Genomic DNA, 1,153,433 nt, shown 5'->3' with positions numbered 1-1,153,433 from the left:
ACAATACGGACAGCGTCCTCAGGACACCCCCTACAAACATTTCAGGACACCGGGAGTGTTCTCAAAAACGTCTTCAGAACACCCCCATTTTGTTTATTTGCGAACATTTCAGGACACCGCCGGTGTTCTTAGGACACATTCAACTTGACAGAGAACAACACGGACAGCGTCCTCAGGACACCCCCTACAAACATTTCAGGACACCGCAAGTGTTCTTAGGACACATTCAACTTGACAGAGAACAATACGGACAGAGTCCTCAGGACACCCCCTACGAACACTCCCCGTACACCGCAAGTGTTCTTAGAAGCTTCTTCAGAACACCACCATCTTGTTTGCTTGCAAACATTTCAGGACACCGCGAGTTTTCTTAGGACACATTCAACTTGAAAGAGAACAATACGGACAGCGTCCTCAGGACACCCCCTACGAACACTTCCCGGACACCGCGAGTGTTCTTAGAAGCATCTTCAGAACACCACCATCTTGTTTATTTGCGAACATTTCAGGACATCGCAAGAGTTCTTAGGACACATTCAACTTGACAGAGAACAATACGGACAGCGTCCTCAGGACACCCCTTACGAACACTCCCCTGAAACCGCCAGTGTTCTTAGAAGCGTCTTCAGAACACCCCATTTTGTTTATTTGCGAACATTTCAGGACACCGCGGGTGTTCTTAGAACACATTCAACTTGACAGAGAACAATACGGACAGCGTCCTCAGGACACACCCTACAAACATTACAGGACACAAGGAGTGTTCTTAGAAGCGTCTTCAGAACACCACCATCTTGTTTATTTGCGAACATTTCAGGACACCGCGAGTGTTCTTAGGACACATTCAACTTGACAGAGAACAATACAGACAGCGTCCTCAGGACACCCCCTACGAACACTCCCCGGACACCGCGAGTGTTCTTAGAAGCGTCTTCAGAACACCCCCATTTTGTTTATTTGCGAACATTTCAGGACACCGCGGGTGTTCTTAGAACACATTCAACTTGACAGAGAACAATACGGACAGCGTCCTCAGGACACACCCTACAAACATTACAGGACACAAGGAGTGTTCTTAGAAGCGTCTTCAGAACACCACCATCTTGTTTATTTGCGAACATTTCAGGACACCGCGAGTGTTCTTAGGACACATTCAACTTGACAGAGAACAATACAGACAGCGTCCTCAGGACACCCCCTACGAACACTCCCCGGACACCGCGAGTGTTCTTAGAAGCGTCTTCAGAACACCCCCATTTTGTTTATTTGCGAACATTTCAGGACACCGCGGGTGTTCTTAGGACACATTCAACTTGACAGAGAACAATACGGACAGCGTCCTCAGGACACCCCCTACAAACATTCCAGGACCCCAGGAGTGTTCTTAGAAGCGTCATCAGAACACCACCATCTTGTTTATTTGCAAACATTTCAGCACACCGCAAGTGTTCTTAGGACACATTCAACTTGACAGAGAACAATACGGACAGCGTCCTCAGGACACCCCCTACAAACATTTCAGGACACCGCAAGTGTTCTTAGGACACATTCAACTTGACAGAGAACAATACGGACAGCGTCCTCAGGACACCCCCTACGAACACTCCCCGTACACCGCAAGTGTTCTTAGAAGCTTCTTCAGGACACCACCATCTTGTTTATTTGCGAACATTTCAGGACACCGCGAGTGTTCTTAGGACACATTCAACTTGACAGAGAACAATACAAACAGCGTCCTCAGGACACCCCCTACGAACACTCCCCGGACACCGCGAGTGTTCTTAGAAGCGTCTTCAGAACACCCCCATTTTGTTTATTTGCAAACATTTCAGGACACCGCAAGTTTTCTTAGGACACATTCAACTTGACAGAGAACAATACAGACAGCGTCCTCAGGACACCCCCTACGAACACTCCCCGGACACCGCGAGTGTTCTTAGAAGCGTCTTCATAACACCCCTATTTTGTTTATTTGCGAACATTTCAGGACACCGCAAGTGTTCTTAGGACACATTCAACTTGACAGAGAACAATGCGGACAGCGTCCTCAGGACACCCCCTACGAACACTCCCCGGACACCGCAAGTGTTCTTAGAAGCGTCTTCAGAACACCCCCATTTTGTTTATTTGCGAACATTTCAGTACACTGCGGGTGTTCTTAGAACACATTCAACTTGAGAGAGAACAATACGGACAGCGTCCTCAGGACACCCCCTACAAACATTGCAGGACACCGGGAGTGTTCTCAAAAACGTCTTCAGAACACCCGCATTTTGTTTATTTGCGAACATTTCAGGACACCGCGGGTGTTCTTAGGACACATTCAACTTGACAGAGAACAATACGGACAGCGTCCTCAGGACACCCCATGCAAACATTTAAGGACACCGCAAGTGTTCTTAGGACACATTCAACTTGACAGACAACAATACGGACAGCGTCCTCAGGACACCCCCTACGAACACTCCCTGTACACCGCAAGTGTTCTTAGAAGCTTCTTCAGAACACCACCATCTTGTTTATTTGCGAACATTTCAGGACACCGCGAGTGTTCTTAGGACACATTCAACTTGACAGAGAACAATACGGACAGCGTCCTCAGGACACCCCCTACGAACACTCCCCGGACACCGCGAGTGTTCTTAGAAGCATCTTCAGAACACCACCATCTTGTTTATTTGCGAACATTTCAGGACATCGCGAGAGTTCTTAGGACACATTCAACTTGACAGAGAACAATACGGACAGCGTCCTCAGGACACCCCCTACGAACACTCCCCGGACACCGCCAGTGTTCTTAGAAGCGTCTTCAGAACACCCCCATTTTGTTTATTTGCGAACATTTCAAGACACCGCGGGTGTTCTTAGAACACATTCAACTTGACAGAGAACAATACGGACAGCGTCCTCAGGACACCTCCTACGAACATTTCAGAACAACGCGATAGTTCTTAGAACACTTTCAACTTAACAACAAACAATACGGACAGCGTCGTAAGGACACCCCCTATGAACATTCCAGGACACCGGGAGTGTTCTCAAAAACGTCTTCAGAACACCCCCATTTTGTTTATTTGCGAACATTTCAGGACACTGCGGGTGTTCTTAGAACACATACAACTTGAAAGAGAACAATACAGACAGCGTCCTCAGGACACCCCCTACGAACACTCCCCGTACACAGCAAGTGTTCTTAGAAGCTTCTTCAGAACACCACCATCTTGTTTATTTGCGAACATTTTAGGACACCGCGAGTGTTCTTAGGACACATTCAACTTGACAGAGAACAATACGGACAGCGTCCTCAGGACGCCCCCTACGAACACTCCCCGGACACCGCGAGTGTTCTTAGAAGCATCTTCAGAACACCACCATCTTGTTTATTTGCGAACATTTCAGGACATTGCGAGAGTTCTTAGGACACATTCAACTTGACAGAGAACAATACGGACAGCGTCCTCAGGACACCCCCTACGAACACTCCCCGGACACCGCGAGTGTTCTTAGAAGCGTCTTCAGAACACTCCCATTTTGTTTATTTGCGAACATTTCAGGACACCACGGGTGTTCTTAGAACACATTCAACTTGACAGAAAACAATACGGACAGCGTCCTCAGGACACCCCCTACGAACATACCAGGACACCAGGAGTGTTCTTAGAAGCGTCTTCAGAACACCACCATCTTGTTTATTTGCGAACATTTCAGGACACCGCAAGTGTTCTTAGGACACATTCAACTTGACAGAGAACAATACAGACAGCGTCCTCAGGACACCCCCTACGAACACTCCCCGGACACCGCGAGTGTTCTTAGAAGCGTCTTCAGAACACTCCCATTTTGTTTATTTGCGAACATTTCAGGACATCGCGGGTGTTCTTAGAACCCATTCATCTTGAGAGAGAACAATACGGACAGCGTCCTCAGGACACCCCCTACAAACATTTCAGGACACCGGGGGTGTTCTCAAAAACGTCTTCAGAACACCCCCATTTTGTTTATTTGCGAACATTTCAGGACACCGCGGGTGTTCTTAGGTCACATTCAACTTGACAGAGAACAATACGGACAGCGTCCTCAGGACACCCCCTACAAACATTTCAGGACACTGCAAGTGTTTTTAGGACACATTCAACTTGACAGAGAACAATACGGACAGCGTCCTCAGGACACCCCCTACGAACACTCCCCGTACACCGCAAGTGTTCTTAGAAGCTTCTTCAGAACACCACCATCTTATTTATTTGCGAACATTTCAGGACACCGCGAGTGTTCTTAGGACACATTCAACTTGACAGAGAACAATACGGACAGCATCCTCAGGACACCCCCTACGAACACTCCCCGGACACCGTGAGTGTTCTTAGAAGCATCTTCAGAACACCACCATCTTGTTTATTTGCGAACATTTCAGGACATTGCGAGAGTTCTTAGGACACATTCAACTTGACAGAGAACAATACGGACAGCGTCCTCAGGACACCCCCTACGAACACTCCCCGGACACCGCCAGTGTTCTTAGAAGCGTCTTCAGAAATCCCCCATTTTGTTTATTTGCGAACATTTCAGGACACCGCAGGTGTTCTTAGAACACATTCAACTTGACAGAGAACAATACGGACAGCGTCCTCAGGACATCCCCTACGAACACTCCCCGTACACCGCAAGTGTTCTTAGAAGCTTCTTCAGAACACCACCATCTTGTTTATTTGCGAACATTTCAGGACACCGCGAGTGTTCTTAGTACACATTCAACTTGACAGAGAACAATACAGACAGCGTCCTCAGGACACCCCCTACGAACACTCCCCGGACACCGCGAGTGTTCTTAGAAGCGTCTTCAGAACAATCCCATTTTGTTTATTTGCGAACATTTCAGGACACCGCAAGTGTTCTTAGGACACATTCAACTTGACAGAGAACAATACGGACAGTGTCCTCAGGACACCCCCTACGAACACTCCCCGGACACCGCAAGTGTTCTTAGAAGCGTCTTCAGAACACCCCCATTTTGTTTATTTGCGAACATTTCTGGACACTGCGGGTGTTCTTAGAACACATTCAACTTTAGAGAGAACAATACGGACAGCGTCCTCAGGTCACCCCCTACAAACATTTCAGGACACTGGGAGTGTTCTCAAAAACGTCTTCAGAACACCCCCATTTTGTTTATTTGCGAACATTTCAGGACACCGCGGGTATTCTTAGGACACATTCAACTTGACAGAGAACAATACGGACAGTGTCCTCAGGACACCCCCTACAAACATTTCAGGACACCGCAAGTGTTCTTAGGACACATTCAACTTGACAGAGAACAATATGGACAGCGTCGTCAGGACACCCACTACGAACACTCCCCGTACACCACAAGTGTTCTTAGAAGCTTCTTCAGAACACCACCATCTTGTTTATTTGCGAACATTTCAGGACACCGCGAGTGTTCTTAGGACACATTCAACTTGACAGAGAACAATACGGACAGCGTCCTCAGGACACCCCCTACGAACACTCCCCGGACACCGCAAGTGTTCTTAGAAGCATCTTCAGAACACCACCATCTTGTTTATTTGCGAACATTTCAGGACATTGCGAGAGTTCTTAGGACACATTCAACTTGACAGAGAACAATACGGACAGCGTCCTCAGGACACCCCCTACAAACATTTCAGGACACTGCAAGTGTTCTTAGGACACATTCAACTTGACAGAGAACAATACGGACAGCGTCCTCAGGACACCCCCTACGAACACTCCCCGTACACCGCAAGTGTTCTTAGAAGCTTCTTCAGAACACCACCATCTTATTTATTTGCGAACATTTCAGGGCACCGCGAGTGTTCTTAGGACACATTCAACTTGACAGAGAACAATACGGACATCATCCTCAGGACACCAACTACGAACACTCCCCGGACACCGTGAGTGTTCTTAGAAGCATCTCCAGAACACCACCATCTTGTTTATTTGCGAACATTTCAGGACATCGCGAGAGTTCTTAGGACACATTCAACTTGACAGAGAACAATACGGACAGCGTCCTCAGGACACCCCCTACGAACACTCCCCGGACACCGCCAGTGTTCTTAGAAGCGTCTTCAGAAATCCCCCATTTTGTTTATTTGCGAACATTTCAGGACACTGCAGGTGTTCTTAGAACACATTCAACTTGACAGAGAACAATACGGACAGCGTCCTCAGGACACCCCCTACGAACATTCCAGGACACCAGGAGTGTTCTTAGAAGCGTCTTCAGAACACCACCATCTTGTTTATTTGCGAACATTTCAGGACACCGCGAGTGTTCTTAGGACACATTCAACTTGACAGAGAACAATACAGACAGCGTCCTCAGGACACCCCCTACAAACATTTCAGGACACCGGGAGTGTTCTCAAAAACGTCTTCAGAACACCCCCATTTTCTTTATTTGCGAACATTTCAGGACACCGCGGGTGTTCTTAGGACACATTCAACTTGACAGAGAACAATACGGACAGCGTCCTCAGGACACCCCCTACAAACATTTAAGGACACCGCAAGTGTTCTTAGGACACATTCAACTTGACAGAGAACAATACGGACAGCGTCCTCAGGACGCCCCCTATGAACACTCCCCGTACACCGCAAGTGTTCTTCGAAGCTTCTTCAGAACACCACCATCTTGTTTATTTGCGAACATTTCAGGACACCGCGAGTGTTCTTAGGACACATTCAACTTGACAGAGAACAATACGGACAGCGTCCTCAGGACACCCCCTACGAACACTCCCCGGACACCCCGAGTGTTCTTAGAAGCATCTTCAGAACACCACCATCTTGTTTATTTGCGAACATTTCAGGATATCGCAAGAGTTCTTAGGACACATTCAACTTGACAGAGAACAATACAGACAGCGTCCTCAGGACACCCCCTACGAACACTCCCCGGACACCGCCAGTGTTCTTAGAAGCGTCTTCAGAACACCCCCATTTTGTTTATTTGCAAACATTTCAGGACACCGCGGGTGTTCTTAGAACACATTCAACTTGACAGAGAACAATACGGACAGCGTCCTCAGGACACCCCCTACGAACATTTGAGGACACAAGGAGTGTTCTTAGAAGCGTCTTCAGAACACCACCATCTTGTTTATTTGCAAACATTTCAGGACACCGCGAGTGTTCTTAGGACACATTCAACTTGACAGAGAACAATACAGACAGCGTCCTCAGGACACCCCCTACGAACACTCCCCGGACACCGCAAGTGTTCTTAGAAGCATCTTCAGAACACCCCCATTTTGTTTATTTGCGAACATTTCAGGACACCGCGGGTGTTCTTAGAACACATTCAAGTTGAGAGAGAACAATACGGACAGCGTCCTCAGGACACCCCATACAAACATTTCAGGACACCGGGAGTGTTCTCAAAAACTTCTTCAGAACACCCCCATTTTGTTTATTTGCAAACATTTCAGGACACCGCCGGTGTTCTTAGGACACATTCAACTTGACAGAGAACAATAGGGACAGCGTCCTCAGGACACCCCCTACAAACATTTCAGGACTCCGCAAGTGTTCTTAGGACACATTCAACTTGACAGAGAACAATACGGACAGAGTCCTCAGGACATCCCCTATGAACACTCCCCGTACACCGCAAGTGTTCTTAGAAGCTTCTTCAGAACACCACCATCTTGTTTGTTTGCAAACATTTCAGGACACCGCGGGTGTTCTTAGAACACATTCAACTTGACAGAGAACAATACGGACAGCGTCCTCAGGACACACCCTACAAACATTACAGGACACAAGGAGTGTTCTTAGAAGCGTCTTCAGAACACCACCATCTTCTTTATTTGCGAACATTTCAGGACACCGCGAGTGTTCTTAGGACACATTCAACTTGACAGAGAACAATACAGACAGCGTCCTCAGGACACCCCCTACGAACACTCCCCGGACACCGCGAGTGTTCTTAGAAGCGTCTTCAGAACACCCCCATTTTGTTTATTTGCGAACATTTCAGGACACCGCGGGTGTTCTTAGGTCACATTCAACTTGACAGAGAACAATACGGACAGCGTCCTCAGGACACCCCCTACACACATTTCAGGACACTGCAAGTGTTCTTAGGACACATTCAACTTGACAGAGAACAATACGGACAGCATCCTCAGGACACCCCCTACGAACACTCCCCGTACACCGCAAGTGTTCTTAGAAGCTTCTTCAGAACACCACCATCTTATTTATTTGTGAACATTTCAGGACACCGCGAGTGTTCTTAGGACACATTCAACTTGACAGAGAACAATACGGACAGCATCCTCAGGACACCCCCTACGAACACTCCCCGGACACCGTGAGTGTTCTTAGAAGCATCTTCAGAACACCACCATCTTGTTTATTTGCGAACATTTCAGGACATCGCGAGAGTTCTTAGGACACATTCAACTTGACAGAGAACAATACGGACAGCGTCCTCAGGACACCCCCTACGAACACTCCCCGGACACCGCCAGTGTTCTTAGAAGTGTCTTCAGAAATCCCCCATTTTGTTTATTTGCGAACATTTCAGGACACCGCAGGTGTTCTTAGAACACATTCAACTTGACAGAGAACAATACGGACAGCGTCCTCAGGACACCCCCTACGAACATTCCAGGACACCAGGAGTGTTCTTAGAAGCGTCTTCAGAACACCACCATCTTGTTTATTTGCGAACATTTCAGGACACCGCGAGTGTTCTTAGGACACATTCAACTTGACAGAGAACAATACAGACAGCGTCCTCAGGACACCCCCTACGAACACTCCCCGGACACCGCGAGTGTTCTTAGAAGCGTCTTCAGAACACCCCCATTTTGTTTATTTGCGAACATTTCAGGACACCGCAAGTGTTCTTAGGACACATTCAACTTGACAGAGAACAATACGGACAGCGTCCTCAGGACACCCCCTACGAACACTCCCCGGACACCGCAAGTGTTCTTAGAAGAGTCTTCAGAACACCCGCATTTTGTTTATTTGCGAACATTTCTGGACACTGCGGGTGTTCTTAGAACACATTCAACTTTAGAGAGAACAATATGGACAGCGTCCTCAGGTCACCCCCTACAAACATTTCAGGACACCGGGAGTGTTCTCAAAAACGTCTTCAGAACACCCCCATTTTGTTTATTTGCGAACATTTCAGGACACCGCGGGTGTTCTTAGGACACATTCAACTTGACAGAGAACAATACGGACAGTGTCCTCAGGACACCCCCTACAAACATTTCAGGACACCGCAAGTGTTCTTAGGACACATTCAACTTGACAGAGAACAATACGGACAGCGTCCTCAGGACACCCACTACGAACACTCCCCGTACACCGCAAGTGTTCTTAGAAGCTTCTTCAGAACACCACCATCTTGTTTATTTGCAAACATTTCAGGACACCGCGAGTGTTCTTAGGACACATTCAACTTGACAGAGAACAATACGGACAGCGTCCTCAGGACACCCCCTACGAACACTCCCCGGACACCGCGAGTGTTCTTAGAAGCATCTTCAGAACACCACCATCTTGTTTATTTGCGAACATTTCAGGACATCGCGAGAGTTCTTAGGACACATTCAACTTGACAGAGAACAATACAGACAGCGTCCTCAGGACACCCCCTACAAACATTTCAGGACACCGGGAGTGTTCTCAAAAACGTCTTCAGAACACCCCCATTTTGTTTATTTGCGAACATTTCAGGACACCGCCAGTGTTCTTAGGACACATTCAACTTGACAGAGAACAACACGGACAGCGTCCTCAGGACACCCCCTACAAACATTTCAGGACACCGCAAGTGTTCTTAGGACACATTCAACTTGACAGAGAACAATACGGACAGAGTCCTCAGGACACCCCCTACGAACACTCCCCGTACACCGCAAGTGTTCTTAGAAGCTTCTTCAGAACACCACCATCTTGTTTGTTTGCAAACATTTCAGGACACCGCGAGTGTTCTTAGGACACATTCAACTTGAAAGAGAACAATACGGACAGCGTCCTCAGGACACCCCCTACGAACACTTCCCGGACACCGCGAGTGTTCTTAGAAGCATCTTCAGAACACCACCATCTTGTTTATTTGCGAACATTTCAGGACATCGCAAGAGTTCTTAGGACACATTCAACTTGACAGAGAACAATACAGACAGCGTCCTCAGGACACCCCTTACGAACACTCCCCTGACACCGCCAGTGTTCTTAGAAGCGTCTTCAGAACACCCCATTTTGTTTATTTGCGAACATTTCAGGACACCGCAGGTGTTCTTAGAACACATTCAACTTGACAGAGAACAATACGGACAGCGTCCTCAGGACACACCCTACAAACATTACAGGACACAAGGAGTGTTCTTAGAAGCGTCTTCAGAACACCACCATCTTGTTTATTTGCGAACATTTCAGGACACCGCGAGTGTTCTTAGGACACATTCAACTTGACAGAGAACAATATAGACAGCGTCCTCAGGACACCCCCTACGAACACTCCCCGGACACCGCGAGTGTTCTTAGGACACATTCAACATGACAGAGAACAATACGGACAGCGTCCTCAGGACACCCCCTACAAACATTTCAGGACACTGCGGGTGTTCTTAGAACACATACAACTTGACAGAGAACAATACGGACAGCGTCCTCAGGACACCCCCTACGAACACTCCCCGGACACCGCGAGTGTTCTTAGAAGCGTCTTCAGAACACCCCCATTTTGTTTATTTGCGAACATTTCAGGACACCGCGGGTGTTCTTAGAACACATTCAACTTGACAGAAAACAATACGGACAGCGTCCTCAGGACACCCCCTACAAACATTCCAGGACACCAGGAGTGTTCTTAGAAGCGTCATCAGAACACCACCATCTTGTTTATTTGCAAACATTTCAGCACACCGCAAGTGTTCTTAGGACACATTCAACTTGACAGAGAACAATACGGACAGCGTCCTCAGGACACCCCCTACAAACATTTCAGGACACCGCAAGTGTTCTTAGGACACATTCAACTTGACAGAGAACAATACGGACAACGTCCTCAGGACACCCCCTACGAACACTCCCCGTACACCGCAAGTGTTCTTAGAAGCTTCTTCAGAACACCACCATCTTGTTTATTTGCAAACATTTCAGGACTCCGTGAGTGTTCTTAGGACACATTCAACTTGACAGAGAACAATACAGACAGCGTCCTCAGGACACCCCCTACGAACACTCCCCGGACACCGCGAGTGTTCTTAGAAGCGTCTTCAGAACACCCCCATTTTGTTTATTTGCAAACATTTCAGGACACCGCAAGTTTTCTTAGGACACATTCAACTTGACAGAGAACAATACAGACAGCGTCCTCAGGACACCCCCTACGAACACTCCCCGGACACCGCGAGAGTTCTTAGAAGCGTCTTCATAACACCCCCATTTTGTTTATTCGCGAACATTTCAGGACACAGCAAGTGTTCTTAGGACACATTCAACTTGACAGAGAACAATGCGGACAGCGTCCTCAGGACACCCCCTACGAACACTCCCCGGACACCGCAAGTGTTCTTAGAAGCGTCTTCAGAACACCCCCATTTTGTTTATTTGCGAACATTTCAGGACACCGCGGGTGTTCTTAGAACACATTCAACTTGAGAGAGAACAATACGGACAGCGTCCTCAGGACACCCCCTACAAACATTGCAGGACACCGGGAGTGTTCTCAAAAACGTCTTCAGAACACCCGCATTTTGTTTATTTGCGAACATTTCAGGACACCGCGGGTGTTCTTAGGACACATTCAACTTGACAATCAACAATACGGACAGCGTCCTCAGGACACCCCCTACGAACACTCCCTGTACACCGCAAGTGTTCTTAGAAGCTTCTTCAGAACACCACCATCTTGTTTATTTGCGAACATTTCAGGACACCGCGAGTGTTCTTAGGACACATTCAACTTGACAGAGAACAATACGGACAGCGTCCTCAGGACACCCCCTACGAACACTCCCCGGACACCGCGAGTGTTCTTAGAAGCATCTTCAGAACACCACCATCTTGTTTATTTGCGAACATTTCAGGACATCGCGAGAGTTCTTAGGACACATTCAACTTGACAGAGAACAATACGGACAGCGTCCTCAGGACACCCCCTACGAACACTCCCCGGACACCGCCAGTGTTCTTAGAAGCGTCTTCAGAACACCCCCATTTTGTTTATTTGCGAACATTTCAGGACACCGCGGGTGTTCTTAGAACACATTCAACTTGACAGAGAACAATACGGACAGCGTCCTCAGGACACCTCCTACGAACATTTCAGAACAACGCGATAGTTCTTAGAACACTTTCAACTTAACAACAAACAATACGGACAGCGTCCTAAGGACACCCCCTATGAACATTCCAGGACACCGGGAGTGTTCTCAAAAACGTCTTCAGAACACCCCCATTTTGTTTATTTGCGAACATTTCAGGACACTGCGGGTGTTCTTAGAACACATACAACTTGAAAGAGAACAATACGGACAGCGTCCTCAGGACACCCCCTACGAACACTCCCCGTACACAGCAAGTGTTCTTAGAAGCTTCTTCAGAACACCACCATCTTGTTTATTTGCGAACATTTCAGGACACCGCGAGTGTTCTTAGGACACATTCAACTTGACAGAGAACAATACGGACAGCGTCCTCAGGACGCCCCCTACGAACACTCCCGGGACACCGCGAGTGTTCTTAGAAGCATCTTCAGAACACCACCATCTTGTTTATTTGCGAACATTTCAGGACATTGCGAGAGTTCTTAGGACACATTCAACTTGACAGAGAACAATACGGACAGCGTCCTCAGGACACCCCCTACGAACACTCCCCGGACACCGCGAGTGTTCTTAGAAGCGTCTTCAGAACACTCCCATTTTGTTTATTTGCGAACATTTCAGGACACCACGGGTGTTCTTAGAACACATTCAACTTGACAGAAAACAATACGGACAGCGTCCTCAGGACACCCCGTAGGAACATACCAGGACACCAGGAGTGTTCTTAGAAGCGTCTTCAGAACACCACCATCTTGTTTATTTGCGAACATTTCAGGACACCGCAAGTGTTCTTAGGACACATTCAACTTGACAGAGAACAATACAGACAGCGTCCTCAGGACACCCCCTACGAACACTCCCCGGACACCGCGAGTGTTCTTAGAAGCGTCTTCAGAACACTCCCATTTTGTTTATTTGCGAACATTTCAGGACATCGCGGGTGTTCTTAGAACCCATTCATCTTGAGAGAGAACAATACGGACAGCGTCCTCAGGACACCCCCTACAAACATTTCAGGACACCGGGAGTGTTCTCAAAAACGTCTTCAGAACACCCCCATTTTGTTTATTTGCGAACATTTCAGGACACCGCGGGTGTTCTTAGGTCACATTCAACTTGACAGAGAACAATACGGACAGCGTCCTCAGGACACCCCCTACAAACATTTCAGGACACTGCAAGTGTTCTTAGGACACATTCAACTTGACAGAGAACAATACGGACAGCGTCCTCAGGACACCCCCTACGAACACTCCCCGTACACCGCAAGTGTTCTTAGAAGCTTCTTCAGAACACCACCATCTTATTTATTTGCGAACATTTCAGGACACCGCGAGTGTTCTTAGGACACATTCAACTTGACAGAGAACAATACGGACAGCATCCTCAGGACACCCCCTACGAACACTCCCCGGACACCGTGAGTGTTCTTAGAAGCATCTTCAGAACACCACCATCTTGTTTATTTGCGAACATTTCAGGACATTGCGAGAGTTCTTAGGACACATTCAACTTGACAGAGGATAATACGGACAGCGTCCTCAGGACACCCCCTACGAACACTCCCCGGACACCGCCAGTGTTCTTAGAAGCGTCTTCAGAAATCCCCCATTTTGTTTATTTGCGAACATTTCAGGACACCGCAGGTGTTCTTAGAACACATTCAACTTGACAGAGAACAATACGGACAGCGTCCTCAGGACACCCCCTACGAACATTCCAGGACACCAGGAGTGTTCTTAGAAGCGTCGTCAGAACACCACCATCTTGTTTATTTGCGAACATTTCAGGACACCGCGAGTGTTCTTAGGACACATTCAACTTGACAGAGAACAATACAGACAGCGTCCTCAGGACACCCCCTACGAACACTCCCCGGACACCGCGAGTGTTCTTAGAAGCGTCTTCAGAACACCCCCATTTTGTTTATTTGCGAACATTTCAGGACACCGCAAGTGTTCTTAGGACACATTCAACTTGACAGAGAACAATACGGACAGCGTCCTCAGGACACCCCCTACGAACACTCCCCGGACACCGCAAGTGTTCTTAGAAGCGTCTTCAGAACACCCCCATTTTGTTTATTTGCGAACATTTCTGGACACTGCGGGTGTTCTTAGAACACATTCAACTTTAGAGAGAACAATACGGACAGCGTCCTCAGGTCACCCCCTACAAACATTTCAGGACACCGGGAGTGTTCTCAAAAACGTCTTCAGAACACCCCCATTTTGTTTATTTGCGAACATTTCAGGACACCGCGGGTATTCTTAGGACACATTCAACTTGACAGAGAACAATACGGACACTGTCCTCAGGACACCCCCTACAAACATTTCAGGACACCGCAAGTGTTCTTAGGACACATTCAACTTGACAGAGAACAATACGGACAGCGTCGTCAGGACACCCACTACGAACACTCCCCGTACACCGCAAGTGTTCTTAGAAGCTTCTTCAGAACACCACCATCTTGTTTATTTGCGAACATTTCAGGACACCGCGAGTGTTCTTAGGACACATTCAACTTGACAGAGAACAATACGGACAGCGTCCTCAGGACACCCCCTACGAACACTCCCCGGACACCGCGAGTGTTCTTAGAAGCATCTTCAGAAAACCACCATCTTGTTTATTTGCGAACATTTCAGGACATTGCGAGAGTTCTTAGGACACATTCAACTTGACAGAGAACAATACGGACAGCGTCCTCAGGACACTCCCTACAAACATTTCAGGACACTGCAAGTGTTCTTAGGACACATTCAACTTGACAGAGAACAATACGGACAGCGTCCTCAGGACACCCCCTACGAACACTCCCCGTACACCGCAAGTGTTCTTAGAAGCTTCTTCAGAACACCACCATCTTATTTATTTGCGAACATTTCAGGGTACCGCGAGTGTTCTTAGGACACATTCAACTTGACAGAGAACAATACGGACAGCATCCTCAGGACACCCCCTACGAACACTCCCCGGACACCGTGAGTGTTCTTAGAAGCATCTTCAGAACACCACCATCTTGTTTATTTGCGAACATTTCAGGACATCGCAAGAGTTCTTAGGACACATTCAACTTGACAGAGAACAATACGCACAGCGTCCTCAGGACACCCCCTACGAACACTCCCCGGACACCGCCAGTGTTCTTAGAAGCGTCTTCAGAAATCCCCCATTTTGTTTATTTGCGAACATTTCAGGACACCGCAGGTGTTCTTAGAACACATTCAACTTGACAGAGAACAATACGGACAGCGTCCTCAGGACACCCCCTACGAACATTCCAGGACACCAGGAGTGTTCTTAGAAGCGTCTTCAGAACACCACCATCTTGTTTATTTGCGAACATTTCAGGACACCGCGAGTGTTCTTAGGACACATTCAACTTGACAGAGAACAATACAGACAGCGTCCTCAGGACACCCCCTACAAACATTTCAGGACACCGGGAGTGTTCTCAAAAACGTCTTCAGAACACCCCCATTTTCTTTATTTGCGAACATTTCAGGACACCGCGGGTGTTCTTAGGACACATTCAACTTGACAGAGAACAATACGGACAGCGTCCTCAGGACACCCCCTACAAACATTTAAGGACACCGCAAGTGTTCTTAGGACACATTCAACTTGACAGAGAACAATACGGACAGCGTCCTCAGGACGCCCCCTATGAACACTCCCCGTACACCGCAAGTGTTCTTCGAAGCTTCTTCAGAACACCACCATCTTGTTTATTTGCGAACATTTCAGGACACCGCGAGTGTTCTTAGGACACATTCAACTTGACAGAGAACAATACGGACAGCGTCCTCAGGACACCCCCTACGAACACTCCCCGGACACCCCGAGTGTTCTTAGAAGCATCTTCAGAACACCACCATCTTGTTTATTTGCGAACATTTCCGGACATCGCAAGAGTTCTTAGGACACATTCAACTTGACAGAGAACAATACAGACAGCGTCCTCAGGACACCCCCTACGAACACTCCACGGACACCGCCAGTGTTCTTAGAAGCGTCTTCAGAACACCCCCATTTTGTTTATTTGCAAACATTTCAGGACACCGCGGGTGTTCTTAGAACACATTCAACTTGACAGAGAACAATACGGACAGCGTCCTCAGGACACCCCCTACGAACATTTGAGGACACAAGGAGTGTTCTTAGAAGCGTCTTCAGAACACCACCATCTTGTTTATTTGCAAACATTTCAGGACACCGCGAGTGTTCTTAGGACACATTCAACTTGACAGAGAACAATACAGACAGCGTCCTCAGGACACCGCGGGTGTTCTTAGAACACATTCAAGTTGAGAGAGAACAATACGGACAGCGTCCTCAGGACACCCCCTACAAACATTTCAGGACACCGGGAGTGTTCTCAAAAACTTCTTCAGAACACCCCCATTTTGTTTATTTGCAAACATTTCAGGACACCGCCGGTGTTCTTAGGACACATTCAACTTGACAGAGAACAATACGGACAGCGTCCTCAGGACACCCCCTACAAACATTTCAGGACTCCGCAAGTGTTCTTAGGACACATTCAACTTGACAGAGAACAATACGGACAGAGTCCTCAGGACACCCCCTATGAACACTCCCCGTACACCGCAAGTGTTCTTAGAAGCTTCTTCAGAACACCACCATCTTGTTTGTTTGCAAACATTTCAGGACACCGCGGGTGTTCTTAGAACACATTCAACTTGACAGAGAACAATACGGACAGCGTCCTCAGGAAACATCCTACAAACATTACAGGACACAAGGAGTGTTCTTAGAAGCGTCTTCAGAACACCACCATCTTCTTTATTTGCGAACATTTCAGGACACCGCGAGTGTTCTTAGGACACATTCAACTTGACAGAGAACAATACAGACAGCGTCCTCAGGACACCCCCTACGAACACTCCCCGGACACCGCGAGTGTTCTTAGAAGCGTCTTCAGAACACCCCCATTTTGTTTATTTGCGAACATTTCTGGACACTGCGGGTGTTCTTAGAACACATTCAACTTTAGAGAGAACAATACGGACAGCGTCCTCAGGTCACCCCCTACAAACATTTCAGGACACCGGGAGTGTTCTCAAAAACGTCTTCAGAACACCCCCATTTTGTTTATTTGCGAACATTTCAGGACACCGCGGGTGTTCTTAGGACACATTCAACTTGACAGAGAACAATACGGACAGTGTCCTCAGGACACCCCCTACAAACATTTCAGGACACCGCAAGTGTTCTTAGGACACATTCAACTTGACAGAGAACAATACGGACAGCGTCCTCAGGACACCCACTACGAACACTCCCCGTACACCGCAAGTGTTCTTAGAAGCTTCTTCAGAACACCACCATCTTGTTTATTTGCGAACATTTCAGGACACCGCGAGTGTTCTTAGGACACATTCAACTTGACAGAGAACAATACGGACAGCGTCCTCAGGACACCCCCTACGAACACTCCCCGGACACCGCGAGTGTTCTTAGAAGCATCTTCAGAACACCACCATCTTGTTTATTTGCGAACATTTCAGGACATCGCGAGAGTTCTTAGGACACATTCAACTTGACAGAGAACAATACGGACAGCATCCTCAGGACACCCCCTACAAACATTTCAGGACACCGGGAGTGTTCTCAAAAACGTCTTCAGAACACCCCCATTTTCTTTATTTGCGAACATTTCAGGACACCGCGGGTGTTCTTAGGACACATTTAACTTGACAGAGAACAATACGGACAGCGTCCTCAGGACACCCCCTACAAACATTTAAGGACACCGCAAGTGTTCTTAGGACACATTCAACTTGACAGAGAACAATACTGACAGCGTCCTCAGGACACCCCCTATGAACACTCATCGTACACCGCAAGTGTTCTTAGAAGCATCTTCAGAACACCACCATCTTGTTTATTTGCGAACATTTCAGGACATCGCAAGAGTTCTTAGGACACATTCAACTTGACAGAGAACAATACAGACAGCGTCCTCAGGACACCCCCTACGAATACTCCCCGGACACCGCCATTGTTCTTAGAAGCGTCTTCAGAACACCCCCATTTTGTTTATTTGCAAACATTTCAGGACACCGCGGGTGTTCTTAGAACACATTCAACTTGACAGAGAACAATACAGACAGCGTCCTCAGGACACCCCCTACGAACACTCCCCGGACACCGCAAGTGTTCTTAGAAGCATCTTCAGAACACCCCCATTTTGTTTATTTGCGAACATTTCAGGACACCGCGGGTGTTCTTAGAACACATTCAAGTTGAGAGAGAACAATACGGACAGCGTCCTCAGGACACCCCCTACAAACATTTCAGGACACCGGGAGTGTTCTCAAAAACGTCTTCAGAACACCCCCATTTTGTTTATTTGCGAACATTTCAGGACACCGCGGGTGTTCTTAGGTCACATTCAACTTGACAGAGAACAATACGGACAGCGTCCTCAGGACACCCCCTACAAACATTTCAGGACACTGCAAGTGTTCTTAGGACACATTCAACTTGACAGAGAACAATACGGACAGCGTCCTCAGGACACCCCCTACGAACACTCCCCGTACACCGCAAGTGTTCTTAGAAGCTTCTTCAGAACACCACCATCTTATTTATTTGCGAACATTTCAGGACACCGCGAGTGTTCTTAGGACACATTCAACTTGACAGAGAACAATACGGACAGCATCCTCAGGACACCCCCTACGAACACTCCCCGGACACCGTGAGTGTTCTTAGAAGCATCTTCAGAACACCACCATCTTGTTTATTTGCGAACATTTCAGGACATTGCGAGAGTTCTTAGGACACATTCAACTTGACAGAGGATAATACGGACAGCGTCCTCAGGACACCCCCTACGAACACTCCCCGGACACCGCCAGTGTTCTTAGAAGCGTCTTCAGAAATCCCCCATTTTGGGGGAGTGGCTTGCGCGCAAAGCAAATGGCCGCCTGAAGGGAGAGCTCCGGCTCGGCCAGAAAATCCTTTGAATAAATATCCTTCCTGAACCGTTCTACACACGAAGAAGTTGAAGTTTCCAGTGGCGAGAGATCTCCTGCAGACACCCTCCAAAAATTGGACAAAATCGCAGCTGTTCGGCCGAGAAATCCTGAATCGAAAGAAGCACCGGCTGGGAAGAGGCGGCGTCGCCGGCCGACGGCTCCGCGGCAGAACCACTAGAGGCCGCAGGAGGGACAGGCCGCAGTGGGGGAGGGGCACGGCGGAGAGGGAAGAGAGGCGTGGAACCTCCTGGAAGAACCAACGATGGCCCGGTTTTGCTGATCGGTGCTCAAGGGAGGAGGGGGGCACGACTGGGGGCACGCCGTTGGAGTGCTGGTGAGCACAGCTGCACGAGACCCGGACCTTCTGCCTAGCGGCCTCTTCCGGAGTCGTGAGGAGCGCGGCCGATAATACCGCCGTTCCGGCGACGTAAGTGAGGACGGGCCCCCATCGCCTCCCTCATCCTCTACAGGCACATTACGTGGCTCAAAATACACGGAAGTAGCCACGCGTCGCAGAAAACAACTCGTAGTGCAACTGGCCTCCAGGGGAGGACATAACCCACTTTAGGGTCGCTCACCATCCTATATGGGCCGCACTGAAAGGAAGGGGGCAGGAGGCAAAAAGGTGGGCCCAATGGACTCCTTCGCTAATTCTCAAGCATGCGGGGTGTCTGGTGGGTCGCAGCACCCCCCGGACAGGCAGGAAGAGGACCCCTTGGAACGCCTGGCGACGATGGTCCAGAACGGGTTCATGGCCGTCAATGTCAAGCTGGATGACATAGTGGCAACGATCGGATCCTTGAAGGCCAGAGTAGAGAAGGAGAGTGCGCGAATAACGGATACAGAAAACAGAATCAGTGCAAGCGAAGATACGATATCCCAACATGGCCGAGATATAGCCCTACTCCAATCTGAACTGCGGAGAACCCAGAGTAAGTGCGACGATTTGGAATCCAGATCCCGCAGGAACAACATACGAATCGTCGGAGTAGCGGAGACCTTCGGCAAAGGGGACATGGAGCGGCAGGTGGAACACCTTTTGAAAACTATCCTTGGTTCTGACTCTCTCTCGGAACATTTTCTGGTCGAAAGGGCCCACCGCATCCTGGCGCCACCGCCGAAGCCCGGAGCACCACCGCGTACCATTATAGCACGCATCCTCAACTATCGAGATAGAGACGCAATCCTCCGGCTCTCCAGGGAGAAAGGCACGTTGCACTTCGAGCATGACAGGATCCACATTTACCCTGACTTCTCCGCTGGAGTGCAGGCTCAACGCAGATCCTATGAGCCGGTAAAAAGACAACTCCGGATGCGGAATGTGCCCTATGCCCTGATTTTTCCCGCGAAGATCAGAATTCAACATGGAGGTAGGGCCCATTTCTTCGAAAACCCCAAAGAAGCCATGGCATACGTGGAGGCCTCTATCCCTCTCCCTCCCAGGGACAGAACACACGATAAAAACGCCGGAAACCAGCCAGGGGCAGAGGGACTGGATGCGGCAGACTGAAAGGCCTGCACTGTCGTACTATGCCGCCGGGAAACATGTCTCAACACAAAGAATGGCCTGGACATAAACTTAAGGTAGGACCGGGCCGTGAGCCCCCGACAGGGCGACAGGGTGGTCGGACAGCGACGGCAGCTACCCTCAGGAAAGTTCCAAGGTTATTTCAGGGGTATGCCCATCGGGGAAGTCCCGAATGTTATTGGGCAACATCGTCAAGTTGGGGTGGATGATGTGGGGAGGGATCCAACAGGGTGGGATAAAACCATTTATGTTGGGATATACGGGACTCATGTAAGGAGCTTGGGGAGTTGGGGGAGCTCAGTTGGGAGGGTGTTTCAAGTTAAAAGTGGTGGACACAACGCTACACAGGACATCCGTTCTGGGACGATCGGAATGAATATGATGAGTCTAACACACAGAGATGGCATGTAACGGAGTAAAAGATAAGAGATTGAAGTTGAGGCTATTTACTTGGAACGTTAGGGGCCTGAACAATCTAGCTAAATCAAGAAAGTTGGGAGCCTATATTACTAGACACTGCCCACAAGTGATCATGCTGCAAGAAACTCATGCACTTCGCAAAGTTAACACGGCCTTCTTGAAGAACTGGGGTCATAACCGATACTATACGGAATACTCCACACAGGCGAGAGGGGTCCTAACCCTCATACATCCCTCGGTTGGGTTTCGATATGGGAAAAGTAAAGTGGACATGTTGGGTCGTTTTGTCATAGTATGGGGGAGTATAGCGGGAAGGGAGGTGGTGCTGGTGAACACGTATGGGCCAAATCTGGACGATCCCGACTTCTATGTAACTGTGGCACTTGAAATAGGATGCACGGGTAATGAACACATTTTGTGGGGGGGAGACTTCAACACCATCCTTGACACCACGCTGGATCGCTCCAGCACAAAACGCCGGACACCCTCCAGAGCGGCAGAGATGCTGTCGCAGATCTTGTCACAAATGGCACTGGTTGACTCCTGGAGAACACTGCATCCATGTAGGAGACAATACACATTTTATTCGTCGGTACATGATTCAGAGTCCAGGATAGATTATTGGCTGGTTTCCCTAAGCCTCATACACCAGTTAGACAGCTGCGAAATACTTCCCCGTACTTTTTCAGACCACTCCCCTGTTATGATGACAATCACGCTAGAAAACATAACACCCCCCGCCAGAAGATGGAGGATGCCACCAAATATCCTCAGCGACCCAGAGGTAGTGGAGTCTTTACATATAGAGGTGGGGCATTTCCTCGATACCAACAGGGGTTCAGTGAATAGCTGCCACACTCTATGGGAGGCCTTTAAGGCTTGGGTGAGAGGTATACTGCTTTCTAAGTCCTCGGGTATGTTGAAGGCGGTTCGGATAGAGCTCGAGGAAGTGGAGAAACGCCTGACGAACCTGGAGGCTAGATACACTAAAAAACACGATAGAGAAACCCTTTCGGACATCAATCGTAACCTGCTAGAATTCAACAAACTGGCTAACAGAGAATTATTGTACATGTCAACCCCCAGCAGAGCACGCAGATATGGGGAGGGCAACAGAGCGGGACGCACTCTAGCCAACTTGTTGAAAGCTGAGAGGCAACACACACCGATTTCCAGCATACTGTTGGAGGACGGTTCAGTGGTCACCAGTGAGGAGGGGATAAATAGGGAATTCACCCGGTTCTACTCTAATCTATATTCTAATCACGACTCGAAAACGCCCGAGGAGGTGGAGGCATACCTCCGTGGCATCACCCTCCCGTCGCTACCCTCCGAATACAAGCTGGCAATGGACCAACCCTTGACCACTGAGGAAATCGCCGATGCGATAAAATCTTTGGCCAACGGGAAGGCGCCGGGCTCGGACGGGCTTGGTGCAGAATTCTACAAGGAGCTTAGTGAGGAACTAACCCCGGTGTTGCTGTCGGTGTGGGAGGAGGCTGTGGAGGTGGGTACTCTCCCGCCATCAATGAGAGAAGCCATAATCACAGTATTGCTGAAACCCAGGCGACCATCCAGTGAGATGTCCTCTTACCGCCCCCTTTCTTTACTTAATTGTGATGCAAAAATTTTTGCTAAAATCCTGGCCACTAGACTTCTCCCACACATGCCCACGTTGATACACCCTGATCAGTGCGGCTTCATCCCTACCAGATCGACGGCCCTCAACCTTAGGAGGCTGTTCGGTATAATGGCCCAGATAAAACCGGAGGCCCAGGCAGTGGCAGTCTCACTAGACGCTGAAAAGGCGTTTGACACGGTGTCATGGCTTTACCTGTTCAAGGTGCTAAATAAATTTGGTATAGGTCCCTACTTTCTAAGATGTGTTGGGCTGTTATACTCGGACCCGGGCGCCAGAGTGCTAACCAACCGCGTGCTGTCTGACTGGTTTAAGCTGGGCAGGGGCACGCGACAGGGATGTCCATTTTCCCCTATATTGTTCGCCCTCACGATGGAACCGGTTGCAGCAGCAATCAGGGAGCATCAGGGGCAGAGGGGCATAAAAATGGCAGGTCTGACTCAATCCATATCCTTATATGCAGACGACACACTGTTATATATTAGAGAACCAGATGTACATTTAGGCCCTGCGATAGAGACAATACATGAGTTTGCCGAGTACTCGGGCTACAGAACCAACAGGTCTAAATCCGAGATATTTCCCTTAACCCCCGCCACGAGATGCCCAACCAACACATATGGTTTGCAATGGTCCCCCGCCAAGCTGAGATATCTGGGAATAGTGGTGTCCACTGGAGCAGCCTCTCTTTATGCTGACAACCATGATCAGCTATTAGACAACATATCTACTAAACTTAAGTTGTGGACACGGCTCCCCATTTCTCTCGTTGGTCGAGTGGCCATACTAAAAATGGTAATACTCCCGAAATTGCTATACATATTCACCAACATTCCGCTGTGGCCGGGGGCACAGTTTTTTGCAACCCTCCGATCACTGGCGGTGGAATTTGTCTGGGGAGGGAACACGGCCAGGATGAAATGGGAAAAGATGGTGGAACCTTATGACAAGGGGGGAATAGCTGCCCCGGATTTCGAATTATATTACCTTGTAGCACAGGCCCAATTTATCAAATACTGGTACGACGACCTGGACACCTCCCCACATGTTGTTATCGAAAAGCACGCCGCTCTCCCTACCGATATAAGGTCCATAATCTTTAATAAGAAACATAAGGATGACTGCCCATTCCACCCGGTTAGCGTTACAGTACACGCGTGGTCTAGACTCTTCGGCAGGCTTGGAATAGTAGCCCCTTACTGCCCGGAAGCACCCTTCTGGAACTTTCCCGGTATAGCACCGTCCTACGATCCGGGTATCCGCACAAACTGGGACCCAGATGGTGAGTTTAAACTCCGGGACATATACCCTAATGGCAAGTTCATAACTTTAGAGGAATTTAAAGTAGGGATGGGAAGAGATCCGCTGAAAATATTGCAATACCATCGCATGCGACTATCTTTTAAAGCTAGATGGCCTCTGTTCCCGGAGGAACCACCCACCCATCCATGCCTGGATGTGTTGACTGCCCAAGGGGGAGTTAGTGTCTCGGGGCTATATGCAGTTATGCAGGCAAACACACCCACAACAAACAGGATCAGACTGACATGGGAATCTGACCTGGGGATCACGATCCCGAACGAGAAATGGGAGAAATATTGTGCTCTGACAAAAGGAGTCTCCATCAACGCGGGTCTCCGCCAAATCCAATTTAAGGTGTTAAATAAGTTACATTATACCCCTCAGAAGGTAGCGAAATTTATACGAGATGGATCGAGCAGGTGCCTGAAATGTGGAGACGAACAGGCCGACTCATTCCACATGTATTGGAGGTGCCCACTCATATACAAGTTCTGGGGTGAAGTGGCATCCATCCTAGAAGATATTACACAGATTCCAGCGGACCTAGCTCCTCAGAAATATATATTTGGTGACATTGGTAAGATCTCAGTAGTGGCCCGGCGATTATTCAACGTTGCGTGCGCAGTGGCCAAAAAATGTATATTGCAACAATGGAAAAGCACGAACGCCCCGAGTGCAAACCACTTCCTTAAAGAGCTGGCCTATGTCAACGAATGTGAAGAACATTACATAATGTCCTTGCCAGGTACATGCAAACCCAAGGACATATGGGGCCCATTCAGGGTATACTTGTGTGAATTGGGGTCGGCTGGAAACAGCCCCGGGGGAACTGTTACTGTGCCAAGTGTGTAAAATCGTTCCACTGTAACCAAGTTCCGATATTGGAGAAACGTAATGTGAAATGCTTTGGTATGTTATGTTGTGTAGTAAGTGTACCACCACGATTGTTAAATAAAGTTTAAAAAAAAAAAAAAGAAATCCCCCATTTTGTTTATTTGCGAACATTTCAGGACACCGCAGGTGTTCTTAGAACACATTCAACTTGACAGAGAACAATACGGACAGCGTCCTCAGGACACCCCCTACGAACATTCCAGGACACCAGGAGTGTTCTTAGAAGCGTCGTCAGAACACCACCATCTTGTTTATTTGCGAACATTTCAGGACACCGCGAGTATTCTTAGGACACATTCAACTTGACAGAGAACAATACAGACAGCGTCCTCAGGACACCCCCTACGAACACTCCCCGGACACCGCGAGTGTTCTTAGAAGCGTCTTCAGAACACCCCCATTTTGTTTATTTGCGAACATTTCAGGACACCGCAAGTGTTCTTAGGACACATTCAACTTGACAGAGAACAATACGGACAGCGTCCTCAGGACACCCCCTACGAACACTCCCCGGACACCGCAAGTGTTCTTAGAAGCGTCTTCAGAACACCCCCATTTTGTTTATTTGCGAACATTTCTGGACACTGCGGGTGTTCTTAGAACACATTCAACTTTAGAGAGAACAATACGGACAGCGTCCTCAGGTCACCCCCTACAAACATTTCAGGACACCGGGAGTGTTCTCAAAAACGTCTTTAGAACACCCCCATTTTGTTTATTTGCGAACATTTCAGGACACCGCGGGTATTCTTAGGACACATTCAACTTGACAGAGAACAATACGGACAGTGTCCTCAGGACACCCCCTACAAACATTTCAGGACACCGCAAGTGTTCTTAGGACACATTCAACTTGACAGAGAACAATACGGACAGCGTCATCAGGACACCCACTACGAACACTCCCCGTACACCGCAAGCGTTCTTAGAAGCTTCTTCAGAACACCACCATCTTGTTTATTTGCGAACATTTCAGGACACCGCGAGTGTTCTTAGGACACATTCAACTTGACAGAGAACAATACGGACAGCGTCCTCAGGACACCCCCTACGAACACTCCCCGGACACCGCGAGTGTTCTTAGAAGCATCTTCAGAACACCACCATCTTGTTTATTTGCGAACATTTCAGGACATTGCGAGAGTTCTTAGGACACATTCAACTTGACAGAGAACAATACGGACAGCGTCCTCAGGACACCCCCTACAAACATTTCAGGACACTGCAAGTGTTCTTAGGACACATTCAACTTGACAGAGAACAATACGGACAGCGTCCTCAGGACACCCCCTACGAACACTCCCCGTACACCGCAAGTGTTCTTAGAAGCTTCTTCAGAACACCACCATCTTATTTATTTGCGAACATTTCAGGGCACCGCGAGTGTTCTTAGGACACATTCAACTTGACAGAGAACAATACGGACAGCATCCTCAGGACACCCCCTACGAACACTCCCCGGACACCGTGAGTGTTCTTAGAAGCATCTTCAGAACACCACCATCTTGTTTATTTGCAAACATTTCAGGACATCGCAAGAGTTCTTAGGACACATTCAACTTGACAGAGAACAATACGGACAGCGTCCTCAGGACACCCCCTACGAACACTCCCCGGACACCGCCAGTGTTCTTAGAAGCGTCTTCAGAAATCCCCCATTTTGTTTATTTGCGAACATTTCAGGACACCGCAGGTGTTCTTAGAACACATTCAACTTGAAAGAGAACAATACGGACAGCGTCCTCAGGACACCCCCTACGAACATTCCAGGACACCAGGAGTGTTCTTAGAAGCGTCTTCAGAACACCACCATCTTGTTTATTTGCGAACATTTCAGGACACCGCGAGTGTTCTTAGGACACATTCAACTTGACAGAGAACAATACAGACAGCGTCCTCAGGACACCCCCTACAAACATTTCAGGACACCGGGAGTGTTCTCAAAAACGTCTTCAGAACACCCCCATTTTCTTTATTTGCGAACATTTCAGGACACCGCGGGTGTTCTTAGGACACATTCAACTTGACAGAGAACAATACGGACAGCGTCCTCAGGACACCCCCTACAAACATTTAAGGACACCGCAAGTGTTCTTAGGACACATTCAACTTGACAGAGAACAATACGGACAGCGTCCTCAGGACGCCCCCTATGAACACTCCCCGTACACCGCAAGTGTTCTTCGAAGCTTCTTCAGAACACCACCATCTTGTTTATTTGCGAACATTTCAGGACACCGCGAGTGTTCTTAGGACACATTCAACTTGACAGAGAACAATACGGACAGCGTCCTCAGGACACCCCCTACGAACACTCCCCGGACACCCCGAGTGTTCTTAGAAGCATCTTCAGAACACCACCATCTTGTTTATTTGCGAACATTTCAGGACATCGCAAGAGTTCTTAGGACACATTCAACTTGACAGAGAACAATACAGACAGCGTCCTCAGGACACCCCCTACAAACACTCCCCGGACACCGCCAGTGTTCTTAGAAGCGTCTTCAGAACACCCCCATTTTGTTTATTTGCAAACATTTCAGGACACCGCGGGTGTTCTTAGAACACATTCAACTTGACAGAGAACAATACGGACAGCGTCCTCAGGACACCCCCTACGAACATTTGAGGACACAAGGAGTGTTCTTAGAACCGTCTTCAGAACACCACCATCTTGTTTATTTGCAAACATTTCAGGACACCGCGAGTGTTCTTAGGACACATTCAACTTGACAGAGAACAATACAGACAGCGTCCTCAGGACACCCCCTACAAACATTTCAGGACACCGGGAGTGTTCTCAAAAACGTCTTCAGAACACCCCCATTTTCTTTATTTGCGAACATTTCAGGACACCGCGGGTGTTCTTAGGACACATTCAACTTGACAGAGAACAATACGGACAGCGTCCTCAGGACACCCCCTACAAACATTTAAGGACACCGCAAGTGTTCTTAGGACACATTCAACTTGACAGAGAACAATACGGACAGCGTCCTCAGGACGCCCCCTATGAACACTCCCCGTACACCGCAAGTGTTCTTCGAAGCTTCTTCAGAACACCACCATCTTGTTTATTTGCGAACATTTCAGGACACCGCGAGTGTTCTTAGGACACATTCAACTTGACAGAGAACAATACGGACAGCGTCCTCAGGACACCCCCTACGAACACTCCCCGGACACCCCGAGTGTTCTTAGAAGCATCTTCAGAACACCACCATCTTGTTTATTTGCGAACATTTCAGGACATCGCAAGAGTTCTTAGGACACATTCAACTTGACAGAGAACAATACAGACAGCGTCCTCAGGACACCCCCTACAAACACTCCCCGGACACCGCCAGTGTTCTTAGAAGCGTCTTCAGAACACCCCCATTTTGTTTATTTGCAAACATTTCAGGACACCGCGGGTGTTCTTAGAACACATTCAACTTGACAGAGAACAATACGGACAGCGTCCTCAGGACACCCCCTACGAACATTTGAGGACACAAGGAGTGTTCTTAGAAGCGTCTTCAGAACACCACCATCTTGTTTATTTGCAAACATTTCAGGACACCGCGAGTGTTCTTAGGACACATTCAACTTGACAGAGAACAATACAGACAGCGTCCTCAGGACACCCCCTACGAACACTCCCCGGACACCGCAAGTGTTCTTAGAAGCATCTTCAGAACACCCCCATTTTGTTTATTTGCGAACATTTCAGGACACCGCGGGTGTTCTTAGAACACATTCAAGTTGAGAGAGAACAATACGGACAGCGTCCTCAGGACACCCCCTACAAACATTTCAGGACACCGGGAGTGTTCTCAAAAACTTCTTCAGAACACCCCCATTTTGTTTATTTGCAAACATTTCAGGACACCGCCGCTGTTCTTAGGACACATTCAACTTGACAGAGAACAATACGGACAGCGTCCTCAGGACACCCCCTACAAACATTTCAGGACTCCGCAAGTGTTCTTAGGACACATTCAACTTGACAGAGAACAATACGGACAGAGTCCTCAGGACACCCCCTATGAACACTCCCCGTACACCGCAAGTGTTCTTAGAAGCTTCTTCAGAACACCACCATCTTGTTTGTTTGCAAACATTTCAGGACACCGCGGGTGTTCTTAGAACACATTCAACTTGACAGAGAACAATACGGACAGCGTCCTCAGGACACATCCTACAGACATTACAGGACACAAGGAGTGTTCTTAGAAGCGTCTTCAGAACACCACCATCTTCTTTATTTGCGAACATTTCAGGACACCGCGAGTGTTCTTAGGACACATTCAACTTGACAGAGAACAATACAGACAACGTCCTCAGGACACCCCCTACGAACACTCCCCGGACACCGCGAGTGTTCTTAGAAGCGTCTTCAGAACACCCCCATTTTGTTTATTTGCGAACATTTCAGGACACCGCGGGTGTTCTTAGGTCACATTCAACTTGACAGAGAACAATACGGACAGCGTCCTCAGGACACCCCCTACAAACATTTCAGGACACTGCAAGTGTTCTTAGGACACATTCAACTTGACAGAGAACAATACGGACAGCGTCCTCAGGACACCCCCTACGAACACTCCCCGTACACCGCAAGTGTTCTTAGAAGCTTCTTCAGAACACCACCATCTTATTTATTTGCGAACATTTCAGGACACCGCAAGTGTTCTTAGGACACATTCAACTTGACAGAGAACAATACGGACAACGTCCTCAGGACACCCCCTACGAACACTCCCCGGACACCGCCAGTGTTCTTAGAAGTGTCTTCAGAAATCCCCCATTTTGTTTATTTGCGAACATTTCAGGACACCGCAGGTGTTCTTAGAACACATTCAACTTGACAGAGAACAATACGGACAGCGTCCTCAGGACACCCCCTACGAACATTCCAGGACACCAGGAGTGTTCTTAGAAGCGTCTTCAGAACACCACCATCTTGTTTATTTGCGAACATTTCAGGACACCGCGAGTGTTCTTAGGACACATTCAACTTGACAGAGAACAATACAGACAGCGTCCTCAGGACACCCCCTACGAACACTCCCCGGACACCGCGAGTGTTCTTAGAAGCGTCTTCAGAACACCCCCATTTTGTTTATTTGCGAACATTTCAGGACACCGCAAGTGTTCTTAGGACACATTCAACTTGACAGAGAACAATACGGACAGCGTCCTCAGGACACCCCCTACGAACACTCCCCGGACACCGCAAGTGTTCTTAGAAGCGTCTTCAGAACACCCCCATTTTGTTTATTTGCGAACATTTCTGGACACTGCGGGTGTTCTTAGAACACATTCAACTTTAGAGAGAACAATACGGACAGCGTCCTCAGGTCACCCCCTACAAACATTTCAGGACACCTGGAGTGTTCTCAAAAACGTCTTCAGAACACCCCCATTTTGTTTATTTGCGAACATTTCAGGACACCGCGGGTGTTCTTAGGACACATTCAACTTGACAGAGACCAATACGGACAGTGTCCTCAGGACACCCCCTACAAACATTTCAGGACACCGCAAGTGTTCTTAGGACACATTCAATTTGACAGAGAACAATACGCACAGCGTCCTCAGGACACCCACTACGAACACTCCCCGTACACCGCAAGTGTTCTTAGAAGCTTCTTCAGAACACCACCATCTTGTTTATTTGCGAACATTTCAGGACACCGCGAGTGTTCTTAGGACACATTCAACTTGACAGAGAACAATACGGACAGCGTCCTCACGACACCCCCTACGAACACTCCCCGGACACCGCGAGTGTTCTTAGAAGCATCTTCAGAACACCACCATCTTGTTTATTTGCGAACATTTCAGGACATCGCGAGAGTTCTTAGGACACATTCAACTTGACAGAGAACAATACGGACAGCGTCCTCAGGACACCCCCTACAAACATTTCAGGACACTGCAAGTGTTTTTAGGACACATTCAACTTGACAGAGAACAATACGGACAGCGTCCTCAGGACACCCCCTACGAACACTCCCCGTACACCGCAAGTGTTCTTAGAAGCTTCTTCAGAACACCACCATCTTCTTTATTTGCGAACATTTCAGGACACCGCGAGTGTTCTTAGGACACATTCAACTTGACAGAGAACAATACAGACAACGTCCTCAGGACACCCCCTACGAACACTCCCCGGACACCGCGAGTGTTCTTAGAAGCGTCTTCAGAACACCCCCATTTTGTTTATTTGCGAACATTTCAGGACACCGCGGGTGTTCTTAGGTCACATTCAACTTGACAGAGAACAATACGGACAGCGTCCTCAGGACACCCCCTACAAACATTTCAGGACACTGCAAGTGTTCTTAGGACACATTCAACTTGACAGAGAACAATACGGACAGCGTCCTCAGGACACCCCCTACGAACACTCCCCGTACACCGCAAGTGTTCTTAGAAGCTTCTTCAGAACACCACCATCTTATTTATTTGCGAACATTTCAGGACACCGCGAGTGTTCTTAGGACACATTCAACTTGACAGAGAACAATACGGACAACGTCCTCAGGACACCCCCTACGAACACTCCCCGGACACCGCCAGTGTTCTTAGAAGTGTCTTCAGAAATCCCCCATTTTGTTTATTTGCGAACATTTCAGGACACCGCAGGTGTTCTTAGAACACATTCAACTTGACAGAGAACAATACGGACAGCGTCCTCAGGACACCCCCTACGAACATTCCAGGACACCAGGAGTGTTCTTAGAAGCGTCTTCAGAACACCACCATCTTGTTTATTTGCGAACATTTCAGGACACCGCGAGTGTTCTTAGGACACATTCAACTTGACAGAGAACAATACAGACAGCGTCCTCAGGACACCCCCTACGAACACTCCCCGGACACCGCGAGTGTTCTTAGAAGCGTCTTCAGAACACCCCCATTTTGTTTATTTGCGAACATTTCAGGACACCGCAAGTGTTCTTAGGACACATTCAACTTGACAGAGAACAATACGGACAGCGTCCTCAGGACACCCCCTACGAACACTCCCCGGACACCGCAAGTGTTCTTAGAAGCGTCTTCAGAACACCCCCATTTTGTTTATTTGCGAACATTTCTGGACACTGCGGGTGTTCTTAGAACACATTCAACTTTAGAGAGAACAATACGGACAGCGTCCTCAGGTCACCCCCTACAAACATTTCAGGACACCTGGAGTGTTCTCAAAAACGTCTTCGGAACACCCCCATTTTGTTTATTTGCGAACATTTCAGGACACCGCGGGTGTTCTTAGGACACATTCAACTTGACAGAGACCAATACGGACAGTGTCCTCAGGACACCCCCTACAAACATTTCAGGACACCGCAAGTGTTCTTAGGACACATTCAATTTGACAGAGAACAATACGCACAGCGTCCTCAGGACACCCACTACGAACACTCCCCGTACACCGCAAGTGTTCTTAGAAGCTTCTTCAGAACACCACCATCTTGTTTATTTGCGAACATTTCAGGACACCGCGAGTGTTCTTAGGACACATTCAACTTGACAGAGAACAATACGGACAGCGTCCTCACGACACCCCCTACGAACACTCCCCGGACACCGCGAGTGTTCTTAGAAGCATCTTCAGAACACCACCATCTTGTTTATTTGCGAACATTTCAGTACATCGCGAGAGTTCTTAGGACACATTCAACTTGACAGAGAACAATACGGACAGCGTCCTCAGGACACCCCCTACAAACATTTCAGGACACTGCAAGTGTTTTTAGGACACATTCAACTTGACAGAGAACAATACGGACAGCGTCCTCAGGACACCCCCTACGAACACTCCCCGTGCACCGCAAGTGTTCTTAGAAGCTTCTTCAGAACACCACCATCTTATTTATTTGCGAACATTTCAGGACACCGCGAGTGTTCTTAGGACACATTCAACTTGACAGAGAACAATACGGACAGCATCCTCAGGACACCCCCTACGAACACTCCCCGGACACCGTGAGTGTTCTTAGAAGCATCTTCAGAACACCACCATCTTGTTTATTTGCGAACATTTCAGGACATCGCGATAGTTCTTAGGACACATTCAACTTGACAGAGAACAATACGGACAGCGTCCTCAGGACACCCCCTACGAACACTCCCCGGACACCGCCAGTGTTCTTAGAAGCGTCTTCAGAAATCCCCCATTTTGTTTATTTGCGAACATTTCAGGACACCGCAGGTGTTCTTAGAACACATTCAACTTGACAGAGAACAATACGGACAGCGTCCTCAGGACACCCCCTACGAACATTCCAGGACACCAGGAGTGTTCTTAGAAGCGTCTTCAGAACACCACCATCTTGTTTATTTGCGAACATTTCAGGACACCGCAAGTGTTTTTAGGACACATTCAACTTGACAGAGAACAATAAAGACAGCGTCCTCAGGACACCCCCTACGAACACTCCCCGGACACCGCGAGTGTTCTTAGAAGCGTCTTCAGAACACCCCCATTTTGTTTATTTGCGAACATTTCTGGACACTGCGGGTGTTCTTAGAACACATTCAACTTTAGAGAGAACAATACGGACAGCGTCCTCAGGTCACCCCCTACAAACATTTCAGGACACCGGGAGTGTTCTCAAAAACGTCTTCAGAACACCCCCATTTTGTTTATTTGCGAACATTTCAGGACACCGCGGGTGTTCTTAGGACACATTCAACTTGACAGAGAACAATACGGACAGTGTCCTCAGGACACCCCCTACAAACATTTCAGGACACCGCAAGTGTTCTTAGGACACATTCAACTTGACAGAGAACAATACGGACAGCGTCCTCAGGACACCCACTACGAACACTCCCCGTACACCGCAAGTGTTCTTAGAAGCTTCTTCAGAACACCACCATCTTGTTTATTTGCGAACATTTCAGGACACCGCGAGTGTTCTTAGGACACATTCAACTTGACAGAGAACAATACGGACAGCGTCCTCAGGACACCCCCTACGAACACTCCCCGGACACCGCGAGTGTTCTTAGAAGCATCTTCAGAACACCACCATCTTGTTTATTTGCGAACATTTCAGGACACCGCGGGTGTTCTTAGGACACATTTAACTTGACAGAGAACAATACGGACAGCGTCCTCAGGACACCCCCTACAAACATTTAAGGACACCGCAAGTGTTCTTAGGACACATTCAACTTGACAGAGAACAATACTGACAGCGTCCTCAGGACACCCCCTATGAACACTCATCGTACACCGCAAGTGTTCTTAGAAGCATCTTCAGAACACCACCATCTTGTTTATTTGCGAACATTTCAGGACATCGCAAGAGTTCTTAGGAAACATTCAACTTGACAGAGAACAATACAGACAGCGTCCTCAGGACACCCCCTACGAATACTCCCCGGACACCGCCAGTGTTCTTAGAAGCGTCTTCAGAACACCCCCATTTTGTTTATTTGCAAACATTTCAGGACACCGCGGGTGTTCTTAGAACACATTCAACTTGACAGAGAACAATACAGACAGCGTCCTCAGGACACCCCCTACGAACACTCCCCGGACACCGCAAGTGTTCTTAGAAGCATCTTCAGAACACCCCCATTTTGTTTATTTGCGAACATTTCAGGACACCGCGGGTGTTCTTAGAACACATTCAAGTTGAGAGAGAACAATACGGACAGCGTCCTCAGGACACCCCCTACAAACATTTCAGGACACCGGGAGTGTTCTCAAAAACGTCTTCAGAACACCCCCATTTTGTTTATTTGCGAACATTTCAGGACACCGCCGGTGTTCTTAGGACACATACAACTTGACAGAGAACAACACGGACAGCGTCCTCAGGACACCCCCTACAAACATTTCAGGACACCGCAAGTGTTCTTAGGACACATTCAACTTGACAGAGAACAATACGGACAGAGTCCTCAGGACACCCCCTACGAACACTCCCCGTACACCGCAAGTGTTCTTAGAAGCTTCTTCAGAACACCACCATCTTGTTTGTTTGCAAACATTTCAGGACACCGCGAGTGTTCTTAGGACACATTCAACTTGAAAGAGAACAATACGGACAGCGTCCTCAGGACACCCCCTACGAACACTTCCCGGACACCGCGAGTGTTCTTAGAAGCATCTTCAGAACACCACCATCTTGTTAATTTGCGAACATTTCAGGACATCGCAAGAGTTCTTAGGACACATTCAACTTGACAGAGAACAATACGGACAGCGTCCTCAGGACACCCCTTATGAACACTCCCCTGACACCGCCAGTGTTCTTAGAAGCGTCTTCAGAACACCCCATTTTGTTTATTTGCGAACATTTCAGGACACCGCGGGTGTTCTTAGAACACATTCAACTTGACAGAGAACAATACGGACAGCGTCCTCAGGACACACCCTACAAACATTACAGGACACAAGGAGTGTTCTTAGAAGCGTCTTCAGAACACCACCATCTTGTTTATTTGCGAACATTTCAGGACACTGCGAGTGTTCTTAGGACACATTCAACTTGACAGAGAACAATACAGACAGCGTCCTCAGGACACCCCCTACGAACACTCCCCAGACACCGCGAGTGTTCTTAGAAGCGTCTTCAGAACACCCCCATTTTGTTTATTTGCGAACATTTCAGGACACCGCGGGTGTTCTTAGGACACATTCAACTTGACAGAGAACAATACGGACAGCGTCCTCAGGACACCCCCTACAAACATTTCAGGACACTGCGGGTGTTCTTAGAACACATTCAACTTGAGAGAGAACAATACGGACAGCGTCCTCAGGACACCCCCTACAAACATTGCAGGACACCGGGAGTGTTCTCAAAAACGTCTTCAGAACACCGGCATTTTGTTTATTTGCGAACATTTCAGGACACCGCGGGTGTTCTTAGGACACATTCAACTTGACAGAGAACAATACGGACAGCGTCCTCAGGACACCCCATACAAACATTTAAGGACACCGCGAGTGTTCTTAGGACACATTCAACTTGACAGACAACAATACGGACAGCGTCCTCAGGACACCCCCTACGAACACTCCCTGTACACCGCAAGTGTTCTTAGAAGCTTCTTCAGAACACCACCATCTTGTTTATTTTCGAACATTTCAGGACACCGCGAGTGTTCTTAGGACACATTCAACTTGACAGAGAACAATACGGACAGCGTCCTCAGGACACCCCCTACGAACACTCCCCGGACACCGCGAGTGTTCTTAGAAGCATCTTCAGAACACCACCATCTTGTTTATTTGCGAACATTTCAGGACATCGCGAGAGTTCTTAGGACACATTCAACTTGACAGAGAACAATACGGACAGCGTCCCCAGGACACCCCCTACGAACACTCCCCGGACACCGCCAGTGTTCTTAGAAGCGTCTTCAGAACACCCCCATTTTGTTTATTTGCGAACATTTCAGGACACCGCGGTGTTCTTAGAACACATTCAACTTGACAGAGAACAATACGGACAGCGTCCTCAGGACACCTCCTACGAACATTTCAGAACAACGCGATAGTTCTTAGAACACGTTCAACTTAACAACGAACAATACGGACAGCGTCCTAAGGACACCCCCTATGAACATTCCAGGACACCGGGAGTGTTCTCAAAAACGTCTTCAGAACACCCCCATTTTGTTTATTTGCGAACATTTCAGGACACTGCGGGTGTTCTTAGAACACATACAACTTGACAGAGAACAATACGGACAGCGTCCTCAGGACGCCCCCTACGAACACTCCCCGGACACCGCGAGTGTTCTTAGAAGCATCTTCAGAACACCACCATCTTGTTTATTTGCGAACATTTCAGGACATTGCGAGAGTTCTTAGGACACATTCAACTTGACAGAGAACAATACGGACAGCGTCCTCAGGACACCCCCTACGAACACTCCCCGGACACCGCGAGTGTTCTTAGAAGCGTCTTCAGAACACTCCCATTTTGTTTATTTGCGAACATTTCAGGACACCACGGGTGTTCTTAGAACACATTCAACTTGACAGAAAACAATACGGACAGCGTCCTCAGGACACCCTCTACGAACATACCAGGACACCAGGAGTGTTCTTAGAAGCGTCTTCAGAACACCACCATCTTGTTTATTTGCGAACATTTCAGGACACCGCAAGTGTTCTTAGGACACATTCAACTTGACAGAGAACAATACAGACAGCGTCCTCAGGACACCCCCTACGAACATTCCCCGGACACCGCGAGTGTTCTTAGAAGCGTCTTCAGAACACCCCCATTTTGTTTATTTGCGAACATTTCAGGACACCGCGGGTGTTCTTAGGACACATTCAACTTGACAGAGAACAATACGGACAGCGTCCTCAGGACACCCCCTACAAACATTTCAGGACACTGCGGGTGTTCTTAGAACACATTCAACTTGAGAGAGAACAATACGGACAGCGTCCTCAGGACACCCCCTACAAACATTGCAGGACACCGGGAGTGTTCTCAAAAACGTCTTCAGAACACCCGCATTTTGTTTATTTGCGAACATTTCAGGACACCGCGGGTGTTCTTAGGACACATTCAACTTGACAGAGAACAATACGGACAGCGTCCTCAGGACACCCCATACAAACATTTAAGGACACCGCGAGTGTTCTTAGGACACATTCAACTTGACAGACAACAATACGGACAGCGTCCTCAGGACACCCCCTACGAACACTCCCTGTACACCGCAAGTGTTCTTAGAAGCTTCTTCAGAACACCACCATCTTGTTTATTTTCGAACATTTCAGGACACCGCGAGTGTTCTTAGGACACATTCAACTTGACAGAGAACAATACGGACAGCGTCCTCAGGACACCCCCTACGAACACTCCCCGGACACCGCGAGTGTTCTTAGAAGCATCTTCAGAACACCACCATCTTGTTTATTTGCGAACATTTCAGGACATCGCGAGAGTTCTTAGGACACATTCAACTTGACAGAGAACAATACGGACAGCGTCCCCAGGACACCCCCTACGAACACTCCCCGGACACCGCCAGTGTTCTTAGAAGCGTCTTCAGAACACCCTCATTTTGTTTATTTGCGAACATTTCAGGACACCGCGGGTGTTCTTAGAACACATTCAACTTGACAGAAAACAATACGGACAGCGTCCTCAGGACACCCTCTACGAACATACCAGGACACCAGGAGTGTTCTTAGAAGCGTCTTCAGAACACCACCATCTTGTTTATTTGCGAACATTTCAGGACACCGCAAGTGTTCTTAGGACACATTCAACTTGACAGAGAACAATACAGACAGCGTCCTCAGGACACCCCCTACGAACACTCCCCGGACACCGCGAGTGTTCTTAGAAACGTCTTCAGAACACTCCCATTTTGTTTATTTGCGAACATTTCAGGACATCGCGGGTGTTCTTAGAACCCATTTATCTTGAGAGAGAACAATACGGACAGCGTCCTCAGGACACCCCCTACAAACATTTCAGGACACCGGGAGTGTTCTCAAAAACGTCTTCAGAACACCCCCATTTTGTTTATTTGCGAACATTTCAGGACACCGCGGGTGTTCTTAGGTCACATTCAACTTGACAGAGAACAATACGGACAGCGTCCTCAGGACACCCCCTACAAACATTTCAGGACACTGCAAGTGTTCTTAGGACACATTCAACTTGACAGAGAACAATACGGACAGCGTCCTCAGGACACCCCCTACGAACACTCCCCGTACACCGCAAGTGTTCTTAGAAGCTTCTTCAGAACACCACCATCTTATTTATTTGCGAACATTTCAGGACACCGCGAGTGTTCTTAGGACACATTCAACTTGACAGAGAACAATACGGACAGCATCCTCAGGACACCCCCTACGAACACTCCCCGGACACCGTGAGTGTTCTTAGAAGCATCTTCAGAACACCACCATCTTGTTTATTTGCGAACATTTCAGGACATCGCGAGAGTTCTTAGGACACATTCAACTTGACAGAGAACAATACGGACAGCGTCCTCAGGACACCCCCTACGAACACTCCCCGGACACCGCCAGTGTTCTTAGAAGCGTCTTCAGAAATCCCCCATTTTGTTTATTTGCGAACATTTCAGGACACCGCAGGTGTTCTTAGAACACATTCAACTTGATAGAGAACAATACGGACAGCGTCCTCAGGACACCCCCTATGAACATTTCAGGACACCAGGAGTGTTCTTAGAAGCGTCGTCAGAACACCACCATCTTGTTTATTTGCGAACATTTCAGGACACCGCGAGTGTTCTTAGGACACATTCAACTTGACAGAGAACAATACAGACAGCGTCCTCAGGACACCCACTACGAACACTCCCCGTACACCGCAAGTGTTCTTAGAAGCTTCTTCAGAACACCACCATCTTGTTTATTTGCGAACATTTCAGGACACCGCAAGTGTTCTTAGGACACATTCAACTTGACAGAGAACAATACAGACAGCGTCCTCAGGACACCCCCTACGAACACTCCCCGGACACCGCGAGTGTTCTTAGAAGCGTCTTCAGAACACCCCCATTTTGTTTATTTGCGAACATTTCAGGACACCGCAAGTGTTCTTAGGACACATTCAACTTCACAGAGAACAATACGGACAGCGTCCTCAGGACACCCCCTACGAACACTCCCCGGACACCGCAAGTGTTCTTAGAAGCGTCTAAAGAACTCCCCCATTTTGTTTATTTGCGAACATTTCTGGACACTGCGGGTGTTCTTAGAACACATTCAACTTTAGAGAGAACAATACGGACAGCGTCCTCAGGTCACCCCCTACAAACATTTCAGGACACCGGGAGTGTTCTCAAAAACGTCTTCAGAACACCCCCATTTTGTTTATTTGCGAACATTTCAGGACACCGCGGGTATTCTTAGGACGCATTCAACTTGACAGAGAACAATACGGACAGTGTCCTCAGGACACCCCCTACAAACATTTCAGGACACCGCAAGTGTTCTTAGGACACATTCAACTTGACAGAGAACAATACGGACAGCGTCGTCAGGACACCCACTACGAACACTCCCTGTACACCGCAAGTGTTCTTAGAAGCTTCTTCAGAACACCACCATCTTGTTTATTTGCGAACATTTCAGGACACCGCGAGTGTTCTTAGGACACATTCAACTTGACAGAGAACAATACGGACAGCGTCCTCAGGACACCCCCTACGAACACTCCCCGGACACCGCGAGTGTTCTTAGAAGCATCTTCAGAACACCACCATCTTGTTTATTTGCGAACATTTCAGGACATTGCGAGAGTTCTTAGGACACATTCAACTTGACAGAGAACAATACGGACAGCGTCCTCAGGACACCCCCTACAAACATTTCAGGACACTGCAAGTGTTCTTAGGACACATTCAACTTGACAGAGAACAATACGGACAGCCTCCTCAGGACACCCCCTACGAACACTCCCCGTACACCGCAAGTGTTCTTAGAAGCTTCTTCAGAACACCACCATCTTATTTATTTGCGAACATTTCAGGGCACCGCGAGTGTTCTTAGGACACATTCAACTTGACAGAGAACAATACGGACAGCATCCTCAGGACACCCCCTACGAACACTCCCCGGACACCGTGAGTGTTCTTAGAAGCATCTTCAGAAATCCCCCATTTTGTTTATTTGCGAACATTTCAGGACACCGCAGGTGTTCTTAGAACACATTCAACTTGACAGAGAAAAATACGGACAGCGTCCTCAGGACACCCCCTACGAACATTCCAGGACACCAGGAGTGTTCTTAGAAGCGTCTTCAGAACACCACCATCTTGTTTATTTGCGAACATTTCAGGACACCGCGAGTGTTCTTAGGACACATTCAACTTGACAGAGAACAATACAGACATCGTCCTCAGGACACCCCCTACAAACATTTCAGGACACCGGGAGTGTTCTCAAAAACGTCTTCAGAACACCCCCATTTTCTTTATTTGCGAACATTTCAGGACACCGCGGGTGTTCTTAGGACACATTCAACTTGACAGAGAACAATACGGACAGCGTCCTCAGGACACCCCCTACAAACATTTAAGGACACCGCAAGTGTTCTTAGGACACATTCAACTTGACAGAGAACAATACGGACAGCGTCCTCAGGACGCCCCCTATGAACACTCCCCGTACACCGCAAGTGTTCTTCGAAGCTTCTTCAGAACACCACCATCTTGTTTATTTGCGAACATTTCAGGACACCGCGAGTGTTCTTAGGACACATTCAACTTGACAGAGAACAATATGGACAGCGTCCTCAGGACACCCCCTACGAACACTCCCCGGACACCCCGAGTGTTCTTAGAAGCATCTTCAGAACACCACCATCTTGTTTATTTGCGAACATTTCAGGACATCGCAAGAGTTCTTAGGACACATTCAACTTGACAGAGAACAATACAGACAGCGTCCTCAGGACACCCCCTACGAACACTCCCCGGACACCGCCAGTGTTCTTAGAAGCGTCTTCAGAACACCCCCATTTTGTTTATTTGCAAACATTTCAGGACACCGCGGGTGTTCTTAGAACACATTCAACTTGACAGAGAACAATACGGACAGCGTCCTCAGGACACCCCCTACGAACATTTGAGGACACAAGGAGTGTTCTTAGAAGCGTCTTCAGAACACCACCATCTTGTTTATTTGCAAACATTTCAGGACACCGCGAGTGTTCTTAGGACACATTCAACTTGACAGAGAACAATACAGACAGCATCCTCAGGACACCCCCTACGAACACTCCCCGGACACCGCAAGTGTTCTTAGAAGCATCTTCAGAACACCCCCATTTTGTTTATTTGCGAACATTTCAGGACACCGCGGGTGTTCTTAGAACACATTCAAGTTGAGAGAGAACAATACGGACAGCGTCCTCAGGACACCCCCTACAAACATTTCAGGACACCGGGAGTGTTCTCAAAAACTTCTTCAGAACACCCCCATTTTGTTTATTTGCAAACATTTCAGGACACCGCCGGTGTTCTTAGGACACATTCAACTTGACAGAGAATAATACGGACAGCGTCCTCAGGACACCCCCTACAAACATTTCAGGACTCCGCAAGTGTTCTTAGGACACATTCAACTTGACAGAGAACAATACGGACAGCGTCCTCAGGACACACCCTACAAACATTACAGGACACAAGGAGTGTTCTTAGAAGCGTCTTCAGAACACCACCATCTTCTTTATTTGCGAACATTTCAGGACACCGCGAGTGTTCTTAGGACACATTCAATTTGACAGAGAACAATACAGACAGCGTCCTCAGGACACCCCCTACGAACACTCCCCGGACACCGCGAGTGTTCTTAGAAGCGTCTTCAGAACACCCCCATTTTGTTTATTTGCGAACATTTCAGGACACCGCGGGTGTTCTTAGGACACATTCAACTTGACAGAGAACAATACGGACAGCGTCCTCAGGACACCCCCTACAAACATTTCAGGACACTGCGGGTGTTCTTAGAACACATACAACTTGACAGAGAACAATACGGACAGCGTCCTCAGGACACCCCCTACGAACACTCCCCGGACACCGCGAGTGTTCTTAGAAGCGTCTTCAGAACACCCCCATTTTGTTTATTTGCGAACATTTCAGGACACCGCGGGTGTTCTTAGAACACATTCAACTTGACAGAAAACAATACGGACAGCGTCCTCAGGACACCCCCTACAAACATTCCAGGACACCAGGAGTGTTCTTAGAAGCGTCTTCAGAACACCACCATCTTGTTTATTTGCAAACATTTCAGGACACCGCAAGTGTTCTTAGGACACATTCAACTTGACAGAGAACAATACAGACAGCGTCCTCAGGACACCCCCTACGAACACTCCCTGGACACCGCGAGTGTTCTTAGAAGCGTCTTCAGAACACCCCCATTTTGTTTATTTGCGAACATTTCAGGACACCGCAAGTGTTCTTAGGACACATTCAACTTGACAGAGAACAATACGGACAGTGTCCTCAGGACACCCCCTACAAACATTTCAGGACACCGCAAGTGTTCTTAGGACACATTCAACTTGACAAAGAACAATACGGACAGCGTCCTCAGGACACCCACTACGAACACTCCCCGTACACCGCAAGTGTTCTTAGAAGCTTCTTCAGAACACCACCATCTTATTTATTTGCGAACATTTCAGGACACCGCGAGTGTTCTTAGGACACATTCAACTTGACAGAGAACAATACAGACAGCGTCCTCAGGTCACCCCCTACGAACACTCCCCGGACACCGCGAGTGTTCTTAGAAGCATCTTCAGAACACCACCATCTTGTTTATATGCGAACATTTCAGGACATCGCGAGAGTTCTTAGGACACATTCAACTTGACAGAGAACAATACGGACAGCGTCCTCAGGACACCCCCTACGAACACTCCCCGGACAGCGCAAGTGTTCTTAGAAGCGTCTTCAGAACACCACCATCTTGTTTATTTGCGAACATTTCAGGACATCGCAAGAGTTCTTAGGACACATTCAACTTGACAGAGAACAATACAGACAGCGTCCTCAGGACACCCCCTACAAACATTCCTGGACACCAGGAGTGTTCTTAGAAGCGTCTTCAGAACACCACCATCTTGTTTATTTGCAAACATTTCAGGACACCGCAAGTGTTCTTAGGACACATTCAACTTGACAGAGAACAATACAGACAGCGTCCTCAGGACACCCCCTACGAACACTCCCTGGACACCGCGAGTGTTCTTAGAAGCGTCTTCAGAACACCCCCATTTTGTTTATTTGCGAACATTTCAGGACACCGCAAGTGTTCTTAGGACACATTCAACTTGACAGAGAACAATACGGACAGTGTCCTCAGGAAACCCCCTACAAACATTTCAGGACACCGCAAGTGTTCTTAGGACACATTCAACTTGACAGAGAACAATACGGACAGCGTCCTCAGGACACCCACTACGAACACTCCCCGTACACCGCAAGTGTTCTTAGAAGCTTCTTCAGAACACCACCATCTTATTTATTTGCGAACATTTCAGGACACCGCGAGTGTTCTTAGGACACATTCAACTTGACAGAGAACAATACAGACAGCGTCCTCAGGTCACCCCCTACGAACACTCCCCGGACACCGCGAGTGTCCTTAGAAGCATCTTCAGAACACCACCATCTTGTTTATATGCGAACATTTCAGGACATCGCGAGAGTTCTTAGGACACATTCAACTTGACAGAGAACAATACGGACAGTGTCCTCAGGACACCCCCTACGAACACTCCCCGGACACCGCAAGTGTTCTTAGAAGCGTCTTCAGAACACCCCCATTTTGTTTATTTGCGAACATTTCAGGACACCGCGGGTGTTCTTAGAACACATTCAACTTGAGAGAGAACAATACGGACAGCGTCCTCAGGACACCCCCTACAAACATTTCAGGACACCGGGAGTGTTCTCAAAAACGTCTTCAGAACACCCCCATTTTCTTTATTTGCGAACATTTCAGAACACCGCGGGTGTTCTTAGGACACATTCAACTTGACAGAGAACAATACGGACAGCGTCCTCAGGACACCCCCTACAAACATTTCAGGACACCGCAAGTGTTCTTAGGACATATTCAACTTGACAGAGAACAATACAGACAGCGTCCTCAGGACACCCCCTACGAACACTCCCCGGACACCGCCAGTGTTCTTAGAAGCGTCTTCAGAACACCCCCATTTTGTTTATTTGCAAACATTTCAGGACACCGCGGGTGTTCTTAGAACACATTCAACTTGACAGAGAACAATACGGACAGCGTCCTCAGGACACCCCCTACGAACATTCCAGGACACAAGGAGTGTTCTTAGAAGCGTCTTCAGAACACCCCCATTTTGTTTATTTGCAAACATTTCAGGACACCGCGGGTGTCCTTAGAACACATTCAACTTGAGAGAGAACAATACGGACAGCATCCTCAGGACAGCCCCTACAAACATTTCAGGACACCGCAAGTGTTCTTAGGACACATTCAACTTGACAGAGAACAATACGGAGAGCGTCCTCAGGACACCCCCTACGAACACTCCCCGTACACCGCAAGTGTTCTTAGAAGCTTCTTCAGAACACCACCATCTTGTTTATTTGCGAACATTTCAGGACACCGCGAGTGTTCTTAGGACACATTCAACTTGACTGAGAACAATACGGACAGCGTCCTCAGGACACCCCCTACGAACACTCCCCGGACACCGCGAGTGTTCTTCTTCAGAACACCACCATCTTGTTTATTTGCGAACATTTCAGGACATCGCAAGAGTTCTTAGGACACATTCAACTTGACAGAGAACAATACAGACAGCGTCCTCAGGACACCCCCTACGAACACTCCCCGGACACCGCCAGTGTTCTTAGAAGCGTCTTCAGAACACCCCCATTTTGTTTATTTGCAAACATTTCAGGACACCGCGGGTGTTCTTAGAACACATTCAACTTGACAGAGAAGAATACGGACAGCGTCCTCAGGACACCCCCTACGAACATTCCAGGACACAAGGAGTGTTCTTAGAAGCGTCTTCAGAACACCACCATCTTGTTTATTTGCAAACATTTCAGGACACTGCGAGTGTTCTTAGGACACATTCAACTTGACAGAGAACAATACGGACAGCGTCCTCAGGACACCCCCTACGAACACTCCCCGTACACCGCAAGTGTTCTTAGAAGCTTCTTCAGAACACCACCATCTTGTTTATTTGCGAACATTTCAGGACACCGCGGGTGTTCTTAGAACACATTCAACTTGAGAGAGAACAATACGGACAGCGTCCTCAGGACACCCCCTACAAACATTTCAGGACACCGGGAGTGTTCTCAAAAACGTCTTCAGAACACCCCCATTTTGTTTATTTGCGAACATTTCAGGACACCGCGGGTGTTCTTAGGACACATTCAACTTGACAGAGAACAATACGGACAGCGTCCTCAGGACACCCCCTACAAACATTTCAGGACACCGCAAGTGTTCTTAGGACACATTCAACTTGACAGAGAACAATACGGACAGCGTCCTCAGGACACCCCCTACGAACACTCCCCGTACACCGCAAGTGTTCTTAGAAGCTTCTTCAGAACACCACCATCTTGTTTATTTGCGAACATTTCAGGACACCGCGAGTGTTCTTAGGACACATTCAACTTGAAAGAGAACAATACGGACAGCGTCCTCAGGACACCCCCTACGAACACTTCCCGGACACCGCGAGTGTTCTTAGAAGCATCTTCAGAACACCACCATCTTGTTTATTTGCGAACATTTCAGGACATTGCGAGAGTTCTTAGGACACATTCAACTCGACAGAGAACAATACGGACAGCGTCCTCAGGACACCCCTTACGAACACTCCCCTGACACCGCCAGTGTTCTTAGAAGCGTCTTCAGAACACCCCATTTTGTTTATTTGCGAACATTTCACGACACCGCGGGTGTTCTTAGAACACATTCAACTTGACAGAGAACAATACGGACAGCGTCCTCAGGACACACCCTACGAACATTACAGGACACAAGGAGTGTTCTTAGAAGCGTCTTCAGAACACCACCATCCTGTTTATTTGCCAACATTTCAGGACACCGCGAGTGTTCTAAGGACACATTCAACTTGACAGAGAACAATACAGACAGCGTCCTCAGGACACCCCCTACGAACACTCCCCGGACACCGCGAGTGTTCTTAGAAGCGTCTTCAGAACACCCCCATTAGAAGCTTCTTCAGAACACCACCATCTTGTTTATTTGCGAACATTTCAGGACACCGCAAGTGTTCTTAGGACACATTCAACTTGACAGAGAACAATACGGACAGCGTCCTCAGGACACCCCCTACGAACACTCCCCGGGCACCGCAAGTGTTCTTAGAAGCATCTTGAGAACACCACCATCTTGTTTATTTGCGAACATTTCAGGACATCGCGAGAGTTCTTAGGACACATTCAACTTGACAGAGAACAATACGGACAGCGTCCTCAGGACACCCCCTACGAACACTCCCGGGACACCGCAAGTGTTCTTAGAAGCGTATTCAGAACACCCCCATTTTGTTTATTTGCGAACATTTCAGGACACCGCAGGTGTTCTTGGAACACATTCAACTTGAGAGAGAACAATACGGACAGCGTCCTCAGGACACCCCCTACAAACATTTCAGGACACCGGGAGTGTTCTCAAAAACGTCTTCAGAACACCCCCATTTTCTTTATTTGCGAACATTTCAGGACACCGCGGGTGTTCTTAGGACACATTCAACTTGACAGAGAACAATACGGACAGCGTCCTCAGGACACCCCCTACAAACATTTCAGGACACCGCAAGTGTTCTTAGGACACATTCAACTTGACAGAGAACAATACGGACAGCGTCCTCAGGACACCCCCTACGAACACTCCCCGTACACCGCAAGTGTTCTTAGAAGCTTCTTCAGAACACCACCATCTTGTTTATTTGCGAACATTTCAGGACACCGCGAGTGTTCTTAGGACACATTCAACTTGACAGAGAACAATACGGACAGCGTCCTCAGGACACCCCCTACGAACACTCCCCGGACACCGCGAGTGTTCTTAGAAGCATCTTCAGAACACCACCATCTTGTTTATTTGCGAACATTTCAGGACATCGCAAGAGTTCTTAGGACACATTCAACTTGACAGAGAACAATACGGACAGCGTCCTCAGGACACCCCCTACGAACACTCCCCGGACACCGCCAGTGTTCTTAGAAGCGTCTTCAGAACACCCCCATTTTGTTTATTTGCAAACATTTCAGGTACACCGCGGGTGTTCTTAGAACACATTCAACTTGACAGAGAACAATACGGACAGCGTCCTCAGGACACCCCCTACGAACATTCCAGGACACAAGGAGTGTTCTTAGAAGCGGCTTCAGAACACCACCATCTTGTTTATTTGCAAACATTTCAGGACACCGCGAGTGTTCTTAGGACACATTCAACTTGACAGAGAACAATACAGACAGCGTCATCAGGACACCCCCTACGAACACTCCCCGGAGCCCGCGAGTGTTCTTAGAAGCGTCTTCAGAACACCCCCATTTTGTTTATTTGCGAACATTTCAGGACACCGCGGGTGTTCTTAGAACACATTCAACTTGAGAGAGAACAATACGGACAGCGTCCTCAGGACACCCCCTACAAACATTTCAGGACACCGGGAGTGTTCTCAAAAACGTCTTCAGAACACCCCCATTTTGTTTATTTGCGAACATTTCAGGACACCGCGGGTGTTCTTAGGACACATTCAACTTGACAGAGAACAATACGGACAGCGTCCTCAGGACACCCCCTACAAACATTTCCGGACACCGCAAGTGTTCTTAGGACACATTCAACTTGACAGAGAACAATACGGACAGCGTCCTCAGGACACCCCCTACGAACACTCCCCGTACACCGCAAGTGTTCTTAGAAGCTTCTTCAGAACACCACCATCTTGTTTATTTGCGAACATTTCAGGACACCGCGAGTGTTCTTAGGACACATTCAACTTGACAGAGAACAATACGGACAGCATCCTCAGGACACCCCCTACGAACACTTCCCGGACACCGCGAGTGTTCTTAGAAGCATCTTCAGAACACCACCATCTTGTTTATTTGCGAACATTTCAGGACATCGCGAGAGTTCTTAGGACACATTCAACTTGACAGAGAACAATATGGACAGCGTCCTCAGGACACCCCTTACGAACACTCCCCTGACACGGCAGGTGTTCTTAGAAGCGTCTTCAGAACACCCCATTTTGTTTATTTGCGAACATTTCAGGACACCGCAGGTGTTCTTAGAACACATTCAACTTGACAGAGAACAATACGGACAGCGTCCTCAGGACACACCCTACGAACATTACAGGACACAAGGAGTGTTCTTAGAAGCGTCTTCAGAACACCACCATCTTGTTTATTTGCGAATATTTCAGGACACCGCGAGTGTTCTTAGGACACATTCAACTTGACAGAGAACAATACGGACAGCGTCCTCAGGACACCCCCTACGAACACTTCCCGGACACCGCGAGTGTTCTTAGAAGCTTCTTCAGAACACCACCATCTTGTTTATTTGCGAACATTTCAGGACACCGCGAGTGTTCTTAGGACACATTCAACTTGACAGAGAACAATATGGACAGCATCCTCAGGACACCCCCTACGAACACTTCCCGGACACCGCGAGTGTTCTTAGAAGCATCTTCAGAACACCACCATCTTGTTTATTTGCGAACATTTCAGGACATCGCAAGAGTTCTTAGGACACATTCAACTTGACAGAGAACAATACGGACAGCGTCCTCAGGACACCCCTTACGAACACTCCCCTGACACGGCCAGTGTTCTTAGAAGCGTCTTCAGAACACCCCATTTTGTTTATTTGCGAACATTTCAGGACACCGCAGGTGTTCTTAGAACACATTCAACTTGACAGAGAACAATACGGACAGCGTCCTCAGGACACACCCTACGAACATTACAGGACACAAGGAGTGTTCTTAGAAGCGTCTTCAGAACACCACCATCTTGTTTATTTGCGAACATTTCAGGACACCGCGAGTGTTCTTAGGACACATTCAACTTGACAGAGAACAATACGGACAGCGTCCTCAGGACACCCCCTACGAATACTCCCTGGACACCGCAAGTATTCTTAGAAGCATTTTCAGAACACCACCATCTTGTTTATTTGCGAACATTTCAGGACATCGCCAGAGTTCTTAGGACACATTCAACTTGACAGAGAACAATATGGACAGCGTCCTCAGGACACCCCCTACGAACACTCCCCGGACACCACCAGTGTTCTTAGAAGCGTCTTCAGAACACCCCCATTTTGTTTATTTGCGAACATTTCAGGACTCCGCGGATGTTCTTAGAACACATTCAACTTGAGAGAGAACAATACGGACAGCGTCCTCAGGACACTCCCTACAAACATTTCTGGACACCGGGAGTATTCTCAAAAACGTCTTCAGAACACCCCCATTTTGTTTATTTGCGAACATTTCAGGACACCGCGGGTGTTCTTAGGACACATTCAACTTGACAGAGAACAATACGGACAGCGTTCTCAGGACACCCCCTACAAACATTTCAGGACACCGCAAGTGTTCTTAGGACACATTCAACTTGACAGAGAACAATACGGACAGCGTCCTCAGGACACCCCCTACGAACACTCCCCGTACACCGCAAGTGTTCTTAGAAGCTTCTTCAGAACACCAACATCTTGTTTATTTGCGAACATTTCAGGACACCGCCAGTGTTCTTAGGACACATTCAACTTGACAGAGAACAATACGGACAGCGTCCTCAGGACACCCAGTACAAACATTTCAGGACACCGGGAGTGTTCTCAAAAACGTCTTCAGAACACCCCCATTTTGTTTATTTGCGAACATTTCAGGACACCGCGGGTGTTCTTAGGACACATTCAACTTGACAGAGAACAATACAGACAGCGTCCTCAGGACACCCCCTACAAACATTTCAGGACACCGCAAGTGTTCTTAGGACACATTCAACTTGACAGAGAACAATACGGACAGCGTCCTCAGCACACCCCCTATGAACACTCCCCGTACACCGCAAGTGTTCTTAGAAGCTTCTTCAGAACACCACCATCTTGTTTATTTGCGAACATTTCAGGACACCACAAGTGTTCTTAGGACACATTCAACTTGACAGAGAACAATATGGACAGCGTCCTCAGGACACCCCCTACGAACACTCCCCGGACACCGCGAGTGTTCTTAGAAGCATCTTCAGAACACCACCATCTTGTTTATTTGCGAACATTTCAGGACACCGCAAGTGTTCTTAGGACACATTCAACTTGACAGAGAACAATACGGACAGCATCCTCAGGACACCCCCTACGAACACTTCCCGGACACCGCGAGTGTTCTTAGAAGCATCTTCAGAACACCACCATCTTGTTTATTTGCGAACATTTCAGGACATCGCGAGAGTTCTTAGGACACATTCAACTTGACAGAGAACAATACGGACAGCGTCCTCAGGACACCCCTACGAACACTCCCCGGAGCCCGCGAGTGTTCTTAGAAGCGTCTTCAGAACACCCCCATTTTGTTTATTTGCGAACATTTCAGGACACCGCGGGTGTTCTTAGAACACATTCAACTTGAGAGAGAACAATACGGACAGCGTCCTCAGGACACCCCCTACAAACATTTCAGGACACCGGGAGTGTTCTCAAAAACGTCTTCAGAACACCCCCATTTTGTTTATTTGCGAACATTTCAGGACACCGCGGGTGTTCTTAGGACACATTCAACTTGACAGAGAACAATACGGACAGCGTCCTCAGGACACCCCCTACAAACATTTCCGGACACCGCAAGTGTTCTTAGGACACATTCAACTTGACAGAGAACAATACGGACAGCGTCCTCAGGACACCCCCTACGAACACTCCCCGTACACCGCAAGTGTTCTTAGAAGCTTCTTCAGAACACCACCATCTTGTTTATTTGCGAACATTTCAGGACACCGCGAGTGTTCTTAGGACACATTCAACTTGACAGAGAACAATACGGACAGCATCCTCAGGACACCCCCTACGAACACTTCCCGGACACCGCGAGTGTTCTTAGAAGCATCTTCAGAACACCACCATCTTGTTTATTTGCGAACATTTCAGGACATCGCGAGAGTTCTTAGGACACATTCAACTTGACAGAGAACAATACGGACAGCGTCCTCAGGACACCCCTTACGAACACTCCCCTGACACGGCCAGTGTTCTTAGAAGCGTCTTCAGAACACCCCATTTTGTTTATTTGCAAACATTTCAGGACACCGCAGGTGTTCTTAGAACACATTCAACTTGACAGAGAACAATACGGACAGCGTCCTCAGGACACACCCTACGAACATTACAGGACACAAGGAGTGTTCTTAGAAGCGTCTTCAGAACACCACCATCTTGTTTATTTGCGAATATTTCAGGACACCGCGAGTGTTCTTAGGACACATTCAACTTGACAGAGAACAATACGGACAGCGTCCTCAGGACACCCCCTACGAACACTTCCCGGACACCGCGAGTGTTCTTAGAAGCTTCTTCAGAACACCACCATCTTGTTTATTTGCGAACATTTCAGGACACCGCGAGTGTTCTTAGGACACATTCAACTTGACAGAGAACAATACGGACAGCATCCTCAGGACACCCCCTACGAACACTTCCCGGACACCGCGAATGTTCTTAGAAGCATCTTCAGAACACCACCATCTTGTTTATTTGCGAACATTTCAGGACATCGCAAGAGTTCTTAGGACACATTCAACTTGACAGAGAACAATACGGACAGCGTCCTCAGGACACCCCTTACGAACACTCCCCTGACACGGCCAGTGTTCTTAGAAGCGTCTTCAGAACACCCCATTTTGTTTATTTGCGAACATTTCAGGACACCGCAGGTGTTCTTAGAACACATTCAACTTGACAGAGAACAATACGGACAGCGTCCTCAGGACACCCCCTACGAACATTCCAGGACACCAGGAGTGTTCTTAGAAGCGTCTTCAGAACACCACCATCTTGTTTATTTGCGAACATTTCAGGACACCGCAAGTGTTTTTAGGACACATTCAACTTGACAGAGAACAATAAAGACAGCGTCCTCAGGACACCCCCTACGAACACTCCCCGGACACCGCGAGTGTTCTTAGAAGCGTCTTCAGAACACCCCCATTTTGTTTATTTGCGAACATTTCAGGACACCGCGGGTGTTCTTAGGACACATTCAACTTGACAGAGAACAATACGGACAGCGTCCTCAGGACACCCTCTACAAACATTTCAGGACACTGCGGGTGTTCTTAGAACACATTCAACTTGAGAGAGAACAATACGGACAGCGTCCTCAGGACACCCCCTACAAACATTGCAGGACACCGGGAGTGTTCTCAAAAACGTCTTCAGAACACCCGCATTTTGTTTATTTGCGAACATTTCAGGACACCGCGGGTGTTCTTAGGACACATTCAACTTGACAGAGAACAATACGGACAGCGTCCTCAGGACACCCCATACAAACATTTAAGGACACCGCAAGTGTTCTTAGGACACATTCAACTTGACAGACAACAATACGGACAGCGTCCTCAGGACACCCCCTACGAACACTCCCTGTACACCGCAAGTGTTCTTAGAAGCTTCTTCAGAACACCACCATCTTGTTTATTTTCGAACATTTCAGGACACCGCGAGTGTTCTTAGGACACATTCAACTTGACAGAGAACAATACGGACAGCGTCCTCAGGACACCCCCTACGAACACTCCCCGGACACCGCGAGTGTTCTTAGAAGCATCTTCAGAACACCACCATCTTGTTTATTTGCGAACATTTCAGGACATCGCGAGAGTTCTTAGGACACATTCAACTTGACAGAGAACAATACGGACAGCGTCCCCAGGACACCCCCTACGAACACTCCCCGGACACCGCCAGTGTTCTTAGAAGCGTCTTCAGAACACCCCCATTTTGTTTATTTGCGAACATTTCAGGACACCGCGGGTGTTCTTAGAACACATTCAACTTGACAGAGAACAATACGGACAGCGTCCTCAGGACACCTCTTACGAACATTTCAGAACAACGCGATAGTTCTTAGAACACGTTCAACTTAACAACGAACAATACAGACAGCGTCCTAAGGACACCCCCTATGAACATTCCAGGACACCGGGAGTGTTCTCAAAAACGTCTTCAGAACACCCCCATTTTGTTTATTTGCGAACATTTCAGGACACTGCGGGTGTTCTTAGAACACATACAACTTGACAGAGAACAATACGGACAGCGTCCTCAGGACGCCCCCTACGAACACTCCCCGGACACCGCGAGTGTTCTTAGAAGCATCTTCAGAACACCACCATCTTGTTTATTTGCGAACATTTCAGGACATTGCGAGAGTTCTTAGGACACATTCAACTTGACAGAGAACAATACGGACAGCGTCCTCAGGACACCCCCTACGAACACTCCCCGGACACCGCGAGTGTTCTTAGAAGCGTCTTCAGAACACTCCCATTTTGTTTATTTGCGAACATTTCAGGACACCACGGGTGTTCTTAGAACACATTCAACTTGACAGAAAACAATACGGACAGCGTCCTCAGGACACCCCCTACGAACACTCCCCGGACACCGCGAGTGTTCTTAGAAGCGTCTTCAGAACACTCCCATTTTGTTTATTTGCGAACATTTCAGGACACCACGGGTGTTCTTAGAACACATTCAACTTGACAGAAAACAATACGGACAGCGTCCTCAGGACACCCTCTACGAACATACCAGGACACCAGGAGTGTTCTTAGAAGCGTCTTCAGAACACCACCATCTTGTTTATTTGCGAACATTTCAGGACACCGCAAGTGTTCTTAGGACACATTCAACTTGACAGAGAACAATACAGACAGCGTCCTCAGGACACCCCCTACGAACACCCCCCGGACACCGCGAGTGTTCTTAGAAGCGTCTTCAGAACACTCCCATTTTGTTTATTTGCGAACATTTCAGGACACCACGGGTGTTCTTAGAACACATTCAACTTGACAGAAAACAATACGGACAGCGTCCTCAGGACACCCTCTACGAACATACCAGGACACCAGGAGTGTTCTTAGAAGCGTCTTCAGAACACCACCATCTTGTTTATTTGCGAACATTTCAGGACACCGCAAGTGTTCTTAGGACACATTCAACTTGACAGAGAACAATACAGACAGCGTCCTCAGGACACCCCCTACGAACACTCCCCGGACACCGCGAGTGTTCTTAGAAACGTCTTCAGAACACTCCCATTTTGTTTATTTGCGAAAATTTCAGGACATCGCGGGTGTTCTTAGAACCCATTTATCTTGAGAGAGAACAATACGGACAGCGTCCTCAGGACACCCCCTACAAACATTTCAGGACACCGGGAGTGTTCTCAAAAACGTCTTCAGAACACCCCCATTTTGTTTATTTGCGAACATTTCAGGACACCGCGGGTGTTCTTAGGTCACATTCAACTTGACAGAGAACAATACGGACAGCGTCCTCAGGACACCCCCTACAAACATTTCAGGACACTGCAAGTGTTCTTAGGACACATTCAACTTGACAGAGAACAATACGGACAGCGTCCTCAGGACACCCCCTACGAACACTCCCCGTACACCGCAAGTGTTCTTAGAAGCTTCTTCAGAACACCACCATCTTGTTTATTTGCGAACATTTCAGGACACCGCGAGTGTTCTTAGGACACATTCAACTTGACAGAGAACAATACGGACAGCATCCTCAGGACACCCCCTACGAACACTTCCCGGACACCGCGAGTGTTCTTAGAAGCATCTTCAGAACACCACCATCTTGTTTATTTGCGAACATTTCAGGACATCGCGAGAGTTCTTAGGACACATTCAACTTGACAGAGAACAATACGGACAGCGTCCTCAGGACACCCCTTACGAACACTCCCCTGACACGGCCAGTGTTCTTAGAAGCGTCTTCAGAACACCCCATTTTGTTTATTTGCGAACATTTCAGGACACCGCAGGTGTTCTTAGAACACATTCAACTTGACAGAGAACAATACGGACAGCGTCCTCAGGACACACCCTACGAACATTACAGGACACAAGGAGTGTTCTTAGAAGCGTCTTCAGAACACCACCATCTTGTTTATTTGCGAATATTTCAGGACACCGCGAGTGTTCTTAGGACACATTCAACTTGACAGAGAACAATACGGACAGCGTCCTCAGGACACCCCCTACGAACACTTCCCGGACACCGCAAGTGTTCTTAGAAGCTTCTTCAGAACACCACCATCTTGTTTATTTGCGAACATTTCAGGACACCGCGAGTGTTCTTAGGACACATTCAACTTGACAGAGAACAATACGGACAGCATCCTCAGGACACCCCCTACGAACACTTCCCGGACACCGCGAGTGTTCTTAGAAGCATCTTCAGAACACCACCATCTTGTTTATTTGCGAACATTTCAGGACATCGCAAGAGTTCTTAGGACACATTCAACTTGACAGAGAACAATACGGACAGCGTCCTCAGGACACCCCTTACGAACACTCCCCTGACACGGCCAGTGTTCTTAGAAGCGTCTTCAGAACACCCCATTTTGTTTATTTGCGAACATTTCAGGACACCGCAGGTGTTCTTAGAACACATTCAACTTGACAGAGAACAATACGGACAGCGTCCTCAGGACACACCCTACGAACATTACAGGACACAAGGAGTGTTCTTAGAAGCGTCTTCAGAACACCACCATCTTGTTTATTTGCGAACATTTCAGGACACCGCGAGTGTTCTTAGGACACATTCAACTTGACAGAGAACAATACGGACAGCGTCCTCAGGACACCCCCTACGAACACTCCCTGGACACCGCAAGTGTTCTTAGAAGCATTTTCAGAACACCACCATCTTGTTTATTTGCGAACATTTCAGGACATCGCCAGAGTTCTTAGGACACATTCAACTTGACAGAGAACAATATGGACAGCGTCCTCAGGACACCCCCTACGAACACTCCCCGGACACCACCAGTGTTCTTAGAAGCGTCTTCAGAACACCCCCATTTTGTTTATTTGCGAACATTTCAGGACACCGCGGATGTTCTTAGAACACATTCAACTTGAGAGAGAACAATACGGACAGCGTCCTCAGGACACTCCCTACAAACATTTCTGGACACCGGGAGTGTTCTCAAAAACGTCTTCAGAACACCCCCATTTTGTTTATTTGCGAACATTTCAGGACACCGCGGGTGTTCTTAGGACACATTCAACTTGACAGAGAACAATACGGACAGCGTTCTCAGGACACCCCCTACAAACATTTCAGGACACCGCAAGTGTTCTTAGGACACATTCAACTTGACAGAGAACAATACGGACAGCGTAATCAGGACACCCCCTACGAACACTCCCCGTACACCGCAAGTGTTCTTAGAAGCTTCTTCAGAACACCAACATCTTGTTTATTTGCGAACATTTCAGGACACCGCCAGTGTTCTTAGGACATATTCAACTTGACAGAGAACAATACGGACAGCGTCCTCAGGACACCCAGTACAAACATTTCAGGACACCGGGAGTGTTCTCAAAAACGTCTTCAGAACACCCCCATTTTGTTTATTTGCGAACATTTCAGGACACCGCGGGTGTTCTTAGGACACATTCAACTTGACAGAGAACAATACAGACAGCGTCCTCAGGACACCCCCTACAAACATTTCAGGACACCGCAAGTGTTCTTAGGACACATTCAACTTGACAGAGAACAATACGGACAGCGTCCTCAGCACACCCCCTATGAACACTCCCCGTACACCGCAAGTGTTCTTAGAAGCTTCTTCAGAACACCACCATCTTGTTTATTTGCGAACATTTCAGGACACCACAAGTGTTCTTAGGATACATTCAACTTGACAGAGAACAATACGGACAGCGTCCTCAGGACACCCCCTACGAACACTCCCCGGACACCGCGAGTGTTCTTAGAAGCATCTTCAGAACACCACCATCTTGTTTATTTGCGAACATTTCAGGACACCGCAAGTGTTCTTAGGACACATTCAACTTGACAGAGAACAATACGGACAGCATCCTCAGGACACCCCCTACGAACACTTCCCGGACACCTCGAGTGTTCTTAGAAGCATCTTCAGAACACCACCATCTTGTTTATTTGCGAACATTTCAGGACATCGCAAGAGTTCTTAGGACACATTCAACTTGACAGAGAACAATACGGACAGCGTCCTCAGGACACCCCTACGAACACTCCCCGGAGCCCGCGAGTGTTCTTAGAAGCGTCTTCAGAACACCCCCATTTTGTTTATTTGCGAACATTTCAGGACACCGCGGGTCTTCTTAGAACACATTCAACTTGAGAGAGAACAATACGGACAGCGTCCTCAGGACACCCCCTACAAACATTTCAGGACACCGGGAGTGTTCTCAAAAACGTCTTCAGAACACCCCCATTTTGTTTATTTGCGAACATTTCAGGACACCGCGGGTGTTCTTAGGACACATTCAACTTGACAGAGAACAATACGGACAGCGTCCTCAGGACACCCCCTACAAACATTTCCGGACACCGCAAGTGTTCTTAGGACACATTCAACTTGACAGAGAACAATACGGACAGCGTCCTCAGGACACCCCCTATGAACACTCCCCGTACACCGCAAGTGTTCTTAGAAGCTTCTTCAGAACACCACCATCTTGTTTATTTGCGAACATTTCAGGACACCGCGAGTGTTCTTAGGACACATTCAACTTGACAGAGAACAATACGGACAGCATCCTCAGGACACCCCCTACGAACACTTCCCGGACACCGCGAGTGTTCTTAGAAGCATCTTCAGAACACCACCATCTTGTTTATTTGCGAACATTTCAGGACATCGCGAGAGTTCTTAGGACACATTCAACTTGACAGAGAACAATACGGACAGCGTCCTCAGGACACCCCTTACGAACACTCCCCTGACACGGCCAGTGTTCTTAGAAGCGTCTTCAGAACACCCCATTTTGTTTATTTGCGAACATTTCAGGACACCGCAGGTGTTCTTAGAACACATTCAACTTGACAGAGAACAATACGGACAGCGTCCTCAGGACACACCCTACGAACATTACAGGACACAAGGAGTGTTCTTAGAAGCGTCTTCAGAACACCACCATCTTGTTTATTTGCGAATATTTCAGGACACCGCGAGTGTTCTTAGGACACATTCAACTTGACAGAGAACAATACGGACAGCGTCCTCAGGACACCCCCTACGAACACTTCCCGGACACCGCGAGTGTTCTTAGAAGCTTCTTCAGAACACCACCATCTTGTTTATTTTCGAACATTTCAGGACACCGCGAGTGTTCTTAGGACACATTCAACTTGACAGAGAACAATACGGACAGCATCCTCAGGACACCCCCTACGAACACTTCCCGGACACCGCGAGTGTTCTTAGAAGCATCTTCAGAACACCACCATCTAGTTTATTTGCGAACATTTCAGGACATCGCAAGAGTTCTTAGGACACATTCAACTTGACAGAGAACAATACGGACAGCGTCCTCAGGACACCCCTTACGAACACTCCCCTGACACGGCCAGTGTTCTTAGAAGCGTCTTCAGAACACCCCATTTTGTTTATTTGCGAACATTTCAGGACACCGCAGGTGTTCTTAGAACACATTCAACTTGACAGAGAACAATACGGACAGCGTCCTCAGGACACACCCTACGAACATTACAGGACACAAGGAGTGTTCTTAGAAGCGTCTTCAGAACACCACCATCTTGTTTATTTGCGAACATTTCAGGACACCGCGAGTGTTCTTAGGACACATTCAACTTGACAGAGAACAATATGGACAGCGTCCTCAGGACACCCCCTACGAACACTCCCTGGACACCGCAAGTGTTCTTAGAAGCATTTTCAGAACACCACCATCTTGTTTATTTGCGAACATTTCAGGACATCGCCAGAGTTCTTAGGACACATCCAACTTGACAGAGAACAATATGGACAGCGTCCTCAGGACACCCCCTACGAACACTCCCCGGACACCACCAGTGTTCTTAGAAGCGTCTTCAGAACACCCCCATTTTGTTTATTTGCGAACATTTCAGGACACCGCGGATGTTCTTAGAACACATTCAACTTGAGAGAGAACAATACGGACAGCGTCCTCAGGACACTCCCTACAAACATTTCTGGACACCGGGAGTGTTCTCAAAAACGTCTTCAGAACACCCCCATTTTGTTTATTTGCGAACATTTCAGGACACCGCGGGTGTTCTTAGGACACATTCAACTTGACAGAGAACAATACGGACAGCGTTCTCAGGACACCCCCTACAAACATTTCAGGACACCGGGAGTGTTCTCAAAAACGTCTTCAGAACACCCCCATTTTGTTTATTTGCGAACATTTCAGGACACCGCGGGTGTTCTTAGGACACATTCAACTTGACAGAGAACAATACGGACAGCGTCCTCAGGACACCCCCTACGAACACTCCCCGTACACCGCAAGTGTTCTTAGAAGCTTCTTCAGAACACCACCATCTTGTTTATTTGCGAACATTTCAGGACATCGCAAGAGTTCTTAGGACACATTCAACTTGACAGAGAACAATACAGACAGCGTCCTCAGGACACCCAGTACAAACATTTCAGGACACCGGGAGTGTTCTCAAAAACGTCTTCAGAACACCCCCATTTTGTTTATTTGCGAACATTTCAGGACACCGCGGGTGTTCTTAGGACACATTCAACTTGACAGAGAACAATACAGACAGCGTCCTCAGGACACCCCCTACAAACATTTCAGGACACCGCAAGTGTTCTTAGGACACATTCAACTTGACAGAGAACAATACAGACAACGTCCTCAGGACACCCCCTACGAACACTCCCTGGACACCGCGAGTGTTCTTAGAAGCGTCTTCAGAACACCCCCATTTTGTTTATTTGCGAACATTTCAGGACACCGCAAGTGTTCTTAGGACACATTCAACTTGACAGAGAACAATACGGACAGTGTCCTCAGGACACCCCCTACAAACATTTCAGGACACCGCAAGTGTTCTTAGGACACATTCAACTTGACAGAGAACAATACGGACAGCGTCCTCAGGACACCCACTACGAACACTCCCCGTACACCGCAAGTGTTCTTAGAAGCTTCTTCAGAACACCACCATCTTATTTATTTGTGAACATTTCAGGACACCGCGAGTGTTCTTAGGACACATTCAACTTGACAGAGAACAATACAGACAGCGTCCTCAGGTCACCCCCTACGAACACTCCCCGGACACCGCGAGTGTCCTTAGAAGCATCTTCAGAACACCACCATCTTGTTTATATGCGAACATTTCAGGACATCGCGAGAGTTCTTAGGACACATTCAACTTCACAGAGAACAATACGGACCGCGTCCTCAGGACACCCCCTACGAACACTCCCCGGACACCGCAAGTGTTCTTAGAAGCGTCTTCAGAACACCCCCATTTTGTTTATTTGCGAACATTTCAGGACACCGCGGGTGTTCTTAGAACACATTCAACTTGAGAGAGAACAATACGGACAGCGTCCTCAGGACACCCCCTACAAACATTTCAGGACACCGGGAGTGTTCTCAAAAACGTCTTCAGAACACCCCCATTTTCTTTATTTGCGAACATTTCAGAACACCGCGGGTGTTCTTAGGACACATTCAACTTGACAGAGAACAATACGGACAGCGTCCTCAGGACACCCCCTACAAACATTTCAGGACACCGCAAGTGTTCTTAGGACATATTCAACTTGACAGAGAACAATACAGACAGCGTCCTCAGGACACCCCCTACGAACACTCCCCGGACACCGCCAGTGTTCTTAGAAGCGTCTTCAGAACACCCCCATTTTGTTTATTTGCAAACATTTCAGGACACCGCGGGTGTTCTTAGAACACATTCAACTTGACAGAGAACAATACGGACAGCGTCCTCAGGACACCCCCTACGAACATTCCAGGACACAAGGAGTGTTCTTAGAAGCGTCTTCAGAACACCCCCATTTTGTTTATTTGCAAACATTTCAGGACACCGCGGGTGTTCTTAGAACACATTCAACTTGAGAGAGAACAATACGGACAGCGTCCTCAGGACAGCCCCTACAAACATTTCAGGACACCGCAAGTGTTCTTAGGACACATTCAACTTGACAGAGAACAATACGGACAGCGTCCTCAGGACACCCCCTACGAACACTCCCCGTACACCGCAAGTGTTCTTAGAAGCTTCTTCAGAACACCACCATCTTGTTTATTTGCGAACATTTCAGGACACCGCGAGTGTTCTTAGGACACATTCAACTTGACTGAGAACAATACGGACAGCGTCCTCAGGACACCCCCTACGAACACTCCCCGGACACCGCGAGTGTTCTTCTTCAGAACACCACCATCTTGTTTATTTGCGAACATTTCAGGACATCGCAAGAGTTCTTAGGACACATTCAACTTGACAGAGAACAATACAGACAGCGTCCTCAGGACACCCCCTACGAACACTCCCCGGACACCGCCAGTGTTCTTAGAAGCGTCTTCAGAACACCCCCATTTTGTTTATTTGCAAACATTTCAGGACACCGCGGGTGTTCTTAGAACACATTCAACTTGACAGAGAAGAATACGGACAGCGTCCTCAGGACACCCCCTACGAACATTCCAGGACACAAGGAGTGTTCTTAGAAGCGTCTTCAGAACACCACCATCTTGTTTATTTGTAAACATTTCAGGACACTGCGAGTGTTCTTAGGACACATTCAACTTGACAGAGAACAATACAGACAGCGTCCTCAGGACACCCCCTACGAACACTCCCTGGACACCGCGAGTGTTCTTAGAAGCGTCTTCAGAACACCCCCATTTTGTTTATTTGCGAACATTTCAGGACACCGCAAGTGTTCTTAGGACACATTCAACTTGACAGAGAACAATACGGACAGTGTCCTCAGGACACCCCCTACAAACATTTCAGGACACCGCAAGTGTTCTTAGGACACATTCAACTTGACAGAGAACAATACGGACAGCGTCCTCAGGACACCCACTACGAACACTCCCCGTACACCGCAAGTGTTCTTAGAAGCTTCTTCAGAACACCACCATCTTATTTATTTGTGAACATTTCAGGACACCGCGAGTGTTCTTAGGACACATTCAACTTGACAGAGAACAATACAGACAGCGTCCTCAGGTCACCCCCTACGAACACTCCCCGGACACCGCGAGTGTCCTTAGAAGCATCTTCAGAACACCACCATCTTGTTTATATGCGAACATTTCAGGACATCGCGAGAGTTCTTAGGACACATTCAACTTGACAGAGAACAATACGGACCGCGTCCTCAGGACACCCCCTACGAACACTCCCCGGACACCGCAAGTGTTCTTAGAAGCGTCTTCAGAACACCCCCATTTTGTTTATTTGCGAACATTTCAGGACACCGCGGGTGTTCTTAGAACACATTCAACTTGAGAGAGAACAATACGGACAGCGTCCTCAGGACACCCCCTACAAACATTTCAGGACACCGGGAGTGTTCTCAAAAACGTCTTCAGAACACCCCCATTTTCTTTATTTGCGAACATTTCAGAACACCGCGGGTGTTCTTAGGACACATTCAACTTGACAGAGAACAATACGGACAGCGTCCTCAGGACACCCCCTACAAACATTTCAGGACACCGCAAGTGTTCTTAGGACATATTCAACTTGACAGAGAACAATACAGACAGTGTCCTCAGGACACCCCCTACGAACACTCCCCGGACACCGCCAGTGTTCTTAGAAGCGTCTTCAGAACACCCCCATTTTGTTTATTTGCAAACATTTCAGGACACCGCGGGTGTTCTTAGAACACATTCAACTTGACAGAGAAGAATACGGACAGCGTCCTCAGGACACCCCCTACGAACATTCCAGGACACAAGGAGTGTTCTTAGAAGCGTCTTCAGAACACCACCATCTTGTTTATTTGCAAACATTTCAGGACACTGCGAGTGTTCTTAGGACACATTCAACTTGACAGAGAACAATACAGACAGCGTCCTCAGGACACCCCCTACGAACACTCCCTGGGCACCGCGAGTGTTCTTAGAAGCGTCTTCAGAACACCCCCATTTTGTTTATTTGCGAACATTTCAGGACACCGCAAGTGTTCTTAGGACAATTTCAACTTGACAGAGAACAATACGGACAGTGTCCTCAGGACACCCCCTACAAACATTTCAGGACACCGCAAGTGTTCTTAGGACACATTCAACTTGACAGAGAACAATACGGACAGCGTCCTCAGGACACCCACTACGAACACTCCCCGTACATCGCAAGTGTTCTTAGAAGCTTCTTCAGAACACCACCATCTTATTTATTTGTGAACATTTCAGGACACCGCGAGTGTTCTTAGGACACATTCAACTTGACAGAGAACAATACAGACAGCGTCCTCAGGTCACCCCCTACGAACACTCCCCGGACACCGCGAGTGTCCTTAGAAGCATCTTCAGAACACCACCATCTTGTTTATATGCGAACATTTCAGGACATCGCGAGAGTTCTTAGGACACATTCAACTTGACAGAGAACAATACGGACCGCGTCCTCAGGACACCCCCTACGAACACTCCCCGGACACCGCAAGTGTTCTTAGAAGCGTCTTCAGAACACCCCCATTTTGTTTATTTGCGAACATTTCAGGACACCGCGGGTGTTCTTAGAACACATTCAACTTGAGAGAGAACAATACGGACAGCGTCCTCAGGACACCCCCTACAAACATTTCAGGACACCGGGAGTGTTCTCAAAAACGTCTTCAGAACACCCCCATTTTCTTTATTTGCGAACATTTCAGAACACCGCGGGTGTTCTTAGGACACATTCAACTTGACAGAGAACAATACGGACAGCGTCCTCAGGACACCCCCTACAAACATTTCAGGACACCGCAAGTGTTCTTAGGACATATTCAACTTGACAGAGAACAATACAGACAGTGTCCTCAGGACACCCCCTACGAACACTCCCCGGACACCGCCAGTGTTCTTAGAAGCGTCTTCAGAACACCCCCATTTTGTTTATTTGCAAACATTTCAGGACACCGCGGGTGTTCTTAGAACACATTCAACTTGACAGAGAACAATACGGACAGCGTCCTCAGGACACCCCCTATGAACATTCCAGGACACAAGGAGTGTTCTTAGAAGCGTCTTCAGAACACCCCCATTTTGTTTATTTGCAAACATTTCAGGACACCGCGGGTGTTCTTAGAACACATTCAACTTGAGAGAGAACAATACGGACAGCGTCCTCAGGACAGCCCCTACAAACATTTCAGGACACCGCAAGTGTTCTTAGGACACATTCAACTTGACAGAGAACAATACGGACAGCGTCCTCAGGACACCCCCTACGAACACTCCCCGTACACCGCAAGTGTTCTTAGAAGCTTCTTCAGAACACCACCATCTTGTTTATTTGCGAACATTTCAGGACACCGCGAGTGTTCTTAGGACACATTCAACTTGACTGAGAACAATACGGACAGCGTCCTCAGGACACCCCCTACGAACACTCCCCGGACACCGCGAGTGTTCTTCTTCAGAACACCACCATCTTGTTTATTTGCGAACATTTCAGGACATCGCAAGAGTTCTTAGGACACATTCAACTTGACAGAGAACAATACAGACAGCGTCCTCAGGACACCCCCTACGAACACTCCCCGGACACCGCCAGTGTTCTTAGAAGCGTCTTCAGAACACCCCCATTTTGTTTATTTGCAAACATTTCAGGACACCGCGGGTGTTCTTAGAACACATTCAACTTGACAGAGAAGAATACGGACAGCGTCCTCAGGACACCCCCTACGAACATTCCAGGACACAAGGAGTGTTCTTAGAAGCGTCTTCAGAACACCACCATCTTGTTTATTTGCAAACATTTCAGGACACTGCGAGTGTTCTTTGGACACATTCAACTTGACAGAGAACAATACGGACAGCGTCCTCAGGACACCCCCTACGAACACTCCCCGTACACCGCAAGTGTTCTTAGAAGCTTCTTCAGAACACCACCATCTTGTTTATTTGCGAACATTTCAGGACACCGCGGGTGTTCTTAGAACACATTCAACTTGAGAGAGAACAATACGGACAGCGTCCTCAGGACACCCCCTACAAACATTTCAGGACACCGGGAGTGTTCTCAAAAACGTCTTCAGAACACCCCCATTTTGTTTATTTGCGAACATTTCAGGACACCGCGGGTGTTCTTAGGACACATTCAACTTGACAGAGAACAATACGGACAGCGTCCTCAGGACACCCCCTACAAACATTTCAGGACACCGCAAGTGTTCTTAGGACACATTCAACTTGACAGAGAACAATACGGACAGCGTCCTCAGGACACCCCCTACGAACACTCCCCGTACACCGCAAGTGTTCTTAGAAGCTTCTTCAGAACACCACCATCTTGTTTATTTGCGAACATTTCAGGACACCGCGAGTGTTCTTAGGACACATTCAACTTGAAAGAGAACAATAGGGACAGCGTCCTCAGGACACCCCCTACGAACACTTCCCGGACACCGCGAGTGTTCTTAGAAGCATCTTCAGAACACCACCATCTTGTTTATTTGCGAACATTTCAGGACATTGCGAGAGTTCTTAGGACACATTCAACTCGACAGAGAACAATACGGACAGCGTCCTCAGGACACCCCTTACGAACACTCCCCTGACACCGCCAGTGTTCTTAGAAGCGTCTTCAGAACACCCCATTTTGTTTATTTGCGAACATTTCACGACACCGCGGGTGTTCTTAGAACACATTCAACTTGACAGAGAACAATACGGACAGCGTCCTCAGGACACACCCTACGAACATTACAGGACACAAGGAGTGTTCTTAGAAGCGTCTTCAGAACACCACCATCCTGTTTATTTGCCAACATTTCAGGACACCGCGAGTGTTCTAAGGACACATTCAACTTGACAGAGAACAATACAGACAGCGTCCTCAGGACACCCCCTACGAACACTCCCCGGACACCGCGAGTGTTCTTAGAAGGGTCTTCAGAACACCCCCATTAGAAGCTTCTTCAGAACACCACCATCTTGTTTATTTGCGAACATTTCAGGACACCGCAAGTGTTCTTAGGACACATTCAACTTGACAGAGAACAATACGGACAGCGTCCTCAGGACACCCCCTACGAACACTCCCCGGGCACCGCAAGTGTTCTTAGAAGCATCTTGAGAACACCACCATCTTGTTTATTTGCGAACATTTCAGGACATCGCGAGAGTTCTTAGGACACATTCAACTTGACAGAGAACAATACGGACAGCGTCCTCAGGACACCCCCTACGAACACTCCCGGGACACCGCAAGTGTTCTTAGAAGCGTATTCAGAACACCCCCATTTTGTTTATTTGCGAACATTTCAGGACACCGCAGGTGTTCTTGGAACACATTCAACTTGAGAGAGAACAATACGGACAGTGTCCTCAGGACACCCCCTACAAACATTTCAGGACACCGGGAGTGTTCTCAAAAACGTCTTCAGAACACCCCCATTTTCTTTATTTGCGAACATTTCAGGACACCGCGGGTGTTCTTAGGACACATTCAACTTGACAGAGAACAATACGGACAGCGTCCTCAGGACACCCCCTACAAACATTTCAGGACACCGCAAGTGTTCTTAGGACACATTCAACTTGACAGAGAACAATACGGACAGCGTCCTCAGGACACCCCCTACGAACACTCCCCGTACACCGCAAGTGTTCTTAGAAGCTTCTTCAGAACACCACCATCTTGTTTATTTGCGAACATTTCAGGACACCGCGAGTGTTCTTAGGACACATTCAACTTGACAGAGAACAATACGGACAGCGTCCTCAGGACACCCCCTACGAACACTCCCCGGACACCGCGAGTGTTCTTAGAAGCATCTTCAGAACACCACCATCTTGTTTATTTGCGAACATTTCAGGACATCGCAAGAGTTCTTAGGACACATTCAACTTGACAGAGAACAATACAGACAGCGTCCTCAGGACACCCCCTACGAACACTCCCCGGACACCGCCAGTGTTCTTAGAAGCGTCTTCAGAACACCCCCATTTTGTTTATTTGCAAACATTTCAGGTACACCGCGGGTGTTCTTAGAACACATTCAACTTGACAGAGAACAATACGGACAGCGTCCTCAGGACACCCCCTACGAACATTCCAGGACACAAGGAGTGTTCTTAGAAGCGGCTTCAGAACACCACCATCTTGTTTATTTGCAAACATTTCAGGACACCGCGAGTGTTCTTAGGACACATTCAACTTGACAGAGAACAATACAGACAGCGTCCTCAGGACACCCCCTACGAACACTCCCCGGAGCCCGCGAGTGTTCTTAGAAGCGTCTTCAGAACACCCCCATTTTGTTTATTTGCGAACATTTCAGGACACCGCGGGTGTTCTTAGAACACATTCAACTTGAGAGAGAACAATACGGACAGCGTCCTCAGGACACCCCCTACAAACATTTCAGGACACCGGGAGTGTTCTCAAAAACGTCTTCAGAACACCCCCATTTTGTTTATTTGCGAACATTTCAGGACACCGCGGGTGTTCTTAGGACACATTCAACTTGACAGAGAACAATACGGACAGCGTCCTCAGGACACCCCCTACAAACATTTCCGGACACCGCAAGTGTTCTTAGGACACATTCAACTTGACAGAGAACAATACGGACAGCGTCCTCAGGACACCCCCTACGAACACTCCCCGTACACCGCAAGTGTTCTTAGAAGCTTCTTCAGAACACCACCATCTTGTTTATTTGCGAACATTTCAGGACACCGCGAGTGTTCTTAGGACACATTCAACTTGACAGAGAACAATACGGACAGCATCCTCAGGACACCCCCTACGAACACTTCCCGGACACCGCGAGTGTTCTTAGAAGCATCTTCAGAACACCACCATCTTGTTTATTTGCGAACATTTCAGGACATCGCGAGAGTTCTTAGGACACATTCAACTTGACAGAGAACAATACGGACAGCGTCCTCAGGACACCCCTTACGAACACTCCCCTGACACGGCCAGTGTTCTTAGAAGCGTCTTCAGAACACCCCATTTTGTTTATTTGCGAACATTTCAGGACACTGCAGGTGTTCTTAGAACACATTCAACTTGACAGAGAACAATACGGACAGCGTCCTCAGGACACACCCTACGAACATTACAGGACACAAGGAGTGTTCTTAGAAGCGTCTTCAGAACACCACCATCTTGTTTATTTGCGAATATTTCAGGACACCGCGAGTGTTCTTAGGACACATTCAACTTGACAGAGAACAATACGGACAGCGTCCTCAGGACACCCCCTACGAACACTTCCCGGACACCGCGAGTGTTCTTAGAAGCTTCTTCAGAACACCACCATCTTGTTTATTTGCGAACATTTCAGGACACCGCGAGTGTTCTTAGGACACATTCAACTTGACAGAGAACAATACGGACAGCATCCTCAGGACACCCCCTACGAACACTTCCCGGACACCGCGAGTGTTCTTAGAAGCATCTTCAGAACACCACCATCTTGTTTATTTGCGAACATTTCAGGACATCGCAAGAGTTCTTAGGACACATTCAACTTGACAGAGAACAATACGGACAGCGTCCTCAGGACACCCCTTACGAACACTCCCCTGACACGGCCAGTGTTCTTAGAAGCGTCTTCAGAACACCCCATTTTGTTTATTTGCGAACATTTCAGGACACCGCAGGTGTTCTTAGAACACATTCAACTTGACAGAGAACAATACGGACAGCGTCCTCAGGACACACCCTACGAACATTACAGGACACAAGGAGTGTTCTTAGAAGCGTCTTCAGAACACCACCATCTTGTTTATTTGCGAACATTTCAGGACACCGCGAGTGTTCTTAGGACACATTCAACTTGACAGAGAACAATACGGACAGCGTCCTCAGGACACCCCCTACGAACACTCCCTGGACACCGCAAGTGTTCTTAGAAGCATTTTCAGAACACCACCATCTTGTTTATTTGCGAACATTTCAGGACATCGCCAGAGTTCTTAGGACACATTCAACTTGACAGAGAACAATATGGACAGCGTCCTCAGGACACCCCCTACGAACACTCCCCGGACACCACCAGTGTTCTTAGAAGCGTCTTCAGAACACCCCCATTTTGTTTATTTGCGAACATTTCAGGACACCGCGGATGTTCTTAGAACACATTCAACTTGAGAGAGAACAATACGGACAGCGTCCTCAGGACACTCCCTACAAACATTTCTGGACACCGGGAGTGTTCTCAAAAACGTCTTCAGAACACCCCCATTTTGTTTATTTGCGAACATTTCAGGACACCGCGGGTGTTCTTAGGACACATTCAACTTGACAGAGAACAATACGGACAGCGTTCTCAGGACACCCCCTACAAACATTTCAGGACACCGCAAGTGTTCTTAGGACACATTCAACTTGACAGAGAACAATACGGACAGCGTCCTCAGGACACCCCCTACGAACACTCCCCGTACACCGCAAGTGTTCTTAGAAGCTTCTTCAGAACACCAACATCTTGTTTATTTGCGAACATTTCAGGACACCGCCAGTGTTCTTAGGACACATTCAACTTGACAGAGAACAATACGGACAGCGTCCTCAGGACACCCAGTACAAACATTTCAGGACACCGGGAGTGTTCTCAAAAACGTCTTCAGAACACCCCCATTTTGTTTATTTGCGAACATTTCAGGACACCGCGGGTGTTCTTAGGACACATTCAACTTGACAGAGAACAATACAGACAGCGTCCTCAGGACACCCCCTACAAACATTTCAGGACACCGCAAGTGTTCTTAGGACACATTCAACTTGACAGAGAACAATACGGACAGCGTCCTCAGCACACCCCCTATGAACACTCCCCGTACACCGCAAGTGTTCTTAGAAGCTTCTTCAGAACACCACCATCTTGTTTATTTGCGAACATTTCAGGACACCACAAGTGTTCTTAGGACACATTCAACTTGACAGAGAACAATACGGACAGCGTCCTCAGGACACCCCCTACGAACACTCCCCGGACACCGCGAGTGTTCTTAGAAGCATCTTCAGAACACCACCATCTTGTTTATTTGCGAACATTTCAGGACACCGCAAGTGTTCTTAGGACACATTCAACTTGACAGAGAACAATACGGACAGCATCCTCAGGACACCCCCTACGAACACTTCCCGGACACCGCGAGTGTTCTTAGAAGCATCTTCAGAACACCACCATCTTGTTTATTTGCGAACATTTCAGGACATCGCGAGAGTTCTTAGGACACATTCAACTTGACAGAGAACAATACGGACAGCGTCCTCAGGACACCCCTACGAACACTCCCCGGAGCCCGCGAGTGTTCTTAGAAGCGTCTTCAGAACACCCCATTTTGTTTATTTGCGAACATTTCAGGACACCGCGGGTGTTCTTAGAACACATTCAACTTGAGAGAGAACAATACGGACAGCGTCCTCAGGACACCCCCTACAAACATTTCAGGACACCGGGAGTGTTCTCAAAAACGTCTTCAGAACACCCCCATTTTGTTTATTTGCGAACATTTCAGGACACCGCGGGTGTTCTTAGGACACATTCAACTTGACAGAGAACAATACGGACAGCGTCCTCAGGACACCCCCTACAAACATTTCCGGACACCGCAAGTGTTCTTAGGACACATTCAACTTGACAGAGAACAATACGGACAGCGTCCTCAGGACACCCCCTACGAACACTCCCCGTACACCGCAAGTGTTCTTAGAAGCTTCTTCAGAACACCACCATCTTGTTTATTTGCGAACATTTCAGGACACCGCGAGTGTTCTTAGGACACATTCAACTTGACAGAGAACAATACGGACAGCATCCTCAGGACACCCCCTACGAACACTTCCCGGACACCGCGAGTGTTCTTAGAAGCATCTTCAGAACACCACCATCTTGTTTATTTGCGAACATTTCAGGACATCGCGAGAGTTCTTAGGACACATTCAACTTGACAGAGAACAATACGGACAGCGTCCTCAGGACACCCCTTACGAACACTCCCCTGACACGGCCAGTGTTCTTAGAAGCGTCTTCAGAACACCCCATTTTGTTTATTTGCGAACATTTCAGGACACCGCAGGTGTTCTTAGAACACATTCAACTTGACAGAGAACAATACGGACAGCGTCCTCAGGACACACCCTACGAACATTACAGGACACAAGGAGTGTTCTTAGAAGCGTCTTCAGAACACCACCATCTTGTTTATTTGCGAATATTTCAGGACACCGCGAGTGTTCTTAGGACACATTCAACTCGACAGAGAACAATACGGACAGCGTCCTCAGGACACCCCCTACGAACACTTCCCGGACACCGCGAGTGTTCTTAGAAGCTTCTTCAGAACACCACCATCTTGTTTATTTGCGAACATTTCAGGACACCGCGAGTGTTCTTAGGACACATTCAACTTGACAGAGAATAATACGGACAGCATCCTCAGGACACCCCCTACGAACACTTCCCGGACACCGCGAGTGTTCTTAGAAGCATCTTCAGAACACCACCATCTTGTTTATTTGCGAACATTTCAGGACATCGCAAGAGTTCTTAGGACACATTCAACTTGACAGAGAACAATACGGACAGCGTCCTCAGGACACCCCTTACGAACACTCCCCTGACACGGCCAGTGTTCTTAGAAGCGTCTTCAGAACACCCCATTTTGTTTATTTGCGAACATTTCAGGACACCGCAGGTGTTCTTAGAACACATTCAACTTGACAGAGAACAATACGGACAGCGTCCTCAGGACACACCCTACGAACATTACAGGACACAAGGAGTGTTCTTAGAAGCGTCTTCAGAACACCACCATCTTGTTTATTTGCGAACATTTCAGGACACCGCGAGTGTTCTTAGGACACATTCAACTTGACAGAGAACAATACGGACAGCGTCCTCAGGACACCCCCTACGAACACTCCCTGGACACCGCAAGTGTTCTTAGAAGCATTTTCAGAACACCACCATCTTGTTTATTTGCGAACATTTCAGGACATCGCCAGAGTTCTTAGGACACATTCAACTTGACAGAGAACAATATGGACAGCGTCCTCAGGACACCCCCTACGAACACTCCCCGGACACCACCAGTGTTCTTAGAAGCGTCTTCAGAACACCCCCATTTTGTTTATTTGCGAACATTTCAGGACACCGCGGATGTTCTTAGAACACATTCAACTTGAGAGAGAACAATACGGACAGCGTCCTCAGGACACTCCCTACAAACATTTCTGGACACCGGGAGTGTTCTTAGGACACATTCAACTTGACAGAGAACAATACGGACAGCGTCCTCAGCACACCCCCTATGAACACTCCCCGTACACCGCAAGTGTTCTTAGAAGCTTCTTCAGAACACCACCATCTTGTTTATTTGCGAACATTTCAGGACACCACAAGTGTTCTTAGGACACATTCAACTTGACAGAGAACAATACGGACAGCGTCCTCAGGACACCCCCTACGAACACTCCCCGTACACCGCAAGTGTTCTTAGAAGCTTCTTCAGAACACCAACATCTTGTTTATTTGCGAACATTTCAGGACACCGCCAGTGTTCTTAGGACACATTCAACTTGACAGAGAACAATACGGACAGCGTCCTCAGGACACCCAGTACAAACATTTCAGGACACCGGGAGTGTTCTCAAAAACGTCTTCAGAACACCCCCATTTTGTTTATTTGCGAACATTTCAGGACACCGCGGGTGTTCTTAGGACACATTCAACTTGACAGAGAACAATACAGACAGCGTCCTCAGGACACCCCCTACAAACATTTCAGGACACCGCAAGTGTTCTTAGGACACATTCAACTTGACAGAGAACAATACGGACAGCGTCCTCAGCACACCCCCTATGAACACTCCCCGTACTCCGCAAGTGTTCTTAGAAGCTTCTTCAGAACACCACCATCTTGTTTATTTGCGAACATTTCAGGACACCACAAGTGTTCTTAGGACACATTCAACTTGACAGAGAACAATACGGACAGCGTCCTCAGGACACCCCCTACGAACACTCCCCGGACACCGCGAGTGTTCTTAGAAGCATCTTCAGAACACCACCATCTTGTTTATTTGCGAACATTTCAGGACACCGCAAGTGTTCTTAGGACACATTCAACTTGACAGAGAACAATACGGACAGCATCCTCAGGACACCCCCTACGAACACTTCCCGGACACCGCGAGTGTTCTTAGAAGCATCTTCAGAACACCACCATCTTGTTTATTTGCGAACATTTCAGGACATCGCGAGAGTTCTTAGGACACATTCAACTTGACAGAGAACAATACGGACAGCGTCCTCAGGACACCCCTACGAACACTCCCCGGAGCCCGCGAGTGTTCTTAGAAGCGTCTTCAGAACACCCCCATTTTGTTTATTTGCGAACATTTCAGGACACCGCGGGTGTTCTTAGAACACATTCAACTTGAGAGAGAACAATACGGACAGCGTCCTCAGGACACCCCCTACAAACATTTCAGGACACCGGGAGTGTTCTCAAAAACGTCTTCAGAACACCCCCATTTTGTTTATTTGCGAACATTTCAGGACACCGCGGGTGTTCTTAGGACACATTCAACTTGACAGAGAACAATACGGACAGCGTCCTCAGGACACCCCCTACAAACATTTCCGGACACCGCAAGTGTTCTTAGGACACATTCAACTTGACAGAGAACAATACGGACAGCGTCCTCAGGACACCCCCTACGAACACTCCCCGTACACCGCAAGTGTTCTTAGAAGCTTCTTCAGAACACCACCATCTTGTTTATTTGCGAACATTTCAGGACACCGCGAGTGTTCTTAGGACACATTCAACTTGACAGAGAACAATACGGACAGCATCCTCAGGACACCCCCTACGAACACTTCCCGGACACCGCGAGTGTTCTTAGAAGCATCTTCAGAACACCACCATCTTGTTTATTTGCGAACATTTCAGGACATCGCGAGAGTTCTTAGGACACATTCAACTTGACAGAGAACAATACGGACAGCGTCCTCAGGACACCCCTTACGAACACTCCCCTGACACGGCCAGTGTTCTTAGAAGCGTCTTCAGAACACCCCATTTTGTTTATTTGCGAACATTTCAGGACACCGCAGGTGTTCTTAGAACACATTCAACTTGACAGAGAACAATACGGACAGCGTCCTCAGGACACACCCTACGAACATTACAGGACACAAGGAGTGTTCTTAGAAGCGTCTTCAGAACACCACCATCTTGTTTATTTGCGAATATTTCAGGACACCGCGAGTGTTCTTAGGACACATTCAACTTGACAGAGAACAATACGGACAGCGTCCTCAGGACACCCCCTACGAACACTTCCCGGACACCGCGAGTGTTCTTAGAAGCTTCTTCAGAACACCACCATCTTGTTTATTTGCGAACATTTCAGGACACCGCGAGTGTTCTTAGGACACATTCAACTTGACAGAGAACAATACGGACAGCATCCTCAGGACACCCCCTACGAACACTTCCCGGACACCGCGAGTGTTCTTAGAAGCATCTTCAGAACACCACCATCTTGTTTATTTGCGAACATTTCAGGACATCGCAAGAGTTCTTAGGACACATTCAACTTGACAGAGAACAATACGGACAGCGTCCTCAGGACACCCCTTACGAACACTCCCCTGACACGGCCAGTGTTCTTAGAAGCGTCTTCAGAACACCCCATTTTGTTTATTTGCGAACATTTCAGGACACCGCAGGTGTTCTTAGAACACATTCAACTTGACAGAGAACAATACGGACAGCGTCCTCAGGACACACCCTACGAACATTACAGGACACAAGGAGTGTTCTTAGAAGCGTCTTCAGAACACCACCATCTTGTTTATTTGCGAACATTTCAGGACACCGCGAGTGTTCTTAGGACACATTCAACTTGACAGAGAACAATACGGACAGCGTCCTCAGGACACCCCCTACGAACACTCCCTGGACACCGCAAGTGTTCTTAGAAGCATTTTCAGAACACCACCATCTTGTTTATTTGCGAACATTTCAGGACATCGCCAGAGTTCTTAGGACACATTCAACTTGACAGAGAACAATATGGACAGCGTCCTCAGGACACCCCCTACGAACACTCCCCGGACACCACCAGTGTTCTTAGAAGCGTCTTCAGAACACCCCCATTTTGTTTATTTGCGAACATTTCAGGACACCGCGGATGTTCTTAGAACACATTCAACTTGAGAGAGAACAATACGGACAGCGTCCTCAGGACACTCCCTACAAACATTTCTGGACACCGGGAGTGTTCTCAAAAACGTCTTCAGAACACCCCCATTTTGTTTATTTGCGAACATTTCAGGACACCGCGGGTGTTCTTAGGACACATTCAACTTGACAGAGAACAATACGGACAGCGTTCTCAGGACACCCCCTACAAACATTTCAGGACACCGCAAGTGTTCTTAGGACACATTCAACTTGACAGAGAACAATACGGACAGCGTCCTCAGGACACCCCCTACGAACACTCCCCGTACACCGCAAGTGTTCTTAGAAGCTTCTTCAGAACACCAACATCTTGTTTATTTGCGAACATTTCAGGACACCGCCAGTGTTCTTAGGACACATTCAACTTGACAGAGAACAATACGGACAGCGTCCTCAGGACACCCAGTACAAACATTTCAGGACACCGGGAGTGTTCTCAAAAACGTCTTCAGAACACCCCCATTTTGTTTATTTGCGAACATTTCAGGACACCGCGGGTGTTCTTAGGACACATTCAACTTGACAGAGAACAATACAGACAGCGTCCTCAGGACACCCCCTACAAACATTTCAGGACACCGCAAGTGTTCTTAGGACACATTCAACTTGACAGAGAACAATACGGACAGCGTCCTCAGCACACCCCCTATGAACACTCCCCGTACACCGCAAGTGTTCTTAGAAGCTTCTTCAGAACACCACCATCTTGTTTATTTGCGAACATTTCAGGACACCACAAGTGTTCTTAGGACACATTCAACTTGACACAGAACAATTCGGACAGCGTCCTCAGGACACCCCCTACGAACACTCCCCGGACACCGCAAGTGTTCTTAGAAGCATCTTCAGAACACCACCATCTTGTTTATTTGCGAACATTTCAGGACACCGCAAGTGTTCTTAGGACACATTCAACTTGACAGAGAACAATACGGACAGCATCCTCAGGACACCCCCTACGAACACTTCCCGGACACCGCGAGTGTTCTTAGAAGCATCTTCAGAACACCACCATCTTGTTTATTTGCGAACATTTCAGGACATCGCGAGAGTTCTTAGGACACATTCAACTTGACAGAGAACAATACGGACAGCGTCCTCAGGACACCCCTTACGAACACTCCCCTGACACGGCCAGTGTTCTTAGAAGCGTCTTCAGAACACCCCATTTTGTTTATTTGCGAACATTTCAGGACACCGCAGGTGTTCTTAGAACACATTCAACTTGACAGAGAGCAATACGGACAGCGTCCTCAGGACACACCCTACGAACATTACAGGACACAAGGAGTGTTCTTAGAAGCGTCTTCAGAACACCACCATCTTGTTTATTTGTGAACATTTCAGGACACCGCGAGTGTTCTTAGGACACATTCAACTTGACAGAGAACAATACGGACAGCGTCCTCAGGACACCCCCTACGAACACTCCCTGGACACCGCAAGTGTTCTTAGAAGCATCTTCAGAACACCACCATTTTGTTTATTTGCGAACATTTCAGGACATCGCGAGAGTTCTTAGGACACATTCAACTTGTCAGAGAACAATATGGACAGCGTCCTCAGGACACCCCCTACGAACACTCCCCGGACACCACCAGTGTTCTTAGAAGCGTCTTCAGAACACCCCCATTTTGTTTATTTGCGAACATTTCAGGACACCGCGGATGTTCTTAGAACACATTCAACTTGAGAGAGAACAATACGGACAGCGTCCTCAGGACACCCCCTACAAACATTTCAGGACACCGGGAGTGTTCTCAAAAACGTCTTCAGAACACCCCCATTTTGTTTATTTGCGAACATTTCAGGACACCGCGGGTGTTCTTAGGACACATTCAACTTGACAGAGAACAATACGGACAGCGTCCTCAGGACACCCCCTACAAACATTTCAGGACCCACAAGTGTTCTTAGGACACATTCAACTTGACAGAGAACAATACGGACAGCGTCCTCAGGACACCCCCTACGAACACTCCCCGTACACCGCAAGTGTTCTTAGAAGCTTCTTCAGAACACCAACATCTTGTTTATTTGCGAACATTTCAGGACACCGCCAGTGTTCTTAGGACACATTCAACTTGACAGAGAACAATACGGACAGCGTCCTCAGGACACCCCCTACGAACACTCCCCGGACACCGCGAGTGTTCTTAGAAGCATCTTCAGAACACCACCATCTTGTTTATTTGCGAACATTTCAGGACATCGCGAGAGTTCTTAGGACACATTCAACTTGACAGAGAACAATACGGACAGCGTCCTCAGGACACCCCCTACGAACACTCCCCGGACACCGCCAGTGTTCTTAGAAGCATCTTCAGAACACCCCATTTTGTTTATTTGCGAACATTTCAGGACACCGCGGGTGTTCTTAGAACACATTCAACTTGACAGAGAACAATACGGACAGCGTCCTCAGGACACCCCCTACGAACACTCCCCGGACACCGCGAGTGTTCTTAGAAGCGTCTTCAGAACACCCCCATTTTGTTTATTTGCGAACATTTCAGGACATCGCGAGAGTTCTTAGGACACATTCAACTTGACAGAGAACAATACGGACAGCGTCCTCAGGACACCCCTTACGAACACTCCCCTGACACGGCCAGTGTTCTTAGAAGCGTCTTCAGAACACCCCATTTTGTTTATTTGCGAACATTTCAGGACACCGCAGGTGTTCTTAGAACACATTCAACTTGACAGAGAACAATACGGACAGCGTCCTCAGGACACACCCTACGAACATTACAGGACACAAGGAGTGTTCTTAGAAGAGTCTTCAGAACACCACCATCTTGTTTATTTGTGAACATTTCAGGACACCGCGAGTGTTCTTAGGACACATTCAACTTGACAGAGAACAATACGGACAGCGTCCTCAGGACACCCCCTACGAACACTCCCTGGACACCGCAAGTGTTCTTAGAAGCATCTTCAGAACACCACCATTTTGTTTATTTGCGAACATTTCAGGACATCGCGAGAGTTCTTAGGACACATTCAACTTGACAGAGAACAATATGGACAGCGTCCTCAGGACACCCCCTACGAACACTCCCCGGACACCACCAGTGTTCTAAGAAGCGTCTTCAGAACACCCCCATTTTGTTTATTTGCGAACATTTCAGGACACCGCGGATGTTCTTAGAACACATTCAACTTGAGAGAGAACAATACGGACAGCGTCCTCAGGACACCCCCTACAAACTTTTCAGGACAACGGGAGTGTTCTCAAAAACGTCTTCAGAACACCCCCATTTTGTTTATTTGCGAACATTTCAGGACACCGCGGGTGTTCTTAGGACACATTCAACTTGACAGAGAACAATACGGACAGCGTCCTCAGGACACCCCCTACAAACATTTCAGGACCCACAAGTGTTCTTAGGACACATTCAACTTGACAGAGAACAATACGGACAGCGTCCTCAGGACACCCCCTACGAACACTCCCCGTACACCGCAAGTGTTCTTAGAAGCTTCTTCAGAACACCAACATCTTGTTTATTTGCGAACATTTCAGGACACCGCCAGTGTTCTTAGGACACATTCAACTTGACAGAGAACAATACGGACAGCGTCCTCAGGACACCCCCTACGAACACTCCCCGGACACCGCGAGTGTTCTTAGAAGCATCTTCAGAACACCACCATCTTGTTTATTTGCGAACATTTCAGGACATCGCGAGAGTTCTTAGGACACATTCAACTTGACAGAGAACAATACGGACAGCGTCCTCAGGACACCCCCTACGAACACTCCCCGGACACCGCCAGTGTTCTTAGAAGCGTCTTCAGAACACCCCATTTTGTTTATTTGCGAACATTTCAGGACACCGCGGGTGTTCTTAGAACACATTCAACTTGACAGAGAACAATACGGACAGCGTCCTCAGGACACCCCCTACGAACACACCCCGGACACCGCGAGTGTTCTTAGAAACGTCTTCAGAACACCCCCATTTTGTTTATTTGCGAACATTTCGGGACACCGCAAGTGTTCTTAGGACACATTCAACTTGACAGAGAACAATACGGACAGCGTCCTCAGGACACCCCCTACGAACACTCCCTGGACACCGCAAGTGTTCTTAGAAGCGTCTTCAGAACACCCCCATTTTGTTTATTTGCGAACATTTCTGGACACCGCGGGTGTTCTTAGAACACATTCAACTTAAGAGAGAACAATACGGACAGCGTCCTCAGGACACCCCCTACAAACATTTCAGGACACCGGGAGTGTTCTCAAAAACGTCTTCAGAACACCCCCATTTTGTTTATTTGCGAACATTTCAGGACACCGCGAGTGTTCTTAGGACACATTCAACTTGACAGAGAACAATACAGACAGCGTCCTCAGGACACCCCCTACGAACACACCCCGGACACCGCAAGTGTTCTTAGAAGCGTCTTCAGAACACCCCCATTTTGTTTATTTGCGAACATTTCGGGACACCGCAAGTGTTCTTAGGACACATTCAACTTGACAGAGAACAATACGGACAGCGTCCTCAGGACACCCCCTACGAACACTCCCCGGACACCGCAAGTGTTCTTAGAAGCGTCTTCAGAACACCACCATCTTGTTTATTTGCGAACATTTCAGGACACCGCGAGTGTTCTTAGGACACATTCAACTTGACAGAGAACAATACAGACAGCGTCCTCAGGACACCCCCTACGAACACACCCCGGACACCGCGAGTGTTCTTAGAAGCGTCTTCAGAACACCCCCATTTTGTTTATTTGCGAACATTTCGGGACACCGCAAGTGTTCTTAGGACACATTCAACTTGACAGAGAACAATACGGACAGCGTCCTCAGGACACCCCCTACGAACACTCCCCGGACACCGCAAGTGTTCTTAGAAGCGTCTTCAGAACACCCCCATTTTGTTTATTTGCGAACATTTCTGGACACCGCGGGTGTTCTTAGAACACATTCAACTTAAGAGAGAACAATACGGACAGCGTCCTCAGGACACCCCCTACAAACATTTCAGGACACCGGGAGTGTTCTCAAAAACGTCTTCAGAACACCCCCATTTTGTTTATTTGCGAACATTTCAGGACACCGCGGGTGTTCTTAGGACACATTCAACTTGACAGAGAACAATACGGACAGCGTCCTCAGGACACCCCCTACAAACATTTCAGGACACCGCAAGTGTTCTTAGGACACATTCAACTTGACAGAGAACAATACGGACAGCGTCCTCAGGACACCCACTACGAACAGTCCCCATACACCGCAAGTGTTCTTACAAGCTTCTTCAGAACACCACCATCTTGTTTATTTGCGAACATTTCAGGACACCGCGAGTGTTCTTAGGACACATTCAACTTGACAGAGAACAATACGGACAGCGTCCTCAGGACACCCCCAACGAACACTCCCCGGACACCGCGAGTGTTCTTAGAAGCATCTTCAGAACACCACCATCTTGTTTATTTGCGAACATTTCAGGACATCGCAAGAGTTCTTAGGACACATTCAACTTGACAGAGAACAATACGGACAGCGTCCTCAGGACACCCCCTATGAACACTCCACGGACACCGCAAGTATTCTTAGAAGCGTCTTCAGAACACCCCCATTTTGTTTATTTGCGAACATTTCAGGACACCGCGGGTGTTCTTAGGACACATTCAACTTGACAGAAAACAATACAGACAGCGTCCTCAGGACACCCCCTACAAACATTTCAGGACACCGCAAGTGTTCTTAGGACACATTCAACTTGACAGAGAACAATACGGACAGCGTCTACAGGACACCCCCTACGAACACTCCCCGTACACCGCAAGTGTTCTTAGAAGCTTCTTCAGAACACCACCATCTTGTTTATTTGCGAACATTTCAGGACACCGCAAGTGTTCTTAGGACACATTCAACTTGACAGAGAACAATACGGACAGCGTCCTCAGGACACCCCCTACGAACACTCCCCGGACACCGCGAGTGTTCTTAGAAGCATCTTCAGAACACCACCATCTTGTTTATTTGCGAACATTTCAGGACACCGCGAGTGTTCTTAGGACACATTCAACTTGACAGAGAACAATACGGACAGCGTCCTCAGGACACCCCCTACGAACACTCCCTGGACACCGCAAGTGTTCTTAGAAGCATCTTCAGAACACCACCATCTTGTTTATTTGCGAACATTTCAGGACATCGCGAGAGTTCTTAGGACACATTCAACTTGACAGAGAACAATATGGACAGCGTCCTCAGGACACCCCCTACGAACACTCCACAGACACCGCCAGTGTTCTTAGAAGCGTCTTCAGAAGACCCCCATTTTGTTTATTTGTGAACATTTCAGGACACCGCGGGTGTTCTTAGAACACATTCAACTTGACAGAGAACAATACGGACAGCGTCCTCAGGACATCCCCTACGAACATTCCAGGACACCAGGAGTGTTCTTAGAAGCGTCTTCAGAACACCACCATCTTGTTTATTTGCGAACATTTCAGGACACCGCGAGTGTTCTTAGGACACATTCAACTTGACAGAGAACAATACAGACAGCGTCCTCAGGACACCACCTACGAACACTCCCCGGACACCGCGAGTGTTCTTAGAAGCGTCTTCAGAACACCCCCATTTTGTTTATTTGCGAACATTTCCGGAAACCGCAAGTGTTCTTAGGACACATTCAACTTGACAGAGAACAATACGGACAGTGTCCTCAGGACACCCCCTATGAACACTCCCCGGACACCGCAAGTGTTCTTAGAAGCGTCTTCAGAACACCCCCATTTTGTTTATTTGCGAACATTTCTGGACACCGCGGGTGTTCTTAGAACACATTCAACTTAAGAGAGAACAATACGGACAGCGTCCTCAGGACACCCCCTACAAACATTTCAGGACACCGGGAGTGTTCTCAAAAACGTCTTCAGAACACCCCCATTTTGTTTATTTGCGAACATTTCAGGACACCGCGGGTGTTCTTAGGACACATTCAACTTGACAGAGAACAATACGGACAGCGTCCTCAGGACACCCCCTACAAACATTTCAGGACACCGCAAGTGTTCTTAGGACACATTCAACTTGACAGAGAACAATACGGACAGCGTCCTCAGGACACCCACTACGAACAGTCCCCATACACCGCAAGTGTTCTTACAAGCTTCTTCAGAACACCACCATCTTGTTTATTTGCGAACATTTCAGGACACCGCCAGTGTTCTTAGGACACATTCAACTTGACAGAGAATAATACGGACAGCGTCCTCAGGACACCCCCTACGAACACTCCCCGGACACCGCAAGTGTTCTTAGAAGCATCTTCAGAACACCACCATCTTGTTTATTTGCGAACATTTCAGGACATCGCGAGAGTTCTTATGACACATTCAACTTGACAGAGAACAATACGGACAGCATCCTCAGGACACCCCCTACGAACACTTCCCGGACACCGCGAGTGTTCTTAGAAGCATCTTCAGAACACCACCATCTTGTTTATTTGCGAACATTTCAGGACATCGCGAGAGTTCTTAGGACACATTCAACTTGACAGAGAACAATACGGACAGCGTCCTCAGGACACCCCTTACGAACACTCCCCTGACACGGCCAGTGTTCTTAGAAGCGTCTTCAGAACACCCCATTTTGTTTATTTGCGAACATTTCAGGACACCGCAGGTGTTCTTAGAACACATTCAACTTGACAGAGAGCAATACGGACAGCGTCCTCAGGACACACCCTACGAACATTACAGGACACAAGGAGTGTTCTTAGAAGCGTCTTCAGAACACCACCATCTTGTTTATTTGTGAACATTTCAGGACACCGCAAGTGTTCTTAGGACACATTCAACTTGACAGAGAACAATACGGACAGCGTCCTCAGGACACCCCCTACGAACACTCCCTGGACACCGCAAGTGTTCTTAGAAGCATCTTCAGAACACCACCATTTTGTTTATTTGCGAACATTTCAGGACATCGCGAGAGTTCTTAGGACACATTCAACTTGACAGAGAACAATACGGACAGCGTCCTCAGGACACCCCCTACGAACACTCACCGGACACCGCAAGTGTTCTTAGAAGCGTCTTCAGAACACCCCCATTTTGTTTATTTGCGAACATTTCAGGACACCGCGGGTGTTCTTAGAACACATTCAACTTGAGAGAGAACAATACGGACAGCGTCCTCAGGACACCCCATATGAACACTCCCCGGACACCGCGAGTGTTCTTAGAAGCGTCTTCAGAACACCCCCATTTTGTTTATTTGCGAACATTTCGGGACACCGCAAGTGTTCTTAGGACACATTCAACTTGACAGAGAACAATACGGACAGCGTCCTCAGGACACCCCCTACGAACACTCCCCGGACACCGCCAGTGTTCTTAGAAGCATCTTCAGAACACCCCATTTTGTTTATTTGCGAACATTTCAGGACACCGCGGGTGTTCTTAGAACACATTCAACTTGACAGAGAACAATACGGACAGCGTCCTCAGGACACCCCCTACGAACACTCCCCGGACACCGCGAGTGTTCTTAGAAGCGTCTTCAGAACACCCCCATTTTGTTTATTTGCGAACATTTCAGGACATCGCGAGAGTTCTTAGGACACATTCAACTTGACAGAGAACAATACGGACAGCGTCCTCAGGACACCCCTTACGAACACTCCCCTGACACGGCCAGTGTTCTTAGAAGCGTCTTCAGAACACCCCATTTTGTTTATTTGCGAACATTTCAGGACACCGCAGGTGTTCTTAGAACACATTCAACTTGACAGAGAACAATACGGACAGCGTCCTCAGGACACACCCTACGAACATTACAGGACACAAGGAGTGTTCTTAGAAGAGTCTTCAGAACACCACCATCTTGTTTATGTGTGAACATTTCAGGACACCGCGAGTGTTCTTAGGACACATTCAACTTGACAGAGAACAATACGGACAGCGTCCTCAGGACACCCCCTACGAACACTCCCTGGACACCGCAAGTGTTCTTAGAAGCATCTTCAGAACACCACCATTTTGTTTATTTGCGAACATTTCAGGACATCGCGAGAGTTCTTAGGACACATTCAACTTGACAGAGAACAATATGGACAGCGTCCTCAGGACACCCCCTACGAACACTCCCCGGACACCACCAGTGTTCTTAGAAGCGTCTTCAGAACACCCCCATTTTGTTTATTTGCGAACATTTCAGGACACCGCGGATGTTCTTAGAACACATTCAACTTGAGAGAGAACAATACGGACAGCGTCCTCAGGACACCCCCTACAAACATTTCAGGACAACGGGAGTGTTCTCAAAAACGTCTTCAGAACACCCCCATTTTCTTTATTTGCGAACATTTCAGGACACCGCGGGTGTTCTTAGGACACATTCAACTTGACAGAGAACAATACCGACAGCGTCCTCAGGACACCCCCTACAAACATTTCAGGACCCACAAGTGTTCTTAGGACACATTCAACTTGACAGAGAACAATACGGACAGCGTCCTCAGGACACCCCCTACGAACACTCCCCGTACACCGCAAGTGTTCTTAGAAGCTTCTTCAGAACACCAACATCTTGTTTATTTGCGAACATTTCAGGACATCGCCAGTGTTCTTAGGACACATTCAACTTGACAGAGAGCAATACGGACAGCGTCCTCAGGACACCCCCTACGAACACTCCCCGGACACCGCGAGTGTTCTTAGAAGCATCTTCAGAACACCACCATCTTGTTTATTTGCGAACATTTCAGGACATCGCGAGAGTTCTTAGGACACATTCAACTTGACAGAGAACAATACGGACAGCGTCCTCAGGACACCCCCTACGAACACTCCCCGGACACCGCCAGTGTTCTTAGAAGCGTCTTCAGAACACCCCATTTTGTTTATTTGCGAACATTTCAGGACACCGCGGGTGTTCTTAGAACACATTCAACTTGACAGAGAACAATACGGACAGCGTCCTCAGGACACCCCCTACGAACACACCCCGGACACCGCGAGTGTTCTTAGAAACGTCTTCAGAACACCCCCATTTTGTTTATTTGCGAACATTTCGGGACACCGCAAGTGTTCTTAGGACACATTCAACTTGACAGAGAACAATACGGACAGCGTCCTCAGGACACCCCCTACGAACACTCCCCGGACACCGCAAGTGTTCTTAGAAGCGTCTTCAGAACACCCCCATTTTGTTTATTTGCGAACATTTCTGGACACCGCGGGTGTTCTTAGAACACATTCAACTTAAGAGAGAACAATACGGACAGCGTCCTCAGGACACCCCCTACAAACATTTCAGGACACCGGGAGTGTTCTCAAAAACGTCTTCAGAACACCCCCAATTTGTTTATTTGCGAACATTTCAGGACACCGCGAGTGTTCTTAGGACACATTCAACTTGACAGAGAACAATACAGACAGCGTCCTCAGGACACCCCCTACGAACACACCCCGGACACCGCAAGTGTTCTTAGAAGCGTCTTCAGAACACCCCCATTTTGTTTATTTGCGAACATTTCGGGACACCGCAAGTGTTCTTAGGACACATTCAACTTGACAGAGAACAATACGGACAGCGTCCTCAGGACACCTCCTACGAACACTCCCCGGACACCGCAAGTGTTCTTAGAAGCGTCTTCAGAACACCACCATCTTGTTTATTTGCGAACATTTCAGGACACCGCGAGTGTTCTTAGGACACATTCAACTTGACAGAGAACAATACAGACAGCGTCCTCAGGACACCCCCTACGAACACACCCCGGACACCGCGAGTGTTCTTAGAAGCGTCTTCAGAACACCCCCATTTTGTTTATTTGCGAACATTTCGGGACACCGAAAGTGTTCTTAGGACACATTCAACCTGACAGAGAACAATACGGACAGCGTCCTCAGGACACCCCCTACGAACACTCCCCGGACACCGCAAGTGTTCTTAGAAGCGTCTTCAGAACACCCCCATTTTGTTTATTTGCGAACATTTCTGGACACCGCGGGTGTTCTTAGAACACATTCAACTTAAGAGAGAACAATACGGACAGCGTCCTCAGGACCCCCCCTACAAACATTTCAGGACACCGGGAGTGTTCTCAAAAACGTCTTCAGAACACCCCCGTTTTGTTTATTTGCGAACATTTCAGGACACCGCGGGTGTTCTTAGGACACATTCAACTTGACAGAGAACAATACGGACAGCGTCCTCAGGACACCCCCTACAAACATTTCAGGACACCGCAAGTGTTCTTAGGACACATTCAACTTGACAGAGAACAATACGGACAGCGTCCTCAGGACACCCACTACGAACAGTCCCCATACACCGCAAGTGTTCTTACAAGCTTCTTCAGAACACCACTATCTTGTTTATTTGCGAACATTTCAGGACACCGCGAGTGTTCTTAGGACACATTCAACTTGACAGAGAACAATACGGACAGCGTCCTCAGGACACCCCCAACGAACACTCCCCGGACACCGCGAGTGTTCTTAGAAGCATCTTCAGAACACCACCATCTTGTTTATTTGCGAACATTTCAGGACATCGCAAGAGTTCTTAGGACACATTCAACTTGACAGAGAACAATACGGACAGCGTCCTCAGGACACCCCCTATGAACACTCCACGGACACCGCAAGTATTCTTAGAAGCGTCTTCAGAACACCCCCATTTTGTTTATTTGCGAACATTTCAGGACACCGCGGGTGTTCTTAGAACACATTCAACTTGAGAGAGAACAATATGGACAGCGTCCTCAGGACACCCCCTACAAACATTTCAGGACACCGGGAGTGTTCTCAAAAACGTCTTCAGAACACCCCCATTTTGTTTATTTGCGAACATTTCAGGACACCGCGGGTGTTCTTAGGACACATTCAACTTGACAGAAAACAATACAGACAGCGTCCTCAGGACACCCCCTACAAACATTTCAGGACACCGCAAGTGTTCTTAGGACACATTCAACTTGACAGAGAACAATACGGACAGCGTCTACAGGACACCCCCTACGAACACTCCCCGTACACCGCAAGTGTTCTTAGAAGCTTCTTCAGAACACCACCATCTTGTTTATTTGCGAACATTTCAGGACACCGCAAGTGTTCTTAGGACACATTCAACTTGACAGAGAACAATACAGACAGCGTCCTCAGGACACCCCCTACGAACACTCCCCGGACACCGCGAGTGTTCTTAGAAGCATCTTCAGAACACCACCATCTTGTTTATTTGCGAACATTTCAGGACACCGCGAGTGTTCTTAGGACACATTCAACTTGACAGAGAACAATACGGACAGCGTCCTCAGGACACCCCCTACGAACACTCCCTGGACACCGCAAGTGTTCTTAGAAGCATCTTCAGAACACCACCATCTTGTTTATTTGCGAACATTTCAGGACATCGCGAGAGTTCTTAGGACACATTCAACTTGACAGAGAACAATATGGACAGCGTCCTCAGGACACCCCCTACGAACACTCCCCAGACACCGCCAGTGTTCTTAGAAGCGTCTTCAGAACACCCCCATTTTGTTTATTTGTGAACATTTCAGGACACCGCGGGTGTTCTTAGAACACATTCAACTTGACAGAGAACAATACGGACAGCGTCCTCAGGACACCCCCTACGAACATTCCAGGACACCAGGAGTGTTCTTAGAAGCGTCTTCAGAACACCACCATCTTGTTTATTTGCGAACATTTCAGGACACCGCGAGTGTTCTTAGGACACATTCAACTTGACAGAGAACAATACAGACAGCGTCCTCAGGACACCACCTACGAACACTCCCCGGACACTTCGAGTGTTCTTAGAAGCGTCTTCAGAACACCCCCATTTTGTTTATTTGCGAACATTTCCGGAAACCGCAAGTGTTCTTAGGACACATTCAACTTGACAGAGAACAATACGGACAGCGTCCTCAGGACACCCCCTATGAACACTCCCCGGACACCGCAAGTGTTCTTAGAAGCGTCTTCAGAACACCCCAATTTTGTTTATTTGCGAACATTTCTGGACACCGCGGGTGTTCTTAGAACACATTCAACTTAACAGAGAACAATACGGACAGCGTCCTCAGGACACCCCCTACAAACATTTCAGGACACCGGGAGTGTTCTCAAAAACGTCTTCAGAACACCCCCATTTTGTTTATTTGCGAACATTTCAGGACACCGCGGGTGTTCTTAGGACACATTCAACTTGACAGAGAACAATACGGACAGCGTCCTCAGGACACCCCCTACAAACATTTCAGGACACCGCAAGTGTTCTTAGGACACATTCAACTTGACAGAGAACAATACGGACAGCGTCCTCAGGACACCCACTACGAACAGTCCCCATACACCGCAAGTGTTCTTACAAGCTTCTTCAGAACACCACCATCTTGTTTATTTGCGAACATTTCAGGACACCGCCAGTGTTCTTAGGACACATTCAACTTGACAGAGAACAATACGGACAGCGTCCTCAGGACACCCCCTACGAACACTCCCCGGACACCGCAAGTGTTCTTAGAAGCATCTTCAGAACACCACCATCTTGTTTATTTGCGAACATTTCAGGACATCGCGAGAGTTCTTATGACACATTCAACTTGACAGAGAACAATACGGACAGCATCCTCAGGACACCCCCTACGAACACTTCCCGGACACCGCGAGTGTTCTTAGAAGCATCTTCAGAACACCACCATCTTGTTTATTTGCGAACATTTCAGGACATCGCGAGAGTTCTTAGGACACATTCAACTTGACAGAGAACAATACGGACAGCGTCCTCAGGACACCCCTTACGAACACTCCCCTGACACGGCCAGTGTTCTTAGAAGCGTCTTCAGAACACCCCATTTTGTTTATTTGCGAACATTTCAGGACACCGCAGGTGTTCTTAGAACACATTCAACTTGACAGAGAGCAATACGGACAGCGTCCTCAGGACACACCCTACGAACATTACAGGACACAAGGAGTGTTCTTAGAAGCGTCTTCAGAACACCACCATCTTGTTTATTTGTGAACATTTCAGGACACCGCGAGTGTTCTTAGGACACATTCAACTTGACAGAGAACAATACGGACAGCGTCCTCAGGACACCCCCTACGAACACTCCCTGGACACCGCAAGTGTTCTTAGAAGCATCTTCAGAACACCACCATTTTGTTTATTTGCGAACATTTCAGGACATCGCGAGAGTTCTTAGGACACATTCAACTTGACAGAGAACAATATGGACAGCGTCCTCAGGACACCCCCTACGAACACTCCCCGGACACCACCAGTGTTCTTAGAAGCGTCTTCAGAACACCCCCATTTTGTTTATTTGCGAACATTTCAGGACACCGCGGATGTTCTTAGAACACATTCAACTTGAGAGAGAACAATACGGACAGCGTCCTCAGGACACCCCATATGAACACTCCCCGGACACCGCAAGTGTTCTTAGAAGCGTCTTCAGAACACCCCCATTTTGTTTATTTGCGAACATTTCTGGACACCGCGGGTGTTCTTAGAACACATTCAACTTAAGAGAGAACAATACGGACAGCGTCCTCAGGACACCCCCTATGAACACTCCCCGGACACCGCAAGTGTTCTTAGAAGCGTCTTCAGAACACCCCCATTTTGTTTATTTGCGAACATTTCTGGACACCGCGGGTGTTCTTAGAACACATTCAACTTAAGAGAGAACAATACGGACAGCGTCCTCAGGACACCCCCTACAAACATTTCAGGACACCGCAAGTGTTCTTAGGACACATTCAACTTGACAGAGAACAATACGGACAGCGTCCTCAGGACACCCACTACGAACAGTCCCCATACACCGCAAGTGTTCTTACAAGCTTCTTCAGAACACCACCATCTTGTTTATTTGCGAACATTTCAGGACACCGCCAGTGTTCTTAGGACACATTCAACTTGACAGAGAACAATACGGACAGCGTCCTCAGGACACCCCCTACGAACACTCCCCGGACACCGCAAGTGTTCTTAGAAGCATCTTCAGAACACCACCATCTTGTTTATTTGCGAACATTTCAGGACATCGCGAGAGTTCTTATGACACATTCAACTTGACAGAGAACAATACGGACAGCATCCTCAGGACACCCCCTACGAACACTTCCCGGACACCGCGAATGTTCTTAGAAGCATCTTCAGAACACCACCATCTTGTTTATTTGCGAACATTTCAGGACATCGCGAGAGTTCTTAGGACACATTCAACTTGACAGAGAACAATACGGACAGCGTCCTCAGGACACCCCTTACGAACACTCCCCTGACACGGCCAGTGTTCTTAGAAGCGTCTTCAGAACACCCCATTTTGTTTATTTGCGAACATTTCAGGACACCGCAGGTGTTCTTACAACACATTCAACTTGACAGAGAGCAATACGGACAGCGTCCTCAGGACACACCCTACGAACATTACAGGACACAAGGAGTGTTCTTAGAAGCGTCTTCAGAACACCACCATCTTGTTTATTTGTGAACATTTCAGGACACCGCGAGTGTTCTTAGGACACATTCAACTTGACAGAGAACAATACGGACAGCGTCCTCAGGACACCCCCTACGAACACTCCCTGGACACGGCAAGTGTTCTTAGAAGCATCTTCAGAACACCACCATTTTCTTTATTTGCGAACATTTCAGGACATCGCGAGAGTTCTTAGGACACATTCAACTTGACAGAGAACAATATGGACAGCGTCCTCAGGACACCCCCTACGAACACTCCCCGGACACCACCAGTGTTCTTAGAAGCGTCTTCAGAACACCCCCATTTTGTTTATTTGCGAACATTTCAGGACACCACGGATGTTCTTAGAACACATTCAACTTGAGAGAGAACAATACGGACAGCGTCCTCAGGACACCCCCTACAAACATTTCAGGACACCGGGAGTGTTCTCAAAAACGTCTTCAGAACACCCCCATTTTGTTTATTTGCGAACATTTCAGGACACCGCGGGTGTTCTTAGGACACATTCAACTTGACAGAGAACAATACGGACAGCGTCCTCAGGACACCCCCTACAAACATTTCAGGACCCACAAGTGTTCTTAGGACACATTCAACTTGACAGAGAACAATACGGACAGCGTCCTCAGGACACCCCCTACGAACACTCCCCGTACACCGCAAGTGTTCTTAGAAGCTTCTTCAGAACACCAACATCTTGTTTATTTGCGAACATTTCAGGACACCGCCAGTGTTCTTAGGACACATTCAACTTGACAGAGAACAATACGGACAGCGTCCTCAGGACACCCCCTACGAACACTCCCCGGACACCGCGAGTGTTCTTAGAAGCATCTTCAGAACACCACCATCTTGTTTATTTGCGAACATTTCAGGACATCGCGAGAGTTCTTAGGACACATTCAACTTGACAGAGAACAATACGGACAGCGTCCTCAGGACAACCCCTACGAACACTCCCCGGACACCGCCAGTGTTCTTAGAAGCATCTTCAGAACACCCCATTTTGTTTATTTGCGAACATTTCAGGACACCGCGGGTGTTCTTAGAACACATTCAACTTGACAGAGAACAATACGGACAGCGTCCTCAGGACACCCCCTACGAACACTCCCCGGACACCGCGAGTGTTCTTAGAAGCGTCTTCAGAACACCCCCATTTTGTTTATTTGCGAACATTTCAGGACATCGCGAGAGTTCTTAGGACACATTCAACTTGACAGAGAACAATACGGACAGCGTCCTCAGGACACCCCTTACGAACACTCCCCTGACACGGCCAGTGTTCTTAGAAGCGTCTTCAGAACACCCCATTTTGTTTATTTGCGAACATTTCAGGACACCGCAGGTGTTCTTAGAACACATTCAACTTGACAGAGAACAATACGGACAGCGTCCTCAGGACACACCCTACGAACATTACAGGACACAAGGAGTGTTCTTAGAAGAGTCTTCAGAACACCACCATCTTGTTTATTTGTGAACATTTCAGGACACCGCGAGTGTTCTTAGGACACATTCAACTTGACAAGCACAATACGGACAGCGTCCTCAGGACACCCCCTACGAACACTCCCTGGACACCGCAGGTGTTCTTAGAAGCATCTTCAGAACACCACCATTTTGTTTATTTGCGAACATTTCAGGACATCGCGAGAGTTCTTAGGACACATTCAACTTGACAGAGAACAATATGGACAGCGTCCTCAGGACACCCCCTACGAACACTCCCCGGACACCACCAGTGTTCTTAGAAGCGTCTTCAGAACACCCCCATTTTGTTTATTTGCGAACATTTCAGGACACCGCGGGTGTTCTTAGAACACATTCAACTTGACAGAGAACAATACGGACAGCGTCCTCAGGACACCCCCTACGAACACACCCCGGACACCGCGAGTGTTCTTAGAAGCGTCTTCAGAACACCCCCATTTTGTTTATTTGCGAACATTTCGGGACACCGCAAGTGTTCTTAGGACACATTCAACTTGACAGAGAACAATACGGACAGCGTCCTCAGGACACCCCCTACGAACACTCCCCGGACACCGCGAGTGTTCTTAGAAGCGTCTTCAGAATACCCCCATTTTGTTTATTTGCGAACATTTCGGGACACCGCAAGTGTTCTTAGGACACATTCAACTTGACAGAGAACAATACGGACAGCATCCTCAGGACACCCCCTACGAACACTCCCCAGACACCGCCAGTGTTCTTAGAAGCGTCTTCAGAACACCCCCATTTTGTTTATTTGTGAACATTTCAGGACACCGCGGGTGTTCTTAGAACACATTCAACTTGACAGAGAACAATACGGACAGCGTCCTCAGGACACCCCCTACGAACATTCCAGGACACCAGGAGTGTTCTTAGAAGCGTCTTCAGAACACCACCATCTTGTTTATTTGCGAACATTTCAGGACACCGCGAGTGTTCTTAGGACACATTCAACTTGACAGAGAACAATACAGACAGCGTCCTCAGGACACCACCTACGAACACTCCCCGGACACTTCGAGTGTTCTTAGAAGCGTCTTCAGAACACCCCCATTTTGTTTATTTGCGAACATTTCCGGAAACCGCAAGTGTTCTTAGGACACATTCAACTTGACAGAGAACAATACGGACAGCGTCCTCAGGACACCCCCTATGAACACTCCCCGGACACCGCAAGTGTTCTTAGAAGCGTCTTCAGAACACCCCAATTTTGTTTATTTGCGAACATTTCTGGACACCGCGGGTGTTCTTAGAACACATTCAACTTAACAGAGAACAATACGGACAGCGTCCTCAGGACACCCCCTACAAACATTTCAGGACACCGGGAGTGTTCTCAAAAACGTCTTCAGAACACCCCCATTTTGTTTATTTGCGAACATTTCAGGACACCGCGGGTGTTCTTAGGACACATTCAACTTGACAGAGAACAATACGGACAGCGTCCTCAGGACACCCCCTACAAACATTTCAGGACACCGCAAGTGTTCTTAGGACACATTCAACTTGACAGAGAACAATACGGACAGCGTCCTCAGGACACCCACTACGAACAGTCCCCATACACCGCAAGTGTTCTTACAAGCTTCTTCAGAACACCACCATCTTGTTTATTTGCGAACATTTCAGGACACCGCCAGTGTTCTTAGGACACATTCAACTTGACAGAGAACAATACGGACAGCGTCCTCAGGACACCCCCTACGAACACTCCCCGGACACCGCAAGTGTTCTTAGAAGCATCTTCAGAACACCACCATCTTGTTTATTTGCGAACATTTCAGGACATCGCGAGAGTTCTTATGACACATTCAACTTGACAGAGAACAATACGGACAGCATCCTCAGGACACCCCCTACGAACACTTCCCGGACACCGCGAGTGTTCTTAGAAGCATCTTCAGAACACCACCATCTTGTTTATTTGCGAACATTTCAGGACATCGCGAGAGTTCTTAGGACACATTCAACTTGACAGAGAACAATACGGACAGCGTCCTCAGGACACCCCTTACGAACACTCCCCTGACACGGCCAGTGTTCTTAGAAGCGTCTTCAGAACACCCCATTTTGTTTATTTGCGAACATTTCAGGACACCGCAGGTGTTCTTAGAACACATTCAACTTGACAGAGAGCAATACGGACAGCGTCCTCAGGACACACCCTACGAACATTACAGGACACAAGGAGTGTTCTTAGAAGCGTCTTCAGAACACCACCATCTTGTTTATTTGTGAACATTTCAGGACACCGCGAGTGTTCTTAGGACACATTCAACTTGACAGAGAACAATACGGACAGCGTCCTCAGGACACCCCCTACGAACACTCCCTGGACACCGCAAGTGTTCTTAGAAGCATCTTCAGAACACCACCATTTTGTTTATTTGCGAACATTTCAGGACATCGCGAGAGTTCTTAGGACACATTCAACTTGACAGAGAACAATATGGACAGCGTCCTCAGGACACCCCCTACGAACACTCCCCGGACACCACCAGTGTTCTTAGAAGCGTCTTCAGAACACCCCCATTTTGTTTATTTGCGAACATTTCAGGACACCGCGGATGTTCTTAGAACACATTCAACTTGAGAGAGAACAATACGGACAGCGTCCTCAGGACACCCCATATGAACACTCCCCGGACACCGCAAGTGTTCTTAGAAGCGTCTTCAGAACACCCCCATTTTGTTTATTTGCGAACATTTCTGGACACCGAGGGTGTTCTTAGAACACATTCAACTTAAGAGAGAACAATACGGACAGCGTCCTCAGGACACCCCCTATGAACACTCCCCGGACACCGCAAGTGTTCTTAGAAGCGTCTTCAGAACACCCCCATTTTGTTTATTTGCGAACATTTCTGGACACCGCGGGTGTTCTTAGAACACATTCAACTTAAGAGAGAACAATACGGACAGCGTCCTCAGGACACCCCCTACAAACATTTCAGGACACCGCAAGTGTTCTTAGGACACATTCAACTTGACAGAGAACAATACGGACAGCGTCCTCAGGACACCCACTACGAACAGTCCCCATACACCGCAAGTGTTCTTACAAGCTTCTTCAGAACACCACCATCTTGTTTATTTGCGAACATTTCAGGACACCGCCAGTGTTCTTAGGACACATTCAACTTGACAGAGAACAATACGGACAGCGTCCTCAGGACACCCCCTACGAACACTCCCCGGACACCGCAAGTGTTCTTAGAAGCATCTTCAGAACACCACCATCTTGTTTATTTGCGAACATTTCAGGACATCGCGAGAGTTCTTATGACACATTCAACTTGACAGAGAACAATACGGACAGCATCCTCAGGACACCCCCTACGAACACTTCCCGGACACCGCGAGTGTTCTTAGAAGCATCTTCAGAACACCACCATCTTGTTTATTTGCGAACATTTCAGGACATCGCGAGAGTTCTTAGGACACATTCAACTTGACAGAGAACAATACGGACAGCGTCCTCACGACACCCCTTACGAACACTCCCCTGACACGGCCAGTGTTCTTAGAAGCGTCTTCAGAACACCCCATTTTGTTTATTTGCGAACATTTCAGGACACCGCAGGTGTTCTTAGAACACATTCAACTTGACAGAGAGCAATACGGACAGCGTCCTCAGGACACACCCTACGAACATTACAGGACACAAGGAGTGTTCTTAGAAGCGTCTTCAGAACACCACCATCTTGTTTATTTGTGAACATTTCAGGACACCGCGAGTGTTCTTAGGACACATTCAACTTGACAGAGAACAATACGGACAGCGTCCTCAGGACACCCCCTACGAACACTCCCTGGACACGGCAAGTGTTCTTAGAAGCATCTTCAGAACACCACCATTTTGTTTATTTGCGAACATTTCAGGACATCGCGAGAGTTCTTAGGACACATTCAACTTGACAGAGAACAATATGGACAGCGTCCTCAGGACACCCCCTACGAACACTCCCCGGACACCACCAGTGTTCTTAGAAGCGTCTTCAGAACACCCCCATTTTGTTTATTTGCGAACATTTCAGGACACCACGGATGTTCTTAGAACACATTCAACTTGAGAGAGAACAATACGGACAGCGTCCTCAGGACACCCCCTACAAACATTTCAGGACACCGGGAGTGTTCTCAAAAACGTCTTCAGAACACCCCCATTTTGTTTATTTGCGAACATTTCAGGACACCGCGGGTGTTCTTAGGACACATTCAACTTGACAGAGAACAATACGGACAGCGTCCTCAGGACACCCCCTACAAACATTTCAGGACCCACAAGTGTTCTTAGGACACATTCAACTTGACAGAGAACAATACGGACAGCGTCCTCAGGACACCCCCTACAAACACTCCCCGTACACCGCAAGTGTTCTTAGAAGCTTCTTCCGAACACCAACATCTTGTTTATTTGCGAACATTTCAGGACACCGCCAGTGTTCTTAGGACACATTCAACTTGACAGAGAACAATACGGACAGCGTCCTCAGGACACCCCCTACGAACACTCCCCGGACACCGCGAGTGTTCTTAGAAGCATCTTCAGAACACCACCATCTTGTTTATTTGCGAACATTTCAGGACATCGCGAGAGTTCTTAGGACACATTCAACTTGACAGAGAACAATACGGACAGCGTCCTCAGGACAACCCCTACGAACACTCCCCGGACACCGCCAGTGTTCTTAGAAGCATCTTCAGAACACCCCATTTTGTTTATTTGCGAACATTTCAGGACACCGCGGGTGTTCTTAGAACACATTCAACTTGACAGAGAACAATACGGACAGCGTCCTCAGGACACCCCCTACGAACACTCCCCGGACACCGCGAGTGTTCTTAGAAGCGTCTTCAGAACACCCCCATTTTGTTTATTTGCGAACATTTCAGGACATCGCGAGAGTTCTTAGGACACATTCAACTTGACAGAGAACAATACGGACAGCGTCCTCAGGACACCCCTTACGAACACTCCCCTGACACGGCCAGTGTTCTTAGAAGCGTCTTCAGAACACCCCATTTTGTTTATTTGCGAACATTTCAGGACACCGCAGGTGTTCTTAGAACACATTCAACTTGACAGAGAACAATACGGACAGCGTCCTCAGGACACACCCTACGAACATTACAGGACACAAGGAGTGTTCTTAGAAGAGTCTTCAGAACACCACCATCTTGTTTATTTGTGAACATTTCAGGACACCGCGAGTGTTCTTAGGACACATTCAACTTGACAAGCACAATACGGACAGCGTCCTCAGGACACCCCTTACGAACACTCCCTGGACACCGCAGGTGTTCTTAGAAGCATCTTCAGAACACCACCATTTTGTTTATTTGCGAACATTTCAGGACATCGCGAGAGTTCTTAGGACACATTCAACTTGACAGAGAACAATATGGACAGCGTCCTCAGGACACCCCCTACGAACACTCCCCGGACACCACCAGTGTTCTTAGAAGCGTCTTCAGAACACCCCCATTTTGTTTATTTGCGAACATTTCAGGACACCGCGGGTGTTCTTAGAACACATTCAACTTGACAGAGAACAATACGGACAGCGTCCTCAGGACACCCCCTACGAACACACCCCGGACACCGCGAGTGTTCTTAGAAGCGTCTTCAGAACACCCCCATTTTGTTTATTTGCGAACATTTCGGGACACCGCAAGTGTTCTTAGGACACATTCAACTTGACAGAGAACAATACGGACAGCGTCCTCAGGACACCCCCTACGAACACTCCCCGGACACCGCGAGTGTTCTTAGAAGCGTCTTCAGAATACCCCCATTTTGTTTATTTGCGAACATTTCGGGACACCGCAAGTGTTCTTAGGACACATTCAACTTGACAGAGAACAATACGGACAGCATCCTCAGGACACCCCCTACGAACACTTCCCGGACACCGCGAGTGTTCTTAGAAGCATCTTCAGAACACCACCATCTTGTTTATTTGCGAACATTTCAGGACATCGCGAGAGTTCTTAGGACACATTCAACTTGACAGAGAACAATACGGACAGCGTCCTCAGGACACCCCTTACGAACACTCCCCTGACACGGCCAGTGTTCTTAGAAGCGTCTTCAGAACACCCCATTTTGTTTATTTGCGAAGATTTCAGGACACCGCAGGTGTTCTTAGAACACATTCAACTTGACAGAGAACAATACGGACAGCGTCCTCAGGACACACCCTACGAACATTACAGGACACAAGGAGTGTTCTTAGAAGCGTCTTCAGAACACCACCATCTTGTTTATTTGTGAACATTTCAGGACACAGCGAGTGTTCTTAGGACACATTCAACTTGACAGAGAACACTACGGACAGCGTCCTCAGGACACCCCCTACGAACACTCCCTGGACACCGCAAGTGTTCTTAGAAGCATCTTCAGAACACCACCATTTTGTTTATTTGCTAACATTTCAGGACATCGCGAGAGTTCTTAGGACACATTCAACTTGACAGAGAACAATATGGACAGCGTCCTCAGGACACCCCCTGCGAACACTCCCCGGACACCACCAGTGTTCTTAGAAGCGTCTTCAGAACACCCCCATTTTGTTTATTTGCGAACATTTCAGGACACCGCGGATGTTCTTAGAACACATTCAACTTGAGAGAGAACAATACGGACAGCGTCCTCAGGACACCCCCTACAAACATTTCAGGACACCGGGAGTGTTCTCAAAAACGTCTTCAGAACACCCCCATTTTGTTTATTTGCGAACATTTCAGGACACCGCGGGTGTTCTTAGGACACATTCAACTTGACAGAGAACAATACGGACAGCGTCCTCAGGACACCCCCTACAAACATTTCAGGACCCACAAGTGTTCTTAGGACACATTCAACTTGACAGAGAACAATACGGACAGCGTCCTCAGGACACCCCCTACGAACACTCCCCGTACACCGCAAGTGTTCTTAGAAGCTTCTTCAGAACACCAACATCTTGTTTATTTGCTAACATTTCAGGACACCGCCAGTGTTCTTAGGACACATTCAACTTGACAGAGAACAATACGGACAGCGTCCTCAGGACACCCCCTACGAACACTCCCCGGACACCGCAAGTGTTCTTAGAAGCATCTTCAGAACACCACCATCTTGTTTATTTGCGAACATTTCAGGACATCACGAGAGTTCTTAGGACACATTCAACTTGACAGAGAACAATACGGACAGCGTCCTCAGGACACCCCCTACGAACACTCCCCGGACACCGCCAGTGTTCTTAGAAGCGTCTTCAGAACACCCCATTTTGTTTATTTGCGAACATTTCAGGACACCGCGGGTGTTCTTAGAACACATTCAACTTGACAGAGAACAATACGGACAGCGTCCTCAGGACACCCCCTACGAACACACCCCGGACCCCGCGAGTGTTCTTAGAAGCGTCTTCAGAACACCCCCATTTTGTTTATTTGCGAACATTTCGGGACACCGCAAGTGTTCTTAGGACACATTCAACTTGACAGAGAACAATACGGACAGCGTCCTCAGGACACCCCCTACGAACACTCCCCGGACACCGCAAGTGTTCTTAGAAGCGTCTTCAGAACACCCCCATTTTGTTTATTTGCGAACATTTCTGGACACCGCGGGTGTTCTTAGAACACATTCAACTTAAGAGAGAACAATACGGACAGCGTCCTCAGGACACCCCCTACAAACATTTCAGGACACCGGGAGTGTTCTCAAAAACCTCTTCAGAACACCCCCATTTTGTTTATTTGCGAACATTTCAGGACACCGCGAGTGTTCTTAGGACACATTCAACTTGACAGAGAACAATACAGACAGCGTCCTCAGGACACCCCCTACGAACACACCCCGGACACCGCGAGTGTTCTTAGAAGCGTCTTCAGAACACCCCCATTTTGTTTATTTGCGAACATTTCGGGACACCGCAAGTGTTCTTAGGACACATTCAACTTGACAGAGAACAATACGGACAGTGTCCTCAGGACACCCCCTACGAACACTCCCCGGACACCGCAAGTGTTCTTAGAAGCGTCTTCAGAACACCACCATCTTGTTTATTTGCGAACATTTCAGGACACCGCGAGTGTTCTTAGGACACATTCAACTTGACAGAGAACAATACAGACAGCGTCCTCAGGACACCCCCTACGAACACACCCCGGACACCGCGAGTGTTCTTAGAAGCGTCTTCAGAACACCCCCATTTTGTTTATTTGCGAACATTTCGGGACACCGCAAGTGTTCTTAGGACACATTCAACTTGACAGAGAACAATACGGACAGCGTCCTCAGGACACCCCCTACGAACACTCCCCGGACACCGCAAGTGTTCTTAGAAGCGTCTTCAGAACACCCCCATTTTGTTTATTTGCGAACATTTCTGGACACCGCGGGTGTTCTTAGAACACATTCAACTTAAGAGAGAACAATACGGACAGCGTCCTCAGGACACCCCCTACAAACATTTCAGGACACCGGGAGTGTTCTCAAAAACGTCTTCAGAACACCCCCATTTTGTTTATTTGCGAACATTTCAGGACACCGCGGGTGTTCTTAGGACACATTCAACTTCACAGAGAACAATACGGACAGCGTCCTCAGGACACCCCCTACAAACATTTCAGGACACCGCAAGTGTTCTTAGGACACATTCAACTTGACAGAGAACAATACGGACAGCGTCCTCAGGACACCCACTACGAACAGTCCCCATACACCGCAAGTGTTCTTACAAGCTTCTTCAGAACACCACCATCTTGTTTATTTGCGAACATTTCAGGACACCGCGAGTGTTCTTAGGACACATTCAACTTGAGAGAGAACAATATGGACAGCGTCCTCAGGACACCCCCAACGAACACTCCCCGGACACCGCGAGTGTTCTTAGAAGCATCTTCAGAACACCACCATCTTGTTTATTTGTGAACATTTCAGGACATCGCGAGAGTTCTTAGGACACATTCAACTTGACAGAGAACAATACGGACAGCGTCCTCAGGACACCCCCTATGAACACTCCCCGGACACCGCAAGTATTCTTAGAAGCGTCTTCAGAACACCCCCATCTTGTTTATTTGCGAACATTTCAGGACATCGCGAGAGTTCTTAGGACACATTCAACTTGACAGAGAACAATATGGACAGCGTCCTCAGGACACCCCCTACGAACACTCCCCGGACACCGCCAGTGTTCTTAGAAGCGTCTTCAGAACACCCCCATTTTGTTTATTTGTGAACATTTCAGGACACCGCGGGTGTTCTTAGAACACATTCAACTTGACAGAGAACAATACGGACAGCGTCCTCAGGACACCCCCTACGAACATTCCAGGACACCAGGAGTGTTCTTAGAAGCGTCTTCAGAACACCACCATCTTGTTTATTTGCGAACATTTCAGGACACCGCGAGTGTTCTTAGGACACATTCAACTTGACAGAGAACAATACAGACAGCGTCCTCAGGACACCCCCTACGAACACTCCCCGGACACCGCGAGTGTTCTTAGAAGCGTCTTCAGAACACCCCCATTTTGTTTATTTGCGAACATTTCCGTAAACCGCAAGTGTTCTTAGGACACATTCAACTTGACAGAGAACAATACGGACAGCGTCCTCAGGACACCCCCTATGAACACTCCCCGGACACCGCAAGTGTTCTTAGAAGCGTCTTCAGAACACCCCCATTTTGTTTATTTGCGAACATTTCTGGACACCGCGGGTGTTCTTAGAACACATTCAACTTAAGAGAGAACAATACGGACAGCGTCCTCAGGACACCCCCTACAAACATTTCAGGACACCGGGAGTGTTCTCAAAAACGTCTTCAGAACACCCCCATTTTGTTTATTTGCGAACATTTCAGGACACAGCGGGTGTTCTTAGGACACATTCAACTTGACAGAGAACAATACGGACAGCGTCCTCAGGACACCCCCTACAAACATTTCAGGACACCGCAAGTGTTCTTAGGACACATTCAACTTGACAGAGAACAATACGGACAGCGTCCTCAGGACACCCACTACGAACAGTCCCCATACACCGCAAGTGTTCTTACAAGCTTCTTCAGAACACCACCATCTTGTTTATTTGCGAACATTTCAGGACACCGCGAGTGTTCTTAGGACACATTCAACTTGACAGAGAACAATACGGACAGCGTCCTCAGGACACCCCCTACGAACACTCCCCGGACACCGCAAGTGTTCTTAGAAGCATCTTCAGAACACCACCATCTTGTTTATTTGTGAACATTTCAGGACATCGCGAGAGTTCTTAGGACACATTCAACTTGACAGAGAACAATACGGACAGCGTCCTCAGGACACCCCCTATGAACACTCCCCGGACACCGCAAGTGTTCTTTATAGCGTCTTCAGAACACCCCCATTTTGTTTATTTGCGAACATTTCAGGACACCGCGGGTGTTCTTAGAACACATTCAACTTGAGAGAGAACAATACAGACAGCGTCCTCAGGACACCCCCTACAAACATTTCAGGACACCGGGAGTGTTCTCAAAAACGTCTTCAGAACACCCCCATTTTGTTTATTTGCGAACATTTCAGGACACCGCGGGTGTTCTTAGGACACATTCAACTTGACAGAGAACAATACAGACAGCGTCCTCAGGACACCCCCTACAAACATTTGAGGACACCGCAAGTGTTCTTAGGACACATTCAACTTGACAGAGAACAATACGGACAGCGTCCTCAGGACATCCCCTACGAACACTCCCCGTACACCGCAAGTGTTCTTAGAAGCTTCTTCAGAACACCACCATCTTGTTTATTTGCGAACATTTCAGGACACCGCGAGTGTTCTTAGGACACATTCAACTTGACAGAGAACAATACGGACAGCGTCCTCAGGACACCCCCTACGAACACTCCCCTGACACCGCGAGTGTTCTTAGAAGCATCTTCACAACACCACCATCTTGTTTATTTGCAAACATTTCAGAACATCGCGAGAGTTCTTAGGACACATTCAACTTGACAGAGAACAATACGGACAGCGTCCTCAGGACACCCCTACGAACACTCCCCGGACACCGCCAGTGTTCTTAGAAGCGTCTTCAGAACACCCCCATTTTGTTTATTTGCAAACATTTCAGGACACCGCGGGTGTTCTTAGAACACATTCAACTTGACAGAGAACAATACGGACAGCGTCCTCAGGACACCCCCTACGAACATTCCAGGACACAAGGAGTGTTCTTAGAAGCGTCTTCAGAACACCACCATCTTGTTTATTTGCGAACATTTCAGGACACAGCGAGTGTTCTTAGGACACATTCAACTTGACAGAGAACAATACGGACAGCGTCCTCAGGACACCTCCAACGAACACTCCCCGGACACCGCGAGTGTTCTTAGAAGCATCTTCAGAACACCACCATCTTGTTTATTTGCGAACATTTCAGGACATCGCAAGAGTTCTTAGGACACATTCAACTTGACAGAGAACAATACGGACAGCGTCCTCAGGACACCCCCTATGAACACTCCACGGACACCGCAAGTATTCTTAGAAGCGTCTTCAGAACACCCCCATTTTGTTTATTTGCGAACATTTCAGGACACCGCGGGTGTTCTTAGAACACATTCAACTTGAGAGAGAACAATACGGACAGCGTCCTCAGGACACCCCCTACAAACATTTCAGGACACCGGGAGTGTTCTCAAAAACGTCTTCAGAACACCCCCATTTTGTTTATTTGCGAACATTTCAGGACACCGCGGGTGTTCTTAGGACACATTCAACTTGACAGAAAACAATACAGACAGCGTCCTCAGGACACCCCCTACAAACATTTCAGGACACCGCAAGTGTTCTTAGGACACATTCAACTTGACAGAGAACAATACGGACAGCGTCTACAGGACACCCCCTACGAACACTCCCCGTACACCGCAAGTGTTCTTAGAAGCTTCCTCAGAACACCACCATCTTGTTTATTTGCGAACATTTCAGGACACCGCAAGTGTTCTTAGGACACATTCAACTTGACAGAGAACAATACGGACAGCGTCCTCAGGACACCCCCTACGAACACTCCCCGGACACCGCGAGTGTTCTTAGAAGCATCTTCAGAACACCACCATCTTGTTTATTTGCGAACATTTCAGGACACCGCGAGTGTTCTTAGGACACATTCAACTTGACAGAGAACAATACGGACAGCGTCCTCAGGACACCCCCTACGAACACTCCCTGGACACCGCAAGTGTTCTTAGAAGCATCTTCAGAACACCACCATCTTGTTTATTTGCGAACATTTCAGGACATCGCGAGCGTTCTTAGGACACATTCAACTTGACAGAGAACAATATGGACAGCGTCCTCAGGACACCCCCTACGAACACTCCCCAGACACCGCCAGTGTTCTTAGAAGCGTCTTCAGAACACCCCCATTTTGTTTATTTGTGAACATTTCAGGACACCGCGGGTGTTCTTAGAACACATTCAACTTGACAGAGAACAATACGGACAGCGTCCTCAGGACACCCCCTACGAACATTCCAGGACACCAGGAGTGTTCTTAGAAGCGTCTTCAGAACACCACCATCTTGTTTATTTGCGAACATTTCAGGACACCGCGAGTGTTCTTAGGACACATTCAACTTGACAGAGAACAATACAGACAGCGTCCTCAGGACACCCCCTACGAACACTCCCCGGACACCGCGAGTGTTCTTAGAAGCGTCTTCAGAACACCCCCATTTTGTTTATTTGCGAACATTTCCGGAAACCGCAAGTGTTCTTAGGACACATTCAACTTGACAGAGAACAATACGGACAGCGTCCTCAGGACACCCCCTATGAACACTCCCCGGACACCGCAAGTGTTCTTAGAAGCGTCTTCAGAACACCCCCATTTTGTTTATTTGCGAACATTTCTGGACACCGCGGGTGTTCTTAGAACACATTCAACTTAAGAGAGAACAATACGGACAGCGTCCTCAGGACACCCCCTACAAACATTTCAGGACACCGGGAGTGTTCTCAAAAACGTCTTCAGAACACCCCGATTTTGTTTATTTGCGAACATTTCAGGACACCGCGGGTGTTCTTAGGACACATTCAACTTGACAGAGAACAATACGGACAGCGTCCTCAGGACACCCCCTACAAACATTTCAGGACACCGCAAGTGTTCTTAGGACACATTCAACTTGACAGAGAACAATACGGACAGCGTCCTCAGGACACCCACTACGAACAGTCCCCATACACCGCAAGTGTTCTTACAAGCTTCTTCAGAACACCACCATCTTGTTTATTTGCGAACATTTCAGGACACCGCGAGTGTTCTTAGGACACATTCAACTTGACAGAGAACAATACAGACAGCGTCCTCAGGACACCCCCTACGAACACTCCCCGGACACCGCGAGTGTTCTTAGAAGCGTCTTCAGAACACCCCCATTTTGTTTATTTGCGAACATTTCCGGAAACCGCAAGTGTTCTTAGGACACATTCAACTTGACAGAGAACAATACGGACAGCGTCCTCAGGACACCCCCTATGAACACTCCCCGGACACCGCAAGTGTTCTTAGAAGCGTCTTCAGAACACCCCCATTTTGTTTATTTGCGAACATTTCTGGACACCGCGGGTGTTCTTAGAACACATTCAACTTAAGAGAGAACAATACGGACAGCGTCCTCAGGACACCCCCTACAAACATTTCAGGACACCGGGAGTGTTCTCAAAAACGTCTTCAGAACACCCCGATTTTGTTTATTTGCGAACATTTCAGGACACCGCGGGTGTTCTTAGGACACATTCAACTTGACAGAGAACAATACGGACAGCGTCCTCAGGACACCCACTACGAACAGTCCCCATACACCGCAAGTGTTCTTACAAGCTTCTTCAGAACACCACCATCTTGTTTATTTGCGAACATTTCAGGACACCGCGAGTGTTCTTAGGACACATTCAACTTGACAGAGAACAATACGGACAGCGTCCTCAGGACACCCCCTACGAACACTCCCCGGACACCGCAAGTGTTCTTAGAAGCATCTTCAGAACACCACCATCTTGTTTATTTGTGAACATTTCAGGACATCGCGAGAGTTCTTAGGACACATTCAACTTGACAGAGAACAATACGGACAGCGTCCTCAGGACACCCCCTATGAACACTCCCCGGACACCGCAAGTGTTCTTTATAGCGTCTTCAGAACACCCCCATTTTGTTTATTTGCGAACATTTCAGGACACCGCGGGTGTTCTTAGAACACATTCAACTTGAGAGAGAACAATACAGACAGCGTCCTCAGGACACCCCCTACAAACATTTCAGGACACCGGGAGTGTTCTCAAAAACGTCTTCAGAACACCCCCATTTTGTTTATTTGCGAACATTTCAGGACACCGCGGGTGTTCTTAGGACACATTCAACTTGACAGAGAACAATACAGACAGCGTCCTCAGGACACCCCCTACAAACATTTGAGGACACCGCAAGTGTTCTTAGGACACATTCAACTTGACAGAGAACAATACGGACAGCGTCCTCAGGACATCCCCTACGAACACTCCCCGTACACCGCAAGTGTTCTTAGAAGCTTCTTCAGAACACCACCATCTTGTTTATTTGCGAACATTTCAGGACACCGCGAGTGTTCTTAGGACACATTCAACTTGACAGAGAACAATACGGACAGCGTCCTCAGGACACCCCCTACGAACACTCCCCTGACACCGCGAGTGTTCTTAGAAGCATCTTCACAACACCACCATCTTGTTTATTTGCAAACATTTCAGAACATCGCGAGAGTTCTTAGGACACATTCAACTTGACAGAGAACAATACGGACAGCGTCCTCAGGACACCCCTACGAACACTCCCCGGACACCGCCAGTGTTCTTAGAAGCGTCTTCAGAACACCCCCATTTTGTTTATTTGCAAACATTTCAGGACACCGCGGGTGTTCTTAGAACACATTCAACTTGACAGAGAACAATACGGACAGCGTCCTCAGGACACCCCCTACGAACATTCCAGGACACAAGGAGTGTTCTTAGAAGCGTCTTCAGAACACCACCATCTTGTTTATTTGCGAACATTTCAGGACACAGCGAGTGTTCTTAGGACACATTCAACTTGACAGAGAACAATACGGACAGCGTCCTCAGGACACCTCCAACGAACACTCCCCGGACACCGCGAGTGTTCTTAGAAGCATCTTCAGAACACCACCATCTTGTTTATTTGCGAACATTTCAGGACATCGCAAGAGTTCTTAGGACACATTCAACTTGACAGAGAACAATACGGACAGCGTCCTCAGGACACCCCCTATGAACACTCCACGGACACCGCAAGTATTCTTAGAAGCGTCTTCAGAACACCCCCATTTTGTTTATTTGCGAACATTTCAGGACACCGCGGGTGTTCTTAGAACACATTCAACTTGAGAGAGAACAATACGGACAGCGTCCTCAGGACACCCCCTACAAACATTTCAGGACACCGGGAGTGTTCTCAAAAACGTCTTCAGAACACCCCCATTTTGTTTATTTGCGAACATTTCAGGACACCGCGGGTGTTCTTAGGACACATTCAACTTGACAGAAAACAATACAGACAGCGTCCTCAGGACACCCCCTACAAACATTTCAGGACACCGCAAGTGTTCTTAGGACACATTCAACTTGACAGAGAACAATACGGACAGCGTCTACAGGACACCCCCTACGAACACTCCCCGTACACCGCAAGTGTTCTTAGAAGCTTCCTCAGAACACCACCATCTTGTTTATTTGCGAACATTTCAGGACACCGCAAGTGTTCTTAGGACACATTCAACTTGACAGAGAACAATACGGACAGCGTCCTCAGGACACCCCCTACGAACACTCCCCGGACACCGCGAGTGTTCTTAGAAGCATCTTCAGAACACCACCATCTTGTTTATTTGCGAACATTTCAGGACACCGCGAGTGTTCTTAGGACACATTCAACTTGACAGAGAACAATACGGACAGCGTCCTCAGGACACCCCCTACGAACACTCCCTGGACACCGCAAGTGTTCTTAGAAGCATCTTCAGAACACCACCATCTTGTTTATTTGCGAACATTTCAGGACATCGCGAGCGTTCTTAGGACACATTCAACTTGACAGAGAACAATATGGACAGCGTCCTCAGGACACCCCCTACGAACACTCCCCAGACACCGCCAGTGTTCTTAGAAGCGTCTTCAGAACACCCCCATTTTGTTTATTTGTGAACATTTCAGGACACCGCGGGTGTTCTTAGAACACATTCAACTTGACAGAGAACAATACGGACAGCGTCCTCAGGACACCCCCTACGAACATTCCAGGACACCAGGAGTGTTCTTAGAAGCGTCTTCAGAACACCACCATCTTGTTTATTTGCGAACATTTCAGGACACCGCGAGTGTTCTTAGGACACATTCAACTTGACAGAGAACAATACAGACAGCGTCCTCAGGACACCCCCTACGAACACTCCCCGGACACCGCGAGTGTTCTTAGAAGCGTCTTCAGAACACCCCCATTTTGTTTATTTGCGAACATTTCCGGAAACCGCAAGTGTTCTTAGGACACATTCAACTTGACAGAGAACAATACGGACAGCGTCCTCAGGACACCCCCTATGAACACTCCCCGGACACCGCAAGTGTTCTTAGAAGCGTCTTCAGAACACCCCCATTTTGTTTATTTGCGAACATTTCTGGACACCGCGGGTGTTCTTAGAACACATTCAACTTAAGAGAGAACAATACGGACAGCGTCCTCAGGACACCCCCTACAAACATTTCAGGACACCGGGAGTGTTCTCAAAAACGTCTTCAGAACACCCCGATTTTGTTTATTTGCGAACATTTCAGGACACCGCGGGTGTTCTTAGGACACATTCAACTTGACAGAGAACAATACGGACAGCGTCCTCAGGACACCCCCTACAAACATTTCAGGACACCGCAAGTGTTCTTAGGACACATTCAACTTGACAGAGAACAATACGGACAGCGTCCTCAGGACACCCACTACGAACAGTCCCCATACACCGCAAGTGTTCTTACAAGCTTCTTCAGAACACCACCATCTTGTTTATTTGCGAACATTTCAGGACACCGCGAGTGTTCTTAGGACACATTCAACTTGACAGAGAACAATACAGACAGCGTCCTCAGGACACCCCCTACGAACACTCCCCGGACACCGCGAGTGTTCTTAGAAGCGTCTTCAGAACACCCCCATTTTGTTTATTTGCGAACATTTCCGGAAACCGCAAGTGTTCTTAGGACACATTCAACTTGACAGAGAACAATACGGACAGCGTCCTCAGGACACCCCCTATGAACACTCCCCGGACACCGCAAGTGTTCTTAGAAGCGTCTTCAGAACACCCCCATTTTGTTTATTTGCGAACATTTCTGGACACCGCGGGTGTTCTTAGAACACATTCAACTTAAGAGAGAACAATACGGACAGCGTCCTCAGGACACCCCCTACAAACATTTCAGGACACCGGGAGTGTTCTCAAAAACGTCTTCAGAACACCCCGATTTTGTTTATTTGCGAACATTTCAGGACACCGCGGGTGTTCTTAGGACACATTCAACTTGACAGAGAACAATACGGACAGCGTCCTCAGGACACCCCCTACAAACATTTCAGGACACCGCAAGTGTTCTTAGGACACATTCAACTTGACAGAGAACAATACGGACAGCGTCCTCAGGACACCCACTACGAACAGTCCCCATACACCGCAAGTGTTCTTACAAGCTTCTTCAGAACACCACCATCTTGTTTATTTGCGAACATTTCAGGACACCGCCAGTGTTCTTAGGACACATTCAACTTGACAGAGAACAATACGGACAGCGTCCTCAGGACACCCCCTACGAACACTCCCCGGACACCGCAAGTGTTCTTAGAAGCATCTTCAGAACACCACCATCTTGTTTATTTGCGAACATTTCAGGACATCGCGAGAGTTCTAAGGACACATTCAACTTGACAGAGAACAATACGGACAGCATCCTCAGGACACCCCCTACGAACACTTCCCGGACACCGCGAGTGTTCTTAGAAGCATCTTCAGAACACCACCATCTTGTTTTTTTGCGAACATTTCAGGACATCGCGAGAGTTCTTAGGACACATTCAACTTGACAGAGAACAATACGGACAGCGTCCTCAGGACACCCCTCACGAACACTCCCCTGACACGGCCAGTGTTCTTAGAAGCGTCTTCAGAACACCCCATTTTGTTTATTTGCGAACATTTCAGGACACCGCAGGTGTTCTTAGAACACATTCAACTTGACAGAGAGCAATACGGACAGCGTCCTCAGGACACACCCTACGAACATTACAGGACACAAGGAGTGTTCTTAGAAGCGTCTTCAGAACACCACCATCTTGTTTATTTGTGAACATTTCAGGACAGCGCGAGTGTTCTTAGGACACATTCAACTTGACAGAGAACAATACGGACAGCGTCCTCAGGACACCCCCTACGAACACTCCCTGGACACCGCAAGTGTTCTTAGAAGCATCTTCAGAACACCACCATTTTGTTTATTTGCGAACATTTCAGGACATCGCGAGAGTTCTTAGGACACATTCAACTTGACAGAGAACAATATGGACAGCGTCCTCAGGACACCCCCTACGAACCCTCCCCGGACACCACCAGTGTTCTTAGAAGCGTCTTCAGAACACCCCCATTTTGTTTATTTGCGAACATTTCAGGACACCGCGGATGTTCTTAGAACACATTCAACTTGAGAGAGAACAATACGGACAGCGTCCTCAGGACACCCCCTACAAACATTTCAGGACACCGGGAGTGTTCTCAAAAACGTCTTCAGAACACCCCCATTTTGTTTATTTGCGAACATTTCAGGACACCGCGGGTGTTCTTAGGACACATTCAACTTGACAGAGAACAATACGGACAGCGTCCTCAGGACACCCCCTACAAGCATTTCAGGACCCACAAGTGTTCTTAGGACACATTCAACTTGACAGAGAACAATACGGACAGCGTCCTCAGGACACCCCCTACGAACACTACCCGTACACCGCAAGTGTTCTTAGAAGCTTCTTCAGAACACCAACATCTTGTTTATTTGCGAACATTTCAGGACACCGCCAGTGTTCTTAGGACACATTCAACTTGACAGAGAACAATACGGACAGCGTCCTCAGGACACCCCCTACGAACACTCCCCGGACACCGCGAGTGTTCTTAGAAGCATCTTCAGAACACCACCATCTTGTTTATTTGCGAACATTTCAGGACATCGCGAGAGTTCTTAAGACACATTCAACTTGACAGAGAACAATACGGACAGCGTCCTCAGGACACCCCCTACGAACACTCCCCGGACACTGCCAGTGTTCTTAGAAGCATCTTCAGAACACCCCATTTTGTTTATTTGCGTACATTTCAGGACACCGCGGGTGTTCTTAGAACACATTCAACTTGACAGAGAACAATACGGACAGCGTCCTCAGGACACCCCCTACGAACACTCCCCGGACACCGCGAGTGTTCTTAGAAGCGTCTTCAGAACACCCCCATTTTGTTTATTTGCGAACATTTCAGGACATCGCGAGAGTTCTTAGGACACATTCAACTTGACAGAGAACAATACGGACAGCGTCCTCAGGACACCCCTTACGAACACTCCCCTGACACGGCCAGTGTTCTTAGAAGCGTCTTCAGAACACCCCATTTTGTTTATTTGCGAACATTTCAGGACACCGCAGGTGTTCTTAGAACACATTCAACTTGACAGAGAACAATACGGACAGCGTCCTCAGGACACACCCTACGAACATTACAGGACACAAGGAGTGTTCTTAGAAGAGTCTTCAGAACACCACCATCTTGTTTATTTGTGAACATTTCAGGACACCGCGAGTGTTCTTAGGACACATTCAACTTGACAAGAACAATACGGACAGCGTCCTCAGGACACACCCTACGAACACTCCCTGGACACCGCAGGTGTTCTTAGAAGCATCTTCAGAACACCACCATTTTGTTTATTTGTGAACATTTCAGGACACCGCGAGTGTTCTTAGGACACATTCAACTTGACAAGAACAATACGGACAGCGTCCTCAGGACACCCCCTACGAACACTCCCTGGACACCGCAGGTGTTCTTAGAAGCGTCTTCAGAACACCCCCATTTTGTTTATTTGCGAACATTTCAGGACACCGCGGATGTTCTTAGAACACATTCAACTTGAGAGAGAACAATACGGACAGCGTCCTCAGGACACCCCCTACGAACACTCCCCGGACACCGCAAGTGTTCTTAGAAGCATCTTCAGAACACCACCATCTTGTTTATTTGCGAACATTTCAGGACACCGCGAGTGTTCTTAGGACACATTCAACTTGACAGAGAACAATACGGACAGCGTCCTCAGGACACCCCCTACGAACACTCCCCGGACACCGCAAGTGTTCTTAGAAGCATCTTCAGAACACCACCATCTTGTTTATTTGTGAACATTTCAGGACATCGCGAGAGTTCTTAGGACACATTCAACTTGACAGAGAACAATACGGACAGCGTCCTCAGGACACCCCCTATGAACACTCCCCGGACACCGCAAGTGTTCTTTATAGCGTCTTCAGAACACCCCCATTTTGTTTATTTGCGAACATTTCAGGACACCGCGGGTGTTCTTAGAACACATTCAACTTGAGAGAGAACAATACAGACAGCGTCCTCAGGACACCCCCTACAAACATTTCAGGACACCGGGAGTGTTCTCAAAAACGTCTTCAGAACACCCCCATTTTGTTTATTTGCGAACATTTCAGGACACCGCGGGTGTTCTTAGGACACATTCAACTTGACAGAGAACAATACAGACAGCGTCCTCAGGACACCCCCTACAAACATTTGAGGACACCGCAAGTGTTCTTAGGACACATTCAACTTGACAGAGAACAATACGGACAGCGTCCTCAGGACATCCCCTACGAACACTCCCCGTACACCGCAAGTGTTCTTAGAAGCTTCTTCAGAACACCACCATCTTGTTTATTTGCGAACATTTCAGGACACCGCGAGTGTTCTTAGGACACATTCAACTTGACAGAGAACAATACGGACAGCGTCCTCAGGACACCCCCTACGAACACTCCCCTGACACCGCGAGTGTTCTTAGAAGCATCTTCACAACACCACCATCTTGTTTATTTGCAAACATTTCAGAACATCGCGAGAGTTCTTAGGACACATTCAACTTGACAGAGAACAATACGGACAGCGTCCTCAGGACACCCCTACGAACACTCCCCGGACACCGCCAGTGTTCTTAGAAGCGTCTTCAGAACACCCCCATTTTGTTTATTTGCAAACATTTCAGGACACCGCGGGTGTTCTTAGAACACATTCAACTTGACAGAGAACAATACGGACAGCGTCCTCAGGACACCCCCTACGAACATTCCAGGACACAAGGAGTGTTCTTAGAAGCGTCTTCAGAACACCACCATCTTGTTTATTTGCGAACATTTCAGGACACAGCGAGTGTTCTTAGGACACATTCAACTTGACAGAGAACAATACGGACAGCGTCCTCAGGACACCTCCAACGAACACTCCCCGGACACCGCGAGTGTTCTTAGAAGCATCTTCAGAACACCACCATCTTGTTTATTTGCGAACATTTCAGGACATCGCAAGAGTTCTTAGGACACATTCAACTTGACAGAGAACAATACGGACAGCGTCCTCAGGACACCCCCTATGAACACTCCACGGACACCGCAAGTATTCTTAGAAGCGTCTTCAGAACACCCCCATTTTGTTTATTTGCGAACATTTCAGGACACCGCGGGTGTTCTTAGAACACATTCAACTTGAGAGAGAACAATACGGACAGCGTCCTCAGGACACCCCCTACAAACATTTCAGGACACCGGGAGTGTTCTCAAAAACGTCTTCAGAACACCCCCATTTTGTTTATTTGCGAACATTTCAGGACACCGCGGGTGTTCTTAGGACACATTCAACTTGACAGAAAACAATACAGACAGCGTCCTCAGGACACCCCCTACAAACATTTCAGGACACCGCAAGTGTTCTTAGGACACATTCAACTTGACAGAGAACAATACGGACAGCGTCTACAGGACACCCCCTACGAACACTCCCCGTACACCGCAAGTGTTCTTAGAAGCTTCCTCAGAACACCACCATCTTGTTTATTTGCGAACATTTCAGGACACCGCAAGTGTTCTTAGGACACATTCAACTTGACAGAGAACAATACGGACAGCGTCCTCAGGACACCCCCTACGAACACTCCCTGGACACCGCAAGTGTTCTTAGAAGCATCTTCAGAACACCACCATCTTGTTTATTTGCGAACATTTCAGGACATCGCGAGCGTTCTTAGGACACATTCAACTTGACAGAGAACAATATGGACAGCGTCCTCAGGACACCCCCTACGAACACTCCCCAGACACCGCCAGTGTTCTTAGAAGCGTCTTCAGAACACCCCCATTTTGTTTATTTGTGAACATTTCAGGACACCGCGGGTGTTCTTAGAACACATTCAACTTGACAGAGAACAATACGGACAGCGTCCTCAGGACACCCCCTACGAACATTCCAGGACACCAGGAGTGTTCTTAGAAGCGTCTTCAGAACACCACCATCTTGTTTATTTGCGAACATTTCAGGACACCGCGAGTGTTCTTAGGACACATTCAACTTGACAGAGAACAATACAGACAGCGTCCTCAGGACACCCCCTACGAACACTCCCCGGACACCGCGAGTGTTCTTAGAAGCGTCTTCAGAACACCCCCATTTTGTTTATTTGCGAACATTTCCGGAAACCGCAAGTGTTCTTAGGACACATTCAACTTGACAGAGAACAATACGGACAGCGTCCTCAGGACACCCCCTATGAACACTCCCCGGACACCGCAAGTGTTCTTAGAAGCGTCTTCAGAACACCCCCATTTTGTTTATTTGCGAACATTTCTGGACACCGCGGGTGTTCTTAGAACACATTCAACTTAAGAGAGAACAATACGGACAGCGTCCTCAGGACACCCCCTACAAACATTTCAGGACACCGGGAGTGTTCTCAAAAACGTCTTCAGAACACCCCGATTTTGTTTATTTGCGAACATTTCAGGACACCGCGGGTGTTCTTAGGACACATTCAACTTGACAGAGAACAATACGGACAGCGTCCTCAGGACACCCCCTACAAACATTTCAGGACACCGCAAGTGTTCTTAGGACACATTCAACTTGACAGAGAACAATACGGACAGCGTCCTCAGGACACCCACTACGAACAGTCCCCATACACCGCAAGTGTTCTTACAAGCTTCTTCAGAACACCACCATCTTGTTTATTTGCGAACATTTCAGGACACCGCGAGTGTTCTTAGGACACATTCAACTTGACAGAGAACAATACAGACAGCGTCCTCAGGACACCCCCTACGAACACTCCCCGGACACCGCGAGTGTTCTTAGAAGCGTCTTCAGAACACCCCCATTTTGTTTATTTGCGAACATTTCCGGAAACCGCAAGTGTTCTTAGGACACATTCAACTTGACAGAGAACAATACGGACAGCGTCCTCAGGACACCCCCTATGAACACTCCCCGGACACCGCAAGTGTTCTTAGAAGCGTCTTCAGAACACCCCCATTTTGTTTATTTGCGAACATTTCTGGACACCGCGGGTGTTCTTAGAACACATTCAACTTAAGAGAGAACAATACGGACAGCGTCCTCAGGACACCCCCTACAAACATTTCAGGACACCGGGAGTGTTCTCAAAAACGTCTTCAGAACACCCCGATTTTGTTTATTTGCGAACATTTCAGGACACCGCGGGTGTTCTTAGGACACATTCAACTTGACAGAGAACAATACGGACAGCGTCCTCAGGACACCCCCTACAAACATTTCAGGACACCGCAAGTGTTCTTAGGACACATTCAACTTGACAGAGAACAATACGGACAGCGTCCTCAGGACACCCACTACGAACAGTCCCCATACACCGCAAGTGTTCTTACAAGCTTCTTCAGAACACCACCATCTTGTTTATTTGCGAACATTTCAGGACACCGCCAGTGTTCTTAGGACACATTCAACTTGACAGAGAACAATACGGACAGCGTCCTCAGGACACCCCCTACGAACACTCCCCGGACACCGCAAGTGTTCTTAGAAGCATCTTCAGAACACCACCATCTTGTTTATTTGCGAACATTTCAGGACATCGCGAGAGTTCTAAGGACACATTCAACTTGACAGAGAACAATACGGACAGCATCCTCAGGACACCCCCTACGAACACTTCCCGGACACCGCGAGTGTTCTTAGAAGCATCTTCAGAACACCACCATCTTGTTTTTTTGCGAACATTTCAGGACATCGCGAGAGTTCTTAGGACACATTCAACTTGACAGAGAACAATACGGACAGCGTCCTCAGGACACCCCTCACGAACACTCCCCTGACACGGCCAGTGTTCTTAGAAGCGTCTTCAGAACACCCCATTTTGTTTATTTGCGAACATTTCAGGACACCGCAGGTGTTCTTAGAACACATTCAACTTGACAGAGAGCAATACGGACAGCGTCCTCAGGACACACCCTACGAACATTACAGGACACAAGGAGTGTTCTTAGAAGCGTCTTCAGAACACCACCATCTTGTTTATTTGTGAACATTTCAGGACAGCGCGAGTGTTCTTAGGACACATTCAACTTGACAGAGAACAATACGGACAGCGTCCTCAGGACACCCCCTACGAACACTCCCTGGACACCGCAAGTGTTCTTAGAAGCATCTTCAGAACACCACCATTTTGTTTATTTGCGAACATTTCAGGACATCGCGAGAGTTCTTAGGACACATTCAACTTGACAGAGAACAATATGGACAGCGTCCTCAGGACACCCCCTACGAACCCTCCCCGGACACCACCAGTGTTCTTAGAAGCGTCTTCAGAACACCCCCATTTTGTTTATTTGCGAACATTTCAGGACACCGCGGATGTTCTTAGAACACATTCAACTTGAGAGAGAACAATACGGACAGCGTCCTCAGGACACCCCCTACAAACATTTCAGGACACCGGGAGTGTTCTCAAAAACGTCTTCAGAACACCCCCATTTTGTTTATTTGCGAACATTTCAGGACACCGCGGGTGTTCTTAGGACACATTCAACTTGACAGAGAACAATACGGACAGCGTCCTCAGGACACCCCCTACAAGCATTTCAGGACCCACAAGTGTTCTTAGGACACATTCAACTTGACAGAGAACAATACGGACAGCGTCCTCAGGACACCCCCTACGAACACTACCCGTACACCGCAAGTGTTCTTAGAAGCTTCTTCAGAACACCAACATCTTGTTTATTTGCGAACATTTCAGGACACCGCCAGTGTTCTTAGGACACATTCAACTTGACAGAGAACAATACGGACAGCGTCCTCAGGACACCCCCTACGAACACTCCCCGGACACCGCGAGTGTTCTTAGAAGCATCTTCAGAACACCACCATCTTGTTTATTTGCGAACATTTCAGGACATCGCGAGAGTTCTTAAGACACATTCAACTTGACAGAGAACAATACGGACAGCGTCCTCAGGACACCCCCTACGAACACTCCCCGGACACTGCCAGTGTTCTTAGAAGCATCTTCAGAACACCCCATTTTGTTTATTTGCGTACATTTCAGGACACCGCGGGTGTTCTTAGAACACATTCAACTTGACAGAGAACAATACGGACAGCGTCCTCAGGACACCCCCTACGAACACTCCCCGGACACCGCGAGTGTTCTTAGAAGCGTCTTCAGAACACCCCCATTTTGTTTATTTGCGAACATTTCAGGACATCGCGAGAGTTCTTAGGACACATTCAACTTGACAGAGAACAATACGGACAGCGTCCTCAGGACACCCCTTACGAACACTCCCCTGACACGGCCAGTGTTCTTAGAAGCGTCTTCAGAACACCCCATTTTGTTTATTTGCGAACATTTCAGGACACCGCAGGTGTTCTTAGAACACATTCAACTTGACAGAGAACAATACGGACAGCGTCCTCAGGACACACCCTACGAACATTACAGGACACAAGGAGTGTTCTTAGAAGAGTCTTCAGAACACCACCATCTTGTTTATTTGTGAACATTTCAGGACACCGCGAGTGTTCTTAGGACACATTCAACTTGACAAGAACAATACGGACAGCGTCCTCAGGACACACCCTACGAACACTCCCTGGACACCGCAGGTGTTCTTAGAAGCATCTTCAGAACACCACCATTTTGTTTATTTGTGAACATTTCAGGACACCGCGAGTGTTCTTAGGACACATTCAACTTGACAAGAACAATACGGACAGCGTCCTCAGGACACCCCCTACGAACACTCCCTGGACACCGCAGGTGTTCTTAGAAGCGTCTTCAGAACACCCCCATTTTGTTTATTTGCGAACATTTCAGGACACCGCGGATGTTCTTAGAACACATTCAACTTGAGAGAGAACAATACGGACAGCGTCCTCAGGACACCCCCTACAAACATTTCAGGACACCGGGAGTGTTCTCAAAAACGTCTTCAGAACACCCCCATTTTGTTTATTTGCGAACATTTCAGGACACCGCGGGTGTTCTTAGGACACATTCAACTTGACAGAGAACAATACGGACAGCGTCCTCAGGACACCCCCTACAATCATTTCAGGACCCACAAGTGTTCTTAGGACACATTCAACTTGACAGAGAACAATACGGACAGCGTCCTCAGGACACCCCCTACGAACACTCCCCGTACACCGCAAGTGTTCTTAGAAGCTTCTTCAGAACACCAACATCTTGTTTATTTGCGAACATTTCAGGACACCGCCAGTGTTCTTAGGACACATTCAACTTGACAGAGAACAATACGGACAACGTCCTCAGGACACCCCCTACGAACACTCCCCGGACACCGCGAGTGTTCTTAGAAGCATCTTCAGAACACCACCATCTTGTTTATTTGCGAACATTTCAGGACATCGCGAGAGTTCTTAGGACACATTCAACTTGACAGAGAACAATACGGACAGCGTCCTCAGGACACCCCCTACGAACACCCCCCGGACACCGCCAGTGTTCTTAGAAGCGTCATCAGAACACCCCATATTGTTTATTTGCGAACATTTCAGGACACCGCGGGTGTTCTTAGAACACATTCAACTTGACAGAGAACAATACGGACAGCGTCCTCAGGACACCCCCTACGAACACACCCCGGACACCGCGAGTGTTCTTAGAAGCGTCTTCAGAACACCCCCATTTTGTTTATTTGCGAACATTTCGGGACACCGCAAGTGTTCTTAGGACACATTCAACTTGACAGAGAACAATACGGACAGCGTCCTCAGGACACCCCCTACGAACACTCCCCGGACACCGCGAGTGTTCTTAGAAGCGTCTTCAGAACACCCCCATTTTGTTTATTTGCGAACATTTCGGGACACCGCAAGTGTTCTTAGGACACATTCAACTTGACAGAGAACAATACGGACAGCATCCTCAGGACACCCCCTACGAACACTTCCCGGACACCGCGAGTGTTCTTAGAAGCATCTTCAGAACACCACCATCTTGTTTATTTGCGAACATTTCAGGACATCGCGAGAGTTCTTAGGACACATTCAACTTGACAGAGAACAATACGGACAGCGTCCTCAGGACACCCCTTACGAACACTCCCCTGACACGGCCAGTGTTCTTAGAAGCGTCTTCAGAACACCCCATTTTGTTTATTTGCGAACATTTCAGGACACCGCAGGTGTTCTTAGAACACATTCAACTTGACAGAGAACAATACGGACAGCGTCCTCAGGACACACCCTACGAACATTACAGGACACAAGGAGTGTTCTTAGAAGCGTCTTCAGAACACCACCATCTTGTTTATTTGTGAACATTTCAGGACACAGCGAGTGTTCTTAGGACACATTCAACTTGACAGAGAACACTACGGACAGCGTCCTCAGGACACCCCCTACGAACACTCCCTGGACACCGCAAGTGTTCTTAGAAGCTTCTTCAGAACACCCCCATTTTGTTTATTTGCGAACATTTCTGGACACCGCGGGTGTTCTTAGAACACATTCAACTTAAGAGAGAACAATACGGACAGCGTCCTCAGGACACCCCCTACAAACATTTCAGGACACCGGGAGTGTTCTCAAAAACCTCTTCAGAACACCCCCATTTTGTTTATTTGCGAACATTTCAGGACACCGCGAGTGTTCTTAGGACACATTCAACTTGACAGAGAACAATACAGACAGCGTCCTCAGGACCCCCCCTACGAACACACCCCGGACACCGCGAGTGTTCTTAGAAGCGTCTTCAGAACACCCCCATTTTGTTTATTTGCGAACATTTCGGGACACCGCAAGTGTTCTTAGGACACATTCAACTTGACAGAGAACAATACGGACAGTGTCCTCAGGACACCCCCTACGAACACTCCCCGGACACCGCAAGTGTTCTTAGAAGCGTCTTCAGAACACCACCATCTTGTTTATTTGCGAACATTTCAGGACACCGCGAGTGTTCTTAGGACACATTCAACTTGACAGAGAACAATACAGACAGCGTCCTCAGGACACCCCCTACGAACACACCCCGGACACCGCGAGTGTTCTTAGAAGCGTCTTCAGAACACCCCCATTTTGTTTATTTGCGAACATTTCGGGACACCGCAAGTGTTCTTAGAACACATTCAACTTAAGAGAGAACAATACGGACAGCGTCCTCAGGACACCCCCTACAAACATTTCAGGACACCGGGAGTGTTCTCAAAAATGTCTTCAGAACACCCCCATTTTGTTTATTTGCGAACATTTCAGGACACCGCGGGTGTTCTTAGGACACATTCAACTTCACAGAGAACAATACGGACAGCGTCCTCAGGACACCCCCTACAAACATTTCAGGACACCGCAAGTGTTCTTAGGACACATTCAACTTGACAGAGAACAATACGGACAGCGTCCTCAGGACACCCACTACGAACAGTCCCCATACACCGCAAGTGTTCTTACAAGCTTCTTCAGAACACCACCATCTTGTTTATTTGCGAACATTTCAGGACACCGCGAGTGTTCTTAGGACACATTCAACTTGACAGAGAACAATATGGACAGCGTCCTCAGGACACCCCCAACGAACACTCCCCGGACACCGCGAGTGTTCTTAGAAGCATCTTCAGAACACCACCATCTTGTTTATTTGCGAACATTTCAGGACATCGCGAGAGTTCTTAGGACACATTCAACTTGACAGAGAACAATACGGACAGCGTCCTCAGGACACCCCCTATGAACACTCCCCGGACACCGCAAGTATTCTTAGAAGCGTCTTCAGAACACCCCCATCTTGTTTATTTGCGAACATTTCAGGACATCGCGAGAGTTCTTAGGACACATTCAACTTGACAGAGAACAATATGGACAGCGTCCTCAGGACACCCCCTACGAACACTCCCCGGACACCGCCAGTGTTCTTAGAAGCGTCTTCAGAACACCCCCATTTTGTTTATTTGTGAACATTTCAGGACACCGCGGGTGTTCTTAGAACACATTCAACTTGACAGAGAACAATATGGACAGCGTCCTCAGGACACCCCCTACGAACATTCCAGGACACCAGGAGTGTTCTTAGAAGCGTCTTCAGAACACCACCATCTTGTTTATTTGTGAACATTTCAGGACACCGCGAGTGTTCTTAGGACACATTCAACTTGACAGAGAACAATACAGACAGCGTCCTCAGGACACCCCCTACGAACACTCCCCGGACACCGCGAGTGTTCTTAGAAGCGTCTTCAGAACACCCCCATTTTGTTTATTTGCGAACATTTCCGGAAACCGCAAGTGTTCTTAGGACACATTCAACTTGACAGAGAACAATACGGACAGCGTCCTCAGGACACCTCCTATGAACACTCCCCGGACACCGCAAGTGTTCTTAGAAGCGTCTTCAGAACACCCCCATTTTGTTTATTTGCGAACATTTCTGGACACCGCGGGTGTTCTTAGAACACATTCAACTTAAGAGAGAACAATACGGACAGCGTCCTCAGGACACCCCCTACAAACATTTCAGGACACCGGGAGTGTTCTCAAAAACGTCTTCAGAACACCCCCATTTTGTTTATTTGCGAACATTTCAGGACACCGCGGGTGTTCTTAGGACACATTCAACTTGACAGAGAACAATACGGACAGCGTCCTCAGGACACCCCCTACAAACATTTCAGGACACCGCAAGTGTTCTTAGGACACATTCAACTTGACAGAGAACAATACGGACAGCGTCCCCAGGACACCCACTACGAACAGTCCCCATACACCGCAAGTGTTCTTACAAGCTTCTTCAGAACACCACCATCTTGTTTATTTGCGAACATTTCAGGACACCGCGAGTGTTCTTAGGACACATTCAACTTGACAGAGAACAATACGGACAGCGTCCTCAGGACACCCCCTACGAACACTCCCCGGACACCGCAAGTGTTCTTAGAAGCATCTTCAGAACACCACCATCTTGTTTATTTGCGAACATTTCAGGACATCGCGAGAGTTCTTAGGACACATTCAACTTGACAGAGAACAATACGGACAGCGTCCTCAGGACACCCCCTATGAACACTCCCCGGACACCGCAAGTGTTCTTTGAAGCGTCTTCAGAACACCCCCATTTTGTTTATTTGCGAACATTTCAGGACACCGCGGGTGTTCTTAGAACACATTCAACTTGAGAGAGAACAATACAGACAGCGTCCTCAGGACACCCCCTACAAACATTTCAGGACACCGGGAGTGTTCTCAAAAACGTCTTCAGAACACCCCCATATTGTTTATTTGCGAACATTTCAGGACACCGCGGGTGTTCTTAGGACACATTCAACTTGACAGAGAACAATACAGACAGCGTCCTCAGGACACCCCCTACAAACATTTGAGGACACCGCAAGTGTTCTTAGGACACATTCAACTTGACAGAGAACAATACGGACAGCGTCCTCAGGACATCCCCTACGAACACTCCCCCTACACCGCAAGTGTTCTTAGAAGCTTCTTCAGAACACCACCATCTTGTTTATTTGCGAACATTTCAGGACACCGCGAGTGTTCTTAGGACACATTCAACTTGACAGAGAACAATACGGACAGCGTCCTCAGGACACCCCCTACGAACACTCCCCTGACACCGCGAGTGTTCTTAGAAGCATCTTCACAACACCACCATCTTGTTTATTTGCAAACATTTCAGAACATCGCGAGAGTTCTTAGGACACATTCAACTTGACAGAGAACAATACGGACAGCGTCCTCAGGACACCCCTACGAACACTCCCCGGACACCGCCAGTGTTCTTAGAAGCGTCTTCAGAACACCCCATATTGTTTATTTGCGAACATTTCAGGACACCGCGGGTGTTCTTAGAACACATTCAACTTGACAGAGAACAATACGGACAGCGTCCTCAGGACACCCCCTACGAACACACCCCGGACACCGCGAGTGTTCTTAGAAGCGTCTTCAGAACACCCCCATTTTGTTTATTTGCGAACATTTCGGGACACCGCAATTGTTCTTAGGACACATTCAACTTGACAGAGAACAATACGGACAGCGTCCTCAGGACACCCCCTACGAACACTCCCCGGACACCGCGAGTTTTCTTAGAAGCGTCTTCAGAACACCCCCATTTTGTTTATTTGCGAACATTTCGGGACACCGCAAGTGTTCTTAGGACACATTCAACTTGACAGAGAACAATACGGACAGCATCCTCAGGACACCCCCTACGAACACTTCCCGGACACCGCGAGTGTTCTTAGAAGCATCTTCAGAACACCACCATCTTGTTTATTTGCGAACATTTCAGGACATCGCGAGAGTTCTTAGGACACATTCAACTTGACAGAGAACAATACGGACAGCGTCCTCAGGACACCCCTTACGAACACTCCCCTGACACGGCCAGTGTTCTTAGAAGCGTCTTCAGAACACCCCATTTTGTTTATTTGCGAACATTTCAGGACACCGCAGGTGTTCTTAGAACACATTCAACTTGACAGAGAACAATACGGCCATCGTCCTCAGGACACACCCTACGAACATTACAGGACACAAGGAGTGTTCTTAGAAGCGTCTTCAGAACACCACCATCTTGTTTATTTGTGAACATTTCAGGACACAGCGAGTGTTCTTAGGACACATTCAACTTGACAGAGAACACTACGGACAGCGTCCTCAGGACACCCCCTACGAACACTCCCTGGACACCGCAAGTGTTCTTAGAAGCATCTTCAGAACACCACCATTTTGTTTATTTGCGAACATTTCAGGACATCGCGAGAGTTCTTAGGACACATTCAACTTGACAGAGAACAATATGGACAGCGTCCTCAGGACAACCCCTACGAACACTCCCCGGACACCACCAGTGTTCTTAGAAGCGTCTTCAGAACACCCCCATTTTGTTTATTTGCGAACATTTCAGGACACCGCGGATGTTCTTAGAACACATTCAACTTGAGAGAGAACAATACGGACAGCGTCCTCAGGACACCCCCTACAAACATTTCAGGACACCGGGAGTGTTCTCAAAAACGTCTTCAGAACACCCCCATTTTGTTTATTTGCGAACATTTCAGGACACCGCGGGTGTTCTTAGGACACATTCAACTTGACAGAGAACAATACGGACAGCGTCCTCAGGACACCCCCTACAAACATTTCAGGACCCACAAGTGTTCTTAGGACACATTCAACTTGACAGAGAACAATACGGACAGCGTCCTCAGGACACCCCCTACGAACATGCCCCGGACACCGCAAGTGTTCTTAGAAGCGTCTTCAGAACACCACCATCTTGTTTATTTGCGAACATTTCAGGACACCGTGAGTGTTCTTAGGACACATTCAACTTGACAGAGAACAATACGGACAGCGTCCTCAGGACACCCCCTACGAACACTCCCCGAACACCGCGAGTGTTCTTAGAAGTGTCTTCAGAACACCCCCATTTTGTTTATTTGCGAACATTTCAGGACACCGCGGGTGTTCTTAGAACACATTCAACTTGACAGAGAACAATACGGACAGCGTCCTCAGGACACCCCCTACGAACACTCCCCGGACACCGCGAATGTTCTTAGAAGCGTCTTCAGAACACCCCCATTTTGTTTATTTGCGAACATTTCAGGACACCGTGGGTGTTCTTAGAACAAATTCAACTTGACAGAGAACAATACGGACAGCGTCCTCAGGACACCCCCTACGAACATTCCAGGACACCGGGAGTGTTCTTAGAAGCGTCTTCAGAACACCACCATCTTGTTTATTTGCGAACATTTCAGGACACCGCGAGTGTTCTTAGGACACATTCAACTTGACAGAGAACAATACGGACAGCGTCCTCAGGACACCCCCTACGAACACTCCCCGGACACCACGAGTGTTCTTAGAAGCGTCTTCAGAACACCCCGATTTTGTTTATTTGCAAACATTTCAGGACACCGCGGGTGTTCTTAGAACACATTCAACTTGACAGAGAACAATACGGACAGCGTCCTCAGGACACCCTCTACAAACATTTCAGGACACCGGGAGTGTTCTCAAAAACGTCTTCAGAACACCCCCATTTTGTTTATTTTCGAACATTTCAGGACACAGCAGGTGTTCTTAGAACACATTCAACTTGACAGAGAACAATACGGACAGCGTCCTCAGCACACCCCCTACGAACACTCCCCGGACACCGCGAGTGTCCTTAGAACAGTTTCACTTTGCTTGCGAACAAAACGGACACATATTGAGTCCTTAGAACACCCCCCAGTCAGTTTATTTAGAACATTTCAGAACACCCGTGATGTCTGCAAACAAATCGAACACAAAAAGAACGTCGAACACATAAAAAACACAACTTTCATCCTATCTCATACACTCCCACCCTCCCCAAACACTCCTACACACCAACACACTCTACTAAATACACATTTTGAACAAAGTTTGACCGCGCTGTCCGCGGACGTCCGCGAATCCAAGATGGCGGGCGCTACCGAAAAATCTGACGCGCTTCACTTTCCACGCCTTCCAATCAGCGAACACGTTGCATGTCCGCGAACATCACGTAAGACGATTGGCCAATCAGGACACTGTCCGCGGAGCGAACAGGGAAGTGTGTCCGCGAACCGAACACAGATATCACTAATTTTTTTTGGTCATTTAAAAAAAAACTACTGGACGGATTTTCACCAAATTTGCAAAAGCACGCTTTCGGGAGCAAGCCGCTGCTACTGGTCCAAATTTAGTGGAAATCCGTCGAGCGGTTTGGGCTGTAGGCGCAAGCAAAAATGTTTTCCCATTCAGTCTATGGGAAAAAAAAAGTTTTGGGACCCCCCCTATAACTTTGCCCCCCCTGGACGAATCCTCACCAAACTTGCAAAACAATTCAGAGTGACCCAAATACTTTTTTTGCAAAGTTTGGTGAGGATCCGTCCAGGGAGAGCGAAGTTATAAGCCACTCAAAAAGTGCTCTTCCTATGGAAACAGCAACTTAACCATAACTACATGGCCACTACCGTGGCCATGTAATATGTATATATATATATATATATATATATATATATATATATATATATTCAGTGAAATAACTTTGTTAAAGGGATGTTATGGTTAAGTTGCGCTACTAAAAACTTATGAAATTCAGTGAAAAAAACTTTGTTAAAGGGACGTTATGGTTCAAAGTAAAACCGAAAAAACCCTGAAATTCGGCAATTATGGTAAGATAAGCAACCATAACTCGCACCACCGTGCACTGCTAACACTAACACCCAGGAAATCAAAGATGACATCACAAATGTCATTGATGACATCACTGATGACATCACATGTCTGGCACCCCTTTTTTTCTTTACTGACATATCTAGGCCACATGGTTGTGCTCAGTAACAGTCAAGGGGCCTCATTATGACCCTGGCGCTAAGGGATTACCGGTACTGTAAGGATATTTAGCAAACAGCACAGAGTACAGCGCTACTGCACAAGTAGCAACATTTTTTGCAGCACCACCACCACAAGGGTGCGGTGCATTGCTATATGGGTTAGCAGATTAACAAGGAAAGACAGACTATTCAGTCAAAAACGATTTTAACATATAAGATGCAAATCTATTTTTACAGTTAAAAGCACACGTGTTCATTTAAAAATGCACACTATTTTTCACCTGAAATGCCTATATTGCTAGAGACACATTTGAAAATTAACAGCTAACCTATTAACCATTAACCTGACTAATAAAACCTTATTTTAATATAACCCACTAATAAAATGTGTTCTCCACTGCAGAATTAGGCATACTCTGAAAACCATTTAAATGTGTGTGCAGATTTTTTCTCTTCTCTTCTCTGCCTGATTCTCCGTGTTTTTGTGCACAGTAACTGCAGGAAGGAGGAAGTCAGATTTGCAACAATTGCAAATGTATAAGCGAAGCTATTGTTGAAGAGTAGGAGGATGAGAGATGATGGATTTCATTGGGACACGTCATACAGAGGGCTGAGAGGAAAGTTTTAGTGGGCAGTATCAGGGAAAAAAGACAGGCAGACATCTTTCTGCACTACTGGGGAGAAGACCTGGCTGTGGGGTCCTGACTGAATGCAAATTCCGGTGTCCTGCTGCAGTCGAGACTGGGGAGAGCTGAAAGAAAAACCTTTCCACTGGCTGAGGCATTCCTATCTGAAAAAGCTGAGAATTCCAGGCAATGACCCCGGCTTGAGAAGGCAAGCGTTCCTTTTTGCTGGAGTTAATCCAAGAGAGCCACATTCACAAAGAGAACAACTGAAGAACACTCAGATAAGGTAATTACCTAAGCGTGGGAGCCGGGTGTGTGCACGAAAATATGCAGTCAGTGTAGGATTCCTGTGCGTGTCTTAATCAAATACCAATGTTGCAATGTGAGTTCTGTTCTCCGCCACGCTCTTTGCAGTGTGACATAGAAAATGCTTTTACTGTACCATTTTATTTATTTCTGTAAAGAATGAGATCATGTCTAAATGCAACTTTTATAATACAGAAAATATTTGAAAACAGACGGGTGGTTTATTTTCTATTTACCATTACAATGCCAATGATGTGGGGAGATTTTTAAACAGTGCAATGGTCATTTTAAGACAGATGTGTGCATGTCAGAATCAGTATGAATAATTGTGAGTAACTGTAGCATAACTTGTTGGAGGTACATGAGCCAACGGGAAGAGAGACTCTCTGAACATAGCTCCCTACCGTATATAAGGTAGTGGAAATTACCACAAGACTACCACATATAGCTCTCTGTCGTAAATAAGTCAGTGAGTTCGCCCATGGTGGCACACCAACACTATCACTGGAAATGTGGTATTCCTAGAATGCAGGTCTGAGGTCTCTCTAGTGATCACACGAAAAATCTAAGCAAAGATAAGGGATTCTGGACATTGGGGCCACAAATAAAACAAGGGAAGTATGCTCACCAAAATACCACCAACCACGTATACCAAATATGCAGGTCTGGGTGCTGAAATAATGCATGTCCATTGTATTATTGTTGCACATGGCCAAATCTGAATACAAAGAGTGATTATTGCTAAGTTATTTTTCGGCGGTAATAAAATACCGTCAGGCCCCAAATCTCCACAAAATACCCTACATATTTATGGTGCGTTGGCCGGGAATTGAACCCGGGTCAACTGCTTGGAAGGCAGCTATGCTCACCACTAAAGACAGGGTACAAGTCAATCACCTGAAGAATTCTTTGAGCCACATATTTTTGAAGAGGCTGAAAGGGCTGGTATTACACTAAATGATCACAAATGCACAGAATTAAAAAATGACAAATTGCTGAATGATGTTGTTACACATGTTCAGTTGGAAGGTTGTAATGTGGTCTCTGATGTTATCCAGATGGATGGGCGAACGGTGGCCACACTCCAAAAAACCTCTGAACATGGAGAAATGAATAAAATATCTCGCACAGAAATGGGTAAAAAGGAGGAAAAAACGTCTTTTCATTTACCAATGTGCTTAGCCAAAAGTGAAAAAGACCTGAGAAAGGTGAGCCCTGAAATCAGTAAGAATTCACATTTCTTATGTGTATTAGAGGAAGTTGAGGACAGATATTATGCACCCATCACTGTAGAAGAAAAATGCCACACCTTCGCTATGATTGACACTGGCGCACAGGCCACAATTATGTCCAAGGAGCTGGTAAAGAGTATCAATGAAGGGAGGCCTCCACAGAGTCAGATCACAGTGAAGGCAAATCAAGGCCCAGTGCATAACTTTAATGGGGAGGAGGTGCCCATCATAGGTGTAACTGAGGTTGACATAAAAATAGGAAAGCACAGAATGAAACAAGAGGTATTGATCACATCTATTTGTGAAATTCCATTTCTGATGGGGACAGATTGCCTGAAAAGATTGTCTCCTCTCATAGATGGGGTGAATGGAGTGCTGTGGTCCTTAACCAAAAAACCATTGAGGCCTAAGAAACTAAAATCACAAAACAGCAATATAAAAGAATGTCACACCGTTGCCAAAACAAATGATGCTGTGGAGGTATATCTCCAGAATAGCTGCATACCTAGTGTCACTGTTATATTAATGTGTCAAGACAAAGATCAGAGCGACAATGAGAAACTACCTGTACAAATATACTTGGACCCAAGGAAAGATTGGCAGACTGCTATAGATGAGCACACATTACGTTTTTACTTAAAAGAGAATACATGCAAACAGAATATTGTTCCTAAAACAGATTCAGAAAAACACATTACCACTCTGGCAGAAATACACATGGAAGATGAGAAACCATGGGTTCACGCTGGTATAAATGATTATCTTAAAACAATAAAAGCCACTTTAGCGCTTGAACATGAAAGGAGTTTCATTAATGAGAAATTGTTAAAAAAAATTATGGAGAGGGAAGAAATCCCGAAATTTAGGATTAAAAACCAATATGTTTCTGGGTTGGACAGTCCAGACTTTGAAAACCGAATTACAGGCAGATGCATGCTTAAAATTAGCATTGGGCAGAAAACAATTTACCATAATGTATGGATAGTGAATGGAGCACAAAATGAATTTTACATGGGCAATGACATCATGCACAGAATGTGTATGGTGTTAGATTTCCTTAATCAAAAAATATGGTCACGCCTAGGTGGGCCGGCACCTGAATTTGAAGACAAAAGAAGGGCTTATCATTGTGCACAACTAGTTCCTTATGCAGTCGAATTACAAATGAGGAAGAATACTATTGTTCCTGCATTTACAAAACAGTTTGCAATAACACTGAAATGCAAAAATGGACAGCAGATGAAAGGCTCTGATGCATTTGTATGCCTGAATGAATCCATAAAACAGCAAGGCCTGAATTATGAATACATTCCATTGGTAGACATTGGTGAGGGATCTGTAAAAATCATGGTAAATAATAAAGGTTGTCAGGATATTCATTTAGAGGAAAACTCCCCATTAGGAATGGCCATACAAAAATCACATTATACGGCAGATTTAAATAACATGGTGATTGGGAATATTCCTGAAAAATATGTAGATGCCAAGGGCGAGTTGCCAGAACACCTGGACTCTCAGCCCAAAGGAATATTTAAAATTCATTCTGTGTATCCTTATGATTCAAATGAGACAGTGTGCTGCCATCAAGAGGATTGCATAATATTTAATTTAAATGAAAATGAAACAGGAAATCAGCCCATTGAAGTGGAAGCTGATATGCCAAAATATTTAAAAGTGGCAGCTCTACAAAAAGACACAGCCACACAGTTAGAGGAAAGCGCTGAGATTCCTTTACCAGAAGAGTTTCCAGAATTTTCCAGAATGGTAGAAGAGCAGATCTCCTTAGCGGATGCATGTGACAGCGATGGGGATCGAAACGACCTGAGGGAAATATTTATGGAGTTTAAGGATGTATTTGCAAAAGATGCTTATGATTGTGGTTTAACTGATTTACATGTGGCCACACTACCAGAAGGTTGTAGCAGAAATCCAGTGTTTGTACGCCAGTATAGACTACCGCTGGCATGTTTAGAATCATTGGCAGAGATTATTAAAAATTTGGAATCACGGGGAATAATTAGGCCCATTCATAGCACATCCAATACGCCTATTTTAGGTGTGTTAAAGCCAAATGGTCAATGGCGGCTGTGTGCAGACTTAAGAGAGTTAAATAAAAGAGTACCAGTATCTAGATGGCCACTACCATTCATTGATCAGGGCCTAGCTCAGATACATGGTTCAAATGTATTTACCACGTTAGATCTCACATCTGGATATTGGTGTGTGCCATTGGCAGAGGAGATACAACACCTATTTTCCTTTACATTTGACAGGACTCAATATGCCTGGCTTAGAGCTCCGTTCGGGTACATCAATAGTGGGAGTGAATTTGGCATATTTTTGAGAAAGGCCATGCCAGATGCAGCGGAAAGAGGAACAATAGTTTATGTGGATGATGTCCTGATAAAAAATGAAAACCTTAAAAGTCATTTTGATGAAATAAGACATGTGCTTGGCCAATTGCAGAAAGCAGGCGCCAAAGTATCTTTGCAAAAAGCACAATGGTGCAAGAAAAAAGTGAACTTTCTAGGGCATGAAGTGACTGAACATGGGCTAAATCCACAAAGGAAGAAAATAGAGGCCATACAAAGATTAAAAGATCCTAAAAATGTGAAAGGAGTAAAAAGTTTATTAGGGATGACAGGCTATAACAGAAAGTTCATTGAGAATTATGCAGAAATCACTCAACCATTGACTAAACTGCTTAAACTAAATACTCCCTGGAGATGGGAAAGAGAGCAGTCTGATGCAGTGGCTAGATTGAAGGAATGTCTTGTAAAGGCACCATGTTTAGCATACCCCATAAAGGACAGGGATTTCTTTATAGAAATAGGCTTTTCTGAACATTGTATGTCAGCAGTGTTATCACAAAAACACGATTTGAATCACAAAACCATTGCATATGCAAGTAAGGCATTTTCCCAAGTTGAAATGAAATTTAATGAATGTGAAAAGGCCCTATTAACCACTGTGTGGGCGCTACAACATTTTCGCCCCATTGTTCAGGGAGAAAAGGTGATTATTGAAACAAATCATCAACCTTTGCAATTTTTAGAGAGTAAAAGAATTAGATCAGGCAATCTAGCGCAATCCAGAATCACTTCATGGACGCTGGCATTACAAGGTTTTCCCGTAGAAGTGAGATATGGACAAAATAAAAAGAGCCCAATTGCTCAAGGGTTAGCTGACTTACATGACTGTGCAGCTGAACAAATACCAAATGAAATGGAAGTGGAAGCTAGTTTGCAGGAATTTGAACAATCACCACACAAAGCTTTTGATGAAAAAACATGCAAGGATTTGCCAACTGTATATGTGGATGGTTGTGCTTTTCACATTGAAAATGACAATAATAAACAATTAGTGGCAGGAATAGGAAATGTCTGGTTGAAATGTGAAGGCGTTCCTAGTATAGGGATGAGGATTGGAGATAGGAGCAGTCAGGTGGCGGAATTGGCAGCCATCTATAAAGCAATTGCTACTGCAGTTGATAAAAAGTTCAGTGAAATTGTCCTGGTGACTGATTCTGACTATGCACGGAATAGCTTTGTGGAGTATTTGCCTGGTTGGAAAGCAAGAGGCATGGTTACATACAACAAAAAGCCACTTAAACATGGAAAAATGATACAAGCCATAGACAAATTGGTGTCAGAAAATAATTTAACAATATACTGGAGAAAAATTCGTGGGCATTTAAAAACACCAGGAGAGGATAAGGAGGGAAATGATAAGGCAGACCATCTGGCTAAGATTGGGGCTGTGATGGGAGAATTGCTACCTATTGATTATTTAATGGGTGAAATACAAATTGATGCAGTCACACGTTCTAAAGCACCAAAGGAGGTAGATCAACCGGTGGTGCAGTGGAGTCATGACACGCCAGACCAAGATTTGATTGAGGCACAAAAGAATGATCAAATTTTGGGAATCTATTATAATCATTTGATAGATCCTGAACAAAATCCTGTAACAGAAAACGATTGTATGGGAAAAGAAGAGTTGAGGGTGTTATTAAAGAACAAAACACGAATTAGATTACAGGATGGACTCATGATTAGAGAGTCCATAACAGGGCAAATACAGTGGGTAGTACCCCTTTCATTCAGAGGACTAATGTTACACCATGCACACGATGCCATAACTGCAGGCCATAGAGGTTCACAAAAAACATTAGAAATACTAAAAGATTATGCTTACTGGCCTCATATGTCCCAAGATGTGGAATTATATACTAGAGGATGTCTAGTATGCGCCCAATTTAAACCTGCTTCACCAATGCACAGAGCACCATTGATGAAAAGAGGCCTAACTCTTCCATGGTCAGATTTGCAAATAGACTATGTAGGTCCTTTAAAAAGGTCGAGCAGGGGACACCGTTATATTTTGAGTGTGGTATGTTTGATGTCAAAGTGGATTGAGTGCATTCCTGCACCAGATTGTAGTGCGCAAACAGCAGCCACATTGCTGGTGAACCATGTGTTCTCAAGGTTTGGGTTGCCGCAAAGAATTGAGTCAGACAGAGGAAGTCATTTCACAAGTACTCTAATGAGCAAGGTATGGCAAATACTAGGTGTAAAAAGGAAACTACATATCGCATATCGGGCGGCGTCTTCAGGTACAGTTGAAAGAAGCAATAGGTCTGTTGTGGATATTTTAAAGAAATTTGTGGCAGAAGCAGGTTCCAGCTGGGATTTGCGTTTACCATTGGTTCTGATGGCAATCAGGTCGACTCCTGCCAAAGCAACAGGTGTTAGCCCCCATGAGGTCTTGACAGGTAGAAAAATGGTGTTACCACAACACCTACTATACAGAACACATGAGCAAACTCTAGTGAGTGCATCCACGGTTCATGAATATATTGATGAACTGAGGAGGCATTTGCAACATGCTTTTGCTTTTGTGCAGAGAAATCTGGAAAGGGCTGCTGACAGTGCTAAGTCATATTATGACAAAAAGACATCAGTAAAGGAATACAATGTAGGGGATCAGGTGTACAAGTTTCATTTTGGAAAAAGTAAACAGAAAAATTCTAAATTTCTAGCAGCCTGGCAGGGGCCATTTCGAATTATAGATAAAGTCTCTCCTGTAGTGTATAAAATTTTGAAAAATGAAGGTGAAACAGCAATAGAGCAGTTTGTCCATGTAAATCAAATCAAACCATGCCATCCCAGACATGAGATCAGGCAGCTTGAGCATGTGGAAACGGATAGAGTCCCTTGAGAAAATAAATGGGTGTAATCAGGAGGCAGTGACAAAGAAGTTAAAAAAAAGTTGATTGTTATGATGGCACATAAACACTGTAATATATGTAAAAATATATAATATAAATAAATAAATAAATAAATAAATAAATAAATAAATAAATGCACATATAACGGAAGCTCATGGTTGGTGTGCAGAGAGAAAGTGTATTAAATATTGAATGCTGTTTTATATATGCTTGTTTTCTTTTAACTTGTATTTGATTTCAGAAAAAAAAAAAAACAAAAAAAAATATAAACGAAATATTTTTACCAAGCATGTTTTATTTTTGGCAAAAGGTGGAAATTAGTATTGTGCTATGTACTTAATCTGTTTATTTTCTATCTTGATTTAGACAATTAACATTATTTGGTCGGAGGTTCCGGGATCAGAGGCCACGGGAGACGATGGAGTCCTGGAGTCCCCTGGATGAAGACCAAAAGATGCCTGCCTCCAGGTGGAGGTGAAGACAAAATAACCGGAATGCCAAAAGAGATGACTACTGTGGATTCAAGATTGCCAAGATGAAAGAGTACTCGAATGAACCGAATAACATCGCTGGTCGGGACATACCAAAAGAGACAAAACAAAAGTTCCGGCATATGAAGTTCCACGTATTTATTATTTTAATTATTTATTTTAACTTGTTATATTACTTATTTGTTTTAGTTAGTTGTTTTATTTCATTGTTTTTAATTGAATTGGAAAATTTAAACTTAAAGTAATGCCACTTCCACTGAGAAGGCAAATGTGGAACATTTTATGAACTGATGGACTCAGATGAAATGTTGAGTGCAAATTTTCATTGATGCACATGAATATTCATTTTGTTGGATTGCTATATTGTAAAAAAAAATAGAACAAGTTGTTTTTAGGAATTGGCTTGGATTATAGCCAAGTTCTAAAAACAAAAGGAGGGTATATGTAAGGATATTTAGCAAACAGCACAGAGTACAGCGCTACTGCACAAGTAGCAACATTTTTTGCAGCACCACCACCACAAGGGTGCGGTGCATTGCTATATGGGTTAGCAGATTAACAAGGAAAGACAGACTATTCAGTCAAAAACGATTTTAACATATAAGATGCAAATCTATTTTTACAGTTAAAAGCACACGTGTTCATTTAAAAATGCACACTATTTTTCAAATGAAATGCCTATATTGCTAGAGACACATTTGAAAATTAACAGCTAACCTATTAACCATTAACCTGACTAATAAAACCTTATTTTAATATAACCCACTAATAAAATGTGTTCTCCACTGCAGAATTAGGCATACTCTGAAAACCATTTAAATGTGTGTGCAGATTTTTTCTCTTCTCTTCTCTGCCTGATTCTCCGTGTTTTTGTGCACAGTAACTGCAGGAAGGAGGAAGTCAGATTTGCAACAATTGCAAATGTATAAGCGAAGCTATTGTTGAAGAGTAGGAGGATGAGAGATGATGGATTTCATTGGGACACGTCATACAGAGGGCTGAGAGGAAAGTTTTAGTGGGCAGTATCAGGGAAAAAAGACAGGCAGACATCTTTCTGCACTACTGGGGAGAAGACCTGGCTGTGGGGTCCTGACTGAATGCAAATTCCGGTGTCCTGCTGCAGTCGAGACTGGGGAGAGCTGAAAGAAAAACCTTTCCACTGGCTGAGGCATTCCTATCTGAAAAAGCTGAGAATTCCAGGCAATGACCCCGGCTTGAGAAGGCAAGCGTTCCTTTTTGCTGGAGTTAATCCAAGAGAGCCACATTCACAAAGAGAACAACTGAAGAACACTCAGATAAGGTAATTACCTAAGCGTGGGAGCCGGGTGTGTGCACGAAAATATGCAGTCAGTGTAGGATTCCTGTGCGTGTCTTAATCAAATACCAATGTTGCAATTTGAGTTCTGTTCTCCGCCACGCTCTTTGCAGTGTGACATAGAAAATGCTTTTACTGTACCATTTTATTTATTTCTGTAAAGAATGAGATCATGTCTAAATGCAACTTTTATAATACAGAAAATATTTGAAAACAGACGGGTGGTTTATTTTCTATTTACCATTACAATGCCAATGATGTGGGGAGATTTTTAAACAGTGCAATGGTCATTTTAAGACAGATGTGTGCATGTCAGAATCAGTATGAATAATTGTGAGTAACTGTAGCATAACTTGTTGGAGGTACATGAGCCAACGGGAAGAGAGACTCTCTGAACATAGCTCCCTACCGTATATAAGGTAGTGGAAATTACCACAAGACTACCACATATAGCTCTCTGTCGTAAATAAGTCAGTGAGTTCGCCCATGGTGGCACACCAACACTATCACTGGAAATGTGGTATTCCTAGAATGCAGGTCTGAGGTCTCTCTAGTGATCACACGAAAAATCTAAGCAAAGATAAGGGATTCTGGACATTGGGGCCACAAATAAAACAAGGGAAGTATGCTCACCAAAATACCACCAACCACGTATACCAAATATGCAGGTCTGGGTGCTGAAATAATGCATGTCCATTGTATTATTGTTGCACATGGCCAAATCTGAATACAAAGAGTGATTATTGCTAAGTTATTTTTCGGTGGTAATAAAATACCGTCAGGCCCCAAATCTCCACAAAATACCCTACAGTACCGGTACCGGTAATCCCTTAGCGCCTGATTACAAGGTCCCTTTGCGGGTTCCCACCTTAACGGCTGGTTTTACCAGCCATTAAGGATTGGACCCGCAAAGGGACCTTGGTGCTAATTACGTTACCTTCACAGTACACAAAACTCTAATAAGAAAGCAGTTATCATTTCACTATTCAACATGGCAAGATTATGAATATTGCACCTTCATCATGTATGCTGCATACACTGCCTATGTTTCTGCATAAGTAGCTTCCTATACTGGATAGAACTTCATAATAGAATGATATTTATATCAATGCATTGCTTAATGCACTAATTAGCTCATGATATTTATCCCAATGATCCTTGACAGTTTTTGGTCAGCATTATAAGAATCCCTTGTACAGAGATTTCATGAAAAGTAAATGCACATGTGATGTCATCAGTGATGTCATCAATGACATTTGTGATGTCATCTTTGATGTCCTGGGTGTTAGTGTTAGCAGTGCACGGTGGCGTGAGTTATGGTTGCTTATCTTACCATAACTGCCGAATTTCAGGGGGTTTTCGGTTTTACTTTGAACCATAACGTCCCTTTAACAAAGTTTTTTTCACTGGATTTCATAGGTTTTTAGTAGCACAACTTAACCATAATATCCCTGAATTCATATACATGTAACATAGAACATACTGAACCCCCATGTAGTGATTTTGATGTCCGCGGAATACCGCCATGTCCGCGGACATACCGAGAATCTGAGCGTGGTGAATGTAAATTTAAATAGTGTGCCCCATTTCCCTTTTGAAGTTGGCTCTGAAAATAGACTTTTTTTTTGTTTTTTTACAGATGCTTGACAGACACCTGTTATTTTGTATTTTTTTCTTGTTTATTTTTCTTACTTTACTCCTAAAATCTTCACATAACCTTCTCCAAAGCAACCCTTACATTCCAAAATAGAAAGGCATTTCCCGTAAAAGATAAAGAGATGCCATCTTCTTTAAAATTAACAGTATTACTGGCATCAATAGTCTCATTATTACAGAAGAACATACCAGGTCTAAGCATGAAGGCACACATGCCTCGGTTGATGACACACCTAGCAATGTTTTGCTGAGGACAAAAAAGTGAACTATTGTCCCATAATGCCCTAGGTAGTAATCCAGAAAAAATTACTTTCGCATTTGGAAGGATCTTCATTACGGCTTGAACCAAGCGTTCCAAATCAGCCAACAAAGTAGGGGCACTGACGTTGCCCAAATGGAAAGCACCATAGTGCAAAACTACCACATGCGGACTGTTCATCATGGCCATATCCTCACAAACTTGTACAATTCCCTGTACATTGCAATCAGGTACAGTGCTCCACACCACCTCCACTCCTTTCACATCAAAGTTCTTTTCAACATGCCTGCATCAGGCGTACTGTTGCAAACATGCACAAACATATCTCCAAGCACCAACACCCTGACTTTCACTACTTCTGCCATCTTCACCACACACAGTCTCTTTCAACACAAATCCACAACCTCGACATCTGATTGGCTAATCCGTAGAGTCTTCTTTCCATGTTGGATTTGCTGGAAAACCCCGGATGTAGCACGCCCTGTCCACAGACAGCTGCGGTGTCCGCGGACCGCGTAACTCTTCGACACCCCTTCTACCATTTCCACTTTACTCTCTGTGCCATTCCCTCATTGCATACAGCTAAGCAGTCACACAATACGAAGAACGTCCTCAGAACACCCCCATTTTGTTTATTTTCGAACATTTCAGGTCAATTATCATTTCATTATTCAACATATTAACATTACAAATATTATACTTTCATCTTGTACGCTGCACACAATGCTATGTTTCTCCATTAGTAGCTCAGTATACTAGATAGAACCCCATAATACAATGCTATTTATATCAATGCATCGTTCAAAGCACTAATTACGGTATGATATTTATTGCAATGATCCTTGATACTTTTTTTGCAACATTATAATAAAAATCCCTAGTACACAAATTTCATGAAAAGTAAATGCACATGTGATGTCATCAGTGATGTCATCAATGACATCTGGGTGTTAGTTTTAGCAGTGCACTGTGGTGGCGCGAGTTATGGTTGCTTAGCTTACCATAACTGGCGAATTTCAGGGGGTTTTCGGCTTTACTTGGAATCATGGCGTCCCTTAAACAAACTTTTTTTATTAGCACGCAAACAATATACAAAGATGTACAGCAAGTTCTCACAGATGGCTTTACACAGAATGTTGCAAAGTAAGCATTTATGCTCGTTCACAGTGAAGGTCAGTTGCTTCCATTTTTTTCTCGCGGCCCGGAAAGGCCCACGACTCCCAATATAAGGTTCTATTTTTTTTTTACCTTGACAGACAGAGATTGTGCTGAAAGACTTTTTTTGAAGAAGTGTAGCAAAAATGTAAGACACGATAAAGATGACATTTCTGGAACAAAACCACTTTTGTATATTATATCACTTTGAGAAAGATCGTTGGCACACGCAGAGTCGTATTTTGGGACTGCACTACACTTGGACAATGGAAAATACAATTATAATGTAAGTAACCCTTTAGATTATTTTATACCGGAATATAATAATAATAGCGTGGCATTAAAGCCAAGTCAAGTTGTACTTGTTCGTTCAATGTGGCATGTTGTTTTCTAACGCGCACTATCACCGCCGAATTGATCCCCTGTCATTTAGAGGGCTCTGAAAAAGGCAGACGACACAGGGTGGGTTAATAAAAATAATTTAACCGGTCTGTAGCCGGTCAAGTGCTCTACTCGCTGTGCCCTTTCACTGTAGCTGGTCAAGTGGCACAGCGGGTAGAGCTCTCGCTTTGACATCTGCACAGCTTGCTAACGCAGGTTCAAATCCTGGCATGGCCACACTCAGCCTTTCATCCTTCCGTGGTCTATAAATAAGCACCACACACCGTGGGTAATAATAAGCAGCGCTGAGATACCTTAGCGCTATATAAATGCGAAAATATTATTATTTTATTATTAACATACACCGTTGCACTATCTTCGCTAGCAAATAGTTTCACGCCCTAATAAATAAAATGAATATTTTTAATAAAGATCGGCTGGTGAGACTAATTTATGTTTTTTAAAAAAGGTATGTTGCCCCATTTTGCCAATGTCACGATTTTCAGACTCCAGCGGATGGATTTTTCAACTGCCAGATGCAGCTCCATGTGAACAACTTCATGACCCGCACCATTTTATGGGACAATCGCCAAGGACCAATATGCCCTTACGCAGTACTAGCGGCTAGAAGCAACATACCAACCATTATGGTGGTCTAATGCCTCATTGTTGGAGCAACCTTCCGATTATCAGTGCGACCATTTACTGCTTTTATCATAAACCAACAGCCTATCAACCACAAAGGAACAGCACGTGGCTCAAAATAAACCTTTGCTGATCGACAGCAGAGACAATTGGAAATCGCTGAATATTCACTAAACATTTGATGTCAAATAAATGTACTTTACAAAATGTACAATCTTGCTGTTTGCTTTTAAATCACAGTTTCATATTCCGAATTGTGGCGCGCTGTGTTGTGACATAATGTGTGTTGTCTTCCGGTTCTGGGTAAAGTCGCGTAGGACTGGAGACCACTGGGCGTGTTTAATGACGCACCCTGTAACATCACAGAGAGAGGCGAGGAATATGAATGCTTTCATAATGTCAGGCTTAGGGGCGGGAGATATAATTTACTGTCGCAAAAGCAAGTCAGCCAGGTCAATAGCGCCAGTCATAGGATTATCACATAATTTCGGTGCACACCAGCCTGATTTATCGTTTCTTTAGTGGACAAAAAGTCAGGTGAGGCCCATAGGAAATTGTACTATCAGCGGACAAAAGGAGGGTTCGTAGAACACTTTCAACCTGACAACGAACAATACAAACAAAGTTCTCAGAACACCCCCATGTTGTGTAATTGCAACCATTTCGGGACACCGCGAGTGTTCTTAGAACACATTCAACTTGACAGATTACAATACCGACAGCGTCCTCAGGACACCCCCCGTTTGTGTATTTACGAACATTTAAATACACTCCAAGTGTTTTTAGCTCAATTTTACCTTCCTTACGAACAAAAAGGACACATACTCCGTCCTCTGAACACCCCACCATTTAGTTTATTTACAAAATGTCAGAACAGCCGTGTTCTCCACGGACAAATCAAACACAACAAAAGCGTATAGCACATAAAAAAACAAAACATTGAACCTATCTCATACTCCCCCACCCTCCCCAAACACTCTTACACACCAACACACTCCACTAAATACAATTTTTAATCCAAGTTACACCGCGCAGTCCGCGGTCGACGGCGAATACAATATAAATTTGTGTTAAAAAAATATAAACTGTTACAATACTCCAAAAGCTATCTAACTGCTCAAAGATTCTACAACAACTAATCAGATAAATGAATACCACTAAATTAGACAAAAAAATACACAGTTAGAATACGCCAATTGGTATCTAACTGTCCCAAAATTATGAATTTGTGTTAAAATAATATAAACTGTTAGAATACTCCAAAAGCTATATAACAGCTCAAAGATCCTACAACAACTAGTCAGATCAATGAATACCACTAAATTAGGCCAAAAAATAAACAGTTAGAATACGCCAATTGTTATCTAACTGTCCCAAAATTTAATAATATCCAAATAGATAAATCAAAACCACTAAAATATATTAAAAAAATAGACAGTTAGAAAACGCCAATTGGTATCTAACTGCTCCAAAATTTTATAATATCAAAACAAATGAAGAATCTGTTACTGCTCCAAAAAAAATACAACAAAGAAAAGTATACAGCATTAGCCAGAAACAACAAGTGAACACTGAAAACAAACAAACAAATAAACTGTAGCATAACAGAAAAAGGGTTTTTTTTTAATCCAACATGGATTTTTTTTTCTCCCACAGACCCAATGATTTTAGCAACAAATACAGAAACTGAGCAAATTGCACAGTACTCTGATTTGTACTCTACTAAATATGAGGGTCGAAAAAAAATAAAAGTATATTGCTTATACAATGTAATAAGTCATTACAAAATACTAATACTAACATGATAAAAGCAGTAAATGGTCGCTCTGATAATCGGAAGGTTGCTCCAACAACGAGCCATTAGACCACCCTACTGGTTGGTATGTTGTTTGTAGCCGCTAGTACTGCGTAAGGGCATATTGGTCCTTGGCGATTGTCCCATAAAATGGTGAGGGTCATGAAGTTGCATATTTGGACCTGCACCTGGCAGTTGAAGACGCCATCCGCTGGAGTCTGTAAATCGTGACATAGGCAAAATGGAGCCACATACTTGTTTTAAAAAACATAAATTAGTATCACCAGCCGATCTTCATTAAAAATCATCATTTTATTTATTAGGACGTGAAAATATTTGCTATCGAAGATAGTGCAACAGAGTATGTTAATAATAAAATAATAATATTTTCCCATTCACATAGCGCTAAGAACTGTGAGGTATCTAAGCGGTGCTTATTATTAACCACGGTGTGTGGTGCTCATTTATCGACAACGGAAGGATGAAAGGCTGAGTTTGGCCTTGCCGGGATTCAAACCTGCGTTAGCAAGCTGTGCACGGATGTCAAAGCGAGCGCTGTACTCGCTGTGCCACTTGACAGGCTACAGTGAAGTGGCACAGCGAGTAGAGCGGTTGACCGCCTATAGACCGGTTAAATTATTTCTATTAACCCACCCTGTGTCGTCTGCCTTTTTCAGAGCCCTCTAAACAACAGGGGATCAATTCGGCGGTGATAGTGCGCGGTAGAAAACATTATGCCATTTTCAACGAACAAGTTCAACTTGAGCGGTCTTTAATGCTACGCTATTGTAATTATATTTGGTGTAAAATAATCTAAAGGGTTACTTACAGTACAATTGCAATTTCCATTGTCTACGAGTAGTGCAGTCCCAAAATACGACTCTGCGTGTGCCAACGAGCTTTCGCATAGTGTTGTAATGTATAAAAGTGGTTTTGTTTCAGAAATTTCATCTTTATCTTCTCTTACGTTTTAGCAACACTCCTTCAAGAGAATTCTTTCATCACAATCTCTGTCTGTCAAGGTCAAAACACAATACAACCTTATAGTCCGCTTCGTGAGCCTCTCCGGGGCCTAAGAAAAAAATGGAAGCAGCTGACCTTCACTGTGAACGAGCATAAATTCTTACTTTGAAACATTCTGTGTAAAGCCATCTGTAGAAGTTGTTTTTTGCACGCCATGTTTGTATATTGTTTGCGTGATATTAAAAAAAGTTTGTTTAAAGGACGTTATGGTTCTAAGCACAGCCAAAAGACCCCTGAAAATCGCAAGTTATGGTAAGCTTTGAAAAATAACTGACGCCACCACCGTGCACTGCTAAGACTAACACCCAGGACATTAAAGATGACATCGCAAATGTCATTGATGAAATCACTGATGACATCACGTGTGTATGTACTTTTCATGGAATTTGTGTACTAGGGATTTTTATTGTAATGTTGCGAAAAAAGCGTCAAGGATATTGCAATAAATATCATACCGTTATTAGTGCTTTGAACGATGCATTAATATAAATAGCATTGTATTATGGGATTTTATCTAGTATACTGAGCTACTAATGGAGAAACATAGCATTGTGTGCAGAGTACAAGATGAAATTATAATATGTGTAATGTTAATTTGTTGAATAATGAAATAATAATTGTCCTGAAATGTTCGAAAATTCACAAAATGGGGTTGTTCTGAGGACGTTATTCGTATTGTGTGATTGCTTAGCTGTATGCAATGAGGGAATGGCACAGAGAGTAAAGTGGACGCCGTCCGTGGACACCGCGGCTGTTCGTGGACAGGGCGTGCTACATCCGGGTTTTTCCAGGAAATCCAACATGGAAAGAAGACTGTACGGATCAGCCAATCAGATGTCGAGGTTGTGGACTTGTGTTGAAAGAGACTGTGTGTGATGAAGATGGCAGAAGTCGAGAAAGTCAGGGTGTTGGTGCTCGTAGATATGTTTGTGCATGGTTTACAGCAGTACGCTGAATGCAGGCATGTTGCAAAGAACTTTGATGTAAAAGGAGTGGAGGTGGTGTGGATCAGTGTGCCTGATTGCAATGTACAGGGAATTGTTTGTGAGGATATGGCCACGATGAACAGTCCGCATGTGGTAGTTTTGCACTATGGTGCTTTCCATTTGGGCAACGTTAGTGCCCCTACTTTGTTGGCTGATTTGGAACGCTTGGTTCAAGCAGTAATGAAGATCCTTCCAAATGCAAAAGTAATTTTTTCTGGATTACTACCTAGGGCAATATGGGACCATAGTTCAGTTTTTTGTCCTCAGCAAAATATTGCTAGGTGTGTCATCAACCGAGGCATGTGTGCCTTCATGCTTAGAGCTGGTATGTTCTTCTGTAACCATGAGAATATTGATGCCAGTAATGCTGTTAATTTTAAAGAAGATGGCATTTCTTTATCTTTTACGGGAAATGCCTTTCTATTTTGGAATGCAAGGGTTGCTTTGGAGAAGGTATGTGAAGATTTTAGGAGTAAAGTAAGAAAAAAAACAAGAAAAAAAATACAAAATAACAGATGTCTGTCAAGCATCTGTAAAAAAAAAAAAACGTCTCTTTTCATTCAGAGCCAACTTCACAGGGGAAATGGGGCACACTATTTAAATTTACATTCACCACGCTCAGATTTTCGATGTGTCCATGTTCTATGTTACATGTATATGAAGTCAGGGATATTATGGTTAAGTTGTGCAGTAAAAACCTATGAAATTCAGTGAAAAAATTTTGTTAAAGGGACGTTATGGTTAAGTTGCGCTACTAAAACCTATGAAATTCAGTGAAAAAACTTTGTTAAAGGGACGTTATGGCTCAAAGTAAAACCAAAAAACCCCTGAAATTCGGCAGTTATGGTAACATAAGCAACCATAACTCGCGCCACGGTTCACTGCTAACACTAACACCCAAAGATGACATCACAAATGTCATTGATGACATCACTGATGACATCACATGTGCATTTACTTGTCATGAAAACTCTGTAGAAGGGATTCTTATTGTAATATTGACAAAAAAGTGTCAAGGATCATTGGAATAAATATCATGAGCTTATTAGTGCATTAAGGAATGTGTTGATACACATAGCATTCTATTATGAAGTTCTATCCAGTATACTAAGCTATTCATGCAGAAACATAAGCAGTGTGTGCAGCATAAATGATGAAGGTGCAATATTCATAATCTTGCCATGTTGAATACTGAAATTATAACTGCTTTTTTATTAAAGTTTTGCATAATGTGAAACATGTAATAGATAGCTAATAAAACCCAATTACTACATTATTGCATTACTGCACACCAAACACAAACAGACAATAACACATACAAATAGAGCCTATACAGGGAAAGTGAAGTAAACAAAAAAACAGCAGTATTACCCGACAATTTTCAAAACGTAACTGATTATCTTCATGTACAGAAAAGATTGCTCTGCTTCAAAGCTACTACTTCCCTATGTGTAACTATCACATATTGTGACTAGACCCTAATGAAAGTAGTGTATGTGCAATGTGTACAAATATGAGCATATTCAGGGAAAGTACAGTAATAAAAAAACAACAGAACTATAACACAGTGTTGATAACCGTGCTAATCAAAATGGTGGCTCTTAAAATAACTTTTTTTTGTATTTTTGGCTTGTATATCTTTAAAAAAAATGTTTGTTGAATTAACTGTGCTTAGAAACATTTTACTGAATTTAATTATTTCTTCTCACTTTTCCAAAAAATGTTGGCAATATCAAATATAATGTTCTCATTATGAAACAATGCATCTTAATATCTCGCAGAAAAGCACACACAGCTTTATTGACATTGGGCCTCGCTTTTTCCATTTGCAGACCAAATAAACTTGTGCGCATCCACATCTGTATCTGGGCAATGCGTAAACAAATTATTTTATAGTTAGGGAACATTTCCTTCAACTTTCCCAATGTCTCTGTCATTTCAAACTGCAAGGAAATTCCAATCATGTACCCCAAACGGGTTCCTCCACAATGAACAATTTTAATGTCTGGATCTTTTAATTCAACCATATTTACACAAAATGGGAGCAAGCCCGCCCGCTTCAAGTCTAGCACTCCATACCACAAAACTTCCAATTCAGAGAATCCAAGATTTTCAGCCAATCCCCACTGCTCAGCATAAATCTTCAACCAATGGACCAAAGATTCCCCCAAAATCTACACACTCTGAGGTTAATTCATGGAATCAAGCGCAGAAGTGGCACACGCGGCTGGCGCACAGAGGGAGCGAGCGCCAGCTTGCGCAAGCCGCCTGTGCGCCAAAACCCATTTTGACGCACAGCATATTCATGGATACTTACATCCATAGCCAGCCGTGGCGCAGCATGATGCAGTGACCCTGCAGCAGCACCAGTTATGCCCCCAACCCTGCCCGTGTGCCAAAAACATCCACACAAATCCCCTACATGGTGCAAAGGCCAGTGGACCAGCATACAGCCCCCCAACAACGAAAAAGCCCTAAAAGTGCCACACTGCTCTCACATGTGTAAAACCCCACGCACACCCATCAAAATATGCGTACATCTCTCGTGGCTGGCCTATCGGGTGTAAAACTACCTGCGCACCCCTCGGAATATGCATACCCCGCTCGCGCCTGGCCTATCATGTGTACAACTCGCCGCACACCCCGCGGAATATGCGTACCCTGTTCGTGCCAGGTCTATCGCGTGGAAAACTCCCCACGCACCCCTCAGAATACGCATACCCATCTTGCGCCCAGCCTATCACATGCATGTAAAAATCCCTGCGCACCCCTCGGAATATGCATACTCCACTCGTGCCAGGCCTATTGTGTATAAAACTCCCTGCGCACCCCTGGAACATGCGTACCCTGCTTGCGACAGGCCTTTCGCATCGAAAACTCCAAGCGCACACCGCAGGAATATGCGTACCCTGCTTGCGCGGGCCTATCGCATGTAAAACTCCCTGCGCACTCCTCGGACTACGCAAACCCCGCTCGTTCCAGGCAAATAGCATGGAAAAAGTCCCCCTGTGGTGTGTGCTGGCTGCGGGCATGTGCAGGGGTGATGGGCTGGCTGCAGGGCATGGTCAGGTGTGTGGGGGGCCTCTGGTGTGGGCTGCCTGTGGGCCATGGGGAGGAGTGATGGGCTACCTGCGGGGCATGTGTAGGGGTGATGGGCTGCCTGCGGGTCAGGGGGAGGGGTGTAGTGTGGACCCCTGTGGTGTGGTCTGGCTGCAGGGGGTGCATGTGGCTCCTCACCACAATGCTGCATGAATCTGGGGGAATGGGAGTGAGAACAACATGCGATTATGCTTGTGCGAGCGGGGTACGTGTATTCCGGGTACGCAAGTGAGATTTACATGCGATTTCGCTTGCGCGAGCCTGGTACGTGTATTCCAGGGTATGCAAGTGAGAATAACACACAATTATGCTTGCACAAGCGGGGTACATGTTTGCCGGGGTACGCCAGTGAGAATTACACACGATTTGGCAGTGTGTTCCCTCCCGGGTGTGCCCTCCCTATGGCCCACAGGCAGCCCACAAAACAGGCCACCCCCCCACACCCCTGACCATGCCCTGCAGCCAGCCCATCACCCCTCCCCATTCCCCGCAGGCAGCCCTTCACCCCTGCACATGCCCCACAGGCAGCCCACATCGCACCATGCACTTGTGAGTCCCAACACAAGTCCCCACCAACAGTGACGGGCACCTGCCAGCAGGCCCCGACTCATGTGCTACCAAACACCATGTCATAACTATATGATGGAATCCTCTGGTGCCGAGGTGCACATGCCCTGCTTGATGATGCATGCATGTCCTCCATCTGCTGGGGTCCAGTTGGTTGGGTGGCCACCCTTGCTGGACCTTTGACTCCCGACTGTGGCAGGGATGGGTACTCCACCAGCCTGGCTGCTGGCTCAGGGGCAGCACCGCAGGGGGCCCAGGTGATACTTGGGTGGGAAGATGCCATGGAGTACAACTGGCGCATAGGGGGTTCAGTAGAGGAGGGGGGAGCAAGAAGATCCAGCATACGGAGGAACCCAGTGCCGACGACCTGTCCTAGTAGTGTGACATGGCCAAACAGGTATTCAAAATGACATGCATTGTCCTCACGAGAACCCTGCACATCATCCCGAATACCACGTTGGCGCAACACCACACCAGCTAGGAAAGGTTCAATCCGGTCATGGATTGCCACGTCCGCAGGGAGAGGAAGGCCAGTTGTTGTATGCACATCCCCTCCCTGAAAACAGGTCTGGATGGAGGCATCCCTGCTGGTGCCGGATGATGAAGTCACAGGATCGGGGAAAGGATTACACACAGGCACCCCCACAGTGGCCTGTGCTGCCTCCTGTCTCTGCCCCCTGGACTGCACCACTAGCACCAATGGAATCCCCCCTTCCAGGCCCGTGCGTGGGGCTTCCATGCCCTCCTCCTCAACCAAACCCCCCACCAACCTGGATGACGCTGTGCAATCTTCCTCCGTAGGCCCCTGTGTGCAATCCGCAGTGGTGGGAGTTTAGGTGAAAAATGTGGCCACAAGGTGGGTCCGAGCTGCCTTGCCACATGCCCTCTCCCCTCCCATGAGCAGCGCCTGTGCCTGTGGTTGGGGATGTGGGGGCATCACCATGTCTACCGGTACGCCCCGCTGTGTTGTAGCTGAGCGGTCAAGGGAGATGAAGCGTGACTTGAGCACTCCGAATGTGCGCTCCACTATGCCCCTGGTTGCAATATGGGCTGCGTTGTATCTTACCTGGGGTGGTGTGGTGGGGTTCCGTATTGGTGTCATCATGTGGTTTCTCAGACGGTAGACACTGTCCCCTGGGGAGGTGGGGATGGTTGTCATTAGTTGGGTTTGTGTATTTGTCTGTGTGTGACATGCATGTATGTGCACAAACATTTGTACTCACCAATGAGCCATGTGTCGCCATGCTTCCCAGCCTCCAGGTCCCGGCTCAGGGCAACAATTCTATATATGAAACTGTCATGGGTAGACACAGGATAGTTTGCGTAGACAGAGGTGATGATTCCATGGCATTACATACAACCTGTACATTGATGGAATGCTAGTGCTTGCGGTTGCAGTAGATGTTCTCAGTGGCCCTAGGTGGACGTAGGGCCACATGGGTGCAATCTATGGCACCAAGCACTTTGGGGAAGTGTGACACCCTGTAAAAATCCTGGACCATAGCCTGCCTTTCTGTGGGTGTTCTGGGCATGTGTATGTGCCTGCGGACTGACGGTTGCACAGTCCTGATTGCCAACACCTGATGTAGGCAGCGCGACTGTGTGGCCTGTGAGACACCCCCAACCATGGCAGTTGACTGCTGAAATGACCCAGTGGCCAGAAAATGCAGTACATTGAGAACCTTTTCCAAGGGGCTCAGTGCTTGAGAGCACAAGGTGGGTGATGTAATGCCATCCTCCCACTCAGTGACCAGGTCTAGGATGATATGAGGTGGAAACCTATACCTGCCATAGACCTGGTCATCATGCATCCCTAAAAGGCTGGTCCTAGGCAAAAACATGCAGGACCTGGTTATTCTCCTCCTCATGCGGTGTCCCACATTCAGTGCTGCGAGAAATGGGACATTCATCGTAGCTCTGTATACGAGTTTGCTGTTTGCGTGCACTTTTATACTGCGGTGCACGCTTCCGCCTGCCTTTGTGTGGCGAACGTGTTTACGCCTGTGTGTGTCATTTGGTGTGCACGGGTTTCCCCTATTCCATTCCATGAATACGTGTTGTTCGCGAGCGTGTGGGTGTTCTGTGTATTTCCCAGCAGTAGCTCCCCAGTTATGCCCTCATTTTCAAGTATTGTTCCCCATTCCCCGTGTTCTGCCCCCTTTTTGGTTTGTGTGATACACATTGTGCGTTCTGGATGTCGCAGTGACGTGTGCGCCCGTGTGCGCCACATGCAGTTTCAGTGCAGCTCCCTGGAAAAACACACGCACATGGTTCCATAAATCAAGTGCGTGCGATTGTTAAGAAAGGAAGAAGGCATACTATGGCAAAAGGGAAAATGCACACAGTTGCACTGTGAACAACTCTGAATCTAACAACGTGTATATAATACCCAAGTCTTGTGTATATATGTAAAACCCAGGAACGTCAATAAGGTAAAACAGTATTACCAATATAGGAAAAGGGATGTGGGGTAAACACTTAGGACCTCCTTATGACTGAAAGGAAAGTCGGCAAACTCTTTACCCACTATGCTCTTACAGATACTGACAGCGCTAAACCCACGTAGCGGGCAAGCAAGGACAGATTCTGTGAACTGACAATCTGTAGAATACTGAATAAGGAAATTATGAACAGTACTCACGAGGACCGGAAAGACCACTTGAATGTCAGTAATTTCACGAACCCTGTAGATCAAACAGGGACCCAGAAGGCTGTAAAAGCAAAGGGTTAAAGATAACGAAATACATAAACCCTAGTAAAAGGCAAGTCTGAATTGTGATAATAAATCGTGAGGAAAACTAAAAGGGGAACACTCTGGAACTTGTAACAACAAACCCACACCTAATAATCAATGGAAAATGAATGCAGAAGTGCAATGGAAAACATGGAGTGGAATCTCAATAAAGTAGGATCAGGAGCAGGGAAAATGATATCACAAAAGGAAACCTTTCCCACCCAATCCAAGAAGAAAAGGCAGTAACTAATTCTACGAAAGTAAATATTAATACATCATGCTTTTCAGTAACCAGGACAGCATAAAGGGACAGAAAACACCGGCAAACTGGGCTGCATCAAATAGTAAAGTACAGAGAAAGGCTGTCTGCAGACAGAGGAAGACAGAAAGGGAAATTCAGAAAGCATAAATCAAATAAGCGCATAAATCCGAAATCCAGGACAGAGGAACAAGATACAGGAACTAGTAACTGGGCACAAAGCTAGGAACAGGAACTAGGTACAAGGCATGGAACTAGGAACAAGGAACTGGAACTAGATACTTGGCACAATATCTATGAACAAGGAACTGGAACTAGGTACAAGGCACAGAAACTAGGAACAAGGAACTGGAAATAGATACTTGGCTCAATATCTATGAACAGGGAACTGGAACTAGGTACAAGGCACAGAAACTAAGTACAGGAAACAGGGACTAGTCACAACAGGAACACTGCTACAATGACCAGCGCCGGACTGAAGCAAACTGAGGCTTTTAAAGCTGCTTAACGAGCACACCCCTCAGGCGTGCCGCCTGCTGCACCTGCAGCCACAGGTGTTGCCTATCCTCCTCCCAGCGTTGTGCTGCAAGGGAGGAGATGATGCAGTGAGCCAGGCATTCTGGGAAGCAGGAGGTGAAGCAGTGAGCCAAGGCATTCTGGGAAGCATAGTCATTTGATTTAAGTAGCATGCCGGATGCCAGGGAGGAGATGAAGCAGTGAGCCAGGCATTCTGGGAAGCAGGAGGTGAAACAGTGAGCCAAGGCATTCTGGGAAACATAGTCATTTGAATTAAATAGCATGCTGGCTGCCAAAATCCAGGAATGGATCCGGAAGGGAAGTAACTGGGAAAATAAGGTTTTAACGCTCCCAATTCATCAGAACACTGTAGCATAGGGTTCGAAGGAAATGTCCAGTAAGGAATAAACCCCAGAACATGCCCCCAAGTGGCGGGGACGGGAACGAAGGGAGCGAGAACGGGAGCGAAGAGAGCGAGCCATGACACTATACCCCCTCCCACGGCCGACTCCAGGCGGCCGTTACTCGCACAAAACATCTTCCTTCCATGACTGGAGCGCTTTGTCTTTGGAGGTGGCACTGACGAAAACAATGATCCACGGGCAGAAGCAGAAGGACTGGAATGAATAGAATCAGGCTGCAGTCTATAAGAGTCATAGGCAGGTTTTCGGTGAGGAAAGAACTCATGGGTTGAAGAAAGGCATGAAGGACTTGCAGGACCCGAAGCAGAGTTGGAAAGTCCAGGAAGCTCAGTCTCTGGGAGCGAACACTCATACATCATTGAGGAGGGAGGCTGGCTGGTGCATGCTTTGGACAATGATAGATGCTCTGGTAGCCCCCCTGCTGAGAGCGAACACACAGGAGGTGAGAAAACAGCGGATTTCAGACAATGTCCATGTTCAGACAAAGAAGGTGGTGACTGGTTCAAGGCCTGTGGTTGAGGGTGACCAAGGTTTGATTGCATTTGTTCCACACCTTGGGGGCCTGGAAGTCCAATGGGTTGTACAAGGCTGGCATTCCTGATGTCAGTCATATGGCCACCTTGTTGCACGTGGGATACAACCGCAGGGACGTTTGGCATACCGATAGGAGTGATAGACGCAGTACTTGGTACATCAGGCACACTCGCAGCTGGAGCAATAACAGGCACATCTTGAACTGCAGCAGTCATATCCTCCCTTTGGCTACTAGCACCCGAATGGTGCAGCTGTTGGGGAACCGTGCCCGTCCCTTCCTTCAGGCTCATGTGAGATCCGGCAACAAAAGGGCTGTCAAGCGGCTTATCCAAACCGGCCCCCAAATGTGAACCGTCTGGCCCGTTATCCTGGTTGGCTGCTTGTTCGATGTCTAGGCCATGGCTGATGGTATCCGTCACCCTCTTGTAACACTCCAGGGAAGTCCAACGGCCTTGCATGTAAGGCTCTCCCAAGTCGTGAACCAGCTTGATGTTTTTGGCAGAAGTCTCAGACTCAGATGTAGCATATGCGGGAGGTGCTAATTCTACAGACAAGCAGTTGGGGGAATTAGCTTGTGTAAAAGGCAGACCTTCTGGTGATCCTCCTGAAGCATAGGATGGGCAGATTGGATGTTCATCCGTAATAAATGGCTGGGATTTAGGAGGTAGCTCTGAAGTAGATGAATCTGCAACATGATCAAACAGAGCAGACAGGTTCACCTCCGATATTGGCAGCGAGGCTGAGCAGGATACAGGTCTTTCATGAACTGAAGCCAAACTAGCAGTAGGCTCTGGGACCGGAGACAGGCACTCAGGATGTGCTACCGGAGGCTTCATGGCTGAAGGATAAACTGCTGGATGAGTCACTGTATCTGAAAACAGGCATGCCAGAGGAAATTCAGAGGCTGAGGGCATGCAAGCTGGAGCCGTCTCGTTAGCTGAAGACAAACTTGTCAAGGTCTTTGGCTCTGACCACGTACATGGTGAAGGCTCTTGAGTGACTGGCAGACATAGCAATTGTTCATTGATTGAAGACACGTTTGACAATGATGACTGCAGAGCCGTGGACTGGGTAGTCGAAGAGTCAATAGTTGTAGAAGGACAGACTGAAGTCCCAGAAGTCGACAGACATATTTGTGGCTCAGGAATGGAAAGCACCTTTAGGGCGGTTGACTCCATGACACCATTAACCAAAGACTGAGCTGGACCCATGTCGTACCTTTCCTTAGTGGATGACACAGAGTCATTTCCAAAGTCTCTGTTAATCAGGATTTCGTCAAGTGTCCATTCCTTTGTCTTAACTTCTGAAGGTGGCAGATTATCAATCAACAGTTCAGGAATCGCATGCCTGGTCCTTGTTTTAGTATACTGTGGAATGAGTCCATCAAAACAAGAATTATGTACTGTCTTTGATTGTTCATTGTGACAAAAATTGGCAGAAGGAGGAGTGAACACAGAGGTAGCATCGTTTTCCACATCAGCTTGAATGTTTACTTCAGTCTCAGCAGCTGGATCAAGGGCTGAACCTAAGCCTACAGTAATGACTGATTCTGTGTACGCAACCATTGTGGATTGTGTTTGGAATACAGAAGCATGTATGTGTTCAAACTCTGAATTATGACTGACTGCTACAGAGGAATTCTTAGGCAAAGGAGTGACTTGTAAATCTTCTACTAACAGCAATTCCTGACAAACGGTAGAACAATTGTCAGAATCTGTGCTCTGAATAAGTGCTGTGCAAGAAAGAGGACTTTCACTCCCAATAGGTTTTTCATATTGACAAGTATCATGACCTACTAAAACCTCCTCACTCAGAGATTGAACAGTATTCACTTCATCAACGGATAAAGTTTGAGGTGTAGTCAGAAAAAATCGTAAAGTTTTATTCTCCTCTAGTAAACTGATGTATTCTCGTCTTAATTCCTCAAATTCAACTCTTAACATGCCCAGGCTTAACTGTACATCCCTATCAGTAGTCACAAGGGAAGGCATGGTGGCATCGGGGCTGGAACCTGCCCTAGTCATCTGGACGTGTACTGATTGTACATCGTCATTTACTGCTTGCAGGTCTTGTGATCTATACTCTCGCTTACCGACTTGGTCTGTGTTACCCTTAAGTAAACTACTGACATCAGACCTCTTGACATTAGGGACTACAGTAAGTACTTGTGCAGAGGAGTAAGCAGTTGGCTGAGGGCTGAAAACAGAAGTTATGTAATGAACCCCTTCATTCTTTATGTTTGAATCATGAAACTGTTCAATCTGAGGTAAAGCACAACCAGAATCATGGGGTTCAACAACAGATGTACTCATATTTAGTAAATCTAACAGTGTTTTATTTTCCGCTGCTAAGGCTTGTGCGGACATATCTGGATCAAAATTAAAAACAGAATTAGGATCAGGCAATGTATGATGGGCCATGCGATGGGTATAATAATTTGCACGTAAATACCCATTCGTGTCAAGGAGTTCATTTAAGTCTGGATCAGTGTTTTGATTATCACAGGCAAACGTAGTCAAAATTTTCTGTACACATTTTTTAGTAGCCTTGCTACCCTTCTTTCTTGATCTGGCCGTATACAAACGGGAAGAATGGCTGGTCATTCTGTTAAGAAAGGAAGAAGGCATACTATGGCAAAAGGGAAAATGCACACAGTTGCACTGTGAACAACTCTGAATCTAACAACGTGTATATAATACCCAAGTCTTGTGTATACATGTAAAACCCAGGAACGTCAATAAGGTAAAACAGTATTACCAATATAGGAAAAGGGATGTGGGGTAAACACTTAGGACCTCCTTATGACTGAAAGGAAAGTCGGCAAACTCTTTACCCACTATGCTCTTACAGATACTGACAGCGCTAAACCCACGTAGCGGGCAAGCAAGGACAGATTCTGTGAACTGACAATCTGTAGAATACTGAATAAGGAAATTATAAACAGTACTCACGAGGACCGGAAAGACCACTTGAATGTCAGTAATTTCACGAACCCTGTAGATCAAACAGGGACCCAGAAGGCTGTAAAAGCAAAGGGTTAAAGATAACGAAATACATAAACCCTAGTAAAATGCAAGTCTGAATTGTGATAATAAATCGTGAGGAAAACTAAAAGGGGAACACTCTGGAACTTGTAACAACAAACCCACACCTAATAATCAATGGAAAATGAATGCAGAAGTGCAATGGAAAACATGGAGTGGAATCTCAATAAAGTAGGATCAGGAGCAGGGAAAATGATATCACAAAAGGAAACCTTTCCCACCCAATCCAAGGAGAAAAGGCAGTAACTAATTCTACGAAAGTAAATATTAATACATCATGCTTTTCAGTAACCAGGACAGCATAAAGGGACAGAAAACACCGGCAAACTGGGCTGCATCAAATAGTAAAGTACAGAGAAAGGCTGTCTGCAGACAGAGGAAGACAGAAAGGGAAATTCAGAAAGCATAAATCAAATAAGCGCATAAATCCGAAATCCAGGACAGAGGAACAAGATACAGGAACTAGTAACTGGGCACAAAGCTAGGAACAGGAACTAGGTACAAGGCATGGAACTAGGAACAAGGAACTGGAACTAGATACTTGGCACAATATCTATGAACAAGGAACTGGAACTAGGTACAAGGCACAGAAACTAGGAACAAGGAACTGGAAATAGATACTTGGCTCAATATCTATGAACAGGGAACTGGAACTAGGTACAAGGCACAGAAACTAAGTACAGGAAACAGGGACTAGTCACAACAGGAACACTGCTACAATGACCAGCGCCGGACTGAAGCAAACTGAGGCTTTTAAAGCTGCTTAACGAGCACACCCCTCAGGCGTGCCGCCTGCTGCACCTGCAGCCACAGGTGTTGCCTATTCTCCTCCCAGCGTTGTGCTGCAAGGGAGGAGATGATGCAGTGAGCCAGGCATTCTGGGAAGCAGGAGGTGAAGCAGTGAGCCAAGGCATTCTGGGAAGCATAGTCATTTGATTTAAGTAGCATGCCGGATGCCAGGGAGGAGATGAAGCAGTGAGCCAGGGAGGAGATGAAGCAGTGAGCCAGGCATTCTGGGAAGCAGGAGGTGAAACAGTGAGCCAAGGCATTCTGGGAAACATAGTCATTTGATTTAAATAGCATGCTGGCTGCCAAAATCCAGGAATGGATCCGGAAGGGAAGTAACTGGGAAAATAAGGTTTTAACGCTCCCAATTCATCAGAACACTGTAGCATAGGGTTCGAAGGAAATGTCCAGTAAGGAATAAACCCCAGAACATGCCCCCAAGTGGCGGGGACGGGAACGAAGGGAGCGAGAACGGGAGCGAAGAGAGCGAGCCGTGACAGCGATTCACACGCGTGCGCTGGAATTTTCACGCTTGTGCCACTGAATTCGGCGCACAATTGTTCCATGAATCGGCCCCTCTGTCTTCTGAAAGACACTGCCATGGCCATTTTCAATCCTCTCACAACTCCTACTAACAAAACTCCTGCTACCCTCTCTTCCTGTACACCACTCCCATAAACCAGATTGGATGATCCCCGATGTCTGCGGACATCCATGATTGTCCGCAGTCTCCACAGTCCCCTTTCCATGACAGGCATCCTTAAAAGACCCAGATGTGGCACGTGCCGTGTTAGGCAGAATCCTGTGCAGTGCCCTTAGGGACCACTAAACACAATTAAGACTACAGGTGGCAATACATGTTTTACCTTTGGTACAAGCCTGTACTACTATGTCAGAGTGGTAGCAGTGGCGGAGCATCCAGGCCTATCTCAAGAGTATATGAGCAGTAGCAGAGATTACACAAAAGGACCACAATTACTGTGACGCAAGCAAACACTGACTCAAGTTTTCAGGTAGAAAAATATAAGTACATTTATTTTTAAACCATTTGTTATAAACACAACACTTATATTAAACTTAAACAAAAACCACATGTCAAATATACTACAACTAACCAATTCACTTTGTACAGTATGTTTCAAGGCAAGTACCCTGTGTTTGAATGAACCGGTGTTATGAACAAAACATGTTACCACAAATACGTTTGTGATCACTTTTTGACAGTTCGGTCTACTAAATAAACGAGTATCTGTGACATGAAATGCTACCAGGGCAAAAACACACTTAGCACCTGAGATACCCAGAGGGAGTTGGAGGCAAAAATCACAGGCAATATTTTGGTTAGGCAGACAGAATCGAGAAAAACTCAGACAGGAGTTCAAAAGTCATTTGCATCAGCCATCTCAAGGGTTGGTGGTCAGTCTGAATGGTGAAGGTAGATCCATACAAGTATGGTCTAATCCTCTTCAGTGCCCACACAATAGCAAAGCATTCTCTTTCTATTGTTGCCCACCTTGTCTCAAGATCCTTTAACTTCCTGCTGATGAAAGATATGGGGTGCTCCCTACCTTTCTCATCCAGTTGACTAAGGACTACTGCACCTATACCTACATTAGAAGCATCAGTTTGTACAATGAAGGGTTGGTGATAGTCAGGAGCTCTTAGGACTGGAGCTTCACAAAGGGCTTTCTTTAGACCTTCAAAAGCTTGTTTGCACTCCTCATTCAACCTGACCTTTTTAGGAAATTCGGGAGAGGAGATGACATTCAAGGAAGAAGCTATGGTCCCATAGTTCTCATGAAGTTCCTATAGTACCCAGTGAGACATAGGAAGGCTCTCACTTGGGTTTGCGTAGTAGGGGTGGCCCAGTTGTGTACAGCTTGTACTTTGCTAGGCAATGGCCTTATTTCACCTCCTCCTACCTCATGCCCAAGGTAGACCATTGAACTCTGACCAATTTGACATCTGCTTGCCTTTATGGTCAGATGGGCCTGTTCAAGAGCCTGCAATACATATCCTAGGTGTTCAACATGTTCTTTCCATGTAGGGCTGAACACTGCAATGTCATCCAAGTATGCCATGCAGAAGTCCTCCATCCCATTCAGAACCTGATTGACCATCCTCTGAAATGTAGCAGGTGCATTCTTTAATCCAAAATGCATTACCTTGAATTGGTAGAGGCCAGCTGGGGTGGAGAATGCAGTTTTCACCTTGGCATGGTCTGTCAGGGCTATTTGCCAATAGCCTGACATTAGGTCAAATGTGCTGAGGTACTTGGCTGCACCAAGTTTGTCCACCAGCTCATCTGTCCTAGGCAAAGGATGGGCATCAGTCGTTGTGACTGCATTTAGAGCTCTATAGTCCACGCCGAATCTGAATTCTTTGGATCCTGCCTTTGGTACAAGCACAACTGGGCTAGACCATGGGCTAGTAGAGGGCTCTATAACCCCGAGTTCAAGCATCTTGTTGACCTCATTCCTTATGTGGGGTCCGACATTGTCTGACATTCTGTACCCCCTGCTTTTGACAGGCAAACAGTCACCAGTGTGTATGTCATGCTGGCCCCAAGGGGTCAAGCCTGGCGAAAGTGAGAAAAGGGAGGCAAACTGATTTAACAGTAACTTCCACTCATCCTGCTGGTCAGATGTGAGACTGGAAGAGAGATTGACTCCTTCCACTTGCTCATCTAAAGGTCAGCCTCTGAGGAGGTCAGGCAGAGGTTCACTCTCCTCCTCCTCCTCCTGAGCTGAAGCTAGAAGCAGAGCTCCTATGTCAGGTCTAGAGACATAAGACCTTAAATGGTTGGTGTGAAAGACTCTGGGAGCCTCCTTAAGATTGCCTAAGTTCACCAGATAGTTCACCTCTCCAAGTTTACCCACAACCTTGAAGGGTCCTATCCTTTTTGCATTGTGTCCTGCAAGGCACTCTGCCTTGTTGGGACCATAACAAGAACAAGCTGGTCTTGAGTAAACTCAACCATGTTAGCCTTCTGGTCATGCCAATGTTTGACCAGAGCTTGACCAGCCCTCAAGTTATCACTTGCCTCTGCCATCATCTGTGACATTCTTCTCCGGACCTATCCCATAATCAGTCACTCTGACTGGCTTGGGGGAAGGAGCACTCTCCAACCCCTCCTTAATCAGGGCCAATGGACCTCTGACTGGATGGCCATAGAGAAGTTCGAAGGGACTGAATCCTACTTCCTCCTGAGGGACTTCTCTATATGCAAAGAGAAGGCATGGCAGTAGAAGGTCCCACTTTTTTCTAAGGGGTTCTTCTAAAGCACCTATCATGCTCTTCATAGTTCTGTTAAACCGCTCTACCAGTCCATTGGTTTGGGGGTGGTAGGCAGTTGATAACTTGTGGGTGACTCCACAGGTTTTCCACATGGTTTGCATGTAGTGGGACATAAAATGTGATCCCCTGTCAGATATCACCTCCTTAGGAAAACCTACCCTGGTAAAAACACCAAGTAGGGCCTTAGCCACAGCCGGAGCCGTAACAGTCCTCATAGGTATGGCTACAGGAAATCTAGTGGCATGGTCCACTACAACCAGGATGAACCTGTTGCCTGAAGATGTGGGAGGGTCAAGAGGACCAACAATGTCAATCCCAACCCTCTCAAAAGGAATTCCCACCACTGGGTGAGGCACTAAGGGTGCCACATTCTTGAATCCACTCTTGCCACAGGTTTGGCAAGTGTGGCAGCTTCTGCAGAATTTGTCTACTTCTGTACCCATTTTAGGCCAGTAGAAGTGCAGAGATAGCGTTTCTTTGGTCTTCTTAAAACTTAAGTGACCAGGCAAAGGTACCTCATGGGCTAACTGCAGAAACTGGAGTCGGTTCACTAGAGGTACTACAGGTCTTTTGTAGTCTCCAGGGGTTGACTCAGTTGGTTTACTGTAGAAGAGGCCATCCTCCCAGTGCAACCTATACTTCCCAGGGACAGTCCCATTGAGCTGAGAAGCTGCCTGTTGGTGAAGACCTTCCAAGGTAGGACACTCTCTTTGTCCCTTACTGTAATCTTCCCTGTTGGGTCCACATTCTGCCAGTAAAGACTGAAGCTCAGGATGGTCAACAGCGTCAAGATTGCCTACCAAGGTAAGATACTCTTATAGATCTGATTCCTCAGTATCTAGTTTGACCATACAGGGTTGAACCTCACACTCAGCCTCAGCTGGTGTGGGAGTCACAGGTGTGACTTTGGACAGTCTCGGAGATGTCCTTCTGGGCACAGGAGTGCTTGCTGATTTCTTGCTGGCAGACTTCGGTTTCCCCTTTGTCTTTTCTTGTCCTGCAATGGCAGTAACTAAGTCCTGTGGATTTGGGGTGATAGTTTCCTCTATCATGTCCCCAGGAGAGCCTCTTAAGGTTCACTCCCTTGCAGACCTTGTGAGCTCCTCATTCCTTCTTCTGGAGGGCTGGGGGTACTAGACACAACTCCAAGAGTTTTAAGGTCATTACACAGCAGGACCCTCCCAGGTATGTTATTATGCACACTTACAGTTATCCCGACAGTCATGTCATTACACTGAATGAGAGCTGGTAACTGGGGAACCATTTGCACATGGCCTCCATCTAACTTGGTTAGGTGTTTGGGTGCCTTAGCAACATCCTCAACCTTGAAAAAACATTGGTTGGGGGTTTGTTAACAAACACCTTTTTTTTCCTTTTTTTCTTTATATGTTATGTTATGTTACTTTGCATTTATATAGCGCCTTATGTACCATTGGTATGATCTCAAGGCGCTGGTAGGCTGAACGCCCTCAGGAACCGTAGTTCAAGTCAGTAGAGAGAGAGATAGAGTCATAAGGTGCGTGTGTGCACCAGATATGTGTGCAGCAGGTGTGGCACTCATATGATGGCTGCTTCTAAGCGGTAGGTGTGGTGGTTGGGAGATCAGGAGTATGTGTGCATTCAGGCAGGGTGATACCAGACTGATTCTGGCTGCGGTAGGCCTGAGGAGAACACCTAGACTGGCGGGTGTGCAGCCAGATGTGATTAGTTAGGATGATGGGGAGTATGTGGCAGGTGTTGGTATGAGGATAGCTATACCGAATGTTTCATAGTATCGCTGTGTTCTAGTTGTGTGGTGGTGTATAGAAGAGAGTAGGCATGGTAATGTGATACAGTGGTTTTCAGTAGGTGCTTGAGATCGAGCGCCTTCATGCTCCATGCGTTCCATGCATTTGAACCAATCCATGCGTTCTAACCATTCCATGCTCGTCAACTTTTCCATGCACTTCAACCGTTCCATGGACTCCAACCCTTCCATGCACTCCAACCATTCCATGCACTCCAGCCGTTCTGTGCACTCCAGCCGTTCCGTGCATTCCAACTGTTCTGTACACTAGTACTGTACACGTTACATCTTCTCTTACAATTTTCTTACAGGAACTTTTTCATTGCATTTCTAACACTGTATGGAAAAATGCATTTCTGACATCTGTGTAATGAACTTCATCTTCACAACAAAAAATCACACTATCAGACATTATATTGTCATTCTCAAAGATGACATTCCTCCAGCCCAAAAACAAGCAGATAAAGATGTATAGACAAACTGCCTTGATTCTTCCATTGGTGGACTAAAAAATGTTGTTGGACCTCTCCATGTTGTTTTCTCATTTATCTCAGAAAAATGTATCTTGTCAGCAGGAAACAGTTCCATTAGGCTTTTAAATAAATCCTTGTGGGCAACCTGCAAAGACACATGAGTTACAAACCCAAAACCGTCCCCTCCACAATGCACAATTACAATATCTGGAAATTTAAAGTGAGCCATACTCTGACAGAATGAAAACAAGCTTGCCCAGTTGGAGCCACAAACTGCATGCCAAAAAACATCCACTTCTGCAAATCCAATATTTCCAAAGATGCCATGCTTTTCAAAATACATGACTGAATTGAAGAGTCCCCCAAAATCCACACACTCTGCCTTCTCAAGCACATAGCCGTAGCGATTTTCATTGCTCTCACAACACCTGCAAATACAACTCCTGATACCCTCCCTTCCTGTCAGATGTCGAGGATGGTCAGAAGCTATTTGCTTTTATGGAAGTTTCGGAGGAGAGGATTTGTACACTACTCTCTGCTCTAAAGGCAACCAATGATGCATTGTTTGCTATTGCATCTTCAGTTGCTAAACAAGTGGCCACAGGCATTGCTCCACAAAGTTTGTAAATAAATCCCTTATATCAGGTGTAGTACCACAAACTCTGAAGAAAGCTGTGGTCACCCCATTGCTAAAAACAAAAAATCTTAGACCCTAAGAATCTCCAGAATTATAGACCAGTAGCGTGTTTACCATTGCCCGCAAAGATTCTGGAGAAAGTTGTTACGTCTCAGCTGCAGGAACAGGTGGAAAGAGAGAATCTCCTAGACCCACTACGATCCGGTTTTTGACCGGGTTTTGGGACAGAGACAGCACAACTGACAGTCTGGGATGATCTACTGGATACAGCAGATCAGGGGGACATATCTTTATTGATCATGTTAGACCTGTCTGCCGCTTTTGATACGGTAGACCATGGGATCTTGTTAAAACACTTGAGGGAGGTAGGAGGTGTAATGGAACAAGCTCTTCAATGGTTTGAATATTTTCTCTCCAGTAGAGAATAAAGAGTCTGGCTCAGAGACTTCCTATCAGACTCCGTGTTACTAAAGTGTGGAGTCCCACGGGGGTCCTCACTCTCTCCTCTGCATTTTAACTTGTATATCAAACTGCTCATGGACATACTGATGAAACACTGGATACAGTTTCATTGGTGTTCGAATGATACTCAGGTGTTGGTGAGGATACACAATTCCATGGACACGTTTGAGCTAGTGGAAAAATGTCTACAAGAAGTACAGGCCTGGATGTGCGCTAATCAGCTTTTGCTGAATGCTGGTAAAACAGAGGTGGCCTTATTCGCTTCTAAATACCATTTGCAATACAGAAAGGAGTTACAGTCACCATGCGTCTTAGGGACACAGCTGAATTTCGGAAAGACAATTAAGAACTTAGGCTGTGTCTGGGAGGATAATATGGGATGTGGAGCACAGGTGGGTGCGAAGGTGCAGTCTGCATTCCATTCTCTGCGTCTTCTAAGACATATCCTGCCATTTATTGCGAATGAAGATAGAGCAGTGGTAGTCGGCAGATTACAGCTGTCAGGCTAGTTTACAGGGTAAAAAAATCAGCCCCCATCTCTGACCTAAGAAGATCCCTACGGTGGTTAGCGGTGAAAGAGAAAATTGATTTCAAAATTGTTTGTCTGGTATTTAAATGTATCAACAAAACAGCGCCAAGATTCTTATCAGACAAAATCAAAAGTCACTTTTCAATAGGGCAATAGCACTCAGTTGACAAGAACCTGCTTCAAGTACCACGTACTTAGTTGTATAGTAGTACTATTATAGGGGATCGCAGATTCGTGGTCTACGGCCCCAGATCATAAAATAAATTACCACAAGAGATTCACGAGATGAAAACCCTCCCTTCATTTTGTAAGGGCCTCAAGACCTACCTGTTCTGCTAGAGATGGGGAACAGAGGACAATGCACTAATAATAACATTAATGAAAGTGAGAATATGGCAAGACGAATGGTACTTGATACAGCAGCGTCCGTATACGATTTAGTTTGTCAGGTGCGCGGTACAAATCCCTCAAGCCAGTCATCCTCAAAAGACCTGGATGTGGCACATGCCGTCCATAGATTACTGCAGTGTTCGCAGACCTCATAACACAGGGGCAGCTCTTCTACCCTTTCCACTTTTCATGTTATTGACACTCCCTCGTTGGCTGCTTTCATAGAGTCACACATCAATCCACCAATCACATCCAAAGCCTCTACAGCTAACCATGTCATCTTAGTTCAACAAAGGCATCTGCATCAAAAAATACTATGAAACTGCCCAAGCTTTCTATTTACAGATTCAACAAGATCTGGATCTAACAAGACATAGTACTGACAGCGTGCTTTTGTAAATTTGGTGTAAATCCGTCCAGTTTGAGCTGCAGGTGTGAGCAATTATTTTGAGCCAAAAAATAGGTAACAAATATTTGTGATATCTGTGTTCGGTCCGTGGACTGCCTTCCCTGTTCGATCAGTGGACAGGCCTCTGATTGACGTAGCGGGCAACGTGATGTCCTGCGGACTTCGGACATGCCTGCTGATTAGTCAATAAAAAAACTTAAGGTGAGTCAGATTTTTGGAAATGCATGCTATGTTGGATTCCAGGGACAGCGTGTCAGTCTAGAAAACTGGATGCCTCTCATATTTGACGGCAAACGTATTTTGGTGGCCGTGGGCCAACCGTCTCATGCACGATATGACAGACATATAGGTTTCTGAGTTTGCCAATGAACGACCATTTTGATGTAACAAGGACCGCCATTTTGTTTTCTAACCATTGCTCATTGCTTTCTGATTTTATTGCTTTGCAGCACATTTTCTGCTTACACTGCTCGACTGTAAAACATTGTTGTCTGCACATGAAAGGACAAGGCCGCAGGGCAGCGAGGATAACAAGAGTTCGTTGAAACACAACATAGGCAGCGCCAGGAAGGAATGCCCGACCCCCTCCCGAATGTAGCCTTGGAGCAGAGCTGCAGGGCATTTAATCATTTCACAGCTGCCAGCCAGTCTCGTTATATGGTAGAATATGTTTGAATAAAGCAGCTAAAGGCTTGAATTATGCTCTTCTTACGGCCCCCCTTTACTAAGCCCTGTAGAGCGTGTCGGCTCCCAGGACACGAATAGCACCTCATAGATAGCAGGGTCCGGAATGTGACTCTTCCCCTGTATGTAGCTCGCTTCCAAGAACAGAAGCACTGTGTTCTGATCAACAACTGAAAGATGCCTCCGCACTTGCAAATTGCATATTGTTACTAGAATAGATATTTTAAGGTGTCATAATTGTCGAAAGTGTCCATCATCACACCGAGTTCAAAGAAACCCAATAAAGGGGGGGTGTTAAACATGTCATAACTGATTGTATGATATGCATTTTGTATATATGTAACTGATGTACGTACGTAATTCACTCTCTTGTGTCCCTCGAGGTCTAGAGATACACGTCGCGGGGCGTGAGACCGAGTTGGCCAACTGAGACTATTTGCTTTGCAATAAATCCTAGTTTTGGGAATATAACCTCGTGTCTGGCGTATCTATCATGTGTGGTGACTTGCCTTGTTTCCATAGATGTAAGGGACCCCTAGGGGCCCCTTTCAAGCACAGTAAAAACATACTAAAAAACATAATATTGCACTTGTCAAACTAATAAAACAATTTCTCGGGAGGTGAGGGGTGTTGAGGATGTGATGGTATGTGGATTTAAAAAGCCCAAAACAGGCATTTCTTCTTCAATGAAATCCGCAGACAGTTCTGATGTCCAGGGCGGCCTTTGATGTTCGCAAGTGTCTGAGAAGTTCGGGGCATATATGCCTATTTCTGCATTACAGGGTTGGTGAAAAACAGTTTTTGGATGGCTTATAGCTTTGGCACTACTCAATTAAACTGCATGAAAAAAACACAACATTGCACTTGTCAAACATATCAAACACTCTCTGGGGATGTGAGGGGTGATGAGGATGGGATGGGATATGGCTTTAAAAAGCCAAAAAAAAGAATTTTCTTTCTCTGATGGCCGTGAACAGTACAAGACAGTCCGTTGATCTTCGCGAACTGTTTAGATGTTCTGGGACATCTATGCTTATTTGTGCATTACTGGGCCAGTGAAAAGCAGTTTTTGGATGGCTTATAAATTTGGCACCACTCAAAGAAACAGCATGAACATTTAGATCTAGATATGAATGTTTTCGCAAAGTTTGGTGGGATTTCTCCAGAAGGGGCTAAATTAGAGGGGGGGGGTCTCACCATTTTTAGATCTAGATATGAATGTTTTCACAAAGTTTGGTGGGATTTCTCCAGAAGGGGCTAAATTAGAGGGGGTCTCACCATTTTTAGATGGCTTATAACTTATAACTGTTGCCATTTAAAGAATGTGGACACACGTTGTCAGACAGATTTGAGACCCATCCTTGAATGTTTGTGCAAAGTCTGAATGGAATTTGTGAAACTGGGACTAATTTATATGACTATTATATGTATGTAAATTTTGACAATTATGAAAAAATTAATCATTCATGGATTTCCAGCAAACTCATATAAGGAGCATTGGCAAGGACCTGAAAGCATGGTTTTGCAAATGTGTCTGTGTTTAATTTTTTGACAAGTGTTTTACAGTAGGTACAAAATATAGTGATATATGTTTGGTGACTGAGGTATAACATGTGGCCATCGGCAGTGGCCAGATTGTCTGGGTCATTGCATAAGGTAGTTACCAGGACAATCTGGTTACTGGCCATGACTACAAGGGATGGGATAAAGTGGTCATGTCCACTAGGTTTGAAAGAGAAAAAAAAATGTGCTTGTGATAATATGGTCATAGGGTTCTTTCTGCCCCTTCTGCAGGCTGCCATGGAAAGGGAAGGTGGGGCCCTGTACCACTTTCCCTTACCATGGTGGCCATCTTGGAAAAAAGGTTTTTCCTTCCTACAGTGGGATGCTGCGTGCTTCCCGGTGTAGGAAGAAAAATATATTTTTTTAGCAGCCCAGGTTACCGCTTTGGCAACCTGGTGTTCTAATGGCCTTCATCCCCATTACAGGGGCAGCAACAGGGGATAATGGTCCGGAGCTCTCGTTATCCACCCTCGATTCACTTCAGCCGATAACTTGGGCTGGCGGGCCGTTATCCGCCATTCCAGTCCATGGAACTGGTAATGAACACCACATTAATCCCATTAGAATAACACACAATGCTAATGGATGTTGGAAAATCTTATTGAGTCTATGTAATTTACTGAGAAATGTAAAGTAGATGGAGTCTAAAGAATTCTTTTTTTAGTTCTATTTTTTAACTGTGAAAGGTGGTTCCTTTTTAGTTTTTTTATTATTATAATTGTTTTTTATCAGGAGAGGTTAGAACATAAAGTGGGGAGTGAAATGAGGGAACAGGCACCAAGCACTAATTTGGAGGTGCAGGTGGACAGGGTAAGATGTTGCGCATGTGCCACATCTAAGGTAGGGGGCAGTGTTTCTCATGCTCCTTTATTACAGCTTCAGAAGCACTTCGAAATTGCTCCCGCCTGCACAGTGTTGTGTTGCAGTATATACAGAGGACTGTTGTCTTTGAAAGATATGGATCAACAGCATATTTTATTGCTTGCAAGGTAGTGTAAAGGATTCCAATAGGGCGTCACACACCGGACTAAGACTCTTGTCCTTAGCCTCTGATGTAGTGCTCAATTAGAATACTTTTTCTTTATTTTCTACGAATTCGGATTGATCTGGCACCCAACCCATCTCACACCCCCTTTTACAGATACCCCGGGTCACAATGGACCATGAACCAGGCCAGTGGGTGGTAAAACAATATTTATGTATTTTTAATTCAAAGAAAAATCACACAGTTTGAATATTGGACAGCAATCACCAATGGGGTGATGATGACAGAATAATTGATAAAATACACCTAGTTTGACCTTCTGTTATAACATATCCAAAGCACAGATGAATAGGGGCAATTGTACAGTTCGGGTAGATAGCACCAGAGTTAAGATTTCCCCTGCAATGCTCCCTCAAACCCCAAATAATGAAATTTTGAGTGGATAGTAAGGAGCAGCAAGGAGTCAGGGGTATTAGGCAGCAAACAGAAATAGAATCTGACCTTCCCTCACAAAATAAGATGTTAAAACCCTTTGCAATTGCGTAAAATGACACTAAGAGTTAACAAGTAATTAAATGAATGTGCGGTTGAATCACAGAGGTAAATATGATTTATCACAGTATCAGGCATGTAATATCACTAGCAACTACAAGGAAAGGAATCAACAAAGGGCATACAATTTAGAAAGCAACTTGAAAGAAAGAACAGAGTGCAGCCAAAATCACACATTGAAAAGTTGCAATTTACACTTTTTGCAGTTTTAAATGTCAAAACAGGTTTTAAGGCTGGCTGATAGATGCACATCACAGGGACAATAGGAAAGTGAAATAGTGACTCTAGCTGACTACCTGGATGAGATTTTCAATGTGGAAGGAGATTCGGTTTTGGGAAAATAAATGCAGTTAACAGAGAAAGTAGGTTGGGAAAGAAAGGACGAGTTTTACTTAAAGTAGATTATCACGACTAGATTGTTAAAGAAAGACACAGTATGCTCCAAGGTTAAGTTGCAACTTAACCTTTTCACCCCGCGTTCAGCTCTATTTGGAAATTACTTAAATTATGCAAAATATGACTAAGGATCTATGCAAGACAGAAATGAGTAGAAGAATGGTGCTAAAGCTTAGAGATCAAGGACAGGATGGACAGATAATTCAGAAGTTTTAAACAAGTTACCAGGGTATAGATAGGATTACTTAGAGAGTAGAACAAAGACAAAGTATCAAGATGGGGTAGGCTATGTGTGGCTATGGGATGGGGAAACACTCACAATCCGCACTTGAGTTTGGAATTTGGGACAGCCAACTGGATTTCTGGACAGTGAGACAATACCTGGTCATGGTCACAGCGGCAGACTCTCCTAGCAGAACAACATCTGGGTCTGTCTGGTCACTGGATAGCAATGGTACAGCTGGCATGCAGGGAGTGGGGCAAAAAGCCGGTCTGGTCACATGATACTCCAAAAGGGTAATACAGCTTTTCCCCCTGGTTATTGGGATTTTTAGTGGGGTTTCTGGATCAATCGTCTTGCCTGGATAGGGTCAGCTATACTCTGGCCTGGCAGTGCAATCTGGAATCTGGCAAGATGGATGTAGAATATCAGTATACGCAGGAGCTGGCAAATTCAGAAGAGAGTGTTCCTCTCTGTGAGATTCCCACCTTGGGTGACATCACATGATTTATTGTTGGGCAGAACTAAGCTAGACCTACCCCTAAGAACTGGATAGGTCATCCTATGTTGGTGCCTCCTCAAGAAGGGGACTCATGGGGTAGTGTTTTTATGAGGTGCAAAGCCATCCCACAGTCCTTTTTGCCTAAAACCAGTCTTAACATAAATCACACATTTATACAATTGTAGCACTTTTTCAAATTACATAGGCAAATTTTATATTTCATACAGAGCATGGTAATCCAATTCCCACGTCTGTACAACATTATTTTCGCACTTCCAATAGTTATTTGCGATTTTTAGTGGGAAACAAAATCCCACAATTTTAAGCATATGTACATATTATCTTAGGGCATTCATTTTTAACGTTCCACCATATGTACTTTTCCCATAATTCACATTCTCCTGGCGTTTACATCCCATACATGCTATGGACAGCCACGATATCTTGTTTGAAAGCCACGAAAATTACCTTTAAACTTTAAAGAGTTTACATTACTGCATTGTCCGGGTGTAGAATTAACAGTCTTTAAACTTTACTCATTAAATAGTCTTTTAAGCCAAAGTGAGCTGGCCTTTGTCCTTCAACTGGGACCATTTATTTCCAGGCTACCACCAAATGTCAGTTTAATCCAGGGATGCCGTGGAGTTTCTCAGTTTGAGTGAATGGTAGGTGTCACTTCCAAAATGAACACATAGGTGTCCCAGAATCTATTGTGTCAAGCTGGAGCCCAGCCAGAAAGTCTAATGGGCGTGTGATATTGCTTCCTCTTGGCCATTCAAAGCCATTCCAAGGACAAAAGTTAACACGTATGTGTCCCAGAATCCATTGTGGACCCTTTTGGGGGAAGGCCACTCCTGTTGCCAGCACACAAATGTTCTTTGAAGCCAGAGAAGAAAAAATCCTGTTTGGCTGGTTCCCCAGTACAGCCAATGCATTTATTTATTTATTTATTTATTTATTTATTTATTTATTTATCTAGTTTTCCTGAGCCCAAAAGGCAAAGCTGTGGGAATAAAATATATTTTATTAGATCTTAACCAGACCCCACTTACATTTCCAGGCAAGGACAGGGCCTTATTCAACATTAGACTTTTAAAACAGGCATTTTTCTTGTTTGCAAAAACACATTTTGACACGTTGTGAAGTCTGCTGGGATGTCCCTTTCAAATTCTGTTTTCTCTTCCATTTGGATTCCAAACATTGTTTACAGCCCTAGTCATTTTCTCTCACAGAGCAATCTGTTCAAAGCACAGGTCCACTGAAATTGACATTTGCACAGAGAGATAGGGTTTCTTTTGAAGCATTTGTTTTGACATTTTGCAGCATAAAAAGTCAAGCATTTTTCCGTACAGCTGAGAGTAAAGTTTCTGTTGGTTTCCCAGATCATGCTTGACAAAGCCTGTCATTCAGTGATAATCCTTTCTCTTGCTGTAGCACAATTTGAATGTGGATGGGTACAGCTGGATCAGAACTGTGTACAGTTTGAATAGATGAAAAAGAGCATCAGGGCGCCATCACTTTAAACGCCAAATATTTCCTTTTTCAGAGTGGAAATGTGGAGGTAGCAGCAAAGCAGCGCTGCTTCTTTATTCCCTTCTTTGGTGCATGTAAGAAAACACACTCGCAGCCTTTCTCCATGTGCTCCTGTTCCATCTTGCCCAATCTTCCCCAATAGGTGTTTGGCAAGACATTGCAGCCATCGTTTTGTAGCCGCAAAACACAGTTTTGATGCAAGGCAATGGAGCTCAAAGGAGCCAGCGCAGCCATTCTGCTGGTAACTGCTGAAATGCAGCTGGGAGATGGAGGGGAATTCTGCTGAGTGGGTAAATGTATCTCACAGTAGCTGGTGGGATTTTGTGTCCCACAGAAGTAGCCTGTGTGGTTACAGTATTGGTTGAGGAAGATGAGGTGGAGGAACACAGCCTACTACATGCCAAGAAAGGAACAACCTTTCTGAGAGCATTGCAGTGGTTGGATTGGGTGTGGTGGTGGATGGAGGTGGCCTCGTAGGAGTACTATCCAGGTAGTCTGCGACTGAGTACAGCGTTGCACCCAGTGTATTTCATTTTGGTAGCTTTAGCCTTTGGTACATTGCCAACAGTGGTAGAGAACTGCCACATCCATGATTCTCTCTTGGTGCTAAAGGTATGCACTTCCTCTACCTCATCTTTTATTTCCTTTTTATTGTCTTTGGATGTACTGCACTTTATTTGTTGTGTAGGTCCTCCAGCTGGTGGTGGTGGTAGTGGCTCTTGGGGGCTGGCAATTGCTGATGCCATTTTTAAGATAAATAGCAGTTTTCCTAATATTCTTCCAAGTATGTGTTCTGTACTAGATTGTTAATGGATAATGAGTAAAAATAGGTGTAGGATCTGTGCAAGGGGAACATTTTGAGCTTGAAAGTTCCTACAAGAGTAGAAAATGCAGTTCTGAACTGTCCGCAAAGCATGGACCCGATTGCGAGGTGCAGACACGTTCGCCAACACGTCATCATGATGTGAGCGTCGTCCCGTGACACTGATCAGAAAGTCTGTGAAGGCGTCAGACATTCAGAAGCATCGATGAATACAAAAACAGTGGAAAAAGTTGCAAAAAGTACATAGAAGTGTTATAAATGATGCTACAATGTGGGAAATGTCTGTGAAACTTTTTAAAATGTACACAAATGTTCCAATTTTGGGGCATGATAATAGTAAGTTATACGATATTAGCATGCACTGGTAAAAATCTATGAAATTCACTGAAAAAACATTGTTAAATTGACGTTATAATTAAGTTGCGCTAACAAAAACCTATGAAATGTGCTGAAAATATTTTGTTAAAGGGGCGTTATGGTTAAGTTCATTCAACCAATTCTATTTTTGATATATGCAGTGTAGTGCCCTGAAGGGCTTGTGGCACCAGTGTGGTATACTACACTTACTATTGTGAAGGTTTTCTTTCGAAGAGATAATTGGCCATGTGTGAAGCATGTAAGCTTGCAGTTAATTTTGGTACCATCTGAATTGTAACTTAGAAGCATTAGTATCACATATTGGCTATATGAGTTTATTTGTATTGTGGAACAATCATCTGAATGGCAAAAGGACACAATATGCCATGGATGTATTCTGCAGAATTTGGTGAAAAATTAATTGATTCAGAATTTGGTATGGGTACATATACAAATCGTTCATTAGGGATGCAGTCTTGTGAAACATGGTTGCAGAGAGTGCATGTATGTTTCCACGTGTATTATTGAGATGTTTTTGGTTTCTAGTACTTATAGTAAGTACATTAGGAATTATTGTGGATAATCCTGTGTGTTTGTGGTACATTTTACCATTCATGAACAGTAGTCCAATTCTTGCCTTATACCTCAGACACTGGAAGTGTTGTCAGGATTAGTTGTGGCATTTCTGTGTAGGACAAGAATTTGCAAAACACAACTGGTCTGAGTCGTTTAAGTAAATGTTGTCAACAATTGGTGGCAATTGAAAAGGAAGATTCATTGTCACATTAGCCTAACAATTTAATCCAGTTGTGTTGCTGAATTTAAATAGACCAGAGAGTTATGTTTGTGGATCTTTAAATGGGCCTGCAGATGTTGCTGGCGATGATAGATGTTTCCTATCTGATGGATGTGTAATTGATTTTATACTAGGCAGTTTTGTGGTTGTATTGTTTGGTGCAGAAGGAGTTGGTTGTGGTTTTTTTAGTGGTATTGTTGGGAAATCTGCTATTGCTACTTTTTCTATTATTTGTCTTTTAAAATATTTCTTTTTTTGAATTGCAGGGTACATATCTAGATGGGGGGTGTACAGTGTCTGTATCCTGTTGTATTCCAGGATGCAAGGAATGTCAGCATTGACTTTGTTTGCATCAACGTTAACTAGGAATAGACCATTGCGTGTACGCAGACGTGAAAGTGCTCTGTAACTCATACCTTCTTTAAAGACTGTGCTGCCAATGTCAATCAATGCTTGTTCTAAGGTTAGACCTTGTGATTTGTGAATAGTGACATCATATGCAAGATAAAGAGAAAATTGCTCTCTGCATGGGTACATGTCTTTGAAAAGGAGGAAACATTCTATTGTGCAGCCAATTGTTTTAACTTCTGCAAGTTTGTCGAAGTGGATGTTGACAAACTGAATGTTGTTGCCATGTGTATGTGTTTGGGAGCCAACAACTGTACCAATTGCTCCATTGACTAAACCTTGTTCTACCTCAAGGTTACGTTTTAGAATTACTCTGTGGTTTAGACACAAAGTCATCCGGCTGTGTTGGAGATACATTTTTCTAAGCCATTTAGTTGTGCTTTTGCTTGTTGACACATATGAAGTGTCAGGCCTTGCACTTCTAGTTTGACTGTGGAACTGATATGCAGTATGGGTTGCATTTATTTTTTCAGCATTATCTTGTTGAATGTACTACAGCTTGCAAGCATTGTCATTAAGGCCATACATTTTAGATTTTGTTGAGTTAATTGTTCCATGACATCAGGAACAGATGTGTTTTGTCCATATATCTCATGCATTAGTCTACTATTTACAATGGATGTTGCATCTTTAGTAAGCAGACCAGTTCTAATGCTTTTTTAAAATATTAGCATATGTGATGTCTGCAGACTGGTGCATTTTTTGAGGTAGTTCTCTGTAGTGAAAATGTTGCCAGCGATTTACATTTCCAATGCTGCCAAGGGTATTGCAGCATTATTTGTGTCTTAATGTTTTGAAAATCGGTTGCCCTTGTACTGGTGTTAACTGTAGGGGTCTCCAAAAACAAAAACATGTTTTCCTCCAAACAGTTGGATTTTAGGGCTTCTTGCATTCTGAGTTGAATTAAAGCCGACATGCTTACTTAATCTATCAGGAGCACTTTAATTTGTTTTAGAATTCTGCATACTTCAGTAGTAGCTTCTCCTGAGAATTTGTAGTATTCTAATTTGTTTGGTGTTCTACCGGGAGGAAAAGTAGTCGATGTAAAGTTAAATCTCCTATGTTGTAGGCAGCTAAACCTGTGGGGGCTGTTACTACAGCCAAAAGGTTGTCATTGGTTAACTTTTGTAGACATTTGCTGATTATTTTAATTAAAATTGTTTTACTAGAACCAGCTTCACCACTAACATACAGGAGCAGAGGTCTATAATTTGTACAGCTACAGGTTTTAGTATCATGCTTAAAACCATGTTTAATTTCTTGAATGACTTCTAAATAAATGATGAGTTGTTCATCATTTAGCTGTGATTCCAGAACTGACACAACTTCCTCAGATTATTTATATTGATACATGGTATTTTCTACCTCAGTCATGGCTATTTCTGCGTCATTTAGAACAGGTGGTTATCCAAGTGGGTCTTGACTTCCTGTAAGGGAAGGTTGACTGCCATTAGGAGTGCCTTTGTCCAGTTGAGCAACATTTGTTTGTATTGTTTGAAATTGTCATTCGTCATTCTGCTTTCGTTTGCTTTGAATGCAGTTTCTAATGAGTCATAGTCACATAATAATAATTTTTCTTTTCCCCAACGTTTAAAAAGTTGGAGTAGGGCCATGTGATACAGGTCTATATGTTGTGGAGATTTAAATGATAACTTTATATGATTAATTAATCTGGGTTTGGTGAGTTTCACTAGGCTTCCTTCACAAGTTGAGACTGAATATTTGCCAGTAGTCACATTTGGTGTGGCATTGTTTTTGTAGGTGTACTTTTGGGCAATGTCATACAGACACATGTTTTCCAAAGCAGTACATCTGTTTGGGTAGTAAGTGCCAATGACATTGTTTTTGGCTGTGTTTTCTATCTCTTGGTAGGATTTTAGTATTCTTTTTCGGGTTGAAGCTGGCCAAAGGTTCAGTCAGACAATGTGCTTAGATTTGCCATATAAGGCTGTACATGTTAAACGGTCTGCAGCTTTGTAGCACCTGCATTCTCTATGCGAGAGTATTTTTGTACCAAAGTTGTACAATTTCTGTGACATTGTTTTGTCAGATGACATGCCATCCCAGAGGTCCTTTAGCTCTGTTGTCTCAGCTTTGGTGAGATAGGCTGTGACATATCTTGCAACTGCAGTGCAACTTTCTGCAATGTATTGTATGTCTATGTTTGCATTCCACAAGAGGGCAATGATTGGATTGTAGTCAGTTATTTACTTGGATGCTCTAATGTTGAACATATTTTCAGGGATTTGCCTTTCACACTGTGTCTAACAGAAGACATCAAGCTATTTGCTTGTCCTTTTTTGCAAACATTCCCAAACATTTGGTATATTATTTCCCTTTGTTATTATATCTACATCGGCAGTATGTGCCAAATCTATGTTTTTGGAAGTGTAACACTTGTTTATGTAGGCCACTATCTGTGGTTTCTGAAGGGATGTCTCATGTAATGTATTTTTTTATAAACTGTAAAACTATCATGGGCATATTTTGGAGCATCTTTTATCCACAAAAGCAGGTGATATGTGGTGCTCCTCTGGATTGATGTTCTTTTCTCCAAAAGAAGTCTTGTACTTCTCCGAGCGTAGGGGTAGTTTTTTTGCAGATAAAATGTAGCATGGTAATGAAGCAATGGTAAAAGTACCTTGATACATTTGCAGGGCATTTTTATACCTATTCCGTCTTTATTTTAGTTTGCAGTGCAGAAGAAGTCGTGCAAGTCATCCCATGCATAACTGCACAACCTAAAGTAACAAACATGTGGGTAGGCCTAAGTTCCTTAGCATACAACGTACATCATCGAGACATCGTAACCAGTATTCCGTTGTACCACGCATGTCTGCCAAGAGATTTGTAACACTTGACAGCAAAACTTAAACTTTGTCTTTTATTTTTCTTTAAACAGTTGTGTAGAGGATATGTTTAAAAAGTTAGAGCGTGTTTTTAATGTGTGTGCAACACCATAACATAGAGTTGCTAGTTCACTTTTTAAGAGGAGGTGGAAAATGTATTCAACATTTTGTCTGAATCAGGGGTCTTCAGAATACATTCGTAAAAAGCAATATTCTGATGCACTAATTTGCATGGCTCTTTCATAATATCTTCCTCCTTTTCAAGGAGGAAAGAGTAGAGAAAAGGTATGTGTTTCTACACATTTTCTCATATAATTTGGCTGCTTTCTCTAATGTTTTACTCTATGTTTATATCATTGTAATATTCATTGTTTTCTTTTAGATATGGTAGGGCCTGTCTAAGTTTGTTTAAATCCACTAGTTTTTGCCACATTTCCTTGTCTTTTTTTCACACACCATTAATTAGTACAATCAAATATTGATCTATTGGCCATTGTATCCTAGAGTTTGTACATTTTCATTTAGATCTAATGGTAACCATAATGCTTTGCCACAGATCCCATTTAGTAACTCAGTTGATGGAGTATTATAGCTTGAAATGAGTGCACTGTTTATAGTATAACGCTCTCGTACAAGTTAAGCTGTTGCAGAGCTTTCAGATGTGAGAATATTTCAAAGTTATTGGTGATAGCACATGATGGCATTTGGTTATTGTCAAGCTTTGTGTTGCAGTACGTGCACACTCTTGATGGTTTAGTTATTTTGTATTTAGCTTCTGCTGTTATACATAAAGCTAATTGGAACCATTGGGATTCTTCATGTCTTCTATTTTGTAGGCTAGATCTACTATTTTGGTGTTCTTTTTATAAAATGTTCTGCGGCAACAGACACATATTTGGTCTGGTATTTCAGCAGATGTGTTTTGAAACTTAGCTATTTCTTTTTTGTATGTCTTTATTAGGACATTATTGTTAATGAGGTTTTCAGTAATGTTTTCTAAAGGTACAGAATGTTCTAAGTTACCTTCAGTTCCAAAGTATTTACGCTGGATGTGCTCTATTTCTTGAAGCAGCTATTTGGCTGTTCCATGTAGGAGAATGTTATTTACATATTGCAGTTCTAGAGCAGGACTTTTTGCATCGTATAGTTGATGCACAAATTTACGTATAGTAGAATGGTGTGTCAATAATTTTTTGATGTGATGCAAAGTGCGTTTGCAAGCTGTTCCAAAAATGCAGGCTAATGAAGGTCCTCGCAGACCAGTGTGGCTGTGGACTGGACAGGAGTCTATGTGTTGTAAAGTTTTCATGTTACTTTTGCCTATATGTTTCACATGGTGACTGAGGAATTGTCGTAAAGGTTTAAAGCATTGTTGGTGTAAATTACACATTGAGCTGCATGTCCAATTGTACAGTGAATGGGTTGTTTGGGTAGAAGGAGCATTTGGTTCAAAGTTTGTTGAGGCCTTTTTTTTCTATAAGGGTTTATTTTTTGCCATAATGGTTTTTCCACCATTTCATACCCTCAATCATTATTCTATTGCAATTGTTTTGTGTTGCTCTTGTTTATAAGCTTCTTCATTGATGTCTGGTTCTGTGCTGCTTGTGTGAATCCATTCACCATCACAGAAGTTTGAAAAGGTCTCTATATTGACACTGCACATTTAGAAGAACTTTTTGCAATGCATTGATTAATTAATTAGTTTGCTTCATTTTGTTTAAAATCAATATAAACAATTTTCTTTTCAGTAGAAAAGTGCTGTCAATTAAAGCTTACAGGATTAGTCTGCTGTAAACGTTTACAGTCGGGAGTGGTGTGCAACCACTTATATGTTTTACTCTTAACAACTCCACTACGTTTTGCACCATTTTCACCATTCAAGAACTGTTCTTTGTGAAGTTATAGCACACTTCCCCACTTTAACACGCGAAATAAGTTACAGCTAAATGGAAATCTGTTTCCACTCAATTGGCTGTCAACCAGCATAACTGCAACCCTTGAAAAATGTGTTGTGCATTGCTCCCTTCCTTCCTATTCTGGCTGCTGCCAGAGTCACAGTTCCACTACTTCTTTTGGTACACTTCTATCGCTGCGTACATCATGACTTTTCAGATGTTTTTATAAGATTTTGAAGAACTCTACGGTGAAACATTTTCTGTAACATCATTTTATTTATTGCTTTACCATTACTAAGTTAACACTGGTAGAAAGAGGATTAGGTTTGCTTGTAGGTCTGCCTTTCTTTGTACATCATTTTTTACTTTTTGTTTTTCTAGTACGTTCTTTAGTTGCAGCTGGATTAGGTTTGTTTAGTGAGGTTACTAGCACTATTGTTTTAATATTTTGTATACATTGTGTTAGAGGTGGCTGTGGATGTCTTATCTACTCTTTTTTTCTACGGAGTTAGTGTTTATACATCTATTTTATCTGCTTTTGCTTTCTTTTATGAAAAAGGGACACTGTGCTGCTTTAAATGCAGATATGCATTTTTTAACATTCTTTAAAATGCTTCCAAAATATATTTGGAAAAGCACAGCATTTTATATGTTTATTTGATGGACATTTCACAGTTTTGAAGTTAGTCGTGTTTATTTTGCATTCTGGGACTTGTAGTTTGAGTTTTATGATGGGAAAAGTGAAATTGGAGGAGACAGAATGCAAAGGAAAAAAGAAAGACTTAACAACCACCAATATTTTGGAATGGGTGATATTGGGATGCATGCATGTGCTGTCAAAATATTGGCAGACACTAAGAGCCGTTTAAAAAATGGTTTACTTATGTATTGCATGTGCTTTGCCCTTTTTGAATGCAAAACAATTAAAATGATTTCAATTGTCCCATGCCTGGACTTTTTTAGAAGTCTGCAGACTCCCTCATTGTCCGCGGACTATGCAGGTTGCACGGGGCCTGTGACTTTATTTTTAAGTTTTATTTGTCAACTGTGAATGGCAGCTGCTAAAGGTACAATTTATTTGTAGTTTTTTTGGTTTTGTATATTTCTTTGGCTTTGTCAGACATATGTGATATCAACAGTGATGTCATCAATGACATTTTTGATGTCATATTCGATGTTCTGGGTGTTAGTCCCATTGACAAATAATGTACATTTTTGCCAAAGTGCACAGCGCACAGCTCAAACCACTGGACGGATTTGGGCCATGTCCGAAACAACTTGGGCTTGAAGCATTCAAAAGAGTGCTTTGCTTGGTTTGTGATTATTATTTAAATATATGACAGAGAAGGGGGTGACCTCTACCCCCCCAAAATAGAGATATCTCCCATGGTGGTTTGCAGAATCATGATTTTCAAAAAAGAAAGGACCGCCATCTTGATTTTTTCTCGATGTGAGAGATTTTCGAGGCTATAGCCGAGGTTATGGGAAAATAAAACACAGTAAAAAGCTATTTGTAGGTCAAAAAACATACAAATGCCATCAGGTTAGAGGTGTGGGGGTGGATATAGGGCCTTGAGTGATATTTGTGAGTTGCAGGGCGTCCAGGGACAGAGCTTGCAATAGAAAGCTTTCCATAGCCTCAGCTATAACCACAAATAGACATCTGAAAGTAAACTGCGTCACAGAAACAGTGGGGGAAAGGAAGAGGACAGAGGAGGTGAGAAGGCCATCTGGGTGTGGGGTGAGCGGACAGAGATGAAGGGGTCAGTTGGTGAGGTGCTGGGCTGCAGTAAAGCACTGTTTTCCTGGCCGTTTTGCCGATATTAGCTGCTATATCCGAGGCTACAGATAACCATGGGTATGAGTAGTTGTGTTCCTGCGGCTATATATTTTGGGGTGTCAGTGCTTCATTTCTTTTTTAAAGTTATTTCTATAGGTATGGTGATGTCTGGGGTGAAAAATCACTGCCCATGGCCAAAGGTATTTGGGACCCTTCTTTGTTTTGGCTGTGTGTTTTCAGACTTTGGAGAAAAAGAGAAGACATTTGTTTAACAAAATTAATATAAAAAGGATCAATCGTATTCTATTTTTAGTTGCCCTTTACAATGTATTGTAGGTTGTGTGTTCTTACTTATGGTATTATGTTGTGTGGCTGTAGAATGTTTGTATACCCAGTTTACTGTTATGCATTATACTCTTCCTGGATTATGTTCAGTTACTTTATATAAGTACATGAGTAGTGGTGTGCTGTTTTGATATTTTAAGTTGTATTGTAATATTAAGCCTAAAATGAGGTCCCCTGCTTATCCAACATATGTAACCGTGCTTATGATGAAATTCAAAGAAAGGTAACCGTGGGTATCACAAAAACCTTGTTTTTTGTCTATTTTATTGTATTTGTGTATTTACACTAGATTTTCTTCATCAGTTAGGTGTTCTGAGTTATGTTTTTAAAACTTGTCCATGTAGAACTGTGTTTGCAGCTACTTATTAGCTATCTAGTGTGCAGCATTGGTATTCGCTCGTAGATGTGGTACCCTGTGCAGCAATGGCTATTTTAGGGCAAATGGAACATTGTGTGTTTGTGGACGTGTGATTGCCGCGGTTATGCAACATTTTGGGTGGAGTAGAATCATAGATGCATTCAGTGTTTTGGGGAGTGGAGAAGGATCATGGGGAGGGAGGGTGGCTGGTATCTGTGCTAGGGACACTTGTGGGGAGTGGAATTACATCGTTTAATTCATATTTTTTGTGACTAGCTGCAGTTTGCAGCAAACGTCTGTGTATGGGTCTTCTATAACGGCGTGTATAAAACACACGTCCGTAGGCATGTCAACGCTTTTTGTCTTTTCATTGACTGTCTCTGTTGGTGTGGCTATATTTATAGCTGTGTATATAAATATACATTTGCTCTGCAATAATCATATTGTTATGCGGATAATATAGCATGGAAATGTATATGTGTGTGTTATTTTGTGTGTTAAGGTGTTGACTTATTTAAAGTTTGAAGGTTGGCTTACTTTGGTTTTTAGTTTGTAGAACATGTACTTGTACAATGTACACTGTACAAGTAAGCTTTGCAGCTGCTTTGAATATCTGTGGCTCCTTTTGATGCTGGGCATTGTATTGTATGAGTGTAATTCATGGAATCTGGCGCAGAAGTGGGGCACGTGGCTGGTGCACAGAGTGCACATGCGGCAGCTTGCGCCAGCTGCCTGGGCCAAAACCCATTTTGACGCACAGCGCATTCATGGATTTTTACATCCATAACCAGCCATGGTGCAGAGTGGCGCAGCGACCCTGCAGCAGTGCCAGTTATGCCCCCAACCCCACCCCGTGCGCCAAAAACATTGCACAAATCCCCTACATGGCGCAAACCAGCATACAGCCTCCCAAACACGAAAACGCGTTAAAAATGCCACACAGCCCACACGTGCCAGTAAAATCGCACCCCTCGGAATACGCATACCCCACTCGAGCCATCGAAATTGCATGTAAAACTCCCCGCGCACCCCTCATAATATGCGTACCCCGCTCGCGCCAGCAAAATCACGTGTAAAACTCTTTGAACACTCCTTGGAATATGCATACCCCACTTGTGCCAGTGAAATCACGAGTAAAACTCCCTGCTCACCCCTCCGAATACGTGTACCCCGCTTTCGTCAGGTAAAATGTGTGGAAAAAGTCTCCCCTGTGATGGGCTGTCAGGAAATGCTACCAGGCAGCAGCGGGCACTGTCACCTGGCATAACGCAGTGAAGGGCGGCGTTTTGTCCGCGAGCCGGCGTTCACAGACGCTCCCATCTGGGCCCGCATTTTCGGCACTTCGCTTGGAAGTTGCAATGGCGACTGAGGCAATGGTCATGTTGCATCTCACGTGATCCCGCACGCTGCGGATCACGTGATCAGAATAGTGCCGGAACTCTGGTATTTAACTCCTCCTCACTCTCCAGTCGGCGCTTCTGATCATTGTTTTTTTCTTGGATTTTTTGTTATTCTGGACCTCGGCCTGTTTCATCTGGTTTTCACTTGGATTGCCCTTGTATATTTGTTTTCTTGGATACCTCGACCACAGACTGTTGTTGGATTGGCTTACTTAATGGTTTGATGTTTACTTGGTTCATGTATCTTGATTTGGGTGGGTTCCTGACCACTAGCTTATCTGGTGCTCTTTGGGCTCATCTTTTGTCTACCTTTTCTGGGCTTATTTTTTCCACTTGCCTCTATTACTATCACACACCCCTGCCCCTATTCTCTGAGTCTCTGTCTGGCTCTGTTTATGCATTAGGCGTCCTCGTGCCAGCGGGTACAGGATTGGTGCTGGACTAGAAACTGCCTGGGCACCATAGGCGTCCTTGTGTCGTCGGGGTAGGTGCATTGGAGTCAAGTTGTTCTCGGATTGGATCCTGTTTACAAGAGAATTCACGGCCACAACATCAGATGGTAACAACTCGTGTTTTGTGCACACTGGTAAGAGCTTCTCTTCTTCTTCCTGTCCTTTGGTATCTTAGTCACTTGCTACACTAAACATATTCTTTGTGGTCTGCAGAATCCATCCTCCTTGATGATTGATTTTGACTGCAAGTCTTTGACATACTCTACATTCCACTGCAGGTTAGTGTTCCGACTTTTGTTAGGTATTGTTTGGAGATTGTCAGATATTGTTGGTAATTAGTTGTGTCTTCCTCTTCAGCCATCGAGAGTTTCCTGTATGTCCATAACATCGTGCAGCCATCGGGGTCTCCCAGTGTCACCATAACATCTTCCGACCAATTGGTTTCTCAGTCTGTCCTCTCGTACCCCTGAGAATCACATTGGTAGGAAGAACTCATTTCTTCACGACAAGCTCAACCATAAGCAGTTCCTAAAGGATTCTGACAGAATCTGAAGCCGCTCTTATGGATACAGCAAGTGACCCATTGGTCCAATTAGTGGCTGATTTGCATGCGATATGACAGCCGCACACACTGATACCCATCGACGCATTGATGTAATGTAGGCCGGATTGAGGGAGGTTACCATGGGGTCCCCATCTCCGAAGTCCGCTTCTGGTTCAGGTCAGGCAGGGACCAAAACTAGACCATACCCTGCGCCTGTGTACATGGCCGCTCAGTTTCCTCTAGCTGCCCCTGAAAAATGTTTGGGGGACCCCAAGACTTTTAGGTCTTTTATTAATCAATGCAGATTACATTTTCTGTGTCGGCCTTCTTCGTTTCCTGATGCCACTACTAAAGCAGCCTTTGTTTTGTCTAACCTTGGAGGTATGGCCGCAGTTTGGGCTAACCCATTGTTGGAACAGGGGAGCCCTTTATTGTATGATTGTGAAACGTTAATTAACACTATGACTCAGGTTTTTGATACTCGATACAAGACACAGGCCACCGATTTGGAACTATTAAATCTTCATCAGGGAGACACTCCTCTGTTGTCTTACCTTGCCAAATTTAATCAACTGATTGCGGAAACCGGTTGGCCGGGGGAGAAGAAGGCAGCATTATTCTATAAGGGACTGTCAGACTCCCTGAAGGATACTATAGCCACTGTTCCTGTGGTTCCTACGTCGTTTCCTGATTTCCTGGATTTGGTACTCCAGATTGATGCCCGAAGAGCCGAGAGAAAAGGGGAAAAAAGGACAACTCCAACCAACCCCGCTGGTTTGTCTGTCCCCATGACTAATTCTGAAGAGCCGATGCAAATAGGCGCAGTCAGAGGCCCGTTGCCAATGGAAGAGAGAGAAAACCATAGACGGGACAATCTGTGCTTTTTTTGTGGGTCTTCTAATCATTTGCTTCGTGCCTGCCCTAAAAAAAAACACAAGTCGGGAAACTCCAAAGCCCGGCAGTAGAAGGAACCCCTACTCCGAGCTGTTCCATGCAGGGTTCCTGTGTATCTATGCTCTTTACTTTAAGCGTCACATTGGTTTATCCACAGGGAGTACCCTGGAATTCTGCAGCTATATTGGATTCCGGGGCTACGGGAAATGATATCAGTATGTCCAAGAGTGGCATATTCCCCTCGTTCCTAAGGAAGTTCCAGAGGTGGTTAATGCTGTTGACGGTACTACTCTTCTTTCCGGATTGGTTACGGAGCATACTGTGCCTATGCAATTGACCATTACTTTCGATGTCATTACGGCACCACAATATAAGTTGATTTTGGGACTACCATGGCTTAAGCTACACAACCCAGGGATTGATTGGGGTACGGGTGCTATTGTTTTTGATTCTCAGCAGTGTGTCACACATTGCAAATCGGCTGATCCTGTACCTACAGCTCCTAGACTGGCTTTACTGGATTCAGCAGCAACTAGCGGCGGTGTTATTAATACCACCCTGCCTGCAGAATATACCATTTATTCCAATGTCTTTGATAAAGGAAAAGCCGAAAAACTGCCTCCTCATCGGCCATACGACTGTCCGATTGATCTGAAACCAGATGCTAAGGTGCCGTCAGGACGCATTTACTCTCTTACTCAAAAGGAGGATGCTGTTCTAAAGGAGTATCTTGATAAGGCTCTTAAGTTATGGTTTATTCGTCCTTCACAGTCTCCGTTTGCTTCTCCTTTGTTCTTTGTACCTAGGAAAGAAGGCGAGTTAAGACCCTGTATTGACTACCGCGAGCTTAACACAATCACGATACGGAACCAATATCCCATTCCCCTAATTTCTGTCTTGTTGGACCAGTTGGGTTCCTCTGTGATCTTTACTAAGCTGGATCTTAGAGTGGCTTATAACTTGGTGAGGATTTGTCACGGCGACGAATAGAAAACGGCGTTCAAGACCAGATACGGGCTATTTGAATATCTGGTAATGCCATTTGGACTCTGCAACGCCCCAGCCACTTTCCAGAACTTTATTAATGACGTCCTCTGTGAAATGATAGATAGATTTGTTATCATTTATCTCGACGATATACTCTTTTATTCACCATCTATGGAGCTGCATGTGCGTCATGTCTCAAGTTTTACAACGCCCGCGAGGCCAACTTTTCGTGAAGTTGGAAAAATGGGTTTTTCACGCTACCCATGTAGAATTCCTTGGTTATGACATCACTAATCAGATGAGTAGAAATAAGGTCAAGGCTGTGTTAGATTGGCATGTACCCTCTAAAAGGAAGGAGTTACAGTCTTTCCTAGGTTTCTCCAACTTTTATCGCCGCTTTATTAGACAATTCTCGTATATCGCAACCCCACTCAATGAACTAATTAGTAGCAATAAACCGTTTGTTTGGAGCGATAAGGCTCAACAAGCATTTGAGGTTTTGAAATCAGCCTTCACCTCTGCTCCTGTACTACTACATCCGGATGTCAAGCAACCTTTTTATGTCAAGGCTGATACTTCCGATGTTGCCATTGGAGCAGTTTGTCACAGCTGTGTTCTGATTCAGGTGAATCCACCCAGTTGCTTACCATTCATGTAAACTACACTATCACGGACCGAGAATTACTAGCGATTCGAGAAGCCTTCACAGTGTGGCGGCATAACTATATACAATTTAAAAATCAAGGGTCCATGAGCTCAACAATCCAAAGGAAACCTAACAAAAAAAACCTACCTAATAAATAACTATTTACAAAAAGGCGGGGCATAGTCCATGCACCCCCAAAGAAAAAAAAAAGACAGGAAACCTACACCTACATAACTATTTACAAAGGGGCGTGCTAGTCCGACGGCTCACTCATTGATGTTCTGGGCCAGGGCATCTTCGAACTCCACTTCAAAGTCCTGGAGGTGGGCCTGTTCCCTGGCCTCGAGGTCTCGTAGGGATGCATCCATGGCCTACTCCAACTCCCTGTGAGTTGCATTGAGGCACTCAGCCCGCCTTAACGGCCGGGGCATGGAGTTCTCCGCCCCGACCATTGTGAGCCGTGCCTCTTCCGCCCGCCGCTGCTCTGTATCTATCTGCTGGCCCAACCGCTGCCACACGGAAGACACTCCCAATCCTGGGTCCTCCTGCCCTCTGGCCGATGCCTGCCCCTGTGATGTTGATGGCCCCGAGCCATGATCGCTCCCTCTCTGAGCCTGCTGCTGCCGTGCACGTGCCCTGCCTGTTGATGCCTACATATCCTCCTCTTGCTGGGGTCCAGTTGGTGGGGTGGCCACCCCTGCTGGACCTCCGACTCCAGACTGTGGCAGGGATGTGTCCTCCACCAGCCTGGCTGCTGGCTCAGGGGCAGCTCCACAGGGGGCCCAGGTGATACTTGGGTGGGAAGATGGCACGGAGGATGACTGGTGCATAGGGGGTTCAGTTGAGGAGGGGGTCGCAAGAAGATCCAGCACACGGAGGAACCCAGCGTCGGTGGCCTGTCCTAGTAGGCTAACGCAGTCAATGAGGTATTCGAAATGACGTACATTGTCCTCACGAGAACCCAGCACGTCATCCCGAATACTACGTTGGCGGAACGTCATCCCAGCTAGGACAGTCTCAACACGGTCATGGATTGCAATGTCCGGAGGGAGAGGAAAGCCAGTTGTTGTTTGCGCATCCCCTCCCTGAAAACGGGTCTGGACGAAGGCATCCCTGCTGGTGCAGGATGATGCAGTCACAGGATCGGGGACAGGATTACACACAGGCACCTCTGCGGCGGACTGTTCTGCCTCCTGTCCTGCCCCTGGACTGCACCACTGGCCCCAGTGGAATCCCCCCTCCAGGCCCCGTGTCTGGGCCTTCCATGGCCTCCTCCTCAACCGAACCTCCCACCAACCTGGATGACTCTGTGCCATTTTCCTCCATAGGCCCCTGTGGGGGCTCAGCTGCCCCTACTGCTGCCGAGGAGTCCACCTCCAATCTCTGCCTCTTGGACCTTCCCTCGGCAGCTGCGGCCATGGATGCAGCACCAGACTCCTCACTCCCGGAAGAGATGACTATGTGGGAGGAGAGCTGGGCCTTGCGTCTGCGGCTGGCGGTGGGATCCCTGCCGCTGTGCTACACAGCACCGTCTCTGCCCTCTTCATCAGTCGACGCTGCAGACAGGGAGAGACAGAACACAGGCATCAGGGCACTGTACAATGGTTGGATACATACATGACAGTTGCACATGAGTGGCTGTGTCAAACTTCGCAGCTGGCATCACACTCCCCAATACTCATACCATTTGAACCCACACACATGCACAAATTGACAGGAATCGTGCAACAAGCAGCATCCATACACACACACCAGCATGAACATCTGAAGGTTGGCATGACGTCACAAGCAACATGGGCAGTGCCCAACACATGCACACAGGCCACCAGACAGACATGCATCTGTACATCACCACCACCTGTCACAGTGCAATCATCAGCAACTATGTCACATCTCCCAATCAGGTTCCTACATGTCTGTGTCATATGCATCCATGGCGTATCACAGTCACACATATGTCAAAGACACACACGCACATGTATGCCGTGCACGTACATGAAGGTGGAACCAGCATCCGTGTCCTTCAGCCTGTGTCACACCCCAACCATGCCATAGGACATACAAGAAATGCTAACATGTCTGCAACTCCACATGCAGTTGTGCATCATGCTTTGGAACACATACACCATTGGTGTGCATCACAAATGACTGGACTCACATGCAGCACGGTCATGTCCCTGCACATACACATCTGTACATGGGCCTTTTCAGACATATGTCCAAGCTGCACACTCCTGGCACACCTCAACATGCACTGAGTTCAATAAGTATGCATGGACACTTACTGCTCGACTCCGGACCGGTCCCCCTCTCGAGGACCTGGTGGTGAAGCGCTGTGTTAATGCATTCCAGGACCCTCATTTCGTCAGTGGTAAGGTGGACCCGGCGCCTCACTGCATCCGCTGCTACCAAGAGGCGCCGGGCCTAACTGAAGATCCTGGACCTGAAGTGTTCCCAGTATTTACGGACATGTGGTAGGTCGCGGGTTGCCATCCCTTCTGCATTGATGGCAACCATGATGTCCAGCCAGATCCTCTCCCATCCATCCTTGTCGGCGCGTCTTCTTCCATAGAGGGCATCATAATGCACCAGGACTTGCTCCACCAGGAGAGGCATGGTCTCTGCCTCTCTGGCTGGGGGTTGCCAGTGGTCTCCGATGGTGTTTGCCCTGACATGACAACCCATGGCAGGTGTGGGTGGGCAACTGGGTCCTGGTACTGGGCTGTGGAGCGATGGAACTGCAGTCAGGAGTCTTCTGTTCCAGCAGGGGTGGTCACAGCAACTGGACCCCTGCAGATGGCTGACGTGCAGGCACCAAATAGCAGGGCACGTGGCCAGCAGGCAGGCTGGCAGCAGCAGATGGCTGATGGGAGTCGGCTCGGGGCTCTCTGGGGCAGGAAAATGGCCTTCTGGGCAGGAGCGTGGTCTTCTGTGTGTCGTTGCGTGGCCAGCTTGATACAGAGTGATTTGGCACGTGAAAAAAACAGCAAATCAGCGTGTAATTCGAGAAAAGGCCCTTAGAACGTAAGCGCATATGTGAAGTAACACGTGTGGGCATTTCCATTGTCACGGGTGCATAGTGATTCAGCACGTGAAAAAAACGCATGTCCACTTGTTAATGCGTGTAATTTGAGGAAAGGGCCTAAGCGCGTAAGTGACGTGACGCGCGCAGGGGTGTCCCTCAGCATGGGTTAAAGGTGAGTGGGTCACAGCAGTTCGCTGTATGTGCCTTTCGTGGAGACTGACGCGTTTGTTGCTACTTCTGGTTGTTTCACGTGCCATCACTACTTAACAGCGGATCAAGGACGTATCTCTTCTTTTGGCGGGGGTATTGGCTGCGTGTGTTTTTCATTACCGCGCTAGTCAGACAGTGAGTCGCACACACTATTTTTCCCACTGCAGGTCCCCCTGTGTATCGCTTACCCGTTTTCAAGGTCATAGTAGCCTGCGTGTCCTACGTGTTTTTCGTGTCCCTGGGTGCCACCTCATACTGCGGGAGGTTAATTCCTCACACGTGGGCTACCGGGGTGGCATGCACGGTTTTACTGCAGTTTTGGGGTGCCTGAGAATTGCGTGACCTGTCACTTCATCACCAGGGTCACATTCAGCCTTTCAGGCGCACTGGGTGCTGTTAACATCTAGTATCCCACCCCCTTCAGCCATATTGCCCAGGACAATTGTTGTGCACACCTCCCATTGGCACTACTACATCTGTGCCGGCACTACTACATCTGTTCCATGGTTGGGAGGCCACGAAAAGTGATGGGCGCCTCAGCTGGGCATACTCCACGTGGCGGGCATGGTCAGGGATGTGGCCGGGTTAACCAGGGAGTAGAGGGACTCCATGGTGTCCAGGGTGGCTGCAGAGGGGAAGAGGCAGGGTTGCACCACTTTGGCAGTATGTTCTGCCACGTGTTGGTGCAGTCATGCCACCACCCCCTGTGGTTCTGAGAGATGCAGCTCTTGCATCTGGCACTGGCGCCCATGTGACCCAGCAGCCCGTTTCATTGACTGCCATGGGCCAAAGGGTAGTGGTAGCTGCAGGTGCAGCTGTGGACACCACCACCAAGGCTCAGGGTCACCCAGCGCATGCTGCGTTGGCTCCTGAAGAGTCCCAGGATGATTTCCAGGAGGTCAGGAGGCACACGGTAAGTAAGGGCTGCCCTGACCGACGCACATGTCCCTGGTGCAGTATTGTCATCTGCTGCCCCGAGCAGCCGGGTGTTGGCAAGTGCATGGCAGATGCAGCCAATCCCACCCCAGCTGTGAGTCTACCATCCAGGACAGATCCGGTCAATGACCTTGGCACAGCGGATGTTGCTGCGCAGTGTCTAGGCAAGGGCACCAAGCAGCCACTGACTGAAGTCAAGTCTTCCGTCCTTGTTCCACCTGCCACTCCCTCGGTTCAATCCACCAGCGCAAGTGCCCCTACTGATCAGGGTGGGATTTGCCAGTCAGGGATCCGAATCACTGCCCAAGAGGAGGAAGGTTACACCTGCACAAGAGGCTGGGACCCCACACACGGCTCCAGCCTCCGGCGGGTCGAGGAAGAAGCCTTTCTGTAAGCAGGAACTGGACTTCCTCGTGGGCTATGTGTCGGAACACAACCGTGATATGCTAGTGGGCCCAAATTGTTACACTGCGGCTGCCCAGCGCTAGGACCACTGGAAGCGTGTTGCGGAGAGTGTTAGTGCATTCAGACATGTGGTGCGCACAGCTCAGGTGTGCAAAAAGCGTTGGGATGACCTCCGACGCTCTGCTAAGCCAAAGCGTGCCTCCAGTTATGCCACCACCTCAGGAGGAAGAACTCACTCCGCACGAGTTGATCGCTGCAGAGTTCATACCAGCAGAATTGTACAAAGGAGTGGGAGAGATGCTGGATTTTGACAGTGAGTGTTTTTGCATGCTTGTCCAGGCCATGTGTGGTTTGCTTGTACGATGTGTTGTGCTTGACTGCCAATACATGCTATGTGCACATGGTTCTCATTTGCAAGTCATGCAATGCTTCACTAATGCGTCCCTGCTGTGCAGCATGCTGGACATGTAGTGCAGACAGGGACTGTCCTCATCACCACACTTGCATCCTACTCACATGCTAGTCACCCGGCAGCCCCTCTGGTCCATGTTCCAGCTCACTGGCCCTTCTGCATGTAGCCTGGGGTTTTCCACTCAGCACTCAGACTATGCCATCGCATGACTGACATGCATGTATCTTCTGCCTGCATGCTGGTACTCCACGTAGGAATGCTCCCTTGCCCCTCCACCCCCCCTGCACCACTATTACACCATTTCACTGGTGGGTAACATATTCAACTACTGCAATGGCCTGTTCAACCCTCCTGTGTACATGCACACTTCCCCCAGTCAACCTGCCAGACTATGCTAACCGGTATAGGCTGCAGATTGAGTGTAGCCTGCCAATCGGGTTGTAATGACTGTGGAGCTGCCTGCATGTGTGTATGTGTACACTTTCACATACATCAAAGCAAGCAGCGTTGTAGCTGCTTGCTTTGCTGTATTGGTTGCTGTTTATGTTCACAATACAGGTATATAGGAAAACGGGTGTTTTTGAATACTTTCACATGCACATATGCAAGCAGCTTCAACGTTGTGTAGTGCAACATTGTGACTACTAACTTATGTGTGTGTGAAAGTGTTCATTTACACATGTGTCTTCTGCAGCTTTTTTGTTGTATGACTAACATGTAGTTGATTAATGTTAATGCTCCTGCGGTTTTGCTCAATCCTGAATGTGCACTGTGGTGCAGTATGTGTATGCCCAGGCCCACTTAGCTAATCTGGTGGGGCCTGGCCGTGATGATTTGACACACTGAATAATGTTTTAGGGCACAATCAATGCACAATGTGCTAAATCAGGCCCTGAGGGGTGTTCTGGAGGCTTCATGGCCGGCAGCACAGACCGTACTGGGCGTTATGGTCCATCATATGTGGTTGCAGGCCCTCGCTTTGCTCGGGACATTCACTATGTATATATGGCCCATGATGCTCAGTACGGGATGAGCTGCAGATGGATGAAGCTATATTGGTGATGATGGTTTAGTGATGCATGTGTACATGCATGGTAGGTGTGTCATTGTGTGTTTGGATTCATTTGCAGCTGTGGCCATTTTGCAGTTCAGACATGCATATGGTATGTGTCATCTCTTTGTTGCCATCTGTCATTTCTGCCTGTGACATGTGCCTGACAGAGGTGGTGTGTGATGGAGGTGATATACTACATTCTGTACATGTGTAGGCTTTGCTATTTACACACATCCATTTCTGCTTTTGGGATGTGTTTGCATATCAATGCCACTGGATGCATGCCGGAATTTCATTTGTGTGTGACATGTCTGCTTCATGCGTTGCCTGTCAATGTGATGTCTATGTGTGTGTGGGTTATGTGCTTCTGGCATGTGTACTCATCTTTGTTTTTTCCACATTACAGATGATGACGCAATGGAGCCAGAGGATGGTGATGTCAATCCTGACACGTGGTTGCTATCACATCAGCAACCAGGTACAAGTGGGGGTCGTGGGGTGGTAGGCCAAAGAGAACCCACTTGTGCTGCAGACCATCGTGTCCAGGGCTGGCAAAATGGGTCTAGCTCGGATGATCACTCTTATAAATAATTATAATGGCTTTAAGTGGGACGAGATATCACAATAAAATCTCGGCCCCAGAGCCCCTGAAAATACTGCTTTTAAAAACAGTAGCTGAAGGTAAACTGGTGGCAAGCTGCGTCCTGAAAAATAATCTGGACGCAGCAGATAATGCAGGCCGGATAGTAGCCGAGGGTACCCTCATTAAATGCCATGCATGGCTACCTCAATCATGACCGGCCACCGGAACTGGACCGCAAGGTCGGTTATGACACCGCTCCCAAAAAGCCCTTCTTTCGTGCGCTGAAAAACGGGCGGCAAATGGCACATCAGTGTCCCCCAAGCAGATGCAGAAGATGCAACAATTTCGATGCCTTTGACCTCCAAGAGCACATAGGCTGTAGACCTTGCTCCCCCAGACTCCCCGCTCCCACCCCCAGCCGTGAAGACTCTCCTTTAGGGGGCTATGCACCACAAAAACAAGACTCCCTCCCAGGCCTCCCCTATCATTTCAGGCTTCCCACCTTCATGTGGTTATACTCCTGAACAGTTTAGTACAATTTCAAGGAGGATGTCCAGTTTTGAGAACTTTATGGATAGACACCCAGATCAACTATCATCCCTTAGAGATGCCTCACAGCCAGGGCCTCAGCACAAGAAACCTTGTCTTTATCCACAGCCTGTCACCCCTGCTCTAGGCAACCCAGCCTCTACCTACCTAGACCCCTCTCAGGACATGCATTAGGACTATCCCTCAGGGTCATAAGAGACGGGGTCTCAAGGTGATCTTTATAGTCGGGTCCAATTCTATGATGACAACGACATCTACGTAATCCAGTCGCCAGGCCACCAGGATCAGCCGGTAGCAGATTCTCCCGTGGATAACCAACTACAATACAATGAACTGCTACTAAAGGCTGCACAAAACTTTAACATCGACGCTTAGGAAGCACAGGTCGGCAAAGACTTTGTGGAAGACATTCTGGGAGACAAACGGTCTACCACCCAATTTATTCCGCTCCTGCAGTCTGTACAAAGACTCATCCAGCCCCCCCTACTTGCACCTAGGCTCAGAAGGGCGGTCAACCCCAGAATAGAAAAACTACTCAGGCCTGCGCCCACTGACCCTCTGTATATTAGGGATCAACTTACACCTGATTCGTTAGTGGTCACAACTACCAGAAAGAGGGCAGGCACTACCCTGGTGTCTGCCGAGGCCCTGCCAGACAAAAAGCAATAAAATCTCTTATTGCAGGAAAAAAGGTCGCCTCCTCAGAGGCATACCAAACCAGAATATTCAATAACACTAAGATTCTAGCTAGTTACGGCTGCCACAAATGGGACAACCTGGAACGTCAAGTCGAAGCTGTACGGAACCCCTGAAGTCTCAATTGTTTTACTATTGCATAGGGCAAGCCGATATCAAACTGCATCGTGAAAAATGACCTTGATGCAGCAGATAATGCAGGACGCATCATAGCAGAGGGCACGCTGATCAAGCACCACACCTAGCTCAAAAGAGCAGGGTTTAAGTTAGAAACTCAGGCCACCCTCCTGAATATATTTATTTTATTTATAGCGTGCCTATACACAAGCGTTTCCATGCCAGTGGAGCTTAATCTACTGTTTGAGAAGGCTGTCTAAGACGCCCTTAAAAGTGCTAAGGAGGAATATGACACTCTCAAATTCCTTGGCCAGTTAACAAACAAGCCCTATGTTTAACAGAGCTCCTCAAACTCTAGAAGGTTTCGGGGTCCAGGTGCTCCACATTCCTTAGGCTATTCTCAGGGTGGACAATCCTCCTTGTCGGGCCCATCCTAAGAGCAAACTTCCTCTTCCAGTTTTCAAAAAGGGAATAAAAGGGCCAGAGGAAGAGGCAGCACCTCACCTGGGAGAGGCTCCACTCCTCCCAAACAATGATGCACCAATACAGATCCCCTCCAATGCCACTCCAATAGGAGGCTGAATTTCACCCTTAACCCACGAATGGGGGCGGATAACGTTGGACAAGTGGGTGTTGTCCACTGTGGCAGGTGGGTATTGTATAAAGCTGTTGCAAAAACCATCCTACTGCCGCCAAGACGGAGGAAAATGTCAACAGAAGAAAAAGGCATATTGTTGTAAGAAGTGAAGGCACTGCTAGAAAAGAACGCCATAGAGATTGTCTCAGCAAATCAGGTAAACATGGGTATTAAACGTACTTCCTTGTGCCAAAGATGGACCTTTCCATGAGCCAAGTACTAGATATGTGCCCTGCGAACAAATATGTCAAACCTCAAAAGTTTTTCATGACCACACTCCAAGAAGTAATCCCACTCCTAAAGCACGGGGGGCCTACATGACAACATTGGATATGAAAGCTGCATACTCTCATATTTCAATGATCACTGCACACCAAAACTATCTGCGTTTCAAGATAGCAGGGAGTTCATTACCAGTTCAAGTTACTCCCCTTCGGCATCGCCTCAGCACCAAGAGTATTCACATAAGGAACGGGTGACGTATCGGGATGGAACGGGTGAAATATGTGAAAGCAGTGCGTAAAACAACTTGGAATACACGGAAATGATTGGAGTGCGTGGAACGGATTGGAGTTTGTGGAACGGATTGGAGTTCGTGGAACGGATTGGAGTGTGCGTGGAACGTTTGAAAGAGCATGTTAACCATCATATCACATCACCACGCTTACTATCTTCTTTACACCACCATTCAACTAGAACACAGAGATACTATGACACCATTCGTTATAGCTGTTCTCATACCAACATCTGCCTCATACTCCACATTACTCTAACTAAACACTGCTGGTTACACACCCTCCAGCCAGGCGTTCTCCTCAGGCCTAACACAGCCAGAACCGGTCTGGATAAAACCTGCATGAATGAACATATACTCTTAATCTCTCAACCACCACACCTACCGCTATGAAACAGCTATTACACGAATGCCAGACCAGCTGCACACATATCCGGTGCTCACACGTACTTTTGACTCTCTATACTCTCTCTACTGATTTGAACTTCGGTTCCCGAGGGCGTTCAACCTACCAGCACCTTGAGACCATACCAATGGTACATAAGTTGCTATATAAATGCAAAGTAACATAACATAACATAACTCTGACAACAATGTTGAGTTGGATGCACTGTTAAGAAGGATTTATGAACTCTGACCTGGAGGGGCAGCCTAGTTTCTTGGAACAGGGTAACCTCTGGACAAGCCAGACCAATCATGGTAGCTATGGCAGGCGGTCAAGACTAAATCTCAAGAGGGGTGAGGGTGACTGAAAGACCTCAATGAGTACACAAAGCAAGGACACGTACAAATTACTCCAGACAGGTGTTATATTAAAAGTATAGACACATTTATTACAAGGCCTTTGTAACATAGACCATGGCAAAGAATCACAGTAACACTAGAGTAAACCAATACATCACAATCAACACAATATATAAACAAGACAAATGGGGTCTAAGGGGTTAAAATCATGAAATAGGTAGATCACCTAGATGGGGAGGAAAACAGGCAGTGCAATATAATCTTTAGACCTAGTTCCACATCAAGAATACACCTAACTAAGCGGCAGTCCAAGCCCTACAAAGAGAGGAGCCTTATGCTCAATAGTACATGCATGCGCTTGTGCTAATGGACAAAATAGGGTCTCTTCTAGGGTCTCTAGCAGCTCCGGAAGGTGGTTAAGGCGATGAAGAACAAGTTCCCACTATTCAAACAAGACCTCCACTTGGGGGCAGAGGCAGTTTGAGAGTGCGGGATAGAGTCGCTATTTCGCAATAGCTGTGGAAAGGAAAAAGGCCCTCCGGGGCCACTTCGTGCATAAAAGTGGGCTCCTGTGTTTGGGCCACTGCTTGGGGTAAGGACGACTCACTGGTCCCCGACACAGGCAGACCCAAACTTCGCCAGTACAGTCCACTTCACTGGCAGGTTCGAATGCGACAATCAGGCGTCTCGACACTGTGTAGTTTCCGAGATACAGCAGGGATCCCCAAACGGGACAGTGGCGATTTCTCCGCTCTGGGTGGAGGAATCAGCCCAATTCCACTGCAGCAGGCTTCTGGGGCAAGGGGGGTCACAAATGCAGCAAACTTGCACAGGTTGTTGCCACAGCAGGGCAACACAGTAACCGCGTTTACTCCTGTCCGGGCGCACTCGTCTCACTTCAGACCTGGGAATGCCAAGTGTACACAATTCGGTGTGAGTGTGCCGTGGACATGGAGCAAGCAGTATACCAAGTTTCGAGGGCCTCCTCGAAACAGCGGCGATAACAGAGCAAATGTCCCGTGTAAACTGGTCCGCCCACTGGTTGGCACAGGGACACTTCCAAAGAGGCTTACTTGCAGGGTTTGTTGAAGGTGCCGAGAATAGTTGATACCACTATTCCAATGGATCGAAGCGTCTTCGCAGACCTTCTAGGCCGATCAGTGGCAGAGGGGTCCCACAGGACGACAGCGGGCTAAGGGTGCCAAACCTTCCAGAGGTTCACCAGTGGTTCCTCGACTCGGCTTCTTGTTGCAGGATACTTGGCTCCTTATCTTTTGTTCGTGTGAACTCAGGAGATCGACATGGTAGTGGTGTTTTCAGCCTCCTCTTATCCTTAGTTACCTTTACGCCAAAACGGAGAGGACCCAATGGGAGATCTGCTCACAAACACTTACTCCATACGCGGACCAATCATGGACCACGGTGGTCCCAGGCATTCAGGACATTCCAGACTCTCTGGCACCCAGGATGTGTATTGGGAACAGACATCTCAGCCCACATCCTGGAGGCACACACACAAGACATGCAGAAGCCCGCGAAAGCATTCGGTTTTGCGGGAATGTGCATGCCCAAATAAGGACTGACCCAGGTCGACTCGACCTGGGGAAGGTGAAGGGGAAAGATGGCCAAAGGACAGGACAAAGAACCTTGTGGCATGGCCATTTTGGAGCCAGGCCACCTATTGTTGCCAAACGTGGTAAACACGGTTAACATGGCAAGAAAGGGTTAAAACGATAAGAAAACGATAGCTGGCACCAGTCCTGTCCATGACACATCTGCACAGTTCATAAAAAGTCCAGCAAGAGTTTCTAGGGTCTTTGGAAAGACTAGAGACCCAAGTGTGCTGTAAGGTAAATTGCATTGCACACTGGTTATATGTTGCACAAAAGCTGCAACATGAGGAAAGGACTAAGGGAAACAAAGTCACCCAGTACTGACTGTATTAAGGGCATGTCAGTTTCCCCATAAAAAGTGAGTGAAAGGCCAGAGGAGTGCAGCTGAAGGCTGTGCTTCTCTGGCAAAGTTTAGTCAATGGTGTAAAACAGCAGCAAAAAGTTTGGGGGTTGACACATGAAGGGAAAATTACATTCAAATATGAGATCTTTCCTAACATGCGTGTCATGCCCATTCGTTGATGGTTTGTGATTCTGATGTGGACGATCCTCTGTCCATGACACCTGCACTGAGGGGCCAGATGGTGTTGGAACCTTCGCATGTGGTGGACTTGGACATACGGTCACACTCCACAACAGTTGCTGATGTGCCTGGGGCATCACGTCAATGGAGGGATGTAGTCCTGCAGCCGCGGGCGGTGCCAACCCAACGAGGACCGCGGCTCCTTGGGCCCCGTGGGTGTCAAGCCCGGCAACGTGGTGGTCGTGCGCCACCGGGGTATACTGAGTGGGAGCAAGCCATGGTTGCCCATTCAAACCAACAGGGGGCAGCAATTGATAAGCAATTGATAAGCTCGCTCAGAGCATGGAACGTGTGGCCCAATCCGTGCTCCTCCCGCTACGCAGGCAGCACAGTCCACGGGCCACTCGCTCAGGCTGGGCATGGCGGCCTCAGAAAGGGCATGCTGGGCTCACGCAGAGGCACACAAGGAGGCCCTGAGGGATGACCATCAATCCTTTAGATCTACTCTGGGTGTGCTCAAGATGACCCAGAGGCTGCAGAGACAGGAGAGGTTGGAGCAGCTTGAGAATACCATCTCGGCTGAGCTACGTGTTTGCCGGGAGGTGCTCCAGATGTCATGCTAGGCCATGCAGGAAGAACTCTGTGTTACACGTGCTACCTTGCAAGAGGAAGCATGCGTATCACGTGAGGTGTTGCATGCTGACCTACGTGTCATTGCCCCACAAGACCAGGCTTACCAGTCCCACAGACCTGCTGCCGACGAGGGGCAAGCTGCACATAGGCATGGTCAGGGTACTGTGCCACGTCCACCTTTTGAGTCAGAGGGTGAGCAGGATGTCGACTTATCTCCCACACAGGTTGGGCCATCCCGGTGTTGAGCCCGTGGAGGTTTTTTTTTATCTCAACATCATTGCATGGGGGTGTTGAGATGCACCCTGTACCTCCCCCCTCCTGGGTGCCACCCCGGATCGTATGTGGCAATTTTTTTTTATAGTTAGTTTAATTAGTTAATATAGTTTAAAATTGTTTGTCTATTGTGCATGCATGTGACGGTGTGGTGCTTTGTGGCTTTTGAAAGCATCCACTGTCTGTTCCAGCTTGGCCCATTCAAGCTTGTCTCATGTATGTGTTTGCAGCTTGGGGTCCTGACTCACACATGCCACTCCTGCTTCCCCTATCCATGGGTTCGCAAGGATGGTTTGGTGTTACAACCATTTACACAAGGGCACTGGACTTTCGTCATATCTGTGGGCTGTCTGCTGCTGTACCACTTGTGTTAACACCCCTAGTGGGGCTTATGGATGTTTTCTCCACGGCATGTCTGCAATCAAGTTTGGTGAGTACATTATTGAACTGTCCATTTATTGATGTTGATTGGGATGTATGTTGATTTCTTGCCGGAATATGTGCTTCATTCACTTCATGCTGTAGACGGTAGCCTGCACCGTTTAGCTGTCAAACTCACACTGATGGTGGGAGGGGGCTGGGTGGTGACAATGTCAAGTTTGTACATATTGAGTACAGCCCGTGGGGATTGTGGCAAAGGAGGCTGTATTAGGAATGTGACCCAAGAGGTACAACTCACGGTCCAGTCCTCACCTGAGATGTCTGCCTATACTACTACTACACTCTGTTCTGTTTGGACGGCACGTTGTGTCTGTCTTCTGTCTATGACTTTGATGCTGCCTGACAGCTCAGTTTTCTTACTGGACTATGGCTCTTTTACTTGTTTTTCACACTCTGGTGCCTTTAGTCCCTGTTCTTCTTCCTGCTACTGTCCTTGTTGCAGATCTGTCCGCCCGTCTCTTGGGCAGTTATTTCCACGCACTCTTACACTGCCTCAGTTTGCCTCAGTACACTTCTGTTCAAATGCATCTCTCTGTCACTCCTCCTTCATATATTACATTCATGCTTTTATGTTGAGTGTTGCCTTTTGCCAATGTTATTCAACTGTTGTGGCTCTTAACTTGCTGTCAGCTGTTTCCAGCTATCTTGCATTCTCTGTCCCTTGCCAGACTTGTGCTGTCTCTGCCTTTCTTAGTTCACGCTATCAAGGATTTATTGGGTTGCAGCTCAACCATTCAATTGCGCCAGCCTCCTTGGTTATTTTCTACTCAAGTTCCAGTTCTACCAGTCAGGGTATAGAACCTGGGGTTGTATGGGAGGAGGTCATATGTCGGTCTTAGACATGGCCCAGTAACAAGCATCATGAAGACACACACAGAAAACTTTCCAGCCTTATTAAAGCCTTTTATGCCCTTTCTGCAGGATAAGAAGCCTCCAGACTACCTTTGCCAGCAGACACCGGGCCAAGAACTACTAAACCCTTGCCATGTTGGGTGGGGCACACGTGCGCATGCGCACACATGCCGAAGCATGAGACTTGTGCTCAGACGTCGAACAGAAGGAACATGTTTCCAGGAGCTCCACACAAGGTGAGCAGCATGAAGGGCCATGCCCCAGCTGACCTTCCTCCAGGCCCCTCACACATGCAAGCTAAGCAGCGCGAGTGCTGGGGAACTTGACTAGGCGTAGGGGAAGATGTGCACAGTACAGCTAAGCCACGCTGAGAACCAAATGCCAATAAGCTTTCCAAGTTGTCAGGGGCACACGCAGGAGGCGTCGCCCATATCCTCAAGTCCACCCTGCTCCATAGAAGCTAAGTTATTAACGCAGTAGCGTTCCTAGCCACAAACTAATACAGTGCAAGGGGGGCACCCAGCGACACACAAACTCGAGTGCAGTGCATATCATTAGCATATGCAAATTGCCACATGCGCTACCTATAGAAATCTGGGGCTGGCCGAACACGACTTGTACTGAAGTCGCACCTCACCACACACGTCTAGCAGCTCACCCAAGGACCATTCTATCATGTGTGATTCTTAACACATGGTCTTCCATTTAACGCGGGGCAACGTGCGGCTGCCTTACCGCATTAACAGTGTATGAACCATCACGGGGGCAAGCAAAAGTATACGAACAAAGCAGCACACAAGAGTGCTTTTTTGGGGAGGAGTCACTGAGTTTGAGGCATGAATGGTGTTATGTGTGTGTGGGGAAAACACACACAGAATAATGACTCCCGCTCTCTTTGCAGCCTTGAACGGCTCCTGTTACCGGACCTGAGAGTGGACAGGCAGGAGGCCAGCACTCACCCCAGAGTTAAGTCTCTCTTTGGCTCGTCTTTGAGCCATTTTGTACAATGTGCATGAAGAATATGGTTTCTCTGATTGATTATGTGTAATTGTCAATATTTGTATTTTGTCTTTTGGCTACTTTCCCTTGCCCATCCACCTCCCCTCTCCTGACCCTATTTCTGGTTATCCTGAATACTGATGCCTATCTAAACAACGGATCCCTAACCCTCTTTCCCTGCTGGGGTCTTGAAGGCCTGTGTAAGTTTTACCTTGCAGGCGCCCAGACCGCGGAGGGGGTGGTTGGTTCGTACCACTCCTGCGCCTGGAGACTGGAGCTCTGACACTACCCATCAGTTGTTGCATCCTCGTTGATTATTGTGTACTGAAAATGCTACCCATCCTATTGAACCATTGTTCAACTGTGCTACCTTGGTAGTTCTTCTATTATTCTGCTTGGAACGTGCTTGGCCATATTCAGCAACTTCAAGTCATCTACTAGAGACTCTTCCATGGTTTTTCGGTGGCTACAGGCTTTTACCCTGGTTTGGGGGTTTGGCTCCTTGGAGTTCTCTGAGATTTGGTATTTTTACCAGTCAAGGTGGCCTCTGAGGGGGCTGGGCCCTATTTACATGCAAGGTAGATCAAGGAAACCAAGGGGTAGGGGGATCCTGAATCCAGGTAGACTAGAAGGAAGAAGACAGCGGACCCCAGACACAGGTCTTCTGAAGGTTATGGTGATGAGTAAATAAGGGAGGGCCTTTTTTTGTCGCACAGTATGCTTGGGCTACAGTGTTTGGGCACTCTCTGACATTCTCATTGTGGGGTACTATGTACATGATGTGTTCTGCTGGTCAATGGCTGTTCCTGTGTTGGGTTTACTTTTCAGGTGTCAGGGGATTGTTGTGGTTTGACATACTGGGGTGTACACATGGCCAATATTCCCATGTGATGTGTACAGGACACTGAGGTTCACTTGATTTCACATGCATGTATTGAGTGCATGCCCCTACTGATACACATACTTACACAATGCTCCACCACACTACAACCACCCTTCCATGCCCACACGTGCACACAGATTGCCTTCTCTGGCATGCTTTGTCACTGCACCGCATGATCACTTACCATTTGTGGATCATGCACATGCGTCAATAGGTAATTTTTGTTGCTTGACCTTTTTATATAAAGGTGTATCCCAAACACAGTGGTTGCTCACTGTGCTGTGTACTGAGCAGTGTGTCGCAGGAAACACACAAAGCACATGGGTTAGGGATTTGCGGATTTGGCTTGGCCAATGTGCATGCCAACATGCATTCTGTCTTTTGTTGACGATACTGCTTGGGGCATGCATTTGTGTATGACTTTGCATGCGTGGGAGGTTGTTGGTCAGTCATTTCATCTGATTCCATGTCAGGTGTGATTGTCTGAGGCCTAGTTCCATTGATCATGTGTCACTTTGTATCTAATTGGTCATGTGTTGGGCTTTTGATTTGATCTTTTGCTGTTGCATGCCATGTCATTGTGTGGCAGACAAGATTGATGTGGGTTGGGAGAGATTGGGTGACATATCAGTGATTGTCATCACCTGTTTTGCAGGGGGTGGTGTGATATACACCTTGCATGTGTTCCTTTTGGTCACACAGGATTGGTTATGTTTAAGTAGCTAGGGATGCACACAATGTAGCACTTCCATGGCAACATTCTTAGGGTGGTGAGGTTGTGATAGTTGACTGTCTCTTTGACATCATCGATTGTCACCTGGTATGTGCCAGGCTTGTGTGCACTCTGCAGGGGTGGGAGTTTAGGTGAAAATTGTGGCCACAAGCTGGATCCGGCTGCCTCGCCACATGCCCTTTCCCCTCCCATGGGCAATGCCTGTGCCTGTGGTTGGGGATGTGGGGGCACCACCATGTCCTCCAGTACGCCCTGCCGTGTTGCAACGTTGTGCAGGACACATGCTGCCACAATGATCCTGCACACTACTTGGGGTGCATAAAGTAGCTGCCCGCCAGAGCGGTCAAGGGAGTGGAAGTGTTACTTGAGCACCCCGAATGTGCGCTCCACTATGACCCTGGTTGCAATATGGGCAGCGTTGTATCTTACCTGGGGTGGTGTGGTGGGGTTTCGTATTGGCGTCATCATGTGGTTGCTGGGGAGACGAGGATGGTGTCATTAGTTGGGTTTGTGTATTTGTGTGTGACATGCATGCATGTGCACAGAGATTTGTACTCACCACTGAGCCATGTGCGGACATTCTGTATATGAAACTGTCATGGGTAGACCCAGGATAGTTTGCATAGACAGAGGTGATGATTCTATGGACATCGCATACAACCTGTACATTGATGGAATGCCAATGCTTGCGGTTTCGATAGATGTGCTCAGTGGCCCTAGGTGGACGTAGGGCCACATGAGTGCAATCTATGGCACCAAGCACTTTGGGAAAGTGTGCCACCCTGTAAAAGTTCTGGACCACCGCCTGCCTTTCTGCGGGTGTTCTGGGCATGAATATGTGCCTGCGGACTGAGGGGCAGGCAGTCATGATTGGCAACACCTGGTGTAGGCAGCGTGACTGCGTGGCCTGTGAGATGCCCCCAACTATGGCAGTTGTCCGCTGAAATCACCCAGTGGCCAAAAAATGCAGTACATTGAGCACCTTTTCCAGGGGCCCTAGTGCTTGGGAGCACAAGGTGGGTGATGTGAGGTCATCCTCCCACTCAGTGACCAGGTCTAGGATATGAGGTGGAAACCTATACCTGCCATAGACCTGGTTATCATGCATGCCAAAAAGGCTGGGCCTGGGCAAAAAAAATGCAGGGCCTGGCTATTCTCCTCCTCCTGCGGTGTCCCACGTTCAGTGCTGCGAGAAATGGGACATTCATTGTAGCTGTATATACGTGTTTGCTGTTTGTGCACACTTTTATACTGTGCAGGGATGTTTCTGCCTGCCTTCTTGTGGCGGGTGTGTTTACGCCTCTGTGTGTCTTTTGGCGTGCGCAGGTTTCCCATATTCGATTCCATGAATACATGTTGTTCGTGCACGTGTGGGCATTCCGTGTATTTCCCAGCAATACTTCCCCAGTTATGCCTTCATTTTCACGCGTTGTTCCCCGTTCCATGTGTTCCGCCCCCTTTTTGGTGTGTGCGCTACACGTTGTGCGCTTTCACTGTGCGCCACCCATGGATTTGGCGCACATCCCGAGGAATACACACGCAGAGCCTTCCATGAATCGCACGCGTGCACTTGCATTTTCACTCTTCCGCCAGCTTGCGCCACAAATGTCTGTGCACATTTGTTCCATGAATTGGCCCCTCAGTGTTTCTTATTGGCTGATGTTAATGTTGTAAATGGCCTCGTTGTGATAGGTTGCTGTGAATATGTTTGTTTGTTTGTTTGTTTATTTTATTTATATTGCGCACCTGACCCAGAGGTAATTGGGCGCTAGAGGATAGTTATGGTTACATGGCATAGTATAGACAGTTGTGTGCATGAATACAGTTTGAACATTCAAGGTAAAATTACAATGGTACATATTTACATATTAAACATTATACATATTATACAATGGGTCATAGCAGTAGTATAGGATGGATGCAACATATAGTTGTGCAGACCACCTAGCGGTTAGTGGTATCAAGAGCTGTTATTTTATGTTTTGTTAAGTATCCATGTGATAACATGGCTTCTGAATTTGTTGAAGGTTTGAATAGTTTGAATATTCTGAGGGAGAGTGTTCCAAAGCTGGGCGGCTAATACCGGGAAGCTAAACCTCCTGCTCTTTTAAGATTGTATCTGGGCACCGCCAGACATGGTATGTTGTATGATCTAGTGAATCTATTGGATACCTTCCATGTGAGCTTGTCTTTTAGATAGGGGGTGGGGCTTGGTAGTTAAGCGCTTTGTGAGTGAGGCAGATGGTTTGTAGGACAATTTTGTCAGCCATTTTATTAGTTTTCATACAATACAGTCTTCTTTTTCTGGTTTTGATTTTGGAAAGTATATTGGGCCTCATTCCGACCCTGGCGCTAAGTGGTTAACGGCGCCATAAAAGGCTGCGGCGCCGTTAACCACTTAGCGCCTTACTATGAGGTCCCTTTGCGGGACCCGACCTGAACGGCTGGTCTGGACCAGCCGTTAAAGTAGGGACCCGCAAAGGGACCTCGCAGGCAATTACGGTACCGCAATTTGCAATTTGCAGTACCGTAATTGCCGCCTTCCCCATTCCCATTGAGCCCTATGGGGCAAAAATGGGAATGGGGAAGGGCCATGGTGAAATGGGGAAATACCACCCCGCCAACCTTTGAATGGGGCGGTTTTTCCCCATTTCTCCATGGCGGACTTGTTACAACACTGGCACCAACCATGGTTCTAATAGCGCCATGGTTTAGCGGGGGTGTGTAATGAGGGCCATTGTCTACTTTTCTCATTTTGACTGCAGAACTCACATAGTTCAGTTCATGTTACCTGTAATAAAATATGATTGGCATTAATAAGTTGTTTGTCATTGTTTTGTTGAACGTTGGATTTGATATGTTGATAGTGAGGGTCTGTGTTTTTTTTTATACCGTATTTGTTAACAATGAAGTGGTCCTGCTGTATATATAGAAAATGTCGTTTTTAAAAAAGATTTGGTTTGCTGAAGTGTGTTACTGTGTGGTTATGTATAGGAGAAAATACAGTGTGTTTATTTTTTAGTTGTTTTGTGAAACCTAATGTTTAATTTCATGAAAAATATGTTTGATTGGTTTTCTTTTTAAATACATATTTATGAGGAATATAAGAATGGTATTAGTTGTGCAAACTGCTACTCTATAAAAAAGAAATGGAATAGATTTTTTGGTGACAATTCCCTGAATAAATGCAGGGGCAGTATGTGTTCAGCAATGCTATTTGAGTACACAAATTAAAGGTTGTAACATTTTGGGATAGTTTATTGGAAGTTCATATTTACAACAGTTTAAACTAGGAAACACAATGGTTTTGTTAAATGCTCTTGTTACTTTACTGCTAATTGATACAAAAAATACTGTTAGTTGTCAATGGCAGTTTAATGGGAATACTGGTTCTTACATGGAGTTAAGGCAAATATTTAGCGTGCCCATAGTTACAGGTTCCGACTAATGTAAGGGCTTTAATAAAGACCATGGGGCATTATCTGACGCAGGAATGCCCACTTAGCTTTTGGCGTATTGCTTTCCAACTCGTATTATGTAAAAGAGAAATGGAATGTTTATTTTGGTGCAAATTGCTCCAAATAAATGCAGATGCATTATGTTTTAAGCAATGCATTGCTAGTAGACAAATTAGAGGTTGTACAATGTTGGGATGGTTTATTTATAGTTTACATGTGAAACAGTTTAAAATAGGAAACACTGTTTTTGTTTTAATGTTTTTGTTGATGTACTCTTATTTAATGCAGAGGTACTGGCAGTTGTCAATGGCAGTTTCCTGGGCACACAGGTTCTTCTATGGAGTTTATGTGAATAGTTAGCATGTCCATAGTTACAGGTGACGAATGTGAGGGCTTTAATAAAGACCCTGGGACACTATGTCACACAGAAATGCCCCGTGGCTGTGGGTTTAATGCTATTAGAATTGTGTTCCATTAGACTCAAGTAGTAATTGTGTCTTTATTTGCTCGTAAGACAGACCAGAATTTTCAACTGAGAACAATTTTTCCCATGTAATGGGATAGCAAGTCTGTTCACTTTTTACAATGATTTGAATGGTTGCTATGGAAAGAGTGGCCATGTTTGTTTGCTTTTTTTGTTCAGGTCGAGAAATGGTCACTGTGCCATTTGTCAACATGTCTATTCATGAGATTTGCAGCAGCAAAGATAATACCATCTGGGTTTCCAATACATCAACAGCAGTATGAAGTCATGAGAATAAAAATCTTTGTAGGCAGTTGGAGAAATTTAAGTTAAATGCATCGTGATTTAAAATGGAGGCAGAGGCTGTCCAGTGTACATTGTGGAACATCAAATATGATACATTATCTGGTACAAGTTTCTTGGGATGATGTGGATGATGAAATTGCATGACCACCACAAAATACAAAGGTGATCCAGTCATTTTACCTGAAAAAAACAGAGTGGTACATAACAGAGCAGACAATAACACAGAAAAACACAGACAAGTTTAAATAAATATATAAAGGGTAGTGGGGTAAGGGGTTAAAATGGGTCAGGATTTGGTTTCGGTGGCTTTAAAAGGGTAGACAAATTGGGGGCTTGGGGAGGAACCCCACAAATAAAAAAAACAAAAAATGTGTGTTTTTCAGTGTTTTGTCCACAATGAAATTTACCATTCTGTAATTGTGGTCAGTAAAATCACATATAACCATACAAATGCTTGTGGCTCATGTGTTATGTGTATCGAAATTACCAGCACAATGAGTAGGCGATTTCCCCAGTGCGATGCCACCAATAGTTAATGAAACCTTCACTTTGACATTAATGTCAACTCCACATGTTTCAGTTTTACTGTCTGCCAATGTCTAAGTGCTCTGAACAATAACAATCATCTCTTTCTAAAATTGGATGCATGTTTGAAATATTTATTTATCTGTTTGCATGTACTGTTTTTCTATTTTTTTATTCCAATATTTGAAGTGACAAGCAGTATTTCTATCTACTACAATAAAGCAGAAAACAACATATAATGGCTGGAGGACAACTATCCTACACACAAAACCAATAAAAGCAAAGACAAATACACCATAGCGAGCTTTTTGTAAGTCAATTCTTTATGTATATGTAAAATGAGACCAACAATAATTTTTTAAGGAAGACATATTAGTCACAAAACACATATACTTTGTGTGCCTACTATACATTGTTTATACAAATAATACAATTATTTTTAAAGTGTACTATATCTTCAATTGTTAGAAAATATTTGAAATATTTATAAACAGAGGAAGAAGTTATTCAAGTATGATGAAGCATCAAACAAGAAGCACGACAACACCTGCTCACCAAACTAATTAAAAGAATTAAAATTATTATTAATTAATGTTGGAAAAGACATATAATCAATCAAAAAGGATATTAAAACTGTTAGAGAATTTATGGACAGTACAAATCGCATTGTGTTAGAAAACTCAAAAATGTGGCTTTTTTAATGTTCAGTCACAAAAATTGCAAACATGAATTATTATAAATCATCTGGTGCAAATCTCCAGGGATGATGTGGATGATGCGTATTGGAAATTGCACAATATGGTCAGGCAAATAATGGGCTGTAGCCTTTTTTGGCTTATATGTAGTGTTATATATTTACTACATCTGTGAGCGGTGGTTGTGCAGAATGAACCTCCACCCATTAAAGGTGCTGACAGCAAAAACTAGAGCTTTGAAGCAACTGCAGCAATGCAAAACTCTTTTTGAAGAGTCATTAGAAATGCTAGAGAGGTTCAGAGAGGATGCTAGTCATCACCCCAAAAACCTGTGGGACAACCTGCCATATGGACAATTTTTAAGGGTCCGAAGGAACTGTACTGCAATTGAGGAATTCAAAACACACACCACAGCACTGCAAAATAAATTGACAACAAGAGTATACCCCAAGAAATTGTTGAAAAACACTCAAAAGAGGGCAAGATTTACGCCCAGAGAATCTTTACTTTTACCAAAACCACAGAATAGCACATTTGGACCTAACACCACTAAACTAAAGGCATGATAAGAAAATTCTGGCCTCTGGTTCAATTAAGCTTGCCTAATGAGCCAATACCTAGAATGGCATTGAAGAGATCCAAGAATTTCAAGGACATACTTACCCATGCCAGAATGAGCAAAAGAAATACAAGAACTTCAATGTGGAATTTGAGAGAAATTCATGGCCATAACCCATGCAGGAGTTGCACTGCTTGTAAATTGACCAGAAAAATGAACTCATTTACCATAGGGAGTAAGGAATGGCGATTATGTCACTTCTCCATTTGTAAATCGCTCAATGTCATTTACATCGTTGAATGTCCCTGCGGCCTGCACTATGTGGGCTAGACATCCAGACCAATTCATAAAAGAATTGACGAGAACTGATCGAGAACACGATGCAAAACTCACACAGCACCCCTAGTATCCCACTTTCTCGAATTCTAGCATGGACCAGATAATTTCCTATGGTGGGTGGTGGAGAAAGTGCTCAGTACCAGAAATACCACGAATTCATTGAATTTTAAAGAATCCTGGTGGATGTTTAAGTTAAAATCGATATCCACAGGACTCAATGGGGCACAACCATCTGGCCCCTACATTTAAATAGTGAGTCCCTCCCCCAGCCTATATAAGCATTCTGCTGTAGGGTGGTCTCCTCCATCATTCCATACTGATTCCACACCCAGGGGTTGTTGCCCTAGGCTCAAAGTCCTATAACAATTGCCATGCAACGTTTTTTGCCATTTCAGCCTACATGCAGAGGGAGACAGTAACCTGCTATACAGCATATGTGCAGGTTCATTTCAGCCATCTGATTTCCATACACATTGGGGCCTCACCAAGTATTCTCCTTCTGCCCCTGGGCCTGTTTACATCTCTTGATTTTGTCTTTCCCCTGTACGTACATTTCCTGCAAGCATCTGCCCCCGTCGACACGTTCCCATGACTACGGGACACGGTACGACAGGGTGCATGCGCAGAGAAAGGTACTCTGCTTTTAGATACATGCGCACAGCTGCAGCTTTAATACTGACCGCTGCCGAGACTGTATACACGGATCCACTCCATGTGTGCTCACCCTTTTCAACTATAAGGTAAGAACATGCCCACTTACCATTAGGAAGCAGCTCTCTAATGTGTTAGCCCCACGCTAATCCAGATAGGCTTCTCCTTTCTCAATCCTTTTAGGAACACGCCACTTTTTGTTCCTTATTGCCGTGTCCAGAAGCCTGTGCACTTACTTACAACTACACTCAGAAGCCTGTTCACTTAATCATACCGGCTGCCATGGTTTCAAGGTAACACTTCTTGACATGTCTCTCATTGTTTATACCTACCACACTAGAGCATTACCTTGAACCCTCCTCCACTGACACACAGTTTTGTTATTCTTCAATCCCCAGATCTATTTGTTCCCCTATGTGTGCATCCGTGTATGCTCCAACCAATTGATTTGTTCTGCCATTCCCTTTTTCAAGCCAGAGGGCGCCCATTTTGGGTGCAGCCCTTTTCAAGGTCAGTGAAGGAATGGAAATGTGAAAACCAGATATGATGTTATCTGTTGTTTCTGTGTATACACCTTTAGTACATTTATTCATTATCTGCGTTTAGCAGCATATTTTATACACATTTGTTCTAGATAAACACCCCCTTTTACATGTCCTTCGTTTAGGGGAGACCTCGCCTTGGTGTCAGAAGAAGGCTATTTGCTCAAAGCCAAAACATCTGTGGACTCTGCAATATGGGTGCCCCAATCGGTCTACTTTTGAACTATGAACTGCGATTCATTTTCTTGACCTCGACCTACTATTATCCTGGCTTTGGTAGACCTTCCCAAGGTTTCCCACCCTGATGAGCTACTGCACATACGCCCTTCTGGGACGATGAATATGGATACAATTGAAATGTATATATAAGGCACTAACATATATTACAACTCTGTTTATGTCCCTGCATTTCCCATGTATGTTATATGATGTATTGTTTTGCATTGATTTGTTTTATGTACTAAGTGATGCACATTGTGGACTTCCCCTTTATTCTTTCAGTTTTTTGTTGTCCACCTCTGTTTTATACCACTTGGATTGTATACCCTTGCAGAAGGTAATAGCTACGCTACCCCCCTACATAAAACAGTGTTCTACCTTTACAAAAAATCCTCAAACTAATAAAGGGTACAGCAAAATAAAAAGGTGAATAACACCATTTAAATTGAGTGTATGTTTGAATAATGTACTTCTGTTAACTACATGGCAGAAAGTAATGGTTGCCTTTGATGTCTTGCACACACTTGAATTAACTTGCATTAAAGAAATTGCAACTACCTATTACAACAGGCAGGACGCCCCCCCAGTTTCAATCTGTGTGAGATGGAGCAGGCCCCAGCTCGTATGCCATCCATCTTCACAAACCTGCCCGTGCACACCTGACCCCCAACCCCACAGGTCACAGTCCACTGGGCCCCGGTCCCTCTGATCTTTGATACAGATACACATCTGACCCTCATAGTGACCAGCTGGGCACCCCCACCATAGCCCTAATAATCCCAGACACCAATATATCCTCCCTAAACCTAAAACATGTCTACCCGTATCATGAGGCATCAAGTAGATCAAAACCCACAGGGCAGGCGCTCGGGCCTGGGTGACTGTGTTTTATGAACTTCCGGGAACAGGGGTTGGAATACCGGTATATCAGCCGATTGGTTCTGAAAGGCCCCGTTCATTCACTCATTTTTATGCCCACCGTTATTCTCTCTAAACCAATGTCTATTGTTTAGCTTAGATCAGTCTGCATTGTTTTTGTTTTATTTTTATTTGTATAAGGTTTGTACAATAAACCTTTACAAATTCATTACATCACAGCATAAAGCAAGGAAGGTCTTTAAAACAAATGCATTTTGCAAACATAAATAATCCAGATAAATGAGACATCCTAAAAACAAGACAATACCCAATAAAACAGTTTTCCAATTCAATTCATTTAATTCTTCCTAAAACAAAAACATCTGCCATTAAAAAAACTAAAATTATGTTTCAATTCATAATTAGATGTCAGAAATTATTCTGCACCATGTTCTCAGCCCAATAAATTGGTTTGTAATAGCATGTTAGCATTTCAGTTGTTACCCATTTATAAATTCAAATGATGTATCATTAATTGAGTAATATTTGATTGTTGCCCTAAATATAAGGGATCGTGAGACACGAAATACCGATTAAAATAGTACAACATTTCATTTCATTCTTTCTAAATCAAAGACCTCACACTAAAACACTAAGGGGTCGATTCATGGAATTAATGTGCACCTAAAATTCCCACGCAGAGGTGCCAAAACGTGCGAATCGCAGGAAAAGTGCGAAAATCGCAGTGCAAGTGCGAAAATCGCAGGAAAACCAGCGCACAGCGATTCATGGAAGTCCGTGCGTGAGAAAAACATTGGATGTGCACTAAAAATGTGCGCCGCGCACCCCGGCGTACAAGTCATCCAACAGCGTGCGCCACGGCCACTGCGAAATCGCACATAGCGCGGTGCACATCACAAAAGTAGGCGCTAACCAGGACTCATGTCTGGCAGAGAGTCTCCCAGGACCCCCCTTGTTATCTGCATATTTCAAGTAACTTTGGGTTTCACCCTAAGTTACTAGGGGAATCCAGACGTGGACCCCTTGCTCACTATTCTTAGAGAGGCACAGCTACACCCTACTGATGAGGTTCAACCAGACCGAAACACGTGTCTGGGGTTGCTGTTGGTATCTTGTTCAGAGGAGAATTGCCTAGCATTTCGGTGCTGGACTGCCCCAGGGCAGGACAAAGACTGATATGTTTGGGATATTTCTTCTCTGTGAAAGATAGTGAGCTAAAGACTCTGGGTAAGGCTCTTGTAACCAGGACTCATGTCTGGCAGAGAGTCTCCCAGGACCCCCCTTGTTATCTGCATATTTCAAGTAACTTTGGGTTTCACCCTAAGTTACTAGGGGAATCCAGACGTGGACCCCTTGCTCACTATTCTTAGAGAGGCACAGCTACACCCTACTGATGAGGTTCAACCAGACCGAAACACGTGTCTGGGGTTGCTGTTGGTACTCTTGTTCAGAGGAGAATTGCCTAGCATTTCGGTGCTGGACTGCCCCAGGGCAGGACAAAGACTGATATGTTTGGGATATTTCTTCTCTGTGAAAGATAGTGAGCTAAAGACTCTGGGTAAGGCTCTTGTAACCAGGACTCATGTCTGGCAGAGAGTATCCCAGGACCCCCCTTGTTATCTACATGGGGCGTAACACTCGGAATGGGGAACAACGCGTGAAAATATGGGCGTCACGGGGGAAGTACAGGAGCCAAGTGCGCGGAACGCCCCCACGCTCGCCCACAGCCCGTATTCATGGAATCGAATAGGGCAAACCAGCGCACGGTCAAAGAAGCGCACAGGGCCAAACAAGTACGCCACAAGAAAGCAGGCGGTAGCGCCCCTGCGACTGAAAAAAATGTGCGCCAAAATGTGCGCTAACAAAAAGCACCCATATACAGCCATGATGAATGGCCCATATAGTGGCCCTCTAGGACAAATGAGGTGCAAAGGGGCACCGACAAACACGGACACCCGCTGTGTGAAAAATAGCGTGTGCGCTTGTTCCTGGGTGCGCGGGAAGTTCCACACGCGATTAGCCTGGGTACGTTTACTTCAGGGTGTGCGGGAAGTTCCACACGCGATTAGCCTGGGTACGTGTACTACGGGGTGCACGGGAAGTTCCACACGCGATTGGCCTGGGTAGGTGGGGGTGCGTGGGAAGTTCCACACGCGATTGGCCTGGGTACGTGTACTACGGGGTGCGCGGGAATGGCCTGGGTACGTGTATTCCAAGGTGCGCGGAAGATTCACACGCGATTTCTGCAGGGTACGTGTATTTCGGTGGTGCCGGGGAATGCTACACGTGATTTGGCCATGTGGGTCCCCCCAGGTGTTCCCTCTACACCCTCCACGGCCCCTGCAGGCAGCCCACACCCCTGCTCATGTCCCACAGGCAACCCATCCACCATGGCCATGCCCACCAGCCAACCCACATGTCACCTTGCCCTACTGATCACCAACACATGTCTCCCACCACCCCCACCCCCCAGCAGTGCAGGGGCAGCCTCCACCAGGCCCCCACCCATGTCTCCCACCACCCCCACCCCCCAGCCACCAGGGGCAGCCTCCACCAGGCCCCCACTCATGTCTCCCACCACCCCCACACCCCAGCAGTGCAGGGGCAGCCTTCACCAGGCCCCCACCCATGTCTACCACCACCCCCACCCCCCAGCCACCAGGGGCAGCCTCCACCAGGCCCCCACTCATGCCTCCCACCACCCCCACACCCCAGCAGTGCAGGGGCAGCCTCCACCAGGCCCCCACCCATGTCTCCCACCACCCCTACCCCCCAGCCACCAGGGGCAGCCTCCACCAGGCCCCCACTCATGTCTCCCACCATGCCCACCCCCCAGCAGTGCAGGGGCAGCCTCCACCAGGCCCCCACTCATGTCCAACTCATGTCTCCCACCACCCCCACCCCCCAGCCACCAGGGGCAGCCTCCACCAGGCCCCCACTCATGTCTCCCACCACCCCCATCCCCCAGCAGTGCAGGGGCAGCATCCACCAGGCCCCCACCCATGTCTAACGCCACCCCCACCCCCCAGCTACCAGGGGCAGCCTCCACCAGGCCCCCACTCATGTCCCCTATTACCCCCAGAAGTGCATGGGCAGCCTCCACCAGGCCCCCACCCATGTCTACCACCACCCCCACCCCCCAGCCACCAGGGGCAGCCTCCATCAGGCCCCCACTCATGTCCCCTATTACCCCCACCCCCCAGCAGTGCAGGGGCAGCATCCACCAGGCCCCCACCCATGTCTCCCACCACCCCCACCCCCCAGCCACCAGGTGCAGCCTCCACCAGGCCCCCACTCATGTCTCCCACCACCCCTACCCCCCAGCAGTGCAGGGGCAGCCTCCACCAGGCCCCCACTCATGTCTCCTATTACCCCCACCCCCCAGCAGTGCAGGGGCAGCCTCCACCAGGCCCCCACCCATGTCTCCCACCACCCCCACCCCCCAGCAGTGCAGGGGCAGCCTCCACCAGGCCCCCACTCATGTCCAACTCATGTCTCCCACCACCCCCACCCTGCAGCAGTGCAGGGGCAGCCTCCACCAGGCCCCCACTCATGTCTCCCACCACCCCCACCCCCCAGCAGTGCAGGGGCAGCCTCCACCAGGCCCCCACCCATGTCTACCACCACCCCAGCCACCAGGGGCAGCCTCCACCAGGCCCCCACTCATGTCCACTATTACCCCCACCCCCCAGCAGTGCAGGGGCAGCCTCCACCAGGCCCCCACTCATGTCCCCTATTACCCCCACCCACCAGCAGTGCAGGTGCAGCATCCACCAGGCCCCCACTCATGTCCCCATGCACCCCCACCCCCCAGCAGTGCAGGGGAAGCCTCCACCAGGCCCCCACCCATGTCTACCACCACCCCCACCCCCCGGCCACCAGGGGCAACCTCCACCAGGCCCCCACTCATGTCCCCTATTACCCCCACCCCACAGCAGTGCAGGGGCAGCCTCCACCAGGCCCCCACTCATGTCCCCCTGCACCCCCACCCCCCAGCTGTGCAATTTGCCTGGGTAAGTGTACTTCGGGGTGCGCGGGAAGTCCCACACGCGATTAGCCTGGGTACGTGTACTTCGGGGTGCGCGGGAAGTCCCACACGCGATTGGCCTGGGTACGTGTACCTCAGGGTGCGCAGGAAGTTCCACACGCGATGAGCCTGGGTACGTGTACTTCGGGGTGCACGGGAAGTCCCACACGCGATTGGCCTGGGTACGTGTACTTCGGGGTGCGCGTGAACTTCCACACGCGATTGGGCCTGTGAGAGTGGGGTACATGTATTCGAGGGGTGGGCGGGAATATTTACCCACGACTGTGCCTGTGAGAGCGTGCTACGTGTATTCCTGGGGTGGGCGGGAAGATTCACACGTTCGCCTACGACGTGCCGAAAAATTAATGGTCCAATCCTGAGACACGTACGCCAGCATGAAGCAGGCATAAGTCGACCCGCGCAGCATAAAAGTGCGCACAAACAACAAACAAGCTCATACGCCAGGATGAATATACCATTCCTAGCAGCAGTGGCTGTGGGTTACCAAAGGAGGAGGAGGAGGATAGTGAGGGCCCGAATTTTCACTCCCAGAACCAGCCTTTTTGGGATGCCTGATGACCAGGTGTATGGGAGGTACAGGTTTCCCCCACACATAATACTGGACCTGGTCAGTGAGTGGGAGGATGACCTCATATCACCCACCCTGTGCTCCCAAGCACTCAGCCCCCTGTAGAAGGTCCTCAATGCACTGCACTTCTTGGCCACAGGATCATTTCAGCGGACAAGTGCCATAGTTGGTGGGGTGTCACAGGCCACACAGTCACGCTGCCTACACCAGGTCTTGAACATCATCACTGCAAGCCCATCAGTCCGTAGGCACATATACCTGCCCAGGACACCTGCAGAAAGGCAGGCTGCCACCCTCGATTTCTACGGTGTGGCACAATTCCCGAAAGTTCTAGGTGCCATTGACTGCACCCATGTGGCACTACTTTCCCCCAGGGCATCTGAGCACATCTATAGGAACCGCAAGCACTGGCATTCCATCAACGTGCAGGTAGTATGTAATGCTAAGGGAATCATCACCTCAGTATATGCCAACTATACAGGGTCCACCCACGACAGCTTCATTTACCGAATGTCTACCCTAAGCCCGGACCTAGAAGCTGGGCAGCATGGCGATACATGGCTGCTTGGTGAGTATGAATGCCACTGCACCTGCATGCATGTCAGATGCAGAGTTATGTCACTACCCCACTAATGATACCCATCACCTCCTCACCAGGGGACAGTGCCTACCCTCTGAGCACCCACATGATGACGCCAATTCGGAACCCCATCACGCCTCCAGAGGTAAGATACAACACAGCCCATATTGCAACCCAGGGCATAGTGGAGCGCACATTCGGAGTGCTCAAGTCACGCTTTCGCTCCCTTGACCGTTCTGGCGGGCAGCTGTTATATACGCCCCCAGTAGTGTGCAGGATCATAGTGGCGGCATGTGTCCTGCACAATGTTGCAACACGCCGGGGCCTGGCTGTGGACATGGTGGGGCCCCCACATCCCCAACCACATGCACGGCCGCTGCGCATGGGATGGGAGTGGGCACGGGGTGAGGCAGCCTGTACGCAGCTGGTGGCTAATTACTTCACATAGAAATCAAACCCCAGTGGAGTTCACACAGGCCTGGCACATACCATCTGATAAGCAATGATGACTCGACCTGACAATTAAGATGAACAAAGGGACTGTCAACTGTCAGAACCATAGCAGCCTGAGATTGTTCATGTGGAAGTGTCACAATGTGTACATCCCTACCTACACCACCAATGCAGTGTCATGAAAAGACACTTCCATGCTGCAGAAATGAATACCCACTTGCAAAATACTACATGAAAACAGTGCCATGTCACCAACCCCCTCCCCGGCACGCCACACAACACACCATGGCATGTCATGCAATGTGAGAGGAAAGAAATTAATCCCCACAACATGCCCCAAGTGTCAGCAGCTACAGTGTCCCTAATGGAAACATGTCCACACATGAAATGCTCACAGTAATGCAGGACCTACAACCAACATTACCAAATACTTACCAAGAATACCAATCACCTACACAACCTCCTACCTACCTTAAACATGACATTACAGACTTAAAAATTAGCTAGCCTCACCACCTGATGATGACAGCCCTCCGAACACTTCCAAGTATACAGTGTTAGCGCCACGCAAGAGTGTAGGTGCACTGCTTACAACATGGACTCCAGTTCCAAGGTGGACCGCATTGTGAAGACATGAGGAATGGACCTGCAAATATGGAGGATGAGATGGATGCAGAGGCACATATCAATACACCATGCAGCGTACAATACAACAACAATATGCACTATGAATGTATACACAGTATTGACTACAGACTGCCCACACAGCTCAAGTGAGTCCAATGTCACCATGTACGTCAATGTCACTTGGGCACACCCTTTGCAAGCCCATGGAAACAGGAAGCAGGAGGGCTGTGTGTGACAAAAACCCAAGCATCTGAACCAAATCCATGGCAAGCCTGCATGTGCCCAGCCACAATGCAGCGTATGCCCACGGGAGCCGCACAAGGCAACACACTGTCCCAAAAATCAATAAATAAATAAATAAATAAAATTAACAAAAATGCCCATTAATGGGCCCGGGGGGTGGGAGAGGCCACCCAGGAGGTCCGAGGACAGGGTGCACACCCAAACCCACCTGTGTGGATCTTGCGAAAAAAAAACACCTCCATGGGCTCATGGCCTACACGGCTACCCTATCGTGGGAGTATAACTGCTGTCGCTATCCTCACCCTCTGCAGCTGCATCAGGAGGTGGTGGCACTATGGGAGGCAGCCCAAGCAAAGCCCTAGTCTGTTCCTCCATGGCTGCAAGCATGCGGGTGTGGTAGATCTTGTTCTGGAGGATAAGTTTACGGAGGTCCCCATGCAACAACTCACGGGATGCCCGGACCTCCGCCCTAGTTGCCTGCATCTCAGCTGAGAGCGTACGGGTGAGACGCTCCAGCTGCTATTCTGTCCTTCGGTTTCTTGAAGCCTCAAGCTCAACAAGAGTCGTCCTGAGGTGAAGGAGTCCCAGCCTCAGGGCTTCCCTGTGGCCCTGGGACTCTATGGAGATGGCTTCCTGCAGAGTCGCCAGTGCCGCCCGCCTGTCCCTGTTGGACGCCAACATGTCCTCCCTGTGTGACTGGCAGATGGAGTCGGTTGCCTGCTGTAGTCACTCCATCAGCCTTTTGGGGGGGACAATGGAAGTGGCCACCCTATCCATGGCCTGAGCCATCATCTCTGATGATGCTGCCTGTTGGGTTGCCATACCGTAAATGGATTGCTCCAATGCAGTATTGCCAGGTGGCGTATGGCCACCACGTCGGCGGGCACCACACCGTTCTGGGGCAAGGCGAACTGCACCTTGCTGTGCCGGCACTGCTGAGGCTGCAGGACTGCATACCCCCTCTGATCTGCTGGCCCAGGAACAGGATCAGATGTCACAGAGTGTGACCCTGCATCCGTAACCACCAAAGGCGTACCTGCCAACACTGACATCCCCATTGAGGGTTCTAACCCTGGTGCAGGTGGGTCGGACAGAACCGAATCCCTCCCAGGAACACTCACCTGCGACGGCACGTAGGTCTCATCATCCGAATCGACACCTGAGTACAGCTCGGGGAGGTGCAGCCAGAGACACCCCTTACAAGCACGATGTGCAGCAGTTGTGGGTTCTCACCCACCACCACACCACGTACCTCAGTGGTGGTCGGTCGGCCCTCAGACCCCTCCTGGGTCTGCAACATCTCCACAACCCCAGCAGTATCAAGTGCGTCTTCCCCTGCAAAGACATAAAAGAAAACAAATGGAAACAGGCATACTATGGAAACATAGCACTATGGCACACAATTAGGGCTGAGAGGCTACAGAAACTGTACTTGATTGACACATGTCCCACATGACTAAAACACTCCGATGCATGCACCGTCACTGCGTGTGATGGGGAGGCAGATGGCACACATTGATGACACCAAGATGGAAGATGAACACATTTGCTGCATGCTGCCTAGCAGTGGCATCACACATTGGCCAGTGATTGGCAGGTCAAATACACATGCCATCACACAGATGGCATGTACCCTAGCCATGAAGTGAAGAGGGAGAGGAGGTCAGCAATTGTTCATTCAGTCCAGTTTGTTCATATAATTGATTATTTTCATTGTAATGGTTCAAATGTTTAACCTGCAGCTGCCAGTCAAAAATGGTCCTATAGCACAGGGACATGTCCAAACTAATCATGTATACAAAACTGAGCCAGTCCACTGTACCATAGCCATGTCAGACACGTGACAATAGGACTGAGAAATCCCGAGTAAAAGTGGTGTTATGCAAACAATCTGCCTGAATAAACAGAGGTAAATAAGCAACAGTGTTGTGGCAAGATGACACTCCAAGGGCAACTGGCATGGTGTTGGGCTGGATGTCTAATGTTGGCCGAAGGGATGCTGCTATACCCAAATGCTGTTGCCAAGAATGTATAGGAAGAGGCACATGGGTGAGCCGAACCACTCAGGCACACACACCCTCCCCTGGCACCCAAACAGAAGCCCTCCCACACACACCATGCACATGGATGACACGCACATGCATGTGCACTCACCGGACAATGCCTCGTAATCTGCCAGTTCTCCCACGCCTTGGATCTGTTCCTCTGTGACGCAGGTCCCAGCTACCTGCTCATGTGGAGTGAGTTCTATGTCATCTGCTGGAGACCCACCTCCAGTCACTAGAGTTGCGGCATGACTTGAGGCCAGCTTACTCTTTGCCCTGCGCTTCAGGTCATTCCAGCGCTTGTAGCATTCATTAGCTGTGCGCCTCATGATTCCAAGGGCACTTATGATGTCCGCAATGGTCTGCCAGTGTGCCTGACGTTGTGCAGGTGTGGTCTTGGATCCTGCAACAATCACCATTTCGCGGTCATGTGCGGACACATACTCTACAAGTGCATTCAGTTCGGCCTCATTGAAGCTGGGCTTCCTTGACGGGCCGGACTGTGTAGCCGTGTCTGGGGCATCAGCCTCTACTGGTTGAGCACTCTTCCTCTTCCGCTTGGAAGGTGGTGGGGATCCTGAGTGTCCTAAGCCGCTCTGGACACTAGGGGCAGGAGCGTGGGATTGCACACTCAGCATGGGAGTTGGTGCAGGCATTATCTCAAGTGTGATGGTGTCAGGGGAATGTCAGCATGATGGACTTGGACCGACACTGTCCTGGATGGGTGTGTGAGAGGTGGGGTGGATGGAGCCGCAGCTGCCCCTGCAGCCTCCCCAGCCTGCCTACGCGGGGCAGCAGATGACCTAGCTGCCCCTGATCCACGTGGCCTGATGACACCAATGTTCACCGGTGCACGTGGCCTAGACCTGCTGACCTGGAAGTCAGCTATGGAGTCACCCTGTGCCAGGTCTGGTTCCACAGTGGGCTGCTACAACAAGGGCTGAGCATGGATGGTGTCAGCCACGGGAACCTCAACTGGGGGGAGACATAGGTGTCCCTGAGTGCTCCTCCATACATGGGGGGTTAGGGGCACCCTGCAAGTCACGGCCACGTCCCCTACTGGATCCACCACGGCCACCACTTGGGGCTCGGCCACCTTTGCCACCCTTACGGCTTGATTGCCTCCCAGCCATGGCACTGATGTTATTGTGCGCACGGGAGTCGATGTGAACTATTGTCCTGGGCAATTGGGGGTCAAAGGGGTTGGGTACCAAATGATAATCGTACCCTAGTGCTCTAGCAAGGCTGTATGTCACCCCTGGGGAAAGATGATGAGTCACGCAACGCACAGGCACCCCAAAAAAGCGAAGTTAGGTGCACGCAACCCCTCCTAGACCACGTGCATGGAAAAATAAACCTGCACTACGCTGTGGTACCCAGGAACACAAGAATGAACGTATGCAGGTCACACGCAGCCTAGAATGACCTCTGAAGGGGTACGTGACACACGGGGCAAGGACAGATGTTAAATACGTGCGCGACTCACCATCTGCCAGGATCAAAAGCGTGAAAAATATGCGCGTGTGCGTGTTGGCAACACCCCCGCCAAACAAAGAATTGTACGCTGTCTGAGGAGACAGGACAACAGTAGTAGGGAACGCTGTTTGAGGAAACAGGCCCAGGAAAAAGAGGAAAAGAGAAAAAGCTGTCAGAGGTAACAGGGAGTACGAACTGGAAACGCTGTGAAGTAAATCGCGTGTGAACCGACAAGAAGTACAGATTTCACCCACTCACTCTCCACGAAAAGCACATACAAGGAAATGGCGTTCTACACATACCTTTTATACACACGTCACAGACGCGCATACGCGATGAGGCCATTTCCACCAATTACGCGCTTTGACACTCGGACGTCTATCTCTTCATTTTTACACGCGCCATTCTCTACGGCCATGGGCGTCACGTCACAGCTGCGCATGGTGGCCTTTGGGCCAATGAAATCGCATATGCGAGCACACGTGGTAAAACTGCACGTCCGAGTGTCATCGCGTGTAATCGGAGGGAAGTGAGCGTACACGCGATTGGCCTGGGTACGTGTATTTCTGGGGTGCGCAGGAAGTTCCACACGCGATTGGTGGAAATACACGTGTGCTCTGTCATCACGTGTAATGAGGGAAACACCCGTGTGCCTCATGTCACAGACGCGCTCACGCGCTAAGGGCCTTTGGTCCAATGAAATCGCAAATGCGTGCTGACGTGCATACACGCTAAGGACCTTTCCTCGATTTACACGCAGACGTGCAGGATTTTCACGTGCCAAATCACTCCGTATCAAGCTGGCCACGCGTAAGCACACGGAAGACCACGCTCCTGCCCAAAAGGCCGAATTACTGCCCCCCAGAGCCCCGAGCAGCCTCCCACGAGCCATCTGCTGCTGCCTGCCTGCCTGCTGCCACCGTGCCCTGCCATTTGGTGCCTGCACATCAGCCATCTGCAGGGGTCCATTTGCTGTGTCCACCCCTGCTGGAACAGAAGAATCCGACTGGGATACCATCGCTCCACAGCCCAGCCCCAGGACCCAGTTGCCCACCCACTCCTGCCTCTGGGGTTGCCATGTCGGGCACTGCTACTTCTGGCACCACTGGCAACCCCCGGCCAGAGAGGCAGAGGGGCACCAGCTTCACTGCCACCGAAGTTGGTGTGCTGGTGGAGCAAGTCCTGGGGCAGTATGATGCCCTCTTCGGAAGTAAGCGCACCAACAAGGAAGGACAGACTCGGATCTGGACGGACATCGTGACTGCCATCAACGCGGAGGGGGTGGCAGTCCGCGACTACCAACATGTCAAGAAGCGCTGGGATGACTGCAGGTCCAGGACCCTCTTGAAGGCCCGGCGCCTAGTGGAGGGGGGCCGGGGCCGCATGAGTACCATCCAGATGAGGGTCCTGGAACGCGTAAGCCCAGCGCTCCACGCCCAGATCCTTGAGAGGCAGACCCGTCTGGAGTTGAGCGGTAAGTGGCCAAGCATTGCTGTGTGAGACAGGGCATGTCGCAGAGTGCTGGTTGTCTGATACTTGCCTGTATGTGTGACATAGGCCATGTATGCATGTGTGTGTGCAGGGACGTCATGCATGTGAGACCAGTAATGTGTGAACCACACAGTTGGTGCATGTGTTCAAATGCAACATGGGTTGCCCTATGCGGAATGGCCACATGAAAGCATGCCAGTCTCTGTTCCTGGACATGGGTGAGGGATGGGTGCTGATGCCATGTACATGTATGATGTCCATGTCTGTGTGTCTGACCTGCGTGTCTGTGACTTGTGAATGCCAGGGATGCATGACACATGTCTGTCGCAATGTTCAGGTTCACTGATGCAGCTTAGTCATCCTTGTATCCACTGTGTCTGTGGTGTACGAGGCCAGATGGATGAAACTAGGGTGAAGTGTGTGCATGTGATAGGCATGGCCCATGATGCATGTGAGTTCCAAAACAACAGTGTATGTTTCAAGAATCACTTGGACATGTATGCTAATGTCCATAGCATGCGCCATGCCTGTTACCGCATGTGTTTTACCTGCACTGAGCCATGTGTTGTGGAGAGACATGATGGAAGTGATCTTTGACAGTGCCACTCATCTGCTATTGCTTCCTGTCTAGGGGACCATTCTACGGTACCCTGATGCTTGTGTTCTATGTCTCCCTCTACACAGCACCACGTGAAGAAGAGGGCGGAGACGGCTCTGTGGAGCAAAGCGGCGAGGATGCCCCACGGCTGCAGCAGAAGGGGTGGGTGAGCCCCCACAAGGGCTTGCAACGGCGGAAGACGGGGTGGAGCCATCCAGGTTGGTGGTTTCCACAGAGGAGGAGGAGGCCGCTACTGCGGCACACATGGGGCCTGGTGGGGGCATCCCTGCTGGTGCAAGTTTTGCAGTCCAGGGGCAGGGGCAGGAGGCAGCACAGGTCGCCGTGGAGGGGCCTGTGCATGTCACTGTCCCTGACACCGTGACTGCACCACCATGCACCAGCAGGGATGCCCCATCCCAGGCCCGTCCGCAGGTAGGGGGGATGTCCATGTCATCTGACTCCCCTCCACCTGCGGATGAGGGGACCCCTGGCCGTATGGAGAAGGTCATGATTGGTGTCGCGTTGCGCACAGTGAAATTCGTGATGAGGTGCGTGCTTCCCGGGAGGAGCATGCACGTCATCATGGAGAGCACTGTGCCGACGTGGCCCAGTTGGGATCGGCCATGGTCGGGGGTTTCCTACATTTGACGGCCAATCTGGCGACCCTCTCCTCCTCTGTGGAGACTATGCACCAGTCGTTCTCCATGCCGTCTTCCGGCCCAGATGCCACCAGGGTCCCCTGTGGACCTGCCCCGACCAATGCAGCCGGCTCGGTGGGGATCCCATCCCTGCCACAGTCGGGAGTCGGAGGTCCAGCAGGGGTGGACACACGAGCAACCGGACCCCAGCAGATGAAGGATGTGACAGCATCATCGGGCAGGGCACATGCACGACGGCGTCGGTGGGATTCCATCAGCCTGGATGCCATTGTGCTGGCACAGGCAGTTGTGTTGGAGGCAGCAGCAGGCTCGACGTGGGAGGCATCAATGCTTGGGGCCATCAACATCAGGGGTGCAGGCATCGGCCGGAGGGCAGGAGAACCCTGGAATCCGTGTGGGAGCGGTTGGGCCAGCAGATAGGTGCGGAGCGGCAGCGGGCAGAGGAGGAACGGCTCACAATGGTCAGGGCGGAGAACTCCATGCGGAGGGCGCTGAGGCGGGCTGAGTGCCCCGAGGGTCTTCGCAGGGAGTTGGAGCTGGACACTGCTTTATCCATGCGAGACCTTGGGGTCAGGGAACATGCCCGCCTCCAAGCCATTGAACAGGAGTTTGATGATGCCCTGGCCCCTGAGCCATTGGACTAGCCCGCTGTCCATGTAAATAGTTATGTAGTTAGTGTTAGGTTTGCTTTGTTTTTGCATTTTCTTTGGACCTTTTGGCCAAGGGCCACATTTTTGTATATAGTTATTTTTTATTAGGTAGTGTTGTTAGATAGGTTTCATTACTTTTGTTGGGATCATGAACCCTGGCTTGTTCCCCTGTACATAGTTCACTGTTGGATTTTCTTTTCTTTTTACAATTTACCCATGGAGCAATGGCTTTCAATTATAATTTCCCATTGGATTTTCTTTTGTGGACTGTGACTTTGGACACCATTCCTTTGGATTCTGATTTTTGATTTTGCATTTTTTCACGGACCGGACATGCTTCTGTTTACTTTTTTTACATTCCCATTTCTGTTCGTTTATTTTTGATTCAATTCATGTTTCCTTTAATACATAATTTTTGATCAAACTTTAATGTGTGGTATCATCTCATTGGTTTCATGCATATCATGATATGGGTTTTGAGATTCACTGACACCCATTGGGTGTATGTGAGGGACATGTGTTCGTTTCCAAACTTGCAATTGCTGTTCTATCATGTTATTGCCATTTCTGAGTGGGTGGTGTTTTGCATTTTGAGGCTGACCATAGGGACCAGGGATCTAGATTGTGATGACATGTTGGCTGGGGAACATGAGTTGGACATGAGGGCGGCCTGCTGGCAGGCGCCCCACAGTGCTGGGGGGTGGGGGTGCAGGGGAACATGAGTTGGACATGAGTGTGGGCCTGCTGGCAGGTGCCCCACAGTGCTGGGGGGTGGGGGTGCAGGGGAACATGAGTTGGACATGAGCGGAGGCCTGCTGGCAGGTGCCCCACAGTGCTGGGGGGTGAGGGTGCAGGGGAGCATGAGTTGGACATGAGTGGGGGCCTGCTGGCAGGTGCCCCACTGTGCTGGGGGGTGGGGGTGCAGGGGAACATGAGTTGGACATGAGTGGAGGCCTGCTGGCAGGTGCCCCACAGTGCTGGGGGGTGGGGGTGGTGGTAGACATGAGTGGGGGCCTGGTGGAGGCTGCCCCTGCACTGCTTTGGGGTGGGGGTAATAGGGGACATGAGTGGGGCCCTGGTGGAGGCTGCCCCTGGTGGCTGGGGGGTGGGGGTGGTGGTAGACATGAGTGGGGGCCTGGTGAAGGCTGCCCCTACACTGCTGGGGGTGGGGGTAATAGGGGACATGAGTGGGGGCCTGGTGGAGGCTGCCCCTGGTTGCTGGGGGGTGGGGGTGGTGGTAGACATGGGTGAGGGCCTGGTGGAGGCTGCCCCTGCACTGTTGGGGGGTGGGGTTAATAGAGGACATGAGTGGGGGCCTGGTGGAGGCTGCCCCTGCACTGCTGGTGGGTGGAGGTGCAGGGAGACAGGATTGGGGGCCTGGTGGAAGGTGCCCCTGACTGCTGGGGGGTGGGGGTGCTGGGAGACAGGAGTGGGGGCCTGGTGGAGGCTGCCCCTGCACTGCTGGGGGGTGGGGGTGGTGGTAGACATGGGTGGGGGCCTGGTGGAGGCTGCCCCCGCACTGCTGGGTGGTGGGGGTGATGGGAGACATGAGTGGGGGCCTGGTGGATGCTGCCCCTGGAGGCTGGGGGTTGGGGGTGGTGGTAGACATGAGTGGGGGCCTGGTGGAGGCTGCCCCAGCACTGCTGGGGGGTGGGGGTAATAGGGGACATGAGTGGGGGCCTGGTGGAGGCTGCCCCTGCACTGCTGGTGGGTGGGGGTGCAGGGAGACAGGATTGGGGGCCTGGTGGAGGGTGCCCCTGACTGCTGGGGGGTGGGGGTCCTGGGAGACAGGAGTGGTAGCCTGGTGGAGGGTGCCCCTGACTGCTGGGGGATAAGGGGTGCAGGGAGACAGGAGTGGGGGCCTGGTTGAGGGTGCCCCTGACTGCTGCGGGGGTGGGGGTGCAGGGAGACAGGAGTGGGGGCCTGGTGGAGGCTGCCCCTGCACTGCTGGGGGGTGGGGGTGGTGGTAGACATGAGTGGGGGCCATGTGGAGGCTGCCCCCGCACTGCTGGGGGGTGGGGGTGATGGGAGACATGAGTGGGGGCCTGGTGGAGGCTGCCCCTGCACTGCTGGGGGGTGGGGGTGGTGGTAGACATGGGTGGGGCCCTGGTGGAGGCTGCCCCTGCACTGCTGGGGGGTGGGGGTGGTGGGAGACATGAGTGGGGGCCTGGTGGAGTCTGCCCCTGGTGGCTGGGGGGTGGGGGTGGTGGGAGACATGGGTGGGGGCCTGGTGGAGGCTGCCCCTAGTGGCAGGGGGGTGGGGGCGGTGGGAGACATGGGTGGGGGCCTGGTGGAGGCTGCCCCTGGTTGCTGGGGGGTGGGGGTGGTGGTAGACATGAGTGGGGGCCTGGTGGAGGCTGCCCCTGCACTGCTGGGGGGTGGGGGTGCAGGGAGACAGGAGTGGGGGCCTGGTGGAGGGTGCCCCTGACTGCTGGGGGGTGGGGGTGCTGTGAGACAGGAGTGGGAGCCTGGTGGAGGGTGCCCCTGACTGCTGGGGGGTAAGGGGTGCAGGGAGACAGGAGTGGGGGCCTGGTGGAGGCTGCCCCTGGTTGCTGGGGGGTGGGGGTGGTGGTAGACATGGGTGGGGGCCTGGTGGAGGCTGCCCCAGCACTGCTGGGGGGTGGGGGTAATAGGGGACATGAGTGGGGGCCTGGTGGAGGCTGCCCCTGCACTGCTGGTGGGTGGGGGTGCAGGGAGACAGGATTGGGGGCCTGGTGGAGGGTGCCCCTGACTGCTGGGGGGTGGGGGTCCTGGGAGACAGGAGTGGTAGCCTGGTGGAGGGTGCCCCTGACTGCTGGGGGATAAGGGGTGCAGGGAGACAGGAGTGGGGGCCTGGTTGAGGGTGCCCCTGACTGCTGCGGGGGTGGGGGTGCAGGGAGACAGGAGTGGGGGCCTGGTGGAGGCTGCCCCTGCACTGCTGGGGGGTGGGGGTGGTGGTAGACATGAGTGGGGGCCATGTGGAGGCTGCCCCCGCACTGCTGGGGGGTGGGGGTGATGGGAGACATGAGTGGGGGCCTGGTGGAGGCTGCCCCTGCACTGCTGGGGGGTGGGGGTGGTGGTAGACATGGGTGGGGCCCTGGTGGAGGCTGCCCCTGCACTGCTGGGGGGTGGGGGTGGTGGGAGACATGAGTGGGGGCCTGGTGGAGTCTGCCCCTGGTGGCTGGGGGGTGGGGGTGGTGGGAGACATGGGTGGGGGCCTGGTGGAGGCTGCCCCTAGTGGCAGGGGGGTGGGGGCGGTGGGAGACATGGGTGGGGGCCTGGTGGAGGCTGCCCCTGGTTGCTGGGGGGTGGGGGTGGTGGTAGACATGAGTGGGGGCCTGGTGGAGGCTGCCCCTGCACTGCTGGGGGGTGGGGGTGCAGGGAGACAGGAGTGGGGGCCTGGTGGAGGGTGCCCCTGACTGCTGGGGGGTGGGGGTGCTGTGAGACAGGAGTGGGAGCCTGGTGGAGGGTGCCCCTGACTGCTGGGGGGTAAGGGGTGCAGGGAGACAGGAGTGGGGGCCTGGTGGAGGCTGCCCCTGGTTGCTGGGGGGTGGGGGTGGTGGTAGACATGGGTGGGGCCCTGGTGGAGGCTGCCCCTGCACTGCTGGGGGGTGGGGGTGGTGGGAGACATGAGTGGGGGCCTGGTGGAGGCGGCCCCTGGTGGCTAGGGGGTGGGGGTGGTGGGAGACATGGGTGGGGGCCTGGTGGAGGCTGCCCCTGGTGGCTGGGGGGTGGGGGTGGTGGGAGAAATGGGTGGGGGCCTGGTGGAGGCTGCCCCTGGTGGCTGGAGGGTGAGGGTGGTGGTAGACATGAGTGGGGTCCTGGTGGAGGCTGCCCCTGCACTGCTCGTGGGTGGGGGTAATAGGGGACATGAGTGGGGGCCTGGTGGAGGGTGCCCCTGACTGCTGGGGGTTGGGGGTGCTGGGAGACAGGAGTGGAAGCCTGGTGGAGGATGCCCCTGACTGCTGGGGCGTAAGGGGTGCAGGGAGACAGGAGTGGGGGCCTGGTTGAGGGTGCCCCTGACTGCTGAGGGGTGGGGTGCAGGGAGACAGGAGTGGGGGCCTGGTGGAGGCTGCCCCTGCACTGCTGGGGGTGGGGTTGGTGGTAGACATGAGTGGGGGCCTGGTGGAGGCTGCCCCTGCACTGCTGGGGGGTGGGGTGCAGGGAGACAGGAGTGGGGGCCTGGTGGAGGCTGCCCCTGCACTGCTGGGGGTGGGTTTGGTGGTAGACATGAGTGGGGGCCTGGTGGAGGCTGCCCCTCCACTGCTGGGGGTTGGGGGTGGTGGTAGACATGGGTGGGGCCCTGGTGGAGGCTGCCCCTGCACTGCTGGGGGGTGGGGGTGGTGGGAGACAGGAGTGGAAGCCTGGTGGAGGATGCCCCTGACTGCTGGGGCGTAAGGGGTGCAGGGAGACAGGAGTGGGGGCCTGGTCGAGGGTGCCCCTGACTGCTGGGGGTTGGGGGTGCTGGGAGACAGGAGTGGAAGCCTCGTGGAGGATGCCCCTGACTGCTGGGGCGTAAGGGGTGCAGGGAGACAGGAGTGGGGGCCTGGTTGAGGGTGCCCCTGACTGCTGAGGGGTGGGGTGCAGGGAGACAGGAGTGGGGGCCTGGTGGAGGCTGCCCCTGCACTGCTGGGGGTGGGGTTGGTGGTAGACATGAGTGGGGGCCTGGTGGAGGCTGCCCCTGCACTGCTGGGGGGTGGGGTGCAGGGAGACAGGAGTGGGGGCCTGGTGGAGGCTGCCCCTGCACTGCTGGGGGTGGGTTTGGTGGTAGACATGAGTGGGGGCCTGGTGGAGGCTGCCCCTCCACTGCTGGGGGTTGGGGGTGGTGGTAGACATGGGTGGGGCCCTGGTGGAGGCTGCCCCTGCACTGCTGGGGGGTGGGGGTGGTGGGAGACATGAGTGGGGGCCTGGTGGAGGCTGCCCCTGCACTGCTGGGGGGTGGGGGTGGTGGTAGACATGGGTGGGGCCCTGGTGGAGGCTGCCCCTGCACTGCTGAGGGGTGGGGGTGGTGAGAGACATGAGTGGGGGCCTGGTGGAGGCTGCCCCTGGTGGCTGGGGGGTGGGGGTGGTGGTAGACATGAGTGGGGGCCTGGTGGAGGCTGCCCCTGGTGGCTGGGGGTGCTGGGAGATAGGAGTGTGAGCCTGGCGGAGGGTGCCCCTGACTGCTGGGGGGTAGAGGGTGCAGGGATACAGGAGTGGGGGCCTGGTGGAGGGTGCCCCTGACTGCTGGGTGGTCGGGGTGCTGGGAGACATTCATTGTTGATCAGTAGTGCAAGGTGACATGTGGGTTGGCTGGGGGGCATGCCCATGGTGGATGGGCTGCCTGCGGGACATGAGCAGGGGTGCAGGGTAGTCCCCCGTGGTCTGGGCTGCTTGCAGGGGCCGTGGAGGTTGTAGAGCGAACACCTGGGAGGACCCACACGGCCAATTCACGTGTAGTACTCCCCAGAACCCCTGAAATACACGTATCCTGCTGAAATCGCGTGTGGAACTTCCCATGCACCCCTGAAATACACGTACCCTGCTGAAATTGCGTGTGGATCTTCCCGCGCACCCCTGGAATACACGTACCCTGCTCGCACGGGCCAATCGCGTGTGGAACTTCCCGCGCATCCCTGATATACACGTACCCTGCTCGCACGGGGCCAATCGCGTGTGGAACTTCCCACGCACCCCTGAAATACACGTACCCTGCTGAAATCGCGTGTGGAACTTCCTGCGCACCCCTGTAATACACATACCTTGCTCGGACGGGGTCAATCGCGTGTGGAACTTCCCGCGCACCCCTGAAATACACGTACCCTGATGGAATCGGGTGTGGAACTTCCCGCGCACCCCTGAAATACACGTACCCTGCTGAAATTGCGTGTGGAACTTCCCGCGCACCCCTGAAATACACGTACCCTGCTGAAATCGCATGTGGAACTTCCCGCGCACCCCTGAAATACACGTACCCTGCTTGCACGGGGCCAATCGCGTGTGGATCTTCCCGCGCACCCCTGAAATACACGTACCCTGCTTGCACGGGGCCAATCAAGTGTGGACCTTCCTGTGCACCCCTGAAATACACGTACCCTGCTGAAATCGCGTGTGGAACTTCAGGCGCACCCCTGTAATACACGTACCCTGCTGGAATCGCGTGTGATACTTCCTGCGCCCACCTGAAATACACGTACCCTGCTGGAATCGCTTGTCATACTTCCCGCGCACCCCTGAAATACACGTACCCTGCTGATTTTGCGTGTGATACTTCCCGCGCATCCCTAATGCACACGTACACAGGACAATCGTGTGTAACACTTCCCGCGAACCACTGAAATACACGTTCCCCGCTTGGCGTTTGCTGTTTGCCAGCCCTGTGAACTGGTCCAGGGTTAGCACATATACATCCCAGGTGGGTATTTATCAAGAATGTAAACATACACTATTTGTTCTGTGGTACTATCACTGTAACATATTGTTTTATTATACTACGATGCAGTGATCATACCTGGGAGGGGGAGAAGTTTTTTCTAAAGTCTTAAGCACTTCCTCTCTCTCTTAGTCATTTGTGATGTTGTTAGTAGTAGTGTTTATGTGTGTTCAGTGGTATTGCTGATTTCCCTCCTTGTGCAATCGTTTTGTAGCATCATGTTGAGTGATGAAGCAGCAAGTCAAACATGTTCTGCAAAAGCCTCCTGAAGAAGACAAATGTCAATTAAGTTTATGTTATTTAGTGCTTATTGAGTGTACTATCACACGTGAAGAGTCTTCCAGCTGCTGAGATAAGACTTTTAATGGGTAAAGTGTACACGGATGGCATCATTTACAAGATCATCTGAAGAGGAAAGACATTGCTCAGCATCTGCCACTGAGTATGTGGCAATGTTTACAGCATTCAGTGCTCACCTGTAACTAGTGCGTTAGTCAGTTTGTACATTGCTCTGCTTGTGTAGATATGTGACCATATCTACCGTCAAAATCCAGTGTGTCAGCACAGTGGTCTTTAGATGGTGGCATAGCTGCAACACACCTGTAACTTTCCCAAACCATTTCATAAACTGCAGAGTCAGCTAAAATCAGAGTTGACTTTCTGTGTCACAATACGGCGTTAATCTCAGAGCAGAACCCTCCTACTATAGTTTCAGGAAAAACACGAAATCCTGACTCCTGTCCCTGGATGTATAAACCTGTTCTGAGTTCAAGCTCCATGTATATATCTGTATGTAACACGTGCTATTATGTGTATATATTTTGTAAATACCTGTTATTGCCTCTCACTGTGCTGTATGTAACCTGCAACATTGTAACACACCCAGATACCTTTGGGTTTGCTGCGCTATATAAACAAATAAACACACAAACAAACAAACACGCATTGTAACTATAACCTTGCAGTGGCTAATCACATGACTGATGACTGAAGCCAGGTCTCTGCATGGTTTGACTGATTCTTAGGGGTACCGCGTTGTTTGAATGATTGACAGAAGCCGGAAAGGCCAGTGTTTTGGTCCTGGAAAAAGCGATGATGCCACTACCTACTGTAACTTCTCCTAGAGATCAACTTCACTGTAGGCATTGCTTTTAAACCCAGCCATTCACAATGCAGTATTTTGGAAAAGGTCTAAGACCTGATGCTGCTCTAAGGATTGCTGACAGATAGTGGAAGCTGAGAAGGTAACCTATATTTGAGTGATAGCCACTGGCCCACATGTCTGTTGTGGAGTAGACTTTGTTCTGCTCATGTTACTATATGGCCATACCAACTGCAATAGCAACCTTTTAGTGCATCCATATTACAGCGACTCATGAAAAGTAATGGTGGCTGGGATTTTTACAGCAAGGAGATGCTGTATCCATCATCCACCAAATTCCTTGTTGTTCAACAAGAATGTATGCCAATATAGTCACAGCAATATACCTGTGAGATGATCATTTTGCAAACTTGCCTTTTCTTGCACTTTGTGGTATTTTGTGTTTGGCTCGGCTGTCTCAGAAACTGGGGAGTCTGGTAAATCTAGTGTGCCATGGTTTGAGACATTGAGGTAGTAATACGCTTCACCACTGGAGAAGCGGGTGGTTATGGGTCATTTTGTGATATATTGTATGTGCTGTGGCTAGAGCCTCCATGGCAGAGGGAGCCTTCTAGTGAGGACCGAGGCCTTGTCCCCAAGCAGGTATACAGTAACACGTCATACAAGTCCACAATGATGAGATACCTGAATAAGGTCTAGCGTTCCCTTGGCACATGATCCTCTTGATCAGATTGCCACTGCTTGTCCTCTGTGGAGCACACTATTCTGGTCACCTTCATATATTGTCCATTAGTGATTGTGGGAATAATGGTGATCCCACTTGCTGATGGATCACATTAACATTATGAGGGGTTTGTTCAATGTGTGTTGATGAGTCTTTTGCACTTAATCTCTGGGCATTGATCCTATATCGGCTTCTTCAATTATTGTGTCATTCCTGTCATGTTGTTGCTGCGTGCCATTTACCTTGGTATTAAAGGACTCCTATTCAAAGATGTGTTGCAGTCTTACTCTATGCGATAAATAATGTTACCTTTCTTAGTCAATTTCATTTGTGACCCGTTGCTGGTACTGGCAGAGAGGGAATATTAAATATTAAGCTTCCATAGATTCTGTGTTGCTTCTCTCCCTTTGGCATACAATGCTACTCCTCCCTGCACATCACTTGATTACTATATGTCACCCTCCTTCTCTTATACCTCAGTTGAAGTAGACTTATCCTAGCTCTCAGCTTCCTTCTCTGTTACATGACTGGTTGTGCCACTTCTGTATGTTCTATAACATTGTGTACCATATCAGAGTCACCCATAGCAGACTGCCCCTCTGAACGGCAGATGTTGCTGCACACTAATGCACACATTAACACATGACCTTACTTTGTGATTACAAAAGAGATTGCACACATTGACACGTTATTGCGTTTAGCAATCAAAGCTGACAGTGTGTGATTGGCTTTCTCTTCTGCTGCGCCAAAAAAACAATCACAGGATAAAACAAGCAATTTCGTTTCTCCTGTCCTGCTCCTTACAATAATCTTCCCTCTTCTCTACCATAAATAATCATGTGTCTCTGTGTATGAATTTCTCTTCTTTCCTGCATAAAACAAAATCAAGTGTCCATATATGTGATTTTATTTTTCTGTTATGCTTCAATAGTCTTTGTGATTTCTTCTCTCACAAACCCCAAATTTCATATGTCAATGATTGATATTTGGCTTCTCCCTGCGCGAAACAAAATCATCTGCCATTGTGTTGATTTACTTTTTCCTCCCTGCACTCAAAAGCAATCATGAGGCAATAGGCCTCACTCTAAGTGTCGCAGACTGGAACTAAGCGTGCCGGTTGCACTGTACCGGCACCCTTTCCAGGACCGCCACACTCCAGATATTCTTTCTGGGGTCGGTGCGCCCAGCAGGACTGGCCTGCCGGGCACAATGGCCCCGCATGGCAGTGTTTTCACAGAAGCACCCTTCCGTGAACCCATTCCCGATAGGACTCCACAGGAATGGGGACTTCTCGAATCCGCTGCCTAATATTCTGGGCTGCTGGACTTGCAATTCCCCAGTGGCACTGGGATATCAGGCAGCGGATCGGTTTTACGAGGACAATGGCAACTCGCTGGTGGCTCTGGCGGTTTACACCGGCGGTTTCCCGCCGTCCTCTTAATGAGGTCTAATGTGCGTGATTTGATTTTGCCTCCCCGTGCACTGTAAAATCATGTGTCACTGTGTATGAATTGGTTTCACCTTTGAGCCAGAAATAAAATCAGGGGTAAATGTGTGTGATTTGAATTTTATGCTCGTACGAAAAAATAAAAAGTGTTGATATGTTTGATTTGCTCACTCCTCTTTTACACAAAATAGCATCACGTGTTAATGTGTGTGATTTTCTTAGTCCTCTAAATCATAGAATGGAGGATGTTGCTGTGCCTTGGGTTTTTCGAACGGACAGGGGTTACTATTGTTCCTTAAACTCCCCTTGTCAACCCAATATTGATGCAATAAATGCCACGATGTGTATAAAATCTAATCCACTAGACAAAACAAATGGAACACCAAGATAAGGCAAATATAATGCAAAAACAACAAACAAACACCAAACACAAGTCTCAAGTGAAGTGAAGCAGTTCTGTATTTGGTTGTACAAGCAGATTGTAGAAAATCACTGTTGGTCTGGGGCTTATCACCTCGGACATGTACATTTTGCGACTGATGTCCGTGATATGAATCAAAACATGAAATGTGGTGATAAAACAACACAACCTGTTGTACTCATTGAAAACATAAACAAAAAATAAAAGTAACAATGACTATAACAAACACCTTATATTTTCCTGTTCTGTAGTCACAGAAAAAGTAGATTTGAATCCAAATGGTGGTGTCGGATAAAAAAGGAAGGAAGGACATGCACAAAAGAAGAAGGAATGATAGGCAGAAGTGGAGAAGAAAAAACATATAATTGACAGTAACAGCAGCAATTAGGACAGGGGTGTACCTGCCTGTCCTAACACAAAATTTAGGAACAAATCAATGAGGTCTACATGATTTATACTGCTATGGTTGGGAAGTAACTCCTTATTATTCCCAATTGAGAGTCTGGAATGGAGAATGCAAACAAAAAAGATTTTCTTGATATTTCTTCTCAGGTGTATCGTCTTTTTCCGAGGTAAAAGTTTGCCAACGCAGTGGGGGATCCCAATTTTGAGGAATTGTCAATGTGTGGATAGAGTGACACCTACACTCCCCTCACAATTCTTGCGTTTTGGCGGTTACTGACCACAAGGAAAGTAAAAATAAGTGAAGTGTTCCGCCTTCATCAGGGCAGTGATGGCCAAAAATTCTGCGAAAGAGAAAGAAAGAGAACATCTTGTAAAGAATGAAATGTTGAAATGATGTGCAGAAGGATGTTGGTATCCAAAAGGTAGGTCAGGGTTAGTAATGAAGTTGTTAATGCAATAAACCAAAAGGTAAAAAAGAGAAATCTCCACTGGAATTACTTATTCAATGTATTAGTTGTGCAAAGCTTTCTACTGTGGCTGCCTAGTCAGCAGTGAAAGAGAAAGACAATAGAAAAGGAGTGCACTTGTTCTATCAGAATATTCCCATTTATCGGTGCTCAACAACCCGCATCTCCACCCAGCTGCCTTAATACCATGATGCCAATGTCAGTATAAAAAGGTGGTGTAAAACAGCATAGAGTCCAGTCTCTGTACCTTGGTGGCTGTGGGGTGGGGTGTCCGTGCTCAGAGGAGGTAGTGTAGCCACGAGTCAGCTAACCCCACCTTATGGGTAGGTATCCTGCAGGCGCCCAGGCCTTGGGTTCCATTTGGTACAAGGGTAAATGGCTGAGTGCACGGGCTAGCAAAACAAGAAGTTGATGATGATGTCAGGGTGCACCAGATTAATGGCGGGGGTGCAAAAAAACTGTGGACGGGAGGATGTTGCCCCTGGTCGGCGTGGTAAGTGCTTACCTGTGTGTATGGGTAGCCTATTGTAAACCAGCTGAATAGCTGGGCAAATGAGGATGGCGTCCGGGAGATGTCCGGAGATGAGGAGATGATGCACATAAACAAGCCGCAATCGTGGGGTTTCTGTCATAGGATCATTTCTATGGCAATATCTATAGCCGGCTCCAACACAGACATAGCCGTGGATGGGACTGAATCCTGGTCATAGCGAAAAACGAAAAAAACTAAAAAAGATGAGGGAGAAAGAAGAGGGGTGGGGAAAGGGGGGGGAAGATTAAAATTGGGGGAGAAGAGGAGAAGGAAAAGGGGAGGGAGGGGGGCGGGAGGCGGGATTGGAAAGGGGAGGTAGAAAGAAAGGGAAACAGAGGGAAATACGTTAGTGAAATGTGCAGAGTGCATAAATGCAGATCCTGCCAGAGGGAGAAGTGGACCTAACCTGTGCTTCACGGCTGTTGTCGTACGGAGAGGCGCTCTGTTCACTGTGCTTGGTGCCGGTCAGTGGCTGTCTTAGTCCTCAACTTCTTACAAAAACAATCATTGAACAATGTGTGATTTGCTTTCCACTCTTCTACACAATATAAATTAAAAATCCTAAAGTATTTTTTTTGCATTCTCCTCTCTTCCACAAAATACCATCATGTATCAATGTGCTTGCTTTGTTTTTTCCTAATCCTACACAAAATAAAATCATGCATCAATCAAGGTGATTCCATCTCTCTTGCACCCCAAAACATCAAGGGTCTGATTTAAAACATTTTCAGTAGGGTCATATTGGGATATATGGAGCTGTGGCTCACGGTCGGTAAGGTCCTGACCGACATACATCACGGCTTTAGGCTCGGGGTTGGTATTGGCCAACAGACTTTAAACCTGTACCTAGTGGTGGCCAAGTCTTTTTTTGTCCCTAGGGAAAAGATTTACTGGGCCTTTATGAATGTGAGCACGGCCTTCAACAAGGTCAACCGGAAGAAGCAGTGGGCCGTGCTCAGGTACCTAAACTGTCCTGAGGAATGGATTCAGGTGCTGAGAAGGGTGCACAATGGGAACCAGGATTGTGTAAAATGTTGTTACCAGTCCAGAGCACGTCCTTCTGTGAGGTGAACCTAGCGGTTCACCAGGGCTGTGTGCTGGCCCTGGTTTTTTCACCCTTTAAATCAACAGCCTTTACCAGGCTCTGGTTAATACTGTGGCAGATTTCCCAAAGATGGGCAACTAGGCCCTCCCATTGCTAGCATATGCAGATGACACCTCCCTCATTGCCAAGACACCCAATACCCTTCAGAAACTTATAGTGGAATATACCAGGTTTATGATCAAAAGATCAATACAACTAAGTCAGCGGTAATGGCATGTGGGTATGGGAGGAAGTATGTTAAGAAGTATCCCATGGTAAGTAATGGCTCAATGATACCCTGTGTGTATGACTTTGGGCCTCATTACGACCCAGGCGGTAAGTTACCGCCTGGGTCGTACCCTTACCACCATGGTGTAAACTATGTTTACACCATGGTGGATGGCGGATTTACCGCCTCATTCTAAGGTGAGTGGGGCGGTAAATCCCCATTTCCCATTTTACCCTTCCCCATTCCCATTTTTGCCCCATAGGGCATAATGGGAGTGGGGAAGGCGCTAATTACGCCACCGTAAATTACGGTGGCGTAATTAGCACCATGGTCCCTTAGCGCCATGGATTTTAACGCCTGCAAAAAGCAGGCGTTAATATCACCATGGCGCTAACGGACCTCGGAATCAGGCGTTAAGGGTCGGCGCCGTTTACGGCGGCACCGTTAACCCCTTAACGCCTGATTCGTAATGAGGCCCTTTGACTATCTGGGTATTTGTTTCACCTCATCAGCCACGGGTCAGGCCCATATTATCAGGCAAGTCGTTAAAATGGGCCAATATTTGGGAGGACTGTCTTGATTTAGAGCCATTTGCCAAGTCCATCCGATGAATATGATTCTGGAAGTCTATAAGGCGAGGACAAAGTCAGCAAGTAATTAAGGGACCTTTCTCTGGGGTTTTGAGAATGTATCTGAACTACAAATTAAGGAAAACACATTTTTGAAGGGTCTTTTGGGTCTCCCTCTGTCCGCTGAGCATACAGGGGTGGGATTGAGCCCAATCAAGGATGACTGGCCGTTTGGCCCATTGTTATTTTGGCTTAGACTGTGAGCCAACAGCAGGGCATCTCTGACCCACCACATTCTGGGAAACATGGGAAACATCATAGAAGGCGTAAATTTCGCTGGCTAAAATACATTCAGTCTAAATTATGCCTGTTGGATACCCCGGGCCTTCTCCCACCAGAAAATCTTGTGAGTGTTCAGGAGAAGAATTTCAATAGAAATGCTTGGTAACATTTTTTAAGCCCAGAGTGAGACACAGGGATTGCAGGTTAGTGCAAACAGACAAATGGCTCAAATAAGTAGGACTGATCTCAAGAACACTATCTCAATTTTGGCAACATGAGATCAGATAGATGGCTCGTTACAAGGGCCCACTTTAATCGTCTTATGCTTAGCGAAGACACAAAGCACAAAGGTGTGGATTTCCTGAAGAGCCAAACTGTCCACTATGTGACTACACTAGAAATATCAAGAGAAGTAAAATGGAATATTTTACTCAGTTTTAATATATGGCCAGAAAGCAGGGGTGGCTGGCTAGTGGTTATCAGGCCAGGATCTGTGACACAATGCATGCACTTGGTCAAGAGAATCGTTTCGACTCGCCTTGAGTCTTTATAAAGAGAACATTATCACCCATGAATACTGGAGCAAGGTCGTGGCTGTAATCAGAACCATTTTAGGCTTAAAACTACACAATTGGTCTTCATTGTTATGGCCCGTGAAGCTGCCCGTCTCCACCATGTTAAACGCACATCTGCTAAATATGTTATTGTCACTGGGTCTTAAATTTATTACTGCTAATATCAATTGCACCTAGATCTGGACGGAGGCACAGAGGCGAGTATTATGCAGCACCCTTTCCTTTATTTCTGCACAATAAGAAAGTTCACCAACATTTTCGGATTCCGGGACCCATAAGGTCAATCTGTGATCACATGATCCCTTCCAATTCCACAGTCTAGAGCACTGGAAATTCCTACTCTACTTGTATCACCTCCACTTTTCATCCCTGCCATCATCACTCCAGCAGCCATGCCAAAGTGAGCAGGAAGGCAGGAAATGCCATCAAAGAATTCCAATGTCCTATATCAAAACCAATAGAGCCAAAGGAACTACTGGCCTGAGTAAGTATTAGAGAGGGTTTACAGGATATGAATACACAGAGAGAGTTAGAAGCGCAGGATCATTCTCACCTCCATGCCATTATTAGAATCTCGACTCTCCATCAAAATCTAGGAGCAATTGACATTCTAAGGTAGCTCACTGAAGTTTAACGCTCCTTGGAGTTTAAAGCTCCTCGAGCACCACCTATTTGGGATGTAGCACTGGTTTGCACTATTTTGCAATACAGGGTATAGAATACCTTCTTCTGAGACCAATTACCACCCTTGAAATGTCCTCCAGCTATGCACACACCAAAAACGCCTTGTGTGTCGTGGCTCCTCTAATTGAAGGTAATCAACCCCTGCATGAGCCATCACCCAACGGACCCACAAAGGTAGGAGAGGAGAAGGGAAGAAAGGGCTTTCTGAAGGTGATAAATAAGTGGTCTGCTGAAATTCCCTGGCCCACCATTATCTGTTAATACACTCATAGGCACTTTACCACACATAATGCAGGGTTAGCTGGAAGCTCAGAATGCTTTGTGTTAAACAACCACGTGACTAACTTCATATATCATGAATTGTGAAAGAAACACTCTTCCTGGTGAAAAGATGGCCAGACACATTTTTTATTTTATTTGAATGTGTATCCAGGGACTGGACATTCCCCACCATTCTAAATGAAACCAGACACATTAACATAACCAATTTTTATTTAGACAATTTTTGTCAAGTAATATATTCATTCATCAGCTACATTTGAAACATCTCCAAGACCTTATGAACATCCGACAACCTGGAATATGTAGGTTTAGGATGGCAGGACATTTGTATCCCTTTAGGAAGGTGACATACTAAAGGATGACAACCAACAAGGAAGCCTTCCACTGGAGCATGGAGTGAAGAAACAGGTGGGCTGTTCAGATTCCTAGTAGGGTAAACAAAGGCAGGAAGAAGGGCTCCACAACATTGGCCAACTCAATTACTTCTGCCCACACAGGATCGAATTGCCTGCAACAATACCACCAAGCCCATAGTCCCAAGTGGCCACACGAGCCTTCCTTGTACTGAGTGCCCAGGACTGTAAGATGATCTCTGCAGCAGCTGTTACAACACCTTACATGGTCCATCTGACCCCAAAAGGTGCCACACTAGAACACCAAGTCTTGAGTAAGACTCTATTTGTTCAGCAGAAGACTCATGAAAGAGTAGTATTAGATAAAAAGTCTGATTGGACCAGCTGGCCATGATGAGGACAATATTTGATCCCTGCGTCTGAACCTTAAGCAGGGTCTGTTGTTAAGGATTTCAATCAGGCGACGCACACCTTATTCTCGGCCCAGTATGCAGCGTGCAATTGAAATGCTTATGTGTTTATGCTAGATTCAACGTTGAGATGGTACACCACTCATATCACACACCCTTTTCAAATACCCCGGGTCACAATGGACCAAGGACCGGGCTGGTTGATAAAATGTAAAATGTATTTATTTATTTTAAAATTCAAAAGAAATCGTACACTTTTGTAATATGGGGAATCCATCACCAATGGCTTGATAAGAACAATAGGAATGTCATCAATGCACTTTGTTTAAACTTCTATAAACACAACTACAAAACACCAGGGAATAGGAGAACTTTTTGATTTTAGGTAAAATAGCATTTGAGTTTGAATTTCCCCCTGCAATGTTCCCTCAACCCACAAATAATCAATTCTAAGTGGATAAACAGAAGCAGCAGGTAATCAGGAATGACAAATGGAAAACAGAAATGAAATCTGACTTTCCCTCCCCAAACAAGAGAGAAAAACGGATTTTAACCCTGGCAATGCTAAAAATGACACCCAGAAATGGATGAATAAACAATGAATGGGTATAAAACTATTTAAACAAAAACAATTCTTTACTGGAGTAACACTGGAAAGATACTAGCAATCACAAGCAATGGATTGAGCAAAAGCATACAATTCGAAACTGAATGGAAGTTTTAAAACAGTTTATACTCAAATGACACCTAAATTTAGCAAACCTTTTGCAATTCCTGCCTGAATTTACCAAAACGGTTTTCTGTAAAAAAAAAAAGCAAGTGAAATATTGTAAATGGCGATGCGTTGGGATGTAGCTATGGATCATAGGTACAATATGGAAGTGAAATGAGGTCTCTAGCTGGTAACTTGAGTGAGTTATGGAAGATCTAGTGAGGTGCGTTTTGAGGAAATGAAGGCACGAAAAAACAAAGAAATCAGCTTTGACATGAACAGTTTTACTCTACACTACAGCATTCAGGCTAGGCTGCCAGATTGAGACACAGTAAGCTCCAGGGTTGACTTGCGAGTGCAACCCTAGCACCTCCATGCCCGCCCTAGCGGATCCAGTCCGATCACTCGAGACTAAGGGCTTAGGATTTCACAAGACAAAATTATTAAAGAAGTTGGTGCTAGCACAAGAAACCAAAGGCAGAGTTTCAAGAATGATTTTTGACAATATTACAAGTTTGCAGGATAAGGATAGGATGACTTACAGAGTGGAATTCAGGACAAGGCAAGGCAAGATATACTATGGTTTTCTATGGTTCCTATTGATACTCAGAGTCTACTTTTTAGTTTGGATTTTGTACAGTCAGCGGTTCTGGTCACCACATGGATCTGGTCTAACAAAGGACAGCCAGGCAAAATTACCGGGACAGGATCAGCTGGGCATGGACTGGATACCAAAGGATAGTTTTTCTGGACTGGCAATTCTGGTTACAGGATAGTATAGTTCAGCAGGGTAGCAGGATGGCAGCAGCATGCAGTGAGTGGCGGCAAGCCAAGCTGGATTAGGATGCCAAAAGGACCACCGTTTTGCCTAGTTACTAGGAGATTAGTGGGTTTTAATATTGTAGGGTAGGCCTTGCTGGAGCAGGATCATCAATGCTTGGGTTTTGCAATGGGCCCTGGAATAGGATCAGCAATGCTTGGCCTTGTAGTTGGAGTCTGGAGTCTAAAAGATGAAACAGAATGCAGCGCAGGAAATCAGGAAGAGTGTCAATGTGTCAGGGTCTTGTCAGGCACCCTTATTTATAATGCAAAATGACATCATCAAGGTAGAGGTTGGGCAGGGTAAACTATGCCTGCCCCTAAACTACTTGGATTGGGCAGGGGAGCTAGTCTCCGCCTCGCTCTCAGTTGGTTGGATTTCTAAGGGGATGATGTCAGGTTTACAATGTCCCAACACGCCCACATTTACTTTACTTAAAATCCGATTTTACCAAATAAATATAATTATTTACTTGCAATCTCTTGGCAAATTATACACACATGTTACATATTGTGTGCATCACATTTCAGCCCCATCCCCAGGTCTGTGAGACCTTGTTTCGCCTTTCCGATACATTTTGGTGGTTTTACACGTTAAAGATTTGGCCAAAAATTCCACGAATTTTATACACAAATGTGAATTGTCCCCGGGATGTATGTACACAATTTTATGTTTGCCGCATTAATACTTTCCTTGGAATCTGTCATATTTTGTAACTTCTGTTCCCCATGCGGCTATGAGTTCTAGCAAGTTTTAAAAGATAGCACACACAATTAGATTTAACACTGCAAACTTTTAAAAATGTTGCTAAATCTTGCTGCAGGAATAAAAGTCTTTAAAGTTTCTTTATAACATAGTCGCTGTAACCAAAAGGCAGTCCCTTTGTTACTAGATCCTGCTTTTTTTCTTCCTCCAACTGCAAGCAGCTGTCATTTCCTTCCAGGGGGGTTTCCAGTCTTAATTGAAGGCATTATTGCCCCTTCCAACTTGACAGGTGAGTGTCCCAGGACTGCTATTGTCCCAGCCTAGAGCAGAGACGAATGTCTGACGAGCATGTGAACTTTCATTGTCCTGTCCCATTTAAAGTTTTTCAAGCTGGCACTTCACACCTACTTGTCCTGGATTTATGGTGCCTCTCCCTTCCTTGGAGAAGTTTCATGGCTGGCAACTGGAATAACAGGATTTTCTGAGAGCTTGCAACTACAGCCTATATGTTTTAAACTATTTAATTTCTTACTTTGGGTCTTGACTTAAACAAACCTATGATATACTATGTGTGTATTATCACCACTGACCTAATTCCTTTATATTGCTAAGTAAACAGACTTTCATTAACAATTGAGTTTTAAACAGGCAATTTTTTTCTCATCAGTCTGCACAGCCCATTGTTCCACATGTGTTAAAAACTGCGTGCATTTCTTTCTTTAATTCGGTTTGCAGCTCCTCAGATTGCCACTGTTTTTTGCAGCTGTACTCATTTTCCTTTCATGCAGGAGTTTTATGTAAATCATAGATACATTTATCCTTGACCTGGCTCAGAGAGTAAAAAGTCTCTTTGAATTGCTGCACCTGGATACATTTTGGCAAGAAATACATGTGTGTTCCCGTGCGAGTGAAAAGAAAGTTGCTTGTTGATTTCTTTCAAATCTACTTTGACAGGACCTGTCATTCCAGAATTATTCCCAGTTTTTCTGAAGCACAATGAATTATCCTGGGCCTGGCAGAATGCACAGATGGAAATAGCATAACACAGCATTTTGAAAGGGTGAAAAAGGTTTCATTTTAAAGGGGAATTTTTGGCTTTTGCAGCAATGCAGTGCTGCCGGTTCACTTGATTGTATATATATGTCTCAGAACACACTGGCATACTTTTTCAGTGTGTCCCCTTGTTCCATCTTGCCTGAAGTGTACTAGGCAGGATGGTGCAGCCATCTTTTGTTGCTGCCAAAACACAGTTTTTAAGCCCTGGTGGGCACAGGAGCAGCACAGCCAGGTTGCTGTTTCTTGCGCCAACGCAGCTTGGTGATGTGGTGCAATGCTGTTGAGTGGGTCAATATATCCCACACCCCCCCAACTTCTCTTGGGCTTCCAAGTGGAGGGGGAGTCGGTCAAGTGGGATTGCTCCATGGGCTTCCAACTGGATCAGGTATGGATGAGTCCCTCTTCCATCTGAGAACGGTGCGTCCTGATCCTCTTGTTGTCTCTGGTCAGAATGTCAAATTGAACTTCCATCTTTCCCTGGGATCTTCCTTTCATGGTGTGGAGCAACACCTCCGGATCTCCTTTGGTTTCTCCCTTCCAGGCTGACAGGGCGGTCCTCCTTGGTTCTTAGATACTAGCAACCAGTACAAATCTATGACAGAGAACACAAACTGGTTAGTACAATTTCCCACTAACTGCCCACCAATTGGGTTGACAGCAGTGGGATACACAGGCACTTAATAGTAACAATAGATAATGAAGAAAATACTCCCTGTTACATAATCATATCTATAAATCCTATCGGCTCCCTTCTGGTTCTTCTTTTCCTCATTCTCATGTTTCCGATGTCTCCTCTGATTCATTCTATCTGGGCTTCTCAATTTGTTGAAAGGTGTGCCTAGAGTGGCAGCTCTTTAGTTGATTAATATGGACCCATTTCTCCTCTGTCAATTCACCTTTGGGGATGTGGATTCTCTAGGCGACAAGTGAGATTTTGTCTATAATTTCAAAGGTCCACGCCAGCTAGGCAAAAATGTGCGCTCTTTGGTCCAGTTCCTTTGGAAATTGTACAAGTAGACCCTGCCTCCTACTTGGTACTCCTTTTTGGTTGTTTTTAGATCATACTGAGTCTTCATGCCCTCTGCAAATCTTTCTAGATTCCACTGAGCGTACGCAAAAGCATGTTGAAGGTGATTTCTTAGGTTCTCAACATACTCATGAGTTGTGGAGGTGTTAATCAGTGTCTGCTCCTGTGTTCTATAGAACAGATGATGAGGTAGCACCATCCTTCGTCCAGTCATCAGCTCAAATGGAGGCATCTTAGTTGCAGAAGAAGGTGTAGATTGGATGGCCATCAGGACAAGCAGTAATCGGATGTCCCAACTTGGCCCAGAATCTGCCACAACCTTTTTAAAAATTCTCACAATGGTTTTATTGTACCTCTCAACTCCACCACTAGAGGACTGTGGTATGCAACGTGAAGTTTCCTTTTTACCCCAAGTATCTCCCACTTCTTTTTCATCACTTCTCGGGTGAAGTGACTACCTCGGTCTGACTCAATCTTTTGAGGTAGTCCAAAACGCAAGAAGATGTGATTGATCATCAGGGCAGCTGCTGTTTCTGCCTTGCAATTTGGGGCTGGGAGACATTCCACCCATTTGGTAAACAAGCATATTATGGTTAACATGTACTTGTTCCCCCTAGAGGAGCGAATTATGGGCCTGATGAAATCTACTTGTAAATCTGACCAATGCAGTGTCATCTCCCTCTTCTGAGGGAGAGCTTGGTGTGTGAGTGAAGTTGGCTGAAATTGTGCACACACAAGACACCCCTTCAAGTATTGGTCGAGGTCCTGCCCAATGCGTGGCCAGTATGCAACCTCTCGCAAGATTTCTAAAGTAGTGAAACCCCCAATGACCAGCTGTGGCCACATCATGGGCATGACTTAGCATCAGGCTTTGGACATTTCATCAACACCCTGAGGTCCTCTTTCCTAATGTTATCATTATCTGTCAGGGGAATGTTCTCAGGGTCCTCAATGTGTTGATAAAATTTACCAATAATCAGATCCCCTTTTTGTGCTGTGAACAAATCAGCATCTATGGACTCCTTACTTCATTGGGCAGTTGAGAGTTCATTGTGAGCATTTGTCTGGGACCTAGTTATAGCAGTGACCTGGATTTCCCCCAACAGGGACTCGATCTCGAGGAGCTCCCCCTGGATGGCTCCAGTTTTGGCCAGCTGTATGGCTAGGTCATTTCCTGTTTTGTCTGGCCCCTCTATTCTGGAATGAACCTTGATCTTCTGCCAATAGATGGTCATCCCACTAGAGGTGACCAGATCATCAATATTTTGGATGAGTTTGCCATGTGTAAGCAGTTTATTATTAGCACATAGCATGCCTCTAGTTTTCCAATTAACAAGGTGCTCCACAAACCCGTTCAGGACATAATCTTAATCGGTGATTATGACCAGTTCGTGGAGTTGGTGTTGACAGCTGTGAGGATTGCTTGATGAACTGCCACAACTCTGCCACCTGACTACTACGGGAACCAATTTTGTACCCAGCAGAGGGTTGCAGGGCTCGTGGTTTTATGGCTGACATTTTGCAGTCCATAGGCTATAGATTCTTTTAATCTTGTTTGTATCTTATTCTCTCTTTTTTTCAGTTCGTGATACACAATCTGTGATTGTCCAAACTACATTAATACCGAGCCTCTCCACCTAAGAGTTTGGTTTCCATCCTTGGATATCTAGAATAGGAGGACATTCAAAAACATGCCCGTATTTACCATTCAGGTGAGCAGCCTTGTGGTCCCCCGCAAGATGATTGGAATTTAACTAGTGAATTGAGTGTACATATTCTAACTGAAGAGTGACACATTGGTTTCCTGTTTCTTTTTCTTCTCTCTTTCTCCCTCCATTTTTTAGTGACATTATTGGTTGTGGATCAATATATGAAAGACAGGAGCACTTACATGTTGCTGACAACATTGCAGTGACAACTCATTTGGGGATTTTGTAGTTACCCCATTTAGTAAGATGTGTGGATAAATAATTTCTCTTTGTTTGGATTTTCTACGCTGCAGACTTCTTGTGCCCGGTCTTTGGGGTATCCTGCATGTCGACACTTGGGTACAACCCTGCTCTGCATGACGACATGGGGAAGTTTTCACTTGTTTTCTTTATCTCCCCCCATTCCTTTCCTCTCCCCGTTTTCCCCTCCCTGCTTCACACATTATTTGTAAGCACGGTTGGGTGATTTGTATCCGTGGTTAGGGGGGAGGATTTTAATTTTGGTGAGACCACATTGTTAGGGTATTGTAGCCCTTCTTGACTATATACACACAGGGTCTTGGTGTTTTTGGTGGAGGCTTTTTCCTCACATTTTAACATTTCTTATTTATTTGCATATTCTTGTTTGTTGTGGTTTTACTTAATTTTCTTACATGGCAGTAAATATATAATTTATCACATCCACAGAGCTCCATCTCCCTTGGGGTCCTGACGAAGGCAGTGTAATTGATGTTCTGCCGAAACGTCCCCTGCATAACCCTGTGTTTTCCAGTTATGCTTTATGGTTTATGTACCAAGGACGTAGACCTGGGATGTGATTTTGGTCATGAAAAATGATTTTTAGAATGTAAAATAGGTGACATTGGCGAATTGAGGATGTCTGTGATTTATTAGACAGACAGGGCCAGCAAGATAGTTTTTCTGCCAGTGGTTTCCTCAAAAATGGGTACTATACCGTGTCACCTAAGTTTTAATTGATTAATTCACAAAATGTTGACGTATACATGCATGCATTTTCTATATTGACATATCTATTTATGTTTTGATTTTTCTACATAATTATAAATAGACCCAATTGGTCTTTTTTAAGCTTGTAACCGTAGGGCCAATGGCCTACGTAATAAATTATGAAACTTTTAGTATAACAAAAATACTACCCACTGTGTGTATTGTTCTTTGAGGTAATTTAATAACCCATGGAATAGGGCCCAGTTGTAGCAAAAACTGGGTCAATGAACTATTTGATAAATGGTTCATCTGGGGGACCCCCCTATGTGTGCTAGTTTCACTACTCATTCGTCCCCTTGATGCCCTTGAGTACTTATCCCTTATGTGGTAAGATGAGGGTTGCAGGGCATCATTCACCCAAGCATTCCCAACGCCGGCCACCAGTTCCTTTTCCCCGTTGTTATCAACAAGGATAGGAGCACCTGTCCACATAAATAGTGGGCATTCCCTCGCACTTATCTTCCTCATAGACCTTGTGCAGGGAATTCAGGTATACCTCCATGTTGTCCTGGATTTTAAGACTTTGGTCTTTGAGACAGTTTTCTCTGGCACAATCATGCAAGTCAGCCAGACCTTGCGCAAGGGGACTCTTCTTGTTTTGGCCATATCCGACCTCCACAGGAAAGTCTTGCATTGACAGAATCCAAGAAGTAATTCTGGAATTACTCACATTTCCAGCCCGGATTCTATCACTTTGGAGATATTGCAAAGGCTGTTGTGGCGTCTCCACTATGATGTGTTTCCCCTGGATGAACGGCCAGTAATTTTCAATGCCCACACCATTGCTAGGAGTGCCTTCTCACAATCATTGAATTTTTCCTCAACAGAGGATAAAGTCTTGCTTGCATAGGAAATGACTTTATTGACATTTTCATGCTTTTGCTACAATACAGCTGTCAAGCATGTATTTGAGAACCCTGTCTCCAATGAAAAACTCCTTGTTTTTGACAGGGGAAGCTAGACAAGGCTGGCTCTTGTGAGAGACTTCTTTTGAGTTGCATTACTGCCTTCGCTTGTTCTGGACCCACTCCGACTAGACCCCCCCTTCAATAGACGGATCAGGCGTCTTGTGATCTCTGCGTAATCCTCAATGAACTTCCTACTGTAATTAGTCAGACCAAGGTGGCTTCTTAGCTCACGCAGAGTTGTGGGGTCTTTAAGTTTTAGGAGTGCTTCCACTTTCTTTTCCTGGGGACAGAGACCCTCAGGAGTTATGTCATGCCCCAAGAAGTTGACACGGGTCCTGCACCACTGTGCCTTTCGGAATGAGAGTTTTGCTCCGACAACCCTCAACTGTGTCAGAACATAATGGATTTCTGGTATGTGTTCCTCCAAAGTTGAGCTTTTTATCAAAACATCAACTGCATAGACCAGGTTATCCATTTCACCCCCTTATGTAAGAAGATGTTAAATTCGTAGCCGGAGTTGATGTATCCGAAGGGAGTCAGGGTCCATGTCACTGCTGCCCCCGAAGGTAAAGGTCATCTTGTATTGGTCCTCCCTACTGACAGGCACGGTCCAGTACCCATTGGCCAGGTCAATGGAAGTATATACCTTTGATCCCTGGATCTGGGCCAGCCCCTGGTCAATGTACAATGTAGGGGAGAGGCCATCGGGACATAGGGACCTGTTTGTTCAGTTCCCTCAGGTCCGCACAGAGTCTCCACTGTCCGTTCAGTTTTAAAATCCCCTGCACCGTATTATTAAAGGTGCTGGTGACTGGATGAATTATCCCACGGGACTTAAGGTTTTTGATTATTTCTGTGAGGGTCTCCATGGATGCGAGAGGAGAGCGGTATTGCTTCACAAACACTGGATTCATTCCAGGGTCCGTGGGAATTGTTCTTGCATGAATTTCAGTGCGAACAAAGTCATACAAGTCCACCGCAAAGCGATCTTGAAAATCTAATAAATTTTGTTTCAACTTTTACTTTTGCTCCGCAATCTCACAGGCATCATCTTGGTTGACTCGCTCTTCAACCATTTGCCTGAAGCCTGGAAAGACTTCCGGTTTTGCTATCTCAGCAGCCTCCTAAAGCTGGGTGGAGAGGTCCTTGGTGAGAGTATTGACCTGGACCGGGGGTTTCAGGTAGGCAAGGCTGTCATTGGGGACCTGGAAGATCACCTCATCCCACCTTATGTCATAGGTCACCTCTTCCTTGCCGTAGGGGCAGGAAGAGTAAACCAGGAAATTCCCCCCATGCTGGGTGAAGATCCTGTCTGGTAGTATGTCATTGTCATTATCACTGACAAAACAGTCATTGGGGATTGGTCCTATCAGTTCATTAACTAGATTGATGTAAAAATGTTGGTCATCAACCGCCATTCCAATAGTGGTGCCTGCACCCAGAGTGATACTCCTAATGTCGCTGTTATCCATCAATATTGGAATGGTGTTGTGTTCTACATTGACTTATGGTTTTGGGTTTAACCCCAACCCTTGCTGCTGAAGATGGGCATTGAGGTGAACGTATATGTCTGGATTTTGCAGTTTCTGTCCTCTTTTAATTTTATATTCAAGTGGGAATAGTTGTGTCCGTACTGGGATGGTGAACTCCTCTCCAATTTGAACTTCAACTGCATATGGCAACAGTTGGGCTGACCGTAATGCTTTTTCTGAATCATCAAAGTCCATGGGATTACTCCCTAATCGGGACCATAGCAAAACTATTGAGAATGTCACTGCCTAAATATAATGCAGCAGGGACATCTTGCACAACCCACAATTATGTTCTACACTTTTGTTGCCTATAGAAACTTTGAGCATACACCTGCTAGGCAGGAGATGTTTGCAATTGACAGTTTCCAGGTCCATTTCCCACTTATTGATCAATTTAAATGTGGGAATGACTGGATCTTTTGGGAGCTGTCGGAACATGGCACTGCTGATGAAGCTCTTACTGTTCTTCACACACACTCAGATGAGAACAGATTCCTTCCCCTCATTTAACTGAATAGGGATGAATAACTGTTCTCTAATTTTCTGAGTGTCAGCTAAACTTTGAGATGGTTTCTCATCACTCTTCATTATGGGATTGGGATTTTCAGATTGTGAATTGGTATAAAATTTCGAAGTATTTCCTTCCAGTATGAAATGCCACTTGAGACTGGAAGGAAGGTTGATTTTCATAAATGGAGAGGAGTTCCCATCACCAGCTTGTTGTCCTACAGCAATTACTGTCACATCAGGTAATTGGTTATTCTGGAGATGAAACTCAACATGATCGGATTTTTGTTCAACTATGTGGCATGTGCCATTTAAACTTACATGGTTGACACTATGTTTTAATTTTATCGGCCTGTTAGGCTGGGTCCAGAGGACCTTGTTCACACAGTCTATTAGGGGGGACAACCTACGCAGGATGTCATTCCCCAGTAGACATTGTGTGCCCTTTGGAGGCACTACTAGGACTGGGTGTTTCACCTTGTGTCGCCCAATTTTTATTTCCAAATCTGCAGTCCCCTCAACAGGAATTTCATTCGCATGGAAGTTCTGGAGTTGTCCAGGAAGAGTGGTGGGAGGGATTTGGCATCTCTCCCCCCCTTCCTGAGTTCAGCTGATCAAAGGCCCTCTTTGACAGAAGAGTGGCTTGGGATCCAGTGTCCATCAGTGCCGAAAATGTACATTGCCCTTGCACTTGGACTGGGGCATAAAATCTACCCTTCTTCTCCTCCAATGGGCAAAGGTAATGGGCATTCTGGGCAAGTTTGTTGGTCACTTTCCTTATTTTTGACTCTGACATAGGTGTAATTTGGTCATGATTCTGTATTGGAGTTTGGGGATCTGAAAGAAAAATTTGACATTGGATATGCGGGGAGTTTTGGGCTCCCCTTTTTCTGATCCTGGGCTGCCCTCCCAGCCCCCACGTTTTGGAGGCAGTCACCCGACTTGGGTTGGACAGTGTGGTTTCCTTGATGCTCATTCTGACTCAGTACTGTGGGATGTATTGACCCACTCCGCTGTGCTCTGCGGCATCACTCTGCTAGTTATGGTGAAAGAAACAGCAACAATGGCGGGAAAGCCATTGTGCGTGCCAAAAACCTACTCTTCTCAACACACAAAAAGATAGATGCACAACCTGCCACCCATGGTGCATGGGTGCTGGAATAGAGCACACGCTATAGAAAATGTGCCAGTGGGCTCCATGACCAGCAAACAGAGTGCAGAGAGAGAAGCAGCACTTTACAAATGAAACTCCAAAATGTGCCTATAAATGACATTTGCTTTGTTGCTAAAAACTCCAAAATGCCTATAACACAACACTTCTCAACATTCAAAATCTTGCTTGGCGCTCAACTTCATGTAATCTTATGAAGTGTTGCGAACATACAAAGTCCTAAATGTGAAGAGCAAAACATTTGTTCAGAAAAACTGATTGTCTATAAACTGACAGCCCCTGTCAGAATCTGTGCGCAGTACCCTTGGCTACCTGTGAATGACAGCTGTCAAATGAGATCCTGATGAAACTGCAAAGTATTTAAACTCAAAATCTGACGGATTTGCAAACATTAAAGGATTGTTGCTAAAAGGAAAACAGATCTTAGTTGTGTTATTGATCCCACAGATTTAAAGCTAAGAAAGTAATGTATTTATGTGATTTGATGCAACAGGTTTGGTTTCTGCTGGATTTTAATTAAGACTAAATTAGCCTGGCTGAGTTGCAACCCTTTGGAAGTGGAAAGACAAGTTTCTTCCAAGGGGAGGGAAAATCCTCTCAGCAGAAACTCACTGGTAGATGATAATTGTGGGTTAGACCACACTCTTGTCTACAGAAAGAGAATGAACAATAGGAGACCCTTCAGCCCAGGAAAAGGAGGTGTGAATGGGGTTGTAAACTGCCCCTGGACTGCAGGGAGAGACAAAGGGGCAGGACCCGTCGCTGTTAAGCATGAACAATGAACATTTTTTAAAGACTCATAACTGGTGATTCAAAGTGGTGAAAAATATACAAAGGACAGATTTGTCAATCTAATTTTTGGCTGTATGTTTCAAGAGGCGGCAGAACTTGGTAACATATTCTGGACAGGAATGGCAATATATGTGGTTTTATGTGAACTGTGTTAATGCTAAAATTGTGAAACCTTACACACACATCCCTATGGTAAACACACACATTTGTGGAAAGTTGCAGAACATTTGGACGTTGTGTTGATGGCTAAAAGGACAAAATTCTGTAGAAAGATGAAACAAGATCCCACAGCTGTGGGATTTTTTGGAACAGCTACTACATAAAATATGGAATCTTTGTGTGTGATTTGTGTAGAGGTGACCAAGGTAGAAATATGTATTTAGGATAAAATCCGATTTTGAGACCAGTGGCTAAAGGGAGGTTTCTAAGGACTGTAAAGCAAACCATAAAATGTGACATCATCCGGCTTTGATCCAATCACTCAGATGCAAGGCGGAGATGAAGTTTTGATCCAATCCTATCTCACAGGGGCACGCTTAGTTAAGCAGGCCCATACACCCATTTGTGATGTCATTTGAAAGGATAAATAGAGACAGCTGACAACACATAGGTACTCACTGATTCACTCACTTTCCTGATTCCGGCGAAGCACTCTGATCCAGCATTCTACATCCAGCTTTAACATCCTTCCAGATCCAGATTCAGATGCCAAGACTCTTTCCAGCAGTAGAGAACTATTGACTTTCAGCAAGGCCTAACTTCTCAAACGTATTCTCGCAACCCAGTGAAGCGCTGTGATGTGGGAAGGCCTTTTGAACAAGTATCCTGAAACTCTCTGGCTTGCTACCACAAGGCTTGATGGAGGAACTCACTATCCAGCTGATTGAAATACCCACAAACCAGAAGGACAGATCCTGTGCAAATCCGGTGACCAGCCTAGCTGTTCCAGTCCCGCGCCTGATGTGCGGTCCTTCCTTGACAGATCCAATCCATGACAAGAGCTGACAGTCCAATTTAATGACTTATTCTGTGATTATTAATATTAAGAACAGTGACCCATAATATATCTGCATTTTATGACCCCAATCTCAAACCCATCCCATCTCTAATTCAGAAGCATAGTATTGGTAGAAATATCTTTGCGCTAACTCTTTTCTCATCTGTGTTATTAAACCCTAAATTCTTATTGATTTGATTAAGAAAAGTACATTCCTGGAAGAAGTAGAATATCCACAACAGGCGGGTTACGCTGATCACGTGGCATTTGCTTTTTCATTGCTATAATAAAGTATAATCAAACCCATCTGTCATTTCCAAAAGTGCATTTCTGTTTTCCATTCTCACGCCCGTTTTACAAAAAAGACTCTCACAAAAACCTCTATAACTCCTCAGTATTTATGATAGAAGCGACATTTCAACTCCTACTTGTACCTAACATCCTTAGCTATCCATAGAACCCAAAAACAGTGCAGTTCACCCATTATAGTGAAAATCGTGCAAGGAAAAGTTTGCTGTGAATTGAAATTCTGAGACTTTTACACGTGTGAAATAGGTGTAAACTGCTTCCCACATGGACTTTGAGATTTCAAATGTTTTCTTTTGACTAACTCATCCTTTGTGATTGTGTGCAACTATTCAAAGCCGCTCCCATAGCAATTTATAATAATTGAAGTATTTTTGACCATATTTGGTGTTTTTGCTCTGTAAATTCCAAAGACAATTTCAAAGCCATCTGACAGCTGAAAAGTCAATTCCATTTTTCTCTTGTGTTTGAAGGGGGAAGGTGGGAGTGATATTCTGTTTGATTTGTGCTATTCCTGAATACCTGCTCTCTCCTCACATCTAATTAATCGCCTATTGGGGGGTTGAGGGGTGTTGCAGGGAGAACCCCTAACCATAGTGCCATCTGTTTTAAACCAAACCAAAAGTATTATTTTCTGTGCTGCATTTGCCTTTGGGCTCATTATTTGATTCCTAGTGTATTAAAGTTATTATTCAGTGTTCTGTCACCCCATTGGTGATTGGTTCAGAATATTGAACTTATAGATAAAAATATATAAGGGTTTAATTTGCGCACTACATGCTGGGCGTGACTTGGGTGTGTGCCAGATTGAAATAACTTACATTCCCCACATTCACCCGGTCTTCATTTGGATCTCTTGGGACCCATTTTTCCCTGAAGGAGAAGATCTTTTTCAAAGAATCCTCTGAGGATTCCTCTCCTTCAGATTGGAGGACCCTAACTTCCTCCACAAAATGGGTATTGTGGGTTCTTAATTTCTCCTACCCACCCTCTGTTCCTTGGGTGACAGGTTTTTGGGGGGCAGGAGATTTTGTTTCCGGTTCCTGGTTGTCCAGGCGCTTTTCATGGGTGAGGAAGGAAGCTTCCTCTAGGGCTTTACACCTCCCCTCCCCCCGTGCCTCCTCCTCTGGAACCAGTGAGTTGTCAGGGTGCTCCCCCAGTCATTGTTCTGGAGTACCCGACCCTTGGTTTGTGGAGTTCTGAGCCGCCATGTTCATCTGAAGGTTCTGTTGAGCCCTCACCATGCGGCCCAGATCCTGGGACAGGTTCTGGACCTGGCGCTGCAGTTGGGACACCCGTTCCAGCTGGTACGGTGGCCTCCGGCCATCCCTACGTGAGTCACAGGAAGGGTAACTATCCCTTCTCCCATAGTACCCTGAGTCTTGAGAATTTTGGAAACCCTCCACCCTTGGCCTCCCCTCTCCCGGATTAGGCTTTCTGTGCTCCTGTAAGCGGGGAAAGAAAGGAGGGTTGTCCTGCAGGTTAGGGTTTTGTGGGTACTGGGGAAAGAAACTCAACCCAGCATTTGGGGGTTTACTGCCTTCCTGGGTAAAGTTAGGAGGGCAGTTTCCTGGGGCAGTACCCACCCGGTTGGATCCCCCCCTTAGGCTGGGGGAGTAAACACATTCCCCAGGATTGGTCTGTCACCCTTGTATCGGGGGCTAATGTAATCAGGGGATTTAGGGGTCCCATTTGTAGGATTACCTCCCTGACTACCACCTGTCTGGGATTGGCCCGGGGGCCTGCTGGGTATTTGATTGGGTTGATTTGGTACAGGTATATTTTTAGGCTCCCATCTCCAAATCTAAAATGGGGGCAACCTTCACCTCCGCCACCTTAGCAGCAGCAGCAGGGCTGTTGGCTGGTTTAGGGTTTTCGTTTGGATTTTTGTTATCTGCAGGTTTTTGGAGCTCATAAATGCGGGTCACCTGCTCTATGACCCAGTCCAGTGATCTTTTCTCATGAAAGTCCCTCACCAACTGGGTCATTATATATTTTGGGAGGGCATGAAAGAAGGTGGTGATGAACTTGCGACTATCTGTAGGCACTCTACTGGTGGTCTGTGCAAAGGCGCATTTGAGCTCCTGCACAATACTTGGGGGGTCTGATCTTCCCCGCAATGCAGGTTGAAGGCCGCCTTGCGGGCCTATTGGGGGTTTCTGTGAGCAGAAAAATGTTTCAAGATGGCAGCCCTGTAGGTGGACCATCTGGATTTGTTCTGGTCCTCCAGTCCCTCAAAGAAACTGGAGTATTCAGGGGAGAAGGTCCATTTCACATACTCTATGCAATTCTGGCTGTCCTTCATATTAAAGTATCCATCATGTGCTCATATAGTTCTAAGTGTTCCCAAACAGAATACTTCGCATTTTTATGATATGGAGTTATGACACTCCTAATGGCCTTAATTTTCCTAATGGGATCTTTGTTCATAGCTCTCTCAGACTCAGAGACGTTGCTACTTGAGGTCCTTTCTTGATCCTCTAGGCACTCCTGGATTCTGCGGGTTTGAGAAGGGCTAGGGCTTTACACCTCCCTAGAATGTTGGGGCCTAGTTCCTCTACTCCTGTGGTGCTCAGGAGAGTCTTCTGACCCTTCCCTGCTCCCAGGGTTGGTGGAGTATACCCCCCACTGCCCTAAGTGAGTGGAGGTCATCAGGATGCTATTTTTGGGCCTTATATCCTTTAGTTCCCCATCAAATTTAACCGACTGGTCCTTTGGAAGGCGGTATTTCAATGGATCTGATTCCCTGACCCTCCCCTCAAAGAAGTCTTCCTCGTCAGAGATATCAGCCCTAATATTTGGACATCTGTACAGGGATGCCCGTACATCAATTTCTGGGGGACGCTGATCTGTCAGTGCCATTTTACCAAACCTATTGAATTCTGCCAGCCCATGGCTCCCGGCTCATGTGAGCCAGTAGTCATGAAGTTGGCAGTGTTCATGGTATTAAATGGGCTTGAGTCCCTGAGTACAGAGGTCTTTATGCTATGATCAGGGGTTGCCCTGTCCCTCTCTACCTGTTCAAGGTCCCTCCAGTTAGGATTTAGTCTAGCACCCTCTTTCTCCAACCTTGCTAGCTTTTCTTTTTCAGCCCCTATTTCTGGGTAATGAGCAAAGATCTGAGCCTTTTGTTCATCTATCAAGGCCTTACTGGTCTCAATGATCCGCTCTTGTGCTGCCACTTGCTGGTAGAGCCCATCATTCTTTTCACAGAGAGCCTCATTATCTCTTTGTGCTTCCTGTATGGTCTGGGAATACTGGGACAATTTCTGCTGCAGGAGACTCATCTCCTGAGTTTTAGCATCTTTGGTCCGGTGTTCTCTTCCAGAGCACCCTCTATCCATCTGGCGTGCCCCAGTAGCTTCCCATACTCTTTTTTTAGTTCATTGAGTTCCTGGAGGGCTAACTCTCTTCCCTTTAACTCGTTTTTTACTTGCTTATTTCCTGGTCTAGGGCGTCTTTCTGTTGATTTAGGGTGCCCCTCTGTTCAGCCAGGTCATAACTTTGTTTTTTGAAGGCAATGGATTTCTGGTGCTCCTGATCAAATTCTGTTTGAGAGTGGAGGTCTCTGAAGAGTCACTTACTATTTTCCTCTTTCAGTTCATCTATCTGATTTTGTAGAGTAACTATCTGCTCTGCGCAGACCCTGTTATAGGCTAACTGTTGAGTCAGCTTCTGTTGACTCTCTTGTAGAGAGTCAGCCTTTTCCTGACACTCTATTTTTGCAGCTTCTAGTTGGGCCTCTTGATCTGCATTATTTTGTTGTTGGCGAGCCAAATCCTCATTTAATTTAATGATGTAATTTGTAGATTCTACCTCTAACTCTTCGCTCTTTTGCAATGTTTGTTCCACCAAACTTAAATCAATCTGGATTTTATTTAACAGTTCAGATTGATTCTGTGCTAAACTTACATTTTCCTCCTGCCTTTCCCGCATCACTCCTGTGTGGAGATACAGGTAGGCCGTGATTCTGCCAATTTTGCTTTGCTCCTCTTTAATTTTTGGGGTCATATATAGCTCACTCAGAGCTTGGTGTAATAGGCCACCGTCCTGTCATGTATCCAGGTCCATGGCAGTGACCTGTTAGGTTATGTCTTGTAGCCAGACTTTCTCATCCTGTTCTGGCCACTCACCTCTGACAAATAGCTTGTGCAGGGGGTGCTCCCTAGCCATATTGATCTCTACTGGAACAGCCATTTTGGAAATGTTCTTTCTTTAATAATTATTTCGGGGTTGATTTAATTTTACTTTTAAAGACAGAGGCCTGGTGCTCAGAGTATTTGTTTTGGGAGGTGCATGTACAGTGTAACAAAGTATTCCCACCACACAAATTATTACTACCTTGCAGGTTAGTCTGCAGTGTTAGACTGTCACGGGTGGCAACCAAATCAATCCCGGATGAGCCCCGATAAGGATTTCAATCAGGAGACTCACACCTTAGACATGGCCCAGTATGCAGCGCACAATTGAAATGCTTATGTGTTTATGTTAGATTCAATATTGAGATGGTACACCACTCATATCAGACACACCCTTTTCACATACCCTGGGTCACAATGGACCATGAACCAGGCTGATTGATAAAATGTAATATTTATTTATTTATTTTAAAATTCAAAAGAAATCATACAATGTTTAATATGGGGCAGCAATCACCAATGGGGTGATAAGACAAATAGGAATGTAATCAATGCAATTAGTTTTACCTTTTATAAACACCACACCAGGGAATAGGAGCACTATAGATTTTAGGTAAAATAGCACTTGGGTTAGAATTTCCCCCTGCAATGTTCCCTTAACCTTCAAATAATCAATTTTAAGTGAATAAACAGAAGCAGCAGGTAATCGGGAATGACAAATGGAAAACAGAATTGAAATTCAACTTTCTCTCCCCAAACAAGAGAAAAAAACAGATTTTAACCCTGGCAATGCAAAAAATGACACTTGGAAATGGATGAATAAACAATGAATGGGTATAAAACTCTTGAACCAAAAACAATTCTTTACTGGAGCAACTCTGGAAAGATACTAGCAATCACAATCAATGGATTGAGCAAAAACATACAATTCGAAACTGAATGGAAGATTTAAAACAGTTCATACTCAAATGACACGCTGTAAATTTAGCAAACCTTTTGCAATTCCCGCCTGAATTTACCAAAACAATTTTTTTATAAAATCAGGGGAAATATTGTAAAGATGCACACAACATGGAAGTGAAATGAGATCTCTAGCTGGTAATTTGAGTGAAATATGCAAAATCTAGTGAGGTGTGTTTTTGAGAAAATGAAGGCGCGAAAAAGGCAAAGAAATCAGTTTTGACAAGAGCAGTTTTACTCTACACTAGAGCATTCAAGCTAGGCTACCAGATTAAGACACAATCCGCTCCAGGTTTGACTCGTGAGTGCAACCCTAGCACCTCTGTGCCCTCCCTGGTGGAACCAGTCCCATCTCTCAAGGACTAAGGCTCAGGATTTCACAAGACAAAATTATTAAAGAAGTTGGCGCTGGCACAAGAAATCAAAGGCAAGGTTTCAAAAATTATTTTTGACAATATGATAAGTTAGCAGGATAAGGATAGGATGACTTAGAGAGTGGAATTTAGGACAAGGCAAGGCAAGATATACTATGGTTTTCTATGGTTCCTATTGATAATCAAAGTCCACTTTTTAGTTTGGATTTTGGACAGTCAGCGGTTCTGGTCACCACATGGATCTGGTCTATCAAAGGACAGCTGGATAAAATCAGTGGGACAGGATCAGATGGGCAGGGACTGGATACCAAAGGATAGTCCTTCTGGACTGGCAATTCTGGTTACAGGATACTATAGGTCAGCAGGGTAGCAGGATGGCAGCAGCATGCAGTGAGTGGCAGCAAGCCAGGCTGGATTAAGATGCCAAAAGCACCACCACAGGGTTTTAATATTTTAGGGTAGGCCTTGCTGAAGCAGGATCATCAATGCTTGGGTTTTGCAATGGGCTCTGGAATAGGATCAGCAATACTTGTCCTTGTAGGTGGAGTCTAAAGTCTTGAAGATGAAACAAGAACGCAGTGCAGGAAATCAGAAACAGTGTCAGTGTGTGTCCAGGGTTTTGTCAGGGACCCCTATTTATAATGCAAAATGACATCATCAAGGTAGAGGCTGGGCAGGGTTAACTATGCCTGCCCCTAAACTACTTGAAATGAGCAGGGGATCTAGCCTCCACCTCGCTCTCAGTTGGTTGGATTTCTAAGGGGATGATGTCAGGTTTATGAGGTGAGGTTTACAATGTCCCAGCACTCCCACATTTACTTTACTTAAAATCTGATTTTGCCAAACATGTACATTTCTTTACTTGCAATTTCTTGGCAAATTATACACACAGGTTACATATTATATGCATCACATTTCAGTCCAATCCTCAGGTCTGTGCGACCTAGTTTCGCCTTTCTGATACATTTTGGTGGTTTTACACATTAAAGATTTGCCCTAAAATTCCACAATTTTATACACAAATGCGAATTGTCCCCAGGGTTGTATGTACACAATGTTATGTTTGCCACCTGAAATCTGTTATGTTTCATAAATTCTGTTCCCCATGCGGCAATGAGTTCTAGCAAGTTTTAAAACATAGCCCACAAAATTAGATTTAACACTGCAAACTTTGAACATTTTTTCTAATTCTCGCTGCAGAAATAAAAGTCTTTAAAGTTTCTTTATAACATACACTCTGTAACCAAAAGGCAGTCCCTTTGTTATTAGATCCTCTGTTTTTTTCCTTCCTCCAACTGCAAGCAACTGTCATTTCCTTCCAGGCAAGGGGGTTTCCAGTCTTAATTGAAGGTATTATTGCCCCTGCCAACTTGACAGGTGAGTGTCCCAGGACTGCTATTGTCCCAGCCTGGAGCACAGAAGAATGTCTGACGAGCATGTGAACGTTCATTGTCCTTTCCCATTCAAAGTTTTTCAAGCTGGCACTTCGCACCTACATGTCCTGGATTTATGATGTATCTCCCTTCCTTGTAGAAGTTTCATGGCTGGCAACTGGAATAACCGTTTTTTCTGAGAGCTTGCAACTACAGCCTATGTGTTTTAAACTGTTTCATTTCCTACTTTGGGTCTTGAATTAAACAAATTATGACAGAAGATATCCTATGTCTGTATTATCGCCACTAATGTAATGCCTTTATATTGCTAAGTAAACATGCTTTCATTAACAACTGAGTTTTAAATAGGCCATTTTTTTCTCTTCAGTCAGCACAGCCCATTTTTCCACATGTGTTAAAATCTGCTAGCATTTCTTTCTTTAATTCGATTTGCAGCTCCTCAGATTGCCACTGTCTTTGCAGCTGTAGTCCTTTTCCTTGTATGCAGGAGTCGTATCTAAAGCATAGATACATTTATCCTTGACCTGGCTCAGAGAGTAAAAAGTCTCTTTGAACTGCTGCGCCTGGATACATTTTGGCAAGAAATAAACGCGTGTTCCTGTGTGAGTGAAAAGAACGTTGCTTGTTGATTTCTTTCAAAGCTACTTTGACAGGATCTGTCATTCCGGAATTATGTCCGGTTTTTCTGAGGCACAATAAATTATCCTGGGCCTGGCAGGCCGTTTCCATCACAGTGGTTTCAGAATGCACAGATGGAAATAGCATAACACAGCATTTTGAAAGGGTGAAAAAAGGTTTCATTTTGAAGGGGAATTTTTGGCTTTGCAGCAATGCAGTGCTGCCCGTTCACTTGATTCCATATGGTGGTCGGTCAAAAGACCGAAAAAAAAATCTCGAAATACAATAATCTCGAATCCAAAATCCCGAAAAAAAAAAAGTTGAATTTTTTATTTATTTAATTATATGCTTTTTTGGGGTCAGGTAAGTAAAAAAAATGGGTTAAAATAAAAAAAAAATAGAAAAAAGGGGGGTTGGGGGGGAACCCCCCCATTTCGAACAAAAAACGTCATTAAAAAAAAATTCGACTTTTTTTTTTTCGAGATTTTGGATTCGAGATTATTGTATTCGGGGTTTTTGTTTTCGGTTTTATTACTATAAACCATTCCATATATATGTCTCAGAACACACTGGCATTTTTCATTGTGTCCCCTTGTTCCATCTTGCCTGAAGTGTACTAGGCAGGATGGTGCAGCCATCTTTTGTTGCTGCCAAAACACAGTTTTTAAGTCCTGGTGCGCACATGAGCCAGTGCAGCCAGGTTGCTGTTTCTTGTGCAAATGCAGCTTGGTGATGTGGTGCAATGCTGTTGAGTGGGTCAATATATCCCACACTGTGCAATCATAGCACGAGAAAAGAATACTGCATTCCAGAATCCTAGGACTGGAAGAAAGCATCTGTTTTGGTTTCCAAAGGGCCTGGACTCCAGCTGAAATAGGTTGGGAGCTGAGCAGTGAGGCATGAAGAAAGCAGGTCATCAAGACTCAAATACAACTAAAACTGTTATTTCTAACTTCAAGGTGCTGGAGTCCCCATCCATCTAGAGCACCAGTCCACCACCAGGTGTACCTTCTCAGCCAGACAGCGCACCTGAATCTCAACATATAACAGACTCAAAGCAAAATTTCGAAAAGGCTGCCCCAAGATCTGACAATGGGTATCATGCTAACCTTGCCGGTCCGGAAACAACGGTGCTGGTAAGCGTACCGGCACCATTGTTTCTGGACCGCCAAAGTACAAGTTTGATGGGCGTGTGCCCTCCTGCCAGGCAGGTCTGACTTTCCGGGCAGACCGGCACTCACCCACAGATTTTCACGGAAGCACTGTTATTTCGGGTGCCAGTATTTCTGTTGTCCCCATTCCCATAGTGTCCTATTGGACTCTATGGGAATGGGGAACAACATATTACTGGCACCTGACTTTCCAGCTGCATAGGTTGTAATACCCTGGTGTTACCGGCTAGCCAGGCAACGGTAACTGGTTACGGGTCCGGCAGCTACCTACCAGTTTCACCAGCACGGTTACCGCCGGACCCGTAATAAGGACCCATTTCTCCCACATGGACACATTGGGCATCATTATGACATCTGAGGTAGCTGTGCCTGTTTTACAGGCACGGCTGCCACCAGTGTCATTTTTTTTTCCGGCGCCTGTGAATGGGCAATTTCTGGGTCATTACGGCCCTCCTGGACCAGTAATTGCCCATTTGCGGGCGCCAGAAAAAAGATGCTCCCTATTCCCATTCAGCCCCATAGGGCTGAATGGGAATGGGGAGGTCGGATGCACTGGCACTGTTTACAACGGTGCAGGTGCATCCGTCATGCTGTACTCGCGGGTGCCTTTCTGCCCGCCAGGTCTGACCTGGCGGGCAGAAAGTTACCGGCAAGCACAACTCGTAGTTTGGTGGTCTGGGAACTACGGTACCAGCATGCTTACTGGCACCGTAGTTCCTCAACCGGCAAACTTATGATGAGGCTCATTGGCTAGAAGGAGACTGATGGCACACTTTGTTTGGATTTTTACCAGGATGCAAATAGCAAATGAACCTGCCAGCATCCCTAAACAATGTATGTGCCAAAACAACATCCCCTGAAACCATATTTCTCAAGTTCAAAGGGAACTGAACCTTTTACCCAAAAGGTTGCATTTACATTTGAATCTAATTGTACCTCTAGGAAATAATGAGAAAGGGTGAACCTGTTCCAAGCATCTAGGTTTGTTAAACATCAATGGACTTGTCCTCTTACCTTCCACCTGTGAAAGGACCCACACTCTGGAGCTAGGATGAGACAAGGAAGAAAGGTCAAGCACAGTTTCTGCCCTGGAGCATTGGAAACCTATAATACCTTAATTGGGGTCATAATCAATATGATAAGTGTCCCCTACTTCTATAAGAGTTTAGACTTCTAAATCTTCCTCCTCAACTTGTCGAGTGTAAGGGTCCAAAGGAGACGCAGGGAACAAAGTAAGATCCATCTTGGTTCTCTTAGCCAGTATTCTGTCTTCCTCCTTGCCTGGGTATCCTTACTGGGTGGCTTCTTGCAACTGCATCATGGCGTTGCCCAAAACCAAATGTTTTGGATAAGGCTTCCAGTTTTTTATTAAATACCTAATCATGGCAAAAGACACCGAGGTGTCAACAAACCCCATACATTTCTCACACCATTAACTGTTGAGTTATTTTATAATTATGACCAAACTGGCCTTGGAATGGGATCCAACGTCCAGGCATTCAGCCGGCTCCATAGCCTGCAACATCCCCCCTATTCAGTAGCCCCCCGTCACCTTGCTGAACACAAAAAGAGAAAAGGGATCTAAGAGCTCCTTTCCGTAGCTATGCTACTTTTTACTTGCTAACATGATAAGTTGGTTGTTTCTAATACAGAAAGGACCCACACAATCCAGCGAGCTGCAATGAAGCAAGTTACTTGCTTCTTCCCGCAACAGTCACTGTAGGGATGCCCTACTGGTTCCCAAATCAGCAAGAACCCTGAATATATACGACTGGTGAAACAAACAAAACTGACACAACTTGCATAGCCTTACCCTATGAAAAACAGTTATTTAAGTTTTGATACCTGAGAAAGATACTTATCTAATCTTGTGCAGGACGAGGAGCGCGAAAAGAGGAAGTGATGTAAGGGGAGGAGGACTTTAAAGAGCTATGGACTGTGGGATTGGTGCAAGTATCACGTGATCACAGACTGGCCTCATAGGTCTTGGAGTCATATAAACACATACATAAATTGTGCTGTTCTTGTGTACTTTCTTACCGCTGCAGAAAAGCAGAACATAAAGAAAAGATTTCAGCATAATAGGAAGCCTACATGACATCCTCTTTAAAACTGGAAAGACAAGAGTGGAAAACATGCACTAGTCTTCTTGAACATGGTGTGCCCTACATTAAAACTGGAGCGGATCCCTGAGGACCATGGTAGGCTTACTTGACACTCTAGGTGGTTGGGAAGAGCATGGATGGCAGTAGCAGGCATCAGGAAGAGACATATGTCCATAAGCTTCCCCAGGACAGGCAACAGCTAAAGCCATCCCCTGGAACATGGGTCTATGAGGATAAGTGTTGCTTTCCCTAATGACTATGCCTCATTGCCAGTAGTTTTACTGTTAACGAAATGTGTAATACATTTATACCCAATAATAGTCTATATTTAAACCATGATAATAGATAAACCTCTGTGTTGGTGTTCAATGCCTGCACCCAACCTTTTTCTTCTGACACCATTTTCTTCCCCATTGGAACTTTGCCATCTATGCCCATGGCACCACCCTTCCCCCTTTTTGAGATGTGTTATGAAGTGCTTTCTCTGGTCTGAAGGAAAGTTGTGATGTCATATGGAGTGTTGATTCATGAATGGAGGTATGAATGTGAGGGTTTCAGCCTGGGGAGTTATTCAGCGCTTGCCTGGGTGATGGGAGCCGGTGTGTGCTATATCCTACTCTATGTAACTTATTATATGTATGTAACTTGCATGTAAAGGTACTTGAGGACTTGCCAATAAACCTTACAAGTTAACATAAGAAGGCTGAAGGTCACTTTGCAACAATGGCAACAAGCTGGTCTTGAAGAAAATGAACCTGCGTGCAGGAGGAAGCAACTATGCTGTAGTATCTGCTGCGGGGGGTGCAGAAAGGTGAAGCAAGAGGACCCACCCCACCCCCAAAAACAAGTAATAAAGACCCATCACCCAGGGCGGGAAGGGGAAGGGAAACAGCCCTGTTACCTAAAGGAACAACTTTCATAGTGAAGAAGGGAGTGTCCACATTAATGGAAAGAAGCGTTCCTGTCAGCTGGAGCAAGAAGTGCCCATAAAATAGGTTCCTGTGTGCAGGAGAAGGTTACCTCACTGATCAGGAGGGCACTGGAGGGGCTGTGGTCAGGAGGTTGCGTGTTTGGCAGCGTTCAGGACTGAGGCCAGGAGATTGGGTGTTGGGATACTTCCAGGATTAAATGAACTAAACATTTGAGGTAGTGGCTAAGGTGGATTTGGTCCATGAAAGGTAGGGGTTCATCTGAACCCAAACAGCAGGCAAGGGGACTGTGTGCGTCCATCTGAGCATAAACAGTTGGCGATGTGAGCAACAGTACTGGTTTGGTATGAAATGAAGGTTAGACAAGAAGAGATGTTTACTGTTCTGCATCTAGTACAGCTCTGATGACGTATTTGAGGTCGTGAGGAGTTGGTGATGCGATGGAGCGCATCCTACGTTCAAAGAATGGCAGAGCTCATCTTCCAGTGGATTGCAGTTGCAGTTCCAATTGTTATAGTGGAAACGAATGGCAGGGTTTATGAAGAAGGGACCTTACAATGTGCTTCCAATGTAACCAGGAAGCATCGAACACCAAGTACATTGGTGTGCACGTACCCTGTGGAAACTGAGTCGGTGTGTGTGTGTGTGTGTCAATATGAAGGAAGGAGATGTGTTGTGAAGTGCTTTCTCTGGTCTGAAGGAAAGCTGTGATGTCATCTGGATTGTTGATCCATGAACGGCAGAATATATGGGAGTGTTCTAACCTGGCCAGTTAGTTAGCCCCTGCCTTGGTGATGGGAGCCAGTGTGTGCTATGTCCTACTCTATGTAACTTACTTATATGTATGTAACTTGCATGTAAAGGTACTTGAGAACATGGCAATAAGCCTTACAAGTAAACATAAGAAGGCTGAGGTCACTTTGTAACATGATGTTAGGCTTAATATGCCTCCCTTAAAGCATACATTGCTCGGTTAATTCAGTGTGGTGAAGGCTTGATGGGAAAGTAGGAGAGAAGGCAAACAAGACCAGAAAATTGCAGACCTCATGCATTGCTTTATTATGAGGCTGAAAATGAGGTCTTCCTCTTGGTTTGCCATATGCCATATGTAGCCACCTGTATAGCAATGCTCCTGCTGATACTCTCCTCAAGGGTGGGGATAATCATTAACGTATAAGTCCTGTGACAAGAGAAAGGGATGCTGTGGTACCATGACAGTTACCTCAGATATTAAGGATGCATATGCACAATTTTCTTGGTCGCCCACCAACTCCAACATTTGTTAGCAAATTCACTCTTGAGATTTACCATTACGGTGAAGTACACAAATACAGATGTGCAAATCCAAGCTGTTCCTGAAATCGTTTTGTATAGCTACATGTATTCCTTTCTGGCAAAGGTATTCAGGTACAGTGAGCACTTACTACAGTCTACACCAACGTGCTTTCAATAATGTAATCAATAAATAGTTGTGCTTATCAAACAGAGAGTGAATCCTATCATTTTCTGACTCCTATAGATATGATATGATAGTTTATTTATATAGTGCCTATACACAATGTGTTTCAAAGCCCTTCAAGGCAAGGGAGGGAACAAGGGCAAATACAATGACATTCTTACAGGCCATGAACAGTAAGGATGTGAGATTAACTATCGTACTCAGCCTGACGACATGTCAGATAGTGTAAGAGCTAAGACATAGATAAGGAACGGAGGGGGGAGAGTGAGAAGGAAATGGAAACAGACAAGCGACTACCGTACTAGGCCTGACAACATTTCTGGTAGAGCCGGAGAAAAACAAAAGGTGAGGGAGAGGCATGCAGAAAGGGAGGGGAGGAACAAAACAAAAGACTATCGTACTAGGCCTGACGACATTTCAGATAATGCTGGGGGCGCAACAAGTAATGGGAGGAGGAGGAGCACACAGATGAGGTTGCTATCATACTAGGCCCAGGGACAATTCTGATAGAGTAAGTGCATAGAAGAAAGTAAAGGGAGGAGGGGAGGAGATAGGAAAAGGGAGAAAGGGAGAGGAGGAGAGAACAGAGAGTAAGCAGTAACAAAAGAGTGGAGAAGCAAAAGTGGAGAGCTAATACAATTGCAGGAGTCAGTAGTGACACATGATGATGCAAGTCAGGATGCAAGATGAAGTCCAGCATGAGAGTTGAGAAAGGGTGACGCACCGTGAATCAATGAAGTCCATGAAAGTCAAATCCTGCATTGGCCACAAGACGGTGATGGTGAAACCAGAATGTATCAGGACAGACTCCTCCAGAAGTAGGCTGGGGGGGGTAGCAGAGCAGAAAAATCAAGCAAAACAGGCAACACCTGTGTGCGAGAAGGGTGAGGGACACTAGGGAACATCACGGGGGATGAAAGGGGGTGGGGATGGTCTGGGGGACAGAAGGAGTAAACACATGTTGGCGCATGCTTACCTGCTGTATGGTGCCTTCTGCTTATGAAGCTAATGAAGAGATTGCTTGTTACAGCACAGGACAGAGACACAGACCCCCTTTGATCTATTATTGTTTTGCTTCCTGCTTCTGTTTGATGACATGAATGCATTGTTTTCTTTAATAGTTGGTTAGCAGCATATCTACCATGAAACACTTGTGTATAGGCGCGCTATAAATAAAAAATCATATCATATCATTCCCTCTCTGGTGTGACCGCGCGGACATTCCGCTTCATCAGTGCACTGCACTGTGTATTGGCTGGGATTCCTCGGGATACATTTGCCATCTCTCTTACCTGGCTCTCGCTGTCATCAACATCCTTTTGCATCTCACTCTAGAATTTCTGCATTTCTAATGCGGCAGCTCTGTTTCCTGGTCTGAAATTGCCTAACCCCATGAGTGCTATGACCTAAGGCAGTCCTGGGGCTAAATCATTTAGTGTGGCCCAATTACTTTCAATAATGTAGCTGAACTAACGGAATGCACCCCAAGGTCCAAATATATGTGCATTTTTTACTTCGTGCAAGGAAACATTTTTGATGATGTGCTAGGCGAGCAGAGGTTTAAATTTGGTTGAGTTGATTATTCTCTGTAGGTTGTTAGTCACTCTATTTACATTTGTGTTACCCACTCTGGAAATGAAGTACACAATGCAAAGCAATTAAGTGGATTTGTGGTTTTCAATACTATATTTAAACAGTGTTTGAACTCAGTTCACAAATCATCAGCAAACCTGTATACAGAATATATTTGTCATTTTAGCTGGAATATTTTTACAAGTCATGGTGTTCTGAAAAAAACATTGAAACTGTGCATATGTGCAGTCTATCGGTGAAGTGTGTGCTATAGGAGCATAGGCATTCTAATGGGGAAAGTGTCTAAAAGGTAATTTTCACTGCCTCATATGACCCTGAATCTACATTAATTTTATGCACAAAGGGTCGATTTTCGGAAGCATCATCTCATTTTCATGGGAAGTTAGTTTTTACAAATTCAAGTAGTGGCAAAACAGTATAGTGAACATGTTTTAAGTGTTACCAGGTATCGCCTTTGAATGTGCTGTTGCTCACACCATTTGGCTTGCATGTAAATCAGCGGTCTGGAGTTTCACTACTGGAAATAAAAAGGTTGTATACCCCTTATTTACATGCTATGGCCATGCATGACAGCTGTGTTCCAGGTATTGCAATCGAACACCCAAGTGGTTATACCTTTTGCATTGACCTGAATCCAATTTTGCAACTGCAAGTAGGCATGCCAGTTTCCTCTCATACAGCCTGCTGGATAGAGAGCTGTGTGTGTTCTCTGACACCCCACTGTTTTTTTTATTGTAATTTTAGTTTGAAAAGAAAAACAAACTTTTCATTGCATGTATCCAAAACTTAACAGTTTAACAGTTTGTTTTGCCGAATTTACTGTTTTCCTTGTCCGTTGTATCACTTTTCAGGTAAAACCGAGTCCATGAAATTGATTATTGTACAAGTCAGCCTCGTGTTTGTTCCTGTAATTAGATAACTCCACCATTCTTCCAAGTTGCTATTTTTTGGCGCAAAAATCTCAAGGTGCAGCGATCTTTGAGCGCTAATGGCTGTACACTCAATTATCAGATGTTTGACTGATTCAACTGTGCTTTTGCAGTATCTTCATCGATTGTCTGATGTTTCCGGGTCATGTTTCAGCATCAAAATCACTTTGGTCTTATAGAGATTGAAGCGCCGTCTCATAAATTGGTTCCAATGTTATCGTGATGGAAATTTACACAGGTATTTGGGGGTCTCGTCAAGCCCATGTGACGAGGTTCTGAGGTCCTGTGTAGATTTTAACTTCTTTCGTTTTTCATTGTTCTGAATCCAATTCCAGTGTCTCTGTTTTATTTTGGCCCTTTGCAGCATTTTTAATACAAGCTCATCAGTCAGGTCTGCATTTCTCATTACCGTATGGAGATTTTGTTCCCACTTACTTATAAGGTCCAACGTGGGAGGGTTGGAATTTTTTTGTAGAATATCATATGGTCCTGCTGGTTCAGCCATTCTCATTTTACGCCACATTGCAATTGACTTCCACAGGACAGTATCATATAGTGAATCTATACCCAATTCATATCGGATCACTGATATACGCCAGAATTTTCCCTCCAGTTTATACCAGATATCAGCTGATATTTCGCTGCCGAAAGTTATGGCCGGTACTACTTTTTGTAAGTAGAAGGCAAGTAGTGGTTTTAGTGTCAATTTACCGTGAGCCGCATGTATTTTAAGTCCTTGTAAGGCAAACATAGTCATTCTGGTATGTAGCTTTTGAGTCCAATTCCATTCACGTATAGAAATGTTGAATTGGACACCTATATAGCGAATTGAATTTATCGCCTCTAGTTTTTAAGGCGATCGGAGATCTGATATAAAGAGTTTGAATAGCAGTGCTGCTAGTGGACAGCCTTGTTTAACTCCCCTCTTTGTGTTGATTGTGTCAGAAAGGTCGCCTTTGAGTTCAATCTGACCCGAAAGGACGTTTTGGAATGTAGTGCCATTATCGGGTGCATTAGCTCTAAGGGGCACGCCCATGAAAGTAGTTTTACCCAGAGTTTCTGCCGATTGATGGTGTCAAAAGCCTGTTTCAGGTCTATAAAAGCAAGGAACACATTTTTCTTATTCTTCATCGATTCAAGTTTGATGGTATTTATAATTATCAGGTTGGGCTCAACTCCAAAACCTTTGGTGAAGCCAGTTTGGCGCTTATCAATCACCTTTGCATGCTCTGCCCAATCCGCCAGTTTCTTTTGGAGGAAGGCCGCAAACATTTTTCCTATAGTATCGAGGAGCGTTACTGGCTGAGAGTTCGTCGGATCATTGCAGTCGCCTCTCTTAAATATGGGGACGACTAATGACATTGTCCAAGACTTAGGTAGGGTCTTGGATGATGCAATCCTCTCGAACAATGTGGCGATAAACTTTGCCCATAGCGCACTGTTCGTTTTTAGCATTGCATTGGAAATGCCGTCTGGGCAAGCTGCTCTGGAGTTGTTTAATTTTTGAATCGCCCGTTCTATATCCTTGTGAGTTTCTACAACCTGCCATTCACTTGACCCTTTAAAGTCAGGTGTTGGATCTGTGTCATTCTGGATATCAAATACGGCTGTGTAGTAAGAGACCTTTCTTGCGTCATTGACGCCATTTGCCATGTCGTAGTCAGCTTTTATTGTGCCTGTGTTGATGATTTCCCATATTGCTCTGGTGTCTTTGCGTACGATTAACTGAAGCATCCTTTCCACTTGTTCCTGGTCTCGCATGGTGTTAAAAGCTTTGAGCCAGTTGCATTATTGTTGGAGTTGTTTTTTCATTTGCGTTGCACAGTTCTTCCTTTTGGATCTTTTTATTTCTTCAGGTCCATACGCAATAATTTCTTTTCTTGGCACAGAATAGCGCTGAAAGAGTGTCTATTTGATGTTTGTTGTTTCTTATAGCTGGTTACCCCTGTTCTAAATTGTATCATCAGCGGGCTGTAATTTATTTTTCCTTCTGAGGCAGAGGATGACACGTATTTTTCTGTGAATTGACTGAATTGCTTGGCATTAATTCTCAGCCTCGTTCGTGAGTGATTGGTTGTTATAGCTCCCGCGTATTTTGCATCAGGGCTCAGCTTCGCCCTCTGGTGCCAAGTCAGCAATAATGCATCATGGTCGCTTCTTGTGGTTTTAGCTATTGTCAAACTTATGATTTTACTTTTTGAGTTTCTTGACGCCCTGATGTAATCAAGGGTCTTTGAGCTTATGCCCCGATGCAATGTGGCTGAGTCCGGAATATCCCCGTGGGTACATCCGTTCACCATCGAGCAAACTCTGATCGTCATCTCCCTCAACCATCGTTTGCCTCTATTTATAGCGTCATTGCCCTTCGGGCTAATCTATGTATGGGTAGTTTTCGGTTCATTGAACCATGAATAGTTCAAATCTCCACATATAATGATTGCAGGATCAGCAAAGGCAATTAGGCACTCATCAATTGTTGTAGTGACCGATGTTTTCAGTTTGTTTTGCGGGATCATCGCTGGATTCCAGTATGCGTTCACTATTAACAGATGGCCCCCAGGGCCGTTGTTGGTCTCTGGGAGTTGCACCGTGGTTGCTTTGGTGAACAAATTAGGGTTCAAAGCATTTAGGATGGTCCACTTTAAGTTGTTTTTTATCATCGTTATTAATCCAGCATACGGGCGGCCGAACAAGTTCTTGCCTGCTGCGTTGAATAGGACTGTGTATCCTTCACATGCGGGTTTCTCTTGCATCCAGGTTTCTTGCAGGCATAATATTGAGCATTGGTCTAATTTCAGCCATTTGTCTTTGAATAAATGGGCAAAGCCCCTTGTATTCCATGACGCCAGGCAATAGGTGGACATCTTGTCGCTGGCCCTATCCTATTGGGCATTTATTTTGTGAACTTGAGATGTCCATCATGAGCTGGTAATGCCAGTCGGTACGGATACAGGAGTGGCTTTCAATAATTTCGCTTGTTTTTGCTCATCGCTCCGTTGTTCATGTGGGCTCGATTTCTTGGAACTCTGGTAGATTGAGCATTCTTCCAGATGATGTATGTCAAAGCCAAAAATCATCAAATCCTCTTTGGGGTTAAGTAGTTGTTTTGCAATAAGTTTCGACTTGAGGTGCAGAGTGACCCAGTCCAATCACTCTTCAGACATGTATTCAACAACTGCTATGTCATTGGATTCAATTGTGCGTAGCATCGGAATACTACATAATAGTTTAATGATGTTACAGCGATTTAAATTTACTGCGTTTTTTTCGTTTAAGATATTCTCAACTTGTAATTTCTAGATGTTACTATTTCGAGACTTGGCGGTGGTTGCAGAGTATCTTTATTTTGGCATCTACATTTAGACTTTTATGCCATAGTCTGTTTCGGATTTAGATTTAGATTTAGAGACCAAGTTTGATTTTGGTCATTGTATTACCTTTTGAACGAACAACATTCATGTTCAATTTGTTTGTCTTATGTGATACAGATACTCTGTGCCTTCTGTTTTTTGCTGCCTTGCATTTTGGGATTGTTTTTTGTGGCATCTTTTCAGGTTTGGCATGTGTCGATTTTGGTGGGATATTTGCAAGAGGTCAATTCCCATCATCAATCGTGATGGAGTCCTCGTCACCAACTTCGGCAGAGTATGTTGAAAGGTCACATAGATCGATCAAGGAGTCATCATCTTCAGCGTAGACCTCATTTTGCTTGATCTTCTCGATCATTTTGTGGTCTTGGGGGCCACTGAAACCAGTGTGATGGCATTGGGATTTCCAATCTGTGTATTCCCCTTTTTTTCTGCTCGATTGAAGATGCTGATTGGTGGGGGGGTCGAGAAGTTCCTTATGAACATTTTTGCTTCGTTTGGGCGTGATATCTTTGCTACCGGATCACTGCTGGCTTTTGGGACCGTGGCCTTTAGTAAGGCTTCTGGTTTTGGGATTGGTCTAGCTGGGGCTTTTATCGTTTCAGCTCCTCCTTGAAATATTCCAAACGATAGTTTGGTCGTCAAATTTTGCAAGCCCTCGACAACTGGCATTTGAAGATTTGTCTTATTTGATTTTGATATGTCTCTTGTAATGATTTGATTGTGGTTGTCCCTCGGTTGACCACTGTCGTCAGCTGACGTTGGAACTTTTTCAAAGGAATCCGTGTTGATACGTCGTCGTTCTGTTCCCTCCGATGTTTTGGTGGCAGTCCTTAATTCTGCTTCCTTCGTTGACCCTATGCGAAATCTACATCTTCCGATTGCGTGGTGATTTTCTCAGGGGTGAGTTGATCATTGTAACTGACATTTGCCCCATGTTCGGTAGTCGTTGGCTTCGTCATTGGCCTCTTTTTTGGGGGTCTATCTGTAGAACTGGCCATTTGATCAGGCTTCAATGTCATGTTGTGCTTCATCCATTTTGTGCATTCTATGACGGCCTCCATGAGATCGACTTTATCCTGTGTTTCTTGTCTGGCTATATCACTCAATCGTACCTGCCAGCACCTTGAAGAGTCAGCCTCATATTCGAGTCTCTGCGTAATACTTTGTGAAAGCACTCAACTTGTTGGTTAAGGTTGTCAGCATCATACAGCTTCATGAATGGGAGCATGTGGCCAGGACGTTGTTGTGGATTTGTATACTGGCAGCTGTAGATAGGTGAGCCTTGTTCTTGGATTCCAGGTCCGAATCACTATCTTGTGACAAGGAAACATTGGGGTTTTGCATGCTCACTTTAGGATTTTCATTGAGTTTAGTGGTTGGATTTATTTTTCTTTTCTCTCCAATGGGAATTGTATTTCGAGCAGGTGTTTTGCCTTGTGGCATATTTATCTCTGGTGTCCAGATGTCTTTTTGCACGTTTATGAATGAAGCTCTCTTCTAAGTGTTCTCGCATCGTCAAATAGTCGGCTTTTAGTCTTTCAGTAAGTCGTGCTTCTGTAGCTGCTAAATCTGAGGTGAACAGGCTTTTTAACTTTGATGCTACCGGGGTAAAGCGGGTCTCATTTGATGCTTTGGCGAGACAGAAACCATTTTATTTTGGGGCCATAATGGATGAATCATACTTTGACATCTTTTTTGCAGGAGTGTCCTTAAGCCTTGGTAAGCCGGCATGAGGCCATTTTATGGGTCTTGCATCGGCCGCTATTTCCACATTGTTTTTCCAGTTGGTTGTGATCAAGGAGGCATTGCCATTTTGTTCCAAGTTTTCTGTGGCATCAATGTTGACCCATATAAACTCAGTTGGCTGTGACTTGAAAGGGCATCAGACTCGACCAGTTGGCCCGGTGCCATTGGGATAGCTGTTATGTTTGCTTCATTCTGAAAGACAAACTGGTTCTGAAATTGAATGCAGCCATGGACCTCCTTCATTCTCCGAGCCATGCACAGAACGGTGTCTCCAGCTAAGGCGACGCATAGTGCAGCTGCGCCTGCCTCGGTGGTCTCATCCACCAAGTGCACCGACAGCAGTTCGGAGTCCGTGATCTCAAATGGAGAGTCGTGCAACGAGTCGCTGGCATCTACATACACTGATGGCCAAGGTAGAATTAGCACAGTCGGCGTGTTCCTCCTCTCAAGTAAGTCACGTAATGGAGCGGGGTGGATCATGCTCAGGCTTGCTGGAATACGAGTTTCTTGTGTCTCGACATCCGCTGTACCATGAGGGATGTGCGGATCAAAAATGGCAGCCTTGTTTAATACCGCTGCTGTCAGGCATGATAGCGAAGGAATTGCAGATAAAGTTTATCAAGAGGGACAGCAGGTATTTCAAGCATTGAGGTGTTGCTTACCTTTGACTCTGTGCCATGTTTCAGTTTCCTGCGATGCTCCAGGGATTTGTGCCACATCTGGAGACCAGGCGGCATGGGCTGATTCAGTGAAGCAGGCGAGGCCAGAACGCCACGTGTCATTCTGCCGGCGCGGTAGCCGGGGCGGACTGGGGGAGACTGAACTGACTGCCAAACTCTGCACCACGCTCCACGCCCGGCAGGGTTTTTTTAAAGGTTGTCCTTAGAAATTAAAGGCACAGGGCCCAAAATGAAGTCACAAGCAAAGTTCAAGCCGTAGCTGCAGCTCCTCTCACAGACACAGACTGGGGCAGACTGAACTCATGCCGAACTCCACCCACCCCACTATTAAACCCCATGAGTCAACTGCCCCTGCGCTGTGCTCCCTCCCCTGCTTTAGGAACGGTTCAAGAGCAGGAGAGGAGGTCAGCATCTCCTTCTGCTCTTACCCCCACCTGGCTCCACAAACTTTTGCCAGGGCAGAAGCAGACACAGTGAGGCACCATTTGGAGTAGAAGGAGAGCAGAGACGCTGTGCAAACTGTGCCTTAATGATGGGTAAACCGAGCTACTCTTCGTGGGCTCCCACCACTGGCTCAAACACATTGATGCTGCCTTCTCTGGCTTTTCGATTGATGGCACAAACATACCTGTCCTCAAACACATCAAAACTTTTGGCATAAATCTGGATGCAGAGCTTTCCATGACAAAACACATCAATGCGTTAGTCCCCTCCTCGGCCTATACCTCGAAGCTCATCACTCTAAGTAGACAATTCTTCACCCCGGACAACTGTCTGACACTCGTGAGGGCTCTTCTCAATAGCAAGCTAGACAACTGTAACACAATTCTCATTGGAACATCTTCTAAAAATGTTGCTAAACTACAACTTCTACAAAATAAAACACTGCGTGCAGTCCTGGGCCTATGGCGTACGGATCATATATTGGAATCCAGGAAAAGTGCCCATTGGCTGCTCCCATCCAAGGCTATTATTGAATTCAAAATTCTGACTATTGCACACCATTGCATATACAAGGAGGCCCTGATCTATCACCACAATAGCACGGGCCCGAAACTCCAGGTGCACCCAATATGATTTCCGCCAACCTAGCCTTGTGCACTCTGAGGTTTAAATGCAAAAGAGAAGGGTGTGCCAGCTTTCGTGTCACTGCTCCAACCCTATGGAATTCTCTTCGAGTCACACTATCAGAAATGAACACTCCTACCGAATCTTCAGTCAGATCAAAAGTGAGGTGCTTTATGCTGGGCTTGGAAGTTACACATGGGGAGGTATGCGTAGGGAGGGGGCCATTGTTTTTGGGACTATTTTCATGGAAGGAGTGAGTGCACGCTGCGGGTAAGTGGGTTGTGCTAGTCGGTGAGAGGGGATTAATAGCGGTGTAATTATGGCATCCATTTTGAAATGCACCAGCATCTGCTGCGGTGATGTTGCTGATGCCGCGTAGCTAGACTGGGAGGTTGGGGGATTGTGAGGAAGGGTATAGTGCTACCACATATGATCGCAGCTCTGGGTAGAGTGCTGGTCTAAAGAAGCTGCTTGGTGGGGGTGCAGTGATGTGCTTATGACACTGCAAACGAGTCTGAGGACGTTTCAGATTAGGTGTCCCAATATGCGTAGAGCCATCATGACAAGTACTTGCAAGATTTACACGACTACCCCTTGTAAAGCATTGCGCACCAACTGTAAGCGGCACACGGGCGCCCAACAAGTGAATGCGAGGTGAGTGGCTAGCAGGAGGCTTAAAGCATTCTAAGACAATATTAGATTCACATACAGTAGGCAGAGCATTAACTATGAGTAAATGATAATTTTGGTTATGCGTAACTGCATGATGATTCTCAGAAGATAAGTGGCTGGTATCCAATTTAGTAACATCAATTCTATGTAATAAATACATTAAGCATATATCATAGTCGATCTGGGTCTGAACCCATGAGTCAATGTCAGGGGTGGACAGTACCTGATGCGACGCATGTCTAACTTTGCGGTCAATGCGGCTGAGACCAGCAATGACTGGTTGCAGAGGCCTTCAGTGTAGGCTTACAGTTGGGGCCGGCTTCGCCGGCCGGTGCACCGGGATTGCTCATTTAAATTCCGACACCAGCCAATGAAGGTTCTGCATGCCCAGGGCAGCCTGGGAGCCTACTGTGCACCCAGGCATGGCGGCAGCCATCTCGGATGTTGTTGTAGTAGCTGAAAATTCTGTTGATGTAGTTGCAGGTCTGCTGGGGTTGTGGGTCTCCCTGTTGGGGAAGGGGACCTGTCGCAAAATGAGACGGGCAGAGACTGGTTCCTCAGTTCTAAGTCCTCAGAAATGCTCAGTTATAAGCCACCAACTACATGTGAGATGTCACACGCACCTTTATTTAGAAGACATTGATCAAAATAAAGTGCAAATACAGGGTTCCTCTTCCTGTTTGAGAATACACACATCTGTATAAATATCAGAATGTAAATACAAAATTGTAGTCTATATAATAATATATACACATGTGTATGTCTCGATGTTAATTATATTTTCTCATCCTATATCACATTTGAAAATATATTGATACATCTCCAAAACTCGTTTTATTGCCCAGCCCTACAAACAGCCAGACAATAGCCATGCCCTTCCAATGTGCCAAGGTCAGGTATGTCAAAACAGCACCCAATATAAAAATCGCAAGAATAACGTTGCCACATGGTGCTCATGGTGATGAAAAACATCTATATAGAAGTAGATTGTGGCCAAAAGCACATAAAAACAAAGGATGATTTATCATTCAAGCTCACAAAGCCTTTTGCAACTTGTATGTGGAAATCTTATACTACATTTTGTATATCTGTAGACTTGCCTGAACCTACATTGAAAGGAGCACTAGTGGGTGACATGCCTAAACTGCTTACTCATGGTTGATGTATAATCAACATGTTTAAATCTGTTCAATATGCGACTTTTCAGTTGGAAGAAAATCAACACTTGTCAGGGATGGTAAAAACGTTTAGAAAATGACATCAAACCGGTATAAGAGCCCATAAAGTGGCCATATATTTGATGAACTTTTTAAATTCATACAAATGACAAAGGAAACATAATGATCCGTACCGTATTGTGATCTGTATGTAACTATTGATTGCATCTATTCTCTGGTCTTTGATGGTGGCAACTATTTCTCGGTTGATTCCTTTCCTGCACATGCATATATTCTTTGTCCTGCATTTTTCATGTGTGGATGCACTCGCTTCTCATAGCATACTGTGCTGAGGAATCGTAAAGTTATTTCGGGACTGACAACAGATGATTCAACAGTGGTGGCCTCAGTTGGAGACGAGAGTAGTCTTTTACCCTTTTTCTTGGACCTTGCTTCAAATTACTGCAGTCCAGACGGTAGAATAAAAAATGTTAAAGAGTGTACAATATGTTAGGATCAAGAGTTCATTTAATGGGGCCAGTTAAGATTGCTTTAAGTCTCTTACTCCAATTTGTCATTTCTTGCAGAATTCACAATTTGTAATGCCAAGGTTATTAAAGACACTGAACTTTGGTACCACTCTCGTGGTGATTAAGCCAATGCTATATGTCACAGCATTCGTTTATCGCCTTCTGAACCTAAGCCACATGTTTATTTTTCATCATGAACATCATCATTCAAGTTTATAACTTGCCAACCCTCGTATCAGACACTACATGTTTTCATATACAATAATTCTCTATCTAATGCTACAAGGTTGTCTGTGCATTATGAACTGAGTATGTGCACAGCCATCCTTGCCCTTAGGCTCAGTTGCAATTGAGCACATGGATGAATAGGTCAAGGACCCCAATAGAGTGATTGATGTCACAGCCATTTCGTGCTCAATTCCTATTCATAGGCTGGTAAATATGCTTCAATGTTGCAATCATTTGAATCCTAGAGTGAGTGCTTTGAAAAATAAATGATTAGCAAGCCTTGTGTGCACGATGTATTTGTCAAATCTAAAGATCTATAGTCATTCGTATGTATCCAAAATGCTCTTTGATTTTATGGGGAGCAGGCTGTAACTTTCACTGTTGCAATTCACCCTTTCCTGTTTCTCATATGGGTATTGCTATACAATATCAGTGCACCAAACTGTCCACCTTGGAATGATAACCCTGGTAATTCACGTTACTCCTTGAAAAATTAGCACAATGTTTCAGTTTCTTTTTTAGGACTTTTTCAGTTTTTCATTAATAGGGGTCCCAACCATCGAATACAATTTTGCTCTTTACCCCCCTCCTCTCTTCTTTGCATTCTCCCTATTCACCTTCCTTTTCTTTCTTTTTTTTTTTTTACTTTTTCAACAGCTTTATTTGCTGTTGCATACCAACAATATATAATTATGGTCAGAATGGAAATCATCAGAATCTGGTCTGCAAATGTGGATCCATAATGCATTTTGGTTTTCTGAATGCAAACCTGATAACCTTCCATCAGAAAATAATTGGTAAGGTTAGTCTAGGTCTTAATAATTTGCTTTTCTCATTAAGAAACATGTAAAATCCGTTTTCTGATAACAAGATGCAATGGAAGTGGCCATTAGAAATAAAGAAAATTACATTAAAAAATAAACGGCTTACAATGTTAGTACAATTAAATAATTTCCTTTTTAAAAGCTGTTTTTGCAAAAATAGACAGCCCTTCCCACCCGCAAGATATCTGTTTGTTTTTCTGGTTGTGCAAATCTCAGCAACGGATGGGTTGGATCTAGCAAATGTGTAACTGAGTGCAAGCCTCATGCCCACATAAATTACATACAATTCTTAAATGAGTTCATCTGTTTTTATTGCTGAACTAATGTATTTTAAGACTAATGATTTTCTTATTTATTCTCCCTAATCATTTATTAGAGATTTTAGCATAACTTGGGGCGATTTTTATTGTAATCACTTTTCCCTCTATATGGATAATTTTTATTTCCTTGAATCTTTAAAACAGTGTTCCTTGCCCACTCATTTAAAACGGAAAGTTTTGGGCTGTTTTGTTAACCCTTTGCTTTATATGATTTGATGTATTGTCTGTCTCTTTTCGTGGTCAAGAAAATAGGTACCGATTTGGAAACTTGATTTAAGTGCTATTAAAAAGGTGATACTTTTATTGATATTGATATTTTATTTCTATTGCGCTCGTACACACGTGTCCCAGAGCGCGACAAAGCAAGGGAGGGGAAATGGGTAGAACAAAACTACAATCTTACTAGGCCCAGTGAAATTGAGAACGCGCAAGAGGCAGGGGGAGGGGAAAAGCGCATGGAAGGGGGGGAAAAGTGGAAAGTGCGGAGCAAAGGAGAACCAGATACATTATAATAAAAATAATAAAGGTAACAAACCGTGGTAGTCCAGCCAACAAGTGGTAAGTGCTGGGTTTAAGGCAGCAGACAGGGTATGTCTGATAAGTGCAAGAAGAAAAAAGGGGGGCACTGTATGGGTACAGATACAGACCCCAGTGAAACGGGAGGGCTAAAACAGTGCCGTAGGGAGCAGGGTGAGCAGGTACCTGGTCCCAGAAGACAGAGTGTAGGCAGGTGCACGGTGCCGAGAGACAACAGATCAGCAGAGGAGAGGGGGGGCCAAGGCAGAAGTAAAGAGGAAGGTATTGAGGTGTTTCCGGAACCAGAGATGGTTCTCCTCAAGTTTCAGAGTGGCAGGGAGGCTGTTCCAGAGGGAGGACCCAGCCGAAGGCAGAGATCTACCCCTAGCTTGTTTCTTCAAAAAACGACTGACCCTGAGGGAGTTAGAGGTAGAGGAGCAAGGAGCTTGAGAGGGTAGATATTTGCAGAGGGATAGCTGAAGGTATTTTGGGTCCAGGCCTCGGAAAGCCTTGTGGACAATGCAGACGGTTTTGAATGTAATCCTTGTATCCACTGGGAGCCAATGGAGAGATTTCAGAGCTATGATCCCAGGGCTTGAGGCCAAGGGCAAGTCTTGCAGTCCTGTTCTGAATTAGCTGCAGAGAGCGGAGAGTAGAGACAGGTCGATTTAGAGAGAGGCTGTTACAATAGTCCAACCTAGAGAGATCCAGAGCTTGGGAGACAGTGAGCTTCTGGGGGAAGGAGAGGAAAGGCAGAGTACCTCTAAGGAGGTTCAGCAGGAAGTTTGACTTTTTTGAGACATCAGAGATGTGGGCAGAGAAGGAAAAGTGTGGAGTGAAAGATGACCCTGAGGTTCTTTGCCTTGCAGGTGGGGGTAGGAGGAAGACTAAGGGAGGGCTGCCAGAGTGTGAGGGGAAAGGAGGGTGAAGGTGTGCCAGTGAAGAGCATCACCATCTTGCTGGCCTTCAGACAAAGTTTGTTGGCGGCACACCAATCTGGCAGTTAGGCAATCAGAGATGAGGGAAGGAGAGGAGGTGGCTGAGAGCCACCTGAAAATGGGTTGGTTGTCAATAGCATAGCACTGGATATTGGAGCAGAAAATGGCAATGCAGTGGGCAAGAGTTGCCAGGTATTGGTTGAAGAGCGAGAAGTTAGACCCCTGGGGAACACCACAGGTAGATTGGGAGATGATAGGAAGGACCCAAATTGGACTTGGGAGGGTCGATCAGAGAGAAAAGAGCGGAGTCAGGCCAGAGCCTGATCAGTGATACCCAGGTTATCACGGAGACGGTTGATCAGGATTGTATGGTTGACAGTGTCGAAGGCAGAAGAGAGATCAAGTAGGATGAGGACAGAGGGAATGTTAGAGTCAAGGTTGGAGAACAGATCTACATGGATGTTCAGGAGAGCAGTGTCCATGCTTCTGACAGCTCTGAAGCCAGACTGGTGGTCGTGGAGACGGCCAAAAGAATCAGAATGAAGGTTGAGCTGAGAGATGGCAAGTGCTTTCAGGCGTTTGCCCACAAAAGGAGTAATAGTTAGCCAGACAAGAAGGATCAGCTACTGGGTTCTTCTGAAGAGTATGCACAAGGGAGTGCATCAGAAGGGAGGGGAATGATCCTGAGGCAAAGGAGAGGTTGCAAGGGCCAGAGCAAGGGTATGAATTTGGTCCTTGATGGTTTTAGAGGAACATGGGAGAACCTGTTTTGTTGAGGCTTTCGTAGATCGGACTTGTCTAGCGACCTCATCAGGGGAGAAAAGAGGAATGGATGAGAAAGAGAGTGGGGGCGTACTTGATACATTAGAGATATCATGTGAAGATTTTCATTCAGTTAACAATGCTTTCCTTCAATTTAGACTGTATGTCTCTAAAGCCCTTGACAGCAATGCTCCACTGCATTTGAAGTATCTTGCAGTAAGCCATCTTTTCCTCTGTTTTGTTCAACCTTGAATAGTGAGTACCAGGAGGATAGCTCAGTGGCAACTTGCTTGCCTTGGAAGCAATATGACACGGAGCACCACAGGTTCAAACCCCGGGTCCGCACTTTGAAACATCTGGGTATCAAGCACGTTATAAATATCATACCATATCAATAAGTACATTTTATGTGAAATTGTCGAGCTACTGCAACTGAAAATAAGTTACTTCTTATGAAAAATTCAAGTCAGATTCAGATATTCTGAGTTGATTGAACCTTCCATGAAGAAAGTTAAATCATTATTTTCCCTTTTGAAAGTTTTGAAGAATCCAGTTGTGTCAGATTTACCTTTGCTATCTAATGACAATGGTTAGCAATTTGTTCAGATCTTTCCTGAGAACATTTCTGTTACTCTGGATAATATTCCTACACGTTTAGAGAGGACTTAATTCAATGAACAAAGGTAGCGACAACTGGAATGAATTTAAAGTTTGGGATTTTATGGAATTGCCAGTTTTGATGCCTAAAACTAAAACTAGTTTTTTCCAATGATGCTTGTCTTATTAACCAGTTTTAGGAATATTTTGATATTTCTTTCTCCATTTGTTCTACCTTTGGTTAACTTGTCTTTGACCAAGGGTTACTTTACCTAAGCATCTTAAGGTTAGCCATGTGTTCCATAGAAGAGAGACAGGGCATAATTAAAATGTCAGAATCCCCATGCAACATTGATATTTACTTTGATAAGAAAGCAAAATGAGGGGCGTGGAGATTTATCCAAGATCTTCGCCCCTTGAACAACATAGTGGAAGCAGAGTTTCCACTCGTAGCAAATCCAGCCACCATATTGTGTAACATCCTTACAGAAGTGACATGCTTCCTAGTTATTGATTTGAAGATTGAGTTTTTTCCATCCCGTTGCACCCATATCAACAGTATTTTAACGTGTTCACCTATTGTGGTACCAAGTCACAGCACACTCATTAACCACAAGGGTATTGCGAGTCACCCAGTGTGTTCAACAGGGTGATCCAGATGGACCTAAGTAACTTGCAAATGGACAGCACAGTCATCTCGTACGTTGATGACCTCCTTGTGTGCAGCACAATGTAGGACCAGAGCAGTAAAGATTCAGTTAAAACTCTGTCATTATTAACTAAGAAGGGGTACAAGGTGGACACAGATAAATTACAGTACTGGCAAAAAGTAATAGTGTACCTAGGGTAGATAATATCAATAGTTGGCAGGAGGATAACTCCAGAAAGGAGAGAAGCAGTACAAAGCACACCATATTCACACACGGGCATGCAGATGCAGCAATCCTTAGGTGTATGCAATTATTGAAGGGCTTTGGACCTTGACTTTTCCACATTTACGAAGCCCCTCTTTCAGAAACTAAAAGACGCTCAGAAGGCAAAATTCCCCATAAAATGGACCTCTGAAATGATTGACTCATTTGTAGAACTTAAGGATGTGTTAGCACATGCACCGGTTTTAGCAACACCAAACTATAAAGAGAAGTTTTTTCTATTTCACATTCTGATTGCACAGTGATGACATCTATCCTCACTTAAAAGAAGCCACAAGAACATAAAACCCTGGCCTATTACAGTGGTCTCCCAGACACAGTAATGCAAGGTCACTTCCCATGCAAACAGGTATTCGCTGCAGCAGCATTTGCCTTTGAGGAATCAGCAACAATAATGATGGGCTGGGTAGTTACGCTCTATGTGGAACATTTTCTTTTTGCAATGTTGAGAAAATCTAAATTCACATGAACAACACAGAGAGCATCAGGGTATGAGCTGATTTTGTCCAATCCAGAAAGTGAGCTAGTTGGTGTCGGGTTGTTAAACCAGAGACATTCACAGCACTGCCGTGGGAGGAAGGTGAGTATGTGCATGATTGTACCTCAGATATGCACAGGATGTGGGTCTAGTCTACGGTTCACTAAGAGCCCATGGCAGGAGGAAAGATGCTCTTTATTGTTCGCGCATCAACGATAGATTGGAGCATGGGTTGCTGACATAAAGGTGCAGAAGTGGTTTGGTATCATGAAAGAGAATGTTAGGTGTGGGCTCAGAGGATGTTGTCACTACACTATTACGCAAAAGGGGGCTGAGCTGACAGCTCTGACAATGGCCATAGATATGTCGGACGGGCATGCTGTCAACGTTTTCTCAGATTCCGCCTACATCACATCCACAGTGCATTCAGGATTGGCCCAATGGGAAAGGAGGGGGTTCCAGAGGAGCAAATGCACCCCTGTACAACAGAGTTATTGTCCGGTTACTGCCACTTCCAGCATAATTGACAATAATAAAATGCATGCCCATACCAACGGCACAGATGTCATTTCACAAGGCAGTGACAGGGCCAAACATGCAGCAAAAGAAGCAGCATATTGCCACTACACAACACTGCTGATGCCTTTTAAAAAGGATCAAATTCCCTTGATGGCAATGCTCCAAAGGCTGCACCCCAAACTCGTAGAGCCATTTAATGCATTACCCATTGTCCAAGAGAGAGAGTTACGGGGGTGAATCCTAAAAGTAGTAGGAGTTATGGAAAAAGAGGGTATGATCACTGTCACTCACGGATCTAATGCGGAGACAGATCAGTACAGGAAAACCGGTGATTCTCTAGTGGCTGCTCCAAGGTGCCCTGGATCAGCAGCATTATCCAGCACATATTTTAAAAGAGCATGTTGTTGCAGAGATTAACGAACAGTGGCTTGTGTCTAATTTACAAGAACTGGTAACTGGGTTTGTAAATATTTGTGTAGTATGCCAGAAGTGTACAGCAGGGCAACCACTCAAAACTACTGTTAATTGCACATTGCCACACTCAGATGGCCCCTTCTGGATATTTGCATATTGACTATGTCAGTATGCAGGATCCATGTAGCTCTTATAGGTACATGATAGTTGCAGCATGTCACTTTTCACATTGACTTGAGGCTGGCCCACATGCCCATAACAATGCCAAATCTGCCACCACATTTTTAGTGTCTGAAGTATTTCCAAGGTGGGGGGTATGTAACATGTTGATATCTGACAATGGCCAACATTTTGCCAACACTCTTTTTCTGGAAATAACCTCCTTACTTCCCATCAAACACAAACTGTGTTCTGCATACCATATCATATCTAAGCCAACAGACTTGTTGAGCACCTTAACAGCCTGCTTAAGGAGCATATTGCAAGGCTGTCAGAGACTCCTGGCAAGAATTGGCTCTGCTGTCTATCGCTTGCTTGTTTCAACCTACATAATTCCCAAGGCATAGATCATCACTTGATTCTGCACTAAATTGTCACTGGCAGGAGAATGCATCTGTCTGTCACTCCTGCATGCACAATTTCAATGGTAACAGTACTGCACAGCTCCTGGGAGATGAATTCAAAATGTATTTAAATGAGCTCATGAAAATTCTCAATTATATTTTGCATCAGATTCAACCACGTCAAGGCAGGCTGCCGACTTGGCATCCAGCACACACATTCCATCAGCACAAGAAACAAACACTTTTGCAGCACAACCTCCTCTTTATCCGGGTGACAAGGTCCTCATCTGCAACCTTATAATGTCTTGGAAGGAGCCATGGTTCACGAGTCCCTATACTGTGATGTTTTGAACCCTAATCGATGTAAATGTGGCTGCAAGGTACCCATGGATTAATCTTACAGACATCTGCCGGGAAAAGGCTGGTGCTCCCCATGCAGGAGAAGAGACGGGGGCCAACTGATGGAAAGTATACACCAGTTAACCATGATTTGTTTCTTCATTCTGCCTTTATAGAAGACCAGTGAGCGGGCTAAAGGGCTAAAGGAGTTGCAGCTGGTTCAAGGTGGAGCATGTGGAAGGACTTTGGTTTAATGTTTATTTGTTTTTCGGTTGAAAGGGAACAGATTGCCACTAGCTGGAGTAGTAACAAAGAAGTATGCATCAAAAGCTAAATGTTTAATTATAAAATATTTGAAGATGGCATCCGGGACAAACATGGCTTGGGTTAGGGAATACGTGGTATGACCATAGGTAAGCTGTGGGGCGAGAGAGGGCCAATGACACATGTTATATGTGCTTTCTCATCCCACACATTACAGGGTGTCCCAAACTCTTTCTCCCTCAAAAAGTGTCAGTTGAAGAGGGGGGTGTTTGATGCATTTGGCGTTGTGGAAAACATGGGGTTTATTTCAAGGGCTCACTCATTTACTGTCCAGTGGATAGATGAGGGCGAGGAGATTTACGCTGGCAATTATATGAAACTCACAAATATGGTGAATGCAGAGCCCACAAAACACATTCCTTTAGAATATGTACAGTGGGGGAGAGAAGGAGTGAGCAACTGTTTACAACCCATACCAGATTACGGTGTAATAACGCCAGTGGGCACAGTATTCTATGGTGACATACTAAACCATTAATGCGCATTGAGGGGTCGATCCTCCATGACGGGGGATGGGAGAGTGGAATGTTGGAAGGTACGGCAGAAGAATTGGTAGTGTTTGAGGAAAATGTAGTAAAGAAGATCAATGACTGCATCACATAATTTGGAACAAGCATGTTCATGATCTAATGTGTATAGATGATAAAACGCAACTTTTACACATAAGGGAACTCATACCCTTCCCTTGTGTTTTAGATCGAATGGCTCGATATATTTGAGGAACAATACTGCTTGTTCCAAGGTGATGAGATTAGCATCGCTGAGGAGCGAGACTGCAGTTATTATGGACAAATGGTGAACATGCAGGTCCCAGGCATAGCCCAAATTCCTGCAGACTGGGCAGGCACTTGCTCTTTCATCATTTTAGACAGCCCTGCCCTGTTAGAGCCCTGCTCAGAACTCATACTGTTTGCTGATCATCCTGCACTCTTGAATAAAGATGTACACAGTAATAAAGTTTTCACCAGGGGGTTGCATACACAATCAGCCAGATCTCTGAACTTGAACAAGAAACACAGAGACAGTACTTACTAGTCTCAGAAATCATCCAACAGACTGGCCACTATTCCACCAGAATATCACCTGTTCAGCAAGGGGTCTACCTTCCTTGCATCACTAGGAGTGTGGTAAGACTGGTTACACTGCAAAACAGATATATTTTAAATTTGTTAACAGCAATGGAGGGTGGTGTTTGCAAGAAGATAGGACACAGCTGCTGCACATTCTCGCCTGCAAACGATGCAGCTAATGGAACTTTGTCTGAGGTTATTGACAAGCTGCACACACTCCATGAGACTATGACATAAGAAAGTCCAGTAACATCTGACAACTGGCTCGGTACCATTTACGTCTGGGTCACCATGTGGTTGGATAACATTTTTAGGATATCAGTCCCAATCCTCATTTTGGTGCTCATCACTTTTTGTCCATGTCAATTAGGGATAAGGATTTGTAAGGGAAACTGTGGAGGGGGACATATATCAGTTAGTCATAACATTATTTCGGCATTGAGCCATATAAGTTTTCACAAGAACATAAAACATCACAGATAAATTACACAAAAACATTTCATTCTTAGTGAAATTGAATTATATGAAGTGCAGTGGCAATGAGAACTGGACTTGACTCTTGGGGTGGTAATTACATTGTGAGGGTCTCCCAACATCAATCGGGTGGCCGATCTCTAAGACACTGTTTGTCGTCAGAGTCTATGATCCTGGGAATCATCCAGTCAAAAGTTTCCATAGAAGGTGTCATTTCTGGAACATGAGTGATCATATTTGATGGATCAAAGAATACTGCTCCTGTGGTACAACATTTGCAACAGAGAGCACAGGCCTCAGGAACATATTACCAAAGGTGTGGTCGCTAAGTTCTATTGTACCATTTGCCAGGCAGTGATGTCTCCTATTGAAGCTCATTATATCCTTGGTCATGCTTTGGTCCCAGAAATCAATTCTCACAGAATCAAAGGCATTTTCCCACAGTTGCAGAGTCCTGGTACAATTAACAACTTGTTACCAGATTGTGAAGGAACATCCCCTCACTCTCCAAATTCAATGTATACATTTCATTAGGAGTGCTTCAATGGGTTCATAATGATGGGGGCCAATTTAGGGACTTTATGTAAGAATAGTGCCCCTCCTACCCTGGAAGCTATTGGCCTGCTTGCTTTAGCAATGGGGATAAATTGCTCATAACCCCGAATAGATACTACCTTATTAGCTACGACATTTACCCTGGGTGCTCTGTCGGCCTGCCGGCTGAGGGTTTGCATTGGATGTGAAGGGGCGAGATATTGTAAAACCTTTTTAGGACCACCGCCACTGGAGAGTATTGTGTGGAGTAGTCCAAGGCCCACTTTGCCACTTGCAATATTAGTGCATACTTTATTCCCATTTGGGATTTCCCCTTCCACCTTTAGTTACTCTTCAGTTGTTAGGGCTGGTTGCAGATACGGAGAATCTGACTAACCCTGGTTTGTTAGATGCATGTTTTCTGTCCTCTTGGTTGTATGGTGGTCCCCCATTGACTACTCCCTTTCCAGCAATTTCATTTGGGGATAGGACTATGTTCTTTATTGTCAGAAGTTCAGATAAGACCAGCCTTCATTGGCACTCCTTGTTCGCTGGGAGCCCTCGCTGATTTGCTTGAGAGTATGATTGGCCACTGATTGATCTTTGTTCAGGCAGGGCATCACTAGTAGCCTCTGTTGCTTGGTCTGCCTCCCCTCAATCTCATTTCCACTTTTTTAGATTGACGGTTTTCTCCAACCAACAGTCTTCCCTTATGAAAGCCTTGTGTTTGGCAGATTTTATGGGTAGCCCCAGGAGACTCTTCAATAGTGTCCATTTTGAATGACACAATATTCCCCCCTCTCTTGATATGTCAATTTCAGGAAAGGCCATGGGATGATGAGGTTCTGGCCGGCATTGAGTTGGAGATACTCCCCCAGGGCATGCAGCGGGCACAATAGAGGGGAAGGGAATGGGGACATAGGAAATCATACCTCATTCATTGCCTGCCCCTATGGTCTCTTTCAAATGAGAACCACAAGCGGTCTAGGGCAGAACCAGCAACTTATGGTTCCCTGTGGGTATGATTGGTCAATGCAGATCATGATCCAGTTGGCGGGTGGCTAGCGTCCCTCAGAGCACACAGAGCCAGTGTATTCATTATGATGGCAGGTGAACCTGTTGGTTTGATGTTGTGTTCCATGTTTTTTCTCCCCCAGGGGTGCAGGCTGATAGGGGCAATGAAGGAGCACAGAAACTGATGAATTTCGCTGATTCACAAATGGGCTTCCCCCGGGGGTCTAGCATAATCGGTTGAGCTGGATGCAGCAGGGCTGTGGATGGGTTATGTTAGCTGCAGTTTAAATGTTCCTCTTTACAGTCAACAATTTCCGTTTGGCTATAATTAGAGGTGCAGATCAAGGTGTCAATGTTGCGGCATGGCGAGTATTGACATAGCTACTGTTCATATACACTCCCACTCCACCTCCCACTTTTTTTTTCATTTAGTCTCTTTTGGTCTCTATTGGTAGGAGGAACCACTTCAGATTGCACACAGGTTGAAGTCTTCAGTTGTCGCCCTACACCCACACCATTTCCCCCACCGCAAGGGTTGCCACAACTTTTGTCTGTCCAGGAAAGGGACAGGGCAGAACTCCACAGTGAAACACCAGGAGTTGAAACAAAGCAGGGACTCGGCCCTGTGGCGCAAACACCCTCGCCCTTTCTGACCTGCAGGATAGAGTTACACAAAAAGCCCAGATTGGGCAAATTAAGTAGATTCAAATGTACAGAAAAGAGTCATTCTGCCCTTAAGCACGAAATACAAGCTACAGAATTCCTCCAGGTTCCACAGAAAAGTTCTTGCCCTGGTAGTACCTATGTGGCAGGGTCTGATGATTGGCAACATGAGTAAACTAAGTAAATTGGAGTGGATAATAAAATTAGCAAAGCGTTATGCCCAGTACCTGTCATGTTCAATCAAATCCGAGACACAGTAAACGTTAAAAATGCAGAGGGGACTTTACTGAGGATTAAGCTCACGAGCTCACCAGCTACTACGGCTTTGCCAAAATTTCCACCACAGCCATCCAACCCGACACAGCTATCATGGTGCCTGCAAAGCCGGGAAGGGCTCCTCGCAGTGATCCAGGCAGCAATAGAGTCTGCAAAGAGCCCTGGATAGCCTCTCACCCGGGCAGTGAATCAGGCTGGTATCTACAGTGTTTAGGGAAGGGCCCTACAACGTTGTGGAGCGTCAGGCCACACCACTCCAGTGGCTGCCTCTAACGCCTCCAGTCAGACTGAAGTCAGAAACTGGGGAGGCCGACACATGTCCTTCCACTGAATGTTGAGGGTGCAAGAGGAGAAATTCCCTGCATATGACATGCACAAACACAAAAATAAATGCATGGATATGGTCCCCAGGAATGTTTACAGTGCCACCCCTGCATGTAGATAACTATGAGGTCTGAATGTGTTGTCTGAATGTGTTCTGAATGAGGTCTGAATGTACTGAATGAGGTCTGCAATGAATTGTCTGAATGTGTTGTTTCCTGGAGGGAGATCTAAAGCTATGGAGGGGCCTTCATGAATCCAAGTTTCCGAGATGGCAAGGAGGTCAAGGTGGTTGTCAGTGAGCAGGTCATGTATGTCTACGATGTGTGCGCGAAGGAGCGCGCATTGATTCAGGTGCAGCTAAGTGTGGTGTGTGGGATGTAGGGGGTTGGGGCATCCAAATGTGTGGCCTCTGCTAGGTTGGCACCTAGATAGATGGTGGGGGCAGTGGCATGGGCTGCATTGGGCCTGGCACAATTAATGGCCGAAGGAGGAGTGCCCTGGGTAGCATAAGGCATTGATGTGGCCTGTGTAGGTGTGGAGCTGGTACAGTTAGCCACATAAATCATAGTATCAGCATTAGGCATAGTAATGGCAGTAGAGCTGGTGCAAGTATCAGCAATAAACATAGCATCAACATTAGGCAAAATGGTGGCAGTGGACATGGTGCAATATTCAGCAATGGCTATAGCATAAACATTGGGCATGGTAATAGCAAAGGAGTTTGTATATTTGGGTGCTATCGAATGGGTGATGGGTGTGCCATGGTAGGCGGCAAAGTTTGATGTTGTTGGGGCAGCTGCAGAGGTACGTGCGTGCATGCATATTTTATTGCAGTTAGTTGCTGATGGTGTAGGAGGCTTGTTTCTGTTTTGGGCAGCATGGTTGTCGAGGAAGATCTGGTCTGGTGTAGGTTCTGTCGAGATGGCTGTTATAGGATTAGTGAAGAGCGTTTTGGACATGCAGTAATGAGATGAGAACGTAAGAAGCCTACAAGTGGCGTACCTGGTGGCGTTGGTGGCGGTGTTGAATTTGGATGCCTAGCATGCCATTACAGGCTGCAGCGTCTCTAGGTAGGGATTTGTATGGTTCATGAATAGTGCTTGCACGTAGGCAGTTGAATCTGCAGGTAAGCGCTGCAGTGGTGGATAGAGGCATTCAGTGGATAGGGGGGTTCGCATGGCATGGAGGCATGGTGTTTTCAACATGGGTCAAGTCAGTGTCTCGCAGGGATGCAAGTGGATTACCTGCTGGCTGGAGACAGATCTCTTTATTGGAGCAGCTGATTGCGGCCAATCGGTGCAGTGATGGTGCTGGTTGGTGGCCAGGGAGGTTAGGTCTTCGGCGGCGGCCATGTTGGGAAGGCCGGGTGCAGCTTCCTTAGCTTTCCTTAGTGAGTTAAGGCTGCAGCATGGTGGTATAATAATGTGTCCCTCGGGGTAAATCTTCTGTGAGGCTCGCAGCCGAGCTGCAGAGAGGCTCCTAAACCGTTGCAGACTGCCTTTGCTGAAGGGTGGGTGATTAGTTGAAATAATGGGTTAGGCACACATAAAGTGAGACAGAGAGAGAGAAACAGAGAGAGAGGGGGGAGGAGAAAAAATCAGAAAGAGAGAGAGAGAGAGAGAGAGAGAGAGAGAGAGGCTCAGTGAGGGTGCTAGATCGGCATTTGGAATGCAGAGTACAGCTAATTCGATAGTGCCTGTAATGTGGTTCTGCGACCTTCTCCAAATGTGTGATGACTCATTTAAGACAGTACTCTATGCCATTTTGAAATTACTGAATTTATTGACTTCAAATATGGTCAGCTATCTTAAAGTGATTAACGTGTTCATTGTATTGGAAGTGTGTAGAGGTATGCATGTATGTATATACACTTAAAGCATCTGTGCCAAGTTTAAGAGGAGAAAAGAGACATTGTTTCGGAGGGTTGCAGAGAAATTATGTATTGATTAGGTGCCCTTCAAAAAGTAGGGGTTTTGATTTTTTCCTGGGGTATTGAATAGAATGATCTGGGGTGATGCTGAATGGCAAGTTGCTCAATATTTATTTATTGGATATTTATAAGGTGCTTATACAGCTAGACAGTGCGCCAAATTTCCACAAGGCAAAAGGGAAGAGAACAAGAGAGAAATAAACATTGAAAATTGACAATGAATAAATAGAAACAAACAGCGGTCATACTAGGCCTTGTGACATTCAGAACATGCAAGTGCAGTGAAAAGGGTGAGGTTGGGGTAATTTATGAATTTATTTATGTATTGAGCATTTGTTAGGTGCTTATACAACTGACTAGTGTTTCAAAGCACCACAAGGCTAAATCAGAAGGTAACAGGGAGAACATAACAGTAAAATACAGTCATGGTCCTACTAGGCCTTGTGGCGAGAGAAGTTCAGGAGATAGTGAGGGGGGGCAATGAATGGGCAAGTACTGGTGGAGGGACTGGGAGGGAAGTGCTAATGGGAGCCCAGGAGGGGAGAAACTCAGACTAAGTGCTAGTTCAGGCGACTCCAAGGGTGGTATGTAGAGTTGCCAAGCAGGGGCCTGCATGGCAAGTGCAGTGAGTGGGGTGCTGGTATCGACTAGGGATGATGGCTTGGAATCCTGTGTGATTCATGAGGGTCAGGCCACCAGTCACAGCAGCAGTTGGGTGATTAGCAGGGAGGGAAAGAGGTAGACACAGTAGAGCTTTGAGCAATTTGCAAACCTTCAGGAGGACTGGCTCAAGTCTGCGAGGGGTAGGGAGGCTGTTCCAAAGGAAGGCGCCAGCGAGGGGAGAGACCTGCCCCCCACTCCCCGCTTGGAGAAGCTTTTCACAATCGAAGGGTTAACTTAGAGGAGCTGTAGAGGAGCAGGTATCCGCATCCTCACCACCGTCATATTGGAGTGGTCAGAGAAGAGCAGTAAATGGGACCCCATTCTCATACCACATTGAGTGTACAAATGACGTTATGCACTCAGACAGCCATACAGAATGTACCCTCACTTTGAGCCAGTAGCAGCATACAAGGATGCCAGCACGCATCTATGGACATCATGGAGCGTTGAGTGAAATCTGACGAGGGTAGAGCAATGTCATGAAGAAGATATATGAACCTATGTTGAAACTATATGAAAATATTTAAAAGGAACAATGTAATTGAATCACAAAGCGAAACATGTCCCTAAAGCTAAAGTAATTGTGACTACAACAAAAATTAATCATGACTACAAACAAGATCAAGTAACTTACTGATCAATAAATATAAATACGCAGTAACTCAAGGTAGAAAGGAAACACATAAAAGCTTGCTGTACAGGTACATATAGCATGGCTAGGATGTCCATGATAGGAAAATGGACGCTGATTCATATCTGAGACAACCAAGCCTCAGAAACAGACTAAGGCTGCAAGATCAGGAGACGCAGATGAATAGGTCTGTGTGCAGAACCAAAGATGAGTCAAGGTTGGCTCAGAATAAAGGATGTTATTTTAAGGAATAAGCAGAGAGCACAAAGGGAGTTACATGGATAAGCTCTGAATATGGGACATTCCTCATAGGTTGATGAATAAGAAAACATCTGCAAAAGCCAACTGTTGGTCAATTAAAAGTGTAGCAAGTCTCTGGAGTCCAAGAGGAGCAAGTGCCTCCAACATAATTAAATCAAATAGCAGAAAATAGAAGGCTGAGATGGAAAAAGGTGTGGTCTTGCAACATGTGATCTTGGAGCAGAGAACAAGGGCTATTCATTAAGCCTCAGACAAAGATAGTGTTGTGCTTACACTCCCTTGAATGTTCCAGGCCAGTGAGCAGTAAACAAAACGTCAACTACAAAGGGAAGACATTGGCTTATTGCCTACCGATGAGAGGTGATGAACTAATTGGGAAAACGGGGAGTAGTCTGATGGGAATCAAACACCTAAGTTTAATTTTGCTTACGTGCTGCTAAAAGAGTTTAAAGTCCAAGGTGGGGATAGTATGGCAGCCAATCAGTGTATTTGAGGGACAACCTAACACACAATGTTGCATAGAGCAATCCACTGACAGTTTATCCATTATAATCAGTATTGCCCTACAGATAAGGGGTAGCCAATGATGCACTAATCCTTATATATTTTATAAGTAGATATGATCCCTTAACCAATGCTTCCCCTCGGTAGGTTTTCTATTTTGCCACGCAGGATAACATCATACATGATGCTTATTGGGTATGAAGACCTCTGTGTAATAAAGCTTCTTTGTTAGTGTACATGCATCAGTCTGCTGTTTGTCAGGTCTCTCTACTTTGAATAAAGTAGTGTTTTGCCATATTCTTTGAGTCTGAGTAATACCATCAAGCACAAGAGATGCTTCAAGGTGCTGTAGCACATTTAGTAATGGTGCGGATGGTTACGGTCTAACGAACTTGGGCGCGGATACAGACTTCCGGACAATCGACTGCTCCTGCCATTAGCTAGATGTCGCTGAGCTGCCTGAGGAGAATGGAGCAGAAAAACATGTGTTAGGAGAGGCGGTCGGCAGGTGCCCCTTTGACGAAATTCCAGGTCAGTCCCAGCAGGTGCCCCGTGGAAGAAAGCCGAACTGGTCGATTGAGGAAGAGTAGAGGCCGGGGGTCTTCAGCTAAGCCACGGATGTAAGTGGAGCATCGATAGTGGCAAAAATGGAGGGAGCAATTGCATTGTAAATAATAAGTATACAAAGTAACAGGATTTCTTTGGGGGGTATTATAAAGAGAAGAAGTAGATACCTCAATTCCTTGTTCCAAGAGGGACAGAAGGGTACACACCAAATAAGTAAGGTTTCCTGAGGCAAGGCCTGCAGAAGAGTGTGTATCAAACTCCAAAATGGAGTGAAACATAGAAGAGATACATTTACTAAAACAGTAAAGAAAGGTGTACGCAGTAAAATTGAAAATGTTCACATGTGTGTGTGTTATGTAAATAGTAATATAAAGCTTTTGTTGGGTTTAAACTAATAGATATATAAATGATAGTAAACAATTAAGGCGATTGGTAGATTTTTCGACCAAGAGATTGACGTCAATCAGGAGGGTAAAAAGCAAAGGAAATTAATATATAGAAACTCTTAAAATGCTAATAATAAAATAATTAGATAATGCAACTTGTTAGAAAGTGTAAACAAAGGAGCAAACAGAATATTATTGCATAGATGTTTAAATAAAAAGTCAGTAGTTCCTATTGGGATTATAAAAAGCGATTGCTGGTGCCTGCACCAATTGATCAACCTTGTATATTTGATAAAATAAAGCACCTGATGAAACATCAGGTACACATCGGCAGTTGAGATCGACTTGTCATTAAGGAAGACACTTCTCTTTTACATTTGTGTAGGATATTGGCAAGATATACAGCGTAGATAAGGAAATATTATTCAAAATGGGTTTGAGACATGGCTAATAGGAAAGACACTCATGCCATGGCCTCAGGAGGGGGTCACTGTCGAAAACCATATTGTGGCATATGACAACGTATTTGCATGCCATATATAAGGGAAAAAAGTTACAGGAAAGGTTGGCTATTTTACAGTTATGGAAGATGTGCCAGAGTGAGAAAGATGATCCAGCCGATAAGGGGTGGCTGCTTAATCAGCATAGCAAGGAGTATAAAACGGCTTTGGCTTCCCTTTCCCCTCCTGATGACAAGAGCATAGATATCGAAGAGAAGGGAGTTTACCCTTTACAGGAATTAAAAGTAGCGCCGTGGTCTGTTAATCCAATGTATGCGCCCCCCGCTTGCAACAGCGAGGAAAATGCAGAAGAGAACAAAAACATAGAGTGTAAAGATATATTAACACGCGATAAATGTAAATAGCATGTTGAGAGAAAGGACAGACAAGATAGACAGATGGAGATAGAGGAGGAAACAAGGAAGGAGAAAGAAATAAAGGACAAGGCTAAGGGAATTGCATTAGTATGATATGATATGATAGGATATTTATAACGTGCTTAGTACCCAGCGATTTGTAAGTGCGGACCCGGTATAAAACCTGTGTTGCTCTGTGTCGTCTTGTTTCCAAGGCGAGCATGTTGCCCCTGAGCTATCCTCCCGAGAACAGAATGGATGGGAGGACAAATAGTACTAAATCTAGACAGTAAAGGCATATATGGGGTTCGAGAAAGAGAGGAAAGAGAAGAGCAGGAAAAGGAAGAGAATGAAGTCAAAAGAACATACAAAGAAGAAAGGGACAAAGAATGCAAGCCAAGGGGAGAATGAAGAAGATATGAGACAAGAATATAAAAGCAGAGACTAGAAGATAAGAAACGCGAAGCGATAGAAGCCCAGAGAATGGCAGTATGTAGGTTGCAAAGAAGGCAAGGGGAAGATTAATTTAGGGAGATAAGGAGACGAGAAGAAGACATGAACATGAGTAGGGGATTAAAAAAGTGATGAGATAGAATATTTATATTATAGGAGCATAGTGCCGACTGATGCACAAGAAAGATTGGAGGAAGAGAAAGGGTCACAACAGTCCTGTACAGAGTTGCAAGGAATGCCGAGATCAGAATGTGCTGGTGAGCCGGGAACAGAAGACATAGAGCAAAGACTTGGGAAGTTATAGAGGCAAATGAGGGATAAAGACGGGTATGAAATCCAAGAGAACGCAAAGGGATCCCTATTAAGAGGAACTGAAGTTAGGTTAGACGACGTTATAACAGAATAGTACAGAACATTGTCTTTAAACAGAATAGATATGGATGATGCAGAGAAGGACAATAATCACACAAGTTGGAGCATAGTGATGTCAGACGAAGAAAGGGAAGAGAATGAGAGGTTGCAGGGAGAGGGAGTATGCAGGTTTTCAAAAGAATCAACCATAGATAAAGGGGTTAAAAGGGCAGATTTAGAAGACCCCATAGAGAGAACACCAGAATCGACATGAAATGCCAATCGAACGATTGTGCAGTTCAGGGGATGTACCATTACCTTATGTAAGTAGGTTAATGGAATTACCAGGACAGAGACAAACAGGCGAGACAAGTCCTCACTGGAAAACACGAGCATGGCTGGGACTTTTCTTAATTCCCATTGTTGGAGAAGAGGGAAGGAGGACCACAATATATACCATGGTCGCAGATGGATAAATACAATTTAAGATGTAGATTGCTGAGTTTGACTTCTGGTGAGTGAAAATGGATGTAAGAGTTAGAGAGTATGACAACAGGAATGACGCTAGCTGTAGGTGACGTAAAAGACTTACTGGCAGCTATTCTATGGGAGAGAGCTGATGACATTTGGAAATAAGCAGGATACGCAGGTGTGACTTTACAAAGCACGACACACGATGGAGCACCATTTAATAATTGCAGAGCAGAGGTATGCTCAGAGCGCAATATCCCGATACATCAGACATGGGTGCGATTATGACTAGGAAGATGGGGGAGGATGAAGATCCTGTTGCTTATAGTCAAGATATTTATTCACTCTCCACCCGCCAGCACTTTCTGGCAGAATCAACAACATTGCATATACCAAAATGGACACTTGCCCTCCATGCAGGGATGTGAATGACCCCCAAAGGATACTATTAATTAATAATGAAAAATCTAGTGGATGAGGCCAACTGAACTGAGCACAAGGTCGGATTATGGGCCTGCATGACTTAGGTGTGTGGAGGCGCAATGTATAGGAGCAGGCAGAGTTGGTGGAAAGACATTTCTGTGGGACCGAAGAGCACTAAATAACAGGTAAATCGTTACTTAGAAATCAGTCAAGTACAGAGTGCTGCATATGGTTATGATGGTAGCAGAAATCACATGTGGCCTTTAAAATATGTGTTACTTACCGAATGCAATCCTTTCTTTGACATGAAAATCCTTGTGAACCTAACTCATAATTAAGAAAAAGGCAAAACAGCAATAATCAAAAGAGATTTGTAAATGAACAGAGGAGGGCATCTGGAGGAACACTGGTATTATAAGCCTACTTTTTTGGCTAGCATTTGCATTTATGTTAGTCAATAGGAAACCACCTAACCCATAATTTTAGTATGAGTAAAATAACACATGGAAATATCCACACCATCTAGAGTTAAGAGCATTTAAAATGTGTAGCCTCATTTCTTACTAATTAATTGAGAAGCTAGAGTGTTGTTGTAAAATTATTGTTGTTTAAGAAAATAGATGGCTAGGCAGCTGTGAGTTGATAATCGTTTCAAACACTTCAGAACAATACCACATTTGACCTCTTAATAAAGACTAAGAATAATATTTAATTACTCTACGCACCATGGCATTGACAAACTGTGCGGGTTGTTTTCTTTAATTACAGATCCATTCTTCATCTTCTGCTTGAAGAGGAAGTTGCTTAATCCTGTGAGCAAGTTCAACAAAATTCCAAATCACCACGAACAAGTACACTTTTCTTTTCAAAGGGCATGTCAAATGTTCACAGTCTATGATAGCACAGCACTTTCTACACTACTTTATTATATCGATATTTAAGTCATGTGCTTTTTTCCACCATTTATAATGTGAAATGATATTGTCAAACGTAGAAAAAGTTATAGGCAATCGGAGCACGTATCATCAATGAGTACTGCGTTTTACTTGACTAAAAGCGCTCTGAAACAATTGTGTATGAGCGCGATAGAAATAAAATATCAATTCAATATAAGAGAAATGCATGTTTCAATTGTATTCTTTCGAAGATATAATATATTTATTTAAATGTGGTACTTATTCATACAAATGGTAAACAATAATAAACAAATTGACTTTTGTTGAAGGCAAGGTGTGTTATTCTCGATTTAAAAATATTTTTCGTATTTCTTGCAACTAAGATGATTTGAATATCTTTCAAGCTGTTTATCAACTGTCACATTTTTGCATAGTGCATTATTCACTGGCAATGCTTTGCCTTAAGGCTGGTACATTTTCGAAACTCAGCATTGGTAACGAGTAATGAAACGTTCACTTTCATCAATTAATGAGGTACCGAAAATGGATTATTTACCATCCTTCAAGGCAGCCTGTAAATATTCCTGCTTGGCGGAAACTCCTTGGATGAGTGGAGCAATGAAATCTGGCTAGGCTTGTGTGTGAACAAGGGTCAAACACCTTGTTTCCCTCAGGAAGGCCGAATGAAAATGTCTCCCCATTGGGGGAGGTGTGTCCTCCCACAGTGTCTCCTAAAGGTGACCTCTGCTGCTTCTTCCTTGAAGTGATAGAGGTGCTCAATGAAAACTACTCAGATTTAAATATGCAACATGCTAGAGGTAATCTGGATTTTCTGGGGGTAGGGGGGGGCAAGTACTGTCACGGCTATAATACTGATTAAGTACGCAGATCCAGGAAATCGTAATGAGGGCAAATTATGCACAGGACACAAAGCTATCCAAAACTGGCCCTCCCACTAACTGCCCTCAATCAGTGATGGATGGCGAATCCTACAGAAGGAGTTTCCCCAATGGTGGGAGGTCTGATTGACCTTCAGTGGGTTTGGTTTCACCTCTAGGCAGTAAGCGTGTATATGGTTAGTCAATAGCAGCCACTGATTCTTGACTATAGTAATTTCAATTTCAACTACATATTTAAACAAACATGTTTATTTACATTATTAGCATTCTTGGAGGCGGCATCCACCAATAAGAATGCTCGGAATGCGGGCTGTATTCACCAAGGAAAGCCTGTGCTCGGAGCATTCTCATTGGTGTCGGGCACGTCCTTCCCCGCTCCCCCATCACCATTTAGCACCAGTGTTGTTTCCCTACACGGGTGCTAATGTTGTCCTTTTTCCAAAAGGAAAAGAAAAAGAAAACTTACCTGTGTGGTGTGCCTTGGCTGCAGCACTTACGTCACCATCATCAACATGGAAAATGGACTTCCCTGACAGCAGCACTGCAGGAGAACAATCTGCAACATAAAGGTATGTTTACATTTTTTCTTTTTTTTTTTAAAACACCATTAGCAGCTAAACTACACGGGTGCTAATGGCGATAGTAACCTAAGCGGCGGGCCGACCTTGTCGGTGAAAGCACAGCCACGCTCGTTAAGGGAACCTTGCTCCGCTTAGGCCCTTAACTCCTTAACTTGGGCGGCAAGCTATTACCGACAGGGTCAGCCCGCCACCTCAATTAATGTCACCTCATTATAAAGCTTAATATTTTGACATGGTGCTAGGCTCTTTTCTTAAGTATAACCAGGGTGCAATTTTGATCTTGCTAAAATGGTTTGAACATAGCCTGAGCTACAATTGTAAATGGAAAACTAAAGCTGAAAATGTCCAACCACCATGAAATCCCACATACTCCACCGTATAAATGGTGGCATCAGCCTCCTGAAAGGTATCCTTATATGCCGCCTACCAAATGTGATCCCATAGGAATGCAGCAGTAAGGCCATATCTCCTCTTCACACCAATCACACATTTGCATTACATCTCCCAAGAAAAATAAAGGTTCAGGGGTGTTACACAGCAGCTGAAGAAACAACACTTCCACACTCCAAAATATGTTTAATAAAAAAGGAGGAATGAGACTTTACCCTTATAAGCTCTTAGAACATTCAAATTTACCCTTCTTAGAGGCATTCTCCTTTTCCTCACCTTCCCCCAGTAGCTCAATGTCTCTAGAGCTCTGGTCCTCTCCAGGCTGAATTAATGGAACAGCATCTTCCTCAACCTGCCTCTTTCTTCACTCTGCACTCTTTAACTAATCCAGAATAGGGCTGTGAGGCTTAGCCTTGGTCTCAAGCCAAGGGGCCGTATCTCTCCAGCTCTAACATCTCTCCACTGGCTCCCGGTTGCTGCAGGGATCAAATTCAAAACCCTTTGCATCATCCACAAGGCTGTTTGTGGTCTGGGACCACACTGGCTGCAGCTTTCTCTTATTTAAATGCTTTCCTTCCAGATGACTTCGATCTTCTCGCCCTATCTCTTTTCTGGTCAAATGTGTCTCCAAGCAGAGAGCTGGGGGCAGATCCCTTGCCTCAGCTGGCTCCTTCCTATGGAACAGTCTCCCTCTCTCTCTATCTGTCTTGAACCGGACCACCTCAAGTTCCGCAAACAACTCAAGACCTTTCTCTTTTCCACCTCCTTAGCTGTCTCCCTCCCACGCTAACCATCCCCTCTGTCACTGAGATTGACAGCCTGATCACTCAAGAGTCCAATAGGATCCTGGCCTTCTGCCCAATTTCCTCCAGCATTCCACCCCCCTGCACTGCCCTTGGGGCCAAACCCATTTGTATGTTGGTTTGCCTTCACCATGCTCTTACTCGTTGGGCGGTGGACATCCCCCCTTTGCTTGGAATGTCTCTACCCATGGACTTACCTGTTGCCTCCCCAACAGGCACCTATGGCACTTCCTCCCCCCAGGGAGACTCTACTATCACTTACACCTCTGCTAGAGCCCTACGCTCTGTGCTCTAGCACCTTGAAGCATCTCTTGTGCTAGATGGAATTACAAAAAAGGATCACAGACCAAATAACTGGATAGACTCAAAGAATATTGCAAAACACTACTTTATTTAGGGACGTGACAAAGACCAGACTGATGCATGTAAGCTCACAAAGCAGCTTGATTACACAGAGGTTTTTATACCCCATATGTGTCACTTATGATGTCATTCTATGTGGCAAAATACAAAACTTATCGAGGGGAAGGATTGGTTAAGGGATCATATCTACTTACAGAATATATAAGGATTAGTGCATTATTGGATAACCCTATCTTCAGAGCACGCCTTGGAATACCTCTACATACGTACAGTACTGAACAGGGGAGTTGCTAGGTCTGGAAAAGACCCGGGGCTAAGCTGATTACAGAACTGTTGGGACTGGGGGTTAGCTAGTTTTTTGGCTGTAGCTCCTAAGATTCTATCCGGGCTGCAATCAAAAGATCAGGGGCTATAGCTCCCTTCGCCCCCCCTTAGCAACGCCCCTGGTACTGAATAAAATGGACAAACTGTCAGTGGATTGGTCTATGCAACATTGTATGTTAGGTTGTCCCTCAAAATCACTGATTGGTTGGCATACTATATCAACCTTGGATTTTCGACTCTTTTAGCAGCATGTAAGTGAAACAAAACTCAAGTGTCTGATTCCAGTCAGACTACTCCCTGTTTTCCCAATTAGTTAATCACCTCTCATCGGTAGGCCATGAGCCAATGTCTTCCTTTTGTAGTTGACCTTGTTAACTGCTCACTGGCCCTGAACATTCAAGGGAGTGTAAGCACACTACTATATTTGTCTGAGGCTTAATGTATAGCCCTTGTTTTCTTGTCTGAAAATCACATGTTACCAGACCATAAATGTGTCAGGTTCAGCCTTCTATTTTCTGCTATTTGATTTAATTATGCTGGATGCACTTCCTCCTCGTGGCCTCTAGAGACTTACTCACTCTATCTCATATACATTTTGTACACTTTTAATTTTTGCTTTTTGCAGATGTTTTCTTATTCTTCAATCTATAAGGAATGTCCCAGATTCAGAGCGTATACCGCTTTGTGCTTATTCCTTAAAATAGCATCCTTTATTCTGGGCCTACCTTGACTCATCACTGGCTCTGCACACAGACATATTCTTCTGTGTCTCCTGATCTTGCAGCCGTAGTCTGTTTTTGATGGAGCTTGGTTGCATCAGACATGAATCGGCATCCATTTTCCTATCATGGCCGTCCTACATATTATATATACCTTTATAGCGAACTTCTATATGTTTCCTTTCTACCTTGCATTACTGTCTATTTACAGTTATTGAACAGTGAGTTACTTCATCTTTGTAGTCATGATCACTGTAGGTACATGTTCTCTTTTTGCTTCAGTTACATATTTACTTTTTAATATTTTCATATCGTTTCAACATAGGTTCATATATCTTCTTTATGACCTCATTCTACCCTTGTCAGATTTTGTCTTAACGCTCCATAAGGTTCATAGGTGTGTGCTGGCATCCTTCTAGGTGGGATCCTTCTACTGGCTCAACATGAAGGTTCATTCTGTACTGCTGTCTGAGTGCATAATATCTTTTGTACACTTGATGTGATATGGGAACGCCACAGGGGGTCCCATTTACTAATCTTCTCTGACCATTCCAGTATGACGGTGGTGAGGGGGTAGCAACTAGTGAGAACGCAGATGCTTGCTTCACTACATTGGCCCCTCTGGTCGAATCTTCCACCAAATTTTCTTCTTCCATTGTTTTCATCTTCTCTTCATACTGTTTTTTATTCTGCTTTATCATCTCTTCTTATGATCGTTTCTATGGGATCCAAAATTTTGTCACCACCCTCAGGTCGCCTGCTTTTTTTATATGCCCACCCACACTGCAGGTCACGTGACAGCACTCTCTAGATGGTAGGCAGAATATCCAACATCCTACATATTTCTTATGATCTTCGAGATAGTAGAACTTTGTTCCTGGAGGTGCAAGGGAACTCTTCTTTATATTATCACGGATATTTTCCTCATCCTGCACTTCTCCATTTACAGTATTTATTTCAATCATTATCTTCATTTCAACAGCTTTCTTGGCTGTCTTCTGACATTGTCCCAAGTTGACCCTTATGAGACAGAACCCCAGCAATACCAACACTGCTACTGCTCTAAGTATTTCTAAAGTATTTGCCAGCCAGGTTGGAATCCATGATTAAAACAATGAGAACCAATCATCTGCTGCTGTCTCATCAACTTCATCCTCCATTTTAGTTTTCAAGGTCATCAGCATAGTTATTATCTCTGTCAGGGTTCCATTCCCTCTGGCCATCAGCCTAGTTATTATCTCTGTCAGGGTTCCATTGCCTCTGTCATGAGATGGTGTAATGTGCAGCAAGAATACCAAACATTGGCGCACACGCCTCCTTCCATTGCTGTAATTAGATCTAGAACATATCTGTTCTGGAGCGTCATCAGCCCGATGGCTCTTAATTGTTCTCTAATTGCATTAAATAATGTTATTGCTGCATTGGTCGTCTACAGCAGCTCCCATCTTGTAATATGCAGCCACTTGGCGTTTACTGCAATCTGGGTTCCTGGCACAAATATAGATGTAATTATTATTGCTGCCTTGCTGAACAGTCTATGTTCATCTGCAATATTATGAAATGCCTCCTTGATTTTGCTGAGAAATAATTTCTTCTTTTCTTCCGCTGGAGGTTAAGTGACCTCTTCTTTTTCATGTGGTCTTCTGTTTTTGGGAAATTCATCAATATGAAGGTCATTTTGGGGGATAACCAATGCTGGAACATGTATCATTACCATGGAACATTTTCCTCCACAATTCTTAGACAACTGCATGAAAGCTCTGGATCCACAGGCCCAATATCGGTCCATCAATAATGCAGCTCCTCCATTCATTCCTTGAACTTTGATTATCTGTCCACATCCTCTATTTTCTCCAACCAGTAGTGGCCCATCATTTCTGAAGCATGTTGTTACATTCTTTAGTGGTATTATAGATACAGGTCCTGCTTTATTGTTGACCCATGTGAGTAACTTGGAGTATTTGGCCAATGATCCTAGGCAATTGTCGCTCACTAGCTGCACTATTCTTGCTGATTCTTTCTTCAATAAATGTGCAGGGAAGGCCAATGGTCTTTCTTCCTATCCGGTACTGGTGACAACACGTCGATATACCACTAGCTGCACTCTCCCTCCACATCTTGGCTCTCCTGGTTTTTTATCATTTCTGAACAGTTCACCTGCTTCATCTGGACAACCTTTATTCATTCTCTGATCTGGGATAAATACATTAGCTTCTTGCTTGTCCATCCTAGTTCATTTTCCATCCTATGTTTTCACATATGTGTCTTCATATGGAAATGCCATTGTAACATTGCACAGTTACCTTTTAATTGTCCACTGGTCGTGCATGCTGCTAGATGACTGAGGCATTTTGAATCATTTGTAGACATTTTTCTTGCAATGAATGATTTTGCCACATCCATGTCATACAGTATTATGGAACAAACATAACAGCTTTTGTCCGACGTTCTTTCGCCCACCTCTTTCATGTGCTGGCACCATAGGTTATATTTTAAATGAATCGAATTATCCAGATATGTGTTTATATCTTCCCAATCTGCCTTAAATTCACTTTTAAACCTACCACCTGTCTAGACACATTATGGTAAAAGGTGTCTGTACCTGGTTTGGGGGCAGTAATAAATGTTTCATTAGCATCACGTATCCCTGTCTTATCTTGTGTAACATGTCTAAATGTCATAATGATAAGGAAGAAAACACAAACCATAATACAAAATTATATTATCATCAATACTCCATAAAAGATTTCTGGATGGTAGTGAATCTTTGAAATATTGAAGCCTCTCCATTTTGTGTTTAATATCCGCATTTGTTATCTACTTTTTAATCACTTTTATATCAGAAACTGTAATATGATTGCAATTATCACTCTCCAAATGATACAATTATTTTTGGGATTTCCGATGAACATAATTATATTTACTCTTCTTCATATCAGGGCTGGGTAAAACAGTAATTTGTAGGAAAATACACCATACAAGAGTGTGTGGATTGCTACTATAATAGGTACCATGCACAATCAATTATGCTCTTCTTTTTCTCTTCTCTTCGAACTCCAGATTCTTCTCTCATTGTCTCTTGATCCTATCTAAAAATGTTCCAGGGTAACTGCAAGTCTATCTTCTCTTTATCGAGTTTTGAGAAACGCTGGTTCTAGTCATTGTTTGAGAATGCTGGTCTTTAGTTGATATTTGAGAAACATTGGTCTCTAGTCAGTGGTGCTTGTGGGAGATGTGCCTGGCTGCACATTCATGATATTAAACTGAATAAAGGCAAACCATAGACCCCTCCAGAAACTGCCCACAGGGAAGCAAGAGAATATGTTCTGTGCATGCAGACACGTTCAATGGCTAGAAGCGAGAATAAGGGCAATGAAATGCTCTCTAACATGGGGGATTTCGTTATAATTTTCAACATACGTTGTACAATCATGTACATAATCATCCTCTTCTACTGGCTCTGCTGTAAACATTGCTGGGTTCACTGTTTTACATCTAACCATTTTAATCGCATGGCTTGAAATAACTACCTCATACCCCGAGGCTCTTTGTGTGGCTAGAAGCGAGAATAAGGGCAATGAAATGCTCTCTAACATGGGGGATTTCGTTATAATTTTCAACATACGTTGTACAATCATGTACATAATCTTGGTAGGGGGGAGGTTGTCTTTATTGATGGGTCATCAAGAATTGATCAAAAAACTGGAGAAAGGCATACAGATTCAGCAGTAGTAAAAGTGAACAGAGAGAATGAATTTGAGGTAGTGACAAGTGCAAGATGGTGCTTGAATAAGTCAGCACAGGCTGCAGAATTAGTGGTACTCATCGAAGCACTTCAGAGCTTTGAGAATGATCAAGTGACGGTCTACTCTGACTCCGCCTACATGACATCAACTGTGCACACAGGTTTGTCACGCTGGGAAAGGAGGGGCTTCCTTCGTGCAGATGGTACTCCGGTGCAACATGCAGCCAAATTAGATAGGCTTATCAAAGTCGCAGACATAGAGGCCAAAAAAGCAGCCTATTGTCCGCCTATGTCTAGTTTAGACATAGAAGATGTTAAACAAATGACAGGACAGTGCATGTTACTAAAAAGAGGTCTATAACATGCTGTTTATTGTCCAGTTAATTCAACTACAAGGACAAGTTTTGCAAGATGACCAGGATTTATTGAAAAGGTGGGGTGTTCTTTATTTGAGGCAATTTGCAAAAAGGATAGCACTGGAAAGCTATTTATGCCTCTAGCATTATTTAGAGTAGTGCTGGAACAGCTGCACTACCCAGCACACATGACTCGAGAGAGTCTCACTGCTACAATTGCAGAAGAGTGGGTTTCCCCAAATCTGTTAGAGCATGGGGCACAGTTCATTGTAAATTGCATTGTGTGTCAGAAATTTACTTCAGGAAACACTTTGAAAACAGTGAGATGAGCCATTTCCAGACCCAATGGCCCCATTCAGCATTTGCATATAGATTATGTGGACATGCTACAGACATGCACCGGATATAGATATATGTTAGTAGTGGTATGTCCATTCTCTAGGTGTATCGAGGCAGGTACATGCATGCACCCTGATGTCACAAGTATTCTCAAGTTCCTTGTGTGTCAGGTGTTCCTGAGATGGGGTGTGTGTGAGGTCCTGCAGTCTGATAATGGAACACATTTTGTGAACAAATTATTTGAACAAGTAGTTCTGTTATTACGGATTAGGCCCAAGTTTTCTGCTACTTATCACCGTCAGGCCAATGGCATCTGTGAGAGATTAAATGGACATTTAAAAGAGAGAATAGCCAAGTTGAAAATTACTCTGAAGAAGGGAGGGCTACATTGCCTACCACTATCCATGTATGCATTAAGAAATCAGTCTGGCTCAGATCACCATCTAACTCCTCATGAGTTGGTGACTGGACGCTGAATGAGTACCCCACTTGCTCCTCCAAGTAGAATAAGAACTGATGCCCACGGGGTAGCAAAGGTATTACGTGACAAGATACATGATTATCTAACAAAAATGACTACAAGTATTTCTTTCATGTCTCATCAGATCAAAACCAGAAGGGAAGGGTTAAAAAGAAGAGACTAAGACCACCGACCTATTGAAACAGAGGAGTTGCTGAAACCTCCAATTTTGTGTTCAGGAGACCAGATGCTATTAAGTAGGTTTGTGCACACCTGGAACACGCCCCATTTTGAAGGGCCACATGCATTGGATGAGGTTAGTCCCACCGCATTCAGGGAGATGTGCCTGGCTGCACATTCATGATATTAAACTGAATAAAGGCAAACCATAGACCCCTCCAGAAACTGCCCACAGGGAAGCAAGAGAATATGTTCTGTGCATGCAGACACGTTCAATGGCTAGAAGCGAGAATAAGGGCAATGAAATGCTCTCTAACATGGGGGATTTCGTTATAATTTTCAACATACGTTGTACAATCATGTACATAATCATCCTCTTCTACTGGCTCTGCTGTAAACATTGCTGGGTTCACTGTTTTACATCTAACCATTTTAATCGCATGGCTTGAAATAACTACCTCATACCCCGAGGCTCTTTGTGTGGCTAGAAGCGAGAATAAGGGCAATGAAATGCTCTCTAACATGGGGGATTTCGTTATAATTTTCAACATACGTTGTACAATCATGTACATAATCATCCTCTTCTACTGGCTCTGCTGTAAACATTGCTGGGTTCACTGTTTTACATCTAACCATTTTAATCGCATGGCTTGAAATAACTACCTCATACCCCGAGGCTCTTTGTGTGGCCAATGTACTCTTGGGCTTCTCTAAAATGGCAAATGAAGGATTCTCTACAAATAACATTATTGAAAACTCCATTGTTATACCTGAAGCTTTCTCTATTACAAATGCAGCAGCTGCTAAATATTGCTCACATGGGTAGTGTCCTTTAATAACTGGATCTAAAATCCCACTATAATAAGCTAATTGCATGTGCCCATGTCCTAATGTTGTCATTTGTGTGGGGACTGCGTCATAACTTCTCCATTTCAATGGGAGAATAAACAAAATTGTTCATGATCATCTGGAATCCCTAACACAGGGGCTGCACTCATGGCCTTTTTCATTCTTCAAATCCTACAGTCATGTCATCTGTCCATGTTAATGTGCTCTTGTTTACCTGAGCTTCCTGAAGTTATTTTAAAAGTGGTTGAATGTATGTACTGTATTCAAACGCAGAGGCTCTTCAGTAGTTGCATAAGCCTAGAAATGGTTGCATTTCCCTCACTGTTTTGGGTGCTGAGATTTTCATGATTGCTTCTGTTCTTTCAGGTGTCACTTCTTTCCTCTCATGAGAGATTAACTGTCTATATACAAGAATTCTACCTGACCATATTGTAATTTTTCTTTGTCTACTTTATTCCCTTTCTCCTAGAGTATTGTCATGAGCTTAACTGTGTCTTCTCTGCATCTTTCTTCTGTCTTACTACACACCAAAATGTCATCCACATATTGAATCATCCGACTTTTGAGTCGGACGTTACCCAAGTCCACCCGGAGGACTCAGTTAAAGATTGAAGGGGACTCACAGTACCTTTGGGGTAATCAAGTATGTTTCTGGTGGATCTTTCTGTAGGAAAAAGAAGTCTTCATGTAGGGGAATTGAGAAAAATGCATTTTTTGAATCTATAACTGTAAACTATTTGGCTTCATATGGGATGTTGCACAATATTGTGTCAGGATTTAGAACTAGAGGAAAGCTTTGACTATATTGTTTGGGGAGAAAGTCCTTGATAAATCTCCATGAACCTCCCTTTCATTTTTTCACAGGGTACACGGCTGTGTTACACAGTGAGTAATGGTCTCAAATATGCCTTCATCTGCTCTCTCGACATGGGGTATTGCTTTGCTCGTGGCAAAAGGCCTCCTGGTTTAATCTTAATTTGAAATGCCCCAATTCCTTTTAAAAGAACCAAAACATATGGCCTTGCGGTCCATAGAATATTTAGAATAATTAAGTCTCCCCGAAAAAATTGCGGTTTCTTTCTTACCAACGCCATATTTATATATTCTTTACTTTAATCCAATAAGTGGATTCATCATCTGAGTAGTCATGTCTAAACAGCTCTTTGTTAGTCAAATCTGTCAGTCTGTATCCTTCGCTGAGAGCTATTCCCATTGTCCATCATCTTCCCTCATTGTCTGTCCCATGGACCATCACCCTTTCATCTCTAACCACTGCTGCTTCTAATTCCAAGGGAATAATCTGCCCTTCCTCATCAGCCATAGGGATTTCTGGGCTAAACAAAAATTCATCAGGTTATCTCTATTTTACCTATCAGTCTGGCTAACCATGATAATAAAATTGTCACTCTGTATGGAAATACCTCTGTATCTAAAGGAACTCCTTGTAATGCCTTCTGGCCTTTAAAAGCTAACATAAACTCTCCCAGATTCATATAATGTATCCCTGGGGTTGAATACGCTATCACATCATCAGTGAAAGATATTGTAATTTTAAGTTTTGTCATTAAGTCATTCCTTAATATGTTAAATGGTGTCTGCCTAGAATTTAATAATGGCATCAACATATCATGTTCTACTATAGAGATTGGTAATTCATCTTTAAAAGGAACTAAACCCATCGCCCCAGAGACTCCCTGAGCATTCATGGCAGTACCGGACATTGTGGGGGTAATTCATAGAATTTAGCACAGAAGTGGCGCACGCTCCCTCTGTGCGCCATCTGCGTGCGCCAAAACCCATTTGACGCACAGCGTATTCATGGATACTAACAGCTGTGGCGCAGAGTGGCACAGCTACCCTGCAGAAGTGCCAGTTATGGCCCCAAACCCCGCCCCGTACGCCTAAAATATCGCACAAATCCTGTACATGGCGCAAAGGCCAGTGGACCATCATACAGACCCCCAACCACGATAATGCGCTAAAATAGCCACAGAGCCCTCATGCGCCAGCGAAATCGCATGGACAACTCCCAGCGCACCCCTGCGCACCCCTCAGAATACACGTACCCCACTCGCCCCAGCGAAATCACATGGCAACTCCCCGCGCACCCCTCAGATTACGTGTACCCCACTTGTGCCAGCGAAAACGAGTGGAAAACTCCCTGCGCACCCCTCGGAATATGTGTACCCTACTCGCACCAGCAAAATCACGTGGAAAACTCCCCACGCAACCCTCGGAATTCGCATACCCAGCTAGCGCCAGCAAAATCATGTGGAATACTCCCTGCGCACCCCTCGGATTAAGCATACTCCGCTCGCCCCAGCGACATCACGTGGAAAACTCCCCACGCACACCTTGGAATACGTGTAACCCACTTGCGCCAGCAAAATCGCATGGAAGGCTCCCTGCGCACCCCTCGGGTTATGTGTACCTCGCTTGCCAGTGAAATCGCGTGGAAAAAGCCCCCCCTGTGTTGTGGGCTGCCTGTGGGGCATGGACTGCATGCCCGTCAGGCAGGCCACATGTCACCATGCACTTGGGAGGCCCGACTCATGTCCCCCACCCCACCCCCAGTGATGGGCACCTGTCAGCAGGCCCTGTCTCATGTCCCCCACTCCATCCCCATTTACGGCAACCTGCCAGCAGGCCCCGACTCATGTCCCCCACCCCACCCCCATTGACGGCAACCTGCCAGTAGGCCCTGACTCATGTCCCCCACACCCATTGACAGCAACCTGGCAGCAGGCCCGAATCATGTCCCCCACCCCACCCACATTCATGGCAACCTGCCAGCAGGCCCCCACTCATGTACCCCACCTCACCCCCAGTGATGGGCACCTGACAGCAAGCACCGACTCATGCCCCCACCACACCCATATTGACGGCAACCTGCCAGCAGGCCCCAACACATGTCCCCACCCCACCCCCATTGACAGAAACCTGCCAGCAGGCCCTGACTCATGTCCCCCACCACACCCCCAGTGATGGGCACCTGCCAGCAGTCCCTGACTCATGTCCCCCACCCCACCCCATTGACGGCAACCTGCCAGCAGGCCCCGACTCATGTCCCCCACCCCACCCTCATTGACGGCAACCTGCCAACAGGCCCCGACGCATGTCCCCCAACCCACCCCCAGTGATGGGAACCTGCCAGAAGGCCCCGACTCATGTCCCCCCACCCAACACATCTACACAATCCAGATCCATGGCCCTTATGGCCACCCAAATCCCACCCCATGCCACACCAGTCCAAACACCCAACCAAGCATTCCATCCACTCCACATTGAATTCCCCATGTCATGATAGAAAACAAATAAGCAGCATGCCCATGAATACATAATACATGTCCCTCAGACCCACACAATGGCGACACATGAATGAGAAAATGAGAAAATCCACCACCTGCCACTCCCTTGCTTCAATCCACCAGTGCCACTGCCCCCACTGATCAGGGCGGCATTTGCCAGTCAGGGTTCGGATCACTGCCCAAGAGGAGGAAGGTTGCACCTGCACAAGAGGCTGGGACACCAGACACGGCTCCGTCCTCCGGCACATCGAGGAACTGGACTTCCTTGTGGGCTACGTGTCGGAACATGACTGTGATATGCTAGTGGGCCCAAATTGTCACACTACGGCTGCCCAGCGTTGGGGCCACTGGAAGCATGTTGCGGAGGGTGTTAGTTCATTCGGACACGAGGTGCGCACAGCTCAGGAGTGCAAAAAGCATTGGGATGACCTCCGACGCTGTGCTAAGCTAAAGCGTGCCTCCAATTATGCCATGACTCAGTGACTGGCAGTGGGCCACCACCTGAGGAGGAAGAACTAACTCCGCACAAGGTGATCGCTATGGAGTTCATTGGTCAAAGGAGTGGGAGAGATGCTGGATTTTGAAGCCCCGTCCAGTGAGTATTGCTGCGTGTTTGTCCAGGCCATGTGTGGTTTGCTTGTGCGATGTGTTGTGCTTGACTGCCATTACATGCTATGTGTACATGGTTCTCATGTGCAAGTCATGCAATGCTTCACTAATGCGTGCCTGCTTGGCAGCATGCTGGACATGTAGTGCAGACAAGGATTGTCCTCATCACCACACTTGCACCCTACTCACATGCTAGTCACTCGGCTGCCCCTCCGGTCCTTGTTCCAGCTCACTGGCCCTTCTGTATGTAGCCTGGGGTGTCTTTTCACTCAGCACTCAGACTTTGTCATCGCATGACTGACGTGCATGTGTGTTCTGCCTGCATGCGGGTACTCCAAGTAGGCATGCTCCCTTGCCCCTCCTCCCCCCTGCACCACTATTACACCATTGCACTGGTGGGTGACATGTTGGGCTAATGCAATGGCCTGTTCAATGCTCCTGGCTACATGCACACTTCCCCCTGCCAACCTGCCAGACAAATACTGTGGGGTACATCCTTTGTCCTTGATGCAGGGTGTCTCACTCAGACTGTGCAGATGTCCCTATGTGTCCTTGGCAGGATGATCATTGTTGTATTTGTCCCGAATGACATACATGTTTTGGCATTTGATCATCCATTCCATGTTCACTCTGGCTCAGTCCTGCATCACGCACATGTTTAGGGAGTCATAGTTGGTGTGGGGCACAGGCCTCCCCCTGTTTCAGGCCCCCTGACTCTGCTCAACTGGTGTAGTGCCTTCTGCACAAATGGGTGTACTACAGAGGGTTCATCATGTGTCCTGCTTACTGTCCCATTCCCAACTGCTGTGTTGTCAGTTGACTCAGATGATGCAATTGACGCTACTCAACACTGTCTGCTAATACACAGTTATCTGGTCAACCTTTCACTGCCATGAAATGCCTCCCTGCATTTTCACTAAGGGGGGGGGTTGCCTGTAGCCATGCAACCCATTGCATGCACATTGCACGTGATGCCTAACCTTGCACTTACACTGCTTTCTTGTTTATATATGTACTTCATAATGTACTTGTTGATGTAGATTGTCGGTAAGGTACACATGTTCTGCACTGCACCAACCCACTTCTGAGCCATGTTACACCATTCTACATGCCTACTCACTGCTGCAATGTCAAAGTGACCTGGCATGTATGGTCAGATTGTCATCCCTTCACTGTCATGAAAGGCACGGGCACAGGTGCATCCTGTGACACATGTACTCAGTATAGGAACACTCTAGCGGGGGTTTAGCAAAGTTGATTGCGCCATCGGGGCATACTGAGTGGGTGCAATCCATGTATGCCAATTCCGAACAAAAGGGGGCAGCTATTAATAAGATTGCTCGGAGCATGGAACGTGTGGCCCAATCCGTGCTCCCCCCTGCTAGGCAGGTGGATCTCCAGCAGCGGGCAGCACAGTCCATGGCCCGCTTGCTCAGCCTGGGCATGGCGGCCTCAGACAGGGCGCGTCGGGCTGAAATGGTGTCTCTGTGTCAAGCACTTGCTGATGACGCAGAGGCACACGGGACAGCCCTGAGCAATGACCATCAATCCCTCAGATCTACTCTGGTTGTGCTCAACATGTCCCAGTGGAAGCGGTCAGAGGAGAGGTTGGAGCAGCTTGAGAATACCATACTCCGGATGTCATGCGAGGCCATGCAGGAAGAACACCGTGTTACCTTGCAAGAGGAAGCACGCGTATGACGTGAGGTGCTGCATGCTGACCTACGTCTCATCGCCGCACATGACCAGGCTTACCAGTCCCGCAGACTTGCTGGAAGGGGCAAGCTGCGCATAGGTGTGGTTAGGGTACTGTGCCACGTCCAGCTTCTGCTTTCCATCCAAAGGGTGACTCGGACTACGATGTATCTCCCACACAGGTCGGGCCATGCAGGCGTTGAGCCCATGGAGGTTTTTCTTTTGATCTCAACATCATCGCAAGTGGGTGTTGAAGTGCACCGTGTACCTCCCCCCTCCTCGGTGCCTCCCCCCCGGGTCGTATGTGGCCATTTTTTATTATTAGTTTAATTTGTTAAATTAGTTTAAAATTGTTTGTCTATTGTGCATTCATGTGACGGTGTGGTGCTTTGTGGCTTTTAAAAGCATCCACTGTCTGTTCCAGCTGGGCCCATTCAAGCTTGTCTCGTGCATGTATTTGTGGCTTGGGGTCCTGACACATATGCCACTCCTGCTTCCCGTATCCATGGGCTTGCCAGGATGGTTCGGTCTGACAACCATTTACACAAGGGCACTGAACTTTCCTCATATCTGTGGCCTGTCTGCTGCTGTACTACTTGTGTTTACACCCCTAGTGGGGATAATGGATGTTTTTTCCACGGCATGTCTGCAACCAATTTTGGTGAGTACATTTTTGAACTGTCCATTTATTGATATTGATTGTGATGTATGTTCATCACTTGCTTGTATACATGCGAGATGCACTTCATGCTGTAGATGGTAGCCTGCACCCTTTAGCTGTCAAAGTCACACTGATGGTGGGGGGGCTGGGTGTTGACAATGTCAAGTTAGTACGTGTTGAGTTCAGCCCCTGGGGATTGTGGCAAAGGAGGATGCATTAGGAATGTGACTCAAGAGGCACAACTCAAGTTCCAGTCATCACCTGAGATGTCCGCCTATACTACTACTGTGCTCCATTCCATTTGGATGGCACGTCATATCTGTCTTCCCTCTTGGAGTTTTATGCTGCCTGACGACGCAGTTTCCCTATTGGACTACAACTCTTTTACTTGTTTTTCACACTCTGTTGTATTTAGTCCCTGTTTTTCTTCCTTCTACTGTCCTTGTTGCAGATCTGTCCGCCTGTCTCTGAGGCAGTTATTTCCACATACTCTTACACTGCCTCGGTTTGCCTCAGTACACTTCTGTTCAACCGTATCTCTCTGTCGCTCTTCCTGTCATTCATCTATTACATCCATGCCTTTATGTTGACTTTTGGCTTTTACCAATGCTATTCAACTGTTGTGGCTCTTAAGTTGCTGTCAGCTGTTTTCGGCTATCTCGCATTCACTGTGCCTTTCCAGACTTGTGCTGTCTCTGCCTTTCTTTGTTCATGCTATCAAAGATTGATTGGGTTTCAGCTCAACCATCCAGTTGTGCCAGCCTCCTTGGTTATTTTCTACTCAACCTGTCAGGGTACAGACCCTGGGGTTGTGTGGGAGGAGGTCAGATGTAGGTCTCAGACATGGCCCAGTAACAAGCAGCATTAAAAGACACACACAGTAGAGATTCCCGCCTTATAAAAGCCTTGTATGCCCTTTCTGCAGGAAAAGGAGACTCCAGGCAACCTTTCGCAGCAGACACCGGCCCATGAACTACAAAACCCTGCCGACGTTGGGTGGGGCAAATGTACGCTAGCGCGCGCGAGCAGAGGCATGGGCTTGTGCTCAGATATCCAACAGAAGCAGGCGTATTTCCAGGAGCTCCTAGCAAGGGTAGCAGCACAAGGGGCCACGCCCCAGTCGACCATCATCCAGTCCCCTCGCACATGCAAGCTCTGCAGCGCAGCACTGGAGAGCTTAGCCAGGGGGAAGACACGCACAGTACAGCAATGCTGCGCTGAGGAGAAAATGCCAAGAAGCTTTCCAAGCTGTCAGGGGCACACGCAGGGGGCATCGCCCATATCCTCGAGTCCCCGTTGCTCCAGAGAAGCTAAGTAATTATCGCAGTAGCGTTCCTAGCCACAAAATAATATGACACAAGGGGGGGCACCCAGCGACACACAAACTGGAGTGCAGTGCATATCATTAGAGTATGCAATTAGCCACATGTGCTGCCTATAGAAAGCCGCGGATGGCAGAAGACAACTTGTACTGAAGTCGCACCTCGCCACACGCGGCTAGCAGCACATCCAAGGCCCATTCTATCATGTGTGATTCTTAACACATGGTCTTCTGTTTAACGCGGGGCCACATGCAGCTACTTTACTGCATTAACAGTGTATAAACCATCACGGGGCAAGCAAAACTATACAAATGAATCAGCAGATGAGAGTGCTTGGTTGGGGAGGAGTCACTAAGTTCGAGGCATGAATGGTGTTATTTGTGTGTGGGGAAAACACACAGAATAGTAACTCACGCTCTCTTTGCAGCATTGAACTGCTCCTGTTACCGGACCTGAGAGTGCTCAGGCAGGAGACCAGCACTCACCCCAGAGATAAGTCTCTCTTTGGCTCGCCTTTGAGCCATTTTGTACAATGTGCATGAAGTACATGGTTTCTCTGATTGAGTATGTGTAATTGTCAATAGTTGTATTTTGTATTTTCCCTACTTTCCCTTGCCCATCCACCTCCCCTCTCCTGACCCTCTTTCCGGTTATCCTAAATACCGATGCCTATCTAACCAACAGCTCCCTAACCCTCTTTCCCCTCCGGGGTATCCGAGGCCTGTGTAAGATTTACCTTACAGGCGCCCCGACCGCGGAAGGGGTGGTTGGTTCATGCCACTCCTGTGCCTGGAGACCGGAGCTGTGACACTACCCACCAGTTGTGGCATCCTCATTGATTATTGTGTACTGAAATTGCTACTCATCCTGTTGAACCATTGTTCAACTGTGCTACCTTGGTAGTTATTCTATCATTCTGCTTGGACTTGTGCTTGGCCATATTCAGCAACTTCAAGTCATCTACTGGAGACTGTTCCAGGGTTTTTTGGTGGCTATAGGCTTTTTTTCCCTGGTTTGGGGTTTGGCTCCTTGGAGTTCTCTGCGATTTGGTATTTTTACCAGTCAAGGTGGCCTCTGAGGGGACTGGACCCTATTTACACGAAAGGAAGAACAAGGAAACCAAGGGGTAGGTGGATCCTGAAGCCAGGTAGACTAGAAGGAAGAAGGCAACGCACGCCAGACACAGTTCTTCTGAAGGTCATGGTGATGAGTAAATGAGGGAGGGCCTTTTGTTGTCGGACAGTACGCTTGAGCTACAGTGTTTGGGCACTCTCTGACATTCTCATTGTGGGGTACTATGTACATGATGTGTTCTGCTGGTCAATGGCTGTTCCTGTGTTGGGTTTACTTTTCAGGTGTTAGGGGATTGTTGTGGTTTGACATACTGGGGTGTACACATGGCCAATGTTCACATGTGATATGTACAGGACACTGAGGGTCACTTGATTTCACTTGCATGTATTGAGTGCATGTCCCTACTGACACACACACTTACACAATGCTCCACCACACATACAACCACCCTTCCATGCCCACACGTGCACACAGATTGCCTTCTCTGGCATCCTGTGTCCCTGCAGCGCATGATCACTTACCATTTGGGGATCGTGTACATGCGTCACTGGGTTATTTTTGTTGCTTGTCCTTTTTATATGATGCTCAAGGTGTATCCCCAACACAATGACTGCTTTCTTGCGCCTTGAAACACTTGTGTATAGGCGCGTTACAAATGCCATATCATATCATATCATATCTCACTGTGCTGTGTGCTGAGCGGTGTGTTGCAGGGGGGACACACAGCACACAGGTTTGGGATTTGCGGATTTTGATTGGCCAATGTGCATGCCAACAGGCATTCTGTCTTTTGTTGATGGTACCACCGGTGGCATGCATTTGTGTATGACTTTGGATGTGTGGGAGGTTGTTGGTCAGTCATTTCATCTTATTCCATGTCAGGTGTGATTGTCTCAGGCCTGTTTCTATTTATCACGTGTCACTTTGTATCTAATTGGTCATGTGTTGTGCTTTTGGTTTGCTCTTTTGCTGTTGCATGCTATGTCATGGTGTGGCCGACAAGGGTGATGTGGGTTGGGACGGTTTGGATGACATACCACTGATTGTCATGGCCTGTTTTGCAGGGGGTGGTGTGGTATACACCTTGCATGTGTCCCTTTTGGTCACACAGCATTGGTTATGTTTAAGTAGCTAGGGATGCACACAATGTAGCACTTCCTTGGCAACATTCTCAGGGTGGTAAGGTTGTGACAGTTGACTGTCTCTTTGTCATCATCGATTGTCATCTAGTATGTGCCAGGCCTGTGTGCACTCCCCCGCAGGGGTGGGAGTTTAGGTGAAAAATGTGGCCACAACCTGGGTCTGGGCTGCCTCGCCACGTGCCCTTACCCCTCCCATGAGCAGCACCTGTGTCTATGGTTGGGGATGTGGGGGCACCACCATGTCAATCGGTACTTTGTGCCATGTTGCAACATTGTGCAGGACACATGCTGCCACAATGATCCTGCACACTACTGGGGGTGCATTTAGTAGCTGCCCGCCAGAGCTGTCAAGGGAGCAGAAGCGTGACTTGAGCACTCTGAATGTGCGCTCCACTATGCCCCTTGTTGCAAAATGCTCAGCGTTGTATCTTACCAGGGGTGGTGTGGTGGTGTTCCGTATTGGCGTCATCATGTGGTTGCTCAGAGGGTAGGCAATGTCCCTTAGGGAGGTGAGGATGGTTGTCATTAGTTGGGTTTGTGTATTTGTCTGTGTGTGACATGCATGCATGTACACAGACACGTGTACTCATCAATGAGCCATGTGTCGCTATGCTTCCCAGCTTCCAGGTCCCGGCTCAGGGCGGGCATTCTGTATATGAAACTGTCATGGGTAGACCCAGGATAGTTTGCATAGACAGAGGTGATGATTCCATGGGCATTGCATACAACCTGTACGTTGATGGAATACCAGTGCTTGTGGTTGCGGTAGATGTGCTCAGTGGCCCTAGGTGGATGTAGGGCCACATGGGTGCAATCTACGGCACTGAGCACTTTGGGGAAGTGTGCCACCCTGTTAAAGTCCTGAACTACGGCCTGCCTTTCTGTGGGTGTTCTGGGCATGTATATGTGTCTGCGGACTGAGGGGCGCGCAGTGATGATTGTCAACACCTGGTGTAGGCAATGTGACTGCGTGGGTTGTGAGACACCCCCAACTATGGCAGTTGTCTGCTTAAATGACCCAGTGGCCAAATAATGCAGGACATTGAGCACCTTTTCCAAGGGTCTCAGTGCTTGGGAGCACAAGGTGGGTGAAGTTAGGTCATCCTCCCACTGAGTGACCAGGTCTAGGATGATACGAGGTGGAAACCTATACCTGCCATAGACCTCGTCATCAGGCATCCAAAAAAGACTGGTCCTGGGCAAATAAATGCGGGACCTGGCTATTCTCCTCCGCCTGCGGTGTCCCGCGATAATTGCTGCAAGAAATGGGACATTCATTGTAGCTGTATATACGTGTTTGTTGTTTGCGCGCACTTTTATTTTGGGCGGGGACGCTTCTGCCTGCCTTTGTATGGCGGACGTGTTTACGCATGTGCGTGTCTTTTGGTGTGCGCGTGTTTCCCGTATTCGATTCCATGAATATGTGTTGTTTGCGCATGTGTGGGCATTCTGTGTATTACCCAGCAATACTTCCTCCAGACGGGTCTGCCTCTCAAGGACCTGGACGTGGAGCACTGGGGATATGCGTTCCAGGACCCTCATTTGATGTTCTGACAGGTGGCCCCAGCGCCCCTTAGCATCTGCTGCCTTCAAGAGGCGCCGGGCCTTGTTGAGGGTCCTGGACCTGAAGTCCTCCCAGCGCTTCTTGACATGTTTGAATTTGCGGACTGCCACCCCCCCCGCGTTGATGGCAGTCACTATGTCCGTCCAGATCCTGGTCCGTCCTTCCTTGTCGGCGCGCAAACTTCTGAAGAGGGCATCATACTGCCCCAGGACTTGCTCCATCAGGACACCAACTTCGGTGGCAGTGAAGCTGGTGGCCCTCTGCCTCTCTGGCTGGGGGTTGCCAGAGGTCTCAGATGGTGGTGTGCAAACAACATCTGAGACCACTGGCGACCCACAGCCAGAGGGGCAGAGGGCCACCAACTTCAGTCAGAAGGAAGTTGGTGTCCTGGTGGAGCATGTCCTGGGGCATTATGATGCCCTCTTCGGAACATCACGCACCAACAAGGAAGGACGTGATAGTATCTGGGACGACTTTGTGGTTGCCATCAACGCGGAGGGGGTGGCAACCCGCATCATCAAGCAAGTCAAGAAGCGCTGGGAGGACTTGAGGTCCAGTACCCTCGTAAAGGCCCGTCGCCTCGTGGAGGGGAGCCGGGGCAGCATGAGTGCCATCCAGATGAGGGTCCTGGAACGCGTAGGCCCAGCGCTCCACGCTCAGATCCTTCAGAGGCAGACCCGTCTGGAGTTGAGCGGTAAGTGGCCAAGCATTGCTGTGTGAGACAGGGCATGTTGCAGGGTGCTGGTTGTCTGATACTTGCCTGTATGTGTGACATAGGCCATGTACGTATGTGTGTGTGCAGGGACATCATGGTCATGCATGTGAGACCAGTAATGTGTGAACCACATGGTTGGTGCATGTGTTACAATGCGGAGCAGCATGCGGAATGCACACATTAATGCATGCCTGTCTCTGTTATTGGACAAGGATGGGGTGTAAGAGATGGGTGCTGCTGTCATGGACATGTCTGGTGTCCATGTCTGTGTGTCTGACTTGCATGTCTGTGACTTGTTAATGCCATGGATGCATGACACATGTCTGTGACAATGTTCAGATTCACTGATACAGCCTACTCATCCTTGTATCCAGTGTGTCTGGAGTGTACGAGGCCAGATGGATGAAACAATGGTGAAGTGTGTGCATGTGATAGGCATGACCCATGATGCATGTGAGTTTCAAACTAGCATTGTATGTTTCAAGAGATCCTTGGACATGTATGCTAATGTTCATAGGATGTGCCATGCCTGTTACTGCATGTGTTTTGTTGCACTGACCCATGTGTTGTGGAGGGACATGATGGAAGTGATGTTTGACAGTGCCACTCATCTGCTATTGCTTCCTGTCTAGGGGACCATTGTACAGTACCATGATGCTTGTGTTCTATGTCTCCCTCTACACAGCGGCAAGTGATGAAGCGGGCGGAGACAGCGCTGTGGAGCAAAGCGGTGGGGATGCCCCCACCGGCCGGCGACGCAAGGCCCAGTCACCCTCCCAGAAATTACCATTGTCCGGGAGTGAGGGGACTGGTGCTGCGTCTGCCACTACGGCTGCAGCGGAAGGGGTGGGTGAGCCCCCACAGGGGCTTGCAACGGCGGAAGACGGTGTGGAGCCATCCAGGTTGGTGGTTTCCACAGAGGAGGAGGAAGCCGCTACTGAGCCGCACATGGGGCCTGGTGGGGGTGGTACCACTGGAGTAAGTGGTGCAGTCCAGGGGCAGGAGGCAGCACAGGTCGCCGTGGAGGGGCTTGTGCATGTCACTGTCCCTGACACTGTGACTGCACCGTGCACCAGTAGGGATGCCCCATCCCAGGCCCGTCTGCAGGTAGGGGGGATGTCCATGTCATCTGACACTTCTCTACCTGCGGACGAGGGGACCCCTGGCCGTATGGAGAAGGTCCTGATTGGTGTTGCGTTACGCACACCTTGACATTCGTGATGACGTGCGTGCTTCCCGGGGTGAGCACGCACATCATCACGAAGAGCAGCGTGCCAACGTGGCCCAGTTGGGAGTGTCCATGGTCGGGGGTTTTGTTCATGTGTCGGCCACTCTGGCGGCCCTCTCCTCCTCTGTGGAGACCATGCGCCAGACATTCACCATGCCGTCTTCCGGACCAGATGCCACCAGGGCCCCCTGTGGACCTGCCCTGACCAACGCAGCCAGCTCGGTGGGGATCCCTTCCCTGCCGCAGTCGGGAGTCGGAGGTCCATCAGGGGTGGACACCCCAGCAACTGGACCCCAGCAGATGGAGGATGTGCCGGCATCATCAGGCAGGGCACGTGCACGACGCTGTCGGTGGATTCCATCAGCCTAGATGCAGTCGTGCTGGCAGAGGCAGTTGCGTCGGAGGCAGCGGCAGGCTCAACGTGGGAGGCATCATGGCTCGGGGCAATCTACATCAGAGGGGCAGGCATCGGCCAGAGGGCAGGAGGACCCTGGAATGGGAGTGTCTTCCGTGTGGCAGCGGTTGGGCCAGCAGATAGGTGCGGAGCGGTGGCGGGCGGAGGAGGCACGGCTCACAATGGTCAGGGTGGAGAACTCCATGCGCAGGGCGCTGAGGCGGGCTGAGGGCCTCGAGGGAATTTGCAGGGAGTTGGAGGTGGACATGGGGTTATCCCTGCGAGTCCTCGGGGCAAGAGAACAGGCCCGCCTCCAAGACATTGAACAGGAGTTCGATGATGCCCTGGCCCATGACATCAACAAGTGAGCCGTTGGACTTTCCCGCCGCCATTGTATATAGTTCATTAATGTTAGGTTTCATTTCTTTTTTCTTTCATTTGGGGCGCATGGAGTATGCCCCACATTTTTGTATATAGTTAGTAATTAGGTAGGTTTCATTGTAGGTTTCATTTATGTCGTTGGGCTCATGGACCCTGGATTTGCTATTTGTACATAGTTTTACAGCGGATTTTTCTCCTTCGTCTTTTTTTCCTTTTTCAGCGTGGAGCAATGGATATTACGCTTTTCTTTCCCTTTGGATTTGCTTTGTTGGACGGTGACTTTGGACAAATTTTCATTTCGATTAATTTGGATTCTCATTTTATTTTTTATCATTTTTTGGGACATGCTGCATTTTGATTATTATTGGTATTATTGTGTGTTTTGATTTCATTCCCTTCATTTTGACTTGAATACATTTTTGTTTCTTACTTCAATGTGTGGTCTTCCCTCATTGGTTTCATGCATGTCACATGGGGGTTTTCTCAGTCATGTGTTGCCATTGTGTGGGTCTGACAGACTTGTACTCATGCGCATACTGCTTATTTGTGATCTATCATGTAATGGGGATTTCAATTTGGAGTGGATGTAAAGCTTGGTTGGGTGTTTGGACTGGGGTGGCGTGGGTTGGGATTTGGGTGGCCATAAGAGCCAGGGATCTGGATTGTGATGACGTGTTGGCTGGGGTACATGTGTTAGGGCCTGCTGGCAGGTGCCTGTCAATGCTGGAGGGGTGAGGGGGATGGGGGACATGATTGGGGGCCTGCTGGCAGGTGCCCCTGACTGCTGGGGGGTGGGGGTGCTGGGGGACATGAGTGGGAGCCTGCTGGCAGTTGCCCTGCACTGCTGGGGGTGGGGGTGCAGGGGGACATGAGTGGGGGCCTGCTGGCAGGTGCCCCTGACTGCTGGAGGGTGGGGGTGCTGGGGGACATGAGTGGAACATGAGTGGGGGCCTGCTGGCAGGTTTCCCTGCACTGCTGGGGGGTGGGGGTGCAGGGGGACATGAGTGGGGGCCTGCTGGCAGGTGCCCCTGACTGCTGGGGGGTGGGGGTGCTGGGGGACATGAGTGGGACATGAGTGGGGGCCTGCTGGCAGGTGCCCTGCACTGCTGGGGGGTGGTGGTGCAGGGGGAAATGAGTGGGGGCCTGCTGGCAGGTGCCCCTGACTGCTGGGAGGTGGGGGTGCTGGGGGATATGAGTGGGACATGAGTGGGGGCCTGCTGGCAGGTGCCCTGCACTGGTGGGGCGTGGGGGAGCAGGGGGACATGAGTGGGGGCCTGCAAGCAGGTGCCCGGCACTGCTGGGGGGTGGGGGTGCTGAGGGACATGTGTGGGGGCCTGCTGGCAGGTGCCCTGCACTGCTGGGGGGTGGGGGTGCTGGGGGACATGTGTGGGGGCCTGGTGGCAGGTGCCCTGCACTGCTGGGGGTTGCTGGGGGACATGTGTCAGGGCCTGCTGGCAGGTGCCTGTCAATGCTGGTGGTAGGGGGGCTGGGGGGCATGAGTGGGGGCCTGCTGGCAGGTGCCCTGCACTGCTGGGAGGTGGGAGTGCAGGGGGTCATGCGTTGGTGATCAGTATTGCAAGGTGACATGTAGCTTGGCTGGGGGGCATGCCCATGGTGGATGGGCTGCCTGCGGGACATGTCCAGGGGTGGGGGGTAGTCCCCTGTGGTGTGGGCTGCCTGCAGGGGCCATGGAGGGTGTAGAGGGAACACCTGGGAGGACCCACACTGCCAATTCACGTGTAGGACTCCCCGGCACCCCCGAAATACACGTCCCCTGCTGAAATCGTGTGTGAGACTTCCCGCGAACCCCAGGAATACACGTACCCCACTCGCACAGGGCCAATCGCGTGTGAAACTCCACGCGTACTCCAGAAATACACGTACCCCACTCGCACAGGCCCTTTCGCGTGTGAAACTTCACACGAACCCCAGAAATACACGTACCCAGATCCAATCGCCTGTGAGACTTCACGCAAACCCCCATTATACAAGTACCCCACTCGCCCAAGGCCTATAGCGTGTGAAACTTCCCGTGCACCCCTGAAATACCCGCACACGCTATTTTTCACACAGCGGGTGTCCGTGTTTGTCGCCTACCCCTTTGCACGTCATTTGTCCTAGAGGGACACAGTATGGGACATTCATTATAGCTGTATGTACGTGCTTTTTGTTAGCGCACATTTTTTTAATGTGCAGGGACGCTACCGCCTGCCTTCGTGTGGCGGACGTGTTTAGGCCTGTGCGCGTCTTTGCGCGTGTGCTGGTTTGCCCTATTCGATTCCATGAATACGTGCTGTAGGCGAGCGTGTGGGCGTTCCGCGCATTTGGCTCCTGTACTTCCCCTGTGACGCCCACATTTTCACGTGTTGTTCCCCATTCGGCGTGTCACGCCCCGTGTTACGCCTACTTTTGTTGTGTGCACCGCGCTATGTGCGCTTAGTGCACGCTGTTTGAAGGCGTGTGCGCCAGCGTGCGCCAAACAGGATTTCAGCGCACATCGATGGATTTCCACGCGCACAGACTTCCATGAATCGATGTGTGCGGGTTTCGCTGCGATTTTTGCACTGGCACTGCGTTCTCACGCTTTTGCACGCTTGCACTGAAAATTTCAGCGCATATTAATTCCATGAATCGGCCTGTAAATATGTGATTTTTAGATCTGTTGCCCTGTAAAAGACTTTCTTTAAATAAAAGTCCTTAATTAGCTTATTTTTGCACAGTCCATAGTCAAGCTGAAATGTGGATGGCAATAGAGAACTGTGAGTGAGTTAGATTATCCTTTTCAATTATACCTGATAAATGAAGCATCATTTAAACCTAACACATAAGTTAATATTCACACCACATTGTAAGTGTTTTGTGAATTGTGTGCTATTTTTATTTTCCCTAAGCACATTATTTGGTGGCATTCCCAAACTAATATGAAATGTTCTCCTTCAAAATTTTAAAATGCTTCCACATTTAAACGTTATTTTGATTATTGCATTTGCCATTTAAAGTGAGGAGATATAATAACCAATTGATTATTATAAATACAAATTCACACATTGATTGAAAGGTTGGTGTGTATTCTGATTAGGGGATTGTTAATTCAAATACTGCATTGTTTGTTCGATTTGGCTTGAAAGATTAAACCAGGCACATTGGATTTGTTTTAATGTGGATTGTATCACAAGCTGGCATTTTCACACTTTTCATGCAAAAAATATGGGTTAGTACTTTTTTTATGCATTAGAAATAATGTGTTCAATGTTGGTGAATTTGTATTTAATTTTTAAATCTATCTCGGGAGGGATTGATGGTGAGGCAGAGGAGGGCAGACCAAACCATGTTGATCTGTTGTTTATCTTTGTCTTTGCTAGGTATAATTTACATCACAGCAGACGAGCAGAAGGAGAGAGGCAATGGCAGATGGCAATGGCCTAGGGCGGCAGGGTCAAAGGGCAGTGGATGCATTAGTGCTGCTGGAACAGCAAGCCATTTTGTTTGTTAAGTCACACTATTCAGAGTGCTAGACATGTAGCCACTGCCATACCGTTTGCTTTGCATTTGAGAGGATGGAGAGTCCTACACCGTTGTTGTCCAGTCAACTAGGACCATGCCCCTTTCAAGCAGAAGTAGTTAAAACATGTGAATATACATGAACTCTTAATAATACCTCAAGTGGCAGCAGAAGTCAAAAATGGCTTTTTAATATTCAAAACACCCAGGCGGTCTTAACACATGCAATTGTGCAATACGGTGCCCACACTGAGTCCAAAACGTAGTTGTGCACCCACTTATTTGCTTACAGTGCTTTCAGCCTGTTAAAGCAACCATGAATGTGATCCGCTGGCTACCTGTAATCGCCTGAGTTTACGTTAAGTCAGTCTTCATGGTCTACAATGCATTCCATAGTACAGTCTTCAATTACACAGAGATTAATGTGTGAGAAACAACCACAATCAGCAAAACTAGACTAGTGGTAATGAAAAAGACCTGGAGGAAGGGCCTTCTCTAGTATGGCAAGAAGGCTGTGCAATGTCCTGCCTCAAAGAATTAAACACATCACAGACCAACTGGCCATCCAAATGTCACTGGAAACTCTCCTTTTCACGTTCTTATTTTAGATGCCTGGCAATTGCTTTTGTGTTTTTTATTGGCTCGAGATAATTGCATTGATCTCATTGAGCTATTGTTGCGTGCTCTAGAAATAATCAATAAAATAACTGAACATGACTCCATTCATATTTTCCCTAGTGGATTGCATCTTATAGAATGTGTTATTTTGTATGTGTTCGTTCTGAGTAAAGGGATTCTAATATGTTTTGGAAAATGTTGCCATTCTCAGGTAAGAATCTAAGTTAGCAAAAGGCCAGATATTGAGCCCTTGTTCTCTGTACATAGAGACACACAGCACCATTGCAGCGACTCTGTGACGTAGTCCAACAAGTTAGTGCCATGTGTCTGGAGTTGTTAGTACTCTTGTTGGGAGGTGGGCCTGACTGATATGTAAGTGGATATTTCTTTTCTAGTAAGGCACAGCAATCTAAAATGTATTTGTGGACCCTCCTTAGTAAGCACCATCCTTTAAAGCAAGGTATTTGAATGTGTTAATCCTCAGAAGAGGGACTCTCACATTTGTTTGAAAATTATGAAATGCTCTGGATGTTACCCTAATTTAGTAAGTGTCAAATTAGTGACACCCTCAGAGGCCTCACCCACATTCCTTCTGTCCACCACCTTTCCACCTACACCGACTCTGATCTATTTCTCCCTTAGCTCTACTACCCAATTAGCACCAATCCTTGAAAGTAACAACCCATCTTGTGTTCCTATTGATCCAATTGCTCCTTAGTCAAAGACTTACTCTTAATAACCTGCCCTTATCTCTGTGTACTCATTAATCTCTCTCTATGCTAGAGCCTTCCATGCCTCCATTAAATCTGCAACTGGCCTACCCCTTTTGAAGAAACTGCCTGCTAATCCAAACGTCCAGAGCTACCTCAGAATGTTCCTACTTCCCCAGTATTCAACCAGAGCACTAATTACCTTGAGGACAATGTTCTTGGAGATCCATTTCAATCTGGCTTCTGTGGTAAATACTCCACCTGGACTTCACACATGTGTGTCTCTAGCTTTTTCTCTGGTGCTCATCTTTACAAACTCTTTTCTACACTTATCCTTTTGGATCCATCTGCCACTTTTGACAGCCTTGTCCATTGCGTGGTCCTCCTCACTCCCCAGGATAATTGTTTTCACAAATACACTCTCACTTGGATTGCCTCCCACCTAGAAGGTCACTTCTTTAAAATATCCCAACACTCACCTATTAATGACCCCACCCCTCTCTTTGCCACTGTTCCACAGGGATCAGTCCATGAAACACTTCTGTTCACCCTTTATTCTTCTGTCCTTTTAAGACTGGTATTGTGGCTTAGTGTTCAAGGTGTCATCTCCACCTGGGCTCCCTGTACTCCTGATGTTAGTGTATCTATGAGGTCAGAATATAATATATGATATTGGTGTAGAGGTGAGGGCTCCAGTAGTGACATTTGAAAATTGGGAGCAGGCTGGAGTGATGAGGATGCCCAGTGTCTTGTCTATTGTATTTAGTGACTTACCTACTGTGCCTACCTCTTTTCATTCAGGAGTACCAGCTATCAATACATCTAACTCACATACTGCTGGGTCTTGTGTCTTCTGTACGACGGACCGAAATCATTACATTTGGCAACAAGGATTGGATGCAAACCCACACGGGCATAGCACAATGGAATGAATTTATATTGTACTTTGATTTACACTATTTCCTCTTTGCTGTAGACACTCACATCTTTTTCTCCTTTCCCTCCTTCAGGCCAGCTAACTTGGAATGGGTTAGCAACTGTCTTCCTGCAACCCATCCCTGGATATGTCTCCACTGCCTCATGGTGAACTCTTCAGAAATGAAAGTTATTTTCTCCTGGCTTCCACAACTATCACTACCCTCCCCTCCAAAAACACCTTCCTGGACTTCTTGCTTCCTCGCCCAAGGCTCATACCTTTGTAGTCCTTTTTTATAGTGTCTTTCGACTGCATAATTTATAACAAAGATTACCTCTGCTGGCCTTCCTAACATTTGAAACATTTAAAAATCATGTCAATTTCTTACTCACCACCCTATGAACATTCTATTCTCAACACCAGTGCTCAGCAAACTCGACTACTGCTTGCACCTTCTCCTTGGCCTTCCACCCTACTCCTTCCTTCCTCTAGACAAGGTCTTCAACTTTGCTCCCTGCACTCTTTACAACCTACTGAGATCTTCGCCCACTTCTACCTAACAATACCACACCAGGCTGGTAAGCTCTCGACACATTTCTGCTCCATTTTCAAGTTCCTTCTCCTACTCTGCAAAGCAATACATGGTCTTCCTCCTCAGTACATCACAGTCCCCTGCCACCCTGTGCCTCCTCTCACTTCTGCTCTATCGCCCTTCTCACCCTGCTCCTTTGGAACTCGCTGCCCATCACAATCACAGCCAGCCCGATTGTGGACCCTTTGAAGCTTGGCTTAAACTTTGCTTACTTGCCAAAGTATGCTCCTCCTGCCCTCTCCCCAATCCTCCATTCCTGGACCCACCACTCAGGCTAGTGTTGCTTAATAATGTAACTTTGTTTATTTATATAGTACTCCGTTTCAGTTTGAAGCACTTGCCCTCCTAGGTCAATGTTTTATTTGCTTGTCATCTGTTTCTTAAATGTTTTTGTTGTGTTGTCCCTGAGCTGAGAGACTTTTTTTCACATACTCATAAAATGGTTGCCCATTTGTTCTCATCTTTGTGCTATTGTACAGACAGCCTTCCAGGAAATGCGTCTTCCATCTGTACATTTGCTATTGTCATTTCATATCGAAATTGACATCCCAGTTCCTCAAATAAATAAAAAATGCAACAAATGCAAGTACCAATAGCATCCTGTAGAGGTAGTTATTTTTAGCTCTCCCTTTTGATGGCTAAAAAAAAACAGGTTTGCTCTTTCCAGTGCTCATCTGAAAAGGCAATATGTGTGGACTAATAAGCACAGACAGTACACAATTTGCAGGTCATATATTTACAAATTCAGATGCTTATATTGAATAGTCGCCTGCTTAGTGCAACCACTTTACACACGATTGTCCAATCGTGAATATGATGGAGCTCATTTTCAGGTCCAACATAATGTTTGATAATTGTGACTATTAAAGATGAGGAAGAGAGGAGAGCTCAAGAGAGAACACCCCCAGAGTTTTAGTGTCCGGGAACTACCACGGAATGTAATTATTGGGGAAATGAGTCAGGCTAGGCCCACTCTCCCCACAGAGTTGCACACATTATGGCTCATGTAATGCCCTTTGGATGAGAAAAAGCCACAGGCCTTGTACGATCTAGTATGGCCACAAAGGGCATTACTACATGGTCAAAATTGCACCATAGGCCAACCATGGCTGCTCTCTTCCGTCGACATGCGCATTGTCCAGTAACACAAAACCACCATTCGCGAGTTTGCTTCAATTCAAGAGAATCATGTAAACAATATGTTTAACTACAGAACACATTTTGCAAATGTGTGCATCAACGATTTGCTGTTATAGTCTTAGTAAGTCTATCTGGTTCTTATTCAAATAACTGGCACTTACAGGCAACTATCGTTCACTCTGACACTCACTTCCAGTTTCGTTGAAAAACATTGCCTGTACTGCTTTCATTATTGCGCAGAATAATTTCTTTGAGAAATAGGAACCTACTCAAAGGTGAAAACCTCCAGTTAAAAGCGGATGCGAGTGCTAATAATTTATAGCTCAGAGGACCTTACACATATCAACGACCTCAACAATGAATATTGTATCAGAAATAGGAGAAAACGTCCTCCAGAAAGCCACGCTAATGTTCACTTGTGTAGAACATGCGTCCTAGGAGAAATCAAGGAGAATGAACAGGGGGTAATGTTCTCCCTGCAGGCCTTTAATGCAATGCCGTAACCTCGCCCCCAGGAGATGTGTGCCGAGGTATCCAACCAAAGCATCCTTAACTGGCTGGGAGGATACCACATGCTCTGCTGGCAAAGCAGAGCATTGTGCAATTATAATGCAGGAAACCTCAAGAGATGCACAGAGGAAATAGAGACGGCGAAGGAGACGAGTTCAATAACAGCCGGTGCCAAAGTGTAATGGTTTAAGGCATCCTGTGTATGGATAATGTTTCTGTCCCATCCTTTAATATTGTTGGGGCACCTTTCACCTGCGAGAGAAGTGAGTGACAAGGAGATTCCCCCTTTACTACGTAGGTTATCTGGAGTTTGTGCTGGTGTAAGAAATGCTGAGGCTGTGCATGTGAAATAACCTCTATTAAAAAGATGGACAAAGACATTCCTGGGCAGAGCGCTATGTTTCCTAGGCCTGGGATATTAGCAAGCGCGAGACATACGGGGACATCTGAGCTCATCGGTGGAACACCATGCGAGCGAGGACATATTTAGCACGCTCCAGCACTCCATCGACTTCAGCATGAGTGCACCTGACACACCTATCCCTCCTGAGACACGGGTTGCTTATTTTAGTGATATGCAAAATAAATTGAATTGCTGTGGGAAAAGCAGGAAAACAGATTCCGGAACACTCTCCATTTGACAGACAATTAAGCAATGAGGTGCACATGATATGTCCTTGAGCTTTTAATTAAGTGCTCATGCCCAGCGGGGAGGGCAGTCGCTTACATCGGATGCCTTTGCAGGAGGAGGCTCGCTCCCAACCCGCTGCGGCGGTGCCATGCATAAAACATGTAACCCAGAGGTCTCCTGTCCTAAGAGAAATGCTCTGTTTACAAAAACCAAATGCGTCCTCGTGTGAACAATTCACATTAGAGCATGTCGTTCCCGCTTTATTATTGTCGTAGAGCAACACAGGACCACAAAGAGATAGGTTTATTTCAGTTAATGCAACTAGAGCAGTAGCTCGCACAGCTCAGAGAACACAGTACTGGAGAATTCAGGACAAGCTTATGAGAAAGAAATGGACACCCGATGTTCTGTTTGTTTCCCTCCTTCATTAAAGTTCCTGGGTAAGAGAAAAACAATGTTTTGAGGATGTTCCTGTTTGAAATGGGACCAGCATTTAATTATGGTCATGTGCTCAGTTTATATTTGTAAAGTCAACTAGATGTGTGATCTCATCTTTTTAAGATAAATTTGTACGGAAAATATAGATTTCAACTAGAAACAGAGAGAAACTGCAGATACAATGCACTTTCCTGCCAATAAACAAGCGATCAAGCATGTTGAAGGTCGGACATTGTGGGCCTCACTGCAACTTTGCTGGTTAGGAATGATTGTGCCAGGAATTTCTTTTACCAGCACGTTTCCCGACCGGCAGAGTACAAGTTTTCTGGTGGGGTGGCCTGATTTACCTCCAGCCAAGAGCCGGAGGCAACTCTGGCACCCCACCGCACAAAAGCAGCCGGTATTACAAGCACCAATATTACCGGTGCTGGTAATACCAGCAATGCCCCCATGGAACTCCATGGAATGGGGATGTACTGCTAATCCCACCACCTGTAATATGCAGGTAATTCCGGCATATCAGGTGACAGGAACAGTAATACAGTTTGCCGGTATCCACCCAGAATTACCAGCGGGATACCGGCAAACCTGTAATGAGGGCCTTGACAGTGTTACGCTGGGGCCAGATAGAGAAACATTTCAACGGGGAAAGTGCACACTTGCAAGATATTAGCACTAGGGCAAAGTGCCCTAGTGCAAAAGACATTGGGGCCATGTTAGAAAACCTTTGCACTGTGACGGGTGTAATTTTGCATGGCTTTAGGGCAACGTTTCCTCTTAGGCAAAAAGACTATTCTTTCAATGCATTTTTTGACAAGGGCAACATTTTCTCTAGAGCTAATACAGAATGGTATGAGCACCAGGGCAAAGTTGCCCTGGTGCACAAATGCATTCAAAGTATATGTTTTGCAATAGAGTAATGTTTGCCTTAGTGCTAATACCATGAACAATTACACGTTTCATGGTGCAAAGGTTTTCTATTATGACCCCAATATTTTTTGCATTAGGGTCCTAGTGCTAACACTGTGCACAATTGCACTTGCAATGGTGCAATGTTTCTGTAACATGTCATGGGGGATAAGCAAGCATGGTAAATTATTAGTGAGTTGAGCGGAATTTCCTATGTATGAATTAATGTGCCCAAAGTCATTTTTTAAGCCTTTTGATTTGAGTAGTAACCACAGGAAATTCTCGGGTTATGATTTAATTTGTCATTGTGATAGGAGTTCGTTTCTGTATATGAGTTTGGATACATTATAAAGGAGGAGCTATCTTAATGCTACAATAATGATACAATAGAGACTGCAAAATGTAAAAAATGTTTACTAAAATCATTATTGCCAACGCATCCACTCTTTGCAAATAACCATTTGCATTATTTAGTCTACGAGTCAAAGGCGAATATCTTACAAAGTTAAAAAGTCAAATTTTCCTATTTCAGAAAGTCTCTTTTCGTTTCTTCCAGATGCTAGTGTTCACAAGAAAAAACGGTGCCAATACAGCAAGAAAATTCTTTCAAACATAAAATACGTTTAGAGGTTCACTAGAGTAGCAGCAAGGGTTATATTTCTCACTCCTAAAGCAGGATGCGTATTCACTAAATAATACAAGGTCAAAATAAATATCTTTAAAGGAAGCATCTAATGTATGTACTATTCTTCTTGTTTAAGCTCTACTCTTTGTCTTATGCAGGTATGATTAAAAAAGTGTCCACTAAGTCTCTTCTATAGCTGTATGTAAACAAACACTGTCTGTTTATTCTTCTGATTGCTGTTTGGCTATTGTGGTCAACCTTGTGTGGATGTGTTTTATCTCTTCATCTTCTGATTCAGGGAGTTGCAGCAGGGGGGGTTGCTCCTTTGTAGGGTTTGACATCACTGAGCTACATCCACGCCCTCCATCCTTGAAGCTTCACAATGGTTGTCGATACTTTCGCCACAATGAAGGGTCCTTCAAATCTTGGCTTCTGCCAGCACCTCATAAAACCTCTGCAAACTATTTATTTATTTATTTCATTTGTATCACGCACATACAACTCGTAGGCATTGAGGTGCTGTTGCAGGGACAGGATTACCAGTCAAGATAGTGTAATACAGGCAGAGTTTCGACATACTAAAACAAGGAAACATAGGTACAGTAACCAAATGGCAATTATCATACAACAACAAGTAGTTGGGTGGTGGGGCAGGAGAGAAGTCCTGGTGAGAGGCATGAGGGGTGGATTTCAGGTTTAGGTGAAAAAATCAGTTTTTAGTGCTTAACGGAAGATCCAATAGGATTTCTCAGCTCTCAAGGAAGTTGGGACATTGTTCCAGAGTTTGGCAGCAAGGTATGGGAAGCTGGAGCCACAAGCTTTGCATCTTTCTACTTTTGGAACACTTAGTCGATCAGTGTAGGGGGTCCTAATGGGTCTTGATGTGTGGGATTTGGCTGTTCTTTTGGAGAGCTATGGTGGTGCTGTGTTGGAGAGGCACTTGTGGGTAATGGAGAGTGTTTTGAAAATGATCCGCTTCTGGATGGAGAGCCAGTGTGCTTCTCTTCTGGCTCTAGAGATGTCTCTTTCAGGATGTTCAGGGCTGCTCTGAGGGCATTATTCTGGATGACTTGAAGTTTGTGTATGTTTCTGGATGAGGTGCCATTGTATTAGACATTGCAATAATCAATCTTGGAGTCAATGATTGCATGGGCAATGGTGAGGCAGTTATTTTTAGAGAGGAAGGGTCTGGCTGCATTGAGGACCTTGGTAGCAAATGCTCCGAGGAGGCAATGGCGCTTACTTGTCTGATCATGGTGAGTGATGCATCCAGGTAGACCCCTAGAATCTTTATGGTGCTAGAGACAGGAATTGTTTGTTTGTTTGTTTGTTTTATTACTTGTATTGAGCACCAGAACCAGTGGTAACCGGGCGCATTTTATGAGACAACTTACAGCTTAGTTACAGGAGAAACACATGGCAGCAAGAAAGAAGAAATACACAAAGAATATAAATACACAGTATACACAATATGCACAACAGGCAGGCGTGCTGGTGCACATATTTACAGTTCTGCTTAAACAGGAAGTAACTGCTAGGCAGTGGGTGTGTGCAAAATGCAGAAGTGGAGAGAGATGCAGGATAAGTCCAGGCAAGATGGTAGTCTGTTATTTATCTGTGTCTTTAATCCACCTTATAAGGTTGTGTCGGAAGGTGAAGTAAGGTTGGTTTGTCCGCAGGGTGGGTGGTAGTGAGTTCCAGAGTTGAGCTTCTTTGACCTGTAAGCTACAGCCACCGACTCTGGACAATTTAAATCTGGGTGTTGATATGTTGTTAGAGTTAACGGATCTGGTGAGCCTTGTTGGTTTGGTTCTCGTGAATCTCGCGGAGAGGTAGCATGGTGCGGCATTGTTTAGGCATTTGTAAACAAGTGAGGCCACTTTTAGCTGGATTCTCTCCTGAGTAGAAAGCCAGTTGTTGGCCCTTCTAAGTTCAGTGATGTGGGTTCTCCTGGGAATGCCTAGTGCTTCTCTAAGCACGTTGTTCTGTAAGATTTGAATTCTTTTGATGACTTCCTTGCTGGCCCCAATATAGAGCGAGTTGCAATAGTCCAACTTTGATAACAAGAGTGCTCTCGCCAGTGTAATGCAGCTGTTGTTGGACAGGAAGTATTTGCCTGCTCTTATCAATTTGCAGGTGTAGGCGGTGGCAGAAGCCATCGCGTTCACCTGTTTGTTGAAAGAGAGGGTAGAGTCCAGGTAGAAACCCAGAGTTTTTACCACGTGAGCAGTTGTCATTTGGTTATTATCTATGTTAAAGGAGGAGTAGTTGGGGCCCAGTTTTATGAGGGTAGCAGGTGTGCCGAGGATAATGATTTCAGTTTTGTCATCATTCAGGCATAGTCATGAGTGGCCATCCATGACTGGATGATGAGATACACCCTGTTCACCAAGGCCAAATCCTTATCATAATCACCAGTAAATGGTAGGACAATCTGAGTATCATCTGCATAGTTAGTGTAGGTGATACCAAGAAGGTCCAGATCATCGAAAAGGGACTTCGTGAAGATGCTGTAGAGTGTAGGAGAAATGCAAGATCCCTGGGGCACGCCGCATGTAATGGGGATGGAGTCTGCTGCTGCGGTGGTGGAGAAGACTCTCATGGTCCTACTATTGAGGAAGGATTGGATCCAGTCTGTGGCTTCTTCAGAGAAGTGCACAGCCATGTCCAAATGCCTACAAAGGACCTCGTTGTCAACAAGGTCAAATGCAGCTGATAGGTCCAGAAGGAGGAGGAAGGCTGGTTTTCCTTGATCCCTTAGCTCGTCAATTTGTGCTTTTAGATCTAGAAGGGCTGTTTCGGTCCCGTGCTGGGGACAGAAGGCAGACTGTCGTTCTGGTTGTCCAGGTTGTTGGTTCCAAGGTGTTTCTGAATTTGTGAGTACGCCACTTTATCTATAATTTTTAGGAGGAATGGCATGGTGGTGATTGGACGGTAATTCGTGGGTATGGCAGGGTCTAGCGTCTGTTTTTTAAGCAATGGGAGAACCCAAGATTCTTTTACATTTCTCGGTATGGATCCTGTTGTGAATGAAGCGTTAATGGGTTTTGAGATAAAGGGAGCCAGGTCTCTGGCTGCATACTTTATCAGTTGGGCTGGACATTGGTCCCCCTGACAGTTTGATGGTTTTAGTGACAGAATGATTTTTTCAGTCTCAATAATAGAAACGTTGGGGAACTTGAAGCGAGGAGTGTCACTGTTATTTTTAGGAGGGGTGATAGACATTTTAGGATTCGTATCCAGGCTGAGAGAGGCTTTTTTCTTGTCAATTTTCGATTGTAGAGATGACACTTTGTTAGCTAGGGCTAGCTGAATATTGGTGCACCATAGTTTGTCTTTGACACAATTGTCTGGCACTGGGATAGGAGATTCTATTTCCTTTAGGATGATAAAGAGTTCCTTCATGCTAGAGTTGGCTTGGGCTATTCTAGTGTTATAGGTTTCTCGTTTTGCCGATAATATTTCCTTTTTGTAGAGGGTAGATATATCCCTCAGGGTGATTTTATTTTCTTCAGAAGGTTGTAGTTTCCATGCAACCTCAGATTGTCTTTTTTTGGTGCAAAATGTTTTCAGGTGGGGGTGTACCAGGAGATGAGGCTGGCTTTAGGTTTGCTTTGTCTCATTTTGAATGGTGCAATTGAGTCCAGTGCAGAGGCCATGATTTTAATATACTCATTCACTAGAGTTTCGGGGTCCAGGTTGTCTGGTAATGAGTTGAGTGTAGGGAGGATGAGCGGGAGTAGGTTATCTGGGGTGATGTTTCTCTTATTCCTTGTCGGGGTGGATGGAGCTGGCTGGGCTAAGGTCGGAGTAGGTCTGTCTGTTTCTAGAACAATTGTTATAAGGTGGTGGTCTGTCCAGATTTGGGGGGAGATCGATAGGATGGAGGCGTTGCAATTGTGGTCTGCCACCCAATCAAGTATTCTGCCTTTGTTATGGGTAGGGTGAAGTACTCTTTGTGAGAAGCCTAGTTCAGAAAGTAGTTTAAGCACTCTGCTTGGATGTGGGTCATTTTGGTCGTTGAAGCCCAGGTTAATATCCCCTAAGAGGATGGCCTGTGTTGAATTGTTTAGGTTATGAGATAGAGTGGTGGAGATGTCTTCCGCGAAGTTTCCGATAGGGCCTGGGGGACTATAAATCAAGTGGATGGTGAGGGTTTGGGAGTTGTTAATAGTTAATTTGGCTGTTAGGCTTTCAAAGGATTTAGTGTTGTTAGCTGGGACTATCCTGGTAGATAGGTTGGATTTGACAATAAGGGCTATGCCTCCTCCACGGGCTTCGCTTCGGTCTGATTTTAAGATGGTTTAACCATTAGGGATCGCTAACATGATGGCAGGTCCTGCAGCGGCATGAAGCCAGGATTCCGTAATGGCCAAGAAGTCGAGGTTTTCGGTCTGAATGAGATCAGCAATTTCAATGGCATGAGCAATCATGGATCTGGCGTTAATTAAAGCACCTTTAAGGTGGGGGGTGGTGGACGGAGGTGTGCGTATCTTTTCTTGGGTCATGGCAGGGGGTTGCATGCGAACATTCTGTGTTTTGAGGTTAGGAATGTGAGGTTTGTCTGTACTCCTGTTAGGTGTAGGCTTGCTACGGTTGGACAAGGTCAACGTTCTAGCGAGAGGTACATATATTTTAGCAAGTCTGGCTCGGAGTCTGGCATTTCTGGATGTGGTGTTGAATGGGTTGGACTTGAATGAGCAGGGCTGTTGGTGTTCTTCAAATTGGTCATTGTGGCTCGTTAGTGGTTGAGGATGTGTCTGTGTCATGGTGGGAGAGAGGGCCCAGAGTTGAGGGGTAGTGTAGTCAATGGCAGGGACTGAAGCAATCCTGAGTTTGTAAACTAGGAATGCTGTTAGTGTGAGAAGGGCTAGTGTGACTCGTAAGGTTTGCATCTTGTGGTGTTGTCGTGGTAGGGTGGGCAAATCAAGCTGTAACAGTGCTATGTAGGTCAGCATATCGGGGTAAAACAAGTGCGCATGGGAACAAATGCTTCAAGTGTATTGGGCAACACCTAGGTTAGCAGTGATAATGAGTGACTAAAATACAGTGGGGCAACAGATAATTTCAAAGTGAGTAATAGACTAAAGTGCAATGGTACTGCACATGGGAACACTTGACTCGAGAATCAATAGGCAGCACCTATTTCAGTGTGAGCAATAGACTAGAGTACAATGGGACTGTACGTGGGAACACTTGGCTCAAAGATCAATAGGTTTGATATAAAACAGTTTTCTCAGGTGCAAAGGGTGACATCTAGATTCAATATACGAGCAGTTGACTCAAATACAGTGGGATGACATCTAGATTCGAAATTTAACAATTGACTCAAATACAGTGGGATGACATCTAGATTCGAAATTCAACAATTGACTCAAAAACAGTGTGATGACATTTAGATTCGAAATTCAACAATTGACTCAAATACAGTGGGATGACATCTAGATTCGAAATTCACCAATGCCTATAACAGTACAACAGTATAACAATTAACATGAACACTAACAGCAGCATGGTCCATCTAAATTTGACAATAAGATAAATGGGCTAAAATGCAGTGTAGCAGCTAGCATGAACACTAACAGCAGCAGGGACCATCTAAGATTTGAGAGTCAGGTATATAGGCTAAATGCAGTATAGCAGTGAACAGGAAAGACTGTATCAGTATGGTGAGCAGATAAATGGGCTAAAATGCACAGTTTAAATAATCTCAGTATAGGCTGGAGAATACTATACAGGACAGCAGCAGGGTCTTTTTAAATGTAAAACTTATGTTAAGGGCTAGAATGCAGGGTATCAGCAGGCAGCACCATTTATAACAGCATGGTACGACTTAGTTTAAGAATCTCAGTATGAGCTAGCGTGAGCTGTGCAAGAGGCATAGGCATTAAGGGTAGCTGGGACCATCTAGGTTTCTGTGCACTGTATGCAGGGGGTAGGCGACATATAGCGCTAATGGGTTAAATGTTTGAAGCGCATGCAGACAGACTATGGAAATAGCATAGATACTGATGGGTAACGTGGACACTATAGAAGCGGGCGCACACATGTAGCGTGCTTCATAACAATGGCAGCCGGGTGCAGACAAAGGTTCATATGAGGCACATACTCTCTGAGGAACAGTTCAATATGTAATTCCTTGGTAAGCTGTAAGATAGTTGACTGCAGAGCATCCACGTGCTGGGGAGGCAAAGCAGGCGTACGGCAATATGTGGATAATCATAGGCAGGGCAGTATCTGTCACCAGGTGGCTGTTAGCGAGGTTATTTAAAACAGGGCAGTGTTTAACTAGTGACGTCAATAGTACACTGGTGGACAGAGGTGGGGACAGTGCAAGTAGTTTAAGTGGCACCAAAGTATAGTACAGATAGGTACTTACAATGAGGCAGAGCTGCTGTTTCCTTGCTGCCCGACGCTGACAGACGCTGACAGGCCCTTAGGCTTGCCCTTCGGCTGCCACCTATCAGTGGCCTGCAAGGGCGAGTGAGTGCAGGAGTAGCCAATCAGAGGCTGCGGGAGCTTCAGGGCTCAATACTGGTGCCGGGTGTCGCGTTAGGCGGCGGCCATTAACCACGTTGTGTGAATGGGGGCCAATGGAGCCAAAGACTGGTTGTAGATATTTTGTGCCCCGAATCAAGAGGTGGGCAATTTTGCTGGGGTAAGTGCAAATGCACTAGAATATACTGCCCAAAAAAAGCAGTGATTGTGGTTAAGGCCACCTTGCTCGTTCCGAGCACTGAAGGCGCCTGGTTCTCCACTTCTTCCTGGGGATGTCAATTTGCAAGGCAGGGTATTGATTGTTGAGGGTCTTTAGGGTGCTCGGTGGGCCAACAATTAGGATTTCTGTTTTGTCGCTGTTGAGACAAAGATGATTGGCTGCCATCCAGGTCTGTATTGTGGAGTAGATTGTGTTAAATGTGTTTGAGTCATCTGTGTAGTTGCCTGAGAGGGAGAACTGGATTTGAGTGTCGCCGGCATAGTTAGTATATGCTATGCTGAGGGAATCAGATATGTGGAATAGGAGCCTGGTAAAGATATTGTATAGCTGTGGGGCAATGCGGGATACTTGTGGCACACCGCAGGTGATAGGAGAGGGAGAGGCGTTAGCAATATCTGAGAAAACACTCATGACTCTTCCATTCAAGAAGGATGCTATACAGGCAGTTGCTCAGGGTGAGATGTGAGCATGAGTTGTGAGGTGGTTGCAGAGGATCTGGTAGTTGACCAGGTCGAATGCTGTAGATAGGTCTAGGAGGAGGAGCAGGGCAGACTTGCCTTCATCCTTAATCTCGTCTAGTTGATTTTTTAGGTCAAGCAGGGCAGATTCCATACTGTGCCTTGGGTGGGAAAGTGGGTTGATGCACCCCTAGGATTTGATTGTCCTCCAGGAACTGCTGAACTTGTAAATAGGCAGCTTGCTCCAGAATGTTTAGGAGGAAGGGGACAGTGGTGATAAGCCTGTAGATTGAGTCGATGGCTGGGTCCAGGGATGTTTTTCTCAGGAGAGGGAGGACCCATACTACTTTGAAGCTGGCTGGAACAGTGCTTTGTGTGAAGGAGGCGTTTATGATGGCTGTGATGATGGGGGTTAGTATGTCGGCACAGTCTTTGATGGGGGATGCAGGGCATATTTCGCCTTTGCATTTTGGTGGTTTTTTGGTCTTTAATCAATTTGGTGAATTCTGTTTTGAATCGGTCTCTGAAGAAGAACTGAGTGGTGGAGGGAGTGGGGGTGGGAGGTGATCAGCTGTTGCTGGTGGCCATGGGGACTATATTGAATGTTACTTGTTGAGAGAGGACTTTTCTATTCAAGGTGTCCATTTTGCCTAGGAGTGCTTCTTGGATGCTTGAGCAACAAAGCTTGTCTTGTGGGTGTTACTGCAGTATATTGTGAACATCTCTTTTGCGTCTGACTTGGCATTGCTGATTCTGGTGTTCAAAGAGTTGGACTTTGCAGTGAGTATGGCTGATGTATAGTGTTTGGACATTTTGGTGGTCTTGTTTTGTAGAGACAGTGGGATCCTTTAGCCAAGTTAACTGGGCTTGTTGTTTCAGGGTGCATAGTTCTAAAGGTTTGGGGGTAAACCATGTGTTGAAATGTCTGACTATCTTCGTATTGTGTGGAACTAGGGGGGCTAAGATGTTCACTGCCTTAGAAAGGATTGAAGTGTAGACATGCACTATTGAATTGGGGTGAAGGTGAAGGGAGCCTGAAGCAGGGGTGTTGATTAGGGGCAGGATATTGCCTCTGATGAGCTTCTATGAGCTCCTTGGGACAGTAGGAAAATGTGGGTTGGTGGTGCTATTGGATTTTTGGGGTGTGGGATAGAGAAATGGATAACATGGTGGTCTGACCATGGAGAGGGTGTATTTGCACTAATGGATATTTCACAGTTGTGGTCTGCGATCCAGTCCAGTGCGCTGCCTTTGTGTGTGCTGCCTTTGTGTTTGGGATTGATATTAGTCTGAGGTTTCTGCATGGTAGCGTGCTGCCTGAAGGGCTAGGGGGCGCACAAGTCTGAGAGGGTAGAAGGCATGCTGGAGTTGTGGGCAAGCAATGGTTAACTGCATGGGTTGCCTGCAGTCTGTCCTTAATACAAAGTTTGCTTATGTATGCCTGCTTATGGCGAGGGAGGCATCAGAAAGTATTGGTTGCACATGTGTGGGTGACCACCCTGGTCTGAAGGAAGCTGGTCATATTGAAGGTGAGGGGTGCAATCTGTTTCCTGTGGCTCACAGAGCTGGAGTTAGTGTGAAGCTGAGCGTTACCAATAGGCAGATCTATTGCCTGCACATGTGTGCTTGCATGGGTTTGTGGGGTTTGTAGTTGTAAGTGTGGGATTGGTACGCTGCAGTGTTTTCCTTGGAAATGTGCTACTGCAGGGTGAGTAACTGGTGTATGCGATCCAGGCGTTAGTGGGGCACAGCTGGTGAGAGGAAGCAGGTTTTTGCTGGTGGTAGTGTCCCCACTTGGGAAAGAGCTAGTGTTGCTCATGGGAACTCGGCTGCATTTTGCAATCACATGATCGTGTGTGACTGCCGAGTTGTCTTTCATAGTGGAGATTGATCGAGAGGCTAAGGAGAGCTTGCATACTCGAATGCGTTTCTGAGGAAGCTTGTCGGGGGGGCAGAGGGATCGCAAAGTAGCATTGAAGGCATACATATGGAGTGAGTTCAAAATTACAGTCTTAGCGTGCATTTGCATCATGCTCTAAATAGCTTTGGGAGTCCAATACCTTATGCAAAGCATGTGTAGCTTTGCGCTTGACGCAGCAGAGACTGGCAGAAACTGCTGAGTACCTTATCCCTGCATACAGAGTAAGTCATTTTAAATCTGTTGTAAAATCAATCTGTGTGTTGTCTTCATCAATCTTCTTTGACCTCCCCTGCTGTGCAGGAAGCTGTTGAGATATAAAAGAAACACTTATCGGCATTGCAGTCAAATAATCATGCATTTCATTTGCCAATACATTTGAAACACTATCGGCATCCGTTTGTGCTTCAATGGGAGGAGCAAGAGGTACACAGCATCCTGTCACCAGCTCGTGAGGATTCAGGTGAATGTCTGAGCTCAGCTGATTACAAAATACAAATAGGGCTAAGGGTAGGCAATGGAGCCATCCTTTTTTCAGAGTAACTTTTAGTTTGGCAGTGCATTCCTTGAGGCAGCTATTGAGGTGCTCAAAAAGACTGTTTGCTTGCGGGTGGTAAGCAGAAGAAAAAGTATGCTTAATACACAACAGAATTATAATGTGCTCAAAGATTTAATTTACAAAATGCAGCACATGTGGCATCAGGAGTGTGCATGGACCATCTTCAGTCCATCAGGAAAAAGAGCATACAACTACTAGCATATATCTGCAGCCGTTTCAAACTTGGAATATATCTACATAGTCAATATGTAAATGATGGAAAGGTTCAGTAGGATGGAGTATTGCTCCTCTCACTCTTCACAACATGTGCCCAGCAATCCACTGCTGACAAGTCAAACAATTCACAATGAAGTTGGCAGCTTGCTCTGCTAGATTAGCTACAAACCAGTCTTCTGAGATCAAAGCTGCAAGATACTCTCGTGTTGTGTTTGCTGGGTGATGTAGTTGATCTAAAGCTACTTTGAGCAGCCCCAAGGACATAACTTGTTTCCTGGTGCTGTCCTGTTGCCAAATTGTATCTGTGGGGCTACTGGGCTACTGGTAGCATAATAAAGCCTTCTTTCAGCTGCAAGGCACTCTTGTGTTGTTTGTGCTGAGTGATGTTATGTTATGTTATGTTATTTTGCATTTATATAGCGCCTTATGTACCATTGGTATGATCTCAAGGCACTGGTAGATTGAACGCCCTCGGGAACCGAAGTTCAAGTCAGTAGAGAGAGAGAGAGAGAGAGAGAGAGAGAGAGAGAGAGTCATATGGTGCGTGTGAGCACCGGATATGTGTGCAGCGGTGTTGCATTCCTGTGATAGCTGCTTCTTAGCAGTAGGTGTGGTGGTTGTGTGGGATGTACTGACACACTAGTCTCTGCCCTGTGACATCACTGTGTGCTGGTGGCACCGGTACCAGCAAAATGGGCGCAAGAAGTCCTAAGCACGCTAAACCTAGGAAAATTGCAATGTGAAACCAGAAAGATGGCTGCCAATCTACATTGCCTGTGTCAGTGGTAGAACAGGAGACCACCCTGCTGAAACCTGTCATTAGGCTGCCCGCAGAGTGAAAATGGAAACTTCATGAAAGGCAGTGCTTTATGGCAAGGAAACCCAAAGGTGCTCTGAAATCCTTTTTTCCTTGGCTGCTGAAATTGTAAAATAATGGTTCAAAAACATCAGAAAATTACCAACATCCTTGCTCGGTGTTACTCATCACCTTATGTAAGGAATCCACATAAGCACACAATGTCAGGAGAAGCAGAATCCATCACAAGAATATCCACATTAAAAAGTGTGCTTGGCTGTGAAAATCTGTAAAATATGGGCGCTGTACCGTCGCTGCCTGTATGAAAGCTGCGATTTAATCACATTGGAATCTTAAACTTGTGCAGTTTAAATCAAATGGTTGCAATTAAGTGACTTGCCGTCAAAAGCAATACAGGTTGCAACTATTTAATCTCTATGGTTTAAAAGACTGGAATTGCAGATTTGTTTGCCTGTTGTGAAAATGTAAGTTTATTTTTCAACTAAGAAAAATGTGACAATTGACTTTAAAGTAAATCTGATGCAAGCCAAAGAACTTCAAAGTAAATTCCACAGTTGCCCCAACAAAAGGCATCTCTCCTGCTTCTCATCAAAGCCCAGGAACTCCCAGTCAGGTGTTAATGAAGAGGGGAGGGGATTTTGCTCTGCTGCTCTGGGAGAGACAAAGGACTCCCTTGGCTGAAAAGAATATACAGATGCAAGTATCAGCAGAAACTCCTGCCAGAGGAAAGAGGCGGGGATTGCTCTTGACCCACCAAAACATTGGGGGTGGGACAGACAGTGTTGTATATTCTGAAAACACAGAAAAGTATATTTTTGAAAAGGACTGACACAGAACTGTGCGAAATTGTAAAAATTGTAAAATGACAGTATTGTTAATATGAACATTCTGGTCACGTTTTAAAAGTACTCAGAACTCTGCCATGTTCAGGGACATGACTGCAGAAATTGTGGTTTTGTAGCAATTGTGTTGATGCCAGAAACATGAAACTTCAAATGATGATGCCCAGATGTCATACGCACATATGTGTAAAATTGTGGACAAATCTGACATTGGGTACCAGACCGAAAGTGCGAAAAATGGCCAAATCTAGACCCAGCTCTCTCCGTGATGGGGCTCGGATGAATACTTGCTCCACCAAATATGGGATATAAATATGCTATTGCTAGAAAGTTTGTAAAATTGTAAGTATGTCTTGTATGAAAAATAGATTTCCTGTGCAGAAACAATGGGGAGGTTTTTCCCTGGACCATAAAACACACCGTCATGATGACATCCTGTTTTCCTGTCAAATCAGGGGAGAGGAAAGACCCTAACCAATAGAATACCAGGGGGTGTGCCTAGTAGAATTCAGCATACCCACCCCTTTCAAAAAATACATAAATACAGATAGCTTAGGACCTAGAGAAGACACAAATTCACCCGCCAACTGATTTCTGGTGGAGCACTTTGCAAGAGAAATCCATATTCCAGACTCCAGAACTTTGAAAGCAGAAAGGCCCATTTCCAAAGCTGAACCATTCTCAGCTTGGCCTTTAAAAAATCCTGAAACCAGATTTTACTCCAGATCTGGAGTGCTGTTGCTGCTTTTTTGCAAATAATCATTGCCAGAATCCAGAGATCCAACCCAGTAGAGCCGAGTTGTGACCAGATAGCTGCAAACTAGAACCTGTCAGATCCAGTCCAGCCCCACCGTGCGGTGTCCAGAGTGCCTTACTGATTGCAGAACCAGAGAGCCTTGAGTCCAGTCCGGTGTGCTAGCAGAATTCCAGTCCAGACAATCTCTGACCAGATCCCTGACAGGTCCATTCCAACATTGGTAGTGAGCATCTATAGCATTGGATTGTCCTTAGCAAATGTATTATCCATAAGTCATCCTATCCAAACCCATTCTCTTATTTCACGAACTGCATTGTTAGAATATTTTGTGTTACCTGAACTCTTGCACTCACCCTATAGTCCTTGTTAATAGTAGTGTTAAAATCATCTTTGCGCTAATATATGTTCTGAAGAAAGGCGAGCCTCTCGGCAAGCCAAAGCAACCAGTGATATCCTGGGCTGGTGGCTGCGCTGTTGTGTAGTTTCCGGCTTCATAGACTACCCCTAGTGTAAACAAATCTTGTTTGTCATTTTAAAAAGCGCATCTTTCTTGTGCAAGTTTTGACTTTTTCTGCAAAAAAACGACCTCCACAAATTTCAGTGTCCACTCGAAGCTAACATTGTCAGCTTTCCAGCGCACCCAAAACCGCATTCCAATTCCTTATAGTTATACCGCAATCACACTTACCGCACGCAGAAAAGTTTGCCGCAAATTTTTTTGTTTGGCTCAAATCTATCACGTGTGAAATAGCTGATCATTGCATCCGACCTCAGAATTAAGTTTTCAACTTGCTAGTTATTCAATAATCATAGCTAGTGTTTGTTTGAAACTGTACAAAGCGGCTCCCACTAGTATTGAAACAATTTTAGTGAATTAAATCCATTTTCAGTGTTTTTACCACTCTATTCAAAGTCAAATTCATAACCATTTGACAAGTTTGCCATCATTCCTGTTTTTCTCTGTGTTTGCTGGGGGGAAATTGGGATTGATACTATATTGTTGAATTCTGTATTCCTGAAACCTGTTTTCTCTCCTTCCATCTCTTTATATTGCATATTGGGGGGATTGAGTAGTCTGCAGGGGGAAGAGAGATCACATTGCATTTTGATTGAACCCACACAAAAGTATTATTTCTATACTGCATTATTTTTCCTATCCATACCCTCTGCTGATTAAAGAGATTGTTTATTGTGACATCACCCCATTGGTGATCATTGTATAAACATTCAAGTAGTGTGATATATATTGTGCAAATCCATAAAATAAATCTTTTTAACTTTGCAAAACAGCCTGCTTCCTGGTTCAGTGTGACGGGGGGATTCAAAGAGAGGGGCGTGATATAAGGGTACATCATTCAGAAATAAAAGAACTTATAGACATAAATAAATAATTAAGGGTTCCAGCCGTGCATCACATGCTAGGCATTGACTTAGGTGGAGTGCCGGGTTCAAATCACTTACAGTTGGGAGATCAAGAGTATGTGTTCGTTCTGGCAGGTTGTTATCCAGCCCGATTCTGGCTGCGTTAAGCCTGAGGAGAACGCCTACGCTGGAGGGTGTGTAACAAGCTGTGTTTTAGACAGGATGATGGGGAGTCTGTGGCAGGTGATGGTATGAGAACAGCTATTCTGAATGGTGTCATAGTATTGCTGTGTTTTAGTTGAGTGATGGTGTAAAGGAGAGAGTAAGCGTGGAGATATGATAAGGTGGTTTATATCTTGAGATCGAACACACTCCAGTAGTTCCATGCACTTTAGCCGTTTCATGCACTCCAAGCTGTTCCATGCACTCCAAACCATTCTATGCACTCCCACCATTCTATGCACTCCAATCATTCTATGAACTCCAGCCATTATATGCACTCCAGCCATTCTATGCACTCCAGCCATTCTATGCACTGCAACCATTCTATGCACCCCAGCCATTCTATGCACTCCAACCATTCTATGGACTCCAACCATTCTATGAACTTCAGTTGTTTTATGCACTACAGCTCGTTCCATGCCCTTGAATCTTTTTTTTTCTTTTAGTGTCAACTCAGTGTTCTCTGTCTGTTCTATCCGTTGTATGTTCCATCCATATACTTCACTCATTCCATCCACATACTTCACCCGTTCCATCCACCTACTTCACCCATTCCATCCACATACTTCACATGTTCCATCCACCTACTTCACCCAATCCATCCACATACTTCACCCGTTCCATCCGCATACTTCACCCGTTCCATCCACATACTTCACCCGTTCCATCCACCTACTTCACCCATTCCATCCACATACTTCACCCGTTCCATCCACATACTTCACCGATTCCATCCACATACTTCACTGGATCCATCCACATACTTCACCCATTTCGTTCATCCATTTCCTCGATTAATTGATCTAATGGTACTTTGCGCAGACCGAAGGGCATATCTGGTATGCTGGTGCTGTCCTGCTGCCGCATTGCATCTGTGGTGGAGAATGAGCACCCCGTTTGCTTCCACAATTTGGACACCTCTGGTGGGGCTTATCCAGGTAATTCAGTGATCTGGGCTATGGGTAGTGTATTAAAGCCTTCTTTCATTACCATGTTTTGTGCTTGTGTACATGTATTTGTTGCAGTATAAAATATTCAGATATTTCAGGAAATTATGTTGCTGTTTTGGCTTCTATGTCAGCATACTCATTGCTGCATGAAACTAAATATGTACCTTTAGTATGGGCTGTGCACTTCACCATGGCAATGGGCGATGGAAGCTTTAGTGCATTTATGAGCCTGTCCAGTAATGGTGCATGTTGAACTGGTGTGCCATATGTGCGTTAGAAGCCACGCCTCTTCCAATGTGACAGTCCTACATCTACTGTTGTTGTCACGTAGGCAGAGTCGGAATAAACTGTTCCTGCCCTTCTTTATGCATTTGAAGTGCCAAAATGAGTGCTACCAATTCTTTCGCTTGAGCTGAGAAATGCAGAGGCAATGTTGCACTTGCCACTGTGTCCAAATTGCTGTTCAGTTTTGCTTTTAACTACCGGTCCCAGTGTGCGTTTCGTCTGTGCTCTGATCAATGAAGAGGACTGCCCCCCCCACTACAGGGCATTCTCCTTAACATGTGGTATCTCATCATGATATTCAGTGTACTTGGTGAAATGATGGACATTGGCTCTGCTATGAAAAATATGCTGTGTTGGCCTGCAAAGTTTTGATTGCTAGATTTGATATAATCACCTCATAACCAGAGACTCTCTGTGTGGTTAATCTGCTTTTAGGCTTTTCAAGGATTGCAAACCGGGCTTGCTCAAAATTAATGTTACTGTACAGCCCATTGTAATACTAGCAGACTTTTCAATTGCAAAGGCTGCTCCAGCCAATGTTTTTGTGCGAGGACTGCTGTCATTGAATGGCTGTCATTGACTTTGCCATTTGAATGGGAGAATGAGACAAAATGTGCACTGTAATCAGGGATCCCTACCACAGGTGCTGTGCTTATTGGCATTTTTATCCTCAAAGGCCTCTATCATTTCACCTGTTCAGGCTATGTTACTGTTATCCTTCCGTGCTTTTTTGAGTTATTTTAAAAGCAGTCTGACATACGTTCTATAGTAAAAGACCCATGCCATGCAGTAATTGTAAAGGCCCAAAGATGTCTGCATTTCCATCACTGTTTTTGGCCCGGCTGTTTTTATAATTGTGTATTCTCTCTCAGGGGTCACATTTCTTCCTTCTCGAGATATTAACTGACCTATATACAGAATGTATTTCTGGCAATATTGTCATTTCTCCTTGTCTACTGTGTACCCCTTCTCTGCCAACACTGTTATCAACTGCATTGAGTCTTTCCTGCACTCTTCCTCTGTCTCGCTGCACACCAAAATGTCATTACATATTGTATCACTATAATGTCGAGCTGTACATTTCCTAGGTCCAGGTACTTGGTTGAAAATTGAAGGGACTCACAGTACACCTTTGGTAACCTTGTATGTTTCCACTTGGTCCCAGGATAGGAAAACAGGATCGAATTTCAGGACGCTTCATGGAGGGGGATTGAAAATAATGCATTCTTTAAATCAATAACTGTAAAATATTTAGCTTTGGATGGGATATTGCACAATATTGAGGCTGGATTCCGAAACAATGGGAACTCTGCTTCAACAATGTTGTTTGGGGGCATAAGTCCTGAATAAATCCCCACAACCCCCTCATTGCCTTTTTTACTGGGTACATCACTGTGTTACATGGGGATTCTGCTGGCACTAATATTCCATATTGCAGTCGAGTGGCAGTGCTGTCATAAATTCCGTCATCAGCTTCTCTTGACATTAGGTACTGTCTCACCCATCGCAAAATAGCCCCTGGCTTCAATTTAATTTTGACTGCTCCTACTCACTTTAATAAGCCAACACAATATGGACTACTAGTACACAATATGCTTGGTACTTCTGCTAAATCTTCCTGGAAAAAAGATGGGATCTACTGTTAATTTGTAGCTGATAAGTGAAGTTTATGTTAAACACTACCATCTGGGTCATCGTCTGTAAACAAGTCTTCCTCTGTCAAATTAGTCAATCTGTGTCCCTCCAGAATAGCTATCACTGTCCTCCAGTTTATTCCCTCATCAACTCCATGCAGAATCACACTCTCTTCTTTCACTATTGCTGCTTCTAGATTTACTGTAATCGCATGCCCATCTTCCTCCTCCAAAGGTACTTATGGTCTGAACAAACCTCTTTGTGTATTTACAACAATCAGCCCCTTATTCTTGGAAGCCATGCTAATAGTAGGTGTATTCCATAAAGGAATACTTCTGGGTCTAATGACACGCCCCTTTGTTCTTCCTGAACATAAAATGCTGATAAAACGTCTTCTGCATTTATATAATGGATCCCTGGATTCAAACATATGTTTCCCTGGTCAGTAAATGATATTTTCATGTTTAATTTTCTCGTAAAATCCCTCCCTAGTATGTTGACTGGCATCTTGCGAGAGTTCAATAATGACATGGAAAGATTGTGTTCTCCTATAGTAATAGGTAAGTCGTAAGTGAAAGGAACCTTACTTGTTGCACCAGAATAAGATTGCATTAATGGCAATGCCTGACATTGGGGACTTTCCCTCTCTAACACAGGACATGGTTGCCCCATATCTACAAGGAAGGAAAATGTTTTATCACCTATGGTTACCCCAACTCTAAGTTCTCTTGTGGGTCAGGTGTAACCCATAGGATAGAACACATCAAGCCTTTCTGTGGGTTGTCCTATTGTGGTATTGTGGGCATACATTCATTGCTGTGCCGGTGCAAGGGTTTCCTACCGCCACTGTCACACCCTCTATTTTGGGTGTGGGTGTCTGTGCTAGTACTTTTGCATTCCATTATGTCATTTTATTCTGTTGTATTGGTGCTTGTGGTTGCATCAGTATTTGCCATGTCTGCATAGCGGCTTGTTGTGCTTGCACATATCGTAAAACAAAAGCACTATCACTGACTCGAGCCCTTTGCGCTGACGATGTGAAACATTGGTTAACAAGCCAGGTGCAGGTCGAGAGCGGGGCATGCCCAACAGCTCAAGCAGCTGCCAATTGTACCCTGTCACTTAGTCACCTGTAGTTTGTAGCTTAATGCACAGTTATTTGTGGTTATGAGGTTTACACTGCATCTCCAGATTAGTGCACACATCTCCACACGTCCAACAAGGACACCAAGAACCCTGCAGACTCTGCTACGCTCTGCTCTGGAGAGTCTTTTTGAAGTATTAGGCTCCTACTCCAACAAGTGGCAACTGTAGACAGACCACGTTTACCAAACATATTACAGGTATGTTGACCACACCAAGGACTCTGTAGACTCCCTTTGCTGTTTTTGATTTTTGGTCTAGCAGTCTAATTTAGCTGTTTCTGCTTTGGTTTAAAAGTCGAAATTTGCTGTTTTTTGGTCTAGAAGTTGAAATTTGTTGTTTTAGTTTTTTGGTTAAAAAGTCAAAGTTTGCTGCTTTTGCTTTTTGGTTTAAAAGTCAAATTTTGCTGTTTTTGCTTTTTGGTTTAAAAGTCGAATTTTGCTGTTTTTGCTTTTGGTTTAAAAGTCGAATTTTGCTCTCCATCGCTAACTTCTCTGCACTTTGCTTGTAACTGCTGCTTCTCTGTAACTTGCCAGCCAAGTGACATCACTACTCTTTTGTCTCCACAAATACCTGCCTTGTCCCACCCACCCCCAGCTTCTCCCTCCTTACTTGTTACCACTACAATGGCAATTTCTGTTTCCCTTCTCACTAAGGGCCTCATTACGAGTTGGGCGGTAAGGGAAACCGCGCACCGGTAAGGGGACCAGTGCCGGTAATCCCTTACCACCCAATTCCGAGGTTCCTTAGCGGGAACCACAAAGGACGGGTGGTCGGACTACACGTCCCTTACGGGTCCCGTTAGGGGACCAGGGCGCTAATTACAGGCCTGCAATTAGCAGGCCCGTAATTAGCGCCTTTCCCATTCCCATTGAGCCCTATGGGGGAGCCCTACGGGGGCTCAAATGGGAATGGCGAATGGCATCTGGAATGGGGACTTACCGGGTCCGCCCAGGGCGGAATGTCCCTGTAAGTCCCCTCTCCACCAGGTCAGACTCAGACACGATTTTGGAGGCGCCATGTCTACCTCCAAAGTCGTAATGAGGCCCTAAGTCTCAAAAAGGATATCGTGGCCTCCAACCCTAGTCTTCCTATCGCTGACACCAATTCCAATGCTTCCTCCAGGCAGACCCTCACTGACATCCTCATTGTCGTTCCTTCACCAGATCTAGGGAACCCCCCCATATGATCTCTGTGCTCTGTCTCTGTCCTGTCTCCTCCTCTCCCATTAATGGTGGCACTCGCTGGGAAGTTCTCATGGCTTTCTTTGACTCCTCTAAAGTCATCATTAATGTCTACCTTAATGGCACCATCATGGTCCAAGGCCTTCAGGTCAATCTCCTCCTCTTCGATAAGAGCTTCCTTCGCCTCATCAATTTCCTTTCATTCCATGCTGCCCTACGCTCCCGGCCTGGCTACCCTGCCTTCTCTTTCCTCTTCCTCAGCCTCATCTAGGGCTACTTTCGCTCTGCAGGGAGTACTTTGTATCTGTACCCCTCCCCGGAACGTCTTTAAGGCTAGTAAACTTCTTCATCTTGCCACTCTCAACTCTCGCTCTGCTTTCAAACACTCCTCTGACATCTGCCACCTCCTAGAAGAACTTGAACTTGAGGTACTTGGTCTTACTGAGACATGGTTCGCAGCCAGCTCCATCATCAGCTTTGACACTCTCCTCCCTGATGGCTAAAAGATCCTCTCAATGCCCAGATCCTCCCAGTTCGGTGGGGGTGTAGCCCTGATCTTTCCTGAGTGGATTAATGCCTCTATCATTGCCACTGAGACCTACTCCTCTTTTGAATGCCTTGTCTGCAGGCTCTCTCCTTCTCTCCTAGCCATTCTCTTACCATTGCTACTATCTACCGGCATCCTGGTCAAATCCCATCTCCACCTCCCTTCTGCCCTCTGCCTCTCAACTCCTCCTCCTTGGTGACCTCAATATCCATCTAAACTCTCCTTGTTCCTCCTCTATACTCTTGCATGACATCTGCGACTCCCTCTTCCTTTCTATTCTCCCCTCTGGCCCGACTCACTCTGCAGGGCACACACTTGATGTCCTAATCTCCTCTGACCTCCCTCTGTCCATCCCTCTGACCACTCCTCTCTCGTGGAGTGACCATTCTCTCCTCCCCTCTCATCTCTCCCTCTCTTCCCCTCAGGCCAAGCCTACCCCAATGCTGCCACCTACCTTCTCGTACATCCGGACCATGAAGGGTGTATCAGCTAAGGCTTTTGATGCCACTCCCCCCCTCCACCTCTGGCTGAGACACATCCTGACACAGCCCTGTCTCTGCTCTACTCTTCTATTTCTGATACTCTTGATGCTCTTGCCCCTGTCATGAGGATCCGTTTGAAGTCCAAAGCCAAGTGCAATTCCAGGTATGACTCTGACCTAGCTACACTTAAACGTAAGTGTAGGGCGGCCGAGAGGAAATGGAGGGCTTCTTGTTCATCCGCTGACAAACTGGCCTGTCGACTGCTCCAAAGGCAATACTGACTATCTGTCTACACCAAGAAGAGAGCCCACATTCAAGCCCATGTCTCTGCGGCATCTAACAACTTGGCCAAACTCTTTAAAATCTGCAAGGAGCTGGCCAACTCTGCTGCAGTCTCTTCCCCTCCTGTCATCTCCCAGGCTCTTTGCAATGTGTGCTCTGGCTTCTCACTTTGTCTAAAAAACCCAGGACATCCTGTCCACCCTCTCCTCCCCTCACCCTCCTCTCCCCTCTCCTCAGCATGCCTTCTGCTCATGCTGACCCTCCTTAAGCCACCCCCACCCTCCTTCTTGTCTTTTCCTCTTTTCTCACCTGGCAAGGTCGCTAGACAAGTCCGATTTATGAAAGCCTCGTCAAAATAGGTTCATCCCTGCTACTCCGAAACCATCAAGGACCACATTGATACATTCGCTCCAGCGCTTGCTGATTTTGGCAAACTTTCCTTTGCCTCAGTAGCCTTCCCCTCCCCTCTGAAGCACGCCGTTGTACATCCTCTTCTCAAGAAACCCACAGCTGATCCTTATTTTCTGGCCAACTATCACCCAATTTTGATTACTCCTTTTCTGGGCAAACTCCTGGAAAAGCTGGCCATCTCTCAGCTTAACCTTCACTCTGATTCTGTTGGCTATCTCCATGATCATCAGTCTGGCTTCCGAGCTGCCAGAAGCATGGAAGTTGCTTTCCTGAACATCCGTGAAGATCTGCTCTCCAACCTTGATTCTAACATTCCCTCTGTCCTCATCCTACTTGATCTCTCTTCTGCCTTCGACACAGTGAATCATACCATCCTGCTCAACTGTCTCCATGACAACCTGGGCATCACTGATCAGGCTCGACCCTCACATGTCCAAATTGAGTCCTTCCGTTCATCTATCGCCCTTTCCACCTGTGGCTCCCCAGCGGTCTAACCTCTCGCCCTGCCTTTTCAAACAATACCTGGCAACTCTTGCCCACTGCATTGCCATTTTCTACTTCAATTTCCAGTGCTATGCAGACATACTCAACTCATTTTCAGGCTTTGCTCGGCCTCCTCCTCTCCTTCTCCCATCTCTGATTGCCTACCTGCCATTCAGGATTGGTGTGCCACCAACGGTCTTTGCCTGAATGCCAGCAAGACAGAGAGCCTCCTCATCGGCACACCTTCACCCTCCTTTCCCCTCACTCTTTGGCAGGCCTCCCTTTGCCCTCCTCCTACCCCCACCTGTAAGCCCAAGAACCTCGAGGTCATCTTTGCTTCCAAGCTTTCCTTCTCTGCCCACATCTCTGATGTCTCCAAAATATCTACCTTCCTACTGCACCTCCTCAGAAGTATTCTGGATTTCCTCTCCCTACCCCAGAAGCTCACTGTCTCCATATCCCTGGTTCTCTCTAGGTTGGACTACTGTAATAGCCTCTTTGAAACACGTGTATGGGGTTGCTGGTGGTACTCTCGTTCAGGTTGGAATTGCCATTGCATTTCGGTGCTGGACTGCCCCTGGGCAGGACAAAGACTGATATGCAAATGGATATTTCCCATCTGTGAAAGGCACAGTGAGTAAAAGCAGTGGCTGCAAACTCTCAAGTGGTTAATAACCACTGAACAGGTTATCAGGCCTTGTTCTGTCGAGAGAGGGGCGCCCGCTACCTTTGCAAACTAAATTTCAAGGAACCTGGGATTGGTTACCCTAGGTCTCCTGGGGGCAACCAGATGTGGTCTCCCTCTCACTGTGCTTAGAGAGGCATCAGCTTCACCTCACTGATGATCCCCAACAAGGGTGAAACACGTGTATGGGGTTGCTGGTGGTACTCTTGTTCAGGTTGGAATTGCCATTGCATTTCGGTGCTGGACTGCCCCTGGGCAGGACAAAGACTGATATGCAAATGGATATTTCCCATCTGTGAAAGGCACAGTGAGTAAAAGCAGGGGCTGCAAACTCTCAAGTGGTTAATAACCACTGAACAGGTTATCAGGCCTTGTTCTGTCGAGAGAGGGGTGCCCGCTACCTTTGCAAACTAAATTTCAAGGAACCTGGGATTGGTAACCCTAGGTCTCCTGGGGGCAACCAGACGGGGGCAACCAGACGTGGTCTCCCTCTCACTGTGCTTAGAGAGGCATCAGCTTCACCTCACTGATGATCCCCAACAAGGGTGAAACACGTGTATGGGGTTGCTGGTGGTACTCTCGTTCAGGTTGGAATTGCCATTGCATTTCGGTGCTGGACTGCCCCTGGGCAGGACAAAGACTGATATGCAAATGGATATTTCCCATCTGTGAAAGGCACAGTGAGTAAAAGCAGTGGCTGCGACCTCTCAAGTGGTTAATAACCACTGAACAGGTTATCAGGCCTTGTTCTGTCGAGAGAGGGGCGCCCGCTACCTTTGCAAACTAAATTTCAAGGAACCTGGGATTAGTAACCCTAGGTCTCCTGGGGGCAACCAGACGTGGTCTCCCTCTCACTGTGCTTAGAGAGGCATCAGCTTCACTTCACTGATGATCCCCAACAAGGGTGAAACACGTGTATGGGGTTGCTGGTGGTACTCTCGTTCAGGTTGGAATTGCCATTGCATTTCGGTGCTGGACTGCCCCTGGGCAGGACAAAGACTGATATGCAAATGGATATTTCCCATCTGTGAAAGGCACAGTGAGTAAAAGCAGTGGCTGCAAACTCTCAAGTGGTTAATAACCATTGAACAGGTTATCAGGCCTTGTTCTGTTGAGAGAGGGGCGCCCGCTACCTTTGCAAACTAAATTTCAAGGAACCTGGGATTGGTAACCCTAGGTCTCCCGGGGGCAACCAGACGTGGTCTCCCTCTCACTGTGCTTAGAGAGGCATCAGCTTCACCTCACTGATGATCCCCAACAAGGGTGAAACACGTGTATGGGGTTGCTGGTGGTACTCTCGTTCAGGTTGGAATTGCCATTGCATTTCGGTGCTGGACTGCCCCTGGGCAGGACAAAGACTGATATGCAAATGGATATTTCCCATCTGCGAAAGGCACAGTGAGTAAAAGCAGTGGCTGCGAACTCTCAAGTGGTTAATAACCACTGAACAGGTTATCAGGCCTTGTTCTGTCGAGAGAGGGGCGCCCGCTACCTTTGCAAACTAAATTTCAAGGAACCTGGGATTGGTAACCCTAGGTCTCCTGGGGGCAACCAGACGTGGTCTCCCTCTCACTGTGCTTAGAGAGGCATCAGCTTCACCTCACTGATTAGCCCCAACAAGGGTGAAACACGTGTATGGGGTTGCTGGTGGTACTCTCGTTCAGGTTGGAATTGCCATTGCATTTCGGTGCTGGACTGCCCCTGGGCAGGACAAAGACTGATATGCAAATGGATATTTCCCATCTGTGAAAGGCACAGTGAGTAAAAGCAGTGGCTGCGAACTCTCAAGTGGTTAATAACCACTGAACAGGTTATCAGGCCTTGTTCTGTCGAGAGAGGGGCGCCCGCTACCTTTGCAAACTAACCCTCTTTCTAAATGTACCTGCCTCTACTCTCTGCCCTTTGCAACTTATCCAGAACAGGACTGCAAGACTTGTCATTGGCCTCAAGCTCTGGGATCGTATCTCTCCAGCCCTGAAATGTCTCCACTGGCTCCCAGTAGATGCAAGGATTAAATTCAAAAATACTCTGCATTGTCCACAAGGCTTTCTGGGGCCTGGCTCCAAAATACCTTCAGCTATCCTTCCGTAAATACCTCCTCTCTTGAGCTCTTTGCTCCTCTACCTCAAACTCACTCAGGGTCAGTCATTTTTCAAAGAAACAAGCTAGGGGTAAATCTCTGTCTTCGGCTGGGGCCTCCATCTGGAACAGCCTCCCTGCCACTCTGGAACTTGAGGAGAACCATATCTGATTCCGGAAGCACCTCAAGACCTTCCTCTTTCCTTCTGCCTTCACCCCTCCTCCCCCTGCTGATCTGCACCTCTCTTGGCAACATGCACTTAACCTACCCTCTGTCTTCTGGGTCCAGGTACCTGCTCACTCTGCCACCCACCCGCACTGCCTCTGGGCCGGACCCTGCACTGGGGTCTGTATCTGTAACCATACTGTCCCTGCCCTCTTTCCTGCACTTATCAGACATACCCTGTCCACTTCCCTAAACCCAGCACTTGCCACTTTCTGGCTGCACTACCACTGTTGGTTACCTTTTTATTATTTATTTATTCTGATTATTTATCTGTTTCTCCCTCGCTCTGCACTTTCCACTTCTCCTTCCCTTCGATGCACTTTTCCCCATTCCCTCTCCCATGCACTTGCATGTTCTCAATATCACTGGGCCTTGTAAGATCGTTATTTTGTTCTCCCTTGTTCCCCTCCCTTGCCCTGTCACGCTCTGAAACACCTGTGTACGAGCGCAATATAAATAAAGTATCATATCATATCATGGGTTTTGATTGTTTCTCAGGATGTGACCAGAGCCTAGCATGTTGAATTGGTAGTCATTTAGATTGGATTTTTGCGAAGATGCCAGTAAGTCAGGGTGGGTGAGATGTTATCACCAGTTCAAAGTGAACCTGTTTATTCTTCCCCTCCTTATATTATTTGAAGTACTCTTGCAGACCATGGGGGTAGGAGGCCTCAGGCCAGCTGGGACGTGTAATGAATAATGTTTGTATGTGAACGTGTAACTATGTAATGATGTCATGACCTATCATGCACAAATACTATAAGCGCTGGTGTTGTACACATGAGCTGAAAATGGTAGTTAAGATAAACATGACTAAAGAGAACAAGGGAATTGGAGAAAGATAATAAGCATTGTGCAACTTCTTGCATCACTTCCATCATCTTCTCTATCCACAAAGTCTAGTCTCCTTAGGGGAATTGTCCTATACAACCAACTCATCACTTATTCCAATACACTCCTTCCCCCTTTTGTGGAGTTCATCCTGTACTCTGTTTTCTTTTAAATTAAAAATGTTTTCACATTTTTTTACAAAGAAATCTTACATCCTTCATGAACATGTCAATGCTTTTATGTCCCAGGAATCCCAGTGAGGAGAGAGGGAACAGGGAAGGAAAAATAAATAAGGAACTAACAAACATTCTGTCGTTCATATCTATGCCTTTGTTAAATCAATGTTCTGCAAAAATTGGGCCACCGCGAGGGTCTCGTGGCGTCTCTCACCCTCTATTAAACGGTTCCAACAGAACTCTTCGTTATATTCAGAAATGCCTTGGGAAAGGTGTAGCATGTGGGTTGTTCTTTCTTTTTTCAATCCTAAACAGTTCAGGAGTAGATGTCTGATGGTTTCCTTTGTTTCGCTTTTATTGCAAAACCGACATTCACTGGAAGACGAGGTCCTTCTGATAGCTCTGATTTAGTTTGTAGGGATGATGTTTAGCCGTGCTCTCATAAAGGTTTGAGGTGATTGTCGATTCGGAAATGCCCTCAAATAAGGTCTGGTATCATTCAGTTTCCTGCTGGCCAAAAGAAGATGTGAGACCGATTTGTACCTTTCGGCTGTATCCTGCGTTTTTATCCAATCTCCTGTTTCAAGTTTTGAGAATACCTTTGCAGGATAGTTTATCAAGTCGTTTTCTGTATACCCTAATTCTTGCAGGATATCTCTTGCTTTTTGGGCCCACAGATTCAGCGTGATAGAGCTCTTTATGGATGATATCAACTAGTTTCGGGCATGAGGGGATAATCAATTTTCTGAAGAGGCTCAGATGGTCTCTGTCGTGAATTGCGGTCAATGATGAAATGCAAAGTTCTCTTCTGATGAGGACCATTGAAGTTGATGGAGGCAACACGGCCCTTCAGAAATAGCTTTTCTAACTTCTGCCAAAGGTTTTCCAGTAGTGACAGAAAAGCCTCTGTTCTCTGGCACAGCTTTAGTTCTATAAAACACAATCATAGGTTGTAATGAGAATTTACAGAATTTTATTTCGATCTGTTTTGCCTGAACTGTTAACCGTTTCGTCTTTTCCCATAGTTTTGATTGCATGTTTTTGTCTGATGCATTGTTGCTTAAGGTGACCCCCAGATATTTACATTCCTCCACCGTTTGAAGTCTAACACCCTCCAGATGCCATTTAAAGTTGACCTTTACTTTTGTCGATTTTTGGAAAGTCAGTATCTGTGTTTTGGAGGAATTAATTTCCAAGTTGTTTGTTCGTATATACTCGCTCAGAGAGTGAAGCTGTCTTTGGAGACCTATTGGAGTTTGATCTAGGACGATTAGATCATCTGCGTATAACAATCGAGAGATGAAAGAACTGCCCAGTTTTGGTGGAAATGATCTAACCATATGTTCTGAGTCCTTAAGATCTCATAGGAATGCACAGAACAATGTTGGAGCTAAAGGTCAGCCCTGCTTCACTCCCCTTGCAGTGGAGATCGGTTTAGAAACCGTTCCAAGTTGGTTTAATCTTACCTCTATTGATGTTTCCTTATGAAGTGCTTGAATTTGTTCCAAGATTGGGGCTGGGCATTTGTTTCTTTCTAACTTTTCCCGGAGAAGTTCCCTGTTGACCTGGTCGAAAGCCTGGACCAGGTCAACAAATGCCACATAGATTGGTGACCCTCCAGCCTTTGTTTTCTCTTTTAGAGTGTTTATTAAGAGGATATTTACCAGCATGCCCAGATTTTTGCAAAGCCAGCTTGGAAAGGATCGGTGGCGTTGGCATCTTTTGCTCTGGTTTGAAAAGTGTCAAGTAGCGTAGATCTATAAAGCTTGCCAATAAGATCGAGCAAAGCTATCGGTCTATAATTCGTTGGGTTTTCTCTGGGGCCAGCCTTATAAATAGGAACTATAGTAGCTTTTTTCTATGACTGAGGCACTGATTTTGTTTAGGCGATTCTGTCAAACACAGCTTTGATGAAGACTGCCCATTGTTCTGGAGCTAATTTCAGATGTGCATTTGTTAGGGCATCCGGCCTAGGAGCTCTTGAGTTTTTCAGTCTCCGAATTTTCGTTTCAATTGATGTTAAATTGGTGGGTAAGACCCACTCTGACTCCAGGTTCCTGGAAAATTGTTGAATCTCCAATTTGGGGTTTTTGAAAAGATCTGTGAAATGGGAAATCCATTTCTGTTCCCCAACAAAATTACTTAATGTGTTTACGGTGTTGTTTGTTACTGATTTTATTTTTTTCCAAAATTCTCTTGAGTTTCAGCCATCTAGAAGGCGAAAAAGTGCTTCGGCGTCTGCTTGATACATGGCCGCTTTATGGGCTTTTATCCAATTTTTGTAGGTCTTCTTTGCTAAAGCTGCGGACTGTAGATCTTTAAAAAAATTGTTTTTTTTAGCCAGACGACAGATTTTCCTTAATTTTCTCCTTATTTCAACCAAATCCTTGTCATATGTATGAATATGGCTTGCCGAGTTTGGGTTGAAATTCTTAACCGTTTTTTTGTATATGTTTAAGTGCTGAGAAAAGTCTGGGGGAGTGATTGTGTTGGGCGGACCTGTCTTGTTATATGTGTCTATTAGGTTTCTCACATCCGTTGCTTTGACTGCTAATCTGATTCTTCCCCCTGACTCTTCAATTTCTGCCTGCATTCGTGTTCGAGTCTCTTTGTTAGATGTCCACATGAATTCTAGCAGATTATGGTCGCTGTTTTTAGTTGGTACTACTCGAAAATTGGTGATAAGGGGGAAGAAATCACTATTGGCAAAGATGTGATCCAGAGTTGCGCTAGTCTCGCCTTTTTCCCATGTTGGTATTGTGAGAGATTTATCTCCACTCAGGAAATGGAGGTTCATCATATCATACACCTTCATTGTTTTAATCCACTTTCTGCCTCTCTTTCTTGCTGCAGTATTAAAACTGCCTGTTGTTTCTATCTCTGTTACGTCGGGGAAGGAAACATTTAAGTCCCCACATATTATCAAATGTGCTTGATCATATTCTCCATGGATTTTTTGTCAAATTAAGTTCACTTTGTCAAGAAATTGTTCTTCGCTTTGGGCCAGCAGATTCCAATAGGAGTTGATCATTATAATTTCCACTGTAGAGGGTCTAGCCTGGTTGGAAAGGCTCCCTTTCCACTTTATTTCCAAAACATGAAAAAATAGGGATGATTCAATCACCTTTGTCACTTGAAGTACGTTGCTTGACCGTACCAGTGTCAGAAGACCCAAAGAAGGACGACCGAATAGTCCCTTTGCTGACAGTGCCAAATATGCCTCAAATGCATCCATATATGGTTGGTCTCTGAGCCATGTTTCCTGGAGGCATAATATGTCATAGTCGCCCAGGTGGACATCCGACTTTCTCAATAGGTGGTCGAAACCTCTTGTGTTCCATGAACCAAATTTCAAAAGACCATTATTTGTGTTAAGGGTCATCCCCGGGTCTTCTTTGGTTATCTGTTTCTGGAGTGGCTACATTTGGTTATCTAAATCTAGTGCTCTCGAGATCCAGGTCCACTGTTTCCCTTCTTTTAAAACACCTTGTTCTTTGTCTCCCTGATGCATGGTGTCTCCTTCTTTGTTCAGCTCATCGTGGGCGAAGGTTATTGTCATTTTCTTCAAAGGACCTTTGGGCATTCTCTCTCTATTGTCGAGGTCAAGTTGTTGGTTGATGTCATCCCCTTTTGAAAGCTTTTGAGGGTTTTTTAGATCGTCCGAGAGCCATACTTCTTCATTTTCCATGATAATGGTGGAGTCGTCGGTTTCTTTTCTCCCCTTTGGCAGAAGTTCCCTTTTCAGCATTTCACTGTCATTGGGTGGTCTTTCACCGGAATGTATAGTTGAGTGACTTTTGGAAGACATTAGTGGGGCTATGGCTTGCCCGGACTCCTGGGTTCTTGGATTAAGGGTGCATTTGGATTAATCATATCCCAGGATAAGGAGACTCTCTATATCTTGAATAATCAGCATACGCACTACCAACGAAGGAAAGTGCAGGAACACATTATTCATTTTTCCTTTTGTTCCGAATTCCACAAATTCAATATCCTCAGTTCTAATCACTCTTAGATGAGGGATACACTGGAATAGGGCCATTACGTTCCTTCTGTTTAGGATTACTTTACTTGATTTTTCTCTAGTCTTCAACTGAAAATTTCTTTCACTCTTTATTTTCTCCTGTATGTAAGCCTGTTCGCTTGTTTAGCTTTGTCTCTTAAATTTGTACGTATGTGACGTTTGGAGTCTCTCTTTTTGTCGATTTTATTTCTTTGCCACAATACTTCATCGTGGCCAGAGCTAAGCCTTTCCTGTCTTAGAGGCTGGGTCCTGTTCTTCTTGTTCCCCACATGCTCTTTGCAGTAATCGCTGCTTTCTGTTTTAGCGGTTTCCTGATTCTGGGAAGCTGCAAATGCCCAGTTCTTTTTGTGGATTATGTCTGATACAATTCCATGATGGTGAAGAACCGTCTTATTTCTTCTGTCGGCAATAGATAGAAAAGGTGGAGAGGAAGGGCTTTGATTCTCCTTGTTTGATTCATAAGTCGGTTCTCGTCTTGGCTTCTTCTTGTCTTCTTGGAGATAACAGGTGGGCTCCTGGTCTGTGATTGAAAGAGTCGACAAATCCATCAAGTCTATAAAGTCGTTCATTACTAATTCCACCTCCGAGGATTCTGGTATTTGTTTTTGAGTAGAATCTGCGTATCTAGAATTAGGCCCTGAATTGGGAAGCTAGTTTTTGGGGTTCTTCGTTTGAGCTAAAACTGCTAGAGCCCTTTCAACTTCACTTTCTTCCTGGTAAGTTTCTGGTGCAATATCAGAGATTGGTCTTTTGCCAAAAGTTCCGGTTCTTCCTAAAGGACCCTTTGCGTTCGCTTGTGGCTTGAAGACCGGGTAGTTGGTTTTATCCGTGTGTTTTTGGTCCTGTAATGGACATGGAAGGACTTTCTCAAGGTCGTCACCTTTAGATATCCCATTTAATTTCAATACTATACAGCCAGGTCTTTTTTCTTGTGGTTTTGGGGGACCTGCTCATCTTCTTTAACCTCAGATTTCCTATTTCCCCTAGACTGGGTTGGTTTCTTTATATGGACTTTGCTTGTAGTTGGTACTTCGTCCTTATATTTGTTTGACTTGTTTCGTTCATCTTTATTCTCAATGGTCCCTGCCGATAACTCAGTTCCACTTGTCTCCTTTGTCTTAGTCGTTTGAGTTGCTCTGGATAAACTGATCAAATTTTCTGTTTCCACACATTGATTCGGTATTGATGGTCTGGTTATATCTATATTTTGAGAGGTTTCTTTCCCTACATGGTCTTTTTGAGTTTCACAAGCCTTAATGTAGCCTTCCAAATAGGTCATTTTCATATAGATCATAGCAATAAGTGACGAGTGGTCCTTAAGGGTGTCGTTAATCCCTTCATATAGTTTGGCGAAGGGCGATAATGCAATTGTAAAGGTTGACATTATGGCCATCAAATCAGGTGTCTTTTTGAAAGACTCCTTCTCCAATTGTTCTGACAATCTCGATGATAAATGCCTTTTGGCAAAGAATGTTGTGAGTTATTTGCCTTGTCGAGATTACTTGCCGGTCTAGGCGAAGGTTTACTAGGGTCGTTGACCTCGGGCCAAATGTCGCTAGTTGCCGGCAAGTTAGTATGATCTGATCCAATGAGAGGATCCTCCATATTTGGATTCGCTTGTAGTTTTTGGGGCTGAGTCCTCCCAATATTGGCTACGGGCTCTAAAGAGGATGGATCAATTATTGGAAATGGCACTAAAGCCTTATTGGCACTCTGATTTATTGATGGTATAGTATGCCGGCTCCTGTTTCCATACAGCGGAGGATCGCTCAAAGGGTGATTTTGTAGACGTAGTTTTTCTGTGTTTGTGTCCGTTGTTAGTGATTTGGCCGTCTCCTCTGAGGTTTTACTCTCGTTGTTTTTTGCTAAATCTCCCAGTGGCTTCCTAATGCTTATTTCTTTATCTGGTTCCACTAGATTAGGGATCTCCAAGTTTTGATGTTTAAGCAGATCAGTGTTAAGAGTAATTCTCAATTTGGCCTGCTGTAGGTTTGTACCTGGCGAGGCGAAAGTTAACGGGATCTCTTGGCTCCAAACTGGGGTTAGGTCTGCTCCTTGTAATATTTCCACATCCGCTAATTCTCCTAAGGCAATGCGGTTTGCATCTTTGTTTTTATTGAAGAAGAAGTTACGGAGAGCTGAATCTTCTGAAAGTGTGCTTGATTTAAAAGTGATTTTCTTAAAGATTCTCGGTGGTTTGTCTTTGTTCCCCGTTTGATTTAGAATTTTTTCCTTTTTCTTCAAAAGTACTGGGAGGGAACCCCGCACTTTTCCTTTTTTAACTGGGTTAGTAACTTTCTTTGTCAAGTTTTTTTTTTGTTGTCTTTTGTTATTACTCATCTGTTTTGTTCCCATATCCGTTGAGTTTAGGCAGTTTCCTGTCTCAGTAATAACATCTAGTTCTGTATGGTCAAATGTATTGTTTAAGGTATCAAAGAGTCCTTCGGGGACTCCGAGTTGCTGGTTAGATCAATATACTGTGTTTCCTCTTCGGCATGGTTAAGAGTCATGTTCTCGATGGATTTTGTTGAGGGAGGTGGATGAATATCAATTGTCACATGCAGTTTTTTCATTTATGATGGAACCTCCCCCTCCAATGGTGGTGGTTGCCCCACCCCCCCGGGACATCTACCTCAAAAGAGGACGGCGGTGGATCTCTAGGTTGGACATTCTCAACCTCGTTTGCCATTAACTGGCTTTCCAGTTCACTACCCACGGGCGTCTGAATATTTGAAGCAGTTTTCTCACAGGGGGACTTCATCTGCTGAATAAGCAAGTTTAAATCGTCAAGTGTGGGATGTTGTTGTGAATCTTGCGTTATGGGTCCAAAACAGGCCCCCCCCTCTCGGGTGCCCGGTAAGGACCCGTTTGTTTTTCCACCAGGTCCTAAATTGTCTATGAGTAGACTGGTCTCCCCCCATGCTCACAGATCAAAGTGACTGGCTTGGCTCTCAGAGGCGGGGCCGTGTCTTGGTCTTGCAAGGTCTCACCAATTGATGGTAACGGAGTACATATTGTTACTAAGCTCGGGGGGTCAGAGTGTTTGATTTCAAATTGAGCCGATACGTTTTGCAAAAGAATGTCAGTTGTGGAATTATTAGATAATTTGGAGGAAGCAGACTTACCTCCTGATTTAGAGAGGGAGGCTGGTTTCAGTGGGCTTCGATGCTCCAGCCCATTGTTAGAGTCTCCTCGTTGCTGTTTACTCCTTAATATCCAGCCATCCTCTTCGTAGTCTTCCGCATCATCACGGTCAACAGTTACCGTTCCGATTAACAATTTGGGATATGAAATGAAGTACTGGGGGTAATGCCGTTTCAGCCATAAACAGCAGTCAACAGCGTGCCCTTTACTCCTCATGGGCTTCACGCCGCAAGGGTCCCGCTGTGCTGCTTATGAAGGAGGCTTCCGGGAGGTGTGTCACTAGTGTCACATGACAGATGTCACGTGGCCGATCGAATATTCAACCCGCTCGCGTGAACTGCTGTCAGCTCCAGCTGACAGTCTTACGCGAATGGAGCAGGGCTGTTTTTCCAGACGATGGTAAGTCTTTCAGTGTTTTTTCAAATGCAGTATGCTTCCCAGAAATAACGAAAGTCTCTGCAGCAGCAGGAGGAGTAGACTTTTCAGCAACAGCGGCACCAGACAGCAGTGTGCTTTACTCCCAGCCGAACAGCAGTCAACAGCACACCCTTTACTCCTCGCGGGCTTCACTCTGTTTTACATTGTGGACACCATTGTCCCAACTTCTTCTGTGAAAATTGCCAATCCGCCTTCACATGGCTATTCCCTCATCTTCATCTGGAAGGGTATGCTTTTTGAGCATTTCGTCCACTTCCTTACAACATATTTCTAAACTCCTTTCTATTTCTTTTTGCTCCCGCTCCTTGTCTCTCTCTTTCAATTGAATCATACATCCCTTGAAAATGTCATCAATTTCTTTTCATCACCTTTCTCTACTCTTTTCTAGTTCTTGTTCTATCTTTTGATCTATTACCTCTACCTTTTTCTTTTCTTCTTTCTGTCTCATCTCCCTTTCCCTATTTTCTCTTTATTTTCTCACTCTTTCCTTTTCTACGTTTCCTCTTTCTCTTTCTTTCTCTTCTCTCTTCTGCTCAATTTTCTTCTCTTGTTTCCTTCATTGTTCTTCTTTTCATTTTCTCTCCTTCTTTATCTCTCATTTCCTTTTCATCTCCTTCTCTTCTTCATAACTTATTTTCAGTTCTCTTTCTTCCTTCTCCTGTTCTTTTCTCTCTTGTTCCTTTTGCATTTATTCTCTTTTCTTTTCCTCATCTTTCCCCTGTATTTGTCTGCCTTCCCTTTACTTTTCATTAAAGTTATCCATTCTCTTTCTGTCTAATTTAAGCATTATTTCTCCTCCCACACATTCCTTTGGTGCAATTACTGTCTCCTCCCTATCACCCTGCCTGCCTATCTGTCTCAGCATCTCTTCCTCAGCCTCTGCCAGTTTTTCCTGCAACTAACAGTCTTCACTGTATTCATTGCATGCAGATACTGATTTGTGTTTATTTATTTTTACTCTGTTTAAACATTAACATTTTGACTACTGAAGGCAGGGGTGCATATGTGGGTTTAATGTATCCTGCTGCTGCTTTTAATTCCTGTAATGGGTATAGTGCCTGTATTTCAGGAGACAGATTGATGCTTTGGGGAGTAGGAGGAGCCGAGGGCGCTGTAGCATCCTCTACATGCTGATTTAGCAGCCACTCTTTCACGGGTGGCTCTTCCGTCTCTTCCCAATGCATTTTCCATAGTTCTAAAATGGCTAATAGTTTTTCTAACGTTTTCTATTTGTATGTGGCATGCAAATATGTTGCCATGTGTTGCAGTATTGATCTCGAAACAGTGCCTTCCTGTGCTCAAGGCATAAAAATCTTGCCTGCAATGCCCTTCACCCACTGTGTGTGGTACTTAATAATTGTGTCCTTGTACCGGGGTAAGTGTCTCCCATGATGGTATGTCACAATTTGAACTCATATGTACTCCCGACCCTATTCACCCCTCCTTCACATGCTTCCCTAACAATATGTCTCTTCTACTACCAACACTTCTACGTCTGCTCCCAACACCACACCTTCTATGTCACAACAACTACCCGAGCAAGCACCACAAACGCTTCCCACACTTTGCACTGCACCCTTTTAGTCTAAACCACAGCTTCACATCCTCCCCAATATGCAACAATTTGTGCAAAAATTAACTTTTCACAAAACAAAACCACTTTACAACCTATGGCTGATCCCAGCAATCACTACACATACAAATACACTATAATACAATATGGCCGTCTTCTCATCACCTGCTGAGTTAACCACCTTCTTTTATCATACCCCAGAAAGGGGTTTGCAACACACTCTTCTTTGACCTTGTGCCAGAATATCCCACCACTGTTAACACCTCATTCCTGGTTTAGTTCATTTTCCACTACGACCTTGTCACAGGTAGTCCATTATAATCAATCCTTAATCATTTTGCAGTTCCCCAATATACAAAAATTCCCTCCCCCATTTTGCCAAGCTGATGTTCTATACTTACATCTGTGGATCATCTGAAGACCTTCGGTATCAAACTTCTCCCAATCAGCCAGCCACCTTTGTCCTGCGGGGTGCCCCGCGGAAACGGAACAGAAATTTCTCCAAGGTGGCAACTATCAACCTCTCTCAGTTCATGCGTGATACTGTTCTCCACATGTCACCTTGCAGTCCTCAGGCCGTGGCAGGAAACTTTGACGGTCCGAGTGTCCTGGCCAACCATCCTTTGCTATCATATGTTAAAGTGGGCTGGAAAATGCCAGTTTTTGGAAATGATAAGCTGGGATATCCCACACTCAAGAATGGAAATAGTTAAAGTAAATGGTAAAACCTGCTTTATTAACAATCCACATAAAGGAGGGACAGTATAAAAGCACTAAGAATCTCACTATCACGGCTACTCATGTAAAACTATGGATTATAAATCAAAAAGACCTCACAACTGACGTCATACTACAATCTTGGTTACAAAAACCTATGGGATAGAGGGATTGGTTAAGGGAATTGTATACATATAGAACATGTATGGGTTAGTCTTTTCACCGGTTATAACCTATCTCATGGCTCCACCTGAGACCATCTCCAATTAATACTTGCAATTTCGTCATTACTTGATTGGTTAATGCAACATGTACTGGGCATGTACTGGGCAGCACAGCATTCAGAGTTTGTATTGGTTGGTACCTTACTTACCAACCTTGAGCAAGTGACAGGTCATCAACACATAAGCCAAAACAGAAGTAGGGGGAGTGAGGCCAGGAACTGCTTTCCTTTCAATTAAATACAATACTATCCATTTTTGCAAGGGCATGAGCCAGAGCAGCCAATTTGTAATCGACCTTGCATGTCACCTTGTTCTAAGAATAGGTGGGAGTTGAAGCAGGTACCTATCTGTATCTGGGGTTAATGAATAGACATTGTTCTTGAATTACGGGTTACGTGTGAAAGGACCATGTTCTGAATTATTTCACCCTGTATTTATTGAGATTTTAGCTGATGTGAATGCAAGTATTCTTATTTTCTCAACACTAGAGATCCATTATTTATGAAGTTTTGAGCTCCTAATTATCCTGCACCTGGCTTCAAAGGCTACGTGTTATTTAATTAATCTTAGAGACATATGTCTTGGGCCATAGAAATTACTATCTCTTGCTCCTTCTGGGCCATTCACCTGGGCCATTCACACCCTCCCTAATTTCTTAGTAACCTTGTCAGGGTTCGCGCAGCTTCTTGTTAGTGCCCTGCACGGGTCTGTGTTTCAGTAAATTCAGCAATCTAAGTTTCCATGAAGCCTCAAGGCCTTTTATTCCTTTTAATACATGTTCCAACGTCCATTTTGGAAAAAATGGCTGCCTATGACTGTTGCGTTTCTATGTTAATACATTATATACGTGTATCGTTCATGTTACATTTCAGCTTATACATTGCTTATGTTATGTTCTTCTTGTCTTTATGGTTGCAAGCAATATTCATGTTGTATGAATGCATGTTCAACCTAGTGTCTATGTTTCTAAATGGTGAGTGCATATTTGCTTGTGTCTATTACACGTGTGTGTGCCAGTTTGCAGTGAGTTTGTTTATTTGTGCCATATTTATTTACAATAGGTCAATTTCCTCCAGCTCTCTGGGATAAGGCAATATGGTCACCTTAGCAGCATTTGTCACCAATACAAAATTGGGGGTGGAGGGAGCAGTAGTCATGACTGAAGTATTCAGCTGCCTGTCAACTAAATCATCACACTTCACCTACTACATTCCCACCAGAACCGACAGGTCTTCAGAAATGAAACTCAAAAACATCAGCATGAAAAAGAAACTGTATACTAATAGAACACTGATCAGCCATGGGCTGGTTGATCAGAATGACATTTCTGCAAAACTAAACAAGTCTTAAACTACCATGGCTTTAAGAGGCTTCTCAGAAGAGAATCCTGGTGAGAGACCTGGGAACTAGAAAGCATGTTAAACTTAACATTGCTATCCTCGTGCACTTCTTGAACCCCTGGTACCAAAACGGAACACTTGGAACCTGTTTGTATTCCAGTACACCCAAACTATGTTACATGTCTTCTGCCCATCTTGTTACTTAAGATCTACCCAGGTATGTTATCCTGATTACGTCTGAAGAAGATGGGTTGTTTTGTGTTTGACACACATCTATACAAATTACAATAAACAAAATAATAACTGTCCATGCTGTCTATGGGTACTCTGCTCATTATTTTAAATATCTAAGCCTTAAAATCACTGAGTCCCCCACCCGAAATGGCTACAATACAGATGCATTTTGCTTTTAAGTAGTCAAGCTTCATTCTGGATTCCCCGGGTATCAACATTACTCCGAACTATGAAGACCTACTAAGGTATAACTTGCCTCTGCCGTATGAATTTTTATAGGTGGTGCAACTTGGAGATTTTTTAGATAGAAGGGTTGCTGATATGTCTCTTGTTTCCAACCTTCTTAATAGGTTTAAGACATTTTGGTTTAAGGTTGCCAAGTTTTCCATCCAAGCCTTACAACAAAACATGTCGTCCGTTATCTGGATGAAGGTGTTGGCAGAGATCCCAGGGAAGTTCTGCTTAGATCTGTCATTGTCAGAGGGTTGGGAGGTTGCATTGTTAAACAACATCTGTTGGCCTTTTCAACATGTTTGACTGGTGCCCCCACATGTGATGGGTCACACTGGAACAGAAAGACATCCTCGCTCAGACATGTCCAAGTGTATACTTTTGGTAAGGGTTACATGTCAACGTTTTATACATTGATGGATATGGCGGAAACTAAGGATAAATTCACTAACACTCATGGGCGAGAAAGGGAGTTTGAGGTAGATGTAAGCCCTCAGTCCATGAAACAATATTATAGCAATAGACCAATATGCCTGATAGATCAGATTCTGATGATAATTTAACCCCACCAAACCCCCACAAGATGATCACAACCTACTCACCTCTTTGTTGATGGAATTGAAGTGTAGTAGAGGATATGTTGAACATGTGGTCACCATGTCAGAAAGTGCAGGTGTTCTCCAATTAGATCTCGACCAATGTAAATGATATACATGGCTAGCTCCTTGGTGATTGTGTAGGTGAAGGGGTAAAGATGCACGCAAATCATATTCAGTGTCAAGTCCCATTTCCCACATTCCTAATGCAGCCAGATTAACCCTAGCTGTTACTGCTAATTGTTTCCCCAAAAATGTACATGCATTTTTTGACTCCCACAGGCACATTGTTCAATGTACTTTTACATCCGTTGTGCTGAATTACTTCTTTCTTAGGCAAACAGGATAGTGAGGGTGGTTGGGTGGGTGCTCGGTTTTGGAAACTGTTGTTGTTTTTGCTGCCATTGTGATGAATAGAGCCCACAGAGTTCCACTAATGCAAACTGAAGCCGATAAGCTGCACTGCCTCTTTTAAGTGCTGTATATGATTCAATATTAAGAAAAAATATTGCACTTATAAAGTAAGCAGGTGTCAGCTCATGTAATGGACAGCACCCAGCATAGGAAATATTAAGACAGCCTCCAAATAATACATTGCTCCATTCATTGATGTTTCTCACAAGTTGCCAGAGAAAAAGTAAATACCTACAGGATACGGTTAACTACTTGCTTCCACGAGAAACAGCACCTGACAAAACGCACAAAATTTCCCACACATCAGGAACATTTGAAACAGGATACTAAACCCACAGCCAGAAGTACTGACTATATTATTAAATTAAAACTGTTTTCAATCATTTGAAGTGGTGTCTTGTCACAATGGGACAATATACTAAAGCTAAAGAAAGCCGGTGCTAGTTGCCAACAAGAAAAGAACATTATTAATGTTGTAGACAACACGGGACTGTATATTCATCTGCAATGTTACAAATGGAAATGTTGGGATGTGTTAAAAAGAAAAGCATCACAGTGTACCATCTTTCTGTTTTATTGGAAGTGATCAAATGAAAACATGATTCTTATTCAGGATATGTTGAATCCAAAGGAGAAAAGTAATTCAAAAGTATTTGATAAGAATGGCTTACACTTTGTCAAAACAATAGAAGTGAATACACCTTCCATGCATACAAAATAATACGGTGTCTTGAGGCGGCATAGCCAATGCGTGTTTTGATGTTTCTCTTGCTGACTTGACCACAACAATGACAAATACAGCCCTGCTTACAAATACCAATGCAGGAGGCTTATTCCAGTGGAGACTGAAATGTGATGTACTGAGAGATACACATCTGAAGTGGCCACCTGTTGAGAGCCCAATCTTCAAACACATATTATTGCACTTAATGTTCCACCTTTGACATCATTTAAGACAATCCAGCTGGCCAGATGTCCAGTAATGAATAGAGAATAGGGCCTTTTAGAGAGGTTTGATGGCCCATTATACTAGCATAAAGGGTTCCCAAAGCAATTATACCTAAAGTTGGGACTTTCTTAGGAGAATATAATGGACATATTTAACCACCACTACTCATGCATTTAAATCCATAACATACAAACAAATTAAAAGTGTGCGATGAACCTGACAATCTCCTCTATCATTCTCTCAAACACCACTATCCAATTGATCTGATACCTTGGCAGCAGACTTTTCAGCAGGTTTCAACCCCTTCTTCCTTAAGTGTAAGTGATCAGAGTATAAGTAGGGAAGATCCTGTCTATCGACTCCTTGCTAGCCTGACTTGATATACGTGGGTGTAGTACGTGATATAAAGTAAGGTGGAGTTCAGAAGGAAACCCAAAAATGAGAGGAAAAGCTAGCAGCACAAAAACCCATCGACAGGTTGTCAGGAAGACACTCCAGCAATTCCAGCAATACCAGTAACCAGGTGAAGAACTGATTTCAAAAGTAGCCGGTTCAATGCTAAGTAGGTAGCAGAAATGTTGGGAGAAAATGAAGAAGGCTCAGCGATGAAGAAAGGAAGCACCAGGAGTAAGTATGAAGGGAGAGAAAAAAGGGAAGAAAACTGGAAATAGAAATCAGATGGTAGGCAAATGATTGGGATAATAAGTTAGACAGGGACACAAAATGTAGCATTACCTCCAACGATCCTTACTAGAGGGTTGCAATGCACCTAACTAACAGGGACAATGTACTAAGTACAGGAGCCGCAGCAACAAGGCACCATCTTAGGAAACAACTAGACCTTAGAGCGCGGTAACAGGAAAATGTGACGACAACCCTGTAAGGTCTACTCTTCTGCCATCTGTGCCACAAGGACCAGCGGGAAGCCATGACAGTGTGCCCCATCCCCAGATGGGAAAGTCTGTGTTTCCAAGAGTAAACCGAATGAAAGCACCTCAAAGAATGGGGGCATGAATATGCTATGCAGGCTCTGAGGTGCTCCGAGGTGTGTTCCAGGCGGGAACCCCCTTTCAGTCCCCCATGCATTGGAGGCCACCCTTCCAGTATCTGGAGTCACCAATGTGAAAAACTTCATATTCATCTGGTTAAAGCATTCCTTCAATAATGAAACACAGAAAATAGCATAATGCATTTCCAGAGTAAGGGAGTTGTAGTCTGTAGGCAACAGGGTTGATCTTTGGAACAATCCGGAATGAGCCTAGAAATTGACAAGACAAATTAGAAGGATGTTTCCATATGACAAGTTATTTGGTGGAAAGAAGAACATGAGTACCTACAGACCAATGAGGTGTCTCACCTCTATTCATGTCAGCATATGACTTAGTTTGACTGAGGAGTGTAACCATAGGTACAACACAAATAACTCATGTTAATGGCAGTGTGCAAAGGGTTGTTATAGGCGTATTCAGCAGTAGGAAGCAACTCCACCCAGTTATCGTTTCTAGCCGACTAAAATCAGCATAGGTATTGTTCCATCATATCATTAAGTTGTTCAGTCTGGCCATTCGATTGGGGATAATAGCCTGAAGATAATACCTGGGATATCCTGAGTTGTATGCAAAGAGAACTCCAGAAATGTAAGGTATATTGGGAACCTCAGTCAGAGATTATAACAGAAGGTAGTCCATGAAGATGGGAAATGTCTTTAAGAAAGGCTTTGGCCATCTTGGCTGCTTTAGGAAGGGTAGGTAATGGAATAAAGTGTGCCATGTTGTTGAACGAGTTGATAGTAACCATAACAGCTGTACAATTTTCTTAGAGTGGTAAGTCCACCACAAAGTCTGTGGAGATAATTTGCCATCAAATCTTTGATAGAGGAATCTGTGGTAGTTTTCCCTATGGTTTAGATGATACAGTCTTACAGCTCATACATATGGGCCAGGAAACAATATAATCCTTAACATCCTTGTGAAGAGATGGCCACAAATGATTTGCAAGATAAAGTGATGATTAGCAGTCACTCCACAGTGTCCTGTTATCCTGCCGTCATGACACCATCCTAGTACTTGTTGAACTTCAGGTGTTGGGAGGACAAGCTGCTTGTTCTTATAGGCAAATCCATCATCCAGTTCATACTCTGGTGATTGAAGTTACCAGCAAATATTGCTTCCTTAACTTCCTTAACTTCCTCAAGAAACGAGTTGACAGAATACACAAACATCTTATCCTTAAGCAGAGTTTCAGGTGGAAAGGTCTTGAACAAAGAAGTGAAATCACAATGAGACCAGGCAGGGCATCAGCGAGTATGTTATCTAACCCTCTTTCTAAATGTACCTGCCTCTACTCTCTGCCCTTTGCAACTTATCCAGAACAGGACTGCAAGACTTGTCATTGGCCTCAAGCTCTGGGATCGTATCTCTCCAGCCCTGAAATGTCTCCACTGGCTCCCAGTAGATGCAAGGATTAAATTCAAAAATACTCTGCATTGTCCACAAGGCTTTCTGGGGCCTGGCTCCAAAATACCTTCAGCTATCCTTCCGTAAATACCTCCTCTCTTGAGCTCTTTGCTCCTCTACCTCAAACTCACTCAGGGTCAGTCATTTTTCAAAGAAACAAGCTAGGGGTAAATCTCTGTCTTCGGCTGGGGCCTCCATCTGGAACAGCCTCCCTGCCACTCTGGAACTTGAGGAGAACCATATCTGATTCCGGAAGCACCTCAAGACCTTCCTCTTTCCTTCTGCCTTCACCCCTCCTCCCCCTGCTGATCTGCACCTCTCTTGGCAACATGCACTTAACCTACCCTCTGTCTTCTGGGTCCAGGTACCTGCTCACTCTGCCACCCACCCGCACTGCCTCTGGGCCGGACCCTGCACTGGGGTCTGTATCTGTAACCATACTGTCCCTGCCCTCTTTCCTGCACTTATCAGACATACCCTGTCCACTTCCCTAAACCCAGCACTTGCCACTTTCTGGCTGCACTACCACTGTTGGTTACCTTTTTATTATTTATTTATTCTGATTATTTATCTGTTTCTCCCTCGCTCTGCACTTTCCACTTCTCCTTCCCTTCGATGCACTTTTCCCCATTCCCTCTCCCATGCACTTGCATGTTCTCAATATCACTGGGCCTTGTAAGATCGTTATTTTGTTCTCCCTTGTTCCCCTCCCTTGCCCTGTCACGCTCTGAAACACCTGTGTACGAGCGCAATATAAATAAAGTATCATATCATATCATGGGTTTTGATTGTTTCTCAGGATGTGACCAGAGCCTAGCATGTTGAATTGGTAGTCATTTAGATTGGATTTTTGCGAAGATGCCAGTAAGTCAGGGTGGGTGAGATGTTATCACCAGTTCAAAGTGAACCTGTTTATTCTTCCCCTCCTTATATTATTTGAAGTACTCTTGCAGACCATGGGGGTAGGAGGCCTCAGGCCAGCTGGGACGTGTAATGAATAATGTTTGTATGTGAACGTGTAACTATGTAATGATGTCATGACCTATCATGCACAAATACTATAAGCGCTGGTGTTGTACACATGAGCTGAAAATGGTAGTTAAGATAAACATGACTAAAGAGAACAAGGGAATTGGAGAAAGATAATAAGCATTGTGCAACTTCTTGCATCACTTCCATCATCTTCTCTATCCACAAAGTCTAGTCTCCTTAGGGGAATTGTCCTATACAACCAACTCATCACTTATTCCAATACACTCCTTCCCCCTTTTGTGGAGTTCATCCTGTACTCTGTTTTCTTTTAAATTAAAAATGTTTTCACATTTTTTTACAAAGAAATCTTACATCCTTCATGAACATGTCAATGCTTTTATGTCCCAGGAATCCCAGTGAGGAGAGAGGGAACAGGGAAGGAAAAATAAATAAGGAACTAACAAACATTCTGTCGTTCATATCTATGCCTTTGTTAAATCAATGTTCTGCAAAAATTGGGCCACCGCGAGGGTCTCGTGGCGTCTCTCACCCTCTATTAAACGGTTCCAACAGAACTCTTCGTTATATTCAGAAATGCCTTGGGAAAGGTGTAGCATGTGGGTTGTTCTTTCTTTTTTCAATCCTAAACAGTTCAGGAGTAGATGTCTGATGGTTTCCTTTGTTTCGCTTTTATTGCAAAACCGACATTCACTGGAAGACGAGGTCCTTCTGATAGCTCTGATTTAGTTTGTAGGGATGATGTTTAGCCGTGCTCTCATAAAGGTTTGAGGTGATTGTCGATTCGGAAATGCCCTCAAATAAGGTCTGGTATCATTCAGTTTCCTGCTGGCCAAAAGAAGATGTGAGACCGATTTGTACCTTTCGGCTGTATCCTGCGTTTTTATCCAATCTCCTGTTTCAAGTTTTGAGAATACCTTTGCAGGATAGTTTATCAAGTCGTTTTCTGTATACCCTAATTCTTGCAGGATATCTCTTGCTTTATGGGCCCACAGATTCAGCGTGATAGAGCTCTTTATGGATGATATCAACTAGTTTCGGGCATGAGGGGATAATCAATTTTCTGAAGAGGCTCAGATGGTCTCTGTCGTGAATTGCGGTCAATGATGAAATGCAAAGTTCTCTTCTGATGAGGACCATTGAAGTTGATGGAGGCAACACGGCCCTTCAGAAATAGCTTTTCTAACTTCTGCCAAAGGTTTTCCAGTAGTGACAGAAAAGCCTCTGTTCGCTGGCACAGCTTTAGTTCTATAAAACACAATCATAGGTTGTAATGAGAATTTACAGAATTTTATTTCGATCTGTTTTGCCTGAACTGTTAACCGTTTCGTCTTTTCCCATAGTTTTGATTGCATGTTTTTGTCTGATGCATTGTTGCTTAAGGTGACCCCCAGATATTTACATTCCTCCACCGTTTGAAGTCTAACACCCTCCAGATGCCATTTAAAGTTGACCTTTACTTTTGTCGATTTTTGGAAAGTCAGTATCTGTGTTTTGGAGGAATTAATTTCCAAGTTGTTTGTTCGTATATACTCGCTCAGAGAGTGAAGCTGTCTTTGGAGACCTATTGGAGTTTGATCTAGGACGATTAGATCATCTGCGTATAACAATCGAGAGATGAAAGAACTGCCCAGTTTTGGTGGAAATGATCTAACCATATGTTCTGAGTCCTTAAGATCTCATAGGAATGCACAGAACAATGTTGGAGCTAAAGGTCAGCCCTGCTTCACTCCCCTTGCAGTGGAGATCGGTTTAGAAACCGTTCCAAGTTGGTTTAATCTTACCTCTATTGATGTTTCCTTATGAAGTGCTTGAATTTGTTCCAAGATTGGGGCTGGGCATTTGTTTCTTTCTAACTTTTCCCGGAGAAGTTCCCTGTTGACCTGGTCGAAAGCCTGGACCAGGTCAACAAATGCCACATAGATTGGTGACCCTCCAGCCTTTGTTTTCTCTTTTAGAGTGTTTATTAAGAGGATATTTACCAGCATGCCCAGATTTTTGCAAAGCCAGCTTGGAAAGGATCGGTGGCGTTGGCATCTTTTGCTCTGGTTTGAAAAGTGTCAAGTAGCGTAGATCTATAAAGCTTGCCAATAAGATCGAGCAAAGCTATCGGTCTATAATTCGTTGGGTTTTCTCTGGGGCCAGCCTTATAAATAGGAACTATAGTAGCTTTTTTCTATGACTGAGGCACTGATTTTGTTTAGGCGATTCTGTCAAACACAGCTTTGATGAAGACTGCCCATTGTTCTGGAGCTAATTTCAGATGTGCATTTGTTAGGGCATCCGGCCTAGGAGCTCTTGAGTTTTTCAGTCTCCGAATTTTCGTTTCAATTGATGTTAAATTGGTGGGTAAGACCCACTCTGACTCCAGGTTCCTGGAAAATTGTTGAATCTCCAATTTGGGGTTTTTGAAAAGATCTGTGAAATGGGAAATCCATTTCTGTTCCCCAACAAAATTACTTAATGTGTTTACGGTGTTGTTTGTTACTGATTTTATTTTTTTCCAAAATTCTCTTGAGTTTCAGCCATCTAGAAGGCGAAAAAGTGCTTCGGCGTCTGCTTGATACATGGCCGCTTTATGGGCTTTTATCCAATTTTTGTAGGTCTTCTTTGCTAAAGCTGCGGACTGTAGATCTTTAAAAAAATTGTTTTTTTTAGCCAGACGACAGATTTTCCTTAATTTTCTCCTTATTTCAACCAAATCCTTGTCATATGTATGAATATGGCTTGCCGAGTTTGGGTTGAAATTCTTAACCGTTTTTTTGTATATGTTTAAGTGCTGAGAAAAGTCTGGGGGAGTGATTGTGTTGGGCGGACCTGTCTTGTTATATGTGTCTATTAGGTTTCTCACATCCGTTGCTTTGACTGCTAATCTGATTCTTCCCCCTGACTCTTCAATTTCTGCCTGCATTCGTGTTCGAGTCTCTTTGTTAGATGTCCACATGAATTCTAGCAGATTATGGTCGCTGTTTTTAGTTGGTACTACTCGAAAATTGGTGATAAGGGGGAAGAAATCACTATTGGCAAAGATGTGATCCAGAGTTGCGCTAGTCTCGCCTTTTTCCCATGTTGGTATTGTGAGAGATTTATCTCCACTCAGGAAATGGAGGTTCATCATATCATACACCTTCATTGTTTTAATCCACTTTCTGCCTCTCTTTCTTGCTGCAGTATTAAAACTGCCTGTTGTTTCTATCTCTGTTACGTCGGGGAAGGAAACATTTAAGTCCCCACATATTATCAAATGTGCTTGATCATATTCTCCATGGATTTTTTGTCAAATTAAGTTCACTTTGTCAAGAAATTGTTCTTCGCTTTGGGCCAGCAGATTCCAATAGGAGTTGATCATTATAATTTCCACTGTAGAGGGTCTAGCCTGGTTGGAAAGGCTCCCTTTCCACTTTATTTCCAAAACATGAAAAAATAGGGATGATTCAATCACCTTTGTCACTTGAAGTACGTTGCTTGACCGTACCAGTGTCAGAAGACCCAAAGAAGGACGACCGAATAGTCCCTTTGCTGACAGTGCCAAATATGCCTCAAATGCATCCATATATGGTTGGTCTCTGAGCCATGTTTCCTGGAGGCATAATATGTCATAGTCGCCCAGGTGGACATCCGACTTTCTCAATAGGTGGTCGAAACCTCTTGTGTTCCATGAACCAAATTTCAAAAGACCATTATTTGTGTTAAGGGTCATCCCCGGGTCTTCTTTGGTTATCTGTTTCTGGAGTGGCTACATTTGGTTATCTAAATCTAGTGCTCTCGAGATCCAGGTCCACTGTTTCCCTTCTTTTAAAACACCTTGTTCTTTGTCTCCCTGATGCATGGTGTCTCCTTCTTTGTTCAGCTCATCGTGGGCGAAGGTTATTGTCATTTTCTTCAAAGGACCTTTGGGCATTCTCTCTCTATTGTCGAGGTCAAGTTGTTGGTTGATGTCATCCCCTTTTGAAAGCTTTTGAGGGTTTTTTAGATCGTCCGAGAGCCATACTTCTTCATTTTCCATGATAATGGTGGAGTCGTCGGTTTCTTTTCTCCCCTTTGGCAGAAGTTCCCTTTTCAGCATTTCACTGTCATTGGGTGGTCTTTCACCGGAATGTATAGTTGAGTGACTTTTGGAAGACATTAGTGGGGCTATGGCTTGCCCGGACTCCTGGGTACTTGGATTAAGGGTGCATTTGGATTAATCATATCCCAGGATAAGGAGACTCTCTATATCTTGAATAATCAGCATACGCACTACCAACGAAGGAAAGTGCAGGAACACATTATTCATTTTTCCTTTTGTTCCGAATTCCACAAATTCAATATCCTCAGTTCTAATCACTCTTAGATGAGGGATACACTGGAATAGGGCCATTACGTTCCTTCTGTTTAGGATTACTTTACTTGATTTTTCTCTAGTCTTCAACTGAAAATTTCTTTCACTCTTTATTTTCTCCTGTATGTAAGCCTGTTCGCTTGTTTAGCTTTGTCTCTTAAATTTGTACGTATGTGACGTTTGGAGTCTCTCTTTTTGTCGATTTTATTTCTTTGCCACAATACTTCATCGTGGCCAGAGCTAAGCCTTTCCTGTCTTAGAGGCTGGGTCCTGTTCTTCTTGTTCCCCACATGCTCTTTGCAGTAATCGCTGCTTTCTGTTTTAGCGGTTTCCTGATTCTGGGAAGCTGCAAATGCCCAGTTCTTTTTGTGGATTATGTCTGATACAATTCCATGATGGTGAAGAACCGTCTTATTTCTTCTGTCGGCAATAGATAGAAAAGGTGGAGAGGAAGGGCTTTGATTCTCCTTGTTTGATTCATAAGTCGGTTCTCGTCTTGGCTTCTTCTTGTCTTCTTGGAGATAACAGGTGGGCTCCTGGTCTGTGATTGAAAGAGTCGACAAATCCATCAAGTCTATAAAGTCGTTCATTACTAATTCCACCTCCGAGGATTCTGGTATTTGTTTTTGAGTAGAATCTGCGTATCTAGAATTAGGCCCTGAATTGGGAAGCTAGTTTTTGGGGTTCTTCGTTTGAGCTAAAACTGCTAGAGCCCTTTCAACTTCACTTTCTTCCTGGTAAGTTTCTGGTGCAATATCAGAGATTGGTCTTTTGCCAAAAGTTCCGGTTCTTCCTAAAGGACCCTTTGCGTTCGCTTGTGGCTTGAAGACCGGGTAGTTGGTTTTATCCGTGTGTTTTTGGTCCTGTAATGGACATGGAAGGACTTTCTCAAGGTCGTCACCTTTAGATATCCCATTTAATTTCAATACTATACAGCCAGGTCTTTTTTCTTGTGGTTTTGGGGGACCTGCTCATCTTCTTTAACCTCAGATTTCCTATTTCCCCTAGACTGGGTTGGTTTCTTTATATGGACTTTGCTTGTAGTTGGTACTTCGTCCTTATATTTGTTTGACTTGTTTCGTTCATCTTTATTCTCAATGGTCCCTGCCGATAACTCAGTTCCACTTGTCTCCTTTGTCTTAGTCGTTTGAGTTGCTCTGGATAAACTGATCAAATTTTCTGTTTCCACACATTGATTCGGTATTGATGGTCTGGTTATATCTATATTTTGAGAGGTTTCTTTCCCTACATGGTCTTTTTGAGTTTCACAAGCCTTAATGTAGCCTTCCAAATAGGTCATTTTCATATAGATCATAGCAATAAGTGACGAGTGGTCCTTAAGGGTGTCGTTAATCCCTTCATATAGTTTGGCGAAGGGCGATAATGCAATTGTAAAGGTTGACATTATGGCCATCAAATCAGGTGTCTTTTTGAAAGACTCCTTCTCCAATTGTTCTGACAATCTCGATGATAAATGCCTTTTGGCAAAGAATGTTGTGAGTTATTTGCCTTGTCGAGATTACTTGCCGGTCTAGGCGAAGGTTTACTAGGGTCGTTGACCTCGGGCCAAATGTCGCTAGTTGCCGGCAAGTTAGTATGATCTGATCCAATGAGAGGATCCTCCATATTTGGATTCGCTTGTAGTTTTTGGGGCTGAGTCCTCCCAATATTGGCTACGGGCTCTAAAGAGGATGGATCAATTATTGGAAATGGCACTAAAGCCTTATTGGCACTCTGATTTATTGATGGTATAGTATGCCGGCTCCTGTTTCCATACAGCGGAGGATCGCTCAAAGGGTGATTTTGTAGACGTAGTTTTTCTGTGTTTGTGTCCGTTGTTAGTGATTTGGCCGTCTCCTCTGAGGTTTTACTCTCGTTGTTTTTTGCTAAATCTCCCAGTGGCTTCCTAATGCTTATTTCTTTATCTGGTTCCACTAGATTAGGGATCTCCAAGTTTTGATGTTTAAGCAGATCAGTGTTAAGAGTAATTCTCAATTTGGCCTGCTGTAGGTTTGTACCTGGCGAGGCGAAAGTTAACGGGATCTCTTGGCTCCAAACTGGGGTTAGGTCTGCTCCTTGTAATATTTCCACATCCGCTAATTCTCCTAAGGCAATGCGGTTTGCATCTTTGTTTTTATTGAAGAAGAAGTTACGGAGAGCTGAATCTTCTGAAAGTGTGCTTGATTTAAAAGTGATTTTCTTAAAGATTCTCGGTGGTTTGTCTTTGTTCCCCGTTTGATTTAGAATTTTTTCCTTTTTCTTCAAAAGTACTGGGAGGGAACCCCGCACTTTTCCTTTTTTAACTGGGTTAGTAACTTTCTTTGTCAAGTTTTTTTTTGTTGTCTTTTGTTATTACTCATCTGTTTTGTTCCCATATCCGTTGAGTTTAGGCAGTTTCCTGTCTCAGTAATAACATCTAGTTCTGTATGGTCAAATGTATTGTTTAAGGTATCAAAGAGTCCTTCGGGGACTCCGAGTTGCTGGTTAGATCAATATACTGTGTTTCCTCTTCGGCATGGTTAAGAGTCATGTTCTCGATGGATTTTGTTGAGGGAGGTGGATGAATATCAATTGTCACATGCAGTTTTTTCATTTATGATGGAACCTCCCCCTCCAATGGTGGTGGTTGCCCCACCCCCCCGGGACATCTACCTCAAAAGAGGACGGCGGTGGATCTCTAGGTTGGACATTCTCAACCTCGTTTGCCATTAACTGGCTTTCCAGTTCACTACCCACGGGCGTCTGAATATTTGAAGCAGTTTTCTCACAGGGGGACTTCATCTGCTGAATAAGCAAGTTTAAATCGTCAAGTGTGGGATGTTGTTGTGAATCTTGCGTTATGGGTCCAAAACAGGCCCCCCCCTCTCGGGTGCCCGGTAAGGACCCGTTTGTTTTTCCACCAGGTCCTAAATTGTCTATGAGTAGACTGGTCTCCCCCCATGCTCACAGATCAAAGTGACTGGCTTGGCTCTCAGAGGCGGGGCCGTGTCTTGGTCTTGCAAGGTCTCACCAATTGATGGTAACGGAGTACATATTGTTACTACGCTCGGGGGGTCAGAGTGTTTGATTTCAAATTGAGCCGATACGTTTTGCAAAAGAATGTCAGTTGTGGAATTATTAGATAATTTGGAGGAAGCAGACTTACCTCCTGATTTAGAGAGGGAGGCTGGTTTCAGTGGGCTTCGATGCTCCAGCCCATTGTTAGAGTCTCCTCGTTGCTGTTTACTCCTTAATATCCAGCCATCCTCTTCGTAGTCTTCCGCATCATCACGGTCAACAGTTACCGTTCCGATTAACAATTTGGGATATGAAATGAAGTACTGGGGGTAATGCCGTTTCAGCCATAAACAGCAGTCAACAGCGTGCCCTTTACTCCTCATGGGCTTCACGCCGCAAGGGTCCCGCTGTGCTGCTTATGAAGGAGGCTTCCGGGAGGTGTGTCACTAGTGTCACATGACAGATGTCACGTGGCCGATCGAATATTCAACCCGCTCGCGTGAACTGCTGTCAGCTCCAGCTGACAGTCTTACGCGAATGGAGCAGAGCTGTTTTTCCAGACGATGGTAAGTCTTTCAGTGTTTTTTCAAATGCAGTATGCTTCCCAGAAATAACGAAAGTCTCTGCAGCAGCAGGAGGAGTAGACTTTTCAGCAACAGCGGCACCAGACAGCAGTGTGCTTTACTCCCAGCCGAACAGCAGTCAACAGCACACCCTTTACTCCTCGCGGGCTTCACTCTGTTTTACATTGTGGACACCATTGTCCCAACTTCTTCTGTGAAAATTGCCAATCCGCCTTCACATGGCTATTCCCTCATCTTCATCTGGAAGGGTATGCTTTTTGAGCATTTCGTCCACTTCCTTACAACATATTTCTAAACTCCTTTCTATTTCTTTTTGCTCCCGCTCCTTGTCTCTCTCTTTCAATTGAATCATACATCCCTTGAAAATGTCATCAATTTCTTTTCATCACCTTTCTCTACTCTTTTCTAGTTCTTGTTCTATCTTTTGATCTATTACCTCTACCTTTTTCTTTTCTTCTTTCTGTCTCATCTCCCTTTCCCTATTTTCTCTTTATTTTCTCACTCTTTCCTTTTCTACGTTTCCTCTTTCTCTTTCTTTCTCTTCTCTCTTCTGCTCAATTTTCTTCTCTTGTTTCCTTCATTGTTCTTCTTTTCATTTTCTCTCCTTCTTTATCTCTCATTTCCTTTTCATCTCCTTCTCTTCTTCATAACTTATTTTCAGTTCTCTTTCTTCCTTCTCCTGTTCTTTTCTCTCTTGTTCCTTTTGCATTTATTCTCTTTTCTTTTCCTCATCTTTCCCCTGTATTTGTCTGCCTTCCCTTTACTTTTCATTAAAGTTATCCATTCTCTTTCTGTCTAATTTAAGCATTATTTCTCCTCCCACACATTCCTTTGGTGCAATTACTGTCTCCTCCCTATCACCCTGCCTGCCTATCTGTCTCAGCATCTCTTCCTCAGCCTCTGCCAGTTTTTCCTGCAACTAACAGTCTTCACTGTATTCATTGCATGCAGATACTGATTTGTGTTTATTTATTTTTACTCTGTTTAAACATTAACATTTTGACTACTGAAGGCAGGGGTGCATATGTGGGTTTAATGTATCCTGCTGCTGCTTTTAATTCCTGTAATGGGTATAGTGCCTGTATTTCAGGAGACAGATTGATGCTTTGGGGAGTAGGAGGAGCCGAGGGCGCTGTAGCATCCTCTACATGCTGATTTAGCAGCCACTCTTTCACGGGTGGCTCTTCCGTCTCTTCCCAATGCATTTTCCATAGTTCTAAAATGGCTAATAGTTTTTCTAACGTTTTCTATTTGTATGTGGCATGCAAATATGTTGCCATGTGTTGCAGTATTGATCTCGAAACAGTGCCTTCCTGTGCTCAAGGCATAAAAATCTTGCCTGCAATGCCCTTCACCCACTGTGTGTGGTACTTAATAATTGTGTCCTTGTACCGGGGTAAGTGTCTCCCATGATGGTATGTCACAATTTGAACTCATATGTACTCCCGACCCTATTCACCCCTCCTTCACATGCTTCCCTAACAATATGTCTCTTCTACTACCAACACTTCTACGTCTGCTCCCAACACCACACCTTCTATGTCACAACAACTACCCGAGCAAGCACCACAAACGCTTCCCACACTTTGCACTGCACCCTTTTAGTCTAAACCACAGCTTCACATCCTCCCCAATATGCAACAATTTGTGCAAAAATTAACTTTTCACAAAACAAAACCACTTTACAACCTATGGCTGATCCCAGCAATCACTACACATACAAATACACTATAATACAATATGGCCGTCTTCTCATCACCTGCTGAGTTAACCACCTTCTTTTATCATACCCCAGAAAGGGGTTTGCAACACACTCTTCTTTGACCTTGTGCCAGAATATCCCACCACTGTTAACACCTCATTCCTGGTTTAGTTCATTTTCCACTACGACCTTGTCACAGGTAGTCCATTATAATCAATCCTTAATCATTTTGCAGTTCCCCAATATACAAAAATTCCCTCCCCCATTTTGCCAAGCTGATGTTCTATACTTACATCTGTGGATCATCTGAAGACCTTCGGTATCAAACTTCTCCCAATCAGCCAGCCACCTTTGTCCTGCGGGGTGCCCCGCGGAAACGGAACAGAAATTTCTCCAAGGTGGCAACTATCAACCTCTCTCAGTTCATGCGTGATACTGTTCTCCACATGTCACCTTGCAGTCCTCAGGCCGTGGCAGGAAACTTTGACGGTCCGAGTGTCCTGGCCAACCATCCTTTGCTATCATATGTTAAAGTGGGCTGGAAAATGCCAGTTTTTGGAAATGATAAGCTGGGATATCCCACACTCAAGAATGGAAATAGTTAAAGTAAATGGTAAAACCTGCTTTATTAACAATCCACATAAAGGAGGGACAGTATAAAAGCACTAAGAATCTCACTATCACGGCTACTCATGTAAAACTATGGATTATAAATCAAAAAGACCTCACAACTGACGTCATACTACAATCTTGGTTACAAAAAGCTATGGGATAGAGGGATTGGTTAAGGGAATTGTATACATATAGAACATGTATGGGTTAGTCTTTTCACCGGTTATAACCTATCTCATGGCTCCACCTGAGACCATCTCCAATTAATACTTGCAATTTCGTCATTACTTGATTGGTTAATGCAACATGTACTGGGCATGTACTGGGCAGCACAGCATTCAGAGTTTGTATTGGTTGGTACCTTACTTACCAACCTTGAGCAAGTGACAGGTCATCAACACATAAGCCAAAACAGAAGTAGGGGGAGTGAGGCCAGGAACTGCTTTCCTTTCAATTAAATACAATACTATCCATTTTTGCAAGGGCATGAGCCAGAGCAGCCAATTTGTAATCGACCTTGCATGTCACCTTGTTCTAAGAATAGGTGGGAGTTGAAGCAGGTACCTATCTGTATCTGGGGTTAATGAATAGACATTGTTCTTGAATTACGGGTTACGTGTGAAAGGACCATGTTCTGAATTATTTCACCCTGTATTTATTGAGATTTTAGCTGATGTGAATGCAAGTATTCTTATTTTCTCAACACTAGAGATCCATTATTTATGAAGTTTTGAGCTCCTAATTATCCTGCACCTGGCTTCAAAGGCTACGTGTTATTTAATTAATCTTAGAGACATATGTCTTGGGCCATAGAAATTACTATCTCTTGCTCCTTCTGGGCCATTCACCTGGGCCATTCACACCCTCCCTAATTTCTTAGTAACCTTGTCAGGGTTCGCGCAGCTTCTTGTTAGTGCCCTGCACGGGTCTGTGTTTCAGTAAATTCAGCAATCTAAGTTTCCATGAAGCCTCAAGGCCTTTTATTCCTTTTAATACATGTTCCAACGTCCATTTTGGAAAAAATGGCTGCCTATGACTGTTGCGTTTCTATGTTAATACATTATATACGTGTATCGTTCATGTTACATTTCAGCTTATACATTGCTTATGTTATGTTCTTCTTGTCTTTATGGTTGCAAGCAATATTCATGTTGTATGAATGCATGTTCAACCTAGTGTCTATGTTTCTAAATGGTGAGTGCATATTTGCTTGTGTCTATTACACGTGTGTGTGCCAGTTTGCAGTGAGTTTGTTTATTTGTGCCATATTTATTTACAATAGGTCAATTTCCTCCAGCTCTCTGGGATAAGGCAATATGGTCACCTTAGCAGCATTTGTCACCAATACAAAATTGGGGGTGGAGGGAGCAGTAGTCATGACTGAAGTATTCAGCTGCCTGTCAACTAAATCATCACACTTCACCTACTACATTCCCACCAGAACCGACAGGTCTTCAGAAATGAAACTCAAAAACATCAGCATGAAAAAGAAACTGTATACTAATAGAACACTGATCAGCCATGGGCTGGTTGATCAGAATGACATTTCTGCAAAACTAAACAAGTCTTAAACTACCATGGCTTTAAGAGGCTTCTCAGAAGAGAATCCTGGTGAGAGACCTGGGAACTAGAAAGCATGTTAAACTTAACATTGCTATCCTCGTGCACTTCTTGAACCCCTGGTACCAAAACGGAACACTTGGAACCTGTTTGTATTCCAGTACACCCAAACTATGTTACATGTCTTCTGCCCATCTTGTTACTTAAGATCTACCCAGGTATGTTATCCTGATTACGTCTGAAGAAGATGGGTTGTTTTGTGTTTGACACACATCTATACAAATTACAATAAACAAAATAATAACTGTCCATGCTGTCTATGGGTACTCTGCTCATTATTTTAAATATCTAAGCCTTAAAATCACTGAGTCCCCCACCCGAAATGGCTACAATACAGATGCATTTTGCTTTTAAGTAGTCAAGCTTCATTCTGGATTCCCCGGGTATCAACATTACTCCGAACTATGAAGACCTACTAAGGTATAACTTGCCTCTGCCGTATGAATTTTTATAGGTGGTGCAACTTGGAGATTTTTTAGATAGAAGGGTTGCTGATATGTCTCTTGTTTCCAACCTTCTTAATAGGTTTAAGACATTTTGGTTTAAGGTTGCCAAGTTTTCCATCCAAGCCTTACAACAAAACATGTCGTCCGTTATCTGGATGAAGGTGTTGGCAGAGATCCCAGGGAAGTTCTGCTTAGATCTGTCATTGTCAGAGGGTTGGGAGGTTGCATTGTTAAACAACATCTGTTGGCCTTTTCAACATGTTTGACTGGTGCCCCCACATGTGATGGGTCACACTGGAACAGAAAGACATCCTCGCTCAGACATGTCCAAGTGTATACTTTTGGTAAGGGTTACATGTCAACGTTTTATACATTGATGGATATGGCGGAAACTAAGGATAAATTCACTAACACTCATGGGCGAGAAAGGGAGTTTGAGGTAGATGTAAGCCCTCAGTCCATGAAACAATATTATAGCAATAGACCAATATGCCTGATAGATCAGATTCTGATGATAATTTAACCCCACCAAACCCCCACAAGATGATCACAACCTACTCACCTCTTTGTTGATGGAATTGAAGTGTAGTAGAGGATATGTTGAACATGTGGTCACCATGTCAGAAAGTGCAGGTGTTCTCCAATTAGATCTCGACCAATGTAAATGATATACATGGCTAGCTCCTTGGTGATTGTGTAGGTGAAGGGGTAAAGATGCACGCAAATCATATTCAGTGTCAAGTCCCATTTCCCACATTCCTAATGCAGCCAGATTAACCCTAGCTGTTACTGCTAATTGTTTCCCCAAAAATGTACATGCATTTTATGACTCCCACAGGCACATTGTTCAATGTACTTTTACATCCGTTGTGCTGAATTACTTCTTTCTTAGGCAAACAGGATAGTGAGGGTGGTTGGGTGGGTGCTCGGTTTTGGAAACTGTTGTTGTTTTTGCTGCCATTGTGATGAATAGAGCCCACAGAGTTCCACTAATGCAAACTGAAGCCGATAAGCTGCACTGCCTCTTTTAAGTGCTGTATATGATTCAATATTAAGAAAAAATATTGCACTTATAAAGTAAGCAGGTGTCAGCTCATGTAATGGACAGCACCCAGCATAGGAAATATTAAGACAGCCTCCAAATAATACATTGCTCCATTCATTGATGTTTCTCACAAGTTGCCAGAGAAAAAGTAAATACCTACAGGATACGGTTAACTACTTGCTTCCACGAGAAACAGCACCTGACAAAACGCACAAAATTTCCCACACATCAGGAACATTTGAAACAGGATACTAAACCCACAGCCAGAAGTACTGACTATATTATTAAATTAAAACTGTTTTCAATCATTTGAAGTGGTGTCTTGTCACAATGGGACAATATACTAAAGCTAAAGAAAGCCGGTGCTAGTTGCCAACAAGAAAAGAACATTATTAATGTTGTAGACAACACGGGACTGTATATTCATCTGCAATGTTACAAATGGAAATGTTGGGATGTGTTAAAAAGAAAAGCATCACAGTGTACCATCTTTCTGTTTTATTGGAAGTGATCAAATGAAAACATGATTCTTATTCAGGATATGTTGAATCCAAAGGAGAAAAGTAATTCAAAAGTATTTGATAAGAATGGCTTACACTTTGTCAAAACAATAGAAGTGAATACACCTTCCATGCATACAAAATAATACGGTGTCTTGAGGCGGCATAGCCAATGCGTGTTTTGATGTTTCTCTTGCTGACTTGACCACAACAATGACAAATACAGCCCTGCTTACAAATACCAATGCAGGAGGCTTATTCCAGTGGAGACTGAAATGTGATGTACTGAGAGATACACATCTGAAGTGGCCACCTGTTGAGAGCCCAATCTTCAAACACATATTATTGCACTTAATGTTCCACCTTTGACATCATTTAAGACAATCCAGCTGGCCAGATGTCCAGTAATGAATAGAGAATAGGGCCTTTTAGAGAGGTTTGATGGCCCATTATACTAGCATAAAGGGTTCCCAAAGCAATTATACCTAAAGTTGGGACTTTCTTAGGAGAATATAATGGACATATTTAACCACCACTACTCATGCATTTAAATCCATAACATACAAACAAATTAAAAGTGTGCGATGAACCTGACAATCTCCTCTATCATTCTCTCAAACACCACTATCCAATTGATCTGATACCTTGGCAGCAGACTTTTCAGCAGGTTTCAACCCCTTCTTCCTTAAGTGTAAGTGATCAGAGTATAAGTAGGGAAGATCCTGTCTATCGACTCCTTGCTAGCCTGACTTGATATACGTGGGTGTAGTACGTGATATAAAGTAAGGTGGAGTTCAGAAGGAAACCCAAAAATGAGAGGAAAAGCTAGCAGCACAAAAACCCATCGACAGGTTGTCAGGAAGACACTCCAGCAATTCCAGCAATACCAGTAACCAGGTGAAGAACTGATTTCAAAAGTAGCCGGTTCAATGCTAAGTAGGTAGCAGAAATGTTGGGAGAAAATGAAGAAGGCTCAGCGATGAAGAAAGGAAGCACCAGGAGTAAGTATGAAGGGAGAGAAAAAAGGGAAGAAAACTGGAAATAGAAATCAGATGGTAGGCAAATGATTGGGATAATAAGTTAGACAGGGACACAAAATGTAGCATTACCTCCAACGATCCTTACTAGAGGGTTGCAATGCACCTAACTAACAGGGACAATGTACTAAGTACAGGAGCCGCAGCAACAAGGCACCATCTTAGGAAACAACTAGACCTTAGAGCGCGGTAACAGGAAAATGTGACGACAACCCTGTAAGGTCTACTCTTCTGCCATCTGTGCCACAAGGACCAGCGGGAAGCCATGACAGTGTGCCCCATCCCCAGATGGGAAAGTCTGTGTTTCCAAGAGTAAACCGAATGAAAGCACCTCAAAGAATGGGGGCATGAATATGCTATGCAGGCTCTGAGGTGCTCCGAGGTGTGTTCCAGGCGGGAACCCCCTTTCAGTCCCCCATGCATTGGAGGCCACCCTTCCAGTATCTGGAGTCACCAATGTGAAAAACTTCATATTCATCTGGTTAAAGCATTCCTTCAATAATGAAACACGGAAAATAGCATAATGCATTTCCAGAGTAAGGGAGTTGTAGTCTGTAGGCAACAGGGTTGATCTTTGGAACAATCCGGAATGAGCCTAGAAATTGACAAGACAAATTAGAAGGATGTTTCCATATGACAAGTTATTTGGTGGAAAGAAGAACATGAGTACCTACAGACCAATGAGGTGTCTCACCTCTATTCATGTCAGCATATGACTTAGTTTGACTGAGGAGTGTAACCATAGGTACAACACAAATAACTCATGTTAATGGCAGTGTGCAAAGGGTTGTTATAGGCGTATTCAGCAGTAGGAAGCAACTCCACCCAGTTATCGTTTCTAGCCGACTAAAATCAGCATAGGTATTGTTCCATCATATCATTAAGTTGTTCAGTCTGGCCATTCGATTGGGGATAATAGCCTGAAGATAATACCTGGGATATCCTGAGTTGTATGCAAAGAGAACTCCAGAAATGTAAGGTATATTGGGAACCTCAGTCAGAGATTATAACAGAAGGTAGTCCATGAAGATGGGAAATGTCTTTAAGAAAGGCTTTGGCCATCTTGGCTGCTTTAGGAAGGGTAGGTAATGGAATAAAGTGTGCCATGTTGTTGAACGAGTTGATAGTAACCATAACAGCTGTACAATTTTCTTAGAGTGGTAAGTCCACCACAAAGTCTGTGGAGATAATTTGCCATCAAATCTTTGATAGAGGAATCTGTGGTAGTTTTCCCTATGGTTTAGATGATACAGTCTTACAGCTCATACATATGGGCCAGGAAACAATATAATCCTTAACATCCTTGTGAAGAGATGGCCACAAATGATTTGCAAGATAAAGTGATGATTAGCAGTCACTCCACAGTGTCCTGTTATCCTGCCGTCATGACACCATCCTAGTACTTGTTGAACTTCAGGTGTTGGGAGGACAAGCTGCTTGTTCTTATAGGCAAATCCATCATCCAGTTCATACTCTGGTGATTGAAGTTACCAGCAAATATTGCTTCCTTAACTTCCTCAAGAAACGAGTTGACAGAATACACAAACATCTTATCCTTAAGCAGAGTTTCAGGTGGAAAGGTCTTGAACAAAGAAGTGAAATCACAATGAGACCAGGCAGGGCATCAGCGAGTATGTTATCTTGTCCAGGTATTTACATGACAACAAAGTCATATTGTGAAAATAAATATGCCTATCAGGCCTGGCGGCTATTATGACATTCCAGTTTTTGTAGAACTCGAAGATTTCTGTGGTCAGTTCTAATCTCAAAGGTATGTTTAGCACCTAGTAACAGATACCTCCACTCTATGCAAACGTACTCCATGACAAGCAGTTCCTTCTCTAACAAAGAGTAATTCCTCTCACTGGGAGACACAGTCTTGGACATCTAAAAGACAGGATGTTCTATCCCATCCTGATCGGCTTGAAGAAGCACAACCCCTATGGCACATTATTCTGCATCTGTCTCCAGGATAAAGGGCTTCTCTTGGTTGGGTATTACAAGAATGGGTGCAGTACAAAATGCTTCCTTAAGAGAGGCAAAGGCAGCGTCAGCAATGTTGTCCCAAAGAAAGGGAAACCCCTTTTGTAGGAGTTTACTGATAGGCAACCTCTTGGACGAAACATTGTGAAAGAATGGATGATAAAAATTGGATAGGCACAAGAATCGTTGCACGTCTTTGATGACTGAAGAAGAGTAGGCTTAAACCTTCAGGGATCCATACAGATGCCTTGATCAGAAGGGACGAATCCTAAATAAGAAACAGAAGTGACCTCAAATGTAAACTTCTCTGGTTTAGCCAATAAATGGTTATCCTGCAGTCTTTGTAACACTTCATTTAGGCTGTTATTATGTTGATGAGAGTCAGAGTACACGAAGATGTCATACAAATAGATGATTACAGAGATGAACAGAACATCAGAGAAAAGATGATCCATAAAGCATTGGAGGACTGCTGGGGTGTTAACAAGGCCAAAGGGCACCACTTGATATTCATAGTGGCCAAATGGAGTCTGCTATGGATCTGTAAAACGTGACATACCCCTCTGAGGTCTAACTTGGTCAAGTGTTTAGCTCCTTGCACTGCTTCAAGGATGTTGTATATGAGTGACATAGGGTATTTGTCTTTTATGGTCATCTTATTTAGATCACAATAGTCAAGGCATGGGCGTAGTTTCTTTGTGTCCTTCTTAGGTCTGAAGAACAGAGAACCACTCGCGGATGACTTGGATTCTCGAATAAGTGCATTCTTGATGTTCATGTATGGGTATTCTTTGGGAGCATCTACAAAAAAGAAGAAATGGACAGTTTCCATCTCAGGATGAGCTCTCTCACACTCCCCTATTCGGGTTTCCAACTGTGTTCGAAGTAGTATAAAATTGTATTCAGTTGTTTCTTTTATAATTATACATGAAATCATTGAAATCATTGATCCACATTTCCAATTATGATTTTCAGTCTCCTTATTTATTCCTGACCACTCAGTGTTTCAAAATTATAGCCTATGCATTTCGGACTTCCGTCCATCATCAGGGCTTTAAACACTACTAATAATCATGAAATCAGTGACAATCCCATTGTTGTAACACATTCCCAATCGTCCACCATATAGTGAAATCCGTAACAAAATCGTATCATCACATACCCAATTGTAGTTGACATCCAAAATGGAATGCCACGAAAGAATGCAGAAAGAATGGAGAAATAAAACCAAATCTACATTATGGAACATTGTTATCATTATTCATGAAAATTTAAATTGCATAATTGTATGGGTCACTACCTGTGGGTCTTCTGCTTTTAAAAGATCTCTGCTCTGTAGATGTCTGAGCAGCACTCATACGCAGTTCCTATTCAATAAATACATATAGAACCCTATGTTATAATCCTTCAAATCTGATCTCTCTCCCAAGGTTTTAGTTTAACGTCACTCTCGTTCGGTATTCTTACCTTTCTCGGGTGCCGCTGTATTGACAAGCCGGCTGCTCACAAAGAGCCAACGCTGTCCGTTGTGGCGTACTTGTGTACTAATCTCTTGCGCGCATGCGCGCAATGTTCCACTCGGAATTTCGTTCTCCTCTCCATTCATTAATCTTTAACAAAACAACTTTCTCCCTGGCTTCACCGTGTCACTGTGACCATCGTTTAATTTAAAAAAACATTCTTTTCAGAAAGATATGAATTTATATGTTTCAAACGTGTACTGCTCTGTCGCGCCTGCGTGCGTGTTGGCCACTATACCGCGGGGTCCCGCGCATGCGCCTGGACCCCGTGGGCAGTGTTCTCTCAGTGTCCGTGTGGTCGCAAATCCCTATAGTCTAGTGTCATACTCTGATCTTTCTTGTCCTATGGATCTGAACGGAATCATATTTATTGGAAAAAAATGTGCCATTTCCCAAACCCCCTCTTCCAATCTAAGAGTAGGTTATTTGAAAATTGTTGTTGGAGTGTATCCATATTGATACCATTTTCTAACTTGCTCATCATATTCAATTTCACGTCTACTAGAGTTTACATATATTTCCTTAACTTACATGTGCTCAGTCATAAAACCATTTCTTATCAGTAAGAACCAATTCATACTCTGTGACACTGTATACATTTTTGTCCATTTACATTCATATTATGATATCCACTGGATCCATATGTATCTATATTGATACCATTTTCTAGCTTGCTCATCATATTGAATTTCACGTCTACTGGAGTTTACATATATTTCCTTAACTTACGTGTGCTCAGTTGTAAAACCATTTCTTACCAGTAAGAACCAATTAATATTCTATGTCACTGTGTACATTTTTGTCCATTCGTATTATGATGTCCACTGGAGGGTCTTCACATATGGCAGTGAAATCACTGCCTTACGTCCCACAGGGAGCACCCTGCGGGACGCAACGTGTACCCTCTCGTGTTATCCAATGTTCTATAAAAGAATTCACAAAAAGCACATAAAGTTCACTTCCTCATTTATACCCCCGGTCTCAGGGAATCTAGTCGATCGATCCAAAATGTTTCTCGTTGGTTCAGCCTTTTTCCTACATCTTCATGTGTGTTACGTTGTTGAATAGCCTCGAGAATCTGTATCCTCATCTGGCTAATATTGTGCTTCATCGAATTCCAATGCCTTGCCACTGCTGAGTTCACATTATTGTTCCGAATGCATGATCTGTGTTCATTCCATCGTAGCTTTCCAGCTCTTTTTGATTGCCCTACATAGTAAATGCCGCATGGGCATTTAATCGCATAAATTATATTTGGTGTATCACATGTTGCGTATCCTCTTAATTTGATCTTCTCACCCGTGCGGGGATGATCTACTACATCTCCCTTTGTTATGAAATTGCAGTTACTGCAGTGTAAGTCTCGAAATTCCGAGTGGAGATTAGTAAACAAGTACGCCACAACGGACAGCGGCAGCTCTTTGTGAGCAGCCGGCTTGTCAATACAGCGGCACCCGAGAAAGGTAAGAATACCGAACGAGAGTGACGTTATACTTAAACCTTGGGAGAGAGATCAGATTCGAAGGATTATAACATAGGGTTCTATATGTATTTATTGAATAGGAACTGCGTACGAGTGCTGCTCAGACATCTACAGAGCAGAGATCTTTTAAAAGCAGAAGACCCACAGGTAGTGACCCATACAATTATGCAATTTAAATTTTCATGAATAATGATAACAATGTTCCATAATGTAGATTTGGTTTTATTTCTCCATTCTTTCTGCATCCTTTCGTGGCATTCCATTTTGGATGACAACTACAATTGGGTATGTGATGATACTATTTTGTTACGGATTTCACTATATGGTGGACGATTGGGAATGTGTTACAACAATGGGATTGTCACTGATTTCATGATTATTAATAGTGTTTAAAGCCCTGATGATGGACGGAAGTCCGAAATGCATAGGCTATAATTTTGAAACACTGAGTGGTCAGGAATAAATAAGGAGACTGAAAATCATAATTGGAAATGTGGATCAATGATTTCAATGATTTCATGTATAATTATAAAAGAAACAACTGAATACAATTTTATACTACTTCGAACACAGTTGGAAACCCGAATAGGGGAGTGTGAGAGAGCTCATCCTGAGATGGAAACTGTCCATTTCTTCTTTTTTGTAGATGTTCTGATTACCCAGTGCCTAGGGTAAAGGACGAGCTCCCAGACATAAATAAAGAAAAAACGAACGACACTATTGAATTATTATAAAAATAAAGCGGTGCCCAACCTACCTCACAATTTCTATATTTATTCTTTGGGAGCAGCCTTTTCTGGTATGGAAAGAGTATACATCCTGCCAAAAGGGATGACAGCATCAAGGATGTGATCAATTGCACAGTCCTCAGGACAGTGCTGTAGTAAAGTTTTAATTGGGCGTTGTGGGGCAGGAGTGGTCTGCCATGGTTCCCAGGCTGTGTGGAGTATCTCTTCCAGTTGTTTGTTTGGAGGAGGAGGAGGAGCCTGCTGCTACCAGAGCCAGCACCTGCGCAAAGCGCAGAGCAAGATTGGGGCAGGAGTGATCTTCCGTGGTCTGCTGGTGGCTGCATGGAGAGGTGTGGAGCCAATGGTCAGTTTGCGTGTGTTTGATAGTATCCACATGAAGACTATCAAACATAATACATCCCTGACAGAGCTGCACCCATTTGTTGTTTCTGGGCATACAGGGAGTCAGGCGGCTGGAAACCGTGAACTTCGATTCCCTGTTCGTCTGACCAATTTGATTTGAACATTTGTCCTGCATGGCCAAAGAGGGGGAGGGCTATTGCTCCCACTCTCTCGGAGGATAAAACAGAGGTTAAGACAAACTCCTACTGTATCTGCTAATTTCGTGATTAAGTGACAACGGATAAGGTTTTCTTAAAAAGAATTTGTGCAACTGTTCTGTGTCTGCACGGTGGCAGGGTGGCCCAGGGAGGGACAGGCGGACGGACTAATGTAGTCCCTTTAGCTCGGCGTGCCCTGGGTGGTGCTTTTGGAAAGACTGCTGGTTTGATTTGCCCTGTTCTCTGCACTGCAACCGGTGGCTTTGAAAAATGTACATTATCTAACACCATGTTTATGTTTGCTTGGTGTCAACTTACTGGTTTTGCCATGAGAGCACCCAAACCCCACAAGATTCTCACAAAATCTTCCAGCTCGCACTATGTACATTGGAAACTTTGTATTAATACTTCCATCTTTTACTTTGTGCAAGCATATTTTTTAACATTGCAATACTGAGTTTTAAAACATTTTATTTTTTATTTATGGATGATTTTCACCCTCTCCAGGAATAATTTTGTTGGGTATCACTTTTTCTGTGCATTTTCTAATATCCTGATTTTGGCATTTAGCATTTTTGCACAGTTTACCTCTGTAAAATCTGTAAACCTTGTGCTTACCAGAACGCAAGGCTAGTGACCCACCACAGGCCATAAACACAGCTAAAAAGAGCAAACCAGGCCTGACCAGCTCTAAATCAAAGGGGGCCTAGACTTCCCAACAAATCTCCTTGAATGATTACCTAAAACAAATGGCTGGCAAATTTGAGGAGAGGTTCCCAAACACTGAAAGGGAAATTGAGTTTGCATTTTCCCAACCACGTGTATTGGTGGACACCTCATAATTACTTAGACATGGGCCCCTCTGCCGTAGTGCGTCCCACGAACTCAAGTGTTCTGGTGGGGGTAGGGACATCACATTTTTTTAGCAGGCCCAAGTGAACTGCCCTAACCACCATTTGAAAAGGGTGATAATTTTACAATCTCAGCATCTAGCGACCTTAAAGGTTTTGGATAAGTAGTTAGGCCCCATTCTGAATGGCGTTGCATCCCTAAAAGATTCCCTAAACATCTCTCTTACCATTATGGATGATTTAATTAGAGGCATGAAAAAGGATGTTTTGGAACTCAGAACATCAAAATATATCTAAACGGGTGTGGACCTATCGGGGCTAAGACTGAAAGCCCTGCATATTTCCCTCGCTGAGTGCCCCAGAGGAACATTTTATTGAGGCACAGAGGAATATCCAACCCACCCTAGCAGTCCCTATGCAAATTCATCATAGTAGGCTGAGAAAAATATGACTGCTCTACACAATCCTAAAGTTCCGAAAACACCCCTGCACCATAACAATAATGTGCAGAGTGACGGTAGGACATTACTGTTAGGCAGAAACCTGTGCAGGTCCCTTAGGGAACACTGCAAAAGATTTAAGACTACAGGTGTTGGCAGTAAACCCAATTGGTAGCAGTCTGTACCAACCAGGTTTACCTGGTAGCTGTGGCTGAGCAGTCAGACTTCCCTCAAGAAGAGTTAGGCAGTATGCAAAGTATACTCAATAGGCACTCAGATACAATAATACAAGCAAACTCTGACCAGAGCTTTGGTATCAAAGTATATAATTATTTATTTAAAAGCACACAGTTGAAACACTCCAGCACTCTTATTGTAAAATATCCTAAACACAGTTACTATTATGATATATACACCCCTTTTTCCGTATTAGATAAATCACAGTAAAACACCACTTATTTTCATACAGAGGTGAGCGCTTAACTAGATTGCACTCTAATAAGTTTGTGAGAAAGGGAGGGGAAAAGACAGAATATGAAGAGGTACACCACTCTATGATTCAGGAACACTGTTAGCAAGGCAGAGAGCAAAAAGTCACTGGTGAGCCAAAGTCCAAAGGCTGGGCCCACTCTTAGAGAGAACAGAGCTCAAATGCGCCCAAGATCACACAGTTACACTAGGCTTAGAAAGTCTTGCAGAGGGTTCAAGAGTTTAGAGAGGCTTAGAAAAGTTTAGCCAAGGTATCCCAGGCTAACCCAGGTTCGGAAGCAGGGGGCTAAATCTACCCCATACAGTCGGTAGCAAGGGAAGCCAGGCGGGACACGGTACCTTAAGTGGGAAGGATCCTCCAGCGGTGGCAGTTGTTCCTGGTAGTGGGTGCAAGATGCGTCGTCGTCCAGGGGAAGAGAAGATCTCGACTTGGAGGAAAGATGAAGGTCGTTGCACTACCAGGGAAGAAACCAGCCGCAGAGTTTTCCGGTTAAAGGTGGTACCTTGGTTTCGTGGTCGTGGTAAATCCTGGCGTTCCGGTTGCCGGGGTGCTTGGCACGGGCAAGGTGGCCACGAGGTACGTCGGGAAAGCGAAAAGACAGTGAAACTGGTTATCCCCACCAGTCAAAGGAAGAAGACTCTCCGGCGGGAGATCTCCTCTGTCGTTGGGAAAAGTGGTGAGGCAGTCCAGCAGGGCTCCACCGGTGGTGGTGTCGTGGCAGGTCAGCTCAGCTTCTCCCTCGTCGGATTCTTAGGTCCTGTGGCGACTTCTAAAGTTCCAGTCCCCAAAGCCCTGCTTTTATGCAGCAAACACCCATTCACTCAGCCTAACTGTCACTCAAACATGCTAAGTGGTGAGCGGCCGGCTCACCACTTGAGCCAATCAGGATGGAGTGCGACTTGAGTTGCCTAGGCAACTCAGTCCAGGGTGCCTAAATTCCCCTCCACCCCTCCTAAGTACCCCAGACATAGTGGCACCACTTTGGAGGGCTTCTGTGGAGAAGCCTGTCAAAAAGTGGAAAAAAGGGCTCGACTTGGGTTGGAGTCACAAAAGAGAACACAAACGCCATTTTAGAATCAAGTTTTGGTGAAAAATACCAACCAGAGAATTAATATTAATTAAATAAACCGGTGGTATGTTCGAGGCTACCGTAAATAATTAAATAAAGACAGTAGCCTAAAACAATGGGAAATCCCATAGGAAAATATTTGTGGTTGAATATAAAAAGTAGTATCCACTGCCACCAGCCAAAACTCGATCAGGGGGGACGGAGACGTGCCCCCTCGACTAACAGACCCTGGGGCAATCGAATTGCCCCAGCCAATACGTCCACAATATGATGGTTTGTACTGGTTCTGTTCAGAATTTAAGACTAGTAAAGTCAATGGTGACTTTACATGCCCTGGGAGACAGTAGTCAGTCCCAGGGTATGGAGTCTATACTGGGGGGTCACTAAGACACCCCTGTGTCACTGCACTGAGGGTGCTGTGTAACACACATCACAAAAACACATGCAACCCTATGGAGTAAAAGACCCCATAGCCCATTAAACACTTCTAGATTCAAAGAAACACACTCAAATCATGTCCAAGAGTGAGGGTAAAAGAGTCTCACTCTTGGCAGGAGAAAAAAATAAACCCCAAAAATCCAGCAAAGCTGCTGGGGGACTCACTAGGTTAGGAAATTCAGCCTAAACAGAGAATTCTCCTTAACAATTACGCCCCAACACAATTGTACTGGACCTCCCACCTGAAGCTACAACACTGGTGGGAGTCATTACAGGTGTCCCATCTCTAGCAGAAGGGGTGGTAGAAACCACAATCTCCCTAATAAACAAAACATCTCAATGGATCAACACCCGCCTACCAGGTATGAAGATCAACTGAAGGGGTATCTTGATGGCCAGAAGGGTCTATGGATAGGGACTACTCCCAAAAGGAGTGAGGGGGATTGTGTAATAGTAACAACAGTGGCCCGGGCCATGTTGGACTATTTGTCCACAGCACTTAACCTAAAGTGGCAGACAATGGGGTGTAAGACCATCTGAAGAGGGATGGGCAAATTCACCACCTCCTCCCCCTCCTATAGGGTTCACGACACAGAAGAAGAACAGAAGATAGCGTGATCAACCACACAGAAGAAGAATAGGAGATACTGTGATCGCCCATACCATTTCAGACCAATTCACAGTTATCCAATGATCGGTCAGTATGTCGAGATGTATCCACTAAGCCAGCCATACACACTAGGAGTGGTACAAATCTTACCCAGAATGAACAAAGAGCCTCAGGCTGCAACTAAAGAGACTTCAATTGACAGTATTGATTAAAGCAGCAAGAAGCCATGTGCTGACGTCGTTAGAGACACCATGACATAGTAGCGTTAGCCATCCGCACATTGGGACACAACAAGCACCCGAATACATGAAGAACACATGCGTACAGTTCTATAGTGAGAGGACAGATACATATACATACTGTTAGTGCCATATATCATTTTGTCATTAGCTTAACGTAGCAACGCAGAAAATGCAAGAAGCAAGAGATCCTAAACAAAGCTTGCAGATGCTTATATGCAAATAACTGTATGGAACTGCAGAAGCACCTGTGGGACCTGCCAGAACCACGTGTGACTAACATGGAGAATACAGAATAACACAAACATGTAGAAGCCATGTTATGGCTCAAGAAAATTACAGCATGCCACAAGACCTCAGCAAGAGCTGAGCTGAGCTGAATTCAGACTGAACAGAGAGAAAACGTATGAGACAGGGCCCACTGCCAAGGTCACCAGATACGAGTAACATTCCATTCCCTAAACAACAGTAACACCAGCTTCAATAAATGTGAATAATTCCTCCTGATTCAGAGACGCAGAAGCTCCAAATCGTGGTCGCTGAAAACGTGACCCGGCCAACTCAGATGATGAATCAAAACCAGAAGCTGGGAAAGAGAGTCAGACACACGCCACCAGACAGAAGCTTGAAACAAAGATGTTAAAACGAGAGACAAGTGTTGCACGATGTGAACGGGCACTCTCATAGACTATGCTGGTACACACAAGTTACGATTCAGTCATTATTACTTTGAGAATATACACCAAGAGCTGAGAATCATTGCAAATCCCAGAACCTGGGAAACATCAACTCTAGCCAACCACAGTTCATTATCCTAGGGGTGGGTAGCAATGGGCAAGACCCAATGGTAAGACCCTCATACTGCAACATTGTTTAAAGATATTAATTTGGGGATGGACCAGGCCAGCCACCTGACATACGAGAGCCAGTAGACTAACATGTATAGTGTCCACTATAGGTGAACTACAGTAGTGCGATAGGTTTTCTGGAGAGGGGCCCAGGTTGTGACAGCTCTACGATGCAACCAGGATACAAAACTGGCCTGCAAGCCAGGAGATATTGAGAGGTTGTTGGTTTTCATCTATCCATGTACTGATCCCTATTGGTTTTGGCTGTAATAATACTGCATTTGGAACTTGCTGTCCGACTGGGCATGCGTTCCTTTTGGGGGTAAGGGGTTGTGCCTTCCGAGAGTTTACGAACTCCTAGTAGCCCTCAAACCTATCTGGGAGTTTGTCCCCAACACATCACAAACACCTTTTTTCCCCTAGCTTCATTTTACCTGGTGCCTTTCAACCCCCTAACTTCTGAGCAGGAAGAATGGGTGACAATAAAAGGGAGGGGTGGGATAACTTACCCTTCCAACATGGATGTGAGAGGCCTGTGGATGGTGAAGGGGGCAATTATCACCTCAAACCACTTTGAAACTCTGCAAGGAATTGAGGAATTGGACTGACAAACACCCCCTGAGGAGGGCATCCCAACACACCAGTGGCTGGGGGACCAAACGTCAACCATTTTGGTGAATGAGGAGTTTAGCTATACACCCACCAAAGTGCCTGCACACCATCCTGAACATGTCATCACCCTTCTTAGTTGGAATATAGCAGGAGCAGCGATGGCATCAAAATTATTAAAGAGAGACGCAGTGTCTTACATGATGACCAACAACATTATTTTTTTTCAGGATGCGTGGGCAACAGCACCTCTCCAACTTGATGGCTACATGTGATTCTCAATACCAGCATGAAAAAAGAAAAACGGTCGCTGTTATGGGGGAATGGCAATCCTGATCAAATCCACACTAAACTCTGAAAATGTAGTGTTGGAACAGAATGCTCACACTCTCCAATATTTAGTGGTGACACCTGAGCGGGGTGTTAAATTGCTGTCAGTTAATTTTTACAACAGTTCCTGTATATCAGATACCAACTCACTGGGGGCTCTAAAAGATTTGTTTGATTCTACAATTGTAAATCTGCTGGCAGAACATACTGTAGTTGTCTTTGGCATGATTTTAATGTTAAATTGGGCAATGGGATATCCATCAATCTGGCAGACGTGGGCAAAGACTCACAGTTATATGGCAAAGAAGGGTAGGATTGCGCTTGACACCATTACAGTACAACAACCAGCAATCAAGGTACAGTATTTTAATAAGGTAGATTGAGAAATAGCCGCCACGTGTTTCGACACTCGGGTCGTTTTCAAGGCTAGATCACAAACATCAATAGCATCACATAGTGAACATATTCAGTAAATGACAATTATGAAAAGATTGTAAGTAAAAACCATACCAAGAATCAGGTAAGGACGGTAGTACAGCAGTGGCGGGTCATTGTAGACAAACAAGAAGGAACAAAAGACCACAAAAGGTATATGTAAATTCATCAACTTGAAATACGTTTAAAGCCTTATTGTCTTCTCTAGGTTATTTGTGACCAGCACCCCGTGGCACAGCCCCCATGCAAGTCCAAGTATCAGCCAGAAAATCCAGTGGTGACCAAAGTATCGATTAGCGTCATCCAAATTAGTGATGTTCAGAAAACAGAACAAAAATAATCACAGTAACCAGTAATTGGTGACAGGAAAGAAACACCAAATAAGGTGAAGCTTTATAAATCCACAGTGGGAAGGTACTAAGTTAGTCAGATAGTTACAAGGAATAAAGGGTCGCTTACCCTTCTAAATTGCAAATAACAGCTCAATAGCGGTATCCTATTCAAGAGAAAACTCAAATTGAACTCAATTATAAACTTCGGTATATTAAGGACCAGGAAAATTAGAGGAATGGCCACTCACCTATTAAGTATTAATTAATCAGTTCCCATCAGTCAGGGTATTTTGTGAATAAGTGAAACAATGTCAATGGCCACAAATGGCCGGCGTAGATATATTGCCTAAAAGGGAAACCATGACAAATCAGGGACTAGGGCATGAACATATACAGGAAAGAACCAGGGCCAAAACGAATGATTACTTACTCGACTAATCGAGGGAGATACGAGTATATCTGGACAATTCCATTCAACGCTTACCAGAAATGCTCCGTATTAATGGATGCCGTCATGCGCGTCATGGAAGTGATGCCGACGGGTAGGTCCGCACGTTACGTTGCTGCGGTGACGTATGATGTCAACAGAGTGACGATCAAAAAGGAGATTGGTGAATACAGTCGCAAGCAATGACGTTCAATGTAAACACAGCACCGAAAAATAATCATCGTTACGGCAAGTGCCGTGAACAAACCAGCATAATATTAAGATGCAAATTCGGTCAGGATGCTTGACCCAGAAAAAATGGTGAATAAATAATCGTTCGAAGCACAAAACGTTATCAGTAATACAGAGGATTCAACCCCTAAAGCCCACATTAGAAAGAAATGGTAGAAGGGCTAACAAATACCAGACAATTACTGCATGGTAAGATCTTTGTCCTAAAAATAAAGTAATAATGATGGGTGTTCCCAGTAACGTTTGATAGAAAATATGGAAAAAATATAGGTGCTGGCAATTGAACGCGCATCAGAGGTGCGCCACAGTGATGACTGGCCACAAAACCATAAATAGAAAAATTCAAAATTTGAAAACATAAAAAATACAAACTAGACATAGAACATCAAACGGTTTAGCAATAATATATAGAGATTCAATGAACTGGAATTCACAAAAAGACATGCATTTCATGATCCGAGTTTAGTCCACGTGTAGTACATCGCAGCAGACATATTAGTTTTGCTTCCATCTGCCGCAGTTTAAGCTGAAGATTCCCGCCCCTTTTCCCCTTATGTGCTCTCAACAATCCTATGTAACGTAAATCAGAGGTTGAATCCATTTGATGTTCCAGTTGCCAATGAATTGCCAGAGGCGATTTTGGTTCACACATCCGGAGACTAGCCAAGTGTTCTCTAATGCGAGTTCTGAGTTGACGGATAGTGCTACCCACGTAGAGTTTGCCACACACACATATGATGGCATAAACCACATGGGTAGTCCTGCAATTGATGAAGACCTTAATTGTCACTGTGGAACCAAATTTGTCAGTAAAAGTTTGACATTTAGAGAAGGCCCATGGGCATTGATTGCAGTCTCCACATTTATGAAAGCCGGTAGGTTGTTGTAACCAAGAGGAATTAGACATTTTGTTATCAAAAAATGATAGACTAATCTGTGACTTAATAGTGGGTGATCTCAAAAAAGTGAATTTCGGTTTGGATGAGAGATATGGCTCGAGATCCTTGTCAAGTCTCAGGATGTGCCAATGCTTAGCAACCATTTTATACAGTATTGAAGAATCAGCCGTAAATGGGGTAACCAAAGAAATATGTGGTGAAGAGTCTTTGGGTCTTGGCGCCTTATTCTACCTACGGCATTGCTCGCCCAAAGATGTGAGATGATCAGGTTTGTTCTAGGAGGCTACAGCAAAATATGTGCTTTATGGAATGGGGACTGTGGGTCATAAATGGTCGCATAAACCCAGTGGTACCTGGTAAGATTACCTTCACGAGTGCACATGGCACATTAACAAATGATTATCTTTGCACTCATATCCAACACTGGCACTTAATTGTGAACTTTGTAGTTGTTGAGGAAATTTTCAGTGATCACTTCCCTCTGAGGTTGATCTTAAGACAGGATCATTCGGCCTCTCACATTGTAGTTCATCATCAACTGAACCTATGTGAAATCAACCCACATTGTAAAAATGGGCCACATGCGACCCAACAGCTGTTAGAGACACTGGTATGAACAAACCTAGATCTAATTATATGTATCCTTGGCAATTACGCTGAGCCACTCCAAACCACACACGCTCACAGATTTCTTTCAACATGATTTTGAAACAAGTAAAGCCAAACCAACCAGCTGGTTCGATGAGACTTGCAGGATAGCACAGAATAATTTGAAGGGAACCTTAAGAAATAAGAATAGTACAAGGGGTGATGTCATCAACGCAAGGGCAACATACAAGAGGTGTGTGGAGACCAGGAAAAATGTATTGGAAGAAGAAGCATGGGAACAATTAGTCCTGGTGGCCGCCAATAGGGATTCTAAAAATGTTGGGGATTTTGTTACTGGATGACCTATTTATAATCAGGTGAGGACACATAAGGAAAATCATGTGGGACCCAGAGCCTGGTCAGACCACTTTTCATCTCTGTTTAAGGGGCAAGTAGCAAGATATGAGGGGGGTGATCATACCTGTACCATACATCTGACCTTGAAGGATGTGTAAACAGCAGTTAAACAACAAGCGCAAAACCGCGCACCTGGCCCAGATGCTGTAGCTACAGATCTATTTACAGATCAGATTTCATGGAAATCTGCAATCATCTATACTATATTCAAGACGGGCGATCCTGAAAATCCCTTAGCATACAGGCCCATTTCCATTTTAGACACCTCCTTCAAGGTCTTTGGATGTGTAATTCTGCAACGGCTTCAGAACTGGATCCATCATAGCCAAATCATCTCAGAAATCCAATATGGTTAATCCCTGGACTGGATGCTTTGAGAGCAGGCTCTCAACCTATATTTGTGGTTGGGGCGTCCTCTATCTTTGTAATGGGCAAACCAATTTAGCTAGCCTTTATGGACCTAAGCACAGCCTTCTTTGATGAAGTGGATAGGGCCTCACTGTGGCAGGTGCTTGGGTCCATGGGTTGCCCGGCTGAGCTAGTAAAAATACTGCAAATCACCCATGAGGACACTAGAGCTTGTGTAATATTTGGGGAACAGGGGCAGTGTACAAATTATTTTGCGGTAGCCTCAGGAGTGCGCCAGGGATGTGTTGTAGCCCCAGTATTGTTTGCACTATATATTAATGGGCTGTAAGGGGGCTTGGTGGACTCAAAGGCTGATTACCCAAGGGTGGGCATGAAACCCCTCCCACATTGGCTTACGCTGACAATATGGTTTTAACGGTCTGTACCCCGAAAGCAATGCAGAAACTAAAAGATGTTTATACTACTTTTAGATCTGATTTGAAGTTAGTAGTTAAGAATAAGAAATCGGCAGTAATGGCTTGCTTTTAGGCGGGGCGTAATAAGAATATTAAAATGCCAGATATGTTAAGCAACAGTTCTATCATCCCAAGAGTGTCTAAATTAGATTATTTGGGTTTATGTTTTACTGAGGACATATCCAGAGGCAGAGTGTCAAAATTAAGCACTCACTGGTTGGCATTTTTTATTTTGTGAATATGTGTCAAGGCCAGCCAATCAAACTCATTCTTGAAGTGTACAAAGCACAAACCAAAACTGAAACTAATTATGGTGCAACTCTGTGGGGCAATGAAAAAACATTGAACATTGAGGTAACTGAAAATTATTTCTTGAAGACACTCCTAGGTATGCCTTGCTCGGTGCCCAGATTTTGCAGTGCACATAGAACTGGTCATTAGTCATTTTGGGGATGATTGGCATATGGCACCCCTATTACATTGGCTATCCATCTGGTCAAACACAAGAGCCACTCTCACCCACAGTATTATTAGGTCTACTACAGTCAGGGTCCTTTTGGCGCAGGATCCCGTGGCTGAAATTTATTTCAAAGTGTGTATCAGAGATGAACACACCAGGTTTGCAATGTGCTGTTGTTCCATTAACACCTGGCTCCAATAGGTACAAGAGCATGTTCTGCACATTAATTCTGAACAACCGGGAAACATCTAGGCTCTTAATGATCTCAAATAGGAAACATGAATCAATTACGCAATTAGATGTAATCCAACCGCATTTGCTGCACAATAATAAAAATGTGGATCGCTAGGCACTGACCAGAGCCTGTTTCAACCTCCTGTGGCTTAGAGATACCACAAATAACTGGCCAGGCCCGGAGCAGCATACGGTCTGCCTTGGATGTTGTGCAGGAAAAGAAGATTTGTTGCATTAAATGTTATTTTTCCAATTTTACCACAATAAAAAAAGACCATTCTCCCACTACTGAAGAAAGCAAATTTTAACCAATGCCGACGGGCATGTTTTTTTAATTATCTTCCGGATCAACTGCAGTGGCATGTGGGTGTTTCGAATTTTTAAGAAATTCATGGAACAGAAGGAAGCACATATTGAATGCCCAATTGTAATCTGTATATCACTTTTGCTATTTAACTGTTCTGAATATTTTAATCTCTATAATCATTATAATAATGTTTAAACTCTGATGGATTTTATACGCTGTTGTAATGTTTTTGTTGTGGTTTATGGATTTTTATATCCAAATAAACTTTAAATAATGATTTCCGAATGTACGACCAACTCCTTGTAATCATGGTATTCTGGAGGAAATACAAGACAAATCCAATTGAGAGACAGTAGCATCTGAATGTGTACAAGTGGCACCAGACGCTGGTTTTACTTCTTGAGAGTTGTGCTGAGTACACATGTACAACGTTCTTGGACCAGTCTATGGTAGGGCTGTGTTTTCTTAACCAGGTTATCCCTAATGTGATAGGGAAATGAGCAGCTATTATTAAATGGAACGTAATAGATTCTTGATGATTAGAGAAGAGTAAGGACAAGGTAGTTGTCTGTTCAATGATCGGTCCAGAACTAAGGGGTCATCCTTCGACTCCTTCTACCGTCTGGTGCACTATTTTGGTCTTCTGAGAACATTGTGCTTCTTACCCCATGAGTCATCCATAAATAGACCAGCTGCTCTACAGTCCAACAAGGCCAATACTTCAAAAATGTGATTGTCAGATACAATTAAGGATGTGCGAAGAACCAGTAATGAACAATTCCAGGATCCAGTAAAAGTAATCGGTAGGCTTGGGAAACACACTTCAAATCCCGCATCCATGGTTCCATCTAGGATAGGGGACTGGCATTTCCATGTCACCTAGGTGGAACAGTTGGGCAATTGTGCAACATGTGGTCTTGTGAACCACAGTATAAAGACAAACAAAGACCAAGATTTCTCTGTCGTTTGTGTTCCTTTGCTGTTAAAGGACCACATACAGAACCAATTTGAATAGGTTCTTCCTCTGCTACCTCATCAGTAGAAGATGAAGGGAAAAGTGCCTGGAAAAATAAGTGCAATACTTTCTCTTTTCATCCTCACTCTAAGAGATGCGGTATTCACATTGAAGAGTCATTGATATTGATTAATTTAGGGTTCCAGGTCTAGGCATTCCGGCAAGTCGCCCTTAATCTCATCGCTAAGTCCTCTTCTGTAAATAGCATAGTGTGCTGGTTCTGGCCATCCAGATTCTGCAGCTGTTGTCCTGAACAAAGTAACACAATCCAAAACATCCATGGAGCCTTGACGGATTGTTTCATGTGCTGTGTAGGTCAGTTCAGCCCTTTCAAATAGCTCTCACATTGCAGCCAAGAATGTGGTATAATCAGAAAGAAGAGGGCTGTCAGATTTGACCAGAGGAGTAGCCCAAGTAAGGGCATTCCCAACAACATTTGAAATTATTAGCTTTAGCAGAATCAAAGGCTATTGGCTTGATTATGAACTGAACTATACATGCATCTAGGTATTCCTTTAATTTATTTGGTGGACCATCACATTTTCCATGAGCGAATCCATGCGGAGGCGGGTAAACAGGGGGATGTTCTCTTACAACAAGCATCTTGCAGGGGATAGCATTTTTGGCCTTTTGATTCTGGACTTCAGCAGTGATATTCTGTACTGCATTAATCACATCTTGCATTTTTGCCATGTCGTAAGGTTTATAACTTTGGTGCTGCAAGCTCTCTGAAACACCGCTATCTAACTGATATGTTACCTTGGCAGCAGACTTCTCAGCAGGCTTCAATGCGTTCTTCCTGTAAGTGATCAGAGAATAGGTAGGGTCGATCCTGTTCAGATGCCACCTTGCTAGCCCGACTTGATCTACAGCCAAAACAAGGTGGAGTTCAGAAGGAAACCCAAGAAAAGAGGAGGAAAAGTCAGCTGCACAAAAACCCATCCACAGGTTGTCAGGAAGACACTGCAGCAATTCCAGTAACCAGGTGAAGACAAGATTCCCAAAGTAGCTGGTTCAATGCTAAGTAGCTAACTGAAATTCTGAGGGAAAATGGTGAAGGCTCAGCGTTGAAGAAAGGAAGCAACAGAAGTAAGTATGAAGGGGGAGAAATGAGGGAAGAAATTTAAATCAGATGCTAGGCAAAGGATTGAGAATATAAGCATAGACATGAACAAACAAAGAAGTGTTACCTCCATCGATCCCTACCGGACGTCTGCAAAACTCTGATCAAACCACCACACTGTACCAGGTACAGGGGATGTAGCAGCAGGTTGTCATCTTGGGAAACAACCAGATGTAGGCTATGCAAAATACTGCTGAGCGCGGTAACAGGAAAACATCACAGAAATCCAGAAAAGGTCTCCTCTGCTGCCATCTTTGCCACAAGCACCAGCAGGAAGTGTGCACCAACACCAGCAGGAAGACCTGACAATTCAACGACTCCAAAGCCAAATTGGCTATATTTTTTGGATTTTTGATACAATGATTAATGCTAATGTCTCATTTTGCATATCCAGATGCCCATCTAGGCTAGGGTATTCTAGAAATCCATATTTCACTGATGTGCCATATTGTTACGATGACATATAGAATACAAAAGATTTTGCATTTAAAAAAGAGCAGATTAGCCCCCACGTTTATTTATACAGAAATGATGACTAACCTATAAGAACTGAAAGAGTGTATTCTAAGGGAGAGTTTGAATATTAACCAAGCCAATGGAAATATTTGACCAATCATAAAGTGCATTGTCATCAATGATGAGCAGGGAATTATCACGTGAAACAAACAGACAAGGGCATTGCACTCTAGAAAAGATGCAAGGAAGGATACCACCTATTCCAAATGGATGAGTACTTACCTAGGATAATGTCTGGAGATGACAAGGCCTTATCATTGATAGAGTCTGAACAAGCTTACCTTGAGGCAGGCATGCTCTCCTGAAACAAGGAGAAAGGGACCAAGAAAGGCCCTCTCGCTGGAAAATCCCTAGGGGCACGTGAGGGTCTCTACTAATTGTGCACCTTAAAGAACTATTCAAAATGGGTATGAGAACCTTGCAAAAATAATCAAAGACAAGTGAGATTTGACTTCATATAGACATTTTTCTGCACACAGAGAGTAGTGCTGATTAATTATTAATCACATAATTCGAAAAGGATATTGTAGTTTGCTAGTGTCCGGTAGGCCTTTTCTCATTGTAGCTAAAATAAATGGAATCCTGCAGTATTCACAGGTAAAGTGTAATCATTTGGGCTCTGATTCAGTGGCCGTGCTTCATAGCCTAAACAAAGAATTATTTGCAACCTGTGAAATACATAAATATTTAAAAAGGCAATGGGTAAATGAAAGGGTGTTTACCCATCCTAATTCATTCCCAAAGCAAATCATACAAATATCAATTATATCCTCTCCACTCTCATGACATTGCACAGCATAGAGGGACTTTGCTTCTGTGGGAGCCGATTCACACAGTGAAGGGGGAGGGTTATCATCATTGTATTGGAATATCATAAAACCATTTTCCTATATTATGTGAGTGACACAAAATCCGGTGGGTTCTAAATTGCAAACACTGCTTTCCTCAACAAAACCTACAGAATTAAATGAAACTCAATATAGCATTCTTTTAAAATGCACACACATGCTAGAAACCCTCAACTCCACATTCGACATGCAGGTCAACTGATATAAACATGTGTACATGAATATCATTTTTTCTATGCAACCTTTCCTTGCTACCAATACTTTTTTTTTATACTGGAAAAAACTGTTTTCTAAATGTACTGACTGATTACATGATGTATCGTGTTTGAACACACTGGCCAATGAGCAGCGGTGCTGTGTTTGAAGTATTTGGTATTGAACCAATCTTATTTTGCAATGTTGAAGATTAGTATTAAGAAATAATAATGAATATGGTGTAACTGCAATTATGTGCCACCTCATAGTGAGATTGTCACAGACAGGCCAGGCTGATTTTCATTGCTTCAAAAATAATTAAAGTGTATGTATCTTATTTTGGTGACTTTCGCTACATAAACTAAGGGGTCACCTTTGATTTGCTTTTATTTAAATAAATGTCATTTGCTACTACAAAACACAGCCTGTTTAATGTGTCAGAATTGTGAAGTGTATTGTAAACCAGGGGATGTTAGCTCAGGGATTTCCACTTAGTATCAATTAATATCTCAACGATGCTCCATCATTTCGTGCAGAATTGTTAGGTAGTGAATGGTACTTAACTTACAAGTGATTTGTGGAGCTCTGTGCCCTATATGACCTGTACTATGTATGATTGACAGTGCTTTAACTTGAAAATCATGAATAAATATTTGAAAAAGGTTTAATAAATGCAAAAAGTAATTGTTCAATAGTCAGATTCACACCTCTAACTTTGCAGTCAGGTATGTATAACAGGCTACATCTTGGCCCTCCATCAAAATCTAAAGTACACAATCTTTTCAACCTGGACAAATATCAACTCCAATTCACCAGTTTCTCATCACACACAGTACCTGCAAGATAATTGTTTGGAATGGGAAGTCTGATACCAACTTGGCTACAGTGACATTGCAGTCCCACATGATCTGGCACTATAAACAGGAATGGAGTAAATATACAAGGCCGCAAATACATCCCTCATCCCAGAAGGCAATCTGCATTCCATCTCTATTCCGTACTGTCACATTAGAAAAGATTGATGATAGGGCTATGGTGTACTGGACACAGAGACCCAGTTCCAATTCCACTCACTGAGTGTAGACAAAAATATCACAGGCCACATGACATAGTATACTTGCTCACTGCTAAATTAGCTGTAATTAGTCTATTGAACTATTTTCTTTGATCTACATTCATATTTCCATAACTTAGGTCAGAATGTCTCAGTCAATGTCATTGTACCTGCACTTCTACACCAGATTTGAGCTATTGGGTGTTTTATGCAGGGGGGCAGGCAGTATATGACCCTGAGGTTCAGAATGATCCCTTTTTCATGGATTGTGTAGCATTAGACAGAGCCTTTACTGTTGACCTTCCCTTCTCCTGCCAGGTGAGAGGAGTTGGATACATAAGTAACCATTCTGTCAGAAGGCCACTTTGTGTGTGTAAGACAGAGCCTACAGGGGAGTTGATATTTGGGACAGGGTGAAGGAGATGGTAGGCAGTCGCCAAGACCATGACACCAACAGCTGGGGTTTGTTGCTGCTGACAATGGATTGAATAGCCTTTCTGCCCTTAGACGTGGCAAGACCATGTATGTTCCTTAGTTTACATGTCATTCACCTTGTAGTGACATGTTTCATCAGCAATTGTCAGCCTGTGAAAGGCATGCTTTCCATGGCCAAAAGACAATCTTAAGCTTAAGCTGACTTATAATATGCCTCACAGCAACCTTTCCTCACTTTTCCCTAGAAGCTCAATGTCCCCAGAGCCCTGGAGCTCCCTAGGCTTGACTACTGCAACACCTCTTCCTAAACCTTCCACTTTCCTCCCTTCGCCCCCTCCAACTAATCCAGAATAGGACTGCAAGACTTATCCTTGGCCTCATGCCCAGGGAATGCATCTCTCCAGGCTGACCTGACGCTGTCCCGAGACCCAGGAAGCTGCGTGGATCGTCTTCTATTGGTTTTGTGGACTTTCATGTTGGCCCCGCCCCTTTTCTGCATCAAGTACGCGCTCAAGTACGCGCTGTTTGTTGTGAGGACACGCTGACCTGACACTGTCCCGAGACCCAGGAAGCCGCGTGGATCGTCTTCTATTGGTTTTGTGCACTTTCATGGTAAAAATATACCGTAAAGACTCTAATAGGACTTTAAGTGCATATGTATAACATATTATGTTCACTTCAAGGCTGATATATTCATTATTTTGATTTTCTTCAGGTGGCCCCGTCCCTTTTTTTCCCAGAAGCCTATATCATCTGACTCGCGCGCGTGCATCAGTGCGCGCGCATCAAGTACGCGCTCAAGTACGTGCTGTTTGCTGTTCGCTGCTACGTCTGCCCCCTCCCCTTTTTCATTTTATTTTTTTTTGTTCCTTTCTCTTGCTTATATGACTTAGAACTTGCTTTGTTTATATATACTTTACTTATACAACCTTGTAATTGCCATTTTTCAAATCAACTCGGTCTTGCTAGGCTGTTAGGCGTTCTAAAGTGGGCCGATCTTTATGTTCGTCCTAAATTCGTCCCCTCCTATTCGAACTGTCCTTCGAATTTGCGGGATTTCTAGCAGACTTCTACACAGGGCAACTTAAGTCTTTGTGCCCGTTGCAAGTTATCTGATAATAGTTCCTTTTCTTTTTACTGCTTGGATTGCGAACATGGCCAGTGGATTGCGAAGTGGGCGTTGTAATGAGCTTGCCTCACCCTTCCTCACATCCACTTGTATTGATTCTTTAGTTTGTCATGGCCGTACCTCATATATTGAACCCCCTGCTTCTGAAGGGATGTCTGTGTGCACTTTAGGTGGTCCAAGGATATCCCCTAGTTCTGATTCTCATGTAGCTTTAATTCATGCTCCTGAATCGAAATTTCCATCTACCCTTATCTCTTCGGACCCCTTATGTCAACGGCATGTATTCAATCAAGCCAGGAGTCACTCTGCTGAGCTATTTGGGAGTTGTTCAGAATCTCCCCCGGCTATTGACCAGTATAAGCTCATGATGAAAACTATGGCTGCACTTGATGACCAGGTGATTTGTGCAGTCGGCATGCTTGCCCCTCTTGCTTTTGGCTCATCGAAAAGGATGAACTTCCTAGATCATAATTCTCCAGATGCTCACAGTCATGTGAATGTGTCTATTGGGGATCTTGTTGAGGACATTAATCTTGCCTCAATATCTCCTCGGATATCTTACTCATCAGATTTGGCGGATGTACTTATCAAACCATCTCAAGCTGGAGCATCAGGGCGCTCCTGCTTTACCGATGACAAGGAATCTGGATCACCATGCACCTTTCCATTGATCATTAAAATTCTGGATCTGTTGGATAAAGGCCATGACCTGAGCCATCTCGAATTGAAAGATACAAAGGCCATTCTACATCATTCATGCTCAAAAATGGATAAGATCGAGGGATGCATTATTGCTGCAGATACTTTAAGATCTTTTAACTGTGCTCCTCAATTGAAACCCCCTCTTAACTCTGTCTCACTCTGTCTTGAAAAAAGTACTCAATACTTCCATGATATACTGACTCCTGGCACATTGCCTGTAACTACTTTTCCTGTTCCGATGCCATGTACTTGTAACAGCGAAATTAAAGAGCTTAAGGCTTCAGTAGAAGCCATGAACTCCGTACTCACTCTTCATCTATCTAAAGTGACTCAATCGGTTGATCCGCCTGATAGTCCCTCAGCTCTAGTCAAACTGCTTAATCATCAGCAACAGAGGGAGAGAGAAAATTCACCATCTGATGGAATTATTTCTTTTCTTTCGCGCCGAGCAAAGAAAACCCACTTGCGAGCTGTCAAAAGATATGCTAAAAGGCGAAAGGAAGCCCTTTCCAAAAAATCCAGCAATAATTCTCAGGCTTTGCCATCTGAGGGCTCACAGTCTGCTCAATTGGAAACAGCGATCATAATCTCTGATGAAGAAAGCATAGACTTACACCAACTGTCGAATGAGAGCCAAGAGGCACTTATACCAATTCCTAAACTAAAACCGAAGGCCTCACCTCAACAGAATACGAGGCAACCTGGTATCAAAAAACTAATGGACCCTGTGAAGCCCTCGAGTTGTAAGCCTAATTATGCTTCTAATATATCAATGCTCTCCACCGAAACAAGATCTGTTGTTAGTGTTAGTAATTTGCCTGAACCTGCCATCTACCCTAGTCTTGAAACTAATTTGAATAACTATTTTCCGATTTTAGGTAGAAGTCGCACGACAAGAAGGGATGTCACCATTGATGACTCCTCAAAAAAGAGTGAGCCCACTGTGCCCCCAAGAAAATCATATAGTGCTGTATGTATTGCGACCCCTAGTCGGAAAGACGTTATTTCCAATAAAAATGAACCAAGTAATGCTAACATATTAAGTACGGTTAACGGTAGGGGCAAGGTAACTACTTTGGTTTTTGATCTTAAAATAGCACCTAAAGAGTGTCCTAGGACTGCTTTAACATCTGAGATTGCCTTAGGGAGTAATACATTTGCTTTTAACCGTATTTCTGTACATGGTCCTGCTTTATGCCGGTCTTTACCTGAAACCGAAACCGATGAAACCTTTTCGCGCTCTCATCATGAAACTCTTGAAACTTTGAAAACGGCCCTCCAGGAAGGATCTTTGAACACTGACTTGTTAAGTAAGGTGTTATTGCCCAATTGTCCAGTGACGGCAAGCACAGATGCCGTGCCACTCAAGTGTCCAGAAATGCTTAACCTTGATAACCAACCACTGGTAGATAGAAAATTCCACATTATAGACCTTGAGGGTGATAACTTGTCAACATCTAATATGCGTATTAATCGATCTTTCATTCTGGCTTTATTTGCACAGATACCAAAACTTAGAATGGTTAAATCGGGAGACATTTCAAGAGTTTCTATGGCCAGCACGAATAACTTCAGAGCCATTTGTTATTTGAGCTCTGATGCTATCATGAAATTCATCCGGTTTAATCGTGGTGAAATACTTAATGAAGGATTTACTTAAATACCTATGAATCTGAAGAAAGTGCAAAGGACTTTTTGGCATTTCTTAGTCCTACTGTTGTTGAAATCTCCCGGAGTAGTGACTTTGATCATATGACTGATGTTGGTACGGACCATGCGATTCATGAGTTATTGAACTTGAAAGGGATGCCCTTGCTCGAACCGATGCTTTCTTCTATTCTTGGCTCTAAAGCTCAGTTATCAACTTCATGGCATTCTAATTGTACTGAAGTTAAGATCCTCTCTTGGAATACATGTGGCCATGCCAATCTCATGAGATGGCATTCTTCACTCCCGGCCGATAATCAACCGATCTTAATTTTATTGCAGGAAACAATGAAAACTGATTCCTTCATTTTACCAGGATTGTCTACACACTGTTCTCCTGCAAAAAAATCCTGTTATGGCCGACCCTGTGGAGGTCTTGCAATCGTGATTAATAACTCTATAAACGCACAGTGTAAGCAGGTGTGGGATACAGCAAATTTATTAGGTGTACTTCTGCATATAAACTATCCTCCGATTCTCATAATTACGCTATACTTGAATCCTGTGGTTATGATGATAGATGTCATGTTGGATGAACTCAACACGTGTCTAGAAACTATTTCAAGCAAATATCCAGATTTCGAGATCATCCTAGGAGGGGATTTCAATTGCGATTGTAGAGATGTTAGTACGCTTAGAGTTTTGAGGTTTTCCTCACTGGCTTGTATCAGGGGTGCGAAATTTAGAGAACTTTTAAGAGCTTGGGACATGGATACGGTAGTCAATAATGATATGATGTTGCAAATAACATGGGCCCATGGTACAAGAAGTACTATGATTGATTTCATATATGTGACTCACAATTTATCTTGCCTTACTGGCCCTTTGGAAATCAGCCAGGTATTATATAGTGACCATGCACGTATATCTTGCACTTTGAAATTAACTTGCCAATTGCTGACGACTGATGCAACCCTGGCTCTTGTTGAGATTGACCGTCTGCAAGTATCCATTAGAAGAACCAGGCTCTGTGCCACCAATTTGTTAGGTATGTTACACAACAAATGCACTTGCTTGGTTATCGAAATACAGCATTAGAATCGCTAAAAACTATCCTGTACACTGACTTGATCAATAAGGCAATAATTTTTTTGGGCAAAAAATATTCGCATAATAATCATTCCCATCCTTTTGATCCTCTCTGTAAAATGCTGAAAAGAGAGAGAAATAAGGCATTAAGACAATTTAGGAACTGTGGTCTTGGATATATGTATTGTAAGAACATGCGAAAACAAATCTTGCATGTATATAAGCAGAATCTAAGACATGCCCGCATTCTGAAGTACAATCTGGAGAATTGTGACTTAGTGAAAGCCATAGTGTCACATGACACTCGAACAATTTGGCGTACAATAAAAAGAGACAATAAAAGTGTTGTGTCGATCATGCCGAACTGTATTGCTGATCAAGTATGGCATGATTATATTACAAGCAAATTCCAACTTCCATTAAAGTTTAAGATGGAACCTGAAGTGTTGCTGTGCTATAGTATGATTGCCCGCTTAAAATGGTCAACTGAAGACATCAAATGGGCAATTTCGAGATTGTCCTATTCTAAATCAGCTGGCCCAGACGGCTTTCCACCATGCCTCTAGAAAGCTGATCCTGAATTCTGGGCCATAATCTTAAAATCTAAATTTGATGGTATTATTAATTCAGGAATCCTTCCATCATCTTGGCTAATTGCGAATATTGTTCCGATATTCAAAAAGGGCGATCCTACTCTACCACGCAATTACTGGCCGATCTCCCTAATTGATACAGATGCGAAACTGTTCGCGATTCTGCTTTTTCATGATCTTCAGAAATTCATTGATGAAAAAAGTCTTTATTCAAAAAATCAGACAGGTTTCAGGAAAGGAATGAGTACCACACATAATGCTGCAGTGATGGCTCATGTGATAGCAGGCTCTACTAGAAAGCACTCACCCGCTGTTTATATTGCCATGATCGACATGACGTCGGCTTTTGATAATGTTGTATGCAATCTCCTCTAGAAAAAGATGATGAATATGGGTATTCAAACTGTTCTAATTTACTGGCTCAATAATCTGCATTCTAATACATCCTACAAAATAAAAATTGCAGTTGATGGAAGAACTACCATGCCAATAAGAACCTCAATTGGTCTTAAGCAAGGTTGTAACCTTGCGGGCACTCTTTTTAATTTGTATTTTTCGGACTTAGATAAGGAAGGGGACCATAACAACGGGTTTTCTGTAAAATCTGGTACAATCTGCCTTAAATGGGTAGCTTTTGCGGATGATATATTTATTTTTGACCCTACTCCTGCTGGGCTCCAAACAAAACTATTACTTTTTGAGGAGTTTGCAATAGCCCACAATCTCACACCAAATCCGGCAAAGACTGCCATAATGAAATTTGGAACAAAGTCCAATGTTAGAAACTTTCAATGGCAGATTATGAAAACCAAGGTCTCTTGTATTACTAACGCAATATATCTTGGATATAACCTTTCAGCTCAAAACTCACTCAAAGCATGGACCGAGTTGATCAATAACAAGACCAGATCTTTGTCCTCCCAACTTAAAAGAATCCATGCGAAAAATATTGTAAATTTTCACTAATACCGATTATTGAGTTCATGACATTGAAAATTGAAAGTGTTATCCAGTATTCATTAGACATTTGTTTATGCGATATGAGTTTATTTTTAGATTCTTTACAGGGTTCCTTATTGAAATCGGCCATGCATTTACCAATGGCCATCCGGAATGCTATTATACGCCATGAACTGGGTCTCGCTGCATTATCATGTGGTTGGAAATGGAGACAATTGTCCAACTATGCTAAAATTCATTTTCCGCCAAAGAATTCGTTATATGGGGATATGAAAAGCATGTTGGGCTCTTCCACTTTCTTTTCTTTTAATAAATACCTTCTGAAGATGCAACAATTACTTGATGCCTTGTGTATTACTGTTGAGGATGTTAATAAGCGCCCAGCGTTTGCCAAAAAGAAGCTTTTTGAACGTGATTGCTGCCTTACTATTGATCGCATAGCAACCTACAAACTTTATAAAGAATATGGTGCTTTTGTGAAACAACGTGTCCCAAGATACGCGCGTATTGTGCTATTCCCCTGCAATCATACCAGAAAAGCTTATATATGGTATAGATTGAATTTATATCATACTAGGGAAAGGGCTGCGAATTGGAATACTAAAGGAGGCTTGAATCCGGTCAAATGTTGTTTCACCTCATGTAACGAACCTTACGAAACAATGAAATATTTAATACTTGAGTGCCCCCATTTTAAGTCTATGAGATCTAACCGACTAATGAAATTTGTAAATATTGATCACGAGGATTGTCTACAATTTCTATGGGTTAGAATGAAGCAGGGCTCACACAAACCACTAATATTTTAATTAGTCAGCCTCTGCAAATACATAGAATATGAACTTGTTTCTTTTGACAATCGCTAGTTGCTACTTGGTTTGGTGTGTCAATACTTTTATAAAGTCGGAAATCTTTTTTTCCCCTTTTAAGATGTTGAAGAATGTTTTAAATGCTAATTGTTGCATCCTTTTGCGTTTTATGATTATGTTTGAATTATCTACGGCTTTGCCCGAATCTCTTAGACATGGAGTTTTAAAAGTGTTGACTCTGTATGTTCGTGCTCTGTTTTTTATTCGTTTTCATATTTTCTTTTGTTTAATAGTTTTTCCAGGATTTGTTTTGTTTTTTCATTGTTAGGGCTCATTGTATTATGTTTGGTTCTGTTGTAGTTGCTAAAGTTTTAATGTAAATAGGTCATCTTTGACTGTTATCTTTTACATTTTTGTAAAGGTTCTACATTTTTGTAATTGAACCATAAACAAATAAAAAAATAAATAAAAAATCTCTCCAGCCCTAAAATCTCTTCACTGGCTCCCAGTGACTGCAAGGACCAAATTCGAAACCCTTTGCATGGCTGACTGGGGCCTGGGACCTCTCTACATCCAGCTTTCCCTCCCGAAAGATAGCCCAAACAGATTAATTTGATCCTCTGGTCCCAACTCTCTGCAGGACAATGGTTTCTCCAAGCAGAGAGTGGGAGGTGGATCCCTCTCTTCGGCTGGCACCTCTCTCTGGAACAGCCTTCCTCCCCCCCCGTCAGACTTGAGCCGGATCTTCTTAAGTTCCGGAAACTTCTCAAGACCTTCCTTTTCTCCTCTTCCTTCCTTCTCCCCCTCCTGTGCTAAACTCTTCACCTGCCACTGCGACTGAGGCCTAGTTCCTTCAGAATCATATAGGGACCAGACCACCCCCACCTACCTGTCCCTGCCGGTTTCCTATGCCAGCACTTGCCCTCAGGTGTGCTTTCACAGACTATCCCAACCCAGTCCTCCAGTCCACTGCAGTTCCCCCCACCCCCTTTCCTTTGGCACTTGACTCCCTGGCCTGAATACCACTTACCCATCCCACCTGTGGTGCTCCCACTATTGCACTTCTCCTACTTCCCCCAACCCCTAGCACTTATCATTTTGTCATGCACTTGCACAGTAGGATTGTCACAAGGCCAATTTAACCATTTCCTTGTTCTTGCTGTTATTTTCCTTTGATTCCCCTCCTCCCCCATCTTGCCTTGTAGCACCTGGAAACACTTGTGCATAGGTGCCATACGCACGTCAAATAAATACATTCAAGACCACAGCTGCCACCCTCTAGAATTCTACCCTGCATATGTTGGGCCCGCAAAGTGACAACACAATGCAAACACTCCTTATTGTAACAGTCACAACACTGTACTAGATTGGTCAGTGTCAGCCACTGCCTGATGTTTCCTGTATGTACACCATTTTGAAGCAGCTACCAAGCATGTTAATGAGCACAGTATAACACCTGGTAATGTGTTTGCACTGATGTACTTGCTAGAGCCCATCTGATATGATAATGGCACATACTGTTTCTGTGAAGGTGGATAAAGCAGAGCTGCTGGGGGATATAACCTCAGCCTCACAGAAAGATAACAACAAATAGAACCTTATCTCATTGCTGTACCCACATTTCAAAATGAAAGTGTTTGGGAAAGTGTTTGGGATGAGAATTATAAGAAACTAGAAAATGATTATGTCATATGATATGATATGATAAGGTATGATGAGTCATTTAAAATGCGCCTGTACGGAAGTCTTTCTAGGAGTGACAAGACAAAGGAGGGGAGACAGAAGGAGGATGAAACAAATGATCTTACTAGGCCTTGTGTCATTCAGATTGCGTAAGTGCGATAAAGCAAAATGCGGGGGGAGGCAGAAGGGGGAAGTGCCAGAGAGAGGGTGGGGAAAGTGCTATCAGGGCACCATTGCTCTGAGTACATGCAGCCAGGGTAGTGCGGCTCTGGGCAAGTGTAAGGAGACTGGGGCATGTAGGGTTACAGTTACAGCCCCTAAGTGCACAGTAGGCCTGGAGGTAGTGCACAGGCTACTGGTCATGAAGGAGCCTGGTACAAGAGAGACTATGAAGTTAGCCAGGCAATCAGTCAGTGCAGCAGACCGGTAGGTCAGCATGGGAGATAAAGCGAGAAAGCAGGGGCAAAAAGGAAGGCCTTGAGCTGCTTCTGTAATTTCAGGTGGTCCAGCTCATGAATAAGCAAATGCAGTTCAACAATGCAAAGATGCATTGATGAACAGCATAGGAATCAAATTACGCGAAGAACAAAGGCAGACAAAAAAGTTACAAACTTACTTAACACTATTCTGCAATGACAAGTAACATGCTGTGGGGTTTGTGCACATTTTACCACAAGGATAAGATATATTTTCTACAAAAAGAAGATGTACTAAACAATGTCTGAACCCAAGTCAAAAATGGCACACAAGAAGTGATATATCTAATGTCCAATTCTCATACATAAGAAACTACAATTTATATTAAACATGTAGAAATGTTCACATTCATAAAATGATCACATTACATAAAAATAGATAACAAAACATATAAAAATATGTACAACAGAACACAAGGAATACAGAAATATGGGTTGACTTTTATCAAAACCAAAACTCTGTGTCATTCTTCACAATGGAATAAGTTTTCTTATTTCAAGAGATTGTTACTGTTCTCTGAAACCCAACTTGCACAAGTTTCTGTCCTTAGAACACAGACAAATGTAGGACATTCATCAGGGATATAGTTTTTCTTGTGTTTATACTGATGATAAATGTTCTCCATTTTCACTTCTTATCTTCCACATATATACAATGATGCGGACCCTGTAGGTTAAAGACAATCTTTTAGAAATTACTTATTAACACAAAAACTCCGATCCTCCTAGGGGGCTTGTTATGTTATACTCTGACATACCTTATAGACTGGTTGAAAAGTGAGTATCCACAGTCTAAAATGCACCACAAATGTTGTGAAGGAGATTTCCTTTTCGTTGGGAATACCACCCCAAAACGTCTCCTGTTCTACAAAAAACAGAGAGAAACACTATATTAAATCTAATATATACCAACTCATCAAGACTACTAACATCCTATTTGGGAACTCTCTTACCTGGAGGAGTTACAAGGAATGTTTTCCACGCTTTTTGATATGTCAACTGGTATGCAGCAAGGAAATGGTGCTTTTACACCTATACGTGGCACGACTGGGGGAAAAAAACAAGAGAGGAAAACACGAAAGATGTGCCAATTCAATACCACTATTCTGAGTATCATAAACATTTAGACTATTTACCACTTCAACAGATGGTAAGGGCATAGCATCCCTCAAGTCACTTACTTCTGGAATGTTCCTTGGGCATACATCCCACTCTTAAGGTAAAGAAATTGTAGAGGACTCAAATGCACACAATTTTCTCAATGGAGTAAAAGTCTCCTTACATCCAAGTCTAAAACATAGAAAAAGCCACAAATTCCCTATGAGTGAAGATCTTAGACAAAAAAATCTGGTTGGAGTAGATTCCAGATAACTAGAACAATATTAGGATAATCTTACCCTAAACCCACATTTCCTAGGTGTTGAATTGTCACTGGATTAACTTGCGGTCCATTTTGAGAAAAAAATGGCCGCTCTAAGTACATACGTGTGCGGACAATGCAATGACGTCATTGCATACTCGTGTAATGACAACATCACATACATCGCAGTAAAATGCAGAAAATGTACATCTCCAGGACAGTAGGGAAATGTAGTTCCCGTGAGGATCCACATTCCAATAAGGATTTAGGCTGGTTTAGTACCATGCTGGCTATAAATTGCAAAAGAAATTGCAACTCCAGGACAACAAGGAAAAATAGTTCCCGTGCGGATCCACATTCTGATAATGGTTTGGATTTGTTTAGTACTATGCTGACTGTGGAGGACAAAGGAAAAAGGCACTGATAAGGCTAGTACCAGGTATCCTAATGTACAGGTTTGGGATTGTTAAGTACTATGCTGGCTCTAGAGGACAAAGGAAAACACTATGCTAATGCTAGTACCAGGTATCCTAAAGTACAAATTCCTCTCTGTCATCATAGAGCGAATCAGAGGACTGCTATATATTATCAGTGTCTTGTTCCTAGTCTGCGTTCACAGTTGTAAGAAAGTGTTGTTTGTGAAATAGCTCCCTGATGTCAACACCATACATGGTAGATCATACTGTAACCATGCATACTCTGTTTAGAAGAAAAGAATCCCAATTTGCTTACAATGTGGTTACCACCTGATCTCGGGGACAAACAGGAAAAGACACAGTTCAACACAAAACAATATAAATCTATACACATTGATTCAAATGGATTCATTGCCAATTTCTTCTTTCCTCATAGATATCTTTTTTCCTCAAAACTGACAATTGTGTTATCTGACGTCAACTTACATACATATTAATATTCATTGACCAATGTGACAGTTAAAGGTCACTAACGAGAAAATTGAGCACACAAAATGCATCCCATCAAGGCATTATGCCATTCAATATTTACATTTAGGTCGTGGATATGGATTTTAGTTAGAAAAATTAATTTCTGTTCCACAATCAGTAACTTCCTGTTAATTTGGTCCTGTGTTTTATCTTTCACATGCTTCAAAATAGTTCAATTAAACTGATTACACTTGTGTTTTTTTCCCCAGAAATGTTTTACTAGTGGTGCTTGTTCTACTTTATTCTTGATGCAACTTTTGTCCTCAATCATTCTCATTTTACATCTTCTGTTAGTTTTTCCAATATAGATGTAATGACAAGGACATCTGATCAAATAAATCAAATTTTCGGTATTGCAGCTTGGATGTTCTGTAAGGTTCCATTCCATCTCCAAACCCAAATCAGCTTCTACAGTTCTCTTAGTCTGCACACACATTATACAATTTCCACACGGATGGTGTCCTAACACTAGTGGTAGATCCCATAATCTTTTCTGATGAGGTTCTTTCTTTTTGTTGCTACTTATGTCATTCCTCATCACTAGGTTGCGTACTGTGGTACTTTTTTTTAATGCTACCAAAGGTTTGCCACAATCTTTTTTCATGATTTTGTTACAGATTCTGTTTATGATGCCTTTAATTTTATAGGACAGGTTACTAAAAGTATTAACAAATACCAAAGGTGTCTCTTTTTTGTCTCTGTTTCTGTGTAATTGCTGATCTAAAAGAGCCTCTCTGTTGTTGTTAAATGCCGTTTTAGCATTTTTCACTAAGCGATGAGGGTACCCACGGTCGGTCAGTTTGCCAATTAGGTTATTAGCCACGTTCTCATAGGACTCATGAGAGTCCTATGAGACTGCTGTTTTTCTCGAGACGTAAACATTGACCAAACTGTAAGTTTGTTTTACGTGCTGAGCATGATGGCTATTATAGTGAAGAAGAGCATTTTTATAAGTGTCTTTAGTGTAGGGTTTGACCAACAGGGTACCTTGGTGGTGGTATATGGAAATGTCCAAAAAATTACTAAATTGTTGCTCATGCTTATAGTAAACTTAAGTTATCAGTTTTGATCATTCAGCCAATTAGAAAATTGGTTTGCCTCATCCTCGCTCCCTTTCCAGATAACAAAAATATCATCGATGTATCTGAGCCAACATAGGATTTTATCTTGGAAAGGATTCAAGGTATGGTAAATAACAGTCTCTTCAAACATGTTAACATACAGGTATGCTAAATGGGGGGTCAAAGCGGCTCCCATCGCTGTTCCCTCAACCTGTATGTAAAATTGGCCCATAAACCGAAAAAAGCTGTTAGTAAGGGCCATCTCTGTGCACAATTTAATGAAAGAATCAGGAACGGGGTGATCATCTTCTCTTTTCAAGAGTGTTTCTTCCACAACCTCCAAGGTGGCTAATTGGGGTATGTCAGTGTAGAGAGCTTGTATGTCCAAATACAGCAACAGATTAACACTAGGGTCAAAGACACTAAAGACACTACCTTCAATTCTGTTAATGGGATTAGTTGTGCTTTAACGTAGCTCTTTATACTAGGTATGAAAGGTCTAAGGTAGAAGTGCAGATTTTTGACAAGGGCTCTAACACGTAGTTGAAGCCCGAGGCAATCGGTCTTCCCGAGGATTTCGCAGACTTTTATGAATTTTAGGAAGCATGTAGAATATCGGTACTCTACCATTTTCTCTAATAAGGTATTCTCCTTCCTGTTTGCTGATAAGTTGTAATTCTACAGCTCTAGTAACTTTACTTCTAATGATGGTAGATACTTCATTACTAGAATCTATATTGATCTTTTTATAGTGGTTAATGTCTGATAATAGTTTTAAACATCGTCCACGTAATCTGTTTTATTCAAAACCGTTATGGCACTACCTTTGTCTGCTTGTCGGATAATAATATCCTGGTTATCACCCAAAGATTTAAGAATGGTCTGTTCCGTCTTACTCAAATTGAAATGTTTGGGAATTACTTTTGGCTCAAGGGCCTGTACTTTCTCCATCACTTTCCTTTAACAAACAAAGGATTCCGGAGTATAGGAGTTGGAAGGAGCACAACACGTGGATGGATTTCTAAGTCCACAACAATTATTGGTTTCACCAAAAGGATTGTTCTCAAAGAGCTCTTTGAGGTGGACTTTTCCCATAAATTGTTGAAACTGAACTTCAAATTCAAATGTATTCTGATATTTGGATATCACATAAATTAGGCCTTTGTTTAGAACAGACGTAAAATGTTACAAACTTCCTTAACACACCACTACCAGATATGTGAACATTTTCGTCTTGATCATCAGTTAGTATTTTGCTTTTGTAACCTACATTACCTGACTCACCTTCTGTGAACAGAGATAGATTGGAGATGGTGAGACAGTGTGATACACATTTCCCTCAGGTGGGCTATTTCAACATGGATACGTCCAAAGAACATACTGCAACCATCAGCAGCTCAGAAAGAAGATGCATACTTACTTGACACATTTCAAGCATGTATCTATATTGCTGCTTTAGGATGAGGTCCATATAACATGTGACCATATGACCAAATGACTGGTAAAACTTGAGAAAATCGCTAAGCTGTCCTGCTGACAGTGTACAGACTGAGTGAGTATTTGGAACTGCACAGGCTATTTCTTTTTCTTTTTGTGGTGTTTTATTGGTTAAATGTAACCTTATAACACAAGATCAATCAATACTAATAAATCAACATACATTAATACACGTGTTTATCACATAATAAATGTGAGCATATAATATATTCAAAATTAAACAATCTAATATCAGTTTTCTAAGAATGTCTTGCCAAATGTAATAAACAGTAAAATTCATAACTAAATATTCTCCCACATACAGCAGAGCCCAACATTGATCACTGTGAACATTTTGCAAATCATATCAAAGTTTTGCACAACCTTTTTCATAGATATTGTTCAAGGAGTTGCAGTTTGTTATTAGGTGTTCGGGAGGCTCAATGTCTATTTTACAAAGCCTGTATCAGCGTTCTGAGAGCAGAATAAATTGCCATGCTCCTATTCAAGGTAATGTAGGTAGTTGTCCAAGTTTAAGGCACATTATGAAACGTCTCACCTTCTTATTTAGCATTTTATTTTATATAAGTACAAGGTGAGTCCGCAGGGAAGCCTTGTAAAATGTAACTTGAATAGGATGATTTTTCTGATGAGTTTGTGCTTCTAAGGTTACGATCCCAAACCACTGATTTTTTCTTTATCTCATCACATTTTACAGGAAAATTATCATCAGCAAGTAAAGAGTAATCTATTTCAGCCATGAATGTCTTTATTTCCTCAATCCATATCTTTAATAATAAATTAGGAGTATTAAAACCAATTTGATTTGTGAAATAAGAATAAATATAATTACAATTGTTATGGTTCTCTAAAACATTTAAGTAAAAAATACACATTTTCCGTGTAACAGGAATAGTGAGTCCTAACTCATTGCAAATATGCCTCTATAGGTACTGATCTAGAGAGACCTAATGCCTTTCGACACGGATTTCACTCCAATATGCTTAGTCATTTTACTTACTTAACTGTGAAAATGTCAAGGCCATATTGGATGCTAGGTACTGTACAGGCTTGATATCATGACAATAACACTTCAATGGATTGGCCACCCCCTTTTTGTATAAAGCTCTCAACTGGCTGAAATATGGACATAGACATTTTTATGATTGCATTTGATAGTGCCACGTTATCCATCTTGTTGGTGATGGGGATGCCAAGATACAAATACATAGCCACTTCTTGTAAACACACTTTTCCAAGGTTCCAACTACATTTCTTTATACTCTCCCTATTTGCCTTAAAGGCCGTAACGTTTGATTTACTTATATCAATCAGCAGACTATGATTAGTCGAAAAAACTTTTAATGAAGATAAATTATGTTGCAAGCCAATGGTAGTCTGGTCCAAAATTACAATGTTGTCCGCATAGGACAACCAAGCAATCAGAAAATGGTCTTCTCCGGGAGGATGGTTTTTGCAATTTTTTAAAACATTGTGCAAAGCTGCTGTATAAATATAAAATAAAACAGTTGCCAATGTATGATCCTATTTCAATCATGGCTAATTTGAAATTGCTTGCTTATCATACTATAGAGCAGTTGTTAAACCCATCCCCAACCTCAAACTGAATGCACATAACATGTCAGGCTGATCAACAGTTCCAGTATTACAAAAATCAGAACTGTAGAGCTTTCTAGGACAAAAAGCACATTTTAGGGTGATATATATTTTTAGGGTCACAATGCCATATGTAGTTGAGGATATCTCAGGTATTACACATATATTATGAATATCAAAGTCTAATCTGAGAACTGAAAAGAAACCAAGTTATGACCCCAACTCCCTATTGGTAGCAGCAGAGAACATTCAGACTAGAGAAAAGTCCACTAAATTTTAAAAACAAGATGTTGGAAAAACCCATAGTCATGCAAAGATAATTAAATACTTCTCTAACAGCAGTTCATGGATGGTTCACTGCAGCTGATGCTTATATTTAGAATTTCTTGGCAGCAATTCTGACATTGATGGGTTGGGGGAGGCCCGTTGGAGGTCTGGTAAAGTACCAATTAGAACAGACAGCTGTTTGGTTTGGAACAAATGAGATGAACAAGCTCGGTATAGCCTGCCATAAAGACTGTGGTGAGCTGATAAGGACTGATCCTTCCAATATATCAAATGATTTATAATTAAGGTCAGTAGGATCTCACACAAATATATTCAGCTTATGTGCCAGTCAAGTGAGGCATGCCAAATTATGTCATGTGGGATTGATGAGTGACAGTCAAGCCAATTAATAATAGACACGGTAGGGGTTGCTTGTGGATGAAAGAGCCAATCAAAATGTATTATGTAATAAATTGTAAAGTTACATCAGCCTTGAAACAGTTTAAAATTAGCTGATGTTGAGAGCCCGTTGCTGTTGCTTTCCTGGTATCCTGTGATTCATTAAAGATGACTTTTGAAACCAGCCCAGGCATCTGTCTGCCTTCCATCTTGTGTCCAGTCTCTGCTGCCTGATCCATAGATGTCCAGTGCCCAGTGAGGGCATGGGCCTTCCATTTTACTACCATCCTGATTGACTATAATGTGTGTCCTGGAATCTGTATAAAATGCTTTGACAAAATATAAAATCAGTTGAATATGAAGTCTTGGTTTTAGAGATGAAACTCAACCAGATAAAATACAAACATTCAAAAGGATACTGTATCCCTTTCTAAAACCTGTTTCTTGACATTTTAAAATATTTTCCTTGTGTAATCAATCGATGATACAGCGAAAAAGCAGGAAGGCAAACATTTTTGAACTCAAATCGATCTTGGCCAGTAATCGATAATTAGTCGGGAGCTCCCGTGATCACTTTTTGTAAATCGGAATAAGCACTGAGTGTTTCCAGGTTTCAGGAATCAGACCAGTTTCAACAATCTATGGAAAAGTAATAAAAAGAATACAGGCCCAAATCTTAGGCTTTTTCTTAAACAATGCATTTAATAACCCATCTGGGCTGGGAGCTCGGAAGGATTTCAGCTCTAAAATCACAAGTTCAATATCCTCCACTGAAGAAAACATTTATTTTTTCCATATATATCTAGTAATTGATTGCAGTAGATGGTGCATTCTCTCTATAATACATGCTGGGAATATACTTTGTGCATCTATTATTAGCAACATAGTTAAGTTCTTGTTCACCTAAGTTTGCATTATTGTGCTTATTATAAATGTGCCAAAACCTAAGCATATCTTTGCCCCGAATGCCCTATACATAATTGGCCATTTACCAAGGTGGCAGAACATTTATATAGTTATAACCAATTTTTAAATCTCTGCCTTTCTTCATAATACTTAGTTGTTCACATTGTTCTATAGGACTTTTTTAGATTAGTGTAATGGCAAAACGCAATCATTTTTTTTTTCTTATTAGCCACTATGTAATTCTGGTCGCTACTTCTTTATTTTACTTTAGAGAAAGACTTCTTTTGATATTTCCCAAATTCATCATAGAGAGAATGCATCCCACTATAGAAATTCTCCTCACTAAGTAGCTTCAGCTAGGCTTCAAACCCCATGCTTTCTTATATCACCTCATGGAATCTTAAAAGGTTTTTATCAGTCCATGTAATTCTATTCCGTGAGTTATTGAAACAGTAGCTCTGAAAAAGTAGTTCCAAACTATTAAGGTGGCACCTGGCTATGGAAAATTCCACTACCACATGATTACTCAAATCATTTGGAATCAGTTGAAAATGTTTTACCTTTACATAGCCATATTCATTTGTTAATGCAAAGTCTATCCATGAATATCTACCAACATTAGTCCAAGTGTAGAATAGGGCACCCTTGCATTCCTTAATCAACTGAATCAGCTTGCTGGAGCAATTAAAGATAGAGCATGCATTATTACCAATTTCAATCTCTTCAGATTCAGAACCAATTGATTGTACACCGTAAAGTTTCTCTCTAATGTGACCATTATAAGAGGTATAATCTTTCTTGTCAGGGAAGATCGGTCTTTGGAAATTTAAATCACCCCAAATGAAATATGGGCTATTCACAAACTCATTTGCAAATTTTTCTAATAATGATTGAATGTGGGTTCTAATAATTATTGAAATTTGGCTCGCAAGACACATTTGGTAGTCCTAGCAAGGTGAGGTCATGGGTAGTTATCCCGTCAAATGTGGAGCTCAATGTATCAGCTCTAACATATTAGTTCTATTCAAATATGGGCTTGCTGTCGTGGCATATGCGTCTATGATCTTTATTTTTACACTGCTTTACCAGGCCCATTTAAATAGTTTGAAAGTCCACCAAGGACTTTCTATCCAAGTGCTTTGTTTTATTTTTCTAGCCTCATTTAACTCTGAAAGTGCATTCATAACTTAATTTGTTATACAACTTTCGGAATTAGAGGCCACCTTTTGTTTTTTTGTGCTACATGTTTCCGTCTCCTCTACCAATCCCCCAAGTTGACTATTAAACTCTCTGCAGTAAGTCATTCTGAAGTTTTAGTCAAAGGCGCAGTACACTCATTATAATTTTTTACCCATGGACCAGGGATGGCACTTGTGTTTTACTATACTCTTTTTCGTTACAATACCTATCATATTTTTCAGGAATTATGTGCCTAGTGTTTGTGAAACTACTGAAAATTCTTTTTTATTTACTAAGTGCATCCTTTTTTGCCTTGTTTTTCCTTATTTGGAGAATAGTTAGTCCACCTTAGGCCCGATGTAGTGGCCTCCTGACTCGTATATATAACAGCTTGAACATTAGAACTTCTAACGTTTTCATTAGTCCTCCCTTTAGGTTGGTTTAAATGTGGTGAACATACTTTTGTACTAAACCTGAATCAGGTATTATGATAACTGAAGGATTCAAAATATTTCCCTGTGATGCTAATTCTCTGATTTTTCAGTAGTTAAAAAATCATGTGAAGAAAGAATCATAAACTAAACTAGTCAGACCATGTTTGATCACGTGCTGATATTTATGTACTTACTTATAGTACTTTTAATATAATCAGAAACACAGGTTCCAAGCTTGGGTCCAATTTAGACATGTCCAAATCTGTGAAACTTGTTTGATGTCAATGTGATGTCGAGGAGATGAGGCAAACTATTTTCTGCAATTTAGGTTTGCTCTGGTGTCTTAGACAAGTATGTAGCAGTACTTTTAAAAAAGGTGGTGCACAAAGAGTAGTTCTCTGATGTGATTACTTCGTTGTTATCCACATTAGATTATTTTTGCAAGCAAAGGCACATGTTCAGTAGAGATTTGTTATCTATTGGATTTCCAAGTGAGGAGTCAGAGATAATTAATTCTTCATTGGTCGGTACATCAGAACAAACTGAGGAGGGTGAGTACCTCGGTGTTGAAAAATGTTAAGTCCGTTCTTGTTGTCGGTTTTAAGAAGGCTGTCATTTTCCCTCTATCGCTGTCTTCTAAACATTCACCTCACTGATAGTATCCATGACGTCTGCTGCAATAGCTTTTGTACAATTATTTATTTGTGTGCATGTTTTCCTTTTCAACGTGTGAGTCGTTGATAATGTACACACAAAGGCTATTCGGTCTTTGCTGCGCAGCGCTTATTTTCGACTAGCTGCTGTCATACTTTTAAGTAAGGCACTAGCTAACCACAGGTGCTAGCACTCCAAAGGAAGAACGATGGTGGCAGTGCCAGAGTGGTGTAATTTATCCAAATAGCAAACAGGAAATGTACTCACATTTACAGAGTTGTTCAAAGAAGTAAAAGCGTATAACTGTCAGTGTCATAAATCCTTCTTTTATCTTTGTGATCACAAAAAGCCACAGATAACCACTTATTGTGTGGTTTCTAAAGGCATTCTCCAGCTACTGGTGCTCAGCGCTCCTCCTCCTTATAGTGGACACATCAGAAAGTCTTCACAGTGATTTCTGCCCACAGATAACCACCTAGCACGCCACTTCCCATGCTGATTTGTCACTATATATCCACCAGACACCAAACACTCTTTGCAAGAGGCCACTAAAATTAGCCCCCCCCCAACCACAGGATATGCTATAAGCAGATTTTTGAGCGCTATCAGTACTGCTGTTAGCTGTTAGTGGTGCTGCCCAAGGTGCCCCACAGTACTATGTGTAGCCTACTACAACAAAACAGAACAAACTCAAACCAATATCCGCTGCCACCACAGAATATGGGTTAGGCAATGACTTAATCACAGTTTCTCTTTTTTTTTTGTTGAAGTCTTGGCACCCACCTCAGTGGCTCGTTCCACCTCACTGCCTTACGTTGTTCCCCAGAGGGTTTCTGCACGCTGTTCACTCCAAGCACCTCCCTGCACCTCTCACTCACTCTCTGCTGGTAAAAGGGGGCAGAGGGTACATAGATCCAGTGTCCACTCTTCCGCACAAGTCAGCACCCCATAGCAGCAGTAATCATGCCTGCCGCTGCCTACTTTCATCTGCACCTCCGTGTTCACCTCTGCTTTGTACTAGAGAAAAGACCTAGTGCTGTACCATACCATCAAGCCACACTGCTCAAAGTTTCACAAGCAGCCACCTCTGACAGTCAATCATTGTTCTTACCTGGGCTATCGTATCTGACCACAGTAGAAGCCTGGCAATGCCCCAATATGGAAAATGTATATTTAAAAAAGTTAAACAGCACAACATTGGTTGAGGCTATGGCAAGATACCTAGTTATAGACAAAACATCAGATTGATGATGAAGACTTGTTGTCCCAATCAAGTCGCACACAGAACAAAAAAAGCAGGGGTTTTAGTGGGACTTCTAATTGTGAAAAATATAGCTCTACTGATCAACCTTTGGTGTGGTGAGGGTGACATTTGACTGAGATGCCACTGGTGTTCTGCTATTTTAAACCCACAGTGGTTTAAGAAATAGATAGCTTTTTTTTGGTTCTGCTAGATACCTGAATTTTATTTGTTATTTCCACTGCATGAGACCTGCCAACTAGATAATGTTTAGGTTTCTCCTCTCTACTCAACAGCTTCCAATATGAGAATTCCGATGCTTCTGCCCACTTCCCGACTGTGGCTAACAAAATTTTTTGGGGTTTTCCCCTTGCTTAGGTAGAGAGACCCAGACATGGCAATGTTTTCTCTGAATTCCTTGATGATGAATCCTGAAGAGTACGACATCAAATCAGATGCACAGGGTAACAAAGAGGGGTATTTATAGGGTCATTCCAGCAAGCATATCAACAGTGGCAATTGTATAGAGACATTCAAATGGGCAGGACTGTGCTGGCAAAGTGTGGAGGTCCCTTCCAAGTGTTGGAGATGGAGGGCTGAATTGAAAGCACATTTGTTGGTGGCACTTTCAAGGTCATGAAAAATGCCAATTGTGGGGTGGGACAAGGATGGTGATGAATCGGAAGTGAGAGCATGCACAGAGTAGGTGACGGATGGACAGATTAAGGCAGGTGCTAGGTGGTACAGTACCTGACAAAGAGTGGCAAGAGAAAGGAATAGCCAAGGTGGTGTTGGGTAGTCCGTGTAAAGATGTGGAGTGGTTGTCAGTTTTTCCTGCTTGCTCAATTTGATGGGTCATGGTGTCATTAGCTTAGAGATGAGCCTCCAGAGTATCTTGCACGTTGGTGTCCTCCTCTCTACCTGGCTGATCACCATCCTGAAATGCACCCAATTTGCATTTGCATTCATTCCTTAACAGGTGATTATGCGTCTGCTCTGCAATCTAGGTAATTTCAACCTATTCAACATAGATGGTAGGGAGCCAGCAGAGCATCACAGCCCTGATAGTGGCAATCAGTGCATCGGGTTGTGGTTGGGTCTCTTTCTCAAGTCAACAGACAGGTTTCTCCAGACATGTTGTCAGACGTATCCTCATCACCACAGGGGGAGTTGATTGCAACATTGCGATCATCAGATGGCACATGTGTTTAAATGTAGTGTAACACCACTGCAAAGTACATTTTTGCACTGCAGTTGTGCATAATGCGTAATCTTCAGTTTTCTTGTCCCAGCACATCACCTTATTTAATATATTGCACACAACTTCACATATCTCTGCCTTTACCTTCCCTTCAAATTGGGGTAGAGTGCTGGCACACTCATGAGGGCTCTAGAGTAGAAAGTGTTGGGACATAACCTTTTCATGTGACCCCTTATTTGTCATGGCTGGCACTCTTTACAATACACAGAATGATGAGAGCAGGTGAGATGCCAAAAAGCTGCCCCGCCGCTCTCAGTATTTCGCTAGCAATGTGGACATGTTGACTGACAGGAAAGGCCTCCCCGCCCTTGGTCTTTTCCAATTTGAGGGTTTATGAGCAAGTGATCTATAAGTGCCATATTCTCCCCACCTACACACGCCAGATACGCATGCCAGAAAGGACAAGTTTTTAGAAAAAACATATCTTCCCTTCCTCAAAGTCTTTTGGAAATCAACCACAGGATGCTCCTCCTAGTTTGATTTTCCCCCTCTGGCATAATTTCCTGTGCTTTTCCAAGATCATTAGAAAACTGTCCCACCAGCAATTTCAATCCAGTATAAAGACACCAGTGGAAAATCCTGTGTATGCGGGCTAATGTGTGTAAAGGAAGATATTTTCAGAGTGTAAATATATAAAGTGGTGCATTTTAACGTAATTTAAGTTAACAGAAACAAAACATTTGTAAAGGATCTTGCATAGCACATACAGACAATTTTTTGTATCTGCTTCTCATTGTCTTGGATTCCACTTATGGTTTTGGACTCAAATATATCTTAGTGTATGCAACTTGAAATATGCTGTTAATGTGGATTCCCTGTCTTGGGCCATTTCTGCAGCTAAATGTATATTATTATTGTTGAAATACACAGTTTGTTTACCTGGAAGATGAACTTGAAGGCGTATTGTTGTATGCATAAGGCAACAGCTCCCTCTAGCGGCGATAACAGGTGAGGGAGGATAGCTCAAGGGCAAGACGATGTGGAACAACACAGGTTTGATCCCCGGGTCCGTGATTAGAAACCTCTGGGTATTATGCTTGTTATAAATAACCCATTATACATTATAATTATAATTATAAAAGCAGAAAGGACAGTTTTGGACAAACAAACATCTGCCTTTTATTATATAGTATAATTCACCGCTAGATTTCCTTAGCTCCAGTTCAGTGATTTTTACATTTAGACCCTACTGGACTTTCTTCAATCTTACCATGTTTTCTTCTGTATCCCCATATCTTGATATAGTTGTGTAAAGACATTCAATAGCCTATCATCTCTCCCCTCATGTCAAGCCAACCCTACTGATTTGGGTTGTCCTAATCATCCTTAGTTCTTTTGGCTGGGCCGGTGTTCTGTGAGGTGGCATGTTTACTGCTATTGGGTATCTTAAATGTTGCCTTTTAAGCTCAAAGTGTGCTTAGGTAGAAGAGACCCAGGAGCTCAGCACAGAGCTGCCATCCAGACCAAGCACCATTTCCAGAAGCTGCAAACACTTTCTCAATTGTGCACACTTTCTATATCTAATGTCACTCCCCTGTTTGTGGGTGTGTGCATGTAAGCGTGGCTGCTACTACTGCTACTGACACTGTGGGAACTCCAGCAGCTAAACACCCTTGAGTACAGCCCCACCCATGCACCTGTGAAAGATTGCCAGGAGAGATGAGCACTGTGCCTGTTTGGGGAGGTGCAGTGGTAGCTGCTGCTACTGGCACCATGGGGACGCTAACAACCACAAACCCATGCAGCACTGTACAGGAACCAAGAGGCTAGCTGTTGAAGTTTGGCTTTGTATTCTTGGTAAAAATTGTGTTTAACTTTTAATTTTATCCTATGCTTGATCACTCAGTTTTGGATTATATTCTGAAATTTCCATGAAATTTCACATGTTGAAGAAGAGCGCAAGCTGCAAAATACCAAATCTCTTAGTTGGTCTTAATCGGTTTTACTGTCCTTGGTGCTCTTGCTCATTAATGGAGGAAATCCTCTCCTGCTAGGTCTCTCAAAAAGGTTTTTTTTCCGCACCTTAATGTCTGTTTTGAATGTAAATATGTTCTATGCACTGCACCTTGACAAAAGCGCTAAATAAATAACACATCATTATCATTACCATTGTCATTTTTCTCAGCTCTACTTATCGCTGGCGCAAAACAATTCAATCACATTTCCCTATTTTAAAATCACTTCACTGGCTAGATTTTCAAGGCAGGATTCAATTTAAAGTGTGCTGTATTTTTTACAGCCATTCATTTTCAGTATCCATCATACCTGCCTCAGAAATTCATTATGTCTGGCAAACAACATAGTACAAGAAGCAAAGTTCTCTTCTTCCTTGAAAATCCATGTGTTAAGAGAACAAGCAATATGAATGAATTTCTCTTCTTTGGAATGCTCTATCCGATTCTTTTCACCTGGTGTCATCTCTTCTTCTGATCTGTAAAAAAGGTGAAAAAATTATTGTTTTCTCCTTAGCACTTTTTTAAGAAGAAAAATACTGTGGCTCTTTTTTTAAAGTACCTGGAGAGTAAGCAAAAATGCAGAAGACAGGCAGAAATGTGTTACAGCTGTCTTGCCACCTTTGTTCACGCTCTGGGGCATTAAATGAGTGTCAAGAATCTTTGTAATTTCACTCAAAAACCAGTACATATATTATATTTGTTTAAAGTTTGATGATAAACAATTTGTGTCATGTGTTAAGATTATAAACAATTATTCACATAATTTGCAAAAACTTGACATAACAGTATAAGATTCTTAATGAATGTCAGTTAGTCCATTAAAGAAGTCATTAAAGAGGATCATCCTTTGTACTCCTTTCTGTCTGGTGCGTTTCGGATATATCTAATCCTTCTTCAGAGAACCTGAACAGCTCTAGGCTAGAGGCAAGTGATATAACCCCCACCAGAAACATAGTAGTTTGCCGGTCCGGAAAAGTGAGGGAAACGTTATTACCAGCACTTTTTTCCATACCGCAAACCCTATGGGTCCACCGGCAAAATGCTGCCGTCTTTATGGATTTTCAGTAGAATGTATATGGCTGTAATTTTTGGTTCTAGGATGGTAAGAAACTAACCCTCTTTGGGAATCCACCAACTATTTTATCACCCTTTTGCCCTTTCATAGTCATTCATTCATGAGTTTCATTGATAGGACTTTGGTCAGTGGGCAGTGGAAACCTCATTTAAGTCTTTGTAATGTAATCGCTATATTGTATTTTGTTTGATGCATCATGGAGGACGATTGCTACTCTCTTTCCAGCTGATCTCACTGTTGTGTCTTCCTGTTCAGAAAGTACATACAGCAGTTTTCTTTTAAACATACGCATCTTGATTCCAATTCTTGTGGGATCGGTTCTATTTCTCTCACACCTTTTAGGTAATATTCTCAAAGCTAATAATCTTGGCATTCATACTTGAGGATGTGTTGGAAATTTAGAATGGAGACTAGTCTGCTGTGTCACTGTATGGATGGTGCTTAAAACAATATTGTAAACTCATCTCATGAATACATTGGTTTAGCTTCCTCATTAATATTATGAGTTAGTATTTCTTGTCAGAAAAAAATGACAAGGTTTTAGTACCCATTTTACTGGTCCGTTAATTCCATTTTTGACAAAGTAAAGATAGAAATTCCCTTTGCCGTCTTCATGGAAGAGCAAGTGACACATGCCCGGACCAGAACTTTGGGAGTAGCCCCCACATGGATGACTGATTTCAAGATGTCAGTGCACATTTATTTAAATAAAATGAATGCCACACATCATGATATTGTATAGTGTGCTGCTACGTTCTGTTGTTGACAAGTACATTCCTTTGTGATCAATTAACCCCTAATCTGTTCACAATAGTACATACAGTAAGTGTGTTCACTATAGCAAAAGTTGTGGAGTGTTTTCACCTTTCTGTCAGAAATATATTCTTCTTGAGCAATAAGCAACGTTTAAATGATCATTACTAAATTTGACTGCCACTATGGTTCAGAAGATATGTCAGTGTTTAGAACTCGTTGCAGAGATATGCCTGATCAACGTATCACATGCTGGCTAGGCTGATAGAGCCTTTCCTCTCTATGAGTTTGATACACATGAGAGTATATACACTTTATTTATGGAGGTACGTTAAAAGAACGTATCCCCAAAGATTACGGAGCCCACTTGCCCCACACTGCCTTCAATGTATGTTGGGGACAGCCTCGCGACTCCTGCAGCCTATAATACTGAACTGGGAGGACGGGGCACACCACTGCAACCAGCACTCACCTATTTGGTGTTATGGGCTTCGATCTGATCTATTATGCTGAATGAACATTAAACGTGTATTCAGCATTTTAGATGTGATCTTTTTGTCCATTACCTTTAGTTATAGTAACACATGCTGTGCTACAAAACAATGGATCTGAACCAGATAGCGTTAGTTATAAAAACTAACATGGCGTCAGTATTTTGCTGGTTTTTAACTCACTTATTCCAAATGAGGCTTGCAGAAACTGGCAGCCGCACCAAAAGAGGAGAATAAAGTGTACATTGTTAGAGGTAAGTAGCCAAGACTCTGGAACCAAACCAGTAAGGCTCATACACTGGCTCTGTCGTTGGGCAATGGAGTTATCCGTGACAAATGAAGTTATCCCACTGTATAGTGCCATGTTGTCTTCTGAGAAAAGGTGTGCCTTCTATCATTATGGTGGCATTATTTAGCCACTTGCCTGCTCTTCAAAAAACTCTCACTCATGGTTGAAATGAAGCAAATGTTGCTTCATAAACATTAACAGTGACCATTGCAATGGTGTAGCCGGGGCCCCTCTGCCCCATGTCTCATGTAGCTGATGTTAGAAAAATACATTTCTTTCTCAAGTCAGGACTAGGGTATCAGCGGTGTCAGCGCGAGATGGAGCCGCAGCAGCCACTCCACCTCCAGCACACCTGCGCATGTCAGGAACCAGAAAGCTCTGCCTGCATCCTGGTTCTTATCTGCACAGAGCACAGGAGCCAGAGGCCTGGAATCGAGTGGAGCATCCGGACCTTAGATGGGCATAAAAAATAAATGTTTGTATGTGAGTAGTACGCTTGCAAGTGTGTGAGGTCGTGGGATGTGTATGTGTGCGTGTGTGCATTTGAAGGTGTTACTGTCTAGTTCACCGATGATTGACAGTACAGTGTGAATGGCGTGTATGTATGGGTGTGAGTGCGCATGTAAATGAGCATGCAGTGTGAATGTTGTGGGTGCCCAGAATAGCATTTTTTTTAGAGATGTTGTTTGGATGAATGATTAGTGGGTGAATGGATACGAATATTTGAGTGAGGCACATGAGCCCAGGGGGTATTCCAGTATTGTCATTTTCTTGCAGTGACATGGCATGCTTTACTGCCATTTTTGGACAAAGCCAGCTTGATGAGTTTGATTACGTGGAAGCGGGTATGGTGTGGGGTATCAAAGGGCAGGCATCCTGGAAATTCTGGTTCTGTGTCATGGCATTTTACTTGTTTTAAGGGCAAGGCTTGGCCTTCACAATGTCTGTTCTTATATGGTGATGGCTCAAAGGGCAGGCATCCTGGACATTTTGGTTCTGTGTCATGGCATTTTACTTGCATTAAGGGCAAGGCTTGGCCATCACAATGTCTGTTCTCATATGGGGATGGCATTTTACCAACCAGCCAAGTACTGTTTTCTTACCGTGTGATTACATGTTTTACTTGATCTATGGGAGAAGTCAGCAACATGATGAGTGTTCTTACATGGTCTTGGGGATGTATTTGTGTAGCCAGGAGGTGATGTCTTCTTAGTGAGGCATGTTTTTCTTTTACTGGCATAAGGGCCACATCAACGTGATGATTGTTCTGACATGGGGAGAGCATTTGTGCAATAGAAATAGTGCAGTTAGCAAGGAGATGATGTGTTCTTACTGAGGCTTGGATTTTTATTACCGGATTTTAGGGCTAAGTGAACATGAGTGTTATTACATGGGGGAGTTCTTCTGTAGGCAGCACAGTGATGTTTTAATGTGGCATTGCATTTTATATTGGCATGAAGAGCAACGTCAGCATGGAGTGTGCTCTTATATGGTACAGTGGGAAGCATGTGGGAAGCCAGCATCATCATGTGCTATTTCCTGTGGCATGATATTTTAAGTGGTATTAAGGGCAAATAATACAGGAGTATGTTCTTAAATGAGGATATTTAGCTAGCAATATACTAGCATGTATTAGCTCAGCAAGCATGTACATACTTTTTTAAGGTATTATTAAAGCACATAATACTGGCCATCCACAGAGTGGCTGGTACTGGTGGGATGGGGGCCAGGCACCACCTCCATGTTTCTATGCTAGATGAAAAATGTAAGATTTGATTAAAAAAAACGTACACCTAGTGCAGTGTGGGCATGACCCTGCTGCAGTATGATCATCATGGGCATTGTGCATGCATGGTGGTCCAGGCTGGCCAGGAATGTGTCATGGTCCATGATTTGTTGTGGATCTTGGGGGGCAGGGGAGTCCCTCAGCATGGGTCGCAAGGGAAGTCCCACATTTTGTGTAACACCACTGGCCTATTGATATACTGCCCAGCACAGTCAAGTCTTTCTTTGCTCACCATTACACCAATCCGTAAACCATATCCCTTTTCCAATTTCAATCTATGTTCAGCTACGTGCACCTTCCTGGTAGCTTTCAATCATATACAATTTCTATACTATGGTGTATGCATTTCACATTGCTTCAAATCTGTCTCCTGTATCCAAGCTTGAGTACTTTCACTTGTTGTGATGCTGCTTATCACAGTTTTAGTATAATTATTGGGTCTGTGTACCTTTTTCATATATCCGCCTTTCTGCGTCCTACATCTATAGTACAGCCTGTATCCATTCTTTGTGGTTGCCTTCAGTAAACGGTGTCCTGTATATATGCTAGAGCACATAGGTACACTTATCATGAACTGCTAATGTTGCCCTTGAAATGCTATGTATGTATTGTTCTGAATCTGGTAAGGATTAAGTGTCAAAGGGGGCTTGGAGGTAGAACTCATGCTTATTTTTATTGGTGCAGGAACAGCATATTAAGATTTAATTTGTGCTTTCAGGGGGATTGCAGAGATTTGGCCCTCATTATGAGATTGCTGGGAGGCCGACAGTAGTACCGGCAGCGTACAGGCAACCTTACCAAATACGCTGCCGATATCCCGGTAATTGCGGCATATCACGCAGCAGCTGAATAGTAAGTTCCCATTCCCGTGGAGTTCTGTAGGACTCCACGGGAATGGGAACACTGAAGCACCCGCACCGTTATTAACAGTGCCGGTGCTTCAGTGATTTTTATGCCGTTAGGAGCTGGAACTACCAGTAGGTCAGGCCTGCCGGTAGTTCACAGCACCTACCGGCAGACTCAAAGTGTCCTGGTCCAGAAAAGGTGCCGTTAACCATTTTACAAGCACTTTTTTCCAGACTGGGTCTCTCAAAATGAGGGCCTATGATACCCTTAAGTTTTTTCGTTCAAGTGGGGACCAACATGAATTTGTGTTAGGCCTCACAATCCTCTAAAATGGAACTGAGTTTTCCTAGTATGAGTTTTGCACTTGTCTGCTACCCACTCCTCTCTTTTGGATCTGTGTTGTTGGTAATTTGTGATAGTACCATCATATTGTTCCTCCTCTGAAGGGAAAATCATTGAAGTGGTGGGTTTGCCTCAACCCTCTCCTTCTTACAGGCCTAGATTCCCATCACATGGCATTGGGCACAGTACTTACAGACATTTAACATAAAAGTGATGCATTTAGGTTGTGGTTTCTATCAAGAATGTTGAGTGTATTATTGAGCCTGGGATTTTTTACTGTTTTCTTGGCAGAAATTGCTCTTCAAGTATGGGTAAAATGTCTCCCTGCCGTAGCAACAGATGGCATGCCGCTGTACAAGGCTGCGTAAGTGGTAACGGGATAAAATCTTGTAGCATGTGAATGAGTTCATTGTCAGCTGTATACCTTCAATTCTCCATGTGGCAGTGGAAGTGAGCTCCAGGGGGGTAGCTTGAAAGTGGACCAGATATACATCTTGGGGAAACATGGCAGGTAGGAATTGAGAAAAAGTTCCTTTGAACCATCTTAAATAGACATGGGTACATTGTAGACAGTGTATAAGAGGTAATCAGCGATACTGTGGTGAGTGAAAGGGTGTGTTGTGGTTTGTGTTTTGCTGCTTTGCTAGGACAGTTTTGGTACGGGGGATTCTGGTGTAAGTAGGAAGATTTCTTTTTGTGGTGACCTATAGCAGTCACTAACTTAATAATATGTCTCTTTTAGTCAGTGCTGATGGTATGGTGAAGCGGTTATACTAGTCAGCCTACTGGTCTGGGTGGTGGTAGTTAGTTCGCTAAGTAGGGATGCAAAGAAGCCAATCTTCAATTATACAATTTTTCAGAAATAGAATTCTATTTTTTTAAACGTAGGCAAATTAGGCAGTACATTTGGGAGACTATTCATGAGAAATTCAGTTCACGAGTTCAGAGCTCCAGACATGGCCAGTGTTTGGGCACCAACATCACCGGCATAAGCTTCCTCGGTTCCAAGATAATTGTACATAGGCTTAGGGCACCCAGAGGCCATCCTGGCCAACTGGCAAACAGCCTGGTATGCCAAAGGAGGTTTTGCTGTTCAGTGGGATGCAGTCGTGGCAATGAGATTCCAAGTCTGTGAGTCGGGGTCACCCCCCTGAGTAATTACCTAAATAGGGTGTGGCTGAACATAGCTTTTTAGTTTGACAGATAAGGTACCTACGATCTATATAGATCGTTCATTTATCCAACACGCACTGCCTCATTTAACATTAATCCATTGTGAACTGCATTATAATAATTATGTTAGTTGTAGAAATGTCTTAAGCAATTTCACATGGAAAGCAAATGTATGAACATAAGTTTAAATCCTGTGGTGTATGTAGCCCTTCCCTAGCAAAAAAGAAACCCACTTGTTGGATTGTGTCTGGGTTACTTCTGTCTTGTGTTCAATTTGTGTATATTTGCTGGGATTTTTTACAGGCACAAATTGTTTTGTCTTAAATTGGAAGATTTATTGTGGATTGTTAACAACTTGTTTCCCAGTAAAAATAATCCATTAGTAACCAGCACGTGCGGCGCAACAGGAATACAGTGTGGCGATTGGCTCATTTGCGAGCCATACCACACGGTATTCCCTTGTACGCCGTGCGTACCGGGTACACTGTTCCCGGCGAGGGGCGTGGCAGCCCCTCAGCCAATTAGGAGGCTCGAAATGGGGCAATCCCTGCTCCGAGCCTCCCCATGCCTAGAGGCTTCCTTCATCCCCCGCCGGGAACTCAGTTAAGAATTATTTTCCCTTTCCTCCCACCTCCCACCCCACCCCACTTACCTTCTATCCCGCGGTCTCCGATGGGGGACGATGGAAACCTCCAGCCGTGTGGAGACACGGAGTGAGGCCATCCCCGCTCCAAGCCTCCACACGGCTGGAGGCTTCCATCGTCCCCCGTCGGAGACCACGGTATGTTTTTTCCCTTCCACCCTCCCAATCCCACTTACCTTCTTTTTTCTTCTGTTCTTGGGGGCGAACACGCTAGAAACACTTCTGTGCCCAGCGCGTCTGCTCCCGATGGCAGCCATGGAAAGGGAAAACAGACTATGTTTTCCCTTTCCCGGTGGCCATTTTTTTCACTTTTTTGGTTTTTTTGTTTCGAAACGCGTGAAACAGAAAAAAAAATGCCATTAGTACCCCGGTCTAATGGGCTGGGGTACTAATGGCAATAAGACCCAAGGCAGTGGGCCAATACCACCCACGGTAATGCCCCCGGGGCTTCGTTAAGTATGGCCCTGATGGCATTACCTGGGGCGGTATTGGCCACTGCCTCGGGTCTTATTGCCACAGTAACACTCATTGTAAGTTAGACATTTCTACTGGATTTATTTGGATTTAAATGTTGGGAAAGCGATTTCAACCTAGTTTCAACATTTTTGTTGGAGTTATTTAGGGTTTTAATGTTGGGGAAAAATGTACTGACTTTTGGTTGGATTTATTTTAGATTTTAATTGTCGTATAAAAGGTTCAACTGCAATTAACTATCTCTTGGGTCAATAATGGATTTATTCCACACAAATTACTAATTTACATATTTACCCAGTGTGCTGAACTAAAACAGACAACCTCAAAAAATGCAGGTATTGTATGTACACTAGCATTTCTCTCAACCACTATTATGCTTACATCACGGAAGGATGATTTTGATGGCATAGCTTTGAACAGCTTCTCTGCATCTCTGCAATCATTTTGACAAGGACAATCCCTCCTTGCATAGTGTGCAGAGATTTAATTCTGGGAAATGCTGGCCACTTTTATGGCCTGCTGGGGTATTCACCTGTATTTGCTGTGTGCATTTTCCTATTCGCAAATTGCGTGGTACTAAACTGACCCTGTAGCAACAAGAAACAACGTGTAGTCCTGTTTGGGTGATACACTATTTCTAAAATACTCAATTGAAACAGAGGCTACATTAAAAAGAACATCATTTATAATGATTTTTCTTTTTGACTTCTATCAACTTTTGTGTAATTATAAAAAATGCAATGGGCTACAGTATGTCCCCAAACATGTTTGAATGTTAGGTCATTAGAAATGGGAGGGGCACATAAAGCTGTATGCTTCGTGAAACAATAACTACAGGTGAATGTGCCATTTTATTTTTCACTCTGTTTCTTTGGGCTTGGCAGTACAGTTGTAAAACCTTAAGTAGTAGTTTTTAAGCTTACTACCTTCCATGCTGGTAATTGTAGGCTCCCATTCAGGATGGGGGAAAGAGAGATACAATCACACTATGTTTGATCATCATGTTACTATAATGATTAATACATTGTCGGGTTGGATTATCATGTTGGACCTGCATTTTTTGAACTTACTGTCTATTTTGGCCGCATTGCTATTTTTCTTCACTGCCGCAGGGTTGGTTACACATTTGAATCTTGCTGTTGACCTGCGCCACATTGTACCTTCCTCCTACAGATATTCAGGGTTGCACTGGTATGTCTAGCACTCCATCACAATGAAATATAGTTGTGCCCTTCCTGGGGCACAGCCAGCCAAACGCATACATCTGCAACAATCATGACTCAACCTCACAACACACAAAACCACATCCAATAGAATGCAGTTGAGTCCTACGAAAAAGATTTGGTCTAGATGTATACATAATCAATCTCCTCGACCCTCCTACTCCCCTAATAGTCTATCACAGCATTCACATGCCACTCCATGTGCTGCTATCAGGGACTTAGCCACTCTTTACCTACCCTCATGCTGGCTAAAAATGCTCACACGCATTTAGAATCCTCCACACCTCAGGCCTTGGACCTTGGTCCTCTGAAGGGCGTTCATCCAACAGCGCTTTCAGGCCATACCAATGGCATTTGGCACTATGCAATTGCCATACAACATAACCTAACGTGATTTATCATGCGATTTGAGCACATTTCAAGTAATCCCTATGAAACGAATTAATTTAGTGCTGTGTTTTTACACATTTTCCAAGCCTATGTCTACCATTACCAAACCCATTGCTCTGACCACATTCTCTTCCACCTTGTGGTTTTCTAGAATTATTTAATTTGCTTAGAAAATCTTCATTACAACCAAAGTAATAATCAGAAAACAATACTATCCATATACCAATCACATCACAACAGCCACATCAAACATTACATCAATATCACAACTGCATTATATCCTCATTAAAACCACACCCACATTACAACCATCACAACCACATCTTCTTCATATCGAAACTCCTCACAGCCACATCACAATCATATTACAACTGCATCCACCTAACAACTATTTCCCCTACAATATACATATCTAAGTGACATCACAATCATATTAAAAATGTAATCACTGCCACATTTGTATCCCAAATACATTGTCATCAGAGCAACATCCCTAAAACAAGTATATCAGAGCATAACAGCACAACCATATACACATCACAACCACATCAAGACCTCATGTCTTAGCAGTGTGTGATCTTTTAATCATCAAACCTAATATACAAGGAGAAATCACATAAGGGTGGCATTTTTGATGGCATACAGTGTGAAAATAATCATTTATAGGGGCTTCAATTGTGTGCAGATAATGCATAGTGAGATGAGGTGGTTTGTCCAGGATCACACAGTTTAGTAAAGTGGTGGGAATTGAATAACAGTGCAGTATATAAACGATGAACTTTGACCACACACCTTTACAAAATCAAAAGTCGGCACCCATGAATATCGCAAAGCAGTGTGATCTAAAGCCAACCTTATCCATTCCGGAGATGCTAGTCTGGTTGTGGTTCTAATTCTGTTATTCTGGGACTTGCAGCCCTGACGTTACCCATTATACACCCAGGACTGCGAATCCCAGAATGATAATGATGTGTTATTTATATAGCGCCTTTATCCAAAGCGCTTTACTGAGCAAATATTTACATACAGTATCACACCACCAAAATGTTACTCATTTATCAACCTCGAAAGGATGAGTTGGCCTTGCCGAGATTCGAACCTGTGACCTGCAGATCACGCTCAGATCGCAAGCAGCGAGCGCTCAACCTGCTGATCTATCTCACCGGCAACTGTGGCGAGTACTACCCATACTCTTCATTACTCCTAGTCCTGTTCATGCTCTTGACAGTACTTACAACTGGCCGTGTCTGGCCCAGTGGAGATGCCTGTAAAGGAACAGAGAGGACAGACAGTTTCACAAAGGAAAGGGATGCACTCTGGATACTGACAGGGGTGTAGTCGGTAAAGCAAGCAGTCTTAACAGCTCAAGGTTATTTGATTTCAGAACCAAGGGAGCAAGTGGTCGAAAATGCCTGTGCAAAAGGACCAGGGGAACAGAACCACAATCTACCTGGTGCTTGAGATGATCTTGATGCTCGACAGTGTCAAGTCAGTTCCAGGATGCTTTGCAGCTCCTGTGACAGATTCAAGGCGGGAGACAGCTGGGGGTATCAGACAGCAGGCAATTCGGCAAGTGAGTCTGGACGGACAGATGCAAGCTGGCCTAGATGGGACTCAGGGTCAAGACACACTGTCACTGTGCTGGTTGGTGGATCTGGAACGCTGGTCGAGGCCTATTGGATGGCTTTAGTGACTACTGCATGACAACAGTCATGGTCCGAGGGCTCGACTGTCTTGAAAATGTCCTTAAAAGATGGCTGCTAGTTGATGCTTTTTGTGGCTAAGGTCATCCTTTAAGGTGTACAGCCCAAATCTGAGGAGAGTGTTTGCAGGAAACAACCTTTTCCTTTGTTCAGAGACGGTCTGGCACTTCACACCTAGGAATCTTGCTGGCAGAACCTAGCAGGCCATGCTGTGTGCTCAACACACTCATGAAGACATCTTTTGGTGCATTTTACAAACTCTCAATCCTCACCTTTGTGGGGGTGATCGAGATCTAAGGCTCCGAAAACTTGAACAAAGATGGATTTACTCTTTAGATTCTGTCAATCATGGGTTACATCTCTACATTGAGTGGAACCTGTTTTTGCAGAAATGAAAGAAGTATTACCATCTCAGTTTCCTGATATATTATATATGTAATTTTCTGAAAACAGATAACATTTAGGGCTGATATTTGGGTCAGCCAAAATTTTGAGCCTGATGTATATTCTGGTGGTAGTAAGTATTCATTGTCTTAGAGGAAGTGAATTAGCGTCTTCCCAAAAAAAAACATCACACTTTGTATGTGCATGTGCCCATTAAAAACATGAGATGAGGTAAGATTACGGCCAAGTGGCAATCAATAAAGTTTCGATTGACAACACCTAAGATGGCGGCATTCACTCTACAGCTCCCGTTTTAGATACACGACTCTGCACATAATAATATATATCACGTGAATACAACGCAACAACCCTCCAGCACGTTGCAAATACTAAAATGAGTTACGCCGGATGAATGAAAGTTACATAAACAGCATCAAGTAAGTGAATAGTATGCAGTGCATTTTTCGTTTCCTAGGCAAATATACCAATGAAAATAAGTCCCACCGCATATGGATGCAGCACACTAAAAGACACAATGGGCCTGATCACGACTTTAGCGGTAACCCTTAAATCTGGCGGTAGTGCTATTACTCTATACTACTGAGAACCATTCTCCACATCACCAATTCCGCATGCCTGCCCAGCTCACCCCTTAACTTGACCAGCCCAAGCACCGCATCACCCACCCTCACAGAGCCCAGCACCACAATCATGCTTACCCTACTCGCTCCCCCATGCCTTTCGGACAGGCTGACCAGATTACGATCCAGACTTCCCAAAATACACGAGCCTAGAGCCAGGGACTCCACACAATCCATACTCACACACCGAACATCCATTAGCTCCTGCGCTAACCTTACGCTAAAAAAACCCGAACCTAAACCCGTCAACTCCACTACAACCAACAATAGAGCGCTCAGCACAGCTACCACCCCCACCCCTGCCAAAGCCAAAACCCTACCTATAAAAGGTGCCCTCATCAACGCACGCTCCATGATTGCCCATGCCACGGACATCGCTGATCTCATTTTAGCTGAAGATCTAGACTTCCTAGCCATAACAGAGTCCTGGCTTCATGCAGCCGCAGGCCCAGCCCTTTCGCTAGCCATCCCCACTGACTACACCATCATCCGAGCGGACAGAACTGAAGCTAAAGGCGGTGGTTTGGCCATCATTGCCAAGACCCACCTTAACATCAGACTCAACTCCGCCACACACCTCCCATCATGTGAATCACTTACAGCCAAACTACCCATCGCTAACTCCCAAACAATATCCATTCACTTACTATACAGACCGCCCGGACCCCCGGGATCTTTCGAGGAAGACCTCAATGCCATCCTTACCGACAACCTAAAAAACTCCTCACAATGCCTTCTCTTAGGAGACTTCAATTTAGGCTACAAAAACCCCAAAGACAATCAAGCCACTCTCATCAGTAACACCCTGTCTGAACTAGGCTTCACACAAAAAGTAACCAGCCCCACCCATAACAAAGGGAGAACCCTTGATTGGATAGCAGACTATAACTGTGCCGTATCGATCACTAACAACACTCCCCAATCTTGGACCGACCACCACCTCCTCTCCTTCTCACTTGAGGCCTCAAGCCCTACAACCAACATGGCACTAGCCCCAGCCATCCACACGAGAAGCAAAAAAAATATTACAGTAGAAAAACTGATCCCACTCATTCTTCCTACACTAAGCCAACTCCAGGACTCTAATCCCTATGACCTCGTAGAAGGCTATAACAACACCATGCGCATAGCCTTAGACGCCATTGCACCATTGAAACTTAGAAAATCCAAACCAAAAAAGCACCTCAACCAATGGTTCTCCAGCCATCTTAAAACCCTTAGATTGGAAAAGAGTAAACTGGAACAAGTCTGGAGACAATCTCCGACTGACCACAACAAACTATTGCTTAACAAAATAACGGCCAACTATAAAAAAGAAATCATAGCGGCCAAACAAGAATCCTATAACCAGAGAATCTCCCAATCCAACTCCAGCTCCAGAGAATTATTTACTATCCTGAAAGAATTGGAAACCCTGGTAACAATCCCAGATACTTGCGTTAAAAACAGACAATGGTGCACCAGTGTCCAAAATGCACTAAACAACAAAGTCACTGGCCTTCAAACAAAAATTAAAAATAAGAAAGACTCCCTCACCAATCTTACCAACCCCATCAACGCCCACTCGAGCCCTCCACCCTCACACCACACACCTAACACTGCTCGCTTCAGCTTTTCCAAAGTCTCTTCCCTCGAAGTAGAAAAAATAATTCTTGGCCTTAAACCCTCCAACTGCAAAGGTGACCTCTGCCCCCCACAAATCATTAAAGACGCGGCACGAGACCTCTCGCCATTCATCACCAGACTCATCAATGCCTCTTTTTCCTCAGGAACAGTCCCCAGTAACCTTAAAGAGTCCTGGGTCCTCCCTCTCCTCAAAAAACCCTCCCTTGACCCGTCCATCCCAACCAACTACAGACCGATTACCACCGTCCCATTCCTGCTCAAGATACTAGACAAGACAGCATACCAACAAATTCAAAAGTATCTTGAAACAAACCACCTTCTAGGAATAAGACAATCCGGCTTCAGACCCCAACATGGAACTGAAACAGCCCTGGTAGATCTGAAAGCCCAAATAGACGTCCTTAGAGATAACGGGAAAACTGCATTACTACTCCTGCTAGACCTCTCTGCGGCGTTTGACCTAGTTGACCATAAAATCCTATGTAATCATTTAGACTCAGCTGCCCACTTTTCACAAGAAGCCATCAGTTGGATTGAGTCATTCCTCAACAACAGATCCATGCGAGTCTTCTCCTCCTCTGCCGCCGCCGAACCCATCCCCATTACATGTGGAGTCCCACAGGGCTCGTGCGTCTCCCCCACTCTGTACAATGTGTTCACAAAGCCCCTGTTTGATGATCTAGATGGCCTGGGTATCACCTACACTAACTACGCCGATGATACACAGATCCTCATCCCGTTGACGGGAGATTACAACCAGGATTTGGCCTTGGTGAACAGGGTGTATCTCATCATCCAGGCATGGATGGCTTCGCACAGTCTATGCCTGAATGATGACAAAACTGAACTCATCATCCTTGGTTCTACGTCCAACCTAACCAAACTCGACCACAATTATGCCAACTTCATCATAGATGGGAACCTAATCAAGGTTTCGGAAGAAGTAAAAACCCTAGGAATATACCTCGACTCCTCCCTAACCTTCCACAAACAGGTTAGCTCGATGGCATCCTCTACGGCCTACACATGTAAGCTCATAAGAGCAGCCAAACCTTTCCTCTCCACCCACAGCTGCACTACACTAGCCAGAGCATTGGTATAATCCAAACTGGACTATTGTAACGCCCTCTACATAGGAGCCACCAAACAAATCACCAACAAAATTCAGACGCTACAAAACAACGCCCTTAGGGCAGCACTCAATATTCCCAGGAGGGAACACATTTCCAATATCAGGAAATCCCATAACTGGCTCAGCACAACAGACAAAATCCTGCTTAAAGTAGCATCGCTCACCCACAAATGCCTGAATAATGCTGCCCCACGCTATCTGGCAGACAGAATATGCAAACACAGCCCCATCAGACCCACCAGAACCTCCAATGCTAATCTGCTCACCGTCCCCAGGTTTAAACGCACTAAAATGGGTGGCAACATCTTCCAGGTGAAAGCACCTCAACTCTGGAACTCCCTACCACCATCGCTCAGAACTCCCCAACCTTACTCACTTTTTAGACGCAACTACATCCATTGGTTAAAGAACACGAACCACTAACACCTCTAACACCACACGGCTGCTCTCCGCGTTGTATGCTTTAAGAGAATCTGTAAATTTGTAATACTAAACTTGTATATATTTGTAATTCTTTAAATACATCTACTGCATTCTCTACTGCCAAACTGTACACATGTTCCTTCATCGTCACACTGTAACTATGTAATGTAAAGTATAATTATGTAATGTAAAGTATAAGCATCCTGTAACCAAGCTTTGAATCACCTTGCTGCTCATGCGCCCTCATACCCTCGGGTCTGGTGCGCAATACAAATGAATAAACTAAACTAAACTAAACCGCCGGATTTAAGGGTCCGCCAAATCAGGACTTCACGCTATTACCACCGGCGGGAAATTTCCCCATTGAGCCCATACCGCCAAAGTTGTGATCAGGCCCAATATGTTTTCTTGTTATTCCACAGCAGAAGCATTGCATTGCTGGAAAGAGGAACGATGTTATCAGGCTAACGAGACCAGCGGACATGCCCCATCGACGTACAGCGGTCTCAATTCAATCATTCCGACAATTCTATTGGTGGCAGTCAAAGGTACACACCTTCACTTATAGCGCTAGGATTTATATAGATACACTTTTTCCGGTGATACTCGCTTGTACAAACTTAGTCCATATTGTCCTGTAGAGGGTTTCCGACCAAAATGCTTGTGATTAACATCCCTCGCTTTCGGTTTTGGAGATGACTTCACCCAAGACAAATCAAAAGTACTAAGGTACGCAGATAGATATATATGTAGCATGGGCCATATTATGAAGGTAAATTTGGTGATAGCTTGGCAATCACTTATGAACGTGTGGAATACAATAGAAACTAAAAAAGAAACATGAGTGTTTGGTTTCTAGATATATACATGTACAGTTTGTACAAATTAAGAATCCGTTGCCACTAGGAAAGTGTTCTGTGGTATGGGGCACCTGTCCTGAAGAAAGCCTTGCCCTGCCGCCCATGTTGTGATAAATCAGATAGGTGGCAATTGGGGAAATCACCAAGGATGGAAACAAACTTATGTTGTCGACACTTTGGCAAGAGGGCTTTGTACATCTAATTTATTTTGGAAAAAGTCACTTCTTTTCTCCTTGGTTACAAACATCACCTGGGTTTTCTTTATATATGATGAATACAGAATAGAATCTGTTTCAACACCCCTAGGGTGTTCTGGATTTGTATTCCTGACACATTTTATATGTTTTAGAATATTGTGTTTTGTGTTAATTGGGTGTTTTTTTTAAATGTTGTGTAAAAAATAAATGTTCCAGTTACTTGTGCTATACCTGATTTAACTATCTTTTGTTATTTGCTAAAAAAAAGATGGTGTTAACATTCTCTACAGCTTAGGATTTTTGTCTTCAACAAACTGTGCAACATATAAGGGTAGGTTCCAAATGAGTCCTTCTTCTTACTCCTTTCAAAAACATTGGATGATCTGGCAAAAGAGGGGCTCAACCCTCTTTGAAAGCCAAATGGACCCCAGTGATTGGTGCAGGCTAAGCCTACCTTACTGAACCAATCATGGGTCCCCACCAACAATCTTGTGTTATACGTGAGGTCATAACCAGCGTGCTTTTCAACAGGAAAGGCAAGCAGTGACAACATGTACTACTAAGTCCCGCCCATATTCCTGTATGTTGTGGATCAAAGTGTCTCTCTAGTTATTTGAGCTTTCTGTGACTCCTGATCAAAGTGCAATCCTCCCTTGAAGTTTGTGCCATGAACAGACTTTCTGTCACCATCAAATCACATATATCTATCTATCTAGATTTTTCTATAGCACCACTAACCCAAAGGTTTCACATCAAAAAAAAAGTTGAGGAAAGGCCTAAGAAATGACACCCTAAAAGCAAGCCACATACTAGAAGAGAAATACATTATGAGGGAGGTTTGTTAGGAAGTAAATGAGTGAAACAAATCAATCAGCCATGTCCAGCATCAAACAAAAATGTTTTCAGATGACTCTTATTTTAGGACCATTGAATCACTGTCAGCTATGTGTCAGCAAGGTGTTTGGGGAGGGCATTCCATAGGGAAGGCGACCAGGAGTTAAAGCTGGCAACACTAATTTTCTTGAGAGTAGAACATGGTTGCATTAGATGAATGGTGTCATTGGAATGCAAAAAACGTCTGATAGGTTTCTTCGTAATCCTAGTAATCAACTAGGATGGAGCTTCATCATGAAGACATTTGAATAGTGTGACGAAGCCCTTGAAATGTAGTCTGTATTGTGTAGGCAGCCAGTCTAGGCTCCTTCTGACTTCCATAACATGTGCTTTACATTTAAGACCACAAACAGCACATATGGCCCAATTCTGGATTACTTGCAATTTTTTTTATGTTCGTCTCTGAACTACCTATTAAAGGACTATTACAATAATCTAGTTTGCAACTTATGATAGCAGCTGCTATCAAGGCAAGATGCACAACAGACAGAAAAGGGGGGATGTGCTAAATTAACTGTGTATAATAACAGCAGGATGATTTGAGATAACTGACCTGACAATTAAATGATAAATGGGGGTCACAAAAGACACACAGTCTTGGCAGTTTTGGAAACAGGAATAGAGTGTTGAGCAATAATACATTTGTCATAGCTGTCGTCAAGCTTTTTCAGTTTTTGTGGGGTGCTCAGGATAAGAAGCTCAGTTTTAGTGTTGTTACGAGGTAAAGAATTCAGAGCCATCAATTGTTGGATCTCAGTAAAAATGTAGTTAATATGCTTAGAGTCATGAATGTACACACCAGAAAGTCTAACAACAATTTGTGCGTCATCGGCATAATTTGCTAAATAGACGCCCATTTTAGCCAGAAGGTCACACAGAAGTCTTGAGTAGACATTTAATAACAATGTAGAAAGACATGACCACTAGTGAACACCACACGTAAGAACAGAACTGTTGGAGTAAGCGCTGTCCCTTGTAACGGTCATACATCTTGGACCTGAAAATGATCTAAACCAGGCTGTTGCCGAATGAGAGCATCTGCCTACCATAGATGGTCTATCCACCAAGAGTTGCTGATCAAAAAGTTCAAAAGCGGCAGGCAGATATAATAAAAGAAGTAATGAAATGTTATCCCCATCAATAAGGCCAGAAATGTACAATTTCAAGTTGAGCAAAGTCGACTCTGCCCCATGATTCGACTGGAAGCCAGATTGCTAGGCAGCTAAAATCTTGTGATTTTCCATGAGTGCCTGGTACTGCATATAAGCTATTTTGTCCAAAATGTTTAACAAAGAAGGGACATGTGTAATAGGCTGGTAGTTTCCAGCTTCTGCCAGGTCCATGTTGTCTTTTTGCGAGAGGCGTGACCCATGCCTCCTTGATATTTTCCCTTACATTAGACCCTTGAAAGGAGCAATTAATAAATCTGGTTACCCAGGGAACCAAAGTAGACATCAACTCTTTGAACAACGATGCAGGAAAGATATCACCTTTACACAAGGTGGGTTTCTGTTTAAGAACCACATCCATAACCACATCTGTTGAGACTGTTTTAAAAGTGAAGAGTGAAAGATCAAAGAGAGATGTCACAGCTTCACTACATATAGAAACAGCAGAAAGGGGGTTCCCTGCAGAGGTTGCCTGCATGGAGTTCTCTCTGAATGGGGGTTCCCTGTAGGGGTTGCCTACTGTAAATAGTTGGCGAGACATGACATTCACTGGCCTTCATAGAGAGGGGTGCAAGCTAGCTTTAAGCTGACACATCGCATATTAAAAAGGAGTTGGGGTTTCCTGCCCTTTGTTAGTTCTGTGAACAGGCCTCTTTGCAGGCCTGCAATTAACTATCATCAGTATGCACTGCCACCACACAGAACATTACAATAGGCAGGGCAGGTCCATTGAGCCTTTGGTATTTTAATTAGGCTGGCCATGACCGGAGGAAGGTGTTGCCTTCCCCCTTCTTGAGATGCTTTGAAGTCCCCCTATTTGTCACATTCCTGCTGGCAGGTGGACTGCACCAGTAGTCCTTGTCCCCTAGAGTACACTTGACTATGTTTCTGTTGTGCAGTGAACATTGGAAAATGTGTGCAGATTAGCCCCACAAATTTCCCGGAGGTTTATCTACCAACCTCCTCAATATTGCCACTCTTAACTCTCGCTCAGCTGTCAAACACTCCTCTGACATCTGCCGCCTCCTGGAAGAACTTGACCTCAATGCCCTCAGTCTCACTGAGACATGGTTCACAGCCAGCTCTGTCACAAGCTTTGACACTCTCCTGCCTGATTGCTACAAGATCTTCTCCGTGCCCAGATCCAACCATTCTAGAGGGTGAGTAGCCCTGATCTTCCCGGAGTGGAATCCAGCCTCTGTCATTCCTATGCAGGCCTACTCCTCTTTCGAATGACTTGTTTGTAGGCTTTCTCTCTCTCATGGCCACTCTCTAACCAGGGCTACTATCTATCGGCCACCTGGCCAGATCACCTCCTTCCTCTCTGAGTGGGCAGACATCTCCTCCTCCACCTGGCCTCGGCCACTCAACTACTCCTTCTTGGAGACTTCAACATCCATCTTGATGCTTCCTGTCCCTCCTCTGGGCACACAACCTCTGCAACACTCTCTCTCATTCTTTTCTCCCCTCTGATCCAACACACTCTGCAGGGCACACTCTGGATGTTCTGATCTCTTCAGACCTCACCGTCTCTATCCCACTAACCACTCTTCTCAACTGGAGTGATTGCTCTCTCCTTTCCTCCCATCGTTCTCTCTCGTACCCTCAGGCCAAGCCAACTCCAACACTGCCACCAACCTTCCGACCTATGAAGTGTGTGTCAGTTGAGGTTTTGCTACCACTTTTCTCCCCCTCCTCCTCCTCTCGCTGACTCACAACCTGACATAGCCCTCTCCTTGCTCTACTCTTTTATCTCTGAAACTCTTGATGTTCTTGCCCCTGTCATGAGGATCCGCTTGAAGCCCAAAGCCAAGGGCAACTCTTGGTACGACTCTGACCTAATTACCCTTAAACACAAGTGTAGGGTGGCTGAAAGGAAATGGCAGGCTTCTTGTGCATCCTCTGACAAACTGGCCTGCTGCCTGCTCCAAAGGCAATACCGGCTCCTTGTCAACACTAAGAAGGGAGCCCACATTAAAGCCTGCGTTTCTGTGGCATTTAACAACTCGGCCAAACTCTTTAAAATGTGAAGGAGCTGGCCAATCCTGCTGCAGTCTCTACCGCTCCTGTCACCTCCCAGGCCTTCCGCACGGCCCTTTCCTCTCATTTTATCTAAAAAACCGAGGCCATCCTGTCCACCCTCTCGTCCTCTCCTCCTCCTCCCCCTTCTCTCTCCGCTACCCTTGACCCCCTGCAGCAGCCTCTCCTCCCTCTTTCTCATCTTTTCCTATGTTCTCCCCAGACAAGATTTCCAGACAAGTCTGATCTATGAAAGGCATGTCAAAACAGTTTCTTCCCTGTTCGTCCAAAACTATCAAGGACCACATTGACACCCTTGCTCCTGCTCTGCCCGTCTTCTGCAGCCACTCCTTCACCTATGGTGCCTTCCCCTACCCTCTGAAGCACTTTCTTTTGCACCCTCTTCTCAAGAAACCCACAGCCGACTCCTCTTGCCCGGCTAATTATCGCCCGAACTCTATCACTCCTTTCCTGGGTAAACTCCTGGAAAAGCTGGCCATCTCCCAGACTAATCTTCACACCAATTCTGTTGGTTCTTTCAAAGACCATCAGTCTGGCTTCAGAGCTGCCAGAAGTATGGAAACTGCTCTCCTGAACATCCCTGAAGACCTGCTCTCCAACCTTGATTCTAATATCCCATCTGTACTCATACTACTGAATCTATCTTTTGCCTTTGATATGGTCAACCATGTCATCCTGCTCAATCGCCTCCATGATAACTTGGGTATCACTGATAAGGCCCTGGCCTGACTGACCTCCTTCCTCTCCAACTGATCATCCCAGGTCCAACTTGGGTCTTTCCTTTCCTCTGTATCACTTTCGACCTGTAGAGTTCCCCAGGGGTCTAACCTCTCTCCCTAGTTTTTCAACCAATACCTGGCACCGCCCAGCCACTTCATTGCTGCTCTCTGCTCAAACTTTCATTGCTATGCGGATGCCATCCAGCTTGTTTTCAGGCTCCCCTCTGCCACCTCTTCCCCCTCTCTCTTTTCTGACTGTATGTCCCCAGTCCAGGACTGGTATGCAACCAACGACCTCTGCCTTAATGCCAGTACAACAGAGATCCTCCTCATCGGCACACCTGCACCTTCCTTTCCTGTCACTCTATGGCCGGCCTCCTTTGGCCCTCTCCCTGCTCCTACTTGCGAGATTAAGCACCTCTGGGTTATCTTCCACTCCACACTTTCCATTTCTCCACACATCTCTACTGTCTCAAAAACGTCTAACTACCAACTGCATCTCCTCAGAGGTATTCTTCCTTTCCTCTCCTTCCCCCAGAAGCTGTCTCCAGATCCCTGGTTCTCTCTAGGCTAGACTATTGCAACGGTCTCTTTCTAAATCTGCCTGCAACCACTCTCTGCCCTTTGCAGCGCATCCAGAACAGGACTGTGAAACGTGTCCTTGGACTCAAGGCCTGGGATCATATCTCACCAGCCCTGACATCTCTTCATTGGCTCCCAGTGGCTGCAAGGATCAAATTCAAGACCCTTTGCATTGTCCACATGGCCTAGGTCCACAATACATTTAACTTTCCTTCCGAAAACACCTTCCTACTCGAGCTCTTCACTCCTTGACCTCCAACTCCCTCAGGGTCAAGTGCTTCTCCAAGCAACAAGTTGCAGGTAGATCCCTTTCCTCGGCGGGGGTCTATCTCTGGAACAGCCTCCCTGCCTCTCTGAAACTTGAAGAGAGCCATCTTTGGTTCCAAAAGCACCTCAAGACTTTCATCTTTTACTCCATGATTTCGGGCCCAGATCCCTGTCCATCCAGCCACGTCCCTGCACTGCCTCCTGGCAACCCTTGCATTTGGGTCTGTATTCCAGCACTTATCAGACACCCATTGTCTACATCTTATTCTGGCTCTTACCACCTGCTGGCCGCACTACATGTTGTTGTTCTATCACATGTTCAGCACTTTCCACTCCCCTCCTGCCCCTCGCACTTTCCCCCTCCCTCTCCCCTGCAATTGCACGTTCTCAATGCCACTGGGCCTAGTAAGATGGTTGTTTTGTCCGCCCTTGTTTACCCTCCCTTGCCTCGATGTGCTCAGACACAATTGTGTATGGGCACGATATAAATAAAATATCATATCATAACATCAAAACAGCCCAGGTGAGTGCACACTCTCCGTGCAGATGGTCAAATTACTCACAGTATGCGATAACAGAGAGATGTGGAACAAACACAAGATGAAAGAAGGGTCCTGCTAAAGGAGGCGGGTCTCAATCAGTATGTACTGTGATGAAGAAGAACATAACTCGGAGTAATGAAGATTCACAGTAAGTAATCTCCATATTCTCACATTCACAGCCAAATCAGCACTGTTCATATCTAGGACCAGTGCAGGAGTTGGACCTTATTTACTGTGGTGACCCACAGTGACATGAGTGTGTGACTTGGGGGGTTAAGGATGTGAATATTGGCAGTGTTTTCCTACTTATAAGTTTGTGGCCAGTGTTGTTTTTTTTTAAGATCCGTCCACCCTAGGTGGTGGGGCTATGTGGTTCAGATATTGGGTGAGTTTGGGCAGAAGGAGGGTATTGGAGTGAGCTGTGTGTGAGATGCTGGTTGGCAATGATTGGGTGGTGTTGGGTGGTGAGGGTGCTGGCAAGTAAGCTCTCCCTGGAGTGTTTGATAATGATAACTTGCCAATTAAAAAACAAACAAAAAATGTAATCATGGGTATAAACCGCATCTTACAAAAATATTTCTAAAGACATTGGAAAAGGGGAATAATATTTATAGGCATTTCTAAACATATGAGATCTCTACTACAGTCAGTCAACCAACTGAGATACATTCTCAACGTTTTGCCATGGCCTCTGGCTACCTAAACTTTAAAGCATTCATTGTTTGAAGAACACATGTATACGAGAAGCACGTGCACCCGAAGAATGTGTCTGAAATGTGTTATTTTGTACCTTCATCTGATGCTTCTCTTTTGTGTGGTATATGAAAACAGATCTAAGTGCTCTTGGCCTTTCTAAAAAAAACTCGTCTTTTCCTCTCCTGCTTCTACTAATGTAACGGAGATCAATGGTGGCAGATCATGTGGACAAAGCCCCTGTAATTCTTTATTTCTTCTAAGCTTCTGCAGTGCTGCACCCAAAGGCCGATTGAAAGTTCAAACCATGTACCAATGTGTCTGGGTCGTTTCAAACAGAACCTGTTTGATGTGAGATAATTATACTGAGTCATCAAGAAAGTAAACCCGAGCTTCTCGGTGCAGCGCCACATACGCGGGGCTGCCCACTTACTGCTAACGAGCCATTGGGTAGTAAATCTTTGGTGGATCTGCGAGCCACATGGAAATCTGTGTACGAATCCGTGGCCATCGAGGGATAGTGGAGAAGCACCCTGGTGTAAGGTAAGAAGTAGGAATGTTTCAGAGTGTACGACTGTTCTGCTCCAGCCCCTGAGCCTATGGTGCTAGGACATGGAGGGGGTGAGCGAGGCACATCACAAAATCACTGAATAGTACCCCTGACTGTTTCAACGCTGGGATTGTTAATATAGCGCACACCATATCTCACGCTTGCTGTTTCTAATCCAAAGTTAGCACATGTGGCCCTGCAATATTGCTAGACTACTGAAATCACTCCAGCACCGGCCGCTTTGCTTCGGTGTTTGCAAACAACCAGTGCAAAATGTTATATATGAGTTATTTGGTCGAAGCAAATGTTTGAAGAATGGTGTGGGATGGGGCGAACAGAGGAACAGCAGAGATATGAGAAGAGATGCTGGGACGTCATTTTACCAAAATGCCAGAGGTAGCGGAACTGACATCACACGACTCTTGACCTCTGATGACATCACAGGAAGTGAAATTATTTGACCTCACCCCGAAGTGACATCACGGGAAGTGATAAAACAGGAAGTAGCATCACAAAGCGTTGTTCCTGAGTACACTACGAAACATATGGTTACAATATCACTGTAAAGTGATTTACATTTCATACAAGAATGGATTACCATATGTATCATTAATATCAGTGTGCATAGGCTCATATTACCAAATCACTGTGAATGCAAGCAGACATGCAAGGCCAAACGATAATAATGTGTTATTATACAGTACTTATGCATACACGCCTCATATAGAATAAATATACATACAATATAACTCAACCTGTGTTGGTACTCATTTATCAACCTCAGGCAGGATGAAAGGCTGAGTTGACCTTGCTGGGAGTCAAACCTACAAACTGCAGATCCCACACACACATTGCATCAGCCAGTGCTCAACCCACTGAGCTATCTTACCGGCTATAGCTATCAGAAAACCAGACACTCCAGAACCTAAGAGCCACATGTTGCTGGCCACAGCCCATGAGTCCCAATAATAAAAAAAAGGGGAGACCACAGGGGTTGCAAGGGAGACCTCAGGGGTCTCAGTTGCAACCTCTGGTGACCCCAAAATGACATCCATGAAAAGATGGAGCCAAAGATCAAACAGGGGCACACAAATACAAAACCACAAAGATGTGGTCCTCACAGGAGACCCAAACACAGACGTACACATAGTGAAACCAGTAGAGAGGGAAAGCAAAGGGGAATGACGTCTGCACCTAGTGAGACAGGGACACATACAGACGTACACACAGAAGGGCACACATAGAGCACAGACAGGCAAGAAGGAACACAGACAAGGGCACACCTAGACAAAGAGGCAGATAAAGAAAAACATGGGCTGGGCAGAAGCAGAAACCGGGAGGGATACAGACAGAACAGGCAAGCAAAGTGAGATATAAATAGATATTCACAAAGAGTGAACGAGTCTGCACGTCAATAGTGTCACATAAACAGGGACACACACGAAAAAAGGAACATAGTAGAAAGGGGATGCACATAGAGAAGGGCACAGTGCAAGCAGACCTAAATATAAAATGATACAGGCGGAGTGACTCAGAGTATGTTACCGTGTGGACACTGTCCTGTTGCCAGAGCTGCTGATGCAGTCTTTCTTCCTTGTCTATTGCTAGAGGAGGGCTGTTTGCTTCAAATACCCATTTTCCAAGCGGAGCGACGTGGGGTGACTCTGAATCTGTTACTGTGTTTCCGGGGCTATGGGGCACAAAGCTCGCAGCAGTGGTAATCAGTAAGTGGCTTCTCCACTTTGTTGCAAGAAACGCAGCATTTATAACAATAAACGTGAAACATTACATTTCTAACTTGAAAACTCAAAAACTTGAAATCCCATTCCCAGGAAAAAAAAATCGAAAAACAGAGAGTCTCAGGTTCGACTGCTGTTAATTCTCAGGCAGCTCTGGTGCTGCAGGAGTATTCAGAGAGCTGAGGTGAGGGTTTGATCATCAGCTTCACCCAGAAACATCAGCTTCGGGGTTTGGGAGCCCTGAGTTGAACGAGCTTTGATCAAAATGAGCTCTTGACTGATCTTTGGGGCCACTGGGTATCGGCCTGCTCTTCTGAAGGCAGAAACTTATTGAATGCTGTGAAATCCCTGTCAAAAAATTGTAAATTGGGTAACATAATTCCAGCCTCGTTGGCGCACGGTCTACTGGTTGTTCAGTCTTGCCCACTTTGTCAATTTTGCTTTTTTTAGAGCTAGAGGCGAGAACTGTGCATCACAGAGCCCCATAGTGCTCTACTGAGCCCAAAACATATAGGCAATCAAAACGTGAGGACTCTTTAGACTTTGAGAATGACATCCGTTGGTTTCTTTTAGCACAAGAAACTGTGACCTTTGGCAACGTGTGGCAATTTGGGATACATTTCCGCGGGCTCAAAAGCATTATAATGGTATAAGCTAAAAGAAAGCGAATGAGTTTACGGATTAGGTGAAGACCAACAAAACACTACAAATGAGGTGCAGATAACAAGCACTACTACAACTAAACACACTTTTGCCAACAAATTCGTATTAGTAGAGTGGCACTAATGCGCGTGATCTAAAATCTTAGATGTGGGAGTTTGAGAGTCGATCCTACAGCACAAGAAATTGACGACACATCATGGCCTAACAATGATGATGTTCAGAGACATCATCCATCAATATTTATCTCACCAGAGCAGGAAATGCCCGGCTATTGCCCTTTGGTTGAGGTTGGTCGGACCTTTACATCTTCTGCCTGGACTCCTCTCATGGAAAGGACCCTATGTGAGGCACACAGAAATAACTTGGAATGTACCCTCTTCACAACATCTATGAAAAATAAAATAACATTTCTTCTTGAAGAGAAGATCGCAAAGCCTGGGGGATTGAGACATTCTATCACCCACTCTTTCAAGTTGAATACCGCTCCTCTCATTAAAGTATCCCTGGCCAGAGACCTTGGTAGTGGGAGATGATAGAGTAAACAAAGTCAACCGAGTTCATTCTGCAAGCAATAACCCCCAAGCCCACTCAGTCGAGTGTGGTAGTGGCCCTGTAGTTATGGTTAAGGTGCTCAATCCATAGGAATAGCACTTTTTGGGTGGCTTTTAACTTCGCCCCTCCCAAATAAATCCCCACAAAGCTTTGCAAAGAAAGTATATGGCCCCATCAGATTGATCCTGCAAAGTTAGGTGAGGTTTCATCAAGGGGGGAATTTTAGGGGCAGTCCCAAAATTCATAGTTTTTTCCATAGACGCAAAGGAAAAATAATTTTGCGCACACCTACAGCACAAACTGCTGGACGAATTTTAACCAAATGAGCGGCAGGAGTGGCAGCTTATTCCCGAAAGTGTGCTTTTGTAAATCTGGTGTAAATCCGTCCAGTATCTGTTTTTTAAAATGACCAAAAAGTAGGTACAAATTAATCAGTGATGTCTGGGTTCGGTCTGCGGCCTCACTTCCCTGTTCGCTCCGCGGACGGGCCCCCGATTGGCCCAGGAGCCGATATGAGGTCCGCGGACATCAGTCGCACCCGCTGATCGGATGGTGAAAAGCTGAATTATGTCATGGAAACACCCACCATGTTGGATTCGCGGACAGCACCCTTTGTCTGCAAACATTGCAGTAAAGACACATTAAAATACTCATTTAAAATACTTTAAAAAAATACTCAACATTGCACTTGTCAAACTTATCAAACAATCTCTGGGAAGGTGAGGGGTGATGAGGATGGGATGGGATATGGCCTTAAAAAGCAAACAGAAGTTTATCCCAGAGAAGGTATTTAAACCTTTGGGAAGTCTAAAAGACATCCTTGTGTCACTGCACTGAGGGAGTTGTGTGACGCACATGAAAAGATGATGCCTATGGAGTTGTCTAAAACTCCACAATCAAAGAACATAAGAGTAAAACACACATCAAAATACATGAAAGAGTGAGAAAAAAGGCTCACACTCTTTCCAGTTAAAAAAATCAAGTCCTCAAAATCCAGCAAAGTTGCTGGGGGTCTCTAAGGTTGAAGTAAATTAGCACTTTTATGAGAATTCTCCCTAACACTGCCATAGCAATGGATGGCATGCCCATGTACAAGGCTGCATAAGTGGTAACAGGATAAAATCTTGTAGAATGTGGAAGAGTTAATTGTCATTCAATTCTGCATGTGGCAATAGAACTGAGCTCCAGGGAGGTAGCTTGAAAGTTGACCAGATATACATCTTGGGGAATCATGGCAGATAGGAATTTAAAGTTCCTTTGAACCATCTTAAATAGACATGGGCACATTGTAGACAGTGTATAAGAGGTAATCAGGGATTCAGCGATGAGTGAAAGGGTGTGTTGTGCTTTGTGTTTTGCTAGGACATTTTTGGTACGGAGGATTCTGGTATAAGCAGGAAGATTTCTTTTTGTGGTGACCTATAGCAGTCACTGACTCAAGGATTTGGCTCTTTCAGTCAGTGCTGATGGTATGGTGAAGCGGTTTTACTAGTCTACTGGTATGGGTGGTGGTAGTTAGTTCGCTCAGTAGGGATGCAAAGAAGCCAATCTTCAATTATACATTTTTTCAAAAATAGAATTCTATTTTTTTAAACGTAGGCAAATTAGACAGTACATTCAGGCGACTCTTCACGAGAAATGCAGTTCACGAGTTCCGAGCTCCAGACATGGCCAGTGTTTGGGCACCAACATCACCGGCATAAGCTTCCTCGGATCCAAGATAATTGTACATAGGCTTAGGACACCCAGAGGCCATCCTGGCCAACTGGCAAACAGCCTGGTATGCCAAAGGAGGTTTTGCTGTTCAGTGGGATGCAGTCTGTGAGTCGGGGTCACCCACCTGAGTAATTACCTAAATAGGGTGTGGCTGAACATAGCTATTTAGTTTGACAGATAAAGCACCTACGATCTATATAGATCGTTCATTTATCCAAAACGCACTGCTTCATTTAACATCAATCCATTGTGAACTGCATTATAATAATTATGTTAGTTGTAGAAATGTCTTAAGCAATTTCACATGGAAAGCAATTGTATGAGCGGAAGTTTAAATCCTTTGGTGTACGTAGCCCTTCCCTAACATTGTGTCTGGGTTACTTCTGTCTTTTGTTAAAAAAATGTTTATATTTGCTGGCTTTATTTAGGATTTATTTGGGATTTATTACAGGCACACATTGTTTTGTCTTAAATTGATAGATTTATTGTGGATTGTTAACAACTTGTTTCCCAGTAAAAATCATCCAGTAGCACTAATTGTAAGTTACACATTTTTACTGGATTTATTTGGATTTAAATGTTGGGGAAGCAAATTCAACCTAGTTTCAACATTTCTGTTGGAGTTATTTAGGTTTTTAATGTTGGGGAAAAATGTACTGAATTTTGGTTGGATTTATTTTAGGTTTTAATTGGCGCATTAAAGGTGCAACTGCAATTAACTATCTCTTGGGTCAATAATGGATTTATTGTACACCAAGTCATGCTGTTTTGCTGTCTCTTTTACTAATTTACATATCTAGCCAGTGTGATGAACAAAAACAGACAACATCAAAAAAATCACGTATTGTACACTAGCATTTTGCTCAATCCCTATTATGCTTTCATCACGGAAGGATGATTTTGATGGCATTGCTTTGAATAACACAGCAGGAACTGCTTCTCTGCATCTCTGCAATCATTTTGACAAGGACAATCCCTCCTCGCATAGTGTGCAGCAGAGATGTAATTCTGGGAAATGCTGGCCACTTTTATGGCCTGCTGGGGTATTCACCTGTATTTGCTGTGTGCATTTTCGTATTTGCAAATTGCGTGGTACTAAACTGACCCTGTAGCAACAAGAAACCATGTGTAGTCCTGTTTGAGTTATACACTATTTCTAAAATACTCAATTGAAACAGAGGCTACATTAAAAAGAACATCATTTATAATGATTTTTCTTTTTGACTTCTATCAACTTTTGTGTAATTATAAAAAATGCAATGGGCTCCAGTATGTCCTCAAACTTGTTTGAATGTTAGGTCATTAGAAATGGGATGGGCAATAAAGCTGTATGCTTTGTGAAACAATAACTGCAGGTGATTGTGCCATTTTTTTTCACTCTTTTTCTTTGGGCTTGGCAGTACAGTTGTAAAACCTTAAGTAGTAGTTTTTAAGCTTACTACCTCCCATGCTAATAATTGTAGGCTACGATTCAGGATGGGGGAAAGAGAGGTACAATCACACTATGTTTGATCAACATGTTACTATAATGATTAATACATTGTCGGGTTGGATTATCATGTTGGACCTGCATTTTTTAATCTTACTGTTGATGTTGGCCGCATTGTTTTTTTTCTTCACTACTGCAGGGTTGGGTACGCATATCAATTTTACTGTTGATTTTGGCTGCATTGTTTTTTTTTCTGCACTGCTGCAGGTTTGGGTACGCATTTGAATTTGACTGTTGATTTTGGCTGCATTGTTTTTTTCTTCACTGCCGCAGGGTTGGGTATGCATTTCAATGTCCCTGTTGATTTGGGGCACATTGCTTTTTTTCTTCACTGCCGCAGGGTTGGGTATGCCTTCGAATCTTGCTGTTGATTTTGGCCACATTGTATCTTCCGCCTACAGAGATTCAGGGTTGCACTGGTATGTCTAGCACTCCATCACAATGGAACATAGTTGTGCCCTTCCCGGGGCACAGCCACCCAAACGCATACATCTGCAACAATCATGACTCAACCTCACAACACACAAAACCACATCCAATAGAATCCAGTTGAGTCCTACGAAAAAGATTTTGTCTAGATGTATACATAATCAATCTCCTCGACTCTCCTACTCCCCTAATAGTCTATCATAGCATTCACCGACCACTCCATGTGCTGCTATCAGGGACTTAGCCACTCTTTACCTACCCTCATGCTGGCTAAAAATGCTCACACGCATTTAGAATCCTCCACACCTCAGGCCTTGGATCTTGGTCCTCTGAAGGGTGTTCATCCCACAGCGCTTTGATGCCATACCAGTGGCATTTGGCACTATACAATTGCCATAAAACATTACCTTACATGATTTAGCATGTGATTTGCGCACATTTCAAGTAATCACTATAAAACAGATTAATTTAGTGATGAGTCTTTACACATTTTCCAAGCCTATCTCTATCATTACCAAACCCATTGCTCTGACCACATTCTCTTCCACCTTTTGGTTTTCTATAGTAAATTAATTGTTTTATAAACTCTTCATCACAACCAACATAATAACCACAACACAATACTTTCTATATCCCGATCACATCACAACACCCACATCAAATATTACACCAATATCACAACCGCATTATATCCTCGTTAAAACCACACCCACATTACCACCATCACAACCACATCTTCATATCGAAACTCCTCACAGCCACATCAGAATCCTATTACAACTGCATCCACCTAACAACTATTTCCACTACAATATACATATCTAAGTGACATCACTACCATATTAAAAAATGACATCACTGCCAAATTTGCATCCCAAATATATTGCCATCAGAGGAAAATCCATTAAACAAGTATGTCAGAGCATAACAGCACAATCATATACACATCACAACCAGATCAAGACCTCAAATCTTAGCAGTATGGGATATTTTAATCATCAAACTTAATATTGTACAAGGAACAATCACATAAGTTTGTCATTTTTAATGGCATACAGTGTGAACTTAATCATTTATAGGGGCTTCAATTTTGTACAGATAATGCAACGTAAAATGAGATGGTTTCTCCAGGATCACACACTTCACTAAAGTGGTGGAAGTTGGATAACCGAGCAGTCTATAATCGGTGAACTTTGACCATGTACCTTTACAAAATAAAAGTTGACACCTATGAATATCACAAAGCAATGTGATCTAAAGCATAGATGCCAACCTTATCCATTCCATTAGGGCAACGCTACTCTAGTCGTGGTTCTAATTCTGTCACTTTGGGACTTGTAGTCCTGATGTTCCCCATTAGGCACACATGACTACAAATCCGAGAATGCAACCGTGGGGAGTACTCGCCATACTCTTCATTACTCCTAGTCCTGTTTTTGCTCTTGACAGTACTTACAACTGGCCATGTCTGGCCCAGTGGAGATGTCTAGGTCCTTGTGATTATGAAATATGGAACTACAGGCCTATGGACAGTCACAATAATGTATGTGTGACAAATCAACTTACGGGATCCAGGGATGAATATAGGGTTCTAAACCATCAATCGGCCCCACACCTCCAGTGCACCAGGAAGGATCCGAACAGATTTGAAACACAAGTAAATTATAAAACTCCTTGTCCAATTTTGGTAACGTGGACGGAACGGCAGGTTTATCTCTGCAAGGTCGTGGATCGTTGTTTAGTTGCAACACAGCGAAATACAATTATTACCCAATGATAAAGGGGCTGTGCAGTCAAGGTTGTATACAAATATCTACTTTATTATTATTACAACAGGCAGTTCTAGCACACTACAATATACAACCCACCCTGCAAAGGAACACAGAGAAAAGACAGTTTCACGAAGGAAAAGGATGCACTCTGGATACTGACAGGAGGGTAGTCGGTAAAGCAATCAGTCTTAACTGTTCAATGTTATTTGGTTTGAGAACCTATGGAGCAAGGGGTCGTAAATGTCACTAGGGGCCTTTGGAGAAAGACCGGGGGGACAGAACCACACTGTACCTGGTGCTTGAGATGATCTTGATGCTCCACAGCGTAAAGTCGGTTTCAGGATGCTTTCAAGCTCCTGCAACAGAGTTATGTTATGTTAACAGGATTATTTAAGCGCACATACTCCCAAGGGCATCATGGCGCTAAGCATGAGTAGAAGTTTTAAGTTGTAATTTTATCAAACTTTAAAATGAAGAAGTTTTAAGTAACCAGCGAAAGGTAAAGTGGCCAACAGTCCCATGTAGGGCAAGTGAGAGATTTTTCCAAGCTTTAGCAGTGACAACTGATAAGGCACATGCCCTCGTCAGCAGCAGCCAGACCCGGGGTACCATCACAAGAAGAGCGGACTGGCAGCGGAGACAACGAGTAGGAACATAGTGCAGGAATGAATTCTGCCTGCAAATACTCTGCCTCCAAGCCATAGAAGGCATAGGTGTACAATAGAAACCGATTTGAAAAGAACCCATTTTTCGATGGAAAGCCAGTAGAGCTGCTTCACAACAGGGAAATATGAGCTCCAAACGGAGGGCAAAGGATGGATCTGGCGTCAGCGTTCTGTTGTAGCTGGAGCCGATTGATCAAATAGCATGGCTGAGCCAAATAAAGTGAGTTGCAATATTCCAACACGCTCAAAACCAATGCCGCTACAACCGGTACTTGACACTTCACAGGGATAAAAGGGAGGACCTTCCGGAGAACGCAAAGCTAAAAATGGCCAGACTTGCAGACCGCCGCTGGATGCTCGTCCATAGCCAGAGAGGCAGAAATGTTAACCCCTAAATTCCTGACAGATGAAACAGGCAAGGGGAGAGGGCCAAGAGAAGTGGGACAAAACTCTGCCGTCCAGAACAGAAGGGGAGAAGGAGTACCAACAACAAAAACCTCAGTCTTACTGCCATTAGGCTTTAACCAATTTGTCCTCATCCACGTGCCCAGATCCTCAAGGCAGGTCCTGAGCCGGACTGCCGAGTCGGATTGTATGAGGTCCAAATGGACCAAAATGTGTGTGCCATCCGCGTATGAATAATACCGTTCAGGGCGGGAGACAGCTATATGTTTCAGGCAGCAGGCAAATCGGCAAGTGAGGCTGGACGGATGGCTGCAGGCTGGCCTACGTGGCGGCTCAAGGTCAAGAATCACTGTCGCTACGCTGGTTGGCGGATCTGGAATGCTGATCGAGGCGTCTTGAACGGCTTTAGAGACTGCTGCATGACAACAGTCAGTAGTGCAGCAGGTCGTGGTCTGAGGGCTCAACTGTCTTGAAAATGTCCTTAAAAGATGGACGCTAGTTGATGCTTGTTGTGGCACTCCTCCTAGCTTCTTCTCAGGGCTTGTGTCGTCTTTTATGGTGGACGAGCCAAAGCTGAAGAGAGTGTTTGCAGGCAACAACCTTTTTCTTTGTTCAGAGACACTCTGGCACTTACCACCTAGGAATCTTGCTGGCAGAACCTAGCAGCCCATGCTCTGTGCTGGCTGGGGGGTACCAGTTCTGGAGCTGATGGATTGTTCCTCGGAGTCCGGTATCATCCTCGGTTTCCAGGGAGATGTTTAGGGGAGGGATCGTGCTTCTCTCTTAGAAATCCTGGCCTTCCTTCACTGGCAGAAGCTGTAAGGCAGACTTTACTTTCAGCCACGTTCCAAATGAGTCCTTCTTACTCTTTTCAAAGTCAATGGATGATCTGCCAAAAGAGGTGCTCATCCCTCTTTTAAAACCAAATGGGCCCCAGTTATTGGTGCAGGCTAAGCCTGCCTTAATGAACCTATCCTGGGTCCCCACCATCAATCTTCTGTTATGCTTGAGGTCATAACCACAGTGCTTTGCAACAGGAAAGGTAAGGGGTGACAACATGTACCACTAATTCTCACCCATCTTCCTGTCTATTCCAAGTTCTGGGTTTGCCTCAGCCATGAGTGTGGGCTATGTACACAGTTTCAGGTTAAAACTCATTTTGCCTCCGTTAAAAAATACAATTTAAAAAACAGCAGGTGTTAATCATTTTCCATATAGATAATATCCCATGAACCTTTCTCGACTTTCATGTCATTTTACCTAAATAACTACTAAGACTCAGTTAGTGTAATCACTATTGGAGGATTTCTTTTCGGGGTTATATTTACCATAGAGTTTGGGTTAAAACTCCTCAAAGAAGAAAATGTTTCCCAGTGCATAAACCGACACAATCCATATATATATATATTCTTAAGGGATTATTTGGTGATTGTGTTGTTTTTTTGTGGACTTTTATAGGTTTATTTAATTGCACTGCCTCTGGACTTGGGTATTGCATTACGTTTGAATTTGTGTAGGATTGTTTGGGGATTGCCTTGCTTTTGGATTTTTATTGGCCTGCACAGGGATTGCATTGCTTTTGGGTTTGTATTGGATTGTTTGGGATTGTACAGAGGATTGCTAGTTGACATATTTTGGGTGCATTAAGCCAAATGCAATCCACTGAGTATAATTGGATTTTCTGGATGTAAAGACCATTTAAATAATTGGAAAAATCCAGTAGTAATGAACTTTCAATGAGAATTTAAGAAATACGATTTAGAGAAGTGAAACTTTAGCATTCTGTACGGGTTCCAGTGTGCTGCAGAGTCTTTATGTATCAAGGGGCTGCCAGCTGCTGTAATCAATGTGCAATGCAGCAGGGAGTAGTCTAAGGAGCCTTTAACACTTAAAGGAGATTAGAAAAAATGTGTAATTGACCTAACAGTTGTAGGACCACGCTTCTGGGAGACTGTCTCTTTATATGTAGGGAATAAGCCATGGTTTGGCAATGACTGTTTTTCCCAAGAGGGGTCATGTTTACTGCTGCACCATTTCACATCCGGAAAACAGGTGTTTCGCAAACTGAGAAATATGTGTCTGATCTGAGTTTATAGTCTACAATGATTTTCCTTAATGTATCATCTAAAGCAGGAGAATGTGACATTTAACATGAGGGAATGCCTATGGGGATTTGTTGTCTACGGCACCGTATTATGTTAGACAATAAAGCTGTTATTGATAGTTTACTTCCTATTATCATGAGTGCACAGAACGACGCCAGTGCATCGTGTTTTATCAAATGGCATAAAATGTGCCTGGCTGAACCTCACAAAACCGTCAGATTTGCAGTTATTATGGATCAATCTACCTCGAGATGGCTGCATGGCATAAATGGGAGTGTCTTACCCAGAACATAAAATGAATTGCTACTCTGCAGACCCGGAGTACTTCCAGGGTTTAGAATGCATGAAATAACACAGAACGCATATACCATTTTTCATGGCAACACCGTTACGGATATGGATTGCAAAGTGTTAAAAAAAGGCTGCCTTTCATTATAAATTAGTTTTTCCACCAACTGAGAAAGACATATCATGATGTTTGTAATATTTAATGATTCATAACGTGATAGAACAAAATATACATTCCTCATACAAGGAGTGCAATGTTCATCACGCCTTGAAACACTTGTGCATGAGCGTGTTATAAATGCCATATCATATCATATTATATATCATATCATGCAGAGGCAAACTGCTCAGATGTACTAGGGCATGGAGGGGGAGTTGTCCTGTCTGTGGGCTGCGTATCAATGGAAGTGGTGCTGGCGCGTTATGTATGCAGACTTAGGAAGCCCATCCATAATATCCACTGCATGGTCAGTGGACGTCACTGGCTGCTCAGTGTTTCATGCAATTGGCGGAGAAGATTCCAATTCTGTCCATGGCATGCACGTTTTGCTGAGGCTGTTGACCCTATGAAGATGGCTTTGCTAGAATGTCAAATACATCGGAAGGTCATGAGTCTAGTTCAGCATGTGATAGGACCACACAACAGCGGAAAGCATCTTTGCTATTCCTTGCAGAGGTTCTGGTCGGCAAACCATCGATCAGAAGTGTATGTATGGCGACCTTCATTTCCTTATCCATTGAGGAGGGGTCGTTCTTTCCGCCCACATCTGCCTGCACCCTAATCATTTGCAACTAGTTAGCAGATTGTCTCACCTTGCAATCTTTACCAGAAGCATGACCATGTATGATAACGGTGGTTCTTCTTAATCTTTCACAATACTCCTTGATGAAGCTGTGCTTAAACTTTGAAAACATGCCTAGATGAATTTGTGTTCTACTTGAAAATAAATGGTTCTATATCGGAGAAATTGAATTGTGGAAAACAAACAGAGCAATTGCAAATAGCACAAGACAAACCTAGCTCCTCTTTCCTTGAAAGGGGTAGCGCAATGTTAAAAATGAAATAAGGTCATCACAATATAGTTACTTAGGTTTCCCTTTTACGGATGTAAGTACATTAATGCAAAGAGTCCCAAATTACTATGTTCCATGTATGCTTCAAGATTAAATCGAAGGTTCCCATACGCTCTGCACTTGGCACCACCGAGGGTTTGATTCAGGTAGCGCAGCACATAGTGCAATTAACGCTGAGTGGGAAAAGCAGGGGATAATAAAACCAACTCTATACAGTCCTTACATACAGGCTCTGCTATACTGAACGAACCTGGTAAACCAGTAATTTCTGAACAGCTGTAAGCAGAACCTTTGGAAAGCAGAAGATTCATGGATGCCCACATCTCAATAATGAAGCATTAAAAACTTGTGTGATCTGAGAAGAAAGGGGCATTTTGTTTGAGATGGAGTGCTATCAAGTTTGGGATACACTATAGCTCAATAGGGAATGCCAGTTTTGTGAGCTCCCCGTGCAGATCGCAAGTCAACACTCTTCAATTATGTATATTTCTATGGTTCTTGCATTCGCACAACTTGTTATTCCCATGTGTTTTAAATGATCTCAGGAGCCTCTTCACTGTGTTGAAAGATTTCTGTCGGCCTCTGGACATATCACACATATCACCCACTGCTTCTCTAAATTCATCTGTGATTGTTTTTAGGTCTAGAAATGACAAATACATTTCTGAAAATAGAGGCAACAAAGGAAAAGGCATCCATATACTGCTCTGTGTTCAAAACAATTATTTCATTGCGCTAGAAGTGTTTCCTAATCATGCTAGTGGTATTTATATTTTCCACTTATGTTTCCTCTAATATTGAAGGTGTTAATGGAGAGTTCAGAAAATGCTGAGCTCTTGAAACAATATACACATCTAACTCTTCAGAATTTACTATTTATAGTCAAGACAGCAAGTACTTTGCACCACCAGAGAAATGTCATGTTGCCTCATTTTAAATGATGTGGAGTGGTAAATTAGGGCATCAAAGCAAGGCATAATGCTTTTACGCCTTGAATTGTCTCTCTGTCTCCTTTTCCTGTAGTGACAAGGGGGAGGAGCATAGAGAAGAGACTACAACTCCAGCCCCAAATTCATCTTCCATCTCGTCAGTGCTTTTTATCTCATGCCAGCATGGCATTTTCATACAGGAGTGAAATTAATAGGTTCCTATGGAGAAAAAAACGTGTTTTTCATGTGTTTAAAACCCGGCAGATTCCTTAGGAGTCCATTAGTAAACAGGAGACATTTACTTTTTTACAAGACAGAGTGGAAAAGGAAAGATGAAAAATTAGTTTGCCTTGCTTGTACTCTTTCCTTCACCGCGCTGCCTCGTGAATGTTGAAAACTGCATTTCAGGGGACCCAAAAGCGTATAAGTGCTAACATTTGTAGTCCCACACATGCAACTTACATTGTTTTTAAATGAGGGTGAACATCTTCTGAAATGGTGCTTTGATTCTACAATGAGTGGTAATCATCGAAAGAATAAAACCATAGAGGTTGTTCAGCATGGTTTTGGTAACCCCTGGTGGGGAAAGACATTGACAACTATGGTCAAGAAACACTGAGCCCAACATAAAGCACATTGTGCAAAAAATATCCTTGAGAGACCTCAGTGTGACCACATGGACATACTTGTGGAACTACTTCCAACTACTTCCAACACAGAACACTGTTTATTGGGCATTTGGTTGAAACTTATTTTCAAATGGGAAACTTTGTGCCTCTTAAGATATTACCCTTCTCTTAAGACATTACCCTCTCCAGAAAATATACTTTGCTTCCTCATTCGGGACATGGTTTGTTTGCATTGTCTTCCAGAGAGAGCAGACTGTAAGAAGCTGGCGTAGACTGCGTCAAACCAGTACTTCTCTTCCCGATAATAATTAGTTTTGTATCCTATATTAGCACCCAGCTAGAAGGGGTCAGCCAATCTGGAGTTGTAGAACACGTGCTACATTCCCAGTGTACACCCATTGTACACCCACATTCGCCTCTTATGGCAGGCACCGTCCTCACCATGCCTCATCATCTTGGCCATACCCCAGGACCCCAATGCCTGTCTGTCCGCACTCATTCTTCTCTCGCCACCCTCACTGTTACACACCCTCATTCCCCTTTCCTCCACGTTTAGCCTAACCTTCTGCCACTCTCTGCAAAGGCCTGCTGCCATCTTTTGGCCATGATCCTCTCTGGCTATGCCCATGATGCCATAGAAAGGGAAGGCGGACTCCGATCAGAAATCCGACTTTCCTTTTTATGTGCTCAGACACCCTAAACAGACTGTTATTGCCCCAAAAGTGTGTTCTGTGGCAGGGTGGGTTAGTAAAGTCCTGGAGGAGCCTTCATGGAGGACCCTGCTGTGTATGTTACCAAAGATGGCCCTTAATTCAAAAATCAAAACAATTTTCAATGCCCATGGCAGCTTAGATATACTATAAAGCTCTGATCAGACATCCTTCTCAGACTTGCGCTTAGTTGTACTGCAGTTTCTTCTTTCGCTTTCTCACTCACTTGTACAAAACGGTACCTAGGCTTTCTTTGTTAGACAACGTTTTGCTCAACCATCCTTTGTTTAATGGTGAAAATTGAATACTTATTTCACACTGTCAGAGCATTAGGAACGGATGCATATTGGGGTCGTAAAGGAATTTGGCTTAGATTTAGCCTGTGAATCGCAAGTGGATTGAGAATAGCCGTCTGAAGATTCCTGGAAAATAAGCTTGACCATGTCATTAACTTCCTTGAGAATTTCACTTGAAGCTTACAGAGCATGGATGTGGAGAGGTTTAACTAGCAAAGTGGTACATTCCAGATTTGCTGGTTATAAATCGTACAGTGCTCTGTTGTATGTTGTAAACATGAACTTATCACCTGCCTTTTCATGCAAGATGTCACTGAACTTCTGTAAACTATATCTTAGGGAACTAACATTGCATCTTTCACAGAACATAATAGCTCTATATGCATTGACCTGAACATTATCAGTTGTATCCAATTCTGTATGTTTTGACTTGTTTTATCTCTTGGCTCAGTGATTTTTTGTTTAGGCAGAAGCCACGCGCTCTTGTAAGTACTATGATTCTGCATGGTTGATGCTGTAGGGTAAAATGCCTCCTTTCTCTTTCTTTTAGTATTCAACTTGACACATTTTCTGACACATTTTGATAGCAAAGGTCAGATTTTAAACTAGTAAAATTAGCGTATGGTTTTGTATCCTTACAAGTGTGCTTTGACCACTGAATGTATGCGTGATGGCAAGCTGCGTCACCCATTCCACAAGGTCCACCCATAAAGACCTTGAAAAAATGAAACGCAAATTATCTTTAATAATTCATGTAACTATGCAAATTATGTTTAATAGCAACTCACCCTTATTGTTCATGACTCTGCAGGTAATCCTGATGGAATGAGATAAATTAATCATTGGGCCTCATTACGACCCGGGCGGTAAGGGAATACCGGTAACGGTAAGGGCCATGGTGCCGTTAATCCCTTACCGCCCTATTCCGAGGTCCCTTTGCGAGTCCTCCCTTAACGCCTATGGGGGCTCAAATGGGAATGGGGAAGGTCCATGGTGAATGGGGAATTACCGTCCCGCCAACCTTGGAATGGGGCGGTAATTGCTCCATTCACCATGGCAGAATCGGTAAGGTTTTGGAGGCAACCATGGTGCAAATAGCGCCATAGTTACCGCCTGGGTCGTAATGAGGCCCATTGTCTTGTGTTCACATTTCGAACTGTGAGGGTCAGTTACTATTAAACTCCTATCTATACTAATGCTGAATAGGTGATTGCAGTGGGTGATTTATGTCTAATTAAACATACACAATACAACTAATCTATGCGGTCAAGTCATACCACACTCCATATGGTACCAGGCAACTAATATAATTTATTACCATTTCACCCAATGGTGGGTATCATGGCCAACTTATTGAGCACATAATCCGTAGCACTTTCACACGGTATCAAGTAATAAAGTGGCTGGGAGCAAGTGAGGTGCATTACTCATCTATGGATTTAGAAGCCTATGCTAATAAGACTTAGCCTACTCAATCATGTTTGGGAAAATGCGTCTTTGTTTTGTTTTCATGCTTCATCTGTGAAATGATCATGGGTATGTAACCATTTGGCTTAATGTATTCACTATTTGTTTAAATCATGTTTCACACATATGTATGCCTTCCTGACAGATCTATGAGGGTGTTCTCCCCAACTGCATCTGCAGCACCTTATCCAATCACTTGCGGTATCCCGCAGTGCTCTTCTGTCTCCCCTACTCTCTATAATATTTTCACAAAGCTCCTGTTTGACCACCTAGACAACCCTGGCGTATCCTACACTAATTACGCTGATGTTATGCACATTCTCGTCACACTCTCAAGCTCCTAGCATTCAGACTCAATACGCCTAAATGACATGTACAGTAATATCCAAGCTTGGATGGCCAAGTATGGCCTTTGTCTGAATGATGACAAAACCAAGCTTCGGCTCATTGGCTCCAAGCTGAGACTCAACAAGTTAGGTCCCCAATACTCTTCCTTCAGAAAAGACGATAATAGCATAAAAGTTGACAAGGAAGCCAAAACCCTGGGATTCTACTTGGTCTCCTCCCTATCACTCCACAGACAAGTCAACGCATATCTTCATCTACTGCCTACACCTCCAAACTAATAAATGTGTGCAGACCATTCTTGTCCACCAGAAGCTGCATCACCTTGGCTAGGGCTCTTATACTCTCCACACTGGACTATTGCAATACTCTATACTTAGGCACTAGCCAGAAAAGTCTTCACATGCTACAAGTATTGCAAAACAGCACATTCAGAACAGCCTTAAACATTCCCTGCTCTAACCATATCTCACAAACCAGATGGAACACTAATTGGCTCCCTATCCAAGACATGAGATCCTTTAGAATTCTAATGAACACCAACAAGTGCCTAAATAACAGCCCCCAAATACCTGGTTGACAAATTCTCTAGAAAGGAATCCTTTGCTTCGACATCCCAATATTCAAACTGTCTAAAGCCGGGGGTTCTAGCTTCCCAGTGCTAGCAGCCAAGACGTGGAATACCTTACCCCTGGACCTAAGGACTGAACCGCTGTTCCCATCCTTCCAGAATAAGGTAAAATAATGACTCTTCTCCCAGTCTAATTAACTCCACACCGCGCCCTAGTGATAACTGTCTAAACCATGTGACCAGAAGTATACACTGCATCGATATGTATCAACAGGTAACCATCTTGGGAGTCCCACCTCAATACCATTCCATCGCTGATATGAACTTTGTATTTGTCTACTATGATCCTGTAACCAGATTTGTTACACAAGTCAAGGGACTTTGTTCTTGGCACTGCACGTTATTGCAACCCTTTCTCCTCACCAGTCCTGGTATCCACCATATTAGCCAGAACACCAGTTGCACCGGTTAAGATTCTTCACTATGTCTAATCTATAACTCACTCTGCTTTTATGACTTGATCTGTAACACAAGTCCAGTACCTGGCTATGCACCACATCTTGTCTCCCTATTCTTGTCTTCACTTCTCCTTGTAATGTTACCTCTGCGTTTTTTTTCTTGTAATCGTATCTCTTGTTTCTTGTAACCATTCTTGTACACTCATGTAAAAGCGCCCAGATACCTCCAGGTTTGATGGCTATATAAGCAAATAAACTATACTATACTAAACTAAACAACAAATATGTGGATATATGTTCTATGTAACTATTTTATATACTTGGAACCTTCATGGGACTCAACACTTTTTTGTTCTGTGCACCTGCACTTGCACATCATCCTTATATTAATTTATGTATGGTACTATGATTTCTTTGTCAGTCTTCAGGACGACTCAGGTCAAAAAACATTTCGGTTGACCCTTTGAGAATAAATAATTTATTGGATAACCCACTTTGAGGACATTGAACTGATTTAATACCTAAGAACTGTTCATCTAACTTTAAGAAGGCAGAGAATGAATCAAACAAATCCAATCTAATTCGCAAAATGTCAGATGTTGTTAATGGACTGTTCCCTGCATTTTTCCATACTATGCTTCTCTTTATAAGTTAGGCGGTCTGGTAAAAAATTGCTGGCCTTCATGGATACCGGCACTTTACCAGACCGGCTGACTATGGCTTTGCCAGTTGGGCACCTGTCTTAACTCTAGCTAAAATCTGGAGGTAAAGCAGGTGCCCCACCGGCAAAACAAGTCGTCATTATAATGACGACAAACCCCCTCATGGAGTACTGTGGGACTCAATGAATGGGGATTAACACCGTCCCTCCAGCACCCGTAATCTGGCAGCAATACCGTCAAACTGGGTCCCGGAAACAGTAACTACATTTGCCAGTATCCTGGTGACTCGACTACCAGGATACTGGCAATGTTGGAATGAGACCATCTATTTCATATGGTAACATTCCTGTACCAGCTTCCCTCTACCCCTCAGTGAAGCACTATACGCCTCCTTCTTCGTTGCATATTGTAAGGGCAGTAGCTTGATATAAAGAGAGTATGTCAATGATTAACAATAGATAGACTGGCGAGAGAGGGAGAGGAGTTGATCTGCCATTGGCAGGGCTTCCAAGGTGGTTAACAGTCTGTTGAAAGGGTTGCATAATCAGACATGCTTATATTCAGGGATGAAGCAGCTTCCATATGTTTCCCTTGGCTCCTTGATACAGGCTTTGCAATGATACATATATAGACAGAATGAAGCTTAGTAAGCTGTCCTTTGCTTGTCTATTGATAGACATGGTTGAACAATCTAGAAATTACTCTGTCCTGTGGAGAGGGTTGGATCAGCATACAGGGAGACATTTTAAGACAGAGAAGTAAAGGGTGCTCCAGACATGGTATTATTTGAATAATGCATCTTTTCTTTTATCACCTTTCCTAGTTTTGTTAATGTTATTGACTGCATATATTGAACATAGAATATAGATCATGAGCCCTGTCTGGAGGGTTCGGAGAATTGAATGTTTAAAAATGAAATACGCTAAATAGAACAATACAATGATATGATCAATATGAAAATTCAAGAACAAATCTAAATTATATTGGTTAAGAGGAAGCCACTATTTGGGGGGAAAGGAATGTTGTCAACTGAGATCAAACATTTTTAGTGTATGAGTGAGACGTACAACTCAATAAACAGAGTTCTCGAATCATGCCACTGCAACTGAAATTACCTGCTTGAGAGCTTTGGCTTTTATTGCTCCAGGACTTTAATACAAATGGTCTGATCACAAATACAGAAGGAATTTGTTTTTCTTAACAGCTCAAAAGAGAACCAGGATAATTTGGCTGAAGTAAGAACAAATAGTTTTAAAATAAAAAGCCCAGTGTAATTTGTGTTTCAAAGTTAGCCAATGGAGTAAAGTAATATAATCTAACACTGATTTGTTTATGGGATAGATGTATACCTAATTCAATTCAATTATTACTTCACATATGAATTATTCATAAATTTATGCTTTATTTCCAAAATAATGTATTACATTATTCTAGAGGTTATGTTCATACATTACTTCCACTAAAAACACAAGTGCAAATACTTAAAATACTTAAAAAACAAACAATCATGTACACAAAGAGCAAAACAACAATAAAGTGGTACTATAAAAAATAATCTTCCAATTACATACTTTGCAACAATTAGACATTAAAACACCTAACAAACACGTTGCTTCACGTGAATAGTTCTAAAATGTTAAGAGTAGTAGATTCACAAGGATGACTTTAAAGTACTCTTCTTAGCAGAGGACTTCAACGTACTACTACTCAATTAGTAAAGTAAGCCTGGATGAACTTCCCGAAAACTTCTCTGAAGTATGCAGGAGTCAAGGTAAGTAATAAACTTTCTTTATTTACTTTAATATTAGCCGGCTTCCCGCACAGCGTCCTTCTCATCCACCCCGTCTCTCGCCAACAGTCCTCTATAGAACGTTCCCTCTCACACCCAACATTCTATAAGCCTTTGAGCTTGCGCGCAGGCGAGGATCAAGAGTGCATGACAATAAACATTAGAATATACATGGAATACTACATCATCCCCCCCTTACAAAATTGAGTAAGAGAAAAGTTCTACCTTATAAAAATGTAAACACATGTGTGCTAGGTATAATAAATCAAAACATTTCATAACATAACACATTTGTGCAAAAAAAAAAGGAAAAAACATAAACTGCTCCAATTAATACATTTAAGAGATTAACACAATATAGAACTCTTTTACCAACAACCTGTAAGCGATATTCAATCAACACTACAGCCAAGTCAATGCCTAGTCTGGGATGCTGAGGAAAACCCTTATTAATGGATTTTTATGTCTACTTCAGTACTCTGGATGACCACCCTTGTATAACACCCCCCTCTTAGAATCCCCCTGACCCCACTGAGCCAAGAAGTAGGTTTGTTTTGCAAATTAAAAGGTTTATTTGAAAAATTAAACTATATATATATATATATATCACACTTTTATAATAAATTAATATCTGATAGTACACTTAGACATATGATGTTGATCAACAATGGGTAATCTGGCACTAGCACACTTCTTTACAATCAATTAGGAGTTAGTATAGGATGGATAAAGTAGCAAAAATACTTTTATGATTTCAAGGGAAAAGCAATGAGGAATAAAATGCAGTACAGAAATACTTGATATGATTTTAGCAAAAGATAAAATAATCACTTTTTCTCTGGCAATTCACCCCCCTCCCCTATGCAATGTAAGAAATGGAAGGAGATGGAAAGAGGAGCACACAGTTCTCAGGAATGCAATCAAATACAATACGAAATTCAGTTCCCCCCAGCAAGCTTAGAGGAAACAGGTAGGAGTTTGAAACACAGGCCCAAAATGCTTTTTAAATGCGATGGCAATGGATGGGAAAATGTGCCAACTGATTTTAATTCCCTCTAGAGATTCAGGGTGAGTGGAAGATGCGTGTTGGTATTAGTTCAGGCTCACTTTGGCAATGCTCTATGAGTTATTACCAAGTTGCAACGGATTTTAACAAAAGAAAGAATGGAGCAGCTATTTTGACAAGTTGAGAAATTGAGCCAAAATCGCAAATTGCGGTAAATTTCGCGAGTGTGTAAATCGTGAAAGTATAAGGAGTAGGCTTGTTGGAAAACATAGATTCTAAGCTTTCAGGGGAAAGTTAAATCTCGTTGCTAGCCCAAACGGTTCCAGAGATACGGACGATTTAATAAAGGTAGATTTTCGGATTTAAAGTAAAACTCGAAATGACAGGTGACAGCTTGCAGCTGCAGAATTGACAGGTGACAGTTGTGCAGCTTTAAAAATGACAGATGACACGATTTCTAGGAGGCAGTTCTACTTAGGTTAAAATAGTTTGGATTAGATTATTTTAACTAAGAGATTGGTTCTGCACAGTTCTGCTAGGTACTCACAATATCAATTTGAACTAGGCCTCGTCACGGATCTGGTCAACACGTCCGGCTGCGGTTCTGTCTGCTCGGCGGGTCAATCAGGCACCGGTTCTGCTCACAGCGATCTGGGTCAGCTCTGCTCTGCTGTTCTAGCCTCTCTGGATTCTAGATGTAACACTGCTTTCTGGGTACTGCTACAGGTTCTTGCAAAAATTCTCAGCAAAACTTCAAACAGCTCGCCCGGCTGTTGAATAGTTTGGTTAGTTTTGAGGCCTTCTGAAGAGGATTCAGCTGGTGGATTAAGGCCTCTCTGCTACAAATTCTGGAGTTAATTTCTGCTACAGGTTCTGGAGATTGATGGATTTGAAGTCTGGATCTCTGGATGTGAAGTCATCTATCAGCATGCTCCGCAGCAAATGGAATTGAATGTCTCTATCTGTCCCAGCAGTCTCTTTTTATGTGTTTTGGAAAGTGGGTGTGTGCGTTGGTCATAACTAAACCTGCCCCTCTCACTTATCATTGGCCAATTCCTCCTCTCTCCCTTGATTGGGGGAAGGAAATGTGAGTCAGAGTGATGTTGTAGGTTTTATGGTCAGAGGAACCTCCCCTTGTCAGATTGCACACAAATCTATTTCTGACCCAAATACATATTTATCTATGCACCATTTTTCTAATATTATAGGTCCAGTTAACATATTTTCTGTAGCACCAAACCATCCGATCCCTGTCTTTGTACGATGGCGTGTCCACTGATGACAGAATTCTCCCTTTTTCATCCAGATAACGACCTCTAAACCTTTCCAGATTTTACACAAATGTGCACCAGGGATATGGGTTACAGATGATAAAGTGTCCGATTTTTAACATGTATACATTTGGAGTGAGACCCTATTTTCCGCTAGCAAACCCCCAGAATACACCACAGGGTCCTAACGCCTCTCAAAATGTTCACAGAAAGATCACAAAAATAATGATATTAATTATATAATTCTGACAAGTCCGCACTATGAGTTATCTATCTTTTTAAAATTATGCCCTGGTCAAAAAGGGGTGTGGTTTCCCCATCACAGAGTGGAATAACTGGTTTATCCACTTCCCCCAAACCAGCTTGTTCACAGAGGCACAGCTGCCCCCCAGTTTCTCCCAAGAGGAAGCTATTTTACGACGCCCCCAATATAACAATTGCCTGAGTCCAGGACAGGCCTTTGTTCAACTCCCTGTAGTCCCCAGCTGCTCCACCCCTAATCTAATCAGAGAGGTGACAACTCCTTTTGGCAAGGGTAAGAGTGGCTGAGCAGGTTTCAACTCCTGTCGGGGGTAGTTGTCAGGCGGAATCCAGTTTCATTAAGCCAGGTTTCAGCTAAATGTCACTTTTTGTTCCCAGTTTAAATCACTTACAATTTTTACATATACATTAAATAATTACTTCCTTCAAGTCATTTCAAAATATAGTTTTACATTGTATCCACCTCTTAGCAAGTCTTTCCTTGGTCTGGTTTTGTTTCATTTGTTCAGTTTTACACAAAAGTCTGGTGGTTTTAAAACGCCGGCTTTCTGATAGTGGTGAGTACTGATAATGCAACCATTTTTGGGATTAAGAAAATGAATTCCCCACAGTTCTGAGTTGCTTTTTTTGGCAATCAGCATTGCCATTCCCAATGGTTTCAGGCTACTGTGTGTGTAGCCCAATGGTGGTTTTAGGCAGTGCCCTCCTGTGCTCACAACATAGGCAAAAAAAGGGTGGCAGCCTATTCTTCATGTTTTTTCCCTGTGCACTCCCTGGGGAGTTCTGGCCATCAGGATGTTTTCCATGCCAGTAATGCACAGTTCTATGGTAGGGCTTGTATGCATGGGTAAAAACATCCCACAAACTTGTATACTGAAATTACTTAGCTCTGCATGACATAATCTCTGGACCAAAACGGTAACCTCTTTTCCCTAGAACTACGCACACTCCTATTATCAAAAGCTACCACAGCTTGTTGAGTGTTAACATCTTCAACGTTTCTCAACACGTTACCGTTCATATTCACATTTTCTAATCCATATTGAATATGATCATCACCAAATAAATCTCTTCTCTCGAATCTAACCTGTTTCATTCTTTCATTCTCACCACTCCGCATCCATTTACTAACCCTGTCCAAATTCCATACTGATCCTCCCGCAACTCTAACTGCTCTCCTGAACACTTGTAACACCTTGACAGGACTGCTGTATTTAGAGTCACCTTTCTTAACATTTCGTTCAAGCTTGATTCGCACAAAATCTCCTGATGATATTCTCAACTTAAACTTTTCAGAAGACATAGTCTTTCCTGGAATCATACTACTCCTAATTAAGTTTTCGTCAGAATTACGTAATCCTGTGTTTACACTTCTCCTACTATTAACCCAAACAGGATTAAGCAAAGTATTTGGAGCTCTTCCCCTCATTAATTCAAAAGGAGAAACCTTCATTCCTCTTTTAACAGACATCCTGGTGCTCCATACTCTCTCCTTAACAACCTCGTCCACCGGCATGTTGTTACTTAAAGCTAACTCCACTGCCTCTACAATTACACGGTTATAACCTTCCACTAACCCATTGGTTTGTGGGTGATACAATGACGAAAATCTCCATTCACTACCTGATCTCTTGGCAAATTCTCTCATTTCTCCACTTCTGAACTGGACTCCATTTTCACTCACTATTATTTTGGGAAATCCTTCCCTTCTGCAGATTTGCATTATGAATTTTATTACCTCATCAGTATCAACTTTTCTCACTGCTTTAACTTCCACCCATCCTGAATAGTAATCAAACAAAACCAATAAGAATTTCTTCTCCCCAATTAACTTCACATATGGTCCAATGATATCAATTCCTACCATCTCCCATGGTGCATCACCTTTGTCAATACACATCGGCTTAGATTTCACTATCCTGCAACTCTTGTCACTGTTCTGACATGGCCAACAATTTCCAATAAACCTCTCAATCATGAGATCCATTCCTGGCCGCCAGTATTTCAAACGCACATTGTTCTTAGTGCCAGTAATACCAGTATGACCTCGGTGTGCTTTCTCAATAAGCTCACTCCAAAACTTACGTGGGGGAATCAACTTGTCTCCCCTCACTTAAAATCCATCTTCCATGGATAATTCATCCTTAACCTCCCAATATCTTCTACAACTTTCGCTAATCTCTCTTTTTTCTGGCCACCCTGATTCAGTGTATCTTCTTATCTCTTGTAATTCATCATCTTTACTTAATTCTTCAATCCACATTTCCTTTGACGTAACCTCAATAATGACCGCCACCATCTCTTCATCCAGATCCACACTTGCTTCATCACTCTTTAATGGCAATCTAGATAAATAATCAGCAACGATATTCCTTTTCCCTGGCACATATTTCACTGAAAAATAGTAATCCTGTAATTTCAGACTAAGCCTGGCTAACCTGGGAGAAGCTTTACACATTCCTTTCACTGTAAGAACTTGCATTAAAGGCTTGTGATCTGTCTGAATTGCAAATTTGCTTCCCCACAAATATTTCCTAAAGTAATTCACCGCCCACGAACAGGCTAATAATTCCTTTTCAATCACAGAATATCTGCTTTCTGTTTCCGAAATAGCTCTAGAAGCATGACTGATCACCTTCTCATATGCCTCTTCATTTATTTGTGCTAAAACTGCTCCTATACCACTCCCGCTGGCATCCACCGTAATCTTCATCAACTTCCAAACTCGAATCCTCCCAATTCCAAAGAGTCACAAATTTCTCCTTTTATGCATTCAACCTCCTTATTACATTCAGCACTCCATGTAAATTTTGCATCCTTTTTTAACAACTTTCTCAATGGTTCTGCTATACTCGCAAAATTTTTTACAAACCTGTTGTAATATTTGCATAACCCTAGAAACGATCTTAATCCGTCTTTATTGTTAGGATTTGGTGACTCTCTGATTGCTTTCATAGCAACTCTTTTGGGCTTATAACCTTTACCATTCACAGTATGCCCTAAATATTCCACTTCTCCCAACCCAAATTTGCATTTGCTTTTCTCAACTTTCAACCTGACTTTTTGCAATCTCTTCAACACTTCTTTCAACCTCCCATCATGTTCCTCAAATCCCTTACCAAATACAATTATATCATCCTGATATACCAGTGTTCCACTTAAACCTTTCAGCACATGAATCATAATTCTTTGAAATACTGCTGCCGCACACGCTAATCCAAACGGCATACGTCTATGCCTAAACAGCCCGTGTGGCGTTATAAATGCTGTAATGTCCCTACAATCCTCTGTCAAAGAGATTTGATGGTAAGCACTCGAAAGATCTAATGTAGAAAACACATCAGCATTACCGATACGATTCAACATTTCAGATATGATCGGGAGTGGAAAAATGTCAGTTATGATATTCTTGTTGACGTCTCTCAAGTCTACGCAAATTCTGATCTTGCCACTTTTCTTCAATGCAACCACAATGGGGCTCACCCATTCAGATGATTCAATTTTTTCTATTACTCCTTCAGACTCCAATGATGCAAGTTCTTGCTCAACCTTATCAGCAATGGCAAAAGGAATTGGCCTGGATTTTGTGTGTTTAACAGGTATTGCTCCCTTCTTGAGACGAATCCTGTGCGCAAAGTTTTTAAGCAAACCCAATTTTAATTTCTCCACTTCCTTTTCTCTAACATTCTCATTACCTTGCACTTGGCTCCCGTTTACTACTAGGATTTGTCCTTCTTCACATGGATCCAGTCTGATCCTCAGTCCAGCTTGGTCTCTCCAACCCAGTACATTCACACCCTTTTCCACTACGAACACCTTCACTTGAGACCGTCTGTCTTTAAACTGAACAATACACGAAAACCATCCAATCATCTTGATTTTGGATCCTTCAAACCCACCAGGATTTGGTATGTCTGACATCTCCATCTTACTTTTGAGACCACGTGTCTCTAATTTTCCTCCATGTTTTCTTGGTAATAATCGTCCAAGGTGAACAACTGTCAACCTTCACTTTAAGTTTCCAATTATCAAAAAATACTTCACAACTCGGACATTTAAATTCTCCAGTTGGTGGTTCACGTATCAAAAACACTCTCTCTTCCTCCGACTCTTCCTCTTCTTCCATAATAGCAGATACTTTCTTCCTCCTTCTACATGTGACCGTGAAATGACCTCTTATGCCACAATTTCCACATGTTTGCCCCAATGCTGGACACTGTTTAGCATAGGCATAATGACCCACTCTGCCACAATTATAGCATCTGTCTCCTTCTCTCGGCTGGACATTCTGAAATCTCTGTTCGTATTGAACCCTTGGTTCATACTTTACCCAATTCCTTCTTCGATTTGAACTCCCTCTCTGCTCAAAGTTCTTCATTTTGTTATTTCTTCCTGCATTGACCTCGACTTTATCTTTGTTTTTAACGTTTGCTCCACCCTTGTCCTTTGACCATAGTACGTTAACCTGGCCTTGTTCTTCTGTTTCTTTCTCCTGTATCTCTTTGCTACTATGCTTCTGCATGCTTTGCACAGCCTCCTCTTTCTTGCTCTTCATTTCCTTCGAGCACAATTGACTGTGTTCTACACGTTTAGCAATCGCTATGGTTTCCGGTAGGGATAGATTGCCAATCATCCACAGTCTGTCTTGGACTAAATTGTCCTTAGAGTGAATAATGATCTGATCCCTGATTAACTCATCAAGGGTGATACCATTGCCAAATTGGCAAGTTTGTGATAACACTCTCAATGCAGAAACATATTCTTCAATGCTTTCATGTTCTTTTTGTACCCGCGTATAGAATTTGTATCTATTTATGGCTACATTAGTTTCTGGAGCATAGTATTTATCCAATTGTCTTATGGCCCTATCAATTCTCCTACACTAGCATCTAAAATGTTATATATCACCATTTTCTGATTATGGATTTACTGCTGCCAAAATTATTATTCCAATCTCCAAAAAGTACTGCGACGAAAATGAAGGGATCACTGTCTCCTCTTCATTTTGTTCAGTTCCTCATTGAGCTGTCACATGACCTCAAGCTTCCTGACGGGTCCTTTCTTCTAATATTATGGACGCATCCCACTTTTCAGGCCTCCGCACAAACCAACTCAACGTATGCGTCAGTTCGGAGCATCCGCTCTCCCTATGTGATCAGCTGCACACCAGGCACCAGCACAAGTCAACACGGGCTACTCAGCGTCGACTCGGAGCCCTCCGCTCTCACTTTTCCTGTCAGCACTAACCTACGCAACACTGCGCAATGGTTCGGAGCGGCTGCTCTACACCAGTCTTCTCCTCATGGGTCCTCAGGACGCCAGCATCCTCGTCGCGATGTGAAGTATGCAGGAGTCAAGGTAAGTAATAAACTTTCTTTATTTACTTTAATATTAGCCGGCGTCCTGCACAGCGTCCTTCTCATCCACCCCGTCTCTCGCCAACCGTCCTCTATAGAACGTTCCCTCTCACACCCAACATTCTATAAGCCTTTGAGCTCGCGCGCAGGCGAGGATCAAGAGTGTATGACAATAAACATTAGAATATACATGGAATACTACATTCTCCCAAGGCAATTTAAATCCTTTTGGTGTGATTCATCCTATGTTGCGAGCGCAGGAATGTATTTTTGCACAGTTCAATGCCGGGTTTCTTGCAATGATTTATTGTCCAGTCAGGAGTCTCAGTTTTCACTTACAAACTTGGATTGATTAATCTGGTGTGTCCATCCAATCAAAGTTCTCAATTCTCTTACAGGAAGTTTAACCTTATATGAAAGATAAGGAGTGTACATGGCAGGCCCCCACTTGCAGAGTGTTCAGAGAGCTTTTTCACTGGTTTGAACAGAGTTTTAGGGAGTTTTATATTCAAGTATTGGTTTGTATCTAGTTTTTATACCTCAAATGTGCTATTGCTGCCAGCCTTTGTTTCCCTTTTGTTAGTGTTCTGGTTGTTGTTAGTGTGTTGTCCCACATAAAAACAAACATATATATATATATATATATATATTTGTCCTTTGCACCCTTCCCTTTTGTTTCACCTAATAAAGCATAACAACGTTTAAAAACACTTCCTTTACTTAATCCTATCCAGGGTAAAAGCACAAAACACTAGCAAACAAATGTGCCCTTTGCCAGTATGGGCATTGTTTTATGTCTTGTGACCCCCCAAATTCCTGTTCAGTTACTTGTCTTGGTTTGATTTGCAGTGTTGTTTGCCTTAGTAGTGGCTGGGATTTGTTGTTTGTTTTCCTCATGCTGCCTTAAGGGACATCCAGCCTGTGGGATTGTGTGAGCAGGTTGTGGACCTGGTTCTATGTGATACTAGCTGGGGTATCCAGCATTGCCCGTGTCCTGATCGAGTGGTGTCTCATGTGCCCTGGAAGATGTTGGTCTTGTCCTCTGGTTGGCAAGTCGTGCTGCTGTTTTGTTGTTGTTTTTCATAAGCTCTTGATATTGATTTTAGCTTTGCATCAGATGGAGGTTTTCTAAGTGATGTTCGTTTTTTGTGCAGCATTTTTCAGTCACGTAATGGCTTCAGCAAATTTGAGAAAATGTTCAAAAAAGATTCATTGATTGTACTCTATTCTCGTGAATGAACTTAAGTAAACTGTAACCTTGCCATTTCCCATATTTGGAGTGGCGTGATAAAAGTCAAACTTTTATTTGTATTCCCTTTCAAAATGCTTTAATAAACACTTTCAAACTGTATACAGTAGTAATACATTTCAAAGGAATAACCAACACATCGAACATTATGCTTTAGACACTTTTTCAAATTTTGCCTCCTTCTAGTACCTACTGTAGTGAATCGGGGTCAACATCAGTAAATGAGGGTGTCTACAGAGTGAATGTTTTGCATCCAAACATAAACTAGAACCTTGCCCCAGACAAATGAGGAATCCAGGCAAAATTTGGTAGTAGTGTGTTAAACGTGTGGATTTGTATAGCCGGACAAACATACACCACATTCCAAAAATGTGTTCCATATAAGATTTTTGCATCCAAACTTAGACTACAGTTATGTCCCAGAAAAAAAGAGGAATCCACACAATATTTGTTAGACGTGGGATAAACTGTGTGGATTAGTATAGCTGGACAAACACACATACACACACACACATACATTCAGCTTTATACATAAAGAATACTGCATTTAAAAGACAGATTTGTTTCAGCCATTTTTGTGTTGGATTTTAAATGTGTCAATATGATATGCCTTCCCTGGTCCTCCCAAGATGACCCCTTCCCCACCCCCAGCCTCTCCCACCGTTTTTTTTATGTTAAACGGGGGGTATTACCCCCCACACTCCCTCCTTTACTCAACCACTCCGTTTCCAAGCACAACACACACCAAATCTGCACACATACACTCACAAAAACACTCACACACACAAACACTCACCCAACAGCCTGCCAGCCCTGGCGTGCACTTGTGTGTAGCAGCGGCTGACAGCTCAATATAGAATGACCGCTCTGTATTCTCACAGAGCGGTCATTCTAAATCAATCTTTTTTTCAGTCCAGACTTAGGACTGGTGGACCTACTGTGGGGAAGGAGGGAGATGTAGAACAGGGTGTTGAGGAGGAGGTTGCCCTGCATGTAATATTGTGGAGGATGGAAGACAGGCAAAACAGAGTGGTGACTTCTACCCCAACACAGCTCATACAGTCAAGGGAGTCAAAGGTGTTCTGCATTGTGGGGGGCAGTGGAGAGAGGGAGAGGTGGGGACAGAATGAAAGGGGCAAGGGCCACACCTGGGAACGATGGCCATTAGTAAGCATGTATTCCAGCGACCTAAAATGAGTTCCAAACCTCTGCTGACCCCACTAGTGAGCCTGCCACCACCACGACCCTCCAGCAGTGATGAAGAGGAAGTGTATCTTAGTACATCCAGGGAAGGTTGCAGCAAAATGCTAAAAATGGGCACAATGTGCCAACACTCAAGCTTCTCCACCAGCCTTCCCAATTGATGCCAGTGGCACCGGCACTGTGGCCAGCAGAAGCCCTACTGCAAGCAATGCTCTAATAATCAGTTAAGAGGATACACCAATAGCAGGGTCCACTGTTTGACAGGACCACATGGCATGTAATTAGCAATACGGGAATGTATGGCTTGCATTGCATGGTATTGCTAAGCAGGGGAAGTTAGACCACATAGTGTTGGTGGACATTATGAGGAAGCACCACCATTCTTCCCTCCTGTAGAGGGCTGTGCATGGGTGGCGGAATGAGCAGTCAGGGTGGAGGGATTGGCAGTACTGCAAGATTCCCCAACAGTATGAGAGTAATCAGTCTATGGCAAATGGTCTGTGTGAATGCTTGAGAACTTTAGTAGGAAGCAGCCTCACCCTATTAAAGAGCACCATTTTAGTGAGTGGATGTGCCCTGTGAGAAATTCTGAGGACTTTAGTGTGTGACTGCACCCTTTGAAAGACCCAGTAACTGTATTGAGCCCAGAGAGGGAGCCTAATATATTTAGTGGGTGTCTGCACCTTAGGACAGCGCCTTAACCTAATACGGTGGCTGCACCCTCAAACACAGTCTAAGGTATTTAGTGGGTGGCTGCAAGCAGTGAGAGAGAACACAAACATATGTGGGTGGCTGAACCCTATGAGAGAGCCTGTATACTTTTAGGGTTGGCTGTGCCCTATGGAAGAGCCTGAGAACAGTTAACAAATGATCATGACAATAGAAAGATTAAACACATTTCTGACACTATAGACAATGGCATTTGTACATCAGGAACTGTTAGGACCCCTCAGTTACCACTTCAGCTATTAGTTTCCCAGCCACACATGTCACAAAACATCCTTGGCGTCTGACTTGTAAAAGATCGCAAATTATTGTCATCATCTGTGCTGGTGTTGGCTAAGAATTGATGGCAATTGTTCAACATGTGGCACTGCAGGGATTCTCCTGCCATTACAGACAACAGACCCAGCCACAATAAATACTCTTTCAGGCTGCACACTTGCAGGGGTAGTTTAGCAATTCAATAGCAATTCGCCCAAGTGGTGCTGGCAAGATGTACTACGTGCTATAAAAAGACTGTGCCAAATAATAATCCCTTACCAGCAGTGAAGAGTCCAGTAAATAAGCTTCAAGGATCTGTGGGGCTGATGGTCTACTGTCTGTTTCTGTTGATTACCCATTTGCACCTAATATGCTTGACTCAATGAGGAGGGTGTCCCACAGCATCTCCTCGATGCTGCCTGAACTCGCACTGCTCACAAATAGTTCCAAAGTTGTAAGTAAACTTGACATTGCTCGAGTAGTTGGGGACATTTGTGGCGGTTCATGCTCTTCCTGCTACCTGTGTTCATGCTCTAATGAATGCTGCAAGCACTGCAGCAAAGCACTTCTGTAAAGGAACCCGCATACACATAATGCTATCTTCAAATCTAAATTGGATCACAACTCAAGGGTAAAAGCAGCTCCCGGCCCAGCTGTGCCACATCAGGATTCTGTGGTTTGTATGGTAAGTTCAAGTTCAAATAAAGCAGGAAGACCAGAAGAAGCATCTAATTTAGGAAATCCAAATTATGAGGCCTTGAGCATTACTTTTCCACCTCCTCAACTTTCCAGATGTCAACCCCACATCGTTCATGCCATGAAACTGAGCATGCACAATGTTGCCCACTGCTAAACTGCGTACACCCGCTGATCTAACCACTGGTCAATATATCCATGACAATATCAACCCCACTGTAGTGATACCCTCATCCTACAATTCAGTACCATCTTGATAGATAGAGGAACAAAGGTAGCTGGGCGTTTCCCATTGATGATAGATTTTACCCATAAGTCTCTGGATCCAGGGTTTTCAATAAAAGTGTAGGCAAGGGGTCAATATCCAACATTATAACCAGGTTGGCATCAAGCAGATGATGTCTTTCATGTGACTTGTGTGATATTTTAGACACCCTCAAACACTTCCATTACACTGGCCTGACCGAAATGTGGATTACTGCTGCTATATATTGCTATGGTGTGGGGGAGTAGAGCCTGATATTCCACTTCAAAGCGCGGGTGCAATATTTTACAGGGGCAATGTTGCAGACTGCTAGAGTTATGCAGCGTGTCTGTTAATATGGTGGGGGATTCTCTCCTGATCTATTGACCTACTCCTTTGCATGTGCTCATGCATATGGGACCACCAATATGTAGTGCTCAAGTTGTTTACTGTCTTCCCTTGACATACCAGTTTCCTGCAGATATGCCACATTGTTATGTGATAGGCTTTCTGATCACTGACATAATTCTGCTCTTTAAAGACACCGTACACATGTGAAGGGGAGAGTTTCTATTAATAATACAGCCTCCATAGCAGTAGTTTAATTGGTATCTTCCTCCTCAGTGGCATTGGTTATCAACAGCAACACATGATTCTGCCTAGACTCTACTGGATCATCATGGATGTCATCATCATCATTGTCATTGTCTGACTTTTCAGTGAATGGGACAGTAGAGACATTGACTTGGTATTTTCAATCTGCACCCACTTTTCATCTCCTTAATGTCTCTTCCCTGAACTTTCATAGATACGTTCTGTGCCCTAACTTTCTGCCCCAGAGATGGATGGATGAACTAAAAATGCAACCTCCTCTTTTGTCAGTGGATGTTCACCATTGTGCAGAAATACCTGTCCATGTACTTGTTCTTATACATGTACTAGTCCAGAGTGACTTGCGATGGGGTGAGGAATAGAGTTGGACGTATCCTTCATTTGCCTATGAACAATTCTGTCTTCCCTCGTGCAGTAAATTGAGTGCTCATGCAAATTAGAAAAGAACACAAACCGCTACCCCCATTCCATGGCATACTGCTTTCCAGCAATGTGTGCAAGTGGCCAGATTCAGTTGTGGTTTATTCTGTGTGAATCACAACTTGTGGATTTCTTTGGGGTCTAACAACAATCAGGTTGGCCTCAATTTTACGCTGTTGTGGTGGCGTAGGTTATATCCTGGATGCCACATTCTGATGTGATGCCTTTTTTTCGATCTCCAACAGGAAGGTTCTTTCTCACAGAGACTGCTCACACTTCTATTATTAGTAGACTCTCTGAATAGGCAGTGTCATGTTCATCTTCCTGCTCAGTCTCATTGCTTTCCAGCAGCAACACATGTTTACGTCTAACTCTACTAGATCATAATCATAATCTTTGTCTTAGACAACATCCATGTCAACAACCTCATCATTATCATCATCATCATCATCATCATCATCATTGCTGTCTGACTTATCAGTTGATGGGGGCAATGGAAAAAGAGAACTAACAGTTTCAATCTACTCCCCCTAATCAACTACTCAATGTGCTATTCTTCCCTGATCTTTAGTAGATATGTTCTGTACCCCTCATTCTCCTCTGGATGGAGGAACTAAAAATGCAGCCTCTTCTATTGTTCCCCTTCGGTGTTCATTGTGTTGGTATAATAATTGTGTATGTATTTGTACCGGTTCATTAACTAGTCCAATGTGACTTGTGGCATGGGTGTGGAACGTGAGTTGGATGACATCTTCAATTGACCATGTGTAATTCTGGCTTCCTCATTACACATACTAGTGTTGTTGCAAAAGTGAAAATGACCCAAGAAGCTCCCCATTCCTGTGTCTCATTTGGGTGCAGTTGACAGGATTTCCCAAAGTGTCATTCACTCACCTGCCTGAATGTGAACTATTATCTCCCACACATATCACATGAGTTGAACTCCCCAATAAGCATGCCTCATGTATTCCCTGCTTCTTCACCCAGGGGTCACCCAATGGCAAGTGTCTCATCCACTCACTTCAACTGATGGACACTAACTAGTGCTTTACAATCCGCCCTGAACCTACTTTCTCTCACAAATCACACACGCATGACTCTCCCACAAACAGCCTGCAGGGACAGTCTATTCCTCCTGCTCTTCTTACCTAATGTAGCCTGATTGCATGTGACTTATCTACTCACTTCAAAATACAGACACTGACTGATGTATCACCCACCACATCCCCTAGAGGTCTAGAGCACCTGCCCACCAGCATGACTCACCAAAAAGCTGCCATTGGTGATTTCTCACTCTTGTGCCTCCTCCAAGGTATCACCAGATGGCCAACTATTTTTAAGAGATGAACACAGAGTGGTATATCACCTACCCCCCTAATTTCCTATGTTTCATCCCACTAAAATGATGCAGGGGTGACTATGCCATGAGCAGCTCTTAGGATTTACTGGTTCCTTCTGTTCGTCCTTCCAAGTGTCATCAGATGGCACATGTCTCACCCACTCATTTCTTGAGTTGGCTACTAATTGACATACCACCCACCTCACTGAATCTGTGCTTCTTCCTCCTACCAAAATTATATAAGCCTGATTCTCTCACAAGCTTCACACAGAGACAGCCTTGTTCTCCTTGCCCCTCCTTGCAGGAGTAAACCAATTGCATGCATTTGTCTATTCACTTCAAGAGACAATACACTGACTACTGATGTATCACCTTCCTTGCTGAATCTCTACTGCTTCCTGACCAAATACATATATAGATACATCTCTTAATTCTATCAATGACAAAATAATGGACCTTGTAAGTCATAACCTAACCAAAGAAATCAAGCATGCGGTCAAAGATTTCAAATTCTAGTTGACGTTAAACCTAGTTGTCTGGGCTATGATCAACACCCTCAAAATTATCAATTTATTGAGGGTCTGTATATTTAAAAGTATAGTGTGTCACAAAGGTCTACTCTAGATTTAGAAGCAAACTCAAATATCTGCTTGGCACCGAAGGTCAACATCTATATTATCTCGGGAAAATTAAAAGCTATCATCACAACTGGCAGACTTGCCATCATTAAATGAATACCAACTAGCTTTCACTTCCCATAATAGATGATATTTCATGCTGCCTCTTCAGGAATTTGTACAATAAATAACATTTAATTGAATCCATTACTCACAATGACAAGTTTCTACGACATACTTGTTTCATTGAAAACATTAATTTAGCCTGTTCACCACATGCTGCCATTGACATTGTTAGGCACACAAGGACCTCTTTCAAAAAATGTGCAAGAACTAATCAGAAATATGTAGCCATTTATGCGAACATCTTGGAGCATTAGATTATCTGTGTGCCTGATAAGAGGCCACTCAAAATGATATGGTGCTCCAAAGGGCTCTACCAACGTGCCCATGCCTTAAAAGAGGACAGAGAAGACATTCACCACCTTCAGAAAAGCTTTGCAATGCCAACATCTAAGCATTTGCCTACATGAGAATCAAGAGATGCATTGGACCGACTCTGAATAGACTTGACCAAAACACTGATGCTAAATTTATCCTGCAATGTCTACTCCTCTTTCAGTGGGTTGCCGTGACTCCTCCTCTTAAATATACAGCATGCTATGTATGCCTCCAGAAGTCACTTTTGAACCATCTTAGGATGAATGGAAAGAGAGCTGGGTGAGTGAGTAGTTGGTTGTCCTACTTGCAATGGCCCACAAAATACTTTCAAATCTACATTTAAACTATATTCAGCAATGTATTCTAAGGAACACATACTGATCTCAAGAGCAAATGCCTTATCTAAATATCCTCTTGAATGACTACCTTTGGAGGTGCCACTAATCTCGAACAACCCTATGTCACAAATTCTTATAATGCCTGCCTCTGGGGCTGTCATGCCTTCTCTGTCTTTGGGCCACCTTTTGCAGTCTGCCCATATCTTCCTTAGGTCATTGGATATTCATTGAAAGACAACTAGGCCAATGACCTCTCTTCATTGCGTCCACCTAGACGTCATTCTTCACAGCTATGGGCCAAAATTGAACAGTGTGGGATGTATTTACCCACTCTGCTATACTATGCGGCATCACTCTGCTAGTTATGGTGTTTGAAACAGCAACAATGATGGCAAAACTCTTGTGAATGCCAAAAACCTCCACAACCGCGTTCTTCAACACACAAAAAGATGGATGCAAAACCTGCCACCCATGGTGCATGTGTGGTGGAATAGAGCACACACTGCATAAAAAGTGCCAGTGGGATCCATGACAAGCAAACAGAGTGCAGAGGAGGGAAAAGTAGCCCTTTGCAAGTGAAACTTCAAAATTTGCCTGTAATTTGTTGCTAAAAACTTCAAAATGCCTGTACACAACTCTTCTCAACATTCAAAATCTTGCTTAGTGCTAAATTTCAGTTAATCTAATGAAGCATTGTGACTGTACAAAGTCATAAAATGTGAAGAGCAAAACATTTTCTTAGAAAAACTGGATTGCCTGCGGATGACAGTACCTGTCAAAATCTGTGTGCAGCACACCGGGCTATCTGTGAATGACAGCCCTGTCAGATGAGCTTTCCTGATGAAACTTCAAAGTGATCTAAACTAAATGTCTTCATGATTAGCAAACATAAAAGGATTTGTTGCTGAAAGGAATACAGATCTCAGTTGTTTTTGATCCCACAGGTTTAAAGCTAAGAAAGTAACTTATCCATGTCATTTGATGCAACTAGTTTGGTTTCTGCTGGATTTTAAGAAATTAAGAATAAATTAGCCTGGCTGGGCCTGCAAGTCGTGGGAAAAGAGTTTTCTCCCAAGGGGAGGGAAATCCTCTCAGCAGAAACTCACTGATAGATGATAAGAGTGGGTTAGGCCAGACTTTCGTCTACAGCCAAAGAAGAACCATGGCAGACCCTCCAGCCCAGGAAATGGACGTGTGGAGGGGTCATAAACTGCTCCTTGAAGGAATTTCCCAAAAGAGGGGGCTACTCCTTGAGCTCCAGGGAGAGACAAAGGGCGGACCATTTGCTGCTAAGAATAAATAATTAACAATTTTTAGAGAGTCATAACTTGTTATCGAAAGTGGTGAAAAATCTAAAAAGGACAGATTTGTTAGTCTAATTTTTGGCTGTACGTTTCAAGAGGTGGTGGAACTGTGTAAAACATTCTGGACAGGAATGGCAATATATGTTGTTTTATGTGAACTGTATTAATGTTAGAATTGTGAAATGTTACACACACACATCCCTATGGTAAGCACACACCTTTGTGGAAGTTTGCAGACAGTTTGGAAAATGTGTTCATGGCAAAATGGACAAAATTCTGCAGAAAGGTGAAACAAGGTCTCTCAGCTGCAGGATTTTGATGAACAGATACTACATAAAATATGGAATCTTTGTGTGTGGATTTTGTAGAGGTTACTAATTTATAAATAGGTATTTAGGACAACATTAGATTTTGATACTAGTGGCTAGGGGAGGTTTCTAAGAACTGTAAAGTCCAGCGAAGCACTTTGTTGCAGCATTCAACATCCAGCCTTTAACATCCTTCCAGATGCCAAGAATCTTGCCAAGCAATAGCTGAACCATTTTCAACAAGGCCTCAATCCTCAAACTTATTCTCGCAACCCAGTGGAGTGCTGTGGTGTGGGAAAGCATCCTGCACTAGCATCCTGAAACTATCTTGCTTGCTACCATAAGGCTTGCCTGATGAACTCGCTATCCCGCTGATTGAAATACCCAGAAACCATAAGTGCAGATCCTTTGCAAATCTGGTGACCGACCTAGCCAATCCAGTCCCGCGCCTGATATGCTGTCCTTCCTTGATAGACCCAATCCATTGACCAGAACCGTGACTGTCCAAAAATCTTAAATCCCAGTGGATTTTGAGTATTAATAGGACGCTAGAGAACTAATGTATACCTTGCTTATCTTGTTCTACTCTAATCTCTGAACTATCCCTACTTTCATAAACCTTAACAGTGTCAAAAACTTCAGTGCTATTTTCTTCTGTCTAGTTGCTAAAGTGCCATTTTCATAGTCATCTTAATTTGTGTAACCCTGATCCATAAGCCCCACTTTGAGTCTTTGGGCTGGTGCTGCCGGGAAAGTGATGGGGATATGTTACTGAAGTCATGAATCAGTCTCAGAATTTACTGTGTCCCGACTTGGTTGCCTAGCCAAACGCTCTAGCCTTGAGTAAAAGCATAAGCCATATTTTCCGATTCTAAACTGAAGTCTTATCCAAATTTTGTGTCTTTATTTTCAAAAAACACCTCTTACTAAAACCTCCATAACTCTCTCAATTTTTAAGATAGAAGCGAAATGTCAACTCTTACTTGTACCTAACATCCTTAGCTATCTCTAGGACGCAAAGTGCGAAACAGTGCGAACCACTCGTTATATCAAAAATTGCATAAGGAAAAGTTTGCCGGGAATTGACATTTTGAAGAGTTTTACACGTGTGAATTAGCTTTAAATTATTTCCCACTTTAACTTTGAGATTTCAATTGTTTTCTTTTGATTAAATCATTGCTGTTGTTTGCCTGCATTTGTTCATAGAAATGTATAATAATTTAAGCATTTTTGACCACATTTGGTGTTTTTGCTCAGCCAATTTCAAAGCCATCCTGACAGTTGCAATGTCAATTCCGTTTTTCTCTTGTGTTTAGAGGGGGAAGGTGGGAGTGATATTCTGTTTGATCTGTGTCATTCCTGAGTACCTGATCTCTCCTCACATCTATTTAAATTGCCTATTGGTGGGTTGAGGGTTTTTTCAGGGGGAACCCTTAACCATCGTGCTATCTGTTCTAAACCAATCCAAAAGTATTTTTTTCTTTGCTGCATTTGTTTTTGTGCTCATTACATGATTCCTAGTGCTTTAAAGATATTATTCAGTGTTTTGTCACCCCATTGGTGATTATTGTTATCTTTTAAAATATATTGTGATTTAAATTCTAAATACATAAATAAATATTTACCTTTGCAAACTAGCCTGATTCCTGGATCAATGTGACCGGGGGGTGGGGGGGTCTCAGGAGAAGGGTGTGATATGGGTGGTATATTGTTCACAATATTGAATTTATAGATGAAAGTAAATAAGGGTTTCATTTGCGCACTACATGCTGGGCGAGACTTAGGTGTGTGCCAGATTGAAATCACTTACAGCTGGTGTGCCTCATGTTGCCCCATGATACGATAGGTTATTTATAACAGACTTAGTACCCAGTGGTTTTTAAGCGCAGTCCTGGAGATCGAACCTGTGTGGCTCCATTTTGTCTTGCTTCCAAGGTGAGCATGTTGCCGCTGTGCTATCCTCCTGAGACCATGAAGGATCCAAGGGCCTCTACATCTAACTCAGATAAGTTCTTCTTCCTCTTGCTCATTATTGTAACTTGCTGTGTGTTCCTCCATCTTGCACCCTGTCTCCACTGAAATACACGTTCCATTATGATTTTCTTTCCGGAAATGCACATTTTTGTGCACCGGTCATGCACTTACATATTTCATGCAGAATGCAATAGGTATGACATCATTGTTCGAAAAACATGCACATACATTCATTTCATGTGCAATTATCCCTCTGAATTTTTTATATTCACATGTCTGGCTTTTACATTTGAGAAGAGCCTTCGGTAGGTTCCCTGAAAGTCATGAGTATGAGATCGATGTGGCAATAGATATACGCACACCACAGATTTTCCTTATCGATTTGTGAATCAATTAATTGCAATGATGGTCATGATCATTCACTGGCATCTCTGCACGTTTCACATTTTATAGAGATGCACGTGTTTTTTAGAATGCTGCCTGCATTGTTGTATTTTTTGGTTGTTTTAGGTTTCTAGGAAATCAGCACGCAAAATGTTGCCCATCTGTGAACTTATGCTGGGCATGAGTGTTGACATTTTGGTAGGTTTTGGCGTAACTGAATACGATTGTCTTTTAGGGGTCTCTTTAATCTCGAAATAACGCCATGGAGAGTCTGGATTCAATGTCCTTCAACTAAGCTTGAAACCTGGAATAATGTCATTGATGTGAAAACTTGTATCAGAACAGCAGCAAGGTGCAGTATTTGATGTGATTGTTGATTTGTTGACTATCGGTTTCTACTGTGTTTCAGTATTAAGTGTAGTTTCTTCACAGTCTTCTCTTTTGGCACACGGTCACAGTAACAGTTTTAAATGTTCAACCTACACGTATCTCTCACTTGTCTGTATTTTGCATGTACTCTTCATTGTATACGATGTTTGGATGTGGTATCTGCTTATGCGGGCATTTTGTTAGCTTGGAGTCACACTTACTCAGCTTTAGTGGCCATTTGCTCATGTCTTATTTTGTAAGTGATTTGTGTACTTTTACAGGATATTTCAGTTGCTCACTTTCTGTGAATCAATTTTCTCATTAAAGTTGTCCCCCTCAACACATCTTTTGTCCTGATTTTATTTAGGTTCTGTGCATCCAAAAGTATTGCAAATGTGCATTTTTGTGAATGTTGCATCTTTTATTGTGCAACTGTGAGATGCATCTTTCATTTGTGCAAGACCACGTTCTGAGAACCGGGTCCTGTTTGTCTGAAATAGGTAAAAGACAGTGATGGCACCTCTAGGAAGATCTAGGATGGCCCCATTTCACTGCATTATGAGTAGCCCAGCAACTGGTTCTGTACTACCCAGGACCTTCTCAAAGCCTGACAACGCCAAAACTTCTCTCCTTGTTGACATGGAATCCATGCCACTTACCCGTCGACCTGTTGACGGTAACAATCTGCCCTCTATGTAATGCTTGGGACCATCCTTCTGCCCACGCATCATATGTCCCAAGTGGCTTCAATGTTTGGTCATTCTGAATGGTTTACTTTTCGGGGAAGGGACGGTCGTTTGTAATCGGTAATGTATTTGTTTTCTACGCTTCATGTTCTACTTTCCAAAAACCTAATGAAGATTATTTCGAAAACAATCTTCAAAGGAAAACATAATTAACTGCAACTAGTGTTTTCATCTTAAGCGTTTCTCGATGAAGTAGGGAAATCTTTGCATCCAGAAGACTGACTGCCCGAAGGGAAGTACACAACAGCAGTTCATCAAAATGAGGACAATTGCTTGGGAAAAGTTCGTGACAACACGCATCACTCAGAAACAGCAATCTACACAGGTATCACTCTGACCAAACAATATCAAAAGATTGAATAAGAAGACACATAACAATTCGAATGACTTTACATGGAAACATCTACAGAAATAAATATAGACACGGCCTTCAAAAGCGGTGTGTTGCTAGGTCTAGAAAAGATCCGGGACTACGCTAATGTCGGGACTGTTGGTACTCGGGGCTAGCTAGCCTTTCGGTTGTAGCCCCTGAGTTTGTATCCGGGGCTGCAACCAAAATACCCAGGGCTATATCCCCCTCAGTCCCCCCCTAGAAACGCCTATTTACATGAAAACAGTAACACGTTGAGCTTATCTGCCTCCCAATAGATCCATAACAAATACATGAATACCCTTAAAAACATATCGTCCAGGATGCTTGGGAAGGAACCCTCATGCACTTTGTTGTACAAAATAGGACCCAGATAGCTCTGATGATGGGGACAGCAAAGTGGACAGAGGCCAGCAGTAGATGCCTAAAAGTTGCCATCCATATCATCATTGTCATACTTAGCTGGAAGCCTTATGGAGCACTCCACCATTACCCCTAAGAACAGCAAGGAAACATGACGCTTTCAGGACGTCTTCAAAGATGTTCCTATTTTGCTAGCATGGAAATGCACTGACCTTAGTTGATGCTACCAGAGTTTTCTTCACCTCCACACCAGGAGGCCCTGTTAGGGCAATAGTGTATCCAATAACATTATATCCAGAGAATAGTATTATCCAATAACATTATATCCAGAGGTTCACCACACCGACTTTTGTTTCCTTATTCCAGTGGGGAACCATGTTCTTCCCCCAGACTGGCTGAGGCAGCTGTGGGGGCACCCATGCACATGGGAGTGGTCATACCAAAGAAAAGCTAGAACACATTTCTTTTTTCTTCTAATCCTTGGTGTTCCAGATGTTCCAGACTGGGTGGCCGTGTTTATTTGAGGCTGTCACCAGAGAGCATGAAGAATTGCAGGTCATCATATGGCAGACATCCAGTTTGTGTTGCCTCAATGGATGTATGTTGCCCCCTTCCCCGGGATCTTTTTTGGGGGAGGAATACTTTCATCAACAAGATTGCAGACTTTCTTTCCAAAGATGGGATCACTGAGGTTGCCCAAACATTCTGGCTCTGTAAGCTCCCTGTTTTGGCCGAAAGGAATGGAAAATCAGAGAGGTGTTGATCAACTTGAGAGCCATGACTTCCTTCAGAGATTGTGTTTACATTTTAAAGATGGAAAGACTTTCCTCTTTAGGGAAACCATATTTTCACGGGATATTCTGGAAAACATTCAGATGAAAAGTAGGTTATTTATGGTTCTTAATGGAGAGAGGTGGGCCATCCCTTTCAACAGTTCCTCGGGGGTGGGAGCTACTGAGCTGACATTACACTTGCATTCTTTGCAGACTTTCTGCTCTGGCCTGGGACTTATCCAAGCTTCTGTGACCAATGCTGACCCATAGATAGGCACATGAGATTTAGTACATTATATACCTGCACAGCCCCTGGCGCATAGCCCTACGAATGCACATAATGCAGTCATACATGGCTCTCATAGCAACATTCCTTCATGTTCTGGACAATACAGAGCTGTTGGTTTGGTGTCTTACCTAGTCTGGGGTCCCAAGTGTACTGTTCCGGCTCTCCTGAAGATCATACCCATGAGATTGAAATCACTCCAACCATTGTGCATGGTGCTCTGATTCCTTTATTATTCTGATCAATCCTTCACTATGAAAGCACCCTCTCTGTGGACAGTCTTCCTCTTCAACCTAGGATGAGTCAGTCTTTTGCAGAACTGATAGTTTTCAGTCTGTCCAGAAAGGCCATCAGTTTATCTACCATCTGCAACTTTCAAATTGTTGTTTATTTTTCAACTGCATTTTTGGTTAACTAATAACCTTTAATAGTTTTAAAAAATAATTTCCTGCAACCTAGGTCACTGTAACATAATGTAATGTAATGTCTGCATGTTTATTCATTGCATTCTTCAGAATACTGCATCTGTACTCCCTCGCGTGCCCTCCCCCTGCACTCACTGCACATTAGCCCCTGCCTACCACACTCCTAGCAATCCTACTCCTTCTTCCTTCTCTCCTTCTTAAATGGGCCTCTGCACACTGCCCATCTGTTCCGTACACTGCCCTGATCCTCTCCACCTCTTTCCACTACCCCAGCCTTCACTCTCTTCTCAAACAACACTCAAGTCACTTCTGTCTGGCGAACCAGACGCAGCTTGACTCCCCTCTCAATGGCAAATAGCTTCACCCAACATAACCTTCCCACCCACACCCATGGCAACTAATTCATGCTTGAATGTCTATCTCCTGCCCTGGTATCCTCTGTTCTCACAATTGACCATTCTACCTCTGGCCACTCAGTCATTGATTTCACCATCTCTATTTCCCCCACTCTCTCTCACCATCTATCAACAAACACGATTACATATTTCTCTACCTTGACCAAGTCAAAATGTGCCTTCAAGCTCACTCCATTGTACTAACCGTCATCAAATGAAACTCTTTTGCTGGAATTACCAAATTCCCCCCCACTGAATCAAATGGAGTCTGATACATGGGGACTAACATCTCCTACCGCCACCTGTAATCCGGTGGTAAAAACGCCAGACCAAGTGGCAGTAACAGTAATACCATCCGGTGGTATCTGAGTGGATTTACTGCCTAGATACCACAAAACCCGTAATGGAGCCCAGTACTGCCTCGACTCTGAGTTACTGCCTACTCTGTAGTTCATTTCTTTTAGAAGTGACAACCTGCTAATCATGACATATAAAATACACATACTTCATTTAAAAATGTATATTTATTTTCATTCTAGCTCATCATCAATTCCATGTTTGTATAATATGTATAAGTATTTGTTAAAGGGAGAGAAGTGGGTTTTTCCTGCTAAAGCTTAGCTAGTCTAATGTATTATTTACTTGTTTTATAACACAGTTAATAACCTGTTTATCAATAATAGACCTTTTAAATGATTTAAACGGACTCTCCGTTGATGCATGTCAAATGAGAGAACACTACAGCAATTAGCCTACGTATGCTAGCGTCTTTTTTACTCTATTCATTCGTAATTTCTGGGAATGAGAAATTGGTGACTGTGCATTCTATTGCTGGAACTGCTATTAATAAAAGATAAGTCCAAAGTATTGCATTTCCCATTCTGTTAAAGAAAGTTTGACTAGATATTATCTGCCAGAAGATACCCGTATTGCAATGATTTAGCCAAATCGAGACACGTCCCTTCTTATTAAACATCAGAGTCCAGTTTATTGTATGTGCACAGCCATGCGCACACTCCAGTAATACAATATTGGGATAATCACTGTCACACGGAAGATGTTGACAATGAATGAACAAGGCTGCAGGCTGCAGACCTTTTACACAACAATACTCTTTTTTGGTGTCGTGTTGAAGTACATGATGGGATTGTACTATCCTCTATAATATACAAAAGTTAGGTACTTTGATTTACAAAACATTTATCCAGTTCAATACATGCTAATTTATAAATAAAAAGGTTTTCACATGTTTTTGTTATACTTATTTTATTAACACATAGTTGTGTAATATGTGCTGATATGTTATCATCTCTATCTCTTTCTGAAATATGCTTATACATCAAGTAAATTGTTTACTTTTTTTTCGTTCTCACTCTCTCTTTTTTCTCTAGCTCTCTTATTTGTGCTCCCCCTGCCTCTCTCTCCATTTCTCTGGCTCGCTTTCTCTGTTTATCTCGCTCTCTCTGTTTCTTTCTCTCTCTCTATTTCTCTCACTCTCTTCCTTTCTCTCACTCTTTCTCTCTCGTTCTCTCTCTCACTGCTCTATCTCTCTCCATTTCTCTTGCTCTGTCTCTGTCTCTATCTCTCTCTTTCTCTGCCTCGATCTGTCTCTCTCTCTCTCTCTCTTTCCACGTTCATGATTCGTGTTACACCTTCTCATCGGAAAACCCACCCTATCAGTTGCTGACAGCGCAACCAGTGAAAAACAAAAAAAGCTATTAAAAAAGGACATTATTTAATTATACTAACATTATAAAGTGGCTGTCTTTAAAATGTGACAATGCTCATTTCTAATGATCCCTTCCAGCATATATTGAAATGATAATAAGAATGTGAAACTGTTCTGATTTTGAAATATGCCCATGAAAAAGCACAAGTAGTCAAATCCACTTAGGCTTCCTGGCTGCTTTGCATAACATCAAAGAACATTTTTGAAACATAGGAATAAACACAGATCTTTACATTTGACATATATGTCTGTGTTGCCATTTTACATTCCTGAATGCACATTGCCATTAATCACCTTCACCCGAACATTGAAATGAGTGTCACTATGATGTAAACATTCAGACAGCCGAGAGATTTTTATTTGAGATTACAATGACCGTGAAATCTGTCACTTCCTAGGCATTTTATGTGTTTGTTAATTTGTGTCCATGAAACATTTTACAAAACGATGGTATGCTTGTGCATGTCTAGTCTACAGCGCCTAGACATGCAGCGGACCCAACAGCATATATGTGCTAACATTGGCAGTCCAAAACTTCAATTTAGAGTTCTTGTAAAATTACCCCCACTGTGTTTTCTTTATTTAATGTAGTTGTTGTCATTAAAGGAGCCATGAAACGCAATGTAGGGGAGACATCATAAAGCACAAATTATCATTAGCATATCCTGTCCATATTGAAATATACATCATTAATACTTCTAAAAATGCAATGCACATCCTTGTAAATCATTGAATAATTGAATTCTCTTGCACTTGACAATGCAGATCAATTCCATTTGTCAATGTGACTCACTTCCACACAATGAAATTCAACAGCTGCCCAGCAGATAGCAACATTTCATACAGTGAACGTTGTCACATGTTGCCTGTGAACCTGGTATGTACTCACAGAACTAAGTGCAAACAAACTGAAGTACCCATGCTTCAATATGAAATAAGGCCCTGGTTATAGGCATAGAAGGAAAGATAAACAGACTGATTCAAGGAATTATTTGCGCCGATAAACGGGGATTTGTGCGCCATTCTGCCCGCAAATCCCTGTTTAATAAATGGGGATTTGTGGGCAGAATGGCGCTCAAATTGCTGTTTTTTCAGCGCAAATAATTCCATGAATCAGCCCCTGAATGTTGATCCTAGGACACCAGAATATAACCCTCCGAGTCATTACAGGGGATGGGGATTCAATTGTGTGGGTGTGAGATTGATTTGGGAGTTAATCTTAAATGATGGTATATTTCTTAGTCATCTGATCATTGAAGTTATGTCATGCAACAGGAGTGTATCCTAGAAGTACAAGTGACAGCTAGAAAACGAAGAAACATATGGAGAAAGAGAGTGACAAAGAGAGAGATACAGGGGAAAAAACACAGAAAATGTAGAAGGAAAGAGTAACAGAAGAAGGCATGAAAGGAAGAAGACACTGTCAATGATTGACCAAGCAGCACTCACACTCATTGTGGTCATAGTGCGACTGAAAGGCACTGAGCTAAAAGCGGAGCATTTACCAACATTTCATTCCAGGGCATTGACACACTTCTGTCTGCACTATTTGCTGAGTGACTCTCTGAGCAAACCCGGGGAAAAGAAAGCTCACTGGATTCCCCCATTATGCAAATAGCTCTTGTAGGTGACTGGGGACCTGACAACCGTATGTTTCAGCAAAATAATATTCTATAGATGGTTCCAGCAATACGTGCCAATCAGACTAATTCCTTCCAAAGTAACCAAATATATTTAATGGGCAAAGCATGAGGTCAAAACACAAGGTTCCCCTCTCCAGATGAACTGATCACTATTAATCAACCCGCTAATAATATATATATATATATATATATATATATATATATATATATATATCACTGACAAAAAACGTTGTTAAAGGGACATTATGGTTAAGTTGCACTAGTAAAAACCTATGAAATTCACTGACAAAAAACATTGTTAAATGTTAAAGGGATTCAGTGAAACAAGTACTTGAAAGGAACATTACACTTACTTTGCACTAATAACAACCTATCCATATTATGGTTACAAAAAAACCCAGAAATTCGCCATTTATGGTAACCTAAGCAACCATACTTCGCGCCACCACTATGCACTGCTAAGACTAATGCCCATGACATCAAACATAACATCACACATTTCATTGATGACATCACGTATGACATCACATGTGCATTTAATTTTCATGAAAAGCCTTCACAAGGGATTGTCGTTATTATGTTGCCAGAAAACTTTTGTAAGTGAATTGCATAGGTTTTTACTAGTGCAACCTAACCATAACGTCGCTGTAACAACATTTTTTGTCAGTGAATTTCATAGCTTTTTAGTAGGGACCACAAAAGACCACAAAAGACCCATGTATTTTTTTACGTGCTTGCAAACAACCTTTTTTATTTTTTCTCTTTGTATGAGTTTGTGTTTGCTTCTCCTCCTTCAATTCTTACCAAATTATGGTCAAAGTTTCTTGCACAGTGTAAAAGAAAATTCTATTGCCAATGGCATTCAAAGAAATGCCATTTGCTTGGAAGCAGTGTATATTTTGCAACTTCATGCTCTCATAGTGGGTGGAGAACATCCCAACAGTGCAAATACATGCAGACATGCTTCTGTTTATAAGACACCTTCCAATCTCTGGCTGGGGACAAATTACACCGGCATGGTCCCATACTCCTCTTGGTGGAATGGTTTAGAAAACAACCTTGGCAGTGGGAAAAATCTGCATCACTGCATTCATCAACTTCTTCAGGTGATGGACCAAACGTCCACATGACATGTAACCCAAATGTAGACCTCAATAATGCACCACAACAACTTCAACAGTAGCCACAGAGGCCACATATGTGCAAAGGCGAACCATCCTGCCAAAACTGCACGCAGAGAGACTGGCCCAAAAAGCTTCCACTCCTTCCAACCCGAAATTAGCAGCAACGCCTCTTTGCACGGCAAATACCTGTGCAGATCTTGTACAAAGGTATCACCCACGATCAGCACTGTGCATCTCTCCATCTCCACCAACCTCATTACACAGAGAGTATTGGGAAAAAGTAGTACCTCCCCTTCCTGTGAACCACCCCCTTCACACCTGATTCCATAATCCCCACAGTTCCATTTGCATGCCCACCATGCTCAGAATGGCAGGATGTGGCACATGTGTGTCATGATGCCTACCCCCGGAGCACCAGGCCAGGCCCAGCACCCCCGGAAGCAGGCATCATGCCCTCGGGTAAAAGCCCAGCGGCCCCTTATAGGGGCTCTTTGGACTCAGTCCCGGCACCTTTGGCGCCAGGCTCATGTTGGACATCAGTCCTGGCGCCATAGGCGCCAGGCTCATAAAGGGAGGTGTTTTGTGCACTTACCTGATGCAGACCATGCTGCACGCTTCAGGCCTCCCTGAGACCTGAAAGGGACTATTTTTTCATAGGGACTATTTTTTCACTCGGGCGTGGCCAGGGAAGGATACATACCTAGTTGGGGAAGGATACATACCTGGGACTTCTTTGGAGGCTATTTAAGCCACGCCCAGACAGCAGCTCATGCTTCGCGTTGTTCTGCTTCCTGCAGCTTAACGCTCACCGTGTCTGCTCCTGCTCCTGGACTCCAGCCACGCCCGCCTCGAGCCTGGAAGACCTGCAAGGAAGGAAGAGAAGAGAAAAGTGAAAACCAAGGACTATTTCAAACTTCTTACCTGGATCCGGAATCTTCTCGCCAGCATCCCTGAAGAAAGACTTCCATTTAAAAGCATTGCGTTGCTCGCTGCAGCGCCACGCTTCACTCACCTGTCCTCGAGACATCTCCCGGCTCCATCGCGGCTGTCAGCATCGGACGCCACATCTCTGCACCTAGGGGAGTGAGGAAGAAACAAAAGGTGAGCAGAAGGAACACAGAAGGAAAGCCTGATTAACAGCCATAATACTTACCGGCTTTTCTTCCACATTTCGGGTCGGCGCCGCCCCGTTGGCAGGTACCGTACCCCGGCCCCTATGGGGAAAGGACAAGAGACATTTCTGGGGAATGATAAGGACATTTAGAGGGATCGCCCTCATCACTACTCACCTCGGCAGTTTAACCCCTCGACGCATCGCCTTCATTCTGCACCTGAAATAAAGGACAGATCACAGGTTAGAAAGACAACATAAAGGGGGCCTCACTTGAACTTTGAACTTTCATACTTACGGCGCATCGCTCAGGAAAGTCAAGTGGATTTTGCCAGCGCCATTCTGAAAACCAGTGAAGTAACTGGACGAACACGCGCCCCTGCACCAGAAGCAGGATGGAGAGTTCATCCTTCCAAACCATAAGGTGAGCTTCAACCGGGGTTTGGAGGAAGTTAGAGAGGAACGAAGGGGGAAGGGGGAAAGGGGGGAGCTAGCACACTATTCTGCAGACTGTTGATCCCCTTTCTCATCTGCAGAAAGATATTCCTACGGGCCAGGCAAGCACGATTTGGAGGTCCTGTTCAATCGGTGTTCCGGGTCCTGCGCATCACGCTAGAAGAGGCCACAGCAATCCAGACTAGACCAGCGCCCCCATGGGAACCAGGTGAGCATTACAGAGTGCTTTCCCAGCTACAGAAAGTGCTACGCCCAAGTAAAGCAGAGACAGTCCGTCTTCCCTCTCCACTGTTCTCCTCCCAGGTCTCCCTAATTGAGTACTGTGAATATTCATGCATGCATGCAGCAATCACATCCAAGACCTCTGCTTCCAACAATATCATTTTGTACAGCACTCCATATTTACAGTTGAACACTCCCAGTACACATTGCATGTGCTCCCAAATCACCTCCAGTACAAAGGTCTGTAAAAAAGTCCACGAATTCAGCATCCAAAATCATCCAGAACAGCACCCATCACACCTTTCACCATGCACACAAGAATCTTCTGCTTGCCCACACCCAGCACAACATAATGGAGCCATGTAAGCAAACATGTGGGCAGAAACCACAATCCACAAACGTAACACAGCCAGCAGCACTTCTACTCAACCGCAGCACCATAATACAGTGATGCATGGAAACATATAACAGATGGCAGATTCCAAAAACATACCACTGCATCCACCACCCCTACCCACTTCCATTCACAAAGTATTGTGTCACTGCCAACCAAACCACACAACATTGGGCCTACTCCCAGGAAGCTGCACAAACCAGAGTATCCAAGCACATATAAGATTCATTTCAACCCTACCCTCTTCTATACTGACAGTGTTCCAACATTGCACCCAATGGGCACACTGCAGGACCTTTTACTGCACAATCTCCAGTCATACACCGAAAACTGTAGGATATTCTAACAATGACCACACCCATTGAACCAACAATATATCCATGTAAGCTGACTTCTGGTGCTATATAAAGTCTAAAATATGCTCCACAACCATTCTGTAAAGTTGACCACCTTCTGAGAGATGTAGTGTAAACTGCATTGCTGTGGTGGGTGTGGGCAAGGCCCAGACTATTGGGTGCATGGCCTACAGCCTATGGCCTTTGGCTATGCACCCTATACCCGAGGCATTGCCCACACACACCGCAACGTAAGGCAGCCATGCATGGAAACATGTGACCAAGTAGCACACTCCACACACGTACCACAGCCACCAGCACTGCTACCCAACCTCTTCATCGTAATACAGCTATGCTTGGAAACACGCAACTGTTAGCAGAATCTACAAACATAACACAGCCTCCAGCACCCCTACCCACTTTCATTCACATAGTATGGTGTTACTGCCAACCAACCAAAATAAAAATTTGCAACAGTGGCCCTGCGTGCAGCACTCTATTCAGTGAACAAAACCAATACTTCATAGTGCAGTACATTAGTCAGCACTCCGCGCAATGGACACTACCCAATCCTATGAAATATCCAGTTCACCCTTATCCACTTCTATGCACACACTATTTCAATTTTGTACCCGGTTCACACTGCAGTATCCAAGCACATAGAAGATGTACTTCAACCCTAGCCTCTTCTATACTGACAGTATTCCAACACTACACCCAGTGCACACACTGCAGAACTGTTCACTCCGTTAGCTGCAGCCATGGAGGAAACACTGTAGGATGTGCTAACCATCACCACAACCATGGAATCAACAATGTATGCAATGCTGATGAACCACCCAAAGTAGGCAACAATGTGAAACCTAATTGCAACCACGGCACATAGTTGTCGGTGCAAGGCCTCCATCCGTGCATCGAATGGGCTACGCACTTACCACGTGCAACACACCGTAGTTCACGCTATCTTACAATGTTCATGTCATGTGCAATGCACTCCCCTTCTGCGATTCAGCTCCCACCAGTCACCACGGTAGCTATATGGATGTAACGAAGGCTGCCTGCATTCAGCATACATGTTACTGCGATGTATGCACAGATACTGCAGGCACACCAACATCTTCGTCCACCTATTGACATATCTCAGATGAACCACCTCTCACTCCCCTACCCTTTCCATCCCTTCTTCCCACCACCACATCGGGTAATGTATGTTTTGCAATGCACGCCCCTTCCGCAATTGAGCTGACACCCTTCACCATGGTGAGAGGTTGTGGCACAAGCTATCGTTTCGTAATGAAGGTGCCTGCATTCACCACACATGGTAGTCGCCTGTGCAGGGGCCGACGAATGGGCGCAGTATGCACAGATACCGCAGGCACACCACAGTCTGCGTCCACCTAATATCGCATATCTCAGATGAACCACTTTTCACTCCCCCACCCTTTCCATCCCTTCTTCCGACCACCACATGGTGTAAAGTATGTTTGTCAGTCCATTTCGCCGCTGCACTGTCCTCTGATATAAGTCAATGAGACATTTGTCTGCTGAGCGAACAGGGAAATGGGTCCACAGAGCGGAGACAGATATCACAGATTTTTTGAGATGTACATTTCAGTTCTTTGCAACAAAAGTACTGGTCGGATTTCCACCAAACATACAAAAACACGCTTTCGGAGCCAAGCCCCCGCTCCTGCCACAAAGTTGGTTAAAATCCGTCCAGCCGTTTGGGATGTAGCCGTGCACAAAGTTTTTGCCCATTCAGTCTATGGAAAAAAAGTTATTTTGGGACCAGCCCTATAACTTTGCCCCCCTGAACGAAACCTCACCAAACCTGCCGAATAAATTCAGAGCAGGCTATATACTTTTTTTGCAAAGTAAGGTGATGATTCCTCCAGGAGGAGCGAAGTTATAAGCCACCCAAAAGTGGTCTTACTATGGGTTTAGCAACTTAACCATAACTACACGGCTGCTACCACGGGCTATGAATTATATATTTATTCAAGGAAAAACGTTAGTTGCAGGGACGTGAAGGTGACAACTTAATGCAACAAAACCCTGGAAATTCAGCTAAAGCCACCTTAACTTCATGCCCCCTGTTGCGCAGACTATGATCACAATGATGACATCACAGATCACATCACTGATGACATGATAAGGCCAGGGAACTTTCAAAATGATATACAGTAATAATAAGCATACTAGGCATGACAACATTTCTGCAAATTCAAGTGCGTTTCCAGGTAGTTGGGGGGGAGGGCAGGGCGGGCTTGTAGAAGAAGGGGTTACAAGCATAACAAACTGACAATAATGCAAGTGCGTGAACAGCAGTTAGGCTAGGAGGGGATATGAGCAGGTTATTGTGCCTTTATATTGTGTCACTAACACAAGTGTTTCAGGTGCACAATGGGGGGCAAGGGGAGACAGAGGAACAGACAGACAACAGACCTACTGGTTAAGGTGCATTCAGATTGTGTAAGCGCCAGACAGGAAGCGCAAGTGATGGGTGAAGGGATTTGAACCTGGTTAAGGAGGGCCTGGTTAGTGCAGAGGGTTATCTCTAAGGGAAACGCATAATGCTGCAAGTAGTGTTTAATATGTGTTCAATTCTGCAACAATGTTGTAATACATGTCCCATCCTGTTTTATAATGTTGCAGTAAATACATATTTTTCATGTTTAATCCATATTACAAAATGAAAAGTGCCTGCAGGTTCATGCCATTTGCGACCTCTCATGCCAAAATATCCTTGCGCCAAGAGGTACAAAATGCAAAGTGCTTGCAGGTTCATGCCACGGCAATTAAAACCTCTCACACCAAAACATCCTTGTGCCAAGAGGTCCCAGCCCCAACTGGCTGTGTCTAACTGGGTGCACCAAACCAGAACTTGCGGCAAAAAGGTCATGCCATAACAGCGTGCACCTAACATGCTAAGCTGAAAATGTCCTCTACTGTGCTCCAAACACCTTGTTTTATTGACGGTCTCTGGGTGACTGTTTTGATACATTGCACAATCCCAACTAACCACATTTAAGCAGCAAGGTAAAGGGAACAAAAATGATTGGCTGCAAGAATAACATATGCCCAGGTACTTTCTGCAGATACAGCGAAAATCAAAAACTGGCACCCATGAATATCTGTACAGTACTGCTTAGCTTCAAAGTGAGGTAGGGGCCAGCCCCTCAAGCCATGTTGCTCTAAGTGGTCTTGTAACTTTGCATCATTTATTAGGCATCATGGCCTGAGGGGGCTGGCCTTTTCCTCAATTTAAAACTGAGCAGGGTCAGTCCTGGTTACTGCATGGATGGGAGACCTGGTTCACCAGCTATCTTTCACCCTCGATGTCAAGGTAGCTGTAAAAATATCTTTTTGTTATCATGTATAAAACATTGCAGGCTTTTAGAACTCCCAATTTTTTTAGTTAATGCCCTGTGTGATTAAATTATTTGCTAAGGATCACACATTGCTACAAGTCCCTTGTTTTATGGCCGGTCTCTTGGTGACTGTTGTGATACATTGCACAACCCCAACTACCCGCATTTCGCCTGCACATAAAATGGTAAAAAATGATTGACCGCAAGAATAACATATTGTCAGGTACTTTTGGCCCCATAGCAAAAATCTAAAGCTTGCACCCATGAATATATGCACAGTAAGTGGCCACATATTTTAAAGTGAAATATACAAATATAGTTCAATTGACCTTCTCCTTAGAAGAAAGTGCGCAAGACAAAACAGCATTGGACGTTTAAAAAAAGTAATGAACACCAGAAAAATAACATAAGAGAGGAAATCTTTCAATAAATATGCTGGCAAAGTATAAAAGGTGCTCAACTTTTAAATCCAGCAATCTGTAGTGAAATATTGCATGGTAAACAAAATTCCAATATGAAACAAGTGCTTGCGGTCTTATGGGTAAGCGTCTGCAATGGGAAGATGACCACCTGAGTAAAAACCGCGTATCCAAATTCTTGACCAAGCTTACCAACCTCAAAAGAAAACAAGGGGTTGTATCCGCCCTTAGAAAAAAAGTTACACTCTCCATCCACATGTGTCTTTACTGGTGCCCTGAAAAGCAAACACAATCACTGGAAAATAACTGCACCAAGGTCCAGGATTACAAACTCTCTTGCAACATCGTGGGCACATACTCATGACTTATTTTCCCTCTCATCATTTCCCCTTCCCCCGCCATGTCTGTCTTTCCACAATACTCTGCTTTATAAAGGTAACTTTAACAGTACAAATACCATAGTGTCATTCAAATATATAAATCCTTATAGAACTATGTTAGGCAAAAGTGTACAATTGTGGCAATATACCCCATCTTTACTGTGCGACTTCAAATACCAGAATGTAATTCAGCAAAATACAAAAATATTTGAGTGCAAAACTTTCAAGGACTGACAGAAGCACGGTTTAAAACGATAATAATGCGGATGTCGTGTGTTATGAGATATTTAAAACTTTGAGAACTCACAATGTTTTTAGGCATTGCACAGTGAGATTAAATGATTTGCCCTGGAGCACACACTTTGGTTAAACAGTGTTCTCCAAGCGGTACACTCATTTTCAGTGCCATCATTTTGGTGCGGGCTGATTTGGCACAGGCAATCCGCTGCAGGGCCCATTTCGGCGCATCCTTTTTGTCATGAAAGCCATTCTGGTGCCGTTTTTTCGGCACAAGGGACGTTTGGACGTGACTGACATTGCAGCCACGTCTAAATGCCCTCATGCTAAATAAGATCACAGGACTGCACTGCAACAAACCTCGCTACCTCCCACTTGCGTGGCTTATTTTTTTAATTAAATTAGTTAAATAAAAAAAAACATACAGCCTTGAACCCTGGTCTCTCACAGTTTGAGGCCCAGCCTTTTACAACTAGGCTACAATGGCTTTGGTGCTTTATAGGGCATGCATTTCATACTTAGCCTATAATTTAATATGTTCAATGATACAAGGCTAGTTATGAAATTTGTGACAATCTAATCCATGACATCATTGTGGCATAATGGTTAAGTGCTGCGTCTCAAACTCCTTAATGCCAGGGTTCCCTGATATCAGTGTTCAGCATAAATGTGTTTCTTTTTTCTCATTTTTTCTGTTTTATAAAAATGTGGATGCTGTGTGTTATGAGATATTTAAAACTAATAAAACACACAGCATTCAGGGACGTGGATGCCTGCCATCCATACAGTAACCGGGACCGACCCATCTTAGTTTCAAAGCGAGAAACGATCCTGACACCTTAGGCCATGTTTCTATAAGTGTTCTTGTAAGGGGGTCCCCATATATTAGGCAGCAAGGCCTTAGTGGGCTGACCCCTTCCTCAGTTTGAAACTAAGCAGCGTTCGTCCCAGTAACTGCAGTGACAGGACACCCACTGTTGCTGTAAAAATATCTATTTTGTATTGTTATTATTGACTGGGAGACTACAAATACCAGAATGCCATTCAGCAAAAGGCAAAAAAAAATCTCTGAGTGCAAAAATGTTCAAGGACTGACAGTGTCAAATAATTCAGGTGCCCATTCGGTCACCCATCCATGCAATAACCATGACTGACCCTGCTTATCTTCAAAGCAAGAAAATGGCCAGCCCATTCCTCTAAGTGGCCTTGTAGGTTTGGCTTATTTATCCGTCAATATGGCCGGAGCAGGCTGGCCCCTTCCTCACTTTGAAGCTAAGCAGAGTCTTTCCTAGTTACTGCAAGAATGGAAGAATTGGACGGCAATTCAGTGATTTTCACTCCAAACATCAATATAGTTCTAAAAATAGCTTTTAAAAAAAGAGATGTTAAAAATGTAACCACGGGTACTGGACAACACATACCAACAGTTATCCGTAGTCCTTTGTAACTTCGGATATAGCCGCGAATATTGGCAAAACAACCGGAAAATAAAATTGCTTCCCTGCCCCTCCAGGCCATCACCAAGTGCCCCCCTCATGTGTACAAGCTCCCCCCTCTCCCCAGACAGGCTCCTCCCTTTCACCCCAGAGCACAAGCTGCTTCAGGGAAGCAGTTTGCTTTTAGATAGCGTCTATTCGTGGCTATAGCTGAGGCTACGGAAGGATTTGTGTTGCAATCTCAGTCCTTGCACCCCCTCCAACTCCCAAATTTCACTCAGTGCTTTCCAGCCATCCCCCCACCTCTACCCTGATGGCATTTGTATGGTTTTTGACCAGGAAGTAGCTTTATACTCCGTTTCATTTTCCCATTATCTCGGCTGTAGCCACGAATATCTCTCGCATCGAGAGAAAAACAAGATGGCAGTCGTTTTGTTTCTGAAAACCATGATCCTGCAATGCACCATTTGGAGAAATAACTATCATTTTTGGGGAAGGGGCACCCCCTTCTCTGTCAAATTTTAAAATAACCATTCATGGATTGCGAGTCAACGCTTCATGCCCAAGTTGTTTTAGACCTGGTCCAGATCCATCCAGTGGGTTAGGCAGTGCACTTTGGCAGAAAACTTCCTTTTTTGTCTAAGGGAAAATGAAAGGGAAGTAGGCCGCACTTTTGGAGAAAAAAAAATCTTTTGACGCTTAATAAGTTTTGTATTTTTAATGAATCATTACAAAACCTTGCAGTCTAAGGGAGGGGGGGGGGGCATAGACTTCTAATCACTTTCTGAATTTCGGCCAAATACGTTACTTGAATCAAAAGTTATTTGAGTGGTTCCTATGTGTCTCCAACTCACCTTAACTATAGGGCGGCGACCGCCACCCTGTAATATATATAAATATATATATATCCTTTTTTTTATTACATATGGTTAAACATCAGGCCTTTTCCTTTTAAATAAAAATACAGTTGATAACATTTCAATAAAATGATTACATTTCCATCATCATCATCATTTCAGAAAAACCACATCAATACAATACTATAATCCAAATAATAAATACATCATCTATATAACCAAATCACATAAAATTCAACATCACAAGGAAACATTCTTGTTACTCACACCTAATACACCAATACCCTCTCATCCCCTAAGCTATTTAAATTAATTTTAGTAATTGTTTGCCTTATACAATAGTTGGTCTTATGTAGTAAGCAGGGCTGAATCTTCTCTCAAACATGCATGGTGGCGGCTGTGATAACCAATGATTCCGCTGCCATGATTGTGGACAAGAACTGATCAGATTGAATCGACCCAGATTATTAACAAAAGTGTGCATATCCCTTTGTGTACAGGTCAATAAACTTCTCACGTGCCATTAAGACATGTCTGCTGGTCATAACACTATTGGTACACAGCCTACATAGTCTCATTTTCCTACTCACCCCCTGCCATGCACCAAGGTGTTCCAACACCTGTAGGATGTTAAACCTCAAATACAGGATAAACCAACTTAGGGGGAGAGGGCTCAGCTTAGATAAATAGCTACACAGCTTTTTATTTTTAAAGCTCTGTGTTGCAAACTCACCATAACACTTTTTTGTGTAAAGAGTCAGTAGATCTGACTCTCTCCCACAAGTGTGACTTGGCTTTGCACTTGCATGCATGATTTCAATATCATTGTGGTCAAAAGATGCCAAACCCAATATTTTCCAAGTGAACTTGCTTTGACATACCTAGGTCTCTAACAGCCCGGTTACATTTGCCAAAACACATGTGGACTTCAAAAACAGACAGTATTCTAGGGGAACCCAGTACCTCTGCTTCATTCTTTTTAGTTAAGTACAATTTACTTCCAACTGCACCTCCTCACAGGTATTCTACCTTTTCCCACTTTCCCCCAGAGGCTCACTACCTCGAGAGCCCTGGTTCTCTTAGGATGGACTATTGCAACAGCATCTTTCTCAACCTTCCTACCTCTACTCTCCGCCCTCTACAACTCACCCAGAACAGAATCACAAGACTTATCCTTGGCCTCAAGCCCAGGGAACACATCTCTCTGGCGCTGAAATCTGTAATAATGTACTTGTTGCCAGTGCATGACTGCAGGAATGCTGCTGTGTCCTAGCTTGGAACGCTGTGTGAGCCTGCGGAATGTTTGGCTCTGAATTCAGCCTCTGGGTTCCAGCCTGATCAGTTCAGCCTGGTTGATGGGACCCGGTGGTCTCTCCTAGTTAACAATTTATGTAACTTATAATAAAGTACTTACAAATAACCCCAAGAAGACTACATAAACTGCTTTATAATAAAATCCCTTCACTGGCTCCTTGTGGCTGCAAGGATCAAGTTCAAGACCCTTTGCATTGTCCACAAGGATTTCTGGGGCCAGGGCCTGCACTATTTACAACACTCTCTTCCTGAAAACGCTCCTTCTATATTCCTCTGCTCATCCTCCTCCAACTTACTGCGGGTGAGCCGCTTTCACAAACAGAGATTTCGGGGTATATTGTTATCCTTTGCAGGTGCCTCCCTCTGGAACAGCCTCCCTGCCCCTCTCCATCTTGAGCCGGACCACCTTAAGTTCCTGAAACTCCTCAAGACCTTCCTCTTCTCTTTCTCCTTCTCTCTCTCCTCCACCCTGCTAACCCCTGTTCTTTTTTTCCCCACCCTCCTTCCTCCTTCTCCTCCCTAACTCTGCTCTGTTTTTGCTGACTGGTTACAGGTCCCTCCCCATCAGTATTTGTACTTGCCGCCGGGCCACTGCACTATGTTCAGCACTACTGCACTTTCTGCTTTAAGCTATACAAGCGAAGCAACCTCTCTGCCCTTAAATCAGGGCCCTGTTGCATTGGATGCCTGTATTCCTCCCACACCCCCTCTTCCTGGCACCTCCGTCTGTACACATGCATTAAATAAATGTACTAGGCCTAGTAAGCTTGGCTGTCCTGTCCCCCCTCCCCACCTTTCTCTGTACTCCCTCCCTAGCTGGTCGAAACTCTAACACTTCATGGACTTGCACTAGGAGAAATACTGTCAGGCCTAATATGCTAGTTTTTCTGTTTAGATTATTCAGAAACTTCAAGGCCTAAAAATGATACTGTATTCCATTGTTCCCTTCCCGCCTGGAAGCGCTTTGAAGCACTCCACCTGTGTATAAGCAGTGTATAAATAAACTTTTACAATGTCACTTTTCTCAAGGTATGTAGTGAAGTGAGGCCCAACTCCATTCTTATTGCCGCCATGTGGACTGCCATAGGCAGTCCCATGAGTGACTTAAGAATCTTCCCCTCCAAGGTATCAAGCCATCCCGCATGCTTTTTCGGGATGGTCTGAAGCCCATATAATATACACAGGACAATTGCTGTCTTGTATATTTCCCTTAGTCTCTCTACTGAGTATGCACCTACACTTTTGATAAATCCCTTTAGGCTTAACTATCTTTACAGTGCTTTCAATTTACACAAGGAGTAATACATAAGAGCTTGGGGGGTGCTGCAAAATGGTAGCCACAGGTAAATTTGGGTCTGGACTAAATCTAATTTCACACCCATGATGTGCCAGCTATACCTTACAGGATGTCGCCTTTTACCCAAGATCTGCATAAACTCAGTTTTTGTGTGGTTGATCTTTAGAAGGTTTGTCTGAGCAAAGGTGGGCAAGTTATTAATTGCTGTTGTAGTCCCAGGGGAGTTTGATCCAGAAGGACAGTGTCATACGCATATTATAGAGTGTACGCTAGGAATTTGCCCAAATTTGGTCTAAATGTCTTCCTCTAATTACATGGACATGGCACTGTCAAACATAAGGTTGCACAGGGAGCCATGCGACATTCCACAAGACCCAGACTTATTAGCCACCACAGTGCTCCACCCCAGCATTTCAGCCTTTGAGAACAGTTTTCTGTGACAAGTACAATAAAATGTGTGATTTCAGAAGAGCTTTTGCAGTTTTACTAAGATCTCATGTCAATGTTCTGGGGCAGCACGTGCCCAAAATCAGTATCCCAATCTCTATGCAACTTACTTTCAGTTGAGGGAAGTTGTTCCCGTCTTGCTAGTAGTCTCTAAAGTGTGGATGTTCTGAGGTAAATATTGGAATGATCCTGCCTTACGTCCAAGCCAGTGTCTTCAGGCAGCCCAGAGAGCAGAGGGGTGGAATATGCTATTCCAATGGCCACATTGAGTTGCTCATATCTGAGGAATTGAAAGCATGTTCAGCCCAAACCTAGATTCCACCTCTGAGAAGGTGAAAAATGTCAACCCAGACCTGAGTTGTTACCCCAGACAGATTAATTCATTCAATCAACAAACTAGCTTTCCCCACATAAACATTTTCCGATTTTACCACATAAAGCCATACTTATCAGTCCTGTTTTGCTCTTTACGACTTGCAAAGTAAAAGTGAAACCTCAGTGAAGATTATCTAAGCATCAGGAAATCTTATAGCCAGGTCATGAACAGGTATGGTATAACTCCACCTGGGAAAGGGGTTACAGCCAACGGCCAACATCCAGTCCCAAATATGCTGCACCTGGCTCACAGTAGCACAGGGCAGGGTCAACGTTCACATGTGCATCCTTCACATGTGCTGGGACACCATGTTCCTACACAAATAGGCTGCATTCATCTTCTGCACTTCTTTTCTGTAACAGCATCATTGTAGCCTAATAAATAGGGACGTAGGAAGAATAAGCCATACCTGGATTTAGAATGGCTACTGGTAGGAGCCAACAATTACTATGGCCAAACACTATTTGAAGTGTGTATTTACCCTGGCCATGTCAAGCATGTCTGGGTACCCCTCTCAGCTTAGGATGGGAGGTCTTCGATAGAGAAATGAAGAGCCAGTCCTACCTCTGAAGGGGATGGTGGAAGTTGAGGAGGGCCCACGTTCTGTCCCCTCCCCATGTGCCTGTCCGTTCATGTGCAGTCACCTGTGCTTATAACTCCAAATGATCACAGAGTGTTCTCTTCTCATTTCATAATAATATCAAATACAGAAGTGAGCACTTACGAAAAAAGAACCAGTAGTGTTCCACACTCAGACTCCTGAACACTCCATCAGAGAGAGACAGAAGCACATATTCCCCATCAGCAATCCTATGTGAGCACTATGCAACAAGAGCCATGGGAGGTGATGCAACAGAGACAAAAGCTAGGGGCTCATACATGCCAGATGGAGTTGGAGGAAGGAGAGTAAGAAGAAAGGACCATGAAGTCAGTGGAAGAGGAGTATGTGGGCTTCATAGAAAGGAGACTGAATCAGGCAGAGTGAATGAAAAGCCCAATCCAGCATTCCTGTTCAGATCAATAACCCCTGGATAGTGTAAGGCTAGCTCAGAAACTCCCTGAGGGAGGTGAGATAGAAACGATGTTCTGCCTTTAAATTGTCACCTCTAGTGTAAGCCAGAAACTAGACAGTAGGGGTCAATATTTGGTATGTACTAATACTGGAGAATAACTATACCTGGGCTGGGGAGGAATGGTGCTTTCTAGAATGGAGAGAGGGGGTCAGCCTTGGGGCCCTGAACATTCAAATAAAAACACATGAACCGTCTCTGAGGGTGAAAAGAAAGAAGGACCCGCCTTCTCCAAGAGCCCCTGTAGTGGGACTCACAGTACTCTGAGCAGCCTACAGCAGCCTGGAATCCTGTTGCACAGCTTCAGACTGTCCTCAAACTGTTTTCACTGTGTTTGAAGGCTTCAAACCACACAAACCTGCAGTGTAGCCTTTTGCGCTCTCATTGATCTTTAAACTGCAGCTTGCATTTTGGGAACCGTTTCACCTAAGAATCGTGACAGCAGTGACCATCGTCGCTGTGGCAGCATTTGAATGATTGCAACTTGGAGCATTGCATTGAACCACCAAGACCTCTGCATTGGCACAACCCGTACCTCAACTCGAACAGCTGGAAAGATAATATGGCATGCCAACTCGGCCCTGCAGTACCTATCCCCTCAAAACTGCTTCATCCTTGAACAGGTGCTGCAGGTGCTGGTGGACTCACCACAATGCTTCATCGTATTGCAGTGAGCTCCACTTTGCACCCGACTTGACACAGGATCTATGTGATTACTGTGACCGGAAATGCTGACTTTCTTTTTTTCAACTCCCTTTACACCCCCTCACCCCCCGCAGGCCCCTCATACATGTATTATATCCCATACCCCCCATATATATGTGGTGTAAGGGGGGTCGAAACTTTCGGCAGTCGGAATTCCTCAGGTGACATTTTGGTATATTACCCACAACAGGAACTTGCACGTGACTAACCGCTTTCAAACCTAGTTCAACCTGCGAGGAGAACGCCTGGAAGCCTGGTTCTATGCTTCTAAATAAATCAAGAAGCAGAATAAGGTACAGTGGAGGGACCCACCAGAAACCGTGGTCCACTTTTGGGAGCAAAATGAATGAAAAGCCACACTTTTGTACCTTTTTCTAGGTACATCACACTAAGAGGAACTTTCAATAGTTCCATACATATGATTAGGATGTCATGTCATATGACATTAAATAGATATCTACCTAAAAACGTTTGTGCAAGTTTAATAAGGATATCAGTATCTAGTCACACATATTTTCATGGAGAATAGGGACGAGATAAAAAGCTGCATATAGTACAGGGGCCTAAGGGAATGGGTGGTGGAATCAGTGACCAATCCACCATCCTCTTCTGTGGCAGGTAATTCCTGTCGAAAGACCCTACACCTTTTCTCATTCTCATTGAAAAGAGTTCACACACTCACAGGACTAAAAGGTGGACCCCTGGTGTAGTCATTTTGACTAATCAGGAGGCTGAAATGTTCGACCTGCTGTGATTGGCTGAAATGCACGTCATTCAAGCAAATCAGTGTGAACTGTACATTCTGGCCTCCTGATTGACCAACATATTCCCATGTTGCTCAGGAAGATTTGGCTGGGTGGAGGGTAGCAATGCTTCCACCACTGAAAATTAGCCTCTACTAACTGGAGGGCACATTTAACGTCCTGGTTCGCATACATGTATTTGGTTTGGTTTTGCAATAATCTGAATAGGTTGCAGCTTAGAAATTGCCACAGTTCTTTATGCCATTAATTGGAACATCTAACTGAACAGATTATCGGTTTCAGTAAATCTTTATGAGTATCAGGGTGTCCTTGTTAAAGATAGAATATACAGAAATGTTACGGACATTTTCTGCCATTTACATATCAGGTTTTTTTGCTGCTCTTACAGGTATGTATTATGCTCCTCTGCAGTTCATGAAGAGCATCACTCCATTGAAATACACCATAATAAGCATAGAGCATTGTTCTTCGCACACATCTATCTGAATGACAGAAACGCCATTTTGTTTTGAAAGCGACAGAACGTGTATACAACACACAGTGATATATAAATAACAAACACTGTGTGAAACACGGATACCTTCTCTCTGTCCGCGAGAGCTGCCAACGTTCTTCAGAGTACCATTTATTTCCAGCCTCAGAACTTCGTTGCGCATTTTACAAAAAACAGTGACGCACTCTTATTGTCTGGGCTCTAGAGTGTTTGCAGTCATTAGCATATGAAATGTGCGCTCTTGTAATTGTTTCAAAGTAACAATTAAGATAACAATAGGTAAAAGAAGAGTCTGGGTTTGGTGAATAGCACCTTGGAATATGGGCTGCATTTAAATATCTCTAACATAATTGACATTCAGTGGGACAATAGAAACACATCCTGCGGGTTCTGGCACAGGCACAAATACATTGTGAGGAGCATAGAGTTTACCCTAAACCGTTCTATTCCACAATAGTATAGCATTTGTTCATTGATTGCACATTACAGAGACTTAGGCGAATTGGTTTCCGTGATAGCATTTCACAATATGTTCCAGGCAGTAGAAGTCCTAGTCAGGGCTTTGTGGACTTTAAAAGCGAAGAATCATAAATGCGGTTTACACATGTGTCCAGAATGCAATAGAACAATATGTACCACTGATGATGGGGAATGTCATTCTAATATAGTATTATTTTAGTGGTGTACCCCAACATCTAAGCATTCAGGCTAACTGTATTGAAAATATCCCATATTACTGAAACACCCCCAAAGGCAATGTTTAAAGCAACTGCTTTCAGAACGTTCATGGAATGGCACTAGAGGAAGACACGTATGTGAACGAGACGGTACGTCTGCATCATGCAAACACACAGAAGCACAAACTAGAGGGTGTTAACAACCCATGACTGAAATCCAAATGACAATCTACAATTATCAATGTGTAGGAAGAGCAGTGGCGGTTTCTTTATCATGCAACACAGCACCAGATATATCACCAGTAACTTTATAGAAACTGATTTTTAAACAAATAAATGACAGATGCCAATAGTTGCAACCGCCTGAATGGAAGCCCAACACCTAAAAGAAGCATGCATGCTACACTCAGAAACACAGCCTCGAAAGCCAACAACACTGTTAAACTATTGCTCCACAGTGTTTCTGTGCTTCTCTGAACAAGATCCACACTAAATAAATACCCAAATAAAAAAGAAATATCCAATTAAAAAATATGTACACAAATGACAAACTGTAAAACAATGCAATGGTAAAAGTGAACATTCAAAAAGAGTGGTAATGCAACATTGCGAGTGGCCTGCTCAAGAGAGGGGGTTAACAGAATGAGACACAGCAACTTTTCAATGCATTTGAAATATTCTCCTCTTTAGGATTTATGCTCTGGGAGGATTTATGCTATGTTAGCTCCAACATCAACCCTTCACTGCTCTGCTGACATTTGTTTGCAGACAGATAGTACAGGGACAAGAAAACAAACACTTGCATACAGCCAAAGTTTTTGGATTGTGTGTGGTCATGTGAAAGGCATTGCTAGGCACTGCTGCAATGGCACTACCTTGCCAAGAATTGGCAGCAACTGGCAAAGAGTTTTAGTATCTCAGACTAGTATAGCAATTCCTAGCAAATGCCTAGCTAATGCCTATATCACAGCCTAAACTCTTGGCGTTGCCAATGCCAGTTTTTAACTGTAATTCAGTGCAAGAAACATATTCAAAGACTCACACATTGCTTATAAACAAAGTGGCTGGAGGCACACTTGGTTAACACATTTTTGTTACACAAGGATCTGGTTTACAACTGCAGCTAAGCCATTACCTTCTACAAGACTGCTTGCAAATAATGGCCTTCCATTAAAAGCACACATCGAAGAAATGTAATTTTGTGCAAGGAGGTGAAAGCAGTGTGTGGGATGGGCCACAGAGACTAACATGGCCGGGGCAGTCAATGGGTAGGGTAAGAGTCAAACAACAACCACACGCTCACATCTCATCACTTTCCAATCTTTACTTTCCATACCTATAGACAGTGCTTACAGTGGCAGAGAAGATAGCTCAGGGACAACCTATTTGTCTTGGAATCAAGACAACATAAAGCAACACAGGTTTTACTCCTGATCCCACGCTTAGAGACTGGCCTCCGTTATTAAACACACTATAAATTATTAACTAATTCATTACAGTGCCACTTAGATGCAACTGGAAAAAAGAGAATACATGTAGTAGGTACCCAGCATTCATTCTTAGATAATTCCTTCAGAAAATCTATGTTATCTATGTCCAGAAATATAATTCATGAAATCAGGTTGCAAAATTTCAAGTTGCAAGCTACTAGCAAGGCTTAAAAAAGTCACTCGTCACCTCCATTGTATACATACAATTAACCATTTCTTATTCGCCAAGAGTCAATTATCACTAGGCAATGGCTAGTGAGGAGGGCACACTTTGCTGCCTACATGAAATAATGAAATAAGTCTTTAGAAACTTCAACCTTAGTTTGGTTTATGGCCTGTGAGGGTGCTGGGGAAATACATGTTTGCATTTGTTGGGTGTAAGATATTGCTCCATTTCTGTTCTAGCTCTTAAAAGCATACACGTGGAGAAGGAATGATCATGCAGGAAACTGTGCACAATGTTAACTTTAAAGCCTGCAGGAGCGGGCTATATTTAGACAATATAATTCAAGGGGGTGGGCTTTACCAGTAGGGTAATGCCCCGGGCCATAGTTAGAGGCCCGGGCAAAGCGAGGGCTTTAACGAAGTCCCAGGTGCATTACCCTACTGGTAATGCCCCCCCTGAGTGTTATATTGCCATTGGTACCCTGGCATGTCGTACTGGGGTACTAAGAGCAATTTGTTTCAAATTGAGAAACAGTGCTGCAACCGTTTCTCGACTCGAGAAAAAAATGCAAAACAAAATGGCCACCAGGGATCGGGGAGAAGAGACTACACGTAGTTCCTTCTCCCTTTCCGAGGCGACCATTAAAATTAATGAAAAAAAAGTGAACAAACAAAATGGCCGCTATGGAAAAAGGGACTAGACATAGTCCCTTTTTCCCTTTCCATGGCAGCGACACACAGGAAAGAATTCCGGGGTGCCTTAGTGTCAGAGCCTTGTCGGGCAGGTAAGGCTCGGGCAAGGGCCAATGTGATTGATTTTAACAAGCTCATTGACACTCGCCGGGTAGTGATAGATTTTAAAGACCTAGACAGCAAGTTTAAAAGTGCCTTTAACAAGAGCTTTTTTTTATCTTTTATGGCTGGTGTAGCGCACTCCTGTGGAATGCACTCCAGCTGAATTTGTTCAGTCAGATAGTGTTTGTGCCCATAACTCAAGCACTGGAACATGCAAAAGTTTCCTTTGTTTTAAAAAAAATAGAAAAGGAAAGAGAGCTCCTTTACAAAAGAAGCAACTCCTTATCAATTTCCATGGAGGCCATGAAGGGACTAACTAGAGCCACAATCATCAAGAGTTGCACATGCGATTAATTGCTGTGGAGATCCGTGGCAGGTAGATAAAGCACACAAGAAAAATTGGAATTGTGAAGAGCAGCTCAGACATTTCAAAATATGTTCAATAGAGGCATTTATTAGTTGCAAGATGATAACATTGACTGGCTGAAATGCAAACCCCTCTCCAGAGGTATTAATACACAATAAAACCCCATGTTGCATTTATTGACCTACAATGGTCAAAGGGACCCACACTCTGGAAGTGAGGTGTCTGGCCAGAAAAACAACTATGGTGCTGCATCCCCAGTGTCGTCATTACAGCCAGATAATAACTAGGATATACGGAATATAAACTATATGGTCTCAAATATAATTTAAGGTAATCTTGTTGAGAGGACAGTTGATGCAGATCAATAAGGAATGCACCACCGCTAAGAATATTGAAGCAAAATACTTAAAATTGACAAAAAATGTACTCCGAAAAAAAAAAAGACGATAGGCAGCGAAAGAAGAAAAATATGCTATTGAGTAAGAAACAAACCTACGTCTAACGGCCTCCTACAAAACTGACAGATTTCCCAAATAAAATTAAAATGCAGTAAATACTGATACTAATGCGATGGCAGCGATGTTAGCACATCAAGCAGACAATCAGTAATATCTGCTTGAGGTAATTTGAAAATACGTTTAGTGTACGCAGCGTTTTCGGAAAGACTGCTAGCACATGAACTCTGACCCCAGAACCTACTAGAAAGGCTTTATTGCCGTGGTGCAAAAGTCGGAATGTGCATATGATCCCAGGCCCTACTAATGAAGGCTTTTTTTGGAGTGTTACACAGAATAAATCGCAGATATATTCATATGAAAAACATTCTCTTGGGTAAATCATACGTAACCCATTCCATTCTATATTTGTAATTTCCTTTTTCAAGCTGTTCAGAATATGGTCTAAAGTGGTTTTGTGGGTTTTTTTTGTGTTTACTGAGTGTACATGAACATGATAATAAATATCACTGCACTTTGCTCCTTTGCACAAAATCTTTTCTTTGTCTGTTGTCCAGAGCTTGCATATATCAATGTCTATGTCTTAATTCATGAAATTGTAATTAACTTTTACATCTGCTTTTTCTTTATATTATTAAACTATCATATATATTTATTACAAATGGATACATATTTATATACAGAAAATATTATTTCTTTGAAGTAATGATCAGATTTTCATGCCGATTCATGGAATAATTAGCGCGGCGCAAGTGGGCAAAAACGTGCGAATCGCAGTGGAATAGCGAAAATCGCAGTGGAAGTGCAAAAATCGCACGAAAAGCAGCGCACGTCGATTCATGGAAGTCCGTGCGCGAGAAAACCAGCGGATGTGCGATAAAAAAGTGCGCCGCGCACGTTGGCGCACAGGCCATCTAACAGCGTGCGCCAGGTCACAGCGAAAATCGCACACGCCACAGCGAAATTCGCACATAGCGCGGCGCACGCAACAAAAGTAGGCGGAACACGGGTGTAACACTCGGAATGGGGAACAACTTCCAAAAACGTGGGCGTCACGGGGGAAGTACAGGGCACAAGTGCGCGGAACGCCCACACGCTCGCCTACAACACGTATTCATGGAATAGAATAGGGCAAAAAAGCGCACGCTCAAACCAGCGCACAGGCACAAACACGACCGCCACAAGAAAGCAGGCGGTAGCGTCTCTGCGGCTGTAAGAAATGTGCGCCAAAAGGTGCGCCAACAAATAGCACCTATATACTGCCATGATGAATGTCCTATACTGTGGCCCTCCAGGACAAATGACGTGCAAAGGGGTACCCACAAACACGGACACCCGCTGACAAAAAATACGTGTGCGTGTATACCGGGGTGCGCGGGAAGTCTCACAAGCGATTTGGCCGGGTACGTGGATTTCAGGGGTGCGCGGGAAGTTCCACACGCGATTCCATCAGGGTAGGTGTATTTCATGGGTGCGCGGGAAGTGCCACACGCGATTTCAGCAGGGTACGTGTATTTCAGGGGTGCGCGGGAAGTTCCACACGCGAATAGCCTGGGCGCGTGTATTTCAGGGGTGCGCGGGAAGTTCCACACGCGAATAGCCTGGGCGCGTGTATTTCAGGGGTGCGCGGGATTTTCCACACGCGAATAGCCTGGGCGCGTGTATTTCAGGGGTGCGCGGGAAGTTCCACACGCGAATAGCCTGGGCGCGTGTATTTCAGGGGTGCGCGGGAAGTTCCACACGCGAATAGCCTGGGCGCGTGTGTTTCAGGGGTGCGCGGGAAGTTCCACACGCTATTAGGCTGGGTGGGTCCTCACAGGTGTACCCTGTACACCCTCGACGGCCCCTGCAGGCAGCCCACAAAACAGGGGACTACCCTGCACACCTGCTCATGTCCCCCTGCACCCCCACCCCCAGCAGTGCAGGGGCTGCCTCCACCAGGCACCCACTCATGTCTCCCACCACCCCCACCCCCCAGCATCCAGGGGCAGCCTCCACCAGGCCCCCACCCATGTCTCCCACCACCCCCACCCCCCAGCAGTGCAGGGGCACCCTCCACCAGGCCCCCACCCATGTCTCCCACCACCCCCACCCCCCAGCCACCAGGGGCAGCCTCCACCAGGGCCCCACTCATGTCTACCACCACCCCCACCCCCCAGCCACCAGGGGCAGCCTCCACCAGGCCCCCACTCATGTCTCCCACCACCCCCACCCCCCAGCCACCAGGGGCATCCTCCACCAGGCCCCCACCCATGTCTACCACCACCCCCACCCCCCAGCCACCAGGGGCAGCCTCCACCAGGCCCCCACTCATGTCCCCTATCACCCCCACCCCCCAGCCACCAGGGGCAGCCTCCACCAGGGCCCCACTCATGTCTACCACCACCCCCACCCCCCAGCATCCAGGGGCAGCCTCAACCAGGCCCCCACTCATGTCTCCCACCACCCCCACCCCCCAGCCACCAGGGGCAGCCTCCACCAGGCCCCCACTCATGTCTCCCACCACCCCCACCCCCCAGCCACCAGGGGCATTCTCCACCAGGCCCCCACCCATGTCTACCACCACCCCCACCCCCCAGCCACCAGGGGCAGCCTCCACCAGGCCCCCACTCATGTCCCCTATCACCCCCACCCCCCCGCCACCAGGGGCACCCTCCACCAGGCCCCCATCCATGTCTCCCACCACCCACACCCCCCAGCAGTGCAGGGGCAGCCTCCACCAGGCCCCCACTCATGTCTCCCACCACCCCCACCCCCCAGCATCCAGGGTCACCCTCCACCAGGCCCCCACTCATGTCTCCCATCACCCCCACCCCCCAGCATCCAGGGGCACCCTCCACCAGGCCCCCACTCATGTCTCCCATCACCCCCACCCCCCAGCATCCAGGGGCACCCTCCACCAGGCCCCCACCCATGTCTCCCACCACCCCCACCCCCCAGCCACCAGGGGCAGCCTCCACCAGGCCCCCACTCATGTCTACCACCACCCCCACCCCCCAGCAGTGCAGGGGCAGCCTCCACCAGGCCCCCACTCATGTCCCCTATCACCCCTGCCCCCCCGCCACCAGGGGCACCCTCCACCAGGCCCCCATCCATGTCTCCCACCACCCCCACCCCCCAGCAGTGCAGGGTCACCCTCCACCAGGCCCCCACTCATGTCTCCCATCACCCCCACCCCCCAGCATCCAGGGGCAGCCTCCACCAGGCCCCCACTCATGTCTCCCATCACCCCCACCCCCCAGCATCCAGGGGCAGCCTCCACCAGGCCCCCACTCATGTCTCCCACCACCCCCACCCCCCAGCCACCAGGGGCAGCCTCCACCAGGCCCCCACTCATGTCTCCCACCACCCCCAGCCCCCAGCCACCAGGGGCACCCTCCACCAGGCCCCCACCCATGTCTCCCACCACCCCCATCCCCCAGCCACCAGGGGCAGCCTCCACCAGGCCCCTACTCATGTCTACCACCACCCCCACCCCCCAGCAGTGCAGGGGCAGCCTCCACCAGGCCCCCACTCATGTCCCCTGTCACCCCCACCCCCCAGCAGTGCAGGGGCAGCCTCCACCAGGCCCCCATCCATGTCTCCCACCACCCCCACCCCCCAGCAGTGCAGGGGCAGCCTCCACCAGGCCCCCACCCATGTCTCCCACCACCCCCACCCCCCAGCCACCAGGGGCAGCCTCCACCAGGCCCCCACTCATGTCTACCACCACCCCCACCCCCCAGCAGTGCAGGGGCACCCTCCACCAGGCCCCCACCCATGTCTCCCACCACCCCCACCCCCCAGCCACCAGGGGCAGCCTCCACCAGGCCCCCACTCATGTCTACCACCACCCCCACCCCCCAGCAGTGCAGGGGCAGCCTCCACCAGGCCCCCACTCATGTCTCCCACCACCCCCACCCCCCAGCATCCAGGGTCACCCTCCACCAGGCCCCCACTCATGTCCCCTATCACCCCCACCCCCCCGCCACCAGGGGCACCCTCCACCAGGCCCCCATCCATGTCTCCCACCACCCCCACCCCCCAGCATCCAGGGGCAGCCTCCACCAGGCCCCCACTCATGTCTCCCACCACCCCCACCCCCCAGCCACCAGGGGCACCCTCCACCAGGCCCCCACCCATGTCTCCCACCACCCCCACTCCCCAGCCACCAGGGGCAGCCTCCACCAGGCCCCCACTCATGTCCCCTATCACCCCCACCCCCCCGCCACCAGGGGCACCCTCCACCAGGCCCCCATCCATGTCTCCCACCACCCCCACCCCCCAGCAGTGCAGGGGCAGCCTCCACCAGGCCCCCACTCATGTCTCCCACCACCCCCACCCCCCAGCATCCAGGGTCACCCTCCACCAGGCCCCCACTCATGTCTCCCATCACCCCCACCCCCCAGCATCCAGGGGCAGCCTCCACCAGGCCCCCACTCATGTCTCCCACCACCCCCACCCCCCAGCCACCAGGGGCAGCCTCCACCAGGCCCCCACTCATGTCTCACACCACCCCCACCCCCCAGCCACCAGGGGCACCCTCCACCAGGCCCCCACCCATGTCTCCCACCACCCCCACCCCCCAGCCACCAGGGGCAGCCTCCACCAGGCCCCCACTCATGTCTACCACCACCCCCACCCCCCAGCAGTGCAGGGGCAGCCTCCACCAGGCCCCCACTCATGTCCCCTATCACCCCCACCCCCCCGCCACCAGGGGCACCCTCCACCAGGCCCCCATCCATGTCTCCCACCACCCCCACCCCCCAGCAGTGCAGGGGCAGCCTCCACCAGGCCCCCACTCATGTCTACCACCACCCCCACCCCCCAGCAGTGCAGGGGCACCCTCCACCAGGCCCCCACCCATGTCTCCCACCACCCCCACCCCCCAGCCACCAGGGGCAGCCTCCACCAGGCCCCCACTCATGTCTACCACCACCCCCACCCCCCAGCAGTGCAGGGGCAGCCCCCACTCATGTCTCCCACCACCCCCACCCCCCAGCATCCAGGGTCACCCTCCACCAGGCCCCCACTCATGTCTCCTATCACCCCCACAACCCTGCCACCAGGGGCACCCTCCACCAGGCCCCCATCCATGTCTCCCACCACCCCCACCCCCCAGCAGTGCAGGGGCAGCCCCCACCAGGTCCTCACAATCCCCAATCATGTGCGTAATGGACAGCCACCACAGCCAAAAAGCCCTACCAAGTAACCCATTCACCCACATGGAAATGGAAATCACATGTTACACCCCCAATGTTCATTAAGCTAATGAACCCATGTCCGTCACACACAATGGTTGCAATTGAATGGGAAAACACACAACATGACATGCATGACACCAATGAGATGATACCGCACAGTGAAGTATGGAAAAAAAAATTGTATTGAAAAAAATAAAGAATGCTAAAGAAAGAAAACAAACTACAATGTGAATGAGAAAAAAAAGCTGCATGTCCGTATAAAAACACAAAACTGAAAATCAGAATCCAAAAAATATTTGGCCAAAGTCAAAAGTTAAAAAATCTCCATGCAATAACAAACTATGTAAAAAACTACCAAGGGTCCATGAGCCCAACTGAACAAAGGAAACCTACTAAAAAACCTACCCAAAAATCAACTATATACAAAAAGTGGAGCAGTGTCCGTCGACTCCAAATCATAATAAGAAAGAAAGGAAACCTAAAACTAAAGAAGTATATACAAAGGCGGCGGGCAAGTCCAGCGGCTCACTCCGTGGTGTCCCGGGCCAGGGCATCATCGAACTCCTGTTCGATGTCCCGGAGGCGGTCCAGTTCCATGGCCCCGAGGGTCCGCAGGGACGACGCCGTGTCCTCCTCAAACCCCCTGCGGATTGCCTCGAGGCACTCGGCCCGCATGGAGTTCTCCGCCCTGACCATTGTGAGCCGCGCCTCTTCCGCCCGCCGCCGCTCCGCACCTAAGGCGTGGCCCAACCGCTGCCACACGGAAGACACTCTCTGTCCTGGGTCCCCCTGCCCTCCGGCCGATGCCTGCCCCTCCGATGTCGAAAGCCCCGAGCCTTCATGTCTCCCACCATGTTGCTGCTGCTGCTGCTCTGCCTCTGCCCGTGCACTGCCTCCTGCTGCCTGCACATTCTCCGCCGGCTGGGGTGCAGTTGTTGATGTGGCCACCCCTGCTGGACCTCCGACTCCCGACTGTGGCAGGGATGCCTCCTCCACCAGCCTGGCCGCACCGTCAGAGGCAGCTCCACAGGGCACCCAGATGACTGATGGGTGGGAAGATGGCACAGAGGACGACTGGCGCGTAGGGGGTCCAGTTGAGGAGGGGGTCGGAGCAAGCCCCATCAGATGGAGGAATCCGGCCTGGGTGACCTGTCCCAGCAGGCTGACGTGGTCAACGAGCCATTCGAGATTACGTGCAGTCTCTCCATGAAAAGACTGCAGGTCACCTCGCATGGCCCGTTGACGCAACGCCACACCAGCCAGGACAGGCTCAACCCGGACCTGGATGGCCACGCCCGCAGGCAGAGGAAGGCCAGTTGACGTCAGCTCATCCCCTGCCTGAAAATGGGTCTGGACGTAGGCATCCCTGCTGGTGCAAGATGATGCAGGGACAGGATCGGGGACAGGATTGCACACAGGCACCTCCGCGGCCGCCTGTGCTGCCTCCTGTCCCTGGTCCTGCACTGCACCACTAGCACCAGTGGGATCCCCACCTCCAGACCCCGTCTCTGGTGCTTGCACGGCCCCCTCCTCCACCAAACCCCCCACCAACCTGGATGACTCCATGCCATCTTCCCCTGTTGGGCCCTGTGGGGTCCCAGCTGCCCCTTCTGCTGCCGAGGAGTCCAACTGCAACCTCCGCCTCTTGGACCTCCTCCCGGCAGCTGCGGCCTGGGACGCGGCACCGGACTCCTCACTCCCCAACGAGATGACAACACGGGAGGGGAGCCGGGCCTTGCGTCTCCGGCTGGCAGTCGGATCCCCGGCGCTGTGCTCCACAGCACCTTCTCCGCCCTCTTCATCAGTTGACGCTGCAGACAGGGAGAAACAAAACACAGGCATCAGGGCACTGTACAATGGACACATACACGCATGACAGTTGCACATGAGTGGCATTGGCAAACCTCAGACATGTCATCACAATCCCCAACACACATGTCATTGCAACTCACACACATAAGCCATACCACAGCCATATCGCAACTGCCACCACCATCCCTACACATACAACAGCATCAACAGCCAAAGGGGAGCCAGACATCACATGCAACACAGGAAGTGCACCACACATGTACACACACCACCACACTTGCATGCATGTCTACACCTCTGCCAAGTGTTGCACTGTTCAGACGGGCATCCATGTCACATCTTCCAATCAGGCTTCCACATACCGCTGTCACATGCATCCATGTTGCATCACTGTTGCACCCTTGACAAATACACACACATGCACATGTACACAGTGCTCATACATGCAGCCGAAAACAACATACATGCCTGACATCACGGACATGTCTACTTACATACACATTCATCCAAACATGCGTGCACGCACAACTGCATTTGCCATGCAAGCCCACACACACAAGCACCATCCATGTCTCACACATTACAGCCCTCGCATGTGTCACGGCCCTGTACACCCCCACCCATACTCGACCCCATACAAACAGATGTGCAACTGGCACAATGCCGAATAATCACCACACGCACTGCTCACAATCAGGATGCATGTACACTCACCGCTCGACTCCAGACGGGTCTGCTTCTCTAGGACCTTGACGTGGAGGGCTGGGGATATGCGTACCAGGAGCCCCATCTGTTCTTCCGACAAGTAGCCCCGGCGCCCCTTGGCATCCGCTGCCTTCAAGAGGCGCCGGGCCTTGTTCAGGGTCCTGGACCTGAAGTCCTCCCAGCGCTTCCTGACATGTTGTAAGTCCCGGACTGCCACCCCCTCCGCGTTGATGGCAGTCACGATGTCAGTCCAGATCCGAGTCCGTCCTTCCTTGTCGCCGCGGGAACTTCCGAAGAGGGCATCATACTGCCCCAGGACTTGCTCCACCAGGACACCAACTTCGGTGGCACTGAAGCTGGTGCCCCTCTGCCTCTCTGGCCGGGGGTTGTCAGTGGTCACAGATGGTGTTTGCCCCGACATGACAACCCCAGAGGCAGGAGTGGGTGGGCAACTGGGTCCTGGGGCTGGGCTGTGGAGCGATGGAATTCCAGTCGGGAGTCTTCGGTTCCAGCAGGGGTGGTCACAGCAACAGCACCCCTGGCTGATGTGCAGGCAGCAAATGGCAGTGCACGTGGGCAGCAGGCAGTCAGGCAGCAGCAGGTGGCAGGTGGGAGCGTGCTCGGGGCTCTGGGGGGCAGTAGTCCGGCCTTCTGGGCAGGAGCGTGGTCTTCCGTGTGCTTACGCGTGGCCAGCTTGGTACGGAGTGATTTGGCACGTGAAAATCCTGCACGTCAGCGTGAAAACCGAGGAAAGGCCCTTAGCGCGTAAGTGCGTCAGCACGCATACGCAAATCTATTGGACCAAAGGCCCTCAGCGCGTAAGCGCGTCTGTGACGTGACCCGCACGGGTGTTTCCCACACAGCACATGATGACAGAGCACACGTGGAAAGACTGCACGTCAGAGTGTAATCGCGTGTAATTGGACAGCACGGCAGAGTATCATTGCGTGTAATTGGACAGCACGTCAGGGTGTCATCGCGTGTAATTGGACAAAAGTGCGCGTACACGTGATTGTCCTATGTACGTGTATATCAGGTGTGCACGGACACTTACACACGCAAGTACGTCAGCGCACCTGTATCCCGGTGTGCGCGGGAATTTCCACACGCTATTGGACTGGGTACTGGATTTCAGGGGTGCGCGGGTCACACGCTCGCCTACAACACGCGCGATGCATTAATTTGCACGCTAAAAAAATAACAAGCTCAGACCCAGGATGAACATACCGTTCCTAGCAGCAGTGGGCGTAGCCTACCAAAGGAGGAGGAGGAGGAGGATAGTCAGGGCCAGAATATTCACACCCAAAACCAGCCTTTTCGGGATGCCTGATGACCAGGTGCATGGGAGGTACAGGTTTCCACCACACATCATACTGGACCTGGTGAGTGAGTGGGAGGATGACCTCACATCACCCACCCTGTGCTCCCAAGCACTCAGCCCCCTGGAGAAGGTCCTCAATGTACTGCACTTCTTAGCCACTGGATCATTTCAGCGGATAAGTGCCATTGTGGGTGGTGTATCACAGGCCACCCAGTCACGCTGCCCACACCAGGTCTTGAACATCATCACTGCACGCCCATCAGTCCGCAGGCACATATACCTGCCCAGAACCCCTGCAGAAAGGCATGCTGCCGCCCTGGATTTCTACGCTGTGGCACGATTCCCCAAAGTGCTAGGTGCCATCGACTGCACCCATGTGGCTCTACGTCCCCCCAGGGCATCTGAGCACATCTATAGGAACCGCAAGCATTGGCATTCCATCAACGTGCAGGTAGTATGTAATGCCAAGGGAATCATCACCTCAGTATATGCCAACTATCCCGGGTCCACCCACGACAGCTTCATTTACCGAATGTCCACCCTAAGCCGGGACCTAGAAGCTGGGCGGCATGGCGATACATGGCTGCTTGGTGAGTATGAATGCCACTGCACATGCATGCATGTCAGATACTGAGCAAGGTCACAACCCCACCAATGATACCAATCACCACCTCCACAGGGGACAGTGCCTACCCTCTCAGCCCCCACATGATGACGCCAATTCGGAACCCCACCACGCCACCCCAGGTAAGATATAACGCAGGCCACATTACAACCCGGGGCATAGTGGAGCGCACATTCGGAGTGCTGAAGTCACGCTTTTGCTCCCTTGACCGTTCTGGCGGCCAGCTGTTGTACGCTCCCCCAGTAGTGTGCAGGATCATAGTGGCAGCATGTGTCCTGCACAACGTTGCAACACGCCGGGGCCTGGAGGTGGACATGGTGGTGCCCCCCATCCCCAACCACATGCACAGCCGCTGCGCATGGGAGGGGAAAGGGCACGGGGGGAGTCAGCCCGTACACAGCTAGTGGCTAATTACTTCACATAGAAATCACACCCCTGTGGAGTGCACACTGCCCTGCCACATTCCATCTGGCAATCAATGATGACTCAACCTGACACTGAGCCTGAATGTCTGGAGAAAGAACCCTGAAAACCATATCAGCCTGAGATTGTTCACCTGGAAGTGTCACAATGTGTGCATCCCTACCCACACAGACACCACCAATGCAGTTTTGTGAAGTTGCACATTCAAGCAGCTAAAATGAATACCCACTTGCAAAATGCAACAAGAGGACAGTGCCATGTCAGCCAACCCAACCCCAGCACCGCCACACCACACACCGTGCCATGTCATGCTATTTGCAGGTAAACAAAGTAATCCACACAACATGACACTAGTGTCACAATGTACAGTGTCCCTATTAGATACTTGCAACACCTGAAATCCTCACAGTAATGCCAGACCAACAACAAGCTTGAGCACGTACTACCATTAACATGACATCACTAATGTAAAATATTAGTAGTCTCACCACCTGGAAATGCCTGCACTCCCACCACTACCAACTGTGCAGTGTTGGCGCCATGTAGAGTTGTAGGTGCACTGCTGCCAACATGGACCACATCTCCAGACTAGAGGTCCTTGTGTAGACATGAGGAAGGGACCTGCAAATTGGAAGGTAGACACAGAAGATGAGTTACACATCAATGCAACATGCAGTGTACAACACAACAGCAATATGCACTAGGAATGTATACACAGTATTGACTACAGACTGCCCACACAGCTCATGGGAGTCCAACGTCACTGTGTAATTCACTGTCACTTGGGCACACCCCTTGCAAGCCCATGGAAACGGGAAGCAGGAGGGGTGTGTGTGACTCAAACCCAAGCATCTGAACCAAATACATTACAAGCCTGCATGTGCCCAGCCACAATGCAGCGTATGCCCACAGGAACCACGGAAGCCAACAAATCGTCCTAAAAAAATAGGGAATAAAAGAAATAAAAATAAAAATAAAAATAAAAATAAATCAAAAATGGCCATTGAAGGGCCCGGGGGGGTTGGGGAGGCCACCCAGGAGGTCCGAGGACAGGATGCACACCAGAACCCACCTGCGTGGATCCTGGGAAAAAAAACACCTCCATGGGCTCATGGCCCACACGGCTACCCTATTGTGGGAGTATCACTGCTGTCGCTATTATCACCCTGTGCAGCTGCATCCGGAGGTGGTTGCACTATGGGAGGCAGCCCACGCAAGGCCCTAGTCTGCTCCTCCATGGCTGCAAGCATGCGGGTGTGGTAGGTCTGGTTCTGGAGGATGAGTGTGCGGAGGTCCCCATGCAACAACTCACGGGATGCCCGGACCACCGCCCTCGTTGCCTGCATCTCAGCTGAGAGCGTACGGGTGAGACGCTCCAGCTGCTGTTCTGTCCTTTGGTGTGTTGAAGCCTCAAGCTCAACAAGAGTCGTCCTGAGGTGAAGAGTTCCTGCCTCAGGGCTTCCCTGTGGCCCTGGGACTCAATGGAGATGGCCTCCTGCAGAGTCGCCAGTGCCGCCCGCCTGTCCCTGTTGGACCCCAACATGTCCTCCCTGTGTGACTGGCAGATGGAGTCGGTTTCCTGCTCTAGTCGCTCCATCAGCCTTTCAGGGGGGACAATGGAAGTGGCCACCCTATCCATGGCCTGAGCCATCATCTCGGATGATGCTGCCTGTTGGGTTGCCATACCGTAAATGGATTGCTCCCATGCGGTATTGCCAGGTGGCGTACGGCCACCACGTCGGCGGGCACCACACCTGTCTGGGGCAAGGCGAACTGCGCCTTGCTGTGCCGGCACTGCCTGAGGCTGCAGGACTGCATTCCCCCTCTGATCTGCTGGCCCAGGAACAGGATCAGATGTCGCGGAGTGTGACCCTGCATCCGTAACCACCAAAGGCGTACCTGCCAACACTGACATCCCCATTGAGGGTTCTGACCCTGGTGCAGGTGGGTGAGACAGAACAGAATCCCTCCCTGGAACACTCACCTGCGACGGCACGTAGGTCTCATCCGAATCAACACCTGAGTACAGCTCGGGGGAGGTGCAGCCAGAGACACCCCTTGAGAGCAGGACCTGCAGCACTTGTGGGTTCTCACCCACCACCACACCACGTCCCTCACTGGTGGTTGGTCGGCCCTCTGACCCCTCCTGGGTCTGCACCATCTCCACAACCCCAGCAGTATCAGGTGCGTCTTCCCCTGCAAAGACATTAAAACAAATAAATGGAAACAGGCATTAGCACCATGGCACACAATGAGGGCTGAGAAGCAAGAGAATCAGTACTTGTTTGACACATGTCCCACATGACTAAAACCCTCCCATGCATGCACCCTCACTGCGTATGAAGGGCAGGCAAATGGCACACACTGATGACACCAAGATGGAAGATGAACACATTTTCTGCATGCTGCCTGGCAGTGGCATCACACATTGGCCTGTGATTGGCAGGTGAAACACACATGCCATCACACAGATGGCATGTACCATTGCTATTGAGTGAAGATGGAGAGGAGGGCAGCACCTATTAATTCAGTCCAGTTCCCGCATGTAATAGCTTTTCTAATTCAAACAGGTCAGATTCTTCACGTGGAGCTGCCAGTCCGAAATGGTGCAATTGCACAGGGACATGTTTGTACAAATGATATCCAGGTAACAAAGTCACTCCACTTTACCATAGCCATGTCAGACATGTGACTAGAGGACTGCGACATGCCTAGTAATAGTGGTGGAATGCAAACAATCTGACTAAATGAACAATGAAAAATCAAGCAACAATGTTGTGGCAAGGTGACACTTCAAGGGCAACTGGCGTGCAGTTGGGCTAGATGTCTACTGTTGGCAGAAGGGATACTGCTATGGCCAAATGCAGCTGCGCAGGATGTATTGCATGAAGCACATGGCTGACCCATACGACTCAGGCGCACACACTCTCACCTGTCACACAAACAGAAGCCCTCACACACACCATGCACATGGATGACACACACATGCATGTGCACTCACCGGACAATGCCTCGTAATCAGCCAGATCCCCCACGCCTTGGATCTGTTCCTCCGTGACGTAGGTCCCAGCGACTGACTCATGTGGAGTGAGTTCCATGTCTACTACTGGAGACCCACCTCCAGTCACTAGAGTTGCGGCATGACTTGAGGCCAGCTTACTCTTTGCCCTGCGCTTTAGGTCATTCCAGCGCTTATAGCAATCATTGGCTGTGCGCCTCACGATTCCAAGGGCACTTACGATGTCCGCAACGGTCTGCCAGTGTGCCTGGCGTTGTGCAGGTGTGGTCTTGGATCCTGCAACAATGACCATCTCGTTGTCATGTGCGGACACATACTCGACAAGTGCATTCGGTTGGTCATCCGTGAAGCTGGGCTTCCTGGATGGGCCGGACTGTGTAGCCGTGTCTGGGGCATCAGCCTGTGCCGGACGAGCACTCTTCCTCTTCCGCTTGGAAGGTGGTGGTGATCCTGAGTGTCCTGCGCCGCTCTGGACACTAGGGGCAGGAGCCCTGGTGGACTCTGTATCAGGAGTGTGGGATTGCACACTCAGCATGGGAGTTGGTGCAGGCATTGGCTCTAGTGTGATGGTGTCAGGGGGAATGTCAGCAGCATGGACTAGGACCGACACTGTCTGGGCTGGGTGTGTGAGGGCTGGGGCGGATGGAGCCTCAGCTGCCCCTGCAGCCTCTCCGCCCTGCCTACTTGGTGCAGCAGATGACCTTGCTGCCCCAGATGCACGTGGCATGGTGACATCAACGTGCACCAGCGCACGTGTCATAGGCCTGCTGACCTGGAAGTCAGCCATGGAGTCAGCCAGGTCTGGTGCCACAATGGGCTGGTCCAACAAGGGCTGAGCATGGATGGTGTCAGCCACATCAGCCTCAACAGGAGGGGGGGGCGATTATGGGTGCCCTTGACTGGTCCTCCACACATGGGGGGACAGGCTCACCCTGCAAGTAACGACCACGTCCCCTACCGGATCCACCACGGCCACCACTTGTGGCTCTTCCACCTTTGCCACCCTTACGGAATCCTCGCCTCCCAGCCATGGCACTGATGTTAATGTGCGTATGGGAGTGGCTGTAGAATATTGTCCTGGGCAATTGGGGGTCAAAGGGGTTGGGTACCAGATGGTAATTGTACCCTAGTGCTCTTGCAAGGCTGATTGTAACCCCTGGGGAAGGATGACGGGTCACGCTACGCACAGGAGCCCCAAAAAAGGGAGATGACGTGCACGCAACCCCTCCTAGACCACGTGTGCAGAAAGAAAAACCTGCACTACGCTGTGGCACCCAGTAACACAAGAATGAACGTATGCGTGTCACACGCAGCCTAGAATGACCTCTGAAGGGGTAGGCTACACACGGGGCAAGCACAGATGTTAGATACATGCGTGACTCACCGTCTGCCAGGTAAAAGAGCGTGAAAAACGAGCGCGTTTGGTTGGCAACACCCTCGCCAAAAGAAGATTTGTACGCTGTCTGAGGAGACAGGACAACAGTAGAAGGGAACACTGTTTGAGGGAACAGGCCCAGGTAAACCAGTAAAAGAGAAAAAAGAGAAAAAGCTGTCAGAGGTAACAGGGAATACGAACTTGAAACGCCGTGAAGTAAATCGCCTGTGAAACGACAAGAAGTACAGAATTCACCCACTCGCTCTCCACGAAAAGCACGTACAAGGAAATGGTGTTCTACGCTACCTTTTATACAGTTACGGGGCGTGTACGCGCTAGGGCCATTTCCACCAATTACACGCTTTGTCACTTCTGCGTGTAGGGCCATTTCCACCAATCACAAGCGATTACACTCTGACGTGCAGTCTTTCCACGTGTGCTCTGTCATCACGTGCTGTGTGGCAAACACCCGTGCGGGTCACGTCACAGACGCGCTTACGCGCTGAGGGCCTTTGGTCCAATAGAATCGCGTATGCGTGCTGAAGCGCTTACGCGCTAAGGGCCTTTCCTCGGGTTTTCACGCTGACGTGCAGGATTTTCACGTGCCAAATCACTCCGTACCAAGCTGGCCACAAATACCACGCTCTTGCCCGGAAGGCCGAACTACTGCCCCCCAGAGCCCCGAGCACACTCCCACCTGCCATCTGCTGCTGCCTGACTGCCTGCTGCCCCTGCACTGCTGGGGGTGGGGGTGGGGGTAGGCATGAGTGGGGGCCTGGTGGAGGGTGCCCCTGCACTGCTGGGGGGTGGGGGTGGTGGTAGACATGAGTGGGGGCCTGGTGGAGGGTGCCCCTGGTGGCTGGGGGGTGGGGGTGGTGGGAGACATGGGTGGGGGCCTGGTGGAGGCTGCCCCTGCACTGCTGGGGGGTAGGGGTGCAGGGGGACATGAGCAGGTGTGCAGGGTAGTCCCCTGTTTTGTGGGCTGCCTGCAGGGGCCGTCGAGGGTGTACAGGGAACACCTGTGAGGACCCACCCAGCCTAATCGCGTGTGGAACTTCCCGCAAACCCCTGAAATACACGCGCCCCGGCTATTCGCGTGTGGAACTTCCCGCGCACCCCTGAAATACACGTACCCTGCTGAAATCGCGTGTAAAACTTCCCGCGCACCCCTGAAATACACGCGCCCCGGCTATTCGGGTGTGGAACTTCCCGCGCACCCCTGAAATACACGTACCCTGCTGAAATCGCGTGTAAAACTTCCCGCGCACCCCTGAAATACACGCGCCCAGGCTATTCGCGTGTGGAACTTCCCGCGCACCCCTGAAATTCACGTAGCACGCTGGGAGACATGAGTGGGGGCCTGGTGGAGGGTGACCCTGGATGGTGGGGGGTGGGGGTGGTGGGAGACATGAGTGGGGGCCTGGTGGAGGGTGCCCCTGGATGGTGGGGGGTGGGGGTGGTGGGAGACATGAGTGGGGGCCTGGTGGAGGCTGCCCCTGGTGGCTGGGGGGTGGGGGTGGTGGGAGACATGGGTGGGGGCCTGGTGGAGGCTGCCCCTGCACTGCTGGGGGGTGGGGGTGGTGGGAGACATGAGTGGGGGCCTGGTGGAGGGTGCCCCTGCACTGCTGGGGGTGGGGGTGCAGGGGGACATGAGCAGGTGTGCAGGGTAGTCCCCTGTTTTGTGGGCTGCCTGCAGGGGCCGTCGAGGGTGTACAGGGAACACCTGTGAGGACCCACCCAGCCTAATCGCGTGTGGAACTTCCCGCGCACCCCTGAAATACACGTACCCTGCTGAAATCGCGTGTTAAACTTCCCGCGCACCCCTGAAATACACGCGCCCCGGCTATTCGGGTGTGGAACTTCCGGCGCACCCCTGAAATACACGTACCCTGCTGAAATCGCGTGTAAAACTTCCCGCGCACCCCTGAAATACACGCGCCCAGGCTATTCGCGTGTGTAACTTCCCGCGCACCCCTGAAATTCACGTAGCACGCTGGGAGACATGAGTGGGGGCCTGGTGGAGGGTGACCCTGGATGGTGGAGGGTGGGGGTGGTGGGAGACATGAGTGGGGGCCTGGTGGAGGGTGCCCCTGGATGGTGGGGGGTGGGGGTGGCGGGAGACATGAGTGGGGGCCTGGTGGAGGGTGCCCCTGGATGGTGGGGGGAGGGGGTGGTGGGAGACATGAGTGGGGGCCTGGTGGAGGCTGCCCCTGGTGGCTGGGGGGTGGGGGTGGTGGGAGACATGGGTGGGGGCCTGGTGGAGGCTGCCCCTGCACTGCTGGGGGGTGGGGGTGGTGGGAGACATGAGTGGGGGCCTGGTGGAGGGTGCCCCTGCACTGCTGGGGGGTGGGGGTGCAGGGGGACATGAGCAGGTGTGCAGGGTAGTCCCCTGTTTTGTGGGCTGCCTGCAGGGGCCGTCGAGGGTGTACAGGGAACACCTGTGAGGACCCACCCAGCCTAATCGCGTGTGGAACTTCCCGCGCACCCCTGAAATACACGTACCCTGCTGAAATCGCGTGTTAAACTTCCCGCGCACCCCTGAAATACACGCGCCCCGGCTATTCAGGTGTGGAACTTCCCGCACACCCCTGAAATACACGTACCCTGCTGAAATCGCGTGTAAAACTTCCCGCGCACCCCTGAAATACACGCGCCCAGGCTATTCGCGTGTGTAACTTCCCGCGCACCCCTGAAATTCACGTAGCACGCTGGGAGACATGAGTGGGGGCCTGGTGGAGGGTGACCCTGGATGGTGGGGGGTGGGGGTGGTGGGAGACATGAGTGGGGGCCTGGTGGAGGGTGCCCCTGGATGGTGGGGGGTGGGGGTGGTGGGAGACATGAGTGGGGGCCTGGTGGAGGATGCCCCTGGATGGTGGGGGTGGTGGGAGACATGAGAGGGGGCCTGGTGGAGGCTGCCCCTGGTGGCTGGGGGGTGGGGGTGGTGGGAGACATGAGTGGGGGCCTGGTGGAGGCTGCCCCTGCACTGCTGGGGGGTGGGGGTGGTGGGAGACATGAGTGGGGGCCTGGTGGAGGGTGCTCCTGCACTGCTGGGGGGTGGGGGTGCAGGGGGACATGGGCAGGTGTGCAGGGTAGTCCCCTGTTTTGTGGGCTGCCTGCAGCGGATGTCGAGGGTGTACAGGGAACACCTGTGAGGACCCACCCAGCCTAATCGCGTGTGGAACTTCCCGCGCACCCCTGAAATACACGTACCCTGCTGAAATCGCGTGTTAAACTTCCCGCGCACCCCTGAAATACACGTACCCTGCTGAAATCGCGTGTAAAACTTCCCGCGCACCCCTGTAATACACGCGCCCAGGCTATTCGCGTGTGGAACTTCCCGCGCACCCCTGAAATACACGTACCCTGGCTAATCGCGTGTATAACTTCACGCGTACCCCTGATATGCACGTTACCCGCTTTGCGTTCCTTGTTTGGCAGCCCTGTAAACTGGTCCAGGGTTAGCGCAGCCCTTTGCGATGATTTAGCGATTTTGATGGCTTTTCCTTGCGCGAGGGCGTTCTTGGGGGCGTTACTGGCGCTGCTGCAGGGTCGCTGCGATACTCTGCACCACGGCTGGTTTGGGAGCCTAAAATCCATGAATACGCTGTGCGCGGAAATCGGTTTTAGCGCACGTGCCTGGCGCAGACAATCGCACGCGGACACTCTGCGCCAGCCGCTTGCGACACTTTTCTGCGAAATTCTATGAATTACCCTGTGAGTCTTTGATTATTTGTTGGTATGGACAGAGAGATTAGATCATCTGTTAGAAAGGAACTGATTTGCTGCTCCTTTCTTTTTGCCAAAATGTTGCTGCTTCTTTCTTTTTGCCGACATGTTTTGCATGATGAAATATCTTATGATTAATGCATGTGCTTAAAAACTTTTAAATTAGCACGGATTGAACCCAATGGATTGTTCTTGTATTGTATTGAATTCAGAAGCAGAAGCGTCATGGCATCTATTTTTAAAACTAGAATCTAGTATAATCTGAAGGATCCTGTGACCACCCAACAGAAATGTGTGCAGAGGGAGAGAGAATGGAGGCAAAAGAGGCAGAAGAAGGTGAAGGGTGGCCAGAGCTGGAGGGACCCACGGAATAATTTCTGCATGCAATATAAACAGGGCTTCTTTCAGTGTCATGACATTTTGATTGGCAGTAAGAGTAAAGCGAGCATGATGGGTGTTCTTACGTGGGAAGAGCGTGCATTGGTGCAGCCATTATGGACATCGTTTTTAACTGTGGCATGGCCTTTTCACTGTCAACATGACCAACAAAACAAGACGCATGTTCTTATCTGGGGAGGGCCTACAGTGGTTCAGACAAAATGCACATTTTCTTAGAGTGGCATGCAATTTTTACTGGCATTATGGGCAATTCCATCATGATGATGACTCCTACACGTGGGGGCAGGCCACATTGATGAGGGCAATATATACACGGTTTCTTACAGTGTAATGGAATATTATGAGCTTTCTAATGTGAGATAGGCTTACATTGGTGTTTCCAGTATATATATGGTTTGCTACAGTGGTATTAAAATTGTATTATGGGCAAAGCAAATATGATGAGTGTTCCTACATGTGGTCAGTCTACACTGGTGCTGCCAATATGTAAATGGTTTTTGACAGTGTCATGGCATTGTTATTCACATCATGGGCAAAGTCAACATGATGAGTGTTGTTATGTGGATGGGCCTGCATTATTGCAGGCAGGATGCACATGGTGTTTTATAATGGCATTTATTTTTACTGGTGTTATGAGCAAAGCAAACATGATGGGTGGTCTTACATGAGGGGGATACAATGGTGTAGTTAGTCTGAGCATGGTTTCTCACATTTGCATGGCATTTCTACAAGCCTCATGGGCAAAGTCAACATGATGAATGTTCTTATGTGGGTGGGCATGTATTGGTTGAGCCAGTATGGATATAGTGTTTTATAGTGCCATGACATTTTACTATTATTGTGAGCAAAGTAAACATCATGGACAAAGTCAACATGATGAGTGTTGTTATGTGAGTGGGCCTGCATTGTTGCAGGCAGCATGGAGATGATGTGTTTTATAGTGACAAGGATTTTCTTTTATCAGCATTCTGAGTAAACCAAACACGATGGGTGTTCTTAAATGGTACTGATACATTGGTCTACCCCATCTGAAGGTGGTTTCTCATAGTGGCATGTCATTTTACTAGCATTTTGGACAAAGTAAACATGAGTGTTTTCATTTGCAGTGGCATGACATTTGGATTGGTATTAAGGGCAAAGTAAACAGTGTTCTTACATTGGGGCTGCACTGGTGCCATCAGTCTGAATATGGGTTATCATAGTGAAATTGCATTTTTACTGTCAAAATGGGCTAAGGCAACAAGAGGGTATGTTTGTGGGGGGCATTGGTGCAGGCAATATGAACATTATTCCTTATAGTCGCATGACATTTTGATTGGCATTAGTGGAAAATTGATCATGAGAGTGTTCATGTATGGTGAGGGACTACATGTTTATTTGCAGAGGGATGACATTTTTACTGCCATCATGGACAAAGCCAGCATGATGTGTTTCCTTGTGTGGGGAGGGGATACATTTGCACAGAAAAATGTACATGGTTTCTTACAGTGGCAGGGCAATTTTACTGGCATTATTGGCAAAGTCACCGTGAGTAGTGTTCTCACGTATGAGGGAGGGCTACATTGGTGCAGGCCACATGGACATGATTTCTTACAGTGTCATAGCATTTTGAGTGGCAATATGGGGGGCATTAACATAATGGCTGTTATAACATTGATGGCAACATCTGTCCATCCAATATATACATGGATGTTGACCGTGACATAACATTTACATGGTATTATGGTAAAACTCAACTTAATGAGTGTTGTTATACAAGTTGGAGTGAATCTGTGTAGCCAGTTTGGACTTAGTGTTTTACAATGGCATGGCATTTGTGATGGCGTTATTAGTAAGGCAAACATGAGTGTTCTTATATTGGGAAGATTGGTGCAGTCAGTCTGAGCATGGTTTCTCACAATGCCATGTCGTTTGTATTTACATTATGGGCAAAGTCAACATGAGGATTGTTTGGGGCTACAGGCCCAGGCCCCATGTTTTTACAGTGACATGATGGGTATTCTTAAATGGGGTTATATTGGTGCAGTCTGAACATGTTTTCTACCAATTTAATGGCATGCTTACTGGCATTATGGGCAATGCCAATGTGATGAGTGTTCTTTTGTGGGGGTAGATAGGCATTAATGGCAAAGTGAACATGATGAGTGTTCTTACATGTAGGTGTGTTTGTGTAGACACTCTGAACATGTTTTCTCACAATGAAATGGAATGCTTAATGGCATTATGGCAAAGACAAGGTTATGAGTGCTCTTATGTGTCGGATGCATTGGTGCAGGCATTATGAACATGGTTTCTTGCAGTGGAACGACATTTTGATTGGCGTTAGTGGCAAAGTGATGAGTGCTAGTAGGTGGGAAGATTGAACATTGGTGCAGCCATTATGATATTTTGTTGTTGTAGTGACATGGCATTTTAATTGGAATCACAGGCAAAGCCAACATAATCAGTGAAAATATGATAGTGCATAGCTTACAAACATACTGACAATTTTGAATATTGAATATGACATCTCTGATGACATGAAAAGAAAATAGTTCAGTGTTCCAGGTGGAGTGAGATATATCATAACGAAACCTTTGAAATACAGGGAGAAATTGAACTTTAGATAAGTTGAAACAGTTCTGCATAACAATATCCTTCAAATTCAGTAAAACAAATATAGTTGTAGTGCCATTATGCTGATGGCTTAATGCAACAAAGCAAAGTTTTGGAAGCCATGACACCGTAACGGTGTGCCTTCCCATTGCGCCACCCATTAGAACGCTGAGTACATCCCTGATGTCATCACAGATTACATCTGCAATGCCATCGCAGATTACATCACTTATGAGATCACATATTATACAATCAATTACATTTCTGGAAATTAGAGCACACTAATCCCATCATAGCTGACATCAAAGTGCACACAATGGAACAATACACGTCATAGTAAAACATTCTGTTGTTCTAATTCAAAACATATGTCAATCATATTGTGCATCCATACGTGCAGTTAATGCTAGCAGAAACATAATATACCCGTGGACTCATTATGTGGGGGGGTAAAGTGGCTACCCGGCCTGGTCAAGCAGTGTGGCTATGGCTACAAACAATGGCCATGGACCCTTTATGTGGGTAAAGTGGTATCTTAGCCAGACTGCAGGCCAAGCCAAAAGGCTAGATTGGGTAGTCAGAGAGTGTGGCCTTTGTGGCCATGGGAACAGACCAACACCAGTTGCTTCAGGCCTTCTATGGTGGGTAAATGGCAACTGTGTCTGGATGGACCAGGTCTAGTTCTTTTTAACTTTGAGTGGCATGCGTAGGCAGTGTCACAAGCAGCTGTCACCAGTGTGCCCTAATTTACAGTGATTCTCTCAATAATGTAATACGTGATATAATGAATTAATGTAATGAATGATGATATCTGTACTGTCGTCATCATGTTCATGGGCTGAGAACATGGGACTTAGTGTTAAGGTGATGTAGCTTCTAACAGTTACTAAATTGTAAGGGCTGCATTGTGTTAATTCATCACTTTAACATCACTTCAACCTAAGTTTTTTCACTGAAAATATATGAAAAAAGTTAGGAGAGGAACTATGGAGAGATTCACATTTTAGTTGGAGAGCTTCAGACTTGAGATGCATCAGGCACACAACAGCTCAATATTTTGCTTGTTCATTTGCTGTAAAATCGTCACCCATCCAAGACACAGTATTTGTCATGACCCTAAATTCGACCCATCACCATCGGATCATGTGGCTGGGATTGACAGCTTCCCTGAACGCTTAGGATATGGCGAAAGCATCGCCTATGGCACTGCACTACAATACCCAGGATCCTATGGCAAACAACGTCGCAACAAGTGACATGCACACGCACCACAGAGGCATGAAATACTCTGTTTATCAACTCTTCGGGTTGACATAAGAAGCTGCCTAGCCATGATTCCGGTGCTCCTAAACCAAATACGGTGAGCAAGTTGTTGTTGTGTACATTCTTGTTGTAATTTGTGGTTATCAACTTTTGCTACATTTCTATGGACTGTCTCTGCCTGACGCTCTTATTGCTGTTCACTCGAGTTAACGATATTGATCTCCTGGTTAATGGACCTTTGCTCTTCCCTAAAGGCTGTCATTCTTGGTTACCCCTTAACTGTTTTGGTTGCCCTGACTCAGTGGTGTTTTTCAATGCTTTTGGTGGAACTTGTGTATTTCACCGTTTTGTCTGAAACTTTACCCATTGTCTCTGGAAGTATGTTTGGATACTATCCTGTACTGGACCCGTGCTGGCTCCTGTGGATTTGTGTGTACGTTGGTGAGCACTGTAGACGTGCCCTAGCTCCACTCGGGTAGAGTGTGTCCAGTGTTTCCTCATGCCGTCGGTTCTTGTTGACTGGACTTCTTTACACCTGGATTGGAGACTGTGTCTAACTCAGCAAACACTGGAACTTTTGAAGCTGCTTAAAGGCAGAAGGTATTTCCAATAAGTTCACTGCATTCCTTGCACACATTTGGGTAGGCTTGAGATTATGGGGACATGCTGGGTTATTGTTGTCAGAAACATACATTTACAAGGTTTGTGTTTCTTTGGCAGCTCCTAGAACGTGCTCCTCCTGCCTTTTCACCTGAGCCCTCAGTCCACCAGTTACCTGTGTCACAGTGGACTGTGCTCTCAGGAGGAAAGTCTCCCCTGTTAGTAGGAGGCCTGGTAACCTCATTGCAGTTGTGGTCAGGCTACGTCAGAGCCGTCCTTGTTTTAAGGATTCGGTTCACGATAGTATTACAGCTTTTTGGTAAAATACCATCCAACCCAACCGGTAGTATGCAAAAGCATCCCCTCATCTATATTTGCATATTATGCACATTACGCTAAGCTTGCCAGACATAACTTTGAATGTGTACTGGGTTCACTGGTAACAAAACTGATCCTAAAATCATCATTAGAAACACATGTTGGTTTGAGCCCTTTTTGTGCTGGACAAAAAAAATATGAGTATAATGTGTTACGTCAGCTGATGAAACCACCGATTGTTGACTACCAGACCCAATCAATGTAATCAAATTTAAAGTGAGACACTACATGTGCATACTATATCTGGCTTTTCATAGAAACCGATACTTTATTGTTTTCCAAAAGATTCATAAACAATTGTTTGGAACAAAGATGTGCAATTGTGCCCCAATTCGATAGCATTCTAGAACCTGTAACAGTTTTCATTGGTTATTTTCTATCACAATTGATCACTCATGAGGGGCATCATGTGGAAGACACTTATAATTTCACACTTGCACTACAGCAACATAGTGATTATTCAGACAAAATCATCACTGCCACAATTGATGTTGCGAGTTAATACATGAAAATTCCACTTGACGAAGATCTGAACACCCTAATAGCATTAATGAGTGTTAAAATAATTACACGAGTTCATCCCGAGTTTGTCTTATTTTTATCATTGCCGCTACGATATAATTGTTTTTGATTTTATCATTTTTAGCACAAACGTATTTGACAACCCTCATTGTCAATCAATGCACTTAATTCCTAAGAGGTTCATTCTAAATCCAGAACTCGACAGGATAACGAACACTGACATACATACACTGATAAATGCACATTATTTTCTAAGAAATATAGAAAAAAAGCATATTTTCTAAAATCATTACATACCAATGCATTTCAAATACTACTACATCATATGCAAATCACAAATATAAAAACACAACCATAATTTTGACACATCTTCTTCTGGACAACTACTTTCAATGATACCTTATATAATAGAACCAGTATCCATTTTCTCCATAAATCATAACCGATAATTACTAAAATGCACCAATAAGCCATATTGATTTAAATCCATTTCAGTCAATAACTAATTACAATTCGTGTGGTGACTGATTTACTTGATGGGGCAATTCTCAAACAGGGCTGAAAACATACGACCTGCAGGTATGATATATACAATAATTAGCCTTAATAAACTGGTGTGAAAAGTCCAATAATCCTTCAGCCCTAAAACACTGGGCTCAAACTAGTGTTAACTTATCTCAATATAACATTCACAAATTGGTCTGGGAGCCTCTCTACGAAGAATGAACACGGCCACATTACATGTTCTATGAGGAGGTACCAACTCGAGAGTCCGCAGCCACGTTTACCTTTGAGAGAGGAGAAAACCATTTGCATAACAGTCTGGTCACACCCACGTGGACAGTCCAGCACGGAAATGATAGGCAATTCTCCGATGAATAAGAGTACCAGCAGCAACCCAGACACATGTTTTAGCCTTGTTGGGCCTCATCAGTGAGGTGAAGTTGTGCCTCTCTAAGCACAGTGAGCAATTTGTCCATGTCTGGTTTACCCTGGGCAATTTAGGGTGAAACCTCAGGTTTCTCTTCTTGCTTGGCTTGAAGGGGTGATGAAAGGATGCCTGGCCACAGTCTTCCTGTACTAAGCTGTGGAGGTTGGACTCCTGGGCCCCCTGCAGAGTGAGGGCATCCTGGTCGAAGAGGATACAATGGCTGCATCACTGCTAAGCTCTGAGTAGGGTCCTGTAACTTCACATTTGTGGAACTACACCACAGTGAAGCTTGGGACATAGTTCCTGGTAATCTACCTGATGTGCCGCTGAAGCAGCAATTGCTGTCAAGATGGAGCAAGACCTGGAAATAGTCTGGAGCACAGGTAAGGAGATGGAGGGAAGCTCTGCTTCTGTTGGAGAGAGCATAAGTTAGCAAAGTAGGCATTACCATGGAAACGTGGGCTCTTCAGCCAACCCGTGGCAACTGTTTCCATGGTTGCTGGGCCACCCTCAGGCGCGCTGAAGGTGCATTTTTGAACATTTTGTCCTCCTCTAAGTATAGCTTGTCAGACAGTGTGTTAGGGTTGTGTCTCCGCTGTGATGGTGTCTTGCAGGTCCATCTCTAACAGCATCCAAATTAAGTACTGCAAGTGGGTCGAAGGGAGGCCGGATCTGCTAATCAAAAGACCCAGGAAAAGAAAGCCGGGGTGTTCTGGAAAGAGTTTTTTTTTAAAAAGGTAAAAGCTGCAAATGTAAGAAATGTTACATAGACACCTCTCTTCGGATTCTTCATCAGCTAATTTTTCTCTGGGGAAGGTAACCAGAGGGGAAAATACAAGATAACTGCCCTTTGTTCTGTTGGCGCCTTCTTCTTCTAGGTTTCTTCTCTGTCGACTGCTCTACTTATGTGCACTATTATCCTGTTTGCTGTTCACATCGTATTGCCTGCATTCCTACTGTTCTCACTCTTTTTCCTCTACTTTCCCTCATTTGATTGTTCTTTAACTTGAGTTCCACTTCATGGTGGTCGCCGCACATTGTACTGCCTGCATCCATGTTGCACACTCTTTCTTCAAGGTTCCCTCAGTTGACTGCTCTGTTAATTTGGTTCTGTTATCTTTTGACCATTTGCTGTGTACACTTCTTCATCTAGGTCCCATGTGAACTTAATTGTCTATTACTTCCTCTGAGTTGTCATTGTCTGTCTGCTTGCTCCCTTCCTCCTTGTGTCCCAACCTCAGTGTTTCACCCTCACTCTCCACACCCCCTCCCCCCATTCTTTCTCTTGCATTTTCTATGGCACTCTCTGCCTCACCTATCTTCTCAAACTGATTTTCTATTGACTATCCTGTCCTTCTCACTAAGTCTGGGAGGAAGAAGTTCAAAAGGGATATCCTGGTCTCCACCCCAGGCCTCCTTATCACTGATAGTTACACCAGCACTTCCTCCAGACAGACCCTCACCGACATCCTCTTTCTCATTCCCTCTCCAGGCCTATGGACCCCCGTATGGTCTCTGTGCTCTCTCCTTTTTCCTCTTCACCCATTAATGGTGGCACCTTATGGGAGGCCCTCCTGGCCCCCTTCTACCCTTCCAAGACCATCAATAATGTTGATCTAAATGGCACCATCTTGGTTCAAGGCCCTCAGGTCAATCTCTTCCTTTTTGATAGATGCTTCCCGCACCTTATCAACTTGCTTTCTTCTTCTGCTGTCCCTTATTTCCCTTCTCTGGCTCCTCTGCCTCCTCCATCCTCTGCCATGTCTTTGGCACCCTCCACTGCTTCTGCAGCTTCCCTGTTGCCTCACTCTTCCACCACCTCTCTGTCATCCTCCTCCTTCTCCTTGGCTACCTTCCCCTGTCCTCCTTCCTCCAATGGCTCTTTCAACACTTCCTCTGAGCGGACCTCAGATCTGTACCTCCAACACGGAAGACTTTCAAAGTCGGCAACCAGCTCCACATTGCCACTCACAACTCTCGCTCAGCTGTCAAACACTCCTCTCACATCTGATATCTCCTTGAGGAACTCGACCTCGACGTTCTCGGTCTGACCAAGACGTGGTTCATGGCCAGATCTGCCATGAGGATTGACACTCTCCTTCCTGATAGCTACACGATCCTCTCCGTGCCCAGAACCAACCGTCCCGGTGGGGGTTTAGCCTTGATTTTCCCAGAGTGGATCCCTGCCTCTGTCATTCCTATGCAGGACTACTCCTTTTAGGAATGCCTGGTCTGCAGGTCCTCTCTCTCTCCTGACCTCTCTCTACAGTCCCCTCTCTTACTGTGGCCACTATCTTCCGGGCACCGGGTCAGGTAACCTCCTTCCTCTCCGAGTGGCCGGAACTCGCTTACTCCCTCCTTGCCTCTACCTCTCAACTTCTCCTTCTTGGAGACCTGAACATACACCTGGATGCTTCCTGTCCTTCCTCTGGACTCTTTCGCATACCTCTGCGATTCTCTCTCTCTCTCTATTCACCCCTTTGGCCCGACCTGCAGGGCGCATCTTGGATGTTCGGATCTCCTCAGACCTCCCCCTCTCTAACCCTCTCACCACTCCTCTCTCCTGGAGTGATCACTTTCTCCTTTCCTCTCATCTTTCTCTCTCTACCCGGCAGGTCAAGTCAATTCCAGCTGTGCCACCCACCTTCTCGGTCATTCGACCCATGAAGCGTATGTCAGTTGAGGCTTTTGCTGCCACTTCCTCTCCTCCCTCTGCACCTTTGGCTGATTCCCACTCTGACACAGCCCTCTCTAACCTTCATTGTTCTATCTCTGACACCCTTGATGTACTTGCCCCTGTAATGAGGATTTGCTTGAAGACCAAATCCAAGTGCAACTCTTGGTATGAGTCACACCTCATCACCCTTAAATGCAAGTGTAGGTTGGCTGAGAGAAAGTGCAGGGGCACTGGCATACTCTTTGACAAACTGGCCTGCCACCTTCTTCAAAGGCAATACAGACTCTCTGTCCTTGCCAAGAAGACAGCACACATCCAAGCCTGCATCTCTGCGCCATCTAACAACTGGGCCAAACTCTTTAAAATCTGTAAGGAGCTGGCCAATCCTGATGCAGTCTCTACTTTTCCTGTTCCTTCCCAGGCCCTCTGCACGGCCTTGGCTTCTCATTTCATCACTGAAACCCAGGCCATCCTGTCCATCCTCTGCTCCTCTCCTTCCTCCCCCTCCTCTCCTGGAACGCCTGAAGCTGCCTCTTCTCCTTCATTGTGCTCCTTCCCTTTGTTCACCCCTGGCAATTTTTCTAGACAAGTCCGATCTATGAAAGTCTTGTCAAAACAGGATCTTTCCTGTTCTTCCAAAACCATCAAGGACCACATTGACACCCTCGCTCCAGGCTTGGCCAATTTCTGCAATCACTCTTTCACCACTGGAACCTTTCCACTCCCTTCTGAAGCACTCCCTTGTTCCCCTTCTTCTTAAGTAACCCTCTGTCAATCCTTCATGCCCAGCCAACTATACCCCGATCTCCATTGGTCCTTTACTGGGCAAACTCTTGGAAAAGCTGGCCATCTCCCAACTTAATCTTCCCACTGAATCTTTTGGATGTCTTCATGACCATCAGTCTGGTTTCAGAGCGGCCATTATCATGGAAACTGATTTCCTGAGCATCTGTGAAGATGTTCTCTTAAACCTCAATTCTAACCTTCTTTCTGTCCTCATTCTTCTTGATCTTTCCTCTGCTTTCGATACGGTCAACCATGCCATCATGTTCAAATGGCTCTATGATAACCTGGATATCACTGATTAGGGACCTGCCCTTGCTCACCTTCTTTCTCACTGATCAACCCCCCCCCAGATCCAACTGGGGTCCTTCCTCTCTTCTATCCCTCTCTCTACCTGTGGTGTTCCCCAGGGTCTAATCTTTCTCTCTGGCTGTTCAACCAATAACTGGCATCCTTAGCCCACTGCATAGCGGCCCTCTGCTCTAACTTTCAGTGCTACGCAGATGCCACTCAGCTCTCCTTCAGGCTCCCCTCAGCTACCTCTACTCCTTCTCTCATTTCTGACTGTCTTTCTGCTATTCAAGAGTGGTATGCCACCAATAATCTCTGCCTTCATGCCAGTAAGATTGAGATCCTCCTCATTGGAACACCAGCTCCCTCCTTTACTTTCACTCTCTGGCCGGACACCCTGGGCCCTCTTCCTGCTCCTACCTGTGAGGCTAAGAACCTCGGGTCATATTCGACTCCACACTCTCCTTCTCTCCTCACAACTTTGATGTCTCTCAGAAGTCGAACTAGCAGCTACACCTCCTCAGAGGTATTCTTCCCTTCCTCACTTTCCCCCAGAAGCTCACTGTCTCCAGAGCTCTGATCCTCTCTGGCTGGACTACTGCAACAGCCTCTTTCTTAATCTTACTGCCGCTACTCTCCGTCATCTGCAACTCATCCAGAACAGGACTGCGTGAATTGTCCTTGGCCTCAAGCCCAGGGATCATATCTCTTCAGCTCGGAAATCTCTTCATTGGCTCCCAGTGGCAGCAAGGATCAAGTTCAAGACCCTCTGCATTGTCCACAAAGCATTCTTGGGCATGGGTCCACGTTTCCGCCAACCATCTCTTCCTAAATATCTTCCTTCTCGAGCTCTCCGCTCCTCCACCACCAACTCTCTGAGGGTCAGTCACTTTTCCAAGCTATGAGTTGGGGGCAGATCTCTTTCTTCGGCTGGGGCCTCCCTGCCTTTCTGAAACTTGAGCAGAACCATCTCCGAATCCGGAAGCAACTCAAGATCTTTCTCTTTGCTTCTGACTTCTCTCTTCCTATCCCTTGCTGATCACCTGTCTGATCCAAGCATTGGTCAGCTGGTCACCCTCTGAATTTTGGCCCAGGTCCCTGCCTGTCCAGCTGCAATACTGCACTGCCTCATGGCTCCCCTGCACTTGCGGTCTGTATCTGTAACCCTACAGTCTCCTCTCTTACACTTATTCACCAGCCGTTGGCTACACCTATGAGTATCTGCATTTGCCACCCGATGGCTGCACTCTTATTTTTCTCCTCTGTCCCGCCAGCGGCTTAGCCAGGATTGTTCAACAAGTGGGACATGAAGACAATGTAGTTGGGCATACCCCAAGGAAAGCTCCCTCACAAATGGAAGGGGGGATGGTCCCTCCCCGCGAACCTGCAGAATTTTTAGGAAAAAGTGTGCATTTTAGCTGCAAATTTTAGATACGCTAGTGGATCAAAAATGTGATGAGTTTTGTAAATCTAATTAGATAACAAATGGTGAACTTCCCCAATCAGACTTCCATAAAACATCAAAAGCATAGTTTAAAAATGATTAGATAACCTTGATTTGTAAGTAGACAAAATATGTTAGTCATCAGACTGTGATTCTGTTTTTCCTGGGCAAATCAAATTTTTACCTCAATATGCCCGGACATGAACATCTTTTACATTTAACACAAAAAAATCCCAGAAAGATCTACCACCCACTACTGTACTATGAAAATATGCTTTGGATTGGACACTACAATGTTAGTGGCTACATAAATGACATTGAGATTTTGCTATCAACAAGGAACTCATGGATGGTATGTGTATTGGACACAGGTATACATTACATACAGTTCTGTATTATAGCTGTATTAGGATAATGCATTGTGGGAAAGATGCAAAGGTGTAATAGAGAACTGATACATTATTTTAACTAAATCTTTTTTTTTAAAGTGACAACCATGTGGTATATTCTACATTTTTGACTTGAATAGCTTTCCATCCAAATGTTCACTTTCCTTTCATCTTGTCCATTTCTACTGTCCTATGACATTAGCCAAACTTATAACAATTCCTGTCATTTTCCCACTACCTCCAACTCTATTATAGCATTCTATCTTTACGAAAACCAGTGCAATTACTCTATTCATCTTTCACTACATCCAACAACTCTCTAAACACAATATCTTTCCTTCCCACACTACATATTCCAACCCCATTTTCACATTCCCTTTCTTCCTTAACTACATCCCAACCCTCTTTTCATATTCCCTTTCTTCCTTTACTACATCCTCCAACCCCTTTTCACATTCCTTCTTCACTGCATCCTCAAATCCTCTTCATGTCCTTACTTCACTATATCCTCTAACTCTTTGAAAACATTTTCCATCCTTCAACCTACTAAACACATTCTCTTTCCCTTACTGCATCCTTTAACCTCCTTCCACATTCTGTCCTTCCTTCACTCGAACTCCAGCACCCCTTTTCACATTCCCTTTCCTTCCTTCACTACATCCTCCAGCCCCATTTTGAACGGGACCTGAAGACTGGTCTCCTGCTTCTGACCAAAGTCTTGGAAGAGATTATGGATGAATGGAATATCCTCTGCACAGGCCTCAGGTGATCCAGGTGGACACCCCTTCCTAAACCTGGTGGGTCGCACCTCCATTGCCCCAGTGTTGGAAATTGGAGACGCCACGGATAGAAAGGTGGCTTATCACAGAGCTCTTCTCTCTCTGTGAGTTGCTACATATTCTTCTTACAAGGCTGAAACAGCTTTTGGAGGACTTGGCTCTCGCTGAAGTGCTACAGGAGGAAACATATGCAATGCCTAGTCTGTCAGGCAACAGTTGGAGTTACTTTCTGAATTGGCCCACAATCAAGTTAGAAACTCAGCCATGACTATGGGGTCTATTGTTAGAGATCGCTGTTATCTGCATAGTGAAAATTGGCACACCATCTCCAACCAAAGATGTTGCCGTGAAATTTACATTTGAGAGATACTCTGGAGTGGAAGGTCCACCAGGTCTTTTTAGTAAACATGCTGGTAAGTTTAAAAGGAAGGCAAGCCCTAAGATTACGTCTCATTCTTCCTCCAAAAAGAAACTCCTGCCTCAGGCGTACACCACCCACATCCGTGGGGTAGATTGAGCTATATGGAACCCAAGGAACAGGCATGCACCCTTCCCGCAATAGCAAAAGAGGGTCTGAGGCCAAGCCAGTTGGGGGCCACTGATTGTTTTTTTTAACAATGGAAAGGGCGGTGCGAGGATGCATGGGCCAATTGGAATGTGACGTAGTCACTGAGATTCAGAGTCCTTCAGGATTCACCCAGTCCCCTTTGCACAGAAACATGTTTCTGATTCCCAAATGAGCAAGAACCATTTGAGTGATAATAGACCTGAAAAAGTGACTTTAGTTACTTTATTGTTCTAGGTATGCACACAGTTAGAAGCCCTATACTCTTCTGTGCTTGCGCAATGCAGAAAGAATGAGACAGGGGATCTCACTATTTACACACTGTGGACATAGTCTATCGATTAGATATGTTTTTCCAAAAGCACATACACTTCTGAAATTTTGTGTAACATCACAGGATGCACAATTAATGTATCTATTCCCAATGGGTAATATTACAATAGCACAATTCTTTGATCACTTAGGAGTTGGTATAGAAAGAATAAGGTAGCAGAGAATGCTTTGTATGGTTTCAAGGAAATGCAAGATGGGAAAGAATGCAACACAGAAATAAACTTGATATGAATTCAATCAGAGATAATATGATCACTTTTTCCCATGTGACAACCCACTCCCCCCTTATGCAATAGGAAGAGATGGAAATGAGGACACACAGGTTTCAAGAATACAGGTAATAATGCAGTTCAATCCCAGTTCCCCCCAACAAGCTTAGAGAAAACAGGGATGATTTTAAACAGGCAAAATACTTTTAAATGTGATTGCAATGAAGTGAAAAATATGCTAAAAATGATTTTAATTCGCTAAAGGAGATTCAGGGTAGGTGATAGCTACTTTGAATTAGTTCAGGTCAACAATAGCAATGAATCATGAATGATTAACAGGATGAAAACGAATTTCAGCAGTGGAAAGCAAGAAGCAGGTATTTTTACAAGTGGTGAAATGAAGCTAATTTTCAATTCGCAGCACTTTTTCCGAGTGCATATCTCGCGATTACAGAAAAACTATAAGGAGTTGGAATGTCGTTTTGGGTTTGTTGGAAAGCTGAGGATCTTAGCTTTAAAATTACAGTTAAATCTCACTTCTAGGACGGTTCAAAAGATACAGACGTTTTTGTGGAGGTAGATTTTCAAAAATAAAGTCAAGATTTCAGAATGACAGATGACGCTTTTACAGATTTGAAATCACAGAATGGACACACGATTTCTATGCAGTTCTGGACAGGTTGAAATGGATGGGATAAGATTATTTTAGACTAAGAGAGGACTATGCACAGTTCTAGAATAGATACTCACTCCTAGTTTTTGGAAGGGAATGGGCCTGGGACTGCACTCTCGCCACCGGACGATCAGGCACTGGTTCTGCTCACAGAGCGCTCTCTGGTCTGCTATCGGCACTGCACAGCGGTCTGGTCAGTCTGGATACAGCACTGCTCTCTCTGGATCTCGGTTCTGGCACGGGGTTCTGGGCCAGAAGCGAACAGCATGGCAAGGCTGTTGAATAGTTTGGTTAGGTTGCTGGATTCTGGGGCCTCTGAAAAGGATTCAGCTTGTGGATTAGGCCTCTTTTCTCCAAGGTTCTAGAGTTTAGTTCTAGTGTTTGGTTCTGGAGTCTATCTGGAGTCTAAGTTCTGGAGCCTGGAGCCTCGGGAGTCTGGAGTTTTTGTCTGGATATGGTCAGGCAGCGTGCTGCGCAGGAATCGATGAGTAGTGGAAACATGAGTGTTTCTATCTGGGTCTCAGTGGTTCTTTTTATGTATTCTCAAAGGGGGTGTGGATGCTGACTTTCCATGCCCAATCCTCTGAGGATTCTGATAGGTTAGAGGATTTTCTGTCCTCTGACTGGAGAACGGAGTAGTGAGTCAGAATGAGTCATCAGGTATCATCTTTATGGCTGAAGGAAAGAACACTCCCCCTTGCATTTACTTAGAAAACAATGTTTCATAACCAAACATGCTTCCCAGATACACAAGTTGCTGAAATTACATGTACACATCGCAAATGAATTAAGACAGGTCTATGTTCAACCCTGCTCTTTCTAAGAGCTTGGGTTCAGAAATGACAACTTATTCACGATTTTAGTGGGTTTCGCAAGATGGGTTTTGCACCAAATCTTACACAGAGGTACACACCCTCTCTGAGCATATTACTGGAAGTTCTTAGGTTTCTAGCATAAACACTGCATCCACAATATTAATAATTACGGGGCTTGGCCGCAGAACATCCCACAGCATCCAACTTTGTCTCAAACTGTGAGTGAATTTTTCATATTAAGAATCTCCAAATTGTACATTTTTGTCCGCTTGGTATAATAAGTTATCAGTATTCTTATAACACATATATTTGCTGGACTCTCTGAATCCACAGTCATTTGTCTCCACCCCCAGAAGTTTGGCTCTGACTCAGAGATCACATGTCTTGCCTTCCCCCAGAGCAGTGTTGTTCAGGCACACCCAAATCAGCATATTCTGTTCAATTGAAAGAGTCTATTGTTCTTTTCTCCAGGCTGCAGGGAAAATCTCCTCCCTCTTAATCAACAGGACCATGTGATTTCCTGTGCTGTTGCTGAGAAGACTAGGCGTGAAGGCTTCCCATGGACAGCCAGCCTTTGAAGTCTTAGCTACATCAGGTTACTGTTTAGCTCCTGAAATACAGGTCTCCTGTCAGAATTTAGATCGCTAGCGCCGGTCAGTGTCAAGCACCGGTATTGCACTCATTTTTGACAGCTGCCTTACCAGTAAGCAATCCTCAAAATATACTTTGTTCAAATATAGATACACTTCTGTGGACCTCAGATTCATGTAGATTCTTGCGGGAGAATGATGTTGACCCCCCAACAAGGAGGTGGGACCTTTTTAGTGGTTTTGGTGAGCCATGATTTTAGCAATTTTTGACATCAAGAAAATGAATTCCCAAAAGCTCTGGGTTGCTTTTGGCAATCAGTATTGCTATTCCCAAATGGTTTCAGGCTACTGTGTGTGTAGCCCAATGGTGGTTTTAGGCAGTGACCTCCTGTGCTCACTAATATAGGCAAAAGTGGGTGGCAGCCTATTTTTCAGATTTTTACTGTGCATTTTTGGATGATTTCTGGCGAGCAGCAATGTTTCCGGCGGCCATTATGATGTTTCTGCTGCCAGTAATGCACAATGATGTAGCAGGGCTTGGATGAGTGGGTTCAAACATCTCAAATGCCCCCCTCTTACGATGACCATTCTGATCTTTCATCGATGAAACTTCGCAAGACTGGGATGTCCGCATCATCATCTTCTTCTAATTCCGCAGATGGCAAAGTTCAGCATCTTTTCCTCCATCAGGGTGGATCAATTGGTTCTCCTCGCCGGTCCTGATGGGAGTATTGGGCGGTACTCCGGGCCCCTCGGATCTTTGCTCCCGGTCCCCGAGTCGTCGTCCTTGGGCAGTCTCCATGGTTTCATCTCTCCTAGGATGACAAAGCAAAAGAGGCAGAAACATATTCGTAGACATTTCCCCACCACTATTAATGTAGTGGGGTGAACATATATATTTTTCTTTATCAGGAGACATTTGCATTCTTATTATGGTATTTCATACGTTAATCAGGAGACATTTGCATTCTTATTATGGTATTTCATACACTATATGTGGAATATTTTAGGGTTGGAAATGTATTAATCTGGAGCGGCCCCCTCTGGGGTTCCGAGGACTGCTCCAGTTGCTGCAGAGTGTGCCTGGGATGGCAACACTTTAGCTGATTAATGTGGACACACTTATCATCCCCCTCTGCCAAACTGCCTTTGGGGATGCGGATCTTGTAGGCGACTGGTGAGATCTTGTCTACAATTTCAAAAGGTCCCTTCCAGATAGGCAGAAATTTTCGCTGTTTGGCCTGGTTCCTTTGGAAATTGTACAGACAAACCCGGTCTCCTACATTGTATTCCTTTCTGGTGGTCTTCAGGCCATAGTGGGTCTTCATGCTATCGGCTGATCTTTCTAGATTTCGCTGAGCATAGGCAAAAGCATGTTGAAGGTGTTTCCTTAAATTCTCAACATACTCATGAGTTGTGGAGGCATTGATCAATGTCTGCTCTTGGGTCCTGTATAACAGATGTTGGGGAAGCACCATCCTGTGTCCACCCATCAACTCAAATGGTGACATTTTAGTTGCAGATGAAGGGGTAGATATGATGGCCATTAGGACAAGAGGTAAGCGAATATCCCAACTTGGCCCAGAATCTGCCACAAACTTTTTCCAAGATGCTCACAATGGTTTTGTTGTAACGTTCCACTGCACCAGAAGAGGCTGGCCGGTAAGCAATGTGTAGCTTCCTTTTAACCCCCAGTATCTCCCACATCTTTGTCATTACTTCGCTGGTGAAATGGCTACCTCTGTCTGACTCAATCCTTTGGGGTAGTCCAAAACGCGAAAAGATGTGATTGATCATCAGGGCAGCTGCTTTTTCTGCCTTGCAGTTTGGGGCCGGGAGACATTCCACCCATTTAGTGAATAAGTACTTATTCCCCCTAGAGGAGCGAATCACAGGCCCGATAAAGTCAACTTGTAAATCTGACCATGGCAGTGTCATCCCCCTCTTTTGGAGAGGTGCACGGTGTGAGGGATGTTGGCTGAAATTGTGCACACACAAGACACCCCTTCAAGTATTGGTCGAGGTCCTGCCCCATGTGTGGCCAGTACGCAACCTCTCTTAAGATCTCAAGTGTTGTCTGAAACCCCCTATGACCGGCGGTGGCCGCATCATGGGCGTGACTTAACATCAGGCTTTGGAATGAGGTAGGAACCACCCACTGATCATGACCAGCTTGGGATTTCCTTACTAACAAACCGTCTTGGATTCAGAACATTTTTGGACATTTCATCAACACTCTGAGGTCCTCTTTCACAATGTAATCGGTATCCGTCAGGGGAAAGTTCTCAGGGTCCTCAATGTGTTGGTAAAACTTGTCAATTATTGGATCCCCCTTCTGAGCCATAATCAAATCAGCATCTCGTGTCTCCTTACTCCATTGTGCAGTTGAAAGATCATTGTGAGCATTTGTTTGGGACCTAGTGATAGCAGTGACCTGGATTTCCCCCAACAGGGACTCAATTTCTATTAGATCCCCTTGGATGGCCCCGGTTTTGGCCAGCTGATCAGCTAAGTCATTTCCAGTTTTGTCTGGTCCCTCTACTTTGGAATGACCCTTGACCTTTTTCCAGTAGATGGTCATCCCATTCACGGTGACCAGATCATCAATGTTTTCAATTAACTTCCCATGTTTCAAGGGTTTATTGTTAGCACATAACATGCCTCTGGTTTTCCAATTAACCAGGTGCTCCACGAACCCGTTCTGTACATAATCCGAATCTGTGATTATGACCAGTTCGTGGAGTTGATGTTGGACAGCAGTGAGGATGGCTTGATGCACAGCCATCAACTCTGCCACCTGACTACTTCGGGGACCAATCTTGTACCCAGCGGAGGGTTCTGGGGACTCATTCATCCCTACGCCGGCCACGAGTTCTTTCTCCCAGTTGTTGTCAACATGGTAAGAGCATCCATCCACATAGACAGTGGGCATTCCCTCACACTTATTTTTTTCAAAGACTTTGTGCGGGGAACTGAGGTATGCCTCCATGTTGTCCTTGATTTTTAGACTTTCGTCCTTGAGACAGTTTTCTCTGACAAATCATGCAAGTCAGCCAGACCTTGCGCGAGGGGACTCTTCTTGTTTTGGCCATATCTGACCTCCACAGGAAAGCCTTGCATTGATAGAATCCAGGAAGTAATTTGGGAATTACTCACATTTCCGGCCCGGATTCTGTCACTTTGGAGATATTGCAGAGGCTGGTGTGGAGTCTCCACCATGATGCGTTCCCCCTGGATAAACGGGTGGTAGTTCTTCAATGCCCACACCGTTGCCTTCTCACAATCGTTGAATTTTTCCTCCACAGAGGATAAAGTTTTACTCGCATAGGAGATTACTTTATTGACCTTGTCATGCTTTTGATATAATACTGCAGTCAAGCATGTATTAGAGAACCCTGTCTCCAAGAAAAACTCCTTGTTTCTGACAGGGTAAGCTAGGCACAGCGCTTGTGAGAGGCTTCATTTGAGCTGTCTTACTGCCTCGGATTGTTCTGGACCCCATTCCCACCTGACCCCCCCCTTCAAGAGATAAATCAGGGGTCTAGTGATCTCTGCGTAGCCCTCAATGAACTTTCTACTGTAATTAGTCAGTCCAAGGAGGCTCCTTAGTTCCTGCAGAGTTGTGGGGTCTTTCAGTTTCTGAAGTGCTTCCACTTTCTTTTCCTGGGGACAGAGACCCTGAGGAGTAATCTCATTCCCCAAGAAATTAACAGGTTCTACACCACTGTGCTTTCTGAAAGGAAAGTTTTGCTCTGGCGGCCCTCAACTGTGTCAGAACATAACAGATCTCCGCTATGTGTTCCTCCACAGATGAACTTTTGATGAGGACATCATCTACATAAGCCAGGTTACCCCTCGCACCCAGGTCGGGCATGGCCTTGTGTAGGAAAATGTTGAATTCATTGCCGGAGTTGAGATATCCAAAGGGAGTCCGGGTCCATGTGTACTGCTGGACCCCAAAGATAAAAGCCAGCTTGTATTGGTCCTCCCTACTGACAGTCACAGTCCAGTATCCATTGGTCAGGTCTATTGCAGTGAATACCTGTGACCCCTGGATCTGGGCCAGCCCTTGGTCAATGTAGGGAAGAGGCCATCGGGAAGTATGGACCCGTTTGTTGGGCTCCCTAAGGTCGGAGCAGTGTCTCCACTGGCCGTTTGGTTTCAATATTCCCAGGACCGGATTATTGAAGGTGCTGTGTACTGGATGCATTATCCCCCGGGACTCGAGGTTCTTAATTATTTCAGTAAGGGACTCCATGGATGCGAGAGGCAAGCGATATTGCTTCACAAACACTGGAGTCATGCCAGGGTCCATGGGATTTGTTGTTGTGTGGATGTCGGTGCGACCACAGTAATATGAGTCCACCGCAAAGAGATCTTGAAAATCCAAGAAAACTTATTTCAACTTTTACTTCTGCTCCAGAGTCACACAGGCATCAGCTAGGTTGACTCTCTCTTCAACCATCTGCTTGAAGCCTGGAAAGACTTCTGGTTTCGCTATCTCAGCAGCCTCCTCCAACTGGGTGGAGAAGACCCTGGTCAGAGTGCTGATTTGGACTGAGGCTTCAGGTGGGGGAGGCAGCCCTCATGGACCTGGAAAATCACCTCATCCCTCCTGAAATCACAAGTCACATCTTCCTTACCATAAGGACAGGAAGTGTACATCAGGAAGTTCCCCCCATGCCGGGTAAATATCCTGTCTGGTGTTGTATGGTGATCATTGTCACTGTCAAAACAGTCCTTGGGGATTGGTCCTAACAGTTCATTTCTTAGATCAATGTAAAAATGTCGGTCATCAACCGCCATTCCAATAACGGTGCCTGCGGCTAGAGTAATACTCTTTAAGTCGCTGTTATCCACCTCTATTGGAATTGTGTCATGTTCTATATTGACTAATGGTGTTGGGTTTACCTCCAACCCTTGCTGTTGGAGAGAAGCATTTAGATAAATATAAGCATCAGGGTTTTTCAATTTTTGTCCTCTTTTAACTTTCACTCCCAGGGAGAATTTTCGAGTCCTTTCTGGGATGGTGACTTCCTCCCCAATCTGAATTTCAACTGCATAAGGTAGCAATTGAGCTGACCTAAATGCTTTCTCTGGATCATCAAAGATCATGGGATTATCCGCTAATCGGGACCAAGCTTTGAAGTTTATTAGGTCCAAACTAATGGCAAAGCGATTGAGAATGTCACTGCCTAAGTAAAAGGCGGCAGTGACGTCTCGCACGACCCAACAATTATGGACTATGCTCTTGTTGCCAATGGAGAGTTTGAGCATACACCTGCTTGGCAAGAGATGTTTGGAATTGGGTGCGTCCAGATCCATTTCCATTTGTCTATCAGTTTGAATGTGGGAATGGCTGTATCTTTTGGGAGTTGGCAGAACATGGCTTCGCTGATGAAGCTCTTACCGTTGTTCACACGCACTCGGGCAAGAACAGAGTCCTTCCCATCATTTAACTGAACAGGGATGAACAACCGCTCTCCAATTTGCTGAACATCAGCCAGGCTCTGAGCTGATTTCACATCTCTCTGGACTATAGGAGTGGGAATGTCTGATTGTGGATTGGTAAAGAATTGTTTGGAAGTGTGGAATACCACCTTAAACTGGAAGGAAGGTTGATTTTCAGAAATAGAGAGGACCCCCCATCACCAGTCTGTTGTCCTACTGCTATTACTGTCACGTCTGGAATTTGGTTGTTCTGTAAGTGAAATTCTACTTGGTTGGATTTTTGTTCAACCATGTGGCATGTGCCGTTTAAACTAACATGGTTGACACACTGTTTTAATTTTATTGGTCGGCTAGTCTGGGTCCAGAGGACCTTGTTTACGCAATCTATTAGGGTTGACAACCTTCTCAGGAGGTCATTCCCTAGTAAACAAGGGGTGCCCTCTGGAGTCACTACTATGACCGGGTGTTTCACCTTGTGTCACCCAATTTTAATGTCCAAGTCCGCAGTCCCCTCGACGGGAATTTCCTTCCCGTCAAAGTTCTGAAGTTGTCCAGGAAGAGAGGTCAGAGGAATTTGGTAGTTCTCCCCCCTTCCTGAATTTAGCTAATCGAAAGCCTTTTTGGACAGAAGGGTAGCTTGGGATCCAGTGTCCACCAGTGCCAAAATTGTACCCTGCCCCTGTACTTGTACCGGGCCATAGTATCTTCCCTCCTTCTCCTCAAGGGGGCACAGATAATGCACATTTTTGGACAAGTGGTGGGCCAATTTTCTGGTTTTGGACATGCAAAGAGAAGAGATTTGGGCAGAGTCTTGGGAATCTGAAAGAAAAAGTTGACAACTAGAAATGGGAGAAACTTTGGGTTCCCCTGGTTCCGGTTCTGGGCCGCCCCCCCTTTTTGGAGGCAGTCACTAGAATGGGTTTGAACCAGGGGATTTTGATGCTGTTGGTTCTGGGATGAGATGATTGGCGGCGCTAGCTCAGTCCCCACATCTACCCAGTCTGGATGTGAATCCCTTGGGACCCATTTTTCTTTGGGAGGAGTTCCCCATCTCTGAAGGAGAAGATCCTTATCCCAGGATCCTCTGAGGATCCCTCTCCCTCAAATTGGAAGATCTGTACCTCCTCCTCAAAGTGGGTCTGTTTGGGTCCTTTTTTTCTCCTACCTCATCTCTGCTCCTTGGGTGGCAGACTTTCAGGGGTGTGAGATTTTGTTTCCGGTTCCTGGGTTTCCAGGGGCTGTTTACAAGTGGGGAAGGAAGCTTCCTCCAAGGCTTTACACCCCCCTTCCCCTTGTGCCGCCTCCCTGGGAACCGGTGGGTTATCGGGGTGCTGCCCCCATCATTGTTCTGGAGCACCAGGCCCAGAGTTTGGGGCATTCTGTGCCGGCATGCCCATCTGAGGGTTCTGCTGAGCCCTTAGCACACGACCCAGATCTTGTGCCATATTTTGTACCTGGCTCTCTAACTGTGAAACCCGCTCAGGTTGATACGGGGTTCTGTTTTCTCCCCTGGGCTGATCCCGGGAAGGGTAGCTAGCACTTCTCTGGTAATACCCTGGGTTGGGAAGATTTGGATACCCCTCCACCCTTGGCCTCCCCCTCTCCCGGATTAGGTGGTCTGGGCTCAGGGAAGTGGGGAAAGAAGGATGGATGATTTTACGTTTGGAAATTGGGTGGATACCTGGGAAAAAAGTTCTGCCCAGGATTTGGTGAATTTCTGCCCTCCTGTGGGAAGTTAGAAGGGAAGTTCCCTGGGTTAGGTGCTTGACTGGATCCCCCCCCTTGGGCTGGAGGAGTCCACACATAACCCAGGATGGGTCGGTTTCCCTTGTAGCGTGGACTTACATAGTCAGGGGTGTGAGGGACCCCATTTGTGGGACTACCTCCTTGGCTCCCTGTCTGTGACTGGCCCGACGGCCTTCTGGGCTTGGAATTATTCTGTGCTGGCAAGTTTTTAGGCAACCCCATCTCCAAATCCAAAATGGGGGCAACCTTTACCTCTGCCACCTTAGCAGCAGCAGGGGTCCTGGTCGGTTTGGGGTTTTTCTGAGCATTACTTTTATTTTCTATGGGATTCTGTACCTCATAGATTCGGGAGGCCTGTTCAATGACCCATTCTAGTGACCTTTTCTCATGAAAATCTCTCACTAGCTGGGTCATGATGTATTTGGGTAAGGCATGGAAAAAAGTGTTAACAAATTCTTTGCTATCCGTGCGCACCCTTTTGTTAGTCTGCGCAAAAGTATGCTTCAATTCCTGCACAAATTCTTGCCGGGCCTGATCCTCCCCACATTGCAAATTGTAGGCTGCCTTGCGAGCCTCTTGGGGGTTTCGGTGAACAGAAAAGTGTTTCAAGATGGCCGCCTTATATGTGGTACATCTTGAATGATTCTGGTCCTCCAGCCCCGCAAAGAAACTGGAGTATTCTGGGGAGAATGTCCATTTTACGTACTGAATGCAGCTACTGCTGTCTTTCAAATGGAAAGTCTCCATCATTTTCTCAAAGAGCTCCAAGTGTTCCCAAACAGAATACTTGAGTTCTTATGATAAGGAGTGATGACACTCCTTATCGCTTTGATCTGTTTTAAGGGGTCCTTAAGCAAGGCCCTTTTTGCCTTATTGGCCTTCTTGGTTCTTGTAACCCTGGTCCATTCATTCTCTGACTCAGAAGCGCTGCTCCCAGAGGTGCCCGTCCAATCTTCCAGGTTTTCCCGGATTCTGCAAGCCTGGGAATGGCTGGTAGAATGTGGGAACTTGGTCTCCTGTGTCCTGTGACGCTCAGAGGAGTCTTCAGATTCCTCCTTGTTGCCAGGATTTGATGGGTACCCCCTCACTGACCTAACTGGGCGGAGGTTTTCAGAATGCCCTTAGAGGACCTACTCTCTCGGGGTTCCCCATTAAATTGCACTGTCCATGGGTCCCCATACCCGGATGCCCGCCCATCCATTCCTGGGAGGTACTGGCCTATGAGCCCCATACTTCTGACTGGATAGTAATCTGCCATCCCCGTGGCCCTGGGCTCATGTGCGCCAGGGGACATGGGGGTGGCAGAGTCCAGGGACTGGGAGAGATGGAGGCCTCTGGTACTAGGGCTCCTGAGGTTATGCTCAGGTGTTTCCCTTTCCCAGCAAACCTCATCTCTATCAGCCCCTGCTCCCTGTTGCCCTGCCAGAGCCTGTGCTTTCAGTTCCTCAATCAAGGCCTTACTAGATTCTATCAGTCTCTCCTGCATGGCTACCAGTTGCTGGAGCCTATCATTGTGCTGACAGAGAGCCTCATTCTCTCTCTGTGCTTCCTGGTTTGTCCTGGAGTACTGGGCCAGTCTTTGCTGCAGGAGGGTTACCTCCTGGGTACCGTCCCTACTGGCCTGCTCCTTTCTTGCCAGAGCATCTTCCACCCTCCTGGTGTGCTCTAACAAGTTCTGATGCTCTTTTTGGAGGTCACCAGGTCGCTGTAGGGCAAGGTGATTTTCTTCCATTTTCTTTTTTAAGTGGCAGACTTCCTGGCCTAAGGTATCCCTTTCTTGAGTAAGAGCCTGCATCTGTGCGCCCAGGTCGTCCCTCTGCCTTTGAAAGGCACCAGCTCTCTGGCGCTCCTCATCAAACTCTGCCTGGGTATCCAGGTCTTTCAAAATCAATTTGTTGCTCTCTGCCTTCACTCTATCTAGGTGGCTTTGCAGGGTGGCTACCTCCTCTCTGCATGCCCTGTTGAAGTCTAGTTGTTGCTCCAGCTTTTTCTGGCTCTGCAGTAGGGGGTCCAAACCTTCTTGGTACTCCTTCTGCAAGGCCAGAATTCTGGTATCCTGGTCTGCCCTTTCCTGTTGCAGGATACCCATGTCCTCTCTGATTTTAATGACATACTGCCTACTATTATTTTCTGACTCCTTGCTCCTGTGCAGCCTTTGCTGAGAAGAGTCCAGGTCAGATTGGGCCTTCTCTAATGCCATCAGTTGCCTACTTGCAAGATCTTGGCCTTCAGCACATTTGTCCTGTATGGCTCCCATATATAAATATAAATATGCCGCTATCCTGACAATCTTGTCGTGCTCATTTTTGGTTTTAGGGGCCATGTATAGTTCACTCAGGGCCACGTGTAAGGGGCCCCAGTGCTTTAAGTGGGCCGGGGCCTGCCGGGGCCGGGCCCCGGCAGTCTCCAAAAAGTGGGGCTGAGCCAGGGCCCTGCCGGGGCCCCCAGTCCCACCGCACACAACATTGGCGGGATGCATTATCCCGTCGCGGCCGCAGCCGCGACGGGAGATGCGCCTGCCATGAAGTCAGGCTAGCTGACAGAAGTGGCAGCCAACCACAGCGATGCTGTGCCTGGCTGCCACTTCTGTCAGTCATAGTAACTGCCTCTGGTGACCCCTCGCGCGAGGGGTCATCAGAGGCAGTTACTGTTCCTTTGTTTCCCCAGGTCGCCGAGGCGTCTTTAACCCTCGGCGAACCTGGGGATTCCTCGACATATTTCGATGTTTATAAAAGATGGCTTTGAAAGTACACATTTCAAGCCATCTTTTATAAAGCTTTGCCGACGGACAATTTTGTCCGTAGTCAAAGCTTTATAAAAGATGGCTTGAATTGTGTACTTGCAAAGCCATCTTTTATAAACCCGAAAACATGGCCTGAAAACTAGGCAAACCGTAAGGTACGCACACAAATATATATACATGGTACATATCTGTGTGCGTACCTTACTATGGTTTGTGTACTTTGCAGGCCATCTTTTCTAAATATAGAAATATGTAACATATGTAACATATTTCTATGTTTAGAAAAGATGGCCTGCAAAGTACACAAACCATAGTAAGGTACGCACACAGATATATAACATGTATATATATATATATATATATATATATATATTTGTGTGCAGACCATTTGCGTGCTTTTTAGGCCACGCCCCTCCCAGAAGCCACGCCCCCAAATGAGGGCCCCCTCTCGATTTCTTTCCCCACTTAAAGCCCTGAGGGGCCCTGATCTCTCTAGATATCTAACTCAGTTGCAGTGACCTGTTGTGTGATTGCCTGCACCCACACCTTCTGATCCTGTTCCGTACATTCGCCTCTCACAAATAGCTTATGTAAGAGGTGCTCTCTGGCTGTTTTGATATCTACCAATGTCGTCATTCTGGAAATTGATTTCCTTCCTGACTTACAGAAGTTTGTATTTTATTTTGCAAAACAGACCGTTTCCTTAGAGTGTTCCTTTTTGAGGGGTGATTTCACAGCGTAACACAGCGTAGTAGCCCAACAGGATTTATGTATCCTATCAGTTAGCACACTGTATTAAGCTGCACAAGTGGTAGCTCTAATCCAGACGTCCCGTTACGAGCCCCCACTCTGTAATTGTCTTCAATCCAGCAATCCAACTAAGTCAATGCCTAGTCTGGGATGCCCAATGGAAGCCCTTATTTATATATTTTGATGTCAAGTTCTTAAATCTGAATGATGAATCCTTATATAATGCCCCTCTCTTTGAATCCCCCTGACCTCACTGAGCCAAGAAGTAGGTTCGTTTTGCAAATTAAAAGTTTTATTGGAAAAATTTAACAATATATATATATATATATATATATATATATATATATATATATATATATATATATATATATATATATATCACATTTTATGAATAAATTAATATTTGATAACGCACTTATGAATATAATAGTGATCAACAATGGGTAATATTGCAATAGCACAATTCTTTGATGACTTAGGAGTTGGTATAGAAAGAATAAGATAGCAGAGAATGCTTTGTATGGTTTCAAGGAAATGCAAGATGGGAAAGAATGCAACACAGAAATAAACTTGATATGAATTCAATCAGAGATAATATGATCACTTTTTCCCTTGTGACAACCCACTCCCCCCTTATGCAATAGGAAGAGATGGAAATGAGGAAACACAGGTTTCAAGAATACAAGTAATAATTCAGTTCAATCCCAGTTCCCCCCAACAAGCTTAGAGAAAACAGGGATGATTTTAAACAGGCAAAATACTTTTAAATGTGATTGCAATGAAGTGAAAAATATGCTAAAAATGATTTTAATTCGCTAAAGGAGAATCAGGGTAGGTGATAGCTACTTTGAATTAGTTCAGGTCAACACTAGCAATGAATCATGAATGATTATCAGGTTGAAAACGAATTTCAGCAGTGGAAAGCAAGAAGCAGCTATTTTTACAAGTGGTGAAATGAAGCTAATTTTCAATTCGCTGCACTTTTTCTGAGTGCGCATCTCGCGATTACGGAAAAACTGAAAGGAGTTGGAATGTCGTTTTGGGTTTGTTGGAAAGCTGAGGATCTTAGCTTTAAAATGAAATGACAGTTACATCTCGCTTCTAGGATGTGCGGTTCAAAATATATGGATGTTTTTGTGGAGGTAGATTTTCAAAAATAAAGTCAAGATTTCAGAATGACAGATGACGCTTTTACAGATTTGAAATCACAGAATGGACACACGATTTCTATGCAGTTCTGGACAGGTTGAAATGGATGGGATAAGATTACTTTAGACTTTTGAAAGGCACCAGCTCTCTGGCGCTCCTCATCAAACTCTGCCTGGGTATCCAGGTCTTTCAAAATCAATTTGTTGCTCTCTGCCTTCCCTCTATCTAGGTGGCTTTGCAGGGTGGCTACCTCCTCTGTGCATGCCCTGTTGAAGTCTAGTTGGTGCTCCAGCTTTTTCTGGCTTTGCAGTAGGGAGTCCAAACCTTCTTGGTACTCCTTCTGCAAGGCCAGAATTCTGGTATCCTGGTCTGTCCTTTCCTGTTGCAGGATACCCATGTCCTCTTTGATTTTAATGACATACTCCCTACTATCATTTTCTGACTCCTGGCTCCTGTGCAGCCTTTGCTCAGAAGAGTCCAGGTCAGATTGGGCCTTCTCTAAGGCCAGATTGGGCCATCAGTTGCCTACTTGCCAGATCTTGGCCTTCAGCACATTTGTCCTGTATGGCTCCCATATATAAATATAATTCTTGATTCTTATTAAGAGATGACTAAGAGATTACTATGCACAGTTCAAGAATAGTATTCACTCGTAGTTTTTGGAAGGGAATGGGCCTGGGACTGCATTCTCCCCACCGGACGGTCAGGCACTGGTTCTGCTCACAGTGCGCTCTCTGGTCTGCTATCGGCACTGCACAGCGGTCTGGTCTGGTTGGTCTGGATACAGCACTGCTCTCTCTGGATCTCGGTTCTGGCACGGGGTTCTGGGCCAGAAGCGAACAGCATGGCAAGGCTGTTGAATAGTTTGGTTAGGTTGCTGGATTCTGGGGCCTCTGAAAAGGATTCAGCTTGTAGATTAGGCCTCTTTTCTCCACGGTTCTAGAGTTTAGTTCTAGAGTTTGGTTCTTGAGTCTATCTGGAGTCCAAGTTCTGGAGCCTGGAGCCTCAGGAGTCTGGAGTTTTTGTCTGGATATGGTCGGGCAGCGTGCTGCGCAGGAATTGATGAGTAGTGGATAAATTTGTGTTTCTATCTGGGTGTCAGTGGTTCTTTTTACGTGTTCTCAAAGGGGTGTGGATGCTGACTTTCCATGCCCAACCCTCTGAGGATCCTGATAGGGTAGAGGATTTTCTGTCCTCTGACTGGAGAACGGAGTAGTGAGTCAGAATGAGCCATCAGGTATCATCTTTATGGCTGAAGGAAAGAACACTCCCCCTTGCATTTACTTAGAAAACTATTTTTCATAACCAAACATGCTTCCCAGATACACAAGTTGTTGAAATTACATGTACACATCACAAATTAATTAAGACAGGTCTATGTTCAACCCTGCTCTTTCTAAGAGCTTGGGTTCAGAAATGACAACTTATTTGTGATTTTAGTGGGTTTCGCAAGATGGGTTTTGCACCAAATCTTACACAGAGGTACACACCCTCTCTGAGCATATTACTGGAAGTTCTTAGGTTTCTAGCATAAACACTGCATCCACAATATTAATAATTACGGGGCTTGGCCTCAGAACATCCCACAGCATCCAACTTCGTCTCAAACTGTGAGTGAATTTTTCATATTAAGAATCTCCAAATTGTACATTTTGGTCCGCTTGGTATAACTAGTTATCAGTATTCTCATAACACATATATTTGCTGGACTCTCTGAATCCACAGTCGTTTGTCTCCACCCGCAGATGTTTGGCTCTGATTCAGAGATCACATGTCTTGCCTTCCCCCAGAGCAGTGTTGTTCAGGCACACCCAAATCAACATATTCTATTCAATTGAAAGAGTCTATTCTTCCTTTCTCCAGGCTGCAGGGAAAATCTCCTCCCTCTTAATCAACAGGACCATGTGATTTCCTGTGCTGTTGCTGAGAGAACTAGGCGTGAAGGCTTCCCATGGACAGCCAGCCTTTGAAGTCTTAGCTACATCAGGTTACTGTTTAGCTCCTGAAATACTGGTCTCCTGTCAGAATTTAGATCGCTAGCGCCGGTCAGTGTCAAGCACCGGTATTGCACCCATTTTTGACAGCTGCCTTACCAGTAAGTAATCCTCAAAATATACTTTGTTCAAATATAGATACACTTCTGTGGACCTCAGATTCATGTAGATTCTACGGGAGAATGAAGTTGCCCCCCCCCCCAACTAGGAGGTGGGACCTTTTTAGTGGTTTTGGTGAGCCATGATTTTAGCAATTTTGGACATCAAGAAAATGAATTTCCAACAGCTCTGGGTTGCTTTTGGCAATCAGTATTGCTATTCCCAAATGGTTTCAGGCTACTGTGTGTGTAGCCCAATGGTGGGTTTAGGCAGTGACCTTCTGTGCTCACTAATATAGGCAAAAGTGGGTAGCAGCCTATTTTTCTGATTTTTACTGTGCATTTTTGGATGATTTCTGGCGAGCAGCATGATTTCTGGCGGTCATTATGATGTTTTCACTGCCAGTAATGCAGAATGATGTAGCAGGGCTTGGATGAGTGTGTTCAAACATCCCACAACAGCCTGCCTGCTCTCTCTTCCACTGAAGAAGGCCTGGGACTTTAACTCCATCTAGATAGAATGGCCATCAGGACAAGCCATCAGATGATCCAACTTCTTCCAGAATAGACCACAAACTTCTTCAATATACTAATAATTGTTGTGTTGTATCTCTCCACACCCCTGCTCAATGCTGGGTGGTAGACAATGTAGAGTTTCCTTTTTACTCCTGGAATTTCCAACATCTTAGTCATAACCTCACTGGTAAAATGACTATCTCTGTTCGACTCAATACTTTGTGGAGTATTGAATCAAGAAAAGATGTGGTTAATTATTGAAGTGGTGCCTGCCTCTGACCTACAATTTGGTGAAGGAAGGTACTCAATCCACTTTGTGAAGAGGCATGTCACATTCAACATATATTTGTTTCCTCTGGAAAAACAAGTTACTGGTCTAATGAAGTCCACTTGCAATTCGGGCCCTGGTAACGTCATAAGGAGCTCTGCACATGGGATAACCCAGTTGGAACTCAGCACAATCGAGGCATCCTTTTAAATATGTTGAGGTCCTGGCCCATGTATGTTCAGTATGTAACGTCTCACAGTATCTCAAGTGCCTTTTGAAATCCTCTATGCCTGGCAGTGTCATTGTCATGGGCTTAGTTTAACATCAGACTTCTGAAGGAGGTAGGAACCACCCACTGGTCATATCCAGATTGGTGTTTCCATACCAACAGCCCATCTTGAATTTTAAACATATTCTGACGTTTTATCAGAATACAAACATTTTTCTTGCCTTTACAGGTTGATTCTGTCAGAGGAAATCTGACTGTATCTGCTAAGTATTTACAGAATTCTACAATAATAGGATCACTTTTTGAGCAGTGATCTAGTCTCCATCAGGAGCATCTCTTCTCCATTGAGCAGCTGTAAGTTCAATGTCAGAGTGAGTTAGAGATCTGGTCACTGTTGTACCTGAGTTTTTCTACCTCTATGACATTCCCCTGTGGAGATCCTGTTTTGGCCAATTGATCAGCCAAGCCATTTACAGTCTTATCAGGACACTCTATCTTGGAATGTCCTTTCATCTTTTACCAATAGATGGTCATTTCATTAGACATTACCAGATTGTCAATAGTCTGGATCACTCTACATGTTTTAATGGTCTATTATTTGCACAAAGCATGCCTCTGTTTTTCCAATTAACAAGGTGTTTCACAAACCCATTTTGCATATAATCAGAATCGGTAATAAGCACCAGTTCTATGAGTTGGTGGTTTACAGCAGTGAAAAATTGCCATTAGCTCTGCCACCTGACTTCTTCGGGAACCTAATTTGTTACCAGCACAGGGTTTGGAAATATCATTTACCTAAGTGTTCCCAATGCCACCAACCAATTCTTTCTCCCCTTGTTTTATAATACGGCAGGAATGTCCATTCACATAAATGGTGGGTTATCCCTTCCAGGTGTTTTCTTCATATACATTGTGCGGTGACGCCAGTTATGCCTCCATATTACCATTGATGATTAGACTTTCATTTTAGAGACAGAGTTCATCAGCACAATCTTGTAAGTCTGCCAATCCTTGAGCTAGAGGGTTCTTCTTGTTTTGGCTGTACCTGACTTCTACAAGAAAGCCCTTCACTGACAGAATCCACAATGTGATTCTTGAATCAGCCTGTATTTGTTCACTTTGCAGATATTTTAATGGTTGGTGGCAGGTCTCTTCCATGATGTGCTTCCCCTGGAAAAACAGGGCAATAGTTTTTAACATCCACATCATTGCCAGAAGATATTTTTTGTAATCATTGAATTTTTCTTCCCTGTAGGATAATGTTTTGCTTGCATAACAGGTATCTGAGAAACCAGTCTCTAAGATAAATTCATTTTTTATGAGGTATGCCAAACAAGGAGATTGTGACTGGCTTCTTTTCAATTGTTTCACTACCTCAGATTCACTCAACTCCCACTTTACCCTGGACATCAATAAGTGGACCAGTAGTTGAGTGATCTCTGCATAACCCTCAATGAATTGTTGACTATAATTAGTCAGTCCAAGCAGGCTTCGCAACTCACGCAGCATTGTGGGGTTCTTTAATTTGAATAAGGCCTCTACCTTCTTTTTTGGTGGGATTGAGGCCTTCTGCTATAATTTCATGTCCCAGAAAGGTAACTCTGGTATTGCACCATTGTGCTTTCTGGAAGGATAATTGTGCACTAGCATTTAGCAACTGAGTAACAACATATCTGATTTCTGCCAGATGTTCTTCCACAGATAAACTTTTCATCAACATATTATCTACATAGACCATCTTTCCTCTTTTGTTCAGAACAGGCATGACCTTTTCAAGGACAATATTGAACTCATTTCCTGTATTGATATACCCAAATGGAGTACAGGTCTAAGTTTATTGTTGCCGCCCGAATGTAAAGGAAAGCTTATACTGATCTTCCCTATTTACGGGTGCCGTCCAATAACCAATGGTCAAATCAAGGGCTGATTGCACCTTTGAATCTTGGATCAGTGCCAATCCTTGATCAATATAGGAAAAAGGCCACTTTGACACGTGAACCTGTTTCTACAACTCCCTTAATACAGCAGAAACTCTGTGCATTGGGTTTTAGGATCCCCACTACAGGGTTGTTAAAGGTACTGTGAATAGGATGAATTATGCTAAGGGATTAATAATTTTTGACTCTGTGAGTGATTCCATGGATTCCAGAAGCAACCTGCATTGTCTTACAAACACGGGAGCCATGTACGTGTCCATGGATATCATCGTAGAATAGATAGTTGTATGCCCACAATCATAGGAGTCAAATGAGAAGAAGCTCTGGAAATCCAGGAATACCTGTATCAGTTGTTGTTGCTGCTCATCATCAGCCGGACTTGTATATATCTCAACCATTTGAATGGAACCCGAAAACACCTCTGGTGTCGATATTTCAGAACTATCCTCCAGTTCAGTGGAGAATTCTTTTTGATGGTATTTACCTGGACACGAGGTTTAATGAATTTGAGATAGGTATTATGAACTCTAAACACTTCCTCTTCTCAAGATGCCACAAGTAGCATCTTCCACTCCATAAGGGAATGATAATTACACCAAGTAATGTCCCCCATATTGGGTATTGATCTTTTCTGGTTGGATACTGTCTGTTTTATCATAACAATTTTCAGGAATTGGACATATAATTTCATTTTCGAAGTCAATAGAATAATATTGGGAATCAACCACCATTCCAATAGAGGTGTCTGCGCTTAAAGTAATGCTCCAAGAAGCTTACTGTTACTGTGCTCACTGTTATCCACAAATATTAGAATAGTGCCATCTTTTTGATCGACCATGGTGTTGAGTGGGGAGGACAATCCTTGTTATTGGAAGTTATAACTCAAGTTTATAAATGCTTCCTGACGTTTCAGGGTTTGTCCTCTTTTTATTTTGATTGGTACAGTGAATTGCCACATCTGTCCTGGGATAGTAATCTCTCATTTGCTTGGACTTCAACAGCATAATGCAACAATTGAGCTGACTGAAATGCTTTCTCAACATTGTCAAAGCCCATTGGGTTACCCCCTAGTGTAGACCAAACTATCATTAATAACATCCAAATTAATTGTAAATCGATGGAGAATATCACAACCTAGATACAATTCAGAAGTGAAATTTCTAACGATCCAACAATTATAATCAATAGTTTTATTGCCAATAGACATTTTTAGCATGCACCTACTGGGACATGTTTTGAATTTTGGGTTTCCCGACCAACCTTGCATTTGTTTGTCAAATTAAAGCAGGGAGCGGTCTGATCTTTTTGAAGTCGTCAATACAGTGCTCACTTATGAAGCTTTTTCTGTTGTTTTGACAGACTCTGGCAAACCCTGAATTATTCCCATTTATCCAAATTGGGAAGAATGTGTGATTGCCTTTTTTCTGGATGTCGTTCAAATTATAACTATGTTTTTCTGTACTTTTTTCTTTGGTGTACTTCTGAATATAGAACTTCAATGTATCTCCATTCAATGGGGAAAACCATTTGCTGTTGGGATCAAGATGTATTCTTAGGAGTTGGGAAGGTCCTCCCACTAATCTGTAATCCTGCTGAGATGATGGTAATTTCAGGAACCTGTTTATGTTGAAATTTAAATTACATTTGATTGGGATGTCATTCCATCAAGTGACAGATACCATTCTGGCTGACATAATTGGTACTTCCCTTCAGCTTGATGAGAAGATTTCTTTGGGTCCAGAGAACCTGGTTCATGCAATAAATTAGAGGGGACAGACTCCAAAGGAAATTGTTCCACAGTAAACATGGTGTGTCATCTGGAGCCACGACGATCACTGGATGGTTTAGGCGGTGTCACCCAATTCTGATTTCCAGATCCGTAATCCCATTGACAATGTTCTATCTATCAAAATATTGGAGTTCTCCGAGAAGAGGTTTTACAGGGATTTTATGGCTTACCCCTCTTCCCAGGATGAGTTTCTCAAACCTTTGATTTGAAATCAAGGTTTCCTGTGACCCTGTGTCTACCAGAGCTGATAAACCACACTGACTTTGTATCTGGACAGGAGCATAGAACCTACCTTCTTTAGTCTCTAGTCTACAAATCGTGAGTTATTTGACAGCTTTGCATTAATTTTCTTGATGTCGTTTATTTGCATTGCAAAACCTTGGGTTACCCCATTTCTGTGATTCCTCCCTTGAGGTCAAGTTCACACAATTTGGCTTTGGAACTTGTCAGAATGATCAAACATTTGGAAATAAGATATGAAGTAGGCGTATACATCCTTTCCACAGGCTCTTGGTTTTCTTCTCTTTTAGAGGACATGAAATATTAAAAGTATCAAGACTTACTATCGCATAATAGAAATACATCATTCACCAGGTCAAAGTGACAATTGTATTTATTAGCAAGAGGCCACTTGGTTCTCAACACCCCACAATGTGTGCAAGCAGACACTGTGAGATGAGAGACTACTGAACATTCCACAAGGACACATATTTATGCAGTTTCTTCACAGCCTTGGACACATCTTAAAGCCCCTCTTCATACAATATATAACCTAGAGTTTGTGACCTAACTACATAACTAATTCATATTTAAACATCATTGCATAGTTTGCTGTTTTCCATCAAACAATTCAGATGTTTTCCAAATACAAGACACAAGGTAACAATCCTCATTTTACTTGCTTATATTGGTCTACCATTTGTTCTTGAGCTTAAAGTCAGTTAGTTCCCAGGAGAGAAAACAAGGATTTCTGCAGAAGAGCATGTTTCCATTATTCATTATTCTACTTTACTGTTTGAACAGAGAAGGCACTGTTGGGGCAGATGGCATCTAAATTACTGATTAGTACAGGCTTTGTTTAGCTTGAAGGTTCTTCAGTGCAGGATAAACAATCAACCTTAGCAGCTTCAACATTCCTATCTAAGTTAACATCATAAAGCAGCACAAAGTTCATCTTGCTCTGTTGAAGCCGAAAACACACAAGATCTGAACATGGAACAGAAAGAGGGAGGCGATCAAAATGGTGGACAACTCAAAATAGTCAGCCTGTTTCAGGTTAATTCAATGCGATATTAAAGTGTGATGCGAATGTGCTTAGGCCAAAATTTATTATCAGGTGGTATTATTGAAAATACATTTTCACAAACCCTCCTTTTGGACTAAGCAAGAGCATTATTCAAACATTAGCATCATCCGAAGAGCATGTATCATCATCAGAACATCCTGAAGCGCTATGCTCATAAGCAGTGATCACCAGGAATTCCTTTATGGTGACATCCTGCATTACCGAGGCATTAGTAACTTTTACCGGCATATGTGTTTTAGGTTCTAGTTTACCAACTGCTTGTGCACAGCTACCCCCTATCATGGAACAAATGACAGGAAGACACTGTATGCAACAACAAAAAAACAGTACAATGCCAAGGATCACCATCAGAACTGCAAATATTTTCCAACCACAAGTTCGTAACAGCTCCCAGAATCATGTGCCAACCCAGCAGTCTGTCTTATTCATAATGACATGTGCGGCATTCATAATCATCAAGAGGGTGTTGTTATGATAACCCCCTCTATGTTGGAGGTCCCGAGGACAAAGAGTATGCAAATGCACAGATGGTGGAGACATGGTAGATAAACTTGCAGTCAGCAGTAATTTATCAAGTTGCCGCATACTTTCCAAATACCAAAATACGAGTGTCAATGTAATTACAATACAAGCTGTTATCCTGATCAGTATCCATTTGGTTCTAGGGGACCATGGCCTTTAATGGGCAGGGTTATTATCAGCAAAACGGTCAATGTCATCATTAGTATGAGCGGCCCCAAACACAAGAATAGTTTCTCAGTGTCCGTCAAGAAGCCTCACTGTTAGGCTTTTTCTTTTCAGTTCATCCGTTGTTGGCACTTACCACGTGGCCAATCTTGCTTGAAGGTAACTTTGCAGGTCCCTGGCTCTTATCGTATGCAGAAGAGGAATGACAAGGGACTTGCTCAATGTTGGTTTCTTGTGGGTTTCTTGTGGGTGCAGAATCCTAGCCACACTTTCCTTTTCTATTACATTAACGTAATGTCAAGCCCTAAATCTAAATCCTATTTCGTGGTCGCAGATTGTACCTTAAAACACAATGTACAGAATGGTCAGCAAACAGTGCGTTGTCGCACTCTGAAAAGGATGAAGAAGTAACATCAGTCGATGGTGAAGAAGAAAATGAAGAAGAAGCTGCAGTCTCCCCAGGCCCCACGGGCTCAGGAAGCAATTTTGTAGCACACTCGATCTCCTTGGTATTGATCAGAGCTGGCTCACTTGGAGCGTTGGGATCATCAGTTTCCTTCTCATCCCCTTTATCATGTGGCAAAGAAGAGGAAATCTTTTCACATGCATCGTGTGAATCCAGTGTCGCTTGCCATTCACTCGTGCAGCTGTTTGCGTAGCCAAAAGGATCTGGTAGGGCCCCTTCCAGCGAGGTGCAAGACAGTACCTCTCTCAAAATTCTTCACCAAGACCCACTCGCCAGGTCGGAGTCGGTGACCTGGACCCTCATATTTTTACAGGGAGGGCTGCTCATACCTGTTGGTGAATGAAACGCAAGTTTTGAGTCAACTGATCACAATAATCAGACAAACACAGATATTCAATGTCCCTCAATCGTTTTGGTCTCGGTGCATTCCATACATTGGCTGGTCTCCCCATGACAATCTCATAGGGGGAGAGCCCTGTATTTGACTGTGCGGTCGTCCACATCGATAGAAAGGCTATTGGTAAAGCATCAGCCATTTTAGATTACTGTGTGCACATACTTTAGGAAGTTTATTCCTCAAAATAACTACCCTTTGGTGCTGGTGTTCCCTTTCCGATGGAATGGTGTAAACATATCATACAACTCTGAACCAAGCCTTCAGCAGCTTTCTGGATATTCGCATTATGCCAGATGGGATCTAACTGTTGACAAATCTTTGTAGCACATATGTGTGTTGGGCCATGAGCCATAGTGACTATAGCAGTGACATAGGCGTTGGGCAGCATCCATCTCTGTTTCACATTGTCCACCCAACAACCCTCATCATATAGACCTGCTGAACCCTCAGCCCACTGTTTGATTTCTTCTGGAGTTGCCTCAGCCTAAATTTCTTTCACACTGCTAATCCCTTACTCGATCATGCAAATATCAGTAACTCATCTGCTGAATCGAGCACATACATTTTCGAGTGCAGATCATTAGCAGTCTGTTTGGCTATTCTGTCAGCAAAAGCGTTTCCTTTTCCTACATCGTCTGTCACTTTCTGGTGTGCGGCGTACTTATTATTGCTAGTTGTGTAGGAAGCGCAAGTGCTGATAGCTAGTGTAGTTAATGCAATATTCTCTAGAGCTTGTGCAGAATTGTGCGGAATTCGTTTGCTCTCTACAACAGTGTTTGGCGTGGTTATCGTATAAGTGGTGGTGGATGTACCATCTGGTAGCTTAAAACAGGAACCATCACAAAATAGCCCCCCTTGCAGACTCTTTAAGGGTGTATCAGTTAAATCATTTCTGCCTTTTGTTTCCTATTCTGTAACATAAAGACAATCATGTGACATCTTGTCACTGCAGACTGTCTCTTGTGGAGCCGGATTCAATGAACAACCTCTCTTAATTTGGATATGCGTAGCAAATAGAATCAGCTCGTACCTTGTTAGTCGAGCTGATATGAGATGTTGAGTCTGCGTTCTGCTTAACAGAATGTCTCCAGAGTAGGGTACCATCACGGTTAAAGAGTGACCTAAAACCATACCATCACTTTGTTTCACAGATGCAGCAGCAGCAGCTACATCTCTCCAACATCTTGGCAAAATGCATGAAACAGGGTCTAATGTGGAGGAAAAATAGCCACTAGGCCTATTCTTGTCCCCATGTTCCTGTGTCAAAACAGCCAAAGCACAACCGTCACGTTCATGCACATACAAAACAAAGCCCTTTTCGTAATTTGGTGTGCCCAAAACTGATGCTGAACACAACGCAGCCTTAAGCAAATCAAAAGCGTTCTGGCAATCCATGTTCCACTGTAAAGGCAAAGAAATGTCCTTCTTTCAGCCAGCATAGGTTTTGTCAACAACGAAAAATTCAGAATCCACTGTCTACAATATGAAGTCATGCCAAATAAAGCTCTGACCATCCGTTCAGGTGTCAGACTTCTCCCCTCTTCCGACAGGAGATAGCCCAGATAGGCAATCTCCTGTCGACAATACTAAAATTTCTTCAATGAAGCCTTATGCCCATGCTCTGCTAAATGCATGAGCAGCAACACAGTGCCCTCCTTGCAAGCATCTTCAGAATCAGCAGCTATAAGTAGACTGTCTACGACTTGCAACAACGTGCAAGTGGAAGGCAATTCAAGCATGTCAAGCTGTTCTTTTAATGCTCTACTGTAAATGCTTGGACTCTCACTGTACCCTTGCGGCACATAATTGAACGTGAACGCGCATCCCCCTAGGGTGAACGCGAACAAATATCTGCTGTCAATGCACAGGAATACTAAAGAAAGCATTTTTCAAATCCACAACACTAAAATATGTAGCCGTGGCTGGAATCATGGTCGGAATAGTCGGAATAGTGATGACATCGGGCACAGTCGGGAACTGTGGAGCAACCACCTTATTAATTGCGTGCAAATCAATAATGAAACGGAAAGGAATCGCATTGTCCCCTTTTTTGTAGAATGGTAAATTTCTTCAATCACACCTCGGTGTATGAAATCTGAAACAATACTTTTCAAGGCCTGTTCACTTTCGACCGAAATCTTATACTGTGGGATAAGCCGTAATTTAACACCTGGTTTCAAAACAATCTTAACTTGCTCAACCTATAAAATTCCAACATCATTGTCATTAACTGCCCATGAACATGAGGGAACCTTATTCTTTTTTTTATAACAGAATTTATTAGTTTTGTTATACATACAACAGCGGACTCCAACTGGAGTCCTACTACATTAACATTTAGGAGACATTGGATCAATGTAGACCATTCACAATACAATTATCATAACATCCTCGACAGCAGCACCATTCTCTCTCACCATTTACGTTACACAAGTCTAGCAGCTCACAGGGCATCCTCCCATTTCTGCCAGACCTTTACAGTCTTCTCCAGACATCCTCACGCTTTGTATACTCTTTGTTCTATAGCTATGCACATATGAACATCTTAATCCATTGTTCAACTTGTGGCAGCACATCGGATCCCCTAATGTTTCTCTTGATCAATGCTGTGGCAGTTGAGAAGAGAAAGTTTTCATATTGTGTCATTTCTCCATCTCCCTCCGCCCCCAATAGCATCAACCTGGGTTCTCTAGGAACCGTTCATCCCAAGACTTTTGACAGTATATAGCAGAACTGTTGCCAGTATTGTTGGATATGCGGACAGTCCCACAAAATATAGAAATAGGTCCCTTCCTCGCACCGGCAGAGCAAACAATTTGGATCCGTGGTCTTGCCCCATCGGTAGAGGGCCACCCTCGGGGTAGTAAATCCTGTGTAATATCTTTAACTGAAGTCGTAGCCTGGCCGAGATGGCTTTCTCTCAGGGATACATCAGAATCGTAACCCAGTTTTCCGGCATGATATTGCCCACATCCCTTTCCCATTTAGTTTTCAAACTCAGCAGTTCTGGGGTAGCAAAGGAGGTTATTGCATTGTACTTGACCGATGTAACTTTAGCATCAATACATTCCAAAACTATGTTTCTCTCTACGGGAGTACATTCAGGCATGTTAGACAGATCTGGTAGATGATCTTGCAGTGCATGTGGAGTTGTGTATAGTGATATCTTTCAGGTCTAGGGAGGTTAAACATTGTTGCTAAGTTCTCCAAGGATGGTATACTGCCATCTATGAGTACATCCTCCACTTTTTCTATTCCTCCTGCGACCCAGTTCGGCCATTTAGGGAGTTTGGTTGCCTCAGGGAGGTTCCCATTCTTCCACAGTGGCTGCACTGGAGTAATTTTCTTATCCCAGCCAATAAATGTATGAGTCTCTGCCCAAATTTGCTTTGTTTGTGTCACCATTTTTCGAAGGGGTACTGTGGTTGTTTTATGGTATAGCGACTCCAGAGGGCACACTCTTTGCCGCATGACAATCGTCACCCTCACGTGCGGTAATGATACGTCACCATGCAGCATGTCATTTACTACTACTACAGCCATCTGACTCACCCAATAATAGGTCTGCAACCGTGGTAATCCAATACTTCCTTCCCATATAGACCTTTGAAGTGTGTGGAGCGCTATTCTCCCCCCCTATAGGAGCCTCCTAAGTGTGAGTCTATTTTGCAGAACCCCTTCACTGGAATGTGAAGTGGGGCATTCTGTAGAACGTACAGAAAACGGGGCAGTGCCAACATTTTAAATAATGCTGTCCTTCCCAACAGGGTCAATGGCAGGGATATCCAGTGCTGCACATACCTGATGAATCTCGCCACGATTGGTTGTAGGTTATCAACTGTGTATTAATTTAGATATTTTGTGATCTGGATGCCTAGATAGCCAAAATGGCCCCTTTCAATTCAATAGGGACAGTTCTCCGGGATTCCTTGCCCCATATCGTTAAGTGGGAACAGTATTGATTTAGACCAGTTTACTCTTAGGCCACTAAAAGCCCCATAATGTTCTATAAGATGATTCACTATGGGACAGGCGACTATTGTTTTTTTTTAGATATATTAGCAGGTCGTCCGCATAAAGGGAGGCCCTGTGCTCCCACCCTGCTGAGCCTGGAAAGCCACTCCATGTCTGCGTATCCCTCAACAGCCTGGCAAAAGGCTCTATTGCTAGTGCAAAAAGCAGCACAGACAGGGTGCAACCTTGCCTAGTCCCTTTCCCCGACTTGAAGGACCTTGATGACCAGCCATTTACTCTAATTTCAGCTACTGAGGAGCTATAAAGAAGTTGTACCCAGCTCAGAAACTGTTCGCCAAACCCCATCCGGTGCATTATCTCCCACAGTGCCTCCCAGTATATTGAATCAAATGCTTTTTCGAAATCTATTGCTAGCAATGCTAATGGGTCGTGGAGGGTCTTTGTTCGTTCAAGTGCTAGATGTAATCTACATATGTTCATTCGTGTGGATCTACCGGGCTTGAAACCACATGTTTTAATGCGCTGCAGTCTCGTAGCTAGCACTTTGGCTAGGAGTTTTGCCTCGCTGTTAATGAGGGAAATGGGTGTGTACGAACTGCATTTATCTGGGGGTTTATCAGCTTTGGGTATTACTATTGTGGTGGCTTTCCTTAGATCAGCCGGCAAATGGCCCTGTTCCCTTGCATGGCGATACATGCTTAGTAAGTGCGGGGCCACCTCACTTCCGCCTATCTTTTTCCAGGTCTCAATCGGGAAGCCATTTGGACCTGGGGCTTTCCCGGATTGGAGCTGTGCCAGAGCCGCTATCAGTTCTTCTTCTGTGACCTCCTTCTCCAGGATATCTTTCTGTTCGGCACTCAAGGAGGGAAAGACAATTGCATCTAGTATGGAAATATCAATAGGAACGCTGGGGGGCCATACAGGTCAGCGTAGTACTTTGCAAAGCCCTCTGAAATATTGCATCCATTGAGAGCGGGTCGGCATCATCAGGTCTAATTACCCTTCCCTGTCTGTGCCTGTGGAAACAGAAAAATAATATGAGGCCGGGAAGCCCAGAAAGAAACACACCAACTTAGGTTACAAAGAACATACAAGTGCTTTATTTAAAAGCTACAACAGTTACCAAGTCAATTGACAAACGGATAGCTATTCGGCTCTCAGAGTAACATAAAGAAATTCAACGAGGGTTCGATGTGTTAGTGAGAGAGACCGCACATTGGAATACTCAGGCTCTTTATACGATTTGTCCAGCCCTTGGCCAACCCTCTCGCGGGTTAACCATTCTGTGAGACAGGCCTATGGGTTCCTTGCCAGGTCAATACTGTAATATATGCATTTCGATTAGTTTCACTGATATAGTTGTACATTTACATATAGGTCAGCGGTAGGACAAGGTCTCAGTTCGCGACCTCGACAAGTGGCCTGCAGGCATATTAATTATTCATGTGTACGGAGGTCACAACAGCCAGAATCTTACTCAGAATGTCATTCGGCCTCCATTTTGATGTTCAGGGTGACTTCCATATTACAAGAGTACCTAAAATGGCGGCTTAATCCAAGATGGCGACTTACATTTCTTTCTCTAAGGTCAAGACCTCGCCATGGAGTTTGTTCGCATATGATGTTTAGACAACTTGGCGTAGGCCAATACACATACAATCGTTATGATAGAAGGCATAATATTGTTTCAATTCCGACAAACCCTCGTTTTGGCCTATGCCAAGTGCTAATATCATTTCTAATATCTTTGTAAATAACTCCAAGCATTGTCGTCCATACATCCTGAATCATTATCTGTAATATCTATAGCCATTAGGTCGTTCATCAGAACCTCTTGTAACACAAACTCTTTAGATGCTGTATCTGGGGCATACATTTTGTGCCCTATTGTGCTCATTGCCTGAGCACAACATCCCCCTAGTATTGCACATATACTAGGTAGACATTGGAAACAGCAACAAAGGAATAGCAGGATTCCCAAAATCACCACTATAACAGAAAGCACCTTCCAACCCCAGGATCGTAGAGAATCCCAGAACCAGGCACTAATACTCCAATCTCCCACAGGAACATGCACTTCTGAACTAAGGATGTGAAAGTTCTGTATTGCTTTGAAAATTGTCGGTGAGGAATCTGGTACGAAAACACAGCAAGCGGATCCCACTAATTTACATACTCCACCACGTTCTGCCAGGATGACATCTAATGCCATCCGGTTTTGGAGTGCTACCAATCTTATTGCTTTCTGTTCTAGTGTCATATTGTAAAGTATATCCGTGGTCCGGTTGATGGTTCTCTCCAGTACCCTTGCTAGCCCCCTAATATTTTCAGAATTTGCTATCTGTCCCCAAAATGGCATAACTGATTTTGCTATATCTCCCAATACTTGCCAAGGGGTATCTCCGTTCTCGTCCCGCCGTGGGCGAGCCTTGGAAACTTGCAATGTACTAGCTATAAATAGCCCAGGTAACAGGATTCCTAAATAACAGGTTCCCTGCCAATCCTTGGGCTACCACAAATGAAATAGACAGGCCCCCCTACATACAGAGGCCTGTTCTCCCCAGTCAAATTTACAATGTTCACACAACCTTCAAAGTCTCCCATTGACCGAGTGCCATTTCTTTGTACACAAAAGGGGACTGAATCGGGGCTATGGTTAATAGAGTAGGAAGGAGGCACAGCATCCTTATTGCCTATCGGAGCCATTTTAAAGGAAATTAGAGTTTGAAAAGGAAGAGATAGTTTATCAGATGGCCTAATAGAAGCAACATTAGGTTTACTTCTATTTGCAAAAAGCGAGCATCACAGGGGAGTCAATTCACGTTTCTCAAAATCATTTAAATTAGTTCCATCAAAGTTTCCTGAGATGCTGTCATTCCAACGGCCAAAGAATAGTGCTCTAAGAGAGGCATAGCAAGCAGTCCTTAAAGGTAAAGGATGAATATACCATCCTAGCCCCTTGTTCCCATGTTGCGGTAAATGGGTGCTAATCCAGCAATTACTCTTATTAAAAATGGCATGCGTTGAATTCATTATTATCATTAAAGTGTTATTATGGTACTTTCGTCTATGCTGGGAGTCTCTAGGTGACAAAGTATGGAGGTGTACAGAGGGATTCAAAGCAGTAGGTACAATTTCAATTGGCAGTAGAGGTTTTAGAGGGTACATTTCTTCAAAGTACCAAAGTCCCACAGCGGTAACTATACAAATTCCAATTATTATTAACACAACACAGCAATACGTTTTCGGGGCCCAGGCACATTGTTCGTTGTCCGAGTTGGTCACCCCCTTATTTACAAGTCCAATGCGAGCAGCAGCGGTGGAGGTGGCAGGCATCGTAGTTTCTCAATCGACGACCCCAATGTTCGTTGCTGGCGACACTACGGTCGCGCGACTTCTTAGTCCTTCCCCAACCCTAGCCAACTCTCAATAACTTTTTCTTTCCAGATGCACAGGCAAAACCCGTGCCGTAGTTCTATTTTCTTCGTCGAAGGTCGTACCTGGTGGTACCCGGTACTGTTTGGTCCGGAAATAAGGTAACGTCCCTTCCTGAGGGAAGTAACGTATCGGGGGCGACAGAAGTCGCAGAACTTGAAACAACGTTTTCCGGAAGTGACCTTTTCAAAGAGTGCGGAGACGAAATGGACTGTTCCCCAAGCTCCACGGGCTCAGAGAAATTCTCCGACACACTCACAGCGCTGTTTGCTACTCCAGGATCAGAGATTGTAGCATCAGCGAGGGGTTCTGCTTCTTCTGTAACGCGTGGCGTCAGGTGAGGAAGTTTCTTGACATGTGTCGCGTGGATCCAATGCTTCTTTCCAGCCACCCGCACTGCTGTCTGGGTGACCAACAGCACCTGATAGGGTCCCCGCCAGCGAGGCGCGAGAGAGGAAGACCTTTCGTAGGCCTTCACTAGGACCCAACTTCCAGGCTGAATATTGTGTCCTGGGCCCGTAAACCGTGATTGGACCTGATGATAAATGAGATACAGATTTTTAGTCAACTGGTTACAGTAGTCTACAAGCAATACATTTTCGACCTCCCTCAGAGTTTTGGGCTTCGGAAGGCCCCAAATGTTAGCAGGTCTCCCCATCACTACCTCAAATGGAGAGAGCCCAGTCTTAGTTTGAGGTGTGGTACGCATGGATAACAATACAATAGGTAAGGCATCTGGCCATTTCAGTTTGGTGCTGGCACATGTTTTGGCAAGCTTATTCTTTAGAATACCGTTATGTCTCTCTACCAACCCAGCACTTTGAGGATGTCTAGCCGAGTGAAATTGCTTTTCAATGTGTAACGCTGTGCATGTCTGCAAAATTACTGCTGCAACGAAATGGGGACCGTTGTCTGACCAAATTACCCTTGGCAGCCCAAATCGTGGAAAGAATTCCTTTACCATAGTCTTTGCAGTGGTCATGGCAGTAGCATCCTTAACGGGTAAAGCCTCAACCCATTTACTAAAAGCACAAATGATCAAAAGGACATATTTTAGATTGTTACACCGTTCCATCTCAATAAGTGGATGACCCCGAAGGGAACAGTAGGGGGCCCAAAGCTACCCCTTGGAGTTACTGTCCCCTTCCCCACATTGTGCTGTAAGCAAATCATACAATTCTGAACATGTCGCTGTGCAATCTTCAAAATGTTATCATTCACCCAGACTTGTTCTAACATTTCCGTGATCTGCTGAGCACACACATGCGTAGGACCGTGTGCCATCGTAACCATCGCCAGCACATGTAAATCAGGGAGCAACCATTTTCCTTCAGATGTATCCACCCAGCACCCATCCTCATCTAGTTTCCCCATCCCTTCGGCCCACCTTTTAGATTCTTCTATTGTGGCATCAGTTTGGATATCTCGCACAGACCCAATACCCTCATCCATTACATAGGCATCTTTTGTTTCCCTTAGAACATACATGTCTGCGCTAAGGTCTGTGGCCGTTTGCCTGGCTATCTGGTCAGAAAAAGCGTTCCCTTTTCCCACAGAATCTATGACCTGCCGATGTGCTGCACATTTCATGATCGCTAACTGCCTAGGGAGTGAGAGTGCCGAGAGCAATTGCACTATCAGGGGACCATGCTGAATCTTGGTCCCATGTGAGGTTAGGAACCCTCTTTCCGACCAGAGCCTCCCGAAGTTGTGAGCCACTCCAAAGGCGTACTGGCTATCAGTATATATGTTTACTGTAAGCCCTTCGGAAAGTTTGCAAGCTCGGGTCAACGCTATAATCGCTGCGGCCTGCGCGGAGTTATGCGGAATTCTCTTAGTTTCAACAACCGTACTCAATGTAGTAACTGCATAGGCAGCTGTAGATGTACCATCTGGGAGTTTGACGCAGGAGCCATCACAAAACAGCTCCCCTTCTGCATTGTCCAAAGGAGTATCTATAAGGTCTATCCTGCCCTTCGTCTCTTGTTCAGTGGTATACAGGCAGTCATGTGATTCTTCGTCACTGCAAACAGTATTTTGCGGGAAAGGTAGGAGTTCAGCCGGATTAAGAACACAACACCTCTTAATTTGAATGTGAGGGGCAAACAGAATGAATTCATACCTTGTCAGCCGTGCAGAGGTGAGGTGTTGCGTTTGGGTTTTATTCAATAGGACATCTACAGAGTGAGGTACCATCAGGATTAAATCATGGCCTAGGACCATTCCCTCACTCTGTTTTACAGATGCGGCAGTGGCAGCGACAGCTCGCAAACATCTTGGCAAAGCGCATGCGACAGGGTCAAGGGCGGAAGAGTAGTAGCCGCACGGCCTATTCTTCCCTCCGTGTTCCTGTGTTAACACAGCCAAAGCACATCCATCACATTCATGAACAAACAACACAAAGGCCTTGTCATAATTTGGAGTACCCAGAACCGGTGCAGAGCATAACGCAGTTTTGAGAAGCTCAAATGATCGTTGATGTTCCGATTTCCATGGCAGCGGTGAAGAAATGCCCTTCTTTGTCAAAGCCAACATCGGTTTTATCACTAGTGAGAAGTTCGGGATCCACAACCTACAGTAAGAAGCCATACCTATTAAGGCTCTGACTTCCTTCTGTGTATTTGGGTCAGACATGCCAGAAATGTGTTTTATTCTCTCAGGTGTCAATCTTCTCCCCTCCTGACAACAATATTGAATTTTTTTCAGCAAAGCTTTATGACCGTTCTCAGCCAGATGAATAAGCAACAATACAGTGCCTTCTTTACAAGCACTTTCAGAATCTGCAGCTAAAAGCAAGTCATCGACATACTGAAGTAGTGTACAAGTTGGTGGCAATTCAAGGGTATCAAGCTGCTCTTTCAAAGCCCTACTATAAATGCTTGGACTTTCAGTAAACCCTTGAGGTGCACGAGTAAATGTAAACGAGCGTCCCCCCAAAGTGAACGTGAACAAATATCTACTCTCCTTGTGTATAGGAATACTGAAGTAAGCATTCTTCAGATCCACAACACTAAAGTGCGTAGCTGTAGCAGGGATCATCGTTAGTATCGTTGTCACATCAGGCACAATTGGAAATTGTGGGGCAACGACGTTGTTAATCGCACGTAGATCAATTATGAAACGATATGGGATTGTATTGTCGCCTTTCTTGTATACAGATAAAATCGGGCTGTTGCATAAGCTACCTCCGATCTCTTCAATCACTCCTCGATGCACAAAATCGGAGACAATGCACTTCAAAGCACGCTCGCCCTCAACTGATATTTTATATTGCGGAATGCGTGGTAGTTTAACTCCAAGTTTCAAAACTATTTTAACGGGCTCAATCTGTAGCACCCCGACATCATTGTCGTCAACCGCCCACAAACATTCCGGAACAACGCTAAACTCAGGAGGCAATGGTCGTGTCAAAAACTGAGAATTGGGAAGTTGCTGTGGTGAAACCGTCAGTCGCACTCCGTCAGAGGAACAATGAATTACTGCATTCAGTTTCTTCAACAAATTTAACCCCAGCAAATTCTCTCCACAGTTTGAAGTCAGGAGGAAGGGACAATGGTCCGTGAAGGGACCCAAAGAAACAGACACCGGCGAAGAAACCGGGCAAGCAATTGGTATGCCAGAAAACCCTACAGAAACATTTGTTTGCCCTGACAGTGGAATGTTTGGAACCCGGGAATGATCAATGGAGCACTTCTGTGCTCCAGTGTCTATCAAAAACTGATGTTTCCTATTCCCCACTAACAATTCAACGTAGGGACCTTTCTGATTAACGGGAATAGGTGAAGGTTCCAAACCCTGCTTCGGGCAGTCCTAACGAAATAAAATGTCGTCGGAAGGAAGCTCTTCAGAAAGGTAGGCAGCAGAAGGGTGATCAAATATGTTTCTCGTGTCCACACTCGAAGTCTGATTTTCCCGTGAAAAAGGTTGCTGAGGATCTTGCGAGAACTGACCTCTATCAGGGCCCCCCACTCCGGAGCGACCTCTAGGTCGTCTACCCATACTCCCAAATGCGTTGTTTAACCTTTGTCAAAGGACGGGGCACTGTGCACGCCAATGACCTTCCTGGCGGCAATAAGCACATTGATTAACATTCACAGGACCCAAGGGAACGTTCCCTTTTGGAACATACTGACCTCTGGTCTGTGAATTACCTCCTCTGGGATTTCTAACAATTTGTTGTAACAATACTTTAGTCTTCAAATCTCCTTTCCTCTTCTCTATTTCCTCTTTTTCATTATTAACACGGTTCTCATAATACTGAGCCATGTGTAAAACTTCAGATTGGGATTTCGCCTGCCAAGCGCTCTCAGAGGACATAATCTGTGACTGGATGTCGGGCAACAATCCTCGTACAAATTTGTGCACAAACAACCTTTTCCCAGATTCTGTGCCCAAGTCCTGTCCACTGAAATCAGAGAATACCTGTTCGAATCTATTAAAGAATTCGGTGGCACCTTCAGTTTTTCCTTGAACACAGGCCATAAGCTTGTCCCAAATAATTCTCTTCTCAGGAATTATAGTTTTCAATTTGGCGACAATTCTATCAGGCAAAGTAAGTATTACCTGAGGTGGTTTCTCACCAGCTGGTCTTTCCCCATCAAACCTAGTTATGTTAACCCACGTATCTCCCAACCCTGGCACATCGTCTATTGTTCGAACCTGCTTCCATAAATCTATGGGCAGGAGTACAGGGAATAGCAAATCAATATCACTTAATGTGAACACAGAGGACTGCAAAACGGACTCTATCTCTTTGTAGAATCCTGTCGGGTTTTTCCTAATATCGGGAATTGATTGTATAATAGTGTTCACTTCCTGTCGTGAAAACGGGACGTGAACAAATTGCGATACATAATGTGCAGGGATGTCCACAGCGGGTGCACCAGTCCCAGCGTTAGCGGGAATCTCAACCTTTGGGACAAATGTCGGAGGAACCTCTCTCATAGGCAACTGAGATATAGGTAACTCTGACCGCTTACTAAGCAACAGAGCCAGGTCGAGCGCTAAGGCAGCTGACGAAATATCGGGCGAAAAAGCCCTCTTACAAATACCCAATAACTCTATAGGACAACTAACCTTCTTCCTTACACATTCATCCTGCAGGTACTGTACCATTACCTGAATCACTTTCCTCTGCATTTCTACTGTATACTGACTATACGTGTCGTATACTTCATCCGGCGATATCGATGAATCCGAGATCCATCAAATCCCATCTTTGGTACAAATTCGTGCTTCCTCAGATGCCGATCTACGACACGGAAGGAACCGTTTCTGTACATACATACTGTCGTCGCCACCATCCTCATCCCGTAATCTTTCAAAGTCCCTCCTATACTCAAACAATCTCTCAACATGACCATATACTTTCTCCTCTGTGTCCCTCGAAAGCGCTAAAGTATTCAGATCCCTCAACCCTTGTGGGAGATCCGTATTATGTAATCTACCCCACATTACACACAAATGAGTCCCCAAACCTTCAATAAAAACATTTTTCTCGGGACAATGGCCCATATTTGATAATGTGGAAAAAACGTAAGCTTGATCACCTCTCTCCATAAAGTGCTTAGCCCATGCAAATAATTCCTGTTTCTTTTCTGTAGAAACAGTATTTCGAGTGACAATCTTTGACCCCGCACCCTGATCAACTTTAGTCAGTACAGAACCACTCGGGAGCGGAGGTGCGGGCAAATTCAATGGAAGTGCAACTATCGGCGCAAGAGGAAGAGGTGGTAGGATAGGTAGAGGAACAACAACTAGAGGAATAGGAACAATAGGTTGTACAGGGGGAACAGGAATAACAGCAGGAATAACAGCAGGAATAACAGCAGGAATGGGCAGAGCACCAGGGAGAGGATCATACGGAGGTGGCGCAGAGGTACCAGGCCTGCGTTCGTTTAACAACTTTTCAATAAATTCTTCTGAAACATGGAAATCTTTAGAGGGATAGATTTTCTGGATACCGAGTGAGAAAGCCCTATCCATATTTTTGACTGACTCTGAATGTTTTTCCTTATCATATAACAACACCTTTTCGGTATTTGTTTTATGACGGCGTGCATGTTTATCCCTACTTTTAACTGCTGCAACGCTTCTTTTTTCCAATTCTGCAAAACATCAAATGCTGCAGGTCTGGCCTTCTTTTTTAGCAAGACCGATTCTAGGTATTCAATACGGGGGATCTCGAAACTAACATTGATTGGCCACTAAAATTCGGAGGAATGTCTGGTTTGTCTGTGCCAAATATCTTAAATACTATACTTCCATGCCATACTTACAGTACATAGTACATGCCGGCGACCCCTCCTGTGGTGCCGGGTGGCTAAATTCCAAAGATTGTCGATCGCTGCGGAACAGAGCCCTAAAGCAGCTAGACAATTTCCCAGGCATTTCACAAAAAATTGGTGTTACCTGGTCAATAATTGTGTCTGCAGATACAATACGCCAAATTCAAATTGTCAGGGTTACATTAAGAGTCGGGTCACGACTACACCTGACCAAACCTAAGGAGGACCGTACGGTTTACCAAAGAACTTACCTAACAAATTTTACTTTGTGTTTGGTGGTTTCGACAAATCTGCCCGCCTCAAAAATGGACCCTCGTCAAGATGCCGTGTCAGACCACATGACTATCGTCCAAGGATCGGATCGTGCAGCGCTGCCGTGGTATCGCGTCTCGTTCGGTCGGGCCCGCAGTATCACACCGTCCGATCCCGGTTCAATAGTCTGCGTCAACCTTCAATGATCCGGCATCAATCTTGAGGGTCCCTATTCGGGCACCAACTGTAGAAACAGAAAAATAATATGAGGCCGGGAAGCCCAGAAAGAAACACACCAACACAGGTTACAAAGAACAGGTTAAAAGCTACAACAGTTACCAAGTCAATTGACAAACAGATAGCTATTCGGCTCTCAGAGTAACATAAAGAACTTCAACAAGGGTTCGATGTGTTAGTGAGAGAGACCGCACATTGGAATACTTGGGCTCTTTATACGATTTGTCCAGCCCTTGGCCAACCCTCTCGCGGGTTAACCATTCTGTGAGACAGGCCTATGGGTTCCTTGCCAGGTCAATCCTGTAATATATGTATTTCGATTAGTTTCACTGATATAGTTGTACATTTACATATAGGTCAGCGGTAGGACAAGGTCTCAGTTCGCGACCCCGACAAGTGGCCTGCAGGCATATTAATTATTCATGTGTACGGAGGTCACAACAGCCAGAATCTTACTCAGAATGTCATTCGGCCTCCATTTTGATGTTCAGGGTGACTTCCATATTACAAGAGAACCTAAAATGGCGGCTTAATCCAAGATGGCGACTTACATTTCTTTCTCTAAGGTCAAGACCTCGCTGTGGAGTTTGTTCGCATATGATGTTTAGACAACTTGGCGTAGGCCAATACACATACAATCGTTATGATAGAAGGCATAATATTGTTTCAATTCCGACATGCCCTTCATCCCTACGGTCTAGCCATGCCAACATCTTCCCTGCTTTATCGCCTGTTTCGTATATCCTAGCCCTCATTGTACTGTGAGCCTGCTTAGCGTTATACAGGGCTATGTTCTGTAAGCGTTTTTGGGCTAGGATTAGGGACCTATGTATGTCTGGCTGGTCACATGCAAGATGGGCCTCTTCCGCTTGTTTAACCGTCTCCTCCGCTTCCTGAAGTGTCTTCAGGTGTGCTTTTTAATGTGCTGTGGTCCAGGAGATAATCTCTCCCCGGAGAACTGGTTTATAAGCTTCCCACAATGTACCAGCATTGCCAGCATGTCCCAAAGCTCCATCAAAAGGGGAGAATGGTCCGAAATGCCCCTCGGGAGAAACTTTGCCCATACTGCTGTGTGTATCACTGTTGCTGGTAGGAAAAAGTAATCCAACCTTGACAATGAGGCATGTACCCCGGAATGATATGAGTATTCTCTTTTATCAGGGTGTAAATCGCGCCACACGTCTCATAGACCTGGGACATCAGTGAAGGTGGCGAGTTTGGTATGAGTGTTAGGGTTCCTGCCTCGTAAGTGTGTGCGGTCCAGTACCACATTCATGACCTTGATAAAGTCCCCCCTCAATCAGTAAATCTGACACCTCATTCTCAATCAGTGGTGAAATATCGTTTAGAAGTGTTGTTAGCAATGTGGGAGGAGAATAGACTGCCAATAAAGAAACAGTTTTGTTCCACAGTGTTCCCGTGACATATGTGAATCTATCCCCAGTGTCCTGTATTACCTTAGAGAGGGTAAATGGAAGCCTTTTATGCATTAGTATGAGCACATCCCATGAGCCCATTGTAAAACCAGCCTGTAATGCAGTGCGATAATTGGTACGTTTGAAAAAATTGCAGGTTGTGCCTGCTAGGTGGGTTTCAGTCAGGAATACTACATCCGGTGTGTGTCTTTTCAGAAGCTCTAATACTAATCTTCTCTTAAGACTATCACCCAGGCCATTGATGTTCCCAGACAGGAGCTTTAAGGTATGGGTCTCTTTCTTATGTGAAGCCATCAAACGAAGGCATGTATGGGTAGAAGCTGTGTTGTATTACATAGGTGCGATAACGCTTAGCATTACTCTGCTGTATAACTCTGTCAAAAAGGCATCTGTACGGCGGCCCCTGAATCCATGTCAGTCCAAGCAAGCTCCCCTCTCCCTTCCAACCTGCAGTAAACATTCTTAAACATAAAGCAAGATAACCACACCCCCGACCCTGCACCCCATACTCCGTCCCAATTCGAAATATCTGTCGCCTGAACATTAGTCGGGGGACAACTACAACCCGCTCCTGACTATATCCAAAACACTATGAACACCCACTGGGGGCATGAGCCCCTATCTAACACCAAGTCTAGGTTACCCCAACAGTTGTGGTTGACCCCACACCCCAGGGCCTAGGGTGAGTTACACTCCTAGGGCTGGCTCATTCGATGGCCGCTCTAACTTCCTCCTTGGTAACCGTAGTCATGTGTACAACAACTGGCATGCTACCGCACCTCCATGTAGCTGAGGGGACACAGGGCATGGCACATAATCGGTCTTGACGTTCATTCCCCCGCATCTCCAGGGGGGTCAATAGCTGGCAGCTGTGGTGATGCTGGCCTTTGGGCGGGCATGTTGGTTTCCATTCCTGTTGTTTCGCAAAGCCTTCCAGTCACCTTCAATGTGTTGCTCTGCCCATCTCCATGAATCTTTTGGAACAGTGAATTGAACTGTTGTACCTTTATGGTAGATTTTAAATTGGGCTGGAAATTGCAGACCATATTTGACGTTTAGTGCTTCCAACTGCCTCTTAAGCTGATCGAACGATTGTCTGGCTTTCTGCACCTCCCTTGTGTAGTCGGGGAAGAATGTAATTTTTGAGTTGTTGTTGGTCAATTTGCCCTTGGTGCATGCTCTTTGTAGCAACGCATCCCGGTCTCTGTACTTGAGCAGTTTTGCAATTACAGTGTGTGGCAGAGCTCTGGGTACTGGTTTGCCTGTTGGCATGCAGTGAGCTCTTTCTATTGAAAAGAATTTGGAAAAGGAGTCCGGTTCAAACATATCTGTGAGCCACTGCTCCAGAAAGAGTTCCATACTCGGGCCTTCAGCATTTTCTGGCAAACCTAGGATTCTAACATTGTTGCGTCTCAACATTCCCTCTCCTTTTTCCACTCTCTCCTCCATTGTTTTGAGCTTCGATTTAACGCCCGCTAGTTATTGTTGCAGATCTCTTATCCCATCTTCTGCATCTGAGATGCGTCGTTCCACTTCAGCAGTGTGAGACGTCAGTTTCTGTATATCATGGCGGAGGACCGAGACGTCCATGTTTATGCCATCCATTTTATGTTTCATGGAGGCGCACGAATCCGCTATGGCAACCATAATGTCCTTCAAGGACAAAGTATTTTCCATATTAACAGTGGTGCCCTCCGAGACACGCTCCTCTAGGCTCTGCATGGACAACGTTGTGTACTGGTCAATTCTGTTCTGTACGGGGTGTTTCTTAATTTTGTCATTGCCCATGTTAGGTGTAGATGTCGGCTGCATTACGTACAGAACACTGAGATAAAGCTGCAGCAGGTACTATTCAATTACTAGTATGTTCGCTCGAAGTCGCAGTAAGGTGATATGGCAATTTGTGTCGGTCCCCAGACTGAGGTCTTATTCTTTTATGCACAGCAAGGTGGGGCTGCATTACGTGTTTCCCTTTCCAAATTCAAGTGTTTATTGATCACCAGGCTTACCAAGGGATGACTCTCCACCACGCTCACTCCCACTCCTTTCTCCACACCTGAGAGAGTTGGCGCTTCACACAATGCTATTTTTGCATAGACACAAGCGGCTGTATGTCTTGTCAGTTGGTTCCACTGCTAATGCTTTACATCACTGGTCCCCTTCCCCATCGGCCCCATGGTCACGTTGGTCCTTGGTAGCTGTATTCTTACTATGAGATTTGGAAGTTCCAGAGTAGATCAGCTCAGTGCCCCTTTAGATTTTGCCCATGCGTTGTGAGCGATGCCAGGCTAGCTTGTCGACCTCGAATTAGAGTCTGCTGTAGGTCCTGATCGTTAGATTTGCTCTACTGTTTTCACAGCCCGCTGCGCCGCTAGGCCAGTACGCATTGAGTCGCGCCTCAGCATTGGTTGTTTCAGTCCTGATGTTGGGCAGATTGTGGATCGTTGTTCCTGCTTGTGCAGACCTCTTCACACTACATCGCGATATGTTCTCATATCTCACAGGTTGTCCCCTCATGTGCCCAGACAAAGCCCCAGGGGACACAGGGAGGCAGCCTCTACCAGCTATGCGAGGTCGCTATCCCTTCTACCATGGGTATCCATAGACCAGTACTGCGGGTGATCCAATGTGTCCTTTCCAGTGGTCAGGTTCTTATCCCTGGGACTGCAGTCAATTATCCTCCCCACCACTTTGGGATCAGTCGATGGGGCGCTGTACCTTTTTGTCAGGTGGACCATCTGCAGTTGGCTAGGCCGTTGTGTCTCTTCCGGCTCCTGGCTGTTGCAGTCTCTCACCGTGCTGGGACGGCACGGTTGCAATCCGTATTGTAGATGTCTTAAAACCGTATGTCCACTTCCTGGGCCGCGATTGCTATGATGCAGAAACACTTCTGCCAGGTCTGTCCTGCTTGCCCTATAGTCCACTGCCCAATGGCAGATATCTCGGCTCAGTTCTGTGTTCAAACGGCAGCAGGGAGTACTGGGGCTGGAGTCCGGGGTACCACGGTAAGCCCACTTCACTCCGGGGCTTCACGGCCACTTGGGAGTCAGTGGCCCCCCCACCTCTCCCAGGCACACAGGCTGGCCTTCAGGGTTTCGGGGAGCTCTGTGGGCTCAGTAATCGGTAGATAGAGTCCTCCCTCGTGGGCCCTCAGAGGGGCAGTCGGCACCGCTCTGTATCATTTCCAGCATGGCAGCGGATGTTTATTGTGCGGCCTCACCTTCGTGTCCAATGCGCTTGCAGATGTTGTTTCGCTGCTCACCCACTGCGGTCAGCTAGTCCGCCCCTCTCTGCTCCGCAAGTCTGTTTGGCAGCGGTGTATTGCGTCGGTTCCCTGTTTCATTCCCTTCACATGAGCACTGTGCATTTCAGCCGCAGTGCCCGGCAAGCCGCATTCAGGGCTCACACAGATCTTACATCCCGTCAGCACGTCTCGGCCCTGCAGCAGTCAGGTCGTTGTTGTTGTTCCGCTATACCTGGATGCCATGGACTACGGGTGCCGGGATCACTTTGCGGCCATCTTGGTTGCAAACTGCTATAACGTCTCCACTCTTTGGACTGCCAGAAGTCTGCTCAGCAGGCCCCCCCAACTTACACACTTCACACAAACGTGCCGTTGTTGTTCCGCTTTCGGCAGTGCATTTTATTTTTTCGGATACCATACGGATATCAGGCTGGATGATTCAGGATATTTTGGCGGCCATCAGAGTGGAGTGGACTCAAGTCCACATTGCCTTGCAGTTGGCCATGCCCCCAAGGGAACCTCATTCAATTCAGGTAGTAAAGGCATAGACAAACATTGTGGAACAGAAGTTTGTGGGGCGAAATCCTTAGGTACACTCCATCTGGAGAACAATATATCACATCATTCAAGTTCTTCAATAAATTTAATCCCATCAAGTTTTTGCCACAATTTGTCATCAACAGAAATCGACAAGAATTAGTGAATGGTCCCAGTGAAATTGGTACCGGCCAAGAGACCGAACTAACCACTGGCGCACCAGAGAACCCTACAGAAATGTTGCTCTGCTCTAACAGTGGAATTTCTGGAACCTGTGGATGATCAATAGAACACTTCTGTGCTCCTGTATCTATCAAGAAGAGATGCTCCCTATTCCCCATCTTCATTTCAATGTAGGGCCCTTTTTGATTGACAAGAATAGGTATTGGTTCCAGACCCTGCTTCGGGCTGTCCCAACGGAACAGTATATCGTCAGATGTAAAATCTTCAGAAAAATAAGCATTCAAAGGATTATCAAAAATATTCCCACTATTAACATGTTGCTGATTATTTTGTGGTGGTACCTGTTGGTTCTGTCCAAACTGATTTCTGCCAGGTCCCCCTATCCCAGGACGGCCCCTAGATCTCCTTCTCATGGTGTCATACCCACCATTCGATCTCTGCTGAACGAACGGGCATTGTGCTCACCAATGACCCTCTTGTCTACAGTATGCACATTGCTTTAAATGCACGGGACCCAGTTGTGCAACACTCTGTGGCATAAATTGACCTCTAGACTGTGTATACTCACCTCTCGCTTCTCTTGCTATTTGCTGTAATAACACTCTAGTCTTTAAATTGCCCTTCTTCTTTTCCATCTGTTCTTTCTCCATATTAACCCTGTTTTCATAATTCTGGGCCATATGTAACAATTCAGATTGTGATTTTGCTTGCTATACACTCTCAGAAGTCATAATCTGTGATTGGATCTCAGGCAACAATCCACGCGCAAACCTGTCAAAAAACAACCTCTTTCCTGGGTCCGTACTTAAATCTTGACTACTAAAATCCAAGAATACTTGCTCAAATCTGTTAAAATATTCTGTTGCACCCTCTGGCTTCCCTTGCATGCAAGCTGTAAGCTTATCCCATATAATTCTCTTTTCAGGTACCAGAGTCTTTATTTGGCAACAACAGTATCAACTGTGGCGGCTTTTCGACAACTTTCCTTTCCCCATCTGCTCATACCAAAGCATCCCATGTATCACCCATCACTACCTGATCATCTACAGTTCTAATTTGCTTCCATAAGTCAGCAGGAAGGATCACGGGAAACAACACATCTATATTGCTCAATGTAAAAACTGACGAAAGCAAGACAGATTCTATTTCTTTGTAAAATCCTGCTGTATTCTTTCTAATGTCTGGAACTGATTGCTTAATGGCATTCACTTCCTGTCTTGAAAACGGGACATGGACAAACTGTGAGATATAATGTGCTGCAATAGTGGTGGCAGGTGTTCCTGCTCCAGCGTCAGCAGGAATCTCTACTTTTAGAACAAATGTTGGAGGAACCTCTCTCATTGGCAATTGTAAAGAAGGCAAATCTGAACATCTATTAAGCAGAAAGGCCAAATGAAGTGATAAAGATGTCAATGCAGTATTGGGTGAGAATGCTCTTTTATAAATAAGCATCAAATCTGCAGGACAACATACCTTTTTCTTCATACATTCATCCTGTAAATACTCAATCATCACCTGTAACACTTTCCTTTGCATTACATCCATCTAAGACCGTCTCTTGTGCAAATGCACATTTCTTCACTCATTGGTTTCAATGGAGTAAGAAATTGCTTCTGCACATATCATATGAACCCATCCGTCCATTTTCATCCATCTCATCTTTCTGTAACCAATCTAGCTCCCTTTTAAACTCAAATTCCTTCGCTACATGCTCATATACTTTAGCCACAGTGTCCCTTGAGTAGGCTAAGACATTCAAATCCTGCAACCCCTGTGGGAAATTCATGTCTGTCAAATCACTCCATATATCAACTAAAAACGTTCCTATCCGTTCTATCAAAATAGTCTGCTCAGGAATACCCCCTTGGTCAGAAATCGCAACTAAAGCAGCCGACTCATCACCTACTTCTATGTACTTCTCAGCCCACGTATACAATTCTTTCTTTCTGTCTTTAGTTATTGTGCTACGAGTCACTATTCTTGAATCAGCTCCCGCCCCTTCAACCACTACAGATGGAGCAGAAACACCTGGTAAAGAGAGTTCATACAAATCTTGTTCAGGAAATACCACTGCCGGTGCAGACGGAACTACTTATTTATTTATTTGTTTATTTGCATTTGTTGAGTGCACAGCAGACCAAAGGCATTGTGGCGCTTGTTACAGTGTTGCTTATACTTAGTTACATACAGTTCATGTCCGTTGGTGTTACATTGGAAGATATTATTCTTTAGTTACATACATGCATTTGAGCAGCAGGAGAACCAGGTGAACAAGGTTAGTTGAAAAGGGCGGTTTTGAGTTTTTTGCGGAAGGAGAAGAGGGATGTTTCAGCTCTGAGGTCAGTGGGTAGTGAGTTCCAGAGCTTGGGTGTGAGGAAGCAGAAGCCTATGCCTCCTGCCCTACTTCTATTGATGCGTGGTATAGTTAGTTGATTGTTGTATTGAGATCTGATCGGTTTGATGGACTGAGTTTTATGTAATGTGTCAGATAGGTAAGAGGATGCTGAGAGGTTGATGCATTTATGCATGGTTGAGCGAATTCTAAAGGAGATACAGTCCTTGACTGGGAGCCAGTGCGCTGTCTTCCTGGCTTGTGTGATGTGATCTCTTTTCGGTATACTGAGGGCTGCTCTAAGAGCATTGTTTTGAGTTGTTTGGAGCCTAGATAGTTTTTTTTTGGATGTGCCGGCTAGGAATGTATTACAGTAATCTAGTTGGCTCCTATGGTTGCTCTGGCGATGGAGAGGCAGTTATCCTTAGTTAGGAATGGTTTTATTGCATTGATGAGTTTAGTACTCAGTGCAGAGGCCGAAACTATGGCGCTGACTTGTTTGTCCATAGATAAGGTAGCGTCTATATGAACCCCCAGTGTTTTGACTGAAGATAGAACTTGGATAATACAGTTATATATGTAGGGTATTTTGTGGAGATTTGGGGCCTGACGGTATTTTATTACCGCCGAAAAATAACTTAGCAATAATCACTCCTTGTATTCAGATTTGGCCATGTGCAACAATAATACAGTAGACATGCATTATTTCAGCACCCAGACATGCATATTTGGTATGCGTGGTTGGTATGCGTGGTTGGTGGTATTTTGGTGAGCATTATTCCCTTGTTTTATTGGTGGCCCCAATGTCCAGAATCCCTTATCTTTGCTTAGATTTTTCGTGTAATCACTAGAGAGACCTCAGGCCTACATTTGAGGAATACCACATTTTCAGTGTTAGTGTTAGTGTGCCACCATGGGCAATCTCACTGACTTATTTACGACAGAGAGCTATATGTGGTAATTTCCACTACCTTATATACGGTAGGGAACTATGTCCAGAGAGTCTCTCTTCCCGTTGGCTCATGTACCTCCAACGAGCTATGCTACAATCACTCACAACTGTTCATACTGAATCTGATCATGCAAAATGACAATTGCACTGTTTAAAAATCTCCCCTCATCAGCACTGTATTGGTAAATAGAAGACACACCACCCGTCTGCTTTCAAATATTTTTCTGTATTATAAAAGTTGCATTTAAACACGATCTCACTCTTTACAGAAATAACTAAAACAGCACATTAACAGCATTGTCTGAAATACACTGAAAAAAAAAAACTGGCAGAGAACAGAACATAATTTGCAACATTAACGTGTGATTAAGGCACCGGAATCTCTTTTCCTACTCTGACTGAACGTTCTCGTCTCGTACACACTTAGCTCCCACACTTATGTAATTACCTTATCTGTTCAGAGTTTTCTTTGGCTGTTCTCTTTCTGAATGTGGCTCCCTTGAAGATTAACCCCAGTAAAAAGGAACGCCTGCCTTCTCAAACCGGGGTAATTGCCTGGAATTCTCAGCTTTTGCAGATAGGAATGCTCCAACCAGGAAAAGGTCTTCCTCCCAGCTCTGCCAAATCTTGACTGCCTTCTCTCTCCTCCAACTCCCCCCAGCAAAACTCTGATCACTCCCTCTAGCATGATACTTGCTATGACGCTGCTCCAATCAGAATCAATCATGCCATCTCCTCCTTCTCTACACAATGGCTCATTTTTATAGTAATACTTTGTAACCGACTGATTTCCTGTTCTTTCGAGCTCTTTTGCTTCCTGTAATTATGTGGACAGGGCAGCAGAGAGGAGAAAAAAAAAATGGATGTGCGTTTAAAAGTTCACTTTCAGAATAGGCCTAATTCTGCAGTGGAGACACATTTTTATTAGTGGATTATGTTTCCTTAGTCAGGTTAGTTATCAGTAAGGTTAGTTATTATTTTCAAATGTGTCTCTCGCACCATAGGCATTTCAGGTGAAAAATAGTGTGCATTTTTGAATGTGAACGTGTGCTTTTAACTGTAAAAATAGATTTGCATCTTATATGTTAAAATCGTTTTTGACTGAATAGCCTGTCTTTTCTTGTTAATCTGGTAACACATATAGCAATGCACCGCACCCTTGTGGTGGTGCTGCAAAAAAAAAAATTGCTACCTGTGCAGTAGTGCTGTACTCTGTGCTGTTTGCTACCTGTGCAGTAGTGCTGTACTCTGTGCTGTTTGCTACCTGTGCAGTAGTGCTGTACTCTGTGTTGTAACACACCAAATATCCTTACAGATAATACAGTTATCTATGTTGAAGTTGAGGTACAGCGGGTTAAGGTTGGCGAGTGTGGATTTCTGGCCTAGAATAAGTATTTCGGTCTTGTCCCCGTTCAAGCAGAGGCCATTAGTAGCCATCCATGCTTGTATGGTGGAGTAGATTTGCTGTAAATTAGTGGCGTCTTGATGATAATTCCCCGTCAGGGGAAGGAGAACCTGCGTGTCGTCGGCGTAGTTAGTGTAAGTGATCCCCAGTGCGTCTACTTTATCAAAGAGAGGTTTGGTAAAAAGACCCTAGAGCGTGCGGGGCAGTACAGGAGCCTTGTGGGACACCACAGTGGATTATGGAGGGTACTGCATGAGCTGTGTTAGAGAACACTTTCATAGCTCTGCCCTCTAGGAACGAGGTTACCCAAGACGCTGCATCCTTAGAGAAGTGTGCAGCATGTGTCAGATGAGTAGTGAGTGTGGTGTGATCTACCAGATCAAACGCGGCTGAAAGGTCAAGGAGAAGGAGGAGAGCAGGCTTGCCTTTGTCCAGGATGTTGGTGATTTCGTTTTTTATGTCTAGAAGGGCAGTTTCTGTTCCGTGTCCGTTGCGGAACCCGGATTGTCTTTTTCCTAGGATTGCGTTTGATTCAAGGTAAAGTTGAATCTGTTAGTGGGCGGCCTTGTCAAGTATTTTCAGGAGGAATGGGACTGTTGTTATGGGTCAGTAGTTGTTGGGGTTAGCGGGGTCTAGCGTAGGTTTTTTTAAGAGCGGGCACACCCAGGCCTCTTTATGCTGTCTGGGACTATGCCCGTTTTGAAAGACGCATTGATGAATGCCGTGAGAAGAGGGGCAAGCGATTCTGCGCAGTCTTTGATGATTTTAGGAGGGCATACATCACCCTTACATTGCGAAGGTTTGAGGTGTCTTAGGATGTCAAGGACTTCAGCTTCGTAAATTTCAGTGAAGATGAATTTAGGCATGTTGCTTGTTTTTACATTTGGTTTAGTCTGAGCATGTGTGCTTTGCTTAGGTAGAGTATTGAAGTGGTGGGATATCTTCTTCTGGAGGAGGTTTATTTTTGCAAGCATGGCTGATTGTATGCCTGTGCACCATGCCTCGTCTTTGACAATCTCATCAGGGCAGGTAGGTGCTACAGTTAATTCTTTAAAGATACTGAAGAGTACTTTAGAGTGGGAGTTGGCAGCGGAGATACGGTGGTTGTAGGGTTCCGATTTCGCAAGGAAGATGGCATCTTTATATTTTTTGGCTATGTATTTGAAGTTACCTTTTGTGGTGTCACCGGGGTTACACTGCTAGTTTTTGAGTGCCTGGCGTTTGCCTTTGCGCAGAGTTTGGAGTTCCTCTGTGAACCAGGAATTGGAGTGGAATGACGTTTTCTCTTTTTTGTTTTCCAATGGGGCAGCGGTGTTGACAGACATTGTGATGGTGTCTTTGAATATTTCTGCGAGGATGTTAGGGTCTGTGGCAAACGGGTGCGCTAAGCATGGCAGATTAAGGAGTGCACTGACGTTGTCCGCAGTGAGATTTTTGGCACTTCTGGTTAGGGTCGCTGGTGCTGCGGTAGGCACTTTAGTGCTTATTGAGACCGGGATGTCGAATAAGAGAAGGTTGTGGTTTGTCCATGGGAGGCTAATATTGGACGTGATGGCTTTGTTACAATTGTGGTCTAGGATCCAATCTAGGATGCGTCCTTTTGCGTGAGTAGGCGCTGTGATCTTTTGAGAGAAGTCTAGGTCGTGGAGATCTTTGGCTAGAGAGATAGCAGTTTTGTCCTTAGGTTCGTTGAATCCTAGGTTAAGGTCTCCTATAAGTAGAGATTTGGTGGATTTTTGAATATTGTTTCCTAGGAGGTGATTGACTTGACTTATGAAATTGGTGGTGGGGCCAGGTGGACGGTAAATGGTATGAATATTTATTGTGCTGTTTGGTGAGAGAGCTAGCTTGACTGATAGAATGTCAACATTTACTTCCTCTTGGTGGGGTACGGTTCTGCTAGAAAGTGTTTCTTTGTGAATAAGGGCTACCCCCTCCTGGTTTGGCAGTCCTATATTGTCTAAGAATGGCATACCCTTGTGGTAGAGCTAGTGTGATGGCTGGGCAGGAGGCTTCGTTAAGCCAGGTCTCTGTGATAGCGAGAATGTCTAAGTTATGGGTGGTTATTAGGTAATTTATTTCTAGAGCGTGGGCATTGAGTGATCGTACATTGATTAGGGCGCACTTGTATAGCATGGGGCAGGGGTTCTTCGTGGGTATGGTAGGAGCTTCTGGTTTGGGTACAGCGGTACGTAGAAAGTAGGAGTAGCCGCTAGGTGTGGTAGGTGTTTGCTTGATGCTCTGGCAAATAATGGTATTGTCACGGTGGTGGAGTGTGTTCATTTTGGTGGTGCATGAACTAAGTCGGTAGTTTCTGTGTGGTATGTGTGTAGGGGTGCCTAGGTAGTGGATAGGAGAGGTCCGGGTTCTGAGTCTGTTTAATCTAAGGCTAAGGTTAGGTATCAGTGTGCCTGCTGTGTTTTTTGGAGTGTGTGAGTGGTTGGGCATGAGGTCCATCGTGAGAGGGTGACTGGTGGTGGTTGGGTGATGGTGCTTAAGCTTTAGGCTATAGGGCTGCGGTGTGGTCATTAGGGTGAGTAGCAAGCTTACAAGGCAGGCGTAGAGGGGTAGAGGGTACATACTGTAGGTGGGCTCCCTAACCCTATGCAGATACACAGTATTGGCCAGGAGGGCAGAATGTATGTACGCAGTATTGGCTATGAGGGCAGAATGCAGATACACAGTATTGGCTATGAGGGCAAAATGCAGATACACAGTATTGGCCAGGAGGGCAGAATGCAGATACACAGTATTGGCTATGAGGGCAAAATACGGATACCCAGTATTGGCTATGAGGGCAAAATGCAGATACACAGTATTGGCCAGGAGGACGAAATGCAGATTACATGGAATGGGAGCATTTAGCATTGACTGTTAATCGGTGTAAAAGACCGAGGGTGCGGTGGGCAAGTCTTATGGCGAGCTTGGAGAATAGGCGGGTGTGGGAACTATGGGAATGGCAGCTGTTGGCACGGGTGCAGGTGCAGGAAGAGGAACAACAATGGGAGGGAGCGAAACAAGAACGGGAGGAGGCACATAAGGAGGGGGTGCAGTTAAATCAGTTCTACACTCATTCAATGCTTTATTAATAAACTTGTCTGATGCATGCAAATCCTGAGAGGGATATATCTTTTGCATTTCTAGTTGGAAAGCCGTATGCATAATGGATTCTGACTGTTTCTGCTGATCATGCAACAATGCTTTCTCAGCATTCATCATGTGTCTACACACATGCTTTTCTCTACTTTTGAGTCACTGCATAGCTTCCTTCTTCCAATCTCTAACAGCGTCAAATGTTGCAGGCATAAGCGGGCAATTTCAAAACTACCATAATCTGGCCACTGAAGCCCGGGAACATGTCTGGTCTGTCTGTGCCAAATAGCATTAAATACGATAGCTCCCAGGCCGTACTTACAATATATTTGATAAACCGGCGACCCTTTAGGTGGCGCTAGTTGGTTATGTTGAAAAGAATGGGCCTCATTACAGGTCGGGCAGTCCGGAATTAACAGTGGCGGTAAACCCGCCGCCACTATTAATTCCGGACCGCCCGATCCCGAGTCCTGCAGGTGGGAGGTGATCTTCCTGCCAGGTCTGACCTGGCGGGTTGAGCACCTCCAGCCTGCAGGCGGACGTGGAAACATCAGCACCATCACGAGATGGTGCCGGTGTTTCCACCTCCCCATTCCCATTGAGTCCTATGGGACTCAATGGGAATGGGTATTTACACCATTCCGCCTCCGGGATTCCCATGACACCAGGGTCGTAATGCCCTGGTATTTCCGGGATTCACGGAGGAGGAATGGTAATACGAGTTTGGCGGTAACCAGGCGGTTTTACCACCGCGGTTACCGCCGGACTGGTAATGAGGCCCAATGTCTTTCCCTGTGGAAAAACACCACGAAGCAGGATGACAATATCCCAGGCATAGTTAAATCACAATTTTACCTAGTGAAATTTGTATTTTCAAACACAACACTTACAACTAAACAAATATCAGGACTATTATAAATCAAGGCATGGCTCATCTGATTTCAACCAACAAAGGTTCAAACTGACATCAATCATCATGGCTGGACCTTTTGTCAAACAAGCCTCAGCATTGGGACCCTCGTCATGATGCCCTCTAAATGCTGCCCACCATGCAGGGATCAGGGGTGCAGTACTGCGGAGGAATCGTGTCTCACTTTGCAGGGTGCCCCGTCACTCTCTGATCCCAGTCTGGTGGCCTCTTCTTCGTCCAAGTGATGTGGCATAAAGCCTGAGGGTCCCCTATTTAGGCACCATCTGAAAGATTAAAAATATGAAGGCTTACTACCACATAATAGAAATACGGCAGTCACAAGGTCAAAGTTACAATTGTATTTATTAACAAGTGGCCACTTGGTTCTCAACACCCCACAATGTGTGCAAGCAGACACTGTGAGATGAGAGACTACTGAACATTCCACAATGACACATATTTAAGCAGTTTCCTCACAGCCTTGGACACATCATCCAGCCCCTCTTCAAAGAATACATAACCTAGAGTTTGTGACCTAACTACATAACTAATTCATATTTAAACATCATTGCATAGTTTGCAGTTTTCCATCAAACAATTCAAATGTTTTCCAAATACAAGACACAAGGTAACAATCCTCCTTTTACTCACTTATATTTGTCTACCATTTGTTCTTGAGCTTAAAGTCAGTTAGTTCCAAGGAGAGAAAACATGGATTTCTGCAGAAGAGCATGTTCAGCTATTCATTATTCTACTTTACTGTTTGAACACAGAAGGCACTGTTGGGACAGATGGCATCTAAATTACTGATTGGTACAGCTTTTGTTTAGCTTCAAGGTTCTTCAGTGCAGGATAAACAATCTACCTTAGCAGCTTCAGCATTCTTATCTAAGTTAACATCATAAAGCAGCACAAAGTTAATCTTGCTTTGTTGAAGCTGAAAACATAAGTTCTGAACATGTAACAGAAAGCAGGAGGCGATCAAAATGTTGTACAACTCACAATGGCGGCGAAGTCAGCCTGTTTCAGGTTAATTAAATGCGATATTACAGTGTGATGCGAATGTGCTTAGGCCAACATTTACTATCAGGTGGTATTATAGAAAATACATTTTCACAGAAAATCCTCAGAATCTTTCAGGAGGGAAGGTACCTCTACTGTTTCTGGACTTTTGGGGCTTCTAATATCTGTATTTTCACATTGGCATTCCTATCTACTGGTTTCCTGGTCAGCTGATCTGGATGTTGGGGCACTCTTGGGGATAATGGTAGTCAGAGGATTCCGTTGGGCCTTCAACATCTGTCCAATGTTCTCAGTCAATTGCTTGATCTGTTGATCAAGCTAAGCGATATTTTCTCCTCCTTCAGAACCACAGGGAAATCTTTGGTCCTACCCCTGTTTCTCCCTGGAAGGGTAAGTATCCCTGCTAACAAAGTAACTCATGTATGGTTGTAGTTTACTGTAACCTTCATTTCCTGGTCTCCACTCCCCTTGATATTGAGCTCTATTGTCCTGGAATCTAGGAGAAGGAAAAGAAATTTGAAAATTTTAATTTTGAGGGGGTATCAGATGTCTTTCCCGCAGGAAATTCTTAGTCATTTTTCCTGGGGATGACCCCTTGATTTGGATTCCCCCCTTTTGTCACAGAGTGCATTTGTAGCCCACAATGGGCCTAAAGCCCAGGGACTGTAGACTTATGTAAGTACGAGTGTCAGAAGAGACAGTATTTTGGAACACTGGTTAAGTCTCACTCAATTGGGACTGGAAAGACGGCTTCCTCTTCTCAGTCATTCTGTTTGGTGGAAGGAGGAGCACGGAAGGAGGAGCACTCTTCGAACTCCCTGACTCCAGATCCAAAGGAGGGGTACTATTTACCTCCACCACTTTTGCGGTAGTAGGCACTGAATTTGATTTGGGAGTTTTGGGATTCTTTTTTATTTTCTGCAGTTTTTTTCTCTCAAAAATCCTATTAACCTGGGAAATCACCTATTCGGCAGTTTGCAAATCATCAAAGTACTGCACTAATGGGTGATTATGTATTTCGGAGTGCATGGAAAAATGTGCTAATAAACTTCCTACTTTTAGTATTTACCCACCGAGAAGTCTATGCAAATGCACACTTCAGTTCTTCGGCAAACTCTCCTGGAGATTGTTCCTAGCCACACAGCATATTGTATGCACCTTTGCGGGCCCTTGTGGGTTTCTATCGGTATGAACATATTTTGAAGTGGCTGCGTTATAGGTATACCATTTATGGTGATTATGATTTTCATCTGCAAATAAGCTGGAAACTCAGGAGAAAATGCCAATTTGACATATTCATTGTTGTTAAAATCATTCTTTTTTCCAAATTAGGAAATATTTACTCATAAAGCTCTACATATTCCCATATGGAATATTTGTCAATTTAATGAAAATGAGTCATAAAATATTTGATGGCTTTTATTTGTTTTAAAGGGTCTGTGATTAAACCCTTTTGTGATCTACCCTTTTTGCATCATACATCTATGATCCTGAGTCCACTCTTCCTCTGAGTCAGAGCTACTGCTAGAACCGCATTCCCTATTTTATCTGGCCCCTCCTTACTCTTCTGATTTCAGGAATGCCTTCTAGATACATGGGGCACAGACTCCTCTCTTTGTTCATTCGTCTGGGATTTCTATGGGTTATTTCCCCAATATCCCTTTTAAAGTTCAGGTAATATGGTGTTTCCTCTTCCAAGTATCCCTGATGAGAAGAGACATTTAATATTTCCCTTTGTTGGCTGAATCTTTTGTCTCTCCTTGTCAGCTGAGTGGTAAAACATGATTTCTCTGCAGGATCATTTTCTGCAGTTACAGATCTCTCAACCCTTCATGATATTTTTCCTCTGGATCAGATGTATCTAAATTTCCACTCTTGTCCCCTACTGACATGCTGAATTGGGCACCCTGGCCCGTCTCTCTGACTCCTTCCTAGTCAGCCTGCCTATTGGAAGGTTTATGTAGGTGGAATGTGGCTTTTGGCCAAATGAAATGATGCCTTCTGTCCAAAGTACTTGCCTCTGATGGTTGTCTGCTCTGTAATATTAGGGTCATTTTATGATCCCTTCCTTCATGGAGCAATTTTTCATTTTTTTCCCATTTCCATAATCATGTTATGCTTAACCCGTGCTAACTGCTCTCTAGATTCACATATGCTGGCCCAATATGGTCCCATCGTTTTGCTATTGAAAGTCAACCAATCCTTCTTATTTTGTAATTCATGCTGTAAACATTCATTCTCGCGATGGCAATTCTAAATGATATCAGACCTTTCCTGACATTTCTCTACATTTCTTGTTCAAAATATTCTTTTAGTTGTACTCACTGTTTCAGGTCCATCTCCATGTGTTCCAGTTTGTCCTGTAGATGAAAATGTGCATCTTTTATCGTGTCTAATTCTTGGGAAGAGACTTGGTTAAAACCCTCATTTTCCAGCACCTGATGTAGTTTCTGCACCAGTTTCTTTTTGTCATGTATTTGAGCATCATGCTCTTATGTGAGCTGATCACTCTCCCATTTTCTGACAATTAAACTCTGATTAATTTGGTCAAATTCATTTTGTCACTCAACTTTCTTTAGAATTAGTTTATTATTTTCTTGTTTTAATTCTGCTATGTGTAGTTTCAGTGCCATAGTGTTGTCTAACAAGACATTGATATACACAGATTGGTCAATATATGTTCCTTTTAACTGATTTTGGGACTCTACCTACAGCTTTGAAAGGGCATGAGCCTTAACCACAGATACTGCTATGTCAAACATTTCTTTGTTTAAAATATAGAAATCTACCACCCAAGTTCTTACTATTGCGATGAATCCTTGGATGTTGTCACTTCTCCCCGAGGGGAAGCCTCTTCCCATGATGCCATGGAGATGAGGCTGCTACCCGATAGTCCTCCTGAGGGTGGTACTCAGCGGGATTAATTCATGGGGAGAGACTCACCCTCTAGGGACAAGGATGACCATCCCAGGGAAACAGGGTATGCCAACCCTTCATCACCTCCATTCACTTCCTACACATAATCCTATCCCTTCCCTCAACACTCTGTAGCCCACGCTTCCATTTGTTTCTGGAACATTGAAAATTTAAGATAAACTGAGATGAGGAAAAATAAGGGTGACCTTAGAAAGACCTCCTTAGCAGATACTGGGATGAGGAAGATTATGAATGACTTTAGAAGGATATCCCTGGAAGGTACTCAGATGAGGAGGACATGCAGAGCAATGAGGCAACCTCAAGAGAATGTACATATGTGTTCTAGCGGTTTTGATAGTTCGAAGATAAAAACCAACAAAGGATTTACCAAAAAGAGAAACCCTCCCTTGAGGGAAGCGGTTCGGTGGAGCATCGGGAAGGAGCCAGCGAGTGTGACAAGAATGTTGAAAACCGAGATCTCCCTGTTTGCTCCATTGAAGAGGAACAAGATGGAAGAATGGTCAGGAGAAGGTCCGGGTGTGAGAAGAACCTGGACGGTATGCGCAAAGCCTGCAATGTACACGTAAGGAAGAGGCACACTGTGGGAATGCTACAGCCTGTCAGAGAACCAGAGAATGCAGGGGAAGACCAAAGTCAAAGCTTGGAGGGCCCTAGACTAACTGGTGGAAACCAGCAAGAGCCCAAAAGGTATCTGGGTTGCAGGGAAGGTTGGTGAGGGTGCAAAAGAGCTGTGGAATACTTCAAGAATGCCGGGAAGGTGTGAGGTGGGAAACCCTAGTAAAGAAACCCAAACACAAGTCTGAGACATGCACCCCACAAGCATGAAGAGTCAACCAAGTCCTCATCTTCATGGCAGTACCTGGCAGGTGAGTGAACCAGGTCTGCCAAAAACCAGAGGCATTTTTTCCAGTCATCTTCTTCATGGCAGTACCTGGCAGAAAAGTGAAAAGGGTCTGCCAGAAATCAGAGGAACTTATGCCAGTCGTCTTCTTCATGGCAGAACCTGATAGGACAGCAAACCAGGTCTGCCAAAGCCTAGAGGAACTTTTGCAAACTATCTTCTTTGTGGCAGTGCATGAGTGAGGAAGGCCAGGGGAAGGTAGACATTGCCCTACGGTTGTGAACCGTAACAAGAAGCCTGGGCAAGGCCCTGGGAAGGGAGGAATTCCCCCTGGTGTTGTAAACTGGGAAAGTAAAAGCCAAGAGAGTGTGAGATCGAAGCCAAAGAAGGCCAGGCGAAGGGGGTCATTCCTTCTGGTTTTGTGTGGAGGAAATATACTGAACATCAGACACTTGGAGAAAGGAGTCATTCTCAAGCAACCCATAAGTGAAGAAGCAACTATGGGCAATGAGGAATGGTGATGTTTGAGCTGTAACTTTACCCTTTTGAGTTGAACTTTTCTACTTGTTGACATTTCAAAATGGAATTTTGTTTTGAAAACCTTACACAAATGTAATGGCAACTTCTTAAATTATTTAAATCCAACATTACAAAACAGATTAAAATCAAACATAAACAACACAATTATTTCATTTCAAATGTGATTGTTCAGAATCCAAACAAGGGTTTCTAACAAGCCCAATCCTTTGTATGAAATTCAACAATGCAAACAATTGTCCTACCAAATTAGTAGTTACAGACAACTTATATTTACAGTTAAACAAAATGGTTGCAATTTACAGTACAGAAAGTGAGGTTTTGAGTTTCCTTTGGAAGGCAAGGAGCAAGTTTTCTGCTCTAATGTCTGTGGGTAGTGCGTTCCAGGTTTTGGTGGCAATGTAGGGGAAGCCTAGCCCGCCATCTTTGGCTCTATTGATTCGTGGGATGTGAAGTTGGTTGGTGTACTCTGTCCTGGTGGGTCGTGTTTGGACATGTATCCCCGATTTGGCCAGTAAGGAGTCTCAGTTGCAGCCCGATACTAATCAGGGGGAACAAATTATTGATGCCTTTTCCTTTCCAGTCCTCTCACGGATATTCATTTTGATGGACAGAGGCTATGATAGATACACTATGAGATACATGAAGTTCATTCATCGCTGAAAGAGCTATGTGCCAAAATGATTTTTTTGGAAGGATATATTATGGCATGTGGTAGTCCATAAAGTGAAGTAGAGGATGCAGAAGCTGCCTGTTTCGTGGGGCAAAAATCCCAAAACAAAAAGAAGTAAAACAATTTTTAAAACATACCAAAGCAATGCACCAGAGGGTCAAGAAAGTTTTTGCACACAATGAAAGCGCCCACCGGCCCAATTAAGAGTGAGCAAGATGAGGGTGCATTATTACCCCCACCAGCGAAAGATAAGCCGGTTTTAATAATAAAGTCTAAAACTAACAATGATGAGTCTGTGCGCGCGACACATGAACGGGATGACCTAAAAGGGGCAAAGACGAATAGCCCCCCCCTCCACAACTCAAACATCAAATTCACCAATCAAAGGTAAAGGAGCCATTACAAACTTTTTAAAACCTAAGCCAATGTTTGCTTGCATGCAAGTATTAGGCATTTCTCAGGCACAGCTAATAGAGGCCCAGGTACTCGCACCAATTTGCACCTCTTACCATCAATGGGTAGTTAATACTACTATGGATGCGCATGTCACATGCCTTTGCCATGCCTACATAAAAGCCCAAACTGTTCAGCATAGCCAATGCTTGTCTTCTATGCATCCTGTTTCTATAACAAGGTACCAATGCACTTAAGACTAGCCCTCTCAATATTACACTTACAGAGAGACTACTCTAATCACTCCACTACACCCTAGGTCAGTCCCTCTAGAGCCACTACCCACCCATTCCCTCTTTTCCATCCCAGCTCCTCTGCCACCCCAGCATCCTGTCAGGTAACTGACTTTGTGTGTACCCTGGATACAACACTCTTTTGTTTTCCAGCTATGTTCACACTTTATAAATTACATATATAAATACAAACCCTACAGTACTGTTTGCATTCCTATCCTGTAACGTAAATGGTAAAGCATTTGTATAGGTATGAAAAACCTAAGACAGCACTATTTTAGAAGCACTGCATGAGACTTTAACCCCGTTGCCGCAGTAAACACTTAGGGGCCGATTCATGGAACAAACGTGCGCCGAAAATCTTCGCGCAAGCAGGCGCAAGCGGAAAAAAAGAGGCGGACGCGCACGCGTGCGATTCATGGAAGTCCCTGCGCGTGTACACCTCGGGATGTGCACCAAACCCGTGCATGGCGCACAAGTCACTGCAACATCCCGAAAGGCGTGCGCGACGCGCACAGTGAAAGCGCACAACCTCGGCGCATACACCAGAAAGTGGGCGGGACACGGGGCGTAACGCGCGGAATGGGGAACAACGCGCGAAAATAAGGGCGTAACTGGGGATGTACTGCAGGGAAGCAGACGGAACGCCCACACGCACTCGAACCACACGTATTCATGGAATCGAAAAGGGCAAAGCCACGCACAGCCAAAGACACGCACAAGCGGAAACACGTCCGCCACACGAAGGCAGGCGGTAGAGTCCCAGCGCATCACAAAAGTGGCAACATACAGCAATTGGGCCTGTGCGAGCGGGGTACGTGTATTTCGGGGGCGCGGGGGAAGTTACACACGCGATTGAGCGGGGTACGTGTATTTCGGGGGCGCGCGGGAAGTCACACACGCGATTGAGCGGGGTACGTGTATTTCGGGGGCACGCGGGAAGTTACACACGCGATTGAGCGGGGTACGTGTATTTCGGGGGCGCGCGGGAAGTCACACACGCAATTGAGTGGGGTACGTGTATTTCGGGGGCGCGCGGGAAGTTACACACGCGAATGAGCGGGGTACGTGTATTTCAGGGGCGCGCGGGAAGTTACACATGCGATTGAGCGGGGTACGTGTATTTCGGGGGTGCGCGTGAAGTCACACACGCGATTGAGCAGGGTACGTGTATTCCAGGAGTGTGCGGGAAGTTCCACACGCAATCTCATCAGGGTACGTGTATTACAGGGGTGCGCCGGGAGCAGCACACGTGAATTGCATGTGTGGGTCCTCCCAGGTGTTCCCTCTACACCCTCCACGGCCCCTGCAGGTGGCTCACACCACAGGGGCCTACCCAGCACATGTCCTGCAGGCACCCCATCCACCATGGCCATACCCACCAGCCAACCCACATGTCAACTTGCACTACTGCCCACCAACGCATGTCCCCCTGCACCCCCAGCCACCAGGGGCACCCACCACCAGGCCCCCACCCATGTCCAACTCATATTCCCCACCACCCCCACCCCTCAGCACTGTGGGGCGCCAGCCACCAGGCCCCCACCCATGTCTCCCACCACCCCCACCCCCCCAGTCACCAGGGGCAGCCTCCACCAGGCCCCCACCCATGACTCCCACCACCCACCCCCCAGCCACCAGGGGCAGCTCCACCAGGCCCCACCCATGTCCAACGCATGTTCCCCACCACCCCCACCCCCCAGCACTGTGGGGCACCTGCCACCAGGCCCCCACCCATGTCCAACTCATGTTCCCCACCACCCCCACCCCCCAGCACTGTGGGGCACCTGCCACCAGGCCCCCACCCATGTCCAACTCATGTTCCCCACCACCACCACCCCACCCAGTCACCAGGGGCAGCCTCCACCAGGCCCCCACCCATGTCTCCCACCACCCCCACCCCCCAAGTCACCAGGGGCAGCCTCCACCAGGCCCCCACCCATGTCTCCCACCACCCCCACCCCCCAGCAGTGCAGGGGCACCCACCACCAGGCACCCACCCATGTCTCCCACCACCCCCACCCCCCAGCCACCAGGGGCAGCCTCCACCAGGTCCCCACCCATGACTCCCACCACCCCCACCTCCCAGCAGTGCAGGGGCACCCACCACCAGGCCCCCACCCATGTCTCCCACCACCCCCACCCCCCAGCCACCAGGGGCAGCCTCCACCAGGCCCCCACCCATGACTCCCACCACCCCACCCCCCAGCCACCAGGGGCAGCCTCCACCAGGCCCCCACCCATGTCTCCCACCACCCCCACCCCACAGCACTGTGGGGCACCTGCCAGCAGGCCCCCACCCATGTCCAACTCATGTTCCCCACCACCCCCACCCCCCAGCACTGTGGGGCACCTGCCACCAGGCCCCACCCATGTCCAATGCATGTTTCCCACCATCCCCACCCCCCAGCACTGTGGGGCACCTGCCACCAGGCCCCCACCCATGTCCAACTCATGTTCCCCACCACCCCCACCCCCCAGCACTGGGGGCACCTGCCACCAGGCCCCCACCCATGTCCAACTCATGTTCCCCACCACCCCCAACCCCCCACCCATGTCTCCCACCACCCCCACCCCCCCAGTCACCAGGGGCAGCCTCCACCAGGCCCCCACCCATGACTCCCACCACCCCCACCCCCCCAGTCACCAGGGGCAGCCTCCACCAGGCCCCCACCCATGTCTCCCACCACCCCCACCCACAGCAGTGCAGGGGCACCCACCACCAGGCCCCCACCCATGTCTCCCACCACCCCCACCCCCCAGCAGTGCAGGGGCACCCACCACCAGGCCCCCACCCATGTCTCCCACCACCCCCACCCCCCAGCCACCAGGGGCAGCCTCCACCAGGCCCCCACCCATGACTCCCACCACCCCCACCCCCCAGCCACCAGGGGCAGCCTCCACCAGGCCCCCACCCATGTCTCCCACCACCCCCACCCCCCAGCACTGTGGGGCACGTGCCAGCAGGCCCCCACCCATGTCCAACTCATGTTCCCCACCACCCCCACCCCCCAGCACTGTGGGGCACCTGCCACCAGGCCCCACCCATGTCCAACGCATGTTCCCCACCACCCCCACCCCCCAGCACTGTGGGGCAACTGCCACCAGGCCCCCACCCAAGTCCAACTCATGTTCCCCACCACCCCCACCCCCAGCACTGTGGGGCACCTGCCACCAGGCCCCCACCCATGTCCAACTCATGTTCCCCACCAACCCCACCCCCCCAGTCACCAGGGGCAGCCTCCACCAGGCCCCCACCCATGTCTCCCACCACCCCCACCCCCCAGTCACCAGGGGCAGCCTCCACCAGGCCCCCACCCATGTCTCCCACCACCCCCACCCCCAGCAGTGCAGGGGCACGCACCACCAGGCCCCCACCCATGTCTCCCACCACCCCCACCCCCCAGCCTCCAGGGGCAGCCTCCACCAGGCCCCCACCCATGACTCCCACCACCCCCACCCCCCAGCCACCAGGGGCAGCCTCCACCAGGCCCCCACCCATGTCCCCCACCTCCTCACCCCCAGCCACCAGGGGCAGCCTCCACCAGGCCCCCACCCATGACTCCCACCACCCCCACCCCCCAGCCACCAGGGGCAGCCTCCACCAGGCCCCCACCCATGTCTCCCACCACCCCCACCCCCCAGCACAGTGGGGCACCTGCCAGCAGGCCCCCACCCATGTCCAACTCATGTTCCCCACCACCCCCACCCCCCAGCACTGTGGGGCACCTGCCACCAGGCCCCACTCATGTCCAACGCATGTTCCCCACCATCCCCACCCCCCAGCACTGTGGGGCACCTGCCACCAGGCCCCCACCCATGTCCAACTCATGTTCCCCACCACCCCCACCCCCCAGCACTGGGGGCACCTGCCACCAGGCCCCCACCCATGTCCAACTCATGTTCCCCACCACCCCCACCCCCCCAGTCACCAGGGGCAGCCTCCACCAGGCCCCCACCCATGTCTCCCACCACCCCCACCCCCCCAGTCACCAGGGGCAGCCTCCACCAGGCCCCCACCCATGACTCCCACCACCCCCACCCCCCCAGTCACCAGGGGCAGCCTCCACCAGGCCCCCACCCATGTCTCCCACCACCCCACCCACAGCAGTGCAGGGGCACCCACCACCAGGCCCCCACCCATGTCTCCCACCACCCCCACCCCCCAGCAGTGCAGGGGCACCCACCACCAGGCCCCCACCCATGTCTCCCACCACCCCCACCCCCCAGCCACCAGGGGCAGCCTCCACCAGGCCCCCACCCATGACTCCCACCACCCCCACCCCCCAGCCACCAGGGGCAGCCTCCACCAGGCCCCCACCCATGTCTCCCACCACCCCCACCCCCAGCACTGTGTGGCACGTGCCAGCAGGCCCCCACCCATGTCCAACTCATGTTCCCCACCACCCCACCCCCCAGCACTGTGGGGCACCTGCCACCAGGCCCCACCCATGTCCAACGCATGTTCCCCACCACCCCCACCCCCCAGCACTGTGGGGCACCTGCCACCAGGCCCCCACCCATGTCCAACTCATGTTCCCCACCACCCCCACCCCCAGCACTGTGGGGCACCTGCCACCAGGCCCCCACCCATGTCCAACTCATGTTCCCCACCAACCCCACCCCCCCAGTCACCAGGGGCAGCCTCCACCAGGCCCCCACCCATGTCTCCCACCACCCCCACCCCCCAGTCACCAGGGGCAGCCTCCACCAGGCCCCCACCCATGTCTCCCACCACCCCCACCCCCAGCAGTGCAGGGGCACACACCACCAGGCCCCCACCCATGTCTCCCACCACCCCCACCCCCCAGCCTCCAGGGGCAGCCTCCACCAGGCCCCCACCCATGACTCCCACCACCCCCACCCCCCAGCCACCAGGGGCAGCCTCCACCAGGCCCCCACCCATGTCCCCCACCTCCTCACCCCCAGCCACCAGGGGCAGCCTCCACCAGGCCCCCACCCATGACTCCCACCACCCCCACCCCCCAGCCACCAGGGGCAGCCTCCACCAGGCCCCCACCCATGTCTCCCACCACCCCCACCCCCCAGCACAGTGGGGCACCTGCCAGCAGGCCCCCACCCATGTCCAACTCATGTTCCCCACCACCCCCACCCCCCAGCACTGTGGGGCACCTGCCACCAGGCCCCACCCATGTCCAATGCATGTTCCCCACCGCCCCCACCCCCAGCACTGTGGGGCACCTGCCACCAGGCCCCCACCCATGTCCAACTCATGTTCCCCACCACCCCCACCCCCCAGCACTGTGGGGCACCTGCCACCAGGCCCCCACCCATGTCCAACTCATGTTCCCCACCACCCCCACCCCCCCAGTCACCAGGGGCAGCCTCCACCAGGCCCCCACCCATGTCTCCCACCACCCCCACCCCCCCAGTCACCAGGGGCAGCCTCCACCAGGCCCCCACCCATGTCTCCCACCACCCCCACCCCCCAGCAGTGCAGGGGCACCCACCACCAGGCCCCCACCCATGTCTCCCACCACCCCCACCTCCCAGCCACCAGGGGAAGCCTCCACCAGGCCCCCACCCATGACTCCCACCACCCCCACCCCCCAGCCACCAGGGGCAGCCTCCACCAGGCCCCCACCCATGTCCCCCACCACCCCCACCCCCCAGCCACCAGGGGCAGCCTCCACCAGGCCCCCACCCATGACTCCCACCACCCCCACCACCCAGCCACCAGGGGCAGCCTCCACCAGGCCCCCACCCATGTCTTCCACCACCCCCACCCCCCAGCACTGTGGGGCACCTGCCAGCAGGCCCCCACCCATGTCCAACTCATGTTCCCCACCACCCCCACCCCCCAGCACTGTGGGGCACCTGCCACCAGGCCCCACCCATGTCCAACGCATGTTCCCCACCACCCCCACCCCCCAGCACTGTGGGGCACCTGCCACCAGGCCCCCACCCATGTCCAACTCATGTTCCCCACCACCCCCACCCCCCAGCACTGTGGGGCACCTGCCACCAGGCCCCCACCCATGTCCAACTCATGTTCCCCACCACCCCCACCCCCCAGCACTGTGGGGCACCTGCCACCAGGCCCCCACCCATGTCCAACGCATGTCCCCCACCACCCCCACCCCCCAGCACTGTGGGGCACCTGCCACCAGGCCCCCACCCATGTCTCCCACCACCCCCACCCCCCCAGTCACCAGGGGCAGCCTCCACCAGGACCCCACCCATGTCTCCCACCACCCCCACCCCCCAGCAGTGCAGGGGCACCCACCACCAGGCCCCCACCCATGTCTCCCACCACCCACACCCCCCAGCAGTGCAGGGGCACCCACCACAGGCCCCCACCCATGTCTCCCACCACCCCCACCCCCCAGCCACCAGGGGCAGCCTCCACCAGGCCCCCACCCATGACTCCCACCACCCCCACCCCCCAGCCACCAGGGGCAGCCTCCACCAGGCCCCCACCCATGTCTCCCACCACCCCCACCCCCAGCACTGTGGGGCACCTGCCAGCAGGCCCCCACCCATGTCCAACTCACGTTCCCCACCACCCCCACGCCCCAGCACTGTGGGGCACCTGCCACCAGGCCCCACCCATGTCCAACGCATGTTCCCCACCACCCCCACCCCCCCAGTCACCAGGGGCAGCCTCCACCAGGCCCCCACCCATGTCTCTCACCACCCCCACCCCCCCAGTCACCATGGGCAGCCTCCACCAGGCCCCCACCCATGTCCAACTCATGTCTCCCACCACCCCCACCCCCCAGCACTGTGGGGCACGTGCCAGCAGGCCCCCACCCATGTCCAACTCATGTTCCCCACCACCCCCAGTCACCAGGGGCAGCCTCCACCAGGCCCCCACCCATGTCTCCCACCACCCCCAGCCCCCAGCACTGTGGGGCACCTGCCACCAGGCCCCCACCCATGTCCAACTCATGGTCCACACCACCCCCACCCCCCAGCACTGCGGGGCACCTGCCAGCAGGCCCCCACCCATGTGCAACTCATGTTCCCCAGCCAACATGTCATCACAATCTAGATCCCTGGTCCCTATGGGCAGCCTCCAAATGCAAAACACCCACCCGAGTATTGCATCCACCCACTCATAATTTGCAATTACATCACAGAACACCAATTGCAAGTTCCGAAACAAACACATTTCCCTCACATACACCCAATGGGTGTCAGTGAATCTCAAAACACATATCATGAAATGCATGAAACCAATGAGATACCACACATTGAAGTTCACCAAAAAAAATATGTATTAAAGGAAACATAAATAGAATGAAAAATGAAGAAACAGAAACGTGAATGTACAAAAATGAAAAGAAGCATGTCCGTTAAAAAAAGCAAAACCAAAAATAAAAATCCAAAGTAATGTTGTCCAAAGTCAATGTCCACAAAACAAAATCCAATGGGAAATAAAAAAGAAAGCCATTGCTCCATGGTTAAAAAGTAAACAAAAAAAATACAATCCAACTGTGAACTATGTACATGGGAACAAGCGAGGGTCCATTATCCCAACAAAATAAAGGAAACCTATCTAACTACACTAACTAATGAAATAAACTATATACAAAAATGTGGCCAATGTCCGAAAGGTCCAAATAAAATAGAAACAAAAATGAAATCTAAAACTACCTACATAACTATGTACAAGGGCAGCGGGCTAGTTTCACGGCTCACTTGTGGATGTCCCAGGCCAGGGCATCATCGAACTCCTCCTCAATGTCCCGGAGGCGGTCCTCCTCCATGGCCCCGAGGGTCCTCCGCAGGGCCGTCGACGTCTCCACCTCCAAACCCCTGCGGATTGCCTCGAGGCACTCGGCCCGCCTCAGGGCCCTCTGCATGGAGTTCTCCACCCTGACCATTGTGAGCCGTGCCTCTTCCGCCCGCTGCCGCTCACCATCTATGGCGTGGCCCAACCGCTGCCACACGGAAGACACTCTCTGTCCTGGGTCCTCCTGCCCTCCGGCCGATGCCTGCCCCTCCGATGTTGAAGGCCCCGAGCCTTCATGGCTCCCACCACGTTGCTGCTGCTGCTGTGCCTCTGCCCGTGCACTGCCTCCTGCTGCCTGCACATCCTCCGCCGGCTGGGGTGCAGTCGTTGATGTGGCCACCCCTGCTGGACGTCCGACTCCCGACTGTGGCAGGGATGCCTCCTCCACCAGCCTGGCCGCACGATCAGAGGCAGCTCCACAGGGCACCCAGGTGACTGATGGGTGGGAAGATGGCACAGAGGACGACTGGCGCGTGGGGGTCCAGTTGAGGAGGAGGTCGGAGCAAGCCCCATCAGACGGAGGAATCCGGCCTAGGTGACCTGTCCCAGCAGGCTGACGTGGTCAACGAGCCATTCGAGATGACTTGCAGTCTCTTCATGAAAAGACTGCAGGTCACCTCGCATGGCCCGTTGACGCAACGCCACACCAGCCAGGACAGGCTCAACCCGGACCTGGATAGCCACGTCCGCAGGCAGAGGAAGGCCAGTTGACGTGAGCTCATCCCCTGCCTGAAAACGGGTATGGACGTAGGCATCCCTGCTGGTGCAAGATGATGCAGAGACAGGATCAGGGATAGGATTGCACACAGGCACCTCCGCGGCGGCCTGTGCTGCCTCCTGTCCCTGGTCCTGCACTGCACCACTAGCACCAGTGGGATCCCCACCTCCAGACCCCATCTCTGGTGCTTGCACGGCCTCCTCCTCCACCAAACCCCCCACCAACCTGGATGACTCCGTGCCATCTTCCCCTGTTGGGCCCTGTGGGGTCCCAGCTGCCCCTTCTGCTGCCGAGGAGTCCAACTCCAACCTCCGCCTCTTGGACCTCCCCCCGGCAGCTGCTGCCTGGGACGCGGCACCGGACTCCTCACTCCCCGGCGAGATGACAACATGGGAGGGGAGCCGGGCCTTGCGTCTCTGGCTGGCGGTGGGATCCCCGCCGCTGTGCTCCACAGCACCTTCTCCGCCCTCTTCATCAGTTGAGGGAGAAAGAAAACACAGGCATCAGGGCACTGTACAATGGACACATACACACATGACAGTTGTACATGAGTGGCATTGGCAAACCTCAGACATGTCATCACAATCCCCAACACACATGTGATTACAACTCGCACACATGAGCCATACCACAGCCATATCGCAACTGCCACCACCATCCATACACATACAACAGCATGAGCAGCGAAAGGTGAGCCAGACATCACATGCAACACAGGAAGTGCACCACACATGTACACACACCACCACACTTGCATGCATGTGTACACCTCTGCCAAGTGTCGCAGTGTTCAGACAGGCATCCATGTCACATCTGCCAATCAGGCTTCCACATACCGCTGTCACATGCATCCATGTTGCATCACTGTTGCACCCTTGTCAAATACACACACATGCACATGTACACAGTGCTGATACATGCAGCCAAAAACAACATACATGCGTGACATCACGGACATGGTTTATAGTCATAAAACCGAAAAATAAAATCCCGAAAAAAAAAATCTCGAAATGAAAAGGTCGAAAAAAAAAAAGTCTAATTTTTTTTTAATGACGTTTTTTGTTCAAAATGGGGGGGTTCCCCCCCCAACCCCCCTTTTTTTCATTTTTTTTTATTTTACCCCTTTTTTTTACTTACCTGACCCCAAAAAAGCATATAATTAAATAAATAAAAAATTCGACTTTTTTTTTTTCGATATTTTGTTTTCGAGATTATTGTATTTCGAGATTTTTTTTTCGGTCTTTTGACTGACCACCCACGGACATGTCTACTTACATACACATTCATCCAAACATGTGTGCCCACACAACTGCATTTGGCATGCAAGCCTACACACACAAGCACCATCCATGTCTCACACATTACAGCCCTCGCATGTGTCAGCCCCACGGCCCTGTACACCCCCACCCATACTCGACCCCATGCAAACAGATGTGCAACCTGCACACTACTGAATAATCACCACCCGCACTGCTCACAATCAGGATGCATGTACACTCACCGCTCGACTCCAGACGGGTCTGCTTCTCAAGGACCTGGACGTGGAGCGCTGGGGATATGCGTTCCAGGACCCTCATCTGTTCTTCCGACAAGTGGCCCCAGCGCCCCTTGGCATCCGCTGCCTTCAAGAGGCGCCGGGCCCTGTTCAGGGTCCTGGACCTGAAGTCCTCCCAGCGCTTCTTGACATGTTGTAAGTCGCGGACTGCCACCCCCTCCGCGTTGATGGCAGTCACGATGTCAGTCCAGATCCGAGTCCGTCCTTCCTTGTCGGCGCGGGAACTTCCGAAGAGGGCACCATACTGCCCCAGGACTTGCTCCACCAGGACACCAACTTCGGTGGCACTGAAGCTGGTGCCCCTCTGCCTCTCTGGCCGGGGGTTGTCAGTGGTCACAGATGGTGTTAGCCCCGACATGACAACCCCAGAGGCAGGAGTGGGTGGGCAACTGGGTCCTGGGGCTGGGCTGTGGAGCGATGGAATCCCAGTCGGGAGTCTTCGGTTCCAGCAGGGGTGGTCACAGCAACAGCACCCCTGGCTGATATGCAGGCAGCAAATGGCAGGGCACGTGGGCAGCAGGCAGTCAGGCAGCAGCAGATGGCAGGTGGGAGCGTGCTCGGGGCTCTGGGGGGCAGTAGTTCGGCCTTCTGGGCAGGAGTGTGGTCTTCCGTGTGCTTACGCATGGCCAGCTTGATACGGAGTGATTTGGCACGTGAAAAATCTGCACGTCAGCGTGTAATTCGAGGAAAGGCCCTTAGCGCATATGCACGGCAGCACGCATATGCGATTTCATTGGACCAAAGGCCCTTAGCGCGTGAGCGCGTCTGTGACGTGACGCGCGCAGGTGTTTCCCTCATTGCATGTGATGACAGAACACACGTGGATTTCCACCAATCGCTTGTGAAAGTTCCCGGCACCCCGGAACACACGTACCCAGGCTAATCGCGTGTGGAACTTCCCGCGCACCCCGAAACACACGTACCCAGGCCAGTTGCGTGTATGCTCACTCCCCTTCGATCACACGCGATGACACTCGGCAAAAGACGTGCACAGGTGTCAACGCGTCCGGCCCACAAGAAGGCAGGCGGAGCTGTCCCCGCGCACAGCATAAAAGTGCGCACAAACAACAAACGCGTATATACAGCTACGATGAATGCCTCATTTGTCGCTGCACTGATCGTGGGACACCGCAGGAGGAGGAGAATAGCCAGGGCACGAATTTTCGCACCACGGACAAGCCTCTTTGGGATGCCTGACTACCAGGTCTATGGCAGGTATAGGTTTCCACCCCATATCATCCTAGACCTGGTCAGGGAGTGGGAAGATGACCTCACATCCCCCACCCTTTGCTCCCAAGCATTGAGCCCCTTGGAGAAGCTGCTCAATTTCCTGCATTTTCTGGCCACTGGGTCATTTCAGCGGACCACTGCCATAGTGGGGGGGGTCTCACAGGCCACGCAGTCACGCTGCCTACACCAGGTACTGGCAATCATGACAGCACGCCCCTCAGTCCGCAGGCACATATATATGCCCAGAACACCCGCAGAAAGGCAGGCCGTTGTCCTGGATTTTTTCAGGGTGGCACACTTCCCCAAAGTGCTCGTGCCATAGATTGCACCCATGTGGCCCTACGTCCACCTAGGGCCATTGAGCACATCTACCGAAACCGCAAGCACTGGCATTCCATCAATGTACAGGTGGTATGCGATGCAAAGGGAATCATCACCTCTGTCTATGCAAACTACCCTGGCTCCACCCATGACAGTTTCATATACAGAATGTCCGCCCTGAGCCGGGCCCTGGAAGCTGGGCAGCATGGCGACACATGGCTCCTAGGTCAGTACAAATGCCCTTGCACATGCATGCAAGTCACACACAGACAAATATCCAAACCCTAATCATCTCAACTATTATCACCTCCCCAGGGGACAGTGCCTACCCTCTGAGCAACCACATGATGACGCCAATCCGGAACCCCACCACACCACCCCAGGTAAGATACAATGCCACCCATATTGCAACCAAGGGCATAGTGGAGCGCACATTCCGAGTGCTCAAGTCAGGTTTCCGCTCCCTTGACCGCTCTGGTGGGCAACTACTCTATGCACCACCAGTAGTGTGCAGGATCATTGTGGCAGCATGTGTCCTGCACAATGTTGCAACACGGCAGGGCGTCCCGGTGGACATGATGGTGCCCCCACATCCCCAACCACAGGCACAGTCGCTGCCCATGGGAGGGGACAGGGCACGTGGCGAGGAAGCCCGGACCCAGCTTGTGGCCACATTTTTCACCTAAACTCCCATCCCTGCGGAGTGCACACAGGCCTGGCACATACCAGGTGACAATCGATGATGACAAAGAGACAGTCAACTGTCACAACCCTACCACCCTGAGATAGTGCCATGGAAGTGCCACATCGTCTGCATCCCTAGCTACTTAAACACAAGCTATCCTGTGTGACCAAAAGGCACACATATGACATATGACATGATATGGGCCATACACAAGTATTCCAAGGCGCAATGAGGCAGGGAGGGGGGAACAAGGGAACACAGAGAACGGTACTACTAGGCCAGGTGCCATTGAGATCGTGCAAGTGCAGGGGTAGGGGGGATGGGAAAAGTGCAAGGGAAAGGGTGGGGGGGGAGTCCAGTACAGGGGAAGTAGCCCAAAAAAATAATACATAGGTCGCCTAGTGGCAACTACAAAGGTAAGTGCAGACAAGTGCTGGGAAGGGAGGGCTGTAGGGATGGAGAGACAGTACTGCAGTGCAGGGGTTGCCAGGGAGGCAGTGCAAGTGGAGAGTGGCTGGGCCAGGGACCGAGGTCGGTGAGAGTGGCCCAGTTGCAGCTCCTGTGCAGTTCCAGTGGAGAATTCTGCAAGGGAGAGGCAGACAGTAAGCAGAAACAAAGAGGAAGGTCTTGAGGTGCTTCCAGAACTGGAGATGGTTCCCCTCAAGTTCAAGTCAGGCCGGAAGTCAGTTCCAGGGGGAGGGCCCTGCTGCGGAGAGAAATCTACCCCCAGCTAGTTGCTCTGAGAAGCGGATGACCCGGACATGCAAGGTGTGCATCACACACACCTGCAAAACAGGCCATGGCCATCACTGTCATGTCACTCAAACCCTCCCAAACATCAACATGACATGGCAAGCAATACCCATACACCAATGCAGTAACGATAAGGTACACATTGCCATGTCCTAAATGTACAGTGGCATCGGACACTGCTGCCTGACCCGGAATCAGATGAAATGACAGAGCTACAAAATCTCCCACCCAAAATAAGTCATTTCCAAATGCATTACAACAGTCGTAGACGTAACATCACAATGAATGCCTGTCTACATGCACATTATGCATTGCAAAATCAACACTGCAGCTCATGTGTGCAGTGTCCTACTCCTGCATCACACTGCTCAGCGCACAGCACAGTGAATAGCCATTGAGTGTGATGCACACCCTTAGCATCACATCTAAGTGACAGATCACGTCAAACATCAAATTAGGCATGTACTGGGTCCATGATCGGTCACAGAACATGTGCTGCTGGGACACAGTGGGCACCAGAAGGCAAACAGTGTACACGTGGATATGCAAGGGTGGGAGTACATGTAGTGCATCAGAGTGCAAGTGTGTGGTTCTGCAACGACATGCACTCCACAATATGCATGTGCACTCAAGTGACCATCAGTGTTCCCTACACATCACATGTGAACATCCACCATGTGTACACCCCAGCATGTCAAAACACAACTATCCCCTCGCACCTGAAAGGAAGACACAACACATGAACAGGCATTGATCAGCAGAACACAACATGTACATAGGATACCACCATTACTATGTCAGAGTTCCCATCACACTGCAGGGCAAGGCAACTATCAACAACAACCCCCCCCCCTCCCTCACAAATGACCATGACCCACTGAACAACTGCACCTGGGTCATGGAGCCTCCAAACCTCAATTCCACCTGTCCACAGGATCACCTTTACCCTTCGTCACCATCTCCCACCTTGTGTGTAAAAAGATGCCTGAACCCTCAGAATCCACACTCATTTCCAAAATCACAAAATCCAAGGCATAAAAACGAACCCGAACACCCTCCAGTAGATGACTTGACGTAGCAGTACCTCACAAAGGCCAAGTACTACCACAATGATGCAACAACCAAGGTAGCACAGCAAAACAATGTCACGACAGGATGTGAGACATGTGTGGTACATGACATAGGATGATGCACCATGAATTGATGTGTACTGTCACAGGTCCCCTGTACAGGCGGGGGAGTGTCACGAAACAACCACCCCCACCATGTCCCGGGTGCCTGCAAGGTCAAACTCACACAGGCCCCTGAGACCCTGGTGGGGAATGAGGTTCAGGGATATGCAGTCGGGACAGGTGTTGACACACTGGATGACTGGAATGAGTGGCAGGAGAGGGGAGGAGGAATGACACATGAAACTAGGGAATGCATGAAAATGTACAACCTGCATGAACACATACACAATCCAAACAAACTTGGACATCATTGTCATGGCCTTCTGTAGTCCAGGCTCAGGAGTGGTACGAACCAACCACCCCCTCTAGGGTTTTGGCGCCTGCAAGTTCGGGGTTTACACAGGCATCCGCAACCCCAGTGGGGTGAAAGAGGGTCAGGGAACGTTGCTTGGATAGGCACGGGAAGCAGGAACACAGGGTAGAGGGTACAGGTTTCAAAATTGCATAGGATCACGGGAGATTAGGGAGAACAAAACATACCAAATTGAACCACACAGACATCCATGCATCAGGACACTCCCCAGCAAGCCTATGCAGAGCAGTTCATAAGAAAAACAACAAGACAATTAGCTCTGGTTATGAGTGCTGGCCTCCTGCCTGCGCACTCTCAGGTCCGGTTACAGGAGCACTGCAATGCTGCAAAGAGAGCCACAGTCAACAACCTGTACGTGCCAATTACACAAAAACACAAAACCAAACATGCCCCATAGCAACAAACTACTCTACAAACAGACAATCTGTGGTTGATGCTTCGTACCCATATATAACATCACCCCTGTGACGGGTCATACACAGTCAATGCAGTAAGGCAGCCGCTGGTGGGTGCGTGGCAAATGGAACACCAATGTGTCACAATTCACACAACATGCAATGTTCCCTGGGTAAGTAGACAGACCTATATAGCAAGCCATGACTACAGAGCAAGTTGCGTACCACCATGACCGAAACAAAGTTGGCAGTGCATTTATCATGAAGTACGTGGAAAAGACATGCACTGCACCCGAGTATGTCCCTTGCTGTATGTCCCTGTGAGCTGCCCCTTTCCATGTCTCGGAAGGCTACATGGTTGATACAAATGCCTCAATGGACCTTGGTGTACCGGAGGGTATGTGCCACTGCCCCTACATGTGTCCCAGACAACCCTACTATCAACAGCCATCAGTCCACAAACACATCTGAGCTGCATTGTGTGCTTCAACACCACTATTCGTCTAAGCACACCCTCAGTGCTGTGACTAAGCCTGCATGTGCAACTCGCCTGGTGCAAGCTTTGCTGTGTCGTGGCCCCCCTGTGATGCTCACCTTGCCTGGAGTTCCTTGGAACATGTCAGCAGTTCTAGGATGTGGGTATGCAATCACTGTGCCTCTGCTTGTGCACACATGTGCATGTGGGCACCAACAAACGGGTCCAGAATACCGTCGTCCAATGGGCCATGTCTACTGGCAAAGGTGCTCTGGAGGCTCATCCCCCTGCAGAAAGGGCAGAAAACACATGATTAATGCTTCAAAGTCATCTGTGTGTGTCTCATCAGGCATCTCATTACTTGACCAAGTCAGAGAGTCACATCACAAATCACACCATCAGTCCGCCTTTCACCTCCAAAGTGTGGAACACTATCTACAGCATGAATTGCAACAAGCACATGTACAGGAAAGATATGAAACATACTACACAATGCATAGCAATCAATGTCCACATTAATCATGACACACCCCATCTAGCAAAAGCTGAACAGTGGACAATGACACCTAAATCATCCCCACTAGGGGTGTGAACACAAGTCACACAGCACCAGACATGCCACAGAAAAGACAGTCCAATGCCCTTGTGTAAAATGCTGTAACACCGAACTATCCTTGCGAGCCCATGGATAAGGGAGGCAGGAGTGGCATATGTGAGTCAAGGACCCCAAGCAGCAAACACATACACAAGACAACCATGAGGGGCCCAGCTGGAACAGACAGTGGATGCCTTCAAGAGCCACAAACCACTGCACCGTCACATGAAAGCACAATAGACTAGCAATTTTAAACTAAATCAACTATTAACTAATTACACTAACTATGGAAAACCTACATTACCTATTTAAACTAACTATCAAACAGAAACTTAACTAACTAAACTAAAAGAAAAATCAAAAATGGCCACATACGACCCGGGGGGAGGGGAGGCACCCAGGAGGGGGGAGGTACAGGGTGCTGCTCAACATCCACATGCGATGATGCTGAGCCAAATAAAATCCTCCATGGGCTCAACGCCTGCACAGCACGACCTATGTGGGAGATAGATGGTCGTCCGAGTCTGGCTCATCCTGGAAAGGAGGACGTGGCACAGTATCCGGGCCACGCCTAGCCGCAGCTTGCCCCTCGTCGGCAGCAAGTCTGCCGGACGGGTGAGCTTGGTTCTGTGTGGCGATGTGACGTAGGTCTGCATGCAGTACCTCACGTGATACACGTGCTTCCTCTTGCAAGGTAGCACGTGTAACACGGAGTTCCTCCTGCAAGGCCTGGCTGGACAACCGCTGCACCTCCCGGCAAGCCTGTAGCTCAGCCGAGATGGAACGCTCAAGCTGTGCAAACCTCTCCTCTGCCTGCTGCCTCTGGGACATCATAAGGACACCCAGAGTGGATCTGAGGGAAGCATACTCCTCCCTCAGGGCATCCATGTGCGCCTCTGCGTGAGCAGCAATTGCTTGACGCAGAGATGACATTTCAGCCTGGCTTGCCCTGTCTGAGGCCGCCATGCCCAGCTTGAGCGAGCGGGCCGTGGACCGTGCCGCCTGCTGCTGGAGAAGCACCTGCCTAGCAGTGGGGAGCACAGATCGGGCCACACGCTCCATGCTCTCAGCGATGTTCTCCATTGCTGCCCCCTGCCGTTCAGAATTGGCAGTCATGTCTTGCTCCCACTCAGTATAAAGCGGTTGCGCGTGGTGACCGCGTTGCCGGGCTTGACCCGTGCAGGACCCAAGGACCGGGGGTCCTTGCTGTGTTGGCACCGCCTGCGGCTGCACGACTACATGCCCCCGTCGACATGATGTCCCAGGCACATCAGTGACTGGTGTGGAGGTTGACCCTGCGTCCCGATCCACCACGGGCGGAGGAACCAAGACTGTCTGATCCCTCAGTGCAGTTGTCGCAGACAGAGGAGTGTCCACAGCAGAATCACTCACCCCTGACACATGGACTTGATGCTCATCCAACTCAACATGGACGTCAGAGTCGTCATCAAGGCTGGACTCATAGGCAGCCAGAGACAAGATGGACTGCAGCACTTGGGGGTTTTCGTGGCCTACCACCCCACGACCCTCACTAGTGCTGGGTTGATGTGGTGTTACCAACCCTGTGTCTGGCATGACAACACCATCCTCTGCCTCCATTGCGTCATCACCTGAAAAATAGAGAGAAAAAGGTCAATACACATGTCAGAAGCACACGACACACACACACACCGACAGCAAAGGCATCCGGCAGACATGTGACACACAACATATGACCTGGCATGCATGCTGGGTATACTTTGAATCGCTTCTGTGATCAGACCTGTTGAAAGGTGGCAGTTTCCATGGAAGTGGGTCTATGCAGTGCAGAAAATGTGTACGCCACTCACTACCTACATGTACAAGCACTACATGGTATGTGCCAGGAAATGTGAAGGCAGTGCAATGTCAAATTCAGACATCACGTGCATTGTGCATTCAATGTGTACCATGTCTAGAAGCCAAGCACCCCTCCACCCCAGTACCAAAGCAGGGATGCCTAGCATGGTATCAAAAGGCTGACCATACACCTGTGTATTGACAGGCAGTGTTGACTGGCATCAACAGCTTAATGTGATTCAAATTACAACACTGCAAATGATGCTGGGACAGTGGGCAGGACACATGATGGAAACTCCGGCGGCCGCCCACGTGTGAAGAAGACACAACAAGAGTTGGACAGAGTCATTGGCCATTGAACAGGCTGAGGCCTGTGAGCCACACAGATTGTCAGAGCCTAAACATGTGTGCAACGCAGGACTGAGCCACAGTTGACATGGGAAGGCTGATGAGATGGCAGGCAATGTATGTAACCAAGGACTTATATTACAGTGATCATCCAGTCAAGGACACATAGGGGCATGTGTGCAATGCACATGGAGCATGAATGGGCACTCATGTCCCTGCGGGACATGTGACCCATGCACAGTACAAGTGAGATACCCTTCATCGAGTACTAAGGCTGTACCACACGGCATATGTCTGGCAGATTCTACGCTGGAAGTTAGCATCTACACAGGACACATGAACAAGAAAGTACACATTGGCAAGATTGAAGCAGACCAGTGCAAAGGTGGAACTGGGGTGCAGAGTGGCGGAGGAGGGGCAAGGGAGCATGCTTACATGGAGTCCCGCATGCAGACAGAGGAGACATGCATGATGGTAGCATTGCATTACTTACACATCAGAACCATGTACACGTCACATGTAGCAGCAATCATGCACAACACATCCCACAAGTGAAACACACACGTCCTCAACAAACACGCATCAACACTCACTGGACTGGGCATCAAAGTCCAGCTTCTCTCCCACTCCTTCGACCAATTCAGGTGGTATGAACTCTGCAACGAGAGCCTCATGCGGAGTGAGTTCTTCCTCCTCTGGTGCAGGCCCACCGCCAGTCACCAGAGTCAAGTTGTAATTTGAGGCACGCTTGGCCTTAGTGCTGCGCTTGATGTCATTCCAACGCTTTTTGCACTCCTGCGCCGTGCGCACCTCATGGCCGAATGAACTGATATGTTCCGCAACATGCTTCCAGTGGGTGTCACGTTGGGCAGCCGTAGTCTGACTATTGGCACCCACTAGCATGTCACGGCTGTGGCCCCGCCCGTAGTCCACGAGGAAGTCCAGTTCCTGCTTACAGAAAGGCTTCTTCCTCGACGTGCAGGAGGTCGTGGCTGTGTGTGGGGTCCCAGCCTGTGCTGCAGGTGCAACCTTCCTCCTCTTGGACTGTGACGCAGACCCTGGCTGGCTAATGCCGCCCTGACCAGTATGGCCAGTGGGTTCAGTGGATTGAGCCAAGGGAGTGGCAGGTGGAGGGATGACCAAAGGCCTGACTTGTGTCAGTGGCAGCTGGGTGCCCACTAATGGACTCTGCGCAGCAACATCAGCTGTGGCAGGGTCATTGACCGCAACGGTCCTGGTTGGCAGACTCACAACTGGGGTGCTGTTGGGTGCATCTGCCCCTGCACTTGCCAACACCCGGCTGTTCGGGGCAGCAGATGACATGACTGCCCCAGCGACATGTGTCTTGGTCTGAGCAGCCCGGCCTGCCCCTATGGTTTCCCCCCTGGCCTGTTGGAGATCTACCAAGGGCTCTTCAAGTGCCAAAGCAGCCTGCGCTGGCAGACCCTGAGCCTGGGTGGCGGTGTCCACAGCTGCACCTGCAGCTACCACTACCCTTGGGCCCGTAGCAGTCGATGGAACGGACTGCCGGGTCATATGGATGCCAGTGCCAGATGCAGGAGCTGCATCCCCCGGAACCACAGGGGGTGGTGGCATGGCTGCACCGACACATGGCACAACATTGTGCTCAAGTGGCGCACCCCTGCCTCTTCCCCCTCTGTGGCTGCCCTGGACACCCTGGAGTCCCCCTACTCCCTGGTCACCACGGCCACGTCCCCGACCACGCCCGCCACGAGGAGTACGCCCAGCTGAGGCGCCCCTCACTTTTGGTGGCCTCCCAACCATGGCACACATGTAGTAGTGCTGGCACAGATGGAGTGGTGCCAATGGGAGGTGTACACCACAATTGACCTGGGCAATTGGGGTGAAGGGGGTGGGAAGCAAGATGTTAACAGCCCCCCTGCACCTGCAAGGCTGTATGTGACCCCGGTGATGTGGTGACGGGTCACGCAACGCTCAGGCACCCCAAAACTGAAGTAAAACCATGCACACAACCCTGCAGCCTACGTGCGTGGATTCAACCTCCCGCAGTACGCGGTGGCACCCAGTAACACGAATAACGCGTACGCGTGGGACACGCAGGCTACTATGACATCGAAAATGGGTGCGATACACAGGGGCACTCGCAGTGGGAAAAAGAGCGTGTGCGACTCACCGTCTGACTAGCGCGATGCAGAAAAACATGCAGAGCCAATACCCCCGCCAAAAGAAGAGATACGTCCTTGATAGCTGTGAAGTTGTGATGGCGCGAGAAACAACAGGAAGCAGCAACACACGTCGGTCTCCACGAAAGGCACGTACAGCGAACTGCTGGGCCCACTCACCTTTAACCCGTGCTGAGGGAAACGCACGCGCGCGTCACGTCACTTACGCGCATGGTCCCTTTCCTCGTATTACATGCGGACGTGCAGTTTTTCACGCGCGCTCAAGCGCTAAGGGCCTTTGGTCCAATGAAATTGCATATGCGTGCTGCCGTGCATACGCGCTAAGGGCCTTTCCTCGTATTACACGCGGACGTGCAGTTTTCCACGCACGCTTACGCGCATGAGCCCTTTCCTCGTATTACACGCGGACGTGCAGTTTTTCACGCGCGCTGAAATGCCCATGCACTTCTGTACGCGTCACGTCACAGGGGCGCTTGCGCTTGAGGGGCCTTCTGTCCAATGAAAATGCGTATGCGTGCAGACGCGCTTATGCGCTAAGGGCCTTTCCTCGAATTACACGCTGACGTGCAGATTTTTCACGTGCCAAATCACTCCGTATCAAGCTGGCCACGCGTGAGCACACGGAAGACCACGCTCCTGCCCAGAAGGCTGAACTACTGCCCCCCAGAGCCCCGAGCACGCTCCCACCTGCCATCTGCTGCTGCCGACTGCCTGCTGCCCGCGTGCCCTGCCATTTGCTGCCTGCACATCAGCCAGGGGTGCTGTTGCTGTGACCACCCCTGCTGGAACCGAAGACTCCCGACTGGGATTCCATCGCTTCACAGCCCAGCCCCAGAACCCAGTTGCCCACCCACTCCTGCCTCTGGGGTTGTCATGTCGGGGGAAACACCATCTGTGACCACTGACAACCCCCGGCCAGAGAGGCAGAGGGGCACCAGCTTCAGTGCCACCGAAGTTGGTGTCCTGGTGGAGCAAGTCCTGGGGCAGTATGATGCCCTCTTCGGAAGTTCCCGTGCCGACAAGGAAGGACGGACTCGGATCTGGACAGACATTGTGACTGCCATCAATGCGGAGGGGATGGCAGTCCGCGACTTACAACATGTCAAGAAGTGCTGAGAGGACTTCAGGTCCAGGACCCTGAACAAGGCCCGGCGCCTCTTGAAGGCAGCGGATGCCAAGGGGCGCCGGGGCCACTTGTCGGAAGAACAGATGAGGGTCCTGGAACGCATATCCCCAGTGCTCCACGTCCAGGTCCTTGAGAAGCAGACCCGTCTGGAGTCGAGCGGTGAGTGTACATGCATCCTGATTGTGAGCAGTGCGTGTGGTGATTATTCAGTAGTGTGCAGGTTGCACATCTGTTTGTATGGGGTCGAGTATGGGTGGGGGTGTACAGGGCCGTGGGGCTGACACATGCGAGGGCTGTAATGTGTGAGACATGGATGGTGCTTGTGTGTGTAGGCTTGCATGCCAAATGCAGTTGTGTGGGCACACATGTTTGGATGAATGTGTATGTAAGTAGACATGTCCGTGATGTCACGCATGTATGTTGTTTTTGGCTGCATGTATCAGCACTGTGTACATGTGCATGTGTGTGTATTTGACAAGAGTGCAACAGTGATGCAACATGGATGCATGTGACAGCGGTATGTGGAAGCCTGATTGGCAGATGTGACATGGATGCCCGTCTGAACACTGCGACACTTGGCAGAGGTGTACACATGCATGCAAGTGTGGTGGTGTGTGTACATGTGTGGTGCACTTCCTGTGTTGCATGTGATGTCTGGCTCACCTTTGGCTGCTCATGCTGTTGTATGTGTATGGATGGTGGTGGCAGTTGCGATATGGCTGTGGGATGGCTCATGTGTGCGAGTTGTAATGACATGTGTGTTGGGGATTGTGATGACATGTCTGAGGTTTGCCAATGCCACTCATGTACAACTGTCATGTGTGTATGTGTCCATTGTACAGTGTCCTGATGCCTGTGTTTTGTTTCTCCCTGTCTGCAGCGTCAACTGATGAAGAGGGCGGAGAAGGTGCTGTGGAGCACAGCGGCGGGGATCCCACCGCCAGCCGGAGACGCAAGGCCCGGCTCCCCTCCCATGTTGTCATCTCGTCGGGGAGTGAGGAGTCCGGTGCCGCGTCCCAGGCCGCAGCTGCCGGGGGGAGGTCCAAGAGGCGGAGGTTGGAATTGGACTCCTCGGCAGCAGAAGGGGCAGCTGGGACCCCACAGGGCCCAACAGGGGAAGATGGCACTGAGTCATCCAGGTTGGTGGGGGGTTTGGTGGAGGAGGAGGTCGTGCAAGCACCAGAGACGGGGTCTGGAGGTGGGGATCCCACTGGTGCTAGTGGTGCAGTGCAGGACCAGGGACAGGAGGCAGCACAGGCCGCCGCGGAGGTGCCTGCGTGCAAGCCTGTCCCTGATCCTGTCCCTGCATCATCTTGCACCAGCAGGGATGCCTACGTCCAGACCCGTTTTCAGGCAGGGGATGAGCTCACGTCAACTGGCCTTGCTCTGCCTGTGGATGTGGCTATCCAGGTCTGGGTTGAGCCTGTCCTGGCTGGTGTGGCGTTGCGTCAACGGGCCATGCGAGGTGACCTGCAGTCTTTTCATGAAGAGACTGCACGTCATCTCGAATGGCTTGTTGACCACGTCAGCCTGCTGGGACAGGTCACCCAGGCCGGATTCCTCCCTCTGATGGGGCTTGCTCCGACCCCCTCCTCAACTGGACCCCCTACGCGGCAGTCGTCCTCTGTACCATCTTCCCACCCATCAGTCACCTGGGTGCCCTGTGGAGCTGCCTCTGACGGTGCGGCCAGGCTGGTGGAGGAGGCATCCCTGCCACAGTCGGGAGTCGGTCGTCCAGCAGGGGTGGCCACACCAACGACTGCACCCCAGCCGGCGGAGGATGTGCAGGCAGCAGGAGGCAGTGCACGGGCAGAGGCACAGCAGCAGCAGCAACGTGGTGGGAGCCATAAAGGCTCGAGGCCTTCAACATCGGAGGGGCAGGCATCGGCCGGAGGGCAGGAGGACCCAGGACAGAGAGTGTCTTCCGTGTGGCAGCGGTTGGGCCACGCCATAGATGCGGAGCGGCAGCGGGCGGAAGAGGCACAGCTCACAATGGTCAGGGCGGAGAACTCCATGCGGAGGGCCCTGAGGCGGGCCGAGTGCCTCGAGGCAATCCGCAGGGGTTTGGAGGTGGAGACGTCGACGGCCCTGCGGACCCTCGGGGCCATGGAGGAGGACCGCCTCCGGGACATTGAGGAGGAGTTCGATGATGCCCTGGCCCGGGACATCCACAAGTGAGCCGTGAAACTAGCCCGCTGCCCTTGTACATAGTTATGTAGGTAGTGTTAGGTTTCATTTTTGTTTTTATTTTATTTGGACCTTTCGGACATTGGCCACATTTTTGTATATAGTTTATTTTATTAGTTAGTGTAGTTAGATAGGTTTCCTTTATTTTGTTGGGATAATGGACCCTCGCTTGTTCCCATGTACATAGTTCACAGTTGGATTGTATTTTTTTTGGACTTTTTAACCATGGAGCAATGGCTTTCTTTTTTATTTCCCTTTGGATTTTGTTTTGTGGACATTGACTTTGGACAACATTACTTTGGATTTTTATTTTTGGTTTTGCTTTTTTTAACGGACATGCTTCTTTTCATCTTTGTACATTCACGTTTCTGTTTCTTCATTTTTTATTCTATTTATGTTTCCTTTAATACATATTTTTTTTTGGTGAACTTCAATGTGTGGTATCTCATTGGTTTCATGCATTTCATGATATGTGTTTTGAGATTCACTGACACCCATTGGGTGTATGTGAGGGAAATGTGTTTGTTTCAGAACTTGCAATTGGTGTTTTGTGATGTAATTGCAAATTATGAGTGGGTGGATGCAATACTCGGGTGGGTGTTTTGCATTTGGAGGCTGACCATAGGGACCAGGGATCTAGATTGTGATGACATGTTGGCTGGGGAACATGAGTTGCACATGGGTGGGGGCCTGCTGGCAGGTGCCCCACAGTGCTGGGGGGTGGGGGTGGTGGGAGACATGGGTGGGGGCCTGGTGGCAGGTGCCCCACAGTGCTGGGGGGTGGGGGTGGTGGGGAACATGCGTTGGACATCGGTGGGGCCTGGTGGCAGGTGCCCCACAGTGCTGGGGGGTGGGGGTGGTGGGGAACATGAGTTGGACATGGGTGGGGGCATGGTGGCAGGTGCCCCACAGTGCTGGGGGGTGGGGGTGGTGGGGAACATGCGTTGGACATGGGTGTGGCCTGGTGGCAGGTGCGCCACAGTGCTGGGGGGTGGGGGTGGTGTGAGTCATGGGTGGGGGCCTGGTGGAGGCTGCCCCTGGTGACTGGGGGGTGGGGGTGGTGGGAGACATGGGTGGGGGCTTGGTGGAGGCTGCCCATGGTGGCTGGGGGGTGGGGCTGGTGGGAGACATGGGTGGGGGCCTGGTGGAGGCTGCCCCTGGTGACTGGGGGGGTGGGGGTGGTGGGAGACATGGGTGGGGGCCTGGTGGCAGGTGCCCCACAGTGCTGGGTGGTGGGGGTGGTGGGGGACATGCGTTGGACATGGGTGGGGGCCTGGTGGAGGCTGCCCCTGGTGGCTGGGGGGTGGGGGTGGTGGGAGTCATGGGTGGGGGCCTGGTGGAGGCTGCCCCTGGTGACTGGGGGGGGTGGGGGTGGTGGGAGACATGGGTGGGGGCCTGGTGGAGGCTGCCCCTGGTGACTGGGGGGGTGGGGGTGGTGGGAGACATGGGTGGGGGCCTGGTGGAGGCTGCCCCTGGTGACTGGGGGGGTGGGGGTGGTGGGAGACATGGGTGGGGGCCTGGTGGAGGCTGCCCCTGGTGACTGGGGGGGTGGTGGGAGACATGGGTGGGGGCCTGGTGGAGGCTGCCCCTGGTGGCTGGGGGGTGGGGGTGGTAGGAGTCATGGGTGGGGGCCTGGTGGAGGCTGCCCCTGGTGGCTGGGGGGTGGGGGTGGTGGGGGACATGGGATGGGGCCTGGTGGTGGGTGCCCCTGCACTGCTGGGGGGTGGGGGTGGTGGGGAACATCAGTTGGAAATGGGTGGGGGCCTGGTGGCAGGTGCCCCACAGTGCTGGGGGGTGGGGGTGGTGGGGAACATGCGTTGGACATGGGTGGGGCCTGGTGGCAGGTGCCCCACAGTGCTGGGGGGTGGGGGTGGTGGGGAACATGAGTTGGACATGGGTGGGGGCCTGGTGGCAGGTGCCCCACAGTGCTGGGGGGTGGGGGTGGTGGGGAACATGCGTTGGACATGGGTGGGGCCTGGTGGCAGGTGCCCCACAGTGCTGGGGGGTGGGGTGGTGGGGAACATGAGTTGGACATGGGTGGGGGCCTGCTGGCAGGTGCCCCACAGTGCTGGGGGATGGGGGTGGTGGGAGACATGGGTGGGGGCCTGGTGGAGGCTGCCCCTGGTGGTTGGGGGGTGGGGTGGTGGGAGTCATGGGTGGGGGCCTGGTGGAGGCTGCCCCTGGTGACTGGGGGTGTGGGGGTGGTGGGAGACATGGGTGGGGGCCTGGTGGAGGCTGCCCCTCGTGACTGGGGGGGTGGGGGTGGTGGGAGACATGAGTGGGGGCCTGGTGGAGGCTGCCCCTGGTGACTAGGGGGGTGGGGGTGGTGGGAGACATGGGTGGGGGCCTGGTGGAAGCTGCCCCTGGTGACTGGGGGGGGGGTGGGGTGGTGGGAGACATGGGTGGGGGCCTGCTGGCAGGTGCCCCACAGTGCTGGGGGGTGGGGGTGTTGGGAGACATGGGTGGGGGCCTGGTGGAGGCTGCCCCTGGTGACTGGGGGTTGTGGGGTGGTGGGAGACATGGGTGGGGCCTGGTGGAGGCTGCCCCTGGTGACTGGGGGGGTGGGGTGGTGGGAGACATGGGTGGGGGCCTGCTGGCAGGTGCCCCACAGTGCTGGGGGGTGGAGGTGGTGGGAGACATGGGTGGGGGCCTGGTGGAGGCTGCCCCTGGTGGCTGGGGGGTGGGGGTGGTGGGAGTCATGGGTGGGGGCCTGGTGGAGGCTGCCCCTGGTGGCTGGGGGGTGGGGGTGGTGGGAGACATGGGTGGGGGCCTGGTGGTGGGTGCCCCTGCACTGCTGGGGGGTGGGGGTGGTGGGGCACATGCGTTGGACATGGGTGGGGCCTGGTGGCAGGTGCCCCACACGCTGGGGGGTGGGGGTGGTGGGGATCATGAGTTGGACATGGGTGGGGGCCTGGTGGCAGGTGCCCCACAGTGCTGGGGGGTGGGGGTGGTGGGAGACATGGGTGGGGGCCTGGTGGTAGGTGCCCCTGCACTGCTGGGGGGTGGGGGTGGTGGGGAACATGCGTTGGACATGGGTGGGGGCCTGGTGGCAGGTGCCCCACAGTGCTGGGTGGTGGGGGGGTGGGGAACATGAGTTTGACATGGGTGGGGGCCTAGTGGCATGTGCCCCACAGTGCTGGGGGGTGGGGGTGGTGGGGAACATGAGTTGGACATGGGTGGGGGCCTGGTGGCAGGTGCCCCACAGTGCTGGGGGGTGGGGGTGGTGGGGAACATGAGTTGGACATGGGTGGGGGCCTGCTGGGAGGTGCCCCACAGTGCTGGGGGGTGGGGGTGGTGGGAGACATGGGTGGGGGCCTGGTGGAGGATGCCCCTGGTGGCTGGGGGTGGGGGTGGTAGGAGTCATGGGTGGGGGCCTGGTGGAGGCTGCCCCTGGTGGCTGGGGGTGGGGGTGGTGGGAGACATGGGTGGGGGCCTGGTGGTGGGTGCCCCTGCACTGCTAGGGGGTGGGGGTGGTGGGAGACATGGGTGGGGGCCTGGTGGAGGTTGCCAATGGAGGTTGCCGCTGGTGACTGGGGGGGTGGAGGTGGTGGGAGACATGGGTGGGGGCCTGGTGGCAGGTGCCCCACAGTGCTGGGGGGTGGGGGTGGTGGGGAACATGAGTTGGACATGGGTGGGGGCCTGGTGGCAGGTGCCCCACAGTGCTGGAAGTGGGGGTGGTGGGGAACATGAGTTGGACATGGGTGGGGGCCTGCTGGCAGGTGCCCCATAGTGCTGGGGGGTGGGGGTGGTGGGAGACATGGGTGGGGGCCTGGTGGAGGCTGCCCCTGGTGGCTGGGGGGTGGGGGTGGTGGGAGTCATGGGTGGTGCCTGGTGGAGGCTGCCCCTGGTGGCTGGGGGTGGTGGGAGACATGGGTGGGGGCCTGGTGGTGGGTGCCCCTGCACTGCTGGGGGGTGGGGGTGGTGGGAGACATGGGCGGGGGCCTGGTGGAGGCTGCCCCTGGTGACTGGGGGGGTGGGGGTGGTGGGAGACATGGGTGGGGGCCTGGTGGCAGGTGCCCCACAGTGCTGGGGGGTGGGGGTGGTGGGGAACATGAGTTGGACATGGGTGGGTGCCTGGTGGCAGGTGCCCCACAGTGCTGTGGGGTGGGGGTGGTGGGGAACATGCGTTGGACATGGGTGTGGCCTGGTGGCAGGTGCGCCACAGTGCTGGGGGGTGGGGGTGGTGTGAGTCATGGGTGGGGGCCTGGTGGAGGCTGCCCCTGGTGGCTGGGGGGTGGGGGTGGTGGGAGACATGGGTGGGGGCTTGGTGGAGGCTGCCCATGGTGGCTGGGGGGTGGGGGTGGTGGGAGACATGGGTGGGGGCCTGGTGGAGGCTGCCCCTGGTGACTGGGGGTGTGGGGGTGGTGGGAGACATGGGTGGGGGCCTGGTGGCAGGTGCCCCACAGTGCTGGGTGGTGGGGGTGGTGGGGGACATGCGTTGGACATGGGTGGGGGCCTGGTGGAGGCTGCCCCTGGTGGCTGGGGGGTGGGGGTGGTGGGAGTCATGGGTGGGGGCCTGGTGGAGGCTGCCCCTGGTGACTGGGGGGGTGGGGGTGGTGGGAGACATGGGTGGGGGCTTGGTGGAGGCTGCCCATGGTGGCTGGGGGGTGGGGGTGGTGGGAGACATGGGTGGGGGCCTGGTGGAGGCTGCCCCTGGTGGCTGGGGGGTGGGGGTGGTGGGAGTCATGGGTGGGGGCCTGGTGGAGGCTGCCCCTGGTGGCTGGGGGGTGGGGGTGGTGGGGGACAGGGCCCAACAGGGGAAGATGGCACGGAGTCATCCGGGTTGGTGGGGGGTTTGGTGGAGGAGGAGGTCGTGCAAGCACCAGAGACGGGGTCTGGAGGTGGGGATCCCACTGGTGCTAGTGGTGCAGTGCAGGACCAGGGACAGGAGGCAGCACAGGCCGCCGCGGAGGTGCCTGTGTGCAAGCCTGTCCCTGATCCTGTCCCTGCATCATCTTGCACCAGCAGGGATGCCTACGTCCAGACCCGTTTTCAGGCAGGGGATGAGCTCACGTCAACTGGCCTTGCTCTGCCTGTGGATGTGGCTATCCAGGTCTGGGTTGAGCCTGTCCTGGCTGGTGTGGCGTTGCGTCAACGGGCCATGCGAGGTGACCTGCAGTCTTTTCATGAAGAGACTGCATGTCATCTCGAATGGCTTGTTGACCACGTCAGCCTGCTGGGACAGGTCACCCAGGCCGGATTCCTCCCTCTGATGGGGCTTGCTCCGACCCCCTCCTCAACTGGACCCCCTACGCGGCAGTCGTCCTCTGTACCATCCTCCCACCCATCAGTCACCTGGGTGCCCTGTGGAGCTGCCTCTGACGGTGCGGCCAGGCTGGTGGAGGAGGCATCCCTGCCACAGTCGGGAGTCGGTCGTCCAGCAGGGGTGGCCACACCAACGACTGCACCCCAGCCGGCGGAGGATGTGCAGGCAGCAGGAGGCAGTGCACGGGCAGAGGCACAGCAGTAGCAGCAACGTGGTGGGAGCCATAAAGGCTCGAGGCCTTCAACATCGGAGGGGCAGGCATCGGCCGGAGGGCAGGAGGACCCAGGACAGAGAGTGTCTTCCATGTGGCAGCGGTTGGGCCACGCCATAGATGCGGAGCGGCAGCGGGCGGAAGAGGCACAGCTCACAATGGTCAGGGCGGAGAACTCCATGCGGAGGGCCCTGAGGCGGGCCGAGTGCCTCGAGGCAATCCGCAGGGGTTTGGAGGTGGAGATGTCGACGGCCCTGCGGACCCTCGGGGCCATGGAGGAGGACCGCCTCCAGGAATTGAGGAGGAGTTCGATGATGCCCTGGCCCGGGACATCCACAAGTGAGCCGTGAAACTAGCCCGCTGCCCTTGTACATAGTTATGTAGGTAGTGTTAGGTTTCATTTTTGTTTTTATTTTATTTGGACCTTTCGGACATTGGCCACATTTTTGTATATAGTTTATTTTATTAGTTAGTGTAGTTAGATAGGTTTCCTTTATTTTGTTGGGATAATGGACCCTCGCTTGTTCCCATGTACATAGTTCACAGTTGGATTGTATTTTTTTTGGACTTTTTAACCATGGAGCAATGGCTTTCTTTTTTATTTCCCATTGGATTTTGTTTTGTGGACATTGACTTTGGACAACATTACTTTGGATTTTTATTTTTGGTTTTGCTTTTTTTAACGGACATGCTTCTTTTCATCTTTGTACATTCACGTTTCTGTTTCTTCATTTTTTATTCTATTTATGTTTCCTTTAATACATATTTTTTTTGGTGAACTTCAATGTGTGGTATCTCATTGGTTTCATGCATTTCATGATATGTGTTTTGAGATTCACTGACACCCATTGGGTGTATGTGAGGGAAATGTGTTTGTTTCAGAACTTGCAATTGGTGTTCTGTGATGTAATTGCAAATTATGAGTGGGTGGATGCAATACTCGGGTGGGTGTTTTGCATTTGGAGGCTGACCATAGGGACCAGGGATCTAGATTGTGATGACATGTTGGCTGGGGAACATGAGTTGCACATGGGTGGGGGCCTGCTGGCAGGTGCCCCACAGTGCTGGGGGGTGGGGGTGGTGGGAGACATGGGTGGGGGCCTGGTGGCAGGTGCCCCACAGTGCTGGGGGGTGGGGGTGGTGGGGAACATGTGTTGGACATCGGTGGGGCCTGGTGGCAGGTGCCCCACAGTGCTGGGGGGTGGGGGTGGTGGGGAACATGAGTTGGACATGGGTGGGGGCCTGGTGGCAGGTGCCCCACAGTGCTGGGGGGTGGGGGTGGTGGGGAACATGCGTTGGACATGGGTGTGGCCTGGTGGCAGGTGCGCCACAGTGCTGGGGGGTGGGGGTTGTGTGAGTCATGGGTGGGGGCCTGGTGGAGGCTGCCCCTGGTGGCTGGGGGGTGGGGGTGGTGAGAGACATGGGTGGGGGCTTGGTGGAGGCTGCCCATAGTGGCTGGGGGGTGGGGCTGGTGGGAGACATGGGTGGGGGCCTGGTGGAGGCTGCCCCTGGTGACTGGGGGGGTGGGGGTGGTGGGAGACATGGGTGGGGGCCTGGTGGCAGGTGCCCCACAGTGCTGGGTGGTGGGGGTGGTGGGGGACATGCGTTGGACATGGGTGGGGGCCTGGTGGAGGCTGCCCCTGGTGGCAGGGGGGTGGGGGTGGTGGGAGTCATGGGTGGGGGCCTGGTGGAGGCTGCCCCTGGTGACTGGGGGGGTGGGGGTGGTGGGAGACATGGGTGGGGGCCTGGTGGAGGCTGCCCCTGGTGACTGGGGGGGTGGGGGTGGTGGGAGACATGGGTGGGGGCCTGGTGGAGGCTGCCCCTGGTGACTGGGGGGGTGGGGGTGGTGGGAGACATGGGTGGGGGCCTGGTGGAGGCTGCCCCTGGTGACTGGGGGGGTGGTGGGAGACATGGGTGGGGGGCTGGTGGAGGCTGCCCCTGGTGGCTGGGGGGTGGGGGTGGTGGGAGTCATGGGTGGGGGCCTGGTGGAGGCTGCCCCTGGTGGCTGGGGGGTAGGGGTGGTGGGGGACATGGGATGGGGCCTGGTGGTGGGTGCCCCTGCACTGCTGGGGGGTGCGGGTGGTGGGCAACATCAGTTGGAAATGGGTGGGGGCCTGGTGGCAGGTGCCCCACAGTGCTGGGGGGTGGGGGTGGTGAGGAACATGCGTTGGACATGGGTGGGGCCTGGTGGCAGGTGCCCCACAGTGCTGGGGGTGGGGGTGGTGGGGAACATGAGTTGGACATGGGTGGGGGCCTGGTGGCAGGTGCCCCACAGTGCTGGGGGGTGGGGGTGGTGGGGAACATGCGTTGGACATGGGTGGGGCCTGGTGGCAGGTGCCCCACAGTGCTGGGGGGTGGGGGTGGTGGGGAACATGAGTTGGACATGGGTGGGGGGCTGCTGGCAGGTGCCCCACAGTGCTGGGGGATGGGGGTGGTGGGAGACATGGGTGGGGGCCTGGTGGAGGCTGCCCCTGGTGGCTGGGGGGTGGGGTGGTGGGAGTCATGGGTGGGGGCCTGGTGGAGGCTGCCCCTGGTGACTGGGGGTGTGGGGGTGGTGGGAGACATGGGTGGGGGCCTGGTGGAGGCTGCCCCTCGTGACTGGGGGGGTGGGGGTGGTGGGAGACATGAGTGGGGGCCTGGTGGAGGCTGCCCCTGGTGACTGGGGGGTGGGGGTGGTGGGAGACATGGGTGGGGGCCTGGTGGAAGCTGCCCCTGGTGACTGGGGGGGTGGGGTGGTGGGAGACATGGGTGGGGGCCTGCTGGCAGGTGCCCCACAGTGCTGGGGGGTGGGGGTGGTGGGAGACATGGGTGGGGGCCTGGTGGAGGCTGCCCCTGGTGACTGGGGGTTGTGGGGTGGTGGGAGACATGGGTGGGGCCTGGTGGAGGCTGCCCCTGGTGACTGGGGGGGTGGGGTGGTGGGAGACATGGGTGGGGGCCTGCTGGCAGGTGCCCCACAGTGCTGGGGGGTGGAGGTGGTGGGAGACATGGGTGGGGGCCTGGTGGAGGCTGCCCCTGGTGGCTGGGGGGTGGGGGTGGTGGGAGTCATGGGTGGGGGCCTGGTGGAGGCTGCCCCTGGTGGCTGGGGGGTGGGGGTGGTGGGAGACATGGGTGGGGGCCTGGTGGTGGGTGCCCCTGCACTGCTGGGGGGTGGGGGTGGTGGGGAACATGCGTTGGACATGGGTGGGGCCTGGTGGCAGGTGCCCCACACGCTGGGGGTGGGGGTGGTGGGGAACATGAGTTGGACATGGGTGGGGGCCTGGTGGCAGGTGCCCCACAGTGCTGGGGGGTGGGGGTGGTGGGAGACATGGGTGGGGGCCTGGTGGTGGGTGCCCCTGCACTGCTGGGGGGTGGGGGTGGTGGGGAACATGCGTTGGACATGGGTGGGGGCCTGGTGGCAGGTGCCCCACAGTGCTGGGGGGTGGGGGGGTGGGGAACATGAGTTGGACATGGGTGGGGGCCTAGTGGCATGTGCCCCACAGTGCTGGGGGGTGGGGGTGGTGGGGAACATGAGTTGGACATGGGTGGGGGCCTGGTGGCAGGTGCCCCACAGTGCTGGGGGGTGGGGGTGGTGGGGAACATGAGTTGGACATGGGTGGGGGCCTGCTGGGAGGTGCCCCACAGTGCTGGGGGGTGGGGGTGGTGGGAGACATGGGTGGGGGCCTGGTGGAGGATGCCCCTGGTGGCTGGGGGTGGGGGTGGTAGGAGTCATGGGTGGGGGCCTGGTGGAGGCTGCCCCTGGTGGCTGGGGGTGGGGGTGGTGGGAGACATGGGTGGGGGCCTGGTGGTGGGTGCCCCTGCACTGCTGGGGGGTGGGGGTGGTGGGAGACATGGGTGGGGGCCTGGTGGAGGTTGCCAATGGAGGTTGCCGCTGGTGACTGGGGGGGTGGGGGTGGTGGGAGACATGGGTGGGGGCCTGGTGGCAGGTGCCCCACAGTGCTGGGGGGTGGGGGTGGTGGGGAACATGAGTTGGACATGGGTGGGGGCCTGGTGGCAGGTGCCCCACAGTGCTGGAAGTGGGGGTGGTGGGGAACATGAGTTGGACATGGGTGGGGGCCTGCTGGCAGGTGCCCCACAGTGCTGGGGGGTGGGGGTGGTGGGAGACATGGGTGGGGGCCTGGTGGAGGCTGCCCCTGGTGGCTGGGGGGTGGGGGTGGTGGGAGTCATGGGTGGTGCCTGGTGGAGGCTGCCCCTGGTGGCTGGGGGTGGTGGGAGACATGGGTGGGGGCCTGGTGGTGGGTGCCCCTGCACTGCTGGGGGGTGGGGGTGGTGGGAGACATGGGCGGGGGCCTGGTGGAGGCTGCCCCTGGTGACTGGGGGGGTGGGGGTGGTGGGAGACATGGGTGGGGGCCTGGTGGCAGGTGCCCCACAGTGCTGGGGGGTGGGGGTGGTGGGGAACATGAGTTGGACATGGGTGGGGGCCTGGTGGCAGGTGCCCCACAGTGCTGGGGGGTGGGGGTGGTGGGGAACATGAGTTGGACATGGGTGGGGGCCTGGTGGCAGGTGCCCCACAGTGCTAGGGGGTGGGGGCGGTGGGGAACATGAGTTGGACATGGGTGGGGGCCTGGTGGCAGGTGCCCCACAGTGCTGGGGGGTGGGGGCGGTGGGGAACATGAGTTGGACATGGGTGGGGGCCTGCTGGCAGGTGCCCCACAGTGCTGGGGGGTGGGGGTGGTGGGAGACATGGGTGGGGGCCTGGTGGAGGCTGCCCCTGGTGGCAGGGGGGTGGTGGGAGACATGGGTGGGGGCCTGGTGGAGGCTGCCCCTGGTGGCTGGTGGGTGGGGGTGGTGGGAGACATGGGTGGGGGCCTGGTGGAGGCTGCTCCTGGTGACTGGGGGGTGGGGGTGGTGGGAGACATGGGTGGGGGCCTGGTGGCAGGTGCCCCACAGTGCTGGGGGGTGGGGGTGGTGGGAGACATGGGTGGGGGCCTGGTGGTGGGTCTCCCTGCACTGCTGGGGGGTGGGGGTGGTGGGGAACATGCGTTGGACATGGGTGGGGCCTGGTGGCAGGTGCCCCACAGTGCTGGGGGGTGGGGGTGGTGGGGAACATGCGTTGGACATGGGTGGGGCCTGGTGGCAGGTGCCCCGCAGTGCTGGGGGGTGGGGGTGGTGGGAAACATGAGTTGGACATGGGTGGGGGCCTGGTGGCAGGTGCCCCACAGTGCTGGGTGGTGGGGGTGGTGGGGAACATGCGTTGGACATGGGTGGGGCCTGGTGGCAGGTGCCCCACAGTGCTGGGGGGTGGGGGTGATGGGGAACATGAGTTGGACATGGGTGGGGGATTGCTGGCAGGTGCCCCACAGTGCTGGGGGGTGGGGGTGGTGGGAGACATGGGTGGTGGCCTGGTGGAGGCTGCCCCTGGTGGCTGGGGGGTGGGGGTGGTGGGAGACATGAGTGGGGGCCTGGTGGAGGCTGCCCCTGGTGACTGGGGGGGTGGGGGTGGTGGGAGACATGGGTGGGGGCCTGGTGGTGGGTGCCCCTGCACTGCTGGGGGGTGGGGGTGGTGGGAGACATGGGTGGGGGCCTGGTGGAGGTTGCCGGTGGAGGTTGCCGCTGGTGACTGGGGGGGTGGGGGTGGTGGGAGACATGGGTGGGGGCCTGGTGGCAGGTGCCCCACAGTGCTGGGGGGTGGGGGTGGTGGGGAACATGAGTTGGACATGGGTGGGGGCCTGGTGGCAGGTGCCCCACAGTGCTGGAAGTGGGGGTGGTGGGGAACATGAGTTGGACATGGGTGGGGGCCTGCTGGCAGGTGCCCCACAGTGCTGGGGGGTGGGGGTGGTGGGAGACATGGGTGGGGGCCTGGTGGAGGCTGCCCCTGGTGGCTGGGGGGTGGGGGTGGTGGGAGTCATGGGTGGTGCCTGGTGGAGGCTGCCCCTGGTGGCTGGGGGTGGTGGGAGACATGGGTGGGGGCCTGGTGGTGGGTGCCCCTGCACTGCTGGGGGGTGGGGGTGGTGGGAGACATGGGTGGGGGCCTGGTGGAGGCTGCCCCTGGTGACTGGGGGTGTGGGGGTGGTGGGAGACATGGGTGGGGGCCTGGTGGCAGGTGCCCCACAGTGCTGGGGGGTGGGGGTGGTAGGGAACATGAGTTGGACATGGGTGGGGGCCTGGTGGCAGGTGCCCCACAGTGCTGGGGGCCTGGTGGCAGGTGCCCCACAGTGCTGGGGGTGGGGGTGGTGGGGAACATGAGTTGGACATGGGTGGGGGCCTGGTGGCAGGTGCCCCACAGTGCTAGGGGGTGGGGGCGGTGGGGAACATGAGTTGGACATGGGTGGGGGCCTGCTGGCAGGTGCCCCACAGTGCTGGGGGGTGGGGGTGGTGGGAGACATGGGTGGGGGCCTGGTGGAGGCTGCCCCTGGTGGCTGGGGGGTGGGGGTGGTGGGAGACATGGGTGGGGGCCTGGTGGAGGCTGCCCCTGGTGGCTGGGGGTGGGGGTGGTGGGAGACATGGGTGGGGGCCTGGTGGAGACTGCTCCTGGTGACTGGGGGGGGGGTGGTGGGAGACATGGGTGGGGGCCTGGTGGCAGGTGCCCCACAGTGCTGGGGGGTGGGGGTGGTGGGAGACATGGGTGGGGGCCTGGTGGTGGGTGCCCCTGCACTGCTGGGGGGTGGGGGTGGTGGGGAACATGCGTTGGACATGGGTGGGGCCTGGTGGCAGGTGCCCCACAGTGCTGGGGGGTGGGGGTGGTGGGGAACATGCGTTGGACATGGGTGGGGCCTGGTGGCAGGTGCCCCACAGTGCTGGGGGGTGGGGGTGGTGGGGAACTTGAGTTGGACATGGGTGGGGGCCTGGTGGCAGGTGCCCCACAGTGCTGGGTGGTGGGGGTGGTGGGGAACATGCGTTGGACATGGGTGGGGCCTGGTGGCAGGTGCCCCACAGTGCTGGGGGGTGGGGGTGGTGGGGAACATGAGTTGGACATGGGTGGGGGCCTGCTGGCAGGTGCCCCACAGTGCTGGGGGGTGGGGGTGGTGGGAGACATGGGTGGTGGCCTGGTGGAGGCTGCCCCTGGTGGCTGGGGGGTGGGGGTGGTGGGAGACATGAGTGGGGGCCTGGTGGAGGCTGCCCCTGGTGACTGGGGGGGTGGGGGTGGTGGGAGACATGGGTGGGGGCCGGGTGGAGGCTGCCCCTGGTGACTGGGGGGATGGGGGTGGTGGGAGACATGGGTGGGGGCCTGCTGGCAGGTGCCCCACAGTGCTGGGGGGTGGGGGTGGTGGGAGACATGGGTGGGGGCCTGGTGGAGGCTGCCCCTGGTGGCTGGGGGGTGGGGGTGGTGGGAGTCATGGGTGGGGGCCTGGTGGAGGCTGCCCCTGGTGGCTGGGGGGGTGGGGGTGGTGGGAGACATGGGTGGGGGCCTGGTGGTGGGTGTACCTGCACTGGTGGGGGGTGGGGGTGGTGGGGAACATGAGTTGGACATGGGTGGGGGCCTGGTGGCAGGTCCCCCACAGTGCTGGGGGGTGGGGGTGGTATTGAACATGCGTTGGACATGGGTGGGGCCTGGTGGCATGGACCCACAGTGCTGGGGGGTGGGGGGGGTGGGGAACATGAGTTGGACATGGGTGGGGGCCTGGTGGCAGGTGCCCCACAGTGCTGGGGGGTGGGGGTGGTGGGGAACATGTGTTGGACATGGGTGGAGCCTGGTGGCAGGTGCCCCACAGTGCTGGGGGGTGGGGGTGGTGGGGAACATGAGTTGGACATGGGTGGGGGCCTGCTGGCAGGTGCCCCACAGTGCTGGGGGGTGGGGGTGGTGGGAGACATGGGTGGGGGCCTGGTGGAGGCTGCCCCTGGTGGCTGGGGGGTGGGGGCCTGGTGGAGGCTGCCCCTGGTGGCTGGGGGGTGGGGGTGGTGGGAGACATGGGTGGGGGCCTGGTGGTGGTGCCCCTGCACTGCTGGGGGGTGGAGGTGGTGGGAGACATGGGTGGGGGCCTGGTGGTGGTGCCCCTGCACTGCTGGGGGGTGGAGGTGGTGGGAGACATGGGTGGGGGCCTGGTGGAGGCTGCCCCTGGTGACTGTGGGGGTGGGGGTGGTGGGAGACATGGGTGGGGGCCTGGTGGCAGGTGCCCCACAGTGCTGGGGGGTGGGGGTGGTGGGGAACATGAGTTGGACATGGGTGGGGGCCTGGTGGCAGGGGGGTGGGGGTGGTGGGAGACATGGGTGGGGGCCTGGTGGAGGCTGCCCCTGGTGACTGGGGGGGTGGGGGTGGTGGGAGACATGGGTGGGGGCCTGGTGGCAGGTGCCCCACAGTGCTGGGTGGTGGGGGTGGTGGGAGACATGGGTGGGGGCCTGGTGGTGGGTGCCCCTGCACTGATGGGGGGTGGGGGTGGTGGGGAACATGAGTTGGACATGGGTGGGGGCCTGGTGGCAGGTGCCCCACAGTGCTGGGGGGTGAGGGTGGTGGGGAACATGCGTTGGACATGGGTGGGGCCTGGTGGCAGGTGCCCCACAGTGCTGCGGGGTGGGGGTGTGGGGAACATGAGTTGGACATGGGTGGGGGCCTGCTGGCAGGTGCCCCACAGTGCTGGGGGTGGGGGTGGTGGGAGACATGGGTGGGGGCCTGGTGGAGGCTGCCCCTGGTGGCTGGGGGGTGGGGGTGGTGGGAGACATGAGTGGGGGCCTGGTGGAGGCTGCCCCTGGTGACTGGGGGGATGGGGGTGGTGGGAGACATGGGTGGGGGCCTGGTGGAGGCTGCCCCTGGTGACTGGGGGGGTGGGGGTGGTGGGAGACATGGGTGGGGGCCTGCTGGCAGGTGCCCCACAGTGCTGGGGGGTGGGGGGTGGGGAACATGAGTTGGACATGGGTGGGGGCCTGGTGGCAGGTGCCCCACACACAGTGCTGTGGGGTGGGGGTGGTGGGGAACATGAGTTGGACATGGGTGGGGGCCTAGTGGCATGTGCCCCACAGTGCTGGGGGGTGGGGGTGGTGGGGAACATGAGTTGGACATGGGTGGGGGCCTGGTGGCAGGTGCCCCACAGGGCTGGGGGGTGGGGGGGTGGGGAACATGAGTTGGACATGGGTGGGGGTCTGCTGGCAGGTGCCCCACAGTGCTGGGGGGTGGGGGTGGTGGGAGACATGTGTGGGGCCTGGTGGAGGCTGCCCCTGGTGGCTGGGGGGTGGGGGTGGTGGGAGTCATGGGTGGGGGCCTGGTGGAGGCTGCCCCTGGTGGCTGGGGGGTGGGGGTGGTGGGAGACATGGGTGGGGGCCTGGTGGAGGCTGCCCCTGGTGGCTGGGGGGTGGGGGTGGTGGGAGACATGGGTGGGGGCCTGGTGGAGGCTGCCCCTGGTGACTGGGGGGGTGGGGGTGGTGGGAGACATGGGTGGGGGCCTGGTGGCAGGTGCCCCGCAGTGCTTGGGGGTGGGGGTGGTGGGAGACATGGGTGGGGGCCTGGTGGAGGGTGCCCCTGGTGGCTGGGGGTGCAGGGGGACATGCGTTGGTGGGCAGTAGTGCAAGTTGACATGTGGGTTGGCCGGGGGGCATGGCCATGCTGGATGGGGTGCCTGCAGGACATGTGCAGGGTAGGCCCCTGAGCAATTCACGTGTGGTGCTCCCCGCGCACCCCTGTAATACACGTAGCCTGATGGAATCACGTGTGGAACTTCCCGCGCACCCATGAAATACGTGTACCCTGCTCGCACGGGCCCAATTGCGTGTGGAAATTCCCGCGCACCCCTGAAATACCCCTACCCTGATGGAATCGCGTGTGGAACTTCCTGCGCACCCCTGGAATACACGTACCCTGCGGAAATCACGTGTGTATCTTGCCCCGCACCCTGAAATACACGTACCCTGCTGAAATCGCGTGTGGCACTTCCCGCGCACCCCTGAGATACGCGTACCCTGCTCGCACGGGCCCAATCGCGTGTGGAAATTCCCGCGCACCCCTGAAATGCACGTACCATGCTGAAATCGCGTGTGGAACTTCCCCCGCACCTTGAAATACACGTACCCTGCTGAAATCGCGTGTGACACTTCCTGCGCACCCTTGAGATACACGTACCCTGCTCGCACGGGCCCAATCGCATGTTGAAATTCCCGCGCACCCCTGAAATGTACGTACCATGCTGAAATCGTGTGTGGAACTTCCCCCGCACCCTGAAATACACGTACCCTGCTGGAATCGCGTGTGGCACTTCCCGCGCACCCCTGAGATACGCGTACCCTGCTCGCATGGGCCCAATCGCTTTTGGAAATTCCTGCGCACCCCTGAAATGCACGTACCATGCTGAAATCGCGTGTGGAACTTCTCGCGCACCCCTGAAATACACATACCCTGCGGAAATCGCATGTGGAACTTCCCGCGCACCCCTGAAATATGCGTACCCTGCTCGCACAGGGCCAATCGCGTGAGGTACTTCCCGCGCACCCCAGTGATACACGTAGCCCGCTTGCCGTGCTGGTACAGGGTTAGCGCAGCCCTTTGCGCTGGATTGGGTATATTGATGGCTTTTGCCTGCGCGAGAGGCGTTCTTGGGGGCGTAACTGGCGCTGCTGCAGGGTCGCTGCGCCACTGTGCGCTACGGCTGGTTTTGGTGGCTGGAATCCATGAATACGCTGTGCGCGGAAATGGATTTTAGCGCACACAGCTGGCGCAGGGATTCGCACGCGCACACTGTGCGCCAGCCGCGTGCGCCACTTGTGCGCTGAATTCTATGAATTACCCCCTTAATGCTGCGGTAACCCGCTTATTTGCACAGGCGATAATGACAAGATTCTGACACCTGCTCCTGTAGCAATCTGCCTGACTAATTGAATGGACGTTTGTGTCACTAGGATCCTGGCGAGAGATACCCATTAGCTTTCTATCAAAAACACGTGCATATTAAATTGTTCATTTTGTAAAAAAACATGGAAAAGGCAATTCAACCACCGACCCTTATGGGTGGCATTCCTACCCCAAGACGGTTCACGCTTGTGCATCAAACATCCGGGACAGACTATTCTGGGACAGGAGGAACTCTGACATGCTTTTGCCTGCAAAAATGTGTTCTTCGGCGTGCCGCGGGAAACAGCTAAATTGGTGAGCTTTGTGAAATTCGAGCATCTGGCTTTTATAAATTTTGCTGCCGTTGCTGAAGCCAGTCAGCATTTTTATAGCTCCCTGATCACCTGGGACAATATGATCCGTCTTAAACCATTTGTGCTCTAAAAATAGCTTCACGTTGTAAAGCTATGATTTCTACCGTTTTTGAAAAGCAGAGTACCACAAATCTCGAAAATCCACCTGAGAAACAATTTTGAATTGCGATAATTGAAATATTAATAAATACACATTTTAATGAGGACTTAAAAGTAGGCGTATAATGAGGGTGTATTCAACGATGCTCCATTATGTTACCATAAAAAGGGGCATACGTTTTGTCAAACTACGTTTTGTCAAACTAGCAATTGAAACATGAATGCACTGAGTGTGCAAGTACAGTTAGCAAAAGCACCACGCAGGTCTCTCTCTCTCTCTCTCTCTCTCTCTCTCTCTCTCTCTCTCTCTTGTTGTTTTTCTGGTCTCCCATGTGTATTTGTGCTCCAATGAAATCGGGATCCTACCTCGAATCACAGCTTGTATCTCAGATTTATTCAGCCAATCAGCACTCTCGAATCTCCTAACTGATGATATAAAAGACCCAGCTAACTTCCTGTTCCCATGTGGGTTTTGCAAGGCAGTGCAGGTAGGGGCTAAATGGGTGAGCCTCACATTTAGATGGTGCTAGGAGCATTTTGAGTGCAGCCTTTCAACTTCGGTGTTTGCTTTGTGACGTCTGGGGTTGGTTGTAAGATTGTCTTGTCTATTTTTGTACCCCTTTGTCTGCTTAGTGCTTGTACAGTGTTATGTTAGTTTCTTACCTTTCCTCTTACCCCCACAACAACTTAAAAATAGGTTGTTTACCCTTTCCTATTTTCACCCAGCATGATTGTTGTTATCATAGTCTCCCGACGTGATTGTTGTGCAGGTTGGTCATTCCGTTTTGTGTAAAATACTGTACATTATGGTCAAGCTGTGTGTCTTGTTGCTTAGACTCGGTTTGTTTGTCTGGTTCTCTAGTTCTCAAAAAGTGTGGTTCTCTTAACAGGAGGGTAATGGTCCACTCACAGTGGGGCGGGGGTAAGCTGCATTCCTCCTCACAGGAAGATGAGAAGGACTTTCCTGGAAGAGCAATGTCCAGGGGGTGAGTCTGCACCTGTTACATTATTTCCATTTCCCCTCTTACCCAAGGCCCATTTTATTTAATCCCTCGGCCTTCCCGCATCAGCCCTGCAATGCCCCCTCTTTCCTCCACTCACCCTGCCTGCATTCCCTGTCCTCCATCGGTCTGTGGCTCAGCCATGTGAGCAGAAACACCAGTCATCAGAGCTTCTCCCAGTGTAGCCTTGCCACGGGCAGCCAGCTAAGGGCCTACGGCAAGGGGCAGCTACCTTGAGCAGATCCCACTGACTGTTTGGCTGTTTGTGTAGGGCTTCTGCAAAAGTATTCTACTGCTGTAACCAGGTAAAGCAGTAAGAGTAGGAGCTCAGCCATCACTGGGCCCCTGAAACCCTGGCACTATTATACTACCACCACTTGCTTCTACCATTATGTTGAACCTTGCTGCGCTCCTTAGTTAACCATTTAATTGAACTGCACTGTGCTCAGATGCTGCAATTCTGTTGAAGCTTGCTGCACTCCTTAGTTAATCATTATCTTGAACTGCACTGTGCTTTGAAGTTGCCATTTTGTTGACGCTTGCTTCTCTCCTTAGTTAGCCACTGTGTTGAATTCCACTGTGCTCTGATGTTGCCATTTTGTGGAATCTTGCTGTGCTCAGCGGTTTAGCTGCTGTTGATCTCTGCAACTGTTTAAAAATTGCTATGCTCAGAGGTTTCTGCTACTGTGTTGATTCCTGCCACTGTTTAAATCTTGCCGGGCTCAGTGATTTTACTACAGTGGTGACTCCTCCCACTGTTTAAATCTTGATGTGCTCAGAGGTTTTGCTACTATGTTGATTCCTATCACTGTTTGAATGTTGCTGCCTGCCCTCAGGGGTTCTGCTACTGTGTTGATGCCTGCCATTGTTTAAATCTTGCTGTACTCAGAGGTTTAGCTACTGTTTGATCCCGTCACATAGAAGGGCCACCACTGTTTGAAGCTTACCGTGCTGAGGTTTAGCTGCTGTTGATTCCTGCCACTGTTTGAATCTTGGTGCGCTCAGGGGTCTGCTACTGTGTTGATTCCTGTCATTGTTTTAAATCTTGCTGCATTCAGAAGTTACACATTGTGATTGCTTTAAACCTCGCTAAGCTCAGAGGTTTAGCTACTGTCTGATTGCTGCCACATAGGAGAACTGCCACTGTTTAAATCCTGACACGCTCAAATGTTACTCATTGGGCCTCATTCCGAGATTGGTGCCTCCAATAACAGTACCGAGTCCGCCCTGGTTCAATGGGGATTTACGGGTCTATTCCGATCTTTGCGGGACCGGTAAGTCTCCATTGAAAATGGCAATCCCCATTCCCATTTGAGCCCCTATAGGCCTCTATGGGAATGGGGAGAGCGCAAATAACGGCTCTGCGCATGCCAAAGCCGTTATTTGTGCCCTGGTCCCCTAACGGGAACCGTAAGGTACGTTTGGTCCAACCAAATGTACCTTACGGGTCCCGTTGGTGGACCTCGGAATAGGGCACAAAGGGATTACCGGCACCGGTGTCCTTACCGGTGACCAGTATCCCTTTGCGCCAAGGTCGGAATGAGGCCCATTGTGATTACTCCAAAACTTGTTACTCTCTGAGGTATTGCTACTGTTAATTCCTGCCCTGTCTTAAAATCCTGCTGCACTCAGAGGTTTGGCTACTGTGTTGGTTGCTGCCACATAGGAGGTCTGCCACTGCTTAAATCTTGCTGTGCCCAAATGCTTAGCTGCTAATGATTCCTGCCACGGTTTTAATCATACAGCATTCAGTGTTCTAGCTACTGTTGATTAATGCTACATGTGAGGGGTTGCCACTGTTTAAATCTTGCTGCGCTTAAAAGTTTATCATTGTGATTACTGTAAATCTTGTTGCACCCTGAAGCTTTGCTACTGTTAATTCCTTCACCAGTTTTAGAATCCTTCTGTGCTCAGAGGCTCTGCCAATGTGTGGATTACTGCCACTGTTTAAATCTTGCTGTGCTCAGACGTTTGCTAGACTCTGTAACTACTCACAGTGATAGGCCCGGCTCAAATCTCGTGGTGCTCTGAACTTGGACATTGAGATTGCCATTGCTTCAATTCTTGCTGCTTCTGAAAGGCAGGCACTATGTAGAACCCAGGTACCTATTATCATGACACCCCACTTCAGATCTCTCCAAACCCCGAAGTCAGACATTGCAAATGCCGTTCCCTTAAACTTTGCTGCACTCAGAAACCGGAGAGGGTGACACTCACCCGAATCCTTGCTGCGCTGAAAAAATGAGTGCTGTGCTGTAGCCAGATAACATCTGAAGCTATCCACCACTCAGGAGCCTGCCACATGCTCTTCCATGCAAAACATAGAGATAACCACCTGCTGCAACACACAGATAAGGCTCTTCCGTCAAAGAGGTAAGGTTGTATTCTGAGTCTAGATAATACTGTGTTCCTCCCACAACACACTCTCTGTCCATAACTACGATATCAAACCTGGCTTTTATCTGTCTTTGTTGCTCTGAGTTACATCACAATGCATGCTCCCGACAGCGGAGCTCTGACATAAGGCTGCCTATATCTTACAACCTAGTACTGGGACACCAGAGAGAGCTCTTCACCACTGGGAACCTGTTACTAGCACAAAACATAACCACCGGACAGATGCCTTTGCCACTCTGAAGCATTACTAGGCCACCACAGGGAGGCTTTCATCAATGGGAACCTGATACAACCACACAATCCAACCACCACATAGAAGCAGCAAAATACCCCACAAAGTAGAGCAAAATCACTGGGAGAATACAAATCAAACCAAGTCCCTCATCAGCACAAGAGCGATCAAGAGCCTTAACAATGATATTCTGAGATGGAAATGCAACCACCACAGATGTGGTTTCAACACTATATGCATCCCAAGGAGCCCAAGACTCAAGAGGCTACAAAATGAAGACACAACCACCTCAGAGAGAACCTCGCTACAGCAGAAGAGATCCATACAGGATCTCAATAAGAAAGACCAAACCAACAGGAAAAAAACCCCAATCTAAGCCACTCCTGAGCACAAGGAAAAAACAAGCCGGCGTGTTAACAAATCTTATCCAAGTCACTCATTGACACAGAAGGCACACAAACCATAACTAGAGAAACCCCATAAAGGAAGCACAACCACCAGAGAGTGGCATTTGCAACTTTGAATCCCATACTACGACTAAACCCCAGTGAAAGGAAACCCCCGGCCCGATAAGACTCCAAGACTGAGGCTCATTCACTGCATACAAATACATAAATTAACCTCTAACCCAAACCTTAAACAGAGGCACAACACAAGAGTCAGTGAAAGTCAGTCTCACTGCACGTCCGACCACACCAATTTAAAAGGAAAATGGGAAAGCATTGAAATACACCAATCTAACTGGAGATCAGGAAATAACTGACACAAGAGGGCACCTGCCCCTGGAAATACACCACAACATACTCTCAAATCAAACTCAAAACAAAGGCTATCACCAACAGCCATAGTGAGGCCGACACCACTCTACACTACAGCAGAAAGTCCCATTCATTTTACCAAATAAGGAAAGTCACCAAGGAGGGCACACACCCATGGAATACATTGCAAGACCAAACCTACAACAACAAACAGAGACCACCAAAACCAAGAAAGACAAAAAAAGAAAATGGAAACAGGAAGGAAACTGTTCCACAACGGAATGGAAACTACCCGCCAGAATTCACAATGCCCTGAAACCCCATGGCAGACACTGTTAATCCGCCTAAGGAAATAGACCAAGAAATGAGTGAACAAGCAAGACATCTCATGCTACCTCTCCACCTATGACTCCAACTCAACAGAAAACAAACAACCAAAAAACAACCCACAAGCAAGAACACAAACAAACCTGAACCTCAACAGGATGCCAAACAAAATACCTCAATACGCAAAACACAGCAACTCAGAAAACACCTTTGGTAAAACAACAATATGAATCGGAGGCAAACTTGAAACCTTCTGCATCACCTACATAACCAAAGACTGGAAAAATCCTCACATACTGTAAAGATGCAGAAGGAGGAGACTGGCACACATGTGGCTTGGTTGCTGGCATACACTTTTATTATACCAGAAAAACACACCTACCTCTCCTTAACTCTAAGAGGGCTTTCCCTACCTCAACTAAAACACTAGGGATTCAGTCAGGATGTCCAGGCAAATCAAGACCGATGTCAAAACCCTGATGCTATACCTTACACATATAACTAAACTAAAGAGGTGATAAATCTTCTTGGTCCAGAAGAATGACTCTCTTCTTCTGGACAATGGATCACAATTCCATTTGTAATCCATTGTCCACAGCGAATTACTCTCTTTCCCTGCTCTCAATCCCTTTCCAAGGTACAAAGCAAAGTTCCAGGTTGAAATGTCAACAAGCAGTAAAGTTATCAGTTCAATTCAAAGGGTTAAATTCAGGTTCAAACATCAACATTCCTTATTACCAATAGGTCCTTCTTAACTATTGGGTTCCTGAATAATGTCTCCCTTCTCCAGCTATCTTGTAGACTCAATTATCAGGAGAATGACTCCCTTCTTCAGGTGACTGACATTTAGTGTTTCTTCTCCATACGCAGCCATGGGGAATGATTCCCTTCCACATGCCTTCCTTTGCTTTGTTCTCGCAATCTCTTGGCTTTTCATTTCACATTTCACCACACCAGTGGGAATGACCTCCTTCCCCTGGCCTTTCTCAGGCTTCTTGTTACAATTCACAACAGACAGTGGAATGTCTCCATTCCCCTTTCTCAGGCTTGTTTTTACAGTTTGTAAAAGTTGGGGAAATGTTTCCCTTCCCTTGGCCTTTCTCAGGCTTCTTATTACACTTCATAACAGTTGGGAGAAGATCTCCCTTCCCCATGCCTTCTCAGGCAGTTCACAATGCAGAGGGAATGTCTCCCTTCCCATGGTCTTTCTCGGGCAGTTCACAATGCCAGGACAAATGTCTCCCTTCCCCTGGTCTTTCTCAGGCAGTACACAATTCCAAGGGGAATGACTGCACCAACATAGTTCACTCACCTGCCAACTATGATCCTGGTAATCTCAGTTGGGTGGGCTTCCTCCCTTTTATTTTACTGTTCAGTTTTCTTGCTAATACTATGACAAGGAAGTTGCCTTATACCTTCTCCTTGGCCTCCCACAATTTGGGTAGGGTCTCCCAGCTGATGCTTTCTGGCTTTCTCTACTTCCTGGGCTTCCCCACCAGTCCCATCAGGAGTTTGGCAGATCTCCACTGCCCCTCTGTATCTGCCACAGCCCTCTTGTGTTCCCAATGCCTTCACAGCAACCCATGTAGCTTTGTGCATGGTCCACAAGGATTGCAGCCTATCCTGTGTGTCTGCCAACAGCCATGGGCTCTCTGTAGCTTTTGTGGACTTCTGCTGTCCTGTGGAAGCTCAGCCACAGATGTGTACTTCCTCCCGGTTGTGCAGCTTTTCTCTCCTGCACCTCCCAGGCTTCAGGAATGCCTGGAACCTGCATCCAGCAGTTTGCTTTGCAGTCCCTCTTAGTTGGGACCAGCTTCACACCTCTCAGCTCCCTTCTCTGTGTCCCGATCTGCAACCTCTACCCACACTTTACCACCGTCACACTTGAGGTTCCTCCTGGGAGGGCTGGATGCTTTGATGCGTCCTTTCTAGCAAAACAACTAGAAAGTGTGTGCTCATACTCCTGTGACCTATTCATTGTTCTGCATGTTCTCCTCATCCCAGTACCTTCCAGAGAAATATTTCTAAAGTCATTACTACTCTTCTTTGTCCCTGTGTCTCCCAGTGAGATCTTTCTAATGTCTTCCCTAGTCTTCTTCGTCCCATTTACTCTTGGGTTTTCAATGTTACAAAGGCAAATGGAAGTGTGGACTACAGAGGGTTAAGTGGGTGTGAGGATATGAGGGAGATGAGTGGAGCTAACAAAGGATTGGCATACCGCATGTCTCTTGGTTGGCCGTCCTTGTTCCTAGAGGGGGAGTCTCTCCCCATGGGATCCTGCCACTGAGTAGCAACCCCAGCAAGACTATCGGGTAGTGGATTCGCCTTCCAAGCCTCAAGGGAAGGGGCTCCCGCTCAAGGAGAAGTGATGACGCCCAATCATTCATCACAATGCAAATAACCAACCACCACAAAGCAGAACTAAGAAACAAAACCCTTCTGTCAACTTAATTGAACTCCTTAACGAAGAAACAAAGCCCCCAGCCACAATCTCAGCAAACAACAGCCTCACCCAAGAGAGAATCCCAAGAAAGGAAAACCTATCCAACATTAACCTGGCTGGGACTCATGAAAGTATAGGCAACAAGTTACAAGGAAAAACAGACACAATGCACTGCAGCTTACTGCAGCTTACTCAACGTAAGATCCATGGCGAAACTGAAATGTATGACCTCCTAAACGTGGGTAGGACTGATGCACTCTTTTTCACTGAAACATGGCTGTCAGAAAACTTCAAGACAATCAACTAGGAAGCCATACCAGAAAATGTCATACTAGTACATGCCAACAGGAAAAACCGAAGAGGAAGCACAATCGCAATGGTGGACAAAGACGCCATCTGCGCAACACCACTCCCCTCAATGGACACAGAAAACTGCAAGTTGCAACTGAGTTGCAATAGAGGGGAGGATGGTTCACAAAACTCTTTCTCTACTCAGGAGTGGGGAGCCCACTACTGGGTGTAATCAGAGAAAGGCCTGGGACCTGAAAGCAAATCCTGAGAGTATTAGAGGAAATCTTCCTCGTCACAGTGCAAAAGAAAGAACCCCCGACCACCAGAGAAGGGTCTGGGACCCAAAAACAAGTACTGAGAGTATTAGATGAAATCTTCCTTGTCTCAGTGGCAACAATAAGCCTACTGGCCACCAGAGATGGGTTGGACACCACAACCATTGGAAACCATGCATCCGAGGAGAGCTCCCTCATCACAGTGGCGACAATAAGCCCATTAACAACCCGAAAAGGGTCTAGGACCCCAACAAAATGGGAAGGGGCAAACAAGGAAACTTCCTCATTGCAGTGACAGCATTCAGCCCAGTGATCAACAAAGAAGGATTTGGGACTTTGCTAACAACAAACTAGAGTGGTAAAGGGTACATCAAGCTGAAGATTGTAAACAAGAACTGTGCCAACATTCACCTGAAGAATAAACTTCCTGTTAGTTATCCTTAAGTAGTAGTACGAGGGATAGAAGTAGGTTGTGACACACAACAGTGAAGTTTAATTTGACGAGCCATTTGACAGACCCTTTAGTATTCGTTTTGAGGCAGGGAAACCCCTCTTTGAAGATGGGGTTGGTGAGGACCTTTTTATGCACAAATAAAAGTATATAACTACCACCATACCACCTTTATGTTAGCTTCCTTCTTCAACACCACACATCCACCATAAAGATGAACTGATGCAACAAAAACCTCCCAGTCACTGGACATTTCCCTTCCACACACAATAATCCCATTGTGCACAATTCAAACACACCTGGAAAACTGACTTGCACAGACACTAGTTTCTCCTGGTTCTACAAGCACCAACAGAAAAGCACAATCTCTATTCTGCTTCCTCTACCCAACTCACTTTCTACAGCACCTGAGTGCTTGGAGACCATGCTAATGGTAACAGTGCATTGTATAAGTCAACCTATGATAACATAACAAAGAGGCAGGGCATCAAGTAGAGGCTTCAATGGAAGCAGCAGGGGTAGGGCTTCTGGTGGATGCCATCACAGACAGCAAATATCGTAGAGCAAGAGGGAGAGGGAATGCAGGTGGTGAAAAGGACAGGTGTACATTACCCATGTGGTAGGTTGGGGGAGATGCAGTCAGCATCCTTGAGGACTTCATTGAGGCTTGTGGTGGTGCCACGGCATGCCATGAATCTACCCAAGGGGAGGAGGTAGTGGAGGAGTCTCTCCCTTTGCTTGCCATTTCACAGGGGTGAAGGCAGGCACATGATTCCAAAGGAGTAACATTCTTCCCCCATCATAATCATGCTATTCCAGTGCAGCCACCGGGGAAGACCATCAAGGGTGAAATGTGTATGGTCTTTGCAAAAAGGACAGTGGCAGGAAAGTGATCCATAGGTAGAGAGACAAGAGTCACAACCTAACAAAAACTGCCATGAGTAACTTCATTTGCCAGGCACAGGAAAGATTTACTTGGTAAATGAATTTCCCCATCACCACTGACCTCACCAGTTATGTTATGTTATGTCATGTTACTTGGTATTTATACAGTGCTTTATGTATCGTTGGTATGATCTCAAAGCACTGGTTGGCAACACTGCCCACTTGACCAGGTTGGCAACACTGCCCACTCCAGAGATAATGGTGGAGTGTGTATTGTTATCTCACAGGTCCATGGTGCAGAACATCAATCGGACAAACCATGCCAAGCAGATGGGAACCCCTGGGACTGCCAAACCTGCACAAAGTGTGCCAATGGCACTGGTGAAACGGGTAGCAGAAGACCCCTGTTGCCAAAGCCAACACAAAAGTGGTTGCAGATAGCATGCCACGTGGAGCACTTGTAACCAGAATCTTTAGGACCAATTAATGAGGCATATGGGCACCTACTTTTTCCCTTCGTAGGTACCTCTCAGCTAGGGGAGGTAGATTCAATGGCACTTGAGATCGATGTGGATAGATATTTGCTCTGCATCATCTTTCTCTCGTGTAGGTGTCGATGTGGGGGAAGAATGATGCAGTCATGGCGATTTGCTGCCCTCTTAGGGAGTCTCCCCTCACATGAGATTGGCAGCACTTTGGCAGTGATCCTGTGAACCTTAGGGAGCATCTGTGCTCTCCGGGGGAGCATAGAAAATGTAGTGGATGTTAGCCTTCTATGGGACAGATTGGGTACTTAGTTAGGCAACACCCCCACTATGTTGTAGAGCCTGAGGACTTAATGGGGTGGCTGTGATCTGTGACAGGACTCGATAATGTTAAGGAGTTGCAGCACTCTGTAGGAGAATGTTTGGCAGCAGATGAGTGTGATCATGACAATATTGTGATTCATGAACAGTAATGGTGCAAAAGGCAATAGGATATTGTCAACTGCAAGCCAGAAACAGGTTAGGTGTAGCTTTTCAATTCAACAACAACTTCCACATTGAACCTGGCCAAATGGACTGCTTGCTACACTAGTACAATATTCGGTCATGATCGCTTCCCAAAAATGAATTATCCAGCCGACAGATATCAAGCATCTATACAGCTGATGGTCTGCTGTCTATTCCAAATGAAGAGGCCAAGAGTTACTGACGAGGATTTACCACAGTATATCTTCTTTGTAGGCTGTGTTGGCACTGCTCACGAAACTTTCAGCAGCTGTCAATGATGTACTGCCTATTGGGGATTCCAGACCTGAGCTTGACATTCCAGTTGTAGTTGAACACATGTTGGCTGGTTTGGCATTTTCTTACTGCCTCCTTGTAATGGTCATTGCAAGCCCATCTCTCCCAACACAATCACATGCAGATAAAAAGCACCAAATTTCACATTGAAACATGGTCAATAAAGGAAACATGCAGTACTCAATGTTACCTTTAGTTTCAACTACCCGTGGATCACCATACAAGATTGAATGCAGGTACCTCGGCAGCTGTGCCGCATCTGCATCATTTCCCAAGGTACAGAGTCTTTCCATCTTTGACAGATTCAACTTAAGTTTTTTGACAGCTAACCCACTTGGAGGCCTTCTCAAAGTAGCAGAGATCAGGCTTTAGGCAGCAGCTGCAACTGACACAGTATGACAAATGCCCCACCTAGATATCTGCTCTGAATGTTGCAATACTATGTGATCTCAATGCATCTTTCCAGTAGGGTGTAAACCATTTGCAAAGTAGAGTTACATGGGTGACCACTTAGGTCTTCAGATTGTACAATAGCAATGTGTTGTGCGACCGCAATTGGCGTGGTTCATTTTTGGCATAGTATGCCTGGCTGGAATGTAAGCTGAAATACGAGATGATCTTCTAGTCCACAGTGACCATTTCTTTCACAGGCTGAAAATGGGTAGTAAGGCATGTTATGACCAGTCGGAAGACAGGCACAAAATGGGGATGTGAAAAGTGTTGCCAATTTTTTAAGCCAACAAGAATATTTGCTTAATTGCAGTAGCAAAACACAAATGCAAATTAAGAGGCTTTAGCCACAGTGCCTCCACTTCTCCCAGAGTTCAACTCCCTTGTAGCTCCTGCCCTTGTATCCTTACATACACACAGTTGCCTCATGCCACCTGCCGCATTGGTCTTTGTCATCTCGTGTCTGATAGAGAAAGGGAAGTCCATGCAATATTCTGAAATGGCCATGCAGTCAATGCTCTAACCACTTCTCCACATGGCCATTGTGAAGTGGATTTTCTAGCTCACAAAGTGCATTGCATCCACCCCATTTGGCCATAGCCTCATTGCAGAAATCTTTTTCTAATTCCACAAAAGAGAAAGGAAAGTGGTCTATTGCCAACATCATAGCCAAGTTAGCTTTAAGCATTTAATATCTTTCAAGTGGCTTGTGACATATTTGTTGCTGCTTGACCAGTCACACCAGATTGGCCTGACCCAATACGGAATCATTGACCTGCATCACTTGGGAGCCAGGGGTAGGGCGTGTTATGCCAACAAGTAATGGCTCAGCTGCAATATGTGTATGGCTAATTGTACAGATTGGCGTGTGTATGCCATTTGCTATTTGCCTGATATTTGGTAAGTGTTGCATCTCAGATATTTTCCTTTCCTCCCACGCATGGCACAGCATATTGGACCACATAGTTGTGTTTCCAGGTTGTTAAGGTAGTCCCAGTCACTGATAATCGAGAATAGGTGATCAATAGCAAAATTAACTGAGTAGCACCAAATGCAAGACAAAATACTCCTTTATTTGAATATATAAACAGCCGGGAGTGCATGCAACTCAGCATTCTGTCAACTATATAATACAGAACACAAGCTTTTTAAATCAAATAGACATGGGGGCGCTGTTGAACAGCCAAGCAAAATGGTTGCTTGAAGAAGGAGCTCCAGCCTCACGATATCCGTTACTGAAATAAATCCGTTTGTGCCCTATGATTGCAGATAACAACAGTACGGACGTGTGGAGGGTCTTCCAGAGCATATGTGCGCCGAATCCTTCTTAAAACCGGAATACCTGTGAGGAGTTCTGACGCTTGGGATGCCCGATGCGGGCCGACAGTGCTCTGTGACTGCAAATTTCCGAGGCCGTGTGGCGCACTTCGGAGTGTGCTGCGGGCTGCCCACCTGCTGCTGGTGACGTCAGAGGAGTGGCGATCAGCGGCATCGGAGTAGGCCTCGACAGTGCAGTGTTCCTGCTGCGACCTCTTCGTGCCCCAGGGTCCTGTCTGAATTGCTGGCTTGCGGATTCCCATTGCGGGCCTGTGCTGGGCCGTGGTAGCGGTGCTGTGTCCATAGGCGGTGCTGCTGGCGGGCCGCAAGATTCCCTGCCACCACTGGATCTCTCCACTGCCTGAGCCGGTGTTGGCTCTTGCTGGACTGTTGCTGTTTGCCCTGCTCGCCCACCCCTTCGGCAGACCGACATCTGGCTCTGCACCGCCCACCCGTTCTTATTGGTGCCCCGCAGCTGCGGACAACCAACTAAGGTACTTGTGAGGGATCATGACTCTGTCTGGCATGCCCCGAGGTGTGGCCGGCTGTTAGCGGGAACAGTGAGCACCACTTATATTGGCCCAGACTGTGGAGCGCTGGGGCACCCCCCCAGGTGTCTATGCTGGGTGTTCCTGACTGTGTCATGGTCTGGTTTCCTATTCGGCCCCTGTGCCCTAGCTGGAGTATAGAACACATGGGCTTCCGGGTTCCCCATGTGAATACTTGTTGCCCTGACTGGGTGCTCCCTATGCTCCACGGCCACCTGGCTCTTTATTAGATCTCTGGAGCCGCCTTTGAGGCTGGGCCCTGCTCCTTGGGTGTCTGCTATTAGAACCTTGCTGGCAGCGCTGTGCATCCTGCTGTCTGCCCCCGTTCCTCGGGGCGGCTGTGGTGGCACTGGGTCGCCCGTCTGGATCTGCGTGGTGCCGATCCTGCGGCCCTATGAAATATCTCCAAGACCATGTTGGTGCCCCCCCCCTGCCGGCTTTACACCCTCGTGAGATCCCACGCTGAGTTGGGAGGAGAATTTGGGCACTCCATTGGATGACGCACGGTGGACACAGTGGTGCCGTCTCACGAAGGAGGTTTCCCTGAATGCTAGACATAGCCTCATCCAATTTAAAGTTCTCAACAGTATGCGCTACACACCTGCAAAAATTGCTAGGTTTGCCCCTTCTGTGAACTCTGGTTGTATTAAGTGCAATACCATTGTTGCGGACGCACAACACATGTATTGGGGCTGCCCCCAGATTGCCCAGTTCTGGTATGAAGTTGCTGACACCCTGTATGAATGCACCAGAGTCCCCCCGACTTTGACTCTACGCAAATGTTTATTCGGGAATATTGGCAAGGTCTTGGTCAAAAAGACACTATGTAATATTGGCTGTTTGGTAGCTAAAAAGTGTCTATTACTTAAATGGAAGTCCAAAACCGCTCCGAATATTATTATGTGAATATGCAAAATGATATATGCTAATGAATGCGAGGGAGCATATATATCATTGGTTACACCGTGCTGTAGACCGAAGCACACTTGGGAGCCGTTTCGTGAAATATTGCGCAAACAAAAGAACTGTATAGATGGTGCTCTATTAACATAATGGTTTTGAGTGTAATGTTCAATGAATGTAGACATTCACTGACACCTTCAGCACGCACTTCTGCATGAATGTTATCCGACTACAAACTGTATTTTTGGATGTATGTCTTTCACTGTGTTGAAAATAAAGTTAAAAAAACAACAAAACAAATAGACATTACAAATGACATCATGCTTAGTGATAAGGAAACACTGTTATTCACATGTCCTATTGGTTAATAAGATATAAGATCTATACGTTCTATATGCGAGGGCTACTACTTTTGGGTATCATTTCACTGATGGCTCCTTCTAAATTCGTCCTACTCAAATGTTACACTTCATTCTAACATATCATTGGTTGGCACTATAAGACATCGTAGTGTACCAGCAAAGGGTTTTGGACCACCAGAGTTGGAGGCTGTATGCAGAATTACTTTTTCCTGGAAAATCTTTCCATGCTTTTTGTGTTCTTGTCACCTTAAAGGAGGACATTACTAAAGGAAAGCCTCTGCGTGAACTGTACCAGCAAAGTGTTTTGGTGTTTGGGTGAATGGGGGCCAGAGCGAGGATGCTGCAAACTTTATAACAACATAGGATTGAAAGGTAACCCTATGATCACCCTGTTATCTCCCCTCTGTTCTTCCATCCTTCCGCCTTTTGTACTTTCTCTGGTATTTCCTTTTTTCCTACAATATTTGCTGCGGATAAAGCTGGCAACAGTACGGAGTGCAAAGGAGAAATTTTGGGAAAGACTGGCACAATGCCAATCGTAGCACGTTACTTGTGACTAAAACTCAGCACATAATAATCCAGTTACTTGTGCTGTATTTACTTTCAAATTTTCATCAGTTATTATAAAATTTCCCGGGAAAGCCATAAACAAGGGCAAATTCACTAGGCAGCTGATAATTAAACCCTACATCAACATGCCAATGACCAGGTCACGGGCAACAGCGACCAAGCCTCAAACAGTTACAAATAACCTCTTGTTAATTTCTGCAATCAATCTTTTGTCACAGGTATTTCCCCTCCTCCCTTAAGCACTCCCTTGTGTGCCCATTCCTGAAAAAACCTTCATCAGTTCCTACCTGCCCTGCCAAATACTGCCCCATCTCCATCACACCCTTCCTCGGGAGACTGCTGGAGAAGTTGATTCTGCCCCAACTCAACTCACACACTGAACATGTTGGCGGTCTCCACGACCATCAATCTGGATTCCGAGCATCAAGAGGCACGGAAAATGCTCTTCTGAACACCAGCGAGGATGTGCTTGCACCTCCCGACTCCAACTCACCCCGCTGTCCTTATCCTTCTCAAACTTTCCTCTGCTTTGGCACACTCAACCATTCCTTCCTCAAATAAAGGCTCCACGATACCGTTGGTATCTTGGAACGGGCACTTGACTGGCTGACATCCTTCCTTACTGATTGCTCTTCCCAAGTCATCCTGGGTACCTTCTCTCCTAAATTCCTCTCCACCTGTGGTGTCCCCCAGGGTTCTATCCTCTCCCGCTGTCTCTTTAACATCTACCTTGCTCTGCTTACACACCTCATTTCCTCCTTCACTTCAAACTTCCAGTGTTACGCAGATGATACACAGCTCTTTTTCAATCTCCCCTCAAACCCTCTTGCACCCTCCATCATCCCAGACTGCCAACCTGCCATCCAGTCATTGTGCACCACCAACAATCTCTGCCTGAATGCCTGTAAAACTGAGATCCTTCCCATCAGGACCCCTGCTCTCTCCTTCTTCCTTTCACTCTGGCCTTCCTCTTTGGGCTCTCCCCCGGTGCCCCATTCTGAATCCAGAAACCTTTAAGTAATCTCTCTCCTTCCTCCCTCACACTCAGGACATTGGCAAGTCCAACTTTCAGATCTTCCTTCTCAAAGGAATTCTCCCTTTTCTCACTTTCCCCCAGAGGCTCAATGTGATACAAGCCCTGGTTCTCTCTAGGTTTGACTATTGCAATAGCCTCCTCCTGAATCAAACATCTTCCACTCTGCAACTCTTCCAACTAATCTGGAATAGGGCAGTAAGACTTAACTGTGACCTTAGTCCCAGGGACCTCATCTCTACTGCACTAAAAAGTCTTCATGGGCTCCCGGTTGCTTCTCGGATTAAATTCAAATCCCTAAGCATCATCTATAAGGCGGTCTCGGCCTGGGGACCACACTATCTTCAACTTTATCTTACTAAATACACTCCCTCTAGACCTCTATGCTTCTCTGGCTCCATCCTTCTGTGTGTAAATTGTTTTGCTAAATAGAGGGCTAAACAGAGGGCAGGTGGTTGTTTGCTTTCCTCAGATGGCTCCCTCCTATGCAACAGCCTCCCCCTCTCTCTGCGCATTGAGCAGGATCTTCTTAAATTCCAGAAACTCCTTAAAACTCTCCTGTTTACCTCCTCCGTCCCTTCCTCTCTCCCCTGCTAATCTCTCAGTTTCTGCATTGGTGTCCTGGGCCCTATGCTTCCTCGGGTCCCTGACCTCCCTCACCCAATCGCCCCAGCTCCTGTCTATCTTCTGCAATTGCACTTACACTCTCTGCACTGGAGGCTCGCACTTACACCCCCTCACAGCTCCAGGCCGTGTAGCACTCAACATGCCTAGCACTTCATATGTGGCTCACCCAGGAGCTCAGACTCCCCAGCACTGCCCCCTGCCATCTTACTTGCTGCACTTGCCCATTCTTCAAAAATACATTGAGGACAATCACCTTCTTGGACTTCGCCAGTCTGACTTTCGTCCTCGCCATGGCACAGAAACGGCACTACTAGATGTGAAAAACCAAATAGATGACTTCAGAGATGCAGGCAAACCTGGTCTCCTCCTGCTACTAGACCTCTCCGCTGCCTTCGACCTCGTTGAGCACAAAACCCTCTTTTTATGGATGGCTATGTTGTATACCAGTCTCCGGAACGACGTGGACCCAAAGGACGCCCATTTGGCGGCCTTCTTACGGGGATCGCCAATTCTTTGATATCGCGCAAAATTCAATGTGGAGCTGAGGACCTACTACTGGCAGTAGAAGTTGCTTACCCCCAAGACCAGGGAAGTACTAAGTTTCTTCTTATTAACCTATATAACCCCCCCGGAGCAATTGCAAGAGACTCTCTCCAAGAGGCTTTACAGAATTTATTGTCTTCCTGGTCATTGGGATCTAGTAATACTGCAGCTGTGGTTGTTGGAGATTTTAACTGTCACATGACCGACAAAACTTCTATTTCCTCCAATCCGGGCCTCAGTACCAGTTGTACGATGACACATAAAAAGAGAGAGAAGGAAGGGCTGGGGTGGCTGCAACTGTTTGAATCTTGGGACTTGGCAATGATCAACGGCCGCACCCCGGGTGATAGGCCGGGGAAGCATACCTGGTCCAACGGATCGTCTCGGAGCACATTAGACTATATATTTATGTGCCCCTTGATGCAGACTAGAGTGGAGGACCTGTGGGTTAAGCCTAACAGTTGGAGTGACCATGCGGCAGTAATATGCTCACTCCTGACCTTAATTCCTGACACTCCGAAGTTGAATATGGGAAATATTTCAACTAATTGCCCAGGAACTAGAATAGTTTGGTCGGAGAAGAATGTTAGAGCTGCCGCAGAAGCTCTTAAACTGGACACAGAAGAGGGCGGGAATGATTTTCTGGCTATGACTGCTAATGAAATAGAAGAGTGGATACTGGGATTCTCAGGTCACCATGCAGCTATCAAAAAGGGATATCTCATGAAAGAAGGAACCGCCCCTCCTCGATATAACGGGCATATCCGGGATGCCAAGAGAGGTCTTAGAAAAGGGATACGCAGCCTAAAATGCCAGAATTTCACAGGAGCTTTATATCTTGAGAAATTAAGAACGATTAAAAGTCGTCGTAGAGCAGAGGTGAAGAGTATCAGGAGAACTGAGAAGAACAATTGTTACCAGCGACTTGTCAAAACTATCTGCTCTAAAAACTCGCGTAGCATTTGGGTACTCTTAAATGAGAATAGAATCAAGGGCAAAGGCACTATTGTCAATCCTATCAATGAGAAAATCTGGGAACTATTCCTCCTAAATCGTAATATGGAAGAGGATGGATCTACAAGCTGTCCCATGGGGAAGCCCCCTGTTTTACAACCTTTTGATGTTTCCCCGGGGGCTATTCTCAACAAAATTGTTATCCTTAAGTCGTCGAGAGCCCCAGGCCCCAATGGGCTAGCTAATGTGGTGATAAAAAGCAACCCGCCCTTCTGGGCAGAGTTACTTTCCATACTGTTCAATAAGGTCTTTGCATCGGGGGAAATTCCTCGAACTTGGCAAACTGCTATTTTGATCCCGGTGTATAAAAAAGGCAATCGTATAGATCCAAATAATTACAGACTCCTATCCATGTTGGATGTCACTGGGAAACTCTTTGCCTCACTTCTGCTAAGTGAAATGCAAAAATGGGTGAATGACAAGCAAATACTCAGTACATTCCAGTGCGGTTTTAGGCGGGATTTCTCAACAACGCATAATCTCCTTATAATGGATGTACTGCGTACGAGGGCACTTAGTAGGGATCAGCCCCCTCTATATGCAATATTTATTGACTTTAAGGCCGCATTTGACTCGATCCCAAGAGCAAGGCTTTGGAACAAGCTTGAAGCATTGGGGTGCCCCCCTGGTTTGCTGTATTACCTCAGACTTTTGCACTGTGATACCTCAGTGCGCCTTCGTCTTAATCAGGAGGGCCAATCGACTCAAAATGTACTACAAAATAGAGGGGTAAAGCAGGGCTGCGTTACAGCGCCTCTCATCTATAACTTATATGTACACGACATCCCGGCGACTCTAGCGGAGGTTAACAACTGTCCACCAAAAATAGGGGATATGTTATGTGCGGTCCTGGCGTATGCAGACGACCTAGTAGTCCTCAATAACACCATCGGTGGCCTCAGGCGTTCTGCCCATGCCCTCTGGGAATATGCAAAGACCAATGGCCTGACCATTAACCTAGAGAAAACTAATGTCCTGCGATTCACCAGGAAAAGGGTGACCCGTGTGAATCTAACAGTACTCAAACACATAATTATGTATGTTCCGTCCTATCGCTACCTAGGAGTGGAAATAGAGCCCTTAGGTGATTATGCACTATGTAAACAGGGCCGTACCACCAGGGCCCTCCAAGTGATCTCACTTATTGCATCTTTCACTAGCAAACAAGGAGGTTTCACTCTGTGGGGAACACGTCACCTCTACATGCAAGTCTTTGCACCAATGGTCATCTATGGACTAGAATCGCTGCTGACGGTGAACCTGGCTTGGCTCCAAGTGCTAGAGGGAAAGTTCTGGCGACGCATTTTGGGGCTTCCCCCGGGGGTGCCGATGGCCCTGATAAGATTAGAACTGGGCCTGCCATCATTGAAGGCCATGGTATTGAAAAGAAGAACTGGGCTCTATCTGAAAATGACAAGTGGATCGGCCAATCCCCTCTTAGCAGTCTTACATCAGGAATTTAGTAAAAAACTTACTTCCTCATCTCTGTATAAAGACATGGGAAAATTCCTCAACGAAATTGGTTGGATGCACAAAGGGACTACGGTGACCAAGGAAATGTTAAATGCCCTAGGGAAAAAGGTGGACCTATGGGATTGGCTGGAGAACTTCGCCCATCTGGATACTCTTAAATCTTACCGTTTTGTGAACTATAGAATATTCAAGTTCATGAAACCGCAGGACTACCTTTTTCTCTGTTCCACCAGAAGACTCCGCCGATTCATTATTCTGTTCCGACTAGGTCAACTACCTACCTTGTCGATCACAGGAGCTAGGGAAAACATTCCTACTGCAGAGCGAACCTGCCGCATGTGTAAATCTCCCTTGTGCCCTGAAACAGCCAGACACGTTCTAACCCAATGCACTGCACTTAAGAAGACTATTGTTAAGTTTTTGGCTGAATTCGTGCATGATCCTTGTACTATATCTAAATTCTCATTTTGGCTGTATTGTACTAATACATCCAAATGCACCTATTCATAGCCCTCTATAACGTCTGGCAACAGATAGAACTTGGATTGGGAATTTTAGCTCACCCCATTATTAATTAGCATAAAGTGGCGTAGGTTCATTTGCTAACTTGTGAAAGCAGTTGTAAATATCAGTAAAGAAGGAAGTTAGTTTCTTCGAATTTAGATTGTGTATCTTGTATTAGATGCTATTTTAGTGACTAATGCTTGATGATCGTATGAGTTTTTATTTTTATGTATGATTTTATATGTATAACCTTTTTGATTTTTGGTATATGTGTAAAGTTTGAATTTATTTTCATACTATATCACATTAAAGAATTATTATTATTAAAATCTTAGACTCACTGGGCATCTCATATACCAACTATGCAGATGACACCCAGGTGCTCATACCTCTCACAGGAGACTAGCTGACTCTAACACCCTCTACCTCATCTACTCCACCATACAATCATGGATGGAAAATAATTGGCTCTGTTTAAACAGTGAGAAAATGGAACTCCTGCTGATAGGTTCCCCCTTCACCCTAGATAAACTTGCCAAAGAATACCAAACATTCACAATTGATAACATCCCTATCACAGTATCACAAACGATTCAAACACTAGCCGTGTACCTTGAACCAAGCCTCACCATGGACAGGCAGGTCAACGCCATCGCCTCCTCTGCAGCCTACCACTCTAAATTGATCAACGCTGTCAGACCATTCCTAAACCAACAGAACTGTATCACTATAGCTAGAGCCCTCATCGGCTCTAGACTGAACTACTGCAATGCTCTCTTCATTGGCACATCCCAAAAGAACTTGGCCAAACTTCAGATAGCACAGAACAACACCTTAAGGGCAGCCACTGGCCTTTCACGCAGGGAACACATCTCCACGATCAGAAGACAGGCACATTGGCTACCTATCAAGGAAAGGGTCGTCTTCAAAACACTAGCCCTAAACCACAAATGTATTCACAGCCTCGCCCCCAGCTACCTTACGCAAAGGATCTCCAGACAAACAGCCTCCAGACCCGCCAGAGCTGCCTATGCCAACCGCAACACAGTACCTCACACACGCAGAGTGCGTGCTGGAGGATCTAGCTTCTCAACTATGGCCGCCACTCTCTGGAACAAACTCCCAGACAAGATTAGATCTATTGATTCTCATGCCACCTTCCGCAAGGCCCTAAAAACAAGGCTCTTTGGGCCTCATCACGAGTTTGTCGGTAACCCTTAAATCCACCGGTTGCGCTATTACCGGCAGATTTAAGGGTCTGCCAAATCAGGGCTTCGGCAGATTTCTCCCCAGCTCTGGGGGGAAATCCGCTGAAAATTCACGCTATTACAACCGGCGGTAAATCCGCCAGCGGTAAGAGTGCGAAAATTCCCCTTTGAGCCCAATGGGGAATGGGGCATTTCCGAATGGGCTCAGTAGGGAATGGGGAATTCCATTACCGCCAAACCCGTGATCCGGTGCTAATAGCACCGGGGGTCTGGCGGTAGGGCTAATACCGCCGGCGGTACTACCGCCGGCCTTACCGCCGAACTCGTGATGAGGCCCTTTGTCTAAAGAGTCTATTCTGCATGTATAATGTCTCTACTCTTGCTATAACCTGAACTCGACATACTCTGTATTGTAGAACATTGTACTCAGTAACTCAACTGTATAAATAACTGTATGTTGTTAAGCTTCACACATTGGTACGCTTAATGTAACCCACAAGCAAGCCTCCTTAAGTCTACTTTTAGCACCTCAGAGCCTGGAGGGCTGCAGTGCGCTTTACAAATTCAAAAAATAAAATAAAAATAAATAAATTCTGAATACTCACAAATCAAAGTCGGTTGGCCCTCTTTTCCTTTTCCCACCCACTGCTCTTGAGGTTTTTAAAAAAAATGTATTGTAATGTATTTCCCACTTCTGCTCCCTCCCTTGTCCTGTGGGAGCTTTAAAACAGTATTTCTTATTGTATAAGCGCCTAACAAGCAAACCATAAATAAATACATACATACATAAAATAACTGAGATGGTGCGGGGAAAAGAGCAGGTCTGAGAAATTACAGATGGTATTGATACTTGAGGAAGGATTACAGCTTTTTTCCATGGAGAGGCTGAAGTAAGCCTGCTTAGTAAGGACCCGGTGCAACCAGAGCAAGATGAGCATGCTCAGAATATACATTTAGACCATTCTTGCATGCAATTAGGAAGCATAGACTAAAATTCCTTGACCTGTACTACACATTGCATGACACGCTGCAGTTGGGATTACTTCAAGCCAAATTGACTGTGGATACTCCGCAGTCAAAATCACAGCAAGTTAATCCTTTGCCTAAGCTGCAGTACCCGCATTGCCACGACCACCCTTGCCTCCACCTATGGCTCCTGTGCAATCCCAGAGAAAGTTGACAACCCCTGTGCCGTATCCAGCATCTGACGGCACGGGGAGTATGAGTGTCTCAAGAAATTTAAATTCCACAGCCCATATTATCATTAATGTACTGTTTTTGGGGAGTTGGATTTGAGGTCAACCTCTTAGGTCTTGCACCCTTGTTAAGATCTAAAGTGTTGGTGTTGCGTCTGTGTCTGTGTGAAAAGACATTTTTGTATTACACCTGTAAGCCTAATTCATGAGGAGTTTAAGGAGAAATCCAAATTTACACCGCAATTTGCATCAGAGAATCTGATAGAGGTATTCCTTAAAGTGACCACAAGAGACATCCAGAACCTTGGAGAAAAAATTAAAAACAGCAATAGAAATCCAGGCTATAAATCTAACCTGACACCAAATGAAAGTAAAGCACTTCAAGACTTAAAAGATGACACTGCAATAGTAATCAAAGAGGCCGACAAGGGCGGTAATATCCTCATTATGAATAGATTTAATTACATATTGATGGCACAAAATCACTTACTAATACCAGGATGTTATAAAGAAGTACCCAGTAATCCAAAAACAAGTATAATGAAATCCATTGAGGAAGCAATCAACAATTGGCACAGGAAGGGCCTAATTACTGATGAGGAAAAAAACTTTTTACATGTCAAACATCCGGTCCTCCCAATAATATATTTTCTTCCCAAAGTGCACAAAATATTCGATAAAATTCCAGAAGGCAGGCCAATAGAGAGTGGCATGGGATGGGCCACCGAGAAAATTGCGGAGTATATAGACCAAGCACTAAGGCCCAAAGTATTTGAACTGAAAGCATATATCAAGGACACAGCCCATATAATTAACATAATTGACCAAATGCTCTGGCAACCATCCTATCTTTTGGCCACATGGGATGTATGAGCCTTATATACAATCATTGAACACAGCGCAGCAATACAGACAATTGACTACGTATTCAGAAGTTATTCCGCCTCACATTATCAATTCGTACAAATGCTCAAGGAAATGCTAATGATACTCTGGAACATAATATATTCATGTTTGACAATAAATATTACCAACAATGCAGAGGTGTTGCCATGGGTACCAAATATGCCCCTGCACACGCCAACCTATTTATGGGTATGTATGAGGATCAAATGGTTTATCAAGACCCGTCATTCAACAAACAAGTAGCCCTTTGGGCAAGATATATTGATGAAGTTTTTTTTTATTTGGAATGTCTCTGCAGAGGAATTAGAACATTCTTGAAACAGAATGAACAATAACACATTGGGAGTGGAATTCACAGGACAAAACAGCAATCCACAATCAATTTATTGGACCTAAAAATGTATGTCAAGGACGGGGAACTCCTCACTCCAACCTACAGAAAATAAACTGAGGTGAACTCAACACTGCATGCAATGAGTTGCCATCAGAGATTTGTCAAGTGGAATATACCCACCGGTGAATTCATAAGGGCCAGGAGAAATTGCAAAGACCCTAGAGTTTTGACCCAGGAATATGATTTACTGACCAAGAGATTCAAAGATAGAGGCTATTCCAGCAGTTGCATCCTCGCTGCCCATAAGAAAGCTCTGAAAATTAGCAGAGAACAGACATTGACACCAAAAGAGAGAACAATTAATTCTAATCAGGAGAAAATCAGGTTTATCACAACTTACTGTTTGAACAACCAACAACTTATTTCAATTCTGAAACAAAATTGGCATTTGCTCAAATTGGACCCTCACCTAACCGAGTTCATTGAAGAGCAACCCAGGCTAATTTTCAGAAAAGCAAGAACCATCAAAATGAACCTCAGTCCATCATTACTTCCAGAAATACCAACAAAGGTAACCGCAACTTGGCTATCTACAGAACCTGCAGGCTTTCGAAAATGTGGATCATGTACCATGTGTATCTATGCACATAAGAGCACCAAAGAATTCCAGGATACAAGAGTAACAAAAGTAAACATTCATGATAATAGCAACTGCAGATCCAAATTCGTAGTATATGCGCTAATATGTGTATGCCGACAGATACATATTGGAAGCACTATTCGAGAAACCAGGATAAGAATCTGAGAACATATTTCAGCAGTTGGTAGTCAAGATCCTGCACTGCCTTTAGCCTCATACTGGCAACAAAGGCATCGATTGTATATGAAAAGCAATTTGAGATTTATTGGACTACAAAAGGTAAAACTGGGAAGGAGAGGCAGCAGTATTGAGACTTCTTTAAGACAAGGGGAAACACGCCTTATATGCAAATTTAGATCAGCAGAATTTGGCCTTAATCAGGACATTGAATTATTACATTTCCTGTGAATTAACACCACCAGGATTTTAATGATTTTTGTGGCAGACTATATAGCATGGTAATAAGTGGCACTTAGCACTATTGTCAATAATTTGGGCTGTTTTTGACTCGTACCATATATTTGTGTTCTTTTGTGACTTGTTTACATCAACATATTTTATGGGATAACATTTGAATTTTACTATGGCAGGAGTCCCTTAACAATTGAGTTTAACTGATCACCTTTCCCAAGGTGTCATCGATCATCCATCAATATTACGTCATATTCATCATTAGATCCATTACAATTATTGCTCGGATCATGCCATTACCAATGACTTGCCTTGGATGCACACACACACATCTCTTTTGAGATATTGGTTCACTGGACCATGGTTCAATTTCAACCCACCTTTAATGTCCAAAACTTAGCCAAAGTGTTCAAACACAGTACACCCACCCATTTTTGACCGTACCTCCCATTAGATGATGTCAGTTTGACCTTTTTTTTAGTTATTGGAATCCGATATCCAGACACGTTCATTTTTGCAATTTTTTCCCGTTTTTTCCGACCCTTTTTTCGCACGCATTTCACGAATCCATCATTCAAAACTTTTTAATCACATATGTAGAAAATACAGTTCATTTCATGCATTCATCTCGAACACCGAACTCTGCACGTTTGGGAGACGTACATCACCCACACTTCACCTAGATTTGAATTAGCCCAAAATATGGCGGCGTTACCTGGCCCAAGCCCCCAACATCAACAATGGACTAACCACATTGCCATGGTTACAGACATAAATTATCACTCCATTGACTCAGCGCTTTCTTACCAGACCAGCCGACACGTGAGACAAGGGAGCAGCTGCATTGTGCAGGTAATAGCGGGAGACACCCTTTCTTTTCAAAGCATACATTACTTATCAGGACTTTCCTTATTTTAGGATTAAGACCGCACGAATTATTATATTTGATAACATGCTGAGCGCACTTTTACAAAAACATGTGTTCCTACAGAGCATGCGCAGAATTCCCCAACACGCCGCATACATCGCTTTTTACTTTTACTATTTGAATTCATCAGCATCTGCAGCGAGATGCCCAAGCCCGACCTCCAACTTGTAAAAAGCAAAAACAGTCTAAATATTTTGGAAATACAGCCCCAGTAAATATCCATGGCGGACTTCGCTCTTCATATTTTCACAAAACCAGTTCATATGCGGTATTACCCTCCATTCACAACCGCAGTAAAGTACTTCAGTGTATTCCGACCAGGAGTCTCATATATTAGAAATTCTTTTTATATATTTGTATGAACTGATCAATGCAATTTTCACAGGTGGGATTCGAACCCAGGGACTACAACCGCAAGATATGTATTTATTCTTTCCACGTTTGAACAAGCGCAATGGCAGTAAGAATACTGTCCACAGATTTAACTATGTCGCCTTAACTTGTATGTATGTGAAAAATACAGTGATGACAAGAACTAATGTATTACATAGTAGGATATAATAGGTTGATTTATTTCATTCACCTTTTATTTTTGTAAAACAGAGCTATCCACAAAATATTAGTCAATATATCAATATGTATGCATGTAATGTGACCAGCATGTGAGATTGAATATGCAACTAATGTAAGGTTTTGATTTCTCCTTTTAATTTCCCTCATTTATTTTTTTCAATTTCTCTCCTACTAATCCCACCCTTCCCCCTGCCCTAATTTCAGTCTGAGTTATGAATTAATTCGTTTTGTATTGTGGTTCAACAGTGATTTAATGATCGCATTATATGCCCTATTTTGGGAAAAGCTCGGAGTGAGCCGAAACACGTGTCAAATTAAACGGGTCTCCCATGGGAGATATATGACACACAACCCGTGTCAGCACATCTTTTCAGTGACTCTAACCTTTAAAATACTTTCATAATATGTGTGGCGCTGTCACAGTGTGAAACCATCCCAAATCCATATTATCATTAACAGTACAGACACTAAAGGCATGTTACAGTTTGTCATTAGGATACCTTTGAAGTTGTGTGGCACAATATTGCAGGAGATACACCTACAGAGTGCAGTCATTGAATATGTAGCAGAACAATTTAAAGACAAGTCTACAGGAGAAACCGGCCTACAAATGGATTGAATGTATTGGCCAATTAACCAGACCTGGAACAATTAGTGCAAACGGATGGCTTGGAAACAGTGGAGGAATGGACCATCTTTCAGATGCGGAAACAAAGAAGAATGGCAAAACGCTGTTTGAATGGGCCAAGGAAGCAAATGGAAGGAAGGAAGCCTTCTGATCCACCCCATCCCCGTCAGTCCTAAGCTAAATGACCCTTTAAATTCAACCATAAACTCTGAGACCCACCCACAGTCACAGAGAATGAGGAGGTGGGAGTCTAGACATAAGAAGAGAACCCACAGGGTCCCGGGGATATTGACTAGCTGGCTCCTGAATGACAAGGAAGTAGAGCTCATCAAGGATATTGTGACCAATGAGACTTGCACTTTTTCTGAGCTAATGCTCTGCAATACGAGTACGCTTTCTGGTGCCATAGTTGCACAGACGGAGGTTGGAGAGCTCACAATTCAGAAACAACCTACTCCTAGTTGAAAGGAAAAGTCAATTATTTCCATAGAGTCAAAATCATCCATGGATCCAAATATGTTCAGGATAGATGTAGAACCATATGACAAAACCCAAAAAAGGATAAACCATAGTGAGCTATTTTGCATTCTCCATTAAATTCCCCTTTTGAAGGTATTGAATTCTACCAATTTTGAGTTTGTGTAACCCCTTGTTGGTAAATGTTAGGTAGAATCATATGCAGTACCATTTGGGAACACCACACACAATTAAGACTACAAGTGCAAGTACAAATTCACCTTTGGTACAAGCGTACTACACAGTAAAGTGGTAGCGATGGCTGAGCAGCCAGATTTATCTCAAGAGTAAAGTGAGTGGTATCAGAAGATACACAAAGAACAGCAAGGACTATGGTTCCAGCAAACACTGATTCAAGGTTTCTGAGTAAAAGAATATACATTTATTTACATCATCATTGATAAAACAGTTCACTAATATAAAGCAGCAGAAAATCACAACCTTAATACACTACACACCACCCAATCAATTCTGGACACATTAAGCTCAAAGTGAAGTGTGAGCAAAATGCCACTCCAGCAATTTCAAAAGGGGAGGGAAAGGACAAGGTTATCAAAAATCAACAACACCAGCAAGTTATAGGCAGGGCAATCTAGGAAAGGCTTACTACAACGAGGATTCAAATCAATAGGCCTGGGCCAATGTTAATGGTGCAGAGTATCACACAGTTCAGAGTAGTTCACGGTTAAGTCTTTGCCAAGAGTTCAAGAGCTCAAAACAAATTTGGTCGGAGGAAAAGTTATTCAAAAGAGTAGAGAAGGACTCGCCTTCGGAGAGGCGAAAGATGTCAAACACTTTCACCGCGGTCAGACGGAACGAACGACCAGATTTGAACAGTACCTTAGATGAAGAAGAATGCTGTAGCTGAGGCAGTAGTTCTGGGCTGATCCTGCAGGCTCACTGCTCCTGAAGCGACTGTCAGACTGACAAGATGGAGGAAGACTGGAGGGTCCTGCGTTGCCCAGGGAAGAAGCCAGCAGCAGAGCAAAGCGACAAATAAAAGGTGCGATACTTAAAAGCACAAATGGACTCTCTCTCACTGAATATCCGGTTTCCTGTAGCACAGCAAATTCAACAAGGCTGAAGAGGAGGTCCAAGGCCTTTGTGAGTTGGTTGGTCCCACCAGGCTCAAAGGAAGAAGACTCCTTTCGGATCTTCACTGTCGTCAGAGTTTTAGGCGATTCGGACCTGCAGCAGGACTTCACCGGGATGTCCAGTAGCTGCAGCAGTTGTTTTCCTTAAGCTCCTCGTTGATTCTCTTGTTCCTGTGGCGACTCTGCCTTCCAAGTCCCAGAGACCTGCTTTTAAACATTTTCCCCTCGTTCATACAGCCTGGCTGTCAATCACACAGCAGGGTGGCTGTCCTGGCAGGACAGTCACCTAGCCAATCAAACTAGAGTGTGACTTGGGTCTCCAAGGAGACCCTGTGCAGTGGTCCTCAAACCCCTCCCTCACATCCTGTCCACCCAGACACTCAGGCGCCTAAGCAGGGCTTCTATGCAGAAGCCCGTCAAAGGATGGCCAACAAAGGAACCAAACCTGGTTTGGCGCGCAGAGTAAAACAGGAGAAAGACCTTTACAAAAAGAAATGGCAAATAAACCCAACCAGAACCAAATAAAATTAAAAGGGGTCCAGTGGATTAGAGTTTGAGGCTACCACCATAGCCTCTAACAGTACCACGGCTATTTTCATAGCTCACAGTAAAATAAAAATGGTAGATACCACTGCCACCAGCCAAATCTTATAGAAAGTGGAACAAAATAATGTCCCATGAGAAACAGACAAAAAGGGATAACTATTAACCATTCCAGTACTCTGTGGAAGATAGTTTGTACTGGGTCTGTAAATTTAAAAAGACTAGTAAAGTCAATGGCAACTTTACATGTTCTGGGAGACAGTAGTCAGTCCCAGAAATTAGAGTTTAAAGTGGGAAGTCTAAAAGACAACCCTGTGTCACTGCACTAAAGGTGCTGTGTGACACACACAGTAAAAAGATGATGCCTATGGAGTAGGTGAGACTCCATAGTCCATGAGCACAAAATGCACAACACATAGCCAAAAACACATTTCAGAGTGGGAAAAAAGGCTCACACTCTTACCAGGTGAAAAGTTTAAATCCTAGAAATCCACTAAAGCTGCTGAGGGACTCAGTAGGTAGGGGAAATTAGCCATTCTGGACAATTCTCCCTAACAGTAATAGCGGTAGTATTTCACGCATACACTGCAATTTACCAGAAATAGCACAACTAATTTCGCTTACACCAGGCTACACTGTTAAGTTTAGGATATGTATTAGACAAAGAAGTTCTTAAAGGAAAGACTAAGGGGTGCTGTGAGAGATGCCAAGATCATGTAATTTACGATAGAGAATGTAAAAAACGGTGGCAGGGTAGTTTCTCTGGCACTGCAGGACGAAAATGAAAAAGGTTGGGCATGGTTGAAAGGTTTTCTCCGCACACAGGGGGTGGGTACTGAGTGAAGCATAGAGATTGCATGTTCGAACACCCATGGCCACGTACATCTACTGGAGAAGTCAGGTTCTCTCGTTATTCTTATAAAACATGACATCTTTATGTTCGAAAATGAAGAGGTAATTCAGGAATGCATCAAGGATATCTGCTCAAAATGGAATGGAGGTGGAATTCAAGGCGCCATCCTTGGGGTTGGTGACCTAAATGCTCTCTATAGTAATATTCTGAGCAGAAGCACAATGTTTGCAGGATAAGAATAATCGAAGTGGCAAGCAATGGATGGCCCATACTAACTAATAAATAGTAGAGCTAACAGGGATGTTCCGGGGAAGTACGGTGAGACCCAGGCGACGTTAGATTACTTCTTTGGTAATAATGCTATTCTGAAGAGGATTCTTGACTTTAGTGTTATATTTGGAGGTAACTGTGACCATCTAGTGCGCTCACTGTCTATAAAAACTAAAGTACTGAAAAAGTACAGATAATCGCATTTATTGGTCTGTAGCAAATCTCCAGAAAGTAATGAAGGTAGTACTCCATGTGTCACGCTATGAGATACAAACCCTGGTTGACCTTATCCCAGATGAAGTTGAAGATTGGCTGAAGTGGGTAGCAGACGGTAGTGTAGCCATTAAAGGTAAACGTATTGTGCATGTGAAGCTTAAATATGAGGCTATAATTGGGGAAATTGAGAAATGAATACGCTCAAGAGCCCGTGGTGTTTAAAAAAATCCCCCAAGGCCTGGGCAAAATCATTTAAATAATTATTTAGAATTTGTTTTGAGCATTGTGTACCATCCTCATGGCAGAAGTCTGTTGGTCCCCATTTACAAGAATGAGGACAGAAGCATATCAGACAATTACAGACTGCTGTCCATGTTGGATGCAACAGGGAAGCTCTTTAGAAGCTTCCTACTTAAGGAATTGCAAAGCTGGGTAAAGTCATCAGGAGTTCTTTACACATATCAGACTGGCTTTAGACCCGGTTCAGCCACGACACACAACATAAGCATGTTAGACAAGCTTATGAGGGGGAGAGTTGGCAAAGATAGACCTTCTTTGTATGTGACATATGTTTATTTTAAAGCTGTTTTTGATCGAGTGGAACGTGCAATATTGTGGCAAAAGTTACAGAAGACGGGATGACCTGACTGGTTGGTGTATGCTACCCAACTGCTGCACAAGAACACTCTAGATACGGTGCACCTGGATAACGAAGGCGGCATGTCAGGGTTGATTGGAATCAGCAGGGGAGTCAAGAAAGGTTATGCTATGGCCCCCCTGCTCTATAACCTCTACAAGACTGATCTACGCGCAAGACTCCAAGTTAAGACTAACTGCTCACCTAAATTAGGTTGCAAACACATTAGCAGCATGCTGTATGCAGACGACCTAGTGATGTTTGATCATACGCATCGAGCTTTGAGAGACGTGTTAAACGAGTTATATGATTATGCACATGAAAAAAAAACACACGTAATAAACATCACTAAAACCAAAAGCATGCTGCTAAAATGGTCCATAAGCAGGAAATGATCACTATGTTGGGCAGTATTGACTATGTTGGAATTTACACTTACCTGAGTCTAGAAATGATTTATGATAATTACTACTCATGTATAAAGGTGGCTAAAATAAGGTAGGCCTGGCAACTAATGCTTCTCCTCCAAAAGTTTGTAATGAGGACAGCAGGCTATACGATTGAGGGTATTCTAACACTTTATAAGCAATGTTTTAGCCCTATGATTTTGAATGGGCTTGAGACACTATCAATTAAGGATCTTGGTTGGGTAAATTGTCTGGACGGTCTATTTTGGTTTAAGGCTTTAAATCTACTGCCCACAACTCCTATGGAGTATTTAAAACTAGAGTTGGGTATTATTTCATTAAGTACCCATTTACTTAAGAATCTGAAGTAGGTAGGTGGGGAAAAAACTCTGAAGACCTACATTTAGACTATTTCATACCCATTAATTGGGCACCACCACCTGAATCTTGGGCCAAATTTGACTTAATTAGGGCCTACCTTTACAGCAAAGCAAATCTGTGGGGTTGGACTAAAAACTATACCCATTTGTCCAACTTACATAACCATAATGCAGTGTTGCAGGTCACACACTGATACATGAAAACACAGTTATACCTGTTTCAAGGTCTCAGGCCTGTTGTATTAAACTTTATGTTGTGACTCAGATTTATCCAGCTCCTGTTATTAACACTTAGAGGGTCGCAGATAGGAATTCCTCATGCTAAGCACATCCTAACTTAGTGTAGAGAACTGGGCTCTGTATATATGTGCTTATTGAAAAAGTGCATATAGAATTATGATCCAAGTCCATTTGGATATACGGGTAAGATATAAGTGTACCTGTGATACCACCGGTCCTCCAGGTAAGTTATACGTGAAAATAACTGAAAATGGACCTTGGTAATTGAGGCTAGAGAGATACTATGTAATCAATAAATAGTTTAGATATCAAAAAGATTCTTGTTTTTATTTTCAAATAATTTTTTTAAATTTTTGTAAACTTTTATTTTTCAAAGAATTACATCAAAACAGAGCTCAAAGCAGTCGGTAAATTAAAATAACAGATAGTGAACATATATCTATTTGTACATTTCATTCTGCTCACAGTCGATTAGGATGGCGACAGTGTATTGCTATCATCTTCAGGGTGCATATCACATAGGTAAAGTCGGAAGAGTGACCATATGTCCTTAAGTCGGCATGGTGACGGCACAGTTATAACAAATTGTTCCTCACATTTATTTATCATTGATAAGTCTTTCAGAAAATCTTCCCTTTTGGGAGCCTTTGCGGATTTGCAGCATTTCAGAATGTTTTGTTTTGCAACAACACATGCAATGTTAAAGAGTCATCTGGTGGTCTCGGCCACCTTGCCGATATCTCCAAACAGATATTTCAATGGGGAGGGTGTGGCCGGGATCATGGTGATGTCTTCTAGGATTTCCGCCACCTCCCACCAGAATTTCGCTACGGATGGGCAAGCCCAGTACACATGATACGCATCCGCCTTGGGGGGCATCACATATGAGACAATTGCCTGTGTGGCCATCTACAAACTTAGCCAGTTTGGCAGGGGTGTAGTGAAGTTGGTTGAGTACCTTAAATTGGATTAGTCTCACACCTGAGTTCATGGAGACATTCTTAGTGAGTTGACAGCATCGCAACCAGCTAGCTTTGCCCAGTTCTACTCCCAAATCCCGCTTCCAGGCCTCTTTGATGTTATTACATGTTTTGGAGTGTGTTTGGACTAGGTTATAGTACAGAGATTCCTTTCCTGTGTCTAACCGTTCCCGTCATTGTACTGATACATTCGTGAATAGGAGGATCTGACGGGAATGTGGGCCGTTTGGCGGCAAAAGTGGTTTTCATTCTATAGAATTGGAATTGTTTAAGGTGTCCTCCACCCATTGCCTCGACGAAGTCACCCAGTTCACAGAACTTGCCATCCGGAAACATATTGCGCATCTTAACATGTTTATTTGGATCCCATGCCCTCTATAATGCCTTGTCAAATGTGGGTGCTATGCCAGGAAAATTCCATAATGGTATTTCTGGGTCATATGAGGTCGTGAGACCGATTCTCTTATATATCTTAAACCATTCACGCGTGGTAGTACTCACAGGATCATATCTTTAGGAGTCCTTGCGTTTGTAGTCGAACATTACGGATCGCAAATCAATCTGGGAAGCCGCATATTTTTCCAAGGGGATGTGTGTGGCTTTATCATCTGGGTCGAACCAATGTTTCGAAAAGTGTGCCTGTGATACTAAATAATATAATTCAAAATCAGGTGCTGAGATCCAACCCTTTGAAAAAGGCTCTGCCATTTTGGACCATTTCAGCCTGGCTGTTTTGCCACCCCACACAAAGGAGGAAGTTAATGTCTTAAGTTTTGCGAAAAAAAACACTACCCAGTCAAATCGGGATGTTGCAGAAATAATACAGTAGTTTGGGGAGAACCACCATTTTGAGAAGAGCTATCCATCCGTACAGCGAGATGGGCAGTTTGACCCAGAGTTGTAGTTTGATGGAGAGAGATTGTAGTAATTCCCCATGGTTCTCAGCATATAATGTGTTTTCATCCTTAGATATCATAATTCCCAATTAGCGGACGTGCATGGGGAACAATTTAAACCCTTGTATGTCGGACGTATCTATGGTGTTGGAGTTTAGTGGGAACAGTTCAGACTTAGAGACATTAATTTTGTATCCTGAATACTCGGAGAACATCTCAATGTCTGCCATGATAGGGCCCAGGTTTTCTTTTGGGTTTTGGATGTATAGTAGGGTATCGTCTGCATAGAGGAAAATTATTTGCGGGGTTCCGGTCATTCTGAGTCCCCTTTGCGCGTGATTTTGCTGCACACATTCGGCCATAGGTTCTATTGTTAGTGCAAACAGAATGTGGGAGAAAGGGCACACCGCCTGGTATCTCGATTGCATAAAAAAGAAGGTGACATAGTGTGATTAGTTAGTACTGTCGCAACTGGGTTTGTGTAGAGTAAACTGACACATTTTACAAAATACTGGCCTAATCCGAATCTCTCAAGAACCAGGAACAGCTAAAACCAGGAGACAGAATCAAAGGCACTTTCAGCGCCCAGCGCCGCTTCAGGTTTATCTGTGCCATTACTCCGAAGAGTCATTGCAAATTTAGGGCCGTAGACCCAGTTGGTATGAAGCTGGCCTGGTCGGGGTGCACTAATATGGGCATATAGGGCAGTAATCTGGTCACCAGAATCTTTTGTAATTTTTTTTGCATCTGTATTAATAAGCGACAGGGGTATATATGAGCCCATAACTTGTGCAGGCCCACGGGGCCTGAGGAGAACCGTTATCACTGCCTTCCGCATAGAATCTGGTAGTAGTCCCCGCTCCATTGCTTCTTCCCAGACTTTCAACAAGACCGGGGCTAGTTTGTCTTGGAATTCTTTATACAGTTTGGATCCCAGACCATCTGTTCCCGGGTCTGGCCTGAGGTTAAAGCTTTAATTGCCTCGATAATTTCCTCCAATGTGATGGGAGTGTCTAGTAACATTCGTGTTTCTGGAGTGTCGGCAGAGCTAGTGTGTGTAAGTAATTTGTTATCTCCTCATTTGATTTAATGTCTTGATTGGAATATACGGTCTTATAGAATTCAGCAAACGTATCGTTAATATCTTGATCTGGATTCACCATCTTCCCATTGGGTGTCTGTATGTTGGTGAATGGGGCTAAGCTGGCTCTCGGCTTTGAGCATCTGAGCCAGGAATTTCCCGGCCTTGTTGCTTTCTCCATATCTTCGAGCCCCAGCTGGGGCGGCCATGTACTGGATCTCCCGATCGCAAATGTATTGATTTCGCCCAGTGTTGTATGTATATCGGAGAGGGATTCTTTACTATGTGCAGTGCTTATTCAAACTCAAGTAATTCAAGCTTCGCTTCCGCTATGTCTAATTCTCTCCTGACAGATCTCAACAGTCCAGTGGACTTGGCCAAAATGGCACCTCGCACCCATACTTTGAATGCTTCCCATCCGTGGCATATCTGTCTACCGATCCCTCATTTAGTTGAAAACATTCCTCTATTTTGATGTGTAGGTATTCACACACTTGGGGGTCCCTTAGCATGGCGGGGGGAATCCTCCAACGTTTGGTCTGCGGTGTAGTGTTTCGTATAGTTATGGTGATTGATATTGGGGAGTGGTCTGATACCGTACGTTGTTACATCTCGCAGTTCGATACTGTGTCTGAGAGGATCGAGCTAATGAGCCAGTAGTCAATGTGTGACTCAGAATCGTGTACCGATGAATAATAAGTAAACCGCTTTTCCTGGGGGTGTAGTTCTCACCATATATCCACTATGGACATTTGTTGCATTATCTGGTGTGTGGTTAATGCAGCCTTAGTTGGGGATCGGGAGGAAATTGGAGACCGGTCCAGGGCTGCATCGAGTATTGTGTTGAAGTCCCCCCCCCATATTTCTTCTGAGTCGTCAGTTGTGGTTAGCATGCTGTGTATAGTGCTGTAGAGGTCGAAATCATCAATGTTGGGACCATATGTATTAACAAGAAAAACTTGTCATTCTGCCACCTCCCCCCAAACCAGCACATATCTACATAGGGTGTCTATTTGGGTGTCCCGGAGCTGGAATCCAAATTTCTGATGGATTAATGTGAGAATCCCCCTGGCGTGGGTCAAGTACACGGTGTAATGCCTTAGCGGACCCCATCTTGGGAGAAAACCAGTACAGACCTGACCAAGCGCATGTGTCTCCTGTAGCAATATGATCTGGGGGTTATGTCTAGTAATGTAAGCTGCAGTATGCGGGCCTTAACCGGATTGTTCAGGCCACGGACGTTGCATGAAAGGAGTTTAATAGTTATACCCTTATCAACCTGTGCCATAGTCCTCCTTAATCATAGATCTGTGTCCTGGGCAGTGAAAAGAATCTGCTATTTCAGCTGTGTCCGATGCAACAAAACTCTCTGATTTTAAACATTTAACATTTTCAACATGCCTCGGGCAAACGTGAGGGAAACTTTACCCCGGACCCCATCCCACCCCCACCCGCATCATCACCCCCAACCTGATGCTGAACCCATTTTATTAACTTGTGGAGATTTCCGGGGGTCCAAGAGTTGTGGGAAGGCTCCATGATACCAAGCCCCAGTCATCCGGCTACTACTAATAAACATGTATCAGTGCCACCCAGACACCAATAGTGAACTTTGTCAAAGGATATTGTAGTTTTCCCCCATGCAGTCGTTGGGGCCTCTGCTGTCGACAACCGGGTGTTGGAGGTCATTCTGGTCTGGCTCTTGTCCTTGCGGTGGGAGTGGGATGGAGGCCTCTATATAATTCATGGCTGCTGTTGGGTTCTCAAAAAAATGTGCATGGCCGCCATGGTGTATGCGCAATTTCGTCGGAAACATCCGGCCGTATGGGACTTTTCTCAAACGAAGTTGCCTCTTAACCGGGTTGTAGGATCTCCTCTGCATCTGTACCCCCGCAGCAAAGTCAGGGTATATATGGATGTTGTCTCTGCCATGTTGGAGTGGTCCCAACTCTCTTGCCAAATGGATGTCCGCGTCTCTGTCCCTGTAGTTTAGGAGTTTAGCGATAATGGTGCGGTGTGGGGCCCCAGGTTTGGGCACAGGGGCGAGTGTGCGATGCACTCTCTCCACCAAAAAGTGTTCCAAAAAGGAGCTTTCCCCCAACAGGGCTTTGAGGAGCGATTCAATGTGGGGTTCAATGGCGTCCCTACAGAAGGATTCAGTCAATCCTACTACACGGATATTGTTGCGGCGGGACCTGAATTCCAAGTCATCGCATTTACCACGCAGTTTGGTAATTTCGCCCTTCAGGAGAGTTATATCGCGGGTGTTTTGGCCAATGGAGTCTTCGTTGGTTCCAATTCTATTCTCTGGCTCGGTTATCCTCGCACTTTCCTTGTCTACTCTGGCTTTGAGTGAGCCAATGGTGGCGACGATATAGTTCAATTTAACATTAACAGCCATGAAGCCATTCTGTACTGTACTGAGGAGATGGTCATATTTGGCGCTTTTGGATGATGTCGTGGAAGGTTCGGGCATCTGACTCGGCGCGTTCGCTGAGGTTTGGGAGCTTGTGTTGGAATCCATTGGACCAGTTGCTTTCTTCTTAACGTTAGTCCCATATGGCATTGCCCAGATATATGGTATGGGCTGCGGGCAGCCGTCTGTATGGTCAGATCCGGCTGGTTGGTTAATAAAGTATCTTTGCAGCTGCCGTTATGTGCGTGTGTACACTTTGGAGCAAGCACAGCTGGGTTGTTAGGTAGTTCGTGTCATTTCACCTCGATTGGGTAAAGGTGTCTGCGGCCTCTATTTCTGCGAGCTTCGGACGTGTACGTGGGCTTCCAGTCAGAATTTTAGTTTGGGCACCGGGTGCTTATCATCCAGAGCCTTGTAGGGTGCTCAGGGTGATTCAGATGTATTTGCTAGTGTGGTTATCGAGCATGTTGTGCCATGTGTAGCCCACTGATCACACCAGGTGGACTGTGTACTCCCACATGTTACGCTGCTTCACATGCACCAGAGTCATGTAATGTCGTACACCGTTGGCAGTAGGATTGAGTCTATTTGTGCCCTTTTAGCGCTGCCTCGGATGGATCAGAAGAGCCAATATAATAGTTCACCTTGTATGAACATTGGCGCACATGGTATTCATTTCTGTAGCTTTCAGTTTTGTGTTTCACAGTTCACCCCTTCCACAAAGCAATGTACCTGGTCTCAGTTGCCACTCTGTTATCACAGGGTCTGTGCTTGTATATGTGACTCTGCAGTTATTTTATTCCATGTCCGTATCCGGCGTCGCGTTTTTAGAGCCGTGCGGAGCAATACATTCAATAGATGTTCATTCGCTGCGTGATTTGCTGGGAGTTCAAAACAGATGGTGATTTTTGTACCCCTGAATGGACTGGGTTCTCACATGTACCGTCATGTAGTTTCTATCTCGTAGGGGAGTGACAACGTTTGCCTCTCGTGCAGCCCGTGGTCCCCAAGCTGCGGTCAATCAGCCTGTGGTGTCTGCGTCAAGCCGGGATCAATGTCGAAGTGTTCTGTTTGTGTTTTGCTCTGTGCTCTGCCGGTGGCCAGATTCGGGGGAGAGAGCACGTCTCTCCCCCGTCTGGGTTGCTGCAATCTGGGTGTGGGCCAAGTCTCAGGTTCCTCCAATGATAGGGTGGGCCACTTCAGGTCACCCGTCGACACTCTGACCTTTTCTTGGGGAGCTGGACTGAAAGCCCAATCCGGCGGATCGGGGGGGAGAAGTCAATCTTGCAGCATGTATGGTGTAGGGACATGGCAGCGAAAGGGGGAGGAAGTATCCCCTTTTTTGCCGGTGACTGTGATGCCGCAGCACACAACTCTGGCCGTCTCTGGTCTTGAGGTGAGCCGTGTACACTAAGCACGTCGCCCGCACCCTCGCACTGCTGCCATATGCCCCCGTGGTGCACCGGATTGAGCTGGTGTATCAAATTGCCTGCTTGTTCAAGTGTCCATTGGCTTCCTTCTGGCAGGGACCCACAAGACCGCCCTGGCTAATCTGCTCATAGTTAATAGCGCATCCTGGGCGGGAAGGCTGGCTCCTCCCCCTCGGTGGCCCTTTTTAATCACTGAGGTAGCGGTCTAACGTGGCAACAGTCCGGATCTAATGCGCGGGTCTCCTCTCTGCTTCGGCCTGCCGTATATTCTCAGCTCGTTTGCAAAGTTGTGCTGGTCCAATTCTGGCTAAATTTTCCTCACAAGGTTTTCTATTGTTTAGACAACAAATCGCGTTAGCATGGGCGTCTTGGGTGGCTCCGGAACAGGATATTTATTGAAGCAGGATGTTTGCCGGAGAGAGAAGCTCAACAATCAGGCGGCCATCTTGCTTGCATGCAACAGCACCCCCTTTTCAAACAACAATTTTAATACGGTTTGCTCGTAGAGCACATAAGTTCATAAATATTCGACATCTTCTGATTCATTTCACCATCCATACATTCTATCATTCCCCACATCCAATGATCAATATCTACAAAAAACAACAGGAAATTGAACCTGAACATGAAAATTAATCTCAATGCACATTTTTGTTACACCAATGATATTTTTTGGTGTGTAGGTATGTAGAATAGCACTACAGCTTATTCACGGGATCTATATATGTTTCAGTCATAGTTTGGTGGCTGTTTTCCAACTGGCCCAATATTCATTGACCTTCTTCGGGATCTAGACAGACCTAGAGTATGGCCTGACCTACTAACATTAGGTCAACAGAGTCTTCCGGAGCATATCTACAAAATCAAACAAACAGTAACATAACATTATTCTCTAGCCTCTTATTTATAACGACACAGAATACTTGTGTGTATATATCACAAATAACTATACTGGTTGACACTCACCTCCAACATCAAATTAATTGTGGTAGTGTCAACAAGGGATCTTTTCCTGCACGGCCTTCTAGTGTTTATAATCAAAGAAGCCTGAAACCAAAAGGAGAACAAGGAATGAACACGGTTCTCCTTATTTCTTAGTGATCTGTGTTAATGCATCCACAGTTTATGCATAACATAAATGAATAAAAATCCACTTACTGATTCGTCAGAGTATGTAGGTGGTTCCTCACTTCCTCAGAATAGAAAGCTCATGAATGGTCACCCAGAGTAGTATCTTCTCGTGATGACAAGTTAAATCCTTTCTTCCCAGTACTAGAGAAAAACATGGTGAACGTGCGTTGAATCACACACCCAGTCAGTTGCCCTCATATTTGGATAACATTTGCAAGACTCCACAATCCTCAAAAAGTGCAGAAACAAAGGACCACGGACTCACCCAGAGTGGTGTCCAAGTTGGCTGCCATGTGATTTTATACCGTGAAACTGGACGTACATACACTTCCTTTCCAATGGACTCTGATATAGAAAGAAGGGAAATAACTTAGATGTTGCTGCCCACCGAGCTCACAGAATGTTAAAATTCAGTACCTTCATCGCTAATTTGTGGAGCATGGATGAACTGCGGTATTAAAAGTGCCTCAGTGTCAGTCTACCTCTCTACGATCCCCACACGAGTGTCACTGCACATTCATCCCTCATTGTGACCACCACTCTACCTCGGTCACAAAGGACTATGCACATGCATGTCATTCATCACCCGCGTACTGCATATATTTTAGTTAATATGGCGTGCGGACCAAATAGTGATCACCATGGCACCGGTATGTGTTGCAGTGTGTTAAGGGGGTTGCATGCGGAATTAAAGAACATGCCTCTGGACTGGGCTTTTGCTCAAGCACATCTGTGTGCGGGTCATCACGCCCTTCTGCCTCGTGACGTCCGCTGCTGGACTCACAGGCAGCCATGTGCATATATACAAATATTACGTGTGGGTTTAGACAACTCTTGTTTATATTTAAGCCACCCGATGCAAGGGCATGGCATGCCTAGAAACAAAAAACTGCTGTGATTCTATACAGGCACACAACGAGCCGGGGCGCTCGTAGCAACGCTTACCTTGTTCCTCTTGATGACTGTGTCTGGCATCCTTCTACTCAAGAGGTGGCCATGCAAAATCTGCAGCCCCCTCGAGTCGAGGGAAGATACTGTGGGCGTGGCTAAGATAACCCATGTCAGAGCTAGAGAGAGGACTGTAGTTCCTCAAATAAACTCCACAGGATCTAGGGGTAGATCTATTTTAAGCCCATTAACTAAATTACAGGGTGGCCCCCACTTAATAATGAGGTTCGTGTGTGTGGACAAAGGCCACCACATATTCCAAATTAATCCACAGGGCGAGAAATTGCAACTAAAAAAGTATATAATATTTTAATCAAACAACCACCATCTATTCTCAAAGAGTGCTTAAAGAGATGGAATACCTGAGAGTGAATATGCAATAAAGCAATTGCAGGGCAATAAAGGGGTAAGTAACATCCCCCAGGTACACAAGCCAACAGGGGACCACACCCTGCATGCATGAGCAATTCACTCAGCCTGGGCAGCAGAAGGTGGCTCAGAGGGCTGAATCATAGATACCCGATGGTGAGTACCAGTGCTGACAGGGCATGCTCAACGCTGTCAGCGCCAGGGTGAATCAGTGTGGGCAGTCACTGTAACTCATGACTATCGATTTGTTCCACTCAATCGAGATGTTCAAGCCATGTTTTATAGTGTCCTGGGAATAAATCCATCTCTGTTCAGCCCAATGTAGCAATGTGGCCATGTCACCTCCTCGCATGGGTACTCGGATGGTTTGTAATACAAACCATCTGATGTCCCAGTCCGTGTGTCCCAATCTGTTGAAGTGATCAACTAGGGGTTTGTCCTCAGTTTTATTACGAATACACGACCGATGTTCTGAAATGCGTTGACGCACTTGTCGTGTTGCTTTCCCCACATATACCATGTTACATGGGCACATGATTATGCACACAGCATTTTTTGTGAGGCAATTTGTGTGCCCTCTCATTTTCCATTTTACTTTGCTATGTTCAAAGGTTTTTTCTTGTCTCTGTGAAGGGACAAGCAGCACAACTGTTGCATTTGTAATGTCCAATAATGGGCGGTAAGCCCCCTTGGTTTCTCTCCATCTGGTTCACTTCTGTATCAATATAAGTGTGAAGCAATCTTTGTCTTAAATTGGTGTTGTGTGTGAAAGCAAAAAGAGATTTTTTAGCCAGAGTACCCGTCTGCTTCACCAAATGGCAGATTTTATTAATACTTTTCTTAAGCATATTCCTTATAGGTGAATATGTGGACACACAGATCAACCGATCATTAATTGGTCTAACTCTAGGTGCGAGACATACATCTCGATGTGTGTTCGCCGCCCTCTTATAATGTTGTTTCACAAGTTTTTGGGGCAACCCCTATCTGTCAATCTTTCCTTCGGGACCGCCAAATGATCCTGGAATTCATTCAGATTGCTACAGTTCCTACGAATCCGCAGGAACTGGCCATATGGTAAATTCAGTTTGAGTACGGTGGGATGGAAGCTGGAGTAGTGCAAAAGACTGTTCTTATCTGTCTTTTTCTTAAAGAGTGTGGTCTCACGTACTGTATCATTTTACCGGACCAATAGATCTAGAAAACTCACTTGTTTATAATCCCATTCAATGGTAAACTTTATGTTTGGGTCACATGTATTGATCCACTTGAAGAACAAAAGAAGGGACTCCCTTGAACCTCTCCATACTAGAAACAGATCATCTATAAAACATTTCCAGATGACTACCTTGTCTCCGATGTCCTGTTGTTTTAAGCTGTTCTCCATACCCAAGATGTGTACATCTTCAAAGTTTACCATGTACAAATTAGCCACATCAGGTGCGAAAGTGGCAATCATGCTTACGCCCCTTAATTGTTTGTACAGTTGTTTCTTAAAGTTCTCACTCATCGCTAGTCGGGCACATTCAAGGATAAACCCTGTCGGTGGTGCATGGGGAATGGCACGTTTGTCCAACAGCACACCCAATACATTGAGGCATTGCATCTGATGAATGGATGTGTATAATGACTCCACATTCCTTGTCGAACACAATGCCCTCTTTTTCAATCCTGATGTCATTAATGATGTTGATCATGTTGGTGGTATCCTTGAAGTATGCACGCATTTTCTGTACAAATGGCTTGAGAAAGAATTCGGTATACACCGTCAGAGGTTCTAATAGTGTATCTATAGCCGAAACTATAGGTCTGCCTGGTGGATGTAGTGGATTCTTCTGTACTTTGGGTAGTATAAAAAAAGCACCCTTCTTAGGGTGATTCTTACATAAACATACATGTTCATCATGACTTTTCTCATCACTGGCATGTTTCATGAGACTCGCAATTTCAGCCTGGATTCTATCAGTTGGGTCATTGTCTAATTTTTTATAGGATCCCGTGTCTCCCAAAATTCTTAGGCACTCTTTGTCATATTTACAGGTGTCCATGATGACAATGCCACCGCCTTCGTCGGTGGGTATGATGGTCAGAAAATCATTCACAGAGGTTCTTTAAACTATCCCTCCCTTCCTTCTTCAAATTATTGTGATGATAATTTCTTTTTCTAGGTGCTTATTGGGTTTGTTTTATCACTATATTTTCGAATGCCATAATTTCAGGTGGGCACACATTTAATTTAATTTGAGATTGGAATAACAACACATGGCACTTTATTGCATGCAGAATTACGTGGGAAATTGTTTTGATTGATGTTAATGAGGTTGAGGGGCTAGGTGCAGTCATAAAGAATGCTTGAGAAAACTCTGATTTAGTCATGTATGAACTCTGTCTTTCCCTCCAGCCCTCCAGCACTCTATAGGAAGATAGTGTTTGCTGGGCCAGTAAATTTAAAGATACTAGTAAATTTAACTTTACATGCTCTGGGGGACAGTAGTCAGTCCCAGAGAAGATATTTAAACCTTGGGGAGTCTGAAAGACACCCCTGTGCCACTGCACTGAAGGTGCTGTGTGACACACAGAAAAAGATGATGCCCATGGAGTTGTGTTAAAACTCCATAACTAAAGAACACAAAAGTAAAACACATTGAAAATGGAACGTTCAAAGCCCTAAAATATAGCAAAAGAGCTGGAGGGCTCTAAGGTAGAGGGATTTTAGCACTTGTGTGAGAAATCTCCCTAACAGTGGAGAAAGACTCAAGATGAAAAAGAGCAGTAGTGAATGGAGAAGAAGGACTTATAGACGGCCAGAAATGGGAGACCCATGTCTGTCACGGGTGGCGAACAATGAGAAGTGGGAAGATGAAGTGCCACATCCTAAAGTTACTGCCAGTGTATTATTTTCGGGACCGGCGGGGAAGCACCCACCAAGTCCCAGAGATGAAAGAAACTAGGTCTTGTTAAATAGTGCTTCCTCTGTTTTTATAGATGACTTTGATGCACACAGCAGATGCTGTGGGGGTGAGAAACAGCAAAGTCCTGGAAAGAACTACTCTGCCTGATGCAAATGCCACCCGCACAAGACCACTGGATCCTGCAGTGAAGGGTTAATTTGTCCAATACAGCTGGCAAAGTACGTGAACAGAACAGGGCTGTGGGCATGGGCAAAGGAGGAGCAGTGGGAAACCAAACTAACGTTCCCACAACACTCCGACGAGGTGTGGCATTGGCCGCAATGACACAAGATGAGCCACCTGAAGAAGGGCTTCAAAAACCTGTGCAAAAGGTGGAGATCAGACGAAGCGTGACAACCAGACCAATCAGAGCTGTGGCAAGGACTGTTTGTTGACATGAATCGGACCTGATGTCATCTTAAGGACTATCCGGGGTGGTGTGTAAGAACCCAATGAGAACCCCTGTAATGAAAGTGAAAGGCGTTGTTAGCAGAGGGCGAGCAGCAGCAACGCAGGATGTCGTGAAAGCAAGAAGAGAAGACCGGAGCATTTAGGAGATGCTCCAGATACTGAGAAAACACTAAAAGGTAGCAAGCAGCAAATAGTTTGCTGCCGGCATTAAGTGAAGCCCAAATCCCAGTTGGGATATCGCCAGCACGTGTATTCGTGTAAAAAGAAACAATGGAGCTGGTAAGAAATATTTACTTGTTGTTTTGAAAAATGTATTGGGTATTCTTAGAACTATTCTCCTTTACTTCAATAATTTGGGGAAACTAATTTGGACATAACATGGTCAATACTTGGTAGGAGGGTATCTGACCTCTGCCTGACACTGGAAATTGCAGACCATAATTTACAGAAACAAACAGGCAGTCTTGCATTACACAGTGATAAAGTAAAGACCAGGGAAGTGGATTTCCCCCCTGGCATTATGAAGTCTACTAATCAGATAAGACAAGTCCTTCCCAAATAGTCGGTGGTTCAATAAGTAAGGAGAACTTACTTGTAAACTTGTTGCGGGATCACTCAGAGGTGCTCGACCTCTAAATTGGAGCTTACCACAATCATACATAGAAATGCTGCAGGAACGCAACCAAATACATATAATTGTCCCTTGTAATAGGATTCTGAAGCATTTAAGAGTGAGGGTCAGGTTAGGTTTTTCGACACAGGACAGTGGTTTTGATTTTGGACTTCCTGACAAAGACTGGTTCATTAGTTAGTTTTGTTGAGGCAGGGAAACCCCTCACAGACGCAGAGATAGTGAGGCCTTTTCCCAACCCCTGTTAATATTTAAATAATGCATTATGGGGAATAGCCCAACACTGTGTCTGTCTTCTTGTTCTAGCCCCTCACCGGTCATTTCCAATTTGCATGACGTTACTTTTAGGCACTTCCAGTGCCGGTGCATGCAACTTTGCCAGTGAGCACATTCCACCCCAATGTGCCAATGTACCGCAGGCCCAATAGTGGTTCATTAGTACAGTTGTGCCTATTTTCATACCCAGTAAATCCATGATGTGACTGCATCCTTCGTTCTTTCCCACTTTCGCTGTGCCATTGCCTCTGAAGCCCAGGGATGATTTAACATCTTTGTAATGTGCATTGGCCCCTTTTCACCATCCACCCAATTCAGCAAGTTGGCAGTACGTGTCCATTCCTCAACATACTTTATTGTAATTTTCCCAAATTCCCGTTGATACTCCTATTAGAGCATCTACTCTACATCCCATTATCCTTTCCACCCATCCTTCAGAGGTGTACACAAATCCTACAAAATGCAACCATGGCCTATCCCAACAGTATAGTATTTATTTCCGTTGTGAATCCGTGCACTTCAACAATGGATGTTCAATCATCGTCACATCACCTCTATGTGCCCCCTGACAATGTATACTTCATTACCATTTCTTTTGTCCTTTTCACTTTCATTTACTTTATAAAATTATCCTCATTCCGGGGACTCTGCCCCTAGTATTCATTTTATGTAAGCCCACCTTCCCTGAAATTGTCCTCTCGTTTTGTACAATGCAAGATGAGTTAGGCAATTTGCTGTGTGTACTGGTATTTCCTTGGCCACAAACACTTTGGAGGCACTCAACACATACAAAATGAGAGAGCCGATGAATCAGTTCTCATCCAACTTCTCCCTCAACGCCTTTGTCATAAATCGGTACTACAATTATGAATTCTTTGGTCATAACCTTCAAAATGTGTTCTCAGGAAATGTTCATCATCAATCACATATCTCGTAACTCATAAAGTCATATTTAACTTATGTTGGCAGCTATATTAATACTATCATCACTAAGAAATCTTACTGCCATAGTATATGCAAGCCAAAAAATAAATAAAGGAAAAGAAAAAGGCAGCAATCATTATACTTATAGAGTCCATTTTCTCTAAATACCGTCTTTTATGCACATTTTGGGGCAGTAAACACAAAGGGCCTCATTACGACCCAGGCGGTAAGTTACCGCCTGGGCCGTGACTTTACCACCATGGCGTAAACTACGTTTACGCCATGGTGGTTGGCGGATTTACCGCCCCATTCCAACCTTGGCGGGGCGGTAAATCCCCATTTACCCATTTTCCCTTCCCCATTCCCATTTTGCCCCATAGGGCATAATGGGAGTGGGGAAGGCGTTAATTACGCCACCGTAAATTACGGTGGCGTAATTAACTCCATGGTCCCTTAGCGCCATGGATTTTAACACCTGCTAAAAGCAGGTGTTAAAACCTCCATGGCGCTAAGGGACCTCGTAATCAGGCGGTAAGGGTCGGCGCTGTTTACGCCGCCGTAAAACCCTTACCGCCTGAGTTGTAATGAGGCCCAAAGTCCTTTGCCCTTGAAAAATACTTTCTTTTGTGGTGCGATGTCATGTGTCACATTGCTGGTCAGCTGTCACGCTTACCCTTGTATGGGGCCTGTTCACCTCTTCCTCTTCTTCTGTCCTCTCTTCATTCATCAGGGGAGCCGCTCCTCTAAATATTTTCACATAAACTATATGCACCCATGCCATTTTTCCACAAGCTTTTACTGAGGAAGGGGTTGCATTACGGGCAGAGTAGGGGTCATCAAATCATGGTCTATGCTACTTGCGGACAGAATTCTGCACATACACAAAGTTCCCAGGGAATAATTGCAGAGTTGTTATTACAGCATGTATATCTACAACTCCCTCTCTGCTGTCGTTGGTGGCTTCTTGCCCCCCCTGTCGCACCTTTATCTGTCGAAAAATTAATTTCAGACGTTTAGTTATGGCAGACAGATAATCATGAATTTAATTTTCGAACATAGTCGCAGAACTCTCTGTGTCCAATCGAGCATGCGTGGGAGGAGCAATTTTGTGAGGCGTGAAGTGGTGATCTGAGCCTGGCTGATTGTGTAAGTGAAAGAGAGCCAGTGGAAGTGCAACTAATTGTTATTTAAAGTGTCTCGCAATTCTGCAATGTGTTCCTTCAAAAGTCTGTTGAGATGTTCCACAATGCCTTTGGCCTAGGGATGATAGGCAGAACAAAGCTTGTGCTTCATGCCAAACAGGGATGTCATTTCAGAAAATAATTAATTTACAAAGTGTGGTCCGCTATCTGACCATAGCACCTTGCATACTCCCCATTGGGGAAACATGCCATGTACAAGAAACTTCGCAACCAACTTGATGTCTGCATGACTATATGATCCTGTTCTATCCAGGGTGAAAAGAGGCATGTATTCACAATCAAGTATCAATATCCATTAAAAGTTTAGAACATATTGGCAAATGATGAAATGGACTTGTAAGGCAGGGCATTGATCCTCTCGCCGTTCTCAAGTTATGTCCAGCAGTATATTTTTGGTATGCTGCGCAATTTCTGATGAAATTCATAACGTTTTCATACAATTTCTCAACAAACCATTCTTCAAAAAAGGTTGCTGCAAGACATTCCCTTGTGGTGTCTGCTAGTTAGTGCAGTTTCTCTAACGCTACAGTGAGTAACTCGAGAGACATTTCAGGCTTTCCCATACTGTCTTGTCACCACACCAGGTCAGTGGGGGACAACGGAAATCCTCTCTTCACCCATGAGTTCTGTTTGTCTGCTGGTGCTTGACCCTGTAGCTCAATTAGCTATGTCAATGGTAATGCATTATAGCTCATCATCGTATACTTCATTTTATGTGTGGCATATGTTATTTCAAGAATTGGTAAAAGAATATGCTGCCCTTTTTGCTTCTGCACATGCAGCTTCATTACCATGGGAAATCAAGTCTGTGCCATTAGCATTGGCTGAACATTTCCCATTGAAGTCTTTTGTGTCCAGAATAAGTATAATTATTCTTAGTAATCTGGTATTCCCAACACAGGGGCTCTATTTATTGCTTTTTCTGTTCCTCAAATGCATCTATCCTCTCAACTGTCCACAGTATGGTCCTGTTTTCTTTCTGTGCTTCCCTTAGTCTTTCCAACAGGGGCTGAACATATGTGCTATAGTCAAAGACCCATACATGACCGTAATTAAATAGTCCCAAAAATTGCTGCAATTCTTTCACTATCTCTGGTTGGGGTGTATTACTTATTGCCTCTGCTCTTTCAGGTGTCACCTTTCTCCCCTCTTTTGATATTAACTGGCCCAAATAAAGTACATCTTCCTGGTTATACTGGAATTTCTCCTTGTCCTCTTTGTATCCCTTTTCAGCCAACTGGGTCAAAAGCGTCATTGAGTCTGTCCTGTATTCTACTTTATGGTGCTACACATTAAAAGGTCATCTACATATTGTATAACTGTACGTCTGTAAGTTACCAAAGTCCATTTGCAACATCTTATTAAGCACACTAGGGGATTTACAGAACCCCTGTGAAAGTCTTGTGTGTTATAGTATTGTTGATCTATATGTAAACGGTGTCGAATTCCATGAATCTAAGTGTAAAGGGATGGAAAAGTAAGTGTTCTTCAAATAAATAACTGTAAAATGTGTGGCCATAGGTGTGTAATGAATCAGGAGTAACACTCAGACACTAGGGCATTATGCTGAATGCTATAAATGTTTATTAAAGTAAAAAGAGGGTTGGAGAAATACCTATTTCGCCCTATTACTATGAGGGGTTTCCCTGCACCCAAGGGGTATGAGTCTTCCCTTGTGCTTTTACAATTCTCCCATGCCTGTCATACTGTCCTGCCAGGACTTCTGCAGTGTTCCCTTTTGGTGTAGTTCCCAGACTCGCAATATCATTGCCTGCTTTACTCTTCTGTCAGTGCTTTTACAACATGCAGTTTTGGATGTGGGTCCCCGAATCGCTGCATGTTGTCTAGTATACTTGTCTGCCAGGACTTCTTTAATGTATGTCAGTTTTGCTCATTTAACCATAGGGTCTTCAACCCCATTTCACTTTCAGTGTTCCCGTTCCCTTGCTCAGGTTTGTTTTTGTATTGCCACTGCATGCTATGTTGTCTTGCCTGGGCTCACCGGTCTCCTGCGGCTGCATCGGCGTTCTCTGCAGCCTTCGCTTTCCTCGCCGGGGAGCTTCTTCTCACTGCTGCCATCCTGTCTGCAATCACTTCTCCATGGCCTCTTTCTCATAGCCTCTCCAGCTCCATTTGCAGTCTCCCAGGCGGTGTACACTCTCCCAAGCTTCTCTCGACGGTGCTAACAGCCACCAACCTACTCCCTTCTCTGGCTGTCACCTGCTTCGTTTCCCGACCTGCGTCAGGCAATGTGGATCTGCTTCCCCTTGATCCCCTCTAGTTCAGTGCTAAGCATTTTTACTGTGCTCTTCATGGTCTCAGTCTTTCCATAAAAAGAATGGGAAAAATCCTTATAGTCAGTATTAGGTAGATGGACAGGTTATATATCACAATATGCGATACAGGATAGGGAATTCAGAGTAATTGTCATAGCCTGAGTGGAAGGGGGATACCAGGGTCCTGCCAATGCATCTACTTCCCTCCCATGAGGATTGTCTCTCCTCATGTGCTCTTCCCTCAGGAAGCCACCTCCAGGGTCAGATTGACGTAGCATCCCTTCCCTTTCCTGGTCACATGGAAAGAGAGTTTCCCCGTAGAGGGAGTGATGATGTCACTGGATTCTCCACAGTGGTATGTCACACAAAATGGTAGCCATATAGGGCACAACTGGAATTTATGCCTCCACAATGTTACTCTAAAGGCATCAATCCTGTATAATTCTCCAAGACCCCCTTTCGATTTTTTCACAGGGCACACTGCCATGTTACATGGGGATTGAGATGGTACTATTATCCACTGTTTCATCAGGATGACTATATTTTGAAAGATACCTTTTTCTGCCTCTCTAGACACGGGGTAATGTTTCACTCTGGAAACTTTCCCTTTCTTCAATTTTATTTTCGCTGTTCCAAATTCCTTTCAATAATCCTACATCATAGCGGATGCTAGTCTATAATTCACTAGGTACTTTAGCCAAGTCTTCTTGTAAAAAGGATGGTACCCTATTATCTGAGGCATTTCCCTGTATTGTACCTGCAACTGGCAGGACATGCAGATCATCATCTTTGTCAGTGGCCCTTATTCATGGAAATATGTGTGTGTAAAACGGAGATTTGCAGGCAGAATGGCACGCTAATCCCTGTTTTACACGCAAATAATTCCATGAATCAGGGCTAATGTCTTTAAATAGGTCATCATCTGTCACATCACTTAGTCGCTGTCCTGAGTCAAGTCCTATCACTGTGTGCCAATCAACACCTTCATCATCTGTACCATGTAATACTACTCTGTCCTCTCGCACCACTGCTGCTTTTAGCTTTATCATAATGACCTCTCCTTCTGCTACATCTGTGGGCACCTCTGAATATAAACTCTGAAGGTAAGTGCAATAATTGTTCTTGTATCCATGAGATCCATCCTAACAACACCTGTATTCTATCAAAGAATACTTATACAGTTAACGGTGCCCATCTCAGTTGCCTTTGGCCATGAAATGCTTGTATGAATTCTTTTGCATTTACATAGTTAATAGCTGGTGTCAAAAATCTTATTTGTTCCTCTGCAAATGAAATCATGATATTCAGCTAGCTCATTAACATTCCTCCCCAATATGTTCACTGGTGTCTTTCTGCAGTCCAGCAATGACACAGCCAACATGTGCTCACCCACTTTTATGGGCAATATTTCTGTAATGGAACCCTTGATATAGCCCCAGATAATCCTTGTATGTCCATTGCTTTTTCTGGCAGTGGAATCCTCGCTTCCTTAAAGTAATATCCTTTTGCAACGATGTCTTCTAAAGAGGAAAATATTCTGTCTCCTATTCACAGACCCAACCGGAGTTCCTCATCTGGGTCGAGAGTTACTGATAGTACTGGAGCACATCAAGCCACTCTGTGGGCTGTCCTATTCTGGGTCATGCTCATCGCTATCCATGTAAAATGGTTCCATCCCACAACTGTCACTCACCCTACTCTGGGCACTGGTGTTTGCAGCAATATTTTCCTGTCCCACTGTCCAAACTGCTTTGTTTGCATATGTAATGCATTCAATGCCTGATGTTGTGTTTGTGGTTGCTGTATCTGAGATATAGATACTTGTGGCTTTTGCTACGATATCTGGTCTTGTAGCAGTGGTGTGTATTGCATTACTTGTTGTACCTGTGACTGCTTGTTACGATTTGGAAATTATTTTTGTTGTGTGTAATCAAATATGCTATGCTCTTGCAGCAATTGTCATGAGACATATGCGGTGAATGCTGGGGGTATACAGCCTCCCTCTTGGGCCATACTGCTGCCATCCCTGGTGCACCATACTTCTGCGCCTGCATGTTCAGGAATGATGCCCCATTCTTCGACATGTCCAACATTGCCCCCCAAATGCCCAGCGATCTTGCAATTGTGGTCTTATCCCATCAAATCCTCCTCTGAATCCAGTTCTAAACCCATATACTCTTCCTTTCAGCGCATACCCCCTCCACCTTGGGTAACAATTACATTCCCCTCTCCCTGTGAAATAACCGCTGGTACCTGGCTGTGGACATTCCTGCCCATACTGCGCTCCCCAACATTCGTAATCATTGATCCCTCTTCTGATATCTTTGACAATTTCTTTTGCTCTAATTTCACTTCGTCCCTCTGTCTCTCTTCATTTGTATTCCTTTCCTTTTCCTGTTTCATGAAATAAAAATGAACTATTTTCAATTGTATTTTGGGCTATGTTTTTACTTCAATCCCCACGATTTTCTGTAATTGTTTTTGCATGTCTTCAGGGAGACCCTGAGATAAGATGTGATAAAACACAAGTACATTTGTGTCCCAGTTTGCTCTCGTCTCCAATCACCACTTCTCCTGTATAGTGCCTGTGTCATCATTTACCCCCATTTTGCATGTCATTATCACGCTCATGTCTGATGTGTCTGGGAATTGTACCCTCAATGCCCTCCAAACATCTGCTCAGAAATTGTTAAAAGGTGACCCATCATGTGCTGTTATTTTGCACTGTTACCCCTGGGTAGCCTGCTCTTTTCCATATGTCTTCTGATTGTTCCCCAATCTTGAAGCAAATAAACTCTTTATAGCCTCTATTGACAATTTCATCCCCAACGCTTGCTTTTCATAATCAAGTCCATGTCCCTGCTCCTGGTGTGTGGTGTCCATCTGTGGCCATGATATATACTGAAGCAGCCCCCTCCCTTTCTGGAGAAAAGGTAATTGCATCATCCCTACCTTTCTTACAGGAGCAACCGCAGCCATTTTTGCTTTTAATGTAATCGTAATACGATTTATTCGACAGCTTGGCAAGTTCCTTAATCTGTTTATATATGGCGTTTTCCTTCCTGAATTTATTGGGAGAAGCTTTGGGAGGGATGGGTCCCGCTCTTTTGTAACTCACTATCCTGCAGATCTATTAATGAATACTTTTCTGGTGTTCCGGGCGCACCTACTTGAAGTGCTTGTGTTGCCTCTTCATCCCCTTCTTCTTCTTCCTCTTCCCAACCATCTTCCTATCCCTCACTTTCTTTTATCATCTTATTGCTGACATTTCCAAGACCCTCCTTTACATTCACTCATCTTTCTTCTCTCCCCTATTATGTCTCTTCTAACACTGTCATAAACCTCCGTATGTTCTCTTCCCTGTCCCTGTCTTCTGTCATCTTTTTACTGATCTTAGCATAAGCCCCTCTCCTATACTCATCTTTCCTTTTCTCTTGTTCGTCCCCTCTTTCCAATGCCATTACATAGTCATTTACATTTTCATTTTCACTGTTTGTCCCATCTATTTTATATACTATTTGTCTGGTGTTATCACTTGCACTTGCCCTCCCCTCCTTGTACTTCGTATCTTCTTCAACTCTTCTTTTACTTCTTTTAATTTCGCTACTATACTGCGCTGCACATATTTTTCTGCTTGTAATATTAACACACTGCTTATATCGCCTTGCGTGACTTGTGCACCTGTAAGCGGATTCAATTCAACACTACAGCTAAGTCAATGCCTAGTCTGGGATGCTGAATGGAAACCCTTATGGATATATCTTTATGTCCAGTTCATGAGTTCTGTATGACTACCCCTATATAACACCCCTCTCTTAGAATCCCCCTGACCCCACTGAGCCAAGAAGTAGTTCTGTTTTGCAAGTTTAAAAGGTTTATTTGAGAAATAAAACAAAATATAGATACCCCGCTTTTATAATAAATTAATAATCGATATCGCCCTTATAAATATAATGTTAATGAACAATGGGTAATCTGACACTAGCACACTTCTTGACAATCAATGAGGAGTTAGTATAGGATGGATACAGTAGCAAAAATACTTTTATGATTTCAAGGGAAAAGCAATGGGGAATAAAATGCAGTACAGAAATACTTGATATGATTTTAGCAAAAGATAAGATAATCACTTTTTCTCTGGCAATTCACCCCCCTCCCCTATGCAATGTAAGAAATGGAAGGAGATGGAAGTAACACACACAGTTCTCAGGAATGCAATCAAATACAATACGAAATTCAATTCACACTCCAGCAAGCTTAGAGAAAACAGGTATGAGTTTTAAAACACATGCCCAAGTGCTTTGAATGTGGTGGCAATGAAGTGAGAAATATGCTGAAAATGCTTTTAATTCCCTTTAGGAGGTTCAGGGTGAGTGAGAGATACTGGGGATGAGCTCAGGCTCACTTTAGCAATGATTCAGGGATGTTTATTAAGAGGCAAACACATTTTTAGCAGAGGAAAGCAAAAAGCTGCTATCTTTTTACAGGTAAAGAAATCAGGCCAAATCGCAAATCGCGGCAAAATTTGCGAGTGCCTGAATCGTGATTACGGCAAAAGTATAAGGAGTAGCAAATCGGTTCTAGGTTCGTTGGAAAGCTGAGATTCCTAGCCCAAACGGTTCCAGAGATACGGACGATTAAATAAAGGTAGTTTTTCGGATTTAAAGTAAACTCAAAATGACAGGTGACAGCTTGCAGCTGCAGAATTGACAGTTGTGCAGCTTTAAAAATGACAGATGACACGATTTCTAGGAGGCAGTTCTACTTAGGTTAAAATAGTTTGGATTAGATTATTTTAACTAAGAGATTGGTTCTGCACAGTTCTGCTAGGTACTCAAAATATAAATTTGAACTAGGCCTCATCACGGATCTGGTCAGGTTTTGGACTGGACTCCGGTTCTGGTCTCGGCACTTCACAGTGATCTGGGTCAGCTCTCTGGTTCTGCTCACAGCGGTCTGGGTCACTCTGGATCTCTGGTCTGGTCTCTGGCAATTGTTCTTGGCAAAAGAATTCAAACAGCTCGCCCGGCTGTGGAATAGTTGCAAATGATTTTAAGGTTGCTGAGGCCTGCTGAGAAGAGGTCTCAGTTTGTGGGTTTAGGCCCTTGCTTTAAGTTCTGAAGTAAAGTTCTTGTCTTTGGAGATTGATGGATTTGAAGTCTGGATCTCTGGATGTGAAGTCGTCGGTCAGCATGCTCCGCAGCAAATGGAATTGAATGTCCCTACTTGTCCCAGCAGTCTCTTTTTATGTGTTTTGGAAAGTGGGTGTGTGCGGAGTCCAGGACAGGCCTTTGTTCAACTCCCTGTAGTCCCCAGCTGCCACTCCCCTTTCAATCAACAGGGCCATGTGACCTCAGGATGCAGCCAGGCCTGGCAGTGAACACAGCTGTTGATCCAGTTTCTACTCCTGTCGGGGGTAGTTGTCAGGCAGAATCCAGTTTCATTAAGCCAGGTTTCAGCTAAATGTCACTTTTTGTTCCCAGTTTTCTACATTCAAATCAAACTGACACTTTTTACCTATACATTAAATAATTACTTCCTTCAAGTCATTTCAGAATATAGTTTTACATTGTATCCACCTCTTAGCAAGTCTTTCCTTGGTCTGGTTTTGTTTCATTTGGTCAGTTTTACACAAAAGTCTGGTGGTTTAAAAACGCCGGCTTTCTGATAGTGGTGAGTACCGGTAATGCAACCATTTTTGGGATTAATGAAATGAATTCCCCACAGTTCTGAGTTGCTTTTTTGGCAATCAGAATTGCCATTCCCAATGGTTTCAGGCTACTGTGTGTGTAGCCCAATGGTGGTTTTAGGCAGTGCCCTCCTGTGCTCACAACATAGGCAAAAATGGGTGGCAGCCTATTCTTCATGTTTTCCCTGTGCACTCTCTGGGGAGTTCTGGCCATCATGATGTTTTCCATGCCGGAACTGCACAGTTTTATCGTAGGGCTTGGATGCATGGGTAAAAACATCCCACAAGCCCGCCCTCTTGCGATGGCCATTCTGTCCTTTCTCAGATGGAACTCGCAAGATCTGGGATGTTCTCCTCATCTTCTTCCGGTAGATGGCACAGTTCAGCATCTTTTCCCCCATCCGGTGTGATCGATCGGTTCTCCTCGCCGGTCCTGATGGGAATATTGGGCGGTACCCCGGGACCCTTGGGTCTCTGCTCCCGGTCTCCGGATCGTCCTCCTTGGCAAGTCTCCAGGTTTCATCTCTCCTAGGATGATAAAGCAAAGTGGCAATACCTATTCGTAGACATTTCTTCACCACTATTAATGGTGTGGCGAACATATACATTTTATGAATCATAAGATATGAACATATGCATTTTCTTTTTTAAATTATGAGACAAGAACATATATATATACACGGATCACAGAATTTTATATGCTATATGTGGAATATTTTAGGGTTGGAACTGAATTACTCTGGAGTGGCCCCCTCTGGGATTCCAGTGGATTCCTCCAGTTGTTGCAGAGTGTGCCTGGGATGGCAACACTTTAGCTGGTTTATATGTACCCATTTGTCTTCCCCTTCCGCCAAACTGCCTTTGGGGATGCGGATCTTGTATGCAACAGGGGAGATCTTGTCTATAATTTCAAACGGTCCCTTCCATGTAGGCAAGAATTTTCGCTGTTTGGCCTGGTTCCTTTGGAAATTGTATAGATCGACCCGATCACCCACCTTATATTCCTTTCGGGTAGTTTTTAAATCATAGTGGGTCTTCATGCTCTCGGCTGATCTTTCTAGATTCCACTGAGCATAGGCAACAGCATGTTGAAGGTGTTTCCTTAAATTCTTCACATACTCATGAGTTGTGGAGGCATTTATCAGTGTCTGCTCTTGGGTCCTGTAGAGCAAATGCTGGGGAAGCACCATCTTGCATCCCGTCATCAACTCAAATGGTGACATTTTGGTTGCAGATGAAGGGGTAGATCTGATGGCCATTAGGACCAGAGGTAATCGGATAACCCAACTTGGCCCAGAATCTGCCACAAACTTTTTTAAGATGCTCACAATGGTTCGGTTATATCTCTCCACTGCTCCAGAAGAAGCTGGCCGGTAAGCAATATGTAGCTTTCTTTTGACCCCCAGTACCTCCCACATCTTTGTCATTACTTCACTGGTGAAGTGGCTACCCCTGTCTGACTCAATCCTTTGAGGTAGACCAAAACGGGAAAAGATGTGGTTAATCATCAGGGCAGCTGCTGTTTCTGCCTTGCAGTTTGGGGCTGGAAGACATTCCACCCACTTGGTAAACAAGCATGTAACGGTCAACATGCACTTGTTTCCTCTAGACGAGCGAATCACAGGGCCTACAAAGTCGATTTGCAAATCTGACCATGGCAGTGTCATCCCCCTCTTTTGGAGAGGCGCATGGTGTGTGAGGGATGATGGCTGAAATTGTGCACACACAAGACACCCCTTCAAGTATTGGTCGAGGTCCTGCCCCATGTGTGGCCAGTATGCAACCTCTCTTAAGATTTCCAGTGTTGTGTGAAACCCCCTATGACCGGCGGTGGCCGCATCATGGGCGTGACTTAACATCAGGCTTTGGAATGAGGTAGGAACCACCCACTGATCATGGCCAGCTTGGGATTTCCTTACCAACAAACCGTCTTGGATTCGGAACATTTTTGGACATTTCATCAACACTCTTAGGTCCTCTTTCCCAATGTAATCGGTATCCGTCAGGGGAAAGTTCTCAGGGTCTTCAAGGTGTTGGTAAAACTTACCAATAATTGGATCCCCCTTCTGAGCTGTAATTAAATCAGCATCAGGGGTCTCCTTACTCCATTGTGCAGTTGAAAGATCATTGTGAGCATTTGTCTGGGACCTAGTGATAGCAGTGACCTGGAATTCCCCCAACAGGAACTCTATTTCTATTAGATCCCCTTGGATGGCCCCGGTTTTGGCCAGCTGATCAGCTAAGTCATTTCCAGTTTTGTCTGGTCCCTCTACTTTGGAATGACCCTTGATCTTTTTCCAGTAGATGATCATCCCATTCGATGTGACCAGATCATCAATATTTTGGATTAACTTCCCATGTTTCAGGGGTTTGTTATTAGCGCATAACATGCCTCTGGTTTTCCAGTTGACCAGGTGCTCCACGAACCCGTTCCGTACATAATCTGAATCTGTGATTATGACCAGTTCGTGGAGTTGATGCTGGACAGCAGTGAGGATGGCCTGATGCACAGCCATCAATTCTGCCACCTGACTACTTCGGGGACCAATTTTGTATCCAGCGGAGGGTTCTGGGAACTCCTTCACCCATGCATTCCCTACGCCAGCCAACAGTTCTTTCTCCCCGTCATTATCAACATGGTAAGAGCATCCATCCACATAGACAGTGGGCATTCCCTCACACTTGTCTTCTTCAAAGACTTTGTGTGGGGAATTAAGGTATGCCTCCATGTTGTCCTTGATTTTTAGACTTTCGTCCTCGAGACAGTTTTCTCTGGCACAATCATGCAAGTCAGCCAGACCTTGTGCGAGGGGACTCTTCTTGTTTTGGCCATATCTGACCTCCACAGGAAAGCCTTGCATTGACAGAATCCAGGAAGTAATTCGGGAATTACTCACATTTCCGGCCCGGATTCTGTCACTTTGGAGATATTGCAGAGGCTGGTGTGGAGTCTCCACTATGATGTGTTCCCCCTGGATAAATGGGCGGTAATTCTTCAATGCCCACACCGTTGCCAGGAGTGCCTTCACACAATCGTTGAATTTTTCCTCCACAGAGGATAAAGTTTTGCTCGCATAGGAGATTACTTTATTGACCTTGTCATGCTTTTGGTATAATAATGCCGTCAAGCACGTATTAGAGAACCCCATCTCCAGGAAGAACTCCTTGTTTCTGACAGGGTAAGCTAGGCAAGGCGCTTGTGAGAGGCTTCTTTTGAGTTGTTTTACCGCCTCGGATTGTTCTGGACCCCATTCCCACTTGACCCCCCCCCTTCAAGAGATGAATCAGGGGTCTAGTGATCTCTGCGTAGCCTTCAATGAACTTTCTGCTGTAATTAGTCAGTCCTAGGAGGCTCCTTAGTTCCCGCAGAGTTGTGGGATCTTTCAGTTTCTGGAGTGCTTCCACTTTCTTTTCTTGGGGACAGAGACCCTGAGGAGTAATCTCATGCCCCAAGAAATTAACACGGGTTCGACACCACTGTGCTTTCTGAAAGGAAAGTTTTGCTCCGGCGGCCCTCAACTGTGTCAGAACATAACGGATCTCCGCTATGTGTTCCTCCACAGATGAACTTTTGATGAGGACATCATCTACATAAGCCAGGTTACCCCTCGCACCCAGGTCGGGCATGGCCTTATGTAGGAAAATGTTGAATTCATTGCCGGAGTTGAGGTTTCCGAAGGGAGTCCGGGTCCATGTGTACTGCCAGTTTGTATTGGTCCTCCCTACTGACAGGCACGGTCCAGTATCCATTGGTCAGGTCTATTGCTGTGAATACCTGTGACCCCTGAATCTGGGCCAGCCCTTGGTCAATGTAGGGCAGAGGCCATCGGGAAGTATGGACCCGTTTGTTGAGCTCCCTAAGGTCGGCGCAGAGTCTCCACTGGCCGTTTGGCTTCAATATTCCAGCACCGGATTATTGAAAGTGCAGTGGACTGGACGGATTATTCCCCGGGACTCTAGGTTCTTAATTATTTCAGTAAGGGACTCCATGGATGCGAGAGGCAAGCGATATTGCTTCACAAACACTGGAGTCATTCCGGGTCCGTGGGAATTGTTGTGGTGTAGATGTCGGTGCGACCACAGTCATATGAGTCTACCGCAAAGAGATCTTGGAAATCCAAGAAAACTTGTTTCAACTTTTGCTTCTGTTCCAGAGTCACACAGGCATCAGCTAGGTTGACTCTCTCTTCCACCATCTGCCTGAAGCCTGGAAAGACCTCTGGTTTGGCTATCTCAGCGGCCTCCTCCAGCTGGGTGGAGAAGTCCCTGGTCAGAGTGCTGATTTGGACTGGAGGCTTCAGGTGGGAAAGGCAGCCCTCATGGACCTGGAAAATCACCTCATCCCTCCTGAAGTCACAAGTCACATCTTCCTTACCATAAGGGCAAGAAGTGTACACCAGGAAGATCCCCCCATGCCGGGTGAAAATCCTGTCTGGTGTTGTATTGTCCTCACTGTCGCTGTCAATCAGTCCTTGGGGATTGGTCCTAACAGTTCATTTCCTAAATCAATGGAGAAATGTCGGTCATCAACCGCCATTCCAATAGTGGTGCCTGCGGCTAGAGTAATACTCTTTAAGTCGCTGTTATCCACCTCTATTGGAATGGTGTCATGTTCTATGTTGACTAATGGTGTTGGGTTTACCCCTAACCCTTGCTGTTGGAGAGAAGCATTTAGATGAATATAAGCATCAGGGTTTTTCAATTTTTGTCCTCTTTTAGCTTTCACTCCCAGGGAGAATTTTCGGGTCCTTTCTGGGATGGTGATTTCCTCTTTAATCTGAATTTCAACTGCATATGGTAGCAATTGAGCTGACCTAAATGCTTTTCCTGAATCATCAAACCCCATGGGATTATCCGCTAATCGGGACCAACCTTTGAAGTTTATCAGGTCCAAACTAATGGCAAAGTGATTGAGAATGTCACTGCCTAAGTAAAAGACGGCAGTGACGTCTCGCACGCCCAACAATTATAGGCTATGCTCTTGTTGCCAATGGAGATTTTGAGCATACACCTGCTTGGCAGGAGATGTTTGGAATTAGGTGCTTCCAGGTCCATTTCCCATTTGTCTATCAGTTTGAATGTGGGAATGGCTGGATCTTTTGGGAGTTGGCGGAACATGGCTTCGCTGATGAAGCTCTTACCGTTGGTCACACACACTCGAGCGAGAACAGAGTCCTTCCCATCATTTAACTGAACAGGGATGAACAACTGATCTCCAATTTGCTGAATATCAGCCAGGCTCTGAGCTGATTTCACATCTTTCTGGACAATCGGAGTGGGAGTTTCTGATTGTGGATTAGTAAAGAATTTCAGGGTGTTTCCTTCCAGTGTGGAATACCACCTTAAACTGGAAGGAAGGTTGATTTTCAGAAATAGAGAGGACCCCCCATCCCCAGTCTGTTGTCCTACTGCTATTACTGTCACGTCTGGAATTTGGTTGTTCTGGAAGTGAAATTCTACTTGGTTAGATTTTTGTTCAACCATGTGGCAGGTGCCGTTTAAACTAACATGGTTGACACTCTGTTTTAATTTTATTGGTCGGCTAGTCTGGGTCCAGAGGACCTTGTTTACACAATCTATTAGGGGTGACAACCTTCTCAAGGGGTGCCCTCTGGAGTTACTACTATGACCGGGTGTTTCACCTTGTGTCGCCCAATTTTGATGTCCAAATCTGCAGTCCCCTTAACGGGAATTTCCTTCCGTCAAAGTTCTGCAGTTGTCCAGGAAGAGAGGTGAGAGGAATTTGGTAATTCTCCCCCCTTCCTGCATTTAGTTCCTCAAAGGCCCTTTTGGACAGAAGGGTAGCTTGGGATCCAGTGTCCACCAGTCCCAAAATTGTACCCTGCCCCTGTACTTGTACCGGGGCATAGTATCTTCCCTCCTTCTCCTCAAGGGGGCACAGATAATGCACATTTTTGGACAACTGGTGGGCTAACTTTCTGGTTTTGGACATGGCGAGAGAAGAGATTTGGGCAGAATTCGGTGGAGAGTCTTGGGAATCTGAAAGAAAAAGTTGGCAACTGGAGATCAGAGCCATTGTGGGTTCCCCTGGTTCCGGTTCTGGGCCACCCCCCCCTTTTTGGAGGCAGTCACCAGGATGGGTTTGAACCAAGGGATTTCGGTATTGTGGGTTCTGGGATGAGATGATGGGTGGTAGCTCAGTCTCCATATCTCCCCAGTCTGAATTGGCATCCCTTGGGACCCATTTTTCCTTGGGAGGAGTTCTCCCATCTCTGAAGGAGAAGATCCTTTTCCCAGGATCTTCTGAGGATCCCTCTCCCTCAAATTGGAAGACCTGTACCTCCTCCAAAAAGTGGGTCTGTTTGGGTCCTTTGTTTCTCCTACCCCCCCTCTGCTCCTTGGGAGTCAGGCCTTCAGGGGCAGGAGATTTTGTTTCCGGTTCCTGGTTTTCCAGGGGCTGTTTACAAGTTGGGAAGGAAGCTTCCTCCAAGGCTTTACACCCCCCTTCCCCTTGTGCCCTCTCCCTGAGAACCGGTGGATTATCGGGGTGCCGCCCCCGTCATTGTTCTGGAGCACCAGGTCCAGAGTTTGGGGCATTCTGCGGTGGCATGCTCATCTGAGGGTTCTGTTGAGCCCTCAGTATGTGACCCAGATCTCGTGCCATATTTTGGACCTGGCGCTCAAGTTGTGAAACCCGCTCAGGCTGATACGGGGCTCTATTTTCTCCCCTGGGCTGATCCCGGGAAGGGTAGCTATCCCTTCTCTGGTAGTACCCCTGGTTGGGAAGATTTTGGTACCCCTCCACACTTGGCCTCCCCTCTCCCAGATTAGGTTGTCTGGGCTCAGGGAATTGGGGAAAGAAGGATGGATGATTTTGGGGCTGGAAAGTGGGCGGATACCTGGGGAAAAAGTTCTGCCCAGGATTTGGAGAATTTCTGCCCTCCAGGGGGAAGTTAGGAGGGAAGTTCCCCTGGTCAGGTGCTTGGCTTGATCCCCCCCCTTGCGCTGGAGGAGTCCACACATAACCCAGGATACGTCGGTTTCCCTTGTAGCGGGGACTTACATAGTCAGGGGAGCGGGGGACCCCATTTGTGGGACTACCTCCTCGACTCCCTGTCTGTGACTGGCCCGAGGGCCTTCTGGGCTGTGAATTATTTGGTGCAGGCAGGTTTTTAGGCCCCCCCATCTCCAAATCTAAAACGGGGGCAACCTTTACCTCTGCCACCTTGGCAGCAGCAGGGGTGCTGTTGGTTTTGGGGTTTTTCGGCGCGTTATTTTTATTTTTGATAGGATTCTGCACCTCATAGATCCGGGTAGCCTGTTCAATGACCCAGTCTAAAGATCTTTTCTCATGAAAATCTCTCACGAGATGGGTCATTATGTATTTGGGTAAGGCATGGAAAAAGGTATTGATAAATTCTCTGCTATCCGTGCGCACCCTTCTGGTGGTCTGCGCAAAAGCACGTTTTAATTCTTGCACAAACTCTTGTGGGGCCTGATCCTCCTCACATTGCAAATTGTAGGCTGCCTTGCGAGACTCTTGAGGATTTCTGTGAACAGAAAAATGTTTTAAGATGGCCGCCTTATAGGTGGACCATCTTAAATGATTTTGGTCCTCCAGCCCCGCAAAGAAACTGGAGTATTCTGGGGAGAATGTCCATTTGACGTACTGGATGCAGCTGCTGCTGTCCTTCAAATGGAAAGTCTCCATCATTTGCTCATAGAGCTCCAAGTGTTCCCAAAGAGAATACTTGGCGTTCTTATGATAAGGCGTGATGACACTCCTTATTGCCTTTATTTGTTTCAATGGGTCCTTAAGCAAGGCCCTTTTTGCCTTATTGGCCTTTTTGGTTCGGGTAACCCTGGTCCATTCATCCTCCGACTCAGAAGCGCAGCTCCCAGAGGTGCCCGGCTGATCTTCCAGGTTTTCCCAGATTCTGCGAGCCTGGGAATGGCTGGAAGAATGTGGGGACCTGGTCTCCTGTGTCCTGTGACACTCAGAGGAGTCTTCAGATCCCTCCTTGCTACCAGGATTTGCTGGGTATCCCCCCACTGACCTAACTGGGCAGAGGTTTTCAGGATGCCCTTAATGGGCCTACTCTCCTAGGGTTCCCCACTAAATTGCACTGTGCTTGGGTGCCCATACCCGGATACCCGCCCATCCATTCCTGGGAGGTACTGGCCTATGAGCCCCATACTTCTAGCTGGATAGTAATCTGCCATCCCCGTGGCCCTGGGCTCATGTGCGCGAGGGGACACGGGGGTGGCAGAGTCCAGGGACTGGGAGAGATGAAGGCCTCTGGTACTAGGGCTCCTGAGGTTATGCTCAGGAGTTTCTCTTTCCCAGCGAACCTCATCTCTATCCGCCCCTGCTTCCTGTTGCAATGCAAGAGCCTGCGCTTTCAGTTCCTCAGTTAAGGCCTTACTAGACTCTATCAGTCTCTCCTGCATCGCTACCTGTTGCTGGAGCCTATCATTGTGCTGACAGAGAGCCTCATTTTCTCTCTGTGCCTCCTGATTGGTCCTGGAGTACTGGGCCAGTCTCTGCTGCAGGAGGGTTACCTCCCGAGCTGTGTCCCTATTGGCCTGCTCCTTTCTTGCCAGAGCATCCTCCACCCTCCTGGTGTGCTCTAACAAGTTCTGGTGTTCTTTTTGGAGGTCACCCAGTCCCTGGAGGGCCAGGTGATTTTCTTCCATTTTCCTTTTTAAGTGGCAGACTTCCTGGCCTAAGGTATCCCTTTCCTGACTAAGAGCCTGCATCTGTGCCGCCAGGTCGTCCCTTTGCCTTTGAAAGGCACCAGCTTTCTGGCGCTCCTGATCAAACTCTGCCTGGGTATCCAGGTCTTCCAGAATCAATTTATTGCTTTCCTCTTTCTCTCTGTCTAATCGAATTTGCAGGGTGGCTACCTGCTCTGTGCATGCCATGTTAAAGTCCAGTTGTTGCTCCAGCTTTTTCTGGCTCTGCAGAAGGGAGTCCAAACCTTCTTGGTACTCCCTCTGCAAGACCAGAAATCTGGTATCCTGGTCAGCCTTCTCCTGTTGCAGTCTATCCATGTCCTCTTTTATTTTAATGATATACTGCCTACTATCATTTTCTGACTCCTGGCTCCTCTTGGGCCTTCTCTAACGCCATCTGTTGCCTATTTGCCAGATCTTGGCCTTCAGCACATTTGTCCTGCATGACGTCCATATATAGATACAAATATGCCGCTATCCTGGCAATCTTATTATGTTCATCTTTGGCTTTAGGGGCCATATATAGTTCACTCAGGGCACATGTAGGGGACCCTGATCTCCCCATATATCTGACCCTGTTTCAGTGACCTGTTGCGCGATTGCCTGTAACCAGACCGTTTGGTCCTGATGAGTCCACTCACCTCTCACAAATAGCTTATGTAAGAAGTGTTCTCTGGCTATTTTGATGTCTACCAGTGTCGTCATTCTGGAATTTGAGTTCCTTCCTGACTTACAAAAGTTTGTATTTTGTTTTTGCAAAACAGACCGTTGCCTTAAAGCATTCCTTTGAGGAGTGCTTTACAGCGTAACACAGCGTGGTGATCCGACCGGATGTATGTATCTTGTCAGTTAGCACACTGTATTAATCTGCACAAGTGATAGATCTAATCCGGAATCCCCGGCTACGAGCCCCCAATTTGTAAGAGGATTCAATTCAACACTACAGCTAAGTCAATGCCTAGTCTGGGATACTGAATGGAAACCCTTATGGATATATCTTTATGTCCAGTTCATGAGTTCTGGATGACTACCCCTATATAACACCCCTCTCTTAGAATCCCCCTGACCCCACTGAGCCAAGAAGTAGTTCTGTTTTGCAAGTTTAAAAGGTTTATTTGAGAAATAAAACAAAATATAGATACCACGCTTTTATAATAAATTAATAATCGATATCGCCCTTATAAATATAATGTTAATCAACAATGGGTAATCTGACACTAGCACACTTCTTGACAATCAATGAGGAGTTAGTATAGGATGGATACAGTAGCAAAAATACTTTTATGATTTCAAGGGAAAAGCAATGGGGAATAAAATGCAGTACAGAAATACTTGATATGATTTTAGCAAAAGATAAGATAATCACTTTTTCTCTGGCAATTCACCCCCTCCCCTATGCAATGTAAGAAATGGAAGGAGATGGAAGTAACACACACAGTTCTCAGGAATGCAATCAAATACAATACGAAATTCAATTCCCACCCCAGCAAGCTTAGAGAAAACAGGTATGAGTTTTTAAACACAGGCCCAAGTGCTTTGAATGTGGTGGCAATGAAGTGAGAAATATGCTGAAAATGCTTTTAATTCCCTTTAGGAGGTTCAGGGTGAGTGAGAGATACTTGGGATGAGCTCAGGCTCACTTTAGCAATGATTCAGGGATGGTTATTAAGAGGCAAACACATTTTTAGCAGAGGAAAGCAAAAAGCCGCCATCTTTTTACAGGTAAAGAAATCAGGCCAAATCGCAAATCGCGGCAAAATTTGCGAGTGCGTGAATCGTGATTACGGCAAAAGTATAAGTCGGTTCTAGGTTCGTTGGAAAGCTGAGATTCCTAGCCCAAACGGTTCCAGAGATACGGACGATTAAATAAAGGTAGTTTTTCGGATTTAAAGTAAACTCAAAATGACAGGTGACAGCTTGCAGCTGCAGAATTGACAGTTGTGCAGCTTTAAAAATGACAGATGACACGATTTCTAGGAGGCAGTTCTACTTAGGTTAAAATAGTTTGGATTGGATTATTTTAACTAAGAGATTGGTTCTGCACAGTTCTGCTAGGTACTCACAATATAAATTTGAACTAGGCCTCGTCACGGATCTGGTCAGGTTTTGGACTGGACTCCGGGTCTGGTCTCGGCACTTCACAGTGATCTGGGTCAGCTCTCTGGTTCTGGTTGTGTACATTATATATTCCTTATGGTCCATGCTTGTCCACCTCTGATCTTCCTGGGGGCTTGCATTCAGAAATGACAAAATTTACGCTTTTTAACTGGTTTTGCAATATCGGACATTTACCCAAATTTACACACATGTGCGCAAGGAGTATGGACATTAATTGATGAAGTGTCAGATTTTTAACATGCAGACATTTGGAGTGAGACCCTATTTTCCGCTAGCAACCCCCCAGAATACACCACAGGGTCCTAACGCCTCTCAAAATGTTCACAGAAAAATCACAAAAATAATGATATTACTTATATAATTCTGACAAGTCCGCACTATGAGTTATCTATCTTTTTAAAATAATGCCCTGATCAAAAAGGGGTGTGGCTTCCCACATCACAGGGTGGAATAACTGGTTTATCCACTTCCCCCAAGCTCAGCTGCTAGCAGAGGCACTGCCCCTCCCAGTTTCCCCTAAGAGGAAGCCACTTTTATGACGCCCCCAATATAACATTTGCCTGAGTCCAGGACAGGCCTTTGTTCAACTCCCTGTAGTCCCCAGCTGCCACTCCCCTTTCAATCAACAGGGCCATGTGACCTCAGGATGCAGCCAGGCCTGGCAGGGAACACAGCTGTTGATCCAGTTTCAACTCCTGTCGGGGGTAGTTGTCAGGCAGAATCCAGTTTCATTAAGCCAGGTTTCAGCTAAATGTCACTTTTTGTTCCCAGTTTTCTACATTCAAATCAAACTGACACTTTTTACCTATACATTAAATAATTACTTCCTTCAAGTCATTTCAGAATATAGTTTTACATTGTATCCACCTCTTAGCAAGTCTTTCCTTGGTCTGGTTTTGTTTCATTTGTTCAGTTTTACACAAAAGTCTGGTGGTTTTAAAACGCCGGCTTTCTGATAGTGGTGAGTACCGGTAATGCAACCATTTTTGGGATGAAGAAAATGAATTCCCCACAGTTCTGAGTTGCTTTTTTGGCAATCAGCATTGCCATTCCCAATGGTTTCAGGCTACTGTGTGTGTAGCCCAATGGTGGTTTTAGGCAGTGCCCTCCTGTGCTCACAACATAGGCAAAAATGGGTGGCAGCCTATTCTTCATGTTTTCCCTGTGCACTCTCTGGGGAGTTCTGGCCATCATGATGCTTTCCATGCCGGAACTGCACAGTTTTATTGTAGGGCTTGGATGCATGGGTAAAAACATCCCACACACCACTATCATCTTGTTCTTCTGTATACTCTTTTCTAACCTGCTGATGTTCCTCAAACATTTTACATATGTCAAGTATGCTGAATCTGTTTCGCAATTTTGTTCTCTTGCATGCAACATGTATGTACATGTGCATGTGTTGTAGCAAGCTTTTCAAATGTGTCCTTTCTTGAGGCCAATGAGGATACATTTTGCTGACCGTATCTTTGACCAATTACATATGTTATTCGACAATCTTCTCCTTATATTGGGGAAGAGACTTGCACAGGTGAGCAATGGGGGTGCCTGCCATTATGACAATATAGACAATCACCTTAGCATAAAATAATCGTCAATCACAGCTAAAATACACCTTTAAACCTCCTTCCCTTTTTACACCCATCTCCTTCAGTTCCTTACAATGTCAACACAATGACGCATCCTGTCCGAACCATATCACAATAAAACAAAATCCTCCTCCACCAAGCCAACAACGCACAATCTCAATCTACTCCATATTTACCTTATGCTACCAACACACCAATAACACTGCTGCTGCCCTATTATATACAAAACAATGGCAGAAATAATCAAAATAAATCAAAAAACCCTATTCAACAAGGCTGTCTTCCCTTTATATGGGCTATCTCCTATGTATCACCTTTTCACTGCCCCTAAAGGAGGCTGGGCCTTACGCCCTACCGTGCAGTCTTCCCCCTACTACTGGCAGAAGCATTGTCCCTTTTTATCTCATTACTCTTTTTCCAACTTAAAACGACATCAACTTTCCGACCCTGCAGGTATTCCCGTTGGCGTTGAGTCCCATCTAGCTGCCTGCTCCGTCCTCTGCCCCCAGCATGCTTCCTGAAGTACTGGCCAGTATTTTGCAATAAATTGGCTCCTGCCAACCTCCTCTTAGGTGCCCACCTGAACTCTGCTGTCCAAGGTAGACACGGCGAGGAGTCCTTGATCCTCGGCTAGACACTGGGTATCGCAGCAGAGCCTCCAAGTGTGGTCACAGGCGGATACAAATGGGCACATTCACTCATAATTGATAATAGGTGATCAATAACAAAATGAATTGAATAACACCAAGTGTAAGAGAAAACACAGCTTTATTTGAATATAGACGACCAAGAGCGCATGCAATACAGCATTCTCTCAACCATATAATACAGAACACAAGCTTTTAAATCAAATACACATCCCAAATGACGTCATGGTTAGTGATAAGAAAACACTTTTATTCACTTCTCCTATTGGTTGATAAGGTATAACTCCTATGCATTCTATATGTGAGGGCTACTACTATTGGTTATTATTTAACTGATGGCTACTCCTAGGTTTGGCCTACTAAAAATGTTACACTTCATTCTAGAATAAATCAGAAACTAATATATGATCAGTTGAACAGATCATTCTACATATACACAGTAGGATGGAAGCCAGCTCACTCTTAACATTTCCTTTCCCCTATTAGGTGTCCTACTAATAGAGGATTTGGCAAAGTTCTGCTGGGTGTGAACCAATGAATATAGGAGACCTTGACCAACGTAACAAGGTTAGTACCGCATGCATTGTTGCATAGCCACCAAAGTGTGAAGTAGAGAGCACATTTATGTAAACACTACTCCCACCTATGGAGGAAGTATGATTGATTCTGAAACTCTTAGAAGCCGCTGTAAATAAGTATAGAAGCTGCCTATCTTCCCCATGTGTAAACACTTTCAGGTCAGTAGCCAATCTGGAGGAAGTAATCAAGGAAGCCCTGAATAAATCCCACTGAGTAACTTTGTTTTTAATTTATTATTTCACAGATATTAGAAAACTGGATGAAGGGGTAGCTGTACGATTTGTATATCGCTTTGTCCTGATTAAGGCCCAAACATCAATTATCTAAGAAGAAAGCCAAGAAGGGGTGGAACTTCCACAAAAGACTGAAACACCCCATGTCGACCAGATGTTAGAGAAAATACCCTTCAAAAATGCTGAATAAAAAATGAAAACCCGAAACGCAAGAAAATGTTTATATACAGACCATTGCAAGCATTCTTTGAGAATAAAGAAATTGACCCTGAGCAATTTGATCAGGCACTATTGACTAGGCGGCCTAAATATCGTAAAGTTTTTCAGTGCACACATTTCCATTTATATGATTAAAATAACTCCTGTGAATATATCTGCTGTATTGCCCACTTAGCACTTTACTGCACAAACCACACAATTATGTGTACTTAGATCCATGATTCCTGTATGTATGCACTTTAACAAGTAGGGAGTTCTTTTGTTGTCCCTTACTCGTCCAAATCTTGCTGCTATTGAGTATGCTGAAGATGTCATGTCTTGCAAAACTTCTGTCTTTTTTTATCCTGTACATTGTTTGTGTATCTAGTTAATGTTGTGAAATGTGTGAACAATCACACCTCAAATAATTGTTTGTTCATCGAACACCAATAGTTAGTTTAAAGAAATGTACGTTAAAAAATTAATTGTATACAAAAATAAACTAGAGGGAATGTGCAGCATTCCACAACTGCACGTTCTTCCAGATAGGACTAATCTAAACTGCACAGTAGAGGGTGGAGTAGCCTGATACTCACTCTTTTGTCTGTATGATACCCACCCGTGCTTTGAGTAAGGCCCCCAGGCAACAAGGAAAGAAGGGGAAGACCCATTGTGTATAAAAAAACAGAGTAAACATATATTACCCTAAATCTAACTCACTGAGTCCCCAGGCAGTAACTACCTTACTCCACTCTTCTTTCTACTCAGTTAGTCTAGCTCCACTCCTTTTTATTAAGCCTTTCCCTAAATTTTCTAAGCATGCCTCCAGCAACAACTATCTTGAAAAGCTCAACTGAAGCATGACCTAGTTAAATCACCCAAAATGCTGGTGATTCCTCCAGGTCCTAGTGTAATTATGTCTAAGCCAAAGTGTATGATAATATTTGGAGTCATTATCGATGTTACTAGCAAAAGTGAAAATCAAAAGAGAGGACTGTCCGGAATCATAACTAGGGCAGTGGCAGGGGCGCTCAGTACGTGGGTGTTCCGGAGCCCACCGCCCCTCCGCCCCCAGGAAAGGCCATCTTTGTGAAAGTTCATATACTTATAATGGGACCTTTCTTTTTGACGCCGCCTCCCAACACACTGCAAAGAGAGCCGGCGCCCCCCTCCCCTCCCCCCCCACCAGCCGCCCGGGAAACCAAAGGTCTACAGGCCTGGGAAGTGGCAAGCAATGCGAAATGGAGAGACTTTGTTCAAGTTCTCAATTTAGAAGTAGCAGATGTGGACTGGAAGATGGACATTCATTTCCAGAGAAAGGTGCACATTTAACTATTACCATAAGGCAGATGAATGTGTGCTGATCAAAGACAGCACGCACATTGCGTGGTAGCTGCTTACTTTGCATGTTATATCTCAAAGAGAAATACAAACAAGCCGTGGGCCAGATTCTGAAAGTCTGTTTTTTGCAGCTTTTGCATAGCAACACAGAGCAGTAACTGCAGCAACCAGTAAAGTCGGGTAACGTCCATAACTGGAAAGGTGCAAATCACTACTAGCACAGTGCTTCTCCTGAGTTACACTTGGTTAACTCTCATAGGCATTATACATTATGCTGGATCTTAGATTAGAGCATGCAAGCCGTTGTGCAGATCCTCTATCACTTACATATGTGCTATTCATACAGTGTTTGAGAGTATAAATATACATATACATTATTGAGAAAATAGTGTGATATGATATAGCTGGTTAGATGTCCACTGAACACCCTTGCCACCATGGGCGGATAGGTATGGTCAGCCCACCACCCACGGGCGGTGCATGGTATCATTGCAATTGATCAGCCTAAATCACTTAGCCGTGCTACATTTTTACATGCTTTGTGTTTCCACCTCATTTTAGAATGAACGTATGTGCGATGCAAGTGCAATTTACAGGTACTGAAATGCAAGTCCAATCTGCACCGTATTTTCTCGCATGCCTGGACTTCACCTGGCAGGCCAGTCGCCGGGAAAAAATGTATACAGCGAGAGCATCCTCGAACATATGCATTTACGAACAAGGAATACAGAGGAGGATGCACTAGTCACTGCCCTGGCACACAATCTACAAACGTGCTCTGCGTGAAAGGACCACAATACAAGTTTGGTGATATGGTGGCGGAAAATCCGCTGAGATACCTCCAAATGGATTTACAGTTACCACCACTTGGTCAGGCGGAACTACTGGCGGATTACAAGTGGTTGTAGTTGATGTTCCCATTTATTGGAGTCCTTAGCCGGCAGGTAAATCTGCCAATCTGGCCTTTGTTCAACTGTAAAGTGGAGGAATTACCTCCAGAATTCTGCTGGAAGTTTTTCATCTGCCTTAGCTCCAAACCCGTAGCTCGGTGGTGTTGTAATGCAGAGGTAATTCAGTATTAACTCTGTTACCACTGCATTAGCATTGTTTTTAGCCATTCGTAATGAAGCCCTAAATCTGCTTACATAAAGGACCTCATCCCAAGGTCCAAGTTTGCCAGTAAATCTGCCGGAATATCAGCAAACAGAAATGCCATTACCTGCACTTGGTATGCCAGAATAACCAGCAGATTAGAAGTGCTGGGAACGGTAAGGGCAGTTAATCTCCATGGATTTTGCTGCAATTACCGGCCCTGCTGGGAATAAAGGCAGTTTCTTGCCAGCAGGGGTCAGATTTACCTCCAGCTCTTAGCTGGCGGTAAATGCTTAACCCCTAATGGCAGAGTTGTATATGGGCGCTCCTGTAAAAGTGCTGGTACACGTTAATACTGGGACTTTAACTGTATACCGGCCAACTCGGAATGGGCCTAAAGTCTTTTGCATGTGTAGTTTTAGTTATGGGAATCAGCCCTAAAGAAAACTGTGTGTATTTGTCCCACTTGCAGTGCTCTTGGCGCAATCAAGTGGGAATAATTATTCATAAATCAAGTCATTGTTGTGGATTGCACAATCCATGAAAGTGTAAAATAAGGAAACAGTGCCTCGAGGGAGCGGTGAAACTAGACAGGTTGGTTCAGATCATGAAATCTGCATATCTGTGCAAAAACAAACCAATACAACACATTATTTTAGTAAACCTATTTTTGTTCGGAGAGACGTGTAGCTGCAGACAGCTAGATAAGGGTGCAACATTTTCTGCAGGTAATAGGGCAAAGAGGAGCAGAGACGAATTAAGGTGTTGGCAGATGGTCAAGGCCCAGAGGGCAGCATTTCAACAGTAAGGACTGTGGTTTATGGTTAAATAAAATGTCTTGTACTGGTTCAATTGGTGTAAACAAATGGTCAATTCACCCTGGCTGTCTGGGCAAAGGGTCAAGAGATATGGGGCCTGATTTACAAAAGGTTTTTTTTTTGTTTAATAATATTTATTGGAATTAAATAACAAGATCACAATACAAAAATGCAGAGATCTAATCAGACAAAGGTGATACTGGCCCAGAATCGGGGACATTGAAATTAGATAACAATAAAACTAGGAATAAATGATTTACAATAAGCGATAATCCTAAAAAATAAAAGCATCTATCTTATTCAATGTAGTCTGCAGCAGTAGAACAGATAATTTTACAAATAGAAAAATGGGCAGGGGGGGCAGACATGGGAGACAAACAAGAGATCAGAGGTTTAGAAGGGAAGGAGGGGCGGGGGGAATTTAGGCACTGATAAACATTTTAAGGCATTAAGAAATAAACTGTTAAAATTAATGAAAGTAGCAGGTACATGAAATATAAGAGAGAGGTTTTTATGAGCCATGCAATGCAACATTGAAACAGTTCAAGTAGTGAATGAAAAATGACCATTATGCATTGTACTTTTGAATAGAATTTTACGAATTAGCTATGCATTGTTCCATTCTTTGTATGTTGCAAATATAATATTATTCCACCAACCTCTAATGCACAGTGCACGTGAGTTTTTCCAATTCGCAGTTATTAGATTTAAAGCAATGATAATTAATAGATCATATAGTTTCCCTGAAAAAGCGTATTACGGCCTTCAATAGCGAGGCTGCCTAAAACGATATTTAAAAAGGATAGAGGAACATTAATCATAAATATACGTTTAAGGTATTTACAAACATTTTGCCAAAACGTAAAAACAAAAGGACAGCTAAAAAACATATGTTCATAGGAGGCCGGGGCATAATCACAGGTCCAACAACTGTTGCTTAAGCCATTTTTAGATTTGGATGGTTTCACAGCGGTAATAAATGCCCTATGAATGAAAAAAAGAAAATGCTGCGTGATATTAGCTGCTACTGAAATATTTTTGATTTTGGAGAATATCAAAGACCATGTATGATCATCAAATACCACACCAAAGTCCATTTCACATAATGAGCAAACTGGTTGAACAACGGATTTTGTGGTAAGGGCTTTATAGATTTTTGAAGCGTTGAGGTCAGAGGATATGGTTAGCTGCCACAGCCTAAGAACATCAGGTGGGAGGATATTGTTGGAAAAGTGAGGAAGAGCATCGAGACAGGAGTCGACTAGTTTGTTGTAAAAGTGAAATTCAGTGTTGGGGATAGAAAATCAGTGTTTCAATCGCTGGAAGGGAAGAATATCAGGACCATTAATGATTTGTTGAATAAATCGAATACCTTTTTTTTAACCATGATTTTCGGTTCAAGGTTATGTTTTTGTTATGCCAAAGCAGGGGGGATAGGTTTTTGTTAGGGGTTTTATTGTGTGGAAAAAAAGACCTTTAGGGCAGCAACATAGGCTTTAATAGGGTCAGACAGGACCAAGGATGTGTGGTTAAATAGATAAATGAGATCAGCTGGGGCATAAGGGTAAACCAAGTTTTTCTCTAACTTAAGCCAAGATGGAGTGTCTGACAAATGAGAGGAATTAAACCAACATCGGGATTGTTTTAGATGGAAAGCCGAAAGATATAGTTTGAAATCTGGGAACCTGGCCCCCACCCCACCCACATATCATAAGGAGCTTTTAATTTGGCCACCGCAATTCTTTTACCTTTGCCAGGGCCCCAAAGGAAATTAAGCAGGATAGAGTAGATTGGTTTAAAAAAAGAAAGAGGCAGTGGAACCGGAAGGAGCTTAAGGTAATACAGGATAATAGGGGAGAGCATCATTTTGATTGTATCAAGACTACCACCCCAGGAAAGATAAAGGGGGGACAATTTGGAAGTGAGATCTTTAAGTTTATCTAGCAAAATGCGCATGTTAAGTTTAATAGTATTATGTATCGTGGAAGGAAAACTAATACCTAGATATTTAATAGTCATTACACCATTTTAAACCAAAAGTCTCCAACTCATGTTTAAATCAGGAGGGGCTAAGGGGTAGAATTTCAGACTTTTCTTTATAAAGTTTATAACCAGAAACTAGACTAAACTGATGAAGCGTGTCAAGAAGGTGGGTAAGGTAGAGTTTGGGATTTTTAATAAAAATGAGGACACCATCAGCATAAGCTGCAATTTTAAAATGTGATGTACTACCCGGGATTCCTGGTATATTTCTGTTAGATCTAATAAGTTCTAATAAAGGTTCCAATGAGAGAATGTAAAGAATAGGGGAAAGAGGACAACCTTGTCATGTACCTCTTAAAAGAGGAAAGTAGGAGGAGGTCAGGCCGTTGATACAGATGGATGATTTAGGGCATGAATAGAGAAGTTTAAATAAGGAGATACATTTTTCACGACAACCATGCCAATGAAGAGAGTGAAACATGAAGTCCCAGCTAACACGATCAAAAGCCTTTTGAGCATCGAGAGCAATGGCTGTGTATCTCTATTTATCTTTTTTGTCTTTGGAAACAATATAAAGGGCATCCAAAAAAAGTCTGGTGCTGGAGGAGATGTTGCTTCCTTTAACATATCTGACTTGATCAGATTTGATTAAGGTTGGAAGGGGACATTCAATTTTGTTAGCAAGAATTGTGGCAAATATTTTACTTTCTACGTTGATTAGGGATATAGGACGATAGTTATTTGGGCATGTAGGGGAATAATATAAGCAAGGCTTCGGAGAATGAACCAGAGTAGGATTTTTGTGAAACAAACTATGAGCATAATGACTTGAGTTTCGGTGCAATAGAATGTAGCAGGGAGTTAAAAAATTCAGTCGAAAAACCATCAAGGCCTGGAGCTTTATTCCTTCCCACTCTTGATAGCGTGGTTAATGTCCAGAAGTGTAATATCACTATCTGTATGAGAGAGGTCAACCTGTGGATAGGAGGATCTGTTCATTTTGTTAAGGAAAGACTGAATCCAAAGTTGGAATGGCCCGGTGATTCCTCATTCCTGGAACCCAGACACGGTACCCGGTATGGGGGTAGCCATGCTGCTAAAAGCGGCATGTCTACCTCCATACTCTTAATGCGGCCCAAGGTTTTTCTTACGCATTTTCTTCATCCTACCAGAATATGCCATAATGTGACATCTGAGTGCAGCCTTAAATGCACCCCAATTGTTTACAACTGAGGTGTCATCATTGTGATTATTGTCATAAAATTGTTGCAAGAAAGATTGGACAAATAGAATGAACTGTAATAGGTGGTTATTACGTTTCCATCGTGAGGAGGGCTTACTAATATCATCAAAAATAAAGGAAGTGCTTACAGGGGCATGATCAGAGATAATAATATTGGAGATGGTAGAATCAACAATAGTACCCGTGAGTGTTTTAAAGGTGAGAATATAGTCAAGGCAGGAGAGCGTATTGTGTGGAAGTGAGTGAAAGGTATAATCAAGTTGTGTGGGAGGCGATACCCTCCAGGAATCAATTGGACCCGTTTCAGAGAGACAACCCAAAGAAGACTTGCACAATTTAGAGGTTATGTGTACACAACTAGATTTTCTATCCAAAAACGGGTCGAGGACTTGATTGACATCACTGCACATAATTAGGTTAGAAAATTAATATTGAGGATAATTTTTTTACAGCTATCCAGAACTGAGGGTCAGGCTTTGTAGGTCCATTAACATTCAGGATAGAGACTAAAACAGAATCAATCTGGAGCTTGACCCAAACCCAACGTCCCTCGATATCAGCATCGCTATCCAGAATTTTAAAAGATAACTTTTTGCTAAGCAGTATAGCCACACCATTCTTCTTGGCAACAGCTGGGCTAGCAACAACTTCCTTAACCCACAATGATTTCAATTTCATAGCCTCCTTCGAGAATAAATGTGTTTCTTGTAAGCATGCCACAGATGATTTTAGTTTATTCAGATGAGACAGAACATTACATCTTTTATTGGGGTTGGTGTAGCCCTTAATGTTGCAAGTAATGCATTTAAAAGACATTTATATGAATGGAAGATGTTAGAAACTTTGCATAATACCAAAGTATAGGGAAAACATTAATGAACCAATAAAGGTGATATTTCAAGAAAATAATCAATTTCACAAAACTCAAAGTGCATTCACATTTTTCTCGAAATCAGGGGTAGGACACAGGAGGAAAACACAAGACGAATCCAGGAAAGGGGAGGGAGGCCTGATAATAAACTGTAAGTGACTACAATCAACCAATCTCACTAAGTCAGTGCCTTGTCTGGGATGCCCAAGGGAAGCCCTTATTTATGTATTTTTATGGCAAGTTTTAATCTGGATGATGAACCCTTGTATAACACCCCTCTCTTAGAATCCCCCTGACGCCACTGAGCCAAGAAGTAGATTTGTTTTGCAAATTTAAAAGGTTTATTTGAAAAGTAAACAAAATATATATATATATATATATATATATATATATATATATATATATATATATATATATCACACTTTTATAATAAATTAATGTTTGATAGCACACTTGTGAATATGAGCAGTAATCAGCAGGAGGTAACCCTACAGTAGCACCGTTCTTGGTTACTTATGAAAACAGGTAGAAGTTTGAAACACATACCCAAAATGCTTTGAATGTGATGACAATGAAGTGAGAAATGTGCTAAAATGCTTTTAATTCCCTCTAGAGGTTCAGGGTGGGTGATATCTAGTTTATATTAGTTCAGGCTCACTTTAGCAATGCTCTATGAGTAACTAGCAGGTTAAAACGAATTTTAGCAAAGGAAAGCAAGGAGCTGCTGATTTTTACACGTGGCTGAAATGATTGCAAATGTCAAATCGCGGCAAATTAGTCGCGCGCGTCGAGCGTAATTACGGAGGCACTATAAGGAGTAAGAAGTCGGTTCTAAGTTCGTTGGAAAGCCTAGAATCTTAGGTTCAAAATGAAAGTTAAATCTCACTCCTAGCCGATTTTGCCGATTTTGTGAAGGTAGTTTTTCGGATTTTAAATTTAAAGGTTCAAAATGACAGGTGACAGTTTTCAGCTTTAAAACGGACAGAATGACACACAGAATGACACACACGATTCCTATGAGGTAGTTCTAAATAGGTTAAAATAGTTTTAATTAGATTATTTTAAACTAAGAGATTAGTCTGGCACAGTCCTAGAGTACTCACACTATCTTTTGGACAGGAATGGCTTCGTCACCGATCGGGTCAGGTTTGGCTGGACTTCTGCTAGCGGTTCTTCACAGCGGTCTGGTCTCTGGTTCTGCTCTCAGCACTGCACAGTTCTGGTCTCTCTGGATCTCTGGTCTCTCTGGATCTCTGGTCTCTGGAGATTGATGGATTTGAAGTCTGTATCTCTGGATGTGAAGTCTGAAGTCTCCCGGCAAAGCATCCCGCAAGAAAGTGGAAAGTGAATCTCCCTACCTGTCCTGCACTGTCTGCTTTTATGTGTTGAGAAAGTGGGTGTGCGCGCATGGCATAACTGAGCCTGCCCCTCTCTACTTGTCATTGGCCCAATTCTCCCCTCTCCCATGATTGGGGGAAGGAAATGTAAGTCAGAGTGATGCTGTAGGTTTTATGGTCCGAGGATCCTCCCCTGGTCAATTTGCCCACAAATCTATATTTGATTCAAATACATATTTCCCAGATACACAAGTGGTTGACATTACATGTACATATTACAGATGAATTAAGACAGGTCTCCGTTCAAGCCCCATGTTCCTGCGAGCTGGGATTCAGAAATGACAACATTTTGCGCTTTTCGGTCGGTTTACCAATATCAGACATTTACCAAAAATTACACAAATGTGCGCAAGGAGTATGGACATTAATTGATGAAGTGTCAGATTTTTAACATGCAGACATTTGGAGTAAGACCCTATTTTCTGCTAGCAACCCCCCAGAATACACCACAGGGTCCTAACACCTCTTAAAATGTGCACGGAAAAATCCCAAGAATAATGATATTATTTATATAATTTTGAACAGTCCGCACTATGAGTTATCTATCTTTTTAAAATGATGCCCTGGTCAAAAAGGGGTGTGGCTTCCCACATCACATGGTGGAATAACTGGTTTATCCACTTCCCCCAAGCTCAGCTGGCTCTCACAGGCACTGCCCCTCCCAGTTTCTCCCAAGAGGAAGCCACTTTACGGCCCCCCCCAATATAACATTTGCCTGAGTCCAGGACAGGGCTTTGTTCAACTTCCTGCAGTCCCCAGGTGCTCCTCCCCTAACCCAATCAGAGAGGTGTCATCTCCTGTTGGCAGGGGCAGCAGGATGCAGCTAGGCCTGGGAAGAGTGGCTGAGCAGGTTTCTCCTGTCGGGGGTAGTTGTCAGGCAGAATTCAGCTAACTGTCACTTTAGTTCCCAGTTTAAATCAAACTTACAATTTTTACACATGCAGCTAGAATGCTGATTCTAAGTTCAAAACCATGACATTTAACAGTTGCAAACTATGTGACACTCAAAAGTAGGTCACTCATTTAATTTAAACATTTCGATTTTAGTGGTTTTAAATCCAATTTCAATTAAGCTGCTGACATCCACAGCTCAGCCAGTTTTGTTATAACATTGTTTTGGGCTCTTCATCTTCCCAGATTTTGAATGCACACAACACTTCATTCTGCCATATGTCTGCTGGTGTTCAGTAAGATTTTTGAGTATCCTGCAGTGTTTGAAAATAGGCACTTTGAGCTTGCATTCAGGAAAACAAAGGTGATTTTAAGGTGCTTTTGGTCTAACAACACTGTTATTTTTCTTTTGACACCACCTTTCACCCCTGGCGCTTCCGGTCCATCATGCTGGCACTGTTGGGTGGCAGGTTAGACAACCAATTTGGTGTGCACACAACCGCACGGTTTTCCTGGTTCTGGGATGGAATGATGGGCGGCGACAGCTCATCCCCCACATCCACCCAGTCTATTGATTTAGTTTTGTTCTGGGATAGAATGATGGGCGGCGACAGCTCATCCCCACATCTACCCCGTCTAATAATTCAACATGGGTCAAAACCCTTGACAAAACACATCATACTGAGATAACAAAAAATGAGGAAACATTAGAAACAGATCAAGAACACACCTCAGTTTATGAGAAAGAAGAAAGAAAATAAAAAAATCATGCAAAAAGGAGAAGGAAGGAGAAATGTAATGGGAACCACTGATGCAGCCATTCTGTCACATGGAAAAAGACAGCACACGGCAGAAGAAGGGCACCACACCAGCTATCATCTCACTGATGATAAGACAGAAGATGATAATAACCGCATTGTGAAATGAGTGAATTAACAACTATAACAAAACATTGAAAAACCAAAAAAGGTAAAAGTGAAAAATCTTGTCCCAGCAGAGGTAGATGGAATCCCCGGAAAGGATGTGTCCATACTTTCAGTTTTGATGGAACGTATCAAAGCCTTTAAGTCAGTCGGATCATCAAACATGGCAGAACGACCATTGTGTGTAACCTTGAAGGAATAAGGATGATACAAGCCATATAGAATGTTGAGCTGTTTCAATGCCAGATCTAATGAAAGAAATTCCTTCCTGTGTAGAGCAGTCCTTTTAGCCACATCTTGTGTAATGTAAAGTTTACTGCCATGCCATGTTAGAGATTTTTTTCCTTGACTGAGGTCATAATGAGTTGAAGATGAGTATATTCCAGTAAATAGAATATGAGTGTTCTGGAAGCAGGGCGAGAAGAGGTGGAGGCTCTCGGTTGTCTGACGCGATGAGCTCGTTGAATGTTGAGTCTCCACGGGAAAATGAAGAATAGCAGGTAGTAGTTTTTGCAGGAAGGCAATGGGATAAGAACACTCACAACCCTCTGGTAAACCTGAAACAGGAAGATTATTACATCTGTTCATGTTTTCCAAATCATTGTTGTGTTTCTGGAGGTCTTTAACAGATTTTTCTAACAGAGCCACCCTTGGAGATACCTCTTCCATGAGTCCGACCCTTTTCTCTGCCTCCTCCATTCAAGTGGTGGTGGAGAGTCGCTCTTGTGTCTCTTTAATGTGGTGGATGGAAGAGTAGAATCTTTAATTGCAGGTGTACCTTTTTGATTGTTTTTAGAGGTAGCCATGCTTTACAAGTAGCCAAGTAGGTTGGGCACTAAAGAGCCAGAAAACTACAAATATGCACTAGGCAGAAGGTAGGACTATGAGCACAGTAAGATGTCAATATACTATGTGATGGTATAACAAGCTGCCAGAAGCTTGATATTAAAGGTAGAAAGCACAAATGACATCCAGCATGAACAGGATACAACACGTATTATTGCTGTTAAATATTTTCAGCTGCCCACACCTTTTTGCCTCTGTAGGTGAATAGCACAATGTATTAGTCCAGGTAGCGGTGACCTCAAAAAAGAGACCACCAAGAAAAAAAAATGCATTGTGCTGAGATGAAGGAAGAGCGAAAAAGTTGATGGGTGACAATTAATCAAAGAAGAAACAGGCAACTTTGTAGCACAATTTGTATTATATGAAATGTTATTGTGGTGGCTCCAAAACAAAATGAGTGTCACTGTGGAAAGTAATGATAAATAAGGCTGCACTCCTTCCAGTGAATATAATATGATAGTATTTGTGAAGGGCTCCACAGCGTTGTTGCACTGCATACAATCCGTTATTTGTATATTAAAGACTTCTTAAGCAGGACGGATATAAATAGTTACTTTAAAAGTCTGCTGTGCTACACCGTGGAAGCAGAAGGTGGCGTTGTGGGGAAAGAGAAGTGGGAAAGGCCTGAGCCGGCACGTCAGCGTGGGAAGGGACCGACACTTACCTCATGAGAAGTAGATCGAAATCGAAGCTGCAGCTGCACGGGTGATGCAGCTCCTCACCGTAGGTGCCTGAAGGCTAGGGCACATTGGACCTCATCTGCGGATGAAAAAAAAGTGTTTACCACTGTACTCTGGTTGAATAAGGGTACGTAAAAAAAATCAAATAACACAGGGAATGCCATATTTATAAATCAGTAAGACAGAGCTAACGGGCTAGGTGGCCATCTTTCTTGGTGCCAAGCCACGCCCCCTACAAAAGGGTTTCTAAATAGGAAAATCCCATTGAAAACGCTTTGTCAATCAGGCCCATATTGTCCTGTGTCCAGGAGTGTGATGCAGTTTGACGCGTTTGTTGGCAGTTTGATTGCCGAGGTTGTTGCCTACGTGTCTTTATTATGAAATTCAGCTGTGTGGATGTGCCTCTGTTGTTTTTGGATGGCTTGGAGGCAGGGAGCGCTACGCTGAGAACAGCTAATGGTGGCCTTGCTCCACTTGGCTCTGTAAGAAAAAAGGAGGATAGGGTCCATTAGTGGGCCAGTGAGAAAGGCAGATGCAAAACCTGTGGTGTTGATGGGTGCAAGTCAGAAGTGCCTGGTTCCTGAGTGCAAATCTGCTTTCTATGGGTTTGCCAGAAAAACTTGGTGGTATGTTTTAGATAGGGAAGAGCCCACGATCTGATGGACTGCAGTGCTTTGGGTCTGGGTAGCCGCTGAAGTGGTAGTGCGACACGGCTAATGATGAGAGATTAGTTGTGGCTTTGTTAGAGTTGATGTGCTATCGGTTAGGCCTCAGGTGGCTGTCTGTGTGTGGTTTGTGTGTGTAGGGTAAGATGGTAGGAGATCGCAGAGGGGAGATGGTTAGGGCAATGGGGAGAAGGTCTTACAAGGCACAACAATCTGGAAACTTGAACACCTACTACTGACATCTTGCATTTAGGTCCAATTTCACAGGCTCAATGTGCCTCTCTCTCCCTCCCTGTCTCTCTCACTAAAAGCATCTGGGAGTTGGCAGATGAATGGGAGTGGGCAGTCTGTAGTCTCCAATCAATTTCCATAAACTACATCAAAGGGTTATGGCACGCAAGAACCTATGGTTCAGAGAAATGGCTACTTCAAATTTGAGACTGCAGTCAACCATTTTTCCATGCTGGTTGGCAGGCTGACAGATTCCTCAAAGCTCACTATGCGCAGGTGCTGTACTCAGTGGCCATCCCTGTTCAAGTGGACTATGTTGGCATGGATGCACATGATGCAATCTTGCCATCCAGGGCATGTGTTTAGAGTTTTTTGAGGCATTCAGTGGTTAGGCTTAGTCTACTAGAAGAATAGCAGGAAGCTAACTATACACAAAGCAAGCTGCAGAATACACTGAAGTATAAGGCATTTTAGGTTTTAAAGTACAAACGTCAAACGTGTATTAAGATAGAGAACATTCAAATGTTTAAAATCATAGGAAGGCTTTAAGGAAATGGAGAGTGATATGGTGCAATTTACAATTCGTGTTAAAGAGCAACACTATGCACTGATAGCTACTGGATTCTGCACATGACTTTTGAAGCTGTCCTATCTCTACCACTCTGATGCGGCTCGATCGACAGAACCTCTCTACTCTTTCTCTTCCATTCTTTCCCAGTCATCCCTTTCTCTGCTTTTCCTTAACCTCCCGTTATTAATGCTGTCCCTGCGATTAGCTGCAGGTGTTTGAGAACCGTTCACCAGTTGCACGCCTTATGGGTAGGTATGGAGGGAGGGACAGGTTTATTAATTGATGCAGGCGCTGGGATGAGCTGATTAATAGTGACCTTTGGTGTCAACCGAAAGATGTATGCTTATACTCTGGGTGGAATCCACAATCTATTTTTTAAGATATATCTTCATAGTATTGGCACTATTGTATATTTCAAGTCATTGGAATTAAGATTGCTAGACGCACAAGCAACGTTTAACAAAATGTGGCCAGTGCTGAATTATTGCTGTGGTTGTCAAGCGCTCAACCCCGGAAATTATACTAAAACAGAGTCTGAGCACCAGCACTTCCGGTATCTGGCTGTGTTTGCCTTTCTTGTTCTGTCCCAGTCCTCCCCTCGAAAATCAGCAACTTCTGATGTAAAGCAGATTGTGTCTGATGGGAGCATTTACATCATCTTCTTCATCTAAATGTTTCCCGAAAGGGGCAATGGAGAGCAAGGGACAAAAGGGGTCATCAGGAGTTGGGCAGAGCGGTGAAATTGCGGTGGTAACACTATTACTATCACATTACCACTCCGCCCAATCCCGAGTTTGGGCAGAAAGTGGGAGGTTTACCTCCAGCTTTTTGCTGGAGGTAAAAACCTCCCCTTTCCACACATTTGCGGTGCTATTAACGCGGCACTAATTGCACCGCAGTAATAGTATAGCGCCCAGAATGGGGATTTACCACCTCCCGCCCCCTTGCAATAATAGTGCCGGACCGAGTTGTGGTAACACAATGTACGCTGACGGAATTACTACAGGGATACCGACAAACATATGAGAGAGCCTAAAGTGGGGAAGACGTGTGATTTCTGGGATTTTATTGACACAAGGAAATTATTTCAGTTGTTTGGAGAATGATGCATCTTATGTCCCGTTCTAAGAACCCCCACTGGATTGGGAAGGTAGAAGGTATATGCATATCCACTTTATCCTTCCAAAACCAGCACTTTGGTAGTCCATTCTTGCATACAAACTGGTTTACTTAACGTTCCAAGATAAACTGGTTTCACCTCACTCTGGTAATTCAAATGTATCTGGGACCACCACCAGATGTCATGGCAGTGTGTGTCCTTATGTCCTTTGAATTATAATTTGCATTATAATTGTGACACAACACATTAGCATGATTGGTGCAACATGGGGCCCTGTTGCCAGTGTCATTAGAGAGCCGAACCAACGATTGAATGGGCATGGAGACAAAACTCCAACTCGCCCAGTGCCTTTTTTAGACTCTTATGTAGCACTTTTCAATGTGTGTACAATACTGGAAATCAACGTGATTGTCATGCCAAAAACATACAATCACCAACACATAACAGTAAAAAGCTCACATCCCAGTCTGCGCCCATTCCTCTCCTATCCGGCACCTTAATGATACTATTGCTTAACTCAGGGACCGGCCTCACTGTAACCCAAGGCACAACATGTACCTGTACCTGTAATTAAGTTCCCTTACAAGTAACAGCGCCACAATGCCCCTGGGCTGCCTGCGCGCTATATAAATGTAATAAATAAATAAATAAATTGTTCCCAGTAGAGCGGGCAATTTAACTTGCACTCAGGGGTGGACTGGCCTATAGAGAACTCTGGAGATTTCCCAGTAGGCATCTGCACCCTGGGCCTCTTTTGTGTGGTATTTCTAAATTTCCCCAAAGGAAAGTGTTGGGCTTGTTGAAGATGTGTAATATGGGGCCACTTTGCTTGCACTACGCAATAGACCATGGGCTTCATTAGGACCCTGGCGGTAGCCGTGCCCTTATTAAGGGCACGGCTGCCGCCGGTAATGATTTTTTTCCGGGGCCAGAAAAGGGCAATAACCGGGTCATGCCAACCTTGGCGGACCCGGTTATTTCCCTTTTCTGGGCTCCGGAAAAAAACATTCCCCATTCCCTGTTCGAGCCCCATAGGGATCAATGGGAATGGGGAGGATGCTAACAACGGGCCCGTTAATGACGGGCCCGTTGTTAGCATCCTGGACTGCTAGCGGGACCCACTAAGGATGCCTGGTCTGACCAGCATTCCTTAGCAGGTCGTGCAGCAGTCCTCATAATAGGGCGGCCCGTAATGAACAGTGCCGGTCCCGTACCGGCACTGTTCATTATGTGGCCGCCTGCCTCCTAATGAGGCCCCATGACACTTACCCATCCCCCTGCCAGCGGAAGGCTCAAGCTCTTAGGGCCTGATTCACAAAGTGTTTTCTAATGGGGATTGCCCATTCAAAAACACGTTTGTAAATCAGACAATGGGGACCTGATTTACAGATGCATTTTATAATGGTGCAATCCCATTGGAAAACGCTCAGTTAGCCCAGTCAGTGTGTGCGTGCTGAATGCGTGTGTGTAACGCACAGGCAAACTCAACACACTAGGAAATTACTCTGCCCTATATACTTTACTCAGTCAGACGACGAGGTAGCGGGATCCATGGGACCTGCAGCAAAAATGGTAGCCCACGGGGCAAAAGCACACAAGCTAAGCATGTACAAACACAGACAGTTGTAACATCGCAAATGTGCTGCAACACTACCTCTTCTGGTGGCAGCCGTCTCCTTGTGGTGGATGGGTATCAGGCTACATATCATGGCCTTCAGTTCATTCCACCTTTTCTTCATGCCCTTCAGGTTGCGTTGGACATGGCCTACGGCCACCGCCTTGTCCCTCACCTCTGCCCATACCACATTTTGCACTGTTGGCTTGTTTTATGGTGTTGGGCCCCACATAATTTCAAAGAGTGGACCACCACCTGCTCTCCCAGTATGGTGAGCTTCTGCTCCAAGAATTTGTGCTTCCTCATCCTCATATCGGGCACACTGGCTTCCCCCTTTCCTCCGGACATGTTTCCACTTCTGTGGGGGTTCGGATGGTGCTCCTATGGCCTGATTTTTGACGGATTGTGTTTTTCAAAATGGCAGCTGCATTGCTTCCTTCTAACCCAATGACGAATTTCCGTGGGTGGAATTTCCATCGACGAAAATTCTGCAGGCCTACCAGGCCATAAACGGTAATTCTGCTGATTATTGGTGAAATTACTGCTGCACGCTCGTTTTTCTGCAGTATTACCATTAATGCTAGTGTTGTGTGCACACGCCCTCCATGTTGCAATACGGCAGTAATTCCGCTGCACAATACAGTGGTAACAATTCCAGCCCAGATTCGTAATGAGGCTCTATTCTTTCCCTGCTCTTTTTGTATAGCAATTCACACTTATTTGTGAATGTTTGACTTTCAAGAACTGAAGTAATATCATGTCTTGTAGGAATAACTTTGAAAGCAAAGCAATGACAAAATAAAATATGATCAAATATTTATTTTTAAAAATCCTCATAGAAAAACTGTACACAAAAGGAGCATGATTGTCATTTTATTTGCCCATGGTTTTGTTTGCTTACCCCTCAGGAATGTGAGCAGAGGTGCCTTTTGTGTCTGTGACTGCATCACTATGCAAGAACACGTTATATATATACGGCAGTGCTGCCAGATATGTTATAATCCATCGACTTTATTACTTTCCCCCCTTTCTATCCTTTCTATTGTTTCCTTTCATATATGCTCATCTGTTGCATTATATATAATGTATGATTATGATGTAACAGAGGAACTAGCTAGACAGATCAGAAAGGAACGTGGAGGCCGAAGTGGCCCATATAAGGCCACTTCGGAATAAACCATATGCAGGAAGGGAGGAGGAGGTGTAGTCAAGCATTTAGAAGTGAAAGAGTGTTTTAAGGAATAGGAGGGATCACAAAGTATCCAGCAGTAGAGCTGGTCAAGTGCAGTGCTGACCCAGATTCCTGTTGCCAACACATTCCCTTAGAGAAACTGCAACTCTAGTGAAAGAAACAAGGATACCTATGGAGTTTATGAGTTACTTCACTGACCAGTTAGTACTTTTGACCAGTGTTACTGAAAACATATTCTTTCAGTTTGAAACATATTTAACCAAAATAAATTCTTGAAATGAACAATTTACAATTTGCGACTGTTGGTCACTTTTTAATTGGTGTTCTAGCCTATTTTGGATCCCATTTAGATCCTCCTTCTAGGGACAAAAATGTTTCCGGAACTCCTGGAAATCCCAAAAGCATTGCTCAGGTAGTGAGATGCTATCACACCAAGTGTGAACAACCTTTTTAGTGTTTTTTATATATGGGTCTTTCAGAACATTATTTTGTAATACTGACTCAGTTTGCTTTTTCTGTGAACCTTTGACTTACATTTCTAGGGCTTGATTCACATAGACGTTTTATAATGAGTAATCCCATAGGAAAAGGCTCTTTGAAGCAGGCCCCTATGAAGCAATCCCATAGGAAAACGCTCTTTGAATCAGGCCCTTAGACTCAGCGTGTGTCTATCCCAGGAGGGCTACATGACACTAGCTAACTGCATATCTCTTTACTCTTGCTCCCAAACTCTGCATTCCTCCTCTCTCTGCAATCTTTCTGCCCCAACAACTGTGCATTTCAACTTTCTCTCCTTTTCCCTACTTGGTCCTCTCCAATTGAATGACCTCCTCCTGTTAGTAAAGCCAGCCCACCAGTGGGAATATTATAAACCAGACTCCCACTACACCTGCTTCCATCCTCCATCCTGGAGGATTACTCTCTCATTGGCGAGAAGTTGCTAGACCCTTAATGTTAGTATTATTTATGATTGTACCCTGTCACAGTCACAGGTCTATGTCTCTATAGAGCATGCTGCAACACCTGGTTTTCACTCAGTCAGTATGGGACTGCCCATGTTATCTGAATTGCACCTTATACAGATCACTTTTGTAAAAAGTACATTCTGAATGTACGAAGAAAACCAAATACAAATGAATACTAGGTCCATGCCTCTGGAATGCCTTCAATTAGCATTTGGATCTCCGCCTGGCCTGCATGCGCTCGGGATGGACCTAGCATTAACTTCTTTAGGTACACCTTCTCCCTAACTGACTCCAAACCCCAGGAGCACTGGCTCTGATTTACCTCAAGCACCCCCGAAGGAGTCACTGTGCATCATGTCCTAAGAGTCCAGATTGTTTAATGACCATCTAAAGAAGCCTGACAGGAACCCCTATGACTCAGCTGCAAGGAAACCCATATCTTTCCCACCATTAATCCACTCCTCTACAAAAAGACTCGGCTTCACCTCCCAAGACAGGCTGCCTCAAGCTAAATCATAACTAAGACTGCATCGATCAATGGCCCCTCCAAACTGAATGCAACAACACAGCGGTAGAACAACCTCTCATTAGCAATATAATGACATACGAACAAGTTTGCATCATACAAAACACCTAAATAACTAAACAAATACGTTATCTGTTGGAACAGCGCTAATAGGTGGAGCCTTGAGGTGCTTTGCTGCTCTTAATGCAGACATTTGGTCACAGTAAAATGAGGGGGACCCCAAAACATCTTTCTCCTGCTTCTTTGTATGCAGATACATAAGCATAGAGCGATGGAAAGCGTGCAAGGTGGCAGACAAACCGAGCATCACTAGTGCCTATGCCTCCACCTGGTTGCCTCTACGAACAGTTGTTCCTTTCAACTTATCAAAGCTTTTTCTGGACCTTTGCATTGGTTATCCGACAGCTAAATTCACTTCCTACTATTGTGTACTTAGTCGGGCTGCAGCTTCTTTTGCTTGGCACAGTGTAGTGCTGAAATAAACATTCACTTTGTCTATGACAACTGGAATAACAAGGTCATGTTTTTTTTAATAATGCTTGATTTAATTGGATCGTCCTGGCAGGCTGTCGATTTTACTTTGCCAATTACCTTCAATACGTCTTAAAATACATATCTTTGCTGGAGATGTATTTTCGTATTTCTTTGAGAGGACCATTTGTTTCAACGTGTAGGGGATATACAACACCGTACAATAATAACTATACAAACATCAGAGTCTACAAACAATAACTATTGGGCCAAGACGGCCAAACAGAAAGAGTGGGTTACAGTGATTCTGGCACAGAAACAAAATAGGCTAGTCCATGAGTGAGGACATTTCTAATGCCCTCAGCTGCACTCACGTTGGCAGTGCACACCAAATTCCAGCAGGAATGTCTTTCCTTACTCTATGCCTAAAGTAACTCTCTAATGTGTAGGTGGTGTTTTAGATTCAACACTGGATTGTATAGATGTATCTCGTGTTGCTTCTGTTTCCAGAAATATTGTACATATGTTTTAGTAGAAATGATTATTGTGGTGTCTGTTTTACACTCATGAATCGGAAGAGGCAAATGTCTGAAAATTCACCAGCCACATATTCCATGAGACTCGAGATCATTCATGGGCTGCTGGCAGCCCCCAACTCCCACCCCTAACTCATGATGGGATTCGAAAGACTTGAGGTCCCAGACATCCCTGTGCTGGGAGTACAACAATTCTGTTTCAAATATGGGTTGCCCAGCTAGAAAGAGTACGTACTCTATTTGCGTAGCACAGTCCTTCAGAACAACAACAGGAAGAGATATTTCTTAAGTGAACAGACTTGAACCAAAATAGTTTGGGTTCCAATGTTAATATAGTGTTGACCATGGAAGATAGCAATCATTGTTTCTATTACTATGCCTGGATGGTCTAGCATCAGAAAGAGAATACATCTTTTTTATAGCATGGGACCACATGGGGAGACAATAGTATTCGTTACATTCCTAACACAAGATCCACCAATATTGGAAATAGCATTAATTTCTATTTAAATGCTGTTTGTGAAGGGTTCCTGTCTCATGTTGGTTTTTTATAAATGCTACTTTTACTTATTGAATGTGGTGTATAGGAAGACAGGTTTATGGTCAGGCAGGGTCTGGCAGGCAATGCTCTTCTGGCAAAGGCCTCCTGGAGTAATGGTTGAAGCAGAATCACCATAAACGTCCATGATTCAGCAAAGCATCTGATTCCCCAAAATATGAAGGATTTTGAGTTTGTACAGATAAGATTGCCCATAACTACTCATGGGTGGTATATATTTTTAAGGTCTTGGATTTTCCCTAGCCGTCACATTGTTTCACTATGGGAAATGTTTACATTCTTGAGGCCAGACACTAACTATAGGTAATTTAGGAGTAACATGAGTTCAGATTTGTGACTAAGGGCCTCATTACGAATGTGCGGAGGTGGTAATAAATCTGGTATTGCAGAACGCGCTAAACATCTCAACCAATAAAGTTCTGAAAATAGGAGGCTGGTATTAGTGCAGGTGAGGAACATTGAACACAGGCGCAGGCCATTCACCCCTGAGGATAAGAAAGACATGCCAAAGTCTCCCACTACAAAGAGCCCACCACACAAACCAGCCCCTCCACCCTACTCTGCAAAATTTCACCCGACACAGCCCTCTGCCCCTTTCACCAGAATTCACCCAAACACATCCTTCTACTCCCCTCTGTCTCCCTAAAGATCACTCTGACACCCCCACACAGCCTTCCCTTACCCAGAGGTCAGCAAACACACCACTCAACAAAACAGTACATGTGTTAAATACAATGCTCAGCCATCTTTTGCAAGGTGATTCTTCCCTTGCACGGGCGAGCTAGAGGGAAAGGGTAGTTGTTAAAGTTGTGCTGAGCAACACGGAGCACTGCAAGAGGCATTGGTGGGGTACCTGAGGTTGTGGGATTCAGTAACACAGTGATCTACAACTGCAACAGGGACCACTTAACCCTCTCCAAGATCCTAGAGAGCATCAGGAAGCCCTGCTTGTGAATACTGTCAAATCCTGCATACACTGGATCCTTAGAGTGGGGACACTGAACAGGGCATCCTTTGCTGTACAAATACAGGGACTATGCTGTTCCATTTACCTTTCCTGGCCTATGACTGGCTTCCGGATGTTCTGCAATACAGTCGGGTGTTATGAGAATAGGTCTGCCAGATGCTGCATTTGATGTTCCATCTACTGGAGGCGCAAAGTGATGGCCTTGTGATGCTTCCTTCTGCTGCCATCTATGATGCATAGCTAGCCCATCCCAGAAGTCCACTGGATCTTCTACCGGTTGTAACAGTCACACAGTATAGTGGTTGTCATCTGGTTCCTGGCACACACTTGTGTTCACCTGCTCTCCAGAACTGTCACTCAGACATACACCTGCTGGCTTTACATCTGGTCTGGCAGTATCATTATCCATTGTGTCATCTCTAATATCCAAAGACACCGGGGCAGATCAGGGTATGAGCCAAATGACATCCTGGCTCACTTCTACAGCCAAATGATGTGTGGTGGGTTGTAATGTGCTTATACATCAATTGGCCTTAGGTTATAAAAATATGAACTCCCCTATTAGGAACAGTTGTAAGGAATGGATACGCATTACTGTTGAGCATTGGACTCCCATGATTGGTCTCTCCAATACACAATATATGATATTTATCTACAAACTTCGGTTAAGAAGGTTATGAACTTTATTGACAGAGAACAAACTCTGGTCGATTTAGCAACCAAAGTAAATAGCATATGTAAATAGAATGACCTTAACTTAATTTATTATGGTGTACAATTATGCAATTGGGTAATGCACATTTTAAATGATCTCACTTTCGATTGGGACTGATCGAGGCAGCTGGCATTTAGATGATGTTCCCCTTTCATGGCACATACCTGTTTGTGCATGGTGATGGCATCTGCTCAGGCATGTCCTCAGTGCCATGATATTGAGTGCATTCTGGTGTAGTATATGTCAACACGTGTTGTGCATATTGCTGGTGCCTCATGTGGTAGGATAAGTGACTTCAGGGTACATGGTGGTGATGTAACCTGTATCTGCAGTCAGTGACACTGTGTGATGATTCTTACTTGGCAATTCATTGTGGTCCTGCTCTCGTGTGTTCGATGGCTTTCAGTGACTTTGCACTAAGCCAATGAGGCTATGTTGTCTTCCTAATGTAAAGGTGACCCTTTCATTTAAGGTTCAATAATCTCCCACAGTATATTTTGAACATTGAATCACCACTCATAACATTGGTTGTTCAGTGATATTGTTGATGAAGTGCTCACTGTCAACTCTCGGTGTGCCTGCCTCAACGTCTACATGGGCCAGGTACAAGGTCCCCTGCAGTGGATAGCCACTCCTGCCTGGGTGCAGAAATGATGTGGTGAACATGTTGAGTCAACTGGATGCCTTTACTGTATGCCTTTACTGTATTTTAAGCTATCTCCTCTAAATGGATATCTTCTCAAAATGTTCAGAACCTTTTCAGTAGTGATTTACTCCAATTTCTTTGTATGGTTTTACTTTTACTGTGGTGTACTGAATTGCATCCATTGATGTTGTACTTGATTCTAAACTCAATTTTAGATCTCATAAGTCTTGACTTTCGCAATCGTGTTTTTTTCACCGGTGTTTTTTTCGAAGATGATACCACGTATTCCAGCATCTGACTACTGAACTGCTGTCACGGTACTGGTTCTAACTCACCTGGACTGTGGAGATGCTGTTCTCAAAGTCCTTCCGGCCTCTTCTTTGGTTCCAATATAGGCAGTTGTGCATTCTGTGGCCCATGTAATTTCTGGTATTCAGAGGTTAGAGCACGTTGATCCTACTTTAATTCCTTCTCTCTGATTTCCTATTCACTTGTGTTCCATTTGTAAGTAGTTCAGCATGACCTACACGATGGTTGTCCCCGGGTCTGCCCTTTATCTTGTTGAAACATATTCTTTTTATGAGGTTCTCAGACCACACAATGCATTCATCTACTTTGTCTTGACATCCGTCGATTTCGACACTCTTGCATTTCTAATCAGGCCTTTATAGCTGCTGATCCTTGTATTTAAAATGCTATCCCTTGTGTGATTTGTCACTTCCCATCCCTCTTGAAATCTAGAAAAGCACTGAAGGCTTATTTTTATTCCAGCTAGCCTACCCTTCTTCTTAAATAGTTTCTTTTAACGGATAGATTCCTCGATGACAGTGTGGGGTGGTGGGATGGGGGCAGGGGGGTTTGCATGGGTGCAGGTACAAGCTAAAGAAGCAACGCAGTAATTCCAAAAAGTAACTTGGAGGGTAACGTCACAAAAAATACACATAGAGTTTCACATGTCACGGAGCATGGGGAAATGCAGGTAAATACACACAGGAAAACACAAAGCTTAGACGTGTTCCTGATTTGTAGATAAGTAGGGACAGATGAGAATGGTTGCCATGAAGACAAAGCACACATGTAGCAACAGTAAAATCTGGCCCTCTTGTTTGTTTTCATTTTTAGAGCACACTTGTGCACAATTTTGTTATTTGAACACATAGGTCTTCTCTGTTTGTCTTTAATTGTATTAGCTTAGGTGGAGCAGAACTGTTGTTCCTAGGATGTATTAAAAACATATATCATTTATTGAGGAGGTAACCACATGTGTATTATTATATTGAAATAGCTAGAGGTAGTATTAGAAATAAAATGCGATTATAATAAGGCTAACTGTTAGGTGTATTAATGAACCACAGTTTGTCCATGTTTTAGCAGGCCCAGTGCAGACTTCACATCATCCATTATTTTTAAGTGTCCGAAAGGCCACAGCACACAATAACATTGCATTTCTAATGGATCAGCTCACCAAGGTTGAGAAACGAAGAAGTCCACATTAGCTAATTATTTGTTACCATGGGGAAAGTTTCTCATGGAAGAGAGCTCTGGCCGAACCCCAGGTGCAGTCCCACAGAATACGTTTCGAGGGCAATGTGTGGGTACTGAGGGCCTTAACAGCAAATACAATAGTAAAAGAGGATTGAATAGGAGAAATAGAAATTCACCAACAGTGTCTTCCGAAGGTGTTTCTAACTAAATGTGGCATGATGCAAGGGAAGAGACTGGAAGGGCTGACAGGTGCACAAGGTTAGGGAAGAGGGGAACCAATCAGGGGACTGGTATATAGTGTTCTAGGGGCTGTAACAATGCCTGTGACTCGTGCTATCTCCAAACAGAGGGTCCAATTAGCTTTCAGCTATTATCTGTGTGTCGTACTGTGCCAGCCAATTACAGCTAAGAGTGTTTCTGCTGGCCAGCTTAAGTGATGTAATGAAGGGGAAGGATATTTTGAATCATGACGTCCTAAAGGGGGTCGTTGAGGAAGTGTTTTCACCAATTAGCATTAACTAATGTATATGATCCCTTAGGGGCTCATTGACAGTCACCATTCATTTATTTAGACCTGACCCAAAATGTAATGAATGTTTTTCTGTATAGATAAGGTCTCAGCAGTGGGCAGGGTAGGCAACCCTTCACCCTGTTATATTACAGGGATGTCTAAACGTATTCTCCCAGCTCTTAGGGGTCAATAAAGGTGTGTTGTTCTTGCACGGTGTGTACTTTTCTGTGGATAACCTTTTGTCCCATTTGAATTACTTATCAATTGAATCCCTGCTTTACAGTTTGCTTTCTATCAGTTCCAGTGCATTTTTTGTTTTTGTTTTGATTTAATGAGTATTCAATAACTTATATTATAATCTGATCTATACACCTCTATGGCACCCCACTGCCTTAGGGCCATGCCGTGCTTCAAAAATAGTTAAAATATAAAATTAAAATATAAACAGGTATGCGGCAGAAAAAGCCATGAATTGATCATGCAGCTGTTCCCGTAGAAGGGTGTGCTTGACTGGTGCAGATTTTACCATGAGGTGGCCCACCAGCATGAGTACCTCCACTGATGCATCCTCATCTCAGACTGTGAGCTGCTGCTCCATGAAATGCTATTTCTCTAGTGCCCATGTGGCCATAGCCTCCTTTACCTCTGGGTGTTGTCCATGATTCCTAATAGAGCATTGTGTGGCATGTTGTCTTGTTCATGTGCAGTCTTTCTTCTTCTGGTAATTGTATTACCAGATGCAATGATGAGTTTCTGGTGTCATTAGGTGCTGTTCTGTTGTTTCCTTGCATCCACTGATTACCATTTATAGTCTTAAAATAGAAAGCAGAGGTATGATTAGCAATCTCAAAAAGACTCACTTTGTGCCCAATGCTGGATAGTATGCAGTTAACAAGCTCCGTTTGAATGCATCTACCTGTTTAACAAAGTATGGCATACATATTTCATAGGACGATTATAAGAGTTATAATGCATAATAGAACAAAAGTGTAAACATATAATTGCTTTTAGGACATGACATAGAAAACAAAGTTAAAAAGGTGTGAATCTTGGGAAACAGGAATGGGAGCACAAAATAAATCCAATGCGCTATGTGAAACAGCTATTTTGCTCCCATAGGTAAGGGAAGAGATATTTATCACAGTCAGTGAGATATATTTATTCGGAATTGTGATTCCATAAAACATTAACAAAACATGCATACATTGATACATTTAAAATTGACACATTGTCCGTTTACAGTCAGTTAAAATCCATCCATAGGTAGTTCAAGAAGATGGTCGCACCAGCTTATATCCACTAGAAAATGTCAATTAATTAGAATGCCTACAGATTAATATTTACCATGTAGGCAGTATTCTAAATAAGCTCCCTTTCCCACATGTCCAATGTCAGCAGTCTGCATCTGGCGAGTCCTCTTGTTTTTAGGCTTTACATGTAGAATATAAAAGTGCCCAGGCAATAAACGGGGTCACCACTCTTAATCATATATAATAAAAGGCCAGATGTATGTTTGCCCGAAGCCATCCTGCCCACTTTGCCAGTTGTCACCGCTAGAGGGAGCTGTTGTGTTACGCATACAACAGTTAGACTTCAAGTTCATCTTCCAGGGGAACAAAATGTGTATTTCAACAATGATGACATATAATTAGCTGTGTTGCACAAACTAAGAAAATATATACTTTTAAAACAAAACATATAACCAGAAATTCATTTGATTAAACAATATGTTTTATTTTCAAGTGTACTTTTGTATTATGCATTTATTGTAATATGTCTTGGTATGTAGTATTATATCAATAATATTCTTCATGTAAGTTTTAACATTTATTTGACTTCAGTTTACTTTATTTTATGATCTCATGTATACTTCGAATCATGCTGCATGTGAATTTTATTAATCTGACATCCCTCAGCATTATATATTTGAGTCCAAAACTCATAACTGGAATCCAAGACAATGAGGAGCAGATAAAACAATTGGCTTTATGTACTATGTTGAACTTTCAGCGGATTCTTTGAGATTTGTGCTGAGGTTACTACTCCTCCACGTAAAAGGAGCAAGATCCTTTACAACATTCTTTTTTTCTGTTGATATAAATTACACCACATATTATATTTACACTCTGAAAATGTCTTCCTTTATGCACAATAGCGCGTGTACACAGGCTTTTCCACTAGTAAATAATAAAAGGCAGATATCAATGTACTTGGTCTTAAGTGTGAATCTGCCGGGCCGAAGAAAAATAAATGTGCTAGATTCTCTAGCTTTTCATTACGCTTTGGGAAACCCTATCAGTGGATCTGGTTAGCTCTCCTCGCCAAGGCAGCCCCAGTAATAAACAACTGAAACAAGCTCTCGCTACTGGGCTTCTAAGCACCATATGATTTATGCAGAGGAGATAATCCTGAATTTTGTCAGATGCAATGATCAAGTATCTGAGATTTGTAGGTTTGCACTTTTCAACTGATTCTCTTTGATGAATCCTTATATTGGGACATGGATAACATGCCATATTATCAAAGTCTGCACTGATATTGTGGAGCATCTTTCTTACGTGCATTAGCCAGAGACTGTTTTTTGCACCTTTTCATGGGCTATGTTCATTAGCAGGCACTGTGTCAGGAGTGCTTTTGGATAAGCCCATATGCGAAGCCAATGGAGTGTTGCTTCTGATGCTAGTTCACCCTGAAGGTAGTTTATACCTAGCTTCTTATGTGCCGCAAAGTTTGGCGCTGACCTGAGGAGGCCCAGTATTCTCTTAACAAAACAATTCTACTTGGGTATTGGAGTAACCCCAGACGGAAGCACCATTCTTTATAGCGGCTTTGGTTATTTGGTTGTGCAAATCTACATTATTTTAATGGGCTGTGTTTTACATGTCTTTGTTAGCTGATTAATTGGCTAATTTGGATCCTTGGTTTCTTCCAGTGGGACTCAGCTGAGAGGGAACTCGAAAATTGAATGCACAAGTAGTTGAAATATTGGACTCTCACTACAGGGAGACACCCACTCAACATCAGTGCTATTTTTGATCTCTTACCTGCCCAGTGCAGAGACCTGTATAGCTGATTTAGTTGTGTTTCTTTGTAAGGTTAGAGCCATCATGAATTCAGTACTGTCTCATTGTTTGTAGGAGGGCTTGTGAGGTTTGGGCTATTTACACAGATAGATATGCATGCAAGTTCACAAGGCCCTCCCCTCCCCCCGCTCTCCATCTGATTCATGTTTTCTATTTGCCACATTTTTGGTGCAGTGCTCAAATGCTTGATAGCTAGGGTTGTACTTAGGTAAATACTGTCTTTTCTCTTATGAACTGTATTAGTCTGCATGATAAACAACAGCTCAAATCTACAAACAAAAAACTGCCAACCTTTCTCTTCCAATAACTTATTTTGTGAACATGTTTTTGTCAAAATCATGTCCATTAAGTCCTTGGTTTATTATCACATTATATTTTTGCCACAAAAACTATTTTTACATTTTCGTGCACTTGAACCAAGCAAACATGCAACCTTAAGAGCTGCGCGGAACAAGTCCAGCACATCTCATCTCAGAAGTGTCCAGAGGGGCAAGTTGGGCTCTAAGTTGTTGAGGGTGGGCATTGCCCTTCATGCCACACCCGTCTCGGACTGCAACACTGCGTACAATAAGTTGGTGATAGTATCGAATCCTGAAGCACATCACACAACACAGGCACGAGGCGAATCTGGAGACCCGCCAGTGAAATACTATCTAAACTACTCTAGCACCCAATCAGCCAGCACACTGCGGCCGTAAGAACAGCAAAACATGGTTGGCTAGGTCAAATACTGTATGTCTTACATAACAAGCAGACATATTCCGCCACCATCAGCAACCAAGAGGAAATTGCCTTCTACCAAATGGATGGCTGCCCAGAGTGATACAGGTGTAGATATTGCAATCGACCCATATAACTTGGACAATTGCATGGAGGCGGTCTTGCCAAATCTGCTTGACTGTATTTAAAGACAGCTCCTTTCTTCTGCCATGTTACAGCCAAGCAGGGGAACAGACAGGTGCTATGTGTTTTGGGAGGCTTACATGACGACTTAAAATGGTGTTCTGGCTAATTGCAAAATGCCCCTTAGGTCCTGAAATGTCTCTAATGTTCCACATTTCCATGTACTTCCGTACATGCCGGGAACAGTTTTTGCTGCAGAACAGTAATCTGCATGTGAAGGAGCATAATACAACTGCAAAGTATAGACATGCAAAAACCCACAAAAGCTAGTAATGCTGACAAACCAATGTCTACGTTTCTCGCCAAGCATCACTAGAGAGAAGCAGAAGCTGGCGGAGCAGCCCACAGATAAGATTGCATGCCGCATTCAGCCTTCCTCCTTTTTGCATGTAGAGTACTTTCTCTCTACCCCAATTAACTCCACTCCCATAGTAGAGTACTTTTTTCGCATTATAAGCACAGGACTACAAGTACCATAATTCAATAAAAAGACTGCATAAAAGCGGTAACTAGCAGATTATTTCACACCGGGCCGGAGACAATTTGAAATTGCTACAAAGTGGACTAAGCGTTATTCTACTTTTAAGATATAAAGACAGTGAATATAATAGCCTGTGTGATTGTTACACACTTTAAATGTTTTGCACATGTTTGCAAATTGTTGCTCATAATGATCAGTGGCGTAACAGAAAATGTGGGGGCCCCCCTGCGAGCCATGCTGAGGCCCCCCCAACTTGGCAACAAGTCGCGGGTCACGCCACACTCTGGGCCGGCCTAGATTGTCACGCTTGCGGAATATACACAAATGTTCTGCTGAAGGGTTATGCCGCACAATGCATTAGGAGAAATATATAAATATGTATTTTAATGCAATTTACAGCACACGTTCTGAGAACAATTGGCTATACAGCCACAGTGTTTGCAATTGTGTTGTAGGGTAACACCAATCCAATACATGTAAGTCACCAACAGTGCACAGGAACATTAATGCTTTGCTATTAAAAATCACAATAAACTTAAGAGAGACTAGAGGTAATATTTCCTATGACCGATAGTGAACAGCCCTCTATAAACAGAACTCTTAAACAATACACAATGTTCACTCGGTCCCTTGCTTCCCCAAGTCCATATTTGGTTGAACCTTACTGTATGAGGTTAATAGCCATTAAATTCTCATACTACACCACATTGTATCATAAAATAGTATTTTATTTTTCATATTTCAACAGTAAAAAACTTTTTTCTTTTATCTTTTCTTCTTCACAGTTCCAATTTTTTAATCTTTTTTAAAAAGGAGTATTTCTGATAGTATGCAAATCACAATATCTGCACCATTACCATACAATATCATTGTGTACATTTAATCTCATGTAACAGTTGACCATTTAACAATTAACAAAAATTCATCTCTTAACCTGGATCTACAAGTTGTTCACCCCTATCGTCGAGACAAGCAACCCAGTCCGTAAAAACCTTTCACTTATTCTTCCTAAAAATCATGCTTACTTTCATACCACATCCATACCATACCCGACATGTTTCATTCCTTACATACTTACACACTATTGACAAGGAAATTCTTCAGGGGTAAAATTTACACAACATTCAATTAAATGCACAATCGTATCAGTCTTCTTGTAGACTTAATTTCTTGCGGGGTCAGCTTTCAATGAGATCCCATCGCACTTTTCTTTAGGGTCCAACCTTCAAAACGAATACACTGTGGGAAGCAAGTGTGGGATAATCGAAATTTAGTATTCGAGATAATATCCCGGTCGACATTTATATTATGCACAACCTGCTATGTGTCAATCATCAGCGGAAGGGTGTCATTACTTAGACCATCACCTTCTTTACATCTGTTATATCTTCACACCTCCACCCCTATCTGCATCTAGGTCCTTCAAGACCACACCCATGCTGTTATCACTTCAGGTTTAATCTTTAACTACGACACTGAGTATTTCACAACTTTATAATCAATTAACCCAATCATGCGGTACAGTTAAGTTGTCCAAGTATGTCTATGAATTTGCTTTACCTTCTACAGGCTGACTTCTTCTTATGTGTCTTCTTGGGGGGTCCCCCTCGATTTACAATCCTCTTCCTAGTTAAAGTCTGTCTGATGTTGGGGTGTGCTTGGCTCTCAACTGGATACTACTATCTGCGATCACTGGGAGGCATTCCTATTTAAGACAAAGTCACAGGTGAACCAATTGGCGTAGCCTGGCTTGATGTTTATTCTATTTGTCAGTTCATCATGCTCAAAACTACCCTGCATATCTTTATACTGACCTAGCGTGATTACTTTGTGGATTCCTGTTCTATTTAATAGTTGACTTTATCCCGTGCCGCTCCTCATTTAGATAAATCTTCTAAATGTTCTCACGTGGGATGGGACCACTCTATATATCGTTTTCTAGAATGGAGAGAGGCACATCAGGTACTCGGTCGTGATTCTTCTTCTTACCGCTGTTCATTTAAAATTAGAGTGGGGATATCGCCAAAATGCTTTATGCTCTTACCTTTAACGAGCTTGCCTTTGCCGCCTTGTATGGGGTTACAGCCGCTGCTCACATGTGGCTGTCCTCTCTCTCAAGTCACACTCCTATCTCACTCCACTCCTATCTCCGCCTGGTGTCCGTTTCTACCTGTTCTCATTACGTTTATTAAAAATGCCATGCCACAATGAAAACAGATCCAACTGACCGCACAATGTAGACCAGTGTAGACACGTAATAAAATTACAGTAAAACATACCAGGCCACATTTAGACATACCTAGACTGGTTGCACCAAAATGCCAGTCAAAGCAATAACACTCATCAAGAAGAGAGCACACATTTAAGCCTGCATCTGCACATCCTCTACCAACACGGCCAAACTCTTTAAAATCTACAAGGAAGTGGTCAATCCTGTTGCAGTCTCTACCTCTCCTGTTCCCTCCAAGGCCCTGCGTATGGATCTGGCCTTTCACCTCTCTGCTAAATCTCAGGACATCCTGTCCCCTATCTCCTCTTCCTCTCCCTCTTCCTCCCTCAGCCACCTTTGGCCATCTCTACCTCTCCCCCTCCTTTTTCATTTCTCTCTGACAACACCTGACAAGGTTTCTAGACAGGTCTGATCTATGAAAGCGTCTTCCAAACAGGTGCTCCTCTGCTCCTCCAGAACCATCAAGGACCATATTGATACCCTCGCTCCACCATTGGCTGATTTTTGTAATCACTCTTTAGCCACTGGAACGTTCCCCTCTCCCGTTAAGCACTCCCTTGGGCACCCACTCCTCAAGAAGCCACCTGCTGATCCTACCTGCCCAGCAAACTATTGCCCAATCTCCATCACCCCTTTCCTGGGCAAACTCTTGGAAAAGCTTGCCATCTCCACACTGAATCTGTTGGTTGTCTCCATGACCATCAGTCTGGCTTCAGAGATGCTAGAGGCATGGAAACTGCTCACCTGAATACCCATGAGGATCTGCTCTCTAACCTTGATTCCAGCATTCCTTCTGTCCTCACTCTCCTTCTTTCCTCTGCTTTCGACACAGTCAACAACGCCATCCTGATCAATCGACTCTGTGAGAACCCGGGCATCACGGATTAGGCCCTGGAGTGACTGACCTCCTTTCTCTTGCACCCCCCCAGGTCCAACATGATCCCAATCTCTCTGCCACCTTGCTCTCCCGTGGCATTCTCCAGGGCTCTATATACTCTCACCCTGGTTTTTCAACCTCTACTTGGCCCCTTTAGCCCACCTGATCTCTACCTTCTCCTCTAACTTTTCGTATAATGCGGATGACTCAGCTTTCCTTCAGGCTCCCCTCAGCCTCCTCTCCTCTCTTGCTCATTCCTTACTGTCTATCCGCGATTCAGGATTGGTGCACCTCCAACGATCTCAGCCTTATTGTCATGTGATGGAGATCCTTCTCATTGGGACCCTAGCACCAGCTTTACCTCTCTCCCTCTGGCCGTCCGCCTTGGACCCTCTTCCTTCACCTTCCTGCGAGGCAAAAAACATTGGTGTCATCTTCTCTGCCACTCTCTCTTTCTCTCCTGACATTTCGGATGTCACCAAGAAGTTCCACTACCAGCTGCTCCTCCTCAAAGGGACACTTCCATTTCTCAATTTCCACCAGAAGCTCACTGTCTCTAGAGCCCTGGTTCTCTCTTGGCTGGACTACTGCAACAGCCTCTTTCTCATTCTGCCTTCCTCTACTCGCCATCATCTGCAACTAATCCAGAACAGGACTGCAAGACTTATCCTTGGCCTCAAGCCCAGGGATCATATCTCTCCAGCCCTAAAATCTATTCACTGACTCCCGGTGGCTGCAAGGATCAAGTTCAAGACCCTTTGCATTGTCCACGAGGCTTTCTGGGGCAGGGGCCCGCACTACATCCAACGCTCTCCTCCAAAATACCTTCCTTCTCAAGCCCTTCGCTCAGCTACCTCCAACTCTCTAAGGGTTATACGCTCCTCCAGGCAGAGAGTGAGGGGTAGATCTCTCTCCTCTGCTGGTGCCTCCCTCTGGAATGGCCTCCCTAACCCTTCAAACTTGAGCCAGACCATCTGAAGTTTCGGAAGCAGCTCAAAACTTTCCTTTTCTCCTCTGATTTCTCTCTCTCCCTCCCCTGCTGACATACCTGTCTGCTGTACCGACCGGTTGCTTGGATATCCTCAGAGTCTCACTGAGTCCAGGCTCTTTCTTGATCAGTCACCCTTGCACTGTCTCCGTGCCTACCTTGCACTTAGGGGCTGTAACTGTAACCCTGCAGCCCCTTGTTCGCCTTGCACTACCCATAGCCGTGCTGCCCTGGCTGCACCTACTCAGAGCATTGCAGCCCTGTTTTCCCCTCCCCTCTCCCTTGCACTTCCCCACTCCCTTTCCTCTTGCACCTCTCGTTCTCACATTGACACAAAGCCTAGTGAGATTGTTTGTCTATTCCCCCTCTATCTTCCCTCCCTTGTCTTGTTGCGCATAGAAACACTTGTGTACAGGTTCATTATACATTACTTTTATCATATCATTTTATCACAGATGCACAGAAAAATATACAATGCCACAGTAAGAAATGGCTAGACTGGCAGCCAAATGCCAATCTAGCCATGTAATTACACTTTGCAGGACTGCTTTATCAGAAATTCCCAGTTATAAGAAATTCATAGCAAACTGAGGAATGACTAGACTGCCTGCAGCAAAATGCCTCCCTAGACTTAATACCACTTATCATGCATGCTAAGTCTGGACATGGACTACCATTATGATTTATTGCACAATCCCACCCCCCACACATCCCCTCTCCCTCCCACCCGCTACCCCAACCTCCAAAATCAGCTCCTTGGCCAAGAATTACCTCCACGCCCTCTTCCTTGTCCCAGAGCTTACGTATGAGGCTGCTTGCCTCATAGGAAAGTACTGGGATGAGGAAGAGTGGGACTAGGCGTAATGAAGATTACAGGTAGCTTAGTCAGGCATTACCTCCATGTACCTCTACCTCATCCATCCCAATACTTGTGTAAGAGGCAGAGTACACAAGTACTGCCTCATACATAAGTACTGGGACAAGGAAGAATAGGGCTAGGAGTAATCAAGGAATTAAACACAAATAGTGGTGCAACACCATTGAGTTGACTGGGCTTCAGCACTGCCCTCCCACTGACATTTTGGGCTATGTTGACTCGACCTGGCTGACCTTTAGAGCAGCTGGCAGACAGAACAGGACACAGATGTTAAACGGCACCTGGGATTTGCTGTTAAGAAGGGCCCAGCAATTACCACCTTAAAACATTTCAATGCTAGTACCTGCATTCAAATGCCACATTTTTTAGGCAATTGAAATTGCGATGTGGCTCTAGTACTTGCATGCCAGGGGATTGATTGGAAGGGTAGAGAGGGAATAGGAGACTTCAAGGAGAGAGTTAACTGCGTGTAACATTGAAGAGGCACTAGAATACTCTCATTAACATGTGTAATGAAGTTAGATGCCTCCACACAAGTATGTTTAACCCTCCTCACCACCCGTGAAGTTAGCGCCTCTCCCGACATTTGAAGGGTTATCCCCCAAAATAAAGGTTTTGTTGTGCCCCTGTACACAAGCACACACACCATTCACCATATACACACCCAGCCATCCATACATTTAAGTGTGCACTCTTTCACCATACAGGCACACCCAGGCAGACACCCGTACATTTAAGTGTGCTCCAATTCACCATACAGGCACACTCAGGCAGCCAACCATACATTTAAGTGTGCTCCCTTTCACCGTACACGCAAACACAGTGACCCATACTTTTGTGTGCACCCTTTCACCATACACTCACACAGGCAGCCACCTATACATTTAAGTGTGCACCCTTTCACCATACACTCACACGTGAACACGTCATGGGGTTGAGGAGAGCCCTATTACTTCAAAAATAAATTGGGGCTCATTACAGGTCCAGCGGTAACTGTGTCGGTGCTACCGGCAGGTTGCCGTCAGACTCGTAAGAAATTACCGGCGCCTGACTTCCCGGTGTCACCGGGCTCTTCCAAGTCCAGCGGCCGGGAAGTCAGGCACCAGTAATTTTGGTAATCCCCATTCCCATGGAGTCCCATAGAACTCCATGGGTTTGGGGACACGGAAGCACCGGCACCCTTGTTAACGGTGCCGGTGCTTCTGTGATGGGTTTGCCTACCGTGGCCACTGTGCCCAGTAGGGCACAGCGGCCCCAGCAGGTAGACCTGTAATATGCCGGTCTGGAAACAAAAGGTGCCGGTAAGATTACCAGCACCGTTGTTTCCAGGCCGGCATAGTCAGAATGAGCCCCATTGTTTCTTTTTGAAGTCACTCTACCTTCATTAAGAAATTATTCAGATAAGGACCGAACCATACCAGAAATCATTTCTTTATGAAGGCAGTGACTTCAAAAATCAACTATTTATTTTTGAAGTCATAGGGATCCCCCACACCCCATGTCATGGAGCCATCCAGCCTAGGGTCTTCCAAGTCATGGGTTGGGGGGAGCCCTCAGCCTTCAAAAAGAAAGTTTCTTTTTGTAGTCACTCTGCCTTCATAAAAACATGATTTCTGTTACAGAAATAATGTCTTTATTAATGCACAGTGAATTCAAAACAAAACTTTTTTTTTTGTTGAGAAAATAAATCTCTTTTTTTTTTTCAAGTGGAGTCCCCTCTCACGACATTGCCTGGCGGGGCCCCTGTTACGCCAGTGATAATGATGTGACAAACATACACTATGCCAACATGCAAAGTATTGGCTTGGAAATTAACACGCAAGCTCTTCATACGCTTCGCCACCCAAAGGCAGTCGTAAGTTCACTTGCGCGTAGGATTCCCAGCATGCATGTGGGCTCGCATGTTGGATTTCTGGGTGCGTGTACTCAATGAAGGTTCCGAAGTAATTTAGGGGTGCGCATAAGCAGTGTGGAAGATGCTTTACGTGGGCTTGCACACAGATTTCCCCGAGTTATTGCAGAGTTACGATTTTTTATATACATGTTCTCGGGGTGCCGGATACGGTTACAGGGGACCCGCACAGGTTCCCCGAGTCACAGGCCTGCTTACGGGGGACTGCATCGCACTGTTTGAAGGGTGCGTGCATTCGTTGCCGGGGGAGTGCACAAAGGTATCTGATCTGGCAGTATTTTGCTTAGCGTGTAGGCGCATCGGTGGCATTCCGGCCACGACTTGTGAATACAGTTACTTTGCAGGAACAATTCCATGAACATGCAGGGCGCACATTTTGTCTTCTGTGTGCAGGCTTGCCCAGTGTCCTTCCATGAAACAGCCCCTTGGTCTTTCGAATATGTTTGTCTCAATGAATATCATTAATCTTTTAGAAGCCGTTTGGTCAGAGAATAAGTGTATGACAGCCAGAGCAAGGTAAGCTACTGGAGCAAGGTTGAGACATTTTCTTATGGCTCTGCCTGTGGCTGCACGACAATGCTTTTGTAAATATGTTGTGAGGGGCAACTCGCCCCGCCTCATGCTGGCACCGACCTTTCAGGCAGGGTTCTAATTATGGGTATCAGAGCTGCGTCTACCATGAAGAGAGAGAAACAATGAAGAGAAACCTTGATCCGCCGGCCTGGTCTGAAGTCTGTCAATCATTGCTGAGATAACAGGGAGAGGAGCTGGATGTTCCATCCTGGACCCCACTGTAATATTGGTCCAGAGAGCAGGAGGTGCACCACGTGCATGGGAACCTTAACAGGAGGGGATGGCGAGGAGAGAAGTGACCTCGAGCCAGTAAGTAATGTGCCCCACGATACTGTAAGAAAGGGTCAACGGTCAAACTGTGTTACTTAATGGGGGTCTTTGAAAGATAATAAATTATCTTCTGAACTAATACAAATATATTTACATTTTTATTTCATAAAGAATGCATTAGTGTTGCATTGGCCAAATTGGCCAAATAATTTTGCACGCAGAACCACGAGGTTGGGCATCCCATTTAATGCAACATGCAATTCCTCCTCTAGTGCTCATTGCTAGGAGTGTGAAGGGGTTCGACGATGGTCTTTTGCTTTTCCGAGAAACGGACCCAAGAAAGGAAGAAAAAAACATGATTTATCTTCTATTTACTAAACATCTGCTGGATAAAATAAACCGCTTGATGCCGGAATTGTCATCAACGATGACTTTGACAGAATGAGCAATGCATAAATTGCTGGTTTGCCCAGAACAGCTGAAGCAGATTGCTGAATGCAGCACCGTAGCAGATGCGGAAGGACCGGGCACGCGCCTCTGCAGAGGAGCACGTGCAGCTGCTTCTCTAGCAGCACTTCTTGCAGACGGGGCATCCCTCGTGTATGCGGGTGATGTGCAATTGAAAATGCTCGGTACTGCATACTGACGAATTTCCCAAAGCACTTGCACTGCTAACATGCGATTTCCTTCATCTGCAACCCTGGGAAAACAGACAGTCCGGCCAAAGGGAATGGAGGTTTACGCCTGGAGCATATCTTCCTTTAAACGTTGCTCGGTGAAATGCTGAAAAAGAAAACATTTCTATAAACTACATACAGCGTGATATTCCTGATGAAGACTTCAGTTTGGGGACATTTGACAAAAACTGAAAGGGGTCGAAATTCACTCCACTTCCCGGCCTTTCACCGGCTGCTTCATCACTGAGGAGGCCTGTTGTCCTGCTTGTGAATATTTGTTTGATATCTGTGATGTGTGCAGTTTCTGTAGGCCAGCTTAAAGCAGAGGCTAGTCCTGCAAGAACACCTTGCACACTAATCCACAAATAAGGGAAAATGGCAGACATATTGTCACATCGGCTATATCAAATTGCTCCAATCACGAAAACCCTTATGCATTCTGACAGCATAAGGGTATCTAGAATAGAACATCGGTTTCTAAATTTGGCAATTGCCGTCCTATTATCAGACTTTAGTTTAAGATGGTGTTTCTTGCTGAAGATTTCTTTTTTTTTCTCCACCAAGAGTGATACATTTAAAACATCTCTTTCCGGCCAATCACCAGATGCTCACGTGCTCCATCACGGAGGCCTTTTGGCCTGCTTGTGAATATTTGTGATCATTCAATAAGCGAATATAAATCAACAATACTAATCCACTTCTTTAATGAAATACTGTTAGCTCTAACTTAGATGGAATACTCTTGTTGATCTCATCTACATTTTGTTAGCTTAGAATCGCAGTCCCGGATCTGCTAACCTGAACTTCCAATCCCGGTTAAGTCTGCTTTGTAAATAAATATAAATAAGCAAAGAGAAAATGCTTACACCCTTTAACAAATAGTCAAGTGTTTCACTGTTGGTTTATTTTGTATGCCGATGAGTCTGGATCTTTCCAGAGCACCCTTAAGATGGCTAGCCACGTTTTAAATGACTGAAGGCTGTGCTACATTCCCTCAAAATCCCCTTTTATTGTCTGTTCTTGTCATTAATCCTTGCCTCTTCCTGACCTTTTTTTTAACTTTCTATTTGTTTTCTTTGTGACTCATTCGTTTCCCGTGTTCCTTCCCTTTGTCCATGGTTCCCTCATTCTCCATTTACACCCATTGTTTCCTTCCATATTAATGCATGTCTTTGTGCTGCATTCTAATATATTGGCCCTCATTAGGACCCTGGCGCTAAGTGTTTAACGTCGCCGTAAAAAGGCTGCAGCGCCGTTAAACACTTAGCGCATTACTACAAGGTCCCTTTGCAGGACCCGACAAGACCTGGTCTAGACCAGCCGTTAAAGTAGTGACCTGCAAAGGGACTCTCGAGGTAAGTAAGGTACCGCAATTTGCGGTACCGTACTTACCGCCTTTCCCAGTCCCATTGAGCCCTATGGGGCAAAAATGGGAATGGGGAAGGGCCAATGTTCAATGGGGAATTACCACCCCGCCAACCTTGGAATGGGGTGGTACTTCCCCATTGAACACTGGCGGACTCGTTACGATACCGGCATCAACCATGGTGCTAATAGCGCCATGGTTTAGCGCCAGTATCGTAATGAGGGCCATTGTCCTTTATCTGCAACACTCCTGTTTTGTTTCTTGATATTTTTTTCACGTATTGTATCCCAGTTTGATCCTTCCTTCCTTCCTTCCTTCCTTCCTTCCTTCCTTCCTTCCTTCCTTCCTTCCTTCCTTCCTTCCTTCCTTCCTTCCTTCCTTCCTTCCTTCCTTCCTTCCTTCCTTCCTTCCTTCCTTCCTTCCTTCCTTCCTTCCTTCCTTCCTTCCTTCCTTCCTTCCTTCCTTCTTTCCTTTCCTCCCTCCCTTCCTTCCGCCCTCCCTGCCTTCCTCCCTCCCTTCTTTCCTTCCTCCCTTCCTTCCTTCCTTCCTTAGAGAAAGTGGGTGTAGGGTAGGTAAGTGGGGGTTGAGAGTGGATGCAGGGTGGGTAGGTGGGGTTACAGGGTGGAGGTAGGATGAGTGGGGGTAGAGAGAGGTGGGTATGGGTGTTGGGTCAGAGAGATTGGGGTAAGGTGGGTAGGTAGGGTTATAGAGAGTTATGTAGGGTGGGTGGGCGTAGAAAGATTGGAGGTAGGGTTGGTGGGTGTGGGATGAATTAGTGAAAGTCAGGCAGAGAGAGTGGAGGTGGAGTGGCTGGGTGCCGGTACATAGGGTGGAGGTAGGGTGGGCGAGTGCTGGTAGAGAGATTTCAGGTACAATGGGTGAGTTTGGGTAGATATAGTTGTCCTGAATTGCCGCTTCTGCCCCTTTGGACTTCATGGTCCATAATGCACCGCAACATCGGATCAATAGTCCTTCCAACATGGCCGCCCACACAGGAACGCTGCTTTCTAGCATTTACGCATGACGCGCTGCCTTCTAGAAAATAGGCAGAACCCCGCGGCTCTGCGCATCTCAACGCTACTGCTCCATCTTGTCAGCGATTGTTATCGTTACTTCTCCTTTACGCCAGTGCCCCTTCCTGTTTCTTCTGTCCCTTCCTTCCTGGTAACTGCCTTTGAACTGCCCTTTGCATTCGCTAGGTCCGTTTCTCCTTCCATCCCAGACCTGCGCTCTGTGATTCCGTGCTTGCAGGGTTTCCCCCCCTTGCACGCTCTGAGCACTGAAACTCTGCTCCTGCTTTTTTCCTGGATTCCGCCGCCAGTCCTCCCTTCCTGGATACTGAACTCTAACCTGCTTCCTGAGGCAGACAGCGATCCTCACACTGGACCCAGACCCAGAGGATACACGCCCTTACCTGTATAAGTCCCGAACAGCCAGGAAGAAGAAAAAATCTCCCAAGAAGACACCGACCAGAGACAAACAGGTGAGGAAAAGGGCTGAGTGTGACAGTTTGAGACGCCCAGAACCTGATATTGAAACTAACATGGAGGCTGCAGTCCAGGACCTCATGAGAGGAATGCAAGAATTAACTACTGAGGTTCAAAACCTCAAGGCAGAAAACACAGCACTAAAACAACTTGTGTTGTCTCGGGATTCAGCATTCAAAGAAAGTGCCCTGGTAGGGGGGATAGTGGACAAGTATGATGGTTCCTCCAAATCCCTGCTTTCTTTCCTCGAATCCTGCCTGGTACATTTCACGTTTAAACCCTAATATTTTTCCATGCCCAGGTCTAAGGTGGGGTTTATAATCTCACACCTTTCTGGCAATGCCTTAGCCTGGGCGAATTCTTTGGTGAACTCAGGAGACCCACTCCTGGACAATTACGATGGATTCATAGAAGCCTTCAAAACCATGTTTGATCGGCTGGAACTCATTTACAGCGCCCAAGAGAGACTTCTGGAGTTCCAACAGGCAAATCAAGATATGCTTACTTATGTGACTCTTTTCAAACAATTGGCCAAGGAGGCCGATTGGTCCTAGGAGGCTAGTTTCACCCTGTTTGGGAGAGGCTTGAATGACCAAGTCAAGGACGAGCTAGCCAGAGTGGCCCACCCAAGTTCCTTTCAGCCCTTGGTGGATTTGTCACTACAGATCGACTTCCAAATCCAGGAGAGAAAGGCAGAGAAAAGAAAAACAGAAACCACAACCCCAGAGTCAACCATGGAGTACCCTAGCCACTAGGAAACACCCATTCAACACTCTATGGATCCGGAACCTATGCAGTTGGGCTCCTTGCGGGGTCCGATCTCTCCACAAGAAAGAACCCGTAGAATCAATACAGGACTCTGCATGTATTGTGCTTCCGATAAACATCTTGTAAGGAATTACCCAATAGCACCACCCCAACGTTCGGGAAATGCCAGCTCCCGATCTTGAGCAGAGCACAGCTTTGAGAGAAAGATGTCTGCTCCACTTCTGTTCCTTCCTTGAATTGTCCTCGCCAGAATACTTAGGTGGTTCTGCAAACGTTCTTGTCATCCACCAAAAAGGACACCTTTCCCATCCTGGCTCTAGTGGATTGCGGTGCCATGGGAGTATTTATAGACCATGAATGGCCCTAAGGCACAACATTCCTCGAGAAACCAAAAGAGTGATTCAAGCTGTCGAAGGGATCGACGGGAAACCATTATCTTCTGGACCCATTACCCACCAAACCAAGGAATTATTGCTCTCGATAAACAACCATCAAGAAACACTTTGTTTCGATATCATAAAAGCAGCACATTACCCCATGGTTCTAGGCATGCCCTGGCTCCAGAAACACAACCCGTATATCAGCTGGGCAGCTGGATCCCTATTTCTAGGTTCTGAATTCTGCTTGTCCCATTGTTTGTCTCAAGACTTGGTGCAGGACCCTCCAATGGACTCCCAGACTCCCAAGCAACCGCCCTTGTGTGTTTGCAACATTACTCAAGTACCTGAGATTTATCAATCCTAGTCTGATGTATTTTCAACAGCCATTGTTCAATCATTACCACTCCATCGACCTGAGGACTGTGCTATCAACACTGAGGACTCTGCAGTGATTCCATTTGGCAGAATGTTTATACTATCTGAACCTGAGAAAAGAGCCCTACGAGAATATCTGGACACCAATCTCGCCAATGGAACGATTTGTCCTTCAAAATCCCCTGCCGGTGCCTCATTGTTCTTTGTGCCAAAGAAAGATACTAAGAAACCCCGACCTTGCTTGGACTACCGAGGTCTTAACCAGTGCACCTTTAAGGATCGTTATCCTCTACCCCTTATTTCTGACATATTGGAGGCTGTTCGAGGTGCTGTAATCTTTACCAAGCTCGATCTACGGGGCGCCTATCATCTTATTAGGATTAAGGAAGGGGATGAGTGGAAGACTGCCTTCAGAACATCTTTTGGTCATTTCAAGTACCTGGTCATGCCCTTCGGCCTCGCCAAGACCCCTGCGGTTTTTCAGCGCTTCATGGACAGAGACTTCTCAGATATGCTGTTTCTTTTTGTCATAGTATATCTAGACGACATACTGATCTAATCCAACGACCCCCAAGTCCATCAAGAACATGTAAGTGCAGAAAACAAGCGCCTGGCCAAACCAGAAAAATGCCTCTTTCATGTCCGAACCGTTCATTACTTTGGGTTTATACTGAGTTCCAAAGGAATTGGAATGGACCCTGCCAAGGTTGCCTCTATTGTTTCCTGGCCAGCACCTACTACAGTAAAACAGATCCAATCCTTCCTGGGACTTGCACATTTTTACAGGAAATTTATCCCCACATTTTTTGACATTGTACATCCCATTGTCGCCCTGCTGAAGAAAGACACACCATTCATATGGTCTATTGCTCAAGAAACAGCCTTTCAGGAGTTAAAACAAAGATTTATTCAAGCTCCCATCCTGGCTCAACCTGACATAAATACACTCTTCCTGGTAGAAACAGACGCCTTAGACTATGCCATCGGGGCAGTTCTAAAACAAGAATTTGAAGACAAGATGGAACATCCCATCGCCTATCTGTCCCGAACTTTGACTCCCAGCGAGACCCATTACTCAGTCCTGGAGAAGGAACTAATAGCCATCCGACAAGCCTTTGATATATGATATGATATATGATATATGATCGTTTATTTATATAGCGCCTATACACAATGTGTTTCAAAGCGCTTCAAGGCAAGGGAGGGAACAAGGGAAAATACAACCACATTGTTACAGGCCATGAACAGTAAGGATGTGAAATTAACTATCGTACTCGGCCTGACGACATTTCAGATAGTGCAAGAGCTAAGACATAGATAAGGAAGGGAGGGGGAGAGTGGGAAGGAAATGGAAACAGCGACTACCGTACTAGGCCTGACGACATTTCTGGTAGAGCCGGAGAAAAACAAAAGGTGAGGGAGAGGGGTGCAGAAAGGGAGAGGAGGAACAAAACAAGCTACTATCATACTAGGCCTGACGACATGTAAGCGGTATTCAATCAACACTACAACTAAGTCAATACCTAGTCTGGGATGCTGAGGAAAACCCTTATTGATGTATTTTTATGTCCAGTTCAGTACTCTGGATGACAACCCTTGTATAACACCCCCCTCTTAGAATCCCCCTGACCCCACTGAGCCAAGAAGTAGGTTTGTTTTGCAAATTAAAAGGTTTATTTGAAAAATTAACAAGATATATATATATATATATCACACTTTTATAAGAAATTGATAATTGATATCACACTTATGAATATAATGTTGATCAACAATGGGTAACCTGACACTAGCTCACTTCTTTACAATCAATGAGGAGTGGGTATAGGATGGATAAGGTAGCAAAAATACTTTTATGGTTTCAAGGGAAAAGCAATGAGGAATAAAATGCAGTGCAGAAATACTTGATATGATTTTAGCAAAAGATAAGATAATCACTTTTTCTCTGGCAATTCACCCCCCCCATGCAATGTAAGAAATGGAAAGAGATGGAAAGAGGAGCACACAGTTCTCAGGAATGCAATCAAATACAATACGAAATTCAGTTCCCCCCCAGCAAGCTTAGAGGAAACAGGTAGAAGTTTGAAACACAGGCCCAAAATGCTTTGAATGTGATGACAATGAAGTGAGAAATGTGCTAAAAATGCTTTTAATTCCCTCTAGAGGTTCAGGGTGGGTGATATCTAGTTAATATTAGTTCAGGCTCACTTTAGCAATGTTCTATGTGTAACCAGCAGGTTAAAACGAATTTTAGCAAAGGAAAGCAAGAAGCTGCTGATTTTTACAAGTGGCTGAAGTTGTGCAAAATGTCAAATCGCGCCAAATTTACCTGCGCGCGTCGAGCGTAATTACGGAGGCACTATAAGGAGTAGGAAGTCGGGTCTAGGTACGTTGGAAAGCCTATAATCTTAGCTTTAAGATGAACGTTAAATCTCGTTCCTAGAACAAACGGTTCCGGAGATACGGACGATTTTGTGAAAGTAGTTTTTCGGATTTGAAATTTTAAAGCTCAGAATGACAGATGACAGTTTTCAGTTTTAAAGATGACAGAATGACACAATTCTAGGAGGCAGTTCTAATAGGCTAAAATAGTTTGGATTAGATTATTTTAAACTAAGAAAATGGTTTTGGCACAGTGAGTAATCACACTATATTTTTGAAATAAGCCGTCAAGGTCTGGTCAGGTTGGACGGGACTTCCGGCGGGTGGTTCTGAACAGCAGTCTGGTCTCTGGTTCTGCTCTCAGCACTGCACAGTTCTGGTCTCTCTGGATCTCTGGTCTCTCTGGATCTCTGGTCTCTGGAGGTTGATGGATTTGAAGTCTGGAGTCTCCCGGCAAAGCGTCCCGCAAGAAAGTGGAAAGTGAGTCCCCTACCTGGGTTTCAGTGGCCCTTTTTATGTGTTTTGAAAATGGGTGTATGCCTGGGCCTACCTAAGCCTGCCCCTCTCACTTATCATTGGCCAAGCTTTCCTCTCTCCCTTGATTGGGGGGAAGAAATGGAGTGTCGGAGTGATGCTGTAGGTTTTATGGTCAGAGGAACCTCAAATCTATTTCTGATCCAAATACATATTTCCCAGATACACAATTTGTTGAAATTACATGTACACATTATATATTCCTTATGGTCCATGCTTGTCCGCCTCTGATCTTCCTGGGGGCTTGCATTAAAAAATGACAACATTTTGCGCTTTTTGGTCGGTTTACCAATATCGGACATTTACCAAAAATTACACAAATGTGCACAAGGAGTATGGACATTAATTGATGGAGTGTCAGATTTTTAACATGCAGACATTTGGAGTAAGACCCTTTTTTCCGCTACTATCCCCAAGAACATCCCACAGGGTCCTAACACCTTTTAAAATGTGCACGAAAAAATCCCAAGAATAATTATATTATTTATATAATTTTGACCAGTCCGCACTATGAGTTATCTATCTTTTTAAAATTATGCCCTGGTTAAAAAGGGGTGTGGCTTCCCACCTCACATGGTGGAATAACTGGTTTATCCACTTCCCCCAAGCTCAGCTGGCTCTCACAGGCACTGCCCCTCCCAGTTTCTCCCAAGAGGAAGCCATTTTACGACCCCCCCAATATAACATTTGCCTGAGCCAAAGAAGGCCCATTGTTCAGTTCCCTGCAGTCCCCAGCTGCCACCCCCCTTTCAATCAACAGGGCAATGTGATCTCCTTTTGGTGGGGCCAGCAGGATGCAGCCAGGCCCGGGAAGAGTTGTTGAGCCAGTTCAACTCCTGTCGGGGGTAGTTGTCAGGCAGAATTCAGCTAAATGTCACTTTAGTTCCCAGTTTTCTACATTCAAATCCAACTTACATGCAGCTATTTTTTATATATACATTAAATAATTACTTCTTTCAAGTCATTTCAGAATATAGTTTTACATTGTATCCACCTCTTAGCAAGTCTTTCCTTGGCCTGGTTTCGGTTCATTTGTTCAGTTTTACACAAAGGTCTGGTGGTTTTAAAACGCCGGCTTTCTGATAGTGGTGAGCACCGGTACTGCATCCATTTTTGACATTAAGAAAATGAATTCCCCACCATTCTGGGTTGCTTTTGGCAATCAGCATTGCCATTCCCAATGGTTTCAGGCTACTATGTGTGTAGCCCAATGGTGGTTTTAGGCAGTGCCCTCCTGTGCTCACAACATAGGCAAAAATGGGTGGCAGCCTATTCTTCATGTTTTCCCTGTGCACTCTCTGGGGAGTTCTGGCCATCATGATGTTTTCAATGCCAGTACTGCACAGTTTTATGGTAGGGCTTGGCTGCATGGGTAAAACATCCCACAGACATTTTAGATGGTGCTGGAGAGGTGGAGGAAACATCCGAGGTTGCTATCATATTAGGTCCTGGGACAATTTTGATAGAGTAAGTGCATAGAAGAAAGTATGGGGAGGAGATAGGAAAAGGGAAAGGAGGAGAGAAAAGAGATTAAGCAGTCAACAAGAGTGGAGAAGCAAGCGTGGAGAGCGAATACAATTGCATAAGTCAGTAGGAACACATAATGTTGCAAGCCAGGATACAAGACGAAGATGGGAACAGCATGATTCAGGGTCACCATGAGTACAAGATGCAAAGCAAGTCCAGCATGAGAGTTGAGAAAGAGTGACGCACCGTGAATGAATGAAGTCCATAAAAGTCAAATCCAGCATTGGCCACAAGACAGTGATGGCGAAGGAAGGCACCAGGTGGGCGGGGCTTGCTAAGTGGTGAAAAAGAGCAGCAAGCATTTACTCCTGCGTGCCAAACATCCTGTTCAGGTGTGAAGTGATCACAGAAACCTGCAAATCCTGCAGTCCTTGGAATGCAGAAAACCGCCGTCAGGCTCGTCGGGCCTTTTATTTTGCCCAATACCAGTTCCACATACAGCACTTCCCTGGGACCAAAAACATAATCGCAGATGCCTTGTCCAGGCGTCCCGATTATGAGCCTGTTGAAGCTCGTGCCTTTCCGAAGATGTTTCCTGATACCGTTGTCGTAGCCCAGGCCAATTCCTTGTTGGAGGATATCCATATCGAAACACCATTTTCTGATCTTTGGCAGGACTACACCAAAACCAACCAATCGAACCTGGTCACAAAGGATGTCTACATCTTCCAGGATAAGAGATTAGTGATACCCCCACAAAGACTGAGAACCAAGATTATAACACTTGATACCTTTCATTCCGGGAATAGAGGCATTACAGCCACTCTCCGCTTCATTCAGAGGCATTTCTGGTGGCCGAGGATGATCGATGGAGTAAAGGCGTACATCCCAGCCTGCTCTGTTTGCAGTCAAAATAAGTGTGATAACAGAAAACCTGCAGGGCTTCTCCACCAACCCACGTTGCCGGTGCGTCCTTGGGAAATAATAGCTACAGGCTTCATTGTGGACCTACATCCATCCAGAGGGTATACTACCATAATGGTTACCATTGATCTATTCACCCATATGGCACACTTTACCCCATTGTACAAGTTACCGTCGGCACTTGAATTGGCAGGAATATTCTTAAAGCATATATTCAGGCTTCATGGACTCCCTTCTAAGATCATCTCCGACCGTGGGCCTCAGTACATCTCCAAATTTTGGAAACATCTGTGTCAAATATTGAGCATCCAGCATGCCTTGTCTTCAGGGTACGATCCTCAGACCAATGGAAAAACCAAACGAGTAAATCAGACCCTAGAACAATACCTACGATGTTTTGCAGCCAAGATCCAAGATGATTGGTCAATTTTAATTCCGGTAGCTGAATTTGCTTACAACAACTCGGATCACTCAGCTATCAAGACCAGCCCCTTCTTTTGCAGCCAAGGGTTCCATCCATCAGTTTTACTAACTGTCCTACCGCACCCTACCCCGGTTCCTTCGGTCGATTCCTGGATAGAACGTCTGGTGAATGTACATAAGGATGCCAAGGATCACTTGGAAAAGGCCAGGACGGACGTGAAAAAATATGCTCATGCCAAGAGAAGACCCAGCCCTCTATATGGAATCGGTGACAAGGTCTGGTTATCTTAAAAGAATCTTACATCGACACCTACGGCCAAATAAACTGGCTCCCAAATATTACGGACCTTTCTCCGTTAAGGAGGTCATCAACCCAGTGGCCTTTCGACTGCAGCTACCAGAATCATGGAAGAAGATACATCCTGTTTTCCACAATTCTCTTCTGAAACCTTATGTACCATCCACCAAATCAACTCTTCGACCTAACCCTGTACTCATCAATAATCAGATTAAATTCGAGGTCTCCAGGATACGCAATTCCAGATACAGACGGAGTCGACTCCAATACTTAGTGGAATGGAAAGGATACCCCCCAGCAAACGAACCTGGGAACCTGTATCCAACATGAACGCCCCCCTTTTGGTGCAGAAATTCCATCTAACCCATCCAGGTAAACCCGGTGGATCGAGGTTTAAGAGGGGGCATGCTGTCATGAATCACCGCTTCCGCCCCTTTTGGACTTCATGGTCCATAATGCACCACAACATCGGATAAATAGTCCTTCCAACATGGCCACCCACACAGGAACGCTGCTTTCTAGCATTTACGCCTGATGCGCTGCCTTCTAGAAAATAGGCATGCCCCCGCGGCTCTGCGCGTCTCAACACTACTGCTCCGTGTTGTCAGCGATTGTTATCGTTACTTCTCCTTTTCGTCAGTGCCCCTTCCCGTTTCTTCTGTCCCTTCCTTCTGGGTAACTCCATTTTAACTGCCCTTTGCATTTGCTAGGTCCATTTATCCTTCCATCCCGGACCTGCGCTCTGTGATTCCGTGCTTGCAGGGTCCCCCCCCTTGCATGCTCTGAGCACTGAAACTCTGCTCCTACTTTTTTCCTGGATTCTGCCGCCAGTCCTCCCTTCCTGGATACTGAACTCTAACCTGCCTCCTGAGGCAGACAGCGATCCTCACACTGGACCCAGACCCAGAGGATACACACCCATACCTGTATAAGTCCCGAACAGCCAGGAAGAAGGAAAAATCTCCCAAGAATACACCAACCAGAGACAAAGAGGTGAGAAAAAGGGCTGAGGGCTGAGTGGGACATTAGTGGAGGTAGAGTGTGTGGGTTACAGAGAGTAGAGGTATAGTGGTTGGGTGAGGTAGAGAGGGTGGGCGTAGGGTGAGTGAGCGGGGTTGGAGAGAGTTGGGGTAGGGTGGGTGGTTGGCAGTAGAAAGAGTGGGGGAGAGGTGGGTGGTGGTAGATAGAGGGGGTGGAAGACAGAGAGTGGAGTTAGGGTGGGTGGGGTCGAGAGCAAAGTTCAGGTGGGTTTTTGGAGTTTTAGAGAGTGGAGGTAGGGTGGGTGTGGTAGAGAGAATGGAGGTACAGTGGTTGGGGGTACAGACGGTGGAGGTGGGGTCCATGGGTAGGGGTAGAGAGAGAGTGAAGTGGGGTAGGGAGAGAAAGAATGGGGTATAGGGTGCAGGGTTCAGATAGTAGGGGAAATGGTACAGAGAGTGGTTAGTAAGGTGGGTGGGGGTAGAGAGTGGTGGTAGGGTAGGTGGGGGTACATAGTGGGGGTAGGGTGGGTGTGTGGGGGTAGTGTGAATGGGGGTACGGTCAGTGCATGTGGTAGAGAGAGTGAGGGTAGGGTGTGGTGGGCATGGGTAGACAGAGAGGGGTTAGTCTTGGCTGGTGCGGGTTGAGAGAGTGGAGGGTAGGTTGGGTGAGTGGGGGTAGGTTGGGAGGGGGTAGAGAGAATGCAATAGGGTAGGTGGGTTGGGTTACAGAGGTTGGGGTGGACTGAGTGCTTGAGGTAGAAAGAGTTGGGGTACAATGTGAGGGAGTAGAGAGAGTGTGGTTGTTAGGCGGAAACCTGTGCAGTTCCCTCTGGGGCCACTGCAAAAGATTTAGGACTACAGGTGTTTGGCAGTAAACCCACTTGGTAGCAGTCTGTACCACACAGATTCACTTGGTAGCTGTGGCTGAGCAGTCAGACTTCACTCAAGAAGAGTTAGGCAGTATGTGGAGTATACAAAATAGGGCAATTTACACAGTAGAACAAGCAAACACAGAACAGAGCTTCGGTGTAAAGATATAAAGTTATTTATTTATAAAAAACACATCTATGGAAAACACACTGGCACTAATACGCAAACAACTTCAATCACAATTACTATAAGTAAATCAATCCCCCTAACAATAGTTCGACAAGTCTAGGTTCCACGGCACCACTTATTTGCAGACAGAGGTGAATGCTTTAACCTAGATGGCACTCTAATATTTGTTAGGACGGAGAGAAAAGGCAGAGTATGAAATCAACTCGGTACCAACACTTTTACGAACAAATGCAAGGCAGGTAAGGCAGGGTCTACTGTAGATCGCAAAGTTCAGAGGCCAGGCCCACTCGGAGAGAGGCAAGGCAAAATGTTCCAAAAAGTATCACAGTGGAAATGCACTTCGAGTCTTGGTCGCAAATTGTTATAGAAAGATTGGACCAGTTCAGAACAGAAAGTTAAGAAGGCTTGGAGGGCTCACCCAATGGAGAGGCGAGGATTAAGACACCTCACTCTAAGCGACACAAGGGAAGCCAGGTGGACACGGTACCTTGTATGTGGAGAGACAGCTCTGGCGGGGGCAGTTGTTCCTGGTGGTGGATGCAAGTCGGGGCTTTGCCAAGAGAAGAGATGATCTCGTCGTCGAAGGGAAAGTTGAAGATCGTTGCACCACCAGGGAAGAGACCAGCCACGGAGTGCTCCGTCACAAGGCACCACCTTTTGGTCGCGGTACAGGGGTTAGTGGCTATCCGGTTGCCGGGGTGCTCAGCACGGGCAATTGGACCACTACGTCCTGGAACGAAGAAAAAGCAAAGGGGGACTGGTTGTTCCCACCAGTCAGGGGAAGAAGACTCTCCGGCGGGGAGATCTCCTCTGTCGTCGGGAAGTCGTGAGTCGGTTCAGCAGGGCTCCACCGGAGGTGTCGTCGTTGCAGGTCGGCTCAGCTTTACCCTCGTCGGATTCTTAGGTCCTGTGGCGACTTCTGAAGATCCACTCCCAAAAGCCCTGCTTTTATGCAGAAAACCCCCATTCATTCAGCCTAGCTGTCAATCAAAACATGCTAAGTGGTGAGCGGGGTGGCTCACCACTTGGGCCAATCACACCAGAGTGCGACTGGAGTTGGCAAGGAAACTCAGTCCAGGGTGCCTAAACCCCCTCCCACATCCCCTGTGGTACCCAGACAGAATGGCACCACTTTGGAGAGCTTCTGTGCCGAAGCCCGCCAAAAGTGGAACAAAGGGCTCAACCTTTGGTTTAGGAGTCACAGAGACGAACACAAACGCCATTTTAAAAACCGAGTTCTGGCAGAAAATACCAACCGATAGATTTATTTAAGATAAATAAACCGGTGGTATGTTAGAGATTAACGAGGAAAAGTATTAACCTCCAACAATGGGAAGAATCCCATAGGGTTATATTCGGGGTCGAATATAACAAGTAGTTTCCACTGCCACCAGCCAAAACTCGACGAGGAGGGACGGGACAGCGCCCCCTCGAATAACAGACCCAGGAGTAATCGAATTACCCCTACTAGTACGTCCGTCCACAATAGGATGGTTTGTACTAGTTCAGTTAGTAAATTTAGGTCTAGTAAAGCCAATGGTGACTTTACACGCCCTGGGAGACAGTAGTCAGTCCCAGGGTATGGAGTCTATGGTGGGGATTCTCTAGGACGCCCCAGTGTTACGGCACGGAGGGTGCGGTGTAACACGCATAGAAAAACATATGAGACCCTATGGAGTAAAAGACCCCACAGCCCATAGAACACATTGACATTCAAAGGAATTAACCACATTCATGTCCAAGAGTGGGAGAAAAAAGAGTCTCACTCTTGGCAGGATGGAAAAAAACAAACTCCAGAAATCCAGCAAAGCTGCTGGGGGACTCACTAGGTTAGGAAATTCAGCCTAAACAGAGAATTCTCCCTAACAGTGGTTAGAGTGGGGTTGGAGAAATTGGGGGTAGGGTGGGTGCATGGGCTTAGAGAGATTGGCATTACATTTGGTGGGTGTATGTACAGTAGAGTTAGGATAGGTCAGTGGCAGTAGAGAGTAGAGTTAGGCTGGGTGGGGGTGGAGAGAGTGGACCTACGGTGGGTGGGTGGTGGCTCGAGAGAGTGAAGTACGGATCAGTGGGAATGGAGTTAATTGGGGTAGAGAGAGTGGAGTCTGGATGGGGACTAGGGGTATATGAATAGATATAGAATGGAAGTAGGGTGTGTAGGTTGGGGTAAAGAGAGAGGAGGAGCCAGAGAGTAGAGTTAGAAGAGTGGGGTAGAGATGGTGTTGGTAGGGGGGATGTGGTAAAGAGAGTGTGTGTGGAGTGCATGGGATGGAGAGAGTGGAAGTAGGCCAGGTGGGAGGGGGTAGAAAAAGTGTGGGTAGGGTGGGTGGCTGGGGGTAGAAAGAATGGGGGTTGCGTGGGTGGTGGTAGAGAGTGGAGTTAGGATGGGTTGAGGTGGAGAGAGTGTAGATAGGGTGGGTTGGAGGGCCTGGATAGAGTGGAGTTTGGTGAAAAGAGTGGAGTTCAGGCGGGTTGGTGGGGGTGGAGACAGTGGAGTTAGGGGGTGCAGAGAGTGGTGTTAGGGGGGTTGGTGGGGGTGGAGAGAGTGGAATTTATTCATCTAGTTAGGGTGGGTGGGTGCTGTAGGGAGAGTGGAGTTAGGGTGAGGGGGTAGGGGTGCAGAGAATGGAAGTAGGCTGGGTAGGTGGGGGTAAAGCGGGAGGAGGAGGCAGAGAGTTGAGTTAGGGTGGGTGGGGGTAGAGAGAGTGTGGGTAGGGGAGATGGGGTAAAGAGAGTGTGTGTAGGGTGGATTAGGGTAAATAGAGTGGGATAGAGTGGGTGGGGGGGTAGAGAACTTGGGGGAAGGGTGGGTGGCTGGGGGTTGAAAGAATGAGGGGTTGGTGGGTTATGGTAGAGTGTGGACTTAGGGTGGATTGGGGTGGAGAGAGTGGAGATAGGGAGGGTGGGTTTTGGTGGAGAAAGCAGGGATACAGTAGGTGGGTGGTGGTGGGGAGAATGGCATAGGGGTGGGGTGGGTGGAGAGAGTGGAGTTAGGGTGGATTGGGTGTAGTTAGGGTGGATCGGATGAAGAGAGTGGAGTTAGGGTGGGTGGGTTTATATAGCAAGAGTGGATATAGGGTGTGCGGGTGGTCGTGGAGAGCAGAGATACAGTGGGTGGGTGGGGGTGGAGGTGGAGAGAGTGGCATTGGGGTGGGTGGGGGTGGGGAGAGTGGCATTGGGTTGGGTGAGTGGCAGTGGAGAGAGTCGAGTCACAGTATGGAGAACGGAAGTAGGGTAGGTGTGTGGGGGTAAAGAGAGAGGAGGAGGCAGATAGTGAGGTTAAGGTGGCTGGGGTAGAGAGAGTGTGGATAGGGAGGATGGGGTAGAGAGAGTGGGGGTATGGTGGGTGGGATGGTCCTGAAAGAATGGGTGGGTTTGGGTAGAGAGAGGAGGACGTAGAGAGAGTGGAGGTAGGGTGGGTGGGGGTAGAGAGAGTGGAGGTAGAGTGGGTCAGGGTAGAGTGGGTGGGGGTAGAGAGAGTGGGGATAGGGTGAATGAGTGGTGGTAGGGAGTGGGGTGTAGGGTGTGTGGGTGGCAGTATAAAGAGTGGCAGTAGGGTCATGGGTGGCAGTAGAGTGAGTGGAGCTAGAGTCAGAGAGAGTGGGCATAGGGTGGATGGGAGTAGAGAGGGTGAATGTAGGCTGACTGAGCATAGAGAGAGTGGGGGTAGGGTGGGTGGCTATGGTTAGAAAGAGTGGGGGTAGCATGGGTGGGTGTGGTTTAGAGATGGAGGGTTAGAGAGAGTGGGGTAGGGTGGGGGTTAGAGACAGTGGGAGTAGTGTGTGTGCATTTAGAGAGAGTGGGGTAGGGTGGGTGGAGTTAGAGTGAGTGGGGGTAGGGTGGGTGGGGTTAGATTGAGTGTGAGTAGGGTGGGCGGTGGTGGGGTTCGAGAGAGTCTGGCTAGAGTGGGTGGGGGTTAGAGAGAGTAGGGTAAGGGTGGGTAGCTTGCAGTAGTGAGTGTGGGTTTAGGGTGGGTGGGTAAAGGATGAGAGAGGGGGTAGGGAGGGTGGGTGGGGTTAGAGAGAGTGGAGGTAGTGTGGGTGGGTGGTGGTAGAAAGATTGGCTTTAGAAAGATTGGTGATAGGGTGGGTGGGGTTAGAGAGTGGTGGGGTAGGGTTGAGGTGGAGAGAGTGTGTGTAGGGTGGGCTGATGTGGTAGATAGTGGAGTGAGTGTGGGTAAGTGGCAGTATAGATAGTGGAGTTTGGTGGTAGAAAGATTGGAGTTAGTGTGGGTGGATAGGGGTAGAGAGATTGGAGTTAGGATGAGGGGCTTGGGGTATAGAGAATGGAAGTAGGGTGGGTATTTGGGGGTAAAGAGAGAGGAGGAGGAGGCAGAGAATGGAGTTAGGGTGGGTGAGGGAACAAAGAGTGTGTGTAAGGAAGATGGGGTAAAGATAGTGTGGTTAGGGTGGATGGGGATAGAGAGAGTGGGGGTAGCATGGGTGGGAGTATGTAGAGAATGTGGGGGTAGGCTGGGTTGCTGGGGGTAGAATGCATGGGGGTTGGGTGGGTTATGATAGAGAGTTCAGTTAGGGTGGTTAAGGTTTAAGAGAGTGGAGCTAGGGTAGATTGGGGTTGAGGGAGTGGAGTTTGGGTGGGTGGAGAGAGTGGAGATAGGGTGGGTGGTGATGGAGAGAGTGGAGACACAGTGGGTGGGGGTGGAGAGAGTGGTTTTGGTGAGCAGATGTTTTATTTTAGAGAATGGAGTTAGGAACGGGGTGAGGGTGGAGAGAGTGGAGGTTTAAGTATAGAGCATTTTAAGTAGGGCCAGTGTGTGGGGGTAAAGAGAGGGGAGGAGACAGATAGTGAAGGTAGTGTGGTGGGGTCGAGAGAGTGTGGGTAGGGTGGATGGGGTAGAGAGATTGGGGTAGAGAGATTGGGGTAGGGTGGGTGGTATGTAGCAGAGAGAGTGGGAGTAGAGGGGGTAGGGCTGGTGGGAGGGGGAAGTGAGAGTGGATATAGGGTGGGTGGGGGAGTTGAATGAATGAAGGTAGAATGGGTGATTGTGGGCAGAGAGAGGAGGACATAGAGAGAGTGGAGGTAGGGTGGGTGGGGGTAGAGAGAGTGTGGATAGGGTGGGGGTAGAGAGAGTGGAGGTAGAGTGGGTGGAGGTAGAGCGAGTGGGGATAGGGTGGGTGAGTGGCAGTAGAGAGTGGGGGTAGGGTGGCTGTGTGGTGGTAGAGGGAGTGATGGTAGGGTGAGTGGGTGGCAGTAGAGTGAGTGGGGCTAGAGACAGAGAGAGTGGGGGTAGGGTAGATGTGAGTAGGGAGAGTCGGAGTAGGCTGGTTGAGTGTAGAGTGAGTGGGGTAGGGTGGGTGGCTGGGGTTAGGAAGGCTGGGGGTAGGGCGGGTGCGTGTGGTTTAGAGAGGGTGGGTTTAGGATGGGTGGTGTTAGAGAGAGTGGGGTAGGGTGGGTGGAGTTAGAGTGGGTGGGTGCAGGTTGTAGAGAGTGGGGGTATGGTGTGTGAGTGGGGGTTAGAGAGAGTGGGGGTAGGGTGGGTGGTGGTTAGATTGAGTGGGGGTAGGGTGGGTGGGTGGTGGTAGAGAGAATGGGTTTAGGATGGGTGGGTAAGCCATGAGAGAGGGGGCTATGGTGGGTGTGTGCGGGTAGAGAGAGTGGAGGTACAGTGGGTGGTTGTAGCAAGATTGGGGATAGGGTGTGTGGGTGGGGTTAGAGAGTGTTTTGGTAGGGTTGAGGTGGAGAGCGTGTGTGTAGGGTGGGTGGATGGGGTTTATAGTGGAGTTAGTGTTGGTAAGTGGCGGTATAGAGAGTGGATTTGGTGGTAGAGAGAGTGGAGTTAGTGTGGGTGGGGTTAGAGAGAGTGGAGTTATGATGGGTGGATGGAGGTAGAGAGAGTGGGGGTAGAGTCGGTGGGTAGCAGTAGAGAGAGTGGAGGTAGGGTTGGTGGATGGTCATTAGAGTGTGGGTAGGGTGGGTGGGGGTAGAGATAGTAGGGAGTAAGGTGGATGGGGATAGATAGAGTGTGGGTAGGGTGGATGGGGTAAAGAGAGTGTGGGAAGGGTGGGTGTTAGGTGGTAGAAAGTGTAGGGAGTAAGGTGGAGGGGGGTAGAATATGTAGAGTTAGGGCGTGTGGATGGGGGTAGAGAGAGAAGAGGTAGAGAGAGTGGAGGTACAGTGGGTGGTGTAGGAAACGTGTGGGTACGGTGGGTGGGGTAGAGAGTAGGGGTTAGGTGGGTGGGTGCCTTGGCTTTATTGAGAGTGGGGTAATGTTGGTGGGTGAGGGTTAGAAAGAGTGGGGGTAGGGTGTATGTGTGGAGTTAGAGAAAGTGGGGGTTAGAATGAGTGTGATTATGGTGAGTGGGGGTTAGACCGAGAGCGGGTAATCTGGGTGGAGGTTAGGAAGAGTGGGGATAGGGTTTGTGGGTGGAGTTGGGGAGAGTGGGGTAAGGTGGGTGGGGGTTAGAAAAAGTGAGATTATGGTGGTGGCCGTTGGGTTAGAGGGAGTGGGGGAATGGTCAGTGGGTGGGGGCTGGAGACAGTGGGGGTAGGGTGGGTGGATAGGGGTTGGAGAGACTGGGGTGTCAGGCAGAATCACATGCAGTACCCTTTGGGAACACTACATGCAATTAAGACTACAAGTGACAGTATAAATTCACCTTTGGTACAAGTTTGTACTACACAGTAAAGTGGTAGTGATGGCTGAGCAGTAGAACAAGTTACACATAGGACCAACAATTACAGTGATTCAAACAAACACTTACTCAAGGTTTCTTGGTAAAAGAATATACATTTTGTTTGTTTGTTTGTTTGTTTATTGAATTTATAATGCGCACCAAGCCCAGAGGCAGCAGGGCGCCACACAGGTTATGCAAGGCTTACAAGGGTACAAATGGCAAACAGTATAAAAAGATATGTACAATACAAAGTAGATACAGGCTCATCATGTGTAAGAAATAGATTATACAGAGAGGTTATTTACATAGCTTACACAGTAGATTACACAGAAAGGTTATTTACAATATGGTGTACAGTGGTGTGCAGAATTAGGGGTCAGGCTCGGAAGTATGCTGGTGGTAGATTATAATGAAGAGTTATTTATACCAAAATATGCAGTAATAGGCAGAAGTTTGCAGTCTGCGGGTAAAATTTACCAAGTTGCAGTGGACAATGAAAGTTATGAGTAGACTTCCGTCAGGTTAAGGTAAGTGATGAGGTTCTTTCTGAATAGTGGGTAGGGTTGGTCGGCTCTCAGCTCGTGTGGCAATGAGTTCCAAAGTTTAGCAGCCTTCACGGGGAAGCTGTTGCCTCACATTTTGGAAGATTTGAATCTAGGAACCAGCAGGCAGTTTGAGTTGGTGGCTCAACTGGACCTGCTGGAGGTTCTTCTAGACAGTTTGTTAATGAGGTAGCTAGGGGCAGCATTATGTAATGCTTTGTGTGTCAGGGAGGCGATTTTCAATTGTATTTTGTTTTGGGTGGAGATCCATTTATGTTGATGTCTGATTTCGGTCATGTGCACTCTTTTGTTGATACCTAGAGCGGCTCTCAGGGCGTTATTTTGTAGTATTTGTAGTTTTAGGATACTGGTTTTGTTAGCGCTATTGTAAAGAGCATTACAGTAGTCTAATCTGGAGAGAATTAATGCTCCGGCCAATATGATGCAACTGTTGTTGAATAGGAAGGGCTTGCCAGCTCTGATAATGTAGGCCGTAGTAGAGGCCAGAGATTTCAGTTGTTTATTAAAAGACATTGTGGCATCCAGGTAAAAGCCCAGGGTTTTTACCTCTTTTGAGACTATAATGTTATTGCCATCAAAGATAAAGGATGCATATTCATGACCTAGTTTGGAAATATTGGAAGGGGTGCCCAAAATTATCAGCTCTGTCTTGTCATCATTCAGGCATAGGCTATGTGTGGCCATCCATGCCTGAATGATGAGGTAGATCCTATTCACCAGAGCCAGGTCCGTGCTATGATCCCGGGAAAGTGGGAGGAGAATCTGTGTGTCATCTGCATAGTTAGTGTAGGTGACACCCAGAAGGTCCAGATCATCGGTGAATATGTTGTACAAAGTTGGGGACACGCAGGAGCCCTGGGGGACCCCACACACGATTGGGGTGGGATTGGCAGCTGCTGAGGGGGAGAATACTCTGATAGTTCTGTCGCTAAGGAAGGATTCTATCCATTTAACAGCATCGGTGGAGAAGTGGGCTGCTGAATCAAGATGCCTGCAGAGGACCTATTTATTTACACAGTCAGTTTGAAAACATTACACTAGCAAGTGCAGCTCAATATCAGATACTAATACACCACAAATACACAACCAAATAAGTTACTGAACAAGTTCAGCTTCCCTAAAGTGGGAGCAAAATGGCACTTCAGATACTTTAAAAAGGGGTTATAAGAATAGACAGCCCACATACGTTCATAGGCAGGGCAAAGAGTTTCAGTAAACTACAACTAGCAATTCAGTTCATAGGCCTGGGCCAAAGTCAATGGATCAGAGTCTTTGTATAGGATAGTACAGTTCTAGTAGTAAACGGTTAAGTCTTTGCCACAGATTTTAGAAGAATTTGGCTAGGTGAAAAGTTTGACGAATGTTTAGGGAAGGACAAGCCTTCGAAGTCGGGAAAGTTTCACAAACTTTCTCTGTGGCTGAAAAGATTTACGGACTGCGTTTGCACAGTACCTTGAAAATGAAGAAGAGCTGTAGCTGAGGCAGTTGTTCCTGGCAGTTCGAGCAGATCTCAGTGTTCCTGTGCTTCAGTCATGGGGACAAGAAGGAGGATGTCGGGAGGTTCCTGCATTGCCCAGGGATGAGGCAACAAGCTTGGCGAAACGTTGGTTAAGGTGTGAGTGCCATAAAAACCACAAACTGGTATCCTTCCCACTGGCTATCTGGTTGTCCACAGCATTTTGCAGAAAATTCAACCAGGAGAGGGGACGGTGTCCAGGCAGTTTACGAGTTGGTTGTTCCCAACAAACTCAAGGGAAGAAGTTAACCTTGAAGGGCTTTTCTGTGAATTGGAGTTTCAGGCAATTCGGACCTGCAGCAGGGCTTCACCGGTTGTCCAGGAGTTGCAGCAGTCCTCCTCCTTCAGCTCATCTTCGGTTCTTTCGTTTCAGTGGTCGACTCTGCTTTCCAAGTCCCAGAGACCTGCTTTCAAACAGTTTTCCCCCCATTCATTCCAGCCTGGCTGTCACTCACACAGCAGGGGGGCTGTCCTTGCTGGACAGCCAGCCGGCCAATCACACCAGAGTGCATTCAGGTCTCCTAGGAGACTAAGCACAGGGAGTTTCAGCACCTCCCTCACATCCTGTCCATCCCAGACACTCAGGCGCCAGAGGAGGGCTTCAGCACTGAGGCCCACCAAAGGCCAATGAAAAAAGAGACCAAACCTGGTTTGACACGCAGAGACAAACACAAGAAGGACCTTTCCTAAAAGATATGGCGAAAAAAGATGACCAGAGTCTGTTCTAACAGATAGGTCTTGGACGCCATATTGAAAAACATGGCTGACCTAATTTTTAGCTACCGTTGTTAGCGGTCTGTAAAAATTATGGTACTTTGATCTAAACCACTGCCACCAGCCATTTAAAGTAGGAAAGGGTAACATTTAACTGTTACATGAGTGTTTTGACTCGTGGGAAGCTAGGCAACCCCTCCAACACTGTATAGGAAGATGGTTTGTGCTGGGTCTGTAAATTTAAAGAGACTAGTAAAGTCAATTTAACTTTACATGCTCTGGGAGATGGTAGTCGGTCCCAAAGAAGGTGTGAGGAGTATGAAAGACACCCTGTGTCACTGCACTGGGGGTGCTGTGTGACACACAGTAAATATGATGCCTATGGAGTTGTTTTAAAACTCCATAACCAAAGAACACAAAAGTAAAACACACATCAAAATACATGGAAGAGTGGGGAAAAAAGGTTCACACTCTTCCGAGGTCAAACATCAAATCCTAGAAATCCAGCAAAGTTGCTCGGGGTCTCAGAAGATAAGGGAAATTAGCACATTTTGAGAATTCTCCCTGACAGGGGGTAAAGTCGGTGGGTGCGGGTTGGAGAGACTGGGGGTAGGGTGGGTTGTTGAGGGTTAGAAAGAGTGGCGATTGGGTGGGTGGAGTTAGAGATATTGGAGTTAGGGTGGGCGGGTTGAGATAGAGAGAGTTGGGTTATGGGGGTAGAGAGACTGGGGTATGGTGGGTGGGGGACAGATTGGGAGTAGGGTGGAGGTGGCGAGAGCGTGGTTAGGGTTGGTGGATGGGGGTAGAGAGTCGAGTTAGGGTGGGTCAGCTGCGATATAGATAGTGGAATTAGGGTGTGTCAGTGGCGGTAGAGAGAGTGGAGTTACAGTGGGTGGGTGTTGGTAGAGAGAGTGATGTTAGGGTGGGTCAGTGGTGGTAGAGAGAGTGGAGTTAGGGTGGGAAGGTGGGGGCAGAGAGAGGGGAGTTATGGTAGGTGGATGGAGGTTAGAGAGAGTAGGGATATGGTGGGTGGGTGGTGGTAAAGAAATTGGCGTAGAGTGGGTGGGTGTGGGTAGAGAGAGTGGGGTTAGGGTTGGTGGGGGTAGGGAGAGTAGGGGCGGCGTGGGTGAGCAGCGGTAGAGAATGGGGGTAGGGTGGGTGGATGAGTGGTAGAGAGAGTGGTGGTAGGGTGGCTGGCAGTAGAGCCAGTGGGGCTAGGGGCAGAGAGAGTGGGGGTAGGGTGGATGGGAGTAGTGAGAGTGGGGGTAGGCTGGGTGGGTGTAGAGCGAGTGGGAATAGGGTGGGTGGTTGCGGTTAGAACCAGTGGGGATATGGTTTGTGGGTGGAGTTGGGTAGAGTGGGGGTAGGGTGGGTGAGTCTGGGGGGGTCAATGGGTGGGGGTTGGAGACAGTGGGGGTATGGTGGGTGGGTACGGGTTGGATAGACTGGGGTTAGGGCGGGTGGAGGTTAGAGAGAGTGGAGTAGGGTGGGTGGGGCTAGGAAGATTGGAGGTAGGGTGGGTGGGTTGGGGTAGAGACAGTTGGGTCATGGGGTAAATGGGGGTAGAGAGACTGGGGTATGGTGGGTTGGGGACAGAGTGGGAGTAGCTTGGTTAGGGTCAGTGGATGGGGTAGAGAGTCGAGTTAGGGTGGGTCAGCTGTGATATAGATAGTGGAGTTAGGGTGGGTCAGTGGCGGTAGAGAGAGTGGAGTTAGGGTGGGTGGGTTGGTGGTGGTAGAGAGAGTGGCGAAATGGTGGGTGGGTGGTGGTAAAGAAATTGGGGGTCAGGTGGGTGGGTGTGGGTAGAGAGAGTGGGGATAGGTTAAGTAGGGGTGGGGTGGGGTGGGTGAGCCGTGGTAGAGTTGATAAAGGGTGGGTGGGTAGGTGGTAGAAAGAGTTTCAGTAGGGTGGGTGGCAGTAGAGTGAGTGGGTCTAGGGGCAGAGAGAGTAGGGGTAGGGTAGATGGGAGTAGAGAGAGTGGGGGTAGGCTGGGTGGGTGTAGAGCGGGAGGGAGTAGGGTGGGAGTAGGGTGGGTGGCGGGGGTTAGAAAGGGTGGGGTAGAGTGGGTGGGTATGAATTTAGAGAGTTTGGGTTTAGGGTGGGTGGGGGTTAGAGAGAGTGGGGTAAGGTGGGTGGTGGTTAGAGAGAGTGGGGGTCGGGTGGGTGGTGGTTAGATTGAGTGGGGGTAGGGTGGGTGGGGTTAGAAAGTGGGATTAGGGTGGGAGGCTAAGGCATGAGAGGGGAGAGAGTGTGTGTATGGTGGGTGGATGGGGTAGATAGTGCAGTTAGGGTGGGTAGATGGGGTTGATGTGCTAACCCCCTGGCGAACAAAGAAAGACAACAAGAGGGAGACTAATCCATGGTTCACCCCATACTTGCAAACACTTAAGAATGCTAAAATTAAAACACTGTATAAGTGGAAAAACTCTCTCATGGAGTCGGATAGAGAAGTATACAGAATAGCTGCTAAAAGATTTAAGTCAGCAGTCATCATTGCAAAAAAATCATGTCTTGATGACCGAATTACTAAAGCACACTCTCAACCCAGGGAACTATTTAAAATTTTGAAGGAGCTGGAATATCCTAGCCAGGATAACAAAACACTATGTGCACTAAACTTAACACCATAAAAGATAAGATCAAACTCTCTAAAAAGCCATAACTCTTAGTGATGCTGAAAATATTAATTTCAATAGAAGAATCTGGAAACCAGAGAACAATTCACATTTAAACCTGTGAGTGAACCTGAACTGGCACTAATTATATAAAAAACTAAAACCAACTAACTGCAAAGGGGATGTTTGCCCTGCCATGGCTATTAAGGCATGCTACTCTATACTAATCACCACATTATGTCAGTTTGTTAATGTATCGTTCAGGAAAAGTCGTGTCCCTAATGATATCAAGAACAACTAGATCACTCCTTTGTTGAAAAAATGTGGTCTTTGCCCTCTGAATCCCTCAAATTATCGACCTATTTCTAACTCCCCATTTCTGCTTAAAATTCTTGATCAAGTCGCTTATATACAAGTTATGACTCATCTTAGATCTAATAATATTTTGAATAAATGGCAGTCAGGGTTTAGAGAGAACCATGGGACAGAGACAACGCTGCTACACCTTAAGTCTAGGTTGCTTCGACTTATGGATAAGGGACAGATGGCTATGCTCATGCTTCTTGACCTGTCCGCCGCCTTCGACCTGGTGGACCATGCATTATGGGTCACCAGGTTGGAGGAGGTGGCAGGGTTTTCAGCGTCAGCAGCACGCTGGATTGAATCCTTCCTCAGTGAGCATCAATACAGTGTAAGCAGTGTAACGTCTGATGCAGAACCCACTGAGCTCAAGCAAGGAGTACCACAAGGGGCCTTTCTGTCCCTGGTATTTTACAATATTTTTACTGTTTGTTTTTTGGACTTCATGGAAAAAAAAAATTGAGTTAATAAATTATGCCGATGAGACACAATGTGCCGTCCCACTCTTTGGTAATTTTGTGGAGGATGAAACTAACATCAACAGAATATATGGTCTGATTCAGAGTTGGATGTGCTATAACGGTCTCGCGTTGATTACCAGCACAACAGAGCTGATGCTAGTGGGTACAGAAGCTAAAACCCATAAGATGGAGATGGAATATGCCCAGCTCCAAATTGATGGCTCTATGGTCAAAAAAAATAAAAGTTAAGACTCTTGGGGTCTGCTTTCACCACTACCTTAACATGAAGTTACAAGTTAGCAGCCCTTCAGCCTCATACTAAATTAAACTAATGACACATGCACAGCCATTTATATCTAAAGAGAACCGAGAAATTGCTAGGACTATGAGGGCTCCAGAATCGACTACTGTAGTTGCCTATTAGCTGGCCTGCCGAAAGCTGATATCACCCGGTTGCAAGATATGCAAAACAATGCTGTTAGAGTTATTATGGATCTCAATATGAAAGACCATGGGCCTCATTATGAGGTGGGCAAAATGGGTTTAACGGCGCCGGTAAACCCATTCCGCCCTATTACGAGGTTCCCTTGCGGGACCCGCTCAGAACGTCTGATCAGACCAGACGTCCTTTGAGGGTCCAACAATGGGACCAGGGAGCTAATAACAGGCCTGTTATTAACGGGCCCGTTATTAGCTCCCTCCCAATTCCCATTGAGCCCTATGGGGGATCAAATGGGAATGGGGATGGGTTTTTTGATTGAGGAATTACTGGGTCTTCCATGGTTGGAATGACCCGGTAATTCCTCATTCAAGGAACCCGGACCCGAGTTTGGAGGCAGCCATGGCGCTAATACCACCATGGCTACCTCCAAACGCATAATGAGGCCCATATCTCTGAGGCCAGAGGAAGCCTACATTGGCTTCCTATAAAAGATAGATTCACTTTCCGACTAAACCTAGTGTACATAACCTGAGATCAAATAATTCCATCCAATTTAAAACTCCAGGCTGCAGATTGTTGCAGATTAAGAAAAGAGCTTTTTTGCTGAATCTGAGAGAGAGAACTTCAACAACTGTCTTTAAAAAGAAACTAAAGACCTGTTTAGTTAGACTCTACACACGGAATCTGTATAGATTTCCCTGATGATAGTAGATCCTGCCAGGCCTCTTTTTGCTCTATGCAAATGTACCTTCTTGTTTTGTTGCATGTCTATTTGGTGCACTTAAGCCTCTGGGTCTGTGGTGCGCAATATACATTTATAAAGTAAAGCAAAGTTAGTGTTGGTAAGCGGCGGTAAAGAGAGCAGAGTTTGGTGGTAGAGAGAGTGGAGTTAGTGTGGGTGGGTGAGGTTACAGAGAGTGGAGTTATAGTACGTGGATGGAGGTAGGGAGAATGGGAGTAGAGTGGGTGGGTAACTTTAAAGAGAGTGGAGTAGAGTGGGTGGATGGGGGTAGAGTGATGGTAGGGTGGGTGGGGGTAGAAGGAGTAGGGGTAAGGTGGGTGAGGGTAAAGAGAGTAGGGAGTAAGATGGGTGAGGGCAGAGAGAGTGTGGGTAGGGTGGATGGTGTAAAGAAAGTGTGGGTAGGGATACGGTTTGTGGCTGGGGTAGAATGTGTGGAGGTAGGGTGTGCCTGGTGGATATTGACAGCTCAATGAACGCTGATTGGTTAAAACGTAATGTTCAGAAAACTGAGGTCATGTCTCTCGGCCGTTCCCCTACTGCCCATGCCCTCGGGAAAGCTGATTTGTAGCCCTCTTCATTGGGACCCCTACCCACTCCAGTCCACGTGGTTATAAATCTTGGAGTCAAGATTTCATCATCTCTCTTGGCTTCCCCGCAGGTCAAGGCGAGATGTAGTGTGGGCCATGCTAAGCTTAGCAAGCTTCAGAAAATGTGCCCGTTTATTCCATCTGAATTATGAGATCTGGTAGTCTTGGTGTCCATTTCAGGGACCCTTGACTGCACTCTGCTCACCTAAGCTAAGATTCTTATCCAATGCCCGGAAGTGGTACAGAATTCTGCTGCTCACCTGGTTGAACCTGTCTAAATTCACTGATGTCTCCCTGGTGATCCAGAGTTTCCACTGGCTGCCTGTTGTGGCCAGAATTAAATGCAAGACCGTGGGCCTCATTACAGCTGAGGTGGCAAGGGGTTAACGGTTTCCGGTAAAGGTGCCGGCGCCGTTAACCCCGTACCACCTCATTACGAGGTTCCCTCGCAGGAACCGTTCTGGACATCTGGTCAGACCAGACGTTCTTTGCGGGTCCCGCGAGGGGATCAGCATGCTAACAACGGGCCCGCCATTAACGGGCCCGTTGTTAGCATACTCCCCATTCCCATTGAGCCCTATGGGGGCTCAAATGGGAATGGGTATTGTCCGGGTCTGGGTTCCCCGAATGGGGAAATACCGGGCCCTCCAAAGTCGGAATGGCCCCGTATTTCCCCATTTAGGGACCATGGACCCAGACCCGAGTTTGGAGGCAGCCATGCCCTTATTAAGGGCATGGCTGCCTCCAAACTCGTAATGAGTCCCCATGCGTTTAGTTCACTAGGCTTTTTACGGCTAAGGTGCACAGTACCTACACGAGAAGCTTGTCAAACTTACTTCTTCTCTGAATCTTCGCTCTGCTAACCATCTCCTTCTGTTGGTTCGTCGTTTTTTGAAGGTTACTGTCGGAGGGCGTGCCTTCTCGGTTACGGCCCCTGACTTGTGGAACTCTATCGCCTTGACTTTGACTTTGCAGGCCATTTTGGAATATCTGCCTTTATGGAAAGCACTTTCTATCTGAATGTTTCCTGCTTCTGTCTCCCTGCTGACTTTGGTCGATAGCGCCAAGATACCCCTGGGTCATATCTGCGCTCAACGAATAGATAAATAAATATGGTGGGTGGCTGATGGTAGAGAAAGTGGGGGGAGGGTGGTTGGTGGTAGAGAGAGTGGGTGTAGGGTGGGTGGGTGGGGTAGAGAGAGCAGGGGTAGGGTGGGTGGTTGTGGGTAGAGAGTGAGGGTAGGTGTGTGAGTGGAGGTTGAGAGGGTGAGTGATGGTGTAAAGGTTGGGGCTTGGGTGGGTAAGCATGGAGAGGGATGGGGTATGGGTTAGGATGGGTTTGAGGGGGTGAGTGGGTGGTGTTTCGAGAGAGTGGGGTTGGGGCGGGGCATGATGGTAGTTGGTTGGGGCAAAAAACATGTAGTACAAAGCAGCCTCGGGAGGACTTGTCAAAAGTAGCCCAACATAGTCCAAACAAAGCCAAACCAACATACGAAATGTATTTGTGGTGGGTGGGGCTCGACAGAGTGGGGTTGGAGGGGAGAGAGCATGGGGTGGATGCAGAAATGCAGAATTAGGGGAACAAAAAACAGATCTGCCATTAAAAGTAGCCCAACATAGCGCAACAGTCTGCAGAAACTAGCCCAATATGAAATAACTGTACAGGCGGGAAATGGAAAGCCGGCACCGACTTGCTTCTTACAAAGCTGCTGATTAGAGCAAATATTGTTAGGGAACTTCTCATTGGGTAGTACGTCAGAGGAGTTTGGAAAAAGATTTTAGTGATTTGCCAGTTTCATGCAATGGCATTGCCAGTTGCTAAGCCACCCAGATATTCTCAGTTCAGAATCCTCAATCCCCTTCTCTTCTTTAACAATGGTTTTGGTTTTTTTGTGGTGCAAGTGCCACAAAAATTTGCCAAACCAAAAACCAACCATCTCGACCTTGAACAATTAAGAACCCGGCATCATACGCTGGAATTGCACTCCACTCACTGAGTCACTTCAACACCACAACGCAGAGGAATACCTTAACATACATGCCAACATTTCAATCCACCTGTGCGGGAGATTACGTCAGAAAAATCGTGAGCCAAAGATTTTCCCATAGGAATGCTTCGGCAAAGATTTATTTTAGGTTGGAGAACGTGAAAAATAGCATTATTTTTCACGGAAAAATCGGGAGTCTCCAGCCTAAACCGGGAGGGTTGGCAGGTATGCCTTAATGACCTATGGCGAATAACAATGGATTATAGGACTCCATTAGCTGTGTAGCAGGATTTTGATTAATTCAATATACTCAGGTCCAATTTATGCAGTGAATAAATAAACTGCTTCTGCAAAACTGAAAGAGAAAGCAACGTATCAGTTTTATGGACCTTAAGAGTAAGATCATAAAATCCCAGTATATCCCTTTATGTGTATGTATGGGATTTATATAGTGCCAACCTAGCAAGCAGGCAACAGAGCGATATGTAAGAAAAAGAAATACATCACCGTAATGAATTTTACTTGTACTGATGTTGCGGGCTACACAGCAAGCGACGCCCGCACTGCAGTGTCTTTAGGCTTTATTTGAACAAAACACAACCGTGTCAACACTTTGATTGTGCATAGTTTCACGTTATTAAGTCACCGTTGCTAACAGCAAAGGAGACCCAGCATGAAAATTGCAATGTAAGATTACAGAACCAAGGAGTCTGCCAGTATAATTGCAGCAGTACAGTGTGGTCCTTCCTGACGCTATGAATTCGACACCCCATCCTACATCGTTTCTATATTTAGAGGAAAGAGAACATTTAGTGCAGTGAACAAGAAGGTGACCCTTCCTTTCTGCAGTGCATGCATGCAATTATCAGTATGTTACCGATGTTATTTTAATGATTGCTGCTGAGTTAACATAAAAACTAAGAGGTATAATTTAGGACACGGAAATGATAGCCAAACACTAGCTCTGATTATAACCCCTTTAAGAATTAGCTATTTTCGAGTCCAAACGAATACCTATATACGCCATCAGTGGTTTACTTCCTGACAGCACCTGCTCGCTATCATTCCCCTCACTCTTCATGTACGTGTTGGCTGAATTCTTCACAGTGTTACATAAATCTATATATACAACTCCTAAGGAAGTCTATTTCCATTTAAAATTAGAGGCAGTACTCTTGTAATTAATGAGCCTGAAATGGGTGCAAAGTGGGCTGGACTGCAGGAAAGCCAGGCCTATTGGTAACTTTAGAAACAGAAATTGATAAATCGGGGGCATCTTGAATGAGAAATGAACATACTGTATTAATGTTTTCCCTTGTATAATAATGCAGATATGGGGCCTCATTACACGGATGGCGGAGAACCATGGCGCTATTAGCGCCATGGTTCATGCCGGTAAAATACCGGCACCGCCTTGGCGGAAAGGGGAATTACCGCCCCATTCCAAGGTTGGCGGGGCGGTAATTCCCCCTTCCACCATTTCCCTTCCCCATTCCCATTTTTGCCCCATAGGGCATAATAAAGTTGCGGTACCATAATTAGCTCCCTGGGTCCCTTTGCGGGTTGGTTTTTAACACCTGCAAAAACCAGGCGTTAAATCCCCCAACCCGCAAAGGGACCTCGTAGTAAGGCGGTAAGGATTTACCGGTACCGGTATTTTACCGGTACCGGTAAATCCTTACCGCCATCCGTGTAATGAGGCCCATGGTGTAGTATCTCGATTCATTACTGTACTATTTTGTTTTCTGATGGTTGGATGTTATGTTCAAACTGTGAATTGGGTCGTACTACCTTAGAATGATCATTTGCAAATTGATTCCGATTTGGCTACAAGATCCACAATGAAAATACAAGTAATTTACTTTGTATTACAAATGTGTATGTGTATTCGTGTTGACTTAATGTTAGCAGAGGACAATAGATAGAGAAGACTTGAAAATGATCCGTTAGGACCTCGTATAAGCAGTGTTAACTTGCACAATCTGGCTACCATGGTCATATCCTGACAATACCTGATACTGGGACAATGTCGGAAGTGGCTGACAGAGGCAGAGATGTTGTCCGAAGCCAGCACTGCTTTACACTGTATGCGCTGAGCATACGGGAAGACCTGCCGGAAGCTACCTGTTGTTGCTACTGCATCTGCTGCCGGAGATCGAAGACCAGTGGGGGAATAGTCGAGGAGAGCGGAGCGGAGCAGGCAGTCGGCAGGAGAGGGGAACTGGTGCCAGCTGGTTCCCGTGCTCTGTCCTGTGTTTGCTGCACAATGCCCAGCGCTGGAGGCTCCCGGTAAAAGCTATATCTGGTGGGCGTGGCTGATTTAAGGAAATGTGTGCTGACTATGGGTAGCGAGCTGTATATACCAGTGCTCACTTCTTACCTTTGCTAACCACTCTAGCAGGCCTTTATTGTGTTCACTTTCACTGGATGCATCCCCAAAGTTCCATAAAGTTCTAGAGTGTGTGCACAGCAACTGACGGGCCCTTACTAGGGGCACATTGCGCTGTTTGCACTCAAGAAACTCCATCAATGGAATCCCCTATGCAAAACATGTCTATAGTGCTGCAGTAGTGGGGACATAGGTGTTTATCCTAAGTGGCACACTCGCAGCGCACATACAGAAGCATGCTTGTTCTTACCTGCACTGGGAAAATCTCCATCTTTCGTACTCAATTGATGGTCCTGAGCTGTGGGGAAACTTAACGTGTTGTTTGTGACAGCCCATATCCTTGACTGTATATGCTGGATTGAAGATAATTAACAATCAACCGATACGCGCATTAGATTGCAAGTGTATCTTGCTAAAACGGCTTATAAATACATACCGTAACATTACTTACAGTGTAATGCCTAAAAGGGAAGGTCTAGTACCAAAGAAATAATCGGCTAAGCATGTTCCCCCTCGTGCCCGTCCTCTATGCAGTGTGCTGAACTGTAATCGGACTATAGCCAAAAGTGGTCAGACCATATTCAAATCCTGCCGACAAGAGGTGCCAAGGGTCCCCACTGATGCTACGGGTGATACAAACATGGAAGAGTCAAGGCGATGCTCAGAGGCTGAGCCCCGTTTATCTGAAGTACAGAGGACGAGCACAGAATGTGTTGATGGCTGCAAAGATTTGACCATTGTAAAGCGCACACGACCCGTAGATAAAATTCCATGAGAAGACCATCAATTTCTTCACAATATTTTCCTCTGCAAAACCTGTATGTCCTCCTGTAGTGGGCAGTTTGACCAATCTGATGGCCAATTTCTATAACAACAATTCTCTGTTGAACATGTGCTTGATCCTTAGACGTGCATCACTATCAGGAAAGGCTAGCAACAACGAATATTCTACATCATCACCCCCTACAAACCTGTCTGCAATGCCTGACCTTGAAGACAGTGAATAGGCATGCGCCCGACCCAGTTGATTCAAGCCTTGAAAGTTCAACAAGAACAATCCAGGATGATGATAGCATTGATGATTCATATTTTAGGACAAGCTTGAACACCATCGCAGTTAGAATAGATGCTATTTTTGGACTCTGTTCTACGTTGGCCAATGAACATAGAGAAATAAACAAGATACTTGCTAGAGTAGTGGATGTGATACTGTCTAATAGTGTGGCTGAAAGGGCCTGCCCTGGGAAAATAATTGATGTGGCTACTAGAGCACATATGTGCGTGGATTCATTGATTGAGCTTAGTATGCTTAATACACCACCCTCAATCTCTGATCACTCTTTTTTTTCTGGAAATTAATCAAAGCAGAGAAATGCACTAAGATCCATTTACCTATCTCCGAATTACAAGTGCTTTGTCACCTAGCAGCCAGCCAAAAAAGGGTAGGAAACAAAGGAAAGCAAACTTGATCCTTATACTGTATTTATACTAATTGGGTAACTAAGCTTGAAGTATCCTTGTACCTGTTGTGCCCAATTAACTAAGGGTTTGTTGCACATTACCAAATAAATAAACAAAACAAAGCCATACCACAGCTGAAAAGGGTCAATTCAGTTCTTGTGAAAGCAATTTATAGCTCATCCTCATTGGCATTGATTACTAATGTACCTAAGTCTGTGTCATTGTTAGGCAGAATTGCATGGAGTACCCTCTGGGAACACCACACACAATTAGGACTACAGGTGTAAGCAAAAACCAAGCTTTGGTATAAGTCTGCACCACACACTTTTTGGTAGTGAGCTGAGAAGCCAGGCTTATCCCAAGAGGGAATGTGAGCAGTAGTTGAAGTTACACAGAAGTGTAACAATCACAGTGGTTCAATTAGACACTTACACTAAAGGTTTCTTGGTAAAAAATACTCATACATTTATTTACATAATTATTTGGAAAACATTCACTAGTAGAAATCAACGTAATATGAAACACCAATATACTAAAGTAACAAACTCTAAGTTGTAGGGACAGTTTGTACTCCCCCGTAAAAGGAGCCAAATGGCATTTCAATTACTTTCAATGGGAATAGAAAGAAATAGGTTCGTACAATGGATTAAAAACACTTCTGTTAGGCAATGCAAAGGTTCAGTGTACCAGGAGGGTCAGTTCAATTCAATAGGCCAGGCCGAAGTCAATAGTCTAGTGTTCTTGGACAGGACAGATCAGTTCTGGTAACACACAGAGAAGTCTTTGTAAAAGTTCTCAGAAGTAGTTTAGATGAAAAAGAATGATATGCTGGGTCACAAGCTGATTAGTCCTGCAAGTTGGGAAAGTTTCACAAACTTTCACCGCGAGAGTTAGAATCTCTGAACCTGATGGCACAGTACCTCAATGTGAAGCAAACAGATGCAGCTGAAGACTTTGGTTCTTGGCAGTTCCTGCAGATCTTGCTGTTTCTGAGCCTCAGTCGTGGGGACAAGAGGGAGGATGGGGGGGCTCCTGCACTGTGGGATGTTCTGACCCACTAGGCTCTGCCCTGCAACATCACTGTGTGCTGCTTTCATCAAAAACAACAGAATGACCGCCAAAAAGCCTTATGTGCGTTAAAAATCTCTGAGAAGTACGCTGGGAAACCTGAAAAATAGGCCGCCAATCCATTTTGCCTGTGTCAGTGGTTGAACCGGAGACCACACTACCAAAACCTGGCATTGGGCTGCCCTCAGAGTGAAATGAAGCTACTTGAAAAAGAAAGCAGTGCTGCATTGCCATGAAAACCCAGAAGTGCTTTGAAATCCGTGTTTCCTTGGCTGTTGAAAGTGCTAAATCATGGTTCCCAAACATGAGGAAAGATCCAACAACCTTATTGGGTGTTAAACATCACTTTAGTTAAAGAATCCACCTAAGCACAATGTCAGGAGAAACACATTTAATCACAAAAATATCCCAATTCAAAAAGGTGCTTGCCTGGAAAAATATGTCAGAATATGGGCGCAGTACCACCGCCTGCCTGTGTCAAAGCTGTCATTTACTTATACTGGAAGTTTAAAACTTGTGTCTTAAAATAAAATTGTGGAAAAGAAGAGACTTGCCATCAAAAGCAATATAGGTTGCTACAATTCAATTTCCATGTTTTAAAAAGACTGGAATGAAGAGATCTGTGGGTTATTTGTTGAAAATGTAAAGCTTATTTAGAAAAGACAATGTTAAACCAAGTGTTTTACAGTAAAATGATACCAGCCAGAGGACTTCAAAAGCACATTTAACAGTGTGCTCCAACAAAGGGTGCCTCCCTTTTGCTCTCTGCCCAAGAACTATCATTTAGATGCTAATGAAAGGAGGAGGGGGTTTGCTCTGCTTCTCTGGGAGAGAGACAATAGGCTTGCTTCCTGGACTGGAAGGAAATGCAAATTCGGGTGTCAACAGAAACCAACTGCCAGCAGGAAGAGAGCCCTGGACTGCTCTGGGCCCATCAAACTCTGGGGGCAGGACCAGACAGATTTTTGTATCTTAGATAACAAGAAAATATCTTTTTGAAAAAGACTCATAGAAAACTGTGAATAATGTGTAAAAATCTATAAATTAGAGGTTGTTAATATGAAAATGCTGCTCACCGTTTGAAACTATTCTGGACTCTGTGCGATGTTCAGAGACAGGACTACCGAAATTTGGATGTTGCAGCAATTGTGATAATGCTAGGAATATTAACGTTTACAGGATTATGCCCAGATGTCATGCGCATGTATGGAGAAACATGTGGACAGATCTGTCACTGGGTACCCAACCAAAAGCGCGAAAAATGGTAAAATTGGAACTAAAGCTCTCACTGAGTGGGGACTCAGACGGGAACGTGCCCTACTAAATCTGTAATGTGAATATGTATGATTAGCAAGTTGGTGATATTGTAAATATGATTTATGTGGAAAATAGATTTACTGTACAGAAACCGGGGGGAGGGACTCCCTGGGTTGTAAAATGCAGCATCACTATGACACAAGATTTCCTTCTCAAATCAGGAGAGGGGAAATACTTTAACCAATAGGAATCCTAGAGGGTGTGCTTAGTATAATTCAGCCTACCCACCCCTTTGGGAAATACATAAATAGAGACTGCTTAGAACCTAGGGACACACACACACATGCACCCATCAACTGATTGTTGGCGAAGCACTCTGCAGGAGAACCCAGATCCAAGACTCCAGAACTCTGAAAGCAGAAGGCCCAATTCCAAAGCTGAACCCTTCTCAGCTGGACTTTAAATCTTGAAACCTGATTTTAACCCCAGACTTCCAAGGGGCACATCAAAAATTGAACAGCCTGGGATCCAAACCAGTAGAGCAGAGCTGTAACCTGATAGCTGTAACCCAGAATCAACCCGTCAGATCCAGTTCAGAGGCTGTGCAGAGACCAAGTGTCGTGCTGAGTGCAGACCCGGGTGCCTGAATCCTGTCCGGTGGGCATGCAGAATTCCAGTCCAAAACCTTTGACCAGATCTTTGACGGGCCTATTCCAAACCATAGTTGTCAGTATCTATAGCCTAGAATTGTCCATAGCCAATCTCTTATCCTTAAGTAATCTTATCCAAATCATTCCATCATATCCAGAACTGCATTGTAGGATCTCTTTTGTTTTTCCTGAATCTTTTCCTCATCCATATAGTCCTTCGCTAATGGTAGTGATAATATAATCTTTGTGCTAATATATTTGCTGAAGAAAGACAAGTGTCTCGGCGGGCAAAAGTCAGAACAGAGGCGCCCTGATCTGGTGGCTGTCCAGTTGGGTATATTGCATCTTCATAGACTCTCTAGTGTACAGAAAATTATTGTTTGTAATTCAAAAGCGCATCTTTAATTTGAAAATCCTGACCCTTTTTGAGAAAAATCAACCTATACTAAAACCTTCATAACTTCATGTGAGTGTCAGATTGAAGCTAACATCCTCAGCTTTCAAACAAATCCAAAACCGCATTCCAACTCCTTATAGTTTTACCTCAATCGTGTTTCTCGAGCACTGTAACGTTTCCCGTGAATTCGCGTTTGGCTCAATTTCAACACGTGTAAATTAGCTATTCTTTGCATCCGACCTCAGAATTCAGTTTTCAATCTGCTAGTTATTCAATCCTCATTGCTAGTGTTTACCTGGAACTATCCAAAGCGGCTCCCGCTAGTTTTGAATCCAATTTAGTGATTTAATCCATTTTTGGTGTTTTTCTAATTCATTGCAAACCACATTGAAAAGCATTTGACCTGTTTGAAATCATTCCTATTTCTCTCTGCTTGCTGGGGGTAACTGGGATTGAAACTGTATTTGTTGAGATTGTTTATTCCTGAAACCTGTTTTCTCACCTTCCATCTCTTTATACTGCATATTGGGGGAAATTGAGTAGTATCAGGGGGAAAGAGTAATATTGCATTGGATTGAACCCATACCAAGTACTATTCTGTGTTGCATTGTTTTCCTATCCATATCAAGTATTATTCTATGCTGCATTATGCTTCTTATCCATACTCATATTGATTAAAGAGATTGTTGATTGTTGTGACATCACCAATGGTGATCATTGTTTAAATATTAATAGTGTGATATATATCTTGTTCAATTCATACAAATAAATCTTTTAACTTTGCAAAACAGCCTGCTTCCTGGGTCAGTGAGACCGGGGGGATTCAAAGAGAGGGCCGTGATATCATTCAGAAATAAAATAACTTATAGACTAAAATATATAGCTAAGGGTTTCAACTGTGCACCACATGCTAGGCATTGATTTAGGTGGAGTGCTGGGTTGAAATCACTTACAGCAATGCACAGGAGCGTTGTCGGAGTCCTGAAGCCCGCCAAAGGATCACGAACAAAGGGACCAAACCTTGTTTGGCGTGCAGAGTTAAACCCCAGAAAGACCTTTCCACAAAGAAATGCCAAAAAAGATGAGGGGTCTTGGGCGCCATATTGAAAAACATGGCAGCCCTGATTTTTAACTACCGGTGTTCACGGTCGGGCAAATCATGGTAGTTCATTATGAAACCACTGCTACCAGCCATTTTAATAGGAAAGGGTAGCTTTTGACAGCTACAAGAGTGTTTAGACCTAGGGGATACAAAGTAACCCCTCCAGCACTCTATAGGAAGATAGTGTCTGCTGGGTCTATGAATTTAAAAAGACTAATAAAGTCAATTTAACTTTACATTCTCTGGGGAACAGTAGTTCATCCAATAGAAGGTATTTAAACCTTGGGAAGTCCACAGGACATCCCTGTGCCACTGCACTAAGGGTGCTGTGTGACACAACAATGAAAGGATGATGCCTACAGAGTTATCTAAAATTCCATAATCAAAGAACACAAGAGTAATACCCACATCAAAATACATGAGATAGTGGGAAAAAGGCCTCACACTCCCTCCAGGAAAAAAAAAAAATCAAGGCCTCAAAATCCAGCAAAGTTGCTGGGGGTCTCTAAGGTGTAGCGAATAAGCACATTTCTGAGAATTCTCCCTAACAGTCATTGTGGAACAACACAAAAGTAAACCATCAGCAAATAAGCAACACATCTATATTGCCTAGGTGTAGGTGTGGCACCTTGGATAAATGGCTGCAAGTCCCTGAGGAATGAACATTACCCCTGGAGTAATGCAATCTACACAAGGTGACAAAGGGCAGTCCATGGAAATAATAAACAAAGGCAGACTCAATGTTGGCTGAATTTGCCTACTGAATGGCAACAGATCACTGCAGACAAATTGGTTGCAAGGGCAGTCCTGGTGACAAAATGTGGAATGGCCCATGTATCAACTGACCACTCAAAGACACTTGTAGAGCAATCTGTCCCTATCCAAATGTGTCAAGTGGATAGTCATCTCATGGGGATTCATCCACACAACCTGCAAGAAGACTATCTTAAACTTCACTATGCTATCCACGTTGTGCATGCATTGAGGAAATTGAGCCTACTAGTTATAGCCTATTTCTAAACAGAGGAAACCTAAAGACATTGTTCAAACAGATTGAAGAGCTATCCATCATGACGCCTCAACACATTGAAAGGGTAGAATTGCCCACCTTTCATAGTCAAAGCAATTGGAAAGTGATTACATTTGTCAATTGTATGGTTGTGGAAAGACTTATGTCATTTGTTGATTAAGTTTATACTATGGGCTATCAAGTTTAGCTCTATTATGGCTTCGCTAATGACGAGTGCTTTGGATCCCCTCTGTATACCATTGAGGATAAAGTAATAGATAAAAATAGTTGGGGGAAAAAAGAGACCGGGAAAACTCAATCGGGACAGCATTCCCAATCCAATTAGTATTGGAGACCATTAGTTCATGAACAAGTATATTGACCATCTGTACATATTGCATTGTGCCCGATCATATCATTGAATATGAGGGGATTCAGATTGTTTACCTCACAGATAGCCGGCCATGCTTCTCTGAACAACTCAGACATATTTCTCCTGCAAGAAACTTGGTTGATGACGACCCTAACGATGGATGGCTATCGAACATTTGTACAAACAGCAACTAGAGCACAGAAGTAGAGACCAATATGTGGCTTATGCATTGGTTTCCACCTTGGCTATGAGACAGTGACCTACAGTACAGGAATAGAGTGTGCAAATGGACCAACAGTTGAAATCAAATATTTCCCTAAAAGAAACCATAGCACCTTGGTACTCAACTTATATGTTCCCCGGTATGGATCACAAAGTGATTTATTGTTGAAATGGGGGCGCTAGCTACAGTTGTTGTACAAGTGGTAGCTAACCAACCCTTAGGGAAACATAATGAAAGCCGGTGACTTAAGCGCACTATGTACAACAGAAAGTGGAGTAATAACCAATGACCAATGGAGGTCACTACCAGATCACACCCGCACACTAATACAGAAGGGTCTTAGGTGGTCGGATGCACTGTTTCAATTTAACCTTATACCTTTGTTGCCTTGTAAGAATGAAACAATGCTGGAGGTTGTTACATGGGTTAACACAACTGGTGCCTCATGCCTGGACTGCATCTTTGTAACTGGTATGCTGCATTGTAAAACATTGAAGTATTAAGTTGAATTCTCAACACTCAGTGACCATGGAATGCTGAAGGTTATGTTACAAGTGTATTATAAGAAGATCAGGAATTTAGAACTAATCAAAGCATCAGTTAATTCTCAGGGCAACAGAATCATATGAACAGAGGCTAACGTAAAAAGGGCTAATGAATACATCACACACATAGATTGTCCTCAGAAGATGTACTTAAGTATTCCAAAGGAGATTTGGCTGAATTGATTGTACTAATAAAGACTGTGTTTCATATGCCAGACAAACTGACAATACAAGGCAAGGAGAAACCCATAATCTTTTATTATAAAATCCACATAGAAAAGCGCAACTTTCGCAAGAAAGTGAGGGCCATTAAGACTAATACGTTTTTGAGCTTTCAAGAAAATAAAAAGGAGATTGGGACTGTGTATTCCAAACATGAGAATTCACTACGTAGTGTGGGATGTTTTTACCCATGCATCCAAGCCCTACAATAAAACTGTGCAGTACTGGCATGGAAAACGTCATGATGGCCAGAACTCCCCAGAGAGTGCACAGGGAAAACATGAAGAATAGGCTGCCACCCATTTTTGCCTATGTTGTGAGCACAGGAGGGCACTGCCTAAAACCACCATTGGGCTACACACACAGTAGCCTGAAACCATTGGGAATGGCAATGCTGATTGCCAAAAAGCAACTCAGAACTGTGGGGAATTCATTGGGCCTCATTCCGAGTACGGCGCTAACCAATGGCGCTATTAACGCCTTGGTTGACGCCGTACCCGGACAGGCAGCGCCTTGGTGGATGGCGGAATTACCGCCCCATTCCAAGGTTGGCGGGGCGGTAATTCCCCATTCACCAAGGCTCTTCCCCATTCCCAAATGAGCCCCCATTGGGCTCAATGGGAATGGGGAAGATGCAAATAACGGTGACCGTTCATTACGGTCACCGTTATTGGCTTGGAGGCCCCTTTGCGCCCTCGACTTTAACACCTGCTCTAAGCAGGCGTTAAGGGCGAGGGCACAGAGGGAACTCGGAGTATGGCGGTAAGGGATTACCGCCACCGGTCTCGTTACCGGTGGCCGCTATCCCTTACCGCCATACTCGGAATGAGGCCCATTTTCTTAATCCCAAAAATGGTTGCATTACCAGTACTCACCACTATCAGAAAGCCGGCGTTTTAAAACCACCAGCCTTTTGTGTAAAACTGAACAAATGAAACAAAACCAGACCAAGGAAAGACTTGCTAAGAGGTGGATACAATGTAAAACTATATTCTGAAATGACTTGAAGGAAGTAATTATTTAATGTATATGTAAAAATTGTAAGTTTTGATTTAAACTGGGAACTAAAGTGACATTTAGCTGAAACCTGGCTTAATGAAACTGAATTCTGCCTGACAACTACCCCCGACAGGAGTTGAAACTGGATCAACAGCTGTGTTCCCAGGCCTGGCTGCATCCTGAGGTCACATGGCCCTGTTGATTGAAAGGGGAGTGGCAGCTGGGGACTACAGGGAGTAGAACAAAGGCCTGTCCTGGACTCAGGCAAATGTTATATTGGGGGCGTCGTAAAATAGCTTCCTCTTGGGAGAAACTGGGGGGCAGCTGTGCCTCTGTGAACAAGCTGGCTTGGGGGAAGTGGATAAACCAGTTATTCCACCCTGTGATGTGGGAAGCCACACCCCTTTTTGACCAGAGCATAATTTTAAAAAGATAGATAACTCATAGTGCGGACTTGTCAGAATGATATAAGTAATATCATTATTTTTGTGATTTTTCTGTGAACATTTTAAGAGGCGTTAGGACCCTGTGGTGTATTCTGGGGGGTTGCTAGCGGAAAATAGGGTCTTACTCCAAATGTCTGCATGTTAAAAATCTGACACTTTATCATCTGTAACCCATATCCATGGTGCACATTTGTGTAAAATCTGGAAAGGTTTAGAGGTCGTTATCTGGATGAAAAGGGGAGAATTCTGTCATCAGTGGACACAACATCGTACAAAGACAGGGATGGAATGGTTTGGTGCTACAGAAAATATGTTAACTTGACCTATAATATTATAAAAATGGTACATAGATAAATATGTATATGGGTCAGAAATATATTTGTATGCAATCTGACAAGGGGACGTTCCTCTGACCATAAAACCTACAGCATCACTCTGACTCACATGTCCTTCCCCCAATCAAGGGAGAGAGGAGGAATTGGCCAATGATAAGTGAGAGGGGCAGGTTTAGTTATGACCAACGCACACACCCACTTTCCAAAACACATAAAAAGAGACTGCTGGGACAGGTAGAGACATTCAATTCCATTTGCTGCGGAGCATGCTGACCAACGACTTCACATCCAGAGATCCAGACTTCAAATCCATCAATCTCCAGAACCTGTAGCAGAAATTAACTCCAGAATTTGTAGCAGAGAGGCCTGAATCCATCAGCTGAATCCTCTTCAGCAGGCCTCAAAACTAACCAAACTATTCAACAGCCGGGCGAGCTGATTGAAGTTTTGCTGAGAATTTTTGCAAGAACCTGTAGCAGTACCCAGAAAGCAGTGTTACATCCAGACTACAGAGAGGCTAGACCAGCAGAGTAGAGCTGACACAGATCGCTGTGAGCAGAACCGGTGCCTGATTGACCCGCCGAGCAGACAGAACCGCAGCCGGACGTTTTGACCAGATCCGTGACGAGGCCTAGTTCAAATTTATATTGTGAGTACCTAGCAGAACTGTGCAGAACCAATCTCTTAGTTAAAATAATCTAATCCAAACTATTTTAATCTAAGTAGAACTGCCTCCTAGAAATCGTGTCATCTGTCATTTTTAAAGCTGCACAACTGTCACCTGTCAATTCTGCAGCTGCAAGCTGTCACCTGTCATTTTGAGTTTTCTTTAAATCCGAAAAACTACCTTTATTCAATCGTCTGTATCTCTTGAACCGTTTGGGCTAGGGACGAGATTTAACTTTCCTCTGAAAGCTTAGAATCTACAAGCCTGGAACCGACTTCCTACTCCTTATACTTTTTCTGCAATCACGATTTACGCACTCGCGAAATTTACCACGATTTGCAATTTTGGCTCAATTTCTCCACTTGTCAAAATAGCAGCTCCATTCTTTCTTTTGTTAAAATCCGTTGCAACTTGGTAATAACTCATAGAGCATTGCTAAAGTGAGCCTGAACTAATACCAACACGCATCTCCCACTCACCCTGAATCTCTAGAGGGATTTAAAATCAGTTGGCACATTTTCCCATCCATTGCCATCACATTTAAAAAGCATTTTGGGCCTGTGTTTCAAACTCCTACCTGTTTCCTCTAAGCTTGCAGGGGGGGAACTGAATTTCGTATTGTATTTGATTGCATTCCTGAGAACTGTGTGCTCCTCTTTCCATCTCCTTCCATTTCTTACATTGCATAGGGGAGGGGGGTGAATTGCCAGAGAAAAAGTGATTATTTTATCTTTTGCTAAAATCATATCAAGTATTTCTGTACTGCATTTTATTCCTAATTGCTTTTCCCTTGAAATCATAAAAGTATTTTTGCTACTTTATCCATCCTATACTAACTCCTTATTGATTGTAAAGAAGTGTGCTAGTGCCAGATTACCCATTGTGATCAACATCATATGTCTAAGTGTACTATCAGATATTAATTTATTATAAAAGTGTGAGATATATATTGTTTAAATTCTCAAATAAACCTTTTAATTTGCAAAACAAACCTACTTCTTGGCTCAATGGGGTCAGGGGGATTCTAAGAGGGGGGTGTTATACAAGGGTGGTGATCCAGAGTACTGAACTAGACATAAAAATACATTAATAAGGGTTTTCCTCAGCATCCCAGACTAGGCATTGACTTGGCTGTAGTGTTGATTGAATATCGCTTACAGTAGCCATACATCCAGTCTTCAATCAGCCAACTGAAAAATGGTATACAGATTGATCCATACACACGATTCTCAGAAATGTTGGTGTCTTTATCGAACATACTTATTTGTGTATTTGCAGAAGCAGACTGGACGGTGTATATAAAGGGTCTATGCTGGGATCATAGGAAGGCGAAACAAGAATCCTTTTTTGCGTGCATGGGCAGCCGGCCATGATTATTGAACTTGGAGACATATTGGACATTTTTGCAAAGGCTATAACCATCCAGGGCCCCCGGACTGGACTGTTTGGCCAACGTTGTATTGAAGTCCAATCTACACTTCTGGTCTCGAATATTGCACAAAATGTACACCAAATGTGCACCTTTGGAATTCTTTCCCTTAGCTGGCACAACTCAATACTGGTACCAATCCATAAAAGTGGGTCCTGTACAGAGCCCAGTAAATATGGGTTATTAGCTATGCTAGACGCTAGTAGTAAAATCTTTGCAACAATAGCAGTAAAATTACCGAACGATTGGTCTATTGACAATCAGCTGCTCAAACCCCACCAGCCAGGATTTAGGAAGGATTATTCCATGATACAGGCTATTTGGACACTGCCCTGCTATCAGCTGATGTGTTAAATGGGTCAGATGGAAACCTTTACTTATGTTTTGTCGACTATACAACAGCATTCGGCACTGTTGATCGGCAAATTCTATGGTCCAAACTGGAAACATGGGACATTGACAAATATCTATTATACTTCATGAAGGCCCTTTACACTGATAGAACAGTTACAGTTTGACTTTAGCAAGAGGGGGATATTACTTTCCCCATTCCCACAACTAGGGGTTTGAAGCAGGGGTGCATTCTGGCACCACTGCTATTCAACCTATATATGGCTGACATGGACGAGTTTACTTCCAAGACACAAACCTTCCCACCTTGGATATGGTGTGGTTGTGGTGCTGTGGTTCATGCATTCCAATGACACAGCTTTACTTGGCCGCACACCCATATGCTTGCAAAGAGCCATTGACAGGTTGGCTCAATTTGCAGAAGACAATCGACTAAAAATAAAGGTCATGCATATATGGGAAAAGGTTATTCTTCTACTAGTTTTAATTGGCATATTAATGATACTAGACTAGAGCTGGCCAAAACCTATGTTTATCTTGTCTTACCTTTCTTTAGTGCCACACAGCTGCCAAATACTGTGCATATATCAAAGCTAAAGCACTGCGCCAATGACTGATATTAAGAGGTTTCCTAAAAAGAGTGGGCAGAAAGTCAATAGAGGGACTTATCGAAGTATACACCAAAACAATAGTTCCCTGTATTCTATATGGTATGTAAACAATTCCAGAAAAGCATGTCGGCTGGCTTGAACGATTGGAAGGGAAAATAATCAGGTGATTTTTGGGGCTCCCGTCGTCAGTTCCAGTGTCTGCTGTGAGAATGGAACTTGCTATTACATCTTTATGTACTACCAGAAAATTGACTTGCAGTAAATTATTCCTAAAAATGGAAAGGGCCGCCAGCACCACTATGGTCATACCAGACGCATACTCGATGTGAAAAGCACATGCCCAACCCCGGGGGTATAATAAAGCGCATCTACATTATTTAGGAACATTCTTGAAATGTTTTCTCTCAAAAGATATTGACAGATGGTGGCATGAACTATGTGAAGGGAACAAGCACCACTGAATTTTTGCTCTAACGAAAATGTTGCTTGAAATATTTGGACTACTGACATGGGTAGAAAAAAACTCAATACAGCCACATATCATGTGGCAAAAGTAACACAGTAGTAATGGGAGGATGAGAGAAGTAGCAATGCTTGCATTCACTAACAACCTCCCCCGTTTGAACCATGCTACCTCGCGTTATCCCAATGCATTTTTTAAATGTATTTGTTTGCTGATTCTTAACTTCTAGTGTGTTTTTTGGTTGTTCTCGTATCTTTATGATTGGTTGCGATCGGTTTGATGGGACACATTTGGTTTTGATCTTTTTTATTGTTTTACTCTGTTTGTTGTGCGGCAAAGGTTTGAAATAAAATATAAACTGAAATAAAAATAAAAATATATTACAACACATCTTGAACTGATGGTGTCAGTACAAGAATGTTTGAAGAATATCAGATTACCTTTGTCAGGGGCAGTCGATATTGGGCATTATTTGTATAAATGAAAGCATAAAACACAGGAATGGGATAGACTAAGAGGTATTGAGATACTTGAGAAAATGCGACGCTACAATGATTATGTAAAGCAAAGCGTTCCCTACCTTAAACCTTGCTGTTACCTGATTAAGGCCTGTAGTACTGCTTTAAGGCCCTTTATCATGTATTTGCGCCTAAACATCTTGCCGGCCATGGAGTATATTGGGGCTTGGCCTGCAAGCATTGGACTGCATGTGAAAAGATGACTAAACTTTATTCCAAGGGATTCAAGCGTTTTTGCACACAGCCAGGCAGTTTTGCAATAGATCAGATTTGGTTCACGATTGTAGCCGCTAAATCTCTTGTGATTACTGCTGCAGCATTGCATATTTGGGTGACCATTCCATGCACTTTATTAACTCAGATCACTGGAACTGAACTGAATCGTATAATCAGCTGAAACTTGCCATTCCTTTTAATGAACAGGATAGATACAGAAGAGCATAACTGTCAAATAGGGATATAGCGATGGAAGCTTGCATGGAAACATTTTAAAATGTATTTTTAATGATCTAAGTTTACCAGTATTTTAAGATTAAATGTTGACTATCAAATGGTAGCAGATGAATTGATTGATGATTTTTAGATAGTGATGATGTTAGCATTGTATATAATGTTTGATGAATTTTCTTTTCTTCTATGTTGTTGTTGATTTTAAGGGCCTGATTCATGAAGTGATTTCCTATGGGATTACACCATTATTAAACACTTCCATGAATCAGCCCCTAAATGTAGACAACATTCTGTTGTTTTTTAGAAGCACATGTGATCTTGTATGAAAAAGGCTAAAATAATTAGCCAAAACCATTAAATAAAACAAAACAAAACAAACATATAAGCGGCTTTTGGAGTACTTCATACAGAGAAAATTAACATTAAAAAGATATGTGGATATTTATGATCTTTTGTACATTGCAGTGGCCATGTTGGAACAGATTAGGTTTACAATGTTAATGTTAATGTTAAAGGATATTTATACCGCACATTATCACCACCCAAGTGGTCCCCTGGTGCTCTGGCGAATCTGAAAGGAAAGAGGGTGGGATGGGTTAGTAGGATTGAGCGGGAAAAGTACAAGAGAGCTGTGATATGCTGTTGGCAGCTACGGTTCGGTTAACACTGATTGCTAAGCTTAGCTGTGCAAGGCTATGTGTGGTTTGTTTTGTTGTTGCAGTGCAGTGAAGTGCATGCGGTTTGTAGTGCTTTAGAGGTATGGTTGTGTTTGGCTAGAGTTTGAGAGGTGGATTCAGAGGGGTGAGATATGTTTAGTTGGGGTAGTTAGTGGCATCACTGTCTAGATGTGACACATGGTTATCTTCACAATTCTATCCAAATGTGAAGCAGGCTAGTATCAAAAATTCTGTCTAGATGTGATGCATGATTATCTTCGCAATCCAATCTAAATGTAACACTGGCTAAATTCCATAATTCTATCTTAATGTGACGCAGGCAAATCTGCTGCGTTCTATGTGCATTAGATACATGATTATCTTCACAATTCTATCTAAGTGTGACGCAGGCTAGTCTCCACACTTCTATCTAGATGTGATGCATGATTATCTTCGCAATCCAATCTAAATGTGACACAGGCTAATCACCACAATTCTATGTATATGAGGCACACGATTATCTTCTCACTTCTATCTAGATGTGAAGTATGATTAACTTAACATTTCTATCTGGATGTGATGCATGCTAGAACAGTTCTATTTAAATGGGTACATGTGATTCGGAGGAATCAGAAAATAACTAATCCAATTACAACTAATACCAAAATAACAAATTCAAAAATAACAAATTCCTTTTTTGTTGTTTTTGGGGGTCCCCCTACAAAGCCCCCTTTTATGTTGTTCCTAATACTTTTCCATCCCCCAAAACCACTATTCCCACTCCGAACCCCATTTTTAGTTTTTTTCTCAAATTCATTATTTTGGAATTAGTTAGATTTGCTGTAATTGTGACATATGTTGATTCTTCACTCTAGATGCAGAACAGTTCAGAAAACAGATTGGTGGGAGTGCACAAAAAATACAAGATAAACCACACAGAGTAACACAAACTAGGCAAAAAACGATTGCAAAAAGCACACAAATCCCATCACAAAAGCACCTGAAACAGGCTAATAACAGAATGAAATCAATGTAAAACTACTCACTGAGCACCAACCAGCACCTAAGACTGCACTTCAAATAGATTACAGTCAGGAAGGCAAGTGGAAATGGCTGCCAGGAACAGAGACAGACACCTGACTGTTCCAGCCAATTGCAAGGGGGAGGGTGGGGACAGTAAGAAATCCAGAAACCAAGGACTACACTCCAGAAACTGCACACTCTAGATGCAGACCAGCTCAGAAAATGGGGTGGGAGTCCACAAAAAACACAAGATAAACCCCACAGAATACCACAAACTAGGCAAAAAACGATTGCAAAAAACACATAAATCCCTACAATGCAATAATGTTTGTCATATAAATCTCCCTTTTACCTCTGTATATATAATAGGGAAATTTGCAGATATGTGTCTGTGTGTCTGTTCAAAATGTTCAGCGTACTTCCCAACATGCTACAAACGTGAAATTTGGCAAATGGGTAGGTTCTATGGTGTACACCATGTAAAAAGTATAAAATATAAATTTTTCACATTTACTTTTCTTTTAAGCATTTTTTAAGCGGTCTGCACTGCTTGGATATGTGTCTGTGTATTAGTTTGAAATGTTCACCATATGTACCAACATGCTACAAAACTGAAATTTGGCATGTGAGTAGGTTCCATGGTGTAGACCAGTGGTCTTCAAACTTTTTTAGCCTGGGACCCCCCTGATCAAAATTTGGGCAGGCCGGGCCCCCCCAAAAGTGCCAGATGGACAGTATGTAGAAATGGCTATGAACGTTTGCACGCCGTCACCAAACTCTACTCCCAGTACCGAACATGGGCTCTCCCCACCCTGCTCCCACCACTATCCCAGTGCTCCCACCCATCCTGCTCCCACCACAGTCCCATAACACAAGCATACACACATCCATACACGTATTTAAATAAAAAATAAATCACCATAAACGTACCTTCTGCAGGGGCCTGCGCGTGGTTGCTAAAATGCCCCTCTCCAGGTTGCTCTGCCCGTATGTGCGAGGAGTTGCAGGAGCACCCCCTCGTACATACATACATACATGCAGTATCCCAGCCAGCATTTCCAATGAGCTATGCAAGTCTGGCGAAGCAAAACGCCCCCAGCCTTGCATGGCTCAGTGAGCAGGTGCGCCTGGGGAACTGAACTATCAAAGGCAAACAGTGTTTCTCTTTGCAAGTTCAGCCAGCCCAGGAGCACTCCCTCAGCTGCAAAAAGCAGCTGAGGGAGTGCTCAGTGTTTCACAGTGGGTGGATGCCCCCTCACCCATTATGGATGAGCCGGCAGGCTTGGAATGGCCTATAGGGCATTAGGGCGATGACTGTACCAAAAATGCTAATGTAGGCCACTCAAAATGGGCCACTTTTTTGCCAACGTGGGCCAGTTTGAGGAGTTACTTCACTATGCAGCTAGTAGTTTTGACCATTGTTGCTGAATAAATATTCTTTAAATATCACAATTTGTTTACATTTGAACAAAAAACACCCCCTTGGGTACTACACTGTGGACAATGTAACAAGGATAAAATGTATCTTTTTGCTGATGTTTTTTTTTTAGTGGTCTGCAATATACCCCTGCCATATGGCTCTTTGCGGCCTAGTTCTGCCGTAGTTCTGCGTTCATTGTTCCTAAAGTTCAGCAGTTCGTGAAAACTTCAGCAGTTAATTGTTCCTAAACTTTCCAGACTATCAGCATTCTAGCTGACATTAGTGGCACTTGCTTTTGAAGTAATGCGGGTGACACAATATGGTGCTTTTATAGTGATGTGACTAACAGGAAATGATGCATGTCTCTTCAAAAGTGTCTGCAATTACGTTGTCTGTCACATCATGGCACATCTCTCATGAAAATTACAGAAACTTAATTTCCCACGGAGGTTGAAGAATGTTTGCCATCTCAAAAGTACGAAGCTTACATGTTTCAGCCGTACACATACGAGTATGGCACTTCAAACTTACACACGTCAGCCCTACACATACAGCACTTATGTTGACGTCGCTGCTGCCTTGGCTGTAGTTTAGGATGCCAATAATGTTCCTGCGCAATCTAAGCACTCCAACTCAAAGGAGCTGGAACCGATTTGCGTGATTCATGCTTTCTTCATAGTCAGAATTATGTGGCTTGCTCCAGATTTGTAAACAAAGACAATTTGTTCACACATGCGCCTACAGGAAAGCCTAGAAATATTGTCTACAAAGAAGCATTAGTTTAGTTCATTAAATTAATTTAAATGTAGGATTGAAGTAGGAATTACTGTGTGAGGCACTGGTACACCTGCTAGTATTATATGTAGTTGGACAAGGAAAATTGATTGAATATAGTTCACGGCTCTTTTATATAGAGAATAAGAAAAACAGTATGTGGTAATACAAGGGCTAGAAGGATCTTGTTTGCAATTTAAAAATGATTGTAACTGATCAGTTATGGTTGTGAATTTAAATGGCAGAAGTACTGGTATATGTAGGAGCAGCATTCTATATTTGGAAGAGAGCGGTGGCTGAGCCACTCTGAGAATGTCGGCTGTGGGGCTAAAATCTTGTTAGTACAGCCTATACAGTCTGTGGAGATTAGCAGAATGCCCCGATTGTTAGGACCCACATACGATTTTATTATATTTTATGGAGATGATATAACGAAATGGTATTGTGTCATTTTATTTAGTAAATGTTAATGATTTTGTGATATTCCATTATATCGATATGATGTTTTTAAAACTGTTTTATAATTGTTGTATAATTGTTCTATTGTTGTTGAGATATAGTAATGAATTGATACAATATATCATATTAGGTTCTATTTTAAAATTCATAATTGTTAAATCGTTAAACGAATTATGTAAACATATTTGTGTAAAGTGTATACGGTTTTAATGAACCAATTTGCACTATACATTTAATTTAAAAAAACATATGTAAATTGTAAACATCTGGACCCATCATGGACTCATATGTACTCTTTCCATATAACGTGATCATGTTAGCAATAGGACTCTGATAATAGAAACTCTTGTAATGCATTCCTATTATTTTGAACTATAAAATGCTCAATGATGCATATGGCAGCCATTTGCAACACTCTTGCCGTGCCTGGCATCTATATAAAAAAAAAATTACAACAATGTCTGCGTCTTAGAGCAATGACCTTTCAACGCTCAACGCCATGACATTCTCAAGTATGTATTGTTGACTTAACAAAGCTTTCACCATTGTATTATCAACTATATATACTTAGATAGCATTGTCAGCACATTTAACTTCTGTCCACAGGACAGATAAAGCTTATATTCCTTTCATATTACAGAACTGTGCAAATCAGGCTGATATAGCTAAACAATAAGCATTCACGTAGATATCACACCAAACGTGTAGAGGTCATTTAGATACCTGTATTCGAAGGAAGAGTATGCATGGACACCCTACGAAACCTAATAAGAAGTGTTTAATGAATCAATAATGTGCAACTTATTGTTATTTAAATGTTATTTTTGAGCTAGATGGATTAAGTCCTTAGAAAATGCTTTACTCTATTTCTGCTTGCTTTTTTCTAAAAACGGTGACGCATATGTGTTCCGTTTTTGTGTTTATATGAAACATTGTTTTGTTTGAAATGTGTTTTAAACTAATAAGACAAACAGCAATAGACTTGTGTAGTAGTGCTTTATTTGGACACACACTTGGGGAGTGCATGGGCTAGGACCATGGCAGTATCCCCAAGCCAACGTTCTATCCACCAGGACTGCAGGAAGGCCAGGCCCATTGGTAACTTCATGTGGAGTAGTGTGACCATGCCCTGGGCAATGTGGCCACAGTTCTTTGGCACAGGCAGTGGACAGTGGCTTGCACGCTCACAATGGGGTCGAAAAAAACACAGGACCTGCCCCAGGCCAAACACAGAGGTCATTTAGAGTCGCTTGTCAGAGAACAGTGTCTGGGCAAATGCAATGCCTTGAGGAAAGTGGCCACTGGCCGCATCTGCAGACTGTGCTTAGGCTATGCAGACCCACAATGTGGATACAGTGGCTAGGTCCCCCAAAACCACCTGTAGTGGTCACTGAGTGTAGCCTGCATTCACAGACAGTGGCCACCTTGTGCATGAGCTGGCTTTAGACTCTGCTAATAGAATGTTGATCTTAGTTAGTATTCATCTTTGAATTACTTCCACCAGTGAAAACATCTGCTGAATAATTCATAACCACCAGGATTACCATAAACTTTGAAAGCATGATAAATGCTCCCATGCACAGGGAGGTGATTTTCTGGATATCATTATGTCCTCCAATATTCAATTTTCAGAATAAACTGACATCACAGTCCCTTTTCAGATACCATGCTTATCCCGAGCACATGGATACACTATTCTAAGATTCGATCTAGTAGGCAAACAGAGACCCTCCCAGGCTTTTGAGACTGGTGAACAGATTTCACGTTTTCAACTTATTAACTTTCAACAGACCTTTAACCCCAACAAATTAGACACAAATTCTATTTCCGATACAAACACCCAGGCGAAGGCTTTCAGAAACGAAATAATCATCACCTTAGACAGCTTAAAACCACCCATTAAAAAAATGTAAAACACCATGAAAGAGCCCATTAATGGTTTGTGAATTCTCCTAGCACTCAGAAATAAATCACCAGGTATTCTAAACATAAATGACTGCATTACTTTTAGAATTCATTCCAAACGGTATCATGCCAGGATGGAAAGGAAAAGTTAAACCTTTTTCTAGAACTGTGTGTCATCAGCCTTCCACGGAGGTTTCTACACTTTGCAGAGAAGTGAGTGGCCCCTTCTTAACACTAATTATTCCCACTGCTTCTCAAGAACTTGCATGATAACCTGGCATGGAATTTGCAATCAACATCCCTAGGAACTAGTCACCCATTTGGAGTCAAGCTACACCTAAAATCATAGGCACACATACCGGGGGTTTCCAGTGTCCTGACACCCTCAAAATATAGAACATTACCTTTGAACCCCACCCTTCTCTCTTTCACCCTCAACAAAGTTCTAGTGCTTGCAGGAGAATGAACACATCTGGGGACATCCACAGCAGGGCAGCCTAACTCTCCTTTACAAGAGCAAAGCTTGTCCAAATGAGTTTATATGTCACTGGTTTAGCCTTCCTCTTTTTGTTTTTGCTTTTGAATTGCAGCACTGAGCCGGGTGTCATTCCCCGCCTTGGCCACTACCATCACAATGGCGCTGTTCCGGTAACCCGGACAGCACTTCAAGTTCCGGTTTTCGGCGCCAATGCGGCTGCTCCAGCTGCACGTCTCCATACTCACTGGTCCCCCAGCCACTCTAAACACAACTAGGATACCTTCGGCCCGTTAGTGGATACGCCCCCGATGTGTGGCGAGCACCACTGAGTGAGACGCTTGCCGGGCACTAACGAATCCAGCAGGCCGCCAACAGCCAGGAAGACGGCCTTTGCCGTTTCGTGTTCTCTTTTGATCTGGATGTCTGTCTGCAGAGTAGATCAGAATGCTCTCGCCCTAGTCGCGAAAGGGAACAGGGTGAGCACATGCTTTCTTTTACTCTTACCCTAGAGAGCTGGATTAACTTATTAGTACAATCACTGGCTCTATACAGCGCACATGGCGATTTAACACGCCCCCCCCCCCCTTTTTTGCCTTTGTGTCATTCTTATTGTAGAGACACATAGCTTAGACGAGTATCCAGCTATTTAATGGCGACATGTTTATTGTGTATTTCAAGTACACTTGTTAATTCCTGTAACTCTGGACTTGGATTTTAGAACGATATCCATCTCATATGACACACACTTGTGCTTCCTTCCAGATTAGTGAAGTGTGCCTACACTTGACTGGGTCCTCCGGCTATTAATACCTTCCAGAATCCTGATATTTTTCAATCTGGCAATAATACATGCGGCTTCTGACCTTTGTTCGATTGCGCCAGTTGAGGTAAAAATACTCCCTAGATTCCGAGCACTTGACTCTGGCTTAGGGGAGATATCGCACCAACGGGTGACACAAAAATGTTCCCATATCTGACTCTATGCAGCATATTTGGCTTATTTATCTCGGCTTACTCTGGCACATGATTGTTTTCCTGCTTGATCTATTATCTATATATTCCAATATTCTCTCACGGTGCGGGACTATGCACATATTGTATCTTGTCATGAACAATATTGTTTATTAGTTGTCTTTTCACCCTGTGCTGGGTTTTGGGTGCCTTTTCTTTCTTTTTTTCTTCCTTTTTTTCTTGTTTGGTCTTTTCCCTTTATATCTATTATTTAAATAGATACTGGCTTGTTTTTTAATAATTATATTAGGTTGGATCTTTTAATCTTCCTAAAAATTTCTTTTAATGATAATTTTTGTCCCTCTTTCATGTCCAATTTGTTTTTGCTTGCTTTCATAGGGGCTATAATTCTTACACATCTGACTTTTGGTCCTGAGGAAGGCGTTTTCTGTCCAGATTTCTACGCCGAAACGTATTTCAACTACATCTGCCTGACCTTCTTTGGCTAACTATGTTGACCATTGGACTTACATTTGCTAGGCCAGTTTGCTTATACGTAGACCTGAGCAGTACTGTAAGAAACAGCAGACTAGTGTGAATATATAAGTCTAGTTTACACGAGTTATCTACTCCTAAAACCCCATAAAGGAACAATAATTGTTTTTTTGTTTCTTTTTGTCCGGGGTTCTTTGGCGAATACATATGTGGATTTTCAGAACCAAAATAGGTTGAAAACTAAGCAATGTAAATTCAAAAGATGATGAAAACTAAATAATGCTATAATATCCTTTTGCCATAGGAATAGAATATACTTTTTTTGTGTTCATCCACAACTTTTTTGTCCAAATGAAAACTTTGACTTATGGGGTCTCTTTGTCAAAAATGTCTGTATGGTTTGTTCGCTTTATGTGTACTTAACTTTTTATTGTCTTCTACGGTGCATGATTAATTCAAATGTTGATATTTTGATCAAAGGATTATATTCAAAATAATGCATCTTTTGAGAAATGATAATTTTTGTGTAAAATGTCAGTGAAGTTTTTGCACCAAAAGTTGTTTTATGTTTTCTATTAAAATAATGAAAAATTGTAGCTAAGATTCTGGTCAATATTCAAGTGTTAAATCTATAGCAATGATGATGTCTGCTCATTCAAGTGTTAAATCTATAGCAATGATGATATGATCACTTGCTAACTAGAGGTAAAAAACACAGAGCCAGAGTGAATGAGGACACTCTTTGGAACCAGAAAATAGGAGGCCCTAATGAGAGCGATCCTCCAAGGGAAACCTTGTGTTAGACCTGTTGACTAGCCTGTGGCATTTTTCCTGTATGCTACAGTGTGGTATACCAGTTGTTTGCTTTTTGAGGTTGGAGAAAGTGAGGTGAGTATTGGTAATTGGTATACCATATCACCTGCATTTTACACCCTGTGGGGTCATCAATATTATTTTCCTATATGTCACTGGTCTGCAGACATTTTATTTTAGGGTGAGTGGTGTGACAAATTTATTGTGCACCAAACCCAGTGCAGATTATGTGCTCAGTAAGCTTTCAGCATAAATCACTTTCCCCTACATATTTTTTTAACATACAAATCTGTGACTATTTTGATGTTTCCAAAATGCTCTTTGATTACATGCAAAGCATCGAGGTGCTATTTGCTCCTCTCCTTTCTCATGGATGATGCATTTACAGAATCAAGCTGATTTACTTATTTGGCCTCGTTTTGAGACCTGTGGTGAAGTGTAAAAATCAGGTGTAAAAGGCTTACGGCATGTTCACACTTTTTACCTGTCTCCCACACAGGCAGTGTGCGAGACACGAAAGGGAAATACGGCTCCTCTGCTTTTCGTCCACTGTGCCTTCAATACTACATAGTTCTATGTGTGCATGAAGATTTCACGGAGGCCTAACACGGATGGATTGATTCCTGTGAAATCGGCCTGCATTTAACACCTTCTAAAAGCAGCAGGTGGATCCCACATACAAATGCATCGTAAAATGCAATTTGCAGGCGGCTTTTACATTTTTTTTCAAAACAGATAATAAAATGAAAGAGTAAAGGTGATTTCCCCAGTATTTACTCTTTCATTGTCCCTCTGTCTTGTAACAATGGGAACATGCATGCAATGGACTTACCAGCATGTGAGTGCTAAGTTATTGTGCATGCAATTTTAGTTTTTTAACAAAGTGGGCCTGACCGACTGAATTGTTTATAGACTGAGTGTAAAAATGTTTTATTTACCAACATTGATTTGTTTACAAACTGGTCTACAGAGAATTTACAATATGCAGAGTGGATGCAAATTGTTTACAAACTGGTCCAGAGAGAATGTACAATATGCAGAGTGGATGCAAACCCGACCACTGGAGACCAAGCTGCACAAACCAAAGTACATATTTGCAGGATCTTAATGATTTATTGGATGTGTCATGCGGCTCCCCTTCCAGGCAACACCCACAACTCTTAAATCCACATCCCTTGTTAGAAGCCCCCTCAACTTCACATCTGCTGTTTTTTATGTCTTTCCACTGAGCACCAATTGTAAATTGTACAGCTTTTTACTCCCATTTTCTCTGAAATTATGTTGCAAAATTTACCAATTCAACACATGATTTAAAAAAAATGTCTACGAGTAATTACCCCGCATTAGTTTGAGGGCACCCCATACTATGCTTGTACACTTGCGCTAATTTGTGGGAGATGTTAATGCCCCTCCACTAAAAATATTCACCTGCTGCAACTGACCTTAAATCCTTTACAATACCAGTGCCCACGCAGGTGCCACCCGGCCCCGGATAACCAATGCTGGCTCTGCATATACATAATTATGTTTTTAGCTGTGCACTGTGTTGGCTGGTATGTTTAACCTAGTGAAGTGCACAGGCTTCCCCACAGCAGCATGATAATCTCATAAATTGCATTGCAAATGCATGATGGCATAGGCCGGCTTTGAACTCTGTGGTGCAGCATGCGCTTCTTTGAGGAGCATGGGCGAAACACTCAGCAGGGATTACAAGCTGCCCACCACTCATTCTGTCTAATCCCACGACACACATACTTTAAGTTTAATTGTAATACTCTGCTGGCTTAGCAATAACACTGTCATGATGGCAAGACTGTCCAAAGCCACTCATCTACCTTTCAAAATACTTCTAGCTATATTTGACTTATGATGACTGTAGTACTTAGGCCTCGACTGCTACAGCTGGCTGTTACTTTACAAAGTCAACACACAATCTGCTGCACAGAACCTTGCCCTTGTGCCAACCTTTCTGAGGTAAAATTGATAGAAATGTTTGTGATCTTGGAAGTATCTCCACCATGGATGCAGGTGTAAGCTGCTTGGCTACAAGAGAGAGAGAGCCAGTGTCAGTCAGACATTAGATTGAGGCAGAAGAGAGCCAAACCATCACGTCCCATATTCCAGTGACCATCAACTCATTGTTGAGTTGAAAATAAATCGTCCCAGATTCTGAACCCTACAAAGCACTACCTGAGCAAATCAGTCCACCATCTAGGAAAGTGTTCATGGAAATAATGGGGTAACAACAAATGCTTTGGGGCTACTCATGAGACCATGTTCTTGTCTTAAGTTTGTTTTTCTTTATTTTCATGTCACGCTTCTCCCAGGCTCTCTCTAAACGCATAGCCCATAACATGCTCACAGTCCACATGAAAGTTCAGCCATTAAAACAAGGCTGTTAGGATAATGAAGTTCTGCCATAATTAGATCCTAAAAGCTCTGCTAGATTTGCCTGGAGAAGTCCATGGAGTGTGATGCTGATGGATTCTTAATCTGGAGTCATGGGGCCACAGAGCAGAGAAGGATGAACATCTGTGAGAGTGAAGTGGGTGAAGGGAGGTGTCCCATTAATGTAATAACTTGACTGCTAAAACCGGTTCCACTTTCAATCAGACAATGCCATGCACTCTCAAATCTGGCCCCAGATCTGTTTTCATTATTTCAGAACTACACGGACCATCATGCACCACCAAACCAAGCAAGCACTGCAAACTGCTGGAGAGAAGCAATGACCCCCCGCACAGATTCGGACTTTCCTTACTTGTCGTAGTAGAGAAGTATTACTCAGCACAGCCTAAATGGAGCAGAACGCTGATCCGACATCCAGTGTAGGAAAGCCACGTACAATTAAAAAACGTGTGCCAAAATGGGGCAGGTTAAGAGGTTTTTTGTAGCATTGCACTACGATGACACAACCCCAGGTGAAAAGACTGCTTATAGTGTCAGCTAAATAACTGGACCAATGGAGTGGGGGTGGGGGGATGACAGAAGAATGGAATCACCGGTAAAAAAGACACATACGAATGAAAAAGAGGGTGAAGAGGACTGGGTGTGCAAAGGAGGTGCAGAGGTGGGCCGAGAGACCAGGAGGAGGACAGAAGGTGGATTGGAGTGCTCCAAATCTGTGGAAGAGTTGGATATTATAATAATTACTAGAACTGTTCTTTTAGTACGTGCTTAATAGCAGATAGTGGTTTCTGAGAACGGGATAGGGATTTGAACCTGTATCCAGCTGCATTGTCTTGCTTCCAAGACAAACTCATCACCCCTGAGCTATCCTTCCTCACTGATATGAGTTCATGTCAGTTATTGTGTGTGAGAGAGAGTAGTACCCAGTAGAGAGAGTAAATCTGTGATTGTGTGAGTGTATGTGAGAGTGAGTGGTAGTAGAGTGGGGGCAGAGAGGGAGAGTGTAGAGGTTGAAGACAAGAGAAGAGACAGTGTGACTGTGAGCGAAGGGTGAATTGTAATAAGAGAATGGCAGTGAAAGGTAGAGAGAAGGGAGAGGCAGCAGTGGCAAAGGGAAAGGTTGAAGGGTGGAGAGAGTGGTTGATGAAGGAGAGACCTTGGGGAACAGGAAAGCCTTTGTTATGGTAGAGGGAGCCCACAGGAGTTTGAGAGGCCTGTCAAAACACCCCTTTAGTCAAATTACCCTACGGTCCCAAAACCCTGACAACATATATAATACAAATTTGATCATAAAAACCTGTGAACCATCTATCAGATTTGTGAATATCTAAAGGCCATCTGTGACACTGCACAGTCATTATGCAACATATTCTGCTGAACAGCTCCACAAACACAATAGTAAATACACATCTAGCAATAATGATCCCCCTAATATTACCATTCTGATTGCTCTGCTGCCCAAAATCCTTAATATCCAGTACCCAAACTATGGCCCTCATTACACGGTAGGCAGTAACCATGGCGCTATTAGCGCCATGGTTGCTGCCGGAATTTTACCATGTCCGCCTTGGTGAATGGCGGAATTACCGCCCTACTCCAAGGTGAGCGGGAGCGGTAATTCCCCATTCACCAAGGCACTTCCCCATTCCCATTTTTGCCCCCATAGGGCATAATGGGAATGGGGAAGGAGATAATTACGGTACCGCAAATTGCGGTACCGTAATTAGCACCGAGGTCCCTTTGCGGCACCCTACTTTAATGGCTGGTAAAACCAGCCGTTAAGGTCGGGTCCCGCAAAGGGATCTCGTAGTAAGGCGGTAAGGGTTTACCGGTACCGGTGCCCTTACCGGTACCGGTAGACCCTTAACGCCTAACGTGTAATGAGGCCCTATGTCTTTCCTCTCGCTCTCCGACAATGTTAACCTAGCAACATTGTCAAACTTGTAAAGACTGTTAAGAATCTGTGGATGGGAAAATGGAGTCTTCAGCTTAGCAACCTTGTAGAAAAGAATCCATCTTCTAATTAACACCTTATTTGATAATATCCATTAACACTGCAATAATGCCATGCATAATGCCCAGCTACTTCAAAGATGGCTCTACCACTTTGCACCTAATGAAACCATGTTTTGATCCTCACATTTGTAAAAACCAGCATCCAATTTCCAGTATCCTTTTCATGGCTAAACTCCTTGAGAGGGTTATCATCACTCATTTGACAGAGCACAATGAATTACTATTATTATGCCAGGATAATCAATCTGGCATCTGGATGTTTACAAGCACGAAAATCATTCTTATTTACAGAAGGGTAGAAAGTGTGAAATACCGCGGAATCTGCTGATTGAAAGCGCAAGCAGCCTGATGTTTGCAGGATTGATTTCTTCCTGCCCAGCATTCAAATGTGAGTGTGATTTTCAGACTTTGTGCAACTTTATTTCCACGTTGCCACTGCTCCCTGACCTTATAAAATGGTCGCACTGTTTTTAACCAACTTAACAGCTGGCCTGTGCCTCACTCCCCCTCCCACTGGTTTCCTGGCCTTCAAAGGCCAATCACAGCAACCGGGAGGCAGGGAGCTGCCCCAGTTGCACCAGGGTCCACTTCTAAGGCCCCTGTCATCTTCCCTGTCTGCTTACAGGCCGCTACATGAGACTTCCGCCACAGGCCAACCCCCCTTGATGTTGCTATCCCTCGACTACTAGACTACCATGACTCTCTTACCACATTCTGCATGGGTTAGTTCCCTCCTTCTGATTGTCCTGCACTTTCCTTCTCTACTGGTACTCTCATCTCTCCCTGTTATGTAATCAATTGAAGTAGTTTCTGTATGCACCTTCACCTTATGATTCCCACTTTGTTTCCTTAACTACAGGGCCTTACTTTTAACTTGAAAGTCAAACCTGGGTGTATCTTGCATTTAATTTGAAAGTGAAACTTGGGTGTATCTTGCATTTAACTTGAAAGTCAAATTTGAGTGTATCTTGCATTTAACTTGAAAGTCAAACTTGGGTGTATCTTGCATTTAACTTGAAAGTCAAATTTGGGTGTATCTTGCATTTAACTTGGAAGTCAAACTTGGGTGTTTCTTGCATTTAACTTGAAAGTCAAACTTGGGGTGTATTTTGCATTTAACTTGAAAGTCAAACTTGGGTGTATCTTGCATTTAACTTGAAAGTCAAACTTGGGTGTATCTTGCATTTAACTTGGAAGTCAAACTTGGGTGTTTCTTGCATTTAACTTGAAAGTCAAACTTGGGGTGTATTTTGCATTTAACTTGAAAGTCAAACTTGGGTGTATTTTGCATTTAACTTTGACCATTGATTGTAACCTGCTAGCCCAGTGACTGTTTCTATACCACTTTATTTACTTACTCCTTCCTCTGTCTCCTCTCTTCCCACTCATGGCGCTTTCTGTTTGTCCCATCTATTCCAACTGCTTCTCTATCAACTATCCTTCCCTTCTCACTAAGTCTGGAAATAAGAAGTTTAAAAAGGATATCTTGGCCTCCAACCCTGGTCCCCCTATCGCTGATGCATATACCAGTGCCTCTTCCAGACAGACCCTTACTGATATTCTCTTTGTTGTTCCTTCACCGGATCTATGGACCCCCAATATGATCTCTGTGCTCTGCCCTGTCTCCTCCTCTCCCATTAATGGTGGCACGCACTGTGAAGTCCTCATGGCTTCTTACGACTTCCCCAGAGTCATCCTAAATGTCTACCTTAATGGCACTGTCATGGTCCAAGGTCCTCGGGCCAATCTCCTCCTCTTCGATAGGCGGTTCCCTCGCCTCATCGACTACCTCTCATCACCAGCTGTCCCCTCCTCTCATTCCTTGGCTACCTTGCCCAGTCTTCCCTCCTCCTCTGTCCTTCTTCAGGCTACCTCCACAACTCCGCAGGGCGTACCTCTGATTTGTACCCCTCCCTGGAAGGTCTTTAAGGCCGGCAACCTTCTTCATCTTGCCACTCTCAACTCTCGCTCTGCTCTCAAACACTCCTCTGACATCTGCCACCTCCTCGAAGAACTGGACCTTGATGTCCTTGGTCTTACAGAGACATGGTTCATGGCCAGCTCTGTCACAAGCTTTGACACTCTTCTCCGTGATGGCTACAAGATCCTCTCTGCACCCAAATCCACTTGGTCTGGAGGGGGCGTAGCCCTGATCTTTCCTGAGCGGACTCCTGCCACTATCATTCCCACTCAGATGTACTCCTCTTTTGAATGCCTTGTCTGCAGGCGCTCAATATCACCTAGCCACTCACATACTGTTGCTACTCTCTACCGGCCCCTTGGGCAAATCGCCTCTTTTCTCTCTGAGTGGGCTGACCTCTCCTCCCCTCTGCTGGCCTCAACCACTCAACTCCTCCTCTTTGGTGACCTCAACATCCACCTTCATTCTCCCGGTCCCTCATTTCTGCTCTTTCGTGACCTCTGCGATTCCCTCTCCCTCTCTATCCTCCCCTCTGGCACGACACACTCTGCAGGTCACAAACTTGATGTCTTGATCTCCCCTGGCCTCCCCCTCTCTGTCCCTCTGGCCGCTCCTCTCTCCTGGAGTAACCACTGCCTTCTCTCCTCTCATCTCTCACTCTCCTCACCCCAAGTCAAGCTCACCTCAACACTGCCACCTACCTTCTCGGACATCTGACCTATGAAGCGTGTGTCAGTTGAGGCTTTCGCTGCCACCTTCTTCCCCCCCTGCCCTGACTGACTCTCATCCGGACACAACCTGTCGATTTTCTACTCTTCTATTTCTGATACTCCTGAGGCTCTTGCCCCTGTCATGAGGACCTGCTTGAAGTCAAGTGCAATTCTGTTATGACTCCAAACTAGCTACACTTAAACGTAAGTGTAGGGTGGCTGAGAGGAAATGGAGGGCTTCTTGTTCATTCTCTGACAAACTGGCCTGTCACCTGCTCCAAAGGCAATATGTATTATCTGTCCATACAAAGAAGATGGTCCACATTCAAGCCCGTGTCTCTGGAGCATCTAACAACTCAGCCAAACTCTTTAAAATCTACTGGAGCTTGCCAACCCTGCTACAGTCTCTGCCCCTCTTCTTGCCCCCCAGGCTCTCTGCAATGCCCTCGCATATCACTTTATCTAAAAAACCCAGGATATCCTATCTACCCTCTCCTCACCTCTCCCTCCTATTCCCTCCCAGTCTGTGATTGCTGTACCCCCTTTAACTCCACCACCCTCATTCTCTTCCTTTCCTCTTTTCTTCCCTGAAGATGTCGCTAGACAAGTCAGATCTATGAAAGCATCATCAAAACAGGTTCATCCCTGTTCCTCTAAAACCATCAAGGACCACATTGACCCCACTCTGGCCCTGGCTGATTTTTGCAACCATTCCTTTGCCTTGGGTTCCTTCCCCTCCCCTATGAAGCACTCCCTTGTGCATCCTCTTCACAGGAGGTATTGTCTGTGTCGTAAGTTTTCACTGAGTTCCTGACTGTTAGTCTTGAAGTCAGCGATTTCGCTACAATTCCGTCGAATTCTTAGGAATTGTCCGTAGGGCAAATTTTCCCATAGGCTGGAGGGGTGAAAGCTACTGAAGAGTAGTAACGTATTCTTGTATGTGGGTTTTTTGAATAATGTAGTGCCCAAGTAATCGTCCTTTTTGAAGATTTTCAGATCCGCCAGAATAAGATTGACAAGTGCAATCGCCTCGCCCATCACACCACAAGAAATTACCATAAGGTTAGCAATTTGGCTACTCTTGTGTCGTATTACACCCACACCACTGATACAAGGTTTTTTATCTGTATTGAGTAAATCTTATACTTGCTTCAATTTCTATTCATTCTGTAAGTTACCATACTGATTCATAGGTGCCATGTTCACAGTGTAACCTGTTTCTTAACCTACTGTGTCCTGAAGACGGTTCCTGGGAAACTACTAATGAGCTCTAGACTGCAACAGTGTTGTCCTCTGCCCCAGAAACACATCAGATTGTAGATGCCATTACACCATGTTTACGTATAATTGTAATTTGATCAAGTCACACCATTACTAACATCACGCAAACCAATGAATGTTTATAAACTGTTAATACATTGGTGTTAAACAACAGTCATAAATACGAAGTGGTATTTTCTCTCTCAAATGACGAACGCTGTTATTGGTTTTTTATGTGTTTTTTACTGTTATGTGTTGAGAAAATAATGATTAAAATATGTTAAATATATTACCTTGATCGTGGTGACAGATATATTCTCATGAAATTTCCACTGTGAGGATAATTTCTGATAAGTAGCCCCCTTTGGGTGTGTTAGAGGTGGGTAGCTAGTGGTTAATGGACTCGCTTTTTTGATGTATCTTTCCTCACATACCACAGCGCCCTTCACAAAAAATTGAGGAAACCTTTGTGCTCACAACACTTCTTTAACCTCCTCCTACCCCCACATGTGAGGCTAAGAACCTTGGGGTTATCTTTGACTCTACACTTTCCTTCTCTGCCCACATCTCTGAGGTCTCTAAAAAGTCAAACTTCCTACTTCACCTCCTCACAGGTACTCTGCCTTTACTCTCCTTCCCCCAGAAGCTCACTTTCTTCCAAGCTCTGGTACTCTCTAGTTGGACTATTGTAACAACCTTTTCTAAATCTACCTGCCTCTACTCTCCGCCATCTGCAACTAATCCAGAACAGTACTGTGAGACTTGTCCTTGGCCTCAAGCCCTGGGATTGTATCTCTCCAGCTCTGAAATCTCTCCATAGGCTCCCAGTGGGTGCAAGGATTACATTTAAAACCCTCTGCATTGTCCACAGGACTTTCTGGGTTGTGGGTCCAAAATACCTTCAGCTATCCCTCCGTAAATACCTCCCCTCTTGAGCTCTTTGCTCCTCTACCTCTAACTCTCTCAGGGTGAGTCGTTTTTCAAAGAAACACATTGGGGGCAGATCTCTGTCTTTGGCTGGAACCTCCCTCTGGAACAGCTTCCCTGCCACTCTAAAACTTGTGGTTCCGGAAGCACCTCAAGACATTGCTCTTTGCTTCTGCCTTTGCTCCCCCTCTCCCATGCTGATTTGCTCTCTCTTGGCACTGTGCACCTGGCCACCATCTGCCCCCTGGGCCCAGGTACCTGCTCACCCTGCCACCCTCCTGCTCTGCCTCCTGGCCACCCCTTGCACTGGGGACTGTATCTGTACCCATACAGTCCCCCACCCCACCATTTTCTTCTTTTTCTGCACTTATTCAGACTTGCCCAGTCTGCTGCTGTAAACACAGCAGTTTCCACTTGCTGGCTGCACTACCACTGTTTATTGCCTCTATTATCTATTTTTTTTTATTTATTATTAATCTGTTCTCCTCTGCTCTGCACTTCCCAGCCCGCCCCCTTCCATGCAGTTTCCCCCTTTCCCTTTCCCATGCACTTGCATGTTCTCAATTTCACTGGGCCTAGTAAGATCGCTTTTGTGTTCTCCCCTTTTCCCCTCCCTTGCCTTGGCGTGCTCTGAAACACTTGTGTATGAGCGCGATACAAATAAAATATCATATCATACCTTATTAATCCATTTTGAACTGGCAGTTGCCTACGACATGGTTGAACATATTTGAAGGCTAGCCCTGAACTGGTTGCAATGTTTACTTAAAGAGTACACCACCTCAGTGAAAGTTGGTCAGTTCTGAACAAATCCCATCACCTTATATATGGGGTTTCTCGAGGATCATCCCCATGCCATTAGTGATTTATCAGTTACATTAAAACAATAACAGCTCTATTTAATCAATACATTTTCCACATTTCCGCTATACGCAGATGACACGTGAATCCCACTCTACTTGACCAAGACCTTGTCATACCACAAAACCATTGGCTAAACAATAGCAAAAAAGAAAATCACTTCTTTTGCTCACCTACTCCTTGAACCTTCCTCTTTAAGTGTCACATATCCCTAAGAACCCATCTGCACATTCTAAAGATTGTGAATAACTTAGGCATCATATTGAAACCTGATATGGCTTTCACTTTCCAGATCACTGGTAAGGTGCTGTTCAAAATCCACATGTTCTGTAAGATCATCCCTACCTGGATATTGCCTAAAGAATTGGACTACTGTAGCAGAGTCTACCTGAATGTACATCAAATACACTAGATCAGACTTAAACATAATGTTCCAGTCAGATTGAAATTGGGTGTCAAAATGCAGAATCCTATCACTCCCAGGCTATAGATTATGTGTTGGTTAACAATTGATTGTCATATCTGCTTCAGCATTCTCTGCCTGGTACATCATGGTATTCATTTTAATGGACCCAAATACTTGTCAACTCTTTTAAAATCTTACTGCCTTAGATCCTCAGGCGAGAACCTTCTGACATCTCAAAGGTTTAAGAGGCACCTGGGAGGTAGATACCTTTCAGTAATTTTCCCGAATATCTGCAATAAACTTCCCAAAGCATTCATAGATACATCAAAATATTCCAGGTTTAAATGATCCCTAAAGAACTTCCTGTCCAAAAAAGCTTGCCCTGGAGAGACTAATGATAATGATGTGTTATTTGGTGAGGAAGGATAGCTCACGTGCAACATGCTTGTCTTGGAAGCAAGACAACACAGCACAACACAGGTTTGAATCCTGATCCTGCACTTAGAAATCACTCACTGGTATTAAGTGCGTTATAAAAGAACAATTATAATTCTTACAGTGCTTTACATAGAACATATTTACATACAATATCACCCAACCAAAAGTTGGTGCACACTTAGCGACTTTGGAATTATGAAAGGTGGTGTTGACCTTGCTAGGATACGAACCTGTTACCTACAGATCATGCAGCAGTGAGCACTGAACCCACTGAGCTATATTACCGGCTTCTATTTATCGCCCGGTTTAAGTTGATATTGTTATTACGGAGCCAGATATCTCCACCCACGGCAGGACAGCCCCCTCCACTGCGCGGTCCAGAAAATGGTTAAAGATTTATTTGCCTGACTAATGAACCTTTCAGTTGTCTGCTTAAGAGATGGGCGCTGCGGCCCTAAGAAGTGCTTAAGTCTGGGGAATACCTGCTTAGTTGCAGAGCAGAAGGTAGTGGAGTTTTCTGCTGTGATGCTAATGTGAGTCCCACGGATTGGTTGAACACTGATGCTTTCACTCCTGGAGATGGAGGCGTTTGAGAAATTGAAGTATTCTCCCGTTACTTACCCTCAAATTGCGGGACAGAGGTGTAAAGAACAATCTTACAGGAAATGTGTTCATGGAATGCTTCTACAAAAAAGCATACCAGTCTGAAAACTGTAGCCCAAGAGGCTTGCAGGATTCGCTTGATTAGTAAAGTTCTGCCAACCACAAGAGAGGCTTCCATGTCTATCTCTGCAGGGGATTCGGCAACATTGGCTTGACACCCAGTGGGTGCTCATGTAAGGGAAAGTGCTCCACTATCAGCAGCTTTCCACTTTGAACTTGATGTTTTCCAGCACATAAATGTGGGGTGTTCAAAAGTACAGGAGATCGGCCCTACAGTTCCTGGATCTCCATAAATCTAGAGAGGTAGAGTGTTTCTGTGGGTATTTTTAGTAGTGATCATACTTTAGAAAACAGCCCACCCCCATAATTAGTGGGGAACTACAGGATTTGATAACCTCAAAGTAGCTAAATAAGTGACTGGATGAAGGGCTATGATTTAACTCCCCACTGGAAAAAAGAACCTCTTAGGTTATTGAAAAGTACCATTACATCAATCTGGAATGTGCAGGTTAGAATCAGGGCAATCCACAATCCAGGAACAATCAGAAGTGCAAACAGAAGCGGTTACAAAACAATATGCCACTGGTATTTTAAGACTTTTGATTGCGGAGATCAGAAGTGAAATTGTTACATGCTGAGTCTGAGGGAAAGTTTGACCAAATGGAAGTCAAGTGAGGGACAAGTGAGAAAAACTAGTTATGAATTGACATACCAGAAATCGCATGCAAAATCTGGAAGCATAGAATAGAGATATGGAACTCAAACTTGAGAGTTATCCTAAATAAATAAAATGTAACTTGTGAATTTGTGCTGTTCTTTAGGTGGATGCTGAGACCAAGAATTGTGTGGAGACAACAGTGAACGAGGTAGTGAATGTCCTGTTCCGAGAAGAGGGGCATGTGGATCTAAAGGTAGACTGATCTCCCAGAGGGGGGTCACATATAACAGAATCTGAGGTCCATTGTAATTGGATGTCACTACTTCACCAATAAGCAAGCATTCACAATAAAATTAAAGGAAGCAATGTGTTAAAATGCAAGGGAACCAAAATCCATATGAACTGGAGGCTCCGTCCAGCCCTTTAAGATAAGTAGCGGTACCCTGGAGATAGATGGAGATGCAGATTTTATTCATACATCAATAATCAAGATGACACAAATAGTATGGCAAATGTTTGTCTGTTTTAATATCAGGCGTATTAAACAGGGAGTACAATGAACATCAGCAATCGCTCGATACTCTGACACTAACTACTTCATAAAAAGCTGGGCTTTTGTACCCAAAAATGGTCATCACTGATGTGCTGACCTGTGTCATTACCAACAGCATCCTACATGGCAAAACTACAAAAACCTATCGGGAGCTGCGATTGGTTCTAAGTGAATAACTAAGCATATGTTCTATATCTGTTTGGAGTAACGGAAAAAGGTAATTGGATAGTTAACATCAGGTGGGGCAACTAAGCCCTCCCTTCAAAATGGCCACTATGAATATCACTAAATGTACGACGTCCCATTGGCTACACACACTATAGGATCCCCAACTACGTGGTCCCCTACAATTGGTTGGCTTCTAACCACTGTCTGTACTTTTCCTACCTACGTTAGCAGCACGCAGACTGAACAACCAGGTGCGGATGAACTCGTCTATGTACCAGCTTCCCACCAATTAAAATATCATCCATCGTCACCTCAATGATCCAGTGTCAATTAGTACTTTGAAGTTGGCCTTGAGTTTGTACTGTTCTTGGAGAATTTTTAAGATGTGTGAGCACTTGGCGGCTCCCGTGCGTAGGTGTGATCATCTCGCTTGTCCAACTTTCTTTGCTTGACCTCTCTGAACAGGAAGTTCTGTTCTTTCACAGTAATTGTATCCAATGTCAGCCAATTCCAGTTTGATAAGACCTTGGCTTTCTTGGCTCAGTGAACTACTTAGCTGAACTTTAATCTGTTTAATTCAATTGCTTTTCTTAACTGTGACAATGAAATGACGCCTTCTGTTTTGTTCGGTACTGCTTATATATGTAGCCGAAACATTCATCCTTTACTTGTCCATATGAATCTATATAAGTATATATGTATATGTTGGCGCTTGCCGCGGTCTAATCTATTTAAAAGCATGTGGCTAGCTTCATGATTGCTTTGCTGCTTGCGTTTCATTGCATCTGTATACATTTTAACTAACTAAGTATCTTCATCTGGTCTGTGGCATATATCTCTTCATCTTGATCCCAAGATTAACTTGTCCGAGGCACCTTCTTGTACTTTATAAATCATCTGCCTCTCTGGTCTGATTATCTTTTTATATGGGTGTCGATTCAACTTAATATGACATCACCATTCATCCTTGTCATTTAGTTTATTTGCTTCAGGAATCCCGTTCAAATGGCCATCATATTGTCTTGAATGCAAGTATGGTTTCCTCAATGGGTACTTTACCTCCTATATTCTCTTAGGTATAGGTATTCTTATGGGTACTGCACAGAGTCCACGCTCTTTTCTTTGCTGGTTTATTTGTTTAGTATACGTCACATACTTTGGTTCATACATTACAAGTAATGTAGGCAGGGCAGTTGGAGTGGGAGTACTTGGCTCCTCCTTTACACTCCCCCCTCTGGGAGATTTATTGACTACTCTCACATCATCTTCTATATCTAGACATCCTGGTCTGAAGAAATGCTTCTTAGGGATCCAAATTTTTAAGCATCCAGCTATTTTCACATGCTCATCCTTATTCCATGTCATGAGCATACACTGTCCACTTGGACTGCAATAGATCCATCTTCCCACATTTTTCTAATGGTCCTTTGGATACAGGAACTTTGCTCCCTCAGGTGCATGGATACCGGCCATCACAAAGTCTCTGATTTCTTCGTCGGTCAGATCTTTAGGCTTCCATTCTGGTTCACCATCAATCATGATCTTCATCCCTATGGTTTTCTTTGCTGTTTTCTTGCACTGTGAGATTATTATCTTGATCACACAGAATCCAAGAATCATTAATAAAAACTAAGCTCCAAGAAATTAGAACATATCTACCATCCATTGTGGAACCCATGAGAAGATTGATCCAAACTAGCTGTCATCAGCAATGTCTTGAACTTCTTCTATCATCTGGCCATGGAGCTTCGTCAGCATGTCTATGGCCCCTGTCAAGGTTCTGTTCTCATCATCATGAGAAGGTATAAATGTGTAACATGATTCTCTGATTTTGGCACAAACACCCCCATCCATAGCTGTGATCATGTCCAGGACGTATCTGTTCTGGAGGGTTATCAATCTTACAGCTCTCAATTCTTCTCTGATGTCTTTGAATCCCTTTATAGTAGTATTAATCGTCTGCAGCAATTCCCATCTGGTGATCTGTAGCCACTTGGTATTTGTTCCAACCTGGATCCTTGGAATGAAGATCAACGTGAACACTGACACAGTCTGGCTGAACAGTCTTTGTTCATATAGAATAGAGTCAAAAGCTTCTATTGATTTGGCTGAAAAATAGTTCTCTCTCTTCATTCATTTTATCAGCTCCACAGATCTGTTCTTCTTCAGATGAGAATCTGCTTTTGGGAAACTATCAAGGTTCAGGTCACTTTTAGGAATCACCAACGCAGGAACATGGATGTTCACCAATGTACAGATTCCTCCCCAATCTTTAGGCAGTCTGATGTAGGCCTTGGATCTACAAGCCCAATAATGATCCATGATTACTGCTGTTCCGATATTCATTTGTCGTGCATCGAAGATTCGTTTACAGTTCTGATGCTCCCCCATTTTTCTTGTACCCTTGTTCCTGAAGCATAATTTCGAACTTTCCATTGGTACTATCTGCAGGGGTACTCCTCTGCCTTCGACCCATTTCAGTAGTTTAGCAAGTTTTGGTCATAACGGTTTACACAAGATTTGTGCATTCTTGATTGTTGGTTGGTTGTGACCAATTATTACCCAGACTCTGCAGATTACGACTCCTTCTGCCCAACCATCTGTGATAGGACAGTTCCCCAAATCTGAATCTGGCCTCTGTTTTTCCATCTACGGATGTCTTCTGTAGAGTGTCCTGGAAGGTTCTGTTTTTTATTTAATTCTCTTCTTATTCCAGTTCCTTTTACTCCAGGTTTCTCGAATCTGATCACAATATTCTTTGTCTTGGCATTGTTTCTTGTCTTTACGTCTTGAACATAGTCATCTTCATTTGGATCTGTCCCTTCAGATGCCCATTTGAGAGAGGCTGTTCGACCCATGAACTGACCTCTTGTACTACAGAAAGCTACGTGCACTATGCAGTGTGCAGTTAGGACATCTATTTCAATAGCTATGAAGATCTTCGACTTCCCCATGCTGTATGACAGGAGTGCACATACAAAGCATTCTTCATCTGACATCCTTCTTCCAACTTCTTTCATGTGTTGGTACCATATTTTATTTCCCAAGTGCGCTGTGCTGTCCAGATAATCATTCAGTTCATAATTACCCACTTTGGTGCTTCTTTTGGTTCTCAAAGTCTTGATTAAGTTGTCTATAACTACGTTTCTAAATGCATCAACATAGCTTCTTCTGGCTGTTTTTTTTGCAGGAACATCAATCCGGGTTACCTGCGTAGACAAATGTTCAGCAAGTCTTTCTTTATCCAGCTGTCTTTTTCTAGCAACAGCTAAAAACATCCATAAAGATTCTGCTATAATCTCTCCACGTAACCTTTCCTTGGGACTCGTGCTTGGCCCTTTTGTCACTGAACCAGGTGTGTCTACATATATTCTCTGTGTAGGCCACCTTTATTAACACCTTATGATATGATATGATATGATATGGCATTTGTAACGCGCCTATACACAAGGGTTTCAAGGCGCGACGAGGCAGGGAGGGGGGAACAAGGGGAAGACAGACAACAATCCTACTAGGCCAGGTGACATTCAGACCGCGCAAGTATAGGGGTAGGGGAAGGGAAAAATGCAAGGGGAGGGGGAGGGGAGGAAGTGCAGTACAAAGTAAGTAGAATAAAATAAATAAATAGGGCCAGCTGGTGGCAAGTTCAAGGTAAGTGCAGACAAGTGCTGGGAAGGGAGTGCTGTAGGGATACAGAGACAGTCCCGCAGTGCAGGGGTTGCCAGGGAGGCAGTGCAAGTGGAGAGTGGCTGGGCCCCGGACCGAGGTCGGTTAGAGTGGCCCAGTTGCAGATTCAGTGCAGTTCCAATGAAGAATTTAGCAGGGGAGAGGGAGAGAGAAAGCAGAAGCAAAGAGGAGGGTTTTGAGGTGCTTCCGGAACCGGAGATGGTTCTCCTCAAGTTTCAGGGAGGCAGGAAGGCTGTTCCAGAGGGAGGCCACTGCCGCAGAGAGAGATCTACCCCCAGCTCGTAGCTTCGAGAAGCGGCTCACCCTGAGGGAGTTGGAGACGGATGAGCGAAGGGCTCGGGAAGGAAGATATTTAGGAAGAGAGAGTTGAAGGTATTAAAGCCCCAGGCCCCAGAAGGCCTTGTGGACAATGCAGAGGGTTTTGAACTTAATCCTCGCAGCCACTGGGAGTCAGTGTAGAGATTTCAGTCTCTACACGGAGAGTGGAGGCAGGCAGACTAAGATAGAGGCTGTTACAGTAGTCCAGCTTCGAGAGTACCAGGGCTCGGGAGACAGTGAGCTTCTGGGGGAAGGAGAGAAAGGGAAGAATACCTCTGAGGAGGTGCAGCTGGTAGTGAGACTTCTTAGAGATGTCAGATATATGAGGAGAGAAGGATAGTGTGGAGTCGAAGATGACCCCGAGGTTTTTTGCCTTGCAGGTAGGAGCAGGAAGAGGGCCAAGAGAGGCTGGCCAGAGAGCTGCAGGGAAGGAGGAAGTGGGTGTGCCGATGAGTAGAATCTCAGTCTTACTGGCATTAAGGCAGAGGTCATTGGCGGCACACCATTCCTCAGATATGAGGGAAGGAGAGGCGAAGGCCGAGGGTAGCCTGAAAATGAGCTGGGTATCGTCCGCATAGCACTGAAAGTTGGGGCAGAGAGCGGCGATGTGGTGGGCAAGGAGTGCCAGATATTGGTTGAACAGCCAGGGAGAGAGATTAGATCCCTGGGGAACACTACAGGTGGAGAAAAATATGGAAGGACCCAAGTTGGACCTGGGAGGGTCGATTGGAAAGGAAAGAGGTCAGCCACGCCAGAGCCTGACCAGTGATACCCAGGTTATCACGGAGACGGTTGAGCAGGATGGCATGGTTGACAATGTCAAAGGCAGAAGAGAGATCGAGCAGAATGAGAACACACAGAGTGTTGGAGTCGTGGTTCAAGAGCAGGTCCTCACGGATGTTCAGTAGAGCAGTTTCCGTGCTCTGGCAGCTCTGAAGCCAGATTGGTGGTCATGAAGACTACCAACAGATTCAGCATGGAGGTTAAGCTGGGAAATGGCCAGTTTCTCCAGGAGCTTGCCCAGGAAGGGAGTGATGGAGATTGGGCGATAGTTAACCGGGCAGGAGGGGTCGGAAGAGGGTTTCTTAAGAAGAGGGTGCACAAGGGAGTGCTTGAGGGGGGATGGGAAGACTCCAGAGGCGAAAGAGTGGTTGCAAAAGTCAGCCAGGGCTGGAGCCAGGGAGTCGATGTGGTCCTTGATAGTTTTGGAGGAACAGGGGTGAACCTGTTTAGACAAGACTTTCATAGATCGGACTTGTCAGACCTTATTTGGCCTGATCCGCTGACCCTGTCTCCGGCGTTTAAAAGCTATTTCTGAACAAGGGCTGTGTGTGATTGGTTACTAACAATATCCATTTCAAGCTCAGGTATCGTCCCACTTTTTGTGGGACAGGAATAACTATGTAGGGTCTAGGCTGCCTTTTAGTTCCCACGCTTATTTTTTCCTTTTGCTCAGAAATATATACAGGAGTCTTTGCCCCATGTGCGCCTATATAAAATGCAGTTCTTACTGTCAATGAAAGTAATATGAGTATGCATATAATGCACGTGTAGATGATGCAGTGGTATGTGAGCTTACAGCAATGTGTGCATATGTTCTCATGGGGCAACACAACGTTGCTATTAAAGTTCCCCATCTCGATCATTAGATGCTAAGGAAGGAAAAACACACTTTAATGGCTCTGCATTTTTAGATTGCTTTCTGGAAGCTGTTGTCCTCGATCAACTATCTGCATTCTTGATGCTAAGAAATGACTTTATCTTTCTTCCTGAAACCAATCTTTTCACTAGTCGTGATGCAAATGTTGCTTTATCATGTAGAAAAATGTCCTCTGCAAGTCTATACGATCTCTGCTTCATATATCAGGTCCCAATCGATGCCTCGAATCTGCTTCAGTCCGGATGACATGTTGCTTCTCTGTCAGCATGAACAGAGGTTTTGTCTTTTATTTTCTTCCTCGATCTGTCCCTCGGAGAAAAGTTTCTACACCGCTCTGTGATTTCATTCAGAATAGATGCTCACCTGGATTATTATACCATCCAGGATCACATTAAAGTTTGCAGTGTTTCTTGGATCTCTCAGAAAAGTTACCACATCCATGTGTAATGCTCACCTGATATCCACGGGGACACCACTCAAACTGACTGGACCACTTGCATTCGCGAACCCTTGCTTTGGACTCAGTTCGGCAGAGGATCGGGCCTGAAATACAGGAATTTCAGGATTAATCTTACTGTCTCTTGTTGCGTGGATCCCACCTCAATTGTAAACCCGACTTTCCCCTTAGTCCTCACCTTGCTTTCTTGTATGAAGCACTCTCCATCCTGCTTCTTGGTACAGGGGTGTGTTGTTGGTGTGGGCGTGCTGCGTCCTAGTTGCTTTACTGGTGCGGGCCCTAAGAGTCCAGACCTGCCTTGACTCCTGTTTGTCAAGGTAAGTTTGTGGGTTTTTGTAGTTTGTCCTTTTCTTTCCAATTGCCCCTCTTAATGTCTCTCCTTCTTTCTTTAGGTGCAGGAAGAGTTTATTAGTAATGGTGTGTTGTTGGGGGGCTAAATATGAGATCGTAAGTGAAAGCGCTTTTCTTGTGCTGACCTGTCTTTCTCTCTTTTTTGCAGGCTGCTGCAACATCCCAGAATGGATGCTGGTTGAGAAAATAGTGAGCGGTGAGTAATGCCGAGCACCCGGCACCTTCTTGACCTTTTGTGAGCTAATCTGTGTTTCCTCTCTTTTGCATGTCGTTGTTATAGCCCGGAATGGATGTTGACCCAGAGCGACTCGAACCCAGGTAAGCGTGCAATTGTTTTAGCTATTTTCAGAATTGGAATATAAACGCTTATTAATGCTGTTTCTTTCTCTTCTTCTCAGGTTGCGGCATTTTCGAAGATCGAGCGGATGATGCTGAGTACTCTGCAGCGAAAGAGCGGTGGATGGCGAGCAGGATTCACTCACAGTTAAGTGTTATACTGATGGTGTTCTTGTTCTTTCAGGTACACGGCTCTGGGAAGGCAGGCAAAGATCAGAGCAGTATGTGGTGAGCGTCACGCTGCAGAGCACAGAGTAACGCGAAGCATGTCTCTCTGCCCAGGGTTGGTTTATATAGGCCCCCAGGTATCCCAGGCATCCCTAGGCTTGACCACACCTAAAACACTAGACCGCATAGCACGGTTCATTGAGCTGAGCTATGCAGGGGCATCCATGTTGTACAAAGTCCATTGCCAAGTCCAGTCCTCAAGTTTTCCTTACTTTATATATGAGCCTGGCTCCAAAGGACCAGGACTGACTCCAGGAGAGTATTGGATGAGATGGCAAGGCCTTCAAGGCCATGATGGAGCGCCGTAGTTTAGCCCTATTGCCCTGCCTATTAGGGCCAAGGGCAGGGGTCATGACACTTTGGCCCTCATTACGACCCTGGCGGAAAGGGGAAAACGATGGCGGAAATGCAATACCGCCATCGAATAGCGCTCGGTGCGACTATGACCCGTCACCGCAAAGTACGAAGCCATTAGCGACACCGTAGTGAACGCCAACGCTAACTGCACTAAGCACGCGCGCGCGCGCCATGCCAAACCGCAAACACCACCATGGTGCAACGGTACGCCAATTCCGACCCTAGCGGACATGTACCTAACGCCATCAGGCATGGCGGAATGGACCATTCCGCCATGGCGAGAAGTACGGCATCGCGAATCAACCGTAAACGGCCCCACTGAGTGCCTGTACACCGCTCCCTGCCCACAAAGTACAACTCCCTGTAGGTGCAATGAAGTCACAATGCAACCATTGAAATGTACAAAGCACCCATGCATGCCAACGAACAAAAGAAACACAACAGGGGCCAATGGGAGCTGCAGGGCACAGATGGCACGAATACAGAAGCCATCCCAATGGACATGACCACAGTCCCCCCCCCCCGAAACGCACGCAAACACAGGCACCTGTGACCAGCAACATTCCGAAAATAACATCATTCCACCAGTCCACCTGGCTGACCGCCATCTGTCACACAAAACCCAATCCCCCGCCCCTGAGCATGACAACATCCAAACTGTCATATAGGCAGCCCCCATCCCTGACCTCACGGGCTCAGTAGGCAAACGCGCCCAGCACAGTACCACGCAACTAAACCCCGAAGCAGGAACCCAATGCAGATCTCCTCACAATACATCGCCCCACATATAGGCACATGCCACATCACTTGCAAAGAAAAACGCTACACGGCCCAAATCAGAATAGAAATTTAATGCACAACAAAATCACCAAGCCCATACAGCCATCAGGCCATGAACTCCAAAACACATTTCACCATTGTGGGCTGCATCCGCAAGAAAAGACCAGCCACTACTTGTGTGACGCCCTGTCCCATCATGGTACACAGAGCCACAATCACGTACGAAAAGGCAAAAAGGAAGCGCACACAACCGCAGGGCCGTCCCAATGGGGAGGCACTAGTCCAGCTGAAAGGCCGAAATGTTGCTCCGAGCCACCAGTACTGCGTAAGGGCATGTGGGCCACTGGCGATCGTCCCATAAGATCGTAATGCTGCTCCACCGATTAACACGAAGCAGCAGGTGTCGGGAGTAAAATCCATCTGCAGGAGTGGCATACAGATGGCAGTGGCAAAAGGGGAGGAGATACCTGTCAACCAAAAGAAAAGAACAAGAACAGAATGGCCATCAGAACTACATTCGAACAACTCACTTCAATGAGCACACGAAATCCACAGCCATATGCATGCCAGCCCACTCCAAAGGATCATCAACACCCCAAAGCCACTTGCGACTCATAACCATCTATACCTAGGTGTAAACACCATCACGAACGAGTGTACCTGTGCATGCGTCTGCAAAAACAGAATCCATCTGATGGGAATGTTAACGTGCATGGACACAAGTGTCTGAGGGCGCGTCGAGACAGGGAGGGCTCAACAAGGCCAGATAGACGATGGTCCCACTATGGCAGCCCTGCATCACATAGCGTAGGGGAGGCGGATAGATCCCAAGAAGCCCTGTACATGGCAAACTCTGCACCAAATCACCTGCCCATGCATCCATTCATCATTCCCTCATCCCGGGATCAAAACGCCAGAATAATTACTCACATGACATTAGAAACGTCCATTGAGTCTGTGCGTAATGCAGCCTGCTACATCCACAGTGCCCCAGCCCGTAAATCCAGTGTTGTGAAGTAACATGTATTTGGGAATGGCCGGCCTCATCGCCCACGTAGCTATTGCGCATCCCAAACTATTCATATCAATCATTGCTCCCTCGCCATGGGCCCTGTCTCAAGGACATAGAACAATAGAACGTTACATTTGCAGTCAGACCTGTGGGCATCTCCTCGCCGCTAGCTGGAAACCGAAAGCGCCGCCCTTCGAATTCCTCATTTGCAACATCACGTCGAAAAGGCATCTGTGGCCGTTTGAAATCACTAATTATTCCATCGAGTGCGGCTGTGTGTGAAAATGGCAACTGCCTTCACCCACAAATGGGACGCCCCGCCCGTCGTTGCAACTCGGTACAGTGATGCATGAGGGCCCACCGTTACTCGAGTACTACGTTCCACTGACCCTTCACAAGTCTGTTCGCGACTGCACAGATAGTATGGGAAACAATGGGACCACAGCAGAATGAACAGATCAACCAATCTTACACGCCCATCGGGTACAAATACATGATTGCAATAGCAAGATACCATTACCCGAATTGCAGCGTAGTGCGCGGGACGTGCTCGGCCAAAGGGGAGAGCCGTTTGCACAGGTGGAATCAATCACCACAGGTGGAGGCCATACAGCCTGAAAACACATAAATTGCACAGCCAGTCTCCTCCCACAACCACAGCGAAATGCTACCGGCAGGACTCGCGATGTTGGCCCTGGGGGACCTGATAGCACTGCAAGTGCTCCGACTCCAAGAAGAAGACGAACAACAACTACAACCAGCCGCACGGAGGAGACGCAGGAGGAGGAGGAGGCCAAGGCAGGGCCAGCAAGGCCCACCAGCACAGCCACTACCACCACGCAGGCAGCCCGCAATCCCACGCCTCCGAGCACATCCGTTCAACCTCACTGATGAGCAGATCCACACCCTCTACCGTCTGGACCGGGGCACCATAGCCGCCATTGTGGACATGACACAGGCTGACCTAGTCAGCATGATAGATAGCCCAACCGCAATCCCACCCCTACTGAAGGTGGTGTCTGTACTCCACTTCCTGGCCACAGGCACCTACCAGCACACAGTCGGACAGTTGCATGGCATATCACAGCCACTGTTTTCACGGACACTATTCCAAGTGCTCGATGCCCTCCTGCAGCACGCAGACGACTACATCTCCCTACCACGCTCGGAGCAGGAAATTACGAACACAAAAGTGGGATTCCATGCACTTGCCGGCATACCGGGTTGCATTGGTGCCATCGACTGCACCCATGTTGAATTGGTCGTCCCACATGCCATGGAGGCCCAGTACCGCAACCGAAAACAATTTCATTCCCTGAATGTACAAATGGTGTGTGACTCCAACAGGATCATTACGCATTGTTGTGCCCGATTCCCTGGATCAACCCATGATTCCATGGTCTTGAGGAACTCTACCATACCACGCTACATGGAGCGACACGCAGGGTACAGATCCTGGCTACTCGGTGAGTCTCATTGCATGCATGATGATGTGGGGTATGTGATTTGGCAATGTACTGGCAGGAAGGGGGGGGGTGTGCGTACGTATCAATGGCATTCCACATCCTACGTTTCTCGTCCACATACAGGTGATGCTGGATATCCACTGAAGAGATGGCTCCTCACACCAGTCCGGAACCCACGGGACCTGCATGAGGAGGACTACAACCATGCCCACTCACGTACCCGTGTAGTCATAGAACAGGCATTCGGCCTACTGAAGACTCGTTTCCGCTGCCTCAGCAGGTCTGGCGGGGCACTCCTGTACCGCCATGAGAAGGTTGCAAAGATGGTCATGGCATGTGTCATGCTCCACAACATGTGCGTACGTAGAAATGTGCCCATGCCCCCTGACGCTGAACTGCAAGCACCGGATGATGGTCATGATGAGGGTGGGGATGTGGCAGCACCTCAAGGAGTCTGCGAGGCACCGGAGGGCCGTGACATCCGTCAGCATCTCATTGATGTATGCTTCTAGCACTCACGCCTGGGGGCTGATACATGGACACGGGACTCGTGGCACTGCGTGTGTCTGGGACATGCACAATATGGACTGTACGCCTATGATGGCCTAGTACACAAAGATCAATGTCCACACATCTCATTGGGTGATCGTGCACTTTTTATGGCATATGTGATATCATGTTGAACACCCTATCGACCCGCCACCCAAGTGAGCCCAACACACCCCCTCCACCCTCCTACCTCCCACCCGAACACCAGTGTCCAAAGATGCTCATTGTCAGTGGCCTGTCGCTATTGCAAGCCCCCTCTGCGGGTATCAGGGGCACCCCTGCCTGTGGAGCGCAGGTTCCTCCCTGATCTACGTTGGGGGCTGCCCTGGACGGAACTTGCAACGGATGATGTGTCTGCCTGCTCACGTCCATGCATGTCCCTAAGGGTTTGCGAGAGCTCAGTGAGCACACGGCGCACTGCGGCAAGTTCGGCACATACGTCTTTGGACGTCGCATGCAGTTGCCCCCTCAGGCTCTCGGTGCTTCTCTCCATTTGTACTCTCAGGCTCTCGGTGCTACTCTCCATTTGGACTCTCAGGCTCTCGGTGCTACTCTCAATTTGTGCCCTTAGCGTCTCTGTACATCTCTCCATTTCTGCCCTAAGTGTCTCTGTTGATGTTTCTATGTCTGCCTTGGTGCCCCCACATTCATCGGCATGGTCCTTGAGGAGTGTGGCCATTTGCTGCTGTTGGACGATTAACTTGTCGAGGGACTGTTGCCTCTGCTGGGCCATGCCCATTTGCGGGGGTGTCACAGAGGGGCTGTTGTCCTCATGTTGCCTTGCCACAGGGCTTGGGAGGGATGGCCAGTCGTCGTCTTGTGGCTGCCCCTGCGTGGTATCCTCATGTTGTACGGGATGGGACAGACAGGGGGATTGGGACAGGTCATGGATGGATCTGACCTCGACATCCCCGTCTTCTGTGTCCGAGCATGCTGCCATCAATGGGGTGTCACCTATGGTGCTGCTGCCACCAGAGGCAGTGCCTTCTGTGGCATCCATTGGGGGGACCTGTGGTGGTGGTGTTGTGGGCATGCTGGCTGCTGGGGTGCCTGTTGATGTTCCCTCCTCTGTGCTGCCACCTGATTTGTGCTGCTGCCGTGTCTTGATGCGTGCAGCTGAGGTGGAGGGTCTCTGGCCGTTGGTCTTGGCCCTCTTTGCAGGTGTGCTGGTAGGGGTGTCCTGTAGCTCGTCGTTTGGATCGGACCCTGTGGTGGAGTAAAGGAGGGCGAGGGTTATTGATGGGTCTGTGGGAATTGGAATGGCATTGTATCACATGCTTTGGGGTGGTACCTGAGGGTGATTTGGGTCGGGGCCTTGGAGGTGCTTTAATTTGTGTGTGGAGTGAGGGTGCAGTTGTTTGGCAGCCTGCAGTTAGGGTGTGCCTGCTGCACATGTAGTGCGTGTATTAGGGGTTTTTAATTATTTATGTATTTATTGTGGGTTTTAACGTGCGCTATCAGGCCGATGTGTGTGGACGTTCTCCTGGACATGTGTTTCTGTTGCACTATGTGGACGCATGGTACTTCACATGGATGGACTGTGTGGCTTGTTATGTCTGGCCCACCTACCTGAATCTTCGGATGTCTGCACTCCTTTCTCCATCCCTCCGACTCCCTCTATGCTCTCCATTCCGATGGTGGAGGCACAGATTTCTTCCCAGGGGGTCAACTTGATGGGTGATTCAGGACCTCCCCCGGTGGCTGTGGCAATGTTGCGGTTGGCAGAGAGTATGCTGCGGACGCGTATCCGCAGGTCGTCCCATCGCTTGCGGCATTGCTGTGGGGTGCGGGGTGCGGTCCCCACCGCACTTACCCGCTGTGCCACCAGAGCCCATATGGCCTTCTTGTTTGCAAGTGCCGTCCTGGTCATTTGCGTGGAGAAGACCACGGCAGCATTCTCCTGGAGGGTCTCTGTTAGCACGGTGAGTTCCTCACGGGAGAAGTGGACCTGCCGCTTGCGGTCGCACGCTTTCTTCGCTGCTTTTCCCATTTTTCTTGGTTTCGCTAGGGTGGTTGACGGGGTGGGGTGTGTCTCAGGGTAGTGTTTTTAGTGGTTGTGTGGTTTTAGTGTATTTATAGGTGTACGCCGGGATGTTTCCCGTTCCGGGCCTGTGTTTTAACTTCCGTTTCCGTATATTTCCGGCCACCGTACTTTCCGGTAGGCGCACACTGCGGTGACCGCTAGGAGGGGTGGCGGTATTGCACCTGGGGCCCCGTACGGCGGCGGTGTGGGCCGTTTTGGGGTCTTTTCCGCCATCGCGGACTTAGCACTTCCGCCATGCCGTGGTGCTCGTGCCCGATGGGTCGGAATAGGCCGCACTTTGCTCCTTCGTGCAATGGCGGAAACGCTATTTACGCTGTGGCGCTCCGGTCAGTCGATTTCCGCCAGGGTCGTAATGAGGGCCTTTGTGTCTTCCAACGAGATGCAGGTATTCTTCAATTAGACGAAAGAACACCACACTGACCAGTCTATGCACTGCGTCGTTTGATAAGGGCATTTGTGCTTCATTCACTGTACTCAAACAACTTCAAAAATTCTTCAGTAATGAGTATGAGCAATCTTCTTATGAGCTTTTCATTGTCAGGATTTTGAATAAAAGCTGGAATGCCGCAAGTTCTCCCCACTAACGTAGAATAAGAGCATAACACCAACTCGAAATATGTAAGTATGTGCCTAGAAAGGTAAAGGTCATCACTGGGTAACACCATGACTAGAACCAAACAAGAACTCTGTGTAGAAGGAATCAGGGTATTGTACCCTCTTCCAATTGCTATGTTCACGATAAGAATCTGGCATATCCTTATTCTTACCAAGGCTTAAACATGCCTCAGTCCAATGTCAATAAACTACTGTGGCTTTAAGAATGCAGATCTTCCCTTAACCCTGCAACTAAGATGCACAGAATGTTCGAATGTGTCCTTTTACCCTTTTATTTATAGCTCTAAAGGGAGCGTCCAAAATCAAGCAACAGTCCACTAAAGAGTTCTTCACGCTTTCCACTTGTCAGGTTATGCGTCCTTCTTCTTTGTCATAGATCTCGTCGGCACGTGCTGTGGTTCTTCCCCGATGATTGTAGCTTCTTCGCGGTGGGGTGTAAGCAGAGAGGTTTCTCCAGCCTAGATTTTGATGTCCCCCAGGAAGATCCAAGCTCGCCTACCCTGCAATTTGACAGCAGATGGTGTTACGTCCTCAACGACAAAAGCACTGTTGAACCTGGGCTCGTCCCACTTTTACCTTGTGTGGTTACGAACTAAGACCACATCTCCGTGGTATAATTGGGGAAGCTGAAATTCAGTAGGTTGTGTTGTTGAAGCATCTCCTTCTGTGTTCTGTACTGCCTTACACCCTCGTCTCTGCAACTGTCCTGAAATTACAGAAAAATTGGAAGTCATACAGTTCAAATAATTTTGCAATTCAAGTCCTAAAACTTCTGACGTAGGCTGAGTATCAGGATGGGTGCATTAAGGGTGTTCTCATTCGCCTTCCTGTCATGATTATGTGCGGCATAAGATGGTGGTCAGAGCCTGGTTGGTTCCTTAATGCATATAATGCCAGTGGTAGGCAATGCAACCAAACCTTTTTCAAAGTAAGCTTCAACTTGGCTATTTCTTATTTTAACAGGCTGTTGAGCTTTTCACAGGTTCCATTTCCATGCGGATGATAAGCCGAAGAAAACTTGTGTTTTATACCAAGCAACAAGCCGATCTGCTCGAAAACTGTATTAAAAAAATGAGATCCATTATCCGATCTCATCACTTCCCACACTCCCCATCTAGGAAACACTTCCTGCACTAAGTACGTAGCTGCACAGGTAGTGTCTGGGTGTGTGCATGGACCCGCCTCTATTCATCTAGAAAAAGGACACACTACAACAAGCAAGTATCGGTATCCATTGCAAACTTGTATCCTGTCGACATAGTCGATATGCAAGTGCTGAAAAGGGCCACTGGGTCTTGGGATGACTCCCCTCACTATGTGCAGTGTATGCCCAGCTGTGGACTGTTGAGAAACAATACAATTTACCACAAAAAATGCAACATTCTCCATCAGGTTTGGTACAAACAAATCCTCAGCAATAGTTACAGCAAGATTCTCCTTAGTTGTATTTTCTGGGTAGTGTAACTGTTCTAGCGCTACCCTTAATAAGGCTATAGACATCACTGGTTTACCAGTGCTGTCTTGCCACAATGCTTCAGAGGGGTTTAAAGAACACGATCTTCGCTTCCACAAATTATTTTCCTCTCTTGCGGTGCCTCCCCTTGGAGCTCCTCTATCTGTGTTTTTGGCATATAATGATATCCCTCACTCACAATCATCATCACATTCATTCTTTCATTCACATCCATGGTTTCAATATTCATCCTCACTGTATCTGTATTTGCTATGCGCTTGGCTTCAGCGCCTGCTGCTTGGTTACTGCGTGAGATAAAATCTGTCCCTTTCGTGTGAGCTGCACATTTAACAACTGCTATGCCCACTGGGAGTCGTAGTACCTTAACCCTATTAGTGCCCATTGGAAAACACTCAGTGCCATGCTATTTTCTCTGATTCTTAGCTGTTGTATCTCAAATTGCTGTAGCTCACTAGAAATCGATAATACTATAGGATAACCATACATTTGTTGTTTCAGTATAGTTTTCTCTATAAAATTAGCCGAAAAGCACATGTTTGTGTCACACCCTGAGGTCACATGACATAATTCAATATGGTGGACACATATCACTGTAAAAAGTATATATCACTGACGACAAAGGTAGCACGTTTAGAAAACTATTTTTTCAGTAGGTAGATGGGCAGATTTCAAGTATATTATGTTTGCAGCTCAGACAAAAAACTGAAGTTTCATGTTTTATTTTATTTATTTATTTTTTGGGGCTTAGCGTAAGTGCATCCCATGAGTGTCAAATGTGAACTTTTTTTTCCAAACCACAAATATAATGAAAAAAGGAAAAGACCAATAATTTAGAAGCATCATTAGGGAAATCAGGTTTTACTTAGTAGCAATATGATGCAAAGGAAAATAAATATTCTCAAACATTCTGGGTAGTCTTACATACACTTCAAAATGGCTGACATTGTTTATTTCCCTTGTTGTTTTCCCTGCAAGAATCTCTATTGCAGAATTGGGACTCAATAAAGTCTAGTAAATGGTTTGTTCTGGTATGTATGTTTAGTCATCAGACAATTTTCGAACGTGTTATCTCTGTATGTGAGCCAATGGGTCACAGAGTCTTTATATCTGACCTTTGACCTTCAAATGCACTACATTAAATGTGTTTGTCATCATATCTTGTAACCCTAGATCTGTTTATCTTAATTGCGGTGTCTTTTGAAAGTTAATGACATGTTCTCCATAATCCATTGTCTAATATGTTGAGAGGTTATGACATTTGACCTTTGACCTCTGAATAATCAAGTGCAAAGTGCTTTTTTAGTAATTGTTATACAACCGTGGGACTGATTTTGACAAATGAGGTGTCTCTTCGAAAGTCCTGAATTGTGCTTCTTAATTTATGGATCAGATTAGGCCTCAGGATTTGTTATTTGACCTTTGACCTTAGAATCTCTCACCCAAAAGTGTTTTTTGTTGTTGCTCTACTACCATTTAGCACATTTATATAAAAGAGGTGTTATTGGAACAGTCATGTTGGGTACTTTGACTTGGAGGCATCAAGTAGGGTGTAGGGGGGTATGACATTTGACCTTTGACCTTAGAATGAGCACTTCCAAAGTGTTTTTGTAATTTCTCAGCAACCATTCATTTGATTTAGCTGTGTGGGGTATCACTGTAATGGACATGGTATGTGCTACTCATCAATGGGGTAGATACTCAAAGTGGCCTTTTTATTTGACCTTTGACCTCAGAAAAAAGGATTGTAAATATGATTTATTTGTTATATTATGACAATTCTTGAACAGTTTTAGAAAAGGCTGAAGCCAACACTAATGTATTGGTATGTACTATCACATCTATTGGATATATAAGTCAAGTGGAAATTATCGTTGACCTTTGACCCTTAGAATAATTATTCTCAATGTGTGTTTTGCTATTGCTTTGGAACTGGGTTTGATATAGACAAATGTGGTGTCATCTCAATCCCGTGGTACATTCTTTCGTATAAAAGGTTACAGATAGTTTGAGATGCTTTGGGATTTGACCTTTGACCTCTAAATCATTCAACTAAAACTTTTTTTTGTTCTGCTACCATGTAGAACATTTATACAAGCGAGGTGTTGTTGGAATGGTCATGTCATGTACTTTGTCTTCTATGCATCAAGTAGGGCATGGGGGTAGGAAATGTGACCTTTGACCTTGAAATTTGCATTTGCAAAATGTTTTTTTGTAATTTCTCAGCAACCATTTGTTTGATTTCGATGAGTGGGGTATCACTGTAAAGGTTATGCTATGTGCTATCTCATAAATGTTGTAGCTAGTCAGAGTGGCCATTTAATTTGACATCTGATCTCAGAATATTCTAAATATGACTTTTGATTATATTTTCACAACTCTTGAGCAGATTTATAAAAATGTGAAGCCATGAGTAATGTGTTGGTACGCACTATCCCAGGATTTGGATATCTAAGTGAAGTGGCATTTATTGTTGAGCTTTGATTTTAGAACAATCATTCTTAATGGGTTTTTGGCAATTGTTTTGAAACCGTAGAACCAGTACAGACAGGTGTGATGTCATCTCAAAGCCATGGTACATACTTTCCTATTTTGTTCAAAAACCACAGACCAGACATACATTACAGAAATGTGACTGTAATATGGAAACAACACCTGATCCGGCAGGCCACATTGCGGGGCGATGGCCCTGAGCCCACATTGTAGGCCCGAGCACAGCGAGGACCTCAGCAATGGGCCCAGCTGCCATTACCCCATGATCTGGCCTGCCGGATCTGGTGCTATTGCCAGTAGTATCTCAGGTTTCCAATCCGGAAACCTGGGTTCTAATAACAATTTATTTTGTTGGAATAAATGGTATGTTTCCCATTCAAACAAAATATTAACTTAAGATGGGGGCCGTGGAGATGGAAGGTGTGGCTCCATGCTGAGTCCCTCTTCTATTTCCACGTCGGCCCATGATGGAGGCTGGAATGGCGGCAGCAGTTGTGCTGCAGCTAAAAGAATAAGCTGAGTGGGTTAAAAGGATGTGGAGGGGAGGAAACGATGACCGGAGGGACAGGGGAGCATGGAAGTAAGATGGGTTGGAGAATGATTTGTTCTTTGAACATTGACCTCTTGGATTTGCCAATGGCCATTTCCTGAAAATGGGAGAGCCAGCAAAAAGCATGACTAGCCATTTAGCATTAGTGTCTTATAAAAAAAAACATATAGGAAAAAACAAGGAATTTGGTCTCTTAGAAAAAACTGGAGGTTGGAACTAGAATGCATGTTTATGACATTGCCTGAAATTATGTGATCTTTGGAACATCCCTTACAATAGCTTTTCTCAAGGGGTAGAGGCAAGCGGGACCTCACTGGGTGAGACTCCCCCTTATAACCCACCATTAACAGCTATAATCAAAAAGAAGACAAGAAGACCGAGCTACTGTTTGTTACTGTGGTATAAAACCATTGTTTCACCATAAGGAGAAGTATTCTTGTAATACTGAGAAGAAGAGTGCCCGAGTAATTGAGAAAACTCAGGAAACAGATACAAATGACTATGAGGCTCCGCTCTGGAAGCCCCAGCAACATGTCATAAAACAGAAAGAGTCCCATTGGAGAGATAAGTACGGGGGTTTCGAGTCAGCTGTGCAGTGAGAGATGAGAGAGACCGGGACATGCAGGGTTCAAACCTGGAAGAAAGCTGGCGTGGGAATGTGACACAAGTGAAGCTGGAAGCTGGAGAAGCTGGAGGAAGGGAACGCCAATGAAGATACCGAACCTTAGGTGGTGGCGTGAACGAGCGTCAGTGGACTGTTAAATCCAACAATGACGCAGAAACCACAGACCCGCTCACATGAAAGAGCGGACAATGAGCGAGAGAAAGAGAAGCAGAGAAGCCTGAAGCCAACCTGACAACATGAGAAAAGTTCTTCTTCCTGAATACAGGCCCGGTGATAGTGGTAGGGACAGAATAGATTAGTTTTGGATGGAGAACAGATCTTCAATTTGGACTGACTATTACTGACGACCACCCTAGTTAGTTTTGTGTAAGGCATAGAAAACCCATAGTTTTGGGAGAGTTAGGAGTTTACACCTTTTCTTGTAATTGATAAAATACTTGATACTGGAAGATATCAGTCTCTGTCCTTCAGACCATCCACATTACCAATGCAAATGTGGGTCAGCTTGGACAAGGGAATACATTCAGCCTTGAAAAGAGGTATCATGTTACGCTACATATAAAAAAATTTCTATGTTGAACAAAGTGTTGCACATAAATTCATAGTGCTCTGTACAGTGCTTGCTGACAGCGAACATGTTTTACATACCATACTCAATAACCCTAGCTAATATGAAATAACAACACACACTCTCTAACACGCTCTCCAAATGGGTGTGCAAAATGGACACAATCCTTTTGTGGACCTTAACCACAGCACATTGGGAGGCTAGTGGGTGCCTGCATATGTTGTTCTAGTCTCTAGGGGAGTATGCACAGTTAAAGTAGCTGTGTATGTTAAAACAAGTGGAACAGAGTAATTAGTTTGGTTTGGTTGTTTATTTGTATAGCGTGCATCGCCCTTAGGCATCTCGGCGCTTAGCGCACACACCAATCAATCCCCAAACCCATTCCCACCTCCCTCAATCCCCCTCACCCATGCCCTCCGACCTACCTCAATCCCCAACACAAAACTATTTTAAAAAAATTAAAAATTGAAACATAGAGGCTGAAAATCAAACTAAGATTACTCCCTTGCTTGCTGTGTCTTCCTCCTCATCTGCACAGGCTCCCTTGCCTGCTGTGCCCTCGCTAACTTCAATCTCTCTATCTCTAACACCCTTGATACTCTGGCCCCTGTCATGTGGGTCGGACTGAAGTCTTCCAAAAAGAGCAATTCTTGGTATGACTCTGATCTGGCTGCCCTTAAACACATGTGTTGGGCAGCTGAGTGGAAATGGAATGCGTCAGGTGGACCGCCCCTCTGACAAACCGGCCTGCCGCCTTCTTCAAAGGCAATATCGACTCTGCATCCACTCTTAGATAAGTGTCTTTAATCAAGCACGCATCTCTGCGGCATCAAACAACATGGCCAATCTTTTCAAAGTCTGTAAGGAACTGGCCAATCCTGCAACAGCCTCCTCTTCTGTGACACCCACCAAGGACTTTTGTGTGATCTACAGCCTGCGTGAAGAGTACCAGTACTTAGAAAACTGTGGCCCTCATTCATTGCATTCAAATGCACTCCTAGCAGATAATGGAGTGGAGTGTACCCAGGGTACACATCAGGGTTTGAAATTGAGGGGAGCTGGGTGCTAGTTAGCTCCTGCTTCTAGCATAGTAGAGCCTGGTTAGCTTAAAACCAACATCTACCAGGAGCTACCATTGGCTCATATGGCCAACTGGTGCCTTCCAACCATGGAAATGTGACATTAACTTTGGTTATTTGGGAATGTTAATACAGAAGAATTAGAACACATCTAATAAACATTTAAGCACAATGGTTCATACAAAATGAACAAAAATGAGCATTGCTGGTAGCTCCTGGTTCCCCTGTGGTAGCTCCTGCCCACAGGGGGATGCCCAACACCCAGGAGCTGGATTTAGCTCCTGCTCATTGAATCTCAATTCCAAACCCTGCACATGTACGGTGTCTAAACAGAAATCTGTAGTGTTCATCGTGGAGTGGGTCATACTCCACTTTGTCGCACTTGCAGCCTGCCAAGCTTGCCCATGGGCACAAAGCTCTCTCTCAAAAGGGTCATTCATTTCAACCAGCTGAGACGCTCGCCTGTCACTTTAGGCCTGCATTTTGGGTAAAACGTGTTTCCCGTGCAGGCGGTAGGCTATGCCATCAAGAACTAAGCTGGGATGCCCCTTTTTCGTTACTTGGTTTTGCTTGTGCACTCCCATGTATGGCTGCTCTGGACAGGGCAGGCCGTAGAATGGAGAGGGATCAGTCTCCAATGTATGTTAGCTACAGCCTGGGAGAAGTGTGTTAGTGCTGAAAGTAACACTGGCCTTCTACATGGCTTGAACAATGCTCTCCTGGCTGTCACAGCACTGGAATGTACACAGTATCCTCACATACTGGGTCTGATGAGGACTGCACAGTGCTCATCATGGCTTAGGGTCAGTCTCGCAGTTGTCACACTTGCAGCCTGCCAAGCCTGTCTGTGGACCCTTCTATCAAAAGGGTCATGCATTTCAACCAGCTGAGACGCTTGCCTGTCACTTTAGGCCTGCATTTTTGGTAAAACGTGTTCCCCGTGCAGGGGGTAGGCTCTTCCATCAAGAAGTAAGCTGCGATGCCCCCTGTTTGTCACTCTGTTTTGCTGGTGCACTCCCACGTACGCCTACTCCGGACAGAGCAGGCTATGATAAGATATTTTATTTGCATTGCGCTCATACACAAGTGTTTCAGAGCACGACGAGGCAAGTGAGGGGAACAAGGGAGGACAAAACAACAATTTTACTATGCCCAGTGACATTGAGAACGCGCAGGTGCATGGGAAAGGGAAGGGGGAAGGTGCAAGGGAGAGGGGAGGAGTGGAAAGTGCAGAGCAAGGGATGAAACAACAACAACTGGTAGTGCAGCCAGAAATGTGGCAAGAGCAAGGTTAAAGCGCAGACAGGGGGTGTCTGATAAGTGCAGGTAAGGGGAATGTAGGGTTACAGATACAGACCCAAGTGCCAGGGTTGCCAGGAGGCAGTGCGGGTGTGTGGCTGGGTGGGCAGGGACCTGGGCCCGAAAATCAGAGGGTAACCAGGTGCCCGGTGCCGAAGCAGACAGATCAACAGGGGAATGGAATGGAGATGGGTCAGAGTCCAATTTGTGTCATCGACATGCCTATTTGTTAATTATTTTTACGTGTATATTATTTCTAGGGACTGGGCACTTTTTGAAGGGTTGTTAGTGTTAATTTTATAACATGTATTATATTTTTCCAGAATATATGTACAATGAAATATATTTATTAAAATAGGGAGGGAAAATTATTTGACAAAAAAAATGGTAAACATATTTTTTTCACTTTATATTTTTTTGAGTATTTTTTACTTGTTTTCCGAGTTAAACCTTTTTAAACATTTTTTAAAAAAGAAGCCCCCAAACTGCTTGATCTATCCCCTCCCCCACATGGAAAACCTGATCAGTTTTATAATATAATGGGAGGTAAAGTACAAATAGGTGTTTGTGTAGACAATATTTTGCAGTGTCTTTCATGTGTATCACCCTACACTTGAATCATCCGGGTCTATGTTGCATGGGGTGTTATGGACAAGAAGCGGGTAGCATCTTTCATGGATGCCAACATTGCAGCCTGGGCACCAGTGGCGTGATCTTTTTCGTCCACCAGGCTTACTTCTGTCAGAACATATGGCACAGTCCCTTTCTTTCTTTGCCGGCAAAATGGCAAAACCATGCTCCTTTGATGATGGGGCAAGCAGTGGGGTTGCTGCTGAGTGTTCAGAGGACGTTCCCTCCTGAGACAAGCAGAGAGCCTCTATGATATCAACTACAAAGCTGTGCCTGCTAAGGAGTTTGCTGTGTTCAGTATTAATTTTGTAAAGCTCATAGGTGTTCATTATGGAAACGTCTATGAGGTTACGCCATATCTTCGACCAATACCTATGTGTTGGTCTCTCTGCAGCAAACTCATATATTTTTCTGTCGCTTACATCAACCCCCGCCCATTCCTTTGTTATAGTCAAGAATGATTTGGGGCTTGATGTCTGACTGGCCACATCTAGTATGCACAAGTACATCACTTGCCAGACTGGCAGTGGACAGCAGCAGCACAGGCTTGCGATGGCTTTTTTTTTCTCTAAAGGCACATGCCAACAACCCACCTTTTCTCAAATATTTTGATCCACCCGGCTGTAACTTGACCCTGGTTATCTCGGGTGGCAAACCCTTAGAGTTGACCCTCACTGTGCCTGTTAGAAGGGTTGTGGTCAATAAGAGATCCTCAGCAAGGCCGACACTGGTGTAATAATTGTCGGTCATTAAGTGATATCCCTTATTAAGTGTCACAAGACTTTAAGAGGCTCATGACCTTGTTATATACAAATCCCTTTTCACACCCTGTTGTTTTATCCCTGCCTGCATACAGGTCAACGTGTAAAATATAGCTGTTGCTGCTGTCACAGACCTCAAATTTTTTAATCCCAAACCTGGCCTGTCTTTTGTTGGGCATGTACTGAATATAGGCGACCCTATTCTTCATGCCAATCATGGACTCATCAATGGAGAGCACCTGCCGTGGCACATAGTATTTTTTAAATGCACGGTTCAGGGAGTCCAAAACTGGACGCACCTTATGCCAGGGATCAAACCCTTCCTCTCCTCGTGCCTTTGCAGTGGCGTTGTCATTTAAGTGGATCATCCGTGTGACAATGAGATATTGCCACAATGGCATGACTTGGCCAAAGAAAGGTGTGGCCTGAGAAGGGTGTGTAAGGTCCCAGTACATTTTTACATGTTTCTTGCGAATAATTCCCATATTTATAGAAAGGCCAATCCATTTTTTTAGAAGTGCCACAGTCAGCCCTCCATTCATCCACCAACGCAGCCGTGAATGAGGATGAATTTGGATCCACTCTGCCTTTGCGGCTAATAGATCACTTGCATATTTGTTTGTCTCCCTCACTATGTGGATTAGCAGGTCCATTGTGAGGAACAAGTTAAAATACACAATAGGAGGGGAATTTCTGAGTGGAAGACTGTGACCCCCTGGGTTCCTGACGCTGAACTCCACTCCATTGCTGTATGGATCTGCGCCAGGCAAAACCTCATCCCAATAGGCTTCACAAACATCTTCCTGTGACAGTCCCTCCTCCCCAGAGTCGTCATTGCACTCATCCTCAGAGGGACTATCCTCTCCACTGCTTGTCTCTGGCAACCCCTCAGGCTCAAACTCAATATCACTCTCCCCTTCTGAGCTAATGTCTGGTGCCTCTGCCATCAGCTCAAATAAAGCATCTTGATTGTCAATTCTAAATCTTTTTGCTGCCATTTCTTTCCCCTAAAACATCCTGTCAAAATGTTTTCTAAATTAATTGATCCTTTTCACAATCTTTTAACCCTCTCAGAAAAAAAAAGTCTAATGACAGGATGGAGACAAAGAAACTTCAGCCAATAAAAAACAAAACAAAAACACACAGAGATGGTATACTGTGTCCTAGAAAGACTCAGGAAGGGGTAAAAAAAAAAAAATGTCCTTCCCAGTAAAGCTACACGAAGTAGAATTTACAAAAACTCAATCACCTAGTCACCCAAACTTCCAAATTCACCTTTGAAATCAATCTCCTTGACAAAGAATTGGTTTCACACGAGCAGTAAAAACACAACCTCTCTCCTTCACACACAAAGCCCTCAAAGAGAGATTCCAGTCAATCAGAGGCTAAATGTACCTTTTTTTTTCCCCCTTCACTGCCGCAAGGCTGAACTTTATTAGCAAAGGTCACACACAATGGACATGTCTGGGCACTGTAGCACCCCCTGCTGCCTGGTAATGCCCCATAGCTAACATTTGTTATACACATGAACCCCTTTGAGGAGCCTTTCTGAGAATACTTGACATGTTTTATAATGTGGTCAAATGTGGGGGCTGTGGGTGGATTTGGTTATTTTATTGAAGAATATCAGTTCTTTCTTAGAGAAGAGAGAAAAAAGAGCTGAATGGGCTGTGTGTGACTGTCTTGTCAGAAAATGTTTTTGGAGAGCCTTTTTCTTGAACAGTACCTACAATCTATTACTGTAAAGTGTGTGGTAAAATTATAATTTAACACCAAAAAGCACTTATAAACAAAGAAATAGATCTACATTTTCTGTCACAAACATTGGAGAAAAAAAAGTCTTCTTCGCCTCAAACAGAGAGCCCTGTCAGAAGGCCTGCTGACAGAAAGCAGGTAAATGTATCTATTTCAGCTCTCCATGGCTGCAAGCTCAGCCCCTTTTGCAAGCAGCACCCAGTGCACATGAATAAGAGTAACCATATCACATTGGTCATTTATATTGCATGCTTTTTAAATGGAGAAATGGTAGATGTTGTTAGTAATCATGAATGTCAGTAAAAACATGACATTAATGCACTTCCTCCTCTTTTAAAACACCCACTTCACTATGGGCACAGCCTGCTTGGAAAAATGCTGTAGTACAATCAAAGTGTGGCATGAAAAAGAAAGGGTTCCAGGGGAGTACAAACTTTCAAACTGCAGATCGTGTGGGCTGCAAAATCCTTCCACCACGACACATATTGATTATATTGAGGAATTATGGGTGTTGTAGTAAAATAAGTACGATCTCGAGAGCCACATGTTGCAGACCCCTGCTGTGGGCTTAGTTACCTCCTAATTATAAACACATTTCATGCTTTTAAATGCCTTCCATTTCGGTAATAAGCACCACAAACAATAATTTTAAGAGAGCCTGGCCAACCATAGACACAGCTGGGATCACTGATGCGGGCAAAACCTCCTATGGTGGTAATTTCTGCTTCTCTAACTTCAACATAAAAAAAATCTTATGGCACCAGCCCTAAGACCGAACATGTTGGGAAGATCATTAAGCACATTTTGCATACAGAAAATGTAAACGAGAATAAAAGGTATGCACTTTTATTCAACATATTCCATGTGGCCACATTTGGTATAAACTAGCAACACCTGAACAGACTGCCTTCCTGAAGATTACAAGAGACATGAAAGCGCTTGGAGCAGAAGATCAACTGGACTGTGGAAGGTATACTAAGCTGGGAACCAGAGTGCGCCCCGCACCTCCTAGTTTTTTTATATATATATATATATATATATATATTCACCTACAAAAAAAAACAGAGCAATAGAGAAGCAAGATCAATAGTGTTGTATGCAACATGTCAGGCCGCTGAAACTACTACAGTGTAAAGTCTCCTAAAACAGGGTGACTTTCCTCCTGAGAGCACGGCGTCCGTGATAAGATATCACACACGGCAACCAGGCGGCTCAGGCAGAAAGGGGGGTGAAGGTGGTTGGTGCAGTGCTCACTCCCATGCTGCAAAGAAAACACACAAAGAATTGGTTGTCACCCACAATAAGACTAAAATACTCCCCCACAAACTTATCAATAGACGATTGCGATGTCCAAATGGTGGTGAAAGTAGGGCAAAATCGTTTTGCGAACCTTAACCACAGCACATTGGAAGGCCAGTGGGAGACTGCATATGTTGTTCTAGTCTCTAGAGGAGTATGCACACTTTAAGTAACAGTGTATGGTAAAACAAGTGAGAAACTGAGTAATTAGCCCTCACACACCCATCAATCCCCCACACTCATTCCCTCCCACCTCCCTCAACTCCCCACATCATGCCATCCCACCTCACCCATGCTCTCCCACCTCCCTCATACCCCAACACCAAATTATTTTAAGAAATTACAAATTGAAACATAGATGCTGAAAATCAAACTAAGATTACTGCGAGCGACCAGTAGTTTACAGACATATTTAGAAATGCATTAATTAAAATACTGCTGAGGCCTAGTCTAGTGGCAATCCCTGGTCTACTGTGCTGGGTGTAGAGAAGACGATGCCCGGATCCACCTTTAAAAAAAAGACGGATACAGAGATTTTGCCGTCAACCAGCTGCCCAGGGGAGCGCAAGGAGGGAGAACTCACTGCCCGTCAGGTGCTCCGATGGGCAGGTTGGATAGACACAAACTGCATGGGCCTAATCTAGTGGTGATCCCTGGTCTACTGTGTTGGGTGTAGAGAAGACGATGGCCGGATCCACCTGCAAAAAAAAGACGGATGCAGAGATTTCGCCGCCAACCAGCTGCCCAGGGGAGCGCAAGGCGGGAGAACTAACTCCCCATCAGGTGCTCCGATTGGCAGGTTGAATAGACGCAAACTGCATGGGCCTAATCTAGTGGCAATCCCTGGTCTACTGTGTTGGGTGTAGAGAAGACGATGCCCGGATCCACCTGCAAAAAAAGACAGATGCAGAGATTTTGCCGTCAACCAGCTGCCCAGGGGAGCGCAAGGAGGGAGAACTCACTGCCCATCAGGTGCTCCGATGGGCAGGTTGGATAGACGCAAACTGCATGGGCCTAATCTAGTGGCGATCCCCGGTATACTGTGTTGGGTGTAGAGAAGACGATGCCCGGATCCACCTGCAAAAAAAAGACGGATGCAGAGATTTTGCCGTCAACCAGCTGCCCAGGGGAGCGCAAGGCGGGAGAACTCACTGCCCGTCAGGTGCTCCGATGGGCAGGTTGGATAGACGCAAACTGCATGGGCCTAATCTAGTGGTGATCCCTGGTCTACTGTGTTGGGTGTAGAGAAGACGATGGCCAGATCCACCTGCAAAAAAAAGACGGATTCAGAGATTTTGCCGTCAACCAGCTGCCCAGGGGAGCGCAAGGCGGGAGAACTAACTCCCCATCAGGTGCTCCGATTGGCAGGTTGAATAGACGCAAACTGCATGGGCCTAATCTAGTGGCAATCCCTGGTCTACTGTGTTGGGTGTAGAGAAGACGATGCCCGGATCCACCTGCAAAAAAAAGACGGATGCAGAGATTTTGCCGTCAACCAGCTGCCCAGGGGAGCGCAAGGCGGGAGAACTCACTGCCCGTCAGGTGCTCCGATGGGCAGGTTGGATAGACGCAAACTGCATGGGCCTAATCTAGTGGGGATCCCTGGTCTACTGTGTTGGGTGTAGAGAAGACGATGGCCGGATCCACCTGCAAAAAAAAGACAGATTCAGAGATTTTGCCGTCAACCAGCTGCCCAGGGGAGCGCAAGGCGGGAGAACTAACTCCCATCAGGTGCTCCGATTGGCAGGTTGAATAGACGCAAACTGCATGGGCCTAATCTAGTGGCAATCCCTGGTCTACTGTGTTGGGTGTAGAGAAGACGATGCCCGGGTCCACCTGCAAAAAAAAGAGAGATGCAGAGATTTTGCCGTCAACCAGCTGCCCAGGGGAGCGCAAGGAGGGAGAACTCACTGCCCATCAGGTGCTCCGATGGGCAGGTTGGATAGATGCAAACTGCATGGGCCTAATCTAGTGGCGATCCCTGGTCTACTGTGTTGGGTGTAGAGAAGACGAAGCCCGGATCCACATGCAAAAAAAAGACGGATGCAGAGATTTTGCCGTCAACCAGCTGCCCAGGGGAGCACAAGGAGGGAGAACTCACTGCCCATCAGGTGCTCCGATGGGCAGGTTGGATAGATGCAAACTGCATGGGCCTAATCTAGTGGCGATCCCCGGTCTACTGTGTTGGGTGTAGAGAAGACGATGCCCGGGTCCACCTGCAAAAAAAAGAGAGATGCAGAATTTTGCCATCAACCAGCTGCCCAGGAGAGCGCAAGGGATAGGACTCACTGCACGTCAGCTGCTCTGATGGGCGGGTTGGATAGATGCAAACTGCATGGGCCTATTCTATTAGCAAGCCCATGTGTACATTTACAAATCACATGGGGAGATAAACCTGACAAAATCATTTACATTTATAGAACAAGAAGAGTGTAATAAACTTGGATTGCTAGTAAACATACCATGCTGCTTGGAAAATCACCACACAGTGCCCACAGCGTAGGTATACCCAGCTAGTCACCGATCTGCAACACTTGCCTGCACATTCATCTGGTAGTGTGCGTAGACATCCGTAGCCACCGTTCTCGATGACATAATTCCAAAAACATAGAATGAAAAGAAGTCAGTCATGCAAAAGAGGCACAGTCCCTCCCCCCACCCATTACAGCCGACTTCAGTTGTCAAATTTCCATGTCTCAGCAGGCTTACAGCTCAACCTCTTGCAAAGAAACATCAGCAGGAGTCCTCACTATTCCAGACATTTGCATCAGACACCCATTTTACCAGAAGAGTTAAGACCCATTCTCCTGCACCAGACCAGAGAAGACTAGATGGTGGAGTCACACGCATGTTGCAGAGTGGCAAGAAGGCAATGGAGGGGAAACAGAGGACACAGGTGCAGACGATGTACCCAGGGGTAAATATTCCCAATTAACACAACTATAAGACATCCTAAGGCACACAACCCCATCAGAGACTCACTTAGGCCATTAGTCCCACTGTCACCACATCCAGCACTCGCATATCACATTGCCTCATCAGATGCTCATCACAGGCAAACAAATCATATCCGACCATTCCTGCAGTCAATCCTATTAGTCAGTAACTCTCTAATCTGGACTCAAACACTCCCTTGCTTCTGATACTCCTCGATCTTTCTTCTGCCTTTGACACAGTCAACCACTACATCCTCATAAACCGTCTGTCTCCATGATACCCTAGGATTCCCGGACAGGGAACTTTCCTCCTTCCTTTCAAACAGACCATCTCAAGTGCAAATGGGTCCTTTTCTCTCCTCCACCTCACTCTCTGCCTGTGGCGTCCCTCAGGGCTCTATCCTATCACCATGGCTTTTCAACATCTACCTGGCCCCTATGGCCCACCTGATCTCCAACTTCTCCACTAAATTCCAGTGTTATGCAGACGACACACAGCTTTCTTTGAAGCTGCCATCCTCTGTATCCTCCTCCCTCATACCCGACTGCCTGGCCGCTATTCAGGCATGGTGCTCTGCAATGAGCTCTGCCCTAATACCAGTAACACAGAGATCATTCTCATTGGGATGCTTGCTCCTTTTTTGTTCCCCACGCTCTCGCCAGACTCCTTGTGTCCCCTTCATCCACTTGTGCGGCAAAAAACCTTGGGATCATCTTTGATTCCTCGCTCTCCTTCTATCCACTCATCACAGACCTTGTCAAGAAGTCCAACCTTCAGCTGCACCTCCTTCGGGGCATTGTACCTTTCCTCAACTTCCCCAACATCTCCAGAGCCCGGGTTCTCTCTAGGCTGGACCACTGAGCCTGGGTTCTCTCTAGGCTGGACTACTGCAACAGCCTTTTCCTCTTTCCTCCCTTTCGACACCCCTTCAACTAATATAGAATATAACTGCAAGACTTATCCATGGCCTCAAGCCCAGGGACCACATCTCTCTAGCCCTAGAATCTCTCCACTGGCTCTTGGTGACTGCAAGGATCAAATTGAAGACCCTTTGCATCATCCACAAGGCTGTCTGTGGCCTGGGACCGCTATACATCCAGCTTTCCCTCCATAAATACCATCCGACCACCTGCAAAAGAAATGAACGCTGGGACCACGAGGCCACCTGGTAATAGAACCACGCCCAGGTTTGTAAACACACTGCGGGAACATTAATTAATATTTTAGAGGACTCCCACACTAACATGCAGTATAAAATCTGAAGATGGCAGACAGGGGAGGAGCAAAGGGAGTGTTTCCTACTGGCTATGCCAGTATGACCCAAAACGACAACTATAGAGCACTAAAGTGACTGAAATTTGTTGAACTGGCACGGAAACGAGGGGAAGATCCCTCCATGATTAGACTGAGTCACAGCCCCAGCTCTGGCAGAGCGCCTAATGCCATGACATCAATGACTGTTGCGTGGTTGCCCTAAATATTTAAAACATATTTCTAAGCACAGTTTATAATCTACTGTTTAGTGGGAGAACAAACGTTTTTCCAAAGCGTGCCAATGTGTGCACGAAAAGCAACTCGCTGTGCACTGCACTGCCAGCTGTCATGTATGCATCCGTTAAGGGCAAAAGCCTTAAGAAAACAAGTGTGGAACCCTATAAAACATGCAAGTGAGCAGATCGTAAATGGATATCTTTATACATTCAATTGGTCTTTCCCCAATCAAAGAAAGTGCACAAGGCAAATAATCATGTGCCTTTAAACATCAACACCAGACAAATAATCAGGTAATGACAAGGGCAACTAATAAGCATTTTTAACACATCTGTCATTTTGAAAAATAAATACATCACTGATTAGCCAAAGGTTTGCTAACATCTGAACATTATTGTTATCTATCAGCACTCCACGGGACACCGTGCAGCCAGTAAGGTCAACTGCCCTTACTTAGCATATCAAAGAGGTTCTAAGTTTACCAGTTATCAAACCAGCACTTAGCGCCTCTTTGATAATTGCAGCTCTCTTGTGGATTTAATGATGATGACTGATTTAGCATTTCTATAGCGCTACGAACCCTCATGTATCTGTGCGCTGCTTATTACCACCCACGGTGTGTGGTGCTAATTTATCGACCTCGGAAGGATGAAAGGCTGAGTTTGGCAGTTTTGGGATACGAACCTGCGTCAGCGGGCTCTGCACTAATGTCAAGGCGAGCGCTCTACTTGCTGTGCTATTGGACCGGCTATATTAATGTGCTTCAATACAGCACATGTCACGAAAATAGCAACAAGGGACTGCTTTGAAATCAGCACATCCACCAGAATGCATGCACCAGTCTACCTGGCACATCCCTGCACCCACTGCAGGCCTCAGCTGCCACCTGGGCCCACTGCACTCTCTTGCACCTTCCACTCCCACACTCCATGGCACACCCGTAGGGGCACCCTCTTACCTGGCTGTACTTGAAATCCTGGTCCAAAGGGGTCTTCTCGAAGTGGACGAGGAGGTGCTGAAAATTGCACATGCTCATGGTGCTCCATTCCTCCAGCTTTGCACTGTGATACGGGGAAGCCTTGTTCACTGCCGGAGCAAAGAAAGAGCAAAGGTTAGTGGTTTGGAGACATGGGTGTAACACATGCACAAACATGTCACATGTTAAAGGACACACCTGGGTGAATGCCCCCCAAACCCCAATCCTCTGAATGCATGCACTACCTGGTGCATCCCCCCCACCAACTGCAGGCCTCTACTCCCACCTTCCACTGCACACTTCTTGGCACACTGCAGTCACCACACTGGGCCATAGGGGTGCTCCCTTACCCAGCTGTCATTGGTCTCCTGGTCTCCCCCAGTGTCTCCCAACCCTTAGCATGCCATGCACGCCACACCTATGAGCACTGTTACTCAGCAAAAAACATGGCATGAGCAGGAAAGACAAATTCCACAGAAAGTCCCACAAACTAGAAGAGCCCCTAAGCCTGAGAGCCTTCAGATAAGCACATTTGACACTCATCACCACAGCAAAAGCAAACCACAACATAATTCTTGTGGAAGCCCCCAACAAGAGCGGAGCGATCTTCCAAGCTATGAAGCATGTCATCAGCCTGTTGCCAAACCCTGCAACACCACAATCCACCTACAAGTGCAATACCAGCAACAGCTTCTTCAGAGACAAGATAGGGGAACACATTAACAGCTTCAAACACACCAGAGACATGCTAGCCCAAAACAGATAAATATTAACTGAATTCAATATAATACATACATACACACATTCAAGATACTCAGATGTTTAGAATGGCCATTGTCTTTCATATGCTTCGGTTTAGAAATATCACTGTTAGACCATATATTAGTGGCTTATTTCCTATTCTGTTGTATCCAGTGCTTTCTTGTCTACTAAAAAAAGTCAATGTGGTGTTACTCCTGAACTGGATTTAAATGGTGGGGATACAATTCACACATGCCCCCTACACCAGGGTCACTCATGATGTCTCCACGACACAACCCATCTGAAAAAAACAGTAGGGTTTAACTGAACACACACAGGTCACGTGCTCAAGGACACACCTGAGAACAAGTGGGTCGGGGAATGACATCCAAAAGCACAGTGTCCCCAATCCCAATCCTTCAAATGCACCCACAAGCCTACCTTGCACATGCCCCCCACCCACTGCAGGTCTCTGCTGCCACCTTGGCCCACTGCACTCTTCTTGCACCTTCCACCCCACATTCCATGGCACACCCGTCGGGGCGCTTGCTTACCTGGCTGTACTTGGACTCCTGGTCCAGAGGGATCTTCTTGAGGTCGACAAGGAGGTTCTGGAAGCTGCTCCTGCTCATGGTGCTCCTCTCCTCCAGCTTTCAACTGTAATAAGGGGAAGACTCGTTCACTGCAGGGACAGAGATAAGATAACGGTCAGTAGTTTAGAGGCATGGGTGGTACCCCTGAATGCCTCCCCTTAGCCACAAGTTTGCCATTTCTTTTCAAGAAGTCCCCACACATTGATTGAGTGAAGGGCAGGTTACACTTGGTGTGATTGAGCAGATGACATTGGAGCGCTGATGACATAGGTGAGGGAAAGCTGTTGACATGGATTAAGAAGGCATGGACATGGGGAAAAGGAACAGGGAAAGAAGAGGTTAGAGTCATTGAGGAGAAGGGACAGCTAACATGGGTGGGGCAGAAGCTGTGGCTCGGGATGTGAAGGAACAGGTGTTAGTAGAAGGGAGAAGAAGGGGCAGTTAACAGACAGGAGAGCATGATGACAGGTGACAGAGGAGATAACACAGGGCAGAAGGGGCAGATGACATGGGGAGAAAGGGCAGATGACAGGCAGAACGGGCATGTTGTAGGAAGAAGGGGTAAGTGACAGAGGACGAAGTAGCAAGTGACAGAGGAAGAAGTGGGCAATTGTGAGGGGGAGAAGGGGCATGGAACAGAAGGGGCTGGGAACACAGAATGGGCAGACAACACTGAGAGGAGGGCAAAGGCAGTTGGCATAGGGGAGATGGAGTAGATTACACAAGGGAACCTCCAGGGACTGTGTCACGGCATTTCAACCTTTTCAAATGACAGGCACCACGAGCCTCAGAAAGGAGGCCCCCAGCAACTGCCCCTTATTGCCAGTCATCAGTCTAATAACACAGCAAAATAATACTTCATATATAACTTTTTTTCTGGGGCTTACAGTGTGCACTTAGTGGCAATCTCTTTACAAGCTGCGTTTGCCAAGCCTGTATGGCTGTCACTTCAACTGGGGAAAAGAGAAGTGCAATCACTGCCCCTTTCAAGACTGGTTCCTCCACAACAGCCACTTGCTCACAAAGAAGGATTCATAGATTGAAAGGCCCTGGCGCCTAGAGATGGCACCAGGGCATTTCAATTACCATACCACATTATAAGGATTAAATGATCGCACTTGCCATTCAAGGCACAGTAATAAGTCTTTTATTGGAGGATCCGCCTTGCCAGGCCTGGACATGTGGTGAATATGAGGATCTGTTCCAAGCACTACAGCATCAAAAACATTGACATTGTTTGTTATTGGTGAACATTTTTCGCTGATCATTTTATGTCCATCAGTCAGAATGTCGACTTTTAATAGTGGATCAATATATATTCATCCAAAACAAACCAGTCCTGCACCCTTTTGAATTCCGTAATACCATGTGCAAGGTTAACCAGAATTAAACCCTCTCGTTGAAAACCTGGATGTCGATAAAATGGCCTGCGCTGTAAAATGCAAAATCCAGACAGATGGGCACCTAACCACGTGGCCTGCTCTCTCGTTGATGAAAACATCCATAGAATACGATACAGTCGCCTGAACTTTCTGCATGCATTCACTCAGACACATGCGCACTAACACATTTAACATGCAAAACAGATATTTGCAGCCACAGTCCCTCACTAAACTTTGATATACATATCAGACACTCATCACATAACATACATTACACACATAAACGCACAAGCACTCCCCGCCATGAATAAGCATAACTAATGCTGTTTACCTTCCCGTTCTTCTGAAGAATCCTCTCACTCGTCGGTTCACTTTTAAAATAAAAAAACGAATGCACGGCAGAGCAGCACCTTTCACAGTGCTGCTCTGCCGTGCATTTGTTTTTTTTTTATTTTGAAAGTATACCGAACTAACTTTGCACACAGGGTTCTGATTAGCCCTGCGGGGCAGATAAGCAGAACCCTGTGTGCAAAGTCAGTTCGGTATACTTTCAAAATAAAAAAAAATGAATGCACAGCAGAGCAGCACTGTGAAAGGAGGGGAAGATAAGCAGAACCCTGTGCCAGCAGGCAGCAAAGCTGCACTAAAGGTTAGCAGCCACAGATTTGAAGAAAACGACGAATGCATGATGCGGAGGACACACGCTGACTGCACGTATAGAACCTAGGAGAAAAGGGGCTGGACAGGGAGGGAGGTGCTATTTGATTGACAGTGGGAGCAGGAAAAACTGAAAATGAAGCAGGGGTGTACAACAAATGAACTGGTCCAAGTGCAGTGGAAACCATTTGTATAACTGTTTATTTTTAATAAGAACACTAATAAAAGTTGTACATTGGAGACAGAAAACAAATTAAGTAAAATATTAATCACAGAGGAGCAACATGTAATTGAATTAATTGGTTTAGGAGAGGTATAGACAACAGAACACCCCTCCTTCTGAAAGGTATAGCTTCTGTCCGATGAAATCGGCCCGAACATTTGATAATTCCGAGCAGGGCCGATTAGAACCGCCCGTAGCACTTCTTGGGTTAATAAGCCTCTTCAATAACTCTGCGTGCTGCACTGGCGTGCCCTCCGCTCAGAGGAAGCCCCTCCTTTACCAGCACGCTAATCCTGCATTTACCGTCAACGTCACGTAGGCGGAGTCACTGTACACTGTCACTTCCCGGTCTCCGTGATTCTCAATCACAAGTATCAATGCCAATAATTCTACAGCTTGCGCTGAATAATGATATGGCAATCGAGTACTCACAAGCACTCAACATTCTCCATTTTCCAGATGTTTCATCAATGAAAACAGTCTCTCCCCCTGCGAGTGCATTCTCCTTTACTCTATGGAGCTCATCACAGAACTCTTCATAGCTTGTGCAATCATGCATAGGTTCTCCTTCTGTGATTGGCTCAGCTATAAACATAGCTGGGTTCACTATTTTACATCAAACTATTTTAATCGCTGGATTTGATATGACTACCTCATAGGCAGAAACCCTTTGAGAAGTCAACATGCCTTTCTGTTTTTCCAAAATGTCAAATAGTGCGTGTTCAACAAACACTATGCTTGTAGCCTTTTCTATGGCAAACGCGGCAGCTGCCAAACTTTGTTCGCATGGAAAGTGACCTCTCATCAGTGGGTCCAAAATTCCATTGTAATATGCAAGGGGCTTGTGCAGTGTGGTTCTCTGTGTGACTACTGCTGTCATAAAGGTATCATCTGTATGCAAGAATACAAAGAATTCCTCTGCATAATTGGGGATCCCTAGAACTGGGGCTGTGCAAATTGCATTTTTCAATTCATCAAACCCTTCTTCCATTGCCTTAGTCCACACACATTTTTCTTGCATTGCCTGTAAGAGAGGCTGTGTATATGAGCTGTAGTCAAAGACCCATGCCCTGACATAATTGCATAATCCTAGAAAACTCTGTTTTATTGTGTGTGGCTTAGCTGTTTTCAGAATCGCCTTAGCTCTTTCAGGAGTGAGCTTATTTCCCTCATGTGAAATCAATTGGTCTATGTATCACACTTCTTGTTGACAATATTGTATATTGTCCTTGTCAACCTTATATCCTTTGTCAGCAAGTATAATCATCAGCTGAACAGATTAGTGTCTGCACTCTTCCTCCGTGGTGCTGCAAACTAAAATGTCAGCAATGTTTTGCAGCACAACACTTTCTAAAGCAACATTGCTCAAGTCCATCTGGAGGACTCTGTTGAAAATTGATGGGGACTCATAGTACCCCTGAGGCAGCCTTGTGCTTTTCAATCACACTTCTCTAAAGGTAAGCAATGTCAAATCGTGTGAGTCTTTGTGCAATGGGATTGAGAAAAATGCATTTTTCAAGTCAATCACCGTGAAATATCGTGCATCAACAGGTATATTATATAGAATTGTAGATTGGTTTGGGACTAAAGGGAACTCGGCCTCTACAATTTGGTTTATTGGCCTCAAATCTTGTATTAGTCTCCAAGACCCCCCTTACTTTTTTTCACAGGATAAACTGATGTATTACATGGTGACTCTGATGTCACGAAGATACCTTGCTCCATCATGGCGGAAATCATCTTGAAAAGGCCTTCATCTGCCTCTCGCGACATGGGATACTGCCGTACTAGAGGTAAAATTGCTCCTGGTTTCAATTTAATCTTTACTTCCCCAACCCCTTTCAGTAGGCCTACGTCATAGGGGCCAGTGGTCCATAGTGAAACTGGCACTTTCACCATATCTTCATCAAAATATCCAGGACGCGTCTTTGCTAGCATCATTCTCTGCAGAACTTCTCTCTTGGTTGCCTTTACCCAATAAGTAATGCACATTTCAAATATTACAAAGTCATCAGATAGGTCATCTCCAAACAATTCCTCATGAGTGACATTAGTCACTCTGCAGCCTTCCTCAATGGCAATTATTGTGCTCCATCGTCTACCCTTATCAGTTGCATATCAAACAAAGCCATATTTCCTCAGCCTATAGCTGCTTCTATGGCTAAGGGAAAAATGTACCCCATTTCTTCGTCCATGGGTATCTGAGACCTGAATAGAAACTCATCTGGTATTCTCATGGTTCTGCCTACTAGAACTGATAGCCATGTTAATAGAATATGTATCCCATAATGGAACACCTCGGGTTCGATCGGTATCGCTCTAGGTGCTATTTGCCCTGTGAATGCCATGATCATTTTGCACACGTTCAAATAATGCATTCCCGATGTTGAGAATATTATGCCTTCATCTGTAAACAAAATGGTCATATTCATTTTTGTCATCAAATCTCGTCCTAATATGTTGACAGGTGTTTGCCTCGAATAAAGCAGTGGCACCTTCATATCGAATTCTCCTATGGAGACTGGTAATTCGTCTGTAAAAGGAACTCAACTCGTCGCTCCTGTAAAGCCCTGAGTATTCATCACATTGCCAGACATTGAAAATGTGCCCTCACGTATACACAAGCGTGTTGCACCCATGTCCACTAAGAAGGAAAAAGCTTTGCCGCCCATATTTACATCTATCCTCGATTTCTCATGAGGACTAGGCATTACCGATAGGACTGAAAACATCAGGTCTCCCAGTGATATTTCCTATTTTGGGTACAGTCTCACTCCATCACTCGTGAATGGATTTACTCCATCAAGAGTGACGCCTCCTATTCTCCACATCATAGGCGGTTCTATGTTTGTGTTCTGCTGAAATTGCATTGGAGATTGCTGCGATTGTCCTTGCGGTTGATTACCTGTCACTTGCTGTGATTGCAAGCCTTGCTGCACTCTCGGCACTTTCGGCTGCACTGCTTGATCTTGCGCAAATCCTGGGAGGATAGCTCAGCGGCAACGTGCTCGCCTTGGAAACAAGACAACACGAAGCAACACAAGTTCGAATCCCAGGTCCTCACTTAGAAACCTCTGGGTATTAAGCTATTTACAATTATGCAACTAAGACATATTCCTGTAACAGTGCCTCAATGCCCCAGGTTTGTGTGAGTGCTTTAGAAAATGCAAATAAATATCAAAAATCAATCAATTTCCGCTGTACTGCAAATATGCAGGTGGATTTAGCATTCCCAATCTAGAAAATGTATCATTCTGCACTATCCCTTAGCTCCAAAACATTAGAGGCATGTGTCCTGTCATTCAACATGTTCAACATATGGGCAGTGGTCTCACCATCTGCCCATATTGCATGTTCTGATTACCGCTTTGCATATTCTGAAAACCTCCCTGATTATTCTGCCAATTCCCTTGATTATCTTGCCAATCTCTTCCTTGATATCCCCTTCCTTGTGGAGCATATCCATTATTTGTTTGATCAAACTATCTTTGGTTATTTACCTGTGGCATGTTAATTGTCTGCTGCAAATTTGATCTGCCTATGCTAGTTAACATTGCCCCTTTAATGGCTTACTTGGCCAGTTTTTCTGAACTAATTTTGCTTACTCACCTTTTCGTGTATCGTCCTTTTTGTGATTCTTTTCCTGCAGGAGTCTGCAGTGATGTGCAATGGTTAACTGGATTCCCGACCACGGTTTGGCTTCAATCCCCACTAAATTCTTGAGCTGTTTCTGTACTTGCTCTGGCAGCCCTTGGCATAATATATGGTAAAATACAGGTATAGATTTCCACCAAGCCTTGCGAGTTTCAAGCGTCCAACCATCTTGAAAACTTTGAATGTAAAGCAACGGATCTTCTCCCTCTTTCATCTTTCTTGTCATTATAGCTCCCATATCGGATGTGTCTGTATATAGCATTTAAAGTGCTTTCCAAATTACTGCTCTACAATTGTTTAACGGCGCTCTATCTTGCAAGTGTTGACTGTAGTTACACCAGGGTAACCTGCCCGTGTCCATACGTTATCAGCTCTCTCACCAAGTATGGCGATTAGAAGACCTTTAATATCCCCTATAGCTAATGTATTGCCTCCCGTCATTTTTTCTAACTTAAGTATCCATTTTCCAGCGCCGGAAGTTAAACTCAGGAGTTCACATTTTAAATGATCCCTGCCCATCTGGGGCCATTCTATATACTGCGGCCTGCCCCCTCCCTTTTCTAACATGGTGAATGGTGACACTCTAAACTCATTCTCATCTCTCATCATGTGTCTATTTACCGCCGGGGTAATATTACCACAATGCCGTCTACCTGGTAATGATCTTAGCCTGCTTACATAAGGCGGAGACTCCACCCTCTGACCATGGGGTTGCCCCTTATGTCGGTCTGACTGTGTCAGTGGCTCTGATGCCTTAGACATAGGTATTTATAAATCTGACCATCTTACTCCTTTATCCAAAGGTGCATACCCCTCTAGATCACATATATCACTTCTCTCTTCCCTCGGGAAGGTTTCCCTTTCTTCGTCTGATACTTCTTGTGCCCAACTCGTGCGACTTCTCTCATCGTCATCTCTATCTAATGTTAGTCTGTCTAAAGACAGCTCCTTATGTCGCCACTGCAGCAGGCTTCCTCCGTGTCATACAACTGAGTGCTTTTGAGGCGTTCATTTTTTTCCTTCCCTTGTGATTCTTTCTGGGTTTGCATTTCATGGTAAACTTTATCAATTGTTTCCCCAATACTCCATGAGTCAAATTCGTCTTCTAGATTTACTCTAGACGTGCCTGGTAATGACTCGGATTCGGGAAAGAATTTTTCTATGTCTTCCCATGCTACCTGTGGATTGGGATTTCTTACTTCCCTTTCCAAATACTCAAGATTGTGTGCTCTCTGTCTTCTTTTACGTTCCATGTCGTCATTGACTTCTCTGCGCTTTCTCGCTTCTTCTCATACTCTATCTTACTCTTTCTTTTTTATATTTCCCTTCGTTCATATGCCCTTTGTATTTCCTCATCCCTTCGTCTCTGCATTCTTTTCTCTCTTATACTTTCCTGTTCATCATCTTCTATTCTTTTTCTGTTGTCACGTTTTCTTTGCTCTTCTGCTCTCTCCTGTTTTTTAGCTTGCTCATCTTGATATAACTGTTCTTGTCTTTGTCTATCTTTTCTTTTCACTCCTTCATCTTTTAATCATTCCTGCCGTTCTTTGTTTTTTCTACCTTGTTTGTCTTGATCGACCCTTTGTCTTACATCCTCGATGCCTTTACCATCAAGTTTACGTGAAATCTGACCTCCCATACATGTAAGAGCACCATCTCATCAGTTTTATCCTTGTCTCCTTTCCATCTCTTTATTTCTCTACTTATATCTAGAGATGTACCTGCTCGATCCCTTCTCTCCTTATCACGTCTCTCCTTGTCCCTCGGGACTTTGGAGGTTATAACTTTTTCAGTATCTTTCGCTGGGCCCTCGTCACTACTTTGTGTAGGTGACTTATATGACGGATTACTATGTCCTGTCGCTGCTTTAAGTTCCCTTAATGGGTATAATCCTTCATCATTTTTAGTTTTGTCTTTTATTTCAGATGGGGAGGGCGGAGCAAAAGGCTCTTCACCCCCCTCTTTGCATATTTTGAGTATCCAATCTAAAGGAAGCTCCTCTTCCTTTTCGTGTTCATACATTTTCCAAAGTTCTAAACTCGCTAGGCGCTTTTCTAACTTTTTTCCTGTGTACACAGCATGCAAATATGTCGTCATGTGCTGTAAAAATGCTCTCTATAATGATCCGCCTTGTGGCCATGGCATAAACATTTTGTCTGTGGTCCCCTTAACCCACTCTTCACTGTACTGTTTAAGCTTAAGCGCGTGTCTCGGTAGCTGTTTGCAGTGATGCACTAATGGAGTAACCTCTTCCATTTCCAACCTTCGCTTTTCTTTTTTCTACCACTCGCTTATGTTTTAGTTACAGTTTCCAAATTACGTCTCAATCAAAATACACTTATGAGCAAGCACCAATAGTCGCAAGCTCCAATCCCGTCACAACACAATTTTTTTACTTTAATCCTGCTAAAAAACAGCCATCAAAGTTCAATTATAAAACAATCAATGTTTGCGTCTCAACTTCACGCTTCTCCTTTACATAACTTTTTCTTGTTTCAACTCTGACATCATCACACCCCTTTGTATCACATAAAACAAACAGACAAACTTGACCGGCCACATGTTCTACTCACAATCTTTTCTTAAGACTTGTCTTACCCTCTAAATCTGCTCCGATTTGGAACTTAAGCTAATCCATTTAAGATTGTCTTTAACCAGTCTCGTCTTCTATATGTCCCGCTAAAGAGCTCTGAATTAAAGCTTCTGCTAGCACTCTTTGATATGATATGATATGATATGATATGATATGATATGATATGATTGCTTATTTATATAGCGCCTATAAACAATGTGTTTCAAAGCGCTTCAAGGCGAGGGAGGGAATAAGGGAAAAAAACAATGACATTCTTACAGGCCATGAACAGTAAGGATGTGACATTGTTTAATTTCTAGAAACAGGGCGTATCCTCATAGCGTGGCCACACTCATGACTATTCTTCCCCAAATATTGTTTGGCCACACTCAAGTCAATATCTTATTTCCCATATAAACATATATATTGCACTCGTGCGCTAACATTATATTTTATCCCACCTCCCTCCGTTACTCTCCGCTATTCACTATGCATGCATTCCTTTGCCACACGCTTTGGTGTATTCACTCACCGTTTGCATGTTTTTCGTCTTGGGGCTCACCGCCTTCGTTACCACCTCTTCAAGCTGCTTTCCGATCCGCTTCGTGTAGATGTGGGAGGGGTTTCTATCTTAAAATAAGGATTCCGTCAAACCTTCCCTTGCAAGGAGTTTTCCAATTCTAACCACTTCTACGGAAAGCTTCACGTCCTATCAGCCGAATTGCAAAGGTCGTGCGATATTGCAGAGACTCAAAAGTTACTTATGTCGACCGTCAATGGTTTATCTTATCTAACCATCCTCTGCTACCAAGTGAACTGGAGGCTCCGTCCAGCCCTTTAAGATGAGTAGCGGTACCCTGGAGATAGATGGGGATGCAGATTTTATTCATACATCAATAATGAAGACAACACACATAGTTTGGCAAAGGTGTGTCTGTTTTAATATCAGGTATATAAAACAGGGAGTACAACTAACATCAGCAATCGCTCGATACTCTGACTCTAACTACTTCATAAAAAGCTGGGCTTTTGTACCAAAAAGTGGTCATCACTGACGTGCTGACCTGCGTCATTACCAACGTCATCCTACGTGGCAAAACTACAAAAACCTATCGGGGTGTGGGATTGGATCTAAGTGAATAACTAACCATAGGTTCTATATTTGTATGGAGAAACGGAAAGAGGTAATTGGATAGTTAACATCAGGTCGGGCAACTAAGAGCTACCTTCAAAATGGCCACTATGAGTTACGTCACTAAATGTACGACGTCACATTTGCTACACACACTATAGGACCCCCAACTACATGGTCCCCTACAATTGGTTGGCTTCTACCCGCCTGTCAGTACTTTTCCTACCTATGTTAGCAGCACGCAGACTGAACAACCATGTGCGGGTGAGCTCGACCTAGCACTAGCTTCCCACCAATTAAAATATCATCCATCATCACCTCAATGGTCCAGTGTCAATTAGTACTTTGAAGTTGGCCTTGAGTTTTTACTGTTCTCTGAGAATTTTTAAGGAGTATGGGCACTAGCCGGCTTCGTGCGTAGGTATGATCATCTCGCTCGTCTAACTTTCTTCCATTACGTGACTGGACACCATGAAATTGAGCCTTTTTGTGTATTTGATTTTATTCTCAATAGTCCTCGGACGTCTTTTGTTTTTACTTGACCTCTCTGAAAAGGAGCTTCTGTTCTTTCATGTTACTTGTATCAAATGTCAGCCGATCCCAGTTTGATAAGACCTTGGCTTTCTTGGCTCAGTGAACTCCTCAGCTGAACTTTTATTCTGTTTAATTCATTTGCTTTTCTTAACTGCGACACTGAACAGAGGCCTTCTGTTTTGTTCAGTATTGCTTATATACATAGCAGAAACATTCATCCTTCACTTGTCCATAAGTATCTATAGAGATATATATGTATATGTTGGCGCTTGCCACGGTCTAATCTATTTAAAGGCATATGGCTAGCTTCATGATTCCTTTTCTGCTTGCGTTTCCTTGCATCTGTGCACGTTTTAACTAACTTTTTTTTTTTTTTTTTAAATATATTTTTACTTTTATATATAAACCAAACAACAATACAACTGAACATAAATAAACACATTTAACAACAAAAAGCACTGCAATCCCCATCCCTCCCCCCTATGAGCCTGTATGGTGTTCGCCATCGGTATCCGCTGTGAACGGGGGGGCGTCATCGCTCTCAGATTCAATTGGAGCCGACCCCGTTCCAAACAGTTCAGCTATCAACAATTTCCATGCCGCGAGGGAGCACATTTCCTCCTCCTCCCCTGCAATACTGGTATCCCGCCACACAGCCGTCTCGGCCTCCGCCCATTTTTGGAGATCCCTCCACCAGACCTCCATTCGTGGCTTATGACACTCCTTCCATCCCATGGCAATCCTACGTTTAGCAAGCACATAAGCCAAATCTTTCAATTTCTCGACATGTCTAAGTTTACGCGCTCTGGGATATCCCCCCAGTAAGCAGGCCCAGGCTGAATCCACTTTGAGCGTGACACCCTTTCCTGCCAGCTTCTGCGCCACTTCACCCCAATAGCCTGCAATTACTGGGCACGCCCAGAACATGTGTATCATGTCTGCATTCTCCTCGTCACACTTGGGGCACGCCTGGCGTCCAACATCCCGAAATTTGGATATTCTCAAGGGGGTCATGTATGCCCTGTGCGTTATATAAAGCTGTATTTGCTTAAACCTGGCGTTTCCCGATACTTTTTTATGATACCCCAGGGCTCGCTCCCACAACCCATCTGCCATCGGGGCCCCCATCTCCGTTTCCCATTCCAGTCTCAAGTGCACTAAATCGCTCCCAACCTTCGTCATCAACATCTCGTACAACCTAGAGACCTCATGCCCGCCCTCCGATGTGTCATATAGTATCTCCACCGTGGCGTCCGGTTCATCAGCCAGGGTAGTTTCGGGCCACCTATTCCGGATCTCCTGCACTATCCTGTGATATGTCATATGTTGACCCCTGTGCAATCCCGACCCTGCCTCTAATTCTTCGAACTCCAAGATGGTCCCATCCTGCCAAATATCTCCCATGGTGACCAACCCCACTGACTCCCAGTATATCCGGATGATTACTCTGAGCTGTCCATCTCCCTTCGCCAGTGCAACCAATGGGAACTGCGACACACACGGCAAAGGGTTACCCATCATCCGGCAGGCCCGTTTCCACATGTTCCGTCCCAAAGCCAGCATTCTAGGCCGCTCCCTCATGCATGCATTAGTCACCCAGATCACCTCTCGCAGATAAAAAGGGGAGCAATCCCTCCCAAACAGCCTGTGTTCAGGGGTCTCGTCGTCAGAGAGCCACCTGGACACATATTGTAGCTGCGCTGCCACATAATAGGCTTCAAAGTTCGGCAGTTTGACTCCGCCCTTCTCGTAGAAGTTCTGCAGCTTCCACAGTGCAACTCTGTTGCGCGTGCCGTGCCACAGGAATTCTCTGCAAACACTATGTAGCCTCACAAAAAACTTCCCAGGAATCATGTAAGGGATGTTATTAAAATAATGCAGAAGCCTGGGCAGTACCACCATTTTAAGCATAGCTCCCCGGCCCATCATCGCCAGTGGCAATCTTTCCCAGAACCTCATGCATTTCTCGATCTTCCCCACAGCAAGTTCAGTGTTATGCTTGTGCTCTTCCACAGTCGTGTGATACACGTCAATTCCCAAGTATCTAAAGGATCTCGTCGCCCACGGGATCTGCAACACTGGCAACCTGTCTACCGGAGTCCCCACATAGCCCCCTAGCGGAAATAGAAAGGATTTCTGGGGGTTTACCGCTATACCGGACAACCAGGCATACCTCCCCATCACCTCTAAGACAAACTGCAAATTTTCTTCTGGGTATCTTAGGTATAGCAGCATATCATCTGCATACAGGGATATAAGGTGACACTCTCCTCTTACATCGATGCCGACCGGGTCATATTGCTGCCGGAGGTAAATCGCTAAGGGTTCTAGGGCCAGGATGTACAACATTGGGGACCAGGGGCACCCCTGCCTAGTGCCTCTGCACAACTGCCATCTCTCTGACACCACTGCACCCGTGCGGACCCTGGCTAGTGGTGCACTGTATAACATCTCGACCCACCTAACGTAACCTGGTCCCATCCCGTACCATCTCAGAGCCGCCAGCAGCCAAGGCCACCGAACAGAGTCGAACGCCTTAACCGCGTCCAATGCCACTATCGCCATTTCGCTGTCATCACTACAGCCCCACTCGACCACCCTGTGGAGGCGTCTGTGGTTGTGAGTAATGTTCCTATTAGGGACATAGCCCGTCTGGTCAGGGTGGATCAACTTGCTGATCACTCTACGCATTCTAGTAGCCAGGACAGCTGTCAGGATCTTGCTATCTTGGTTCAGCATCGACAGGGGCCTGTAGGAGCCACAGTCATGTCCCGGTTTATTTGGCTTGGGGAGCGGTATTATAATCGCCTCCCTAAGTGATTCCGGCAACCGTCCCATCTCGTACGCTTCGTTGAGCATTTCCAACATGGGCGGGAGCACTTCCACCGCATATACTTTATAAAATTCACTGGGGAACCCATCTGCCCCTGGGGCCTTGCTAGTGGGCAACTGTCTCACAATCTCCTTCAGCTCTTCCAGGGTGATCGGAGCATCCAGCTCCTCTCGCTCCTCATCGCTGACCTTAGGCAAGCCTATATCTTCCAGCACTTCGTCTATTTCCTCCTGGCTGCCCCCTTCGCAATCTTCGTATAAGACCTTATAGTATTCCACGAATGCCCTGTTCACGCCTTCTTGGGTGTCTACCTCCTCCCCCCTTTCATTGGTTACCAATCTGATCGGGGATCGTGGGGTCTCGCTCTTGTACAGCCAAGCTAAGAGTCAGCCCGTTTTATCTCCCCCCGCATGCAATCTTTCGATATACTTTCTATAGTTCAAATTACAGAGCCTATCCCAATGGTCCGCACACTCCTGTTGCAATTTGGAGACCGCCTCCGCATCTGTCCCACCACCTTTCAACTCCTCCTCCAGCTCAGTCTCAGCTCTATGCAGATCCGCCAGGACTCCCGCCATCAATCCCTTAGACTTCGCAATGGCGATCCCCCGCATTACGACCTTAAAGGCCTCCCATAAGGTGCCAGCCGACTTAACGCTCCCTTTATTCACCTCAAAATAAGCAGTAATCTCTTCCCTCATATCCTCTCTGAAGACAGGGTCCTTGAGCGCCTCCGCCCTGAGGCGCCATGTTGGTATACGCGCTCGTGGGGAATACAGCTGCCATCGCATGACCAGGGGCGAGTGGTCAGAGAGGACTCTCGCCCTGTAGTCTATATGTTCGCACTCCGCGACTATGTCTGGCGTAGCGAAAAAGTAATCAAGCCTCGTGTGCAGTAGATGCGGAGCCGAATAGTGTGAGTATTGCCTCACGCCCGGGTGTTTCGCTCTCCACACATCTACCAGGCCAAAATCCGCCGTTTTAACTAACTTTATCCTCATTCGGTCTGTGGCATAAGTCTCTTCATCTTGATCCCAAGATGTCACTTACCCTTGGCACCTTCTTGTACTTTATAAGTCGTCTGCCCCTCTGGTCCGATTATCTTTTTATATGGGTGCCGATTCAACTTTATATGACATCACCAATCATCCACGTCATTTAGTTTCTTTGCCTCTTCAGGAATCTCGTTCAAATGGCCATCATATTGTCTTGAATGCAAGTATGGTTTCCTCAATGGGTACTTTACCTCCCATATTTTCTTAGGTATGGACATTCTTATGGCTACTGCGCAGAGTCCCTGCTCTTCTCTTTGCTGGTTTACTTGTTCAGTATACATCACATACTTTGATTCATACGTTTCAGGTAATGTAGGCGGGGCAGTTGGAGTGGGGGTACTTGGCTCCTCCTCTACACATATTTTCCAGCATTTATCCAATAAGAAACTTTTTAAGAGATGAGAATAGTGTGTTCTTGCTAATTGACTATGGAGCAAAAACATTAAATGCAGGTGGGAATCCCCCTTCGGTGTAACCTTTAATCACTACCATGTAAATAAATAAATAATAGTCTAGTCTATGCCAATTTCAAGCAGTTTACAGAACAGATGATGAAAAATGCTGAGGGTGCTATAAGGGTGCAAAAGTAATACTCTGACATAGAGGGGTCATTGTGATTATTAGAAACCTTTATTCAAATGCAAAAAGGAAAAGCAAACCTTTCTTGCCCTAACTCTAAGAGGTGTTTCCCTGCCTCAACTGAAATAACAAGTGTCAGAATGTCCAAAGCAAAAGTCCCAATGTCCAGTGTCAGAAATCTAACTCTGTCCCTCACACTCTAGGTTTAAACTAAATGAAAAGATGGTTGTTCTAGCCCAAAGGAAGTGAAGCCCTTCCCCTCTACAAAATACAGTTCTGGCCTCATCAGACCTTGAAGTATTGGGGAATACCCCCCTTCCCTGGCCTTGTTCAGGCTCCTTGTAAAGTTTGCCAATTGTTGGGAAAAACCCAATCCCCTTGTTGGCCTTTTCTATCCCTGGCAGACCTGGCTCCTTTTCACCAGGAGCAGTTGCAAAAACCTAAGGAGTTTGGCTGTGTTTCCTAACTGGAGTGAGTCCTTGTACCTGGTTGGCAGACTTTGTTTCCCCTCTACAATAGCCTGGATGCACTCCCCAAGCTGTAGTGGGTCCCTGACCCAGGTTGGCAGACCTGGATTCCTCTCAGCAGCTACTGCAATGAAGAAGAACATCCTGGATGCACCCACAAGCTGTGGTGGGTCCCTGACCGTGGTTGGCAGTCCTGGTATCCTCCCACCAGCTACTGCGATGAAGAAAAAAAGCCTGGACGCAGTCCCAGGCTCTAGTGTCACACACAGACTTGGTTTACTCACCTGCCAAATACTGCCTTTACTGTCCATCACTTTCACAGTTCTCTTTATATGGGTGCAGGTCCCAGACTTGCACTGCTGGCTTCTGCTAGTGCTTCCCTGAACTTAGTTCACTGCTCTGCCAATTATTATTCACCTGATTAGGCTTTCCAAATGTCTTTTGACTTTTTCTAGGGCTTACTTACCCCCTTGGACTGTCTATGCCACTTTACAGGGCCCCCAGCAACTTCCTGCTCATCCACACACCTCGGTTTGTGGTCTTCCATGTTTGTGGGACGTCCTATGCACCTGTGGGGCTTCCCCTGCTTCCTTCTCTCCTTTCCAGAGTTCGGCACATCTGCTGCCCCTTGCTTCACTCTCGGTGGCATAGGACCATTCCCCCATTGCTGCCAACTGAGGATGCAATGAGCATATTCCCTGCTGCTCACTATGCTGTGCATGCACACCGGACCAGCCTGACAGCGATGATCTCCTTGCTCGGGTCCCTGGTCTGCCTTCCTTCTTCCCTGAGAATTCTCAATTTCCCAGTTCCTCCAGGGCAGGCTTGACACTTTGTCAAGTCCTTCTTTGCTTTTAACACAGCTTCTTCCAATCAACTGTCAAGAACCACTAAAGTGGGAAAAGTGGTTCTGGTAAGTATTCGGTACTGCGCCTCCTCCTCATCTCACTATTGAGTGAGTTATGATGTTGAAACTCACTAGAGATCTTCCTCATCTCAGTACCCTCTACTTTTGCTGAGGTACAAAAGTATATTGTATATGAGGGTAGGGGTGGAGGGGGAGGAGGCGAAAGAGAGATGGTGCTGTTGTAGGCAGAGGGTCTAGGGTAAGGTGAATGGCAGGGATACCGCGTTCTCCTGATATGGTCGTCACTGGTCCAAAGGGGAGTTCCCCTCCCATGACATCCACCCGCTGAGTACCAGACCCAGGGGGACAGGGTAGAGAGGGAGGAGGTGAAGGAGCGATGAGGTTGTTGTGGTGAGAGGGTCTAAAGCCATGTGATTGGTGGGGATACTGTGTTCTCCTGACATGGTCGTCACTGGTCCAGAAGGGGGTTTGCCCTCCCATGAGATCCACCCACTGAATAACACCCTCAGGGGGCCTATCAGGTAACAACCTCATCACACTGGCCTCATGGGAATGGGCGCTCCCCCTTTGGAAGCAATGACAACATCCTGGGTTTTGCCACAGTGCTCATGATGGTGAAGAGTATTGATCATTGCCTCATCTAAATAAAAGATTGGGGGCCCAAACATTTCAGAATGAAGCTCCCCAACACAATACCCTTAGAAGACTGGATACCCCCCATAACTTACGAATATTTTCAGAGCCACTCTACTACTGGCTGATCCTATAGAAGGGAACACCTAAGTGGCATTAGATTATTTAATGATTGACATTATTGACTCACTGCAAAGAGGGCTGTGGTTAATTTGGGAAATGTTTGTTCATTGTTCTTTGACAAGGGAGAGGTAAGAGGGTGGATGAAGGGAAATATTGATATTGATTTTTTACAATGGAAAGAAAGGAGACTAGTCAGAAAAAGGATGATGTCGTGTTGTAGTTAGGGAGAGGTTGGAACACCTGCTGTGTCATACAACTGACTTCCTGAAGAGTCAGGGTAAACCTGGCAATTAGTCCCACAGCATGTTAACAACAAGGAAACACCTGAAAAGAAGGCACAAGAATGCAGTTTGAGCATACAAGAGAGGAAATAAATGTCATGATCATGACAAGAAATCTACTGGTGGAGGACTCACAGACATGTCTGTGGGAAGCATATGTCCTAAGATATCTTTGCAGCCCAGGAAAGAAGCCCACCAATGCTGGAAAATACTGTGACCCAATGCACATGGCACAGAAAATATATCAGCATTGGACAGCAGTGTGTGTCTGTTTTTATCGAAACCCCGGAGAAGCACATGAGCATATTCTCAGTAGAGTATCTCTTTTTGTTATTGTTGTTTTTTGACATGTGGAAGTTTTTATTTGATATTTTCGTTTTTTTTGTATGTTTGTATAATTGTTGGTCTGCTATAAGGTAAAAAGGATAAACATGCAATTACCTCTTGCTGGCGGATCAGTGTTAAACATGTCAGGAAACATTTTAAAAAGGTTCCAAATAATTCATTTCTTACCGTACAGAAAGGAAGTGCAGACACTTATTCATATTTTGAGCATGGACAAGAGGTGAAAATGTGGGCATCATGATGCCCTCGTCTAAAATCATTGCCCATGTAAAACATATATGTTTATGAATGGAACGAACCAACACTGAATAGTATCCATTTCCACTTTCAAATTAAAGGTGGGAATGAGTAGGAAAAAACTAAATACAAATATGCACTTTAAAGTTACAGCTAGTGTAGGTGGTATTGCTGGAATACCATGCATGGCATATTCCAGAAATATCAACTCCATAAGTAATAACCACTGAAAGGGGTGTATTTGAAGAAATAACACCTGCACAGGTGTTGTTTTCTGCCAGCAGTGTTTCTGCAAAAGAACTTCCCAGCTCATAGTGACATCCTTTGTCTACTTTGCTGCGTAGTATAATGAGAATTATCCTCTGAATTGCATTTAGATCTATTCCCAATCAGAATGTTTGGAAGCAGAGTTGTATTATTATTATTCCTTTAATGCGATTCAGTTCAATATAGAACTTTTCACATACATAAAACATTATATAAAACAAAAATATCAACATAATAAAATAATTACTATTTCAAACGTCAATATAAACATTAAATTATACCTTTCACCATACATACACATATTCGACAACCTGTTACATATAGGCAATCATTTACATGTCAAAGAACACTACTCTTTCTAAGCAATTTCCCGTTTCAAGGCCTGTCATATCTTGGCAACCGCAAATGATAAAGATATACTCCAGCTCGAGACACAGTTCAGCCAGAACAATTCATTTCGAATTTCACAGTGTCCACCAACATGTTTCATATAACAGCTAACATGATATTTGCTCATAATTTTGCTAGACATGATGACATAGCAGGTCGTTTGTAAATCCTGTGGGTCACCCCACAGCCTACAAACTCGTTTATTCTTAGGAATACCTAACCAGGCACCTTTAGCCCATCCATAATGGGCAATTTATTTAGCCTTAATAGCATGAACATCCTTCACAATACCGGGCACGGAAACTGCACTATGGGGCTTACCAATAGTAAAGTGCCTTTTCGAGAAGATACTCAGAGAAGGAAGCCTGGATACATGATCCTAGTTAGCAATCTAGTCCCATTCCGATACTTCCTTCCTAAGACCTCTCGGAAGTACACCCTCACCATCATTCCAAATAGGAGACCAAGCAATTGAATACAAAAAACAGATCATTTAAAGATTTAAATTCCAACATGGCCAAATTCACCCTTTTCACCATAGCATCCTTCAGAATCCCCAACAATGTATCAGATTCTGCACACATAATGTGTATGCATAATTCCCTCTATTCATTTTTATAATAGATGCTAGAGATATCGATCCTGTCTTCAATGGTACCGCTTCAATAGGGGTCACCGTAGAAAGACTGAGAATTTGCCACCAGATTGTACCCGCCAGGCAATTAGCCCACCTATCACATTTGGTAAAGTAACATTCTAAAGCAAAAGGAAATACTAGCTACTAGCTTTTGCTTATATAAGAAGATTACACCACTAAGGCTGTATCCAAAATCACTTGAGACAAAGTTCTTAATTCACAGCATTCTAGAAAAGGCTTTAGTTTGTCACTTTTCCAAAAGCACTACTTGCCCTTTTTGGGCACATGTTTCATATCCCAGGTAGCAATAATACTCTACTCAGTCTGTTTGACTGGTTTTCAGCAGAACGTTCTGTTAATCTCTCAACACTTTACCAAATCTCATGAACATTGATTTAGACATGCTCACCATCATTTAATTTATCTCAGCATACTCCATAATTACAGCTGCATTTCTTGAGATTCCGATATAAGTGGAATCTAAAATTGTGAGGTCATCTGCATAGGCAAGGTAAGTTATTGAACGACTACCCAGGCAGGGAGGAAAATTACCCTTATCACATAGGCAGTCATCCAAATCCTCCATAAACGGATAAAAAAAAACAGGGGCGAGCATGCTCCTCTGCTTCACACCCCTTTGGATCAAAATTGGGGACGATAAATCACCCTGCCCATTCAGTCAAATCCTCGCCATGTTATTCTCGTGCAGCATTTGGCAAGCACGGAGCAAATTTCCTGTCATATGTAACGATTCCAACTTTGCCCATAGTGTAGAGCGATCAATAGCATCAAATCTATAAATGACATACAGTGGAGGTGCCACTTTATAATGTGTATGCTCTATTAAGTCATTCACTAGACATATATTGTGAGTTGGGGCATCCCTCGCCTAAACCCTGTTTAAAAGCAGCTCAAGACGAATGATCCCTTATCCACTTATTGATATACTGAAGGAGGATGGAGGCAAAAATAAATCCTGACACATCTAAAAGTGAGATGAACCTATAATTACTTTGCTCCCCTCCGCTCACCTTTTTAGTGACTGGGATAATATGAGACTGATGCCAAGAGCGGCAGATGCTATTACTTTCAATCACACGTCTAAACAACTATTCCAGAATATTAGCCCATAATGCAGGATTTGTCCGCATTACCATGTTCCAGACTCCATCTGGCCTTGGGGCTCTAGGGGTTATATGGCCAGAGATAAGCTCAACCAAGAGCTCTCTGGTAAATTCTAGATTTAAAGGATGATTAGAAAGTAACCTTACTGGAGCAGTGGCCTTAAACTTATCACCTAGGAAGACAGCCCATTCATCACTATTAATACAACTAAGTGCTTTCACTGACAAGTGACCCTTTTTATTAAGGATGTTAATTACCCTATATAGTATCTGCCATGCCCATTTTATCCAGTTCCTATGATTATTTTACGGACACCTCGTTTTCCTTTGTTTAATACTAAGATCCCGCGATAAACAATGAACCCTCCTCCAAGCTTGACGTAACTCTCTCTTTTTATCTCTAATAGTACTATCGTAAGGGTGGACATGCGTACCATCCAGTTTTATTACTTTAAAATTTTGCGGGCACAGAAATCTGTTGGTGTTCACACGTATACAATTTGTCATATAATCTCGCATTCTTAGGTCCTCATGATCAATCTTGATCTCCTCCATATATCTAATCGCTGTTTAGTTCCTTTCAGTCCAGCCCGATGGTTAAGATCGTTATTCACCTGCATGCCACCCACTTGCATTTCTGACTAATCTAAACTAAACAACAATCATTGGCATACAGAGAATAATGGTGAACATAAACTATTATGTGGAGGAGGGCCTTTGCAAAGCATATATAGATATTTGGGCATTCTGACCCTTGCATTTATGGAAGTATGGTGGCATGGGACCCTTCTCCTAGGTGCCTAATCTGTGGGGTTTGATCTGTAATGTATGCTTCCCTGGTGCCTCATGATTTAAACAAATATATAGACAGATGTTAGTTTTGGGGAGAATATACTGCTGCACAGGATTAAGTATTTGGTGGGTACTCTGGTGTGGTTAAATGTAGGGATTCTGTAGTCAGTTACCTTCAAAGAGAGTGGAGGGCAGGGAGACAATATGTCATGGTCGGGAGGGAGGAGGTAGAGAGGGCACGAATAGGTCAGCGGAGATGGATGGGCACAGCCCTGGTCTCACACTCTGCAGTGAGAACATTCTTTCAGTACTCAGTACTAACTAATTGCAACAGTAAATGTCTGGATTTTGTTGAGAACAAGGCTCGCACAGAGCTGAAAAGGGGGTGGAGGTGCCGTGGGCTGTCTCTGCACATTGCTGGGGAAGGGAGAGCTCACATCTCAGTGGAATTAATTTGGGCATAGTAAAAGATGGCAGTCGACAGGATAAAAAAAGGAGTTTCTAAACACATGCATAAATTAGGTTATTGGCATACTGGTCAATGTCATATTGTGCGAATATGTACAAAGGGTGTGGAGGTGCCTCCCCCCCTTTGCTAAAACGTGGTCTACTTGCTGCGGGAATGCTAATGCGGGGTGGCACAATGTCACCTCTCCCCCAACATTCCCTTCTTTTGTTACTACTAATGTAAGGAATACTTTGTCCCATTCCGTCTACGTTCCTCTGCCACTCTTACTGCCTCATCCCAGGGAGGTAGCTTTTATTCACATCCAAGCTCTGCATACATTTCTTACGCTTTCCCCGTGGTGGGCATACTCTTCAGGAGTGCATGACATGTATATACAATCCCTATCCCCGACTAGGTCCACCCACGCCTCCCTGTGATTTTCAAAATCTTCGGGCTGTTTGATTGTGGTGTGGTAGAGGTTGTCCACTATGTCCCCTGTTTGGTATATTGCCACCATAATATATTTGGGCTCATCACTTTCTCCTGTTTATACTTGGGCTTCCCTAGCATTGTGACAGTAGCAGTACTATTTTGGCTACCAATAGTCACCATCATCATCATCACACTAGTAGGAATCGCTTTAGCACAGTATAGAACCCCTAACTGGCACACACAAAAGATCAGCAGAAAGAAGACGATGATGGGGACCAGTATTTTCATCAGTGCCCAAAGCCATGATGGCACCCACTCAAATGCTGCACTGAACCAGTCATTCTGCTGTACGCCACATTCTTTCTTCATTCTTACTCTGAGTTCATGCACTGCTGTTATTACGTGTGAAAGTGTCCCATTCTCAGCATCTGAAAAAGGTATGAAAGTGCAACATGCACTCCCGATTTTTTGGCTGACATCACCCTGCATAGCTCTGAGGAGGCCGAACACGTACCAGTTCTGCATTGTCATACGTCTCAGTGCTCTTAGTTCTACCTTGATGACATTGAACCCCTCCTCAGTGTCATTTGCCAGCTGGATCAGCTCCCAGCACACAATCTGCAACCATTTGGCATTAGCTCGTGTCTGGATACTGGGGATCAGTGATGCAAAGAATGTCTCAACAGGGTTGAAAGGTTTACATTCATTGGGCATCTGTGCCAAAAGGTAGGACAACTCCTTAGAGAGGTAGTTGGATGTTGTCTTTTTGCGTGACACTTGATCTTTCAATTTTTCTTCAGATAGTATGCTGAAGATGGTGGGTTCCTCATTCGTTGGTTGGATGCCAGTGGGTGTCTATTCGGCATCCATTCCCTTAAGACATGCTCTTCCAGGATCACCAGCAGTGCAGCATGCAGTGCTGCCAGAGCACAATAGCCCCTCCATGATGATGGGAGATGCAAGTATGCCTGTTTGCCACACAACCAGTAGGGGTCCATTAGAGCAGCAGTTCCTTTTCTCATATCTGGAATCATGAGCGTCCTGTTGCAATGTGTGTTTGACCCCAGGGGTACTTTTCCTTCCCCAAGAAAGCACAGTTGATATTGCTCTTCATGTTGGATCTTGATCAGCTTTTTGAGTGATGTGACCCATGGCAGCTTGGTGATGTGTTGGATCCGTGTCTGGGCACATGTATCTTCCATCCATTGCAGCCTCTTATCCAGCAAGCCACAGAGTGCTTCTGTTTTGCACATAACTGTTGCTTCTTGTCACTTATTTTCTGCAAACATTTTCCCTTTGATTTGGAAGAACATCTCCTAGAAGCATGTTGCACCATCAGGTTTGTTCTTGCATGTTTTTTCATCTGGCGGGAGCAATTGCATCTTCACTGTGTGTGCCTGGAAGGTGCTCCTGATTCTACATAGTGCAAGATGAATGAGACATTTGGCTTCCACTAAAGGAGTTTCTTGAGGTACCAAAACCTTAAGCATCCCTGACGCATGAGGTATCAGTGAACATACATAGCAGCTACCATTCGTGGCCTGCCTTCCAGTGGCACTCATATCTGAGTACCACTTGTTAGGCTGGTCCAGATGGCAGACGTCTTCTATCATGTCCAACCCCAAACCATGATAGGCATCATACTTGTACTTCCCTTCTTTTTCTACTTCTGCATAAAAGGGTTGTGGATGATACTTTGGGAATCAGTCAGTATCTATATTTACATTGTGATCAGTGGTTTGTTGCCAATATGCGGTATCTGATAAGACATTTGGAGCAGTAGTAGAGAACCTATCACACTATTCAGTAAGCCATGAGGTAGTTATGCTATCAGGTTGTGAGGTGGCTTGAAGTGTGAATAAAGTGGACATTGGTCGCATAATTATTCCGACATTAGAAACACTCTTATTTTCATTATAAACACATATTTCAGTCTCTGAAGTTGCTCTGGTCATGTTTGTGTGCGAAGTACTGAGGTTAGGCAGCATTGTGTTACCCAAATCAGCTTTACCCCACACCCCCCTTCTTTTATGTCTCCCATAATAAAAGATGCTTCTCAATAAATCCCCAGTCATTTCATAATGATGCTAAACACAATGGCTACACAGTACAGTCTGCAATCATAATTGTATGCCTTTGTGCCACTTATTCTATTTCTTCTACTATCTAGCTGAGCTCTTTGAGTCGTAAATGGCATTGTTTCCACCATCGTTGCACCTATAGAAAATAATATACGTTGACAGTGGTAAATAAAAGGTAGATGCAGAATACGATGTAAGGTCAAATAGGGAGATAGAAAAACCATGGAAAAATAGGAGCAACGAGATATTTTCACATAACAGTATAATCAGTTACTTCAAGTATGTTACTTTTCATCTTTATATTTCCACTTCTACTTCAATCTTTGGTGCAGATATGTTTTCCAGTATTCAAGAAAAATCTATTTAGGGCACTGCTGCTTCTGTTTCATTTTCTGTTTGTGCTTCTGGTACTACACTGTCATGTGCTTTCCTCACATATGATAAATGCACCCAGTATTTTAATCCTTTTACTTTTACTGCTAGAGGGGTGCAATATATTACTTCATATGGACTGTGGGACCTTGGAGAGTTCCACCTTCTTACAAAGCTGCATACATATACTAGTTCCCAGGCAGTAGAGGTTTCTTTGGACTGTCAGGTGCTGCATTGGTTGTGGCTGTTTAATTTTCTCATGTGAAGGGTGGGGAAATTTGTATGGCAATGCATCTTACTGCTTTCGTTGGTTGGGTGAGGTGTTCCTTAAATTCCTTGCCCAATACTTTTGCTGTTCTATGGGTGTCTGACATTCTCCTTACAGGTGACAGTGGTGTTTGCATGCACCTACCAGTTACTATTTCATGAGGGGACAAGTGGTGGTCTTTGCTGGGCTGTGTGAGCAACTGGAATAGGGCTAAAGGTAAACAATAGACCCAATTCTTTTTCAAAGTATGCATAATTTAGACAGTCTACTTTAGAGGAGGCCGTTGATTTTCACGATCAATTCTGTTCACTTGCAGGTAGTAAATTGAGCATATTTTGTGTTGTATTCCTAATAGTGCAGTTACTTCTTTGAAGCGATCATTTACAAAATGTGTTCCGTTGTCGGATTGTATTACATTACATATTCCACAACCCAGGAACCTTCTCTCACTAAGAATTTTGCTACACACTCGTGTTTGAGTGGGCACAGGGCACTGCTTCCACCCAGCATGAAAAGGGACAAACCACCACAATCAGGTATGTAGCTCCATTGCACCTTTCTCCCATGTCTGCATAGTCTATGTGCAGCTCACAGAAGGGTCACATGGGGCATGGCAATGTTCCCTGTATTGTTCCGAGTGTCATTCCTGAATTGAATGTCTTACATGTGGTACACTCTATTGTAATTTTATTAAGATATTCCTGGAGGTTTGGTACAAACCAAATAGTAATAACTATGGGAGACAGGCACTCCTTTGCTTTGGAAGAAGTGGGGAGCACTTTCTCCTTATCATCAGTCTTACCAGCCTCCATCATATCAACCTCCAAATCCTCTGTCATATCTAGTATAGATATATTAGATGAATCTAACATGGTCCCGTGGTCAGAAAAGTCCTTAAGGGGAAGAGCTTTAACAACTTTAGAAGCCACAGCCATTTTCTCCACCTTTTTTAAATCACATTTTAGCAGCCAGTTAGTCACATGATTGAGCCTGCAAGCTGATTTTTCCCACACTCTTTTGGTCTAACCACTACCTGAATGGATTTTTCATGTGACTGCAACCTTGGTGACTCTAAACCATCATTTCTATTGGCCACATTTTGTACTTGCCACTTTTACTGCATTTCCGGCATGCTTTCCTTGATAAAAAAAGAGTCTGCTGTCCACTCTTCAAACTCATTCTCCTTGTCCACTTCCTGTGGTAGTTACATCACCATAGATTCCATCTGATTGCCATTTCCACTCTCCAAATTCACCTTTAAATTGCTTAAAATATTCGTCTGCACTTTACATGCTCCCAGGTTCACTTTTAAGTCCAAACACCGCGGATCTAATATTTTGGATTGACGTTGGGATTCACACCAAATCAGATTGCATAATTTCAAAAGAATGTTAGGACACATTTAGGTGCCTCATTGTGAATGATAGTGTCGCCGCTTCTTTCAGACTCCTCTCTCACTGAAGTTCTCAGCAGGCGGATCATCCAAAAGACCCGACAATCTCGGGGAGGCATATTATCTATGTGGTATGCCCAAAGGCACTGGTTTGCCTCTTAACTCAAAGGCTTCGGGTCCCTTTTTCATTTTAGTAGAACATCAGAATCTGCTAATAGCCTTCTATAGCTCAAAAGGATTATGATTGCTTGGGATCAAAACCCTTTCTAACCTTCAGCAATGATATGTGCCTCTGGCAATAACTTGGTGGTGGACCACTATTCTGCACAAAAGAAATCACATTGTCCGCTGCAGAATCTCGACTACCGAACTGGACCTGATGCACTCCATGATCCACAGTCACTTGACTAATATTTTCGAACCACAGCTTTCTTCAGTTTGACCCCACTTCGCGATCTGCTTCTCATTGGATCACTGCGACTGGCACTTTATGAACCAGATCAAACTGCAAACAGCACTGAGAAGCTTGTTTCACCATTGTTGAACTGCAAAGATACTGATATCCCCACCCCCACCCGCCTGGTACATTTTGGGCCCAAGTGACTGGCTATGTCATATTAATACCTTTTTATAACTCAAGAACATATCATTTGAACATGGTGGTTGTTATTGCCTTTTCTTTCCCTGCTTCATTACCCAGAGGGCTGCATCTTTCTTGAAATGTTGCATACTCTATATTCTTTCTACAGAGGTGTGTTTTTACAATGTTTTCTAGTTAGTTATTATTGTACATGGTGTGTTTAATTAAAGTATATATTTTGGGAAGAAACTTAATTGGACATTCTTTTATTTTTGACTGTATTACATTGCTATTTGGGTTGATAATGGATCACATTGACACCCACATTGACACCCCTCTTGAGAGTATAGCCTTCCCTTGGTCTATGTGTCTATAACTAGTCCCTTCAGCAGATTAGGCCAAAAGGGAAACAGGAATGAGGAATGTCAAACCAATCACGTACCACAGATTACAAACATTTGTAATCCACACACCTACCTGACTCTCTTTTCCTAGAACTGCGATTCTCTCCAAAGGTTCAGCCGCTGAAGTCCATAGCCCAGGAGACCACCCATCGGAAAAACAGAAGTTTCCCATGCAACAAGTCTCAGTGACCTACCCTGACGGCACAGGTATGCCCTGGATAGGAAGGAAGTAAAGATCAGAAAACAGGGTAATCCACAGAAATGGCATGGTTCTGTTGAGTTGGGGAAAGTACAAAATCAAATAATCCAGAGGAAAAGGTCCCCTTCAGGTTAGATCTCTGAGGAGTACAAGATACAAACAAAAGTCCGACTTCCAAAATCATATCACAACATTTGGTTCAAACAGGCAGGGATCTAAGTACCAGATGATCTATCCCACACGCAAAGGAGCAATCCATAAAGACACAGAACATCCAAAAAAGCAGTCCAGAGTCAGAATCAAGCAAAAAACATGAAATAACATGTGTACTCACTTAAAAAAATGTTGAGGAGCACAGCAGAGCTGCAGCTGTTTGCCCATGCATGTTTAGATATTTAAATTCCTAAATCATTCAATGAGAATGAAGGAAGGAGACCATGGTTGAGGTACCGGGATACGTGGGGTGGACAGTTTTGAGATGGCCTGCTTTACTTTACTGCGCTTTAGCACTCAATTGTGAGCGAAGTATAAAACAGGGACATAGGTCAGGAGCCAACAAGATGCACAATTCTGGACTATGCCCAAACATTCTGCATGACTGGTCACCTTAATTAGGAATGGAAGTCAAATAAATAGTAATTAATGTATTTAGTATGAAAAGATAATTGAAGTTGTACAGTTAATTTGTGGATAGTGGCAGATTTCCTTTTTATAAAAATGGGCCTCCTTTACAAATCATACTTATTATAAGTAATTCTTGTAAAAATGACAGTGAATTGTAATACTGTATACATGTTTTGTAAAGAAACAATTCAATACTAACTTATTTGTTATGCCATTCTCTCTTATTATTTTATCATCTCTGGGACAACTGTCCTCCAGCCAGGATTCATAACTGTCTTCTAAAAGTGTAATACATTGCTAATTGTTCATGATTTATTTGTTTTAGTGATCTTAGCACAGCTTTTTACACAATTCAGATATTTTAAAAAGCACTTTAAAAATCGTACGGATGAAATGTCATTTTTCTGTCTTGCTTTTTTGGAAAAGTCATAAACAAAAACATATGTATGTATGTTTTTATTCTCAGAAAATGGTAAACAGTATTGCCTTTTTTTTCTGGTATTGTGAGGAACCTAAGGGCATCCTCCCATCTACTCCCCTTGGATCTTCCTCTCAGGTGGCCAGAGAAAGGCCATCACCTGTGGATCCCGACCCTGGGGGTTGATATGTGAAGGAGGATCACCTAGTTGGAGGGACCAAGGGGTGTGGGGAGAGGATGCCTTTAGGTGAGGCATGGTATCCCCTTATCCTTGTCAGAATGCACCCTACCCTACCCCTGCCTTTGTAGGTTATTGTCAGTCATCCCCTTGTTCACAGACACAAACTGACCCACATTCATATTCCTTTAAGACTGGGATGAGGAGAAGGCACTGGGAGTTATGCACACTTACATTCATGCACACCACTTTGGTACTGAGATGAGGAAGAGGACTATGGACCCCACATCAATGGGCAGTGTTGTCCCACTAATGAAGTTAACTATGACCGGGCAAAGGACCTGCACCTGCAGCCAATTGAGAGGCTACAGGTGCATAAAAGAAGAAAGAGGTGAGAGTCAGAGAGAAACCAGCCTGGGCAGAAGAACGAGGCAAAACCGACATGGAACAGGCTGGAGAGAAGCAGGAAAAAAGGATGCTGTACGCTGCAAAGAAGTTTAGTAAAATGCTGGGGCCAGAACAGGCCGCAAGTAGGTCGAGACCCCTGCAGTTGCCTGTGCCATGCGTCCACAGCTGGAGCTGTGGGACACAAAAGACTCCAGTATGCCGCTGACCGAAGCAGCAAGATTTGAGAGAGGCAGGCACATCTCGCTGGTGCTCCCGAAAAGCACACAGGGAACGAGAGAAAACCAGAGAGGGGAATGAAGATGCCCAGCAGATTAGCTCGTCACCAGTGAGTGAAAGAAAGGGAACACTCATACCGAGCCACTCCAGGGGCTGGAAATGGGCATATGGAAATACCAATCAAATAGAGAATTATTCTGAATGGGTTTGGAGGCCGAAAAGAAGCATTTTGAATACTGAATAAGATGCAAAGTACTTTTTGAATGATTGAATAGCAAACTAAGGAAAAGATATGCAAAGTATGTGAAAATGCTGAATGAGTGAAATGAAAGTGATGTGCATTGACGAGCACCGTGGAAACAAGTAATGAGCATTGATGAACAATGTGAAAGTATGAACACAGTGAAAACCAATAATGAGCACTTAAGAACTAAGTGGAAAGCAAATGATAATCACTATCGGACAGTGTGAAAGTAAGGTGGTCACAAGGAATAAACACCATGAAGTGAGTTGTGTGAAAGTCAGGTTGTGGCATGGTCAAGAGACAGCCAAGGAGAAACAGAAATGATTGTGGACTAATGACACATGTTCAGAGGGAAAACCTCTGTTGGCAAGAAAGTCCAATGAGAACATATGAATATAACAAAGTGCCAAGGGTTATTGGTTGTGTGATCTGTGGTGGGTGGACCGTTCGGTTTGACACTGCGCCTAGACTGAGTAACACCTACTTGAAAGGACCAAGGAAAGTGATGAAACAGAAATTCGGTGGAATTTTAAGTGCCAAAATGATTGAAGAAAATAGCTATCTGTGTGAACTGTTGAAAAGCCTAGAAGGTTACAGAATTGATTTGGAATCATTATTGAAAGTTGAGAGATTTTAACTAACTGAGGTTCTTGGGTAAGGGAATCCCAAGGCCTTATAGACTGTGTTGAACTTGGGGAAGGGAACCCTGAGGCCTTTTCGAGTTGTGTTGAACTTGGGGAAGGGAGCCTCGATGCCTTTTGGAACCATGCTGAACTTGGGGAAGGGAACCCCAAAGCCTTTTGTGGAACTGTTGGGACATGGGGAAGGGGAATTTGAAAAGTGAACCAAGAGCTGGAAGAAGCTTGGAATTTTACGCCTGTAAACTGTTTCTTTTATTGCTCACATCCCTACACATTGTGTTTCATTAGTTGTTTTGGACACAGACAGACTTTTGAGTTGAACTCAATGACACAGACCATCCTTAGTTTCTTTATGTATAGAAATCCCACCTTAGCATAGAGCAAGTTAGGCTTTACTCCATCCTGACAATTAAGAGAAATACATCATTTTGTAGAAAAGTGAATCTGTTGTCTGTGTCTTACTTCATGATGCCTTCACAGTATGCTAATCCTTTACGTATGTTTCTAAAATGATTAGTTTTTGGGTTTCTGAAGAGAATCTACTACTTGTCTATTCTTCAGTAGACCAGCCATTGGATTTATATGAATGGCATTTGAAAGTGTGTTGCTATCATATGAAGCTCTGTGAATAAATAGTAAGCTGTTTGAATATTGTTGCCCAAGTGGATTGTAAATCATGTTTAGTATGTTTGCTTGGTAAAAAGTGAACTTGTGGTAATGATATATTTTGTGGTTTAGTTATGGAAGGAATTTTCTGGTTTGAAACTTTGTAGGTAATGAAAGGGTGAACATGGTACAAACATTAACATTATGACTCCACATAAATGTGGGGAATTGTCCTGCATCCGCAGACCTGTGGGAGATTGTGCGGCTTCCTCCCGCTGGCACCCGACTGGTCCCTCCGGCGCTCTGTGGTACTGTGGGGGATTGTGCTGCTTCCTCCCGCCGGAAACTGTCTGTTCCCTCCAGCGCTCTGCGGACCTGTTGGGCATTGTGCTGCTTCCCCCGCCGGCACCCGACTGGTCACTCCAGCGCTCTATGGTCCTATCGAGGATTGTGCTGCTTCCACCCACCGGCAACTGTCTGTTTCATCCAGCACTCTGCGGACCTGTGGGAATTGTGCTGCTTCCACCGCCGGCACCTGTCTGGTTCCTCTTGCACTCTGTGGACCTGTGGAGGATTGCGCTGCTTCCACCCGCCGGTACCTGTCTGGTCCCTCAGACGCTTTGCGGACCAGTGGGGGACTGTGCTGCTTCCACCCGTCGGCACCTGACAGATCCCTCTTGCGCTCATTTGACCTGTAGGGATTGTCCCGGCACCTGAACATCATCTCGGCACCTATCTTGCCGTGGGCTGCATCTACGTGCAGGTCCACCACCTTGAAGTGGGCCGTCTTCAGTCACCCCCAAATGACATTGCCCGCCTGAGTAAACCTGTCTCCTCCTCTGTCTAACCCTGGGGCTGCACCTACGTGGGGGTCCACCACCCTGGTGTCAGCCATCTTGGCCACCCACAGCCAACATCACCCGCCTGAGTCAACCTGTCTCCTCTGGCACTCCATGGTCCTTCTGTGACTTCTCCCTGTTGCACGTGTCCTACCCTGGTACCTGCCTTCCCACAGTACTGCATCTACTGGATTGACCAACAACCTGGCTGCAGCCTGCGGGGAGTAGATTGCCAGAGCTCCCTCCACTCTGATCCTGATCCTCTCTCTCTCCACACTGACTCTCTGGGCTCTGTAGGGCTATGACTGGTGGGAGTGACTCATACCTGCCCTGACCCTTTGTCTCCGGCCCACTTCTCCTGCTTGACTCCCCTGGCCGTCCGCTCACAGTCCCTCCCCAGCTCTACCACCTCTGCCTGATACCCCACCAGAGTGTCTGCTCATTACACCTGCCTCTGCCCCGGTCCACCCCTGCAACTCTCCCTGCTCTTGCCTGGGCCTCCCACAGATCACTGCAGACTCTCCTTTGGCACTCTACCACCTTTGCTGCCTGAAGCCCTTACAGTGTTACTGTCCAAGAACCCAATTACAGCCTGTACTGTGGGTATGCTACTGGTACCTCCACTGCACTCCTGCCTTTGCCTCCTTAGATCCTCCCCTCCCAGTAGAGAGAGCAGCTGTTCAAGATCCCCGTACCTGCCCACTCCCCCCCTTTTTATGACCCTAGCCCCTCCTGTGTGGCCCCTACACTGCCCCTCATACCTCTACCCAGTACCCAGTTACTGGCCCATCTCGATACTGCCGCACTGGTCTCTGTCCTCACCTTCACAAGTATCTGCCCTCCTGACTTGCCTTATTTTTGAGCCTCTGTTATGCAATCCTCCAAATCTTCTCTTCACCCTCCTTCCCCCCCTTTCTCCACTCCCACTTTCTCCTTTCCCTCCTTCTCTCCTTTTCCCTCCTCCTTATGCCCCGTCCTCTCCCCTATTCCCCACACTACCCCTCCAGCACCTCACCTTCCCTCACTCACCGCCCTAATCTTCTTTATCCCCCTCTCGCCCACCATTCCAATCACATGAACATGGCACTCTGGAACGCCAGATCCATCTACAATAAAACCGCAGCAATTCTTGACTTATTCTTTCACCTCAACCTCCACTTTCTATGCTTAACTGAAACCTGGATCCCCCCATAACACTTCTGTCCCAGCTTCCTTAACCACCTCCTCCTACTCCTTCTCTCATATCCCTCGTGCTACTAGCCGTGGTGGAGGTGTTGGCCTCCTCTACCACCCCAAGTTTATCTCCTCCCCCTCCTCTCCAGCCCGCCCTTCTTTCCCCTCCTTTGAATTCCTTTATAAATCCTTCTACTCTCCCCACCCTATCTCTCTCCTGATCATCTATCAACCCCCTGGCCCACTTTCTTCCTTCTATGAAGACCTGGATCACCTCCTCTCGCTAATCTCTCCCTCCCCCTCTCCTCTGTCAGTACTTGGTGACTTTAATCTTCATCTCCCTTCTCCCCCTTAATCCTCTCCCCTCCTTTCTATCCTTGATTACTACCTCCTTTCCCCTCTCCCCTCCTCTCCTACACACTCCTCTGGCTCCACCCTTGACCTCACCTCTTCCTTCCCCCTTCACCTATCTCTACGCTTCCTGTCTATCTCTCTGACCATGCATTACCCTCATTTTCCATTTCTCCTATCCCTCACTCCTCCTCTCCTTACCCTTCCGCTGCAGTCTACTCACAATGTGACTTCCGCAACTTTGACCCCTCCCTCTTCACTGACACCTGCAATTCTCTTCTCTCATCTCTCCATGACTACTCCTTATTATTGGCGAATGATGCCCTTTCCTCCCTTTCATCTGCTATTTCATCCTCCCTTGATTATCTCTACCCTCTTTCGTCCTTCCGCCCAACCCGGAAACCCTCTCAACCTTGGCTCACTCCTCATCTCCTCTCTATGAGATGCTTCTCAGACGTCTCGAGAGACTATGGCTCAAAACTCCCTCGCTATCTAACCAAACCTCTTACTTCTCTTATCACTCCATCTACGACTTGTGTCTGACCTCAGCTAAACCCTCTTACTTCTCTAACCTACTCCAATCTCAAGTGACTCACCCCGCTGTATCTTCCAAACTCTCTCTCGACTCCTCTCTCCCCCTACTCCTTATCCCTCCTCCAATTCTTCACTCTCTCCTTCTGACTTCGCTAACTTCTTCTCTTCTAAGATTGTCTCCCTTCGGCAAAAAATTCTCACCTCCACCTCTGACTTCCCTTTTTCTTCTCCCCCACTCCTCCCCCCTCCTCCCTCCTGCATGTCCTCCTTCTCGCCTGTCTCCCCCTCTGAAGTCTCCACCCTCCTATCCAAAGCCCATCCCACGTCTGCCCCTACTGACCCTCTCCCTTCCCTCATCTTAGATCCTAAGATTTACCCTCTTCTTGTCCCCTACCTCACTTCCTTCTTCAACATCTGTCTCTCCTCCGCTACCTTTCCCTCTGCCTTTAAACATGCCACGATCATCCCCATACTAAAGAAACCTTCTGCCGACCCATGCCTCACCTCAAATCTCTTCTCCCTTTCCTCTCCAAGCTTCTCGAACGCCTTGCATACTTATTTATTTATTCCCATTTGTTGAGCACACAGCAGACCTGAGGCATCGTGGCGCTTGTTACAGTGTTGCTTATACTTAGTTACAGATATTTAAAGTCCACTGTAGTTACATAGGATGATATTATACTTTTGTTACATACATACATAGAAAAACAGGTAATTAGGAGAGCATGGTTAGTTGAAGAGGGCAGTTTTGAGTTTTTTGCGGAAGGAGAAGAGAGATGTTTTGGCTCTGATGTCAGTGGGGAGAGAGTTCCAAAGCTTAGGTGCAATGAAGGGGAAGCTTATACCTCCTGCCTTAGTCCTATTGATGCGAGGTATCATAAGTTGATTGGTGTATTTGAGTCTGGTCGGTCTGGTGGATTGAGTTCTGCATATGGTGTCTGATAGGTATGAGGGTGCTGAGTGGTTGATGCATTTATGCGTGGTAGTGAGAATTTTGAAGGAGATGCAGTCCTTAACTGGGAGCCAGTGAGCTGTCTTCCTGGCTTGTGTGATGTGGTCTCTTTTCGGAATGCTGTGGACTGCCCTAAGGGCATTGTTTTAAGTTGTTTGGAGCCTAGATAGGTTTTTATTTTAAGTGCCGGCTAGGAGCGCATTACAATAATTTAGTTTGGCTCCTATGGTAGCTCGAGCGATGGAGAGGCAGTTATCCTTAGTTAGGAATGGTTTTATTGCGTTAATGAGTTTAGTATTTTAGTGCGGAGGCTGAGACTATGGCGCTAACTTGTTTGTCCATAGATAGGGTAGCGTCTATGTGAACCCCCAGTGTTTTGACTGAAGATAATACAGGGATGACACAGTTATCTATGTTGAAATTGATGTACAGTGAGTTGAGGTTGGAGAGTGTAGATTTCTGGCCTAGAATGAGGATTTCGGTCTTGACCCCGTTTAGGCAGAGGCCGTTAGTAGCCATCCACGCTTGTATGGTGGCGTAGATTTGCTGTAGGGTAGTGGCGTCTTGATGATAATGCCCCGTCAGGGGAAGGAGAACCTGAGTGTCACCAGGATGCTGCGTCCTTGGAGAAGTGTGCTGCATGTGTCAGATGACTGGTAAGAGTGGTGTGATCTACCAGATCAAACGCTGCTGAAAGGTCAAGGAGAAGGAGGAGAGCGGGCTTGCCTTTGTCTAGGATGTTGGTGATTTCGTTTTTTAGGTCTAGAAGGTTGGTTTCAGTTCTGTGTCCCTTGCGGAACCCAGATTGTCTTTTTCCTAGGATCGCGTTCTATTCTAGGTATAATTGAATCTGTTTGTGGGTGGCCTTGTCCAGTATTTTCAGAAGGAATGGAACTGTTGTTATGGGTCAGTAGTTATTGGGGTTGGTGGGGTCTAGCGTTGTTTTTTTAAAAAGAGGGCGCACCCAAGCCTCTTTAAGGCTGTCTGGGACTATGCCTGTTTTGAATGAGGCATTAATGAATGACTTGAGAAGAGGGGTGAGCGGTATTGCGCAGTCCTTGATGATTTTTGGGGGGCACACATCACCTTTACATTATGAAGGTTTGAGGTGTCTGAGGATGTCAATGACATTGGCTTTGGAGACCTCGGTGAATGCAGATTTAGGCATGTTTCTTATTTTTACATTAGGTTGTGTCTGTACATGAGGGCTTTGCGTGGGTAGCGTTTTGTAGTGGTGAGATATCTTGTTTTGGAGGAGGTTTATTTTTGCAAGCTTGGCTGATTGTATGCCTGTGCACCATGCTTCGTCTTTGACGATTTCGTCAGGGCATGTGGGTGGTACAGTTAATTCTTTAAAGATACTGAAGAGTTCTTTCGAGTGGGAGTTGGTAGCGGAGATACGGTGGTTGAAGGCTTCAGATTTAGCAATGAAGATGGCTTCTTTGTATTTTTTGGCTATGGATTTGAAGTTTTCTTTTGTGGAGTCACAGGGATTGCTTTGCTAATTTTTCGGGGCCAGAAGTTTGTCTTTGCACAGGGTCTGGAGTTCCTCTGTGAACCAGGCATTGGAGTGGAAGGATTTTTTCTCTTTTTTGTTTTCCAGTGGGGCAACTGCGTTGACAGCCATGGTAATGGTGTCTTTGAATATTTCAGTGAGGATGTTAGGGTCTGAGGAGAACGAGGGCTAGGCATGGCAGATTAAGATGTGCACTGACGTTGTCCGCAGTGAGTTTTTTGGCACTTCTAGTTAAGGTAGCCGGTGCTGTGGTAGGCATTTTAGTGCTTATTGAGACTGGGAGGTCAAATTGGAGAAGGTTGTGGTCTGTCCAAGGGAGGCTAGTATTGGACGTGATGGCTGTGTTACAATTGTGATCTATGATCCAATCTAGGATGCGTCTTTTTGCGTGAGTGGGTGATGTGATTTTTTGTGAGAAGCCTAGGTCATGGAGGTCTTTGGCTAGGGAGATAGCAGTTGTGTCTTTGAGGTCGTTGAATCCTAGGTTAAGGTCTCCTATAAGTAGTGATTTAGTGGATTTCCTAATATTGTTTCCTAGGAGGTGATTGACTTGCCCTATGAAATTGGCGGTGGTGCCAGGTGATCGGTATATGATATGGATATTTATTGTACTGTTTGGTGAGAGTGTTAGTTTGACTGATAGAATGTCGACATTCCCTTCCTCTTGGTGGAGTATGGTTCTGATAGAAAGTGTTTCATTGTGAATAAGGGCTACCCCCCTCCTGAGATGGCGATCCTGTCCTGTCTAAGGATGGTATACCCTTGGCATACTCTCAACTTTCATCCTTTACCACTAATTCCTCTCTCCTACCACCCTTCCAATCAGGCTTTCGTCCTAAACACTCCACTGAAACTGCTCTCACCTCTATTCTGAACTCCCTTTTTACTGCCCGCCACGCTAAACAATCCTCTATCCTTATTCTCCTTGATCTCTCTGCAGCCTTTGACACTGTCGATCACCCCCTTCCTCCTTCACACTCTCTCCTCCTTTGGCTTCAAAGGCTCCTAACTCAACTGGTTATCCTCTTACCTCTCTTACCGCTCCTTTACAGTCTCCTGGGGTGGCCGGTCCTCTCCTAACTATCCTCTTGAATATGGCGTACCCCAAGGCTCTGTCCTAGGCCCTTTCCTCTTCTCTCTACCCACCTCCCTCTTTGCCCCTGTTATCTCCTCATTTGGCATCTCTCACCACTTCTATGCTGACGACACTCAACTCTTCCTCTCCTTCTCCTCCTTCTCAACTAACCTCCACCTACAACTCTCTTCCTGCCTTACTGCCATCAAGAACTGGATGTCTTCCCGATTTCTCTCTCTCAACACCGACAAGACAGAAGTCTTATTTTTTCCCTCTAACTCTCTTCCCCCTCCCCTACCTCCCCCTTTCATTCACTTCCCTCCCTCCAATCTCCCTATCTCTTCTCAGGCTCGTAACTTAGGCGTTCTCTTCAACTCCACGCTCTCCTTCTCCCAACACATCTCCCTCACTTCTTGCTCCTGCGGCTTCCACCTCTTCAACATTTGCAAAATCTGCCCTCTCTCACTTTACACGCTAGTAAACTCTTAATCTCCTCCCTTATCTTCTCCCGCCTCTTCTACTGCTCTTCCTTACTCTTTGGGCTTCCTACTTCTCACCTTGCCCCTCTTAAATCCATCTACCACTCTGCTGTTCGCACCCTCTGTCTCCTTACCTCCCGTGATTCCATCTCTTCCTCTCTCTCCTACAATGGATGGCTTCCTTTTCACTCCCTACTTAAATTACAATTTCTCTGTCTTGTCTTCAATTCTCTTCATGGTCTTGCCCCCGCTTATCTCTCCTCCCTTCTCTCCTTCTCCATCCTCCTCCTTGAATCCTTCTGCTTCCCCCTTCTTGTCTCTTTTTCCCTGACTCTCTCCCCTCCCCTCCTCTACCCCCACCTCTCGTCCTCCCTCCCTTTCCCCCTCCTGCCCTCCTCCTCCTTCACTCCACCCTCAACTTGTCCCATCGCCATTCAAAGTGCTTTCTTTGGACCTGAGGAGAAACAGGAAAGTACAACTTTGGGAGTTTCAGAATCTTAAGACAAATCATGTAAAACATATTTTCCTACTTAAGACCCAAGGTTGAATGGGACCCTTTGAAAACTGATGTTAATATCATGGGGGGGTAACCCAGAAAACCTACCAAGAAAGTTCAATATTTATGCAGGTCACATTATGAGAAGTCTGAGCACCACCACTCATCACTTGTCATCAAAAAAATGAAATCAATATGTAGTCCTGTGTTTTTCCACCTCCCCATATATATACTGTAAACATTGCATGCAGTAAACACACTAAAAAACCCATATGCTGGACTTAGTGCACCTTAGTTGTGAATTAAAACATTACAGAAGGCAATTCTAGCACACATTAGTTTCTAGTATTTGGCAATGTTTCGTTATCTACACCAAGAAGAGGGATAATTACATTTAGAAGTAACTTGTGTTTTATGTAAATTGCACCTGCAAATCATTACCTTTGTAAATATGAACAAAAACATGTGTTTACATTTATTTCCTCCCTCCCCTTCAGCTAATTGCTCTTTCCATTGTTTTGTTGTTTGATTGATTCATATTGTTATGCTTCAACAGTTTATCGTTCATGTTTTATGTATCATGTTGTTCTATGTACAGCGCTTTGGCATAAGGCGATTTATAAATCAATAAAATACAAATAAATGGTGAGATCTGAGAATTGCCAACAAATATGTGCATATCTGAGGATACCCATGGATACTTTCAAATTTTAAAAATAGGAAAGGTGTGAGTGCAAAGATGTTTTGGGTTTGGGAGTTTGGGGTTTGCGGGTTGGGAAGATCTCAATCTTGTCTCTTCTACTTGGGCCTTCTTTCATGAATAGATTACATTTGCTGGTCTCATGCCTGTACTGCATAATGCGGGTCAGCCTTTTTTCTGTACATTACTTCAACATCATGCATGCTCAGTGGTAGAAGAATGAATGAGCACCCTTCCACTGAGAGAGACAGCAGTGACCAGCCGTGCCTCAGAGCAACTCCGCCAGCAGCCCAGCAGAGGAAACACAAACTGCGACATGGGCCAGCACAAAAATGAAAATCCAGCAATAGTGAATATGTGGAGCAGACCACTCAGCATTCCAGCCATCTCAACATGCACAGTAAAACTCACAAACACAATATTCTTTCCTGCAACAGGGACGCAGAGCAATCACCATGACAAATCGGCATCTCAAACACTACGGTGAACCCTTACACAAACTGGGCTATTACTTGAAATTACCATGTGCCACCACTGCCAGGGCTAGAGGACCTGCATACAGAAATGAACAGGGCTTAAAATCAATTGTATGTGTTTGCTCATCTGTAACACCTACAGTAGGGCAAACAAGGGCAGTCTTTGGCCCAGGGGACCAGGTGAGGAAGATAACCAATGGAGAGAGGGGGAGGATAAAGGAAGGTATTGTTTATTCGGTTGAAGTAAAACAAGGAGGAGGACCAACAGAGCTAGCAAAGACATGCTTGTGTAGATGAACATGGGGAGAATTGCTGAAGAAGTATGCAAGGTGAGGTACTGATTGGTGGGAGAAAGTGTCACTTGCAATTGAGTGTGCGTGCAAGATGTGTGAGTGAGACTAATATAAGGAGAGTAGAGGGTGAATGTGAAAATGACTGAGTGAGTGAAAGAAGAGTCACTGTGGGTGTAGTGTAGTAGAGAGTATTAGTGTGGAGAGGGCAAGAGGACAAGTGTAATAGTACTAGTGTGGAAAGGGAAGTGTAGTAGCAGTAGTAGTAATAGTGTGGAATGCAGAGTACATAAGTAGTGTGGAAAGGGCAGTGTAGAAAGAGTAGTGGTATGGAGCGTGGAAACTATTATTAGTAGGGAGAAGAGAGAGTAGTAGAGATGAATGTTGAAGGTTGGAGGTAGATATTAGAATGGAAGAGATAGTAACATTGGACAGAGAGAGGAGGAAGAACAGGAGAGATGGTGGTGGAGTAGTATGAAGGAGAGTAGGATAGGGAAAAGGAGGGAGATGGAGATGTAGGGAGAGGAATATAAGGAGTGAGAGGAAATACCCAGGTGGGACCGGAGTCCCTGTATGGTACCTATACTTATGTTGCCTCACAATGTGGTGAATGTAGATTAGGGACCACCTAGGTTGTTACCTGAGGGAAATGGTTAGGCAGAGTGTTTGTGCTTAGGCCATCAGTACCAGGAAGAAATAACGTTATATAGAAGGGGTTACTGATCTTTACAGACAACCCTGGGGTTGATGTATGCCTGGTTTAGGCAGGGAAGGATCTATGTAATCACGGCGTCCCCCATAATTGCAACGGACGAAAATGCAGAATTTCTTTTTTTAACTCCCTTGACACCACATACATATGCAGCGGGAGAACCTCCACTCCCCCCATATTACTATAATATCACATACACCCCCACATCCATATGTGGTGTAAGGTGGTATTAAAAAAAAAGTCGGACATTTCGGTTGTCACAATTATGAGGGCGACGTTTAGGCCCATTACCAGCAGGGAAAGGCCCACTCTAAATGAGTGAGAAGGTATGGCCCTTAACGTGCACCTTAATGATTCTTCTATTAAAAAAAGAATAGAATGCTGGTTTGTCTCTGAAGCCATCATCTGTGACACTTGTTTACAGTGCATTGTTATTCTTTCCAAACAAATAAAACAACATTCTAACTAAAGCCCAAAAGAAGTGGGTCGGGTGAAAATAGTGATATGTAGGTAAAGTATGAAAAATTAAATTTACACAATAAAATCTGAAAGTGTTTGTAGCAAATGTGTTCATTGCACAACAAATAAAAACATTGAAGGGAAAAGGAAGCTATTATAATGAATTATTGCAGAAAAATAAAATAAAAGTAACACAGGACTAAAACAGGACTCAACGTTTGAAGAGAAAGTGCCATCTAACAGACCCCATATCTCTCCTGTAAATGACGTAGGCAGCATGTCTCCAAAAAAAGACGTTGTATTCAAAAACGATCTGTAGACATGGCTTAAATTATTTTCGGGAAAAAAAGAAACAACGTCTTGGCACAAATTTGTGTCTTACAGAATAAATGGCAATTTAAACAGTAATAGTGCAAAGGAGTTGTCAAGAACGCTTTACATTCTAATTCTAAATAGGATGAAACCATTTACCAAATTAATTGAATAATGCGAGGAGCGTTAGAGGGAATAAAAAATTCACTGCTGAATTCACAGAACCAATTCATACAATTGTTTGACGAGGAGGCTTATCAACAACACGAAAAACATCCTACCTTCATGAATGTTGATGGTAAATATTATTAAATAGTAGAAGGAGCATTCATGGCTAAAGAGCCTTTCGATCCATTAGTCGGATGAATTGATCTTGTTACCAATGGAAAAGCGTTATACTATGTAATATTATTGCTTTCTCAATACAAGTGTTTAGATTATTTCTGAAAAACTATGTAAAGAGCATTAACAAAGGAAAGATTAACATTTTACACATTTACTTTACTCATTTTTACCTGATATTAATAATACAAACTCTTCAGCCTGTCCGTCAGCAAATTCTTGTGAAAGCAGTTTTCATCACGTGAAGGTGCTTGCTGTGCACCTTTCCAAAAAGTATGAGGAAACAGTATCTTGCAAATAGTCTGGCTGAACAATACATGGACGATTAGTAATGGTTTCTGTTAAAGGGATCTTAGAGGTTGTTGATAACATTCAAAGTGCTTTCTTTGGACCTGAAGAGAAACAGGAAAGTACAACTTTGGGAGTTGCAGAATCTTAAGACAAATCATGTAAAACATATTTTCCTACTTAAGACCCATGGTCGAATGGGACCCTTTGAAAACTGGTGTTAATATCATGGGGTGGTAACCCAGAAAACCTACCAAGAAAGTTCAATATTTATGCAGGTCACATTATGAGAAGTCTGAGCACCACCACTCATCACTTGTCATCAAAAAAATGAAATCAATATGTAGTCCTGTGTTTTTCCGCCTCCCCATATATACTGTAAACATTGCATGTGGTAAACACACTAAAAAACCTATATTCTGGACTTAGTGCACCTTAGTTGTGAATTGAAACATTACAGAAGGCAATTCTAGCACACATTAGTTTCTAGTATTTGGCAATGTTTCGTTATCTACACCAAGAAGAGGGACAATTACATTTAGAAGTAACTTGTGTTTTATGTAAATTGCACCTGCAAATCATTACCTTTGTAAATTTGAACAAAAACATGTGTTTACAATTATTTGTTCAGTGTACTTGTAACATTCTGCACTATCTAACATCTGAGCCTGGGACACTAGAATGTAGAGCACTTCAGGTAGAATGGTAACAAGATGCATCTTCTATCAGAATCTGCATCTTTAGAAGCTCAGAGCAACAGAAAGAGTGTTGACTTGAAGGAAGCCACTGGGGAAAAGATAAGCTCTTAAATAAAGAAGAAGGAAACTCCCCAGTCTGCTGTATCCTTTCAGTGGCGATGAGCTGGACAACGCTGGGCCCCCACTGAGTACTGGCGTTGTGGACCTACTGTTACCCTGAGCTGTGCTTGCTATACTTCTGCAAAAGTGCTTCTCACTTCAAGTAAGGAGTATGCTGGCTTGCACCGTGTTTCCTGCCATGTGGACCCTACACTCCGTGAATCCTGCTAATTGCCTTGTGTGCAGCTTGCAGTGGGCAGTTACTGGAAAAATCCTCTGTGGGGTGCTATATATCAGCACCCATGGAGAGTGAAGAGAGGGGCCTGTGCAAAGATAGTGGAAGAGGGGCTGTTTCGTTTGTACAATGCTTTATTAATATTGGTGCCTGGTGAGAGTGGAGAGAGGGACCTGTACAAAGCAATATAGTGGAAAAACACTATTACTAATTCTACCTTGTATTTCGTGTGTCAAGTACCCTGCTCAGGCAGACCGCACCCCTTTAACTGTGAGTGCAGTAATTTCCAGGAGCCTCCTAAAGGCTCTACTTGGAATCCTGGACTGGAAGTCAATGGGAACGACCATAGCTTTTGAAAATGCGTGTGCCTACTACTTGGACTCTCCTAATTTGCTGTTAATTATTGGGAAACACCTCAAGCTAGTCGCCAGCTCTGGATAGTGCCCAATATTCTTTGCATGCTGACCGTGTATACTTTGAAGCTTGGATACTGGTCCTCTATGGGATAACTTCATTTATTTATTTATGTATTTATTTATGTATTTATATAGCGCATCAAACCCGGAGGTATCTAGGTGCTTGAGCTTAAGAGATTGGTTATAGTGCATATGTTACATGGTAAGTGGCAGTGGTTACAAGTATTAGTTACATTGAGGTGCAACAGAGTAGAGTTATATCAAGGTCAATCAGGTAAGTACATTTGGGGAGCCATACCCCATGTTGCAGAACAGCTACAAAACCAGAATGCAAAGTCAATCAGGGAAGTACATTTAGGGAGCCATGCTCCATGATGCAGGGGAGCTACAGCACCAGGATGCAGAGTCTATCAGGTAAGTACATTTGGGGAGCCATACCCCATGTTGCAGGGCAGCTACCGCACCAGGGTGCAAAGTAAATCAGGTAAGTACATTTGGGGAGCCATACCCCATGTTGCAGGGTGGCTACAACACCAGGATGCAAATCAGGTAAGTACATTTAGGGAGCCACACCCCATGTTGCAGGGCAGCTAAAACACCAAGATGCAAAGTCAATCAGGTGAGTACATTTGGGGAGCAATACCCCATGTTGCAGGGCTGCTACAGCACATGGATGCAAAGTCAACATTATTGGTATTTTAATAGCATGACACTGTACAACTGTGAGGACAATTGCATATAATGTCTGCATAGTGTACATATCATTAGCATTATATGTTGGCTGTACTTGGGCTGAATTCTGCTAGTGAGAGAAATAAATGTTCATTGTTACATTGCCTGGGAAATTATGGACAGGAGCAATTCCAGAATCTTCCTCAATTATCCTCTGATGAATCCAATGGCATGTCAGAATATGGTTCATGTGTATAGATGTTGGACACACATTATGAGAAATCAATGGCACACATTATCAGAAATCAAGAAGCATCATACTAGAAATATATCATTTTGTTAAAAGTAAACAATAGACCACAGAGTCTGTAGAGCATATATCACTGCTTTGAGGGGCTTAGCTACTACTGGTGAGTTTGGTACCACTCTCAATGAGAGACTCTATGATCAGTTTATATTGGCATGTGCTGATAGTAAAGTATGTGAGGCCTTGTGGTCTAAAAGCAATCCTCCCCTTGAGGTGTAACTTGGAGTGGCAAAGGAGGTTGTGCACACCCACCATTGTGTAAGATAATTAGAGAAGGAATATGAAGGTTATACCAAGACAATTGAGGATGTACAGGTCATGGAGGTTCTAGCTGTACAAAGCAAGAAACCAAATAAGAGTATATCTGTTTAATAAAAGAAATAATCTAGGTTTAAAGAAAATAGAGAAGGGAAAGATAGAAACAAAAATCTTTTGCGATAATATTTATCACTTTGCTAATAGTGACAAATGTCTTGCTGTCAGGGCCATTTGGAAGAAATGTAACAGGAAGGGTAATTTCACAGACTGGTGCAGAACAAAGAAAGACAATATAGAGTGTGTTGAGGAATGATGTGATGACTCAGGAGAGAGTGCTTGTATTGTAGAGGAAGAAGAAATATATAAGATTATTGATGAAGATGCTGATGCAGGAAACCCCATGTCGACAATAAAAGTTCATGATGTGGCATTTGAGATGGTGATAGACTTGGGTGCTAAATACACCTTAATGCTGAAGAAAATGATTAAAAGGAAATCATTCAAGAAAGTTCATCTCAACAAGGTGGATATTAAGCCAGTAGTTCATGGTGGGGAACAAATTAGGTTACTAGGTTGGTTTTGGGCCAGAATGGCCAAAGGAAGGGTATACAGATCCGATAAAGGCACACTTCCATTTCTGAGTTGGTCTCATCAAAAGAGACTAAGAATAAAGTTAGACACCCATTCTGAAGAGATGGTGTATGTAGTTGAAGGAATGCTTGGGCAGTGTATCCTCAGTTGGTGATTTGCAAATCTCCTGAGTTTTTTAGAGACAAATAAGTTTGTTTAAAAAAAAATGACATGCACGACAATAGGATGAAAGCGGATTCTCTTCCGTTAGTACCAAGGGCTAGACCTATTCCATAAATCTTAGACAGAAAGTCAAAGATGAACTTGAAGAAATGGAGAATGGTGTCATTGAGGGGACTGAGTTATCTGAATGGGTTTCACCACTGGTAGTTGTAAATAAACCCAATGGAAAACGAAGACTTTGTATCGATTTGAGGTTGGTGAATCGCTCAGTTATACCTGATAGGCATCCATTACCAAACATTACGGAAATGTGAGGCACAATAAAAGGGACCAGAATAACAAGCCCTATAGATTTGAGATCTGCCTACAATCAAATAGTTCTTCATCCAGATTCTAGGAATATCACCACTTTCATTACACCTGAGGGTCTATTCCAGTGTAAACACATGACCTTTGGCTTAGTGTCTGCTGCCGCGGTCTTCCAGGGGGTGATGTATCAAATGTTTAGTGACATCAGGGGGTTCTATGTTTTCAAGATGATGTGCTCGTTTATGCCCAATCAAGGGAAGAGCATGATAAGAGACTAAAGAAAGTTCTTGATATATTCCTGGAACATGGTGTGACTCTTAGCAAAGAAAAGTGTAAGTTTCATTAACCATAATTGAATATTTAGGACATGACATTTCTGAAAATGGTATAAGACCGAAATTGGAACTTGTGAATAATATTTTGGGTTTTCCTCATCCCACGATAAGACTTTGGTATTACTCAAAATGTGCTCTGAGGTTAGTAACAAAATCTGTGAATTTGAGGAAATTTGTGAAGAAAGGTGCCAATTTTCAATGGGATCATACTTGTGAAACTGAATTTAAGGCTATGAAGGGTTCTTTGTACAAAGCCCCAACACTCAGTAGCTATGATCCCAGTAGGAGATCTATAGAAACAACAGATGCCAGTAATCAAGGTTTAGGAGCTGTGCTAACACAAGTGCGTAAGGATAAGGACACTACTGTGTATTTTGCTTCACAAGTGCTAAAAAAAGCAGAGAACAATTACTCAACAATTGAGAAAATGGTGCCTTGAAGGTCAATGTAATGTGAGAATATCCCCCCAACTCAGAACACCCGTTTCGTGTTGTTGAAGTGGGATTTTATTTGTACATGACTGCAGAGGTGAGCTATTACGTTTCCTTGTTCCTCGGTGGATTAGCGCCACACTGCACCCTCAGCCCAGGAATTTACACATGACTGTGACCTGACGGTAGTCAATATCCATCACTCTGTTTCGCAAACACGAACACGAATTGCCTGGGAAGTGAATGTAGAAGGAGGCTTAGCCTGTCGCCCCTCCACTCAGATGGTGGTGGCTGTGGACGATACTACAGCCCGTGGAACTGACAACCCCAACACAGGCCTAAGAACAGTCTACACATTTGTTTTTGCCTAATGACAATTTCTCCAAATTTTTCTTGGTTGATTTAACACTTTTATTTTTTTGTCACCAAAATAGGGGGGAGACGCCCTCATGCATCTGCCACCCTGTGCCCTACTCCCCTTTCTATATGTTACCATGCTTGCCATATATATATTTGTGGATAAAAAAAGAGCAAAATGTGGCAAAACTATTTTGGCGACATTTCCATTCGGCAAACTCTGTGACCCTGATTCGCAAAACAGAAATGTTTTTGCATGCGACAATGGCATTTTTGAGAATGGGACTACTGTGCGCAAAGGCGTGGTGCAGGAACACTTCAAGGCGCACCCCGGCTCTTAATGGAATGTGTATTGAAGTGTTCCGTTCGCGCCCCACCTTTGCTTGTCCCTGTGATCCCAGCGGAATTGCAGAGCAGGGGAACGTGCAATGCGGTCAGGGGTCTGGGAAGTGCCTGAATGCTTCTGCTCATCTTCCCTTCCAAGTTCATATGAATGGGATTACGGGGTGGGGGAGAACGGGGTAGAACTTGTATATATTGAGTCAACATGGAGAAAGTATGCACTTTTTTTGAGAGACTGGATTCTTGAACCTTGAAATTGAACGGTATGCTGTGTTGCTCTAGTACTCATGATACTGCTACTCATTGCAATCTAATGTGAAAAGCACTACAAAGTCGAGTTAATGTGGTGTGCCATGGCCAGTAGCATTATATGCTCATTAGAGCAAGAATATCTTAATGCTCTAGTTCTACCAATGTGCTGGTGCAAAAGTTAGATTTGCTGGAGATAGACCTGATAAAAGGCAAAGACCAAGAGGAGAATGGTGGTGTGCTGCGGTTCTCCACTTATTATAACATCTTGAACGTGCCCTCAAATGCTTTGTCAGCCAGTGCAGTATGCAAGACCCTTGTGCTATGACTGAATAGTCCTTACGCAGGGCGGGGGGGAGGGGAGGGACGTTTTATGTGTAGGCAGGTTTAAACAAACAAACACACACTGCTCATCCTGTATGAGTGTTTCTGTATTTAGATGTTTGCCCTGGTGTTCTCTGGGGTGTAGGTTTATGAGGATAGCTACATATTTCAAACCCTTGCATCTATTGCATAGGAGAAATTGACTCTAATGACTACACATATTAATGGGTCTGTCGGATTGTTCTATAAAGTACCGATTCCCAATGTTCTGAGTCGGTGCTGCACATAAGAGGGCACTATTCAAATGTTTCAAATAGCATTAGGCATGTGATGCCAGCGTCTGAATCAATGATACAGCACATGGCTTGTGATGACTATGAATGAGAATGGGGGATGGTGATATACAATGGGGACTCTAGGAGATATTTCTGTGATGCCTTGACAACGCCCTGGGAAGAGCTGAACATTGTGTGATCAAAGCGGTTGGCTAGGCCTCTAATGGCCAAGAGGTTGTATGTTTTATATGTAGGGAGTGTATAATTACTTCAGTGTCAATTCTGCAGTCATTACTGGGTTGCTTTCCTTTAAGGTGATGAGTTACATTTCATATTGTACGTACAGGTTGTACTTAAGATGGTCAGTACCTGTTGTCTTTTAAGAGCAGTTGCATTGGGCTTGGAAGCAGGTCCTTCTTAGATCAGCAACGAACGGTTAATATGAAGTGCCGGGGCGATATTTTAGATCTTTGGAGGCTCAACAGAGTTTTAAGTAGATTGTCTTTGGCAGGGGGTTGGTACTCATATCACCCGTTTTGTTAAGCAGTGAAGTGATGTATATTTGAAACTCTGTTTTGGTTGATTCTGGGTCTGTTTCATACCATCCCGGAGTCTATGAGTGCCATGAATGTCAAGGACGAGTCTTTTCAGCAAATTGTCTGCATGTTTGAAACGCGAGTCCTGAGTTGTTCATTGATTCAAGAACATGTGGACGACAAAGTGTTGAGAAATGGAGCAGATCCTTGAGATACTTCACATGTTAGAGAGCAGGTTATTTAGAATAGCAGTAGACAACGATATTACAGTGTTTATTATATGGTAATGGATGTTTAGGGGGGCTTGGTGCGAGTATATCTGATGAGAGATAATTTATAGACATTTTTTATAGTTTAAGTTTAGGCGTGAACACTAATCGGTTAACTTTTGTGAGGATAGGGGTTGGTCTCTTAGTCCGGGGTTTGAGTTATAACGGTGTGTCAGGAAATAATGCAATGGGATTTAATAACTAAGGTGTAGGTGAAATAGTTTCAATTTTTTTAAATGGAAATGACACGGGTTCCAATATGTTAATTTGTGTATTCTAATTTGGTCATTAGTTATTTGGGACTTGATTCTTTGATTTTTTGTGGAGTTCAAGTTATTTAGGAGAGGAGTCCAGGGCGTTAGGTTACCTGGAATGTGTTTTGGAATTTTATCTTTTAGGCTGTTCTTTGTGCTTTCTGCTTCAGAAAGGGTGGGTTAGGCTTTATGTTGGGGGTCACAAACACAAATCAAGATCTATTGGGTGAGCATTTCTTGGGATTGATAGGGGTGGATGATTTGAAGTGGAAAATGGCTGATCAATTGTGAGTAATCTCATGGAATGTGAATGGTTTGAGCAAAATACAGAAAAAAAGAAAAGTAATGTCTTATTTGAATGGTCTAAAGGGAGATGTTTTCTTCAGGAGACACACCTACTTAAGACGGATATGGATGGTCTGAAAAAAGGTTGGGTTGGAATAGCATATGGATCATCTTTTGAGTCATGGTCTAGAGGTGCGGTCATTTTAATTAGGAAGTATTCCCTGATCAAGGTTATTAAAGAAATAACTGATAAGGAGGGTAGAATGGTTGCTATTTTAGCAAATATTCAGAGCAGAGAAGTTATTTTCTGCAATATTTATGCACCAACAATAGATAATGGCACTTTTTTCAGAAAAGTGGCACAAAAAATCCAAGATCTAAAATCAAGTAACATAATCTTGGGTGGTGACTTCAATACAGTCATTGACTCTGCCATGGATAGGAGTAACACTAGACATTGTAGAGGATTGACATGCAGTCACGAGCACTGAAAGACCTGATGGAGGAACATAACTTAAAGGATGGATGGAGGAACGAAAATTCTTTTGTTGAGAGAATACAGCTTTTGTTCCGGTGCACATGCTACATACTCCAGAAAAGACATGCTGTTGATGGCAGGAGAAATTACGCTAAACTATAAAACTAGCAGCATAGGAAATATTGTGTTGGCTGATCACACTCATGTTGTTATGGATTTAGAGTGTGACTTTGCTATGAATAGACAATATACATGGAGATTAAACAAAATGTTATTAGACAATGAAGATGAGATGAACAAACTTTCAAATTAAATAGATTACTTTGTGAAGGAGAACTGTAATGGAGAAGTTAAATCTGACATAGTTTGGGAGGCATTCAAATGCACTGTACGTGGTATGCTTATAAGTTTGGTGAGTGGATTAAAGAAAAAGTTTGACACATCACATATAGAATTGGAATAAAAAATTAAAGATATGTCTTGTGATTTGATGATGGATCCTACGAAAGTGAACTTGAGTCCCGAAGTTAACAAATTGAAAAAAGAGTTGAAAACATTAATATCAACTCGAGTGGAAAAAAGATATTTTCAACAAAAGTGTAACTTATTTTGAACAAGGTGAGGAATGTGACCGCTGGCTAGATTTTCGACTGCGGAACGCTCAATTACATCAATCAGAGACTCTGATGGTCAAATTACATTTAAACCAACAGGAATAAATGAGGTGTTCAGAAAGTTCTTTGAAAAATTATATCAAAATGAACCACAGGTTGACGCGTCTAGTGGGGACTTCCTAGAGCATATTCAAATTCCAACAATCTCAGAGGACGAATCCGAGTTACTGGAAGAAATTATAACAGTAGATGAGGTTAAACGACTCCAGGGCCGGATGGTCTGCCAGTTGAATTCCATAGATGGCTACCAAATTCAGAGTTGGTCATGCTGACGGAGATTTTTAAGGTTTCTAAGTCTAGGGGAGTGCTTCCGGAGACTACTAGACATGCAGCAATTTCTGTATTCTTAAAAAAAGACAAAGATGAAACTTTGGGATCCAGTTATAGACCGATTAGCTTAATTAAAAGTCTGGAGAACCTGCTACCGAAATTGATAGATCAAAATCAGTCTGGTTTTGTTAAAGGAAGGATGACATCCAGTAATATGAGCAAACTGCCACGTACAATTACTATGGCATTAGAACAGTCTGAAGATTCGGCTGTCCTCTCATCAGATGCCGAAAAGGCCTTTGATAGAGTAAATTGCCAATTTATGTTTAAAGTACTTGAAAAGATGGGTTTTGGAATCCAGTTTAGATCTTGGATTAGTCTGCTATACACTAAACCAATGGCGGATGTTAAAACTAATGGACAGAGATCAGATTAATTTGAATTGGAACGTGGCACGAGACAAGGATGCCTGCTGTCACCTTTATTGTTTGTAATTGGAATCGAACCATTGGCTATTGGACTGAGAGCTGAAGAGGATTTGCAAGGCATTACTTATTGGGGTTTACAACAAAAAATGTGGTTATACGCTGATGATCTGTTATTGGTCCTCAAGAATCTTGGTGAGTCAATACCTGTACTGATGAACATTTTGGAAGCCTTTCACCAATGCTCTGGATATAAAATAAACTGGGCAAAATCGGAAATCCTACCATTTGTTCCAATTTGAGACAAACATTTCTTCACGCAGTTGGGTTTCAGATGGTGTGCTGAAAAACTACTATATTTGGGGGGGGGTGTATTTTGCCAAATGTTATTGAATTTGTGAAAGAGAATATGAATATGGTGTGTACTACTTTCAAACTGGACCTAGAGAGGTGGAACTTGTTGCACCTTTCCCAGTGGGGGAAGGTGAATGCTTTGAAAATGGTGTCGCCTCCTAGAATAAACTTTGTATTGAGTATGATCCTGTTAGATATTGAGCAGAAATATTGGCATGAATTGGACAGGCTCATTCACGATTTCTTATGGGATCAGAAACCACCGCACCTAAAATAAGTAAATTGCAGTTGCCTTTGTCTAAGGGTGGTCTGGGGGTCCCACATTTCAGAGCCTATCATATGGCTTATATGGCACAAACTTTATTTGCCTTCCTTAAACCAGAACAAGAGGACTGGTTGTGTGCAGAGTCTAGTCATATGGGTCCATTGTCGCCTAGAGCAATGTTGACAACTAAGCCAAACAGACCAATGATGGAGGAACTTATTGGTTGCTTTTGAATGAATATTTGGGTTTTGATGCATTAAAAGATCCAAGTGCTTCAGTATGGATGAATCTGAATGTTAAACATAAAGGGAAAGTTTTGTTCTGGCATGAATGGTTTCTTGCTGGGGTGCAATGGATAGCGGATCTTTTCAATAGTGTGAAATGGATGACAGCTAAGGAGATACAGACAAAGTTTGATATTTCTAACTTCTGCTTGGCAGACTATCGGAAGATCAAGAAAGGCAGTGGGCGATGTGACTATGGAAGTTAGGATTAATGTGGATATGCTTGGATGGAAACCAGGAGTGAGTGGCTGTGGTCTAATCAGCTATGTTTACAGACTAATTGTGTCAAATTATAGAGGAAATGACTCATTGGGATTGGACTGGAATCAGAGGATTGGGGAAGACATTACAGAAGATCATTGGTCACGTATTTGTGAGAATGTCAAGTTATGTTCTTTAGGGCTAGCTGAAAGATCCCGTAAAATTAAGATTATAAATAGAGTGTATTGGACGCCTGCGAGATTGGTGAAAAGGGGATTGAATGACAGCCCTGACTGCTGGATGTGCATACATGAGGTTGGTACCTTAGAACACATGCTGTGGGATTGTTCGGGTGTAAGAGGTCTGTAGTTTGAATTTGACACAATTTGTGAAAAAGTTCTTGATGCAAAGATTTGTATGGATTTCAAGACCATTGTGCTAGGTAGTGATGACATGTTGGAAAATTTGGCTACATATCAGAAAACAATGATCTTTCTGGGTGCAATGGTGGGGAAGAAACTGATTTTAAGACATTGGAAATCATCTGATCCTGTTACTATTGAGATGTGGATTACAGAGATGCATATGTTGGCGGATATGGAAAGAGTGTTGTATCGGAGGGAGAAGAAAAATGATTTATTCAACAAGATCTGGGGTACATTTCTTTTGTTATATTAGGTTTGAACAATGACTGTGTAGTGAATCCTGGGGGGGTGAAATGCATATCATTCAATGATTGTTATAATGAATGACATTGTTTTTCTTTTTAATGTTTTTCATATGTATTTGTTTGTAAGCAAAATAACATTTTCAAAAAATAAAAAATAAAAAATTAAGAAAAAACAAACAATTGAGTACCAGTTGTTGGCAGTTGAATTGGCCATAGATATGTTTTGGCCATTTTTGCACGGCATGAAATTTACGATTTGCTCGGACCATAAGCTTTTAAAAGAAATGTTAACCACCAAGGGTCTAGACAAGGTATCCTCCAGGATTATAAAGTGGGTGGCCAGCCTGCAGGATTATGTATGGGAGGTTGAGTATGAACCAGGAGTCAAAAACAAAGCTGCATATTGTGCTTCTCGATTGACCAATGTGGTTGAGGAAGGTGCAAACAATGAAGACATAGATGATTAAGTGTTGGTAATTGAAATTAATCAGGATGTTGTATTGGAGGAAGAATGGCAGGAAGCAATGGCAGAAGATGAGGTATTGAGGGACACCAAGAACGTATCGAATGCGGAATGAAAATCAACACAATAAGGAGAGGTGGTTCTTTACCTGATGCCATGAGACTAGTATGGTGTCCAGTTAAAGGATCGACTGTCAAAGGATCGAAAGACAAATGATTGACTACATTTGATCGAAATACAAAAGGGTCGAATGGTCAAAGGGTCGAAATATATTCGAAAATGTTCGAAATGTAATAATTGCACTTTTATGTTTTTTTTAAATGTTCTTTATTTGACTTATAGTTATTATTGTTACACATATTCAACATTTTTTATTTATTTTGAAACATTTTTATGTATATGTAGTCATATTACATTTTAAATAGGTATGCAGTTAACATTCTTAAATAAATATATGAAATGTGCTTTGTTTTACTAAATAATTAAATATATGTATTGCATTGCAACAAGGAAACAAACGTATTATGAACATATTACATTTTGACCACTAGGTGGTGCTGTTGTATTACTTTTGAAATTTAAAGTAATGTATATTTGTTATTATCAGTTTGTAACGTATGACGTATTTCGATCGCGGTTCGGATTCTGTTGCTCGCGCTTGCAATTTTAATGGATTTCTGTATTTTTTTCCATTGGATGGATTTTTTTGGGTGGATTTTTTTCTGCATGAATGCCTTTTTTTACTGAATCGAAGATTGTTTTTTTCATGGATTCTATGGCTTGGATTACACGTTCATGGATTTGGGTTTTTGTTTCCAATGGATGGATTTAGCATTGGAGTTACTATTTGGATATGGTTTCCAGCATTTGGTGTGTGTTTTCGGTGTCCAGAAGTGGCGTTTCTTGGTGAGTTTATTTTTATTTTTTATCAACATTTTAAGTTGTATGCTATTGCTTCCAGCAATTGCATAGGTTCTGTACTTTCAAAACTGCTTACAATGCTTGTGATTCGTTCCTCGTAGTCTCTGTATTTTTTTTTACTTGTTGGGTGGTTTTCCATGGATATTGTTTGTGACAGTTTTATTTCTTGCGTATTTTGTTCAGATTTCAGGTTGTTAATAAAGTGCCATAAATTCAGATTGTAGGTGTTGAATTCCTTATTTATTTTGCTGTGCCATCCCTCCTGTACGTTGTTGGTTCTAGGCCAGTTTTCTTTTATGGATTTATAGCAATTCCATATGTTTATTTCATATTTTCCTTTTCTTCTGGGACCATGTCTTGTTAGTTGACCAATCCACGTGCACTCCATATAGTCCATTAAATTGCTTAATTGTTCTTCATGATTTGTATAGTATTCTGATGAAATCAAAGTGTCATAATATTTTACAACCATGCCCTCTCTTACAAAAGCTAACGCATATCATTTCTTGATTTGGTGTTCGAATTCTGTGTCCTCTATGTACATTGTCCGTAATCCTAATTTCTGATTTTTTTCCATAATGATTGTCCAAAATGAAAAAACAACCCTGAATATTAGTGTCCGGATATATTTTAAAAAATGTTTTTATTTGTCCTTGCTCAAAATCCATGATTATTGTTTTTGGTGTTTTTTCTGGCAATGATTCTCTAATTAATTTATATATACATCTGTACAGTTCCTCTGATTTTCCAGGCATTAAAAGATAAATTGAAGGTATAACTGTCCCATTGATTGTCCCATGAATGCTGTAAAACTGAAGAAAGTGTGCTGGACATGATTTAAAAGTAGCGTCGCCATGCCATGTAGTTGAATCCCCTACGTGTGTTAAAGTTGTAAAAATTAACATTTTCTCACTGTTCACATCTAACATTTTCCACAAAAATTGCTTTCCTTTTTCTGTTTTTTGTAAAATGCCCAGTACAATCATATTTACATAAGTTTTAGGTGCCATTGGTACGTTTTCCTTGTGTTGTTTCTGCCTGTTCACATTCTGTGTCATTAATTTTGTATTTGGCATCTGTGCGGTTACATGTAGTGGTAATGTCTCATAAGCTTTGTTTATTAGTGAGCTTATCGCCTCATTTTTATTCATTTCCGCATTTTGTTTTAGCTCATTTATCATTTTCTTTATTAAGACTGTAGTATTGTCCGGCATATGGTTATGCTCACCATTTAACCGTATATTCTCCCTTTTGGTTATAGCTCTGCCGGTGCAGTTTAATTTTCTGTAATCCTTGCATTTCCAATAACTTTTTTAATTTCTTGTACATTCTCTGTTGTACACATATCCCTCATAAGCCAATTGTTAAGCTCCCATCTGCAACTTTATGAATTCCTATTCTGTATGAAATTGTATCTGAAAGAGTACATTTTATAAATTAATTGACCTATTCTGCTATAATGTGCAAACAACTTTCTTATTTTTATGTGTTTTACTTAGCGCTTTATTCCAGTCACGTACACATTATTCACTCGGTTGTATTTGTCAGCTGCTCTCTCTGTCACCTTCCCTCACGCACTGACAGTTTGTTTTCAACCGTCAGCTGTGCTTATTGTTTTAAAACAAGGTACTTTACTCTTTATTTCAATGTTGTCCTTTAACCCTTTCTTTAGCTTCATTACCTATTTCAATGGTCGAGCCTTTTGTTTCGACCAAATGACCCTTTTACATTATGTGTAAGGGTTGTCGATCCTTTGACTTTCGGTCCTTTTGTTTCGATCCTTTTGTGCTTCGATCCTTTGTTTTCGGTACTTTGGCCTATAACCGACTAGTATTTGATGAGCTAAGCTTGAAAGGAGTTATGTTGATGAGGGGAGACAAGCTAGTTCCTCCTCAAGGTGTGAGAACAAAATACTGGCAAGAGCACATGAAGGCCATCAGGGTATGACAAAGACTAAGGGCCTCATTACACGGAAGGCGGTAATGGTTAACGGCCACCGTTAATGGTAACGGTGACCGTTAACCATTACCGCCTTACTACGAGGTCCCTTAGCGGGTTGGTGCTTTAACGCCTGCTTTTTGCAGGCGTTAAAAACCAACCCACTAAGGGACCTCGGGGCTAATTACGGCACCGCAAAATTGCGGTGCCGTTATTAGCGCCTTCCCCATTCCCATAGAGCCCTATGGGGCAGAAATGGGAATGGGGAAGGGCAATGGCGGAAGGGGGATTTACCGCCCCTCCAACCTTGGAATGGGGCGATAAATCCCCTTTCCGCCAAGGCGGTGCCGGTATTTTACCGGCATGAGCCATGGCGCTAATAGCCTTCCGTGTAATGAGGCCCTAAGCAGTTGTGAGACAAGATTATTGGTGGCTGGGCATGGATGTACAAGTGGAGAGGTTGGTGAGAGAATATTATATCCGTGAAGAATCTGGCAAAACCTCTGTCACGAAGGTGGAGCCAATGACATTAATGTTCATTCCTAGACTTCGGTGGGGACGGGTAGGTCTGGATATTGTGGGACTGGTGCGAGGTCAAACATGTTTAAAGTATGTATTGTATTAGGTGACATGTTGTCTCATTTGGTGGAGACATCATTGGTAATAATTATTTGTACAAGAGACATTGTTAAATTCCTAGATGAGGTGTTCAAGTGAGAAGGATATCCGTCAAGTATCATTACAGATTATGGTGTGCAATTGGTGTCAGAGGAGATGGAAACAGTTCTATCTCTATCTATCATCCCAAAACCAGTGGAATAGTAAAAAGATTTAATGGTGTCATCAAGGATATCATTAGAGGGGCCTTTGCTGAGGGGAAAGATTGGAGAAAGCTGCAGATGAAGTGTGGTTGAAGTGTGGTAGCATAAAGGTTCACTCCTCATTCCACTATCAGCATTTCATTCTTTGAGATGCTCACGGTCAGGATGACCAATACAAGAGGTTGTCCTCCTTAGTAGAGCAGAGGTGAAGATCGTGGACTTACAGAACATTAGAAAAAACATTAGTAAGAAACAAATACAGAATAAGAAGTGTTTTGATATCCGGAAAGCTGTGAAAGAGAGGATGTTTGTGGTGGGTGATGCAGTGTGTATTAGACTGCCTCGAGGGAGTGTGGTGAGTTGGTCAGAACTGATCAAAGTTATAAAGGTGCTGCATGGTGCTGTCAGAAATGGGTGAACTGATGGTAAAGTTTGGAGCACAAATAGTGTGTGTTGCAGTCGGGTTGACCAAGGGAAAAGGAATAATAAAATGGTGTTTAGTACTACATCTAGCAGTAAAGCTACAGGTCGGCCAAGAAGTGAATGTGGCAAGCCATCTTACTTGAGGGAATATGTAGAGTGATTTCTCTCACCACCACTGAAGGGACTGAGGGAATATGTGAACAACAATGTTTGATGATTACCATCTGTAGTTTATTGTTGGTCGCTTTGACTTCATTTCAATGGTAAATAACTCCATTTGTAAATACTTATGTCAGTGCATATAGCTAACATTGTCTATCTTAAAGCCATGTGAATGAAGGTTATTCTGATGTGAGAAAAATCTGTAAAGAAGGGAGATGTGTAACATTCTGCATTATGTAACATCTGAGCCTATAACACTAGAATGTAGTGCACTTCAGGTCGAATGGTAACAAGATGCATCTTCCATTAGAATGTGCATCTTAAGAAGCACAGAGAATCAGAAAGTGAGCTGACTTGAAGGAAGCCACTGGGGCGTAGATACGCTCTTAAATAAAGAAGAAGAGAGAATCTCACCTGTCTTCTGTATTCTTTCAATACTATTTTAGAGTATACTTGCAAAAAGTACCCATTCTCTTATTACAACACTCTCATGAATTGTTGAAAATAAAAGGTCCTGTAGGTCTCAATTCGGATTCGCTTATCGCTGGATGTACTTTGCATTCTGAAGTAAACTGCAGTGAGAATGGGCATTTGTGGCTGGCTGACTTACCCCAGAGCAGACGTTGGGGGAGGCAAGAGATTGTTTGCTGCTGCATACTGGGACCTACAGTGCTCTCTCCCCACCTGTTGCTTCACCCAGGTGTGGTGCAGTTCATTGTGATGCATTGAAGTACAAATGTCCCAGAAAACGGGCATTCCAGGATTGAGGACCAGTCCTTCTATGACCACATTGATGTTTCACCGATTATGGGCAACAGTCTCAAGTGTGAAGGTGCTGAAATCTAGGGAAAGGGGGGGATCCAAATGTTATGTAGCCAGTAATGTCCGGATGGTCGTAACAGGTAACTATGCAAAATTTGGTGCAGATCGGTGAAACAGTGTGGAATTATATAAGGAACAATGCTTCACCAAGCCACAAACAAATTTGGAGTTTTGCTGGAATCCGTGGAAAGGTTCAGGGGTCCATATGGCATGTAGCCTGTAATGTCCGGATGGTCCTAACAGGTAACAATGCAAAATTTGGTGCAGATTGGTGAAACGAAGTTGAGTTGTATGAGGAACCATGCTTCGTGAAACCAAAAACCCACAAACAAATGTTCATTTGTGCTGAAATCCAGGGAAAGGGGTGAAATGTTCACATTGTAATTGTAATTGGTTATTTGTAACGTGCTAATACCAAGAGGTTTCTAAATGTGGACACGGGGATCGAACCTGTGTTGCTCTGTGTCATCTTGCTTCCAAGACAAGCGTTTTTCCCCTGCGCTAGCCTCCGAAGTCATGTAGCCAGTAATGTCCAGAGGGTCCTAACAGGTAACTATGCAATATTTGCTGCAGATTGGTGAAACGGTCTGGACTTGTATAAAGAACAACGCTTCGCCAAGCCACAAACCCAGAAGCACATTTTGACCTTTCGAAATCCCGGAAATGGGGTGGGGTTTCCAAATGTCGTGTAGACAGTATTGTCCGAAGGGTACCTATGAAAAATTTGGTGAAGATTGGTGAAACAGTGTGGAATTGTATAAGGAAGAACTTTTCGGCAAGCCACACACCCAGCCACAAACCCACACATTTCCACTTTTATAAATATATATATTTTTTATACTAAATTATGCAATCCAGTGAAGTGCTCTGTTGGCATTAGAAAAGTACATGTGTGTGGATGAAGGCTTACCAAATAAAAAAAATAGACCCTGAGCTGTTTTTCCTGAATGGAATTTTGGTGTTATAACTGATGGAGCTCTGATCAGTGACATTCTCAGGCTACATTTCTTTTGTATGTTTTTCTTTATCTTTCCCTCTCCTTAGTGTTTGTGTTCCTTGATATATGCCCCTGCCCACCTCTAGTGCTGCAGCCACGCATGTTATTATGCTAGTTGCTGTCTGTCTGGCAGAGAAACCGGTCTATGTCAGACACACAACACTGTCTCTTTGGTACACATCTATGCATCGTTCCCACTCAAATCCTAACCAGAAAGGTCCTCCTGACCCAGTCAAATGTCTTGAGCCGCCTGACTGTGATGATCTATGCACAATTACATTGGACTGATAGATTACCGGAAGGTGAGATTGATGAAGTATACACCATTGCACCAGATGCCTACAGCTGTAGCCAACACCTTATATCTTCCACTCCTGCAATCGGATCCTGAGCACAAACAAATTGTCAGCCTAAAGATTCATATAAAGTAGAGGTTCCAGTCCCCTGACAACAAAGACAGTTCTCAGCAACACAACATTGAAGTCTCCGTCTAGTACAATGATGCTTACTTTCCCACTTCAATGAACATGGATATTGAATATTGTTTATTGCAATGGCCTGTAAAAGGTCCTTCCCAACAAGGCAATCAATCATCTGCAAAGCACCACAATTAAGGCTGAAAGACTGATCAATGGACGTAAGTCCTGGAATCATATCATACCAGATCTAAATATACCTTGAGGGCTCCATTTGTATAGAACGGTTCCACCGTAATAGCATTCAGCCTCATTGGGAGTTTAGCATTAATATGCCAAACATGTTACTGTTACCACCTCGCTGTACTGTGGCATTAACATGTGATTATGAGTGGTAGTCTGATGGTGTAAATCCACATTTTTGTAGTCCATACAATTCCACGGGAACTTGTCTTGGATTTACTGTGAGCAGTAATTAGGTGTGGTAAATTCCCCATGTTTTGGTGGTAAAGTGGAGGATATACTTCCATCGCAGGGCTGGTGGTAGATACTCAACTTTACCTGCATACGCATAGTACAGTAGTATGGCAATTGGGTAGTAAAGTGTCAGTAATACAAGTACTGCCACTTTACAGTCATTTTTACCACACCACCATACATAGGATTTCTATACAACAATGCTTCAGAGTATCAGGCAAGAGAGGGCAGGAGAGGGACAATATTTAATGGAGTAGTTAGCCTGGATAGGAATAGCCTGGATAGGATAGGAAGAGTGGGGCTTATGTAGGATAAGTAGGAGACACATAAGAGAGTGCAATATTTAAAGCAAGCCAAGGGTTATAGTCCTGAGTGTCTGATTACCCACTGGTAATCAGACACTCAGGACTATAACCCTTGGCTTGCTTTAGTGCATAAGTGTGCTTTGCACACTTCTTATGTGGAGATGATAGATGACCAGGTGATATGGTGGGACTGCATTGTAAATAACCAGGAACGGCGGAAAAAAGTGAGCTGTTTTCTGGTAATAGTGCCACAGCAGGTGTCCATTAATGCAAGGGGTACAAGTTGTAGAGTATCTGGGTTTACCTATAAAGAAGTGTAATGATTTTGGGAAAGATTACTATTTCAGGAATAATTGGTAGTTATCCCTCTTTTTGTCTGAAGCATGGATTAAAGGGTTCCTTTTTTGAGATGATTGGGAAATGAACGGGTTTCAAGGGCAACTTGGCTTACTCAGAGCAGACCTGCAGCAAGAGTAGGCAATTCAGATTCTTCCAAAAATTGGTGTGATTCTCTTACAATAGTTAATGCTCAGAGGCAATTCATTCCATGAGTTGAAACTTGCCACGTCTAACCTTGTGTCTTCTCATGCACTTGTAACTGCGTATGTAATCAAGACTAATTTTGACAGACCCTATATTCCACAGATGTATATAGCACCTCATCCCTCAATAAGGTACTTAGGTCCATGTCTCTAGATCAATCAATTTGTCATGCACAAGAGTTTAGGCTCCACTTTTTGTTCAAAAAGCAGCAAGTGGAGGCTTTCCAACCTTGCAGAGACATTGGGCCTCATTACGAGTATCCTGGTAACAGCGTGTTCAATACCGGCATGCCAGAACGTGCGAGTCCGTGCTCGTATGAACCTGCTAACAGCTGTTGATTACGAGTGCGCGAGAACACGCGTTCCCCCATGCCGGTATTGGCGAAACCGCCAATTCCGTAACCACGTCATAACAACCACTAAATACTGACATGGTAATACCGGCACGGTGTTCACAAAAAAAGGACCCGGAAATTATGTCATCGCGCAGGAATGGGAAATGGGCCGACGGCCATCTTTAAAAACACAATCCATTGCCATCCTTGATAACCACCACTACTCTCGTGTTGTAGTGTGCCACAACAGAAGCAGGATGTCGAAGGCCACCAGAAATCCTCCACAAAGGAAGAGAAATCAGCATTTTTCTGACGCGGAACTCACCATGCTTGCCAACACCCTCAAACAGCATGCAGATACAATCAGGAGCACAGACCTCAAGCATGCGGCCCAAACAAAAAAAAAATAGGTCTGGCAGGAGGTCGCACAGAGGGTGTTGGCAGTGGGGAGCACCCCAAGGAGTGTGCATGACTGCCGGAAGCGCTGGGACGACCTCCGCCTCCGGGTGAAGAAGATCCTGGCGGAGAACAGGAGGGCCGTAGTGGCGACAGGCGGTGGCCCACACTCCCTTGTGAAGTTGACAGCATGGGAGGAGACCGCAAGTGCATTTATTGACCCGGAATCAATTGAGGGAATAGGAGACCAGGAGGTTGGCGCTGCATCTACCACAGAGGAAGGTGAGTGAACCATCACATCCACGTATACCAAACCATGATGTGGCACAAGTGTTGTGGAAGTGAGACTAGGCAAGGTAATGCATGTCCCAAGGCTACATCAACATATCCATTGAAGAATGAGTGCCACACCCTGCCCCACACGCATGCTGAGTGACAATCCCAATCCCAACAGAGGTGCAACATGACCCAACCATGCCCATGGAACCCACCGCACAGACACCAAACCATTGCTATGCCACCAGCCATGCATTGATTGGCCACATGTCCCCTCAGGACACCAAATGCCACCCCCCAGAAATGAAATGATGCCTGAATGTATGAACATATCACACTGCAATACATCATAGCTGCCATTTGACAACATCACTGAAGACCTGCATCTCTTCTATCCCCCAGGCACGATGAGGAAGGTGGAACACAGGACAGGGGTGCAAGTACATCCAGTGCACGCAAAGGGACCAGGGCCCCCGCCACACTCCAGCCCAAGAAAATGCCTGCAGCAACAGCCAGTGTGCCACGCAAGGCAGTAACCCTGCAGGGGACACCTGCAGCCACAGAACAGCAGCAGGCACCCACAACAGTGGGAGCCGTTCCGCCAGCCACCATGGACGTTGTGTCCACAGTGGTGGATGATGAGGCTGGAATCATGTCTGGCACACCCACCCCAAGCCTCATTGCCAGCCCCCACCCCCCTGCGGAGTCTGAGAGCCTGGACGATCCGTGCTTCCATGACTCGGACCTCGGAGAATCAGACATTGCCATCTTTGTGGAGGACAGTGCCCTGGACGAGGGCCCCACGCAGGTGCCTTCCACCAGCCTTCCAGCCACCACCCTTCCAGCCACCACCCTGCCAGCCACCACCCTGCCAGCCACCAGTACACCTGCGGCCGACAACTCTTTCGAGGCTCGCCTGGCAAGGGTAGAAGGCCGCCAAGAGTCCATGCTGCAACTCATGCGGCAACAGGTTGACGCTGGGAATGAGGCCATGAGGGCCATTGTCACGGCCATTGCAGCCAATACTGCTGCTGTGGAGGCATCTACGTGTGCCTTCAGGGAGTGCATGGGGTCACTCACACAGGCCCTTCTTGCAAATCTCCCGCAAATGCAGCGGCCAAACCTTGGGCCAGCCATGGGACTGACAATTGACACCTCCACTACAACAACCCATTCCACCTCGGCGCAATCGAGCCCTGTGCGGTTCACGTGGAGGAGCGCACGGCGCTCGGCCATGGCACCCCCAGACCCAAAACTTGCCATGACATTTAGAAGAACTACATTGATGAAGGGAACACTGTTTGTTGCACATATGGGCAGGTTTGGGATCTGTGGGGTGGGTGAGGGAGTATACTGGGTGTTGTGAGGGGATTATGTTCACCATATCACGTCTGCTGAAAATACACCGTTGTGTGCTAGCAAACCATTGGTTGGCCATTGTTCATTTTGTACATGTTCATTTATTGTGTGTTGGTTTACAGCAGGGCAATTCTAAACAAAAAAGTGTGCATGTCCACATTCAGCCAGTGTGTTGTAGACACATTACTCACATTTTGTCCATGCATTTCAAAAGTATTCGTCAATTAGTGTGTGCACACGATTGTACTTCTCTTCATGGCTGTTCTGCGGGTTCCACACAGGGGTAAGTAGCCAAGGCCTCAAGGGATATCCTCCATCACCTGCAAGAAGAAACAAATCTGTGTGTGTCACTCTGAACTGCCACCTTCAGGGAGCACAGTCATGGCAGCAGCTACTTGGTGTGGGCATGCACATGTCCCTGTACGTGTAGAAAATAATCACCTAGATGCAATGTATACTGTAATGAGGTGTGGTACACTGGATGGGATTAACTAGATGATGCAGGGTATATTCCTGCATGCTGATGCAGATGTGCTGTGGTATTGTGGTGCTGTGGTATTGCGACAATGTTTAGTCTCTAATTCATGCAGGATATTGTTTGCTATGCATGGTCACACTAGCCGCATTGGCACAGTTGCCATCCTATTCAGTCATGCATTGCTTGCCAACAGCATGGTGCCCTGGTTGTGCCTCTTACTTATTATCATCCATATGCATTATTTGTGAAATGTGGCCCAGCGATGTGTCCTGTTCCGTTTGGCTGGTTCAGGTGAGGAGTGTTTAGCTCTGCATGCATTCTCCACTCACTGGCTATTGGCGCCCTGGTGACCTTTTATCCCCCCCCTTTTCGCACCCTGGTGCAGTAGGCCACCCCCCTTCTGCATCCGCACACATCTGTACCCCACAGCATGGCCATGGGCCTGTTGTGCAACTCACCGAGCAGCCAGGCACGTGGTCCAGCATTTCGCTCCATGCGACAGGGTAGCATGGAGTTGCACAGTACCATGGCATCATGTGTGGATCCAGGAAATCGGGCGCAGCAATGGGTGATGATCTTGCTGGAGTCACATACCATTTGCACATTGATGGAGTGGTATTGCTTGCGATTGCGGTACACCGCCTCTATGGCATAGGGGACTACCAATTCTACATGGGTGCAGTCGATGGCACCAACACAATTGGGCATGCCTGCCAGTGCATGGAAGCCTACTTTGGTTTCGGCTATCTCCTGGTCAGTCCGTGGTAGGGATATATGGGTGCTTGCATGCTTCAGGAGGGCATCCAGCACTTGGTTTAGCATGCGTGAAAATAGTGGTTGTGAAATGCCATGCAGCTGGCCCACTGTGTGTTGGTAAGTGCCTGTGGCCAGGAAGTGTAGCACGGACACCACCTTTAGTAGTGGGGGGTGGCAGTGCGTATTTCTATGTGGCTTGCAATGTCGTTGGACTTTGGCCACAGTGGGGAACCAGCCCCTGAACTCACAGTTGCAACGTTTGAACAAACTCCCATGTTCTGGGAATGTACCACACTGTATCAGTAACAGAGACTGCTTCAGTTATTTGCCGCTTATTTTCTTGAGGAGAATCAACTACTTTAGAATTGGCCCATATATCTGCCCCCCCAGGAGGGCTTTGGGTTTTCCAACGCAGTTTGAATAACATACGTCTTGCCTTGAAAAGGACCCGTTGTTCTGGGTCGAAACACGTGTCGGCAGTCTTGTTTTTGCATAATTTCATAAAATCTGTTTCGACAGCGTATTTTGACTGAAGAATCTACTTGCTTTGGACTCTTTGTTTCACCGTATCTGTTGTCCAGTTACACACTCAATTTGAATAGGACATTTACCATTTGCTCAGGGCTGCGCAATCATTTAGAGGTGACAATTTCAAGTGTTCGTTCTGTATCATGTCCACTATGATGGTGATGGTGTCACGATCCAGCCGGTACAGGGTGTGGATCTGCTCAGGGGTTAGGTTGAATGGGCTGGGTCTGGTGCGAGGAATTGGTGGCTGCCTGCGAGGCAGTGGTGGCTGCCCTGGTGTTAATTGCTGGGCCTGTCTCTCCCTCCTTCTCCTCCTGCGTCTCCTCTGTGCTGCCTGTTCTTGCTGCTGTGGTTGTTGTGGTTGTTGCTGTTGTTGCTGTTGTTGCTGTTGTTGCTATTGTTGCTGTTATTGCTGTAGTTGTAGCAGTATAGGCATGTCCTCCAGTGCCATGATTGCAACTGCTAGTGGTAGCATTTTGGTGTAGGAAGGGTTGTGGTGTGTAGGTGTGCTCATTTTGTACTGGGCCACTCTACATTGCCTACACCTGGGGGGGTTGTGGTTTGTGGGTGTGCTCAGTTTATACTAGCACAGCCTCCATTGGCTCCACCTGTGGTGATTGTGTGCACCTTTGGCAGCTGCCTTGTATCCTGCTTGCTGTTTGCGGGTGGTCCACGATGCCTGTAAGACCGGCATTGTGCTGCCCGTGATTACCGGCTTCGCGATGCCGGTATTTGCATGTATGCGTGGGTTGGAATTTCCCCCTATTACCGGGATGCCGGTATTTGCTCCCTGAAGGGGCGCGTGTACGCGGCTATGCCGCTATTAGCGGCACCGTTGTTTAGTGTGCCGCTAATACCGGGTTTGCGGGTCGGAATGCAATGGGACGATGGACGAGGCCGGTATTTACATACCGGCATCGTTTTTACCTTACCGGCATACCTCGTAATGAGACCCATTGTTTCTTCTTCTTACGTTAACGACACATTGTGCGACCCTTTTCTGTACCAATTGTTGATGTCTTATGGTGCGTAAAGGTACTCCAACGAGACCATTGCAGAAGTCAAGCCTGAACAAGATGAGCGCATCATAGGTCATCCACTGTTTGGACTCCAGACTGTAAAGGTTCTGTTGTACACTCCTGCCTCACCTATAACATTCACTTGGGGTCTTAATGTGAGCGCTGAATGAAAGGTGACTTGTTGTTTCTGAATCTGTGTGCTATTGTATCTGTCTTGCACCAGAATGGAGTGGCAGTCAAAAAACAGGCTTTTATTTTTAGACATGTCGTCGGTTAGGATTAGCCATGAAGTGATACTGACAAAGGTTCTGACATATTTGAACAAGGTATTGCCCACTACAAGCTGAATCAAATAATTTGATCTTCCAATGCAATATAGCTCTGACCCACCCTAGCAAGAAATATTGAAAACTGTTACTTTTAAAAGCTCTACACCATTAGAGCTGTAAGAGCCTTCCAGCTCAAATGAACACCCAGCATTGTTTTTTTGTTGTTGTTGAGTATTTCCTCCATTAAGGGAGAATGAAAATTTGGGGTAACTTAAGAGCTCATCTAGACTCTTTTCCTGCCCCTGAGTTTCAGCAATGTAAACCTGCATCATACATGCATGAGAGGTCTGTATACCTCTTACCTCCATATATTTCCCTTTCCCTGCTCCACTCTCCTTTTCTTTCCATCTGTTCCGCGTTTGAACAACGTAAAGTGATATTGTTGTGTGCTGCATGCTGGATCTATAATACAAAACATAGGAAGTAGGTTAGTAGTGGAAACTATAGTTCTACCTGCTATCCAGTGATCAATTGGTGAAATAGTCACCCTCTTGGAAATTATATTTATTTATTTTCCCCCCAGATAACCATCCAGCACTTTCCCCAAATATTCTGGGACCAGCCCATGTGCTTTCGGGCATCAGCACATAAATGACATGCTTTGTTCGGGAGGATAGCTTGAGTGTTAAGTGCTTGCCGGGACATAGGGAAAGCCTGTACATATCATATTTGACTCACCCTTTTACCATTCATAAATATGAAGCTGGAGGAATGTGGCAGGAAGTGGCAAATGAAAACATGGTAATACTCTATAGGTATATCATTCTCTTAGTATGTTTATGTATTGGGAAGTGATAATGTGCATAGTGATCCTTAACCTGAAATCCACTCAAATTCTATGTTGTGGAAGGACACATTATCCCCAGATGACCTTAGTGCCCCAATGGAATAACTGATGTTACATCGATTCTATCCTCCCATCGAAATCCTGAGCATGGAGAAACAGTACAGTATAGATGCGCTACAATAATAGAAACATTTTAATGCTAAGGTAAATGCTGTGAAAAATGAAAGGCACACCAAAGCCAGTGTGTAAAATGTACTTCGCGATTGAAGCATATGCCTTTTATCACAGACACATTTGTCAAATGTAAAGACGTGTGATCATGCGTATCATCCAAAACTGCTCGATTTCAAAGCAGCTCAAGCTGCAACCATCATTGATGTTACTGGTCGTCTGTCTTTTTCTTATATGGGTATTTTGAAAGAGTTCAAAAGGAGTGTAGTGCACTACCCATCTTGGAATGATAACCTATCAAAAAAAAATCTAATGCATGAACTAAGATATACTTCTCATTGCTGCTGGATAATGTTCGGTCTGGGCGTTGGTCAGTGTTGGTGCACATTTATATGTGTTTCCAGTTACTTTAAAGTAATTCCAACATGGTTTTGAGCGGGTTTTTGCATAATTTCTCAGACCATCCACTGCCCATATCTACATTTATCCTGTTGCTCGCAAAGGGCTTAGAAATGCAGTCAGCATTGCAGTAAAGTCATTTATGTTGCAACACGTTTTAATGCAAACACGTTCTTTGCTTTAAAAAGGACTCCAATTGTCTACAATTTCTCATTTCTCTGGGTCCGTATTTGGAGCAAATTAGTTTGTGTGTGAAGCACATTCTCTTTATTCTGGGACTGCAGACTGCCCTGGGACTTTGAGCCTGAGTGAGCACTTTTCAGTGATCTAGAAAAAGCGGCTTGTCAAGAAAACTGACTACCATTGTTTGATTGATTTGTAGCCAGTGATACCCATTAATTAGGCAGCTGCAGCTAGGAGAAGGGAATGGGAAAGGGTTGTTCATATGCAATGTATTTGAAGAGGAGACATTCACAGTTTCTACAACAACCCATGAATTCTTAAAGGTTTGCTGGTATGGCAGTATGATTGATTGCACAATGACATACCAGCTGTCTTCTCAACAGGAAACCTGCCTACTGAAGTCACCCTGAAGTGGAGTAGTCTACAGAGTCACCCACACATCCCTTCTATAGATCAGCGGTTTGTGGGCATTCAGGGCTATGGGACCCTTTGGTACTGCTTTTTGAGCACGTTGCAGTTTACATTGTGGATATAAAATAACAATTCCATCACTGCTCCTCAGTGCTGTGAGGTGGCCATTCTGTGGCATCAAACGCTATACAGTACACCAGCATTACTGACTTTCCATCTAGGGCTAGATATAACATGTTTACCTTATTAATTATGTCCATCGTGTTTCCTTGCCTTTTGCTGCCAACAACATTCACCTCTCAGATGCCCTAGTCTTGGATTGGGCTGGCTTCTGAGTTGGCATGGCATCCCCAGAATTATTATTCAGGAATGTAACTGCAGTAACAAAAAAATGGACTGCTGCTATTTTTGGTCTACAAATCTAGCAGGATTGCCTAAGCATGCGTTTGAACCCCTAGAACACACAACACTATTCAGTCTTATCATACCCCAACACTAATTTTGAATTCGAGTGTGTATAATAGCTCAACAAATACTGTTCTGTGGCACCTCTCTCTACATGATAGACATATATAATGGATGAACATGCATCCATACTAAAAAAAAAATCGAAAAAGCGCATTTCATGCTTTTTTCTGTGCCTCCATTGGAACACATGAGGTGTTCCTGCTTCAACATTGCCACCAACCTCCTCCTTGCCAAGAAGGCGACCACATGACATATCCAGGAGAGCCCCCATTGGCCAACTGCAACTACAGAAGGCCAATCAGGCGCCGGCAGGCAAACGCCGGCCCCCTCATCCAAAGGATCCTCATCACAAGGAACTTTTCCTGTCTGGAGCCTGTACCAGCATTATTTCAGAGGACCACCAAGGTGCAGGAGCCCTCAACACTGCAGGAGCAGTGGGCTAGCCTTCCACCAGAGTGCATCCGCCCTAAGGTCGGCTGCCTGCCTATTTTTAGCCCCCTGGGCTCGAAAATCCCACCCACTGAAAAGTGCTCCTCCTAGCCCCATAATTACACATGCGAAGTGTAAATTATATTTTTATTGAAAAACAACCTAAAAAGTGCATTTCGAGCGTTTTTTCTGTGCCTCCATTGGAACACATGAAGTGTTCATGCTTCAACATGGCCGCCAACCTCCTCTTTGCCAAGAAGCGACCACATGATATCCAGGAGAACCCCCATTGGCCAACTGCAACTACAAAAGGCCAATCAGGCGCGGGCAGGCAAACGCCGGCCCCCTCATCCAAAGGATCCTCATCACAAGGAACTTTTCCTGTCTGGAGCGTGTCCGGAGGCACCTGAGGCCTGGGCTAAGGACTCTGCCCATTTTCTGGTAAACCTGCCCTGACCCTGCAGCCTCCCCACACCTCCCCAGAACCTTACCTTTGCACCTAATCCCTCCATGCAGTACACCTCATGGGTGCCTATGTTTTTCACTGACTTTGGACAATTGCTTGCTATCACCTGGTCTATTGTTGATATATAATATCTCACTATACTATTTATCGCATTTACCAGTATTGCTTATCCGCTTGTACTGTATCCTATTGTGCAGCCAACTGCTACCTATTATGCCCTGCCACCATTTAGCCTCTGCCTGCCCCACTTAGAAAATCGAATTTAGATATTGTATTTTATTGAAGTGCTACCTATTATGCCTTGCCACCATTTAGCCTCTGCCTGCCCCACTTAGAAAATCGAATTTAGATATTGTATTTTGTTGAAGTGCTACCTATTATGCCCTGCCACCATTTAACCTCTGCCTGCCCCACCTAGAAAATCGAATGTAGGCATTGTATTTTGATGAATTGCTACCTATTATGCCCTGCCAGCATTTAGCCTCTGCCTGCCCCACTTAGAAAATCGAACTAGGCATTGTATTTTGATGAACTGCTACCTATTATGACCTGCCAGCATTTAGCCTCTGCCTGCCCCACTTAGAAAATCGAATTAGGCATTGTATTTTGATGAACTGCTACCTATTATGCCCTGCCTCTGAACTACCTAGCACTAGTTGCACGATCCCCCTGTCATTTCTGTCACATACCAGCAGCACACACCAGCTGCACACACACAGCCACTCTCCACTATCATGATGCCCAAGAATGCACCTCCAATCATAGCTTAGTTTCACTCTCCCGCACTCTCCCTGCCACACTCCGCTCAGCCAGCGTAACAGCCATCCTTATAGCCCTCATTATAATGGCCTCTACGCCTCAAAACATATTCCCAGCACACCTCACCCAGCGCCCTGCACTAAATTAACATGCCGCAGCCCCAGACTACAACATCACACAGTCTCGGCCACCTAGCCTAGCCACCAGACTCCGCAATCTCAGAAATCGATCACTTCCTAGGTATTTACTCTGCTCACCCACACCTATCACAACTAGAAACACCAGATTAGGCACCCACACTGCACCACTACCCCATACTAATATGAGCATAGGCACTGCCCCTCTCCCCCCACCACCCCAACATGCCTCTACACTACTTCACACTAAGCTCCTCACTACCACACACCACAACAAGCACACTCCACCCCATATTAGTACAAACAAAAACATCAAAGGCACACAACACCCACCTCTTAAATGTGCACTACTGAACGTACGCTCCCTACCTGCACATGCCATCAAGATAAATGATCTACTATCCACACTTAATCTGGACTTACTTTGCATCACCGAATCCTGGCTCAATGATGCCTCCTGCCCAGTCATCGCACTAGCCCTACCCACAGGCTACACCATCCTTAGTCAAGATAGATGTGATAAGATTGGAGGGGGAGTCACCCTTATCCATAAAGACTCACTATGCATCAGATTAGCAGACCATAGTATATGGGGTGGTAATGCTGATATCCTATCAGCCAAGCTTACGCTCTCCCTCAATAAACTAATCAACATCCACATCCTATACAGACCTCCCGGACTCCCTGCTGACTTCCAAGAGCACCTCTCCCAATGACTCAGCAACAACATTAAAAAGTCCTCCAAAATCCTTCTATTAATAGACTTAAATTTAGGATACAATGATCCTAAAGATAAATCCTCTGCAGCCCTAGCTAAAGAACTCGCAGACTTAGGTTTCTCCCAAAGAGTCCTCACCCCTACTAACTCCAAAGGCTGCACCCTTGACTGGGTCATGGATCACAACTGTGCATCCAACATTACCTCAAACACCACCCTTCCTTGGATGGACCACACATGCATCGAATTCCTCATCCCCACCAACCCTAAACTTAAGACTCTCACCCCCGCACCACCTGCCACAATGAGAAGTTCTAAAAAACTCAACGCAGACAACTTGCGTCCCCACCTTAAAAGCCCCTGCCTAGCACCACCTTTCTCTCAGGACCCAAATATACTATCAGCTATCTTCATTGATACTCTCACCACTGCCATGCACTCTATAGCCTCACTTGAAAGCAAGAAGGAAAAAAAAATCATTTCACTGCAACTCTTCTCGGAAGAACTCCAAACCCTCCGAGCTCAAAAGAGCCAGTCGCTTAAAAACTGGCAAACGGATCCGGGTGATCTAAATAAGAGCCTCTTCAAACAAATAGCCCTCCAATATAAAAAAAGCCATTTAGCAGCAAAATCCAACTTCAATGATAGGATCTCAAAGGCCAACTCCCAAGCTAAAGAACTATTAGCAATCTTTAATGAATTAGTCACTCCTCCGGCTACCGCTGACGAGATAACTAAAGACAAAGCCTGGTGTGCCAGCATTAAGTCCGCCATGCTCAACAAAATAAAACTCCTCCAGAACAAAATCCAAAACCACTGCAAACAACCGCCCTACTGTCATGATTCCTGCCCCTCATGTCCCCAGCCCTCCAAGATGTCAGGCTGGGACGAGATGGATTCCCCCACATATTTCGGTTCCCAGAACTGCATGTGCAGTCTAGTCTTTTGGGTGTGATTCAGCACAGAGTCACCTGGGATACCCAGAGACTATTTAAGCCATGCCCAGGCTGAGAAACATGCTTTGTGTTTTCTGCACCTGCAGCGTGACACCATGTTCGGATCGGTCTCCAGTAGGCCTGCATCTTTCTTCTGCGCTCAGCTCCTGCAAGAACAAGAACACTGTTAGGAACAGCCTTACCTTGCGGCACTTCTGCCCATCATTCATCGCTCCTTCTGTTCTGCGGGCATCTTCGGCGGTGTCAGTCCCATCCCGGCGCGCGGGGATGGGAATGACACCGCATTAGTAAGCATTCAGCAAATCTTTGCTTATTTTTAAAGACTGTATAAGCTTCAAAAGCTTAACTGAATCCCAGCCGCTCTGGGGGAACTCTGTCTCCAGAACGTCTCATCCATCTGCAAGAGGGAAAAGACACTCCAGGTTGGTGTGGAAACATCTAGAGGCACCGCACGTCGCCATCCCCAGACGCCGGCCATCATCTAAGGAAGGAAAGGAACGAAGTTAGAGAACTGTTGAAAAGACTAATTATACTTACCTGTCAGACTCTTGACAGTGAAGTAACGATGCAGCAACGACCCGCATCAATCGACGTGCCCCTGCACTGAAAGCAGGATGGAGAGCACTCTTTCCAAGAAAACAAGGTGAGCTTTGGATCAAAGGGAAGGGTTGGACACAGGGGAAGAAGGGGTACGAGCACACAGAGACAATAGGGAGTTAAACTCTACCAATCCAGTCTCCAGTTGAGTAGATTCCAGGGAAGGGTTCGAGGTCATAAGAGATCAGAACAGGCTGAGTGATGTCCCCGTGGATAACAGGTGAGTGTTACACCTACACAAGACAAGCGTAGTAATCTCAATCACGCTCAATTCTCCTTCAGAAACGTCACTGAACCTGAGGTCCTTAATCTCATCAAAAACCTCAAACCATCCCTCTGCAAAGCAGGCATTCGCCCTCCCAAAATCATCAAGGAATGCACCAATGACCTAGCACCCCTGATAACTGCCTTCATTAACGCATCTTTCCAAACAGGAACTGTCCCAAACAATCTCAAGGAAGCCTGGGTGCGGCCACTTCTAAAAAAGGCCACACTTGACACAGCACAACCCAACAACTACAGACCGATAACGACAGCCCCGTTACTTCTAAAAATCCTGGACAAAGCAGCTCACATCCAGATCCAATCATACATAGAAGCTAACTCCATACAAGGCAAAAGACAATCTGGCTTCCGTGTCGGGCATGGAACAGAATCCACCTTATTAGACCTAAAAATCAAATCTCACATATCATGGACAAAGGCAAACCTGCCTTGCTCCTCCTCCTCAATCTATCAGCTACTTTATCACCAAACACTCACCACCCACCTCACCCATGCAGCCCATTTCTCTAATCAAGCAACATCCTGGATCACTTCCTTCTTTGAAGGAAGACCCATGAAGGTCTACTCCGACACAGCTAACGCAGATCCTACCACCATAAACTGCGGTGTCCCCCAAGGATCTTGTACAGCCCCCACCCTTTATAACCTCTTCACAAAACCCCTCTTCGACCTACTTGACTCCATGGGTGTTGCATATACAAACTATGCAGACGACACTCAAGTACTTTTACCCCTATCTGGACTCTATCACCAAGACGCCACGACCCTTCACAACATCTATGCCACTATCCAAGCTTGGATGGCAATCAATGGCCTCTGTCTCATCCTGGGCCAGACAAACACATTATCCAAACTAAGCCCCCAATACATCAACTTCAACATAGACAACTCAACCATCTCTGTATCATCCTCTGTCAAGACTCAAGGTGTTCACATTGATGCAAATCTATAGATGAACAAACAAGTCAGCGCCTTAGCCTCTGCATCAGCGTTCAGCACCAAACTCATCAATGCCATTAAACCCTACTTATCCACCCCCAACCGCTTGGCCATAGCTAGAGCATTTATAGGAGCCAAACTCGATTATTGCCACACCCTTCTAACTGGCACCTCCACCAAAAACATTCGCAGACTGCAAACCACACAGAACAATGCCCTCAGAGCCGCCATGAGCATCCCTAGAAGAGACCATATATCCCACGCCAAACATGAAGCACGGTGGCTCCAGGTCAAAGACCGTATTAGTCTGAAAATCCTCACCATCACTCACAGGTGCATCAACAAAACCGCTCCAGCATACCTATCTGAAGCAATATCAAGGACCACATCCACTCGCCCCACCAGAGCTCAGTACACCAACCAGCTACACATATCACGCATAAAGAGAGCCACAGCGGGAGGTCTAGACTTCTCCTATATTGCACCAAAACTCTGGAACTCACTCCTTGCCACCCTTAGATCTGAAACTTCCATCTCTGTCTTCCGCAACAACCGCAAGGCCACTCTCCTCAGCTAGCAAGTCGAGGACTGCCTCCTCCACTTCTGCCATGTATATTGTAATATAACACAAATGTAATATAACTATATTGCAACCTGTATATATTGCTAATGACCATGTAACTAAGTAACTAAGCTTTGTACTATAACAAGTGCCACAATGTCCTCGGGCTGTTGTGCGCTATATAATTATGAATAAAACAAACAAAAACAAACACGCATTTAGCCCTGTTTAGCTCCCTCCCTGTGCCTGAAAACCTCTTTTCCACTCCCTCATATTTCACCCTTACTCATGCTCTTCTACAGATCAGACGAATGTTTGGTGAACCCCTGGTGGGGGAATAGTATGCTTTGGACAAGGATTTGAAGCTACTTCATAGGTAATTTGGTTCAGTTCAAAAGCATAGTAACATAACATTAGTTATGGTTATTGTAGGTTTTGATAATGTAGTTGTCTCTGTTATACATTTGTAACATTCTTATTATGACTACAAGATATATTGGAAGTGATCATTAGAAATGCATATTGTACAATTTTGAAAAGAGTATGGGCCTCATTACAACCCTGGCGGTAGACGTGCCTGTCACACAGGCATGGCTGCGCCGGAGTTGCATTTTGTATGTCCCCATTTCCAGGGGCCGGAATCCATGACTCCCCATTCCCATTTGAGTCACATAGGGCTCAATGGGAATGGGGTGCCTTTTTGCCCGTCAGGTCTGACCTGGTGGACAGAAAGGCACCCATGAGTACAACTCGTAGTTTGTCAGTCTGGGAACTACAGTACCGGAAAGCTTACCAGTACCGTAGTTCCCGGAACGGCAAACTTGTAATAAGGCCCTAGGTGTATAATGTTAGTATAATTATATTATAGGGCTGTGGTTGCCGTCCTATAGTTAAGGTAAAACGGAGTTACTTTGGAGATCCCAAAAACAAATTGCTAACAACCTTTGACTCGTGCAACAGATTTGGCTGACATTTTGGAAAAAAAAGGTTTCTCATGCATTCAGCACCACCCACCACCCCGCCCCCCCAGATTGCAAGGTTTTGGCAAAATTATTTGAAAAATAAAAAGGTTATTAAGAAATCAAAAAACACAGTTCAGGCCTTGTCCCCATTCATTTTCCCAAAGACAAAAAAGGTTACATTTTGCCGGACGGCACACGCAAAATTGCATATCAGATTTGAACCAGGTTTGAAATAACTTGGGCATGAATTGTGGACTTGTGATCCTTTGTGGTTTGGGGTTATTCTGTTAAGTACTTTTTTTTCTAAAATATTTGACGGAGAAGGGGGTGCCGCCTTCTCCAAAATAAATAGCTATATCTCAGGTAAATTGAGAAGAGGAGGCTATCAGAGCAGTTGGGGAACAAGCAGACATGAGGGGGGAAATTGCTGAGGGCCTGGGAGGGCAGGAAAGCATTTTTGGGTTTAGCCATTTTTCCTGATAACCTTGGGTATAAGGACAGCAAAATAATAACCAAGGGTGTAACCAAGAAACAATATATATACATATATATTACACAGCCACGCTAGTGGTTGTGTGGTTATGGTGAACTTGCTAATCCCATAGGAAGAGGACTTTCTGTGTGGCTTATAACTTCACCAAACTTTGCAAAAAAAGTATATGGCCCACTCTGAATAGTTTGGTGAGGTTTGGTGCAGGGGAGGCAAAGTTATAGGGGGGTCCCAAAACTTCTTTTTTTCCCATAGACTGAATGGGGGGAAAACTTTGTGCACGCCTACAGCCCAAACCGCTGGATGGATTTTCACCAAATTTGCGGCAGGGGCTTGGTCCCGAAAGCGTGCTTTTGTAAATCCGGTGAAAATCCATCCAGTAGATTTCTTTAAAATGATCAAAAAGTAGGTCTAAAAAAATGAGTGATATCTATGTCCGCTCCGCAGAGACACTTCCCTGTTTGCTCCGTGGGCAGGACACCGATTGGCTAATTGGCTTGCGTCCAAAGTTATAAGCACTGAAGTTATAAGGCAGCATGGGTGTGATATGGTGCAGTGGTTGTGGTTGTGATATGCTGCAGTGGTTGTGACAGGACCTAGAGTCTTGGTTGCATGGGCAAAGGCCATAGGCCGTAGGCTATGCACACAAGACTCTAGGCCCTGGCCATGACCACAGCAGCAAATCACACCCATAGATCACACTCATAGAATTGAATATCTATCAGGTGGTTGTGGGCAGGGCCTAGAGTCTTAGGTGCATGGCCAAAGGCCATGCACCCAAGAACGAAGTTATAAGCACTGAAGTTATAAGTCAGCATGGGTGTTATATGATGTGGTGGTTGTGGGTGTGATATGCTGCAGTGGTTGTGGCCAGGGCGTAGAGTCTTGGGTGCATGGGCAAAGGCAATGCACTCAAGACTGAAGTTATATGCACTGAAGTTATAAGTCTCCATGGGTGGCTTGGAACTTCGCTCTCCCTGGATGAATTCTCATCAAACTTTGCAGAAAGTGTGATATGGGTGGGCACATATAGACAGTTAAAAAGTTTGATTCTATGGTTGTGATCGATGGGTGTGATATGCTGCGGTGGTTGTAGCCAGGGCAAGACCGAAGTTATAAGCACTGAAGTTATAAGCCAGCATGGGTGTGATATACTGCGGTGGTTATGGGTGTAATATGCTGCGGTGGTTGTGGCCAGGGCTTATCACACCCATAGAATCGAATATCTATCAAATGTTTGAAATCTACAGTTTCTGTACTGTTTGATTTGTATAGTTTGTATGTGAAGTTTTGGCTATGTCATGTCATTAAGATTGTAGAGTTTGGTAACAAGCACTGTAATATAACATATCCATGGAAGTGAACATTTTGTATTGTGGTGTATGGTTAGATGTTTGTTTCAATGGTTCTGTTATGCAGCAGTATTTATGCGTTCTATTAGAATATACTTACTGTTTGATTTGTTGTGAATGGATATATTTTTTTCATGAGTTTGGTAACTGGAGTAAATATTCTGTCCACAACCACCACAGCATATCACACCCGTAGATCACACCCATAGAAAAGAATATCTATCAGGTGGTTGTGGGCAGAGCCTAGAGTCTTGGGTGCATGGCAGAAATAAAATAGCATTTTGTACAAGTTGCTGAAATGGAACAGATTCACAATTAGGCATGAACATTTGAATGGACCAGATTGTTCTGTGTCCAAGTCAATTTTTCGGAGTGTGGGTTGCTTCTTTGCTTACTTCTACTGAGTTACTTTGAGTAAAAGGTTCTTCTTTGGTTGTGGTAATTGATGAAGTATTAGCTTCTTTTACTCTCTTTGGAGGATTTGCAGTCGGATCCTGTTGCATTTCTGTTTGAATTAGTTTTCTTTTAGAACGTTTTCCTTTTTGTGGAACAGGATATGTTTTTAGATGGGGGTGTATAGTGAATGTAGTCTATTGTATTCTAAAATGCAAAGAATATCAGCATTTACTTTACTTGTATCAAAGTTGATTAGAAATAGACCCTCAAGTGTACGTAAGCATGATAGTGCTAAGTAGCTTATGCCTTCTTTAAAGACTGTGTTACCAATATCTATCAATGCTTTGTATAGGCTAAGACCTTGGGATTTATGAATGGTGACTGCATATGCTAGAGTTAGAGAGCATTGTTCTCTGCCTACATACATGTCTTTGAAGAGAAGGAATCGAGCTGTTGAGCGCCCTATCCTTTTTACTTCTGAAAGTTTGTCAAATAGAATATTGACAAACTGAATGTTGTTGTCACGTGGGTATGTTTGAAAGCCAACAACTGTACCCAGTGCTCCATTAACTAGCCCTTGCTCCATGTGGTTTTCTTAGCAGGTGATACTAGACCATGTGTGAATCCAGTCAGCTTGCAGTTGTTTTTGGTACCATCTGCATTGTAACATAGACGCATTAGTATTACGTAGTTACTATGTGTTTGTATTAGTAAGGTGGAGCAATTATCTGAATTGCTGGTAGTACATAATCTACCATGGTTTGCATTTTTTACAAGTTGCTGAAATGGAACGGATTCACAATTAGGTATGGATACATACACGAAAAGCACGCATTAGGGATTTGTTCCTGTGTCACATTGTTACAGAGAGTCCATGTATGTTTCTACATGTATGAAATCTGGAAGATTTCATTTATAGGTATGTTTTTGTTTTCCAGTACTTGTAGTAAGTACATTAGAAATTCTTGTTGATCTGCTTGTGAGTTTATAGTGAATTTCACCATTCCAGCTGTAAGCGATATTCAATCAACACTACAGCCAAGTCAATGCCTAGTCGGGGATGCTGAGGAAAACCCTTATTAATGTATTTTTATGTCTAGTTCAATACTCTGGATGACCACCCTTGTATAACACCCCCCTCTTAGAATCCCCCTGACCCCACTGATCCAAGAAGTAGGTTTGTTTTACAAATTAAAAGGTTTATTTCAGAATTTAAACAATATATATCACACTTTATAATAAATTAATATCTGATAGTACACTTAGACATATGATGTTGATCAACAATGGGTAATCTGGCACTAGCACACTTCTTTACAATCAATGAGGAGTTAGTATAGGATGGATAAAGTAGCAAAAATACTTTTATGATTTCAAGGGAAAAGCAATGAGGAATAAAATGCGGTACAGAAATACTTGATATGATTTTAGCAAAAGATAAGATAATCACTTTTTCTCTGGCAATTTACCCCCCTCCCCTATGCAATGTAAGAAATGGAAGGAGATGGAAAGAGGAGCACACAGTTCTCAGGAATGCAATCAAATACAATACGAAATTCAGTTCCCCCCCAGCAAGCTTAGAGGAAACAGGTAGGAGTTTGAAACACAGGCCCAAAATGCTTTTTAAATGTGATGGCAAAGGATGGGAAAATGTGCCAACTGATTTTAATTCCCTCTAGAGATTCAGGGTGAGTGGGAGATGCGTGTTGGGATTAGTTCAGGCTCACTTTAGCAATGCTCTATGAGTTATTACCAAGTTGCAATGGATTTTAACAAAAGAAAGAATGGTGCTGCTATTTTGACAAGTGGAGAAATTGAGCCAAAATCGCAAATCGCGGTAAATTTCGCGAGTGCGGAAAAAGTATAAGGAGTAGGAAGTCGGTTCTAGGCTTGGATTCTAAACTTTCAGAGGAAAGTTAAATCTCGTTCCTAGCCCAAACGGTTCCAGAGATATGGACGTTTAAATAAAGGTAGTTTTTCGGATTTAAAGTAACTCAAAATGACAGGTGACAGCTTGCAGCTGCAGAATTGACAGGTGACAGTTGTGCAGCTTTAAAAATGACAGATGACACGATTTCTAGGAGGCAGTTCTACTTAGGTTAAAATAGTTTGGATTAGATTATTTTAACTAAGAGATTGGTTCTGCATAGAGATTGGTTCTGCACAGTTCTGCTAGGTACTCACAATATAAATTTGAACTAGGCCTTGTCACGGATCTGGTCAACACGTCCGGCTGCGGTTCTGTCTGCTTGGCGGGTCAATCAGGCACCGGTTCTGCTCACAGCGATCTGGGTCAGCTCTGCTCTGCTGGTCTAGCCTCTCTGGATTCTGGATGTAACACTGCTTTCTGGGTACTGCTACAGGTTCTTGCAAAAATTCTTAGCAAAACTTCAAACAGCTCGCCCGGCTGTTGAATAGTTTGGTTAGTTTTGAGGCCTGCTGAAGAGGATTCAGCTGGTGGATTCACGCCTCTCTGCTACAAATTCCGGAGTTAATTTCTGCCACAGGTTCTGGAGATTGATGGATTTGAAGTCTGGATCTCTGGATGTGAAGTCGTCGGTCAGCATGCTCCGCAGCAAATGGAATTGAATGTCTCTACCTGTCCCAGCAGTCTCTTTTTATGTGTTTTGGAAAGTGGGTGTGTGCGTTGGTCATAACTAAACCTGCCCCTCTCACTTATCATTGGCCAATTCCTCCTCTCTCCCTTGATTCGGGGAAGGAAATGTGAGTCATAGTGATGCTGTAGGTTTTAAGGTCAGAGGAACCTCCCCTTGTGAGATTGCACACAAATCTATTTCTGACCCAAATACATATTTATCTATGTACCATTTTTCTAATATTATAGGTCCAGTTAACATATTTTCTGTAGTACCAAACCATCCGATCCCTGTCTTTGTACGATGTCGTGTCCACTGATGACAGAATTCTCCCCTTTTCATCCAGATAACGACCTTTAAACCTTTCCAGATTTTACACAAATGTGCACCAGGGATATGGGTTACAGATGATAAAGTGTCAGATTTTTAACATGCAGACATTTGGAGTAAGACCCTATTTTTTGCTAGCAACCCCCCAGAATACACCACAGGGTCCTAACACCTCTTAAAATGTTCACAGAAAAATCACAAAAATAATGATATTACTTATATAATTCTGACAAGTCAGCACTATGAGTTATCTATCTTTTTAAAATTATGCTCTGGTCAAAAAGGGGTGTGGCTTCCCACATCACAGGGTGGAATAACTGGTTTATCCACTTCCCCCAAGCCAGCTTGTTCACAGAGGCACAGCTGCCCCCCAGTTTCTCCAAAGAGGAAGCTATTTTACGACGCCCCCAATATAGCATTTGCCTGAGTCCAGGAAAGGCCTTTGTTCAACTCCCTGTAGTCCCCAGCTGCTCCACCCCTAATCTAATCAGAGAGGTGACAAATCCTTTTGGCAAGGGGAAGAGTGGCTGAGCAGGTTTCAACTCCTGTCGGGGTTAGTTGTCAGGCAGAATCCAGTTTCATTAAACCAGGTTTCAGCTAAATGTCACTCTTTGTTCCCAGTTTAAATCACTTACAATTTTTACATATATATTAAATAATTACTTCCTTCAAGTCATTTCAGAATATAGTTTTACATTGTATCCACCTCTTAGCAAGTCTTTCCTTGGTCTGGTTTTGTTTCATTTGTTCAGTTTTACACAAAAGTCTGGTGGTTTTAAAACGCCGGCTTTCTGATAGTGGTGAGTAGTGGTAATGCAACCATTTTTGGGATTAGGAAAATGAATTCCCCACAGTTCTGAGTTGCTTTTTTGGCAATCAGCATTGCCATTCCCAATGGTTTCAGGCTACTGTGTGTGTAGCCCAATGGTGGTTTTAGGCAGTGGCCTCCTGTGCTCACAACATAGGCAAAAATGGGTGGCAGCCTATTCTTCATGTTTTCCCTGTGCACTCTGGGGAGTTCTGGCCATCATGATGTTTTCCATGCCAGTACTGCACAGTTTTATGGTAGGGCTTGTATGCATGGGTAAAAACATCCCACACAGCACAGTAGTCCAATTCTTGTCTTAGTCCATGAACACTATACTTGTTGTCAGGATTGTTTGTTGCGTTTTTATGAAGGACTAACATTTGCAAACACAATTGGTCTGTACTGTGTAACTAAATGTTGTCAACAATTGGTGGCAACTGAAATAGAATATTCATTGCTACATTTGCAAAGCAATTTACACCAGTTATATTTGAAAGATTGAATGGACCAGATAGTTCTTTGTCCAAGTCATTTTTTCGGAGTGTGTGTTGCTTCTTTAAAGAAGTACCTGAGTTACTTTGAGTAATAGGTTCTTCTGTGGTTGTGGTGATTGATGGAGTATTAGCTTCTTTTACTCTCTTTGGTGGATTTGCAGTCAGATCCAGTTGCATTTCTCTTTGAATTAGTTTTCTCTTACAACGTTTTCCTTTTTGTGGAACAGGATATGTTTTTAGATGGAGGGTGTATAGTGAACGTAGTCTATTGTATTCTAAAATGCAAGGAACATCAGCGTTTCCTTTACTTGCATCAAAGTTGATTAGAAATAGACCCTCAAGTGTACGTGAGTGTGATAGTGCTACGTAGCTCATGCTTTCTTTAAAGACTGTGTTATCAATATCTATCAATGCTTTGTCTAGGGTAAGACCTTGGGATTTAGGAATGGTGACTGCATATGCTAGAGTTAGAGAAAATTGTTCTCTGCGTACATACATGTCTTTGGAGAAGGAATCGAACTGTTGAGCGCCCTATCCTTTTTACTTCTGAAAGTTTGTCAAAGAGAATATTGACAAACTGAATGGTGTTGTCACGTGGGTATGTTTGAAAGCCAACAACTGTACCCAGTGCTCCATTAACTAGTCCTTGCTCCACGTCAAGGTTACGTTTAAGCATTACTCTACAGTTTAAAGATAATTTTAATATTTTCTCCAAACCAGCTGTGTTGGAGATAGAATTTTCTAAGGTATTCAGTCTTGTTGTGCCTTGTTGACACATGGGCAGTGTCATGCCATGTAAGTCCAGTTTGTCTGTGGAGCAAATTTCAATTATTGGTTGCATTTCTTTTTTCAACATTGTTTCATTGAATTTGGAACAGCTTGCAAGAGTTGGCATTAAGGATATACAATTGACATTTTTGTGCGCCAATTGTTCCATAATATCAGTAGCACATGAGTTATCGCCATAAAGTGCATGGTTGTGCCAGGTTTTTAATATTGCTTGTGCTTCTTGAGATAGTACACCAACTCTAATACTTTTAAAAATGTTGGCGTAAGTGAGGTCTGCAGATTGGCGCATGTTTTCTGTTAATTCTCTGTATTGGAAATGTTGCCAAAGGTTGACATTTCCTTTGCTGCCAACATACAGCAGAGATTGTGTCCCAAGGCTTTAAAAACAGGTTCACCATTCACTGGTGTCAATTAAAGAAGATCTCCGAAAACAATAATGTGTTTTCCTCCAAAGAGCTTTTTGTAGTTTTTTTAAGTACTTCTTACAATCTGAGGTGAATCAAAGCCAACATTAGGTTGGAGACCATGCTCACTTCATCTATTAGTAGAATTTTCATTTGTTTTAACACTCTGCGTAGTTCCATTGCAGCTTCTGTAGAAAGTTTGTAATAGTCTAATGTGTTTTGGTGTTCTACTGGAAGGAGTAGTAATCAGTGTAAAGTGACACCGCTTATGTTGTAGGCAGCTAAATCTGTGGGGGAAATTACAACAGCTGACAGTCTGTTGTTTGTCAATTGTTGAAGGAACTTGCTGATGATTTTGATTAAGAATATTTTGCGTGACGTATAGTAGTATAGGTTTGTAATTTTGGCAGGTACGTTCTTTATTTTCGTGTTGTACACCATGTGCAATTTCTTTTGTTACTTCTTCAAAAATGGTGCGCTGGTCTTTGTTAAGTTTTGATTGTAGTACAGTTAAGTCTTCTGTATCTTTTTCATAGTGACACATGGGCCTCATTACAGGTCGGGCGGTCCGGAATTAACAGTGGTGGTAAACCCGCCGCCACTGTTAATTCCGGACCGCCCGATGCCAACTACTGCAGGCGGGAGGTGATGTTCCCGCCAGTTCTGACCTGGCGGGTTTAACACCGCCGGCCTGCAGGCGGACGTGTAAACACCAGCACCATCACGAGATGGTGCAGGTTTTTCCACTTCCCCATTCCCATTGAGTCCTATCCCCATTCCCATCCCCAATCCCCATTCCCATTGAGTCCTGTGGGACTCAATGGGAATGGGGATTTACCGAATTCCGCCTCCGGAATTCCCGGGACGCCAGGGTCGTAATGCCCTGGTATTTCCAGGAGTCACGGAGGCGGAATGGTAATACGGGTCCGGTGGTAATCGAGGTGGTAAAGCCGTCTGGTTACCGCTGGACTCGTAATGAGGCTCATGGTGTTTTCTACTTCTGTCATAGCTAATTCTGCCTCATTTGCTGTTAGTGGATGTCCCAGTGGATCTTGGCTTCCTGTTACAGAAGGTTGACTACTGTCGAGAGTGTCCTTATCTAGTTGGGCCTGGAGCTCTTCATCGTGTTGCTGTTCATTGTGTAACATTGTTTTGTACTGCTTAAAGTTTATATCGGTGATAGTGATTTCATTTGCTTTGAAAGCGTCTTCATAGGAGTCATAGTTATCTAGTATCTCTTCTTCTTTTCTCCATGGTTTAAAAAGTTGTAGCAGGGAAATGTAATATAATTCTTTCTGTTGAGGAAATTTTTATGACAATGTGATATGATGAATTAAGCTTTGTTTGGTAAATTTCACTAAGCTGCCTTCACAATCTGTCACTCTATATCTACCTTTCTTTTCATCGGGTTTTATATTATTTTTGCATGCAAAGTTTTGGGCTATGTGGTATAGACACATGGTTTCCAAAGTGGTGCTCCTGTTCGGTAGTATGTGTCTAGTAAATTGTTTTTCAAAATGTCTTGGCTGTTGGGATCATTTTTTGCTATTGTTTCTATGTCCTCATATGATTTGAGAACTCTTTTTCTAGATTTAGCAGGACCAAGACTTAGCCATACTATATTTTCAGATTTTCCATACAAAGCAGTACCGGTTAAACGATCTGCAGCTTCATAGGAGCCACATTCTCTATGAGAGAACATTTTTATGCCTAAGCTGTACAATTTCTGAGATAGTGTTTTGTCTGATGATAGGTCATTCCAGAGGTCTTGAAGCTCTATTTTTTCTGCTTTTGTTAAGTAGGCTGTAACATACCGTGCAACTGCAGTGGAATTGTCTGCAATGTACTGGACATCTATGTTTGCATTCCATAAGAGGTCAATGATTGCATTGTAATCATTGATATATTTTGATTCTTCTGTTCTTTTTATGTAATACGCGTTCTTAGGTGATTTACCTTTAACACTATGGGCCTCATTACATGGTAGGTGGTAAGGGTTTACCGGTACCAGTATTTTACCGGTACCGGTAAATCCTTACCGCCTTACTACGAGGTCCCTTTGCGGGTTGGGGAATTTAACACCTGCTTTTTGCGGTACCGTAATTAGCGCCATCCCCATTCCCATAGAGCCCTATGGGGCAAAAATGGGAATGGCTAAGGGCAATGGTGGAAGGGGGAATTACCGCCCCACCAACCATGGAATGGGGCAGTGATTCCCCTTTCCACCAAGGTGGTGCCGGTATTTTACAGGCATGAACCATGGTGCTAATAGCGCCATGGTTCACTGCCTTCCGTGTAATGAGGCCCTTTGTCTAACTGAAGACATGGGACCTGATCACGACCTTGGCGGTAACCCTTAAATCCAGCGGTAGCGCTATTACCGCCGGATTTAAGGGTCCGCCGAATCAGGGCTTCGGCGGATTTCGCCCCAGCTCTTGGCTGGGGGGAAATCCGCCGAAAATGTGCGTTATTACCGCCGGCGGGAAATCCGCCGGTGGTAAGTGCATGAATTTTCCCCATTGAGCCCAATGGGGAATGGGGTATTCCTGAATGGGCTCAATGGGGAATGGGGACTTCCAAGTCCGCCCAACTCGTGATCCCCCACTATTAGCGCCGGGGGCTATGGCAGTCGCACTAATAGCCCCCGCGCTAATAGCGTTAGCGTTACCACCGAGGTCATGATCAGGCCCATGAAGCTGTTCACTTAACCTGTTTCTGTAACTGGTCTAGGCAAACCAAAGCAGCATTAGGTGTAGTATTACCCTTTATTTTTGTATTTGCGACGACAATATTTGCCGCATTTGCATCTTTGAAATTTGTACAATTTGCGCATGGAGTCCACTATGTCTTGTTTGTGAAGGGATTTCACAAGTGACATATTTTTGGATGAACTGCAAAACAGTGGCATCACTGTCCTGACCAAATTTAGGAGCATCTTTAATCCATAAAAGCATGTAGATATGTGCTGGTCCTCTGGCTTGGTATTCTTTTCTCCAAAAGAAGTGTTGCACTTCTCCGAGGGGGGGAACCGTTTTATTACAAATAAAGTGTAGCATAACAATGAAGCGATGGTGGAAATATCTTGAAACATTAACAGGATCTAGCGAGCAAAGTTCTCCAGGTGTTAGTATATCTATGTTTGTTTTGTTTTTGTTTGATATGCGTAGGAAATCATGTAAATCTACCCATGCATATTCTGCACAACTTAATGTAACAAAAACCAAGGGGGTGGGGAAAGGTTTCTGATCATACAACGTACATCTCTGTGACGGCGAAACCAGTACTCTTTCGTACCACGCATGTTTGCAAACAGATTTGTAATGCTTGATTGTAAAACCTCATCTTTTTCCTGCACTTTATGTATTAATTGCGTAGCTGACATATTTTGAAAGTGGATTCATGATTTCAATATGTGTGCAACTCAGTAACATAGAGTTGCTAGTTCACTTTCAAAGAGTAGGTGTCTAAATCTGGGATCTTCAGAATACATTTGTAATGAGCAGTATTCTGATGCTGTTATCTGAGTGGGTCTATCATCATACCTTCCTTTTTGCCAGTAGGAAATAGTAGAGGAAAAGGACGTGCTTCTATTCATTTTTCCCATATGTTCATTGGTGATCCTTTGGTTTTTTCGCATTTGTTACATTTCTAGTGCATCATCTATGGTGTCATTAGAGTGTAATGGATGAATTGTATAATAGTTAAAATATTGGATACTGTAGCAGGATCTAGAAGATCAAATTGACCAGTTTCTGGTGACTCTTGAATTACTTCAGTTGTTTCCCTTAAGTTTTCTTCAATAATTATTTATTTGTAGTATTCTTTATTGTCTTTTAGATATTGCAAGGCTTGTCTAACTTAATGTAAGTCCACGAGTTGTTGCCAAATGTTTTTGTCTTTTGTTGGTACACCATTTACTAAGACAATTAAAGATTGCTCTATTGGACGTTGCACTAGAGTGTGAACATTTTCTGTCAGATCTAATGGTAAATAAACACTCCTTTGCCACAAATGCCTTTCACCAATTCAGAGGGAGGTAATTTTGCTCTTTATGGTTGAAGGCGTATTATTCCTTGAAATGGGTGAGCTGTTTGAATTATGATGCTCTCATATAAATTGAGTTGTTGCAGGGGTTTGGGTAGTGGGAGTAAGTCTAAGTTATTTGTGATAGCACGTGAAGGAGTTTGGTTGTTGTCAAGTTTTGTAGTGTAGTAACTGCAAAGTATTAAGGGGTCAGTTATTTCGTATTTGTTTTCTGCTATAAGGTAGAGAGCTAGCTCAAACCATTTGAATCTTTATTGTCTTCTATTTTGTATGTTACGTCTATAGTTTTTGTGTTACTTTTGTAAAAAGTTCTGCAGCAACACACACACACATGGTTTGGTACTTCAGTACTTTTAAATTTTAGTATTTCTTTTTGTGTGTTTGTAGTAGAAGGTTACCATGTACAGAACAGTTGCTAGTCTGTTGTAAAGCTATTGCATTTTGTAAGTGGCTTTCACTTCCAAAATATTTTCTCTGGATACGTAGAATAGTGTTATTCAAATTGGCTAGTTCTAAAGCAGGACTTTTAGCATAGTACAGTTTATAGACTAGATTTCTTATAGTTGAATGATGTGTTGATATCATTTTGATATCATGGAAGGTACTTTTGCAAATAGGTCCTGAAATGCAGGCTAATGAATGTCCTTGTAGTCCTGTGTATTTGCGGTCTGGACAGGTATCCATATTTTGCAGCACTTTCATTTCGATTTTGTCTTTACCTTTCACATACTGATTGAGGAACTGGTGTAAAGATTTGAAAGATTTTTTGGGAATGTTACACATTGACGTGCATGGCCATTTGTATACTGGACGTTCTGGTTCAGTCGAATGGAGAGGTAATTCTGAGTTTTCTGGGGATATTTTTGTAACCAGTGTTTCTTGCTCCATTATGGTATTATTAATTTTTTTATAACCTTGTCCCCTTGTATGGCTGGCAATTGTGCTTGTTTGGTTTTGTTTGTATGCTTCTTCATTAAAATATGGTTCTGTGCTCGTGGTGTGACTCCATTCACCTCCACAGATATTTAAGAAGTTATTTTTGTTGACATTCCATTTATTGAGAAGTTTTTTTTGTAGTTTAGTAGTTAGTTTTGTTAGTGGTTTCATCCTGTTTAAAATTAACTTCCTTTTGAGAAGGATTGCACTGTCTACGAGAGCTTCTAGGATTAATTTTCTATGGTAGGTTTTAATGGTTGTGCATGATTTCTCTCCTGTTTTTATAAGATTCTGAAGGACTCTGTGGCGGAACATTTTTGCTAAAATACTTTTTTGGTATGGTTACTTGCTAGTATATCAAGATTTATAGGAGCAGTTTTAGCAGTAGTTGTAGCCGAATTCGTATTAAGCATTTTTTGTTTGGTTTTCCATTTTGATAGAGGAGGCAAAGTTTCTGTACCAGAAGCTTGTTTTGTTTCGCTAAATGACTGCATTAGCTGTGTTGTTTGAACGTTTTGTACAAACTCTGATAGAGATGGATGCTTATTTTGGACAGTTTTATTTTCATTTGCTCTATTTCTGCGTTGGTTTCTACAGACTTGCTTTTTGGTAGGCATTCTTTGGGGTCTGTTGAAAAAAAAAAGAAGGTATGTGTTGGTCCGTTTTGCAATGTATGTGTGCTATGTGCATGAGTGTCTGAGTATGATGGGAAAGATGTATGTGGTGGTGTGTGATTGTGCATTGGGCAGTTACAGTTCGTTGGGAAGGTTATTCTTCTATTTGTGTGTTACTAAACTGCGGTTCAGATGAGAGTCGAAAGTGAGCCAGTGGTGAGGAGAAGCATTAATAGTAAACATAATGGTATAAAATTAAAACAGTTCTTTGTTTTGTAGTATTAACATTCTAAGGGTTGAGTATGTTATTTGTGTTCCAAACAAACGGGGATTTGTGTGCCATTCTGCCTGCTAATCTCTGTTTTATAAATGGGGATTTGTGGGCAGAATGGTTCAGAAATCGCTGTTATTTTTGGTGCGCAAATTAAATGAATGAACCACACAGTGTCTTTGAGGAACAGTAAGAATATTAAGGTAGTATTGTACTTACTCTTTTTTTGTGGAATGAGCAGGTTTCTTCAGATATGTTGTTTGTAGTTTAGATGCTGCTGATTTTCAGGAGAGTGGTCTTAACTGCAATTTTAAAAGAAAGAAGTTAGTAATTTTGTGTGTTTATAGCACTGATGTTAATGTAGACATTGATTTTTATGTTTTAGTGGTAGTATTCTTGTTTGATATCTGAACATAGTGTATGCATGCATTTCATTTGACTATGTGCAGCCTTTATATTTTATTTACAATATGTTAGTTCAACATGCTTTGCAAATGAGTATAATTTTAAGTGCATAAAATTCACTTGGATTTTTAAAGCTGTGTTGTAGATAGCAGACAGGTTTGGAAGTGATAGTTGATTATAGTAGATGGGACAACTTTCAATAAGTTCATTGTATAGGTAGCCATGCCAACAATCGGGAACGCCTGAGAGGGAGATTTCATCACAGCAATCGGGAACATTTATTTTTCTCATAGGATTGCATGGGGTTTAGCATTCATTTAGGCGGGAGACAGTAAAAAGAAATTGCGATTTTTTAATGAAAAATCGGCAGTCTCGCACGTAAATTGGGAGGGTTGGCATGTATGTATAGGTTATGCGGGAGACAGGAACAAATAGTGCGATATTTCAATGAAAAATCAGGAGTCTTTCGCTTAAATCGGGAGAGTTGGCATGTATGTATAGGGTATGCAGATTTAGTGGCATTACTCTGTTCATATGGATTCATAAGAGTTGTACATGTACTCTGAATAAAATATGCATACCTGTAGTTTGTAATCATGCATGTGGATATGCATGGAGCTGTAAGTAGAAATCTTCGAGACTTGTACAGTAGTTTTTGTAGTAGGTGATTTCCAATGATATGAGACTTGTACTCAGAGTGATCAACAGTACATTTGAAGTGCGGAACTCTGATGATGGTGTTAGATGTAGAGGTCTTGGATGTGATTGGTGGATGGTTGTGTGACTGCTTAGCTGTACCCAATGATGGAATGGACCGAGAGTGATGTGGAAAGCGTAGAAGGGCTGGCTAAGAGTTACGTGCCGCACGGACACCACAGCTGTCCGCGGGTATGGCGTGCCACATGCTGGGTTTTCCAGCAAATCCAGTATGGAAAGGGGACTGGAGGAATCAGCCAATCAGATGTTGATGTTGTGGATTTGTGTAGAAAGAGAGTGTGTGTAGTGAAGATGGCAGAGGTGGTGAAAGTCAGGGTGTTAGTGCTCAGAGGTATGTTTGTCCATGGTTTACTGCAGTATTCTCAATGTAGGCATGTGGCAAACAATTTTGATGTTAAAGGAGTGGAGGTGGTGTGGAGCGCTGTGCCTGATTGCAATGTAGAGGCAATTCTCCAAGTTTGTGAAGATATGCGTAGGATGAACTGTCCCAATCTGGTAGTTTTGCACTATGGTGCTTTACATTTGGGCTAAGTGAGTGCCACTACTTTGTTGGCAGATTTGAAACAGTTTGTTCAAGCAGTAATGAACATCCTTCCAAATGCAAAAGTAATTTTTTCTGGATTACTACCTAGGGCAATATGGGACAATAGTTCTGTTTTTGTCCTCAGCAAAACATTGCTAGGTGTGCAATCAATCGAGGCATGCCTGCTTTCATGCTTAGAGCTGGTATGTTTTTCTCTAACAATGAGAATATTGATTCGAGTAATGCTGCTTACTTTGAAGAAGATGGTGTTTCTTTATCTGTTTTGGGAAATGCCATGCTGTTTTGGAATGTAAGGGTTGCTTTGGAGAAGGTTATGTGTAGGTTTTCGATGTAAAGTAAGAAGAAGAAAAAACAAAAAATACAAAATAACAGGTGTCTGTCAGGCATCTGCAATAAAAAATAAAAAAACAGCTCTTTTCAGAGCCCACCTCAAAGGGGAAATGGGGCACACTATTTAAATTTACATTCACCACGCTCAGATTTTTGATATGTCCGCGGAAATGGCGGTAGTCTGCAGACAGCACGTATTACATACAGGAATTCTGGGATGGAGAGGCATGCAAATGAGAATGAGTGGAGCTAGGGATTGGGCAGTGAAGTTTAGTGGGTGTGTTGTGTAAGGAGAGATTTTGTGAGAACGTCTTTTTCCTGAGAGAAGAACAGATAGCTATGGCTGTGTGTTTTCGAAAACAGATTATCTGAATTTTGGGAGACTCATGGAATCATTGGTTGGAGGTGCATGCAGAACGTTGTGGAGTAGCTGCAGATCTTGGATTCCCTCATGTGGAAGTGCACTGGCATGGAGTGCATGGAATGAAGTGGCTGGACTTGGTACCTATATGTGCTACTTTAGAGACAGGGCATCATCCGGACATAATTATAATTAATTGTGGAGGGAACAGTTTAGGACATGTGTCCGGAATTTCTTTGCAATTTGCAATGAAAGAAGGGTTTGAGAAGGTCATGGACATGCTTCCAAATTCCCAAGTAATTTTTTCTCGTATTGCGCAGACAAATGTTGCTCAATTCGTCTTCATTTGGTCCACAAATGGAGAAACAAAGGCGCAATGTCAATAAAGCTGTTTGTGCCTTTCTAAGAGAATGTTGGCATGTCCTCTTTTCACAATGAAAATATTATGTTTCGTAGCACATACATTTTCCGCAGAGATGGAGTTCATCTTACATATGCTGGCATTCAGATTTTTCTGAGAAATGTACAAAATGCATTGCAACCTTTTTTGGAATTACAGTCATCTATTTTGCAGTAGATGTTGAAGAATCCAAGTTTTTCAAACACACAAAAACACCACCAAAATGCTCTTTTCAGAGCCACCACTTCCTCCCAGAGAAAAGTGCATTGGTTTTGATAGGGCAGCACCCCAAAATTTTATCTGTCCTAGGACTGCCCGCAGACTTTCAAAAAATGCACAGGGCCCTGCACTGTTTATTTGACACTTCTATTTTTAAACTGTGAAAGGCGGCTCTGAAAAGAGCCTTTTTTTGGGATTTTTGTTTTATATTTTGTTTTGCTTTTTTACACACAACACATTAGGAGAGGAGGGGAAAAGAGGGTAAGGAAGGGACACCAACCATGCAGATAAGAAAGGGCAGGTGGAGAGAGGAAGATGTAGGGTGGGCCTTACTTAGGTAGGTAGCAGGTCTTCTGGTGGTCCGTGACCGTAGTCTCAAAAGCACTTTGAAGACACTCCCACCTGCAGAGTACTGCGTTGCAGTACATACACAATATTGTGACCCTCGAAAGGTAAGGGTCAACAGCATTGTGAATGTCCTGTGAAGCAGCTGGAGGGATGCGCTCTCCCACAGGAGTGTCTCTTGTGGTGAGAGGAGTGGAAATGAAGGATGATATAGAGGAACTCAACCTACTACGTTTATCACAAGGTACAACCTTGCGAATGTCCGCACTGTGGAATGAAGTTAGGTGTCGCTTCATGGATGTCGTACCAAAGCTGTATGAACCATGTCTGCCACCAACTTGCACCGGTTACAGGTGAACTTGTTCGCACATGCTTTTGGTGCATTACGGTAAACGGTAAACAACCGCCACACCCAAGACTCCCAGTGAGTGCTGGTAGTAGGGAGTTCCTCGACCTCATTCTCTTCATCCTCTTCATCCTCGTTCTCTACATACTCACGCATGTTCCCCTCTGCAGGCCCTTGGGGAGGTGGCGGTGGTGGAGGGTTTGGGGGTGGTGCTGAGGCAGATGTAGCAACAGCAGCCATGAATGCCATTAGGGTTGATGAAATAATCTCAGCAAGAGCAGCAAAGGCAGCAAAAGTCAATCTGCAATAGCCAGAAGTACAATAAAGATCAGCTCTGGTGTGTGGCCTTTTATAGGGTTGTAGGGGTGCGCCTCGCAAACATATTGAACACTCAAAAGCATTCCAAAAGTTACAAAAAGTATGTAGAAAGCCAGGGCCATTGTCTGGGACCTGTGAAATGGTTAATATTTACTGTAAAATAATTTGGATTGTCTGAATAAGTTCTTTTAAAATGTTGGGGAACCGGACAGAGTCCGCAAATTAGGACACACGCTCATCGTGGGTGCGGTCACATGATGACGTTGGGAACACGTCCACGAAGGGAATGGGTGTCCGCAGGACACCAAATGCACAGGAACGGTTGTGCGCCTGCACGCGGGTGTTCTACGGACAGGGTCCTGAAACTAATTAAAAGTGCGACACAAGTGAGACGGACAGTTACGGACAGGCGTGATGTTCGCAGGACTTACGGGTGTGGTGCGCATGTCAGTAGATGTTCTGCAGACTGTACGGCCAGGTATAGTGTCATTAGGACACCTCCATTTTGTTTGACTACGGACATCCCGGACACCGTGCGTGTTCTACGAACAGTTCCATCTTGGTTGCGAACGGTACGGACAGGTATAGTGTCCTTAGGACACCCCCATTTTGTTCATTTGCGGACATCCTGGACACCTGGTGTGTGCTAAGAACAGTTCCATCTTGGTTTGCGATTGGTACAGAGAGGTATAGTGTCCTTAGGACACCCCCATTCTGTTCATTTACGGATATCCCGGCCAACTGGTGTGTTCTAAGAACAGTTCCATCTTGGTTGCGAATGGTACGGACAGGTGTGTCCTTAGGACATCCACATTTTGTTAATTAAGGACAGACTAGAGAGATGTGCTGTCCGCGGACATTTTAACTGCTTTAAAAAAAATGAAATACGACACAAAGAATTTCATTAAAAGAAACATCATTTTTTTAATTATATACATATACACAATTTATGAAAGAGAGGGGGAAGCAGAAACTGATACAAAAACAGGTGAATTAGGGGTTTGGAGAGGATGGATGGGAGGGGATGAAGGGATGGAAGTCTCATCAAAACATTTATCTTGGTGTTGAGGGTTTGGGGATAGTTCACTGGGACATGGAGAGGGGGCACAGGTACAGGTTGGACAATGGTATTGAATTTTTTCTTTAATGTGGTCATCCACTAACTGTTTCAAACCATTGAAATGTTCTTTCAGCATGTCTATTTTCTGTTCCAAGCGTTCCAGAGTCTTTTCCAATGTGTCTTTTGGTGTAATATTTTCAATGTTTGTATGGTCTGTTAAAAATAAATATATATATGTTAAGTACACATAAGGTAATGATTATTAATTTGCTTATATAGAGAAGTGGCTACCATTATTATCACTGTCTTCAGACATTTCCTCATGTGGAACATTTTCTTCAAGCCACTCCAAAGTACTGCACATTTCTGTGTGAAAAACAAAAATATTTTAATTGTACTGTACCTCATACAAAAAGTATAGAAATATATAAGAAAAATGAAATGTACTTACTAGTTTCTGGTAAATTGTATTCGTAGTGTTGTGTAGGTCTAATCTTGCTTCTAGTTCTGCAGATTCTGTCAAGTAATTATGTTGGAGGCATATCTTTTTTGTTATGGTATAATCCATTTTATTACATATGGTATTTAAATGGATGGTTGATGTTTTAGATATGTAGTTTCCACTGCTTATTTATTATTATATATAATGAGTTTATGTGTTGCTTGTTGAACTATTGCAGTGTTTATACGGTATGATAGAACCATTTCAGATACCCCCTGCGTGTTTGGGTAGTGTTGATGTCGTCCCTGACCATCCGTGGACATCAAAATCATTAGCGGGGTGTTCGGTATGTTCTATGTTACATGTATATAAAGTAAGGGAATCCTTGTAAACATCTATCAAATTTACATTATAAAAATGTATATTCTGTAAAAAAACTTTTTTAAAGAGATGTTATGATTAAGTTGCACTGCTAAAAACCTATGAAATTCAGTAAAAAGAATGTTGTTAAAGGGACGTTATGGCTCAAAGTAAAACCGAAAAAACCCCTGAAATTCGCCAGTTATGGTAAGCTAAGCAACCATAACTCGTGCCACCACTTTGCACTGCTAAGACTAGCACCCAGGACATCAAAGATGAATCATTTCACTACAGATTGCTAGGTTTAAAAGGTGAGCACATTTATTTTCAATTAAACTTTATTTGTTTTGGTTAAAAACATTTTCAATCTTTTCAAAATGCAAAACTTTAAAAGCTTTGGTAAAACATTTCAATGTACATTCACAACAATTCCTTAAATAAGAATTACAATACAATCTGTTAAAACTCTTTAAAAAATAATTCTGCTAAAACTTAATTTATCTTGCAAGGATATATATCCCTCTATTTACAATTTTGTGCACCACTCTATATCAGCTTCAAATTCTCCAAAACTCTTACAGAGGCTTTGTTCAACGAAATATGTTTTGCATTAAAAATCCTTGCTCTCATTTTGCGAAAGCAATCTAAAATCTCCCAAAAAGTTATAAAAACGAACTTTTCTTAGTTGTAAAAGGCCCAGACATACTGCAAAAAGGTGCTTTAGGGTTTCAGCAGTTGTAGAATCATTACAAAAGCGGCATGTACTTTGCAATTCATAATTCTGCGCCCAAAGTGCTAATACTGATCTTGTAGGCAATAGATCAAGTCAAATTCAAAGCAATGCATTGCGATATTCTGAGTCAGGAAACTTTGATAGATGTTCCGGAAACTATCGCTTTGGGGACAAATTGACCAATTTTCATGATTCTATATTTTTCACACGTCTCCCACAATTTAATACATTCTGATTGATATAATTTATGTTTGGCACACTCTGGATTCTCTAACAATTGCCTTTCCTGAATATCCTCCTTCACCAATATTGATAAACAGTTTTTTTTTTCAAGCTTTAAAAAAATTCTCATGATCAGCAGTTGTGGCAGCCACTATTGTTGGAATTAGAATGGCTTTGTGATCTTCCTGAATTAGGCATTTCCGATATAGTGACACAGTCTTCCACTCTACTATTGTGTGCAGTGATGTCAACCCCAATTCAAACTGGATTACCTGGATTGGTGTGCCTCCCGGAATACCCCGGATAGTCTTGCAAAATGTTCCTTCCAAGTAATCCAATTTTGGTTGCTCCAATGGCATTTTAGACTGTGCCCTATAAGTTATAACTAGAATCCCTTTCCGCAGTTATAAAGTTAAGATTGGTTTACAAGAAAACTTGCCATAATGATGTAGTAATGATTTTGCCTGGGATGTTAGATTAATCATCTTATTTTTCACATCCTTTTTATAAGGAGTGTCTCCTATGCGAGTGTTGATATTTACTCCAAGGTACCTATATTCTTTAACACTTTACAACATCTCATTGCCTATACACCATTTATGCTTCAAAGATTGTGACTTTTTAGTGTGCGAAAAGACTAGAACTTTAGATTTGGTGGAATTGATGGTAAATTGGTTTGCCATCGCATACGCCTTTAGTGCATCTAATTGCCTTTGTAACCCAATTGGCGTTTGCTCAATTATCAGCAAAAAGCGGACGTGAAATTCTCGTGTGACCTATTTTTGGGGCAAATGATCCTGGCGCATCCCAAGGCCTTACTTATATCATGAATATAAAAATCAAAAAGCGTCGAAGCCAGTGCTCAACCTTGTTTAAACCAGTATAATGTCAGAATGTTCTCTGTTAACAACCCTTCTTGATTCAGTTTTACTCTAACTGAAGTGTTAGAATTTAAACTGCTGAACCAAGTAAAGAAGATCAGTAGGACAATTTGCATTCTTCAATTTCATCCACAACACATTTCTGGAAATTAGGTTGAACGCCTGTTTAAAATCAACATATTACAGATAAATGTTCCGCTTTTTATTTAAGGCTTGCTGTTTTAGCGCTGTTATGATTATTACATTCACACCTGTTCCCATCCCAGTTATGAAATCTGATTGACATAAATTCAATATCCGAACATTTCTCAACCATTCTGTCAATCTTGCCAAGAGTAGCTGGGTGAATAATCTTTCCCGGATTATCAAGAAGTACAATAGGATGATAGTTGACTCGTTCCTATTGCCCTTTTTGAAGAGAGGAATGATGACCGATGTTCTCCATGTGTCTGGGATAATACTTGTACAATTTTTTGGGGAAAAATCAAATATAATATCCTGGCCCATTCTTGAGGGTTGGGTTTTAGAGTGACATTCGTTAACCCATCTGGACCTGGTTCCCTCGACAAGCTCAATCTCTTAATTCACATCATAATATCATCATGATCAAACGTAACTGTACTGAAATCTACGCACTCAATTGCCAACAAGGCAACATTGTCATCATTCATAGCAAAAACTCCTGAAAAGTAGGCTATCCATGTTGCCTCATTAATGGTATTCAAGGCAGTAGAAGCAAGAGCATTGGAAGGAGATGATTTTAGTAACCTCCATATTTCTGAGCTGGATTTGGAAATTATTGCTGTCAGAATCTTGTTTTTATAATTCTCTATAATGGCGCAAGCTATTTTTGAACTTAGTACAAACGCTACTCAGCATCACACTCATATTATAAGGTTGCAATCGCTTGATCTGTCATTCAAGTCTCCATTTTTCATTTTTTAATTCCTGAACAACGGGAGCATGTATATGTTTATGTATTATCTGCGTTGAACAACCCCTCCTCTGTACCTGCTGAAATATCTGTAAAGTGTCTGTGTAAGTCTGATGTTGGGTCTGGACACCTTTTTGCAAATCATCAGACAGGATTTCTCTCAATTTTCCAAGGTTAGATGGATACCATCGAATTCTGTTTCTCCCACGGGTCTCTATAGGAGGTTCATAAAACTTGTCCTTTTTTTTGCTAACTATTAACCACGAGATTTGAAGCATGTCGTGATCACTAGCTACTGTGGGGAGAATCACAAAGTCAACCACCCTGGCTAATGCCTGTCCGGAGTCAAATGCGTAATCTAAAATTGCTCTAGATGCTTCCCTTGGCCATGTACACTACCATTTACCATTTGAATTTTCTCTCCTTCATTAGATTCAACCATAATTTTGCCCAGATTGATAATTTGTTATAGGGAATTCCAATACATTTCAAATGTATGTCACCCACAATTAAGAACATGCCTATTTCACTATTCTGGGAAATTAAATCTGGCATATCTGTAGTTAGCCATAAAAAGAGCATTTCAGATACCATCACTGGATTCCAATATAAATTCAATATTGGTATTTGTGATGCTATAACACTTTTTTCATCTCTAAACATTCATTTTGACAGCTGTAAGCATGGATGCAGAGAAGCTGATGCTATCAATGTATCATGTTTAACTTGGCAGCTGTCAATAAACCTGCTGACGGTCTACCTTTCCCATTCTGAACTGCTGGAATCCATACTAATTCATAGCCTGGCAATATTGGTTCAGTTAGCAGCCTAGTTTCTTGAAGGGTGATAATTTCAACATTTTACAAGGGATTAGTGACAGCCAGTCTAAGTAGGTGATTATGACCGCTTTTGTTCCAACTAACCATTTTAATCGTTCTCACTTCATCTAGTTGTTGCCATTATTTTCTGTCATGAGTATTTGAATCGTTAATTGCCTTGGCTAGCCACGCCCATGCTGAGCTTTACCCGGATGGTTATCTGGTTCAAAATGAACACCTCTGGTCAGTTTTCCTGTATCGTCTCTGCAATTTATGTATATTGACTCCACTTTTCTCTGATTATTTTTGTTTCAAAAATAAGAGCCCTCTTTTACGGCCATTGAGATCTGTTTTATCTCTAGGTGAAACCCTGCCTCACTTAGACTTTGCTTTTCATTCCCGATTAGTTATTTAATAATCATGTATGGTATAGTTAAAATGACTGTATACATATCTCTATTGCATTGAAAACATAAACTCTCTATGTCACATGATCTAATTAACTGTAATTATGGGAATGTTTTGAATACGGTCATGAGAGTTGTTCTATTTGGAAAGGGGTCTCTTCTATGGTGGTTACTCATTGTCAAGATAAAAGTATCTGTTTGCTTTAGATCATTTTCGCTATGTGCTTTTTCTATGGGGGAATGGGGTGTCTGGATATTTACTCAAGTCTTTTGGACTGGGATTTCTTTTGAAGAGACTCCTTTTGAAAGATTGTTCCTCTCTTCCAGGGTGCGAACTGGGTTTCATGGTAATCATTCAGGTTACTAATCATAAGGTCATCCAATGCATACATGTTGTTTAATGGGCATTTTCCCTCTATAATTCCCTCTTTTTCATCAATTCAGGGAGGTTGGGATGGTATGGAATTTGTGGAGAGATTCATGATTACCACCTCATCACTTGGTTTGTTACTGTTTCTTTGAGACTTATTTGCATACTGTTTGATTCCATCGCTATAATGCTTTTAGGGGGACTCTGAACTTTACGTTTGGATTTTTTTTTTGTACTGAGGTTGTCAGTTGGTCTATGAATCTTTTAGCATTATTAGATTTGTTTTGTTTTACCCTTTATGTTTTTTTGTGTATATTCTTGTTCTCAAGTGCTTTTGATTTTCTCTTGTGCTCTTTCCGTGCTTGAAACACTTGGAGCAGTAGCTCTCCACCAGTCTCAAGCATAATTGCATTGCTTGCTGTGGATGAATCATTCACAATTTCGAGCAATGATTGTTGCACAACTAACTATATGTTGACAGTTATTTATATATTTCCTCAAATCACCCTCTGTGGGAATTTGAGGGCTATTTGAGACCTCATTCACTATCCAAGCCTCTGAGTTTGCTGGCTCACCTTCTTTGAGTACTTAAGGTTAGACTTACACCCTTGCATGCTATTTAATAATTTTTCCATATTCATTGAGCCTCTATCTTAGCTTATTTCATACACCATCCAGTCCATCTTTGCGTATAGTAATTTGCAAATATTTTCTTGTGCCGACATTTTAATAAGTAGTGTTTCATATCATTTTGTTATGGCAAACAAGCCATTATTTATGCCATTCAAAGTGACCACTTGCGAAAGCAAAATGGGAGGTCTCAACCCAAAGCACTGTCCAGGTGTGGGCTTTGCAAATGACGATGGAGAAGATGCTGACGTGTCAATCATCAAATGGCCCTGATTTGGTTACAAAATTGGAGATTGTGACAAATTTAAAGCAGTCCTCATTGGCTGCATCTCTATTTTCATTTCAGAAACTATGCTGCCTCGTTATCTTGACTATTATCGTATTGCATAGGAACCTTACACTCATTCTGGTTTCCTAACTGATTTAGCACACCAAGCAATTCCACCCTGTCCTGGCTTTGTCCATGTTTCTGGGACACTGCTTGGGAGTATAACAGAGGCTTTCTTGCATCTTCAGCTGAGTGGAATAAAACCTTTGTCATTATCAGACTTTCTTCCCCATGCCCATAGAATTAACCATTTTCGTACACAGTATTATAGGGATTACAAGGTTATCATTAAACTCATTGATCACACTATTCAAACCGCTTTGTGTTCTTACTGTAAGTAAATCTGCGTGAGAGATTGGCAAATTTAATGTTTATCAAGCACATTTTGGGGAATAGTTATGGGCTCACTCATGGCATTACAACTAGTTTCACACCCCATAGGCGTCGGAGGTCCATCGTTAAGGATTTGGATCGTTTTTTTTTTCTTCAGCTCGTTTTGCAATTTGTTGATGTTCAAAATATCTAAGTCAATTGGGACATCCTCCACAGCTACTATCAACATGGCTGCATGTGCTGGCATGGCGGACGTTAGTTTATACATCACTGTCGCACCAGTCTTTCCGTAGAGTTCCCTCTTTCCACATGTAATCATCGATCACGTGGGTATCAAAGCTAAGAAAGGAAAGTTGTCCTGGTCAGAATGTTTCAAGTGCGAGGGGACACTGCTGCCTGCTGTGCTGTGCCGCTAAGCCAGCTAAACAATCAAACAGCACTCTTCGATGTACTCGTTCCATTGCACGCGCGTGCTTGGTTAAATGCTAATGCTGAAAGGGGGCGTGGTTTACTCCATATTCTATAGAAAACAATGGGCAAACAATAGAATTGCTATGTGTTCTTATGACCCAAGTTCGGTTTTCTAACACGTGAGTTCTATTTTTGCTGCATACCGCTTCCAATTGTATTCCAACGATAATCCAGCATTTCAGGAGTCACGTAGCAATAAAGTAGCCAGCAGTCAAACAGCACTCCTCAATGCACCTTTTATACTTTGCCAGCATATTTATTGGAACATTTCCTCTCTCAAAGTATTGTTCTGGTGTTCATTACTTTTTTCAAAATCCAATGCCATTTTGTCTTGCACACTTTCTTCTAAGGCAAATGTCAATTGAACTACATTTGAATATTGCACTTTAAGATATATGTTTACTTACTGTGTGCATATTCATGGGTGCCAGATTTAGATTTTCACTATGGGGGCAAAAGTTATTCTTACAGCCGGTTCTTTTTTTCTCTTTTCTGTGCTGCTTCAATGCAGTTAGTTGGAGTTGTGCGATGTATCACAACAGTCACCAAGAGACTGGATAGAAAACAGGGGGCTTGTAGCATGTTGCTTAACCAAAGTTTGTGATCCTTGGCAAATCATTTAATCTCACTGGCCATTGCATAAAAGAAATGTGAGTTCTCAAAGTCTGCCCTATTTTATACATAGTATTTAAAAAAAATTCAAGTGGCCACAGCCAAAACATCTATGGAATAACAAAGCCCTTGAAATTCAATGAAAACACGTTAGTTAATGATCAGTTAAGGTAAGAAACCTATTGCAACAACCCTGAAATGCAATGCATTGGGGAACTCAGGACTGACTTAACTCAGCACGCTCGTGTTTCAAGGCCAAAGAGGACATATTTGTTAGAAGAGAAGAGAAGGGATTCACAATGTTATACAAAATGGCATTATGGGTGACATAGTATTGTAGGGGAGATCAATGGGAACATGCAAGTGTTTTAAAATATAGAGTGGGCATGGCTGAAGGATGTGCCCACTGGCCATGGTCTAAATCTGCGCAAATACCTAGAGTGATCTTATGTCTGATACTATCAGTTAAATAAACATTGTTGTCATATATGATGTCATTAGTGATGTCATCAGTGAAGTCATCTGAGATGTCATCATTGTGGTTATAGGCTGCCCACCAGGGGATGTGAAGTTAAGGTGGCTTTAGCTGAATTTCCAGGGTTTTGTTGCAATATGTTTTTTACCTTAACTGAAGTTTTTTCATTTAATATATATGTATATAGATACTAGCAGGTGTACCTGTGCTTGCACAGTAATTCCTACTTCAGTCCTAGTTTGAAGTTTATTTAAGGAACCAAACCAATGCTTCTTCGTAGACAATATTGCTAGTCTTTCCTGTAGGAGCTAGTGTGAACAAATTGTCTTTGTTTCCAACTCTGGAGCCAGCCGCATAAGCTGACCATGAGAAAAGCATGAATCCCTTAAATTGGTTCCAGCTTTTTTGAGTTGGAGCGTACAGAAAAGGTTTATTTCATACTTGTTACATTGTCTACACCATGGAACCTACCCACATGCCAAATTTCAGGTTTGTAGCATGCTGAACATTTCGAACATACACACACACAAACACATCCAAACATTGCAGACTGGTTAAAAAAAGGCTTCAATTTCTTTTATTTTTAAGTGTATATTTTATACTTTCTACACTGCCTTCACCATGGAACCTACCCAAATGCCAAATTGCAGGTGTGTAGCATGTTGGGAAGTATGCTGAACATTTCAAACAGACACACTCACATAGCCACACATTTCCCTTATATATATATAGATAGAGAGATATATCTTTTAAATATTTGCCTTTGCAAAAAATCACAGCACCCCTCGATATATATATATATATATATATATATATTACAGGGCCTGTGGTAGTGGCCCTGTAGTTATGGTTAAGTTGCTCAACTCATAGGAAGAACTCCTTTTTGTGTGGCTTATAACTCCCCCCCCTGAACAAATCCGTACAAAACTTTGCAAAAAAAGTTTATGGCCCGTCAGATTGATTCTGCAAAGTTTGGTGAGGCTTGGTACCTGGGGTGCAAAGTTATAAGGGGGGACCCCAAAATGTGTGTTCTTTCCATAGACACAATGAAAAATACATTTTGCTAACTCCTACAGCTCAAACCGCTGGATGGATTTTCCCAAATTTGTGGTAGGACCGGCAATATTTGCTGTATATCCATCCAGTTTTTTATTCTTAAAAATGGTCAAAAGGTAGTTACAAAAATTAGTGATATCTGGGTTCAGTCTGCTGACTCACTTCCCTGTTCACTCCGCGGACAGGCCTCCGATTGGCTCAGAGGCTGACTTGAGGTCTGCGGACACCAGATGTGCTCTCCGATTGGATGCTGAAGAGCTTGAGATGCATCATCATTTCGGAAACGCCCGCCATGTTCGATCCACGGACAGCCCTGTGTCCGCAGACAGCGCAGCAAGGGTAAAAGGCCTGGGAAACACATTTAGGGTTATTTGGATGTGGAAAGAGGGACTGGGAAAGGTGGGGGAGTGGAAAAAGATGATTTTGGGCTCTTTGCAGTGGTGGAAAAAGAGCATTCGGTTGGCACGGTGGTCCGCAGACACCACAGAAGTCCGCGGGCAGAGTCCTGGACGGACAGCTTGAGAAACACATTAGGGGTTATTTGGTGACTGAAAGAGGTCTTGGTCAGGGTAGGGGAGTGGAATATAGATGATATGGGGTGTTTGGGGATGAATTGGTTTGGCGGTTGGGGGAGTTTAGGGCGAGTTGTGTTATTCTAATATTTATTCTATGGCCTTCTTATGTATGGTGGTTGTGGCCAGTGGCCAGATTCTTGGGTGCTTGGCGGTAGGCCATGTACCCAAGAATCTGGCCACTGGACATAACCATTATAATAATATGTGTATAGTTATAGAATATAGGCACTGGTTTCAACCATTATAATAATATGTGTATAGCAATTCTAGGTAGTTTAGGGGTGTATACAGTATTTGGAACATGGTGACATAATACAATTGAAGTGCATGATTGCTGTACAGTTGAGGGTATAGGTTGTGTGTGCTGTACATGGTAATGAAGGAGAAATATTTTCTTCTTTCTCTGTGAAAAAGACACAGCATAATATGTTGGGCAGGATAGTTTTAAATGTTTCACTGCATACAATCTCACATATTCATATACTTTTTACAGTGGTGTAATCAGTACATTCTAAGTACTATATTTGGAACAACATTACTGTCTGTTCTGCACAGTTGCTGTTTCTAGTATAATTATTGGGTCATTAGGAGAAAATAAATCCATACAGGACTTTAAAAACCCTACTATATTTATGTGAGTTTATGTTCGACAGAATGTTTGTTTGGAGTGTGCTATACTTGAGGTATAAGGTAATGTTTTAAGTGCACAGAAAAGTGCATGTGTTGTTACAAGCAGTGTTGGAGTAAGAATAATCGTGAGGGGGTATTTGAATTGAAGTGTAATGAAGGATATTTTTGAAGTAGTTAGATACCTGTTGGCGTAGTCTAACTATTTTGGTTTTCAAAAGTAGCATTGTAGTTTTATGGATGTGGTTAGATAATAGTTGGCATACTCTAACTGTTGATAGTTTGCAGGTTAGTGACTAAATTTAGATTTGAGGAATATTAAGTAAGGGTATTTTTGAAGTAGTTACATACCTTTTGGCACATTCTAACTATTTTGCTTTTCAAAAGTACCTTTGTACTATTTATGTTTAAAGGTATTTTTGAAGTACTTAGATACCTGTTGGCATATTAAAACTGTTTTGTATTTTATAAGCAGCATTGCAGTACAGTAGATGTAGTTAGATACATGTTGGCGCATTCTAACTGTTGATTGTTTTATAGTTCTGAAGGGTATTTTTGAAGTAGTTTGATACCTGTTGGCATATTCCAACTATTTTGCTTTTCAAAAGTAGCATTGTAGTATTATGAATGTAGTTAGATCCCAGTTGGCGTATTGTAACTGTTGATAGTTTTATGGGTCAGTGACTAAATTTAGGTTTAAGGAATATTAAGTAGGCATTTGTTAGATTTGCTGGTAATCTCTGTTTTTTAGAGTAACGGAAGTGTCATTGCATTCAAACCAACCACTTCTTTTTTTAATATATGCAGTATAGTGACTTGCAGTGGTTGTGGCACCAGTGTGGTAGATTATGCCTACTGTTGTGAAGGTTTTCTTGCCAAGAGATACTTGCCCATGTGTGAAGCTATTAAACTTGCAGTTGTTTTTGGTACCATCTGCGTTTTAAAGCATTAGTATCAGATATTGGCTATGCGCATTTATGTGCATGGTGGAACAATTGACCGAACTGCAAAAAGTACATAATATGGCATGATTTGCATTTTTCACCCGCTATGAAATGGGATGGGTTCACAATTTGGTATAGATACATACACAAATCGGATGTGCTCTTGTGAAACATGGTTGCATAGACTGCACAGATGTTTCCACGTGTATGGAATCTGGAAGATTTCATTAATAGGTATGTATTTGGTTTCCAGTACTTGCAGTAAGTACCTTAGACATTCCTGTTGATCTTCCTGTGTGTTTATGGTGAATGTTATTATTACTGTACAATAATCCAATTCTTGGCTTATTCCTGAGACACTGTAAGTGTTATCATGATTATTTGTGGCATTTCTATGAAGAACAAGCATTTGCAAACACAACTGGTCTGAGCCATTCAAGTAAATGTGTTGAACAATTGGTGGCAATTGGAAGAGAAGATTGATCACTACATTTGCATAGCAATTCACACCAAGTGTGTTGGAAAATGTAAATGGACCAGAAAGTTCTGTCTCTGTGTCATTTGCTGGACCGCCACTTGTTTTTTAGAATAAATATTTATCTTTTTATCTTCTGATGGATGTGCAGTTCTGTTTGCGCTAGACAGTTTTGTGGTTTTGTTTCTTTGCTGGTATTGTTGGGAGATATTGTACAAGTTCTGTTTGCATTAATTTTCTTTTTAAACTATTGGCTTTTTGAGGAACAAGTGTGCAGAGTCTGTTGTAGTCTAGGATTCTAGGAATGCTAGCATTGACTTTGCATCAAAATTTACTAGGAATTGTCCTATGAGTTTACATGGACATGAAAGTGCTACATAACTCATACCTTCTTTAAAGACTGTGCTGCCAATGTCATTGTCAATCAATGCTTGATCTAGGGTTAGAACTTGTGATTTGTGAATAGTGACAGCATATGCAAGAGAAACAGAGAATTGTTCTCTTTGTACATACATGTCTTTGAAAAGAAGGAATGGTGCTACTAAGCACCCTATTCTTTTAATGTCTGCAAGTTTCTCAAAGTGTATGTTGACAAACTGAATGTTGTTGTCATGTGGATATGTCTGGAAGCCAACAACTGTACCTATTGCTCCATTGACTAAACCTTGTTCTACATCAAGGTTACGTTTAAGAATTACTCTGCAATTTGGACACATTATTAACATGTTCTCCAATCCAGCTGTGTTGGAGATATATTTGTCTAAGCTATTTAATTGCGCTGTTGCTTGTTGACACATAGGGAGTGTCATGCTGTGTACTTCCAGTGTGTCTGTGGAGCTAATATGCAGTATGGGTTGAATTTCTTTTTTTTAACATTGTCTCATTGAATTGACTACAGCTTGCTAGGGTTGGCATTAAGGACATGCATTTTATATTTTGTTGAGTTAATTGTTCTATGACATCAGGAACAGATTTGTTATGCCCATATAGCTCATGGATTAGTCTACTATTTAAGATGGATTTTGAATCTTTAGGAAACAGACTGCCACATGCAGACTGACACATGTTTTGAGTTAGTTCTTTGTACTGAAAATGTTGTCCGAGATTTACATTTCCTATGCTGCCGAGTGTGTTGCAGCATTGTTTGTGTTCTAATGTTACGAAAATAGGTTCACCTTTTGCTGGCGTTAACTGTAGGAGGTCTAAGAAAACAATAATGTGTTTTCCTCCAAACAGTTCTTAGTAGTCTGTTTTTAGGACTTCTTGTATTCTGAGGTGAATTAATGCCAACATGAGGTCGGAACCCATGCTTACCTCATGTATTAGGAGCACTGTTATGTGTTTCAGAATTATGTGTACTTCAGTAGCAACTTCTGCTGATAATTTGTAGTATTCTAATTTGTTTTGGTGTTCTAGTTCTACTGCAAGGAGCAGTAGTCGGTGTCAAGTTACATGCCTTATTTTGTAGGAAGCTAAACCTGTGGGGGCTGTTACAAAAGCTGAAAGGTTGTTGTTTGTTAAGTTTTGTAGAAATGTGCTGATGATTTTAATTGAGAATGTTTTTCAGAACCAGCTTCACCAGTTACATAGAGGAGCAGAGGTTAAAAATGTTTACAGCTACAACTTTTAGTGTCATGTTTAAAATCATGTTCTATTTATTCAGTGACTTGTAGATAAATGGTGAGTTGCTCATCATTTAGCTGTGATTTCTCCACTGACAAGTCTTCCTCTGATTGTTTACATTGAAATATGGTATTTTCTACTTCAATCTTGGCTATTTATGCTTCATTTAGAATGAGTGGTTCTCCAAGTGTTTCTTGGCTTCCTGTAAGGGGAAGTTGACCGCCTTCCGAAGTGTCTTTATCTAGTTGAGCTTCAATGTCTACCTCTTGTTGATGTTCATTGTCCAACTTTTCTTTGTATTGTATGACATTGACATTTGTTATACTGCTTTCATTTGTAATGAATGCAGTTTCAAATGAGTAATGGTTACCTAATACTTCTTCTTATTTTCTTTTCTACATGGCTTAAAAAGCTGTAGTGGGCATGTATGGTAATGGTGAAGTATGTTCAGTAAGAGTGGTTGTTATCTATGAATGTAGGAGGAGTTGTTGTAAAATAGCGTTAATAAAGGTGTGTTTTGGATAGTCTAGTGAAGTATGTTAAATATACTGGTATATTGGTATAGGATTCCCAATTCTAGACCTGGACAATTATCACCCCAGCCAAACAATTTTGCAGTTTACAGTACGTATATTCTCACACCACTAGTGTGGACACAGGCCGCAGGCACAGCCAAGCATCCATGCACAATAGAATATGGCTATGGCTATGCACATCCGGTCTAGCATCACACATAGCCGAGCAGAGTGAAACACCTGATGTACCTCAACACCCCTGCCACTAGCACACAGCGACTACTACCCAAAAGGAACCCGTTATAGCTGGACTCTCTGTACAATAGCAATCTATCTCAAACACTCAACAGCACCCACCCATGTGTCTGACCTGGCATTGGCTGCTTAGTCGAGCCTTGCCAGTCACCCAAGTCTTAGAACGGCAACATGCACACACGAATCTCCTAAGCTAAACTCCCTAGAATTTCCCACCACATCGACTACGGTCACCAAGGACGTTCGAACCGAGAAAAAGTGCATTGAGGCAAGTGTGGAAAGAGCGCTATATAAATCACCAAATACAATACAATGTTGTTCGAACAATTGAAGTATGATTAGTGCTTTTTGGGAGATTAGAAGGAAAGGGGAACAATGGGTGTAAGGAAACAATGTATATGTAGGCTACTTTAATGCTCCTGAATGTAATGAAAGAAATGCTGTGTTTGTGGTGCAATGTATTTGTAAGGTTTTGCAGAATAATTAACGAATAGGGAAACTGTGGCCTTGTGGATTGTTGTTGCAGCAATGTTTGGTGGCTTATATTAGAGGTTGGAAAAGAAGAATACTTTATATGTAAGGTGAAGTGTCATATATAGATACTTTGTCAGTACATACATATGTGTAAGCAGGTTGAGAATGGTGGGTTGTAATGAGTGAGGTTCGAAAGTGTGACATTAATATGGAATGAAAATTGGAAAATGATGAGCGTGTAAAAAAGCTTTGTTTTCAGGAGCATTTTTATGAAAGATAAAAAATGCATATGAGTATTTATAGCAGCACTGTGTGTAACTGTTTTGTAAAAGAAAAGAAAAGTGGGCTACTTGGTGTTTGGTGTGTGGAGGTTTAATATGTTGGCAGTGGATGCATACTTGCAAACATGGTCTGTTGCAATATGTAGGTTCTTATTATGTCTTGCTTTTTTGCATTGCATTTTGTGAGTTGTAGTTACCATTTTTTCATTAGAAAAGTTGGACTACAAGTACTAGAATGTAGAGAAAAATATAGGACTGGCTAAGCACCTATAGATTGGAACGGGTTATGTTAACAAGTATGCATGTACTGTCTGTAGCATGGTACATCATATGCTACACAGATATGGAATCTACAGTGATTCTGGAAGGAGAATGTGGAGATGGAGTGTGGACCCTGAGAAGACAGTAGGAGAGACTGAAGCAGCTCCCTTCAAAGACTCCTTCCATATCCCCCTTTTTATTATACATATATTCAGTTAGCTTAAGTACACTAATAAATATTTAATAATATATCTTTATCTAATTCTGTCCCATCATTACTGCTACATTTGGCGACGAGGTACCTAGAAGACCAGTCACCTGGGCAAGCGAATGAGGAAACTGAAGCTGCAGGTGAGCTGGAACCCACCCTGCCCCTATATTTATTTGAGAAATGTTGGGCAAGTTAATTTGCAGAGCGCAAATCATTATATGTAATTGGTAAGCAGACTCGCTATTCCGGTTACAACACGCGCCAGCGCCTTGCGCTCTGCATTGAAAGTAAACATTGCTCTCCAAGTGCCGTTCGCGAGCAGGAAAGGACCTACTACGCCGTGATGTACGTCATGCACAAGCGCCCATTTTGTGTAGGGTAACGGTCGCAACCACGGTGCTTCACAGGATTGAAACACTGTTGCATTGGAGTGACGGAGAGCGCTAATAAACTGATTGTCGGCAGAGTAATTGTGGAAGCGCTTTGAACTATTTGCACAAAAAAAAAAAAAAAAAAATTCCTACTCGTCGCAGTACAATACAGTAGTCACTCACTACATCTACAGTCATAGAAAAGTGACACGCACTGAAGAACTGCATCTATAGGGAGTTATACACCGGATAAACAAAGCATTGTGAGAACAAGAGAGTTATACTGAGGTTATTATCAAGTGGTAACACAGTCATTGGTGAAAGAGGAGTGGGTGACCAGGCCCTAGCTGGCAACATGACAATGCACACTGTCCCACCACCAGCTATGTTTCTATTGGAGGCTAGAGAGCCTAATTTACCATGGAAAAGATGGTTGAAGTTGTTTGAGCACTATGCTTCAGTAGTTTGTGGAACAAACTACAGTGTGGAGAGAAAGAAATCATTATTGCTTCACTGTTTAGGGCCAGCAGGATAAGAAAAGTATGAGGACTTGCCAAACTTGCCTGATGATGATGAGGGGGATATGAATGAATACGAAAAGTGTATTGCTAAGTTGAAAAAACACTATAAAAAGAAACTGAGTACAATACTCGAAAGGTATAAGTATGGCAAGAGGTTGCAAGAAAGTGGAGAGAGTGTGGAGCAATTCATAACAGTCCTGAGGAAACTAGCAAAGAATTGTAAATTTGGACCACAATTGGATGAAAGACTCAGTGATCAATTCATGTTGGAGTGTAATAGTACAAAAATCAGGGCGAGACTATGGCCCGAAGATGATCCTGATTTGGATATGGTACTACGCATAGCGAAAGAAGTTGAGCATATGGAGAATTGTGTCAAAACACTGGAAGAAAGAGTGAAAAGCACTACTGTAAAACCTGAAAATAAGCCTGAAAGTCCTATTAATGCAGTCCAAATGGCGGAAGGTGACAATTTAAATAATCAAAATGCTGTGGCGAGACGGAAAGACAAACGTAGAATACAGGGCATGTACAAATACAGTGGTGATATGAGAGGCAGAGGATTTGCATGTTGTTATGGGAGTTACAATAGAGGACGTTTCACGAGCAATAGACGCCCTCAAATGTATCAGAGAGGTAGAGGAAGAATCAGGCCGTGTTTTAGGTGTGACAGTCCCATGCACTGGGTTAACAGTCCTGAGTGTCCAGCTATCCATATCATATGCAAGAACTGTAATGGCAAGGGTCACATGGCCAAATGCTGTAGAATGGACAAGGCAAGCATGAACTGGATTGGTGGTGCAGAAGAATTTGAGGAGGAGCAATGTGTATTTGCCATCAGCGACACAGTGAATGGCATGGAATTGGAAAGTCCAAAGACTATCATAATGATAAATGATATGCCAGTTAGAATGATGACTGATTCGGGAGCGAAATATACTTTGTTGCCTGAAAAGATCTGGGTGAAAATTGGTCCCAGATGGCTTAATGAATCTGACATTAACCCAAGTGCTTATGGAAGTGTGAAGATAGACATTGTTGGATGGTTTGAGGCGAAGTTGGCCTTCAAAGATAGAGTTGCAAGAGGGAAAGTTCATGTATCAAGAAGAGGAGCAACGCCTCTACTCAGCTGGACGCATCAGGCATGGTTGAAAGTTAGATTGGAAGCTAGTGCTGAGGAGTCTGTTTATATGATTGAATCCAATGAGATGTCTACAGAGGCAGCCAAGAAGGAGTGTTCAAGGATGAAATAGGCTGTGCAAAAGGGATTACACACAAAATAGAGCCCAGAAAGGATTGTACTCCAGTTGCACAGAAACTTAGAAATGTACCTTTAGCAAAGAGAGATGAGGTCAAAAGTGAATTGAAGAAAATGGAAGAACAGGGTATAATTGAAAGGATTGATGCTTCGGAGTGGGTATCACCGTTGGTTGTGGTGAGAAAGAGCTCTGGAAAGGTGAGCGTGTGAATCGACCTCCGAGAACTGAACAAGTGTATCATCCCAGAGAGACATCCACTTCCCAACATTCATGAGTTGTTGTCAACGATGGGGCCAGCGAAAGTGTTTTCAACTCTTGACCTCACTTCAGCATATCATCAGATTCGTTTGCACAGGGACTCAAGACATTTGACAGCGTTCATAACCCCGGAGGGTTTGTACCAATATAAGAGGATGCCGTTTGGCCTTATTTCGGCAGCTTCTGTGTTTCAGAAGACCATGCATCACATATTTGATGGCGACAAGGGCACCATATTTTTTCAAGATGACATTCTCATATTTGCTAAGAACCAAGTAGAGCATGATAGGATTCTGGATGGAGCATTAAGGAAATTACATTAGATGGGAATGACATTGAGCAGAGAGAAATCAAAGATTTACAGAAAGCAAATTGAATACTTAGGCCATGTTATATCAGAGCAGGGAATTACTTGATGTCTGCAATTAATGAGATGGCTAAACCTAGCAACAAAGAAGAACTGAGAACATTCCTGGGAATGGCTGAGTATTACTCTAAATATGTTAGAAAGTTTGCCGATCATACGGCTGCATTGAGGGATCTTACCAGGATGAATGCCAAATACGAGTGGAATGAGGAGTGTGAGAAAGAATTCAATTACATAAAGGATGCTCTTACAACTGCACCAGCACTTAAGAATTTTATAAGAGGTTAGCGAACAGTAATCACAATGGATGCCAGTAATGTGGGCCTAGGTGTGGTATTGGCGCAACTGCATAATGGAAAGGAGAAGATAATTGCGTTTGCCTCGAGGCTGTAAAAAAGGGGCAGAAAAGTCGTATGCGACTATTGAAAAGGAGGCTCTAGCAATTATCTGGGCAGTGGACAAGTTCAGGAGTTTTGTCTGGGGAACGCAATTTGAAGTGAACACAGATCACAAACCACTTGTAGAACTATTCATGAACAAAGGACTGGACAAAGTATCAGCAAGGATACAGAGATGGGTACATAGAATGCAGGAATTCAATGCAGTGGTCAAGTATATTCCAGGAGTGAGGAATTATGTTGCAGACTGTTTATCTAGACTTACGAATAACCAAGAAGATAATGGGAGTAATGGTGAAGAGAATCAACAGGAAATGATATGTGTGTTACAGGACACAGCTGTCACCAAGGAAGAATGGTTTGAAGGAAGGAGTAAAGACACAAAGTTGCAGTTCGTGATGGAAAATATAAACAGGAAACATGTTCCCCTCAATAAGATCAAGGAGGCAGATGTGCAAGAACTGTGGAGTATCAGGGCTGAATTGAGTGTAAAAGATGGATATTTGCTCAGAGGAGATAGGTTAATTCCACCTGAAGATCTAAGGAAGAAAATAATTGATCTAGGTCATGAAGGCCACCAAGGCATTTCCAAGACCAATCCAGGATAAGAAATACATACTGGTGGCCAGGCTGTGATGCAGAAATCGAGAGAGTCATAAGAAACTGTATCCTTTGTAATAAATCTGATACTGGCTGTGTGAGTAGTGAGTGCCCGATGGTTATGACTGATGTGCCGAGCAGACTGTGGTTGAAAGTTGGTATTGATATTATGGGTCCCATATGGAGTGAAGGCAGTCAAACGTTTTGTGTGGTTATGATTAACATTTTAACAAGATGGCCAGAGGTAAAGATGATGCCTAGTGTCACAACTAAAAACATTATTAATTTCATGGAAGAGGTATGTGGTAGGGAAGGATATCCAGGAGTTATCCTATCTGATAATGGCCCCCAATTCGTCTCGAGAGAGATTGAAGATTATTTAGAGAAGAAATCGATTAAGCATGTGACCAGCGCGGTCTATCACCCACAAACCAATGGGACAGTTGAGAGGTACAACAGAATTCTAAAGGATGCCATTAGGTGGGCATGGGCCAATGGTATGGCCTGGAAAGAAGCAGTCAGAAATGTAATTATGGCACACAGATTTTCGCCGCACTGTTCTACAGGTATATCACCTTTTGAAATGAGCAGGGGTAGAAAGGCTATCACCAAGCTTTGCCCTGGATGGATGGGTGAAGTGATAAATATGGAAGTTGTAACTAGCAATGCCGTAGATCTGATTAAGAAGAGACAATTCAGGAATAAAGCAGGACATTAAAAGAAAAGATTTAGGTGTAATGAAACACTTAAAGTAGGATGTTTTGTGAGAGTGAAGCTTCCGGAAGCTTTGAGAGTGAGAGGCAGTAAGTGGTCTGATCCCATTCAAGTTATTGAGGTGTTTAAGCATGCTATAAGAACAAGTGATGGAAGGGTATGGAATAATGGAAGAGTTATGGGTGTGAATGGCAAGGTTGATGGTGGAAGTGCAGACAAGAGTGATGTTGGTGACAGTTGAGGGAACCAAGAATTTTCCTTACCAATGAACTCCACACATGCACCGAAAGTAACACAGCTGCCAGTGTCAAGGTTCGGCAGAAGATACCAAAGACCGGAATGTTTAATGTACTATAGAGAATGAAGATTTGTTTAGAAAGAAAGGGGATGTGTATCATGGTACATCATATGCTACACTGATATGGAATCTACAGTGATTCTGGAAGGAGAATGTGAAGATGGAGTGTGGACACTGAGAAGACGGTTGGAGAGACTGAAGCAGCTCCCTTCAGAGACTCCTTCCATATCCCCCTTTTATTATACATATGTTCAGTTAACTTAAGTACACTAATACATATTTAATAATATATCTTTATCTAATTCTGTCCCATCAGTACTGCTACACTGTCAAAATATGAAACATGCACACACTAAGTGGCAGTTAAAAATGTTGTCGAAATCTTTTATATCTGCTTTTAGTTTCCTTTCTAGATAAGTTATAAACAGTGCTGTTTGAAATGCATATATGCATTTTTCAGTTTGAATTGAAATGGTGCTAAAAATATATTTTCTTAATGCACCTCATTTTCCATTCCATATAAATGTTATAATTTTGAATCTTCTAGTGTAGTCCTGTGTTTTTCTGTTGTTTGTTTACATTCTGGGAGATGTAGTCCAAGATGTGTAATGGCTGAAGTGGTATAATAAGTCACTGAATGCAGAGAACAAATACATGATTTCATAACCACCGATAGATTGGAATGTGTTATATTTGTTGGTATGAATGCACTGCTAACATATTAAACTTCTACTTAACAAGTGCCATTGTAAAATGTTGTAGACATATTTTCAGACATATTTTCAAACTGATTTTCCTTTGTTTATGTAGCACACACTTTATGTAGCACACAGTGCTGCTATAAATGCACATATGCATTTTGTAAAAAGAAAGATTTGTACATGTACAGCATTGCAATTAAGTGTGTGCTGAATGATGCAATGCATGGCCTTTAGTAGAGAGGTTGCAAAAGAGAATATGTTAATTGAGACGCTTAAAAAATTACTTATAGGCATACCTGTACTATGTTTTATTAGATGCAGATCTTGTTGAATCTGGAAATAGAAATCTTGGACAGTTGCACAGTAGATTGTGATGCAGATGCCTTTCAATAACAGAAGATATGTACTCTGAGAGTTTAAGTGTACTTTTGAAGTGTTAAAATGAGATGACAGGGTTAGGTGTTAAGGTTTTGGATGTGATTGGTGGATGGATGTGTGACTCTTTGAAAACAGCCAATGAGGCAGTGTTGAGAACATGAAAGTGGAAAAGGTAGAAGGGCTGTCCCTGTGTTACGGAGTCCACGGACACTGCGATAGTACGCGGATGGCACATGCCACATCGGTCCTTTTGAAGAGGCCTGGCATGGAAAGGGGACTATGGGGATTAGCCATTCATGTTTGCTAGGTGTGGTGTACAGCTCCAGAGCGTAGTAGGAGTTTTGTTTGCAGGAGTTGAGAGCAGTGATAATGGCTATGGCTGTGTGTTTCAGAAGACAGACTGTGTGCATTCTGGGGGACTCTTACTTTCAGTCATTGAAGGTATATGCTGAAAAACATGCCATCCTTCGAGGAAGACATTGCTCATCTCCTTTCCACCAACACTAAGCCCACCTCTGAAATCATCATCCTGGGAGATATCAACTTAGGTTCATGACCCATCAGACCCGAAAGCTCTTGCACTTGGCAACACCGTTGACTGTCTAGGCTTCACACATCTAATTTCAAGCCTCACTCACAATAAAGGCTGCACTCTAAATTGGATAGCAAATCTCAACTGCAAAACCACCATTGTAACCAGTGCTCCTTGCCCCTGGTCAGACCACAATGTCATTATTTTCAATATCATCGAGAGAGCCCACTCAGAGGTCCTAAAACAACAAGGCCCAGCATCCCTCTCAAGAAACTCACAGAACATATAATCAGCCAACATACTCCCCTTACTTCTCTCACTAACAGCGCATACACACACAAACACAGACCCAACCTCGGTGGCCGAGATTTATAACCAAACCCCCCTTTAAAGCCATCAACAAAGTAGCCCAAACCAAGTGCCCACCTCAACTCCTGGTATACCCCCAATCTCAAAATCCTACGCTCCTCTAAAAGAGTAGCTGAGAATACCTGCACAAAAACACCCTCCATTGAGAACAAACAGCACTTCACAGCCCTTTCCAAGAAATACAAAAAAGCCATCTTGCAAACCAAAAGCTCCATTTAAAACAAGAGAATAGAAGAAGCCAACTCTGGCACAAGAGAGCTCTTTGCCATCTTACAACAGTTCCCCCTCCAGACAATGTCACCAAAGATCTCAGCTGGTGCAAAAACATCCAAAACACACTCCTTGACAAAATCACCCCACTCCAAACTAAAATCACCACCAAAAACTCCTGACACCTATCCAGTCCCCTGACCAACATACCCTCACCCCCCCTTTACACCCTGTCTTAAATTCACCTTAATCAATATTATCGAAACCACCAAGATCATCAAAGGACTGAATCTTTCAAAATGTCAAGGAGACATCTGTCTGTTCACCCTTATAAGGGACTGCACCAAAGAGCTTGCCCCCTTCATTACAACACTAATTAACTACTACTTCTTCACTGGCAAAGTCCCAGAATCTAAAAGAAGCCTGGGTACTCCCTCTCCTCAAGATGTCCACACTAGATGCCAACATACCAACCAACCTCCGCCCCATCACGACCATACTCTTCCTCCTCAAGATAAATGACAGCAGCTAACCTGCAAATTCAAAATCATCTTGAAACCCACAATTTCCTCGGCAGACGCAAATTGAGCTTCCACCCTGGCTACAGAATGGTACCCGGCCTCCTGAATTTAAATATCCAAATGGACGAGATCAAAGATAATGGCAACTTAGCCATCCTGCTCCTCCTTGACCTCTCGACAGACTTTGATCTGGTCGATCATATGGTTCTCTGCCAACACCTCTCCTCAGCTGCCCACTTTTTGCTTGATGCCATTGCCTGGATTGAGTCCTTCCTTACTAACTGCACTATGAGAGTGTTCTCCACCTCTGTGGCAGCCCCACCCTCACCAGTCACCTGTGGTGTGCCTCAAGGCTCATGTGTCTCACCAAATCCCTGCCTTGATGCCCTAGGCGTCACATACACAAACTACACTGACGACACCCAAATCCTCCTACCCGTCTCCAGAAACTACAATACAGACTCCATCACACTCAGCAAACGTTACCTTACCATCCAGGCCTGGATGCTCAACATGGCATATGCCTCATTGACAAAAAACTGAGCTATTCCTCATTGGCACACAATCACGCATAAAGACACTCAACAACTCTTACAAAGGACTGTTGCAAAAGAGGTAAAGACCCTAGGAGTATATCTAGACTCCACTTTTTCCATAACCAGACAGGTCAACAACATTGCAGCAGCATACACTGCTAAACTAATCGAAGCTTGCAGACCCTTCCTATCTACCGACAGTTGTATCACCTTTGCCAGAGCCTTCATCCTATCCCGGATTGACTACTGCAACTCTCTTTTTGAAGGTACCAATACCTACAATATAAAAACTTCAGATTATTCAAACATTTCGAAAAAGACCACATCTCCACAGCCAGACGCAACATACACTGGCTCCCGGTGCGAGAACGCATTACATTCAAAACATTAGCACTGACCCCAAATGTATGTCCAACACTGCACCTACCTACGTGTCCAGGAAAATCACTAAGGCCCAGTCAACTAGACCCAGCCGTGACACCTACTCCCGCTCACTTGTCATCCCCAGATACAAGAGGCAGAAAGCTGGGGGAAGTAGCTTCCTGGTGATTGCTCCCAACCTATGGAATACTCTCTCACTAGCCTTATGATCAGATGCTTCCTATTGGGCTTGTCACAAAGGCCTTAAAACATGGCTGTTCTCACAAGACCTCTGAATCTAACTTAACTCAAGCTAGCTATGTCACGATAGACAAAATGTATGCACTATTTACTTTACCATCTCCTGCAACCATTACTGTAACTAATGCTATTGATGTAAATGTAATTAACTAATGTACACAATATAATGAAAGTACCTACTGCATTTCCTTGCCTGCAACCTGCTGCACTTAAGCTTTCCATGTAACCAGTGCCCAAAAGCCCCCGGGTGCGCTTAACAAAAGTCAAAAATGAAATAAATAAATAAAAAATAAAAAATACAATCTTTGCAAATATTGGATTGCCAGAAATGGAAGTTTACTGGCATGCAGTTTGTGGCTCAAACTGGGCAATCTTGCTTTCATTCTGTGAGAGTATGGCTCATTTTAAGATATCGTGATTGTCCATTGTGCAGGGGACAGATTGGGGTTTGTGACTCCAGTGTCTTTGCAAGTTGCACTGAAAGATTTTTTTGAAAGCCTAATGCAACTGTTTCCTGCTGCTCAGATTATTTTTTCAGAAATAAATCAGAGACGCACATGGGGATGTCCAACCAACTTTTTAAGTCCTCAAAGTGAACAATTAAGACAGATTGTCAATAAAGGTGTATCTGCTTTTTGTATGGTTTTGGAATGCCATCTTTTGAGAATTATAATATCATTTCACAGGGTGTGAATTTATTTTGTCCGGATGGAATTCACTTCACAAATGCTGGAAATGCAATTTTCTTTTATAATGTAAGGAATGCATTGAAGAGGTTCCTGTAAGGACAAAACAACATAAAAGCACAAAATACATTTTAAAAAGGTGTTTGTTTACAAGCCCCCCCAAAAAAAGGTTTTTTTCATAGCCACCACTAAAGATTAAATAACATACATTGTATTTAATTACCCTCCACGACCTGTTCAATTGGACAATCTGTCTGTGGATGCTGAGGTAGTCCGCGTATGGTATGTGCCACATACAGGTCTTTTGAGGTTGCCTGACATGGAAAATGGCCTGCAGAGGTCGAGGATAGTCGAGGTGTCCACAGACATCGGGGGAGAAGCCAATCAGGTTTCCTGGGTGTGGTGTACAGGAAGAGAGGGTAGCAGGAGTTGTGTTAGTAGGAGTTGTGAGAGGATTGAAAATAAAATGGCCATGGCAATGTCTTTCAGCAGGCAGAGTGTTTGGAATTTGGGGGTCTCTTGGGTCCACTGGGTGAAAGTGTATGCTGACCATTGTGGAATAGCCAAAAATATTGAATTCACTAAAATGGAAGTGTTCTGGTACGGCATGAAGAGCGTGGACTTGCTCCCATTTTATGTAAATATGGTTCAGTTGAAGTATCTGGACATTACTATCATTCATTGTGCTGGGAACAGTTTGGGGATGTGACTGTAATATCATTGCAGTTTGCAATGAAGGAGACATAGGGAAAGTTGAAGGAAATGTTCCTTAATTCTAAAATAATTTGTTCACGCATGGCACAGAGACAGATGTGAATGTATTTCAGTTCATTTGGTCCGCGCATGGAAAAAGCGAGGCACAATATCAATAACGCTGTGTGTGCTTTTGTTTGTGATGTTGGCATGACATTGTTTCCCAATGAGACCATTCAATTTGATAGGAGCAACATTTTTGGGTGAGATGGTGTCCACCTAACTGATGTGGGTAATCAGATGTTTCTGGAAAACATTCAAAATGCTTTGAAGCAGTTTTTGTGAAAATGAGAAGAAATAATGAACATTTGTCAAATGTTTTCCTAGTTGTTTGTTAAACCAAAAATGACTAACAAATATACAAGCCAAAAACTCTCAAAGCAATGTTCTTAAAGAGCCAAACTTTTTGAACGCAAAACAATTCAAATTATCTCAATTGTCCCACCCCTTGAAATTTGTAGATGTCCATGGACTATGCAGGCTGCACAGGGGCCTGTGAATTTTTTTGTTAATTCTTTTTTCTACTGTAACCAGTGGCTCCAAAAGGAACTGTTTTTGTTGTTGTTGTGTTTTTGTGATTTTGTATTTTGTTTGTATTTTTGTTTTTGTTTTTCAGGAGAGGCATGGTAGGGGAGGGAAGGCGAGGGAGGGGCACCACCCACAGTGGTGGATGGGTAGGTGGAGAGAGGAAGATGTTGGGTGGGCCTTATCAGGTACGGGGCAGTGTTTTTCGTGCTCCTTGACCGTAGCCTTGAAAGCACTCCAAAACTGCTGCCCCATACAGAGCGGTGTGTTAACGGTCAACAGTGTTTTGTATGGCCCGCGTGTCAGCCTCTGGGATCCTCTGCTGCACAGGAGTACCTATTGTGGTGACAGGAGCAGATGATGAGGATGGGGTAGAGGGTGTCAGCCCACTCCTCGCTTTGAAAGGTACCAGAGATGGGGAATTGGAATGGAAAATATAAATGGGCATATTGGGAATTTCTGTACAATGTTTATGAGGGGAGGAAGGGAGTGAGGTTTTATCATAGCGTCTTTTATTTAAATTGAGGGAATTTGATGGGGATGATTTGTTGGGAGAAGGTGATCGGGGACAGGTACAAGTAGAGCAGTGATAGCGAACATTTACCTTGACATGATTTTTAACAAATGTTAGGAGCTGAATAAAAGGATTATTTAGTTCATCCATTTTTGCTGATAATTTCATTAGTTCATTATGTACATTTGTGGTTAGTGGCTCTCTGTTTAATTCTTACGTGGTTTTGTCATTACGAGTATGTACTGTTAAAAAGAAAAGAATCTTATAGCGAGATTTCAACAAATTAAATTAGCTATTTGTTTTAAAAAATGAACTGCATACCATTAGAGATGTTTCTTCTTTAGGGAAATTTTCCTCTAACCATTCCAGTCTGCTTGCCATTTCTCTTAAAATAAAATAATTGTGATTTTTCCTTATAATATATGTATATATAACAAATGGTAATTATAGTGTCATGAATACAGTGTACTTAATATTTTTTAAGAGCTACTTTTAACATGAGTGCCACATGTCTATCAGTCTGTAAGCAGAGTTGTACTGAGCTGATACTGTTAGGCGCACAGTTATGCGTTGTGGCTGGTGCATCCATTATATTGTGCGCTAAATGAAAACATAGTTGTACATTGTGAAGTGAAGATTTTCTGTGCACACTTATGTTTGTGGGTAGAACATATACCTTTTGCTGTTTTATGTATATGTTTTTGTTGGTTGAAGGATACAACAGTGTAAAATGACCCCTGTGCTTTTGGCAGTGTGAATGCTGTCCACCGTCCGTAGACATTTGTGCAGTCTGTGGACTTTGAACTGTCATGTGGGGGGGTTCAGTATGATGGATGGGACATGCACCGATACAAACCTATGAAACGAAGTGAAAAAACATTGTTAAAGGGACGTTATGGTTAAGGTGCACTAATAAAAATCTATGAAATTCACTGAAAAAAATGTATTTAAAGGGATATTATGGTTAAGATGCACTAATAAAAAACTATCAAATTCACTGAAAAAACTTTGTTAAAGGGACATTATGGTTAGAATTGAAACCGAAAAATTCAGAAATTCGTCAGTTATTGGTAAGCTAATCAACCATAACTCGTGCCACCACCATGCACTGCTAGGACCATGACCATCAGTCTGGCTTCAGAGCTGCCAGAAGCATGGAAACTGCTCTGTCTACACATCTGTGAAGACCTGCTCTCCAACCTTGACTCTAACATTCCATGTGTTCTCATCTTGCTTGATCTCTCTTCTGCCTTTGATACTGTCAACCATGCCATCCTACTCAACCATCTCCATGATAACCTGGGTATCACTGGTCAGGCTCTGGCATGGCTGACTTCTTTCCTCTCCAATCGTCCCTCCCAGATCCAACTTGGGTCCTTCCTCTCTGACATCTTTTTCTCTACCTGATCTAACCTCTCTCCCTGGCTGTTCAACCAATATCTGGCACTCCTTGCCCACCACATCACCGCTCTCTGCCCCAACTATCAGTGCTATGATGATGATACCCAACTCATTGTCAGGCTACCCTCTGCCTCCTCCTCTCCCTCCCTCATCTCTGACTGTCTGTCTGCTATCCAGGAGTGCTGTGCCGCCAATGACCTCTGCCTTAATGCCAGTAAGACTGAGATTCTACTCATCGGCACACCAACTCCCTCCTTCCCTGCAGCTCTGTGGCCGGCCTCTCTTCACCCTCTTTCTGATCCTACCTGCAAGGCAAAAAACCTCAGGGTTATCTTCAACTCCACACTCTCCTTCTCCCCTCACATTTCTGATGTCTCTAAGAAGTGGCACTACCAGCTGCACCTCCTCAGAGGTATTCTTCCTCTCCTCTCCTTCCCCCAGAAGCTCACTGTCTCCAGAGCCATGGTTCTCTCTAAGCTGGACTACTGTAACAGCCTCTATCTAAATCTGCCTGCCTCTACTCTCTGCTGTCTGCAACTCATTCAGAATAGGACTGCGAGACTTGTCCTTGGCCTCAAGCCCAGGGACCATATCTCTCCAGGACTGAAATCTCTGAACTGGCTCCCAGTGGCTGCAAGGATTAAGTTCAAAACCCTCTGAATTGTCCACAAGGCCTTCTGGGGCCTGGGGCCGAAATACCTTCAACTCTCTCTTCCTAAATATCTTCCTTCTCAAGCTCTTCGCTCATCCGCCTCCAACTCCCTCAGGGTCAGCCGCTTCTCCAAGCAACGAGTTGGGGGTAGATCTCTCTCTTCGGCTGGGGCCTCCCTCTGGAACAGCCTTCCTGCCTCCCTGAAACTTGAGGAGAACCATCTCCGGTTCTGGAAGAACCTCAAAACCTTCCTCTTTTATTCTGCTTTCTCTCCCCCTCTCCCCTGCTAAATTCCTGATTGAAACTGCATTAAATCTGCACTGGGCCACTCTCATTGTTCTCGGTCCCTGGCCAGCCACTTTCCCACTGCTCTGCCTCCTTGGCAACTCCTGCACTGCGGGACTGTCTCTGTATCCCTACAGCCCCCCTCCCAGCACTTGTCTGCACTTACCTTGCACTTGCCACCAGCTGGCCCTTATTATTTATCGTGTTGTTCTGCTACCCCTGTACTGAACTTTCCCCTCTCCCTTTCCCCTTGCACTTTCCCTTCCCCTCTTCCCATGCACTTGCATGATCTGAATGACACCTGGCCTAGTAAGTTTGTTGTCTGTCTTCCCTTTGTCCCCCCTTCCTGCTTCGTCGCGCCTTGAAACACTTGTGTATATGTATGCCATATCATATAATATCATATCATAAGACTAACACCCAGTTCATCCACGCACTCCATGCAAGTGCACTTCCACATGAGAGAATCCAAGATGTGCAGCCACTCCACAGCGATCTGCATGCACCTCCAAGCAATTTTTCCACAAATCTCCCAAAATCCAAACAATCTGCTTTCTGAAACACACAACCATAGCTATCTGCTCTTCTATCAGGAAACAAAATGTACTGACAAACTCTCTCCTTTCATAACACCCCCAGTAAACCTTATTGACCAATCCCTTGCTCTGCTGTTTCATTTGCATGCCACTCAACCCCAAAATCCCTGTATGTAATACGCGTTGTCCGCAGACAACCGCGTTGCCCGCGGGCAAATCGAAAAATCTGAGCATGGGGGATGAAAAATTATATAGTCTGCCCCATTTCCCCTTTGAGCTTGGCTCTGAAAAGAGACTTTTCTGGGGGCGGGGGGTTTGCAGATGCTTCAGAAACACCTTTTATTTTCTATTTTCTTTGGGTTTTTTATCTTAATTTCCTCCAAAAATCTTCACATTAGCTTCTACAAAGCAACCCTTATGTTCCAAAACAGCACAGCATTTCCCATAAAAGGTAAAGAAATGCCATCTTCTTTAAAGTAATCCACATTACCAGACTCAATGTTGTCATTGTTGCAAAACAATATGCCCGATCTAGTCATAAAACCAAACATTCCTCGATTCATTAAGCACCTAGCAACATTTTCCTGAGGACAAAAAACAGAACTATTGTCTCATATTGCCCTAGTTCAACCCAGAAAAAATAACCTTGGCATTTGGAAGGACTTTCATGATTGGCTGAACCAAGTTTTGCAGATCTTGCAACAAAATAGGGCCACTAACATATCCCAAATGCACAGCACCACAGTGTAGGACAACTACATGTGGACTATGAAACCTAGCCACATCCTGAAAAACTACTAGAATTGCCTGCAAATTCAAATCAGGCACAGTGCTCCACACCACATCCACTCTTTTGTGTCAAAATTGTTAGCCACATTCCTATATTTTGCATACTGCTCCAAACCATTCACAAACATATCTTCAACCACCAACACCCTGTCTTTCTGTACCTCCGCAATCTTTACTACACACAGCCTATCTCAATACGAAGCAGAACCTCAACGCCTGATTGGCTAACACTCAAAATACACTCCCACTTCATGCTCAGAAACCCCAGATGTAGCATGTCTTGTCCGTGAACAGCCACGCTGTAGTAACTGGAAAGTAAACTTAATTTTTCTTATATATTTCTATATTTTTTATGAGGTACAGTACAATTTTATTTTTCACACAGAAATGTGCAGTACTTTGGAGTGGCTTGTATAGCATTTTCCACATGAGAAAATGTCTGAAGACAGTGACAATAATGGTAGACAATTCTCTATATAAGCAAATTAATAATCATTACCTTATGTGTACTTAACATATATATATATATATATATTTATTTTAAACAGACCATATAAACATTGAAAATATATCACCAAAAGACACATTGAAAAAGACTCTGGAAAACCTGGAACAGAAAATAGACATGCTCAAGGAACATTTCAATGGTTTGAAAAAGTTAGTGGAGGACCACATAAAAGAAAACATTAAATACCATTGTCCCACCTGTACCTGTGCCCCCTCTGCATGTCCCAGTGAACTATCCCCAAACCCTCAACACCAAGTCCTGCCTGTCCTTAATTAACAAAATGTGGATGTCCTAAGGACACTACACCCATCCGTACCATTCGCAACCAAGATGGGACTGTTCTTAGAACAAACCAGTTGTCTGGGATGTCCGTAAATGAACAAAATGGGGCTGTCCTAAGGACACTATACCTCTCCGTACCATTCGCAACCAAGATGGAACTGTTCTTAGAACACACCAGGTGTTCGGGATGTCCGTAAATGAACAAAATGGGGGTGTCCTAAGGACACTATACCTGTCCGTACCGTTCGCAACCAAGATGGAACTGTTCGTAGAACACGCGCGGTGTCCAGGATGTCCGTAATCAAACAAAATGAAGGTGTCCTAAGGCCACTATACCTGTCTGTACAGTCTGGAGAACATCTACGCACATGCGCACCACACCGTAAATACTGCTAACATCGCGCCTGTCCGTATCTGTCCATCTAAATTGTGTCGCACTTGTAATTTGTTTGAGGACCTGAACACTGTCCGTAGAACAGCTGCGCGCATGCGCATGACCGTTCCTGAACATTTGGTGTCCTGCAGAGACATACTATTCCCTTCACGATGTGTTCCCAACATCATAATGTGACTGCACCCACGCTGAGCGTGTGTCCTAATTTGCGGACTCTCTCCGGATCCCCAACATTTTAAAAGAACTTCTTCAGACACTCCAAATAATTTTACAGTAAAAATTCACCATTTCACATGTCCCAGTCAATGGCTCTGGCTTTCCACATACTTTCTGTAACTTTTTGAACGCTTTTGAGTGATCGATATGTTCGCGAGGCACACCCCTCCACCCATATAAAAGGCCACACCCAATAGCTGATCTTCATTGTACTTCTGGCTATTGCAGATTCTCTTTTGCTGTCTTTGCTGCTGTTGCTGAGATTATCTCATCAACCCTGGCTGCTGTTGCTACATCTGCCTCAGCACCACCCCCAAACCCTCCACCACCACCACCTCCCCAAGGGCCTGCAGAGGGGAACACGTGTGAGGATGTAGAGAAAGAGGATGAAGAGTATGAAGAGAATGAGGTCGAGGAACTCCCTACTACAACCACTCGCCGGGAGTCTTGGGTGTGGTGGTTGTTTACAGTTTATGGTAACGTACCAAAAGCACGTGTGAACAAGGTCACCTGTAACCAGTGCAAATTGGTGATTAGTCATGGGAGACGTGGTTCGTACAGCTTTGGTACGACATCCATGAAGCGACACCTAACTTCGTTCCACAGTGCGGACATTCGCAAGGTTGTACCTTGTGATAAACGTAGTAGGGTGAGTTCCTCTACAGCATCCTCCGTTTCCACTCCTCTCACAACAAGAGACACTCCTGTGGGAGAGCGCATCCCTCCAGCTGCTTCACTGGCCATTCGCAATGCTGTTGACCCTTACCTTTCGAGGGTCACAATATTGTGAATGTACTGCGATGCAGTACTCTGCAGGGGGAGAGTCTTCGAAGTGCTTTGCTACCTTCCTAAATAAGGTTCACCCTGCATCTTCCTCTCTCCACCTGCCCTTTCTTATCCCCGTGGTTGGTGTCCCTTCCTTACCCTCCTCTCCTAGTGTGTCGTGTGTAAAAATACAAAACAAATATACAACAACAAAAATCCCCCAAAAAAGGCTCTTTTCAGAGCTGCCTTTCACAGTTTAAAAATAGAAGTGTCAAATAAACAGTGCAGGGCCCTGTGCATTTTTTGAAAGTCTGCGTACAGTCCTAGGACAGATACAAATTTGGGTTGCTGCCCTAGTAAAACCAATGCACTTTTCTCTGGGAGGAAGTGGTGGCTCTGAAATGAGCATTTTGGTAGTGTTTTTGTGTGTTTGAAAAACTTGGATTCGTCAACATCTACTGCAAAATAGATGACTGTAAGTCCAAAAAATGTTGCAATGCATTTTGTATATTTCTCATAAAAATCTGATTGCCATCATATGTAAGATGGACTCCATCTCTGCAAAAAATGTAGGGCTACGAAACATAATATTTTCAATGTGTAAAAAGGACATGCCAATATCTCTAAGAAAGGCACAAACAGCCTTATTGAAATCGCACCTCGCTTTCTCCATTTGTGGACCAAATGAAGAAGAACGCAGCCACATTTGTCTTTGCAAAATACAAGAAAAAATTACTTGAGAATTTGGAAACATGTCCATGACCTTCTCAAGTCCTTCTTTCATTGCAAATTGCAGAGAAATTCCAGACACATATCCTAAACTGTTCCCTCCACAATGAATTATAATTATGTCTGGATGATGCTCTGTCTCTAAAGTAGCACAGAGAGGTACCAAGTCCAGCCACTTCATTCCACGCACTCCATGCCAGTGCACTTCCACATGAGGGAATCCAAGATCTGCAGCTACTCCACAACGTTCTGCATGCACCTCCAAACAATGGATCCATGAGTCTCCCAAAATCCAGATAATCTGTTTTCGAATACACACAGCCATAGCTATCTGTTCTTCTCTCAGGAAAAAGACGTTCTCACATAATCTCTCCTGACACAAGACACCCACTAAACTTTACTGACCAATCCCTAGCTCCGCTCATTCTCATTTGCATGCCTCTCCACCGCAGAATCCCTATATATAATATGCGCTGTCTGCAGACTACCACCATGTCCGCAGACATATCAAAGATTTCCCCTTTGAGGTGGGCTCTGAAAAGAATGTTTTTTTGTGGGTTTTTTGCAGATGCCTGACAGGCACCTGTTATTTTGTATTTTTTGAGGTTTTTTTTCTTCTTAATTTACAACTAAAATCTTCACATAACCTTCTCCAAATCAACCCTTACATTCCAAAACAGCATGGCATTTCCCAAAAAAGATAAAGAAACACCATCTTCTTCAAAATAAGCAGCATTACTCTAATCAATATTCTCATTGTTACAGAAAAACATACCAGCTCTAAGCATGAACGCATGCATGCCTCGATTGATTGCACACCTAGCAATGTTTTGCTGAGGACAAAAAACAGAACTATTGTCCCATATTGCCCTAGGTAGTAATCCAGAAAAAAATATTTTTGCATTTGGAAGGATGTTCATTACTGCTTGAACAAACTGTTCCAAATCTGCCAACAAAGTAGTGGCACTCACTTAGCCCAAATGTAAAGCACCATAGTGCAAAACTACCAGATTGGGACTGTTCATCCTACGCATATCTTCACAAACTTGGAGAATTGCCTCTACATTGCAATCAGGCACAGCGCTCCACACCATCTCCACTCCTTTAATATCAAAATTGTTTGCCACATGCCTACATTGAGAATACTGCAGTAAACCATGGACAAACATACCTCCGAGCACTAACACCCTGACTTTCACCACCTCTGCCATCTTCACTACACACAGTCTCTTTCTACACAAATCCACAACATCAACATCTGATTGGCTGATTCCTCCAGTCCCCTTTCCATACTGGATTTGCTGGAAAACCCAGCATGTGGCACGCCATACCCACGGACAGCTGTGGTGTCCGTGCGGCACGTAACTCTTAGGCAGCCCTTCTATGCTTTCCACATCACTCTCGGTTCATTCCCTCATTGGGTACAGCTAAGCAGTCACACAACCATCCACCAATCACATCCAAGACCTCTACATCTAACACCATCATCAGAGTTACGCACTTCAAATGTACTGTTGATCACTCTGAGTACAAGTCTCATATCATTGGAAATCACCTACTACAAAAACTACTGTACAAGTCTCGAAGATTTCTACTTACAGCTCCATGCATATCCACATGCATGATTACAAACTACAGGTATGCATATTTTATTCAGAGTACATGTACAACTCTTATGAATCCATATGAACAGAGTAATGCCACTAAATCTGCATACCCTATACATACATGCCAACTCTCCCGATTTAAGCGCAAGACTCCTGATTTTTCATTGAAATATCGCACTATTTTTTCCTGTCTCACGCATAACCTATACATACATGCCAACCCTCCCAATTTACGTGCAAGACTGCCGATTTTTCATTGAAAAATCGCAATTTCTTTTTACTGTCTCCCGCCTCAATGAATGCTAAACCCCATGCAATCCTATGAGAAAAATAAATGTTCCCGATTGCTGTGGTGAAATCTCCCTCTCAGGCGTTCCCGATTGTTGGCATGGCTATTTATACAATGAACTTATTGAAAGTTGTCCCATCTACTATAATCAACTATCACTTCCAAACCTGTCTGCTATCTACAACACAGCTTTAAAAATCCAAGTGAATTTTATGCACTTAAAATTATACTCATTTGCAAAGTATGTTGAACTAACATATTGTAAATAAAATATAAAGGCTGCACATAGTCAAATGAAATGCATGCATACACTATGTTCAGATATCAAACAAGAATAGTACCCCTAAAACATAAAAATCAATGTCTACATTAACATCAGTGCTATAAACACACAAAATTACTAACTTCTTTCTTTTACAATTGCAGTGAAGACCACTCTCTTGAAAATCAGCAGCATCTAAACTACAAACAACATATCTGAAGAAACCTGCTCATTCCACAAAAAAAGAGTAAGTACAATACTACCTTAATATTCTTACTGTTCCTCAAAGACACTGTGTGATTCATTCATTTAATTTGCGCACCAAAAATAACAGCGATTTCTGAACCATTCTGCCCACAAATCCCCATTTATTAAACAGAGATTAGCAGGCAGAAGGCACACAAATCCCCGTTTGTTTGGAACACAAATAACATACTCAACCCTTAGAATGTTAATACTACAAAACAAAGAACTGTTTTAATTTTATACCATTATGCTTACTATTAATGCTTCTCCTCACCACTAGCTCACTTTCTACTCTCATCTGAACCGCAGTTTAGTAACACACAAATAGAAGAATAGCCTTCCCAACTAACTGTAACTGCCCAATGCACAATCACACACCACCACATACATCTTTCCCATCATACTCAGACACTCATGCACATAGCACAAATACATTGCAAAACATACCAACACATACCTTCTTTTTTTTTTCAACAGACCCCAAAGAATGCCTACCAAAAAGCAAGTCTGTAGAAACCAACGCAGAAATAGAGCAAATGAAAATAAAACTGTCCAAAATAAGCATCCATCTCTATCAGAGTTTGTACAAAACGTTCAAACAACACAGCTAATGCAGTCATTTAGCGAAACAAAACACGCTTCTGGTACAGAAACTTTGCCTCCTCTATCAAAATGGAAAACCAAACGAAAAATGCTTAATAAGAATTCGGCTACAACTACTGCTAAAACTGCTCCTATAAATCTTGATATACTAGCAAGTAAAAATACCAAAAAAAGTATTTTAGCAAAAATGTTACGCCACAGAGTCCTTCAGAATCTTATAAAAACAGGAGAGAAATCATGCACAACCCTTAAAACCTACCGTAGGAAATTAATCCTAGAAGTTCTCGTAGACAGTGCAAATCTTCTCAAAAGGGAGTTATGTATTTTAGTTTGAAACAGGATGAAACCACTAACAAAACTAACTACTAAACTACAAAAAAACTTCTCAATAAACGGAATGTCAACAAAATAACTTCTTAAATATCTGTGGAGGTGAATGGAGACACACCACGAGCACAGAACCATATTTGATGAAGAAGCATGCAAACAAAACCAAACAAACACAATTGCCATCCATAGCAGTGGACAAAGTTATGAAAAAATTTATAATACCATAATGAGGCCGCTTCATGTAATTAATCTGCGCTGAAATTTTCAGCGCAAGCGTGCGAAAGCGTGCGAAAGCGTGCGAATTGCAGTGCCAGTGCGAAAATCGCAGCGAAACCCGCGCACAGCGATACATGGAAGTCCGTGCGCGTGTAAATCCCAGGATGTGCACCAAAATTCTGCGTGCCGCACGCTGGTGCACACGTCTCCAAACAGCATGCGCTACGTGCACAGCGGAATCGCACATAGTGTGGCGCACACAACAAAAGTAGGAGGAACAGAGGGCGTGACACGCGGAATGGGGAAAAATGCGTGAAAATGTGGGCGTCATAGGGGAAGTACATGAGGCAAATGCGCGGAACGCCCACACGCACATTCAAAACAGGTATTTGTGGATTCGAACGGGACTAACGCGTGCGCCAAAAAAGACACGCTAATCCGGAAACACGTACGCCAGCAGGAAGCAGGCATACGTGGACCCGCGCCGCATAAAAGTGCACGCAAACAACAAACAAGCTCAGACGCCAGGATGAATATACCGTTCCTAGCAGCAGTGGTCGTGGGATACCGCAGGAGGAGGAGGAGGATAGTCAGGCCCAGAATTTTCACACCCAGAACCAGCCTTTTTGGGATGCCTGATAACCAGGTGTATGGGAGGTACAGGTTTCCACCTCACATAATACTCGACCTGGTGAGTGAGTGGGAGGATGACCTCATATCACCCACCCTGTGCTCCCAAGCACTCAGCCCCCTGGAGAAGGTCCTCAATGTACTGAACTTGTTGGCCACTGGATCATTTCAGCGGACAAGTGCTATAGTGGGGGGGGTCACGGGCTACGCAGTCACGCTGCCTACACCAGGTCGTGGCCATCATGACTGCACGCCCATCAGTCCGCAGGCACATGTAACTGCCCAGACCACCTGCAGAAGAGCAGGCTGCCGACCAGGATTTCTACGGGGTGGCACAATTTTACCAAAGTCCTAGGTGCCATTGATTGCACCCATGTGGCTCTACGTCCCCTCAGGGCATCAGAGCACATCTATAGAAACCGCAAGCACTGGCATTCCATCAACGTCCAGGTAGTATGTGATGCTAAGGGAATCATCACCTCAGTATATGCCAACTATCCAGGGTCCACCCACGACAGTTTTATTTACAGAATGTCAACCCTAAACCGGGACCTAGAAGCTGGGCGGCATAGCGATACATGGCTGCTCGGTGAGTTTAAATGCCACAGCACATGCATGCATGTCAGATACTGAGTAATGTCACAACCCCACTAATGATACCCATCACCACCTCCCCAGGGGACAGTGCCTACCCTCTGAGCACCCACATGATGACGCCAATTTGGAACCCCACTACAACACCCGAGGTAAGATACAACACAGCCCACATTGCAACCCGGGGCATAGTGGAGTACACATTCGGAGTGCTCAAGTCACGCTTTCGCTCCCTTGACCGTTCTGGCAGGCAGCTGTTATACACTCCCCCAGTAGTGTGCAGGATCATAGTGGCAGCATGTGTCCTGCACAACGTAGCAACACGCCGGGGCCTGCCCATGGACATGGTGGTGCCCCCACATCCCCAACCACATGCACGGCCGCTGCGAGGGGACAGGGCACGGGGTGAGGCAGCCCGTACGCAGCTGGTGGCTAATTACTTCACCTAAAATCACACCCCTGTGGAGTGCACACAGCCCTGGCACATACCATCTGACAATCAATGATGATGAGATAAGGGACAATCAACTGTCACAACCATACCAGCCTGAGATTGGTCACCTGGAAGTGTTACATTGTGTGCATCCCTACCTACACAAACACCACCAATGCTGTGTCATCAAAAGACACACTTCTATGCTGCTAAATTCATTACCCCCTTGCAAAATACAACATGACAACAGTGCCATGTCACCCAACCCCTCCCCAGCACCGCCACCCAACACACCATGGCATGTCATGCTATGTGAGAGCAAACAAAGCAATCCCCAAAACCTGACACAAGTGTCACAAAGTACAGTGTCCCTAATGGAAACTGGCCACACACAATATGCTCCCAGTAATGTAGAACTAACAACACACATGACCAAATACTTACCAACAATACAATGCAGCTACACAACCTCAAACATAGCAAAAACATGACAGTACTAAGTTAAAGTAGTGGTAGTCTTACAACCTGATTATGCTAGCCCATCGACCCCTTCCAACTGTACAGTGTTGCTGCCACGCAAATGTGTAAGTGCACTGCTTACAACATGAACTCCATCTCAAAAGTAGACGGCCTTGTGAAGACATGATGAATGAACCTGCAAATTAGGAGTAAGACATGGATGCACAAGCACATATCAATACGCCATGCAGTGTACAATATAACAACAATATTCACTAGGAATGTATACACAGTATAGACTGCCCACACAGCTCATGGGAGTCCAACGTCACTGTGTAAGTCACTGTCACTTTGGCACACCCTTTGCAAGCCCATGGAAATGGGAAGCAGGAGGGGTGTGTGTCTCACGAACCCAAGCATCTAACCAAACTCAGGACAAGCCTGCATGTGCCCAGCCGGAATACAGTGGATGCCCACGGGAGCCACACAAGGCAACACACTGTAAAAAGAAAATCAAAAATCAAAAATCAAAAATGGCCATGTGGGGGCCGGGGGTAAGGGGAGGCCACCCAGGAGGTCCGAGGACAGGGTTCGCACCAACAGCCACCTGTGTGGATATTTGGAGAAAAAAAACACCTCCATGGGCTCATGGCCTGCACGGCTATGCTAATGTAGGAGAACTGCTGCTGTCGCTCTCATCACCCTCTGCTGCTGCATCACGAGGTGGTGGTGTTATGGGAGGCAGCCCACGCAAAGCCCTGGTATGGTCCTCCATGGCAGCAAGCATGCGGGTGTGGAAGGTCTCGTTCTGGAGGATTATAGTGCAGAGATCCCCATGCAGCACCTGACGTGATGCCCGGATCTCCTGCCGAGTTGCCTGCATCTCAGCTGAGAGCAACTGTGTGAGCCGCTCCAGCTGCTGTTCTGTCCTCAAGTTAGTGGAAGCCTCAAGGTCAACAAGAGTCTCCCTGAGGTGATGGAGTTCTACCCTCAGGGCTTCCCTGTGGCCCTGGGACTCTATTGATATCGATTGGCGTAGAGTCTCCAGTGCCGCCCGTCTGTCCCTGTTGGACGCCAACATGTCCTCCCTGTGTGATTAGCAAATGGAGTCTGTTGCCTGCTGTAGTTGCTCCATCTGCCTTTCAGGGGGGACAATGGAAGTGGCCACCCTCTCCATTGCTTGAGCCATCATCTCATGCCATACCGTACATGGGTTGTTCCCATACGGTATTGCCTGGTGGCGTACGGCCACCGCGTCGGCGGGTACCACACCTGTTTGGGGCAAGGCGATCTGCGGCTTGCTGTGCCGGCACTGCCTGAGGCTGCAGGACTGCATTACCCCTCTGATCTGCTGACCCAGGAACAGGATCAGATGTTGTGGAGTGTGACCCTGCATCCATAACCGCCAAAGGCGGACTTACCAACACTGACATCCCCATAGAGGGTTCTACCCCTGGTGCAGGTGGGTTGTACAGAACAGAATTCCTGCCAGAAACACTTACCTGTGACGGCACATAGGTCTCATCATCCGAATCAGCACCTGAATAGAGGTCTGCGGAGGTGCACCCAGAGACACCCCTGGACAGAATGGTCTGCAGCAAGATTGGGTTCTCACCCACCACCACACCACGTCCCCCACTCGTGCCCGGTTGTGCCTGAGATTGCTCCTGGGTCTGCACCATCTCCTCAACCTCAACAGCATCAAGTGCGTCATCCCTTGCAAAAACATGAAAGACAAAAAATGGAAACAGGCATTAGCACCATAGCACACAAATAGGCCTGACAAGCTACAGAACCAGTACATGATATACACAGGTCCCACATGACTATAACCCTCCCATGCATGCACTGTCACTGAGTTGGAAGGGGAGGCAAAAGGCAGACACTGATGACACCAAGATGGAAGAGCAACACATTTGCTGCATGCTGGGTAGCACTGCCATCACGCATTGGCCTGTGAGTGGCATGTCCAATACACATACATGACACATGCCATCACACAGATGGCATTTACCATAGCCATGGTACATTCCACAAGTACATCCATATGTCAGTGAATGAGTACTGTCAGCCATCCATGTGAGATGGACATGATGAGATCAAAAATGCTACATAGTGTGACAAAATACGCATGTGCCACACACTGCAACACATCCAGTGTATAAAAATACAGTGATTGCAGGCTAATGTACACATCAATGGTTGTGCACTTCAACATGAAAGGAAACAACTGTCATGTTCCACATTCAAACAGGCCCCAAAAATGTATGTGATCAGGCCAATACTCAATCAGCCTGAATGGTCAAATCATTCATCTAACAAGGTAACACATGTGGGCCAATGTGGGGTTCATCAATGACAGAAGCATGTCACAAATGTGACAATAGGGCTGAGGAATGAGTAGCAAAAGTGGGAGAATTGAAACAATCAGCCTGAACGAACACTGAAAAATACAAACAATGTTGTTGCAAGATGCCACTTCAAGGGCAACTGCCGTAATGTTGCGCTAAATTAATATTGTGGGCAGAAGGGATACTGTCACACCAAATCCAAGGCCGCTGAATGTTTTGGATGAAGTACATGGGTGACCCATACCACCCAGGCACACACACCCTCACCTGGCACTCAATCAGAACCCGTCACCCAAACATGCATTACACACACATGCATGGGCACTCACCGGACAATGCATTATAATCAGGTAATTCTCCCACACATTGGATCTGTTCCTCTGTGACGAAGGCCCCAGCAACAGACTCATGTTCAGTGAGTTTGTTGTGCTCTTGTGGAGACCCACCGCCAGTCACCAGAGTAGCGGCATGATTTGAGGCCAGCTAGTTCTTTGCTCTGCGTTTCAGGTCATTCCACCGCTTGTAGCAATCATCAGCTGTGCGCCTCACAAATCCAAGGGCACTTATGCGGTCCGCAATGGTCTGCCAGTGTGCCCTACGTTGACCAGGTGTGGTCTTGCACCCTGCAGTCACCAACATTTCGCGGCTATGTGCTGACACATAGGACACAAGTGCATCAAGTTCCGCATCATTAAAGCAAGGCTTCCATGATGTGCCGGAGTGTGTAGCCGTGTCTGGGGTCTCAGCCTGTCGTGCCAGAGCCCCCTTCTCCCTCTTCTTTAAAGGTGGAGCGGAGCCAGAGTGGCTTACGCCGCTCTGGTCAGTAGGGGCAGAACCACCGGTGGACTGGGTAGTAGGATTGTGGGAATGCACCATGACCATAGGTCTTGATACAGGCATTGGTTGCAGGGTAATGTTGGCAGGGGGAACATCAGTTTGATGGACCTGGACTGACACTGTCCTGGCTGGGAGAGTCAGAGCTGTGGCGGATGGCGATGCAGCTAAGCCTAAAGCCTCCCCACCCTGCATACTTGGTGCAGCAGATGACATAGCTGCCCCAGATACACGTGGATTGGTGACAACAACTTGCACCGCCACACATGGCCTAGACTTGCTGACCTGGAAGTCAGCCTAGGAGTCATCCTGTGCCAGGTCAGGTGCCACAATGGGCTGGTCCAACAGGGGCTGAGCTGGGATGGTGTCAGCCACGTTTCCCTCAACCATGGGGGGGGCATGGGTGTCCCTGATTGTTCATCCACACATGGGGGTATAGGGGCACCCTGCAAATCCCGGCCACTTCCCCTACCGCACCCACCATGCCCACCTTTTGAAGGTCCGCCACCTTTGCCTCCCTTACCGCTTGGTCGCCTCCCAACCATGGCACTGATGTTGTTGTGCGTATGGGAGTTGCAGTAAACTATTGTCCTGGGCAATTGGGGGTCAAAGGTGTAGGATACTAGATGGAATTCGTACCCTAGTGCTCTAACAAGTCTGTCTGCGAACCCTGGGGGAAGATGACAGGTCACGCAACGCACAGGCAGCCCAAAAACAAAAATAAACGTGCACGTAACCCCTCATAGACCACGTGCGTGAAAAAAAGAACCCGCACTACGCTGTGGCTCCCAGATACACAAAAATAAGCGTATGTGTAATACACACAGCCTACAATGACCTCACGGGGCAAGCACAGTTGCTAAGTACATGCAGAACTCACCGTCTGCCTGGAAAAAGAACGTGAAAAAAACACGCGTGTGCGCGTTGGCAACACCCATGCCAAAAGAAGAATTGTACGCTGTCTGAGGACACAGGACAAAAGGAGAAGTGAACTCTGTTTGAGGAAACAGGTCCAACAAAAAATCAGAAAAGAGCTGTCAGAGGTAACAGGAAGTACGAACTAGAAATGCTGTGAAGTAATCGCGTGTGAACCGACAAGAAGTACAGATTTCACCCACTCGCTCTCCACGAAAAGCACGTACAAGGAAATGTTGTCCTACACGTAGCTTTTAAACCGGCCCACACATACACGTCATACACGTGTGTACGCGGGCCCTTTCCTCCAATTACACGCGATGACACTCGGACGTGCAGTTTTTCCACGTGTGCTCTGTCATCACGTGCTATGAGGGAAACGCCAGTGCGCGTAATGTAACTTACGCGCTTACGCGCTAAGGGCCTTTGGTCCAATGAAATGATGTGCGTGTGCTGACACGCTTACTCACTAAGGCTCTTTCCTCGAATTACACGCTGACGTGCAATTTTTTCACGTGCCAAATCACTCCGTATCAAGCTGGCCACGCATACACACATGGAAGACCACGCTCCTTCCCTGAAGGCCATTTTCCTGCCCCCCAGAGCCCCGAGCACGCTCCCACATGCCATCTGCTGCTGCCTGACTGTCTGCTGCCCACGTGCCCTGCTATTTGGTGCCTGCACATCAGCAATCTGCAGGGGTCCAGTTGCTGTGTCCACCCCTGCTGGAACAGAAGACTCCCGACTGGGATACCATCGCTCCACAGCCCAGCCCCAGGACGCAGTTGCCCACCCACTCCTGCCTCTGGGGTTGCCATGTCGGGCACATCTCCATCTGGCACCACTGGCAACCCCCAGCCAGAGAGGCAGAGGGCCACCAGCTTCACTGCCACTGAAGTTGGTGTCCTGGTGGAGCATGTCCTGGTGCATTATGATGCCCTCTTCGGAACATCACGCGCCAACAAGGAAGGACGGGAGAGGATCTGGGATGAGGTAGTGGTTGTCATCAACGCGCAGGGGGTGGCAACCCACGACATCAAGCACGTCAAGAAGCGCTGGGAGGACTTCAGGTCCAGGGCCCTCCACAAGGCCCGGCGCCTCCGGAGGGGGGCGGGCACGCCTGAGTAACATCCAGATGAGGGTCCTGGAACCCGTAGGCCCAGCACTCCACGCCCAGATCCTTCGGAGGCAGACCCATCTGGAGTTGAGCGGTAAGTGGCCAAGCATTGCTGTGTGAGACAGGGCATGTTGCAGTGTGCTGGTAGTCTGATGCTTGCCTGTATGTGTGACATAGGCCATGTATGGATGTGTGTGTGCAGGGACATCATGGTCATGCATGTGAGACCAGTTATGTTTGAACCACATGGTTGGTGCATGTGTTTTAATGCAATATGGGGAGCTCCATGCGGAAAGCATGGCTGTCTCTGTTCCTGGACATGAAGGGGGGGTGAGGAATGGGTGCTGATGTCATGTACATGTATGGTGCACATGTGTGTGTGCCTGAGAAGTGTGTGTGTGACTTTGAAATGCCATGGATGCATGTGACTTTGAAGGCAACATCTTGGTTTACAGGGGCACTTCTACATGGATGTTGATGTTGATTGCAGGCGCCGGGACTGTTTCTGCATGTGTGTTGTGTGCATTCACCCATGTGTTGTGGAATGACAGGATGGAAGTGACATTTGACAGTGCCACTCATGTGTTATTGCTTCCTGTCTAGGGTATCTTGTACTGTACCCTGATGCTTGTGTTCTATGTCTCCCTCTACGCAGCGTCAAGTGAAGAAGAGGGCAGAGACGGCGCTGTGGAGCAAAGCGGCGGGGATGCCTCCATTGGGCGGCGACGCAAGGCCCAGCCACCCTCCCAGGAATTACCATCATCCGGGAGCGAGGGAGCTAGTGCTGCGTCTGCCACAACGGCTGTGGCGGAAGGGCCGGGTGAGCCCCCACAGGGGCTTCCAATGGCAGAAGACGGTGTGGAGACATCCAGGTTGGTGGTCTCCACAGAGGAGGAGGAGCCTGCTACTGAGCCGCACATGGGGCCTGGTGGGGGTAGTACCACTGGTGCAAGTGGTGCTGTACAGGGCCAGGGTCAGGAGGCAGCACAGGTCCCTGACCCTGTGACTGCACCACCATGCACCAGCAGGGAGACCCCATCCCAGGCCCGTCTGCTGGTAGAAGAGAGTGCCATGTCATCTGCCTCTCCACTACCTGCGGTCAAGGGGTCCCACGAACATATGGGCTCCGTCCTGGTTGGTGTCGCGTTGCGCACGCGTGCAAAAGCGGAAAGATGCAGGACAACTCTATCCTCTGGACCAGAGTATTATCGTAAAACGAGAAACTGAAGAGATGTCCAGAGAGCAAAACACTATTATTTACAAAAGTATCAAATTATTTTATTTATCATGATACAAAAATTTAAACAAGTCAATTAATGGCATTCTACTTTGTAGAGCATCAATAAATCACGTAACACAACAGCATAGATGAACAAATAACTGTGACTAAAATACATCCATCTCAACCAACATTCATAGTGCAGCATCCAAACCATACATCATACATAGTGACATTCAACCAACCAACAATGGCTAAAAAGATAACTAAATTAATTAACATTATTTGCCAATTGGGAGTGGGACAAACATTCATCACATCCCATTTGAATATTTTAATGTTTACAAATATATTAGACAAACAGCAATAGAATTCATTAAAAACAATCTATCACAAGGGCGGATCTGTGAGGAGAAGTGTTGTGTAGATCACATCCCTAAAAGAATAAACTCAACCGGTTTCGACGTAGAGTGTGTAGTAAACAACGTCTTCATCAGGAGATACAAAGCGAGAAGCTGCAGAAAAAGAACATTACTACATAAATATGCGGCAGTGTCCCATCACATGAACTAAACTCAACAATAGATTGTATATAGCCACCATGTACCACCTGTTACGAACCAATAAAACTAGACATTTGTGCTGGGGAAGTATATCTAAATGAGAACAACCCCAGAAGCAGGATTTTATTTAGAAAAACCAGAGGCGAGGCACCGACCCTGAGAGTGTAAAAATTATAATTAAAATTAATAAGGTGCACCATAGGGGCCACAAAGGCCATCCAAAAGTTTCTGAGGAAAATGAGATTGAAAGTGTTCTTCACTGACAAAGAGAATATTTGTGAAAATAATACTTCGGGTTTGGCCAAACCTTCATCTTTCACACCTAATTCAGCCGATCTTCCACCCGAAGTTCTCATTTTTGAAACCATTGTGCTTAAGGAGTTAGACAAATGCTTGACACGTCCCAGAAGCAATTTAAGACCTAATCTAGAACTTGCAGAATTTCATGCAATTGACTCTCTAGCTCAGGATCCCACCATAGTGATTAAAGCCGCCGACAAAGGCGGGGGGATAGTGGTCTGGGATGCAGAATTGTACGATCAAGAAGTCTACAGACTTCTCAGCATACCAGGCCACTATCAAAAAATCACTGGTGACCCTTCTACATCTATAAAAAAGAAGATTCTTACGTTGAGTGAAAGTGGTCTTCATGAAGGATTCTTGTCCTCTAAGGAGTACGAGTTCATTAATTCGTCTGAAGAGAGAATTCCGCTCTTTTACATTATTCCTAAAGTACACAAGGACACTCTGAAACCTCCCGGTCGTCCCATTGTTTCTGGCTGCAGTTCCATTTTAGAGTCTCTGTCCAAATATATAGACACCTTTATTAAACCACTTGCTATGGCCACTCCCACGTTTCTTTTGGACTCTAGGGATGTTATAAATCTGGTTGAAGCACGCCCTTTTGATTCCTCCACACAAATTTTGGTCTCTTTGGATATTGAGGCGCTTTATACTAACATCCCCCAAGACAAAGCAGCCTCCAGTCTACGCATTATGCTAGACAGACGGCCTTTACCTCATGCTGTCCCTACTGAATTCCTTATTAATTGTGTTGAACTAGTGTTGTCCAATAGTTTTTTTAAGTTTAAGGATGCCTACTTTTTGCAAACTAAGGGCACGGCGATGGGCTGCACTTTTGCTCCTAACTTGGCCATCATTTTTATGTCTTTGTTTGAAGAAAATCATGTGCTTAGCGTCACCAACCCCTTTGTCAAACATATTAAGTTGTATCGTCGCTACATAGACGACATCTTAATGCTGTGGGGGGCGACTCTGCTACATTGAATACATTTATGGTTTGGCTGAACCAGGTAGATCCCAATCTTAAATTCACTTTTGAATTTTCCACCTCTAGGATTGCGTTCCTTGATTTATCCATTTTTGTGAATGAAGGATGCTTACAAACAGAATTATATAGAAAACCTACAGAACGCAATACAACTTTGCAATTCAAGAGCCAACACCCAAAAAGCCTACTACGGAATTTACCGTATGGTATGTTCTTACGGTTACGACGTAATTGCACTAATATTTCCAATTTTGACAAACATGCAGATGTACTACAAGCCAGATTGTTACTTCGGGGTTACCCCAAAAAATTGATCAAACATTCCAGAAAAAGAGCGCGGTATACCAACCGGGATGCCCTACTTAGTGTATGCCCCAAAAACAAAGAGAGAGAACAAATTGTCTGTGTTTCTACATTCTGCAAATTCAGTGAGTCTATTAAGGGGATCATCCTTAAAAATTGGAGAATTGTGAATTCTGCTGAGATTAACTTGCATAAACCTCTTTTTGCCTTTAAAAAGGGCAAGAGCCTGGCGCAGAAACTCACGAGAGCCAACAGGTTACCATTACAAGGTAACATGGTTAGGGATGTTAACCTTCAACCTGTGGTAGGTCATTACCCTTGTACCTCTTGTATGGCCTGCAGATTTTCCCAAAAAATTACACACTTTGAGAATGCTGGCAGAAGATGGGACTTGCGTACATTCACCACTTGTAAAAGCAAGAATGTTGTATATGCCATTCAGTGCCCATGTAATCTGTTCTATATAGGCAAGACTTCCAGGGAGGTACATGTGCGCATCAATGAACATCGTTCCAAGATCAGGATGCGTTGTTTTACTGCCCCCCTGGTTTCCCATTTTTTCGAGATGGGGCATGATGCAGATTCACTAAGATGGTTTTGCACCGAAAAAATCACAGCAAGTGGCCATGTGCCTACTGCCAACAAATTGGCCTACAAAGAACAAATGTGGATTTTTAATTTAGGCACCCTCCACAAAGGCCTGAACTCCATGGAAACATGGGAGTTCAATAGCAGATAGATAATTTCCTTGTACAGACATTGTATGGTGTACATAGTTTCTATTCTAGTTCCATGTCACCTCTATGAGTCACACTGCTCCTTCTTGTATAGAGTTTTTAAATTGGGCGCGTTTTGGGTTCTTTACGCACACGAAACAGGTTCCCACTGAGGATACGTGATCTTCCACGTGACTTACGTCCAGAGCAGCGACGGCTTCATTCGGCTGCTTGCACACGGCCGATGTAGCATGGCCATTGAGATTTACGGCTAGGCTGTGCTCAGTCACTCCAGCCGCCCACGCCAATCCGGGTGTTAACTTCAAGTAAGTACGAATATGATCTGCCGCTCTTCACACTGCCGCTTTAGTATTGTACTATCCTTGTTCTGAGACGAAGTTTTGTCGTCTGTATGAATATACATATTCGGCTGCATTCGTATATGAAGATTCGTGCTTTACTTAGCCTGCAGTATCATAGACACCTCTCATTTACGTACTTAAGTCTGTGTATACAGTTCGTCTGTCAGACTTCTGCCAGCAGCCAGCTAATTTTTTAATTAGTAGCCACTTTTTAACTGTATATGACTTTATTGGGATATCTTTAGTTTGTTTTTGTCATATGCGGTTTAGGCTAATATTATTTTTTGTTTGTTAGTACACTAGGCGTACATCTGCTGACACGATTTGCTTCGTTGCATCACCCTCCAGAAAGCCACCGTACCATAATCCTTGAAGGGGGCTACTGAGAGCTGTGTCATGTTAACTACAGGTAACAATTGAAAGCTCGCATTTGATTTCTTTGGTTGTTGTAGTCACTTTTTTACCTTATGTGTGCTTCAATCAATTTTTCATTTTCCACTAGTCATAACTCCATTGGCGATACGATTCCAGCATACGATCCATCCTTGGCATTTTGCATATTAATGGCTACTTATATAAGGTTTGTTTAGTCTAGCATATTGCATCTATTCAGCCATGATATTTTTATGCCGCATGTGGGGGTGTCTAGTGTTTTCCTGCCTGGGTTATTTCGACCTTTGTGGCCCCTATGGTGCACCTTATTAATTTTAATTATAATTTTTACACTCTCAGGGTCGGTGCCTCGCCTCTGGTTTTTCTAAATAAAATCCTGCTTCTGGGGTTGTTCTCATTTAGATATACTTCCCCAGCACAAATGTCTAGTTTTATTGGTTCGTAACAGGTGGTACATGGTGGCTATATACAATCTATTGTTGAGTTTAGTTCATGTGATGGGACACTGCCGCATATTTATGTAGTAATGTTCTTTTTCTGCAGCTTCTCGCTTTGTATCTCCTGATGAAGACGTTGTTTACTACACACTCTACGTCGAAACCGGTTGAGTTTATTCTTTTAGGGATGTGATCTACACAACACTTCTCCTCACAGATCCGCCCTTGTGATAGATTGTTTTTAATGAATTCTATTGCTGTTTTTCTAATATATTTGTAAACATTAAAATATTCAAATGGGATGTGATGAATGTTTGTCCCACTCTCGATTGGCAAATAATGTTAATTAATTTAGTTATCTTTTTAGCCATTGTTGGTTGGTTGAATGTCACTATGTATGATGTATGGTTTGGATGCTGCACCATGAATGTTGGTTGAGATGGATGTATTTTAGTCACAGTTATTTGTTCATCTATGCTGTTGTGTTACGTGATTTATTGATGCTCTACAAAGTAGAATGCCATTAATTGACTTGTTTAAATTTTTGTATCATGATAAATAAAATAATTTGATACTTTTGTAAATAATAGTGTTTTGCTCTCTGGACATCTCTTCAGTTTCGTGTTGCGCACGCGTGTCATTCGTGATGACGTGCGTTCTTCCTGGGTGGAGAACGCATGCCATCACGGAGAGCAGCGTTGTGACGTGCCACTGCTGGGAGGTGCCCTGGTTGGTGGGTTCCTACATGTGTCGCGCACTCTGGCGGACCTCTCCTCCTCTGTGGAGACTATGCGCCAGTCGTTCTCCACACCATCTTCCGGCCCAGATTCCACCAGGGCCCCCTGTGGACCTGGCCCGACCAACACAGACAGCTTGGTGGAGCTCACATCCCTGCCACAGTCGGGAGTCGGCGGCCCAGCAGGGGTGAACACCACAACTGGACACCAGCTGATGGAAGATGTGCAGGCACCATCAGACACGGCACATGGACAGCAGCAGCAGGAGCAGGCTCTAGGTGGGCGCAATGATGGCTCGGGCCATCAACATCGGAGGGGCAGGCATCGGCCCATTGTGTGTGTGTGACGGACATGTGTTCATTTACATACTTGCCATTGGGGTTGTATCAAGTAATTGCCTTTTTTATGTGGGTGGATGCAACCCTTGGTTGGGTCTTTGGGCTGGGGAGGCTGGCCATAAGGGCCATGATTGAGGATCGTCATGACCTGGGGGAAGGGGGACATGAGTGGGATATGAGTGGGGGCCTGCTAGCAGGTGCCCTGCACTGCTGGGGTTGGGGTGCAGGGGGACATGAGTGGGACATGAGTGGGGGCCTGTTGGCAGGTGCCCTCCACTGCTGGTGGGTGGGGTTGCAGGGGGACATGAGTGGGGGCCTGATGGCAGGTGCCCTGCACTGCTGGGGGTGGTGGTGCATGAGTGGGGGCCTGATGGCAGCAGCCCTGCACTGCTGGGGGGTGGGGGTGCAAGGGGACATGAGTGGGGGCCTGCTGGCAGGTGCCCTGCACTGCTGGGGGTGCAGGGGGACATGAGTGGGGGCCTGCTGGCAGGTGCCCTGCACTGCTGGGGGGTGGGGGTGCAAGGGGACATGAGTGGGGGCCTGCTGGCAGGTGCCCTCCACTGCTGGTGGGTGGGGTTGCAGGGGGACATGAGTGGGGGCCTGATGGCAGGTGCCCTGCACTGCTGGGGGTGGTGGTGCATGAGTGGGGGCCTGATGGCAGCGGCCCTGCACTGCTGGGGGGTGGGGGTGCAAGGGGACAAGAGGGGGGGCTTGCTGGCAGGTGCCCTGCACTGCTGGGGGGTGGAGGTGCAGGGGGACATGAGTGGGGGCCTGCTGGCAGGTGCCCTGCACTGCTGGGGGGTGGGGGTGCAGGGGGACATGAGTGGGGGCCTGCTGGCAGGTGCCCTGCCCTGCTGGGGGCTGGGGGTGCAGGGGGACATGAGTGGGGGCCTGCTGGCAGGTACTCTGCACTGCTGGGGGGTGGGGGTGCAGGGGGACATGCGTTGGTGATCAGTAGTGCAAGCTGACATGTGGCTTGGCTGGGGGGCATGCCCTTGTTGGATGGGCTGCCTGCGGGAGATGACCAGGGGTGTAGGGTAGTCCCCTGTGGTGTGGGCTGCCTGCAGGGGCCGTGGCGGGTGTAGAGGGAACACCTGGGAGGAACCACACTGCCAACTCACATGTAGGACTACCCGTGCACCCCCGAAATACACGTACCCTGCTGAAACCGTGTGTGAGACTTCCTGCGAACCCCAGTTATACACGTACCCCACTCGCACAGGCCCTTTCGCATGTGAAACTTCCCGCGCACCCCTGAAATACATGTACCCCGCTCGCACAGGGCCTATCACGTGTGAAACTTCCCGCGAACCCCAGTAATCCACGTACCCCGCTCGCACAGGGCCTATCGCGTGTGAAACTTCCCGCAAACCCCAGTTATACACGTACACCACTCGCACAGGCCCCTTCGCGTGTGAAACTTCCAGCGCACCCCCGAAATACACGTACCGGGATCCAATCACGTGTGAGACTTCCCGCGAACCCCCGTAATACACGTACCCTTCTCCAATCGCATGTGAAACTTCCTGCAAACCCCAGTTATACATGTACCCCACTCGCACAGGCCCTTTCGCATGTGAAACTTCCCACGAACCCCCATAATACATGTACCCTGCTCCAATCGCGTGTGAAACTTCCCGTGAACCCCCGTTATACACGTACCCCACTCGCACAGGCCCTTTCGCGTGTGAAACTTCACGCGAACCCCAGTAATACATGTTGCCCGCTTGCCATTTGTTGTTTGGCAGCCCTTTGGCGCTGGATTGGGGATCCAGGGTTAGCGCAGCCCTTTGCGCTGGATTGGGGATTTTGATGGCTTTTCCTTGCGCAAGGGCGTTCTTGGGGGCGTAACTGGCGCTGCTGCAGGGTCGCTGCGCCACTCTGCGCCACGGCTGGTTTTGGAGGCTAAAATCCATGAATACGCTGTGTGTGGAAATCGATTTTAGTGCACGCGGCGGCGCAGACACTGCTCCAGCCGCGTGTGCCACTTGTGCGCGAAATTCTATGAATTACCCCCAATGGAACAAGAAACACTGCTTACAAAAATATCCCCAGAAAACTCAGAATTACCTCTCCATTTGACTGAACCAGAACGTCCAGTATATCAATGGCCATGCATGTCAATGTGTAACATTCCCAAAAAAAATTTCAAATCTTTACGCCACTTCCTCAATCAGTATGTGAAAAGACAAAATGAAAATTAAAGTGCTGAAAAATATGGATACCTGTCCAGTGCGCAAATACACAGGACTACAAGGACATTCATTAGCCTGCATTTCAGGACCTATTTGCAAAAGCACCTTCCATGCTATCAAAATGATATGAACACATCATTCAACTATAAGAAATCTACTCTATAAACTGTACTATGCGAAAAGTCCTGCTTTAGAACTAGCCAATTTAAATAATACTCTTCTACATGGTACACCCCAAGACCTACAAGAAGAAATCAACCGTATCCAGAGTGAAAGCCACTTACAAAATGCAATAGCTTTACAACAGACTGGCAACAATTCTGTACATGGCAACCTTCTACTACACACATACAAAAAAGAAATACTAAAATGTAAAAGTATATCCGCTGAAGTACCAAACCATGTGTGTGTGTGTTGCCACAGAACTTTTTACAAAAGTAACACAAAAACTATAGACGTAACATACAAAATAGAAGACAATGAAGATTCCAAATGGTTTGAATTAGCTCTCTACCTTGTAGCAGAAAACAAATACGAAATAGCTAACCCCTTAATACTTTGCAGTTACTGCACTACAAAACTTGACAACAACCAAACTCCTTCATGTGCTATCACAAATAACTTGGAATTATTCCCACTACCAAAACCTCTGCAACAACTCAATTTATATTAGAGCATCATAATTCAAACAGTGCACCCATTTCAAGCAATAATACGCCTTCAACCAAAAACAGCAAAATTACCTCCCTCTGAATTAGTGAAAGGCATTCGTCGCAAAGTAGTTTATTTAGCATTAGATCTGACAGAAAATGTGCACACTCTAGAAGTGCAACATCTAATAGAGCAATCTTTAATTGTCTTAGTAAATGGTGTACCAACAAAAGACAAAAAAAAGTGGCACAACTCGTGGACTTACATAAAGTTAGACAAGCCTTGCAATATCTAAAAGACAATAATTAATACTACAAATAAAAAAATATTGAAGAAAACTTAAGGGGAACAACTGAAATAATTCAAGAGTCACCAGAAACGGGTCAATTTGAACTTCTAGATCCTGCTACAGTAGCCAATATTTTAGACCATTATACAATTCATCCATTACACTCTAATGACACCATAGATGATGCACTAGAAACGTACCAAATGCAACAAAAAAAGGATCACCAATGAGCATATGGGAAAAAAGTATAGAAGCACGATGATAGACCCACTCAGATAACAGCATCAGAATACCGCTTCATTACGAATGTATTCTGAAGATCCCAGATTTAGACAAATAGTGGAATACATATTCCACCTACTCTTTGAAAGTGAACTAGCAACTCTATGGTACGGAGTTGCACACATATTGAAATCAGGAACCAACTTTCAAAATATGTCAGCTACGCAGTTAATACAAAAAGTGCAAGAAAAAGATGAGGTTTTACAATCAAGCATTGCAAATCTGTTTGCAAACATGCGTGGTACGAAAGAGTACTGGTTCTGATGTCACGGATATGTACGTTGTATGATCAGAAACCTTGGCCCACCCACTTGGTTTGTTACATTAAGTTTTGCAGAATATGCATGGGAAGATTTACATGATTTCCTATGCATATCAAACAAAAACAAAACAAACATAGATATACTAACACCTGGAGAACTTTGCTCTCTAGATCCTGTTAATGTTTCAAGATATTTCCACCATCGTTTCATTGCCATGCTACACCTTATTTGCAATAAAACGGTTCCCCCCCTCGGAGAAGGGCAACACTTCTTTTGGAGAAAAGAATACCAAGCCAGAGGAGCACCATATATCCACATGCTTTTCTGAATTAAAGATGCTCCTAAATTTGGTCAGGACAGTGATTGCACTGTTTTGCAGTTCATCCAACAAAATGTCACTTGTGAAATCCATTCACAAATGAGACATAGTGAACTTCATGCACAAATTGTACAATTTCAAAGACACAAATGTGGCAAACATTGTCCTCACAAATACAAAAACAAAGGGAAATACTACACCAAATGCTGCTTTGATTTGCCTAGACCAATTACAGAAACAGGTGAAGTGAACAACTTCATGTCTTCAGTTAGACATAGGGCCTCATTACAGTTCGGGCAGTCCGGAATTAACAGTGGCGGTAAACCCGCCGCCACTGTTAATTCTGCACCGCCCGATCCTGAGTCCTGCAGGCAGGAGGTGATCTTCCCACACCTCCCGCCTGAAGGCGGACGTGGAAACACCAGCACCATCACGAGATGGTGCCGTTGTTTCCACTTCCCCATTCCCATTGAGTCCTATGGGACTCAATAGGAATGGGGATTAACACCATTCCGCCTCCGTGACTCCCGGGACACCGGGGCTGTAATGCCCTGGTAATTCCAGGAGTCACAGAGGCGGAATGGTAATACGAGTCCGGCGGTAACCAGGTGGTTTTACCGCCATGGTTACCGGCGGACTCGTAATGAGGCCCATAGTGTTAAAGGTAAATCACTGTCATGATCTCTGCTTCCAAAAGGTCAGGGTTTTCCCAACTCCTTTGGAAGCAGATCCATAACCCAGGTTCCGAGTGCCAACCAGTCCCAATTGGGACCTTTTGGACCCAGTCCTGGCGCCAGTGGCACCAGGCTCATAAATATGCCCAGTCCCAGCGCTGGAAGCGCCGGGCTCATAATGCTTGGGTGGACTTACCTTCAGCAGACCATGCTGCTTACTTGCCTGCCAGTTGAGCCTCTGATCCTCTTCTGTTTGGAACTACTTTTCCTGTTGGGTGGGGCTGGAGCCACTCCCTAGATTCAGAACACTGGAACTCTTCTGGAAGGCAGGAACTCTTTTCTTACCAGGAACTCTTTTCTTACTTAGGCGTGGCTGTGGAAGGAGACACCTAAGCACTACAGGAGGCCCGGTGGATGAATCTTGCTTTGCGTTATTCTGCAACCTCTGCAGCAGAACGCTCATCGTGTCTTCTGCATCCGGTCCTTGGCCTAAGGAAAAAGGCTTACCATCCTGAATCCAGTCTTCAGCAACACCTATAAAGACAAGAAAGAACAGGTTAGCATTCCGGCATCTGAAAGGCAAAGGCTTACCATCCTGAATCCAGTCTTCAGCAACACCTATAAAGACAAGAAAGAACAGGTTAGCATTCCGGCATCTGAAAGGCAAAGGCTTACCTACTCTTTGTGCGCTCCGGAGGTCTTCACACTGCATTCCGGCATCTGAAAGACAAAAGTTTACCAACTCTTCGCACGCTCCGGAGGCCTTCGGCACTGCATCCCGCATCTGAAAGACAAAACAAGGTGCGTTTAAAGACATTGGGGAACTTTAATACTCACGTGCCATTACTCCTTTCCACATCTAATCCAGTGGGTATTCCGGCACCCTGCAGCCGCTCCGAACTCGTACCTGCAAAATAAAAAGACAGTTAGAGCGCATAGTGAAGCAGGCAACAAGCGCTTACTTACGTGCTTCCAGGCGCTTCTATTCATCACACAGGCTCCATCTTCAACTCACTTCAGCCCGTCATCCGCCATCGCCGGAACCCTGCAAAACAAGAGACATCATTACTAAAGACTTTAAAGACATTTGAATGACTCGAAACTTACCGTTCGTGCAGTAAACGACGGACAGCAGTCCTCTGAAGTCAAGAGGCCTGCGCTACCTATCCAGTGAAGAAACTGGTTGCAGCACCCTGCCCCGAGGCAGATGGAGAGCTCGGCATTCACTTACCTAAGTTGAGAGCGTTAACCTTTGGGGGTCTACAGGAGAGGAGAAGAGGAAAGAGATAGGGACACCCCAATAACCCCAGTTCATTAACCCCATATTTTCTATCTGCAGACATCTTACTCTACACGTCAGGCATACAGTGCACAGAGGTCCAGCCCAAAGAGCCAACCGGGTGCTACACATCACCTTTGAAGATACGGTAGTCGCCCAGTCAAGACCGGCGCCTCTGCGAGAATCAGGTGAGCGTTACAGAACAAAAAGCCTACCGCAAAACTCTCGCCCAGGCGCTATGGAAACCTCGGATACTGACCCCCTAGCCCGGTTACTTGGGGAACTAAGGGCAGAAGTGCATGCAGCTCATCAGGAAACGAATGCTCTAAGAAGGGAACTAATTATTTCCAAGGAGAGAACAGACAATCTTGCTAGACAAGTGCTACAGTCACAAGCCGGACAGACCCCGTTACCCGCATCAGGGGCAAATCTTCCTTCAGCATCCTCTATGAATCCAGTGCAGATCAACCTACCTGGGAATGTACCTCTGGCTCCGCCCGAACGATTTTCTGGTGACCCAAAGAGGTTTGCAGTATTTATCAATCAGTGCCGGTTGCACTTCTTATGCCGGCCAGCAGCCTTTCCAACTGATCAAGCAAAAGTAGCTTTTGTACTTTCGTACCTTAGTGGTAATGCGGCAGACTGGTCGATCCCTCTAGTTAATCAAGATGATCCGGTTCTCCATGATTTTCAAGCCTTTCAGCTTAGTATGGAAAAACTGTTCGCAAGACATTCACAGGGGCAGGCCTTGGACAATGAGCTTCTTTCGTTGCGACAGGGTAATCAAGACCTTTTGGCTTATATTGCATCTTTCAATAGACTAATAGTGGAAACTCAATGGCCTGAGGACAAAAGGATTACGCTGTTTTATAGAGGTCTACGTGGAGAGCTCAAAGACGTTTTAGCCCAAGTAGTGAATCCCCCACAAGACTGTTCGGATTATATAGACTTGGTCGTTCAAATAGATCACAGGCTGCAGAACAGGAAGGCCGATCGTTCCAAGTTTGATGCTCGAGTATTTTCCAAACCGCCAACTCCTTCCAAAGGAGTAGACTCCGGGGAACCCATGCAAATAGGGGGTCTGAAAGGTCCTCTAACACAAAGGGAGCGGGAAAGGAGGAAACAGTTGCAATTATGCCTATATTGCGGAAACTCAGGGCACTTTCTTCGAGACTGTCCGGTGAAACCTGCCAAGAAGGCAGTAGGAGCTGCAGTTACCAAAGTTACAAACTCTGAGCAGGGAAACGACCTCGCCCGACAAGAATAGAGGTCCTCTTGCCGAGCGTGAAAACCAGTTCCGTGACCTCGCATTTCGTGATACCTATGGTCCTCATTAGCCCTGATAATCCGGATCGATTACATGCAATTGAAGCTTACGTCGACAGCGGTGCCATCGGCAATTATGTGGATCATGAAATGGTTTTGAGGATGAATCTAACTCTTTGTCCCAAGGCTGTAAAGGACGTCATTACTACGGTGGATGGTACGGAGATAGCCTCCGGGCCAGTAACGCATACCACTCAAGAGGTGACGCTAGTAAGTCAAGATGGATACCATGAGAAGATCGTGTTCGATGTGATCAAGGCCCCTCAGTTTCAGATTATTCTAGGAATACCTTGGTTAGAGAAACACAATCCTCTGATCGATTGGCGAGCAAGAACGGTCCAGTTTCCAGAATGTGTCTCTACTTGTCACCCTCCACCTGGTGTTGCACTGGCCGCAATTTCTTCAGAGACTCCCCAGTTACCTCCCGAATACCTAGAATACCAAGATGTTTTCCGGAAGGATCAGGCTAACTCTCTACCTCCTCATAGGTCTTATGACTGCCAGATAGACCTGATACCTGGATCTACTCCTCCTTGTAGTAGAATTTATGCCCTCACCGAGCCTGAGAACCTTCACCTTCGACAATACCTGGATCAATACCTGGCAAATGGGTTTATTCGTCCTTCCAAGTCCCCTGCTTCTTCAGCTTTGTTCTTCGTTCCAAAAAAGGAAGGAGACCTTAGAACTTGTATCGATTATCGCTCCCTGAACCAGATCACCGTTAAGAATAGATATCCGTTACCTTTGATCCCTGAACTCCTGGACCAAGTCAGAAAAGCATGCATATATACAAAGCTGGATCTTAGAGGAGCTTACCACTTGGTACGAGTAAAAGAGGGCGATGAATGGAAGACGGCCTTCCGCACCAAGTATGGGCTATTTGAATATCAGGTCATGCCCTTCGGACTTTGCAATGCCCCGGCCGCCTTTCAATATTTTATGAACGATGTCCTCAGAGAGCTCATAGATGTATGTGTTGTTGTTTACATTGACGACATCCTCGTTTATTCTTCATCGGAATCTGAACATCGGAAACACGTGAAAATGGTCCTCGAAAGATTGCGTCAACACAAACTTCTCCCTAAGTTGGAAAAATGTGTTTTCAACGTGACTGAAGTTGAATTCTTGGGATTCATATTATCACCTGGCGGAGTGCGTATGGATTCAAAGAAGGTCGATGCAGTTCTCAAATGGCCATCACCATCCTCCGTAAAAGGTGTGCAAAGCATGTTAGGCTTCGCTAACTTTTACCGCAGGTTTATCCCCGAATTCTCTCGAATAGTCGAGCCCATCACTGCCTTGTTAAAGAAAAACAAACGTTTTGAATGGTCTACCGAGGCGGAACAAGCTTTCCAGGATTTGAAGACTAAATTTATCTCTGCACCAATCTTAAAACACCCTCGCCCCGAACTCCCCTACATCGTGGAAACTGATACTTCAAGCCTTGCCATGGGGGCAGTTCTATCACAAAAGGACCCGGTAACCAATCAGTTGCATCCCGTGGCATTTTGGTCCCGCAAATTCTCGCCTCCTGAAATCAATTACACGATTACTGACAAGGAACATCTGGCTATCAAGTCTGCCTTTAAGGCTTGGCGGCATTATCTGCTGAGGGCCCGACACACCGTTACTGTGATTACGGATCACCGAAACCTGCAATATTTGAAGACCGCAAAAGCCCAATCCTCTAGACAACTCCGTTGGGCATTATTCTTTGCCGAGTTTGACTTCATAATTACCTATCGACCTGGTACAAAGAACGGTAAAGCCGATGCCCTTTCTCGGATGGGAGTGGAAGAACACTTGGTCAACCCTAAACCTGTACCAATCATTCCCGAACAAAGAATTCTGGGTGTAATCGCCACAGAATCCATAGAGGAAGTTAAGGATAGAGCCAGGCAACTTGTAACTCCAGCAGACATACAGAATTGGCATCTGCAGGGAAAGGACTTTGCAGTAAAGGACAACTTATTGTATTTCCAAGAACGATTATACCTACCCAGCACAGATTTACAGAAAAAAGTAATCTCTTGTTATCACGACTCTTTAATGGAAGGTCATCCCGGTATAGCCAAGACCTCAGAAAAGATCAAGCGCTACTTCTGGTGGCCGTCTTGGAAAAAAGATATCAGAGACTTTATAATGTCCTGTGGAGTATGCGCCCAAAACAAGAGTCAAAAGGAAAGACCAGCAGGCCTCTTACGCCCCATTGACATCCCACCTCGCCCTTGGCATACGCTTTCTATGGACTTCATCACCGATCTACCTCCATGCTCCGGATACAATACGATTCTAGTAATCGTGGACTTATTCTCCAAGATGGCGCATTTCATTCCGCTCAAAGGCTTGCCAACAGCAGCAACTCTGGCCCGAGAATTTCTCGAAAACATCGTCCGACTGCACGGTTTTCCTTCGGTTCTAATTTCGGATCGAGGTAGTCAATTTATTTCTCATTTTTGGCAAAGTTGCTGTCGGTCGGCTCAAATTGATGTGAGACTATCGACCAGTCACCACCCTCAGACCGACGGACAAACTGAGAGGACCAATCAAACTTGGAACAGCATTTACGCTGCATGCTGCAACAAACTGAAAAAACTTGGAAAGATATCCTTTGGATAGCCGAGTATGCCTACAATAACTCTGTCCATTCGGGAACTGGGAAAACCCCGTTTTTTCTTTTGTACGGCAGTCACCCTCGAACCTTGGAGTTGGATCCCCTCCAAGATCTTGAAACACCAGCAGTAGACTACCTGCATTCTACAATCACCCAAGCCTTTAAGGAAGCTGTTTCTCACCTTCAAAGGGCTAAAGAACAATACAAGAAAGGAGCAGATCAACATCGGAAGGAAGCCCCTCACTATCAAATAGGGGATCAAGTCTGGTTATCCACCAAATATCTATCTCTAAAAGGGCCACGCACATTCAACCCAAGATACCTTGGTCCCTATTCCATCACTACCATAGTAAACCCAGTAGCGGTCAAGTTGGACTTGCCCCCACACATGAAGATACATCCGGTCTTCCACGTCTCTCTATTAAAACCCGTGCAACCTCAAACCCGACTAACCAAATCTCCAAAACCTATCCTAGTGGATGGAGAACTCGAGTTTGAAGTCAAAAGCATTCTGGACTCCAAGATCTCCAAATCTAAACTATTCTACCTAATTGACTGGAAAGGCTACGGCCCCCAAGAGAGATCCTGGGAACCTGCTGAATATGTCCACGCTCCTCGCCTAATCAAAAGATTTCACCGAACATTTCCTGACAAGCCAAAACCCCCGGAGAAGCCCGGTTTGGGAGGGGCCTTGAGGGGGGGTACTGTCATGATCTCTGCTTCCAAAAGGTCAGGGTTTTCCCAACTCCTTTGGAAGCAGATCCAAAACCCAGGTTCCGAGTGCCAACCAGTCCCAATTGGGACCTTTTGGACCCAGTCCTGGCGCCAGTGGCACCAGGCTCATAAATATGCCCAGTCCCAGCGCTGGAAGCGCCGGGCTCATAATGCTTGGGTGGACTTACCTTCAGCAGACCATGCTGCTTACTTGCCTGCCAGTTGAGCCTCTGATCCTCTTCTGTTTGGAACTACTTTTCCTGTTGGGTGGGGCTGGAGCCACTCCCTAGATTCAGAACACTGGAACTCTTCTGGAAGGCAGGAACTCTTTTCTTACCAGGAACTCTTTTCTTACTTAGGCGTGGCTGTGGAAGGAGACACCTAAGCACTACAGGAGGCTATTTAAACCACACCCGGTGGATGAATCTTGCTTTGCGTTATTCTGCAACCTCTGCAGCAGAACGCTCATCGTGTCTTCTGCATCCGGTCCTTGGCCTAAGGAAAAAGGCTTACCATCCTGAATCCAGTCTTCAGCAACACCTATAAAGACAAGAAAGAACAGGTTAGCATTCCGGCATCTGAAAGGCAAAGGCTTACCATTCTGAATCCAGTCTTCAGCAACACCTATAAAGACAAGAAAGAACAGGTTAGCATTCCGGCATCTGAAAGGCAAAGGCTTACCTACTCTTCGTGCGCTCCAGAGGTCTTCACACTGCATTCCGGCATCTGAAAGACAAAAGTTTACCAACTCTTCGCACGCTCCGGAGGCCTTCGGCACTGCATCCCGCATCTGAAAGACAAAACAAGGTGCGTTTAAAGACATTGGGGAACTTTAATACTCACGTGCCATTACTCCTTTCCACATCTAATCCAGTGGGTATTCCGGCACCCTGCAGCCGCTCCGAACTCGTACCTGCAAAATAAAAAGACAGTTAGAGCGCATAGTGAAGCAGGCAACAAGCGCTTACTTACGTGCTTCCAGGCGCTTCTATTCATCACACGGGCTCCATCTTCAACTCACTTCAGCCCGTCATCCGCCATCGCCGGAACCCTGCAAAACAAGAGACATCATTACTAAAGACTTTAAAGACATTTGAATGACTCGAAACTTACCGTTCGTGCAGTAAACGACGGACAGCAGTCCTCTGAAGTCAAGAGGCCTGCGCTACCTATCCAGTGAAGAAACTGGTTGCAGCACCCTGCCCCGAGGCAGATGGAGAGCTCGGCATTCACTTACCTAAGTTGAGAGCGTTAACCTTTGGGGGTCTACAGGAGAGGAGAAGAGGAAAGAGATAGGGACACCCCAATAACCCCAGTTCATTAACCCCATATTTTCTATCTGCAGACATCTTACTCTACACGTCAGGCATACAGTGCACAGAGGTCCAGCCCAAAGAGCCAACCGGGTGCTACACATCACCTTTGAAGATACGGTAGTCGCCCAGTCAAGACCGGCGCCTCTGCGAGAATCAGGTGAGCGTTACAATCACCTAAGAACACGTATTACATAAAAAGAACAGAAGAATCAAAATATATCAATGATTACAATGCAATCATTGCCCACTTATGGAATGCAAACATAGATGTGCAGTACATTGCAGACAATTCCACTGCAGTTGCACGATATTTTACAGCCTACTTAACAAAAGCAGAAAAAACAGAGCTTCAAGACCTCTGGAATGACCTATCATCAGACAAAACACTATCTCAGAAATAGTAGAGTTTAGGCATAAAAATGCTCTCTCATAGAGAATGTGGCTCCTATGAAGCTGCAGATAATTTAAAATGGAAAATCTGAAAATATAGTATGGGAAAGTCCTGGTCGTGCTAAATCTAGAAAAAGAGTTCTCAAATCATATGAGGACATAGAAACAGTAGCCAAAAAATGATCCCAACAGCCAAGACATTTTGAAAAACAATTTACTAGACACATACTACCCGAACAGGAGTACCACTTTGGAAACCATGTGTCTATACCAAACAGCCCAAAACTTTGCATACAAAAATAATATGAAACCCGATGAAAAAAAAGGTAGATATAGAGTGATAGATTGTGAAGGCAGCTTAGTGAAACTTACCAAACAAAGCTTTATTAATCATATCATATTGTCATTAAAAACTCCTAAACAGAAAGATTTTTATTACATGTCCATGCTACAACTTTTTAAACCATGGAGAAAAGAAGAAGAGATACTAGATAACTATGACTCCTATGAAGACGCTTTCAAAGGAAATGAAAGCACTATCACCGATGTAAACTTTACGCAGTACAAAACAATGATCAATGAACAACGAACAGCAACACGAAGAAGAACTCCAGGCCCAACTAGATAAGGACACTCCCGACAGTAGTCAACCTTCTGTAACAGGAAGCCAGGAACCACTGGGAGAGCCACTAATAGCAAATGAGGCAGAATTAGCTATGACAGAAGTAGAAAACACCATCTGTCACTATGAAGAAGATGCAGAAGACTTAACTGTACTACAATCAAAACTTAACAAAGACCAACGCACCATTTTTGCAGAAGTAACAAAAGAAATTGCACATGGTGTACAACACGAAAATAAAGAATGTACCTGTCAAAATTACAAACCTATACTACTATACTTCAGTGGTGAAGCTGGTTCAGGCAAAACATTCTTAATCAAAATCATCAGAAAGTTCCTTCAACAATTGACAAACAACAAACTGTCAGCTGTTGTAACTGCACCCACAGGTTTAGCTGCCTACAACATAGGTGGTGTCACTTTACACCGATTACTACTCTTTCCAGTAGAACACCAAAACAAATTAGACTATTACAAACTTTCTACAGAAGCTGCAATGGAACTACGCAGAGTGTTAAAACAAATGAAAATGCTACTTATAGATGAATGAGCGTGGTCTCCAACCTAATGTTGGCTTTGATTCACCTCAGATTACAAGAAGTACTCAAAGCAAACTATGAAGAGCTCTTTTCAGGAAAACACATTATTGTTTTTGGAGATCTGCTTCAATTAACACCAGTAAAAGGTGAGCCTATTTTTAAAACCTTAGGACACAAACTCTGCCGTAACACTGATGGCAGCATAGGAAATGTCAACCTTTGGCAACATTTCCAGTAGAGAATTAACAGAAAACATGCGCCAATCTGCAGACCTCACTTACGCCAACATTTTAAAAAGTATTAGAGTTGGTGTACTGTCTCAAGAAGCACAAGCAATATTAAATAAACCCACATCCATGCACTTTATGGCGATAGCTCATGTCCTACTGATGTTATGGAACAATTGGCGCACAAAAATGTCAATTGTATGTCCTTAATGCCAACTCTTGCAAGCTGTTCCAAATTCAATGAAACAATGTTGAAAAAAGAAATGCAACCAATAATTGAAATTTGCTCCACAGACAAACTGGACTTACATGGCATGACACTGCCCATGTGTCAACAAGGCACAACAAGACTGACTACCTTAGAAAATTATAAGTCCAACACAGCTGGTTTGAAGACAATATTTAAGTTATCCTTAAACTGTAGAGTAACGCTTAAACGTAACCTTGACGTGGAGCAAGGACTAGTTAATGGAGCACTGGGTACAGTTGTTGGCTTTCAAACATACCCACGTGACAACACCATTCAGTTTGTCAATATTCTCTTTGACAAACTTTCAGAAGTGAAAAGGATAGGGCGCTCAACAGTTCGATTCCTTCTCCAAAGACATGTATGTACGCAGAGAACACTTTTCTCTAACTCTAGCATATGCAGTCACCATTCCTAAATCCCAAGGTCTTACCCTAGACAAAGCATTGATAGATATTGATAACACAGTCTTTAAAGAAGGCATGAGCTACGTAGCACTATCACACTTACGTACACTTGAGGGTCTATTTCTATTCAACTTTGATGCAAGTAAAGTAAAAACTGATGTTCCTTGCATTTTAGAATACAATAGACTACGTTCACTATACACCCTCCATCTAAAAACATATCCTGTTCCACAAAAAGGAAAACGTTGTAAAAGAAAACTAATTCAAAGAGAAATGCAACTGGATCTGATTGCAAATCCTCCAAAGAGAGTAGAAGAAGCTAAAACTTCATCAATTACCACAATCAAAGAAGAACCTATTACTCAAAGTAACTCAGATACTTCTTTAAAGAAGCAACACACACTCCAAAAAAATGACTTGGACAAAGAACTATCTGGTCCATTCAATTTTTCAAATATAACTGGTGTAAGTTGCTTTGCAAATGTAGCAATGAATATTCTATTTCAGTTGCCACCAATTGTTGACAACATTTACTTACACAGTACAGAGCAATTGTGTTTGCAAATGTTAGTCCTTCATAAAAACGCAACAAACAATCCTGACAACAAGTAAAGTGTTCATGGAATAAGACAAGAATTGGACTACTGTGCTGGAATGGTGAAATTCACTATAAACTCACAAGCAGATCCACAAGAATTTCTAATGTACTTACTACAAGTACATGAAAAACAAAAACATACCTATAAATGAAATCTTCCAGATTTGATACATGTAGAAACATACATGAGGCCTCATTACACGGTAGGCGGTGAGCCATGGCGCTATTAGCGCCATGGCTCATGCCGGTAAAATACCAGCACCGCCTTGGCGGAAAGGGGATTTACCGCCCCATTCCAAGGTTGGAGGGGCAGTAAATCCCCTTTCCGCCATTGCCCTTCCCCATTCCCATTTCTGCCCCATAGGGCTCTATGGGAATGGGGAAGGCGCTAATTACGGCACCGCAATTTTGCGGTGCCTTAATTAGCTCCGAGCTCCCTTAGCAGGTTGGATTTTAACGCCTGCAAAAAGCAGGCGTTAAATCCCCCAACCCGCAAAGGGACCTCGTAGTAAGACGGTAAGGATTTACCGGTACCGGTATTTTACCGGTACCGGTAAATCCTTACCGCCATCCGTGTAATCAGGCCCATGGACTCTCTGCAACAATGTGACACAGGAACAAATCCCTAATGAGCGCTTTTCGTGTATGTATCCATACCTAATTTTGAATCCGTTCCATTTCAGCAACTTGTAAAAAATGCAAACCATGGTAGATTATGTATTACCAGGAATTCAGATAATTGCTCCACCTTACTAATACAAACACATAGTAACTACGTAATACATAGTAACTACGTAATACTAATGCTTCTATGTTACAAACGCTTATTTGATCTTCTTTTTGGTACCAAAAACAACTGCAAGCTGACTGGATTCACACACGGTCAAGGATCACTTGCTAAGAAAACCTTCACAACAATAGGTATAATCTACCATGCAGGACCCACAACTAATGCAGGTCACTACACTGCATATATAAAAAAGAAATGTGGTTTGAATGTAATGATAGTACCATAACTCTAAAGCAAAGATTACCAGCAAACCTTACAAACGCTTATTTAATCTTCTTAAAACCAAAATGTAATAACTAATGTGTACTTAACCATTAACAAAAATTCAATTAAAAATTATAAACAGTTAGAATACGCCAACAGGTATCTTACTGGCCCAAGATTCTATAACAACCAAACAGATAAATGAATACCACTAAATTATAACAAGAAATAGACAGTTAGAATATGCCAACAGGTATCTAACTGCTCCAAAAATCTGCATCAAGCCAACAGATAGAACATTAGCCAGAAACAACAAGTGAACACTGAAAACAAACAAATAAATAGACTGTAGCATAGCAAAAAAAGTTTTTTTTTAATCCGACATGGATTTTTTTTCCCACAGACCCTATGATTTGAAAAACAAACACCGAAACTGAGCAAATTGCACAGGACACTGGTTTGTAAACTAAATATGAGGGTTGAAAAAAAGCTCAAATGTCTATTATGCATTGTAATAAGTCTTTATAAAATACATACACTAACATGCTCTTTTCTTTTACCACAGAAATTGACAAACTCACTCATGAAACAAATATATCCAATCTCAACAAATCAAACAGTAAGTATATTCTAATAGAACGCATAAATACTGCTGCATAACAGAACCATTGAAGCAAACATCTAACCATACACCACAATACAAAATGTTCACTTCCATGGATATGTTATACTACAGTGCTTGTTACCAAACTCTACAATCTTAATGACATGATGTAGCCAAAACCTCACATACAAACTATACAAATCAAACAATACAGAAACTGTAGATTTCAAACATTTGATAGATATTCGATTATATGGGTGTGATCTATGGGTGTGATATGCTGCGGTGGTTGTGGCCAGGGCCTAGAGTCTTGGGTCTATGGCATACGGCCTACGGCCTGTGGCCATGCACCCAAGAGTCTAGGCCCTGGCCACAACCACCGCAGCATATCACACCCATGGAGCCTTATAACTTTAGTACTTATAATTTAGGGCTTGGGTGCATGGCCTTCCGCCATGCACCCAAGACTCTAAGCCCTGGCCACAACCACCACAGCATATCACACCCACAACCACTGCAGCATATCACACCCATGCTGGCTTATAACTTCAGTGCTTATAACTTCGGTCCTGGCCACAACGTCTGCAGCATATCACACCCGTAGATCACACCCATAGAATCAAACATTTTAACTTTTTTCTGCCAAGTTTGGTGAGGTTTCTTCAAGGGGGGGAAAAGTTGTAAGGGGGGTTCCTTAGACATAATGGGAAAAAACGTTGCTCTTGCCTACAGCCCAAACCGCTGAATCGATTTTCACCAAATTTGTGGCAGCAGCGGCAGCTTGGTCCCGAAAATGTGCTTTTGTTAATTTGGTGTAAATCCCTCTGGTAGTTTTTTTTTTAAATAACCAAAATGTAAGTCAAAACAATGTGTGATATCTGTGTCCTGTCCGCGGACCCATTTCCCTGTTCAGTCTGTGGACAGGACTCTGATAGGATTAGAGGGCAACGCCGTGTCTGCCGACCTCAGTCACCCCCACTGATTGGATGGTGAAAAGAGTGAAGTGCGTCAGATTTTTGGAAACGCCTGCAATCTTGGATTCACGGACAGTGGCCCGTGTCCACGGACATCACGGTAAAAACATATTAAAAAACACAACATTGCACTTGTCAAATGTACCGAATAATCTCTGGGGAGGTGAGGGGTGATGAGGATGGGATGGGATATGGCAGCAAGAAGCAAAAAAACTGGTGTTTTTTGCCAACAGTCCTGTGAAGTTCGCAAACACCTCTGCATAACAGGGTTGGTGAAAAACAATTCTTGGATGGCTTATAACTTTGGCGCCACTTAATTAAACTGAATGAAAGTTTGCACTTAAATTCTTGACCTAATTCCAAATGAGTCTGCAAAGCTTGGTGGGATTCTGTCAAGAGGGGGTGAAATTCGAGGGGGGGTCCCAAAATAATATAAAGGCTTATAAATGAGATGCCATTTGACGAATCTACACTTAAGTTGGGGAACTGATCATTGATCTGGGTATGAATGCTTTTGCGAAGTCTGGTGGGATTTTGTAAAGACGGGCAAAATTAGAGAATTAGAGCGGGGTGGGGGGAACAAGAGGGAGACACAGGGCATGAGCAGGGGGTGGGGGGCAACAGCAGGGAGACACGGGGCATGACTGGGGGGCGGGGGGCAACAGAAGGAGACACGGGGCATGACAGGGGGTGAGGGCAACAGGAGAGAGACACGGGGCATGAGAGGGGGGTGGGGGTAACAGGAGAGAGACACGGGGCATGAGAGGGGGTGGGGGGTAAGACGAGAGAGACACGGGGTATGAGCAGGGGCAGGGGGCAACAGCAGGGAGACACGGGGCATGAGCGGGGGGTGGGGGGCAACAGCCGGGAGACACAGGGCATGAGCATGGGATGGGGGTAACAGGAGAGACACGAGGCATAAGCGGGGGGTGGGGGAACAGGAGAGAGACATAGGGCATGAGCGGGGGGTCGGGGGCAACAGCAGGGAGACACGGGGCATGACCAGGGGTGGGGGGTAACAGGAGAGAGACACGGGGCATGAGCGGGGGGAGGGGGGCAACAGGAGGGAGACACGGGGCATGAGAGGGGGGTTGGGGGCAACAGAGGGAGACACGGGCCACGAGAGGGGGGTGGGGGGTAACAGGAGAGAGACACGGGGCATGAGCGGGGGGTGGGGGGCAACAGCAGGGAGACACAGGGCATGAGCAGTGGGTGGGGGAACAGGGGAGACACAAGGCATGAGAGAGGGGTGGGGGGAACAGGAGAGAGACACGGGGCATGAGCGGGGGGTGGGGGGCAACAGCAGGGAGACACGGGGCATGACCGGGGGGTGGGGGTACCAGGAGAGAGACCCGGGGCATGAGCGGGGGGTGGGGGGCAACAACAAGGACACACGGGGCATGAGCGGGGGGTGGGGGGAACACAAGGGAGACACGGGGCATGAGAGGGGGGTGGGGGTTAACAGGAGAGAGACACGGGGCATGAGCAGGGGGGTGGTGGCAACAGCAGGGAGACACAGGGCATGAATGGGGGGTGGGGAGCAACAGCAGGGAGACACAGGGCATGACCGGGGATGGGGGCAACAGCAGGGAGACACAGGGCATGAGCGAGTGGTGGAGGGTAACAGGGGAGAGACATGGGGCATGAGCGGGGGTTGGGGGCAACAGCAGGGAGACACAGGGCATGACCGGGGGTGGGGGGCAACAGGAGATAGACCCGGGGCATGAGAGGGGGGTGGGGGGTAACAGGAGAGAGACACTGGGCATGAGAGGGTGTGGGGGGTAACAGGAGAGAGACACGGGGCATGAGAGGGGGGTGGGTGGGCAACAGGAGAGAGACACGGGGCATGAGCGGGGGGTAGGGCAACAGCAGGGAGACACGGGGCATGAACGGAGGGTGGGGGCAAAAGCAGGGAGACACAGGGCATGAGAGGGGGTGGGGGTAACAGGAGAGAGACACGGGGAATGAGCGTGGGGTGGGGGCAACAGCAGGGAGACACAGGGCATGAGTGGGGGGTGGGGAGCAACATCAGGGAGACACAGGGCATGACCGGGGATGGGGGGCAACAGCAGGGAGACACAGGGCATGAGCGAGGGGTGGAGGGTAACAGGGGAGAGACACGGGGCATGAGCGGGGGTTGGGGGGCAACAGCAGGGAGACACAGGGCATGACCGGGGGGTGGGGGGCAACAGGAGATAGACATGGGACATGAGAGGGGGGTGGGGGGTAACAGGAGAGAGACACGGGGCATGAGAGGGGGTGGGGGTAACAGGAGAGAGACACGGGGCATGAGAGGGGGGTGGGGGGCTAACAGGAGAGAGACATGGGGCATGAGCGGGGGTGGGGCAACAGCAGGGAGACACGGGGCATGAGCGGAGGGTGGGGGCAACAGCAGGGAGACACAGGGCATGAGAGGGGGTTGGGGGTAACAGGAGAGAGACACGGGGAATGAGTGTGGGGTGGGGGCAACAGGAGAGAGACATGGGGCATGAGCGGGGGTGGGGGGTAACAGGAGAGAGAAACGGGGCATGAGCGGGGGTGGGGGGGAATAGGGGAGACACGGGCATGAGAGGGGGGTGGGGGGATAACAGGAGGGAAACACAGGGCATGAGCGGGGGGTTTGGGGGAACAAGGGAGACACGGTGCAGGAGCGGGGGTGGGGGGGAACAAGAGGGAGACACGGGGCATGAGCAGGGGGTAACATGAGAGAGACACAGGGCATGAGCGGAGGTGGGGGGTAACAGGAGAGAGACATGGGCATGAGCGGGGGGTGGGGCAACGGAGGGAGACACGGGGCGTGAGTGGGGGGTGGGGAGAACAGGAGGGAGACACAGGGCATGTACGGGGGGTGGGGGGAACAGGGGAGACACGGGGCATGAGCAGGGGGTGGGGGGAAACAAGAGAGCGACACGGGCATGAGCGGAGGGTGGGGGGGTGCAGGAGGGAGACACGGGTAATAAGCAGGGGGTGGGGGGATACAGGAGAGAGACACAGGGCATGAGCGGGGGGTGGGGGGAACAGGGGAGAAATGGGGCATGAGCGGGGGGTGGGGGGACACAGGAGAGAGATACGGGGCATGAGCAGGGGGTGGGGGAAACAAGAGAGAGACACGGGCATGAGCGGGGGTGGGGGGCGTAAAGGAGGGAGAAACGGGTAATGAGCGAGGGGTGGGGGGGTACAGGAAGGAGACACGGGTAATGAGCGGGGGGTGGGTGGATACAGGAAGGAGACACGGGTAATGAGCGGGGGTGAGGGGAACAGGATATCCGCTCCTCGGTCCTCCAGAGGCCACCGTGTACCGATGGCGTTTCTCCTGCAAGTCTGCAGCAGCCTGGGACGTTCAGGAAGTTTAATCCACATGAGCCTCACACAGCCCCATTGGAGACCCCGCTGTCCTCTGATCTTATCGCATCGGAATTTTCACTTGTTACATTGTGATAATCACTTGTGAAGTCTGAAGTCACCACAGAGCTTGCCACAGATCCCAATATATGAACAATAAACTAAGATGGCGGGCGTCTCTGAAAATAAGATGCACTGCACGCTTTACTGCAGCCAATGGGAGAGCACGTCAGATGTCCGCGGACATCACGCAAGTCGCTTGCCCAATCCCCGTCCTGTCCGCGGAGCGAACAGCGAAGTGTGTCCGCGATCGGACACAGATATCACTAATTGTTTTCACTTACATTTTTGTCTTTTTTTTAAAAAGCTTCTGGACGAATTTACACCAAATAAAAAAAGCACGCTTTCGGGACCAAGCCGCCGCTCCTGCTGCAAATTTGGTGTAAATCCATCCAGCGGTTTGGGCTGTAGGCGTGAGCAAAGTTTTTTCCCATTATGACTACGGGGAAAAAAAAAAATTTGGGACCCCCACTATAACTTTGACCCCCCTGGACCAAACCTCACCAAACTATGCAAATAAATTCAGAGTGGGCCATATACTTTTTTTGCAAAGTCCGGCGAGGATTTGTCCAGGGGGAGCAAAGTTACCTACCGTGGCCATGTAATATATATTACACAGCCACGGTAGTGGCTGTGTAGTTATGGTTAAGTTGCTGTTTCCATAGGAAGACCACTTTTTGGCCGGCCTATAACTCTGCTCCCTCTGGACGAATCCTCACCAAACTTTTTGTATATGGGCCACTCTGATTTATTTTGCAAAGTTTGGTGATGTTTGGTCCAGGGGGGCAAAAGGTGTGGGGGGGGTCCCAAAACGTCTTTTTTTCCCATAGACTGAATGGGGGAAAACTTTGCGCACGTATTGTCATCAAATTTGCGGCAGGGGCTTGGTCCCAAAGGTGTGCTTTTGTAAATTTGGTGCCAATCCGTACAGTGGTTTCCTTTAAAACAAACAAAAAATATGTCTAAAAAAATGTGTGATATGTATGTCCGCTCCGTGGTGACAGTTCCCTGTTCGCTCCGTGGACAAGAAATCGATTGGTCAGGGGGGTGGCGTAATGACTGCGGACACGCGACGTCTTTGCCGATTGGCTACAGCGAGCTGTGATGTGCATTAGAATATGTGGATGCGCCCGACATCTTGGATCTGAAGACAGTGCGGTCGCCACCAGAGACGAAATGTTGTTTTGGAAACTGTTTTTCTCTCCTACAATGCGTGGGGAGGATCACACAGTAAGAGGTGGCTTAAATACTGTATTTGTTTGGGCGGCAGGTGGTATTGATGTATTCGCCATGCAAAATGGTGTTTGGGAAAGTCTTCTGAACACCTACAGTGCTTGGAGAGTTTCACACCGTAAGAGATGACTGAAATACTGTACTTGTTTGGGCGGCAACTGCTAATGATGTATTCTCCATTGCCGCCTTGTTAAGGATATTTGTACATGCAGAAAATGAGGGGTGCGATAAGGGTAGTATTTTAGTCCCGGTGTGTAGAGCCACCTTGAAAATGTTCGAAGGACACGCGTTGTGTTACTGACCATTCAAATTGAGCACATGACATTTTATTACATTACATTTTCCTATGGTCTGTTATTGATTAGTATGCCACCATGGTTATGACATGCTGCGGTGGTTGTGGCCGGAGCCTACAGTCTTGGATGCATGGCCGCATGGCCGTAGGCCGGAGGCCATACTTTCAAGACTGTAGGCCCTGGCCACAACCACCGCAGCATGTCACAACCATGGATACACCTGTAGTATTGACTAACAATTACATGGTTGTGGGGAGTGTGTACAGCACCCAAGAACAAAGTTAGCGCTGGAGGTGTAAGCCAGTGCACTCCCACACATTACAATATCTATGGACATACAGCTAGGAGTGCAGTCTCTGTCCAGAACAAGTGGAGCAAACTACACCTATACAATACACCCGTACTACTGCACATCACTGAGGTGTTTGTTGGCAGGATGTACAGTTTTGGTTGCATGGCTGCAGGCTGTAGCCCATACAACATACTCCTAAAACCCTAGGCCCTCCCCACATCCACTGCATCATGCAAGAGCAATGCATACACCTGTAGTATATGTTAGCATGTCATAGGGTTCTGGGGAGGGTGTACTGTCTTGGGTGCATGGCCAAAGGCCATACACCCAGAAACAACCTTATAAGCAGTGGAGTTATAAGCCAATGTACACGTATACATTCAAATGTATGCGGACATATATCCAAATCTGTAGGTCCAGCCAACAACCACTACAGCATATTAGGCAGGCACGTTAGTGGCTATGTTGTTATCGTGGAGTTGATGTTTCCATAGGAAGAACACTTTTTGACTGCCTTATACCTGTGCTATACTTGGATGAATCGTCACCAAAGTTTGCAAAAAAAATGGTATCGCTCATTGTGACTTTCTTTGGAAAGTTTGATGATATTTGGTGCAGGGAGGCACAAGTTATAAGGGGCAGGGGTTTTCAAAACGTCTCTTTTCCCTTTAGATTTAATGGGGGAAAATGTTTGTGCACATGAACATGTGACTCATTCCCTGATAGGTTGTACAACAGCATAAAGTAAGGGAGCTTTTTTCGGTGCCCCCCCCCCCATGTTTATTCATGTTTTAGTGTACGTGGATATAGCTAGTAACACATCAAAACCAACACTGCATTGGACTTGACACACTCATGTAACAGTATTTCAGAAGTTGACTTTTGAGAGGGCCGGAAAGGGATGTGGAAGTACAAAAAGAAAAAGCAGAGCTTTTTTGTCACCAAAGTTATACGTTTAAATGGAAGTTCCTGCTTACTGTTCCACGAGCAATTACTGCGTGTGGGTTCTAATGTTTATGTTTTATTCATGTTTTAGTGTACGCGGATATCGCCAGTAATACATTGAAAACAAGACTGCATTGGACTTGACACACTCATGTAACAGTATTTCAGAAGGTGACCTTTGAGGGGGGCGGAATGGGATGTGGAAGCGCAAAATGAAAAAGTGGAGCTTTTTTCTCACCAAAGTGATACGTTTAAATGGAAGTTCCTGCTTACTATTCCACAACCAATTACTGTTTTTGGAATAAAATTGCCTTCAGACTGGCACTGTCAACTACGGCAACCAACTGCAGTGTTTGCTGGAAACATCCCTTCGGGATGTGTATGGGAGTAGCGGCTCTCATAATTGGATTGTAATATGTTGCTTCAAAGAAAGAATGTATTTGGCTTCTGAGTGAAGGCCACATGAGTTGATTTTTTGGTTGACTGCTCAATATGCCCACGCATCTGAGTGAATGTATAAGGGGCAATTGTTTTTTGACCTTGAGTGAAAAGGGAAACTTACTGGCAGTTCACGGAATGAAATTGTCGAAAAAATAGCAATTGATAACGTTATGTTTTAAAAAGTTTGTAAGGGACATGGAATATCAGTATACGAAGAATCTTCCATGCAAACACATTGGTGTAACTTGCACAAACAGAAAGTAGGCAGTAAATATTGTGTAAGTTTAATTTTGCCCACTCTGCAGCGAACCGCGCTTTATTGTTCTCTTACTGCACATCTAATTGTGCCAATATAATTGTCGTATTATCTTTCTACGCTATTACATTATTACAGTAATATTTGAGAGTGCCCAGGTTGCACATTTGTAGTGTATGACTGCACTCATTCTTTTTTAGCATTACTATTTCTTATTTGAAACGTTAACTATCTCCACATACCTTTGTGTAAACCTTTGCATGTTTTTTTTGTCTTCTTTGAAATCACGCAATGTAATTATTTTTTCATTCTCCCTTCATTTTTTTCTTTCATAACTGAATTATCCTCTTCCTGTGTAGTTGGCATTTTTTTTCTCTTACGGTGAATGCAAAATCTCGGTGTTTGTAGCTTGGCACTTTGGGTACAAATGGACATTAGTAACATTTTATTAAAATGTCATGTTTGAACACAAACCTTTGTATAGTACTTTGCACATTTTATGTGCCTTTTTTGAAATTTTTTGGTACAGGTTGGTTATTGACACGTATTTTCTGTAACCTTTCCCGCCTAGGTACATCTTGCCGTATTGTGCATGTCATGGGTTTCACTTGCTGAGTGACGGCTTCTTCGGACGGCAAATGCAGCTGCTGGTGAGCAGTTGCCTGTCCATAACAATTATGTAGAATGAGACTTTAAGCCCACTTTGTCCGTACGCTGAACTCGCTATGCAGAGCAACATCACTTCATTTATGGTGCTGTAGGATGAAGGTCATGACGACTTTTGGGAAATCACTGTGGAAACAAAGCGACTGCTTCAATGAACTCCCCAAATTTTTATCTGCCAAAAAAACAACGTGTTTGTGATCTTTGACATTTGCAATGCCGCCCTTAGAAGTATTGTTATGATTGTACTAAAAATGCCCTTACTCCGATGGTCTCTGGCACTTTGTTGTTAAATAAACCTACTTTGCAAACTGTAAAATGTTCACGTTTTCTTTTACATTCAACTGCATCATTTCCAAATGTTATTTATTAGGTTGTACGTCACTGTATGTTTGTTTACAAGTGCGGCATCACGTCACGTACTGGTGCTTTTTGCAGCCTACCATGGAAAGGGAAGAGGGGCTATGTATGGAATAGCCGCCTTCCCTTTCTATGGCGCCATCTTGAAAGAGGATTTCGTTTTGTAATCCAAACTGCGACCGCCGTCCCGGATTACAACTAATCGTCCTTTTCAGTAGCACATTTTACTGCTTTGCTAATTTAGAGTATTACTGGCAAAGATTATGGCGTCTATGTACTTTACTGAGAAATATGCAGTATTTGGAGTCTATGAACATTTTTATTTATTTTTTCCTTACACTGTGAAAGGTTGTTATTAATGCATTATTATCCTTGTTTACGGGTGGGTTTATTTTTTGGCACGGCAGACAATAAGGGAATTTGCAAACGGCAATGAGCAAAAAAGGCAATAAACAGTAAAATGGGTTGGTAGATGTACGGCGATACATTTTGTCCATTTGTTATGTGCAAGGTAGCGCCACTGTTTCTTATGCTTTCTCATAACACCAGTGCTGCTGTTTCTTAGGGAGGAAGGATGCTTTTAGCTGATGACTTCTTCAGATAAGTACAACTTTTGCTAACGATATATAATGTGTAGTGTGCATTGGTTATCCCTGCATACCAATACATGTTGCCGTTGTGTACGGCAAATGTTGAGGGTGGATGTTCCAACATGAATATAAAATCTATTTCCACACTGCCCACGAGGCATAGATGGTACAGTTAAGGGTGTACTAATTCCGGGACATGTCACGGTGCTGTATGCCAGCATACTTTCATGTGGCATTCTTCGCAAGGTGTATACTGTTTGCCATAGACTCTTGGTAAAGGGACGTTATGGTTGCGTTGCCCTACTGAAAATCTGTGACATGCAGTACAAAATGTCTTTCTTAGCAAGACCTTACACTTAAATTGTTCTACTAAAAACCTGTACAATTCACTAAAAAAAACGTTGGTTAAGTTGCGCTACTAAAAACCTGTGAAATTCACTAAAAATGTTTTACAAACGTGACATAATACAAAAGTCTCATTATGGTTCAAAGTAAAATTTGTGATGTAATTTTTCATGTCCTGGGTGTTACTGTTAGCAGTGCACAGTGCTGTGGGGAGTTATGGTTGCTTAGTGCACCATAACTGGCGAATTTCAAGGGATTTTCGGTTTTACTTTGAACCATAATGAGACTTTTGTATTATGTCATGTTTGTAAAAAGCTTTTAGTGAATTTCACAGGCTTTTAGTAGCGCAACTTAACCATAACGTCCCCTCAACAAAGTTTTTTTTTTAGTGAATAACTTTTGGATTTCCCATAGGGTAAAAAAACATTGTTCAGGCAAAATATAACAAAAAATTAACAACATTGGCCACTTCAATTTTGGAGATTTTAGTCATGCTCCTTTATCTTATCAGGATTGGGTGCACTCTAAACGGATTATGAACAATTGAGTTGGATAATTCTGAGCTATTGAATGTTAAAGGTTTAACCATATATCCTGCACGTTCAAAATGAATGTGCATCTTCAATAGAAGGATATGTACATGTACTACGATAGATATTAAAACTCATTTAAAAGCCAGACATGGCTTTCATTTGAGTTTTCATATGCATATAGGAGCTATAAAATATGCAATTTGTACACATGCACTCTGATATACTGCTGCATGCATGCAAGCTCACATTAAATTCAAACCTGAATTTAATATCTGTGTTCATACGTATAGGAGGCATATAGGACATATGCATTTCATCTACTACTACCCAACCTTCATATGCTACTTACATGCCATACTGTCAAATGCCAGGAACATACATAGCCAACACTCATATAACTTAAATCACACACTCGTATGCCTTGCACACTTATGCCACACACACTTATGACACACACAAGCACAACACAGATTTTTACAGTACACTCTGTTACATCACAAGGCCCTATGCCACATATTCTTCAGCCACATGCTCTTTTTCGAGGCATGCTTATGCCACATACACTTACAGTGCATGCTATTACTGCACAAGATCTTATGCCACAAGCTCCTGCGCACCACACACTCATGCCATGTTCTTGCACGCTACCCACTCTTCAGACACGCACTTGTAGGACATACATTTTACAATACATACTTAAGTCACCTTCATAAGCCATGTACTCATATGCCACTCACTCTTACAGCACACTCTCATATGCCATTCACAGTTATACCACACACTCTTATGCAACACACTCTTACATCACAAAGCTACATGATGTACACACCCACAACATACACTCAGACAGCATACAGTCACACAAAATACACTGACACAACATAAATGTTTTGCCATTTGTACATACCCCACATATAGCATTCATATGTCAGACACTTGTTTGCCACACCCTTACACAACAAACACTCATACAAGACTTTCACACCATAAACTAATACACCAAACAGCATATGTCATTGTTATATTACATACACTCATGCAGAAAATTCTCCTACGCCATGCACTCCTAAGCCATACACTAATTTACCACACACTCGTATGCCATAAACACACATCATACACTCACATGCCACACACTTAGAAGTTATGCACTCCTAAGCCATACACCCATATCTTGTAAATCAGACACTTACATGCCACACATGTATAAGCCATACACTCACATAGCAAGCCGTCATGTACCACTTGTGACAGGGCGGCCCACCACAAATAACCAAACTGACTCTTATGAAAAGTCCATGGTTGTTTATTCGAAAACATAATGGTCAGAATGACTGATTCGATTCTTGATTCTTTGGGGTCTAAGAGACTGGGGATGATTGGCGCTAGGGCCATCCCTTTCCTCTCTCAACATCCCCAGGCCTGGGACCCACCTCCCAGCCCCAGATGTCCCTACCGGGCAGTTAGTTACTACCGATCGGTAACCCCTATCTGTCTTTCACTTCTCTACATATCAGATGTTTACCCTAAGACATTGGCTACCTGACTCCCTAGGGAACTTCTAGCTTTCCCTTTCCTATCATTGCTTAGAACTCATGGAATAGGGAATGGTGCATTCTTTCGCACAGCGTCACTCTCACATCTCCGCTCCTGCTCTTGACCCTTTCCTGTACTGATCTCTTTATCTTTGCTCCTCCCACCACGTTACTGTCTCTCCAGTCTCTCACTCTGCCTTTCTACCTCCACCCTTCGATCTTACATCCTTTCCCACTCCTATTCTTTACTGCCGCTTGTTCTTCCAACTATCCCACAGCATTGGTTCCTTTTCCCTCCTTCCTCTCACTCGACTTCCCCACTTCTTGCTATTCCCCTCATTATAATCTTACTTAATGCCAATGGCCCATCTTACTCTCTAACTCACTGTCACTCTTCCCGCTGTACTTCTCCTGCTCTCCTTAGTCTGCTACTACTGCCACCTCTCTACTATCACATGCTCCTCAAGGGATATGGTGCCCTGCTCACCCCTCAATTACTGACTACCACTCCACCAGTTTTGTCCTTCTCTTACTACTCCTGTCACCTTCTATCTGTACTCCCAACTACTACTATTAACTCCACCACTACCTCTGCTCCACTCCACTACTCATACTCTTACTCTCCTACTCCCACTCTTTTCTCTCACACAAACACTCCACAGACCTCTTCTCACCAATAGTTTCTGCACTGCTTTCTGCTTTCACCTCCTCTGGTCTCTTGGACATCCTTCTCCACGGCCTGTCCTCACCCGACTAAGCCACACTTGCGTACTTACACACACATCCTTAAATACCCCACCCCCTCCTAGGATTGGCTACTCACCCTCGCCAAACACTTACCTGGCTCAGAACGGGTGTGGCAGGGGGACTGCTTAGGGAGGCTTCAAAAGGGGCTTGTAAGCCCCACCCCTTTTCTGTAAGAATCTCTGGCAAGGAAAGTGAAAGAGTTTCTGAGGAAGTGGAGTCCGTGTTTTATAAGGCCTTCTGATGGGCCTTTCAATTTCTCTGGTAAGCTAGTGGGAGCCTCATTAATAAGGCCTCCTTTTCTGAATGGCGTATAGATCCCCGGAGACTTTGCTGCACCCCTCTCTCGCATGTCCAGTGGTAGGCTGCTGGCTGACGGCTGCCACAAAGTGTGAATTGCTGCTGCGTGGGGGCTTCCCTCTGCTTCTTGCTGTGGCTTTACCCAATCAGTGTTCGCCATCATCATAGGCAAGATGTGGAGGGGAGCAGATCTTTACAAACTCTACGCGAGCAACAGTGAATGTTTGGGGTGGACAACTCTTTCCCTGAAATGGACCGTAAAGCAGACCTTCTCACACTCTTATACACCACACACTTATATTCAATACCCTGCATACCATATCATATTATAGCATTCACTCATACACCATACACATAAATATTATGCACACACATCATCAACACAGGCGACATCAACACCTATGCCATACACTCACACTTCCTTGGTGATGGTTCCTCTTATGGGCCAACATGCCCGGGGATCTTATACACTGAGAACATGCTCCTGTAGGAACTGATCCCTCCAGTGTTTTCATTTGGGAATCCTCGCAGCAGGATGGGTACCAAAGGGCCTTTTCCTTGGGTTCCACAATAGCCCGCTAATCCATGTTTTTGATGTCTGTGGTATTGCTGCCCACAGACTGCTGCTCAATGGGGCTACTCCACTACACTTTCCTACTACTGAGAACTGAACCTTGAAGCCCTGGATAGTGATTGAGGACAGCTCAAAGGGGTTTGAAAGCGACTTGGATATGATAAGGCCTCCATCAACTCGTAACCTTTATATTAGGTTTAGAGCCTCTCATCTGGACTTGGCATGTGTCACAAAGAAGTGCGTCACTGATGGAAGTGAGATCTGCCCAGTGTGTGGATTGGTAGAGGAATCGTAGTCCATTTTCTCTTTTTTTGTGATCCCTACCGCACTGTCCGATGCAAGTTCTTGATACCCTTATGCAATGCATATGACATACTGTTGCACGGGTGCAGCGCTTCCGTTTCTTAAAGATTGTGAAGAAACCAAAGTGGTTTATTGTGTGGCAAGATATCTTAACTCAGGCTTGGCGTGTAAGGGCCAAAATAATAAAAGAGGGAAATGTGGGGGCATGAACAATTTTATTGTATAATACTAAAATTATGTGGAGTATTTTTATCGCGCTATCAGGCATTTGTCTCACATCCAAGGTGTTATTAATGAATTTTAACTGCTATAACTTCTACATTTGTATTTATGAATTGTTGAAATGCCGATGTGATTATGTGATATTGTATTGTCATATTTTAACACATGTATTTTTGTCAAGATGACATTTTTGTCGAATATAATCCACCCGACACAGTTCTTGTCCGAATTACATTACATGTGCAGGTAAGTTTTTCAGATGTATGCAACTTAAATACAGAGACCATGATTGAATCATCAGAGCAGTGCTGCAGTGACATCATACAATTCATTTCGGAATGCATTTTAACTGCAAACCTTTCAGTTTTGGGCATGACGCTATGACAACGTTGAAATGATCTTCTTACTTCAGGGTCTGTTGGGGACATAAGACACACAGTCGAAAACTAAGCATTTACAATTGGCTTATCTGAGGAGTCATACTGTGAGTTGCATACTAATAAACAGGTAGCAGAAATCAATCATAATTAAAAAGACACATCGTTCTTGAAACTAAATGCACCATGTGGGAATATTATTTTTTAAACTCACCAGCCTCTTCTTTTATACTGCAATGACATCTGTTTTCAACATGCATTACAGTGAATACAATTGTTTCACAATGCAAAGTCCGAGTCTGTTGATTAACCCCACCCCCCACACACGTGTTTTTAGTTGCTTTCTCATTTTGTATTATTCCAACAAAGGGAAGGAAGAGCTTAGAGCATTCTCAGAATTCCTCAATGTGCGACTGCTGGTATGTATGAGAGGTATAAAGCACAGAAGTGCCTAGGAAGCTGTACTGTGCATAGGGGATGCACGCAGGAGGCTGTAGGTAGGGTGCAAGAGTAGCAGGTGAGAGCTGGGATGGGTAGTGAGAGAAGGGGAGGGTGCGCTCTGGAGGGGGACAAGTACAATTGAGTGGATTGATTAGAGATTTGGGAGATGTTCCTTCGTGAAGTGTGGGATGGAGAGAGTCATCTGGTTGGTGTAAGTCACTTGTTTCAGAGGCAGGATAAGCAGAAGGAACATACCTGTTCCTCTTACAGGTCTTACTCTCTTCAGGTTGTGCCTTCTGATGGTGCACTGGCCTCCTGAAATAGTGTGTTCTTTGGTCAGGTAGGGTTGTGCTTTAGTAGTGGCTGATTTTCAGGTGATGCAGGCTGCCTTGAACAGGTGTGCTTGAAGGTGCAGCCAATATAGTTCTTAAAGGATGGAGGTTGTGTGGTTGAATTTTCCTAGTTCTGTTATGAGTTGTGTTGCGGATGTCTGCCTGAGAGGCCAAGGTGGCATCTAGACTACTGCTAGTAAGGCTTTTCCTCCCTCTGGGTTGTAGATGACCAGTGCTTGGACGACCATTGACTATTCCGAAACTATGTTTTGAATAAGCAGTCACAGTCAATGGTAACGCTAAGAGATTTTTGGTGAGAGTGTAGGCGTGAATCCATGGAGCTTAATTTCCGTGAAACTTGTAAGGGCTTGAGCATTACAGAGTGTGTTGCCTAAACGAATATGGCCTTTGTAAGGCTGAGTGGCAGGTAGATGTTTGACATCCAGGCTTACATATACATGCATATGGGTTAGATCTCTAGACATGACAATTGTGCTCTGTTTGTGGACAATTGCGCATGTGCATCTGTTGTACCAGGCAATTTGTTATATCCCAGAATACCCACCTTCACCTTAGATATAATTTAAATTTTGAAGCCAAAATATGTTTTCAGAAAGGTTCAGAAAATCTAATGATCCGACTGCTCTAATATCATATTCATGCTCTGTTTGAATTGCCTATGTGTAGTCACTTCTAAACACAACAATGCATCACTCTGCACAACATGGAACATTATTTATATTGTGGTTTCGCAGTATTTGGATTGTGTTTCTAGCCTCACCGGCTATTCTAGTATGCAGCATTCCGGGAATGTAGTCACAAGACTTCCTGGTGGACTAGCTATAAGGATTATGTGTAAGGTTACACAGGACCTGCTGCTCCACAACCATATGAAGTAACAGCACACCATAAGTGCCCAGTCAGATCAATCAGGGTTCTGCACACTTGCATGAATTCTTTCATATAAATCCCTTCTATTTTGGTTTCTGTCATACTTTAAAAGCACGCCTTTAATCGGGCCTTCTATTATTCTTTCGGTAAGATATCAAATACAACATATTAATATTTGAAGATGCAGTGATAGGGAAATCCCACTTACTGTCTGCTAATTAACCTTTCAGCAAGAGGAAGGGACATGCGTTATAAAAATAGTTTGCAACTCACGGGCATCTATTATAAAGTATTCCCCTGAGATAGTATATTACAATGATGGAAGCAAATGACATTTTCGTGTACTGTAGGCAATTTGGCACAGAAAAAGGATCTCATGCAGTTACAGAACAAGCCATCCATAATTATTACAATTATTGAACAAAAAACAATATTAATTTCATTTTGTAAACATTTCAACAAATTTATCTTCTTAACTTTTTAATATATATAATAAACATGGTATTTATGGGATAACAAAACCTGAAGTACCAGCTTTGCAGCATTATTCATATTGTTACAAAAATGTTATTTGCATTCTCCTTTTAAGGTCATAATCTTCCCATAAACATATAAGTAAGCCTTAAAGACCTAGCCCTTAGGCCGTATCGGTAGTTATGGGCCCCGAAGAGCAAGTTAAAAGACGGAGTCCAATGATAGCGCCTAACAAGGTCTTTAGGGTCCACATCACCCAGTACGGTCCGAGGAATCATTCTATTAAGCTATAATGGCCCTTAAAAAATGGCAATGTGTTTGGAGTTCCCAGCAACCTTGCACAAACGTGATGATAGTGAGGGGGAAGGCTCAGAAAACTGTGTCTTCCAGTTGCATCCTGGTGAAGACTGCAGGCAATAAGGTGGTGGGGGGCACCTCACTAATAAGTTAAGGATTAGGTGGGCAGTGATCTGCTATTCCAGGGGGGCTTCTGTCAGGTGTGGCCTGTGCAAGGAGAAGAGTGAAGCTGGCAGCGGGAACTCCACCGCCACCCTTAGCCAATAAGGAGCAGGGTGAGGGGGCGAGTGAATTAGGTCAGGTGCAGTCTGGGCAAGAAGGAGAGCCACACTGACATGACTTGCATCACGGGAGCGTCGTCATTAAGAAGGAGGAAGCGCTGTCCTGGCAGCCATGACTACATGGCTTTCAGCGTGGCGCTCCTCTGATGAGATGGAGCACTGCACTGAAAGCTCTGCCACCAGCACAGCGTGTCTGGAGGAATGGAAAGGCTTCCCTCATTAGCCAATTTCCCGGCTATATCGATTTTCCGAGCCATCGTATAGCCGAGAAATTGGCCATTGTGCAAGTGGTACATCACTCTACCCGGACATAATTACTATTCCAGTTACACATCTAGTGTCAATATGTTGTCTTGAAGGTACATGACATTGTTTGGATAGTACGGCTTGACAGGAACAAAGTCCAAATTATGCGGGCAGCAACTTTGCCATGCTGATGACAGTGCACTGTGAGTGACAGGTGTCTATACTGAGAAAGAAATCTGTGATCAACTGTGCTAGTATGAGTGAGTCATTGTGTAAAGCCCATGCTCTAAATTGTTGCTCTCCTTTCATCAGCAAGCAAAAAAGAGCGGCAACCTTAATGTCGTAAGAAGGAACAGATGACTTGTAGGACCCACTACATTCTGCCAGTTATAGTTTCAACCATTAGTTCTCCTTGATCTCTACACTCCGGATCAATGGTTTCAACAAAACACATTGTATGAGAATACTGAAGGTGAGATGAGTCTATCAAACTGTCTACCACCTGAACAGTGGCTTCTTTTTGCAGCATTACATTCTAACACACATATCCACCCACCTTCCAACCACCACTATTTGATGGAAATGCACACACAACAGAAGCCTTAAAAAATGAGATAAAAACAAACGCTATATTGTCCAATAATTTCGACCATTTTAACCATTATCCTAGAATGACAACCTCACGCAGCGATGGGACTAATTCACACTGGTGCGGACCCAAGATTTTATAAGTAGACGCAGGGGATGTTTCAAGCATTTGGATGGCAGAAGTAATCTTGACCTAAGTAAACCTCACAAATGGAACGGCCCCAGGACTAGATTGCTTACCCTTTGTTCTAAATAAATCTGAACCATTGGTTCGTGGAGCGCTCTTGACAAAGGTATTTAATGCCACCACCACCAATTTGGCTAGTCCACCTTCTTGGAAGAGAGCCATGATAGTATCCATCTCCAGAACATGCTTAAGATCAGTCTGTTGTCTTTGTTTTGTAGAGTGTTGCATGAGCGTTTGTCTGATTGGACCAATGACAATTACACCATTTCATTTTACCAAAGGGCATGGAATACAGTCGACTAGAACCTACAACTTCTGATAGAAAAGGCTAACCTTGCTGCCTTAGATAGTACAATCTTTTGACGTACCATGATTTTCCTCAGTTACTCTTGTAGGTCACAAGGGCTGCATGCTGTTTCCTCGACTATACATTCTGTTAGTAAACATACTGTAGATACTACTGACACATTTTAACACTGCTGTCCAAAAATGTAGGCACACGCCTGTCCTGTTATTTGTGTGCAATGCCATCTTACTAGCTAAAAGAGAGATGTTAGGCATGTTGACAACATTTTGTGAACACCAGCGGTTAGTTGTATATTATGAAAAATCCAAACTAATGTTGGCAGGAAAAAGAAAATACCACAAGATTATAGACTTGATTAACAACACACCCTTGAAACTGGTGACTACCTCTGATTACTTCGTTGTACAATTTGCTGCATAACTTTGGTGGGCATCACAGACTACTGTCAAAAATAAAATTAAACAAGCAGATGTTATGATTTACAGGACCAAAACAATTTTGCAAGCTATGTTCGGTGCAGGGGTTTCAGTGCTACGTGCAGGTGACTTTTTCACCCTATTGAAAATCCTTTGCTAAAATCCCTTAAATTCATTCTGGGTGTGTTTATATTGAATATATATAGCAATCACCGTCCTCAAGATGGGAACAAGAGAATTGGTGGGTCAGATTCAGGGACAAATCCTATAGTTCAAGCACACACATCTCCTTAGAAGAGGTTGCACCAGGTACCTCAGGGACTAGGAATAGTTATGAGGAATATCACAACGCATATATGGACAATCAAAGACAAGGCAGGGATACTGGAGGCAGATTTCAGGGCGCAACAGTAACAGAGAAATTCTTCTGTGTTTTTAGATTGGAGCAGGGGCAGAAAACAGTGGGATTACGACCGGGTACAGACAAGGAGCCAGGCCCAGTGGTAATAAACATATCCACTTACAGGCTGGCCCCTGAAGAAGAATAAGTTCTCAATAGGGGTTTAGGATTTGTACCCACTAGACATCATGATGCATTTGAGTTTTGCACTGAATTCTTCAACTTCATGAGAAACATCCACCTTAAAGAACATTTTCAACTTGTCAAGAACTTTGAGCACAACAACTGCTCAGTCGGTCTTAAAAACCCCTCTACCTTTTGTGTCCCTGCATATTCTTAATCCCATGCATCTTTGCTGTTTGAAAAGAACGGTTTACAAGATCTGATCATTATGGAGGAAGAAGTTAGACCATTGCACTCCAATTTATCTAAAACTCCAATTTATCTAAACTAGAGATAGCCATCTTGAAGAAATTGGATAACAATGACAATATTGCTATTTGTCAGGCAGATATGGGTGGGGGAATTGTGATCCTCAATAAAATAGACTGAATAGATGTTGAAGAATGCAATCGCTTATAAGCTACCAGAAAATTCCAGGTGATCCAACTGTAGAACTGACTTGATTGAATCTAAAGTGATGGGGGGCACTTGAACATGAATGGATTAGAAATCAGGAGGCAGAATATTTTTTTAAAAAGAATAGTTGAGGGCCAATCTTTTATATCTTGCCTAAAGTACACAATAGATTAACAAACCCTCTTGAGGTTTGCAGACATCTACTTACGTACATTTATTATGAAGATGGATTCCTATATTCAGGACACAAGGAGTATCATCAACAAGGTTGAGGGTGTGATATTTGATCCTAACACACAATTGCTCATTTGTATGAATATTGAATCTCTCTATACATTCATCTCCCAACAAGCCAACTTGGAGATTATCGAAGAGGTGTTGTTGGGGAGAACGGATAACCATCCGGTTCCAAGTATCTATTTTATGTGGTATATTAAGTTGGCCTTGGCTAAAAACATTTTCAGATTCCAAGTACAATTTTTCTCCCAAAATGAAGGGACAGCAATAGGATCTGCCATGGCCCCGAATCTGGCCAATTTATATGTAGAGACTTTTGAGATTCTAATCCATATAAATCTCAGATCACTGCATGGTATCGGGGTATCGGTACATTGTTGATATGTTTATTATTTGGTCAGGATGTCCTACTGAATCTGATTCATCCATCCAATGGATCAATGCTCAAAATACTATTTTAAAATGTTCCATGAGTTGAATCCCTACACTTCAGCAGAGGTCAAAGAGAGTGTCCTACTCTTGAAAGTGTTCACCAACAGGCAGCTTCCCAGCTGGAAGGGCAAGAGCCAGGGAAGCATAGATTGTTCAGGGAAGATGGCCTCTTCTACAGTGAACTGACTGAGTCTATCCAAGGGGACTACAGAAGACTTGTAGTGCCTCTTGAAAGCAGACTCCAGTTCCTACAGTTAGCCCATGAGATACCTTTGGCTGGTCACTTAAGTTTTAAGAAGACCAAGGAAAGGCTCTCTTTATATTTCTACTGGCCTAAGTTGGGGTCTGAGGTAGATAAGTTCTGTAGGAGCTGCCACACTTGCCAAATCTCTGGCAAGAGTGGAGCCAAAAATGTGGCACCCTTGGTGGGAGTCCCTTTTGAGAGCGTAGGAATCAACATTGTTGGTCCCTTAGACCCTCCAACATCTTCAGGAAACAGATTTATCCTGGTTGTAGTACACCATGCAACTAGGTATCCTGAAGCCATACCTATGGGGACTGTTACAGCTCAGGCTGTGACTAAGGATTTACTTGGTATTTTTACCAGAGTAGGTTTTCCTAAGGAAGTTTTCTCTGACAGGGATCCAATGTTATGTCCCACTACATGCAGGCCATGTGGAAAAACTGTGGAGTAACTTACAAGTTCTCAACTGCCTACCATCCTCAGACAAATGGATTGGTAGAGAGGTTCAACCGTACCATGAAGAGCATGATGGGTGTTTTATATGAACCCCTTAGGAGAAAGTGGGACCTTCTACTGCCATGCCTTCTATTTGCTTATAGAGAAGTCCCTCAGGAGGGAGTTGGAATTAATCCCTTTGAACTTCTCTATGGCCATCCAGTTGGAGGCCCCTTGGCCCTGATTAAGGGGGGGTTGGAGAGTGCTCCTTCCCCCAAGCCAGTGAGAGTCACTGACTACGTGCTAGGTCTCCGGAGAAGAATGTCACACATGATGGCAGAAGCATCAGATAACTTAAAAGCAGGTCAGACTCTGGTCAAACATTGGCATGATTAGAAGGCCAGCATGGTTGAGTTTACTCAAGACCTGCAAGTTTCAGTTATGGTTCCTAAAAGGCAGAGGGCCTTACAGGACAAGTGGATAGGACCCTTCAAGGTTGTTGGTAAACTTGGAGAGGTCAACTATCTAGTGGACTTAGGTAATCCTAAGGAGGCTTCCAGAGTCTTTTACAGGAACCGTCTAAAAGCTTATGTCTCAAGACCAGAAGTGGGAGACTTTCTTCTAGCTTCAGTTCAAGATGAGGAGGAGAGTGAACCTCTACCTGACCTACTCAGAAGCCAGACTTTAGATGAGGAAATAGAAGGAGTTAATCTCTCTTTTAATTTGACACCTGAACAACAGGATGAGTGCAAGTTTCTGTTAAATAAGTTTGCCTCCCTGTTTTCAATATCACCAGGCTTGACCACGTGGGGACAGCATGATATTCTCACTGGTGACTGTTTACTTGTTAAAAGCAGAGGTTACAGGATGTCAGATCATGCAAGATCCCACATAAAGGAGAAGGTCAACAAGATGTTTGATCTCGGGGTAATAGGGCCCTATACCAGTCCATGGTCAAGTCCAGTTGTTTGAATACCAAAGGCAGGATCCAAGGAGTTGAGATTATGTGTCGACTATAGAGCTCTTAATGCAGTCACCAAGACTGATGCCCACCCTTTACCCAGGATACCCGGTCCGATAGCACAGCGAGTAGAGCGTTCGCTTTGACATCTGTGCAGAGCCTGCTGATGCAGGTTCGAATCCCTGTGGGGCCAAACTCAGCCTTTTATCCTTCTGAGGTTGATAAATGAGCACCACACACCGTGGGTAATAATAAGCAGCGCTCAGATACCTGAGGGTTCGTAGCGCTATATAAATGCTAAGTTATTATTATTATTATTATTATTATTATTATTATTATTATTATTATTTAATATTATTATTATGATCTAGTGGACAAACTTGGTTCAGCCAAGTACCTCAGTACATTTGATCTTTATTCAGGCTGTTGCCAAATAGCACTGACCGACCATGCCAAGGAGAAAACTGCATTCTCAACCCCAGCAGGCCTCTACCAGTTTAAGGTAATGCCTTTTGGACTTAATAATGCACCTGCTACATTCAAAAGGATGGTTAACCAGGTTCTGAATTGGATGGGGGAAGTCTGCATGGCATACTTGGATGACATTACAGTGCTCAGCCCTACTTGGAGAGAACATGTTGACCACTTAGGATATGTTTTGCAGGCTCTTGAGCAGGCTCATCTGACCATAAAGGCAAGTAAATGTCAAATTGGTCAGAGTAAAGTGGTCTACCATGGAGGAGGTGAAATCAGGCCATTGCCTAGCAAAGTACAAGCTGTACAAAACTGGACCACCCCTACTACTCAAACCCATGTGAGAGCCTTCCTAGGCCTCACTGGGTACTATAGGAACTTCATAGAGAACTATGGGACTATAGCTTCTCCCTGGAATGTGGTCTCCTCTCCCAAATTCCCTAAAAAGGTTAGGTGGAATGAGGAGTGCACTCAAGCATTTGAAGGCCTAAACAAAGCCCTTTGTCTAGCTCCAGTCCTATGAGCTCCTGACTATAACCAAACCTTCATTGTGCAGCAGGAAGCTGAAGGAACCTGAGACAAGGTGGGTAAGCATTGAAAGAGAATGTCTTGCTATTGTGTGGTCACTGAAAAAGTTTAGGCCATACTTGAATGGATCTACTTTTGTGATTCAGACTTACCACCAACCCTTGAGATGGTTGATGCAAATGAAAGGGGAAAAACCTAAACTACTGAGATGGTCAATCAGCCTGCAAGGGTTTGATTTTACCATTGAACACAGGTCTAGGTGTCACCACCAAAATGCTGATGGTCTCTCCAGGATGTTTGACCGACTGGAGTAAGGAGATTCGTCTAGGAGTGGATTAAATCCTCCTGTTCCTTAGTCTGGGAGGACGGGTGTTAGGGAGAATTGTGAATTGTGTTAATTTCTCTTACCTTTTGAGACCCCCAGCAACTTTGCTGGATTTCTAGGATTGTTTTTTTTTTTCTGGGAAGAGTGTGAGCCTTTTTCCCCACTTTTTCATGTATTTTGATGTGTGTTTTACTTTTGTGTTCTTTTGGTTATGGAGTTTTAAAATAACTCCAGAGGCGTCATCTCTTTCTGTGTGTCACACAGCACCTTCAGTGCAGTGGCACAGGGATGCCTTTCGGACTTCCTCAGGCGCTGTGCTTTTATTGGGAACTGCTTAATTTGCACTGACAGGAGTCTTCCGACCTTGGACCGGCACTGCAAGTCGCTCCTCGACTCTTGCCGTCATCATCCCTGCCACACGCTTCCTGGAGGAGGCGGGGCCAGACACGACACGTGCTCCGATCACGTGACCTCGGGAGCAGCCAAAAGACCAGGCTGCCTCGCGTTCTGTGCGCTGTGCTTTTATTGGGAACTGCTTAATTTGCACTGACAGGAGTCTTCCGACCTTGGACCGGCACTGCGAGTCGCTCCTCGACTCTTGCCGTCATCATCCCTGCCACACGCTTCCTGGAGGAGGCGGGGCCACGTGCGACACATGCTCCAATCACGTGACCTTGGGAGCAGCCAAAAGACACAGGCTACCACCCTTGCGGCGTTAAGCCCGACAGGGGTGAAGGGCGCCGACTGTTTTGTGACTGTTTGGTGCTGAGATGATATTGCTAACCTGGAACTTGAGATGGTGAGCTATTTATAACATATTCCTACAAATACAGTGTGCCTTGTTGCACTTCTGTTCTTACACACCGTGGAAGTTGATATAATTTAAGCGAGACTGCACTAACACGTTTGTGCTTTTCTACTCCATCGCTACTCCCACCTAAGAAGAAGGGAGGACAAGATCTGCCTGACCTTATGGCCAAAACAAGGCAGAACAAAACTTGGTATAACTTGCGTAAAGGCCAAGAAGGGCCTAGGGACAATCCACTGCAGAAAGAAAATAAGACTACCAACACTAGGGAGGAGGTGGGTAGAGTGATTAAAGGGACTATTCCAGCTATGTTTGGGAAAAATTACACTAAGGCAACCACTACTGTGGATAAACCAGTAGTCGAAGATTGCAATTTTCCACCACCATTCCAACAGAATAATAGTATTACCCTGGATAATACCAATTACAATGACATTGATAATAACTCTCTCTTAGATCTATGCCTATCAATTCAAAAATCAATGGCCTCCTTAAACAACCCCCCCACTGCATTAAACGATTGTCCACTCGTGGTTGAGGCCCAGGTCTTAAATGCAGCCCAGGGGGAGCAGCAAAGGCTTAGGGGATTTGCTAGCCCAAGACAACCAGGCAACTCAACATCTAACTTATCGGGTACCCATTCCATGCGCCCTTCTTCTATTTCCCTGGTGGTCCCATCAGAGGAGCGGCTATCAACTTCCCCAAACCTTTATATGGGATCTGAAGATCCGGAACGCATGGATAAGGGTGATAGCAGAAACACCGAGGACTGCAATAACCCAGCCATTGTAGAACTACAAGCCTCAGTGGCATCTCTCCAATTTGCCATGAAAATACTGCTAAAACTATGCGGGAGGATCCATACAAATTCGATAATAGGTCTATCTAATCAGCATCCCCCTAACGGAGCTGGGGGATCGGTTCCACAGATGGCACCCGACAAATTAGACAAACCTACAGAGAATGACTTGGAAATACCCCTGACAAAAAAACAGCAACGGCAACAAAGACGTCTAACCTCAAAAAACTTGGTAGTTGAAATAGCCTCCCCCTTACCTGCCACTAATGTTCCAGCAACTCGTGCTAAAAAATCAAAACGCAAGAGGCAAAAAACCAGGCAAAGTGCTAAGAAAGGACTAGGGACCCTAACAGTTGGATCATTCCAAACATATCACAGGAAATCACCAGCACGATCCTTGAGGATCCAAACTCTGACATTTCTACCAGCTTAGCTGAAGAGGACACTAAATGTTCGAATCAAGATGGGAAAGATAATGTGGATAACAAGGGACCACTTAACCCAATGGAAACAACAGAAATCGACGATCCTAATGCAAGTAAAATATGCATTATTAAAAACTTAAACCAATAGAAGAGGGATAAGTGGTTGACAAGAACGGAGGATCTGAATAAATTGCATCTGATTCCATAATTGCGGGTAATCCGTTCGGAAGATTTCTCCTTTGTGGAACCACTTACTCTATGTAATCCCAATGTTACAGCTCTCCATTGTTATGTTCTGGCATCTGCTCAATTGATTCGATCTCATAAACAATGTCTTTTACAAGTGGGGGTGGAAGTAGATGCCTGTAAAGAGAAGGAAGATCCCTTACTCCCAAGCGCTGAGTCAATGGCAGCCCAAAACAAGAGCGGTATACCTACTCAAATAACGGGAAAGAAAGTGCAGATGTCAGATATTCAAAATACTTTGAAATGGTTGGCAGATTCGCTGCCTTTAGTTTTACAACAAACATGAGATTATACCCTCCTAAATTGGAATACACATGGTCATCAGCACTTTCTTACCAACAAGGGCTCCCTATCATTGATAAGCAAATATTCCATCATTTTATTACAAGAAACCTGGCTGTTGCAGCAGACAGCCATTGATGGGTACGTTATTTACCACACCCTTGCTAAGAGAGGTTTACGTGGACGACCTTATGGGGGCTTAGCTATAGGGATATCCAATAAGATTAAAAGTAGAATGATCCCAGTGGACAGTAACTATTTGTGTGCTGCTGCTCTGATCCTCAGAATTAAAGCAAGATGGGAAGAAATATTGTTAATAAATATATATAATCCCCCTGGTGCAAAGTATAGAGAATGCATACAAGATACCCTGCACAATCTTTTAAGCGATTGGAAATTAACCAATGGCAGAGATTTTGTAATTGTGGCCGGGGATCTAAATTGCAGAATCAATAGTGGTGGTGGTATAAGCAATAATCAGCTCTTAGCGAATAACAGCATATGGAATCAGGCTTTTACGGATAAAGAGGGGATGTGCTGGAGGGGCTTTTTTGAATGTTGGGACCTTGAAATAATTAATTGTCGAACTAGAAATGATAGTCCCGGTAAATTTACCTGGAAGAATGGGAGTAGTGAGAGCACCTTAGATTATATCTACACTAGTGTAGAGATTGCACTAATCGTTAAAGATATGAGGGTGAAGCAATACAAATGGAGTGATCATGACCCTTTGATATTATCATTGGGATATAGCCACCCTAATGCAGTAACTGCAAATCTGGGAGATCTCGTAATCAACCACTCCCTAAACCGTATTACTTGGTCAGCGAATAATATTCAAAAGGCCACAAGGGCGTCTGGTGAATGGGGGACTGAACAATCAAATATGTTTATGCGAATGTCACCCGAACAAATAGAAAGCTGGATAAGTAAATTCTCTGATTTACGCTGTTCTCGTAAAATGGGCCTGATGGTGGGTAAGGCTTCAAACGAATTAAAATATGACCGTGCGATTAGAGATAGGAAGCGCAAGCTCAGAGGAGAAATGAGACATATAAGAAATGGCCCTGACCCCAAAAAGGTTATAGCTCTCAAAACAAGAAAGCTGAAGACCACTTACCAAGTATGGCTAAAAACACATAAAAACACCAGGAAAGTGGAGAGATGGCAACATACAGTTAGAACATTATGTGGCAAGAACACTCGCAAAATCTGGTCCATACTAGGGAAAGTGAAAGGGAAAACTTTATCCAGCATGGTTAATCCTATAGGATGTGATGAATGGATCTCCTTTTTGGAAATGAGAAATACGGGGAGCAGCTGTAGGATCTTTATTCCCACGGCTAGCAAACCCCTTATCCCTCCATTGTCTGTCTCTGTGGAGGATCTACAAAAAAGAATTAAGTCATTAAATACGTCACGAGCCCCAGGGCCAAATGGCCTCTCTAACATGGTGCTGAGGAACAATCCCCCCTTCTGGGCAAACCTTTTGAAAATATTGTTTGATAAGATATTGTATGAAGGTAGTATACCGACATCTTGGCAGGCAGCCATCATCATACCCGTTTTCAAAAAAGGTAGTAGGTCTGATCCTACGAACTACCGGCTCTTATCTATGCTGGATTGTTCTGGGAAATTGTTTGCAGCCCTCATTTTGAAAGAACTGCTAACATGGGTAGAGAACGCTGGGATATTAGATCAATTCCAAAGCGGCTTTAGAGCAGGCTATTCTACTTCAAACAATATATTTATTATGAATACTTTGAGAAATAAGGCTCTGACCCGTTCAAATCCCCCACTATACGCGCTATATATAGATTTTAAGGCGGCCTTTGACTCGGTCAACCGCTCCCTCCTATGGAACAAACTGAGGAACTTGGGCTGCCCTGAATCTTTATTGTATTATTTGGAGCTATTACATTCTAATATTACTGTTCAAGTTAGGTTAGATAATCTGGGCTCAGTGACCAAACCCATCACCCAGAGTCGAGGGGTAAAACAAGGATGTGTGACAGCCCCTACCTTATACAATTTGTTTATTTCAGATGTACCCAAATGCCTTGCAGGGATTAATAACTGTCCCCCTAAGATAGGTTCTTGCCACTGCCCACTCCTAGCTTATGCGGACGATTTGATGATCATGGATCACACTTTTAGTGGTCTCCTGAGATCAGCCAATCAGCTATGGCGCTATGCAGAAAACAATGAACTAGTCATTAACAATAGTAAAACCAAGCTGTTGTTATATACTGCTGGTAGAGTGGCTAGACCGAGAATGATGATGGGCCTGATCGAAATTGAATACACGCATATGTATAGATATCTGGGGGTAGAATTTGACAGTAAAGGAAACTATTTCACTTGTATTCAGGAGCGTAGAACAAAAGCAGCTCAACTCACAGCCTTAATCTATAAATTCACACGAGAACAGTGTGGATTTTCAATCTGGGCAGCACGTCAGCTGTATATTCAATGTTTGGCCCCCATGGTGACGTATGGTTTAGATCCTTTGATAAATATGAATTTAGGGTGGCTACAACTGGTAGAGGGTAAGTTTTGGAGAAAAATCCTCGGCCTTCCCCAGTGTATACCCCTGGCAATCATTAGACTTGAGCTAGGAATCTTCTCTCTTAAAGCCATGGTTTTAAGGAAGAGGATGGAATTCCATATCAGGCTCAATAATAAACCAACAAATAACCTACTTTTGACTATTAAGGAAGATTGCGTGGTGGGTAGACAGGCTAAATTAGAAAGCCAGATTCGGTCTTTGACTGAAGAAATCAGCTGGTCACCAGAATGGGGTAAGGAAAATGATGTCCTGATTACCAGCATGCGCAATCGCCTCAACCTGTGGGACTGGCAGAATAATTTTAACCATCTTAGTAGCCTGAAAAGTTATAATTTCATTCTATTTGTACTATACACATATGGAAGGCACAACTCTATCTAAATCTGTGCCCATCAGAACATCTGAGGCGGTTTATTCTATTAATGCGTCTCAATCACTTACCGATCCTGACTACACAGGGCCCTGAGCTGGGTCTGAGTTTAGCAGAAAGATATTGTAGGATTTGTGATCTCCCTACTGAGCCAGAGACGGCTCGTTATGTGCTGGCGAGATGCTGCAGGATGAGAACGAAGTTTATAAAGCATCTTTGTGGGTTTGTTCATAATATAGATTATATGGATCAGGCAGATTTCTGGAAGCAGTGTGTTAACACCTACAATTCTATACTGCATCTTGCACTCCATCAGGTTTGGCGAGAGGCTGCTGCTCTCATGAATTTAAACTCAAGGGGGTCTCTCCCCGATAAGTAGTGGTACTCTTGCTGTGCAAGTATGAAATGTGTTATTTTAATATGAATATGAAAAGGGTGTTTTTCTCTCTCCTTTTATGTATATATATATATAATAACTAGGCTCTGTCCTGAATCCATATACAAATTAATTATCTATTAACTGTATTAAGGACTTTATTAAGATTTGGAATTTTATTGTATTTTTGCATTTTAGAGGTTTGATGTAAATATGTGTAAAGTTGTTTACATTTGTTTAAAACTGTATCACATTAATAAACAATAACAATTAATACCTTCTCTGGGACTGACTACTATCTCCAAGAGCATGTAAAGTTAAATTGACTTTACTAGTCTCTTTAAATGTACAGACCCAGCACACACTATCTTCCTATAGAGTGCTGGAGGGGTTGCCTAGCTTCCCCTGAGTCAAAACACTCATGTAACAGTCAAATGTTACCCTTTCCTACTTTAAATGGCTGGTGGCAGTGGTTTAGATCAAACTACCATGATTTTCCCCAACCGCAAACAACGGTAGCTAAAAATCGGGTCAGCCATGTTTTTCAATATGGTGCCCCAGACCTATCTGTAAAAACAAACTCTGGTCGACTTTTTTCACCATTTCTTTTAGGAAAGGTCCTTCTTGTGTTTGTCTCTGTGCGCCAAACCAGATGTGGTTCCTTTGTTCATTGGCCTTTGGCGGGCTGCAGTGCTGAAGCCCTCCGCTGGCGCCTCAGTGTCTGGGATGGACAGGATGTGAGGGAGGTGCCCGAAACTCCCTGTGCTTAGTCTCCTAGGAGGCCTGAATGCGCTCTGGCATGATTGGCCAGCTGGCTGTCCAGCAAGGACAGCCACCCGGCTGTGTGAGTGACAGCCAGGCTGGAATGAATGGGGGAAAACTGTTTAAAAGCAGGTCTCTGGGACTTGGAAAGCAGAGTCGATCACTGGAACGAAAAAACCAAAGACGAGCGAAGGAAGAGGACTGCTGCAACTCCTGAATGACCGGTGAAGTCCTACTGCAGGTCTAAATTGCCTGAAACTCCATCGACTTCTTCCCTTGTGTTTGGTGGGAACAACCAACTCGCAAGCTCGACACCGTCCCCATACTGGTCGAACTTTCTTCAGAGTGCTGTTGAAAACCGGATAGTCAGGGGGAAGGAAACCAGCTCGTGGACTTTAAGGCACTCACACCTTAAACAGACATTTTGCCAAATTGTGGCTTCATCCCTGGGCAGTGCAGGAACCTCCCGACGTCCTCCTTCTTGTCCCCACGACTGAAGCTCAGGAACAGCGAGATCTGCTTGAACTGCCAGGAACAACTGCCTCAGCTACATCTCTTCTTCACTTTAAAGGTACTGTGCAAACACTGTCCGGAAATCTATCCGGTCACAGAGAAAGTTTGTGAAATTTTCCTGACTTTGAAGGCTTGTCCTTCCCTAAACATTCGTCTAACATGTCGCCGGACCAAATTCTTCTAAGATCCGTGGAAAAGACTTAACCGTTTACTACCAGAACTGTGCTATCCAATACAAAGACTCATTGACTTTGGCCCAGGCCTATAAACTGAATTGCTGGTTGTAGTTTACTGAAACACTTTGCACTGCCTATGAAAGTATTTGTGCTGTATATTCTTATAACCTTGTCTTTTTACCCCTTTTTAAAATATCTGAATTGCCATTTTGCTCTCACTTCATGGGAGCTGAACTTGTTCATTAATTTATTGGTTGTGTATTTGTGGTTTATTAGTATATGATATTGAGCTGCTCTTGCTAGTGTAATGTTTTCAAACTGACTGTATAAATAAATGGGCTAAGTCTGGCTGCTCAGCCATTGCTACCACATAACTGTGTAGTACCAAAGGTGAAATTCTACTGACACTTGTAGTCTTAATCACATGTAGTGTTCCCCATGGGTACTGCATGTGATTCTGCCTAACCGTTGTGAGCTCCCTTAGTGGAGCACTGATGGTAGCAAAATCCTTCAGAAACCTCCTACAGTAGCTAGCCATTCCCAAGAATGACTGTACTTCACTCACATCTTGTACAGAGGAGATGTCAGTTATGGTGATTACCTTTTCCTGGATCTGGGCTCATCCCTGCATGCGGGAATAGGTGTCCGAAGAACTTAATCTTTTGAAAGGAACACTTCTCCAAATTTAGTGTTACCACTTATTTATTTATTTATTTATTCAGATTTATTTAGAGCGCACATCAGCCCGGGGGCATCGTGGCGCTGTTACATGAGGACATACATAGTCTGGTTACCGTAGAAGGAAGGTGGTTACAACAAAGCAGTTTTCATTACAATGCACGTTACGTATCAGACATATTTCGAAACAGACGTGTGCGAGCTGGAGTGGGTGAAGGAAGGATGGAGTTAGTTGAATAGAGTGGTTTTGAGAGATTTGCGAAAGGAGTACAGAGAGGGTTCTGCTCTGAGGGCGTTAGGGAGGGCATTCCAGAGCTTAGGAGCTATATGTGGGAAGCCAATGCCGCCGGCTTTGGCTCTTTTTACAGTGGGTACTCGGAGTTGGTTGGCATGGTGGCTTCTTCTGGGACGGGTGGAAGAGTTCTTAGTTATAGTTTCAGATAGGTAGGGGGGTGCTGTATGATTGATGCACTTGTGTGTGAGAGTAAGGATTTTAAAGTTGATTCTTTCCTTAACTGGGAGCCAGTGGACAAGTCTTCTGGCCTGTGAAATATGTTCAGTTTTGGGAATGTGTAGTGCAGCGCGGAGGGCATTGTTTTGCACTATTTGGAGTCTGTTTAGGTTCTTTGACGATGTGCCTGCCAGGAGGGCGTTGCAGTAGTCCAATCTGGCTCCTATGGTAGCTCTGGCTATGGAGAGGCAGTTAGGCGTGGTGAGGTAGGGTTTTATGGCGTAGATGAGTTTGGTAGTCAGAGCAGAAGCTGAGGCGATGGCGTTGGTTTGTCTTGTCATTGAGAGTGTGGCGTCAATGTAGACTCCTAGGGTCTTGACGGTGGAGGAGACAGGTATGCTAATATTGTCGATGAGCATGTGAGAATAGTTGGGGCTAAGTTTGGTTAGTGTTTCGTTGGGGGCTAGGATGATGATTTCGGTTTTGTCTCCTTTTAGGCAGAGACCATTGATAGCCATCCAGGTTTGGATGGTCGAGTAGATTTTGAGGAGGGCTTCTGAGTCTAGGTCGTAGTCTCCCGGAGAGGGGGAGGAGAACTTGCGTGTCATCTGCGTAGTTTGTGTACGCTATGTTGAGGGAGTCCAGTAAGTCAAAGAGGGGTTTGGTGAATAGGTTGTAGAGGGTCGGAGCAGTGCAGGATCCTTGTGGGACACCACAGTTTATAGTGGTGGGGGGGGCGCTGTCCTGGTCTGAGTACACTTTCATGGCCCTACCTTCAAGGAAGGATGTGATCCAAGTGGTAGCCTTGTGAGAGAAGTGTGCAGCATTGAGGAGGTGAGATGTGAGAATGCTGTGGTCGACCAAATCAAATGCTGCAGAGAGGTCGAGCAGAAGGAGGAGAGCAGGTTTGCCTGTGTCCATTATTTTGGTAATTTGATTTTTTAAATCTAGAAGGGCAGTTTCCATCCCATGGCCTTTGCGGAAGCCTGATTGTCTTTTGCCTAGGATGGAGTTGGTTTCCAGGTAGTGTTGGATTTGATTGTGTGCGGCTTTGTCTAGGATTTTGAGGAGAAAGGGGACGGTGGTGATGGGGCGATAGTTGTTAGGGGAGGAAGGATCGAGAGAGGGTTTTTTCAGGAGCGGGCGGACCCAAGCTTCTTTTAGGCATTGTGGTACAGTTCCAGGTGCGAATGAGGCATTGATGAAGGCTGTAATGATGGGGGTGAGGGATTCTGAGCACTCTTTGATTAGTGAAGGTGGGCAGATATCCCCTTTGCAGGTGGAAGGTTTAATTCTTTTGAGGAGGTCTTTAACTTCCGTTTCTGAGACTTCTCTAAAGGCAAAGAGGGGTGTTTGTGAGAGAGAGTTATTGGTGGAGAGTGTGGGTGAGCAGGTGGGGGTGTTGAGGGCTTTGCGTTGTGAGGCTATTTTGTCTTGGAGAGTTTTAACTTTATTGAGGAGGGCAGCCTGGATGCCTGTGCACCAGGCTTCATCCTTGATGATTTCATCTGGGACGGAGGTCGGTGTGGAGAGTTCTTTGAATATGGAGAATATTTCTCTTGATTTGGAGCTGGCATTAATAATTCTCTGATTGTAGGATTCGGATTTAGCATGGAATATGGCTTTTTTGTAGGTCAAGGAGATCTCTTTAAAATCTTTAAGTGAGGATTGATTAGGTGCTGCTTGCCATCTGGATAGGGCTTTGCGTTTCTTGGTGCGAAGGTCAGATAGTTCTTCAGTGAACCATGAATTGCAGTGCATTGATTTTTTCCCTTTTTTTTCTTCTAGAGGGGCAATGAGATCGATGGCTTGAGTGAGTGTGCTGGAGTAGATGTTGGCTAGAGAGGTAGGGTCATGGATGAAAGGAGGCTTGAGTTCAGGGATGTCGAGGAGAGGGGCGAGGTTGGAAGCAGTGAGTTTTTTGGAGCTTCTTACTTTAGCGGGTGGGGCATGAGTTAAGGTTTTATGAGTAGGCGTGGTAGGAATGGAGAATTGAATGAGGTAATGGTCCGTCCATGGGAGGGCCGAGATGGAGGTAATTGCAGATGAGCAGTTGTGATCCGCTAGCCAGTCAATGGATCTGCCTTTGTTATGAGTGGGGGCAGTAATTTTGTGTTCGAACCCCATGTTTGATAGTTCTTTGGCTAGATTTGCGGCTGCTTTGTCCTTTGGGTCAGCTAAACCAAGGTTAAAGTCCCCTAGAAGGATGCTTTTGGTGGTGCTTTTGAGGTTGTTGCCTATGTTTAGGAGGAGTTGTTTTTGGAAGTCTAGGGGTGATCCTGGTGGTCTGTAGGTGATAAAGAAGTTTATGGTGCAGTTAGGTGAGAGGGCTAGTTTAGCCGTGAGTAGCTCAGCGTTGTTGTCCCATTGTTGATTACACATTCTTAGGGAGAGGGTGTCTTTAGATAATGCAGCGCATACCTGATGAAGTGATAAATCATGTTGCTCCATGTAGTCTCTGAAGACCAAAATATCGTCAAAGCAGATTTTTATGTGACAAATTACTTTCTGAATACTCTCCTGATAGATCTCAGCAGCAGATGATACGCCAAAGCTGAGTCTTTTGTATTTGAATAAGCCCTCCTGAGTGGCAAATATTTTTATATATCTTGACTATTCATCAAGTTTGATCTGGCGGTACCCTTTGTATAGGTCAAGCTTGGTGAATACCTTTGCTCCATTTAACAAGCTGGTCATATCATCTAGTTGCATGCCGGGATGTTGTTCACCGCCAATCGCTTTGTTTGCTTGTCACATGTCCACACAGAGACAGATCTTGTCAAAAGGCCCTTGCTCCGGTACTGTTACCACATGCGAGACCCATAGGGTTGTAGCGTAGGACAGCTCAATGATGTGCTCAAATAGAAGGCACTTAATTTCCCTTTCCATTTGTTGTTGCAGGTAAATAGTTATCCTTCTCGAATGTTGGGCAACTGGTGTCCATGACCCATCTATGTGAACCGGGTGACCGGGTCTCCCTTGAGGCCTCCAATGTCCTTGAATAACTCTGGAAAATGTTGAGTTATTGGTGCATCATGCTGCATGACATATGACACAGCTGTGATCTTCATCTCAAGTGCTGTGGGGCAACCCAGTAGATTACTTCCCAGACATCTCCTTAAAGGACATGTAGTTCTGCCACGGCACGTCTTCTTTTACTAAGCATGGTTGTGAATTTCCCATTGTTTCGAACAGACCTCTGTGCAGCCACTGGAACACTCCTCAGGGTGTCAATTGAGGGGGGGGGGCAATGGGCAAAACTGTGATATGCGCATGATGTTCACAGTGGCCCCAGTGTCAATGACGAATTTTGCTGCTTCAGGGGCTCTCACCACATCTTTCATCATGTATGCATAGTCGTGTTGACCTTTTTCGTAGATGGGCAGAGGTTATGCGGATCGTCCCATGATTTGCCTGACATGGCACACAAGATCTTTTCCAGCAGTGTGGTCTCTCCTTGGAGGGACACACGTTGTACTCGAGCCTGGCTACTGTCTCACTGTTTCCTTGCATTCGCCATGTGGTTTTCTCACCCACAATGTCTGCACTTGTGTCCAAATGCTGAGCATCTTACTCCTTCCTCATGTGGAAATGGTCGTCCACACCTGTAGCATCTTCCTGTTGATGCGTATTTTATTGAGGGAGTGCATTTTTTTTTTTTGCCTTGGTTAATTTGGTATACTTGCTCTCTCGCAGGGGCCTTGTTCATTTCCACATGTGATGCTTGTGAGTCTGCTCTGGCTTCTGCCCTGGCCATCTGCATGATGTTGGCAAGAGGGAGAGGCCCACAGTGGGCCACTAATTTGCATGGTTGAGTCGCAAAAGCATCCATGGACTCACCGGTCCTCTTACACGCCATACTGAAGCTATGCCTCTCATCATCCACATTGCGCTGGGTGTCCAAACAGGTACTCAGTGCTTCTTTGAGTCCCTCATACGTCTTTAACTCATCAGATGGGAAGGTATGGATGAGGTGTTCGACTTCGTCTTCTACTAGATTTATTAGCAGCCTCCTGGCAAATTCATCTGGAGCATGTTCATGATAGGCTGACATGTAATGCCCAAACCTGCGGAGACACTGTTCCCATCGTTGTCCAAGAACCTGCTGATCCCCATGTCAAAAGGTGCTGGTCGGCAGAATGCAGCTGCATAGGGAACTTTCTCCTCTGGTCTCTCACTTCTAGACATCTTGTACGTATAGTAGTATCAGGACTCTGGACACTGCTGAGTGACATGTGCCAAATGGAGTTGCTGTGTGGTTGCTGTGAGGAGCAGGGGTTGTTCATCCCGCCTTTGTTGCAAATTTCGTGTCCCCTTTGTACTCAGTATACATAATGGCCAGACATATCTCACTCAGCTGAAATTGTTCTCTCTCAGAGAAAAAGGCGTCATAAAGAGAGAGACACAGAGGCAGTGAAAATGGTTCCTTCTTTGATATCCACGCTGGCGAACTGCCTAGCGCGGTAAAAACTGAATGTGCATACATGAATCCGCACAACTCCCCATTGTTTCAATTCCAGTGTGAAGAGGTCTTATCGTCACCCGCGATTAACCATGTGCTTCCAGGACAGGACAATCTCCTCATCTCTGTTTCACACAATGCATTCAGGCCACTATTGTTTATCCCAAGAATACGTTTTTGCATTATTTACTTTAAGTGGCTTGATGAGTTGGAAATGGGAAGGAACTTTTTTTTAAAGATTGGGTTGGATTATAATGTGACATCTGTATTCATATTTACCATGCTCTGCTGTTGCTTGTGGACTAACTCTGAACCAATGATGTTACTATAGATGTTCAGTCAAGTATTTGAATTCCTTTCACTTGTGTCAGATAATCTTCCAAGCCTGATAGCGAAGAAAAGGAATTTGTGAATTTAAAACTTTCGAATTTGGGAAAGCCCTGATGCTGAGACTTGTCCAACATCTCGCAAGATCATCGGATCAGTTTAAAAAAATCATAGCGCTCCTACTGACTAACAATCTTTTCGTTTTTTCCTATCTCATTGTCACCACCTTTCGCACAAGAAATGTGACTCATATTTGCTTTCACTGTTTTCCATCACCCTTGACTGATCAGTTATCCCCACAAATGAATCCAGTGGTTAACGTACCAATGTATCACTTCCACCATTAACACATTTCATTTCTTCACACAAACATCTAAATTATACATAAATCAACCCTAGTAAAAAACAGGCAAGATATAAAGCACAATTAATTAATTATTGCTTGAAAATCAATTAATGAATTGTGTTTATGATTTAAGGAAGGAGGGATATAATTAAGTCCAAAGTGTTAGATCCTTTTCGAGAAAAGTGGCACTCTAGCAGAAGCTCCAAAACAAAACAATCAGTTCATTAACAGGGTAATTCATAGAATTTCGCAGAAAAGTGTCGCAAGCGGCTGGCGCAGAGTGTCCGCGTGCGATTGTCTGCGCCAGGCGCGTGCGCTAAAACCGATTTCCCGCACAGCGTATTCATGGATTTTAGGCTCCCAAACCAGCCGTGGCGCAGAGTATCGCAGCGACCCTGCAGCAGCGCCAGTAACGCCCCCAAGAACGCCCTCGCGCAAGGAAAAGCCATCAAAATCGCTAAATCATCCAAAGGGCTGCGCTAACCCTGGACCAGTTTACAGGGCTGCCAAACAAGGAACGCAAAGCGGGTAACGTTTATATCAGGGGTACGCGGGAAGTTTTACACGCGATTAGCCAGGGTACGTGTATTACAGGGGTACGCGGGAAGTTTTACACGTGATTGGCCGGGGTACGTGTATTACAGGGGTACGCGTGAAGTTTTACACGCGATTAGCCAGGGTACGTGTATTACAGGGGTATGCGGGAATTATCACATGCGATTTGGCTGGGTACGTGTATTACAGGGGTACGCGGGAATTGTCACACGCGATTTGGATGGGTACGTGTATTACAGGGGTGCGCGGGAATAATCACACGCGATTTGGCTGGGTACGTGTATTACAGGGGTGCGCGGGAATCATCACACGCGATTTGGCTGGGTACGTGTATTACAGGGGTGCGCGGGAAGGTACACACGCTATTAGGCTGGGTGGGTCCTCACAGGTGTTTCCTGTACACCCTCCACGGCCCCTGCAGGCAGCCCACAAAACAGGGGACAACCCTGCACACCTACTCATGTCTCCCACCCACCCAGCAGTGTGGGGCACCCTCTACCAGGCCCCACTCATGTCTCCCACCACCCCCACCCCCAGCATCCAGGGGCACCCTCCACCAGGCCCCCACTCATGTCCCCCTGCACCCCCACCCCCCAGCATCCAGGGGCACCCTCCACCAGGCCCCCACTCATTTCTCCCACCACCCCCACCCCCCAGCATCCAGGGGCACCCTCCACCAGGCCCCCACTCATGTCTCCCACCACCCCCACCCCCCCCAGCAGTGTGGGGCACCCTCTACCAGGCCCCCACTCATGTCTCCCACCACCCCCACCCCCCAGCATCCAGGGGCACCCTCCACCAGGCCCCCACTCATGTCCCCCTGCACCCCCACCCCCCAGCAGTGCAGGGGCACCCTCCACCAGGCCTCCACTCATGTCCCCCTGCACCCCCACCCTCCAGCAGTGCAGGGGCACCCTCCACCAGGCCCCCACTCATGTCTCCCACCACCCCCACCCCCCAGCCACCAGGGGCAGCCTCCACCAGGCCCCCACTCATGTCTCCCACCACCCCCACCCCCCAGCAGTGCAGGGGTAGCCTCCACCAGGCCCCCACTCATGTCCTCCACAACCCCCACCCCCAGCATCCAGGGGCACCCTCCACCAGGCCCCCACTCATGTCTCCCACCACCCCCACCCCCCCAGCAGTGTGGGGCACCCTCCACCAGGCCCCCACTCATGTCTCCCACCACCCCCACCCCCCAGCATCCAGGGGCACCCTCCACCAGGCCCCCACTCATGTCCCCCTGCACCCCCACCACCCAGCATCCAGGGGCACCCTCCACCAGGCCCCCACTCATGTCTCCCACCACCCCCACCCCCCAGCCACCAGGGGAAGCCTCCACCAGGCCCCCACTCATGTCTCCCACCACCCCCAGCCACCATGGGCAGCCCCCACCAGGCCCCCACTCATGTCTCCCACCCAACGCCACCCCCCAGCAGTGCAGGGGCACCCTCCACCAGGCTCCCACCCGTGTCTACCACCCTCTTCCCCCCAGCCACCATGGGCAGCCCCCACCAGGCCCCCACTCATATCTCCCATCACCCCCACCCCCCCAGCAGTGTGGGGCACCTTCCACCAGGCCCCCACCCATGTCTCCCACCACCCCCACCCCCCACCCACCATGGGCAGCCTCCGCCAGGCCCCCACTCATGTCTCCCACCACCCCCACCCCCAGCCACCATGGGCAGCCCCCACCAGGCCCCCACTCATGTCTCCCACCCACCCCACCCCCCAGCAGTGCAGGGGCAGCCCCCACCAGGCTCCCACCCATGTCTACCACCCCCCACCACCCCGCCACCATGGGCAGCCCCCGCCAGGCCCCCACTCATGTCTCCCACCACCCCCACCCCCCAGCAGTGTGGGGCACCCTCCACCAGGCACCCACCCATATCTCCCACCCACCCCCCATCAGTGCAGGGGCAGCCTCCACCAGGCCCCCACTCATGTCTCCCACCACCCCCACCCCCCAGCATCCAGGGGCACCCTCCACCAGGCCCCCACTCATGTCCCCCTGCCCACAGGCCCTGACAATCCCCAAGCATGTGCCTCATGCCAGCCACCACAGCCCAAAGACACAACCAAGTATTACATGTGCCCATGATACTACTCCAATGGAAACAATGTAAATCAACACATGTGTCTCACACACACACAATGGTTGCAAGTGAACCTGAAAACCCATATCATGACATGCATGAAAACAATGAGATGAAACCACACATTGAAGAATGAAAAAATCCAAATAATGTATTAAAAACAACAGCAATGGCAATCAAAATTAACCAAAATACACAAGTAAAATAATAACAAAATTAAGCTGGCTGTCCCTTTTCTAATTAAAATCAATAAATGATAATCCAAAAAAATATCTTCCAAAGTTCAAGTCCATGAAAAGGAAATGAAGGGAAAAAAGAAATAGAAAACCATTGCTCCATGGGAAAAAAGATTCATAGTAAAAAAAATCCAAATCCAAAGTCCAACTATGTACAAAGTATTCAGGCTCCATCATCCCAAGAGAAGAAATGAAACCTACCAAAAAACTAAAATGGAACTATATACAAAAGGTGGAGCAGTGTCCGTCGACTCCATAAAAAAAAAAAATTATAAAGGAAACCTATCACTAAATAACTATATACAATGGCGGTGGGCCAGTCCAGCGGCTCACTTAGTGGTGTACCGGGCCAGGGCATCATCGAACTCCTCGTCTATGTCCCGGAGGCGGTCCTGTTCCATGGCCCCGAGGGTCCGCAGGGACGCCGACATGTTCACCTCCAACTCCCTGCGGATTGCCTCGAGGCACTCGGCCCGCCTCAGGGCCCTCCGCATGGAGTTCTCCGCCCTGACCATCGTGAGCCGCGCCTCCTCCGCCCGCCGCCACTCCGCATCTATGGCGTGGCCCAACCGCTGCCACATGGAAGACACTTCCCGTCCAGGGTCCTCCTGCCCTCCGGCCGATGCCTGCCCCTCCGATGTTGAAGGGCCTGAGCTATCGTGGCTCCCACCTACAGCCTCCTGCTGCTGCAGCTGCTGCTGTCCATGTGCCCTGTCGGATGGTGCCTGCACATCCTCCTCCAGCTGGGGTGCAGTCGTTGATGTGGCCACCCCTGCTGGACGTTCGACTCCCGACTGTGGCAGGGATCTGTTGTCCACCAGCCTGGCCGCACGGTCGGAGGCAGCTCAGGGCACCCAGGTGACACATGGGTGGGAAGATGGCATGGAGGACGACTGGGGCATAGGGGGTTCTGTGGAGAAGGGGTTCGGAACAAGGTCCAGGAAACAGAGGAATCCAGCCCTGGTGAGCTGTCCCAGTGGGTCAACGCGGTCAACGAGCCATGCGAGAAGACGTGCAGACTCATCATGAAAAGACTGCAGGTCAGCTCGCATGGCCCGTTGACGCAACGCCACCCCACCCTGGACAGGCTCAACCTGGTGCAGGATAGCCACATCCGCAGGGAGAGGAAGGCCAGGTGTTGTAAGCCAATCCTCTCCCTGAGAACGGGTCTGGAGGTAGGCATCCCCGCTGGTGCAAGATGATGCAGTGACAGGAGCAGGGACAGGATTGCACACAGGCACCTCCGCGGTGGCCTGTGCTGCCTCCTGTCCCTGATCCTGCACTGCACCACTAGCACCAGTGGAATCCCCACCTCCAGACCCCGCCACTGTTGCTTGCACGGCCTCCTCCTCCACCAAACCCCCCACCAACCTGGATGACTCCGTGCCATCTTCCTCCGTTGGGCCCTGTGGGGTCCCAGCTGCCCCTTCTGCTGCCGAGGAGTCCAACTACAACCTCCGCCTCTTGGACCTCCCCTCAGCAGCTGCGGCCTGGGACGCGGCACCGGACTCCTCACTCCCCGACGAGATCACAACCTGGGAGGGGATCCGGGCCTTGCATCTCCGGCTGGTGGTGCGACCCCTGCCGCTGTGCTCTACAGCACCTTCTCCGCCCTCTTCATCAGTTGACGCTGCAGACAGGGAGAAAGAAAACACAGGCATCAGGGCACTGTAAAATGGACTCATACACACATGACAGTTATACATGAGTGGCATTGGTAAACCTCAGACATGGCATCACAATCCCCAACACACATGTCATTTCAACTTGCACACATGAGCCATACCACAGCCATATTGCAACAGCCAGCACCATCCATTCACATACAACAGCATGAGCAGCCAAAGGTCATCCACACATCACATGCAACATAGGGAGTACACTACACATGCATACACAACACCAAACGTGCATGCATGTGTACACCCCCGCCAACTGTCGCAGTGTTTTGATCAACATCCATGTCACACCTGACAATCATTCCTCCACATCCTGTGCCATGCAAGCCCACACACACAAGCACCATCCATGCGTCACACATGAGACCCCTCGCATGTGTCACCCTCACGGCCCTGTACACCCCCCCTACTTGGCCACATAAAAATACATGTTCAACCTGCACATTCCTGGCACACCACCACACGCACAGCTTACTATCAGTATGCATGTACACTTACCGCGCGACTCCAGGCGGGTCTGGTTCTCAAGGACCTGGATGTGGAGCGCTGGGGATATGCGTTCCAGGACCCTCATCTGATCTTCCGACAAGTGGCCCGGCGCCCCTTAGCATCCGCTGCCTTCAGGAGGCGCCGGGCCTTGTTGAGGGTCCTGGACCTGAAGTCCTCCCAGCGCTTCCTGACACATTCGTAGTTGCGGACTGCCACCTCCTCCGCGTTGATGGCAGTCACGATGTCCATCCAGATCCGAGTCCGTCCTTCCTTGTTGGCGCGCAACCTTCCGAAGAGGGCATCATACTGCCCCAGGACATGCTCCACCAGGACACCAACTTCGCTGGCAGTGAAGCTGGTGCCCCTCTGCCTCCTTGGCCGGGGGTTGCCACTGGTACCAGATGTTGCAGTGCCCGACATGGCAACCCCAGAGGCAGGAGTGGGTGGGCAACTGGGTCCTGGGGCTGGGCTGTGGGGCGATGGAAAAGCAGTCGGGAGTCTTCGGTTCCAGCAGGGGTGGTCACAGCAACAGCACCCCTGGCTGATGTGCAGGCAGCAAATGGCAGGGCACGTGGGCAGCAGGCAGTCAGGCAGCAGCAGATGGCAGGTGGGAGCATGCTCAGGGCTCTGGGGGGGCAGTAATTCGGCCTTCTGGGCAGGAGCGTGGTCTTCCGTGTGTGAACGCGTGGCCAGCTTGATACGGAGTGATTTTGCACGTGAAAATCCAACACGTCTGCATGTAATTCGAGGAAAGGCCCTTAGCGCGTAAACGTGTCAGCACACTGTACATTCATTGGCCCAAAGGCCACCAGCGTATGTGCGTCTATGAAGTCATGTGCACGTTGAATAGGGCACACGTTGGCAATGTTGCGTGTTAAAAAAATGAAAGACACGTCCGAGTGTCAAAGCTGTAATTGGTGGAAATGGCCTTAGCGCGTACACGCGGAAGTGACAAAGCGTGTAATTGGTGGAAATGGCCCTACACGCAGAAGTGACAAAGCGTGTAATTGGTGGAAATGGCCTTAGCGCGTACACGCGGAAGTGACAAAGCGTGTAATTGGTGGAAATGGCCCTACACGCAGAAGTGACAAAGTGTGTAATTGGTGGAAATGGCCTTAGCGTGTACATGCAGAAGTGACAAAGCGTGTAATTGGTGGAAATGGCCCTACACGCAGAAGTGACAAAGCGTGTAATTGGTGGAAATGGCCCTACATGCAGAAGTGACAAAGCGTGTAATTGGTGGAAATGGCCTTAGCGCGTACATGCGGAAGTGACAAAGCGTGTAATTGGTGGAAATGGCCCTACACGCAGAAGTGACAAAGCGTGTAATTGGTGGAAATGGCCTTAGCGCGTACACGCGGAAGTGACAAAGCGTGTAATTGGTGGAAATGGCCCTACACGCAGAAGTGACAAAGCGTGTAATTGGTGGAAATGGCCCTAGCGCGTACACGCCGCGTAAGTGACGCTGGACGTGTGGGCCTGCATAAAAGGTACGTGTAGAACACCATTTCCTTGTACGTGCTTTTCGTGGAGAGCGAGTGGGTGAATTCTGTACTTCTTGTCGTTTCACACGCGATTTACTTCACTGCGTTTCAAGTTCGTATTCCCTGTTACCTCTGACAGTTTTTTCTCTTTTTTCATTTTTCCTGGTTTTCCGGGGCCTGTTCCCTCAAACAGTGTTCCCTTCTACTGTTGTCCTGTCTCCTCAGACAGCGTACAAATCTTCTTTTGGCGGGGGTGTTGCCAACCAAACGCGCTTCTTTTTCACGCTCTTTTTCCTGGCAGACGGTGAGTCACGCACGTTTCTAACATCTGTGCTTACCCCGTGTGTAGCCTACCCCTTCAGAGGTCATTCTAGGCTGCGTGTGACACGCATACGTTCATTCTTGTGTTACTGGGTGCCACAGCGTATTGCAGGTTTTTTTTTCCGCACACGTGGTCTAGGAGGGGTTGCGTGCACGTCATCTCCCTATTTTGGGCTTCCTGTGCGTTGCGTGACCCGTCATCTTTCCCCAGGGGTCACATTCAGCCTTGCTAGAGCACTAGGGTGGTTTATAGTCATAATATCAAAAAAATAATGTCGAATTACAAAAATGTCGAATTCAAAAATGTCGAATTCAAAAATGTCGAAAACACATACATATAATAGAAAAAGTCATTAAAATGTCGAAAAAAAAATCGAAAAACCAATGTTAAAATAACTATGTAAAATGTCACACATACTAACGTTTTTTATTGGGGGGGTCCCCCCCCAAACCCCCCATCCCAAACCCCTACCCCAACCCTCCACTCCTCCCCCTCCACCCCAACACCCCCATGGATATACCTTTAATTTTTTTAAAAAAGTATTTAATAAAACATTAATTAAATAATTAATTATTAAAAAAACCCATCCCAAACCCCTACCCCAACACCCCCTCCTCCCCATCCCCCCCCACCCACCATGGATATACCTTTAACCATTTAAAAAAATTATGTTTTATAAACTATAATTAATTAATTATTTATTTAAACATTAATTCGAAAAAATATCGAAAAAAATTCGACATTTTTGTAATTCGACATTTTTATTTTCAACATTTCTTTTTCGACATTTTGACTTTCGAAAATATTGCATTCGATATTATGACTGGACACCCACTAGGGTACAATTACCATCTGGTACCCAACCCCTTTGACCCCCAATTGCCCAGGACAATAGTTTACAGCCACTCCCATACACACATTAACATCAGTGCCATGGTTGGGAGGCGAGGATTCCGTAAGGGTGGCAAAGGTGGACGAGCCACAAGTGGTGGCCGTGGTGGATCCGGTAGGGGACGAGGTTGTTACTTGCAGGGTGACCCTGTCCCCCCATGTGTGGAGGACCAGTCAAGGGCACCCATAATCCCCCCCTCCACCCCCTGGTTGAGGCTGATGTGGCTGACACCATCCATGCTCAGCCCTTGTTGGACCAGCCCATTGTGGCACCAGACCTGGCTGACTCCATGGCTGACTTCCAGGTCAGCAGGCCTATGACACGGGCGCTGGTGCACGTTGATGTCATCAGGCCACGTGGATCTGGGGCAGCAAGGTCATCTGCTGCCCCAAGTAGGCAGGGTGGAGAGGCTGCAGGGGCAGCTGCGGCTCCATCCACCCCAGCTCTCACACACCCAGCCAGGACAGTGTCGGTCCTAGTCCATCCTGCTGACATCCCCCCTGACACCATTACACTTGAGCCAATGCCTGCACCAACTCCCATGCTGAGTGTGCAATCCCACACTCCTGATACAGAGTCCACCAGGGCTCCTGCCCCTAGTGTCCAGAGAGATCACCACCACCTTCCAAGCGGAAGAGGAAGAGTGCTCGTCCGGCACAGGCTGATGCCCCAGACACGGCTACACAGTCCGGCCCGTCGAGGAAGCCCAGCTTCACGGATGCCGAACTGAATGCACTTGTCGAGTATGTGTCCGGACATGATAACGAGATGGTCATTGTTGCAGGATCCAAGACCACACCTGCACAACGCCAAGCACACTGGCAGACCGTTGCGGACATCCTAAGTGCCCTTGGAATCGTGAGGCGCACAGCCAATGATTGCTATAAGCACTGGAATGACCTAAAGCGCAGGGCAAAGAATAAGCTGGCCTCAAGTCATGCCGCAACTCTAGTGACTAGAGGTGGGTCTCCAGTACAAGACATGGAACTCACTCCACATGAGTCAGTCGCTGGGACCTACGTCACGGAGGAACAGATCCAAGGCGTGGGAGATCTGCCTGATTATGAGGCATTGTCCGGTGAGTGCACATGCATGTGTGTGTCAATCATGTGCATGGTGTGTGTGAGGGCTTCTGTTTGTGTGCCAGGTGAGGGTGTGTGCGCCTGAGTCGTTTGGGTCACCCATGTGCTTCATGCAATACATTCTGCGCAGCAGCATTTGGCCATAGCAGTATCCCTTCTGCCAACAGTAGACATCTAGCCCAACAGCACGCCAGTTGCCCTTGAAGTGTCACCTTGCCACAACATTGTTGCTTATTTTTCTCTGTTCATTCAGGCAGATTGTTTGCATTCCACCACTTTTACTAGGCATTTCTCAGTCCTCTAGTCACATGTCTGACATGGCTATGGTAAAGTGGAGTGACTTTGTTACCTGGATATCATTTGTTTAGACATGTCCCTGTGCAATCGGACCATTTTGGACTGGCAGCTCCAAGTGAAAAATCAGACCTGTTTGAATTAGAAAGCTATTACATGAGGGAACTGGACTGAATGAATAAGTGCTGCCCTCCTCCCCATCTTCACTCAATAGCAATGATACATGCCATCTGTGTGATGGCATGTGTATTTCACCTGGCAATCACAGGCCAATGTGTGATGCCACTGCCAGGCAGCATGCAGAAAATGTGTTCATCTTCCATCTTGGTGTCATCAGTGTGTGCCATTTGCCTGCCCTTCATACGCAGTGAGGGTGCATGGATGGGAGGGTTTTAGTCATGTGGGACATGTGTCAATCAAGTACTGGTTCTCTTGCTTCTCAGCCCTCATTGTGTGCCATGGTGCTAATGCCTGTTTCCATTTGTTTTCTTTTATGTCTTTGCAGGGGAAGACGCACCTGATACTGCTGGGGTTGTGGAGATGGTGCAGACCCAGGAGGGGTCCGAGGGCCGACCGACCACCAGTGAGGGACGTGGTGTGGTGGTGGGTGAGAACCCACTACTGCTGCAGGTCGTGCTCTCAAGTGGTGTCTCTGGCTGCACCTCCCCCGAGCTGTACTCAGGTGTTGATTCGGATGATGAGACCTACGTGCCGTCGCAGGTGAGTGTTCCTGGGAGGGATTCTGTTCTGTCCCACCCACCTGCACCAGGGTCAGAACCCTCAATGGGTATGTCAGTGTTGGCAGCTACGCCTTTGGTGGTTACGGATGCAGGGTCACACTCCGCGACATCTGATCCTGTTCCTGGGCCAGCAGATCAGAGGGGGAATGCAGTCCTGCAGCCTCAGGCAGTGCCGGCACAGCAAGGCGCAGTTCGCCTTGCCCCAGACAGGTGTGGTGCCCGCCGACGTGGTGGCCGTACGCCACCTGGCAATACCGCATGGGAGCAATCCATTTACGGTATGGCAACCCAACAGGCAGCATCATCAGAGATGATGGCTCAGGCCATGGATAGGGTGGCCACTTCCATTGTCCCCCCCGAAAGGCTGATGGAGCGACTACAGCAGGCAACCGACTCCATCTGCCAGTCACACAGGGAGGACATGTTGGCGTCCAACAAGGACAGGCGGGCGGCACTGGCGACTCTGCAGGAAGCCATCTCCATAGAGTCCCAGGGCCACAGGGAAGCCCTGAGGCAGGAGCGCCTTCACCTCAGGACGACTCTTGTTGAGCTTGAGGCTTCAACAAACCGAAGGACAGAATAGCAGCTGGAGCGTCTCACCCGTACGCTCTCAGCTGAGATGCAGGCAACTAGGGCGGAGGTCCGGGCATCCCGTGAGTTGTTGCACGGGGACCTCCGCACACTTATCCTCCAGAACGAGACCTACCACACCTGCATGCTTGCAGCCATGGAGGAACAGACTAGGGCCTTGCGTGGGCTGCCTACCATAGTGCAACCACCACCGGATGCAGCTGCACAGGGTGATAATAGCGACAGCAGTGATACTCCCACAATATGGTAGCCGTGTGGGCCAAGAGCCCATGGAGGTGTTTTTTTTTTCCCAAGATCCACACAGGTGGGTTTTGGTGTTCACCCTGTCCTCGGACCTCCTGGGTGGCCTCCCCAACCACCCCCTCCCCGGGCCCATCAATGGCCATTTTTGATTTTTTTTTTTTTTTTTTGGGACAATGTGTTGCCTTCCGTGGCTCCTGTGGGCATACGCTGCATTGTGGCTGGGCACATGCAGGCTTGTCATGTATTTGGTTCAGATGCTTGGGTTTTTGTCACACACACCCCTCCTGCTTCCCGTTTCCATGGGCTTGCAAAGGGTGTGCCCAAGTGACATTGACGTACATGGTGACATTGGACTCCCACTACATGTGTGGGTAGTCTAGTCAATACTGTATATACATTCCTAGTGCATATTGCTGTTGTGTTGTACACTGCATGTTGCATTGATGTGTAACTCATCATCCGTGTCTACCTCCTAATTTGCAGGTCCTTTCCTCATGTCTACACAAGGCCCTCTAGTTTGGAGATGGGGTCCATGTTGGCAGCAGTGCACCTACAACTCTACATGGTGGCAACACTGTACAGTTGGAAGTGGTGGGAGTGCAGGCATTTCCAGGTGGTGAGACTACTAATTCCTTACATTCGTTATGTCATGTTAATGGTAGTTTTGAGGGTCAGTGGCTGATAAGTGTTATTGCTAAATACCTGCTCAAGTGTGTTGTTGGTCCTGCATTACTGTGAGGATTTCAGGTGTCGCGAGTTTCAATTAGGGACGCTGTACATTGTGACACTTGTGTCATGTTGTGGGGATTACTTTGTTTACCTGCACATAGCATGACATGGCACGGTGTGTCGTGTGGCGGTGCTGGGGATGGGTTGGGTGACATGGCACTGTCCTCATGTTGCATTTTGCAAGTGGGTATTCATTTTAGCTGCTAGAATGTGTTTTTTCACAAAACTGCATTGGTGGTGTCTGTGTAGGTAGGGATGCACACATTGTAACACTTCCAGGTGAACAATCTCAGGCTGATATGGTTTTGACGGTTCATTCTCCAGACATTCAGGATCAGTGTCAGGTTGAGTCATCATTGATTGTCAGATGGTATGTGCCAGGGCAGTGTGCACTCCACAGGGGTGTGATTTCTAGGTGAAGTAATTAGCCACTAGCTGTGTACGGGCTGCCTCCCCCCGTGCCCTTTCCCCTCCCATGCGCAGCGGCCGTGCATGTGGTTGGGGATGTGGGGCCACCACCATGTCCACGGCCAGACCCCGGCGTGTTGCAACGTTGTGCAGGACACATGCTGCCACTATGATCCTGCACACTACTTGGGGAGCGTATAACAGCTGCCCGTCAGAACGGTCAAGGGAGCGAAAGCGTGACTTAAGCACTCCGAATGTGCGCTTCACTATGCCCCGGGTTGCAATGTGGGCTGTGTTATATCTTACCTCGGGTGGCGTGGTGGGGTTCCGAATTGGCGTCATCATGTGGGGGCTGAGAGGGTAGGCACTGTCCCCTGTGGAGGTGGTGATTGGTATCTTTGGTGGGGTTGTGACCTTGCTCAGTATCTGACATGCATGCATGTGCAGTGGCATTCATACTCACCATTCAGCCATGTATCGCCATGCCGCCAAGCTTCTAGGTCCCGGCTTAGGGTGGACATTCGGTAAATGAAGCTGTCGTGGGCGGACCCGGGATAGTTGGCATATACTGAGGCGATGATTCCCTTGGCATTACATACTACCTGCACGTTGATGGAATGCCAGTGCTTGCGGTTCCTATAGATGTGCTCAGATGCCCTGGGGGGACGTAGAGCCACATGGGTGCAGTCGATGGCACCTAGCACTTTGGGGAATCGTGCCACACCGTAAAAATCCAGGGCGGCAGCATGCCTTTCTGCAGGTGTTCTGGGCAGGTATATGTGCCTGCGGACTGATGGGCGTGCAGTGATGATGTTCAAGACCTGGTGTAGGCAGCGTGACTGCGTGGCCTGTGACACCCCACCCACTACGGCACTTGTCCGCTGAAATGATCCAGTGGCTAAGAAGTGCAGTACATTGAGGACCTTCTCCAGGGGGCTGAGTGCTTGGGAGCACAGGGTGGGTGATGTGAGGTCATCCTCCCACTCACTCACCAGGTCCAGTATTATGTGTGGTGTAAACCTGTACCTCCCATACACCTGGTCATCAGGCATCCCGAAAAGGCTGGTTCTGGGTGTGAATATTCTGGCCCTGACTATCCTCCTCCTCCTCCTTTGGTAGCCCACGGCCACTGCTGCTAGGAACGGTATATTCACCCTGGTGTCTGACCTTGTTATTGTGTTTGCGCGCAAATTTATGCGTCGCGGGTCGATGTATGCCTGCTTCCTATTGGCGTACGTGTTTCTTTGCGCGTGTTGTAGGCGAGCGTGTGAAACTTCCCGCGCACCCCTGAAATCCAGTACCCAGGCCAATAGCGTGTGGAAATTCCTGCGCACCCCGGTATACACATGCGCTGATGTACTCACGTGTGAAACTTCCCGCGCACCCCTGAAATCCAGTACCCAGGCCAATAGCGTGTGGAAATTCCCACGCACCCCGGTATACACGTGCACTGATGTACTCGCGTGTGTAAGTGCCCGTGCACCCCTGAAATACACGTACATAGGCCAATCGCGTGTACGCGCACTTTTGTCCAATTACACACGATGACACTCTGACGTGCAGTCTTTCCACGTGTGCTCCGTCATCACGTGCTATGAGGGAAACACCCGTGCGGGTCACGTCACAGACGCGCTTACGCGCTGAGGGCCTTTGGTCCAATAGAATCGCCGTATCAAGCTGGCCACGCGAAAACACACGGAAGACCACGCTCCTGCCCAGAAGGCCGAATTACTGCCCCCCAGTGCCCCGAGCAGCCTCCCACGTGCCATCTGCTGCTGCTGCCTGCCTGCCTGCCTGCTGCCACCGTACCCTGCCATTTGGCGCGTGCACATCAGCCATCTGCAGGGGTCCAGTTGCTGTGTCCACCCCTGCTGGAACTGAAGACTCCCGACTGGGATAACATCGCACCACAGCCCAGGACCCAGTTGCCCACCCACTCCAGCCTCTGGGGTTGCCATGTCGGGCACTTCCACATCTGGCACCAGTGGCAACCCCAGGCCAGAGGAGCAGAGGGGCACCAGCTTCACTGCCACCGAAGTTGGTGTCCTGGTGGAGCATGTCCTGGGGCAGTATGATGCCCTCTTTGGATCGTCCCGCGCCAGCAAGGAAGGATGGGAGAGGATCTGGGCCGACTGTGTGGTTGCCATCAACGCGGAGGGGGTGGCAACCCGCGACGTCCAGAAGATCAAGAAGCGCTGGGAGGACTTGAGGTCCAGGACCCTCGTGAAGGCCCGGCGCCTCGTGGAGGGGGGCCGGGGCCGCATGAGTTCCATCCAGATGAGGGTCCTGGAACGCGTACGCCCAGCGCTCCACGCCCAGATCCTTGAGAGAGAGCCCCGTCTGGAGTTGAGCGGTAAGTGTCCAAGCATTGCTGTGTGAGACAGGGCATGTTGCGGTGTGCTGGTTGTCTGATACTTGCCTGTATGTGTGACATAGGCCATGTATGCATGTATGTGTGCAGGGACATCATGGTAATGCATGTGCGACCAGTGATGTGTGAACCACATGGTTGTTGCATGTGTTTAAATGCCACATGGGGAGCCCTATGCAGATTTTACACATGAGAGCATGCCAGTCTCTGTTCCTGGACATGGGTGAGGGTGAGGGATGGGTGCTGATGCCAGGTACATATATGCGTGTCTGTGACTTGTGAATGCCATGGATGAATGACACATGTGTGTGACAATGCACAGATTCACTGATGCAGCCTAGTTACCCTTGTATCCGCTGTGTTTGGGGTGTATGCGGCCAGATGGATGTGACTGAGGTGAAGTGTGTGCATGTGATAGGCATGACCCATGATGCATGTGAGTTCCATATCATTGTATGTTTCAAGAGTCCATTGGACATGTATGGAAATGTCCATGGCATGCACCATGCCTGTTACTGTGTGTGTTTTGCCTGGACTGACCCATGTGTTGTTGAGGGACATGATGGAAATGTACTTTGACAGTGGTACTCATCTGCTATTGCTTCCTGTCTAGGGGACCATTGAACAGTACTCTGATGCTTGTGTCCATGTCTCCCTCTACGCAGCGGCTAGTGAAGAAGAGGGCGGAGACGGCGCTGTGGTGCAAGGCGGCGGGGATGCCCCCACGGCTGCAGCGGAAGGGGTGGGTGAGCCCCCACAGGGGCCTGCTATGGTGGAAGACGGTGAGGAGCCATCCAGGTTGGTGGTTTCCACAGAGGAGGAGGAGGCCGCCACTGAGGCACACATGGGGCCTGGTGGGGGCATCCCTGCTGGTGCAAGTGGTGCAGTCCAGGGGCAGGAGGCAGCACAGGTCACCGTGGAGGGGCCTGTGCGTGTCGCTGTCCCTGACCCTGTGAGTGCACCACCATGCACCAGCAGGGATGCCCCGTCCCAGGCCCGTCCGCAGGTAGAGGGGATGTCCATGTCACCTGACTCCCCTCCACCTGCGGACGAGGGGACCCGTGTCCGTATGGAGAAGGTCCTGATTGGGGTCGCGATGCGCGCGGGTGCAATTCGTGATGACGTGCGTGCTTCCCGGGAGGAGCACGCACATCATCACGAAGAGCACCGTGCCGACGTGGCCCAATTGGGATCTTCCATGTTCGGGGGTTTCCTGCATGTGTCGGCCAATCTGGCGGCCCTCTCCTCCTCTGTGGAGGCTATACGCTGGTCGTTCTCCTTGCCGTCTTCCGGCCCAGATGCCACCAGGGCCCCCTGTGGACCTGCCCTGACCAATGCAGCCAGCTCGGTGGGGATCCCATCCCTGCCACAGTCGGGAGTCGGAGGTCCAGCAGGGGTGGACACCACAGCAACTGTACCCCAGCAGATGGAGGATGTGCCGGCATCATCAGGCAGGGCACGTGCACGACGGCGTCGGTGGATTCCATCAGCCTGGATGCCGTTGTGCTGGCAGAGGCAGTTGCGTCGGAGGCAGCAGCAGAGTCAACGTGGGAGGCATCATGGCTCGGGGCCATCGACATCGGAGGGGCAGGCATCGGCCGGAGGGCAGGAGGACCCAGGACAGGAAGTGTCTTCTGTGTGGCTGCGGTTGGGCCAGCAGATAGGTGAGGAGCGGCGGCGGGCAGAAGAGGCGCGGCTCACGATGGTCAAGGCGGAGAACTCCATGCGGAGGGCCCTGAGGCGGGCCGAGTGCCTCGAGGCAATCCGCAGGGGGTTGGAGGAGCAGATGGCGTCGTCCCTGCGGACTCTCAGGGCCATGGAACAGGACCGCCTCCGGGACATAGACGAGGAGTTTGATGATGCCCTGGCCCGGAACACCACGGAGTGAGCCGCTGGACTTGCCCGCCGCCTTTGTATATAGTTCTTTAGTTTTAGGTTTCATTTGTTTCTTCTTATGATTTGGAGTCGACGGACACTGCTCCACTTTTTGTATATAGTTGCATTTTAGTTAGGGTTTTTTGTAGGTTTCCTTTGTTCAGTTGGGCTCATGGACCCTTGGATGCTTTGTACATAGTTCTTCATTGGATTGTTTTATTTTTTTATTTTTGATTTATTCTCCATGGAGCAATAGTCTTTGCATTTATTTTTATCTCTCGGATTGATTTTATTTTTAATGTGACTTTGAACAACATTTTTTTTTATTTGGATTTGTAGTTTCGATTTTTTTGGACGGACATGCAGCTTATCTTTTTTTCATTGCCATTGTAGTTTGTTTCATTTCATTTGCATTCAATTTTTTTTAATACAATTTTGTTTTCATACTTCACTGTGTGGTATCATCTCATTGGTTTCATGCATGTCATGTTGGGTGTTTTCCCATTCATTTGCAACCATTGTGTGTGACGGACATGGGTTCATTTGCTTTATGAACATTGGGGGTGTAACATGTAATTTCCATTTCCATGTGGGTGAATGGGTTACTTGGTAGGGCCTTTTGGCTGTGGAGGCTGACCATAACGCACATGATTGGGGATTTTGAGGACCTGGGTGCAGGGGGACATGAATGGGGGCCTGGTGAGGGTGCCCCTGCACTGCTGGGGGGTGGGGGTGCAGGGGGACATGAGTGGGGGCCTGGTGGAGGCTTCCCCTGGTGGCTGGGGGGTGGGGGTGGTGGTAGACTTGGGTGGGAGCCTGGTGGAGGGTGCCCCACACTGCTGGGGGGTGGGGGTGGTGGGAGACATGAGTTGGACATGAGTGGGGGCCTGGTGGAGGCTGCCCCTGGTGGCTTCGGGGGTGGGGGTGGTGGGAGACATGAGTGGGGGCCTGGTGGAGGGTGCCCCTGGTGGCTGGGGGGTGGGGGTGCAGGGGGACATGAGTGGGGGCCTGGTGGAGGCTGCCCCTGGTGGCTGGGGGGTGGGGGTGGTGGGAGACATGAGTGGGGGCCTGGTGGAGGCTGCCCCTGGATGCTGGGGGGTGGGGGTGGTGGGAGACATGAGTGGGGGCCTGGTGGAGGCTGTCCCTGCACTGCTTGGGGGTGGGGGTGGTGGGAGACATGAGTGGGGGCCTGGTGGAGGCTGCCCCTGGTGGCTGGGGGGTGGGGGTGGTGGGAGACATGAGTGGGGGCCTGGTGGAGGCTGCCCCTGGATGCTGGGGGGTGGTGGTGGTGGGAGACATGAGTGGGGGCCTGGTGGAGGCTGCCCCTGGATGCTGGGGGGTGGGGGTGGTGGGAGGCATGAGTGGGGGCCTGGTGGAGGCTGCCCCTGGATGCTGGGGGGTGGGGGTGGTGGGAGACATGAGTGGGGGCCTGGTGGAGGGTGACCCTGGATGCTGGGGGGTGGGGGTGCAGGGGGACATGAGTGGGGGCCTGGTGGAGGGTGCCCCTGGATGCTGCGGGGTGGGGGTGGTGCGAGACATGAGTTGGACATGAGTGGGGGCCTGGTGGGGGCTGCCCATGGTGGCTGGGGGGTGGGGGTGGTGGTAGACCTGGGTGGGAGCCTGGTGGAGGGTGCCCCACACTGCTGGGGGGTGGGGGTGGTGGGAGACATGAGTTGGACATGAGTGGGGGCCTGGTGGAGGCTGCCCCTGGTGGCTGGGGGGTGGGGGTGGTGGGAGACATGAGTGGGGGCCTGGTGGAGGGTGCCCCTGGTGGCTGGGGGTGGGGGTGCAGGGGGACATGAGTGGGGGCCTGGTGGAGGCTGCCCCTGGTGGCTGGGGGGTGGGGGTGGTGGGAGACATGAGTGGGGGCCAGGTGGAGGCTGCCCCTGGATGCTGGGGGGTGGGGGTGGTGGGAGACATGGGTGGGGGCCTGGTGGAGGCTGTCCCTGCACTGCTGGGGGGTGGGGGCGGTGGGAGACATGAGTGGGGGCCTGGTGGAGGCTGCCCCTGGTGGCTGGTGGGTGGGGGTGGTGGGAGACATGAGTGGGGGCCTGGTGGAGGCTGCCCCTGGATGCTGGGGGGTGGTGGTGGTGGGAGACATGAGTGGGGGCCTGGTGGAGGCTGCCCCTGGATGCTGGGGGTTGGGGTGGTGGGAGACATGAGTGGGGGCCTGGTGGAGGGTGCCCCTGCACTGCTGGGAGGTGGGGGTGGTGGGAGACATGAGTGGGGGCCTGGTGGAGGCTGCCCCTGGTGGCTGGGGGGTGGGGGTGGTGGGAGACATGAGTGGGGGCCTGGTGGAGGGTGCCCCTGGTGGCTGGGGGATGGGGGTGCAGTGGGACATGAGTGGGGGCCTGCTGGAGGCTGCCCCTGGATGCTGGGGGGTGGGGGTGGTGGGAGACATGAGTGGGGGCCTGGTGGAGGGTGACCCTGGATGCTGGGGGGTGGGGGTGGTGGGAGACATGAGTTGGACATGAGTGGGGGCCTGGTGGGGGCTGGGGGGTGGGGGTGGTGGTAGACTTGGGTGGGAGCCTGGTGGAGGGTGCCCCACACTGCTGGAGGGTGGGGGTGGTGAGAGACATGAGTTGGACATGAGTGGGGGCCTGGTGGAGGCTGCCCCTGGTGGCTGGGGGGTGGGGGGGTGTGGGAGACATGAGTGGGGGCCTGGTGGAGGGTGCCCCTGCACTGCTGGGGGGTGGGGGTGCAGGGGGACATGAGTGGGGGCCTGGTGGAGGGTGCCCCTGGATGCTGAGGGGTGGGGGTGGTGGGAGACATGAGTGGGGGCCTGGTGGAGGGTGCCCCTGGATGCTGGGGGGTGCGGGTGCAGGGGGACATGAGTGGGGGCCTGGTGGAGGGTGCCCCTGCACTGCTGGGGGGTGGGGTGGTGGGAGACATGAGTTGGACATGAGTGGGGGCCTGGTGGGGGCTGCCCAAGGTGGCTGGGGGATGGGGGTGCAGTGGGACATGAGTGGGGGCCTGCTGGAGGCTGCCCCTGGATGCTGGGGGGTGGGGGTGGTGGGAGACATGAGTGGGGGCCTGGTGGAGGGTGACCCTGGATGCTGGGGGGTGGGGGTGGTGGGAGACATGAGTTGGACATGAGTGGGGGCCTGGTGGGGGCTGGGGGGTGGGGGTGGTGGTAGACTTGGGTGGGAGCCTGGTGGAGGGTGCCCCACACTGCTGGGGGGTGGGGGTGGTGGGAGACATGAGTTGGACATGAGTGGGGGCCTGGTGGAGGCTGCCCCTGGTGGCTGGGGGGTGGGGGGGTGTGGGAGACATGAGTGGGGGCCTGGTGGAGGGTGCCCCTGCACTGCTGGGGGGTGGGGGTGCAGGGGGACATGAGTGGGGGCCTGGTGGAGGGTGCCCCTGGATGCTGAGGGGTGGGGGTGGTGGGAGACATGAGTGGGGGCCTGGTGGAGGGTGCCCCTGGATGCTGGGGGGTGCGGGTGCAGGGGGACATGAGTGGGGGCCTGGTGGAGGGTGCCCCTGCACTGCTGGGGGGTGGGGTGGTGGGAGACATGAGTTGGACATGAGTGGGGGCCTGGTGGGGGCTGCCCAAGGTGGCTGGGGGGTGGGGGTGGTGGTAGACTTGGGTGGGAGCCTGGTGGAGGGTGCCCCACACTGCTGGGGGGTGGGGGTGGTGGGAGACATGAGTTGGACATGAGTGGGGGCCTGGTGGAGACTGCCCCTGGTGGCTGGGGGTGGTGGGAGACATGAGTGGGGGCCTGGTGGAGGGTGCCCCTGCACTGCTGGGGGGTGGGGGTGCAGGGGGACATGAGTGGGGGCCTGGTGGAGGGTGCCCCTGGATGCTTGGGGGTGGGGATGGTGGGAGACATGAGTGGGGGCCTGGTGGAGGGTGCCCCTGGATGCTGGGGGGTGGGGGTGCAGGGGGACATGAGTGGGGGCCTGGTGGAGGGTGCCCCTGCACTGCTGGGGGGTGGGGTGGTGGGAGACATGAGTTGGACATGAGTGGGGGCCTGGTGGGGGCTGCCCATGGTGGCTGGGGGGTGGGGGTGGTGGTATACTTGGGTGGGAGCCTGGTGGAGGGTGCCCCACACTGCTGGGGGTGGGGGTGGTGGGAGACATGAGTTGGACATGAGTGGGGGCCTGGTGGAGGCTGCCCCTGGTGGCTGGGGGTGGGGGTGGTGGGAGACATGAGTGGGGGCCTGGTGGAGGGTGCCCCTGCACTGCTGGGGGGTGGGGGTGCAGGGGGACATGAGTGGGGGCCTGGTGGAGGCTGCCCCTGGATGCTGTGGGGTGGGGGTGGTGGGAGACATGAGTGGGGGCCTGGTGGAGGCTGCCCCTGGTGGCTGGGGGGTGGGGGTGGTGGGAGACATGAGTGGGGGCCTGGTGGAGGGTGCCCCTGCACTGCTGGGGGTGGGGGTGCAGGGGGACATGAGTGGGGGCCTGGTGGAGGGTGCCCCTGGATGCTGGGGGGTGGGGGTGCAGGGGGACATGAGTGGAGGCCTGGTGGGGGCTGCCCATGGTGGCTGAGGGGTGGGGGTGGTGGTAGACTTGGGTGGGAGCCTGGTGGAGGGTGCCCCACACTGCTGGGGGGTGGGGGTGGTGGGAGACATGAGTTGGACATGAGTGGGGGCCTGGTGGAGGCTGCCCCTGGTGGCTGGGGGGTGGGGGTGGTGGTAGACTTGGGTGGGAGCCTGGTGGAGGGTGCCCCACACTGCTGGGGGGTGGGGGTGGTGGGAGACATGAGTTGGACATGAGTGGGGGCCTGGTGGAGACTGCCCTTGGTGGCTGGGGGTGGTGGGAGACATGAGTGGGGGCCTGGTGGAGGGTGCCCCTGCACTGCTGGGGGGTGGGGGTGCAGGGGGATATGAGTGGGGGCCTGGTGGAGGGTGCCCCTGGATGCTGGGGGATGGGGATGGTGGGAGACATGAGTGGGGGCCTGCTGGAGGCTGCCCCTGCAGTGCTGGGGGGTGGGGGGTGGGAGACATGAGTGGGGGCCTGGTGGAGGCTGCCGCTGGTGGCTGGGGGGTGGGGGTGGTGGGAGACATGAGTGGGGGCCTGGTGGAGGCTGCCCCTGGATGCTGGGGAGTGGGGTGGTGGGAGACATGAGTGGGGGCCTGGTGGAGGGTGCCGCTGCACTGCTGGGGGGTGGGGGTGGTGGGAGACATGAGTTGGACATGAGTGGGGGCCTGGTGGGGGCTGCCCATTGTGGCTGGGGGGTGGGGGTGGTGGTAGACATGGGTGGGAGCCTGGTGGAGAGTGCCCCACACTGCTGGGAGGGTGGGGGTGGGTGGGAGACATGAGTGGGGGCCTGGTGGAGGCTGCCCCTGCGATGCTGGGGGGTGGGGATGGTGGGAGACATGAGTGGGGGCCTGGTGGAGGCTGCCCCTGCAGTGCTGGGGGGTGGGGGGGTGGGAGACATGAGTGGGGGCCTGGTGGAGGCTGCCGCTGGTGGCTGGGGGGTGGTGGTGGTGGGAGACATGAGTGGGGGCCTGGTGGAGGCTGCCCCTGGATGCTGGGGAGTGGGGTGGTTGGAGACATGAGTGGGGGCCTGGTGGAGGGTGCCGCTGCACTGCTGGGGGGTGGGGGTGGTGGGAGACATGAGTTGGACATGAGTGGGGGCCTGGTGGGGGCTGCCCATTGTGGCTGGGGGGTGGGGGTGGTGGTAGACATGGGTGGGAGCCTGGTGGAGAGTGCCCCACACTGCTGGGAGGGTGGGGGTGGGTGGGAGACATGAGTGGGGGCCTGGTGGAGGGTGCCCCTGGATGCTGGGGGGTGGGGGTGGTGGGAGACATGAGTGGGGGCCTGGTGGAGGGTGTCCCTGGATGCTGGGGGTGGGGGTGGTGGGAGACATGAGTGGGGGCCTGGTGGAGGGTGCCCCTGCACTGCTGGGGGATGGGGGTGCAGGGGGACATGAGTGGGGGCCTGGTGGAGGGTGCCCCTGGATGCTGGGGGGTGGGGGTGGTGGGAGACATGAGTGGGGGTCTGGTGGAGGCTGCCCCTGGATGCTGGGGGGTGGGGATGGAGGGAGACATGAGTGGGGGCCTGGTGGAGGCTGCCCCTGCACTGCTGGGGGGTGGGGGTGCTGGGTGACATGAGCAGGTGTGCAGGGTAGTCCCCTGTGGTGTCGGCTGCCTGCAGGGGCTGTGGAGGGTGTACAGGGAATACCTGGGAGCACACAGCCAAATCGCGTGTAGAATTTCCTGCGTACCCCTGTCATACACGTACCCAGCCAAATCGCGTGTGGAAATTCACGCGCACGTACCCTGCCAAATCGCGTGTGGGACTTCCCGCGCACCCCTGAGATCCACATACCCAGCCAAGTCGGGTGTACCCTGCCAAATCGCGTGTGAGACTTCCCGCGCACCCCTGAGATCCACGTACCCAGACAAATTGCGTGTGGAAATTCCCGCGCACGTACCCGGCCATATCGCGTGTGGAACTTCCCGCGCACCCCTGAAATCCACGTACCCTGCCAAATCGCGTGTGAGACTTCCCGCGCACCTCTGAGATCCACGTACCCAGACAAATCGCGTGTGGAAATTCCCGCGCACGTACCCGGCCAAATCGCGTGTGGAACTTCCCGCCCACCCCTGAAATCCACATACCCTGCCAAATCGCGTGTGAGACTTCCCGCGCACCCCTGAGATCCACGTACCCAGACAAATCGCGTGTGGAAATTCCTGCACACGTACCGGCCAAATCGCCTGTGGAACTTCCCGCGCACCCCTGAAATCCACGTACCCTGCCAAATCGCGTGTGAGGCTTCCCACGCACTCCTGAGATCCATGTACCCAGACAAATCGCGTGTGGAAAGTACCCGGCCAAATCGCGTGTGGAACTTTCCGCGCACCCCTGAAATCCACGTACCCTGCCAAATCGCGTGTGTGACTTCCTGTGCACCCCTGAGATCCACGTACCCAGACAAATCGCATGTGGAAATTCCCGCGCATGTACCCGGCCAAATCGCGTGTGGAACTTCCCGCGCACCCCTGAAATCCACGTACCCTGCCAAATCGCGTGTGAGACTTCCCACGCACCCCGGAATACACGCACACATTATTTTTCAGTCAGCGGGTGTCCGTGTTTGTGGGTACCCCGTTGCACGTCATTTGTCCTGGAGGGCCACAGTATAGGACATTCATCATGGCTGTATATAGGTGCTATTTGTTGGCGCATCTTTTGGCGCACATTTATTACAGGTGCAGAGACGCTACCGCCTGCTTTCTTGTGGCGGTCGTGTTTGTGCCTGTGCGCTGGTTTGACCGTGCGCTTTTTTGCCCTATTCGATTCCATGAATACAGGTTGTAGGCGAGCATGTGGGCGTTCCGCGCACTTGCACCCTGTACTTCCCCCATGACGCCCACATTTTGGCAAGTTGTTCCCCATTCCGAGTGTTACGCCCCGTGTTCCGCCTACTTTTGTTGTGTGCGCTGCGCTATGTGCGATTTTCGCTGTGGCCTGGCGCACGCCGTTAGATGGCCTGTGCGCCAACGTGCGCCGCGCACTTTTTTAGCGCACATCTGATGGTTTTCTCGCGCACGGCCTTCCATGAATCGATGTGCGCTGCTTTTTGTGCGATTTTCGCACTTGCACTGCGAATCGCAAGTTTTTGGCCACTTGCGCCGCGCTAATTATTCCATGAATCGGCCTGTAAGGGTATGTATCCAGCAAGTTTCAGGAGACTGAAAAAGGAACAGTGGCTTGGTTTTCAGTTTCCATTTATTAACTATCAAAACTTACAAAACTCTCAGACAGAATTGATACGTTATCGGGATAAAGGTCTCTGTTGGCCAACATAGAGGTTGCGCCCATCTCCACAGTCCAGCCATTCGCATATACTCACGCACTTCAAATAAACAGAGGTATTATGGAGGACAGTAAACAGAAATGTCTTACCTGAGTATTGAGCTACATTGAAGTGAAAGACCAAAATCTAAACTGCACGTGGAATTGTGCAGATATCTCTTGCCATAAGTGAGGGGGTAGGGCTGGGGTTCAGGGGGTGGAGACCAAATAAGATCCTAGCCCCCCGACCCCATCTCCTGTTGCTGGTGTGAGCATTAAGAGCTCATGAATGCAGCCATTAGAAAACATGGTGGGGGAGAGAGAGCCAAATGGGCAAGGATGTTTTCTGCGAAAATGCAGCAAGTTCAACTTCATGTGAAAAGAGACAGAGAAAATGCTGGGCCACATGTTAAAATGGGGAGAGTCACCTAAGGCTGGGAGGAGAAAAGGGGAGAACATTTCACAGTGGAAAATAATGCAGTGGGAAGGGCCCCATTTGGTGTAATCATGTTCAAAACTGAAAGAGTTCACCTATCGTTCAGCAGTCATTATTGTTTTGATGGTGGCCGTGTTTGAAATATGTTTCTTTTTGTTGAGAAAACAGGTTTAGAGTTAGCTCAGAACCAGCGGCCGGATACCAAGTGTCTTAGTGAATGAGCACAGAGGCAATACCTGTGATATATTTGTCCTTATCCCACATTAACGGCCCTCACATTGCATTGCACCTTTAGCTGTGCTTGTGGACATTTAAGTGCTGGTATTTTTTCCTCCACCGGGCCTAACGATAAAACATGGGGCCTCATTCCGAGTACCAGACGGGACCGCTCCAGAGTAATTCAATTCCAACCCTAAAATATCCACCATATAGTCTCTAAAATATTATGATTTGGAAAAAAATGTCTTATAAGTGTATCTTGTTTTTTTTGTTAAAATAAGAACGCAAATGTTTTGACTATAAAATGTATATGCCACCCCACTATATCAATGGTGGGGAAGAGATGTCTACGAATAGGTATTGCCGCTTTCCTTTGTCGTCCTAGGAGAAAGAAAACCTGGAGACTGACGAAGGAGGATGACCGGGGACCGGGAGCAGAGACCCGAGGGGCCCGGGGTATCGCCCAATCCTCCCATCGGGACCAGCAAGGAGAACTGATTAATCGACTGGAGGGAGGAAAAGATGCTGAACTGTGCCATCTATGGAATTGGAAGAAGAGGAGGCGAACATCCCAGATCTTGCGAGTTCCATCAGTGAAAGGACAGAATGGCCATCACAAGAGGGGGGGCTTGTGGGATGTTTTTACCCATGCATCCAAGCCCTACCATAAAACTGTGCAGTACTGGCATGGAAAACATCATGATGGCCAGAACTCCCCAGAGAGTGCACAGGGAAAACATGAAGAATAGGCTGCCACCCATTTTTGCCTATGTTGTGAGCACAGGAGGGCACTGCCTAAAACCACCATTGGGCTACACACACAGTAGCCTGAAACCATTGCGAATGGCAATGCTGATTGCCAAAAAGCAACTCAGAACTGTGGGGAATTCATTGGGCCTCATTCCGAGTACGGCACTAACCAATGGCGCTATTAACGCCTTGGTTGACGCCGTACCCGGACCGGCAGCGCCTTGGTGGATGGCGGAATCACCGCCCCATTCCAAGGTTGGCGGGGCGGTAATTCCCCATTCACCAAGGCTCTTCCCCATTCCCAAATGAGCCCCCATAGGGCTCAATGGGAATGGGGAAGATGCAAATAACGGTGACCCTTCATTACGGTCACCGTTATTGGCTTGCAGGCCCCTTTGTGCCCTCGACTTTAACACCTGCTCAAAGCAGGCGTTAAGGGCGAGGGCGCAGAGGGAACTCGGAGTATGGCGGTAAGGGAATACCGCCACCGGTCTCGTTACCGGTGGCCGCTATCCCTTACCGCCATACTCGGAATGAGGCCCATGGTCTTTAAAAGACGTAACAAATACGATGGTGCTAAATGTTCATAGGCCACACAGCCTCCATAAGGGGAATCTGCTGCTCTCAAGACTAAACAGGCTCCCTGTGCCTTCCCTACAATTCCTGGGGCATCACGTGTATCGTGTGGCCTACAGCTTTCTTATTATCCTCATAAAATATGCCCTGCCTTCTTACTCCATCCGATATGCAACCTTTGTGTATATTGACATTCCACAGCATATCTAAGTAAAGAGCTATGTTACAGATATCAGAGTTGCACATGCTTTATCCATTTTTTTGATAACTGAGTTAATGCTGTGTTCATATGAATATTTATATTTACAAAACTTTCGTCAGTAGATATAAAAGTCTTGAAGATGCTCACTCTATCTCCTGTGCGACCTTGATACAGTATAATTACGCAGAAGCTATCCTAACAATTACTAGAGACATACATGTGTAACAATAAGCAACATATTGAAAAATACATTTCACTGTAAGGTCATCATAACGCATTTCCAATATTTTGCTAGATCTCATTATTGTTCATGTTATCTTTTAAGTCGTTTCAATTCACTATATTTCAACAGATTAATTTTGACGCTCACACATTGTTGAAGGTGATGTATAAAACATGACCTGTTACTACGATGGCTGAGCAAGCATGATCTATTTGAATACATTTTACTGCACCATTTTGCAATTGGTTACAACTGCATGCACATGTCTTTGTTGCACTATACACAAAATGGAATGTCTGTGCATTATAGACAGACGAATAATAGCGGTCATCCAGGGGTTATTTTGCTGCTATTTATCTCCTGCTGTTGGGGTGGTGGCAATAATATTTTTCATTATTCCTGATGGTTATATGTGAACAAGACTTCCAGGTCCAATTCATTATAATGGTCAATACTATGTATTTACTGTACAGCTGAAGCGTTTCCGTCGAAATTCAGTGCCAGAGAAGTGAAGCGAAATCGCAAATGCTATGGAGAAAGCAGGCCTGCTATGGTTTTCAATATGTCCTAATGGCTCTACTGCTGGGCTTACACTAGCACCCAGAGACCCAGCTAATGAAGAGTTCTCCTGTTATATCTATTGTTTTATCTTGCATCGCTGGTGATGATCTCTCCCGAGGACTTCTCTGAACGAGGACGCTGTTACTGCAAGAACAACCATTATGCAAGGGTACTTATAAAGACAATTTACCTGCTTATGTGCTTTCCGCGAGATCTATTAATATAAATCATAGAACTAGAAAGGGTGTTGGCATTATGCAGTGGCCCCACTGCAAAGTTATATAACAAAACAACAACCCCAACATTTACAGGCCAGATTCTGTTTACAATCGGAGCTATAATTAAGAGAAACTAACCGCATGATTGGTATTCATTGCAAGGTTTCAGGATAGAACATATCATTTGAATGACGTAACATAGCCCCACAATTGCTACTTAAGGAGGCGCACTGCATATCAGGATTTCACATTGATGGTAATAGCCAGGCAATACAGAGTGAGGAGTGAACATTATGAATCATATCCTGACTATACAAGGAAAAAAAAACAAAGCAACACAGGCTGAATAAACACTGTTGGGAGACGGTGGAAGTACTATGCAGGAGGAATATCAAGTGCAGGTAAAAACAAACTGAAGACAAAAGTGAAATACAACATTAAACTAACCTTTACAATTATTTTTCTTTTTATTTATTCAGTATTTATAATGCACCTATACACGTGGTGTTTCAAGGCCAACAAGGCAATAGTGGGTGAGGACAGGAATGAAGAACAACAAAAGAACGGTCCTACTGGGCCTTGTGACATTCGGATCGTGCAAGTGCAGGAACAGGAAGTGCGGGGGAGAGTGAAGCGAGACGTGCCAATTACTTTGGCTAATGTATGAAATTTGAACCTGGTCAATTATAAAGGTCTAATTTGAAGTGAGGTGTTCAAGGTGCCTACAATGTCTGGGAAAGGACCACTAGCCCTCTGGCTCAGCTGTGGTTCTATGGCTCAAAACTGGTTTGAAGTACCCTTCCTTTCCTGCTGAGCATCATCGGGAGGCAGAGGTAATAGTTCTGGACATTAACACTGCAGTGGGTCTACTAAAACGCAATAAGAGCTGGAGTTCTCTTCTGCACATCGTCCATTGTTGGACGTAGGATGTGTAGCCTCCAGGCACACTGTCTCCGCTTTGGATATCTGCATGTCCTGCTCAAAGGAGTGCAGGCAAACTCGAAATTGTTCTTAACAGTTTCAATAGCGAATCCACAGGAAAATCCAAGCAGGTGATTGGTGGCTTCCCAACCCCCTGCAGGATTTCATTAGGGATACCATCTGAAGCAATTGACCACACTCTCTCAACTGAACACATTCCTAGAGGCCTCTGCTCCCAAAGGAATCGGTGCAGGGCAGAGCTTAGTATGACATGAGAAGTCCAAATGGGGTACACTTATTTCCACATTCGAGCTCCCATAGAGCCTTATCGTCACCCATGTAGTGCACCCTAAAGTAAGAAGGAACTTTGCAAGAGCCTTGCCTAATCACCTCTAGTGCCCATGCTGCAAAGGTCTGTTATGAGCTCATCCAAGGTTTTAAATTCTCCGCGACATTAGAATGAGGAATAAAAGTCAATGTGAGGAACTTGTGACTCACCACTTCTTTGAGAAAGGGCCTCCAGTATGGCTCATTGTATGCTAATTCAGCTTCCATCACAGACAGACCCTTATTTTTCACATTGACCATAATTTAACTTTTTTGCAAACCTCTGCAGAATCCATTAAAGAGACACTTCATTATCTTGATATGTGCGTCCAGCATCGAATTCTGAGGCTGCTAGGTTATAGATTCACTCACCAAAGTTGTGTCCAAATAAAGGACTACTGCAGCATTTTGTTGTAGTGTATCTTGTTGATTCATAACAAATGTCTAACGATAACATGATTCAAATAGATACATAATTTAAATAAATGGTTGTCAACATTCTGGAAAAAAGTTGACAATAATAAAGTTCAACTGCTTTTAGAAGATTTAGATTATCCATCTGTTTCAATCATTACAGTCATATAAAAATACATTGTGTAAATATTTCATTAAACACTACTTATTTGCAGGCCGATTCATGGAATAATTAGCGCGGCGCAAGTGGGCAAAAACGTGCGAATCGCAGTAGAATAGCGAAAATCGCAGTGCAATTGCGAAAATCGCACGAAAAGCAGCGCACGTCGATTCATGGAAGGCCGTGCGCGAGAAAACCAGCGGATGTGCGATAAAAAAGTGCGCGGCGCACGTTGGCGCACAGGCCATCTAACAGCGTGCGCCAGATCACAGCGAAAATCGCACAGGCCACAGCGAAATTCGCACATAGCGCGGCGCACGCAACAAAAGTAGGCGGAACACGGGCGTAACACTCAGAATGGGGAACAACTTGCCAAAACGTGGGCGTCACGGGGGAAGTACAGGGCACAAGTGCGCGGAACGCCCACACGCTCGCCTACAACACGTATTCATGGAATAGAATAGTGCAAAAAAGCGCACGCTCAAACCAGCGCACAGGCACAAACACGACCGCCACAAGAAAGCAGGCGGTAGCGTCTCTGCGGCTGTAAGAAATGTGCGCCAAAAGGTGCGCCAACAAATAGCACCTATATACTGCCATGATGAATGTCCCATACTGTGGCCCTCCAGGAAAAATGACGTGCAAAGGGGTACCCACAAACACGGACACCCGCTGACTAAAAATACGTGTGCGTGTATACCGGGGTGCGCGGGAAGTCTAACACACGATTTCAGCAGGGTACGTGCATCACAGGGGTTCGCGTGAAGTTCCTCACGCGATCGGGCCTGGGGGAGCGGGCTACGTGTATTTCAGGGGTTCGCGTTAAGTTTCACACGCGATCGGGTCTGGGGGAGCGGGCTACGTGTATTACAGGGGTTCGCGTGAAGTTCCTCATGCGATTGGGCCTGGGGGAGCGGGCTACGTGTATTTCAGGGGTTCGCGTGAAGTTTCACACGCGATCGGGTCTGGGGGAGCGGGCTACGTGTATTACAGGGGTTCGCGTGAAGTTCCTCACGCGATCGGGCCTGGAGGAGCGGGCTACGTGTATTTCAGGGGTTCGCGTGAAGTTTCACACGCGATCGGGTCTGGGGGAGCGGGCTACGTGTATTTCAGGGGTGCGCGTGAAGTTCCACACGCGAATAGCCTGGCCGCGTGTATTTCAGGGGTGCGCGGGAAGTTCCACACGCGAATAGCCTGGGGGCGCATGTATTCCAGGGGTGCGAGTGAAGTTCCACATGCGAATAGCCTGGGCGCGTGTATTTCAGGGGTGCGCGTGAAGTTCCACACGCGAATAGCCTGGGCGCGTGTATTTCAAGGGTGCGCGGGAAGTTCCACACGCGAATAGCCTGGGGGCGCGTGTATTTCAGGGGTGCGCGGGAAGTTCCACACGCGAATAGCATGGGCGTGTGTATTTCAGGGGTGCGCGGGAAGTCCCACACGCGAATAGCCTGGGGGCGCGTGTATTCCAGGGGTGCGCGTGAAGTTCCACACGCGAATAGCCTGGGCGCGTGTATTTCAGGGGTGCGCGGGAAGTCCCACACGCGAATAGCCTGGGCGCGTGTATTTCAGGGGTGCGCGGGAAGTTCCACACGCGAATAGCCTGGGGGCGCGTGTATTTCAGGGGTGCGCGGGAAGTTCCACACGCGAATAGCCTGGGCGCATGTATTTCAGGGGTGCGCGGGAAGTCCCACACGCGAATAGCCTGGGCGCGTGTATTTCAGGGGTGCGCGTGAAGTTCCACACGCGAATAGCCTGGGCGCGTGTATTTCAGGGGTGCGCGGGAAGTTCCACACGCGAATAGCCTGGGGGCGCGTGTATTTCAGGGGTGCGCGGGAAGTTCCACACGCGAATAGCCTGGGCGCGTGTATTTCAGGGGTGCGCGGGAAGTCCCACACGCGAATAGCCTGGGTGCGTGTATTTCAGGGGTGCGCGTGAAGTTCCACACGCGAATAGCCTGGGCGCGTGTATTTCAGGGGTGCGCGGGAAGTTCCACACGCGAATAGCCTGGGGGCGCGTGTATTTCAGGGGTGCGCGGGAAGTTCCACACGCGAATAGCCTGGGCGCGTGTATTTCAGGGGTGCGCGGGAAGTTCCACATGTGATTTGACAGTGTGGGTCCTCCCAGGTGTACCCTGTACACCCTCCACGGCCCCTGCAGGCAGCCCACACCACAGGGGACTACCCTGCATCCCTGGTCATGTCCCGCAGGCAGCCCACCCACCATGGGCATGCCCCCCAGCAAAGGCACATGTCTCCTTGAACTAATGAACACCAACTCATGTCCCCTTGCACCCCCACCCCCCAGCAGTGCAGGGGCAGCCTCAACCAGGCCCCCACTCATGTCTCCCACCACCCCCACCCCCCAGCCACCAGGGGCACCCTCCACCAGGCCCCCACTCATGTCTCCCACCACCCCCACCACCCAGCCACCAGGGGCACCCTCCACCAGGCCCCAACTCATGTCCCCCTGCACCCCCACCCCCCAGCCACCAGGGGCACCCTTCACCAGGCCCCCACTCATGTCACCCACCACCCCCACCCCCCAGCCACCAGGGGCACCCTCCACCAGGCCCCCACTCATGTCACCCACCACCCCCACCCCCCAGCCACCAGGGGCACCCTCCACCAGGCCCCCACTCATGTCACCCACCACCCCCACACCCCAGCAGTGCAGGGGCAGCCTCCACCAGGCCCCCACTCATGTCTCCCACCACCCCCACCCCCCAGCACTCTGGGGCACCTGCCAGCAGGCCCCCACCCATGTCCAACTCATGTCTCCCACCACCCCCACCCCCCAGCCACCAGGGGCACCCTCCACCAGACCCCCACTCATGTCTCCCATCACCCCCACCCCCCAGCCACCAGGGGCACCCTCCACCAGGCCCCCACTCATGTCACCCACCACCCCCACACCCCAGCAGTGCAGGGGCAGCCTCCACCAGACCCCCACTCATGTCTCCCACCACCCCACCCCCCAGCACTGTGGGGCACCTGCCAGCAGGCCCCCACCCATGTCCAACTCATGTCTCCCACCACCCCCACCCCCCAGCCACCAGGGGCACCCTCCACCAGGCCCCCACTCATGTCTCCCACCACCCCCACCCCCCAGCCACCAGGGGCAGCCTCCACCAGGCCCCCACTCATGTCTCCCACCACCCCCACCCCCCAGCCACCAGGGGCACCCTCCACCAGGCCCCCACTCATGTCTCCCACCACCCCCACCCCCCAGCCACCAGGGGCAGCCTCCACCAGGCCCCCACTCATGTCTCCCACCACCCCCACCCCCCAGCCACCAGGGGCACCCTCCACCAGGCCCCCACTCATGTCTCCCACCACCCCCACCCCCCAGCCACCAGGGGCAGCCTCCACCAGGCCCCCACTCATGTCTCCCACCACCCCCACCCCCCAGCCACCAGGGGCACCCTCCACCAGGCCCCCACTCATGTCTCCCACCACCCCCACACCCCAGCAGTGCAGGGGCAGCCTCCACCAGGCCCCCACTCATGTCTCCCACCACCCCCACCCCCCAGCACTGTGGGGCACCTGCCAGCAGGCCCCCACCCATGTCCAATCCATGCCCCCCTGCACCTGTGTCCCAACATTCCCCAATCATGTCCGTAATGCCCATCCTCCCCTGCCAAAAGGCCCAACCAACTATCACACCCACCCACATATCAAAGGCAATTACATGTTACACCCCCAATTTAAATAATGCAATTGAATACATGTCTGTCACACACAATGGCTGCAAGTGAATGACAAAACACCCAACATGACATGCCTGAAAGCAATGAGATGATACGACACATTGAAGAATAAAAAAAATAATGTATTGAACAGCAAGTAGAATGGAAATGAAATAAGAAAAAACACAAAGCAAATCAAACAAAACAAGATGAATGTCCAAGAAAATAATCTGAAAAATAAAAATAACCCAACGAAGAACCATGAAGAAGATCATCCTGGGTCCATGAGCCCAACCAAATTAAACCTAACTATGACTACTAACTAAAAACTGAACTATATACAAAAAAGTGGTGCATTGTCCAATCGCTACCAAAAAAAATCAAAAAAACAAAGGAAACCTAACCCTAACTATACAACTATATACAAAGGCAGCGGGCTATTCGGACGGCTCACTGGTTGTTGTCATGGGCCAGGGCATCATCGAACTCCTGGTCAATGGCTTGGAGGCGGGCATGTTCCCTGGCCCCGAGGTCCCGCAGGGATAACGCAGTGTCAAGCTAAAACTCCCTGCGAAGACCCTCGAGGCACTCAGCCTGCCTCAGCGCCCTCCGCATGGAGTCCTCCGCCCTGACCATCGTGAGCCGTTCCTCCTCTGCCCGCTGCCGCTCCGCACCTATCCGCTGGCACAACCGCTCCCACACGGAAGCCACTCCCATTCCAGGGTTCTCCTGCCATCCGGCCGATGCCTGCACCCCTGATGTTGATGGCCCCGAGCCATGATGCCTCCCACGTTGAGCCTGCTGCTGCCTCCGACGCAACTGCCTGTGCCAGCACGACGGCATCCAGGCTGATGGAAACCACTGACGCCGTCGTGCACGTGCCCTGCCCGATGATGCCGTCACATCCTCCATCTGCTGGGGTCCAGTTGCTCTGGTGTCCACCCCTGCTGGATCTCTGACTCCCGACTGTGGCAGGGATGGGATCCCCACCGAGCTGGCTGCATTGGTCGGGGCAGGTCCACAGGGGGCCCTGGTGGCATCTGGGCTGGAAGACGGCAAGGAGAACGACTGGTGGATAGCCTGCACAGAGGAGGAGAGGGCCGCCACATTGGCCAACACATGCAGGAAACCCCCGAACATGGCGGATCCCAATTGGGCCACGTCGGCACGGTGTACTTCGTGATGCCGTGCGTGCTCCTCCCGGGAAGCACGCACGGCATCACGAATCACAGCCGTGCGCATCGCGACCCCAATCAGGACCTTCTCCGCACAGCCAGGGGTTCCCACGTCCGCAGGTGGAGGGGAGTCAGGTGACATGGACATCTCCTCTACCTGCGGACAGGCCTGGGACGGGGCATCCCTGCTGGTGCATGGTGGTGCACTCACAGGTTCAGGGACAGCGACATGCACAGGCCCCTCCACGGTGACCTGTGCTGCCTCCTGCCCCTGGCCCTGGACTGCACCACTTGCACCAGCAGGGATGCCCCCACCAGGCCCCATGTGTGCCCCAGTGGCGGCCTCCTCCTCCTCTGTGCAAACCACCAACCTGGATGGCTCCTCACCGTCTCCCACCGTAGCAGGCCCCTGTGGGGGCTCACCCACCCCTTCCGCTGCAGCCGTGGGGGCATCCCCGCCGCCTTGCTCCACAGCGCCGTCTCCGCCCTCCTCTTCACTAGCCGCTGCGTAGAGGGAGACAAAGAACACAAGCATCAGGGCACTGTACAATGGTCCCCTAGACAGGAAGCAATAGCAGATGAGCACCACTGTCAAAGTACACTTCCATCATGTCCCTCCACAACACATGGGTCAGTCCAGGCAAAACACACACAGTAACAGGCATGGTGCATGCCATGGACATTTCCATGCATGTCCAATGGACTCTTGGAACATTCAATGATATGTAACTCACATGCATCATGGCTCATGCCTATCACATGCACACACTTCACCTCAGTCACATCCATCTGGCCCCAAACACACCAAACACAGCGGATACAAGGGTAATTTGGCTGCTTGACTGAATCTGTGCATTGTCACACACGTGTCATGCATCCATGGCATGCACAAGTCACAGACACGCAGGTCAGGCACACAGACATGGCTACCATATATGTACCTGGCATCAGCACCCATCCCTCACCCCCACCCATGTCCAGGTACAGAGACTGGCATGCTCTCATGTTCTAAATCTGCATAGGGCTCCCCATGCGGCATTTCAACACATGCAACAACCATGTGGGTCACACATCACTGGTCGCACATGCATTACCATGATGTCCCTGCACACATACATGCATACATGGCCTATGGCACACATACAGGCAAGTATCATAGAACCAGCACACCGCAACATGCCCTGTCTCACACAGTAATGCATAGACACTTACCGCTCAACTCCAGACGGGCCTCCCTCTCAAGGATCTGGGCGTGGAGCGCTGGGCGTACGCGTTCCAGGACCCTCATCTGGATGGAACTCATGCGGCCCCGGCCCCCCTCCACGAGGCGCCGGGCCTTCACAAGGGTCCTGGACCTCAAGTCCTCCCAGCGCTTCTTGATCTTTAGGACGTCGCGGTTGCCACCCCCTCCGCGTTGATGGCAACCACACAGTCGGCCCAGATCCTCTGCCGTCCTTCCTTGCTGGCGCGGGACGATCCAAAGAGGGCATCATACTGCCCCAGGACATGCTCCACCAGGACACCAACTTCGGTGACAGTGAAGCTGGTGCCCCTCTGCCCCTCTGGCCTGGGGTTGCCACTGGTGCCAGATGTGGAAGTGCCCGACATGGCAACCCCAGAGGCAGGTGTGGGTGGGCAACTGGGTCCTGGGGCTGGGCTGTGGAGCGATGTAATCCCAGTCGGGAGTCTTCAGTTCCAGCAGGGGTGGACACAGCAACTGGACCCCTGCAGATGGCTGATGTGCAGGCACCAAATGGCAGGGCACGGTGGCAGCAGGCAGGCAGGCAGGCAGCAGCAGATGGCACGTGGGAGGCTGCTCGGGGCACGGGGGGGCAGTAACTCGGCCTTCTGGGCAGGAGCGTGGTCTTCCGTGTGTTTTCGCGTGGCCAGCTTGATACGGAGTGATTTGGCACGTGAAAATCCTGCACGTCAGCGTGAAATCCGAGGAAAGGCCCTTAGCGCGTAAGCGCGTCAGCACGCATACGCGATTCTATTGGACCAGAGTCCCTCAGCGCGTCTGTGACGTGACCCGCACGGGTGTTCCCCACTCAGCACGTGATGACGGGGCACATGTGGAGATACTGCACGTCAGAGTGTCATCGCGTGTAATTGGACAAAAGTGCGCGTACACGCGATTGGCCTATGTACGTGTATTTAATGGGTGCGCGGGCACTTACACACGCAAGTACGTCAGCGAACCTGTATCCCGTGGTGCGTGTGAATTTCCACATGCTATTGGACTGGGAACTGGATTCCAGGGGTGCGCGGGTCACACGCTGTATCCCGTGGTGCGTGTGAATTTCCACACGCTATTGGACTGGGAACTGGATTCCAGGGGTGCGCCGGTCACACGCTGTATCCCGTGGTGCGTGTGAATTTCCACACGCTATTGGACTGGGAACTGGATTCCAGGGGTGCGCGGGTCACACGCTGTATCCCGTGGTGCGTGTGAATTTCCACACGCTATTGGACTGGGAACTGGATTCCAGGGGTGCGCGGGTCACACGCTGTATCCCGTGGTGCGTGTGAATTTCCACACGCTATTGGACTGGGAACTGGATTCCAGGGGTGCGCGGGTCACACGCTGTATCCCGTGGTGCGTGTGAATTTCCACACGCTATTGGACTGGGAACTGGATTCCAGGGGTGCGCGGGTCACACGCTGTATCCCGTGGTGCGTGTGAATTTCCACACGCTATTGGACTGGGAACTGGATTCCAGGGGTGCGTGGGTCACACGCTCGCCTAGAACACGCGCAAAGCATACATTTGCGGACTTTAACAATAACAAGCTCAGACGCCAGGATGAACATACCGTTCCTAGCAGCAGTGGCAGTGGGCTACCAAAGGAGGAGGAGGAGGATAGTCAGGGCCAGAATATTCACACCCAGAACCAGCCTTTTCGGGATGCCTGATGACCAGGTGTATGGGAGGTACAGGTTTCCACCACACATTATACTGGACCTGGTGAGTGAGTGGGAGAATGACCTCACATCACCCACCCTGTGCTCCCAAGCACTCAGCCCCCTGGAGAAGGTCCTCAATGTACAGCACTTCTTAGCCACTGGATCATTTCAGCGGACAAGTGCCATAGTGGGTGGGGTGTCACAGGCCACCCAGTCACGCTGCCTACACCAGGTCTTGAACATCATCACTGCACGCCCATCAGTCCGCAGGCACATATACCTGCCCAGAACACCTGCAGAAAGGCATGCTGCTGCCCTCGATTTTTACGCTGTGGCACGATTCCCCAAAGTGCTAGGTGCCATCGACTGCTCCCATGTGGCTCTACGTCCCCCCAGGGCATCTGAGCACATCTATAGGAACCGCAAGCACTGGCATTCCATCAACGTGCAGGTAGCATGTAATGCCAAGGGAATCATCACCTCAGTATATGCCAACTATCCCGGCTCCACCCACGACAGCTTCATTTACCGAATGTCCACCCTAAGCCGGGACCTAGAAGCTGGGCGGCATGGCGATACATGGCTGCTTGGTGAGTATGTATGCCACTGCACATGCATGCATGTTGGATACTGAGCAAGGTCACAACCCCACCAATGATACCAATCACCACCTCCACAGGGGACAGTGCCTACCCTCTCAGCCCCCACATGATGACGCCAATTCGGAACCCCACCACGCCACCCCAGGTAAGATATAACACAGCCCACATTACAACCAGGGGCATAGTGGAGCGCACATTCGGAGTGCTAAAGTCACGCTTTCGCTCCCTTGACCGTTCTGGCGGGCAGCTGTTATACGCTCCCCCAGTAGTGTGCAGGATCATAGTGGCAGCATGTGTCCTGCACAACGCTGCAACACGCCGGGGCCTGGCCGTGGACATGGTGGTGGCCCCACATCCCCAACCACATGCACAGCCGCTGCGCATGGGAGGGGAAAGGGCACGGGGGGAGGCAGCCCGTACACAGCTAGTGGCTAATTACTTCACATAGAAATCACACCCCTGTGGAGTGCACACTGCCCTGGCACATTCCATCTGACAATCAATGATGACTCAACCTGACACTGATCCTGAATGTCTGGAGAATGAACCGTCAAAACCATATCAGTCTGAGATTGTTCACCTGGAAGTGTCACAATGTGTGCATCCCTACCCACACAGACACCACCAATGCAGTTTTGTGAAGTTACACATTGAAGCAGCTAAAATGAATACCCACTTGCAAAATGCAACAAGAGGACAGTGCCATGTCAGCCAACCCAACCCCAGCACCGCCACATGACACACCGTGCCATGTCATGCTAATTGCAGGTAAACAAAGTAATCCCCACAACATGACATCAGTCTCACTATGTACAGTGGCACTATTAGAAACCTGCAACACCTGAAATGCTCACAGCAATGCCGGACCAACAACATACTTGAGCACGTAGTACCATTAACATGACATCACAAATGTTACATATTAGTAGTCTCACCACCTGGAAATGCCTGCACTCCCACCACTACCAACTGTGCAGTGTTGTCGCCATGTAGAGTTGTAGGTGCACTGCTGCCAACATGGACCCCATCTCCAGACTAGAGGTCCTTGTGTGGACATGAGGAAGGGACCTGCAAATTGGGAGGTAGACACAGAAGAAGAGTTACACATCAATGCAACATGCAGTGTACAACACAACAGCAATATGCACTAGGAATGTATACACAGTATTGACTACAGACTGCCCACACAGCTCATGGGAGTCCAACGTCACTGTGTAATTCGCTGTCACTTGGGCACACCCTTTACAAGCCCATGGAAACGGGAAGCAGGAGGGGTGTGTGTGACTCAAACCCAAGCATCGGAACCAAATACATTATAAGCCTGCATGTGCCCAGCCACAATGCAGCGTATGCCCACAGGAACCACGGAAGCCAACAGATCGTCCCAAAAAAATTGGGAATAAAAGAAATCAAAATAAAAATAAAAATAAGAAACAATCAAAAATGGCCATTGATGGGCCCGGGGGGGTTGGGGAGGCCACCCAGAAGGTCCGAGGACAGGATGCACACCAGAACCCACCTGCGTGGATCCTGGGAAGATAAAACACCTCCATGGGCTCATGGCCCACACGGCTACCCTATTGTGGGAGTATCACTGCTGTCGCTATTATCACCCTGTGCAGCTGCATCCGGAGGTGGTTGCACTATGGGAGGCAGCCCACGCAAGGCCCTAGTCTGCTCCTCCATGGCTGCAAGCATGCGGGTGTGGTAGGTCTGGTTCTGGAGGATGAGTGTGCGGAGGTCCCCATGCAACAACTCACGGGATGCCCGGACCTCAGCCCTCGTTGCCTGCATCTCAGCTGAGAGCGTACGGGTGAGACGCTCCAGCTGCTGTTCTCTCCTTTGGTGTGTTGAAGCCTCAAGCTCAACAAGAGTCGTCCTGAGGTGAAGGAGCTCCTGCCTCAGGGCTTCCCTGTGGCCCTGGGACTCAATGGAGATGGCTTCCTGCAGAGTCGCCAGTGCCGCCCGCCTGTCCCTGTTGGACCCCAACATGTCCTCCCTGTGTGACTGGCAGATGGAGTCGGTTGCCTGCTCTAGTCGCTCCATCAGCCTTTCTGGGGGGACAATGGAAGTGGCCACCCTATCCATGGCCTGAGCCATCATCTCGGATGATGCAGCCTGTTGGGTTGCCATACCGTAAATGGATTGCTCCCATGCGGTATTGCCGGGTGGCGTACGGCCACCACGTCGGCGGGCACCACACCTGTCTGGGGCAAGGCGAACTGCGCCTTGCTGTGCCGGCACTGCCTGAGGCTGCAGGACTGCATTCCCCCTCTGATCTGCTGGCCCAGGAACAGGATCAGATGTCGCGGAGTGTGACCCTGCATCCGTAACCACCGAAGGCGTAGCTGCCAACACTGACATCCCCATGGAGGGTTCTGACCCTGGTGCAGGTGGGTGAGACAGAACAGAATCCCTCCCTGGAACACTCACCTGCGACAGCACGTAGGTCTCATCCGAATCAACACCTGAGTACAGCTCGGGGGAGGTGCAGCCAGAGACACCCCTTGAGAGCACGACCTGCAGCACTTGTGGGTTCTCCCCCACCACCACACCACGTCCCTCACTGGTGGTTGGTCGGCCCTCGGACCCCTCCTGGGTCTGCACCATCTCCACAACCCCAGCAGTATCAGGTGCGTCTTCCCCTGCAAAGACATGAAAACAAAGAAATGGAAACAGGCATTAGCACCATGGCACACATTGAGGGCTGAGAAGCAAGAGAACCAGTACTTGATTGACACATGTCCCACATGACTAAAACCCTCCCATGCATGCACCCTCACTGCGTATGAAGTCCAGGCAAATGGCACACACTGATGACACCAAGATGGAAGATGAACACATTTTCTGCATGCTGCCTGGCAGTGGCATCACACATTGGCCTGTGATTGGCAGGTGAAACACACATGCCATCACACAGATGGCATGTGCCATTGCTATTGAGTGAAGATGGAAAGGAGGGCAGCACCTATTCATTCAGTCCAGTTCCCGCATGTAATAGCTTTTCTAATTCTAACAGGTCAGATTTTTCACCTGGAGCTGCCAGTCTGAAATGGTCCAATTGCACAGGGACATGTGTGTACAAATGATATCCAGGTAACAAAGTCACTCCACTTTACCATACCCATGTCAGACATGTGACTAGTGGACAGCGACATGCCTAGTGAAAGTGGTGGAATGCAAACAAACTGACTGAATGAACAGTGAAAAAGAAGCAAATATGTTGTGGCAATGTGACACTTCAAGGGCAACTGGCGTGCAGTTGGGCTAGATGTCTACTGTTGGCAGAAGGGATACTGCTATGGCCAAATGCAGCTGCGCAGGAAGGATTGCATGAAGCACATGGCTGACCCATACGACTCAGGCGCACACACTCTCACCTGCCACCCGAACAGAAGCCCTCACACACACACCATGCACATGGATGACACACACATGCATGTGCACTCACCGGACAATGCCTCGTAATCAGCCAGATCTCCCACGCCTTGGATCTGTTCCTCCGGGACGTAGGTCCCAGCGACTGACTCATGTGGAGTGAGTTCCATGTCTACTACTGGAGACCCACCTCCAGTCACTAGAGTTGCGGCATGACTTGAGGCCAGCTTACTCTTTGCCCTGCGCTTTAGGTCATTCCAGCGCTTATAGCAATCATTGGCTGTGCGCCTCACAATTCCAAGGGCACTTACGATGTCCGCAACGGTCTGCCAGTGTGCCTGGTGTTGTGCAGGTGTGGTCTTGGATCCTGCAACAATGACCATCTCGTTGTCATGTCCGGACACATACTCGACAAGTGCATTCAGTTCGTCATCCATGAAGCTGGGCTTCCTGGACGGGCCGGACTGTGTAGCCGTGTCTGGGGCATCAGCCTGTGCCGGACGAGCACTCTTCCTCTTCCGCTTGGAAGGTGGTGGTGATCCTGAGTGTCCTGCGCCGCTCTGGACACTAGGGGCAGGAGCACTGGTGGACTCTGTATCAGGAGTGTGGGATTGCACACTCAGCATGGGAGTTGGTGCAGGCATTAGCTCTAGTGTGATGGTGTCAGGGGGAATGTCAGCAGCATGGACTAGGACCGACACTGTCCTGGCTGCGTGTGTGAGAGCTGGGGTGGATGGAGCCGCAGCTGCCCCTGCAGCCTCTCTGCCTTGCCTCCTTGGTGCAGCAGATGACCTTGCTGCCCCAGATCCACGTGGCATGATGGCATCAACGTGCACCAGCGCACGTGTCGTAGCCCTGCTGACCTGGAAGTCAGCCATGGAGTCAGCCAGGTCTGGTGCCACAATGGGCTGGTCCAACAAGGGCTGAGCATGGATGGTGTCAGCCACATCAGCCTCAATGGGAGCGGGGGGGATTATGGGTGCCCGTGACTGGTCCTCCACACATGGGGGGACAGGCTCACCCTGCAAGTTACGACCACGTCCCCTACCGGATCCACCACGGCCACCACTTGTGGCTCTTCCACCTTTGCCACCCTTACGGAATCCTCGCCTCCCAGCCATGGCACTGATGTTAATGTGCGTATGGGAGTGGATGTAGACTATTGTCCTGGGCAATTGGGGGTCAAAGGGGTTGGGTACCAGATGGTAATTGTACCCTAGTGCTCTAGCAAGGCTGAATGTAACCCCTGGGGAAAGATGACGGGTCACGCAACGCACAGGAGGCCCAAAAAAGGGAGATGACGTGCACGCAACCCCTCCTAGACCACGTGTGCAGAAAGAAAAACCTGCACTACGCTGTGGCACCCAAAAACACAAGAATGAACGTATGCGTGTCACACGCAGCCTAGAATGACCTCTGAAGGGGTAGGCTACACACGGGGCTAGCACAGATGTTAGATACGTGCGTGACTCACCGTCTGCCAGGTAAACGAGCGTGTAAAAGGAGCACGTTTGGTTGGCAACACCCCCGCCAAAAGAAGATTTGTCCGCTGTCTGAGGAGACAGGACAACAGTAGAAGGGAACACTGTTTGAGGGAACAGGCCCAGGTAAACCAGTTGAAGAGAAAAAAGAGCAAAAGCTGTCAGAGGTAACAGGGAATACGAACTAGAAACGCCGTGAAGTAAATCGCGTGTGAAACAACAAGAAGTACAGAATTCACCCACTCGCTCTCCACGAAAAGCACGTACAAGGAAAACGTGTTCTACACGTACCTTTTATACAGGCCCACACGTCCAGCGTCACTTACGCGGCGTGTACGCGCTAGGGCCATTTCCACCTATTACATGCTTTGTCACTTCTGCGTGTAGGGCCATTTCCACCAATTACACGCTTTGTCACTTCTGCGTGTAGGGCCATTTCCACCAATCACACGCTTTGTCACTTCTGCGTGTAGGGCCATTTCCACCAATCACACGCGATTACACTCTGACGTGCAGTCTTTCCACGTGTGCTCTGTCATCACGTGCTGTGTGGGAAACACCTGTGCGGGTCACGTCACAGACGCGCTTACGCGCTGAGGGCCTTTCCTCAGTTTTCACGCTGACGTGCAGGATTTTCACGTGCAAAATCACTCCGTACCAAGCTGGCCACGCGTACGCACACGGAATACCACGCTCCTGCCCGGAAGGCTGAACTACTGCCCCCCAGAGCCCGAGCACGCTCCCACCTGCTGCTGCCTGACTGCCTGCTGCCCCTGCACTGCTGGGGGGTGGGGGTGATAGGGGACATGAGTGGGGGCCTGGTGGAGGCTGCCCCTGGTGGCTGGGGGTTGGGGGTGATAGGGGACATGAGTGGGGGCCTGGTGGAGGCTGCCCCTGGTGGCTGGGGGGTGGGGGTGCAGGGGGACATGAGTGGGGGCCTGGTGGAGGCTTCCCCTGGTGGCTGGGGGGTGGGGGTGCAGGGGGACATGAGTGGGGGCCTGGTGGAGGGTGCCCCTGGTGGCTGGGGGTGGGGGTGGTGGGAGACATGAGTTGGACATGGGTGGGGGCCTGCTGGCAGGTGCCCCACAGTGCTGGGGTGTGGGGGTGGTGGGTGACATGAGTGGGGGCCTGGTGGAGGCTGCCCCTGGTGGCTGGGGGGCGGGGGAGGTGGTAGACATGGGTGGGGGCCTGGTGGAGGCTTCCCTTGGTGGCTGGGGGGTGGGGGTGGGGTGGTAGACATGGGTGGGGGCCTGGTGGAGGCTGCCCCTGGTGGCTGGGGGGCGGGGGTGGTGGTAGTCCCCTGTTTTGTGGGCTGCCTGCAGGGGCCGTGGAGGGTGTACAGGGAACACCTGTGAGGACCCACCCAGCCTAATCGCGTGTGTAACTTCCCACGCACCCCTGTAATACACGTACCCAGCCAAATCGCGTGTGATAATTCCCGCGCACCCCTGTAATACACGTGCCCTGGCTAATCGCGTGTAAAACTTCACGCGTACCCCTCTAATACACGTACCCTGGCCAATCGCGTGTTAAACTTCCCGCGTACCCCTGTAATACACGTGCCCTGGCTAATCGCGTGTAAAACTTCACGCGTACCCCTCTAATACACGTACCCTGGCCAATCGCGTGTTAAACTTCCCGCGTACCCCTGTAATACACGTACCCTGGCTAATCGCGTGTACAACTTCCCGCGTACCCCTGATATGTACGTTACCCGCTTTGCGTTCCTTGTTTGGCAGCCCTGTAAACTGGTCCAGGGTTAGCGCAGCCCTTTGCGATGATTTAGCGATTTTGATGGCTTTTCCTTGCGCGAGGGCGTTCTTGGGGGCGTTACTGGCGCTGCTGCAGGGTCGCTGCGATACTCTGCGCCACGGCTGGTTTGGGAGCCTAAAATCCATGAATACGCTGTGCGCGGAAATCGGTTTTAGCGCAGGTGCCTGGCGCAGACAATCGCATGCGGACACTCTGCGCCAGCCGCTTGCGACACTTTTCTGCGAAATTCTATGAATTACCCTGTGAGTTTCGTAGGATGTCAATTCAAATTCTTCCTTCGTATACAGGCATCTAAAATCATCTCTATGCATTTCGAGTTAACTTATCTTCAGGAGAATACCTTTAATTCTTTCATCTATAAATTATATATGCATCTAAGTTAGCTAATTGAGTTTTTCTTGAATACTTGGTGTGCTACTCAAAGTTTGAAAGGATCACTTTTTATACTTACATAGATAATTGTCCATGTTGGACATCATATGGTTTTTCCACCACTAATTTGTTGGTTTTGAAACTGGACACAAATATAGCATTGCCATGTTAATGGCACATTCTTACAGCAGGGTATATAGTTTAGATTAGTTGCATATTCCTTGATTAGTTACATACAACTTTATTTGATTTCAATCGTAATTCTTACCCCTATTATGATATCCACGTGGGTGAAGATGGGATAACTCAAAAGGCATAAAGATGATTTTAGATACCTGTATTTGAGTGCTAATGAAATATTTACGCAATGTATTTTTATTTGACTGTAACGATTGGAACAGATGGATGATCTAAATCTTCTAAACAAGCTTTACTTTATTATAGTCAGCGTTTTACAAGAATTGTGACAATAATGTATTTTAATGATGTGTCTATTTGAATAGTTATTTCATTGAAAATGTGTTATGAATCAATGAGATAAATTATAGCAAAATATTGTAGCTGTTCTTCATGTATGTCTTCCTCTTGGCATCGTCCTGTTGCCCCCCTCCATATGGTTCTCTCCATCTTCCCTATTTTTTCTAATTGCTTCTATATTACCTATCCCCACTCTCTTTCGAAGTCTGGAAGAAAGAATTTTAAGAAAAGTCTGCTGGTCTCTATCCCAAGTTTGCCCATTGCTGACACCTATGTCAAAGCTTTCTCCAGGCAGACAATTACTGACATTCTCTTTGTCATTCCATCCCCTGACCTATGGACTCCCCGTATGGTCTATGTCCTCTCCCCTTTTTCTTCCTTACCTATTAATGGTGGTACCAGGTGGCAAGTGCTCTTTGCACACTTCTCATCATCCAGGTGCATCATCAATGTCTACCTGAATGTCACTGTCACGGCCCAGGGCTCTCAGCCCAACCTCCTCCTTCGTGACAGGCGCCTTACATCTCTCATCAACTCCCACCCTTCTCCCGCCACTTCTCCTTCTTCACCCCCCTCCCTCCTCGCCACCTACAGTGGTGGTACCTTGTCCCTTTACCCATCCTAGAACTACCTTTAAAGGCAGCAACCAGCTTCACTTAGCTACCATCAATTCTCGTTCTGCTGTCAAACACGCCTCCGACATCTGTCCCCTCCTCGAAGACTTTGACCTTGAAGTCCGCACTCTCACTTGAGTTAATGGCTTAACATTTTTTAAAATGCTTTGTAAAAACATTGCTCTCCGTTAACCTACACGTGTTTCAAATTAATATTGCTGCAAAAGATACACAGAGAAAGAATACAACTTTGAATGAAAATGTTGCATTAAAAAGAAAACACTTTGTTTGCTGGCTGAGTTTGGAAGATAAATAATATTTTATGTTGGTGAACAAAATGGATTCATTGTGGATGTATTGTCAGTGTAAATAGTGTGAATGCCATTAATCATCGAGATGTTGAAAGGTGAGGAAGTGACACATGGAAGGAACATTTGAAGATCAACCACTATATTTACTGTTACTTTCTTCTGCCGTTTGCTGCCGATATTCCCACACCCTCCTGCCACAACATTTTGGAACAGAAGTTAATTAAACTCTTTCTCTTTTTCCAAATCACCTTGAGCCCCAGTTGTAACTGCAACACTGTTTTTCCATTCTTAATTTCTGCTAAATTAAGGGCGAACCATCACAATACAAACAAGACTCTGCACTGCACTTACAATCAAACAATTTCGTCCTGGAATAAGACTGCTCAAAACTCCTATGCAGAAAATGCAATTTGTACCCGGCAAGGGGTTGTGGTGGCCCTCCAGCCAATGGGAAAGCTCAGAGCACAAGCGTTACCAGATGGTATTCCCACCGCCCTGAGCTTCCTCAGGGCTGGTGCCTACCATTCCCCCTTGCCAGGGAATGAGATAAGTCTTCCCCTCCCTCACCCCTCCACCCACAGAATTCCCTGACCACCCTCCGACCCCCACTTACCTTCTTTTCTGTCCATTTGGGGAAAGGACACGCTGGTAACACTTGTGTCCCCAGCGCGTCTGCTCATGATCTGTGACAAGCCATCATGGATAGGAAGAAGGGACTACATGTAGTCCCTTCTCCCATTTCCATGTTTGCCATTTTATTTGTTGCTTTTTCAATTTTTTTCAATGGAAAGAGACAACGTACTTCATTTTCCCTTACCCGTCGGACATTTTATTAACATTGTTTTTCTGTTCCGAAATGCCAGAGCGTTTTGGAGAAGAAAAAAAATGCTTTTAGTACCCCGGTCTTATGGGCCGGGGTACTCATAGCAATAGGCCCCTCACAGAGTGGGGCATTAGCCCTTCAGGTAATGCCCTGGGGCCTTCGTTAAGGCCCTCGCTTTACTCGGGGCTGTAACTATGGTGCCTGGGGCATTACCTGAAGTTGCAATGCCACCCCTGCTTGGGGCCTATTGCTTAATGGAAATGACTGTCAAGAATGTAAAGAGGGGGTTCAGTGCAGAAATGATAAAATGTAAATGAAGTACATACATTTTAGTTATATTTCTGGATTTATTTGACACATATCAATGAAGAAAAGTAAAGAATGTTATGTTTTAAAATGGTAAAATAATAAAACACCATTAAATTGCCACTGTTTTGTGAAACAACATTTGTTTGAGCAATATAATAAAAGTGTTTTATAGTGACTTGTGCTGGCATAGATTGTGGTCGCAGCTTCATGAAAGTTATTCACTTTGTTCAGTACCAGCGTAGATCATAGCTGCAGGTTAATGAAAATGAATTCCAGTTGCATTCCTGGTGTGGGTTGTGAACACAGGCATCATGAAAATGCTGAAAAATACTCTGTGTTAGTTGGTGCAATAGAATCTACTGGATTTTGTGTGGGTTACTCTAGAGAACCAATTGTTATTGGTATGGCTCTTTTCACCACTCAAAAATCGAAGTGGCAAAACTCAGAACCTTATTTGAAAAATGTTCACGGGAGGAGTGTCCCTCCAAAACCCCACTAAAATGTTTTGTGATATATTCATATCCCTCCTCTAAAGATATCCACACTCTGCCACTGATATTGAATATTTTTAAAATGCCCTTGCCCCCTCAGGAGTCCCTTGTCCTCCAGAAACCAAAAGCTACCACCAGCACTGTTATGAGCATGATCATTTTACTGGCAGTGCACAGTAGCGCCTGGTATGTTTGGGCGCCTGCCATCAACACCATGTTTCTGCATTAAGTTAAAGATATAATGTGCCCCTACAGCACCATGTTCATGATGCACATTGCTAATGCATGGTGGCCCAGGTCTACCTGGGATTTGGCAGGGCCTGTGTTTTTTCAAGGAGCTGAGGGGAACCCACATCAGGGCTTGCAGGGGGGTAGGTACATGTTCTGCTATGCCACTGAGCACCTGAGAGCAGACCCAGGGTGGTAGAGTTGTCCAGTATCCCGGTTGGAAGTGGCTGTGGAGAACGTGGTGACAGTAGCTGACAAGGACCAGTCAGTGAGTACTAGAAATATGTCAGGGTGCTACATCCTAATGAGGTTGCTGAATGAGCAAGGGGTCCTATAGTTCACTTAAGCCTTCTGAGTGAGTCAGTGGTGCTGTATCCACTTATGATTCCTGAGTGAGTCATGGGTACTTATTATGTCCCACAGTGCAGATCTCTAGTAATTTATGGATATGTGGGTAGGTTTTTTAGGATTTATTGATAAAGCAGTACAGCATGCCAGCATGGGTAGAAACCGCAATATAACACATCAGTCATCCTTCCAGTCCACCCTCGTAGGGTTTTAGTCCCAAACTGGCAAGATGAATTCACAACTCCAGTCATTAAATATATATTTAGCACACCTCTCCCCTTGGCCTTTAATGTTAGTTTACAGTGGAAATGTAATTCTTCATGGCAGTCATTCCTTGTTACAGAGCTTACTGTCTTTGTTGACCACTGCATCCTCAGCCACCCACACCACCATTTCTGGAACTCAGAATATGCTCAACTCTTTGGGGTCGAACCCTATCTTCATCACACATACGCACTCCCACTGATGGAACTCCTCCTTTATAGAATACTTCAGTAGGTAATGCCTTCCCTTCATAATTCTGATTTTACCTATACCAGCATCCATATACATTCTTTTTCCCACTCCATAAAAAGTGCTTACCCTAACCACGGGGGACCCACTACCATTAGAAGGTTTCACCTCCTATGCAACTCAAACAGAACTAAACCTATTGTGGCATGCTTAGCCAACCTGAATCAATTGCTTATTTATAAGACGCTTATACCCAGATGTTTGTGCGGACACAGGGATCAAACCTGTGTTGCTCCACATCGTCTTACTTTCAAGGTGAGCGCATTGCCCCTCAGCTATCCTCCTGAGACACGAGTATAATCTTTTCTTCACCACCTCTTACCAACTCTTCCTTGCACTTTCTGCCACCCTTACAGCATGAATGGAAGTGTGGGTAAACCTCTGCAGTGCCACTGGTTTCTGTACGTTGCAAGAACATGTTGTGGTGAGCCACCTCTACTCTCAACAATAAGGACTCTGCATTTCAATATGTCAATTTCACCATATTATCAGTGAACATATTTTCTTCAGAAACTCTTCCCTCTTGACCTCTTACAGAAAGTTCACTATACCCTTAGAATCAACTTTGTGAGCTATATTTACTTTTACTTTAAATACAAGTCTACTTATGCCATAATGCCCTTCTTCCTTCCTCTCTCTCCATCCAGTAGTCTCATCACAAAGAGAACCATGAACTCCCAAGGCATGCATAGCAGTACCTCAGGTCTCAGCATTTGGGTTTGCTTTCTTAGAACTTGTCACTTTGCAGCACAAGCCACATTCTTTAACCATAACTTCTATCTCCTGGCACCCTTACCTTTTAGAACAGCTTCAATATCTCTTCCATCACTGGCACCTGCCATTCCAGTTGCCCCCTTTTCATAACCTCTTTCAAGATAAAATCCTCTTCCATGGCCTTGCCCCAATCACCCCTTCTAAGCATTCCTCCCACATACCTAAAACACCTGCTCATTCTCTTAATTCCAAGTATCCCCTCCTGCAGGCTATTGTCCCTCACCTGATGCCCGTACAAGAAATCCATAACCACATTTCACTTCCATGGCACGCGTTCCACCATAAATTTGTGATCCTGCAGCAAAGAGTCTTGGATTACACCTCTCTTAAAAAAAGAGAGTTCGGATTCAACTGAACCAGGGAAATATAAGCCCATTTCTAATGTATCTTTTGTACTAAAAAATACTTGACAGAACATCATGCTGCCAATACCAAAAATGTCTAGAGCAACAAGACATTCTTGCTTCTGGACAGTCTGGGTTTTGTGTCAATCATGGGACCGATACTGCGCTTTTTGATTTAAAATCTAACATTGCAGAAATAATTGATAGAGGAAGCACAGTACTATTTCTGTTATTGGATCTTTCTTCCGTCTTTAATGGTTGATCACAATCTTTTGGCAGATAGACTGATAAAGGTAGGTGGTTGTGCACCCGCTGCAGCTCATTGGTTCAAATAATTTCTTGGACCTATAACTGCAAATGTGGTAAACGGTGATGCTCAATCTTCAAGAACTTCTCTTATCTGTGGCATCCCGCAGGGAACTTGTTTGTCGCTGCCAACCTTTTAAGTATGATGAGAAAGGATGTGAAGTATTCTTTTTTGTTGCTGCACTGTTCATACCTCACAATCCTATTGATCATTAATGACAGAAATGGCCCACCCCAGGATAACCAAAGGGTGCAAGCCATTCAGCCGTCGTGTTGTATATGAAATATATTGATATGTCAACTGTATAATTAAATGTGTGTGAAACTAGATGATCACACCATGAGATCATTACCATGAGACAGTCATTAGAATGGTCATGAGGGATAGGATAGGCCAGTATGGCTAAGCATAGTATAAAATCACCTAGGGAGCAACCAACACTGTCCTATCAGTGAATATGAATTTAATGTATTCTAAAACATTGTGTACAACTTGACTCCACTTCTCTTGATAAAATCAGCCATTTTATGATATGATATTGAATGATTCGTGAATTGTTTCCAGCTGCGGTCTCAAGCAATAAACTTTTGTTTTCTTTACTTCAGTGCACTTTTATTGGCTCATTGGATTACTTTTATAATATACCTTTTTGGGCCTTACCCTATACCACTGTAAATTGATTTCATGATGATGTGTCACAGTAGCCACATTCCCAGTATAAATGACTTTGATGCTGTACACATAAAATATTCAAGCTTTACCAGTGTAAATAACTTTAACAATGCAGTTAAATATTTTTCAGCAATGCCATTGGGAAATACAGATTTATAATTAATGTAAAAAGACTATTGTAACTTAGCCCTTTTTCCTAGCAACCATAAGTTGGATTTCCTTTATTTATGTGTCACTTTTTATATAATTTCCAGGCGATTGTAGAGATATAAAACTCATCCACATGCGGCTCGCGAAACTGTAATGGCCATCTGAAATGGGTTTCTAACTGATCTGAAAATGTTCTAAATGTGAGAGTTGGTGAACGGGTGGAGGATAAAATTGTGAATAGGGGCAACAAATGATATGTTCCTAACTATCATGCTTTCTGTAAAAATGTCAGATAATTGCTAAATGGCTGTGCAACATGGTGCGGACCTGGCTGTCATTTTATTTAATGCCCCATGATTAACTGAAAAGGAAAATATATCTATTATGGCAGTGGCTAGTAAAATTATGAAGTTGTCCTACATAACTAGTTTTTGCCAAAAATCTGACAGGAGAACAAATGGGGATTGCAAATGAGGCTGCCGCATGTCTGCACCAGACTCTTTAACCAATCTGTTGAGAAGGCTGGATTTGTTGGGAGGATAGAGAAGGGTAACTGTCCAATCCTAGTTACCAGAATTCTTGGAGGGTACTTCCCCCAAGATTGCAAAATTGGTGGCATCTTCACTGCTATATAAGGGGGATTGAACAATGAGGAAGGTAAAGAGCTGCTGAAATTTGCCATCAAAAGAGTGTTGCTGCAATTTACCATCTGACAACTGCAAGGAAACATCAGGGGACATTACTGAGAGTTCATCTGGGTGGAGCTGTCTATTTGTAGAAAGACCTAGATGCTGACTAGGTCCTATTGTGGAGAGCGGGAGGCCATCCTTGAGAGAAGGGTGACCAGACCCCTCTCCTGTCTTTCCAAAGTAACCTGAAATGCAGCTGGCTTTCCTCACCTTTAAACAAAGGCTTTCTTTGTAAGTAGAACTGAGCCCTGGGAAACCAAAAGTTGGGGAGTCTACTTGCCTTAAATTATCTTTATAGGGTTTGGGAGCAAAGCTATGTAGATCTTTAGCCTACTTTACTGAAAAGATTAATTTATTTTTTCCCCATGGTGGGTCACTACAGGTGATGTTTGTTAAAATTTGAAATTAAGAAAGCTCACTTCCTAGTGTGCATTGAAAACCTGTACCCTATAATTTAATTGGGTAATCCTTTTGCCCTCTTGACCCTGACTTCTTCAAGGAAGAGGGGTGTCTTTGTTCTTAAATCAGTCCAGTCTTTGTATCCGGCTTCCCCAACACAGGCCTTTTAGTGGAGGGGGGTTCAAAATCCAAAATTCATAGATCATTCCAATTTTTTTGTCAGACTTCCCCAACCCAGACCATATAAGGGGGAAGGGGTTCAGAAAAGCAAACCGCTAAATCAGCCTGTTTATTTTAAACCAAAAGTGTGGATGAAATCAAAATTGCCATATGTATTTGTACCAGTTTCGAAACCTTACTGCTAGCCTTTTATACCCACAGGGAAATCAAAATTGCACAGCACTACATTTATAATTGTTTTGGTTATTGATCAGTTTAATTATTTCTTGAAGTGAAATTTGTAGAAAGTAAAGAATTGTGATTTTTTTGTTTTTACTAATTTGTGTCATTGATTTGAGTAACAAGAATTTAATGGCGTGTAGTTCAGTGGTATTGGTTTAATTTTAATTTAATAAATACAAATATATTTCCTGTACACCGGCCTGGCTCTTGGCTCATTGTTAGCTCAGGGGTAGAGATCCAAGGGGCATTATATGCATCTGAAGTAGGGCTGAAGAAAATAATCCATGAAACAGTATATTTAAGCCACCATTGCTGCTATACAGGTCTTTCGTGATGCAGCCCTCTCCTGCTGTGAAACATATGCACACATGGCTCTTGCACATTCTCAAGCAGACACAAACACAAACACGCTGCAATACATTTCACAAACACACATACAAACCTTTTTAAAAACTTTTCTACATACCCCGCTGAATTAGTCTTCTCTTAGTACAGGATTTGCGATGGCAGTGTTCTGACAAAACCTGGGCGGCATTGCATTTTAGTTGCTTAGCAACCATTGGCGCCATGATACCTCTGGGCCTGGGCGCTGCATATAAATACAATAAATAAATTAAATAAAAATAAAATGAAATAAATTGGTCAGGCAGTCAAGCCTATTTCATGCAAAGGCAGTGTTTACTGCTGCCCACTAGTCAGGCATCCAATTGGGAGGCAGAGAGTTGCATTGTGTGTAAAGGAATGGCTCATAAAACATCCCATTTGCACTCTCTGTCTTTCTGCACAAGAAAAGTGAAGGAAACATAAAGAAAAGAGAATTAAAAAAAGTCAATGCTCACTGATTTGATTAATGTGAATGTGTTTAAATAGTGTATTGGTATGCACTTGCCTCTTTTTTGTATTTGTTTATAATAATCAACCCGACATTACATTATTTTGCACCGTTTGTTTCACAAAATGTGTTATTCATCCTTAAATCTCTACATTCATTTTTAGAAAAATGTGAGGGAATCTGTTTAACCAGCATTGAGTAGATTCTGTGATGTCTCATTATTATGAGTAAGAGTCTAAGATTCAGATTTTGTGATGTCTCATTATTATGAGGAAGAGTCTAAGATTCAACAGCACTTATCGTATAGGGACGGGGTCTACCAAGATATGCACAAAGCTAAATATCAGGAAAGTGGAGAGTAGGTCAAATCAGGTAATTAGAACCAAAAACATAGCAAGTGCAGAAAATGACATCACATGATCTTTTATGCCACTCCTTTCCAGTGATGGGATAGTGCATGTTTTTTTTAATTAAAACGTTTACACGACCTCGTAAAACCTAATGCATATTTTGAATATATAAGTTATCATATTGCTAACATTATGAGGAATAAAGAGGATTGATTAAACATAGCTTGATAGCATTCATGTGGCCCTTGGCGAGTCTTGTGAAGGCTATCTGTCGAAGACATTCAAGAGTGGTGTAAGGTCTAAGGAGCTGGATTTAGATTGGGTTAGTTAGTCGATGGCAATAGACGAACTGCGGTACTAGCAGGAGGGGAAGTGGGTTTGCTAACTCAGCAGGGGTGGCGTAGTATACCTCTGCTGGAGAAGTGGAACAGGGGTTAAAGCAGCAACCAACGTTGATTTCTCATGCCATTCAGTCCTTAGTTGATGCCCAAGTGATGCAGAATACAGCACACCTAGCAGTAAATAATGAAGAAATCATGGTGGCAAAAGAAGGCACTAGATTAATGATCTTCACATGTGAGGAAGGTCGTTGCCTCCAACTTCAGTTGTTCGAAGGACTTTGCATTGTTGCCCTAGACCCACACATGGTAACAATTTTATTCACAGGAAATATACCATATACTAAATCTAAAATGAGCACACAGATTGTTCTAAATATAGTAAACTAAACAAAAGACAACAAAATAAGCGGACGTTAGATCACGCAGGACTTACAAGAAGATCAACTGCAGATGGGGCCCACGTTTCATTGCATTCCACTGCAGATTCTCCAAGAAAATGGCAGCCTAAGGAAAAGTGTTAATGAAGCAAAGAATTCAGCAGCTGAGGCTCCCTAAATGTTTCTCTTCTGTGGAGTCCCTTAAGGTTTTGAAGGATATTGGGGAAGGGCTTGAATGAATAATGCAGAAAACTGATCATAGCAAAAAAGGCGTTTCTTATGAACTATGCTTGAACTTTCAATACGTAAGTACGAGGCGCTGTGAAATAAGTAGTTGCCACTAACTTTAAATAGTTAAACAGAAAGGTTTTCTAAGACACGTTTGCATTGCATCTATCTTCTGTTCATTCCTGACATGATGTGAACATAGTTTTTCGTTACAGAAGATTTCACCAAAAAGGTGTGTTTTGCAAACTTGCATAAAATCAAGGTCACTGAAGGATCATTAAAACTGTATATATTTATACAACTTAATTATCTGAAAGGGCATGCGTTGTGCTTCAGCATTGGGATTTTGTTATCATACCACACTATTACATATGGGGGAGCACGACCCACAACTCATAGTGCAGCAAACATTTTCGTGACCATAAAACAGTATAACACTACTATAATTGAGAATCATACTTTCACAAGTCTCTGTTTTTTTAATGAACCAAATCGGATGTGTAACCAAAACGTATGGGCACTATGTTGGTCCCAATTAATCTCTGATACACATGGGATACCGCCGTTCGAGAACTGTTTATCGGGTTCTACGTTAAAAAAGTTTGACAGTTTGACCCCAAAAAAACTATTTGCTATTTTCGTCTTTCACTTTTGTGTTCGTTTTTTGGTGGGGGTCGGGGTGTTACCGTTCATCACATCTCTTTTCCATTCAATAGAGTCAAACACCTGCACCTGCCTGGTCCGTCCACAATACACAGAGACACTGCAAGTGCACCGGTCTGACGAGCTGCCCAAAAACATTGCTGGATCCAAAAATGAGCACTCACGTGTTGTACCATCAATACCACACTGCGTTCCTGGTGAACCCCTCAATCGAGTGGGTGAACCCACAAACAGCGGTGAAGCAGGTTTCATAGACTCCGCCAATAATACTTGGACACTACTGAGAATACTTATGTTGTTTCTCACTATTTATTGTTTTGAATTATGTGTTTGGGTCAATCTACTAGTCCCACGCTTATAAGTAAATGCCAAACAGTATTGCAACATTTTTTTAACTTCAGTCTAAATGTTATAATGGTTCACTCGTTCCGGTATTTGGTTAGTTGTGTTCAGTGTAAAGTACATTACCATTAAGCATGTAAAGTAGACGTCTTTTCTAGCAAATCTGCCCTCAGGCATCCACCATCCCAAAAGCACTGTTAGGCGTGTCAATAGAAGGGTCACATGGGAAGCCCTCTATACTTTGGAACCATGCAACAGCAGTTTGATTCCCTTTGGCAGTGTATTTTCCAGCATGAGAGAATCTTTTTTTCAGATAGATCTACTGTAAACACGCGGCTCACTTCCTGTGAATCCATGAAAAAATCGTGACGCACTGAGTGGGGCACGTCACTGACAGTAGAGGTGAACCGTCTGAGGCGGACATTAAAATGCTATAAGACCTCTAGGAATGCTTTGAAAACAAATACAGAGACAAAGCATACAGATGTATAATCTATGCTCAGGGGCATTGTGAAAGAGTTCTTTATGTTGACCTGCCTTCTCCCTTCTTCTATGCTACCTACCTCAGAGGCTGCCCTTATCAGTGAAACCCCTTCTCCAGAGCAAGCACACCACCTGTAGGTCTACTCCTCCACTCATTCACGAAAGCCGAGAGCTTCTGTATTCAGGCCTCTCATCAAGAATAGTTCGAGGAGCTGCCCCTGTACCCCAGGCACTAGTCTGATTATCAATTAACTTTTCAGCCAAAAGTGTCATTGAACCTCCTAAAAACGATGTGAACATTTTAAATGAGACCGTCTCTCTTTATATATTTTTCGAAACAATATGCAGAGAAATCCCTCCACTGTGCCATCCTTTCCCCATAAAATATAATTTTGATCAATGTTGCAGGCATAAAACAACTTTACAAATGAATTGAACATGTATGAAAATGCATTGTTATGTTCGCCCTACTCATTTATATCAGACTAACTGTCGAGAGCTAATGTATTTGGCATATCCATCAAACGTTCTTGGCACTGCATGAATGGCCCTCCCTCCTATAGCATTGCAGTACGATATTTGGCATCCCAAACATGTTAACAGCCCCAATCTCTGAAGGAGAAGAACAGCCGCTAAAGGTGAAGTCACCAATGACGAAAAGGCCCACTGCATTGCGTAGGGTCATTTGCTATGCATTTCGCTTTGTCATTTTCCCTATTACAGTGCAGTTCTAGCTAGTACGTTTTCCAAACCTTTTCTAAAACTATGGGCTCTGGAAGGGGTTGAACTGGTGGGTTCAGTATTGTGTGTTGTTTTCTTTCAATTTCATTTCAGTCTTTCATTCCTTTTCTCCTTTTCTACTGGCATTAGAAGACTTTGAATAGGATTAGAGCACTGTCTGATGTGTTGTGGTCCTGTGGCCTCCGAGTTGCAAGTGCCCATGACATTAACATGCTGCATGTTAAAATAGCATGACATGATGCTGCACCAAACACATACATATAATAGTCAATGGCTGAACAGTAATATTTAAGGCTGCTTTTTAGGTCCCTGATGTTACGGCACTGCTGCCCTAGTGCACAGGACCCTATGACTTGCCAATTAAATACACCCTTCTTCACATCACTCAACCTGTTGAGACTCAAAGAAGGGTGAAATAACAATGTGTTGGCTGCTGATCCCACTGATGTCTGGGGACACCCACCACATTAGGGTGAATTGAGAGTCACCACTACATGTGCTGCAGATAAGCTCCTGCTATAAACAGAGCCGATATAACCTTATAACTCCAAGATAGGTGTAAAGCTTGGCTCACTTTACAGTGTACCATATTCAAGCCAGAGCTTGCTGAGAATGGTACATTACTCTGTAACCGTGTAAACAAAGGGCAGCAGTGATATCATCTGGGACACAGTTGGCTCAGCATCTTCAGATAAATGATCTCACACAGGTGCCTAAAAATGAAGTGCAGCAGAAAAGGACATCAAAGGAAAAGGGAAGGAGATGATCGTGTTAACAAATTAAAAAAAAAAAAACACTGCAAAACACTGCAGTTTCCTATGTATGCCCTGCAAAGGCAGATGCCCCCTACAGTGCACTGTACAACACCTGCTCAGGTATACTGTAGAACATCTTACATACCCTACAGAGCATACCCAAGCTAATGCTTAAGTATCCTCCTCTGGGGATTACCTTAGCCCCAATGTGGTAGTAGACGGCAGAGGATTTGAAGGAAATCCAAACAGTTTCTATACATTACTGCAATAATGTAATGGTATACCCAGTGCCAAAAAGCTCCTTCCTTGGTGCTCTCCCTGGGTTGACGATGTCAGGCACTGTGCAGAACTAGGACAGCAGCGAGTAATCTAGGTGAAGAAGCTCATGAATTGCAATGCAATGCATAAACAATATATACACAGAGTCTGGTGTATGTTTCACAGAGTATTGTGCTGAGTGATGAGTAGGGCCATCAATGTGTAGTGCCTTAATCAGGGGATGCTGACCTTTGGTATCATGTGAGGAATGAAAACACACATTGGACAATAGGTGGTGTAGGGCGTCCAGAAGGAGGGCAACACAATATTCCACCTGAATGGGCACCACAGGCCAAAAGCTGCTACATTTGCCAAGTCAATCATGCTGTTAAAAACGTCAGCTCAACAATTATACAGTATTTGGTTGGTTATCAACTATGGGAATTTCGGAGGAAAGATCCTATGGTCTGATAAGTGGAAATGCTTTGGATGTGGCAACATTCTGATGTGCTGCAGTATGATTGGACTAATCAAGAGAGCGTATCTATAGCTCAATTAGTGATGCTGTGCAAATGGCTTGGCACGTGCTGACATCTCTGTTGGATTTCTGCACGTAATGTAAGGTGGCAGCGATTCAGTTAGTCAGTTGGAACAGGAGAGTGAGCCTTATAAGGCAAACACATCCCACTGTCCTCCCTGTACACCTAACAGTGGGCTCTTCCACTTTCTCACATTGCAATCTCTCTCTCTCCCTCTCTCACTCTCTCTCTCGCTCCATCCCTCTGTCTCCCTCACGCTCTCTCTCTCTCTCTCTCTCTCTTTCCCTCTCTCTCTCTCTCTTTCCCTCTCTCTCATAGTTACATTGTGCCTCTTTGCAACAAGAATCAGGGAATTGGCATATGAGGGAAGGGGCAGTCTCCAGATTACACTCATCAACAGTAGTTATATGGTAAAGATCATGTCAGGCAAGAACATTTGGTTCTTAAAAAAAGCTGATTGAGAAATGTTTCAACTTCCTTCATTTGTTAGTTGGCAGGCTAGTGGTAAATGGAGAGCGGGTCTGCTTTCCGATCAGGGCAACATATCTTGGGGCAGCATAATATGTCGGTTAGATGTTCATTTGAAGACTGTGGCAGAGGGCAGAATTCCTGATCATTTCTCCCCGAAGTCCACCTTAGTGTCTTCCAGAGGTCTTATCCATCTCTCTCTCACACATTGCACACAGCCACAGGCCAAAATGAAATTCCCCCATACTGATCAGTCAGCACTCTCCTGGTGCTGAACCAGCTCCATAACATGATGCTGAGATACTGAAGGAGTTGTTCATGATTAAATAAGGAGCAGGAATGATCAAAGGTAAAGTCCTGATTGCTCAAAACTTCCCACATGTGGGAGGTGAAGGGAAGCATGCTGACCGTAACATCAAGGACGTTGGAGCATGGGGGAATTGGATGGAGAGTCAAATAACACTGCATTCTTGAAGGTTAGGTATCTCTGCCCTCTTCCATGTATTGGTCTCAGCCCAACCTCTTTGGAAAGCTTTGAGAAAGATCTAAATAATTAAACCAGGGCCAACATGTGCATACAGTGGTTATCTCATTCGAGGGACTGCCTTTCCAGTGATAGGGAGGGGCTGTAGGGGATTATCAAATTCACAAGGTCTGAACTGTCCTCAGGAATGGGTCTCCTGCAGCCAGGAATAAACCGACTCCCTTATTAAGACCCATTTAATATACAATAGGGAGATCAAGAAGGAGAGGGGAGTTATTTTCAAAGTAAGCCAGGGTCAACAGATTTGTACCTCGTACCTACACTTACACAGTTTGGTAAGATGTCTAAAATAAGTGTACTTTTGGACTTCTTCCAATAGCTACAAAAAGACAAATAATTTGTCCGTGTGGGCTCCTTTTGGTTCCGTGGACATTTGAAACATACGTTCACCCACACGCACGCCACACACTTAAATATGCACACATACCCCAATCCCCCTCCTTACCTCGCCGTCGCCTGCCACTTCATGGTCCGTCAGCGTCTGTGCATGTGTTGTTCCATGATTTGGTTTATGTAATGGAACTTAGTTTACAGAACCATTCATGTTAAACTGATTACATGCACTGAGAACAAGCTTTATGCAAATCTATTGTTTTATCATAAATATTACTCTTTCTGGCGAAGACCATAACATAAACTTGTATCATACATAGTTTTACAAAAAGGTCAATTAAAACTCCAGTCATACACTATGGTAATATATATATATCACACCGAGTTTGAGTCCATGCCTTCTTAAGGTATCTGAATATGTGATACTTCAATGTAATGCTTCTTGGAAACATGAAAGCAAATCATTTTGATGAGAAATATATAAGCAGCCCAAAGTGTAGTCTACAATTTTTTAGGAAATGCACAGTGAATTTCACTTGACTAAGTTTAGTCAGACATATTGAAAAAATATATATATTATAAACCTACTTCATGACAGACTAACATTTAACTCAACAAAAAAATCAACAATTTCTAATATTTATTTAACACATACTATGTATAGACAGGTGAAAGGGGATATACTTTAAATTATGCAAGTGCCTCTGGAACCCGAAATCCACAAAAAGGGACAAAGAGCAGTCACTGGACTGAACAGAGCAGTTAGGGCATGCACTTTAGATCTTGTCTCTTACACATCTGAAATATGGATGGTTGAACCAGATGGGGCTATGAATTTTCTCAAATAAGTCAAACCATTTGGGGCTGAAGGTCCAAAACGGTTTGATACTTTTGATGCGGAATTCAAGCTGCTCATATGATACGAGTTTTTGATGGTTTGACTTGGTTCAAATAAAATGTTAAGCCAATATTGAATGCCGGGATGCTGGTGGCTAAGGAAGGGATGCAATAAGGGTAGCATTTCTTGCTTTGAGCAACTGTTGGAGCGAGAGAGAGAGACCTCTAGGACGTGGGTGTTTAATCTAAAATCATCCTTTCTCAAAGTCGCTATCTTGTTTAAAAACTACACTTCATATTTGTTATGAATGGATGTGCCTTAAATGCTCAGGTTAAATGCTGGAGCAAATCTACTCGAGCCATTTGAGCTTACATAAAAATGCTCATGGGCCAAATGGAGCCAAGGCAGTAAATGGTCGATTAGGCTTGAATTGACTCAACGCAATTCAAGTCCAATGTCACTTTGGCTTAAATTGGGTTGACAAACTTTTAAAATCCTTGTGGATTTTTAGAAAGGATGCAGCAGTTTCCTAAAAACCTGCACAACTGATGTCTTAGTCTCAAAAGCCGTTTTAATGTGTGCATTACAGGTACACATAATCAAATGCCCATTATCATCTCCTTTGAGCATTAGCACCAATAATTAGGTGTTTATGCTCATTTCAAAGGGTATCCTGAACCCACAAACAGAATGCCCTTGGAAAAGCACAGAAAATGGTATGTTTCCTGTGCCTAGTCGTAAAGAAAAGAAACACTTGTGTTATAAATGCCATTCATATCACATCATATCCCTGCTTGAGAGACAGAGATGCAAGTGGGACAACATTAGTTGATAGCCGTTCATTTAAAGGAAAATGCATGCCAGGGTTGGCAATGACTTGTCCACGTAGTTTCCTTTAAATGGACAGTGGCACTATGGCATAATAAAGAGTTAGATGGGAAGATTGAGGAATGACAATGTTTCTGGAGATTGGCAGGTACATGTTTAATTACTTTCAAATAAAGTAGGCAAAGCACTATCCGAGTTTCATAAGTGTTTGTTGAGGGGCAATGAACGCATGCCTAAAATGTCCACATAAGAATGTACATTCTGCTGCTATTGTTGATGAATGGTCCTGAGCAGACTTGGGAATTAACTGTTACAAGATGTGTTCCGTATGTTAGAAATTGAGAAGCTCTGAAGGCACTACACACTTGCCAATATACACATGAAACGTTAAACATAAATGCCCAACTTAATCTCATTTTAAGGAATACTCACAGCATTAAGCTGGCCTATGAGGTGGCTCAGGACTTGGTAATGGTGTATTCACATGACAGTGAGGTCTTTATGGCATCCTTATTCACTAATAAGACTGATTTCTGCGAGATACAGAAATATGTAAATTGTGTCAAGACCATCAATGCTAGCATTAGTACTTATGCTGGACGTTTTCTTCGACTCACCAACACAGATTTAGAAATTAGGGACAAGAAAAGGTTGCTTCAATTTAATCGACATAATTTGTCTAAACAATGTTCGCAGCCTCTGCTGTATTCATATTCAGCAAACAAACTTAGGACCAATTGCCACACTTGACTTAAAAGGTTTAGAAGGATAAAGAGTGTGGTAGGTAGCAGAGTTTGCTCTTTAGTGCATCCACTAATGATCACAGAACCTTTTGGAAAATTCTTAATGGCGAGGAAGCTCGTGTTAGGGATGTTTCTGGGGTCCCTGTGAAGAATTGGATAAGCCATATCCAAATGATGCTGGGGGCTGCTGGTACATTCGTCAGTGATGTCGAGGCAATCATGCTTGCATCGTGGACTCTCACCAAGGGTTCGGCTGTTATTGCTAAAGTATTGTCTCCATCAAGTCCTCAAGTGCCTTTGGCCAAGACTGAATATGGAACAATCTTATTAATTATTCTCACCTGGGTCAGGGCATTGTTTCAATGGATTAGCACCACACAGAGACTTATGTCTTCTTGGAAGGACAGTATCATTGTCACTGTGTTAAAAAAAACGCTCCCGTAAAGATCCCCAGAGTCATTGACTTTTAGCCATGCTAGAGACTACGGCCAAACTTTTTGTCAGGGTATTACTCGCAGCGCTAACCATTTGTATAGATGTTAATGACATCATACCTCTCAACCAAACAGTTTTAGGAAAGGGTGCAACACCATGATTAATGGGATCACTCTAGTTACCACTGTGCAGCAGGCCTGAATGATTTGTAATCTTTCTGCCTACATGGCCTTTATGGACTTCTGCACGGCCTTCAACATGGTCAATAGGAACAGATTGTGGACTCTATTGGCCAGTTTAACATACCTGGGACTACTGAAGATGATTATCAGCCTGCATGAGAACACCACAGTGAGAGTCCACTTGAACCTGCATGGAGCCATGAACTGCTGGATTTACACATACATGGCAACAACCCTTTTCAACTTAAACCTGTCGAATTTGGTTGTTGATTGTACTAATCAGAAATCAATTCCCTAGAAATTAGGCAATGCCAGTCTCCAATGGTTGGCTTATGTTGATGACCTCCCATTGCTAGAACTCAGCCCCTGGTGGACTACAGTCTTTCCTAGACCGTTTGAACAGCTATGCTCAGCATAACACACTTAAAATTAAGATTGCTAAAACCATGATCATGATACTTTCACCTAAAATCAAAAATATTTAGCAAAGAAAATGGATGCTGAGTTCGTAGTGCATTGAAGTTCGTAGTGCATCGAAGTAGTCTGCTCCTATATATACCCGGGGATCACCCTTGATGGAAGGCTGATTGGCAGGCTACATTATGAGCCGATACAGATACAAATCAGGTAGCAGGTGTCATTCGCTCTTTTGCATCTAATGGTGCCGGGCACTCTGTTAGAATATTGATTAGGTTGTATCTTGCCAAGATTCTACTGGATCTTCTCTACAGAGTGGAGTTCTGGGCAATTTGGTAGCATTTCTGCACTTATTAAATTAGAACTCATTATCCTTAGGAGACCTTTGAGATTTCCCCACTATACTCTGGGAGAGTATTTATCTTGAGTCTAATTTTTTGTGCATTAATGCAAAGGTTGACCTGGGTTGTCTTATGCTCTATTGGAATTTGGTGAATGCCCCTGATGTCTAACTAAAATAGCAAGCACTGCTGAAAGATGGATACCCTTTTATATTGGGTTCAACCCACTGTGCATGGAACAAATTATGGCAGATTTATCAACAAAAGCTACTTCAGAATTGTTTTTTACATATTACCATGAACGCAAGAGTGCCCCTAGCTATATTCTTTGGGTAATTATTATTACTGGGACTTTTTTAAAGTAAAATGTAACACTGTACAAACGTTGGTAATCTCTGGGGCTTGGTCCTTGACTTCAAGAAATAAGACTTTGACAATTATGCAGAGACAAATTTATTGAGAACGCAAAACATCTGTTTATGGATTGTTTTCTCTGTTCAATTTAAGGCATACATTTCTAGTGACTGCTGATTTGGTAGGGAAATACACAACTGCGGCATTATGGTCTATACACATATCGGTGGGAGTAATGATGCTTGCATACTATATATGATGACATTTTGGAAGCATGTTTTAATTATTTTTAATGTTATTGCATGGTTTATAATGTCTTTTTATGGGATGATGTGGGAGTATTGCTATATTGAGATGTATATGTCTCATATAATGATTTTGTTTGTTTAACTGATATTGGATGTATGTTAATAATTTATTACAAGTTGACTTTGTTAACTGCATAATGCAATAAAAGAAAAAGAAAAAGAAAAAAGAAAAGTAGATAAATAATAGCATGCGCTTTTATCTGCACTGAACGACCATGCATTGGTTAGCATTGGACTGATGCAGAATCAACGCAGACAGTAGGCTAAATTGGTGCATGAAATGAGAGTTTTCAAAGTCTAAATAGTCATAATGCATGGGTGAGACAACGCAGCATTAGCTGTATGCTCACTTTTTGTGGACTCATTGGATTGAGGGGAAGGCTATGGTATCACTAACTCTGTAAGACATCACCTTCCCTCTCAAACTGAGGGACTTCATCAAAGTTGACTATGATGGAATTGCATTGAAAACTAGACATAAACCAACATTTGTCAAATATGGATTTCAAATATTAAGATTAACATTGTTCTTTATTTGGATCGGACGTTGTATTGTCCATCTTGTTTAATTCACATTCTGTGGAGATTCACTAACTTAATGTTCAAGGTATATAAACAACTCATTAGGAGTGAGTTGATGCTATTTTAACTAATTTTATTAATATTTTTCTAGTTAGCCATTTTGGCTGTTTTACAGTTTAGATTTAATATGATATGCTGTGCTCTTTTATTTCCAACTGTTTATTCATCTACATTAAAATGTTTTTCCTCTCCCCCTCCTCATATTTGCATTGGTCCTTTGAATTAGATTAATTGTTGTTCTCTCTTTGCATCAGAGGTTTAAGTACTGCTGGTATAGGCAGATTCCCTATCCTGGGAAAAAAACGTATTTGTTATTAAAAAATACTGGTCACTGCCTCCAGTTGCTAATATATGGATTTTTATTTCACAGGCACGTAACCTAAGAAACGTAAGTATCAGAAAATATTTGAATACATGTTAATGCATTGCCACGCATTAATGTTGTGCAACATCCAATGTGTATGAAGGCCATGGCAAGTGGGTCCAAAAGAAAACTATTGCTACAACACGGCAGAAGCCCATAGCTAGCGGGCCCAGAGGAAATGAAGGTATAGCAAAGCCCTTGAAATTCAATGACAAAACATTTGTTAGGAGAGTTTAAGTGATCAGATTTAACGCAACAAAACCTCTGAAATTCAGCACTCGGATTTCAATCAAGTCCACCTTGGAGAGGAAAATGTGTCACACGTACCAAACAGTGACTGGGGTAATGTCCAGGGTTGGGGGGGAAGCAATTGAGGGACGTGAGGGTACCATGGAAAGAGGAGGGGGAACTTGGTGCATGCCGGTAAGGGCAAGAGCTTTGGATTTTTCAAAAATTATCAGCGGAATACTGGTTGAAGCCCACAGGGCATGGGAAGTTCTATGCCGCTGCATGTGTAGTTTGTTGCCATTATTGGGGTAATATCGAGGGAATCCTTCAGGAATGTGGACAGAGTGGAAAAAAAAGAAATGTTACACCTGCAGTGATCACATCTGCTAGGCAGAGAGTAATGGGTCTCTAGCCATGGCTCGTGGCCCCAATGAAACTTTTTGGTGTAACATGCACAGTGGCTACAACCTAAGGTCGTGGACAATTGCCATAGCTGAAGGTCATGGCTAGTGGGCCCCAAAGAAAGGTATGGTATAACAAAATCTTTAAAATTCAGTGAAAGAAATTTTGTTAGGAGAGAGTTAAGTTGATCAGAATCAACGTGGAAAATACATAGCAACACAATCTTTAATATTCAGTGAAAAAACCTTGCTTAAGAGAGAGTTAAGGTGATCAGATTTAAAGCAACGAAACCCCTGAAATGCAGTAGTCGCATTTCAAGCAAGTCCACATTAACTAGGCACCTCTTGTTGTGAAGCCTATGACCACAATAATGAAATCACAGATGACATCACTGATGGCATCACTACATCATGCATGACATCACTGATGTCACTGGTCTGATTAGTTACTTTTTGAAATATGATGAATCTGTTTTTTAACATAACATATAGGTACATATTTCAGACTTACACAGTACAATGCATGCTGCCCTTGTTTCTTTAAATGTAATGCATGGTATAAAATAATAAGTACAGTATAAGTACATACAGACATTATTACAAAGAAGAATAGTATGTACTTTGGAAGGCAATCTATTATACTGGAATAAAAATGCATAATTTATTTTCAAAAGAAATGGCAAAACATATTACTAATACCATTGGTATGTCCATCATTCAATATTTACTTTCTTGTCTTCATTTCAATTCTGTAAATTCAATTATGTATCAATGTAACAGTTTTTTGGCATATTAATCAAACATCAAATTCTTATATTATATCATTGCAATGCACACGGGCATGTACTTTCTTTTGTATGTGATTAGCTGTCATAAAACCTGTCAGTTAGAAAAGAATGGGCCTCATTATGTCTTTGGCGGTAAGGTAACAATGCTGCCACATTACGAGTTCTGTTTGCGGGTGCTTCTCTGCATGCATCGTCAGACCAGGCGTGCAGAGCGGCACCCGTAAGCAGAACAGGATGGTAGCAATGGTACCATTATGAACGGTAGCGCTGCTACCATCCTCCCCATTGAGCCCAATGGGGGATCAATGGGAATGGGGATGTACCAGCCCTTGTTAAGGGCATGGCTACCTCCAACCTCGTAATGAGACCCAATGTGTTCATGTGATGTTATTACAGTAAGGAGAATTGTAAATCTATACGCGAACATTGACTATTTTCATAACACTTACTATCAAACATGCTCCTACTTCTATATATTCTTAAGTTTTGTTTACCTCAACATATACCTATTATATTATGTTTGGTATACCTGAACTAGATTTACCAGAATCAGGTACTTTCTATCCAATTAAGTATTGTAATTGTTTACTAACACATGAAATTCAAACCATAGGCATAATGTCATCTTTATTTTAAAGTTTCTAAGTTGATAAGTACTACAAATGAATGTTCCAAACGTAATCATACCATACTTCTGTATCAGTGTATTGTTCCATGTCCTGTTGTTATTATTGTTAAGTCTAATAAAATAAAATATGTATCATAAAGAGGTCAACAAAAATATTCGAACTTATTTAATCAGTAATGTCACACTTGATGTAATTATTGATCTCATCAATGATGTCAGAAATGATATAATTACTCATGTTATCAGTGATGTCATCATTGTGGTCATACGCTGCGCAACAGGGAGCGCACAGTAAGTTGGACTTGCTCGAAATGTGATCGCTAAATTTCAAGGGTTTTGTTGTGTTAAATCTGATCACCTTAACTTACTCTTAACCAAGGTTTGTATATATATTCAAGGAAAAAACTTGCAGGGACGTTAAGGTGAGAACTTGATGCAACAAACCCCTAAAATGAATTCCATTATATACAATGTAATGAGTGTTCTCACTAGTGATGGCATCATTGATGTGATTTGTAATGTCATCAGTGTTCTCATACAACATGCAATTAGTGATGTCATCAGTGATGTGATCTGTGATGTCATAATTGTGGTCATAGGCTGCACAACAATGGTGCAAAGTTAAGGTGGCTTTAGCTGAATTTCAGACGTTTTGTTGTGTTAAGTTCTCACCTTAACGTCCCTTCAACTAAAGTTCCTTTGATGCACCTACACGGCTGCGTGGCTCTGTCTACCGGCCAATCGCATTTGAAGCTCCTGTGTTGCATAGCCGCGTCAACATACTAGCCAATGGCACACCAAGATGCACTGACGTGATTATGCCCATGCCATAAAGCAACATCTTTGTGTGCAAATCCTATGCTATGTACTTGCGTCAACAAATGAAACACCGAAAAGTATTGATATGACTATGCCCATGCCATTGCGTGACATCTGAGCAGCCAAACATATTACGCACTTCGGCTTCACCCCTTCACGTCTTTGTTAGCCATGCAAAAAGACATGCTCAGATTAATTGATGTGGCTACACCCACGCCGTATCATGACATTCGCATGTACAGTACTTTCCAAACTGCGGCAGTCCGTAGCCGCAAATAATTACCACACTCACATAAAAAGAAGTTTACATTTATTATTGCTTTCTTTACTTGCTAGTGAAAGGGTTTCAGAGTAACTGCAAACACTTTTGGAACTTGATCCCTTAAATTCTTCATACTTTCTACCCAGTTTTACCTTAACACTATTTTCCTTTGTCTTGCGATTTGTTCGGTTTGTCTATTTTTTTAACCTTTTCATTTTTAGAGGCATTGTTATTTTTGTGTTGTTATTTTAATTATTTTATATATTTCTCCCTGGTTGGACATTCCAACATGACCAACCATGAGAGTAGCAGCAGCAATGATGATGTCATCATTTGGGTTCTGAATCCATTGCCACTGAGGAAGAAGGCAACTGGAATGAAAAACACTGTAGACAGTCAGTGCTTCTTTCAAGTGAAACAACACTGAGGCAGAGGAGGTACTTTGCACAATCTGCAACAAAACTCTACACTGTGGCCCTTCTAGTGTTCCTTTTTAAAGCCTGCGGACATCTATTATGATTAATCATCTAGTGCAGGTCCACTGGGATGATGTTGAAGAAGGGTATCGAAAAGCACTTGAACATCATAAAAGAAAATTGCATGGGTCCCATTCCTTGTGTCGACGGACATCAGCACCACCTGCAGCACCTTCATCCACCAGTGTAATGACATCACCAACTGGAAATGAAACCTCAACTTCAACAGCAGTGTGAACTGCACAGACTCTTGTTTTACCAACTCCCGATCTTGTCATGATGCGTGTCATGTATAAAAATGCCTCAAATGACAGGTGGAGAGAGATGGCACAATTTAGCAATGGCAGAAGAAAATCACTGAACATCAGATTACCTTCTCATGCTCTGTGTTTTTTTAAGTAGCAATTTTTCCACCTTTTTTCTAAATTATTTTAATTAAAAAAATACAAAAACAATATGTTGCTTTTTAAAATTTCCTTTGTTATATTTTCCATCCTTATGTATTTTCCTCCCCTATTCGGCCCCTCTCTTTCCATCTCTCAAAACAGACCTTTTAAGGGCCACCTTTTAAGTTATAAATATAGATAAAATTGAAGAAAAACTGCAAAATATATCCCAATATCGATTGTAACTTATTTTATGCAGTTGCAGTAATCAAAATCGCCCAATTGTTTATCTGTAGCCGCGGTTACACAGCTAACAGATGAAGCAGTTTAGCTGTGAATAAGAGCACCCCAGTCATTGCTCGCTTTAATATATAAAAACATATATGCAACTCTGTGTCTGTACATATCTGCATTATAGATGTATAGATCATTTAGATCAAATAACTTACCAAATACCTTTATTCATGCTCTCTTCTTTCTTCCATATTAGTAACGCTGAAACAAAATGAAATCTAGTTTATAACAAAATAAAAACAACATTATTCATGTTTTATTTTTCATAATGGTACCAAGTGAATACTTATTGCATTCCCAGTACAAAACCATTACCAGGTTGTATTCATTAACAATACGATAGAGGAAAAAATGTTCTTGTAGCCGAAAAAAAACTCTTATCAGTTGTTTGAACTATTTAACAATAATGATCTATATATTTACATATACAAATTATACTATCTCACTTTCTACAAGTATACGTATATAATAACATGTAAAATAAAATGTAACTCATTTTATAAAATAAACTTTGTAATAAAACAACTCCCTTCAGAAAATAACAATTTCAAAAACCAAGATCTGCTAGAGTGCAGTATTATCACTTCAACAATACGAACCATTAGGTTTTCTGTGTTTTGCATCAGAAAATTCTAAAAAAGATTTGCCCACAACATCAACAGTTCGCACACCAATAAAGCCATTTCAATACAATGAACATATGTTAAAGTACTGTACCAACATTATTCAATATTAAACATGACACATTCACAGATTAATTTGTGCAAACTTAACCAGGAAATCAAGACATACAACCTAACTATGTCTTCAGTTTTACAAATAAATGAATGAAGACATGCCAACAGTGTAACATTCTTTTGAGTATTAATCTGTTTAAACCATAGTCAGACCTATATTTCACATAATAGGTAGACAATACACACTTTTGTGTGTAAACCTATTAACACTTTGTAAAATCTAATCTAATACCCCAACAAATGTCTTTTCCATGCTTCTCATAAAACCTTTGTGTGTCCTTTGTTTGGCCACCTACACACATGAGAAGCAAATAATGGCACTTAATAATGTACACATCATATTTAAATTTCATAAAAACTAAGAACTCGTATTTAAACATCTATTGGCACTGAAAGTTGTACAGAGTGCAATACTTTTTTACCATATAAATATGCATTCTACATTATACAAATTACTTCTACATTGCCATTTGATAACTTCTTTCATAATTAGGTATGCATCCTTTTTTAGCCACTTACACACCTAAGAAGCTATAGAACATTTTCTTAAACCTACCATACAAAATAACATAACATGCACAGTTTAATAACTTGATAAATTGGACCATTTTTCTGAAAACTTCACACTGCATACAGAAGTTATTTATACATTCAACAAACTAACCCTTTCAGTAAGGTATTTTTTTTTTCATTTAGAAATCTTTTTAAAAAAACATTGCGTGCATACTTATTTTCATCACCTATACACATAACAGGCAAACACAGTATATCTAAATTGTTCCCCAAAACTCTTATCAGTAGTTACAGATTATTTATTTTTCAAACATTGTACTATATCATTTTTGAATGTACAACCTACTGTTTACTTGTTTCATATGTAAACAGTCATGCCTTTCTACACTGCCTCACACTCAATATAATGTGCATGGAACCATTCATGTAACCTAGCACATTTAGGAAACACTTGTACATATGAAAATATACAGTGTGTTAGACAATAAAACAGAAGTAGAAGATTGAAGAATGCTATCTTCTCTTTTAGATTATATACTCTTCAGATTATTACTTTTACATTTATTTCATACTATTTTAAAATATATCATAGTAACAATCCATCTCTTATTTTATATAAAACACTTATTACCCTATTCTTCCATTTCAAACTTCTATTTTGCATGTTTATATTCACAAAGCATATTACAGATATATTTCAAAACTTTGGTTCTAGCAAAATTAAGTAACCATTCCTTAAACACTTTGGCAATCGAACTTTGTGTGTGACTATAGAGTCAGTACAAACAAGTCAATCTACTTCTGTATGCACCCATGTCGGGAAATGTCCACATTCAAAAAATGTCACTTCATGAAATAATTGCACACGTTTTAAACATTTTCTTACTAACAGAAACCTGACCCCATTTAAAATGCATCATTGAAATGTTAATTTTCATACCATCTACACTGTATCTTTGAAACATAATGAATACATACTTATTAAAAACTAGATTTTGCAGTGTTGATTGTAAATTACAGCCACAGTCACTGAATTGCATGTTATGGAATGCATTATTTACAAGATCGGAAAAATGTACACTTTTCTGATCAGGGATAGGCACATACATGCATCTTTCACAATGATCTGGAGTAGAATAACATTTCTTACATTGGGCACACGTATGGCTCCACTTGTAACTAATTCCTGCATACCTATCTACAATAAAGTTTCCTTCACTAATAAATCAAAGAGAGTCATTAAACATTCTTGACTATCTTCCTGTGTATTTTGAGAACATTTTTGATTTCCACTTGTAAAAGCACTACATTTTGGATTGACATTACCAAATGTAAACTATGGTTTTTCATCTACAGATATTTTAAGAAACAAAAGTTCCACACATAGCTGCTTCTCTGTTGTGGAAGCTATGTATTGAATCAATTGAGTCATTTGAAACAACATACACAAAGCTACATTACAAAAGCATTCAAATCCTGTTTCATTACTAAATCTGAAATGAGAGTATGTTATAGTTGAAAAATTCTCCAACTCTGTTAAATTATGTTGTTTTTTAGACTTACATAGACTGATTTCATTTGAATGTGCTCTCACTGACTCCTTATGTTTTCTCGATTAGAGCTTTGCAGGTACAGGTATAAGGTTCAGGTGAGGAGCATACAGTGCACGCAACTTATTATATTCTTTAATGTAAGAAATGTAAGCTGTCACTTTTCTTTCATCAAAGTTTATTAAAAATAAACCTATATTTTGCACACGTGACAAAGCTACATATGACACTCATGTGGTAATTCATAGAATTCAGCGCACAAGTAGCGCACGCGGCTGGCGCACAGCGTGCGCGTGCGATAGTCTGCGCCAGCCGCGTGCGCCAAAACCGAATCCGGCGCACAGCGTATTCATGGATTTTAGGCTCCCAAACCAGCCGTGGCGCAGAGTATCGCAGCGACCCTGCAGCAGCGCCAGTAACGCCCCCAAGAACGCCCTCGTGCAAGGAAAAGCCATCAAAATCGCTAAATCATCGCAAAGGGCTGCGCTAACCCTGGACCAGTTTACAGGGCTGCCAAACAAGGAACGCAAAGCGGGTAACGTGCATATCAGGGGTACGCGTGAAGTTATACACGCGATTAGCCAGGGTACGTGTATTACAGGGGTATGCGGGAAGTTTAACATGCGATTAGCCAGGGTACGTGTATTACAGGGGTACGCGGGAAGTTCAACACGCGATTAGCCAGGGTACGTGTATTACAGGGGTATGCGTGAAGTTATACACGCGATTAGCCAGGGTACGTGTATTACAGGGGTATGCGGGAAGTTTAACATGCGATTAGCCAGGGTACGTGTATTACAGGGGTACGCGGGAAGTTCAACACGCGATTAGCCAGGGTACGTGTATTACAGGGGTACGCGTGAAGTTATACACGCGATTAGCCAGGGTACGTGTATTACAGGGGTATGCGGGAAGTTTAACATGCGATTAGCCAGGGTACGTGTATTACAGGGGTACGCGGGAAGTTCAACACGCGATTAGCCAGGGTACGTGTATTACAGGGGTATGCGGGAAGTTTAACATGCGATTAGCCAGGGTACGTGTATTACAGGGGTACGCGGGAAGTTTAACACGTGATTAGCCAGGGTACGTGTATTACAGGGGTACGCGGGAAGTTTAACACGCGATTGGCCAGGGTACGTGTATTACAGGGGTATGCGGGAAGTTTAACACGCGATTAGCCAGGGTACGTGTATTACAGGGGTGCGCAGGAATTATCACACGCGATTTGGCTGGGTACGTGTATTACAGGGGTGCGTGGGAATCATCACACGCGATTTGGCTGGGTACGTGTATTACAGGGGTGCGTGGGAAGTCACACGCGATTAGGCTGGGTGGGTCCTCACAGGTGTTCCCTGTACACCCTCCACGGCCCCTGCAGGCAGCCTACAAAACAGGGGACTACCCTGCACACCTGCTCATGTCCCCCTGCACCCCCACCCCCCAGCAGTGCAGGGGCAGCCTCCACCAGGCCCCCACCCATGCCTCCCACCACCCCCAACCCCCAGCAGTGCAGGGGCAGCCTCCACCAGGCCCCCACCCATGCCTCCCACCACCCCCAACCCCCAGCAGTGCAGGGGCAGCCTCCACCACGCCCCCACCCATGTCTACAACCATCCCCACCCCTCCGCCACCAGGGGCAGCCTCCACCAGGCCCCCACCCATGTCTCCCACCACCCCCACCCCCCCGCCACCAGGGGCAGCCTCCACCAGGCCCCCACCCATGCCTCCCACCACCCCCAACCCCCAGCAGTGCAGGGGCAGCCTCCACCAGGCCCCCACCCATGCCTCCCACCACCCCCAACCCCCAGCAGTGCAGGGGCAGCCTCCACCAGGCCCCCACCCATGCCTCCCACCACCCCCAACCCCCAGCAGTGCAGGGGCAGCCTCCACCACGCCCCCACCCATGTCTCCCACCACCCCCACCCCCCCGCCACCAGGGGCACCCTCCACCAGGCCCCCACCCATGTCTCCCACCACCCCCAACCCCCAGCAGTGCACGGGCAGCCTCCACCAGGCCCCCACCCATGTCTCCCACCACCCCCACCCCCCCGCCACCAGGGGCAGCCTCCACCAGGCCCCCACCCATGTCTCCCACCACCCCCAACCCCCAGCAGTGCAGGGGCAGCCTCCACCAGGCCCCCACCCATGCCTCCCACCACCCCCAACCCCCAGCAGTGCAGGGGCAGCCTCCACCACGCCCCCACCCATGTCTACAACCACCCCCACCCCCCCGCCACCAGGGGCAGCCTCCACCAGGCCCCCACCCATGTCTCCCACCACCCCCACCCCCCCGCCACCAGGGGCAGCCTCCACCAGGCCCCCACCCATGCCTCCCACAACCCCCAACCCCCAGCAGTGCAGGGGCAGCCTCCACCAGGCCCCCACCCATGCCTCCCACCACCCCCAACCCCCAGCAGTGCAGGGGCAGCCTCCACCAGGCCCCCACCCATGTCTCCCACCACCCCCACCCCCCCGCCACCAGGGGCAGCCTCCACCAGGCCCCCGCCCATGTCTCCCACCACCCCCACCCTCCCGCCACCAGGGGCAGCCTCCACCAGGCCCCCACCCATGCCTCCCACCACCCCCAACCCCCAGCAGTGCAGGGGCAGCCTCCACCAGGCCCCCACCCATGTCTCCCACCACCCCCACCCCCCCGCCACCAGGGGCACTCTCCACCAGGCCCCCACCCATGTCTCCCACCACCCCCACCCTCCCGCCACCAGGGGCAGCCTCCACCAGGCCCCCACCCATGCCTCCCACCACCCCCAACCCCCAGCAGTGCAGGGGCAGCCTCCACCAGGCCCCCACCCATGTCTCCCACCACCCCCACCCCCCCGCCACTAGGGGCACTCTCCACCAGGCCCCCACCCATGTCTCCCACCACCCCCACCCCCCCGCCACCAGGGGCACTCTCCACAAGGCCCCCACCCATGTCTCCCACCACCCCCACCCCCCCCCCCCGCCACCAGGGGCTGCCTCCCCCCGTGCCCTTTCCCCTCCCATGCGCAGCGGCTGTGCATGTGGTTGGGGATGTGGGGCCACCACCATGTCCACTGCCAGGCCCCGGCGTGTTGCAACGTTGTGCAGGACACATGCTGCCACTATGATCCTGCACACTACTGGGGGAGCGTATAACAGCTGCCCGCCAGAACGGTCAAGGGAGCGAAAGCGTGACTTTAGCACTCCGAATGTGCGCTCCACTATGCCCCTGGTTGTAATGTGGGCTGTGTTATATCTTACCTGGGGTGGCGTGGTGGGGTTCCGAATTGGCGTCATCATGTGGGGGCTGAGAGGGTAGGCACTATCCCCTGTGGAGGTGGTGATTGGTATCATTGGTGGGGTTGTGACCTTGCTCAGTATCCAACATGCATGCATGTGCAGTGGCATACATACTCACCAAGCAGCCATGTATCGCCATGCCGCCCAGCATCTATGTCCCGGCATAGGGTGGACATTCGGTAAATGAAGCTGTCGTGGGTGGACCCGGGATAGTTGGCATATACTGAGGTGATGATTCCCTTGGCATTACATACTACCTGCACGTTGATGGAATGCCAGTGCTTGCGGTTCCTATAGATGTGCTCTGATGCCCTGGGGGGACGTAGAGCCACATGGGTGCAGTCGATGGCACCTAGCACTTTGGGGAATCGTGCCACTCCGTAAAAATCCAGGGCGGCAGCATGCCTTTCTGCAGGTGTTCTGGGCAGGTATATGTGCCTGCGGACTGATGGGCGTGCAGTCATGATGTTCAAGACCTGGTGTAGGCAGCGTGACTGGGTGGCCTGTGACACCCCACCCACTATGGCACTTGTCCGCTGAAATGATCCAGTGGCTAAGAAGTGCAGTACATTGAGGACCTTCTCCAGGGGGCTGAGTGCTTGGGAGCACAGGGTGGGTGATGTGAGGTCATCCTCCCACTCAGTCACCAGGTCCAGTATGATGTGTGGTGGAAACCTGTACCTCCCATACACCTGGTCATCAGGCATCCCGAAAAGGCTGGTTCTGGGTGTGAATATTCTGGCCCTGACTATCCTCCTCCTCCTCCTTTGGTAGCCCACTGCCACTGCTGCTAGGAACGGTATGTTCATCCTGGCGTCTGAGCTTGTTATTGTTAAAGTCCGCAATTTTATGCTTTGCGCGTGTTCTAGGCGAGCGTGTGACCCGCGCACCCCTGGAATCCAGTTCCCAGTCCAATAGCGTGTGGAAATTCACACGCACCACGGGATACAGCGTGTGACCCGCGCACCCCTGGAATCCAGTTCCCAGTCCAATAGCGTGTGGAAATTCACACGCACCACGGGATACAGGTTCGCTGACGTACTTGCGTGTGTAAGTGGCCGCGCACCCATTAAATACACGTACATAGGCCAATCGCGTGTACGCGCACTTTTGTCCAATTACACGCAATGAAATACACGTACATAGGCCAATCACGCGATGACACTCTGACGTGCAGTATTTCCACGTGTGTTCCGTCATCACGTGCTGAGTGGGGAACGCCCGTGCGGGTCACGTCAGACGCGCTTACGCGCTGAGGGACTCTGGTCCAATAGAATCGCTTATGCGTGCTGACGCGCTTACGCGCTAAGGGCCTTTCCTCGGATTTCACGCTGACGTGCAGGATTTTCACGTGCCAAATCACTCCGTATCAAGCTGGCCACCCGAAAACACACGGAACACCACGCTCCTGCCCAGAAGGCCGAGTTATTGCCCCCCAGTGCCCCGAGCAGCCTCCCACGTGCTATCTGCTGCTGTCTGTCTGCCTGCCTGCCTGCTGCCACCGTGCCCTGCCATTTGGTGCCTGCACATCAGCCATCTGCAGGGGTCCAGTTGCTGTGTCCACCCCTGCTGGAACTGAAGACTCCCAACTGGGATTACATCGCTCCACAGCCCAGCCCCAGGACCCAGTTGCCCACCCACACCTGCCTCTGGGGTTGCCATGTCAGGCACTTCCACATCTGGCACCAGTGGCAACCCCAGGCCAGAGGGGCAGAGGGGCACCAGCTTCACTGCCACCGAAGTTGGTGTCCTGGTGGAGCATGTCCTGGGGCAGTATGATGCCCTCTTTGGATCGTCCCGCGCCAGCAAGGAAGGACGGGAGAGGATCTGGGCCGACTGTGTGGTTGCCATCAACGCGGAGGGGGTGGCAACCCGCAACGTCCAGAAGATCAAGAAGCGCTGGGAGGACTTGAGGTCCAGGACCCTTGTGAAGGCCTGGCACCTCGTGGAGGGGGGCCGGGGCCGCATGAGTTCCATCCAGAAGAGGGTCCTGGAACGCGTACGCCCAGCGCTCCACGCCCAGGTCCTTGAGAGGGAGGCCCGTCTGGAGTTGAGCGGTATGTGTCCAAGCATTACTGTGTGAGACAGGGCATGTTGCGGTGTGCTGGTTCTATGATACTTGCCTGTATGTGTGCCATGGGCCATGTATGCATGTATGTGTGCAGGGACATCATGGTAATGCATGTGCGACCAGTGATGTGTGACCCACATGGTTGTTGCATGTGTTGAAATGCGGCATGGGGAGCCCTATTCAGATTTTGGACATGAGAGCATGCCAGTCTCTGTACCTGGACATGGATGGGGGTGAAGGATGGGTGCTGATGCCAGGTACATATATGGTAGCCATGTCTGTGTGCCTGACCTGCGTGTCTGTGACTTGTGCATGCCATGGATGCATGACACATGTGTGTGACAATGCACAGATTCAGTGACGCACCCAACTTACCCTTGTTTCGCCTGTGTTCGGTGTGTTTGGGGCCAGATGGATGTGACTGAGGTGAAGTGTGTGCATGTGATATGCATGAGCCATGATGCATGTGAGTTACATATCATTGAATGTTTCTAGAGTCCATTGGACATGCATGGAAATGTCCATGGCATGCACCATGCCTGTTACTGTGTGTGTTTTGCCTGGACTGACCCATGTGTTGTGGAGGGACATGATGGAAGTGTACTTTGACAGTGGTGCTCATCTGCTATTGCTTCCTGTCTAGGGGACCATTGTACAGTAGCCTGATGCTTGTGTCCTTTGTCTCCCTCTACACAGCGGCTAGTGAAGAAGAGGGCGGAGACGGCGCTGTGGAGCAAAGCGGCGGGGATGCCCCCACGGCTGCAGCGGAAGGGGTGGGTGAGCCCCCACAGGGGCCTGCTACGGCGGGAGACGGTGAGGAGCCATCCAGGTTGGTGGTTTGCACAGAGGAGGAGGAGGCCGACACTGGCGCACACATGGGGCCTGGTGGGAGCATCCCTGCTGGTGCAAGTGGTGCAGTCCAGGGGCAGGAGGCAGCACAGGTCACCGTGGAGGGGCCTGTGCATGTCACTGTCCCTGACCCTGTGAGTGCACCACCATGCACCAGCAGGGATGCCCCGTCCCAGGCCCGTCCGCAGGTAGAGGGGATGTCCATGTCACCTGACTCCCCTCCACCTGCGGACGTGGTAACCCCTGGCCGCGTGGAGAATGTCCTGATTGGGGTCGCGATGCGCACGGCTGTGATTCGTGATGACGTGCGTGCTACCCGGGAGGAGCACGCACGTCATCACGAAGTGCACCGTGCCGACGTGGCCCAATTGGGATCGGCCATGTTCGGGGGTTTCCTGCATGTGTTGGCCAATCTGACGGCCCTCTCCTCCTCTGTGCAGGCTATCCACCGGTCGTTCTCCTTGCCGTCTTCCGGCCCAGATGCCACCAAGGCCCCCTGTGGACCTGCCCCGACCAATGCAGCCAGCTCGGTGGAGATCCCATCCCTGCCACAGTTGGGAGTCGGAGGTCCAGCAGGGGTGGACAACACAGCAAGTGGACCCCAGCAGATGGAAGATGTGACGGCATCATCGGGCAGGGCACGTGCACGACGGCGTCGGTGGTTTCCATCAGCCTGGATGCCGTCGTGCTGGCAGAGGCAGTGGCGTCGGAGGCAGCAGCGGGCTCGACGTGGGAGGCATCATGGCTCGGGGCCATCAAGATCCGAGGGGCAGGCATCGGCCGGAGGGCAGGGCAACCCTGGGATGGTGGTGTGTTCCGTGTGGGAGGAGTTTGGCCAGCGGATAGGTGCGGAGCGGCAGCGGGCGGAAGAGGAGCGGCTCGCCATGGTCAGGGCGGAGTTCTCCATGCGTCGGGCATTGAGGCGGGCTGAGTGCCTCGAGGAAGCTCGCAGGGAGTTTGAGGTGGACATGGGGTTGTCCCTGCGAGACCTCGGGGCCAGGACAGAGTCCCGCCTCCAGGACATCGACATGGAGTTCGATGATGCCCTGGCCAGCAACATCACCAAGTGAGCCGCAGGACTTGCCCGCTGCCTTTGTATATAGTTATTTAGTTAGTTAGTGCTAGGTTTCCTTTATTTATTTTTATTATTTTGGACCGCTCGGACAATGGCCACTTTTTTGTACATATATTTTTCATTAGTTAGTGGTAGGTTTCATTTTTGGTGTTGGGCTCATGGACCCTGGAACATTCCTGTATATAGTTTGTTTTTTTGGGAGATACATTTTTTTAATTTCTTATTGTTTTCACCATGACGTAATGGTTTTTCATTAATTTCCTATTACATGATATTGCTTTGGACAAATTCATTTTAATTTTTTTTTCCTTTTTTTTTTGTTTATCACTTTTGTTCTCGGACATGGACCATTTATTTACTTAGCCACATCGTTGTATGTTTGAAAATTTCACTTATTTTTGGTATTTAATACATTTTTTATATTTTCTTACACTTGTGTTATTTTCTCATTGGTTTGTTACATGTCATGATATGGGTTTTGACATTCACTTGCACCCATTGTGTATGTGTGTGTGACGGACATGTGTTCTTTTGCATACTTGGCATTGGGGTTGTGTCATGTGATTGCATTCACTATGTGGGTGGATGCAATCCTTGCCTGGGTGTTTGTGCTGGGTATGCTGGCCATTACTGCCATGATTGTGTATCGTCAGGACCTGGGGCCAGGGGGACATGTGTGGGGGCCTGCTGGCAGGTTCTCCACAGTGCTGGGGGGTGGGGGTGGTGGGTGACATGAGTGGGGGCCTGGTGGAGGGTGCCCCTGGATGGTGGGGGGTGGGGGTGGTGGGTGACATGAGTGGGGGCCTGGTGGAGGGTGCCCCTGGTGACTGGGGGGGTGGGGGTGGTGGGAGACATGAGTGGGGGCCTGGTGGAGGGTACCCCTGGTGACTGGGGGGGTGGGGGTGGTGGGAGACATGAGCAGGTGTGCAGGGTAGTCCCCTGTTTTGTGGGCTGCCTGCAGGGGCCGTCGAGGGTGACAGGACCCACCCAGCCTAATCGCGTGTGTAACTTCGCACGCACCCCTGTAATACACGTACCAAGCCAAATCGCGTGTGATAATTCCCGCGCACCCCTGAAATACACGCGCCCAGCCTATTCGCGTGTGGAAATTCCCGCGCACCCCTGAAATACACGCGCCCAGCCTATTCGCGTGTGGAACTTCCCGCGCACCCCTGAAATACACGCGCCCAGGCTATTCGCGTGTGGAACTTCCCGCGCACCCCTGAAATACACGCGCCCAGGCTATTCGCGTGTGGAACTTCCCGCGCACCCCTGAAATACACGCGCCCAGCCTATTCGCGTGTGGAAATTCCCGCGCACCCCTGAAATATACGCGCCCAGGCTATTCGCGTGTGGAACTTCCCGCGCACCCCTGAAATACACGCGCCCAGGCTTTTCGCGTGTGGAACTTCCCGCGCACCCCTGAAATACACGCGCCCAGCCTATTCGCGTGTGGAACTTCCCGCGCACCCCTGAAATACACGCGGCCAGGCTATTCGCGTGTGGAACTTCCCGCGCACCCCTGAAATACACGTACCCTGCTGTAATCGCGTGTGGAACTTCCCGCGCACCCCTGAAATACACGTAACCTGCTGTAATCGCGTGTGGGACTTCGCGCGCACCCCTGTAATACACGTAAAAAGCCAAATCGCGTGTGATAATTCCCGCGCACCCCTGAAATACACGCGCCCAGGCTATTCGCGTGTGGAAATTCCCGCGCACCCCTGAAATACACGTACCCTGCTGTAATCGCGTGTGGGACTTCCCGCGCACCCCTGTAATGCACGCGCCCAGCCTATTCGCGTGTGGAAATTCCCGCGCACCCCTGAAATACACGCGCCCAGGCTATTCGCGTGTGGAACTTCCCGCGCACCCCTGAAATACATGCGGCCAGGCTATTCGCGTGTGGAACTTCCCGCGCACCCCTGAAATACACGTACCCTGCCCTGCTGTAATCGCGTGTGGGACTTCCCGCGCACCCCTGTAAATGACGTACCCTAGTTTTTCGCGTGTAGGATTTCACGCGCACCCCTGGAATTCCCGTAGCCTAGCTTTTCGCGTGTGAAACTTCCCGCGCACCCCTGTAAATGACGTACCCTAGTTTTTCGCGTGTAGGATTTCACGCGCACCCCTGGAATTCCCGTAGCCTAGCTTTTCGCGTGTGAAACTTCCCGCGCACCCCTGTAAATGACGTACCCTAGTTTTTCGCGTGTAGGATTTCACGCGCACCCCTGGAATTCCCGTAGCCTAGCTTTTCGCGTGTGAAACTTCCCGCGCACCCCTGTAAATGACGTACCCTGGCTTTTCGCGTGTGGAACTTCACACGCACCCCTGGTATCGACGTGGCCAGGGCAATCGCGTGTGGGACTTCCCCGCACCCCGGGATACACGTACCCAGGGCAATCGCGCGAGTGACTTCTCGCGCAACCCGTTGTACACACACGGGCGAATTTTTGAACAGTGGGTGTCCGTGTAAATGGCGTACACCTTTGCACATCATTAGTCCTTTGGGGTCACGGTATGGCCCATTGCTGTATGTGGGTGGTATTTGTTGGCGCAGGTTTTGGCGCACTTTCGTTGAGTGCGTCGGGACGCTACCGCCTGCTTACTTGTGGCGTACGTTTTTGGGCCTGTGCGCTGGTTTGATCGAGCGCTGTTTTGCCCTGTTCGAATCCATGAATACGTGTTGCCGGAGAGCGTGTGGGCGTTCCGCGCACTTGCCTCCTGTACTTCCCCGTGCCGCCCACATTCTTCCCCATTCCGAGTGTTGTGCCCCATTTTATTCCCCATTCCGAGTGTCCCGCCCTGTGTTCCGCCTACTTTAGAGCTGTGCGCTGCGCTCGGAGTGATAGCGCAGTGGCCGTGGCGCACGCCGTTGGTTGACCTGTGCGCCGGCGTGCGCCGCGCACTTTTTCAGCGCACGTCCTATGCTTTTCTTACGCACGGACTTCCATGAATCGACGTGCGCTGGTTTCCCTGCGCTTTTCGCTATTTTTCGGCGCAGCGCACGTATAGGCCCGTCTGCGCCGGAATTTTCGGCGCACATTTATTCCATGAATCGGCCTGTCAGTCTTTAAACACTGTATGACCAATTTCAATAAGTGCTGCTTCTAAAGTCAACCCTTGTGACTTATGATATGATCTGATGATATGATATGATAGTTTATTTATATAGCACCTATACACAATATGTTTCAAAGCGCTTCAAGGCAAGGGAGGGAACAAGGGAAAATACAATGACATTCATACAGGCCATGAACAGTAAGGATGTGAAATTAACTATCGTACTCGGCCTGGCGACATTTCAGATAGTGCAAGAGCTAAGATATAGATAAGGAAGGGAGGGGGAGAGTGGAAAGGAAACAGACAGGTGACTACCGTACTAGGCCTGACGACATTTCTGGTAGAGATGGAGAAAAACAAAATGTGAGGGAGAGGGGTGCAGAAAGGGAGGGGAGGAACAAAACAAGCGACTATCGTACTAGGCCAGACAACGTTTCAGATAGTGCTGGAGGGAGGGGGGAACAGTAAGGAGATGGGGGCACGACAGACTAGGTTGCTATCATATTAGGTCCAGGGACAATTCTGACAGAATAAGTGCGTAGAAGAAAGTAAGGGGAGGAGATAGGAAAAGAGAGAGGGGAGGAGAGAACAGAGAGTAAGCAGTCAAAAAGAGTGGAGAAGCATAAGGGGAGAGTGAATACAACTGCAGAAGTCAGTATTAACACATAATGTTGCAAGCCAGGATACAAGATGAAGATGAGAACAGCATGATTCAGGGTCACCATGAGTACAAGATGCAAAGGAAGTCCAGCATGAGAGTTGAGAAAGAGTAACACACCATGAATCAATGAAATCAATAAAAGTAAAATCCAGTATTGGCCACAAGATGGTGATAGTGAAACCAGAATGTAGCAGGACAGACTCCTGTGTGTGGGAAGGGGGGTCGCAATGGAACAAAATGGGGGACCAGAGAGGGTAGGGATGACCTGTGGGGACAGAGGGTGTAAACACATATGGGTGCATGCTTACCTGCTGTCTTTGCAGGGGTTCGGGTCCTGGATCCTCCTGGTCCAAACAGGTCCACACAGGAATTGCCCTTTTCTTTGACTGCCCTGTGCTTCGGCTGCCCAGGCGAGGGACACCCTTGGCTGGAAGGAAGAGGCAGGGCTAAGAAGGTGGGTGGTGCTTAGGCCAGGTGACCTAGATCCACTTACACCTGCTCCCAAGCTGCAAAGGAAAAGAGGCTGGAGGGCTCCCTAAGTAGGGAAAAGAGCGGAAAGCAGGAAGGCACCAGGTGGGCGGGGCTTGCTAAGTGGTGAAAAAGAGCAGCAACCAGGAAGACACCAGGTGGGCGGAGCTTAGGCCAGGTGTCCTAGATCCACTTACACCTGCTCTCCAGCTGCAAAGGAAAAGAGACTGGAAGTCTCCCTAAGTAGGGAAAAGAGCAGCAAGCAGGAAGGCACCAGGTGAGCGAACTTGCTAAGTGGTGAAAAAGAGCGGCAACCAGGAAGGCACCAGGTGGGTGGGGATTAGGCCAGGTGACCTAGATCCACTGAAACCTGCTCTCCAGTGGCAAAGGAAAAGAGGCTGGAGGGCTCCTTAAGTAGGGAAAAGAGCTTCAAGCAGGAAGGCACCAGGTGGGCAGGGCTTGCTAAGTGGTGAAAAAGAGCTGCAACAGGAAGACACCAGGTGGGTAGGGCTTAGGCCAGGTGACCTAGATCCACTTACACCTGCTCCCCAGCTGCAAAGGAAAAAGAATGGAAGGCTCCTTAAGTAGGGAAAAGAGCAGCAAGCAGGAAGGCCCAAGGTGGGTGGGGATTGCTAAGTAGTTTAAAAGAGCGGCAAGCAGGAAGGCACCAGGTGGGTGGGGTTTAGGCCAGGTGGCCTAGATCCACTTACACCTGCCCCCCCCCCACTGCCAAGGAATAGTTACTGCATAAGCAGAGCACAATGGAAGCTGTGCTCTTTTCACAAAGGTATCCTTTAAAAGCATGATAGGTGCAGAGGTCCGAAAAATGCTAGGACTCTGCCCATGGCTCCATTGAATAGACCAATTCCTACATTCAAGTTCCTCCTCAAGATTGCCCTTGCATTGATGCACAGTTTTTCGAACTCTAGGCATAACATAACCGTCTAAAACATCACAAGATTCTATCTCCACAATGTTTTGCTTCTCTGACAGTAGCATTGTAGAGTATGCACATCAAAGAAACACAAGAAATACTTATTTCCTTAAGAGTCAACATGACATCAGACTTACTGCAATCTGCATGAAACATGTAAGAAATATGTCTTCCCTTTAAGAATGCTTTCAGTTTGTCCTCAAGAATACCTATACAAAATTTAGCAAGCGTTTCTGCATAGCTTTAGTGTGCAGATTGCCTCACATTAATCGTAGCATCCTGGAATTCTAAACAACTTCAAAGGTTAAAATGACCAATACCTCCTATACTTTTTGACTGCAGCATTTTGAAAATTGGTTGACCTTTAACAGGAATTAATTGTAACAAGTCTCCAAAAACAGGTATATGTTTACCTCCAAACAAAACATTATAGTCAGTCTTCAAAACCTCTTTCAAGTGAATGAAAGCTAGCATCAAGGTAGACACTGTACTTACTTCAGCTACAATCAAGGTATTTCATTTTCTACCACTGGTTGCATCAACAGATGATGTAAATTAACACCTCCTACATTAAATGCTGCTAGACCTGCAGGAGCAGTTACAATGCTTGACAAAGAAGAATCTGTTTCATTTTGTATCATAGCTCTTATTGCATGAATTAAAACAGATTTACCTGTTCCTGCTTGTCCACTAACATACAACAATACTGGTTTGTATTGCACACAAGAACATTGATGCTTGACATGCTGTAAACCATGTAAGAACCTCTCTTTAATGTTAATGTTATAATTAACTTCCTTTTGCTCTACATTATGTTTACTAACCCTTTCATCCCAATTCACATCTGCAACTTTAGTTTGCTTTTTCCAGCAAATCACTCTCTGCACGGCATGTAGAGACAAACATAAAATAATACCTTTTTCTCTGCAGTTTGGCAAGACAGTTTCATGTGGTTAATCTCTGTCACTTTTTGCTTCAACATTTCGATATGAGTAGCTTTGTGCTACTTCATATAAACACAGATCCTCCAACATTTCAGATCGATTCGGATAATATGTATCAACAAAATTGTTTTTCAAAATCTCTGTACTGTCAGGTACTGCTTCAGCTAACTGCTCAATTTCTCTCAAAGATTTCAATAACCGATTTCTAGTACTAGCTGCTGTTAAGACGGATTTCCGAACTCTGTCCTGGTGGCGCAGAAGTTCAGAAGGCCAACCTAATTACTTGGAACAGGGTAACCTCTGGAC

Source organism: Ambystoma mexicanum, chromosome 6q, assembly GCF_040938575.1.
Source record: "Ambystoma mexicanum isolate Mex_15411 chromosome 6q, UKY_AmexF1_1, whole genome shotgun sequence".
Taxonomy (NCBI): domain Eukaryota; kingdom Metazoa; phylum Chordata; class Amphibia; order Caudata; family Ambystomatidae; genus Ambystoma; species Ambystoma mexicanum.
Note: the sequence above shows the minus strand (reverse complement) of the source record.